The sequence below is a fragment of the Schistocerca americana genome, chromosome 6 (genome assembly GCF_021461395.2).
Source record: "Schistocerca americana isolate TAMUIC-IGC-003095 chromosome 6, iqSchAmer2.1, whole genome shotgun sequence".
NCBI lineage: Eukaryota > Metazoa > Arthropoda > Insecta > Orthoptera > Acrididae > Schistocerca > Schistocerca americana.
Window position 1 is genome coordinate 578,244,321 of NC_060124.1, and position 930,066 is coordinate 579,174,386.

Here is a 930,066-nt window from a genome sequence, read left to right on the forward strand (position 1 = left end):
CGTGATATATACATATTAGGCCCATAGGTCACTTTTAAAATGAGTGCCCCATTCATCCTCCTGCAACACCACAATTTGTCCAGTATTTAACTTTTTTATACTGAAACTCCTTTAATCACCCAAGCAATTAATTTCCGTGGCTTAAAATTCCTTTTATACTCAATCTTATGTTAATTTGAAACGGTCTTCTTATTTTTGAAGTTTTATAGGCTCTTGGATAAACAAAATAAACCCAATACCAACATTACCACCATTAACCATTTGACATCTACTGCTGAATAAAAGCCTGCTCAAGGCTTTTCCATGCATCATGATCTAAAACTATATCAAGAATTTTTATTGGCTATTGAGAATTTTACAATGAAATAGGCTCAGTCTTTGGAGTACAGTATTTACATAGTAATAAACTACTGTCAATAAACTATAGTACACACATTAAGGACAGCAATAATAAAACACACTATGGTACAGAAAAATTTCTAAGAGCTGGTGTCAATAAGCTATACTATAACAAAGAAGGGCTGAGGTATAAACCCTGTGCATAACAAGTGGATAGAGTATACAAGACATAACCACAGTACATTATAATACAATAAACTATAGTAAAATTTGTTAGATGGTAATTTTCTCCTTAGGCATCTCAATAAATTCTTTAATATGGTAAAATGGGTGATCTGATAGATAGTTGTACCACTTAATTTTAAAACGCTTTAGATCCATAGACCAAACATAAAATGATAATTCATTGAAAATGTTAAGTGGGTTCACTTTGTGAAAATTTGCATTTCTTACTAAACTGTTCCTTGGTATATCTAAATCAGCCTTACACTTATTGGGAGTCCTTTCTCTGTATATGTCTCCACTGCAGGTTGTTTCCCCCCCCCCCCCCCCCCCCTTTCCCCAGAAGGAGATTAACTCTGTTCAATTTTGTGCATTTAAGATATGACATGTAAACGTTCTTTCTCTGCTTTTACCCAATTTACAGTTATATACAAAGTTCCAATCTTCACTACCTAGTCTGTCAATAAACACTCTTATGTACTCTTCCTTTTGCGACCTTTCTGTAAGGACGTTCTAAGTTGTAGAAACACGATGAATGGGAACACCACTAAGCTGCAAAAGGAGTGGAAAATGGAAGATGTGACAGAAGTTAGATACATGTTGAGGATGATAAACAGCAAGCTACACAAGATGGTTGTCTTCATCCTAACATTCAGTTTATACATTCTTGCAGAGTACATCAAAGGCGGATCTCTTTGGACGAAGCAAAGCAATGCAACCAACAGTTTGAGGGTACTGCGAGACGTGGGTTTATGGAGTATTTTTAATATTTTGAAAGATAAATGGTGACTTGAAAGCAGCCATAAAAAAGTTCCATTTCAAACTCTGTCAAAAATGTACGTAATATTGACTTTTAAACCATTTTTGTGAAAGAAAAACTCCCTAAGAGCTATGGGTGGGGGTGGGGGGAAGGATGGAGGGAAGGTGGCAGCGGACCCCTACCCCCTTGCCCCTGCATATGGACACCCTTGGAGTGAAGGTAAGGGTTTATATACCCTACCAAATGCAGAGCTATAAATGCCAAAGATACAGTCACACCACATTAGGATGTAACAACAAGGCAACACACAGAGAAGATGCACACAAATCAGTCATTGTTGTTGATGCTAATTTCTGTATAAAATGCTCTGGTGAGCACACTGCTTTGAGCCAGAACTGATTGACCTTTTTAGAAGAAAAGGAAACTCAATAAATTGAAGTGGCAACAATTTTTTTGTACAGTGGCACAGACTTGTGTATGTATCATTCACAAAGTTAGGCACAAAAAGTACTTCAACCTTTCTCAAACATCCCGCAGCACTACAACAAAAGTCAAAACTCATGGCAAAAAGAAACTAGGTATGAAACCATCAGCTAGGAGGAAATCAGTTTTAAACAGTGAAGATTTCTCCCTAAAGAAACTGGAAATATGTGTAGGTGAAGTGACAGGGTGTCCTGTTATTCGTCTCATATCCAACCTGTGTTGCCAAAAAAGAAGAGATAGAGCAAACAAAAATTGTTTTTGATTAATGACCCCTACACTGCAGTAGAATGTCAACAGTGTCAGAAAACATAGAGGAAGTAAAATTTCTAAGACAGAATAGGCCCTTGTGTCTATGTATATAGGAGACTCATTTCAACCATTGGTATATTTTGTGGTTAAAGGCTATGCCATACACACAAATTACTTACAGAATGATGGAAAAACTGGTAGGCTGACCTTGGAGAAGATCAGTTTGGGTTCCAAAGAAATGTACCAACATGTAAGACAATGTTGGCCCTACAACTGAGAAGATAGGTGGAAGAAAAGCAAACTCATATTTATGGCATTTGTTGATTTACAGTCAAACTTTTGACAATGCAGACTGGACTACACTCTTTGAAATTTTGAGAATGAAAGGTTATTTACAACTCGTACGTAAGTTGGACTGCAGGTATAAAAGCCAAAGGACATGAAAAGAAGCCAGTATTTGAGAAGTGAGTGAGACAAGATTTTAGCTTATCACAATGTTATTCAGTATGTAGATTGAGCAAACTGATTCTGTCAGATGCAGCTAAGGGCTTGGAAGAGCAGTTGAACAAAATGGACTGAGTCTTGAAAACATATTATGAGGTAGACATCAATAAAAATTAAACAAAGACAATGGAATTTAGTCAAAATATATCAGGAGGAAGTCTGTTCTGAAGATATTTGTTTGGAGTGTAGTCATGCATGGAAGTGAAACACGTATGATAAGCAATTCAGACAAGAAAAGTGTAGAAGCTTCTGAAGTGTGGTACTGTAGAAGAATATTGAAAAGATTCATGGGACAGCTTAACTAAAATAAGGGACTGGACAGTAAAACTCATCCTGAGGCATAAAGGAACTGTAGATTCAGAGTATAGGGATGTGGTTGGAGGTAATGGGGAAAAAATTGCATAGTAAGACCAAGAGTTGAATACACTAAGCAGGTTCAAATGGATGCCAGTTGTGTAGAGATTAAAAGACTTGAACAGGATAGACTAACATGGAGAGCCATAGCAAACCAGTCTTCAGGCTGAAGACTGCAACAATTACAAGTGAAGACTGAATTGTGCAATTAATAGCTGTGTGTTCATGCTATCTCGTACTTTATGTACATATGAATAGTGAGGCCATGGAGGACACCATCCATTTCTCCTCCTCAGAGGTTTCAATGTATCTCGTGTGCAGGAGGTCTCCACAGATCCTTGTCCCAGGTGTTTTGTAGGGATCAGTTTCCTCTCATTGAACGATGTCTGGTTCTGCAGTACAAAGAAAACTATATCCGCGCAGCTGACGTGACTCTTTGCTTTCCCACCCTACCTGACCCTGTCCTTTTGGAAAGTAGCAGAGGACTTGCACTGCAACAATGAACTTCCCCTTTGAATCCCATTCCAGATGCATCAGCACCTGCCATCAGGACATCTGAATGAATGCGTAACAGAACCAGCTTGATGGATTGTTGATGTCTCTATCCTAAAAATGTCTTTTAAACCTGGTAGATGGTGATTGGTGATTTAGATGGTGGTGTATGGAGTACCACAGGCAACTGGTACCATGAAATTTTCATTACAATCCATTTACTGACAACCTTGCAGCATTTTGCATTGCTCTGCCAGAACCTCAGCGCATTATCATAGAAAGCAAGACGCAGTCGTAGCATGAACATTTCTCACCATCAGCATAGGTGTGAGAGTTCTCAGTCCAGTTACAAATTTCATCTAAAAAGGTGTGGGAGTATACTATAAGTACCAATCCAAAAAGTAAATTATGTTTTACAATGGCAACATATGACAACAATTTTCTGATCACTAAATGAAAAGCTGTACCCCCAGATAAAGGCAAAATATTTCCAAAAAATAATATCCAAGGCCAATTGAGATACCCTAGTCCAACAAAGGTAGATATTAGTAGAGAGGGTACAGTGGGATGTTAGCTTCAATAATACCAGAAGTTCTGTAGGAGAAGTTTGGGTATGCACTAACTGTGTTGTTCAATACAGTGTGATGGCTAGACAAAGTGCAGCACGTCATGTTCTGTATTTGAATAATGACTGCAAGAACTACTTCTTCATGTTTTTCAATCGAGTCTGATCTGAGGAACAATACCCCAAGTCCTGGAGAGAAGGAATCTACATCTACATCTATACTGTGCAAACCACCGTGAAGTGCACCACAGAGGGTACACCCCATTCTACCAGTTATTAGGGTTTCTTCCTGTTCCATTCACATATAGAGCATGAGAAAAACGGTTGTTTAAATGCGTCTGTGTGTGCAGTAATTATTCTAATCTTAACCCCACAATTGCTTTGTGAGTGATGTGTAGGGGGTTGTAGTATATTCTTAGAGTCATCATTAAAGCCAGTCTTGAAACTTTATTAGTAGACTTTCTCAGGATAGTTTACATCTGTCTTCAAAAGTCTACCAGTTCAGTTCCCTCAGTATCTCTGTGAGACTCTCCCATGTATTAAACAAACCTGTGACCATTCATGCTGCCCTTCTCTGTATATGTTCAATATCCCCTGTTAGGTCTATTTAGTATGAGTCCCACATGCTTGAGCAATATCCTAGAACTGGTTGTGTGTGTGATTTGTAAGAGATCTCCTTTGTAGACTGATTCACTTCCCCAGTATTCTACCAATAACCTGAAGTCTACCATCTGCTTTACCCACAACTGAGCCTATGTGATCACTCCATTTCACATTCCTACAAAGTGATTCATCCTGATATTTGTATGAGCTGACCAGTTCTGACAGTGACTCATTGATATTAAAGTCATGATACATTATGTTTTATTGTTTTGTGAAGTGCACAGATTCACATTTTTGAACATTTGAGGTAAGTTCCCAATCTTTGCACCATTTTGAAATCTTATCAAGATCTGACTAAATAGTTATGCAACTTCTTTCAGAAAGTACTTCATTATAGACAACTGCATCATCTGCAAAAAAGTCTGAGGTTACCATTAATATCATCTGCAAGGTTATTACAAGGGTCCCAACACACTTCCCTGGGATGCACCTGTAATAACTTCTATATCTGATGATGGATATCAATCCAAGCTAATTTGCTGTGTCCTCCATACCAAAAAGTCCTCAGTCCAGTCACAGATTTCACCTAATAACCCATATGATCATGCCTTTGACAATAAGATTAAGTGTGGTACTGTGTCAAATGCTTTTCAGAAATGAACAAATACTGCATCCACCCAACTGCTTTGAGCCAATGCTTTCATTAGATCATGTGAGAAAAATGTGAGTTGGATTTCACATGGTCGATGTTTTTGGAATCTATGCTGGTTGACATGGAGGAGGTCATTCTGTTCAAGATACCTCATTATGTTTGAGCTCAAAATGTGTTCTAAGATTCTACAAGTAATGGATGTCAATTTAGACAGCAGTGTTGTGGACCACTTCTATTGCCTTTATTGTAGGCGGGTGTGACCTGCACTTTTTTCCAAGAACAGGGCCTGGGTTTCATGTTTGAAGGATCAACGAAAGATTATAGTTGGAAGTGGGGCTGACTCAGCCACAAATTCAGTATATAATCTGATAGGGATTCCATTGGGCCCTGAATCTTTGTACAGTTTTTACAATTTCAGCTGTTTCTCAACACTAATACTTATTTCACTCGACTTTTCTGTGGTACAGGGATTAAACCGGAGCAATTCTCCTGGGTTTTCCTATGTAAATGAATATTTTAAAACAGAGATAAGCATTTCAGCTTTTGCTTTGCTACCCTCAATTTCAGTTCTTGTCTCATTCGCTAGGGCCTAGACACTGCCTTTGGTACCACTAACAGCCTTATGTATGACCAGAATTTCTTTGGGTTTTGTGAAAAATTGTGTGACAATATTCTGCTACAGTAGTCGTTGAAGACATCATGCATTGCTCTCTTAACAGCCAAACAAGTTTCATTCAGCATCTCTCTATCTATAGACCTATGCTGTGTTTTACATCTGTTATGCAGTAATATGTATTTCTTTAGAAGTTTCTTTACAATGACTGTGTACAATGGAGGATCCCTCCCATTATGAACTGTCCTACTTGGTATGTACCCATCCAGTGCATGGTCAGTTATTCTTTTAGTAATATTTAATCATAAACCTCATTGTGAAACATGAGGAACAACCAACCCATGTGTGGCAGTGTAGCATTTACCAGTCATATAGTGAGGACAGTAGAACAAATGATGAACAGCCATTGAATATAAGTCTCAAATTCAGAAATTTCTCAATCTCCTTCAATGTGGTTTCCGTAGGTACCACTTTTAACTCAGTTCTCTTGGAATCACTAGTGATTGCGGTTTCCCCTTTGGAACAGTTTACACAAAAGCAATGTCAGATTGTTGTATAACATAATCCTCTAGAAAATGACTTACATATCTGAGCATGCCATGGTTCACAACTGAAAAGTACTGCACTCTACAAAACAATTAAAAATCTACCTATGTTTCGCCTAGCACCTATCTATGCACATCCTGTGAGATGAGCATATGAAATTGCGTGGGCTGAGCTCGGCGGGAAGTGATGTGAGAAACTTGCAGTAGCAATGCCCAGTTGTACATTGCAGTTTTTCTCCAGCTTTGGAGTAAATGAACTGCGTTAAAGGAGTAGCATTATGCCACATGTGGATGTGTTACACAGTTACAGAAAGAGAAAGGGAATCCTATAACAAGTCATATAGGCAATTTTCACAAATTTGTTAATAAATAAAGAGAAAATATGGAGAAGGCAATACAAGATATTGCACAAGTAGTGCTAGAGCTGACACTGAAAAGATGGAAGACTGAAAATATTTATAAAAATATAAATGTCATAACAAAGGACAAATCAAAATGTGATGCTACAGAAGATTACTGAAGATTGGCAGGCAGATTATGGCACAATCTAACTAAAAGGAGCTGAAGATGGACTGATGGGGTTAAAGGGACCAAACTATGAGGCAACTGGTCCTCTCAATCCTTTGTTTGTCAAGCTGGGAATAGTCCCTAGAGACAAAGGACACAAGAGACAATGCCCAATGAACTCTATTGTATCTGAGAATCAAGAAAACCAAAAGAGAGAAGGAAGTAGAAGTGAGGTTGGGGTAAAACAGTGAAGGTGAGAGGGTTGTCCAGCCCAGAATGCAGATGGAGGCCCCTCCCAGGCATGTAATGTGACCAGAGACACACCCTCTATATCTGACCGGTACATCCACACTCTCCATTACCACAGGAAAACTAGATGCATGGCAAGATCAAATCACAGTTAAGAGAACAATGACTATGAAACTGTCAACCAACAAAATATGTAAAAGGATTAGAACGTTTAAGGAGGTGGGAGGGCAGGACCCAGGCTGGGCCAATGAGCAAGGGCAGCCATGTGCCTCTTGGGTCAGAGCAGACAACAAGACACCCCTCCAATTCCTCAAGTGGCCAATGCGCCCTACATCAAATAGAGGAGTAAAAACCATTTTCATTGGTAAAATGTAAAACCAAATCAGCTGCTATGACATTGTCCACTTGCAACAGAGGAGGCATGTCAGCAAGCTTAAGGTTTTGCTGTAAGGTGACCAAATTAGGACACTCCAGTAGGGTGTGTCCCACCATGACACAAGTACCACACCAACAGTGGAGTGGATCCTCATGTCACATAAGAGAATGCAGCTGTATGTCAGAAAAGTGGCCAGTGTGAAGCTGACACAGGACAGTAGATTCCCTACAAGAAGCATGAAGGAAAGACTGCCACATGGCCTTGGTCTCCTTTATGGTTTGCAGTGTATTTGGAGAAACCAGGGCACACCAACCTGCCTTAACCTCCAACAGTTGTTGGATTAGAGTCAACTGATTGTCTTGTTCTGGTACCCACATCTCCAAAGTTGGCATTCTGGTAGCCACCTTGGTCAATCGTCAGCATATTCGTTCCCTGGGATCCCAACATGATCAGGGATCCATATGCCACACTGAAGTGTGTGGATGCATCAGTATTCAAGAGGTAAAGATCGATCTCTGCAAGCAATGTTCTTGACAGCTTTACGATGGCCAGTGGTCATGGTCCCACCTCACAATGGTTGCAGGCATTGAAGTCACGCAGTATTAGGAAGAGTGGGGGAACTGAGAAAACATGCAGACAACACATTCTGGGACACATCTTCACTGGGAGGGAAATAAAGATTACAGATGGTACATTCCACAGATGTATTCACATGAACAGCCACAGCCTCCAAAGTCGCACTGAGTGGCATGTGTTTGCCATAGACAGAGTCCAGAACATACTGCAAATATTATCTGACCCTCTTTCAGTCAGTGTAATTCTTAAAATAGGCCCGGCCGCAGTGGAGGGTAGGGGTCCACATTGCTGGGATACAAGTTTCCTGGAGGATGATGCAAAAAAATAACAGGGGAAACACACAAAAATTGTTGTAGTTCAGCCAAATGGTAGAAAAAAATACTACAGTTCCACTGGAACATCATGCTATCGGTATCATGTGGGGACGTAAAGGGACCAAGGAGGTAGGTCATGCCTCAGGGAGGCTGTGGAGATACACCATCAGTATACATGTGTTCCAAATCAGAGTGCATGGGGATGGCCAGGGCCATAACGGCCACCAGGAATGCTGCCTCAGATAGAGAGGTGGAACATGCAGGACCTGATAGCACAGGGACCACCAGAGTCAGGCTCTAGCTCTTGGCTGATACACATCTACAGAGGAACAAATTAAGTGTTGATCATTTTCTGCGTTTCCTCATACTATATTTATTAAATTCTGTGAGTGTTTTTCTTTTTAAGAGGTTTAATCTCTTGTTTTTGTAAGTGTTCATTCTTCCACTTTGTAGTGCAATAGTTGCTTACTTAACAGCCAGCTAACTAACACGTCAGTGACCACTGGTGACACATTAGGAGGGTAGCAAGTTGCATATCTAGGATTCTGTCTGCTTTTATAGTTTACCTCTTCAGTTAGTCTTGCTAAGATGTTTAGCCTGTCAAAGTTTTATCAGTAAACTGTGGTAGTATTTGTAATAAAGTTCCTGAATTTACTGCCCTCCAAGAAAGCACTCACACTCAAATAATTCTTGCAACTGAGAGCTGGCTGAAACCGAATTGGAAAGCTGCAAGATAATTAGCAAGTCATGGAACATATTTCTCAAAGACAAATTAGAGCTCATAGGTGGGGTAGTGTTGTCTCTATTGAGGTCAAAGTTGAGTGTGACAGTGAAGTAATCTGATCATGTATAACTGCATGCAGATGCAGGAGGAGCTGACTAGTTTGCAAACAGCTGAATGCACTTTTGGCTATAGTCAGTCACCTTCAGGCTGCTGCCTTGGGGTGTAGCAGTGGTGGAGACTCTGGCATGTCAGATGGGACACCTCAGGTGTCACTTGTTTTGACCATTGGCTCTGCTTCTGAGGCACCTCCTAGTGCAACCGACGCAGTGGATCTGCCCTCACAGCAGGGTGAATGGTGGGTGGTAACATGATTGCAGCGCTTGAGGTGGAGAGCCAATGTGGAGACTGGCCACCTCGCTTCACCCATTCACCCTGTGTCTCCTCCTTCAGCAGGGTCTGAGCAGGCACAGATGGAAAGGGATTTACTGGTTATTGGGAGCCCCAACATTAGATGCTTTATGAAGCCCCTGAGGCAGACAGCATTCAGGGCTGCAAAGAAAACCAATCTGCACTTAGTATGTCTGCTGGAGAGGCCTCATCTGAGATGTGGAGGTGGCTTTGCCTGCGACTATCGAGCATGCAGGGTGCAGCTGTCTGCAAGTTGTGCCTGTTGCATGGGTTCTGAGGCCATCCTCAGTTCATACAGGTGGATGGTGTAGGTGGTGAAGACTGTTAGCCTTGTGTGTGGAGTGCAAGCAGAGCTCTCAATTTGCGGCATTGTTCTCAGAGTTGATCAGGGTCTTTTGGTTTGGAGCTGACTGGAGGGTCTCAATCAAAGGCTTCGTCAATTCTGTGATGGTTTTGGTTGTGGATTTCTAGACCTAAGTTATTGTGTGGGGATTTGTGTGACTCCCCTTGATAGAACAGGGATGCACTACACAAAGGAAGCAGCTACTCACTTAGCAGAGTATTTGTAATGTGCACATGAGGGTTATTTACGCTAGACGGTAGTTTGAGGTGCTCTGATAAACACTCAGCATTCAATACGCAGCAAGGGAAATCAGATGGTGTTAGGCACTTCAACTGTCAAAGTTTTATCAGTAAACTGTGGTAGTATTTGTAATAAAGTTCCTGAATTTACTGCCCTCCAGGAAAGTACTCACACTCAAATTATTCTTGCAACTGAGAGCTGGCTGAAACCGAATTGGAAAGCTGCAAGATAATTAGTGAGTCATGGAACATATCTCTCAAAGACAAATTAGAGGTTATAGTGGGGTAGTGTTGTCTCTATTGAGGTCAAAGTTGAGTGTGACAGTGAAGTAATCTGATCATGTATAACAGGCAGAGGAGAAACTAAATTGTATGTTTCTACTGGCCACCTGATTCTGCTGTGGCAGTTCTAGAGTCATTCAAAGAAAGTCTACGGTCAGTAGTGCATAAATACCCATATCATGCGATACTAGTTGGTAGTTGGAGATGACTTGAATCTTCTGAGTATAGACTGGGATGTCTATGGATTGACTGTGAGTGGGGGGGAGGGGCGGGCTACAGATAGACAGTCATGCAAAATACTTTTGAAAACATTTTCTGAAAACTGCCTTCAGCAGCTAACTTGGCAGCCCACATGCAATGGAAATATCTTAGACTGTGTAGCTACAAATAGGCTGGACCTTATTTATAGTGTCAGTACAGAAACGGATATTAGTGGCATTAGGTCATCATGGGGACTGTGGTTACAAAAGTTAATAAATCAGTCAAGAATAGGAGAATGTTTCTGATAGATGGAGCAGATAAGCAGTTGTCAACATCTCACTTAGACAGTGAACTGACATCACTCAGTTCTGTTAATATGGATGTAGAGGAATTATGGGCAAAGTTTAAGCAAATTGTAAATAATGGTCTGGAGAGTTATGTGTGTAGCTAGTGGATAAGGAATGGAAAAGATGCACCATGGTTTAATAATGAAATTCAGAAGATGATGAGGAAGCAAAGGCTGTAGCACTCTTGGTTCAAAAGAGAACACAAAAATGACAAGAAGCAAATGTTAGAAGAGATTCATGTGTCTGTGGGAAGATCTATGCATGAAGCATACAACAACTACCACCATTACACCTTACAAGGGAACCTTCCCATCGCACCCCCCTCAGATTTAGTTATAAGTTTGCACAGTGGATAGGCCTCGAAAAACTGAACACAGATCAATCGAGAAAACAGGAAGAAGTTGTGTAAAACTATGAAAAAATAAGCAAAATATACAAACTGAGTAGTCCATGTGCAAGATAGGCAACAACAAGAAAAGAGCAAGCTCAGGAGTGCGATGGTCCCGTGGTTAGCGTGAGCAGCTGCGGAACAGAGAGGTACCTACACAGTGGTAGCCCCCTGACCACGTGAGGATTGTGTAGGTGGTGCCTGAACTGGAAACTCCCCATACAAGCCGAGAAGTATGTGCCTGTCATGGCTGGCACACGGAAACTCCAGGAAACGGTTTACTGTCAGGCAACCATTGCCTGCTGCTACGGCTCGGTAGTGCCCATGGGAAGAGCCCCCATTCAGAGAGGGTGGTACCACATGGCTCCAGCAGTCTCTTCTGATGCTAAGACGAACTACAATGTGGAGATGTTTGATCCCAAAGTGTTCCCTTCCCTGTCTATGCCATAGCAGGAACATAGGGCTCAGAGACAAGATGAGAAGTACTCCCCTCAATACTTGGTTTGTTCTATGGTTTATGGGGACTCCTTTTTTACTACAAAGTCATTGTTCTTTGTTGAAACCTCAAGGACAGGTTTGGAGAAGTTGCTGTGATTTCAAAAATTAAAAGTGACTCCATTCTGCTTAAAACAGCCTCCCCTGCTCAGTCATGGGCACTGCTCACCTGCAACAATCCGGGTTGCATTCCTGTCACTATAAACCCCGTAAAAGTCTGAATATTGTACATGATACTATTTTCCACCAATATTTCATTCTACATAGGGCATGCCAATTTGGATCAACAAAACGTGCGTTTGGTCAAGTCATGTCCAGTGGGAACCAAAAGACAATAGTGTGGACACTGGAGCCTTCATCTTGACATTTTAAGGTGACTTGTTGCCTGACAAGTTTAAGGTGATGGTGTATCACTGTGATGTCAAGCCATATATTCCTCCTCACATGTGGTGCTACAAACGCATGTGATTTGGACATACGTCTTCGCATTGCAGTGCCACGCCATCTGTAGGGATTGTGGGTGTCAGCTGCACATGAATGCTCCTTGTGCACCTCCTCCCACCTATGTCAACTGTAGGTATCACCATTCCCCCCATTCACCAGACTGCACTATTTTCAAAGGAGAAAAGAAAATCCATAAATACAAGACCCTTGATAGCCTCACATATTAAGAGGACAGCCTCACATGTCAAGAGGTGAAGAAGAAATACGAGCACCTACACATAAGATGATGATGATGATGATGACGATGATGATGATGCATGCTGCTGCTATGATGTCATGATCTTTAGTGACTGTGCCATCACCATTTGCATCTTCTATACCTCACCCTTGGGGTTGCTTGACTACACCCACTCCCCTGGTAGTTGGGGGTCCTCCTCCTACTGCTTATCCCAGTGCCCCCTTGGGAGCATTGACTCCTTAGCTGCCAGGGATGTCAGTCCCCAACCCCAGCCAGAGAAGCAACACCCCCTTACCAAGAGGAGGTCCCTTGGGACTCTGCTGACCTGCAACTGGATGCCAGCCAGTGGTCATAGGACTTCAAGTTCCTTCTGTGTCTCAGAAACTGGTGCAGACAAGCCCTTCTAGAAGTATAAACCATTTAAGGACAAGAAGAAGACCTCCAAAATAAGGGAGATTCATCTACATTTAATAGTTACTCCATAAGCCACCATAAGTGCATGGAAGAGGGTACTCTATACCACTACTAGTACTTTCCTTCCCTGTTCCACTCACAAACAGGGTGAGGGAAAAAGACTGACTGTATGCCTCTGTATGAGCCCTAATTCCACAATCATGTGGCAGCCAGTTTCATTCTCTAAATTTTTTCAATAGTGTCTTGAAAAGAACACTGCCTTCCTTCCAGGGATTCCCATCTGAGTCCCCATAGCATCTCCATAACATTTGCATGTTGTTTGAACCTACTGGTAGCAAATCTAGCAGCCTGGTTGTGAATTTCTTCAATATCTTCCTTCAATCCGACATGCTACGGATCCCAAACACTTGAGCAGTACTCAAGAATAGGTCACACCAGTGTCCTGTACATGGTCTCCTTTACAGGTAAACCTCTTCCTCCTAAAATTCTCCCAGTAAACCGAAGTTGATCATTTGTCTTGACTACCACAGTACTCACATTCTTGTTCCATTTCATATTGCTTTGCAATGTTAGGTTCAGATATTTAAATAACATGACTGTGTCAAGCAGGACACCAATAATACCGTATCTGAACTTGAGAGGTTTGTTCTTCCTACTCATCAGAATTAAATTACATTTCTCTATATTTAAAGCTAGCTGCCATTCATGACACCAACTAGAAATTTTGTCTAAGTTGTCTTGTATCTTCCTACACTCACTCAAATTCAGCACCTTACCATACACAACAGCATCATCAGTGAACAACCACAGAATACTGCCCACCCTGTCTGCCAAATCATTTATCTATATAGAGAACAACAGTGGTCCTATTACACTTCCCTGGGGCACTACTCATGATACCTTTGTGTCTGATGAACACTCCCCATTGAGGATACCATACTGGGTTCTATTATTAAAGAAGTCTTTGAGCCACTCACATATCTGTGAACTTATTATGCCATATGCTTGTACCTTCATTAACAGCCTACAGTGGGGCACTGTGTCAAATGCTTTTTGGAAATCTAGAAACATGGAAACTGCCCATTGCCCTTCATCAATAGTTTGCAGTATATCATGTGAGAAAAGGGCAAGCTGAGTTTTGCATGAGCAATGCTTTCTAAAACCATGCCAATTCGTGAACGTAAGTTTCTCAATCTGAAGGAAGTTTAATATATTAAAAATGAGAATACGGGCAAGGATTTTGAAGCAAACTGAAGTTAGTGATATTGGTCTGAAATTTGTGGGTCTGTACTTTTACCCTTCTTGTACACTGGAGTCACCTGCACTTTTTTCCATTCACTTGGGACTTTGTGCTGGGTGAGAGATTCATGATAAATGTAGACTAGGTAAGGGGCCAATACCATAGAATACTCTTTGTAAAACTGAATTGGGATTCCATCTGGACCTGGTGATTTATTTGCTTTCAAATTTTTCAGTTGTTTCTCTATGCCAGGGATGCTTATTAATAAGTCGTCAATACAGGAGTCTATCCGATGGTCAAATAATGGTATGTTTCCATGATCCTCCTATGTGAATGGTTTCTTGAAAGTGTAATTTAAAACTTCGGCTTTCATTTTGCTATCTTCAGCTACCACAGCAGACTTGTCAACAAGGGACTGAATGGAAGCCTTAGACCCACTTAGTGATTTTACATGGGACCAGAATTTTCTTGCATTCTCTGATAGAACTTTTGCTAAAAAGGGAACCTCCCAATTGCACCCCCCTCAGATTTTCAGACAATTATAGCCAGGAGGATGTTGTCTCTCAAGGGAACATCTTAAACACTGCCCTGTTTGCAACAGCCATTAACAGGATAGTATCCACTGTCATGAGCTATACTAAATGCTTTTTATTTGTGGGTGTTTCTTTTCCCATCTGTCTCAAGACCAGTCAGTAATTTTTTGTTCATCTTCTAATCTCAAGACTGGTCAGTGAAAGTAACTAATAGCAAAAAGACTATCTAGAATTATGGTTAAAACTCACAGATTAAAAATTGTTACCAGGTAAATTTTTAATCTGTGAGTTTTAACCATAATTCTAGATAGTCTCTTTGCTATTAGTTACTTTCACTGACCAGTCTTGAGATTAGAAGATTAAAAATTGTTACCATGTAAATCCTCCCCACATGAACCATGGACCTTGCCGTTGGTGGGGGAGGCTTCCGTGCTTCAGCGATACAGATAGCCGTACCGTAGGTGCAACCACAACGGAGGGGTATCTGTTGAGAGGCCAGACCATTGTGTGGTTCCTGAAGAGGGGCAGCAGCCTTTCCAGTAGTTGCAGGGGCAACAGTCTGGATGATTGACTGATCTGGCCTTGTAACACTAACCAAAACGGCCTTGGTGTGCTGGTACTGCGAACGGTTGAAAGCAAGGGGAAACTACAGCTGTAATTTTTCCCGACGGCATGCAGCTTTACTGTATGGTTAATGATGATGGCATCCTCTTGAGTAAAATATTCTGGAGGTAAAATAGTCCCCCATTCGGATCTCCAGGGGGGGACTACTCAAGAGGACGTCGTTATCAGGAGAAAGAAAACTGGTGTTCTACGGATCGGAGCGTGAAATGTCAGATCCCTTAATCGGGCAGGTAGGTTAGAAAATTTAAAAAGGGAAATGGATAGGTTAAAGTTAGATATAGTGGGAATTAGTGAAGTTCGGTGGCAGGAGGAACAAGACTTTTGGTCAGGCGAATACAGGGTTATAAAAACAAAGTCAAATAGGGGTCATGCAGGAGTAGGTTTAATAATGAATAGGAAAATAGGAATGCGGATAAGCTACTACAAACAGCATAGTGAATGCATTATTGTGGCCAAGATAGACACGAAGCCCATACCTACTCCAGTAGTACAAGTTTATGTGCCAACTAGCTCTGCAGATGACGAAAAAATTGAAGAAATGTGTGATGAAATAAAAGAAATTATTCAGATAGTGAAGGGAGACGAAAATTTAATAGTCATGGGTGACTGGAATTCGCTAGTAGGAAAAGGGAGAGAAGGAAACATAGTAGGTGAATATGGATTGGGGATAAGAAATGAAAGAGGAGGCCACCTGGTAGAATTTTGCACAGAGCACAACTTAATCATAGCTAACACTTGGTTCAAGAATCATAAAAGAATGTTGTATACATGGAAAAACCCTGGAGATACTGGCAGGTTTCAGATAGATTATATAATGGTAAGACAGAGATTTAGGAACCAGGTTTTAAATTGTAAGACATTTCCAGGGGCAAATGTGGACTCTGACCACAATCTATTGGTTATGAACTGTAGATTACAACTGAAGAAACTGGAAAAAGGTGGGAATTTAAGGAGATGGGACCTGGATAAACTGACTAAACCAGAGGTTGTACAGAGTTTCGGGGAGAGCATAAGGGAACAATTGACAGGAATGGGGGAAAGAAATACAATAGAAGAAGAATGGGTAGCTTTGAGGGATGAAGCAGTGAAGGCAGCAGAGGATCAAGTAGGTAAAAAGACTAGGGCTAGTAGAAATCCTTGGGTAACAGAAAAAATATTGAATTTAATTGATGAAAGGAGAAAATATAAAAATGCAGTAAATGAAGCAGGCAAAAAGGAATACAAACGTCTCAAAAATGAGATCGACAGGAAGTGCAAAAGGCTAAGCAGGGATGGCTGGAGGACAAATGTAAGGATGTAGAGGCTTATCTCACTAGGGGTAAGATAGATACTGCCTACAGGAAAATTAAAGAGACCTTTGGAGAAAAGGGAACCACTTGTATGAATATCAAGAGCTCAGATGGAAACCCAGTTCTAAGCAAAGAAGGGAAAGCAGGAAGGTGGAAGGAATATATAGAGGGTCTATACAAGGGCGATGTACTTGAGGACAATATTATGGAAATGGAAGAGGATGTAGATGAAGATGAAATGGGAGATATGATACTGTGTGAAGAGTTTGACAGAGCACTGAAAGACCTGAGTCAAAACAAGGGCCCGGGAGTAGATAACATTCCATTAGAACTACTGACAGCCTTGGGAGAGCCAGTTCTGACAAAACTCTACCATCTGGTGAGCAAGATGTATGAGACAGGCGAAATACGCTCAGACTTCAAGAAGAATATAATAATTCCAATCCCAAAGAAAGCAGGTGTTGACAGATGTGAAAATTACCGAACTATCATTTTAATAAGTCACGGCTAACGTGAATTCTTTACAGATGAATGGAAAAACTAGTAGAAGCCAACCTCGGGGAAGATCAGTTTGGATTCCGTAGAAATATTGGAACACGTGAGGCAATACTGACCCTACGACTTATCTTGGAAGCTAGATTAAGGAAAGGCAAACCTACATTTCTAGCATTTGTAGACTTAGAGAAAGCTTTTGACAATGTTGATTGGAATACTCACTTTCAGCTTCTGAAGGTGGCAGGGGTAAAATAAAGGGAGCGAAAGGCTATTTACAATTTGTACAGAAACCAGATGGCAGTTATAAGAGTCGAGGGGCATGAAAGGGAAGCAGTGGTTGGGAAGGGAGTGAGACAGGGTTGTAGCCTATCACCGATGTTATTCAATCTGTATATTGAGCAAGCAATAATGGAAACAAAAGAAAAGTTTGGCATAGATATTAAAATCCATGGAGAAGAAATAAAAACTTTGAGGTTCGCCAATGACATTGTAATTCTGTAAGAGACAGCAAAGGAATTGGAAGAGCAGCTGAACGGAATGGACAGTGTCTTGAAAAGAGGGTATAAGTTGAACATCAACAAAAACAAAACGAGGATAATGGAATGTAGTCGAATTAAGTCGGGTGATGCTGAGGGAATTAGATTAGGAAATGAGACACTTAAAATAGTAAAGGAGTTTTGCTATTTGGGGAGCAAAATAACTGATGATGGGTGAAGTAGAGAGGATATAAAATGTAGACTGGCAATGGCAAGGAAAGCGTTTCTGAAGAAGAGAAATTTGTTAACATCCAGTATTGATTTCAGTGTCAGGAAGTCGTTTCTGAAAGTATTCGTATGGAGTGTAGCCATGTATGGAAGTGAAACATGGGTGATAAATAGTTTGGATAAGAAGAGAATAGAAGCTTTTGAAATGTGGTGCTACAGAAGAATGCTGAAGATTAGATGGATAGATCACATAACTAATGAGGAGGTATTGAATAGGATTGGGGAGAAGAGAAGTTTGTGGCACAACTTGACTAGAAGAAAGGATCGATTGGTAGGACATGTTCTGAGGCATCGAGGGATCACCAATTTAGCATTTGAGGGCAGCGTGGAGGGTAAAAATCGTAAAGGGAGACCAAGAGATGAATACACCAAGCAGATTCAGAAGGATGTAGGTTGCAATAGGTACTGGGAGATGAAGAAGCTTGCACAGGATAGACTAGCATGGAGAGCTGCATCAAACCAGTCTCAGGACTGAAGACCACAACAACAACAACCAGGTAAATGTTTATTCATTAATTTTAATTGTGTTTTCATGGTTTTACTCAAGCCAAACAGTGATTGGGGGACATCATTCTTAGTTCCTAAGAATCAGTCAAGTTTCTGAGCCTGATCATCAGTCAGATGCTCAGCTGGCTGCTACACCAGGAAAATCTTGAAGCAAGAGCGCTAAAGGCTCATCTTAAACGTTTTTGAATAAAACCATCTACATCACTTAATGTATGTCCGCCTCAGTAGCTGAGTGGTCAGCGCAACAGAATGCCATGCAGATGGGCCCAGGTTCGATTCCCAGGTAGGTTGGAGATTTTCTTGGCTCAGGGACAGGATGTTGTGTTGTCTTCATCATCATCTCATCCCCATCACCATGCAAGTTGCCACAGTGGTGTCACCTAAAAGGACTTGCAACAGGCAACTTGCCTACAGGACAGGAGGCCCTGGCCACACAACATTTCATTATTACTTATTATATGCCTTAATCTTTAATGTCATTTCATCTACTGCTAAAATCATATCAAAACTTAGAACTTGTAAAATGAGATTCAGTGTCAGTGGTGTTAATATAAAAATAACCTGTACCCAGTCAGGGAATGATCTTTATCCTTCTGGTGAAGTTCCTAATATTGCAACATGTGTATAACATCTACTCAATCCTACTGCCTCTCCAGCCTTGAATCTTCTTGTTAAGCTGTCAGTAGAATGTATGTGTGTAAATTACAGGAGAGAAACAAGAGAGTCTGGGATTTGAGTGAAAGAGCAACTTGTTCAGCTCAGTGCGGTGGACCTAGAAGCTTTAATGCAGGGTTTGAGTAAATATGCTGCCTGGTCAGCAATGAAGTTGAAGCCAGGATCATGCTGGTCAGTAGTTTTCCTGTACAGTCTTATTAGGCCTTGACTTCCAGATGAATTTACAGTCTTTGATGCAGTGTTCTATGCAATCAAAATGATACTGGAGTAGATGTAAGAGTGAGGAGATAATTTTGTGATCTACTCTGATTCTCTAAGTGCCTACTCATTCAGCAAATGCACATAGCAAACAAACTGGTACAATACCCAAAAGACACCATCTACATCTACATCCATACTCCGCAAGCCACCTGACGGTATGTGGTGGAGGGTACCTTGAGTACCTCTATCGGTTCCATTCCAGTCTCGTATTGTTCGTGGAAAGAAAGATTGTCAGTATGCCTCTGTGTGGGCTCTAATCTCTCTGATTTTATCCTCATGGTCTCTTCGTGAGATATACGTAGGATGGAGCAATATATTGCTTGACTCCTCAGTGAAGGTATGTTCTCGAAACTTCAACAAAAGCCCGTACCGAGCTACTGAGCGTCTCTCTTGCGGAGTCTTCCACTGGTGTTTATCTGTCATCTCCGTAATGCTTTCGTGATTACTAAATGATCGTGTAATGAAGTGCACTGCTCTCTGTTGGATCTTCTCTATCTCTTCTATCAACCCTATCTGCTACAGATCCCACACTAGTGAGCAGTATTCACGCAGTGGGCGAACAAGTGTACTGTAACCTACTTCCTTTGTTTTTGGACTGCATTTCCTTAGGATTCTTCCAATGAATCTCAGTCTGGCATCTGCTTTACTGAAGATTAATTTTATATGGTCATTCCATTTTACATCACTCCTAATGCCCACTCCCAGATAATTTATGGAACTAACTGCTATATTGTAGCTAAATGATAAAGGATCTTTCTTTCTATGTATTCGCAGCACATTACACTTGTCTACATTGAGATTCAATTGCCATTCCCTGCACCATGCATCAATTCATTGTAGATCCTCCTGCATTTCAGTATAATTTTCCATTGTTACAACTTCTCTCTATACTACAGCATCATCTGCAAAAAGGCTCAGTGAACTTCCGATGTTCGATGTTATCCACAAGGTCATTTATATATATTGTGAATAGCAACGGTACTACGACACTCCCCTGCAGCACACCTGAAATTGCTCTTACTTCAGAAGACTTCTCTCCATTGAGAATAACATGCTGCATTCTGTTATCTAGGAACTCTTCAATCGAATCACTCAATTGGTCTGATAGTCCATATGCTCTTACTTTGTTCGTTAAATGACTGTGGGGAACTGTATCAAATGCCTTGCCAAAGTCAAGAAACATGGCATCTACCTGGCAACCCATGTCTATGGCCCTCTGAGTCTCGTGTACGAATAGCGCGAGCCGGGTTTCACACGATCGTCTTTTTTGAAACCCATGCTGATTCCTACAGAGTAGATTTCTAGTCTCCAGAAAAGTCATTATACTCGAACACACACAAACTAAAACAGTAAGGGAAGGAAGTATTATTCTGCTGGGTACCAGGCCATGTGAGAATCCTTGAAAATGAGAAACCTGTCATGGCACCGAGGGACACTTGCAACAGAAATTAGGTACTGTCCTCTTGCGTGCTACTACCTTGTCATTTAGGAGGAGAATTGTGTGTCAGTGGGAGAATGAGTGCCTGTAGACACAAAGTAATAAACAAAAGCAGGTTAAGTCAATGGTTTTGTCATTAGGAACACTCCTACAGTCTCGCAGATGGAAAGAAATGGCTTTAGCACAATTGAGAATAGATCACTGATCACTGGCATGTAAGCATTTTCTGTAGTGAGAAGACCCAATGTGCAATGATTGGAGTGTACCTGCGGCATGTAAGGTAACAGGGGATGATATGGAGCTCTTTCAAGTAGTTCATAATTTAAATTTAAAGCACAGCAGCAGAGATAATATGTTGGGCAAAATAGGCCGGAAAATACTTGTTTTGTGTTTTGATGGGCGTTGTAGTTCCGTTGCGTAGTGTTTTGGTTTTATTTTAATTGCAACAAATTATAAGAGTGTGGTGATAAATGTGTAAAATTATATAATATATTTAGATTTAAGTATTTAAATCTTATAAAAAATTGTAAACGAATTGTGGCCATGTTTAGGGATTATTTTGACTAATGTAGTGTCACGTGACTCAACTCAGGACTGTGGATATGAGCGGGAAAATCGGGTCTTTTGTCATTGTCCGTTGTGGTGGCAAGTTGTGAGTGGCAAAGTGCCACGACTGTAAGCATGGACGCCAGTGTATGTGAAGGAACAACGTGGAAAGGTGTAGGTGTGAGACAAACAGTGTACAAATTGCACCGATTATTAATTATGCAGATTGGATTTATTTGTGAACTTAAAAATGCATGGCCACAAAGTTGAAGTGTTTCTTTGAATAAATAAGCTTCAATCTGAATGTGTATGGTTCAATTCACTGCTGTTCAAAAGTTAGCCAATATATGACTCAATAGTAGGGGCACAAATGCAACCATTTACTATCAGCTCCCTTTGCAGATGAGCCACATGAAAAATAGGTAGTGAACGAGCACGAGTACAGTTGCAGGCATCACATTTCACTTGACTGAATTTGATATTCCGATAGGAGAGCAACAGATTCTTGAAAAAGTTTTTTTTAAAAAAAAAAAAAAAATAACAATGAGAGAGGTTTGAAATAGGTTTTAAGGTTTCGTGTGTTGTCAAAACTCCTACTCAAATTCCAGGGCAGCTCATTTCAGTGTACCCAAGTGAGAGTTGTAGATTTATCCTAAATTTTTAATCAGTGATTACCCTCTGCATATGTAAGGATGTAGAGGCTTATCTCAATAGGCGTAAGATAGATACTGCCTACAGGAAAATTAAAGAGATCTTTGGAGAAAAGAGAGCCACTTGTATGAAGGTCAAGAGCTCAGATGGAAACCCAGTTATAAGCAAAGAATGGAAAGCAGAAAGGTGGAAGGAGTATATAGAGGGTCTATACAAGGGCGATGTACTTGAGGACAATATTATGGAAATGGAAGAGGATGTAGATGAAGATGAAATGGGAGATATGATACTGCATGAAGAGTTTGACAGAGCACTGAAAGACCTGAGTCAAAACAAGGGCCCGGGAGTAGATAACATTCCATTAGAACTACTGACAGCCTTGGGAGAGCCAGTCCTGACAAAACTCTACCATCTGGTGAGCAAGATGTATGAGACAGGCGAAATACCCTCAGACTTCAAGAAGAATATAATAATTCCAATCCCAAAGAAAGCAGGTGTTGACAGATGTGAAAATTACCGTACAATCAGTTTAATAAGCCACAGCAGCAAAATACTAATGCGAATTCTTTACAGCCGAATGGAAAAACTAGTAGAAGCCAACCTCGGGGAAGATCAGTTTGGATTCCGTAAAAATATTGGAACACGTGAGGCAATACTGACCTTACGACTTATCTTAGAAGCTAGATTAAGGAAAGGGAAACCTACATTTCTAGCATTTGTAGACTTAGAGAAAGCTTTTGACAATGTTGATTGGAATACTCTCTTTCAAATTCTGAAGGTGGCAGGGTTAAAATACATGGAGAGAAAGGCTATTTACAATTTGTACAGAAACCAGATGGCAGTAATAAGAGTCGAGGGACATGAAAGGGAAGCAGTAGTTGGGAAGGGAGTGAGACAGGGTTGTAGCCTATCCCCTATGTTATTCAATCTGTATATTGAGCAAGCAGTGAAGGAAACAAAAGAAAAATTCAGAGTAGGTATTAAAATCCATGGAGAAGAAATAAAAACTTTGAGGTTCGCCGATGGCATTGTTATTCTGTCAGAGACAGCAAAGGACTTGGAAGAGCAGTTGAATGGAATGGATAGTGTCTTGAAAGGAGAATATAAGATGAACATCAACAAAAGCAAATCGAGGATAATGGAATGTAGTCGAATTAAGTTGGGTCATGCTGAGGGAATTAGATTAGGAAATGAGACACTTAAAATAGTAAAGGAGTTTTGCTATTTGGGGAGCAAAATAACTGATGATGGGCGAAGTAGAGAGGATATAAAATGTAGACTGGCAATTGCAAGGAAAGCGTTTCTGAAGAAGAGAAATTTGTTAACATCGAGTATAGATTTCAGTGTCAGGAAGTCGTTTCTGAAAGTATTCGTATGGAGTGTAGCCATGTATGGAAGTGAAATATGGGTGATAAATAGTTTGGGTAAGAAGAGAATAGAAGCTTTCGAAATGTGGTGCTACAGAAGAATGCTGAAGATTAGATGGATAGATCACATAACTAATGAGGAGGTATTGAATAGGCTTGGGGAGAAGAGAAGTTTGTGGCACAACTTGACTAGAAGAAGGGATCGGTTGGTAGGACATGTTCTGAGGCATCAAGGGATTTAGTATTGGAGAGCAGTGTGGAGGGTAAAAATCATAGAGGGAGACCAAGAGATGAGTACACCAAACAGATTCAAAAGGATGTAGGCTGCAGTAGGTACTGGGAGATGAAGAAGCTTGCACAGGATAGAGTAACATGGAGAGCTGCATCAAACTAGTCTCAGGACTGAAGACCACTACAACATACTATCTGTTTTAATATATTGATAAGCAACTGTTTAACTGTTTTAAACTCATCAGTTTAATAACAAATCTTTCAGGGCACTAATAACTTTGCTTTTACCTCTACACAAACAACCCACCAATTTTGGTAACAATTATAACAGTATTTTAACTTTTGTGTAGATGTCACTGCATCCCCTGCATATAACACTGGGTAATTTTGATACCTTACAGATTACTGTTCGGTCTGGGTTTGTGAGGCATGGACAACATAAATGTTATAATTTTATAATAGAAAGCCCAGGATGGAATAACATCAATATGAAAAGGATAGACTGCTACTCATCACATAGAGGAAGCGTGGTGTAACGTAACGGGGGATAATATGACCATTCAGCAGTTTTGCTGGCAATAGAAATATCAGCTATGGAAAAAATGGATGGGATGTGAAAAGCACAAAGACAAGTCAATATATTTATAGACTCATCTTTTACTGATAAAGAGAAGGCAGCATTCAGCAATTTCAGATGGTTTAAATTACTTGGCTACATAACTGCATGTAATTACTGTACATGACTTTGCACTTAAGTAAATAATGTAGGGTGCACTTGTAATGTGAGTCCTTGGATTTGCTGGATACCTAATCACTGAAATAGAAGTCATGTGAAAACGAGCCCTTCCAAGTAGTTTGTAATTTAAATTTAAAGCACAGCAGCAGAAATAATATGTTGGGCTGGTGTACTTCAATCAAAACATTTCATAGTAGAATTAAGTTACAAAGATGTTTAGAACAACTGCAAAGTAAGTCATTATTATGAATACACCATTCAGTTTTGATCTTTGTAGTGCCAGACAAGTATTTGTATATCTCATATGTTGTCCATAGACATCTTTATATAAAGGGAGAGGGTGAAACTGTGCCAAAACACAGAGTTATTCCTGATCATGTAAATCTGAGAGCATGTCATAAATTAGTTTTGATTTTAATTTTTCATGCTTAAGAATAAAATTATGTATTAAATGCAGAGTGAAAATAGTGTAATGCAAAATGGATATGAAAATACTTGTTTTGTGTTCTGATGAGTGTTGTAATTCTGTTGCATAGTGTTTTGGTTTTTTTTATTGCAATGAATTGTAAAATTATGTGGTGATAAAAGTGTGTAAAATTATATAATGTATTTAGGTTTAAGTATTTAAATCTTATAGAGAATGTAAATGAATTGTGGCCGTGTTTCGGAGTTATTTCGATTAATGTAGTGTCACATGACCTGACTCAGGACTGGGGATATGAGCAGGAAAATGGGGTCTTTGCCCATTAACCATTGTGGTGATAAGTTCAGAGTGGCAAAGTGCCGCGGGTGTAAGCATGGATGCTAGTGTATGCGAGTAAACTGTGAAGGAACAACGTGAAAGTGTGTAGGTGTGAGACAATACACCATGTGTACAAATTGCACCGATTATTATTTATCCAGATCGGATTTGTTTGTGAACTTAAAAATGCACGGCCACAAAGTTATAAGTGTTTTTTAATAAATAAGTTTCAATTTGAACTTGTGTAGTGAACCTCATTTTGTGCAAGGTTGTGGTATAGACAATTGTTTATTTAATTCACTGCTGTTCAAAGACTAGCCAATATATGACTCAGTATTTGGGGCACAAATGCAACCATTCACTACCAACCCCCTTTGTGTTAGAACTTCAAGTTTAACACATATATTTAGGAACAACACAACAACACGCATAAGTCACTGAGTAAGTGGACCTGTGAACAAGTCGGCATTTGATTAACCACTGAGTCTCAGTCTAGCGGTCGCTGCTCGGCTGGCCGCTTAGTTGGTGCAGCTGCTGCATGGCTGGCAGACAGCGCCGCACATAGAGGACGTGTGTAATTGCACGGCGGCACTTTGAATAATCGGCGAGTCACAAAACTTTTCCCCCCTTTGAAATGGTTGCACTGGTCTTGATGGAGGTGTCCTGGAGATGGCTAACGTCCATAGGCGTTGTTTGACTTACCGTAAAGTCTCAAGGAGGATGCTTCCCGTACGGACGGAAGTGTCCCCGATGATAACGGGTCGAGATGACAGGAGACGTAGGGGTCGAATCTGCTGGGGCCCCATGCACCAATCTGCCCGTTGCGGCAAGTCCAGTTGATATGACAGGAGACATGGGCGATGTGTCGGCGTCCATTGGAGGAGGAGGCGAGTAAATGTACGCTGACAGAGGATGGTCCTCCGGTTCCTGCGTGGGCACGTCTCCTGGTGGCGTCCGTTCTGGTGCTGGCATCGCAATGACGGTGAGAGGGCTGCGTTGTGAGTATTGAGAGATGCCAAGATCCCGAGCATCAGGTAGAGCCAAAGGTGGTGTGGCGGCATTCGGAACAGGCGTTGCTGGCACCCGAGGCCGAAGCTGGTCTGAATGACGCACTGCAATACCCGTGTCTGTCTGGATTTCATACAGGCGTCTGCCACGGTGTCGTAAGATGCGGCCCGGGCTCCATTTTGGCCGCCTGCAATATCCCCGTACCCAGATGAGGTCATCGGCGGTGAACCGGCCAAGTGAAGGCACCCGCGGCCGTGAGGTGGGAGGCTGCAGAAGATGAAGTAGCGTGCGGGGCTGTCGGCCATGTAAGAGCTCAGCCGGACTGTGATCGCCCATGGGGGTGAAACGGTAAGACACCAGGAACTGGAGAAGCGCATCATCAGCAGCAGAAGAAGTCAGAAGTTTCCTCATCTGAGCCTTAAATGTGCGGACCAGTCGTTCAGCCTCACCGTTGGATTGTGAATGGAATGGTGGGGCCATGACATGCGTAACGCCGTGACGAGCACAAAAATCCACAAAGTCGGAAGAGGCAAATTGTGGACCATTATCAGTAACAAGAGTAGAGGGGAGGCCTTCCAAAGAAAAAATGCGGGCGAGAGCGCTGGTGGTTGCTGCAGTGGTAGGTGACGTGCAACGGACAATGAAAGGAAAGTTAGAGTAGGCGTCAATTACGAGGAGCCAATAAGTACCTAAAAAGGGTTCCGCAAAGTCCGCATGAATGCGCTCCCAGGGCTTCTCAGGTGAAGGCCACGGCGACAAAGATGACTTCGGGGCAGCGACCTGTGACACACAAGGGCCGCAGGCAGCGGCCATGTGTGCGATTTCAGAGTCGATGCCAGGCCAGTACACATGACGGCGTGCCATAGATTTTGTGCGAGACACACCCCAGTGCCCCTGGTGAAGGACGCGCAAGACCGAAGCACGCAAAGACACAGGTACCACAACATGCGGCGAAGCATTGTCAGTGGAGAGGAGGATAACACCATCCCTAGCCGTGAGGCGGTAGCGCAAAGTGTAGTAGTTCCGCAATGGAACAGAAGTCTTAGCGGACGGGCGATCTGGCCAACCCTTCTGAATACAGCGTAAAACCCGGGAGAGGGTAGGATCAGAACCCGTAGCAGCCGCCAGCCTGTCCCCAGTGATGGGGAACCCGTCCACAACCCGCTGCTCGGCAACATCCAGGTGGAAACACAGAAGTTCGTCCCTATCGAATGCCTGATCAGGACCCATGGGAAGGCGAGACAAAGCATCAGCATTCGCATGTTGAGCCGTTGGCCGGAAATGAATCTCATAATTGAAACAGGACAAGTAAAGAGCCCAACGCTGGAGGCGGTGTGCAGCCTTGTCGGGAAGTGACGTTGATGGATGAACCAAGGAAACAAGTGGTTTGTGATCCGTAACAAGATGAAATTTTGAGCCATAGAGAAAAACACCAAACTTATGAAGAGCATAAATGATGGCCAAAGCTTCTTTCTCAATTTGAGAATACTTTTGTTGGGCATCCATGAGTGTTTTGGAGGCATAAGCGATGGGTTGTTCCGAACCATCAGAAAAACGGTGCGCAAGGACTGCACCGACCCCATATTGAGAGGCGTCTGTGGCAAGAACAAGATGTTGGCCAGGTCGAGAAGTAGCCAGGCATGGGGCCTGTTTCAGCATAGTCTTTAATTTCCAGAAAGCTGCGTCACATGACGCGGACCAGTGAAAAGGCACGTTTTTATGCAACAGGCGATGCAACGGCTGAGCCACCGACGCCGCAGATGGTAAAAACTTATGATAGTATGCTATTTTCCCCAAGAAGGCCTGCAGCTCCTTAACAGATGTAGGGCGAAGAAGGGCATCGATCGCAGCAACAGTGTGTTGAAGCGGACGAATACCATCCCGAGAGAGTTGAAACCCCAAGTACGTGATAGATGCCTGAAAAAATTGTGATTTCTGAAGATTACACTTAAGACCGGCAGTCTGTAAGACATTAAAAAGTGTGCGGAGATTTTGAAGATGTTCTTCAGTGGTGGAGCCAGTGACAACTATGTCGTCCATGTAATTGATACACCCCGGGACAGGGAGCAATAATTGTTCCAAGAATCGCTGAAAAAGGGCAGGGGCGCTAGCAACCCCGAATGGCAAGCGTTGGTATTGATAGAGGCCGAAATGCGTGTTAAGGACCAGAAACTGCCAGGAAGCAGTGTCGAGAGGAAGTTGATGATAAGCTTCCGATAGGTCAATTTTAGAAAAATACTGTCCTCCAGCGAGTTTAGTGAACAGTTCTTCAGGACGGGGCATAGGGTAAGTACCGATGAGGCATTGAGCATTTACAGTGGCTTTGAAATCGCCACAGAGACGAATATCACCATTGGGCTTAGCAACTACGACGACAGGAGAGGACCACTCACTGGAAGTGACAGGAAGCAAGACCCCTGAAGCAGTGAGACGATCCAACTCCCGTTTTACCCGATCACGAAGGGCCACAGGAATGGGCCGAGCCCGAAAAAACTTAGGCCGAGCAGTAGGTTTGAGTGTGATATGAGCTTCAAAGTCGTTTGCACGGCCTAACCCAGGAGAAAAAAGGGACGAAAATGTCGTCGACAAGGAATCCAGTTGAGCATAAGGAATAGCATCAGAGACAATATTGACAGAGTCATCCATGGAGAACCCAAAAACGTGAAAGGCATCGAAACCAAAAAGATTTTCTGCATTGCTCTGGTCGACCACAAATATGGGAACAGTGCGAACGACGGATTTGTAAGATACCTCAGCATTAAACTGTCCCAAGAGAGAAATCTTATGTTTATTGTATGTCCGTAACTGCCGAGTGACAGGGGACAGGAGTGGAGAACCCAGCTGAAGGTACGCCTGAGAATTAATTAAAGTGGCAGCAGAGCCGGTATCCACTTGCATGTGAACATCTTGACCAAGGATTTGGACAGTGAGGAATAACTTCCCTGAAAGGGAAGAAGTGCAATTGACAGACAACACAGAATCAGAATCAGAGTCATGTTCATGAACATCGTGTATGCGGTCGGATTTACAAACGGAAGACACATGACCTTTCTTTTTGCAATTGTGACACACAGCCCAACATTGGGAACAATCCTCGCGTGAATGTTTCGTAAAACACCGCGGACATGAAGGAAGTTGCCCGGGAGTTTGCTGCAGTTTCGTAGTGGGTCGTTTACGGCTAGGCAGAGGCCGTGCGTGGGAGCGTACTGCGGCCACGTCGGCCGGCGGGGCCGCGCCGCACGCGTCGTCAACAGTGCACAGAGGTTGTATTTCCCCGACGTCACCCCATGCTTCTATTTGCGCCCCAGTGGCGCGAGAAATTTCAAAAGACTGCGCAATGGAGAGAACTTCATCTAGAGTCGGATTCGCCAACTGAAGGGCACGTTGCCGAACTTCTTTGTTGGGCGCCAACCGGATAATAGCATCCCGGACCATGGAATCGGCATAGGATTCTTTGTGAACGTCAGTAACAAATTGTCACTTTCGACTGAGGCCGTGAAGTTCAGCAGCCCAAGCGCGATAGGATTGATTCGGTTGTTTTTGACAACGATAAAAGGCAACACGAGAGGCTACCACATGCGTTTGCTTTTGAAAATAGACAGACAGAAGTGAGCACATTTCAGCAAAGGACAAAGACGCAGGATCCTTCAAAGGAACCAATTGCGACAACAACCGATACATTTGAGGTGAAATCCAGGAAAGGAACAGAGACTTACATGGTTGTTCGTCCGTGACATGAAATGCCAAGAAGTGCTGTCGAAGATGTTTTTCATAATCAGACCAGTCTTCCGCCGTCTCGTCGTAAGGTGGAAGAGGAGGTACAGCCAACCATGAGAAACGCCCCGCATTTGACGCCGCGATGAAATCGCGAATCGCCGCTGTTAGAAGCGTTTGCTGATCGTGAATCGCCGCCGTTAGAAGTGATTGCTGTTCAAGGAGATTTTGCAAGAGTTGCTCGACAGTAGCCATGGAACCCTGTGAGTCAATGGTGAAAAGGAAAAATCCCATCCTCGTCGCCAGTTGTTAGAACTTCAAGTTTAACACATATATTTAGGAACAACACAACAACACATATAAGTCACTGAGTAAGTTGACCTGTGTACAAGTCAGCATTCGATTAAACACTGATTCTCAGTCTAGCGGCCGCTGCTCAGCTGGCCGCTTAGGTGGCGCAGCTGCTGCATGGCTGGCAGACAGCGCCGCATGTAGAGGACGTGCATAATTGCGCGGCGGCACTTTGAATAATCGGCGAGTCATAACACATTGCAGATGAGCCAAGTGAAAAACAGGTAGTGAACGAGCGCGAGTACAGTTGCAGTGGGTCACAGACAGATGCAATGAAAAGACTGCTAAATTTTGTAGTCTTTTCATTTTTTCTGTTTTTGATTCAGTGTCTTCTCTACATGGTGAATAGTAATCTATCCTTTTCAATATTTTTACTATGATTTTAGCACTTTAATCATAGTTTTGTCCTTTCATGTAAATGTATTGGAGAGAACTTTTTTACTTGTCCTTCCCAAACACATCAAGTATCAAAAGTTATTAAATTGTTAGTAGCAATTATGAAAAGGATAGATTGGCACTCACCATAAAAACGACATGGTGAACTGCAGACAGTCACAATGAAAGGACTGTTACACACTAAGCTTTCAGCCAAAGCCTTTTTCAGAAAATGCTATCTCCAGCCACTTTTTCCTTTCTTTTCTGAAGAAGGCTTTAGCCAAAATCTCAGTGTGTAACAGTCTTTTCATTGTGCTTGTCTGCAATTTAACATATCAGTTTATGGTGAATAGCAATCTATCCTTTTCCTAATTGCTGATATTCCAATCTGGACTTCCCATTGTTTTAGTGTGAGGAAGGATCGGAAAGTAACACACAACAGTATTTTCTCCCCTGCTATTGCAGCTGGAATGTTTAAATTTTACTGTGTTATAGTTTACAATACAGAGGGTATTTTGTTTTCATGTGTAACTCTAGCAGGACAAGCCTGAACTATGATACAAACATGGCACCCAGTTACTGTCATCAACTTGAAAAGAACAGTGAAATGTAGTTCGATATTTGTGGGCCAAAGGGCATAAATCGAGTGAAATACACACGGACATGCATGGCATGTATGGGTGTGACTGTATGGACCATAGCAATGTCTCCAGGAGTTGTGCATTCTTCCAAGAGGGCATGCGAACCTCAGTGATTTGCCAGAGTCCAGGCAGCTGGTAATAGCTGCAACCTCACAGACGTAAGAGCCACTGAAGCAGCAATTTTGAATGACTGACATGCACAATTCTGAATTTTATTGCAGCAGTTCAAAAATTCCTGTGACACGGTGTAGAATATTGTTCATGACACATTGAAATTTAGTAAAGTTTTATAAGAAAAGTTGTCATTGTTGATGAGTCTTGGGCATACCACTACATGCTTGAAACCGAACAGACCTCTATGGAGTAGATACATACTGTGTCCCCAAGCAAAAAATTGATGGACTTTGCTGAAAGGGAGACCACTGTGAATGCTGCAGCCTACATTAAAACATTGGTTAAATTGGATCTTGGTCTTCATGACAAATACTGCAACATTAATGCTGATGGTGGCAGACTTCTTCAAGACAATCCTTGCTCTATGTTGCTGCCCCTTTTGTGAGAAAATCACCAAATTTGGATGGCAGATGCTCCAGCATCCACCATACAATCTGAAAGTTACACCATCAGACTTTCATCTGTTTGGTCACATGAGGAAATTCCTGGCCAGCCAGTGTTTTGTGACAGATGTGGAAGTGAAATCAGCAGTCCTCAGATGACTATACACCAACCAAACAAACTAATATGAAGTGCATATTGAAACTGGTTCCACAATGTGAGAAATGTGTTGAGAATGTCGATGACTATGTAGAAAAGTAAGTAAAAGATATAAGTTCATCTGTGATTGTTTTTGTTACCTATGAAATTTTTTGTAGTAAAATTATTGAATGGTACTCTCTGCTCTCCCCTTGTAAATTGTCCAACATTCTTAAAATCAATATTACTTAAATGTTAGGAATAAAGAAGACCACCCCCTGAGCATTAAAAGTGTTGAAAATCAAACAGTGGAAAATCCAGGATGGAATGTAACAATACAAGAGAAGGAAAGTTGCTATTCACTATATAGCGGAGATGCTGAGCCGCGATAGGCACAATCTTTTTATTGTGCCTATCGCAGCTCAGAATCTCCACTATATGGTGAGTAGCAACTTTCCTTTTCTTGTATTGTCACAATGATGATGTAGAGGAATGGAATGGGAGTGGATGACAGGATAGAGGAGGAGGAGACTGTCAGGTAGAGGGTGTGAGGTAGTGGATTAGTGAAGACTGATAGTAGGAGGATCACAGGAGCAAAGAAGATATTGGACAGATAACTCCAATCCACGTGCTTCAGAACATCTCCAATGTCAGCGTGCTTGCAGGCCAGGGCTTTGATAACACAGGCCAACAATGGAAAAACTTTTTGCTGAAAATACCTTATTCTTATGTTTTTTAGGGTGGGAAATCCAAATATGATACTTAATTTTATTAAATTAAGCGATTTTTTAAAGAGTTTAACAGCTTTTATATAGTTAAAATAATTTAAAAAAGGAGGTGTAATGAATATAGATGACATTGGTTGTTGTTGTTGTGGTCTTCAGTCCTGAGACTGGTTTGATGCAGCTCTTCATGCTACTCTATCCTGTGCAAGCTTCTTCATCTCTCAGTACCTACTGCAGCCTACATCCTTCTGAATCTGCTTAGTGTATTCATCTCTTGGTCTCCCTCTATGATATTTGCCCTCCACGCTGCCCTCCAATACTAAATCCCTTGATGCCTCAGAACATGTCCTACCAACCGATCCCTTCTTCTAGTCAAGTTGTGCCACAAACTTCTCTTCTCCCCAATCCTCTTTAATACCTCCTCATTAGTTATGTGATCTACCCATCTAATCTTCAGCATTCTTCTGTAGCACCCCATTTCGAAAGCTTCTATTCTCTTCTTATCCAAACTATTTTTCATCCATGTTTCACTTCCATACATGGCTGCACTCCATACAAATACTTTCAGAAACGACTTCCTGACACTTTAATCTATACTTGATGTTAACAAATTTCTCTTTTTCAGAAATGCTTTCCTTGCCATTGCCAGTCTACATTTTATATCCTCTCTACTTCACCCATCATCAGTTATTTTGCTCCCCAAATAGCAAAACTCCTTTACTATTTTAAGTGTCTCATTTCCTAATCTAATTCCCTCAGCATCACCCAACTTAATTCGACTACATTCCATTATCCTCGTTCTGTTTTTGTTGATGTTCATCTTATACCCTCTTTTCAAGACACTGTCCATTCCGTTCAGCTGTTCTTCCAATTCCTTTGCTGTCTCTTACAGAATTACAATGTCATCGGCGAACCTCAAAGTTTTTATTTCTTCTCCATGGATTTTAATATCTACGCCAAACTTTTCTTTTGTTTCCATTATTGTTTTCTCAATATACAGATTGAATAACATCGGTGATAGGCTACAACCCTGTCTCACTCCTTTCCCAACCACTGCTTCCCTTTTATACCCCTCGACTCTTATAACTGCCATCTGCTTTCTGTAAAAATTGTAAATAGTCTTTCGCTCCCTTTATTTTAACCCTGCCACCTTCAGAATTTGAAATAGAGTATTCCAATCATCATTGTCAAAAGCTTTCTCTAAGTCTACAAATGCTAGAAACGTAGGTTTGCCTTTCCTTAATCTTTCTTCTAAGAGAAGTCGTGGGGTCAGTATTGCCTCACATGTTCCAACATTTCTACGGAATCCAAACTGATCTTCCCTGAGGTGAGCTTCTATCAGTTTTTCCATTCATCTGTAAAGAATTCACGTTAGTATTTTGCAACTGTGACTTATTAAACTGATAGTTCGGTAATTTTCACATCTGTCAACACCTGCTTTCTTTGGGATTGGAATTATTATATTCTTCTTGAAGTCTGAGGGTATTTCGCCTGTCTCATACATCTTGCTCACCAGATGGTAGAGTTTTGTCAGTACTGGCCCTCCCACGGCCGTCAGTAGTTCTAATGGAATGTTGTCTACTCCGGGGGCCTTGTTTCAACTCAGGTCTTTCAGTGCTCTGTCAAACTCTTCACACAGTATCATATCTCCCATTTCATCTTCATCTACATCCTCTTCCATTTCCACAATATTGTCCTCAAGTACATTGCCCTTGTATGTACCCTCTGTATACTCCTTCCACCTTTCTGCTTTCCCTTCTTTTCTTAGAACTGGGTTTCCCTCAAAGCTCTTGATATTCATGCAAGTGGTTCTCCTTTCTGCAAACGTCTCTTTAATTTTCCTGTAGGCGGTATCTATCTTACCCCTAGTGAGATAAGCCTCTACGTCCTTACATTTGTCCTCTAGCCATGCCTGCTTAGCCATTTTACACTTCCTGTCGATCTCATTTTTGAGACGTTTGTATTCCTTTTTGCCTGCTTCATTTACTGCATTTTTATATTTTCTCCTTTCATCAGTTAAATTCAATATTTCTTCTGTTACCCAAGGGTTTCTACTAGCCCTAGTCTTTTTACCTACTTGATCCTCTGCTGCCTTCACTACTTCATCCTTCAAAGCTACCCATTCTTCTTCTACTGTATTTCTTTCCCTCATTCTTGTCAATTGTTCCCTTAAGCTCTTCCTGAAACTTTGTACAACCTCTGGTTCTTTCAGTTTATCCAGGTCCCATCTCCTTAAATTCCCACCTTTTTGCAGTTTCTTCAGTTTTAATCTACAGGTCACAACCAATAGATTGTGGTCAGAGTCCACATCTGCCCCTGGAAATGTCTTACAATTTAAAACCTGGTTCCTAAATCTCTGTCTTACCATTATGTAATCTGTCTGATACCTTTTAGTATCTCCAGGGTTCTTCCACATATACAACCTTCTTTCATGATTCTTGAACCAAGTGTTAGCTATGATTAAGTTATGCTCTGTGCAAAATTCTACCAGGCGGCTTCTTCTTTCATTTCTTAGCCCCAGTCCATATTCACCTACTATGTTTCCTTCTCTCCCTTTTCCTACTCTCGAATTCCAGTCACCCACGACTATTAAATTTTTGACTCCCTTCACTACCTGAATAATTTCTTTTATCTCCTCATACATTTCCTCAGTTTCTGCATCAATTGCATAGCTAGTTGGCATATAAACTTGTACTACAGTAGTAGTTGTGGGCTTCGTGTCTATCTTGGCCACAATAATGCATTCACTATGCTGTCTGTAGTAGCTTACCCGTACTCCTATTTTTTTTTATTCACTATTAAACCTACTCCTGCAATACCGCTATTTGATTTTGTATTTATAACCCGTATTCACCTGACCAAATGTCTTGTTCCTCCTGCCACCAAACTTCACTAATTCCCACTATATCTAACTTTAACCTATCCATTTACCTTTTTAAATTTTCTAACCTACCTGCCCGATTAAGGGATCTGACATTCCACGCTCCAATCCGTAGAACGCCAGTGTTCTTTCTCCTGATAACGATGTCCTCCTGAGTAGTCCCTGCTTGGAGATCCGAATGGGGGACTATTTTACCTTCAGAATATTTTACCCAAGAGGACGCCATCATCATTTAATCATACAGTAAAGCTGCATGCCCTCAGGAAAAATTATGGCTGTAGTTTCCCCTTGCTTTGAGCCGTTCGCAGTACCAGAACAGCAAGGCCATTTTGGTTAGTGTTACAAGGCCAGATCAGTCAATCATCCAGACTGTTGCCCCTGCAACTACTTAAAAGGCTGCTGCCCCTCTTCAAGAACCACACGTTTGTCTGGCCTCTCAACAGATACCCCTCCGTTGTGATTGCACCTACGGTACGGCTATCTGTGTCATTGAGGCACGCAAGCCTCCCCGCCAACGGCAATGTCCATGGTTCATGGGGGGATGACATTGGTAGCACTGCTGAAAAACATTTGCTGGCAGAAAAAAGTCCACTCTATTTTTGTGTTACCAGATGGTGTTTTGTTTCCTGTCAACCTAACCTCACTTATGCGTTTTCTGTACATGTGCTCAGTACAATGTCTAATCATGGTTGTAAAAACTCTATTGACAGTTTTTGTTATATTTGTGGTGAATTTGTGATTAAAAACACCAAAGAAACATTACAGACTTTGTGAAAAAGGTTTTCTGTCATACATTTGATCTAAACTTGGTGATCAAGATAAATCTTGGAACATACATACTTCTTGGTCAGCAGGATGGCTTTACCAAATTTCCATGTTTCTTGTGTGGGTGGGACAGTAGGGCTAGGGACCAACACTGGTGCGGAAAGAACTGGCCTGTTAGGGCGTCTTTAAAACCTGGTGAGATGAACATTCTACACAAAAACCTTGTAGATCCAAAAAAACGTACTCCTAATATAAAGTTAAGCCTAATGAAACAGTTTGTAAAGGCTTTGTCTAAAGATGGACCATGTTTTAAGTATCTCTACCAAATGTTTCCACACCTTTCAGAAGCTAAACTAAAAGAAGGCATCTTTGTCGGACCTGACTAGAAAATTGATGTTTGATGTTAACTTTGAATCCATAATGACCTTAAAGGAGAAAGAAGTATTGGTATCATTCAAGCTAGTTGTTAGAAAGTTCATGGGACATGAAAAAGACCTAGAATATGTTTCTATTATAGATACAATGTTAAAGAAGTTTAAAACTTTAGGATGTTTAGTGAGCCTTCACTTCTTGAACAGTCACCTTGATTACTTCCCGTACAATATGGTAGATGTTAGTGAGGAGCAAGAAGAGTGTTTCCACCAGCACATTAAAGTGATGGAAAAACGCTACCAAGGCCGCTGGAATACCAACATGATGGGGGACTACTGTTGGTCACTTCACCGAGAAGTTCAGCAAGCAGCTCATTGTAGAAAACGCTACACAAGAAGCTTCAAAGAAAAAAGAGGAAGAAAATACAAACCAATTCCAGTTGACAAGTGCAACCTCTATTAACACATATCATTGCTTTAAGTAACTTACTGTAAATACAAATCATGCTTAAGTTGTAACAAAATGCTTCATTAATTTCCCCATTTACCGTATAGCATAGGATTTTTATACTATATTACAAAAAGCATATTGCTTGAAAACTATGGGTGACACAAAAAACTAGGGCTAGATTTGGATTCAGCTCATAAAAATCTATAAAGGTCAGCTATCAAAGTAAAAAAAAGTTTTTCCAAAAAAAATTTTTGTTGGCCTGTGTTATCTATTATCATGCCTCAAAACGAGGGCCATCCCTCCCCACCCAAAATGGTATTCTGTCACATACCCAGGTTATACTACATCCTGGTCCATTACAATGCCACTCCAACCCCCAACCCCTCTCCAAAGAGATTATGTCCCTATGGAAGACCTGTCCAATACATCCCACGCAGCACTCAGGTTTATCCTGCCCCATCACAGGCAGGATGACCTGTGAAAGCAGCCATAATATACCAACTCTGCTGCAGTTTGTGTGCAGAATTTTATCTGGATGTAGCCACTAGGCAGCTATCCACCAGAATGAATGGTCACCACCAAACTGTGATCAAGAACAGAGTTGACTATCCAGTGGCAGAACTACTGAGCAAAACATGTTCAAGTTCAACAGCTGGTTCTCAACCCATGCCATATAGATCTTCCCTCCAGCACCAGCTTTTGTGGACTATGCAGGTGGATGTTAACCTTGCAATACATCTTTCACCTTCCCATAACTCTTCTGGGCCTTAGTCTCTGCTAAACCACTGCACCCACTCACTGTACCCAATAAACTCCACCTCCTCTGCCCTGTCACCCGCTCCCAATCCACGTCACATAACCACCATTGTGCACTGCCACACAATTTGCTAGTTACAGTGACCATGTCTCATATTCCTATCAGTCGCCTTCCTCTGAGCTGCCAGGTACCCCTCCCCAAACCCTCTTTTGCTTCCAATCTCCTTCTCTCTCTACCCACTCCATCTGCTACAGCCGCACATCCCAGTCTACCTGCTGAATTTCTTGTGTGTGTGTGTGTGTGTGTGTGTGTGTGTGTGTGTGTGTGTGTGTGTGTGTGTGTGTGTGTCAACCAGAACTTTCCTTACTATATTTTTACGTAAACATTATCTTCCCAATGACAGAAGGAACACTCAAGTCACGTCCCCTTCAGGGAGAATAATTGGCACTGGCCAGATTGTGGCTCAACTAGGGCTTCAGGGCTGTTCGTTTGGTTGGCCTTCCTCACTATTCCAACTATTGACATTAGCTGACAATCTCTGAAAAACATCCACATCCAGCTACTGTCACAAGAAAATTCCAATGAAAGACATGTTAACCTCACAAAATCCATGCATACAGATTCAATGAGGGTATTGTTAACTGTGACCTGGAGCACCCTAAAGGCAACATCATTACACATCTCTCCGAGAAGATGAGGAAGCAGGACATGAGGTGAGAATAGGAAGAGAGCTATGATTAATAGATTTTGAGGTCAGATTTGTGAGACCGTAATGCAATATCCGGTATACCAAAGATAACCAACATGGAAAGCCAGGTAACACTTAAAACATTCATTCACTGTCTGACAATTGACAGAGTCTCACGAACAAAAAGTGACTTTATAACAATGGAATGAGGCTTATGTTCAATTGAGAAATGCAGAAATGAATTAAACAACATAAATTTTCATCTTCACTTAAACTTAACTGAAAAAACAATCTTCGGACAAGTAACTTTTAAAGTTTGTTTTAGAACTCAGCAGTATTGGTCCCTTTGGAATATGGAATTAAGTCCAGCTGAGCAAGCAGCAAAATATTTGGAAGCCTGACACAAAGTTAAAGTAGCAAAATATTCCTAAGCCTGTAACAGTATTCCCACAGTCTGGATGATCATGGAGCTGATCAAAATGCCATTGTGGACTGATGTGGTGAGATCATTACCGGAGCTGCAAAGTTCTGATGTCATACATTGTGTTGATGCTCCCTTTGAGGGCCACTGAGCCAAACTAAATAGGCTGTGGCATAGAGATAGAAGCTTTTTATTGGCTACCCTTGCTGCTTCTAGGGGATGTGTGCTGACGAATGTCCTGGACGGCCGAGAGCTGCCACACTCTGTTAGCTTTGCTGTGAGGCTGGTCCTCTGAGCTGCTCTAGTGTGGCTACTGCCACGCAAATTGAGCTGGCTCTTGATGTGTCATCGGTGCAGCATAACCATCTCATCATGACACAAAATTACATATTGGAGGGGCAGACCCTGCATGTCCAGTTCAAAGGCAGTAATTACATTCCAGTGATAGAGACAAAAAAGTAGGCCCTATGTGCTGTGTGGATGCATGGACATGTCATGCACCTGAATCTTTCTCGTAAGTATGTGCAATATGGCAAGGAATTTGGAGCAGGAAGAGATCTGGTTATTAGGAGAAATTGGGGTAGAATACCACAGTGGACTGCTAGGAAGGAATTTCAGGCCATATATTTCTCATTTTGAGGCATGGTATGAAAGAAAGATCAGTAAGGAAGCATGGAGGTCATAGTGCATGGTTAACACTTTATAACAGACAGGAAATATATTTTACACATTGCTAGTCTTTACAGATTATTGCTGCAGACAAGAATGTAAGAAACTGCACCTTCTCTTAGGAATGACTACTTTAGAATGGAATTTATTGACATCCATGATTGCTAACACAAGGTGCTGGAAATGAGACTTGAGTCTTATCGGCTGCCACAGAGTTGGTAGAGGTTTGTGCACAAAACAGTTCAAATATGGGTTACCTTCTGGTGAGACACAAACTGTAGTCAAATTCCTGGCAAAAAGTGCCACAATTGTTCCAGCCCCATTGGTATCGTGTAATGAGAGAAGAGACCTTATAGCTGATAGGTAAGTGTAATTAAATTAATAAAAGTGTATAAGAGTGTGACTGAAAAGGGCCTGTTTATGGACTAGATATAAAAAGTGCCTGTCTGTGGAAGCTACAGAAAAATGATAAGCATACTGGGAGGGAGATTGTTTGGCCTTGTGGATCCACTGTTGATCAGTGGTAAAACTGTCCATGTGAAAGCTGTGAAAGTGAGGTTACGTTGGTGGTTGGTCAGGATAATATGCACAGAGTTCCATGAATCTGTCAAAGAGATGGAAATAGATTTGTAAGAAAATAATTTATTCACTCACACGCCATGATCTAAAAATTCAGTAATGAAACAGAGCATTCACGGAAATGGAACAAGTAAATTTATTTATTAACAGGAAGAAGAAGGCACCGTAGGCTACCACTGGAACGTATACTAACTACAGATTACTTCTACTGCTGATCGAATCAGATGGATGATCATGGGAATTACTTCCAAATTACTTTTTCTATTTTCTATGTACTACAAAGTCATAATTTATTTGATACAATCCATAGAGTTATGTAGAACTTACATCTTGAAATAATCAGTGCTGGCTCATGAGTATACACTCTGAGTGTTCACAAATTTTTAGATTCAGATAAATCTGAGAGCATGAAATTAATAGCATGTGTTGTATAACAGTTATGCTTATCAAGATGTTTATACAATTACAGACACTGCCAATAATAACAACAAAAGCATTAATAATAATAATAATAATAATAATAGTAATAAACCCCGTGGAGGCCCGGAAAAGAATAGGCCTCAGGTATGTTCTGCCAGTCATAAAAGGTGATGAAAAGAACAAACCACTAATAGGACTAACCCCCCTTTTAGTGTGATTAGTTGGTTCAGGACAGAACTAACGAACCCTCAGACAAGCGCTTTCATGGTCGGGGATGCTGCTTGAACCCTATGACCATCCTCAATGGTAACAACACTGCTAGCCACATGGCAAATGATTTAAATCCAAATAGAGGTGTGTTGCAGGATATGCTTCCTGCAACCACTCTAGAAGGAAAACAAAGACAGAGGATGAGATGGTCAGATGAAGTTAACCGACACCTCATGTTCTGTTATTACCAAGCAACAAACTTAGGAACCAACACAACTGGATACAGATCACAAGTATACACAACATTAATTACCAGATACCCAGAATTAAAATTTCTAACAGAACAACGACTAGCTAATCAGATTCGTGTAATAATCAAAAATAACAGGATACCCCAGTCAGAATTAGAAAACATCAAACAACAAGTACAACAAATACAGGAACAAAATAATGTGCAATCAGAAGCAGAAGAATATACAGTAATGGACTCAAACATCCCAGAGCAAACAAACAAAGAACAACACACATCAATTAAACAATCAGAGGAAAACGAAATCTTAAGACAGCCACCAGAACAAGCACAAATAGAACATGAAGTGACACACATGTTAGATATAGAAGAAAAATTTCAGTTGACATATATAGAATACAAAGACACAAATACAGACATTAGACCATTCTTGCATATACCACCAAATAACCCACAAGTCAAAACAACAATAACACTATCAACACAATCATACACAACAAAATAAATGAAAATACAACTATGGAAGAGTTACAACTATTGGTTTATGTAGGAGCACTCACTACACTAAATATACACACTACGCACAGATCAGAACCAACCAACACACAGAAGAAACCCACAAAACCAGCATGGCAACTCAGGCTACAGATCAGAATAGAAAACTGAGAAAAGACATCGGACAGCTAACACAATTTATAAGAAATCAAATATCAGACAAAAAACGAAAAAGGTTAGGTAAAATCTCACAACAAGAAGCGATAGAACAATTAGATGAAAAGAAGCAGAAATTACAAGCATTGGCCAAATGACTTAGAAGATACAAAAAAAGTGAAAATAGAAGGAAACAAATCCAAACATTCAACACAAACCAAAAGAAATTTTACCAGACAATAGATAACACACACATTAAAATAGACAATCCACCAAACACAACAGACATAGAACACTTCTGGAGCAACATATAGTCAAACCCAGTACAACATAACAGACATGCACGGTGGATACAAGCAGAAACAGACACATACAAGATGATACCACAAATGCTTGAAGTGATAATTTTGCAACATGAAGTCACCTGAGCAATTAATTCTATGCACAATTGGAAAGCCCCTGGAAAAGATAAAATAGCAAATTTCCGGCTAAAGAAGTTCACCTCACATTCACATCTAACTAAATTATTTAACAATTACATTGCAGACCCATACACAGTCCCTGATATACTTACACAAGGAATAACTTATCTGAAACCTAAAGATCAACCAGACACAGCAAACCCAGCAAAATATCGCCCCATAACATGCCTACCAACAATATACAAAATATTAACTTCAGTCATTACACAGAAATTAATGATGCATACAACACAGAACAAAATTATAAATGAAGAACAAAAAGGCTGCTGCCAAGGAGCACGAGGTTGTAAAGAGCAACTGATAATTGATACAGAGGTGACATATCAAGCTAAAACTAAACAAAGGTCGCTACACTACACATACATTGATTACCAAAAAGCTTTTGATTGTAGATCCTAAATTGATACAGTTCCTAAACATCGTAATGAAAAATTGAAAAACCACACTTAATATCCAAACAAATTCAAATAATATCACATCACAGCCAATACAGATTAAGTGTGGAATATACCAAGGAGACTCATTAAGTCCTTTCTGGTTCTGCCTTGCTCTGAACCCACTATCCAACATGCCAAATAATACAAATTATGGATATAATATTACTGGAACATACCCACACAAAATCACACGTTTGCTATACATGGATGATCTAAAACTACTGGCAGCAACAAATCACCAACTCAACCAATTACTAAAGATAACTGAAGTATTCAGCAATGATATAAATATGGCTTTTGGAACAGACAAATGTAAGAAAAATAGCATAGTCAAGGGAAAACACACTAAACAAGAAGATCACATATTGGATAACCACAGTGACTGCATAGAAGCGATGGAAAAAACAGATGCCTATAAATATCTAGGATACAGACAAAAAATAGGAATAGATAATAGAAATATTAAAGAAGAACTAAAAGAAAAATATAGACAAAGACTAACAAAAATACTGAAAACAGAATTGACAGCAAGAAACAAGACAAAAGCTATAAATACCTATGCTATACCAATATTGACCTACTCATTTGGAGTAGTGAAATGGAGTAACACAGACCTAGAAGCACTCAATACACTTACACGATCACAATGCCACAAATATAGAATGCATCACATACATCCAGCAACAGAAAGATTCACATTAAGCAGAAAGGAAGGAGGAAGGGGATTTATCGACATAAAAAAACCTACATTATGGACAGGTAGACAATTTAAGAAAATTCTTTATAGAATGAGCAGAAACTAGCAAAATACACAAAGCAATCACTCATATAAATACATCGGCTACACCATTGCAATTTCATAACCATTTCTACAACCCTTTAGATCACATAACATCAACAGATATGAAGAAAGTAAATTGGAAAACCAAACACTACATGGCAAGCACCCGTATCATCTAACACAGCCACACATTGATCAAGACGCATCCAACAAATGACTAACAAAGAGCAATATATACAGAGCGACAGAAGGATTCATGATTGCAATACAGGATCAAACAATAAACACCAGATATTACAGCAAGCATATTATTATAGATCCCAATACCACAACAGATAAATGCAGACTTTGCAAACAACAAATAGAAACAGTAGATCACATCACAAGTGGATGTCCAATACTAGCAAATACAGAATACCCCAGAAGACATGACAATGTAGCAAAAATAATACATCAACTACAAGTATGTACCACAAAATGTACTGGAGAATGATGAATACAAATTATACTGGAACAGAACCATTATAACAGATAAAACAACACCACGTAACAAACCTGACATCATACTCACCAATAAAAAGAAGAAATTAACACAACTAATCGTAATATCCATACCCAATACAACAAATATACATAAGAAAACAGGAGAAAAAATTGAAAAGTACATCCAACTGACTGAGGAAGTCAAAGACATGTGGCATCAGGATAAAGTTGACATCATACCAATTATACTATCAACTACAGGAGTCATACCACACAATATCCACCAGTACATCAATGCAATACAGCTACATCCAAACGTATATATACAACTACAGAAATCTGTAATTATTGATACATGTTCAATTACCCGAAAGTTCCTAAATGCAATGTAACATACACCATACAGTTAAAAGGAAGTCACGCTTGATCAAGGTCCGTGTCACTTTCTATTTTTAACCAGACATAACATCTGAGAAAGGAAAGAAATAATAATAATAATAATAATAATAATAATGCTACACTAGTATTAGTCTTAGTCATAGAAAAGGGGAATTTTGTTAAAATTCAGTAAAGGAGCAGTTGGGCGATGAAGTCTGAGGCCGCTGGCAGTGTGTTGTAATAGTCAGCAGCAAGTAGGCCAGGCAGAGAAAATAGGGCACAAAGCTGTGACGGCGTTATTGCATACATGATGTGTTTGGTGTGAAGCAACAGTGAGGCAGGGAACTGCAGTGTTGCTTGAAGTTATTGCAATGTATGAGGTGAGGCAGTAGGCCAGAGCCAGGAGGGCGATGTGTAATTGGCTGACGTATGGGAATTTACCCCTGCCATAGTTTCTGTCTCTCTCTGACATTACATCAGAAGCAAGGGGAAAGGCAGTATAAATAGAGGGGCAATTTTAGCTATAGACAAGGGTGTGCCAGGTCAGTCGAGAGTCGGGACGGACCTGGGCTGGTCTACGCTTATAGGGGCCAGTCTGGTAGTGATGTTGTAAATATTGTGTGTAACCTGTTCTTTATTTCTATGTACTTGTTCGGGCTGTATTCTGCCTCTGGGGATACAACACCGGGGTGGGACGGAACAGCAGCCAGGTACTTGGAGATTGCACGGTCTGCCTGAAGGAGGGCAGTGACAGTGGCCTTCAGCGGGTCCAGGATGGGCCACGTTCACTTCCCACCTGGTGTACCAGGGTCTGGGTGAGGCATGCGTTGCAGGAGGTGTGGCAGCGCTGAAGCAGCACCAGAGGTGGCGGTGGGTCTTGCCATCTGGCAAGCACCACTAGTGGCAAGTTGCAGCACCATATCCAGGAGGGCATGGGTTCGAGTCCAGGCCTGTCCTGGGAGCAGCGGCGGCCCGAGGGCCACGGGTGACCAGTACAACCACCTTTGTCCCGTGGTCAGACAGAGCAGGCTTAATGGGGCAGAGGGCAGTGGGGACCAGGGACTGTAACAGACTGCAGAATCACAGGCAACTACACGGTGCAAGAAGCGACGCCTTGGCAAGCGGCGACCAGGCAAGTGTGGCTGAGTTCTAGCTGAGTGGCTTTGCAGACAGCAGCAGCAGTGTTGGCATACCAAGAGTTGCTGAGCAGGCTCGACTCACGGGACAATGCTGAGGATGGCATGCTGACACTACACTGCAGCCAACGTAGTACTGTAAATGATGTGAATAAAGAAATGCTTCCGAATACTGCTGTATCTCTCTGCACTGCCCCTTGACACTTTTGAACTTGCTTGGCCTCCTGATGAGAAGTGGTGCAGTGGGTTCCCACGTCAGCTCGGCCATCTGTTGTCTGTGTTCGACCATCGACATCTCACAACAAAAATAATAATATGCATAACTTTTCAGTCAAAAGAAAGAATAGTTTTTGTGCAATTTTGTTCTTTTTTACATAATTAAATACGGTTAGGGCAATAACAAATTAATGTGTACACTTTTGCAACTCTCCATTTTGCATTTTTGTGTAAGTGGGGGCTTTCGGTGCTTTTCCATTTTTTGGGACAAATTTACACGATCCCTAACAGATGTATTACAACATGAATTTACTTCTGGGCTGAAAATCAGATATTCTTATACTGCACCCACACAACAATTTGTGCTAACTAAACATTTTCATGTCAAATGTTTGCTTCTAGTCACACTTATTTGATTTCTCACTCTCTCAATCAAAGGATCTGTTCTATGTGGCCCTAGATCCTTTGTAGCTAACTTTTCCTGATAATTTACTTTCCTGTTCTAAGAATGAGATTTTTGCTCTGCACCGGAGTGTGCGCTGATATGAAATTTCCTGGCAGATTAAAGCTGCATGTCTGAGTGTGACTCTGTCAGAACCTTTGCCTTTCATGGGCAAGGCTCTGCCAACCCAACCCAAGCACAACTCATGACCCATTCCCACAGCTTTACTTTTCTGTTAGTGTTTAAAATATATTCAACATAGTTCATGTTTACACTGCATACGAAAGCCAATTCCCACACAGTAAGCAACCAACTCCGAACACAAACTGCTGTTTGAGGAATTGATTAAAGTCAAGTAGCAATGCCTACCAACATGGTCACTTGACTAGCATACAAATGAGGTGCTGAGATCCATAAGAGCCTAAAGCACACCAAGCACACCACCGTCAATTCCACATTTAAGTCAATATGAGAGAAACCAATGATACAGCTTTTAGTGAATTTTCATATATCCAATGTGAGCTCACAGCACAGATAAACCGAACTCACCAGATCAACAGCTTACAGAAGCATGAATAAATGCTACAGTCTCAGAATCAATGGTGATGTGCTTTGGACCCTAATGATTCTCAGCACCTTAAACAAATTACTGTGTGATAAAATTCATAACTTAATATATTATAACGAATTCAGAAACCCACCAAATAGTTTTACTGTCAATACAACATTAACATATACTGGTGTATAATCTAATTTTACTTACAGTGACTGAATTAGAATATCGGAGGAGGGTGCAATCATCTAGCAGGATTTATGCCCAGTGAACGAGTGAACGGAGATAAAAGTCTGACACAGTGTACTGACACCTGATGGCACTGATGTAAACTTGTAGTTGACTGGCAAGGGCTAAATGTGCACATTGTGAGCCATGCATGTTTATCAAATCCGTATGTATTTGGACTGTAAGGTAATTATGTCATGTGAGTTGCACATGCGCAAAATCTCCTTAAAATGTGTACAACTGATGCGTGATTGTAACCCCGATGCCAAGTTTCATGCAGTCTAGAAGAGCAGCAGCAGCATGGTAGATTTAAGTGCCATATCTCTCAGTTTGCAGCATCTATGTTATGTTTAACAGCATTCACAGAAAGATAACCAATAAATCTGCAAAGTGTCAAAAGGTAGGATGTTTACATTCTCTTGTACTCTTACACGGCAGTCACCATACTGATAATAAATAGTAATTGTAATGTCTGAGACATTCTTTCGCTTTGATTTTTAATACCTGGTATATTCAATTTCCTGCCTAACTGTTGATAACCCACTACAGTCTTTTGCACAAAAAAATAAATTCCATTTGAACTCTAGACAGACACAAATAGTGAGTGTGGAAACTGTTTCCACTTCTAGTATTGTGGCTGTGCATTGCAGAGTTTGTTCTAAATTCATATGTCTTACTAACCACAAATACCATTAGGAAGTGTATGTATCAACATGTAAGTGTAATGATCCTTAAGTCCATGAAGAGAATTCTGTAAGACATTTGGTAATGAACTTTACACGATATTCTTACTGCATGCTTCTTAATGATAAATAATGTTTTTACTTTAGCTGCATAGACCAAAAAGAATGTGGAGCACAGTGTTGAGTGAAAGGATGTAAAGTGTACTAGCACTTCTGTCTCCAGGTCAGGCCAATGGGAAAGATCTCTAAGTGCAAAAGATGCAGAACTGAGGTTATTGTTAACTTGTCTACTTGCTGACGTTGCCTCATTTCATTATCCATCTGAATGGAGACTCATCCAATGTGTCCGTTACCTCTACTTCCTGTGCATCTACATCATAATTTGTTGGATATTAAATAACATAGGTATTGTAAGATTAAGGGTGAAGGTATTGGCTGTGAATCAGTTGTAATCCTGTTACATTATTTTTCTGGCTGTGTCTTAAATGAATATGTTTGGGTCCTATTTCTATATACTTGAGTCACCAACAAAAATCACAGTTTTTAAAGAGATTTCCAATGTCTCAAGTAACTTACTTGTGCAGATCAAGAACAGGAGTAGCTCAAGCACTGAACCTTTTTAATACCATGTTTAGTGTTGCCTAATTCCGAATGAAGTCTTGCTCTACATCTACATCTGTGTTTATACTCTGTAATCCACCATGAGATGCACGGAGAGGGAACATCCCACTGTACCACTTGTTAGGGTTCCTTCCTGTTCCATTTATGTATGGAGCGCAAGAAGAATGATTATCTGAATGCCTCTGAGCATGCAGTAATTATTCTAATCTTATCCTCATGATACCTATGTGAGCAATACATAGGAGGTTGTAGTATATTCGTTGACTAATAAATGAAAGCTGGTTCTTAAACCTTTGTTAATTGACTTTCTCAGGACAGTTTACATCTATCCTCAAGAGTCTCCCAGTTCATTTCCTTCAGTACCTCTGTGACACCCTCCCAGATATTAAACAAGCTTGTGACCATTCGTGCTTCCCTTCTGTGTGTATGATCAACATCCCCTGTTAGGCCTATCTGGTATGGGTTCCACACACTTGGGCAATATTCTAGAACGAATTGCATGAGTGATTTGGAAGCAATCTCCTTTGCTGATCAATTGCACTTCAAAAGTATTCCACCAATAAACCAAAGTCTACCACCTACTTTAGCCATGGCTGAATGTATAACATCATTCAATTTCATATCTCTACAAAGTGTTACAGCCAGGTATTTGGATGTAAAGGCCAATTCCAACAGTGACTCATTGTTATTACAGCCATAGGATACTGCACTTTTTGTTTTGTAAAGTGCAAAATTCCAACAGTGACTCATTGGTATTACAGTCATAGAGGATATTGCACTTTTTGTTTTGTAAAGTGCAATATTTTACATTTATGAACATTTAAAACAAGTTGCTAATCCTTGCACCAGCTTATGCAGCTTCTTTCAGATAGTACTTCATTATAGATAACTGTGTCATCTGCAAGAAGTCTGGGGTTACTATTAATATCGTCTGCAAGGTCATTAATATACAACATGAACAACTTCCCTGGGGCTCACATGAAGTTACTTCTACATCTGATGATGACTCGACAAGATAACATACTGTGGCCTACCTACCAGAAAGTCCTCAATCTGGTCACAAATTTCACTTGATACTCCATATGATGGTACTTTTGACAATAAGCATAGGTTGAGGGATCTACAGTAGATTATAATTAGGAGAGCAGCTAACCCAACTGCAAATTCAGTATAGAATCTAACAGGCATTCTATCGGGCTCTGGAGCTTTGTTAAATTTTAACAATTTCAGCTGTTTCTCTGCACCACTGACACTAATACTCATTTCAGTAATCTTTTCAGTGGTACGAAGGTTTAGTTGAGGCAGTTCTCCTGGGTTTTCCTTTGTGAAGCAACATTTGAAAATGAAATTAAGCATTTGAACTTTAGTTTTGCTACCCTCAATTTCAGTTCCTGTCTCATTCACTAGGGACTGGACACTAACTTCATTCCTACCAACTGCCTTTACGTAAGACCATAATGTCTTAGGGTTTTATGAAAGATCACTTGACAACATTCTGCTATGATAGTCAATGAAGGGATCAAGCATTGCTCTCCTGAGAGCCAAATGTTTCATTCAACATCTCTCTCTATCTATAGCTCTACACTTTTCTTACACCTATTATGCATTAATCTCTGTTTCTTTAAAAGTTTCTTTACAATGAATACATACTATGGAGGTTTGCTCCCATTATGAACTGTTCTGCTGGGTATATATCTGTTAAGTGCATGGTCAACCATTCTTTTAAACTTGAGACAGAGTTCCTCTACATGCTCCTTCTCTGGGCTGAAAGTTTTAAGTTCTTCACTGAGCTATGACACTACCGATTTTTTATCTAGTTTGCTAAACACACACAGAAGAGTCAAAGCAACTGGTGCACCTGCCTAATATTGTGTAGGGTCCCAGCGAGCACACAGAAGTGCTGCAATAAGACATGGCATGGTCTTGAATAATGTATGAAGTACCACTGGAGGAAATTGGCACCATGAGTACTGCAGGGCTGTCCATAAATCCATATGAGTACAAGGAGATCTCTTCCAAGCAGCACATTTCAAGGCATCCCAGATAAGCTCAATAATGTTCACGTCTGAGGAGTTTGGTGGCCTGCAGAAGGGTTTAAACTAGGAGGAGCGTTCCTGGAGCCACTCTTTAGCAATTCTGGATGTGTGGGGTGTCGCATTGTCCTGCTGGAATTGCCCAAGTCTGTCAGAACGCACAATGGACATGAATGGATACAGGTGATAAGACAAGATGCTTACATAGGTGTCACCTGTCTGAGTCATATCTACACGTATCAGGAATCCCATATCACTCCAACTGCACACACCCCACACCATTACAGAGCCTCCACCAGCTTGAACAGTCACCTGCTGATATGCAAGGTCCAGGCATTCATGACGTAATCTCCATACCTGTGCATGTCCATCTGCCCGATACAATTTGAAACAAGGCTTGTCTGACCAAGCAACTTGTTTCCAATCATTAACAGTGCAATGTCAGTGGTGATGGGCCCAGGCAAGGTGTAAACCTTTTTTGTTGTGCAGTCATTAAGCATACATGAGTGGGCCATTGGCCCCAAAATCCCATATTAATGATGTTTCTTTGAATGGGTCGCATGCTGACACTTGTTGATGGCCCAGCACTGAAATCTGCAGCAATTTGCAGAATGGTAGCACTTCTGTCATGTTGAACAATTCTCTTCAGTCATTGTTGGTCCCGTTCTTGCAGGATCATTTTCCAGCCACAACAATTTCAGAGATTTGATGTTTTACCAGATTCCTGATGTTCACAGTACACTTGTGAAATGGTCATATGGGAAAATCGCCACTTCATTGCTACTTCAGAGATACTGTGTCCCATTGCTCATGTGCCAACTATAACACCACATTCAAACTCACTTAAATCTAGATAACCTGTCATTGTAGCAGCAGTAATGGTCTAACAACTGTGCCAGACACTTGTTGTCTTACATAGGCATTGCCGACTGCAGTGCCGTACTCTGCCTGTTTACATATCTCTGTATTTGAATATGCATTCCTATACCAGTTTCTTTGGCTCTTCAGTTTATATATCTTTTTGCTTGTTTTAGTTGTTCTTCGTACTTTGGTAATCATTGTTGCCCCAACTGTGTCATGGTCACTGATACCAGTGTCCATATGGATGTCCTCAAATGGGTCATGTTTATTTTTTGCCACTAGATCCAATACATTTCCATTATGAGGGGGGTTCCTAACTATCTGTTCTATGGAGTTTTTAGAGAATGCATTTAATAAAGATTCACAGGATGTCTTGTCAGGGTCACCACTAACAAAACTGTAATTTTACCAATTAATTGTTGGATGATCAAGGTCTCCACCAATGGTTAGAGTTTGATTGGTCAAGTTAACTGAGGTTTTCTCTAAGGTTTTCAGTTACATAAGGTGATGAGTCTGGTGGGTGATAGAAGGATCCAATTACCATTTTATGCACACCATGATACTGAGTCAGCTCTAACAATCTCACATGCAGTTTCAATTTCTACCTTGGGGGATTTTAGTTTCTTGTCTACTGCAATAAATACACCCCTTCTATTTCCTATCTGCCCATCCTTTCAATATACATTTAAATTTTCCATAACAACCTCGCTACTATCAATTTCCAGTTTCAACCAGTTTTCTGTATCTAGTATTACGTGAGCCTTACTGCTTTTCACGAGTGTTTCAATCTCTGGCAGTTTGTTGTGAATGCTTCAGCAGTTCACCATTAGGAAATATAACACTGTGGGAGGCATTTTTTTTCTTACACTGAAGCTTATGGGTTTACTACTGCTACTTACCTGAATTAGATGGAAAGTTGCCAAATCTAAAACCCCTTGTCAGTTACCTGAGTAACAGCTTTTGATGTCTAGTGCACACCATACCCATTTAGGGGGACCCTAGAGTACTCATTCCTATGGTGCAAGTCTGGGAATCATAGCCTACCTTGTCACAGAACTTTCAAAGTCTTTGGTTTAGTCCTTCCACTCAACTCAGAACCTAAGGGCCACAAACAGTTCTGGGGACAAAGCTGCAAATTGTGATCTTTGTTGAAATTCCATGCACAAGACTGGTCTTCTTAACCTCCTCTGCCAGTTGCTGGAATGACACAAGCATAACCTCTGAGCTGAGCCCAGACAACAGGCATCATTTGATCCAAGGTGCACCACAATGTGCAGTTGATTGCACCCTGTTCCCTCAATGGTTGCCGGAATAGCCTCTTCAACATGCTGAATGAGACCCCCAAGCATACACGCTGAGTGCACCTGGTGTCCTTTCCTGTCCCTTGCTGCCATTTACCTAAGGGGTAGGATCATTCACCATACGACTGAACTGCCAACAATTAATGGAGCCCTACCCTCTTGTGTTTGCCTCCTGATGACACCAGACCTAACAGGTTTCCCCAAAAAAAAAGATGAAGTAAATACCAATGACTCAGTTTCAGTTTCAGTGAAAGACAGCACCTCAGACTTGTTGGTTAGGGGGATTGGTAAACACCCTGTGTCCTTCCTGTTGCCCGTCTACCCTGTACAAGATGCCTAGATCTATCATTAACATGCCAATCACAATTGAATGGATGAGTAATGACAGATCTTGTACTTTCAAACAATGGAAAATCCAGAATGGAATGTAACAATACAAGAGAAGGAAAGTTGCTACTCACCATATAGCGGAGATGCTGAGTCGCGATAGGCACAATAAAAAGATTCACTCTCATAGCTTTTGGCCATTAAGGCCTTTGTCAGCAGTAGACACAAACACACACGCACACACACACACTCATGCAAACGTAACTTGCACACACGTCTGCAGTCTCAGAGAGCTGAAACTACACTGCGAGCAGCAGCACCAGTGCATCTCCACTATATGGTGAGTAGCAACTTTCCTTCTCTGATCCTGTACTTTCTGCAGAGGAGACAGGATTCATGGGACAAGATAGTACTTGACGTACCTCTGATACTGGTATCACAGCTACTTGAATCTCAGGAGCTCTTCCAACATACCAGTTTGCAGTAGTGCCAATAATACATCTACATCTACAAAGAAACTCTTCAAGCCACCATATGGTGTGTGGTGGAGGGTACTGTGTACCACTACTTGTCGTTTCCTTTCCTGTTTCACTCACAAACAGAGAAAAATGACTATCTGTATGCCTCCATAGCCTCCATATGAGCTCCAACTTCTCGTATCTTATCTTCATCATCCTTATGTGCAATGTATGTTGCAGCAATAGAATCATTCAGCTTCAAATGCTGGTTCTGTAAAGCTTCTCAACAGTGTTTCTCAAAAAGAAAGTGTGATTTCTAGCTGCCCACGAATATCAGCCACCTCATCCCATGTTTGAGAATAGCATTCACAGTGGGACTGCATTTTGGCTGGTGCAATGTATTGTAAGACAGTTAAAAATAACTTTAGATTAAGCCCTCTGATTATCTTTTAATCTGTTGAGCTAGACAGGTGCTAATTCTCTATAGGACTTGAAGCAAATACACAAAATGAAATTTCTATTAATGCAACACAAAGACCTATGGTAAAAAATACTAGTTTTCTAAAATGTTTTGAGGTTAATGATAGTTGTTAGCAAACTAAAAAACACAGTTAATTTATGACAATTGCAGATAATATATAGGGCTACCTCCTTTTTATGGGTAAACTAGATCCAACACAATATGTTAGAAAATCTGCTACAATAACTAAATTATAAAAGCCAATTTGCTACAAATTGATCATAGATTACACAAAGGACAATGGTAGCTTCCAAAAATTCTCAAAAATGCATGTTTATTGCATTCATACGTAATGAATTCCAGAGGTCATGTATTCTGTGGAGAACTCTGATTTGCTAAGAGATAAATTATGTATCCAAAACACTTGTACTGATAACTTACAAAACTAAAGTTTTGTAAGCATCCAAAAATTCTCAAAATAATCTATTTCTAATGTAATTGTACAATGAAATGAGAGAATGATTGTTCTGAATGAGGACAGGCCTACTGTTCTCAAAAATGTTAAAAGAGCACAATTAACTTTAAACCTGCAATTGATGATAACAGTTCGAGTTTATCACGGCATTAGCAAATGTTTGAAAATTTACAATATTTCACAATACAAATGGGTATTGGTGCAACCAATGAAAGATCACATAGAAACAATGCAAACAGTAAAACATGTGAATCTAGAACTTTTATATGGCATATGATCTTGTACACGCAGTCTCACACAAAGGAAAATTCCTGAGTCGGCCTTTATACTTACTCCTTACTCCTGTCACATCATTTTGTGGTGTAATACTCTATTTTCTGCTGTTAACATACAACTTCATCTGTGATAGGGGAATGCCTTTAACTCCATGCAGTTTCAGTTTTTTCTTGTAGAGTTTCATTTTCTAACAAACAAAGGCTTGGGGAGATCACAAAAGATGTCAACAGAAATTATTTCTACCAAAACTGGGATCACAAAATCATGCATTGCTTTCCGAGTAGAGAAATACTCATAGAAGCCAACTGAGCTGCTGTTAAAATGTTATTCTCAGAGAGGTATCTCAGTGTTACAGATGTGTGTAACTGTTCCATACTCTGTCTTTCAAGAAATACAGAATGTTAGACAGTTTGTAAAACACAATGTTTGTATGTTTTTGGTTGGCAACCGAAATAACAATCAGAACTATGAGGATGGCAGCGTCCTCTTGAGTAAAATATTCTGGAGGTAAAATAGTCCCCCATTTGTATCTCCGGGTGCAGACTATGCTGGAGGATGTCATCATCAGCAGATCAGAGTGTGGATTGTTAAATCCCTTAATTGGACAGATAGGTTAGTAAATTTTAAAAGGAAAATGGTTAAGGGAGACAAAAATTTCATAGTCACGGGAGCTGAAATTTGATAGTAGGAAAAGGAAGAGAAGGAAAAATAGTAGGTGAATATGGACTGGGGGAAAGGAACGAAAGGGGAAGCCACCTGGTAGAGTTTTGCACAGAGCATAATTTAATGATTGTTAACACTTGGCTAAAGGATCATAAAAGAAGATCATACATGTGGAAGAGCCTTGGGTACACCAGAAGGTTTCAGACTGATTAGATAATGGTAACATAAACATTCACGAACCAGGTTTTAAATTTAAAACATTTCCAGGGGCAGATGTGGATTCTGACCACTTTTATTGGTTATGAACTGTGCATTAAAACTGAAGAAACTGGAAAAACATAGGAAATTAAGGAGATGCGCTCTGGATAAGTTGAAAGAATCAGAGGTTGCTGAGAGTTTCAGAGGGAGCATTAGGGAATGGTTGACTAGAACAGAGGAAAGGAAAACAGTACAAGATGGACGAGTAGGTCTAAGAAATGAAATAGTGAAGGCAGCAGAGAATCAAATAGGTAAAAAGACAAGGTCAAGTAGAAATCCTGGGATAACACAAGAACTATTGAATTTACTTTAGGAAAAGGGAAAATATAGAAAATGCAGGTGGAAGGTAATACAAACAGTTAAATACTCAGATTGACAGGAAGTGCAAAATAGTTAAGCAGGAATGGTTAGAGGACAAATGTAAGAATTTGGAAGCATAAGTCATTTGTGGAAAGACAGACGCACAAGAAAATTAAAGAGTCCTTTGGGGAAAAGAGAAGCAGTTGTTTGGGTGTCAGGAGCTCAAATGAGAAACCAGAGCTAAGCGAAGAAGGGAAAGCAGAAAGGTGGAAGGAGTAGATAGAGTGTCTATACAAGGGAGGTAAACTTGAAGGCAGTATTATTGTGAGGGAACTAGATGTAGATGAAGATGAGATGGGAGATATGATACAGTGAGAAGGATTTGACAGAACTCTGAAAGTTCTAAGTCAAAACAAGCCCCAGTAGAAGATGATATTCCTTCACAACTACTGATAGCCTTGGAAGAGCCAGCCATGACAAAACTCTTCCATCTTGTGTCCTAGATGTATGAGACAGGCACAACATCCTCAGATTTCAAGAACAATGTAATAATTACAGTTCCAAAGAAAATAATTGCTGAGAGGTGTGAATGTACTATCAATTTAATAAGTCATGGTCACAAAATAGTAACACAAATTATTTACAGAAGAATGGAAAAACTTGTAGAAGCCGACCTTGGGGAAGATCAGTTTTGATTCTGAAGAAATGTAGGAACATGTGAGGCAATACTGACCCTACAACTTATCTTAGAAGACAGGTAAAGGAAAGGCAAATCTGTTTTTATAGCATATGTAGGCTCAGAGAAAGCTTTTGACATAGTTGACTGGAATACTCTCTTTGAAAATCTGAAGGTGTCAGGGGTGAAATACAGGAACAGAAGGCTATTTACAACTTGTACAGAAACCAGACTATAGTAATAAGAGTCAAGGGGCATGAAAGGGAAGCAGTCGTTGAGAAGGGAGTGAGACACAGTTGTAGCCTATTCCCAATCTTATTCAACCTGTACATTGAATGGGCAGAAAGGAAACCAAAGAAAAATTTCTAGTAGGAATTAAAATTGGTAGAAGGAAACAAAAGCTTAAAGGTTTTTTGATGACATTGTAATTATGTCAGGGACAGAAAAGGACTTGGAAGAGCAGTTGAATGGAATGGACATTGTCTTGAAAGGAGGATACAAGATGAAAATCAACAAAAAAAAAACAAGGGTAATGGAATATATTCAAATTAAATCAGGCAATGCTATGGGAATGAGATTAGGAAATGAGACACTTAAAGCAGTAGATGAGTTTTGCTTTTTGGGCAGCAAAATAACTAACGATGGCTGAAGTAGAGAGGCTATAACATGTGTGCTGGTAATAGCAAGAAAAGCACTCCTGAAAAAGAGAAATTTGTTAACATTGAATATAGTTTTAAGTCTTGGGAAGTCTTTTCTGAAAGTATTTGTTTGGTGTGTAGCCATGTATGCAAGTGAAACATAGACAATAAACAGTTTAGGCAAAAAGAGAATAGAAGTATTTGAAATGTGGTACTATAGAAGAATGTTAAAGACTAGACAGGCAGATCACATAAGTAATGAGAAAGTACTGAACAAAGTTTAGGAGAAAAGAAGTGTGTGGCACAACTTGACCAAATGAAGCAGTTTGTTGATAGGAAATGTTCTTAGAGATCAAGAGTTCACCACTTTAGTATTTAAGGGAAGTGTGGAGGGTACAAACCATAGGAAGAGACCAGGAGATGAATACAGTAGGAAATTCAGAAGGATGTAGGTTGCAATATTTATTCAGAGATGAAGAGGTTCACACAGGGTAGAGTAGCATGGAGAGCTGCATCAAACCAGTCTTTTGACTGAAGACCACAACAACAACAAACCTACATGTACATGGATATTCCCCATACTTAAGTGCCTGGCAGATGGTTCATCAAACCACCTTCACAATAATTCTCATTTATTTCAAAACTGAACAGTGCATGGAAAAAATTAACACCTATATCTATCTGTGTGAGCTCTGATTTTGTCAAAAAAATATTTTTGCATTCAGAAAAGAATGTTGGTGACTGAAATTTTGTGAGAAGTTTGCTCTCCCCCATTTTTCAATAATACATCTGGAAAAAATGTAACACAGCTTCTCAGATTGTCTCCCAAATCATTTATGTAGATAAGGAACAGCAGAAGGTCCATAACACTAATTCGGGAACACTGGAAATCACTTCTTTTATACTCGACGACTTCCCTTCCATTACTACAAACTGTGACCTATACGACAGGAACTCATGAATCCAGTCATGTACTTGAGACAATATTCCAAAAGCAAGGAATTTGACTACAAGCTGCTTGTATATAGTAAGGTGCCAAAAGCCTTCTGGAAATCTAGAAATACGGAATCAATATGAAATCCATTCACAATAGCACTCAACATTTTGTGTAAGTAAAGAGCTAGTTGTATTTTATAAGAATGATGTTTTCTAAATCCGTCTTGACTATGTATCAATAGGCCATTCTCTTCATAACGTTTGAACACAACAAAAGAACAGGTTAATCAGTGTGTATCCTATGGTATTTGTAATAAAGTGAAGACACAAAAGTAAAAACACAGAAGGTTATGGGTGAATGGCTCTAATAATGAAAAACCTAAAAATAGAGGATGTGACAAATGGGTAGAAAGTGCTGTAAGAACAATCAAGAAAAACAAAAGGAAAAACAATAATTAAAAATGTCCCAAGAAAATGAAAAATTTCATGATATATAAGTGCTCAAACATGGCAGTACTTTCAGCATGTGCGACACTGAAATTAAAATACTGTTTAATATGTAAGATCTTCCCCCTCACAAACCACATACTTTGCCATTGGTGGGGGGGCTTACATGCCTCAGTGATTCAGATAGCTGGAATGTAGGTGCAACCACAACAAATTGGTATCTGCTGAGAGGCCAGACAAACATGTGGTTTCCAAAGAGGGATAGTAGCTCCTTCAGTACTTGCAGGGCAAAAGTCTGATTGATTGAGTGATCTGCCCTTGTAACATCAACCAAAACAGCCTTGCTGTGTTGGTATTGCGAACAGCTGAAAGCAAGGAGAAACTACAGCTGTAATTTCTCCTGATGGCATGCAGCTCTACTGTATAGTGAAATGATGATGGCATCCTCTTGGGTAAAATATTCCAGAGGTAAAATAAACCTCTATTCAGATCTCTGAGCAGAAACTACTCAGGAGTATGTTGTTATCAGGAGAAGCAAAACCAGGGTTCTATGGATTGGAGTGTGGAATGTCTGATCCCTTAATTGGGCAGGTAGGTTAGATAATTTAAAAAGTGAAATGGATAGGATAAGGTTATACACAGTGGGAGATAGTGAAGTTAGGTGACAAGAGGAACAGGACTTCTGGTCAGGTGAATATAGGGCTATAAATACAATATCAAATAGGGCTAATGCAGGTGTAGGTTAAATAATCAATAAAATAGAGGAATGTGAATAAGCCACTATGAACAGCATAGTCAATGCATTTTTGTAGCCAAGAAAGACACAAAGCCCATGCCCACTGCAGTAATACAAGTTTGTATGGAAACTAGCTCCACAATGATGCAGAGATTGAAGAAACGTATGATGAGATAAAAGAAATTATTCAGACAGTTAAGGCAGACAAAAATTTAACAGTAATGGGAGACTGGAATTCAACAGTAGGAAAAGGAAATATAATAGGCGAATGTGGACTGGCATGGGGAAAAGGAACCAAAGAGGAAGCTGCCTGGTAGAGTTTTGCAGGGAGCATAATTTAATCACAGATAACACTTGGTTTAAGACTCATGGAATAAGGTTATGTACATGGAAGAGACTTGGAGACGTCGGAAGGTTTCAGATTGATTATGTAATGGTAAAAATATAGATTTTGCAACCAGATTTTAATTTGTAAGTCATTTCCAGGGGCAGATGTTAACTCTGATCACAAATTATTGGTTATGAATTGCAGATTAAAGAAAAACGGCAAAACTGCAAAAAGGTAGAAATTTTAGGAGATCGGACCTGTATAAACTGAAAGAACTAGAGGTTGTGGAGTGTTTCAGAGGGAGCATTAGTAAACGATTGACAAGAACAGGGGAAAGGAATATGGTAGGGGAGGGGAGGGTAGCTTTGAGAGATGAAATAGTGGAGGCAGCAGAGGATCAAGTAGGTAAAAAGATGAGAGATAGTAGAAATCTTTGGGTAATACAAGAAGTATTGAATTTAATTGATGAAAGAATAAAATAGAGGATGTATCAAAAAGAATAATCTGATTTACAAAAATCATAACTATTATCTTAGTTCAGATGTGTACATGAACAATGTACTGTTGGAAAGAGCAAACTCTCGAGTTTTACATGGTTCTCTCTAGGAAGCAGCAGTGTGCATCCACTTCAGCTCTAGTAAAAATGCTATTGGGACAACAGAAAGCATTTTATGTTCTATGTTTTATGCAGTGAGAGTCAGTAATAACTGTTCAGAATGACTTTCATACTAGATATGGTGTGGATCCTCCTACAGCACAGATCATTAGACAATAGCATGAACAATTCCAAGAAATGGGTTGCTTGTATAAAGGTAAATTGCTGGGCCATCCTTGAATGTCTGACACAGATGTTTAATGCACCTGCCATAGTTTCATAAGGAGTTCGCAGAAATCCGTGCAGCTCGACAGCTCGACATGCCTCCGATGTCCATCTGGAATGTGTTGCATTAATGTTTATACATGAAACCATACAAAACTCAGCTACTGAAAGCTCTTTGTGAAGATGACAAAAGCAACATGTGGAGTTCTCTGATTTTGTTCTCAGCAAGATGGAGGATGACAGTTTTCTTCTTTAGTGATGAGGCAATATTGAGTTTAAATTGAAAGGTGAACCATTATAATGTGAGAATATGGGGCACTAAACAACAGAATGAAGTTGTACAACATGAAAGAGACTCTACAAAATTTAATGTATTTTGTGCAATTTCACAGGAAAATGTGTATGATCCAATTTTCTTTGCTGAGAACAACGTTACAGGAAGCACAGATCTCAATGTGCTTGAGAACTTTCTTTTAATGCAGTTGGAGATTGATTTGAATGACTTCATTCACCAACAGGTTGGGGCAGTGCCACACTGGCATTTGGAAGTGTGGGAATTTTTAAATCGAAGCATCACTGAATGATGGATCAGCCACAGTGGACCCATTGGTTCAGCTGTATATTACTGGCCTCCAAGATCACTGGATCTGACTGCATGTGATTATTTCTTGTGAGGGTTTATAAAAGACACTGTTTATGTGCCTCCATTACCAACATCAATGAATGAACTGAGACATCATGTAACAGCAGCTATGAAAGCTATAACTCAAAACATGCTCGCTGCAGTGTGGGAACAATTTGAATACTGCACTGACATAGGCCATGCATCTCAATGGGGCATATTGAACACTTACAAAAGGTATTGAATTCAGTAGTTAACCTTTCCTCCAAACCTCTCTCCCAGTCTGAAACCTCTGTCCTATCCAAAGACCTCACCTTCAGCCCTACTCCCAGATTCAACCAAACAGCCCTTGTCAAAGATTTACTGTCCTACTCTCATACTCTCTGCTGGAAATATCACTTTGCCATGAAGAAAAATAATCCTAATTCTACTCCTAATGATCCAACTCCCCAAGACACTATCTAAATTGAACCCTGCCTGGAACAGTTCCGTCCTCTGTCACAGCGGGACCCACCTCCTCTTCCTCAAAATCACCCTCTCCAAACCTTCCAGGAATTTCTCACTTCCAGCCTTGCCTCTCAATCCTTCTCAAAAAACCTTAATCCTACTCCCAACATCACCACTGCTGAAGCCCAGGCTATCCGTGATCTGAAGGCTGACCGATCCATCGTCATTCTTTTGGCTGACAAGAGTTCCACGACCGTGGTACTTGATCGTCGGGAGTATGTGGCTGAGAAACTGCGTCAGCTTTCAGACAACACTACATACAAAGTTTGCCAAGGTAATCCCATTCCTGATGTCCAGGCAGAGCTTCAAGGAATCCTCAGAACCTTAGGTCCCCTACAAAACCTTTCACCTGACTCCATCAACCTCCTGACCCCACCGACACCCCGCACCCCTACCTTCTACTTACTTCCTAAAATTCACAAACCCAATCATCCCAGCCGCCCCATTGTAGCTGGTTACCAAGCCCCCACAGAACATATCTCTGCCTATGTAGATCAACACCTTCAACCCATTACACGCAGTCTCCCATCCTTCATCAAAGATACCAACCACTTTCTCGAACGCCTGGAATCCTTACCCAACCTGTTATCCCCGGAAACCATCCTTGTAAGCATTGATGCCACTTCCTTATACTCAAATATTCCGCACGTTCAGGGCCTTGCTGCGATGGAGCACTTCCTTTCACGCCGATCACCTGCCACCCTACCTAAAACCTCTTTCCTCATTACCTTAGCCAGCTTCATCCTGATTCACAACTTCTTCACTTTTGAAGGCCAGACATACCAACAATTAAAGGGAACAGCCATGGGTACCAAGATGGCCCCCTCATACGCCAACCTATTTATGGGTCGCTTAGAGGAAGCCTTCTTGGTTAACCAAGCCTGCCAACCCAAAGTTTGGTACAGATTTATTGATGACATCTTCACGATCTGGACCCACAGTGAAGAAGAACACCAGAATATCCTCTCCAACCTCAACTTCTTTGGTTCCATCAGATTCACCTGGTCCTACTCCAAATCCCATGCCACTTTCCTTGACGTTGACCTCCATCTGTCCAACGGCCAGCTTCACACATCCGTCCACATCAAACCCTCCAACAAGCAACAGTACCTACATTATGACAGTTGCCACCCATTCCACATCAAATGGTCCCTTTCCTACAGTCTAGGTCTTCGTGACAAATGAATCTTCACCAGTCTGGAATCCCTGAACCATTACACCAACAACCTGAAAACAGCTTTCGCATCCCGCAACTACCCTCCCGACCTGGTACAGAAGCAAATTACCAGAGCCACTTCCTCATCCCCTCAAACCCAGAATCTCCCACAGAAGAACCCCAAAAGTGCCCCACTTGTGACAGGATACTTTCCAGGACTGGATCAGACTCTGAATGTGGCTCTCCAGCAGGGATACGACTTCCTCAAATCCTGCCCCGAAATGAGATCCATCCTTCATGAAATCCTCCCCACTCGACCAAGAGTGTCTTTCTGCCGTCCACCTAACCTTCGTAACCTCTTGGTTCATCCCTATGAAATCCCCAAACCACCTTCCCTACCCTCTGGCTCCTACCCTTGTAACCGCCTCCAGTGTAAAACCTGTCCCATGCACCCTCCCACCACCACCTACTCCAGTCTGTAACCCGGAAGGTGTACACGATCAAAGGCAGAGCCACGTGTGAAAGCACCCACGTGATTTACCAACTGACCTGCCTACACTGTGAAGCTTTCTATGTGGGAATGACCAGCAAAAAACTGTCCATTCACATGAATGGACACAGGCAGACAGTGTTTGTTGGTAATGAGGATCACCCTGTGGCTAAACATGCCTTGGTGCATGGCCAGCACATCTTGGCACAGTGTTACACCGTCCGGGTTATCTGGATACTTCCCACTAACACCAACCTGTCAGAACTCCGGAGATGGGAACTTGCCCTTCAGTATATCCTCTCTTCTCGTTACCCACCAGGCCTCAACCTCCGCTAATTTCAAGTTGCCGCCACTCATACCTCACCTGTCATTCAATGACATCTTTGTCTCTGTACTTCCGCCTTGACTGACATCTCTGCTCTAACCCTTTGCCTTTAGAAATGTCTGCTCGTGTCTGTATATGTGCTGATGCATATGTGTGTGTGTGCGAGTGTATACCTGTCCTTTTTTCCCGTAAGATACGTCTTTCCACTCCCGGGATTGGAATGACTCCTTACCCTCTCCCTTAAAACCCACATCCTTTCGTCTTTCCCTCTCCTTCCCTCTTTCCTGATGAAGCAACCGTTGGTTGCGAAAACTTGAATTTTGTGTGTGTGTTTGTGTTTGTTTGTCTGTCTATCAACATGCCAACGCTTTCGTTTGGTAAGTTACATCATCTTTGTTTTTAGATATGTCTGAAAAATGAGATTGATGGGAAGTGCAAAATGGCTAAGCACAAATGGATAGAGGACAAATGTAAGGATTTAGAATAATATTTCACTAGGGAAAGATAGATGCTGCCTACAGGAAAATTAAAGAGACCTTTGAAAAAAAAAAAAGAATCACCTGTATGAAAGTCAAGAGCTCAGATGGAAAACTAGTCCTAAGAAAAGAAGAAAAAGCAGAAAGGTGGAAGAAGTATATAGAGGATTATGGAAATGGAAGAAGACATAGGTGAAGATGAGATGAGAGATATGATACTGCATGAATAATTTGACAGAGCACTGAAAGACTTAAGTCGAAACAAGGCCTCAGGAGTAAGCAACATTCCATTATAACTACTGATAGCCCTTGGAGAGCCAGCCGTGACAAAACTCTTCCATCTGGTGAGCAAGATGTATGAGACAGGTACAATACCCACAGACTTCAAGAAAAATATAATAATTCCAATTCCAAAGAAAGCAGGTGCTGACTGGTGTGAAAATTACTGAACTATTGGTTTAATAAGTTGCAGTTGCAAAATACTAATATGAATTCTTTACAGAAGAATGGAAAATCTGGTAGAAGCTGATCTTGTGGAAGATCAGTTTGGATTTCATAGAAATGTAGGAACACGCAAGGCAATACTGACTCTATGACTTATCTTAGAAGATAGTTTAAGGAAAGGCAACTCATTTTTTTATTTTATTTTATTTATTTATTTGGTCCTGTTGATTACATATTGTACAACCAGTGTACAAGTAATATAGGACAAGTCAATTGATACAATACAGTAGTAGATTAACATTTATACATCAAATTGCACAGACATTTGTTTATTTACCAAGAACAACTACTTGCATGCAGTATTAAAGCCTGCATTATGCCAAAAACAGTTTAAGTGACTGTTTAAAATAGTAGAATAAGTGATAGTGCATATTTTTGTGCTACTGTCACATATAAACAGGTAAATTTGCTTCATGGCCATGGTTTGGATTAAATATGAATTTTAACTGCATTCCTTAAGAAGAGGTTTAAGTGAATGCTCAAGAGTGTGGGATACATGGGAGTTCACATTTTCTCATAATGGCATAGATGAATTTATATTTTATCACCACAATTTCAGTTGAAGTACAAGTAATACCATCACACTTTATCTTTAAGGGAGTGCTTTTCTTAGGCAGTTTCCTCCACTCTTATACCTTATAACTCTAAGTATTCATTCATTTTATAGAAAGTTTGTTCGATGAGGAATAATTTTAGTTTGAAAAACTGTACATTATTTATTTTCTTTTTTTATATTGATAGGGAGCTTATTGAAGACCTATATACCTGACTCAGTAACTCCCCCGCATACTTTAGTGAGAGTTGCAGAGCCTTGGTGAAAATTTTTCACCTGTCTTGTGTCATGGTTGTGGATGTCACAAAAAAAATTCCCTGTTGTTGACTACAAATAACATCAGTGAGTATATATACTGACCTGTGATGGTAAGTATCCTGAGAAATTTGAAGCCCTGCAAGGTGCCCCATTAGGGACCCCACATATTAGTCTCACTGCTAATTTTTGTATTATGAAGACTTTTTCAACACCTGCAGCATTTCCCCAGAAGATTATGCCATAGGAGATAACAGAATGGAAATATGCAAAATATGACAACAACATTATTTCTGTGTCCATTAACTGATGGAGAACTCTTAGTGCAAAGCACAATGAGCTGAGTTTTTTCACCAGCTGATCAATTTATTCTTTTCAACTTAGGTGACTGTCTATCTGGATACCTAGGAATTGTGTATGTGTGGTTTCATTAATTTTGATTGTCATGGCTGTATCCTGCATTGTGGACTTGGGTCTTTTTACAAGGATACTTGTATTGTTGGCAAACATTACTACTTTTGCTCTGTTATTAATTCTGATTGTAATAATAATAATAATAATAATAATAATAATTTTATTGTCATTCAGCCATTACAGCAATAGACTATGTCATATACATATTAAAATACAATTAATAGTTTGAAAGAAACAACAGGTTTCTTGTTAACATTATAGTATTATATTACAGTTGATAAATTCTCTTATGTCATAGAATGGGTGGAGGACTAGCCAGTCAGGAATTGTTTGTTTGAATAATTGTTCAGGTAATTCTTGAACAGATTGAGGAAGATTATTAAATAATTTGTACCCCATGATTTCGTAGCTGTTGAGTGACTTTGACAATCTGTGGTAGGGAATATAGAGGCACCTATTCCTTCTTGTATTGTGGCTGAGTACATTTTCTCTGGTTTTTGTTTCTGGTAATTTCTTCTTCGTATAAATTAGAACATAGTATATGTACAAGTTTATAACAGTCATGATTTCCTGTTCACAGAACAATGGTTTGCAGTGTGCCTTATATGCAGAACCAGTAATTATCCTAATAGCTTTTTTTTTTTGCAGTATTAATATGTCATGTACACAGCTAGAGTTCCCCCACAAAATAATTCCATATGGTATTATACTTTGAAAGAAGGAAAAGTAGGATGTTCTAACATATTTTTCAGGAACACAATCCATAAGTCGCCTTAACAGGTAAATAACTCTTGACAATTTACCACTAATATATTGTACATGTTGACCCCAAGATAATTTATCATCAATGTATACCCCCAAAAATTTGACATAACTTGGATCATCTGACAGAAGCTTGTCTCTAAGACTACAGACCATCTGCTGTGTTTTGTTTTCATTCAGGAAGAATCCATTTGCCTTGAACCAATAGGATGCTTGGTCAATTGTCTTTTCTGCACAAGTTTTAAGGCTATTGAAATCCTCACTAGCATGAAGAAATGTTGTATCATCTGCATACAACACAGTGGTAGACTTGATAAATGACGGCAGATCATTTATCATTATCAGGAACAAAAAGGGGCCCAGCACAGATCCCTGCGGAACACCTACCTTGACTTGCTCTATACTCGACATTTCTCTCCCTACACAAACAACTTGCTTACGATTCTGAAGATATGATTTTATTAATTTAAGGCTGTTATGTCTAATGCCATAGAATTCCAGTTTTTCTAGGAGTGGCTTATGCTTTACACAGTCAAAAGCTTTGCTTAGATCACAGAATGTGAGTTGAGCATAGCCCTTATCCTCAAACACTTGATGTAAGTATTTGACTACAAAGTCTATAGCATCCACAGTAGACAACTTTTTCCTAAAACCATACTGAGATTCACTAATTATTCCCAATTTTTCAAAATAGACAGATAGCTGTTGGTAAATTACACATTCCAGTATTTTAGAAAAAGCTGGGACTATGGAGATTGGTCTGTAACTGGAAGGTGAGTCCATATCTCCCTTTTTATATATTGGAATTACCCTAGCCACTTTGAGTTCTTCGGGAAAATATCCTTCAGATATGCATTTATTTATACAGAATGTTAAGGGGTACACAATATAGTCTATTACTTTCTTTAATAAATTACAGGATATGTCATATATATCTACACTGTCTGAAGATTTCATCCGTTTTACAATGCTTAGGACATGACTAGGTGAGACCTTGGAGAACATAAACGTACCTGTGTCTGTTGGTGTTCTGCAAACATTTTTAGAAAGTAACTCTGATGAACTGATATCAGGTTTGATTATAGTATTTCCTACATTTTAAACAGATTTAATAAAGAAATCATTGAATTTTTGGGGACTTATATTAATTTTTTTGCTTCTCACATCTTTAGCAACACCATTTATTAATTTCCATGCAGCTTTGCACTTATTTGTGGAATTATCAATGGTATTGAAATTATGTGCTTTTTTGGCTTCCACGATGGCTTTTTTATACTCATTCCTGCATTTTATATAGGCTAATCTGGCATGTTCTGTTTTCTGATTGCTACATATATTGTGCAACACCATAACTTGGTTTTTCATATTTGATAATTGTTTAGTGAACCATGAATTTTGTCTGTTTGTAGCCCTGTTTGTAAAGCCTTTGTCAGTTAATTTGCATTTCTTTATGGGGATGTTGTCATTAAATTGTGTCAGAAATGTTTTAAAAAATCTCTCAAATAATAGTTTCCCTGAGAAATCAGCACTAAGACTATAACTTGTGTCACCATGACATTGGTGGAACCAGTCTCTCTCAGCAAGGGACTTACAGAGGTGAACAATTTTGTCATCTGTGACAGGCCTGGTGATTATAACTTTTGGGACAGGCTTAGGAATATTACTATTATCAATACAGAACCTACTTGTACAGTTTAAAGATACAGAGTCATGATCTGAAAATGGAAACGCTGTAACAGCACATGTTTCTTCTGTAGTTTTAAAGTTGACAAAAATATTGTCAAGACATGCTTTATCTCTTGTGGGCCTGTTATTGATTGAGTGCAAATTGCACTGTCTTAGAAGGTTTTTCAACTCAGTCACAGTACATTTATGTGTTGTTATATCAAAATCTGCATTCAGATCTCCACCAATTACTATGTCATAATGCAACCATCTGGTCCCTCTTAGTACATCTAACAGCATGTCCAATTTTTCTAGAAATACATTGATGATACCCTTAGGTGACCTGTAAAGGGATACTATTACTAACTTAAGACTGTCCAAAACTATACCAGTGGCTTCAAAGTTCTGTTCCTCACATAAATAATCTAGGTCCAACTTAACAATGGAGCAGCTGAATGACTGATTAATATGTATTGCCACACCAAGTCTTATATGCAGTTTTCTACAGTAACTATTTGCTACATTATAGTTTTCAAGTTTGACAACTGGAAGTACAGTAACCCAATGTTCACTCAGACAGAAAATATCAAATTTGTTATCTAGTCCAAAACTGTTTACAAGAAATTCTTTATCTATTAGTCCTTGAACATTCAGATAGCAAATTTTAAGATCATAATTGTTGTTTATTTTAGATTGAACGTTTTGGTGAGGTGTTATGAAATTTGTTACACTACTTATCTCATGGGCTTCTTGATCTTGCTGCCTTCCACTAAAAAATCATTTAGACGGACAGGAGGTGCTGTTTTCCATTTACCCGTAACACTTGATGCTGCTTCTCCTGCTGCAATTCTCATTTCTCCTTTTAGAGGCACTATAGTTACTGTTGCTGGTGAAACTTCTGCTGTTGATGCTACTTTTACTTCCTTTTCCACTGCTGCTACTGATAATGCCACTAGTGACTGTGACGCTTTACATGTTTGCACAGTTGTAATTTTTTCATCGTAGGGTGTATCTGCAGATGTTTCTTCCTCATATGCTGTTGGTGCACTTTTCTTTTCTGTTGTCATTGGCAGAAAACCTGTTGCAGGTAGTGCTATTTTTACATAGGCATCCACTCCTGCTGTCTTTATCACCTGGAGAATTTCTTTGGCCAGCACTTTCTTGCCTAGGTTGTTTCTGTGCAGTCCATGTCTAGTAAAATGCTCTTCTACTGAACTCGTTGCTTCAATGAAAGTTGTGTGCACAAAACCGCTACAAATCTTCCTGAATTTCTGATTTGTCGCGATGATTTCTTTGTTTACACACGAGTCTTCCGTTAAGTCGTGTCTGTAGGGAATGTTTACAACAAATACCTTCGCCTGTGAAATTTGTCCTAGCAATTCTTTCAGTGTTCTTACAGCAAGGCTGCTTTCATTTTTATAGACATCGTTTCCCCCTCCGATTATGACACAGTTGACGTCGCTTTTCACGGAACTTTCACAGTTTTTCAGCACTTCTCGTAGAGGAGCACCAGGTTTCGAAATTCCAATCACTTTATATTCGGACTGCATATCAGACATGATTGTAGCCAGTCCCTTGCCATGACTCGTCGATAAAATGTATATTTCTTCCTTCTTCTTCTCTGTTTCCTTTTTTGTCTCGTGTTCAGTTTTATTACAAGTTGCTCTCACACGATTTTTTCGTTTAATAGTATTTGATGGTAACGTGTTTCTGCTGGCACTTTTTTGTTCAACAGATCTTTCCGAGCAGTTACCTGTTACACTGAGATTTTTTGTCCGTGATTCTGAGCTGTCTGCATTTAGAACATCGTATTTATTCATTAGTGGAACACGAAAAACATTGGTATTTAAGACAGGTCGAGAGATTTTCTTAGGGCTAGTATATACACACTCTCGTTTGCCTGTTTGCGTATCTGTGGGAAGGTCCATATAGTCGATCAAACTTTTCAGCATTTCTGCATATTGTCTAGCTTTACTTAAGTCACTTTGCAGTTCTTCCCTCACACTTATTTCGAGTCCAGCGTTGCACATTTCAAATGCAGTTTCAAGACCGTTGCACTCAGTTCCACAGTCACATGTAGGCCTATGTTGACCGAGATTTGCTTCCACGAAACAACAAGAATGGTACCATTTATGTGCCACTACACATATTTTAACACCTTTTATCACTTTTTTTGCACAGACAATTCACTGATGGTAATTTACCGATATTCACGGAGCGATTTGCCACTACATCCATATGCGCCGCCATGATTATACTAATGGGTAGACCATTAAAGTGGATCAGGAAAATCAGTGGCCCAAGAATCGAGCCCTGCGGGACTCCATACTTTATATTGCCCCAGTCTGATTTTAATGTTGTACCTGTCCCCCTTAAAACAAACCTTTGCTTCCTGTTCTGTAAGTATGATTCTATCCAAGTCAAAGATATGTCTTTAATGCCATAATGTGGAAGCTTTCTTACAAGTGCGTTGTGATCTACACAATCAAATGCCTTGGCAAGGTCACAAAAATATCCCCATTGGATACCTTTTGTAATTTAGTTCACCTAAAATTTCATCTGTTAGGTTAAATATAGTTCTGTCTGTGGAGGAGCCCTTATGAAAGCCGAACTGTGTAGAAGCCAGTAAGCCATTTTGTGTAGTGTAACTATAAATCCTATCACACACTATTCTCTCAAATACCTTTGAGAACACTGACAGCCGAGAGATGGGCCAATAGTTGGCTATTTCATCCCTTGCTCCACTTTTGTGGATTGGCATCACTACTGCATGTTTTATTCTATCTGGGAACACATCAGTTTCCACAGATTGGTTGCACAGATAGCACAATATATAACTGATTAAGTCTGCACATGATTTTAAAATCCTACTTGATATGCCATCGTATCCACAGCAATCTGAGTTTTTGAGTAATTTTATAGTTTTTTTTTTTTCAATTTCTTTAGGAGTTGTACTTCTGAAATGAATTGCTGCTTTAGATGTTGTTTGTATTTGGTTAAGTAGTTCAATAACTTCTGTGTGAGACTGTTTTTTTCAGCTATAGTGAGAAAAAAATTGTTGAAAACTGAGGCTGCAACTTTGTGGTTATTATTGCCAGGTTTTATGTTCCGATTTATCTCACTTTTTATGATGTGGCATATGGTTTTTATTTTATTGTCTGAGTTGCTAATTTTTTGTGCATAGTGCAACTGTTTGGCCTTCTTGATTACACCTGTTAGAACTTTACAATATGTCTTGTAATGTAACTTTACTGCTGGGTCTGTACTAGTCCTCTGTTGTTTATACAGATTTCTCTTTTTGTTACATGATATTTTTATGCCAGTAGTTAGCCACTCTTTCCTTTTACTATAGGTTGGTTTGATTTTAATATGTCTTTGGGGGAAAGAAGCTTCAAAATGTTTAAGTAATAAGTTCAGGAAAGAGTTGAACTTTTCATTCACTGTGTCAGCCTAGTATACTTCCTCCCATTATTCATGGCATAAACTATTTCTGAACAAGCAAGTAGATTCAGCATTTATTGCTCTAACATGTTTAACTTGGCTACAATGGCCATGTGCTGTTTTTCTGCTGGCAAGTTTTAGGGTTGTCATTTGTCCATTGTGATCAGACACACCATTTGTTACTGCCCATGTCATTGCTTCGTTGTAATTTTTGGTATCTAGGAACAGATTATCAATCAGGGTCTTGCTGTGCCCATATACTCTTGTTGGGAATGACATCATGGGGAGCAGATTGCTGTTTTTCTGCTGGCAAGTTTTAGGGTTGTCATTTTTCCATTGTGATCAGACACACCATTTGTTACTGCCCATGTCATTGCTTCGTTGTAATTTTTGGTATCTAGGAACAGATTATCAATCAGGGTCTTGCTGTGCCCATATACTCTTGTTGGGAATGAGATCATGGGGAGCAGATTGAAGGTTGACAGTAGTAATAGTTTCTGACTCTTATTTTTTGGAGTAAGTTTATGTTAAAGTCACCACATATGATGACATTATTATTGTTTCTATAAAGATTAGTAAGAACTGTTTCTAGCTGAGAGATAAATTTTTGAATGTTTCCCATAGGTGCCCTGTAAACTGTTACTATGATCAGGAACTGTTTTTGAAGCTCTAATTTGACTGCACAACACTCAAAGTGCTGTTCAATACAGTATTTAGATACATCTATAACTTGTGACCAAATAGTATTGTGTGTGTAAATTGCCACTCTGCCTTGTCTTAAGTTGCTACGACAGTAGGAAGAACCAATTTAAGGACTATTTAAATGTAGCTGATTAATTTCTGTAGCTTCCAAGTGATGTTCAGTTAAGCAGAGCACATCAAGAATAATTCCATCTGTGTCAGCTGTTTCTTGCAGAGAAAGCAGCAGCTCTTCTTTGTTATTCAAAAGACTTCTTATATTTTGTTGAAATATTTTTAAACAATATAGCATATTGATTGTATTTTTAACTGGTTCCTTAATGTTAGTTCTCACACGAGTTAAATTATCAAAAGGTACAACATTTACACTGTGCTCTCCTCTGTTCTCTAGCCTAAAAAGGTCTCATTGGAGTGTTTACTATTACTGGAATGTGTTGCTGTGGAAAATGAAATGCCGTGTGGCTAGGGCCTCCCGTCGGGTAGACCGTTCGCCTGGTGCAGGTCTTTCAAGTTGACGCCACTTCGGCAACCTGCGCATCGATGGGGATGAAATGATGATGATTAGGACAACACGACATCCAGTCCCTGGGTGGAGAAAATCTCCGACACAGCTGGGAATCGAACCCGGGACCTTAGGATTGTCATTCCGTTACGCTGACCACTGAGCTACCGGGGCCGGACGCTGCGGAAAAAAAAATCACTATTTTTCTTTTCTGTGGTTGGTGATGAAACACATTTTGTCATCACCATTGAATTTGTAGTAAAACTATGGCTTGTGCTTCTTTCAATTAGTTTTTTTGCTAGGAACCTTTTCCCAAGACTGTTCAAATGAAGCCCATGTGAGGTATGTAACCTTCGGTCATCTAGAACATTTACATTTTTAAACTGTTTACGTATGTTTGAAAGCTGTTCATTCACAAGTTTGATCTCTCTGTTCACACAAGACGACTGATGTAAGTTGTACCTCTGTGGAATGTTTACATAAATTACATTTTTGTGTCCTAGATAACACAAGCACCTCTTTAGTTCTTGGCAGGCTACTCATGTTTCATTACGGTACATGTCATTAGAACCACCGATTAGTACAATGAAATCATTGGACGACAAGTTAACGATTTCCTCTGAATGTATATACATACATATTTGAGAGAGAGATGTTCCAGGATTGATGAATCCTGTTGCATCTCAGTTTCAGCAACTTCATTTATACGAGAAGCTTCCTCGGAATACTATAATGTGATTCATGTTGATGGATGGTTTTCAGAACAGGAACAGCAGCATCACACGGAATTTGAAGATCTCCTTGTTGAATTTCAGAAGTGGTAGTGCTTTCAAGAAGAGTTACTGCAGCATTTGATGATTGAGAATGTTCTGTAGGAGCTACAAATGCACCATTGTTACTGTCTACATCGAGTACTTCAAATCTGTTTGTTAGCGGGCTATTTGTGACCCTGCTTATTATATCGGTAGGCCTACACATATTACACTTACACATTTTTGTAAACTTCTCATTTCCTTTCAATGAGCAGTCCACCTTTGTGCATCAAAAGTGAAATTTTGTTTTACATTTTGCACATGCTGTACCACTTTTTGCAGTTTTCCTGCAGTTGGTATCATATTTGTTACCGCTGGTTCTAGTATTGTTATCAATTACACAATCACTGTTTGTTCTATACTTACATTGATTGTTATTGGTATAATTGTACTTCAAGGCGTTTACCTCTTCTAAAAGCACAGCAATAATTGCGACTTTGCAGTCAAGCTTCTGTAGTGCTTTGTCTAGGCCATATTCATTACACCTTCTGCCACACTGTAGTTTTTGTCTTGAATCTGCCTTTACACATGTGAAATGGTGTACAGTTTTATAGCTTATGCACATTATGCCTCTCATGGCTCGTCATTTGCAGTAGCAAAGTCTTTATATTGGCCCTCGCAATTCGTTACGCAATTTCAGTTCCGCAATTTTGGGCCACCTCATGTCTTCCTTCCAAAACGGTTTTAATAACAAAACACATAATACACATATCATCATGATATATATTTTTTACAGGTTATTCACTTTATGACATTTATGTTGAGTTTATTCTGGTAATTAACACAACCATAACTTACACTCAGTACCATCTCAACTCTTCAGGAGTTTTTTGGAATTGGTAATATAGAGGAAGCTTTTGACAGTGCTGACTGGAAAACCCTCTTTCAAATTCTAAAGGTGGTAGAAGTAAAATACCAGAAGTAAAAGGCAGTTTACAAATTGTACATAAACCAGATGGCAGTTCTAAGAGTCAAGGAGCATGAAAGGGAAGCAGTGGTTAAGAAGGGAGTGAGACATGATTGTAGCCTGTTATAACCTTTAATCACTACTAAAGTGCGTGGAGATACAAAAGTAGAAACACTAGCGGGTTACATGTTACTAACTCCGTAACTGTCATTCCACTGCCGGGCCGTGACATGCGGCCGGCGCCGTTCATAACCAGGTGGCGCTCCCGCGCTCGGCCGAGCTGCGGAGCGCCTCTATCGCCGTGTTCGCGTACTAACGTAGCGGCACTTTTGAATGTCGTGGCACTGTCACAACACTTTTCCCCCCTTGAAAAAAAAAAAAAAAAACGCTCACTTTCGTGGAGACACGGACAGTGCGGAGACATCCATGGCCTCTTGGGAGGTCCCGAGAAGATCCCGCGGAGAAACACGAGAGTATGGTCGAAAATGTCCAGGACGGAAGCTGGCGCGTGGAACGTGCCTCCTGGACGAGATGATGGGTGAAAACTCCGGAGCAGCATCCATAGGTGTCGTGGACCTGGGGGTGTGCTCCAGCGAGATGGGTCCCGGAGAAGGCGGCGTCGCGACTGGGGCCGGTTCCGGCGTACTCGGAAGCGGTAGCGACGGCGGCGGCAGCAACACGCCCGGAAGATCGGCAGCAGCGACAGGGCTGGCTTCTCGGGCTGGTGGAGACGAAAAAAGGGGCGGTGGTACCGGCGTGGCCACCACTCGTGGGCGCATCTGGTCGTAATGGCGAACAACCATGCCGTCGTCCGTACGTATTTCACAAAGCCGGCGGCCGCGAAGAGCCTGGACCACCCCTGGAATCCATTTAGGGCGAGATCCATACCCCCGTGCCCACACGTCGGCGCCCACCTGGTATTTTCCCGCACTAGGGGACACAGTACAAGGCCTGACAGGGTGAAGCAGATGCAGTAGGGTGCGCGGTTGGCGGCCATGCAAGAGTTCAGCAGGGCTGTGATCACCCAGAGGCGGGAAGTGATAAGAACTCAGAAATTGCAACAGAGCGTCATCTGTGGAAAAATCACTAAGGAATTTTTTCATTTGGCTTTTGAAAGTGCGGACAAGGCGCTCGACCTCCCCATTCGATTGCGGATGGAAGGGCGGTGCTGTAACATGATGAATCCCTTGTCCAGTACAAAAATCACGGAAGGCCTGCGAAGAGAACTGAGGGCCGTTGTTTGTGACAATCGTGGATGGAAGACCTTCTAGCGCAAAGATTTTTGACAAAGCCAGCGTCGTCGCCGCAGTGGTGGGCGACGGACAGCGAACAACAAACGGAAACTTTGAGAAGGCGTCAATCAACAGTAGCCAATAAGTGCCGAGGAAGGGGCTGGCAAAGTCAGCGTGCACCCGTTCCCACGGCTGCGCCGGATCAGGCCACGGAGAGGGCAGAGTACGAGGCGCAGCCAGTTGTTGAACACACTGATCACACGCAGCGACCATGTGGGCGATGTCCGAATCGCCAATAAACGTGCCTGCGGGCCAGGGACTTAGTCCGAGAAATCCCCCAATGGCCCCCATGCAATATTTTGAGAACAGCTTTGCGAAGAGAGGCGGGCACCACAACCCGTGGAGATGCGCCATCCGTGGCCAGAAGAACAACACCCTCACGAACAGACAGACGAAGGCGCAAGGCATGGTAGTTGCGAAGGGGATCCGACGCCCGGCCCTTGGTCCTGTCCGGCCAACCACGCTGAACAAAACTGATCACCTGACGCAGGATCGGATCCCGCGCAGTAGCCGATGCGACCTGCGAACCTGTAAGTGGAAAACCCTCGACCGCACGACGTTCTTCCTCATCAATGTGGAAACAGAGGAGTTCATCGCGATCGAAAACCGGGTCGGGGCCCATTGGCAAACGCGACAACGCGTCAGCGTTGGCGTGCTGGGCCGTGGGGCGATAGTGAATCTCATAGTGAAAACGAGACAAGTATAAGGCCCAACGTTGCAGGCGGTGAGCTGCCTTATCCGGAAGCGACGCCGAGGGGCTGAACAGAGAGACCAGCGGCTTGTGGTTGGTGATGAGGTGAAACTTAGAACCATACAAAAAAACGCTGAACTTTTTCAGAGCATAAATGATAGCGAGCGCCTCCTTTTCTATTTGAGAGTAACGCCGTTGGGCATCGTTGAGGGTCTTGGAAGCGTAGGCGATGGGTCGTTCCGACCCATCCTCATACCGATGGGCGAGAACAGCCCCTAGGCCATACTGTGACGCGTCAGTCGCCAGAACCAAGTGCTGACCCGGACGGAATGTGGCAAGACAAGGCGCCGACTGCAAATGAGCCTTCACGCGGACAAAAGCCTGCTCACACTCGGCGGTCCAACAGAAAGGAACGTTTTTGCGTAACAGCTGATGCAGAGGATGAGCCACCGCCGCCGCGGAGGGAATGAATTTGTGATAATAAGCAACCTTGCCTAGAAACGCCTGAAGTTCTTTGACCGTAGACGGCCGGGGTAGAGCGGTAATGGCCGCAACGTGCTGTCGTAGAGGGCGTATACCCTCACGGGACAAGTGGAAACCAAGATACACAATGGAGGGTTGGAAGAACTGAGACTTGTCCAGATTGCACTTCAACCCTGCTGAATGCAGAACCCGAAACAGTGAACGCAAATTGCGAAGGTGCTCCTCAGTGGAGGCCCCCGTGACAACAATGTCATCCAGGTAGTTGATGCAGCCGGGAACGGAAGCCGTGAGCTGTTCCAAAAACCGCTGAAAAATGGCCGGCGCGCTAGCGACGCCAAATGGTAACCGCTGGTACTGATACAACCCACAAGGAGTGTTGATGACGAGAAATTCCTTGGAAGATGCATCCAACGGCAACTGATGGTACGCCTCCGATAAGTCAAGTTTGGAAAAGAACTGGCCCCCAGCGAGCTTGGTAAATAACTCCTCAGGACGGGGAAGAGGATAAGTGTCAATGAGGCTTTGAGCGTTGACAGTGGCTTTAAAATCACCACACAATCGCAGACTCCCGTTTGGTTTAGAAACCACCACGATGGGCGATGCCCATTCGCTGGAGGTAACAGGAAGGAGAATCCCCGAAGCTGTTAACCTGTCTATCTCAGCTTTGACAGGCGCACGCAACGCCATTGGAATAGGGCGTGCCCGGAAAAACTTAGGGCGAGCCGTAGGTTTAAGAGTAATGTGGGCTTCAAAATCCTTGGCACGACCCAGACCAGCAGAGAACACGGACGAGAATTCAGAACACAAGCCATCCAGCTGTGGATACGGAATGTCCTCAGATATGAGGTGCACATCATCAGCAATGGAAAACCCGAACAACTGGAAAGCATCATAACCGAACAGGTTTTCAGTGCCCGCATGATCCACCACATAAAACGTGAGGGGCCTAACAACAGACTTGTAGGCAGTGGAAGCATCAAACTGGCCAACAATAGGAATTTTCTGCTTATTATAAGTTCGTAGATTTCGCGTAACGGGAGACAAGGGAGGGGAGCCCAACTCCAAATATGTGCGAGAATTAATGAGAGTTACTGCAGAGCCAGTGTCCACTTGCATGCGAATGTCTTTATCCAGAACACGAACAGTAACAAACAACTTATTCGTTTGAGAAAGCACACAGTTAACATCCATGTCCGATGCCTCGTCCTCGTCGACAGGAACTTTAGGGGACTGACACACAGAAGCAATGTGGCCTCTTTTCCTACAGGAATTACACGTGGCCCAACGTTTTGGACACGTGGCTCTGTCATGCTGTACGAAACAACGTGGACAAGAAGGAAGGGCGGAACAGCAGCGTGAGACACTTCAAAGGATTGAGCGATGCTGAGAACTTCCGACAACGACGGGTTTGGCAATTGTAAGGCACGTTGCCGAACTTCTTTATCAGGAGCAAGCCGTAAAATAGCGTCCCGAACCATTTAATCAGCGTAAGACTCATGATGAGTGTCCGTGACAAACTGACATTTCCGACTCAGACCGTGTAGTTCCGCCGCCCAAGCCCGGTAAGATTGATGGGGCTGTTTACGACACCGGTAAAAAGCCACGCGGGCGGCAACGACATGGGTGTTTTTTCGGTGATAGTTAGACAATAAGTCACACATTTCTTGGAAGGACAGAGAGGCAGGTTCCCGCAGAGGGGCTAACTGAGATAGCAGCTGATAGATCCGTGGGGAAATCCAAGATAGAAATAACGACTTACACATAGGAGCGTCGACAACGCCGAAAGCCAAGAAGTGTTGCCGCAAACGCTTCTCATAATCCTCCCAGTCTTCAGCGGCCTCGTCATAAGGAGGGAACGGAGGCGGAGAAGAGGAAGACAGAAGATGAGTAAGCGACGTCGACAACGCCTGAATAGCAGCTGTCAGCTGTGTTTGTTGTTCAATAAGCGCTTGCATAAGCTGTTCCATGTCTGCCCCGACACGAACACACAAGTCCACAACGCAGGAAAAAAAATATCCCATCCTCGTCGCCAAAAAGTGTTATAACCTTTAATCACTACTAAGTGCGTGGAGATACAAAAGTAGAAACACTAGCGGGTTACATGTTACTAACTCCGTAACTGTCATTCCACTGCCGGGCCGTGACATGCGGCCGGCGCCGTTCATAACCAGGTGGCGCTCCCGCGCTCGGTCGAGCTGCGGAGCGCCTCTATCGCCGTGTTCGCGTACTAACGTAGCGGCACTTTTGAATGTCATGGCACTGTCACAACATAGCCTATCCCTGATGTTATTCAATCTGTATTTGGAACAAGCAGTAAAGGAAACAGAAGAAAAACTTGGAGGAGGAATTAAAGTCAGGGAGAAGAAATAAAAACATTGAAGCTTTCCGATGAGATTGTAATCCTGTCAAGGACAGCAAATCACTTGGAAGTGCAATTTAATGGGATGGACAGTATCTTGAAAGGAGAATATAAGATGAACATCAACAAAAGCAAAGCTAGGGTAACAGACAGTAATCAAGTTAAATCGGGTGATGCTGAGGAAACTGGTTAGGAAATGAGACACTTACAGTAGTAGATGAGTTTTGCTATTTGTGCAGCAAAACAACAGATGATGGTTGAAGTAGAGAGGATATAAAATGTAGACTGACAATGGCAAGAGAAGTGTTTCTGAAGAAGACAAATTTGTTAACATCAAGTTTAGGTCTAAGTGTCAGGAAGTCTATTCTGAAAGTATTTGTATGGAGTGTAGCCATATATGAAAGCGAAACATGGACAATAAACAGCTTAGACAAGAAGAGAATAGAAACTTTTGAAATACAATGCTACAGAAGAACGCTGAAGAGTAGATGGATAGATCACATAAGTAATGAGGAAGTACTGAATAGAATTGGGCATAAAAGAAATTTGTGGCACAACCTGACTAGAAGAAGGGATCAGTTGATAGGACACATTCTGAGTCATCAAGGGATCACCACTTTAGTACCGAAGGGAAGAGTGGGGGCTCAAAATTGTCAAGGGAGGCCAAGAGATGAATACACTGAGCAGATTCTGAAGGATGTAGGTTGTAGTAGTTACTTGGAGATGAAGAGACTTGCACAGGATAGAGTAGCATGAAGAGCTGCATCAAATCAGTCTTTGGAATGAATACCACAACAATAACAAGCAATGTAAGATCTGTGTGATATTGTGGGACTGAATCACTTGAAAAATATGAAACGGTAGAAAAAAGGAAGAAATGGCAGCAATGGGACAACAAAGCAAAATATTATACAGTGAAGGCGATGACAAAAAGGTAAAGCCACAAATGTTGTGTTGTGAAACTTCCAAGGCAATAAACTTAGAGCCATACACAAAACATTCACTTCTTCAAGAAAAAAAATCTAAATGTAGTGTGACTTTTGAGTGCAGCATTGTAACTGAATTGTCTCCAGTCAGAAAAATTTCGTCAAAAACTATGCTCATACTCAAAATACTGTCTATTTTGCCAGGTGAATTCAAACATTTTTTTCTCCAGCATGGGATTAATCACCCAGTGGTGGGATGACTGGAAAATCTAATTTCTAGGCTCATAAGAGAAGAGGGACATTGAAAAGTAATAATCAAGGAGAGGGTATTGTCTTTAATGTTAATTTTAACAAAAGTAAAAGGAAGGATGTAATTTGCGACAACTGTGGTGGACATAAACACTTTTCAAGCAAGAAGCCTAAGAAACAAGAATACAGTTCTTTACCTAAGAAAAATAGTCACAGAGAAGAGTGTTACTTTAAAAAGAAAAAAACAGAATGTAAGAACCAAAAAGAAGACCTTTCAGGAACTGTCCTCTCTGCAAAAGGACAAGAAAGAGTAATGCTATTATTTTAACATCTTTTCGAGTCATTGAAGGTAACAAGAGAACAAACATTGCTCAAGAAAGAAGAAATTACTCAAGAAAACAAGAAAGATTACATTACTGAAGAGAAGACATCAATAAAGGGAAAGAACAAAGACACTGCATTTATTGCGTATGAAAAGATTTCAGAAGAAGCTGATGAGAAAGAAAAAATGGTCATGGTTGTTGATAGTGCATGTACAAGACATACATGTAATGCAGTGGCCAAGTTAACAAATATGGAGGTCTGTGAAAGGTTCCAAATAAGGTGGATCAATGAAAATAATAGCAGCAGGGAGCTTTATAGGTGAAAGCTTATTCTCATAGATGTTACCTATTTTTCCGGACTGAGTAGAAATCTGATATCTGTGAATGCTATCACTGAAAAAGATTTGCACAGTAGTATTTAGCTCATTCAGTTCAAATCTCTTAAGGCAAAATACATACTTAAAAGGATTGTATGAAATGAACATTAAACCAGGATTGCAATCACTACTGACAGAAGAAGCTAGATCATCCAGGCATAAGTTGTATTTCACAGATCAAGAGACTCTGTGATGGAGTTCCTAACAGTTTATGCTCAGCAGAAAAATTGTGTGAAGCTTCTATGTGAGCCAAGCTAACAAGAAAGCTATTCTCTACTGTGAGAAAAAGAGCAACAAGACCACTTGAAATAATATATACTGATCTCTGTGGAGAGAGAGATCTTCCAACATTTAATGAATATAGGTACTACATGACAGTGAAAGATGATTTCACTCACTTTCGTTTATCCTATTTGTTAAGACTTACGAGGCTGCAAGATTCATTAAAAAATGTGTATTGGAATGTGAAGATGAGTGTAATCTGAAAGTCCTTGACTCAATGGGAAAGCAGAGAGACTAAATCTGACAACAATGAACAATGCAAGAGCCATGATCTTCAAAAGAGAATTGAAGAGGATGGATCCAGTGAATTTCCTTAGCATAAAGCCATAGTGCATATTTTATATTTTCCCTGTGAAACCAGGCCATATCTTGGATTCACAGTCAATTATGAGAGCCACTTCACATAATTTTGGAACACGTATTATGTTCGAGTATAATGACTTTTCTGGAGACTAGAAATCTACTCTGCAGGAATCAGCATGGGTTGGCGGTCGTGTGAAACCCAGCTCACGCTATTCGTCCACGAGACTCAGAGGGCCGTAGACACGGGTTCACAGGTAGATGCCGTGTTTCTTGACTTCCGCAAGGTGTTCGATACAGTTCCCCACAGTCGTTTAATGAACAAAGCAAGAGCATATGGACTTTCAGACCAATTGTGTGATTCGATTGAAGAGTTCCTAGATAACAGAATGCAGCATGTCATTCTCAATGGAGAGAAGTCTTCCGAAGTAAGAGTGATTTCAGGTGTGCGGCAGGGGAGTGTCATAGGACCGTTGCTATTCACAATATACATAAATGACCTTGTGGATGACATCGGAAGTTCACTGAGGCTTTTTGCAGATGATGCTGTGGTGTATCGAGAGGTTGTAACAATGGAAAATTGTACTGAAATGCAGGAGGATCTGCAGCGAATTGACGCATGGTGCAGGGAATGGCAATTGAATCTCAATGTAGACAAGTGTAATGTGCTGCGAATACATAGAAAGATAGATCCCTTATTATTTAGCTACAAAATAGCAGGTCAGCAACTGGAAGCAGTTAATCCCATAAATTATCTGGGAGTACGCATTAGGAGTGATTTAAAATGGAATGATCATATAAAGTTGATCGTCGGTAAAGCAGATGCCAGACTAAGATTCATTGGAAGAATCCTAAGAAAATGCAATCCGAAAACAAAGGAAGTAGGTTACAGTACACTTGTTCGCCCACTGCTTGAATACTGCTCAGCAGTGTGGGATCCGTACCAGATAGGGTTGATAGAAGAGATAGAGAAGATCCAACGGAGAGCAGCGCGCTTCATTACAGGATTATTTAGTAATTGCGAAAGCTTTACAGAGATGATAGATAAACTCCAGTGGTAGAGTCTGCAGGAGAGACGGTCAGTAGCTCGGTATGGGCTTTTGTTAAAGTTTCGGGAACATACCTTCACCGAAGAGTCAAGCAGTATATTGCTCTCTCCTACGTATATCTCGCGAAGAGACATTGAGGATAAAATCAGAGAGATTAGAGCGCACACAGAAGCATACCGACAATCCTTCTTTCCACGAACAATACGAGACTGGAATAGAAGGGAGAACCGATAGAGGTACTCAGTACTCAGGGTACCCTCCACCACACACTGTCAGGTGGCTTGCGGAGTATGGATGTAGATGTAGATGTAGATGTAGATGTAGAAGCCCCAAAGGAGAATAATTACCAACAAGATTCCAAATCTACACTCCTGGAAATGGAAAAAAGAACACATTGACACCGGTGTGTCAGACCCACCATACTTGCTCCGGACACTGCGAGAGGGCTGTACAAGCAATGATCACACGCACGGCACAGCGGACACACCAGGAACTGCGGTGTTGGCCGTCGAATGGCGCTAGCTGCGCAGCATTTGTGCACCACCGCCGTCAGTGTCAGCCAGTTTGCCGTGGCATACGGAGCTCCATCGCAGTCTTTAACACTGGTAGCATGCCGCGACAGCGTGGACGTGAACCGTATGTGCAGTTGACGGACTTTGAGCGAGGGCGTATAGTGGGCATGCGGGAGGCTGGGTGGACGTACCGCCGAATTGCTCAACACGTGGGGCGTGAGGTCTCCACAGTACATCGATGTTGTCGCCAGTGGTCGGCGGAAGGTGCACGTGCCCGTCGACCTGCGACCGGACCGCAGCGACGCATGGATGCACGCCAAGACCGTAGGATCCTACGCAGTGCCGTAGGGGACCGCACCGCCACTTCCCAGCAAATTAGGGACACTGTTTCTCCTGGGGTATCGGCGAGGACCATTCGTAACCGTCTCCATGAAGCTGGGCTACGGTCCCGCACACCGTTAGGCCGTCTTTCGCTCACGGCCCAACATTGTGCAGCCCGCCTCCAGTGGTGTGGCGACAGGCGTGAATGGAGGGATGGATGGAGACGTGTCGTCTTCAGCGATGAGAGTCGCTTCTGCCTTGGTGCCAATGATGGTCGTATGCGTGTTTGGCGCCGTGCAGGTGAGCGCCACAATCAGGACTGCATACGACCGAGGCACACAGGGCCAACACCCGGCATCATGGTGTGGGGAGCGATCTCCTACACTGGCCGTACACCACTGGTGATCATCAAGGGGACACTGAATAGTGCACGGTACATCCAAACCGTCATCGAACCCATCGTTCTACCATTCCTAGACCGGCAAGGGAACTTGCTGTTCCAACAGGACAATGCACGTCCGCATGTATCCCGTGCCACCCAACGTGCTCTAGAAGGTGTAAGTCAACTACCCTGGCCAGCAAGATCTCCGGATCTATCCCCCATTGAGCATGTTTGGGACTGGATGAAGCGTCGTCTCACGCGGTCTGCACGTCCAGCACGAACGCTGGTCCAACTGAGGCGCCAGGTGGAAATGGCATGGCAAGCCGTTCCACAGGACTATATCCAGCATCTCTACGATCGTCTCCATGGGAGAATAGCAGCCTGCATTGCTGCGAAAGGTGGATATACACTGTACTAGTGCCGACATTGTGCATGCTCTGTTGCCTGTGTCTATGTGCCTGTGGTTCTGTCAGTGTGATCATGTGATGTATCTGACCCCATGAATGTGTCAATAAAGTTTCCCCTTCCTGGGACAATGAATTCACGGTGTTCTTATTTCAATTTCCAGGAGTGTATAAGAAGAAAGAGGATGATACTATTCATCTTAATGTCAAATTCGATGCGATTACAAACAAGACAAGACGGTACATTATTCTTTATAATGATGCTGCCATTAGTTGGTGTTCCAGGAGACAAAGTACAGTATAAGGTTCAGTCAAATGAAAAGGTCCAGCTGCAGATTCTGGACAATGTGTTGAGAGAGATGTTAACCCTGTATGCAATTTATATCCACCTATGTGTAGGCCATAACAAATGTTACATTTGTTGTGCATGTGTGAAGTGTGGCATGTTAGCAGAGGTTGGTTACTTATCACTGTTCCTTTCTCTTCCCCAGGTAAAACATAGTGCCATGTACACCTCAATGGAGATGTCAGTTACCAAGGAAGAATAGTGGGATGTGATACACTTTCTTTGTGTGGAAAGTGACCATCCAGTGGACATACACAGGAGAATGTATGGTGTGTATGCAAATGTGTTCCGGAAAAAACAGTGCGTAAGTGTTGTTGACATTTTTATAGTGGCAGGAGGGCACTGATGGATGGTGCATGACCCAGGCAGGTGACAAATTGTATTCCTGATGAGACAGTAGCTGATATTGATAATTGCATTCAAACTGATAGACAGATCAGCTTGGATGCCATTAGTGCTCAAGTACAGGCATCCCATGGCAGTGTGCATACCACTGTGTGCAACAGACTTGGTTACTGGAAGGTTTATGCTCAATGGGTCCCTAAATGTTTGTTCAAGGAACAGAAACACAGCAGAATTGGAATATCACTGAACCATTTGACACAAAATCAAAATGAGGGCAATGATTTGCTTTTCAAGACCATTGCTGGAGATGAATCCATATGCCCAGAGTTTCAACTGGAATCCAAATGTGAGAGCATGCTATGGAATCATGCAGGGTCACCTAAACCAAAGAAAACCTGTTCCACACCATCAGCTGCTAAGGTCATGGTAACTGTGTTCTTTGATGATCAGGGGCCTCTGCTAGTTCCTCCCCAAAGGAGAAGCACAAATACCAACAAATACTATGATGTTCTCCATTGCCTGCAGTTAGTAATCAAGAATAAACACCAGGTAACATCACAAAGGGCATCATCTTATAGCATGACAATGCCTGGTCTCACGTTGCCAAACAAACACAAGATTTTCTGGCATCATGGAGTGAAAAGTGCTAGATATAGTGTTGCAAATAGTCCTGACTTGAGTCCCTGTGATTTTCATGTTTTTGGGTCACTCAAGTAACACCTCTGAGGGCACCTCTATGAATCAGATGAAGAAGTGCAGCAAGCTGTGACAGAGTGGTTCCATACTCAACCCAAGGAGTTCTTCTTCCAGTCATTCGTCATCTCAAACCAAGGTGGTATAAATGCCTCAACAGCCTTGATCATTGTATATGGATTAAATAGGTATGTGTAAATGGAAATTGATTAATGTTTGCCTGAATAATTGGAAAAATTTATTGGAAAGAATAGTTGAAAGAAATTTGAAAGTAATTTATGAATCTGTGCACAATCCTGGGTGAACTTTAACTAGCATCACTATCAACAGGCCTTTATTATCAATACCTTAAAGGTCAATAAACGTAATTTGCATTATGTACTGCTTCACATTAATTCCGTTCTGTTTAGTCTTGATTGTGACAATGTCCATGCAGAAACACTCCTCCAGATACCATGTAAATTATTCTTGTCTGCACTGAACCTCTTGATGCAGGATCTCGGTGGCAAGTGAAATGGTGAGCAGACAGGAGCTGACCTCTTAACCATGTGATTAAACATTGCTTTTCCAATAACTTTTTGTAACACATTTAATGAATGGTTGAAATACACATTTTTAACAATACTGGTATGATGGATCCAAGCATATATCCGTACACTAGCACTTCCCAAAATGAATGGGTGAAGATACAGGAGTTAATAAATTGAAGAGCATATTTCTTACTTTGTTTCATATGGATATTTAATGATGTATCAAAACATTATTCTTGCCACAAAACAACTTGTTAATTTACCTTCCCTTTTTGAGGGTTGATAATCCTGGCCGGTATGGGCATAGCCTTTATTTTTGGCCGTTGGAGTATCCTGAATGGTTATCAATTTGTAAGGGCATGTCAGCTTCTTTTCACACACACACACACACACACACACACATATATATATATATATATATATATATATATATATACATACATATATATATATATATATATATATATATATATATATATATATCTAAAAAGAAAGATGATGAAACTTACCAAACAAAAGCGCTGGCAGGTCGATAGACACACAAACAAACACAAACATACACACAAAATTCTAGCTTTCGCAACCAATGGTTGCCTCGTCAGGAAAGAGGGAAGGAGAAGGAAAGACAAAAGGATATGGGTTTTAAGGGAGAGGGTAAGGAGTCATTCCAATCCCGGGAGCGGAAAGACTTACCTTAGGGGGAAAAAAGGGAAAAAAGGGAAAAAAGGACAGGTATACACTCGCACACACACACATATCCATCCACACATACACAGACACAAGCAGACATTTGTAAAGGCAAAGAGTTTGGGCAGAGATGTCAGTCGGGGCAGATGTACAGAGGCAAAGATGAAGTTGAAAGACAGATGAGGTATGAGCAGCGGCAAATTGAAATTAGAAATTAGCGGAGATTGAGGCCTGGCGGATAGCGAGAAGAAAGGATATGCTGAAGGGCAAGTTCCCATCTCCGGAGTTCTGACAGGTTGGTGTTAGTGGGAAGTATCCAGATAACCCGGACGGTGTAACACTGTGCCAAGATGTGCTGGCCGTGCACCAAGGCATGTTTAGCCACAGGGTGATCCTCATTACCAACAAACACTGTCTGCCTGTGTCCATTCATGCGAATGGACAGTTTGTTGCTGGTCATTCCCACATAGAACGCTTCACAGTGTAGGCAGGTCAGTTGGTAAATCACGTGGGTGCTTTCACACGTGGCTCTGCCTTTGATCGTGTACACCTTCCGGGTTACAGGACTGGAATAGGTGGTGGTGGGAGGGTGCATGGGACAGGTTTTACACCGGGGGCGGTTACAGGGGTAGGAGCCAGAGGGTAGGGAAGGTGGTTTGGGGATTTCATAGGGATGAACTAAGAGGTTGCGAAGGTTAGGTGGACGGCGGAAAGACACTCTTGGTGGAGTGGGGAGGATTTCATGAAGGATGGATCTCATTTCAGGGCAGGATTTGAGGAAGTCGTATCCCTGCTGGAGAGCCACATTCAGAATCTGATCCAGTCCCGGAAAGTATCCCGTCACCAGTGGGGCACTTTTGGGGTTCTTCTGTGGAAGGTTCCGGGTTTGAGGAGATGAGGATGTGGCTCTGGTTATTTGCTTCTGTACCAGGTCGGGAGGGTAGTTACGGGATGCAAAAGCTGTTTTCAGGTTGTTGGTGTAATGGTTCAAGGATTCCGGACTGGAGCAGATTCGTTTGCCACGAAGACCAAGGCTGTAGGGAAGGGACCGTTTGATGTGGAATGGGTGGCAGCTGTCATAATGGAGGTACTGTTGCTTGTTGGTGGGTTTAATGTGGACGGACGTGTGAAGCTGGCCATTGGACAGGTGGAGGTCAACGTCAAGGAAAGTGGCATGGGATTTGGAGTAGGACCAGGTGAATCTGATGGAACCAAAGGAGTTAAGGTTGGAGAGGAAATTCTGGAGTTCTTCTTCACTGTGAGTCCAGATCACGAAAATGTCATCAATAAATCTGTACCAAACTTCGGGTTGGCAGGCCTGGGTAACCAGGAAGGCTTCCTCTAAGCGACCCATGAATAGGTTGGCATACGAGGGGGCCATCCTGGTACCCATGGCTGTTCCCTTTAATTGTTGGTATGTCTGGCCTTCAAAAGTGAAGAAGTTGTGGGTCAGGATGAAGCTGGCTAAGGTAATGAGGAAAGAGGTTTTAGGTAGGGCGGCAGGTGATCGGCGTGAAAGGAAGTGCTCCATCGCAGCGAGGCCCTGGACATGCGGAATATTTGTGTATAAGGAAGTGGCATCAATGGTTACAAGGATGGTTTCCGGGGGTAACAGACTGGGTAGGGATTCCAGGCGTTTGAGAAAGTGGTTGGTGTCTTTGATGAAGGATGGGAGACTGCATGTAATGGGTTGAAGGTGTTGATCTACGTAGGCAGAGATGCGTTCGGTGGGGGCTTGGTAACCAGCTACAATGGGACGGCCGGGATGATTGGGTTTGTGAATTTTGGGAAGAAGGTAGAAGATAGGGGTGCGGGGTGTTGGTGGGGTCAGGAGGTTGATGGAATCGGGTGAAAGGTTTTGTAGGGGGCCTAAGGTTCTGAGGATTCCTTGAAGCTCCGCCTGGACATCAGGAATGGGATTGCCTTGGCAAACTTTGTAAGTAGTGTTGTCTGAAAGCTGACGCAGTCCCTCAGCCACATACTCCCGACGATCAAGTACCACAGTTGTGGAACCCTTCCCCAAACCACCTTCCCTACCCTCTGGCTCCTACCCCGGTGTAAAACCTGTCCCATGCACCCTCCCACCACCACCTATTCCAGTCCTGTAACCCGGAAGGTGTACACGATCAAAGGCAGAGCCACGTGTGAAAGCACCCACGTGATTTACCAACTGACCTGCCTACACTGTGAAGCGTTCTATGTGGGAATGACCAGCAACAAACTGTCCATTCGCATGAATGGACACAGGCAGACAGTGTTTGTTGGTAATGAGGATCACCCTGTGGCTAAACATGCCTTGGTGCACGGCCAGCACATCTTGGCACAGTGTTACACCGTCCGGGTTATCTGGATACTTCCCACTAACACCAACCTGTCAGAACTCCGGAGATGGGAACTTGCCCTTCAGCATATCCTTTCTTCTCGCTATCCGCCAGGCCTCAATCTCCGCTAATTTCTAATTTCAATTTGCCGCTGCTCATACCTCATCTGTCTTTCAACTTCATCTTTGCCTCTGTACATCTGCCCCGACTGACATCTCTGCCCAAACTCTTTGCCTTTACAAATGTCTGCTTGTGTCTGTGTATGTGTGGATGGATATGTGTGTGTGTGCGAGTGTATACCTGTCCTTTTTTCCCTTTTTTCCCTTTTTTCCCCCTAAGGTAAGTCTTTCCGCTCCCGGGATTGGAATGACTCCTTACCCTCTCCCTTAAAACCCATATCCTTTTGTCTTTCCTTCTCCTTCCCTCTTTCCTGACGAGGCAACCATTGGTTGCGAAAGCTAGAATTTTGTGTGTATGTTTGTGTTTGTTTGTGTGTCTATCGACCTGCCAGCGCTTTTGTTTGGTAAGTTTCATCATCTTTCTTTTTAGATATATTTTTCCCACGTGGAATGTTTCCCTCTATTATATTCATATATATATATATATATATATATATATATATATATATATATATATATATATAAAAAACAAAGATGATGTGACTTACCAAATGAAAGTGCTGGCAGGTCGACAGACACACAAACATACACACAAAATTCAAGCTTTCGCAACAAACTGTTGCCTCATCAGGAAAGAGGGAAGGAGAGGGAAAGACGAAAGGATGTGGGTTTTAAGGGAGAGGGTAAGGAGTCATTCCAATCCCGGGAGCGGAAAGACTTACCTTAGGGGGAAAAAAGGATGGGTATACACTCGCACACACACACATATCCATCCACACATATACAGACACAAGCAGACATATTTAAAGACAAAGAGTTTCCTTTTTTCCCCCTAAGGTAAGTCTTTCTGCTCCCGGGATTGGAATGACTCCTTACCCTCTCCCTTAAAACCCACTTCCTTTCGTCTTTCCCTCTCCTTCCCTCTTTCCTGATGAGGCAACAGTTTGTTGCGAAAGCTTGAATTTTGTGTGTATGTATATATAAGTTTTCTCTCCTAACAAAGTACTTGCTGTAACCACATAGTCCCATTATTGTCAGTCAGCATCTGCACAGTGTTTAGCTTGCAAAGTACGCAAGCAGCACAATGTCCATTATTGTCATAGTTCACACTCTGTCTGTATGTGGAAATGGACCTTCATCAACTGAAGCAGAATACATTTGAGCAGCAGAATGCACCAAAGAAATAAAACACATCAAGACCCTACCATTAGTCTTACCAGAAGAGAAGTGAATACCACTCTTCATGATCCAAATGATCAAATCAGGATGATTATTTGGATGAAGCAAACATATAGGTGCGAAATTCCACTATGTTAATGAGCAATAAGGAGATGATTTGTTTGAGATAAAGTGTTGTAGTATGGAAGAATAATTGAAAGACATATTTAGCAAAGCTCTGCAAAGATCAAAGTTTAAGACATTTAAAAATGCTATTACAAAAGAATTACAATAACTTCCTTTGTATAAAAATTTTCAGTGATTATTGTTTGAAGCGAGATTAACTAAAGATGTAAAACTTGTGACTTAGATTTATTGAAAACAAACATTGAATTTTAAGGGGAGATGTTGAAAATGATAAGAGTTAGTAAAATATAATCAGAACCAGAATCAGAATTTTATTGTCTCATAACGTACAAGTTAAAGCATTGATTTTATGTACAGGAGACTTGTCAGCTTATAGCTATGATAAATTATACATGGAATACAATATTTTTATATAATCACAATAAAATCTGAATATTATTTATTATTATTGTTTTCATCCTGCTCAGATGGTCATATCATTAAAAAATTCATCAACAGAGTAATAACATTTCTGCACCAGGGTGTTATACAATTCTCTTTTTACTGCCTCTGTTTGGACCTTTCTAAAATTTGTGTCTTTCAGTTTATTGTATACTTTTATTCCCATATATTGTGGAGTCTGTGCAAAAAGATGAAGCCTATGTGTAGGCAGTGTGATGTCACAAGGCTTAGGCCTGTCCCACTCCTCATTAAAGCGACCAAGACTTAAACCAAGAATTGTAAGAACAGTTATTATTATTATGTTCTTTAAGTTTGTTTTTGGGTTCTCAGAAAAACTGTGGGAAGAAAGTTTATTTATGTTGCAGATAACGAGGAAGACGTTGCCCAACGATCACCAGAAAAGTTCGACATAGCGGCAAGTGGGCAAGGAATAAAACAAATGCAGCAAACTACCGCGAGCCATGGAAGAGCCAAGGCCGCGAGGGCATCGAGCTTTCTAGGTCGTTGTTGGACAGTGTCAAAGGAAGGGATATTCTGCTTTCTCTTTGTAAACAGATCGATCGAGTCTTGAAAGGTTCATGTAAAACGTATAGGTGGGTGACACATTAGGTGGGACCCGATGCCTGTAATACTTCCACAATTATTAAAAAGTTGTTAAATGGCAAAACCAATAGTTCATCATTTATATAGATAAAAAGTAGTAAAGATATAGGAAAGGAAGAGTTGCAGCGTCAGAACAAAAAGTGATACATCGCTCAGCAATGAAGAAGGACGTAAACAGCGGGCATTACATGGTGAAAACAAATCAACTGATAAAATAGTAAGTCTGTAATTAAGCATAAAGCCACATAACACTGCAGCAGCATGAAGCTTTCTTTGTTTCTGGTTTGATAACTATGCTGGAAATTATTTGACGAAAAGAGTTTAGGGTTATTACCTGTGAAAAGAATTATTCCATACAGATACAAAGAGGGAATGCTTAGTATCTTACGATCTCTTAATAATTGCTGACAAGATTCTCTTGGCTTTGCACTGCATATGTTTCTGATAATTTTTTTCTACAAAGTTAATATTTTTGTCATGTTGCTAGCATTCACCCCAGAAGACAATACTGTATCTCACTACTGACTCAAAGTAACTATCGTACACTACTTTTTTGTGTCTATACAGTGATATTGGCTAAGATTGTCATAGCAGATGCCAGGCTGGTTAGTTTATTTTTTATATAATCTATATGTGAGGACCATGATAGGTTTCTGTCCAGTTGTGTTCCCAAGAATTTAACATGCTCTGCTTCATTTAGCTCCTGGCTTCTGTGCATAATGTGAATATCATTTATTCGAGACTGTTTTGTCTTAAATTGCATCAGCTGTGTTTTTGAAATATTTCGCTTTAGGCCATTTAGATGGAACCAAACATGTAGGTTTTCTAGAGTTTCTATGACATTTTCAGGAATTTCTTCCATGTTTATATTTTCTACCAGTACTGATGAGTCATCAGCAAATAAAACTGAATGATAATTTATATTTATGGGCCTTGCGGTACTCCCTGTGAGATGGCCGGCCGGCGTGGCCGAGCGGTTCTAGGCGCTACAGTCTGGAACTGCGTGACCACTACAGTCGCAGGTTCGAATACTGCCTCGTGCATGGATGTGTGTGATGTCCTTAGGTTAGTTAGGTTTAAGTAGCTCTAAGTTCTAGGGGACTGATGACCCCAGAAGTTAAGTCCCATAGTGCTCAGAGTCACTGGAACCTGTGAGATGGTTCTCCACTTCGAGGAGTATTTCCCTTTGCTTGATGTTATGACAACCCTTTGCTTTCTCTCTGTTAGATATGACTTGCACCACTGTAAGGTGCTACCCATAATTCCATGTTTTTTCACTTTATATAATAGTAAGGAGTGATTCAATTAGTCGAATGCTCTGGATAAGTCACAGAAGATTCCCACAGCTTTTTGTGACTTGTCCAAAGTGGAACTAACTTTAGTCACAAATTCATTGATTGCATGAATTGTACTTTTGCCTTTCTGGAATCCAAATTGATGTTTTGAGATAACATTGTATTTGTAGCAGAAATTTTGAATTTGAATTGCAACAATCATTTCAAACATCTTAGAAAATACAGGAAGAAGGGAAATTGGATGGTAATTTCCCATATCATCTTTGGAGCCTTTCTTAAATACTGGTTTGACTTCTGCAAATTTTAGAAATTCTGGAAAGTACTGTTCTTCAAGTGACTGATTAATTATTTTGTGTAGTGGGTGTGCTATTATATTTGTAGCTGCTTTAATGACTTTGGCAGGTATTTCATCCCATGCCACAGAATTTTTATTTTTTGGGTTTAGTATAGTTTTTTCTACAACCTTTACTGTTACTTTGTTAAATTTAATTAGGTTCTCTTTCTTGCTCTGACTTGAGCCAAACAAATGTACATTATCTAGATGAGAGTCTACATCAACATCAGATTTTGCTACATTGATGAAGAATTTATTAAAATTTTCTGATATCTGAGCAGGGTGTACAATTATTTTGTCTTGTACCTTTATTTTAGAGGTTTCCTGGTAGCTAGGTTTGATTCCAAGTTCAGATTTGACTACAGTCCATGCTGCCTTGGGTTTATTTGTGCGTTTTTTAATGAATTTAGTGTTTGCCCTTTCCTCTGCTTCTGCAACCTTCTTAAGTAGTTTTTTTATATACTTTAACATAGTTTATGAACTCAGGACTCTTATTTGATTTCAGCTCAGCATATAGCTCTCTCTTTCTATTGCTAGATTTTTTTATGCCAGTGGTAATCCACTTTAGTTTATTTGTTGCCCTTCTTGGGCAAGCTATGGGTGGAAATTTTTCATTGAACACATGTAAAAAGCTGTTTAGAAACTCATCAGAATTTTCTGAATGAGTTTTCTTGTTGTAATGACCAGTCTACCTCATTTAATCTATAACAGAACAAGTTTATGTTTTCTTCGCTGAACTGTCTTCTCATGAAGCATCTACTCCCATTTTTTTTGCTATTTATTTTTTGTAAGTTTAATTCTATAAGCAGATCATAGTGATGTGAGATACCTAGGTTTAAAGAGAATTAGACAGTGTCCTCAAATGTATAATTTGTTAAAATATTGTCTATGCATGCTGCTGTTCACTCATTTACTCTGGTGAAGTCAGTGAAAATTTAGTCTAAAGCCATATTCTTGAATTACGTCAATAAACTTGTTTTCTGTATGTTTCTTTAAACCAGAATAACTACCAGAATGTGAGTTATCTGAGTGTGTGAATAAAATATATCTGTGTTTGCAATAAAATAACTCATATAATTTAATCAGTATGTACCTTATACTATTTGTAATAAAGTGAATACATGAAGTATGGACACAACACTCAATTTATTGTTTGATTACAAAAGTAAGTCAAGTTTTGAGTGCTTTGGCTGAAATACCATCATAGAAAGAAGAGATACTGCTTTTCAGTGACCTAATGACTTATGTGATCTGACAAATGAGCTGGCAAAACTGATGCTTGGTGATGGAATATGCAATGCCTGTTGATGTCCAGTAGATCTGCTTTCAGTGGTTCTTTTCGGCCTTGTGTTTTCCAGCTACTATTAGGAAAAATTTGTTTAATTTAGTTCAAACAATGGCAAGTTCAAGATGGAATAACAAAAATATTATGAAAATGATAAATGATGCCTCCAACCACATCAAACCTACCAACTCACCATATAGAGGAGATGTTGAGTTGCAGACAGGCACAATGAAAAGATTGCTATACACCTAACCTTTTAGGCAAAAGGCATTCTTCCAAAGTAGAAAACACACACATACATTCACACAACTTACACATGTATGGCCACCATCTCTGGCCACTGTGGCCAGCTATCTACAGGATGTGGGAATTTACTACCATGTTTATTGCATGAAAAGTAGGAACAAATAAAAAATGTAGCCAAATTCACCTGCATTTGATTGTATAATCAGTTAATATTGACTCAGCATAAAATATCAGATATTTAAGAGAGTCAAAGTACAACTGAATTGTTTTTCCTGTTTATTCTCTGTAAATTAGCTAACGAATAATTACGTGAATTAACTAACTATTTCCTCTATCAACTCTCTAATACACCAGTCCATTTGCAACACAGCACCTTCCTTGTCATTGTTGTTATCATCTTCCTCTACACCAACATCCCTAATGCCCTTGGCCTAGCTATCAATGGACACTGAGTGTTGTCTGACTGATTCCAAAACTGTGACATCTTTCCTGGTCGCCATGACCAACTATATCCTCACCCATAATTACTTCTCCTTTGGCACCACCCACAAACAAATCTACAGTGCAGCCAGGGGTAGCTGCATGGCACTATACTATGCCAACCTACTCATGATCCATCCAGATTTTAGGGGAAACCTTCCTAGCCACTCACCTAGTTCAGTCTTATTGATGACATGTTCATGACCTGTAAATGGTGGGGATACCCTACTCACATTCCTCCAGAACCTCAGCACCTTCTCCCCCATGCTTCACCTGGTCACCCTCAGCCTAAGAAGATAATTCCCTCAGTGTTGACCTCCACTTCACAGATGCCTCCATCAGTATCTCCAACCACATCAAACCTACCAACCACAAACAATACACCCATTTGGACAGCTGCCATCCATTCCACACCAAGAAGTCTCTTCAATCCGACCTAGCCACTTGTCATCGCATCTGAGACCTTTGCGCACCAAAACTACCCTCCCAACTTAGTTTAGAAATATATTTTCTGCTCCTTGACTCCCCAGTTACCTACTATTCCCCTGGTAACTATTGGCCAGCCATGAAGTAGTATCCTCTCCTGATTCAGTGTGACCCAAGACTGATGCAGTTGAACTACATCTTTTGTCAGAGTCTCAACTACTTTTCAATGTAGCCTAACATGAGAAATATCTTCCCCACCTTTCCCATAGTGTTATTCTGCCACTTACCCAATCCATGCATTATCCTTGTCCATCCATATTCTGTCCATGATCCCAACTCCTTGCCCAATGACTTATATTCCCATAATAGACCTAAATGTAAGATCTGCCCGGTACATCTGCCCATAACCAGCCGCTCTTATTCTCTCATAAGATTTTTCTACTCCATCACAGGCAGGTCCATCTGTGAAAGCATCCATATACTCTACCAACTTGGCTGCAAACATTGTACATCATTCTGCTTGGGCATGACCACTAACAGGCTGTCTGTTCACATGAATGTCTACCATCAGTTTGCAGCCAAGACACAGCTGGGGAACCCACTTGCCAAGCATGTCACACAACATCAATTAATTGTTTCTTCACAACTTGTGTCATCTGCATCTTCCAGCCAAAACCAGCTTTTCTGACCTGTGCACATGAGAACTCTCCATGTGATACCATAACCCACTGGCCTCCACTTTCACTAGTCCCTGCCTGTTCGCTTCCCTACTTCCACTCCAGCCTCACACACATCTTCTACCTTCCCCCCTCCCTAACCCCCACCCCTCCTGCACACTTGCATAGACCTCTTGCTTTCTCCATATTTCTTTCCTCCCTTCATGCTGCACCTAGGAGCCCACTGTCCTGCCCCTGCCCTGGCCTGGAATGCTGATACAGGCAGCACTACAGCGTCTCATGGATTCCAGATCACTAGCAATCTCGAAAGTGTTTGACACACTGCCTCACTGCAGACTGTTACAAAGGACAGTGCTACGTTCCCTGGTACAAGAGTGGCTCAAAGACCTTTTAAGTAACAGAAACCCATACGTTGTCCTTGACAGCGAGTGTTTATTAGAGACAAGATTGTCATCAAGAATGCCCCAGGGAAAAGTGATAGGACCCTATTATTCTCTATGTACATAGATGAGCTGGCAGACAGAGTGAGCAGCAGCTTGCAAATGTTTGCTGATGATGCTACTGGATATGAGAAGGTGCCACTGTTCAGTTATTGTAGGAGGAAACAGTATGACACACAGAATTTCTAGTTGGTGTGATGAATGGCGGGTTGCTCTAAACATATGTGATTTAATGCAGTTGAGTAGAAAAGCAATCCTGTTTGAATACAGCATTAGTGGTGTGCTGCTTGACTCAGTGACATCAGTTAAATACAATATCTGTTCAAAACATTCTGGAACTTTGTCCACAAAATTTTTCTACTCTTACCTTTTACTTATTGTGGATGGTCTCCTCTGAAATACTCTCCTCCACAACTGATACAGCACTCCCAATGCCTTTTCCACTTCCGAACACAGTCTTGGTACTCCTCTTGCTGGACTGTGTGAAGCACCATCTGTGAATTTTCTTTTATCTCGTCTATCATCGCAAATGTTCGTCCTTTCAATTTAGACCCAAATCTCATCACCAGTTATGATTCTCTTAACGAACATCTCATTCTCATTTGCATAATCCAAAAGTTCTTCACAGATTGTGAGGCGAAACTCTTTCTGGTCTTGATTCATGAGTTATGGGGCACACTTAGTGGCAACACGATGCATTCCAAGATGCTATGTTAGGATTTCATGACATGATCCAACTGAAATGTTACATTCTTCTGCAATGTCTCGAACAGTCAGTCTTTGACTGGCATGCAAAATGTCATTCACACTCCTGACATGAGCACCATCGGTAGACATAGAAAGGCATCCTGAATGAGTGTCATCCTTAACTTCCTCTCAGCCATTTTAAACCTTGCGAACCATTTGTAACACTGAGTGTGGCTTAAGCACTCATCACTGTAGGCCTCCTGCATCATTTGGTGTGTCTCTGTAAAGGTTTCCTTGAGTTTCATGCAAAAATGCCGACGCATTGCTCCTCTAACTCTGTCATCTCGAAATTTGCAAACTGTGTGATGCAATGTTCTGCTCAATACAGCACTGGACAATAACTGACAGACATACTACAATCAAACTTCTGGCAGTTACACATTAAACACAGGCATGTGCAAGCATGCCAGCCATATTTTGCTCCAACACACCAATGGTACGAAATTATAAATGTTCCAGAATTTTTTGAATAGACTTTGTATCTAAGTGTAACATTGCAAAGTGATATGAAATGGAACGAGCAAAACAGGTCGGTAGCAGGGAAGCAAACTGGTTGATTTCATTTTATCAGGAGAATTTTGGAAAAGTGTAACTCATTTGTAAAGGAGATGGCTTGAAGAACACTAATGTGACCCGCTCTTGAGGACTGTTTGAGTGTCTGAGATCACCATCAGGTCAGCTTAAAGGAAGATATTTAAGCAATTCTGTGGTATGCTTGCTAGATTTGTTATTGGAGGGTTAGATCAGTGTGGAAGTGTTATGGAGATGATTCATGAACTAAAAAGGGAATCACTGGAGAGAAGAAAAGATTATTTTTATGAGGCCCTATTGAAGAAATTTAGAGAAATGGCATTTGATGCAGACTGCACAACAATCCTACTGCCATTGATGTACATATTACACAAGGACCAAACAGGTAAGATGAGAAAAACTAGGGCTCACATGGACTCTTATAGATGGTTATTTATCCCTTGCCCTATTTTTGAGTGGAATACAGAGGGAAATTTCTAGCAGTGGTATGTGGTACTCCCTGCTATGTACTGTAAGGGGGCTTGCAGAGTGTGAATGTAGGACAAGACACTACTATGCCTTCCTCTGTTCACTCTAGGCCTCTTCTGTACACCCATTACCCACCCTAGCCGAGATCACAGTCTACTATTAAATGTGCCTGTCTGCTGTTCAGTGCTTCCTCTATGTGTTGAAATTCAATCTATCCTAATATTTATATTTTGTATCTCTAAGTTCAGATTTTCATCAATATGAATATGCAAAAATTTAAAGTACTGTTCATTATTCACTGACTACCACAAATTTATCAACTATATTATTCTATTTGCTGTCCGCTACTCATTAACCATAGTTTATCCTAAATTAAGAGAGTCTGTTTGCAAAGAACCTCTTGATAAACATTTGGGACAATTGTCGACCACTTCTTCTGTTGCTGACTTTCCAATAGGCTTAAATGTAACAACTGTTTCATTTTCGAGAAGACCCAACTTCATTCACATTATTAACAGTATTACTGAAGCCTATGGGGTACCACTTGTGATATTTCTTTAGTCACTAAATTTTCTTTTCTCTTTGCTGCATTATTTGAATTATTCATTTCTTTGAAGTATGATTCAAACTAGGTGTCTGTATAGCCATTAACGCTACAACATACAAGATTATCTAAGAGAATAACATGACACACACAACTGAATGTTTTCAATGTTTTGCAGAATTGCACAGTAATTATTTACATTTTGTGCAGACATTTACGCCACACATGAGTCAATCAGGTTTGTCAGTTACTGTTGTTAAATGTAAATGTCATATCAATAAAAATGTATATGTTCATGTCCATTGCTTGTGAAAATATGATTCATGTGAATGTGGGAGATAGCATAAAAAACAAGATGTATGGATCATTATTGGAAGCTTAATGAGTCATGCTTAGCATTGCATGAAACCCCACACAATTTGATATTTTTTATTTGGAGTGTACATAAATACACCATGTTCCTCATAAATATAATTGATCATGAAATATCTGCCTGTGTCTGAGAAGGTAATCATTGTATCTGTATTTGATTAGCTGACAACATTGTAATAGCCCTGCACCTCAGGGTGCAGAGCCAGTATAATGTAAACAACTGGATGAACATAGCTCTATGTGTTTTCTGTTTGTTGTGTGCAGGGATGTCTGAGGGAGCGTAGTATCTGAGTGCTTAGCAACAATTTCAGTCATGTTTATGTGGCCATTTGCTGCTCACCTATACAGTGAGTGGTTACTGTAGTGCCAAGAGTTATTTATTTTATCCTTTTTGGGTGCCTCAAATAATGTACAAATTATACAAGAGCCATAATTTATTCTAACTGCATATAATCTTCTCCCAGGGAATGCTGATAGCATTGTGTAATGATATTCAGTGCAGATTCATTGTATTGATCTTGAGACTCATGTTAGTGACAACATCATGATATCAAAGTGTAGTCTATGGAAGTAGGCAAAAATTGGTGTCTTACAAAATATTTCTTATGCCTTTGATATGTAGAGGTTTAACAACATATTTTAATAAATGTGGAAAAAATACTTGTGTTAATGATGCACCAAGTGGGACACCACAGTAGTTAAGGTGCTGGATTCAATCTTGGAACAAATATGGTTGCAGACCATATCCAGAACTATGTTTTTTATCATTTTTTTCTGTAGCTCAGTGGATAAGTGTAAAACTGCAAATCTGAAATGCTAGAGTTCATCCCCAGTGGTCATAGTGTCTTTTCTGTTACTTATCACTTCTTTCACCTGCATAGCAGTTGGGATGCCACATTAACCCTTTATTTATTGTAACTGTAAAAAATGTAAAATAAAGGATCAAATTTTTTTCTTTAATACTTCACAAACTGTTACTGGATTAATAGCAAATTATTTTAGTTTACTTAACAAATGATACAAAGTCATTAAAATGCATACAATGTTCAGAGGACTTGTAACTCCTGTCAGTATTATATAGGCAAAGTACATTTAGGACAGAAGTTTCCCAAAAGAAGCTACAATTATTGCTTCTGGTGATACTTATAAAAAAGTTCTCTTTTTTTAATAACACACAAGAAAATATTACACTCTGAATTGAGTCTAGATTACACCTTTGTAGATGAGCATTGTTCACATCCACCTCTTGAATTGACAAATGTTTCGCAGTGAGATCATATATTCTGAAAGTGTACATTGTTTGGTACTGAAAATGCACTCTTTCTTCTCTTTGGACTTGAAAGGGGAGAATTTTTATCCTTTTGGAGTGTTCCCTTATTGTTTGGACATTTGCTTTTGTACTGTGAGTAGACCAAGTGTAGTTCTATGTGTGAAAACCATCAATGGAAGTGTCCCTTTTATGTCATAATACCAAATGGGAATTCACAAGGGTGATTTCCACCATTGCATAATCCAATCTGTACCAATACCTTTTTGACTTTCTGTCTATTTCATAAAGATACCTCTACATGTCACCTTTATCTAGGCCATCCAAATGGTCATTATAATCTTGTACAACTGTCACTGTCCCCACTTCCATCTTTGTTCCATCTTTGTGGGTTCTGGATAAACTGCATGCTTCATTTCCATGATGATCTGAAAGAAAGTCATGTCACTGCCTTATGTTATGATTGAATATTACAAGGGTACTGTGTTGATATTTTATCCAAATTAAGATCATTATGTAACTACATAAAATTTATCTCACCTCAGTTCACCTATAAACCTTGCTTTTATTTACAAGATGTGTTCAAAAAGAAACTGAACTTTTGAAATAGCACGCCAACCAGCAGAGAGAGTGCACTGCAGCTACTGAACGCACCTGTGGCAGGTTTAGGCAACAAACTGCCATTTGCCTCGTGTCACTCAGGCAACTAGCAAGTGAACCACAGCTGCTGAAGTAAGCATGTGTACAGCCCGATTAGCGCAATGAAGGAGCTTGAAGAACAATGTCTGTGTCTGAAATTCTGCTACAAACTTGGCAGAACCTTGACAGAGACATCTCAAATGCTTAGCCAAGCATACGGGGAGGACTGTATGAGTTGCATGCAGTGCTACAAGTGGTTTAAGCATTTTCAACAGGGCAGAATATTGGCCTGTGACAATTCCAAGTCTGGATGTCGTTCCACTTCAACAAATAATGGGCATGTGGATAGCATTCATGCCATGATTTTTGGAAATCGTTGTTTAACTGTTCGGAAAGTTACTGAGAAGGAAGACATCAGTGGAGGATCATACCATCAAATTTTGAGGGAAAAACTTTAGATGTGTTATGTCAGTGCAAAATTTGTACCACATTTGTTGACTGAAGATCAGAAAAAGATCTGCACTGAAGTGTGTTTGTTGCTGTTAATGACAACGAAAACTTTCTTTAGAATGTCATAACAGGTGATGAGATGTGGGTGTATGGCTATAATGCTGAAACGAAGATGCAGTCATCACAGTGGGTAGCCAAAGAGTCACCTCATCCAAAAAAAGCATGTATGGGTCAGTCAAAGATCAAGGTCATGATGGTTGTGTTTTTCGACTACAAAGGGGCATTATCCATCATGAATTTGTGACGCATAGTCAGATGGTAAAAAAGGAAGTCACCAGGGACTCCTAGTGCACATAAGGGATGCTGTGCACAGGAAGAGGTCTGAATTGTGGGAAAATCAGAGTTGGATGTTGCGTCATGACGATGCACCAGCTCACGCATGACTCCTTGTCTGCAGCTATCTAGCAAAACATCACATTCTCTTTGTGCCCCATCCACCATATTGTCCAGATTAGCCCCAGCAGACATTTTCCTGCTTCCTAAACTGAAAAATACACTGAAAGGACATCATTTCCAAACCACAGATGTGATGAGAAATCTGTACGCCATCCCACAAATGTGTTCCAGGAGGTGTTCCAAAACTGGAAGAAATATGGGAATCGTGCATTGCCAGTAGAGGGACTATTTTGAAGGGGACAGTGTTTAAACTGTTGTACAATAAGCAATAATGCTGAAACAACAAAAGTTCAGTTTCTTTTTGAACACACCTCATATGTAATCTCGCAGCGTTGTTTCACACACTAAGCAGCCATATGCAATACAGCGGTCTACATTCCAGGCTGATGTATAGGCTTCAAAATGGCATGCAGGCTGTGCTGACATGCAACCTAGGAAACAAAAACTGTATGGAATGGGACCTTTCTGTCCCTACAAGTCCAACGAGCTGTTGACTTATGTAATTTCACACAAAATCTCCCAGGACTTCTAAGTACAGCCAGTATATAAAGGGTTAAACTGTAGGTCTTGCTATAACTGACTACTTAAGTCAGTTTAGAGGTTGGAGGATGGCAAGGACATACCAGTCTCAAAATGACAATGCCTACTGAAACACTGCACTATTCAAACCAACCTTCATGTTGAGGACGCCTTTTCCTTCAATCTGTCTATTCTATTGGTGGACTGATGAAAAAGACAATGCTGATTTCCTTCCTTTCCTTTATACAATTCAAGCTTTTGCTAGATCTACAGTAACCTCACTGATATCAGTGCACTGAACCCTCACCTTTCTATGTTTTTGTGCTTTTATGCATTCTTATAATATTAATAACATGAGTTATGAAGTTATAATAACTCTTCAAATACTGAAATTCCAACAACACCACACAAATTTTTGTTTTTGAGAATTGTAACGATTCTGTTAATTTTGGAAAAGCATGTTGATGCTACTTCTGATTGTTAGTTTGACCATCATAACCACTGGTAGTGGTCAGGGAGATTCCCAATAGAAGGCTGCAGGCATCTGGTATTCACACAAGAATGGAGAGGAAGGGAGGGAGAGAGAGATGGAGAGAGAGAGAGAGAGAGAGAGAGAGAGAGAGAGAGAGTGAGCACACCCCATATAATTTAGTGGAAGCTTCCAAAGATGACAACTACTACCTTGCCTAATAACCTGGGTACGTGCTGTTCTGATGTTGTGAGTGTACAACAGCAGAATATCAGCATATGACTATCAATCTTTAGTAAAGCCTCCTGCCTTTTACAATCCTCATTATACCCGACTAGTAGACATCTGAGGTGTAGGAAGATACCTTAGAATACTAACAAGTCCTTTCCACAGCAGCAGCCATTTTTACACTACGTTAGAGCTTTTCACCACACTACATTAGTTTTTAAGATGTTCATATCTCAAATTTCATATCCAATATGCAAACTTACATAAATGATTTTTCATTAGTTAACTTTAATAACAGTGGCAAATGATTGTTCCATTCATTGTTGGCCATGTTTTTATTTTATTTTGCTGGTAGATACATTAGTGAAGACACCTGATTTTGTTTAACATGTAGATCCACTTGTGAAGTAAACAGTGGATCAAATAGGCAACAGGCGAGAAGACAAGACCCAACAAAAATAATAGGATAATGTTTGAGAAATTTAAATTAATTGATCAAAGGAGCAAAACATAAACATGCAACAAATGAAGCAGGCAAAAGGGAATACTGATGTCAAAAAATGAGATTGGGAAAAATGAAAGGCTGGAAAAGTGTTCATGACTATGAGAAAGGTAGATCCTGCCCGTAGGAAAAATACTTTTGGAGAAATGAGCATCTGTTGTATGAGTATAAAGAGCTCATATGACAGACCAGTACTAACCAAAGAAAGGGAAGCTGAAAAGAAGGGATATGTAGAAGTGTACATAAGAGAAATGAACTTGATGATTAGTATTACATAAAAAAGGAGGAAGTAAATGGAGGTGAGATGAGAGACACAATGTTGCAAGAAAAATTTGACACACCAGTGAAAGACATAAGCCAAAACAAGGGCTCTGGAACAGACAACATTCCCTAACAATTACTGAGAACCCCGGAAGAGACACCCACAACCAAATTATGCCACTTGATGTGGAAGATGCATGAGACAAGTTAAATATACTCAGGCTTCAAGCACACTGTAATAATCCCAATCCCAGAAAATTACAAGTGCTGACAGACTATCAGCTTCGTAAAAAGCGACATGAATTATTTAGAGAAGAATGCTGACTGCAAAGAAGATCAGTTTGGGTTCCAGAAAAAACGTAGGGACACGTGAGAAAATACTGACCCTACGACTTGTCTTAGAAGACAGGTTTAAGAAAGACAAACCTACATCTATTGCATTTTTAGATTTAAATTAAGATTTTAAAAATATGTCTGGACTACGTTCTCTGAATTTCTGAAGGTAGTTTGTACAAAATATATCCAATGGAAGATTTTTACAACTTGTACAGAACCCACAATGCAGTTACAGGAGTCAAAGGACAAAAAGGGAAGCAATAGTTGAGAGGGGAGTAAGACAGAGTTGTAGCCTAACACCTGTCTTATTTGATCTGTACATTGAGCAAGCTATTAAACAAACCAAGGAGAAATGTGAAAAGTAATTTAAAGCTCATGGAGATGAAATTAAACCTTTAGACATTTGCTGATGATGCCGTAATTCAGTCAGAGATGGCTAAGGACTTGGAAGATTGGTTGAATGTAAACAGAATGGGTTGTGTCCTGAAAAGAGGTAATAAAATGAACATCAAAAAAAGTAAACCATGGGAAACAGAATGTAGTCATATTACATCAGGCAATGGAGATGGAATTAGATCAGAAAATAACATGCTAAAACTAGTAGATGAGTTCTGCAACTTGGGTAACAAAATACCTGATGATGATTGAAGTAGAGATGATATAAAATGCACACTGTAGCAACATGAAAGGCATTTCTGAAGATGATAAATTTGCTAACATTGAACATAAATTTAAATGTTAGTGGGTTTCTGAAGGGATTTGTGTGGAGTGTAGTCTCTACAGAAGTGAAACAGGGACGACGAAAAGTTCACACAAGAAGAGAACAGAAGCTCTTGAAATGTGGTGCTACAGAAAAATGATGAAGATTAGATATATATATTGAACAATTAATGAGAAAATACTGAATTAAAACAGGAAAAAAATATGGCACAACTTGACTAAAATAAGTAAATGGTTGATAAGAAGAAATCACAATGTAGTACAGTTTAGGAGTTAATTTTGAGGGGTGGAGGGCGGGGGCAAGGGAGGGGGAGTTAAAAACTGTATACAGACAGCAAGGCTTGAGTATAGAAAGCAGGCTCAAATGAATGCAGGTTGCAGTAGTTACGCAGAGATGATGAGAGTTGCCCAGGATAGGCCAGTACGGAGAGCTACATCAAACTAGTCTTCAGACTGAAGGTGATGACAACACCACCATCACCACATCACAACCATAACTACCAATAACAACAACCACAACAATGTTCAGTGTTCGTAACTCTGATACAGATACATTGGTATATAATGATTTATCAGCTGCAGTGACAATTCCTCTGAGTAAAGTATACAAAAACAGACAGACTGGATGGCTGGTGAGTACTTAAAATCAGAAGGCAAAATTCCAGCACTGCCAATAAAGACATTTAGAAATGAAAACACTTATCCTAGCTTTCAGAACCATTAGTTTCTTCTGTAGAAAGATAAGAAGAGTAGTTTTGGGAAGGTAGGAAAGAAGCAGTAGATGACTAAGACTCTAGTATGAAAAGCAACCACAGAATAAAGCAACAACTGAATTTTGCAAAAAACACCAAATGTGGCAAAATAAATAACAGTGAATTTTGCAAAAAATAACACTGCATTCACCAAAAAGTAACACCAAATTTGGCCAAAGTAACACCAAATTCAGCAAAAAGTAACACCAAATTTGGCCATAAAATAAAACAATTTTTCGTGTCCTGAACAATAACTCTTTTTTGAGTGGTCTGATGTTCCTTTCTAACGTTACTCAACCTTGTTGTTGTTGTGGTCTTTAGTCCAGAGACTGGTTCAATACAGCTCCACATTCTACTCTATCCTGTGCAAGCTTCTTCATCTCTGAGTAACTACTGCAACCTACATCTTTCTGAATCTGCTTAGTGTATTCATCTTTTGGTCTCCCTCTACGATTTTTACCCTTCCTGCTTCACTCCAGTACTAAATTGGTGATCCCTTGATGCCTCATAATGTGTCCAATCAACTTATCCCTTCTCCTAGTCAGGATGCACCACAAATTCCTCTTCTCCCCAATTCTGTTCAGTACCTCCTCATTAGTTACATGATCTACCCATCTAATCTTCAGCAATCTTCTGTAGCAGCACATTTTGAAAGCTTCTATTCTCGTTGTTGTTGTTGTGGTCTTCAGTCCTGAGACTGGTTTGATGCAGCTCTCCATGATACTCTATCCTGTGCAAGCTTCTTCATCTCCCAGTACCTACTGCAACCTACATCCTTCTGAATCTGCTTAGTGTATTCATCTCTTGGTCTCCCTCTACAATTTTTACCCTCCACGCTGCCCTCCAATACTAAATTGGTGATCCCTTGATGCCTCAAAACATGTCCTACCAACCGATCCCTTCTTCTGGACAAGTTGTGCCACAAACTTCTCTTCTCCCCAATCCTATTCAATACTTCCTCATTAGTTATGTGATCTACCCATGTAATCTTCAGCATTCTTCTGTAGCACCACATTTCGAAAGCTTCTATTCTCTTCTTGTCCAAACTATTTATTGTCCATGTTTCACTTCCATACATGGCTACACTCCGTACAAATACTTTCAGAAATGACTTCCTGACACTTAAATCTATGCTCGATGTTAACAAATTTCTCTTCTTCAGAAACGCTTTCCTTGCCAATGCCAGTCTACATTTTATATCCTCTCTACTTCGACCATCATCAGTTATTTTGCTCCCCAAATAGCAAAACTCCTTTACTACTTTTAAGTGTCTCATTTCCTAATCTAATTTTCTCAGCATCACCCGACTTAATCCGACTACATTCCATTATCCTCGTTTTGCTTTTGTTGATGTTCATCTTATATCCTCCTTTCAAGACACTGTCCATTCCATTCAACTGTTCTTCCAAGTCCTTTGCTGTCTCTGACAGAATTACAATGTCATTGGCGAACCTCAAAGTTTTTATTTCTTCTCCATGGATTTTAATACCTACTCTGAATTTTTCTTTTGTTTCCTTTACTACTTGCTCAATATACAGATTGAACAACATCGGGGAGAGGCAACAACCCTGTCTCACTCCCTTCCCAACCACTGCTTCCCTTTCACGTCCCTCGACTGTTATAACTACCATCTGGTTTCTGGACAAATTGTAAATAGCCTTACGCTCCCTTTATTTTACCCCTGCCACCTTTAGAATTTGAAAGAGAGTATTCCAGTCAACACTGTCAAAAGCTTTCTCTAAGTCTACAAATGCTAGAAACGTAGGTTTGCCTTTCCTTAATCTTTCTTCGTAAGGTCAGTATTGCCTCACGTGTTCCAGTGTTTCTACGGAATCCAAACTGATCTTCCCCGAGGTTTGCTTCTACTAGCTTTTCCATTTGTCTGTAAAGAATTCGTGTTAGTATTTTGCAGCTGTGACTTATTAAACTGATAGTTCGGTAATTTTCACATCTGTCAACACCTGCTTTCTTTGGGATTGGAATTATTATATTCTTCTTGAAGTCTGAGGGTATTTCGCCTGTTTCATGCATCTTGCTCAGCAGATGGTAGAGTTTTGTCAGGACTGGCTCTCCCAGGGCCGTCAGTAGTTCCAATGGAATGTTGTCTGCTCCGGGGGCCTTGTTTCGACTCAGGTCTTTCAGTGCTCTGTCAAACTCTTCACGCAGTATCGTATCTCCCATTTCATCTTCATCTACATCCTCTTCCATTTCCATAATATTGTCCTCAAGTACATCGCCCTTGTATAGACCCTCTATATACTCCCTCCACCTTTCTGCTTTCCCTTCTTTGCTTAGAACTGGGTTTCCATCTGAGCTCTTGATATTCATACAAGTCGTTCTCTTATCTCCAAAGGTCTCTTTAATTTTCCTGTAGGCAGTATCTATCTTACCCCTAGTGAGATAAGCCTCTACATCCTTACGTTTGTCCTCTAGCCATCCCTGCTTAGCCATTTTGCACTTCCTGTCGATCTCATTTTTGAGACGTTTGTATTCCTTTTTGCCTGCTTCATTTACTGCATTTTTATATTTTCTCCTTTCATCAATTAAATTCAATATTTCTTCTGTTACCCAAGGATTTCTACTAGCCCTAGTCTTTTTACATACTTGATCCTCTGCTGCCTTCACTACTTCATCCTTCAAAGCTACCCATTCTTCTTCTACTGTATTTCTTTCCCCCATTCCTGTCAATTGTTCCCTTATGCTCTCCCTGAAACTCTGTACAACCTCTGGTTCTTTCAGTTTATCCAGGTCCCATCTCCTTAAATTCCCACCTTTTTGCAGTTTCTTCAGTTTTAATCTACAGGTCATAACCAATAGATTGTGGTCAGAGTCCACATCTGCCCCTGGAAATGTCTTACAATTTAAAACCTGGTTCCTAAATCTCTGTCTTACCATTATATAATCTATCTGATACCTTTTAGTATCTCCAGGGTTCTTCCATGTATACAACCTTCTTTCATGATTCTTAAACCAAGTGTTAGCTATGATTATGTTGTGCTCTGTGCAAAATTCTACCAGGTGGCTTCCTCTTTCATTTCTTAGCCCCAATCCATATTCACCTACTACGTTTCCTTCTCTCCCTTTTCCTACACCCGAATTCCAGTCACCCATGACTTTTAAATTTTCGTCTCCCTTCACTGTCTGAATAATTTCTTTTATTTCATCATACATTTCTTCAATTTCTTCGTCATCTGCAGAGCTAGTTGGCATATAAACTTGTACTACTGTAGTAGGTGTGGGCTTCGTATCTATCTTGGCCACAATAATGCATTCACTATGCTGTTTGTAGTAGCTTACCCGCATACCTATTTTCCTATTCATTATTAAACCTACTCCTGCTTTACCCCTATTTGATTTTGTGTTTATAACCCTGTAGTCACCCGACCAGAAGTCTTGTTCCTCCTGCCACCGAACTTCACTAATTCCCACTATATCTAACTTTAACCTATCCATTTCCCTTTTTAAATTTTCTGACCTACCTGCCCAGTTAAGGGATCTGACATTCCACGCTCCGATCCGTAGAACGCCAGTTTTCTTTCTCCTGATAACGACATCCTCTTGAGTAGTCCCCACCCGGAGATCTGAATGGGGGACAATTTTACCTCCAGAATATTTTACCCAAGAGGACGCCATCATCATTTATCCATACAGTAAAGCTGCATGCCCTCGGGAAAAATTACGGCTGTAGTTTCCCCTTGCTTTCAGCCGTTCGCAGTACCAGCACAACAAGACCGTTTTGGTTATTGTTACAAGGCCAGATCAGTCAATCATCCAGACTGTTGCCCTTGCAACAACTGAAAAGGATGCTGCCCCTCTTCGGGAACCACACGTTTGTCTGGCCTCTCAACAGATACCCCTCCATTGTGGTGCACCTACGGTAAGGCTATCTGTATCGCTGAGGCATGCAAGCCTCCCCACCAACGGCAAGGTCCATGGTTCATGGGGGGGGGGGGGGCTTCTATTCTCAACTTTTCTAAACTATTTATCATCCACATTTCACTTCCATAGAGGGCTACACTCCATACAGATACTTTCAGAAATGACTTCCTGGCACTTAAATCTATACTCGATGTTAACAAATTTCTCTTCTTCAGAAACGTTTTCCTTCCCATAGCCAGTCTACATTTTATATCTTCTACTTCAGCCATCATCAAGTAGTTTGCTCCAAATGTAGCGAAACTCATCTACTACTTTATGTGTCTCATTTTCTAATCTAATTCCCTCAGTGTCACCTGATATAATTTGACTACATTCCATTATCCTCGTTTTACTATTGCTGATGTTCATCCTCTATCCTCCTTTCAAGACACTGTCTATTCCGTTGAACTGCTCTTCAAAGTCCTTTGCTGTCTCTTACAGAATTACAATGTCATCGGCAAACCTCAAAATTTTTATTTCTTCTCCATGGATTTTAATTCTTACTCCAAATTTTTCTTTTGTTTCCTTTACTGCCCACTCAATATACAGATGAATAACATCAGGGACAGGCTACAAACCTGTCACATTCCCTTCTCAACCACTGCTTCCCTTTCATGTCCTTCAACTCTTATAACTGCCATCCACCATCTGGTTTCTGTACAAACTGTAAATAGCCTTTACCCCTGCCACCTTCAGAATTTGAAAGAGAGTATTCCAGTCAACATTGTCAAAATCTATCTCTAAGTCTACAAATGCTAGGAATGTAGGTTTGCCTTTCCTTAATCTATCTTCTAAGATAAGTCATAGGATCAGTATTGCTTTGTGTGTTTCAACATTTCTACGGAATCCAAGCTGGTCTTCCCCGAGGTCCAGCTTCTAACAGTTTTTCCATTCATCTGTAAAGTATTCATGTTAGTATTTTGCAGTTGCGACTTATTAAACCGATAGTTCAGTAATTTTCACACCTGTCAACACCTGCTATCTTTGGGACTGGAATTATTATATTCTTCTCAAAGTCTGATGGTATTTGACCTGTCTGAAACATCTAGCTCACCAGATGGTAGAGTTTTATCATGGCTGGCTCTCCCAAGGCTAGCAGTAGTTCTAATGGAATGTTGTCTACTCCCAGAGCCTTGTTTTGACTTAGGTCTTTCAGTGCTCTGTCAAATTCTTCAGACAGCATCATATCCCCCTCAAGTACATCACCCTTGTATAGACCCTCTATGTACTCTTTCCATCTTTCTGTTTTCCTTTCTTTGCTTAGAACTGGGTTTCCATCTGAGCTCTTGATGTTCATGCAAGTGGTTCTCTTATCTCCAAAGGTGTCTCTAATTTTCCTGTAGGCAGTATCTATCTTGCCCCTAGTGATATATGCCTCTACGTCCTTACATTTGTCCTCTAACCAGCTCTGCTTAGCCGTTTTGCACTTCCTGTTGGTCTTATTTTTGAGATGTTTGTATTCCTTTTTGCCTGCTTCATTTATTGCATTTTTATATTTTCTCCTTTCATCAGTTAAATTCAATATCTCTTCTGTTACCCCATTATTTCTACTAGCCCTCATGTTTTTACCTACTTGATCCTCTGCTGCCTTCACTATTTCATCTCTCAAAGCTACCCATTCTTCCTCTACTGTATTTCTTTCCCCCATTCTTGTCAGTCATTTCCTAATGCTCTCTCTGAAACTCTCTATAACCTCTGGTTCTTTCAGTTTAAGAAGGTCCAACCTCTTTAAATTCCTACCTTTTTGTAGTTTCTTCAGTTTTAACCTACAATTCATGACCAATAAATTGTGGTCAGTGTCCACATCTGCCCCTGGAAATGTCTTACAATTTAAAACCTGGTTCCTAAATCTCTGTCTTACCATTATATAATCAGTCTAAAACCTTCCAGTGTCTCCAGGCCTCTTCCCCATATGCAGCCTTCTTTCATGATTCTTAAACAAAGTGTTACCTGTGATTAGGTTATGCTCTGTGCAAAATTATACCAGGCAGCTTCCTCTTTCATTCCTTACCCTCCAGTCCATAGTCACCTAAAACTTTTGCTTCTCTTCCTTTTCCTACTATTGAATTCCAGTCCCCCTGACTATTAAATTTTCACCTCCCTTAACTATCTGAATAATTTCTTTTATCTCGTCATATATTTCCTCAATCTCTTCCTCATCTGCGGAGCTAGTTGGCATATAAACTTTTACTACTGTGGTAGGCATGGGCTTTGTGTCTAGCTAGGCTACAATAATGCATTCACTATGCTGACTATGCTGTTTGTAGTAGCTTATCTGCATTCCTACTTTCCTACTTTTTTTATTCATTATTAAACCAACTCCTGCATTACCCCTATTTTGTATTTATGATCTTGTGTTTACCTGACCAGAAGTCTTGTTCCTACTGTCACCAAACTCCACTAATTCCCACTATATCTAACTGTAACCTATCCATTTACTTTCTAACTTTCCTAACCTTCCTGCCCCATTAAGGGATCGGATGTTCCACGCTCCGATCCATAAAATGCCAGTTTTCTTTCTCCTGATAATGACATCCTCTTGAGTAGCCCCCCCCCCCCCCCCACACACAGATCCAAATGGGGGACTATTTTACCTCTGGAATATTTTACCCAAGAGGATGCCATCATCATTTAACCATACAGCAAAGCTGTATGCCCTTGGGAAAAATTATGGCTGTAGTTTCCCCTTACTTTCAGCTGTTTGCAGTACCAGCACAGCAAGGCTTTTTTGGTTGATGTTACAAGGCCAGATCAATCAATCAGCCAGACTGTTGATCCTGAAACTACTGAAAAGGCGGCTGCCCCTCTTAAGGAACCTCTCAACCGATACTCCACCATTGTGGTTGCACCTGCAGTACGGCTATCTGTATCTGTGAGGCATGTGGGCCTCCCCACTGATGGCAAGATCCTATCAAATGGAAAATCGATAATGGAATATTAGCAACATTATGAAAAGAATAGATTGCTACTCACTAAGAAGATGACACACTGAATGCAGACAGGTAAAATGAAAAGACTGTTACATTTGAGATTCCAACAAAAGCCTTCTTCAGAAAGGAAAATGCATACACACTCATCAAAGCAAGCACACATCACACACTCAAAACCACAATGTCTGGCCACTCCATCCAGAATGGAGAAATAGATTATGGATCAGCACTAGGTTTCAACTTTTCCCTAGTATCTTCATAAGTTACTGGTACTAGTGTTTGTTTTGTTTTAGGGCACAAAAAACAACTGGGGTCATATGCGCCCAAGTCAGAACTATAGAAAACAAACACAGAGATGAGGGAAGTAACTATATGTCAGTCCCAATGGGCAGAATAGGCGACAGCTAAAAAAGGCACTTGGAAAAAGTGCTAAAAAACACCATACAAAAATGGAGGTCCAAAACTAAAAATTAAATGGCCTTGCCATATCGCTTCAGCGGATAAAACGTAAAATGTGGTCAACAGCCGATGTGTCATTCGTTAAAACGGTTGATAAATCAGATGACAAACCCAAGCTGGAACGTAAATCGGTAAAAAAAGGTCATTTCAGCAGGAAGTGGCGGACAGTTAAAATTTGGGCGCAATGCATACAAAGTGGTGGGGCAGCACCACTGAGCAAATGACAATGGCTAAAAAGGCAGTGCTTGATACGCAGTCCAGTTAAAATAATCTCCTCCCGGCAGGAGGGCCAAGAGGTCGTCCAAGCACCAGGAGAGGCTTAATAGGCCGAAGCTTATTCCCGTGAAGGGAGGACCATTGGTGATTCCAAAGGGACACAGACGGCAATGCAGAGACCGTCGGAGGGAATATAGGTACTCGCAGGCTGAGGTACGAGGACTGCAGCCTTGGCAGCAGCATCAGCAGCCTCATTTCCTGGCAGACCGACATGACCAGGGACCCACAGAAACATCACACTGGCTCCACCAAGAGTGACCAAGTGACAGTTTTCCTGAACCTGCTGCACTAAGGGATGAGTAGTGTACAGCTCACAGAGACTTTGGAGGATGCTGAGTGAGTCTGAGCTGAGGACACAATTGAAAAACTGTGTCACCAGATGTACTCTGTGGCCTGATACAAGGCAAAAAGCTTGGCTGTAAATACTGAGGAGTGTGCCAGAAGCCTATATCGAAAGACACAGGTGCCACTGATGAAGGCACACCCAACCCCGTGATCAGTCCAAGAGCCATCAGTGTATACAAATGTACTATCGCTAAGTTCCATGCTTCCATGTGAAGTTCGTGAAACTGAAGGTGGTAGACTGAGGCTGGAGTAGTGTTCTCAGGAAGCGAATTAAGGCCAAGGTTAACATGGGCTGCTTCATGAAGCCAAGGTGGTGAATGGTTCACACCAACAGGGAAAGGTTCAGGTAGCGTGAATTTAAGCCGCCATAGCAAGTGGCGAAAGCAGCCTCCAGGAGGTAACAGAGAAGAGGGACGAGCCCCATGCTGACGATCAAAGGAATCATCAGAGAAGGAGACATAGGAGGGTTGGCCATGCATGGCAGACAAATGGCATGCATACCTGCTGAGGAGAAAGTCATGGCAGTAGGACAGTGGTAGTTCAGCAGCTTCAGCATACAGACTCTCAACTGGGCTGGTGTAAAAGGTGCCCATGGACAAATGGATGCCATGATGAAGGATAGCATTGAGACAGTGTAAAACCGATTGGCGTGCAGATGCATAAACAAAGCACCCATAGTCGAGCTTCGAACAGACAAGGGAGGGTGGTTTGATCGGCATCCCAAGAAGTACCATCGAGGACGCGTAGGACACTGAGGGACTGTGTGCAGTGGGCTGCCAGGTAAGAGACATGGGAGGACCAAGAGAGTTTCCTATTGAGCATGAGCCCCAGGAATTTCACAGTGTCAATGAACAGAAGGGCAACAGGCCCAAGAAGTAGAGATGGTGGGAGGAGCCATTTGTGCCACCAGAAATTCATATCGACGGTTTTGTCAGTGGAAAAGTGAAAGCCATTGGTGATGCTCTAGGAGTGGAGATGATCAAGACAGTGCTGAAGACGATGCTCAGTGAGACAGGTCCATGGAAAACTGCAATAGATGGCAAAATTATCGACAAAAAGGGAACCTGAGATGCCCGGCAGGAAACAGGCCATTGTAGGGTTAATGGCAATAGCAAAGAGGATGGCGCTCAGGACAGAACCCTGAGGCACACCTTTTTCCTAAATAAAGGTGTCCAACAAGGCAGAAACCACATGCACCTTGAAAACTTGGTCTTGTTAAAATGCCCAAAGAAAACAGGGCACGTGCCCACGGAAGCAACATGTGTAAAAAGTACAGAGGATGCCAGTTCTCCATCAGGTGTAGCAGGCCATCTCCAAATCGAAAAACACTGCCACAGTCTGGAATTTCCACAGCATGGGTGGGCAAAGTAACGAGATGGTCAACTGCAGAGCGCTGCGCTCAAAATCCACACTGTGCATTCGTGAGTAAATGGCGAGACTCGAGCCATCACACCAGCTGGGCATGATCATATGTTCCATCACCTTGCAAATGCAGCTGGTTTGAGAGACGGGGTGGTAGCTAAAAGGAAGGTTTTTGTCCTTACTGGGCTTAGGTGTGGGCATGACGGTGGCTTCACACCAGAGCCCAGGAAATGAGTCCTCAGCCCAGAAGCCTTTGTTCTGATGGATGAAGGCAGGGTGATATTGGGAAGAGCTCTAAATTTCTGCAAAATGTTGGCCCAAGGTGTTGGAGATAGCAACAGGATCCAGAATGACATCGGCACCTACTGTCAGGCCAGAAATGGAGGAATGGATCTCGGTTCCAGAGAGCCATCGGAGGTTGGCCCACACTACAGAGGAAGGTGTGGAACTGTTAAAAGAACTAAAGAATGAAATCCAACTAACTTTTTTGCTATCCTGAAGAACTAGACGACACTTTTCATGCATCTGTTTATAATGAATGCAGTTTTCCAGCGAAGGGTAGCAGTTAAAAACGCGGAGAGCATGTCTCCATGCACGAATTGTGTTGCGGCAAGCCTCTGTCCACCAAGGGACTGGGACATGACATGGTAAAGAGGGAGTGCGAGGAATGGAATGTTCTGCAGCAGTGAGGATAACGTTGGTGATATAGTCCACCTGGTCATCACAACTGGGGAAATCTTGTTCTGTGAAGTTCACCCGGGAGGAGTAAAGCTGCCAGTCAACCCTAGTAAGCTGCCATTTGGGCGTGCATGTGGATGGGGTAGGAGTCAGCAGACAGAGAGCACATGGGAAATGGTCACTCCAGTAATCATCAGAAAGAAAAGACCACTCAAGATGGTGGGCAAGCTGGGCAGTGCAAAAGGATAGGTCCAAATGGGAATAGGTGTGCGAAGAGTGAAACAGGAAAGTAGGTGCTCCAGTGTTAAGGCAGAAGAGGTTGAGTTGGTTAAGAAGGTGAACCAAGAGGGCACCTCTCTGGCAGATCATAGGAGAACCCCAAAGAGGATAATGTGCATTAATTTCACTGAGTAGCAAAAACGAGGGAGGTAGCTACCCAACAAGCTGAAGGAAGTCTGCCTAGGTGACATCGAAGGAAGGAGGTACATAAATGACACAAAGGAAGAAAGTCAGGTGGGGAAGGAAAAGGCGAACGGCAACTGCTTGAAGATGGGTAGTCAGGGAGATGGGTTGACTATGAGGGTCATCCCGTACCAGCAGCATGACGCACCCAATGATATGGGATGCCGACCCCAGGGGGAAGCTCAAAAAGAATCAGCAAGTAATGTGAAAGCTCAAAGTGGTCTTGAGAGTGCAATTTCGTTTCCTGGAGGCAAAGTACAAGGGGATGCTACAAGCAGCTGTAAATACTCTTTGTGGGACCAAAGGCCATGAACGTTCCATTAGAGGACAGTCATGAGGAGGAAGAGATGTAGGGGTGTTAACTCGGTAGCTGCCGAGGAACAGCCTGTGTAGAGTCGCTACTACAGGGCACAGGAGCCGGAGGATCCTGCTCCATGGGGTCCACAGAAGCATCGGCATGCTTGCATGCTTGTGTGGTTGGTATCTGGAGTTCAACGCTGAAAAATGGTTGGTGATGTGCACCAGCAAGACAGAGGCTGGGCTAAGTGACCACGTGGCGACACCATCGAGCACGATCTTTGAGTTGGTGAAGGAGAAGACCGTTTGTCTTTAGTGGACTTCTTTGAGCCCTTCTGGTTAGGGGAAGACTTGGATGTTTTTTGGTTGGAGGGATGGAGGAAGTCTTCTTGGGAGTACTCCTCTCCTTTCTTGCCTGCTGGTTATGTAGTGGGTAGCTTCGCCCCTTTAGGCGAGAGTTTGACGGTTTGTTGCACAGCAGGATGGGGGGATGGTGATGCTAACTTGACACTGGGTGACTTTACAACCTCAGAGCCAAATCTGAGGTCACATGTCTGCATGGCCATGTCCTCCATGGATCGAGGGGTAACAAGAACAGAACTATAGGTGCCAGATGGGAGAACACAGGGTTTGCGACTAGCCAGCAACTTGCTAGCTACTGGGTAAGGCACTTTTTCCTTTACCGAAATCTCTTGAACAGCCCACTCATCTAGATACATGGGAGAATCCCGGGAGGAGGTGGCATGACCGCCATTGCCGTTGATACAGCAGGGAGAAGGAGGCACATATTCGCCTTCATGTACATCCCTGCCACAGGTTACGCATTTGGCTGGGTGTCGACAAAATGTTCGAGCATGATTGGAATGATGACACTAGTAGCAGCGCATTGGATTCAGAATGTATGGCCTGACTGTAATGATTTCACAACCTGCTTTAATCTTGGACAGCAGCGCCACCCGATAAAATGTGATTAAAAGCCTACGGGTGGGCACCAAGGAGGAACTGACCTTTTTCATTACACGATGGATGGCACTGAAACCCTGATCAGAGAGGTAAGATTGTATTTCAGCCTCGGTTAGACCATCAAGCAGCCTAGTGTAAATTACACCACAGGAAGAATTCAAAGATCTATGTGACTCGACACAAACAGGGTAGCCATGGAGAAGTGAGGCAGCAAGTAGTAGTTGTGCTTGAGAATCAGAAGCCATCTCCAAGAGCAAAGTGCCATTCCATAAATGAGAGCAGGATTGCACAGGGCCAGCAATGGCCTCAACACCTTTCTGAATAATAAAGGCACTGACCGTGGCAAAGGACTGACCATCTTCAGTACATGATACCACAAGGAACTTCGGTGCAGTGGGAAGGGTATTCAAATCAGTAGCCTCGTTATGTTTATGTTTTGTCGATGTTGATGGAGAGGACGATTGACTCATCATGAGGAAATCCCCCATGATTGCCAGCATCTCCGATGGCGCACTCTTTCGAACCACCTTAGGTGATTGTTCACACTTCAGGTCACACCTCCCAGACAACTTACGGAAGGACCAATTGGCAATTTGGGAAGGTTACAGCTCAGGCAATCACCCCTCCTTGGGCCTGGCCTGTACTAGGGGGTACGTGTGAACCCTACCTGTCGACCTGGGGCTGCGAATTATGCGTTACCCAGTCACCTTTTACGCGGCAGATGCGTAGGCCGGCCTTCAGGAGCACACAGGGAGGAAGAAGAAAAAAGAGGATCCTCAAATGCTGAAGTGGAGGAATGAGAGCAGAAGGGAAACAAAGAAACAAAAATGGAGCCAAAAAGAAAGTTGAAACTGTTCACAGGCAAGTGACAGAATGCAGAACATTCCCAATAATACCCCAGACATGTTCCCCAAGGGAGGGGAAAAAGAATAGCAAGGGGATAGACAGACAGTACAGAAGGAAAAAAGTGGTGCAAAGGCCCTTGGTAGCAAAGCACAAACCCTCCAAAGAGTGGTGAGCCCCCTGAAGGGTGGTACGAGTGTTTTGGATACGTAATTTCTTTCATAGCAAATCAGCATTTTTTGTTTACAGTTCAGCCAAAGAAAACATTACCCATGAATTTCATTGTGTATCAATGCAAATAAATGTATCAATGCAAATAAATGCCTCTTGGTAGCCAAGCACAAACCTTCCAAAGAGTGGCGAGCCCCCTGGAGGGTGGTATAAGTGTTTTGGATACGTAATTTATTTCATTGGCACAAAAGGGTGTCCACTACACTGGATCAAAATTCTTCAATGCTCTTCCTCCCGAAATAAAGACAAAGATTCATAACAAGAGTGAGTTTAAGAAAGCACTAAAAATATTTCTGCTAGAAAAAGCTTTTTACAGTCTAGATGAATTTTTAACTAAATAAATTGTAATATTTTAATATTATATAATACAAGTTGACATAATGCCACTAAGAATTTTATTTAGCCTGAGCTCTGTATCTGTGTGTGCTCCGTATCTGTTTTCTGTAGTGTTTTAATGATTCTAAGAAAATACGTATTTTCTTTTTCTGTATTGCTGCCCAAAGAATTTACTGTATAAATTTTTATATAATTATTTACTCAAATTTCTGTATATGCTATAAGATTATCAGATTGTATTTGTAAAAAACTGACTCGTTCCATGTCCTTGTGTATCCAACACAGTTGGACCTATGGAACACGAAATAAATCAAATCAAATCATAGCAAATCAGCAGTTTTGTTTACAGTTCAGCCAAAGAAAACATTACCCATGAATTTCTTTGTGTATCAATGCAAATAAATGTGTTTTTGAGGGTTTTCAGAAGCTACCATTGCATAATCTATGACCAATTTGTAGCAAATCGGCATTTGTGATTTAGTTACTGTGGCAGTTTTTCTAACATATTGTGTTACATCTAGTTTTCCTATAAAGAGGAATAGCCCTATATATCACCTGCGTTTACTGTAAATTAATTCTGTTTTTGAGTATGCTAACAACTGTAATTAACATCAAAATGTTTTAGAAAACTAATAGTTTTTAACACAGATTTTCTGTTACCTTAATAGAAATCTCATTTTTGTGTATTTGCTTCAGTTCTTGTAGGGAATTAGCAACTTTTTAGCTCATTAGATTAAAAGATAATCAGTGGGCTTAATTTAATGTTACTTGTTCACTTCCTTGTAATATATTGCACCAGCCAAAAATGCAGCCCCACTGTGAATGCTGTTCTCAAACATGGGGTAGTTAGTTGACATTCATAAGCAGCTGGAAATTGCCCTGACTATTGTTAAATAATTGCCAGCTGCTGCAAATCAGTGTGTTGGAAGAGCTCCTGAGAGTCATGTACCTGTGATACCTATACCAGACCTACCTCAAGTACTATCCTGTGGATCCTGTCTCCTCTGCAGAAAGTAGAGGATCTGTCATTACCCGGTCACTTGACTGGATGTGGCGTGTCAGTGGTATATATAGGCATCCTGCACAGGGTGGATAAGGAACAGGAATGACTCAGGGTGTTGTACTAATCCCCCAACGAACAAGTTTGAGGTGCTGTCTTTTACTGAAATTGAGCCAGTGGGGCTCACTTCACCTGTTTTGTACAGTATCAGGAGGAAGCGAACACAGAAGGGTAGGGGCCTATTAATTTTTGGCATTTCAAACATATGGTGAATAATCATAGCCCTTAAAAATGGCAGGAAGGAACAGGAAAGGGCACCAGGTGCACTCAGTGTGTATGCCTGGGGGCATCATTCAGAATGTTGAAGAGGCTATTCTGGTAGGCTTGAGTGAACTGAGTGCAACCAACTGTAGACCGTGACACACTTTGGAAGAAATGACACATGTCATCTGGGCTCTGAGGTCATTATTGGGTCATTCCAGTGACTGGCAGAGAGGGTTGAGAAGACCAGTCTTGTGCATGGAGTTTCAACAAAGCCCACAATTTGCAGCTTTGTCCCCAGAACTGATCCTGATCCTTTGGTTCTGAGTTGATTGGAAGGACTGAACCAGAGACTTCGAAGGTTCTGTGACAAGCTAGGCTGCTACTTCCTGAACTTACACAATAGATTTGAGAACTGTAGGGTTCCACTAAATAAGTCAGGTCTCCACTATACATCAGAGGCTGGTACTCATGTAGCTGACTGCGTGTGGGGTGCACACAAGGGTTTTTTAGATTAGGAGACTCTTCATCCAGTCCAGATAACAATAGCTGTAGGAAACCCAGCAGTATCAGTGTAAGATCAAAATAAATGCATCCCATAAGTGAGGGTATTAAAATACTAATGATAAACTGCCAAAGCATTCGCAACAAAGAGCCAGAGTTTGAACTGCTCATGAAAAGCAGTGATGCTCACATATTACTAAGTACAGAAAGATGGTTGAAACCTGAAATTGATAGCAGTCAGATTTTTGGGGAAAATTTAAATGTAGCAGAATATTGTCAAGTGACCTTTCACAGAACCCAAAGAAATTCTGGTCATATAAAGGCTGTTAGTGGCACCGAAGTCAGTCCCCAGTCCCCAGTGGTGTACAGAAGCAGCTGAAACTGTTAAAATTCAACAAAGTTCTTGGCTCCAATGGAATCCCTATCAGATTCTATACTGAATTTGTGGTTGAGTTATCCCACCTTCTAACTAAAATCTGTCATATATCCTTTGAACAAAAAATTGTGTCCAGTTCTTGGAAACAGGCATATGTCAAACCTGTCTGCAAGAAGGACAGTAAAAGTGATCCACAAAACTACCATATAATATCCTTGATTTTGATTTGCTGTAGAATTTTAGAATGTATTCTAAGCTAAAACATAAAGAGGTATCTTGGACAGAATGGCCACCTCCATGCCAATCAGTATGGATTTTGATAACATGGATCATGTGAAACCTAACTTGCAACTGGAATCTTTTTACAGGCTATTTGACCTGTTTGTGGTTTTTACTTTAAACTATGCTACACAGCCTCCATATGACATGTAACAATAATGAAATACTGTGAGGATTTTCTGAATGTAAAAACACTTACAGGAATATCTTGTGTGCGATCTATTATACAATGATATCAAAAGGAAAATTATAATATAGTACTGCTGGCTGGTACTCACCTTCACAAGACCTCCCTCTCACCCTGGGACCAAGTGGCCTGCCATTCTCTCTCTCTCTCTCTCTCTCTCCTCCTCCTCCTCCTCCTCCTCCTCCTCCTCCTCCACCTCCTCTTCGTCTCCCTCTTCTCCTCTTCACAGAAGGGATCTATAGTTCCAAATGCCTGGATGTTTTCTTGTACCTTTATGTGTGTCCATTGGCAGTACTACACATTTTGCATCCTGAAGATAAGTACTGGCCACCAACTCTCTATTATAATTTTACATTTTGCAAATAATATAATTCCCCATTCTTGCATACATCAGAGGTATTGCACCCATATAATCTCCTGTTAGTATCTGCTCATCACTGTTATATACATCAACTTGAGAATTGTATTATGACTGAAACTAGCTGTCAATAAATATTGCATAGACAATACAGTTTATTGCTGTTACAAAAACCTCTTTCATTGTATTCAAATGGTGCAACACTGTCTAAAAAGTGCTAAAGCCTACATGTAGCTCAATTGCAGGCAGTTTTCTTAATTACAAACAGAATCATCTGAATTCTTCCCCCAGACACCAGTTTCTCAGAACTCTGCAGGAGGGAACTAGCACTACAACATGTCCTTGGCTCTCGCCACCCACCTAGCCTTAATTTACATTAATTCCCTCCATCTCAGCATTTATTCAAAGTAACTACTCCTCACTTCACTCTATTTTAGTTTTCTACAGCCTTCATTTTCTGACTTGTCTATTTTTCACCGTCCACCCTACCACCTCTGTTACATACAATGCACTCAGCTTTCCACTCTTATTAACTTGTGAACAATGTTTTAGTAGTGATCTCTGTCTCGCATATTACCCTGTCTTCCACCTTTAAGCTCTCAGGTTTTTAAATCTCGTCTGGTGCATCCCCAACAATCAGTCTTTCCTTCTGAACCTGTCCAGTAAGTCTCCCATGATCTGGTGTTCTGTGTGACTTTTCTAAATTGTACCCCTTTCCCTAAACCTGTCCAGTTCCCTTTACGCCTCTTCCTTCCCCTTCATAGTCCTCCAGAAGAAGGAGCCACTGGCTCTGAAAGTTTGTAAAAGTGAAACCCTTTTGTGTTTGTGTTGCCCTGCCACTGCTTGATGAGTAGATTTTTTATCTGTCCATTTTCATTATATTATCAATAATTGATTATTTTCATTATGATATAAAATGAGTTTGCCAATGCCATTCTTTTTCTGTGCAGTCACCTTTTCAACATTAGATGTTTCATAATTGACAAAGTAATATTTTTTACAGAATACCCATGTTCGTGCTCTCATATATATATTCACTTGATGGCTCCAGCTATGGCACGAGGGTGATTGACTCACTACTTCCTGCCAACAAATCTCTAATTGCCAATTTGCTATTTCTAGAGCTATGGGGTACACCCCTCAGCAATGCTGCTGCATAATAGCAATGAGGCAAGTTGTGCTGCAACAAAGAAGTGTAATGGGTAGACTTGATTCATCGAATGCTGGATCGACATCTGCTCGCTTACAGGCTTTCATAAACACTGCAGCATAAAATCTGCCTTAATAATGGTAATGGATGGCCTAAAGCTCACCATGGATGCATAAGAGGCAATTATCACATGCTTCTTGGACTTCAGCAAAGCCTTTGATATTGTTGACTTTGACATTTTATTTGCCAAACTTGGCAGTCTAAATTTCTCCATCAAGTGCAGTGTAATAGTTTCATTCATACTTGATGTCTCACCAGCAGTGCATGATGTCCAGCACCATAAAGTCACAATGGACAGGTGGTATCAGGCGTCCCCCAGAGTTCAGTATTAGGTCCTATATTCTTTTCATCTGTAAGTAAATGATGTGTCAGCAGTTCTGTACTACTGAAAATACCACATGTGCACTGATGAGCTCAAGTTGTATCTAAGTACAAAACCAATAAATGTGAAGACAGCTACCAATAATCGTAATACCAACCTGTGTGTACTCCCAAAATGGGTACAGGATACAGGGTTAAAGCTCAACCGATCCAAAACCCAAGCAGTACTGATTGGTCATTCTAGGCTCATTAGCTTGAAATATTGGGTTACCATCTTTAATCCTAAATGGGACAAGTATCAACTTCACCTCTTCAGCAAAGAGTCTACGAGTAATAATAGATGAAAATATAAATTGGACTGAGCACATAACAGCAATGTGAAAGAAGGCATCAGCACCTCTCTGTGCCCTAAAAAAATATAAAAAGCTCTTTCCACTTGCCCTGAAAAAAAAAACTTGTACACACACTTATACTTCCAGCCATTAATTACAGTGATGCTATTGTGCAAGGCCTTTCTCAGGAAAGTTCATGGCACCTGGAACTGGTTGTGTATGCCTGTGTCCATTATATCTCTAATGTTCAACTCTCTGATCATAGATCACCACAGCTACCCTGGATGTGTGCAGACAAGCATGGAGATTTCCATGCCCTCTGACTTCTCTACTGTCTTATCAATGAACACTGTACCTCATATCTCTCCTCGACCTTAATGTTCTTATCTAAACAACACAGCAGAAACACCCATTCTCATCAGACCAAAATCCTTTCTATCCCACTCCATCATTCAGCCACCTTCTTGAGGCCCTTCTCAGTAGCAAGACCCCAACTCTCGAACAACCTCCCCATTATATTAGAGAACTGAATAACATCTCCAGCTCCAGATGACAGGTAATGATGCATCTACTAAAGCAATAAAAACGAATCTTATCTCCCTCATTTTCCAGTAATCTTAGTTGATGCAGTCTTCTTAATTTCCTTTTCCCAGAACTTGCTATATCAGAAAACATCTATTCCATACACTTATAAATTCTTTGTATATCTTCCACTACCACCACTGTTATTAATGTCATTATTATTATTATTATTATTAGTATAAGTATTACTACTACTATTATCAATAATAGTGCCAGCAGCTGCAGCAGTACAAGTACTGCCACTAATAGCTTTATTAGTTCATAGTCAGTATAATTTACTCACACTAATAATAATAATAATATAGATTTTATTGTCTTTTGGCCATTACAGCAACTGACAACATCAAATTAAGATTACAATTTACTATACAGTGTGATAACATATTGACTACTGAAATATTTTAGCTTATACCACAATAAATGTACAGTGGCTCATCTATTGGATTACTGGATTTTACAGTTGAAGAATTCATTGATGTCATAGAATGGGCGGGCAATTAACCATTCATGCTGTCTTTCTTTGAATGTATGTTCAGGAAGTTCCTGTATAGCATGTGGCAGCTTATTAAATAGTTTGTGCCCTGTGACTTCATAGCTATTTATTGATTTTGATAATCTGTGGAAAGGCATGTATTTGATTTGATTTGATTTATTATTGGTCCTGTAGATCATACAATTTGTACAGCAAAGCACATCATGATACAGGACAAGTCAATTTGAAAAATTATGTTAAGATGGTATATGACAAGAGATGACAGTAATGGCACATAACTCACATAGCAGAATACATATAAGATATATAGACAAAATATAAAAAAAGGTGGTGTGTGATGAGAGATGACAGTGGTGCATACTGCACATAGAAGAATACATATAAGAGATATAGACAGAATATGAGTAACAAACAATAATTAAATTATCTTACTAAGTAGAAATATCTTCCAGTGAATATACAGCTTATTACAAGTAATTAAAAAATTGTGGTACATAGTTCACATAGCAGAATACATATATGAGATACAGACAAAATATAGATAAGATACATTAATTAAATTATCTAAGTAGAAACATCTACAACTGAATGAACAGGCTTATTGCAAGACCGTAACTTTTCCCGGCAAACCCGAATGTTCAAATGACTTACGGGTTTCCTGCCAGGTGACGTCGTCGAACACCGCCGACATTTCAACAGGAGCACACCCTGCCATTCTCAAGGTGCAAATGCAAGGAAGAAAAAATGTGCAAGCAAATTTAATACCTCAGTTCACAGAGGAGAAATGAGGAAGACACCAACACAGAACCAGTGTCAACACAACCAAAGATAACCAACATCAGAAATATCGATGGTTACTATTAATCAACAGGTGAGGTAGCACTAATTCTGTCCCTCTATTTTTTGATGAGAGACAGAGCCAGATTCCAAGCAGCATTTAAACAAAATCCACCATCTCTGTTAATAAGGTTGCTTGATAGTTTGATTTCAACAGCTTCCTTAATAACACTATCCCAATAGCTGGATGAGCAAGCCAGAATCTCCGTGTCGTTGCAATGTTCTGCCTTGACACCGGTCATCCTATGGAATACAACAACACGGAGATTCTGGCTTGCACGTCCAGCTATTGGGATAGTGTTATTAAGGAAGCTGTTGAAATCAGACTATCAAGCAACCTTATTAACAGAGATGGTGGATTTTGTTTAAATGCTGCTTGGAATCCAGCTCTGTCTCTCGTCAAAAAACAGAGGTACAGAATTAGTGCTACCTCACCTGTTGATTAATAGTAACCATCGATATTTCTGATGTTGGTTATCTTTGGTTGTGTTGACACTGGTTCTGTGTGTGGTGTCTTCCTCGTTTCTCCTCTGTGACCCAAGGTATTAAATTTGCTTGCACATTTTTTCTTCCTTGCATTTGCACCTTGAGAATGGCAGGGTGTGCTCCTGTCGAAATATCGGTGGTGTTCGACGACGTCACCCGGCAGCAAACTCGTAAGTTATTTGAACAGGCTTATTGCAAGTAATTAAAATTTTGTTTCAATAAATTCATGTACAGAATAGAAACAGTGATTTAGTACCAATTCCTTTAATTTATTTTTGGGTTTTTGCTTGTTTTTATGTCTGTTGGGAGGTGGTTGTATATTTTAATACCCATACATTTAACCCCATTCGCATATAATTTTGTGTTGTGGGCTATAATTTGTAACTGTGTTTTGTTTCTGGTATCATGTGTGTGGCGGTCTGCATTTCTGACGAGGGCGTCCAAGTGCTGTACTGGAAAACAAGCTAGTTCCAATATATAGAGGCATGGCAGTGGCAAGAATTTTAGCTGTTGAAATGTATATGTGTTTGATGCTTCTTGTATTGTAACAATGTACATTTTCTCTACGTTTCACACCTTGGAGGTTCTTATTCATATAGATTAAGACACTGTTTATGTAGAGGTTTATTACTGTCATAATTTTTTGTTCAGTAATTAAGGGTTTGCAGTGAACCTTATGTGATGAATTTGTAACTATCCTAATGTCTTTCTTCTGCAATAATAGGATGTCATGTATATGACTGCAATTACCCCACAAGATAATACTATAGGATATTATACTTTGGAAAAATGCAAAATAAGATGTTCTGACATATGTTTCAGGTACACAATTTCTGAGTTTTCTTAATAAATAAATTACTCTAGATAGCTTACAACTAATATAGTTTACATGTTGGCCCCAGGATAACTTTCTGTCTAAATAAACTCCCAGGAATTTAACAAAACTAGGGTCATCAGATAGAGGCTTGTCTCTTAGAGTGAAGATTATCTGCTGAGTTTTATTTTCATTTAGCAAGAAACCATTTGCTCTGAACCAATATGCTGTGTGAGTGAGTGTATTTTCAGCACAGGTTTTAAGATCTCTAAGATTCTTACTGCTATGTAGAAAAGTCGTATCATCTGCATACAATACAGTGGTGGATCTAATAAATGAGGGGAGGTCATTGAGCAATTATCAGAAGCAGGAAGGGGCCCAGTACAGATACCTGAGGCACACCTACTTTAACATTTTCTATGTTTGACATTTCCTTATCAACACAAGCTATCTGTTTACGGTTATTGAGATAAGCTTTTAATAGTCTGAGACTGTTTCCTTTGATGCCATAGAATTCTAGTTTCTCTAGTAATGGTGTGTGCTCAACACAGTCGAAGGCCTTGCTTAGGTCACAAAATGAGACCTGAGCAAGGCTTTTGTCCTCAAAAACTTTGACGATGTAACTGACTACCGTGTCGACTGCATCAGTGGTTGACAGATTATTCCTAAACCCATATTGTGGAACATTAATTATTCCTAGGTTCTCAAAGTGAGATGATAATTGTTGGTACATGATGCATTCTATTACCTTGGGGAATGCGGGTACTATTGAAATAGGCCTGTTTCTAGATGGAGAGTCTTTCACTTCAAACACTCAAATCATTTTAACATTACATTCCACATTAAAATTGTTATTTCCTAAGTAACTATGCTGTAATAGATATTGTATGTGTGAAACCCTGATTCTATGCTAAAGAGGGCCTGATGCCCATAATCAGATTAGGTTAAACAGATAAGTAAATAAAAATAATAGTAGACGAATATGTATTGTTTCTGTTTTACTCTCTATTTTCTGTACAATCTTACAGCAAACAATGAACTCTTCACCTTCTTTCCACATCTGCTGCTCTTTTTACATCTTCAGGTTCAGTGATCTTTCTTCCATACATAGCTTTCTTTTTGTACGATTTGCAATCCCCCTCTTTGCCAGCCTACATTTTTCTTTGTTTGGTTATGCTTTTTTTCTTTGCTGAGCAACCTTTGTAGTGTTTTTTGTAATATATTTCTTCTTTGTTTGCCAATTTATGCATTATTTAATTATCTATCTCTATTCTTCAGCATTTCTTTTCTATGTTTGGCTGTCTTATCTCTATGCTTGGCGTTCATTTTCTTTTCAATTTGCCAACCACTTTACTTATTTAGTTACTATTTTTCTGTATTTAACTATTTTTCTGTATTAAACTATCTCCCCCATTTCCTCAGAGTTTTATATGATTTCTACAAATCTTTACAGTGTAATTAATGGCTATCTCTTGTCACTGTTTTATAAACATTCCTTCACCATCCATTTGTCCATGTACAAATACCTTTGCCTTGCTCAAAGACTTTTTTCTTTCAAATTCTCAGTCCAAGTCATTTCTAATTTTTTTTAGTTATCTTGTCATCTTGCCTAATCCTTTACCTCGATACCCACATTACTGCTGCAAATGTGGTCTAACCAAGCCAAACAACTAACACAAATGCTCTCCCTGCAATCCTCTTTAACCTTGGATATTAGTCACAAAGATCTTAATTTAAAAATCTCCATCTCTAGGTGCATTATACCAGTCTGAACAATACTTAGCTCTTATTTGCCTTTTCTCTGACTGATACATCACCTCTACCGAACACCAGTCCCCACATCTGGAATTACTTTTTAAAATCCTCTTCATTTTTAGCCCTTGTATGTGCTAGCATACTCAGTGCAACACTTCTAAAAGCCAGCCATACATGTTACCAAAACCACTCACACCACCTAAGGTAGTGAATCAGATTATCCTCCTGTCCCAAAAGTAACGTCCACAACACTGTCACCAACACTCTTTCCCCCTCCCACCTCTCTTTCCTAGTCAACAGTCCAGCACCACCTCCTTACTTAACCTCCCAAACCCCGACACATCTCCCAACCCAAGCCCCACCATAATCCTAATCAAACTCCAAAATTTTATAGCTCTAGCCATCACTTAGTCCTGAATGTCTCATCCAAATCCCTCTCCAATACTGTGACATCTGTTCTTTCCAAAGGCCTAACCATGCTCCCCACAACAAAATGCAACCATGCTTTGCTAGTCAAAGATATCCTCTCATTCAACCATGACCCCAACTAGAAGTAGCACTTCTGACCCAACACCAACCCCAACGGACAGAGTGAGCATTGAGCCTGTCTACAACAGTTTCATCACAGACTCCAAAGACAACCTCCTAGTGTTCCTTGAAACCATCTTTTCTGGGTATCCCAGGGATTTTTCATTCTCAGAATTGCCTCTCAATCTTATCTGAAAAATATCACCAAAATCTCAAATCTTCCTGAACTGAGATCATTGTGATCTGAATTTCAAGGCAGATCACTATATCATCACCCACCTGCACATAAGGCCTTGATTATTGTAGTACTTGACTGTGAGGAGTAGTTGGTAGAGCATCATCAGCTCTTAGACACCTCAACATACAAAATTGTTCATAGTGACCCCATTCATTCTATCCAGACTGAGCTGCAGAAATTCCTGGAAGTCCTAGGCTCTTTACAGGTTCTCCCATAGAACTCCTTACACCTCCTGATCCATAAACCCCCACTTTCTATCTACTTCTCATGATACACAAATACAACCATCCTGGCCATCCCGTAGTAACTGGCTTTAAATCCCATGAACACATCTCATCCCTAGGTGACTAGCACCTCCAACCCATCATACAGAACATCCTCTCCTCCATAAACGACAACATCACTTCTTGGAATCTCTCAAAGCAATTCCCACCTACCTCCTGAGACCTTCCTTGTTGTCATTGATGTAACCTCATTAAAACCTCATTTGTGTAACCAACTTCATCTTTAGTCATCACTACTTCACTTTTGAGGGCCACACCTACAAGTGAATTAGGGGACTGCTATGGGATCCAGGATGGCCCCATGCTATGCTAACCTTTTTATGGGCTGCGGGGAAGAGGTATTCCTCAAGACCCAGAAGCTGAGCTCCCTGGCTTGGTTCAGATGTACTGATCACATCCTTGTGATCTGGACTCAAGCTGAAGAACTCTTCAGTTTCCTGCAACAACTTAACTCTTATTCCCAATTAAAATTCACCTGGTCCCATTCCAAATCTGAGGCCACCTTCCTTGACAATGACTCCCTTCACCAAATCCCTAAACACCTACACAAATGAGCTTTCCCAAAACTACCCAACAGATCTTATTCACAAACAAATTTTCCAGGCAGTATCCCCCTTTCATCTTTTGACTAAAACAGTTCCTACTTTCAAAAACTGCATGAGCATCCTCAGTATTACCCAGGCCTTTAATGCCTCAATACTTTACTCTGCGAAGCCTGACTTCCACAAGTCAAGCCCTGAAATGAGATCCTCTCTCCCAATTCCATTCAGTTTCACTGTCTGCTGCCCACCTGTCTCACAGCTTCCTAGTCAAACCTTATGACATTAACAAACCATTATCCCTACCCTAAAGGCTCCTACCTACGAAATCATCCTCACTGTAAAATCTGACCTATGCAGCCACCATTTCCGATCTACTCCAGTCCCACCATTCACAAATCCTCCCATATCGGAAGCAGACCAATGAACAAAAGAACACATGTTGTTTATGAACTAACTTCTGTCCATTGCAGAGCAGCATACAATGGGCATAGAACTGTCTGCCCTGAGGACGCCCAGTTCCCTGTTGTCAAACAGGCTCTACAGTATGACCGAAGAGACCCAACCCCTTGCTACATCACACAGGCTATTTTGATTATCCCACCTAATTTTAGTTTCTCTGAAATCCAGAGCTAGGAACTTTCCCTCTGACATATCCTTGCAACCCAACATCCTCTTAGACTTAATTCCCATTAACATATGCCTCCTCTCTTTCTTTATTATGCTTTATATTCGCTTCTCACTCTGTTTTTATCTCTGAACTGAAGCTGCTACACTGCTTACCAGTGTATCACCTCTGACCCACTCTCTCTCTCTCTCTCTCTCTCTGATGCATCCGTCTTCATGTTTGTCTACCATTGTCCTCACTACAGGCGGGCCCTCTCATCCTGGGGTTTGAGTGACCTTCCCTTCATTTTTAAGTTTCCTGATCTTATCCCTCTCACCTCGCCAACAAAGGAGCTATACATTCCAACAGCTCAACAATGTGTATATACACAAAAGCAAGCACAACTCATACAACACACACATTACCACCAACTGGCAGAAGGCCTTTGCCAATTGTCTGACTCTTCCACCTACAAGCTTTGCCAGAGTGATCCCATCCCAGAAGTCTAACACAAACTCCAATCCCTGCTTAAAGCCTTAGGCCATTCCCTGAACACCTCCCCTGAATCCATTTCCCTCCTCACCCCTATGACACCCACCTTCTACATGCTCCCCAAAATCCACAAACCCAACAATCCTGGATGCACCATTGTGGCTGGTTATTGTGCCCCCACCAAAAGAATTTCGGCACTCATCAACTGACACCTCCAACCAATTGCCCTTAATCTAGCCTCCCACATCAAAGACAACAACCACTTCCTTCAATGACTCTCCACCATCCCCATCCCTTTACCTCCTGGATCCCTACAGGTCACTGTCACCTCTCTGTTCACCAGCATCCCTCATGGCCATGGATTTACTGCTATTGAACACTACCTTTCCCAATGTCCTTCAGACTCCAAACCACTGACTCATTCTGCATACGCCTTACTAACTTTATCCTAACCCACAACTACTTCTCATTTGAAGGGAAGGTACATAAACAAATACACAGCACAGCTGTGGGCACTCGCCAGGCACCCTCTGCCAACCTTTCTACGGGACATCTAGAGGAGACTTTTTAAGCCTCCCAAAACACCAAACCCCTAGTCTGGTTCAGTTTCATTGACAATATCTACATGATCCGGACCCAGGGCCATGACACCCTATCTTTCTTCCTTCACGGTCTCAACACCTTCTCTCCCATCCACTTCAAGTGGTCCACCCCAACCCAGCATATTCCTAGACACAGAGCTCCTCCCCTCTGATGGCTCCAACTGCACCTCTGTCCACATTAAACCCACCAAACACCAACAGTACCTGCTTTTTGACAACTATCATCCCTTTCACTCTGAAAAATCCACTGTTTCTGTCTCATAATTTATTAGTTTTCTTGACTGAATTTTACTTTGACCCAGCACAACTAACACTAGAACCGCCAGAGCGGTCCAAATGACTGCAACATGTTTTTGTCGTATTGCGATGAGCTTCAGTGACTTTTCTAGGTTAATGGTCAGAATCAACCATACTAAATACATTTATTTTTTGAAAAATTGGCAGGATGTTGTTAACAACTATACCTACAACTGCGAGTGTGGTCATTTTGACTGCTGTATTGTTTATTGTAATAAAATTTCTTACATGTCCTTCTTCCTCTGGTTGAGATTAAATCTGTTAACAATCAGTCTCTAAACAGCAATAATACTCTTTTAATTTACTTATGTCCATTATTTGTCTCTGAATCTCCAGTCGTATTGTCATTCATTAGCTTGTAGCAACTTAGTAATCATGGCTCGCAGATCTCCATCACTTACTGACACAGAATTGTTCACTCTCTTAGATGATATTCCAGATGATAAGCCTGAAGCAGAATGTGACCTAGATGCAGAAGACCTCAGAGAAGATGTGGACGAAGATTACTGTCAACCAAATGATCACTCTGGAAGCAGTGATTCAGATTATGCTGAAAACGTAGTTGAATGCCTTATTTACATGTCAAAACTCAACTTTTATATAAAATTCAGGATTTATATGACAATTACTCTGAACAAACACTTCTAATTTGAAGTTTTCTATTGTTCTGTTACAGCAGCAGAAAATGTATCCCATAAAAGAAGATATCAAAAGGAACCGATCGACACACACATCCTAGGACCACGTAATATGTTGCTGGCTACTGATGGAGTGGACTGTATCAGAGTTTGGAAAGACCACATCTGGCAGATTGGCGAGTCATAACATTGTGAGAGAAAATCAAGGGCCTACACCATATTCAAAGTGGTATGTTTCTGACGCCAATGTAGCATCTGCTTATTGATGAATCAATACTGAAAGACATAAAACATTGTACAGAATGGAGGCAAAACTTGTTCTAGGAAATGAATCGTGGAGTGTAAGTTTGGAGAAACTGGAGGCTTTTATCCTTTATCGTATGCTTGTGGTGTTCTTGGAGCCAATAGTACTACACTTGATGAACTGTGATCTAAAAAGTGGGGACCACCTATCTTCAGTAATACTTTGGAGAGAAACTGCTTTCAAAAAATTCTAAGAGTATTGCATTTCGGTGTTGGAAAAACAAGATCAGAACATTCGAAGACAGATAAATTCGCTGTAGTATCATAAGTGTGGAACAAATTCATTGAAAATTGCCATTTGACTTATATTACAGATGAAAACCTGAGTGCTGATGAACAGCTGTTTCCAAGCAAAACAAGGTGTACATTCTTACAGTATATGCCAAACAAACCAGATAAATTTGGTGTAAAATTTTGGCTTGTCGACATTGACTTGAAGTTTCTGTGCAATGGGTTCCCTTATTTAGAAAAAGATGACCACAGATCAAGTGACCAGACACTTCCTGAAAGTGTAATAATGAAGTTCATGGAGCTGTTTCAAAAGAAGAGGCAAAATGTGACTATGGACAATTTTTTTTACAACAGTGAAACGGGGTGAGAAGTTGAGAACTAATGATACTAGCATTGTCGCAACAATTAGATGAGAGAAATCCCTAATGTTGTGAAGGCAATGAAGGCTAATCTTTACGACTCAGATCTCTTCAAACATTCCAGTGGCACTCTTACTGCATATCACGGCAAATGAAACAAGAATATGCTTCCGAAAAAACACTGAGCTGGTACTCACAGATGGCCAGTTCATGTATTTTATAATATTCTTGACTTGGCAGCTATCAATTCATGGATCATTTTCAAGAAAGTAATAGGGATGAAGATCACTCATCAAAATTATATCCTGAAGGTAGCAGAGGAGCTTTGTATGGGGTACATGGACTCAAAAAGTAGCTTGGTGGAAACAGACGCTGAATATGGAAACTATGTGGAAGGAAATAAAATGAGGACACAATGTCATATGGAGTAGTGTAGGAGTAAGACAAGTTATATCTACAAAAAGTGTAAATGGCAAGTGTGTGGTTCTTGTTCAAAAGACGTAAATAAGGATGTGGTATGTAGTTCCTGCTACTAAAGATGTGTTATTCACATCAGTGAGTGAAAATAAACTGAAGAAAACGTCAGGCAGTATTTTACAAATATGTTGTGGTATGTGGATTTGGCAAACAGATTTCATAAACATAAGTGTACTACATAAAATATTACAGTAATTAATTTTATAATTATGAGCATGCAATAAATAGATCAGCTTCTTTACTAAAAGAATTTGAAATAAAAACTGTGTTTGTTAACTAGGTAAAATGTTTTTAAAAACTCATTTTTGTTTGTAATAAATGGAAAAAATATTAAATTTGAGAAAACTTATATAATTCATCTTATTTCAGTTTTGTAAACCTAAAATACACATTTCAAACGATGATAATGAAAACGAAAATAATAATTTTCTTATAGTGGTAAAAATTACTGCATTGCCGGTTCTAGGTATACAGTATGTTCTGGTGGTTCTGGTATTAAACATTTATCTTTGTCTATCATATTATCTTCAGCAAGCTCGTGTATCTTCTACAATTTGAGTTAGAGTGTAACCTGTATGAGTGTAAGAACACAGAATTTGTGGTTAGAGCTGATATTCAGTAAATAAAAGGAAAACATCAAGCATTTGTTGAAAATTTAAAGAAAATGGAACATTCAATGTGTCTACTACAATTTTCAAGTATATTATACATTGCAGCATTTTATTTACTGTAGTTCATTTTTGCACTTTAAAAGTAGTTTATATATTCAAGAGAAAGTATGGACAATGCTAGGAAGAAAATACTGGCAGCCACTTGCGGTTTTTACACTATGTACTCACATATTTCTTGAAAGACAAATCACACAGTACCCCTAAAATAATGGTCTTAACACAGTGGATAACAGCCTTCAATTATGAATATAGTACAAGCAACATTCTATGGGTACTCACTGTAGTGCTGGTTTATACAAACACATCAGGGTTTATATAACACATCCACTCTCCTACACTTCTTTTGAAATGTCTGTATCTTTCTGAGCTTATTTTCAAAATTATTGCAGATATTTTAAATCGGTCTCTGCAACTACAATAAAATGCATATTTTTGTCACCAGAAGTGTTTCATTTTGTAGAAATAAAATATTGTCAGAGGTCTGAAATGAATATATTTACAGTCAGACCTGTTTTTTTACATCTAAAAACAATTCACTACAAAAGTAACTTTTGTTACTTATAATACATTATGACCAATTTTTGCTCACTTGTTTTTTAGGTATTCCCTCATCTGGCAATATTGCTTCATGTACCATAGTTGCAGACAGAGATTTAAAATACCTTCAACTATCATAAATCAGCTACAGAAAATATGATCACACAAACAAAGAATTTTTATCTGAAACTTCATTTCAAATTTTAATGTTTGCTTTTTATAATGCTGTCTAGAAAGGTTTCATCCAGCTCTTTGTAGGCCCTATTTTTTACACTCTCGTTTGTGTAATATTCATGTGTCAATTTTCACAGACAAGGTACTTCATGGTGCAATTGTATAAGTTTTCTATGTGGATAGTAGAGCCCCTTCATTGTAATTGTAGTGACCAAAACTTACTGTTACTTGAAAACCACCCATTCATATGTGGCGAATTCCAAGTAACATCCATATTTCTCTTGTTTCCATGTTAAAAATTTGCTTCTTTTGGTAAAAAGAAGTGGAGTTTGCACAATGTCACTTTGCTAACATCCTAATGCACTTGCAATTGTGACAGAAGCTTGAAACAATGGTTCTCTAACCAAGAACTGAGGTATAACTGGATGGTGAATGTAAAAGTGTGGGGTGACAGATTGAGCTTGAGTTGAGGTACAGTTTTGAAACACATTTATTAACATGACTAAGTTGAGATATCTTATGAAAACTGAAATGAAATACCACATTTTGTAAATACAGATTAGACTCTAACAGACTGCTGCATTGGAAGTAATACCTCAGCTTTTATAAAAAACAAAGTAATAACCACTGTTATAGGAGATCCAAACAATCTGTCAAGATGCTAATCATAAGTTTTCTCAGTAATGAAATCAATCATAAGTTTCCTCAGTAATGCACCAATAATTGAAAAAGCACACATGCAGCACAAAATAAATCATTGACTGACATTAACAATAAACTAGCCAACAGGCCATAAAATTACTCACTCCTCTTATCAAGATTAATCTCATAGGCATGAGAAATGGATTTAACAAAAACTTTGAAATGTACCACTTCTTAGAGAGTAAAACTAATAATTAACATCAATGCATTAAAAAGACTGTTAGGAAAATCATCATGTTAACCACTCAGCAAATCAGTCTTAGCCAAATAATCGTACATTGTGACCAACACTTTGCAATTCAACTCCTTCAAGAATCCATGACAGGTAAATAAAATGGGTACATTAAAATGATTACGTCAAATACATTGTCACCTGGAGTATTCATGAATTCGTCTTTGAAGAACAAGCATACACTAAAACAGTACACTAAGATTTAGAAGACAAAACATATATTCCCTTATTCTCTGCATGGTGACAAGAGACCAAGTTCCTTTCACAATCACAAAATGTCTGCAACAGTCATGTCTCACCAACATTACACAACTTCTGACATGTCTTACTTTTCCACTATGAAGTGTGTCCACCACACAAGCCTGAAGGGTGATTGAGTGCCACACAAAATAAATGATATCAATTCAGCCAGGGCTAAAGCATGCCTCCAAGTACAACTGTCACACACAGTTGTCAGAGCTATTCCACCAAACTACCACGACATTTAAATTCAATGTCCGCAATATCAAGGACTATGAAAATGTGTTAGCAAATGGTTTAGGCCCCATGTATGAACAGATAGTTTCTATGAATAGACAGTTTGGGTACGTGATTCCAGCAGTACAGGCACACTGCGCATACTCTTCCACCTGAAACTTGATCTTGGCTGAAAACTCCCTTCATTAATTCTTAGCCCCCGGCTTAATCTGAGTGAGGTGAGCTGTAACCTCCTTACCAGTGCACTGATCTTCTAACAGCACTGTTAGCAGAGGAAGAAATCTTCTAATACACAATGGCCCTCTACACTGGGGCACTATTATTTGAGATTCACTCCACCCCATTACTGACTCCCTGGAAATTCTTAATGTAGACGACATCATCGACTCGGTAATCATTAGGCTGGTGCTGCTGGTTGTAATGCATAGTTTCCTTCCTGTGGGCCTCCCGGACATTTCTCCTGGCCAGTCTCCAGTGACCAGCACCCTTTTGGGGATTCTTCCCTTCAGGCGATAGATTCTAGATTTCCCACAAGTTACACCATGGCATTGCCATCAGATAACCTAGATGTAACTTGGCCAGAATTGAGCCATGAGCCTCATGGCATGTGGTATGAAATGCCATGGTCAACCAGCACAGAGAACAGTCCCAATTACATTGATCCTTACTATGGTAGGTGATCACTGCAGATCTGAGATCGCAGTTCTAACAGTTTTGCCAACAAGAGAAGTGGTACAAAACCGAATTGCGACTTCACACTTCTCTTACTACAGTTGACTTACTTGAAACATTTAGCCAATCCTCTTCTCTGAATATGCGGCTGCATCAATCTCCACAATTTCTACTCTGAAGAAATAATGCTGGTTAGAGGAACTAAAAAATGCTCTCTCTCTCTCTCACTAGAAATAACTTGGTACCATCATACTTTCAGTTCATTTCAGGTATATTTTCATTTCCACAATTTTCATATAAGCATAAAAACTCTTGCAAGTCAACTATGTTGTTAACCATCAGATACTATTAACTATAATTACAATGTGGTGGGTTTAATAACCGACAGAAATTCAAAAACAGGTCTTGCTTCTAGCAAGTCTAACACTAAAATTAAGTAAGAGTCTCTAGACACATCATGTTTCAATTGTCTATAACAACAACAATTATTCGACCATCAAGGAATAATACATAGTTACTCCTTGCACCATCCACACAGGTGCTATGGCGCAAGCGGCAAATGCTTGTCAGCATTGCTCGTCTGATGCAACTCCTGTCCTCCCATGTTCAATGTCCATCCTGCACTCACAGACATATGTTGCACAATAAATAGGCTCTCTCTCTGACACACATTTATCTTTAAAACATCATGTGTATAAGGCAGCAGAAGTTCTAGTGGTTCCATAATTTACATGGAAATTCTTGAATCACTACATAGCCCCCTCCTTAGATCAAACACGTGATATTTTATACGACATTACCATGTACATTAATCTCTCATAGGATAATATTTCATTTTTAACAATACATCTTTTTCTATTAATAATCATAAATACACTTGTTCTTATTGCTTACTCCTTCCTTTTTTCCATTCTACTACAATTATAAAACATGAACCTTTCAATCCATGTTGGATTTAGCTCTCTCAGTATCTAACAATCGAGAGGACTAAAATTTTTGTTTTCTGCTCTTTTTCCAGGCGTTGTGGACTCTTGAATATTTCACCCTTTATTCTGATTCTCTGTACTACCTCTTCAGTACATAATGACCTCATTACTTATAGTAATCTGTAATCTGGAGGAACTTTGCACAAAATAACAGTGTTCCTATTGACACTCAGAAAACACAATAATGCTAGTGAAATGTAGAATTCACACTTACCAGAATAATTCCTACAAAATGTGTGACTTCTGTCACAATACTGTCCTTTTCCACTTAGATCAGTGCCTTTGCTTTACATATTGGTCAACCCTATGAGTGCATTTCCTCCTTCCATTTCAGTAGGTATGTCCCTCTTATTTCCTGTTCTCCTATGGTACATGTCAATCCCCTTCTTGGTGCCCCTGCTGCACAGTATAGGTCAGCCTTTCTTAAGTATGCCTATCTGCCTTTTATATTCAATAAATGCTGGGTGCACCCACCTTATACTTTACGAGTAGGCCTCATGGTTCCTTGCCCTAGTATACATCTTTATATACACTATAATTAAATATTCTCTGGGAAAATTAAAAATCTACTTTACACTTGCTTCTTAATAATTCATTTCATACCCTAGAGTCCTCCTTTACTCAACAACTTTTAACCATACCTGTATACTCTATTCAATATATTTTACTCAAGCTATAAGAGCCCCACTATCATCCTACAATTCAAATTTATCAGAATATTTGTTAAACTGACCTTTCTGGCTTTCTATGTGGGAATGACCAGCAACAAACTGTCCATTCGCATGAATGGACACAGGCAGACAGTGTTTGTTGGTAATGAGGATCACCCTGTGGCTAAACATGCCTTGGTGCACGGCCAGCACATCTTGGCACAGTGTTACACCATACGGGTTATCTGGATACTTCCCACTAACACCAACCTGTCAGAACTCCAGAGATGGAAACTTGCCCTTCAGTATATCCTCTCTTCTCGTTATCCGCCAGGCCTCAACCTCCACTAATTTCAAGTTGCCGCCGCTCATACCTCACCAGTATTTCTACAACATCTTTGCCTCTGTACTTCCGCCTCGACTGACATCTCTGCCCAAAGTCTTTGCCTTTACAAATGTCTGCTTGTGTCTGTATATGTGTGGATGGATATGTGTGTGTGTGCGAGTGTATACCCGTCCTTTTTTCCCCCTGAGGTAAGTCTTTCTGCTCCCGGGATTGGAATGACTCCTTACCCTCTCCCTTAAAACCCACATCCTTTCGTCTTTCCCTCTCCTTCCCTCTTTCCTGATGAGGCAACAGTTTGTTGTGAAAGCTTGAATTTTGTGTGTATGTTTGTGTGTCTTTTGACCTGCCAGCGCTTTCATTTGGTAAGTCACATCATCTTTGGTTTTTGGTTTTTTTCCCAAGTGGATTGTTTCCCTCTATCACATTAATATGTATAATAGATTACTTTCAAAGAACAGCTTAGGCAAAAATAAGACCTAACTGTATGTCGATGGCGGGAGAGACTGGCTGGCTAAGCAAAAATAAGACCTAACTACATGTGGAGACCACGTCAGCTGTGTTGGCATTACAATTGAGACTACCACTGACTAGAGAGATGACTTAAATACTTAGCAGGCACAATCCTCTCACAACTGAGGATGACTTCTTCCAAAAACTTAGCGGGCACACTCCTCCAACAGCCGACGACGACTTAATCACGTACCAGGAACAGTTTTGGGTGCCGTTATCACACATCCGCACTGGTATGTTTCTCTAATGGTGGATAATAGGATAGTATAAGAAGTAGGGGGATAGTGTAAGAAGTAGGGGGATGGTGTAATAAGTTGGGGGCATTTGGTGCATAAAAATTTTATTGCAGAAGAAACACTGGAAACAACTAGGGATCCGACGGTCGTCACTCTGCCCATTAACACAGAATGTTAACATCCCTTGGAGACAGATGTGACTCTGCCCAGATCCCATGGATCTGACATTAACCTCACTCGATTACTTACAGACCAATACTTCTTGTTAAATTTTGTGTGAAAGCCTCCCCACAACAAAATAATTATCACTTTACTAGGAAACACAACATTAGGTAAAGTTATTCTACTTTCTACTTTGGCATGGACAAGTTCAAATTCTTTCCATAAATTATGTATGCCTCTCCTAGTATCCTTAAGTCCCAAAGCTAAATTTTGGGAAACATTGTCAGAGGTTACCCTTGCAGCAACTTTTCTGTCTATTATCTCTTCTACCTGTTCCTCCAGATTACTTATATTTACTATGTCTGAAATGGATAGTTTCTCTTTAACATTTCATTCCACATCACCTACTTGGATGCTCAAGCCTGCAATTTATGATTGGCCCATAGGTATTAATTTATCCTGTTTGTCCAAACTCTCTTTTAAGGTGTGCAACCTATGCTTTACAGCATCAAATGTAACATTGCATATGCTTTGAAATGATCCTAACTTTTCACAAAGTTCAGTTTCTACATTATTACATTTATCTTTAATATCAAACTCTAGTTTTTTAGCTAAGTCCTGAAACTGGTTCTCTGTGTCTTGGTTTACATGGATAGTCAGGGAATTACTTAATTCATTCTTTAAATCGAATTGCAAACTCTCCATTTTATCATTTAAGACATTGAATGTAGCATTTAAAACTTCACCCTGTGCTTCTAGTTTTTCACTTAAAGTAGCACTTAGTTCCTTTCTGATAGCAGCTGAATCTGCCTTCTGTTCATCTAATCTAGCATTTAGTTGAGTATTTGCTGAGTCAAATTTAAGACTTAGTGCTTTAATTAAATTTGCTACCTCAGTCCAGTCTGGCATTTCTTTCTCACTGTCATGGCCATGGCTGGTTCTGATATTTGCCCAGTCTTTTGAGTATCATCCATATTCCCCTCACTTTTAGCTCTAGTGATCATTAAAATAAAGTCACCTTTGGGTATAATACCTATACTAACTGTCTATTATTGAACCGTGTCCTTAACTTCACATTCAAATAATTATTGTCTTTCGCTCACCCTGCATAGAGTTTTAGGCTGCGTCAGTGAGCCAGTGTGGAATCAGCGCCAGTGAACAGCATGGGCACCGGTAGCATCGTAGGTTGGTTTCAGCGTCAGTGCCATTGAAAGGATTTGTAGTCAGCACTGGTGAGCAGCAGCTGGTGCCATTGGCGTTGGTTGCTGGTTACAGGGTCCTCGCCCCCGTGATGTGTGTGAGGGCTGCTTACTCTCCACACTGGATCTTCATCGTCAAATAGATCTCGTCGTAACTCTTCTTAGTCTAAACTGTTGAGATTTTCCTTGTGTCTTTTCTTGTATGGTATTTACTAATTTTCGCCCCTTTTTTACTGTTTATGCAGAACCCAACTCTGCGAAAAAATTTTCCTCTCTTGTTACTATTGGTAGCTATGGCAACTCACAATATCTTTTCATCTTGATTTCGTTTCAAAATTCCTTTTTCTTCGAGTCCTGATCACGTCGGTTACCATGTTCGAACTGTTTTGGCAACAAGAGAGGCAGTGCAAAACTGGATTGCGAAGTTCACACTTCTCTTACTACAGTTGACTTACTTGAAACGTTTAGCTGATCCTCTTCTCTGAATATGTGGCTGCTTCTCCGAATAAATAATGCTGATTAGAGGAACTAAGAAATGCTCTCTCTCTCTCTCTCTCTCTCTCTCTCTCTCTCTCTCTCTCTCTCTCTCTCTCTTTCACTAGAAATAACTCGGTACCCTCATACTTTCAGTTCAGTTCAGGTATATTTTCATTTCCACAAGTTTCATATAAGCATAAAAACCCTTGAAAATCAACTACATTGATAACCATCAGATACTATCAACTATAATTACAATGTAGTGGGTTTAATAACCACCAGAAATTCAAAAACAGGTCTTGCTTCTAGCAAGTCTAACATTAAGATTAAGTAAGAGTTTCTAGACACATCATGTTTCAATTGTCTATAACAATTACAATTAATTGACCACCAAGGAATAATGTGTAGTTACTCCTTGCACCCTCCATACAGGTTCTATGGCGCAAGCGGCAAACACTTGTCGGCATTGCTCGTCTGACGCAACTCCTGCCCTCCTATGACCAACGTCCATCCTGCACACACAGACGTGTTGCGCAGTAAATAGGCTCTCTCTCTCACACATTTATCTTTAAAACATCACATGTTTCAGGCGGCAGAAGGTCGAGTGGTTCCAGACTTTATGTGGAATTTCTTGAATCATTGCACAGTGAAGGTGCTCAGTGTAAGAGGGGTTAGGATAGTATGGGATCATGGTAATGTGTTGGACTCTCATCCCTAAACAAAATTGTTCAAATCCATTGGCTGTAAAACAGCTCACATTATCAGTAATGATGGGTTTTGGTGGTCCAAATGTACCAAAAATCCTACTTAAATTCTGGGTGACTGCATGAATTGTTGCTCCTCTGTTTGGTAACAACTATTTGAATCTGATACAGGCATCAATACAAACTAATATATATTTGTTCACGTCCACAGTTCTTGGCAGGGGACCCATGAAATCAGTACACATGCCCTGAAATGCCTTCTCAATGGGCTTTGAAGCCAAGTGCCCAACCTCGGTATTCTGAGCTGGTTTACTCAGAGCACATACCTGACAGTTGGCTACCCTCTTGCGAATCACTGTGTCCATTTTTGGCCATGAGGAAAACTCTTTGCTCTTTTCCTGTGTTTTGTATGTCCCCAGATGCCCTGCCGCCTCCTCCATCCAACACTGGGGATTCATGGAAATATTTAACAACAGCGGGACCAGTTCCTCAGGTGCTACAGCCTTAGGTTGTCCCTCATCATGCACCTTACAACACAACACATAATCTTTCATTTAAAAAGGTCAACATGCTCAGTATCCACAATCCTCTGCTAGATGACCCTCACAAATTCAGCCCAATCTTGAAAGTTTCAAATATCTCTAAACAAACCAGGGATCTGAGTTGGGATAGAACTAAATTTGACCTGCCTGTTTCTGTTCATCCTCTGGAGGATGTGATAGACTGTCATCATCCTGTTCATACATGCAACTTAAGCCATTGGCCAACACATTCAGCCCTTGATATTGTGGACCTCAAATCTAAATGCCACCAGTGCACAAGGAGCTCTGTTAGAGTCACATGAATTCCAATCAGTTGCAAACATAGTGACTGGCTTGAATTGTTCATCTAAAGGTATCTGGCTGTAAGCTTGGCTTTGATCTAATGTGGTAAAAACCTGAGCCCCTCGGAACCACCCAAAGCACAAATGAAGGTCTGGCGGAGGTACCGTAGCGACTTTAACTACACCTTTTTATTTAATTCCCAATAATCCACTACTGGCCAATATTATCTACTCAATTTAGGCACCAGAAATATTGGCACTATGGTGGGTGACATAGAGGGATGAATGACATCTTGATCGACCATTTTCTTAATTTTTTTCTTGTAATATCTTCATCATAGGCACAGATAACCTATACGGTGTCATCTTAACTGGCACATGGTCCACTAGCTCAATGTCATACTCAAGCATTCGGGTGACCCCAGTTTCTTTGTTAGCACATCCGGAAATTGGGAACGAAGAGCTTCGATTTTGTCCTTAATAAATGATTCAAATGGTTTAATTTATCATTGCATGTATCTGACTCCTCTTCAACTGTCCTGCTCTCCTGGGACTTCTCCTTACCAGTTACCATGGCAACACATTCACCATGCTGGCAGAACTTGAACAGAGTTCCTGGTTTAAATTTGAAATAAAAGCTCCTCCAAGCCCAATACGGAATTATGCCCACCTTTTCAATGAAGTCAACTCTAAGTATGCAAGATAAGGCCAGATTTTTAACAATCTTCATATTAATTTTCCACTCAATATCTCCCAAGGCTACCTTAATCAGCAAACTACCTTTAACCATTAAACTTGATTTATCCACCATCATAAACAACCCCTTTTACAATGACAATTCTTCCCACTTACATTTACCTTGCTGTTGGGTGAACCAGACATAATCAGCCACTGAGATGGTACTCCCTAAATCCAAGAGTGCACAAACTAGCTCATTAAATACAACAATACACACAAAGGTCAGTTGTTTATTCGACACATCCCTAATTGCACATATTAGTTTATCCTGTCAGTGACACAATAATTGTCATAACACAAAGTTGCAAACGTCTTCCCATTACAACCCTTCTTCACATGATCAGGAGTATTACAATTCCAAAATTTCAATTTTGAGCTTTCCCCTCCCACAAATTCTGTTCCTCAGTACCTACTGATTGTATCCTGACCTGGATGGTATTTTCCTCAGCACTCACTTTCTTGCTCACAAAATTCTTCCCCTCCCATTTCTGTCTATGGTAGTCTAGATACTCCTAGCTTGAATCTGTCTGATCAGATCCTCTAACTGTAAAAATGTCCTAGATAAATGACAGAATACCACCCTTTTCCTACTTTCAGTGTTTAATCCTTCTAATAAGAATGTTACGACCTGTTCCTCTGTGTGATCCAGAACCAGTGCCAATATGCTTCTCGTAATTTGTGCAACATATTCCACTAATGGTTCATTAGAATCCTGCTCATTTTCATACTGCCAATAAACTATTTCACTCAAAGCTCAGGGAGGAATGAGCCTAATTATTCAGTGCCTACACTCTTGCTGAGTATTCTTATGTTGTAAGGCTGGCAAAATCTCCTTGCACTGCCTAACTTCCACAGTTAATGGCAATTAATCTTAAGGCACCAATTTCAATTAGTTCAATGACCAAAGCCTTATGCTGAAATTCTAATGAAAAATACAAAAGCTTCAGGATTAAATACGCCAACTCAAGTGGCATTATAGAGCACTGCTTTAAAATATCTTGCAACAGATTTTGCAACTTGGTAAAAATAATATTCAGGACCATTCCCTTCATGTCCACACTGTATGCCCCTAAATTAGTGGCAGGATGTGCATTCTGCATATCCATATTATTAACATTCTTGTACAACCATTCCCGAATATTATCAGTATAATTCTGTAGATCCTTGGCCTGTCCTGGATCAACACCAACCAAGTCATTCATTCTATCAAGAAAATGATTGAATCGGGCCTGTAACCTACAAACCTGACTAGTCATACAATGCTCCGAGTCCAGGATAATTTCGACGATCTCTACCAAGGCTTCACAAACAGCAGGAGAGGCCAACTTTACCTCACTGGGTGCTGTCACTTTGTGTGCCACTGGAAGATGATAGTGCTTATGTATTTGTTCAATCAATTCCTGTACCGTACACTTGGGTTCAAGCTCCTGTTGCTCCAGTTCATAAAAAAGTTCACTTCACCTCAGACAAGCCACGCATTCTGGAAAATACAAAGTAATTAACAGCTACAACTTAATCTTAATATCTGCTCATCCCTGGCACTCAATCGATCAAGCTCGTTCTGCTACCAAATTTGTAACAGGAAGATGGATGTAAAGCTGTGGAGTAACTGACTGAGCATGACTTGGAATACAGTTTTGAAACACATTTATTAAGCTGACCAAGTTGAGATAATTTTAAGAAAACCACAATAAACTACATTTTGTAAATACAGACTAGACTCGAACAGACTGATGCATCAGAACGAATACTTGAGCTGTTGTAAAACACAAACTAATAACCTGTAATATAGCAGATCCAAATGAACTGTCAACATTCTAATGGTTTCTGATGACACAAGACAGTGTGGTACTGGGGTACAAGACTCACACGCCTCTCACAGTTGACTTACGTATTGTGTGCAGCCGATCTTCTTCTTGGGTCAGATGGCTGTGTCGATCTTCACAAACTCTTCTCCAAAGACTATAACTGGTTAAAGGAATTTCAAAATAGACTCCTTTTCTACTCTTGAAATGGTTCTGTACTCTTACGATACTTTTTGCTCAACTCTGTTGTATTTTCATCTCCACAATAAAACAACTTCACAAGTTTCACACAGCATTCAACTCTCGCAAGTCAACCCCGTCTTGGACCATCAGATACCATCCGCCACACACCACTGGGTGGCTTGCGGAGTATAAATGTAGATGTAGATACTAACAGATACAATTACAGTATGTTTGGTTCAATAACAACTATAAAACCAGTTCTTGCTTCTAACAAGTCCAACGGCAGAAAATCAAATGTAAGTGTCTTTAGTTCAATACATAATTCAATTGTTCACAACAAATACAGTCGTCACACCATCAGGAATAAAGCATGCTTGCTTCTTGTACTGGACATACAGCTTCTATGGCGCGAGCGGCAAACACTTGTCCATGCCGATCGACCGTCACTATTGCAGTATTTTCCCAATACACGTCCATCCTGCACACACAGAAATGAGCGGCGAGGCAGACACACCTCCACACTCTCACCCTCGTACTTAAAATATCGAGTGTTCGAGGCACTACTCAAACCACTACTCAAAAAAGGTAAAAAGGATGAAGTGGCTAACTACAGGCCCATTGCTCTACTATCTGTATTCTCAAAAATCATAGAAAAAATTTTTCAAAGAAGAGTAGTAGATTTTTTGGAAGAGCACAAAATACTATCCACAGCACAACATGGTTTCAGGAAAGGCCAATCAACTGATACAGCAATTTTTTAACTATTATGTGAAGTACTTCAGAGACTAGATTATTTATTTATTTATTTTTTCTATGCATCTGTAGACAATATAGATTGTATGGATGTTGTCAACAAGTACATATATATGATACAGACAGAAGGGTATATGAAAGTACAATTGCATTACCTGAATATAAACTTCAATTATTTGTCTTACTGTGTTTCATGATTATATCTGATGTACCACTCTGGTATTGAACATACCAAAGAAAGCCTCTAGTTACAGTGCTTAATCAGTCACATTGTTGACAAAATTTTACCTACTTTCCAGGTAATCTTTGACAGAATAAAGACACTTTTCTAACAAGTAACTTTTTAGGCTATGTCTGAAGGTACGTATTTCGCTTCTATCTTTTATATTCTGTGGAAGTTAGATGAATAGTTTAAGCCCATTGTATAGTACACTATTCTGTGTTTTCGTTTCGTTTTTTCTGCTCAGATGTAGGTGGTGACTTGATCTGGTTTCATGTTCATGTAGGGAGCTGTTCGTTGGGTACTGATTGATGTTTTTCTTTATGTGAATCACTGTTTGAAAAATGTATTCACAGGGAACAGTCAAGATTCCCATAGATTTAAACAACTTGGTGCAGTGCATTCTCTTGTTACTATTTGTCATAATTCAGATGGCTCTTTTTTGTAGTTTGGAGATTGTTTGCATATTATGAGTATTTGTTCCCAAAAGATTATTCCATAACAAATGATTGAGTGCACATATGCAAAGTAAGTTGCTCTGGTGGATGCATTACTACACATCGATTTTATTATTCTAAGGGCATAGCATGCTGATGCTGTTCGCTTTCCAAGGGCATTAATATGTTCAGTCCATTTTAGTTGAGTGTCAATATGCATCCCCAGAAATTTTGTTTTTGAGACACATTCTATGTTTTCATCTTTCACTTTTATAGAGTTACCATTGGATTTTTTATTGGTGTGGAAGCTGATACTATTGGTTTTGTTTACATTTAAAGTGAATTTGTTGTTATCTATCCAGTTGCACATTTTCTTAAGTGTTTCTTCAACTTTATTGTTTAGTACGTTTTGTGATGCATCAGTGAGCAGGATGTTACTGTTGTTGGCAAACAGTACCATTTCACCAAGTTTAACACTCTTCAGTAAATCGTTGATATATATCAGAAAGAGTATTGGACCAAGCACACTTCCTTGAGGGACTCCAATGTTAATATACTCTGGATCAGAGACGTATTTTCTAGTGTGATTGTTGTTAGTTTGAGAGATTTCTACCCATTGCACCCTGTTTGTCAGGTATGAGTGAAACCATCTGTTTGCTACTCCTCTTATGCCAAGTGCATCCAGTTTGTTTAGCAGGATTGTGTGGTCAACTGTATCAATAGCTTTGGTGAAGTCTAGGAAGATGCCTGTTACCTGGTTCCCTTTATCTAGTTCTTCAAGAACAATGTTTGTAAATTGAGCTATAGCTGTCTGTGTACTTTTGTTAGGCCTGAAACCAAACTGCTCTTTGTACAGAAGATTGTACTTTGTTAGATATTCCATTAGTCTGTTTTTCATTATGGTTTCTATTACTTTTGAAAAGGATGACAGTAAAGAGATAGGTCTGTAGTTTTCTATATTTTCTGGGTCACCTTTCTTAAGTATGGGTAAAACCTTTGCATATTTTAGTGCTTCTGGGAAGTTACCTGTGATGAATGATTCATTTATGATGTGTGTTAAAAGCTCATTGACACTTTCTATACTGTCCTTAAGCAGGCACATAGGCACTTCATCTATACCCGTTGCTGTTTTATTTTTCAGGTTCCGAACAATGTTGGTTATTTCTTCTGTGGTGGTGGGTTGCAGCATCATTGTGTTTGTAATTTAGTGATTGTACATGCTGTTTTCTGTCAAATTTTTGTTGTAGTTTGGTGGCTATATTGCTGAGATATTGATTGACAAAATTTGCTGCTTTTTTTAGGCTCTTGTATTATAATTCCATTGTGACGTAAGAGGATGTTTTCCTGTTTAGCTTTTTTTTTATTTGTCTCCTGTTTGGTGACATTCCAGGCTGCTTTTATCTTGTTTTCTGCTTTATCTATAATTTTATCATTACGAGACTTCTTTGCTGTTAGTAGCACTTTTCTATATATTCTTTTGTAGGTGCAGTAGTATTCTTAAGATGCGTGATCATTTGGGTTTTTACGTTACTGAAGGGCTTGAGGGTAAGGGAGGATTTCCTTATCCCACTGGTCACCCAGTTGGTTCTATTTAGAGGTTTGATGACTCTAAGTACTTTTGGGAACATTTCTTCAAATCTAAATTTAAATATTAATAGAAACTTTACAAACTTTTTATCTATACCGGCCTCCATGTAGACTTCATCCCAGGTTTCTTTGTTAATCTGCATGGCAAATTCTGATCTTTTTGATTTTTTTTAAAAAAAAAAACTCTTCTATGTGTGAGTATTTTAGTTTTGTTTTCTGTAGGGATGTGTAATTTTAAGATCTGACAGAAATGGCCTGAAAGTCCAAGGTTATCTACAATAATGTCACAGTTTCTTTTCTCCAGGTCCATTAGGACATGATCAATGATTGAAGCTGATAGCTTTGTTACCCTTGTGGCAGTGTTAACTAGTGCGATATTTTATAGCTGTACATGATATTCAAGAATGTGTTGCAGTACCCATCTGGATGCAATGTGTTAATGTTTAAATCTCCACAAATGAGAATTTTGCCCTTGGGCTTAGAAACCAAGTCCAACACTTGGGTTAGTTTTGCAAGGAAGATATCCATGTCTCCACTTGGAGAACGGTAAATACAGAAAATAGTAAGACTTGGGAACTTATATAGCTTGCTTATTTCTACAGCTGATCTCTCTGCATGTTTTTCTTCACTCAATAGAATATCATCATTTCTAACTTTATACAGAATCCCTTCCTTTACATATATGCATGATCCCCCATCCCTCATAGTTGTTCTACTATAATGGCAAGCTAGATCATATGAGTTCAAAGCTACATGTGTAATTTCAGACTTCCTACACCAATGTTCTGTTAACCAAATAAGTGAACAATCAGAAGTCTGTAGCTCCACTTCTAGTTGTTGTATTATGGACTGGATGTTTTGATGGAGAACTGAGAAATACTGAGAACTGCTTACCTTGGAGAAATCATGTTTTTCTTGCTTTCGCTTAAAAAATCATGTGACTGAAGACGAGCTAAGGTTACCTTGTCATTCACTTCACTTATTACTGTTGATATTCTTGGCTCTTCGTTTATTCTCACATGTTTTGCTGGTGCAAATGACGGTTTTACAGCTTCTTTTTCTTTTAGAATTGCTTGTATGGTTCTTGTCGATTTTGCCATTGTCTTTGTAGCTATTATCATTGTTTTGAAGCTATTTTTGCGGTTTTTTATTACCTTGAATATCAGTTTAGCCAAATATTCTTTTCCCAGGGCGAAAATGTCATTGGAATAAGGCTTTTGGTATCATAGATCACACAAAACTATTGCCTAAGCTTGACAACATGGGGATTAGAGGAACAACTAACAACTTGATAAAGTCATACCCAAGCAGTCAAAAACAGTGGTTGTAGTGCAACATCAAAATTTCATCAAACTCACTCAACACTATTCAAACTATGAAACCATTAAATATGGAGTGCCACAAGATTCAGTTCTGGGACCTCTTCTATTTCTGTTATATGTGAATGACCTAAACAAATTCTGCGGGAACGTCATCCAGTTTGCTGACGATACAAGTGTGCTAGTGAGTGGGAAAGAAATGGAAATGCTTCAGCAGTCTACAACAGAGACACTGAACAATGTTGAAAACTGGTTCAGTCACAACAAATTGGTAATAAATGCAAGTAAGACAGTGGCACTAAATTTCTATAATGTGAAAAAAGGAGAGCAAACTGTTCAGATTCAGATATCTGACAAAGACCTTAGAATGTAGACAACATTAAGTTCTTAGGAGTATGGCTCCAAGATAATCTTAAATGGGGGACACACAGTGAAAAAGTTTGTAAGAAATTAAGCACTACATGCTACTTAATGAGAATATTAGAGGTATGCCACAACAAAGATTCTCTGAAAACTGTGTATTATGTCTATATACTGTATACTCACAACTGAAATATGGAATTATTTTCTGGGGTAACTCTTCTGTTAGCCAAAAGCTCTTTAGGCTACAAAAAAGAATTATAAGAATAATGGAAGGTGCAAAACGGAACAAAACCTGTAGACCACTCATTAAAAAGCTAGAAATCCTCCCACTTCCATGTATGTGTGTAAGATAACTGTGTCTGTGAAAAAATATTCAGTGGAAAATCCCACTCTCTTCCAGAAAAATGAAAATATCCACTCCCATAACACCAGGCAAAAAGGAGACTTTCATCTATAACCCACCAACACCATCCCAAATAAAAAAGGACCGCTGTATTATGGGAAAGTTATTTATAATAAACTTCCCACACAAATTAAATCAATAAATGACCTGGAAAATTTCAAGTCAACTCCTAAGGCATATTTGACTCATCACTGCTTCTACAGCCTCCACGAGTTCCTTCAGAAAGTTCACTAACAAGTGATGTATCATATAAATGTTACTAGAACTTTAATGATTTACCATGTAAATGTTACTGTAATACAAATATTAATCTGCCAGTACAGTACATGCTCTTTCTGCTTTAAAATATCTACTCTAATCTCTACAATATTTGCTCTGTATATTGTAATTCAGTGATCATTTAATGTAGAAATAATGACATTAATGCAAATTTAATATTATATTTTGTTATATATTGACTTGTCCTGCATTGGAATGTACTACATGTGTACTATATGATTACCAGGATCAATAAAACTCAACTCAATTCTACTCTACTCTAATACAGAAGTGTGTCACCTTTACTATTTTACTTTAGTAATGGATTTTTAAATGAATATGGTACTTTTGAATTTCCATGTTATTTGCTTATATGTTTCTTTCCCTTAATAATGTGAACTTATTTAGAAATAGTTTTCTGAATCTTTCAGAAAATATCCGCCTATGCACTTTTCTGTTCCTTGGCATTACACATGTATTATGTGAACACTTGTATCATTATAAACTCACTGCCATAATCATTTTAACCATACATCATCTCATCTCCATTTTTGACTTGTCCTATATCATAATGTGCTTTTCCGCACACAATCTATGATCTACAGGATTAATAAAATTACAATTACAATTGCCAGTCCAAAGAACTGTGGGTGTTATCTCAAGGTCAGGCCTCCACAAATGCACAGATGGGGACTGCAGGTACCAAGAATCCACGGGAAACATCTGTGGCCTATTGGGAAAATCTGCTTGTACGTGGCCAGCTAATGTGGAGGTAGGCTGTAACTTCAACCAGAGCCCTTGTATCTCACAAGGCTTTCTGTAACACTGGGGGCATTCCTCTTGGACGTGATCCCTGTTTGTCCACTTGCTCATGTTTCAATTCATCTTCAAAAGTGTAACAGCTTTTTCTTGCTACAGGAGCATTGTCAACCAACAATTTTCTGTCCTCAGACCCATGGCAGGTCTTATGGTGTTCAGGTTATAGAAAGTGGTGACACAAGTCAAGGTGAAATTCAATGCTGAATGATGACATTTGAGGGCATCAGGGCCCAAAAGACGTCAGAGTTCCAGGTGTACTTCACACTATGCAGCAAATCTTTCACTCTCAGCAACATGGGGAAGATGGACCCAATCAGCCATGTGGAAGGAGGTAAGCACTCCAAGGTAGTTTTTCTGGTCAGGAAGACAGAGGACATTTGTCTTTTTCGTCAGTACTCAGTAAGTGAAGCACTACAATCATTAAGTGACACACAGACTCTGAGGTTGCCCATGTAACAGAAGATCTAGGGTCAATGAGTGTGAAAAGAATTTAAGGAAAGGAAAAGCACACTCTGGAGCTGATATTTCAACCCAGGGGACATGTTTGGAGGAAGGTTCTCATCTTGCATTGTTCTGTATTTGTGTAGCGCCTCACAGTCTAACGGTTTCTTAAACCAGCTCTAGAGCGTGTTTTTATTCTTATGCAGTGTTCTTTATAAACTCACTGACACTAATGGAATTTTATTGTTGATGATTGCATTGTTTTTAGCCCACTGTTTTTGTGATGTATTATGCTGTTAAAAGGGTATTCCAGTGACTCTATAAAACCCAAGCATGGAGAACAGGAACGTCAAGTGAGCTGGAAAACCTCAACAACAGGCTGGTGCTTCAAAGTGACTGCCGTACTTTGGCATTCTCAACTGCAGCTTGATTTAAGCTACCCTTTTGCTTTCTAATGTCAAGTTTTGGCACTCATTTTTGACACTTGCTATTGATTTTTCAGTACAGAGAGAGGACTGGCAAGGTATGCCCTGCTTTCCTGGTTTTTATTCTTCTTCCTTCCTCTTTATATGAGGGGGTTGGTTTCATTAACCCCTTCTTTATCGTGAACACATACTGAAACTGGATATACCCATCTGTTGATGACCACTGTTCTTTCCTTGACAGTATCACATAGCTGATGTCATCATCTTATTAGGATATTTGATTGTCTTTAGAGTGCTGGTACTTCCAGATCATGCTCCCTATAATATGGCAAGATAACTGTGGGTGAAGAAGACATTCCCTTGATGCTTGATGACATGGCAGTGACTGGTGAATATTGCAGTTGACAGCCAATTGTTGTCCTCCCAACAACCATGGCCCAGTGCCAAGTAAACCACTACCACTATGCTGTGTCAGCTGACAGTTGTATTTCAAAGTACCTGATCCAGGATAATGTTACAAGGGCGGAAATATTATGGCCTTTGAAGGCTATCAAAAACCATCTGTCATTTTCTACTACAGGTAAGCAGAATCCTTTATTTCTGGTAATGTAGCTGGTAACATGAAGCTTGGGTGGACCAAGACATCATACGGTATCATTTATAGGTTAGCTCTGAACTTCGGGAAAAATGTTCTTGCAGATCATGAAGGGTACATTCTCTTTATTTTATGCCCCCAGGGGCTTGGCATTCATTTGCTGGGTATGGGCTTGGTGACCCTGGGATTCCTGAGCTGGGGACTGGTAAGCGCCACCAGTCCCCTGTCACTGTATGCTCTGGGCATGCTTCAGTGACCTTCGTGCGGTGCAGCAGTGAAACGTTGTGTGTCTCAGGGAATAGGGATCTCAGCTTGACCACCTGGATTGCGAGGATGGAATAAACCTCTATAAAAAACCCTTCAATCTCAAGGTGTGCTGCATGCTGAGAGATGCATGGCTGTTGAGGTGGAACAGTCATTAGAGGGCAACCTCTGGGGAACCTGCCGCACCTCAGTTGTATAAGGCTTACCTAGGCATGTGGGGCTCTATCTAGGTGGACTTCTAGTTCCCTAGCTGCTTGTGGGACTGAGATGGATCCTCCCAGCAAAAAGGGTGGACTGCTGGTAGTTTCCAACACCCAATCCAACAAGAGGGCACATATAGCCAGTCCTCCTGACTCAGGAGTAAAATCTGAGAGTATCATGACTAGTAACAGAACACATGCTGGTGGTCAGAATGTGCTTTTAATTGTTAAAAGGAAAGAGGGCAGCTTCGAGAAAATTCCCCCTTTCTGTATTCACAAAGGGCTCGAGGGCATTGCTGGCAGTTTGAAATCTGTTAAGCAATTGCATAATGGGCTGCTGTTGGTGGAAATTGGAAGTTCCCAACAAGCTAAGAATCTACAAAATGCACAATCCCTTGGGGAACATGCCATCTAAACTGAGCTGCACACCACCTTGAATTACAGCAAAGGTGTTGTGACGTACAGGGATCTGCTGGACATTCCCAAGGAGGAACTGAAAGATGAGTGTCTTCCAGCAGGAATAGCTGATCTGCAAAATATCATGAAGAGGGTGGATGGGGTTCTTGTTAAGTCAGATTCCTTTATCCTGACGTTTAATAGCACACAAATCCCTGAGCATATTAAGGCAGGTTTCCTTCGCTTAAGTGTGCGGCCTTATGTACCCAGCCCAATGCGGTGTTTCAAATGCCAGCGCTTTGGGCATACTACTCTTGGGTGTCATGGAGAGGCTACTTGTGGCAAGTATGGTAAGGCCGCCCATGAAGGTGTCCACTGTTTGTCTCCATTGAAGTGTGTAAATTGCTCTAGACCTCACCCCATCCAGAGTCGAGACTGCAGTGTGTATCTGGAAGAACGGAAGATACAGGAGCTTAAGACTACTAAGCACATCCCATATACTGAGGCAAAAAAGCTCTATAAAGCCATGCTACCTCCGTGTTTTGCTACCTCCTTCAATTTCAGTTGTTAAACAGCCCACACAGAAAGCTGACGCTCCTACACAAATGGAGGCTGCTAGTGTCGGCACTAGTACCTGCATGTGTCCATGCACTTGTGCTGCTGCAGTCATTTCTATGCCCGTCCATCCTCTGAGAACTTCAGAAAAAGCTGTGGTTGCTGACACTGTACAGCTCCCTGTCCCTCCAAAGGTTGCGTCTGGTGCATTATCCAGTGTTGCCACATCCACAACCACAGTTGTGGCTGCAAAGTCCTCCCTGGCGGAAATAATACAAGGCAAAACGTCAAACAACAGTGGAATTGGGCAGAAAACAGCCTGATGATGTCGACCTTGACCTCTCTGACATCTCTGTTGAGTCTTCTTTAGAGGCTATGGAGCTTGACGTCGGATTGGCGCAACCATCTCACTACAAAACTGAGCCTCCACCCATTGTGGGTTCCCTTCCCAGTTAGAAAGTCAGGATGAAAGTACTACCCCCCTGATAGATGGCTTCCATTATACAGTGGAACATGAATAGATTCAGGACGCACATGGAGGAACTGATACTCCTACTGCAGCAACGCCCTATGTGCTTGTGTTTGTGGGAAACACATTTCAAAGCATATGATGCCCCCGCACTATGGGGTTATACCCTATATCACAAGGATGACCTGACTTGGGAAAGAGCCAAAAGAGCGGTTGCTGTGTTTGTGAATAATGGGCACCAATCCTCTGTTCTTCCCCTGGATACTGAACTGCAAGCAGTTGCAGTTGAAATTTCTGCACGTCAGAGGCTTACAGTTTGTTCTCTTTATTTACCTCCATTAGATGCAGTAGACTCTGAGGCTCTCACAGATCTTATCACACAAATCCCCTGACCATTTCTCCTCCTTGGTGACTTCAATGTCCACCATGTCATGTGGGGCTCAACGTCTACTTGCCCTTGGGGTCGAGTTTTGGAGAGCCTCTTGACATCTCGAGAGCTGTGCATCCTAAACACTGGTGCTCCAACTCATTTCTGCACTGCTACTGGGTCATTCTCAGCCATCAACCTATCTTTCTGCTCTCCAGCCCTCGCAGACTCTGTTCACTGGGAGCTCACTGACAACCTTCATTCCAGCGACCACTTCCCAATCTGCCTTCAGCTACTCAATGGTGTGTTGCTGGAACAGAAGCCACCAACATGAATGACTGGCAAGGCTAACTGGATGCTGTTTGGCCAGTTGGCTGTGTTTCAACACTGTGACAGCATCCAGGAATGGGTAGATCACATCACATATGTGATCCATCAGGCTGCTTATCTATCCATACCACAATCTTTCAGCCCTCTTCAGAAGTGACCTGTCTCTTGGTGGTGAGAAGAGTGCCATTTAGCTATCCAAGACAGGTGTGTGGCTCTTCAATGGTTCAAATGTCGCTCAACAGTGGAAATCTCACAAACTTTCGAGTCATGAGAGCCAAGGCTCGCCGTGTCATTAAAGAGAGCAAAAAGCAGTCATGGCATGAGTTTCTGTACTCCATCAATCGTTCCACTTGTTCCTCAAAAGTATGGGAAGCCATACAGAGGATTTCTGGTAAACACAGCCATTTACTGATAGCTGCAGTGCTGAACCAACGGTGCCTCCAAACAACACCTAGAGACATTGTTCAGACACTGGCCAAGCATTTTGTACAAACTACTGCCAATGCAAGCCAAGATCCAGTGTTTTGTTACTACCGGGCGACTGTCGAGAGGGAAATGTTGGACTTTAGGTCGAACAGTTCTGAGGCCTACAACTCCCCTTTCTCCATGTGGGACCTCGAATCGGCACTGACTGAGACTTCTGACATTGCACCCAGTCACGACCACATCTGGTGCTGCATGTTTTGACATCTGCCAGCGGCATCAAAGGAAATCCTCCTCAAATGTTTTAATCTAATATGGCAGATAGACATCTCCCCCCACTCATGGAGGTAGGCAATTCTCATCCCTCTCCTCAAAACAGGAAAGGGCCACACATGTCCGAGTAGTTATTGGAGTATCGCCTTGACAAGCTGTGTAGGAAAGACCCTGGAACAGATGGTTAACTGTCGTCTGGTCTGACTGTTAGAGACCAGGCAACTCCTTTGCCACTCTCAGTGTGGATTCTGAAAATTTCCGTCCACAGTCAACAACCTGACCCTCCTAGAGGTGGCTATTCAGCAGGCTTTCCTCCATAAGCATCACTGCATTGGCATATTCTTTGACATCAGTAAGGCATCGATACTACTTGGAGACACTGTATTCTCGCACAACTGCATCAGTGGTGTTTTCATGGCCGCCTCCCCATTTTCATTCGGTCTTTCCTGTCTCAGCGGTTTTTTCAAACCTGAGTTGGTGGCACACTGTCTGATTGATTTGAGCATTAGAATGGTGGCCCCAGGACAGTGTTTTAAGTGTTACCCTCTTTTCCATAGACATCAACAGCATAACATCTACAGTAAGGAGTCAAGTACAGTGCTCCTTATTTGTGGACGACTTTGCTGTTTTGTGTTCCTTCTCCAGTGTTGCTATGGTGAGCTGTCAGTTGCAACTTACAGTGCTGTGGTTAGAGGAGTGGGCAGTTTTCTGCCTATAAGTATGTGTGTGTGTGTGTGTGTGTGTGTGTGTGTGTGTGTGTGTGTGTGTGTGTGTGTTCATTTTAAACATTCTGATTGGCCTAATAATTTGCCTGCTTTGTGTATGGAGGACACTATCCTACATTTTAGAGACACAGTGTGGTTTCTGGGCCTCGTTTTTGACTCCAGATTGTCATGGTTGCCATACCTGCGAGACTTGAAAAGCCAGAACCCTGAAGGCACTGAGCCTCCTCAAGTGCCTCAGCCACAGGTCTTGGGGAGCGGACAGGGCATGTCTCCTGCAGTTTTATCGGGTTTTTGTGCATTCGTGGCTAGACTATGGGTGCACAGTGTATGGGTCAGTGAGGCCCTCTTATTTGCGGATCCTTAACACTGTCCACCATGCAGGGATTCGACTGGCCACAGGTGCTTATCGGACCAGTCCCATACCCAGCCTCTGTGTTGGGGCTGGGGAACTACCACTTACCATCTGGCGGCAGCTCCTCCTGGTGCACCAGGTGTGTAAGTTCCTTGCATCTCCAACATCACCTGCTCACCATATTGTTGCTCATCTGCCTCTAGACCATCTTTTTTACCACAGTCCACAAGCCACGATGTTGTTCGAGATCTGTGTGCAATGTGTGCTGGAGTCTCTTGGTGTGGAGCCCATACAGCCCCAAAATCCAGGGTTTTAACCTCCTGCCACCCTGGTTACTGGCAACGCCCAGAGTGGTTTTAGATTTTGTGCGGTACAAGAGAGATTGCACTCCTGTCACCATTTTTAATTCAACATTTTCTGCTATTTTATCGGAGCACCATGACTAGTAGCTGTTTTTATGGATAGGTCAAAACAGGGGGATTCCGTCGGTTGCTCTGTTGTTTTTCTGGATCGTGTCTTCAAAGTCTGACTGCCTCAGTGGGAGGATGAGTGGCTGGAAATGACTGACAATAAGCTCCGTTTATTCAAGCCCACATCGCATGTGTGGTGTACTTCCTTCCAGCCCCGTGGATGGGAAGAGGTTCTCCTCACTCGGCTTCGGATAGGCCTTAGTGATAGGCCACAGTCCTATGACGTATGGCTTCCTGCTCCAGCGAGAGGACCCCCCAATATGCGTTGCTTGTGGCGTCAGGGGTCTGTGCATTTTATTTTCTGACCAGTGGGCCGTGGCCAACTTACCAGTGGATCTGCCATCTATTTTAGGAAATACTCAAATGAACGTGATTAAAGTTTTAAAATTCTGTGACTTGTCCAAAGTTTTTACCAAGATTTTATGGAGATGGTCTTAATTTGTTCACAGGGTGACTGGCCTGCCCATATTTTACGTAAGTGGTCAGCCATTGACAATTTCCTATGGCATCCTTGATGCTCCTTTCTTGTTTTCCTTACATTTTATTTTCTTATACAGCATTTTCCATCTTTTCCCACTTTCTTTGTGTGTAAAGTTTCCATTTTACTAAGTTTTTCCACATTTGTTTCTTTTAATGTGTGTCAGGGCATTGATGACCTTGACGTTGAGTGCCTATAATTCCCAACAAACACACACCTGTTTATTTTATTTTATTTTACATGTCTAACTCCTTAGGACCAAATTGAAGGACAAATCTCCGAGATCATGGAACATGTCAGTACATGAAATTACAACATAAAAGTAATAAAAGATAAAATAAAATGTTTATGAACCCAAAAAAGACAAGCCATAAGTTTAAGTAAACACAATCAACAATATAACATAGGAATCAGCTTAATTTTTCAAGGAACTCCTCGACAGAATAGGAAGGACTCATGAGGAAACTCTTCAATTTTGATTTGAAAGCAAGTGGATAACTGCTAATATTTTTCAGTTCTTGCGGTAGCTGATTGAAAATGGATGCAGCACTATATTGCACACCTTTATGCACAACAGTCAAGGAAGTGTGATCCAAATGCAGATTGAATTTCTGACTGGTATTAACTGATGGAAAACTTCTAATTCTTGGGAATAAGCTGATATTTTTAACAATAAATGACAGTAAAGAATATATATATTGACAGGCCAGTGTCAGAATACCCAGACTAATGAACAGAGGTTGACAAGAGGTTCGTGAGCCTACACCAGTTCTTGCCTGAACCATCCATTTCTGAGCCACAAATGTCCCTTGAGAATGGGAAGAGTTACCCCAAAATATAATACCGTATGACAAAATCAAATGAAAATACGCAAAGTTGATTACTTTCCACGTCAAACTATCACTTACTTCATACACTGTTCGAACAGTAAAAATGGCAGCATTAAGTCTTTGAACATTATTCTGAATGTGGGCTATCCATGACAGTTCCTATCAATTTGAAACTCTAAAAATTTGAACTGTTCAGTTTCACATGCCCATTCTGTAATTTAAAACATCTGGTTTTATTGAATTCTATGTTAGGAACTGTAAAAACTGAGTGTTACTGTAATTTAGTGTAGGATTATTTACTACAAGCCATGAACTTATGTCATGAACTGCACTATTCAAAATAGTGCTAACACTGCATACAACATCTTTAACTACCGGGCTAGTGTCATCAGCAAACAGAAATATGTTACTCACCTGTAAAACTAGAGGGCATATCATCATCATCATCATCATCATCTTGGACAGTTTCCAGCCTCTGACCGGGTCTGTATGGAACATAAGCCTCTCCATCGTCTTCTGTCTTGCCACCATCTCTCCGTCTTCACCTTGGTCCAGTCTTCTCCTTTCTTCTGGACACATTCCTCTACTCCTTTCAGCCATCTATCTCTCGGTCTTCCTCTTGGTCTCTTTCCTTCCAGTTTCATCTCGTGTATCCTCTTCTCCTCCATTCGCTTAACATGCCCATACCATCTCAGCCTTGATTTCTCTATCTTCTCCTGTAATGGTTCTGCCTTCATTAACTCTCTGATCCTCTCATTTTTAACCTGTCTATCTTTGTTACTCCAATACTGTTTCTCAAGAATTTCATCTCGCTAGCTTGTACTTTGCTTTTCTCTCTTCCTTTCATAATCCAGGTTTCTGATGCATATGTCAGGATTGGGACATAGTATGACTGGTATATAATCTGTCATTTTTTCCATCTTCCTGTATCAGGCTTCCTAGGTACTTGAAACTCTCCACTCTCCTCAATCATTCCTCACCAATTGTTATTCCAGTTGTTCCTCTGTCCTTCTTTCTTGTTGTGATAATCATATCACTCTTACTTGTACTAAATTTCATCCCATATTCTTGTACTGTTCATTCCCATACGTCCAACTGCTCTGTACATCCTTCTCCTTATTCCCCCAAATCATCAGATCATCTGCAAACACCATAGCTTTCATCTTCCTTTCACCAATTACTTGTGCTACAGTACTCATTACATCATGCATTAGTACAATGAAAAGTAATGGTGAAAGTGCACTTCCCTGCCTCAAGCCGTTCTATCAGTGTTATCCCCCGATAGTTCTTGCACTCTTTTCCATTTCCCTTCTTAAAGATTGGGACAATTACTCCCTTTTACCAGTCTTCTGGGATAATCTTCTGTCTTCATACATTTTTCATTACTCGATATAGCCACTGTATCTCAACTCTCCTGCTGCTTGCACCATCTCTACACTTAGCTCATTCAGACCTGGTGACTTCCCTCCCTTCATCTTACCCAATGCCTCTTCCACTTTTCCTCATGTAAGGCCTTTTTCTATTTGCTGTTCCTCCTCTTTTTTGTTCTTGGCTTGTTCCTCCTCATCCAGGTCTCCATTCGGGTTCAGGAGTTCTTCAAAATACGCTTTCCACATATTCTTATTCTCTACATCTTGTCCACTTTTGTTCACCATTCGTGCATAATCTGTTGTACCGTTCTTCCTCTTACTTTTAATCATCCCGTATAACACCTTTTTTGAACCTTCACTATCCTCCTCCATCATTCTGGTCCACTGTTCCATCCACTTTCTTCTTTCCTCCACCACCACTCTTTTTGCTTCTTTCTTTCTTGCCTGATACTCTTCCCTTGTCTCTACTGTTCTCTTCTGGAACCATACCCTTAAGGCTCTATTCTTCTTTTGTACTATATCCTTTGTTTTATCATTCCACCAGGGTGTTTCTTTCCATCTCTTTTTTGTTGCTTGTCCTCCCACATATTGCTCCTGCCGCTCTTACTAATGTTCCCTTGAATCTACCCCAATCATCTTCTACAATTTTTGGTTCATCCTTTGGGATGCTTTCCTTTACTACTCGTAGGTACTGTAGCCTGCTTTCTTCCTCCTTCAACTTCCATACCCTTATACATCTTTCCTGGTTTTCTGTCCCTTTATTATCCTTAGCCCTTCTCAGGTTCATTACCAGTGATCAGTGATCGCTATCCAAATCCTCTGATGGTAACACCTTAAGGTCAATGATGTTCCTATTCATCTCACTATCATACAGGAAGTAGTTAACTATTGACTTTCTCTTTTAGTCTTGACTGTACCAGGTAATCTTGTGGCTCTCCTTTTCCTGAACCAAGAGTTCCCAACCAGCAAACCATTCCTTTGATAGAACTCCAATAGTCTTTCACCTTCCTCATTTTGGCACCCCCAAACCTCTGGTCCAAGCACACTTTCACAACCTTATCTTTCTCCTCCAACGTGTGTGTTTAAATCCCCCATTACTATCATATGCTTCCTTCCCATCTGCTTCTGCATGTCCTCTTCAAGCTCTTGCTTCTCATCAGAACTGCAACCCACCTGCGGTGCATGCACTTGTATTACCTCTATGATCGTCCCCTCCTTGAGCGATATTTTGTCTTCATCATCCTATCATTTACTCTCTTCACTTCCTCTTTTAATCCATCTCTTACTACTATTCTGACTCCAACTCTCCTTCCCTCTTCATTTCCACTCCAGTACAGTTGATAGCCTTTCCTCAGTTCTCTCCTTCCTTCTCCTTTCCATCTCATTTCAGCTAATCCCAATAGGTCTACCATCTCCTCCACCTTTCCAGTCAATGTTTGTATATTTAATGATCCAAATCTTAGTCCTTATTTATAGTCAGTTTGTAGTCGATTAAATCTGTCCTTTCTGAGGCCCGTTCTATTTTTGAAAGCAGAAATCATAATCCACTGCTGGCTTGCTGGGCCTATAGCAGCTTCACCAGAGCCCTATTAGCTGTCACCTTTCCGGGTTCCTGTAGGACCTTCATAGCTATCGTAGCGGTCCCGGGGCACACACAGTCCCCACTGTACCTTGCTCCTACAGGTAATCACCTAATTCAGGCTGCTGCCCATCTCCCATGACTTTGATGAGGGTTTGGACTTGAGAGAAACTGGGCATCTCATATAAATAAGGAACAGGAGTGGCCGCAGCACTGATCCCTGGGGCAACACCCATTTAACCATACCTCACTCAGATCCCACATCATAGCCATTCTCGACACTGTGGATAATGACCTTTTGTTGTCTGTTGTTAAAGTAGGAGGTGAACCAATTGTGAGCTGCTCCCCATATTCCATAATGGTCCAACTTCAGGAGCAATATTTTGTGATTAACACAAACATCTTAGTAAAATCGAAAAAGGTGCCTAGCATTTGAAAAATTTATTTTTTCCATTCAGTACCTCACAGAGAAAAGATAATATAGCATTTTCAGTTGTTAAACCACTTCTAAAACCGAACTATACATCTGGTAGCAAATTATTTGAAATAAAATAATCAATTATCCTTACGTACCCAACCTTTTCAATAATTTAGCAAAAACTGATGGCTTAGAAATAGGTTTAAAATTGTCTACATTATCGCTTTCTACAGTGTAGCTTTACTACTGAGTACTTCAGTTGTTCAGGAAACTGACCACTCTTAAAGGAAAAATAAACTTAGCTCATCGTGCATTGCACTAAGAGCTCTCCATCAGTTAGTAGACAGAGAAATAATGTTGTTGTCATACTTTGCATATTTCCATTCTGTTCTCTCCAACGGCATAATCTTCTGGGGAAATGCTGCAGGTGTTGAAAAAGTCTTCAGAATACAAAAACGAGCAGTGGGGCTAATATGTGGGGTCCCTAATGGGACATCTTGCAGAAGTCTCTTCAAATCTCTCAGGATACTTACCATCACAGGTCAGTATATGTAATCACTGATGTTATTTGTAGCCAACAACATGCAACTGTTTCAGAAAAATTGTGACTTCCACAACCATGACACAAGACAGGTGAAAAATTTTCATCAAGGCTCTGCATCTCTCACTAAAGTACAAAGGGGAGTTACTGAGTCAGGTATAAAGGTCTTCAATAAGCTCCCCATCAATATAAAAAAGGAAATAAATAATGTACAGGTTTTCAAAAGGAAACTAAAATTATTTCTCATCAAACAAACTTTTTATAAAATGAATGAATACTTAGAGTTATGATGTACAAGAGTGGGGGAAACTGCCTAAGAAAAGCACTCCCTTAAAGATAAAGTGTGATGCTGTTACTCGTAGTTTAACTGAAATTGTGGTGATAGAATGTAAATTTATCTGTTTCATTATGAGAAAATGTGAACTCCCATGTATCCCACTCTCTGGAGCATTCACTTAAGCCTCTTCTTAAGGAATGCAGTTCAAACTTGTATTCATTCAAACCATGACCATGAAGAAAATTTACTTCCTTATATATGTCAGTAGCATAAAAATATGCACGCTCACTTATTCTACTATTTTAAACAATCACTTAAACTGTTTTTGGCATAATGCAGGCTTTAATACTGCATGCAAATAATTGTTCTTGTAAAATAAACCAATGTCTGTGCAATGTGATATATAAATGTTAATGTACTACTGTAATTGCATCAATTGACTTGTCCTATATTACCTGTACACTAGCTGTATAATATGTAATCAACAGGACCAAATAAATAAATAAAAATACAAATATGGCTAACAAGGGAACCTCCCCATCGCAACCCCCTCAGATTTAGTTATAAATTGAACACAGATCAATCGAGAAAACAGGAAGAAGTTGTGTGGAACTATGAAAAAATAAGCAAAATATACAAACTGAGTAGTCCAAGTGTACGATATGCAACATCAAGGACAATGTAACCTGAGGAGCGTCATGGTCCCGTGGTTAGAGTGAGCAACTGCGGAACGACAGGTCCTTGGTTCGAGTCCTCCCTCAAGTGAAAATTTTACTTACTTTATTTTCGCAAAGTTACGATCTAACCGTTCATTCATTGACGTCTCTGTTCACTATAATAAGTTGAGTGTCTGTGTTTTGCGACCGCACCGCAAAACCGTGCAATTAGTAGAGGAAAGGACGTGCCTCTCCAATAGGAACCGAAAACATTTGATCGCAAATTCATAGGTCAACCGATTCCTCCACAGGAAAACACATCTGAAATAATCTATACGACACTGGTGACGGCATGTGTGTCACATGACAGGAATATGTTGTCGGCCCACCTAACTTGCACACTTGGCGAATGGGTAAAAAGATTCTTCTACCTTGCCCGATTTAGGTTTTCTTGTGGATGTGATAACCACTCCCAAAAAAGTGATGAAAACATAAGAGTTTGTCACATAAACCGCAACAAATGAATGCAACAGTTTCACAGTCACACCGTTTTCCCTGTGCTCTGTCAAAACATATGTTTTTTACGTTTTAAAATGTTTCCGTGTGTAGACCGTCAAATCCTGCATATGTCCAAGCAAATCTGAACATGTCCTGGAATTTTGGAGAGCGAAGTTGATTATGTGTGAGTGCCTGAACTTTGATAATTGTCTGAAAATAAAAAATTAAACTTTTCACTCGAGAGAAGATTTGAACAAAGGACCTCTCGATCCGCAGCTGCTCACGCTAACCACGGGACCATGGCACTCGTAAGCCGGTACCCTCCTTGATGTTGCCTACCTTGCGTATGGACTACTCAGTTTGTATATTTTGCTTATTTTTTTCATAGTTCCGCACAACTTCTTCCTGTTTTCTCGATTGATCGGTGTTCAGTTTTTCATGGCCTATCCCTGTGCCAACTTATAACTAAATCTGAGGGGGGTGCGATGGGGAGGTTCCCTTGTAAGTACAGGGGTAACATGTACACCATAGTACTTTAATGTTCTGCTAGGTACTCCATCATATCCATGAGAGTCTTCAGTGATTTAATCAATGACTCAATGTCCCCCTTGTCAGCATCACAGAGGAGATTTCAGACATCAGTCTCAGAAAGGCATTTTCCAAGAGTGTTGTATAATTCCCTGTAGAAACTAATTTTTTATTTAATACTCAGAAAATGATTGTTAAATACTATACATGTATCTGACTTATCAGTAAAAGAAATATTTTTACATTGAACTCACTTTATATTGTTCACTTTGTGCTGCTGACCAGGCACTTGCTTCACAACTGACCATATGGTTTTAATTTTATCCTGTGAATTTGCGATTCTGTTTGTGTACCACATACTCTTTGCATTTCTAATAACATTTTTAAGCACCTTAAAATACTGTTTGTAGTGGGCTTCTGTAGCTTGATTGTGACTACTTCTAACATTTTGATATAATTCCCACTTTGTTCTATGTGATGTCTTTGACCCACTATTCAACTCCCCCAGGCTGCCTTTTACTGCTAGTACACTGTTCAGAACATTCTAATGGAAAGCAACTTTCAAAGAGCATGAGAAATGTGTTAAGGGAAGCATTATATTTGTCATCTGTGTTATTGGCACTACAAACATCCTGCCACCCTTGTCCCTTAACGAGGTTTAAAAAAAACTCTCTATTGCTGTTGTATTAGCTTTTCTACAAAGTTTGTAATTATATATAACTTTCGTTCGGATGAAATGAAATGTCGTGTGACGAGGGCCTCCCGTCGGGTAGACCGTTCGCCTGGTGCAAGTCTTTCGATTTGACGCCACTTCGGCGACTTGCGCGTCGATGGGGATGAAATGATGATGATTAGGACAACACAACACCCAGTCCCTGAGCGGAGAAAATCTCCGACCCAGCCGGGAATCGAACCCGGGCCCTTTGGATTGACAGTCTGTCGCACTGACCACTCAGCTACCGGGGGCGGACTTCGTTCGGATACAAAAACATTATAGTATTAAAATTTGTGCTTCATAGTCTGAAAGGCCATTCACCCTTTTACTAACAGAATGCCCATCTAGTAACGAAGAATGAATAAAAATATTGTCTACGGCTGTCATATTGTTCCCCTGTGCCCCAGTTGAAGAAACAGTCTGCATCAAGTCAGATGAATTTAGAAGATCCTCCAACATCCTTTTTCTTGCACAGTTATATACAAAATTAATATTGAAGTCACCACAATAACTAATTTTTGGTACTTCCTATAAGAGAACCAAGAACCTCTCTAGCTTGAGCAGAAATGCTCTGAAGTCAGAGTTTGGGGACCTATAAATAACAACAATTAGAAGTTTAGTTCCCCTAAATTCAACTGCCCCTGTACACCATTCAAATACCTGTTCAGTGCAGTGTCATGATAAATCTATGGACTCAAATGAAATACCGTACTGTGTTTTCATACACAGCCACTAACCCACTCTGCAAAGAACTTATTGAAAAACAGCCAGCTAATCTGTATCCTGGTAAAGGAAGCCTCTGACTTGTTAAATTATTTGAGTGTTGCTCTGACATACCAATAATGTCAGAGTCAATATCTATAAGCAGTTCACTAACTTTAATATGTTTTATATTTTGATGAAAAATGCTAATTCCTTTAATATCTGGATCCCCAACCTCCTTTGAAGATCATTCCTTTGTTAGAGGGACTTCCTTTAAGTGGGGATACCTATCAGCTAACTTCAATCTAAAAAAGTTGCAGCTCTAACAGCAACTACTACAGTAATTTCCCCATTAGTTATCCCACTACCACCCACTACACTGTCCTCTATAAGCTTTGCATCCTCCCACTCCCATACCCACTGAGGTGCTCACCATGCCTAATAACTCATCTATCGGTAGACTCAAGTGGCACCACTACAATGTGAGCCACACCCTACACCATCAGTGTCTTCTCCAGCCCCATGCCTAACAGTAGCATTAAGATGAGGCCAATCATGATGCCGAAATCAGTGTCATCAGTTTGAGTAACTATCTTTGCCAGGTCACCACCTACATCATACTCCCCATCCCTATCAAGACTATTCCCAGCTCCACCCACATCGCTACCTGATCCTCTTTTGTAAAATTCCTACATAACTTCTCTATGTTAACAGTCACCTGAGTCAGCCCTGCACTAGGCTTCACAATGCTGGTGACCTGGTACTCAATCCCCAACACTTCCTGCCACTGCTGATCCACACCTCTGCCATGCGAACTACCTATCAGCAGAACCTTCCTCTTTCTGATAGGATTTGCATCTGGCTTAGGCTTCCTAACTGCTGCATGCTCCTACACCTACAGCTACAAGAGGCTCCTCTCCACTAAACTCTGACAGTTGGTCAAATCTAATGATTATACGCAAAGTAAAATTGTCTGAATATCTCCTCCTCCCAACTGCCTTCTTACCAACTGCCACTTTCCACTCCCCAGTGCCTTTCACCCTCCTGTTTGCAATCTCATTTTATGAGAGCCTTAACAAGGTGACTGGGTTACAGCGAATGGATATTGCCCTCAGATAATGGCACAAAGTAAACAATCAGGTTGAAACACACTACTTTTTCTCTGCAATTTTAAGCCTTACTACTGCTGCCAATATTTTGGATGGTCTTAAGAAAGAAACTTCTGATCTGAATCTTACCAACAAGCTTCAAGTATCAATGGATAGGTCAAAAATCAACTGGACACTCTTGAATTGAAGAGTATTCATGGAGACAGTGCATCTCCTTTTATTGCTGAGGCATCTTGTGGTCTCCATACAGTTCACCAGAGTTTTTTCTGAGACTGATTTATCATGTGTTGAAAAATTTATGTGCAAGAGGAGCTGATTACAAAAGATTTAATAATACAAAAAAAACTGCCCTTCAGTGAAAAGTTTTGCTCCATGTGCTGGCTGGAAAATGAGGATTTGGCCAATTTGGGTATAAAACTGATGCCCTTTCTAAAGACTTACAAGGACACATTAAAGGAGCTCAAGATTATTTACTTACAGCTGGCAAATTATGTTGAAGAACTTGGAAGATCCTCTGCCAATGGCTAAATTACCTGTTTTTGGCTTTGTTTAGGGGCAAGTTGCACCCTTTTTGAGGTAATTCCAATGTGTGGCCCCATGCCATCTTTCCGGTACAATGTTTTGTCTTCTATTATTGTTGATGCAATGTCCATAGTAGTTAAGCCTGATGTATTATCTACTTGAATGCAGTATGTGATATAAAACTCAATACTGAACCTAGACTTTTCCCAGCAAAGAAATTAACTCTGGTTATGCTGTATGGTCCTAGTTGAGAAAGATAAAAGACCTCCAAAGATATTTTAACTTTCAGAACTGAGTGCAGGGACTTTGTGGTCAAAATGTGCTCAAACCTCCTTTTCAAGTCACTGTTAAAGCATAGCATTTGTAGATAATAAGCTTTTGTGATACAGTTGTAATAAATAGCATCCCAAGAACCAGTAAGACTCACATCTCAAATTCCTTGCAAACATTCTCTTCATGCTATTGTATGAGTGCGAAGGCCAACTTCTTAGCAAGCAATAATTTTTGGATCTCTGTGTACACGACAAGAGATGTAAGATGAGAGTTGATCACTTTTGGAGAGACTTATTGAGTGTTGGTTCCACCTGTCAGCATTGTATAGCTTTCTTCAAAAGGTCCTCTTGCTGAAACATGGTCAAGCCTTCACAGGGCAAGGTTTCCCCATTAATAAGGAGTGTATGACAATCAAACAAGAAACTAATCACTGGACCCATATGTCAAATACATGATGTGCTGAAATTGGCTAGTAATGTCTTCAACAGTGGCATTAACAAGAGAATTATTTTGGACTGCCGCAATCCTCGAGACTGGTACGGTGAGGATTTTAAAGCAGAATCAATGTGAAGATGATGAAGTCGAGAGAGCTAGATGGAAGGAGTCCATCGTCCAGCAACTTATTGAACTAAAGGCCAAAACGTTACAGATACTGGCTGGGAGGGCCACTGAACTAAGTGTAATTGACAGAGATCACTTCTCTCACAAAGGAGTTTTGACTGGTTTTCGTTGATCGATTTTAATTGTTTGTTTGACTTTTTATAGTTTGATAAAACACTGAGTATTATTTGGCAAAGTTACTGTCACTATACACTGATGAGCCAAAACATTAGGACCACTGCAAACCACGAGGCCGAATGCCTCCTGGTCGTGTTGCAGCAATATAGTGCAGTGAGGAAAGAAAGCAAGCCGAAGAGAGATGAATGGACAGTCATCGTAGCAAAGACAGTGGAAATCCACTGATATAAGTGATTTTGACAAGGGGCACACTGTTGTGACACAGTGGCTGGAAATCAGAATCTCTGACCTGTCGAGGTGCACCAGTCCTCGAGCTGTCTGTAAATCGTGAAAAACCACAGATTTACATCACACGCAGATAGACCTGAGCTGGAGGCAGGTTGGAGAGACTAGATCTGATGAGTGGGTCTGCATATTAATGGGAACGAAAAGGCTTCAGATCGGATGGGACGATCCATCAGTGACACCCACGGAACTGGCCTGTTGTGGAAATTCGCTCGTATGTGGTCAGTTATTCATGCCCATAGTCATGTGTCACTGACAGCATGTTGATGAACTGAGACAGCTCTGATCAATCTGTGCATAAGATAACTGTGTGAACACTCTGAGATCCAAATAAACTGGTCCTCACACGTCCCTGCTGCTCTTGTTGGCAGCTGCTCGGCTAGTGGTAAGCAGCGGCGGCAGTACCGATTGCAAGCTGAGGCCACCAGTGGGGAGGGGAGAAGTGGTAGAAACAACGGAGTATGGAGGAAGCGCATAACATTCAGCAGTTGTACTCAGATGCACCCAGTGATGATGTGTGGCGTATATAAACAAACAATTTCATCCAGAGAACCAAAAACGAGATTTTTCAGTTCCATCCCCCCCCCCCCCCCTTCATTAGTCCCCTATTCAGATCTCCAGGAGGGAACTGCCAAAAGAAAGGTGACTACGCAGATATAAAAAACCAACTAAATCACCGTTCGGTGAGTCTGAATGTCAGAAAGCTGTATGTGGCAGGGAAGCAATTAAAACCAAAAAGGAAAATGCAAAAGCTCAATTGAGGTAAAGTGAAAGTCAGTGAAATGAAGTGGAAAGAACATAAAGGATTGTATGATTCATTACGACTAAAAAGTGAATTATTGTGAACTGTCCAGTGATAGAATTATTCTCACCAGAAAACCAATGCAAACAACAGTCCAGATAACAGGTGGTTATAATTAAAGTGCAGCTGCTGATGGAGGTCCCTCGTGGGCCTGTAATTACTGTATGGGAGTGAAACTTAATAGATATGCTAATCCATTACCACAGAACCAGTTTACCCTGGAAAACAAATTAGTTGTGGCCCGAGAAGAGAGAACATGCCCTGTTACTGACACTGTTTTATGTGAACGGTAGTAATACGGCGCTGTGTTCAGAGAGCCTCACCAACTGAAAGGTTTCAGGAGAGGCTTGATGTCATTATATGGTTTAAAGAAGATTACAAAGAAATTGAAACACACGCGTGAGCTTTGTGTTGCACCTGGAGGAGGAAAGAGTCATGTCCTGATGGAAGTTACTGACAGTGTTGCTGCTGCTGTTGCTGTAACTGACCATGCAGCACATGCTCTGAGTAGTGCTAGAGCTCGTACAGTGTGATGACAGTTGTCCACTTCAAGGTCAGCTGTACAGAAAGATTTGCAGTCAGTTTTACATTGACACCTGTACAACATCCAGACTATGCAGGAACTGAAACATTATGATTCACAACAATATTCTGAATTTGCTCTTCAGTTACTGGCACGGATTAAATTTGGTGACAAGTGGTCATATAATATTAATGGAGTAGCAAGGCACATTTTACAATACAGAACGCAGTGAATACACAGAAATGCTTGATTTGGGATACTATTAACACATCAGAACCCCAATAAGCTTATGTTATTCACGTTTCTATACAGCATCCACATATTAATGAGGCTACCGTTAAGGCAGATTCTAACAAGAGGCAAGTACTATGTCTGAGAGCAGATCGTCATTCTTTATAGACCTGTCAGTTTGTCGAAAAGATCGACACCTCCCGCCCCTTTGTTGTAGAGTTGTATTAAGCCTGGTTGAGGCACGGTTACATGTTTTCGTTCTGCTTTACTCCATCTCTTGCAGGTTCCCTTGGTAAGACAATCACAGTTACAAGTTTTCGTTCTGCTTTACTCCATCTCAAGCAGGTTCCCTTGGTAAGACACTCATTGATTTGCAGACTTGTTGCTACCATCACTTGACTGTTATCACACCACTTTAGCAGTTAAAGTCATTCATCTTGAAGATCCACAAGGTTCCTTTTTTAAGTTTTTCGCAGAGTTTTTTCAATCCCCTCTCTCTCTCTCTCTCTCTCTCTCTCTCTCTCTCTCTCTCTCTCTCTCTCTCTCTCTGGATAGTGCCAATGCAGTGTAATTCATGCTTGATGAGTAATTCCAAGTGGCTGAGAGTTGAAATAGTTGTCAATAAAGACAGCAGAATTAGAAGTGAGAAAACCTACACAACATTTTTCTTTAACTGAAGTTTCCAATGTTTTTCCTTCTTCTTTGTCACCAGCACCAGAGTAAGGAATGAACTTCACAATATGGCCCTCAGATGTTGCAAGGCACCCAACTTTTAACCATAGTGAATAGGTTTTCCCCTTATGAATTGTTTCATCTTGTTATGTCCTTAGTAGGGTTCCATGGCTTCATCTAAAGAGAACAAATGTCCTATTGACTGAACAAGCTGCAGAAACATGCTGTTGAGGTGTTTCAAAAGCACATCAATTTTGTAAGTTTCATTACTTAGATCTATAGTTGTGTTATCATTGAAATGCAGAAAGTGATGGATTTGTTCAAACCTGTTTCTACTGAGTGAATTACTTACAAGGTAATTGTAAGTATGTGCCTCTGTCTCCCAACACATTCAAAGGGAATGGACTGTAACCAGAAAGAATAAGGATTCCAAAATATTTGCATAATTCATCAACTGATAGTTCAAATTCTAAATATCCTTTCTTATCAGCATATTTCACTGTCTCTTTACAAATGTACTCCATGAATTCTTCATTGAAAACATCCTTGAATATATCGACACTCATCTTATGTGACTGCTTCATTTTAGCCACTAGAACAGGCTCTGATATATTACCAGTGAAATATACTCAACTGCCAACGTTCATGTTTTCAGTTCCTTTGGTACCCACTTCTGTGGAATTGTTTTGTATTTCTTTGCTAGTTATGGTGTGTTCTTACCTCCATTATGGCTTTCTCTCACAGGCTGCACAATAACATAGTTTCTGTTTCCTTCTAAAGTGGCCTGTACTTCCATTGGCTGCAAAAGAATTCTTTTACAAATGTCACTAAAACTAATGAGTCTTTCATTGTCACTAAGAGCATCATCAGTGACAATTGGAATCATTTCCCATCAGGTGATGGACGGAGAAATAAATCCGGCTCATCAGCTCATTCTATTTCAATGTAGATACTATATTCATTGCTGAGATTCTCAAGTAGTTTTAGAATCTCTTCTGCACCAGGGGAATTGTCAGGATTATAATAGTATTCATTTGACCTGACAATGAAATATATCACATAAGAATCTAGCAATGACCTCAGGAAGCAAATGGTTCAAATGGCTCTGAGCACTTTGGGACTTAACTTCTGAGGTCATCAGTACCCTAGAACTTAGAACTACTTAAACCTAACTAACCTAAGGACATCACACACATCCATGCCCGAGGCAGGATTCGAACCTGTTGCGCGGTTCCAGACTGTAGCGCCTAGAAATGCTCGGCCACTCCGGCTGGCCTCAGGAAACAACTGCATCTATTTATTTTACTCCAAATGTAAAAAAAAAAAAAATAAAATAAAATAAAAATAAACGTTTTCTGAATTACGTTTAAAAGTAGTGATAGTTTCTTATTGTATGGCATATCATGCAACAAAGTATTACTCTATTACATAATCCTAGATAATGATTTTACAACCAGAAATATCATCATCCTTCATTATTATTCTGATCTAATACTAAACCCATAAGCCAAACATTTATATCAATACAAGCAGTTTGAGTTTAGGATAAAGTTCTCACCTGTCACTCATTATGTTGCTGGTTCAGAGTAGCACCAAAAGTAAATGGCTAACTGTGCAATAATGGTATTTTTGTGTCACTGAAAACTACCACATTGTGGAGCAGCACCCACTGACTGTACACACAAATATTTGTAAGCAGCCTACACCATTCTATCTTGTGGTAACAACACAAAATAAAAGCACACGTGCAATGTACGATATAATACACGATGGGCATTAATGGATTCTGTGTTGTGCAAGAAGAGCCACTGCACCTGCCATACGTGACTGTGTAGTAAGGATTCACGAGCATCTTTATTCTGAGTCTGTTCTTCTTCGAAGAGAATACACCCAGAGGGCCTGTCAGATGCACCGTGACACCTGCACATTATCGGACCACCTTGTACAGAACATGATTCCTGCTTTGGAAGAGTGCAACTGTGTAGAATCACTGTTTTCATGCAAGGTGGGCAACATCGCATGTCACTCAAGCAGTGAAAGATCTGCTTAATGCAACACTCCATAAACGTATATCTCCACAGGTTTTGCAGATGCATGGCCTGTAAGATCACCTGATCTGAATCCATGTGAATTTGGCTCTGGGGATATCTAAAATAACAATTCCCCAGGGACATGTCCTGTCTCACCTGATCTGAAGGCCACAATACAGGAACACATTGCTCAGATTCCACCGGCACTGCTGCCACCAACTGCTGATCACATCATTTTATCGATGCAGCATCTCGTCAACATTACCTGTGCCCATATTGAACAAATTGTGTAAGCAGCGGTTAATCATAAAATCAACACTATGTTTATTTCACTTGTTTGACCTTTGGTGCACATGTTGTTTTCCTAATCCTTACATACGGAAAAATTTCTGTACGTCTTTCCTGCATTTACAGTGGCAGATTTGCACCAGGTGATCAAAATTGGAACTAATTTTTTCCAGCGTAAATCAATTCCACATTAACACATTAGAATATCTATCAAGCTTCACTGCTATATTGTAATCAGAGCCCACACTGGACCCCCATGAGTAGCAGCACTTTAATTATAACCACCTGGTAAATGCTGATGTCACAAGCCAAAGATGAAGAGATTGTATGGAAAGGAATGGAAGGCAGAGTTACAGGAGAATACAGGTTCAATAGTAGGAATGAGAGAGGAGAAAGATTCCTTTACATATGCAATAAATTTCAACTAGCAACAGCGAATACACTGTTCAAAAGTAGTAAGATGAGGAGGAGGAGGAGTACTCTGAAAGGGCTTAGACATATAATGGTCAAGTGGAGACTCCGATATGAGATACTGAATTGTAAGACATATCCAGGGGCAGATATAGACTCAGACCACAGTTCAGTGACGATGAAAAGATGGCCAAAACTTAAGAGAGTGGTCACAATGAATACACGTGTAAGGAAGTGAGATACTGAAGTATTGAGGAATGATTATGTGCACTTGAAGTTCTCTAAGGCTGTACATGCTGCAATAACAAATATTATAGTATGCACTTCAGTTGACAAAGAACGTACAAACCTAAAAATGGGGTAACCGGTGAAGTTGCATAGGCAAATGTAAGTCACAAGGAAGGTAACTGTGAAGAAATTTTGGTTAATAGAAGAAATATTTCAATTGATACATGAAATACAAATATTTTCTTGAAAAGATAGGAGCACAGCAATATAAACCACTTAGGAATAAAATCAATAAGACAGTAACGAATATAAAGCAAAATGGCTGCAGGAAAAAGAAATGGTTGTCTGAAGGGCAGATTCATCATATAGCAAAAAGCAAGGTGACAACATTAATGGAGTCAAATGCAGCAGAGAGCACGTAGCACAACGAGGGCCTCTCAAATGAGGATATCATAGAAGAAATATGGATGTCAACTTGGAAGACCAGCAGATACAATATTAGATTAGAGTCTGGCACAGCTTCGGAAGACTCACAATCAAACTAGGTGGAAGGCAAAGGAAACATTCTTTCAGAATTACTAAAATCATTGATGAAGTGGCAGCTGAAAGATTATTCAAGTTAGTGTGTAAAATTTATGAGATTGGAGACATACTATTAGACTTTCAGAAAAACATCACACACTTAATTCTAATGATAACAAGGGCAGATAAATAAACAGACAACAGCATAACCAGCTTAAAAGCTCACACGTCTAAGTCGTTGACAAGAATAAAATACTGAGGAATAGGGAATAAAATAGAGGATCTAAGAGGTAAGAAATAGTTTGGCTTCTTAAAAAGTAACAGCAATTGAGAAGCAGTGCAGGCAACACAATTGATATTGGAAAAATCAAGACACCTTCACTTTTTATTCAGGCTAGAAAAAGCACTCAATAAAGTGAATGTGTGCAATATGTGAGAAATGGGTATAAACTGTAGGGAAAGATGGATAATAAACGATATGTATAAGAACCAAGGGGGACTAATGAAAACTGACCAATAACGAAGGCTTTGAATTAGAAGGGATATAAGACAGGGACACAGTCTTTCACACTTATTATTCATTATTCATCCTATACATCAAAGATTCTGTGACTGAAATAAAAGGAAGATTCAGGAGTGGGAATATAGGTATGGGTGAAAGGGTATCTGTGATAAGATTCACAGATGAAACTTCTATCCTCAGTGGATGTAAGGACAAACTGCATGACCTATTGAAAGGAATAAATAGTGTACTGAGAACAGAATATGAACTGAGAGGAGACCAAAGAAAAACAAAAGTAATAAGGAGTAGAAGGAATGATAATGGTGATAAATGTAACATCAAAACAGGAGATTATGAGATTTTAGAGTTCTGCTATCTAAATAAGTGTGATGGATGAAATATGAGAATATTAAAAACAAGACTAGTACAGCCAATGAGTATTTAGTGCTATCAAACACGGACCTCAAATCGAGATGGAAATTTGTGAGAATGTACAGGTATGCTCAAAAGTATCCGAACGACCTGAATTGCACTTCGCCTGATTCGCATGCAACCCGCTTAACGCAGCTGTCTAGCAGGTCCTCTAATCGCTCCTTGGTACAGTCGTTTGACTATTGAAAATGGTTCCAACAAGCCACCACTAGAAAACACTGTTCTGTATCGCAGTAACTCAAGATGTAAAGTAATACTACGATACTACAAATATCACGGAACACCTTATCACAGATAAGACTGACCTTAAGGCTTGTACGCTCACATTTATTACAATAAATGACATACCTGAAATGTTACCACTCTCATTATTACGTCAGATAGGTAATGCACGTACTAAGTCGTCGTATTCATGATTTCCTCTTCAGAGTAACATACTGTTCTTATTATTTAACAGAAAATGACATTAAAAATTTAAGTTATTCACGAGCAGCTAGTTGGGAATATGTATGAACTACAAATGACACGACGAACCGTCTCATTCTGCATATGGATTCAAACCCAGGTCATGCAGACTAAGCAAAGATTTCGTGACTGACGGAAACTAACAGTCATTCCTGACTAGGCATACAGAGAGTGATATACCTCAATTTTAGACAGTATAAGTTAGCAAACATCAACTTTAAATTACACAACGTAAACATTTTTAATAGGCCGAATTCCTACCCAACATCTATTGTCCCAGTTAACGAACTACAAGGGATGTTAACTATTGCTTCTTCACAAGTAGCTTACTTGAAATGCTGTGAGTTAAAGCTTTGTGTTCGAGAGGGATTCGAACCCAGAACCTAATCGGATTGATATCAAAGCACAATCAACTGTGACATATCGGATTTTCTCGGCAGTAGCTAGATGTTTTAACTGAAAGGACGAGACGAAACATTAATTTTTTACTTCCCAGATCTCCAACCTGGCACCTATCGCTGTTATATTCTAGAGAAAACGAACGTTAAATATCGGATTGTTACACCAGCAGCGACATGTGATCATGTTTGAGCTAAAAATAATGTGACAAAGAGATCAGTGCTGACTGGGAATCGAACACCACACATATCGTTGTTGACTACACACAAAGAGACGTGAGCTACCGAATTTTTCTCCACCAGCAGCTCGGCATAATATCCTTGAACTTAGAGTCATCTCACAAATAGTTCTGTGTCTCACTGGTAGTCAAAAACGTCAGATATCGTTAGTGTTGACAACGAATGAAAATACATTAAAAATCGAAATTATTATCCACCAGCAGATAGGTGATCTCGTGCTAGAGCTTGATAATACATAATGAAAACTATAGTGCCGGTCCAGGATTCGAACCCATTCATGTGCAATATATGGAGATGCTGAAGAATCTGCAGTTTTGAATAAATAACAAATTGTAGTCGAGCTGTATTGTCACGAAGAGGTCAAATTCCGCGTTAAGGGAGGTCTGAGTTGCATTCCCAGTTCAGAACCAATTTTATCGACGTACAGAAGCGCAAATAAAAGATGGAATAAGTGTCCTGTGATCCTACATTGCGTTTGTATCGTCACTAAAAATAAATAACTATTTTAAGAAAGGTTACTGGTGATAGAGTTTCTACATGTCGCCACTTCTGACTTTATTGTGGTTCAACCTAATGTCTACTTGGTAGAGAAGGAATATCATGCTTAATATGAATTTCAGACCGCAATGCCATTACACCATCTTCACTTGGCGTAGCCAGAAGAGAATAGAATCTGTATCTCCCTATCAAAAATCAGCAGCAGAAGTTAGAATCGAACCCAGACCGTAAGTATATGAACCTATCATCAATCCAACAGACCACGGAATCCTCTTTTCTGAGACTCATTTCTCTATCGTAACGCCGTTGCGCCACACTGGATGAGAATTCTGACACAGTCTCCCTGTAGTGGTTTGCAGCATGTTCAGTACATTCATTTACTTGTTTGACCGAATCGCCATGAATTGCTGCCTCGGCTACCCAGTGCATACATTCGACTCTATTTTGTAATCACCGAAATAAAATCACGTAATTGCCACCTACACAGAACTGCCCACAGTGTAGGATGCAGAAATTTAAATAGGAAGTGTTCCTTTCCACTTGAGCTAGTATATTGCGCTATGTTTGTTGAAAACGTCGTGCAGTGCACAAAAAAAGCTGGAACTGTCTGTCTCTCAGAAGTCTAGATCTGGCCATATGCATTATCTCACAGCACTGTGAAATGCGGAAGTTCTGGAGGAACTGTTTTGACTTCTGGAGCTGCTATTGCTACGTGTCACCTAGTAGTGTAACTTCAAGTGTCGTGCACCACAGATAAGACATCGCAAGGTCGAATACAGTCACTGCTACTGTTTTTAAAACGCAGTGCTGCTGTCTGCTGAAGTTATCAGTCTAATGGAACTTTGAACATAATTCCCTTCACTTCTCATCCCAAATAGTCGCATGTGGAAAAAGGATTAACTTCTGTGACATTTTGTTCTTTTAATATTTAATAGACGGCCAGGGAACAGATGCATCAGAAAAGTACTTCCTAGTTTAGCTGTCGTGTGGTAGTGGCATTTTATTCTTATTCAAACCTTGTTTGACAGCTTTAACTCAGAACAAGTTTTCTACATGCATGTAATCAATAAACTGCATGTGCATTGTCAGACTGTTATAGATAACATCCTTGCATACCTCTACAGTGCTGTTCCTAGCACAGCCGAACATTGGCAACATCGTCACAAACATTTGGCAACACTGTGACAGTGCAATCACTCCATGTACGGTACTGAATTGACTTACTAAATTCACTTGATATTCCCTTTATGTTTGAATGGCTCATGCTATACAATCCTCAAGTAATCTAAGACACTGAAACAGAAAATATTTTGGTTAAAGAAATGCTATTCTTCAATAAGTGACAACTTCTATTATCTTTCACGATGCTTTAATGAGGCCGAGGACGCAAGAAGACTAACGAATTATAATCAAAATACACTGAGACGCCAACTTGTCTGTCATCATCGTGTTTTTTTGTCTGTCATCATCGTGTTAAGTCGACAGAAATAGTTGGGTATTATTGCCTGCATCACCGGCATCCCATTGTCATCTTCTCTTACTGAGATTTTCATATTTCCCTGAACAGAAGACGCCGAGATATACCATGATGAGAGTGGTGTGCTGGCAGCAGTGTGTCCATAACCCCGTGGTACAGCCCGTGCCTCGTGTCGCAATGACTCAGTGAGTCGTCAGTTCTCAATGTGGTAGGGGCCAACATGTGCGAGCTTTTTTTCTGATTTATTTTATGGAGCTGCGAATTTCCAGAAAAAATTCTGTAACGAAATCTGAAGAAAACCTTCACACATCAAGTTCTCTTGGTAGCTCGACTCAGTAAGTTGTGTTAATGGTGATAGATCTTGGCTTTCTGACTGCCAAGCTGCTTCACAATACAAGCATCTCTGAAGAAATTCGAATCAACTGTCAACAATACGAATTTCAATATCGTTCTTCACTTAAGACTCGCATGCCAGGGTGATAATTATGAAGAAAATGAACCTCTTGATTACTATAGGGCATCTATGCTAAATTTCCACAGTAGCAATTAGGAACTCTCTGCAGACATTTCCTAACAGCGGCTCTAGCAACTTACTGTTTCTCTGGGTAGCTTCAAATATGGGCAATTTTGTCGTCTCAAATCCAATTGAATTTTTTAAATATCACTTTTGAAAAGCATTCACTTCTCCATTAATTAATCTATGAACCTAAAAACAAGCAATTTGCCTGAGTAGCTGCAGAGCACGTTCTGAAAGGTATTGACAAAATGTTTCGCATCCATTTACCATATGGAATCAAAGAAAGAAACCAAACACATTACATTGCATTTACTCTCTGTGCCTTGACTAACACATATGAATCCATGACAAAAATAAATTATTTGAAGAATTTCCTGTGAAAGGAAAAAGAACAGGATGTGACACTTAAAATATAGCGCACCGGATCAGAAACAATGAAATTAATTCTGTGCCACATTGATGTATTGCATACTAGTGTAATAAAATGTTGTTGTGGTCTTCAGTCCTGAAACTGGTTTGATGCAGCTCTCCATGCTACCCTATCCTGTGCAAGCTTTGATCTCCCTGTACTTACGGCAACCTACATCCTTCTGAATCTGCTTAGTGTATTCATCTCTTGGTCTCCTCTACGATTTTTACCCTCCACACTGCCCTCCAATGCTAAATTTGTGATCCCTTGATGCCTCAGAACATATGCTACTAACCGGTCCCTTCTTTTTGTCAAGTTGTGCCACAAACTCCTCTTCTCCACAATTCAATTCAATACTTCATCATTAGTTATGTGATCCACCCATCTAATCTTCAGCATTCTTCTGTAGCACCACATTTCGAAAGCTTCTATTCTCTTCTTGTCCAAACTATTTATCGTCCATGTTTCACTTCCATACATGGCTACACTCCATACAAATACTTTCAGAAACTACTTCCTGACACTTAAATCTATACTCGATGTTAACAAATTTCTCTTATTCAGAAACGCTTTCCTTGCCATTACCAGTCTACATTTTATATCTTCTCTACTTCGACCATCATCAGTTATTTTGCTCCCCAAATAGCAAAACTCCTTTACTATTTTAAGTGTCTCATTTCCTAATCTAATTCCCTCAGCATCACCCGACTTAACTAGACTACATTCCATTATCCTCGTTTTGCTTTTGTTGGTGTTCATCTTATATCCTGCATTCAAGACACTGTCCACTCCGTTCAACTGCTCTTCCAAGTCCTTTGCTGTCTCTGATAGAATTAAAATGTCATCGGCGAACCTTTAAAGTTTTTATTTCTTAAAATACTCATCAAATAAAAAGGGTTTTGTGCCGCCGTTGCTATCGAGTGTGAAACACAAATCGTAGACAGATTTTATGGGTCACCACTCAACAACATTAAAGCATTTTACACCGTCGAGAGTGAGGAGTGGAGCAGACGTTGGCGGCAGAAGGCGAGGCAACGCAGTGCCTCAGCTCCCGCGCCAGTAGGCAGCAAAGGGTCCCAGAGAACTGAGACACATGCAGTGTTTAGAGGCAGATGGTCGGCCAACAAATCTCTCACTAAAATATTGTTGAACCAAACTGTTATTACCAATGTGACAGAAAGAGAAATCTGCTGTAGATTCACTTGAATTACACTCATAGCTTCAGCACCGAGAGGAAAGGGGCGATAAACCTCAAGACTATGGTCGTAGTTAATGGTGATTTACTCAGACTGCAGTCAAGATTTCCTCCGGGAAGTGCCTCAGTTACAATGTTGCCAGATGGAGCATACTGCCGGATATAGAATTCTGACGGGAGCATGACTGTATTGTCCACCTTACGTGAACGACTCGGTGGTCAATTTTTTAGTGTAATACTGTATCTACAAACCATATTGCACGCTGAAAACCCAGAAGAATTTAAAAAAGAAAATTAGTTTATGAGGCAACGTTAACTATAGTGTTCGAAATACGGATAGTATTGTATACGTGTGTGTAAATGCCTTCCAATGCCCACTCAAGGGAGACAAGGATAGACAGTCTAGCTTCAATACTATAAATACGCGTCAGTTTGTGGATAAACACATACTTAGGTTACTGATCGTTTTGAATATTTAGCAGTACTGTACCCATCGGTGTTAAACTCGTTTTCAACCAATGATTCCCACAGCTACAGGAACACTACTTGTGATACCTCTTAGACAAAATACTAATGCAGTGCTATCAGACAAAAAGATCAACCTGACACAAACTGTGGGAAATTTGTTTTACAAAAATGGCTCAAATGGCTCTGAGCACTATGGGACTTAACATCTATGGTTATCAGTCCCCTAGAACTTAGAACTACTTAAACCTAACTAACCTAAGGACATCACACAACACCCAGTCATCACGAGGGAGAGAAAATCCCTGACCCCGCCGGGAATCGAATGCGGGAACCCGGGCGCGGGAAGCGGGAACGCTACCGCTCGACCACGAGCTGTGGACATTTGTTTTACAACCTTCGTACCTGGATAAAGAGCTTTTCCTATTTGAGATATCTAGGAACGTTGCTGCATAAGGCGATTTAAGAAGAAATTAAATTCCTTCAGCTACGACAATGTTTAAAGAAATCGTCTTAACGGCACTAAATCATGGTTTGTGAATCGTTTACAGGCCGTACTCTGCCGCATTTCGCTGGTTGGAAGGCAAAAAACTTAGTGACAAATTTCACATAAGGAAAAGGGGGACGAAAAATCTCCCACTGGAAGGTCATGTTGTTTTATTTAAATGATTACAAAATCGTGTAAAAAGAACAGTGAGGTTGTCAGTATAAGCACATTACTGTTTTCAGTATGATGATGTACTGCCCAAGGGCTGTAATGAGAAACGGCCTGTTTAGGTCAGGCATATTGTATAGAGAAGTAGAAGAGAGAGCACCACTAAATTCTACAATCCATATGCATTGCATACACATAGAAATTACTGGTACAGTGTACTTATGGAGCCCAATGAGTGAACTGCCTATTTTCCAGTGAGAAAGAGCACTGGCAAACAGTATTCGCTACATTAGGTTACTTAAACTGGTGTCACTCTGAGCTAGAATTTATGGTCAGCGACTAAGTGTAAGGTCAATGAGTCAAATGCGGATTTTGCAACTGTGAAATACTTTCCTACATTATAGAAGCGAATATTAAATTTCAACTAATATCGCTAAAAGTTTGAACTTGGATAGCTTAGAATGAAAATCTTTCTGTTTATTTCAAAGGAAAACAATTGATTTTCTAAAACATCCTCTGTCATACACAACTTGAAACAGGTCACGTCGACCAAATCATATGGCAGAACTGACAGCAACGTATATCGGAAGGCAGTAAGATCCCTTGGCTTTTGGTTTGGCAGTATTCGACAGCCATTTCTAGGCGCAAGTAAATGAAGAAAGGCAGCGCGTTTTGTTATCAAGTAACGTCTTCATCAATTACTTTAGTTTTAATGTAACCTACGAGTAATTGCTGATGTTTGATATTAACACGAAAAGGATTCTGCAGACAGGGAAAGAACCTGTTCTTGGGCAACTGCTTCTATAATCACCAAAATGCATTAAATGATCTTCAACCACATGTGTTTCAGCAGAGGTATGAAGAAAATGATACTAATAATGACGGTAATAATTGAATTATCTGGTAATTTCACACGTCACAGAGGATTTTCTCGAACTAAGAAATGTGCTAAATTAGTGAAATTTTCAAAATGGCTTCACATCGAGGCTATGATGCCTAGAAGAGTCTTTACATCCTGCTGACATGAGATTAGCATAATTTCCACGTCAGAATCTTGCTTCTACTTAACAATTTAATAGACTCGCATTTTTCCCCCCATGATTAATTTTGTAAACTAAGCACATCATCCGTTACAGTACACTCCTGGGGCTGGGAAATGTGGCCACAATGATCTGGTGGAACGAACTATCACAGGTGCAATGCGTGGGTTCAGGCTTTTACTTCTGAGACGCACAAAGAGATTTACTTTACCTCTGGTAACCTCAATAGAAAGACGTTATAATCCAGAATCCGCATTAAACATCACGTTCCTTCATTACCAACTGGGCAGAGCCGGTTTGTGTTGGGAAATGACATTGGCGGAAGTCATGGTAAACAGAAATACTGTCGCCACTAAACTTACTTACATTAGAAAATTTTATTCCATTTGATGAACCGATAGCCATTTAAAGGAACAGGGCTCTTATTTTATATGTACTTGATTGAAATTCCTCTTTTGAGGAACTGAATCTCTTGGTACAGTATAGATCAATAATTTCGATCCTTTTCCCCAGACTGCAGTCTTCTATAGGTCTCCTCTAAAAGTAAGGGTCCGAATCCTGATCCAGTACAAAAATATTCATAATTTCATTTTCACGTGCAAACCAGCCTGCTAGTGAAAATAACGTGCTTTTTTAATGTCTGTTCATGTGTTGTCAACAATCGCAGTAGGCGTCGTTTTTACTGGTCAAACACGCACACATCTTACTGTTGGTGACTAAGCAATTGATACTTAAGCTGTATTCGTGGATGATAAAGAAGGACGGTAGGTGTGCGGTTCGATTGTCGCTCAGGCACAAAAATTTGTATCCATATTTTAGATTCAAACACCTAGCAGCTGGTAAGAAAAACCAATACGTAACATTTCATTTTACTTAATTAACAATCCGATTATGAGTTGGGTTCGTATCTCCATCACAGAACTTCTCATCATGCGCTTCATCTTAAAAAGCACGCACACTTTGTTACTTCTGAATGGAAATATATCAGACATCTTTCATGGTTAGTTAACAGAGACGAAAGAGTCTTGATACGAGTCCCGTTTTATTACAAAAACTGACGTCTTTTATTTTCAAACTTAGATTGGGTTACTGATATTGGCGAAAATTTCAGTGATTCCTGACTCTTCATGGCTAGTCAGCAGCATGATACGATTAAATTAGATTAATTCTGATTAGATTAATACTTGTTCCACAGATCATGAATACGACATTTCGTAATGATGTGGAACGTGTCATTTTAAGGAAAGGTTTCTTTACATACCATGATTCAATTTCTTTACAACCATTTTTACTCTCTCTCTCTCTCATTCTTTTTTGTATTTATGTGTGTCTCTCTCTCGTCATACACACACACATTTTTTTTCATTTTTTTGTTGTGCTCGACTATCGGCCAGGCCGGAAAACGACAATGAATGAATCTCCTAGTTTTGAGTTCACTTATGAAAGAAATAAAAAAAAATATCTCTGAGAGTTACTGATTTATGATGCTTAGTTTGCAGTCAGTTCTGAGTGTTGTTAGTAACTCTACTCCAGTCCCTAAAACTAGTTACAGAAATGCGATTCAGACGCATTACGTATTCCAGCCCATGGCAGCCGCGTCTTTGAGACGCCGGCTGTGGTCGCTTCCCAGACCGCTGTAGGAACACATCTGTTCGTCCTCTTTCTGCTGGTACTGTAACTGAGATTTGGCAACAAAGCAAGGTATGTTTGGCGACTCTGTGATCGAAGAGTTACTTCCTGGTGTGCACGGAATAAAGCCTCAAATTTCACTTGATTTTCCCTGTCATATCCATTGAATAATCTGTGTTATTATTGCTTGAGGTGTAACAAAAGACTGTAAATTTACGGTTTTCAGTCCACTAAAGTCGCTGCACTCTGAAATCGCAACTTATATCGTCTTTTAAATAGCGGTTTACAAGTTCTAGACAGTACTGGCCTCGAAAGAGGAAGTTGAGACACATACCTCTTTGCTAGCTCTGTGGTAACGTACTGACGTGTGAAAAATTTTCTGTTATGGTTCCCGGTCCCAGTCACACTGACTGTGAAGTTTTTACCCATTCCGTGAAAGATCTACATGCAGTCAGATCAAATATCGACAAGGAAATCGTAAGGAAATACTTTCGGCTAATAGTGAAAAACTTACAATGCTGCACAACAGGAACGCCTCTTCCCGCTACTGACAAGCAAATTTTGGGTTTCCAGGATTACATAATTTTGTTTATGAAATGCCACAGTGCACAGTTTTCGTAAGGTTCCTTTAGTGTTATTAAAACAATAGTAAACATGAGAGACAAATTAATCATCAACAATATATGCGCTTTCTCTGATGTTATCTATAACAGTCTGACAATGCACATGCAGTTTATTGATTACGTGCATGTAGAAAATTTGCTCTGAGTTAAAGCTGTAAACAAGGTTTGAAGAAGATTACAATGCCACTACCACACGACAGCTAATGCAGGAAATACTTTCCTGGCGTATTTTGGCCCGATGCGCTCTCCCCATACATAATACTAAAGTTTCGAGATGTATCTGCTGCCTGGCAGTCTATTAAACATGAAAAGAACAAAATGTCGCAGAAGTTATCCCTTTATCCACATGCGGCTATTTTGGATTTATAAGTGAAGGGAAATTCTGTTCAAAGTTCCATTAGATTGATAACTTCAGCAGACAGCAGAATTGCGTTTTAAAAAAATGCAGCAGTGAATGTATTCGAACTCGCGACACTTACCATGACGCTACCAGCTGACACGTAGCTAGAGCAGCTCCAGAAGTCAACAACAATTCCTCCAGAACTTCTGCATTCCACGGTGCTGTGAGATAATGCATATGGACGGATCTAGACTTCTGAGAGACAGACAGTTACACCTTTTCTTTTGCACTGCACGACGTTTTCAACAAACAGGTAGCGTAATAGAGTAGCTCAAGTGGAAAGGAACACTTCCCATTTAAATTTCTGCATCCTACAGTGTTGGTAGTTCTGTGTAGGTGGCAATTACGTGGTTTTATTTCGTCGATTATAAGATAGAGTCGAATGTATCCACTGGGTAGCCGAGGCAGCTAGTTCATGGCGATTCAGTTAACCAAGTAAATGAATGTACTGAACATGCTGCGAACAACTACAGGGAGCCTGTGTGTCAGAATTCTAACCCAGGGTCGCGCAACGGCGTTATGATAGAAAAATAAGTCACCGAGAAGAGGATTTGGTGGTCTGTTGGATTGATGATACGTTCATATACTTATGGTCTGGGTTTAATTCCAACTTCTGCCGGTGATTTTTGATAGGGGCAGACAGATTCGATTCTGTTCTGGCTATGCCAAGTGATGAAGGTATAATGGCATTGTGGTCTGAAATTCACATTAAACATGATATTCATTCTCTGTCGAGTATACGTTATGTTGAACATCTTTTACTTGAGCTTCTGTATGTCGATAAAATTGGTTCTGAACTGGGAATGCATCTCAGACCGCCCTTAACGCGGAAATTGACCTCTTCGTGACAATACAGCTCGACTACAATTTGTTCTCTGTTCAAAACTGCAGATTCTTCAGCATCTCCACATATCGCGCGTGAATGGGTTCGAATCCTGGACCGGCACTAAAGTTTTCATTATGTATTATCAAGCTCTAAAATGAGAACACCTATCTGCTGGTGGATAATAATTTTGATTTTTAATGTATTTTCATTCGTTGTCAACACTAACGATATTTGACGTTTTTGACTCCCAGTGAGACACAGATCTATTTTCGAGTTCATTGTAAGTTCAAGGATGTTATTCCGAGTAGCTGGTGGAGAAAAATTCGATAGCTGATGTCTCTTTGTGTGTAGTCAACAACCATATGTGTGGGGTTCGATTACCAGTCAGTACTGAACTCTTCGTCATATTATTTTTAGCTCAAACATGATCACATGTCGCTGCTGGTGTAACAAACCCGTATTAATCGTTCGTTTTCTCTAGAATATAACAGCGATACGTGCCGGGTTGGAGTCCTGAGAAGGAAATATTAATGTTTGATCTCGTCATTTCAGTTAAAACATCTAGCTACTGCCGAGAAAATAACAGTTGATTATGCTTCGATATCAATCCGAATAGGTTCTGGGTTCGATTCCCTGTCCTACACAAAGCTTTACCTCACGGCATTTCAAGCAAGTCACTTGTGAAGAAGCAACATTTAACGTCTCTCGTAATTCGGTAACAGGGACAGTAGATGCTGGGTAGCAATTTGCGTACGTTAAAAATGTTTATGTTATGTAATTTAAAGTTGATACTTCCTAACTGATACTGTCTAAAATCGAGGTATATCACTCTCTGTATGCCTAGTCAGGAATGACTGTTAGTTTCCGTCAGTCACGAAATCTTTGCTTAGTCTTCATGACCTGGGTTTGAATGCATGTGCAGAACGAGATGGTTCTTCGTGTCATTTGAAGTTCATACGTATTCTCAATTAGCTGCTCGTGAATAACTTAAATTTTTAATGTCATTTTGTGTTAAATACATCTTTTACATCTTGAGTTATTGCGATACAGAGCAGTGTTTTCTAGTGGTGACTTGTTGGAACGATTTTCAATAGTCTAACGACTACACCGAGGAGCGATTAGAGGACCTGCTAGACAGCTGCGTTATGCGGGTTGCATGTGAATCAGGCGAAATGCAATTCAGGTCGTTCGGATACTTTTGAGCACGACTGAACACCAACAATGTAGTTAAAGACAGATTGCTACTTACTGCAAAGAAGACACCTCAAATTGCAGAAAGGCACAATGAAAAGGCAGTTACATAAACCTTTCTGTCAGAGCCTTCATCAATAAAAAGAGAGATAGACTCCATTCACACACACACAAGCAAGCACACTTCACGCACACACGACTGTCAACTCCAGCATCTTGGGTCGGAATGCTACCATCGTGTGGGATGCAAGCAGCAATCTGGATGGGGCGAGGGAGGGGAAGGGCTAGTAGTGTACAGGTGGAGAGAGAGACGGTGCTGTCTGTAAAGTGTGCAGGGACTAGACTGCCTAGAGGTGCAGTGTCAGGAGGTTGTAGGGCAGGGAGATGGGGAAAAGCAGGAGCAAAAAAGGAGAGGCGTGGGGAAAGACAGGCGGTTGCATTGGCAGAGGGCCTGCAAATAAACTAAGTGGGAGATGAGAATGGGGAGGAGACAATAGGACAAAAGGCGTGGAAACTGTTGGGTGGAGGGTGTGGGGACAGTATGTCACTGTACATTGAGGCTGAGATAATTACAGTAGCGGAGAATGTGTTGTAAGGATAACTCACATCTGCCCAGTTCAGAAAAGCCGATGGTGGAGGGAAGGATCCAGATGGCTCGGGTAGTGAAGCAGCCATTGAAATCAAGTATGTCATGTTCAGCCACACGTTGCACCACAGGGCAATCTACTTTGCTCTTGGTCACAGTTTAGCAGTAGCTGTTCAACCTGATGGACAGCTGGTTGGGTGGTCGTCATACCAACATAAGAAGCTGCGAAATAATTGCAGCACAGCTGATAAATGTGATGGTTATTTTAGAGGAGGCCTGGCACCTGATGGTAGGAGAAAACTGTTCCTTCGCAACCTCAACACCTTCTCCCCCATCTGCTTCACATGGTCCTCCTTAACCCAGCATGCCACCTTCCTAGATGTTGACCTTCACCTCTCTGATAGCTCCATCTGCACCTCAGTCCACATTAAACCCCCTAACCACGAACAGTACCTGCATTTTGACAGCTGTCATCCTTTCACACCAAAAAATCCCTCTCATAAAGCCTGGCCACCATGGGATGGCATATCAGCAGTAACAAAAACTCCCTTGCTCAGTATGCTGAGGGTCTCACCAAGGCCTTCACCGACAGGGACTACTCCCAAACCTAGTCCATGAACAGATCTCCCATGCCATTTCCCCTCACAACCCCAATCCTCCCACCACCCCCAAAAACCAGCCATGAAGGAGTGTCCCTTTCATCAACCAGTACCACCCCAGACTGGAACAACTGAACCACATCCTCCACCAGAGCTTTGATTACCTACCATTGTGCTCTGAAATGAGGGACATCCTATTCAAGATACTTCCTAGCTATCCTAAAGTGGTGTTCCGTTGTCCACCCAACCTCCGCAACATCCTAGTCCATCCCTTATGCCACTCCTGATCCCAACCCCTTTCCACAAGGATCATATCCCTGGAGAAGACCCAAGTGCAAAACCAGCCCAGTTCACTCACCCAGAACTTTCTATTCCAGTCCTGTTACAGGTTTATCCTACCCATCAGCGTCCAGGCAACCTGCAAAAGCACCCGTCATTTACCAGCACCATTGCAATCATTGTGCAGCTTTTTATATTGGTATGACAACCAACCAGCTGTCCAGATGAACGGCCACGGCCAAACTGTGGGCAAGAGCAAAGTAGACCACTCTGTGGCACCAACATGCAGCTGAATATAACAAGGCTGATTTCAGTGGCTGCTTCACTACCTGAGTCTTCTGGATCCTTCCTTCCACCATCAGCTTTTCTGAACTGTACAGATGGGAATTATACTTACAACACATTCTCCACTCCTGTAATTATCCCGGCCTCAACCCACAGTAACATACTGTCCACACACCATCCACCCCCTCCGTACTATCATCTCCTCCCCACTCTCATGTCCCACCCTGTTTATTTGCAGTCCTCTGCCAACACATCCGTCTATCTTTCCCCACACCTCTCCTTTTTTCCCCACCTACCCTTCCCCGCAGCCACCTGACGCTGTGCCTGTTGGCAATCTAGTACCTGCACACTCCATACATTCTGGCCCAAGAGCTGGAGTTGGTGGTCATGTGCACGCGTGCGTTTGTGTGTGTGTGTGTGTGTGTGTGTGTGTGTGTGTGTGTGTGTGTGTGTTTTTTACTGAGGAAGGCTGGGGGTGAAAGCTTTATGTAATCGTATTTTCATTGTGCCTGTCTGCAATTTGATGTTTCTTCTTTACAATAAGCAGCAATCTGTCTTTTTCTACATTGTTGATATTCCTATTTGGAGTTTCTGTTGTTTGAGAATGTACACCATCAGCCCAAAAAGTACAGTAACTATCGTGCAGGTCGGACAACTGTAAACAACAGATGTGCATTTGACAAGCCAGATGTGCCCAACTGCAGCAGTGGGCATGCGGCCACAGTGTGCCAACGCTATTGTGTCACAAATCACAATGGAGCGACATCTCTACATCCTGTGCTCAAGACATTCTTTGGAATGTTCTGAAGAAGAAAAAGATGTTTCCAAGGTTGGTCCTGCACATCTCAACTACTGACCAAACACGATGACAATAAAACCTACCACAAAACAACAAAGTGCAGTTAGTCAAATGAGGGCGTCAATGTTTTGGTGAAATAACAGACATTAAGTCAGTGTGGCCAGGGAGATGCACATCCCAAGGAAGGAAGTTTGTCACCATTTCATAAGATTGTACAAACATTCTGAGCATTGTGCTCAAGTGAGAGTAAGCTATACAGAAGGCATCTCAAGCATTAAAATCAGCATCTCAATGTTTCCCCACTTTTTATTAATGCAGTCTCAAAACTTTTTGGACTGTAAGTGTATTGTGCAGTGCAAAACCCTTGAAGAAGACATCCAAAGCATTTGAGATATGGTTTTATACGGGGTGTTGGTAATTAAGCATATCAATAAGATAAGAAATGAAAAGGTTCTGGCGTAATTTATGAGGAAAATAATGTGTGAAGGAAACTGACTGGAACAGGAGACAAAGATAACATATGTTAAGACACACATCACCACACAGTGCTGTAAAGAGCAAAAACTATATGAAAAGAGACAGATTAGCTGCAACAGGCAGAAGACGTGCTTTGCTGGTGCTGCACATTTTAGTGATTCTGACCGAGATAAACGAACACTGCATTGTTGTTCTTCACACACTGTTGAAGAAGTTGACATAGAAACAGCTATGTGAAATATCTGTGTAATTTTGGAATTTTCCTTGTGTGATACCGCGTGTACAGGATTCATGGGCCGATTTGAAATTCTAGTGTATTTAGTGTTCATGTCACTTCTGCATAGTCTTTCAATGACTGTATCAATATCAATTTTTATTAATATATTTTGAAATATCAAGCATTTGTGAGTGCCACGATAAACTTATACTGTTATTGTCAATTGTAGACTCAAATTTAGTAGCCCTATCCTCATTCAAAACAATCACTTTCTAATTTCATTATACAATTACATGAGAAACAGGTGATGTCTAAGACTTTTCGGACACTTACAAAACTATATTTTCAAAGTTGCTGGTATCAGTGTTTTGTATATGTAATATGTTTCACAGCAAATTAGAGTTTGTGATTCACAATTGCTGCCAAAGACTAGATGTCCCCTAAATTTCGCTGCATATAAATGCAAACAAATGAGCATTTTTGAGAATTTTTGGAAGCTTCCATTGTTCTATGTATAGTCTAATTTGTAGTAAATCAGTGTTTGTGATTTTGTTACTGTAGCAGATATTCTGACATATTGAGTTGGATCTAGTTCTCCTCTAATAGAGGAGTAATATGTTATATACATTTACCATATATTAACTCTATTTTCAAGTATGCTGACAACTATAACCAACCTCATAATGTTTTGGGAATCTAGTAATTTTTACCATACATTCTTCTTTTGCCTTAATAGAAATCTTGTTTTGTGTATTTGCTTCAATTCTTACAGGGAATTAGCAAATTTTTAGCTCAACAGATTAAAAGATAATCAGCAAGCTTACTTTAAAGTTATTTATTCACTGCCCTGTAATACATTACACCAGCTAAAATGCAGCCCCACTGTGAACGCTGTTCTCAAAAACGGAGTGAGTTGGTCGACATTTGCAAGGAGCTGGAAATCTCTCTACTACTGTCAAATGAATGGCAGCTGCCGTGAGTCGTCACGTTGGAAGAGCTTCCGAAAGTCATGTACCTGTGGTACCAGTACCACAGGTACCTCGAGTACTATCCGCTCCTGTGGATCCCTTGTCCTCTGCAGTAAGTACGGGATCTGTCAGTACTCATCCACTTGACTGCCAGAGGCATCTCAACGGGAGAGCTAGACCTCCTGTACAGGGTGGACAGAGACCAGGAAGGACTCACAGCGTTGCACCGATCCCCCTAATCAACAAATTTCAGGTGCTGTCTTTCACTGAAACTAAGCCTGTGGGACTCGCTTCACTTGTTTTGGGGAAATCTGTTTGTCCAATACCAAGAGGAGGCAAACACAAAAGGACAGGGACTACACGGATTAATTGTTGGCAGTTCAAATGTATGACAAATGCATTACAGAAATGGAAGCAAGGGACACGAAAGGACACCTAGTGCACTCAGTGTGTAGCCTGGTGGCCTCATACAGCATGTTGAAGAGGCTATACCTGCGGCCATTGAGGGAAAAGGGTGCATCCAACTACAGACTGTGGCACACGTTGGAACAAACGAGGCCTGTCATCTGGGCTCAGAGGTCGTACTTGTGCCAATCCAGTGACTGGCAGACAAGATGAGAAGACCAGCCTTGCGCATGGAGTTTTAATGGACTCACAATTTGCAGCATATTGCCCGGAACTGATTGTGGCCCTTTGGTTCTGAGTCAAGTGGAAGAACTGAACCAGAGACTTCGAAGGCTCTGTGACTTCCTGAACTTTGCACCACAGGGTTGAGAACTGTAGGGTCTCACTAAATGAGTGAGGTGTGCACTACGCATCAGAGGCTGCTACTCAGGTAGCTGACTGTGTGTGGGGGTAGAGAAAAGGGTGTTTTTTTTTTCTTTAAGATTAGGCAACCTTACATCCAGTTCAGATAACAATAGCTGTAGGAAACCCAGAAGTATTAGTGTAGGATTGAAAGAAAAGTCTCATACAGGTTGTTAATTGCCAAAATATTCACAACAAAGTGCCAGAGTTTGAAGTGCTCCTGAAAAGCAGTGAAGCTCACACAATACTAGATACAGAAAGCTGGTTGAAATCAAACTGATAGCAGTGAGATTTGGGGGAAAAACTTATGGGTAAACAAAAAGCTAGGCAAATGGGAAATGGAGATGATGTATCTGTCGCAGCAGACATGAAACTCATATCCATCAAGATAGAAACTGAAGCTGCATGTGAGATTGATGGGCACACACTGTATCAGTCTTGGGCATAAAATGATAATTGGATTCTTCTATCACCCGCCAAACTTATCTCTTGATGTAACCCAATGCTTACAGAAAACCTCAGTTCACTTGTACGCAAGTTCCCCAGTCACACTGTAATCATCAGTGGAGACTTTACACATCCAACAAACAAGTGAGAAAATTAGTTTTGTTAGTGGTAGGTGTCATAAAGACACCCTGTGAAACATTAAGAAATGTCTTCTCTGAAAGCTACCTGGAACAGATAGTTCAGAATCCCACTCATGATGGAAACATATTGGATCTAATGCCAAGAAATAGACTTTACCTCCTTGAGGATGTCTGCGTCAAAACTGGTATCAGTGACCATGATGCGGTTGTGGCAACAATGATTACCACAGTACAAAGGAAAACTACAACAAACAGAAACATGTTAACAAGCAGAAAGATGTTCAGTAAACTAGATAAAGAATCAGTAGTGTCATATCACGATGAGGAGCTTGAAACTTTCAGCACAGGTCAGGAGCATTTAGAGAAACTATGGCTCAGGTTTAAAAGAATAACTGACCATACACTGGATAGATATGTACCCAGTAGAACAATTCATAGTGGGAGGGACCTTCCATGGTATACAGTCACTTTAAGGAAACTTCTAAAGAAACAGAGATTACTGCATAATAGGTGTAAAACAAATCATAGGGCTCTAGATACGGAGAAGCTAAATGAAACGTGTTTGGCCATCAAGAGAACGAAGCCTTCAATGACTACCATAGCTGAATACTGTCAAATGACCTTTCACAAAACCCAAACAAATTCTGGTCGTATGTAAATGCTGTTAGTGGCACCACAGTAAAGTGTTCAGTCCCTAGTGAATGAGACAGGAATTGAAACTGAGGGTAGCAAAGCAACAGCTGAAATACCGAATTCAATTTTCAAATGTTCCTTTGCAAAGGAAAATCCATGAGAATTGCCCCCAATTTAATCCTTGTACCCCTGAAAAGATGACTGAAATAAGTATTAGTGTCAGTGATGTCGAGAAACAGCTGGAATTGTTAAAATTGAACAGAGCTCCTGGACACAATCGAATCCCTATCAGATTATATAATGGCTTTGTAGCTGAATTAGCTCCTCTTCTATCTATAATCTATTGTAGATCCCTCAATCAAAACACCAAGCACAGTTCTTGGCAAAAAGCACAGGTCACACCTGTCTACAAGAAGGATAGCATAAGTGATCCACAAAACTACCATCCAGTATCCTTGGCATCGATTTGCTGTAGAATCGTAGAACATATTCTGACGTCAGACATAATGAGGTAGCTTGAACAGAATGACCACCTCCTTGCCAACCAGCATGGATTCCATAAACATCAATGATGTGAAACCCAACTCACACTTTTCTCACATGACATACTGAAAATTTGGATGAAGGCAGGCAGGTGGATGCGGTATTTCTTGATTTCCGAAAAGTATTTGACTCAGTACCACACCTATGCAGATAATCAAAAGTATGATCAAATTGGGTATCAAGTGAAATTTGTGACTGGACTGAGGACTTTTTGGTAAGGAGAAAACGCAACATGTTATCTTGTATGGAAAGTCACCATCAGTTGTAGAACGAATGTGTCCCGGAGAACTGTGTTGGGACCCTTGCTGTTCATGCTGTATATTAATGACTTTACAGAGAATATTAACAGTAACCATAGCCTTTTTGCAGATGATGCAGTTATCTGTAATGAAGTGCTGTCTGAAAGAAGAGGCAATGGGAAAAATAATGGATGTCATTTGGAATCAGCTTTTCAGGAAATGCAATTTAAAGTTTGAAACACATTATGATCAAAGCTTGGGTGTGTAGGGTGAAGCTATGTGCACTAATACTTGGGAGTACTTTATTGTCTCATGTTGTTAATAAATTTTATAATTTTTATTTTAATATTACAGTCACTATATCTAATTTTCAGATTTTACTACACACTATTATCAGAAACAACAGTCAGATATGTGACACTGAAATAATACATTTAAGGCGAAGTCTTTAGTTGTCACTGCTGCACCGAATACTTTGCTTTTTTCTGACACTTGCTCTTTGATTTTTTTCGTCTCATAAAATGGCTGTTTTCATGTAGCAAGCCCTTGCTGCTGGGCTGCAAAACTGTGTCAAGTGTTGGAGGTCCCTAAACTTTTCAAGTAAGAGTGGGATGAGATCTGCAACAGAGCGTAAAGGATATTATTTTCCTTCATAACTGCAGAAATTGATTTCTTGTAATGAAAGATTAATACTAAAACCACAGTGCCAGATATTTTGTTTTATTTTAAGAGCACGAAATGAGAGTAACCATCTTACAGTTGTACAAATACGAGGGTGGTTTGAAAAGTTCTCGGAACGCAATAGCAAAAGAGTACTTACATCACTGAAACTTTTTATATTTTTTCCTCCAGGCCTGCAAAATAGTTGTCAACTCCAGCTATCAGTTCTTCGTTTGAAGCTGAATCTTTATCCATCAAGAAAAATTTTCAGTTTTGGGAAGAGATGGAAGTCTGACAGTGCCATATCAGGTGAACATGGCAGGTGTGGCAACAATTCATACCTTAGTTCGTGTAATTTTGGCATGGTGACGCACATGTTTGCGAGCGGGCGTCAAGAGTCGCAGCACTCATCATGCAGATAATTTTTTCATTACTAATTCTTCAGTTAAAATGTGATATACCCTTCAGATGACATCTGGCAAGAGTGAGCAATTTCACGCACTTTCAATCGGCGATCCTCTATGACCATTTTGTGCACATTTGCAATGATTTCTGGAGTAGTGACACATCTTGGCCGACCACTGCGCAGATCATTATCTAAGCTCTCCCGACCAAATTTAAATTCATTTGTCCACTTGGCAACAGCTGAATATGAAGGAGCACAGTCCCCCAGTGTATTCTGGAAATCAGCATGAATGTCCTTTGCTTTCATACCTTTCTTTACGAAGTACTTTATCACTGCTCGAATCTAGGTTTTTTTCCATCTTTGCAAATCACTACGCAGGAACAACAACAGAACCATGTCATTGCCACAGCTCTCCTCCAAGAGCACTGATGTGGCATATGTTTACAGGTAACAGCCCAATGAATATCACTCATTTCATTAGCGCTGACCTCCCGTGGTAATTCCGAGAACTTTTCAAACCACCCTCGTAATCCAGAAGGAAAGAATTCGCCAAGATTTAGCTCATTAGCTGTATCCTCAACTTCATGGCGACATGGGCCATGGAGAGGTTGCTTTACTGGTGAACTCTCCCATGCACCATTGTAATACCTTTGGAATTAAAAAAAAGAGTTCTCATCTCTTGTTGTAACAACAGCTCCTTCACTGACTGAATTCAAAAGAGCACTTCTCCTTGAACAGAAGTGATAAAAAGCAGGTCCAAGATCTGAGAAGTGATGCAAATCTCGTCGAGGCTACGCTGTTTTATTGGGTTTATACACATCAGTCCAAATAAGCAAAAATTTTGCTCATTGTAACACCTCATTTGATAAAATTCTTTAAGAATTTGTGATATCTGTTCAACACACACATTTTCAAAACATTTTAATGTCTTACACTTATAGTCTTGGTCGGAGTCATGAGACGATAAACACAGTGTCATCATTAGCTTGAACATTCTGCCGTAGCTTCTTCTCTTCTTAAAAGACTTCTCTGTGTTACGTACATTTTGAGAGTCATCTATGTCATCTTCTACATTGCCCATGTTATCGTCTTGCAAATAAATAACGTCCATAGGGTAATAGGTATAAAAACAAAAAACTGAGACCAATAACAGTGGGGCTGCCAGCAGAGTTTGCAAGGAATACAGAATAAAAGAAACAGATTCTGAAACATGCTGGAATGACAGTCATCATTTTTCCCTATGCCACAATTGACATCTAGCATTGTTTCCATTCATAGATAATTTTCAGATCATTACTACACAATCACTATCAGTGTCCTTGCTGTATAACACTGTATGTGAATTTTGTGTCTTCAGTTCTGCATTGCCACTCCTAACTCATTTTCGACAAAAAAGTGACATTCACCATTTTTCCCATTGGTTCTTCAAGTATTAAGTCAGATTGTGATAAGATTTCAAAGTGATGCAAAGATTGTCAACTTGCTTTAAATATTCAAAAACATAAAATTGTGCACATCACACAATGAAAAAACATAGTATCCTATTACTACAATACCACAGAGTCACTGATGCAATCATACCTGGGTGTAACACTTTTTAGGGACATGAAACGGAATGATCACATAGGCTCAGTTGTAGGTAAAGCAGGTAGTAGATTTCGGTTTATTGATAGAATACTGGGGAAGTGCAATCGTTTACAAAGGAGACTGCTTACAAATTACTTGTGCAACCAGTTCTAAAATATTGCTCAAATGTGTGGGACACACATCAAATAGAACATGGGATATTGAATGTATACAAAGAAGGGCCGCATGAATGGGACACACATCAAATAGAACTAACAGGGGATATTGAATGTATACAGAGAAGGGCCGCATGAATGGTCACAGGTTTTTTGACCCATAGGAAAGTGTCAACAGATACTGAAGAAACTGAACTGGTACTCTCTAGAAGATAGACATAAACTATCCCAAGAAAGTCTACCAACAAAATTTCAAGAACTGGCTTTAAATGACTCTAGGGATATACCACAACCCCCTACGTATCGCTCACATAGGGATCACGAGGACAAGATTAGAATAATTACAGCACACACAGAGGCATTCAAACAATCATTCTTCCCATGCTCCATACGTGAATGGAACAGCAAGAAACCCAAATAACTGTTACATTTGGATGTATCCTCTGCCATACACCTCATGGTGGTCTGCAGGGTATAACTGTAGACGTAGATCCAACAAATAATCAAGGACGCTGGATGTAAATGCAACTCTGAGACGTAGACACAGACACAGAAGGGGAAGCTGTCGCAGGCCACAACATACCAGCCATAAGCCTGATGGGGTGCGGGGGGAGGGGGAAGTCCTCCCCTCCTCTCTTGGGGGAGGTGGAGGGGAAGGGGTGAAACCTCATATGCCATGGCTATTTCCACAGTTGACACAGATGGCGTAGGATGTTTGTTTATTGCTTATTTAGCCTGACCGGATCACATATGACCAGAAGAACACATACGAAAAACAATGCAAAAACATTCACAAGAATACTGATACTAAGCGAAAGGACTGTACAAAGATATGGTGGATGGGTGCTTTTTTTTAAGTCTTGCATGTGGACCTTTCGTATGGTAATGAACAATATCACAACACGTTAGAAACAGGAGGTGCATGGGTATGAATCAGAGAAGTACAGGTGGTACAACTGTTTGTATTAGAGGAAATCATACAGAACATCCCAAGAAAATAAACTGGATATCAGGTTGAGAAGAAAGTAACTAAAGAAATAACAAGGAAAGTGCTCTATTTATCATAATTTCAGGACAAAAACAATAATAAAATACATTAGTTGCACATGAAATCACTGTACATAAAAAATATACAAAGAACAAAGGAAATTAGCTTGTTATTAACTGCATGCACAAATACCTTTCTGAACACAAACAAGCAACTGACAATATGTTAATCTTCCTTGTTCTTCCTATGAACACATCAGCAGTCTTCTGATGATTCGTTTATTTCCTGCAGCATTCTTCTCTTCCAGTCAGAATAGCTTTCCTCCTCTTTTGGAGGTGACTGACTTCTTCTTTTCACTGCTTTCTGCAAATCTGAAAGAAGTGAATTGACTGCTAAAAAGAGTACCAGTTTTGCAAAATAGAACAGGCATATGCAGTTTCCTACTGACCTCTATTAAAAAACACATTAATACCACAACAGAGTGAGAAGATAAAAGGATACGTGAGGGTGTGGGTGTAAAGACAAGGAGCACAGATATCATAGATGTAGGTGGTAGAGAATTAAACGTTAATGATCAAGGAAAATTACAGACAAGACTTTTAAACTCGGTTCTACATTTAAAGAGTACTTTCAATCGAATACTGTCAATTCACTTTCTTTCTTTGTTGGTTCTGGCTCTTTCACTATTCTCTCATCATCTCTGCACATTGTTTTCTTTCTGATGTCCATATAACTCCTGTTATATTGGTTTTCCTGTGTTGAAATTATTCTAATTTTAATAACAACACTGTAGGAAAAGACAGATGAAATGTTAAGCTGCATACAGCGACAATTAAAAGACACTTACACATAAGCTTTCGGCCACAGTCTCAGTCTATAAAAGAAGGAGAAACACACACCACTCATTCACACGAACAAGCACACCTCATGCACGAGATCGCCAACTCCGGCAGCTCAGAGCAGAATTCTGGTCTGATATTGCAACCCATAGTTTCTATTGTTTATTCTAAGTTTACCACCTCCATTAAGGAATTTTTTTCTTTATTTGTGACTAACGAATATTATTTCTTTCCAGATCTTTTTTGCTCCTTTGCTCTGGACTATAGCTTATTTCTTTTATCAGATTAAAACGCACATTACCTTTGAAACTTCCTGGCAGATTAAAACCATGTGCCGGACCGAGACTCGAACTCAAGACCTTTGCCTTTTGCGGGCAACTGAGCTACCAAAGCACGTCTCAGGCCCCATCCTCACAACTTTACTTCTGCCAGTACCTCGTCTCCTACCTTCCAAACTTAACAGAAGCTATCCTGCAAACCTTGCAGAACTAGCATTCCTGAAAGAAAGGATATTGTGGAGACATGGCTGACCCACAGCCTAGGGGATGTTACCACAATTCTGCGCACATAACCTTTATTAACCTGTTCCCACTCATTCTGTGAAAGATGTCTAAAGCGAATTAATCTCTACACATATATGTGTGGATGGAGATATGTGTGTATGTGCGAGTGTATACCCGTCCTTTTTTCCCCCTAAAGTAAGTCTTTCCGCTCCCGGGATTGGAATGATTCCTTACCCTCTCCCTTAAAACCCACATCCTTTCATCTTTCCCTCTCCTTCCCTCTTTCCTGACGAAGCAACCGTTGGTTGCGAAAGCTAGAATTTTGTGTGTATGTTTGTGTGTCTATCGATGTGCCAGGGCTTTCGTTTGGTAAGTCACATCATCTTTGTTTTTAGATATAAATTATTTAACAGTTACATTGCAAATCCATACACACTCCTTGATACACTTACACATGGAGTAACTTATCTGAAACCTAAAGATCAAGCAGACACAGCAAACCCAGCTAAATATCGCCCCATAACATGCCTACCAACAATATACAAAATATTAACTTCAGTCATTACACAGAAATTAATGACACACACAACACACAACAAAATTATAAATGAAGAACAGAAAGGCTGTTGCAAAGGAGCACGAGGATGTAAAGAGCAACTGATAATAGATGCAGAGGTGACATATCAAGCTAAAACTAAACAAAGGTCGCTACACTACACATACATTGACTATGCTATTTTTCTTACATTTGTCTGTTCCAAAAGCCATGTTTATATCATTGCTGAATAATTCTGTTATCTTTAGTAATTGGTTGAGTTGTTGATTTGTTGCTGCCAGTAGTTTTAGATCATCCATATATAGCAAATGTGTTATTTTGTGTGGGTATGTCCCAGTAATATTATATCCATAATTTGTATTATTTAGCATGTTGGATAGTGGGTTCAGAGCAAGGCATAACCAGAAAGGACTTAATGAGTCTCCTTGGTATATTCCACGCTTAATCTGTATTGGCTGTGATGTGATATTATTTGAATTTGTTTGGATATTAAGTGTGGTTTTCCAGTTTTTCATTACTATGTTTAGGAACTGTACCAATTTAGGATCTACTTTGTATATTTCCAATATCTGTAGTAACCATGAGTGGGGTACACTATCAAAAGCTTTTTGGTAATCAATGCATGAGTAGTGCAGTGACCTTTGTTTAGTTTTAGCTTGATATGTCACCTCTGTATCTATTTTCAGTTGCTCTTTACATCCTTGTGCTCCTTTGCAACAGCTGTTTTGTACTTCATTTATAATTTTGTTCTGTGTTGGAGGTCTCATTAATTCCTGTGTAATGACGGAAGTTAATATTTTGTATATTGTTGGTAGGCATGTTATGGGGTGATATTTTGCTGGGTTTGCTGTTTCTGCTTGATCTTTAGGTTTCAGGTAAGTTATTCCTTGTGTAAGTGTATCAGGGACTGTGTATGGGTCTGCAATGTAACTGCTAAATAATTTAGTTAGGTGTGAATGTGTTGAGGTGAACTTCTTTAGCCAGAAATTTGCTATTTTATTATTTCCAGGGGCTTTCCAATTGTGCGTAGAATTAATTGCTTGGGTGACTTCATGTTGCAAAATTATCACTTCAGGCATTTGTGGTATCATCTTGTATGTGTCTGTTTCTGCTTGTATCCACCTTGCGTGTCTGTTATGTTGTACCGGGTTTCACCATATGTTGCTCCAGAAGTGTTCCATGGCTGTTATGTTTGGTGGGTTGTCTATTTTAATGTGTGTGTTATCTATTTTCTGGTAAAATTTCTTTTGGTTTGTGTTGAATGTTTGGTTTTGTTTCCTTCTGTTTTCACTTTTCTGCTTGTTCTATAAAAAGTTTTCTTAAATTGTCTACCTGTCCATAATGTAGTCAATATAATAGAGGGAAACATTCCACGTGGGAAAAATATATCTAAAAACAAAGATGATGTGACTTATCGAACGAAAGCGCTGGCAGGTCGATAGACAAACAAACACAAACATACACACAAAATTCTAGCTTTCGCAACAAATGGTTGCTTCGTCAGGAAAGAGGGAAGGAGAGGGAAAGACGAAAGGAAGTGGGTTTTAAGGGAGAGGGTAAAGAGTCATTCCAATCCCGGGAGCGGAAAGACTTACCTTAGGGGGAAAAAAAAAGACGGGTATACACACACACACACACACACACACACACACACACACACACACATATCCATCCACACATATACAGACACAAGCAGACATATTTAAAGACAAAGAGTTTGGGCAGAGATGTCAGTCGAGACAGAAGTGCAGAGGCAAAGATGATGTTGAATGACAGGTGAGGTATGAGGTAGCAGAGATTGAGGCCTGGTGGGTAATGGGAAGAGAGGATATATTGAAGAGCAAGTTCCCATCCCCGGAGTTCGGATAGGTTGGTGTTAGTGGGAAGTATCCAGATAACCCAGATGGTGTAACACTGTGCCAAGATGTGCTGGCCGTGCACCAAGGCATGTTTAGCCACAGGGTGATCCTCATTACCAAGAAACACTGTCTGCCTGTGTCCATTCATGCGAAGGGACAGTTTGTTGCTGGTCATTCCCACATAGAATGCATCACAGTGTAGGCAGGTCAGTTGGTAAATCACGTGGGTGCTTTCACATGTGGCTCTGCCTTTGATCATGTACACCTTCTGGGTTACAGGACTGGAGTAGGTGGTGGTGGGAGGGTGCATGGGACAGGTTTTACACCGGGGGCGGTTACAAAGATAGGAGCCAGAGAGTAGGGAAGGTGGTTTGGGGATTTCATAGGGATGAACTAACAGGTTACGAAGGTTAGGTGGACGGCGGAAAGACACTCTTGGTGGAGTGGGGAGGATTTCATGAAGGATGGATCTCATTTCAGGGCAGGATTTGAGGAAGTCGTATCCCTGCTGGAGAGCCACATTCACAGTCTGATCCAGTCTCGGAAAGTATCCTGTCACAAGTGGGGCACTTTTGTGGTTCTTCTGTGGGGGATTCTGGGTTTGAGGGGATGAGGAAGTGGCTCTGGTTATTTGCTTCTGTACCAGGTCGGGAGGGTAGTTGCGGGATGCGAAAGCTGTTGTCAGGTTGTTGGTGTAATGGTTCAGGGATTCCGGACTGGAGCAGATTCGTTTGCCACGAAGACCTAGGCTGTAGGGAAGGGACCGTTTGATGTTGAATGGGTGGCAGCTGTCATAATGGAGGTACTGTTGCTTGTTGGTGGGTTTGATGTGGACGGACGTGTGAAGCTGGCCATTGGACAGGTGGAGGTCAACGTCAAGGAAAGTGGTGTGGGATTTGTAGTAGGACCAGGAGAATCTGATGGAACCAAAGGAGTTGAGGTTGGAGAGGAAATTCTGGAGTTCTTCTTCACTGTGAGTCCAGATGATGAAGATGTCATCAATAAATCTGTACCAAACTTTGGGTTGGCAGGCCTGGGTAACCAAGGCGGCTTCCTCTAAGCGACCCATGAATAGGTTGGTGTACGAGGGGGCCATCCTGGTACCCATGGCTGTTCCCTTTAATTGTTGGTATGTCTGGCCTTCAAAAGTGAAGAAGTTGTGGATAAGGATGAAGCTGGCTAAGGTGATGAGGAAAGAGGTTTTAAGTAGGGTGGCAGGTGATCGGCGTGAAAGGAAATGCTCCATCGCAGCGAGGCCCTGGACGTGCGGAATATTTGTGTATAAGGAAGTGGCATCAATGGTTACAAGGATGGTTTCCAGGGGTAACAGATTGGGTAAGGATTCCAGGCGTTCGAGAAAGTGGTTGGTGTCTTTGATGAAGGATGGGAGACTGCATGTAATGGGTTGAAGGTGTTGATGTATGTAGGCAGAGATACGTTCTGTGGGGGCTTGGTAACCAGCTACAATGGGGCGGCCGGGATGATTGGGTTTGTGGATTTTAGGAAGAAGGTAGAAGGTAGGGGTGCGGGGTGTCGGTGGGGTCAGGAGGTTGATGGAGTCAGGTGAAAGGTTTTGCAGGGGGCCTAAGGTTCTGAGGATTCCTTGAAGGTCCGCCTGGACATCGGGAATGGGGTTACCTTGGCAAACTTTGTATATGGTGTTGTCTGAAAGCTGACGCAGTTTCTCAGCCACATACTCCCGACGATCAAGTACCACGGTCGTGGAACCCTTGTCCGCCGGAAGAATGACGATGGATCGGTCAGCCCTCAGATCACGGATAGCCTGGGCTTCAGCAGTGGTGATGTTGGGAGTAGGATTAAGGTTTTTTAAGAAGGATTGAGATGCAAGGCTGGAAGTCAGAAATTCCTGGAAGGTTTGGAGAGGGTGATTTTGAGGAAGAGGAGGTGGGTCCCACTGTGACGGAGGACGGAACTGTTCCAGGCAGGGTTCAATTTGGATGGTGTCTTGGGGAGTTGGATCATTAGGAGTAGGATTAGGATCATTTTTCTTCGTGGCAAAGTGATATTTCCAGCAGAGAGTACGAGTGTAGGACAGTAAATCTTTGACGAGGGCTGTTTGGTTGAATCTGGGAGTGGGGCTGAAGGTGAGGCTTTTGGATAGGACAGAAGTTTCGGATTGGGAGAGAGGTTTGGAGGAAAGGTTAACTACTGAATTAGGGTGTTGTGGTTCCAGATTGTGTTGATTGGAATTTTGAGGTTTTGGAGGGAGTGGAGCTGAAAGTGGGAGATTGAGTATATGGGAGAGACTGGGTTTGTGTGCAATGAGAAGAGGTTGAGGTTTGCTGGAAAGGTTGTGAAGGGTGAGTGAGTTGCCTTTCCGAAGGTGGGAAACCAGGAGATTGGATAGTTTTTTGAGGTGGAGGGTGGCATGCTGTTCTAATTTACGGTTGGCCTGTAGGAGGATGCTCTGAACAGCCGGTGTGGATGTGGGAGAGGAAAGATTAAGGACTTTTATTAAGGATAGGAGTTGACGGGTGTGTTTATTGGCTGAGTTGATGTGTAGGTGAAGGATTAGGTGGGTGAGGGCAATGGATTGTTCAGTTTGGAACTGGTATAGGGACTGATGGAAAGAAGGGTTGCAGCCAGAGATGGGAACTTTAAGTGTGAGGCCTTTGGGGGTAATGCCAAATGTCAGACAAGCCTGAGAAAATAGAATATGGGAGCGTAATCTGGCTAGGGCGAAGGCATGTTTGCGGAGGGAATGTAAATAAAACTTAATGGGGTCATTGTGGGGGTGTTGTGAGGGTGACATGGTATTAGAAGGTGGAAAGTGTAACATGAGGCTTAAATGAAAATGAAAATAAAAATATATGGGGAGAGATAAATGTGAACTGGAAAGTAACTGGAGATCTGGTGTGAAAAAAGGCGAAAAGGTGTTGGTTACAGCTGGGCTATGTTGGACTTGGGTTGGTAGACAACGATGTGCACAAAGGTTAGGTAGTTGTGTTGCCGCCAAAACACGTTAAAGGACGGAGAAATTTGGGAAAATTTCGAAAAAACTGCGTATAATATATTAAAAGGAGTGGTTTTGAGGTGGCAGATTATGAAAATGAGGCTAACAATTGTCTGACGAAGAAATAATGACGTTAAAACCTGTGGGAAGCGGCTAAAAATTATCAGTGATGTGGGAAAAACGGAAATGGAAATAAAGCGAAAGTTATTAGAACTAGAAGAAATGGTTGTTTAAAAGGTGAAAGGAACTGTTTGTGAACTAGAAATGGTGGATTTTATAGCGGCGGTAGTGTTGAAAGCGGCAAAAAAAAAAAATTTTTTTTGGTTTTGGTTTGGAAGTGGGTTGCGCATTATTGAGTATATATAGGCGGGATAAAATTGTATAGCAGATTACTGTAAAAAGGAGAAGGTGAATACAAAGTGAAACTACTCCAGTTGTGTTGGTTCCTAAGTTTGTTGCTTGGTAATAACAGAACATGAGGTGTCGGTTAACTTCATCTGACCATCTCATCCTCTGTCTTTGTTTTCCTTCTAGAGTGGTTGCAGGAAGCATGTCCTGCAAAACACCTCTATTTGGATTTAAATCCTTTTCCGTGTGGTTAGCAGTGTCGTTACCATTGTGGACTGGCATAGGTTTCAAGCGCCGTCCCCGACCTTGACAGCGCTTGTCCGAGGCTTCATTAGTCCTGTCCTAAACCAACTAATCACACTAAAAGGGGGGTTAGCCCTATTAGTGGTTTGTTCTTTTCGTCGCCTTTTACGACTGGCAGAACATACCGAAGGTCTATCCTTTTCCCGAGCCTCCACGGGTATTATTATTATTATTATTATTATTATTAAAAGAAATAATATAGCAGCAATAAAATGGTCACAATATCATTTTCAGTTATCTCTGCCAAATACAAGACAGTGTGCCAGCATCACGGACTTAATGTGGAGACCAGAGGCTGAAGCAGCTTTCTTCAAGAAGCATCTGGCACAGGAAACACCACTGGAACACCCAAGATGGAGCACCCCTTTGGTGCTTGTGATTGCTGCAAGCCAAACAGCAGTGGTTGCAACTCTTCAACAAAAAGTAGATGGCACATGGCAGCTGTTCGCATTTGCTTCTAAGAACTTAACACATGAGTAGCAAAAATGAAGTGTTATTGACTGTGAGTTACTTATTTATTTAGCTATCAAGCATTTCTGGCCATTTTGCAATTTTTACGGACCTCAAGCTGCTAGCAGCTATCTTTCAGTATGCCATACACCTCAGCTCACTGCGACAGTATAGGCAGGAAGAGCCATCACACAGTTTACAATTGATGTGCGTCACGTAACAGGAAAAACAATCCTGTCACAGACTGCCTACCTCAGAACTGTGCCACTTTAAACTACATTCACTGGGCAGAGTTGGCAAACAACAGAAAAATCCTCTCTTACGCTGTCATATGGAGGAGCAGTGAATAGCTCTGGCATCTGTCAGCTCCGAATGTGCCCGACAGAATTTGATGTGATGTAGCAAAGGGGATGGTGGTGGTGGTTGTTGGGATGTTTAAGGGGGACTAAACAGCGAAGGTCATCAGTCCCCCGTTCCAAAATCAGGCGAGCCGAAAATCTACGGAGCAGGTAAAAACCAAAGGGGGAGGAGACGTCCCCCCAGGCGCTAAAAGAACACAAATGCAGCAACAAACACTACAGACAAGAACAGGACAGAGGAACACCAGACAGAAAGAAACAGAAGAAAGGAGGATGGCCGGAGACTGGTTGACTGACAACGAGAAAAAAAAAGGGAAAGAGTCAACCATCTGACGGCACACCAGAACAGCAACAGACACAAGGACAAAAGACACAGAAAGGGAAAGGCGCAGGACCTCCCTAAATCGAACCATAAAAAGGACTACTACGGATAAAATGTAAAACATTGTCAGCCATGGAGGCATCGTCGGATAAAACCAAAGCCAAAGTGCCCGGGAGATTAAAAGATTGCCGGAGTGTGCGCAGTCGAGGACACTCCAGCAAAATGTGGCCGACCGTCAGCCGGGACCCACACCGACACAAGGGGGGATCCTCCTGACGCAACAGATGGCCGTGCGTCAGGTATGTATGGCCGATGCGCAGCCGACACAGGACTACCGAGTCCCTGCGAGAAGCCCGCAGGGAGGAACGCCACACATCGGTCGTCCCCTTGACAGCCCGCAGTTTATTCAGGGCTGTCATGCCACGCCACTCAGCAGCCCACATCCCAATCAGCTTACGGCGCAACACCAGCTGCTGGTCGCGAGCCGTAAGGCCGATCTCCAAAGCTGGGGCGTCGATCGCCCCTTTGGCCAGCCTGTCTACACGTTCGTTCCCTGGGATGCCAACATGACCGGGCGTCCAAACCAAGACCACCGAACGACCAGAACGGGCAATGGCGGAAACAGACTCCTGAATGGAGAACACCAGAGGAGAGGAGGGATAGCAGCGGTCGATGGCCTGAAGGCTGCTCAGGAAGTCACTGCAAATCACGATGGACCTACCTGAGCAGAAACGCATATGCTCAAGAGCACGCAATATGGCCACCAGCTCTGCAGTAAAAATACTGCAGCCAGCCGGCAAGGAGCGCTGCTCAACATGGGCAGCATGAGCAAAAGAGTAGGCAGTGCGGCCATCAACCAGGGAACCATCAGTGTAGACAGTCTCACAGTCCGAAAATGAGGCGAGGAGCGCAAGAAAACGGCGACGGAGGGCCACAGGCGGAACCGAGTCCTTGGGTCCCTGTGCCAAGTCCAGACAGACGGACGGCCGGGACAAACACCAGGGAGGCGTAGGTGCACGGACCCGGAAGGGAGGCGGAAGAGGGAATGAACCCAATTCCGACAGCAGGGACTGAACGCGGACAGCGACGGAAAGCCCAGACCTAGGTCGCCGTTCGGGCAGATGGAGGACCATGGCAGGGAAAAGCATCTACATCTACATCTACATTGATACTCCGCAAGCCACCCAACGGTGTGTGGCGGAGGGCACTTTACGTGCCACTGTCATTACCTCCCTTTCCTGTTCCAGTCGCGTATGGTTCGCGGGAAGAACGACTGTCTGAAAGCCTCCGTGCGCGCTCCAATCTCTCTAATTTTACATTCGTGATCTCCTCGGGAGGTATAAGTAGGGGGAAGCAATATATTCGATACCTCATCCAGAAACGCACCCTCTCGAAACCTGGACAGCAAGCTACACCGCGATGCAGAGCGCCTCTCTTGCAGAGTCTGCCACTTGAGTTTATTAAACATCTCCGTAACGCTATCACGGTTACCAAATAACCCGGTGACGAAACGCGCCGCTCTTCTTTGGATCTTTTCTATCTCCTCCGTCAACCCGACCTGGTACGGATCCCACACTGATGAGCAATACTCAAGTATAGGTCGAACGAGTGTTTTGTAAGCCACCTCCTTTGTTGATGGACTACATTTTCTAAGCACTCTCCCAATGAATCTCAACCTGGTACCTGCCTTACCAACAATTAATTTTATATGATCATTCCACTTCAAATCGTTCCGTACGCATACTCCCAGATACTTTACAGAAGTAACTGCTACCAGTGTTTGTTCCGCTATCATATAATCATACAATAAAGGATCCTTCTTTCTATGTATTCGCAATACATTACATTTGTCTATGTTAAGGGTCAGTTGCCACTCCCTGCACCAAGTGCCTATCCGCTGCAGATCTTCCTGTATTTCGCTACAATTTTCTAATGCAGCAACTTCTCTGTATACTACAGCATCATCCGCGAAAAGCCGCATGGAACTTCCGACACTATCTACTAAGTCATTTATATATATTGTGAAAAGCAATGGTCCCATAACACTCCCCTGTGGCACGCCAGAGGTTACTCTAACGTCTGTAGACGTCTCTCCATTGATAACAACATGCTGTGTTCTGTTTGCTAAAAACTCTTCAATCCAGCCACACAGCTGGTCTGATATTCCGTAGGCTCTTACTTTGTTTATCAGGCGACAGTGCGGAACTGTATCGAACGCCTTCCGGAAGTCAAGAAAAATAGCATCTACCTGGGAGCCTGTATCTAATATTTTCTGGGCCTCATGAACAAATAAGGCGAGTTGGGTCTCACACGATCGCTGTTTCCGGAATCCACGTTGATTCCTACATAGTAGATTCTGGGTTTCCAGAAATGACATGATATGCGAGCAAAAAACATGTTCTAAAATTCTACAAGAGATCGACGTAAGAGATATAGGTCTATAGTTTTGCGCATCTGCTCGACGACCCTTCTTGAAGACTGGGACTATCTGTGCTCCTTTCCAATCATTTGGAACCCTCCGTTCCTCTAGAGACTTGCGGTACACGGCTGTTAGAAGGGGGGCAAGTTCTTTCGCGTACTCTGTGTAGAATCGAATTGGTATCCCGTCAGGTCCAGTGGACTTTCCTCTATTGAGTGATTCCAGTTGCTTTTCTATTCCTTGGACACTTATTTCGATGTCAGCCATTTTTTCGTTTGTGCGAGGATTTAGAGAAGGAACTGCAGTGTGGTCTTCCTCTGTGAAACAGCTTTGGAAAAAGGTGTTTAGTATTTCAGCTTTACGCGTGTCATCCTCTGTTTCAATGCCATCATCATCCCGTAGTGTCTGGATATGCTGTTTCGAGCCACTTACTGATTTAACGTAAGACCAGAACTTCCTAGGATTTTCTGTCAAGTCGGTACATAGAATTTTACTTTCGAATTCAATGAACGCTTCACGCATAGCCCTCCTTACGCTAACTTTGACATCGTTTAGCTTCTGTTTGTCTGAGAGGTTTTGGCAGCGTTTAAACTTGGAGTGGAGCTCTCTTTGCTTTCGCAGTAGTTTCCTAACTTTGTTGTTGTACCACGGTGGGTTTTTCCCGTCCCTCACAGTTTTACTCGGCACGTACCTGTCTAAAACGCATTTTACGATTGCCTTGAACTTTTTCCATAAACACTCAACATTGTCAGTGTCGGAACAGAAATTTTCGTTTTGATCTGTTAGGTAGTCTGAAATCTGCCTTCTATTACTCTTGCTAAACAGATAAACCTTCCTCCCTTTTTTTATATTCCTATTAACTTCCATATTCAGGGATGCTGCAACGGCCTTATGATCACTGATTCCCTGTTCTGTACATACAGAGTCGAAAAGTTCGGGTCTGTTTGTTATCAGTAGGTCCAAGATGTTATCTCCACGAGTCGGTTCTCTGTTTAATTGCTCGAGGTAATTTTCGGATAGTGCACTCAGTATAATGTCACTCGATGCTCTGTCCCTACCACCCGTCCTAAACATCTGAGTGTCCCAGTCTATATCTGGTAAATTGAAATCTCCACCTAAGACTATAACATGCTGAGAAAATTTATGTGAAATGTATTCCAAATTTTCTCTCAGTTGTTCTGCCACTAATGCTGCTGAGTCGGGAGGTCGGTAAAAGGAGCCAATTATTAACCTAGTTCGGTTGTTTAGTGTAACCTCCACCCATAATAATTCACAGGAACTATCCACTTCTACTTCACTACAGGATAAACTACTACTAACAGCGACGAACACTCCACCACCGGTTGCATGCAATCTATCCTTTCTAAACACCGTCTGTACCTTTGTAAAAATTTCGGCAGAATTTATCTCTGGCTTAAGCCAGCTTTCTGTACCTATAACGATTTCAGCTTCGGTGCTTTCTATCAGCGCTTGAAGTTCCGGTACTTTACCAACGCAGCTTCGACAGTTGACAATTACAATACCGATTGCTGCTTGGTCCCCGCATGTCCTGACTTTGCCCCACACCCGTTGAGGCTGTTGCCCTTTCTGTACTTGCCCAAGGCCATCTAACCTAAAAAACCGCCCAGCCCACGCCACACAACCCCTGCTACCCGTGTAGCCGCTTGTTGCGTGTAGTGGACTCCTGACCTATCCAGCGGAACCCGAAACCCCACCACCCTATGGCGCAAGTCGAGGAATCTGCAGCTCACACGGTCGCAGAACCGTCTCAGCCTCTGATTCAGACCCTCCACTCGGCTCTGTACCAAAGGTCCGCAGTCAGTCCTGTCGACGATGCTGCAGATGGTGAGCTCTGCTTTCATCCCGCTAGCGAGACTGGCAGTCTTCACCAAATCAGATAGCCGCCGGAAGCCAGAGAGGATTTCCTCCGATCCATAGCGACACACATCATTGGTGCCGACATGAGCGACCACCTGCAGATGGGTGCACCCTGTACCCTCCATGGCATCCGGAAGGACCCTTTCCACATCTGGAATGACTCCCCCCGGTATGCACACGGAGTGCACATTGGTTTTCTTCCCCTCTCTTGCTGCCATTTCCCTAAGGGGCCCCATTACGCACCTGACGTTGGAGCTCCCAACTACCAGTAAGCCCACCCTCTGCAACTGCCCGGATCTTGCAGACTGAGGGGCAACCTCTGGAACAGGACAAGCAGCCATGTCAGGCCGAAGATCAGTATCAGCCTGAGACAGAGCCTGAAACCGGTTCGTCAGACAAACTGGAGAGGCTTTCCGTTCAGCCCTCCGGAATGTCTTTCGCCCCCTGCCACACCTTGAAACGACCTCCCACTCTACCACAGGTGAGGGATCAGCCTCAATGCGGGCAGTATCCCGGGCAACCACAGTCTTAGTCCGATCAGGGGATGCGTGGGACGAGCTGGCCGTCCCCGACAAACCCCCATCCGGACCCCCACAGTGATGCCCATTGGCAACAGCCTCAAGCTGTGTGACCGAAGCCAACACTGCCTGAAGCTGGGAGCGAAGGGATGCCAACTCAGCCTGCATCCGAACACAGCAGTTGCAGTCCCTATCCATGCTAAAAACTGTTTTGCAAAGAACGTCTGAACTAATCTACAGAAAGCGCAAACAAATCGACAAAATTTAAACGGTTATTAAAATACAAGATTGCCTAGTAAATGCAGTAATGCTGCTACTTGCGCACTGCTGACACTGCTCGGCGGCGGAAGGAGACTAAGCGAAATTACACTATTCAGGTACTAAAACACGATGCTACACTCTCAAATACTATAATACGCCCGAAATTTATGAATTAAACAATGCAAGTACCAAAAACACGCAAAGAAATTAAGAATTAAACTATGTAACAAATGAGTGAGCTAGGAGTATACGACTTGCTGCTGCAGCTGCTTATCCAACGGCGGCAGGGAGCACACTGACTGCGACCAACCGACACTGGCCGTTCAAAACAAAAACAGTAGACAAACGACTACGCGAATTTACACTATTCAGGTACTAAAACGCGATGCTACAACTCTCAAATACTATAATACGCCCGAAATTTATGAATTAAACAATGCAAGTACCAAAAACACGCAAAGAAATTAAGAATTAAACTATGTAACAAATGAGTGAGCTAGGAGTATACGACTTGCTGCTCAGCTGCTTATCCAACGGCGGCAGGCGACGATTGGGATGGCCTGGCGAGCAATGCACGTGGACAGCATAGTCGGCGAGCAGTCGATGGCGGCGAATTCGCAGCGGGGGAACCCCGGCCTCCACCAGTAGACTATCCACGGGGCTCGTACGAAAAGCGCCAGTTGCAAGCCGGACCCCACAGTGGTGTATGGGGTCTAACAACTCCAACACTGAGGGTGATGCAGACCCATAGGCCAGGCTCCCATAATCAAGCCGAGACTGCACAAGGGCTCTGTACAATCGCAGCAGCGTGCAGCGATCCGCACCCCAAGACGTGTGGCTAAGGCAGCGGAGGGCGTTGAGGTGCCGCCAGCATTTTTGCTTCAGCTGAGTAATATGAGGAACCCATGTGAGCCGGGCATCAAACACGAGTCCCAAGAAGCAGCAAGTGTCCACCACTTCAAGCAGGTGGCCGTCGAGGTAAAGTTCAGGATGAGGGTGGACCGTCCGACGCCTGCAGAAGTGCATAACTCGAGTCTTGGCTGCAGAGAACTGAAAACCGTGAGTCAGAGCCCATGATGCTGCCTTCCGAATGGCTACCTGCAGCATGCGTTCGGCGACTCCCGTAGTCGTGGAGCTAAATGAGATGCAGAAGTCGTCGGCATACAAAGAAGGAGACACCGACGACCCCACGGCTACAGCCAGACCATTAATGGCCACTAGAAATAAGGACACACTCAACACCGAGCCCTGCGGGACCCCATTTTCCTGTGTATAAGAAGAACTAGAGGCGGCACCGACTTGCACCCGGAAAGAGTGGTGCAATAGAAAGGTTTGAAGAAAAGCCGGGAGCCGACCACGAAGACCCCACTCATACAATGTGGTGAGGATGTGATGCCTCCATGTGGTGTCATACGCCTTCCGCAGATCGAAAAATACAGCAACGAGATGCTGACGTCGGGCAAAGGCCGTACGAATAGCAGATTCCAGCCGCACCAAATTGTTCATGGCAGACCGGCCCCGACGGAAGCCACCCTGGGATGGAGCGAGGAGACCGCGCGACTCAAGGACCCAACACAAACGCCGCCCCACCATACGTTCGAGCAATTTGCACAAAACGTTGGTGAGGGTAATGGGACGATAGCTGTCCACCGCCAGTGGGTCAGCACCGGGCTTCAAGATGGGGACAATAACACCCTCTCGCCATTGCGACGGGAACACGCCTTCGCTCCAAATGCGGTTAAATACCGCGAGAATGTGTCTCTGGCAGTCCTGGGAGAGATGCTTCAGTATCTGCGCGTGGATGCAGTCCGGTCCTGGTGCTGTATCAGGGCAATCGGCGAGGGCAGCGAGGAATTCCCTCTCGCTGAAAGGAGCATTGTATTTTTCAGAACTACGCGTGTGAAATGAGAACTGCGTCCGCTCGGCTCGCTCCTTTAGATAGTGAAAGGCGGGGGGATAAGATGCAGTCGCTGAGCTCGTCGCAAAGTGCGCGGCAAGCTGTTCAGCAATGGCGGCAGCGTCCGTGCAGACAGCGCCGTCCAAGGAGAGCCCAGGTACACCCATAGGGGTCTGGTATCCATAAATCCGCCGGATCCGGGACCACACGAGCGAGGGGGAGACACGGGAGCCCAAGGAGGAGACATACCGCTCCCAGCACTCCTGCTTACGCCGTGCAATAAGACGGCGGGCCAAGGCACGGAGCCTCTTAAAGGCGATGAGAGTCTCCAGAGACGGGTGCCGCCTATGACGCTGGAGAGCCCGCCGACGGTCGCGAATAGCCTCAGCAATCTCCGGCGACCACCAGGGTACAGCCTTCCTCCGAGGGAGTCCAGAAGAGCGGGGGATGGCAGCCTCGGCCGCCGAAATGATGGATGTGGTTAAGACACGGACCACCCCGTCAATGTCACCTTGGGGGGGAGACTCAATGGTTGCAGCAGAAGTAAAAGCCGGCCAGTCAGCCCTGTGGAGAGCCCAGCGGGGCAGGCGCCCAGAAGAATGACACTGGGGCAGTGACAAATAGATGGGAAAATGGTCACTACCACAGAGGTCAGGATGCACTCGCCAGTGGAGGGATGGGACAAGTCCGGGGCTGCAAAGAGAGAGATCGATGGCCGAGAAAGAGCCATGGGCCACACTGAAATGCATGGGAGCACCGGTATTCAAGAGGCTAAGGTCGAGCTGCGCCAACACATGCTCCACGGCCCGACCGCGGTCATCGGAGACAGTCTCACCCCATAGAGGGTTGTGGGCATTGAAATCGCCTAGAAGCAGCAAAGGTGGCGGAAGTTGAGCCAGCAGTGCAGCCAAGACATGTCGGGGGAGCTCCCCATCCGGAGGAATGTAAACAGAGCAAACAGTAATAGCCGGCGAGAGCTCAACCCTGACAGCGACTGCCTCTAAAGGCGTCTGAAGGGGTACTGGCGAGCTACAGACAGAGTGGTGAACAAAAAGACAAACCCCACCTGACGCTCGTTGACAGGCAGCGCGGTTCTTATAGTATCCCCGATAACCGCGAAGGGCGGGGGTCCGCAGTGCCGGAAACCAAGTTTCCTGCAGAGCAATGCAGAGAACAGGGGAATCACTCAGAAGCATCCGGAGCTCAGGCAGGTGGCGGAAATAACCACCGCAGTTCCATTGGAGAATGGAAGCAGGAAGGGACTGGGAGGGCGTGAATGCGACTAAGAGGCAGACAGCGCCTCAGAGCCAACTGCCGCCACCGGGGGAGAGTCAGCTGAGTCCATAGGAGAGGTCCCCAAGGGTTCCGTGAGGGCAAGATCCGCGGCAGAGGCGAGGATCTCCACCTCATCCCCGGAGCCAGGACTAGGTACAGCAGGCAGTGCTGAAACCGCCGGAACGTCCTTCTTCTTGGACACATGCCGTTCCTTCTTCTCACGTCGGCCCTTAGGGTGAGAGGGCTGGGAGAGGTTCTCTGAAGGAGCGTCGGAGGCTGACGACGACGCAGAAGCCCTACGACCAGCAGGTGGTGGAACCTTCAGCCACTGGCTGACATCCGGCTGGGTAGGAGAAGAAACAGCGGAAGGGAGAGCCCCGAGGGACCCCTTCCGCGAGAGAGGAACCGGCGGAGGCAACGCCGGCGGAGAAGGAGGGGGAGGGATCGAGCCTCCCGGTTGTGGAGCAGATGTCACTCCCGAAGTAAGCGTGGGGGCAGCGACAGAAGAGGGTTTGCCCCCAACTGCTAAGGGGGCAACAGAGGAAGGCTTGCCCCCAGGCACGAGGGGGGCAGACAGAGATACACGGCCCCGAGGGCCCACTGAAGGCGGCACAGATGAGGTGACAACCGTCGCTCGCGTGGGCGACGATAACGTGGCTGCAGCATAAGATGTTCGAATGGAAGCAGGATACAACCTTTCATATTTCTGTTTAGCCTCTCGATAAGTAAGCCGGTCCAGGGTCTTAAATTCCATTATCTTCCGCTCCTTATGAAGAACGGGGCAATCCGGCGAGCATGGAGAGTGGTGCTCCCCAGCGGAAGGGAGAGCCCCGAGGGACCCCTTCCGCGAGAGAGGAACCGGCGGAGGCAACGCCGGCGGAGAAGGAGGGGGAGGGATCGAGCCTCCCGGTTGTGGAGCAGATGTCACTCCCGAAGTAAGCGTGGGGGCAGCGACAGAAGAGGGTTTGCCCCCAACTGCTAAGGGGGCAACAGAGGAAGGCTTGCCCCCAGGCACGAGGGGGGCAGACAGAGATACACGGCCCCGAGGGCCCACTGAAGGCGGCACAGATGAGGTGACAACCGTCGCTCGCGTGGGCGACGATAACGTGGCTGCAGCATAAGATGTTCGAATGGAAGCAGGATACAACCTTTCATATTTCTGTTTAGCCTCTCGATAAGTAAGCCGGTCCAGGGTCTTAAATTCCATTATCTTCCGCTCCTTATGAAGAACGGGGCAATCCGGCGAGCATGGAGAGTGGTGCTCCCCACAGTTGACACATACAGGCGGAGGCGCACATGGAGAATCAGGATGAGAGGGGCGTCCGCAATCTCGACATGTAGCACTGGAGGGGCAACGGGAGGACATATGCCCAAACTTCCAGCACTGGAAGCACCGCATCGGGGGAGGCACGTATGGCTTGACGTCGCAACGGTAAACCATCACCTTGACCTTCTCGGGCAAGACATCACCCTCGAAGGCCAAGATAAAGGCACCGGTGGCCACCCTGTTTGTCTTGGGTCCTCTATGTACACGACGGACAAAATGCACACCACGTCGTTCCAAGTCGGCTCTCAGCTCGTCATCGGATTGCAACAAGAGGTCACGATGGTAAATAATCCCCTGGACCATATTTAAGCTACTGTGGGGAGTGACGGTAACAGGGACGTCACCCAGCTTATCACACAAGAGCAACGCTCGTGACTGGGCTTGGGAGGACGTCTTGAGGAGGATGGACCCATTCCTCATTTTTGACAACCCCGCCACTTCCCCAAACTTATCCTCCAGGTGTTCCACAAAAAACATAGGCTTCGTCGTAAGGAAGGAGTCACCATCAGTCCTGCTGCAGACAAGGTATTGCGGTACGTAAGGCTCCCGCTTGGCACTAGATCGGCGTCCCTCCCATGGCGCAGCCAACGAGGGGAACGTCTGAGGGTCATATTGCGCAGCATCAAAGTCGACTCTACCTCGCTTAGAGACGCTGGTGGCCGTGCGACCACCAGCTTGGTGTGATTTATTGCGCTTCATTGCGCCACATCCGCCCAGATGCCACCTACTCCGAACGAGGGCTCTCCCCAAGGGCGCCACCCAGCCAAAGCAACGGGTACCTGGCCGATATCCCATTGCCCGGAGTCCCCGTGCCCCAGACAAGATGGGCACATACTCCTTGGCATGCATGGGGAGGAAACAGCTCTGGCATCTGTAGTGCGATCCCTGCGTGGTCAGGGGGCTACCACCAAGAGGGTACATGACGACCCCACCACAACGGACTGGCTACCGTGCTGGATTTTAGGTGTTGAAAGGGTCCACAGTTGTCGTGGGCGCTAAGAAGAAGAGTGCGCAGAAGGCGAGAAGGAGACAACCCAGAAGATGTTGGGCATAGTCCCCCCCACACGACAATAGGTAACATGCAAGATGGTGGAGCATGATGGACCAATAGAAAAACACCACGTAAGGTGTCCTTCCCCAAATGGCACGCACTAACAACGGAAATTTGGAAAAAAATTAGGTCAAACCCAAGAGGGGACCATCACAGAAGGCCGAAACGTTTGAGACTCCTTTTAGTCGCCTCTTACAACAGGCAGGAAGACCTCAGGCCTATTCTTACCCCCGAACCCGCAGGGGGTTATCAAAGGGGGGCGGGGGGGGGGGGGGGGGGGGGGGGAGGCAACAACCCTAGATACCAGAACAATATTGTCATAACTTGGTATACCCAAGAATCTGATCTACAGCCAAGATAGTATTCGACAAATTGATGTGGCCTTTTATGACAGCATAATAAGATTGGCAGGAATGTCTTCCTGCCATTCACACACTTTCCAATGCCACCAACAAGATTTTCGCATATACATGTGGACGTTGTGGATCTGCTCCCATACACTTTGGGACAATGTTATTTACTCACTATCATTAATCATTTCACCTGGTGGTGAGATGTCATCACAATCCAGGACATATCTGCTGGGATGGTTGTAAGGAAGTTAGTGCATATACAGTTCTCCAGGTTTGGCTTCCTCAAAACATGATCACAGATTGTGGGAGGCAATTTGAAAGTCAACTTTTCCACAAACTTTTACTGCTGTGCAGCTGCAAACAAGAGTAATTCTACCACATTCTCAAAACTGTCCTAATGTGTAATGCAACATTGTGGACCAAAGAACTGCCTCTGGTCATGGTCGGACTGAGACTGAGGGTGAAGGAAGACAAACAATAATCCTCTGCACAATTAGTCAATGGGGAGCAGCTGCTGGTTTTGGGAGAATTAATCATGCCCGTTTCCTACCACTCAGTTGCTCCAGAGCTATGTACACAGTTCGCACAACAACTCGGTGCCAGAATGAGGAACATTCAGCACACTAATATTGTCAGACATGGCAACTGGATAATGTTTGTGTACAGAGACCTGTACAAAAGTACCACGTGTGGCTCAGTGATGGTGCAGTGTCACTCAAATCACTCATTTCTCTGTACTCTGGATCGTATCGGGTAGTTTCAAAAGAAAACCACAATTTCAAAATTGATAATGGCAGCAAGAAGGAGACAGTTTCTACAGAGCAGCTCAAACTTGCATACACCTACAGGTGCACTCCTCACTAACCTCACATCACTGCACTGGAACATAGAGGGCACAAAAGTGACATCCGCAGAACAGGAGCAGCTCATTCCTGCACCAGCAACCTTTACAAGAATTTCCAGACAAGTACAGTGCAAGGTCCCTCAAATACCCGGTGCACCCAGTCCCAAAAAACAGGAGGGCTGATGTGTTGGCGTCACAGATTTACTTTGTCACAATGAATGAGCAAAGCTATTGCTGGCTATAAAAGGAATCGTTGCTACATTTGGCATGGTGACAATTACTGCATGTTAACCCAAAACTATCAACTACACCAACTGTACAGCACAACTAATGTGTGCTGACAAGAGGTAGTTACCTTACATGTGGTTACAGTGTTGTCAGATTGCCACTCTTTAACGTCCTTTTTCTGCCAGATGTACTCGCCGGAGAGATGTTTTTTTATCGCTGGCATGTGAGGATTCATGCTGTGAAGCCTGACTGCACGAATTTCACTTCACCCTGTATATAGAGTGACTAATTCAATATAATGAAAAATAGCTCCCAGCTCTCCAGTTGGATGACACCTTTAACATTGCTTATGAACTCTTAAATGATCTTACTCAAATAACTACCGCATAATAGTTGGTAAGCATATCAAACAACTTTTTTACTATCCTATATATTGTGCTCATTCTGGAATTGACAATGAATTGTACAGGGTAAGATCTGCGTATAGGAACTAGTCTGAAATCTTAGTCTAAAGGTGCTTGGATTCACTGCTATGAAGTTACATAGCATCAGATTCTGCTGAAAGGAAGTAGCTTTACCTGAATGAACTTTTTTAATTTTCTGTGAAATGTACTTAAATGTGTCCAGAATGAGATTTCACTCTGCAGCAGTGTGTGCACTGATATGAAACTTAATGGTAGATTAAAACTGTGTGCCGGACCGAGAGTCGAACCTGAGCACACAGTTTTAATCTGCCAGGAAGTTACTTAAATGTGTGCTTGATATAAAAAGCTATTTTAACATAGTGGATTCTATATTGGCTGATACATTTAAAATCTTGTCCTTGGATACAGGAAACAATAAAGCACAATTAAGTATCATAAAATTAAATGTATTGGTACTGCAGTAAACAAAGCACAATTCCCCTTAGTGGATTACTAAGAGCATATTTGAAATCTTACATCAGCTTTTCCATCATGCACATTCAAACTGATTTCCACCCTGTTGTGATAAACTGATGGAAAATGGTTGAAACATAGAATTCAACTGACACTGATATTGGTGGAGATGGCAAATCAGCTCACACAAAATGCAAGAAGGAATCCAAGTATGATCTTGATTATGACAGAATTATTTTAGGGGACCAAGATCACAGTCTTCAGCACCTGTACTAAGCTACTAAAAGCAAATATGGATAAAAAACAATAATCACTCACTCACACACACACACACACACACACACACACACACACACACACACACAGGGCATAAGGCACATGTAGCACAGTGATGATGATGATGATGATGATGATGATGCTGGTGGTGGTGATGACGTGGAGATGTGTGCTTGGAGGGAAGACAGGCAGAGAAAGGAGAGACGGAACAGGGTCTGGGTGCAGTGGGTTAGTCGACATTGAGGCCAGCAGTATTACAGGACTGAAGGATGTGTTGCAAGTGTAACTCCCATCCTTGTAGTTCAGAAAAGCTGGTGTTAAAGGGAAGGATCCAGATGGCTTGGATTTAAAGCAGCCACTGAACTCAAGCGTGTTGTGCTCAGCAGCGCATTCCAACACTGGGTGGTCAATTCTGTTCTTGACTATAGCTGTCATCTAAACGACCTCTCACACACCCACATTCTACAGGCTCACAAAATTCACACCCCCAACAATACAGGATGTCTCAATAGGTTCCCTGTGCTCCCACTGAAAGAATCTTGGCTCTTACCTAATTAGTCTCTCATATCAAAGATACAACCACATCCTTCATCGACACACTACCATCCCCGCCCTATAACCACCTGGATACCTACTCGTCGCTGCTGATGCAATCTTTCTACACACCAACATCCCTCAAGTCCATAACCTTGCTGCTATGTACACTAGCTCTCCTAATACCCTTCCAACTCCCAAACCCTCTATCTCATTCCTTAAACTCCTTTCAATTACATTCTCTCACACAGCTATTTCTCCTTAGATGGGAAGATATATAAATAAATCTGTGGTGTACAGTCATGGGCACCTCCATACCACCTCCTATGCCTACCTCTTTATGGGCCGTCTAGAAGGAACCTTCCTGGCCTCCCAAAACACCAAGTCCCTTGTGTGGTTCAGATTCATTGATATCTTCAAGATCTGTACCTTATCCTCATTCTTCTGCAACCTCAACACTTGACGTCAACCTCTCTGATGGCTCCACACATACCTCTATCCATATCAAGCCCACTAACCACCAACAGCAGACTCGAACTGCATTTTGACAGCTGTCACCAATTCCACACCAAATAACTGCTCCCATTTAGCCTGGCCACCTGTAGACAGCATGTCTACAATGATGAGAATACTGCTGCCCGGTATGCTGAAGGTCTCACAAAAGCCTTCACAGACAGGCACTAACCCCCAAACCCAGTCTGCAAACAGATTTCCTGTGCCATATCCTCACATTCCTCATCCTCACATTACCCTTACAAACCATCTGTAGAATGCGCTCCTGGCCACACATCATCATCCTGGACTACAGCAACTCAATCACGTCCTTTGCCAGGGCTTCGACTACCGATCATCATGCCCAAGAAAGAGGACCATCCCATCAAGGTCCTTTCCACCCTTCCTAAAGTGGTATTCCACCATCCATCCAACCTATACAACATCCTGGTCCAGATGCCTCTCCCACAACCTTACCTTGTGGAAGGCGCAAATGAGAGATCTGCCTGGTTCACCCAGCCCATCCCTTCAAAGGCTCATCCTATCCCATAAGACGCAGAACCACCTCTGAAAGCAGTTATGTCATAGGCCACCTTTGCTGCAGTTTCTGCACAGCACTGTATGTCAGCATGACCACCAGCCAGCTGTCCACCAAGATGAATAGGCATTGCCAAAATATAGCCAAGAAAAGAGCTGATCATTCAGTAGTGGAACATGCTGCTCACCGCAACACGTTCAACAGTTGCACTACAAACTGCACCATCTGAATGGCGCACTACCAGCTTTTATGAGTTACACAGTCTAGAGTTATCTTTGCGACACATCCTTCACTCCTGTAAACCTCCTGGTCACAATCTCTGCTAATCCACTGAACCCACATCTACAGAGCAGTCCAGTCCCCCCTTCCTCTGTCCTTTTACCCCATCCCAATCCATACCACCATATCATCATTACTGTCATCTTGTCATTACTGTCATCTTGTGTCACACGAACTCACTGGCTACAGTGACAGTGTGTCGCATTCCTAACCCTTGCACCTCGCTGCCTCTCCCTCCCGCATTCCATCCCAGTCCACACAATGAACTGCAACCATCGCAGCATAGTGTGTTCAGATCACACACTGTAGCTGCGCAGGTGTGTGTGTGTGTGTGTGTGTGTGTGTGTGTGTGTGTGTGTGGAGGGGGGGGGGGGGGGGGGGGAGTCCATCAACCCTTCCATACTCTAGCTTGTTAAAGTATTTGTCCAAAATCCAGCAAAGTTTTCTTTTCTTTTTTGTGAGAATGTCGATGACTCAACATTTCTATAATTTGGTAAGTGGTCCCCCTTACTCCTAAATCATTCACATTAAGATCAAATAACATGGGCGACAGGCTGTCCCATTTCCAAACCCCTTTATTCTTGTTAGCTTTTCTAGTAACTTCAATTTCTCCATTTGTGTCCTTAATTAATTTATATTCAACTGAAGGATAGGAGCTTCCTAGTGGGTGTCAGCAATTTTTCTCCTCTCTTGCTATTTGTTGAAGAGGGGACAATGTGATGGTTGGAGAGCTCGCAGAGGAACTTACTGGTTCTCTCTAGCTGACTTCAGTGTCAATATTATCTGTAAGGTACTCAATTTTTTTACTCAAAAAGAAAAAAAGAAAACTATGGTCTCCTGCCATTGGACCTGGCAATATTCGTGTTCTGTCGCTTTCATCTGATATTCCCTTGATTGAAATGAGGGGTCTTTTGAGATGGTTGAAGTAGGCTCATTTGCTCTCAGTAAGCCTATATGGCTGAGACGATGAGTCCTATTGAAGCTATGACTATCACTTTTGAAGATGGAGTGAAGGGGACTGCAGAGATTAGCTAAGATCCACATTTGCATGAAAAATTTCAGGTACATGTGTTCATACTAGTTTGTGTTGACAGGGTCTGAGTTAAGGAACCTTTCCCCTAAGATGTGTTTATCACGGAAGCAAAATATGTAGCAAAACACAGAGAGGACATTTTAATATGATAACCTGTCACTACGTCTGAATATATAATTCGCTTCATAAATGTCATTTTTGGTATTTTTGTTTCTTCAAATGTTGTTATGTTGTTACACAGATTAGACTCCAGATAGAGTGTCCAACCAAAAATATTATGCTCTTGTTTGGTCATGTGCAAGGGATAGTTGACTAAGTTGGCGATTAGTTTGTATTTCCCACAGATAGCCTACCCTTGAAATGATAATGCTATCTCTCCTTGGCGCTAGCATTTGAAGTAGTGTGTTGGACTTAGAATGGACAGCTTCATCATAAATTGTGTGAAACCAGCCACACAAATGTAGTCATTCTTTTTGATGAAGCTCCATCAATGCTGGATACTCATGTATTACTCTATGCTGTGGCAGGAGGAGGAGGAGGAGGTGGAGGTGGAGGTGGTGGTGGTGGTTTAGCATCCTGTAACTGATGAGAGCACTACACAGAAGTACACACACAAGTAGGAGGAAGGGTAGGGAAGAAAATGAGTTGTGTCCTTTTCAAAGGTATCACCCTGGAACCTTTAAGTGATTGACAAAAACAATGGACAATCTAAACAGCTGGATGAATATATGAAGTGCCATCCTCCAGAATGCAAGTCAAGAGTGCTAACCACTGCAGCAGCGCACTTGGCGTTTTATGCTCAGGCTTTGTGAAGTCCAATGGGAAGGAACTATCTTCTCATGCAGTGTTCTAGTTCTCAGAAAATTCACCAGCTACAGACTATTGGCCATGCACTGGAAGTACTTTCTTTCTACACAGAAGGAATAAAATCTATTCAAATGAAATCCTGTACTATTTTTATGGTTGTAAAAACATTATTGACAACACCTGTTTCTTTGTAACTGTTAGAAATACATTCTGAGCTGAGCTCTATTGATTATCAAAAGGCCTCTTTCACCGGTTGCTGTTACTGGTCGCAGATGGCACAACTACTTGTAAGGAGTGTTTTCACTTGATACAATGGTAAACAGTGTGCTCCCCCAAGCAGCAGTGAAATTTAAAGTGAATCCTGTCCCTGTCTCGTAAATCTGAGAAAGCCTAAAACAACTGAAATGTAGCTTGTTTTAAAGAAGTTGCATTGATAACAAATCTTTCAATAGCCACCACCCCATCAGCATGCAGCCAACACATCAGCATGTACCCAACACTGAGACTGAAGAGGGGGGGGGGGTGTCTTTATATAGGGTTTGTAACATCGTTATTGTCTAGAGTTGAACTAAGATCCCAATTTACTGTGAAAAATTGTATTCCATTATGGCACTCAGTGGTCTTCACCAGGGTATGCAAAGAGCATATGTTTACAGAGAATTGTTACCACTGTCCAGCCCCCAGTTCAAGCATCCCAGTTCTGCCAAACAAACACAGTCAAGGCTGGCCAAACTGCGTGACATGTTTGCCTTTGGCATCACACACAGAACACATGCAGTTTTTAAAATGTTGTGGAGATGTTTGAATTTGCTCTTTCCCACCCACGAAAATCTCGATATACTCCAGTAATGACTTAGGAAAAGCTATGAAAATAATGAATCAACAATGTACGGAAAGACACACTGCTTCTTACCATGAAGAAGATGCATCAAGTTGCAGTCAGGCACACTTAAAAGATGCTCACATATAGCTTTCGGTCAAAGCCTTCATGGCTAATGGCATTCTGGCCTGAGATGTTGGAGTTGGTGGTCGTGTTTGCATGAAGTGTGTGTGTTTGTGTGTGTGTGTGTGTGTGTGCGCGCGCGTGCGCATGTGCGTGCATGTGCACGTGTGTATGCGTGTGCTTGTATGTGTATGCACGTGTGTGCATAGTGCATATGAGTCTCTCTCTTACTGATGAAGGCTGTCTCAGGATGTCTACCTGGAATTAATTGGCATATCACATCAAGATTTATGTTTCAAAACATTACTACTACCGTATTTACTCAAATCTAAGCCGCACCTGAAAAATGAGACCTGAAATAAAGGAAAAAAAATTTTCCTGAATCTAAGCCGCACCTGAAATTTGAGACTCGAAATTCAAGGAGAGAGAAAAGTTTTAGGCCACACCTCTAAATCGAAACAAAGTTGGTCCATTGTAATATGAGACACAATTTAGGTCGAATGAATGACGATACACCTACAGTAGTTTGGTTCGAGTCGTAAGCTTAGCAGTTAAGCTTTACCAGGTAGCCATTGCTATGCATCAGGCGCTCCGTTTGTATTTATATGCGTACCCTTCCTTTTTCACGTGCTTCGTCTGGTTTGAATCGATTGCTTATTTTGCTTTGATCTGATAAGTGCCATTTTCTTTGTAATAGGTGTTTACGTCACTGTAAGCTGAAAATGCATTACTGTACTGTGTCATGCATTGTTTGTCGCATTCTGATAGTGCGTGTTAAGGCCTGTCGCCGCTCGCGGCATGGCTTGCTTTTGTGCACGCTACCGCTGCTTACAATTAAGAAAAAAAAAGAGAGGAATAGTCTCATTAGCAAAACAATGGCAAGAGACTGCTATTTGTTGTTACTTACACTGCTGCTTTCTTTGATAATGATCAACAAGAACCAAATAATAGACCGCGTATGATAGAACATGTTCTGAACGAGAGTTAGGCGAAAATTTTTCTCCGTTTGAAAATCTTTGCGGCCGCTTCTTTAGTACATCAAATTCTACACAGAAATTAGAGTAATCTTAGATTTAAAAACCTAGTCAGTTGCCGTGCTTCATTTCTGACTGTATCACTACTAGGCAAAAGAATTATACAAATATAAACATGGCACGATACATATATTCTTCCGCGTTTGCTGTTGTCTCACTCTAGTTTCGTAGTTTATTCGGCAGACAGGATTTAAATGAGATAGCAGCAAACACGAAAGAATACATGGCAAAATGTTTATATTCGTATTATTCTTATGGTGAAGAGAATAATGCATGTGATTCACATTTCATCAGGTTCCTATTAGCAACCATGTCTTCTCACAGGTAGGAAAAAATTCAGAACGTAGAGTTGGCCATATTGACAAACATCCCGAACAGTCTTGCCAGTCGGATTTTCGTAGTACATTGAATTTCTGCTACATCAGAAGATCAACAATACGGAGTTTGTATTTACTTCGTTGGATAATGTACGAAAATGCAGTGGTCGAAACTCGGAGCAGAGAAAAAAAAAAGCTCGTTTACCACCTTTTTATAAAATTTATTTACTGACGCAGAGGTTTTGGCGCCAGTATTTATCTTTGTGCCTACAAAGCATGCCTGTGTAGTGCTACATATATTCGACGGCAGAAGTTAGTGGTGGCACCTACCAACATTTTTCAGAACTTCCGCTTGCTTTGCACTCGATTCTAAGCCGCAAGCGGTTTTTTGGATTACAAAAACAGGAAATAAAGTGCAGCTTAGATTCGAGTAAATACGGTAATCAATAAAGCAGCTGCCAACATTTCTTTCCCATAATCACAATTCCTTTAAATTCCACAAAAATCTCTTACTGGATTTCTCAAGATATTACTATAAAATGAAGGCAAGTTATACAGAGCCCCTGATTTAACACTTCAGATGTTCACTAATGACAATTTATAAACAAAATTACATAATAAAAAATTGAGACTCAATGATTTAAACTCCACTTATGACAAAAAGTAACAATCAGGCCCAGTTCCTTACCATTCAGATTGACTTCTTTTGATAATGGTGCATGTTCTGCAGGTTCTTCTTTTTGTCTTCTCATAGATGCAATAGATTTGTCAAAATCAGCAACTAACTTAACAAACCCACTTTTTTTTAGATTACACATTTCCATGAATTTACGCATCTGAAGCTTTACTTTTCTTTCCCTGAAAAGATTAAGATTGAATGTCATGAGAAAAGCAGGACTGCTGTGCAATACTAATGGATCAAACAGTGCCACTGCCATGAAAGTTCTACATCTATAATTATTTCAGAAACTAAATTACAGTGAAGGTGCAAAACTATACTTTACAAAATAGCAGAAGGCAAGGCATCGACATTAGCTTTCAGGACCAAAGATTCCTTCTTACTGAAAAATCATGCACGAAATACGGAGATTGTTAGATAACGTTTGAAGTCACCCACCATTTCTTATCGATAGTGCAAGAAGGAAATCAACAATGAAATGGAAGCCACAAATAGGTTTTGTACACCTGGGAAGCCACAAGCAGCATGGAGGGTAGTCAACAATTCAGACTGAAGGGGTGAGAATACAGTTGAGTTTTTTATTGACTTTTTCAAGCAAAGAGTGTTTTTTCCTAGTTTGGGTTCCCCCAAGAGGTAAATGACTTGCTTTTGTCTAATACCAAGTTGAATGCTGGGGGTGGACATGGAATTGGGGAGGGGGGGGGGGGGGGGGGCATGACAGCAGTTATATACACAAGCACGAATGTTAATCTGGCAATAGAAGCGTTGAAAATTAAGTGACGAGGAAATTACTAAATTGGTATCTCGATAGCAATGTGGAGAAAAACAATAGATGTCTGTAATGAAGCCAAGAGTACTATGCTAAGTGGAAGCATTGCTACAAGTTACTCATCAGAGGTTTTTAAATCCATGCGATACATCCTACGTGGAATATGCAGCATAAGTGAAAGCAGCAGTGACTATCTGGACACATCGCAGCATTTAAATAGTATGCCAGGCCAGCCAGAATGTGTAAACACTGCTGAAGTACCCAACTAAGCTGCACCCACTTATGGAAACATTTTTTTTAATAAATGTTTTAAATTCCATGTGAAACAAGAGATATAAGACGATATATACGAATATAAGGAAAAAATTCTATCTAAAGAAGAAATGGCAAAAAGTATACAAGGATTAAAGACTAAAAAAAGCTTCATGAGAAGAAGGAATTGTAACTGAACTAGCTGAAAAAGATCCGCTTCACTTAGTCTTCATTTTTTTTCTAAGAATATTCCAGATCACTCAAGAACACTGTACAACATACCAGATCACTCAAGAACACTGTACAAATAAATACTTAAATAAATCATAAAAGTGTTAGTGTTTGACACTCAGAAATACTCTCGAATGCTCAAAAACACTCTCATATACATTTAAGTATTCAACACTACCTATTCAACAGCATCCTAATTTGAAATGTAGTCCTCTTTCATTTCTTGATCTGCACTGAATTGCTGATCATGTTCTCCAACTAGTCTTTTGTTGGCTCAAATCACAGTTTCACACTTACACTATTTGATCCAGTGCTCTATATTTGTATTTGCATGATGTTAATTAACTGTCATTTGTTCATTACCACCAAAATAAACCTGCAAACATTTATAAGACTTGTTTGGAAATGGTGACAATGATTCAATTCTATATCTGTTCTTTTATTGAAAACACAGGACTGAACTGATGTTCTTCACAGCACATGGAAGTAGCACCAAATTTGGTCATTTGAAAATAAGTATTGTATGGTCTGATATTTTGTAGAAAAGTTTTGATTCCAGAGTTTTTCCACTCATGTAGTTAAATAATTCTGGTGGAGAAATTTCCAGTAGCGCTAATCAAATTTTTCCGCTCATGCAACACGTTCCTGGTGTTTCTCTACTGAATCTCTTGGCACCACAAAACTGGCGCACATGATCCATTTTGCCAGAGACAACATGTTTGTGTTTGTTGTAGTCTTTATTGCGATCCTAACAGAATGCTTCTCCTGTGAAACTGTAATTTCTACTACTTCTGCTTTGCACTTCTCATATACTAATGTTTTGTTCATGTGCTTGTGATTGTATTCTTTCATAAAGTTCACTAATTGTTCTCTAACTGATTTATTTTGTAATCTTGTTTCTTCAGCAATTTCTCTCTGTCTGCTTACTGAGTGTCTCATTCAGTCATCTTCTCTAACTCATCTCGTTTTTCATCTGTTAAAGTTTTCTCTCAACCTATTCATTTTCTTCTGTTGTGAAGTTAAACATGCTTCTCATACCTCATCTATTCATTTCTTTGCTGTTCTTTCTGTTGCCTTCTTTTAATTTCACCATTGGCAAGATTTCTTTGTTACTTAATATAACAAAATTCCACTTAATACCCTGTTCACTAACTTAAGCAATTCACTCTCACTTATATTTATTTAACTTCCTATCACTTCCATTTTTCCTTCATCTACTCTAATCGAGTTCTGAAAGTACACTGAAACATGTGTCTCACCATTGCTTATACATACTCCTCTGAGCTGCAATGTATCCCCACAACAGGATAATGGAACATTGTTGAACATCCTAGAAGGAACATTCTAGGCAGTCTCTATCACTTTCGTGCTACATTCTCAGCTGCTTCACTGCCCCCTTTTTTTCCCCCAAGCATCCCAGTATTTGACATCATATCTCCTGAACTATGTGTCATACAATGACATAATTTTGTAGCTATGTTAACAACATATGTGGCTACTGTAAGTGAAAAGTGTTGTGAATAGGGTTGGTTGTAAACAACTAATAAATTAAAATGTCATGCTTCATGTGGAAGTTTTCCTGCACGAACAGCGAAAATGCAGTAAGCAATAAACTTTCTTCCTTTCAGTATTTTATGAGAGCTGTCAATGCGAAAAAGTTCCGTAAAGGTTTGAAATTATGTGTAACATTTGCTCCAAATCACTAAGTGCTCTCATTCTAAGTATGGGTATGCACGCGTCATTGGCTACACTGCTTTTTTTGCCCCCATTCTCATCCCTTTGCAGGTATGTGGTTCTCATCACCAGAGTGAAACTTCCCAGTCAGTAAGTGATATGTGCAGCAGGTTCAGTTGAAATAGGTCCACTGGTTTAGAAGGAGATGTGGAACATACAAACATGTGTACACACATATATCTTTATAATATATATGGATTAATAAAACATATGGATACCGAAACAAAAAATATATAACTTAATTAAACTAATGTGGAGTGGAGTGAAAATACCTTCAGAATGAAGAATGTGAAGACTATACTCTCTCTCGGCCTCCTTTTTATTTTTTATATATAAAATATTTGGTGAATACATAAGTTTTCATGACTTCTTGTTCATTACACTTCCCAACATAGTCCTTGAGGGAAATCTAATGTTTTTAAACAATGCATAATTTAAAACACTTAGCCAACTAAAATACAACAAAATTTGCAGTATACTTTTATTTTACACATTACTAAAACAACAATAGCTGGTAACCTCTCTACTCACTCACAGATTATCATAAGGGAAACAATATTATCAAACTGCAACATTACAACTTGGAAAAACAATTACAGTTATGAGAACTTATGTGTGAAATCAACTTTGTGTTTACCACTTATCGTATCAATGTAGAGCAACTGTTACACTCCATAATTCTATGAATGGAGAAACTTTGCCATATTTTAATTTTAAAATAATAATAATAATAATAATAATAATAATAATAATAATAATAATGGTTTACTTGTCCATAACGATGAACTGTGTGTACTTATGAGACACTGAATCATATTTTAATCACTTTCAGCCTGCACGAATTCCTAGTAGACCTTCCTAAAACGCTCCAAACAAACCGAAATACGACACTGTTGATGCAGATATCTTGTTTTTCACATCAAACATGCTGTGCAAAAGGCATAAATCTTTCATTTTCAAACTATTCTTTTTCTATTTGATGTTTATCTTGAATATTTAGTATTCTTCTGATGGTGTCAAATCTCATGGCACGCACCCAGTAGAAAGTTTGCGCTTCATAAGACATTCAACAAGGTCTGTTGCTCCATGAAGAACAATCTTGTCATACCTTTCACCTCTGGATAAGCTTCATACAACACCCAAGTGTTTACACCACAAGCAACACCCACTAATGTAAAGAAAATGGGGAAATGTCGTCACCTTGTCTAGTGACCTGATGAATAACTTACACACTTTTGGTCAAGAGTAGAGGTGGCAAAAAATAATGTAACTGATAGAAATAACCGGTTACTGAGAAGTAATGGTTACTGCGATAACTGTCCCTCTGATTCTGGCAGTTATTTCAATGACTGTCTAGTGTCAACAGTGCCTCGCGCCATCTGTTGACCGAAGATCGCTGCGCATTTGGAAGGCGTTCTATAGGCCATGGGAATAAATGTGAGACTGCGCGCCATCTGTTGATAAGAACTGTGTGTTATTTCGTGGGGCTTCATTACTTTTAGCATAAGCAATTAAATAAAGTTAATACCCGAGCGGTGGCTGAAAGGAGCTGCAGTACAGGCATTAACAAGTACAGTCGATCCCTTGAGCCACCGCCTTACGTGTTAATTTAGCTTGGACGGGTAGTACAAGGAGAGTTACCATAAGGAATTTGAGCGACTATGGAAATAACTGTCAGAGATCGGTATTCTCCTCTGGCAGTTATCGTTATTGGCTCACAGTTCTCGTTCTCTGGCAGTTATAGGGCTACCACTACAGGTAACCTGGAAGTTGGTAACGGAATAACTGTGTGTCTTTGTTCCTGACACAGTGACTCCAGTCTTAGACCCCAGTGCTATTTCCAGAAAGGATAGTTACTGGAGCGAACAAATATCTTCATACTTCTTCAGAAGTGGCCGCTGGCCATCGCAAATGTTGTCAGAAAGTATAACATAATACATTTGAATATAATAATTATTATCCTCATTTTTTGTCAGGATATTGTCAAAATATGTGAATATATTACAGTAACTGCTAATATTTACAGAATTGACACACTTCCAAAATAAAACACGGTTACGCACTTTTAGTAAATTTATCATTCACAGAATATCCAATCATGACTGTTGCGACCAAGTGCTGTCAAAACTGAAATATAGCAGAATTTTTACTTAAGCTGATCAGTCTCTGTTAAGATATTCATCTAAAGAGTAGAGGGAGGGGTCAATGGAAGCATCTGATTCCACACGTCTGACGTTAAGATGTGATGTGTGAGTGACATTACGGCACGGTGTTTATGAGTTGTTTTTTGTGTGTGTGTGTGTGGGGGGGGGGGGGGGGGGGGGGGCGTGCTGACCGATCTAGTATGCAGTGCCGGGATTTGCTGGAGGTAATTATTTTTTTTTCTAGTTGTGATGTTTTGTGTATTTATGGAGTATTGAATGTGATTTAATTTATGTAGGGATGTTTGATTTGTGGATTTTTGGGGTTGTGGTTTTGGTTTTATTTTTCGCAGTTGTAGGTGTTGGTTTTTTTTGGCATCAGTAGTTGTGGTGGACCTATATAGGTCACCGGAAATGACCGATTCCCATTTTCATAGTGGTAGGTGTTGATGTTTTGGTATCGTCAACTGAGGATGACTTATGTAGGTCAAGGGAAATGTCTGATACCAATTTTTGTACTTTTAGTTGTGGGTACTGGTGTTTTGGTATGTGGTTGACCTATATTGTTCAACGGAAGTGTCCGATTCCTGCAGATTTTGTTGGTGTAGCGGAATGCTTTTCTATATTTATGTCTCCTACATCTAACATCATTCTCACTGTAAATACCGACTTGTTTAGGCGCTTCATCAATGCTGTGGTATGCCCTTCCCAGCTGCATTTATTATCGAGTTGTAGTCCCAGAAATGTAACACTGTCCATCTTTTCGATCTGCATGTGTTCATATGTTATAAACATGCTGTAGCTGGAGAAATCGAGCCATTTCCAAATCTCACATAAAACTTGGATTAGCGTACTCACACTTTCCCCAATAGGACTATCTTGTACAGGACAGGAGTAAATGAATTCGTCACATTACGTATATTTTTTGTTGTATTACAAGGCTGTACACTTATTCTATTAAGTGAGCAGCAAAGGAAATTAAGCTTCGAATTTAACCTACAGTATTCAGTTCACATATTACTTCATATTTAAAAACGCATGTTGTTAACATTTTACTTAAACAGTGCTGTGGCAAAGTTCCACGTACTTTCTGTTGCAGCTGCGAAGATAATATTTCTAACAGCGAACGATAACCTACGTACATATGATATGAAACACTAATAATCGTTCTAACATCAACTAAAATTTACCCAGAGTTAATTAGGTATGGTTATAACACGATTCATACGACATTCCTGCCATTTCACACTACTCACAGTTATACTGATAACTAAACTGATGGATTCCAACTATGTCGTTATTTAACTGTAGCCCCGTCAGAGTATTCAGTATTCGCAAGCGAATAACTTGACGGTTATTAATAACCATTAAAAATAACGGTTATCAAAGAATAACTGGAACTGTGATAACGGTTACTCCAGAATAACCGTTTGGCCCACCTCTAGTCAAGACAGTCGCCATCTCCTGTCATGTTGAAAAAAATGATAATTCAGGGTTTATCCGAATCAGGATCATTGTTAACTGAGTGGTGCATAGAAGAGTAGTATTGCAGCTTTCAGCTTTTTGGGCACAAAGAAAATCAGTGTCATGTCTTCAGTACAACCATAAACAGTTGTTTTCATGCCTCGATTCTTATTCGTTAGAAACTGCTCTAGAACTTCTTTTTTTGCTTTTTTTCAGCATAACAACATATCTGAGACCTCTTTTTGAAAGTTCTTTGACTAGGTCTACTGATAACCAGTTGCTGCATATGTTTCCAGTAGAGGTTTCACCAACTGAAGAAGAGCCAGTGTGGGAGCACTGTCATCTTCTCTTGGTCTGATATGTGACCATCACTGTTTTTGTCAGAATAAATTTGTGTATTGCACGAATAATTCTTTTGTGCTTCAGTCACGTACCGAGGCTTCGAGTCATATTTTGACAGTTTGTGAAGCATATACATTCCAAGCTCACACCTTCCTCACAAAGGTACGAGCATTGCGACACACACGTGGTTGCACTTATAGAGCAGCGAAGGTGGCTAGTACCAGTAGAATGCAGAAAAATTTGTGAAATTGCATCTGACATGTCTACATTCCTTCTTTCCTGCCCAACAACTGGGTTGCCAAATCAGGCGCAGATAATAAAAACAGAAATCTTACTTTACTAATAGTCCATCTGAAAACATCTCTGCCTGTTCCACAGACTGGGAGGGGGAGGGGGGGGGGGGGGGGGGGGGGAATGTGCACCGCTTTTCATTCGCAGATTTGAAAATTAGTGCCTTCAATTCAATAATCTCATCATCTTGTAGATAAGGATAAGAGATCATTAGTGCACTGTTCTTTAAGATGACATATTTTCAGCTTTGTCCATAGATTTGATTTCTTCTAGCATATGTTGACTAAAGAACAGATTAAATACCTCCAAAACAGCAAACCTTTTTTTCCCCTGAGACTTTTTGACATCTGTCGTAACCCAGGCAGCTGGAAGACAATGCTGCGCTGTCTTATTTTAGGTTAGTTGGTAGCTCATGTTTTCTCCATTGAAAACATATGTTAATACCAAAGAAGTAAGTTTCTTCATCATTACCAGGTGCCACAACTTCATCACTTTTCCTTTTATGTTCCAAACTAATGTCATGAACAGGTGTCACTTGTTTCGTCCACAGGCTCAACTGCTGAGGCACCTCCCTAGTGTACACAAAGCGGTGGATCTGCCCTCACAGCCGGACGAGTGGCGGGTGGTAATGCAGTCAGGTCGCTTGAGGTGGAGGGCCAATGTGAAGACTGTCCATCTCGCCTTGCCCATTCACCCTGTGAGTGAATAGATGGCCACTCCTTCAAAGCAGGGTTTGAGCAGGCTCACATGGGCAGGAGTTTGGTAGGCTAAACTGCTACGGTCATAAACACATGTTCTGTGGCTTAGGAAAGGGTAAAAAACTGAATGGGAAATCAGCAGCAATGGGAGTGAAACTCAAACAGGGAGGAAACTAAAAACAGAAGGAAATCTTAGAAAATGACAATAGAAAGGGGGGTGGGGTTGTTTTTCCCAAAAAAGAGCTTCAAATGACTGACGTCATCTCACTGACACTGAAACTCGAGGACGCGACCGACTGAGCGCTTGTCATCTGCTAAAATGGAAGATATATCAGGCAACAGCTGTAAATGGGCGCGTAGGAGATTAAAATAGGGGCTCTGCATGGGGTGCAAATAGAGCTCGCAATTTGCACCACTGTTCCCAGCTTTTATCAGGGTTGTACAGTTTGGAGCTGTGTCGAGGGTACCAACAAAAGCCTTCATCGACTCTGTGATGGTCTTGGCTGCAGATTTCTATACCTGCATTATAAAATACAGACTTGTAGGATTCCCACTGTAGAGATGCACAACACAACGGAAGCATCTACTTGGGTAGCAGAGTACTTGTGGAGTGCAAATGTTTTTTTTTTTTAGGCTAGACAGTAGTTTGAGGTACTTTGGTGAACACTCGCCAGTCGATGCACAGATAGCGAATTCAGACTGTAGAGTTAAGACACTGAGACTGTCAAAATTTTATCCGTAAATTGTCAAAGTATTTGTGACAAAGTTCTCGAATTTTATTACACTCCAGGAAAGTTCTCGCACTCAAATTAATCTTAGGACTGACAGCTGGCTGAAACCCTATCTTTAAAGCTCTGAGATACTTGGTGAGTAATGGAACATACACAGAAAGACAGGTTAGACACCAAGCATGGGGAGTGTCCATTGCAGTTGACTAAAATATTGTCTCTGATGAGGTCGAAATTAAATGTGACAGTAAAGTTATCAAGTCACATATAACAGGTTTAGGTGAAACGAATTAATTGGTGTTGTGAAAGTTATAGTCATTCAAAGAAAATCTATGGCCAGTAGCGACGTCATGCAATTCTAGTTAGAAGCGACTTTAACCTACCATGTATAGACAGAGATGTCTATGGATTCATTGCATGGATACAGGCAGATAGTTTTGTGAAGTACTTTTGAAAACGTTTTCCGAAAACTGTCTTGAGCAGCTAATTCAGCAGCGCATATACAATGGAAGTATCTTAGACCTTGCAGTGACAAATAGGCTGGACCTTATCGACAGTGTCAGCATAGAGACAGGAGTTGGTGACAGTAAGTCGTCATAGCTACTATTGTTATGAAAGTTAATAAATCAGTTAAGAAGGCTAGGAGAGTGTTCCTGCTAGAAAATGCAGATAAGCAGTTGTTAGCATCTCATTTAGACAATGAACTGGCATCATTTAGTTCCAGTATGATAGAAATAGAGGAATTGCAAACAAACTTTAAACAGATGGTAAATTGTGCACTGAACAAGAATGTGCCCACTAAGTGGATTATGGTTGGAGAAACCCACTGTGGTTTAACAACAGAATTTGGAAAATGCTGACAAAGTAAACACTGTTGCACTCTCAGTTCAAAAGAGAACGCACAAATGATGACAGGCACAGGTTAGCAGATTCGTGCATCTCTGGAATGATCCATGTGTGAAACATTAGCAAAAGACCTGGCTGACAACCTGAGAAAACTCTGCTTCTTAGTAAAATTCCAAAGCAGGTCCATTTAGTCACTCATTGACACATTTGGTGTGGCAGTGCAAGATAGCAAAACAAAAGCCGAAGTTTAAAATTTCACATTTAAGTAATCATTCATGCAGGAGTATAGTAAAAACATATGGTCATTTGACCAACACACACAATCCTGTATGAACGACATAATAATACTCATCCCTGGCATTGAGAAACAACTGAAATAATTCTAATCGTACCAACATACATTTCACATAAGGACGACAAAGATAATACGCAAAAAATCAGGGCTCAAACAAAGCCAAATAGACTGATTTTTTCCTTGCTTATTTGTGAGTGGAACAAGAAAGAAAATGACTAGTAATGGTACAGTGTGCCTTCTGCGATACACTGTACGGTAGCTTGTGGAGGTTGTAGATGCGCATGTAACTGTATCAGTACCCAAACTAAAATATTCAAAGGAAAGTGTGGCTAAAGAGTTTAAAACTGAGAAACAGATTCCATAAAATCTTCCTTAAAATATCAATCACTCATTTCCCACATGTATGTATACATTAACACGTGCATACAACCTACAACTACAAACTTGTCAGACACCCTGTAAATTGGTTCAGCAGTTTTTGTCATGAAAACATATTACAAGAGTTACTTTTTCATTTATGAGTATGGATTCAGTATATCATAGATTACATATAGTACAGTAGGTATTACTGAGTTGTTACTATGAAGGAGCACTAAAGTACTTAAAATATGTTATTAAGATATGTTATTAAAATACCAAAACAAACACAGAAAAAGCTGAAACAATAACTCAGGATATTGTGAATCGCTGAACGCTAACATAGAAAAACAAAAACAAATTCAGCTAAAATGTTGTGTACCGACATTTGTTCACCTCCACCACTGCACAATGGTAAGTGCTCTCACTGGAGGAGAAGCCCACACATAGAACAACTGACTGTTTGGAGGTGTGTTAATATCATTAGCTAAGTGATTACGTGCAAGGACAGCAATTTTTTCATTGTGTGTACCATGTATTCATCCTCGGCAAACAACTCTGCAGCCCCATTTCCTGGATTCTGACTTCTTGTAACTCCCAGTAATATGACACAACCTTTCTTTTGTCTGTAGGTAAAGAAAGGGATCTTGGGCATGAACAAATTTAGATGAAGGCTGCCATAACTTTGAATGTGTCTCATTGACTTAATATCCTTTACATCCCATATATCTCTATACTGAGAACTATGAATTCATTGGTAGGAAAATTATGAGGACTGATTCAGAGAATATCACAGAACAGCTGATGGAGTATCCACATATACATACGACAACACTGTTGCATTGTTGTTGTGCTCAGATAAAATACTACAAAACACTGATATAAAAACAGTCTGCGATAGAGGACTTTTTGTAATGTTGATAACTTTAAAATTACCGTATTTACTCGAATCTAAGCCGCACCTGAAAAATGAGATTCGAAATAAAGGAAAAAAAAATTTCCCGACTTTAAGCCGCACCTGAAATTTGAGACTCGAAATTCAAGGGGGGAGAAAATTTTTAGGCCACACCTCCAAATCGAAACAAAGTTGGTCCATAGTAATATGAGACACAATTTAGGTTGAATGAATGACGATACACCTACAGTAGTTTGGTTCGAGTCGTAAGCTTAGCAGTTAAGCTTTACCAGGCAGCCATTGCTATGCATCAGGCACTCCGTCCGTATTTATACGGGTACCCTTCCTCTTTCACGTGCTTCATCTGGTTTGAATCGATTGCTTATTTTGCTTTGATCTGATCTGATAAGTGCCGTTTTCTTTGTTATAGGTGTTTACGTCACTCTAAGCTGAAAATGCATTACTGTACTGTGTCATGCATTGTTTGTCGCATTCTGATAGTGCGTGTTAAGGCCTGTCGCTGCTCGCGGCATGGCTTGCTTTTGTGCGCGCTACCTCCGCTTACGATTTAAAAAAAAAAAAAAAAAAAAAAAAAAAAAAAGAAAGAAAGAATCGTCTCGTTAGCAAAACTATGGCAAGAGACTGCTATTTGTTGTTACTTACACTGCTGCTTTGTTTGATAATGATCAACAAGAACCAAATAATAGACTGCAGAACATGTTCTGAACAAGAGTTAGGCGAAAATTTTTCTCCGTTTGAAAATCTTTGCGGCCGCTTCTTTAGTACATCAAATTCTGCACAGAAATTAGAGCAATCTTAGATTTATAAATCTAGTCAGTTGCCGTGCTTCATTTCTGACTGTATCACTATTAGGCATAAGAATAATACGAATATAAACATGACACGATACGTATATTCTTCCGCGTTTGCTGTTGTGTCACTCTAGTTTCATAGTTTATTAGGCAGACAGGATTTAAATGAGCAAACACGAAAGAATACATGGCAAAATGTTTATATTTGTACTATTCTTGTGTTGCAGAGAATACTGCATGTGATTCACATTTCATCAGGTTCCTATTAGCAACAATCTCTTCTCAGAGGCAGGAAAAAATTCAGAACGTAGAGTTGGCCATATTAGGTTGACAAACATCCAGAACAATCTTGCCAGTTGGATTTTCGTAGTGTATTGAAATTCTGCTACATTCGAACAATACGGAATTTGTATTTACTTCGTTGGATAATGTATGAAAATGCAGTGGTCGAAACTCGGGGAGGAGATAAAAAGATCGTCTTCCCCCTTTCTTTTTTAAATTTATTTACTGACGCAGAGGTTTTGGCGCCAGTACTTATCTCTCTCTCTTTTTTTTTGTGATTTTAGGGCGCACGACTTCAACGGTCATTAGCGCCCAGACTACGTTAGGAATGCACCGCGAGTCACAAGTTTAAAACAGCAACGAAACGGAAAACACGATAAAAGACAGACTGACAGGCATAGGATTAAAAAAACAGCATAATCAAATGTCCTTAGAGAGGGTTGTCAAGTTGATAAAATGAAGAACGCGAGCAGTGCTCGTGGGTCATCCGCTAAAATGGCATCTAGAGTAAATGGCAGGCCAAGATCAAAATCCGGACAAGACGTTAAAATGTGGCGGATCGTTAGCAATTGCCCACATGGGCAGAACGGCGCCGGCGCAGCCATCAGCAGATGGCGATGGCTGAACCGGCAGTGTCCAATTTGTAACCGGGCCAAAACGACCTCCTCCCGCCGAGAAGGTCGTGAGGATGACGTCCAAGCCGAGGGAAGAGGTTTCAAGGCCCGAAGCTTGTTGTCTGTAAGTGCAGCCCATTCAGCATGCCACAGCGATAAAATGCGCTGACAAATGACCCTGCTACAATCTGACGAAGGGACACAACAAGAAGCTGTCCGAGGCTGGAGGACCGCAGCCTTGGTCGCGGCATCTGCAGCTTCGTTCCCAGGGATACCGACATGGCCAGGAACCCACATAAAGCTAACCGGAGAACCGACGTCCACCAGCTGCTGAAGAGAGCGTTGGATCCGATGCACGAAAGGGCGAACCGGGTGCGGATCACTGAGGCTCTGGATGGCGCTCAGGGAATCGGAGCAGATGACATAAGCAGAATGTCGGTGGCGGCAGATGTAAAGAACAGCCTGGTAGAGGGCAAAGAGCTCAGCTCTGAAGACCGAACAATGAGCATGGAGCCGGTATTTGAAACTTTGTGCCCCGACAATAAAAGAACACCCAACACCGTCATTGGTCTTAGAGCCATCTGTATAAATGAAGGTCATACTAATGAACTTCGAACGAAGTTCGACAAAACGGGAGTGGTAGACCGAACCTGGGGAGCGAGCTGAGGTCAAGGCGAACGCGAACCTGAGCCTGGAGCCAAGGTGGGGTGTGGCTCTCGCCCACTCGAAAGGTTGCAGGGAGTGAAAAATTAAGGTGTTGAAGGAGGCGACGAAAGCGAACTCCAGGGGGTAGCAGGGTAGAGACATACAACCCGTATTGACGGTCGAGAGAGTCGTCAAAAAAGGAACGATAAGACGGGTGGTCGGGCATTGACAGTAGCTGACAGGCATACCGACAAAGCAGTATATCACGCCAGTAGGTGAGTGGCAATTCACCAGCGTCAGCATGAAGACTCTCAACGGGACTAGTATAAAACACTCCGATCGCAAGTCGTAAACCCCGATGTTGTATGGAGTTGAGGCGGCGTAAGATGGATGGCCGTGCCGAGGAGTATACAAAGCTCCCATAATCCAGCTTGGAGCGGACGATCGACCGATATAGGCGAAGTAGGACGGTTCGATCCGCTTCCCATGACATACCACTGAGAACACGGAGGACATTTAGAGAACGGGTACAACGGGCAGCCAAATATGACACATGTGGAGACCAGCTAAGTTTCCTGTCAAATGTAAGACCTAAAAATTTTGTTGTCTCCACGAATGGGAGAGCAATGGGACTGAGTCGTAAGGATGGTGGGAGAAACTCTTTGTAGCGCCAGAAGTTAATACAGACCATCTTCTCGGCAGAAAAACGGAAGCCATTGGCGACACTCCAGGAGTAAAGACGGTCAAGAGAACGCTGAAGACAGCGCTCCAGGAAACATGTACGCTGCACGCTGCACGAAAAGGGAGCCTGATACATCAGCTGGGAGGCAATCCATTATTGGATTGATCGCTATGGCGAAGAGAGCGACACTCAAAACTGAGCCCTGTGGCATCCCATTCTCCTGGCGAAAGGTGTCTGACAGGACAGAAACCACATGTACCCTGAACTGTCGATCCATTAAAAAGGAACGAATAAAAAGAGGGAGGCGACCGTGAAGGCCCCATGTATGCATGGTGTGAAGAATGCCCGCCCTCCAACAGGTGTCGTAAGCCTTCTCCAAATCAAAGAACACAGCCGCGGTCGGGCGCTTCCGCAAGAAGTTATTCATAATGAAGGTCGACAAGGTAACCAGATGGTCAACAGCAGAGCGGCGCCTACGAAATCCACATTGTACATTGGTAAGTAGGCGTCGAGACTCGAGCAGCCAAACCAAACGAGAGTTAACCATTCGCTCCATCACTTTACAGACACAGCTGGTAAGCGAGATGGGTCGATAACTGGAAGGCAAGTGCTTGTCCTTCCCCGGCTTAGGGATCGGGACAACAATAGACTCGCGCCAGCATGCGGGAACATGTCCCTCAATCCAGATGCGATTGTAAGTACGAAGAAAAAAACCTTTATCCGCAGGAGAAAGGTTCTTCAGCATCTGAATATGAATAGAATCAGGCCCTGGAGCAGAGGACCATGACCGGCCAAGTGCATTTTCGAGTTCCCGCATGGTGAATGGGGCATTGTAACTTTCACGATTCGAGGAGCGGAAGTTAGGTGGCCTAGCCTCCTCTGCCTGTTTGTGGGGGAGGAAGGCAGGGTGGTAATGAGCGGAGCTCGAAACCTCTGCGAAAAAGCGGCCGTAGGCATTGGAGACATCCTCAGGGGCCACAAGGACGTCATTCGCGACCGTCAAGCTTGAAACTGGTGAGTGGACCTTAGTGCCAGATAGCCGGCGCAGGCTACCCCAGACAACAGAAGAAGGAGTAAAACTGTTGAAGGTGCTTGTGAAAGCAGCCCAGCTGGCTTTCTTGCTTTCTTTAATAATACGACGACACTGTGCACCTAATCGTTTATAATTGATACAATTCGCCACTGTAGGGTGGCGTTTAAAGGTGTGTAAAGCACGTCGACGAGCACGTAAAATGTATCTACATGCTGCGGTCCACCAGGGGACCGGTACGCAACGTGGAGAAGTAGTAGGGTGAGGGATGGAATATTTAGCAGCCGTGAGAATGACTTCCTTGAGGTGTGCGACCTGACAATCGCAGCTTGTGAAGGTTTGATCCTGAAAGGTCGCCCTGGAAGAGAAGAGCCCCCAGTCTGCTTTGGAGATGGTCCAACTAGATGAGCACGGAGAGGGGGTATGCTGCAGGAGATGGATAACACACGGGAAGTGGTCGCTCGAATATGTATCAGAAAGTGCATACCACTCAAACCGGCGTGCAAGTTGGGTAGTACATATAGAGAGGTCTAAATGGGAATAGGTGTGAGATGTGTCCGAAAGAAAAGTAGGGTCGCCAGTATTGAGGCAGACAAGATTGAGCTGGTTGAAAAGGTCTGCTAGCAGGGAGCCCCTCGGGCAGGCTGCTGGAGAGCCCCAAAGGGGATGGTGGGCATTGAAGTCTCCAGTTAACAAAAATGGTGTAGGTAGCTGAGCAATAATTTGCATCATGTCTGTCCAGGTAACGGCAGACGATGATGGAGTGTAAACGGTACAAATGGAAAACGTAAAAGTGGGGAGAGTAATTCGAATGGCAACTGCCTGCAGGCCGGTGTGCAACGTGATGGGATCATAGTAAATATCATCCCGGACCAGCAACATAAACCCTCCATGAGCCGGGATACCTACCACAGAGGGTAGGTCAAAACGCACAGAGGCGTAGTGTGCCAAGGCAATTTGATCGCATGGGGGTAGCTTCGTTTCCTGGAGGGCTACGACGAGCGGACGGTGCAAGCAGAGCAGCAACTTCAAGTCCTCTCGGTTGGAGCGAATGCTGCAAATATTCCAGTGAATAAGTGCCATCGTGAGAAGAAAAGGAAGATGAATGAAGGGGTCACCTAGAAGGCCACTGAGGGCCTGGCTTCGAGCGAGCACTGCAGCCGCTCCCAGTAGGCGGACAGTCATCGTCCATTGGTTCTATAGGTTCATCGGCCATCTTGGTAAGATGGCCGGGAGGGGGAGCTTCCTCCGCCGGTGAATGGCCACATGTTCGGCTACCAGCGGTGTGGCCAGGCAAAACGGATGACGGCCTGGGGCGGCAACCGCTGGGTGGCGCAGGAGAAGAAATACGCCGTGGCGGAGAAGGAGAACTGTGCTTCCTATGAGCCTTCTGGGTAGGTTGTTTGGTGGAAGTACCGGGCGATGGCTGGGAGGTCGAGGTACGTAGGAAGTCTGCATGGGACGGTTCCTTCTTGAAGGCCCGTGCATCTGACTTCTGGGTCTTCGTCTTAGCAGAAGCTGATGAAGGGGCTGGTGTCTGTGGGGTGATGGGAGGAAGAGGAGATGTCGACCGCGCGATCTTAGCACTGGCCGAACGGACGACCGTGGTGCTGAAGGTCAGATCGCATGTCTGGGTTGCCACCTCTCTGGTAGTCCAAGGAGAGGTGAGGACAGTACTGTATTTACCCGCTGGGAGCAGCGTGGGCTTCCTACTAGCCATTAGCTTGCGAGCAGCCGAGGTGGACACTTTCTCTTTGACCCGAATTTCTTGGATGCAGCGTTCTTCCTTATAGGCAGGACAGTCGCGGGAGGATGCGGCATGGTCACCCTGACAGTTCACACAATGAGGAGATGGAGGTGTACAGTCACCCTCATGGGCATCCCTGCCACAAGTGACACATTTAGCCGCATTGGAACAAGACTGTCGAGTGTGATTGAAACGCTGACACTGGTAGCAGCGCGTAGGTGTCGGGACATAGGGGCGAACAGAAATAACCTCGTAGCCCGCTTTGATGCGCGATGGCAGCTTAACACTATCAAAGGTCAAGAAAAGTGTCCGGGTCGGTACAAGGTCATTGTTGACCTTTTTCATGACCCTATGGACAGCCGTCATGCACTGCTCAGCGAGGAAAGACTGAATCTCCTCGCCAGTCAATCCGTCGAGGGATCTAGTATAGACCACACCACGAGACGAGTCGAAAGTTCGGTGAGCCTCCACCCGGACAGGGAACGTGTACAGGAGTGTGGCTCAAAGCAGTTTCTGTGCCTGAAAGGCGCTCTCAGTTTCTAGTAACAAGGTACCATTACACAACCTCGTACAAGACTTAACAGTACCGGCTATGGCATCTACGCTCTTCTGGATAATGAAAGGGTTGACAGAGGAAAAATCCTTTCCGTCCTCAGATCGAGAAATGACGAGGAACTGTGGGGTAGGCGGTAGTACTTTTGTCACTGGGGGCTGGTCATGTTTCTGTTTGTGGGCAGAAGTCGAGAGAGAAGAAGAGAAATCCATTGCGGAGGAATCCCCCATGATTGCCAGCGTCTCCGATGGCGCGCTCCTTCCTTATGGGGACCCTCTCAGAGGGCACTCCCGCCTTAGGTGAATGTTTACACCTCAGGTCACACCTCCCGAGAAACAGACGGAGGGACCAATCGGCATGTACAGAAGGTATCAGCTCAGGCAATCACCCCTCCCCGGGCCTGGCCTTTACCAGGGGGTACACGCGTGCCTTACTTGTCTACCCAGGGCGGGGAATTACGCGTTACTCCGTCACCGGCTACGCGTGCGAACGTGTGGGTCGGCCTTCAGGTGCGCACAGGGAGGAAGGAAGAAGAGGAAAGGGAAGAGAGAGAGGATAGACTGACTTAAACGCCAAAGTGGAGACCAGAGAAGGCAAGGAGAAGAAGGCAAGGAGAAGAAGGCAAGGAGAAGAAGGCAAGGAGAAGAAGGCAAGGAGAAGAAGGCAAGGGAAAGAGTAAGGAAGACAGTGAGATGGAGAAGAACAAAGAAAGGAACCAACAAAAGAAGGAAGAAACGAGAAGTAAAAAACCAAAAAGACCACAAATATTGGTCGTGGGACCGTCCGTCTCCGGACGCAGGCGCTAACTACCCCCATGAGGGGGATGGACTCCTTTTAGTCGCCTCTTACGACAGGCAGGAAGACCTCGGGCCTATTCTAATCCCCGGACCCGCAGGGGGTGTACTTATCTTTGTGCCTACAAAGCATGCCTGTGTAGCGCTACATATATTCGACGGCAGAAGTTAGTTGTGGCGGCACCTACCAACATTTTTCAGAGCTTCCGCTTGCTTTGCACTCGATTCTAAGCCGCAGGCAGTTTTTTGGATTACAAAAACCGGAAAAAAAGTGTGGCTTAGATTCGAGTAAATACGGTACTCTGGGCATCTTTCGTAATCAAGGTAGTGAATGGCTCTATCCTTGATCAGTCTACAATACAACAATGCATCATCATGACAAATGGGAATCACTGATGAACACCAGGGCCTTACAGTTCCATAAGACTGTTCGCATTGGTCAAAACCTGAACTTAGGAATCTCAGGTTAGCCAAACCTGTAACAAACCAAACCAGGGTGCACTTCTTTTGGCATGACCTGGAAGGCACTTGTGGTTTCTTATTGAATGACATGGATATAGCAAGACTCATCCCAACCCCCCACCCCCGTGTGCGCTCGCTCGCTCTCTCTCTCTCTCTCTCTCTCTCTCACACACACACACACACACACACACACACACACACACACACACACACACACACAGATAGCTAACGTATTAAGTGGTGACAAAAGAAAAACTAGGACAGGTAAATACATTTCAATATTTGGATCCAGTAAGGGACAATGCAGAATAATACAACAAATATAATTAAAGAAAGAACCCAAGCTGAATCTGGAGCATACTATGCAAATTTCTAAAACATTAATCTTTTGGCTGCTGCAGACATGGTTGTTAAACACAGAGCTAAGCACCATGTCATTGTCTAACAGTCCACATCGGGGCTTCAACCTGGGCTGAGGCTACCCAAGCGGCCTGTCTCACTTTGTGCTGAATATTTCGGAAGTGCTTTCTATAATGTCTCCTTCTGTTGTTCCAGAATCTGTTACTGCTGAGAGGCACATTACTTTAGATGTAATAACTGATGCCTGACTGAATTAACTGTTATTACAAATCCACAAAGCTTTAAACATGGCATGCTTACCAATTCCAATAATTCAGTGTTGCTTTCAATACACAAAAGTAGTTCAGTGGTCCTCCATAGTTATAAGCCAGTAATACCTACTGCACTGTATGTAATCTTCAATATACTAAAGTCATACTCATATTATAAAAGCAAAATTAACTCTGTCTTACATTTTCATGACTGAACCGCTGAACAGATTTTGTAGATGAAATCTGGTATGGGGATAGTTTAAACACTGGAAAAGAGCATAAGCTACTTTAGAATGTGTGTAGTACAATATATTTATTGATTTGAACAATATTATGTGAATTGGGGAATATTTACTCTTTGAAAAAGCTACTCACTCTTTGACTTTTGAACTTTATATTTGTGAAAATGTTTTTATTAGTAGATGTGTTCTAGATAATACAATTCAACATAATGGATACAATGCTTATATGATCCTCAAATTGTTTAATTTATATTCACATACTAATATTATAAATGGGAAAGTAACTCTGTCTGTTATGTTTTCATGCCTAAATCACAAAATTGATTTCGATGAAATTTGGTACGGAGGAACTGTATCACAAAACTTACTTGGCAGCATCATCTATGACTTTTGATGGACTACTTGAATGGTTATCCACTGACTTCCTAAAATTTTTTCCCATAGTTGACACTATATTTATTATTTAAATTAATGAAAACCAGCATATGTTGTCTTACACATTTTTCACAAAATCATATAATTTTTACTGGAATTCTTTATACATCTATCTTCACTATTTACTGAAGCGATGAGAGTGAGGACAATACTGTTTTAAAAGCTCTCATACTGTGTATCACTTTTCTTCTTCCCTGTTTTGCATGCTAAACAATTCCTGCAGGGTCCTTTCTCGATGGGATTGGGAGGGATAAACCTAACAAAACCTGAAAACGATTGCTTATAGCTCACAAAATATCGAAAGCAATCAAGTATGTTCTATGTCATTAAATAGATCTACAATGAAACTCTGATTTTTTTAAGTTCTCCTATCTTACATTTTCCCCAGTTCTATGCCATGAATTCATAGCCCCTGTGAAAAACACATAACATCAATGCTAAAAATTATCTGATTTTGTTTTTCTTCATAGTCAGGTTTAACTCCATTCTACATTCTTACACGATGTTTTGCTTCCATTCACACCATTTTCTTCCTATTGACACTTGATGTGACTGAACAAGACTTTAGTGGCACTAAAAACAGACAGTTTACACCACTGGTGGTTCCAGAGTTAAGGGAACATTTTAAGCCGGTGCAGAGAGGGGAGCTGTGAGAGAGGAAATTCTGACGTACTCCACGATCAGCATTGCCAAACTAACTTGCAATGTTCAGCTTCACCGCGCACTTGTGAAACAACTACTGCTACATTGTGGCAGCAATGGAAAGTGGAAAAACAGGACAATCGGCATGAAGTATTCTGGACTGAGGCAAAATGCGATGAAGGGACCCAGCTGCCACCTTTCCTCATAACTCAGTCTCATCTTTTTGGCTGCATTTCCGATGTACTGTATTCAGCAATATCGATTGTTAACCTTCAAATTCAAACACTGAGTTTAGAAGAATATCCCGGTCAGAATCAAGGAAACATCGGCCATTTCCAGCTAGTGAGCGCTTATTGGCTGACATCTTGTTACGTCACCCAACAGCCAGTGCACTCACCACACCACACTAAAGCCTAGTTTTTATGAGGACACTGGGTTGCACACAACTGCCCTACCAGTCAATGTGCATGTGCAGCATGCATTTGTGCAACTTGTTGATAGGAAGCAACCTCTAACAAGGCACTTAGTAATGTATGGCCCAAGTGAGTCCTGACTAGCTATCTGTTTATAATTATATGTACGCAGAAAATAAGAATCCTGTACAACCAGTTAAGTACAATATATATTATTTTCTACCAACGACTTCTAATTATTTTAGTTGTTGCAGATCCAGACCATGCAGCCACCACCTTATCGACATTACTGACAAACCTACTGTTACTTATGTGTTTCTATTTAGCGTTGACCACCAGTCAACACGGCGACGACTCGTTCGTCGTCACCATAACAGTTTGAACTGTTGTCCACCTAAATACGAGTCCAGTGTGCTAACCACTGTGCCAACTCGCACTGTCAAGAGACAAAACTCATATGACTTATCTGTAGTGTAATGAATAAAATTGTGGTTTAGAGATTTAGATGTGACAAATTCACATCCTATTATATGCTAACATATTTTGTCCATATTAGCATTGTTAACACATTCTGGGACTTCGTTATGAATGTAATACAAGTACCCTCCGCCACACACCGTCAGGTGGCTTGCGGAGTATGGATGCAGATGTAGATGTAGATGTAGACATGTTCTGCATAATTCATTCTTGAAACATTTCCATCTGATTAGAGAACAAAGGATGAAATAAATCTTTGGCTGTCCATTTCCAAATATGTGATGATTTCTGAGTGTTTGGCTAGGCAGGAACCTGACAGGACATCTTCCTTTTCACAAATACCTCACTGATCATTTCCCAAATATGTGGTCATTTCAGAGTGAGTGGTTAGGCAAGAGCCAAAGAGGACAGCTTTACTCGCTGAGACAAACAAGTAGTGATAAAATCCATATTCTTCCTTCTCACAAATATTTGGCTCTTTGTTTCCAAATATGTGATGATTTCCAAGTGTGCGGTTAGGCAGGAACTAAGGAGGACACCTTAATTGCTGCAAGTGAAACGATGAGCAGTAACATTCATATTCTCCTTTGTCACAAGTCCTTAGCATGTTGCACAACTACAAACACTTTCCTGTAAAGAGTCCTCACTACAACTGAGATTCTCCTGTCACTTATGCATTCATAAACATCAACTTTGCACTATAGCAATCAACAAATCAAAAGCCTCGTTTCTCGTCACCTTTATAGCATCACTACATCAGGATTATGTCAGGTCATGCAAAAAGTAGTGTGAAAATTACTCAATCCACAGACATAAAATGAGCTCGCCTTCTGGATGTTTACAAGCAATACACTAGATGTCACTGTGCTTGCATCACCAGAATATGCTGCACTGCCATTAGCTACAGAAAGAATACACACACACCCCCACATGTTAATTCCAACACCTTTTACTGTATTTCACAGTTTTCAGTTTAATTCACCATGTTCATCAATTTTTGCTTCTTTCTGAGTGAGCACAAAGGAAAGATCTCTCAAACACACATATTTTGATGTATAATTTGTGGTCGTAGCAGGTTGGAAAATAGCTTGATTACCTTGTACCCAGATACTAATTTCAATTTTCTGACAAATTTTCGCTTGCTGTTATATACCTGTGATTTTTTAAGAACTGATGAAATTCATTACCACAAATTATTGTGTAACTATTGTATTGTAGATTTAATTTCCTTGACTTCTACAGATTTATTGCCATGTATTGGAGAGGATGGCGATTTTTAATCACATATACTATTCACAAATATTTTTGCTCATATTTTGGAGGTTTTAATGTTTTCCTCAAGCCTGAATTTTCCTCAATTTTACATTTTTTAAGTCCGGACCACACGAAATCGTGAAACAGCAGTTTCACTGCATTTCTCAGCTTACCAATGGTATATAACATGTCATGCAATCTATTAACAAAGACGAAACAGTAAGAAGAAGCTATAGTGGCTTGGCCTGTCTCACAGTCAGCGAGATAATAATGGACTTGAAACCTGTGAGCCTGCTGTATAAGCCAATAGGTTAATCATTGGAGGAGGACAAACTGCCTTTCTGTACTACATACACTACGGAAACAGAGCATCTACTGCACAGCTTTCACCCCATTAGGAGATTTGGCAATTTGTTTCTGAAATTTCCAATGATTTCTTGTTGATCAGAAATGTCAGATAGTTAGTAATATTTTGTAACTTTAGTGTAACTCTGGAAATCAAGTGTACATAGTCCAAAATGTTCATCTTTTCCTGTGTGTTTTCTGGCAAAATAATTCATCTGTGGACAGTCACAAAGGACCAGTTGTGTTTGGACCCAAACAGTTAATGGTAATGTGCAAAAATGGTACCTTTGTATCGGAATCTACAACAAAATTTTCAAGGCAACAGAAATCTCAGTGTATCAGTATTTTTATTTATATATGTGTGTTTCAGTATATAAACAGATGACTGGTTATTATTCTTGTCTTCCTGAAGCATTGCATGCAAAATATTTACTTTTATGCACTTGACATACAAAATAGATATTACAGTACTTCACACCTCAAGTCTGTGTATTTGTCAGTATAGTATCTTCTGTCAAGGATAAAATGAAAAATAACAAAACTGCTTGGATTCTCTAGCTGACTGTTTTGCCCCAAAGGCAAATCATCAAATGCACAACTAAGTGGACAATCCTTTCCAATCAAATCTGACACCATACCATGCTTTTATCACAAGCATTTCACTATCAATTTTATTCCTTGTTGGGACCTTCTATGTTGACACCTTAAGCCTATGCTTTCAAAATCTGTAGAGGAGTTATCAGTTACGCTGACATTGAATAATTTATCCCCACTGTTGCTCTTTGTATCTCTGTTATCTGTTCCTATGAAAATAGCTGTTGACCAAAACATTGTGATACCTATCTTGGTAAACAGTAACACACCATGTGAAACTGAATGCACAAAAATGGGAATGCAGCTAAACACAACTTATCAGCCAAAAGAGTGAAAAGCTACTGAGGTAAGGGGAAGAAAATCCACTGTGTGGATAAACTCGTCAACAACACACAGGTATCCGAGGAGCGGTGCAATTATACTCATCATTAGCACTCAGAGTACAGCAAGGTGGCACGAGTTAATTCAACAGTGACCAAGAAAAACACAGAGGAAGTGCTTCAACTCATCAACGGCCTCTGTAGACTGGTGTTTCATTACAATTTAACTTGTCAACATCAGAGAAATGGTTAAAGAGCAAAATAATTATTAGTTGGATGAAATGTAGTATATGCAAGATACTCATCAGATCAGTTCTTACCTATGCAACAAATGTCTGGATGCTAACAAAGGCAATAAATGATGTTTACAAATTTTCTAAAGGAAAATAAATTGAAAAACTATAGCCCATTTGGCATCTGTGCAGATAAATGAATAAATAAATATTTTAGAAAATGAGGACACTGCCACATTTATAACATCACACAGACTAAGATGGCTAGTATACAAATAAGGAATGATATGTGACTTTTAAAAGAAATTATGGAAATGGGTATAAGATATTATGGAAATGGGTATATTATAACAGAAAAAGGAATAGACCAAAATGAAAATGTTTACATGATGTTATAAAGTATCTGGTAGCAATGAATGCATAAGATAGGAATGAGAAAGCTAATAACTGACAAAATTAGGAAAATGGTGAAGCAAGCCTACGCTAAAACTGAACTGCAGAGCTGTGTGATCCAACAAGGTACTCCGTGCGGCATTCCTGAATCCTGCTCTCTAAAGTCTAAATTTAATTAATGATAATTCTTATTTCAGAGCTATCAAAATGCAAACTACAATATAGTTCTAGAAAGTGATAGATTTCAAGGAAGACGTCTTTATGTGAAAGCTACAAACATGAAGAGACAAAAGCGGAATATGACTTCAAGTAATGTATACCTGTAATAGGATTTTTGTAATATGAATAATTTTGAAAATGTGAGGTTCCAATGAAAAGAAAATTCGTATTATTGTATAATAGAATTAACTTAACAACAAATCTGAAATAGCAAAAACAGTTTTGTGATGAGGCTTACCTGCAAGCTACATATACTGCAATTATACCGTACATCTTGTCATTTTTGTCTGCAATAGCATTTTGTTCCAAATATCTGGCAAGAAAATCAAAGGTTCATAAGACAAGCAAATGTAGGGTGAAGTGCACTACCTTACTCTTGCTATAGCCACCATATAACAAAATGCACAAAAATTTGACTTCATCGAAGTGACACATGTAATAATTATGACATAAGATAAAACACCTTTCACACAAATTTCACAGCTGTAACTAATTACACTCTAGTTTTCTAACATAAATACTGTCCGCATATTTAGTAGCAGATTCTTTCTCTTCACTGGCTACAAAAATTACACAGACTAATCCAAAAGCTTAAAGTAATATATTCATAACAATGGAATGTAGTATCAGTGACATAGTAAAAAAGTAAAGGGAAAGTATTAATAAACAACAACTCAAGAATGGTAGATCAGGAGGCAAAATTATCTTAGTAATTAAAGATAATGACCAAACAACACATGATGCCAAACATACAACAAACCTCTTTAACAATCACTTTCTAAATGTAGACGAGAAACTGGGGACAGTCAGCTCAAAACAAGAAGCACTGAAGTATATGTGATAGTCAGCACCACAGGCATTCAATCAATTTGAGATCACTTCCAATTAAACCAGAAAAATAATTAAGTCCCTTAAGAACAAAAATTCTCATGGATTAAGAACATTACTAAAGTTGTATTCTTCTGATATAGCTATTGTGCTCAGCTGTACCTTTTATATATAATAATGTATCTTTCTAGACAGATAAAAGTAACACATTGTTAGAACTTTATTTCAGCAAGCATTAGGAAAAGTATTAGTAAGTACCTAATTGTTTGACTGTTAATCTCCCTCTCAAAAGTTTTGGAAGAGATAATGCATACCTGCAAATAGAACATTCTGGGTCAGTCACAATTTGAATTGTAGAAGTGCTTCTCCACTGAACATGATATTTACTACTTCATTGATAGTGCATTAAAATATGTGAATGACAAGATTTCACCTGCTGTAATTTTTTGTCTGAGGCATCTGACGGTGCAAATCAAATGTTAGTTTGGAGAAACTTACAACTCTATAGCTCTTGAGATATAATGAGTAAGTGGATCACTGATAGAAAGCCAAGTGTTACGTTATACTGGACCACTGTTGTTCTTGCTACATATGAATAACATTCCACCTTACACTGATAAAGCAGAAATTGTGCTCTTTGCTGATTATAAAAGCATCATAATCAATGGTCTTCCCCATGAACCATGGACCTTGCCGTTGGTGGGGAGGCTTGTGTGCCTCAGCGATACAGATGGCCGTACCGTAGGTGCAACCACAACGGAGGGGTATCTGTTGAGAGGCCAGACAAACGTGTGGTTCCTGAAGAGGGGCAGCAGCCTTTTCAGTAGTTGCAGGGGCACAGTCTGGATAATTGACTGACCTGGCCTTGCAACATTAACCAAAACGGCCTTGCTGTGCTGGCACTGTGAACGGCTGAAAGCAAGGGGAAACTACGGCCTTAATTTTTCCCGAGGGCATGCAGCTTTACTGTATGGATAAATAATGATGGCGTCCTCTTGGGTAAAATATTCCGGAGGTAAAATAGTCCCCCATTCAGATCTCCTGGCGGGGACTACTCAGGAGGACGTCGTTATCAGGAAAAAGAAAACTGGCGTTCTACGGATCGGAGCGTGGAACGTCAGATCCCTTAACCGGGCAGGTAGATTAGAAAATTTAAAAAGAGAAATGGATAGGTTAAAGTTAGATATAGTGGGAATTAGTGAAGTTCGGTGGCAGGAGGAACAAGACTTTTGGTCAGGTGAATACAGGGTTATAAACACAAAATCAAATATGGGTAATGCAGGAGTAGGTTTAATAATGAATAAAAAAATAGGAGTGCAGGTAAGCTACTACAAACAGCATGGTGAACGCATTATTGTGGCCAAGATAGACACGAAGCCCACGCCTACTACAGTAGTACAAGTTTATATGCCAACTAGCTCTGCAGACGATGAAGAAATTGAAGAAATGTATGATGAGATAAAAGAAATTATTCAGGTAGTGAAGGGAGACGAAAATTTAATAGTCATGGGCGACTGGAATTCGAGAGCAGGAAAAGGAAGAGAAGGAAACGTATTAGGTGAATAGGGATTAGGGCTAAGAAATGAAAGAGGAAGCCGCCTGGTAGAATTTTGCACAGAGCATAACTTAATCATAGCTAACACTTGGTTCAAGAATCATTAAAGAAGATTGTATACATGGAAGAATCCTGGAGATACTAGAAGGTATCAGATAGATTATATAATGGTAAGACAGAGATTTAGGAACCACGTTTTAAATTGTAAGATATTTCCAGGGGCAGATGTGGACTCTGACCACAATCTATTGGCTATGAACTGTAGATTAAAACTGAAGAAACTGCAAAAAGGTGGGAATTTAAGGAGATGGGACCTGGATAAACTGAAAGAACCAGAGGTTGTACAGAGCCTCAGGGAGAGCATAAGGGAACAACTGACAGGACTGGGGGAAAGAAGTACAGTAAAAGAAGAATGGGTAGCTCTGAGGGATGAAGTAGTGAAGGCAGCAGAAGATCAAATTGGTAAAAAGACGAGGGCTAGTAGAACTCCTTGGGTAACAGAAGAAATATTGAACTTAATCGATGAAAGGAGAAAATATAAAAATGCAGTAAATGAAGCAGGCAAAAAGGAATACAAACATCTCAAAAATGAGATCAACAGGAAGTGCGAAATGGCTAAGCAGGGATGGCTAGAGGACAAATGTAAGGATGTAGAGGCTTATCTCACTAGGGGTAAGATAGATACCGCCTACAGGAAAATTAAACAGACCTTTGGAAAAAAGAGAACCACTTGTATGAATATCAAGAGCTCAGATGGAAACCCAGTTCTAAGCAAAGAAGGGAAAGCAGAAAGGTGGAAGGAGTATATAGAGGGTCTATACAAGGGCGATGTACTTGAGGACAATATTATGGAAATGGAAGAGGATGTAGATGAAGATGAAATGGGAGAAATGATACTGCGTGAAGAGTTTGACAGTGCACTGAAAGACCTGAGTCGAAACAAGGCCCCGGGAGTAGACAACATTCCATTAGAACTACTGACGGCCTTGGGAGAGCCAGTCCTGACAAAACTCTACCATCTGGCGAGCAAGATGTATGAGACAGGCGAAATACCCTCAGACTTCAAGAAGAATGTAATAATTCCAATCCCAAAGAAAGCAGGTGTTGACAGATGTGAAGATTACCGAACTATCAGTTTAATAAGTCACAGCTACAAAATACTAATGCGAATTATTTACAGACGAATGGAAAAACTAGTAGAAGCTGACCACGGGGAAGATCAGTTTGGATTCCGTAGAAATGTTGGAACACGTGAGGCAATACTGACCTTACGACTCATCTTAGAAGAAAGATTAAGGAAAGGCAAACCTACGTTTCTAGCATTTGTTGACTTAGAGAAAGCTTTTGACAATGTTGACTGGAATACTCTCTTTCAAATTCTAAAGGTGGCAGGGGTAAAATACAGGGAGCAAAAGGCTATTTACAATTTGTACAGAAACCAGATGGCAGTTATAAGAGTCGAGGGACATGAAAGGGAAGCAGTGGTTGGGAAGGGAGTAAGACAGGGTTGTAACCTCTCCCCGATGTTATTCAATCTGTATATTGAGCAAGCAGTAAAGGAAACAAAAGAAAAATTCGGAGTAGGTATTAAAATCCATGGAGAAGAAATAAAAACTTTGAGGTTCGCCGATGACATTGTAATTCTGTCAGAGACAGCAAAGGATCTGGAAGAGCAGCTGAACGGAATGGACGGTGTCTTGAAAGGAGGATATAACATGAACATCAACAAAAGCAAAATGAGAATAATGGAATGTAGTCAAATTAAGTCAGGTGATGCTGAGGGAATTAAATTAGGAAATGAGACACTTAAAGTAGTAAAGGAGTTTTGCTATTTGGAGAGCAAAATAACTGATGATGGTTGAAGTAGAGAGGATATAAAATGTAGACTGGCAATGGCAAGGAAAGCGTTTCTGAAGAAGAGAAATCTGTTAACATCGAGTATAGATTTAAGTGTCAGGAAGTCATTTCTGAAAGTATTTGTATGGAGTGTAGCCATGTATGGAAGTGAAACATGGACGATAAATAGTTTGGACAAGAAGAGAATAGAAGCTTTTGAAATATGGTGCTACAGAAGCATGCTGAAGATTAGATGGGTAGATCACATAACTGACGAAGTATTGGATAGAATTTGGGAGAAGAGGAGTATGTGGCACAACTTGACAAGAAGAAGGGATCGGTTGGTAGGACATGTTCTGAGACATCGAGGGATCACCAATTTAGTGTTGGAGGGCAGCATGGAGAGTAAAAATCGTAGAGGGAGACCAAGAGATGAATACACTAAGCAGATTCAGAAGGATGTAGGCTGCAGTAGGTACTGGGAGATGAAGAAGCTTGCACAGGATAGGGTAGCATGGAGAGCTGCATCAAACCAGTCTCAGGACTGAAGACCACAACAACACAAATCTAGGGTACACAGTCCATTCAATTCTAAGCAAGGCAAGGTATACCATAATCAACAATGATACAGCACGTGAGGAAGAAAATACGTAAAACTGATTTTTAAAAATTCTAATTTGTGCATAATGATTAGCACTAAAGCAAAAAGGCAGCTGAAACAAGTAGGAAGATTTACATGTTTGAGAAGTTTGGTAAAGATGCAGTAGTGCCACACCTCAAATAGACACTCAAAACATTAACCCAGGGAAGAACATATAGAAGAACTGTGGCTAAAGTTTAAAAGAATAGTTGACCAAACACTGGACAGTTTGTACAGAGTACATAGCTAATGACAGGTGGGACCCTCCAGGGTATTCAGTCACTTCTAAAGAAACAACGACCTCTGCACGATATGTGAAAGACAAAGCGCAGAGCTGTGGAGAGATGCTGAATGAAATGCATTTAGCTGTGAAGAGGACAAAGCATGAAACATTAAATGACTACGATAGCAGAATCTTATGGAAAGATCTCTCACAAAATGTCAAAACCCAAAGAAATTCTGCTCATATGCAAATTTTGTAAGTGTCCAGACACTGAAGGATGACACAGAAACTGAGATGGAGGGTAGTAAAACAAAAGCAGAAATACTGAAATCAGTTTTCAAATGTTCTTTTACTAGGGAAGTCACAGATGTACAGCCCCATTGCCAATGCAAAGATGAGTGACATAGATGTTAGTGTCAGCAGCATTGAGAAACACCCAAAATATGTATAACTAAAGTAGGCTCCAGGGTCCAATGGAAACCCTGTCAGATTTGATATAGAATCTGCAGCAAAGTTAGTTCCTATTTAAACCATAACAACTCACAGATCCCTTGAACAAAAAATTGTGCACAGAGTTTGGAAAAAAAACCATAGGTCACCTAAAGTCTTCAAAAAAGGGTAACAAGTGATCCAGAAAAAATAACCTCCTTCACACAGACCATCACGTATTCCAAAAATACTGATCGTACAAGACCCAACATGGGCTTTTTTCTTATGGCATCCTGAGAAAAGGCATATGACTTGGTAACATAGCAATGTATATTAATGTAAGTACAATTATACACAGTATCGAACAAAATTTATGACTAGGTTGAGGGTTTCTTGCTAGGGAGGATGCAGCATATTTTGTAGAGACTCATATGGAGAGTCATAAAAAAAGTAGAAGTAACAGGTTAGTGTGTTGGGGCCCTTCTTGTTCATGTTGTGTATTACAGACTAGACATATAATATTAATAGCAACCTCAGACATTTTGAAACGAAGCAGTTACCTACAATGAGGTACTGTCTGAAATAGCTGTGTAAATAGTCTATCTGTCTTGGATAAGGTTTGAAAGTAGTGTACAAACTGATAACTAGCTTTAAATATACAGAAATTATGCACTTTGCAATACATAAAAGCTTCATATCCTATTGTTACAGTATCAATGATTCACAGCTAGAATCAGTCAACTTCTACAAATATCTGGATGTGACTGTTTTCGGGATATGAAATGGCGTAGTCCCATAATATCAACTGGGAGTACAGTATTGGCAGACTTGGCTCGATCAACAGGATACTGGGGAAATGCAGTCAGTCTACAAAGGAGACAGCTTATGAATTATTTGTGTGTCCTAGCTCAGAAAATTGCTCTCGAGTGTGGAATCTATGTCAGATTGGACACATGGAACATATGTAAAAAAAACCTGAATTGGCAGACTCAGAAAGATAGACATAAATTATCCTGCAAAAATCTACTCACAAACTTTCAAGGACCAGTATTAAGTGAAAAATCTAGAGATATACTTCACACCCATACATGACAACGATAATGATATCTTAGGCTGGGTGCACAACAACGTCTTAAGCACCACTCCCAGACCCCTAGACATCGTTCCTGTAGAGACTGTGATAACAAAATTAGACTAACTGTGGTATGCAGAGGCATTTACATAGTCATTCTTCCCATGTTTCATATGTAACTGGAATGAGAAGAAACCCTGACGTGCTACCATGCTAAGTACTCTCTACCTACACTTCACGGCAGTTTGCAGAGCATGGAATTCACACATTATAGATCCTGCCAAATGCTTGACTGTAGTAACATTTTCTCATGTCTGATTGCTGACTTTGTGATGAAAAGATACAAAATTAGCTTAATATGTATACGTCAATTCACTGATATAATACAGAATAATTTTCTGGCGCAATTCTACATAGAAACACAAAGAATTCATTCTATAGCAATGTGCCATGAGGATAATATCTAGTTACAATACTGAACTTATATGTCACCAACTGTTTCACAAAAACGGGCAGTGCTACTAGCAACTGCTTCACAATACATTTATTCTTTTTTGAAGTTTGTTGTTAACAATCTGGCACTATTTGAAAATAATTTTAGGTTCATAAATATAACACATCAAACAAAAATAGCCTCCACTATTCGCGACTTAACCTTAGTCACATTAAGTAAGCAGCCATAAAAATCTATGACAACTCCCTTGTGAATAAAAGGTGACGGCAGATAGTTTAAGTTTCAAAAACAAACTGAAATGATTTCTCCCTGACAACTACTACTCCACAGATTACTTTCTGAATGGTTCAAATGGCTCTGAGCACTATGGGACTTAACATCTATGGTCAACAGTCCCCTAGAACTTAGAACTAGTTAAACCTAACTAACCTAAGGACATCACACACATCCATGCCCGAGGCAGGATTCGAACCTGCGACCGTAGCAGTCACGCGGTTCCGGACTGAGCGCCTAGAACCGCGAGACCACCGCGGCCGGCTTACTTTCTGAGTAGGCAGTATGAACATGGTTGGGCTACATTCATCAAATTTTGTCAATGACTGAGATCTTAAGGAAACGATTGAATTACGTAAATGGCTAGCATAGCAGTGCTTACACTGATAAAATGTAACCTGCCGACATGTTTCACATCATGGTAAGTTTTCACTAAAAAGAACCATGGAACAAGGAAAAAATACAAAACCAAACCAACAATCAAAATGTAATGGTTATGGTTATAACACATCACACATATGGTTATAACTCATATTACACATTAAGTAGGTAATTTATGGATATACAAACACATGGAAAATTTGCTATGGATGATAGCACTGTTGCCACTATGAAAAATTTTAAACAAATATTAATGAGATTTTAAAGTTCACTTACTGATCCAAAATTGTCTGAGCAAAGTTGCTTATTTCAGAAATGCCAAGTTGTACACAAATTTTATTCACATCTAGTGTCTCCTCCATTCCTACAAGCTTTTCTATTATGCTGCGATTTGTTATGTATAATCTATTCTTCATTCCAGAAATTCTTACAAAGTCATCCTGGAAACAACATTCAAATAATTTAAATCAGAGGAGCGACATATTATCATCAATCAAAAGAAAATATTCTTTGTTACTGGACATTTCTAGCATCCTGCACATTACATATAATACAATGTCTAAATCATCAATGAAAATTACTTACCTAATGTTAAACAGACCTAATTAATAGTTTTATAAAACTAAAAAGATTTTCAATTTGCACATGTAACTCAAAGAAGATTTAATTGTGTTTTCCACTTTAATTGCTTCATTTCTACTGAGTAGGGTAAGTTCAGGTGCTGAAAGTACTAACACAATGCCTGCTTGTGTGAATGCACTAGTCACGCTGTGGTATGTCAAGTTTTCTTCTATCATAATTGCATATATAGTTTTTCATTGTGTACTCTACAAATCAATAACACACATCACATAATAAAAAAAACACATGGAAAATTTGTGACGGATGACAGCACATTTCTAATGAACCAGTAAAGGATATTTGCCAAAAGTTACTGTGCAGGGAATGGAAGTAAATTTCACGGACTGCACTGTAACTTCAGATATCTGAAACAATTGTGCACAACATCCACAAAAAGCAACTGAGACTGCATACATAGAAAGCTCAGATCCTACAGAGGTCACTGCCAATATATAAGCTTCAACAATGCCGCTCCACATGCAACATTTTAAATCATATTTCCAGACAATAATTTTCTGAAATACATTAAAAGTATTCACAATTCCAAATATGGACAGCCATCAGCTGTATAACAGAACGATGACAATGAAAATTTGTGCCGGACCAGGACACAATCCCGGACACTGTTTATTGCAAGTGGCCGCCTTACCATTTGGCTATCCGAGCATGACTCATGGCCAGACCCTATCTTCCATATGTTGTTAACCACGTGTCCTTAACCTGTATGTATACATCTACTATGTATATTCCCATACAGGGCAGACATTTTACTTGAAAGTTGCTTGCCCGGTGTCAGCGGATAAATACGGTACTGCAATGCTTGTATTATTCTGAATTACGATGCAATGCCCAACATAGCATTGTAATTTGGCACAACAAAGGCTTTGCAGTATCTTAAAATTTTCCATGTCAAATAAACACAGTGTGTAATCTAAATGTCATATTACAGGAACAACAAATACGTTTAAGTTCTGGATATGGGTTTCAGAATATCCACATAACAGAATACTCACAAAGAAAAATTTCCAAGGCGGTATAGGGGACAAGATAGACCCTGACATGGTCACCGCATTTCACATAGCTCAGCTGCTTCTTTTGGATTTAATTAAGTACTGGGTTTATATCCCTAAAGCACAGATCCTCAACACCCCTCAGTAATAATGCAACCAGCAGCATCACACTGTGGAAAGGCTACGAGATGGAACTGACTACAGAATGCCAATCCACTCTGTAAACCAAAGCAGGCCAAGTTAAAAATTATAATATTACTGTTGCAACTGAAATTCTAAACTCCTAAGAATTGTGTGTGCAATCACAGGGTGTATATACGTGGACAAGGAAAAAAAATTCCCAGATTCTTCTCGGATTTCCCGGTTAAAAATACAGTTTCTCCCGGGTGACTGTATATTTCCCCTTATCAATCCTTTGAATGATTATGGTTTTATACACAGCCGTACAATTTCCCAGCACTTTAGAAAACGAAACTCAGGGAAAAAGACACGTTTTGGAAATATCTTTGATGTGCAGCAACATGTACGCTGCGTATTATCGTATTACGAGAGTATACATTGGAATTCCACCAAATACCGCATGTTACTTTCCGAATCATTGAAATCGAGATTTTGATGCGCTTTTGTAAGCCATTCATAGCTCATGTCACGTGATCTCGCCAGCCGATGACAGCGGATATTCAGAGCATAGGACATGTGATGTAGTCAGCCAACAGCAACATCACGTTGAGTAGCACGAACACACAAACAGGGAAAGTTAATAGCTTAAATTAATATACATAGCGCTGCTACAACAAAAGCAAAGCTTTCACATACAGGGTGAGTCACCTATTGGCAGACTTACCGCTGGATATATTTCGTAAACCACATCAAATATTGACGAATCGATTCCACAGACCGAACGTGAGGAGAGGGGCTAGTGTAATTGGTTAATACAAACCATAAAAAAATGCACGGAAGTATGTTTTTTAACACAAACCTATGTTTTTTTAAATGGAACCCCGTTAGTTTTGTTAGCACATCTAAACATATAAACAAATACGTAATCAGTGCCATTTGTTGCATTGTAAAATGTTAATTACATCCGGAGATATTGTAACCTAAAGTTGACGCTTGAGTACCACTCCTCCGCTGTTCGATCGTGTGTATCGGAGAGCACCGAATTACGTAGGGATCCAAAGGGAACGGTGATGGACCTTAGGTACAGAAGAGACTGGAACAGCACATTACGTCCACATGCTAACACCTCCTTATTGGGCTTTTTCACTGACGCACATGTACATTATCATGAGGGGTGAGGTACACGTACACACGTGGTTTCCATTTTCAATTACGGAGTGGAATAGTGTGTGTCCCGACATGTCAGGCCAATAGATGTTCAATGTGATGGCCATCATTTGCTGCACACAATTGCAATCTCTGGCGTAATGAATGTCGTACACGCCGCAGTACATCTGGTGTAATGTTGCCGCAGGCTGCCACAATACGTTGTTTCATATCCTCTGGGGTTGTAGGCACATCATGGTACACATTCTCCTTTAACGTACCCCACAGAAAGAAGTCCAGAGGTGTAAGATCAGGAGAACAGGCTGGCCAATTTATGCGTCCTCCACGTCCTATGAAATGCCCGTCGAACATCCTGTCAAGGGTCAGCCTAGTGTTAATTGCGGAATGTGCAGGTGCACCATCATGCTGATACCACATACGTCGACACGTTCCCAGTGGGACATTTTCGAGCAACACTGGCAGATCATTCTGTAGAAACGCAATGTATGTTGCAGCTGTTTGGGCCCCTGCAATGAAGTGAGGACCAATAAGGTGGTCGCCAATGATTCCGCACCATACATTTACAGTCCTCGGTCGCTGTCGCTCTACCTGTCTGAGCCAGCGAGGATTGTCCACGGACCAGTAATGAATGTTCCGTAGATTCACTGCCCCGTGGTTTGTGAAACCTGCTTCATCGATAAACAGGTAGAACTGCAACGCATTCTCTGTTAATGCCCATTGACAGAATTGCACTCGATGATTAAAGTCATCACCATGTAATTGCTGATGTAGCGACACATGAAACGGGTGAAAGCGGTGACGATGCAGTATGCGCATGACACTACTTTGACTCAGTCCATCGGCTCTCGCAATGTCCCGTGTACTCGTGTGGGTTCATGGCAACAGCAGCTAACACACCAACTGCACCCGCTTCTCCTGTGACGGGCCTGTTACGGACCCGTTTGCATGCTACGACCATACCTGTTGCATACAGTTGACAGTAGATGTTTTGCAATGTGCAGCACATTGGATGCTCTCTGTCCGGGTAAAGTTCTGCATACACCCTGCAGGCTTCAGCTGCATTTCGTCGACATTCGCCATAGATGTGTATCACCTCCGCCTTTTCAGAGTTCGAATACACCATGGTCACAGTTCCTACAACACTACACTATAACAGACGTCTGGTAACACAGTGTACTACAGTTGGTCTGCGTGCAGAGACGAATGCAGAATAACAATAGCAGCAAGCGCTACATGCGGACACTGCGACAGCTAGACCAAACCACAACAGTGCACTACAGCCACACTCGTAAACACGGTCATCATCGTAAACATGTCCCTGCAAATGCTGCTCGCCGACCGTGGCCCGTGTTTGCTACAACACGCAACTGAACGTCGGAGGTTTCAAGCGTCAACTTTAGGTTACAATATCTCCGGATGTAATTAACATTTTACAATGCAACAAACGGCACTGATTACGTATTTGTTTATATGTTCAAATGTGCTAACAAAACTAACAGGGTTCCATTTTAAAAAAACGTAGGTTTGTGTTAAAAAACATACTTCCATGCATTTTTGTATGGTTTGTATTAAACAATTACACTAGCCCCTCTCCTCACGTTCGGTTTGTGGAATCGGTTCGTCCGTATTTGATGTGGTTTACGAAATATATCCAGCGGTAACCTTAGATGACTCACCCTGTATAATACTGGTCTCAAACTGCAAGAGAAACTAAGCTTTCGCATATACTGTTGATCTTATTTGCGGATGTTACACTTTCACATACATCACACAAATGTGTCCGTGAAATTTTTAATAATGACATAAATTTCCGATCTTCAGGGTTCCTTCTCTAAATGGCTCATCATCAAAGAGTTGGTTTTTAAATGAGAGTCAAATGCTCTGTGATCTAATAAATTCATGGTATATTCTTGCACATAGTTCAACTTAAGTAAAAGGATATTTACTTTGAAAGTAACACTTTTCAAGCCACTGTTCGCAATATTTTCCCGCGACCTGTTAGAAATAGGTTCGTTTCAGCGGTTGCCAGAGAGCGCACATAACAGGCGACACCGCGCTTGGGTAGCTATCATGACTTAGGAAGCCCGTATGTACGTACGTGTAAAAAATTGATAGATCATACATTATGTCATAAAAGAAACCAGACATCAGGTGATACTCCAAGAGCATCAGAATTTCGTGGACCACACTAAAATGTGCACATTTAAAGTGCATACTTAAAGGGCACATTCGTATGTCCAGATTCCCAATGAAGTAGCCGGCCTGGTTGACCGAGTGGTTCTAGGCGTTACAGTCTGGAATCGCACGACCGCTACGGTCGCAGGTTCGAACCCAGCCGCGGGCATGGATGTGTGTGAAGTCCTTAGGTTAGTTAGGTTTAAGTAGTTCTAAGTTCTAGGGGACTGATGACCTCAGAAGTTAAGTCCCATAGTGTTCAGAGCCATTTGAACCTAATGAAGTAGACCTCGACCTGACACTAAGCTTTTCGGGATGTGAATTTTCTTGTAGCACCAGTACTGGTTCTTTATTATGGCATAATGCCATACGTGCTAGAAAATGAAAACGTGCAATTGAAATGCAGCGAACAGTTGAAAATAGCCAGTACTGTGGAATTAAACATTTCGTTTCAAGTACATTGACTGCCTCTGCGGAAAAGGTTAACAAAAGTCAAATTTCTTTAGCAAACAGACAAAAATAATGTCATAGTTCCGCAAGGCGATTGATGCTTGACTGTCAAAGAGGTGGAAATAAAATAAAATCTGAAACTAATGACATATTTCTACCTCCCGTAATTATGTTAATGTGTTTTAATTCACTTGATAGCTCCTGAACACAGATATCCGTTTTGTTTTCATTTGACGTGAGAGTAAACGAAGCGGAAACAGCAAAATCACTAAATGTAAACACGAGTCACGTGGAGACTACCCACTATATCTCAGACTGCTCTGCACATCGGCCCCGGATCTACATTTGCAAACCGGGTCAATACTAAAAAAATCGAATTTTCAAAATATGTTCATCTTGTAATGCACATCTTTCTGAAAAGTCTGAAACACAAAACATATGTACTTGAGGAAATGTAAGACATATTATTTGGTCTTATGCCAAAGTGCAGTGCCACGCCTCTTCTTAAAGCATTTTTCTACCGCACGTCCAAACTATATTCAGGAGAGTGGAAATTGAAATGTCCTACGGTGCCTCTCCTGCTCCCAGTTGACCGGTTCGACAGCCTGCCCCTCTTAAAATAAATCTCGCAATTAATAGCGGATGGGATTATTTGTAATCAAGAAACCAAGAACTCTTCGGAAAATCTGAACTCTTTATTGGCTATTAGTTAATAACTTGCTGTTTTGTGTGACATAAAATCAAATATAGGATATATAAAACCAATACTGACAAGAGATACACAAGAAATTACACATTTCTTCAAACCTTAGCTCCTAGCATTTTTTTTCTAATCTTGCTGCAGCTTTACATGGCGTGCTTTCCTTTCTGCAAAAGAATCTCTTAACCCATCAAATGTTTTGCTAATACTGAAAAAGATATTAATACAAATAATAGCTAAGACTGGTGTGGTTTCTCGATCTCATTACATCTATGTCACTGTCTGCTACATAAATCAAAATAGGTCTTTCTAATATAGCAGCAATTTTGTAACACACCAAATAAACGAGACCGTTTTGGCACAAATGGCCATTTTTATAACACGACAGAATATAATCCACGAAGTACCAATATCAAATGCCTATCTATTAGGCCTACTACAGGCAAAAAGCTTTATGTTAGGCAATAGTTTCACACTTCATTCATACGCACCAGCTTCTCAAGCATGAGATCGAAAAGTAGTATTACGAAATTTTTATATAAATTTGGAATCGTCTTATTCTTCCATAATTTGTGTGATGTCCCCGTTTCTTCTCCTTCCTCGTTCTAACAAAGTCTTGTCATCACCAATTCTGTAGCTATTGCTGCCTGTCAAAATTTGTTCGCTGATTAACTTCACTAACCCTGCCAGAATCACAGGTTTAGTTATTCCACGATCTGGCCAAAAATTTTCTGTCAAAATTTCATTTTCTGGGATACACCGAGAAGATAATACAGAATCTTTCTCAGCTGTTATTCCTGCCAGTCGTTTATTTCCACTCTGGTAGTCTGAATCTATGGATTTCGCTAGTAATTATAACAATGCTGATCATTCTCAAATCAAACCCAATTAAGCACTTAATCAGACAGCGATTGGCATCCATCCTTTTTAGCTTTACTCCCTCAGCTCGTATAGCCCCGTCCCCTTTTCGTCTGAGGAAAGTTTATTTCTAGATGCGACGAGGATTCTCCTGACAGAGACATCACGTACACTATGCATGCATTCAAAAGTCAACTTATGAGTCATTCAGAAATCAACTTAAAATGTGCTAAAAATGTTCAAAAACCAACAGGGAAGCGTTTCAAAATCATATGAATGATCGATAGACAAACGTGTGCTGGTTGCTAGGCGCTTTGTGAAACAAGTTTTTTTTCCTCAAGAATATGAATTTGGAGTCCCCTTTTCCTGGTAACATCTAGCTGCTTGCTGCGACTGCTTGCACAGCCAACACCCACATTCCTGTAGCCAGAAGCGGGAGAATCTACTACTCAAATCCGACTGAACTGCGCATGCGCATGAGCCCGTTCGTAAATGCTGAAACGAATCTAATGTAAACAGTTGTGACTTCACGCTCATCGGAGGCAATTTGTTGTTATGAAGCAAGGCATAGTCTTGCTAAAGCCTTCGACACATTTTGCTGTTGGGAGACGCTTGCATGAGCACTGTGCGTCGTCGTTTTGTTTTTTTTTTCTCTCGTTTACGTTTTATTGTTGAAGTATTATTCTGCAGTAGCGGGATACAGTAATATCCTTTGTTGGAGTATAGGTTCTTACCAGTCAAAATTACAAAAATTTAACTGAAAACTAAAACAATGAAAAATTCCCGGAATTCTAAAAATATCCTGGGTTTTTCCGTTTTCTCCCGGATGAAAAAATACTGCGGTTTTTCCCGGATCTCCCGGTTGTCCCGGGTCGTAACACCCTGAATCAGTTCTCTATTTGTATTAGTTTGAATTTTGGAAATTTGTAATGTTCCATCCCTTTACCATCTTCCGTAATGTGTCTGCTTTCTCCTACATTTTTGTCCATTTTACTAATTTTATCAGAAGGATGATTCCTTTGAGTTTCCTCCTTGTTCTCTCAAGAACCGGTCTCTCTCATCTTGGAGTCTGAGTGACCTGCCTTTCATTTCTAACCTTCCACCTTTCCTTCTTTCCTCCCTGGCAAATGAGGCAAAATTTCTGTTTCTTCTTCGCGTTCCACTGTCCCTTTTTATACATATCAATAAAATAAATATTCTACTAGACTAATCGGGGTCACTTATGGGATGGGCATGCAAAATTCCACTTTAAAAATCATTTTGCTTGTACCTGGAAACAAACCAACATTTTCTGTCGACAATGAGCATCACTTGAAATACGTGATGAGAACTGTTTCTTTGGGCTTACTACACCTACACAATCTGAAAACAAAATTGCAAATATCTACTCAAACACCAGGGAACAAGTGCCTGACAACTCTTGGGAGGCAAACCATGTATAAACATTTTCAGTTTTAACAGGGTCTATGAGTGGTGCTGGAATTTCACCTTATCATTGTAAGGTTTAATGGCAAGCCATTTTATTTTCTTAATTTCTCAACCCTTGCAGTTGATGCCGTATGTTAATAATTTTACAGACAATATTAATATGAAGGCTGTTCAAATAGTATCTGACTTTTCTTCGTACAGTCAATCTTTATTCATATACAATATTATGAAAAGAAAAGTTGCCACTCACTATATAGCAGAGATGCTGAGTCGCAGATAGGCACAACAAAAAGACTGTCTTTTTGTTGTGCCTATCTGCAACTCAGTACCTCTGCTATATGGTGAGTAGCTACTCGTTACATGGCATCCTGGGTTTTCCATTGTTTGATTTACTCAGATACAATTGTTTGACACTAATCGCTTTCAAAGTAGTCCCCTTCAGCTTCTCCACAGCCTTCCAGTGTGCTGCTACTGCTGGAAGCATTGCTGGAAAGCCTCTTTTGATATGGCGCACAGCTGCTCCATTGGATTCTGCATAATGTCTTCCCTGCTCTGAAATCTGGTCCGTTTTAGAGACTTGGGAAACCCCAGAAGTCACTTAGTGGTACATGAGGGGAATAGGTAGGAAGACAAACCACAACAGTGTTGTGTTTGGCCACAAATCGCTGAATTAATTGCGAGTAGTGGGCGGGTGCATTATTGTGGTGGAGGTGCCAGCTGCCTGCTGCGCAGCATCTGGTTGTTTGTATGTCACTGTTTCACGAAGACGATACAGACCTTCTTGACAGAGTTCCTCATTAATGTTAGTACCTTCTGTGGTGTCCTTGAGACGGGCCATACCACTGGGCTCAAAGAAGGCAGTCAATATAACTGTAACACTGCTGAGATCCAGCCTCACTTTTTTGGGTGTTGGGCATCATGAATGTTTCCACTGCAATAAATGGAACTTTGTTTCTGGGTAATATCCATAAGCTGAGCACTCATCACCAGTGATCATTGTGTTAAGAATGTTGAGATTAGTATTCACAATATTCAGCACATCCTGTATGATCTCCGAACGAATTTGCTTCTGCTCAGTTGTTAGCAACTTTGGCACAAATTTCGCTGAGATCCTCCTGTGGTCTAAATGTTCTGTTGAAATGGAATGAACGGACCCAATACTCATTTTAATCTGATCTGCAAGTTTTCTGATCATCATTCATCTATCCTGCATCACCGGGGTACTTACAGGATCAATAACAACCTCATTTGCAGATGTTAAGAGCCTATCTGAATATGCTTAAGCTTCACTTACGAATAGTCACCTTCGAAACAGCTGTACCAATGCTTTATCTGTATGGTACCCACTACTACACCCCCGACACTTGTTGAATCTTACATATTGTTTGTTTAAACATGGGAATGCCAAGCTTAAAACAAAATTTGATGCAATAATGTTGTTCCACTTTTTCTGTCATTTTGTCTGCAATACAAAATCTGATGACTACAACTTACTTGTGTTCAGTCGTCAACAGCTAGCAAATGACTGTTTTGTAACAGGTTAAAAAAAGGATGGCCAAAGCAGTTGGTGAAGGAGGCAAGGACAAGGGTCCTCCAGACCCAGCATGTGGCAGTAGATGCCCCAACCACTCACCCCAGCATCAGCCTCAAAATTGCTTAAAACATTATATCTTTCATGGAGAAAACAGAGAATCAAATCAACTGTTCACTTTCACAGAAAAGATGGAGAACCAGTCCAAGGGTCTACAGGTCATCTGCAAACAATAGAGGGAAAGAATTTGAAAGACCATGTTCAGCATGGAGAGTCAGGGGGCAACATTACACCAGGATGTGTGGGAGGGAGGGGGGCCGGGATGTGTTGCTCATTAAATAAACTAAAACTATGGAATAATCTGGTATGGCTGATGTAGAAGTAACATAGGGCATTGGATTCCTTCTGGGAGGAATGAAAGGAAGAGCACCATGCAATAGAAGTCTCTTCAACAGAGCGGATTTTATTAGATGAGGTAGTAGCCTTATTTCAGCCCACGAAAATGCACTTGAGATCATGAAGTGGATGTTGGACATGTAACTTCATCTCTTGTCAAATAGTTAGCCATTTCATTTCCCAGCATACGCATGCAACTTGGGACCCAGAGAAAGACGACGGAGCATGCACAACAGCTCAGGTCAGAGAGAAGGTCACAAATACCAGATACGAGTATCACAGAGTGACTAGAGTCACATCAATCAATAACTGGGAGACTGCTCATGGAGTCACTACAAATTACAAAGTCAAGGGAGGTGTTTCATAAAATGTGGGGTTCTGTTAGTGGCTCTGATCTCTGCTGCAACACACTACATGTTCTCGGCAACAAATGATGTTCTTGACAGGCAGGGGATGTAAAAGTTTATCCCATCTACATCTACGTCTACATGGATACTCTGAAAATCACATTCAAGTGCCTGGCAGAGGGTTCATCGAACCACCTTCACAATTCTCTATTATTCCAATCTCGTATAGCGTGCGGAAAGAATGAACATCTATATCTTTCCGTGCGAGCTCTGATTTCCCTTATTTTATCATGGTGATCGTTCCTCCTTAGGTAGGTCAGTGTCAACAAAATATTTTTGCATTCGGAGGAAAAAATTGGTGATAGGAATTTTGTGAAAAGATTCCGTCGCAACAAAAAACGCCTTTCTTTTAATAATTTCCAGCCCAAATCCTGTATCATTTCTGTGACACTCTCTCCCATATTTTGCAATAATACAAAATGTGCTGCCTTTCTTTGAACTTTTTCAATATACTCCGTCAGTCCTATCTGGTAAGGATCCCACATCGTGCAGCAGCATTCTAAAAGAGGACGGACAAGCGTAGTGTAGGCAGTGTCCTTAGTAAGTCTGTTACATTTTCTATGAGTCTGCCAATAAAACGCAGTCTTTGATTAGCCCTACCCAAAACATTTTCTATGTGTTCCTTCCAATTTAAGTTGTTCGTAATTGTAATACCCAGGTATTTAGTTTAATTTATGGCTTTTAGATTAGACTGATTTATTGTGTAACCAAAGTTTAACGAGTTCCTTTTTGGCACTCATGTGGATGACCTCACACTTCTCGTTATTTAGGGTCAACTGTCACTTTTTGCACCATTCCGATAGCTTTTCTAAATCATTTTGCAGTTTGTTCTGATCTTCTGATGGCTTTATTAGTCGATAAACGACAGCGTCATCTGCAAACAACTGAAGACGGTTGCTCAGATTGTCTCCAAAATAGTTTATATAGATAATGAACAGCAAAGGGCCTATAACGCTACCTTGGGGAACGCCTGAAATCACATCTGTTTTACTCGATGACTTTCTGTCAATTACTATGAACTGTGACCTCTCTGACAGGAAATCACAAATCCAGTCACATAACTGAGATGATATTCCATAAGCAAGTAATTTCACTACGGGCCGCTTGTGTGGTACAGTGACGTTAACAATATGGACCTGTAATTTAGTGCATTACTCCTACTACCTTTCTTGAATATTGGTGTGACCTGTGCAACTTTCCAGTCTTTGGGTGCAGATCTTTCGTCGAGCAAAAGGTTGTATATGATTGTTAAGTATGGAGCTAAAGCATCAGCATACTCCGACAGGAACCTAGTTGGTATACAGTCTGGACCAGAAGACTTGCTTTCATTAAGTGATTTAAGTTGCTTCACTACTCCGAGGATATTTACTTCTACGTTACTCATATTGGCAGCTGTTCTCGATTCGAAGTCTGGAATATTTACTTCGTCTTCATTTGTGAAGGCATTTTGGAAGGCTGTGTTTAGTCACTCTGCTTTGGCAGCACTGTCTTCAATAGTACCTCCATTATTATTGCACAGAGAAGGCATTGATTGTTTCTTGCTGCTAACACACTTCACATACGACCAGAATCTCTTTGGATTTTCTGCCAGGTTTCTAGACAAAGTTTCGTTGTGAAAACTGTTATAGGCATCTCACATTTAAGTTCACACTAAATTTTGAGCTTCTGTAAAAGATCGCCATTCTTGGGGATTTTGCGTCTGTTAAAAAATTTGGCATTTTTTGTTTTGTTGTTTCTGCAACGGTGTTCTAGCCCATTTTGTGTACCAAGGAGGTTCAGCTCCATCGTTTGTTAATTTATTTGGTATAAATCTCTCAATTGCTGCTGACACTATTTCTTTGAATTTTAGCCACATCTGGTCTACACTTATATTATTAATTTGGAATGAGTGGAGAATGTCTCTTAGGAAGGCGTCAAGTGAATTTTTATCTGCTTTTTTGAATAAGTATATTTTTCACTGATTTGGGGATTTTAATATTCAATCTTGCTACGACAACTCTGTGTGCATCTTATCTATGGTTTTAGAGCTGTCAGTGTAAATGATGACAGCACCCTGGTACTCCTGAAGAGCTAAGAGGAACAGACACTGACAGGTCATGGGTACGACTAAAACTGCAGGTCTCGAAATAGATAAGTCCTAACTCGTGGTCTTGGTATTATCCGAGGGGAGAGCGTGCAGGGAAACGGGGAGCACAGACTACGGAGGTTAAGTGGAGCTCCTGGCAGAGGGCTTCAAGGTACACTCAGCTGATGATCCCACATGAGGGTGGGTGTCGGGATCAATGGCCATGGTATGCAAGAATAATTTTATAAGTTGGAAGATTAGGAAATTTTCAGAGAATGATTTCGCAAGCGAGTAAAGGTTGGTGCCATAAGGACTTGTTGTGTACTACTTTATACACAATGATAAGGAGGTGTGGGCTAGAGAGGCGTGGAACAGTCGTCGTCATACAGAAGCTGGACAAGAGCACAAATGATTAGCAAACACACAAATACAGTAAAGAGAAGTTTTACTTGACTTGTAGCTTTCTTCCAGCATTGAGAAGAAACTTTACAACAGAACAAACAGCAATCAAGTCCAGCTATTACAAGAAGCAAACTAAAGCATCATACAGTGTGAGGCTACTGCCACTCGTACACGAGGAAACTATCGATTGTTGACTAAGACTGAAGACTGTCACAGACTGCGACTGAGACTGGGCTGTGTGTAGCTGCTGCCGGCCATCCTACACTGCAGTGGCAGAGGGCGCTCATAGTTATAGCAACTGAAGGTGTGGCCTAGCAAGCGTACATCACTGGAGCTGTCGGGACCCTGGGCGACCCCTACGGCATGTGTTTGCATTGCCAAAAGTGAGATGCCCATGAGCATGGTATCGATCTATGATATCAGTGAACTGAAGAGGGAATATCAACACTTCAACGAGGAGACAATCTACAGCTCTAGTCCAGAAGGTTCCAGTTGTCTGCCTCATAATGACAGACTGGTGCTGCTGATCCATAAACCTGACACCCACAGCCCAGTCAAGATTAGACCAGAGCCCAGTAAATATGGAGAATAGTAGAATGATCTGCACCCCAAGACACGGGAAAAGAAGCAGAGAGCATTACACTTCCGCATGCACCTAATCTTCAGTTGACAAAGATGGGACAGCCAAATAAGCTTTTTATCGAAAGGGAGACCCAAAATCAGAGACTGTGCGACAACATCCAAGTGCAGGGTACACAAGTAGAATTCTAGGTCAGGATGGACTGTCATATGAGGACAGAAATGCACAGTTCGCATTTTCATGGGAGAGAATCAGAAGCCATGGAAAAGGATCCACATGGAGGCCCTTTGGATGGCACCTTGGTGCTGGCATTCAGCCAATGTCACAGTTTGGGCACTATAACAAATGCAAAAGTCATTGACATATACTGCAGGGGTGAGCAGCAGTCCAACAGAGATCATGAGCCCATTGATGCTGATGAGGAAGTAACACTTATAAGCAGGATTGCACGATACTGTTCTCTTGGAAAGCTGAGTAATGTACCAACTCTAACCCGAAACAACTGGTGGGGTAGAAACTGACAAACAAAAATCTGTTGAGAGCCTCAAAAGCCCTAGTCATAGAGGGTAAGTAAAATGTCATGAAGAAGCCTGTCAGATTGCTATTTCCAGCCTCAACAGATAGCTTGTTGAGGATCGCCCATCCCAGAAACCGAACTGATAGGGCGGACAAAAGGCTCATGATTCAACGACATAATCACCATGGTATCATCCTTTCAAGCAGTTTGTAGAGCATGTTGGCAAGACTAATCTGTCAGCAGCTGCAGATGAACATAGGGTTTTTGCCTGGTTTAAGGATTAGGATGACGGTAATATTGAAAAGCCAAAATAGTTGAAGACTTTAAGGATAGGGCACCTCTGAGTTAACAGTCGCATGTTGGATCATTGGATTATAAATTGAATCAGGTCCTGGAGCTGTGTAGTGTGCCAAGTGAAGAGCCTGAAGCAGTTAGCAGTCAGCATAAGATTCATCACGTAATTTGGCAACAGGTGATGGACAATAGGTACAGCTCTTCAACTTGGTTTTTATATGTTCAAAAGGTAGCAGAGCAAGAAGAAGAAGCCGACACTGTCACAAAGTAGGTCACGAGGTGTTCAGCAAGAACTGGGACTTGGAACAAACACCACCATGAAGGAACATACCAGGAATGGTGGTTGATCTTTGGTGGCCCGGAAGACTACAGAGCTTGGCCCACATCTGAGATGAAGAGGCACATGTTCCCAAGGGGGAGATATAGTGCTCCAGCATTTCTTACTGTGTTAATTAGACAGTGAGCCTTAGCACCAAACCACCTAAAAGTGCAAGTTATGGCGCACAACTACAATGGTCATTAGCGCCCAGACTACGTTAGGAATGCAACACGAGGCACAAGTTTAAAACAGCAACGAAACGGAAAACACGATAAAAGACAGACTGACAGGCATAGGATAAAAAAAAAAAACAGCATAATCAAATGTCCTTAGAGAGGTTTGTCAAGTTGATAAAATGAAGAACGCGAGCAGCTGCTCCTGGGTGATCTGCTAAAATGGCATCTGGAGTGAATAGCAGGCCAAGATCAAGACACAGTGTGCTAAAATCCGGACAGGACGTTAAAATGTGGCGAACCGTCAGCAATTGCCCACATGGGCAGAACGGCGCCGGCGCAGCCGTCAGCAGATGGCGATGGCTGAACCGGCAGTGTCCAATTCGTAACCGGGCCAAAACGACCTCCTCCCGCCGAGAAGGGTGGGAGGAAGATGTCTAAGTCGCGGGAAGAGGTTTCAAGGCCCGAAGCTTGTTGTCTGTAAGTGCAGCCCAATCGCCATGCCACAGCGATAAAATGCGCCGACAAATGACCCTGCTACAACCTGACGAAGGGACACAACAAGAAGCTGTCCGAGGCTGGAGGACCGCAGCCTTGGCCGCGGCATCTGCAGCTTCGTTCCCAGGGATACCGACATGGCCAGGAACCCACATAAAGCTAACCGGAGAACCGACGTCCACCAGCTGCTGAAGAGAGCGTTGGATCCGGTGCACGAAAGGGTGAACCGGGCACGGATCACTGAGGCTCTGGATGGCGCTCAGGGAATCGGAGCAGATGACATAAGCAGAATGTCGGTGGCGGCAGATGTAAAGGACAGCCTGGTAGAGGGCAAAGAGCTCAGCTGTGAAGACCGAACAATGGCCATGGAGCCGGTACTTGAAACTATGTGCCCTGACAATAAAAGAACACCCGACCCCGACATTGGTCTTAGAGCCATCTGTATAAATGAAGGTCATATTAATGAACTTCAAACGAATTCGACAAAACGGGAGTCGTAGACCGAACCGGGGGTAACCTCTTTTGGGAGCGAGCTGAGGTCAAGGTGAACGCGGACCTGAGCCTGGAGCCAAGGTGGCGTGTGGCTCTCGCCCACTCGAAAGGTTGCAGGGAGTGAAAAATTAAGGTGTTGAAGGAGGTGACGAAAGCGAACTCCAGGGGGTAGCAGGGCAGAGACATACAACCCGTATTGACGGTCGAGAGAGTCGTCAAAAAAGGAACGATAAGACGGGTGGTTGGGCATTGACAGTAGCCGACAGGCATACCGACAAAGCAGTATATCACGCCAGTAGGTGAGTGGCAATTCACCAGCGTCAGCATGAAGACTCTCGACGGGACTAGTATAAAACGCTCCGATCGCAAGTCGTAAACCCCGATGTTGTATGGAGTTGAGGTGGCGTAAGATGGATGGCTGTGCTGAGGAGTATACAAAGCTCCCATAATCCAGCTTGGAGCGGACGATGGACTGATATAGATGAAGTAGGACGGTTCGATCCGCTCCCCACGACATACCACTGAGAACACGGAGGACATTTAGAGAACGGGTACAACGGGCAGCCAAATATGACACATGTGGAGACCAGCTAAGTTTCCTGTCAAATGTAAGACCTAAAAATTTTGTTGTCTCCACGAGTGGGAGAGCAACGGGACCGAGTCGTAAGGACGGTGGGAGAAACTCTTCGTAGTGCCAGAAGTTAATACAGACCGTCTTCTTGGCAGAAAAACGGAAGCCTTTGGTGACACTCCAGGAGTAAAGACGGTCAAGAGAACGCTGAAGACAGCGCTCCAGGAAACATGTACGCTGCGCGCTGCAATAGATGGTAAATTGGTCCACGAAAAGGGAGCCTGATACATCAGCTGGGAGGCAATCCATTATTGGATTGATCGCTATGGCGGAGAGAGCGACGTTCAAAACTGAGCCCCGTGGCACCCCATTCTCCTGGCGAAAGGTGTCTGACAGGACAGAACCCACACGTACCCTGAACTGTCGATCCATTAAAAAGGAACGAATAAAAAGAGGGAGGCGACCGTGAAGGCCCCATGTATGCATGGTGCGGAGAATGCCCGCCCTCCAACAGGTGTCGTAAGCCTTCTCCAAATCAAAGAACACAGCCGCGGTCGGGCGCTTCCGCAAGAAGTTATTCATAATGAAGGTCGACAAGGTAACCAGATGGTCAACAGCAGAGCGGCGCCTACGAAATCCACATTGTACATTGGTAAGTCGGCGTCGAGACTCGAGCAGCCAAACCAAACGAGAGTTAACCATTCGCTCCATCACTTTACAGACACAGCTGGTAAGCGAGATGGGTCGATAACTGGAAGGCAAGTGCTTGTCCTTCCCCGGCTTAGGAATCGGGACAACAATAGACTCGCGCCAGCATGCGGGAACATGTCCCTCAATCCAGATGCGATTGTAAGTACGAAGAAGAAAACCTTTACCCGTAGGAGAAAGGTTCTTCAGCGTCTGAATATGAATAGAATCAGGCCCTGGAGCTGAGGACCGTGACCGGCCAAGTGCGTTTTCGAGGTCCCGCATGGTGAATGGGGCATTATAACTTTCACGATTCGAGGAGCGGAAGTTAGGTGGCGTAGCCTCCTCTGCCTGTTTGCGGGGGAGGAAGGCAGGGTGGTAATGAGCGGAGCTCGAAACCTCTGCGAAAAAGCGGCCGTAGGCATTGGAGACATCCTCAGGGGCCACAAGGACGTCATTCGCGACTGTCAAGCCAGAAACTGGTGAGTGGACCTTAGTGCCAGATAGCCGACGCAGGCTACCCCAGACAACAGAAGAAGGAGTAAAACTGTTGAAGGTGCTTGTGAAAGCAGCCCAGCTGGCTTTCTTGCTTTCTTTAATAATACAACGACACTGTGCACGTAATCGTTTATAATTGATACAATTCGCCACTGTATGGTGGTGTTTAAAGGTGCGTAAAGCACGTCGACAAGCACGTAAAGCATCTCTACATGCTGCGGTCCACCAGGGGACCGGTACACGACGTGCAGAAGAAGTAGGGTGAGGGATGGAATATTCAGCAGCAGTGAGAATGACTTCCGTGAGGTGTGCGACCTGACAATCGCAGCTTGTGAAGGTTTGATCCTGAAAGGTCGCCCTGGAAGAGAAGAGCCCCCAGTCTGCTTTGGAGATGGTCCAACTAGATGAGCACGGAGAGGGGGTATGCTGCAGGAGATGGATAACACACGGGAAGTGGTCGCTCGAATATGTATCAAAGTGCAGACCACTCAAACCGGCGTGCAAGTTGGGTAGTACATATAGAGAGGTCTAAATGGGAGTAGGTGTGAGATGTGTCCGAAAGAAAAGTAGGGGCGCCAGTATTGAGGCAGATAAGATTGAGCTGGTTGAAAAGGTCTGCTAACAGGGAGCCCCTCGGGCAGGATGCTGGAGAGCCCCAAAGGGGATGGTGGGCATTGAAGTCTACAGTTAACAAAAATGGTGCAAGTAGCTGAGCAATAATTTGCATCATGTCTGCCCTGGTAACGGCAGACGACGATGGAGTGTAAACGGTACAAATGGAAAATGTAAAAGTGGGGAGAGTAATTTGGATGGCAACTGCCTGCAGGCCTGTGTGCAACGTGATGGGATCGTAGTAAATATCATCCCGGACCAGCAACATAACCCCTCCAAGATCCGGAATACCTACCACAGGGGGTAGGTCAAAACGCACAGAGGTGTAGTGTGCCAAGGCAATTTGATCGCATGGGCGTAGCTTCGTTTCCTGGAGGGCTACGACGAGCGGACGGTGCAAGCGGAGCAGCAACTTCAAGTCCTCTCGGTTGGAGTGAATGCTGCGAATATTCCAGTGAATAAGTGCCATCGTAAGAAGAAAAGGAAGATGAAAGAAGGGGTCACCTCGAAGGCCGCTGAGGGCCTGGCTTCGAGCGAGCACTGCCGCCGCTATCAGTAGGCGGACAGTAATCGTCCATTGATTCTACAGGTTCATCGGCCATCTTGGTAAGATGGCCGGGAGGGGGGAGCTTCCTCCGACGGTGAACGGCCAGATGTTCGGCTACCAGCGGTGCGGCCAGGCGAAACGAATGACGGCCTGGGGCGGCAACCACTGGGTGGCGCAGGAGAAGAAATGCGCCGTGGCCGAGAAGGAGAACTGTGCTTCCTATGAGCCTTCTTGGAAGGTTGTTTGGTGGAAGTACCGGGCGATGGCTGGGAGGTCGAGGTACGTAGGAAGTCTGCACGGGACGGTTCCTTCTTGAAGGCCCGTGCAACTGACTTCTGGGTCTTCGTCTTAGCAGAAGCTGATGAAGGGGCTTGTGTCTGTGGGGTGATGGGAGGAAGAGGAGATGTCGACCGCGCGATCTTCGCACTGGCCGAACGGACGACCGTGGTGCCGAAGGTCAGATCGCATGTCTGGGTTGCCACCTCCCTGGCAGTCCGAGGAGAGGCGAGGACAGTACTGTATTTCCCTGCTGGGAGCAGCGTGGGCTTCCTGCTAGCAAATAGCGTGTGAGCAGCCGAGGTGGACACTTTCTCTTTGACCCGAATTTCTTGGATACAGCGTTCTTCCTTATAGATGGGACAGTCGCGGGAGGACGCTGTATGGTCACCCTGACAGTTCACACAACGAGGAGACGGAGGTGGACAGTCACCCTCATGGGCATCCCTGCCACAAGTGACACATGTAGCCACATTGGAACAAGACTGGCGAGTGTGATTAAAACGCTGACACTGGTAGCAGCACGTAGGTGTCGGGACATAGGGGCGAACAGAAATAACCTCGTAGCCCACTTTGATGCGCGATGGCAGCTGAACACTATCAAAGATCAAGAAAAGTGTTCGGGTTGGTACAAGGTCATTGTTGACCTTTTTCATGACCCTATGGACAGCCGTCATGCACTGCTCAGCGAAGAAAGACTGAATCTCCTCGTCAGTCAATCCGTCGAGGGATCTAGTATAGACCACACCACGAGACGAATTCAAAGTTCGGTGAGCCTCCACCCGGACAGGGAACGTGTACAGGAGTGCGGCTCGAAGCAGTTTCTGTGCCTGAAAGGCGCTCTCAGTTTCTAGTAACAAGGTACCATTACGCAACCTGGTACACGACTTGACAGATCCAGCTATGGCATCTACGCCCTTCTGGATAACGAAAGGGTTGACAGAGGAAAAATCCTTTCCGTCCTCAGATCGAGAAACGACGAGGAACTGTGTGGCAGGCGGTAGTACTTTTGCCACTGGTGGCTGGTCATGTTTCCGTTTGTGGGCAGAAGTCGAGAGAGAAGAAGAGAAATCCATTGCGGAGGAATCCCCCATGATTGCCAGCGTCTCCGATGGCGCGCTCCTTCCTTATGGGGACCCTCTCAGAGGGCACTCCCGCCTTAGGTGAATGTTTACACCTCAGGTCACACCTCCCGAGAAACAGACGGAGGGACCAATCGGCATGGTCAGAAGGTATCAGCTCAGGCAATCACCCCTCCCCGGGCCTGGCCTTTACCAGGGGGTACATGCATGCCTTACTTGTCTACCCAGGGCGGGGAATTACGTGTTACCCCGTCACCGGCTACGCGTGCGAACGCATGGGTCGGCCTTCAGGCGCACACAGGGAGGAAGGAAGAAGAGGAAAAGGAAGAGAGAGAGGACAGACTGACTCAAACGCCGAGGCGGAGACCAGAGAAGGCAAGGAGAAGAAGGTTGGTTGGTTGGTTTGGGGAAGGAGACCAGACAGCGTGGTCATCGGTCTCATCGGATTAGGGAAGGATGGGGAAGGAAGTCGGCCGTGCCCTTTCAGAGGAACCATCCTGGCATTTGCCTGGAGCGATTTAGGGAAATCACGGAAAACCTAAATCAGGATGGCCAGACGCGGGATTGAACCGTCGTCCTCCCGAATGCGAGTCCAGTGTCTAACCACTGCGCCACCCCGCTCGGTAAGGAGAAGAAGGCAAGGAGAAGGAGGCAAGGAGAAGAAGGCAAGGAGAAGAAGGCAAGGAGAAGAAGGCAAGGGAAAGAGTAAGGAAGACAGTGAGACGGAGAAGAACAAAGAAAGGAACCAACCAAAGGAAGGTAGAAACGAGAAGTGAAAAACCAAAAAGACCACAAATATAGGTCGTGGAACCGTCCGTCTCCGGATGCAGGCGCTAACTACCCCCTTGAGGGGGGTGGACTCCTTTTAGTCACCTCTTACGACAGGCAGGAATACCTCGGGCCTATTCTAACCCCCGGACCCGCAGGGGGGGAGTGGAAGGGGGGAAGGACTGTGAATGGGTGTCACTTGGGACACTGCATAGATCTTCAATGATCCTGAATAAATGTTGTAATGTCTTTTGTCCACCATGGCACCACTAGGAGGCAAATGGGGTCTGTAGAAAGGGTGACAGAAGTTTCAATGGCATGGATGGTGGTGTTGAAGACAACTTCCACAACCTCATAGATGCAATATGACACAGGGTGCAGTTGACAACAGAGGTATACCCCAACTGCCGGTTGGTTCTTCAAAGAGCCCAACATGGCAAGTGGCATGTCAGATGGTGATAAGGAAGTGACAGTATCACCATTAAAAATTCGGTTTTAGATAAAGCACAGTTTAAACATAGTTCGAAAGGCTTTAAGGTAAGTAACTCCTTCTACTCTATAGATGAATGAATATCTTAGCAGGGACTCTTAGACAAGCTTAAGTAAAAATATATGTTAGGTTTCGGTTTTGACAGCATTTGGTCACAACAGTCAAGATTAGGTATTCTGTGTATCATAAATTTATTAAAATGACATAACTATGTTTCTTTCTGGCAGTGTATTAATTCCGTAAATATTAGCTTTTCCAGCTTACTGTAATATATTCACGTATCTAGACAATCTCGAAGTGCGTATTATACTCAAATTTTCTATGATTTTTATATTACACTTTCTGAATCATCTCACTTTTTGGTCTGTGGAATGAAAACCAAATCTAATCTACGTTAAAAGTGTCCCCTGTCACAAAGATTATTGTGTAGTGACCACTGCATTGAAGCTGCGAGATTGGAGGGAGAGACTAAGATCTGTAGCCAAAAAGATGCTACGAACAGCACTGAAGTGGGTAAGAATGACATCACTGAGGGAGACTGAGCATGATTGGAAAGAAGCTGGTCAATCAGAAGGCCCCTACCAGACAAAAATGGTATGTCACCAAAGTGGGTGGTGTGCACTCAGATCCCCAAGTAGGAAGAAGGGTCTGAGTTATTGGATTAAGCTGGCCATCTCAACATAAGTAAGTGCACAGCCTGAAGGTAAACAAACATTACCAACATCTCCGGGGCCATTTGCACTTACATTGCTGTTGCTTCCAAAGTGGTATGAAGAGGAATCCACTCACTGATGATATGTGTGCAGATCAATGTACAGATCCCTTCTGATGCTCTCTTGGAGCAATACAGCTCTGACAAAAAACACAGTAACTTCAAAGGGTTGGGGAATGATTACCAATGAAGTGTGTTTCTTGGAGAACAACACAGACTTGAGAACAAGAGGAAATTTGTTGATGTCCTGGCATGTGGCAGTAACGTCCAGTGCAGTTTTACTGGATCATCACATTGAGCATGTCCCAGTTCAGTACGCAGGTCCAGGGGAACAGATCATGCCTCAGGATCACTGTCACCAGAAGGGTGGAACATCATTAACAAACATTAGTTCGGAGTCCAATGCAAGGTGAGATCTGGCACCTCTGTGGTCACCACAGTAGACACTTTCTGAGATTTCTTCTTCTTTCCATTCACAAACTTTGGTGGCCAAGATTCTTATGAGGACTTATCTGCTGTTGGTGTAGGAACAGAAGAACAGGTAGCCCATGCACTCGCAGTCCATGACTCCTTCAGCCACTGGCTGGTGTCAGGCCTCTGACGGTGGATTTTCAGGGAGAGGGTTCTCGAGAAGGAACCTTGTCACTGATACGCAACATGGGACGACACTGCTTCTCTGTTCACGATGGTTGGTTGGTTAATTCTGGGGAGGGGACCAAACAGTATGGTCATCAGTCCCTCCAACAAGGTGCAGAGAGTGGTTCCCAAAGATAGTGCCACAGGAACCATGAGAACAGAAGACCTATTGACTCCACAGACAAGTCTATTTGCACAACTTCTGCAGGTTTGGTGGCGCCATCTATCGGTAGAGAGGCTGACACGTGCACACTGTTTAATGTTGCGTAGTGCCAGAGTGATTTCACGCCAAAGAGAAGATGGTCACACAAGTTATTGACCACTGCTGAACATGCAGGCGAGTAAGCAGGAACAACGAGGAGTGATTTGATCTTTGGCGGCGGAGGGAGTTGGAGGGCATTAAATGTATCGATGGATGAAGGCTGTGTACGGTGATTACTGTTTGAGTCGTTCAAGTGTTGTGTAATGGCGCAAACAATTCCTTGAGGGTTGCGAGTCACTGGAAGACGATGTTCATCCTAGACATGCTCATCATGTCATCACACCGAAAATGGTTGTGGAAGTGAATGCTTTAGTCTTGGACAGCCGCAGAATCACCATGGACGAGATCCATTGGTTACTGGGTACTAGCATGGGCACCCACACACCATAATGCATCAACACTTGAACTTTCGAAAAATCTGTGCACAGTTGGTTCCCCACCAACTGATCACCACCGACCAGTGCAATACTCTAATGGCACTGTCTCTGAGTCATCTGCAACATTATCATGAGGAGGAATATGGCTTTCTGTCGCGTATTGTTACAGGTGACGAAACATGGTGTCACCATTTTGAACCGGAAAGCAAGCGTCAGAGCAAGCAGTGGAAACATGCAACTTCACTACCTCCAAAGAAATCAAAGGCCGTGCACATCAATTCTGTTAAGGTCACAATATCTTCCTTTTTTGACCACAAAGGCCCACTGCTTATTGAGTTCCTGGAACAGGGAACCACCATCAATACCCAGCATTATCAAACCACTTTACAGATGAGCCATCAAGTTGAAACCCTGAGGCATGTTGTACAATGGCGTTATCCTCCTGCATGATAATGCCTGCCCACACACAGCCAATGTGGTGAAGACGACATTTCAGCAGTTTCGGCAGGAAACAGTGGAACATCCACCGTGCAGGCCCGACCTTTCATCACGCGACTCACATGTTTGGACCTCTAAAACAAGCTATTCACAGACATCGATTCGCAAGAGATGACGAAGTATGTGACTGGTTGTAGGCTTGGATCCGACAGCAGCCTACTAGCTTCTTCGAGGATGGAATCGACCGGCTAGTGTCGCAATGGGATAAATGTGGCAACAATTTTGGTGGCTATTTTTGAGTACGTGTACTGCGTATAACTACATTTTTGAGTTAATAAAATCGTTACCGTTACTTTTCACTAGTGACAAGGTTTCATTTGAATGCCCCTCATGCATTAGGTGCTACTTAGGACCTGCCCACAGGAGTGGCGAAGGTCAATATCATTCAGACGATACAAACAATCACATTTCTTCCTGAGCTTCAAAACATGAGAGGCAATTCGCAACCTTCAGCTCGTGGATTTTGTAATCCGTGAGTAGGTTAGCACACTTTGGGGAGGGTGGTCATTCCTGCAGTTGATGCAGATACGAGTAGCACACAAAGTACATTTTCATTTGAGATCGCCAGCACCTCCACAAATCGATCCACATGTACACTGTGAACCTGTGAACAGATATGCCACAAGTGCTGGCATTTAAAACATCACTAGGGTGTGAGAAACACATCATCACATAGCTTCCTTTTCTGGAAGCAAATATACCAGTGTCTACATTCTTGTTTGGTGGTCCATAGCATAAATGACATACAAAGTGGATCTTTCGCCCCTGCACAAGTTCGCATAGTTCTTCATCTGAAGCATTAAGTCACAGTGAAAAATTAATTACTGTAGGGTGTTGAAGTGTGATCGTAACAGGTACACCACCAAGTAATTTGCAAGACAGTAACAACCAGGAGTGGATAGAATATGCCATCTTAGTTAAGATGAGCAGGGAAGAAAGGGAAGAGTTCGTGTGTTTCCAATATTCTTTTTTAAGAAAAACTATTGGTTTAGTGGAGAGAAAGGACATGCCATCTGTTTGGTTGCAAACCAGGAACTGAGGGGAATAACTGCATGGGTCATTGTGATTGGGAGCAAATTGCTGTGTGTCTGAAGAGCCCTTTCGGGACCTCACAGCCACAATATAATAACTTTGGTCATTTCATGGTACCAAATACACTGTTCGACATGGGTTCTATTTCTGATATTAAAGTACGTGCTTCTAGACCATTTTACCGTGGGAAATTCAAATATGTAAACAAAATATCGTTGTCAGAGAAACTTTTTATGTAATATGCATATATATGTATATTCACAATTCATGGCAAACACAGAGATGTTATAGAGAAATACGGATATGGTGCCGCATCCAATAGTGATAGAACGTGATAATTTCTTGTGCAACAGCAGGTGGGAAGAATCAGACATCATTAGGTTATCCCCCGCCACACCTATGTCATTAAGACCACCTGAAACATCTCATCACTGCCTCGGCAGTAAAGCTTCACGCCTCCTAGGGGCAGGTGCATCGAGTTTACAACAGTGGTGTTAGCCGCAATTTGTGTCAGTCTTAACGAGTGGGTGTTTTGGCTGACAAGTAACTGTCTGTTATATTTCCGAGCACGGTTGAATTTTTTAGTTCCTGTGTGTAAACTGATTGAGCCTGGTGCTGAAGGTAAAATGACTGCTTGTTTTTACACATCAGCGTTCCTCTAGTTCCCTTCTATTAATTTAATACAGGTGTATTACCAAAGTGGTATTTTTAAATTTGCAGAAATGCCATGTCGTCGTGGAGGTCGATATAAGCCAGACAACTTCTGCTACATCTGTGGGAAGTTCACTTTTGCCAGAAATAGGAAGAGCATTTCTTCAGTCATGAAGAAAGCATACAAACATTACTTTGGAGTAGAGGTAGGAGACCAAGATAAAGAATGGGCACCACATTTCTGTTGTGCTACATGTTACTGCTAACTAAATCAGTGATGGAAAGGTAAAGAGAATGTGGCGTTGTTTGCTGTTCCCATGGTGTGGAGGGAGCCTAAGGACAATGTTACTGATTGTTATTTCTGTCTAACAAAAATTCAGGGTTTTACAAACAAAAAGTCAAAGAGGCACATTGTTTAGCCAGATCTGCCTTCAGTGAGAATGCCAGTGCAGCATTCCGACAACCTTCCAGTACCTTCAAGAGCTCGAGGTGAAATTCCAAGTGACAGTGAAATAAGTAGTACTGAAGAAATCACAGATGATGATTCTTTATATTACTGCACAAGTGAGTCATCACCACATTTGTTAACACAGGCAGATTTAAATGATTTAGTACGTGATCTAGGACTAAGTAAACAAAAGGTGCAGCTGCTTGGTTCAAGATTACAAGAGTGTAATCTGCTGCACCAACGTACTAAAATCAGTGTGTTCAGGCACAGAAAACATGCCTTTATTTCTTATTTTTCAACTGACAAAGCACTGACATTTTGCAATGACATTGCTGGCCTGATGAAAATGCTGAACTTCACTTATATTTCACAGGAGTGGAGACTTTTCATAGATGCATCTAAAACAAGTCTGAAGGGTGTTTCGCTCCATAATGGAAATAAAATACCCTCTGTTCCAGTAGCTTTAATTACGAATTCGTACAAAGGATGCTAAATTCATTAAAAGACAATGAACACAAATGGAAAATATGTGCAGATTTCAAGGTAATTGCTATGGTACTGGGAACTCAACAAGGCTACACAAAGTATGCCTGTTTTCTTTGCGAGTGGGATAGTTGAGACCGAAATTCTCACTACGTGAAAAAGAAATGGCCTAGGTCAAGGTGGAAAGTTGGCGAAAAGAATGTACAACGTGAAAGTCTGGTCGCTCCTGAATATATACTCCTTCCACCGCTTCACATCAAACTTGGCCTGATGAAACAATTCGTGAAGGCTATGGATCCAACAGGCTGTGGGTTTGCATATCTAGCTACCAAATTCCCCCGTCTTTCAGCTGCAAAAATAAAGGAAGGTGTATTTGTGGGCCCACAAATCAGGGAGCTGCAGAAAGGTGCAAATTTTGAAGCATGTTTAACTGATAAAGAAAAAACTGCATGGGACTGTTTCAAGATGGTGTCAGAAAACTTCCTCAGAAGAAGAAGAGCTACTAACTACAAAGCAATGGTGAAGGATATGATCAAAGCATATCAGGATTTGGGGTGCAATATGTCTCTGAAGGTATATATGATGGACTCTCATCTGGACTACTTCACAGAGAGTTGTAGTGATGTATCGGATGAACATGGGGAAAGATTCCATAAAGACATTTCTACCATAGAAAGGCGCTATGAAGGGAAGTGGGTACCTTCTATGTTAGCAGATTATTGCTGGAATATCATTCGAGAGAAGAAAGATTCACAATACAAGAGAAAAAAGTGATGTGCATTACAAGGCAGTGGCTCATTGTTTGTCAATTTTCTGTAATTTCTCATGTCAAATAAATGTTTCAAAGTGTATACACAAAGGTTACTGTGTTATATGTTAGATCCCACCCTCCATTAATGTGATGAACTTATAACATCATAAAGATGTGCATTTGTTTGTTGAAATTCACCTCACGTTTGCTGCGCTATATCAGAAACTGAAAAGAGAAATAAAATTGCGATTACTCATAAACTATCCCTGACAGAAAAAAACCAAAAACAGTTTTCAATTCAGCACTCAAAATATAACTAGGATCACAATATTTTTTATCAGAAATAGAAAAAAAGTTTTTTTTTTTTTTTGTAGAACAGTGATATCCACCATGGAGCCACCTACTCCAAACGAGGGCTCTGGGTGCTACACAGCCAGAGCAAAGACCATCTGATGTGATAGCCAGTGCCCAGGGTCCAGATGCCCCTTATGGAGAGGCTCTGAATCCTTAGCATCCAAGGGGAGATGACAGTTCAAGCATTAATAGCGCAATCCCTGCATGGTGAGGGGCCTACTACCATATGGGTATGGGTATCTCACTAGCACCCCCCACCCCCTCCCCAATATGGACTGGCTACTATATTGGGTATCGGGCGAACTTCCCCACATGGCCTGCAAAATTTATAGAAATTTGGGCAAAAGTGAAATTCCAAGCCAGATGGGGGGACTGAAATAAGTTAACAGAAATATGTGATGTAAAAGAAGAGAACGAAGTGGGTGAGAATCAACATCCGATTGGTGAGCTACGTTGTCAGCAAGGAATCTGTTCTAGAGAAGAAGTCACAAAAAAGATACGCTGGAGAAAAACTGCAGCACAGGAAAGGAAGAAGTACTGCAATGGCTAGGGGGCCCATGCTCCCCATGTGCATACTCACAAAAGAGTTATGAGTCCCTGAAGGCAGAACATCATGGAGACAATGTAACAGATCAAAAAGCACATATTGAATCATTCAATAACATATCTCTTATACAAGGTGATCCACATTTTTTTAAGAATGTAACTGTTCACACTAATGATTTTATTTACCCATTTACTCTATTTGCTAATCAATACATCATTCTCAAACATACATTATTTAACTTTTAGTCAAAAATGTAAAATACATAATTTCTGATAAAAACAAGTACAGCACATGAAAATATACAATATTGCACACTGAAGTGCCGAAGAAACTGGTATAGGTATGCGTGTTCAAATACAGATCTATGTAAACAGACAGAATGCAGCACTGTGGTTGTCAACGCCTATATAGGGTGGCGCATTTAAAACTGTTTGTTGGAATATTTGGCAAAATACACATCAGATTAAGTGATAGCAAATGATGTTCACCTTGAAGTGGGATATCCATTAACATAACGCTCGATCCCCCTGCACGACCACGGAGGCGGGTGACTTTAAAATCTTAAATAGAAACCCCTATTTTTATTGCAGATTACCTCTGCGAAAACACATGTAACTTTTATATGAAACACTTCTTTAGTTTCATGACAGAAGGTGCTGTAATTGATACACATTAATATGGGATGACAATTGTTGCAAAACGGTAATATCTCACAAAAATACACATCCGATTAGGAAAATCGAAGTACATTATTTGATATTTACGCTCCTGCAATGCATTCTTAGACTACATTTAGTGTTACCCAAGAACGATGACGTGGACGTAGTAGTAACGTGTTCCCTTCAGCGTGCTTGATTTTTGGAGTCCTCTTGCCTCTCACTATGCCAGGGTGCTTGATTACTGTGAGTCCCCTTGTCTCTCAAAAGTGTTTCACTGCAGCAAATGTTCGAAATCCTGTCAGTTGTTTGTAATGCACATTGCAACTCTGTGTCTGAATGACAATACGACATGGATTAGTGTCTCTGCACTAACATTTGCACATCATTGCAAATTCGTTGCCATACATCGACGTAAACTCTCGTGTGGGCCACGTTTGAGGACCACCACCTCTCCTCGTCCAATCCATCAGCCTGGACAGTTTTGATTCAAAACTTCTTGAGCTAGTCATGATTGAAGTAATATTCACAGTCTGACCGTGGACTGAGTAAATGATCGTGGTCTGTGCTTCATTTGACTGTGGGAGGTGTCACATGACAGCATCACCAAAAATATCAACAAAGTACTTCAAATGTCTTTATCGGATGTGTATTCATTTGAGATTGTACCATTTTGCAAGAACTGTCACTTCACTTCCATGTCTGCGGATTACAGCGCCACCCATCATGAAACAAAAGAAATGTTTCCTACAAAAGTTTTTTCACAGAGAATCCAAATCTGCAAGAAAAAATAGGTGATCCTATTTAAGATTTCAAAGTCACCTCCCCTCCCACTCCCAGGGGTGCTGCAGAGGGGCCGAGCATCACGTTAATGAATGCCCCTCTTCGAGATGAACAACGTTCATTACCACTGTTTTTGACCTGATATGTATTTCGCCAAATATTCCTACAAACAGTTTTAAATGCCTCAGCCTGTATAAGATGCCAAGTGTCTGGTGCAGTTGTTAGATCGGTTACTGCTGCTACAATGGTAAGTTATCAAGATTTCAGTAAGTTTGAATGTGGTGTTATAGTCAGCGCACAAGTGATGGGACAGAGCATCTCCGAGGTAGCGACGAAGTGGGGATTTTCCTTTATGTCCATTTCATGAGTGTACCGTAAATATCAGGAATCTGGTAAAACATCGAATCTCTGACCTCACTACGGCCAGAAAAAGAACCTGCAAGAATGGGTCCATGACAACTGAAGAGAATCGTTCAACGTGACAGAAGTGCAGCCCTTCCGTAAATTGCTGCAGATTTCAATGCTGGACCATCAACAAATGTCAGCAAGCAAACCATTCAACGGATCATCATCAATACGGGCTTTCGGAGCCAAAGGCACACTCATGTACCCTTGATGGCTGCATGACACAAAGCTTTACATCTCGCCTGGGCCTCTAAACACTAACATTGGACTGTTTATGACTGGAAACATGTTGCCTGGTCAGACAAGTCTCTCGTCAGATTGTATCGAGCAGATGGACGTGTACGGGTATGGAGACAACCTAATGAATCCATGGACCCTGCATGTCAGCAGGGGACTGTTCAAGCTGGTGGAGACACTGTAATGGTGTGGAGCGTGTGCAGTTGTAAAAGTTATGGGACTTCTGGTACATCTAAATATGACTTTGACAGGTGTCAGCATCCTGTCCGATCACCTGCATCAACTCATGTCCATTGTACATTCCAACAGACTTGGGCAATCCCAGCAGAAAATGTGACACCCCACATGCCCAGAATTGCTACTAGTGGCTCTTGTGAGTTTAAAGATTCCTGCTGGCGACCAAACTCCCCTGACATGAACCTTATTGAGCACATCTGGGAAGCCTTGCAACATGCTGTTCAGAAGAGACCTCCACACACTTGTACTCTTACAGATTTATGGCCAGCCCTGCAGGATTCATGGTGTCAATTCCCTCCAGCACTACTGCAGACATGAGTTGAGTCCATGTCACGTCGTGTTGCAGCACTTCTACATTCTCGCCGGGGCCCTATACAACATTAGGCAGATGTACCAGTTTCTTTCACTCGAGCGCGCGCGCGCGTGTGTGTGTGTGTGTGTGTGTGTGTGTGTGTGTGTGTGTACACCTCAACAAAAGTTTGGAATATCATAGAATTTACAATGATTTCTTATAGCACAAACATTGAGGTTTGTAATACCTTATTAATGAAATAAATATAATTGCTTCTGAAAACAAGAATTAATTTGTTTGGTTACAAAAAATCTCTACGAAACAAAGCAGGCTCTCTCGTAAGCGTACATTTTGAAAACAAAAACAATGAAAATCTTTATCTCATGATGATCCTTGTCATGCCTTTAGTAGTACGTCTTCCCTGCAGTTGGATGAGTGCTTCCATACTGTGAGGCATGCTCTGGATGAGACCATGAAGTTTATCTTGGGGTATGAGGTCCCACTCATCAATGGCAGTTTCACTGAGGTCCTGAAGATTGTCAGATGGTTTCGGATGCTGGTGGCCAATGCATTTGGTTGATGTTGCATCTTTGAAGTTACCAAGACACTGCTAGAGTACTGAGCAGTCTTGCATTGTCATCAACTAGTATGAAATTGTCAGATTGCCATGGTTGGGAATTAGAGGAGTCCACTGGCCCATCAATATTGCTGCCCAGGATATTACACTTCCACCTGCAAATGGAAGGACTTCCTGAACGTATCGGCATTCTTGGTGTCATCTAACGCTTCTCCAAACCCAACATGTCTATTGTCTGGTTGCAAACCAATCCTTGTCTCATCAGCAAACATGACATTACTCCATTCTGCAATGGTCCAATGTTGATGTGTAAGAGTCCAGGTCCTCTGATTGCATAGGTTTGGCTGGTTCAGTGGTCTTCTGGAATGAAGGTCACCCTGATGCAATCTTCTACGCACTGCTTGGTCTGAACACAAATCCCTGTTGCCTGGGAGAAGTCATTTCCAATATTAATGACAGTAGATGTTGGAGGAAATGATCCTGCATTGGTATTGTCATACAAGGACAACCACTGCAAGGTCTATCATTCACTTATACTGACACACTGTACTGTCTCCACACCTTAGACACACCACTTTGAGTGAAATGTAAACGATTGGCAAAATCTTACTGTGTATGACCTGCTGAAAGTAAAGCCACTATCTGACTCTATCAAAGTGTTGCATGCCTCTATGTGGCATGTTACTGCAGTGCTGAATGCAAACTGAGTTAAGCTGTTGTTGATACTCTGAGTATATATGTGGACGAGGAAAGAAAATTCCCAGATTTTTCCCGGATTTCCCGGTTAAAAATACACTTTACCCCGGATGAAAATACACTTTTTCCAAATTAAGTAACAGTATACTTTTCCTCGGAACTGTAAAACTTATCAATCCTTTGAATAGTTGTGGTTTTATACACCGGTGTAGAATTTCCCAGCACTTTAGAAAGATGTGCAGCAACATGTACACTGCATATTTCGTACTACGAAAGAATAAATTCGAATTCCACAATTGCTACGAGAAAAGAAAAGCTTTCACGTATAATATTGGTCTCTAACATTAATAAGCTGCAAGAGAAGCTAAGCTTTCACACATAATGTTGATCTTTTTTGCACATGTTGCACTTTAAGATAAATCACACAAATATGCCAGTAAAATTTTTAACGATGACATAAATGTCTGATCTTCTGGGCTCGAAAATATTCTAAATGGTCGTTCCCAAAGATTTGAATTTTGAATGAGAGCCAAACGCTCTGTGATTTAAGAAAGTCATCGGACATTGGCAGACAGAGTTCATCTTGTGTAAAAGGAAAATTACTTTACTTGAAAGTAACGCTTTTCAAACAACCATTCAGAATATTTTCCCGTGGCCTGTTAGAAATAGATTCCTTTCAGCAGTTGCACCAGATGACAGGCGTCGCCGCGCTTGCGCAGCTATGATGACGCAGGAAGCCTATAAGTTCGTACGTGTAAAACATTAAAAGATCTTACATTATGTCATAAAAGAAACAAGACATTAGAGGATAATCCAAGAGCATGGTAATTTTGTGAACCCCACTAAAATGCATAATTTGACTTAAAGTGCACATTCGTATGTCCAGATTCAGATGTAAATTTTCTTGGAGTACCAGTACCGCATTATCTCATGTTTGGTTCTTTATTATGGCATAATGCCATACGTGCTAGATGACGAAAACGTGAACTTCAAATGTAGCGAACGGTTGAAACTAGGCAGTAGTGTGGAATTAAACACTTCGTTTCAAATAAATTGACTGTCCCAGCAGAAAAGATTAATAAAGTCAAATTTCTTTAATAAAGTGCAAAGATAACGTCATTGTTCTGCAAGGCGATTAACACTTGACTGTCAGAAAGGTAGAAACAAAATAAAATCTGAAACTAATAACTTATTTTAGCCTTCCGTAATTATCTGAATGTATTTTAATTCACTTGATAGCTCCCGATCACAGAAACACGTTTTGTTTTCATTTGACATGACAGCAATAAATGAAGAGGACACAGCAAAATCACTTAACGTAAACACGGGTCACGTGGAGACTACCACCATCCCACTACAACTCGGACTGCTCTGTGCATCAGGTCCGGATCTACAAGATTTCCAAACCGGGCCAATATTAGATAGTGGCGGTCCCCCTCCCTCGAGCGTTTGATGTAGGACACAAAAAATTTTAAAAATCTACGTTTCAAAAATATCTTCATATTGTAGCGCAATCTTTCTGAAGGGTCTGATACATAAAACATATATGATCGAGGGAACGTAAGACATGTTATTTGGTCTTAAGTGTGCCTCTTCACAGAATTCTTCCATCGCACGTATCTGTCGCTCTGTGGAATTCAAACGTGTAATATTTTGTAATGTGTGCCATCAAACTATATTCAGGCCAGTGGAAATTAAAATGTCCTGTGGTGCCTCTCCTGCTCCCAGTTGGCCGCTCTGGCATCATGCACCTCTTTAAAAAATCTCGCAATTAAATCGTATGGGATTATTTGTAACCAGGAGGACAAGAACTCTACAGAAAATTTTCAGTCTTTACTGCCTATTAGCTAATAACTTGCTGTTCTGTGTGACATAAAATTAAATATAGGAGACATAAAATGAGTAAAGACAAGAGACAAGGAAGACAGTACACATTTCTTCAATCCCCCTAGCTTTTATTTCTCTCTAATCTCGTCACAGTTTATATGGCGTACTTTCCTTTCTGGGAAAGAATCTATTACGCCACTAAAGTTCGTCAACGTTTCGCTACATGAAAAAACACAGAAAAGCTGTTAATACAAATAGTACCCAAGACTGGCGTGGTTTCTTGATCTGATTACATGTATTTTGTCACTGTCTGCTAGATAAAACGAAATAGGCCTGCCTAATATTACAGCAATTGTTACACACACCAAATAAACGAGACTGTTTTGGCACAAATGGTCATTTTCATAACACAACAGAATATAATTCATGAAGTACCAATATCAAATGTCTATTAGGCCTACTACAAGCAAAAGATTTTATGTTAGGAAATAGTTTCACATTTCATTCATACACTCTAGCTTCTGAAGTATGCGATCGAAAAGTAGTAATACGAAATTTTTATATAAATTTGGAATCGTCATATTCTTCCGTAATTTGTGAGAGTCTCCATTTCTTCTCCTTCCTCGTTCTAACAAACAATCTTGTCATCACTAATTCTGTAACTATTCCTGCCGGTGTCAAAATTTATTCCCTGATTAACTTCACTAACCCTGTCACAATCATCGGTTTAGTTATCCTGCATTTGTTCTCTGGTTAGGCGTTATTACGTGTTCGTACAACGCGTTTTCCGCACTACTCCCAGAATAGAACTTTAGCGGCTGCTAGTCGGGGACTGTATAACTGGCCCTGAGTAGTGTATCGGTCTGACCAAAAATTCTCTCTCAAAATTTCATTTTCTTGGATACACGGAGAAGACGATACGTAATCTTAGTTGCCTGTTATTCCTGTAAGTCGTTTATTTCCACTCTGGTAGTCTAAATCTACGGAATTCGCTAGCAATTATAACAATGCTGATCACTTGCAAACCCAGTCAACTACATAAACAGTGATTGTCATTCACCCTTTCGGCGTTATTCGCTCAGCTTGTTTAGACCCGTCCCCTTTTCTCTGCAGGAAAGTTTATCTCTAGTTGCAACGAGGATTCCCGTCAGAGACATCACGTACACTATGCACGCATTCAAAAATAAACTTACGATTCATTCAGAAATCAACTTAGAATCTGATAAAAAATGTTCAAAAACCAACAGGGATGCGTTCAAAATCATATGAGTAATCGATAGACCAATGGGCGCTGGATGCTAGGCGCTTTATGAAACAAAGCGTATTTCCTCAATAATTTGAATTTGGTGACCCCCCTTCTAGTTCCGGGCCTCTTGCGCATACGTGAATCTGCCAGCTTAAGTGCACCAGTAAAATTTCTCCGGATAGCATCTGGCTGCTTGCTGCTGTTGCTTGTGCAGCTAACTGCCACACTTCTGTAGCCAGAAGCAGGAGAAGGTACTACTCCTATGCGACGTAACTGCACATGCGAATAAGCTCGCTCGCAACTGCTCAAACGAATCTAATGTAAAGAGTTGTGATGTTACGCTCATCGAAGGCAATTTGTTGTTATGAAACATTGCGTAGTCTTCCTAAACGCCTTTGACACATTTTGCTGTTGACAGACGCTTGCATGAGCACTGTGTTTTGTTCCTGTATATGGCGCATTTCCTTTGCAACTTAGGTTTTATTTTCGTTTATTTCTCTCATTCGTGTTTTATTGCTGCAGTAGCGAGATACAGTAATATTCTTTGTTAGAGTATTAATTCTTACTAGTCAAAGTTACAAAAATGTAACAATAAACTAAAATAATGAAAAATTCCTGGAATTCTAAAAAATTCCCGAGTTTTTCCTGGTTTTCTCCCAGATGCAAAAATTCCTGGGCTTTTCTCGGATCTCCAGGTTGTCCCGGGTCGTATACACCCTGATACTGGACTGCTCGCGGGGTCATGCTGTGGCAGCGGTATGTTTACATGATTGGGAAATGGCCGCTATGTGTTGCGGCATTTTTGGAAATTTAATCCTACAGTGTGAAATAGAGGGTGAAGTTTTTTTAAAAAAAAAAAAATATTATTAAAGTACTACTGAAGTTTTTTAAAGCTACATGTATGAAAATTGGTATTTGACTTCTCAGTTACAAATTTAAAAAATTCATGTTTCAGTGTTTTTGGAAATTGAACCGCTATGCGGTGAAAAACAGGATGTCATTTTTTTTATGGAAATATTTTATTATGAAAACATTTTTAAAGCTAAATCTATGAAAATTTAAATATGGCTTCTCAGTTAGAAACAAAAAATACGTCTTTCACTATTTTAGGAAATTCAACCCCTAAAGGGTCAGACTGACAGAATCATGGACTTATTATCGCCCAGCCCAAACTGCTATGGAAATAAACTTCAAGTTTGGAGAGGGTGTGGATCTTATACTGTAGGCATCATTGAAGAAGAGATTGGACGAAATTCTGCTCCTAAGGGGGTGAAATAGTGAATGAAAGGTTTTTTGAAAGTACGTCACTATTAAGGGCATTTTCAAGCTAGAACTACGCAAACTGGTAGTTGGTTTCTAAGTCACAAAATGAAACATACGTGTTTCAGCATTTTTGGAAATTCAACCACTAAGTGGTAAAAACTAAAGGGTGAAAGTTTTTTCGAAAATAAAAAGTACTAAAGGAATTTTAAGGCTACACCTTGGTATTTGATTTCTCTGTCAGAAATAAAAAAAGAATATATGTTTCTTTGATTCTGAAAACTCAACCCAAGAGGGTATGGAATAGGGGATGAAAATTTTTAAGAAAATATTTTGTTAAATTATGAAAGTTGGTATTTCACTTCTCAGTTAGATATAAAGAAATAGTTGTTAGGGGATGAAAGTTGCTATGGAAATATCTCCACAAGAACGCAAAAGACATGATTAATAAAAACTTTGGACTACAGAACGGCTTTATAGTCAGAAGTACATTCAGAAAAGACCATGCTTACTTGGTATTAGTTCGCACTACAAGCTTAGAAGGTGTTGAAATTTGTGAACAACATAAAAATCAATTAAAAATAAACAAAAAAAATTTCTGCAGGCCATGCAGTGTATGCGAGTGAAGCAGCGGGAGACCAGCTAGTTTTTTTTTGTGTGTGTGTGTGTGTGTGTGTGTGTGTGTGTGTTTAATTTATATCAATGTCCAAAAACTTATAGTTACATGGATGGCACATATATGAATAAACACATAGATAGATAGATAAACAAATGTAAGAGAATGTTGAATCCGATGCAGTTAAATAAAACTAAGTAAAATCCCACCATAAAATGAATTATATTTATTCTTCTGATAGGCCTATCACTTTTGTTGGTTTACCAATGCACAACTAAACTGTCTTATCCTACCACATGTAGACATCACACTAAGTTACAGATCAATGTATCACCACAATTAATATTTCTTACATATTTTCAACAGCATCACCAGCTTAAAATAGACCATGAGCTACACTACAGACAAATCTCTCAACAAAACCCTGAAATCTTCATTCCCAAAAGTAATACAGAATCACCAATTATGTTGTCAGTTTTCTGTTCTGTAACTGTATGTGCATGTATATTACACAACACACTGTATCATCATTCCATCACAGGTCAAAGTTGACATCTGACTGTTCAACTCGCAGTAAAATAATAATAAACCAATGTTCCAATAATGCTGATAAAATAAGAATGAACATTAAGAACAGTTGGTTACAGCTCTGAGAGTACACCAGTATGCTCTAAAGAAGTACTAACACATGCCTATTGATGAAATGTCTCAGAAATACTATACCCTTTCACAAGTTATGCCAAAATGTACAGCTGCTAGATCAGCACACATCACTGCCTTTGCACTTTCACTTAGTTTTAAATTTTTGGCACCTCCAGATGATATTTTCAAGTCTAGTATGCGCTGCAGCTCTGAAGCCTTCCTGAAATAAACAAAAATATTTGTAAAGCATATGACATACTTTTTTATAATTTTCATTGTACTTCAGTTTGAAATAAAAGAGTGGATTTTATTGATTACAGCAAACTATTGCTTTACAGCACAATGTACAAGGTATATGAAAGAAAGGGGTTGCTAAGAAAACGATCTCATATTTTGGTAATACACTTTTAGTAACCAAGACAATATCGCTAATTATAACGGTCCATTATTCATTCAGCGAACAAATTTAACTCTTGAGCAAAACACTACATCGATGGCTACATAAACAGAGAAGCATAAAAAATGGTGCCACAAAATCAAGAAAATTATTTACTGAATACTTATAAAAAAAATTACACTGACTGGACTATTTCAGTAAGGAACTTAAACAATTCTGATTAAATAAGGGTCAAGTAAAAAAAAAAATCATCTAATTATTCCTCGGCAAGAGTGTCATGGCAATAACAGTTTATATTGCTAAAAATTCATTGCGTGCAGCACATTGCAGTGCGGTATCACAGAACTCAGTTTTCAGTTTCCGTTGTCTGCGAACTAAATCCGCCATACAATTATCAACATTTAAAACATCATGGCACACACCTGATTTCGTTCTTGCTTGGATGACCTACTACAATGAGTTGCTGAATGGGGTACGTAAAGTTTCCTTTCACTTGATATTGACACACTAACATAAAACACATTCACGATTATATGGGTTTCTATATGGCTTTTCCTTATACATGAAGAAAACAGTTTCTGGGGTAAGGATCATTTTGGAAAATCACTAAAAATCAATGGGCCACGTCGCTCTAGTTTGACACCAGGTTTCTTTTTGCCATGAATTACTCTTCTTGCGATGCCAACTACTCATAAATAATTCGCTACTTACTTAAGAACTTTATCGTCTTCTATTCCGAGTTTCGGAAGTAACGACTTCAAAAACGCGTTTTGGAAAGCCATTAGTAGTTTGTCATTATCCAAGAAAGTAAACAAACTCTATTTCCCGCGCATTCCAAAGTCTTTCCACACTCAAGACTCTACTAATGTAAGCGAATGCGAAAGTTTCTCTGCATGTCATGTCAGTCATTCGACCATCGATACCATGACTGATTAATTTATTTATATATTAGGCGTATTTATTTATTTATTCATCCCTGTACCATTTGTTACAATAGCATCGGACTTGACAGAAACATACAGGTATAATATATACAGAGACAGTTGCAATCCTCTATTCAGAAAAGTATAAGTTAATTAACCTACATAGCTTGCATACCCGCAACTGCTAAAAAAGGAGGCCGATAAACAAAGAAGACAACATGTAAAATATAAGTTTATAACTTTCTACAGTTTGCACGAGTACAAATTACAGCTCCTCGCTTGGGGTCATGAAGACCAGTTCAACGAAAATGAGGATATACGCCAGTACCACACTAGAAAATGCATGGAATTAAGAATTCCACAACATAACACAACTCAAACTGAGAGAAGCATTGATTACACGACAGTACAGTTGTACAACTTTTTACCAACACATATCACTAATGTCAAATCGAAAGTTAAGTTTAAAGATTTGATCAAAGAGCTGCTGTTAGAAACTCCTTTATATTCAGTCACAGAATTTCTTTCACACGAAAATAACTGAAGTAAACAGACGAAGTATAAAAAATGTATACAGGAAGAGAGAAAAAGGAAAAGTAAAAAGAGATAACCTCTTAACAACATTATAGTATCTAAATGTAACTTCAGTACAAGTATTACCGGTATTGCTTTTAAATTTTTGTATTAATGTAAGCAAAACTGGAGCTAGAATATGTATGGCCATGTGACTGTCTTGTGAATTATATATAAAATGATATGGTATCAAATTATTGCTATTAAATGTTCATTCATTTATGTACTGAAAATATGCCTGCCTCATAAAATCTATTTTTCTTACTTCATCTAAAATTTCGCAAGAACTATGTAAATTTACAGAAGTATTGTGGCTATTACAGAAGTATTGTGGCTAAAATTTATAAGTTATCTAAGCAAAGCAGTTTGATTCAGTAGAAGTAATGTTTTGTAATGTAAAACTGACAATGCAAATATGTATTTGGACATGCTTCATAGGTGTACATCATAAGCTGATAAATAAATAAAAATAAAGTAAAAAACATTTCAAAAATAGGACATGATAAGGTGAGGATAGAGCAGAAGGAACCATCACAAAATTTACCTAAGCAAAAATCTTCAAAAGACGAGTCCACTATATTAAGACTGGAGTAGTCAACTTGCTCATATATGATTATAAGGGGAATAACAAAATACATCATCTACATTGTGAATGCAACATAAACAATAAGTAAATAAATGAAACATAATAACACTACTGAAAAAGTGAAAACACATGACTAAATTACACAAATCAAAAAATTCTTGGATCTCTTCAGTTCCGAGAGTTCCAGAACCTGTACATGTAATTGGAATAGAGATCAACATAAACATCATTTCCAACAGTTTTATTACACATGAAAACCACACATTTCATGTTGCACCACCATACAGTGAGATCTTCAGAGGTGGTGGTCCAGATTGCTGTACACACCGGTACCTCTAAACCCAGCAGCATGTCCTCTTGCACTGATGCATGCCTGTATTCGTTGTGGCATACTGTCCACAAGTTCATCAAGGCACTGTTGTTCCAGATTGTCCCACTCCTCAATGGGATTCAGCATAGGTCCCTCAGAGTGGTTGGTGGGTCACGTCATCCATAAACAGCCCTTTTCAATCTATCCCAGGCGTGTTCGATAGGTTTCATGTCTGCAGAACTAGTTGAGCGATGTCGGTATATTGAAGGAAGCCATTCACAAGATGTGCACGACGGAGGCGCGAATTGTCGTCCATGAAGGCGAATGCCTCGCCAATATGCTGCCTATATGGTTGCACTATCGGTCGGAGGATGGCATTCAGGTATCGTAGGGCCATTACTGCACCTTCCGTGAGCACCAGCGGCGTATGTTGGCCCCACATAATGCCACCCCAAAACAGCAGGGAACCTCCACCCTGCTGCACTCGTTGGACAGTGGGTCTAAGGCGCTCAGCCTGACCGGGTTGCCTCCAAACACAGTTTGAGTCGTAACACGACGTCCTGTGGCTGCACAAAAGGCATTATTCAACATGGTTGCTTTGCTGTCAGTGTTCCTCCAAGCCATAATCCGTTGGTAGTGGTCATCCACTGCAAGCATGTCATTGTCAGTTCGTCTCTCTCCTATCTCCTCCACGTCCAAACTACAACGCTTTGATTCACTCCAAAATGCTTGGACACTTCCCGTGCTGAGAGCCCTTCCTGGAGCAAAGTAACAATGCGGACGCGATTGAACCACAGTATTGACCATCTAGGCATGACTGAACTACAGACAACACGAGCCGTGTACCTGCTTCCTTGTGGAATGACTGGAACTTATCGGCTGTCGGACGCCCTCCCACTAATAGGCTCTGCTCATGCATGGTTGTTTACATCTTTGGGCGGGTTTAGTGACATCTCTGAACAAGCAAAGGAACTGCGTCTGTGATACAATATCCACAGTCAACATCTATCTTCAGGAGTTCTGGGAACCGGGGTTATGCAAAACTATTTTTGATGTGTGTCCATGAAACTGCTTAAAAATACAATGTGGACAATAATTCAGTCAGTTATGTGGGTGAAACATGGAACTAATTAAAAATACCCATCATAAAATAAAACACAAGAGCACATTACATAGCACTGCTGAAACGTATGAAGTACAAGCACGCAAAAAACCCCCAAAACTGTAACCATTATGATGGGTTTAGCATTGGATCCTTCCTCAGCAGAGGTGTGTCACAGTGCATCTGACTAATGGAAGGAACATTCAATGTAGGCTTACATGGCTAGTGTCTTTTTCAGTTAAAACTTCAGGGCAAAGAGGCCATGGTGAATGTATAAAACTGCTTCCCGATGTTTTGTCTCCAACTGCAAGAACATCTTCTGTGGCAGTAGCTGTTTTACTTTGGAAAATATCACCTGCAGCTGGAAATGAAATGTCAGGAAGCAGTTTTATACTTCTACCACAGCCTCTCAGCGTGGAAGTTTTAATGAAATAAAAAAATAAAAAATAAAATGAAAGAATTGATTTGAAATATGTTGGGGATGGAAATGTTGCTTTATATATTTTTTTGTTATTTTTTCTTTCAGTACGAACTTTGTTGTAGAACCCCTTATTTACGTGTGGTAATAAAAATTCATTTAGACAGAATTAAGCACATTTAAAATTACGTGAACCTTAGTCAACCCTCTCATGCTGATAAATTCATATTAACTGATTAAGAACATTTAGTTGAAAATTGTATAAATTAAATTTTTTTCGTATTTCGGCCTTGGCACACATTTTCTAAATGCAGTGGTTTTTTAAATAGTTACTGAATTCTTTCCCGACGTTAGCTATGGAACACAAGACTGTCTCTGTTAGCAGAAAATGGTTAAATATTGCCAAGCCGACCTGAACGTTTAATTATCATTGATAAAACACACTTCACTATACGTTTAAGTTATTTGCTTTAGAAATTGAAAGAACCAACAGATTGTTAAACTTCAATGTTAACTATCCGCCTATGAATGCACAAATGTGAAACCAGTAATAAATTCCGTCAGTCTCAGGATCGCTGTAAAAGAAAAATATTTTCGTAATTCACTGCTAATTTTATCTGCTCCCGATTTACGAGTTTGGTTAATTTTTCTTAGCGGAACAATTTTTTTAATGTGCCGCCGCTGCAAATCGTTCGGTCGCGGCACAGTCCAGCAACACCAACGATAATCGCTAAAAATGCTGAAAATTCTTTAAAGAAATATTATAGATGACATGGGCAGGATAATTTTCATTAGTAATACACAATTTTGATAAATTATAATGTATTTAGACCACAACAATAATTCAACTTACATTAGTTTGTAATTTCTCCTCTAATGGCGGCTAAAGATAGATACAGACACAAGAAGTCTACTCATTCATAAAATGCTACGTCACAGGTTCCTCTCTCTCTCAGCTCTCCAGGAAGACGACAAAGAATGCACATTATGTATTCCTATTTATACCACTGCCGACCGTTAATGTCTCTTTGCAATGTATTTTACATTTTTCTTATCGCAGATATTGACATATTTCGTAATTACATTATGAGTATAGAAATATTACAATCATAAATACATCGAGAATATTATTACAGAAAATATTACAATAATAACGAATGTCCTTTATACAAAATTAAATAATATTTTTTTGTTAAACAATTACAGTACATGCGAATTGCTTCATAGTGTACATAGTACAATGTAATGTCATTTCCTTTTATTAATAGTGTGTGTGCTGCCAGGGAACATTACAAAGTGTTAATTGAAAGAGCACAAACATTCTTTGCAAAGACAAATGCAGAACCGATGTTTCATCAGTTAACAGAATCAAAAGAACCCAAGAATGAATGAGGATCTTGTAGTCCTGTAAGCTAACTTATTCATTTATGTTGCAAAAACACTTCTCAATAATAAATGGTTTTAACTGAACTCTAAAAACCTTTCCCTCTCCAACATCTTTATGTATGTTGGCAGCACGTTATAAAGAATAGCACTAAAGTAGTTCACATGTTTTTGGGTTCAGGCTATCCTAACTTATTCAATATGGAGGGAATAACTGTTGCACGGTTATAACTGTGGTGTCAGAGTTGGTTGTCATCAACATACATTTGTACATGTACAAGAAGGGGACTGTAGGCAAACACAACTTTTTAAATATGGGCTTGCAGTGAGCCATAGCTGAGTCTGTGACAAATCTGAAACGCTCTTTTCTGTAATGTAAAAAATTCATTTAATTGATTATTAATTTTACTCTAGAAAACTATTCCATAAGGTACAAGGGACTGGAAGTAAAGACAAAAAGTCACTCTAGCAACACCGGGGGACCAAACTTTAGAAATAATTCTCAGGCAAAAATAAGCAGAACTGACTTCCTAGGAGAGATTAGTTATATGGTCTTTCCAGTTTAAGTCTTAGTTGACATGCATTCCTAAAAGTACCATTTTTAACTCATTTCTGCCCAGGCCTTCGATTAGACTTGTTTTCCCAAACTGTATATAATTTGTTTTCTTCACATTTAGGGTCCGCCTATCTTGGCAGCAGTATCAGAGGTGTATATATCATTTTATAAGCAAGAAACAGTAGGGGCATAACACATTACCCTGGGCTACACCCATCTCAACTCTTCATACATCAGATACTAATCTGATTTTATGATTAGCATGAGCTGATGTGAGTTGCAACACGTGTAACTTATTTTCCAAATATGTGTGATTGGACCAACTTGTTTACTATTCCTTTATCCCTGTTGCATCCAACTTATCTAAAAGGATTTCGTGACTAATAGTATTGAAAACTTTATAAAGATCTAAATTAACTCTGGCAACACTGTTATTGTTATCCAAATTTCTGACTATTTTGTTGGTGTGATCATTTATCTTTGTTTATCTATTGGTGTGAGTTCAGAAGCTATGCTGGCTGTTATTCTGTAGGCTCTGGTTATCTAAGTACATGGAAACATGTTGTTTCATTCATCTCTCAGTTACTTTAGAGATGCCAAGAGGACTGAAATGGGCTGGTAATTTTCAGCTTTATTCCTGTGTATATAAAGGTATCACTTTTAATATTTTTAATCTTTTGGGGAGCACACCCTCAGTGAACAATAAATTAACAATATGAGTTAAAAGCTTTGCAATTTGTGGAGCAGCATGTATTGTATTATAAATGACACAGGAATATTGTGTAAGGCTTTTAATAATTTTTACTACTTCATTCTCACTAGCTGAACCTAACCTCATGCTGTATGCTGGTGTGTAAAACCTAAATTTATCCTGATTGGCGAAATTTAAGCTAAGTTTCTGGAAAGCCATTATAATGTAATCCTTTATGTAATTTGGCAGGTCTTTTTTTGCCAATATTGATATCAACAACATTTGTAAGAGAAATTTCCTGCTATTCAAGTATCAACTCTGTTTCAATTTTTACAATAGGCCACGCAGATTTCGATTTGTTGCCTGGCATCCTTATTATGTTATCATTTCTAAGCAGGTTTGTCTTTGCAATTACCTGTCCATACATTTCCACTACATATAAAAGGCAATGTTCTGACTGACTGACTCACTCAATGACTCATCATTGTCCAGCCCAAACTGCTAAGGATAGAAACTTGAAATTTAGAAATGGCATTTGTTTTACACTGCAGGTGTTGTTTAAGAAGGGATTTTTCAAAATTTCACCCTGGAGTTAAATAAAGGATGAAAGGTTTTCTGAAAAGTAGTCACTATTAAGGCAATTTTGAAACTATTTGAAACTAGACCCCCAAAAACTGTTTTAAGTTTGTAGATGAAAAATAAAGAAATACTTGTTTCAGCATTTTTGGAATTTAACCCCTATGGGGATGAAATAATGGTCGAAAGCTTTTTTTGGACATATATCATTATCAAAGAACTACTACAGTGTTTTTCAAGCTACATCTATGAACACTGGTATTTGACTTCTCAGTTACAAATAAAAAAATGCATGTTTCAGAATTTTTGGAAATTTAACCCCTAAGGGATGCAAAAGGGAATGAAATGTTTTATTATGAAAGCCTTTTTAAAGTTAAATCTGAACATTTGAATTTGCCTTCTCAGTTAAAAGTAAAAAATATGTGTACACTGTTTTGTGAAAATTCAACCTCTTTGGGGGTGAAATAGTGGATGAAAGTTTTTATGGTAACATTTCATTATATAACCAATTTTGAAGCCAAAGCTATGAAAATTTGTATTAGGCTTCCCTGTTAGAAACAAAAAAATTGTATTTCAGTGCTTTTTAAAATTCAACAATAAGGAGCTGAAATAGGGGTGAAATATTTTATGAAAATGGTTCTAGTGAAAACATTTTTAAAGCTAAGTCTTTGGAAACTGGTATTTGGATTCTCCATTAGAAATTAAGACATATGTGTTTCGTTGGTTTTGGAAATTCAGCCCACTAGGGAGTGAAACGTTTTATGAAATTATTTTAGTATGAAAGTATTTTCAAAGATAAATCTACGAAAATTTGTATTTGGCTTCTCTGTTGGACATTTTTTTTTAAAGTTTTTCACTGTTTTGGAAATTTAATCCCTAAGGGGTGAAATAGTGGATGAACATTATTAAGAAATTATGTTGCTATATTAAAAAAAGTTTAAAGCTATATCAAGAAATGTGTGTAAGGGAATGGAAGTTGCAATGGAAATATCACTGCAAGGATGCAAGAGCCATGATTAACAGAAACCTTGTATTCAAGGTACCAGAATTGCTTTTTGGCCTGATGTACATTTGGGGAAGATCCCGCTTTCTGGTCTTAATTAGCAAGAAAAGTGTAGAAGGTGTTGCAGTTTGTGAACAACATAAAAATGCGATTAAGAAAAAACAAACAAAAAAGTTTGCACATACCATTGTTGTTGTTGTTGTGGTCTTCAGTCCCGAGACTGGTTTGATGCAGCTCTCCACACTACTATATCCTGTGCAAGCTTCTTCATCTCCCTGTACTTACTGCAACCTACATCCTTCTGAATCTGCTTAGTGTATTCATCTCTTGGTCTCCCTCTACGATCTTTATCCTCCACCCAGCCCTCCAGTACTAAACTGGTGATCCCTGGATGCCTCAGAACATGTCCTACCAACCGATCCCTTCTTCTAGTCAAGTTGTGCCACAAACTCCTCTTCTCCACAATTCTATTCAATGCCCCCTCATTAGTTATGTGATCTACCCATCTAATCTTCAGCATTCTTCTGTAGCACCACATTTCGAAAGCTTCTATTCTCTTCTTGTCTAAACTATTTATCGTCCATGTTTCACTTCCGTACATGGCTACACACCATGCAAATACTTTCAGAAACGACTCCCTGACACTTAAATCATTACTCGATGTTAACAAATTTCTATTCTTCAGAAACGCTTTCCTTGCCCTTGCCAGTCTACATTTTATATCCTCTCTACTTCGACCATCATCAATTATTTTGCTCCCCAAATAGCAAAACTCCTTTATTAGTTTAAGTGTCTCATTTCCTAATCTAATTCCCTCAGCATCACCCGACTTAATTCGACTACATTCCATTATCCTCGTTTTGCTTTTGTTGATTTTCATCTTATACCCTCCTTTCAAGACACTGTCCATTCCGTTCAACTGCTCTTCCAAGTCCTTTGCTGTCTCTGACAGAATTACAATGTCATCGGCGAACCTCAAAGTTTTTATTTCTTCTGCATGGATTTTAATACCTACTCCGAATATTTCTTTTGTTTCCTTTACTGCTTGCTCAATATACAGATTGAATAGCAATGGGGATAGGCTACAACCCTGTCTCACTCCCTTCCCAACCACTCCTTCCCTTTCATGTCCCTCGACTCTTATAACTGCTTTCTGGTTTCTGTACAAATTGTAAATAGCCTTTCGCTCCTTGGATTTTACCACTGCCACCTTTAGAATTTGAAAGAGAGTATTCCAGTCAACATTGTCAAAAGCTTTCTCTAAGTCTACAAATGCTAGAAACGTAGGTTTGCCTTTCCTTAATCTTTCTTATAAGATAAGTCGTAAGGTCAGTATTGCCTCATGTGTTCCAACATTTCTACGGAATCCAAACTGATCTTCCCTGAGGTTGGCTTTTACCAGTTTTTCCATTCGTCTGTAAAGAATTCGCGTTAGTATTTTGCAGCTGTGACTTATAAAACTGATAGTTCGGTCATTTTCACATCTGTCAACACCTGCTTTCTTTGGGATTGGAATTATTATATTCTTCTTTAAGTCTGAGGGAATTCCTCCTGTCTCATACATCTTGCTCACCAGATGGTAGAGTTTTGTCAGGACTGGCTCTCCCAAGGCTGTCAGTAGTTCTAATGGAATGTTGTCTACTTCGGAGGCCTTGTTTCAACTTAGGTCTTTCAGTGCTCTGTCAAACTCTTCACACAGTATCATATCTCCCATTTCATCTTCATCTACATCCTCTTCCATTTCCATACAGTCTATAAGAGCGAAGCAGCTGGCGCTAAGATAGTATTCTTCAAACTGGGGATCTGTGGATCTTCTCATTTGAGACTGAGCATTTTTAAAGTCCTGCAGAAAATCTTAACACCTGATGCAATCCAAGAACTAGATTTAGTGACCCTACAGGAATGGACTTTGGTCAACTTGTTAGGAACACATTTCAAAATTGGATATGAATATTGCAGAGAAAACATCATAAGTATTTTTATTATTTGACTGAAAGTGAATCTGAGTAGGAGTCATTACTTAGACTACCAACAAATCCAGCCCAATTTTTTTCAGAAACATTTCTTAAATAAGAAAGAAGTACCTTCCTTTCTTTCACAGGTGTAGCTGGAATTGTAAGGATGAGAGCATTATGACCGGATAGCCCTAAGTCAGTATTAATAATTTCTACCTGTGGTATCAATATTTGAAAGTGTGTTGTCTATAAGACTTTTCATTCTATTTGTTATTCTTGTGTGGTTATTTATAAAAGGAAACATGCTGCAGCTGTGTTGTACATTAAGAAACAGCTTCCTAGTTCCAGAGTCATGCATAAGATCTATATTGAAGACACCACAGACAATTATAGTGGCTTTTTCAGTAAACATAATATCCAGCAGAGGCTCAAATTTATTCATGAATGTGTCTGAGTTCCCTCTAGGTGCTCTATAAACTGTCATAATTATTATGTTACCAAGCTACACATGCAGTTGAACAGCAGTGGCTTCAAACTGCTTGACAATACTCAGAGTTTCTGCTTTTGTATTTATTAATATAGTCATTTTGAAAAACTAATTTTTAGTTTAAGAACTGTCACATCACACTTGTAGGCTATTTCCCACACATAAGTCACAATTTATTCGGTACCAGTACTTCACAAATCATGAAGTTTGTATGATTTCCTATTCTGGTTAGTTATTCATCCAGAGATCTTCCAAGATTGTGGGACACATCACTGGTTTATTTGCAAACATTGCATGCCTGCACAAGTGTGTGAATATACATGCATGCAAGCATGTGCATATGCATGCTCACACACACACACACACACAGAGAGAGAGAGAGAGAGAGAGAGAGAGAGAGAGAGAGAGAATTAAACATAAGCTCTTGTAGTTCCATAAGCTGTGAAAGCATACCTGCCACCCACTATTTTGACTTTTTCCAGTAAGAATATGAAAACACAATGAAAACAAACGAAATGCAGCAGCAATTACTCCACAATAACTGTGACATAATTGTGAAGGGAAAGTGGTGTAACGAAGTACAATGAAGTGGAACTTTTTGTGCCATGACAAAAGTTCTGTATCATAAATTGCACCTCAGAAAAATACATTGCAACAGCAGTGTGCCCCTAATTGTGGTGTCTCTTGTGTTGTGTATGGGAACCTGGCTTTCAGGAGGCAATCTGTTTAAGTGAGTTTTACATTCAAATGTCTTTCTCTGCTAACTGCATGTCTTGCTGGTCAGTCTGCTTTGTCATTATATTTAATACTAACATTATCTACACGAATTGTATGATTGGACCACACATCTTTGCTTGATGACATTGACCTACTAGATCCTGCTTTGTGAGATGGTGATTGTTACTGCTTTGAGAATTTTGAGGGGTTTTGCATATTGTACTTCCTGCATAACAGTGAATATTTCAGATACAAATATGGAAGCACCACCTGGTAAATGAAACTTCCTTTCTTCTACAGTTTATGGAAACACATCCTGTATGATTTTCTGGACACATTTTTAAGCCATCTATATATATTTGAGTATATCTATCAGGCAAATGCAGGTGAAAACTGCCCACATCCTTTTCCTTTGCTGGAACAATGGGAATGTTACAGGAATATTTTGATAATAACTGTGATAGTCATATAGGGAAGATGTGTAGGATTTTGTACTGCACTTTATCTGGGAATGCTAGGTACTTTTTAGCAGTGTTGTGATAGACTGTGCATCTGTATTCTATACAGGAATGTATCACTCTATGCTATAATGTATGCTGAATGTTCAAGTGAGTTCTCCACCATATTTTGTCGTTTGATAAGGTTCAACTCACTTTCTGTGTGTACTGATAACAGTTTTGATATGAGGTCCCCCACTCATTCCTGAATCAAATAGAACACCAAGAAACCTAGCATGGGATTTTATTTGTATTGTATGAGCTGAGAGTTGTGCACTGTTCAAACAGTTTGGTAGAGTTTGTTTTGTGAGAGGAACAATTGTACATTTTTCTGGCAAAATCTTCAACCCTCAGCTGTGTAATGTCTGATCCAATATCAATCAATTAATCATTTCCTTTTATTTGTCTGAAGACAACATTCGAGTTGCATAAGACATTGTCAAGTACAAGTTATTTCTTTGTGGACAACAGAATATAATGTTATATATAACTTACATAACTTTTAATTTACACTTTATAAGTTATTTCTTTGTGGGCAACAGAATACAATGTTAAATATTAAACTTAAATAAATTTCAATTTACACATTTGTATTACCCAGTTTATAATATACATAATATAGTTCACATGACAGTTAAATCGTAAAAATTCCTGAACATTATAGAAATCCTTTCTTTTTAGCCATGATTTCATCACCATTTTAAATTTATTGTGTGGCAGTTCATTAATACTTAGTGGTATTTTGTTCAGAAACACCTTGCCAATGTGTGTAAAATTGTTTTTGATCTTGGATAGTCTAGTCCAGAGGACATTTATCAAGTTTCTGTTCCTGGTTTCATAAGTATGGCCATTTACCCTAGTTTAATATATAACAGCATTCTCTTTGGCATAGACAAGAACTTGCAGTATGTATAAGCTGGGAACAGTAAGTATCTTCTATTTGGTGAAGTATTCTATGCAGTAAGTTGTGTTTTGTAGACCAAAAATGCACGTTATTACTTTCTTCTGCCACAGGAAGACATTCTTAGCCCCAGCATCATTCCCCAGAGTATTATCTCATAGTTCAAAAGGGTGTGAAAAATGTGTAATAGGCCATAAGGAGGAGGTCTTGATTGACACAGCTTTTTAATTTTCTTATCAGGTACACTACTCTTGATAATTTATTACAAACTTTTTCTGTCTGGGTATTCCAACATAACTTACAGTCAAGATGGATGCCTAACAATTTCACTGACATTTCCTTGAGCTTTTGCAGGTCAGTATCACGGTTCCTGGGGGAGAAAAGTATGTGTACTTTTTATCATCATTTAGCTTTAATCTGTTGCCTCTGAACCGCTCACTAGCCTCTTCCATCATTAGTTCATTCATTTGTATCACAACCTTTTCATCTGTATGAGATGTGATGAAATGGGTGTCACCTGCGTACATCACTACTTTACATGGCACCAGACTTGGCAAGTCATTTACATATATAACAAACAGGAAGGGTCCCAGCACTGAACCTTGTGGGACCCCATACATAACATTCTGAAAATCAGATGTTTTTGTCTGGATTTATGATCACCATTTGTTTTATGTTAGCTAAATATTATCTCAAAAATGCCACTTCATTGCCTTTTATTCCATAATGTTCTGTAATGTTTATTAAAATATTATGTAAAACAGTGTCAAAGACCTTGCTAAGATCAAACAGAGTGGCATAGATATGTTATCTATCTTCAAAGCCATGTAGAGCAGATAACATATTTTGAAGGGACTTAATTGTAGACAGCTAATTTCGAAATTCATACCGAGCCTTGTTTAAGAGGTTATTACTTTTAAAAAAATCATTCAGTTTGTTTTTTACTATAGTTTTAATAGTTTTTGATATTATTGGGACTATACCAATAGGCCTGTGGTTTATAGGTGTGTTTCTGTCTCCATTTTTATGCCCAGGCAATATGGTGGTTAACTTCAAGCTGTCTGGAAATACTCCTTTTGTGAACATAAGGTTTATAAGGACACTCATAGGGCGACAGATTGTATTTACAATTTTTTGAGGACAAAATTGGACAGACCATAAAATCCTCTGTTCTAGAGTTACTCATGTTGGAGACAGCATCTATTATTTCCTTAGGGTCAACAGTTTTCCACTGAAAAGTTTCTAAACCAGCATTAGATCCATCTTTCCATAAAATGGGCAGACTATCTGCATTTATGTGATTATTACTTGCCTTGGCTTCATCCGTCATGGAAAATTTTCCAATATTTATGAAGTAATTGATAAGCTCTTCAGCACTTAAGGGAATGGGTAATTTTTCTGTGATACTCTTAGTTCCTGTTTTAATTACATTCCACACTGCTTTGCTGGAATTAAGAATGTAATCACCATTGACCTTTTTTTAGCTTCAACAATCTCCTTCCTGTATACCTTTTTTAGTTTATCATAAGCATGTTTAGAGTGATTGTCTCTGTGTGATTTTTCGTAGTACACTCTTAGTAAGATCCTTAATTTATGGAGATAAGTCATATACCAGTTGCTGGAACTTCTGTTCTCTTTCTTGGTATGTTACCAATTTGATTTTGTTTCGGTGGGCAGCACTCATTAAAGATATTTACAACTGTATATAGGACGAAATCAAATGCTCCAGTAAATGAGTCAGTTTGAATCACAATGGAATTCCAGTCTCCACTCATAATTTTATGTGTCATATTTATTATGTTTGTATGATTTAGCTGTCTCACTGCCAGAGGTTCTTTTGTTTGCTCTTGACCTTTGCCAAGGTCAATTAATTTTAGAAATATGCCATCATGGTCAGACAGCATGGGTCTTACAACATCCGAGATAACATTTCTGCAGACATTTGAGATAACATTATCTAGGCACGCATTTTGTCTTGTGGGTTTATTGTTGAGACAGAAGAAATTGTATGATCTCAATGTATCTAACAGGAAGCTAGTTTGAGAGTTATACACATTCACGTCTATATTAATATCTCCAGAGATAAGAATTTTTATATGTCTTATATCTGAATAGAAACAATAACAATTTTTCTATATGGCTCACTGTAACTTTTGAGTCAGTACTGGGAGTGCAGTATATGGAAATCACAATAACCAAGCATTCTGAGAACTTAACAGCAGCATCTTCAAATTCTCCTTCTTGAGTTAAATGCTTAATATCTATTACACTGAAGTTAAGTTTTACACAATCTCTTACAAGTATACCTACACCTCCTTTCCTCATAATGGATCTAAAATAAACAGATGCCATTTTGTAGCCATCAGGAATGTACGACTGGCTTTCATTTTTTGTGAGCCAGTTATCATTAAGACACAGAACACCACAATGTAACTCTTCTAAAGTTAGTTCTAATTCTGGCAATTTGTTTGGTATTTATTGTATATTTATATGAAAGGAACAAAGATGTTTAGTATTCATCTCTGGTAAACATAAATCAGATTCTGCATTATTTAGTAAGTACCCAAGATGTTCACTTTCACAATTATCTTGGTCAAGTTTGTGATATTTTGCTTCACATCTCAAGGTACAAGCTGAATTTTGTAAATTAGGTGGGTACCCATGTACAATTTGGATGGCCCCTTTTGGGCCCTTTACAAGTTTCCCTGATCTGGCCAGCTGAGTGCTATTGTGCCTATAGAGTTTGCGTCTGATTTAGAGCTTAGCAAGTTTATAAGCTCATTTGTAAATTTCTGTTTACCCATTCTGTTCATATGCTAACTGTGAGTTGTGAAGAAGTCTCTGTCATAATTACTAATATCTAGTACACTGGCATTATTTACTTCTTACAAATACTAAGCAATCTGAAGTTAACTTTTCTGATCTCCACGTTTACACATGACCAGTCAGGGAGATCGTATCTTTTTGGGAAGCTTGCAACTGTTACTTTGGAGTTTCTTAACTGTAACATTTTTATACCTAGCTGAGTTGGCATGTTATATGATTAATTGCAGTAAATGTCTTTTGAACCAGCAATAGTAACAACAATATACGTTTTTAGAGAGTTTATTGTTACACTTATCTACATCTTTTAAAACATTTTTGAGTTTCGCACTGCCTTTTACAGTGGCACTAACCTTGAAGTTCATGCTGTTATGTAGAATGTTTGAGACACCTTTCCCATGGCTGTCGCTGAATATTTGAACTTTCCTCTTGATACTGCCTTTGACAGTTCACATACAGCCTGATCCAGACCATTGGTTGACAGATAAATACAAATATCATCTGCATACTGGAAGATTTTCACCGGGCGAGGGACAGTTCTATGCCAGTCGGCAGTGAACGGGGCGTGTTTTTTTTTTTAAGTAAGTACCGTTTTGAAATTTAAAAAAAGACGTGCTAAGATATCTCAATAATTTTATTTTTACATGAAAGCCTGTACCTTAATCTACTTTCCTACATAATTTCCGTCAACATTGAGGCACTTGTCATAACGTTGTACCAGTTTTTGAGTACCCTCCTCATAGAAGTCTGCCACTGACTTGTTAACCACTGAATCACCACTGTTTTGACTACATCATGGTCTTGAAGACGCTGACCGCCCAGGTGTTTCTTCACTACGAGAAACATTAGGAAAGTCATCCCACGAGGAGGAAATAGTAAAGCGTCTGTTTTCTCTCACCTTATTGTCCACTTCCTGCACCAAACTTTCGTTAACGACCGAAGGACGCCCAGTCCATTGCTCATCATGCACATTTGTGCAGCCATCTCTAAATGCTCTCACCCACTTTCTTACCATTCCATCATTCATAATGTTTTCTCCGTAAACTGCACAGATCCCACGATGAACATCGATAGCTTTTAGGCTTTTAGCACTAAGAATTCTTATAACAGCCCGTACTTCACAGTCGGCGGGACTCACCATTATCAGAGGCATCTTAAACACTCAGTACACAACGTAAACAAGGAAGAATCAGACTGTAATGGCATCAGTGTGTAGATTAAGGTACAGGCTTTCATGTAAAAATAAAATTATTGAGATACCTTAGCACGTGTTTTTTTTATATTTCAAAATGGTACTTACTTAAAAAACACTTCTCGTAGAATGCAAAGAGCACTGGGCTGGCAAAAGCTCCTTCTGGGAGACCTACTGTAGGTATACATAGTGCAATTAATTTATTCCAGAAGTGAACCTATATGCCTCTTTTTTCGAGAAAGATACCACTTCTGTAAATCAGATATGGTGGTATTCCAACAGATTCCAACTTTCTTAGCAACACAGGTATGTGAAAATTACCATAGGCCCCAACAAAGCAAAACAGTTGTGTGAACATTATAATAGGCCCCAAAAACATCAAGGAGGACAGCTGTAACATTCTCTTCAATTGTTACTGCATCATAGTTTTCAGAGGTTAAGATATTTAAATTATTGATTGATCCCTTGTTTTTTTTCTAAACCCAAACTGACTCGATAGCAGGGTCTTATTTGGTTACAACTACCGATCCAAACGATTTTTGACCAAAACATTATATAATTTTGCTGATGCTGGAAGAAAGGAAAATAGGTCTGTATGATACAGCTTTCTCGTCTTCTTTATGTGGCTTGAGTATAGATATCACAAGCTGAGTTGTCCTATCACCTAATAGTTCACAGTTCATTCATATGTGATTCAATATCTGTAACATTTTTCTGAGCGCTGTGTCAGAAAGATTTTGTATCATTTGGTACTAGTGTATATTGCCCTTGCTGGGCGAGGAACTTTGTGTAGCTCCAACATAGAATCACGTGACTTTCTCTTCTGGTTTCTTTTCTGCTATTTTTCAATGGATTCCCTGCCACATCACTACATTAAATGTGGTTTGTTTAGACACAACTAGTAGTGAAAAATTATTGTTCAAACAGTGTTCAGATTTAGTTTTATGGTAGTAACTTCTCAATGAACTATGCAAAATGCTGAAGCACATTCAGTGTTCAGCTAGTTCTTGTTTCCTTAACAATAAAGCATCAGTATTCTTGCATTAGCAATTATGAAATGCAAGCTCCACTACAGACACGTGTTGTACACTGTATATTTTATGTTATGTATGAGTAGAGCCTTGGTTGGAGAAAAAAATCTTTTATAATCTGCATACAGAACTCAGATTTCATGGCCATATTAACTAGTGTAAATACCGAAACCAATAATGTAAACACACCTGGTCTCACCACATGTGATGAATTCAGTTGCTCTCTTTTCTGACGAAATCTGTAGCATTTTTAACTGAAAGTTTTTTTTATAGTTTAAGTAGTTTGTGTATGGAGGATATCATATGCAATAGAATTTCTAAGTCAATACTTTGTACTACATCATCATCATCATCATCATCATAATTTAAGACTGATTATGCCTTTAGCGTTCAGTCTGGAGCATAGTCCCTCTTATAAAATTCCTCCATGATCCCCTATTCAGTGACTGAGCGAGGTGGCGCAGTGGTTAGCACACTGGACTCGCATTCGGGAGGCCGACGGTTCAATCCCGTCTCCGGCCATCTTGATTTAGGTTTTCCGTGATTTCCCTAAATAGCTTCAGGCAAATGCCGGGATGGTTCCTTTGAAAGGGCACGGCCGATTTCCTTCCCCATCCTTCCCTCACCCGAGCTTGCACTCCGTCTCTAATGACCTCGTTGTCGACGGGACGTTAAACACTAATCTCCTCCTCCTCCTCCCTATTCAGTGCTAACATTGATGCCTCTTCTGATGTTACGTCCATTACTTCAAAATCATTCTTAACCAAATCCAGGTATCTTCTCCTTGGTCTACCCCAACTCCTCCTACCCTCTACTGCTGAACCCATGAGTCTCTTGGGTAACCTTGCTTCTCCCATGCGTGTAACATGACCGCACCATCTAAGCCTGTTCGCCCTGACTGCTACATCTATAGAGTTCATTCCCAGTTTTTCTTTTATTCCCTCATTGTGGACACCCTTCTGCCATTGTTCCCATCTACTAGTACCTGCAATCATCCTAGCTACTTTCATATCCGTAACCTCAACCTTATTGATAAGGTAATCCGAATCCACCCAGCTTTTTCTCCCATACAACAAAGTTGGTCGAAGGATTGAACGGTGCACAGATAACTTAGTCTTGGTACTGACTTCCTTCTTGCAGAAGAGAGTAGATCATAGCTGAGCGCTCACTGCATTAGCTTGGCTACAGCTCGCTTCCAGTTCTTTCACTACTTTGCCATCCTGTGAGAATATGCATCCTAAGTACTTGAAACCGTCCACCTGTTCTAACTTTGTTCCTCCTATTTGGCACTCAATCCGTTTATATCTCTTTCCCAGTGCCATTACTTTCGTTTTGGAGATGTTAATCTTCATACCATAGTCCTTACATTTCTGATCTAGCTCTGAAATAATACTTTGCAAACTTTCAATCGAATCTGCCATCACAAGTAAGTCATCTGCATATGAGAGACTGCTTATTTTGTGTTCACATATCTTAATCTCACCCAGCCAGTTTATTGTTTATAAATAATATGAACAACAGTGGAGACAGGTTGCAGCCTTGTCTTACCCCTGAAACTACTCTGAACCATGAACTCAATTTATCATCAACTCTAACTGCTGCCGGACTATCTATGTAAAGACCTTTAATTGCTTGCAAAAGTTTGCCTCCTATTCTATAATCTCGTAGAACAGACAATAACTTCCTTCTAGGAATCCAGTCATATGGCTTTTCTAGATCTATAAAGCATAGATACAATTCCCTGTTCTACTCGTAACACTTCTCCATTATTTGCTGTAAGCTAAAGATCTGGTCCTGACAATCTCTAAGAGGCCCAAACCCACACTGATTTTCATCCAATTTGTCCTCAACTAATACTTGCACTTTCCTTTCAACAATGCCTGAGAAGATTTTACACACAATGCTGATTAAAGAGATACCTCTGTAGTTGTTACAATCTTTTCTGTTTCCATGTTTAAAGATTGGCGTGATTACTGCTTTTGTCCAGTGTGATGGAACCTGTCCCGACTCCCACGCCATTTCAATTATCCTGTGTAGCCATTTAAGACCTGACATTCCACTGTATTTGATGAGTTCCGACTTAATTTCATCCACCCCAGCCGCTTTATTGCACTGCAATATATTGACCATCATTCTTATTCCATTGTACATCGAAATCTGAAACATTACTCATCGTATTTTCAGCTACATTGAGCAACTCTTCAAAATATTCCCTCCATCTGCCCAAGGCATCAACAGGATTCACCAGCAGTTTTCCTGACCTGTCCATAATACTTGTCATTTCCTTCTTACCTCCTTTTCGAAGACTGCTAATTACACTCCAGAATGGTTTTTCAGCAGCTTGACCCAAAGTCTCCAACCTGTTTCCAAAGTCTTCCCAAGATTTTTTCTTGGATGCTGCAATTATCTGTTTGGCTTTGTTTCTTTCTTCAACATACCTTTCTCTGTCTACCTGAGTTCTAGTATGTAGCCATTTTTGATATGCCATCTTTTTCCTTTTACAGGCTGCCTTGACTGTGTCATTCCACCAAGCTGTTTGCTTCATCCTACCTCTACACACTACTGTTCCAAGACATTCTTTAGCCACTTCTAGTACTGTGTCCCTGTACCTTGTCCATTCCTTTTCCAATGACTGTAATTGCCTACATTCAACTAACTGGTACCTTTCTGAGATCACTGTTATGTACTCATGCCTGATTTCCTTATCCTGAAGTTTCTCCACTCTTATCCTCCTACATATCGACCTGACCTGCTGCACTTTCAGCCTCACAATACCAATTTCACTGCAGATTAAATAGTGATCAGTGTCATCAAAGAATCCCCTAAATACACGTGTGTCCCTCACAGCCTTCCTGAATTCCTGAGCTGTTATTATATAGTCAATGACAGATCTGGTTCCCCTGCCTTCCCAAGTATACCGGTGAATGTTCTTATGTTTAAAAAATGAGTTTGTGATTACTAAGCCCATACTGGCACAGAAATCCAAGAGTTGTTTCCCGTTCCTGTTGGCCTCCATATCCTCTCCAAATTTACCCATAACCTTTTCATACCCTTCTGCTCGATTTCCAATCCTGGCATTAAAATCACCCATTAGCAGAACACTGTCCTTGTCCTTTACTCTAACAACTATGTCACTGAGTGCGTCATAAAAACTATCCATCTTATCATGATCTCTCCTTTCACAATGTGAATATACTGACACAGTCCTAATTTTCTTGTTAGACACTGACAAATCTATCCACATCAGTCGTTCGTTTACGTATCTTACTGCAACTACACTTAATTCCATTTCTTTTCTGATGGAAATCCCTACACCCCATTGTGCTATTCCTGCTTTGACTCCTGACAGGTAGACCTTGTATTCTCCCACTTCCTCTTCTTTCTCACCCCTTACCCGAATGTGACTAACAGCTAAAACGTCCAACCCCATCTTACTTGCAGCCTCTGCCAACTCTACCTTCTTCCCAGAGAAACCCCCATTGATACTGATAGCTCCCCATCTCGTTACCATTCATTTGCCAAGTCGTATCTTAGGAGTCCCTGGTTTGTCAATTGGAGGTGGGGCTCCGTCACCTCCAAAGGTCCGAGGCATTTTGCTCTGATTGTTGCCAGCATCATATTTAAAGTACCAGGGAAGCAGGTTGCTAGCCTTACTTGCCCCGGGTCCCATTGGGTTTTACCCCTAACGGTTGAAGGACTAACCGGTGGATTTGGTAGTCTTTGCTGTCTGAGCACAAAGGTGACCATGACTCAGAATATGTCCGAGATGCCCAGCCTTATTCCAAAGTAACTGGAATCCTGGCTGTCAGGACCACTTACTTGGCCACTCATACGTTGCCCGTGGTTCATGAACTAGGACATGACAACAGGAACCCACACCATGAACCACAAGCTATAAATTATGACTGAAGCATTTGCAGTAAAATTTCAGTTGTAACTATTGCTCAGCTCGATTTAACTGGTACAGCCCTGAAGGACATTAGAATCATAAACAGTTAGGTGCTCCCTCCTCATACGAAATAATTGCTGAAGGCAATCTGCAAACAAATTACGAAAACAAAGGGTTGTGCATAATATACACTCCTGGAAATTGAAATAAGAACACCGTGAATTCATTGTCCCAGGAAGGGGCAACTTTTTTGACACATTCCTGGGGTCAGATACATCACATGATCACACTGACAGAACCACAGGCACATAGACACAGGCAACAGAGCATGCACAATGTCGGCACTAGTACAGTGTATATCCACCTTTCGCAGCAATGCAGGCTGCTATTCTCCCATGGAGACGATCGTAGAGATGCTGGATGTAGTCCTGTGGAACGGCTTGTCATGCCATTTCCACCTGGCGCCTCAGTTGGACCAGCGTTCGTGCTGGACGTGCAGACCGCGTGAGACGACGCTTCATCCAGTCCCAAACATGCTCATTGGTGGACAGATCCGGAGATCTTGCTGGCCAGGGTAGTTGACTTACACCTTCTAGAGCACGTTGGGTGGCACGGGATACATGCGGACGTGCATTGTCCTGTTGGAACAGCAAGTTCCCTTGCCGGTCTAGGAATGGTAGAACGATGGGTTCGATGACGGTTTGGATGTACCGTGCACTATTCAGTGTTCCCTCGACGATCACCAGTGGTGTACGGCCAGTGTAGGAGATCGCTCCCCACACCATGATGCCGGGTGTTGGCCCTGTGTGCCTCGGTCGTATGCAGTCCTGATTGTGGCGCTCACCTGCACGGCGCCAAACACGCATACGACCATCATTGGCACCAAGGCAGAAGCGACTCTCATCGCTGAAGACGACACGTCTCCATTCGTCCCTCCATTCACGCCTGTCGCGACACCACTGGAGGCGGGCTGCACGATGTTGGGGCGTGAGCGGAAGACGGCCTAACGGTGTGCGGGACCGTAGCCCAGCTTCATGGAGACGGTTGCGAATGGTCGTCGCCGATACCCCAGGAGCAACAGTGTCCCTAATTTGCTGGGAAGTGGCGGTGCGGTCCCCTACAGCACTGCGTAGGATCCTACGGTCTTGGCGTGCATCCGTGCGTCGCTGCGGTCCGGTCCCAGGTTGACGGGCACGTGCACCTTCTGCCGACCACTGGCGACAACATCGATGTACTGTGGAGACCTCACGCCCCACGTGTTGAGCAATTCGGCGGTACGTCCACCCGGCCTCCCGCATGCCCACTGTACGCCCTCGCTCAAAGTCCGTCAACTGCACATACGGTTCACGTCCACGCTGTCGTGGCATGCTACCAGTGTTAAAGACTGCGATGGAGCTCCGTATGCCACGGCAAACTGGCTGACACTGACGGTGGCGGTGCACAAATGCTGCGCAGCTAGCGCCATTCGACGGCCAACACCGTGGTTCCTGGTGTGTCCGCTGTGCCGTGCGTGTGATCATTGCTTGTACAGCCCTCTCGCAGTGTCCGGAGCAAGTATGGTGGGTCTGACACACCGGTGTCAATGTGTTCTTTTTTCCATTTCCAGGAGTGTATATTCACTTAAATTTGTCTAAATACTTTATTTTTCAACATAAAACAGTATTTACAAGAATTTCAGCAATTAATAAATCATTGCTTACCCAAGCAAGCCTCTTACACATCATTTTGTGAATGCTTCTGTCACAATCTTCCCAAACAGTGATTTATGATCTTGAAATGCTCAAATAAAATAGCTTTTATAAGAGTGGAGTGATGATTTTCTGTAAGTTCAATGTTCATAATATATTCATTAATAGGCGCAAAAATATTGTTATCAGTTTCTGCCATAGCACATGAAAAGAGCACTAGCATTACTTTTATATTTTTTTCAGCATGCCATTTCCCTCCTGCAAGCAGTAAGTTTACTCCATTACTTCATATAGTTTAACAACATCCATGGAAGGCACCTTCATATCTTCCATACTGCTAGTCAGCTGTTGATATTCACATTATAACATACAAAGAATATGCACATTTGTAATGATTTTCTGCAACTTACATCTAATGAACTCTACTATGGACAGGGTTGTTTCTAGGTGTATTGTAGCCCTAGGCTGTATTGCAGTCTTAGGCTGCAATTGAAAAATGGTGCCCCCTCTGTTTTACTACCATCAGTCTCCACTATATCCGCCTCCCACTTCCTCCTCCATCAATGTCCAATGACACAACAATGCAAATCCCCTATTATAATTTTAATCATTAAATTAAGATGACCTGGCACTCTCACTTTATGGGAACATTCCTCAATTCTCATGTTTTGTTCTCAGTTCCTTTAAAACTGATTGAGGATAACAAATGCCCTTGGTTTCTTATTTTTTGCCGTCAGTTTTTGAAATTTCCCAAGATAACTGAAATAGGAAGAATGTACTGAATATTTTAAACTGGATCTCTACTGAATATACCAGTGCAACCAATGACTTATTTTATTTTATTTCAAGAAAATGGACTAATAAGCGTGTGTAACTATTTTCTGGTGTGATTCAATTTTTCCTTGAATTTAGAAATAACTTACAGAGTGACATCAATTCATTTTTATGTATGAGTATGATGAAATGCACTTGTCTTTTACTCCTTTTAGATATGTTGAAAGAGAAGTATAAAACCTAGCTGGTGAATAGGCAATCAATTATCCATAGAAAATAATAGTAGTTGTATCGAGTAGTTCTGTTGATGCTTATAGTTCTACTATCAATGTCAGCACAATTACTCAATACAACTGATGTTTGATAATTGATCTGCTGAGACAAAAACAAAGAGAGGTGGTGAGAGAGGCATGACATCAAGTTACAACATGATTGCAAGGCAGCAATTATGCCCCACTCCAGTGCTCGACAGTGGTGGATCTAGGTCATGTTTGTTTGCATTTCGTATTCAGTGGGGACTGATTTAGTTTTGATGTAGGTTGAGGCTGTGTGTTTACTTTTGACAAAGTAAGTAACGACTTATTAAGTAATTGTTCAGTGTGCATTTGAAAAAAAGAAAAATCAATCTCGTAATTTCTCCTCTTTTTCATTTTTTCTCCTCATTTGCTCATTTTTTTCGCTGTTTTATACGAAATTATTTTTTTCCATACTTTGCCACCCCTAAAATTTTGCCACCATAGGCGACCGCCTGGTAATGCCTAATGACAGAAATGGCTGTGGCTATGTACACAGCTACATTCCTTGTTGTTGTTGTTGTGGTCTTCAGTCCTGAGACTGGTTTGATGCAGCTCTCCATGCTACTCTATCCTGTGCAAGCTGCTTCATCTCCCAGTACCTACTGCAACCTACATCCTTCTGAATCTGCTTAGTGTATTCATCTCTTGGTCTCCCTCAACGATTTTTACCCTCCACGCTGCCCTCCAATGCTAAATTTGTGATCCGTTGATGCCTCAAAACGTGTCCTACCAACCGATCCCTTCTTCTAGTCAAGTTGTGCCACAAACTTCTCTTCTCCCCAATCCTATTCAATACCTCCTCATTAGTTACATGATCTACCCACCTTATCTTCAGCATTCTTCTGTAGCACGACATTTCGAAAGCTTCTATTCTCTTCTTGTCCAAACTAGTTATCGTCCATGTTTCACTTCCATACATGGCTACACTCCATACAAATACTTTCAGAAACGACTTCCTGACACTTAAATCTATACTCGATGTTAACAAATTTCTCTTCTTCAGAAACGATTACCTTGCCATTGCCAGTCTACATTTTATATCCTCTCTACTTCGACCATCATCAGTTATTTTACTCCCTAAATAGCAAAACTCCTTTACTACTTTAAGTGTCTCATTTCCTAATCTAATTCCCTCAGCATCACCCGATTGAATTTGACTACATTCCATTTACCTCGTTCTGCTTTTGTTGATGTTCATCTTATATCCTCCTTGCAAGACACTGTCCATTCCGTTCAACTGCTCTTCCAAGTCTTTTGCTGTACATTCCTTATATAATGAATTTTCACTCTGCAGTGCAGTGCAAGCTGATATGAAACTTCCTGGCAGATTAAAACTGTGTGCCAATTTGAGTCTCAAATTCCCAAGTTCCTGTCTCCATCTGGCACACGGTTTTAATCTGAACAGAAAGAATACTGTAACAGTTACCATAAGACACTGTTTTAACATCTGGAACTTCAAGATTAAAATTAATACACGAAACAAATGGGTTTGTATGTACTACACTTAGTGCTGAAGATATATTCAGAATATAATACTCTTTGGTGCCTAAATGAGTTGCAAAATCTGAACCTCTTAACTGCTGATGAAAGAGTAATATTTTGTAAGGAGCTTTGAACTGATTAGCAGTGGGTCTGTTGTTGTCACCATCATACGTCCTGATAAAACTGGAAAAGATCTCAATGCGGTCTTGTAACAAATAATATGCCAGAAAGAACTCAAGTTTTGAAGTAGGGCTGTTTATTAGAGAAACTTATAATCTCCTTAGACTCGGAATTGAAACATTAAAACTAAGGAAACGAGTCTTTCCAGTTTGTTTAGAAGACAGAGGAGTATTTACACCCAGGCTTAATTTCCTTACATATTTTTCAGCTTCATCCAGCAATGACAAAATATGGCTTGTTGTCTGCAGTGAGAGAAGTGCTTTACATCCTCTGGTTAACAGATTCCTAGAATGAAAGCAATTGCAAACACTGTTTATAAACCTTATATGCTCAGAAAAAGTTACGTACCATCGACAGTAAATTTAATGTTTTGTGTCAGATCTGTAATTAGGATATTTGTGTTTTGCTGCTTTCATAGAAAAACAATGTTATGTATTTTAATACCCAAAACTACAGACTTCATAGAAGATATTATATGCCCTGTGGTAACAAACTAATTGATTCTGTGGTAAGAATAACTACTGAAAAAAAGCATCTAAACTCAGAGTGATAAGCGGCACTTTATGATTTATATGTAATGTTTACATCCTTGTCCTCCTTGTTCAGAAAACTAGCAACAGTTACTCTGATACACCTGCGTATAAACTTTCTGCCCTGCATTGTAGCACTTCGTGTTATTCCTTTGGTGGCATCCTATTTCCAAATACAGTACAATGACATATCACAGTCTGTACAATTCCCCAAATGTTTACATATTCTGTAATATAGAATAACACTACATCCAACATACAAGTGAAGGTAGTAGGCTAGACCAGGGCAATGCTGACACCTGGGGCAATACCAACACTATAGGTTTTAGTTGTATTTTGATCTGCTGCGTAGTGCTCCGCCCTTGTGGACGACACCACAACTAGCACTCAGTGTGTTTCTGTCTTCTACACATGCCAGTAGTTTTGCGGTATTTTATCTTAAACTTTTATAATTTTCAGTGTAAAGAAGGACTTCTGAACAAGTTAAGGTAATACTCCAATCATTTGTCTCACTAAAATACAACATATACAGCCAGATATTACACATTTTAACAAACATGTTGGTACAGTAGTTGCAACATTTCAAAGTGTGTAGTAGTCTGTAGGGTTAGATATCCGCCATCTTGTCCCTCCGGGGTAATGCCAACATCCCATTATGGGGCAATATTGACAGGGTGTTGGCATTTCCCCATCTCTCCTAATCTTTTATGGGGGACTGTTACTGCCTAAAAGTTAGTTTTTATTGTATTCCAGATGATCAAATAGGTAAAAAGCCGAGGGATAATAGAAATCCTTGGGTAACAGAAGAAATATTGAATTTAATTGATGAAAGGATAAAACACAGAAATGCAGTAAATAAAGCAGGCAAAAAGGAATACAAACGTCTCAAAAATGAAATCGACATGAAGTGCAAAATGGGTAAGCAGGGATGGCTCAAAGACAACTGTAATGATGTAGCGGCATATATTACTAGGGTAAGATAGCTACTGCCTACAGGAAAATTAAAGAGACCTTTTGAGAAAAGAGAACCACTTGTATGAATATCAAGAGCTCAGATGGAAACCCATTTCTAACCAAAGAGGGGAAAGCAGAAAGGTGGAAGGAGTATATAGAGGGTCCATACAAGGGCGATGAATTTGAGGACAATATTATGGAAATGGAATAGGATGTAGAAGAAGATGAAATGGGAGATATGATACTGCGTTAAGAGTTTGACAGAGCACTGAAAGATCTGAGTCAGAACAATCCCCCGGCAATAGACAACATTCCATTAGAACTACTGACAGCCTTGGGAGAGCCAGCCCTGACAAAACTCTACCATCTGGTGATCTGGTGAGCAAGATGTATGAGATAGGAGAAATACCTTCAAACTTCAAGAAGAATATAATTATTCCAATCCCAAAGAAAGCAGGTGTTGACAGATGTGAAAATTACCGAACTATCAGTTTAATAAGTCACAGCTGCAAAATACTAACGCGGATTCTTTACAGATGAATTGAAAAACTGGTAGAAGCCGACCTCAGGGAAGATCAGTTTGTATTCCGTAAAAATATTGGAACACATGAGGCAATACTGACTCTCTGACTTTCTTAGAAGATAGATTAAGGAAAGGCAAACCTACGTTTCTAGCATTTGTAGACTTAGAGAAAGCTTTTGACAATGTTGACTGGAATACTCTCTTTCGAATTCTAAAGGTGGAAGGGGTGAAACACAGGAAGCGAAATCTATTTACAATTTATACAGAAACCAGAAAGCAGTAATAAGAGTCGAGGGGTGTGAAAGGGAAGCAGTGGTTGGGAAGGGTGTGAAACAGGGTTGTAGCCTCTCCCCAATGTTACTCAATCTGTATATTGAGCAAGCAGTAAAGGAAACAAAAGAAAAATTTGGAGTGGGTATTAAAATCCATGGAGAAGAAATAAAAACTTTGTGGTTCGCCGATGACATTGTAATTCTGTCAGAGACAGCAAAGGACTTGGAAGTGCAGTTGAACGGAATGGACAGTGTCTTGAAAGGAGGATATGAGATGAACATCAACAAAAGGAAAACGAGGATAATGGAATGTACTCGAATTAAGTCGGGTGATGCTGTGGGAATTAGATTAGGAAATGAGGCACTTAAAGTAGTAAAGGAGTTTTGCTATTTGGGGGGCAAAATAACTGATGATGGTCTAAATAGAGAGGATGTAAAATGTAGACTGCTAATGGCAAGGAAAGCGTTTCGAAAGAAGTGAAATTTGTTAACATCGAGTATAGATTTAAGTGTTAGGAAGTCGTTTGTGAAAGTGTTTGTATGGAGTGTAGCCATATACGGAAGTGAAACATGGACGATAAATAGTTTACACAAGAAGAGAATAGATGGTTTCGAAATGTGGTGCTCCAAAAGAATGCTGAAGATTAGATGGGTAGATCAGATAACTAATGAAGACGTATTGACTAGAATTGGAGAGAAGAGGAGTTTGTGGCACAACTTGACTAGAAGAAGGGATCGGTTGGTAGGACATGTTTTGAGGCATCAAGGGATTACAAATTTAGCATTGGAGGGCAGCGTGGAGGGTAAAAATCGTAGAGGGAGACCAAGAGATGAATACACTAAGCAGATTCAGAAGGATGTAGGTTGCAGTAGGTACTGGGAGATGAAGAAGCTCCCACAGGATAGAGTAGCATGGAGAGCTGCGTCAGACCAGTCTCTGGACTGAAGACCACAACAACAACAACAACAACAACACCGCTGTCAGGATACAGTTCTTCAGACAGCTCTGCTTCCCGCCCTTGTCCTTCTCATTTAGTGCACAACGTGCAGCATTCATAACTCACTTGAAAATCATCACTCCTAAACCCAACTTAATTTTTCCTCGCATGGTTTCATCAACTGCATATGCTTCGCTGCGTTGACCTATAGCAATATGCTTTCTTCTCTGTATCGTCTTAGCCTTATCAGCTAAAATTCTATCGCAATGTAATGTAACAGTTGTGATACTTAATGTAACACTTCTGTCACTAAATGTAACTGGGTTTTCTCTTTTGATGCTGTCAATTGTCAGGATGAGCATTCTAAAACATTCTGTCAGGGTGAAAATATCAAATAAATTAACTTTTCTCTCTTAACAACATGTGGGCAGGGTGGGTTCTTCCTCGGCTCGGGTATGAGGTCGAATGAAACATCATTTTTACATAAGATAACTTTTATTGAAGATTTGTACAACTGTATCTTACGGAATGTTCTGGTTCGGAGAGCGGCAGCTGTGTCGTTTGTGAAGTCTTCTGCTGCTGCGGTGGCGGCGGCGTCTGATTACGCGTAGCGGTGTGTATCTCGTGTCGCCGTCTCGCCCAGCTGACTGGAGACGCGCAGCGTGAGGTGGCCGGTTTAATTATTGCGAGCGAAGTCGTGCATCGGATGATACCTTGGGTGTGGCGTCTCAGTGTTTCTCTTCTCTAAGCGGCCGCGTGTGTTGTGCGTCGGCCAGCGGAGCGGCGCGGCGAGGGAAGGCCAGCGTCCCGGACTCGAACAACGGACTCCCGCTTGCCAGTCTTCGGCTGTCAGATCTTCATCCCAGCTCACAGGTGACTGCTGATGCGAGGCCGTCTCCTTGCCGTCCTCACGAGTCACCCGGGTACATAAAGATCAGACTTCAAATACCTTTTGTCTTCTCGCGCTGAGTCTGCTGCTTGCTATTCCATTACAGCGGCGGACTTGGTGCGTCTGTGCATGATGCAGTCTCTTCTTGCACGACGGTCTTCAGCACCGAAACTGACTGAAAACAACTGCTACGCTTCTTCACTTCTTCGTCTTCTTTGTCTCTCCTCTCCGTCTCCGTCTCCGTCTCCGTCTTCGTCTTCGTCTTCGTCTCCGTATTTATTCACTTCAGTTCACTGGAGGTGAACGACTTCACGGTCATTGCCTCGTCTGTCACGTTGAAAAGCTTCTCGAAGAATCTTCTTAACGTCGGTCATTGGCTCTTGGAATGTAGGCGAGGGCCTTTGCTCACATGCGACAACTGAGAAACACGTGAGCCGGTCGGGCGATGCCCTGACGGCTGAATTGACAGCGCCTGCTTATGTGGAACTTGCTGACTTCACGGTCATGGTCTCTTCTGTTCTGGTGTTTTGCCCGCTGAATTTCAGTATGTAACTCTCTAAACTATACCAAGTTTTTCATTTATATTCTAATTTCTACTTCACTTTGATTTCACTAATTTATTTACTTAAGTACCACTCAACATTCCTCCACCCTTCGGAGAAATTCGCCCTCGAATTTACCACTCAACATTCCTCCACTCTTCACACGGCAAAAGCACAAGCAATGAAAACTCTTGACTTAGAAGATTACACACGCTTCACATTAAGTATGTTGAAAATACTTTATCACTTTACAAAAGCACTGTACGGTCATGAATCACATAGTTCACACATAAATGATTGTAATAAGTGTAACAAATCTTGATGACAATGAATAAACAAGAATAGATGTTCACTTAGAAAATTACATAGCAACACCTGTTTAATCTACCCTATACTAATGCAAGAATATATATTCTACAGTATTGTTTATTTTAACATGAGATTGTTTAGTAAAGAGTGAAGTACAATAAACAAAATTAATACAGTAATGCTCAAAAGTAACCACTGAAGTACACCAGTTAAGAGTGTGGTATCCAGTTAACAGGGATTTGATGAAGTGGTATATTATTATTTGGCTTATTTTTTTGTCTTAAATAAAAGAAAACTGTACAAAGCAGAAACACCAACACAAAGGTTCCAGAAATACCCGTTCCTAGCATTATAATTTTAGTTTTGTGTTCATCTTTTAATTTTAAGGCATGTTGCATCATAACATTGGTATCAATTTTGCCTTGCTGTGAGTTGATGACATATCTAATGACTTCAGAAGGGAACTGTCAAGGGAATCATTGAGGTAAGATAGGTTTTGGGTAGGAAATGCTTGCATGGCGTTTTCTGAAAAAAGCAAACAACATGGTTATGAACCTACCAACCTAGTAAAAACAAAGAAAAGAAGGAATACATTGTTAACCACAAGATCTACCTGTTTCTACGTTCAACTTTTTTTCTTAAAAAGTAAACCGTTACCATTTATTAATTATTTACATATGTATACTACAGTCTACTAAGATTCAACTAGCACATTCGCACTCTTGGTCGAAGATTGTATGGTGCCATGTCTGTATGTTGTGCTGGCATGGCCACTCTTTTTCCTTTTCGGGTACTTCCTCCACCCTTCGGAAAAGCAGATACTATTGTTGAAGGAATTACATCTGGAGGGCCTTTAAAAGATTTTAAACGATTTGCATGAACAATAGTAGTTCGGGTGGGCAGTTGCAATTTAACGTTGACTGGTGACGTGATCTCAATAATTTGATAAGGACCTCTGTAGTTTGTTACAAATTTCTTCGTTTTTCCTTTCGCAATATATGGCGTTGACAGCATCACCCACTGACCGATTTTGTAATTTGGAGATTTAGCTTGGGTATTACCTAATCTTTCCTGTCGTTCCAAAGCCTTTGTATCAGATTTTTGAACCTTTTTCCATACATCCTTCATCATTCGACTGAAATCTCTTACTGTTTCTCCGACTTTTCCGTTTTTCTGCCTGATTACATCAAAAGGGGACGGCATTTTTCTCCCATAGACCACTTCATAAGGTGACATGCCAGTTGTTTCATGCGTTTTGGCGTTGTATACCGACACGATTATTGGTAAATACGTATCCCAATTAGAATGTTGTTCGTTAATATAATAACTATGCATCCTGCCAATTGTCCGATGAACTCTTTCTGTGCGTCCGTTGCACTGAGGGTGTAACGGAGTTGTGCGTAATTTACGTTTTTTTAGTAAGTGGCATAGCTGTTTCATTAATTCAGACATAAAATTAGATCCCTGATCTGTGATAATAGCTTCAGATACGCCAAATTTAAGTATCCAGTTGTTAACTAAAGCTTGGGCAACTGTATTTGCTTGCTGATCTGGGAGACTCACCATAGCTAGATAGCGTGAAAAGTGATCTATAATTGTAAGGACATACTTATTACCAGCCAGTGTTTTATGAAATGACCCATAGAGATCCACTCCACAGATTTGAAATGGATATGAAGCCTCGGGGAGCCTCTGTAAGGGTATTTTTGAACGAGAAAGTTCAGCTCGTTGTGAGCACGCGATGCAATTACGAACGTACTGCGCAACATCCTGCTTTCTGGTTTGCCACCAAAATCGCTCTGCTACACGTCTTTCGGTTGTCCGTTGTCCACCGTGTCCTGCAAGGATATGATCGTGGGCCTCTGCCATTATTTCGTGTCTAAGGTGTTGGGGAACAACAATTCGCGGTCCAAGTTTTGTTTTACGGCATAATACACCATCTTCAAAGCAAAATTGTTTTTGAGTTGCGTATGTTTTGCATTCTGTATCCTCATCTTGTGCCTTTCTCCAGTCCTCAGTATCTCGGCCTGTTGCTTCTAAAAGTGCTATTTTCCGACTTAGACAATCTGCATTCGTGCGTTTTTTGCCTGGTTTATGGCTAACTTCGAAATCCATTTCGGAAAGACATAGGGCCCAACGCGTGAGACGACTAGATGGATCCTTTAATCCAAGCAACCATTTTAAAGCTGCGTGGTCTGTAATAACCTTGAATTTCCTACCATACTAGTAGCATTTAAAGTATTTGATGCCATAAATAACACTTAACAATTCTTTCTCCGTCGTGGAATAATTTCTTTCTGCCGTTGTTAGTTGTCTCGAAGCTTAGGCTATGGGGTGTTCCGTGCCATTAATATTCTGACTCAAAACAACTCCTACTGAATGACCACTTGCGTCACAGGATAAAATAAATTCTTTACTATAATCTGGCTAGGCTAATACTGGACTGTGTGTTAACTTATCTTTAAGGGTTTGAAATGCTGATTCACAATCTTCAGACCAATGAAATTTTGCACCCTTTTTCAATAATTGGGTTAAGGGTCGGGCAATTTCAGCAAAATTTTGAACATATTTTCGGTAATACGATGCGAGACCAATGAAACTTTGTACTTCCTTAACGCGTTGTGGTGTTGGGAAGTCCGTAACTGCCGAAATTAATCGAGGATCTGTCTTAATTCCTTTTTCACTAATGAAATGCCCTAGGTGTGTAACCTCTGTTAATGCAAAACTACATTTTTCCATATTTAGTGTTAATTTAGCTTTTATAAGTCTCTGAAAAACATTACGCAGACGCACAGCATGTTCATTAATGTCTTTGGAGAATACAATAATATCGTCTAGATATACACAACATTGCTGAGTTTTGAGTCCTCGCAATACTCCATCGAGCAGTCTTTGAAAAGTTGCTGGTGCATTTTTCAAACCGAAAGGCATTCTTTTGAATTGCCAGTGGCCTCCAGGGGTAGAAAATGCTGTTTCATGCCTATCTTGGGGTGCAACTTCCAATTGATGATATACGCTACGTAGATCGATTGTTGAAAAGTATTTACTGTTACCTAAACTGTCAATGATATATGTAATGTTTGGAAGAGGATAAACATCTGAGATAGTTTGTTTGTTAAGGTGTCTGTAGTCACAACGAAATCTATATCGTTTCGTACCGTCGGGAGACTTCTTTGGAATAATTACAATATTTGAATTATAAGGAGAATCAGAATATTCTATAATTCCATCTTTTAGATGCTGTTCTAAAAATTCATCCAGTACTGGCTGTAAGTGATGCGGAACTCTATAAGGCTTCCTATAAACTGGGGGGCTATTTCCTGTTGGGATCCTATGCTGTGTGATATCTGTTGCTGGCAATGGACCTTCTGCATTAGATAAATCTTGGAACTCAACTAAAACTGCTTCTATCGTGTCTCTATCATTTCCTTTCAAATGCTCAATCTTCTGGCGTAATGGGTTTTATAGGCGTCTGGTTTCTGACCATCATTAATATCTGACCAAATGAAATCTTCTTCTTCAAAAGTACTGACTGCAGCTACTAATATTCCCTTATGCAACTCTTTGTCCTCCACTCCGAAATTGTCAATATGTACCGGTACTTTTCTTTCTCCCTCAACGTCTTGAACCCGTACAACACTTCTTCGTACAAAACAATGTGATACATCTAATTCCTCATTTTCCTCTAATGGCTCTACTAGACACACTGTATCCGTAGGTACCCCGGGGTCAACGGTCATCCAGAAAAGTTTTCCTGAGCCAGATGGTATCTAATCCCGCGAATCAACCTTCAAGGACGTTGCACGCAGTGTAGTTGATTTCGCCTTCCGGTTGGGGAAATCGTGCGACAGTGAGCCCTTTGCAGCGGTGTCACCTAGTTGAAACACTATTCCGCTAAGTTCTACAGTTTGCTGTCTGAGGTCGATTTTAGCGTGATGTTTATTCAGGAAATCCAACCCTAGGATCGCGTCGTACCCGTCAGTTACCTTTGTTACCACTTCCACATCTTCTTGAAATTGTACACCGTGAATATAGAAAATCAGTGATGTACATCCTAATGACTTCACTGTACCTCCTCCTACTCCACTCAATCTATACCTTGGAGGGTCATATTTCTTTTCTCCAATGCATTCATTACTCACTATTGATACGTTTGCGCCTGTATCCACCAGTATCCTTGCCTCTTTATCCTGTATGGTGGCAGATAACCAGCATTCCGCCTTCACATTCGCCTTAATGGCATGAAATTTTATTGGGAACGCCGGGCGGCGGTTCCGACATTCCCGTTTGAGTTTAACTGATTTCTATTTCCACAAACTTTCTTAGACCTGCATTCCTTGAATGTGTGACCTACTCTTTGACAATTAGTGCATTTAGGTTGTCTGCAATTTTTTGCTATATGTCCGTGTCGATCGCACCTAAAACATCGTACTCCTGCTGAAAATATATTTCGCTTCTCCTTGTATCTGGTGGCAATGTCAATTTCTTCAAAAGCTGTCGCCACAGATACAGCTTCTGCTAAATTTTTAGGAAACTCTGCCCTGACACGACGGGACGTTTCAGGAGGTAACCCACGTAAAAATGTATCCAGAGCTCTATTTTCTGCCTCTTGTAAAATAAATTTATTTGCTTCATCACTAGTTGTCAATTGATAGGTGTTAATATTAACTTTTCTAATCCTATCTACAAAGCTTTCTAACGACTCGTTTTGCCTCTGAGTTATAATGTTTAACTGTTCTCTATAAAACCTACAGCTGTTTTGTTTTTGAAAACGTTTAAGCAATCCTTTCTTCAATTCCTCAAATGTTGGAGCATTCCGTAATTCTTCATGGTATAATACGTGTGCTTTAGCCTCTCCTATCAATCTTAACTTTGCCATTTGTAAGAGTTGATCATCTGACCATGATCCTAACTTTGCAGCTGCTACTACATCATCAAAAAAGGCTGTTATGTCCTCGGCAGGCTTACCTGAAAAAGGAGTTACCAAGGCTGCTGCTGAGGAATCTTGGGTGGGAGGGATTGAACTGGTTTGCCTAACCTCACTCAACTGTTTAAATAATGCATTGTTATTATTTTTAAGCTGTGCTATCTGATAAACTAAGCTCTGAATAGCTTCCTCAGTAGAAACCGCTTGTGGTGCTGACTCTGACTTTGTACGATTTCGTGTCATCATTTTACGAACTGTTAGTTACACAATCTTACTACACTGAATGCAAAAGATGTTTAAATATTTTCGACAAACTCTTAAAATCATGAGAGAAAATACACTTCTAAATAAAGAAAATATTACGACTGCTATGCAAACCTCTATCCTTTCACACATTAAACAATACTAACTGTGGACCTTTAGTGACTGCCATTCACACCTCATATTGAGCCAAGGGTTTTTCACTGACACAAAATGTAACAGTTGTGATACTTAATCTAACACTTCTGTCACTAAATGTAACTGGGTTTTCTCTTTTGATGCTGTCAATTGTCAGGATGAGCATTCTAAAACATTCTATCAGGGTGAAAATATTAAATAATTTAACTTTTCTCTCTTAACAACATGTGGGCAGGGTGGGTTCTTCCTTGGCTCGGGTATGAGGTCGAATGAAACATCATTTTTACATAAGATAACTTTTATTGAAGATTTGTACAACTGTATCTTACGGAATGTTCTGGTTCGGAGAGCGGCAGCTGTGTCGTTTGTGAAGTCTTCTGCTGCTGCGGTGGCGGCGGCGTCTGATTACGCGTAGCGGTGTGTATTTCGTGTCGCCGTCTCGCCCAGCTGACTGGAGACGCGCAGCGTGAGGTGGCCGGTTTAATTATTGCGAGCGAAGTCGTGCATCGGATGATACCTTGGGTGTGGCGTCCCAGTGTTTCTCTTCTCTAAGCGGCCGCGTGTGTTGTGCGTCGGCCAGCGGAGCGGCGCGGCGAGGGAAGGCCAGCGTCCCGGACTCGAACAACGGACTCCCGCTTGCCAGTCTTCGGCTGTCAGATCTTCATCCCAGCTCACAGGTGACTGCTGATGCGAGGCCGTCTCCTTGCCGTCCTCACGAGTCACCCGGCTACATAAAGATCAGACTTCAAATACCTTTTAACTTCTGTCTTCTCGCGCCGAGTCTGCTGCTTGCTATTCCATTACAGCGGCGGACTTGGTGCGTCTGTGCATGATGCAGTCTCTTCTTGCACGACGGTCTTCAGCACCGAAACTGACTGAAAACAACTGCTACGCTTCTTCACTTCTTCGTCTTCTTCGTCTCTCCTCTCCGTCTCCGTCTCCGTCTTCGTCTTCGTCTTCGTCTCCGTATTTATTCACTTCAGTTAACTGGAGGTGAACGACTTCACGGTCATTGCCTCTTCTGTCACGTTGAAAAGCTTCTTGAAGAATCTTCTTAACGTCGGTCATTGGCTCTTGGAATGTAGGCGAGGGCCTTTGCTCACATGCAACAACTGAGAAACACGTGAGCCGGTCGGGCGATGCCCTGACGGCTGAATTGACAGCGCCTGCTTATGTGGAACTTGCTGACTTCACGGTCATTGTCTCTTCTGTTCTGGTGTTTTGCCCGCTGAATGTCAGTATGTAACTCTCTAAAGTAAACCAAGTTTTTCATTTATATTCTAATTTCTACTTCACTTTGATTTCACTAATTTATTTACTTAAGTACCACTCAACAGTAACGACTTGATAGATCTTTATTTGCAGTGTATGTAGTGTCATGTTCCATACACTCTTCATCGAGCAGATTAACTCCCTTATTACCCCGTGCCAAGCGTTTCTGAAGTTTTGTCCCAGGTCCGCAGTAGTTATACCAAGGGATGTATAATTCCACTGGCAGTTAGTCTAGAATACCACCACCTCCTCTAAAGCGACTCCTCGTACGCATGTTATGCTACTGTGGTGGTTGTGAACTATGCGCCCCCATTATATAGCAAATTGTCGGCATCAATCCAACTGTTTCGTGTAGCAGGAAAAGGAAGCCATTTGACTAGTGCTTTATTTCCACGACGTCTTCTGACTCTCTCCACGAGGAAAACGTCCAGTTCAGACTTTTTCTGCAACTTCTCGGTGTAAAATCAGTCTGAAATTTCTTCACCTTTACTATCCTTTAATATTTAAATTCTAGGATTCGTTCTCTGCACCTTTGAAACTGCATATATTTCTGTTGACCAGTTCGCTGGGTATGATTTCTCAAATGCCGTCTTGTATTTTGAGATACATACCAAATCGCCTACATTAAATTTCTGTCTGCGTGGATCCAGAATTTTAATGCGGTAGTGCACTATATCCATGAGTCCATTATCACGAACATCGAATGGCCTCATTTTTATTGTGGTATGTTTGGTTCGATTATACTGAGCAATTATTTCTGGGAGGATATCTGTCCATTCGTATGAGCCATGAAGGTTAAAATGCATCCACATTCGACCTTTTATTGTTCTGTTCAGACGCTCCACGATACTTGCCTTCAGGTGAGTGAATGTTGAGTAGTGATATATTCCATACCACTGCATCACTGTCTTGAAATACCTATTTTAAACTCTCCGCTGTGATCGGTTTGGAGGTTGTCTGGGCTTCGATTCGTCCCTGTCTGCAACAAACGTTCAAAAACGTTCGCGACATTTCTACCCGTTTTTGTTTTAACAGGTAAATTTGAAGTATGTATCAAAAACCATTAAAATATATTTGAATCCGTTATTCTCACGTGAATATTCCCTCATATCTACAAGATCAGCTTGCCATAAGTCATCCAAACCTTTAAACATAACATGGCTACGAGGGTATGTTTTGCGTGCTGGTTTGTGCAGTTCTCGAACTACTGTCTCCATACTTATTCGATGATACCTCTCTCTCTAAGCTCCGAGATTACTGAAACAGCCTCATTCGAATGGGTTGTATTACCTGCAGCAGCTGATGCCATGAGCAGCCTTAGTCGATCTATTAGTTTGTTGGGGTCGCCATAATATATGTACCGAGAGATTCGATTGTTCACAGCTTTATGCTCAATGTCAATACCATCACCGCTGCGCTGCTGTTGTTGCCATTTTCACCTTCAAGTATTGGTTTTATAATGGTTTTATATTTCTTGTTGCTCAGGCTTTTCGCGATCTTATGTACATCAGTCATGCGCAGCATTTCACGGTACGTTTCCCTATCATTAACTGAATAATTTACAGGTTTTTTGTAGGTTAGGAAAATAAGATTCATTAAGGTATTCTCTCAAATCGCTTATCACCAATCTGTATTTTGTTATCAGTTACAGTTGTAGGATGCGTACCCAATGGAACGTTTCTGCTTAACGCCTGCTTTGTTTAACCTTCCAATCTAAAGAGAGTGGATGGACTGACCCAATAAGAGAACATTTCAATTCCAATGTGTTTATTAACTACCAAAAACAATCTCACATAAAAATTGACAGACGCCACTCAGGCAAGATTATTTACGAAACACTAATTACATAAAATCATAAGCGAGTTAATAAATCATTAGCCAACGATCTCCCATAAACATTGAGAAACGTCACTCAGGCAAAATATTTAAGAAACACCCATTGCATAAAATCATTAATAAACTAATAAACCATTAGCAACGATCTCATATAAATATTGACAGAAGCCACTAAGGTTGAATTTGACCATAACTTTAACAAAACAACTCTAGTTAAGACACGTTATTTAAGACCCTTTCAATTCCAATACTTTAATATTACGTGTAAAGTAATAGTGTACACACAGCCTCAATTTTAACACGAATACTTAGAACATATTTATTAAAACGTAACTTGAGCAATCTTGCAAATTACTAGACTAGAGAACCTTGAAGAGCGAACGACGAAATTATTCAAATGCCCATTGGCTTGTAAGATGGGCTTTTAGGGCATATAAAGTTACAACTTTGTACAATCATAAATGTGTAATAACGGAAGTAAGGCCGAATCTTGTAAGGCTGAAGTTTAACTACGAACGGTGGAACCGACTGAGGGACGTAATACTTAACTTTGAACCAAGACGTGGCTCCGTTTGCAACCCCACGTCCAGTAGGCCACCGAAGTGTGAACCATGCAAACGCTACCGAAGAGGAACACACGAGCTCAGTCGAGGTCCACCGTCCATAAGCCAAACTTGTAATCTAAAGGGAAGACCTGCGCTTCGGTTGCCCGCTGCCTCAGCTCACTGAAACACAGACAACACCCGACAATAGGAAGCCAAAAATACTTTTTTCAAGATTGACCAGTAAATTAACACTATAAAATCAAGGCTCAACAACACTAATTTCACTCGCAAATCCTTTCTTAAATTGAAACAGTACCTGATAAAAGCTAAGAGTGGGAAATGAACTGGCTCACGAGAACCGACACTCACGAGAACTTAACGACACACATATTGGTCACCTTAAGTGGTGCTGCAAAGCTCAACACGGTAACCTTTAGAAATAAAAACTCAGATTGCCCGCAGAGGACTTATTGACATGCATTAACTGATAAACACTTGCTAACAATAGCCAATGAAATAACATTCTGCAAATACATCAATATTATGCGGAAGCAGAGCACACGCTTAATAAGAGGCATTCAATGAAACCGAATACACATAACATCACGCGTCCGGCAACATCTTACTGTACCAAGAGCGATCACAATGACAGTTATCTAAGCGCTCTTAGTAATTAGATTACTTAACTGGGTGTCTTGAGGCTGGGGCGATTTTGCGAAGATGCCAGACCATCACTTCGCAAGACCGTAACAGCGTGTTCCTCCAAGGAAGCGGGCACATCCACAGCTCACGAGGTTTCCCAAGAATGCACAGCGCCGGTCAACTCCCGCCGCCTACAGTACAACCACGTGACAACCGCCGCCCGGCCACAGGCACGCCGCCTTCGCTTCTGCCCGCCAGCCAATCGCCGACTCGCGCACCGCCGCCTTCCGTTCTCAAAGCGTTGTTCGCATTACTCGCTTATATCCCGAGCCGGCCCAAGCCCCCTGTTCTAGGAAATCGATCGTACTCATGTCAGAGATACTACTGGCGCCGGTCCCGCCACAGCTCACCGAACATGTACGGTCTTCCCCTGCTGACGCCGAATGTTCTGTCTGTCCAGGGCTGTGACGGATAATGAAATTGTCAATGGCAATGCCTTCGTTATCGTGTGTTTTCGTTTTTGTTCAGAGCTGTCGGAGAGAGTCAGTAACCGGCTTAATGGTCTCTCTTAGTGTTTGCCGTCGATCCATATGCCCTAACCTCAGCAACCGTAATTTCTTACGAACTACTTTCCGCGTTTTAATCACTTTCTGCTTCGTTGACATCTCGGTGTATACTAATCAGACATCTCCGCAGCGTTAGGCTTTATACATCCGCTCATTTTCTTCTTCCTCTTACTATGTACCTGCTCCCCCTTCTCAACAACAAGGAACTCTACATCTATTTTCCCCTCTGTAGAAATATCGGAACACGTGAGGCAATACTGACCCTAAGACTTATCTTAGAAGCTAGATTAAGGAAAGGCAAACCTACGTTTGGTAGTGAAACATGGACGATAAATAGTTTGGACAAGAAGAGAATAGAAGCTTTCGAAATGTGGTGCTACAGAAGAATGCTGAAGATTTGATGGGTAGATCACATAACTAATGAGGAGGTATTGAATAGGATTGGGGAGAAGAGAAGTTTGTGGCACAACTTGACTAGAAGAAGGTATCGGTTGGTAGGACATGTTCTGAGGCATCAAGGGAGCACCAATTTAGTATTAGAGGGCAGCGTAGAGGGTATAAATCGTAGAGGGAGACCAAGAGATGAATACACTAAGCAAATTCCGAAGGATGTAGGTTATGTCCATTATAATTATCCGGGCTGTTATGCCGTGGTCGGTTGATGAATTCTCTGTCAATTCCCAACGTTTCGTCTCCGACTGCGGGAGACGTCTTCAAGGGGTCCGTAGCTCGATGGCAGGTCCAACACACCCACTGGCTTGCTACTGACTGACATCCAGTAGCGAGCCAGTGGGTGCGTTGGACCGTCCATCGACCCATTCAAGATCTCTCCCGCAGTCGGAGACGAAACGTTGGGAATTGACACAGAACTCATCAATCGACCACGGCATAACAGCTCGGATAATTATAATGGACATGATATTTCCAGCCGTGAAAGTCTACATTTTAGCATCAGGATGTAGGTTGCAGTAGATACTGGGAGATGAAGAAGCTTGCACAGGATAGAGTAGCATGGAGAGCTGCATCAAACCAGTCTCAGGACTGAAGACCACAACAACAACAACAGCCTCGACCTTTTCAGTTAAGTTGGCTACTTTCTTACCGACTTCATTAACTAACTCATTTAACGCATTTATCATTCTCAGAAGAGTCTGGTAATACCATCTTTAGTTCCCTGTGCATACCTCCAACTTTATGCACAATAGCCTGAATTTTCGCACCCGTGTACAAGCGAATGTTCTGTCTGTGTAGCCCGCATCTCGTGGTCGTGCGGTAGCGTTCTCGCTTCCCACGCCCGGGTTCCCGGGTTCGATTCCCGGCGGGGTCAGGGATTTTCTCTGCCTCGTGATGGCTGGGTGTTGTGTGCTGTCCTTAGGTTAGTTAGGTTTAAGTAGTTCTAAGTTCTAGGGGACTTATGACCACAGCAGTTGAGTCCCATAGTGCTCAGAGCCATTTGAACCATTTTTTCTGTCTGTGTACACCAATCCTCTCGGGTTGAGAGCTAGACATACGCGCGAATCTGTCCATGGTGCAGCGTATACTGATGTACTATCCTCTCTTACCGTGCTGTATATGCAGGAACTCTTGAAAGTTTCGCCTGTACCTATCATCACTCAGTTTTCTAGTTTTATCAATAACGAGAAACCCATAACGTGAATGATTCCAGCAATCAGCACATATCTTTACAAAATCGTTGAACGACATGTCAGTTCCGACATGTGATTGGTAAATGTGTTTTAAATTCAGACTGTCTTGCTTGAGGGCTATGATGAGGTTTGCATTGTCCCCAACCAACTGTTTCGCCGTAACTAACTGTTTCGTGATCCTTGACTATGTTTGGCTTAGATAAAATACATCAGACCCATATGGCGACAGAAAGAGAAATATTTTCGAATTTGGTCTTGGTATTCCAGAGCAACATAATCAAATATGAAGACAGTATTTGGCTTTGCTTTTCTAGGTGCAGGGATATTACCGCTTTCACCGAATGTCTTGTATGCAACACCATCTACACCGCACAATATCTCCTGTAATAACTGTTACTTGGGTTGAAACAGTGTTTTTGAGAATACACAAACATGTTCAAATCGGACTCCATCTACATGTGTTAGCAGCGTCATGAGGACATTAGTCTTTCCGCAGTTGGATGGACCTACAATAACGGCTCATATATTATCAGAAAGGAGAATTCCATTCTTCTTCTTCTTCAGGTCTTCTTTTGCATCTTCACAGGACCAGTCACCGACAACAAAGTCCTTGTGATGTTTCACCCACCTTGCCATGATAGTAATTGTGCCAGGTACTGACAGGTAGGTGACATGTATAGAAAGATACACTTGAAGGGACAGTAATAGTATGTGTAGACAATATAGTTCAGTCCAAATTCACTGCTCTGGAGGTCTAGTATAGCACTGTACTCCATTGTATACTGTCACCTGCACATTTGGGGAGCGTTTTCTCGGTTTTCTTTATGTCTGTGTATATTCATGTGTCGCGGAAGTCAACGCATCACAGCATTTGCCGTTGATAAAACCATGCGAGGAAAAATTAAGTTGAGTTTAGGAGTGATGAATTTCAAGCGAATTATGAATTCTGCACGTTGTGCACTAAACAAGAAGAAGGACAAGGGCGGGAAGCAGAGCTAATTGAAGAACTGTATCCTGACAGCTATGTATGCAGCTAAAAACGCACTGAAGCAGAAAGATGCGGGAAGAAGAAGAAGAGGATCGGTTAAAGCACCTCGAGTTCTACCAATACCCAAGATATCTGGCGGTTTTCTTCCATTTCTTATCCCGACCCTCTCCGCGCTTTCGGCGGTAGGTTCCCTCGCTGAGGGTGCAACAGTTATCGTTCGAACTGTCAAGAACGCGCAAAACTCCCAAGTGCCGTTAGAACAGGCAAGAAGACATAACCGCATGATGGAAGCTGCAGCCATCGGAAAAGGACTGTAGTTGAAACTGTACAGGAAAGGGCTTGGTCTATTCATAAATAAGAAAAACCCGTTAGCAGTAATACCAGATCCACCACTCACAAATACTGATCTTCTTAAGTTTGTTAGAAACAAATTCAACATACCAATACACTTACATACAATTACATCTAAGGCGGGAGGGGTGTACAGTACAAAACAAGTGCACTCAATCCACAGCATGTCACTTCGCTACTGAACAGCAAAGTGATAACACGTGCGAACTACAAGTTTCTTAAATCAGTTGGCTTGAAATCGCCCAATGACATCCTTACTCAATATAACCAGTCAAGTAGAGCATGATGAGAGAATTATACGTCAGGAATACTTCTTTAATAAACCTTATGCTTCAACCACATTTAACAAGAACGATTACATTAGAACTGTCATCCAGCACCAAGATGTACTCACGCTTCCATTCCAGAGTTTCATGTATCTAGAGGGGTCATTCAAGAAAATCGACGGTAGCGATACAGTGGGATGCAAGCTTACATGTACTGCTCTAGCATTCCTGTTCCAAGAGATATGCTATGAACTCAGTGGGTCTGAGATCGGCCATACACGCAATGTTGGCATAACATCTACCCTTAAAACATACGTCTCTGCATCACCCGCAGATTTGCATAGTTTAGAAAATGAGGCATTGTTCATACTGCATGCACACCTCTAAAAATGGTTATGGGGTACTTTGAGGACATGAGACAGATTATTATCAACGCTAAACAGGAGCTCATTCTGGTGCAGAGTGCGATGGACAATAACTCATGCATTTAAGAAGCTCAAGATGAGAATATGATCACAATCAGCAAGATAATATGCAAAATGCCTCACATCAGTGTATCCAATGACGAGCGTTTGAATATTTTAAAACTCCTAAATTCCAGTACATTTCTGTCACTGACATTTCGATCGTGGGAGATTTTCGAGTACCCAGTGTTACCGACAGCAAGCAGACAAACATGGGCTATTAAAACCTCTTCGCAACTATAGACACCAAGATTCATCCTACTTGCATTTCAGACTGATAGAGGTGGTAATATAGCAAATGATTCCACTGTGTTCGAAAACTGCAATTTAACTAATGTCAAAGTCTACCTCAATTCAGAATTCTACCCATATGACAGTTTACATCTGCAGTTGAATCAAAATGTATACAGTATAGCTTATGCCATGTATGCAAGGTTTCGTGCTTCTCACTATGAAATTGCTGAAGGAGAGGGAGGAGGGTGTCTACTCAATCCACGTAAGTTCAAGGAGCTTTCACTGATCATCGTAATAGACTGCTCGAAACAGAACGAGATAATTAAGTCTGGACCTATAGATGTGCGAACTGAATTTGAATCTTTGACAAATTTCCCAGAACACACTGCCTTGTATGGTCTAGTTTTACATGACCATGTGATCAGCTACTGCCCACTCACCGGTGCTGTGCAATGTGCTGCTGTATAAATGTATAGGTGCTGCACCATACCTAGAGCATTTCACAATGGCTTCTCAAAGTGTGATCATTGCAGACACTCAGGGTTTCTATGGTGGTGAGCATAGACAGTTGATATTTAAAGATGTTGCATTTGTAGCGTACACACATGATGCTGGAATAATAGGCACATTCTCAGCAAACATTGCATCACTGAGGTCTTTCAAGTGCGTGAAGTGTGCTAAGACACGGAAGAGTGCAAAGTGGTTAACACATTTGTACCATGGAGTTCACCAGGATGATCCTGGCAAACACTATAAAGATATGGTGACGGCACTTAAATTATTTGATCACAAGGATATCATCGTCTATGTAAAGTGGAAGGAGAAGATCTCACGGATGCATTGAATATTTAAGTTTGTTGCTACTCAAGACCTGAAATTCTATGGGTGTCTTTCTCTCCATCGATTCAAGAACATGTATGAAAAGTGTTGCTGTGTCTGCTTATGAAAATGTAAAATTAATTTTATGTTGGATCAGAAATAAATGAATTTTTACCTCACAACCTCTGTGGTCTTTTTTTCTCAACCTTTCTCCCACTGTGACAGTGTTAAGTTTTTTAACCACATGCTATGTCTGTGGTTTTCTTCAAGTACAGGAGATATAATTTTAGACATGTCTGCTATATATCTTTGGAAGTGGACACAGTCCCATGCCTCATGCTCCAACAGCCCAATTCGTGCTGCGTGATAGGCTTAATTCCATGCAACCATTATATATATATTTTGTTATTATCCATCTTAAACTTCACCTCCTTAATAGCACTCATCTTCAGCAAAAATTGTCATTTGGGATGGAGCTCCCACACCGTCAGCAGCAGGAGTTTGACTGGTAAATTCAGTGACAATCACTAGGAAGAATGCACCCTATGATATTCTGGTAAGCATTGGGGCATCTATCTCGAAGCTAGACCTGCACTGCAATTGTGTGTCATTTTGTCAACAATCATTGTGTCAACAACGGTACCTACGTGAACACGTGTTTCGACAGGAATTACTCAGGTGTAATGTATGAAAGAGTTGTCACTGCCTCATCCTTGCAGTACTGAACAGATACCCACGCATCACTTGGCAGCTGACAGCAGTGGCGCCGGTGTCAGCCCCAGGCATGGAGTAGGGGGTATGTGTTTTTTATTAGCGATCTTTTGTTTAAACTGTATTCCATCGATTTCACCAACCAATAGGATGCTGCGAATTAAAAAAAAAAAAAAAAGCTGTCCCATATGTGTGAAAAATTGGTGTCAGCTGGGGGTGACGAAGAAGAATGCGCCAGAAATTACGTTCAATAGCACGTGAAATTTGAAAAGTATACCAGAAAATGGTGGGGGGGCATAACTAATTACTTAATTTAGCAACAAAGACGGTACAGTAGTTTAAGGAAATGGGGGTGACATGGAAAACCACTTAACGGAACAATAGGTTAAGTAAGACTTAGGTCTGTCCTATCCAGCACAGGCTGAGTCCTTTTCCAGCCAATTCCTAGGAAGAGGTGGCAGTTGGATGAATTAGGTTAGTGGAGGTAGCCCAAGTGCCCTTTTTTCCCGCCATTTTCTTAGGTTAGTGCAGGTAGTCATGGTATGTTGCATTGTCCTGATGGACCTTGAAGTTCCCACCATTTTCGGGGAGAGGAGAGGGGATTTAGCAGTGGCTGAGAGGTTAATTAATTGATCAATTTAAATAAGTAGTCAATCAAACTGATTAGAGTCTGATAACTCAGACATGAAAGTGTACCTGTAGCAGCGAGAGGTGGAGTGGGTTGGGGAAGGGGGTGGGGGAACAATAGGTTAAGTGCCTGTCAATCAAAAGGAAATGGGGAAGTCATGGGAAACCACTTAACAGAACAATAGGTTAAGGACCTGTCAATCGAAGGAGACCAATAGGTTAAGGACCTGTCAGTCAAAGTAGAACAATAGGTTAAGTACCTGTCAATCAAAGGAGAACAATAGGTTTGCCCCTGAGTGCATACCTGCCCCTGATGTAGGCAACCCACACTAACTAAATGCACCAGCAGCCCCCTTGACCTACTACTTACATGTTGACCCCAGGATAATTTTTCATCTATATATAACCCTAAAAACTTAACACCACTAGGATCATCTGATGGAAGCTTGTCTTTTAGACTACAAACTATATGTTGCATTTTATTATCTTTCAGTAGGAACCCATTTGCTTTAAACCAATATAATGCTTGAGCCATTGTCTGTGCATCACGAGCTTTTAGGCTACTGAAATCATTACTACAATGAAGGAAAGTTGTATCATCTGCATATAGTACAGTCATAGACTTGATGAATGATGGCAGATCATTAATCATTATTAGGAACATAAAAGGCCCCAGTACAGATCCCTGTGGTACACCTATTTTAACTAATTCAATTCTGGACTTTTCATTACCTATACAAAGAGCTTGTTTGCGATCCTGTCAGTGTGATTTTAATAGTTTAAGGCTGCTTCCTCCAATGCCATAGCACCCCATTTCTTCTAGGAGTATTTTATGCTCTAAACAGTCAAAAGCCTTACTTAGATCACAAAAGGCGACCTGAGCAGATCGTTTATCCTCAAACACTTGATGTATGTGTTTGACTACTAAATCTATGGCATCAACAGTTGACAAGTTTTTCCTAAAACCATACGGTGATTCGCTAATTATTCCTGCATTTTCAAAGTACACAGATAACTGTTGATATATTACACATTCAAACACTTTAGAGAGAGATGGGACTATAGAAATTGGTCTGTAAGTTGAAGGTGAGTGAATATTTCCTTTTTTTATATATTGGGACTACCCTAGACACTTTTAGGTCATCAGGAAAATATCCCTCAGATATACACTTATTTATGCAGTATGTTAAAGGATACACAATACAATCTATTACTTTTTTTTAGAATGCTACAAGAAATGTCATATATGTCTGCACTCTCAGATGATTTCAGATGTTTAACTATTTTTAGGATGTGACTAGGTGGGACCTCGGAGAAGGTAAACGTACCTGTATTTACTAGTGGTTTACAGACATTTTTTTGAAAGAATCTCAGATGAGCTAATGACAGGTTTGGTAATAGCATTTCCTACTTCTTGAACTGATTTAACAAATAAATCATTGAATTTCTGAGGGCATATACTGATTTTTTTTTTGTTTCTTTCATCTTTAGTAACACTATTTATTAGTTTTCTTGCAGCTTTGCAATTATTCATGGAATTCTCAATACTGCTGAAGTTGTGTGCTCTTTTGGCTTCCACAATGGCTTTTTTGTACTTATTCCTACATTGAACATAGGCTGATCTGGCATGGTAATCTTCAGATTTTTATGTATACTGTGCAACAACATAACTTGGTTTTTCAGATTTGTTAGTTTTGCAGTATACCATTAGTTTTGTTTGTTTATACCCTTTCCTTTAGAGTCGTTGTCAATTATTTTGCATTTCTTTATCGGAATGCAGTCATTAAGTTGTGCCAAAAACCCTTTGAAAAATATTTCAAATACACTCCTGGAAATGGAAAAAAGAACACATTGACACCGGTGTGTCAGACCCACCATACTTGCTCCGGACACTACGAGAGGGCTGTACAAGCAACGATCACACGCACGGCACAGCGGACACACCAGGAACCGCGCAGCACTTGTGCACCGCCGCCGTCAGTGTCAGCCAGTTTGCCGTGGCATACGGAGCTCCATCGCAGTCTTTAACACTGGTAGCATGCCGCGACAGCGTGGACTTGAACCGTATGTGCAGTTGACGGACTTTGAGCGAGGGCGTATAGTGGGCATGCGGGAGGCCGGGTGGACGTACCGCCGAATTGCTCAACACGTGGGGCGTGAGGTCTCCACAGTACATCGATGTTGTCGCCAGTGGTCGGCGGAAGGTGCACGTGCCCGTCGACCTGGGACCGGACCGCAGCGACGCACGGATGCACGCCAAGACCGTAGGATCCTACGCAGTGCCGTAGGGGACCGCACCGCCACTTCCCAGCAAATTAGGGACACTGTTGCTCCTGGGGTATCGGCGAGGACCATTCGCAACCGTCTCCATGAAGCTGGGCTACGGTCCCGCACACCGTTAGGCCGTCTTCCGCTCACGCCCCAACATCGTGCAGCCCGCCTCCAGTGGTGTCGCGACAGGCGTGAATGGAGGGACGAATGGAGACGTGTCGTCTTCAGCGATGAGAGTCGCTTCTGCCTTGGTGCCAATGATGGTCGTATGCGTGTTTGGCGCCGTGCAGGTGAGCGCCACAATCAAGACTGCATACGACCGAGGCACACAGGGCCAACACCCGGCATCATGGTGTGGGGAGCGATCTCCTACACTGGCCGTACACCACTGGTGATCGTCGAGGGGACACTGAATAGTGCACGGTACATCCAAACCGTCATCGAACCCATCGTTCTACCATTCCTAGACCGGCAAGGGAACTTGCTGTTCCAACAGGACAATGCACGTCCGCATGTATCCCGTGCCACCCAACGTGCTCTAGAAGGTGTAAGTCAACTACCCTGGCCAGCAAGATCTCCGGATCTGTCCCCCATTGAGCATGTTTGGGACTGGATGAAGCGTCGTCTCACGCGGTCTGCACGTCCAGCACGAACGCTGGTCCAACTGAGGCGTCAGGTGGAAATGGCATGACAAGCCGTTCCACAGGACTACATCCAGCATCTCTACGATCGTCTCCATGGGAGAATAGCAGCCTGCATTGCTGCGAAAGGTGGATATACACTGTACTAGTGCCGGCATTGTGCATGCTCTGTTGCCTGTGTCTATGTGCCTGTGGTTCTGTCAGTGTGATCATGTGATGTATCTGACACCAGGAATGTGTCAATAAAGTTTCCCCTTCCTGGGACAATGAATTCACGGTGTTCTTATTTCAATTTCCAGGAGTGTATTAGTTTTGTTGACAGTTCTTTACATAGATTATAATTTGTGTCACCAGACCATTGGCCAAACAAGTCTCTGTTAGTAAGAGACTTTCAAAACCTGTCAATTTTATCATTTGTGACTGATCTAGTGATTACCATTTTTGGCACAGACTTAACAATGTTACTCCTATCAGCACAGAACCTACTTATGTAATTTAATGATACAAAACCATGATCTGTGAATGGGGATTCTTTCATATCACATGATTCTTCTGTAGTATTGAAACTGACAAAAATATTGTCAAGAAATGCTTCATGTCTTGTGGGTTTATTATTGATAACGTGCAGATTGTACTTACTTAGAAGATCTCTGGGCAGGGACTACTCAAGGGGACGTCGTTATCAGGAGAAAGAAAACTGGCATTCTACGGATGGGAGTGTGGAATGTCAGATCCCTTAATCGGGCAGGTAGGTTAGAAAATTTAAAAAGGGAAATGAATAGGTTAAATTTAGATATAGTGGGAATTAGTGAAGTTCGGTGGCAGGAGGAACAAGACTTTTGGTCAGACGAATACTGGGTTATAAATATAAAATCAAATAGGGGTAATGCAGGATAGGTTTAATTATGAATAAAAAAATAGGAGTGCGGGTAAGCTACTACAAACAGCATAGTGAACGCATTATTGAGGTCAAGATAGACACGAAGCCCACACCTACTACAGTAGTACAAGTTTATATGCCAACTAGCTCTGCAGATGACGAAAAAATTGAAGAAATGTATGATGAAATAAAAGAAATTATTCAGATCATGAAGGGAGACGAAAATTTAATAGTCATGGGTGACTGGACTTCGGTAGTAGGAAAAGGGAGAGAAGGAAACGTAGTAGGTGAATATGGATTGGGGCTAAGAAATGAAAGAGGAAGCCGTCTGGTAGATTTTGCAAAGAGCACAACTTAATCATAGCTAACACTTGGTTCAAGAATCATAAAAGAAGGTTGTATACATGGAGGAACCCTGGAGATACTGACAGGTTTCAGATAGATTATATAATGGTAAGACAGAGATTTAGGAACCAGGTTTTAAATTGTAAGACAGGGGCAGATGTGGACTCTGACAACAATCAATTGGTTATGAACTGTACATTAAAACTGAAGAAACTGCAAAAGGGTGGGAATCTGAGGAGATGGGACCTGGATAAACTGAAAGAACCAGAGGTTGTAGAGAGCTTCAGGGAGAGCATTAGGGAACGATTGACAAAAATGGGGGAAAGAAATACAGTAGAAGAAGAATGGGTAGCTTTGTGGGATGAAGTAGTGAAGGCAGCAGAGGATCAAGTAGGTAAAAAGACGAGGGCTAGTAGAAATCCATGGGTAACAGAAGAAATATTGAACTTTACTGATGAAAGGAGAAAATATAAAAATGCAGTAAATGAAGCAGGCAAAAAGGAATTCAAACGTCTAAAAAATGAGATCGACAGGAAGTGCAAAATGGCTAAGCAGGGATGGCTAGAGGAAAAATGTAAGGATGTAGAGGCTTATCTCACCAGGGGTAAGATAGATACTTCCTACAGGAAAATTAAAGAGACCTTTGGAGAAAAGAGAACCACTTGTATGAATATAAAGTGCCCTCCGCCACACACCGTTGGGTGGCTTGCGGAGTATAAATGTAGATGTAGATCCTCTTCCATTTCCATAATATTGGCCTCAAGCACATCGCCCTTGTATAAACCCTCTATATACTCCTTCCACCTTCCTGCCTTCCCTTCTTTGCTTAGAACTGGGTTGCCATCTGAGCTCTTGATATTCATACAAGTGGTTCTCTTCTCTCCAACGGTCTCTTTAATTTTCCTCTAGGCAGTATCTATCTTACCCCTAGTGAGACAAGCCTCTACATCCTTACCTTTGGAAAAAAGAGAGCCACTTGTATGAATATCAAAAGCTCAGATGGAAACCCAGTTCTAAGCAAAGAAGGGAAAGCAGAAAGGTGGAAGGATTATATAGAGGGTCTATACAAGGTCGATGTATTTGAGGACAATATTATGGAAATGGAAGAGGGTGTACATGAAGATGAAATGGGAGATATGATAATGTGTGAAGAGTTTGAGAGAGCACTGAATGATCTAAGTCGAAACAAGGCCCTGGAAGTAGACAACATTCCATTACAACTACTGACGGCCTTGGGAGAGCCAGTCCTGACAAAACCCTACCATCTGGTGAGCAAGATATATGAGACAGGCGAAATACCCTCAGACTTCAAGAAGAATATATTAATTCCAGTCCCAAAGAAAGCAGGTGTTGACAGATGCGAAAATTACCGAACTATCAGTTTAATAAGTCACAGCTGCAAAATACTAACGCGAATTATTTACAGACAAATGGAAAAACTGGTAGAAGCTGACCTTGGGGAAGATCAGTTTGGATTCCGTAGAAATGTTGGAACACGTGAGGCAATACTGACCTTACGACTTATCTTAGAAGAAAGATTAAGGAAAGGCAAACCTACGTTTCTAGCATTTGTAGACTTAGAGAAAGCCTTTGACAATGTTGACTGGAATACTCTCTTTCAAATTCTGACGGTGGCAGGGCAAAAGACAGGGAGCGAAATGCTATTTACAATTTGTAAAGAAACCAGATAGCAGTTATAAGAGTCGAGGGACACGAAAGGGAAGCAGTGGTGGGGAAGGGAGTGAGACAGGGTTGTAGCCTATCCCCGATGTTATTCAATTTGTATATTGGGCAAGAAGTAAAGGAAACAAAAGAAAAATTTGGAATAGGTATTAAAATCCATGGAGAAGAAATAAAAACCTTGAGGTTCGCCAATGATATTGCAATTCTGTCAGAGACAGCAAAGGACTTGGAAGAGCAGTTGAATGGAATGGACAGTGTCTTGAAAGGAGGATATAAGATGAACATCAACAAAAGCAAAACGAGGATAATGGAATGTAGTCGAATTAATTTGGGTGATGCTGAGGGAATCAGATTAGGAAATGAGACACTTAAAGTAGTTTTACTGCTTTTGCAATTTGGGGAGCAAAATAACTGATGATGGTCGAAGTAGAGAGGATATAAAATGTAGAATGGCAATGGCAAGGAAAGCGTTTCTGAAGAAGAGAAATTTGTTAACATCGAGTATAGATTTAAGTGTCAGGATGTCTTTTCTGAAAGTATTTGTATGGAGTGTAGCCATGTATGGAAGTGAAACATGGATGATAAATAGTTTGGACAAGAAGAGAATAGAAGCTTTCGAAATGTGGTGCAACAAAAGTATGCTGAAGATTAGATGGGTAGATCACACAACTAATGAGGAGGTATTGACTAGAATTGGGGAGAAGAGAAATTTGTGGCACAACTTGACTAGAAGAAGGGGTCGGTTGGTAGGACATGTTCTGAGGCATCAAGGGATCACCAATTCAGTATTGGAGGGCAGCGTGGAGGGTAAAAATCGTAGAGGGAGATGAATAAAATAAACAGATTCAGAAGGATGTTGGTTGCAGTAGTTACTGGGAGATGATGAAGCTTGCACAAAATAGAGTACCATGGAGAGCTGCATCAAACCAGTCTTCGGACTGAAGACTACAACAACAACAGAAGATTTTTGAGTTCAGTGACGCTATTTAGGTTGTAGTTACATCAAAATCTGCATTCAAATCTCCACCTATTACAATGTCATAATGTAACCATTTTGTCTTTCTATATACGTCTAACAGCATGTCCAGTTTTTCTAAAAATACTCTAATGATACTCTTGGTGATCTGTGTAAGGCTATTATCACTAACTTAAATTGTCACTAACTATACCAGTGGCTTCAAAATTCTGTTCATCACACAAATAGTCTAGATGCAACCTATTGATGGAGTGGCTGAGTGACTGGTTGGTATACAATGCCATACCACCCCTTTATGCACTTTTCTACAGTAACTGTTTGCTATTTTATTGTTATCAAATTTGATAACTGTAAGTTCACTCTCTGTTGCCCAGTGTTCACTCAGACCAAAAATATCAAATTTGTTCTCTAGTCCAAAATTATTTACAATAAATTCGTTTTCTTTGACTCGTTGAATAATCAGGTAGCAAATTTTAACATCAGAATTGTTATTGTCTTTAGAATGAACAGTTTGGTTAGGAGCTATAATACCTTTTGCACTACCTATTTTATGGGCTTCTTTGTCTTGCTGTGTTCCACTAAAAATCATGTAGACTTAGAGGAGGCACTGTTTTCCGCTAACCCACAACACTTTATACTGCTTCTTCTGCTGTAGTTCTCTTTTTGGCGGGGATGTAGCTATTGTTGCTGGTGTAACTTCTGCCGCGGTTTGTGGAGGTGCTTCTATAGCTGGTACATTTTGTACTACTGCTTCTGATGATGCCAATGGTAACAACGATGGTTCCCATTCTGATGCTGAAGTGGGCCTAATTTCTTCTAGAGATGTAGCCAGAGATGTTTCTTCCTCATATGTTGTTGGTGTATTCTTCATTTGTTTTGTCATTGGAAATGAACCTATTACAGGTAGTGCAAGTTTTTTGTGCATGTCTACCCCTACCGCTTTTATTGCTTGCAGAATTTCTTTGGCCAGCACTTTCTTGCCTAGCTGATTTCTACGCAGTTCATGTTTTGTAAAATGCTCTCTGACAGAACTGGTTGCCTCAATGAAGGTTGTGGGCACAAAACTGCTGCAGATCTATCCGAGCTTTCAGTTTACTGCAGTGATTTCACTATTTACAAATGAGTTTTCAATTAAGTCGTGTCAGTGAGGAATGCTTACAACAAATACTTTCGCTTGTGACATTTTTCCTAGTGATTCTTTCAGAGCTTTTACTGGTAGGCTACACTCGTTTTTACACATATCGTTATCTCATCCGATTACGACACAGTTCATACCACCTTTATCACTACGTAGTTTTTCAGCACTTCTCGTAAAGGAGCTCCAGGTTTTGTAATTCCAGTGACTTTATGGTCTAACTGGATATCGGACATGATTGTAGCCAGTCTCTTGCCATAACTCGTTGATAGAATGTAAAAAGCGTGTAAGACAGGGAAGCCATCTTTCGTCCCTACTGTTCAGTCTATACACGAAGAAACAATGATGGAAATGAAAGAAAGGTTCAAGAGTGGGATTAAAATTCAGGATGAAAGGATATCAATGATAATATTCGCTGATAACATTGCGATCTTGAATGAAGGTGAAGATTCATTACAGGATCTGTTCAAAGGAATGAAAGGTCTGATCAGTAGGCTACAGAATATGGATTGAGAGTATACAGAAGAAAGACGAAAGTAATGACAGGTAACAGGAATTAACATCTAAAGTGTTGATCACGAAGTAGAGGAAGTTGAGAAATATTGATACATCGGAAGTAAAATAACCCGTGAAGTAAGAAGCAAGGATGACATGAAAATCAGACTCTCACAGGCAAAGAAGACATTTCTGACCAAAAGAAGTTTACTAGTGTCAAACAAAGACCTTAATTTGATGAAAAATTTCTTAGAATGTACGTTTTGTCGCACAGCGTTGTAGGGTGGTGAAACGTGGACTCTGGGACAACCTGTAAGAAAGAGAATCGAACCATCTGAACTGTGGTGCTACAGAATAATGTTGAAAATTAGGTGATGATAAGATGAGGGCCGAGGAAGTTCTCCTGCAGAGTCGCGAGAAGAAAGAAATATATTGAGAATACTGAGAAAAAGAAAGGACGGGGTGACAGGACATGTGTTAAGACATCAGGGAATACGTTCCATGTCACTAGAGAGAGCTGTAGAGGGTAGAAATTGTGGAGGAAGACAGAGATTGGAATACAATCAGCAAATAATTGAGGATGTAGGATGTAAGTGTTACCCTGAGATGAAGAGGTTAGTACAGGAGAGGAATTTGTGGCAGGCCACACCAAATCCGTCTTAAGACTGATGAGTAAAAAAATAAAAATTAGGAAAACAAAATAAAAATAACATAAATCGATCGCTCCTTGATGCAGAGACAGTTTGGGGTAACGGAAGTCCACAAAGGCAAACGCTGCGACATGTAGGACCAATTGGAAACACCCAGGACAGTACGCAGAAGAAAAAAAATGTCGTGCTTTCTAATAATTCGTTTTTGTTGTCGTTGTGGTCTTCAGTCCAAAGTCTGGTTTACTCTATCCTGCGCAAGCGTCTTCATCTCCGAGTAGTCACTGTAGCCTACATCCATTTGAACCTGTCTACGTGTATGGTCCCTCTCTACAAGTTTTACTCGCCACACTTCCCCTTATTATGAAACTGACGACGCTTTCAGGCTTTCGGATGTGTCCTAACACTCGATCCCGTTTTTTAGCCAAATTGTACCGTAAGTTTATTTCTTCCCCAATTCGATTCAGTGCCTCCTCATTAGTTACTCGGTGTACCTACCTAATCTTCAACATTATTCTGTAGCTTCTGTTCACATATTGTCTGAACGACTTACTGTTCACGTTTCACTTCTATAGAAGGCTACACTACCGAGAGATATCGTCAGGAAAGACTTCCTAACATCTAAATTTATTGTCAGTACTAACTACCCTCTGTTCTTCAGAAACACTTTTCTTGCCATTGCCACTCCACATTTTATATACGACCCCAATCAGTCATTTTACTGGCCAAATAGCATACCCATCTACTGCTTTTAGTGTCTCATTTCATAATATAATTCCCTCAGCATCGCCTGATTTAATTCACCTACATTCCACTGTCCTTGTTTTGCTTTTCTTGGTGCTCATCCCAAATCCTTCTATCGAGACACTGCCCTTTCCGTTCAACTACTCTTGCAAGTCCTTTGCTGACTCTGACAGAAGTACATTGTCGTCGGCAAAGCTCAAAGTTTTTATTCCTTCTCCCTGAAGTTTAATTCCCTCTCCAAGTTTTTCCTCGTATTCGTATGTCGCTTGCTAAATGTACAGTTGGTTAACACCGAGGACAGACTACAAATCTGTCTCACTTCCTTCTCAACCAGTACTTCCCTTATAAGAGTCTGGTTTTTGCACAAGTTGCAGACAGCCTTTCACTCCCTGTATTTTATCTCTGAAACAAACGCAGGGTTCCCTTTCTTGAACCTGCCTTCAAAGATAATTCGTAGGGTCCGTATAGCCTCATATGTGCGTATGTTTCTACAGGGTCCGAAGTGAACTCCCGAGGTCACCTTCTATCAGTTTTCCCCTGTCTTCCGTACCAAACTTACCGAATTTAGCAAATTCGTTATAAGTGCTAAATTCCATATGAAGATTATACAAAATAAAAAAGTAAGAGAACGTTTTGGTTTCGGTGTAACTTAAACAAACTGCTGGTCTTTAAAACTGTAACAGTACGAAGCCAGCACGCAGCAAAAGCCAAACTGGCAAAAGGCGTGCCTCGTGCTTGAATTTGCAGATAATAAGTATGAGGGCTATTTTTTTTCTTCAACATCTGATCAGTCACGAAATGAAAAGCACAGTGGAAAACAAAAAATGCTTTTCTTGCAACATTTCACCATATCTTCCGTCTGCTTCTCTATACTGTCGCCACTCCGACTTAAATACTGTCATAGCGTGGTACCAACGTTCCAGTAGTAGGATAGCGGTACCAATACGAGGACAGGTAAATATCGGGCGACGCATCACTCCCTATGCGTTGCGTCACGTCGCGTCCAGTGAGCACCCGTCCCCAAACACACTGACAGAACTCGAACAAAGTTTAAGGATCTCTGTAGCCCATAGCCGTGTTGTATAGGCTTGTGATATGATACCTGATAAGCAGTAGGACGGCAAGAAGAGTTTCGAATGTAGTGGGCATTGCTGATAAGGACATCTGGTGTCAGGTTACACACTTGGGTATCTTATATTCAAGGTTACCCCCACTCCCTCTCCACTGAGGAATCATCAAGAATTGATTACTGTACCCCAGCCCCTCGTCTTCTCCTCATTTCCCCCTCGTTCACTTCCTCTCTGGACCAATGAGTATCGAGCATCCCATCGTCCCCATCACTATCTTTTGCAACTGGGCACTTGGGCAGGTGGAGTTCATTCAAGAGTCCGCCAGCATAGGGAGAGGTTGTAGGCTGGGTTCACTGTTAATAACAAATTACGTTAAGTCACATTACTTGAGCTCTATTTGTTAATAACAGTTTCATATTTCGTCATTCGAGGCACCAGCAGCGACCACACGCAGGCAGATGTGTAAGTACTTTTATTGTTCCATATTTTACGTATTTTTCCGTATTCTTTCGTATCTTCCCGAGTTTAACGTATTTTTCACCCATTGTCGTATTTTTCAAGATTTTCCACAATTTTTAGTGTTTTTTCTATATTTATCGTATTTTATCCAATTACACAACATCCACCTCACTGTTTCTGATGTGTTGTCGATGTCGTGATGCTCTCTGGCAATCACAATGCAGTACGTGCCTGAATTACTTATCACTACTACGCACCCATCCCAACTCCATCTGTTATAATTGGTACACCTAAGTGGGCACCATATTGAGAGATTCTAGGCTGTGTCTATTTCTTGGTAACAAATCACGCCACTGGAGGCCTATTTGTTGATAACAAATTATATTACGTCATTCGAGGCACCAGCAGACATCACACCCAATTAGATATGTAAGTACTTTCATTTTTACAAATTATCCACAATTTCACGCATTTTACCCAATTACATGATTTCAGCCTCGACGCCATGTCAACATCGAGTCGCATCGCGTCGCGTCGCATGACGGCGTCTCGTCAACATCAGGTTGCGTCGTGTCGAAGACTTGATGCTATCATCCATCGTAATGCAGTATTAGTTCTTATGTATGTACCTTTACTAAGTCATCTCTCCAGTGTGTGACGTCGTAATTTTAGAAACAAACACATTGGTAGAAATAATGACGTCAGTTTATATAAATGATGTCATAGAAAATTCTGTAAGCACTACCGATTTCTAACCAAAGATATTGTATATGGAATACCCCACCGCGGTAGATAAACCCCGACTACATTACTAGATCGTGTGACGTCACAGTAATATTCTAGTTCCAGCCAAATGTACTGTATATGTAGTGCTGCGCTACAAAATACCTAGAGATGGAATTGATCAGGAACTACAACCACCCTGCGTGAAAAGTATCTAGCAAGTAGGATATCACACCCCTCGAAGTCAAACGTGTGAGGTGTGGCCGCGAACACCACGCTAGCAATGGTCTATAGAAGACCCGTAATTATACGTGTTATTATCTCCGCCGTGGTGGTTGACACTGCCCTACATCAGTTCTAGCCGAGGGATCTCTTGCCATGGGTAACAACGGCAAATAGATCGCAACATGTTGGTTGTAATGTGAAACACTGCTACATACACACAACTAGATCACGAGGAACTCACCCCAGTATTCGCTGGACGAACGAGCCAAGTGAGATACTGACTCAACACTAACCAGAACATCTTCCGAGACATGGTAGAGGAATGTGCACAATGTATGCGTAGTCACCTCCAGTCTCGTGGTGGCGCGAATGAATCTCAGTTATTAAGGGAGGCGGCACCACCACCTAGGCAAGCCAGTCGTAACTCGCAGACAGGTACGCGCTCGCCAGAGGAAAACTGTGGACCCATTCACGGATAGGCGTTTCTAGCAGATTATGTGTCCAGCATTTCCCTCCTCTCCACTCTTCATCTCTAGACCAATCAGATGAAAGATCACCCTCCTCTTCCAACTACCTTGCATTGCAGAGTTAGCATGGGTGACCCCACTTTCAACCAGGCAGCACTGGCAGATGGAATGAAGACATGTAATTATAGTTCCGATATGTAAACAAAATAAACCCTGCAGTATTATTAATGTCTATCAATGCTATAAGACTTGTAGGTACAATTTGCTAGAACACTAACTGTCGACAAGTGTATCTCAAGGAACAGTAATGTGCAACGTCATTATGACACGTCAACAGGTGTGGAGCTACTCCTAAACATGTACGCCCGCGCCACACACAGACGAGGGTGAGCAGTGGTCACAGTGCAGCAAAAATAAACTCTTATCTACATACAAATGATGGGTGTCACTACACCAATCTCACTACGCTATGAAAAATACGATCTTGGAGATTCAGCACTGTCCGTTGATAAACACATTCTCCAAAGACCAATTAACCTTCCACCAACGTGATTGAAATTCGGAACAACACATGAACAATGACTGTTGGAAAAACATATTGTACATGCCTGATAACAGTACGACAGTACAATCATCAATGACGAAATGCTGTGCGTCTTTGTCGACGCTGCAGACACAGGACCGCAGGCGGTGACTTCTGGAGTGCAAACTGACAGCGACGTCCATCACCCCTCCTGCTTGTCCCAGGGGAAGAGCCTTCTCATTGGCTCCAAGTATCCACTAGAAAATTACCGAACGGAAACTGGTAAATGAGGGGAATCACCGACCTGTGGGTCCGGCCAGCTAATTTCTCTTCTAACCTGTGGTCAGGGCGTCCAGAATACTGAGGCGGCAACGTGTCCGTAAAGAAGCGATACCTGAGCAGCGCCCCACACTGGCGCCGGCGCCTGCAGTCGCCACAGACCGTTTGGATGAGGCTACCACAGTGTCACCTGTAACGATAAAAGCATTCTAATATTAACCTTGTTACACCACTTTGAATTGCTGGATTTATCGATACAGACCTACTAAGAAAAATGTATTACTTGGTAATAACAACACGCCCTACTCATACTAATTACAATAAGATTTTACTGGGAATCCATCTCTCACCATGAGCATAAAATAGTACAGTTACAGCCGCATTTGAAAGGTACGACCCCAAGTTTTGTAATGTTGCGCCTTTACCCTTACGTTTTACGCTGATCATCGACTTAACTGTGTTTGACCAGTGAGGATGGAACGCAAAATATTATACAGCTGTTTATAATTTTTATATATTTACCGTGGAAAGCGATTGCGCAAAATCATGCTGTTGGCATGTGCTCGTAATTAGTTATGCAAATTCGTGATGTTGGTGTGCTTCCGCAAAAAAATGCACATTACTTTATCAAAATATGTGTCTTTCCTTATTGACATCGGGCCACTACTTTAATAAACCTACACCGCTAAGTGTTCGATTTTGGAGTGCAGAGTAGCAGTATGTGCGAGCCGGCGGGGGTAGCCGAGCGGTTCTAGGCGCTACAGTCTGGAACCGCGCGACCGCTACGGTCGCAGGTTCGAATCGTGCCTCGGTCATGGATGTGTGTGATCTCCTTAGGTTAGTTAGGTTTAAGTAGTTCTAAGTTCTAGGGGACTGATGACCTCAGAAGTGAAGTCCCATAGCGCTCAGAGCCACTTGAACCATTTGAACTATGTGCGAGGGGCGATCAGAAACTACGCCAACACATTTTTTCTCTGAAAGCAGGTTGGTTTTATTCACGATTCCAATAACCACATTACTCCTCATGCTTTTGGCTTACAAAACCCTATTTTTCAACATAATCTCGGTAAATGTTACGGTCTTACACCACCTTACTGGAAGGGCCCTATGGCCGCATGGTATTACTCTACTTCTCTACGTCGGAGACAACGTTTTGCTGCACCTATAATCTCCCCGTCATCCATGTAGTACTTGTCACAGGGCGAATCCTTCGTTGGACCACACGGTTGTAGTCATAAAGTGAGAGATCCTCGCTGTAGGGGGGGATAAGGAAGAACATTACAATGAAGTTTTGTGAGCTGTACTCGGTGCGCAGACTTCTGTGACGCCTTACGTTGTGATGGAGAACGACAAGTTGCTTTACATTTTTGTGGCGACGAACACACTTTAAGTCTTTTCTTCAGTTTCATGAGGTTAGCACAGTACACTTCAGAGTTGATCATTGCATCGTGAGGTAGGACATCAAACATAACAACCCCGAAGACCGTCGCCATGACATTACCAGTTGAGGGTGAGGGTTTGAACTTTTTTTTCGCAGGAGATGCCACTCCACGAATCGCTGTTTTGTTTCCGGTTCGAAGCGATGAACTCAGATTTTATCGCCCGTGGCAATGTTCGGCAATAAACTGTCACTAACAGTCTCGAAACACGCATGCAACTCCGCACAGATGATCCTTCGTTGCTCTTTATGGTCTTTTGTTAGGCGGCGAGGAACCCAGCAGGTACACACCTTTGGGTGCCCCAGCTGGTGGACGAGTGGATCAGCACTACCAACAAACACGTCCAGTTGGGCAGCGAGGCATTTGATTGTGATCCGTCGATCACCTCGAATGAGAGTGTCCGCACGTTCCAACATGGTAGGAGTCACAGCTGTGTGCGGCCTGCCGGCATGGGGGAGACCGGACAGGGTTGTGTAACATTGTTGCGATGATGGCAGACACCTCGCCCATCGACTCGCCGTGCTTCTGTTCACTGCCAGGTCTCCGTAGGCATTGTGGAAGCGCCTATGAATAACTGCGATGCTCAGGGTTTCCACCAAAAGAAACTCAATAACAGCGCTCTGCTTGGAACCCACCCCCATTACGGATGCCGTTTTGAAGGCTACGTATTGCGCCGACACCTATCGCGGCTTCAAGAAAGGATAGGAGCTGAAACGGGAATATGCCTCGATGTCACACAACAAATTCCGCATATTTTCAACCGAAATTGGCCGAGAAAAAAAATTTGTTGCATTACTTGTTGAAAGCCCCTCGTATGTTGCTTGTCGTTGCTGGACTTCGCGCTCCCCACCACATGGCTCTGGCGGTGTATCCACATCACGGCACATACAGTATAGCGAAAGTTCAATCACGTGACTGGAAGTGTTGCCATCACGCTCTTTACCCCATGATTATTTTTTGCTACTGCACTCAACAATCATAAAGCATTTGCTGTTCGTGTTCTTACTGTCATGCTATGACGCACTCCAGTGTTTGTACTACACTTTTACAAATGCTAAAGTAAACTGACGTGAGGTCTAATCCGGCACCTCCAGGAAAATTAAAGTAAATACTGTGGACTTGTGTGGTTGCGCACACATCCCATATAATGAGGTCCGATAATCGATTTTAAACCTACGCTCTGTATTTCTATAATTATTTAACCTGGAAACTGATTACATGAGCCAACAAACAGTGATGCTTACAGTTCTGCTATGGTCTGTTTGTAGGCTGGATTCATTCGTCATAAGCAAACCAATATGGCGTACGATATGTACAGTATTTAATAATCACTTTCTGAATATAGCAGGTGAATTAAATAGAAACCTAGTCCCAACAGGGAATCATATAGCGCTCGTAGAAAAAAGTGTTCCGACACTGTTACCTGAAATGCTCCTCCATGAGTTAATAACTAAATCACTAAAGACCAAGAACTCTAATGGATATGACGGGATATCTAGCAGAATACTGAAGTATTGTTCTATGTATGTTAGCCCAGTACTTAGCCATATCTGTAACTTTTCCTTTAGGAGTGGTCGGTTTCCTGACCGATTAAAGTACTTGGTAGTGAAGCCCCTTTATAAAAAGGGAGACAGGGATAATGTTGACAATTATAGACCTATTTCTATGCCATCGGTGTTTGCTAAAGTTATCGAGAGGGTTGTATATACAAAGTTACTGGAGCATTTAAATTCACATAATTTGCTGTCAAATGTACAGTTTGGTTTTAGAAATGGTTTAACAACTGAAAATGCTATGTTCTCTTTTCTCTGTGAGGTTTTGGACGGATTAAATAAAAGGTTGCGAACGTTAGGTGTTTTCTTTGATTTAACGAAGGGTTTTGACTGTGTTGACCACAAAATATTACTGCAGAAGTTGGACCATTATGGAGTAAGGGGAGTAGCTTACAATTGGTTCGCCTCTTACTTCAAGAACAGAAAGCAGAAGGTAATTCTCCGCAATATTGAGAGTGGTAGTGATGTTCAGTCCCAACGGGGCACTGTTAAGTGGGGTGATCCCCATGGGTCGGTGCTGGAGCCACTGCTGTTTCTTATTTATATAAACGATATGCCTCCTAGTATTACAGGTGATTCAAAAATATTTCTATTTGCTGATGACACCAGCTAGGCAGTGAAGGACCTTGTGTGTAATATTGAAACAGTATCAATTAATGTAGTTCATGAAATAAGTTCGTGGCTTGTGGAAAATAATTTGATGCTAAATTAAAGTAAGGCTCAGTTTTTACAGTTTATAACTCACAATTCAACAAGAACCGATATTTTGATCAGACAGAATGGGCATATTATAAGCGAGACGGAACAGTTCAAGTTGCTAGGCGTTCAGATAGATAGTAAGCTGTTGTGGAAAGCCCATGTTCAGGATCTTGTTCAGAAACTAAACGCTGCTTTATTTACCATTAGAACAGTATCTGAAATAAGTGATAGTTCAACACGAAAAGTAGTCTACTTCGCATATTTTCATACGCTTATGTCATAGAGTATTATTTTTTGGGGTAATTCTTCTGATTCAAAAAGGGTATTTTTGGCTCAAAAACGGGCTGTTCGAGCTGTGTGTGGTGTAAGTTCGAGAACCTCTTGTCGACCCCCATTCAATAGTCTGGGAATTCTGACATTGCCCTCACAGTATATATTTTCTTTAATGTCGTTTGTTGTTAGCAATATTAGCTTATTCCCACGAGTTAGCAGCTTTCACTCAGTCAATAATAGGCAGAAATCAAATCTGCATATGGAATGCACTTCCTTGACTCTTGTATAGAAAGGAGTGCAGTATTGTGCCGCATCCATTTTCAATAAGCTACAACAAGAACTCAAAAATCTTAGCAGTAGCCCAAACACTTTTAAGTCTAAACTGAAGAGTTTCCTCATGGCTCACTCCTTCTATTCTGTCGAGGAGCTCCTGGAAGAGCTGAAAAATTAAGCAAATTCCAGTGTTACATTGTTGATTTTCTTTATATAAACTTACGAATTGTCGCCTGAATATGTTACTTATATTTCATTTTATCTGTTTCTGGTATCGTGTTATAATTTCATGTATTGACTCGTTCCATGACCATGGAGACTTCTCCTTAATTTGGTCCCACGGAACAATAAATAAATAAATAAGTAAATAAAAATAAATAAATATCTTCCCAGAGTTCTTTTTTTGCATTAAGAACATGGAAAATTCTAGTGATCATAATTATGAGAATGTACAGGCCAACAATACATCTCGATAGTGTCTGTTTTGCTGGCAGAGGTATGGAATAAATTATGCCTTTCTGATACATAAAGGATGGAGCGTGCTTTTGGCAGACTTAGACCATTACCTATAAAAGGTTTCGTGTATATAATCCTAAGGCCATTTAGCAACTTGCCTACTCGGATGGTAACTCTGCATTAGATGTTGTTGATCATGACATCTTTTTACAGTTATGACTCCTCAAATTGGAAAACATAAGTGTTACATTTTTAGTTGGATGTGTACGTGCTGTGGAAGATTGCAGTTTAGATGGATTATTCTGTAATGACAGGACGTAATACCTCGATACTATACTTAAAAAGAGACAATCAGGACCTATAATGGTTTATAAAACTATGTGCCGTACGCCTATAATTTGAACGTGGAAATCAGTTACACAAATACAACGATACTGGTAGCTATTTTGTACGTAATCTGATGGTGGAATTCAGAGTTACTTCGCCTGAGGACTGAAATCATCTCGTCTGCGCACGTTACGTGCTACAGAAGCAAGACTCGCAAAATAGCTCTACTATTATGGCAGAATCATTGTTTTTCCAGATGTGTCATGGGTCCAATAAGCCATGCTATTATCAATATGGTGTGGTCTTCGAATTAAAAATTATTTACCATATACGTAATATGTTTAACATTTTCGTGGTTTGTTACGACAGAATACGACATATGATCGATAGTCTGGGACAGTTACCAGCTATAATTATCGCAAGAATTACTGCTGTACAAGCCTATTTTATTGATGGTTCAGCGCTTGCATACGTATAATTCTGAACAAATGTTAGACGCAGATTCATCATGTTTTTTAAGTGCTTATTTGAACTCCAGGTCGCTTATTGCTTTTCAGAGGTTCACGTGAACACGACTTCTCTCTTCACAAGGCTCATGGTATGGTATCTTGTGCCACTGACAAAAAATAAAGGCTAGAAATGAACACGTCCGCCGAGGCCTAATTTCTCTAATCGTATGCGAAATTTACAGTGGCTGCAAAAGTCACTTCCCAACAGTGTTTTTCGCGAAGAGATTGCTTAATGCTGGTGTATTGATTGAAGTACTGGTACCGAGTCCAGCGTTACGTTTTTTGGCTTTTATTTATTTATTTATTTTGGAGAAAGTCTTCTAGTTAGTAAGTTTCCTACCAGGCTGGCTTAGTAGGTGTGGAATTTATCATCTATCATGCACCATATGTTTAATGTATGATGCACGAACAAAGCATCCAGTAGAGTCGTAACTGAGGAATACATTACAAGCAAGGCTTCTGAGCATTTCTTCAAATGAGATGCCGCATTTACCGTCGTAGAAGAGAACGGAAAATACTTTTCATAGTCTGCTCCCCTCTCACAAGCACGAAACAGTGAATTTAACTCCGATATTACCTACTTTTGCGATTTATATTCGACGACAATGCAGACGGCATGATGTCGTAGCTGTAACAATGCATGGTGATAATATTGTAACCAGTACAAGTATCATGTGTTTTTGCTACTAAGTAATGCCTTTTTTTAATAAGGCTGTATGGATAAATACAGAAATTAAAAGACGTGTAACAAGGTTAATATTAGAATGCTTTTATCACCTCGCCTCATCCAAACGGTCTCTGGCGACTGCAGGCGCCGACGACAGTGTGGGGCGCTGCTCAGGTATCGCTTCTTTACGGACACGGTGCAGCCTCAGTATTCTGGACGTCCTGACCACAGGTGACAAGAGAAATTAGTTGGCCCGATCCACAGGACGGTGATTCCCGTCATTTATCAGTTCCCGTTGGGTGATTTTCCCGTGGATACTTGAAGCCAATAAGGCTCTTCCCCTGGGACAAGCGGGAGCCGGAACCACGTAGCTGCTACGGTCGCAGGTTCGAATCCTGCCTCGGGCATGGGTGTGTGTGATGTCCTTAGGTTAGTTAGGTTTAAGTAGTTCTGATGACCTCAGATGTTAAGTCCCATTAGTGCTTAGAGCCATTTGAGCCATTTGAGCCATTTTGACAAGCAGGAGGGGTGGTCGACGTCGCTGTCGGTTTGCACTCCAGGAGCCACCGCCTGCGGTCCGGTGTCGGCAGCGTCGACAAAGACGCACAGCATTTCGTCATTGATGATTGTACTGTTATACTGTTATCAGGCATGTGCAGTATGTTTTTCAAATGGTTCAAATGGCTCTGAGCACTATGGGACTCAACTGCTGAGGTCATTAGTCCCCTAGAACTTGGAACTAGTTAAACCTAACTAACCTAAGGACATCATAAACATCCATGCCCGAGGCAGGATTCGAACCTGCGACCGTAGCGGTCTTGCGGTTCCAGACTGCAGCGCCTTTAACCGCACGGCCACTTCGGCCGGCCAGTATGTTTTTCCAGCAGTCATTGTTCACGTGTTGTTCGGAATTTCAATCACGTTGGTGGAAGGTTAATTGCTCTTTGGAGAATGTGTTTATCAACGGACAGTGCTGAATCTCTAAGATCGCATTTTTCATAGTGTAGGTGTAGTGACACCCATCATTTGTATGTAGGAAGAGTTTATTTTTACTGCACTGTGGCCACTGCTCACCCTCGTCTGTGTGTGGCGAGGGCGTACATGTTGAGGAGTAGCTCAACACCTGTTAACGAGTCTTATATTGATGTTGCACATTAATGTTCCTTCAGTTACACGTCTCTCTATCCTGCTTGGAAATCCTGAAGGATCTCGTTGACAGTCAGTGTTCTAGCAAATTGTACTCACAAGTCTTATAGCATTGACACACACTAATAGTATTGCAGGGTTTATTTTGTTTAGATACCGGAATTATAATTACATGTCTTCATTCCATCTGAAAGTGCTGTTTGGTTGTAAGAGGGGTCACCCATGCTAACTCTGGAATGCAAGATAATTGGGGGAGGAGGTCTAGAGAGAAAGAGTGGAGAGGAGGGAAATGCTGGACACTTTATCTGATAGCAACGTCTATTCGTGAATGGTCCACAGTTTTCGTCTGGCGAGCGCGTACCTGTCTGCGAGTTACGACTGGCTTGCATAGGTGCTGGTGCCGCCTCAAAAAATGGTTCAAATGGCTCTGAGCGCTATGGGACTTAACTTCTGTGATCATCAGTCCCCTAGAACTCAGAACTACTTAAACCTAACTTACCAAAGTACATCACACACATCCATGCCCGAGGCAGGATTCGAACCTGCGACAGTAGCGGTCGCGCGGTTCCAGACTGAAGCGCCTAGAACCGCTCGGCCACTCTGGCCGGCAGCGAGGTGTGCACCACACATATCGCAGCACCGTCATATCAGCACCTGTCATACGGAAACAAGTAACAGACTCCCTGCAACGTTCTGCCTCATCCTGCGCTATTGGTTGGAGTGTAACAGCAGTTAGACAGTGAAATTACCGTCCAACGTATGGGCTACTGTTAACACCACAACACCGACGGTTGCGTCTGGAGTGGTGGAGTAGGCGACCAAAGCCAACAGAAATAAAACAAGAGGACAAGGAAGAGAAGGTTCCGCTCGCGTGGTTACCGTATGTCAAGGCCGTCAGCGAACGTCTAGGCAACGTCCTCCGCCGACAAGGTTTGAAACTGATTTCCGCAGCAGCCACAGGATCTATAATATGGAAGGTTCCACTTAGGATGCAGCTAAATACTGCAGGAGTACATGAACTACGTTGTGACTGCGGAGCTACATAGGGGAAACAGGTAGTCCAGTTGGCACACGAATAGCATAACATGATCGCTATGTGCGAATAGCACAGCGTAATAAATCAGCGATAGCGCAACGCCACCGTGGCTGTGGACAGCCTGTCTTGTTCCAGGAAGCCCTCGCGCTGGCGAAAGAGTCGTGGACGCGGCAACGCAAAATTCGAGAGCCGACTGAAATTGTCAAGCAGCCGGACCACGTCAACACAGAGGTCGGCTACACTCTTCTGGTGTCCTGCCTGCCGGATTATCACAGACCAGCGCGCCGCGAGCGGTCGGGGGGCAGCAGCCTCACGGGACACGGACCACAGAGTACACAGGGCGACTCAAGAAAACATGGACAAACTGACGTGGCACATCGGGCCTATAAGAACGATCAGTAATCAAATACTGAAGCGCCAAAGAAACTAGCATAGGCATGCCTGTTCAAATATAGAGATATATAAACAGGCAGAATACGACGCTGCTGTCGACAACGCCTATGTAAGACAACAAGTGTCGGTTACTGCTGTTACAATGGCAGGTTATCAAGACTTAAGTGAGTTTGAACATGATATTACAGTCGGCGCAAAAGCGATGGGACACAGCATCTCAGGGGTAGCGATGAAGTGGGGATTTTCCCGTACTACCATTTCACGAGTGTACCGTGAATATCAGGAATCCGGTAAAACACCAAATCTTCGACATCGCTGCTGCCTGAAAAGGACCCTGTAAGAACGGGACCAACGACGACTGAAGAGAATCGTTCAACGTGACGGAATGCAACCCTTCCGCAAATTGCTACAGATTTCAATGCTGGGCCATCAACAAGTGTCAGCGTGCGAACCAGTCAACGAAACATCATCCATATGGGCTTTCGGAGCCAAAGGCCCACTTGTGTACACTGCACGACACAAAGCCTTACGCCTCAACTGGGCCCGTCAACACCGACACTGGACTATTGATGTCTGGAAACATGTTGTCTGGTCGGACGCACTAGTTTCGTTTCAAGTTGTATCGAGCGGATGGACGTGTACGGGTATGGAGAACACCTCATAAATGCATGGAGCCTGCATGTCTGCAGGGGACTATTCAAGTTGGTGGAAGCTCCGTAAACGTGTGGTGCGTGTGCAGTTGGAGTGATATGGGTCCCCTTATATGTTTAGATACGACTCTGACAGGTGACACGTACTTAAGCATCCTGTCTGATCAACTGCATCCGTTCATGTGCATTGTGCATTACGACGGGGCAACTCCAGCGGGAGAATGCGATACCTCACACGTCCAGAATTTCTGCACAGTGGCTCCAGGAATACTCTCCTGAGTTTAAACACTTCCGCTGGCCACCAAACTCCCCAGACATGAAGCATATCAGGGATGCCTTGCAACGTGCTGTTCACAAGAGAACTTCACCCCTCGTACTTTTACGGATTCATAGATAGTCCTGCAGGATTCATGGGTGTCAATTGCCTCCAGACTACTTCAGACATTAGTGGATTCCATACCACGTCGTGCTGCGGCACTTCAGCTTGCTCGCGGGGGCCCTGAATGATATTACGCAGGTGTACCAGTTCCTTTGGCTATCCAGTGTAGGAACCGGGAGTAGCAAAGGCATCTGGGGCTACTAAATGGCGTTTCAGTTATTTAATTACATGCTAAAAATGGGCGCCCACTGCAGAAGATGCTCAAAATTTTGTCCATATGCATCGAGGCACGCCTGACATAGACACTGCATTGAACTGTGTGCCCTCTCATAGATGCTGGTGTATCCCGAAGACATCCTCTTGCCGCAACAACTGTGTCCTCTGGGTCCTCCGGCAATGTAACGTTTCATACACAAGTCCCTTCGGATACCCCCTCAGGAAAAAACTGACTGAGGACAGATTAGGTGATCGTTGTGGCCATGTCTCTTACCACGACCAATCCAGCGACCGGGAAAGGTTGCCTACAGACGTGCCTTCGCCTGTCCGCCGAAAAGCGAGGGGCTCCGTCGTGCTGAAATCGAATGCGGTGACGAACAGGCACGGGAACATTGGTTCAAATGGCTCTGAGCACTATGGGACTTAACATCAATGGTCATCAGTCCCCTAGAACTTAGAACTACTTAAACCTAACTAACCTAAGGACGTCACACATCACCCAGTCATCACGAGGCAGAGAAAATCCCTGACCGCGCCGGGAGGGGAACATCGTTCAGCATGTCCGGCAGAACCTCTCGCAGGAATATAAGACAAGTGAAACCATCAAGTCGGTCCGGGAGAGCGTGCGGCCCAAGTAAACAGTCTCCGACAATGCCAGCCCACACGTTAAGGTTTAATTTGCATTGCGAGGCATGCGTACGTGTAGCATGTGGGTTCACATCCTCCCATGTGACAACGCAGCCTCATCAGTGAAGAAGACACCAGGTGTAAAGCTTCGGTCTGCAGAGGACTCCTGACGAAAATCCCGTGTTCTCGTTGTATTCCCCCGGTTGCAATGCCGGGATGCGTTGGAGAAGAAAGAGATGCGGTCCTTGGTCGTGTAAGTGCGCCAGACGGAGGGTTGGGGGACATCAGTGGCGCAGGATAAACCTCGTGTTCTCGTTGATGGCGTACGCTGCACCCTTCCGGGAACGCTTTCTTCCGCCGCAACTGCCGTGTTGTTCATTTGCAGCCAGCAGCCGGCCTGTGCACAAATAACGGGCGGTTTCGCATGGTGGGTGGCGAATAATGTCTGCCACGGCACAAAACAACCGCACGGCTTCTCGTCCATTGCAGTTGGACGTACAATATATCAAACCCATCGCAGCCATTTCGCGATACGTGTAGCTAACTGTTACTCCCAACGCATGCACGGCGAGTATGGCGGCAGTCTCCGTGCGCTCCGCCCGTGCATGTATAGCAACGCTCTCTCGTAACCGTACTGCCCTCTCGTGGCGTTTGTGACCCCCGCTTCCTACGTGATTACTGACCTGTGTTGTACGCCCGATTTCCCATGTTAGCTTATATACATGGAGTGGGTATAGCCAACTGTTGCATGCTCTCAACATCAAACCGTGCTAGTCACGTGCATTGCCGGCGACGCTGTCAGTCTACGACTAGTGGTAATAGCGAAACTTGAATATACACGTGACACACACAGTGGTTACGGTTTCTACAAGCCACACCACAAGTTGGGAAACGGGGCCAAATTTCTAGTAGTTTGCTGTCGAGTTGAGATTTTCACAAATGTTTTATTCGTATCTTACAGAAACTAGCAGTACGGCAATAAACAGCCTTTTCAACTAGCCGCTAACGCCAGTCAAAGTAATTTATAGCAATACAACAATTTAAAAAAATTTAAAGAACATTAGCAAAAAGGCTACTAAAGTAAATACAGAACTTTGTTAATAAAGTACGGTGAGGTAGTGAAGCTACCAACACCGCCATTAAAAAATTAAACAGGTCTCAGCAAACATACGATTAACGGCAATAAAAGGAATTTGCAAACTTGGAGGAATTTAAAAAAATTTAAACAAAAGTGTCGTGGAATATCATTACAACATAACAGATATGACGGACCCGTGTAAGGCGGCAACAAATCACCCACTCAGGGATGCTTAGGCTAGACAGAATACTGACCAATTTAAATACGCCCGTAAACACAATTGCCACTCTCAGGCTGGTCACTGCGCCGACTTTTAGCCAGCGAAAACTTGTTATAAGATGGCTTAACTTGCTGACAGAATTAGAGCTAACCTCGTGCAACGAAATATTACACCACACAGTCCTGAATGAGCAAACACATGATCAACCAACCAAGAAGCATGAATTTACTCATAACCCACGACAGAATAGCGAAACAATTAAACTGCCAAAACTACACCTCCCATCGGGCAGTAACGAGAGGAGGAGGAAAGATCACTGTCTTCAATTACACCGGTGCCAGGGACGGGAAACCCGGTCGCCGGAGGCCACAAGGCAGAAGAGACGCTGGTTACGCAAACTTATTACTTAATGATTAAACCTTCCACGAACTTAACTTGCAATTATGCTGGAACAGGCAGTACACGACCTCCGATGGCAAGGATCCACACGTCCGACCGCGCACGCGTCGCCAGCGTACTCAACACACCACGGTCACGCGACAACACGCTCTGTCACCGGGGTTCAAGTCTTCTCTACAACGTTGACGGGTAGTGACCGCTCCTTCATGTTAGGTGTCTCCTTTTAAACTCCAGTGTTGAAACGGAGGATTTAAAGAGGCTTGTTAACGTCCCACCAAGGCGAAATGAACAGCAACTACTCGTGGGGCGATTCTGTATACAACCAACACGCGGGGAGCTCTTCCGTCAACTCGACCCGCTCGTTACACACATCACGTGGCGACTCGGTACAACCGACCACGCCTGCTTCGCGCTGGAGAGCCACACTGCCCTCCCGTGTCCACCAGACTCTCCGCGCGCAACCCCCTACTTCCGAGCCACCACACGATGTTACAACCGGTCAAAGATTTCGCTTCCTCCATAGCAGTTTCCCGGAAGCAAAAACGCAGATATCGATAGCAGAGGGAAAGGACAACCAAGCAGCCACTTAATGACAGACAACATATCAAACAAACATGTCAGGGGAAGAAAAGGAAAACCAATGCAATCTAAACACCAGGTGTAGCACGAGTCGATACACGGCTCAACACATATTCGCCTTTTTTATACAGGTTTCTGCACGTTTGAGTTTTAGTAACAGCTATGGTACAGTACTGTCGTTGCTACGGATGTAAAGAGAAGTATGTGAAAGGAGGACCAGTTACTTTTCCTAACTATGTACAATAAATGCATAATTGTAAATGTCAGACTGATTTGAGGCACTTAATATGTTGAAAAATATCGAGGCACGGCGTTACGAAGTCTTGGGTTGTAGAGATAATTCTCGCGATTTTATGGTCATGTGTTTACGAGACAAGCACTAGATAAATTTGCAAGTTTGTTTGAGTAAAGCGCCAGTTAGCGTATACACATCGGTGCTGTGTTCATATGCAGATAAAAATTGTTGCCCTACATGACAGTCTGATTAATTTTCTGCGGTTTTTGCACGTTCTCAAATCCTTGTGTGCCTCTAACAAGGGAAGCTGCCCATCGCTCCCTCTCAGATTCAATGCTAGGAGGGTCCAGTAGACAGAATGTCACAAACTCAACACAGATCAAACACGGAAACAGGAGGGAGGTGCACTGGACTGCGAAAAGAAGCAAACTAGAAACAGTGAATGGTCCAAGGAAAAGAAGTGCAATATAGAGAAGCCAGCAACACAAAAGGCGTTATCGTTAAGTGTAGTGTCACCGCCAGACACCACACTTGCTAGGTGGTAGCCTTTAAATCGGCCGCGGTCCGTTAGTATACATCGGACCCGCGTGTCGCACAGATCAAACACGGAAACAGGAGGGAGGTGCACTGGACTGCGAAAAGAAGCAAACTAGAAACAGTGAATGGTCCAAGGAAAAGAATTGCAATATAGAGAAGCCAGCAACACAAAAGGCGTTCTCGTTAAGTGTGGTGTCACCGCCAGACACCACACTTGCTAGGTGGTAGCCTTTAAATCGGCCGCGGTCCGTTAGTATACGTCGGACCCGCGTGTCGCCACTGTCAGTGATTGCAGACCGAGCGCCGCTACACGGCAGGTCTAGAGAGACTTCCTAGCACTCGCCTCAGTTGTACAGCCGACTTTGCTAGCGATGGTTCACTGACAAATTACGTTCTCGTTTGCTGAGACGATAGTTAGCATAGCCTTCAGCTACGTCATTTGCTACGACCTAGCAAGGCGCCATTATCATTTGCTATTTATCTTGTGAAGCATGTACCGTCAGACCGATGTTTACCAATTATGGATTAAAGTTAAGTATTCCATAAGCTACGTACTTTTTTACTAGTCTCAACGCCTTTAACTGTTCCAGACCTCACGCCAGCCTCCGTGAGCATAAACGCGTGCCTTTCGGCTACCTCCTAGTGGCTTGGCTGTCTTGCCAAGTCACAACATTATTACGGTGTTGGACTGCCAAGATGGCGAGCCGTGTTCAAACGTCCTTCGTGCCAGTTTTTATCCATATTTGTGTGTGTGTCGTGGTGTAAAGTCCGTTTGCAACAGCGAGGTGTAAGGTAGGGATCTAGAATGACAGCTGATTCTGCACAACTACTCAGTTAGCAGCCGAAAGGAAGTGGCTTTCGAATGGGAACCCCAAACGTTTGATGACGATGGAATCCTCCACCGGAAAACACCTCTGGTGTGTCACAGACGGCATTAGTGACAGAACGTCTGTCATATGATAAAAACCTCTAATCGACGCACCTAATTTGCACGACTGGTGAGTGAGTGAGATATGCCTCCTTACCCGATATAGGTGTTCGTATGAATCTGACTGTGATCACTCCGGAGGAAATGATGGAAACATAATAGTTTGTGACATGCTGCAACAAATGAACGCAACAGTTTCACAATCACGCAGTTTCTCTGTGCCCTGTCAAAACATATGTTCTTAACGCTTTTGCCGTTGCGTTCCGGTTTGGAAGTCTTGACTCATGAATTCCTTTGTTGTAACACAGTTCACACACGTTTATTTGTTGCTTTCATTTCTGTGAGGCATCTGTGTGGTATCTCGGTGCTCTCACTATGCATCACGTTTACTTGCGGAGGTAACGTATTCTTACAACATGACTCACATTCTATAACCGATGTATAGTATGACAACTGCCAAGAGAACAAATACACTACTGGCCATTAAAATTGCTACACCACGAAGATGACGTGCTACAGACGCGAAATTTAACAGACAGGAAGAATGTGCTCTCATAAGCAAATGATTAGCTTTTCAGAGCATTCACACAAGGTTAGAGCCGGTGGTGACACCTACAACGTGTTGACATGAGGAAAGTTTCCAACCGATTTCTCGTACACAAACGGCAGTTGACCGGCGTTGCCTGGTGAAACGTTGTTGTGATGCCTCGTGTAAGGAGGATAAATGCGTACCATCACGTTTCCGACTTTGATAAAGGTCGGATTGTAGTCTATCGCGATTGCGGTTTATCGTATCGCGACATTGCTGGTCGCGTTGGTCGAGATCCAATGACTGTTAGCAAAATATGGAATCGGTGGGTTCAGGAGGGTAATACGGAACGCCGTGCTGGATCCTAACGGCCTCGTATCACTACCAGTCGAGATGACAGGCATCTTATCCGCATAGCTGTAACGGATAGTGCAGCCACGTCTCGATCCCTGAGTCAACAGATGGGGACGTTTGCAAGACAACAGCCATCTGCACGAACAGTTCGACGACGTTTGCAGCAGCATGGACTATAAGCTCCAGACCATAGCTGCGGCTACCCTTGACGCTGCATCACAGACAGGAGCGCCAGTGATGGTGTATTCTACGACGAACCTGGGTGCACGAATGTGCAAAACGTCATTTTTTCGGATGAATCCAAGCTCTGTTTATAGCATCATGATGGTCGCATCCGTGTCTGGCGACATCGCGGTTAACGCACATTGGAAGCGTGTATTCGTCATCGCCATACTGGCGTATCACCCGGCGTGATGGTATGGGGTGCCATTGGTTACACGTCTCGGTCACCTCTTGTTCGAATTGACGGCACTTTGAATAGTGGACGTTACATTTCAGATGTGTTACGACCCGTGGCTCTACCCTTCATCCGATCCCTGTGAAACCCTACATTTCAGCAGGATAATGCACGACCGCATGTTGCAGGTCCTGTACGGGCCTTTCTGGATACAGAAAATGTTCGACTGCTGCCCTGGCCAGCACATTCTTCAGATCTCTCACCAATTGAAAACGTCTGGTCAATGGTGACCGAGCAACTAGCTCGTCACAATACGACAGTGACTACTCTTGATGAACTGTGGTGAAGCTGCATGGGCAGCTGTACCTGTACACGCCATCCGAGCTCTGTTTGACTCAATGCCCAAGCGTATAAAGGCCGTTATTACGGCCAGAGGTGGTTGTTCTGGGTACTGATTTCTCAGGATCTATGCGTCCAAACTGCGTGAAAATGTAATCACATGTCAGTTCTAGTATAATACATGTGTCTAATGAATACCCGTTTATCATCTGCATTTCTTCTTGGTGTAGCAATTTTAATGGCCAGTAGTGTAGTTAAGTGACCGGACGGACTGTTCAAAATGTGAAAAAAAAAAAAATTGCACCAGGGAGTTTTAAACATAGCTCGCTCGCTTGGCAGTCCAACAGCATGGCCACTTACTCACGATGCCGTTGCTCTATCAGGTTGCTCACTGTTTCTGTTTTCACCGTTTCTATTTTTTTCTCACAGTTCAGTACACCTTCTTTCGATTTCCATGCTTGATCTGTGTTCAGTTTTTGACGGGCTATCCACTGGGCCATCTTACCACTAAATATGAAGGGGTGTGATGTGGAGTTTCCCTTGTAAGTATTTCTGCATGAGACATTTCCGTCTGGCCGGGGTGGCCGAGTGGTTCTAGGCGCTACGGTCTGGAACCGCGCGACCGCTACGGTCGCAGGTTCGCATACTGCCTCGGGCATGGGTGTGTGTGATGTCCTTAGTTAGGTTTAAGTAGTTCTAGGTTCTAGGGGACTGATGACCTCAGAAGTTAAGTCCCATTCTGCTCAGAGTCATTTGAACCATTTTTTGAGACATTTCCCTATACACTCTCATTGTAACGTAATTAATTAGAAGAGATTCCACAATATGAATCGGTACAATAGAAACCGTAAAAAATATTGTTGGCTGTTACTCCTTATTCCGTAACCGAAAGATAGTAAATAAAGTGGAATCTGAGCTCTGGTACAATGGTGAAGAAGCACAATACCATTGCTCTTCACATCTTTAAGCTAACTACGGTTCCTGGTATCAAAGTTTTAAGATGCCTGTAAAACACGTATACCAAGTTTCACGGTACGGTGATATGCCTATTAGCAGCGAAGTAATAACAGTCAAAATAGGTTGCGCGCTATAGGGCTGAAATGCACCCTCCCAGAATCACGTGACTTAAGCTGCATGAGATGTTGCGGATAGAATTGCCGTTCTGCGTATCCGAATGCTCACTCAGAAGATATTTATACTCTACGGCATGGAAGCGACAGCCTAAACAAACGGCTACAGGGGAACTGTCAGTGCATTTCCGGGCACACCAGGAAGAAAACGAGCCCACCAGAAGCCAAGCGCCGATTTGCTGGCTGTCGCCAATCACTGACGAGTCGGGCAGACCACGAATAGCTTTTCCCCTACCCTCCCCCTTCCATTATGACTAGCTTGTTATATTCTAGCGCCAATAAAGTTTCAATAAAATGTGACGTACTGACACAAACCGTCTGCAATAAATAGAGCCATCGGTTTATAATTAAAATATTTTGTACAATGAAGCGGTACAACACCCAGAAGAATTCTAATCATAACATGATGAACATCACAAATGTATCTATGTTGAAACTGACTTCACAATATCTAGCCTTACCATTTGCGACACGTTCTTAGAATTCATTGGAAGACTGGTTGTGATACATTTCACACTCCAACTGCTGATGCCTTAAGAGATGTCTCAGAACAAGCAACAACGGAATGTCCATATTCTTTGGATCGCTCCACGACTTAAGACCATCTCGGACTGTAATTGTTGCGTCCGTCGGTGTAACGAGGTGGATGACCACTCCAGAAGACATCAGAAGCCATAGGATGATAACACTGAAGTGACAAAAGTCACGGGACACCTCCTAATATCGTGTCCGATTTCCTTTTGCTTGGCGTAGTGTAGCCTCTCGACGTGGCATGGACTCAAGTCGTCGTTGGAAGTCTCCTGCAGAAATATTGATGCTGCTGGCAGATTTTGTACACTGACTTATCTCTCGATTACGTCCCATTAACTTTCGATGGGATTACGCTTGGCGATGTGGGTGGCCAAATCGTTCACTCGCACTGTTCTTCAAACCAATCGCGAACAATCGTGGCCTTCCATATTGTTCGGAAATATGGAGTCCATGAAAGGCTGCAAATAGTCTTCAAGTAGCCATACATAATCATTTGCGTTCAGTGATCGATACGGTTGGACCACAAGACCCACTCCATTCCATGTAAAGACAGCTCACCCCATTGTGGAGCCACCACCAGCTCGCACACTGCCTTGTTGACAACTTGGTCCATGATTTCGTGGGGTCTGCGTTACATTCGAACCCACCATCAGCTCTTACCAAATGAAATCGGGACTCATCTGACCGGGCCACGGTTTTCCAGTCGTCCAGGGTCCAACCGATATGGTGACAGGTTGAGGAGAGGCGCTGCAGGCCATGTCGTGCTGTTAGCAAAGGCACTCTCGCCTGTCGCCTGCTGTCATACCCATTAACGCCAAATTTCTCCGCACTGTCGAGACGGAAACGTTCGTCGTACGTCCCACATTGATTTCTGCAGTTATTTCACTCAGTATTGCTTGATATTTTACGTATATACTTTATGAGTGGGCCTGGTAGTCTGTTGGTAAAATGTGTACCTGAAAACGTTTTCTTTATCTTGAAAAGCAATATATTTGAGAAATACCAATCAGACTATAACATTAACTTCTCGCAGCTGGGCTTCAGTACAGTAAAATTTTGTGAATGACATCGTGGAGGTCTTTGACTGTAAAATTATTTATTTGGAAAATTCAGTAATGCAGTTTCTACAGTATGGACATTATCAAGCGGAACTAACTGCTCTTTAGAACTTGACAAAACATGAAAATCATCTGACATGATATAACACAAAGCTGACTTCATTGCGTTGTGTCCCTTATTACAAGTCTCCTTGTTATGCTGCACTCTTTGAACTGCACTGTAAATATGTTGCTCATATTCTGCATAAATTTTGGTGGCATCCGTAATACTGGGTAGGAAAATGATTCCATATTTGTTTTTGTTTCATGTAAAACAGAAGGTGATTCGTCACATGGTATTCCGCGGACTCACGTCTGTTTGTTACTGATTACGAATTCATGTGTGGAATGCTCGATTTAAATGCATTGTTAGTATAATTGGGCATGCATCTCCGAGGCAGCGATGAAGTCGGGATTTACCTGTACGACCATTTCAGGAGTGTACCGTGAATATCAGGAATCCGGTAAAACATCAAATCTCCGACATCGCTGCGGCCGGGAAAAGATCCTCCAAGAACAGGATCAAAGACGACTGAAAAGAATCGTTCAACGTGACAGAAGTGGGACCCTTCCGCAAATTGATGCAGGTTTCAATGCTGGGCCATCAACAAGTGACAGCGCGCGAACCATTCAACGAAACATCATCCATATGGGCTTCCGGAGCAGAAGGCCCACTCGTGGATGCTTGATAACTGCACGACACAATGCTTTACGCCTCGCCTGGACCCGTCGTCGCAGACATTGGTCTGTTGAAGACTGAAAACATGTTGCCTGGTCGGACGGACAAGTCTCGTTTCAAATTGTATCGAGCTGATGAACGTGTACGGGTTTGGAGACTACTTCATAAATCCATGGAGCCTTCATGTCCGCAGGGGACTATTCAAGCTGGTGGAGGCTCTCTAATGGTGTGGGGCGTGTGCCGTTGGAGTGATATGGGACCCGTGATACGTCTAGATACGACTCTGACAGGTGACACGTACGTAAGCATCCTGTCTGATCACCTGCACCCATTCATGTGCATTGTGCATTCCGATGGACTTGGGCAATTGCAGCAGGAGAATGCGATACCCCACACGTCCAAAGTTTCCACAGAGTGGCTCAAGGAACGCTATTCTGAGCTTAAACACTTCCAAATTCCCCAGACATGAACCTTATTGAGCATATCAGGGATGCCTTGCAACGTGCTGTTCAGAAGGGATCTCCAGCCCCACGTACTCTTACAGATTTATGGACAGTCCTGCAGGATTCATGGTGTCAGTTCCCTCCAGCATTACTTCAAACATTAGTCGAGTCCATGCCACGTCGTGCAGCGGCACTTCTGCGTGTTCGCGGGGGCCCTACACGATATTAGGCACGTGCAGTGCATATGTGCAGTACATCCACACATTACAAACCAACGTGAAATGCATGGCATACAGTGGTAAGAAGTAGAACCATTGAAAGTATTATTACATACTCATTTCATGACAACATGTACTATCGTCGCCAACCAATTCTGTCAGAAGTTGCTAACGTGCATTTCTGCATTAAAAGCGAGAAAGTTGGGGAAACGAATACAAATGAAAAATAACAATAATAATAAAAAGTAGAGTGACAGCAATATATGTACAAGAGATACGACTTCTTGGACTTGTAGTTAAAAACAGTAATAATAATAGGTAAAACGAAACAGAATAAAAGAACATTTAAAACAAGATGCCGAGACACTGATGTTTAAAAGAAACACTTTCCTGGCACTAAAACTGGAAGGACCTGTCCTGGGATGGGTAGTATGTTGTTGGAGGTGAAGACGTTGGCCGGTGAGGACTATAGGAACGTGGTGCATAGTATCGATGGGGTAGGAATGGCTGTTGGGACAGAAGAAGGGTGGAGTAGAGTGGAGCGAGGGGATTACTGCTGAGGCTAATAGTTGATGGGGAAACGATGTTGAGGAAAGAAAGGCAGGAGAGGATGAAAAGGGGGGAGGGTAAGTAAATATGTGGGGAGGAGAGACAGGTAGCTCTGATGAAGTGGAATGGGTAAGATGGACTTATAGCTGGTAGGATGGGCAAATATCAGGGCGGAGGTCGTGATCTGGGAGGGAGAGATGATTGAATTTTCTTTGGGAGAGTATGTGGAGGGTGTGAAGGAGGAGGGTTGGGGATATGTGTTGGCAAAAGCGCGGACAGCACGGGAAGATTGGAAAGGAGAGGGGAAACTGTAGGATGATTGGACCAGAGTTTGTGGGTGGTGTGGATTGTTCGGAGATGTTCAGTGTAAGTGAATAAGGACGCTGCTCCGACTGGAGCGGTTCAAACAGACGTGCGGACCAATCACAGTTGCAGGCACTGAGGTGACGCGAATCCGGCGTCCTCTGGTGAGATGGCGTATGGCGATCCCTCGCTAGCAGCGGCTCAAGGTGGCCGGTTTAAATGTCTCTTCTGCGGAGATACGAGTGACGCGCGCGACACGCCGTGTGCGGTCGACGAAGGCACCGTCGATGGCGCAGTGCTCGCTGCCCACCTGTTACTGTCCAAGGAAAGCTGTTGTTTTAAGACAGCTGGATCAGAGATATTCATGGAAAGGAACTTTGCCGTTCCACATCTCGCATCACTAGTCACCCAGCTGGTCTAACCTTGAGGTTCTCCATGACATACACACCCCTCGATGAATAGGTATCACCGATATCCTATCTGACAATCACTCGCTGCACCTCTTCTACGAAGCTTCCGAACGGACATTGGCGCCGCCATTTGTCTTCGATCACAAACTTGCGACTAAGTCGCCGTTCATTAGCAAGCAGCATGGCAAGACTTTCTTCAATCGATAGGGTCGCCACTCCTAGAACAACTTGTCGCACTTGTGGATAGTTTTATGGTATTTGTGCCAAGCCACACACTGTGATCTTAGAAAAGCAACTATGTGCACCGATTCAGCGACTGGTCTAGGTTGTGTACAGAGTGATCCAACCCACCGGAAAACCTCGTCTGCAGTAGTGACAGAAATCACAGTCAGCACATCCCCCATCTCAGTGGTTCCGATGCGTTACTGAAGACAACACCACAGACCTCCTCTCGTAGATTCTGTATCTTAAAGGATCTAGGTTCATCTTCTTTATGGTGGTGCAGAACTTCATAGCTCACATTTCCTCTTGATGTTTGGCCTCAGACACTCACAAAGATTCAAAGGGTAAATCGTCAAATGCACGCTGTAAGCACCAAGGAACCAATCTTTGACTTCACAAAGTACAGCTCTTATTGGAAAATACTACTTATTATAGGATAAACACTACGTTTTGTGGTAAATTATAGACGTAACAATGTCATCAGCAGTGACTTAACAGGGACTGAACTGCTACTTTTTCGTCTTGTGCGTATCTGTCAGCAGTTTGCACGAAGTTCACGATAAGAAAGGATCCAGACGTGGCTCTGTCGCACGAGAATGTCTATCCACGGTACATTTGGAAACGATCACGTATCGAACAACTGCCGAGTCGGCGAGAACGAAAAAGACGCACCGCATTGCTACGTTCCTTGAGATCGACCAGAGTAGGGAGGATGTTGGAGAGTGAGTGATACCATCTGTGATTAGAAATAGCTGTTTATCTTTGTATCACGCTTTTGTATGTCCATTCTCTTAATATTACGTACCACGTAACGGAATATCAGTCGTTCTTAAGGATATCTAAGCCGTTTTTTATATATGCGAATTTGCTACATTACCTATGTTTTTTAATCCACTGCGTCTTCCAGTGTTGATTATATTATGTCAGAACGCACCCATATCCGAAATTTAGTTCGGGAACGCAGTTTCAAGAGAGTGCATTGCCTGTCAGTTCAAGCGTTGTAATTGTAACCCAGTCGAGAGCGGCGCTAAATGCGAGCACCATTCCATTTTTCGTTGGAACAAGCGGCTGTCGCCAAAGAGCGTGAAATGCGAGGATACAGCCAAACACTTTGAGGTGCAGAGAGGCCTCTAGCGGGTGGACGTGGAACTACCCTGCCTCGCCTCGGTTGCCCGCCCGTTTAAACTGATCCAGTGTGTATTGATCCTGCGCGAGGAGCACGTTCGCGGGTGACAAGTGCGATACATACCAGAAGAGAGTTGCTGTTCACAATGAAGCGGGTGAGTCTGGATTAAGTATTTTATTCTAAACCGCTCTAGAAGTGCGATATACAGCAATGCTCCTAACTCTGCTGAGACATCCCATTCAGCTGTTACTGCAGAGGAGACATGAACAACATTTATCGTACACTCATTTTTTATTTAGCAGTAGCTAACGAAAGGAATCGTATGGCGATCGCTTCAGCTTTGTGTCTGCTTCTTTTCCAGAATAATAAAAGAGATGAGCTACCGTTTATAATTATACTTCTCCATATATTACGACCTTTCAAAATTTGAATTATTGTTGTAGTAGGTTCGATCGCACTTAGAGAACAGCTGGCTTGATAGGTCCTACGTTGTTTTTCAAAAAGTTGGGTTTTGTGAGCATATAGAGACGAGAACATTCATTTGCGTAAGGTATGAGTGAAATGCATGACCTTCATTTGGCCAGTTACACGGAATTATCGTGATTGAGATGATTATATGGTACAAGCTGCTCATACATTCAGGTTAGTGTTAATAAAATCGAATCAGTCTTCGCGGTATAATTTAAGAACATTCCAGACGTTCCGACGCTATTGCCACATCTGAATTCTCGAATTTTTATTTCATTCTGTGCAGTGCGATATACTTCTAAATATAATACTATTTCCGAATTGTGTATATGGTCGATGACAAATATTTTAGCCGTAAAAAAGTGCGTGAGAGGATATCAAGACGGCTTAGATATGAAGTTACTTAGTGAAGCATAGAACCAGTGCAACAATATTCGGTGGTTAGTGTAATTTATAGTAAATGCCTCAATCCTATCGGCGAAGTCGAAATATTGACGAGAAAGTTGGGTATTCGGCAGCGGAATGCGTAAATTTTTATAACAGTATCACAAACATGTTTGCTGTGTTGCAAATATTTTCCGTTTTTGAGATTTTATGAGCATCTAGTAACAATACAGTGTTAGTATGGTACACGTATGCAAATGTTTTGGCCGCTCTGTTGTATACTATGCTAGTATAAACATAACCGAATTTCATAAAAACAAATTACCACGTATTTTCTACAGTGGTCACAGATGTGATGGTTAAAGATTAAAAGCAAAGATTTGATAATTGCAGCTTTTATGAATTATTCTACATTAATAAGAAGCTTCATCGAAATAATGTTCCGTCGCAGGCATAAGGCTTGATCTCAGGAACGACGCAGGTATTAGGTTATAGGAAGTTAGCTTGTCTCGGCGCTGAAACAATTCGTTTTCCACAGCTTTGGATATTCTGTCGTTTCTGGAATATTGCATATTTCATGGCTATTTTATTTAGCCATGCCCTTTGCTTCAGATCCAGACATGCATTCCAGTGGCGTACATCGGGCGCTCTTAACCTGCGCTCGCATATTCATAGGCCTGTGTAGTCTGTTTTAAACAGCAAATAACTACAGAAGTACATGGAAGATTTTCACATATACTGATTTTATGGTATATAGAAACTCCTCATATTTCAACGTGTTACTTTAGTATGATTCGCATAACAAGTAACACTTGCTGTTTTTTACAAAAAGTGGTTCCAAAGGACTACGTGAAATATTTTGGAAGTATATCTGCCTGGTTCTGCAGCTCATTGACGTTTTTTTTTTTATATAGAATTCTGAGATGACGATCCCGAGTAATCAAAACGAGACTTTGATATCAAGTTTAGCCAACAATAGGGTTTGCCTTGCAAGTATCTGACGTATTTGAAACAGGAAGATACCAGAAGGAAGCGAGACATAACAGAACGCGCCACAGTAAATGATAAAGAAATGCCAAATATCGTAATTTTATCTGCGCAGTATGCCGGTTTTTGCGGTATGATTTGCGTTGACTTTAAGCGTCTCACAGTTCAGTTTTTTTACCAACTCTATGAGGCTCTCCCATATGTCACACAAACCCGTCACCATTCGTGAGGCTTTCCTTTGTATATGTTCGGTATCCCCTGTTAGTCTTTGGTTTGAATCCCACGCGCTTAAGTAATTTCCTAGGGTGGGTCAATCTCCCTTGTAGCCTGATTCCCTGGTATTCTACTAATTAACCGAAATTTGCCACCCGCTTTACGTAGACCTTTCATACACCACCAAAATGTTGTTACACCCAGGTATTTGAGTTCACAGATTCCAGTTAAGATTCACTGGTAATTTAGTCATAAGATAACCATTTTTTTGTTTTATTTTTCTATTCCATTTTTACGTTTTCGAACGTTTAAAACAAGTTGTTTATCTCTACAACACTTTCGAATCTTCTCAAGATTCGAGTGAATATTAGTGCATCATTTTGTAGAGAGATGGATTAAAGACAACTCCATCAACTGCAGAAAGCCTGAGATTATTATGAATATTGTTCGCCAGATTATTAATTAATATGGACAGCACTGGTGCAACACGCCTCTGTTTGGTATACCTGAAATTATTTCATGATCTGTCGATGACTCTCCATGTTGCGTCCTCCCTATCTAGAAATTTTCAATCAAACTTCGCTTGCTACCCAATACGACCATACTTCCATTTAAAACAAGGGTATAGTACTGAGTCAAATGCTTTTCGGAAATCAGATTATGCACCTACCTTAACTGCCTTGATTTACAGCTCTCGGGATGGTATGTGAGAATAGCTCGAGTTGGACCTAAGATGATCAATGTTTTCAGAATTTATGGTGATTGGCATGGAGGAGGTCATTCTGTTAGAGATATCTCATTACGTTCGGGCTCAGAATATAAGATTCTACAAAAAAGGGCGTCAAGGATATTGGACAGGAATTTCATGGATCACTTGTCGTACCGTTCTTGTAGACGGGTGTGTCCTGTGCTTGCTCCAAGTACTGGGTTCAGTGTGTTGTTCAAGGGGTCTACGATATTTTATAGTGAAGAGGAGCTAGCACAACCGCAGATTCAATATCGAATAAGATAGGGATTCCACTCTGCTCTGGAGCTTTCTTCAGTTTTAGCGATTTGAACTGTTACTCAACGCCAATGACATACATCCATTTCATTCATCTTTGCTGTGGTGGAAGAATAAACTTGGGGAATACTTTGGATTTTCCTCTGTTAAGGAACATTTGAAAGCAGAGTTCAGAATTTCTGCTTTAGCTTTGCTACCCTCAATTTCAGTTCCTGGTTTATCCGTGAGCGTACGGACACAAACTTTGGTGCCACTACCACCTTTACATACGATCAGAATTTGTTTGGGTCTAGTGAGAGATTTCTCTAGAATATTTCGCTACTGTAATCTTTGTAGGCTTCACTCATGGTCCTCTTGACAACTAAACGCTTTTTATTCAGCATTTCTATGTATATAACACTGTGCTTTGTTTTACACCTATCATGGAATAGACGCTCTCTCTGTAGTACTTTCTTTACTGTAACTGCGAACTGTGGAGAGTTCCTCACACCATGAACCGTTCTTGTACATAAATATCTAGACAGTGCGTGGCCAACTATTCTTTTAAATTTGAGCCCCAGTTGTTCTACATGCTACTGTCAAGAGCTAAAGGTTTCAAATGCCTCATTGAGATATGAAACTGCCGCCTCTTTTCTAGTTTACATACCGTACAAATCTGTAGAGTTGTCTTAGTTGCTCCTTATTCTTTATCAGTACTCCTGATAACTGATACCAGTTTCAATATGGACATTTTCAAAGTTGTCAAGTCTATTTGTTGCCATTAGACCTAATAAATTTCCACCATCTGTGGGCTTCTGAACTGTCTTTTCTAGGTAGGCGTTTAGTGAAGTTTCATAGGGTGTGATCTCACGCCCACCACTAACATAACTGTAATTATTACAATTGATTAATAATTCATCAAAATCTTCTCTGATGACTGTAGGATTTGGGAACATACCTACTACTGAAGTGTAATAAGCAGACGGTTGCATCTAGAGATGAATCTAATAATCGACAGAAAGAGTTAAAGCCTGCATTTTACCAAGTGGCACTTATACAGTACCGTTCTTGCTACGCCTCGCTCCACGAAGGACATGGCCACGAAGATTTGCGACCTCAAATTTACCATTCCAGTTGTAAAATCGCCCACTATCACAGTAGCATACCTGTCGCCTTCTCCTCCAGCAGTGAACAAGCCACCAAATCTACGCCTTCAGTGGCGAAATCGCCTGCTAAACAACAGCCAGGTCAGAAAGGACAGAAGCAATACTCCCGTGAAGACTTTGTGCGTCTCTCCAGCCAACAGACATCTGTGTCATCATCTACCAACTGCAGAGGCTCTAAGAAATCAAAGGCAAACGTCTTCTCATTCCCCAACTAGGAGATGATCCTCAATGGTATCGCCACATAATACCCTCACCCGGCCGATCTCGATTTTGCCAGTGCGCACTGCCAACCATTTTTCTGCCCTGGAATCTACAGGCTGACCCAATTAGAATGCCGACGCCTCTAAAGACCTCACGGAATAGGACCTTCGAGCCTCTGCGCCCTGTATCAATGAGTCTTCGGCTGGCTCTCGGCAGCCGCCGAGGTGACTACCCTTCCTTTGTTCCGTCCTCCCAATCCCCATTACGACTCTTCTTCACTGGAACGTTCGCGCATTAGATCCAACAAGGAGGAATTACGGCTGCTCTTGGAATCGCAGCTTCCTCTTATTCTCTGCCTCCAATAAACAAAATTGCGTCCTTCCGACTGTTTTGACCTCTCGCATTTCCTTCCGGTCCGCTTTGACCTTCGTTCCGAGAACGGCATTCCATCTCATGGGGGAGTCATGCTGCTCATCTGGGGCGAAGTTCATAGCCAAATCATCTCTACGAGCACTCGGCTGCAAGCTACTGCAGTCCGCATTATCCTTCCTCGCTTCACATTTTCTCTTTTTAACATCTACATCCTTCTGTCATTCGTTTTCACGAGCGTAGACTTACTCCAACTAATCAACTTCTTCACCCCTTTTTGCTGCTCGGTTAGTCTAATGCACACCATCCTCTTTAGGGCTCTTCCAGGCCCTGTCAGAGCGATGCCCTCTTGGCTGGCCTTCTCAATCAACTCAACCTCACCTGTCTTAACAAAAGAGCACCCATGTTTCGTTTCAGATTCCACAAACCGCTATACCCATTTGGACCTCTCGTCCTGCACTGCCCAGCTTGCCATCGTCTCGAGTGGTCTATTTTCTCTGACATATACTCAAGCAACCATTTCCCCCTTTGCTATCCGTTTGCTGACTCCTCGCTACCTGCGTTTAAACCCAACTGCAATCTCTCTAAAGCCAACTGGAGCCTTTATTACTCCCCGGCGACCTTCGATGAACAACATTTCCCCGGTTGGGATGACCACGTAGAGTACCTCCTGAAGGTTATCCTTTCCGCCGCAGAACGTTCCATAGCTCGCACTTCTTCTTTACCGCGCTGTGACCCGGTCGCTTGGTGGACTGAGGCGCGCCACGGCGCGACATGCACGCGGAGACGCGCTCTCCGCGTTTTTTAACCGTCGTCCTATGATAGTGAACTGTATTCGTTATAAACAGCTGAATACACAATGCCGTAGCATTATTCGCAATAGCAAAAATGCTAGCTGGATTTCATTTACTAGTTCTTTTGACAGTTACTCTCTCTTCCGTTATTTGGGGTAACCTCCATCGGCTCTCTGGGACCTAGGTCCATTTCGCCGATTTCCGGCCTGACCATAGCAAGTATTGTCATTGGGGACCCTATAGCTACACTCCTGGAAATTGAAATAAGAACACCGTGAATTCATTGTCCCAGGAAGGGGAAACTTTATTGACACATTCCTGGGGTCAGATACATCACATGATCACACTGACAGAACCACAGGCACATAGACACAGGCAACAGAGCATGCACAATGTCGGCACTAGTACAGTGTATATCCACCTTTCGCAGCAATGCAGGCTGCTATTCTCTCATGGAGACGATCGTAGAGATGCTGGATGTAGTCCTGTGGAACGGCTTGCCATGCCATTTCCACCTGGCGCCTCAGTTGGACCAGCGTTCGTGCTGGACGTGCAGACCGCGTGAGACGACGCTTCATCCAGTCCCAAACATGCTCAATGGGGGACAGATCCGGAGATCTTGCTGGCCAAGGTAGTTGACTTACACCTTCTAGAGCACGTTGGGTGGCACGGGATACATGCGGACGTGCACTGTCCTGTTGGAACAACAAGTTCCCTTGCCGGTCTAGGAATGGTAGAACGATGGGTTCGATGACGGTTTGGATGTACCGTGCACTATTCAGTGTCCCCTCGACGATCACCAGTGGTGTACGGCCAGTGTAGGAGATCGCTCCCCACACCACAATGCCGGGTGTTGGCCCTGTGTGCCTCGGTCGTATGCAGTCCTGATTGTGGCGCTCACCTGCACGGCGCCAAACACGCATACGACCATCATTGGCACCAAGGCAGAAGCGACTCTCATCGCTGAAGACGACACGTCTCCATTCGTCCCTCCATTCACGCCTGTCGCGACACCACTGGAGGCGGGCTGCACGATGTTGGGGCGTGAGCGGAAGACGGCCTAAAGGTGTGCGGGATCGTAGCCCAGTTTCATGGAGACGGTTGCGTATGGTCCTCGCCGATACCCCAGGAGCAATAGTGTCCCTAATTTGCTGGGAAGTGGCGGTGCGGTCCCCTACGGCACTGCGTAGGATCCTACGGTCTTGGCGTGCATCCGTGCGTCGCTGCGGTCCGGTCCCAGGTCGACGGGCACGTGCACCTTCCGCCGACCACTGGCGACAACATCGATGTACTGTGGAGACCTCACGCCCCACGTGTTGAGCAATTCGGCGGTACGTCCACCCGGCCTCCCGCATGCCCACTATACGCCCTCGCTCAAAGTCCGTCAACTGCACATACGGTTCACGTCCACGCTGTCGCGACATGCTACCAGTGTTAAAGACGGTGATGGAGCTCCGTATGCCACGGAAAACTGGCTGACACTGACGGCGGCGGTGCACAAATGCTGCGCAGCTAGCGCCATTCGACGGCCAACACCGCGGTTCCTGGTGTGTCCGCTGTGCCGTGCGTGTGATCATTGCTTGTACAGCCCTCTCGCAGTGTCCGGAGCAAGTATGGTGGGTCTGACACACCGGTGTCAATGTGTTCTTTTTTCCATTTCCAGGAGTGTATCACCAACACCTTGGCCGCTATTTTGCGGAAATTTCGAGCTCTACTCATTATCACCTCGCCTTCCTGCAAAGGAAAAGAGTGTAGCAGCCTCAGGTGCTATCCTTCTCCTCTCAGAATCGCGAATGCTACAATACCGCCATTGCTATGGCGGAGCTAGATCATGCTCTCACTCCATCTCAGTCTTTCGTCCAAGGGCCGGACGATGTTTACATTCAGATGTTGCAGCACCTTTCTCTTATGGGAAACACTTTATTCTCGATACGTACAATTGAATTTGGGCAGATGACACGTTTCCGGGATGCTAACGCGGAACACTGTCATACCCATACCTATGCCCATCAAGGACAAACACCTTCCTCCTAGTTACCGCCCGATTTCTCTCACTAGCTGTGTTTCAAGGTGATGCAACGTATGATTCATGCCCGGCTGGCATGGTGGTAGGGGCCGGCCGGAGTGGCCGAGAGGCTCTAGGGGCGAACGGTCGCAGGTTCGAATCCTGCCTCAGGCATGGATGTGTGTGATGTTCTTAGGTTAGCTAGGTTTAAGTAGTTGCAAGTTCTAGGGGACTGATGACCTCAGATGTTAACCCCCATAGTGTTCAGAGCCATTTGAACCATTTTTGAGCATGGTGGTACTAATCTTGCAATCTACTAGTCACTGCACAGTGTGGATTTCGAGCACGCCGTTCCGCAGTTGACCATCTCATCCCTTTGTCAGCCCACGTCATGAACGGTTCTTTGCGGAAATACCAGACTGCGGCTGTTGTTTTTGATTTGGGGAAAGCCTTATGACACCTGCTGGAGAACAGGTATCCTCTGTACTCTGTACAAGTGGGACTTCCGAGGCTCTCTGCCCCGTTTCCTCCAGGAATTTTTAAAATACAGTGTTTTCAAGATACATATGGGTTCGTCCTCGTTGAACATCTTCATCCAGGAGAACTGGGTTACTCAGGGCTCCGTCCAGGGCGTCGTTCTCTTTGCTGTAGCCATTAACCCTACTACGGCCTGTCTCCCGCCAAGCACTCCGCCTCTCTTTCCATCGACGTCTTTGCGATATATTGCAGTCTTCCACGGACTTGTCTCCTTGAGCGGTGTCTTCAGCGATGTCGATCGTCTTTACTCGTGGAGTATCGACAGTGGCTTTCGCTTTTCCATTGACAAAACAATTTGTGGCGGCGCAATCGGTTTTTTCGTCCATCTTCACATCTTCGAGTTTTGCTCTTCCGTTCACTGAAACTACGAAACTCCTCGGGGCTCATGCTTGATAAAAAACTTCCTTGGTTCTCCCACGTGTCTTACCTGGCTGCACGCTGTACCTGGTCTCTCAGTGCCCTACGTGTCCTCAGCGGTACTTCACTGGGAAGCGAATCGCGCCATCCTCCTCCGTTTGTACCAATAGCTTGTCGAATAGAAACTAGGTTATGGTTGTTTCCTGTATGCATACACACGTCTTTTTTTTTTTGGTCATCAGCCTACTGACTGGTTTGATGCGGCCCGCCACGAATTCCTTTCCTGTGCTAACCTCTTCATCTCAGAGTAGCACTTGCAACCTACGTCCTCAATTATTTGCTTGACGTATTCCAATCTCTGTCTTCCTCTACAGTTTTTGCCCTCTACAGCTCCCTCTAGTACCATGGAAGTCATTCCCTCATGTCTTAGCAGATGTCCTATCATCCTGAACCCTTCTCCTTATCAGTGTTTTCCACATATTCCTTTCCTCTCCGATTCTGCGTAGAACCTCCTCATTCCTTACCTTATCAGTCCACCTAATTTTCAACATTTGTCTGTAGCACCACATCTCACATGCTTCGATTCTCTTCTGTTCCGGTTTTCCCACAGTCCATGTTTCACTACCATACAATGCTGTACTCCAGACGTACATCCTCAGAAATTTCTTCCTCAAATTAAGGCCGGTATGTGATATTAGTAGACTTCTCTTGGCCAGAAATGCCTTTTTTGCCATAGCGAGTCTGCTTTTGATGTCCCCCGTGCTCCGTCCGTCATTGGTTATTTTACTGCCTAGGTAGCAGAATTCCTTAACTTCATTGACTTCGTGACCATCAATCCTGATGTTAAGTTTCTCGCTGTTCTCATTCCTACTACTTCTCATTACCTTCGTCTTTCTCCGATTTACTCTCAAACCATACTGTGTACTCATTAGACTGTTCATTCCGTTCAGCTTCTTCACTTTCACTCAGGATAGCAATGTCATCAGCGAATCGTATCATTGATATCCTTTCACCTTGTATTTTAATTCCACTCCTGAACCTTTCTTTTATTTCCATCATTGCTTCCTCGATGTACAGATTGAAGAGTAGGGGCGAAAGGCTACAGCCTTGTCTTACACCCTTCTTAATACGAGCACTTCGTTCTTGATCGTCCACTCTTATTATTCCCTCTTGGTTGTTGTTCATATTGTATATGACCCGTCTCTCCCTATAGCTTACCCCTACTTTTTTCAGAATCTCGAACAGCTTGCACCATTTTATATTGTCGAACACTTTTTCCAGGTCGACAAATCCTATGAAAGTCTCTTGATTTTTCTTTAGCCTTGCTTCCATTATTAGCCGTAACGTCAGAATTGCCTCTCTCGTCCCTTTACTTTTCCTAAAGCCAAACCGATCGTCACCTAGCGCATTCTCAATTTTCTTTTCCATTCTTCTGTATATTATTCTTGTAAGCAGCTTCGATGCGTGAGCTGTTAAGCTGATTGTGCGATAATTCTCGCACTTGTCAGCTCTTGCCGTCTTCGGAATTGTGTGGATGATGCTTATCCGAAAGTCAGATGGTATATCGCCAGACTCATATATTCTACACACCAACGTGAATAGTCGTTTTGCTGCCACTTCCCCCAATGATTTTAGAAATTCTGATGGAATGTTATCTATCCCTTCTGCCTTATTTGACCGTAAGTCCTCCAAAGCTCTTTTAAATTCCGATTCTAATACTGGATCCCCTATCTCTTCTAAATCGTCTCCTGTTTCTTCTTCTATCACATCAGACAAATCTTCACCCTCATAGAGGCTGTCAATGTATTCTTTCCACCTATCTGCTCTCTCCTCTGCATATAACAGTGGAATTCCCGTTGCACTCTTAATGCTACCACCGTTGCTTTTAATGTCACCAAAGGTTGTTTTGACTTTCCTGTATGCTGAGTCTGTCCTTCCGACAATCATATCTTTTTCGATGTCTTCACATTTTTCCTGCAGCCATTTCGTCTTAGCTTCCCTGCACTTCCTATTTATTTCATTCCTCAGCGACTTGTATTTCTGTATTCCTGATTTCCCCGGAACATGTTTGTACTTCCTCCTTTCATCAATCAACTGAAGTATTTCTTCTGTGACCCATGGTTTCTTCGCAGCTACCTTCTTTGTACCTATGTTTTCCTTCCCAACTTCTGTGATGGCCCTTTTTAGAGATGTCCATTCCTCTTCAACTGTACTGCCTACTGCGCTATTCCTTATTGCTGTATCTATAGCGTTAGAGAACTTCAAACGTATCTCGTCATTCCTTAGTACTTCCGTATCCCACTTCTTTGCGTATTGATTCTTCCTGACTAATGTCTTTAACTTCAGCCTACTCTTCATCACTACTATATTGTGATCCGAGTCTATATCTGCTCCTGGGTACGCCTTACAATCCAGTATCTGATTTCGGAATCTCTGTCTGACCATGATGTAATCTAATTGAAATCTTCCCGTATCTCCCGGCCTTTTCCAAGTATACCTCCCCTTCTTGTGATTCTTGAACAGGGTATTCCCTATTACTAGCTGAAACTTGTTACAGAACTCAATTAGTCTTTCTCCTCTTTCATTCCTTGTCCCAAGCCCATATTCTCCTGTAACCTTTTCTTCTACTCCTTCCCCTACAACTGCATTCCAGTCGCCCATGACTATTAGATTTTCGTCCCCCTTTACACACTGCATTACCCTTTCAATATCCTCATACACTTTCTCTATCTGTTCATCTTCAGCTTGCGACGTCGGCATGTATACCTGAACTATCGTTGTCGGTGTTGGTCTGCTGTCGATTCTGAATAGAACAACCCGGTCACTGAACCGTTCACAGTAACACACCCTCTGCCCTACCTTCCTATTCATAACGAATCCTACACCTGTTATACCATTTTCTGCTGCTGTTGATACTACTCGATACTCATCTGACCAGAAATCCTTGTCTTCCTTCCACTTCACTTCACTGACCCCTATTATATCTAGATTGAGCCTTTGCATTTCCCATTTCAGATTTTCTAGTTTCCCTACCACTTTCAAGCTTCTGGCATTGCACGCCCCGACTCGTAGAACGTTATCCTTTCGTTGATTATTCAGTCTTTTTCTCACGGTAACCTCCCCCTTGGCAGTCCCCTCCCGGAGATCCGAATGGGGGACTATTCCGGAATCTTTTGCCAATGGAGAGATCATGACACTTCTTCAATTACAGGCCACATGTCCTGTGGATACACGTTACGTGTCTTTAATGCAGTGGTTTCCATTGCCTTCTGCATCCTCATGTCGCTGATCATTGCTGATTCTTCCGCCTTTAGGGGCAATTTCCCACCCCTAGGACAAGAGTGCCCTGAACCTCTATCCGCTCCTCCGCCCTCTTTGACAAGGCCGTTGGCAGAATGAGGCTGACTTCTTATGCCGGAAGCCTTCGGCCGCCAATGCTGATTATTTATCAAAATTTAGGCAGTGGCGGGGATCGAACCCGGGACCGAAGACGTTTTGATTATGAATCAAAGACGCTACCCCTAGACCACGGGTACAGAACACACGTCTATCCATCTAATACCGTGTTAATACAATCCACCATCGTGGAATCCATTTGGCCACTGGCGCCTTTTACATTAGCCCAGTTGAGTCTCTATGCAGAAGCTGCCAAACTACCGCTGTTATACCGGCATGATGTTCTCCTCAGCAGATACGCATGCCGTTTGTTTGCCGTCCCCGGCCACCCATCGTATGCCTCGTTCTTCGATGACTCCCTTGACCGCCAGTATGGGCTGCGACCTTCTTCTCTGTTAACTCCCAGAGTTCGCTTTTGGCTATTGCTCTGGCAGTTTAACTTCAACTACTACCCACCACGTTCCTGAGGGGTGTGAACCCTTCACAACCTTGGCTTCGTGTGGCGGCCCGTGTTCGTCTTAGACTTCATTCGCTTCCTAATGAAACTAATCCAGATTCGACCTACCACTGTAAGTTTCTCGATCTTCACATGGAATTTAGCGATAGTACCTTCGTGTAGACTGATGGCTCTAAAACTGACCATGGTGTCGAGTGTGCCTTCGTCATCGGTTCCGACGATTTCCGGAATCGGCTTCCAGAACGCTGTTCAATATTTACAGCAGAGCTCTTCGCCCTTTATCAGGCCACCCAGTACATGCGGTGACACATATACTCCGATTTTCTCAGCGCCCTTCAGAGCCTTTGCGTGTTGTACACAGTCCATCCCTTAGTGTAACTGGTTCAAGAGAGTTTCCATTTGTTCGCTGTTGAGGGAGCCATCGCGATGTTCATGTTTATGATATTCATGTGGGTTCCTGATCACGTCGGTCTTGACGGAAAATGAGGTTGCTGACGCTGCTGCCAAGGCTGCAGTCGTCCTATCTCGGTGTGCTAGCTCTTCCATCCCTTGGGGTGATCTTTTTGCAGTCTGTCGGCAGATGGTGTCACTTTGGCATCACCACTGGACCTCTCTTCATGGGAACAAGTTCCGGTGAGTTAAACCTCTCCTAGCGGCTTGGTCGATCTCATCTCGGCCATCTCGCTGCGAGGAAATCATTTTAGCTAGGCTGGGTATTGGGCACTGTCGTTTTAGCCGCCGCCATTTGTTAGGGGGTGATCGGCCACTGCTTCATGCTCGTTGTCGTCAACCTTTGACCCAATGCCCTTTTTTTAAAGACTTACGTTCTCATGTGTGTTTGCCATCTGAGTTATCGCCAATTGCTGTCGACCGCGTTTTACTTTTTATTCGTCGTAGCAATATGGCGAGGGTCATTTAAACTTTGGTTAGGGACATCGCCTCTACGGCGTATTTCGTGAACTTTTCTCCACGAGTAAGTCCTTGTTCTTAGTTCGCTTTTTTCGTCGATTGGGCTTCACATATAGTCGCTTTTGAGTTCTTTACTTCTTGATGATCCAAGGCTTATGACATGCGCTTATGACCTTAGTTCTTTTCTACGCCCTAAAACAAACAACAGAAACGATAGAAAGAGTCAGTTGAAGTTTATTCCCAACCTTGATATTAAGTCTTGCTTGCTTAATCTCACGTGAAATTCTTTCTCCGTGGATTTGATTTTCTTGTTTACTGAGAAAAGTGGACCATCTCCATTTTTCATTTGCATACTCTTTTGACACACAAAAATTTTCTCCAAAAATGTGACTGCTATCAGTTTCGTGTCTTAACCTAGTATTGTGTAAGCTCCTCTGCCGTGTAGAAGCACTTCAAACTCTGTCAGTTTGTTGCGAATGGTTCGGCAGTTAATCAGTAGGATTGTAATAACGTCGCCAGTAGCGGACGGTTTGTGTGACACTAGTTTTGGTCCTGTACTGACACTTCCGCGTCTCCTACAGCTGTCGTTACCCCAATGGAAAGCCACCTAACTAGAGGCTCCATGCCGACTTCTCTCCAAGAGATTAACACGGCTGTGGTAGCCGCACGGAACCACTCCTGAGAGTCCAGTAGCTTGTATCCGATGCACCACTACCCGTTTACTGTAACCTTCTCATGGGCGAGCGGTTCCAGGCGCTTCAGTCGGGAACCGCGCGACTGCCACGGTCGCAGGTTCGAATCCTGCCTCGGGCATGGATGAGTGTGATGCCCTTAGGTTAGTTAGGTTTAATTAGTTCTAAGTTCTAGGGGACTAATGACCTGAGCAGTTAAGTCCCATAGTGGTCAGAGCCATTTGAACCATCAGGTGCAACATGTGTACGTATTTCGTCTCTGAACGATGTTCGTAATGTTCGGTCGGCCACCGCTGCTCACACAGTGCGTCGACCTCGACGTGCGCCTGTACTACGCGGACGTACAGAATCTGATCTCCAGCTGTGGGAAATTTCCACAGACCACTGTTGAAAGCAGCGACACACCACCGATACACAGTGCCAAACACTTGCAGTAATACGTCGATACGTTCATCCTGCTTCCCGCTGTCCCACAATTCGACCCTGTTCAAATGCCTGACGTTGTTCAACAAGAGTACTTACTCGACGGTGGGGCATATTTCTGCCCTAGATTGAATGTTTCAATTACTGTTCCCCTCTAAACTCGTCATATCTACTGTCCGCAGTGTCAAAACAAAGGGTGCACTGACTGCCCCCCTAAGCGCCATCAGATCGCCGATGACAGTGTAAATGAATCAATAAATCTGCAAGCTGTATCCCTGTGCCACTGACCATAACCCCTGAGGGCTTTGCATTTTTTCAGGCAGTGTATAAATTTGTTGTGCTGTGGCGGGTGTTGGATTTGTGTATATGTTGGCCACGACAACGAGTAACTGTTGTTCATAGTAGCTTACCCGCATTCCCATTTTCTTCACTATTAGACCTACTTTTGCATTGCGTGTTTCTGATTTTGTGCTTACAACCCTGTACTAGTCTGACAAAAAGACCTGTTTATCCTGTTAACGAACTTCACTAATCTCCACTACATCTAACTTCAACCTATCTACTCGCCCTTTTCACCTACCCAATTAAGGGATCTAATATTCCACACTTCGTCCCCTAGAATAACAGTTTTGTTTTTCCTGATGACAATATTCTTCTGAGTAGTCTCCTCCCAGAGATCCGAATTGTGGACCATTTTACCCCCGGGGTATTTTACCCAGGATTCCACTGTTAACGCATACAGCGGAGTTGGATACTCTCGGGGAAAAATCACGTCTGTAATTTCCCATTGCCTTCAGCTGTTCGCAGTAACAGCACAGCAAGGCCATTTTGATTAATATTAAAAGGCCAGATTAGTCGCTCATCCAGACTGAAAAGGCTACTGCCGTCTTTAGGATTCTCAATCCCAGAGTCACACAAGCCACTCCATATCGTCAAAGTGTATAGTTCATAGGGGACTTGGGAAGCGGGGGATGGAGGGAGGTGGTGGTGGGGGGGGGGGGGGAGGGAACACACAGAGACATATAGGATAAACAGCGTAATTTTCAGCGGCGCGTGACGCGTTGGTTCCTTGAACAGAGCGCGACTTGGAGGGGGAGACCGTTTAACACCTGCGGTGCTGTGCTTCCTACTCTTCCCTCCCCTGCGGGCCTGTGCTGTGGAGCCATTATTCCGTTCGGTGGGTCAGCTAACGACTGAGCAGACGGGGGCGAGTTCTTTACCCCTGTATAACCAACTATTTACCCTTTCGTACAAATACCTGCCGCTTTTTCCGCGCTGTCAATTGGGCTTAGATTAAGAGTACGGTCAGTCTTAATAGGCAATGCAGTTCGCATAATGGTTCAGGCTTCGTAACAAATGAAATAGTATCTCGAACAGAACGACCTCCATGTCAACCAGCATGGATTCCGGGAAAATCGTCATGTGAAACCCAACCCACACGTTTCACATAATATTCCGAAAGCATTGGATCGTGGCAGTCGGGTAGGTGTAGTATTTCTTGATACGCCAAAAGCAATTGTCTCAGTATCACACCTATGCTTATTATCGAAAGTACGGTTGTAAGGGGTATGAATCGAAGTTTATGAATGGACTGAGGATTTCTTGATAGCGAGAGCGCAACATATCTCGGATTGGAAATCATTGACAGATACAGAAATAACTTCAGGTGTTACCAAGGGAAGCGTGTTGGGTCTCTTTGTAATCATGTTTTATATTAATGATCTTGTGGAAAATATTAATAAAAACCGCAGAGTACTCGCTGATGATGCAGTTACCTTTAATGAAACACTGTGTGAACGAAAGCTGCACAAATATTCAATCTAATCTTGATAAGATTTAAAAGTGGTGCAAAGATTGGCAATTTGCTTTAAATTTCAGAAATGTAAAGTGGCGCGTTTTACAAAACGAAAAACATAGTGTGCTATGGTTACATTATCAATAAGTCGCAATTGGAATTGATCAACTCTTACAAATACATGGGCGTAACCATTTGTAAAGGTTTGAAATGGAACGATACATAGCCCCAGTCATAGGTGAAGCTTGTGTGGGGACTTTAGTTCATTGGTAGAAAGCTAGGGAAATGCAATCAGACAACAAAGGAAATTGCTTACAGAACACTCGTGCGATCCGTCCTAACATACTGCTCAAGGTGTGTGTAGGGATCCTGAACGTCTACGAAAGAGGGCAGCACGAATAGTCGCAGGTTTGTTTTACCTGTGTGTGTCACAGAGATGCTGAAGAAACTGAACAGCCAGACACTTGAAGATAGACTCAAACTATACAGAGAAAGACTAGGTTAGATATGTATTATTAATATTGCGACTTCAGTTGCAATATTTTGCGTATTTTCTGGTTACTGTCCAATGCGATTCGGAGCTACAACTCCATTTTCAATGGCTCTCTCTACCTATGGACGTTAAATGTACTTCAGTTTTTCACATAACAAAAGAACACAGTTGTTAGTTTTACGAGAAAACTATCTCAGGCGCGATTAATCAGGGAGATACATTATTGTAACGTATTACCTGTGGAAATGAGCGTACCGCATTGTGGACCGCGAGTCCCCCATTCGGGGAAGTTCGGCCGCCGAGGGCAAGTACTTATTGCATTCGACGCCACATTGGGCGACTTGCGCGTCGGAGATGGGGATGAAATTATGATGACAACACAACACCGAGTCCCTGGGCGGAGAAAATCTCCTGCCCCAGCCGGGAATCGAACCCGGGCCCCTTGGCGTGGCATTCCGCCCCACTGACCACTCAGGTGGCGGGGGCGGACACGTATTACCTGTGTTTGACCAGATAACATTTGTCTGCTAATTTGATGAAAAACTTCTACATTTTGAATAATTTAGCATGTTTATGAGAGTATTATATGACTCAATTGAGGTATATATAACCTATGTTACAGTTGAGAGGCACCCACATGCCTTGCTCATACTGTGGCATCATGCAGTCAGGCCTGCAAGATGAATGGTCTGCCAAGCGAGTGGATTTATTCTTATTTATTTCTCGAGTAACATCAATGACTGATTATGAGCTCTAGTACCCATAATTAAGCTACAAATTATTCTCCTGTTCGAATATTACGCAACGGAAACGGATAACGCATCACTGACTATTAGTAGTTTACACAACTCTGACTGTTCACTACGCACTGGCAATACCACATTTTCTTTCTTACCCAACGGCTTTGATCAACACGTGGCCATTGCACTGAATATGAATGGCGCACACATTATAAATTCTGGATGTCATGACTACACACTACTCGAAGAACAAGGCCACCAATCTTTTTCTTTTCACTATCTTTTTTATTCCGATAAATTCTATTATGGTTCAAAGATAACCTAAACACACCATTACATTTTATACAACAATTGTACATGAGAAACTCCGCCCAGTGGGTATGGCTTTACACTGGTGAGTCTCTATCTTATGGTTTCGTAATTATCTAACGCTACAGTGCACTTTCTGGATAGGATGGTGGATCTTTTGCTATATCTCACACTTCGACTCTCACACCCATCATCACGAAAATTTCCTCCAGACCGAGAGGTACAAAAAGGAACATGCATAACCCACTGCCTCTGAACCTATCTTGCTACTCTCCCATTCAAACAACACATACTTCAATTACATGAAATACATCACACTGGCAACATACAATACATCACAAAGAATGGTCACAACGTTATAATCATATCACTTTCAGCTTTCCCACTTCAATTAGTATCATCCCAGTTTCACACGACACTGCCCCATTTCGTAACTTTTCTTTCTTACTACGAACTCTGGAGGATATATGCACGTCTTCCTGTGCAATGCAAGCCAAGTGGCGTTGCTGGATAGACGGCTGACTCACCTTGCTTCTCTCTCAGAGTATTATAGTTTGAATCCAGCGTCACACGGAAACATAACACGCAAAGTAATACTAAGATCATATTCGTCACACACGTGAGCGCTCAACTGATACCATGGACGAGTACTTCTCTTTATCCGTTGTCTCACACAGATTGAGACTCACACAGTACTCACCACGTGGAAGTACTCGTCTCTAATTTCAAGACCTGCACAAGCCATTTCTTAAATATTTCCAACTTATAGTACACACGCCAGTAATTCAGCTTAACTTTAGCACTCGGAAGTATTTCAACTTAGTACTAGCACTCGCAAGTATTTCAACTTATTGCTACACGTGGTTTCATTGTGACCGTTGGTCACTTCCGAAGAGTACTACGATCCCCTTAATATTACCTGCCTGTCATTTAATTCTCCCCCAAAAGTTCCTGAAATAGAGAAATAATTATTCCAAACTACTCTTAAGTATTTCACATGCATACCATTGTCTCCACTCTTTGTCTTTACGGAGCACACCTAAGACAGGTCTTACCAACACAAGATCCAGCGCCAGAGTGCTGAAACATGGCCGTTCTTCAGGTCAGCTCGCACCTCCGCCGAGGTGGGGGAGCACCTTGCTATCGTATTGGTCAGCCACATTTCAGGCGCTCAAAGCTCAGGTAAATTTCATCTCTCTGGTTCCACCAAAGGTGACCAAAGGACCGTCTCAAAGATGATCATATATTCACATTCACTATCTGGGATTAGCAGACGACCATACATTCACTAATTTCACAGATCTCACCAAACTGGATGTAGGGATTTATTTTGTGGGAGTGCACATGTGATCAATTAAATAAATAAATTGTCCCTCTTTCCTACACTGGTATCCGGCTTCGATGTATTAAGTGAAATTGAGTTATTATTACAAAAAATGTTGTTCTGACAAGAATAACGAAGAATGTTGTACCTATTTGCAATGTCGGGCGGTACTGTATCCTTTCACACTGATCTGATGGAGTACTGAATTTCGTATTTCCGTTCATCCATATTGACGAGGCCAGTGTAAGTGGAATGATATATGAGGTGGTGATGAGAGGGAGAGGGGCGCGGGCGGGTATGGAGATTGTGTTCACTACGACTTGTGAGGTTATTGTATTAAGAAACCCTCGTGACTGAATATAGAAAGTAATCTGTTGTGTTGGCTACGTGTCTTTTCATTCAGCATGTTAGTGATTTGGAATATCTGTTCCTCTAGTACGTTGAGTTTTGTGTCTGAGGATTGTCTGTGGCCATCTGTGAGATCCTTATTGATGCCTAGATGGCCGTGTTTGCTGCCATAAAGATGAGTTTCCATAGCAGATTTATGTACATTTAAACATTGAGCTGACTAGTGTTCATTCTTTCCTATGGCAAATGATCTGCGTGTTCTATGTAAAAGCTGGATCAGTCTGGCCATGAGTTCGTGTAACCAGATGAATGCTTAGTTTGTCAAGTCTGTTGCAACTGTGAGAAAGTATATGCTTTATTTTTTGTGTAATAGCTCATTTTAATGCCATATCTCTTTTGAAATGATTTGCAATTTAAGAGGCTCTTTCAGTGTATGGGATAAAGAAATATTTTATAGTTTTAATTGCTTTTGGTAACAATTGTTCTTTCATTTCTATTTTCTTTCTTTTCCATGTTACAACAGATTGCTTTCTATATTCAGTCATCACTGTATTTAAAACAACCTCACAAGAATTAATGAACACAATTCCATTGTCACTGTCTCAAACATAAATACACCCTGTCACCTCCATCTCTTTCCAAGTACCCCCGGTATTGTACTCAGTACTCACTGCCACTTTGCAGTAGGTTGTTTTACTTCAGGTGTATGCATACACTTAAAGTGTGTGAAACCCGTACCAAATAGGACTAACAGAGGATACTGAACGTATACGGAGAAGGGCAGCACGAATGATCACAGGTTTGTCTGAACCGTAGGAGAGTGTCACAGGGATACTGTGGGAACTGAACGGAAATACTCTTGAAGATAGACATAAATTGTCCCGAGAAAGTCCGTTAAGTTTCAAGAGCCGGCTTTGTGACTCTAGGACTATACTACAACCCCCTACGTATCGCTTTCATAGGGATCGTGAGGATAAAACTAGAAGAACTACTGCACGCACAGAGGAATCGAACAGTCAATCCTCTAACACTCCATACGTGATTGGAATGGGAGGAACTCCCTAATAACTGGCACAATGGGACGTACCCTCTGCCATGCACCTCACGGTGGTCTGCAGAGTATAAATGTAGATGTAGGTGGAAATGTATATAAAATGATGTTGTTACAGTATAAATTACACATTTCACAATAAGAACAGTAAATAGTAGCAAGTATTTTGAGTCACTCTCTATGGTAATCAGCACAACAAATGTTGTGTTGAATATGTTAGAATATAAAACAAAACTTAACTGTCCCTCCAATAAATAATTTATTATTTTATTTGATGCATCTATGTAACCGGAAGTAATACAAAGTTCAATATTCCATCATATCATTGTAACACAGGTTAAATATACGTCACTTGTGTCATGTAGTACTCTAATAAACATGGCAGATTGTTCAGAATGTAGATGCAGATGCAAGCGTTTTCTACCAATGCAGAAGGCGAAAGTTACGTGGTCAAAAGTGGGCGATATGTTACACTATTTGCTCTATTTCTCTCATTAATTTCGCCTTAGTTCTCACATAAAACTAACAACTGTGTCGTTCTGTAATTGGTAGGTGAAAAGCTGAAACAGATTTAACGCCCATATGTCTATACAGTCCTTATAAATGAATTTGTAGCTCCGAAACACGTTGAACAGAAATTAAAAACAAAACAAAAAAATATTGTGACTGAAGACGGAATACGATTAATAAAATCCTAACCTAGAAGTTAGTTATGGACAACCTACGACTTAAGATGCGTTAATAAAATAAAACCGAGAAACACTACTTACAAAGTTTCATGAATGAGCTTTAAATGATGACTCTAGGAATTGTACAATCCCATACATATCGCTCCCGTAGGGATCGCGAAGACGAGATTTGCTTAATTATAATGCGCACAGAGGCGTTTAAAGTCATTCTTCTCGCGTTCCGTAAGTGATTGGAACAAGAAGATACAACATAACTGGTATTTTGGGGAGTGCCGTCTGCATGCACTTCAAAATGGCTGCAGAGTATGGATGTAGGTGTAGATATAGATGTTGATAGCATGCCCATTTGCGTTGTCTGATGAATGATGCGCTCTTTCGCACAGCCGTCTGGTCATCGGACATTAGGATTGATCAGCCTATAAGTTGTGAGGAGCCAGTGTTCAACAGTGTCTCTCTTGGTGAATGGGACGGGAAATTACAATACTTTGAAGCGTGTAGTGTCGAGCCTGGTTTACGAGGTTCTTGCGTTTCTTTTGACGTTCACGTAGATGTCTCTCTTTCACACAATATTAAGCAGCGTATTGACATTAAAAACAGTTCTTAACGTTTCCCAGCCAACCAAAGGACGAATAATTGTTTTTTAATCTGCGTGTTTTTTACTGAAAATTAACGGAATGTCCAATATCGATAAAGTTGGAGTTCCAGATCAGCTGGATCAGGATGCGGATTGGAACAGTTAATGATTTGACAAAAGGAATCGCGTCAGTGTTCGCGTACGGTTATTAAAGCAACCGGAAAAGTCTTAAATATACGCTAAGCCGGAAGGAACTTGCATACTGCTCCACAGCTTGAATCCATTACACTAATGAAGTCAGTAAACGAAAGCTTCCTGTGCATACCACGATGTTTTCCTAGTCTTTGTCGTGTCTTAGTGGATGAACCTCACGTTCCTATGACATGCGTACCGGTAAACTATGGTAGACAGTGACAGCGTCGATTTAATGGGATGATTTTTTCACATGCCGAAAGTACCGATCGGAAGCTGCTGGAAAAATAGTACAACTAACCTGGAACGGAACATTAAAGCTATGTTTCGGAATCTGGCAGCCATTGAGTCATAAGGCGTTGTTACAGGTTTTTGCTCTGTCACGAGCAACCATTAACGACTGAAACTGTGCTCTATGTTGCAACTTCACCTGGCTACCACCTCTGCGAGCTGCCAGGTCACCAGAGCACGTTCCACACGCCTCACAGTCTGCCAGCATCTCCTGTCACGATTTTCGAAAAGCTGCGGGGCTCCCCGTTAATCATGCACGACTAGCGGTCTGGGAGATTTGTGACCAGCCCGCAGAATAGAGACGGTTTCCTAACAAACTTTCTCGCTCCACAGCCGCCCATCTGCCGGAAATGTTTCTGCGAAGGCCGGAGATGAAAGTTCGCCTCCGGCGTACAGTTATTATGCAGGAGTTTAGTTATAGCGCATGCGGTGTTCAAAAGGGCGAGATTTCATTCCTGTATTACGTAACTAATTTTCTCTTATACAGTCTCTACGCTAGTCCCTGATGTTCAGAAAAGCTTGTGACATGGTTTAGTACGCTGGATCCGTCCGTGATATGATGTTGATAGCAAATTTGGCAGAGAAATAACCGAGTACGAGAGTGGCCCACGTAGTAAATTCTGTTCAGTAGGCTGCTGCAATGGTGCACACGTGTGACGGTGTGTTACTACTTACTTCTCCATCGCTTTTCGTCTGTTGCTAAATACTTTTCCAGATATTACTTTTTTGAAAATTGAACTGACGCCGAAACATGTACAAAAAACAAAAAAAGCACCCATCTGTTCAAAACCTTAGGGACTTCGTTCTAGCAAGGCACGGGCTTGAAATCGAAGTGATCAGCGAAAAATAACAGGACTGTACGCGAAATAGGATGCAAAAAGAAATGAAGAATTCTTAGCCCAAGTGGACCGAATATAGATTTTTGAGGACGTACATCTGTAATAGTAAAAATGTCTACAACACGCAAACTGAGTATCCAACACAAAAATCTGACAAGCAGTCGTACGAGAGGTAGTTTTATTTATCACTTCGACAAAATACAGCTGCGATCTTGAAAATAAGTGATGGTGTTAGTACTTACGTCCATAATGACTCTTCAGCGCGACACATTTTTCCCGGTGCTAGATGAGTTGGAATCCTTGGTTGTAGGTTTTCAGGAAGTGTTCCACGTCGAAAATCACGTCCTCGTCGTTCTGGATATGCCTGCCGCAAAATGGTTTCTTCCTCCCAGGAAAAAGGAAGACATCATTGTGTGCCGTTGATATACTCTTTCTACGGGGTCAATCGATAAACTATTCTCCCAGCCAGTTTCAATAACAAGCGACAAACAATCGGGTATCTTTAACGGTAATAAGGGAAAGGATTAATTCGCCCCAACGCTTCACTTTAGATTTTGCATTTATTGTCACACCCTTCAGTGTAAACCACAGAACAAGCAAGTGTAACAATGAGAGAATATTTGCGCTCGTAATATCTGCTATATAACTTAAGAATTACTTAATAAACAATAGGAATCTAAAATTATTCCTTTTTAACAAACATATGTTTAAGACCATAAATAATAAAGATCAACGGTTAATAAAGTCCCATAAACTCGATCAAGGATCACCTTTTCAGTCTCTGAATGAAGTCAGTAGGTGACATAGGGGACAATCAGATGTACATTAAATGTTACACCATTAAGGACGATCACTCATTAAGAATTATAACCACAAATTAAAGAAGATTCATTTAAAGCAATTAACATCAACAGCAAATAATTAAGTCACGTCTCAGCAAATGTACCAAAACCAAATCTTTCAGTTCTATAACAATATTAGATAGTGAAATACGCCGGATTACCAACACAGAAGGCTAAATTTTACCAAACAGCAATTTCTCCAAACCTATAGCTATCTTAATAGTGTACAATAGTTAGGTTATCCAGAACTACTCTAATTCGTCTTTCTTCGACGTAACGGTGGAGTAGATAATTAACCTCTTATTTCATTCTCCTGGAACACTGAGCGGCAATACACTCGGGCAACTCTTATCCCAGCGTGGCTCGGGAAAGAGGATGGCTCCACCAGGAAGAGGAAACATTTACCCGAACTCGAAAGGGAACTCGTCTAACACGAGCCACTAGGTTGGACGAAGACCAGTTGGCGATTTTGAATCATTAACCAAAGTTTGATGGCCAGCGGACGAAAATTACAGAGGCAAAGGTAGCTTTATTTGTGCTCAGAAGAATTGATAACTTCTGGAAGTGAGCCGCGCGGGATTAGCCGAGCGGTCTGAGGTCCTTCAGTCATGGACTGTGCGGCTGGTCCCGGCGGAGGTTCGAGTCCTTCCTCGGGCATGGTGTGTGTGTGTGTGTCTTTGTCCTTAGGATAATTTAGGTTAAGTAGTGTGTAAGCTTAGGGACTGATGACATCAGCAGTTAAGTCCCATAAGATTTCACACACATTTTTTTTGCAAGTGAGATTCCGGCAGAACTACCGCCGTAGTATCAATACGGGACTTCGGACCTGAGGAGAGCAAGTCAACAACGGTCTCTACCCAATAGACCCAACATTTGAGACAGACCGAGCAACCGACATCAGTCGTGTCTAGGAGGATTACCAAATAGAAACTCTAGCACTACCTTAAATACAATTAAATAGAGCACTTAAATGCCACGGGGACTGAACTCCATAACACAAGAATATATATACACAATAACAACGACTAAAGTTAAATATGCCTACGTACTAAAACACAACAGATATTGGCGAACATTAACTTAATCTCGCATTTGAGACATCCATAAAATTAATTGGGTCTCTCTCTCCGCCAGACAGTACGAGTTATTTAACATTGCCGGCCGGAGTGGCCGCTAGAGTCTGGAACCGCGCGACCGCTACGGTCGCAGATTCGAATCCTGCCTCGGGCATGGATGTATGTTCTGTCCTTAGGTTAGTTAGGTTTAAGTAGTTCTAAGTTCTAGGGGACTGATGACCTCAGAAGTTAAGTCCCATAGCGCTCAGAGCCATTTGAACCATTTTATTTAACATTTTACAACGAGCTTATCCAAACAGTGACCTACGCCGTCCATGGAAAAACAACGGCTTGCAGAAGGTTTACAGCCAAACAATTTTTTTTTTCTTTACGACGCGCACCTTAAGCCAGCATGGTGTTCAAATGCACGATCATGCAAGGGAGCAGTAACACACACGCAAGGCAATTTCCGATCTCAAACTCAAAGCAGAGAAACGTTGCCACACAGTTATTAATAGCTCCCACAACACCGGGAGATTGGCCCCGCCAGACGACGACCGTTGCACTAATTAGATCAAAAATCGTACTTTCAGTGACGACACCACCTTCTGGAGGTTACTGGTTACTGGCAGCCGCAGAGGGACTCCATAGCTTCCCCAACCCATGAACGGAAACCAAACGTTCTCCACAGATTTACGGCCTCTTGTGTCCTCACGCCCCGGGTTTTTGGGCCCATCCAGACCTGGCATAGAGGGACCGAGCGTCCCGCTGCAGAACGGTCGTCCAGGGCCAAACACTCGTCTCAACTCCACGTCCGCCCTCGGCTCGGCGCACAGAGCCTCCTCCTCGCGGAGGTTCCGCAACGCCCTCTAGGAATGCGCGGAAACTGCAAACAGCAGAAAACCAAGGGAAAAACAGGAACCGTGGCAAACGGTTCATCCATCTGCGGAGAATACGAAAGTGGAGAGAAAATTTGACAGTTTAAAATTAGCTCGACACAACGGTAGTTCCAAAAACGCAACCGGCGTCAGGGTCATATTGCCACAGCCGGCACTCGCCCACGGTGTCCAGAGGGACTAAAGCAGTCACCTGCATTGGCCGGACGCAGCGGCAGCGTCCCCCTGGTGCCTCGTCTCGGCGCACCCGTGGGCGGTCGTGGCTCTCAGTGGGCGGTGAGATTACTCTTGTTCAGGGTGTCTCGGAAGTCGTTGAAGCCTGGTCCGTGTCTGAGTGTCACTTCTTTCTCTGTCGATGCGGTACTCCGGTAATCGAGCAGCGTGGTCTTCATTTGTCTTGAGAATGCTGGTCCATCGGAGATACGGTCTGCCAGTTCATTGTTCTTCATTCAGACTTGTTTGACCATACTGGAACCCTCTGCTCCACCTGACGGCGTCATATGATGGCGCATTGTTGTCATACACTTCCACCAATTCAGCATGGGTTGCTGACACGTTGTTTCCCTTCAAATATAGGAAACAAATTATCGTATGACATTCCACTACATAAATGAAATGTGCCATTTTTTTTTTTGGTTCCCATCGCGTCTTACTACGATGCTGTGCTGCAAACCAAGAAACAATAATTAGTAAAGTAAATAAATTTTCTGTACGAGTCTGCGATCATTATGAATATTTTTTGAAGAAGACCGTCCATAGCGCAGAACAGATCTCTTTACTACGCCGTTTCGGCTACTGTCATAGGCAGAAATTTGCAATTAAGACTAAAGGAACATCAAGAGTGACAGGCGTTTGATATACAACAAATTAACAGTAAAAAAATTGGAGTTAATTTATCACAAAACTTTGATCTTGCGAAGGAAGGTTGAGTAACAGTATTAAAAGCTTACTCCTACTTGGGGTAAGAGGGGGGGGGGCAAATAAATGGTTTGAAAATTGTACTTACATAAACATTTAAGTTCTAGCCGAAATATGTTAAATATTTTTTCCAACAAAATGGTTCAAATGACTCTGAGCACTATGGGACTTAACTTCTGAGGTCATCAGTCCCCTAGAACTTAGAACTACTTAAACCTAACTAACCTAAGAACATCACACACATCCATGCCCGAGGCAAGATTCGAACTTGCGACCGTAGCGGTCGCGTGGTTCCAGACTGAAGCGCCTAGAACCGCTCGCCCACACCGGCCGGCTCCAAGTCAACATATTTTAGTGTCTTGCTTGGCTAAGCTTTCGTTTATACGGGACATTTTTTTATTTATTGGACACGCGTATTTATAACAGGAAATACTATTACATTTGCAACATTCTGTTAATGCGAAATGTATTTAGTACTAAACTTAATAATGGAGTAATTCCCTTCAAATGCGCATTTTAGATCGCCTACTTGTTTCCAAACAAGTGACGAAAGAAAGCACAGGTGCAACCTACAGACGAAGTGTAGGACTGGTAAACAAGAGCCACACACCCCAATGAAAGTCTTTAGCCATCTGAGTAAATAATTAAACAAGCTGCTGCTGCAGTGGTCAAGCCACTGCAATCGCGTTAGGCAGGGCAAAGGCTTAAATCATCGTCCGGCCAACCAGGTATACGTTCTCAGTGGTTTCCAACAACTGTTTAGACCAAACGCCGGAATTGGTCCTTAGGAAAGGACACCGTCGATTTCCTGCCCTATCATACATTAGCTCCTGCTGCTTGTCGTAGACGAACCGCAGAGTCCTAAGCTTCGTTCGTTTTATAAATGAGGCAAATTTAAACATTCTTACACCGGCAGAAGACACTAGGCTTCTGAGTAAACCTTCATGCTGTCACGTTTCAGGCATTAAATAACGGGTTTCTAGTCTTCCAGACTCCTTCTTTCTCCAGAATTGTTGCCATACAAAACTACTTTTTAAGGGGCAGTCAGTGTTAGTAAGCTGATAGTCCCGTACTGAGAACCGTAATTAATGATGCCGAACTCTACACCTTTACGTAAACCTTTCACAGTTATAAATCAAATAAACGGACGCGTTACTATGTGGTGGTCGCATATTGAGTGAATTGATCTCATTTGACGAATAGATTGCCAGACAATTTCCGCTGCTGTGTTCGCAAATGTAATCGAAGGCTCTAGGCTGGTTACTCTAAGCCTTGGCAGCGTTGGTAAGTATTGTACCACAGTGATGTAATCTCCTACCGCCATTTGCATACCATACCTACAAACATTGACAAATCTACAGGAATAAGTTGGTTTTAACTGCTCAAGTGTTTATTAAATGATATTCCGTCACTTAACCGAACTTACCAGCAAACAGCTCCACTAGTAAGCTATTCACTTTTCAAATCTTTGTAATTGGACCCTGGATGATGGAAAAACAGTACGCAACGGGATAACTTTGTTCTAATTTCCTAGGATTTTTACCTATGACTTATCAGTTCTTCCATCTCAGGCAATATTTGTTGACTTGAAAAGCACCGAACTGCACCGTCTTTCGGAATTTCCGTTAAACTATGGATGCCCCCCCCCCCTGTAACTGCCTTAGTCACATCAAACGACGGGGGATTTCAGCGGCGTACCGTCTCCTGTAGTATCAGGCCTGGTGAAGAGACATGTACTTACTTTACTTATTCTTAGTTATACTCAACAAGCTGAAACTATATTAATTAGACCGTCAATTAGTTAAAACTAGTCTACGATTCTCCTTTTGGTCTGCAAGTTGACTTTTCTGGCTATTAATAACTGTTTTGTAATGACCAAAGTTATATTTAAGAAATTCCCTACTCTCAGCTGAAAATAGCTGCACGAAGCGACAAGAAACCTCAGGCGCCACGCACAACAGTTCGCGCCATCATTCGGTTCACTGTTCGGACACTAACACATACGTAATTACACTGTAAAATTAGGAATAAACATACATGTGACACATAAGGTCATTGTTTCCCTAAAATACTTTGACTACGCAAAGTCAAAATTGACGCAGTGTTGCTCCTAAAGTTTCAGTTTAGGCTTAAATGGAATCAAAACATGGTATCAGTTTTTAGTATCTTTCTATGCTATTAACGATGCAATCTGTCAGGGCTAGTTTATCAAACAGAAAACTTCCAGATTAAGGAGTCAGAATAGCGCTACGTACAACTTTCTCTGTCGAAAACCTCTCGCAGCCATTTCGTTGGACATATAAGTTCGTGTTGTTGAGGTCACGATGTCACAACTAGAAAATTTTACAGTCGATCAGTTTTACAGTGTCAGCTGTTTACGAATAATACATAATTTTTTTTACCAGTTAGCTACTCAGATTCTTTAAACACTCATACTAACGTGTGCGAGCAGATAAGACATGAGACGTTGCTACTGAAGCGGTTCCCTCCGCCTCTAGTGCACCTGTTCTGGTGAACCTACAACCGCGTCCTTCTCCGTGAAGTCACAGAGGGTGAGAATATAACGTTTCTGAAGCTCGGTAAGAACATCGCGTCGCATACGCTGTAAATGTCATAAGGCAGATCTTCGCTCGCATCATTGTACAGTTCGCCTAGGAATATTTTACGGAAGTCCTGCATGGAACGGTTCTAGGCGCTACAGTCTGGAACCGCTACGGTCGCAGGTTCGAATCCTGCCTCGGGGATGGATGTGTGTGATATCCTTGGGTTAGTTACGTTTAAGTAGTTCTAAATTCTAGGGGACTGATGACCACAGCAGTTAAGTCCAATAGTGCTCAGAGCCATTTGAACCATTTTGAACCTGGACGGAACCCTACTGAATATACACTGAACGGCTTGAAATAACGTGCCATGCTCCAAAGAGGGCACCGAAGCGTTCAACCTGATTTGTACTTATTGATGCGATTCGACATAGAAGACTGTTCTACTCAGAACTTTGTCCAGTATGTCGTGCAACAAACGCAGCTGTTGCAGTTTTATGTGCTGCAGGGCGAAGAGCTTACTATTCAGACGGAAGATTTAGTCATAGAATCTTTGTGGACGATGTTTGAGAACAGGCTATTCCTGGCGTAACGCAATTTTCCTCCCACACCTCCGGGCGTCGCGTGCAGGCAGCCTACACGCAGAGCGGAACGCTGCGAACCTCAGCTGCGTAGTTTAGCTCGTGCGTGTATCCTATCGATCGCTGCCGTCCGAATATTTCCGACAACTGGCGGACACGGCCGAGATTTCCGTGCGCCGCTTTTCTATTGTAACATTCCAGCTGCCTTGTCCCCTCGGAGGCAGTAACGGAAAAACACCGCATCACTGGAATCCAGTCTGCGGATTACTCTGCCGTTAGTATTTGTGTACGCATGCAGTGTCGCATTGTTTAAACCAAGGTTTTCTCAGTACACACAAGTTTGATGCCAGGTACTGCTTCGCAAATTTCAACCTGCGTACTCAGGAAGTGGAGCTAAGTCAGTGCTGTGGGCGTAAACGTTATTGTTCGCTGTTTTCTTCGTCATTCAGTTTCCATTGAAATTGATACGGTAGAATACCATTTTCACGAACATACTGTTATTTTTCATTTATGCAGTGTGCATTCCTTCCATATACAGTGAAAAAAATCGCTCTGAGCACTATGGGACTTAACATCTGTGGTCATCAGTCCCCTAGAACTTAGAACTACTTAAACCTAACTAACCTAAGGACATCACACACATCCATGCCCGAGGCAGGATTCGAACCTGCGACCGTAGCGGTCACGCGGTTCCAGACTGAAGCGCCTGGAACCGCACTCCATATACAGTATCCTAGATGTGCTTAAATGGAATAGATGGCAACATATCCAGTGTATTCCATTTCTTATCGCACTTTGTGGAGATATTCTTATAGATAATTTCTTACGAACCAAGTACAAGGGTATTTCACAATGCCCTACACCCTTCAGAAATATCTCAACTCATAGGAGTAAGCACTGCTCTCCTTTCTCTTGTGCCTTTGTCCCGCATCGGCGCAAGGTCTACGTCTACATCTACATGGATACTCCGCAAATCACACTTCAGTGCCTGGCAGAGTGTTCATCGAACCACCTTCACAATAATTCGCTATTATTCCAATTTCGCATAGAAGAAACGAATACCTGTATCTTTCCGTGCGAGCTCTGTTTTCCCTTATTTTATTATGATGATCTTTTCTCCCTACATAGGTTTGCGTCAACAAAATATTTTCGCATTCGGAGGAGAAAGTTGGTGACTGAAATTTCGTGAGAAGATTCCGTCGCAACGAAAAACGCCTTTCTTTTAATGGTGTCCAGCTCAAATCCTGTATCATTTCAGTGACACTGCCTCCCATAGTACTCGATAAAAGAAAGCATGCTGCTCTTCTTTGAGCTCCCTCGATGTACTCCTTTAATCCCACCTGGTAAGGATCCCGCACCGTGCAGCAGTACTCCAAAAGACGATGTAGAAGCGTAGTGTATGCAGTCTCTGTAGGAGATCAGTCACACGTTTCAAGTGTTCTGCCAATAGAACGCAGTCTTTGGTTTGCCTTCCCCACAACATTTTCTGTCTGTTCTTTTCAGTTTGTTGTTCGTAACTGTAATTGCTAGATATTTAGCTGAATTTATGGCCTTTAGATTAGAATGATTTATCGTGTAACCGTAGCTTAACTTATTATTCCTTTTAGCACTCATGTGGATGTCCTCACACTTTCCGTTATTTAGGGTCAATTGGCAATTTTCGCACCATACATACGAGGTGCATCCAAGTTCTAAGGCCTCCGATTTTTTTTCTAATTAACTACTCACCCGAAATCGATGAAACTGGCGTTACTTCTCGACGTAATCGCCCTGCAGGCGTACACATTTTTCACAACGCTGACGCCATGATTCCATGGCAGCGGCGAAGGCTTCTTTAGGAGTCTGTTTTGACCACTGGAAAATCGCTGAGGCATAGCAGCACGGCTGGTGAATGTGCGGCCACGGAGAGTGTCTTTCATTGTTGGAAAAAGTCAAAAGTCACTAGGAGCCAGGTCAGGTGAGTAGGGAGCATGAGAAATCACTTCAAAGTTGTCATCACGAAGAAACTGTTGTGTAACGTTAGCTCGATGTGCGGGTGCGTTGTCTTGGTGAAACAGCACACGCGCAGCCCTTCCCGGACGTTTTTGTTGCAGTGCAGGAAGGAATTTGTTCTTCAAAACATTTTCGTAGGATGCACCTGTTACCGTAGTGCCCTTTGGAACGCAATGGGTAAGGATTACGCCCTCGCTGTCCTAGAACATGGACACCACCATTTTTTCAGCACTGGCGGTTACCCGAAATTTTTTGTGGTGGCGGTGAATCTGTGTGCTTCCATTGAGCTGACTGGCGCTTTGTTTCTGGATTGAAAAATGGCATCCACGTCTCATCCATTGTCACAACCAACGAAAAGAAAATCCCATTCATGCTGTCATTGCGCTTCAACATTGCTTGGCAACATGCCACACGGGCAGCCATGTGGTGGTCCATCAGCATTCGTGGCACCCACCTGGACGACACTTTTCGCATTTTCAGGTCGTCATGCAGGATTGTGTGCACAGAACCCACAGAAATGCCAACTCTGGAGGCGATCTGTTCAGCAGTCATTTGGCGATCCCCCAAAACAATTCTCTCCACTTTCTCGATCATATCGTCAGACCAGCTTGTGCGAGCCCGATGTTCTGCCTTCATTAAACTGTCGCACCCACGAACGCACTTTCGACACATCCATAACTCCATCACATGTCTCCTTCAACTGTCGATGAATTTCAATTGGTTTCACACCACGCAAATTCAGAAAACGAATGATTGCACGCTGTTCAAGTAAGGAAAACGTCGCCATTTTAAGTATTTAAAACAGTTCTCATTCTCGCTGCTGGCGGTAAAATTCCATCTGCCGTACAGTGCTGCCATCTCTGGGACGTATTGACAATGAACGCGGCCTCATTTTAAAACAATGCGCATGTTTATATCTCTTTCCAGTCCGCAGAAAAAAAAATTTGAGGCCTTAGAACTTGAATGCACCTCGTATATCTCTTATAAATCGATTTGCAATTTGTTTTGATCTTCCTATGACTTTACTGTACGACAAACGACAGCACTATCTGGAAACAACCTAAGACGGCTGCTCAGATTGTTTCCCAAATTGTTTATTTAGATAAGGAACAGCAGAGTGTCCATAACACTACCTTGGGGAACGCCGCGGATCTCTTCTACGCTACTCGATGACTTTCCGTCAGTTACTACGAGCTGGGACCTCTCTGACAGGAAATCGCGAATCCAGTCACATAACTGAGACGATATTCCATAAGCACGCAATTTCAGTACAATCCGCTTGTGTGATACAGTGTAGAAAGCCTTTTGGGAATCTTGAAATACGGAGTCAATTTGAAATCCTTTGTCAATAGCACTCAACATTTCGTGAGAGTAAAGAGCTAGTTACGTTTCACAAGGACGATGTTTTAAAAAACCGTGTTCACTGTGTCTCAATAGAACGTTCTCTTTGAGGTAATTCATAACACTCGCATAAAATTTATGTTCCAAAATCCTGTTGCATATTGACGTTAATGATATGGACCTGTAATTTAGTTGATTACTCCTACTGCTTTTCTTGAATATTGGTGTGACCTGTGTAACTTTCCAGTCTTTGGTAACGGAGTTTTCTTAATGCGAGCCGTCGTATATGATTGTTAAGTATGAAGCTATTGCTTCAGCATACTCTGAAAGGAATGCAATTGGTATACAGCCTGGACCAGGAGCCTTGCTTTTATTAAGTGATTTAAGTTGTTTCACTACTTACAAGGGAACCTCCCCATCGCACCCCCCTCAGAGTTAGTTGTAAGTTGGCACAGTGGATAGGCCCTGAAAAACTGAACGCAGATCAATCGAGAAAACAGGAAGAAGTTGTGTGGAACTATGAAAAAAATAAGCAAAGTATACAAACTGAGTAGACCACGCGTAAAATAGGCAGCATCAAGGAGAGTGTGAGCTCAAGAGTGCCGCGGTCCCGTGGTTAGCGTGAGCATCTGCGGAACGAGAGGTCCTTGGTTCAAGTGTTCCCTCGAGTAAAAAGTTTAATTTTTTATTTTCCGACAATTATCAAAGATCAGGCAATCACACATAATTAACTTCGCTCTCCAAAATTCCAGGACATGTTCAGATTTGCTTGGACATATACAGGATTTGACGGTCTACAGACGGAAAAATTTGAAAACGTTAAAAACATATGTTCTGACAGAGCACAGGGAAAACTGTGCGACTGTGAAACTGTTGCATTCATTTGTTGCAGTTTATGTGACAAACTCTTATGTTTTCATCACTTTTTTGTGAGTGATTATCACATCCACAAGAAAACCTAAATCGGGCAAGGCAGAAGAATCTTTTTACTCATTCGCCAAGTGTACAAGTTAGGTGGGTCGACAACATATTACTGTCATGTGACGCACGTGCCGTCACCAGTGTCGTATAGAATATACCAGACGGATTTTCCTGTGGAGGAATCGGTTGACCTATGACCTTGCGATCAAATGTTTTCGGTTCCTATTGGAGAGGCACGTCCTTCCGTCTACTAATCGCACGGTTTTGCGGTGCGGTCGCAAAAAACAGACACTAAACTTATTACAGTGAACAGAGACGTCAATGAACGAACGGACAGATCATAACTTTGCGAAAAGAAAAAAATTAAAATTTTCACTTGAGGGAAGACTTGAACCAAGGACCTTTAGTTCCGCAGCTGCTCACTCAAACCACGGGATCATGGCGCCCCTCCGCTCAAATTATTCTTGATGTTGCCTATCTTGCGCTTGGACTACTCAGTTTGTATATTTTGCTTATTTTTTTAATAGTTCCACACAACTTCTTCCTGTTTTCTCGATTGATCTGTGTTCAGTTTTTCAGGGCCTATCCACTGTGCTAACTTATAACTAAATCTGAGGGGGGTGCGATGGGGAGGTTCCCTTGTTAGAGTATATGCACTTCTAAGTTACTCATGTTGTCAGCTGTTCTTGATTCGAATTCTAGAATATTTACTTCGTCTTCTTTGCTGAAGCAATGTCGGAAGGCTGTGTTTAGTAACTCTGTTTTGGCAGCACTGTCGTCGATAGTATTTCCATTGCTATAGCGCAGAGAAGGGACTTGTGTCTTGATGCTAGCACAGTTCACATATGACCAGAATCTCTTTGGATTTTCTGCCAGGTTTCGAGAAAAGGTTGCGTTGTGGAAACTATTACAAGCATTTCGCACTGAAGTCGGCATGGTTATTTACGGATTTGGTGTGGTTAATTGCAGTGTTGGCCAGATGCCCTTCCGGTCACCACCTCTTTACTCCCCGCGACGGAATACGTGCACCCCCAACTGTCTGCGTTTAGTGTTAATCGTGAGAAAATGAGCGAAAGTAGTCTGTTCTGAACCTTTGCGATTCTTGTAACTGAGACGGGGCTTGGGAAGCAGGCCAGTATTCAGCTTGTCAGATGTGGGGAAACCGCCTGAAGACCACGTCCAGGCCGGCCGGCACACCGACCCCTATCGTTAAACTGCCGGGCAGACTGGATGCGGCGCTGGGGCACCTTCCCGTCCCGTAAGCCGCGCTGCAATACGCACGGCTATCCGGGCGCGTGAGACTGCGTTACTTTACGCATTGTAAAAATAAAATACATCATCCGCTCATGTTAGTTTATTTTTGGAAATGAACTGTGTGGAGCAGAAAACGTGTGATACTTCTTTTATTTAAATTTCATAAGGAAGGTGAGGACGTCAACAATTTATAATGTGGATGAATCTAAATTAAAATTTCCTTACGTATTGAGAATAATATTACATACAAGAAACAGAAAACTAAGAATAGGTGCAGTAATTCGCACTAAGGTTTTACGATCAGCCTATTAGTAGTGTAGATTGATGTTGACGGCAGATTTAAATTATTAATTGGGAAACTGGGAATTTCGGAAGGAAAATTACTACCTAGAAAAGTACGTACTATATGGAAACGAAAGTATTTGATGTTTCATCACGAAATTTACGTAACACGCTTGAAAAACGTTCAGTGTCTTTATTATTTGTGTAAATTTTACTAAAAGTGTATGTGTGTGACATTAAAACAGGTTAGTTGGCAGTTAATACGAATCAACAAAAGAGTTCAGTAAAGTTAGACGGTCTAGACGTCTCAAACAGGAAACCAGACCCGACTGGCGCTAGTCTCATCCACTCTTTATAGAGGTAATAAGATAAAGTAGCCCACCAAACGGCTCGTCCTTTATGTGGCTCTGCCCTGCCAACAGAATAAGATACAACCATACGCAAAAATTATTTTCCAATTTCTTCAAAACGAAACTCAAGCTTTAAATGGGCGTTGCGTAACGCAGTGTTTACATGCTCTGCTGAAACAAGAGAAAAAAGATGTGTCAGACAGATCACGGGCGTCATTTAGTCTTGCTGTTGGACATATGGCACTAAAAGACGTCCTACAACGGCACGTCCATCGGACTGAGAAGTTTACGTGAGGTTGGTTTAGCAGTCAGAATAAAGAATGATGGCAAACCAACTTTTTCGATCTCCAGCAAAGCCAGACAAAGTCGTAAAAAGACAGTCAATGAAGTACACTGGTGGAAAAATTAGATTTGCCGTCTTAAATGTTAGTGTATTCTCTCACAAAGAGGACTGACACACACGTAGAATTCTGCCGTCACGATCGTGATTTAAATCATTTTAAGGACTTTCACAACTAGGTTTCTTCGTGAGTTGCCTGTTTCACTTCAGATGAATGCCGGAACATTCCTTCGGACCGGCTTTCGGTGTATTCTTGCTTTGCATTTGTCAATGTGAATTTACGCAAAACCTGTAATGGCGTCGATATGGCCTTTTTGCAGTGCGTGCTCTAAAACTAGAGGTGGGGTGGTGGTTAGTGTTTAACGTCCCGTCGACAACGAGGTCATTAGAGACGGAGCGCAAGCTCGGGTGAGGGAAGGATGGGGAAGGAAATCGGCCGTGCCCTTTCAAACGAACCATCCCGGCATTTGCCTGAAGCGATTTAGGGAAATCACGGAAAACCTAAATCAGGATGGCCAGAGACGGGATTGAACCGTCGTCCTCCCGAATGCGAGTCCAGTGTGCTAACCACTGCGCCACCTCGCTCGGTAAAAACTAGAGGTCGTAGTCGTATGTGAGGTAATATGCTAATCGAAGGCAGCGATGATTTGATCTTTGACGTCAGTGGTTCACTGTGACCAAAAAAGCTTGGTAATTCCTATTGGCCACTATGTGATGTCAGACCAGCCATCACTAGGATAAAACGCAATGCTCCAACATCAGACAAGTTCTATGCGAGAGATTCAACAGGGAAATCTTGAGCCACGTGCAACGGAATATTTTTATAAGTAATATTTGTATCACTTAAACTGCGCTGTTAGCCATGGTAAATTTTCAGCGGTTCGCTAAATCCAATGTCGGTTTGGTAGGTATAAGAAAAGAGAAGTCATCGAACTAGAAAGTATTTTACGAAACAATCATCATGCGTCACTGCCAGCTGTTGCAGAGAACTTTGGGTGCAGGTCAGGTACATACGAGTACATGAGTAACGGAATGATCCAACTGGAAGCGAAATGGTTGTGTTGTCGTCTAGCAGCAGTTGCTGACAATGAGCGACTTCGCTTAGAGTTGTCCTAGCAGAGCAGCCATTAGCCTGTCCGATAACCGGTTGATCCGTATACTACGGGTAGTGCCTTCTTTTGTCTCGATCTCAGGACAGAATGATTATACATACCCCCATACCCCTTCGACCGCTCGCTCCCCCCCCCCCCCCCCCCCCAAAATGTCAGTGTTTACCACAGAGGAGAGGCAACTGTAGCAAACTTCACGTTTAGTCAGGTCACTTGGACTGCACTACATCCTGACATCAGACACGTTACACAATAGATTGTCGACACTCTATCGATGCAAAGGAATTTATCGTTCATCCAACGAACCTGCTGGTTGCAGTGCAGCGGACTGGAACACAGTGAGCTTTCTATGGACGCCTGTGGACCTCGTCGTAAGGCACACTACGCACAACAGGCTTTTAATTATCTGCAGTTTCAATGCAGCATAACGTTTAGTGAGGACATACAACAAACAGAAATAAAGCTGTGACGAAATACGACTCCAGAGAAGCCTCTGCTACTACAATTGCAACCTTCTCCCTCCAGAAGATTGCAGATTACGGCTTGGGCATGCTGTAGAAGATAACTGGTGTAAACCGAAGCATGCGATTCCATCACAAAAACGAGACCGTTCATAAACAGATGGCTGATCAGCGACAACTAGGGAGCTTCATCTTGAGGATTACTTGGATACACGGGGAAACAAATGGGCCAAGAAATACACACGAGTCCGTGTAATTACGGCTCTAATCAAAATAAAGGGCAGATGGGAGGGACATGGGATCAGATGAACGGAAGATAAGTGCACCAATGAAGTTTTTTGTTGTATTGAGAGGTACAACAGTCTGTAGATATTTTAAAAAATACATGGAGTGTTCATGTGGATGGGTAAAGCAGAAGACCGTAGTGCAACTGAGAAGAGACGCATTACCCAGCAGCTAGCTATTGTGTGGTGGTGGTGGTGGTGGTGGTGGTGGTGGTGGTGGTGGTGGTGGGGGGGGGTGATTGAGGAGGAGGAGTATATGTCGCTATGGTACTTACAGAATACGTACAGCATTAAAGCAATCATTAACTCATTGTATCACCTCTACTTTCATAAATTCTCTCTGTTAAGCACAAGTGCAGTAACTGTGCTCTAAGACGGGGTGGAGTTAGTTCGACTCACAGTAGACCACTTTGCATCTGTCAGTGGGTTTGGTACAACTCACTTCCTGTTTCCTATTATCTACCAACCACCGTGCCCACCAACCTTCCACAGCAACACTCGTCAGCGCTCAAGAAATTGTACGGAAACCAAATGGTAAACTTCCCAGACTATCACGTCATTCCTAAGCGAGCGCCGGCCGCGGTAGCTGAGCGGTTCTAGGCACGTCAGTCCGGAGCCACGCGGCTGCTACGGTCGCAGGTTCGAATCCCGCCTCGGACATGGATGTGTGTGATGTCCTTAGGTTAGTTAGGTTTAAGTAGTTCTAAGTTTAGGGGACTGATGACCTCAGCTGTTAAGTCCCATAGTGCTTAGAGCCATTTGAGCCATTTGAGTCCTAAGCGAGCTGTTAGCGTTACGTGTTATGTTAAACGAAGTTTTGTTGCTAGGGCACTAAGCAACATTTTTTATACATTAAGCACAAAGTTATTTTAGAGCATATATCGGCGCACCTACGGTTATAGCATTTGCAGACACAGCAAAAGCCTTTGATTGTTGACTGCACTTAAAATCTTTTAAATTCTAAAAATGGCAGGATAAAGTACAGGTAGCGAAAGATTATCTACGACTCTTATTTAAACCAGACTACTGTTATCAGAATCTAAGAGCATGGAATGGAAACCGTAGCTGAGAAGGGAGTGTGAGAGATTACTGTTTTTCAAAACGTACATTAAGCAAGCAATAAAGAAAATCGGATAGAAATTTCGTTACGGAATTACAATTCAGGAAAAAGAAATAAAAATTTCGAGGAGGCAAAGGACTTGGAACGGAATAGATAGTGTCTTGAAAAGATGTTATAGGAAAAATATCAAAAGTAAAACAAAAGTAGTGTAGTGTAGTGGTATTAAATCGACCGAAGTTCAGAGACACTAAAAGCAGATGAGTTTTGTTATTTGGACAGCAACATAACTGATGATGACCGAAGTAGAGAGAATATACTCTGAGGTGACAACTCATGGGATACCGCATCATATCGTGTCGGACCTCCTTCTTCCCAGCGTAGGGCAGCAACTCGTCACGGCGTGGACTCAGCACGTCATTGGAAGTTCCCTGCAGTAATGTTAAGCCATGCCGTCTTTATAGCCGTGGTTAACTGCGAAAGTGTTGCCGGTGCAGGAGTTTGTGAACAAACTGACCTCTAGATTATGTCCCACGTCGGGCGATCTGTGTGGCCAAATCATTCACTCGAATTGTCCAGAATGTTCATGAAACCAATCAGGAACAATTGTGGCCAGGTGACGTGCATTGTCATCCATAAAAATTCCATCTTTGTTTCGTACCATAAAGTCCATGCATGGCTGCCAGTGGTCTCCAAGTAGCGTAGCAGCACATAACCATTTCCAGCTAATGATCGGTTCAGTTGGATCAGAGGACCCAGTGCATTCCATGCAAACACAGCACACACCAGCTTGCTCGGTGGGGCTTCGAGGGGACAGTGCAACCCTCGAATCCTACCATCAGCTCTTACCGCCTGAAATTGGTCCTCATCTGACCAGGCCACGGTTTTTCCAGTAGTTTAGGTCCGACCAATACGGTCACGAGCCCAGGAGAGGCTTTGCAGGCGATGTCCTGCTGTTAGCAAAGCCACTCGCGTCGGTCGTCGGCTGTCACAGCCCATTAACGCCAAATTTCGCCCCACTGTCCTGACTGACACGTTCGTCGAACATTCATCATTGATTTCTGCGGTTATTTCACGAAGTGTTGTTTGTCTGCTAGCACTGACAACTCTACGCAAACGCCGCTGCTCTCGGTCGTTACGTGAAGGCCATCGCCCATTGCGTTGTCTGAGGTGAGAGATAATGCCAGAAATTTGGTATTCTCGGCATGCACTTGACACTGTGGATCTCGGAGTATTGAATTCCCTAACCATTTCCGAAATAAAATGGCTCATATGTGTAGCTCTGTAATTACCGTCGTGCGTGCATAATGACGCCGGAAATCTCTTGACATGAATCATCTGCGTACAAATGACAGCTACGCCAATGCACTGTGCTTTAATACGTCGTGCACATGATACTGCATGTGAGTATATGGGTATCCCATGACTTCTGTCACCTCGCTGCAAACTGCAGACACAGTAGCAAGAAAAACGGTTCTCAAAGAGGGATTTATTAACATAGAATACACTCATCATCATCATCAGTTATCTGCTATATTAGCAGGTCCTTTGCCTCTCCATTTTCTGCGATCCATTGCTTCCTTCTTAAGGCTGCTGTATGTTGTACCGTCCATCATGTCATCCAGTATCGGGAATCTCTTCCTTCCTCGCTTCCTTTTCCCTTCTACATAACCTTCTAAAACCGTTTCTATCAGACCGTCATTATTTCTTAATGTATACCCAATCCAATTTCGTTTTTCTTCTCTTTATTACATCTAGTAACTGTCTTTTCTCTCCCACTCTTGTCAGTACCTCTTCATTTTGTGCTCTGTCCGTCCAACTTATTCTTTCCATCCTCCGCCATGTCGAGATCTCAAAAGCCTCCAGCCTTTCACTGTCTTGTTTCCTCATAGTCCATGTTTCAGGGCCATATAGAAGAACACTCCATACAAGACATTTTATGAGTCTCTTCCTGAGTTCTCTGTCCAGACGGCTGCAGAAAATTCTCCTTTTCTTATACAACGCCTCTTTTGCCATTGCTATCCTTGTTTTAATTTCTTTGGTGCACTTCCAATCCGTGTCTATCCTGTTTCCAAGATACCTAAAATTTTGCACCTGTTCTAGCATATTTCCATTCAGCATAATTTTTATTTCCTTATTTCGTCCGAGTGCCAATACTTTTGTTTTATTTGCGTTAATTTTCATTCCATATTTTTTCCGTTAGTTGCAATGGTGTCCACCAAATCCTGTAATTCTTTTTCCCCTGTGGCTAGAAGGACCATGTCATCAGCAAACCTCAAACACCCTACTCTTCTTCCTCCAATTTCTACTCCTTTGTTACTACTGGCCATTAAAATTGCTATACCACGAAGATGACGTGCTACAGACGCGAAATTTAACCGACAGGAAGAAGATGCTGTGATATGCAAATGATTAGCTTTTCAGAGCATTCACACAACGTTGGCGCCACCTACAACGTGCTGACATGAGGAAAGTTTCCACCCGATTTCTCATACACAAACAGCAGTTGACCGGCGTTGCCTGGTGAAACGTTGTTGTGATGCCTCGTGTAAGGAGGATAAATGCGTACCATCACGTTTCCGACTTTGATAGAGGTTGGATTGTAGTCTATCGCGATTGCGGTTTATCGTATCGCGACATTGCTGCTCGCGTTGGTCGAGATCCAATTGTTAGCAGAATATGGAATCGGTGGGCTCAGGAGGGTAATACGGAACGCCGTGCTGGATCCTAATGGCCTCGTTATCACTAGCAGTCGAGATGACGGGCATCTTATCCGCATGGCTGTAACGGGTCGTGCAGCCCCGTCTCGATCCCTGAGTCAACATATGGGGAAGTTTGTAAGACAACAACCATCTGCACGAACAGTTCGACGACGTTTGCAGCAGCATGGACTATTAGCTCGGAGACCATGGCTGTCGTTACCCTTGACGCTGCATCACAGACAGGAGAGCCTGAGATGGTGTACTCAACGACGAACCTGGGTGCACGACTGGCAAAACGTCATTTTTTCGGACGAATCCACGTTCTGTTTACAGCATCATCATAATCGCATCCGTGTTTGGCGACATCGCGCTGAGCGCACATTGGAAGCGTGTATTCGTCATCGCCATACTGGGCTATCATCCGGCGTGATGGTATGGGGTGCCATTGGCTACACGTCTCGGTCACCTCTTGTTCGCATTGACGGCACTTTCAATAGTGGACGTTACTTTTCAGATTTGTTACGACCCGTGTCTCTACCCTTCATTCGATTCCTGCAAAACCGTACACTTCAGCAGGATAATGCACGACCGCATGTTGCATGTCCTGTACAGGCCTTTCTGGATACAGGAAATGTTCGACTGCTGCCCTGGCCAGCACAGTCTCCAGATCTGTCACCAACTGAACACGTCTGGTCAATGGTGGCTGAGCAATTGGCTCCTCACAATACGCCAGTCACTACTCTTGATGAACTGCGGTATCGTGTTGAAGCTGCATGGGCAGCTGTACCTGTACACGCCATCCAAGCTCTGTTTGACTCAATGCCCAGGCGTATCAAGGCCGTTACTACGGCCAGAGGTGGTTATTCTGGGTACTGATTTCTAAGGATCTATGCACCCAAATTGCGTGAAAATGTAATGAGATGTCAGTTCTAGTATAATATATTTGTCCAATGAATACCCGTTCATCATCTGCATTTCTTTTTGGTGTAAGAGTTTTAATGGCCAGTAGTGTATAAACTCAAGCGTTAGGGAGTCTCTTCCGAAGCTATTTGTAAGGAAGACAATACAAACTTTTAAAATATGGTGCTACAGAAAAACTATGAAGATTTGGTGAATAGTTGGCATAAACAATGAAAATGTGTTGAATCGAATCGGGGAGAAGAACTTTAGAGAACCGCTTTCCTGAAAGAAGCGATAGTTTGTTACGACATAATCTTGAGCCATAAACGTCATAGAAATGGAGGCAATTTAGAGGGGGCAGGGAGGGGAGAGGTTTGTAGGAGGAGACCAAGGTTTGACTGCTGGAAGCAGGTTCAAGGGGCTGTAGGGGGCAGTAGCGATGCAGGAATGAAGAGAGGCAGAATACACTAGCTTGGAGACCTGCATGAAACTTATCTTTAGGCTGAGGACAACAGCAGCCTCCAGTTTCAACGGCAGCAACCGTATCAGAATGTCCGTGTGGAAAGTAATGTTCGGAAGCTAGGAGACAGAATTGCGTTCAGATTGCCCCGGCCGAGGCCACAGGATGGGCGAGCGTCCGTCACCCGCGTCCCGCGCTGTAATGGAGTTGCGAGCGGCTAATTGCCGTCTGAGGGCAGCGCTGATTAGCCGCCAGGATCGATGTGTGGTGTGAGTGCGCCGCGGGCGCCGGCCGGTGTAAACGCGTAATCCGCTTCCGCTCACGCTGCCTCGCGTCCACCGGGACCTGGCGCTGACGTCGGCCGACATTTATGACTCTTATATTACTACTTGTAACGCAGCTGTGTCAGCTGACTCGGCGAACTGATTTTCTTCGTACAATCTTGTAAATTTTGTCCCGCGAGAAAACACCTAATTGATCGTGAGACGCCTAATCAAATTACAAAACCAGTTTGAAAATGTGAGTAGAAAATATTACATCTGAGAAATTATGAACAGAATTTTCTGAGTCGAAACCAAACTTTGAAGTGTGCCAAGGGTATCTCCCCGCCGCCGTCTGCCCCATTTATCTCCCCTTTTGTTTTTTGTATCAGCGCAGTTGTAGAACTGTAGATGAAATAGTCAGGGTAGCTTTAAACGTGCAAAGTGCAACTCTATAAAGCATAAGTGAAGCACAAAAATATTCCCAGTGTGAGACTGAGCGGAATCTAAGCTAACTGTAGACCACAAAGTGTGAGAGCCCAGGAAAAAAGTGAGGAGGACTTGTTAGGGATCTGATGGAAGAAGTAGATTCTCTCATTTGCTTGTTAATGGCACTGCATTAATTCCAGTAGTACATGTTACATTATCACAATAATAGTATTATTATATTATATGTTTATAAAAATTACTCAATTCCATTGTGGGAGTGTGGTACAGCAACCAGCTTCGACTTTTTTCGGAGTAAAAACAACCTTGGCTGCGAAATTGTTTAATATCAATGACGCATTTTACGTTTCTGGGGCATTATCAGATTGTCTAAGCAGAATGTAAAACCCATCCGTCTTTAAGCCACGTAAGATGGAAAATGTAGGCTACAATAACTGGATATGCAATCCATCCGTCTAAAAACATATAAAATGTTACGCCAGCTGAGCCTGCCGTAGTAGTACAAAATAGGATCTGCGTACAAAATAAACGCATTATGAGCAGCGCTGAGCACAATGTCCCTTTGGCAAATAATGTAGTATTTGTGGGCACGCCAAAAGGAGATTGAGCTGAGTACTGTTCATTGTACGCGTCTGTACGCGTGGTCCTATTTTGTACTACTATGGCGGGGTCAGCTGGCGTAGCTTCTACGTTTTTATGACTGATGGATTACATATCCAGGTACTGTTGCGTCCATTTTCCGTTTTATATGGCTTAAAGACGAATAGGTTTTATATGTAGATAATTTTACAGACTCTGAGGATGCCCCAAAGGGGCGAAACGTGCCTTTGATATTAAATAATTTCACAACCAAATCTGTTTTTATTCTGTAATTATATTTATATACTTCCATATTCTATGTTCTGCTAGCGTGACTTGCCACATGGTAAATAATATGTACTGACCTTATGTGTAGACGATCTGGCTCTCTTTTGGAAATATTAACAGTGAGCCGTAGTATTATTATATTCGCCATCTACGTGGAATAGCAAAGTAGTAATGATTGAAATGGCTCTGAGCGCTATGGGACTTAACTTCTGAGGTCATCAGTCCCCTAGAACTTAGAACTACTTAAACCTAACTAACCTAAGGACATCACACACATCCATGCCCGAGGCAGGATTCGATCCTGCGACCGTAGCGGTCGCGCGGTTCAAGACTGTAGCTCCTAGAACCGCTCGGCCACCCCGGCCGGCAGCAAAGTAGTAGTAGTAGTAGTAGTAGTAGTAGTAATAATAATTGTGTTATGTCGCCAGTGAAAAGTAAAAGCATGGTTTCCGTAGTAAAAATGTCTATCACAGTGATATTTGCATATCTAGCTCAGTAATATAGGAATCAAATTATAATTATTTTAAATATTGAGCGTGCCCGTTGCGTTATATACCAGCTATATGATACAAACCTGTTGTGTCGTTGATACATGAAGAAACGTCCTCTGGCCCGCTGGAATTTTGTCTACATAGTTGGTTGGAGACCAGGCAGGTGCTACCCTGTCGGACTTCGATGTAGATAAAGTACTGTGGGGCAGTGTAAGTCGTAAGTCGTGTCCCTCTTCCTACCAGTCTCTAGGCAGCTGCTCCGTTCGCGAAGTGCAGTAAGGTTCAGTGAGACCTGGGTGAAGCTATGGCTGCTGTTGCTCGGCAAGACGTGCCGACCAGTTAGAGCGGCGGGCAGTGAGGTCACGTGGATTCGACGTCCCCTGGGGGCGTGTGCGGGTGGCGCCCGCCACATCGGACACAGCGAGCCGTGGAAGAGCGATTTCGCTCGGTGGCGTGGCGTGGCGTGGCGTGGCGTTCAAATGCGCCGCCTCTAGCCAAGAACTGTATAAATACTGCACGAGCTGCAGAACCGTGCTGACAAGACAGCATCACAAGCGCGCTGTAATAACTGGATACGTATGCAATAGATGCGGATTGTTAAAAATAGTGGTTATAACAAATAATTCGTCGCCGTCTATAAGCACCCCTCGTTTATATCTTTCGCTAATCAGCAGCGCAGTATTATATTACCAACACAATGAATACCACATTTTGAAGTTTGGGGAGTAATCTGAGGATTAAATTTTAGCTTCAGTATCCTGAAAGATACACCAGCGTAAATTTACGTGTCGCCATACTGGAATATGGCATGACCTTCTGTGTATTTTTCCGTCTGTAAAAATACGTGGACAACTGCAGGGATGAAACTCGCGACTTTTAACGCAACAGAAGAATACAGTATCCATCGCGCCACAGACGACACGAGGCCTACGTTTAAACACTAAAGGTATTGATAAGTGATTTAGTGGAGTACCCTCCCAGATAGCCCGCTTCCTCAAGCGCCGCTTCCGGGACGGCGAAGTGCGAGGCCGCAAGTCGAATCCGACGGGCCGATTAACGACGAGGCTTGGTGAGCCGGCCGGCCTGTGAGTGGATTTTAGGCAGTTTCCCACATGCCACTAGATGAATACCGGCCTGGTACCCAATATCCGCCTCAGCTATACCATTCGCAAACAGTTAGAAAAACCGGAGGGCACTTTCACATGAACAGCACTGCACTGAGACAGTTGGGGTGCAGACATTCCAGGGATACAGGACGCGGGAGGGGGTGGGGAGGGCGCGACAATTGGGTTGTGGCAAGAAAGGTATCGTTCCAGCCCTTACGTGAAGCATACCAAATCTGTTAATAACCATGTCTATCCTGCGGCGATGCGGGGCAAAGGGTGAAGACAAAGCAGTAATTTTCTCGAGTGCTAAAAACCGTAAGGTACGAAGAAATCTACTGTTTGCACACTTACTCTTAAGGGCCAGCAGCATAGTAAGACTATGACACATAACGGCATGATTATTAGAAAGATGCACCAGAGTAGTTGCTTATAATAACCAACCGTTAATGACGACAGACTGTTTCGGCATTTATCGCCTTTGTCGGGTACCTGCTTTCGTATCCCGCCTGGAAGGCGGCGCGTGGGTCTGCTCCTGTATACTGAAGGGTAGGCCGAATGTTGGAAGTGAGTAGGAGCAGGAAAAGGTAAAACACGTCGGTACTGCGTATCATAGATGTTTACTATAGGCAAAAACAAGTTAATAAATGGTTACATAACTGGGCAATGATGAGAAAGCCTTAGACCCGTTGTAAGTAGTGCAAAATCTCTATGAAGCGAAACTGAAGCAAAGTGTCCCGGCCGTCTGCTGTTGATCAAATGGGCAGAATCTGCAGCGGATCTCGTAGATCTGCACAGCGCCTGCTACAGGGCGCTATCGTCGTTGTCGGTCGTAGTGCCAACTTAAGTACTTGCACCTACGCTGTGACATCGTGGCTATCGATACCACACCTGCGAATATAATTTTGGTCAGGCTGTGTGTAAATGAGAATCTCATTTACATCAAAATGACTATATTGCACTCAAGTCTAGAACGATGTGACATCTATATTACGTCGTTAGTGAACTGTACTATAACTGCCAATGTTTTGATTAAATGTAAATGACGTAAATATATTGAATAGTTTTTGTAACATTGAGAATTTAATGTCTCCTCAAGCTGAAGGCACTGGAATGGAGTAAATGAATCTATCGGGTGCTCTTAACTGCTGTTTTAATCGATATCCACCTCTCTTTACTTTCTAGACTCAGTTAACAGTAGCACAAACTAAGCTTCGAATTTTGCTCATAGTAACGCGCCTCCATGTTAGTTCATACTCAGGAAGGTGATGTGAAGAGCGCTTGTTTCTGACGGCATGTGTGCCCGCAATACAAGTTTACATATGTCAGATATATTCATTATAGTGCAGGTTCAGCATTTCTGATTGCTTCCGCCCTTCATTTCGTGTCGTTGCTTTTTCATTGGTTTCGTACCCACTGACTCCGCTTACTGTGTTGCCCACGTCGCACACGGCGCTGCCGCTTGGCAGGTGGTCCGTGCGTGTAGTTCGCGCCCGGACTGTCGGCTCAAAGCGACCCTGCGTGGTAGGGTAGGAGCGCGGCAGCTGGTCCCGCGCGCTCACAGTCGATAAGGCACGCCGAGCAGAGGCGACGCGCCGCCGCGACCAATCGATAGCCGGCGATGGCCGCATCGGAAATACGGCCGCCGGCGTGGGCGCGGCGATAGACAGCACAGCACAGCACAGTACAGTACAGTGCAGAGCAGCGGGTGCCGCTTAGCCCGCGCCTCCTTCACTTACCGCTCTCCAGCCTGCTCTGCTTTACGGAAAGTAAACAAACGGAAAGACGTGACGGCTCGTCTGTCTGCCTGCACTCTTGAAACCCATCACCCTGTCCTCTGCCGTTGTAGCGATCTGACAGCTTGGTGGAAGCCGTCCACACTGTCAAATGCGTAAGATTGTCAAAAAGCGGATATGGTTCTCGTTTATGAGAAATGTTGCTAAACCGTTAGAGCAGCGGTATGGTTGTGTGCCGAAACGTATACTGATCACGCCCACGTGTCGTGCGATTGCAAAAATTATATAAATTCGGAAACCGGAAGTATGAAGAATAAAATACACAAAGAAGAAAAACAGCTGACGAGGCGAAAGGAGTTTCCATCATTCCTACGCACTTCCTCCTTTCCATCACCTTTCGTTCCATTAATAGCTTCATGGCAATGAGTTTCAAAATCGGTTACATTTCTGCGAAAGCTGTGTACGAAAACGGCAAAGTGATGCGACGTTTCCGTGGAATATTTTGTTTGTGGATGAAGAATCGTTTACGAACCGTGGGAAAATCAGTCCTCATAATATACCCTATTCCTCGCTTAAAAGTCTATGCTTGCTGAGAGAAGTGGATAAACAAATACCTAGGTCTGTAAGCGTGTGGGCCCGGCTTTTTAAGAATCGCATCGTTGGATCCTGTTTCCGTTATGGTGCTTCAAATAGCCACAGATATCTACAGTTCCTGACATGAACACTGGCACAGTTACTGAGAAACATCCCGCTGGACATAAGGCGGATGTCCCACCAATTCTACACAGATAATTGCGGACGCCCTTCATAGAATATTCGGAGATCGTTGAATCGATCGCTCGGGGAACGCAAAATGATTTGAGCCCTCGCCAGACATAACTTCTGTAATTTTATCTGGGAGAAAATTTAAACAAGAAGCACACAGGACACCAGAGGACATGAAATACCGTATAAAACGGAGCTGTGCTGCGGTAACTGCAGATTAAATTCAGTGTGCAGTGTTGTTTGTCCGTAACTGCTTTATAACGTAATTCAGGGTCAAAATTTTCAAGACTTGGTATGACCGTCATAATAATAAACACACAAACCGTACCTGAGTTTTGTGTTTGCTTATACACGGCACAGTATGTACCTGTGACCATACTACCATCTTCCGTCTAGACAATTAAAGAAAATACGCAGATAATAAGCTCAATACTGAACGTGTCATGTGCAGCAATGAGGATTTAAATTTACGTTTTACGACAGCAGAAGACTAATAACATCATATCAAAACATAAACACTACAATTATAATATATTCATTCGCCGTTTCTACATAATTCTCTTTGTATATCTAAAATTGGTGTAACTGAACCTGCATCCGATACGTCAGTTACTTTTGTCGACATATTTTATGAATAGATCATAGATAAAAACTGCTGCTGATCCCATCGATGCTGCTGGAAACACGGAGAGGTCCAGTTTGCTGTCCATTCGCTGTTCCTGTTGAATTCTTAACTGAGGACAAGCAAACAGGAGGCAGCTGACATCAGCAATCAGTATAGGCTATCGCACCACGTACAAGGCCGTGAAAATGCCTTGGCAGTGTCCAATAGTTTAGCCTAGACTGCTATTAATTGAGCTGGAGATGCTTCTTTGCTGTAGCTGTTTTTCTGGAAGAAATGTGCCGTTGGAATCGTGTCTTTGAACTGCAGCACAACGGCTGCCCTTTAGTTTCCTCGATGTGTTCGTCTTCTTATCAAATGAATTTAATGTCCGATGTAATGATATAACATTCTTTGTGGCGTAAGTGTATCCTTAGCTGTATCCCTGTTACCCCTTCCTTTGCAAGTACATGCACTTCTTTGTTGTACACTCCTGGAAATGGAAAAAAGAACACATTGACACCGGTGTGTCAGACCCACCATACTTGCTCCGGACACTGCGAGAGTGCTGTACAAGCAATGATCACACGCACGGCACAGCGGACACACCAGGAACCGCGGTGTTGGCCGTCGAATGGCGCTAGCTGCGCAGCATTTGTGCACCGCCGCCGTCAGTGTCAGCCAGTTTGCCGTGGCATACGGAGCTCCATCGCAGTCTTTAACACTGGTAGCATGCCGCGACAGCGTGGACGTGAACCGTATGTGCAGTTGACGGACTTTGAGCGAGGGCGTATAGTGGGCATGCGGGAGGCCCGGTGGGCGTACCGCCGAATTGCTCAATACGTGGGGCGTGAGGTCTCCACAGTACATCGATGTTGTCGCCAGTGGTCGGCGGAAGGTGCACGTGCCCGTCGACCTGGGACCGGACCGCAGCGACGCACGGATGCACGCCAAGACCGTAGGATCCTACGCAGTGCCGTAGGGGACCGCACCGCCACTTCCCAGCAAATTAGGGACACTGTTGCTCCTGGGGTATCGGCGAGGACCATTCGCAACCGTCTCCATGAAGCTGGGCTACGGTCCCGCACACCGTTAGGCCGTCTTCCGCTCACGCCCCAACATCGTGCAGCCCCCCTCCAGTGGTGTCGCGACAGGCGTGAATGGAGGGACGAATGGAGACGTGTCGTCTTCAGCGATGAGAGTCGCTTCTGCCTTGGTGCCAATGATGGTCGTATGCGTGTTTGGCGCCGTGCAGGTGAGCGCCACAATCAGGACTGCATACGGCCGAGGCACACAGGGCCAACACCCGGCATCATGGTGTGGGGAGCGATCTCCTACACTGGCCGTACACCACTGGTGATCGTCGAGGGGACACTGAATAGTGCACGGTACATCCAAACCGTCATCGAACCCATCGTTCTACCATTCCTAGACCGGCAAGGGAACTTGCTGTTCCAACAGGACAATGCACGTCCGCATGTATCCCGTGCCACCCAACGTGCTCTAGAAGGAGTAAGTCAACTACCCTGGCCAGCAAGATCTCCGGATCTGTCCCCCATTGAGCATGTTTGGGACTGGATGAAGCGTCGTCTCACGCGGTCTGCACGTCCAGCACGAACGCTGGTCCAACTGAGGCGCCAGGTGGAAATGGCATGGCAAGCCGTTCCACAGGACTACATCCAGCATCTCTACGATCGTCTCCATGGGAGAATAGCAGCCTGCATTGCTGCGAAAGGTGGATATACACTGTACTAGTGCCGACATTGTGCATGCTCTGTTGCCTGTGTCTATGTGCCTGTGGTTCTGTCAGTGTGATCATGTGATGTATCTGACCCCAGGAATGTGTCAATAAAGTTTCCCCTTCCTGGGACAATGAATTCACGGTGTTCTTATTTCAATTTCCAGGAGTGTATTTGACGCTGCAGTATCCTTCCAAACCAATGATTTCTATGTGATTCCATTTTTCGTTACAAGGAATGCACTACTCTACTATGTTGTTGGTATTTTCAAACAGTTTCTACATTTTCAACTGTAACTGGCATTAATACAGATGTAGAATCAGCGAGTTTAGGGTTAACGTCGATAACGTACTTCAGTGCTCAACAATAGCGACTGGACACGCAGCAAAATTAGAGGCATCATCTGTTTTGTACATATGAGTCGTAGTAGATTTACAAGTACTCCGTGGGTGTTTAGCAATATTCTGGGGTGGGTTTTTCACCACAAACAAAATATTACTCTATTTTTACAGTTGGCTCGGAAGACTGCCTTAAATTATTAATACGAGGAATATATGTTGAGCGTGAGTGAAACGCAAGCCAAAAAAATTTGGTTTGTGTGTGTGTGTGTGTGTGTGTGTGTGTGTGTGTGTTGATTTGTGAAGTCGCTTTGTTCGTTTGCACATTTATTTTTCTGTTGCGCAATACATAATTGGATGGGACGGGCAAAAATTTTGATGCGTTGCCCTGCACTAGAAATCATTTCACGCAGAAAGAGAAGTTTCAAATAAATAGTTGAGAAGATAAACTAGAAGCACCTTGTCTTGGAGCTTACTAAACAAACAGATTAACAATATTTACACTTGATGTAATTGCAAGTAACTAAGACAAATGGTGAATTTGAGATAATTTTCGTTTCTCCTTTTATAATTTGTGTAATATGATTCTGGTCCATAAGTTTGCAGCGTCTTTCGCTGACGACGGGCGCTGCAGCGATTTAAGCGACGCCCCTCCCAGACCAGCACACTTTTAAGCGTCTCCGAGCTAAGGCTCGTTACCTTACTAAGCGGAGTAAAAAGGAATGTGGGAGCGCTGTGTTTCCTCCCTGCGGACGTATGCCTCTTTCTCACTGGTTTGGTCAAAGCTCCGTAGCGTTCTGGGCCGCTAGCAACAGTCAACTGTCCAGGGTCTGAACCTCCAAGGAGCTCTGCGCACTGATCCACTGGTCCTCGCGGAACATCTTGCGACACTTTGTGATGGCATCGTCGTCCGCTTCTTACCCTCCCACCTTTCTCCAGCAGAAATCCAGAGTTGAACAGACCCCCCCCCCCCCCCCCCCCCACCATTTCATCCCGCACCACGTTGAGCCCTATAATGCACCTTTTGCTGAATGGGAATTGGTGCAGGCTCTTAGCTCTTCACGAGACGCAGTCACAGGGCCAGATTCCATTCAGTCAGATGATTCAACACTTGGACGTTCCCCAGAGACAACAGCTCTTCAGGGCATTCAGTCACATCTGGCTTACGGGTGCTTTTCAATCACAATGGCGAGACAATATAGTTACCCCCGACCTTAAGCCCAGGAAAAACCTAACGTATCTAAACAGCTACCGCCCCATTAGCCTTACGAATCTGCTTTGTAAACTGCTCGAAAGGATGGTCAACTCCAGATTATGTTGGGTACTCGAATCTCGGGGCCTTGTGTCACTGTATCAGTGTGGCGTCCGGGCAGGGCGCTCTCCAACTGACCATTTACTCCAATAGGAATCATCCATCCGACAGGCTTTTCCTCACCGCCGGCACGTTGTCGCAGTTTTCTTTGACCTTCATAAGGCGTACGACATGGCTTGGCCCCACCACATTTTAGTTACCCTCCATGACTGGGGCTTCTGTGGTCCCATTCCGATTTTTATCCGCAAGTTTTTATCTTACCAGCTCTTCCGGGTTCGAGTTGGCACTTCACTCAGCGTCCATCAGATTCGGGAGAATGGTATCCCACAGTTTTTTTGTGCTAAGTGTCACGCTCTTCCTCTTTCCCATAAATGGGCTTGTGACCTCTGTTGGGCCTCTGGTTACCCCAGCGTTATACGTTGACGATTTTTGCATCTGGTGCAGCTCCCACTCGGTGGCGTCTGCTGAGCGCCAGCTCCAAGGCGCTATCTGAAGGGCTTCTGCGTGGGCCACCGCCCATGGCTTCCAGTTCCCCCTCCAAAGCGCGGGTTATGCATTTTTTTCGTCGACCCACAGTCCACCGTGTCCAGAATATTATTTAGGCAACCAACTCCTTGATGTTGTAGCACAGTCCCGTTTCTTGGGCCTTATTTTTGATAACAAGGTGAAATGGCTGCCCCACATTCGCCACCTAAAGATTACATGCATGCAAAAGCTTAATGCTCTCCGCCACCTGGCCCACACATCTTGGGGTGCTCTGGTCTTGTCCAGACTCGATTATGGTAGTCAGGTTTATGGCTCAGCAGCTCCTTCTACTTTGAAACTGCTTGACCCTGCCCACCATTGTGGAATGTGTCTGGCTATTGGTGCCTTTCCCACTAGTCCTGTTGACAGTCTCCTCACAGAAGCAGGGATTCCCGCTCCACACATCCGACGGAGCCAACTCCTTGTTTCTTACGCAGTCGCCATCGCCAATTCCCTGACAATCCTGTGTACCCTGTGCTCTTCGAAAATGAGGGATGTCTCTCTCTTAACACCCGCCAACAGGTGGGATTGCCGGTTGGCAAGCGTCTCACTGCCCTCTGCCAGGATCTCCATTTGGACTCACTGGACTGCATCCCGTGTCTTTCCTCCTATACACTGGCGCTTGTCGTTGTGCATTAATGCGTTTAAACGATCTTGATCCCACCCTGAAGATCTTCCTGAACGTCGACAGTCACCAATGCCAAAATACCCTTTTCAAAATGAGAAAATCATTTTCTTGGCGTGCTCTGTCCAGTGGCATTATCACCATAGATGGCTAAAAAAAAAAATAAAGAGGCTCAAATGGCTCTGAGCACTATGGGACTTAACTTGTGAGGTCATCAGTCCCCAAGAACTTAGAACTACTTAAACCTAACTAACCTAAGGATATCACACACATCCATGCCCGAGGCAGGATTCGAACCTGCGACCGTAGCGGTCGTGCGGTTCCAGACTGAAAAGCCTAGAACCGCTCGGCCACACCGACCGGCCCATAGATGGCCTAAATGTTCGTGGTTGCGTCCGTTGCTGTCACCCCTCTATTGAACTCAGACAGAAGATATGTCGGAAATGTTCCAATTTCTCCACTTGGCACCCATTTTCTAGCGTCCACAGCTCCACTCTGTATCTCTGATGACAAAATGGCGATACGTGAATTCAAATATCGATAGTGAACTACAAAAACAATGGAAATCGGTAAATAAAGCTATAGCAATCCGAATACCAACATGAAAAACAGAAACGCTACGAACTTAAGCACTAACCTATTAATACTATTGGGTAAGACATTTCTAAAAGTTTTCGTGGAGTGTACCGTGGGAGTGTTACGTGATCAGATTATTTCGAAGACACACATTTCGTTTAAACTTCTTTACTGGAGTGTCTCGAACTTACCAGGTCGGGTTGTCAGAGGAGATAGAGACGATCCAAAGAAGAGCGGCGCGTTTCGTCACAAGGTTATTTGGTAAGCGTGATAGCGTTACGGAGATGTTTAGCAAACTCAAGTGGCAGACTCTTCAGGAAAGGCGCTCTGCATCGCGGTGTAGCTTGCTGTCCAGGTTTCGAGAGGGTGCGTTTCTGGATGAGGTATCGAGTATATTGCTTCCCCCTACTTATACCTCCCGAGGAGATCAGGAATGTAAAATTAGAGAGATTTGAGCGCGCACAGAGGCTTTCCTGCAGTCGTTCTTCCCGCGAACCATACGTGAGTGGAACAAGAAAGGGAGGTAATGACAGTGGCACGTAAAGTGCCCTCCGCCACACACCGTTGGGTGGCTTGCGGAGTATAAATGTAGATGTAGTAGATGTAGATGATATTTGCAACGAAACATTTCTAAAAACTAGCCAAAAATTACGCTAAATTTGTGACTTGTTGAGTGGGCAGAGAGAGTAGGGATAGGCACTGTGCACAGCTTGTAGCGTGGAAGTGAGGACGCGGGTGTGGGCGAGGAGAGCTGCCGCCTTTACGACGCCCTGGGGCAGCGCAGCAGCTGTTGACGTATCGAGCAGCGCGTGCTCAGCTATGCGCCAGCTCCTCGGCTGGTTCCCAGACGCGCCGATCGACCGCCAGCTCCGGGAAACAAAAGCGGGGCAGCCGACAAAAGCGGGCCGCGGCAGACGAGGGCGCCGGTTGCGACTCGTGCACCCTTTACTGTCGTCGCTCGGGGGGCTCTCTGCTTTACTAAGGCCATTTCAATGACGATGATTTGCAGAAAGTATGCTGTGTTCGAACATAACGAGTTACCTCGAAGGAAACATTCTATTGACACACTCTCGGCACGGATTCGAAAAAGCAGCTCACACTAAGTAATGAGTGCTGTCGACTGGGATCTCAAATTGATTCCATATTTCTAGATTTACAGAAGGCTTTTGACACCATTCCTCACAAGAGACTTCAAATCAAATTGCGTGGCTACGGAGTATCGTCTCAGTTGTGCGACTGGATTCGTGATATTCTATCAGAAAAATCAGTTAGTAGTAACTGACGGAAAGCAGCCCTCTTAGATTGTTTGCAAATGTTGTCATATACCGTCTAGCCAAGCCACTTTCTGTGAAGTTTGGAAGGTAGGAGACGAGGTACTGGCGGAATTAAAGCCGTGAGGACGAGGCGTGAGTCGTGCTTGGGTAGCTCAGTTGGTAGAGCACTTGTCCGCGAAAGGCAAAGGTCCCGAGTTCGAGTCTTGGCCCGGCACACAGTTTTAAACTGCCATGAAGTTTCATGTCAGCGCACACTCCTCTGTAGAGTGAAAATAGAAACATCCCCCAGGCTGTGGCTAAGCCATGTCTCCGCAATGTCCTTTCTTCCAGGAGTGCTAGTTCTGCAAGGCTCGCAGGAGAGCTTCTGTGAAGTTTGGAAGATAGCTGATCTGAAATATTATTTCAGCCTTTAGTCGAGAAGATATTGTAATTTTACTTAAGTAAGGCCTTCAGCCGTTTCTTTAATCCTGGTGTTTTAAAAACAATCATTTAAATTTAATCTGGAGAAGTTGCTTGGGCCCTCAGCCGTGAAATGATCTTTGTTGCTTTAAAGAGAAAACTGTGCGTTGGTTTGAGGAATAAAGTTGTGTGTGTTCTTGTATAACTAACAGTAATTGACCTCGGCCCCTTCCCACAATCTGATCCGCTCTGTCCTCCGAAACCAGATATCAAGTACTTCTACCGTAAATGTAGTTATTCCATTTATTTAGTAATATAACCTCAGGGGCGACCACGTTACAATGTCATTATGAAAAGTCTCCATCGAACTTGCAGACCCAGAAGAAGAAAGTTTTCGCTCTGCACTTCACGAAACACTTATCTGTAAGTACAGTATCAGTTAATCACAACAGGATGCTGGCAGTCAGCTCACCCAATTACTTTGGTGTAACAGTTTGCATGGATATGAGATGGAACGATGACCTACACACAGTAGCAGGTGTGCCTCCACTCTGAAACTACTTGGCCCTGTCCATCATTAGGAGGTGCATCTGGCTATCCGTGCCTTTCGCAACAGTCTCCTCGCAGAAGCGGCGATTCCCCCTCTACAGAACCGACGGAACCAACTCCTGGTTTCTTACGTAGTCGCCTTTCGACGATTCCTTGACCATTCCGTGTACCCTGTCCTCTTTTGCAAACGAGGGATGTCTCCCTCCTGAAAACCGTCCACGGGTGGGGTTGCCGGCTGGAATGCGTTTTACTTCCCTCTGTCGGGTTCTCCATCTCCACTCCCTGGAGTGTGCCCCGTGTATTCCCCCTCCCCCCTCCCTCCTTTGGATGGTGCCACGACCACGGATTAGGACCATCATATTCCAGGGTCCTTAGGTGTTTGTCGTCCCTATGGTTTTCCAGCGTCTTGTAAGTTCCATCCTTGCAGAGTTCCAGGGTGCCATTGATGGTTCTAAGACGATAGATAAGGCGGTATATGCTTTTACGCTTCCCACTGGCGTGGAACACCATTTACTGTCTGGACCATGTAGTGTATTCACAGCAGAGCTGCTAGCCATTAACAGGACCTCCATTTTGTTTCTCAGGCCTCCCTCCACAGTGTTTTAATACGTACCGATTCAATGAGTAGGTTACATGCGATAGATGCTATTCTCGTCACTCTTTGATCTCTGGTATTCACGTCATTCTCTCTGCCCTTGGCCGTGCCTCCTGCTCAATTGTCTCTCTGTGGACCCCAAGCCATGTTGGCATCCCAGGGAATGGACTGGCTGACCGTTTTGCTAGAAAGGCAGATACTTACCCCTCATTCCCTTTCATGATTCCAGGTGCAGATCTCTCTTTGCCCAAAGGTGGAATGACATCTGATGCAGTACTGCTGTCAGTAATAAACTCCACACAATCAAGAGGACAACTTAAGGTTTGCGCTCTTCCTTCCACTCGTCTCGGGAGGAACGCACTGTTTTATACTGTCTACGCATTGGTCAAACTAGGCTGATCCATTATCTCTTGCGTGACGAACTAGCCGCACAGTGTGATTGTGGAGCCAGACTGACGGTATCCCATGTATTGGTGGAATGGCCCTTTCTTTTGGCTCTTCGTACTAGGTAGTCTTCCAGGTTCCTCGTCTTTAATATTAGCAGACTATTCACGATGATTGAATTGGAACTCACTTTCCTACACGAAAGTGGTTTTTACTTTCAGTTATCACGTTTTGCTTTACTCCCAGAGCGGGGTCAGGGTGAGTGTGGTTGGCGCCGCTCTTTGTGTTTTCTAGCCCTGGGACGCATGACCACTCCCAAGTGCAAAGACAGCTTTTTTTATACCTCTGTTTTTTCGATTTCGCCTACCCACTTATGACTTCTAACTTATTTTAACTTCCTCGGTTTATAGTCTGACTCTTTTGATTGGATCCGCCCACTGTTAGCGCACCCTTTATCTAATGCAAGTAACTTTTGAATTGCCTCGCCGTTTAGTCCCAAAACCCCTTCAATGAGTCAGTCGTAGGTAAAGCGTGTGGCAGATTTTTATACATTGGTAGAATACTGGAAAGATGTAAACTGTCTAGAAAAGAGAACGCCCACAGAGAAGAGTGTGGGACCAGTACCGCTGAGGACTAACAGCGGTTACTGAACTTATACTATGAAGGGCGGCGTGACTGCTCGCAACTTTGTTTTGCTGGCCGGAGAGAGTCGCGGAAACGTTGAAAAACCTAAATTGGCAGACTCTCGAAGGCAGACGTAAAATCTTCCGGGAAAGCATGCGTACAATGTCTAAAACAACCAGTATTAAGCGAAGAATCTAGAAATATGGTATGTTTCTCTATTTCCCTCATTCAGATAGCAAAGACAAGGTGGGATAAAATAGAGAGGAATTTAAGCGGCCATCCTTATCGCGTTCCATATGCGAATGGAACGGGAGAAGCCCAGCTAGCTGGAACAATGGGAATACCGTCTTTTCTGTTCGCCTGTCGAGTGACAGGCGGTAACTGGAATGCACAGTAGCCATAACAAGTGGCTTGTTTATTAATTAAGAACAAAAGTTCTGGGGACAAAAGTCCACACTAGTCGATTTCCAACTTAAATGTCAGTCCCTGAAGTTGAAGTTGTCTGGTATATACCCACAATCATGAAGTCCAAGAAAAGCCATAGTGGGCCGTGGCGGGGAAGGTGGCGAGAACGATTAGCGATCTGCTATGACGCGGGTCCAGCGAAGTGTTTGCAGTTGAAACCGGCTGACGGAAGTCCAGCGAGTGTTGAACGACCGGTGCTCACGGCGTGTGCGAGACGACCCAGAGTGATGGGCTGCGGAAGCGGCTGGCGTTGTCCGGAGAGTGCGGGAAGGACGCCGACCTAAGTACCCGTCAGCGGGTGAAAACTGTCGCGGCGTTACGTGGACACGTCATCTAGCGAAAGCGGAACGGCGCCTGAGACCTACGGCGCTGTCTACTACGGCATACGGGGCAGCTCACACCCCGTGAAGCTCGGAGGAAATCAGCCTGGCAAGCTGTTCGGCGCTTGCCGTTCTCGTGCGATCTCTCACAGTAGAATCACTAACGGCAGGAGCCGCGCCTTACCCGCGACACGTGTCTGTAAGCGTGGCGGCCGCGTTGCAGGGGCGCAGCCTGACGCATACAGTGCACTCAGCAATGCGCCAGTGGTTTGCAGGGTATAGGTGTCGATGTAGAAACACGCATAGGTCAATAAAAACTAAAATACAGACAGTTGACGGACTCTTATGAATAAAACATGACGCCGTCGCTTGGTTTCCGCCGTTTAGACAGTGATTCCTGAGCTACATGTATGCCGATTCGGTAGGTGGCAAGTGTACTTGTACGGTCTTGCCTAACACCCACGTAGACAGGGACGGCAGGATTAGAATAAGCAACCCTCACAAACACTTGTGCCAGGCACCTGGAGCATTGGAAGTACCGACAGTGAGCGTGCAAACGTACTTTCTTGGCAAATTACCGCATATTAGTATTTGTACAGAACTAAAAGTTGAGAAACCAGTCCAGTTTCTTTATACTGAGTGTACATAAAGTCCGGGAACACTTTCAATTATTTATTGCACAAGAACTAAAGATTGTACAGATGTCATACATATTGCATTTTGAAGAGAAACTCTGAAGTTTTTTTTTACAAACATTCGATATGCGAACCATGAACCATGAGTGACCCGGCAGACGTCAATACGGTAATCGAATTCTTACCATACCCTTCCCAGCATGACATCGTCGACTGTGGCAGTCGCTTCCCGTATTCCCTCCCGGAGCTCTGCTACATCACGCGGTAGAGGCGGTACATACACCAGATCTTTAATGTGTCCCCACAGAAAAAGTCACACGGAGTGAGATCTGGTGATCGAGGAGGCCATTTCGTGAAACAGTTCGCTCCGCACCTGAACTCGAAATGTATGCGACTAGCGCCGACTACCGGCAAATTACCAAACTACGTTGTGGCGGTATACATGAAAAAAAAAAAAAAAAAAAAAAACACTTTCTGTGTTTGTCTTCAAAGTGACATATGTATGATATTTGTACAATGTTTAGTTCTTGTGCAATAAATAATTGAAAGTGTTCCCGGACTTTATGTACACCCTGTATAATCAGTTCCACTGTTAAATTTTTCTTCTGGTCTGTTGCATCACTCATAAATCCGAGGTTGAGAGAGAGAGAGAGAGAGAGAGAGAGAGAGAGAGAGAGAGAGAGAGAATGACAATGAATGTGTTCTCCCACTGCCTCCCGCATGGCAGTATTGCAGCAGTTGTCTCGACGTCGCGTGCACATATCATTACAGGCTGCCGCACCAGTCTTCGTCATTTCTGCGAGCTGTGACTACCGGAGGAATCGCTACGTTGCTCCAGAATCAGGCGTCTGTCTGCCGATCCCCAAGATAGAGGGCTGTTGTTTCCGCTCTCTCAGCCATGTTGCTGATCGCCTGGTCCTAATCGCCTCAGAGAACGATATAATTTTCACTGTATTTCCGCCGGCCGGTGTGGCCGTGCGGTTCTAGGCGCTTCAGTCTGGAACCGCGTGACCGCTACGGTCGCAGGTTCGAATCCTGCCTCGGGTATGGATGTGTGTGATGTCCTTAGTTAGTTAGGTTTAAGTAGTTCTAAGTTATAGGGGACTGATGACCACAGATGTTAAGTCCCATAGTGCTCAGACCCATTTGAACCATTTTTGAACTGTATTTCCGGCAAAGGGCTCTTTCGAACTACCACCAGTTGGGCCATTTGGGACAAGATTTCTTTTTTTATTATGATACTTCTTCATCACTCTTTTCTTTAGCTTGCGACACGCATAGTCCAAACTTCAAAGAAAATTGTCAGATATATAAGTACAGTACACATACTACACAGTGAAACGCTTTTACATCAACACTAACATCGTCACACGACCGAGTTACGAACATTTTCTGTTCTCCTCTCCATGAGTATGGAGAACCCACCCGTAAGCAAGCAACGTAAAGTTGTCTTTAGGAGGTACATTACGGGCTCAAAAAGGATACACAAAAACTTAACGGTAGTTGATGAAGAATGAGATTCCATTCTGCTGTTGTTCTCTACATAGATAAATGTTACATAAATGATTTGACCGCGTGAGCAGCAATCTACGGTTGTTCGCCGATGATTGTGTGGTCTACGGTAATGTCTCGAAATTGAGTGACTGTAGAAAGATACAAGACAACTTACACAAAATTTCTTGTTGGTGTGATGAATCGCAGCTAGCTCTAAAAATAAAAATAAAAAAGTAATTTAATTTGGATGAATAGGAAGAACAAACCATTAATGTTCCGTTACAGTATGACTAGTGTCCTGCTTAACACAGTCAAGTCGTTTTAATATCTGGGCGTAACGTTGCAAAGCGATGTGAAATGGAATGAGCACTTGAGAACTGTCGTAGGGAAGGTAAATGGTAGAGTTCGGTTTCTTGGGAGAATTTTAGAAAAGAGTGCGTTACCTATAAAGCAGAACGCATATAGGACGCTCGTGAAATCTATTCTTGAATACTGCTTGAGTGTTTGGGGTCCGTACCTGGTCGCATTGTAGCAATTCAGAGGCGGGCTGCCAAATTTGTTGCCGGTAGGTTCGAACAACACGTAAGTGTTACAGAAATGCTTCCAGAACTCAAGTGGGAATCCCTGGTGAGAAGGCAACGTTCTTTCTCAAAAACACTATTGAGAAAATTTAGAGAACCGGCATGAAGTTGACTACAGAACCATTCTACTGCCGCGAACATACATTGCGCGTAAGGACGACGAAGTTAAGATTCGAGAAATTAGGGCTCATACAGAGGCACATAGTCGTTTTTCCCTCGTTCTGTTTGGGAGTGGAACAGAAAAGGAAATGACCATTCAGGGTTCATTTCGCCATGCACCGTACGATGGCTTACGGAGAATCGATTGGATGTAGATTCTCGTAACCTAAAAGAAAGATCGCTCTTAATGAGTGCTATTCGTCTGGAAGCTTCCAGCCGCCCCCTTTACTGTTAAGGAAACGCTGTGCAATCTATGTAACTTAAGAAACTGTCTGAACACAGTCGCCTTGTCTGATTCTTGGAACGCAGGCAGCTCCTTAATTGTTTCCGATGTCTATTCAGGAGGTATCGCTCCATCTCTGATAACGTGGCCCGCCTGGAAGCGGCTATACAAAGGCTTTCCTGTGTGGCCATCATTTAATAGTTATAATTCTTGACATCGAGAAGGTCTACGATAATACTTTGAGGGGAGCTTCATGAATGGAGTTTTCGAGGATGTCTTCAAATCTTCATCCGGTCCTTCCTCTCACCACGCTCTTTCAGATACCGAGTCGATGAAGTCTTCTCTGACCGCTTTGAACAGAGGAAAGATGTCCCTCAACGTAGCGTTCTTAAGTGTGACTGTCTTTGTCATAGTCGTTAAAAGTATTTCGTCAATAGTTAAATGTAGTGTCCAGTGCTCGTTATTTGATGTCGACTTCTGTCTTCTGCTCCTTTTCCAGTCTTGTAACAACTCGTTTACGGTTGGCGAAATTTTAATTCTCCACCGAGAAGTCTGTATGCGTTCTTTTTAACCGTTCGCGTTCTGTTCTAAAGTCTTCTTATTTGGGGATAAGAGACACTGGTCTGAAAGACGCGGTGAACTTTATGGGTTTCACATTTGACTCTAAATTAACGTGGTTGCCACACATTAGGGATCTAAAAACACGGTCCTTCAAAGCAGTATTTTCAAATGTCTTAACCCAGGTCACGTGAAAATAAGTGGTCTCTGGTCTTAGCCATAGTTGATGGGGAGAGGACGAAACGTGTTTGCTCCAGTGTTAGAGGGCCTCCGTGCCATCTCGCCTTGAATATGAGCGCACTGTGCAAGAGTCTGCAAGACCCTGTTATTTGAATATGTTAGAGGAGGTGCACCACGAAGGACTTAGGCCACAGGGACCTTTAAAACCGGCTCCACACAAAGCCTCTGCGCTGTGACTGGTGACCTGCCGCATCACATCAGCAACGACCCCCCTGCGGGTCCGGGGATTAGAATAGGCCCGCGGTATTCCTGCCTGTCGTACGAGGCGACTAAAAGGAGTTTCAACCGTTTCGGCCTTCCATGTGATGGTCCCCCTTGGGGTTTGACCTCCATTTTTCAAAATTCTACAGAAGTACGAGCCTTTTGGGGAAGGACACCTTACATGGTGTACCACTGGTCCTAAGTGCACTAAGACCTTGGCACTCAGCATTGCACCGGCGTTGTCACCATACCCATTATTCCTCAAATTGGGCCTCAACGCGTGATGGGTTGTCCAAGTTACGCCCATAGTGCATCTCCATCTGCACCAGCGATCATGATGGACTTTCCATGGCACCAGAAATCCAGCACGGTAGCCAGCCCGTTGTGGTGGGGTCGTCATGTACCCTCTAGGTTGTAGCCCCCTGACAACACAGGGATCGTACTGCCGATACCTGAGCTGCACCCTCCCCACGTCGGCCAAGGAGTAGATGCCTGTCTCCTTGGGGCATCAGGACTCCCGGCAATGGTCATCCTGCCAGGTGGCCCTTGCTGCGGCTGGGTGGCGCCCGTGGGGAGAGCCCCTGGTCGGAGTGGGTGGTATCGGTGCGGACGTTTCGCAGATGAAACGTCAACATGTATCAGGTCGCTCTGCGGCCGAGTCTTTCAAAAGAAAAGGTACCGTTTCTAGTTCTGGTTCTCCTGCCCTTTCCCCCTTGGCCACTCCATTGGAGGAGGGACAGGCCCGCCGGCTTGGGGCGAAGTACTTCCCCCGCTATTTGGTCTGTTCTCGAACCGATGGGGGGACGTTCGCCACCTCCAAGCCCATGTTCTTTGTTCAGCACATTGAGGACGTCTTCGGGGAAATCGAGGCTCTCAGCAAGATGCGTTCAGGGTCCGTTCTTCTCAAGACCACCTCCGCCACACAGTCGGCGGCGCTCCAGGCGTGCGACCGCCTAGGGAACATCCCAGTATCCATTGTCCCACATCTGGCACTAAATAGGACGCAGGGGGTTATTTTTCATCGTGACCTCCTGCTACAATCTGATGAGGAGCTCAGGGCCAACCTGGAGCGCCGAGGCGTGCATTTCGTCCGGCGAGTCCAGCGCGGCCCCAAAGACCGTCGCATCGACACCGGGGCCTTTATCCTCGCCTTCGAGGGGGACGTTCTCCCGGAGAAGGTAAAGGTGATGTGCTACCAGTGTGACGTGCGACCTTACGTCCCGCCTCCTATGCGCTGTTTTAGGTGTTTGCGCTTTGGGCACATGTCCTCACGGTGTGAGGCTGAGCCCCTTTGTGGCGATTGTGGACGTCCTCTTCGTGAGGAACATACATGCACCCCACCACCTTGGTGCGTTAATTGTCCTGGCGTCCACTCGCCTAGATCCTCAGACTGCCCCGCATATCAGAAGGAGAAGAAGATACAAGAAATCAAAACTTTGGATCGGCTCTCTTATTCTGAGGCCCGGAAGAAGTACGACCGCCTCCATCCCGTGTCATTGACCACTTCATTCGCCTCAGTTGTGTCCACTCCTTCCGCGGTATCCTCACCCCTATCCTGTCCCCCCTCCGCCTCCTCCGCCCATCAGGGGGCTCTGCCTCCGCCTCCCAAATCCCTCCCTTCCAAATCCTCCTCCCCCGTCGCCCCCACCCCCTCTGCCCCAGGGGCCACCCTTCCTCCTCCTCCTCCTCCTCCTCCTCCTCCTCCTCCTCCTCCTCCCCCTACGCCACCTGAGAAGCGATCCTCTTCTCAGGCGTTCATCGGGGCAACGTTCCGGACCCCAGCTTCTGAGGTCCGGCGTTCCCAAACGGACCCCGCGCGTGAGGACCTTCTTCGGGTCCAGCCCACCATCCCTGTGCCTCCTCGGCCTTCCAAGAAGGCCTCCAAGAAGAAATCTCTATTTCCCCTCTCCACCCCGGCGCGTTTCGTCTGACGCTCCATCCGTGAGTCGCTGCTCCCGGCCGTCCTCAGTTTCGCCGGGACGCTCTGCTGCCAGGCACTCCGCCGGCCTTTCGTCGGCAAATGATGCGGCCCCTCCTACACAACCAGGGACAGCGGCTGCGGCTGGCGACGAGTCGATGGAACCGGATCCGCCTCCCATCGGTTGTAGCGTTGTTCCCTCGCAACCTGGCCCTCCGCGGCCGTCGAGGTGACCAGCTCTTCCCCCGTCTCGTTCCCCCAACCTTTTGACTAGCGATGGCGTTGTTTCATTGGAACATAAGAGGTCTTCGATCTAATCGGGAGGAATTACAACTGCTCCTCCGCCTGCACTGTCCGCTCGTCCTTGGTCTCCAGGAAACCAAGTTGCGCCCGACTGACCGTATTGCCTTTACCCACTATACCTCGGAGCGGTATGACCTCACCCCTGTGGATGGTATCCCAGCTCATGGTGGGGTCATGTTGCTCGTTCGGGACGATGTTTATTACCATCCCATCCCATTGACCACCCCACTCCAAGCAATAGCTGTCCACATTACTCTTTCTGCTTTTACTTTTTCAGTTTGTACCATCTACACTCCACCGTCATCTGCTGTTAGTCGGGCTGACATGATGCACCTGATCGTTCAGCTTCCCCCGCCGTTCTTATTGTTTGGCGACTTCAATGCCCATCATCCCCTTTGGGGTTCTCCTGCATCCTGTCCAAAAGGCTCACTCTTGGCGGATGTCTTCAACCATCTCAATCTTGTCTGCCTCAATACCGGCGCCCCGACTTTCCTCTCGGACTCTACTCATACCTACTCCCACTTGGATCTCTCGATCTGTTCTACCACTCTTGCCCGTCGGTTCGAGTGGTATGTCCTTTCTGACACCTATTCGAGCGACCACTTCCCCTGTGTCGTTCGTCTCCTGCACCACACCCCATCCCCACGTCCTTCGAGCTGGAACATACTGAAAGCTGACTGGGGACTTTACTCCTCCCTGGCGACCTTTCCGGACCACGATTTTCCCAGTTGTGACAGTCAGGTCGAATACCTCACGGCTGTTATCATCAATGCTGCCGAACGTTCCATTCCTCGTACTACTACTTCTTCTTCACGTCGCGTTTCCGTCCCCTGGTGGAACGAGGCTTGTAGGGACGCTATCCGTGCTCGACGACGTGCTTTACGCACCTTTCGCCGCCATCCTACGTTGGCGAATTGTATTGAATACAAACGACTCCGAGCGCAAAGCCGTAGAGTCATCAAAGACAGCAAAAAAGCTTGTTGGGCCTCTTTCACCAGCTCCTTTAACAGTTTTACTCCCTCTTCCGTCGTTTGGGGTAGCCTGCGCCGGCTGTCGGGCATTAAGGCCCACTCCTCAGTACCTGGCCTGACGTCAGGTAATGAGGTCCTTGTTGATCCTGTGGCTGTCTCCAACGCCTTTGGCCGCTTTTTCGCGGAGGTTTCAAGCTCCGCCCATTACCATCCTGCCTTCCTTCCCATGAAAGAGGCAGAAGAGGCTCGGGGCGACCTCCTTCCACTCGCTGAATCTGGAAACTTATAATGCCCCCTTTACTATGCGGGAACTCGAACGTGCGCTTGCACTGTCCCGGTCCTCTGCTCCGGGGCCAGATGCCATTCACGTTCAGATGCTGGCACACCTTTCTCCGGCGGGCAAAAGCTTCCTTCTTCGTACCTACAATCGCGTCTGGACCGAAGGTCAAGTCCCCATGCGTTGGCGTGACGCCGTTGTTGTTCCTATACCCAAACCCGGGAAGGATAGACACCTTCCTTCTAGTTACCGCCCCATTTCTCTTACAAGCTGTGTCTGTAAGGTGATGGAGCGCATGGTTAATGCTCGGTTAGTCTGGATTCTTGTTAGTCTGGATTCTTGTTAGTCTGGATTCTTGAATCTCGACGACTACTTACTAATGTCCAATGCGGCTTTCGTCGCCGCCGCTCCGCTGTTGACCACCTTGTGACCTTGTCGACATTCATCATGAACAACTTTTTGAGAAGGCGCCAAACGGTAGCCGTGTTCTTCGACTTGGAGAAGGCTTATGATACCTGTTGGAGAGGAGGTATCCTCCGCACTATGCACAGGTGGGGCCTACGCGGTCGCCTGCCCCTTTTTATTGATTCCTTTTTAACGGAACGAAAGTTTAGGGTGCGTGTGGGTTCCGTATTGTCCGACGTCTTCCTCCAGGAGAACGGAGTGCCTCAGGGCTCCGACTTGAGCGTAGCCCTTTTTGCCATAGCGATCAATCCAATTATGGATTGCATTCCACCTAATGTCTCAGGCTCTCTCTTTGTCGATGACTTCGCGATCTACTGCAGTGCCCAGAGAACATGCCTCCTGGAGCGCTGCCTTCAGCGTTGTCTAGACAGCCTCTACTCTTGGAGCGTGGCAAATGGCTTCCGGTGCTCTGAAGAGAAGACGGTTTGTATCAACTTTTGGCGATATAAAGCGTTGCTTCCGCCATCCTTACATCTCGGTCCCGTTGTTCTCCCATTCGTGGACACAACTAAGTTTCTAGGGCTCACGTTGGACAAGAAACTGTGTTGGTCTCCACATGTCTCTTATTTGGCGGCCCGTTGTACACGTTCCCCTAATGTCCTCAGAGTTCTTAGCGGTTCATCTTGGGGAGCGGATGGCACTGTCCTACTTCGCTTGTATCGGTCCATAGTCCGATCGAAGCTGGATTATGGGAGCTTCGTCTACTCGTCCGCTCGGCCATCCCTCTTACGCCGGCTCAACTCCATCCACCATCGGGGGATACGTCTTGCGACCGGAGCCTTCTACACTAGTCCTGTCGAGAGTCTTTATGCTGAAGCTGCCGAGTTACCATTGACCTACCGGCGCGACGCACTGCTGTGTCGGTATGCCTGCCGGCTGTTGTCTATGCCCGACCACCCCTCTTAAGAGTCCTTCTTCGCCGATTCTCTCGACCGTCAGTACGGGTTGTATGTGTCTGCCCTGCTGCCCCCCGGAGTCCGCTTCCGTCGCCTGCTTCGACAATTGGATTTTGCCCTCCCTACCACCTTCAGAGAGGGTGAGAGCCCGACACCACCTTGGCTCCAGGCTCCGGTTCCTATTTATCTCGACCTCAGCTCACTCCCAAAGGAGGGTACTCCGGCTGCAGTGTATTGCTCACGGTTTGTCGAACTTCGTGCTCGACTTGCCGGTCACACCTTTATTTACACCGATGGCTCCAAAACTGACGACGGTGTCGGCTGTGCCTTTGTCGTCGGGGCCGCCACCTTTAAATACCGGCTCCTCGACCAATGTTCCAGCTTTACGGCCGAGCTTTTTGCTCTCCATCAGGCCGTTCAGTATGCCCGCCGCCACCGCCATTCATCGTATGTACTCTGCTCTGACTCACTCAGTGCTCTTCAGAACCTTGGAGCTCCCAATCCGGTCCATCCCTTGATTCAACGGATACAGCAGTCCCTCCATTCTTTCGCTGATAATGGTGGTTCTGTCCGCTTTCTGTGGGTTCCCGGACATGTAGGAGTGCCTGGGAATGAGGCTGCGGATGCTGCAGCCAAGGCTGCAGTCCTCCTGCCTCGGCCAGCCTCCCATTGTGTCCCGTCATCTGGCGTTCGTGGGGATGTATGTAAGAGGCTTGTGTCGTTGTGGTGGGATGCTTGGTCATCCCTCCAAGGAAACAAGCTCCGGGCAGTAAAACCGCTCCCAACTGCTTGGACAACATCCTCCCGACCATCTCGGCGCGAGGAGGTCCTTCTGACCAGGCTGCGGATTGGGCATTGCCGGTTTAGCCACCGCTACCTGCTCTCCGGTGACCCAGCCCCGCAGTGCCCTTGTGGTCAGGCATTAACAGTGCGCCATGTTTTATTGTCGTGTCCCCGTTTTAGTCAATTTCGTGTTATCCTGTCCCTGCCATCTACTTTACCGGATGTTTTAGCTGATGACGCTCGAGCAGCTGCTCGTATTCTGCGTTTTATAACTTTAACTGGCTTGTCCAAAGACATTTAACCTTTTTACTTATTTTATCTGCATCTTTGTCAGGTCCTTCTGATGTCCCCCCATCCCCTTGAGTTTTAGCAGATTCCGTGTGCTCTAACACCAGTGACTGGGCGCTAATGACCTCAGCAGTTGAGCGCCCTTAAACCATACCCCCAAAAAAAAAAAAAAAAAAAAACATCAGCAACGACTCCTCACGATGCGGCAGGCCTGCGAATCGTTATCCAAGCCAAACACCACCGGCATTCACTACCATTGCTCGCCCGCCAATGGACAGCCTTTTTTCTAGTCGACACCGAGCAACGAGGCCGTGCGGGATTCGCGGGAAGGATTGCCGTTTAGAGTTGGGTGAAGCTGATTTTAAAATTTTACACCAAGGTTAGAGCCGACCACCTTGGCTACTATAGAGGACCAGAACTATTTTAGACTTGGCGAATTATAAGAAAGGTTGCACTCCATATTTTACCTTTCAATCTGTTTCGTAACATTTTAGATTTTTAATGTTGCATACGCTGACTTTTTAAACAGGGGGATTCTATTGGTTGTTCAGTACTGTTCCTCTACCGTGTCTTAAATATTCGGTTTCTTCGCGGATATACTGTATTTACTGCAGAGCTCCATGCGGCCCTGAACGCCCTGTAGATGATGAGGTGTCTTCAGGGCAAACAGTTTATCGTTTGCTACTATTTCCTTAGTTCCCTACAATCTCTGCACCACACGTAGCCAGTAGAGAAAATGGTTCAGTTGATACATGACCGTATTTACTTCCTTCGGCAGTCGAGGAAGCAGGTTTCACTCTGCTGGGTACCGGGGCATATGGGAATTTGAAGAAACGTACAAGACGATCGAACTGCCAAGGCTGCCTGCAGGGAACCCGATGTGCCGTTCTCCTGCTGGCTGCCATTTCCTTGGTGAGTGAGAGATCCGTGCAAAGTATAGGAGGAAGAGTGGCTGGCAAGGACGGAAAGGAAGCTGCTGATGGTGAAGCCAACTGTCCGGCTGTGCCGTCCCCCTGCCGGCCACTAAGGCGGGCTGAAGCGAGCCTGACCCGCCTTCGAACTGCGCACTGTCCCATAACGCATGGCTTCTCATTCCACCGCGAGCATACCCTAGTCTGTGACGCGTGTGGCGTTGTCATGTCCTGACGTAGGCAGGAGATGGAAAAAGGGGTTACTGGTCAGTCTGCGTTCCCGAGCGGTACAGAGCAGAAGGCAGAAGGACAATTCACATTGAAGGCATTTGATAGTTTTCTTCTATCTGAGTCAACACTGGTGCAGGCATTTACTAGAAATGCAGGTGGTGAGACTCGGTAGGGAACTCGTTGTGGCGACTCTTGGACAAAGAGGGTTTTCAAATAGTTGTTTGTACCAGACAGGACTAACTAATACACTGAAGGCTACTTCTAGGGTTAGAAAAAGCATGAATAACACTGTTACAACAGAAGCCAGTGCAGAAGTCCCAGGAGTGGATGCTAACCACAGTAGCAAACACTAGCAGCATCTTAAGGCAACAAATTAGTTGCAAAACAAAACATACTGAATGTGACACTGTTCACTGAGGCACTCCAAGTGAGAGAGAGCAGACTTACGCGGAGCTGGACCGAAGTTGGAGTCGACGGACTCGGATTCGACGTCCAGATCGTCTGACTGAGAACTCTGCCAAAATGCGGAATCTAGGGGTTTTAAAGAGTCGTGTGGGCGCACTGTTTTTCCCACTTAAAGCCACCCAGCCAATCCCGTAGGTCTCTTGGAGGTGCCTGCCAATCACGGTTTAGCTAGGTCTGCTCCTAAGGCGGGGATATTAATGCAGTTCCACTAACTAAGTCCGTATTTGGTATCAACATTGTTCAGCTGAAAGCTAAACTTACCTGCTCTGCCAAATAAGGCTTGCAACATTATTGTTATACGTCATTTAGCTCCGACCCTCGGGCTCTCCGGAGTAGGAACTGCTACGTCAACAATTTTTGTCGTTTTCGCTCTCTTTCTAACCCTTGTGAGCCTACTGACGTTGTTGTTCTCAGGGCTGGTATCAAGCTGGCTTTATACGCTAGTACGTGCCTGTTGGTTACAAAGTTCTACGGTGGCAACCTGCTACAGCGTCTAGACGACATATGAAGTTACATGTTAATTCCTTGAAGAGTAACTAACGCCCTGGGACCGCTTCTGGGGGCGTTTGCATTTTCGCAAGGCTCTCCCCTTACGGTTTACTTCTCGTAACAATATCTCACCTAGTTTCGTCTGCCCTCAGCATCGTCTCTGCTTCCGCGCCCTGGAACGCTTGTCCTCCTTTCTCACAGCTTCAAGATAACACCACAGTAGCAAGGAGTAATCTATATATTACAGCGTGCCACATTTTAGCTGGCTGCATTTCGTGTTATGATGAGTAGGCAAAAGCGAATTTCGGTGGGCATCTGCTCTCTGCTTTAGCTGTCCACGAGACGAGTGTGGTAAAGATTTTAAGGTTTTTTGATGTGCCTTGGTGAAATATGCCAGGGCGTAACAATTAGCAAATGCCAATCTTCATTTCCCGGCGATCTCCCATGCTGCAGTAGCTGTAAAAGAATTTTCAAGTATCTGTTCCATCAAAATTTTGCTGCTACTTGCTCAGTTCTCGACAGTGTAGCTATTGATTTCATAGTGCTAAGAGAGATTTCAAGTATTTCAGGTTGACACAAATCGTCTTTTTAAATCAAATGTTTATTGCGTAACTGGCTCACAAAAAATGTCGGAAAACTGATAGTCAGTTACGCATTTTTTAATTCGTTCCTCTCACATCGCATCATAAGGCGGCTTTTAGTCTTGAAGTTCGTAAAACATATTCGCTATCAGTCTTTTTTTTTTTTTTTTTTTTTTTTTTAAGTTACTTATATCATGAAGATTATCGGTTGGAAAATGTTCCTAACATTTCTGTGAGTTGATGACACAAATACAAACGGAATGCTAATTTCACTCCTTGCAAAAGCTATCCTGCGATTACAAGAAAAGAATTGTTTTCATGTTCAAGTATCGGTTACTAACAGTCGAACCAGCGCAGAGCTATGTGTATGCTTGCTAAAGTCGGAATGAAATTAATGACAGAATATGAATCAATTTAATAAGTTGAATTCTAAATGACCAGATAACGAAAATAAAGTTGTTAATAAATCTACACTCCTGGAAATTGAAATAAGAACACCGTGAATTCATTGTCCCAGGAAGGGGAAACTTTATTGACACATTCCTGGGGTCAGATACATCACATGATCACACTGACAGAACCACAGGCACATAGACACAGGCAACAGAGCATGCACAATGTCGGCACTAGTACAGTGTATATCCACCTTTCGCAGCAATGCAGGCTGCTATTCTCCCATGGAGACGATCGTAGAGATGCTGGATGTAGTCTTGTGGAACGGCTTGCCGTGCCATTTCCACCTGGCGCCTCAGTTGGACCAGCGTTCGTGCTGGACGTGCAGACCGCGTGAGACGACGCTTCATCCAGTCACAAACATGCTCAATGGGGGACAGATCCGGAGATCTTGCTGGCCAGGGTAGTTGACTTACACCTTCTAGAGCACGTTGGGTGGCACGGGATACATGCGGACGTGCATTGTCCTGTTGGAACAGCAAGTTCCCTTGCCGGTCTAGGAATGGTAGAACGATGGGTTCGATGACGGTTTGGATGTACCGTGCACTATTCAGTGTCCCTTCGACGATCACCAGTGGTGTACGGCCAGTGTAGGAGATCGCTCCCCACACCATGATGCCGGGTGTTGGCCCTGTGTGCCTCGGTCGTATGCAGTCCTGATTGTGGCGCTCACCTGCACGGCGCCAAACACGCATACAACCATCATTGGCACCAAGGCAGAAGCGACTCTCATCGCTGAAGACGACACGTCTCCATTCGTCCCTCCATTCACGCCTGTCGCGACACCACTGGAGGCGGGCTGCACGATGTTGGGGCGTGAGCGGAAGACGGCCTAACGGTGTGCGGGACCGTAGCCCAGCTTCATGGAGACGGTTGCGAATGGTCCTCGCCGATACCCCAGGAGCAACAGTGTCCCTAATTTGCTGGGAAGTGGCGGTGCGGTCCCCTACGGCACTGCGTAGGATCCTACGGTCTTGGCGTGCATCCGTGCGTCGCTGCGGTCCGGTCCCAGGTCGACGGGCACGTGCACCTTCCGCCGACCACTGGCGACAACATCGATGTACTGTGGAGACCTCACGCCCCACGTGTTGAGCAATTCCGTGGTACGTCCACCCGGCCTCCCGCATGCCCACTATACGCCCTCGCTTAAAGTCCGTCAACTGCACATACGGTTCACGTCCACGCTGTCGCGGCATGCTACCAGTGTTAAAGACTGCGATGGAGCTCCGTATGCCACGGCAAACTGGCTGACACTGACGGCGGCGGTGCACAAATGCTGCGCAGCTAGCGCCATTCGACGGTCAACACCGCGGTTCCTGGTGTGTCCGCTGTGCCGTGCGTGTGATCATTGCTTGTACAGCCCTCTCGCAGTGTCCGGAGCAAGTATGGTGGGTCTGACACACCGGTGTCAATGTGTTCTTTTTTCCATTTCTAGGAGTGTATATAAGCCTGCAAATGTGGCAGCCTGACACCTGAGGTCAACACTTCATGTCATACTTAGCCTAACGATCATATGTTAGTACGTTTCATGGGCTTCCGACCTAAACTTTTAGGTTGGAGATTTTAGTGTGCTGAAGAGTGGCTGGCCCATGCTTTTTGTTCCACTGATCAGCCAGTCAAAGCTCTTTCCTGTTTTACCTCAACCCCCTCCCCTGATTTTTTCTTTTTGTTATCTGTCCTGAGTCTGATTACGCACGTGATGCCCATTACACACTCGTCCCATACTATTTTAGTGGTGGTCCTAAGACCCTGCTGTACTGCACCAACACACCAGTCATCATGAACATAGTCTTGAGCCTTTCCAAAGTTTTGGTGGATAGACGGCCCACAGATAAATAATCAGAGGACCCACTTTCAATAAAATAGAACGTGGTGCAAATTCACTAGTAAATACAATGTTTAATTCCTTCCGCAAGAGCTTCTCATAGTCCTACATATCTTTCCGGAAGATTTTAGAATTTTAACCATTATAGTCCATCGAATGTACACTTCAGTGCCACCGGACTTCAGTCACAGTTGTTGTTGTGGTCTTTAGTCTGGTTTTATGCTACTCTATCTTGTGCGAGCCTCTTAATCTCCGAATAAATATTGCAGCGTACATCGTTCAGGATCTGCTAAGTGTATTCATCTCTTGGTCTCCCTCTATGATTTTTACCCCCGACACTTCCCTCCAGTACTAAACTGGTGATCCCTTGATGTCTCAGAATGTGTCCTACCAACCGATACCTTCTTTTGGTCAAATTGTGCCAAAAGCTTCTTGTCTTCCCAGTTCATTCGATACCTCTTCATTATCCTCATTAGTTATGTGATCTACCCATCTTATCTTCAGCAGTCTTCTGTAGCACCACATTTTGAAAGCTTCTATTCTCTTTTTGTCTAAACTGTGTATCGTCCACGTTCCACTTCCATACATGGTTATACTCCATACAAATACTTTAAGAAAGGACTTCTTAACACTTAAATCCGTATTCGATGTTGGCAAATTTCTCTTCTCCAGAAACACTTTTCTTGCCATTGACAGTCTACATTTTCTGTCCTCTAAACTTCGGCCACCATCAGTTATTTTGCTGCCCAAACTGCTGAACTAATCTGCAGTTTTCTTTCTTTATCTAGTTCCCTCAGTATCACCTGATTTATTTCGACTATATTCCATTATCCTTGTTTTGCTGTTATTGGTTTTCATCATATATCCTCCTTTCAAGACAATAGGTTTTTTCTTTTTTTGGGCGGGGGGGGGGGGGGGGGGGGCGCACGACAGCAAGGTCTTCAGCGCTTTCAAGACAATGTCCATTCCGTGCAACTGCTCTGCCTCTGACAGAACTACGGTGTAGTCGGAAAACCTCAGAGTTTTTATTTCTTCTCCCTGAACTTTAATTGCTCTTCCACGCTTTTCTTTGTTTCCTTTACAGCTCCTCAGTGTACAGATTGAGTAACATCGAAGATAGGCTAGAACCCTGGAACCCTGCCTGCCTCACTCCCTTCTGAACCACAGCTTGCCTTTTATCCCTTTCGATACTTATGACTGCCGTCTGGTTTCTGTACAAGTTGTAAATAGCCTTTCGCTCTCTGTATTTTACCCCTTCTACCTTCAGAATCTGAAAGAGAATATTCCAGTCAACATTGTCAAAAGCTTTTTCTAAGTCTACAGATGCTATAAACGTCGGTTTGTCTTTGCTTAACATATCTTCTAAGATAATTCGGAGGATCGTTACTGCCTCGCGTGTTCCTTCATTTATAAGGAATCCTAACTGATCTCCGATGTCGGCTTCTACTACCTTTTCCAATCTTCTGTATAGAATTCATATTAGTATTTTACAACCAGGTCTTACTAAACGCATAGTTTGCTAATTCTGACACCTGTCAGCAACCATTTTCTTTGGAATTGCAATTATTACATTCTTCTTGAAGTTTGAGGATACTTAGCCTGTCTCATGCATTTTTCATACCAGATGGAAGAGTTTTGTCATGGATGGCTCTCCCAAGGCTATCAGTAGTTCTGACGGAATATCGGTTATTCCCGGGGCCTTTATGTTACTTAGATGACACATTTCTTCAGTCTCTTCATCATCTGCGGAGCTAGTTGACATATAAACTATTACTACTGTGGTGGGCTTCGTATGTACGTTGGCTACAATAATGCTTTCGCTATGCTGTTCGTAGTAGCTTACCCGCATTTCTATTTTTTATTCATTTTTAAATCTACTCCTGCATTGTCCCTACTTAATTTTGTATTGATAGCCCATATTCACCTGACCAGGAGTCCTGTTCTTCCTGCCACCGAACTTCGCTAATTCCCACTATATCTAACTTCAGGCGGTCCATTTCCCTTCTTAAATGTTCTAACCAACCTTCCCGATTGGGGATCTAACATTCCAAGATCCGATTCATAGAACGCTATTTTTGCTTCTTCTGATAACGACATCCTCCTGAGTTGTCTCTGCCCATAGATCTGAATGGGGGACTACCTTACCTCCGGATGCTATCATCATTTAACTATACAGTAGAGCTGCGTGCCCTCGGGAAAAATTCAGACTGTAGTATCCCCTTGTTTTCAGCCGTTCGCAGTACCAGCACAGCAAGACCGTTTTGATGATGTTACAAGGCCAAATCAAGACTGTTACCCCTGCAATTACTGAAACGGCTGTTGCCCCTGTTCAGGAAAGACACATTTGTCTGGCTTCTCAGCATAGACCCCTCAGTTGTGGTTTCACCTACGGTACGGCTGTTTATATCACTGAGGCACTTAAGCCACTCAACCGACGGAAAGATCCATGGTTCAGTCAGACTAGCAATCAGAAAAGAAAAGCTATAGTTTCGACAGTAAAGCAATTCGTTACGATTGTTTATATTCCTCTCCCCTGCCACTCCCACAACCATCCCATTACCGCTGTTACAGCTGCTAAGGCTTAAAATCAAACTTCGTCTCTATCCAAACAGTAAGTCGTAAGTGTGTAAATTTGTCTGAAATTTTCGGTGAACAGCACTTTTCAGTGCAAGGCGAGGGTACTTTGTACCAATATTGTCGATTGCCTTTCCTGTTCTATTCGCGTATTGAAGGACGGAAGAAAATCTGTCTACACAGCCCCGTGTGCCCTAATCTCTTACAATGTTCTCATCATCCCTTAACTGGGTATGAGATGGTGGAACCAGACTAGTCACATAGTATTGACTGTGTACAGGTTCTTCAAATTTAACCAATACGGTTGGTGAGAACTACAGTCCAAGGATTCCAGTGGAAGTTGCACAAGCCTTGCCCTTAATATTTCCATATGGAAAAGACAGGCCTTAATGGCTGTAGCAACGGCTCCATTTGCACTGTCCATTCACATTAACGTGACTACCTATCAAAAACCTCAATAACCACCTCTTGCAGCGTGAGACGTTCAAGAAGACAGTCAGTGAGGTTCTGGGAGGTACCGACAGGGATGTGGAGCCATGCCGATTCCGGTGCTGTGGCCAGGTTTGTCGGCTGAGTATCAGGGCCGCAAACAGGCCGATCGAGGTGGTCCCACAGATTCTCGATTGGATTCTAATCCGGAGAGTTTCGTGGCCAGTGGCATACGCTGGGCGACGTGTTGTATTGTCCTGCTGTTAGATGGCATCGTGCCGAGGAAAAACAAAGTGCATGTAGGGGTGGACATAGCCCCCACGGATAGATGGATACTTGTTGATTCATTGTACCTTCTAGAATGACGATATCGCCCAGGGAATGCCACGTTAACATTCCCCAGACCATAATGCCCCCTCATCCAGCCTGGACACTTCTGACGATTGTTTCAATGTGTTTGCTTTCCGAGTTTTCACGCCATGAACGTCAACAGCTATCTGTTCTGTGCTGGCGTAAGCTGTCGCCAGTACACCGGTCGGCAAAGAGTTTGCAAGAAGATCGATAATAGGCCCTGAATCAAGCGCTCCTATCAGGAGAGAGGCCAATGACAGACTCATAAACAACTTGCCGCCAACGTCGTCTCGACCGCAAGTATTTAGATCGCCGCCGTGGGGCTCAGTCAGCCACAGACACCCAGCCCAGTCAGAGTTCCAGGCAGTCACCCAGTCAGTCGCAATCGCAGTCAGCTCAGCTGCTAGCTCAGTCACTATTCTAGTTGGCGTCTGTCAGTTCACGTCATCGGCTACGAGAGTGTAGTGTGTGTAGTGGGATTTGTACTTCAGCAGCAGTGAGGCTATTACGGAAGAGCTTGTACCACAACAACTTGGGTAAAGGTAAGTAGCTTCTTGTTCTTATGAGCAAAGAACCCTGTTAATACATGCGTGCAGTTGTGTTGTGGAAAGAGTATACCGGCCACCTAAGAACATGTTCTTCTTGATTCCCATTGTGCAAGACTCTACAGTGGGAACGACGACACAAAATGTTCGGTGGAAGTCCACCTGCGATAATGGCACGCAAATACCAACCTTCGTCGCTGGCGAATTTCAGTGAGCATGGGAGCACGAACCAAGTGCCTGCTGCTGACGGCCAAACGCAGTAACGTTCACTGAACGGCCGTCGAGGAGACACTGTTGGTAGCCCCTTGGTTCGTCTGTGCGGTCAGTTACTCGACAGCTGGACGTCTATTCGCCCGTACACATCTCGTCAGCCGTCATCCACCCCTGTCATATGTGGCCCGTGGTGCACCGTAGTCGTCTCGACGCCTTTTTGCCATGTGTGGTATGCTTTAACGACGGCGGCCAGCGAACAGTTTACGAAATTAACCGTTTCGGAAATGCTTCCATTATAGACCTGAAATCCAATGATCATTCCCGACTGGACGTCAAAGAGCTCCGTTTTCGCATTGCGTCAACGACTGTAGTGTTTTCCTCCTTCCCCAGACACGCTTTGTATGCCCTCCACTTTAACTGCCGCAACCTGCCGTCTATGAGCGGTTATTGCACGTTGATGTCGAACGTATACGGTGGTCACATTAATATCACTGACCTATTTATTTTGTCACGCTCACTTGATAAGGACTTCAAACACTAGAACAATACTCTAGAACTGGTCGCACTAGCGTCTTCTATGAGGTATCCTTTACAGATGCACTGCACTTTCCTATAACCTTCCTAACAAGTCTGTTTCTCATATGCCTTCCCTAATGTTCGTGTTCGTCTCATTTCATAACGCATTTTAGTGGTACCCCAAAATACCTAAACGATTCGACGTGCTCAAGGCATTTCGTCACTAAATTGTCCGATACTGTCAAGTTCTTGCTCTTTGTCCAGCAAATATCGAACAGTGTTACTTGAAATGTGCTCAAACTTGAGCATGCGTAGCTCACAAGCTTCGTCCTTCTTTCAGGCCCACATACTGTGGCTTTTCTGGGAGTTAAGAACACCAAGTAGTAGAGTGGGCTGTTTGTGAGTCGCAGGCCTCCTGAGCCAATATTTCAGTAGGCTGGCACTGCGGCAGATGAAGTCGTAATACTTTGTATTTGGTATTCGCCTCTTCAAGGGGAACAGCCCAAAAACCTTGGTCGGAACCGGAGGATTAGAATTATTTTGTTATCCAACGTTCCAGACAAAACTGAAGGTGTGTGTGTGTGTGTGTGTGTGTGTGTGTGTGTGTGTGTGTGTGTGTGTGTGTGTGTGTGAGAGAGAGAGAGAGAGAGAGAGAGAGAGAGAGAGAGAGAGAGAGAGAGAGAGAGAGAGAGAGAGTCACTGTATTTTTCAGTGAATAGTCTCTACCAACTTTGCTGCAAGAACATACGGATAGTTAATAAGACGCGCTGATGACCACAGCCCACAATAAAAGAGAGCAATTGAGTCAACGCCAGCAGTAAAACAGATCGATATTGCATAGGACACAATGGGCAATAAAATGCAGATACTCAGCGTTAAGGGACTATGCCGTACAGCGTCCTCGCCCTACTGGCAACGTGACTTCTTTCCACAATTTAAACTGGCCAAGTCAGGCGCACTCGTCTGAACGATGTAGGTTCGCCCTGAACGCAATCATCAAGACCTCTTTTAACCGTCGTAGACAATCACGTGCCGCGGCTAATGACAGCTTGTGTTCTTGCAGCAGAGGTGTACAGATTCTCCTTCCAGCCAGCCTGCCTGCCCCAATCTCCACTGCAACTATTAAAGCAGCTCGACCTCGGCAACGGAGACACAATAGTACATGTGTACTGAAGCACAGTGGTTAAAGCAGGCCAGCTTGGGTTTCCGCAGGCCTAGCCAGCTTAACGGGACCTCTTCAGCCAGCTGTATCTGACAGCAGGTTGCGTTACCAGGCGAACGTGACTTAGCAGGTGTATGTCTGCGTAGGAATTTTCATTGCGTCATAGTGATGGGAGCAGCAAAATAAACAAATCAAATTTAAAGGAGACTGGGAAGAAATTAAGATTTGGAGAATATATACCAGTCACGAAACAGAGCGCAAGTCTAGCAGGGGAAAAATTGGCGTGTGCTTGAGGCAGCTTCAAATAAATCCGTAGGTGCCCGCAATGCAGATTGTGTAAAAAGTTGCTAAATACTCATTCGGGATCCTCGAGTATGTTATGAAACGTTTGTAAATTTGAATAGCAGTTTCCTCATTCCAAAAGTATTTTGAAAGAGAACAAAACCTCAGTGGCTGAGAAGTGTGTGGAAAAGTGTGCTAGGGACTTGGAAACTTGTAGTAGTTTATTATCTTCCTAAATTTAGGGCAAACATTGACTGAAGTAGGAAAAAAATGGTTCCGTAAATACTAAAAACCACAGTCCGTTAGTATGCAACCCAGTGCAAAGAAAGCTTAGTATGAAAAATAAGCTTCTTCTTTCAATCATCTACTTTGTAGGTTAACATGATATAGAGAACGAATTTCGTGTTTGCTAAAATGCATTTGAGGAATTTATAGTTAACTATTTTGGTCACTTAGAATCAATTCAGCTAGCCTGCTTACAGCGGCTCCAACGCCGTGCCAAGGTGATCTTCTGCTGGGTACCTGGCCACATTGGGCTAGAGGGTAGCGACATGGCTGATAAAGCTGCCAAGGAAGCGGGTTGGGGTGGTGCTGTCCATCAGTGTCCCATCCCGTTGCACGCCATTATCTCATTTTCTGACAGATGCATCATACTTCAGTGGGAGTGGTTGCAGGTGTCGGACAACAAACTGTGGTCACTCAAACCGACCACAAAAGCTTGGCGGACTTCGTGTCAGCCTCGCCGCTGGAAGGAGGTTTTGCTTACCAGATTGCGCATCGGACATAGCCCTTTCACACATGGCTTCCTCCTCCGGGGGGAGGATCCACGTTTCTGTGAAGTTCGTGGCGTGCCTCTTGCGTGCATATTGCGGCTACGTGTCTCCTGTATACTGAAAATAGGGCAGCCCTTGGTCTCGCTGGAGATCTGCCCACCGTCCTACCGGATACCGATACCAGTGTTCACAGAGTGGTGGAATTTTGTGAACTGTCAGGCCTCATCCCTAAACTGGTGGGGAAGCGCGGCAGACTTTAGTACGTTTTAAACTGCTCTGCGTGTGGGGACAGCCTTCGTCCCCACCCATGAGATTTCGTGTTGATTTTTCGTCAGGGCGCTGATGAGCGTGGTGTCGAGCACCCCATTATTCTAACTCGTCATCCATCATCATCATCATCATCGTTAGGAGTGTTCGGTGCACAGTGTGTTCAGACGCAATTGTACTCTGCCCAGTATTAAAGTCTGATGATGTTAGTTCCGCCCTAGTTCGCTGCCTGTCCTTGTCTACCAGTGTGCCCAGCCTACGACGCCCGAAATTTGTCTTGAGGGGTGGCCGCCCAACCCCACGACGTCTGGACGTGGTTTCACCTCGATTTCGCCACGTGTTGAGGACATTCACCAAAGCACTTCTCTAGTACCCGGCAAGTCGTGCAGTTTCCGAAATGCTCGTACCTAGCCTCCGAGCCATCACAATCTGCCCTCACTCAAACTCAGACAAATGGTTCAAATGGCTCTGAGCACTATGGGACTCAACTTCGGAGGTCATTAGTCCCCTAGAACTTAGAACTACTTAAACCTAACTAACCTAAGGACATCACACACATCCATGCCCGAGGCAGGATTCGAACCTGCGACCGTAGCGGTCGCGCGGTTCCAGACTGAAGCGCATAGAACCGCTCGGCCACGCCGGCCGGCAAACTCAGACAGATCGCGCACCTTACCCATTCTACAGTCGAACAGCACGCTGACTGATACTACATGCGCCGTGCGTGTGCCTGATTTAGGAGACATTCCTCGCCGGGTGACGCTGCTATCACCTGGCCGGGTTTATATTGATAGTAGGTCGATGGTTATAATGTTCTTGCTGATCAGTGTACGTGTGCGTGAGGTTGAAATATTACGCACTGATATTACTTACTATTTTCCGCATACAATAATCTGTGTTCTCGAAGAAGTCTTCAAAATAAATGGGCAATGTGTCCACTTTTCCTTGTCTTCAACATCCCGCGAAAGGAGGACTCTTGTTGTCACTCCACGATACAGTACTTGGTGCTCGGGTATTAGGCGGCTGCAGTGGGGCAAGGTGAGTGACAGACAACCGGTGAGCTCAAGGATTTAAAAGCTATACTTTCAGGAGGTCGTAACTGCTTACTATCAGAATTATGGGCGACATGTTCTCCCGTGATGGATTACTGAATCTGATACCTTGCGGGTGTTGCTTTTTCTCCTTAAAATGTGAGGTGGAGTTGGTGATGTTTCCTTGTTAGACACTCGCTAGCTGTCGTGTCATCTTGCTGGCTGTCCACTGCAGCGTCCCTCTGGTGACGACAGCGGCCGACCAGTCCTAACCCAACCGGCCGCTATTACCGGCTGACCCTACGGGCCAGCCACGCCGTCACGCGAATAAGACGGGACGGCGCTCGTCCCGTGGCCCGGCACTGCTCCAGGCTGATGTCGCCCGTACACCAGACTTATACTCTCTTTGGCAGCACGCGGTGGGCCGGGAAGCGAATAGGACTATGCCGTGAATCGTTAATTCGTGGCACACAGTTTCAGTGTACGAGGAGCCTTTATAACACCCACAGAGTGAAAGAGTCACCGTTCAAACTGCACAAGTTCGTCACTCGGTGGACGCAGGTGAGATCCGCAACCAGGAACCGAAGGGAAGACTCGAGGTTGGTTCTAGTGGAGCACGGAGCTAGCTTCGGCCTGGAGCGGGCTGTCGGGGCCGGCGGCCGTGGCCTAGGTCGCGCTGAACGGCGCCGGCGGCCGGAGCAGGTGCCCGGCGTGTGCGTTGTTCTCCTTGTAGGGCGCGGCGCCGTCCCCCGTGCGGGGGTCGCGATGCCACCTTGAGGCGCTGGGCGAGCAGGCCACGTGGAATGCAGCCGCAACTGGGCCACGCGGCGCGCTGCGCTAACGTAACCGGATTTGCTTGCGTCACCGCTCGAGGATGGCCGCACCTGGCTCTGCTCGGCTAGGCTCTGAAACCGCGTGTGGCCGCACCGATGACAAAAGACTTCGTTCCGACCCATTTCACTCTGCCGACGCAATTCACATTTTGACTGAATAAACTGGCATTGCGGTAAAGGTGTATATAATTGTAATCGAAGACACACTTTGACACTTGCTGACAGTTTCAAACTGACTGCCGGACTGGGTCACGAACCCAGAACATGGCTTTTCCTGACCAGTTGAGCTGTAAGTGCATGCCTCGGGACACACTCTGACAGCTACATTTCTGCCAGTATTGCGCTGCTTCAGGAAGTTGTCAAGAGCTCTCCTGAAATACCTCTGTAAGAAAGGCTGTTCCCGAGAACTGGTTAACCCCCAACCTACGATTTATCTCCAGGAATAATCTCCTCCCAAATCGGAGCCAAATGTCTCGGACAATGCGCAGCCTAACTCGGTCTCGACTCAGCCTAAAGGCGACGTTCCGCGTTCTGGTGCAACACGGGCTAATCGAGCCCGACCGACCGCCGTGTTCATCAGCGCGCCAGTATTCCGCTCGCTGTCGGGTTTCTTGCAACCGCCACCAGTGGGTCGAGCAGCTCCTTAGTTGGCCTCACGAGGCTAAGTGCACCCCGTGGCAGTCGTTCCGTGAAGGAAAAATAGCTGGTGGTGCCGGGAGTCGAGCCGTGATCCCTCGCCACACTGACGGAGTCGGCGATGCAGAGTGAACCGTCAGTTCTGAAATCGCGTATCTTGTGCCTCGCAGCTTCACTCTTAAGAGGTGAAAGAAGCTTAATAGACTGACAGAAAAAATTTCACAACTTCACGAAGGAGTTGTGCGACATAAACGAAAGTTCGTAGACGTTTTACTACGTATGGAAGGTGTCCATTCAAATTTCGCGCCAGTCGCATAAGAGTGGCGCTGTTGGCGCCACTAAGCGGATGCAAATCACGTTTGATTTTGTAACTTATTACTATCTCTGCGACGTTTCTCATCGAGCCATATACGTTATCTCTCATTTTTAGCTGCTTCTCTCACACAAATAATGATAAAAGTTCAGAAATTCAGGATCGCCACCAGCCCAAGTCCTTCCTAACCATTTAGAAAAAAACGGAGCTGAAAAATTATTAGTTTAATTACTTTAATAATTCAATTACAAATATCCAAATTTCTTTAAGTAGCCAGATAAATAGGACTCCATGTCGTGCATGCAGGATTGGAAATCGGAGTAAGTGGGTAAGATCAACGCCACAGAATTTATCTTTCACGTAGATTATTTATTGTATCTAAGTATCTGGTTCCACATCCTAACTAAACATAACTGGTGCCTGAGTAGAAATATTTAAGTAAGAATTACGTGAGAATGTAACCGAGCACAATTGAACTACAGCAAGAAGAAACACAGAAAACGGGGATAGGAGACAGTGATACTTGTGGTGTCACCGCCAGACACCACACTTGCTAGGTGGTAGCTTTAAATCGGCTGCGGTCCATTAGTACATGTCGGACCCGCGTGTCGCCACTGTGATGGCAGACCTAGCGCCACCACAAGGCAGGTCTCGAGATACGGACTAGGACTCGCCCCAGTTGTACGGACGACGTAGCTAGCGACTACACTGACGAAGCCTCGCTCCTTTGCCGAGCAGATAGTTAGAATAGCCTTCAGCTAAGTCAATGGCTACGACCTAGCAAGGCGCCATTAGTAACATTGCATGTATCTAAAGAGTCTCACTTGTATCGCCACAATCTCCAGATGTACCAAAAGGATGGATTAAAGTTAAGTATTCCAGAAACTACGTACTTTTCTTTATAGCATTCATTACGTATCCTGTTTCAGACCTCACGCCTTCCTGCTCTAGCTTATCGCGTGCCTTTCGGCTTCCTCTCATTGTGTCTAGGCTGTCTTGTCTAGACACAACAATACTATCATCTCCTTTGCATTCATACCATAAAAATATTGAGATTCGCATTACGATTCTACTCGTGCACTGTTCTGGACAGAAGTTTAACCAATGCACGGGGTTGTGCGATAATTATTCAACATATTAACTGCGTCTGCTGCTTGCAAACGGCCGAACTACAGCACGTGGTGCATTCCGAATCAAACTGTTGTGCTGCTTTGTAGAAAGCGCACGAGAGAACAGATATTCTTGCAGAAATTATAGCTCATTAAACAGAAAACTGTTGAAATAAACCCTATTGCGGTGCCGTGGTGGACCAGAAGGATCATTGATTACCAAACACGAGGCACAAAATCGACGCACAAAGACAAAAGCAACTTCCACAAAATATAAGATTAAAAATCATACTCGCTTCGACACAGTATTACACTGACGTACGGTTGAAGCGATCCTAACTAGGTTTTCATAATCAGATTTACCGTTTGAAATTCTACTTCGTCGTTGTTCAAAATGAACAAAGTAACTTCCACACTTTTAACTCAAACACCCAAAATCGCCTTTTTAAAGCAATATAATTATGGCACATTCGGAAAAATAACTCGCTTCAGTTAAGTTGAAGTTCTTAAATATTTTAACAGTTAAACATAACGAAGTCCTAACTCAACCTGCTTCCTATCACCTGAAACCCCCCTTAAGAGCTGCGATCCGTACTCACCAAGCGTTCACCGAAGAGTGCTGCTTTCTCTTTCGAGATTATCTAGCTCCCCGTGCAGCGGAAGCTACCACAGGGGTAGGCCTCCGTCACCAACCTCACACACAGAAACAGCCTTCGTCACAGCCTTCGACTAAGATGGGTAAATCTCTGTGTTCAGGTATTGGAAACCTAAGTTGGTCATCCTGTGCTCTCCTTCGAACGAGAAGCAACATCGCCTGTTCCCAGCAGACGATGACCAACTCAACGTTTCCCACAAAACGAAACCGAAACCACACAGTAAAACACACATATAATATTCAATAGGCCTTATTTGAGTGCTCAGTCTTTTTGGAAGAGTTCATGAATTGAGCTAAAATCAGTTAGTAAAGTGAATAAGTTGTACGGAATTCGACATGCGTCTTATGAAACGACTTCACAGAGACGTTTCACTTTAAACACACGCTGTAATGGTCGTCAGCCTTGTTTACCTTTAGATTAGACGTGATGCGTTGTTGTTAGCCAAGAATGCCTTTAAGGCGACAAACACGCCATTATCAGCCCTTCTCTGAATTTGAAAGAGATCTGTAATAGGACTACAAGAAACTGCATATTCCTTTTGCGATACTCCAGAATGCATTGATAGGAATGTGACCACTGTGCATGACCGCTGACACCGGTGGCCACGGGAAGGTACGGTCGCAGGAAGACTGGGCTCCGGACGCCCACGAAACACTACCGAGAGGGAAGACCATCGCCATTGGTGTATGGCTCTGATGCATCGCACTACATCAGCAGCAGCAGTTCAAGCAGCAATTGGAAAAAAAAATTTGGAAATTTGTGGTAAGGACTATGGGACGAAACTGCTGAGGTCATCGGTCCCTAGCCTTACGCACTACTTAGTCTAATTTAAACTAACTTACGCTAAGCACAACGCACCCACACCCACACCCATGCCCGAGGGAGCTCTCGAACCTCCGACACAACGCCTCAGACCGCACGGCTACCTCGCGCTGCACAGCAGTTGGCTGCAGTGGCACGACGGACTGTTACAGATCGGTTACTTCAAGACAGCCCTGTAGTGTGCATTCCACTGACCCCAACCACCACTGTTCTCGAACTGAGTAGCGTCAAGCCAGGGCTCACTGGAGGGCGGGAAGGAGATCTGTTATTTCCTAATGAAATGTGGTTGTGCCTCGGTGCCAGTGATAGCTTCGTGCTGTTGCTGTGTGCCTGTTATGGCGAGGCCAGCTAAGGGCCTGCGGTCAACCCGTCTGCGTGCTAGACACACTGGACCTACATCTGGAGTTACGGTCTGCGGTGCGATATCGCTTGATAGCAGGAGCACTCTCGTAGTTACCCCAAGCACTCTGACTGCAAATTTGTACGTCAGTCTGATGATTCGACCTGTTGTGCCGTCATTCATGAACTGCGTTCCGTGTTGCATTTTCCAACAGGATAACGCTCACCCACGTACCCCTGTTTTACCCCAACATGCTGTACTGAGTGCCGACAAGTTGCCTCGGCCTGCTCAATCACCAGATCTGCCACCGATCGAGCACGTGTGTGACATCACCGGACGACAACTCCAGCGTCATCCACAACCAGCAGTAACCGTCCCTGTACCGACCGACCAAGTGCAACAGTCGTCCCACAAACTGACATCCGGCAGCTGTGCAACACACTGCGTTCCAAGTTTGCGTATTGGTATGCAACTTTCTGGTGGGCACACCTCTTATTATTGTAGCACCATTTCATATTTGCAATGGCTTGTCTCGAGCTAACATTAACCTGTGATTTTGGACTGTTAATCAATTAAATATGTTACCTAAAGAAATGTATTCTCGAAATTTGATTACTCTGCATTAATTATTTTTTGGTGTAGTGATTTTTTCCGTCAGTATAAAATTTCGTTTGCAAGCATTGTTTCATGTCGAAAGATTGCAAATCCATACTTTACATACTGGAAATAAGTTTACAAATGGTACTTATTTCACGTGCGAGCCGTAAGAGTTTTTTAAAGGTGTGACTTTCCTCACGATAATGGCAGGGGATCTGGCAAGGGGGTACATCTACATCTATACTCCGCAAGCCACCCAACGGTGTGTGGCGGAGGGCACTTTACGTGCCACTGTCATTACCTCCCTTTCCTGTTCCAGTCGCGTATGGTTCGCGGGAAGAACGACTGTCTGAAAGCCTCCGTGCGCGCTCTAATCTCTCTAATTTTACATTCGTGATCTCCTCGGGAGGTGTAAGTAGGGGGAAGCAATATATTCGATACCTCATCCAGAAATGCACCCTCTCGAAACCTGGCGAGCAATCTACAGCGCGAGGCAGAGCGCCTCTCTTGCAGGGTACGACGAGAAGCGTTTTCCTGTCACGCTCGTTTCGATGGTGTCATAACAAGTCTTTCTACTTTCTGCTCCAGTCCATTATACGAACCCATTTAACCCACTGAACTTCAACTTTTTTCACAGTGCAAACATTAATGTGTGATTATTTTAATAACGTCTTAGTAAAAAAATAACTATGTGAAAAAAATAATTCCCGCCATTTCGTTTCCAAGGCGGGGAAGCGTGGTTAAATACTCCATTATGAATAAGCTGCTTCGGGGTTTCAGAAGACGAGTGCGCAAGAATTAAGACTTACGGAAAACAGACAACATCTTTGGCTAAATCATCTCTCCAATTTTCTAATCCAAACTATGGATGCCGTTCGTGCCTCGGCAAACGCAATACGTACGTGCATTTATTTGGCACGTATTATTCGAGAAGGCCACAGTAGATCCGTTCAGTGGACTGCCTATCTGCAGGCGCCAACTAATTGCATGCGACAATATGAGGCGGACGATTTCTCTAAAAGTCCTGACATGCATGCCCTCTTCTTGCAACTACGCCACGGCGCATGGTACTACGAATCGAAACCTGCAGAGTTGCTGTACATAAGAGGTGAGTGTTGGTGTCTTATGAGTCTTGTAGTTTCAGCACAGTCGTCTTATGAAATCACATACATGGTTGCAACTGTGTACTTGTCTACTGTTGTTTTGACGTACGTACTACATGTAGCAGTGGCAAGGATGTGATCACTCTTTATTTTCAATTACGATAAATATTTCCAGAAAAGCACTCGGATCGTGTTTATGATTACGAATATTTGATATTCAGTGTATTATTCTCAATGACAGACTGTTCAGCATTACATGCAAATTCTAGCTTGTCGTGTGATTGTCGCATCGATACTTGTCATGGATGTGAAACAGTTTTTGCACAAAGCAATTTGACACGAGGTATATAAGATCTTTGCTCTAGTTTCTTCTTTCTTTTAGCACATCCTGCCCATCTTGTTTTACCTCCAGTCGGCATATGGTTCGCAACGTTCATCATAGGTTTGTACGCAGCAGTGGTGTGCCCAGTAGCGCTTTTCCATTTGACAATCGCGTCTTTCTTTCCTAAAGCAATCGTTTATTCCGTATCTGGGTTAAGAAAGTCCATCAAGGGCATTGTGTTTTTATGACGAGGCATCTAGTGAGGAGAGAGTTAACAATGAAACTTGAATACAGCACAACCTACAGGCGCAATCTGTAATTATGAGAGGTCAGCAAACCATTATCGGGATTCCAGAATGAGATTTTCACTCTGCAGCGGAGTGTGAGCTGATATGAAACTTTCTGGCAGATTAAAACTGTGTGCCGGACCGAGACTCGAACTTGGGACCTGTGCCTTTCGCGGGAAAGTGCTCTACCAACTGAGCTACCCAAGCACGACTCACGCCCCGTCCTCACAGCTTTACTTCTGCCAGTGCCTCGTCTCCTACTTTCAAAACTTTACAGAAGCTCTCCTGCGAACCGCACACAGTTTTAACCTGCCAGAAAGTTTCATTATCGGGATTCCCTTTACCAGAGGGACATTAACACACAGCAATAACATACAGCCAATTCTCACCGGTTCTCTGATAACTTGCTCTGGAACACGTACGTCCCAACGGCAGTGCTATGGTTAAGCCATTGAAACTCAGACAACAAGTAAATAGTCTACTTTTTAGGGTCAGAAATTTTAAATGTATGAATTATGATTTTGTAATAATACAGTGACTTCCGATCTCACGGTCCCGTGAAACCTGAGGAGAAAATAGAATAGAACTGCAAAAAGCGACGGCCTAATTGCATCGACCTGATCCCTGAACGAAACGGGGCGCTTAATGCCCATAGCGTTTCCCATCAGTCGAGACGAGGCGGCCTGATTTCAGCCCACAGCCGAGTGCGCGCTCTCTACAGTCAGTCGAGAACCTTCACCCACAGAAGCAGTGGCTGTTTGAAGGTCCTAGTTGAGGTTCGGGGAGTAGAGTGGTAGGGTAGCATTTTCAGGAGCATTGCCTCTCAGAAAGATTCTGGCAGAGATACCTGACCTGTTCCTGCCTGGCATTCTGCGGGAAGATTGGAATGAGAGAGAGAGAGAGAGAAGAGCTACAAGATTCGTTACAGGTTTGTCAGAAAAGAAGACAGATTACTGTTTAATATCCCGTCGGCAACGAAATCATTACAGTTGGAGCACGAATTAAGGACGGGGAAGGAAGTCGGCCCTGCCTTTTTCACAGGAACCACCCCGACATTTATCATAAAGAGATTCAGGGAAATCACGGGAGACCCAAATCTGGATGACCGGACGAGGATTTCAGCCGTTCGTCCTCCCGTATGAGAATGCAGTGTGCTGAGCACCACGCCTCTTCACTCGGTCAAGTTTCTTGGGTTTCTCTGGCCAGCATAACGGCGGCACAGAACTGTTGAATCTTGCCAGTAGGCTCTGCTTCTGGAAGGAAGCTGCCCACCAGTTACCTGCATTTAAAATTCAGAGGGTGTTCTGTACCAAACGAAACATTCTTTACACCCACACACATGTGTCATGTAATGTCAATAAAATTGTAAACTGAAAAATAACGGAAAAAATATTTCCCGCAGTTTTGTTTCCAACGCGGGGAAGCGTGGTAAGTACTCATTATGAATAGGTTGCTTCGGGGTTTCAGAAGACGACTGCCCAAAAAGTATCTGCCACCCTAGCACAGGTATATTGATTGTTTTAAATTAGTTGGATTTTGCTGTAGTGGTCTAGCGATCATTCATTGCTACTACGGAACGGAATATAAATGATACAGCATTCACATGGATCATCCCGTACTAGTCGTCATTGTCTGTAAACGGCGCACGGCGGAAGAGCAAGAGGGAGACTGCGTAAAGGGTTAGAACACGAGAATTTCTCTTGTTTGGTATCCCAAACGAAGCTCACAGAGGTTTGCTTAAGAAGTGAGCGCTTTGCAGTTACAATAAGCCTCAGAACTTTTCACGTGCACGTGTTTTCCTGCTGTCTCTAAAATATATGTATTTGACGTGTACTTCATGCTTACATGAATATTTTCTTATTGACGATTCTCAACGTTTTCCAACCGCACTCACGCTACACAGATTTAGCGTGAGCACGGAAAACCCCGCTGGCGCGCGTGCAGACAGTCTTCTGTCAGACCTTCTCCGTGGTCCATTGGTAAGCTTTCCTAGCCAGCGGCGCGGAGATTCCGGGTTCGGTATCCGATGGACACTCTTCATTTTCCAGAATGGGATTTTCACTCTGCAGCGGAGTGTGCGCTGATATGAAACTTCCTGGCAGATTAAAACTGTGTGCCCGACCGAGACTCGAACTCGGGACCTTTGCCTTTCGCGGGCAAGTGTTCTACCAACTGAGCTACCGAAGCACGACTCACGCCTGGTATCACAGCTTTACTTCTGCCAGTACCTTCACTCTTCATTTTACTGAACTCGGATTATTTTAGCCGCGTAAGAAAAGAAGAGAAACCGCTTGAACAAATATACGAAATTGCAAGGCAAGCCACCAAAATGCCACGAAACAGAAGGGCACGCAATCTGCGAGGAGCTGCACGTCATTAATTTATTTACCTTGGTCGCCTTTGTATCATGCGGTTTTGGCACTGTATTCGCACTGGTGTAGTTTCGTACGGAAATGTTTTTCTAGAATTACGTGTTGCCTTTCAGACTACCATTTAGTGCAATTCGACCAAAATCTGTGGTTCATCAATTCATTAAATTTTCATATTTTCTCAAATTGTCAAGCGAACCTCGCGTAGCATGTTGTGTCGTCTGAAGGCATGAGCTTCGGGTCGCTCGTGCTCTCGTGCTAAGAGATGGATCACCACACTTCAAAAAACGCCCTTTTTGTGTGTGTGTGTGTGTGTGTGTGTGTGTGTGTGTGTGTGTGTGTGTTGGGGAGGGGGGGGGGATATTCTCCTCTGCCCGCAACATATCTTGACACGAATTCTCCCCTTCCTCTGCCTCGTTCATTCATTCTGCTGGCTTTGTTCGACAGAACAATGAATGTACTGCCAAGCCAGACATTGTTGGTGTGCACACGGCTTTTCTGTAATGAAAGCGCCACAGTCCTCACCATCCAACCCCACTCACAAAACTACACGTCAGTATGCACCACGCTCCTATTACTCTCTTCCCACTTCGTTCCCCGAAAGTATTGTCCCTAAATTTAAAACAAATTGAATATAAGTACTGAAACTTCCTGAAAGGTTAATGCATACCTGTCAGACACAACCTCGACAGAAAGCGGTCTGGCGGAGCGGTTCAAACCGCGGCGGCTGGCAGCATCTTCGAGCGGCGAGGAACCGATTCCCACAGAGCAGTTGATAGCGGTACACGAAAAAAATGTTTTCCGAATTTCATCATGTAAAAACAATACTGTGTGCAAATGAAGAAAAGCTACGAACACTCCTGTAGTTAGTTTTTTGGTAGGAATTCTCTTCTTTTAAAAATTAAAAACTACATATTTTCCGTTTTACGTGTTTTCGTCGCTGTAAAATAGTTCTCATTCAATTTGTAACACCACAGCTCTAATGCGGTACTGATTTATTTTGCGTTTGTTTGATTTAATATTACATTGCTGTGCTTCTGTAAATGTGTGTGATTGAATCGATAACATAAAACTGTATATTTCTTTCTTTGCACAAACTTTGATGTCATGGTTTGGTTCTATGCAGTCGTTTAAATGCTTTGTCCCATTTGGAGGGAACAAAACTTACTGTATATAATTGTAATTTTGTGTGAATAATTTTTTGTAGAAATGTCTATGTGCAAATGTTCTGTTTGTTTAAAATGATTGTTTACTGTTATGTAAACTGCTGATCCTCACTTAGGGTTCCTAGTTATTCTGTTTATAAAAGGTGTAGTGGTTCCCCTCGGGAACGGAACTGTGTAGCGCGCGCAAATTGTGGTTGGCCTAGGTGGAAAAGGTGGAACTGACGGTCGGGGACGAGCTACGAGTCGGGGATGAGCCAGCAGTTGGGGACGAGCTAAGAGTCCGTGCACTGCCATGTAAAAGATGCGTATTGTGCTGATTTCGAGAGAGGCTTTTCCTGCTTCTTTCCAAGGCCTCGGATGGATGGATAAATAGCTGGAATTTTTCTGGAATTTGTCTCTATCATCGCCATCAAGAAATGACAGAGTCCAGCAATTCTGCCTGCAATTCCACCTACCAGCATGCAGTTGCCACCACATTGCGCAACCATTGCAACGTAATACTATAATGATGTACAGTGAAGGATCAGCTTAATGGATGTGCTAATGTGCTGAAATATAAGGTAATTTATATCTGAATTTATGTACCTACCTTGATTTTTCTCATCATCATAACACCTCTTAGGTTCCTCTCCGTTTGAACTGAAGTGATTTCCGAGTGTCCTTACTGAAAGAAATTAAAGCCTAGAGTTTTGCTAATTGATGCCTCTTGAACATAGTAAAGAGAAAGTTAAAGTTAATGTGGCAAGAGAGTGAGTTAAAGTAAATGTTGTTTGCTGAAAATATTCCTATTAAAACTGCTTATTAAAGTGCTGTTGCTAACTTCAAAATTAAAAGTTCTTAAGACTGAGGCTTATAAAGCAAATGATCACATTGTTGTCTGTAGTAAATTTTAGAAGGTGAGTCAGTTTCTTGCAATTTTGTCAACATTGTGTTTCGCTGTAGTAAAAGTGAGAAAGCTGCAGTTGTGAAACATTATATACTCGTGTTTACTAAGTGTTAGTCTCTCTGGTGTATTAGAAGTGCATATTAATAGTAATGTTATAAAGACCATTCACTTTGTGTAAGCCCTGAAAGTAATAGTGTGTTTCGGTAGCTGTTATAATTTTGCAAATTGTTTCCACTGCTCTTAGTTCCAATCTTACACTGGCGTGTGACAAAGTATAGGTTGTGTGGATCCGTCATAGTTACTGATAACTATTTTCTTAATCGAGAATGTTAATCATTCTCTTGCCTAGTTAGGCTGGCGACCGTTTTCTTTCTCAGTTGAACAGTACAGATAGACAAAATTTTGTTCGTACTGTTCAAATATTTACGTAATTCTGACTTTCATTTTCGATAAGCCATTCCCGTTAGGTACAACACGGTCAACCTAACAAAATTCCTCTCAAAGGGTAACACTGCTCTGTTGCTTGAACAAAATAGTTTTAATTCATAACCTGTTTCCAGTTTTAAGGTTATGGTACAACAGTAGTAGCAGACGGGAGTGTTATACGTGGCTTTTCCGTGACAGGACTGATTTGTTCTGTTGGGACATCGTATGTACTAAGCCAAACTTGGTATTTGATTGAATAAGCTACGTAAATAAATGCTGTTGCAGTGTTATAAATTCTCAAGAAACTAGTTGGCACAAAAGTTGATATTTGCAGATATTGTAGTTTCACCTTTTAGCTTGATGATGAAGTCTCTATTCTGTCGATGTTGGATATAGTTACTCTGATACCTACTTTCCAGGTATTATGTAGCATAGATTTTGAACGGTTTGCAGCGAAGAAGGTGGTCACTGGCTATTTTACGTTTCGTTCGTTTTAGGTGATACGTTGCTGCGAACGAAATGTACCTAATATATCGAAATAGTTTTTAAAGTTGAAATCAAAGCCATATGTCAGTACACGGCCAAGTACCGCGGCCTCCGCGCAGTCGTCAACATTTCGTGGAAATAGATGCACGTTTTTCACATTAGTGATGGCGAATTATTATTGTACTTACTGCTGGGAGAAAATGACGACCATGAAGATCAAGAAGAAAGAACAAGGAAAAGAAGACATTCTACTTCAACAGTTGCTTAATGGAAAAGTTGAAACATGTCCTCCCTTTTATAACACAAGGCTTGACAAAAATTTCGTTTTCGAGACTTACCAATCGTCATTTATTACACGAGAACAAAGTCCTGGGAGTTCTTCACGTTAAATATTTCCCAGTTTAACTATTCCGTAGGTCTGGTCAAAGAAGCTTTCGTGAAGAATTCATCAAAGAGCTATTTGTATCTGATAACACATGACGCGAAATTAGTTGTAACACTAAAGCAAGAAAACTCGAAGTTCATTGAACACTACAGCAGTTTATTTATAGTCAATTCTGTTGCAAATGGTGTTTCTCCGTATACCTCGCAAATACGAGCTAAAAAACAGTCGCGTCTTCACTTCAAGTACAACACTCCACAATTTTCAAGACAGTAAAGTAAGTTTTCTTTAAAATGTGGCATGTTTTGCACAACTACATAGCAAAAAATAAGTTTCACCGCCTCTCTGCCTGCTGTAATTAGTCTAACCTTGTCCACACGATCCACACGGGAGAGATACGTAGGGGGTTATGGTATATTGCTACAGCCATAATTTAAATCCGGTTCTTGAAACTTCGTAAGCAGGCTTCCTCGGGCTAGTTTACGTGTGCCTTCAGTTATCTGTCGGTTCAGTTCTTTCAACACCTCAGTGACACTCTCCCGCAGGTGACCATTCGTGCTGCCCTTCTCTGTATATTTTCGATATCATCTGTTAGTCCTGCACTTGAGCAATATTTTATGATGCATGAGGCGAGTGATTTCTAACCAGTCGTCTTTGTAGACTGATTACATTTTCCCGGAATTCTCCCAATAAACCGAAGCATCATACCCGCGCTGCCCTACCCGTGACTGGGCCTATGTGATCCTTTCATTTCATATCCCTACAAGGTATTATAATCTGGTATTTGTACTACTTGGTTGCTTACAACTGTGACTCTTTGACATTGCAGTCCTAGGATACTTCGATTCTTCATTTTGTGGAGAGCACAACCTTTCATTTCTGAACATTTAAAGCTAGCTGCCAATGTTTGCACCAAACTGAAATTTCAGCATCACCTCAATTAATATGACATGGCCAAACAAATGCGATAACAGTTTCTGAAACAAGGCCAAGGGAACCTTGGAACGAATAGGCAACGTTCAGGGAAAACACCTTTCACCCTTTTGTCTTGTTTAAATAAAGTGTGTAAACTAAAGATTTTTCAGTTAAAAACATTCCCAGTATTTTAAGAGATATAAATAAAAACACGCAGCATAACGCACAGACCAACTCAAGCGGTTGAGGAAGGTTCACAATTACGCATTTCTTAAGAGAAATGTCAACCATCAAATTTAAACTTTGTTCTCAGTTAATAGCAATAGCTTTTTTTTAAAAAAAGGGTTTCACCATTTAAGGAAAACAACCATTTAAGGGACACCGACAACATATACTTGCAAGGCAAGCTTTGAATTATGTATGATTCCTTTAAAATATTAAAGTCTATATGATTTCACCACACTCCATAGAATCTCACAATTTCTTTCAGTTAAGAAACAACAGAAAACTCTTCACGTATTAATCATTTAAGAAAAAGCGAAAAAAGAACATTTGAGAGCCCCCATCCAAAGTACACCTTCCAGGCAAACTCTCAGTTGTGTGTAATTGCTTTATATAACTCCTGATTCGGTGAGCCGTCTGGCGAGCCGCCGTCGCCCGGTTGTCTCAGGTGCGGCCTTCAGGCGGGCGGCGTCTTCTACAAGGCGCGGCCATCACACCGGCAAAACTGCAACCCACTAAGGCGTGTGTTAGCGGAGAAGAAGTAAAGTCAATAAACAAACACGGGAGAGAAATATGTCTGATGCGGAATAGGACAGTGCGTTCGTAAAACTAGTACAGAAACACCGAGCTATCAGGGGCTGAAAAAGTAACTGCAGAATCCAAGGCCCGCAACTTCACGAGGCGGTATGTTACAGATATCCAGAACAACTCAAGAGGTGGCCGACAAATGCAAAGGTTGAAGCAAACAACCGCCCAACTTATGTCCACTCGGAGGAGGCAGCAACATCCACAGTTCAATTTTGGAGTTAACGATACATACACATTACCCAGAAGATGACGGCAAGTATGGAGAATAGAACACTGGGTACTCCTTTAAGATTAAATGGATAAATACAACGAAACCGCCAGCAAGGGGACACTGTCCAGGCTCATTCTTTCAGGAATTCACATAAACAAACAGCTAAGTCCTAAGTGAGAGTTTGTAAGTAGGATCAGAATTTGTGTCCGGGATCGCAGCACTATAGTCACTCCACCAGATATCGGAAGTAAAGGAAGGTCCCTAAATAGTGGAAAAACGACCGGAGCTGGTGACGATCCCATTCAATTGGACGCAAACACCTGTGACCCTCTCGTTCTGAAAGACAATGGGGTGGTCTCCAGTCTGTTATGGAGATCGCGTCCTAACTCCTGCTGCCATCTCCGTCCGGCCAGACTAGAGTCGCTCCATCCGACTGCCCTGCATCGATCGCTCCGTCCTCCGTACTGTAGATCGCGCCCTTTCGCGACCACCATGCTGAAATCGAGATGCCGCCGCGAAGAGAGAGCTTCCACCAGAACAGGAACATCTCAGAAGCGGACAAACAAAGAACATAAATTCGAAGGAAGATCAGAACATTAATGCCGATTCTTTCATCAGCATTCACAACAGATAATTACATGAAATGCAAAAATCTGAGGCTATTATTGATACTATCCGTAACGCTATAAACACACTTCCAGAGGTACACCTGAATTTACGTCAGCATCCCTTGATAACACTCCTTCCTAGATAGCTCGCTGCGTCTTCGCTAGCCAGTCACAAATTTCACTTGATACTCCTTCAATCATACTTCTGATAATAAGCATAGGTGTGGTGCTGAGTCAAATGCTTTTCGGAAATTGAGAAATACTACATATAACTGACTGCCTTCAGTTATGGCATTCAGTGTCATGTGAGAAAAGTGAGAGTTAGATTTTACGTGATCGATATTTTCGATATCCGTGCTGGTTGGCATGGAGGAGGTCATTCCCTCCGAGGTACCCCTTTATGTTTGAGCTAAGAATGTGTTCCAAGATACAACAAATTTACGTGAAGGATATTGGACAGCAGTTTTGTGGATCACTTCTGCTACCCTCCTTGTAGATGGATGTGATCTATGCTTCCTTCCAATTAATAGGCACGGTCTTTTGTTAGAGGGATGTACGACAGGCCATAGATAGGAGGTATTGCTTGAAATTGTGTTATGAAACAAGAATACGGAATATCATCTTCGGCTGTTAGTGTTAGAAACAAACTCGGAAATAATTCGTTTTGACATCAGAAATACCATGTGAGGCTAGACAATTATTTTCGTTTAAATGTGAAATGTAACTGTCTTACATGAAGTTAGATTGTGCACGTGTTGCTTTCCGTTTTGATCACATAGTTGCTTACATACGTTCTGTAATATCTTGCAAATGCCTTAAGAGTAGTACACACTGATCTCCAGTAGTTAACATTGTACTGTACGTCATTTTATGTAACTCACTGCATGTGTGAAAACTAAGACTTTTGCAAAATATTTACCATTTTGCATCAGTTTAGCAGCTGTATCCCTCCATGCTTCGGGATACTTCAAAACGTTCTTATAATCTGCATCCCCTGTATCATACAAGAAGTCGTATTTGGTCACCTGTTCAATGAGATTTTCTGTTTACCTGATTTCCACTGAGTGCACTGCATGTTCACCGATATGACAGACCTGCTGCCTCACCGTGTGTGTGAAAATAGGGCAGAAAATGCTGTAGCATGCGCTCACAGCCACCGACCGCGGCGGTGAATGTGTATTTTGAGACAGACTCGCCGCGGCGCAAGACCGCCCTCTTTGTGACCGACACGGTGCAACGACGCTGCCTGCCCGCCGCGGCTCGAGGTCGCAGACCGCGCCCTGTGTCACCAGACACTGCTCTGTGTTCGAATTCCGATCCGGCAAATTGCGTCAGTTTGTTGCGTAGTGCTTAAAAAATGATGGAACTCTGCGTGCTACAGAGTGAAACCTTAATTCTCCAATGATACTGCCGTTTTACTAGAGGAATAAATGTTGCCCATTTTTTAATGCAGTTGTACTCTTCCAAAAACACACATTCGTGAGGTGTTATGTTTTTAGACTGAAGCGCCAAACAAACTGGTATAGGCAAGCGTATTCAAATACAGCGATATGTAAAGTGGCAGAATACGTCGCTGCGGTCAGCAACGCCTATACAAGACAACAGCTGTCTGGCGCAGTTTTTGGAACGGTTACTGCTGCTACAATGGCTGGTTATCAAGATTTAAATGTGTCTGAACGTGGTGTTATAGTCGGCGCACGAGCGATGGGACACAACATCTCCGAGGTTGCGATGAAGCGAGGATTTTCCCGTAGGACCATTTCACGAGTGTACCTTGAATATCGGGAATCCGGTAAAATATCAAATCTTCGACATCGCTGCTGCCAGAAAAAGATTCTGCAAGAAAGGGACCAACGACGACTGAAGAGAATCGTTCGACGTGACAGAAATGCAACACTTCAGCATATTGCTGCAGATTTCAATGCTGAGCCGTCAACAAGTTTCAGCGTGCGAACCATCCCACGAAACATCGATATAGGCTTTCGGAGCCAAAGGCCTTTTCGTGTATCCATGATGAATGCAAGATACTAAGCTTTACTCCACGCCTGGGCCCGTCAACATCGACATTGGACTATTGATCACTGGAAACATGTTGCGTGGTCGGACGAGTTTCGTTTCAAATTGTGTCGGACGGTTGGACGTGTACGTGTATGGAGACAACCTCATGAATCCATGGATTCCGTATGTCAGCAGGTGGAGGCTCTGTAATGGTGTGGTGCATGTGCAGCTGGAGTGATATGGGACCCCTGATACGCCTGGGTACGAGTCTGACAGGTCAAACGTACGTAAGCATCTTCTCTGATCACCTACATCCATTAACGTCCATTGTGCATTCCGATGGACTTACGCAATTCCAGCAAGACAATGCGACACCCCACGCATCCAGAAATGGTACAGAGTGGCTCCAGGAACAGTCTTCTGAGTTCACTTCCGCTGACCACCAAACTCCCCAGACATGAACATTTATTGAGCATATCTGGGAAGCCTTGCAACGTGCTGTTCAGAAGAGATCTCCACCGCCTCGTACTCTTACGGATTTATGGACAGCCGTGCAGGATCCATGGTGTCAGTTCCCGCCAGCATTACGTCAGACATTAGTCGAGTCCAAGCCAAGTCGTGTGCGGCATTTCTGCGTGCTCGTGGGGGCCCTACACGACATGTGCCAGGTGTACTAGTTTATTTGGATTTTCAGTGTATATCAAAAGTGTATACAGATAGCTAATTTTTTCTTATTGCCCTGTTGCAGTGAAATGTAACCCTCCGATTTGTTACGAAATATTAACGTAGTTTCATAGCTGCTACGCATCCTTTCTGCGTATATTGTTTTTAGGAAGAAAATGGTAAAATGGTGAATATGCGAAATTGCTACGAGGCCGCCCTATGAGTGTTTTCTACAAACGCTGCCCTCGCACTCATCTACATCTGCAAGTGAGTGCCTGGCAGACGTTTCATCGAACCACTTTCACTCTGCCGTTCCACTGTCGAGCAGGGCGCGGGAAAAACGAACAATTAAATCTTCCTGTACGAGTTCTGATGTCTCTTATTTTATTGTCTTTTTTCGCTTTGTAGGTGTCAACAAAATAGTTAACTAAACCTTAGGTCGCAGGCCCAGCGATTCTGCCAATGAAAACAGATGTTGGATCTGATTGGTGTAAGGCTGTAGCTACTACCAGTAACAAAACTGGCGCAACACGCAGAGATATTAGGTAGGAAACAGAATTTCCTTTTGCTAACTCATTTCAGGTATGGAACTGACTCAGTTCTGGATGCTGTTTCAGATCAGAAATATTGTATATTCACGGATAACAACAGATTTCCAAGTGGAGCTGCTGCAGCCCGCACATATACGTAGAATACTGGAGCTGAACTCAAAGCTGTGAAAGTTCGGTGGTAGCGCTGTTGTTGAGCACTCCATTACTTTTGTTTCCATCTGTATGACAGATTCCGACAAGCTTTTTAATGGGTGAGTGGTATTTAAATTTTACGTGCTTCGGTCTTTATTCTGAAAGAATACAGTACACTGAAAAAGAGTTTGATCAACATTAACGAGTTATCGCAACGAAAAAATCTCGCACGTTGGTTGGCGCTTTCTTCTGTGCTCGTTATTTGAAGTTACTGGTAATTTCCATTGCGCAGAAAATTAGTTACATTTAAAAGAGCTGCTCTCTTTTTACAAGTTCGCACTTGATTCCCTGTAATACATTTGAAACGTATACATAGTTAGCTGCTTTGACCCCTGCCATATAGGTAGCACAAATAGCTTCTGCGCCGAGGTGTTGCCTCTACTCGCAGGCGTACCGAAATACGCGAGATGGCTAACGTCCGTCGCTCCTGTATCAGAACGGAGGTTTAATCGAATTTTGTAAACAAAGGAATAATAGTAGCAACATTCCTTTGTCACTTTACGTAAAATATGACATTTCTCTAAGGAACCTACTTTAAGCTAAACTGCAAGACGAATATCCATGCGTAATAAGTTTCAGTAGATGCTGAGCCACTGTCATAAAGCATTTTTTGAAGGAATGCACCGCCATCTGACTGTATATTTGTGTATATTTTCTGTCTACAATCTAGAGTGCAGCTTTCACGCCGTTATCAAGTTCAATGTTGTGGTCTAAGACCATTGTAATCGATAATGACGTGAAAGCTGAAATGTAGATTCTACAAAGGAAATATACAGAAATACAGTCCTTGCGTAATATTGCCTACTCTTCCGCCATTTCAAAACGTTTAGAGACAGGATTTATGAAAATTAGAGAAAAGTTAAGATGATGGTTTTAATGCTTCAGGTGGGGGCAGTCTGCTTTCAGTCGAGTGCGATGCACAGAACTTTTATGCAATCATGTGAAACTATCAGAAAAATCCTTCATTGGGATGCTATTCAACTCGTGCGCCTCATTGCCTTGAATGTCGGTTATGTCTTCAAAGCGTTGACCCTTCGTATGAGTTTTTGCACTTAGCCCTTTTGTGATAGGTTCTTATTGACAACACCAAGTATCGTCACCTGTGATGGGATTTACGAGAAAAGAATTGTCTGCATTTTACATTTCAGTCAAGGTGTGCAGGTTACACTGAGCGAGGTGTCTCAGTGGTTAGCACACTAGCCTCGCATTCGGGACGACGACGTTTCAAACCCGCGTCCGGCCATCCTTATTTAGGTTTTCCGTGAGATCCCTAAATCGTTTCAGGCAAAGGCCGAGATGGCTCCTTTGAAAGGGCACGGCCGACTTCCTTCCCCATATATCCCAAGTCCGACGGGACCGATGACATCGCTCTTTGGTCCCCTCTCCCAAATCAACCAACCAAGTCGTTCGGGACAACCTTTGCAGACACTTTCCTTGAAAACATTCTGGAGAGTGCCTTGAACACTTGATGTGGTGTTTAGAGTAGTCAGTTCAAGCTGACGCCGCAGGTACTGCGCTGACGTCGCTTTGGTTTGAGAGTCATTATCTATATGAAACTGCGAACAGTTCAGGCAGCCTTCGTCATGGTGGATTCTAGCGTACGTGCTGCCGCATCTCTTCCACTTGCCACATGACGGGAACACCACGACATTCCACGTGTTGAGCGGAAGAGAGGATCAAGTGGGAGGGAGATGGAACGCTGATTGCTGGCAGTGTGTGACTTTGTAGCCGTTGGCTGACGTCGAGGAGGGCCGTGGAGTGCTGCTTGCCAGTGGCTCCTGTACCTGCTGGTGCGGTGTTCACAGCCGGCAATCTGGCACTGGCGGAGACAAACTGGACCTGTGAAGACGGTGGCGTGTATAACGGCGGCGAATGCGCCTCCAGCCTCACTTACGTCGTGTCGATTTCCCTGAAACAGACTGTCGCCATCAAAGTCTTCCTTCGAATACGAGAAGGAGACATTAATTAGGCAGCGTTACCCCGTAAGATTCATTTTTGCAGTAACAACTGTTGAACTGTCACTCTACGAAATTGTTAGTCTTCGCGTATTGATACCAGTCGGGGAGGGAAGGAATGTAGTTACATTCGGATCCTTAGTATAGATAGCAGTTAACATATCAAATGAAGATGTGAAGAAAGGCTGGACAAAATAATTGCGGATAAATTGTCGCACATAGAGGCACCTGTTCAAGCATTTGTTTTGAGAAATAAAGGCTTTTACTTTTTTAATTACTTGAATGCCTGTCTTCCTCCGCTTGTTTAATCCATTCATAACTGACTTTTCAATCTGTCCGTCCCCCTTACTCGGGTTCGTCACCAATTTTGCTACTTCGAAATGATCCATTCTAGTGTATCTTAACACGTGCACCAATCTGCTTTTATTCCGAAAGCAAGCTTTTAGAGTCCTATAAAAAAATTCCTTTTTACTCACTTATTAAATGATTCCACCGTTTCTAAGGCTTTAAAGTTTATGGACCTCCCTACGGTGTTTCCACCTCGTCCCTAGTGTTCCCAGGTCCACTTCTGCTTGTCGTTCTCTACCACAAAAATCTTCTTCCGCTCCACCTCCCGTGTGTTCGTCTCTAATGTGTGGGCCCCCGTCCACCTACAGCTCGTGCCCGGGTTCCCCCAGCCCCTCCGGCATGTGCTCGCCTGGGGCGCTATCCTGTCTGTGCCTCCCTCGGCGCCGGCCGCAGTCGCGTTGGCTCGTGTCCAGCAGGGCGGAGGGCGGAGTGGGCGACTGCAAGCCACCCCGTCTGCCCCCCCCCCCCCCCTCCCCTGGACCAGACACAATGCGGCCTTGACCCCGCTGTGCTGCAGACCGCCCCCAGACGGGCACTGCGCAAATGAAGCGCCTAGCCCTCCCAACAGGGTGCCTCTGACAGATGGCGGGACCTGCACAGTACTGCTGAGAACAAGCTGCCCGTCTTCCAGCACAGTAGCAGGTGCATTTGGACGAGTGTCACAAGCACCACCTTCTTCTGGTGCAGAGATATCGTGCACATTGCGATCGCCTCCCCCATCTGGATGCGGTCGTCGACGTTCTCTGGATGGGATCACCAAGCTGAGGCCGCAAGGTTCCACGCAGAGTTCCACTGGTAGCCCTCAACTCTGTTGACGGGATCGTCAATCTTCATTTCTAATGAGGCCTCTCCGTAGCCTCTGTACTGGAGCGTCAACGAATTCCCGCGGTCAGAATTTGTCGAGGTTTTCTCCTGTAAGTTTAGCGCCCGCGCATCCAATGTGCTAGGACCGCGCGGGGTGGCCACCCGGTTTGAGGCGCCATGTCACGGATTGCGCGGCCCCTCCCGCCGGACACTCGAGTCCTCCTTCGGGCACGGGTGTGCGTGGTGTTCTTAGCATAAGTTAGTTTAAGGGGACATTGCATGTCCTATGCCGCCAATGTTAAATTGTCGAGTTTTGTGACCCATTATCTTGGAAACATTTTAAGACACCAACTTAGAATTTTCCATAATTATTGAATGCACCTTTCTAGATACACTGAACTAGAATTATTACTAAAATTATATTGTGAGGCACGTTATCCCATTTTTTTTCAAACACTCAATTTTTTGACAGAATTTTGTAAATAAGTGAACATAAAAACAAAACAACTCCGGATACTTTAATTACGCTAGCTTCATATGTGTTGAATAACACACTTGGCACGCTGTGAAAATTTCATGTCTCTACCATCAGTACTTTTCTAGAAAACGGGTCATTTATTACAAAATATGTAGTTAATAGATATTGAGTTTTAAAACATTTTTATTACAAATTCTTTTACAGAATTGCAAATACTTCAGTAGATACTGCCACTAGATTAACTGTAGCCTGAAGACTTTCTGCATGTTGTGGTCTCAAGTTCGAAGGGTGGTTTGGTGCAGCTCTCCACAATCAACCGTCATGTGCAAATTCCTTCATCTCTACATAACTACCAGAACCTATTGAACATGTTCATTGTAGTAAAGGCTTGGTCTTCCTCAGCAATTTTTGTATCCCCTCCCATGCCCCTCTTCCAATCGTCACCGATTTAACGATTCCTTTATTTTCAGAATGTCTGCCATCAAAAACTACGCTGAGAGATGTAGCAGTAGCAGCAGCAACCACAGCCAACACAAGTATATTGTTCTTGTCAATTATTTCTTCTTAATTTATACTGTGTACGTGGATGTATTACATCAACGCTCATGTCTGTAGCTGTGCTGACTGTGAATGCACGATACTTGTCAGTTTCTAAGTCATTGCGCTCAGAACACATTGTCTTCAAATAACTTCTTTGTTGTGTTAGATACTTTTTTGATTATAAGATCGTATCGAAAACTTCGGGAATGGGTAAGGTAAAGGTACACTTTCCACCTTTTCCGTGTGGGCAACTATTTCCAAGCAGATACTTTGTTTCCGACGAGACACGCGGCCTTGATAGGTGTTGCGTTATTAAAAGGTGATTTTATCCGGAGATGTCCTTTCGTGTTATTACTTGGTACCAAGAAGTCCGAACAGTGATAGACTGTTGTTGGAGATGAAATTCCAGATCGCCTCTAGCGAGAATTTCCAATCACAGTTCAATTTAACGAGGTGGACTGAGGCGGAGATAGCCGGATGGAGGGGGGGGGGGGGGGTTAGCTCGCTCATTTCCATATGCACGATCGCCGGGCGGGCTCAGAGATAAGCCGCAGGCGGAAGACGCTCTCCGTAAATAAGAGGCGGCGGCAGCTGCCGGCGACCAAGGCCGCGCCCGGTAGGTCTAGACGCGTCCCGTATAAGGAAACCTCCCGCCCGTGGCGTTCCGATCTGTCACGTGTTGACATCATCGGCACCAATAAGTCCGCCCAACGAGAGGTCCAAGGTCCCCCTGTTGGTTTTTTTCCCTGGAAAGTCCGCCACTTTCGCTTAGCGACTGTGGCGACGTGTAAGATATTCATTGCTGACTCGTGTCTAGGACACTCGTAGTTGATGTTGCTGTCGTAGATATCTGTGTAGCAGTATTAAGTTGCTATTGGCTAGAGCAGCTATCGTCTGAATCTATCGATATCTGATATCAGCTCTGACGCATTGTGCCATTTCCGTATGGTTCCACACCTTTTTCTTCGGTCGTTTTATTAAAGCTTTGTGCGTTGCGATAAATCTTTCAGTCCATCCGTGCGTATTGTTTAAAGCGGTGCGTTGGACGAGCTGGCAACTCGGTGCCTCGCCAATTAGCAGAAAGGCACTGCACTTCAGCCGCTGTAGCGCCAAATGACCAGAGTGGCGGGATTATTTCGGAGAAGAAAGAGCCGCCTCCGAACGCAAACTCAGGGAAAATCTGAATGTTAATACAAAGATGTTGCAGTGATACAAAAATAATACCACAGACAGTGTTACAGTAGTAGGAGGAGACCTGATTGTAAAACCAATCAGCAGAGAACGAACAAAAATTGAAAGTCGCAGCAACGGTACTGATCCTGGACTCAGTCGGATAATGGCTGCTAGAGGTGGACGCCGTGGAATGGTAACTCAGCTCTGCCAGTGCAGACGTCCGTGCTCAGTGATTTAGTATTACAGTAATACTGAGTTTTGTGTAGTTTGAGAGATCGAGGAAACTGAAGTGGCATCAGCACAGGATGTGACGCAGAATACAAGCGTGTGTGCTATCAATTGTTCTTATACATTTCATGCAGCAGACACGTCCATTACGGGTCACGAAAATGTGAAACAGATGCCGCACGTCGTCAAGAACTGTAGGAGGTAAGAACTTTAGTAGAGCGCGTCAGAAGGTACATAGCCTGCGTAAGCATATAAACTGCCCCATCGTATTGCCATTAACGGACATCGAATTCAGGAATGATAGGCGCGGACTGTAAGTCGTGTTTGGCACCTGCAGTAAAACAGTGGTTTATACGTAATCACGGCACCAGCTGCTTATACTTGTAATCGCTTGACCAGCCGCTAGCCAAAACAGCATGAAAATTAGGTACCTTATAGCTTATACCGTGGCATTTGGCGCCGTCCGTGAGCAGAGATAGAAAAGAATACTGACCCTGTTTATTTTTTACTTCTGTTTTATTCTTTTGAATGTGAGTTACGTGTGGCTAATCCCGAGAAAGTGGTTCTACAACCACATCTGAATCCCACAAGACACCTTGCCGTACCGCTTGTTAGTTAGTTTCCCCCTCCTCCCCGTCCCCTCCCCCCTCCCCCATCCCCCTCTTTTTCCTGTCACGAATACCTCTGAAGGACCTCTGTTAGTCATCCTCCGTGTTAACTCGAAATTTCAGATTTTACCTTCATGTTGACTCTTGTAGGAACGTATGCACTGGGAATTCTGACAGTGAGATATACGGTGACCGGCAACACCTCTCTTGCAGCGTCTGACTGTTGGGTTTGGGCGAGCTTCTTCGTGAATTCGCACTTGCTAGACGAGCCCGTGATGAGACGCGCCGCCCTCCTTGGGTCTTCAGTTCCCCCCATCAGTGGTACCTGGCGAGGATCGCAGGCTGAGCAGAAATGCTAAAGTATCGGTCGGAGCATCGTTTTCTAACGTTAGGTTGGAAGTTGACAGCTTGGTTGAGAGTTGACAGACTCAAGGAATGTGATGTCTTGAGAATAAATATAATTCTTGTTATGGGCTTATTTTATAAATATTTCATTTTGAAGAGTAATTTGTTGTCCACAGTTTCTGTAATGCCATCGGCCGGTGGTATCGATAGGCTCAATATTTCCAACTTTCTTAAGGAATGTGTAATTCTTCGTACACGAATTAACTTCGATTTCTGGCTACTGTCAGTACTCCAGTGAACTGAGGTGGAATACATTCGGTGTAGACGGAAAACTGTTTACCATATGGATACCCAACTTTACAGGAATGATGATCAGGTTGTGCGCTGCAGGATCTGCGTTGTTAGTAATGTGTCATGACTTGCCGTTAGGCGCCGGTGCCGTGTAGGGAGGAACACTGGCCCCAACGACCAAGGACATGAGGCGTGGACGGCACAAGTTACTGTGATCCGCTGCTCTGCGTTAGACAGGTTCTTTGGACTCAGCTGTTTCGATGCACGGTGGAGCTCCACCCCACAATGCTCGTGAGGTCACTCTGTTACTCCGTAACACATTTGGAGAAACCCGAATCATTGGCCGATCGTTCAAACTGCGTGGCCACCAAGATCACCAGATTTCACCCGTGTGATTTCTGGCTGTGGGGTTACTTGAAGGGCAGGGTTTATCAGTGCGACATCGACACGCCTTGGAGGCTGAAGACAAGCGAGAAAAGCAGCCAGCGTCCAACTGACGTGTAGACCGGTCTCTAGTGCAATTCCATGCTGTCGTGGACGCAGGTGGTCGTCACACTGAACAACGTGTGTAACCGGGAACGTAAACGTCGTACGCAGTTAACAAATGTTACACTGTCAAGTGGAAACTAAAACGTATTTCTTTCAATGGTTTACTCCTTATTTACCTTCTGCATGTTGTAACTTTTTCCAAAAAGTTTCATTGTCCTACCACCACTCTCAAGTAAGGAAGGTTTAATTATAAAAACCCAGTGTGTTTGCTCTATGACTAAAAGACAATTGCAAGCTGCAGGAACACGTGCCACCAGAAGAAAGATATATCCCACGTCTACAAAAACGAGCCCTTTGGAGAAAAGAGAAGCTACTGTATGAATATAAACAACATATGTGGCATGCCACTACTAAGCAAAGAACGGAAAGCTGAAAGATTGAAGCAACATATAGAAAACCTATGAAACGGAAATGAACTTGAAGACAGTATTACAGAAACGGTCGAGGAAGTATATGAAAATGCGTTGGAAGATATTATACTGCGAAAAGAATTTGAAGAACAGTTAAAGACCTTAGCATAATTAAGAACCCTACGGTAGACGACGTTCGTTCAGAATTATTCCATCTGGTGTAAAAAGTACGTTGACAGCGGAGATACTCTGAGATTTCAAGAAAAATGTAATAATTCAAATTCCCAAAAAGGCACGTGCAGAAATGTTTGTTTTTAATAACTCACGGTTCCAAAATACTGACATGAAGTATTTACAGAAATGCAGAAAAACTGGAGAAGCCGACGTCAGGGAAGGTCAGTTTTCGTTCCGCAGAAATATAGGAACATGGGAGGCAATATTGTCTCCACGACTTACCCTAGTAGATAGGTTGAAGGAAGACAAACCTACATTGAAAGCGTTTGTAGATTTAATACAAGCGTTTGACATTGTATTGTTATTGTTGGCTGAAATATACTCTTTGAAATTTTGAAGTGGATTGCATAAAATAAATGGAAGGAAAAGTTATTTACTCCTTGTACAGAAACCAGACTGCAATTATTATCAGCCTAAGGATATAAAAAGGAAGCAGTGAGTGAGGGAAGTAGGGAGGGCGTGAGAGAGAAGGGGTTGTACTCTGTCGCCAAAATTATTCAGTCTTTACACTGAGGAAGCAGTGAAGGAAACCAAGAAGAAATATGGAAACGGAAGTAAAGAAAAGAGAAGAAATTAAAATTTACAGATTTGCTGACCATATTGTAATTCTGTGAGAGACGCCAAAGGACTTGAAACAGCAGCTGAAAGTAATGAACAGTGTCTTAAAAAGATGAACATAAACAAAAGTAAAACAACGGTAATGGAATGTAGTCGAATTAAATCAGGAGTTGTCTAAGGAATTACATTTTGAAATGGGACACTAAAATCAGTAGATAAGTTTTGCTATCTGGGCAGTTAAGTAACTTTTAATGGCCGGAGTAGAATATATAAAAGGCAGGCTGACAATAACCTGAAAAGCAGTTTTTAAAAAGGAGAACACGTTAACATCTAGTATGGAAGTCTTTTGTGAAGATATTTTATGGCCTGTAGCCTTCTACGGAGTGACACATGGACTATAACCAGTTCAGACGACAAGATAATGGAAGCTCTTGAAATGTGATGCTACGGAAGAATGGTAAAGAGTAGATGCATAGATCGAACTAATAATGAGGAGGTATTGAATCGACTTGGTGAACAAGGAATTTGTCACAACCTGAGTAAAAGAAGTGACACACCCTGAGACATCATGAAATTCAATTTGGTCTTGGAGGAAAGTGAGAGGGGTAAAAATTATAGTAGTAGACCAGGGGGATGAGAAAGACTTGGGCTGACGAACATAACAAACATTGTTTGATGGTGAAGGTCACAAGCTGTGGTAGTAACAGTAAGCACTCTGGAAAAAAGAAATGTTGCTCTGGAAGATGAAGAAACATTATAGTGCAAGGTCTTCTCTGGTGCACATCCAGAACGAGAGAATGTAAGTAAGTAAATCCAAAACAAAGAAAATTCGTAACTCTACGAGTGAGCCCAAAAGATTCCTTGTATGTAAAAAACATCATTCATAACAAAATTCTAAATGTATCTGCAAAAAGTAAGTCACCACATTCCTGGACTCCTTGGAGAATGCCTCGGCAAGCAAGTCGCGGACCCCAATAGTCAATAGGCTGTTGTGACCGCAGAACTGTGCTTAAAACGCTCCAATCAACGTGCGCTGCTCCTCCCAGCCGATCTTCCATTACATTTATTACCTGAACAAGCTATAACTGACGTGAAACTGAGGTTACCGTCTTACAGCGGCGATTTAGTTGGTTATGCGGGGACCGTATTTTCATGCATTGCGATCTACAGTCAGTTCTACAAGAAAATGTACGCTGTTATCTGTGTGAAATAGAAGACACTATTATAAATATATGTTTATATGAAAATACATGTTATTATTACTTGCACAATTATGTACTATTTAAATCAATCGCCGCCATTATCGATTATAGTTTGGCACCTTTTTGTCATGCTTTTACGAGATTTTCTGCATATTCTCTCGGCAACGATCTCCATATCATCTTGGTTTTATATGACAGCTTCTGCAAGGCGTACACTGGCTTTCCTTTAAGCTTCATGTTAATATACTACCAAACATTTTTGAACGGATTTGCATTCGGAGACATTGCAGGCCGATCCATCGTGGGCCCTCCCCCCCCCCCCCCCTCCCCTTCCCCCTCCCTTGTGTTGTTTCCACGCTGTACAGAGACGGCTGCGATGTTTCGGATCATTACCCTCTTGCAGCACCCAGTGCAAATAGCCACAACTGCAACCTACAAAACAAAACATTCAACTGTCATACTGTTTATCTAGGCACCGTGCAAAAGCGCATTGAGCGCAGATTCGAGACCACTACCAGAGACATCGCAGCGGACGTTATATTTAACACTACGGCGTATACTTCTTTGTGGAATCGACTCTAATTTCGTGTATGTATTGTTAACAGCATTCAAGTGGGTGTGATTTCTTACCCAGTCGCGGATTACTCACTACCGCTGTATTTCGAGGTGGTTTTGTAAGAGGGGGATGAAAACTAGGAGTCAAACGTCACTTCGACGGGAGATGCAGGCTGTCTTCACCTGCGGGACACGAGAAGTTCTGACGGTTTTTGGAGAGACTGACCTCCACCGGGCCGTTCCTTGGTTCTTAGCAGAAATTGTTTACTATACCGGGTCTCTCTCCTATGGGTCGCGAGTCGCATGTTCCTGGTGTTCCGGCTGAAGTTTGGAATTTTGTTTTTGCAATGTGCTGCTAGATTCAGCCCAAACAAAGCCTGCTCATCACGTCTTTCATACAGGGCCCAGTGTCTGTTTGTTACCCATTCCAGACAAAAAATTATTTTTAAAGCGAAATTTTATGTGCCCATTCGATAGCGCTATCCGTAGTTAGCCTAGTGCGCGATTCGTTTTATCGATACGTATTAACAAGGGCAGTAAGACACGAAGAATAACGTGTACTCCAGCAGCGAGTGAGCAGCCCTCCTGCATGCCGGTAGAAGCCAGCCAGGGCGGCCAGTGCGGTGCTGTCGCTGCTGGAGAACACGTGTTCCACTGTCCCTGATAACACGTACCGATAAAACGAATAACGCACTAGACTAATTAATGATGGCTGTATCGAATGGGCACGTAAAATTACACTTAAAAAATAATTTTGTTTGTAATGGAAAACGATAGTGTCATTGAGCGGGCGATAATGGGTGGAAGTGCCAACGGCACACGCCCCCCCCCCCCCCCTCCCACACACAAACTAACACAGTCTCCTTGTTTATGTATGTCGCATGAAAGACGTGATAAGCTACATTTGTCGTGTTTTGAACGTGCAGCTGGAACCAGCCCAGCTAAATAATTGCAGATATCTGCCGAAACACCACATAAACAAGGACTTGAGCACGTGTTGCATATAACTGTATTTTCAAAAGCCACAGAACACTGTCGCAATAAAACCATCGGGATTTCTTCACTTACGCTATCGAAAAACAAACGTGTTGTCAGACTGAAGCACCGAACGAGGTGGCGCAATGGTTAGCACACTGAACCTGCATTCGGGAGGACGACGGTTCAAACCCGCGTCCGGCTATACTGATTTACGTTTTCCGTTATTTCCCTAAATCGCTTCAGGCAAATGCCTGGATGATTCGTTTGAAAGGGCACGGCCGATTTCCTTCTCCATCCTTCTCACATCCTATAGGACCGATGACCTCGCTGTTTGGTCCCCTCACCCAAATCAACCAAGCAACAAACCATTAGAATGAAGCTTAGTCACTTTGTTCGAATATCTTCGTCGGTACGACTAAATTAAATGAAAATATCAGAGTTACGGTTCCGATTTGAGACAGTTGTAAATCCACCAGTACGCGCCGTGAGTTTCAGCGGTCTTACACGTTGTCTGCCATCTGTTCCCTGGCTGGTTTGATGAGACCCACCACGGCTCCCTCTCGTGTGCCAACCTCTCCGTCTGACGAGGAAGCCACAGCCCAATCGCAGTCTTGCAGTTCGTTGATGTTTATGGTGCGTGAAATATCAATCGAAAAAATCTGTTCGATGCAAGTTCCAAAGATTCTCGAGAAAATCGACTTCGAAGTTTCGTTTTCCGAGCCACTTTAACATCCTAAATTCGGGTTGACTTTTCGACAGGCAGGGTGGCTTTGTGGTAGATTGCTCCCCTGCCACGTAGATGCCTAGGGGAAGTGTAAGATACATAAAATAAGGAGACTGTGTGTTTGTGTGTGTTTGTGTGTGTTTGTGTGTGTTTGTGTGTGTTTGTGTGTGTTTGTGTGTGTTTGTGTGTGTTTGTGTGTTTGTGTGTTTGTGTGTTTGTGTGTGCGCGTGCGGTTGGCACTCTCACCCATGATCGCCCGCTCAATCACACTAGTTACAACACGGAAAAGAACATGAAAGATGGAAGGGAGTTCGAAAACTGTCATTTAGAGCAAACTAAAAGAGATTCACAGGCGAATGTGGCAGTAGCAGGCCGGTCACTTACAAGAAACACGAATGAGCCAGCCATCCTAAAAACACATTAAAATTGTCGCCCTAGAATTTTAGTCAACAAGTCTGACGTTGTAGAAAAATTAAGACGTTCCACATTTGTGTCACTGTCATTTAAAATTGAGAACGAATCGGTTGACAAATGAGCTGCTCCCCTCTTGTCTGAAAACAATCTACTAAAATGTGGCGCACAGTGATCGGTACGCCTCGAGCACCCCATATTGGACGGTCCTCTCGCCGGAACAAGAATCATGAGTAGGAGGGCTGTGTACTATGCGGAGACGACTGAGGAGGACACCATCCAGTCTGCGGGGCTGGAAGGAGGTACGCCATGGCGGAGCTGCGATCTTTGACAGACGCAGTTTGTTGTCTGTCTTGTCGAGCCACTCGTCATCCCATTGGCGCGTAACTCTGTACCTAAACAGCGAGGAGAAAGAACTGAGCATCACAACACACCTCTTTGGTTGCTACATGCATCCTCCCTTTCGTTCCCCGCAATACCCATGTATCCTGGCACCCAGCGCAAGAACTCGTCCTTCCCCAGTCGTTGTAAGCTGAGGAGGACATGCTGGATATCGTTGACTGCTTTATCAGCTGGATGCAAGCGTTGCAGAGACTGAAGGGCACTCAGGGAGTCGAAAAACATGAGGAATTTAGCAGGCATGGCACATCTCCTCTGCTCCAGCGTCCTCAAGATCGCGAATAATTCGGCATCGAATACAGTGAACTCTGGAGGCAACTGAAACCTGAGGACACGATCTGGGAAATCAAAAGAGCGACCACTGGGGCCCTCTTATTTAGACCAGTCGGTAAGACAGTTACATAGTTGTGGTGCTCATTTACATTGTCGGAAAACATCGTATTGAAAACATCAGCTGCAGTGAAAACTCCTCTGTACTGCGCTAAATCTAAAATGACTCTGGTCCTCTGCAGTAACCAGTGTGTGTGTGTGTGTGTGTGTGTGTGTGTGTGTGTGCGTGCCCCTTACCAAGGGCTCCAGTTCAAACTTCATGCGCAAAATAATCAGTAGTGGACAAGTCTGGTAACGAAAGGTTTGAATATCATTTTGATCATTATTTTATGTTTTTCATTCGGTCCGAACATATAAGTTGTGCAAATATAAAATTGATTAAATACATGCTAATTAACATATATCTAGTTGTCCTTTTTATGAAATACACACACATTCCTGTTTATAATTACATGTTGTTGTTGTGGTCTTCAGTCCTGAGACTTGTTTGATGCAGTTCTCCATGCTACTCTATCCTGTGCAAGCTTCATCTCCCAGTACTTACTGCAACCCACATCCTTCTGAATCTGCTTAGTGTATTCATCTCTTGGTCTCCCTCTACGATTTTTACCCTCCTCGCTGCCCTCCAATGCTAAATTTGTGATCCCTTGATGCCTCAGAACATGTCCTACCAACCGGTCCCTCCTCCTTGTCAAGTTGTGCCACAAACTCCTCTTCTCCCCAATTCTATTCAATACCTCCTCATTAGTTATGTGATCTACCCATCTAATCTTCGGCATTGATCTGTAGCACCACATTTCGAAAGCTTCTATTCTTTTCTCGTCAAACTATCGTCCATGTTGCACTTCCATACATGGCTACACTCCATACAAATACTTTCAGAAATGACTTCCTGACACTTAAATCTATACTCGATGTTAACAAATTTCTCTTCTTCAGTAGCGCTTTCCTTGCTATTGCCAGTCTACATTTTATATTCTCTCTACTTCGACCATCAGTTATTTTGCTCCCCAAGTAGCAAAACTCCTTTACTACTTCAAGTGTCTTATTTCCTTATCATCAGCATCCCCTCAGCCTTCCCCTCAGCATCACCCGAATTAATTCGACTACATTCCATTATCCTTGTTTTGCTTTTGTTGATGTTCATCCTATACCCCCCTTTCAAGACACCGTCCATTCCGTTCAACTGCTCTTCCAAGTCCTTTGCTGTCTCTGACAGAATTACAATGTCATCGGCGAACCTCGAAGTTTTTATTTCTTCTCCATGGATTTTAATACCTACTCCGAATTTTTCTTCTGTTTCCTTTACTGCTTGCTCAATATACAGATTGAATAACACCGGGGAGAGGCTAAAACCCTGTCTCACTCCCTTTCCAACCGCTGCTTCCCTTTCATGCCCCTCGACTCTTATAACTGCCATCTGGTTTCTGTACAAATTGTAAATAGCCTTTCGCTCCCTGTATTTTACCCCTGCCACCTTTAGAATTTGAAAGTGAGTATTCCAGTCAACATTGTCAAAAGCTTTCTCTAAGTCTACAAATGCTGGAAACGTAGCTTTGCCTTTTCTTACTCTAGCTTCTAAGACAAGCCGTAGGGTCAGTATTGCCTCACGTGTTCCAACATTTCTACGGAATCCGAACTGATCTTCCCCGAGGTCGGCTTCTACCAGTTTTTGCATTCGTCTGTAAAGAATTCGTGTTAGTATTTTGCAGCCGTGACATATTAAATGATAGTTCGGTAATTTTCACATCTGTCAACACCTGCTTTCTTTGGGATTGGAATTACTATATTCTTCTTGAAGTCTGAGGGTATTTCGCCTGTCTCATACATCTTGTTCGCCAGATGGTAGAGTTTTGTCAGGACTGGCTCTCCCAAGGCCGTCAGTAGTTCCAATGTAATGTTGTCTGTTTCCGGGGCCTTGTTTCGACTCAGGTCTTTCAGTGCTCTGTCAAACTCTTCACGCAGTATCGTATCTCCCATTTCATCTTCATCTACATCCTCTTCCATTTCCATAATATTGTCCTCAAGTACATCGCCCTTGTATAGACCCTCTACATACTCCTTCCACCCTTCTGCTTTCCCTTCTTTGCTTAGAACTGGGTTTCCGTCTGAGCTCTTGATATTCATGCAAGTGGCTCTCTTTTCTCCAAGGGTCTCTTTAATTTTCCTGTAGGCAGTATCTATCTTACCCCTAGTGAGATAAGCCTCAACATCCTTACATTTGTCCTCTAGCCATCCCTGTTTAGCCATTTTGCGCTTCCTGTCGATCTCATTTTTGAGACGTTTGTATTCCTTTTTGCCTGCTTCATTTACTGCGTTTTTATATTTTCTCCTTTCATCAATTAAATTCAATATTTCTTCTGTTACCAAAGGATTTCTACTAGCCTCCGTCATGTTTCCTACTTGATCCTGTGTTGCCTTTATTACTTCATCCCTCAGAGCTACCCATTCTTCTTCTACTGTATTTCTTTTCCCCATTCCTGTCAATTGTTTCCTTATGCTCTCCCTGAAACTTTGTACAACCTCTTGCTCTTTCAGTTTATCCAGGTCCCATCTCCTCAAATTCGCAGCTTTTTGCAGTTTTAATCTAAAGTTCATAACCAATAGATTGTGGTCTGAGTCCACATCTGCCTCTGGAAATGTCTTACAATTTAAATCCTGGTGCCTAAATCTCTGTCTTACCATTATATAATCTGTCTGATACCTTCTAGTGTCTCCAGGATTCTTCCATGTATACAACCTTCTTTTATGATTATTGAATCATGTGTCAGCTATGATTAAGTTATGATCTGTGCAAAATTCTACCAGACGGCTTCCTCTTTCATTTCTTACCCCCAATCCATATTCACCTACTATGTTTCCTTCTCTCCCTTTTCCTACTCTCGAATCCCAGTCACCCATGACTATTAAATTTTCGTCTCCCTTCACTACCTGAATAATTTCTTTTATCTCATCATAATTACATATCTCATCGTAATTACATATCAGGCAAAAAAATCAGTTTTTTTTGTTGTTGTTGCAAATTTCAATTCCTATCAATCTCTCATAAAAGATTGATAGTTAGCTACCAATCTCTTTTAAAAGATTGGTATTAAACAAAAGACTGGTAACGAAAATTGTTTGAATTTTTAAAAAAGTAGAATTTTTTTCATTTTTGCGTATTCTATCCTTGACGGGAATGTCCGTGGATCATGTACCTTCGTTTAAAAATTTACCACTCCAGGCAATCGAACCCAGGTCACTCACGTGGGAGGCGAGCCTTCTACCACAGATACAAGGGGTGCATTCAACTCACGACCTTGTTTTGGGATATTAAAGACGCAGGGAAAAGTTCGAAGTCTATTGTCTAGAGAACTTCTGATAGTTGCATCAAATTGCTGTGGGATTCATATTAGTTCTGAACTATACATACCATAAATCTAAAAGAATTACAAAAACCCAATTGCATGGTCTCGTCATAAAAGCAGCAGCGCTTGCACCCAAAGGCCGCAGCTTGGAACGCGCACATTCCAGTCTCTGTCTTCCGCTGCAGTTCCCACGTCCTTTCTTGTACCATGCAAGTAATTCCTTGGCGTCTTAACAAATGTCCTATCATTATGTCCATTCTCCTTGTGTATGTTTTGCACATGGTCGTCTCCTCGAAGGTTCTGCAGAGAACCTGTCCATTTCTTCTCACTTCAGTCAGTTTTCAGCAACCTTCTATAGCAGCACATCTCAAACGGTTCAAGTGTGTCTTCTTCTCCGTTTTACCCACAGTCCATGATCCCATTCCATACAATGTTGTGCCCCACTCGTAGATACTCAGTTACATCTTTCTCAAATTAACATCGATGTGCCAAGGAAGCAGAATTGGTTGAGTTGGTGTGCTTCGTGGTCATAATTTAAATGTTATGCATATCACTAATCGCTTCTGCTACTCTTTACGTTCATTTTCTTTAGTTTACTCTCGGACAGCAGTCTATGCTCATTAGAGGTGGCGAGAGGCAACAGGTATTGCTACGACATTTTAGATTTAAATACGCCCTATACTTGAAAATAAACACATTTTTGAAGCAGTCTGTGATGTTCAGACGAGTTCGTTGGACAGAGCCGGCCGGACTCGCCGAGAGGTTCTAGGCGCTTCAGTCTGGAACCGCGCGACCGCTGCGGTCGCAGGTTCGAATCCTGCCTCGGGCATGGATGTGTGTGATGTCGTTAGGTTAGTTAGGTTTAAGTAGTTCTAAGTGCTAGGGGACTGATGACCTCAGATGTTAAGTCCCATAGTGCTCAGAGCCATTTGAACCATTGGACAGTCGTGTAACTGTTCCCCGTTTTCGCAGAGAAGAGTAACATCAGCCAATCTAAACACTGCTATCGTTTCACCTGATCAAGCTTCACATTGTTTCCATCGTTGCAAGACTACAAATCTGGAAAAAGTTTGTTGGGTTTTGACGGGATGAACTTTTCGATAAAGCGTGTCTCAAGATCCTGGACCGTCTTTTGAAGGATACCCGAACGCCTCCAGCCAACTTCGCATTGCTCCGGAATGAATGTCCTGTTCTAGGGCAGCTGCGCTACAGACGGAGCACCGGATAATGACACACCACAGGGTCGCCTTCCATACGTCCTACTGCTCACGTTGGCGCTTGCGAGCTACACTCTGGGATGCGACGCCCGGTCGCTCGGATATTTGGCGGGGCCATTGCCGCCGTGCCTCGTCTGGCAGCTACTAGTACATTATGCAGCTCCATTTCTCAGCGCGCCTTTTCTTCCGCTGGCTGACCTCGGGCCGGAGTCAGAGCGGCAAAATCCAGTACCACAACTCTTACCTTAAATACCAGCTGGTTATAATCAGACTGTAGTCAATCGCAGAGGTCCACTGAGGATTGTAATTATCGTATGGCAGCGGAACTTACTAGTATGTTAATGCGTTAAAACGAAATCGATTAACGCTGGAAAAAAATAGTTCCAATTTTGGCCACCAGGTGCAAATCTGGCGCTATAAATGCAAGAAAGACGTTTAGAAATGTTTTCTTATGTAAACGGAACCTGGGCAGAAAAGATCAGACAACTGAGAATGGCATTTTGCTGATTTAATTATGAACCACCGTTTACACAGTTCGTTCAATATGAGCACCTGGTGGCCAAAATTGGAACTAAATTTTTTCCAGCTTAAGTCGATTCCGCATTAACGCGTTTGCATATCCGCGAAGCTTCGCTGTCGTACGATAACTGCAGCCCACACTGGACCTCCGTTAGTGGCTGCACTTAATTATAACCACGGGGTACTTCGATGCCTACAGCGACCACATCGCTATGTTTGCCTTGTGGTCGGTTGCTGTAGCGTTTGTTCTCAACGCGGAAACATCCGTCTGTCTCTGTAGCACGTCAGCTGAGCGTCGCCTGCTTGCTACTAGAGTCATGTTTGCCTACAGCACAGCCCTGTATGAGTCCTTAAATGAAACTTTCCTGTTACACTGAGGACGATTTCTCCCGATACAAAATAAATTCGGTAGTGTAGAAGTGCGGATTCCGGAAGAATGGTTAGAGGCTCCTCGCTCTTTCATCAACCAAGTGGACGCCCTTTTCTCTCTCTCTTTTTTTTTAAAAAAAAAGAAAAAAAGGAGGCTGTAAAACACTTTCAGTATCAATTGACAGCTGTCTCACGTCATTCGTTTGGATCAGGATACAAACTCTTCAACATAGTGAATCATTATAAAAAGAACTTTTACCAGTTTTACAATTCAAAAAAACACACATTTATCATGACTTAAATACCACCGACATTTATACCGTACTGCTTCGAACAGGAGACTGTGGGCAAAAAAAGGAAATCCTTTTGCTTTTTCGTTTGATTGAAATCTACGGAATCTGCTGAACATCTTGTCAGTAACGAGGCTATAGGGCATTTTATCATCTTTTTGGTGAACTCCTGTATTCTCACTGTCAAATTACATTGATCCAGTTGGCCGGCCAGAATTCCAAAACAGTGCACTGTAGAAGTTTGTGGTTTGTTTCGTAGCGAACAGCTCGCTCTGCCCAACGTTTTATTCTAGAATTTTTGTGTTTGATTAACGCTTCCTGTCTCACAAAAAACTTCCTCTTTAGCGTTTTTGGTTAGCGACTACATGTTCACGGTGGCAGAATAAAGACGAATCTTTAAAAAGCGTACAAACGAAAACAAAAGGTTTTGTCGCAGATAGATAGTTGATGTTTAAAAAACTTGTTTATGAGTCCAACACAAGAAAAAATGTGAACGGTAGCTGTGATTACACTAACGCAGGGAGGAGTGTTACCTCGTCTGCGCTCTACTAAGACAGTAAGGCGACGTAAGCAGCTGTTTGGCACCTCGTGCAGTACCGTTTCAATATTTTCTCAAAAATATAACTATACTGATACGATCGGGACTTTCAGATAGAGACGGGAATGAGTCAGGTCCACGTTGAACACACAATCAAATTGAAACTTCCTGGCAGATTAAAACTGCGTGCCCGACCGAGACTCGAACTCGGGACCTTTGCCTTTCGCGGGCAAGTGCTCTACCAACTGAGCTACCGAAGCACGACTCACGCCCGGTACTCACAGCTTTACTTCTGCCAGTACCTCGTCTCCTACCTTCCAAACTTTACAGAAGCTCTCCTGCGAACCTTGCAGAACTAGCACACAGTTTTAATCTGCCAGGAAGTTTCATATCAGCGCACACTCCGCTGCAGAGTGAAAATCTCATTCTGGAAACATCCCCCAGGCTGTGGCTAAGCCATGTCTCCGCAATATCCTTTCTTTCAGGAGTGCTAGTTCTGCAAGGTTCGCAGGAGAGCTTCTGTAAAATTTGGAAGGTAGGAGACGAGGTACTGGCAGAAGTAAAGCTGTGAGTACCGGGCGTGAGCCGTGCTTCGGTAGCTCGGTTGGTAGAGCACTTGCCCGCGAAAGGCAAAGGTCCCGAGTTCGAGTCTCGGTCGGGCACACAGTTTTAATCTGCCAGGAAGTTTCATATCAGCGCACACTCCGCTGCAGAATGAAAATCTCATTCTACACAATCAAATTGTCACTTGGTAGTTAAACTGATGTAAAACTACACCCCAATGGTGCGAGGTTCAGTTCTTGCTCCTGCGCTATTTTCTCGCGTTATCACTTTTTCTGGCCTGACAATGATTTGTTTATGTGAAACCTGTCTAAGTCCCACTGTAGTTGGAAGTCCACTTCAAGGTGCAGGCCCACCTGTAACTGCCTGAGGCAGTCAACCCAAATGTAGACTGAAGGCACGTAATACCGACTCTGCGCCTAGTAAATCATTAACGTTCAAACCAACTTTGGGTTTGAGGAAAGCTTTTCTTTCACAGTTTCGATGGGAGTGGCTTTTGCTGAAAATCCTGTTAATGGTGATAGCGGTTGCTACTTTTTCGATTTAATGGATCTCGTTAATAAGGTACCAGCGTATTCCTGGAAAATTAAAGTTTTGATCTACGGCTTGACTGTCCAGTTCCGAAGGAAGAATACAGGGAACGAAAGTACAAGCCGTTGCTTGCAGTCTGAATTTTAAACTTGCACAAGTTTCCTGTCAATCATTGGGAGCTGTCTACGAAGAGTACTTGTCAGATCTGCAGCAAATCGATATCAAATAGAAATTAGTGATCTTTCAGAATATCTGTGAATCTGCGAAAGAATGAGGCCTTTACGTGTATTTGACACCGCTTTGAAGGCGTTATTGTCTGCGGCGTTCCTTTATCAAACCCAGTTCCTCGTTGGTTATAGTGGGAGAAGTAGATTCCTACATCAATATTAAACCCAGCGTCGCCATAGATCACATTCGGGACATTCAAGCTAGCAGCAAGCCAGTCTGCCCACTCAACCAAGAAAGGAACACAGAACGCAGGAAATTATTATATGGTCTGCAAATGGAGGATAGGCTTGTGTTGAACCCTTTCAAGCACCAGCTCTGATGCCCCGACTTCTCTTATAGTTGTAATCAGCAGCAGTGGACTGACGCACTGGTATGCGCACGAAAGTCTCGTCCCACCCACGCGGTACACGTGTGTCTCGGTTCGCTTTCTACGTCGCGTTGAGACCACCCGGTGCAACTAACCGGTGTGACGGCTCTGATGTCCATCAGGGTCGCTCTGCGCCCGGATGACTTACGTCACGACTGCTCATCGCCAAGACAGAGAGGATCCACCCACGAGTTCTGGGAACCAGCCGCTTGTACACGACACAGAGGCTTAACCCGTCTACAGTTACGTAAGATTTCGAAATGGATTTAAGCCACGACTCCCTAGGAACGGTAGCAAGGTAGACTACTGCAGCACTTTGTTCTTTTCAGCCAAGTGAATGACTTGTTTGTGTTTCGACCTCGAAACGTACACCGGTCCGCTTGGGATGTTCCATTACAGATCTCAGTTATTTACAGCACATGTCCCAATGAGTTGTGAGAGAGTCAGGGGACTACCAATTGGGGATATTTGGGAGGCATATGACTTGTTCAAATGGCTCTGAGCACTATGGGACTCAACTGCTGTGGTCATAAGTCCCCTAGAACTTAGAACTACTTAAACCTAACTAACCTAAGGACAGCACACAACACCCAGCCATCACGAGGCAGAGAAAATCCCTGACCCCGCCGGGAATCGAACCCGGGAACCCGGGCGTGGGAAGCGAGAACGCTACCGCACGACCACGAGATGCGGGCATCATATGACTTGTAATCAAAGGAAAGGCAGAAGACATGTTTCGCAGTAGCGAAGATGGACAAGTGTACATAGCTCTTCAGTTACGCACTTTAGAGCCTTGTTTACTGGCCATCACTACTGTACCACCTTCATAAGTATGGAGAGGAAGGAGCTTGCATTGGAAGAGATTTACTTCAAAGTACTGAAGATGAAGTGCTCGTAGGTGGTAAGGTTTGCATCTTAGAGCCCATCTTTACTAGAATTTTTGCTTCGAATGATCGTTCCTGTCACATCCTTGAATAGTGTCCATTCCTCCTAGGGTACCCTATATACACCAGAAAATATTAGTGCTCCTGGAAGAACGACGTAGGTTTTGATGCCATGACGACATATGCCACCTGCAGGATAGTATGGTACTGACAATGGTTCCTACATCGTCCGCCAACAGACAGTGGCTTAGCTAACAGAGCGCCGTCTGTGTTTATTCTTTAATAGGGAATGCTCACATCCAGAAGGCTCAGTGTGGCGCAAACGTGTGAAGCAAGCAGGCAACTGTGTTATGGAGACGTACTCGTCCTTCCTACAGCCAACTGAGAGAGCTCGAAAATGTCTAATTGTGACCTACCGAGTGGCAGGATGATCCTTTCAGAGAATTGTCAGGCAAGTTGGATATGCTGCGTCAGTTATGCAAAGATGCTGGTATCAGCGCTCACGTGAACATCCTCACACCAATAGAAGAGGCTCTGGACGTCCACACAGCAGACGCCTGCCAGGATCGTCGTATTCTAAAGGCACCAGAGGTAGATCGTACAGCTACGACAGCACAGATAAGAGAGCTTGTGAGACCAGATGTGTCAACACGAACTGTCGCGAACCGGTTATTAGTGGTGGGACTACGGGCACGCACCCCTCTAGCCCATCTTCCACGCACGCCACAGCACCGACTGCACGGATGTTGCCGTCAGATGCCCAGGTTGGAAGCTGGAGTGGCGCGCTGTGGTCTTCAGCGATGAAAGCAGATTCCGCCAGCACACACGTGACGGTGGTTCGCGCGTGCGACGTACACCTGATGAGCGCTGTCTCGTAGAGTGCATTCGTCAGAGACACACGCCGGCCCCACTCCAGGTCTTTCGGTCTGGGATGCGATAAGCTACAACTCTCGTTAACCTTCGGTGTTTCTGGAGGGGACGCTAACCAGTGCTCGATACGTGCAGCATGTTGTTAGACCCGTTTTCTTGACGTTCTTGCTACAGGAAGGCGATGTGTTGTTTCAACAGGATGATGCTCGCCCGCACACCGCCCATGAAACTCAACGGGCTCTCCGAGACGTGCAGCAACTTTCCGGGCCAGAACGATCTCCGGACTTGTCTCCGATGGAGCACGTGGGGATGTGATGGGACGCGAAGTGACTCGAGCGACTCGTCAGCCAACGACTGTTACAGGACTCCGTGAGCAGGTCGAGCGGGCGTTGAACAACGCGTCGCAGGACGGTATTCGCCATGTGTATGATTGACAGGATGTCAGAGTCAGCTCCTGCATTGCCGCCCGTGGAGGCTACGCCACATACTACAATATGGGTGTTCCTGCATGGGTCGATAGCTGGTACCTCAGAACCGCTTGTGCTGTTCGTCTGTAAATGTAATCATTTCATGTACTCCATATGCACGTTTGCAGCAATAAATTTTTAGTGAATTGGAAACCTCTAAATGGGCGTACTAATTTTTTTCCTGCAGTATATATTCAGGTAAACTGCTAGTTGCGCAAATATCTCATGCACTACGCGTATGTGTTGTACAGATGAAGTATTATAAAATGTCAGAATCATTGTATGATTGTCATTTTATGATCTGTGCAATCTAAAAGTAGAAAAGAATCTTTCTTCTTTTTTGTTCAACCAGCTGCTCATTTTGGCGAACGGCTTTCTTTAAAGACAAAAAAAATACTGTTTTAGAATGAACTGAAGGTAAAAGCAGTCGATCCGGACACAAAGGTCTAGTGGCAAGACAAGTGCAGTGCAAATGAAACGAAAAGAACGTAACACGAGGAGTAAGTCCACCATGAGAATACTGTACGAGGAACTTCCTTCTGTTTATATTTTCAGAACGTGATTCTCCACAGCTCGTAAATATTTGAAGATCATCATAATTACGGTAATGGTGGCGTTCTTCAAATAAAGTCTTTTTTTCTGGTAATACAGCCGTACAGTCAGTTCCACAAGAAAGTTTTCGTCGATATCAGTATGAAATAAGACGCTATTATAGATACATGTTTGCATGAAAACACACGTTATTACTAATTGCACGATTACCTAATAATTACTCAAATCGCCACCATTTTCGATTATACCTTGCCAACTTTTTGGCATGCTTTTCACAATATTTTCTGCATGGTCTCTCGGTAACTATCTCCATATCGTCGTGATTTTGTATGACAGCTGCTTCAAAAGTGTATACTGGATATCTTTTAAGGTTCACCTTCATATACGACCAAACATTTCGATCGGATTTGCATCCGGAGACATTGCAGGCCAATCCATCGTGGACACCCCATTGTGTTGTTTACACGCTGTACAGTCTGCAGCTCGTGGTCTAGTGGCTAGCGTTGCTGCCTCTGGATCGCGTGGTCCCGGGTTCGATTCCCGGCCGGGTTGGGGAGATTTTCTCTGCCCGGGGACTGGGTGTTGTCCTCATCATTTCATCATCATCCCCATCATTCGTGACACTGTTCAGACTGTACTGTGTAAATAGTTGGGACTTTCTACTGGCGCTGATGGCCGCGCAGTTGAGCGCCGCACAAGCCAAACATCACCATCACGCTATATAGAGAAGGCTGCGATGTTTCGGTTCATTGTCCCAGTTTGCTTCTTAATGGACCTCAGAAGGCATTTTTGATAAATATTGCACATTTTTTCGGCGTTTAAATTGGCTGTAAATAAGTGCAAATAGACAAAACTGCAATCTAAGAAACAAAACATTCAACTCTCACTGTTTATCTATACACTGTGGAAAATCACACTGAGTACAGTTTCGAGAGCACTACCAGAGGTGTCGCTGCGGACGTTACATTTACTATGGCGTACACTTCCTTGTGGTACTGACTGTATTTGAAATATGATCAAGGCCTTCTTGTACAAGAAAAATAAGACGAAGAGAACACAAGCCGATTACATCAGTACTTGAAAACAAAAAGATCAGGGGTAGCAGCTGGCGATAACTGTTGCGTTTGGTGAGGACGAAAAACAGAAACAAAACCGCCGCTCTGACACTGTCATGCAGGACTCAAAATGTTGCACGCTACGGAGAAGATATAACCTCCCTCTGCATAAAAAAAGGCTACGGCTTGTAATTTCCGGATTAAGAGGTGCCCTGATGAGGAAATAATTAAAACAGATCGTTTCATTTACTTCAGTGGCAGCAACTGCAAACCTTCGGTCTCAGCCAGTGGCAAAAGTGTCACATCTGTTACGGGCTTCCCGGACGTGTATTTACGCAGGATCTCCAAACGAGCAGTTCCCGGTACGATTTCCAGACTCTCTCTGAAGAGTAGCTCTGAACGCAGCAGCTGTATGTGTGGCGCACGCGTCAAAGTAACCGTAGTGCAGGTTTCAAAAGGAGCCACAAATAGCCCTGCCACAAGTTCTGCCGAGTAGGGTACGTAGCGAACAACACTTCCATGCTACACACCATTCTACACGTGCGTACCCAAGACTTTCGTGGGAATCACGTGGTATCAAAGTTAAAAACAGATCATTTTAACAGTATGAAGGTAGTAGCGTTTTCATTTTCATAAAAAATAAATACATTGCTCTTTCATTAACGAACTAAAAAAAATATTCTCACCAAACAGGTGACTCTGATGTGGTCCTGGGGCTGCTGTCGCTCGACATTGAAACGTTTTCGCTGAGAGTTACAAACTGCGAATCAAGTATACTGGGTGTTAAAGAAGCTGTGAACGAAGGAGACGCTCTTCTCATTGAAGGAAGCCCAAAGGCGCACGTTACGACAGACTAACTAGTAGTGGTGGTAACGGACTGGATTTTCCGAAGCCGGACGTTTCCCGCCATTTCATTCGGGAAATTCCATCTTGCTACGGCAATACTAGTGCCGGAGGTTCATGTAGGCGGACAGAGCGGACTACGTTCTGTTTTCGTTCGACGTTTCTAATTCGTTTGTACAAAAAATATTGTATTTGTATTTGCTTATGACGCGTTACAAATACAGAGAAGAAGAAAATTGTTTAAAATCTATTGTTACCTTTTGTGTACATGGCAATGAAATGTCCAAATTCATAATGGTGAATTATGTGTAAAACTGGCTTCATGTTTCGTAAGGTATAAGTAGGGATATAGGATGAAACTGTTAGGATTTGAACATCGCAGCTGAATTTAAAGTAGGAGGAATATTGTTAATTTCATCTTGCAGTGACGCATAAATAATAATAATGATAAAACTTTTTTCTTCTCCGCTTTTCAGAATTCTTGCTGGCTATCTTATCTTCATTTTGACGTAAGGCAAAGCAAAGCTTTCGGTTTGAACACTGCAGTGTTTCACGAAGCAGGATCCTGTTGTCCCTGTTATACTGTAGCCTTCTTCCGACCTCAGAACTGATGTGTGCCGGAAATTAAAGTAAATGTCGTGTGACATTGTTGGCTGGGAAATTCCACGAGACTGCTTGAAGTCCCCAGTCGGAGAGGGCGGTTTTCCTACGTGCTCACTGACTTCTTTCCTTGCGGATGTCTAAAAGCTGTGTGGTATGTATATTTGTGGTGCCTGTAGATGAGTGTAACGGATGCATGTATAGTGCAGTTTTATTTTCGTGGTCGTGGTGGTGGTGGTCAGAGGGTGAAACTCTGAGCTGGCAAATATTCCACTCACTTCGAATAGCACCAAGCGAGCCGCCAAGCTTAATGTCCCCCCCCCCCCCCCCCCCCCCGTACAACATGCCACCACTTCATGAGACACTGTGGAAAGGTTTGGAATTTAATCCAGGACATGAATGCGAAGATTGGTGATCAGCGACTTCCCGCCACCGCTTCTCCTTCCCTTGCTGGTGACGACATCTCCTCAGGTCTTCAATCGCATCTGGCTCACAGGTGCTTTTCCGTCACAGTGACGAGTCAGTATAGTTATCCCTGTCCTTATGCTTGGGAAGAACACAACGTCTCTCGACAGCTACCTCCCGATTAGCCTGACGAATGTACTTTGTAAACTGCTCGAGAGGAGAGTTAGTATTTGAATCTCGGGGACTTTTGTCCCCGTATCAGTGTGGCTTCCGGGCAGGACGATCTCCAACTGACCATTTACTCCGATTGGAAACAGACATCCCACACGCTTTACTCACCGCCTGCATCTTGTCGCGGTCTTTTTTGACCCACGTAAGGCATACGACATGGCTTGTCCCCACCACGTTTTAGCTACCATTTGGCACTTCACTCAGCGCCCCTCAGATTCAGGAAAACGCTATCCCAAAGTGTTCTGTGTGCTAAGTGTCACACAATTTCTCATCGCCATCAATGGGCATGTGACCTCTGCTGGGCCTCTGGTTACCTCGGTGTTGTACGTCAACGACTTTTGCGTCTGATGCAGCTGCGACTCGGTAGCATCTGCTGAGCGCCGGCTCCAAGACGCCATCCGACAGACCTCTGCGTGGGCCACATCCATGGCTTTCAGTTTTACCCCTCCAAAATGCACGGTATGCGTTTTTGTCGTCAACCCGCAGTACATTCCGATACAGAACTTTATTTAGGGCATCACCTCCACGATGTTGTAGCGTTTCTTGGGCCTCATTTTTGATAACAAGCTGACATCTCTCCCCCCCCCCCCCCCCGCCCCCCATTCACCACCTAAAGACTACATGTATGTGGAAGCTTAATGCTCTCTGCCTCCTGGCCCACACACCTAGGGGGTCCAGACTATACCACTCTTCTCCATTTTCACTGTGCTCTGGTCTTGTCCAGACTAGATTATGGTAGTCAGGTTTATGGCTCAGCAGCTCCTTCCACTTTGAAACTTCTTGACCCTGTTCACCATTCTGCGGTGCGTCTGGCTATTGGTGTCGTTCGCACTAGTCCTGTTGACAGTCTCGTCGCAGAAGCGGAGACTCCCCCCGCTACAAATGCGACGGAGCCAACTTCTGGCTCCTTACGTAGTCGCCATTCACCAATTCCCTGACCATCCCGTGTACCCTGTGCTCTTTGCCAACGAGGGATGTCTCCCTCCTGACACACGGCCATGGGTGGGGTTGCCAGTTGGCAAGCGTCTCACTTCCCTCTGTCGAGATCTCCATCTTCACGCACTGGAATGCAACCCATGTCTTTCCTCTCATATCCCCCCCCTCCCCCCTCTTGGATGGTGCCTAGACTACGTATTATGACCGATCTACTCCAGGGTCCTAAGATCTCTGTCGCCCCTGTGGTGGTTTTCTGGCATCTTGAATGTGCCATCCTTTCAGAGTTCCAGGGTGCCACCATCTTGTACACTGATGGTTCTAAGACAATCGATAAGGTGGGCTACGTTTTCATGTCTCCTACTGACTTAGAACTGCATTTATTGCCGGGATAATGTAGTGTGATCACAGCAGAGCTTCTAGCCATTCACAGAGGCCTCCCTCCTTGTTGTTTCTCACGCCCCCATCCACAGTGTTTTGTTCAGACTCAATAAGCAGTCTGCAGACTATCGACCGATGCTACTGTCGTCACCCTTTGTTCACTGCTATCCATGACCTTCTTTCTGCCCTTGGTCGTGTGTCCTGTCTTTCTCTGGGTTCCAAGTCATGTGGGCATCCCAGAGAATAAACTGGCTGGCCGTTTGGCTAGCAAAGCACATACTTACTCCCCATTTCCTTTCATTATTCCAGCTGCAGATATACTGATCTACTTCAGATCTCTCTTTGCACAAAAATGGAATACGGTACAGCTCACAGTAATAAATTCCGCCCAGTCAAGGAGTCTGCTGCAGTTTGGCGCTCTTCGTTCCGCTACTCTCGGAAGGAGTCCACTGTTTTATGCCCTCTACGCATTAGTCATACCAGGCTGACCCATTGTTTCTTCCTATGTAACGACCCACCCCCACAATGTGGTTGTGGAGCCAGACTGATGGTATCCCACATGTTGGTGGAATGTCCCCTTCTTTTGGCCCTTCGTGCTAAGTATAGTCCTCTCGATTCCTTAAATTTAATATTAGCAGACGATTCACGGATAGTTGAACTGGTCCTCAGTTTCCTCCGTGAAAGTGGTTTTTGCTTCCAGATATAAGGTTCTCCTTTAGCCTCGGAGCAGGGGCGGAATGGTTGTGGTTGGGACCTCTTTCCCAGTCTTCTCGGTCTGGGATCCCATGACCACTACCCTATCTTTTTCCAGTTCTAAATCTGGTCTCACCTTTTATGCCTTTTACTGTGTGTGTTTTAACTTCATTGTTTTATAATTTGACTCCCCTAACTGGATCTGTTTACTTCTAGCGGACGCTCCTTCTTCTGTGACTAACTTCGGAATCGCAGGACTGATGACCTCGCCGTCTAGCCCCATAACCACCCTCAGTTATGTAATTATCCCTTGCTGTTAAAATATTGGCAGTGAAAATTTCGTCCATCGCCAGAATTCGAGTCGGCGTAATCCCACTCCCTACTGGAGCGCTAGCGCACAGGCGTGCTTCGGAGATCTCATCGACAGAGATGGGCGTTGACGCCATCCATCTAACGTGGACTCCGTAATACGGTGCATCTTAGAAGTTTTTACATTAACAAATCATTGCCAGAGGCGAAGGAGGCGATATTGAGTTGGGATCGAGCCCTAGATTTTTGGATTTTATGCATGGCACTCGATTACTTCTTTATTTTTACCAAATTTTATTTGATAAGACTAAATATCTCACACAATTACGTCATGATACAAATTCAGTCGATAAATAGCTGACACATTCACACGTGAGCCTTCAGCGCTGCAATTATGAGGGTACGCTTTCGTGTTATTTTTTTCCTTGGGATGATAGGTAAAGAAAAAAGGCTCGTGTGCAGCATTTCTATATTTGTTTTTAACTCCTCCTTTCGACTGTGTGTGCTTTACTCCCGTTTGCGATGCATTTGTTTTAAAATTTCAGGACTTACTACTGAAGAATTATTGTCAAGAGTCTTGCGAATTTCCATCGTATTTCTGACGTTTCCAAATTTTATTGCCTTCCACAGGAATGAAATACCAGTAATCATCCAGGTGTGTCTTATCTTCGGTTTTGCTATTTCTATTATAATCAGGTTTCTCTTTCCTTCAATAAAGGCGTACGTTAAGATGTTCATAAGACCAGTTATTATTACCGTTAATTAGGAGAAGGCAGCACACACAATGACAGAAAGCATATTTTGATTACGTCATTGCAGCATTCTTGTTACAATTATTATATTGTCGCAGCAGAAGCTGCGTAGTAGCGTCGTGTAGTGGTTATAATACTAAACTGTTGACTGGAGGGTCGTGAGTTCAAAACTCACCTGGACTGTAGGATTTTAATTTCTATATTCTGTTAGAGTACATTCTAGAAGTGTTCACAAATGTCAGGAATCATTGTACTTGAATGTTCTGTAGCTGTATATTATACTGCATGTGTTCTGGCCGGAGGCAGTTCGCTCCGCGCTCTTGTATGTGCAAGTGCTGAATAAACCTTGGTTAAGTGAAGTTAGTGTTCGTCATTCATCTAATGACAGCTTCTTCTACGTGACAATATCAAGGTCCAAGTTACAGCATAGATTCACCTAAAAATTGATGTTTGAGTTATATATTCTTACCATTAAAGGATGCCGATTTCATGATCTACTATTCTTTGAGTTTTCACACATATTTCGGATAAATGTTGACTAATAAACCTTGCATATTGTTCATGCAAAATCAAGACATAACAGAGACTCTCCTAATAGAGTAAGACGTCTCGAGGAACTCTAAAATGAGTCGTAAAATCTACATACTTCTAACAAAATTGTTTCGCAATAATTTATTGGAATTAGATGATTTTGTTTCCCTTATATTCACTTTTACTAATTTTTGTTTTTACTGCCATAATTTGACTAACCATATACTTATGGCGCCACCTACTCTTTCATGATTTATGGTTCAATTGGCTCTAAGCACTATGGGACTTAATATCTGAGGTCTTCAGTCCCCTAGACTTAGAACTACTTAAACCTAACTAACCTAAGGACATCACACACATCCATGCCCGAGGCAGGACCGTAGCAACAGCGCGGTTCCAGACTGAAGCGCCTAGAACCGCTCGGCCACAGCAGCCGGGTTTCATGGTTTATATTTGAAAAAAAAAATATTACCACAAAATTTTTAATTTAGTAATTTGATGTGGCAAAACTGATTGAAATATTCTCCACTAATAATGAATGATGAATATAAAATTATTCCTGTCCACCTTCATGATATAAAGTCGTGTTAATTTACGTAAGAATTACACACTATCTGAGAAAAGGTATCTGGTTACCGCTAGGTAATGCGCAGCTGACTACATAGTTGTCACTGGAGCCAGATCCGCGAGTGTGAAAGAAGGCGGGGTGTAGTGTGTTGCAAGCAGAGAGTGCTAGCGGTAGAACGAGTCGTTCAGGAGAGCTCAGCGAGTTAGATAGTGAGCTAGTCATTGGTCGTCACTTGACTAATAAATAAATCAGGAACGTTCCATCCCTTTTAAAGCTGTCGGTGATGTGGCTGTGAAATGGTAAAACGAAGCAATAACCACAACCACAGCCAAACCAAGGACGTCGAGTATTTCGCGGGGTGACGGAAGAAACCTCACGAAATGAGTGGAAGGAATCGCGAAAGCAGTCCAACTGCTAGACTAGCGGTCAACTGTGCCTACGGCGTTCGAATATAGTGGGGCGCAGCGGCCGAGCGATAGGAGTGGTCTGCAGCGATGACTCGCGTCGTACTTTGAGTGCAGTCCGACGCAAGGGTTAACTTGTAGTGTCAGCTGTGAAGTACGGAGCTGGTGGAGTTACTGTGTCGGGGGTTCACTTGTACGTGGAACCAGATTTCGTAATATAATTCATGAAAAACGACCTGAAGAGGTTGTAGGAGAGATTGTATCTTTGACACCATTGAACCAAAGGTGTTGCCTGAGTGGCAGAAACGGTTGTAAGTAGGAGCGCGAAGAGCGCAGTGGCTGTTGCCGTTGCACTCGTATCATAGGTGGGATGTAAGACTTCAAGCTAGTGGCTAGCCGTGAGAATTTACTGGTTGGTCTATGGACGCAGCAGAATACAGTTTTTACAAAATGAAGTGATGTATGATGTTGCTTGTGCTCACACAGAGCCACTAAATGTTAGGTCGTAGTTATTTCTACAGAAGTGTAAAGTGTGTTATTAATTTGTGAGGCTGCAAGACAATCAGAAATTGAAGTGATAGTGATCGTTAACAAATGCTGAGCATTGCCCATGGAAGATATAGAAGAATAATGAATTCATACGTACCTAACTCAAAGGTAAAGGAACTGAACAAATTTGTAATGTAATGAAATTTTGTATGTTTAGTTTTAAGTATGCAGCAACTCATTGCGGATTTCGCTTATTTTTACTGTACTGCCCCTAGAATGTAGGAACCAATCATTTCCCATCACATTTAATGTATAGGTTGATTAAGTGTATCCGATTTGTAATATTTTGTGTGTTTTGTAATCGTGATACAGAGAAATTAAATTTTTGAATCTATTTTCTCAAACGACGTCCGACTTTTTGTCATGTAAAAGTGCAAGTGTTTTTCATTTTGACAGTAAGTGGGAATTCTAGAACAGTTGAGAAGTTCACTGATTTTGAACTTAATGTAAAATGTTTTATCAGATTTGCGTGAAGATTACACTTTATTTCGAGTATAGTTTACAAACTGAAGCATTCGGTCTTAGCATATCTCCTTATCAGTGCCTCATCCTCTTCCATGCCTCGTTTATTCAAATCGAATGAATATTTTTCTAAAAGAAATCGTTTTTCAGTTAGAAAATATTGATGTGCTAGAATCAGAAGAGTATTAATGTTTGCAACAGTTTCAATGCGGGCAGCATTGCAAAGTGCTGAGCCAATATTCAGTATTTTCACTGAACATTAGCAAGGTTATTCATTTATCACCTAATCTATTTATGTTATTTCTATGAAGATATTTTACGGCTGGCATTGCACTTCGCTGTGCCAAGACTGAATATTTTCTTTGCCTACTGTGAAAAGAACTGAATACCACGATTACATCCGTTGCGACTCTAGAGCTAAGGAAAATTTATTTTATTGTTTACTTACACAGAGAACTTTGCCACTTATTGTACAGGGCCATAGAACTCGTGCTCACAAGACTGGCTAAATTTCAGAGGTATTGATTTCATTGTGGGCATTACGTATTGGTTTGGCAGATTAAGTCATTTGCTCAACAACTCATCACACAGTAAAATTGAATAACACAAACAGTACGCAAAAAATGGTTCAAATGGCTCTGAACGCTATGGGACTTAACATATGAGGTCATCAGTACCCTAGAACTTAGAACTACTTAAACCTAACTAACCTAAGGACATCACACACATCCATGCCCGAGGCAGGATTCGAACCTGCCACCGTAGCGGTCACGCGGTTCCAGACTGTAGCGCCTAGAACAGCTCGGCCACACCGATCGGCAAACATTACGCATTTCCTATTGATTGGCAAACAAACTTATACATTTTATAAAGAACATTATACACTTGATAAAGAACGTTACATAATTAAGATGGTAACCAGTACTGTACTTAAGAAAACGCCAAGTGTGGAACGATAACAACACATTTTACAGCATCGTGTACTTTGTACAACAGAGGGACAGCTCGCAGACGGATGTTGTTCGTATCAGCATGACAATGCACTCTGCCGTTCGCGCAGCATCTGTGAGGCGATGGTATGCGTACGATAACGTTCCTGAAACTGACTGAACTGCCCAGTGTCCCGACCTGAACACAATGAGACACCTCTGGGATGAGTCACAACGTACGCTTCGTTCCAGCCTCAGCATCCCTGGTTTCGCCTCTTGAGGAAGAGAAGACTGCCATTCCTCCGCAGACATTCACACAGCTCACTGGAAGTGTCTCCAGTTAACGCCATCGTAAAGGTGAAGGGTGGAGACGCGCCATATTAACGTTCAACAGCAGCTGTCTGGATACATTTGATTAGAGAGTATACGTTTACTTTGCACCTTGAATGGATTCAAAAAATGGTTCAAATGGCTCTGAGCACTATGGGACTTAACTGCTGAGGTCATCAGTCCCCTAGAACTTACAACTACTTAAACCTAACTAACCTAAGGACATCACACACATCCATGCCCGAGGCAGGATTCGAACCTGCGACCGTACCGGTCGCGCGGTTCCAGACTGTAGCGCCTAGAACAGTTCGGCCACCTCGGCCGGCTTGAATGGATTAATTATATTTGTACAAAGCTACATCGCAATATATATGTCATTTTTCGTGTACAGGCTCTTTTTTTTAAAAGCTGTTTCTTATTTTAGGCAACAAAACGTCTACACTCTCTAGTAACCTAATCTATATAATGTTTCACGGCACGCTCTACACCGATCATTACCACATCGGTCGAAAATCCCTACTGATAAATACATTGTGTATATTCGGCCAGACTTGTTTGCAATTCTTATGTGTGTGTGTGTGTGTGTGTGTGTGTGTGTGTGTGTGTGAAATTCGTGTTGGATCTATCGTTATATTGCAGTGTACTTTTTCTTTTTTGGTAAGACGTTTCGGGTTATGGTTTTCAGAATATTTCTGCGTTCAATGAAGAACGTTCGGAATTGCTACAGGTGGCAGTTCATAGCTTTAACGTCGGTTGATGCTTTTTCGTTCTGCAATGATGTTCTGCTAATTAGGTAACTTGTGTCCCAATGATAGAATATATTTTCCATGGAAGAAACAATACCGCTTTCTCTAATATTCATTACCTTTCAACCACCATTTTCATAAGTAATTTTCATAAGGGTCTTCTGCGGCATTCGCCTTTTGCGGACACCAGCTGACGGCCATTTCCAATCAACCTGACATTTGCGTTCGTACGGAGAATATGTGGGATAAGTACCATACTTTTGGGAGAGCTGTGTTGCTTACGCATCGTAGTGTTAGCAACAGACTCAGATCTCTGTGTAAATATAATTGTAATCTTGCTCCTACTGCTGCTAAACCTTCTCAGATTTATTGCAGGTGAGTTTTGTAAACAGTTCGTGAATAAAATACCTAATGATTTCGTTTTGTTACATGGCTCTATCGATTAGTTAATGCTGCACCTTGATGTGTGGGACCCATATACGTAAGTTTAGATTTGTCTGTATTTATTTTGACGTTGCATGTCTTCAAATGAGTCCTGACCAGATCTCTCATTTTTCTTCTATTGGTGCGTTATGATAGTCGCATTGTCGACGTATGAACATACTCCTAGTTTCTCTGCGAGAAATTGGATTGCTGTCACTTTTTTAAATACAGCTGACGACAATGCTTCGCCGGCGCATGCGAACAGAATCATTGACTTCAAGAAAACCAGTCTGATGAATGTGCTTATCTGGATTGCTGAACTCAGCTGTGCGTTGATTGAGAATCTTCACGTAGCCTCGTGTTTGGCTGCGCCTATCCCTACGCATTTCCTGCTTCGTCACTGCTCTGTTCAAGTAGTGGTTGGTTGGCGCTGTCGAACGCCGACTTCAAAGTCGATGGTCGAAAGTAGAGATTTTACTTCTGCTGCGCTACACACTGTAATCGCACGTCGAATATCTGTTTCTGTGGGTAGTACTGATCGCCTGTTTGCGACACTTTTTGGTGGTTGTCTGAATTAGTCAACTTGGGCAATCTATATTTCTCGATTCTTATCCTGTCTTTGCCTTTTTTCAATCATTATTACTGATCCTTCTCTCGTTTTGGTAGGAACAGTGCATATGGTCAGCATGTCCCTACACATTTCAACGAGAGCGGCTTCGGTATGTGCCAAAATGCTTAATAAATATCCGTAGCCAGTCTGCTACGACCTGGTAATTTCCAAGGGGTGGGGGAGGGGCGGGGAGTTACTTTATTGCATTGGCACTCTCTTCCTTATTATCGTCTACAGGCATTTCTAAAGTTATAGTATAAGCAAAAAACGATTTGTAATAAACGGACAAATTTTGACGATGTGTTGACTACTCTTGCTCGAACAGTCGCAAATGCAAGAGAAGCTGGAAACAATATGAAGTAAGTGATTTCAGCTGCTGAAGATTTTGGCACCAGTGGTGAAAGACTGGACGATAAAATACATTTCCTCAGGCAACATTTGATCAATGTTTACAAAAGGAATACAGCAGTCCGTATAGTGCTCAAACTTCATTATTGACAACCACAATGTTCTAAACATCTCCTTCTTACTGTGCTTTACTTAAAATAGAAATTCATGAAGTGTAAGACAGCTAACTGCAAGTTTCGGTTCCTGTAACATCGGTATTACTGAGAGCCATGGTAGTTATCTCAAAGCAAAATGTGCACATTTACTTAAACACTTATTACGCAGCTCTTAAATGATTACAGTTGCGTAAGTAAGATGGCAGTCCTCCCCGCCCCCTCCCCATCCCAAAGCAGACGGGGAGAAGATATGAAGAATAAATAACTGCAATCGCTACAGTCGCAGGTTCGAATCCTGCCTCGGGCATGTGTGTAATGTCCTTAGGTTAGTTAGGTTTAAGTAGGGGACTGATGACCTCAGATGCTAAGTCCCATAGTGCTCAGAGCCATTTGAACCATTTTGAATAAAGAACTGCGTTAACTCACGTGCGACGTAAGCCAAATCAAAGCTTGGGTCAGTGAGAAATAGCCTTAATTTACGCATTACCTACTCTTACACAACTGAACAGGGTAAAAAATCACAAAATTTAGAAAAGTTGCATTTATAGCAAGAACTAAAATTTACATTCATGTAATAATATATTTCGTGAAAGATTTCAAAGTCGAGAAGTACTTCACTTTCGCCAGCAGGCTGAGCCCTCGCTCGTGACGTCACGTACACTATGTGATCAAAAGTATCCGGACACATGGCTGAAAATGACTTAAAAGTTCGTGGCTCCCTCCATCGGCAATGCTGGAATTCAATATAGTGTTGGCCCACCCTTACCCTTGATGACAGCTTGCACTCTCGCAGGCACACATTCAATCAGGTGCTGAAAGGTTTCGTGGGGAATGGCAGCTCATTCGCCACGGAGTGCTGCACTGAGGAGAGGTATCGATGCCTGTCGGCGAGGCCTGGCACTAAGTCGGCGTTTCAAAACATCCCAAAGGTGTTCTATAGGATTCAGGTCAGGACTCTGTGCAGGCCAGTCCATTACAGAGATGTTATTGTCGTGTAACCACTCCGCCACACGCAGTGTATTATGAACAGGTGCTCGATCTTGTTGAAAGATACAATCGCAATCCCGGAATTGCTCTTTAACAGCGAGAAGCAAGAAGGTGCTTGAAACATCAATATAGGCCTATGCTGTGATAGTGCCACGCAAAACAAGGTGTGCAAGCGCCCCCTCCATACCTGCTGGTATAAAAACTTTTTGTTGTATTCAGTCTGTCTGTCCATATTTATTATGTAGATGAAGTGCGTAATTTTGATGCATGTTTCCCTCTAAAGAATGGTAATGTTTAACGTTTCAGAGACGTGGTCTGAAGATAATTTTTGATAAAATCGAAACCGGTTATCGTCCGACGTGTGATTTTTAGTTTCTAATGAATCCTTGCGATCGAGACTGAACACTATTTTAATTATCTATTCTCCTAATATGAACAGGGCAAACCGGTCAGGGTGGCCGAGCGGTTCGTTACTGTTTTTGGTGAATAAAAAAAAAAAAAAGCGGTTCTAGGCGCTACAGTCTGGAACGGCGCGACCGCTACTGTCGTAGGTTCGAATCCTGCCTCGGGCATGGATATGGGTGATGTCCTTAGGTTAGTTAGGTTTTAGCAGTTCTAAGTTCTAGGGGACTGATGACCTCAGAAGTCATTTGCACCATTTTTTGAACAGGGTGATAGATAGCTACGTTCACAATTGTTACGCCTAGGCCAATTATTACATCCCTATAATTACAGCGGATAGAGGAAACATTATTATTTATTAATTTCGTATCAAATGATTTGATTCTCTGAATCGTAGCAATGTATGAGAGGGCGATAGAACGCGACGTTACTAGTGTTCACGTGGAAGGAGGAACATAACTCAGTGTAATGTCCGAAAAGCGGAATGCTAAACAGCTGACAGAGGGTGTGTGTAAGTGTGTGTGTGTGTGTGTGTGTGTGTGTGTGTGTTTGTGTGTGTGTGTGTGAGAGAGAGAGAGAGAGAGAGAGAGAGAGAGAGAGAGAGAGAACCTCATTACTAATGCTTGTAATTCATAACACAGAAGACCGAGCGAGGTGGCGCAGTGGTTAGCACATTGGACTCGCATTCGGGAGGACGACGGTTCAATCCCGTCTCCAGCCATCCTGATTTAGGTTTTCCGTGATTTCCCTAAATCGTTTCAGGCAAATGCCGGGATGGTTCCTTTGAAAGGGCACGGCCGATTTCCTTCCCAATCCTTCCCTAATCCGAGCTTGCGTTCCGTCTCTAATGACCTCGTTGTCGACAGGACGTTAAACACTAACCACCACCACCACCGTAACACAGAGTTACTCTCGTCCAACAGTATCTGATAGCAACGCAATCCTTTCTTGTCCCATACACAGAATTATCATTTGCAGCAATATGTCAGTACATTCAATTGACTAGCAGCAGTTACGTTCAGATGTGGCTTCCTGTGTCTTCACTTTGTTACGCATAGCACCTAGTCAGATGGATGTGCTCTGATAATTGTATATTCAATTCAATACAAGATACGTAGTGGTTGCGACGAAGCAACGATCGGAGACTTCATCAGAGATATTCTTCAGTGTTCAAGAAACGCCATATAAAATGTGATCTGCCTTCCGGATAAAATCGTCGCTTCAGTTGCCTCTGTGACAGATGCCTGTTTTTTCAGAAGTGGGACGTTTACAGAACATCGTGTCCGTGTGTCTCGGGTAAACTGCTTGCACCGTACAGGGGCGATGCTTCGAGACTCAGTGATGTCACGTTTTACTCTCTAGTCTTAGCTGAGTGAGCTTCACTCGCCACGTTCAGCACTACGTAAAGAGAAAATCATCTTAACACGGGCGTATTTACGCGTCTCGTGACAGAGACTCAGCCAGCCAAGAAGGTTGATTTATGTGCGCGGGCACGATTAGCAGTTCAGAGAAGACGAGCAATAGAAGTTTCCGAAGTGTGGTGCTACAAGAGAATGTCGAAGATTACATGGGTAGATCGAGTAGCCAATACGGAGGTACCAAATCAAATTGGGGAAAAAATAGATTTGTGGCACAACATGACTAAAGGAAGGGATCGGTTGATACGACAGATCTTGACGATCAAGTCTCAAGGAATCGTATATTTCGTCATGGAGGGAGGAGGGAGGTGTGTGTGTGTGTGTGTGTGTGTGTGTGTGTGTGTGTGTGTGTGTGTGTTTTGTGGGATGGCAGGTGGGGGGGGGGGGGGGGGGTAAGAGTTATTGACTGACGCCAAAAGATAGCTACAGTAAGCAGATAGAAATGGCTCCGAGCACCATGGGACTTAACATCTATGGTCATCAGTCCCCTAGAACTTAGAACTACTTAACCCTAACTAACCTAAGGACATCACACAACACCCAGTCATCACGAGGCAGAGAAAATCCCTGACCCCGCTGGGAATCGAACCCGGGAAGTAAGCAGATGGAAATGGATGTAGGTTGCAGTAGGTGTTTGGAGGTGAAGAGACTTGCACAGGAGAGACCAGGTCGGAGAGACAGCAACACCGCTAACGAGTGAAACATTCGTCCTGGAAAGGTCCAGCTCTACCGCAGGCTAAGCACGCGGTCATCTAGAGTGCCAAAACTGGGGTACGGAAAAGGTAAGGCTGTTGTTTTTGTTAAACTGGTGGAAGTAGAGCTGTGAGGACGGGGCGAGAGTCGTGCTTGGGTATCTCAGATGGTAGAGCACATGCCCTCGAAAGGCAAAGGTCCCGAGCCGCGCGGGATTAGCCGAGCGGTCTATGGCGCTGCAGTCATGGACTGTGCGGCTGGTCCCGGCGGAGGTTCGAGTCCTCCCTCGGGCATGGGTGTGTGCGTATGTGTTCGTCGTTAGGATAATTTAGGTTAAGTAGTGTGTAAGCTTAGGGACTGATGACCTAAGCAGTTAAGTCCCATAAGATTTCACACACATCATCAAAGGTCCCGAGTTCGAGTCTCGGTCCGGCACACAGTTTTAATCTGCCAGGAAGTTTCATATCAGCGCACACTCCGCTGCAGAGTGAAAACCACATTCTGTTGTTGTTTTCAGTCTCAAGGATTGTTTGATGCAGCATTCCACGGTTCTCTATGCTGTGCAAACTTCTTCATCTAATGTGGAACTGGCATGAAAATTCAGAAATTTTAGACAACTACAATTTGTCCATACACAAGTTAGCGGCTTTTTTCCATGACAAACCTAGTATAGAAGCATTACTCTTGCTATCACGGAGGCACCAGCAACTCGCAGCCCCTTTCCATAACAATGCGCACTATTTAGTAAATGGCCCGTGTTCTGTACACCTATATTCGATGTCCGCTACGACGATGGACGAACTTCCGTACCACTCCTAGAGATTTCCTTGTCTTTTTTATACTTCTCATTTTCTGTCAGGTGCCTGGTTGTCTAACAGTAAAGCCCTTGACTGGAAACAAAGGTCGTGCGATCGAATCCCGATCGAACTTTAGATTTTTCAGTCCGCATTTTAGCCTAGCTTTCACCCCTAGCTATGCGAGGAGTCTCAGAAACGACACGAGGTTCAGATTCTACGTTATACTTTAGGCTGCATTTTTCCGATGGTATAACTGATGTAGGTTAGGGACACGAAAGTCACCGAAATAGCATCCAATTGAAAGACTTGCAGGAGCCACACGAAATTACTGCCAGGGAAGGGAGAGGAGTTTGTGAGAGATAGGATGAATTATAGGGCCTCGATTCTTTTCGGCCATGTACCAGAAGGGCTTGTAGCGGGACAACGGGGGACCCAATTATGGGTGGAAGGAAGGGGGGTGGGGGGCGGAGACTTCCTGTTCCGCTGTTTTCCTTACAACTGAGGAAAACCTTCCCAAAACCTTGATCGGAACCCGATGACTGGAATTGTTTTTAATAATTTGTATTTATTTTACATACGGCGGATCACGGTGTTCTTATACAGATGTAATAAGGGTGGGGCAAATAAAAGTGGCCTAGAGAACAGAGCTCCAAGGTACAAAGATACACACTAGAGGAAAGGAAATACAGTACTAACATGACTATAGTAGATGCTGAAAGTGACCGCGATTCACCTCTTGGCCTTTTTGGACCTTGTTTAGCAAGTTGCTGAAAGCGGATCGAAGCTGGACTGCTGGAACTGCTGCAGTCTCATCCGAAATATCCTGCAGCAGTTTTTGAAGACTGTGAGGATTGTTGCTACTACACACTTTAGACTTGAGGGCTTCCCACGAAAACTAATCGCTCACTGACAGATCAGGTGACCGGGTGGCCGGCTAGGACAGCGACCAGACTGACCTCTGCTAGCAGTTACATCCAGCGTTAAGATCGTGTAAATGTGCTTCAATGTGGCACGTGGCAGGCGAACACGTGGTGTGCGCGTCACGAGGTATGTTTATGCGCAAACATTCACGTCCAGTCTGACCCACCCGTCCGGGACACTTTTATTTTCCCCACCCTGTACAATGAAATAAATGATAATAATGAAAAATAGTTAAAATGTAGACAGAAAATACATTGATGGTACATTAATTTCCAAATACAGTCAACAGCATCTGGGTTCAGCGCCATAAAGCCCTTTGCCGTGTATTTTAAAATCGTACCCAGGCAGTGCAAACATGAAGAATTTTTTCCAGCAGAAGTTATCAAATTATGATTTACTGATACCCTACGATGGTAGTGTACAACGTTATGATGGTGTGTAATAACTCTTATTAAATTTGACAGTTACTTTGTTATAGTCCTTCTGTTCCTCAATCGCGTAGATAAATCTTTCAGATTATTGTCTTATCCACCTGAAGGACATGTTAGAATTTTTGTACGTCCATTCTTTTGACTGGAGGCCTGGGGGACCACGGCCGTTCACTATTCTAAGAAAATGAAACACCTACAGCCGTCCTTATGAACGTATTTATTGTGCAGCTGCCAGTTTCGACGCTTCAGTGCGCCGTCTTCAGGCCTTACTTGGTGCTGAAGGGGTTGTCATGATCCATAAATACGACGCATCAGTGGCCAACATAACTGGTTTACACAGAGTATCTGTAGATATGTCATCTCTCCAATCATAAACTGTCACTGTTACAGATAGTCTGCTTAAACCAATTATGCTGGTCACTGATGCATCGTACGCAGGGTGTTTCACTAAATGTGTTTGCCTCTGTAAGTTACGAAGCAATAGGCGACGGAAATATTGCGGTAGGTCACCATAAGAAACGTTACACTGTCTGTGGAGCTATGAACATATTTTCTTATTATCCAAAGAGTTACAGCAAAAAGATACAATTTTTAAATGGGACAATAGTTGTTTCTATCATGCACTGGAATCAGTAACACCAGCTGTGTATACATCAATTTAAATTGCATTCCTATCACTTTTAGTTTTGGAGCTGCAACCCTCAAAGTTTCAGGGGCAGCACCACACGCTGTACATAATACATGGCTGTGTGGTGGGTGATGGGATGTTCTGGCGGTGGGAAGTTGATTTAAATGAGATGTTCAAATGTGTGTCCCTGTTCCTCAATGCACACTGCAATGCGCCTTCTAAGGGATCTGCGGACGAGATGTAAGATTGCCGGCGTCACGGAGCAACAGGCGTCCTCGATGCGCCGTTTTAGATCATCTGGGGACGTGGGCTCAGTGACATAAACACGATCCTTTAGATATCCCCACAAAAAGAAATCCAAAGGTGTTAAATCGAGCGACCTTGCGGGCCATGAATGAGGGCCATGGCGTCCCAACCACCTTCCTGCAAAACCTGTTGTTTAGTTCTTCCACAACAGCGCACGCAGAATGGGCTGGGTGACTATCGTGCTTCATCCACAAATGGATTCTCGAGTGTAGACACATGTTCAAGGAGACCACGCAAACTGTCCTCTATTAACGCGCGATATAACTCACCTGTCAGTGTACCTGGGAAGTAGTGTGGAACGCTGATTCCATTCCCAATGATTCCACACCGTACATTAATAGGCCACCTACGCTGACTGTCGACAGGTCGTACCCACAGAAGATTGTCTGCGGCCCAGTAGTGCACGTTATGGCGATTCACTGCACCATAATTTGTGAACGTGGACTCATCAGAGAACACATCACCTTGTAAAGACTCCAGCGTGAAATTACGCATGGCCCATTCACAGAATGTAACTCTCACACGGAAATCGTTCCCATGCAGCTCCTGGTTCAAATGGCTCTGAGCACTACGGGACTTAACTTCTGAGGTCATCAGTCCCCTAGAACTTAGAACTACTTAAACCTAACCAACCTAAGGACATCACAAACATCCATGCCGCCGGAGCTCCTCGCCTAGGATATCTCACGACGTGCGCCATGGCTGCTTCAGTGGCAGATTGAGCCCCGTTTGTTTGTGTGGCTCGAACTGTCGGGTATACGGCCGTGTGCGGCGACAGTCGGCTGTCTAACAGCACGTCGAGGAAGCTTCTCGCTCCGTGACACCGACGACGTCACAACTCGGCCGCAGCGCATTTAAAAGGCGCATTGCGTTATGCGCAGTGTGTGTGTTATCTGCCCTTGAAACTTTGAAGGGTTGTAGCTCCTAAACTAAAAGTGATAGGAATGCAATTTAAATTGATGTATACACAGCTGGTGTTACTGATTCCAGTGCATGATAGAAACAACTATTGTCCCATTTAAAAATTGTATCTTTTTGCTGTAACTCTTTGGATAATAAAACAATAAACTATGTTCATAGCTCCGCAGACATTGTAACGTTTCTTATGGTGACCTACCGCAATAAATATTTCCGTCGCCTATTACTTCGTAACTTACAGAGGCAAACACATTTATTGAAACACCCTGTATATGGATCGTGATAATCCTTTCAGCATCAACTAAGTCCTGAAGACGTCGCATTGAAGCGCCGAAACTGGTAACTACACAATAAATAAGATAATAAGGAGGGATGTAGGCGTTCCATTTTCTTACAGTCTTCGAATTTATCTTTCTTTACGAGCAGGTACGGTTGACTAACTCGTGATTGAGGATGGGGGTGGGTAAAACATATACTCGCCCTGGGCGAACGCGAAATGTTATGGAAACAAAGACCGGCCGAAAGTGCGACCCGTTTCGCGCTGCGCGTAGCCGCGTATCTAGTGTAGCGTAGTGCACGGAGCGCTCGCGAACCCGCAGCCCGCACGCCGCGTGACGTCACACAGTGGGGCGGGCGTTGCGCCGGCGGAGCGCCGGCCGGCAGTCGCGGTGTGGACGCGGCTGGGTCAGCGTCGCGCTGCGTGTGCTCGCGCTCCATCGGCAGTCTGTGCGCTACAGTGCTGCTAGTACCTACAACAGTGGCCCGTCGGCGGATTCACGAGGGACAGCTCGCGTGGCTCAGTGACCGCTACTACACGCCGGCCCGGTGCAGTCGATAGCTGCGCCGCCCTGCCGGCAGCTGCAGTACGGCGGACTGCAGAACAGCCGAGGCGTGCCGCCGCTGCTCCCAGCGGTTCCCTCAAAGTCGCTGCTCTTAGCCGCAGGTATCTGCCTCCTGTCATTCTCTCCGCGTGGCGTATCGTACCAGTGCACTCTCCGATTTAGGTTTTAAGCCTTGTTACAACGAGAGAAAGCGCCCAAGTACCTTTCTCCGATACTTGTGGTATTCAGACGGCTGGATGGCTCTGATACCACAGTGTCACAAACGGTAAAAATGTTCTCGTAAGGACAGCCTCCTGATTGTTAAAACCAGACAGCGCTCTGATTATGGCTTAAGTGGATAATTATTCCTTAAGACTACTAGCATCTTAGCTCACAATAAAGGATATGTGCTGTTCAAGTACCTAGAGTTTTGTACCTAAGATATGACAAGCGGTTGTGACAAAAATTGATCTCTCACGATTTTAACATCTTACATTAAGGGTATAGAGTCATTCCGAAGACCTATCTAAAGCAACATATGTTGTGTAGATGGGACAGCAAGTCGGGTGAAAAATCAAAGGATCTTCAAAATGTTGCGTGTGTATTCATATTCTCGCTATCATTAACGTGGATACGAGGCACTTGCCGGGTAACTGCCTGTCTTAGAGTAAAAACACACCTAAAAGATACTACTTACCCAAGTCGTTCCACCAGTCTAAAAGGCGTTAACCCACCCCCCTGTGTCTGCAGTAGGTTATTTGAGCAGGCGAGAAAAGAAGAGAGAGACCCGTTTAAAATATTCTGAAGCCATAGTGATTATTAATCGATAGTGATTGTTTCAAAAAATGTGAAAAGGTTTTCAAATACCGCTAGCAGTCCCAAAATCTGTTGACAACTAAAGTATTTATTTAGCGATCTCTTTCGATGTGATACCTCATGTAACCTGACGTGTGGCGTCACCTCGAAACAGGTCGCTAAATAAATAATTTAGTTGTCAACAAATTTTGGGACTGCTAGCGGTATTTGGAAATCTTTTCATACCGTTTAAAATAGTTTTACTGTAGTGACATTTCTTTGAAGTAGTCTCCCGATACCAGTGCACTTCTGAGAAAATTGGTCCCACGTGCTTTTCTCCTAACAATACTATGTTATAATCACTCCAAGCGTACTCTTTTTGCCTACAGATGTTAATGGAATACAACGTAACAGATACCACAAAATATGCACTATCTCCAAAAAATCCGCGTCACTCGTTCCAAGACCTGCTTACATGGTCCTAACTTGAGAAGAATTCTGTCGCTAACCACCTCATTACAGGACGAGCTCTCATAGCGATGAAACCATTCCGCTAGTGCTGAGGAAGAGCGTTCTTCGAAACTTTGTTTACATTTGCTGTCATTCGGAAACATGACTCCAGGTGAATACTGGGAACTTCACAAAATGGTTCAAATGGCTCTGAGCACTATGGCACTTAACATCGATGGTCATCAGTCCCCTAGAACTTACAACTACTTAAACGTAACTACCCTGAGGACATCACACAACACCCAGTTATCACGAGGCAGAGAAAATCCCTGACCCCGCCGGGAATCGAACCCGGGCGTGGGAAGCGAGAACGCTACCGCACGACCACGAGCTGTGGACATACTGGGAGCCGGCCGGTGTGACCGAGCGGTTCTAAGCTCTTCAGTCTGGAACCGCGCGACCGCTGCGGTCGCAGGTTCGAATCCAGCCTCGGGCGTGGATGTGTGTGATGTCCTTAGGTTAGTTAGGTTTAAGTAGTTCTAAGTTCTAGGGAACTGATGACCTCAGATGTTAAGTCCCATAGTGCTCACAGCCATTTGAACCATTTTTGAATACTGGCTAACATATTTGTTAGTGAACAGCACAATCTGCACTGCAGTTTTAACTACCATTTATTGTGCAACACGGCTAGGTAAAAGCTGTCACGATGAACCGTTTGCGTACGTGCTTAACACCAATGTAACACCGTTACAAATTGAATTAGACCTTCGGCGCTACAGAAACGGCACAGTAATAAGACGGCGCGGTCAGTAGCTATCGTCTGTAGGAGAAGCGACTGTTCGGCTCTTCTTCAGAATGCTGGTTAGTTTAGTGTAAAGAAAGAATATTCGTTTAAAATTCGCACAACATTACTGTGAAGATGAGCTTCCGACGCAGTAATCTGATTGTAACCCATAATAACGCTCGTAGATCAATACAGATTACGCAGCGTAAATTGCTTCTGTGATCTTGACAGAACGTTAAACATGTACCTCCTCTTCGGTGTAGCTTGATTTTCCTCTCTAGCAAGACTTCCTTTACTTTTTATTCGTGGGCTCAGTCAGCTTCCAGTTCGTCGTCGGTGGAGAACGCCCACACTTTGTGGCGAATTTCGCTTTCAAATCATCCTCCCGGAAATTACATTCTAGTGGTTCCATTAAGCGGGCCTTTTTTCAGTGGCTCGTGATTCTCTGGAGATTCTCGGGCCGTTATATCCACTACCTCACTGGATCTGTGAAGGTCCTGTGCTATAGTGCCAAGAATTGACATATTGCAGCTCAGAAAATTTCTTTCGCGTTGCAGGACGTTTCACCTGAGTGGAAAATTGTAACGTCACGCTGATTCTCGTCATATTTATATTTCCTAGTATCTTGGTCGAATCGGAACGTTCGGCTTGGTTTTAACGGCTCTACAGTCGGTAAAAGGCTGTAAAAAGAAAGGCTCTTGTGTAGATCAGAGCAGTTGTCATGTTATCTGTTGCCTCGACTGTGTAATAAACTTATGCTTAACCAATCTTTGCGTTGTTTATTGGTGATACTAATGCTTGTTTCCTGAAGATGCGTCTGTCCCTAGGAATAATCTTCCTAATATTCTGATTCCCAATATGAGCTGAGTATGTTTGCCGGATTATTTAATTCGCCTGTTAATAAGAATTTTGTCCTTGAGGTGTGTGCAAGCACTTGAGTTGCCTAAATAAAGAAATTGCTTATGACTGGAATGTTACGCGAGTGAGTTTTTATGAGTTGTCAGCGGTTTACACTGAATTGCTTACTTCTCCGATAATGTCCTTCGCATTTCAGTGTTGCAACTTTCTTTTTCAGTACCGTGACCACCAGTCCATCTGGTTGCGCCAGAGTTATAATAATATCTGTTTCAAGATTTCTCAGAACAAAATTACAAACTGATTTCATTAAACACAGGAGTAACAGTTCTAAGAGGAACAGATATTTAGTGCACAGTCTACTAAAAAAGAGTACGTAGTGTAATTTCTGAAATTATCTCTAGTTCACCTGTAATAATATTTGTTATAATATGTGGAAATTATTGTTTCGTGAGAATCGATTCTTTAATGTCAGTGTAATGCTTGAACCCTCCGTTTCTGTTAAAATTACACAAACATCACACGAAACTGCCATACTTTGTCCATTTTTTATATTATATTCTTTTCATATCACTGTTTTGACGTGAGATAATTAACTACTTCATAGCAACACATGTAAATTGAGACCTTTTGCACAAAAAGTTCACAGACTCATGTTTTCCCTTGCACTGGTACAATGTAAGAGTTATTTTACCTTACGGCAACACGATGTGAAGAGTCCAGCAGATGGTGGGTCAAACTTCACGGAGGGGCCTCCACGCTGTAACCTTGATGTAACGCCTTCCGCGAGCGGCCGTGGGATATTCTCATAGAGGAACAGCTTACTGCACGGCCCGCATTTTTCCACTCATTTGGCGACCGCCTCCCTCCCCCATTTTTCCTCGTATACTTTAACGCGCGTCTGCTGTTGCTTACACAGTAATTTAACCAACATACACTTGAGCGCTCCCTGGCTCTCCTCTATGCTTGGCGCCACAAACGCCCGCTACTAACTGTGTAAACAAACTTACAACTGGGATGGCTCTGGCGGCGGCTTGTGCTTTAAACCGGCCATGGCCGACTGATATGGACGATGATTTGACGAAGTTGCCGTTTCAGCCGCAGGAAAAATATTAGTATCTAACGTGACAACAATTTTGTTATAGAAGGAGCTGGAGTGCGATCGAACTGAAAAAATACTCGTTAGCAGCAACAAATGCACACAGGGCGTAATAAATAATTTAACACTGACTTTTCATTTGCTGTTGCCAAGGTAACGTACATTTTTATCTATGTTGCGCGTAAGCCTGTGACGATAACTTATATTCCTCCTTTGCGACCAAATCGTTCATAATATTTCAATACACATAGTGCAAACGTGCAATATATACCAATAAAAGAAACGTCTATAAATGGCAAAAGCAGAAAACGTAGAAAAGCCGCCCATACAACGCGAGAAATTCGTACAATTTTGTGAGCACAACCATGGTTCATATTTCAGACTAAATCAATACAATAATATTTGAATATAGAACCTGCTACACAGTATAACAGAAACGTTAATATACTGAAAAACTATATCAAGGAAACGCTGTTTACAAGATATGTTTAATTCGTATGTTACTGGCATAAAGAAATAGCTGGTTATCAGTTGTTCGTCGCCTGTCACACATGCTATTCTCGCATTGAGAGCCTCCAACTTGACACGGAGAGACATTTCCAACTTCAGCTCCATACCGTGGAAAAGAGCAGCGACTCGCCTGCCCATTGTGAAATTTAACTCACGGACAGTGAACGTCAGAACCATTGTGATCGTGTAAAGCGTTGGGTCTACTGGCAGATATCAGAACAGGTCAGAATAATTACATGGCCGCCGCCGACGCAGAGCATGCTCTGGCGTTACCTCCGCCGACAGTGTACGACCGTTAGCCACATATGCGGGATTGGATAGTCCACACAAGACTGTAGGAGTGAACGTCATGCGGTCTGGTCAGGGCTACGTCTTGGCACAGAAGAGCGCGTCTAATGACTCCCACAAGACGCGTAGCTCGTCGCCTCACGGGACTGCCCAAACTGTGGGAGGCAGGCAGGCAAGACAGCTTAACAGCATTGACGAAGAAGGATCACACTTTCGTTCAGAACTCACTTTAGGGCAGCTAGTAGGATCGAAAATGACATTCGCTGCACACACTGCTGATACAAACGTGGGATTACAGCTCCGTAACACTTGAGTTGGAGAAGCAAACCATTAAGCTTGAGAAGCGTCTAAATAAATCTGTATTGACAGCGAGGTCGTGTCAGGTACAGGTGATATAAAAATAGGGAAACTGGCATTCCTTAATTTAGTATAATGTCATATAGCATATTGGAGTAACTTATCCAGCCAAGCTAAAGTTTTGAAACTCCAAAACAGTGTAGTGAGGTTTATGAACTCGATAACGTCGTGCAAAAAGACTATTCAAGGAACTGGGATCACTAGCTGCAGATTTATTCTTCTATGAATATTTGTCAATTATCTTTTTCAAACTAATAGCTCAGTTCTGCAATCAGTTCTTCCTTTGCCGTAGCGTTTACGCCTTGTAATTAGGATCCGCTTTCCCAGGGTTTGGCCATTTTTTATTTCGTTATTAACTTTGTGGCTGCATGTCCTTCCTGACGCTACAGTAGTCAAGGCAACCCAAAAGGGAATCGTGTGCGGTATCGTATTTTAACTGTTTGCGTATCGTATTCTCTGAGGCAGAACGTGCTGACCAGCCCAGCATTAGTCTAAACGTGCGTGGGAAACCGCCTAAAAACCATACTGAGTCTGGCCGCTGCACCAGACCATTGTTGTTAATCCGTGGCGTGGAGTGGATACGTTTCTAGCTCACCACCCTGTCTCCCATGCCGGCACCTCTCATGGGATCAGTACTACAGATGAGAATAATTTTACTGTGAGGCGGTTAGGTGTCCGTTATTCAAGATCACACATTTTCAATAAATCCCCATGTGTCAAAAAAAGGTTAGCTACTTGTAAAGTTCAGTTTAAAAGGAGCCTGCTGGTTAACTTCTCCTCCTCCTCCTCCTCCTCCTCCTCCTCCTCCATTGACGAATTTCTTAGCGGAACTGAATGATGTACAGAAATAAGATTTTATGCTAACAGGTTATTTGATATTATTAATAATATATTCCTCTTCATACAGTAATGTGGCTCGTAGGGGCGAGCGTTGACAGATTGTTTTATCCCTTCTGTTATGTTTGTGCTTTTACATGTTTGTGAGAAGGCTGGTATTGGGTTTTAAATGAATTTTTTTCTATTTTGACTTAACCTACTTTGTTGAAGGCCGTTTAACATTGAATTTTTTGAAATAAAAATAAGTAGTTACGTTTTGTATGACGTATTCTGCATCCTTGATCTTTTTACTACGTATTTATGGAGCTAAAAGTATATCAATCTCATCGCTTCGATCCTCTAACACAGCTAAACAGCTGGGAGCTTACCACTGCCCCAACGTAAGTGGACGTCATCCAGGCAGGGGTTAGAGGTTATCCGCGAGCGCGGCTGGCATCAGAACATCTGCACAAACACTGTGCCGTGACCCCGGATTGCGGAATCGTCGACGAGCTTGGTGTCGATTTTGTACATGAAGTCAACAAAATAGACGCGGCGGGTCTGCGCCTCCGCTGTACAGGAGTGTGCGCTGCTTGGCATTCGAGTTGGGCCGAGGAAAGCCGCGGAGCTGGCGTAGGTTATCAGCAGCACTTACCGATAAGCGGGCAGGTAGGTCGACGTTCTGCCGGCGACGCGTTACACGCAGAACTGTTACGACGTTAGTGCTACAAAAGTTCCCTCAAACTGCTTTTATCGTGTGTGTCCATTGCATCAAACCCAAACCAGTCTTCCGAACGATGATCGCAACAACAAAAGTGGATTGAACAAGCTTTAAAGGAGTGTTCCTTTTTTGCTCATTTATCCTAACGTCGACCGATGATCTTAAATTTCCCTTTGTGTCGTTTGTGGACCACGTTCAGCTTACACTATTCAGTTTTATGTCTTTCCGAACCTCTTCATGTTGTGACTTCTAGCTTCTCTTTGTCGGTCAGCAGGTTCTCCCTCTGATTTTTTTTTTACACACTTTGCGCGTGTCTATTACTCTCATATACGCGTCCCTGTCAGTGTGTTCTGTAGTTACGCCTAGTTCCTCTCTCTCTTTTGTAACTACTGTACTTTCATACATATCGCGGTGGCATCGCGTTTGTTAGTCTCGTCCCAGATCCTTCTGCCGCTCGCTTTATGGATATGTTACGTTTGGCAAAGCTTCAGCTGATGATTTATACTGGCTGAAACCGAACTTCTCAGAAAATGTCCCCGAATAATTTCCGAAATTTTTCATTTGATGTATTACTCCCTTTTATTTTTGTACCTGTAATGCACAGAAAATATCTGCACAACAGCACAAACGTCTACTACGTGCACTGAGTGTCTTCTTCTGACACAGACTTGTTCCATTGGCTCGCGGTACTTACTTCGTGTTGAAAGCAGTAATGCCCACTTTACTCTCCACTGTCAAGCTCGGCTCCATCTCCGGTTTGCTTTACCGGTGTTAGTGGTAGGTTAACATTGAATTTTTTGAAATAAAAATAAGTAGTTATGTTTTGTATGACGTATTCTACATCCTTGATCTTTTTACTACGTATTTATGGAGCTACCCGTGTTAGTGGTAGGTTAACATTGATACAAAGCAGCATGGGTACATTTAGTGGTGGCGAGCTAGGCGATATGCATCTCGTTCACTGAATACAACGAGTGTGTGCTGGTCCCACGGCGACGGCGACTACGTCACGGTACTTCTCATCTGCACAGTGGCACCAGTGATTTGTATTGCTTGTTTTGGTTATTGCTTATTACAGGGTATCTCATTCTTGTGAAAGTATTTTCACACAAACAAAGGTAATAAGAGTTGCAAATCTAATAAAACAAAATTACGTTATTACTCTGTAACGAGCCACCGGACATTACCGCCCTTATGCCGAAATACTCAAACAATATCGCTGTAGTACCTAAGAAATTTTGTCGATTGAGTTACGCTTCGCCCTATATGAGGCAGGTGCCAAGTTCTACCGTCGTTTTTAAGTCTACCATAAACTGTAGGTTTTTATACATAATGCATCTCCCTGGTCGGATGAAGACAGGGGTTTAAACATATAAACATACATTAAGACTACGCCAGACTCTGATATAGCAGAAGACTGCTAAGGGCTTCTAATTCACCGACGAATTCTTGAGTCTTGTTCGCCGGTAGAGAGACCCCACCAACGTAGATAAGAAAATCACTCGAGAATATGCGTCTACCCGTAAGTTTCTCTGTCGCAACGAACGTTTTGGTGTGTGGCTGACGGTTCTCGGCGTACCACTGCCACTCCGTTCCCATCAGTACCCTCCCCCCCCCCCCCCCTTCATTTTTTCTTCTCTCTCTTTCTACGGTAGGTGGGAAGAAAAGCTGTGGGTAAGCCGCTGTAAGAGCTTGGACGACTCTTACTTTCCCCTCGTGATCACTAAGCGAGATGCGAATGAAAACAATATTTAAAGAAAAACCTTATGCTTTGTCACGTGTTTCTTTACTCAGAGTAAGAGCGTCACAGAAATGCTCCACGAACTCTGAGAGACCATCACAAGAAAGGTATTGTGGAACGCGAACAGCCTTGTTCAGAAAGCACGTTCTCCTATACATACCAGGAAACATTACTGGGTTGTTTGGGGAAGGAGACCAGACAGCGAGGTCATCGGTCTCATCGGATTAGGGAAGGATGGGGAAGGAAGTCGGCAGTGCCCTTTCAGAGGAACCATCCCGGCATTTGCCTGGAGTGATTTAGGGAAATCACGGAAAACCTAAATCAGGATGGCCGGACGCGGGATTGAACCGTCGTCCTCCCGAATGCGAGTCCAGCGTCTAACCACTGCGCCACCTCGCTCGGTCAGGAAACATTACTTTTGCCAACATAACTTCCGTAATAACCGAGAGATATCTAGACCACCGTGAGGTGCATGGCAGAGGGTACGTCCCATTGCACCGGTCATCAGGGTTTGTTACTGTGCCATTCACGTATGGAGCGCTAGAAGAATGGTCGTTTGACTGCCTCTGTGCGTGCTATAACTGTTCTACTGTTATCTTCACAATCTCTGTATGAGCGATACTTCGGAGGTTGTACTATATTCCTAGAGTAACCCTTTAAAGCTGGTTCGTGAAACTTCATTAACAGACTTTCTCGGGATAGTTTATATCTATCTTCAAGAGTCTGCCAGTTCAGTTCCTTCAGTATATCCATGAAATTCCCCCACGCATTAAACAAACCTGTGCCCATTCGCGCTGTCTTCTCTGTATACGTTCAGTATCCCCTGTTAGTCCTATTTGGTACGGGTCCACACACTTGAGCAATATTGTAGAACCGGTCGCACGACTGATTTGTAAGGAATCCCCTTTGCAGCCTGATTGCAGTTCGTCAGTGTACTACAATAAACAGTAGTCTGCTACCTGCTTCAGCCTCGACTGAACCTATACGACCATTCCATTTCATATCCCTACAAAATGTTACATCTAGGATTTTTTATGAGTAGGCCGATTCCATCTGTGACTCATTGATATTATAGTCATAGGATACTACGCTTTTTTCATTTTTTGAAGCGCAGAATTTTATATTTCTGAACATGTAGAGCAAATTACCGATCTCTGCACCACTTTGAAATCTTATCAAGATCTGACTGAATGTTTATGCAGATTCTTTGAAATAGTACTTCATTATAGATAATTCCATCATCTACAAAAAGACTGATTTTTATTATTAATATTGTCTGCAAGGTCATTAATATACATCACGAACAGCAAGGGTCGTAATACATTTCTCTGGGGAACACCTGAAGTTACTTCTTATCCTCCAAGATAACATGTTGCGTCCTCCCTACCAAAAAGTCCTCAATCCAATCACAAATTTCGCTTTATATCCCGTATGGTCGTACTTTTGACAATAACCGTAGGTGTGGTACAGAGTGAAATCCTTTCCGGAAATCAAGAAATACTGCATCCACAGTCTGCCTTGATCCAAAGCTTTCAGCATGTCAAGTAAGAAAAGTGAGAGTTGGGTTTCACATGATTGATATTTTCGAAACCATGCTGGTTGGCATTGAGGAATTCATTCTGCTCAAGATACCTCATTATGTTTGAGCTCAGAATATGTTCTAAGATTCTACAAGAAATAGATGTCAAGGATATTGGACGGTCGTTTTGTGGATCACTTCCGCCCTAGTCTGTGGAATAGAGATGCAGATGTCTAGCAAAGCAAGCGGTTTTCAGAGCCCTTTAGGATAGAGAAGAGCTCAGTTTTCATGCTTTGGTGTGATATTCTTATGTAGCGTTTTAGTCCACTAAATTAATTGCTAATTATTTTCTCCTTCCCAGATTGAAAGTGATCGGTAATAAACACGAGAGTTTCTCAAAATATAAAATAAAATTAATGAAACTATGAAATGACTTTTGACAGTACGTGACAACGGCGTTGTAGAAATAAGCTTCAGTCCTTTAGTTACGGCTCTGCTTTGATTAAAAAGCGACTCTTCAGTGCATGTGTCGTATATAGAGTCTTCACTTTTGAAGTTCGTGGTGAAAGAGAGCGAGGACATAATTTTCTGGGCTGCTGTGTGAAAGGCTATCAGACTCGAAAAGGCCACACATCAGAGAAGAAGGGATTGTTAGTAACGGGGTGACACTCAATCGTGCAACTTCAAAGAGAAATTTCTGATTTTTAAATCCAACAAAAGAACCGTGGCGATCCCTTGTCATTAAACTGCTATTATCTGTTGTCAGAAATTACCATAAGCGAGTTGAATTATTCACTATAAAAGACGAGAATGGTGTCGTGCGGGAGTTTGTTCAGATATGATAATATGTAACAGTAGTTTCCGCGATGACAACGCGCACTTTCACAAGGCAGTCGTTAAACGAGTAGGAAGTTCCTGCCTGCCCGCCGTGCAGCTCACGTTTGATTACGCAGCTGACTGAAGACGTTTGAGCATTTATTTTGTACAAAGATGTGGCTGAGTAGTGTGTGATTCAATGGATGAGAGGGCAAACAGACCGCATGTGTGGAATTTCAAAAGCTGCTCTTACATGCACTCACAAAAAGCACATGTATTCAGCTAATAGTAGAATATAGTACTTTAAGATAGTTGCCTGTGCCTTTAAAACAATTTGTGTTTCGTAAAACTGTCATAAATTCCTTCACCGATAATTAGATTTCAACAATCCATGATTCTTATTAGTACCTCTTGTTCTGTCACCTTAGCCCATCTTTGGCACCTCCACCTACTTGTCTTAGCACCAGAACACTCTTAGCCCACTTTTACCTTTTATATCGCCATAAGCTGTCTGTGCAGCATCTTCCAAACTCGAGAGACATAACAAGCCAAAGAAGGGTGACGTCGCACTTCTTTTTGCCTCGACCCTATCTGACTACCAGGTATAATTAACTTCTTACAGTGTCTTCCTCAAGCACTTGAGCGCGATGAAGTCCTGGAGAGGTACTTTACTGTTACTAGCAGTCTTTTATTAAATTTATGAAAAACACGAATCACGGACCTGAAAACGAACAAACATCAGAACATTAAATTGCTATCCACTTTGATTCTATGGACTTGTTGAAATTGATATGATGTAATTAAAATACACTGTGCTTTAACTCTAGAAGCGAATAAGCTACGTCTTTGGAATATTCGTAGTATAGACCATCTATGAAATGTGTACATAAACATGTGTCCCTGACGCAGTGTGACGCCCTATCGTGAAGTGGTCTTCTCGATAGTTAGCGCAAAAAAACAACAAATCTCCTCCCACCTTCTCTTTTCCGTTTTATTCGACGAGCGGTTTTTTTTTTTTTTTTTTAAAGACATCCAAGCATTTGATAACAGAAAGGCACATTTCTAAAACTTACTCTTCCTCAGACGCTTGAGAAATAACGTCAGAAGCAAATTACAACTGATTATTGGCCACAGGAATCTAAATACACTGTGTAAGACAACCACGAATATTTGACTGAAGGCTTTCTCTGTTATCATTCTGATGGCTCTAATAGCTTAGTGCTTGCTTTACCACGTACGACGCTTTGTCTCTGATAACGTGAATGACTTGTTACTATCTCCAAGTGACGTTCATCCGTGGAAGCAGGCGAAGTAACAACTATCACCAAATATTTAAGATTAAATTTATCTCGACTAAAGAGCACTCAAATCAGTAAAAGGAACGTGTGCCACAGATTGTTCCACCGAAACAGAAATCAGAGCGGTCAGATGCTGTATCTCGGTTGAGAGCCCTCACAAGAGATACTGCAGGCTGCCAGCCGCAAAAGCAGTGACAACATTTTGTTCTCACTGTAGCGAGTGCTCTTAAGGCGCAAACGAAATCTAAAGATTTGTCTCGCGAGTTGGCGACTGCCAACGGTGGCTGAGCTTCAGGACAGGGAAAGCTGCTGCTGCAAACGCCGCTGTCTCCTCGCTTCCGCGTGACAAGCAGAGGGCGATGAACTGTCGTGACGCCAACACCGTGGCAGCTGAACGAACGAAAAGCAGCAGTGAAAAGGAAGGAAGGAAGGGAGATCAGGGGTCAACGCCCCTTCGACGGCGAGGTCATATGGTTCAAATGGCTCTGAGCACTATGGGACTTAACTTCTGAGGTCATCAGTCCCCTAGAACTTAGAACTACTTAAACGTAACTAACCGAAGGACATCACACACATCCATGCCCGAGGCAGGATTCGAACCTGCGACCGTAGCGGTCGCACGGTTCCAGACTGAAGCGCCTAGAGCCGCTCGGCCAGACCGACCTGCGACGACGAGGTCAGCAGAGACGGAGCGCGCAGCATACGGAATTACAAAAATAACTATATGGTGAATGAAAATAATAATAAAGGCATTTTCTAAAGTTTTCATTTTTGGAAATCAAAATTGATTAATAAGGTAACATTCAGTACCGTAGTAATATGCTTGATTCTTCTTGCCGTGGTGTCCACGAGGTGGTCGAGAAGCTGCTGCTCAGATTTGGTCTGTTCTTCAAGTTCGGCTTTCCTAAGGTCATGCGGTGTATGAATAATGCTCCTGTGTTTTCAAAGGAACCGAGGGTGATCAGTCTGGATAATGTCAGCAGGCCTTTCCATTCTGTTGATTCCTGTCTTCTGGGGGATGGGATGATGTTCACGAGGTGTGCGCGGTACTCACGTGCGCTATCCTCTTGGAAGACGCACTAGTCATCGAAATGTTGACTGAAGGGCTGAACAATAAAGATTGTCTCCCCATAATGCTCAACTATCAAAATTATCCCCGACAGCGGTGAGACGCGTCAGACTATGTACACGATACCGACCCAAAATATGAGCGACCCACCTCAACGCAGAACCCGTGAGAATGTAAGCATGCGTGAAAAATGCGTTGGTAGCCGACCGCCTCCTCGCCCTTCTACGAAGCCTGTCACGCGTCAGACAACTGCCGCCACATTGGTGAGGAGAGCCCCACGCCACTGATCAAAGCTCTGTTTCAAACGTTGCATTCCCAGTCTTCTCCACCTGCGGTTCTGGAGTGTTTCTATTGTTGCACGTAATGAGCGGCTAGAGCCAAAAATGATCGTGTGGAGATGGCAGCGCGCTGTCTTGATCGACATTACGCTCCCAGCAGGCAACGCGCTGATCTGTGGGGTCCGTACCAGTCATAATGTGTAGGTGTGTATCCAGTGACCTGTGTCTCACGATAACGCTCGAATCTTCGAATGAAGTACGCCACTTCGCGTGCCGTTGACCCTTTCTATTGTTAAGGTGACAAGTGTAAGCTTGAAGCGGACCTTGCAGACACGTTGGGAGACTGAGTTTCTTACGGATTCAGTTTGAGAGACAGCTCAGTCTTCTGAACTCCATCGAGTATGCACTATAGGACAAGTGGCAGTAGACCAACCTCGTGATTACTGGTAGTCAATAGAGTATTGAGGAAGAGGTTATCGTTAAAAACCTACGCATCCCACGAGGCTGTTGCAAAATTTATGTTAATAGCTTACATAGTGTCTGCTGCGATATTTGGCAGTGGTTAAGATTAAGACTCGGGAGCAGCAAGCTCAAGTACTCGTTCCGTTCTTCCTAATGTACATTGTCCGTTGTTTCTGGAAATCTCAGCATCCTTCCCAACCGACCTCTTCTTCCATAATACGTTAAACTATTAACTTTTTCGGAATTCAGCCACTTATTGACTAAAGGTTGATCAGTTGTTTGGACCGTAAACTTAAAGACTCTGGCTCATATAAATACAGTGTTGGTTACAGTATGTATTCTCTACAAAGTCATTCGTTTGGAGCCGTATTCGCCTGAACGTTGCGATTGTAGGCAGCAGTTGTCACTTTAAAGTTAATGTTAAAACTTCAAGGCAGCTCTGGGTAAGCAGCAACAGGGGACTCGGGCCTTTATAGATCATCAGAATGTGGATGGTCGATTATTTCACAGTGGGGATATGCACCCCAGCACGCTTGAACGTAACTGAAAAATCGAAAACGTGTTCAGTTGGCGGAAACTAAATGTGCTGATTTATTTCATCGATGGTAATTTGTTGCACATAGTCGACAACAGTCAGCTTTTCGGAATAGTGCGATATTTTCTCTCGACCCGATTTAAGCTTACCGCTGCTGTATCTTCGTTATGTGTGGTGGATGGCAATGTGTGCATTGTAATGAGCAATCGAGCTTACAGGTCGACTAAAAGGAAAATAAGTTTCCTTGTGGCAAGAGCACTGACGAGCGACTATGAATCAGTCAATGTTTCAGTTCCGTAATGTTCTGCAGTGTATATCCGGTATTTCAAGTAAGGCGTTTGTAACTTAGAAAATTGTAAGTGAAATGCATATGTATTTATATGGGAAAATAAAAGAAACGTTAATATCTCTATAGATAATATATTTGAACCGACATTGTAGAAACCAATATAACTGAAATTTCTATCAACTTTAGCTAGCGATTTACAAATGTTCAAAGTTTTAATGGTGCTTCCAACATGCACTACATGACTGGTTGTGTTCAAGGGGATACTCTGTGACGGAATGTTTCAAATTTTCAGATGTGTGTGAAATCTTATGGGACTTAACTTCTAAGGCCATCAATCCCTAAGCTTACACACTACTTAACTTAAATTATCCTAAGGGCAAACACACACACACCCATGCCCGAGGGAGGACTTGAACCTCCGCCGGGACCAGCCTTACAGTCCAAGACTGCAGCGGCTTAGACCGCTCGGCTAATCCCGCGAGGCGACGGAATGTTTATTTAAACAATGTTTATTGAAACTTGATTCAAGACTTTCTTGCAGACAGAACTCAACTAGTCGCTCTTGACGGAACGAAATCGACAGATGTAAAGGTAATTTCCAGTGTACCGCAACGAAGTGTGATAGGACCGTTAGTGTTTACTATATATATAAATGATCTAGTAGAAAGCGTCGTATGCTCTCTAAGGCTTTTCGCAGATGATGCGGTTGTCTATAACAAAGTAGCAACGCCAGAAGACAGTAATGATTTGCTGAATGACCTCCAGAAAATGCAGGTTCTGAACGCCAACAAATGTAAGACATTGCACACACATGGGAAAAGAAATCCACTACTGTACAGCTACACTATTGATGACAAACCGCTGGAAACAGTACCTGCGGTAAAATATCTAGGAGTAACTATCCGGAGCGACCTTAAAGTCGAATGACCACATAACAACTAGTGTGAAAGCAGATGGCAGACTGAGATTCAAGGGAAGAATCTTAAGTAAATGTAACTCATCCACGAAGGAAGTGGCTTGTGAGATGCTTGTTCGACACATTCTTGAGTATTGTTCATCTATCTGGGGTCCCTACCGGATAGGACTGATAGAAGAGAGAGAGAGAGAGAGAGAGAGAGAGAGAGAGAGAGAGAGACAGGATCCAACAAAGAGCGGCACGTTTTGTCACAGGATCGTTTAGTCGGCACGAGAGCGTTACGGACACGTTGAACAAGCTCCATTGGCAGACGTAATAAGTGAGGCGTTGTGCATCACGCAGAGTTTTACTATTGAAATTTTGAGAGAGCACTTTCCGGGAAGGGTCGGACAACATACTTCAAAATGGTTCAAATGGCTCTGAGCACTATGCGACTTAACTGCTGAGGTCATCAGTCGCCTAGAACTTAGAACTAATTAAACGTAACTAACAAAAGGACATCACACACATCCATGCCCGAGGCAGGATTCGAACCTGCGACCGTAGCGGTCGCGCGGTTCCAGACTGTAGCCCCTAGAACCGCACGGCCACACTGGCCGGCACAACATATTTCTTCCCCCTTCATACGTCTCGCATGATGACCATGAGGAGAAAATTCGAGACCATAGTACCACATTCTTTTTAAATCCGTACGCACAGTCAGTGTGTTGTCCGCAATACTGGTAGCGATTTCATCTTACTAGTGTTTCATGGTGTTTCTCATACTCCCCCCACAGAAATGCTTGACTGTCTCTGTAGATGAGGTTGCAGTGTCTCGATTTAGCTGTGGTTGTTCCTTTGCGTTTCCACATCACAGTGACATCCGCAACCATGGATTTGGGAAGCTTTAGGATGATTCAAAAGCCCGTGATGGCTCTGTTACTCAGGCGGCGTCGAAGTCACTCAGCTCTCCGACCGACCCATACTGCTTGCTGTTACTGCTCCCCTACTCGGAGCACTACTCGTACACTACCCGCCCCCTTTTGTACTGGCGAATCAGCCTCTCGTGACAATTTGTAGTCAGTTACGTACGGGTGTCCGGTTACTTCTAATGAGATAACGGTGAAACGCGTTCCTAATAGTTTTGAAATACGAATGGAAACATGTCGACATGGAATTCTTGTTGAAACCAAAAAGAAACAGGAACAGAAAATTATTAGGTATTCCTGCGAATTATAAAGAAATCAATTCTCAACTATCTGACTGCGAGCTAAAAAAATCCCTAACGCCCCCTAACAACTGTTCTGCAATCTTCTGTATGCAACAGACTACTTACCTCGTCTTGCCGCTGCAACTGCGTGATCAGCAACATGATAAAATATTTCAAAACCAATTAAGCGATCCATGGAGAGTCCATGGAGTAATTGCAGCAACTACTGCCATATTTTTATACATAGAAATTGAATGATCAGGAGGGGTTTGGCTAACTAGCCTTAAACGATGTAAATAGAAATGAAAGAAACCAATAAAGTCTATAGTCTATTATATTTGCAATATATTATTTAAACACTGACAAAATTTACACAGACTTTTAATTATTCCACCATGTCTGTACTCAATAAAGACGTTTGTGGCGACAGCAAAGATACGACTTTTACTCTCAATGTGTGCATATAGGAAACTTCCTAGCAGATTAAAACTGTGTGCCGGACCGAGACTCGAACTCGGGACCTCCACTGCAGAGTGAAAATCTCATTCTGGAAACACCCCCTAGGCTGTGGCTAAGCCATGTCTCCGCAATATTCTTCCTTTCAGGAGTGCTAGTTCTGCAAGGTTGGCAGAAGAGCTTCTGTAAAGTTTGGAAGGTAGGAAACGAGGTACTGGCCGAAGTAAAGCTGTGAGGACGGGGCGTGAGTCGTGCTTGGGTAGCTCAGCTGGTAGAGCACTTGCCCGCGAAAGGCAAAGGTCCCGAGTTCGAGTCTCGGTCCGGCACACAATTTTAATCTGGCAGGAAGTTTCATATCAGCGCACATTCCGCTGCAGAGTGAAATTCTCGTTCTGTGCATATAGTAATCTGACAAAATCCTCCAGCGCGCAAGCAACCAATAACTACGTGCAACGAAAAGCCAAATTACCAAAAATTCTCAATTAATACCAAGATCTCCTCCGACGCTACTGGCACGATCGCGGCACGCTGCGACAACTCAGGTCGCCCGACTTACCTCCACCGTACCCTGCGTCCGACCACTTCTGACTCCTCTCAACAACAGTTCGCTCGCTATTACTCGCAATAATGATATCTGAGCCAGAGTTTGTATGTGCACACAGCAGAATAAAAGACGTCCGACTTTCTACGAACGTACTTCTGTCATCGTGTAGAGTTCCCTTTACCAGTTTTCGCTATTCATGATCCTCTGTGCGTAAAGAACGGTCTGTTGCTTTTTTTGTTGGACCTGATTAAGGAAAATAATTACAGGATAATAAGTTAACCTTTTAAGGAAAGCTCAACGAAAAGTTAAGAGAAAGGAGAACAGGTGTGGGATCGGGGGTGAGATGGGGGAGAGAAGGGAGGAGGGTAAAGGAGAGAAAGTAGATGCTGGCCGGGTCGGCTGTAGCGCTATTAATGCCCAGAAACTCGCTGCCCGGTGCAGCCGGTGGTGTACGGGAGCGGCAGGCGGCCTGCCGGGCTGTGGCACGGCTGCGAGCGCCCGCCCGCCCCGGCTCATTACGTAAACGGCGGGCAGTCGCAGGTGCGCGGACGACGCCGGCGGCCGGCGTGCAGTACGGCGGCGGCTGGTCGCCGTTTACCAGGCGCGGCCCCGCCGCAGCTGACCGCACTCGCTGTCGGCCACGTGTTTCTGCTGCAGCCGGCTCACACCACTGCGAGGGGTCCGTCGCTTCCGTGGTCTCCGCACTTCGACTGGAACACTTCCCTCACGTCACTGTTCAGGAAGGGTGCACCCTGCTTCTCCGCGTAGTGGACTGTCGCTCAGCGTTTCACCGACTGCTCCCGGGATTTAATTCTGCGTTGTCTGCTCATTAACAACAGAAATAAACGTCCAATAACGACACAGCTTTCTGTTTTGTGGTCTGTTACTAACTTATTTGATTGTACGAAATGAAAACATATTTCCTCAAGTAGCACCTAGAAAGCTTCCTACAGTCAATAAAACTACTACACTACTGGCAATTAAAATTCCTACACCAAGAAGAACTGCAGATGACATTTTCACGCAGTTTGGGTGCATAGATCCTGAGAAATCAGTACCCAGAACAACCACCTGTGGCCGTAATAACGGCCTTGATACGACTGGGCATTGAGTCAAACAGAGCTTGGATGGCGTGTACAGGTACAGCTGCACATGCAGCTTCAGCACGATACCACAGTTCATCAAGAGTAGTCACTGGCGTATTGTGACGAGCCAGTTGCTCGGCCAACATTGACCAGACGTTTTCGATTGGTGAAAGATCTGGAGAATGTGCTGGCCAGGGCAGCAGTAGAACATTTTCTGTATCCAGAATGGCCCGTACAGGACTTGCAACATGCGGTCGTGCATTATCCTGCTGAAATGTAGGGTTTCGCAGGGATCGAATGAAGGATAGAGCCACGGGTCGTAACACATCTTAAATGTAACGTCCACTGTTCAAAGTGCCGTATGAGAACAAGAGGTGACCGAGACGTGTAACCAATGGCACCCCATACTATCACGCCGGGTCATACGCCAGTATGGCGATGACGAATACACGCTTCCAATGTGCGTTCACCGCGATGTCGCCAAACAGGGATGCGACCATCATGATGCTGTAAACAGAACCTGGATTCATCCGAAAAAATGACACGAGGCATCACAACAAATTTTCACCAGGCAACGTCGGTCAACTTCTGTTTGTTTATGAGAAATCGGTTGGAAACTTTCCTCATGTCAGCACGTTGTAGGTGTCGCCACCGGCGCCAGCCTTGTGTGAATGCTCTGACAAGCTAATCATTTGCATATCACAGCATCTTCTTCCTATCGGCTAAATTTCGCGTCTGTAGCACGTCATCTTCGTGGTGTAGCAATTTTAATGGCCAGTAGTGTATTTTACGCCTTAAATATTTCGAAGGGAAAATACAGACAGAGAGAGAGAGAGAGAGAGAGAGAGAGAGAGAGAGGGAGAGAGAGAGAGGGTCAAGTTAGAGTACCTTATACACTCTTTACGTCCTTGAATTGACGGGAGCCTGTGACCTCCGCGGTAAGCTGAACATTGCTGGCCATAGCGACTGGAAGCGTTCCAGCGATTCATAGGCCATGGTCGGCAGTACGGGCCGCACGAGGAAAGGTGTTCCCACTCCTCCACCGCGTGGCGGGGCACGCCCTCTTGTGTAAGGCGGACTAGCCAGCGGCCGCAGCTCTGAGCCGTTCCGCTTGCCCTCCTCCGAACCGGACCTCTGCAAAACAAGAAATGCCATCCCAGAGAAGACCAAACTCAAGCAAAAAGATAATAACGGGAAACAGTATGTTTGCTGCGGTGTATACCATAGTGTCGGCTTTAAAATTAATCGATGATTCCATTATTTCCATATCAAGTTATTTTTCTCTTTGCGAAAGGCTTTAGTGTTCTTGTAACCATTAGAATGGCGGCTAGTTTTGTTTTATCGCGAAACAGCGAGTCGAGTTGGGTTGGCAATGATTGATACAAAGACATTTTTCGCTGTGACGAGAATTTTCACAAAATTTATATCACCGATTTTCTTTCCGGATGTCAAAATATTTTGACTCCCACCTACTTGACCGTAGCAATATAATCAAAGCTTCACGGAAAAAATTACTTCTTCAATATCCCCCGTTCTATTCGAAGGGGAACGGTCGAGAATTAACCTGAACGTGGTCGTATGAACCATCTGCCAAACACTTAAGTCTGAATTTCATAGTGGTCTCTTGTCGGTATCTGGAGAACTGTGACAGTTTAGAAATAAAAAAAAAAATCACCGATCTCTTTCTCGTGGAATGTACATAAGATGCGTGACTAGACCGATGTGCAGAACTTCAGAACGAAAATAGCTTTTGCATGATGTCACTTCCGAGTAACATAACTCATGAAACTCAGACCCTATATAGAAAGAACTGCTACAGTACGGTAAAAAAGATACCTGAAAGAAATGCAGAATGAGACGAAGAGAAACGACACTTTTATTCGAAGACGATAATTATACTGAAGCCATCGCGATTCATTATGATCCACTGGACATTACAAAACAAGTACATTGTTCTTCATGGCTTACGTGATTACTAATGGACGCCAGTGCATGGTCTGCGACGTGGTGCTATGCTGGCAACGAGATCAGCAAGGACTTGTGATAGGCCGTTCCATTCCTATACCAGCGCAGATGTCGACTGCTGAATGGTCTTTGGTGCCTATAGGCGTGTTGTGTACGTCTCCGCAACGCATTCCACACGTGCTCGAAAGGATTTAAGTAGGAGGATTAGGTAGACCAGTCCTTTCGCCGAACACCCTCTCGCTCCAAGACCACCCACACCAGCGCTGTTCGATGCAGCCGCGCATTTTCACCCACAAAAATGAAGTCAGGGCCGAATGAACACCTCAAAAGACTCACACGGAGAAGTAGTGCAGTGTCATAATACACGTTGACCAGTGAGTGTGCCGCGTTCAAACATTTGGAGGTCAACGCGCGCATGCCACATAATGCCTCCTCGCACCATAACACGTAGACCAGCAGACGATTATGTTCCGGCATTTTCCTGTGTGAATTACGTGTTCTCGCATTTTGAGGGTATCTCTAGCATTGTCGAGCACGATCGTTTTGGTGGAACAGGTGTGGGATGGCTTGATGTTGCAGACCACTGATTCTGTCAGGGGAGAAGAATTGTCGTTATTCAACTAGGAACTGCGTCGAAATGTGCTTCATAAAATCTGAACGTCCCACTCCAAACCGCACTAGGAGTACGCGTGTGTAACACACTGATAATCTTTCTTGATCCAAACACGGAAGAAGCGTCCGAGAAATACCTAGTTACAGGTCTCAGTGTTAATACACAGGGGGCGGCAAAAAGTTTACGTTCGAAGACCACACTAGCCCCTTGCCTACATGCCGGTGCTTATATACCCGCATACGAGTAGCGCTAGATTCCACAAACACACCAGCAAGCCCTCGATAGGAAACTTTTTGATCGCCTCTTATAGTTTAATTATACCGATTACCATTCGATCCGTACATGGACGTTATCTAGTTTCCACACTGTAGAGAATTTTGAAACTTAGGCGCCTCAGACTGCCCCGCCAACCGACCCCTTCTCTCACTAAAGCTGTGCCATAAATTTCTTTTCCCTACGGCTGCATTCTGTTGTTCAGAACGCGTTGCGAATCGTGTATGGGCCAGCCCTGTTCCCCGCCGTCAGAAGTGTTTTCTCGCCGCCCAGGTCACGGCAGCCTGCTAAGCGCCAGAGCACACAGTGCCGTGAATCACACTCTGCTCGCGGGACGTCGCCTGTCACGTCGGCCTGGGAACCCCTGCGTACCCCACGACCGCGAGTAAACAGTTCTAAACGTGCGAGCTGCTGTAGCACGGTGACGCGAATCGAATTATCGCAAGAGCTGTCCGCCCCCGGTAGCTGAGTGGTCAGCGCGAAAGATTGTCAATTGTGAGGGCCCGGGTTCGATTCCCGGCTGGGTCGGAGATTTTCTCCGCTCAGGAACTGGGCGTTGTGTTGTCCTAATCATCATCATCATTTCACCGCCATCGACGCGCAAGTCGCCGAAGTGGCGTCGTATCGAAAGACTAGCACCCGGCGAAGGGTCTACCCGAAGGGAGACCCTAGTCCCATGATATTTACATCTCAAGAGTGCACAGGGCACTCGCAACTGCCTTGACCTTTCCAACTTCACCAACATTTGACAAACGAAACAAACGTTAATACACTCGTCATTTAAGACCACTAAGCGTATAAATAACCATACCACCAACAGGTAGATTTCATCCTCTTTGGATCTGGGCTTGCCTTTGTGTCCTTCGTGGGAGACATGTTTTTGACAGGCACACTAATCAGTACTTATTTTTCACGTTTTCATTTCGTACACAAGCATCGATGTAGCGACGTATTCAGTCAGTTCGGAACGGTAGCTGCAGCCACCCACCATCTCAACAACTTTCCACTTGTCTGAGAGTACTAATTGTAATGAGAAATAATGTCACAAAACATCTCTAACAAATTTAACATTAAAATAGAAAGTTGTGAAATACAAAATTGTAACATTTTCGCAATTTACCGACGGAAAACAATAAAGTAGTTTCAAATGCATATCAGAGTTGTTCCCCTTTGACAACACCTCTGACGTAGATGAATCACTGTACGTAGATATCCAATCAATTGTAAACTTGTAAACGGCAAGTATGTTGTCACATTACTCACTTCGGAAACATGTGCGATTCCTGAATCTTTATTACTCGTGTCTTAATGTGTGGTGTCTGTTCTTTCGAACATGTCTTTCAGACTGAGCGACAAGTTTCTTGTGACATATCTTGGACAACTTAGGTATATATCAAATCCCTTATTCACTTATCTGTTGAATTCCTTCCAGATAGGTTCCGTCCACATGAAGATAATACCGATAAAATATTCTACATCCACATCTACATCGATTCTCCGCAATTCGCCGTACAGTGCGTGGCAGACGGTACCCTGTACCACTACTAGTCATTTCCTTTCCTGTTCCACTCGCAAATATAACGAGGAAAAAGCGACTGACTTCATTACTTCGGAGGAGCCCTGATTTGTCGCATCTTATTTTCGTGGTCCTTACACGCATTGTATGTTGTAGACAACAGAATCGTTCTGCAGTCGGCTACAAATGCCAGTTCTCTAAATTTTCTCAATAGTATTCCTCGAACATAACGTCGGCTTCCCTCCAGGAACACCCATTTGAGTTACCGAAGCATCTCCGTAACACTTGCTTGTTGCTCGAACCTACCAGTAACAAATCTAGCTGTCAGCCTCTAGAATATTTCATAACCTGACCTGGTTCGGATCCCAAACATTCGAGCAGCTCTCAAGAACAGGTCGCACTATCGCCCTATATGCGGCCCCCCAGAATTCTCCCAATAAACCGAATTCGACAATTCGTCTTTCCTACCAGAATCATCGCATCCTCGTTCCATTTCATATCGCTTTGCAGCATTACGTCCAGATATTTAAACGACTCGACGGTGTCAAGCAGGACACTAGCAATAATGAAACCGAACATTACAGGTTTGTTCTTCCTAATCATCCGCATTAACTTACATTTCCCCACATTTAGGGCTAGCTGTCATTCATCACAGCAACTAGAAATTTTGTAAAAGTCGTCTTGTACTTTCCTATAGTCACTCACCTTCGACACCTTAATGTACACCTCGGCACATATATATAAGGGGTGTCACCGCCAGACACCACACTTGCTAGGTGGTAGCCTTTAAATCGGCCGCGGTCCGTTAGTATACGTCGGACCCGCGTGTCGCCACTATCAGTGATTGCAGACCGAGCGCCGCCACACGGCAGGTCTAGAGCGACTTCCTAGCACCCGCCCCAGTTGCACAGCCGACTTTGCTAGCGATGGTTCACTGACAAAATACGCTCTCATTTGCCGAGACGATAGTTAGCATAGCCTTCAGCTACGTCATTTGCTACGATCTAGCAAGGCGCCATTACCAATTACTATTGATACTGAGAATAATGTACCGTCAAGAGCGACGTTCACCATTTATGGATTAATTAAAGTTAAGTATTCCGCCAGCTACGTCCGTTTTTCTAAAATTCTAATTACCTTGTCCTGTTCCAGACCTCACGCCAGCCTGCGTGAGCTAAAACGCGTGCCTTTCGGCTTCCTCTTGTAACCCGGTGTTGGCTCTCCTGCCAACCCACAACAATATGTATATATATATATATATATATATATATATATATATATATATATATATATATATATATATAGATAGATAGATAGATAGATAGATAGATAGATAGATAGATAGAGAGAGAGAGAGAGAGATAGAGAGAGAGAGAGAGAGAGAGAGAGAGAGAGAGAGAAAACAACAGCGGTACTATCACACTTCCCTGGGGCACTCCTGGCGATACCCTTGTCTCTGATGAACATTCGCCGCCGAGGACAACATACCGGGTTCCATTGCTTAAGAAGCCTTCGAGCTACTCACATATCTGTGAACTTATTCCATATGATGCTTGTACCTTCATTAACAGCCTGCAGTGGGGCACCGTGTTAAATGGTTTCCGGAAATCTAGAAATATGGACTCAGCCTGTTGCTCTTTGTCCATAGTTGGCAGTAGGGTATCTTGTGAGAAAAGGACAGGCTGAGATGCCTCCTAAAATCATGCAGATTCGTGGATATAAGCTTCTCGGTCTCAAGAAAATATGTTTAAGGATTCTGCAGCAAGCCGAAGGTAGACACATTGGCCTGTAATTTTGCAGGTCCGTTCTTTTGCCCCCATTATGCACAGCAGTCATCTGCACTTTTTTTCCAGTCGCTTGGGACTTAGTGCTGGGCTAGAGGTTCACGGTAAATACAAACTAAGTAAGGGCCAATGCCGTAGAGTACTCTTTAAGAAACCGAATTGGGATTCCATCCGGACCTTGATTCCTTAAATTGTTCCTCTACTCCAGGAATGTTTCTTACTATGCCGTCCATGCGGGTGTCCGTTCGATAGTCAAACTACGGTATATTTGTATGATTCTCCAGCGTGAACGATTTCTTGAACGTAAAATTTAAATATTCGACTTTCGTTGTGCTATTTACAAATGCCACACCAGACTGCTCAACATATGACTGAATGGAAGCCTTAGACCCACAGGATGGTTTTGTCAAAGGAAATTTAGCAGTAACTGCATAAGCAAAACTGTGAAACATCTTACATTCCACGAAATGGCTTAGGTGAATTTTTGAACTACTAGAATTTAACACATAATGCTAGAATGTTGTCTTAATTATGTTCTGCAACTTTTCCATAGACCATTCGTTCTTCTGGAATGAGTGAATTTTGAGTCAGCGAAACACACAAGTCTTTTACTGTCGTTGGTAAAGACTGTCATAGCTCAGAAGGTCACATCTTCACACACATCACTTCATGTTTTAGGTGCAGACTAAAAACCTATTGCATGTCCTAAGTGTATTTCCAAATTTAAAACAAGTTATAATCTGTTTGATGATGACATGAAGATTTCAATGGAGTAATATACTGTGATGTGAAACCTTTTTATTTAGATACTCAGGAGTGACGAAACCGGGACAACTGTTAGAAAGAGTCGTTAGGTTCGATATTTATCAATTTTTCATTTTTGTTGCAAATTATGTGGCCGTGTAAGAAGAAATTTCCTTGCAAAATGTCGAACAAAGGAATGTAATGGAAACCGCAACGATAAGCGGTAGGACAATAGCAGGTCGTTTATTAAGACGTCAGACTATAGTATCCTTGTACTATAGGGAGCAAAACGTGCGGAGGAAAACGGAGCGGAATAATTAATTCAGGATGAATTGGAGAGAATTTCACTTCATTCAGGACACAGTTTTTGTTTCATCCTTACATGTTTCCGCTGTTTGTTATATCATCAGCTTGTTTTATTTATTGCTCTGACCCATATGACGCTATCAGTTAAAATATGCTTCTAATGCAGTTTGTACCATACTTCATACAACTTGCCATGGTTTCTGGTACTGTTGCCTTTACAGGTGCATTACATCAGTAGGCACACGAATTCGGTTCATTGCAGATGCCTCAACAGTCGCCCATTTATTGCATCACGAAACAAAGAGCATGTTGCTGTCAGCTCATGTGTTATTGTGGCTGTAGGAATCTAGATGTAAGTGCTTTTTTATATATTATGGGACTTAACTGCCAAAGTCATCAGTCCCTAAGCTTACACACTACTTAACCTAAATTATACTAAGGACGAACACACACACACACACACACACACACACACACACACACACCCATGCCGGAGGGAGGACTCGAACCTCCGCCGGGATCAGCCGCAGATGTAAATGGTACTTTGAAATAAAAAGACTGGCACAAAAGGAGAAATCATGGTGGACAACATTCAACATTTTAGAAGACAAATCAAGAAGAAAGAAAGTTATTCAGAGCCATATGTTTTCCTTAATTAAATCATAGTGCAACTTGTGATCTGCAACGGCTGTTGCTTGTACGTGGACTGAATGCCCAATGTGCGGGGTGAGAAAACTGTGGTTAACATATGTTCCACTCACCTGTGGCTACCAGCTAGCAGATTTTACAATAGAGATTGTTATCGGCACTGCATTAAACACCGTAATGCAGTGATGGCTATCAGCTAACACAACGCGGATTTGTGGAAGTGATAACGACTCAGATAAAATATAGTAGACCATTACCGTTACGGGCGTTCATGGTGCAGTGGAGTAGCCATCGGCCGTCACATCGTTGACGCTTTAGAGGGCTTCAGTCCCTCACACACCACTAGACAAGTCACATCATGTATCTCCAATGCGGTCCACGGCTGCAGCTGTGAGGTAGCAGACGCGTAAAGTGCACTCACGAAGATTCGTACAGAATTTTCAAGAAAATTTGTCATCCAGATGTGAGTACAGTTTGAGCAGGATAAACACGGCGGATTGATAGGCTATTTAGCCTCCGTGCCACTCTGGGCGTAACTAGGTACTTGAGTAGGTAGTATGTCGGAGTACCAGTGTAAAGAGTCGAGCTTCAGTCGTTTCACGGATATTTTTTTTCCTGGCATTTCCACTTTTTCCATCTCTGATAATGATTTGTTAATGTCGACATTGCTCTGTTTCTCTGAGTCTACGTTAGACTGACTTCTCTCTTTAACTGTTCGTGTCAGTCAGTTCACAGGTCTGAGAGGTCCGGAAGTTAGGCCATAACGCGTCTAAAGGGACCTTTTTGATAAAACACAGTTGTGTTCGAACCGACGTTCGGGTTTATGGCAGATTTACGCAATACTCTGAGATACACACACGTACATGTACGCACGGACGTACGTGAACACACGCAAAATTCCGGAAGGCTTGTATTTCGAAACTGGAAAGTGAAATATTGATTTGCCCATACGAGGAAGCAAGAGCAGGTCGTTGATTAGCGGAGAAAGGATGAGATATCTCTGTTATTTAATAGTAAAGTACAGTATTTCATCCGGCCGGAGTGGCCGAGCGGTTCTAGGCGCTACAGTCTGGAACCGCGTGACCGCTACGGTCGTCGCCGGTTCGAATCCTGCCTCGGGCATGGATGTGTGTGATGTCCTTAGGTTAGTTAGGTTTAAGTAGTTCTGATAACCCCAGATGTTAAGTCCCATAGTGCTCAGAGCCATTTTTGAACAGTATTTCATTCATCGTCGCGAGGGTTGGTTTGAATACCATTCTTTACTAAGTACCGCCTGTTGTACGACTTAAAAATTTCACATTGTCCTAGACTGGGGATACCTTTTCATTTGGGTTACCCACCAGCTTATCGAAAGTTACTGGGTGGCATAGAATGTAGAAGAGTAAACCACAGCCTCAGTGTTGATAAAACAGGTGTGTCGCCAGAGCGTACACTGGGCCTGTCGTACGTTAAAATCGTTAATCCCATCCCGGCACACATTGCGAATGGTCAGTTTTAGTAAATGTGGTAAGTACTGGATGAATCCAATGGTGATCGTCCTACAATAGATCAAAACTGGTCATGAGGTACTCTTCTTCACACAAGGTCTGGGAGACTAGTACGGACATACTTCCGAGATACAGGATTAGTGACTTGCCTAGTTTCTTTACACTCGTAGTGTGTCTGTTGCAGAACCAATTCGTGTGTGTTTGAATACGCGCTACGCTCGAACGCCTTCCACTTCCCACGCGCCGTCGTCGCGGCTGGCATTTATCTCTCGAGTTTGTTTGTGATAACGTCTCCCTGTGATAACGAGGCACTGACGTATTAGACGTTCGCCTGCTCGCTCGCCCGATGAGCTGCAGTTTTCAGCTAATATCCAGTTCGCAAGGTGTCTACTATAGTTCTGTCGATGAACAGAATTCTGTAAAACACCAGTGCGACTGGCGACTGGCGACTGGCGAGAAGAGGCCGTCCCAGCAAGCGTCGCAGCGTGACGGACCGAGCTGGCTGCAACGCCGCCTTCAGTATAGAATGGACGGACGATGGGGGCATTTCCAGTGAAGGCTCATGCCGTTCTGCACGGAGAGCCACAAGTAGCGAGTCTGGAGCTTCTCCAGGTGGTGAAAGCCAGCGTGGCGTCCTGGGAACAGTTCCTGCACTGGTCACAGGATAAGGACAGTGGCCAACGGCAGAGCCTGACAGCTGTGGAAACACGTGGCCTGTTCTAGCCCGCTACAGTATCGCGTGACCGGAAGCCCGTCTTCTGTCCCTCTACAGTCGCCACAAGTCGAGGTTATTCCGGCTCGTTTCGTTAATCCGCCGCCATCGACCTGCACTGTGTGCACCATACGCTATGGGTGAAAATTCTTAGTAGGTTCATTTACAGGGAGTATAACGCTGTTCTTGGAAGCAATACGCGTTCGCACCTGTGAAAGAGTAGTGTTCGTTGGTCAGTAAAATCTTACGGTCTGTGAAAAATCTACCCCAGAATGTAGAACTGGATCGATATCACACATTAAAGCTATGTATACTATCCTTATATTTGCATCACAGAGTTAGCGAGCAAATGTAAATCCCGCTCTCTTCTTTTTTACAAGTGCTACTATTCCTTTGTTACTTAACAACGACCATTGATTAGTTCGAACTGCTTGCAAATGATGAAGGAAAAGCCGTGCATGTATCTTGCTTAAGCATATACATTAAACATTCGTTCATTTAATCCGTTCCTTTTAAAGCTTCCATTCAAATGTGGAAAATAGTAGGAAGTAAAGACATCAAGAATAAAAATAAAATCGTTACAGATCCACAATAGGGACAAGCAAACAAAAGCAGCTCAGGTTGTTGTTAAGATATTGGCTCTCCTCAGTTTCATCGAGACCTGTTCCCAGATGGCTACCGTTGCGATTCCACGACGACTTACAACTTTTGGATCACAACCGAGACAAGACACCTTGGAACCAATGTTAATTTGCAATTTTGGCTGTTACTGATTCAGATATTGGTACACGTGCCTAGTTTGGGTGCTTAGTGTAAAACACTAAGCTCGGTGGCTTCCTCGGCACGTACTACGAGCTGTTTGACATCGTGACTCGTTGTATAGATTAGGTATTCCCAGCCAGAAACCCCAGAAGTGAGACTGGCAGTATTAGTAAACAATATTCCTCATGGTCGCCAGTTAACAACAATAATTTGGTAAACGTAATTGGTGGCAAAACCTAAGAAGTCACGCATTTAATGGCGTGGTCTTCAATAAAACATAGAACACCACTAATGTACTAAGGCATTAACGTCTAATTAAGGAGCGAAAAAAATTAATGAAAAATAATGTGAACCGTAATTACACTTTCTTCACCAAGAAAGGGGGTAATGTCAGTAGAACAGTGGTGGCAGTAAATGGTTCAAATGGCTCTGAACACTATGGGACTTAAGATCTGAGATCATCAGTCCCCTAGAACTTAGAACTACTTAAACCTAACTAACCTAAGGACATCACACACGTCCATGCCTGAGGCAGGATTCGAACCTGCGACCGTAGCGGTCGCGCGGTTCCAGTCCAAAGCGCCTAGAACCACTCGACCACAGCGGTCGGCGGTGGCAGTAAATATTATTGATAAGACATCCTCCACCCTGTAAAGAGGATGTATAAAAATTTGTTCATTCAGTCATTGCTTTATGGTAGCACTTTGGAGTTAGTACCATTGCGTGACAGAACTGCTTTAATTATCACTGTCACTTTGATATTCAAGGGGAAAAAATTCTTTGTCGTGGTTTTGTATACAAGTTTAGATACAACAGAGTTTCGAGATATTATGAAGGTTCCAATATCGTTGAGCATTTCGAAATTTTTCTTAAAATTTGTCCAAGATATATTCTACACGTATTACTCGTTAAAAGATTGTTGACCACTGTAGAACCTAAAACTATAGGGGCAATCTTTTTATGTGGTGGTAGACGTTCAGGTTTGATAAAGATGGAAACATTGGCTTCAGATGCCGGCATACACTCCTGGAAATGGAAAAAAGAACACATTGACACCGGTGTGTCAGACCCACCATACTTGCTCCGGACACTGCGAGAGGGCTGTACAAGCAATGATCACATGCACGGCACAGCGGACACACCAGGAACCGCGGTGTTGGCCGTCGAATGGCGCTAGCTGCGCAGCATTTGTGCACCGCCGCCGTCAGTGTCAGCCAGTTTGCCGTGGCATACGGAGCTCCATCGCAGTCTTTAACACTGGTAGCATGCCGCGACAGCGTGGACGTGAACCGTATGTGCAGTTGACGGACTTTGAGCGAGGGCGTATAGTGGGCATGCGGGAGGCCGGGTGGACGTACCGCCGAATTGCTCAACACGTGGGGCGTGAGGTCTCCACAGTACATCGATGTTGTTGCCAGTGGTCGACGGAAGGTGCACGTGCCCGTCGACCTGGGACCGGACCGCAGCGACGCACGGATGCACGCCAAGACCGTAGGATCCTACGCAGTGCCGTAGGGGACCGCACCGCCACTTCCCAGCAAATTAGGGACACTGTTGCTCATGGGGTATCGGCGAGGACCATTCGCAACCGTCTCCATGAAGCTGGGCTACGGTCCCGCACACCGTTAGGCCGTCTTCCGCTCACGCCCCAACATCGTGCAGCCCGCCTCCAGTGGTGTCGCGACAGGCGTGAATGGAGGGACGAATGGAGACGTGTCGTCTTCAGCGATGAGAGTCGCTTCTGCCTTGGTGCCAATGATGGTCGTATACGTGTTTGGCGCCGTGCAGGTGAGCGCCACAATCAGGACTGCATACGACCGAGGCACACAGGGCCAACACCCGGCATCATGGTGTGGGGAGCGATCTCCTACACTGGCCGTACACCACTGGTGATCGTCGAGGGGACACTGAATAGTGCACGGTACATCCAAACCGTCATCGAACCCATCGTTCTACCATTCCTAGACCGGCAAGGGAACTTGCTGTTCCAACAGGACAATGCACGTCCGCATGTATCCCGTGCCACCCAACGTGCTCTAGAAGGTGTAAGTCAACTACCCTGGCCAGCAAGATCTCCGGATCTGTCCCCCATTGAGCATGTTTGGGACTGGATGAAGCGTCGTCTCACGCGGTCTGCACGTCCAGCACGAACGCTGGTCCAACTGAGGCGCCAGGTGGAAATGGCATGGCAAGCCGTTCCACAGGACTACATCCAGCATCTCTACGATCGTCTTCATGGGAGAATAGCAGCCTGCATTGCTGCGAAAGGTGGATATACACTGTACTAGTGCCGACATTGTGCATGCTCTGTTGCCTGTGTCTATGTGCCTGTGGTTCTGTCAGTGTGATCATGTGATGTATCTGACCCCAGGAATGTGTCAATATCCCCTTCCTGGGACAGTGAATTCACGGTGTTCTTATTTCAGTTTCCAGGAGTGTATAATATACGAGGCCTATTCGGAAAGTAAAGTCCGATCGGTCGCAAAATGATGTGAAAATCAAAAATGTTTTACTTGCACCAGTGAGATACATCTTCCAGCTACTTCTGTACACGGTCGCCGCACCGATTTAGACATTTGTCGTAGCGTTGTACCAACTTTCCAATACCCTCGTCGTAGAAGGCAGCAGCCTGTGCTTCCTGACAATTCTCTATGCTGTCTACAGCTCGATGTCTGTGCCAGCATATTGTCTTCGTAGCTAGCGGTTCATGTAAGCAGAGATGAAACTCAGAGAGTCAGTTACGGGCTCTATTGTGGATGATCAAACACTTCCCAAAGAAAACTCTGAAGGAGCATATCCATTGTTCCTGCAGAGTGTGGTCGAGAGTTTACATGAAGAAGGAAACCCATGGCAGCTATGTTATGTGGGCTGCAAGACACCAGGCGAAATTTCCCACCAGGCCCTCGCACCTGGCGGGAGACACTATTGCTCTAAGCATGTTTACGAACTCACTGTGTGCTCGGAACTGAAGAGAGCGACATGACACGATCGACGGGCATACTAGACTCACTGCCCAACGCTTCAGTGCAGAGCTTCATCGGATATTCACTGTGGTTTCCATTTCGCACACCACCGGACTTTACTTTCCGAACAGCCCTCGTAATAAGTAATAGTTCACCCACAGGTGTGGAACGTGTATGCCACATTAGTGGAAAACACTGTCTGTTCTTCAAAATAGGAGAGAGATCAGATTCTCCGCTATCGGGTAGACAGCGTGTCATACACTTCTGTGATTCTAAGCCTTGTAGCGCAACGTCTAGCTACGAAACCGTGAAAGCGTGGCGCCAGATGAGATTCTAATTGGATCGCAGTGCGTGGAAAACAAGGACATTCACAACTTGTGCCATCGTGACGGTCATTCTGCTGTCAAGTACCACATTAATTAACATCATCTTGCCGATATTCCGTCAACTATTAACGTTATTTTTTCTATTTTTAAGTCTTGGCCCCAGAGAACAAGTTAAGACATGGGCCTACCCAGCCCATAATAAAAGAACAAATTCGTTACAAAGCTACTTGGAACTTCCTACTTCTAAACATAAATTTAACGGATGCTTCATAGTCTGCAGTGATGTAGTAATTTGGTTTTAAAATTTGGTGAGTTGTGTTACAACATTGCACCCTACTGCACATTCTTACTTTAATCGGTGTCATCAGCCGTCGTCTCTGTCTTCGTGTCGAGCTAGTTTCGTGACATAACATGCGGTAAACAGCTAACAGCTGTCGGAAGATATGCCGTACGCGTTAGCAGAGGCCTCTCAGTTGCACGCACAGAATTCTAAATTTGGGTGTTTGCTGTAACCTATTACCGTACCGCTGGCAAGGTGAAGTCATGGACAGTGGTTTTTCGTTGTTAATTTGTGCTAGAAATGTTCGCAGATTTTTGAAATGTGTCCATTGGTGCGGTATTCAGACACTACGCGCATTTACGCGAGAGGAAATTTGACACACTGCAGTAACAAACATCATATTTCTGGATTCTTGCTTCGCTGCTTGGAGCACTATTTCATATTTATTTTATGGTTAAATACAAACTAAGAGTGTTTTAGAGTACTAGTTTTGTTCCGTATTAGAGTGTAGCTGTGAGATAGTAAATATAACGTTGAAAGATGATGAAATGCTGGTGACAGCTTTGGAAAAAGACAGTACTGTCGAATGGTATGTTGCAAAAATTGTCACAGAAGAAATTTGTAGCGTTGCGGTGAGACAACAGAAAACAAAGCTTTGGACAGATGGAGAAGGAAGTGTAGGAGTTGAGAGACCAATTTTATTATTGGATAATATAAATAAATTAGAAGAACAAGACAGAAGAGCAGAAGAGACATGCGTGTGGTTAAGCAGCAGATTTAATAACCCGGAATACTGAGAAAGCTCACAATAAAACAAATACAGAACATTGTGTCCAAGTACAGTGCGCCGCAGACCGTAGGAAGTGGAGAAGTGGTTAAGAGACCTGGGTAATTTTTTTAGGGTGCTAAAGGGTTCCAGGTAGACAGTCATACGTCAGCTATACCCATATTAATAGAATCTGGCTGAAGGAGGTCTAACTGTTAACCATAGAAAGACAAGTAATTATATGTTTTCAGACTAAAGCAAAACCTTTTATTTCCATGATGACCATAATGCCTTTGTGGCAGTTGCTACTCGTCATGCCCTTCTCTTCAACGACGGCAGTCAGTTGTTACCTAACGACAGTTCTGTAGGTTGCAATAGATTAACAAGATAAACATCCACAGTTTGCGTTTTCATAGGCACGTCCTGTTTTTTGGGGTGCAGAACTAAATCTGTAAAGAGACATTTAGGATCGCTTTATTTCTTACATTTATTCCGAAATATTACTTAAGAAAAGAATTTGTTCAAAATGGTTCAAATGGCTCTGAGCACTATGGGACTTAACTGCGGAGGTCATCAGTCCCCTAGAACTTAGAACTACTTAAACCTAACTGACCTAAGGACATCACACATATCCCTGCCCGAGGCAGCATTCGAACCTGCGACCGTAGCAGTCGCGCGGTTCCGGACTGAGCGCCTAGAACCGCTCGGCTACCGCGGCCGGCAAAGAATTTGTTACCAGCTGCTTTTTTTATGTACATAACAATGAGGTAATCAGAATTTAGTTCCTTTTTCATGTTCATATTCCACACCATCGCCAAATGGTACTTCTGTGGTTTACATTTACATTAAAACTAACTTTTCTGCTTAAATCTGCCTGTCTGTTTTCGTCTCTGACACTCTCCACCATGGAGGCCACCAACCGTCCCTATTTGTAGTTATGACATATAATTACAATAATATATCTGTACTTATAAGGAAAGACAGAAACGTTGATTTTTAAACTCAGTCTGGAATTTGCTCGAAGTGGAGGGGCATTTTGTAGTCTGTGGGCGCCAACAACCATGCGTTTTCGGCCACAGAGAATTCTCACAGTGGACTCGGCAATTAGCGAAAAATTACTACCCATACGCACCTGAATTTAAACATGTTCGCTACGTGGTGTTTAGCATTTGTATTGAAGCAGTGGTGTGAACTGCCACACGAAACGACAAGAAAACAATTAACATGAATCAAGTACAGAAACAGCGATAGATTAGCAATAACAATTTAGAAATGAAATGTTGCAACGTATACGTAACTCCGATGCTAATTTATAATATTACTTGAAAATACAGCTCTTCGGTTGCAAAGGTAAAAAAATTTTCAACTTTACCTAGGTTTCATCTGCTCTAAGGCAGCCTTCATCAGAAGTAAAACATTTTTACATTACATGGAGTAAATAGTTATGAAATGGTTTAGAGCAACAGTGCTCACGTTAAAGATAAAAATATATTTGTACATTATAAAATTTTCTTAGGAATGCACAACTTGATTAAGACGCGCCGCTAAGGGTCGCGTGTGCGGCCGGCACTGTAAGCAGCATCAGACTGCTCATGATGTATGTAATTTGCTTAGTAGAAATGTAGTTCGCCCTGAAAAATGTCAATTATAACAAAAAATTAATCAACTCTATTAATGTTAAACTTAGAGATAATGATGCTCTCATAACAAAATCAGATAAAGGTAATTCTCTTATTATTGCTACAAAAGATGAATATGTAGCAAAAACTTTAGAATTTTCTGGGGAAAACAATATTTCTGAGCTATAGGTAGATCCTACCCCAATTTTACAAAAAGAAATTAGATCCGCGGCCAATGATGCAAATTACTTACATAAGCAATTCCAGAAAAACAGCTGATTAACATGAACCCCCAGCCGCCTAAGCTTCGGTCCCAGTTTAAGGCCCACAAAATAAAACAGTCTATTCGGCCTATTTTTAATAGTATGAACAGCGCTTACCACGATCTAGCAAAATTCCTTCATGATAAATTAAAAAGGTCTTATGTTTTTCGAAATAATTACTCTATAGCTAACAGTCAGAGCCTTATCAACAAAATAAGACATACACTGCGACGAAAACACAAAGATGTTCTCATTCGATATTAAAAACCTTTATACCAATGTGCCTGTACTAACGACTTTAGATATTATAGAGACTAACTTACGTTTGTTCAAAAAAGAACTCTCTGATGAACAGATCACTGATTTCATTAACCTAATGCAGATCGTAACAAAGTACAATTATTTCGAATTCAGTGGACAGCTGTACCACCAACGTGATGGTCTTGCTATGGGCAATCCCTTAGCTGGCATCCTAGGAGACATTTTTATCAACTCTCTAGAAGAGACATTTTTCAAAAATTTTTCCACTACCACATTAGGAATTGTTTCATATTCTAGGTACGTCGATGACATTTTAATCATCTATAACGGAACGAACGATGGCATTAACCACCTGTTCGAGATCTTAACTACATGAAAAAATTACCTTCAAATGTGAACTTGAAAACAGCTCCCGTCAGTTAAATTATTTAGCCTTAACTTTGACAATACTGAATGACAAAATCTCTTTCAATATTTTTCGTAAGGATTCTTTTTCTGACCAAATTGTGCCAGCCTGTTCCACACACCCACGATCTCACAAAAAAGCATTTTTTCACTCTGCTGTTCATAGAGCAATCTCCACCCCTCTGTCCTCTGAAAATTTAAAAACCGAATTGAATCTAATTGAAACCATTGCAGTTAATAATGGTTACGAACCAAATATAGTAGATGATGTCTTCAGACAGAAAACCAATAACAGAATTACCACACTTGGGACCACTATGAACGAGCCTAGCGATTTGAAGAAATACTTCTCTTTACCGTATGTAGGCCCAATAACCTACAGATTGCAACGTCTCCTTAAAAATAAATATGACTGCAACATAGTTTTCTCTACCAAAAACTCTCAAAAATAATCTTATCCATAATTTAAAACCAAGACGGTCGCCTCTGCAAAACTCAGGCGTTTATAAAATCACCTGTGACACTTGCTCAGCTTATTATATTGGACAGACTGGACGAGCTTTTTCGATTAGATATAAGGAGCATCTATTAGGAAAAAAGGTACGAACGTACATAATTCGTCATTCACTGACCACCTTCTTATCACAGGACACAAAGCTAAAGATGTTCATGATATTTGTGTCTTACATACGGAAAAGAAAGGCTTCAGACTTGATATTCTTGAACAGTTGGAAATTTTCAAACATTTTTCCCGTAACGACCATTTAATCATCATTGAGCAATTACAATTACGTGATAAAAATTTCTTTGATGGTGTAAAGCCCTTGCTTAAAATCACTTATCGCGGAATATTGCTATTATGCTTCCCGTACTGTAGCCTTAAATATTGTTCTCTCTCCCTGTTTCACAGTATAATATTTTGTTCAACTTTCGATCTGTTACATACTATCTGACATAATGTAATCAGCACATTACGTGCACTGCTGTTCCAATGCTTCTGACAGCTGTTGTCACTGTAAATTACAAGCATTCAATACTAGATGGCGCGATACAAGGTGCCGACTTGCTAACATCGACGGCGCGCGCGCCTGTCAGTCTGATGCTGCTTACAGTGCCGGCCGTACACGCGACCCTTAGCGGCGCGTCTTATTCAAGTTGTGCATTCCTAGGAAAATTTTATAATGTACAAATATATTTTTATCTTTAACGTGAGCACTGTTGCTCTAAACCATTTCATAACTATTTATTACATGTAAGTATGCTTTCTTTGTCTACTGAACCGTAGCAGTTAGCTATGATGTAATTTTATTACATATGTTTAATTTAATAATTTTTATATTATTCCAACACTCTGTTATAGGTAATGTAAAATTTTTTTACTTCTGATGAAGGCTGCCTTAGAGCAGTTGAAACCTAGGTAAAGTTGAAAATTTTTTACCTGTGCAACCGAAGAGCTGTATTTTCAAGTAATATTATAAATTTCGTCTACGGTTGCTGCATTATCGGCCATGTTCAAAATTGTAACATTGTCATTTAGTTCAGCTGTTATGGAATCTTCCGCACTGACTGGCTGTCCTGTCTACTGTCTCATAATATACCATACAGTTTCAATCTTATTATTTGCGTATATTTCTGTCAGGACGTGCGTTTTTCTGGATATTTTAATGACTTTCTTTAAAATACTAAAGTATTTTTTGTGGTATGCAAATAATGTCGGTTCTTGACTTATTCTGGCCTCTATATTAATTTCCCCTTGTCCTGTTACGCGAAATTGGAATCACATTAGCTATCCTTAGCTTAAATGTTTTTTTTCTTTAATCGCCTTTCTGGATAGCTTTTTACGAATGCTACTTGACACAAATTTACTATGGAATGTATTGAATTTCACGTGGCATCTCTTTCTGTATGTGCCTCTTCACTTACACCCTCCTAACTTAACCCTAAAACACTGAACTTTGCTTTGATTAATAAGTCTCACTGCTTTGTAAGAATGTACATCAGTTGTTGTGTATCTACATCTACATGGATACTCTGCAAATCACATTCAAGTGCCTGGCAGAGGGTTCATCGAACCACCTTCACAATTCTCTACTATTCCAATCTCGCATAGCGCGCGGAAAGAATGAACAGCTATATCTTTCCGAACGAGCTCTGATTTCCCTTATTTTATCGTGGTGGTAGTTCCTCCCTATGTAGGTCGGTGTCAAAAAAGTGTTTTCGCATTCGGAGGAGAAAGTTGGTGACTGGAATTTCGTGAGATTCCGTCACAACGAAAAACGCCTTCTTTTAATGATTTCCAGCCCAAATCCTGTACCATTTCTGTGGCACTCTCTCCCATATTTCGCGATAATACAAAACGTGCTGCCTTTCTGTGAACTACTTCGATGTACTCCGTCAGTCCTATCTGGTAAGGATCCCACACCGCGCAACAGTATTCTAAAAGAGGACGGACAAGCGTAGTGTAGGCAGTCTCCTGAGTAGGTCTGTTACGTTTTCTAAGTGTCCTGCCAATAAAATGCAGTCTTTGTGTAAGCCTTCCCCACAACATTTTCTATGTGTTTCTTCCCATTTAAGTTGTTCGTAATTGTAATACCTAGGTATTTTGTTGAATTTATGGCTTTTAGGTTAGACTGATTTATCGTGTAACCGAAGTTTGAGTTCCTTTTGGCACTCTTGTGGATGACCTCGTTATTTAGGGCCAACTCCCACTTTTTGCAACATTCAGATATCTTTTCTAAATCTTTTTGCAGTTTCTGATCTTCTGATGACTTTATTAGTCGATAAACGACAGCGTCATCTGCAAACAACCGAAGACGGCTGCTCAGATTGTCCCCCAAATCGTTTATATAGATAAGGAACAGCAAAGGGCCTATAACACTACCTTGAGGAACGGCATTTTTTATTTCCATTACTCGTGCCTCACGATCAGGTAATTCATAAGCAATTTGGTGCACATTGTTTTAGCCTGAGCATTACTTATATAATGTTATCAATCAGGTTCCTGCTTGACCTTGTCTCCCAGCACAAGAAGTACCATGAAGGAATGGTTCGCATCCCTTGCAAAATGACGTGCTTACTTTGAGGATTTTTTTAAAAATCTTATGGGACTTAACTGCTAAGGTCATCAGTCCCTAAACTTACACACTACTTAACCTAAATTATTCTAAGGACAAACACACACACCCATGCCCGAGGGAGGACTCGAACCTCCGCCGGGACGAGCCGGAGGATTTGTTTACACATCACAAAAAGCTCTCGAAGTTCTTCGTGGTTAACATACACAACGTCAAGTGATTGTATGAATGCTTTCTTCACCAGGGACACGGCCAGTTCTTACCGCAGCCTTCGTCCGTCGATGTTGATGTTCGCCACTTGATGAACTTGAAGTACACTCAAGTAGTGTATGTACCCAGGCATCTGGATTTGAAATTATCTGATCTCATTAAAGCGATATAACCGGATACGTGGACAACTTCTTAAAGGATACAGATTATTTCCTTGCTATCACTTCCAATTAGAGCTTTTTCTAAAAAAATTCTTTGTCGACGAGACGTGAGACTAGAAATTTTCGTACTTAGCTGTTCGTGCTCAGTGTGGAATCGGTATAGCTAAGTTTGCGACGCTATGAGTTACCACGAAGAAAAATCTGACGGGCTCTCTGCCGGTGTGGCCGCGGCCAGAGGACAGAGGCGTGTTTCGGGGTCGCCACCCTCTGTAGCCGGTGGCGTCAGCCTGACCCACATTCTCTCTCTCTCTCTCTCTCTCTCTCTCTCTCTCTCTGCGCATTGTTCTCGTCCCTCTGCCCTAGCTTCCGGTCGGCTCTGCACACCAGCGGTCCTACTCTATAACGGGTGAGGGGGCGGGGAGCACTGGAGCCTTCAGGACCATCTGAGCTAGCTTTCATAGCATCCGTACGATTACCACAACGAGGCCTCGTTCCGTCAAGTGCTGTCGAGCCACAGATAGCGCCCGCAGCGGATCCTCGCCTGCGCGCTGCGCTGCCCCTGGGGCCTTTAAGATAAGCGCGCGTTCCCTTTGTGTGGCGCCTCTTACAGTCTAACGAGCGTAAGTGGTGGAGCTCATGAGAAGGTCGTAAACACGGGGGCCACAGCGAGGCTGCACACACTGTTCTACGGCTTCGGAAAGAAGATATTCTCGGTACCCGACACTGTCTCAGTTATCACGAGTGAAACATGCTGCGGTACTAAATGTGTCAATCATAAATTAGCGCGACACCTTTTTTTTTTTAGTGTATTCTTCAGTTCTTGGGACCGAACGAGGTGGGGGACGAGGGTAGCACACGGGTGGCGATTCAAATCCGCGTCCGGCTACTCGCATTTCGGTTTCTCATGCCTACCTTGCAGTCGCTTTCAGGCTAGATCCGCAGTGTAAACGCCCATTTCGCTCCCCACCCCCACCCCTACACGAATCTGCGTCCGTGCTCATATTACCTTGTTGTTGATGGGACGTCATCAGTACCCTGGAAGGAAAACCGTGAGTGGGCAGTTTAACTACTGCCATTCGCGCATTATTTACTGGCGTGGTTCATTTTATATTTTCGTAGCTTCTGTGCACAGGTTGTATCCTTTTTGCAATAAAAGAATATTATTCCCTACTCTCGCATTCAGGAAAAAACAGTCGTTTGAAGTATTTTCGGCTGCTACTAATTCTTCGCATATAATTTACACTTGTTTCCTTGTGGGAGTTGCCTCCAGATAGGTTTACCAAGGGGTTTGGCAGCGCCGATAGCTAAATCCGTGAAACACTTCATTACTTGGAGGAGAATACACCATCTGCTTTTTGAATAATTCCTGTACAACATTCACGACATAAACGTATACGGACTTTGTCGTGGCAGTGCATACTGCTAATACAGGGATCTCTGCAGAGTTTCTATACGCTGTTTCAAACCAGTCATGATCAAAATTTATACTGTGAGTGTGTGTGTGACTGTAAATACGGTTTTCACTGACCTTCTCCGCCACGTTCGCCTGTAAGCCCTTCCACTTATTTGATTCACCACTCGCATCAGTGACAGACGGTGTTCTTCACTCGCGGCATAGATTATGATAGGTGGTGCAACGATCCAGTCTTGATTCCTTCATCCTACTGACTCACCGACTACATCAGTCCCGTCTGCTACTCGGGTAATCGCCTCTCTTACACCTAACGTCGACCAGCCCAATGTGAACAGCTGACACGCAATCACTCATTTGCCTGTTATCTGTAATAGCTACATAGAACAACACTAACGAAGATTTTCGTGGTTTATACATGTAGCGTGCTCAGAATGTAATTTGATCATTTTCAGGGCAGAAAGACAAAAGTGACATTTTCTATGCTAAAAGTCAGATGGACCACATTTTTCGCCAGAATACTGAACAAGATGCGTCGGTAGCCATTCCGTATTCTCTTACCCACTTTCTGCAGACTGCATCACCAGTAACACAATAACAGCAGATTTGTAGTAGCCAGCCACTGTGGCCGAGCGGTTTTAGGCACGTCAGTCCGGAACCGCGCTGCTGCTGCGGTCGCAGGTTCGAATCCTGCCTCGGTCACGGACGTGTGTGATGTCCTTAGGTTGGTTAGGTTTAACTAGTTCTAAGTCTAGGGAACTGATGACCTCAGATGTTAAGTCCCATAGTGTTTAGAACCATTTGAACCATTTGTAGTATCTTGTTCACACAGAAAATGATCACAGTTCGGAGCACTAAGTCTTAACTGCCCCTGATTCTCAGATATGTATACTGTCTACATGAAGTTATTGACGTGCGTCTCACGTGTGCCTAGGCAAGAAACAATAGGCGAAAAACAAGGCGCCTGAACAGATAAGTTTCCAGTAACGGGCTTACTTTCTCACCTTTCAGACTTGATGACTGTATTCACGAAAAAGGATGTGTGCGCTCACCTCGGACGTGAGGTTGTATACCTGGCGAGGTACGCACTGTTCAGCTTTAGGTGACTGGCTTCGTTGAAACACCACGGCACCTCCACCGCATGATCCATAGCACAAGAGATACACGCACGGAACGTCATGCAGTTGATAGATGCATCTACTCAATTAGCAGAAAGTATAATAGCCCCGATGATGAAAATCCGTTTTGTTTTTCGAAGCGTGTTTTTTCGCGAGGGAAGGATTTTTCACAGTAACAACTGCCATCCATGACGCAGCTTTTGAGACAATGCTCATTACAGTATGTGTATAGATTGGTAACTACATGATATGGTCGACAAAACCGGAGCGTGGGTGGGTGGGTGGGTGGGTGGGGGGGGGGGGGGGGGGGAAGGTGCTTTACACACATTAACATTCCTGTAATATTTTTCAGTTACTTCCGTTTGACAGGGTTCGGACTGTGCCTTTATCTCGTTATGGCAGTGGATTTCTCTCCGTCGGAAGTACACAAAAATTCACTGCAACCTACTCCCCCCACCCCCCTTCTCCCACCCCCTGGGAAAGTATTATCCGCTTCTGTCGCACTCGCCAATAGTTCTGTCCCTGCACTTTTTACTTGGGGCCTTTGTTTCTCTTTATGGTTCTCCCGAAAGAAGAATATGCTCGGAAAATCATTACTGTCGCTCGTTAACGTAATACTCGATGTGTTTGCTTTGTGTCGACTACTTTGTGTCGACCACTTTGTGTCGCTCATAATCTACACTGCAATGGGCAAATGGCCTCATAACACCTACACTAGCACGGAAATGAATACTGATTGTTCTGCGTGAGAACAGAAGCTCATGCTATTGGCTGCAACGTCACTTGATAGGCTGCCCCTTGTTATTGTACGCCACCCCAACACTCACTTTTTTATCCGACCATCACTCTAGTAAATGGATACAGGCAACCACACACACACACACACACACACACTGACAAGCTCGGATGTGTGACCATTTTGGGAAAGCATCCAGCGAGCTCCTCCGCGTCCTCACAGTAGTTTGTGCTTGGGGTACGGCGAGCAGACATAACGACGATGCGCTCGTTTTGGCCAGCTTTTCCTACGTAATGCGAAAAAAGAGGAGATGGGATGCGTGGGGTGAAGACCGGTTAATGAAACGAAGAACTTAATCTCATTTCATGTTACTGTGATTTATCCACACGATTGATGGGGTTATTTAAGGATCAATGGATAAATACATTTATTCTCCTGTCACTAGTAACACGATTGACAGAAAAGGATACAATCATGGTAGAATCTCTAACTCGACATGAATGAGTGACGCAAATAAGGCGATTTCTCGTAAGCTGAAAAGACCACGAACCTTCAAATACGGATCACTGCAAGTGAGTATAATGCGAGTGTTGACGTATCTACCTCACGTCTTCCTGGCCAGCAAAAAAAGTATCTTTCATTTTTTCGCTCTTTTAGTTGATCGAGAACGAAATTATCTTTTTAATAATGACGTGTCTGTAAGATAGGCTTAAGCCAAAAATGTTACGGCTTTCGTGGCCACTTGTTGACAAACTGCCTATTGGCTTCTGCCTCGGGTTCTTCGGCCGACGTTCGTCTGATGATATTACTGATGTTTCGCCAGCACGAGTGGCTGGCATTGTCAAAGCTTCACCCTCCATTGCTGGCGGTGAACTGGAGCCGAGCTCGCGACCGCATACTATATGTATCTGGCGCGCCAACGTCCGAGGGCTTCTCCGCAATCATTTCCGGTGCGGTTCTCCTCTTGCTACCTGCGACGGTCGTTCGCTGCGGTACGGGAAGCCAGGACGCGTTTACCTTAAGGCTTTCTTCTTTCGTGTTGAAGCTATTCCTGTGTTTTTGTATTTCTATAGCTTCTCTGGACAAGCGGGTGTGATAGTGCTTCTCTACAGCCAGAAATTCCGTGTCGGCGAAGTTTATTACATGGTCGATCACACTCAGTGCGTGCTCTGCCACGGCCGATTTCTCCACCTGCCCCAACCTGCAATGTCGCTTATGTTCTGTAATCCTGGTGTCGATTCATCGTCCAGTCCTTCCAGCATACACTTTTCCGCATCTGCATGGTATGCGGTATATACCCGACATTGCAAGTGGCTCCCTTTTCTCCTTTTCAGGTGTAAGACACTCTTTTTGATCTTCCTCGTCGGTTTGAAAATCGTCTTTGCGCCGTGTTTGCTGAATATACGGCCGATTCTGTACGTCACTCTGGTAATGTATGGTAGAAAGGCCGTATCAGACATTTGTTTTTCTGATTTCTTACTTCGCCAAGTGGTTGGCTCTGTTACACTTCTAATATAATTTGTGGAGTACCCGTTCCTCCTCAGAACACTTTCCAGGTGTTGCATTTCGCGTCTGAGGTGCTGCGGCTCACATATTCGTCCTGCTCGCGTTACGAGCGTATTAATCATGCCTCTGTTCTGGCTCCGGTGGTGGTTTGATAGTTCGTGCAGGCATCGGTCAGTGTTTGTCGATCTTCGATACACGATGTGTCACAGGTTTTCGCCATCCCTTGTGACCAGCACATCTAAAAATAGCAGTTTTTTGTCCTTTTCTAATTACATGGTAAATTTTATGTTGGCATGGAGGCTGTTCAAGTGTCTTAGGAAGTCATCGAGCTATTCTTCAGCACGGCTGCACAAGTATCGTTTACGTATCTATATCACATCTTATGTTTCAACGTCGCAAAGTCCAGTGCCTGTGCTTCGACATGTTACATGAAGAAGTTTGTCACCACTGGACTAAGAGGACTACCCATGGCGACGCCTTCCAGTTGTACGTAGAAATTGCCATTCCACGTGAAATAGCTCGTGGAGAGATATGGATGAAAAAGTGTGATGTCTTGCGGGAAAATGGAACCGACGTGCTCCAGAGAGTCACTGAGTGGCACTTTCGTAAACAGACAATATCAAAGCTGACCAGGATGTGGTTTGGTGCAAGCTCCAGTTTCTTCAGCTTCTTACTGAAATGTCCTGAGTCCTTTATGTATGTGTCAGTCTTCCCCACGCGCGGCTGGGGCAGAGGGGCCAAGTGTTTTGCCTGTCGGTGGCACGGCTTCTGTGTTGCGCAGCCTTCTCTGTATGTTCGCCGGCAGAGAAGATGCCAAGAAGTGGCGCATGCTTGTACAATCCGGCATATAATCTGTGCATACCATTAGCACGTGTAAGTCGGTTTGCTCGCACGAGCTTCCATAACGAAGTCGATCAAACATCGGACACGTAGGCCAGAGGCGCGCTGTGTGGAGTGGACGCCGGCCGGTCGGTCTGTGGAGCTGGCAGCGCTCCGCCCTTGGCAGGACCCCCTTCCGCCGGCGGTGTAGCGTGTCGCCGCACACCGGCGTTGCCGTTGCCGTTGACTCGCTCTCAGCAAACGTTCAACTTTCTCACCTGGCGTCGCACACATCGAGCCAGTTAAAGACCGAATAGTGCAACGTTCTATTCACGGTGTAACACTATTCTTCCGTTGATTGGCGACTCCATGGAGTGCTGTGTGCACAACGACCGTATAAAAGGAAGATCAGCGTTGGCCCTAAATTGATGTTTTATTGATAGCAAAATCGATTTTCAATCACATAGTGATCACCTTCAGTGCTGGAAGTTAAAAATTTCACATAGCGATCAGTGAATAAAAACAAAAACAAACACAAATACACCTGAGTATAAACCAACTGTTAGAAAGAACATACCTGTGGTGTACAAATTAAACTCAGACACTGGTATCAAGTCATCAGTAACCAAAACTGAAAAGCGATCACTATAACTGAAGTCGCTGCTTACATTCAGCAGACCTCGGTGTGACAGGGTCTTGGAACGGCCTCTATGTGGCGTGTGTCACGTGAAGACTTAACAATTTTTTATTTGCCAAGAGATTACCACAAAATACCAACGTGCACTAGCAAAACATTAATTGAATATTTCAATTTTAAAATTGTACATTAAAAAACGCATAGCAAAAAAGACAGGGGGAAATGCACATCTTGACAACATACGCTGGCGTATTATTTTCAAAATGGTTCAAATGGCTCTGAGCACTATGGGACTCAACTGCTGAGGTCATTAGTCCCCTAGAACTTAGAACTAGTTAAACCTAACTAACCTAAGGACATCACAAACATCCATGCCCGAGGCAGGATTCGAACCTGCGACCGTAGCGGTCTTGCGGTTCCAGACTGCAGCGCCTTTAACCGCACGGCCACTTCGGCCGGCCGTATTATTTTCAAACAACTTAAAAAAAAACGTGTCAGAACAAAAAATCAACAGGTGAAGTTATATGGTGTCAGATCACAGGACTAGAAAGAAGAAAAATATACAAATAACATAACATCAAATATAACAGAATTTGTTATAACACAGTAACCGCCATCTGGCGTAGAGAGTCAGATATATAAAGTTCTTAATTTACGTAAAATATTACATTGAAACCAAGAAGTGAAATACGTAAATGTAATTATACAATGTATGTCACAATATAGCAGGTCAAAATGCCATGAAACTCATTACGTGTTATAAAAAAAATTTTTAAGGGTGCAGACTAACAATTTTTTTATCGTATTTAACGACGTGGTAAGACACACATCTCACTTATCCCGTTGGGACATGTGAACACTTCATATAAATTAAAAAGTCATCGTAATTATGAAATCAGAATGTTTTAAAAGCACATTGTAGATGCAGAGATTGTTTAGCACATTCGTGAGTGAAAACTACTGTTACAAATTGCAAAGAATAAATTATATGTTGGATAGAGACTAGTGTACGAAATACGCTAGCTTAGTAGATACCTGCACTATCACACTTGATATTTATAGAAAAATTTATCAAATGACACAAACAGAACTTGGGTATAAGGAAACAGTGTTCTCTTTAAAGTATAAAAGCTTTGTCCAAAATAAATACATCGCACTCAAGCTACACCCTTTTGCACAAGCACTGGGTCAGAACCCATCATACCTTTACAGTTAATAAAACAGAAATGAAAACTATCAAGCAAACGGTTTTGGATACTCATTTAAAGGAGATAATGTAAACAGCGGCTTCAGTTATAGTGATCGCTTCTCAGTTTTGGTTACTGATGACTTGATACCAGTGTCTGAGTTTAATTTGTACACCACAGGTATGTTCTTTCCAACAGTTGGTTTATACTCAGGTGTATTTGTGGTTTTTTGTTTTTATTCACTGATCGCTATGTGAAATTTTTAACCTTTGATAACTAGGATTGGTGTCAATATGCAATAGAACATATGTCCGGCGACGACAGCGGGATGTTACTATACCGTATGGACCACGTGGGGGCAAGTATTGCACACTGCATGTACATGCGTACCTTAAGCCACGACATATAAGGATTCGTACAGCATCGCTGAACAGTAATGTCCTTGGCCCTGTATATCACTTCTTTCTTAAATTTCTCGACGCGGAAAGAACAGTCCATTAAATCACTATGTGATTGAAAATCGATTTTGCTATCAATAAAATATCAATATTACGGTCAACGCTGACCTTCCTTTTAATTTACTATTCTTCCGTCTATACTGGAAATTATTGGGTCTACTACGTACAGGACATTGGTCCATTTTCAACTGTGTCCACTGCAAAAGAAAAACTGTGAATCACGCTGCTTCACTGCGTAAAGGATTTTTTTCCACAAAACAGCTAAAAAAATTTCATTTTTTTACAATATATTTTGAACTGTCATTGTTACATTACCAGTGAGCTAAAAGTGTCGAAAATAAGTTTAAACATAATTTTTTTCAGGGTGTGTCCAATTTTTTCGGTTAACGAAATAAAAGAATGTGACTCATAGTCACAGAAGATATTAAGCAAAGGAACGTGATTGATTAAATTCGATGTTTATTTTCACAAATAGCAAAATGGTTCAAATGGCTCTGAGCACTATGGGACTTAACATCTCTGGTCATCAGTCCCCTAGAGCTTAGAACTAGTTGAACCTAACTAACCTAAGGACAACACACACATCCATGCCCGAGGCAGGATTCGAACCTGCGACCATAGCAGTCGCGCCACAAATAGCATCTCCCACTTCAATGCACTTTGGAATTCATTTGTCAACAGAACCTGTAGGTCCTGTTGGGTTGTCTTGACATTCTTTTACATGGCAGCACTACAATCCGAACGATCAGCACGTTCGTTGTTTACTTTGCCTTTGCAACCTTCGCCTTTCAACCTTTTAAATCCGAAGTGTTGCGGTCGTCAATGGCCAAGAAACGTGACCATTTCTGTCGATCCATCTTCGGAGGTTTGTATGATGTCATCTGAGCATTAGAATGTGCGCGGATTCCGACATTCTGGAAGAACATACCCATCCTTGAAGCCAAAGGAATCACTTCAGTAATGCAGGAAGCTGGTTCACAATAACGTCCTGGTAACCAGCCTCTTCGAGACGATGCGGCCGGCCGCGGTGGTCTCGCGGTTCTAGGCGCGCAGTCCGGAACCGTGCGACTGCTACGGTCGCATGTTCGAATCCTGCCTCGGGCATGGATGTGTGTGATGTCCTTAGGTTAGTTCGGTTTAAGTAGTTCTAAGTTCTAGGGGACTAATGACCACAGCAGTTGAGTCTCATAGTGCTCAGAGCCATTTGCACCATTTTTTGAGACGATGCGGTAACACTACAGGTAAAATCTGATTGTCTGTCATACAACACTACATGCTTACAGGGCGCCGTTCTTGAGACTGTCTCCACAAAGGAATATGGGTTATGGTCGGACCACTGATGTGACTTAAGATTGCTGATGATACGGCTATGATTGGAAATGACATAAGTAAACGTATGAAGAGGACTACTTGCCGATTCGTAATTAGTCAACGTCTATACCTTCATCTCCTTCTCAAAAGATGTTGATTCACCTGTAAATGGGAAGGATAGACGTCGTTCACACGTAATGTCCGCCGTATTATTGTATGTCGAACACTGATACGTGTAGAAAATCTGCGTGTGCTTGTTGAAGGACTACGGTCCATCGACTGCATAGTGTTCTCTGCTTCATTCACAATCTGATCATATGCACGTCCAGATGAAGTATGAATCCTGTACGTTGCAGCAGTCTCGCGCAGTTCCGTGAGAACACGAGTAAAAGCTCTAGAATCTGTTACTATGCGGTTAGGAAATCGTCTACCGCATTCTCTACAGTCGCGGGGACCATCGTTTCCAAATCACAAAACCCTTACTTAAATACCGTATCGGCTTACTCGGTATTTGTAAATAGGCGTAGTATGCTAAGACGACGCAGTAGTAGAATTCATCATCGTCGTCGTCGTCGTTTTCCGAGTTTCCCGACTGTGGTGTGAAAGCGCTCACCATCTCCTTCTGTCTTCATACATCTTCTGTTCCAGGACAGCTTCCCATTTGTGTCCTTTCTCCTCCACGTCTGATCTTTACAGTCTCTACCCAGCGTTTTCTTGGTCTTCCCCGTGGTCTTCTTCCTACGAGGTACTGGTTGAAATACTTTTCGGCATATCTTTGGCTGTTCATTCTCATTTGTGTCCATACCACTGAAGCCTGCGCTTCTTTATGACGCTGGTAACAGGAACCTCAATACCAGCCACTTTTCTAATCACCTCTTTCCTGATTTTGGCCTTCTAGTTGTCTGATTGTAGTTCTAAATATTCTCATTACTGTGGCCTAAATTCTGCTGAGGTCTTTGTTTAGTAGCGATGTGTTTCTAAACCATATGTGAGGACTATTAAGAAATAGATGTGGTACATAGTTGCCTTTGATTTCTGTAGCATTTTATCGACCCAGAGAAGATTTCTGATTTGACAGTAAAAATTAGATGCTGTCTATGTTCTGCTGAGTACTTCCCGCTTAATGGTTTTGTCTTTCGAGGTCATGCTTCGTAGGTACTTGAAATGTAAAACAGATTCTGCTTTGACTCCTTCTACAAATATATTTGAGGTTGTTTCTTGATTGTTGGTCATTTCTAGTGTCTTTGTTTTACTTATTTTTAGTCAAATATTTTTGAATGTGTTGTTCCAATCATTAAGTTTCTTCTGTTCTTCAGCTTCCGCCTCGCCCCGTACTATCAAATCATCAGCAAAAATAAGGGCATTTGGTGCGCTGTCTATTTTCTTGGTAGATTTTATGATCTTGACTTTGCTATTACGAAAGGGCACTTCCTTCTTGGACACCTCTCTTTGTTTCAAAGCATTTGGTCGTCCGTTGCCTATCTGGACACATTTGTAACACTATTTGTATAGCATCTTGACTTTATCTATTAGGTACTTTTGCTAGGCCTAACACAGAATGCTAGTCAGCAGCTAAGCAAATATATACTGCTTTCGAACTTAAACCAAGCCTCGGATGGAATAATGAATAAACGCAGTATAATTGACCACGAAATTACAATCAGAATTACAGTTGAAAAAAGTCGATTATGTAACCTCATGCTCAGCTTGTTCTTCGAAACAAAAATGGCGACCGATAAATAAATTCCTAACAACTTGAATGCCAACACGTAAAACTGAAACTAATCCCTGTAACCAATAACAACTGAACACACATGAAATGTTTTATTCGAATAACTGTGTACTACCACTTTCTAAAATGTTCGTTTCTAAAATTACAGTGACTTAAGAAAGTATGTACACATTGTTATAACAGACCAAGTAACTTGGACGCGCATTGCTCTTAAAGTCGCAGACGAATATGACAGTGTTTTCCAACACACTTACTAGTTTCTGTTAACAACGATCGGAACTTGCCACTAGTTGTTCAGTTCCTCGACAATTGAAATCCGCTCCTTGGCCACGAAGCCTGTAGAGAATCGCTGCGGTAACGTCCTTATCGTCGGAAAATTTGCGATTCTTGCAAACCGGTTCCTCCATTACCTCAACGTTGTCGTCTGTGGTTTGTGGTCCTGCCGGAACGGCATCACTAACGTCTGTGCGGCCTCGGTCGAAAGGTTAGGACAATTTAATTATGGCTGGAAACGAAATTGCATTTGGTCTAATGTACTATCACGATGAATCCGTGTGAATTTTAGACACTTTGCCAAAAAGAATCGTACTGCCTCACGTACTTCACCTTTGGAATATGTTTGCAGTTGGCGCGCCATTTCATCCGCATACTGTGAATCACGTGTCAGCTGTACTGCAGCAGAACTGTGACTAGAGGACAATTGTGTTGCGCAGTGATCTTGGCGTGGACAAGATAGATAAAGTATCATAATGTGGTAATAGGTTGGTGGAAATAAATGAAAGAGGAAAAGAATGTTGCCAGAGGTGTCCCAATGTTCCCAAGAAAATTGGGCGTCACATTTCTTGTCAGCGTATCTGTAGCGCCAAATCGGAATGGCCTCGCAACACGACGCAGTTGAAGGAACTGGAAAAGACAGTGTGAGCAGTTACGGTGAATTGTGGTGATGGTCTTCAAAACAGCTTGGCCCGGAGACATCAGGATGAATTCACACAGAGAACAATGTTTGGGAAACTGGAAGAACAAAGAGGAGAGTAGCCCAGGATTTTTGTATTGGTATTGTTTCACGTGCATGGGTAGCGTCCCGAACAAAAGGCAGTGCTGCCCGAAGGAGAGGAGGTAGTCCATCATGGTCAACTTGAGACGCCTGCTAACCCCGCTGGGCAGAACAGGTGATTAGGACTGCGGAAAGGGCCAAATAAGGTTGGAGTCAGTTTCACCTTAAAATTGTAATTTATTGTAATTTATTGTAATTTAATAACACAGTTATAACCAAAGCGGCACATAGACGAATCTTTACAACTACGAGTTCCAAAATGCAACTCTTTCACGGCTGAAGGCCTCCAAACAAGAAATCTTAGAAATCAACAAGATAAAAATGCAGTTAAAATAGGAAATAAAATAATTAAAAATACATCGCAGCTAGGCAGAAAGCCTCAAGGCAAAGTAGATAGAACAAACATATGCAAGGTGCAATGCAAACGGCTGAAGGCCACAATTAAATTTCAAATTTTTTAAATATATTTCCATAATCTTTTAAAGGCAGAAGACCGCAATGTTTAAGCTTGAAAGGTAATTTTAAGAATAAGGTTCCAAGGCTGAAGGCCCACAATTAATTTCCCAAAATTAAAAAAAAAAAAACATACAACCATAAGCCTTAAAGTTTAAGTAGCTGAAACTGGACTAAAAGAAAAGACAACACAACGGCAATAACCTTTTAGCAAATATCCTCTTGCCGAAATTCAAACTTACATAAACACAGTAAAACCAAGACTTTTTCTTTTATCATCGGCTATGATAGATTATAAACAGACAATTAAACACCGGTGAGAAAGACAGTAAAGACAACAGCACTCAGAAGCCTCCAGGGGGTCGGTCTGCCCTCGTTCACTTAGGTGAGACAGGTGGTGAGCCCAACTACACTTGATCGGTCGGAAACCAACCAAGGGACAGCCACGGACCGACCGACAAACGGCTTGCTTGCCGCCAATTGGTACATGAGAATTCAAATACAAAATGTTACGGGCGTGATTATCCACAATCAAATACGTATATGTATTAAGCTGTCAAAACTACACACTGTGTTGGGCAGCGTCAACAGGTGAGGAAAGGACACTGCCTGAAATTACGTTAGGGGCCAGGGCGGGTAACTAGAACTCTAACGCCCACAAGGCAAAAAATTGCGCTGGTGCACTTGAATTGTAGTCAACCAACATTGTTAGTTCCACCACATGGCGGCTAAATTTCAGCAATATAAACACTCGGTGTTGCTCACAGGAAAACCTCCCCAACAGCGAACCACCGAAACGAACCACACAACATGAATGGACGTGGCTTGGGTAGTTGAAACCACTACACAACTTTGACGTCCTGGGTCGGTGAACCACGAAGCTCGTAGCGATCGGACAGCTCCACACACACTCTGACACTGCGTGGGACCGCCAGCAGACCCAGCCAACTTCACCGCGCGGAGACAACTTCCCTGGTCCGCAGCAACCGACCGACTCGCTGCAGACCCCCTAGATGGAACTATATGCACAAAACCAAAGATGGTACACGGTGCAAGGAAGAAGAAACACGGCTTAATCGCAACAAGGGCGGGAAACCAAACACAAATAGACAGCTAAGTTCACGAAAACGCATAGTTGGGAATGAGCACGGCTCACAACTACAGCAGGATATGATAGCAACATTATGCAACAGGCCAGAAAGGACACGCGTTAAACAGTGCCTGAAATTGCAACCACATTTATGCGCTTCGCAAAGGTACGGCGACATCATGGGAGTTCTTTTCTTTGGCCGATCAGACCGCTTTGTTCTGTTGACACCCTGATATCGGCCGGCACCGTTTGCGATGGTGCCAAAAGCACGTGGAGTGGACGAACTAGGAGTGGGCAGTCGTGCTGTTTTCGGATGAGAGCACATTGAGTCTGAATAGTGGTTCTGCATGTACCCTCATATGGTGAAAGGTGGAAATACGTAATGGACACAGAAACAGTGCCAAAGAAGATTGTTTTGGTGGTCGAGATGTTATGGTGTGGAACAATGTTGCATAGGCGTACTGACCTGCAAACTTTGAACACACTACACTCAGCGGTCAGCATTATTGTGACACTGTATTCCTTCCTCTTGTGCTTCTTCTGAGGGGTGCATTTGGTCCTTTCTTCGTGTTAACATTGAACAACGCAGGTGGAGGAGCGTCTGTAACGAGAGGATATTCGGCGAATGGACTGCCCTGCCCGTTCCCCCTGACCTAAATCCCATCGATTGCGTGTGGTATGCCTCGGGGAGACGTCCAGATGCATCAGCTAGCCTCTAGTAGTTGTCGACGGCTCGGGCGGGGGAATGGAACGCTCCACCACACCAACTTCTTACCAACCTTGTGGTCATCAAGGGAGCACGTTGTGCAGAGAATGCATTCCTGTGCATGGTGATCGCTGACCCTACTATGAGCCATGTACCGTCTTTTGTAATGTCCAGAGGATCACCGTAAATAACGGTGACTGTGGTATAAGTATTGTCTTTGAATACGTTTTTTGTATACCAGGTCCCAGTTTCATCGGGTCAAATTACTTGGCACTGATATAATATGGGAAAGTTGCTTTCGTCCGCAAGTCTTGCACACAAATGCTTTTCCTGAACACTATAATTCCTATGAGAGTTTCAAACTGTGAAGAGAATCGATGTAGCTATTTGTTTAGGTTATAAACTTTGGCCGACCATCACTTAGTACTTAATGTTGCGAGTTATTCTTAATAATCTTACATTTGGTAGAAGAAGTCACCTGAAAATGGCACGTGGTCTGGACGCTGTGTTGCTGAAGACAGAAAAATTATTTGACCAGGCAACATTCTAAAACATGATTTAGTGATTTAATTTACGAACAGGGGCGCGAGGGGTGGGGAATCGGGCTTTGGAACCCCTAAAATCAGTAATATTTTTAAGGCATACGAGGGAGTCTGACAGGCAGTCTAATGGCTGTTAACGACCGATAATATTTCGTAGAAGACTAAACCGGCCTAGAGCTCAATGTGCAAAGCTAAAGGACATTTGTCAGTGTACAATATTGTAGTGCCTGTGTTATTCTGATTACGATGCAAATTTCCTCTGGACATGCGTGCATGTCCAAAGGAACAGCCACTGCGGCGACTACGGCCGCTATGAAATACATTTAACGAATTCGTAACTGCATGCATTCCCAAAGGAACTTTGCATCGCAATCATAATAACACAGGCGCTGCAATACTGTATTTATCTACCGATATCGGGTAGGCGACTGTGAAGTACAGCGTCTGACCTGTACACATAATGGGTGTACTAATACAGGTCGTAGACGCGTGGTTGACGAGATATGGAACTTTGGGTCAAGCGGTGAGTAGTGCACGGATAGCCAAATGGTAAGGCGACTGCTGGCGATAAGTGGGAGATCCGGGTTCGAGTCCCGGTCCGGCAGAAATTTTCATTGTTGTCATTCCATTGTACAGCTGATGGTTGTCCTCGTTCGCAACTGCGAATTGATTTACTGTGTACTTGTCGTTGCAATCAGCCTCACCTAGGGTCAGCAGCTTCAGCGGCAGGTGGCTCAAGGCGGACTACACCGCCAGCCAGCCAGACAGAACGGCTGCCCCTGCCGCCATCTGGCCTGGGCGCTCCCTACATCAGTGCGCGCCGCTGACCTCCGTCTGTACCCTGCGCTCCTGCGCCAACTGCCAGTTGCCCACTGACTCTGTCCAGTCGTCGTCCTCCTTGAAGTCTCTGTCCCACCCTGGCAGTCTATACCAAAGATGATAATTTTTAATTCTGTCGCCAGATATTCCTCCTGTCCTCGTCAGTCTTCTGCATTGTGGGAGATAAGTGGTGTGAGCCACCTGCCTCTGGCTCGTGTGGAGTCATCGCATTTTCCTTGTATACCGTTATTTAGAGGAAGTACGTTGGTGTTCGCCCAGATGGGTGTGGGAAACAACCTGGAAATCATACTCAGGTGGGTGGCGTACAAGAACAATGGTCCGTACGAGGCAACGGGATTGCATCACTCCCCAGTTTCACAATCTTAGGCTGTCTGCGGGAAGCTAGCCGAGCAGATAGATTAGTCATTAATACTTCACACTTTTCATTTTTCTCCGGATAAGGCAGATTTGGCAGGAATAACAATGAGCCGCCATTCCTATTCCTTATCCCACTCCCCCTACTCCCTCCAAGCCCCGCCCCCCCCCCCCCCCCCCCCCGCCACCGCCACCCCACACATACAGGGAGACATACAGAGAGAGAGAGAGAGAGAGAGAGAGACAGACAGACAGACAGACAGACAGACAGAGAGAGAGAGAGAGAGAGAGAGAGAGACAGGCCTCACGTAGATGACAGGGATATTTTACGTTTATTCTCTGCTTATCTGCATGTTACTTGTGTTGGCAAGATGCCGTGCACGAGGATTGAATTCTTCTCTGGCCTATTACTGAAAGTGAAGAACAGGTAAGGGACACCTCCTGGCTGTAGCTGCCCATGTGCGAAGTTGCACAGTATCATCTTAGAATACTTAAGACTTCTGAATGAAAATCCCCAATTTAAAATGACGCTGCGGGATACTCTATCGCCGTTCACCATGCCCCGCTGGTAGCAAGCAGCTCCTATTCTGCGAAAGGCTCGGCACACAGCGTATATCAGTAAATCGCGTTCCAGAAATATTGCCCCGCCTCTAGCGATATCAAACCGAACTCTTAACGGCGACATCCGATGATCAGTATTTGAAGAATGCTCAGCTTATCAAGTCACGGGCGTAGCTAGCATATCTTGCAGAGTGCAACGGTCCGCATACCTTTTCCTGTAGCAATGACCAGTTTACTACTCACAGCTGCACAGCTGTCCCCGACACGTAATTATCCCGGGGATATCAATCTCTGAGGTCCCAGTATTTCTACCAGCAACGTTTCTCATCCATAGAATGGAAACATTTATCGGAAGCTCGTACAACACTGCGTTCGCTTTGCAGCATAATAGTTCTATTCTTAATATATTTCATGTAGCTGGCCGTTGGAGTGACGATCCATTGGAGAGTGAGGGACTTCACAGCCAGATTCCTGCAGAGCCGCTACTGGTGCAATAGGGAATGGTCTGGCAAGGCATTACCAGTTCCAGAGTTTGCCTTTCACCCAAGGGAAAGCTCCCGAAAACTTAGGTCAGAACAGGGAGATTTGGAACTCTTTTTAATCTAATTCTGGGACCATGCATCACATATAAAAAATAAAAATAAATTAAATTGAAATCCTACTGTCTGTATAGTTGCGTATATTGATGTACGTATAAAGTCCATGACTTGTTCGACATGTGGAGAGCGCCTATCCTGTGCCGCTCGTTTTCCCGTGTTTGACCAAACGGTGCACTTGCATAGTGTTTCCAACAACATAGAGGCACAGTCGCAACTGGAAAAGTACCAGGTGACAGTTTAGGCGCGGCGCGCTGATAACTGAGATTACAGCACGCGTGATACGCACTACTGAACTGATCTGACTGGCATTCGCAAACACAGTAGAGACGGAACCACCTGACATCTTGCGTAACCATGGTACAGCAGTTATCTTTCACGACTGCCTTGTAAAACAAACATGGCTTAAAGGCGATTTGCTTCAGGTTCCACTGGTTGCAGTTTGTGTCACAAGTCTGATCATTTTCGTACGAAAACCTGTGAACAGAAACAGAAAATCTCCATTAACCGGTTGTTTGAGGATCTCCATATAAAAGTATTATTTCATAATTTCATTTTTGTGTGTAATCATTTTGTTCCGAACATTTTAATACGATAAAAAAGACATTCTTCTTACATTAATCCTACGTTTCTGACATCGCTACCTGAAAGTTAAGTTCTCAACTTCGATGTCCAGGAGCTTACTTAGTACCAGAATTGAGTCTCTTTACCGTGGTCTTGAAACGTACAGTGGATTTTTATTGCTGCCACAGAAACAGGCACTGTTCGAGGCGGCGGTGACAGCTGAGTGTTGTGAAGGCTGCCTTTCCACTATAAAGCGCAGCCCGCCGCCTGTGGCGTCGTTTCACTGTACGAGCGGCAGCCAACACTGTCGGCTCGCCCTTCGTGCAGCGGCGACCTGTTTTCCTCGTGACGTCACTGTCGTGACCAGCTACCGTGACGTGACGAGGTGTTTGTTGCATTCAGTCTCCGGACACTCCGCTTGCTTTACGTCTGCGAACTAGAACTGAATATCTGACGTACTGGATTCCTCATTGTTTCCAAGAAATTCGTGATATGTATGCGTACCAGTAGCAGGAAACAAAGGCGATTGTGTCGAGCTAAACATCTTAGTAACCAAAGCTGTACCAGAAAGCTATTAAATATGTTTCGTGTTTTGAGGTCTGAAAGTGGTGTTTCAGCTGCGGAAAAAAAAACGCTATCATTAGACTGATACTAGTTAGTAAATTGAAAGCGTTTGCCTTCTCCTCGAGTGACCTAACATAGACGTAAGGCATTTAAATGAAGAATATGTATGATAATGCCCCCCACCCGCCATGAACCATGGACCTTGCCGTTGGTGGGAAGGCTTGCGTGCCTCAGCGATACAGATAGCCGTACCGTAGGTGCAACTCAACGGAGGGGTATCTGTTGAGAGGCCAGACAAACGTGTGGTTCCTGAAGAGGGACAGCAGCGTTTTCAGTAATTGATTGATCTGGCCTTGTAACACTAACCAAAACGACTTTGCTGTGCTGATACTGCGAACGGCTGAAAGCAAGGGGAAACTGCAGCCGTAATTTTTCCCGAGGGTATGCAGCTTTACTGTGTGGATTGGCTATGGCAAGGAAAGCGTTTATGAAGAAGAGAAATTTGTTAACATCGTGTATAGAGTTAAGTGTCAGGAAGTCTTTTCTGAAAGTAGTTGTATGGAGTGTAGCAATCTATGGAAGTGAAACATGGACGATAAATAGTTTAGACAAGAGTATAGAAGCTTTCGAAATGTGGTGCTCCAGAAGAATGCTGAAGATTAAATGGGTAGATCACGTAAGTAATGAGGAGGTACTGAATAGAATTGGGCAGGAGAGGAATTTGTGGCAAAACCTGGGTGAAAGAAGGGATCGGCTGGAAGGACACTTTCTGAGGCATCAAGGGATTACCAATTTAGTTCTGGAGGTAAGCGTGGAGGGTAAAAATTGTAGAGGTAGACAAAGAGATGAATACACCAAGCAGATTCAGAAGGATGTAGGTTGAAGTAGTTAGTTACTCGGAGACAAAGAAGTTCGCACTGGATACAGTAGCATGGAGAGCTACATTAAATCAGTCTCTGGACTGAAGACCACTGCAGCAACAATATGATAATGGTCCATTAGAAGTAGAAGCAAAATTGCCGTTAATAGACTAGTTTATTTAAGAAACGCAGGATCCCTAGTTTGACAGCCACTGTCAGCTAACGACCCATTCAGACTTTTCCATGTGTTCGGGTCACCAATGTTACTTCTGCATGGCAGGATGTCACAGTGATCTCTTAGCTCTTGGAATCAGTTAACACCTCCTTTCTCCTTTCCGACTACATATCGTCCCTCATCAATTTCCTTTTCATTAGTTTCCATTACTTCCGTTCCCTGATCCACTGGGTTGTTATAGTGTCTCTGCAATCAATTTCCAAGGTCCGTTTCTTCGTTGCTAGCTAACCAACCCCGTTCACGGATTCCTTTCGCATTTTAATTCTTACTGCCGCAGTAAATACTAGAGACACCCTTTTCAGGCCACAGTAAAGTTATTTACTGAAACCAAAGTACTCTGACCATCTCTGCTAGTCAAAGATATCCGACAACTACCGCGACACAGAAGAATACACTGCTTGGCAATTGTTAAGGAAAAACTAACACTTGCTAAGGAACAACTGCCTATTGATACGGAACAACCTACAATTACTACGAAGCACACGTGCAAAGATAGTAAAAGGAGATATTAAGGGCGCGACGTATTAACTACAGCAAAGTCTGTACACGAACGCTCTGAATGCTGTCTTGAGTTCATGTAGTACGGTTTCTGACGAAGGTCGTTGTGGAACCGACTAGTGCGACATTCCGTGTTGTAAAGCAACATCTCTGCAAGACATCATTTGAGTGTTACGATAGTAGACTAGCAATTGGACGGCTCGAAAGCTGGTCCAACTGTCACTAGTGTGGCCACAGTAATAGGTGTGTCCAAAAGTGCCCTTTCGATATTTTGAAAGGCCGCTGAAGGTGTAAATGCTGTGCGAAAGCATGTCAGTGGTTATACATGGACCACCACACCGCAAGAGGATCGGTATGTATGCCTAGTGGGGAAGAGGAACTGACACCTCACTCCCAGGCAGATCTCGTATTACGCACAATGGCCACACACTGTGCGAGGTACCGTTACAACAGAGCGGTATTGCAGCGAGGTTACTTTGTATCATTTCCATTTGTTTATGGGTGCGGTAAGTCCCGACTTTCTGCTTATGGACGACAGTGTCCGCCCACACACGACCGCTGAGGTGTCGGACACACTGGACGGTGAAGATATTGAATGTATGGAACGGCTTGCGTACTCCCCGGATCTGAACCCTATACGGCATACTTGGGATGCTTTTGGGAGACCGGTTTCTCAACGAACACCCCCTCCCCGAACCACGCAAGATGTGAAAACTACCTTGAGAGATATGTGGGACAATAACCCCCAAGGATTCCTCAACAGCTAGGAACAAGACGTGCATCAGTGCCCCAGGAGGGCATATTTCTTATCGAGAGTCTGATATCGACCTTTGAGAGTCTAACCTGTGTCAGAGATGAGCGTTATTTACGTCTGTTGTATAACTTTCCCACATGGTACTATTTTTCGTTATAAAAAAAATGGTTCAAATGGCTCTGAGCACTAAGGGACTCAACATCTTAGGTCATAAGTCCCCTAGAACTTAGAACTACTTAAACCTAACTAACCTAAGGACATCACACACAACCATGCCCGAGGCAGGATTCGAACCTGCGACCGTAGCAGTCCCGCGGTTCCGGACTGCAGCGCCAGAACCGCACGGCCACCGCGGCCGACCGTTATAAATAAACCACTCTACCACTTTTACGTATCTACTGTGTTTTCTGTCGATGCCTGTGATTATTATTCCTGTCCAAAAATCTCTCGGTTCCCTAGAATTTGTCAATAAGTGTGTGTAAATATCTCAATTGGTTCTATAACTTTATAGTTCATGAAAACGCATATACTCCTGTATGAGATATTCATGTTTCAGTTGAAGTGTAAAGATTGACCATTAAAACACTAGGCTCCGTAACTGGTACCATCACACGTATTGCCAATAAATTCCGGTCGATTTAAAGCGTGCACACATTTTTCCCGCTTAACGTCGTCTTTCGACTAGCTTGATGCTGCCCTCCGTTTCTTACTTCACTGGCCTAATTTTGTCATCTGTACCTAGGTATTTTAGCCGACATACACCAGTATCTGTTTCTGGTTATTCTTGTCTCTTTTTAACCAGTATTATCTATTTCTCCTCCAATGGTCCTTCCAGCGCTATTCCCTTCTTCTGGCGATTCTCTTCCAAGCCTTTAGTAAGCTACTCTTTCTAACACCTCTTCATTTCGCACTAGATCTGTCCAGCCAATTTTTAACATTCTTCGATAGTATCACATTCAAAATCCTTTCAGCTTATCCGTCTCCGGGTTTCCAATGGTCCACTTCTCATTTCCGTACAACGCTGTGCTGCAGACACACGCTATCAGAAACTTGTACCTCATTTCCATATGTACCGGATGCCACTCGAACGTGGTTAATGAAGAAACTTTTCCCCGACCCTGCCAACATCTTCCTTACTTCGACAATCGTGGATATTCTTGCTTCCCAGATAAAATTCTTTCACGCCTTGTTCCCGGTTTTGATGACAAGCAAATCGTTACTCCATTTTCCGCACCAAGTATGTTGCCCACACTTCTCTACAAGTCCACATCTCGTGGTCTAGTGGATAGCGTTGCTACCTCTGGATCACGGAGTCCCGGCTTCGATTCCCGGCCGGATTGGGTATTTTCTCTGCCTGAGGACTGAGTGTTTGTTTTCCTCATCATTTCATCATCCTCATCATTCGTGACAGTGGCTAGAATGGACTGTGAAAAAAAAAGGACTTTCAGAAAATTGACTTTTTACGGGCGCTTATGACCGAGTAGTTGAGCGCCCAATAAACCAAAAATCACCACCACCACCACAACCACAACCACCATCACCACCACTTCTCTACAGGTCCTAGTGTTCCTTATACCCGGGCACAAGTACTGTGTGTTCCAAAATTTTCTTTCACTTCATTGATTGCTTCATTCGACGTAAGTTAAAAAGCCTACTCGCCCTTCTAACGATGAACTTGTCTTTGATTACGATCCATTTTTCTTATTCCACTTGGATTGTGTACGTTTTGATGTTGTGGATTACTCGTCTGTCTTCGTTTCTAGCTCCAGTATTCTAAGGACTACGAATGTCTTATTCATACATATAATGTCGACGGCTTTCTTTAGGACCACAAACGTTAGGAGGGTATCTGTATCCTGCTTCAATCTGCCTCCCATTATGTAGCGCAATGTCAGAATTCGTTCTGTCGTTCCTTTTCCCTTCCTGAAACGTAACTTACCTTCCTCTAGCAGAGTTTCATTTTCTTTCCTACTCGTCTCTATATTATATTGTTCAACAGTTTACGATCATAAATTTATCCGCACGTGCCTTCCTCGGTATTGGGATGGTAAGTTACCCGATTCACATATTTTCAACGGAAGTGACCTAGCTCCTTCACCTCCGGTAAATTTCAGCAACTCCAAAGATATATAACCGAAAACAACAATGAGGTGCCGCGCGGGACTAGCCGAGCGGTCTCAGGCGCTGCTGTCATGGAAGAGCGGTCTAAGGCGCTGCAGTTATGGACTGTGCGGCTGGTCCCGGCGGAAATTAGAGACCTCCCTCCGGTATGGGTGTGTGTGCTTGTCCTCAGGATAATTTAGGTTAAGTAGTGCGTAAGCTTAGGGACTGATGGCCTTAGCAGTTAAGTATTTCACACACATTTGAACATTTTGAACAAAGTGGTAATTGTAGGTCCTCCTTGATGCAAAGCACTTCAGTTATTTATGTATCCCCCAAACTAGTTTCGGCGACAAATATAGCCATCATCAGTGGGTGCTTTAATTCTGAAACATGCAGAAATAGCATAGTTATAAAGCATTATAACTCCTGTTTACTTTTAAAAAAATTGTTTTCTGTGATTACTTTCACAATATCTTATATATTACACTTTACAGCAGGATTTTAAGGTTGTTGTCGCTGTTTGCAGTATATTTTCTGTTGCCGTTTTTCTCGGCATACAGCATGTCCTCTGCAACTACTTTGAGCGGCTGTTAGTAAAAAATACGAAAATGTGAAATTATGTATGTCAGTATTGTACAGTTCGGATTGCGGTTGTGTTGTGGATACAGTTTTGATGTGTACTAGACTGTTACATAGTTTATCGTGTACTCACATTCGTTGGATGGCTTGCAGTTACTTTTATACACAGAAAAACGAAACTTTCGCACTTCGTTCATGATCCAAAACATCAAGCCACTTGCATCAAGGCGGACCTACAGTTCCCATATTGTAATTGTATGCAAACACGGACCAATGGAACAGTTCCGACTTCTGCTGACTACTTTGATCTCATGTCGTTCAGTTTTGTGTCAAAATCGGACTGCGTCATTGGACTACCAATTTATTTTACTACTCCTGCTCCTCCTCCTCCTCCTCCTCCTCTTCCTCCTCCATCACATTTGGGGACACTTCCCTGCATCACATCGTGGACATTAATCACTGGTTCCTAGCCAATTCTTTGTCACTAAACTTTGAAAAAACACACTACATGCAGTTCAGAACTTGTAAGGGGTGTCCCACGAATATATGCCTAACATACGATGACAAGCAGATAGAAGAAGTGGACAGTGTTAAATTCTTGGGATTACAGCTTGATAATAAATTCAACCGGGAGGAGCACACCACAGAACTGCTGAAGCGTCTTAACAAATCTCTATTTGCAATGCGAATTGTGTCAGACAGAGGGGATATAAAACTGAAAAAGTTGGCATACTATGCTTACTTTCATTCCATAATGTCATATGGGATTATTTTTTGGGCCAATTCATCAAGCCAAGCTTAAGTTTTCCGGGCACAAAAACGTGCAGTAAGAGTTATATGTGGTGTGAGCTCAAGAACATCTTGCAGAAGTCTCTTTAGGGAACTATGAATACTAACTTTTGCTTCCAAATATACTTGTTCCTTAATGAAATTTGTCATTAAAAATGTTGTGGGTTGGCAGGAGAGCCAACACCCTATTACTAGAGGAAGCCGAAAGGCACGCATTTTAGCTCACGCAGGCTGGCGTGAGGTGTGGAACAGGACAAGGAAATTAGAATTTAGAAAAACGACGTAGCTGGTGGAATACTTAACTTTAATCCATTAATGATGAGCATGGCTCTTGATGGAACATGATTACAGTATCAATAGTAACTGGTAATGGCGCCTTGCTAGGTCGTAGCAAATGACGTAGCTGAGGGCTATGCTATCGTCTCGGCAAATGAGAGCGTATTTTGTCAGTGAACCATCGCTAGCAAAGTCGGTTGTACAACTGGGCGAGTGCTAGGAGGTCTCTCTAGACCTGCCGTGTGGCGGCGCTCGGTCTGCAATTACTGATAGTGGCGACACGCGGGTCCGACGTATACTAACGGACCGCGGCCGATTTAAAGGCTACCACCTAGCAAGTGTGGTGTCTGGCGGTGACACCACAAAAAATATATCACTTTTTCAAACCAACAGCTCAATTCATGGAATCAATACTAGAAATAAGAATAATCTTCACAAGGATTTAAAGTCACTTAGTCTTGTACAAAAAGGTGTGCATTATTCAGAAACACACATTTTCAATAACTTGCCAGCAGCCATAAAAAGCTTAACAACCAATGAAATTCAGTTTAAGAGAAGCCTAAAGGATTTATTGGTGGCCAACTCCTTCTACTCCATTGATCAATTTCTCACTAGAACCAACTGATTATATATAACTTCTGCACAATTTCGGTGCAGTAATGTGTTCACGGTAAATGAGTGTGTGTGTGTGTGTGTGTGTGCGTGTGTGTGTAAGTACTTCTGCACCAGTTCAGTGCAGTAATGTGTTCATTGTAAATAAGTATTTAGTAGTTTTATTACAGGTTTATTACCTTATAAATAAATAAACTTTTTTATTTTAAATTCAGTGCATTAGTATTTGTAATATGATTCTTTCATATAGCGTTCATTAAAAAATTATGACCATGTCACTTGGGACCTGTGGAATGGTACATTAGCTTATTTGTTTGAGCTGTAAAAATTTGTCATGTATTGTTGTTTTCCTGACATGTTCTACATCCTGGAGAACCTCCTCACTGCGGATCAATTGGAATGAAAGTAAATCTAATCTAATCGACGTACTTCTTCCATTTGTTGTGCATTTAATTTGCACATAACTTTATGCAGTTAGCAACGAAATCTTTAATAGCTTTTCTAAGAGCATTTGCCAATGGTCACCTGTGGATATGGAAAAATTGGCATGTCACTCGACGGACTCAAATGGGATGATTCTGCGAGAATGTCAGTAGAGAAATTCGTAATTAATAATGTGTTTGGTAGTACACAGGAGAGTTCTCCGCCCACATTGGATAGTGTATTGTGAAAACGGCGTCCCCTCCCCTCCCCTCCCATCCCCTTCTGATCCCTCCACAAAGCTGCTGAGGGCTGCCACATGGGTATAACGGTGCACACGGCAGATGTGCCGGCGACCTCCTTCCTGCAAGCAGAAGAGTATGACGCGCCCTCATGCGGGTCCTGCACCGTTCCGTCATTTCCGGGACCAGCGGCACAGGGAAGTCGGAAATCGGTACACTGCAGTACGCTCTTCGCAAGGCTGGGCTCGTGGCTAGGTCACAAGAAACCTCCCTGCGTGTACAAGGTTAATTACTGGCTGAACAATGCAGGCTGCAATGTGTTCGGTTCATGACCTAAGTTTACGTTATCTTGTGTGAAATCTAAACATTACTGAACCACAGATTTCTGAGAGCGCACATTCTGATTTGTTTGATATCAGACACACTAAATATGTACTCGTGTGGATATGAAAGAGTGAATCTAATATATACGTTCAGCTCTGTTTCATGTGCACACCAAATTCTACCAATAACCAATATTTACTTGAAAACCAGGAAGGGGTACAGATAGTTCACATTAATTTAACGGGTCTTATGCGGGAGAGATCCTATACACATCTGGTATGTTCGTTGATAACATGAAACAGTTTATTCTCACAATTGTAAGGTAAAAATAGTTACTTGCACTTCTGCATGTCAGTGGTATTGCAAGCCCAATTCATTCCAGTAACTATAATTGTGCACTAAAAGAATTGGCATTCTGCAGGGGACACCGAGTAAATCTGTATTTTTCTATTTAGGCCTGAATCTTGTTTTGAGTCACTACTGTTTGAAATTACTTTACATTCATTATTACACACATAGTGGTACTTTAAAGTGTAGCCACAATGCCAGACTTTACTCACTTCTTACAAGAGATACGCATGTTCCTCCTGTTTATTGTTTTTATTGGCTTTAGGGACATGCACGTACAGCCACCTGAATAGCGTAATATCAGCTATAAAGTTGCGAACGTAAAAATAACACAATACCCAGACCCCCGGCGGAAAAACTCTCCTACGTGGACGGGAATCGAACCCGGGCCCTTCGATTAGCAATACTTTGCGCAGACCGCAGCTGTTTGTAACCTGAAACATCACAGCCATGCTCGTTTGTAAGTAACTGTGGTGTTTTGTTACATGCAAAACAAAACACCTAGGGCGTTGACAGTGAAAACTATTGGTTTGTTGCATGTTAGGACATGCATTTACAAAATCAAACATTGAACCCGCGGACTACACATTCGAGTACAAGATAAATATTAGTAAGCATTTTGCAGGGATACATTGCGGGCACATTCGGCGTTTGCCAGATACGTTAGACATGTGTTTAGAAACGTGTCGGGAATGGTCTGAGATGTATCACTACTATTACTGGGTTACTATTAATTTCGTTATCGGTAACTTTGACGTAAACATAGTCTTTACAGATGTTTTTGACATATCTGGATAGAAATAATGTAGCAAAATCAGTAGAACTCGAGAGTAGAAAACTCATACGTACTCAAAGTTCGGTGAAAAAATTACCGCCGCTAAAAAGTGGTGTTTTTACCTACGGCTCCGGGAGGAATTTAAAGTGATAAATTTCTTCTAGTGCCTCGTCTTAGGGCTACGTGCGAGAACCTTTATTTATGATCCGTTCGAACGGTTTGTGTATCCCTAAGACGAAACGCTGAACTAACCGCGTTCTGCGACTGCAGGTGCGCGCCTAGAGGTCTCACAGGAACGCGTAAGAGCCTCTTGCATGGCACTCTGATCGACAAGTTCACGCGATAACATTCCACCCGGGAGCTTTCAGTCGGAAACAAGCTGCGGAGAGCGCGCGTTGACGGCTTCCTGCATTCCGTGCTCGCAGCGAAGTCGGTGTCAGCCATGACACGTCCACACACTCAGTGTTCGTCGATTCTGAAGTGAGTGTCTGTCACTGCCGCTAAACCACAAGGCCAGCACTCGACGATCCGTCGACGAAGTACACCACGACTTTCGCAGGATATCCTCAAGTCAACATACATCTTCTGTATTGCTTATGCCCGCTTCTGTGCAGTATCGGATTGTTTCGGTGTGCTCTGCCGAGTAGTGACGGAAAAGTTTCCGCTAGAGCGTAACTTGCTCGCTACGTGTGTTGCTTACTGTAACACAACCCACTGGCCTTCAGCACTGCGGCTGATAAGGCCTGTAGGCGCACACCTGAAGTCGCAGAACGCGGTTAGTTCAGCGTTTCGTCTGAAGAATACACAAACACGTCGAACGGATCGTAAATAAAAGTTCTCGCACGTAGCCCTAAGATAAGGCACTGGAAGAAATTTCCCACTTTAAATTCCTCCCGGAGACGTACGTAAAAAGATCACGTTTTAGCGCTGGTAATTTTTTCACCAAACTTGGAGTACAGATGAGTCTTCTCTTACCTGTGGAGCTACTCTCCAGTTCTTCTGATTTTGCTACATTATTTCTATCCAGATACGTTAAAAATATCTGTAAAGACTATGTTTTCGTTTCAGTTACCGCAAACGAAATTAATACGTTTCTTCATTAACAGAAATCGTGTTCCGTACGACACTCATTACGTGACTAAAGGTAATTTCTTTTAGATCTAAGTCCTCCAAAGATGGGTGGTGGCAGCTATCCGCATGCAAATACAGGTCGGTGTGAGTTTTCTTCCTGTATGGCACCCGGGGCCACGGGATATACAGGAAGAAAACGCACACCGACCTGTATTTGCATGTGGATAGCTGCCACCATCCTTCGCAGATGAATGGGGTGCTAAAAGCACTGGTGCACAGGGCACGCATCATCTCTGATGCAGAGTGTCTGCCCCATGAGCTGGAACACTTCGAAACTGTATTCCGGAAAAAACGGGTACTCAGAATGGCAGATCAGGCGCGCTCTCCGCCCCACCTCTACAGTACAGCGTGTGGAGACGGAAGAAGTCACGGAGGAAGGGATAGCCACTGCCTATATACTGTACACTGGCGCTCTAAGGGGAAAGTAGGACGAATATTGAGGAAACACCGAGTGGGAATTGTCTTCTGCCCACCCATGAAACACGAGCATTATTGGGAAGTGTCGAAGACGATCCCGGTTTGCGGAAGGCCAACCACCAGATCCCGTGTTAGTGTGGGAAGACTTGTATTGAACAGTCAGTGCGCACCATCGAAGATCTTTGCCAAGAATATCAGAGGCACACTCGACGTACTCCAACAAGTCGGCGGTCGCAGAGCACTGCTAGTCCGAAAATCACGAAATGGACTACCAACATACCAGGGTCTTGGCACAGACATCTAAATACTGGGACGTCGTCGTTAGAGGGGCTATCGAAATTCCTACCAGGGACAGACTCATCAACCAAGATTCCGGCTATAAACTCAGCAAGGCATGAGAACCAGCATTGAGTCTAATTAAAAAGAAAACGAACGGGCGACCAGGGCGGATGAGGCAATTACAGCGGCGCCATCACAGATGCCGACGCAAGTGTCTCAGCGACCACCGACGCGCGGCCGCGGACCGCAGAGAGAACGCCTCGCAATGGGAGGGGATTTAAGACGGCATCCCGCCCTCAGGAGCTCAGTTCGTCAGCGCACCTGACGATGGCGACTGATCGCCGAAATATTGCGACCGTTGGACACCGGCAGTACACCCGCAGACTATTCGAGCAAGAAATACGCTGGGAGAAACTGAAGAATCACACTTCCTAAAGTGTTTCGGGAATTAGAAAAAGCACATTCATAAGTGTATAATATGTAATGCGAAATATTTTGAAGAGGATATCATTGCTGTAGATTAACAAATAAAGTTCTACCCAAAAAATAAATATTAACATGTGAACGCACCTCGTATGTCAAGCTTTTTACGTAGAACTCCAGAATCGGCGTACATGTTTCGAAGGAAATTTCACCAGTGTTTAGAACAGCTATTGCGCACATGTTTTAAGCAATATGTCTCTAATCAGGTGAATAACAACCTAGATAGAGATTTAGTGACAGAATACATTGAAATGCTGCTGTTCCATAAGCATCAAATGTTTTACGTGATTGAATCACATTCTGCTAGCGAAAAGTTACTTAATTTTAACATGAAGTTCTTAAATTATTACTGATTTTGTACCACTAGTGATAATGGTATTTATTGCTTTGGACCACATGTGACTGTATTTGTCTTGGAAAACTGTTTAACACTTTTACTACCATGTAGTGCATTTCTATGAAAAGAAACTATCTTATGTATGAGCAGAGTCAGGCTTGAAACGACACACAACGTATTTTTTAAGAAATTATTCATTGCATGTTTACATAGTTCGTATTTTAGAGGTCAACATTAACAGTGTCACTGTCACAATCGTCGTTATCGTCGACGTCGTCGTCACTTCCTAAGTTAATAATTATGGCGTTCAGTATGTCTTCAATAATCCCATCCTTAACCCAGTACCGTCTTTCAAGTTTCTCCACGTGGAGGCAGCATGCACTCCAGTCATCTTGAGTTATCGTTTCAAAACCTGTAACAATTGGGACAAGTGTGTATGTATGCTTTTTTCGGTTATTGCAAAATTTAGTTTGGAATAAAAAAATGGATGCTCAGAAAATGGCTACATACCTTGTTTCACCAAGTACAGCAACTTTGTTGTGCAGATATCTCCAAGAATATTTCTTCTTCTGACGAAATTTTTGAGTTTTGCCCCCGCCATTTCAATTTGATTTAAATCAGAGTTGTATGGCGGAATTGCAGAACAGTGTGCCCATGAGCTTCAAGTATTTTATTGATTCAAAATACTTTGTCTTCCGGCTTATGTTGTTTAATTAAATCAAATAATTCTGTTTTTCTTTTTGACAAATCAGTTACCACCTTACTATTTAATAACCACTCAATCATTTCCCTTTTTTTGGAGGACCTAGTAGGAGCTGTGTTATGCTCCTTGTTGCGATATGAAGAGTTGTCCATAACAATAATACAGTTCGGTGGCAAATTCGGTATTACTTTAGTCGATATTCAAACTGAAAAATTTTCGTAGTTCATTTGCCCATGGTAGTCTCCTGTTGCACATCCCGCTTTATAAATCAACTGTGCGTTGGATAAGAACCAATCTTTTGATCCAATATTGACCACTATAATCCTATTGCTTTCGCTAACATTGTCCGTAATGCCTTCAACGCCAGGTCCCTGCCAACATTTTCTTTAAATGATGTTGTTGTCCACCCAAGTTTCATCAATATAAAAAAAAATTCTGTCTAGCTTCCTTAATTTCGTCGCTTGGATCAGGTACTTACACCGTCAGTCATTTATATCCGTTCTCTCTACCAGAATCTTTCGTTTACTTATTGATCTTTTGCAGGTAAATCCGATTTCGCCCAGCGTCTTGTGTAAAACATCTTTCTGTCAAGGAAGATTTATTTGTTTCACGGCAGTAAGGAATTTCCGTAATGCCGGCACTATTTTTTGGTTTATGTAAATGTCCTCCATCGCTTATCGAATGACCAATTTTATGAAACTGTCTATAACGATGGGTTTCTTCCCAAAATTATTAGTTTTCCTTCGTGGAGATTCCAGTAAACCATGCCGGTTATTTTCGTGTTCCTTACTTATGCGTCCTATTGTGGCGAGGCTGACGCTTGTATAAATTGCAGCCCTTTGATTGGGACTGGTAATATTAGCCAACAGTTCCTTCTGTGTCGCCTCCTTAACAAACACTGTCATGACATTAGAGACGATCTAACGCTAATTACTTCGCAAATACGTCCTCTTATTCGTATTCTGCACATTTTCTTGCAATGCAGGGCGATTACCCATCACTTCCGGATATCGAAGTACATCAGTGAGTTATTTATTTATTCATTTCATTAACCGCACAGAGTAACCCACCGCCTTGACATGTAAGGTGGGTCGGATACTTCTAAATCCAACAGCAAACGCTTCTCATTTTTAAATGCGAATATTTTAGGTTAGGCTCTACCGTGACTGTTACTGACATTAAATGAAACAACGAGTTTACTGTTACCAGTCACTGTTTATTTATCTCCGCGACGCGTTTCAAAGATTACACAGTATGACAGTATAAATGTGATGTGCTGCGACAACGAAAGAAACCTGTGACCTCTGGAGAGAGTGGCAAAAGTTCCTCCAAAAAATCGTAACACAGCACAGACACAAATGTCATATTAACAAATGTAAATCCACCTGATGATGGAGGTTTAAACCTTTGAAACTCGTCGTGGAGATAAATAAACAGTGACTGGTAACAGCAAACTTGTTGTTTCATTTCACTTCTCATTATTACAATCTTATTGGTATACAGTTGTCAATGCTTTTTTAAATAATGTAAAGAACGCAATATATAAAAATTTCTCTAAGGTTACAGCGAATTGAGTGCTTAACAATTGTTAAAATGGTTCTATATAATTTGTTTCTGTCTAGTTGATGAGAATGTAATTTATATAATGCAAATGTCGAAGAAAAATAAAAAGAAATAAGTTATACAATGAGTGTGGTGAAAATAATTTGCAATATGTAGAAGGACGTGAGACTGTATCTGGATGTGTAATATAGCCTATGTAGCATGTTGGATGGTAATGGCCTATTTCTACCTATTTTAGCTGAAAAGGTCTCGGTAGAACCTCGAGCTATTCTCATCTGAAATGGATTGTGCTTATGTATGTTTACCGTGTTTGTGTGTATTGGTATATTACTGGGAGTGTTGCAAGTGAGGACAATACATGATATTCAGCAGCTGTTTGTTTGTCCCATTGTTGGTAGTTGTGATATATTCTGTGTGATACCTTAGATACATACACCTGGTATTATACAGATTAAATATTGACTGAGCATTTGATACATGGAATACATGAATTTAAGCTTTACGTGAGAAGTATGAGTGAGTATACAAAGTTAACTGATTGACACTGGCAATTAAGATTCCACGAACAGAAACGACGTATATCATTGCACGCCGATCTACACTGCTAGACAGACAATGGGCAACTGATTTTGGGTTCCCCTGTAGGTCAGTGGCAGGGTTCTTCCGGGAAAGGCCCCTTCCCCCAACAAAATCTCTGCTAGCTCTTGATTTTTACCTGCAGACTATACAAAGTTAGAAATGTATGTACGTAACAGCAATAAATAGAAACTGTGTCTTCTACATGATATTATACTTTTTCAAGCGGCTAAAGAACGTAATCAGATTTATAATTTCCTAAACCAATTTCTAAATAGTGTGATCCACTTCCTGAATTTCACAATCATGGCACTTGCTTCCTCCAAAAGTTTCAGCAGACTCATAAACAATACATGCACCAGTGATCGCCTCCGTATTTCGCAGTAAAAAAGGGATGTAACTCGACAAGAGCGTAGACTTAAGTACTCTTTCAGCAAACCAACACCATCTTTTGATACAAAGGAAAAATTAAAAAAAAATGTTTCAGAACCAGCAATAACGTGAAAAGGAACAGCGCTGTAGTGTAATGCAATTCAAAATACCAACCAAAAAGTGCAGTTCCGGTTCAGGGTGGCGCGGGGACCGTGTCACTCATCAACTGCGGAGCCGCTAATAAAGAACACGTATAACTTTTTTAACGTTGTTGTACATCCATATTTCACTAATTTCAACACTAACAGATGCTACGTACACCGATTCGGTGAATCGTTAGCTGAACAACGTTATCAACACAATAACAGTCAGTCACAATCCACTCTTTTTCCAGTCCTATGTGAATAGAGCTAACAACTACGACTAATAAGTTTCTCGATCATAAAAATGGTGATGTACGTACTGAAATAGACCAAGTGAGATCTCACTCTTGTGTGCAATAGAAGTAATATACCAGTTTAGTTACAGTAATTTTCAGTGAATTATAATATCAGCCACGAAGCAGAAGTGATAGTTCCACCCTTGTAGGAGTTGATGTATGCACACTCTCTCGAAATTGATTGTAAATAAGCCGGCCGGGGTGGCCGAGCGGTTCTAGGCGCTACAGTCTGTAGCCGCGTGATCGCTACGGTCGCAGGTTCGAATCCTGCCTCGGGCATGGATGTGTGTGATGTCCTTACGTTAGTTAGGTTTAAGTAGTTCTAAGTTCTAGGGGACTGATGACCTCAGATGTTAAGTCCCATAGTGCTCTGAGCCATTTGAACCATTTTGATTGTAAATAATCGTACCTCAAGTAAATAAGGGCCATGTCTCATTTTATAAACCTAGAAGTTTAGACCTCTCTGTAGAACAAAACTTCGCAATACCCTCCATGGTTGATGGCACAAAGCAAAACGTCACGACACGTTGTTTGGGAAAGCCTGATCTACGTTGTGCTCACTGACGGAAGCTGGAACCGTAACACTGCGACATGCAAGAGGAAATGTGAAGCCTTCGGCGTTTGAACAGGTGAAACATTAAGCCGTGCATGAAAATTGAACGAAAATTCGTTGTAGGTAGTAGACAAAGGTGCATTCTTTCCAGACGCAAAATTGGTGAAGTATAACATAGAAAAGGGTCGCAGAAACAGCATGAAGTTGGCTAGATTATCGCAAAACTGAATTCAAAGGAACAACCGTTAGACTTGGGGAGTAATCAGGATGTCAGACTGTTTCGCTGCGCTTCCTAAGTGGTTTGATGCGAAACAAACGATTTCTAGGCGAACTATGTTAGGAGTGTAAAGGAAAAAAAAAATAAGAACTCTGGCGACGATATTACGGCGTAAAGTCGCACTAATGCACGGCCAATCTTACTGGAACTTGTAAATAAAACAGTTGTGCCAAGTTGTAACAGATTCGTGAGGAATTATGTTGAATTTATTCTGTAGAAATTAAAAACCGCCATATTCTTGATCAGTGCTGCGTTATTTCCAGTGTTTTTTAAACTCTGCACTACAATTTGTGAAAAATCTTAAACAGCATTATTATGTTTAATTCTAAACTGTTAACGGCTTAAATAAGCGGCGAAATACGGCGCCTGTAGCATGTGCTACATGTCCTTCGTCGATAAGCTTTAATTCTGTTTGTTTACGCTTATGCTAGGAGTGCTAATGCGCCGTCAGTAGTGGCTATGAGGTGAACGGGACACGTAATAAACTATCCCACCGTTGGAGAAACGTTTGACAAAATTGGTGTGAAAGTGGGGCGAGGTAACAGTTTTCGGTGCAGAGGGGCTAGACTCGCCGTGCGGATGGTGATGGAGTTGCTGCAGAGGGAGAAGAAGTGGTGGTGATGCGCTTAGGAAGGCACGCCGCGGCCGGAACCCGCCGGCGACAGACCGGTCGCCCTCCACCTGGTGACGTCACGGCCGCAGCCGGAACTGACGCGGCTGGGCGCGCGGAGCAAGAGGTGCGCTCCTCGCTGTAGCGACCGTGCGTGCACTCGCCGGGCCTCTCTCCTCTCTTATTTTAGTGTTTCGTAAGCAGAGCTGACAGAAGGCTAGAGTGTTCCTTCTCCATCTTGTTTCCGCCTCGTTGCGACTACTCTTGCTTCCTGTAGATCCATAAAATTATTTAGAAGACTTGCGCCTATCACAGATCTGTTGAAAAAGCCGAAAAAATCGGAGAAATATAGGAAATTTTTTGAAGAATTTCGTACATAATTATTGATGGACGTACACATTGCCAAGGAATCGTTTGTTGATACAGATCCCAAAAACGCAGCCGGCTGCGGTGGCTGAGCAGTTCTAGGCGCTTCAGTCCGGAACCGCGCGACTGCTAAGGTCGCAGGTTCGAATCCTGCCTCGGGCATGGATGTGTGTGTTATGTCGTTAGGTTAGTTATGTTTACGTAGTTCTAAGTTCTAGGGGACTGATGACATCAGATGTTAAGTCCCATAGTGCTCAGAGCCATTGGAACCATTTGAACCAAAAGCGCAGTGGCGTAGCTACGCAACACTTAAATGTCCGGTGTACTCAGTTGATGGATAAAAGATACACATTATGTCGTAAATTTCATCACACATCTTTAGTAAGCAAACTGTTACCGAGGCAATCTAATTCTTTAGATTTTTAACATCACACTGTATCCCATACTGCTAAAACTATTTTTTCTAACTCCATTTACACAAAAAATCTGAACTGATTGGTGAGGAAAAATCTGATACCTAAAAGATTAGGTGAGTAATTTGAACGGGAAAAGATCGATTGAGAGCGGAATCAGTTCATGATAATTAGCACCGAAGTCCGGAGGAAGTTGAAATTGCGGAAGACTGGAGGTGCGTTTTGATAATTGACTCGGCAAGCGTCGTTAAGAAGTTTTAATCGCATAACGAACTTACATGACACAGTGTCTCATTAACGGTACATCAGCATTTGTCACAGTGTGTTGGATGGCACGTCTGTATTTACATATTACATATCGTAGGGACAAAATACCTGATTTTCGAGTATTAGACCAGATTTTTATTATATTCAGCACTTCGGTGACGGTAGAAGTCAACAGGCCATTCTTACGGAACAAAATAGACAGGTGTAATGATTATTTCGGGAGTAGCCCAAGACAGCACTAAGAGGCTTCTGATGTTGACGAAATGCATAAATATCCAGGCGGGTAACGTCGGCGGCTGGGTGGGAGTGCTGGCGGACGCTGCTGTTGACTACAGGAGAGGCAAAAACACAGAAGGATGCAGCAAAAAGCGGGTAAACTTATAGGGGACATGAGATTTTCAGTGCGACTGGCAGCTGACCCTGAACGTCGATTTATAATATGACGTAGTGCGCATAAATAGATGAACAGGTCCGCTACCCATCGGTTACATTACCGGAGACTAAAGTACTTAGAAGCAACCATCCTCAACGACCTAAAGTGAAATGATCACACACGACTAATAGAAGGAGGAATAGATGTAGACAGTTTCACTTGGATGAACCTTATGGAAATGTAATTCACGCACGAAAGAGGTGGCTTCCAAAAAAGAACGGTTCAGCCGATTCTTGAGTGTCGTTCCTCAGTCTGTAATTCTTACTAATTGGGGTTAATAAAAGAGATGTCGAAAATCCAACGAAGAGCAGCGCATTTCGTCACGGGGCCGTTGTATTGTATTGTTCGTTAACCGGGGACCTAGAAACGACGAAGAGACTCCGTCCCCGCCGCGGCCGCAGTGGTCCACAACCCCACGACGACTACCGCAGTCCACTTCACCCCTCCGCCGCCGCACACCGAACCCAGAGTTATTGTGCGGTTCGGTCCCCGGTGGACCCCTCAGGGAACGTCTCACACCAGACGAGTGTAACCCCTATGTTTGCGTGGTAGAGTAATGGTGGTGTACGCGTACGTGGAGAACTTGTTTACGCAGCAATCACCGACGTAGTGTAAGGGGAACCAGCCCGCATTCGCCGAGGCAGATGGAAAACTGCCTAAAAAGCATCCACAGACTGGCCGGTTCCCCGAAAAGCCGGAAAGCACGGCCAACCGGGTGGGCGTCACGGGACCGTTTGGCGAGCGCGAGAGAGTTGCGGAGATGCTGAACAAAATCCATGGCAGTCACTGCAAGCCGGACGCAGTGCACCACGGAGAGGCGTGCTGCTGGAATCGCAACAGTGTGCATCCCAACAAGTTTCAGGCAGCGTGCTACATTCTCCGACACAAATCTCACAAGCTGGTCAGGATGACAAAGTCTGAGAAACTGTAGCTCATGTGGGTGTTTATCGAGAATCGATCTTCCAGTGTACCATTCGTGAAATGAGACGGGAAGGAGGAAAAAAGACAGCGGTACTGGAAGTATCGTCCGTCGTAAGTGTAGTAATGGCTCTGCTTTGAGTAAGACGATGTCCTCAAAACGTCTACGAGTGACTGGATGACGAAATTATCACGGTGCGTTGAGGTAGTGGAGCACATAGGATGTAATGTTGTCAGATCCCTCCTGAGCACCCCGTCTCCACTGTCGGAAAGTTGCAGGCTGTTATCCAGACAAAACGGGCCAGAGGTGCCGGCTAAGCAGGAGGTTGTATGGTGTGGCAGGTGGCAGTTGACGCTAAATAACAAAAAGTGTGAGGTGATCCACATGAGTTCCAAAAGAAATCCGTTGGAATTCGATTACTCGATAAATAGTACAATTCTCAAGACTGTCAATTCAACTAAGTACCTGGATGTTAAAATTACGAACAACTTCAGTTGGAAAGACCACATAGATAATTTTGTGGGGAAGGCGAGCCAGAGGTTGCGTTTCATTGGCAGGACACTTAGAAGATGCAACAAGTCGACTAAAGAGACAGCTGACACTACACTCGTTCGTCCTCTGTTAGAATATTGCTGCGTGGTGTGGGATCCTTACGAGATGGGATTGACGGAGGACATCGAAAGGGTGGAAAAAAGGGCAGCTCGTTTTGTATTATCACGTAATAGGGGAGAGAGTGTGGCAGATATGATACGCGAGTTGGGATGGAAGTCGTTAAAGCAAAGACGTTTTTCGTCGCGGCGAGATCTATTTACGAAATTTCAGTCACCAACTTTCTCTTCCGAATGCGAAAATATTTTGTTGAGCCCAACCTACGTAGGTAGGAATGATCATCAAAATAAAATAAGAGAAATCAGAGCTCGAACAGAAAGGTTTAGGTGTTCGTTTTTCTCGCGCGCTGTTCGGGAGTGGAATGGTAGAGAGATAGTATGATTGTGGTTCGATAAACCCTCTGCCAAGCACTTAAATGTGAATTGCAGAGTAATCATGTAGATGTAGGCCGGCAAGTAGCCAGTGACTGACTGGGCAGGGACTCGGGCAGCGCCTGCCGTGACATTTGGCGAGGTGGGGGCGCGCGTGCCTGCAGCTCCGTGCCGGCGGCCACGCGTTCCCTGCGCGGCGCGTGACGGCGGCGCCGCGACTCCCAGCACGCTCAGCCGCCGGCAGCAGAGCCGTACCGGTCCGAGTGCCGCTCTCATCATTTCGAGAAAATTAGGCAAACGCGTTTGCGTTTGTTTTAAGGATACACGTCATTTTTTTTTGTTTTTATCTCTAATGAAATGTTGACTGATACGTTAGAATAAATTAAAAAAAAACTGTTATTGAATTTTTATTGGAAGATACAAAAAGTTTGGTTTTTGTAGTAAACAGATCAAAAAATTGCTCTGAGCACTATGGGATTTAACTTCTGAGGTCATCAGTCCCCTAGAACTTAGAATTACTTAAACCTAACTAACCTAAGGATATCACACACACCCATGCCCGAGGCAGGATTCGAACCTAAACAGATCACTTTCATCACATCGGTACAAACAAATAATGAAATTACAGTGGCGTTACATCGAAATACTGAATGTCACCTCCAAATCCGGACGGTAGCATGTCTTCATCGTCCTGGGCCTTCCTCTTCTGGGTACATGCGAAACTGATTAGTTGAACAGCTGGTGAACTGTTGGAACAAATTCAACAGTTGTATGTCCTTCAACTTTTTGTATGGCAAGGGCTTTGCCACTCTAACCTGAGTAGAAATGTATTTTCGGACGCTTAGCAGAAATGCCTGCAAACCTGTTTCATTAGGTTTGAGGTCAATCACACCATACTCTTCTATCTAGCCGACACTGTAACGCAAAATTGAAAAAAAAAGAAATTATTTTTCACTTCTGTGATATCTTAACGCCCCCTCCGAAAACAGTTCGGTAGCCTTTGCAGTTAATCTGATAGGCTTCGAAAATCCAAGAACTTGTCAGTCATATCTCCAACTGCGAAAGATTTACGCTCCCGACAACGACGCACGAGGCGTGAAGACGCCTGTTCTCTTCTTTTTCACCTATTTGGTCTTCAAAAAGTTACACGAACTCCAAACTGTAAATCACAATCATCATCAATATTTTGCACTTGGATCACTTCAACTTTCGCACTAAATCAGAGATATAAATTGGTGTTATAACTATCCCAGTGTGCTTTTTCGCTTAGATCAGTATGGCAGCGTGTATTTTTCAAAGCAAGATTAGTTCTAAAGTGGGAATTGAGTCACGTTTACAGAAGACGGCGGTTTTTCGACATGGATCAATGTTGCAGGAAAATTAATGCTTTTTCCCATCCATTCACGCGAAAAGCTCTAATAAAGGAAAATGCCAGAATCAGTATGGTCCTCTTGTTCTCAACTGGCCAAATTTTAACACCCGGCACGTTGCTTCGATACGTGGCTTTTGTGTCCTTCCTTTACTTCCAAGAAGTCTAAGTCTTGCGAATCCAGGTGGCTGACATTCTCGCAGTTGATGCAGAACTTTGAGCAGGGGAGGCCAGTTTTTTGGCTGTTAGAAGAAAGCGACGAGATCCAGTTTTGCAGATGCATGCCGTACAGACCAGAGTAACATCGGGTGCTGGCAGCTGAAGCATAGTTGTTGGAACCAGGCGATCTTTGGATCTTGGAGAGCACCATTCCTCGGGTTTTCGGTCAGCCACTGTTCTACCTACTGGCCCATGGTGGGAAGAAGCATCATCAGTTGGTGGCAGGAAAGCGTTGTTGACAGTTGTTATGAATAGTGATTTGATGTAGTTTCTATATCTGACGTTGTTCAGACTCTCCGCTTACACCACTGCACAACACCACAGTCCACTAAGGCCTTCGGATCTTTAAATATTTGTATGTCCACTTGCAGTTCAAGGTTGTTCTTCATTACCGTCCTGCATTTCTCTTTTGCTTGACTGTCTAGAGCAGAAGTAGTGCCACAACCACTGATCGCATGCAAGAACAGTATATTCCCTCAAGCGGGATGGCCAATTCCCTCACTGCTGTGGGGTTTTTCCTGTCCCTTGTTTCATCAGTGATAACATTACTTCGATGATTGAGGACTGGTAGAAAGACGAGAAGGTCCACGTCTTCCCCAACAACTACGACGGTTGAATATGTGGGGCCAAAGATAGTGCTATGTTGATAATTAAGGTACATGTATCTTCCGCAACTTGATTGGAAGCTACGCCTGCTTTGGTCGATTTGTCGATGAACATCGATATTAAACGGTCCTTGTTCCGATCTGAGAGTATATTTTGCGGAGCGACACGTGTCACCATTGTTTCTTTGAAGATTATTCGTGCGATCTTCTCGATCGATCGTTCTCCCTGGTGCTGGAACTCAACTCGTCAGGATAACCATCTAACACTGCATCAGATCGTGAACTGTACTTAGATTACATGAAGGAAACGCAACTGTCACGGATACCTGAAAATAACTGCCCACTGTGCCAAACAGCTCGACGCAAGAAGTGTTGGACATTTGGTGGGGTTGGTCAGTGGCATCTGAGAAACATGTTACCCCTCACTACGGCAATTACCGACCACCAACCACAACAGAAACATTACAGGAGAATGGAATTCGACAACAGATGAGCAAGGAAATACGGTAAGGGCGCTGGACTGGGGTTCGTGGAGAGGGGGGGGGGGGGGGGGGGGTGGAAGTCCTGAGATGGCGCGAAGCAGCTTTGAAATCGCGCAGATCTCAGCACTCGCTACAAGCCACAAGGTTCGTCTGAAGAAAAGAGTCACAACGCCCTATTTTGTGGAATATAATATCCTCTTTATTCTCAGAAGTAGTCAGTTGGGTCGTTTCTGAGTCATATACGAAAAAAAGGTCGCCTTTTTCGTATTTTTACATTTTTGACTCATTTTTGGGCCAAAATTTTGGTGGGACTTCGAAAATTGAGATCACCACTCTCGAAAACATATAGAAAGCTTGTAAGAAAAACTTGTACAAAGCTTTCAGGCCGTATGCGCGCCATTTGACTGCACTAATTGTCTGTAATCAATGTCGACGACCTTCCTTCCCTATCAGCATGAGCCACATCTGTACGACCTTGGTCAAATTGCTGGCACAGTTTCACTGGTTGGTCCATATACCAGCAGAATTCCATTGTGAATCTGTGTGCAATTTACGTTTTGTTCGCGAGAGCCATACTGTCTCTTGTACTCAAACTGTGGAGTAAGTTTCCAGCTGGCGCGCCGTTTGCCTCAAACACTGTGGTGCGCCTGTGATTGGACCGCAATAGAACTGCCTCTGCAGGAAATCCGAGAACATGTACTCCCGTATGACAGTGCGTCACATATGTAAAGTAAGAAGGAATGCCCACTTACGGTGTATGGTAAACGTAACTCTCATTGTATTTGATAGCTACATATAGGTCTATTATCGAAAAATTGGTGCGGCTCGCTGAAGTAAACGTTCAAGTTCCGAAACCTGTGCACATCAAAATTTTTATGAATGCCTCTTGCATTTAAACTTTTTTATCGAATTTTTTTAGACATACCATTCACGCAGACCTTTTGATAAATCTGATGAGTAAATGAAAATCTTGTGTAAGGAGACAGAGAGCACGTAGTAACCCCTGATCGCAAGTGAGACGACATTAATTTTGACTATTCAGAAAAAAGAAAGGAAGATACAAATGAACTAATTATTCTGAAGTAAATATGCGACAGTATCTTGGAGGGCAGGGCGGAGGGTAAAATCGTAGAGGGAGACCAAGAGATGAGTACACTAGGCAGATTCAGAAGGATGTAGGATGCAGTAGGTACTGGGAGATGAAGAAGCTTGCACAGGATAGAGTAGCATGGAGAGCTGCATCAAAATAGTCTCAAGACTGAAGACCACAACAACAACAACATCATCTTCTTAAAAAACTTTATTCCCATAAGATGGACAATAAGCAACACATAGGTATGCGTACTGTCATTCCATGTCATGGTGCCTAAGCTCTTCGTCGAAATGTAGTCAAAGATGTGTGTAGACATTTTTTTTAATGAAGTCTCCGTCTTTCGATGCTCTAATACAGCATCTATTATTTCCTCTCCTGTGCCAACTTCATTTCAGAGTACATTTACACCCAGAGTTGCACATATACCGATCCTTCTCTTCCTCTATATTCTTGCGCTCTACAGCCTACAGCTCTCTCTTGTACTTGTGGAAGTTATTCCTTGATGTCGTATAATACCACAATCTCATAAAACGTATAAAATTCCATAATTCTATATTTTATGATATGAGGATAGTGGTGATACTAGTTTGAAATCGGTTTCAGTAATGCTTAGCCCCTATCACGAAGCTACGTCAAACCACGGTCACGGTTTGGAAATCTAAACAATTTTCTGATGCTGATTTGCGCGAACAGGTGAGAGTGGCGCTGATGCTTACCCTGTGACAGGGTCGTGGACGTTGCCGTGAGGGGAGCGCATCGCCACGACGGACCCCAGGTGTCGTCTAACCGCAAGTGGAACCCGCAAAGCACGATCTTCTGTCGGGGGCGGGAGGTGGGGGAGGGCCAGACTGCAGATTACAGTGCTGGTGACACTTGCGCCATTGTGTTCTTTCTCACGCTTTTTTCCATATGCTACGTAGTGCCATACTCTCCCAGATGAATAGAAATCGGTACTTTTAAGCAAGTGACCGTTTTTGGCTACGTCATTGGCGAGATGGGTCACGTTCTCGTTTTGCTGAATGCCTTGGTGCTCTGAAACTGCACTTCCATCACATCAACCGAATCGCTTTCCATCCCCGGTAGCTGAGTGGTCAGCGCGACGGGCTGTCAATCCTAAGGGCCCGGGTTCGATTCCCGGCTGGGTCGGAGATTTTCTTCGCTCAGGGACTGCGTGTTGTGTTGGCCTAATCATCATCATTCCATCCCCATCGACGCGCAAGTCGTCGAAGTGGCGTCAAATTGAAAGACTTGCACCAGGCGAGACGGTGCGAGGCTGGCCCAGTGAAATTTAATCCACGGTGTAGAGACGAGTTTGAGCCGGAGGTCGTTCTGTCACGTTTCGGGTGTCTTCTTTCGTATAACTTCAGGCCACTCGTCCGCCATTATACTGAACATGAACCAAGATTTTTTTTTTTTTTTTTCAACATTGTCAGCGACCACGTGTTTCCCTTTGTTTTTCATCGTCATAATAATCAAGAGTTTGCTGTAGATCTGTCATCAAAAATCACAACTGCCGTTGTCACAGGTCTGCACGCATACATTCCTGGTTTGACGAACATTCGGGCACCCATCACATGTCGACTCGCTCGATCATATTTTCATATAAAATACCTGAGACTCTTCGGAACGGCTGGTAAAACGCAACTGTTGACATTTCATTTTGGAACCCCTGTTGGATCAGATCGTTAATGACTCGTTTCCTGAAGAAACTTGTCTCCCAGGCGTCAGAAATGTTTTGCCCATTGTGCTCGGTGTACTCGTTGGCGAACAGCGTTCCGTTAGCCCGGCGGTTTCAGCGTCCTTTGGTAGCTGCTCAGAGTGCCAAGTCGCGAGCGCTTTGGGAGCGAGGCGGATGTGTATTCGCGCTGTGTCACTGTCGAGTGCTCACCAAAGCCCATTCCAGGGAGCCGGTTCCCCCGTCACCCCCGCCCTGTGGGAACCAGTATTGGAGACACAGGCAGAGAGAGAGAGAGAGAGAGAGAGAGAGAGAGAGAGAGAGAGACACACACACACACACACACACACACACACACACACACACACACAAGCTCTCCGCAAACCGCTACGCGAACCAGCCCGCTGACCAGTCCACCCGCAGCTGCATTTCCACAACAAAACTTCGCCGTAAATGCCGTCCAGGCGGGTCCAGCAGCGGCGGCGGAGGCGGCACGCGCGCGCAGCTGTCAGCACAGACGTGAGGCGGCTGACCTCGGCGTTCCTCCCCCTGCCGCAGACGTCTGTGCCCAGCAGGCTGTGTGACGGGGGGCGGCAAGCGTGTTGCTCCGGGAGTGGCAGCCCTGGTCGGGGAACGACTTGGTCCGAAGATACAAGTGGAAATGATAAACTATTCAGAAGACAAAATTATATCCTCCAGAACTGTGTGTTAGCTGAGAACACTGATCGCTCCTCTATTACCCAATTAAGACTTTACAGCCAATTTAACAACAGGCAAAGTTGGGCCAACAGTAAGACATTATCATCAAATGTGCAGAGTCAGTTTTCGATGTGTACAGAAAAAAAAACGAGGTACAAATTCCACTGAAAGGAATCGAAAAGCTACGTACAGAAACCAATTATTTACGGAAGTTTCCGGAATGAGATTTTCACTCTGCAGTGGAGTGTGCGCTGATATGCGAACCTCCGCAGGAGAGCTTCTGTAAAGTTTGGAAGGTAGGAGACGAGGTACTGGCGGAAGTAAAGCTGTGAGTACCGTGTGTGAGTCGTGCTTGGGTAGCTCAGCTGGTAGAGCACTTGCCCGCGAGAGGCGAAGGTACCGAGTTCGTGTCTCGGTCCGGCACACAGTTTTAATCTGCCAGGAAGTTTCATTTACGGAAGTGTTGCTACATTGCTATAGCTCACAAACGACAGGTCGGGAAAACGTGTGAGAGCCACGCAGAAAGTAGTGTCTCTACTTCCCTTCTTTATTAAATTGGTGATGTAGTAACCGTGAATTTGGCGCACTTTAGCAAAACCAACTGCTACAACCCACCCCAGTAACAGCGTCTCGCATGATAGATGGAAGCGTTGTGTAAGCTCAGTAAATGACCGACACTGGCGTATGTGTAAGACAACGTTCTGTCGTTGAATTCCTTACTGCAGAGGGTGACACGCCCAATTGCATTCATGAAAGGTTGGACAAATTATATGGAAATACTACGGTGGACGTCAGCGCCGTTGGACGACTGATTCGTCGCTGTAGAGAAGCTGAACGGCGAACACAGCTGGCTGACGCAACGCTCAGCTGACGGGCCGGCCAGCAATTGCAGTGACGTCACACAACATCCAGCGCGTCGACCGAATGATACGTGGCGACCGCCGGCAACTCAAGGGGAACTGCGTCGGCGAAGGCAGCGTGATGGCCATTAGTGAAAAACTGGGCTGCTGCAAGACTTGTGCACGCCAGGTACCGAACAATGATTGTACTGGAAAGTTGGTTCAAATGGCTCTGAGCACTATGGGACTTAGCATCTGTGGTCATAAGTCCCCTAGAACTTAGAACTACTTAAACCTAACTAACCTAAGGACATCACACACATCCATGCCCGAGGCAGGATTCGAACCGGCGACCGTAGCGGTCTCGCGGTTCCAGACTGTATCGCCAACAACCGCTCGGCCACCCGGCAGGCTACTGGAAAGTAAAAATTAATTGTGAATATTGTAGCTGCTGTCAGAGTATGTGGTACTACGTTCTGACTGACGCTCGCAGACCAAACTAATTCATAAATAAGATGTCAACGTAAAGATTTCATAGATCTGCATCGCTTAAACTACTGCGACTTTTTGTGCTTTTACGATCTTCAATTTGGAAACACCGTAGCTACTTGCTTTACACTTCTATTGTAGTGTTGTCAAGCCATTGTGGCTCCCTATCCCTTGTATTGTACTTACCTGCTGCTCATTATCAACGTGAAGCATGAAATCTCTCGCGCGACTGCTTGTCCCGGCATTCAGGCGTGACCCCCTGTTATAGTCCCACGCGGTTTCCGAAGGTCGCCTGTACAAAGAAAGCGTTTTCGTCAACTGTTGACCACACTGTTCGCATAAAACAGTAGTAGTGTTTCCATTAAAAGTTACCTGTACTTTACCAAGGCGACTTTTCTATACGATCTGAAAAGCCGACCTGTATAGGTCTGATCGAAAGAACGTCGCTATTTGAGTAATTTCTAATGACTAAACTTGAAATATAAACCCAAAGCAAATTTGCCTTTGATTTGCGCTGATGATTAAAATCCGTGTACACACATCTTTGCAGTACTCTTAGTACCCTGCGCGACTACCAAAAGACGTTACATATACAGCAGCTCACCAAAGTAGTCACACTCAGACTCTCTCTCTTTCTCTCTCTTTCTATTTCTTTCTTTCTTTCTTTGTCTCTCACTTCGAACAACCTCATTGGTTTAGGAACGTCACAGGCAACCAGAATACTTCCTGGCAGATTAAAACTGTGTGCCAGGCCGAGACTCGAACTCCCGCTGCAGAGTGAAAATCTCATTCTGGAACCAGAATACTTGTTAGGAGACCGTCTTCAGTATCTTTTGACATGTCGTGCACAAGACTTCGCACACGATTCCACGAGAAGACATCAAGTGGGCTTAGGACAGGTGTGTGAGCTGACCGAGAAGTAGTAGCACCTCTGCACACCCACATTCTGGAGAGCATCTGATGCAGGTGTTCGTAAGAACGACACACAAACAGAACAGCACTAGGGCTCCACGTCGGAACAAGATACGTTTGAGTCGTTGGGCCATCTTCAAACACTGCAGGGGTCGCGTCTCCCAGGAACACAGTGTACAGCTATACAGTTAGAGCGGGTAGGAAGTAGATACGACTTGCTGACCAGTCATGGACTATGCCCGCACGCAGACCTAGTGCAGATCTGAGCGGGTAGGTCTTCGCAACTGTAGCATGACGATTCTCAGCGACTCGTGCATGAGAAGTATTAATTCAGTCTCCAACCGTACGTGCAGACTCCACCCGACAAGATTGTACGAAATAAAGTGAGGCTCAGTAGTAAATCGTTGCAGTACTCATTGGCGCAACACAATGCGACGTCCGACTTATGCCTTACTTGTTCCCTAACTGGGCAAAACTCCATTTCATTAGGATTCATCGACTTTACTCTTAAACTTGTAATAAAACACTGCACTCTTACAGACCTTCACATCAGCACTGGGCAAGTCAAAGTACACACCATTACCATCTGAGTTTACACGCCCCCATCCCTCACGACGGATGCCTAAAATTTGGCAGGGTTTGTATAGCCTCCCGGGTTAGAGATTTCACACGTAATGAATCAGCTTAGCAAATTGGCAATTCTTATATTGCTCAGGGTGTGTCCTAATAACTGATCGCTTATTGTAATCAAGTTGTGCGGAAAATTTTTCTTCAGTAGTTGCTTGACCTACCCATCTAATCTTTTGTAGCCCTCATATCATAGCTTCGGTTCTCCTTGTCTGGACTGTTCATTGTCCACGTTCCACTTCTGTACATGGCAGTACTGCAGACCAAATACCTTTAGACAAGATTTCCTAACATTTAAATTTATATTCGAAGCTAAAAATATTTCTGTACCAGGAACGCTTTTGTTACGTATATAAATAGATTTTCCTTACTTCAGTTACATATAAATCGAAGTAGCTGTGTAGCTGTAATTGTGCGCGTCAAAAAATTCTGTAGTTGAAAATGGAATGAAAAATTTTACGGCTTACGACGATCTTCATGAAGAAACCATTGTTAATTATTGTAATCCGCGCGGAGTGGCCACGCGGTTGGGGGCGTCATGTCACGGACTGCTCGGCCCCTCCTGCCGGAGGTTCGAGTGCTCGTTCGGGCATGGGTATATGTGTGCTGTTCTTAGCATAAGTTAATTTACCTTAGTTTAAGTAGCGTGTAAGTCGAGGGACCGATGACCCATGTAGTTTGGTCCTTTAGGAATTCACACACATTTTTGAATCATTTTAAACCCAACATGTCTGTTAGCGCCAAGTAATTGCTTTCACTTGAATAATTGTCTTTCTGTATTTTGCTTTTGCACCAAATCGTAGACTGTGACCTAGGGGTCCTTGGACTCTGACCACGACAAGTAAGAATTCTCATAACTTTTACTGACAAGCAGCCTGCCCCTTGAACAGAAGCGATAACAGGCATGTCGGAATCCATCACCATATCAGACGAGCAGACCAGCTAGGACCTGTAGGACAGGGTTTGTGGCAAGAACTTAACAGCTCAGCGTTATCTTATTTAGTTTAGTGACGTGGTAGTTTGGCCACACGAAATGACGCTTAGCTATACGTGACGAAATTGTCAACCTCAACGATCTGCATGAATCATTCTTGTTTTCACTCTGCAACGCCAAAATTACCTTCAAATATGTACACTTCACTCTCTGCAAATTATATACATCTTGATTAGTCTTACGGAAAATATCTTACTTTTTTATTATTAATTGCATTACGCAGTAAGGGATGTTCTATCTGCGTTCTGACATTGGTGTAAGTAAGTGTATGAGGCATGACGTGGACTGAGAAGTCAAACTGCCGCTTGGAAAATATTTCCTTAGTCCCAGACATTAACCATGAACCATTCTGATTCGTATGCAAAATTTTAGTATCTAAATGTGTGTCCTATAACATCGAAAACAATGTGTAATTAATAAAGTGCATTCCTCGCTTGATTTATTTTCAGAACAGAAATAGTGATAATAGTTACGCAGAGTTCGTATGACATTTGACCAAACGACTGTTGTGGAGGAGACGAAATACGCCTCGAGGTACATGGAAGCATTCAGATCGGAATATTACCAGGCAACTACACTGGTGTCCAAACCTAAGGCCGAAAGTAATTTTGCATAGTGTGTAACTGCCGACGAACATAGCACGATGAAACCTGGACCCTACATAGACAAAATTGCTACAATAAACTGCTAAGGAACCCGAAAGAAGTATGGTCCTAGCCTGGAGAAACAATATTAAAATATCACTCCTACGAGAGACTTGTAAACTACATACTTCGTGGGTGCACTAATCCTCCTGAGAATTCTTCCAATGTGTCTGTTTGGCATCTGTCTTTCCTGAGATTTGTTTCATGTGGTCTTTGACTCTGGATCGCTCCGTACGCACACACTCAGATATTTTGTGGATGTGACTACCTCCCATGACTGTTCTGCAGTCGTGTAAGTGTTAACCAATGCGTATTTTTGTGTATGTATGTGCAATACGTTACATTTGTTTATGTAGAGTGTCAACTGCAAATCCTTGCTACAAGCGTTGAACCTCTCTGTAACTCAAGCTGCATTTCACTACTACTTTTTTTTTGCGATTTCTCGGTGTACGACAGCGTCGTCTGCGAAAGGCGTCATGGAACTTCAGACGTTATTCACTAGGTCATGTCTAGGTATTGAACAAATAAATTGTGCTATAACGCTCCCTTAGTGGACGCCCGGAGTTCTACATCTACATGGATATTCCGCATGGCGGAGGGTATCCTGTACCACTATTAGTCATTTTATGTTCCACTCGAAAATAGGGCGAGGAAAAAACGACTGTCTATATGCCGCCGTATAAGCTCTGATTTCTCGTATCTGATCTCGTTGGCCCTTTCGCGCTCTGTATGTTGGCGGCAGTTGAATTGTTTGGCAGTCAGCTTCAAATGCCGGTTCTCTAAAGTTACTACTACACATGAAGATTTCTCCTCCTTACTAATGACATACTGTGTTCTGTTTTCTAGGAACTCTTCAATCTAATCGTATAACTCGTCAAATATTCGGTGCGCTCGTATTTCGATCGCCTGGTGACAAGGCGAAACAGTAGTACAGAGAATTTCCGTCCCCGAAACTGTCACAGTACTCGACCATAAAACGTGTTCAATTATATGGACAGACGCTATCGATATAGGTCTCTAGTACTGGGTGTCTATTCGACGACAAACCCGGAAAGGACCTGCACGTTTTTTGCAATCACCAAGAACAGTTCGCTGCTCCAGGTAAACTGTTGCTAAAAGAGGAGCAAGTTCTGTCGCATTATTTCCAAACCTGAAAGTGTCACCCCAGTCCAGTGGCCTTTAATCTGTTTAGCTATTTGCTGTCAGAATAGAACCCGCAATCACACGCTATTCAAGCCAGGTACGTAGCACCGCTTCCATAAGGCATGCTACAGCGTGGTATGTGCCACTGGTAAAAATAGTTCAGTGTTTTATAAATGGGAAGTTTTGTCACATAATCGTTAGCGACGAAGCATCATCTCAACTGGGCAAGAATGGGACAAAGACTTGGTTGTGTTCTCGTTACAGGAACCTTATCAACATTCGCCTACAACTTCCTGAAAAACTAACCTAAGTTGGCGTGGTCGTCCGGCTTCCTTTGACGCAGCAGCAGAGGGCGTGGTGCGGCCGAGACCACTGGACAAGAGAGTGGCAGCGCGTCGCCTTGCCAATTAGCGTGCGGCATGACGGCGGACGTGTTGGCGTGTCGCTGCTCTGAGGGGAGCTAACGTTGCCAGACTGCTTTCACCGTCGTCACAGTCACACTGTCACAGCACCAGGCGTGATGGTAGGGGGCGCCATTGGGTAGATAAGACGATCACCTCTGGCTCGCTTTTCGGACAACAACCAAACTTCTGACATGTTAAGACCCGGCGGCTGTGCCCTTCTTCGAGGTCTCACAAGGGAACCTCACCATCGCACCCCCCTCAGATTTTGTTGTAAGTTGGCAAAATGGATAGGCCTTGAAAACCTGAACACAGATCAATCGAGAAAACAGGAAGAAGTAGTGTGGAAGTATGAAAAAAAATAAGCAAAATATACTAACTGAGTAGTCCATGCGCAAGATAGGCAACATCAAGGACAGTGTGAGTTCAGGAGCGCCGTGGTCCCGTGGTTAGCGTAAGCAGCTGCGGAACGAGAGGTCCTTGTTTCAAGTCTTCCCTCGTGTGAAAAGTTGAATTTTTTTTATTTTCATACAATTATTATCTGTCCGTCCGTCCGATGCGATCACTTTTTTGGGAGTGATTATCACATCCACAAGAAAACCTAAATCGGGCAAGGTAGAAGAATCTTTTTACCCATTCGCCAAGTGTACAAGTTAGGTGGGTCGACAACATATTCCTGTCATGTGACGCACATTCCGTCACCAGTGTCGTATAGAATATATCAGACGTGTTTTCCTGTGGAGGAATCTGTTGACCTATGGCCTTGCGATCAAATGTTTTCGGTTCCCATTGGAGAGGCACGTCCTTTCGTCTACTAATCGCACGGTTCTGCGGTGCGGTCACAAAACACAGACACTAAACTTATTACAGTGAACAGAGACGTCAATGAACGAACGGACAGATAATAATTGTCTGAAAATAAAAAATAAAACTTTTTACTGGACGGAAGACGTGAACCAAGGACCTCTCGTTCCGCAGCTGCTCACGCTGACCACGGGACCACGGTGCTCCTGTGCTCACACTATCCATGATGTTGCCTATCTTGCGCATGGACTACTCAGTTTGTAAATTTTGCTTATTTTTTTCATACTTCCACACAACTTCTTCCTGTTTTCTCGATTGATCTGTGTTCAGTTTTTCAAGGTTGGTTGGTTGGTTGGTTGGTTTGGGGAAGGAGACCAGACAGCGTGGTCATCGGTCTCATCGGATTAGGGAAGGAAGTCGGCCGTGCCCTTTCAGAGGAACCATCCCGGCATTTGCCTGGAGTGATTTAGGGAAATCACGGAAAACCTAAATCAGGATGGCCGGACGCGGGATTGAACCGTCGTCATCCCGAATGCGAGTCCAGTGTCTAACCACTGCGAGTTTTTCAAGGCCTATCCACTGTGCCCACTTATAACTAAATCGGAGGGGGGTGCGATGGGGAGGTTCCCTTGTCAGTGACAGAAATCACTTAAGATCACATGTGGCTTGAGCTCTCCCGATATACCTCGATGCAGTGTGTGTTAGACTGTTCCTCCGGGCCGCAAGTTCTCAAGATCTCTCCCCGACTGAAAACACCTGGTCACGGGTTACCTAAAGAGTAGCTTGCCACACTGAGTGAAGCCACTACCGTTGACGGAGACTGATACAGAGTTGGAGTACATATCCGTATGTCTCATCCTCGCTGAGATCGACTGGATCCCTAGCCGGGTTAGAGCCGATGCTTCTGCCGGAGTTGACACCACTGCGAACTAATTTTCGCAGCCTGTATACACCCAAATAACCTACAAATGCAATCATGTACACTCCCTACGATGCTGTGTACGAGCAAGTTGCTATTGTTGGTGGTGCTGCAGTTTCAGTAGCCACCACTCTTTAATATACGAGACAGGCGAAGACATCCTTGCTTCTCCCAACATTTCTGCAGAACGGTTCCTAAACTAAGTGAAGCGTCACGGTTCCCAAAGCCGCCATATTCCAGCACAGGAAGCCCGCAGCCCTAGGCAGGGCCTGCTCCCTCTCCCTCGCCGTGTCCCTCCCCCTCCCCGTTGGCCTTGTGTCCGTGGCGCGCTGCTAATTGTAGAACGCTGTCCGGCCGAGTGTGTCCGCCGCTGTCCTCTGCCGGCCCCACTTCGCCCCTCTTACTTGTTGCAGGTGCGCCTCGGCAATTAAAGCGCGTTAGGGCCTCGGCGTGTCGTGTCGTTTCCTTTTCTCCTCGTTCCCTCCCGCCGCCGCTATTAGCGCGAGTCAGTGACCTGCTCCGCCGGCTGCCTACCTTCCCCGCAGTGTCGTCTGCCACAGAACAACTACTTTAGCAAAACTTGTCTCTCAGCCGGTGTACCAGTCGAAGCAGAAGTCCCTGGATCCAATACAAGCGATACAAATTTTGTGAACTCACAGAGCTTGCTCCCCTGTAGGAATCAAAATCGCTCATTTAGTCAACGAGACGCAAAACGCAGTCGGCATCGGCGCGCAGGTCGATGTCCTGTTTCCTGACATCCGGAAGGTATTCTATACAGTTCCGCACTGTCGCCTAGTGACCAGCTGTGCGACGCAGAGGATCATTTTGCTAAATGCAGGAAGCGATCCTCGAGAAAATAATGAGCAATAAAGTTGATACGCACGTGGCCGGAGATACTTTCCAAGGGACAAACATCGACATGAAGACTGTGAAAGTGTAGGTTCCAGTGATAGAAAGTACACACGAGAAGACACCCGGCAAGTGGGAAAGAAGGAAGGAAGATGAGACTTTAAAGTGTAGTTGACGGCGAGGTCATTACAGACGGAGTACACAAGCTGGGATTACGAAAGGACGGGGACGAAAATGAGCCGCGACGTTTTGAAAGGAAACAACCCGGCATTTGCCTGGAGCGATTTAGGAAAAACATGGAAAATTTAAATAAGGATGGCCCGATGTTGATTTGAACCGTTGTCTTCCCGAATGGGAGTCCAGTGTCCTAACCACTGCACCACCTGGCTCCGTTGGCATTATGTCCGTACTGTTTTAGCTCCGTATTGAAGAAGGCAGTAGTGTTGTCCGCAACGGCGGCACGCTCCCACATCGTTACTGGGGGGATCTTCTGTTGCCGATTCACTCTGGTGTGGACCTGTATCGCCCAGTACAGCGCTTAGAGGCGGTGACCCGGTGTACCAGCCCGACATGGTCTTCACATACGGACAGGCAAATACCAATGGCCAGGCAGCAGCATGACTATACTGGAGAAAATATGCCCGCCGACAGAAACCGCACGAGAAACTCTTTGCAGTACTGTTTCGTAGTTCGTGTGGGACAGTTTCACTTACGGCAGTAGATAGCCACACGAAAGGCGGATGCGCCTGGTATGTACACATGCTTTGAAGGAAGACCATTGAACAAAGCAGAACACGATAGCGGTATCAGCTCCAGGCAGCATGGGACCTAGGTTCAAACAGGTCACGTGAACGTTAGCAGAATTAGTTTGGGGAGAGGCACAAGGATCTCATAGATTCAGCAGAAGAAGTGACGTGGGATGTACTGTTATGAACGTGTAGACAGAGGGGAAAAAAACCGCAGCAGTACGCTGTAGTCAAATTTACGTGTGATCTGCAGTGACAGTTTTCAGAAATTCGCTGTCCACGAAACGGAAAATGGATCAGTGCAGATTTCAATTTCTGAAATTAATTTCGTAGCGACAGCGTAATTACAGCAGTAACGACAGGTCGGAGAGTTAGGAGGTGCGACTTTTCTAAAGTACCAATCCTAAATACGGGGTCGGATCCCCAGTAATTTTCAGTGCGTGTTTCCTTACGGTATCCGACCCGAAGACGCGGGAAGCCTCTTGAGAACCGGAGTGCCGCTCTAAACTTTATGTGAGGCGGGCACACAGCTCGGCGCTCCGCAATAACTTTGCCGGCGCCGTAAAACGCTAAGCGTCTGTCGCCGCCGCGCCGGCAGAGTTCGAGAAATTGCCGGCACTCGCCGCCCAGCGCGCTGTGATCGCACCGAAACAAAAACAGCTCGTGTCGTCGCTTCCACTAAGTTGCGGTACTTTCCTCTAAACCACACGGGGTACATGCTAGGATTAGGCGTGAAATAGGCCATAACTTTAGATAGTAGTTGCGGGGGTGAATGACCGAAAACGATGTACCGTTGCTTACTCACGAGCGCAGTACAGTTGTGTGTGTGCAGTCAGAAACGGTAACCGCTGTCTGCTCTGTTCTTTTGCGTTTAACCGTACTTTATGAATCCTAACATACCTGCGGATTATTGGCACTCAGGTGTAATCTTGTGTGTAGTTTGCTTCCCGCTCTTCCCCAAGCTGTAAGAAGACAAATGCTGCATATGCCTTACAGCCCTTGGTATTGCAATAGACTAGCTTCGTTCTGACCGTGTGATTACCAAAACCTCCGCAATTTTAACCTGAATGTTTTACTAGTTCATCAGCTAAAGTAAACTTTTGGAAATTTGTGGTAAGGTAATATGGGACTAAACTGCTGAGGTCATCGGTCTCTAGGCTTACACACTACTTAATTTAAACTAACTTACGCTAAAGAAAACACGCACGCATCCTTGCCCGACGGAGGACCCGAGTCTCTGACGGGTGGAGCCGCGCGAACCGTGGCAAGGCTGCCTAAAATTCGGTGTTCAGACAGAAGGTCCGTTATACCAAATAGGATTCGATGCAGCGGACATCAACAGCATATGACGAACAAGTGTGAAACAAATCTTCAGTGTCGACTAATAAGACACAAGAAGAGGGACACAACCTCGAGTGCCCCGTTCACACGCAAATCTGTATTCGAATTACTGTGAGCTGAATGCGCACATGCCCACTACACCTCGCATATGCACTGCCTGGCAAAAAAGTACTACTGTGCGGCTGGTCTCGGCGGAGGTTCGAGTCCTCCCTCGGCCATGGGTGTTTGTGTTTGTCCTAAGCATAATTTACCTTAAGTAGTGTGTAAGCTTAGGGACTGATGACCTTAGCCGTTAAGTCCCATAAGAGTTCACACACATTTGACCATTTGAAAAAAGTGCAGCGGGTTGTAGAAAAGAAGTGAAACGCCACAGGTACAGAAGCTATGTCGTGTTATTTCACTGATTACAAAAACGAGTAAGATTTACAAAGAACTTGATAGTATGCACCCACTTGCACTATGAAGTTGCCCCCACCTTATCTGCATGCGTGCAGTAATTCGGTTGGGAAGAGCGTCATAGAGCCATTGCGTCCTCACCTCAGACCATCTGTCCCACGACTTGCCCTCGATATCCCGGTTACCGACACGCGGATGGAGCTGACGCCTTAGCTGGTCACACACACATTCTATCGGGGACGCATCTGGGAATTTTTGCTGAGCACGGGAGTTCCTCGACATCGCCAAGACATCTCATAGAAACAGGTGCCATGTGCTTACCAACAACGTCCTGTTCAAAAATGGCGTCAAAAACTGTCGCAGCAGTGTACATCTGCCCTCCCGTTCCATGCAGTCCAGATACAAACTCAACATCGGGCTATGCGTATGATCCGCAAATCTCGTTCAACTTGTTCAAATGGCTCTGAGCACTACGGGATTTAACATCTGAGGTCATCAGTCCCCTAGAACTTAGAACTACTTACACCTAACTAACCTAAGGACATCACACACATCCATGCCCGAGGCAGGATTCGAACCTGCGACCGTAGCAGTCGCGCGGTTCCGGACTGGAGCGCCTAGGACCGATCATCCACAGCGGCCGGCCACAAATGTGGATATCGCACGATTCCGCAAGTCTGTCTCATGGATACCCACAACGAGGCCCCGTTCAAACTGTTGTCAGGTGCTGATGAAGCACTCCCACACGAGTTAGCGTCATCTCCGCCACTTTCACAGTAGTCACTCAACATCTGACGCTGCTCACTCCCCTTATACACATCATCGGGCCTAGTAACAACACTAAACACGAACAACACTAGAGCACTGTGGTGGGCGTTCTACTTGTCCCAGGGAACTGAAGCTCTTAATTATTTACGTACCCGCCGATGGTGCGCGCGCGTAGGAAACTATATTCATATCCGACCACGTCTGGTGGGTGCTTCTCGTTTTTTTTTCAGGCAGTGTAGTTTAGGTTACTGCGGGGAAATGTATTCGGGAAGTAAGAACATCTCAGTCCTGATAAAACTCAAGTCTGCTTTTACACAGAAGAGCCAAAGAAACTGGTACACCTGCCTAATATAGTAGTGCCCCGCCAGCGCCCAGAACTGCCGCAACACGATGTGGCACCGACTCGACTAGTATCTAAAGTAGTGCTGGAGGAATTGACACCATGAATCTTGCAGAGCTGTCCATCAATCCGTAAAAGTAAGAGGGGGCGGGGGGCGGAGATCTCTTCTGAACAGCATGTTGCAAGACCCTCAGATACGCTCAATGATGTTTGTGTTTGGGGAGTTTGGTGGCCAGCGGAAGTGTTTAAACTCAGGAGAGTGATCCTGCAACTACACTGTACCAATTCTGGGTGTGAGGTGTCGCATTGTACTGCTGGAATTGCCCAACTCCGTCGGAATGCACGATGGACAAGAATGGACAAGATGTTTTCGTACCTGTCACATGTCATCTTTACGATTCCTTCAATAAATCTAATTCTGCCACATGCTTTTCTCGCATTAGATGTATGCGGTAGTTCCATGTTAAACAGCTCTGGGTAGATTGTGTGTATTGAACTGGGGACCTAGAAACGACGGAGAGGCTTCGTCCCCGCGGTAGCCTTCAGTGGTTTATAACCCCCCCAACAGACCACAGCAGTCCACCCACCCCACCGCCACCTCACACCGAACACGGGGTTATTGTGCGGTTTGGGCCCCAGTAGTCCCCCACTGGATACTTCTCATACCAGACGAGTGTAGCCCCAAATGTTTGCGAGGTAGAATATTTATAGTGTACGCGTACATGGCGACTGTTTGCGCATCAGTCTCCGACATAGTGTAACTGAGGCGGAAACCAGCCCGCATTGGCCGAGGCTGATGGTAAACCACCTCAAAAGCCATCCACAGGCTGGCCGGCAGTCCGTATCTCAACAATAATCCGGCGGGCGTATTCGTGCTGGTGACTGACACGCCTCCCCGCTCGTGAAGTAGCGCGCTAGACCGCGCGGCTAGCCGGGTGGGCTTCCGGGTAGATACTCCTAGATATTTCTGTTAGTTCTCATTCCAGTGAGTGATCACCGTCAGGTAGTCTAACGATACCGGATCCTCAGGCACAGTACATCTTGGGCACGAAATTACAATAAAGAACAAAATGATTTATGCAACTCTCCAACTATCTTCATAAAAATATCGATTGCTTAAAGATAGCAAGCTCTGTTCTTGTGGTCTTCAGTCCTGAGACTGGTTTGATGCAACTCTCCAAGATACTCTATCCTGTGCAAGCTTCTTCATCTCCCAGTACTTACTGCAATCTACATCCTTCTGAATCTGCTTAGTGTATTCATCTCTTGGTCTCCCTCTACGATTTTTACCCTCCACGCTGCCCTCCAATACTAAATTGGTGATCCCTTGATGCCTCAGAACATGTCCTACCAACCGATCCCTCCTTCTAGTCAAATTGTGCCTCAAACTTCTCCTCTCCCCAATCCTATTCAGTACCTCCTCATTAGTTATATGATCTACCCATATAATCTTCAGCATTCTTCTGTAGCACCACATTTCGAAAGCTTCTATTCTCTTCTTGTCCAAACTAGTTATCGTCCATGTTTCACTTCCATACATGGCTACACTCCATACAAATACTTTCAGAAACGACTTCCTGACACTTAAATCTATACTCGATGTTAACACATTTCTCTTCTTCAGAAACGCTTTCCTTGCCATTGCCAGTCTACATTTTATATCCTCTCTACTTTGACTGTCATCAGTTATTTTGCTTCACAAACAGCAAAACTTCTTTCGTACTTTAAGTGTCTCATTTCCTAATCTAATTCCCTCAGCATCACCCAACTTCATTCGACTACATTCCATTATCCTCGTTTTGCTTTTGTTGATGTTCATCTTATACCTTCCTTTCAAGACTGTCCATTCCATTCAACTGCTCTTCCAAATCCTTTGCTGTTTCTGACAGATTTACAATGTCATCGGCGAACCTCAAAGTTTTTAATGGAATGCTGTCTACTCCCGGGGCCTTGTTTCGACTCAGGTCTTTCAGTGCTCTCAAATGGTTCAAATGGCTCTGAGCACTATGCGACTTAACTTCTGAGGTCATCAGTCGCCTAGAACTTAGAACTAATTAAACCTAACTAACCTAAGGACATCACACACATTCATGCCCGAGGCAGGATTCGAACCTGCGACCGAAGCGGTCACGCGGTTTCAGACTGAAGCGCCTTTAACCGCACGGCCACACCGGCCGGCTTTCAGTGCTCTGTCAAACTCTTCACGCAGTAGCGTATCTCCCATTTCGTCTTCATCTACATCCTCTTCCATTTCCATAATATTGTCCTCAAGTACATCACCCTTGTATAGGCCCTCTATATACTCCCTCCACCTTTCTGCTTTCCCTTTTTTGCTTAGGACTGGGTTTCCATCTGAGCTCTTGATGTTTAATACAAGTGGTTCTCTGATCTCCAAAGGTCTGTAGGCAGTATCTATCTTACCCCTAGTGAGATAACCCTCTACATCCTTACATTTGTCCTCTAGCCATACCTGCTTAACCATTTTACACTCCCTGTTGATCTTGTTATTTTGAGACGTTTGTATTCCTTTTTGCCTGCTTCATTTACTGCATTTTTATATTTTCTCCTTTCATCAATTAAATTCAATAGTTCTTCTGTTACCCAAGGATTTCTACTAGCCCTCGTCCTTTTACCTACTTGATCCTCCGCTGCCTTCACTACTTCATCTCTCAAAGCTACCCATACTACTTCTACTGTATTTCTTTCCCCCATTCCTGTCAATTGTTCCCTTATGCTCTCCCTGAAACTCTGTACAACCTCTGGTTCTTTTAGTTTATCCATGTCCCATCTCCTTAAATTCCCACCTTTTTGCAGTTTCTTCAGTTTTAATCTACAGTTCATAACCAATATATTGTGGTCCAAATCCACATCTGCCCCTAGAAATGTCTTACAATTTAAAACCTGGTTCCTAAACCTATGTCTTACCATTATGTAATCCATCTGAAGCCTGTCAGTATCTCCAAGCTTCTCCATGTATACAACCTTCTTTTATGATTCTTGAACCAAGTGTTAGCTATGATAAAGTTGTGCTCTGTGCAAAATTGTATCAGGCGACACGCAGTTCGCCGAAGTGGCGTCAAATCGAAAGACCTGCACCAGGCGAACGGTCTACCCGACGGGAGGCCCTAGCCACACGACATTTCCATCTGAATAATTTCTTTTATTTCATCATACATTTCTTCAATTACTTCGTCATCTGCAGAGCTAGTTCGCATATAAACTTGTACTACTGTAGTAGGCGTGGGCTTCGTGTCTATCTTGGCCACAATAATGCGTTCACTATGCTGTTTGTAGTAGCTTACCCGCATTCCTATTTTTTATTCATTATTAAACCTACTCCTGCGTTACCCCTATTTGACTTTGTATTTATAACCCTGTATTCGCCTGACCAAAAGTCTTGACCCTCCTGCCACCGAACTTCACTAATTCCCACTATATCTAACTTTAACCTATCCATTTCCCTTTTTATATTTTCTATCCTTCCTGCCCAATTAAGGGATCTGACATTCCACACTCCGATCCGTAGAACGCCAGTTTTCTTTCTCCTGATAACGACGTCCTTTTGAGTAGTCCCCGCCTGGAGATCCGAATGGGGGACTATTTTACCTCCGGAATATTTTACCCAAGAGGACACCATCATCATTTAATCATACAGTAAAGCTGCATGCTCTCGGGAAAAATTACGGCCTTAGTTTCCCCTTGCTTTCAGCCGTTCGCAGTACCAGCACAGCAAGGCTGTTTTGGTTAATGTTACAAGGCCAGATCAGTCAATCATCCAGACTGTTGCCCCTGCAACTACTGAAAAGTCTGCTGCCCCTCTCCAGGAACCACACGTTTGTCTGGCCTCTCAACAGATACCCCTCCGTTGTGGTTGCACCTACGGTACGACTATCTGTATCGCTGAGGCACGCAAGCCTCCCCACCAACGGCAAGGTCCATGGTTCTATGACCATTTAATGAAGATCCTAAAATAACATCGAGAAACTTAAGACAAAGATTAATTCAGATAAATTGTTACGCGGCTTATTTTCTACTAACGATTTTTTTTTTTAGTGAAGCATGATTCATTTTCAAACCTCAATACAATAAGACTCCATTGATGACGCCGCAAAGTGTCATAACATGTTTGGGCATGAAATATAATACGAGAAGATTTTATAGTTTGCATAAGCGAGCAAAACCCAATTCTAAAAATGGAAATTCCGTTGGGAGTCATACAGAAGTGAAGCGAAACAATTTTCCTCATTAGATGGTTTCCGTATTGGCGTCGCAGATTAAAAAAAATCTTGCTGCACCTGTGCCGACCTGGTTTAGTTTTCTATTCCAAGTGCAGCGTCGTCATGGGAGCGAACGCGGATGCAGCAGAGCGCCTCGGCATGGTCGCCACGACCAAATTAACGGATCACCCTTCTCGTGCGTGTCTCGTGACGTCAAACGCCGAGGCAGCCGCCTGGCAGTGGAAACCTCGCGTAGCGTAAACGCTCCATAACTCTGGATCGACTCGCTGACACACTATTAAAGTCTTTGCTATTTGATACGAACTGCTGCTTATCCAATCCAGTGATGATTACCTGCTGGGTAGGTACGTAACACTGGTGAATTCAAACTGGCACTTGACATTTGTCCATTGGAAGTGTGGCAGTTTCGCCTAAATTTCTTTTTCACAACGAACATTCACTGTGCGGCATACTACCACTAAAGACTTTTCGTGTGAAATACTACTTACAACGTTAGTAACGGTAACGTTACTACAGTTGTAAGCCTACCCACCTACTAGTGGAAAAGAATCCACCGAATAACTACAGTTTTTCAATAGCTACAGTTTTTCCTTGAACGTTATTTGCAGACCGGTTACTGAAATATTTTTTCCATTATCAGTGTTGCTATGGTATAGTTTTCTTGGTGCGTATCCACATGTTGGACGCCTGGATTGGGTCTACAGAAGTTATCCATTTTGTAGGCGAAAAGAATACACTAAGAAAACATTTTAGCTCTCCTTTTGATTCTTTTCCGCTTCAAAATGGAAAAACACAGATGCAAACCCAACTCAGACATCCACCACGTGGAAATGTACAAAGAGATAAGCGTATCATATCCTCAAAACCGAATCGTATTTCACTAAGCTCAGACATAAACCAGTTAGCTACTCGCTCTTTGGTACCGCACGCACTGTGCTGGCAATGTTTTCCTTCAGATAATGTGTGTTTGCATTTCAGATCTAAGTATTTGGCAATGTGTTCATATGACCACTTCCAGGCTATACCTGGATAGTTCCACTATCGGATAGCAGATGGGAGAAATGAACATACAAATCTTTCCATGCGAGCTCTGATTTCCCTTATTTTATTACAATGGTAATTTCTCTCCGTTTAGGTGGCTATCAAAATATTTTTGCACTTTGAGGAGAAAAATGGAGATTGAAATTTCGTGAAAAGATCTCGCCGCAACGAACCCTTCTTTTAACGACTGCCACATCGAGTCGCTTATCATATCTGTGACACTCTCTCGTCTATTTCGCGATAATGCACAACGAGCTACTCCTCTTTGAACGCTTTTCGACGTCCTCTGTCAACCTTTTCAGGTAAAGATCGCTAACCACGCATCAGTACTCGAGAAGACGACAAGCGATATGTAGACAGTCTCCTTATTAGATTTGTTGCATCTTCTAAGTGTCATGCCAATAAAACGCAGTCTTTGGGTCGCCTACCTCTCTACATTTTCTATGTGATCGTTCCAATTTAAGTTGACCGTAATTGTAACCCCTGGCCATTAAGTTAAATCGACAGTGTCCGAAATTCAGCGGTTTTTTCGTACTCATGTGGAGGACCTCGCACTTCTTATTTTTCAGTGTCAATTGCCACTTTTCGCACCTTGCAGATGCCTTGTCTAAATCATTTTGATCTTCTGATGACTTCAGTAGATAATAAACGGCATATGATCTGCTAACAATCTGAGAGGGGTCAAACATTATTTTGATGAACCCCATATACAGGATCGTGACCGGGCCAAATGTCTCACGAAATAAGCCTCTAACGAAAAAACTACAAAGAACGAAACTTGTCTAGCTTGAAGGGGGAAACCAGATGGCTTATGGTTGGCCCGCTAGATGGCGCTACCATAGGTTAAACGGATATCAAATGCGTTTTTTAAAATAGGAACCCCCATTTCTTATTACATATTCGTGTAGTACGTAAAGAAATATGAATGTTTTAGTTGGGCCACTTTTTTCGCATTTTGATAGATGGCGCTGTAATAGTCACAAACATTGGGCTCACAATTTTAGACGAACAGTTGGTAACTGGTAGATTTTTTAAATTAAAATACAGAACGTAGGTACGTTTGAACATTTTATTTTGGTTGTTCCAATGTGATACATGTACCTTCGTGAACTTATCATTTCTGAGAACGCATGCTGTTACAGCGTGATTACCTGTAAATACCACATTAATGTAATAAATGCTCAAAATGATGTCCGTCAACCTCAATGCATTCGGCAATACGTGTAACGACATTCCTCTCAACAGCGAGTGGTTCGCCTTCCGTAATGTTAGCACATGCATTGACAATGCGCTGACGCATGTTGTCAGGCGTTGTCGGTCGATCACGATTGCAAATATCCTTCAACTTCCCCACAGAAAGAAATCCGGGGATGTCAGATCCGGTGAACGTGTGGGCCATGGTATGGTGCTTCGACGACCAATCCACCTGTCGTGAAATATGCTATTCAATACCGCTTCAAGCGCACACGAGCTATGTGCCGAACATCCATCATGGTGGAAGCACATCGCCATTCTTTCATGCAGTGAAACATCTTGTAGTAACATCAGTAGAACACTGCGCAGGAAATCATCATACATTGCACCATTTAGATTGCCATCGATAAAATGGGGGCGAATTATCCTTCCTCCCATAATGCCGCACCATACATTAACCCGCCAAGGTCGCTGATGTTCCTCTTGTCGCAGAAATCGTGGATTTTCCGTTGCCCAATAGCGCATATTATGGCGGTTACGTTACCGCTGTTAGTGAATGACGCTTCGTCGCTAAATAGAACGCGTGCAAAAAATCTATCATCGTCCCGTAATTTCTCTTGTGCCCAGTGGCATAACTGTACACGACGTTCAGAGTCGTCGTCATGCAATTCCTGGTGCATAGAAATACGGTACGGGTGCAATCGATGTTGATGTAGCATTCTCAACACCGACGTTTTTGAGATTCCTGATTCTCGCGGAATTTGTCTGCTACTGATGTGCGGATTAGCTGCGATAGCAGCTAAAACACCTACTTGGGCATCATCATTTGTTGCAGGTCGTGGTTGACATTCCACATGTGGATGAACACTTCCTGTTTCCTTAAATAACGTAACTATCCGGCGAACGGTCCGGACACTTGGATGATGTCCAGGATACTGAGCAGCATACATAGGACGCGCCCGTTGGGCATTTTGATCACAATAGCCATACATCAACACGATATCGACCTTTCCTGCAATTGGTAAACGGTCTATTTTAACACGAGTAGCCGGTCGGTGTGGCCGAGCGGTTCTAGGCGCTTCAGTCTCTAACCGCGCGACCGCTACGGACGCAGGTTCGAATCCTGTCTCGGACATGGATGTATGTGATGCCCTTAGGTTACTTAGGTTTAAGTAGTTCTAAGTTCTAGGGGACTGATGACCTCAGATGATAAGTCTCATAGTGCTCAGAGCCATTTTTTAACACGGGTAATGTATCACGAAGCAAATACCGTCCGCACTGGCGGAATGTTACGTGATACCACGTACTTATACGTTTGTGACAATTACAGCGTCATCTATCACAAAGCGAAAAAAGTGGTCCAACTAAGACATTCATATTTCTTTACGTACTACACGAATATGTAATAAAAAATGGGGGTTCCTATTTTAAAAAACGCAGTTGATATGCGTTTGACCTATGGCAGCGCCATCTAGCGTGCCAAGCATAGCGCCATCTGGTTTCCCCCTTCAAGCTGGACAAGTTTCGTTCTTTGTAGTTTTTTCGTTTGACGATTATTTCGTGAGATATATTTCCCGGTCACGATCAGTGGACCACCTTGTGTAGCTTCGGTTTCCCTAATGACTCTACGTCATAACTACGGCTGTGAACGGGAGAGGCATTTGAACTTGTTACTTCGACTACACGACGCTATTTTTAATACCACTACCTGTAGTAGAGTGATATGCTTAAAAATGCTAAAATTCCGTGAGTAAAGTATGCTGACAATGTCTTACGCTTAACCTGTTACCAATGATCCGACTGCGAAACAAGTATAACTCCTGCCAAGGAATGCAATATCGATTGATTGAGCGTAGGAGTCGGTTTTAAAATTTGGAGCAGTTACTCACGGTACAGGTTTGAAATTTCAGGACGTTTGCCTTGCACCTTCTGAGTCGTGTGCTTTTAGAAGCCAGCCGGCCGCGCGCTGCGGTCGTAACGCTGATAAGCCGCTATTGTGAAGTGTAAGGCCCCACGGCTCACTCCGTTGCAGCTTAGTTTCGCGTTGTACTTGCAGAAGCGCTCCAGGACACGCCTACGCACCGACAGATGCAGAGAATAGCAGAAATGCGCCTCGCGCAGACTACAATTAAGCAGCGTGACTATGCCGGTACTATTCAGAGGTTTCCCCCATTAATCAAAGTCGCGAACCGCACGTCCTGCGTTTGTTCTACCCCCTTCAGTTTGTGAAAGTTTCTCAGGAGCCGTCCCGGGAAGCAACGCTTCGCCTAGTTGCAGTGACTTCTCTCAGTAGCTGCATGTTCCTGTCCGCTAGATTCGCTGGCATACAATATCTAGAGGAGTTCTTACTCCCAACCCCGTAGAACACGAGGATCAGGATATGGTGCTTGTTTCATCAGTAATCCTTTGAAACAAAAGATTATGACGGTTCTGAAGTTGCTGTCAGCGTTAAAAATAATTGTCTACATGTCTGTAGGCTATGCTACTGCTTTGTCTTAATAACATCGGAACTTCAACATCGACTTAAATTACATCACATTAATGTGCGTAGAATTTGAGCAGTTACCAAAACCTAGGGGGTTTATGATAAATCTGACAGTAGGAGTTAATGATCTGCACATTTTGAAGACGACGGAACAAAACAGAACAGAAAGAGACACAAAGAAAATTAAAGCAAAACAAAGCAATAATGGTACGCATCATGTACAAATGTCCCTTTTGATAGCAAATTCCAGTATCGTCCCAGTTTAATTGACGCACCACTGAAGATATGAATGGTGTCTACATCAGATCCTGTCATTGGCGTTGAGATACAATCGAAATCGATAAAACTGAAGAATGTCCTATGTCCCGATGAACTCCGTGTCAGCTTCCACCTGTAATTGGCTGCTGACTTAGCTCGTCTATTAGGCCTAATAAACTGTGAATCGTTCCTAACACAAAATACCAGTGGGTGGGACAAATCGCAGGATACACCTGTCTACAAGAAGGGAAGCAGAACTGCTGCGCCAAACTACCGTCCAGTGTCACTGACAGGAACCTGGAATATGTTATAAGCGTAAAGGTAATTAGGTATCCTCGATACCGACCAGCGAGAATTCGCAGACATCGGTTATGCGAAATCCAACTCGCACTTTTCTCATGTGTCATGCTAAAAGCCATAAACCAAGGTGATCAGGTGAACGCAATAACCCTTGGCTTTAGAAAGGTTTTTGACTCTGTACTATACCTACACACAGAGTGATCGTATGGGGTATCAAATGAAATTTGTGACTGGAGGTGTTTGGGAGGATGCAGTAGGACTACTTGGATGGTGAGTCACCCATGAATTCAGCAGGGACTTCAGTCGTGCCCCAGGGAAGTGTGATGGGACACTTACTGTCCGCCTTGTAAATTAATGACCTGGAAAGTAACAGTAATCTCAGACTTTCTGCGGATGATACATTTATCTGTAATGATGCTCTATTTGAAAAAAAGCTCAACAGATGTAGTTAGGTCTTGATAAGATGACAGTGCGTTGCAACGATTGGCAACTTGCATTAAATGTTCAGAAATTTGAAAATATCTGGGTGTAACACCTTGTGGAAATGTGTAATGGAAAGTTCGCATAATGTTAGTCAAACATAAACCGGATCTCAGACCTCCTTCATGGTAAGATACTAGAAAGTGCTGCCTGTCTACAAAGAAAAGGACTTACAAAGCATTCGTGCGAGCCATGGAAGAATATTACTGGTGAGTGTGGGACACATCCAAACTAAGGGTTGTTGAACGCGTGTAGAGGGTAGTGTAAATGGTCGCTGTTTTGTTGCATTCGGGGGAGACGGTCACAGAATCGCTGACAAAACCTGGGGTGGCAGATGCTTGCGGGTAGGCGCCACCTGTCTCACGAATGTCGCCTGCTTACAAACTATGTGGAACCAGTACCAAGTGAGGACTCTCACAGGATATAGCAGCACTCTCCAGTAGGGACCGCGAAGACAATATACTGATTACAACGCACTCAGAGGCACTGCATCACACTTCCTGAGCTCCATACACAAATGGAGCGGGACGAAACCCTGATACCAACTATAATCATAAGCACCCTCTCCAGTGCAACTGTCAGTGGTTTGGAGAGACTGGATGTAGGAGTGGAAGTGCAACCGAGCGCCAGCTCTGGTTACCGCTGGTGCTCTTCTCCTTGCACTGTTTTACTAACGGTTCGTTTTGCACCACTAATTTGCACCTACGGGTATTAACAGATAGCTACTTCGTCGCATACGCTTCTACACTGGTGAAGACTCAAGAGAGTGTCAAGCTGCCACGGCAGGATCGTCCTGTGCGATAGCCACGAAAGTGCTGATGTTACGTGGCAGTTTGTAAAAATGCCTTGCGTGACAATTTGGATCTAATGTAGAACACACGTCGCAATAGACAGTATACCCAGTTCCTTAACACTGCATGAAAACTGCACACAATATTCGCTACTGCCAATGATTGCACTACAGAGCGACGTAGCGCAGTGGTTAGCACATCCAGGACGACGACAGTTCAAACGCGCGTCCGGCTATCCAGATCTAGGTATTCTGTGATTTCCCTAAACCGTATCCGTCAAGTGCCGAAAGAGTTCCTTTGAAAGGGCATGACCGATTCCCTTCCCCATCCACCCCTAATCCGAGTTGTGCTCCCTCTCTAGAGACGTCGATCTCTACCGGACGTTAAACACTATCTCTTCCTCCTGCCCTCCAATGACGACACTGATGTGACAAAATATGCAAGAGTAGGGATGTGTTAAACTTATTTTTAAAATTATTATTGGTCAGAAATGACAAGGTCTGCTGCAATTGGCCGGTGAGAGTCAGACGCTAGCAGAACCAGCTAAGTAAAGTTAAAACAGACTTGCTGCAGGGAGAGTAGATTGCCACCAGGTCTTCGCGGAGAACTGCAGAAAGGGATGTCTGTGACTTCCTTAGAACAAAGCACAAAGGCCGAGCTGGACTCGAGAGTTACCAGCCGCTGCTACAGCAGTCTACCGGTAAGCTGTGCCGCCCATGGAGCCAGCGAGGCGGACGGGATGCTAAGCTAGTCGGTGTGTATCACCATTTCATTGTGCAAATCTGACATTCACAACCAGCTAGCTGCACCCATCAAGCACTTGGGCGAAAGTACTGTTGTTAGTTCTTAATTTTCCAGGGTTCTTTCTTCAAGTCACTAACCATTTTTGCCGCCATTGGCGGTATCGCGATATACAAATAGTTTCGTGTTGTGCTTTTGTGGGTCCACCCACCTGTGCCTTGGCTACATTTAGTGTTTGCAATCTCTTGTCCACTTGTTTATGAGCTTGATTCATTTTGGTCGATGTCTTACGGCAATAAACCATATTGATAAAGTGAACACTAGTTTCCTTCTGTACTTCGATGAGTCCTTTCCTTAATATATCCATGTTAGGTATGATGCCAAGAAGGAAGAAATATGTTGACAGAGATGTCAGTAACTACTGACGCATTTCACTGCTGATAACATTCTCCGAAATTTTTGAGAAGATCATGTATTCTAGAATAGTGTCTCACTTTAGCAACAATAGTTTCCGTATCCGAGCAGAATGCAAAAGGCCAAAATTGCATTTAATCGGAGAAGGAACTTACTCACCAGCAACAACATCAGTCTGAAAATAAGGAAACGTATCATGAAAGATTTCGTTTGGAGTGTGGCCCTATACAGATCTGAAACTTAGACGATAGGAAGAGAAGAGAGAAGACAGCTAAAGGCCCTGGAGATGTGCTCCTATAGAAGGATGATGAAGATCAGCTGGAGAGACAAAGTAAGAAATGAAGAGGTGCTTAGAAGAGTACAGGAAACCAGATCTCTGTGGAGGCACGTCCAAAGAAGAGGAGGCAAACTTGTAGGGCACATCCTACGACACAACAACATTATTGGGACACTAGCAGAAGGAGGTACTGAGGGAAGGAATCGGCGGGGACGACCAAGGATATCATACATGCAACAGATCATGAATGGCGTTGGATGTAACACCTACGTGGAAACGACGAGTAGGCAGACAGAAGAGAGTAATGGCGCTCTGCTGTAAACCAACCTCAGGGTGGAACACAAAAAGAAATAAGCATCCGTAGCAAATAACAGTTTAGGTTTTAGGAGGGATGCAATAATGAGAATGACATTTACACATTCACTCACCAGATTTCGCAAGCATTAAATAATAAAATAGTGGCAGTTGGTATTTTCTGTTACCTATTTAAGGCATTTGACTGTGTGACTCACAGTATTCTCCCAGATAAATTGAAATTTTATGGTGTTGATAGTGTAGCCAACCAATCTCATATCTAATCAAAAGAACGCAGAAAGTTGTACTTAGTAATTCAGGCAATATAGTCCAAGGACTTAATTCAGACTAACCAGAAATCAACTACAGGGTTCCACAAGATTCAATCTTAGGACCTCTACTGTTCTCCATATATGTAAACGATTTTCCTGCCTGGCACACAACAAGCAGAATGGTTTTTTTTTTTCAGATGACCCAGTTTGTAATCAATCCAAGAATATGTACAGTAATTATAGTACTTAAGAGTATTATTGACTGGTTTTTGCGTGTGGTCTCACCCTCAATTTTGTAAAGACACTACTTACTCAGTTCTGCAAATCTAGAGGTACTACGTAAATGATAAGTGTAACACATGGTGAGGAAACAATAAATGGGATGGAAACTTCGCCGGCCGCGGTGGTCTAGCGGTTCTAGGCGCTCAGTCCGGAACCGCGCGACTGCTACGGTCGCAGGTTCGAATCCTGCCTCGGGCATGGATGTGTGTGATGTCCTTAGTTTAGTTAGGTTTAAGTAGTTCTAAGTTCTAGGGGACTGATGACCACAGATGTTAAGTCCCACAGTGCTCAGAGCCATTTGAACCATTTTTTTTATGGAAACTTAAAAATTCTTAGGGGTACACATTGATCAGAATTTCAACTGGAAGAACACATTTTGGTACTCCTAAAACAGCTTAATTCAACCACTTTTGACCTTAGAATCATTGCAAATCTTGGGGTAGACAAATCAGTAAGTTGATATATTTTGCATACTTTTCTTCAATAATATTGTATGGAGTAATGTCTTGGGGTAACTCAACTTTGACAGAAAGTCTTTATTGCGCAAAAACGTGTTGTAAGAATAATGTGAGGTACGCACCGGCGATCATCTTGCAGACATCTATTTAAAGAGTTGGGCATTCTATTGCTCCACGGTATGTTTATTCCTTCATGAAGTTTTTTGTAAATAATCCATTAGGTTCAAAAGGAACAATGATCTACATAACCACAATACCAGAAGGAAAAATGTTATTCATTACTTTATATTAGCTTTGTATTTAGCACAAAGAGGAATGCACAGCGCTGCAACAAAAATTTCTGGTGACTTATCCAGTAATGTAAAATGTCTCACTGACGGCAAAGTAGAATTTTGTAACCAACTAAGAAAGTTTCTCCTTCGCAACTTCCTATTACGGTGAAGAATTTCTATTACTGTAATGTGTAAAAAGTGTTGGGTAGGAATTACTAATTCACATGTGTATATAGCTGCCACTTCCTTTTTGGATTGTGTGGTTGTTTTATTTCATACCCCGTAATCATTACTCAGTTATTTGGGTGGCATTACTGATACCAAGTTTTTTCCTTTGTGTGGTGAACACAACTTCGGCAAAATATTTGAGATAGGAGCCCGTATTTCACCTGGGTTTAGCCACGTAGATGGGAAGTACTGTAATCATTGCTATCAGATATGAGCGAAATAACTTGAATTTGTATAGAGCCACTGAGACACTCTTAATTAGTGTCATTGCTTAACCATGAGCCCTGCCTGTACCAATACAAACACTAATGCAATCCATATGCATGGAAGTCTGAAATTACGAGGGTTAAAATACAGGCGACGAGAAGATGTCTACGATGTGTATAGAAACCAGACTGCAGTCAAGACATCAGAGGGGCAGCAACTGAAGAAATAGTGAGACGAGGTTATAGGGTATGCAGGATGTTATCCAATCTGTTCATTGAAAAAGCTGTAAAGTAATTCGGTAACACGTATGAAAAAGGAAACTAAGTCCACGGAGAAGAAATTTTGAGGTTTGTTAATGGTATTCCAATTCTGTCAAACGGCAAAGTACGTGAACGATTAGTTGAACGAAACGGATTGTGACTTCAAAAGAGGATATAAGATGACCGTCAAAATAAATAAAACAAGAGTAACAGAGTGCAGTCGAATTAAGTGATGGTAGAAAAAAATAGAGTAGGTATTGTTTTCGGTAACAAAACAACTATGGCTAAATTAGAGAGGATCTGAATGCAGACTTGCGAAGCATGGGAATTGTTACTGAAAAGGAGAAATATCGTAATACCTAATATAAATTTTAGCCTTAGGAACTATTCTCTGTAATTATTTGTACGAAAGTGAAACATGGGTAATAGAACAACAGAAGTTCTTGAAATGTGGTGCTACAGAAGAATACTGAAGGTTAGGTAGGTACTCAGCACAGCCAGTGAAGGGATACAGTACTGAATCGAATTCGGGAGAAAATATCGTGAGTAAAACAGGGATCATGGTGGTAGATTACATTCTGTCGCATCAAGGAATAGTTTCGTAATGAAAGGAAGTGTGGGGGATTGAAATTGAAGAGGGAGACCAAGACTTTATTACGGTAAAGAGGTACAAGTGGTGGCACAGCAGGCTGCAGACGTGAAGAGACGTGGCTCAGAATGGCTGTTAAGGAGCTGCACCAAACCAATCGTCGGACTAAAGGTGACAACGTGAACATTTGTTCACACGGAGCAGCAGAACCCCGGCGTCAAAGGAAATGCGTGCGGCAGCGGCTAACAGCAAGAACACGGATTGTTTATGAAGTCTCACTTGGGTCCGAGGAGACCACTGAAGGATGAGCTGCCACAATGAGATTTGGAATTATGAGGAAAGAAGTAGGTGACATTTTGGTGGGAGGCGAAATATAAATAGCTATTAATTGTGAAGAGTCTTTACCAAAGCTGGTAAATAGCTCACTTGCTTTGACATGAAGGCCTCCGTCACAGTACTGAAGGCAATACTAGTATTTCATAGTTCCTCAGAAAGAGCTGTTAGGTGGCCTCCCACATCACTTTGTGTGGTTCCATAAGTGGTCCAAGGTTCGAAGAAAGGAAGGGACAGCGATGTACGTGTCAGATGAGAGTAAATGACGGAGAAGCTGCCTTGGCCTGATTAAAACCCCAACCTCGTAGTTCCTCGTTGCTTTTACTTGTATAGCCCTGTAAAAGTCTCTTGTAGAGATGTCGGCCATCTCTCCTAGCTGCAGATGGTAAGTCACGGTGTGTGCAGGCGGACAAACAGAAAGTGCACTGTTCCAGATGGCATGTGGAGCGCGAAATCAGATGTGTGTGTGTGTGTGTGTGTGTGTGTGTGTGTGTGTGTGTAAAATTATTGAGACTCCTAATCTGTGGATCTCTTCAGTTACTTGCTATATTTCCCACCAGCCACACATTTGTTTATTACTTGGTTTATTAATTTATGAGGATGTTTATAGTATGCCCACTTCATTGTTCCAACCATAGCACGTACGTCTTCCTTTCTTTTAGTTCTCAGTAGTAAGCCGCTTCTATAGAATATCAAGTAGTCGTCTGTGACTGATCTTCAAAGTGAATTACCGTTCTCCAACTCTGATGGCATTCTTCCTAGCACAACAGATATCACATCTGTGTTTTCGTACCCACTCAGACCAGAATAGATACACCGCTTCAACATTAATTCCATTCTATGAACAGTGTCAAAAAAATGGTTCAAATGGCTCTGAGCACTATGGGACTTAACATCTATGGTCATCAGCCCCCTATAACTTAGAACTACTTAAACCTAACTAACCTAAGGACAGCACACAACACCCAGTCATCACGAGGCAGAGAAAATCCCTGATCCCGCCGGGAATCGAACCCGGGCGTGGGAAGCGAGAACGCTGCCGCACGACCACGAGCTGCGGACTGAACAGTGTCAAACCCGTCAACTGTACTACTGTTTACTACAACTACTACCACCACCATTACATCAATAAACCTGAATAAAATAATCCAGTAATTACAATGTCGTTGCTATTTACTAACCGGTTCGTGATACAACAGACTGAATTCGTACCTGGTGTGTTCCACTGTTACTAAATAAACACCACGTCCATCAAACTTCCCAGGCCATAGGAACCAACTTTTTATGTGTCTGTCTGTGTGTGTGTAGCTTTCCACCGTCGTCACTTCTGCCTGACAGCGATTCCTCCAGTGCGAATCCTTTTTTTTGCCCTCTTCAAACTAGTAGTCTAATAGCAATGTTTACCACTGTCAGTTCGAGGCATTCTGTCGTATTAATCTATATATGTTGCTTCCAGTGTTCAGTCTTAAAGTCGCCTCTCTCTCTCTCTCTCTCTCTCTCTCTCTCTCTCTCTCTCTCTCTCTGGTTTTTACGTCACGATCTGTTTGAAAACATTGATAAGCCAGAACAGAAGAGCGCAGTAGGAGAAATCTTTAGCAGAAGAACGAGGATGAACGATTGTTCAATTTTTAATGTCGAATATTGTGGAGGTTTCCACCGTGATCTTCAGCTCACAGGTTTACGCAATAGCGTCGAAATAGACTGAGGTGATAAGCATCGGACAGCGATATGCACCTATACAAATTGCGGCAGTGACGATTCATGTGAAATAGTTTCCGACGTGATTATGGCCGCACGACCAGAACTGACGGACTTTGAACGCGGAATGGTAGTTGGAGCTAGACGCATGGGTCACTCCATTTCGGAGATCGTCAGGAAATTCAATATTATGAGATGCACAGTGTAAAGGGTGTGCCGAGAATCCCATATTTCAGGCAATACCTCTCACCACGGGCGACGGCTTTCGCTTATCAATCGAGAGCAGCGGCGTCTGCATTGTTAGTTTTAACAGAAAGGGAACTGTTCGTGAATTAACCGCAGGATTGGAATGTGGGACGTACGACGAACGTAATCGTGAGCACGGTGCTCGAAAATGTGGCGTTAATGGGCTGTGACAGTAGGCGACCGAGGTGGGTGCCTTTGTTAGCAGCACGACATCGCCTGCAGCAGCTCTTGGCCACATCGGTTGGACCCTAGACGACTGGGAAACCAGAACCTGGTCAGATGAGCCCAGATTTCAGTTGTTAAGACGTGATGGTAGGTTTAGAATACGGCGCAGACCCCACGAAGCCATGGACCCAAGTTGTCAACAAGGAGCTGTGCGAGCTGGTAGTGGCTCCGTAATGGTGAGGGGCTGTGTTTACACGGCATGGACCGTGTCCTGTGGTCAGACTGAACTGATAATTGACTGGAAATGGTAATGTTCTCCTACTTGGAGACTATTTGCAACCATTCTTGGACTCCGTGTTCCCAAAGGAAGATGGACTTTTTATGGAAGACAATACGCCATGTCACTGGATTTAAAGAGCATTCTGAACGATTTGAGTTACTGATTTGGCCTCCCAGATCGTCCGACATGAATCCCATCGAACATTTGAGAGACTTAATCGAGAGGTCAGTTCGTGCACAGCATCCTGCAGTGACAACGCTTTATCAACTACGGAGTGCTATAGATACAGCATGGCCCAGTATTTCTGGAGGGGACTTCCAACGACCTGTTGAGTCCATGTCACGTCCAGTGGCCGAAGACATCGCAAAATTAGACCTCACGGACATGATACCAGGCAGTGAATATTTTACAACGATGATAGAGCCAAAAGCACCTCCCTGAGAAACATGTATTGTGCTTCACTGACCAACTTCAGGAGAGAAATAGCTTCATTAAATGATCTAATTAGACGCTTTGTAAGTCATTACCAAACCAGACGTGACTGGTGGAGCTAGCTGCAGTAACGCGAACCACACTTCCGGCTCTTCCTGCGTCAGTGTGGTCTGTGGTAGGAGCAGATTACATGAAACTAGATGTGAATCCCACGCGGCGACCTACATACCGACTCATCTTGGGGCATACCGGAGTAGGAGGCGAGAGTTACGCAAGACGTGACCGGGAGCGCAAGTGGCGGTGTGGGGCTCAGCGCGTGGGCGTGAGGGCAGAGAGGCCGCTCCAGCACGTAAACACGTCTCGTCCGCTCGACATGGCCAGCCTGTAACTGAAGCCTGACCTCCTGATTGCTTCCTTCTGACTCTTTACGGGTGACGTCAATAACTACGACCTGATGCGATACTGACTTCATTTTCCAGGCTTATTGAGAAGGTGATTGATTCTAGAATAGTATCCCATCTGAGCAACAATAATAATCCAGAGTTTGGATTTCAGAAGAATAGTTGTACTGTTGTTAAACGCTCACTCAGCTAATTCTGAAAGCATTAAAGTTTTTCGGCGACGTATCTAAGGCATTTGACTGTGTGAATCACAATATTCTCCCAGATAAACTGAGGTTTTATGGGACTGCTGGAGTAAGAATGCAGAAAGTTGTACTTAGTAATTCAACCAATGTAATCAGGGTAGATTCTCTGACTGGGGATAAATCACATATAGGGCTCCCCCAGGCTCTGTCTTGGGTGCGCTTCTGTTCCTCAGATATTTAAACGATCTGCGGCCTAACACACAACAAACAGAATTAGTTCTTTTTGAGGTGACACTAGTATTATAATCAGCCGAAGCATACATACAGAACCAGAAGAAATGGTAAACAGTATTCTTAAAAGAATCATTGACTGGTTTTCTGCGAGTGGTCTCACCCTCAACTTCAAAAAGACACAACATATTCGATTCTGCACATCTAGAATTACTACATCAACGATAACACATGGTGAGGAAATAATAAATAGGGTAGAAGCTACAAAATTCTTAGTTGTCTGTATCAATTATAATTTAAACCGGAAAAACCATATTTTCGTACTCCGAAAATAGCCTAGTTCAACCACATTTGTATTTTGAATCACTGCAAATCTTGAGGAGAATCATATCAGTAAGCTGACATTTTTGCATAATGTACATATTTTCATTCAAAAATGGCATATGGAGTAGTGCTCTGAGGCAACACATCTTTAAGTAAGTCAGTCTTCATTGCTCAAAAACGTTCTATAAGAATGAGTGGTGCGTACCCACGATCATTTTCTAGACATCTGTTTAACGAGTTGAGCATTCTGATTACTGCTTCACATTGTATTTATTCTCTCATAAAATTTGTTGTAAATAATCCACTGCAGCTCAAAAGGAACAATGATGTACCTAATTATAATGCAAGAAGAAAAAGTGTCATTCAGTACTCCACATTAATGTTGTGGTTAGCACAAAAAGGAGTGCACAGTGCTGCAGCCAAAATTTTAGGATGTGTTAGACAGCGAAGTAAAATTTGAAAACAAACTGACGGAATTTCCCTTAGAAGAATTTCGATTATTGTAGCGTGCGAAAGGTGGCGGGAAGGACTGACACTTGTGAATGGGAAACATTTAGCCATATTCACAAAATAATATCTGATGTGAATATAGAATGACGTACTCCCTATTATTACAATTTGTCGTGCAAATGATCTGTGGGATATGAAACTAACTTACCATAAACGAAAGGTGGAACCAAACAGATAACAGTTCAGTGTTTTGTTCCATAATATGTGCATCACTAGATGCGAAATGGTATTGGTTTAACTTTTTCTGTGTGTAAATCCCTCTTATTCGATGTGTTAAATCCAAGCCACACAAGTCGTAACATTTTTCGTAGACACCAAGAATTATAACAGCAGGAGAAAAAACATGTAGAACTGAGCTTTCTACGAGTTGTTTCACAGATGTGCTTCAACTGTCACGGTGTAAATTAAGTTTTGACCTGCTGTCACTGTTGTGTGTCCTGTCAGACATGCCATGTGCTATTCGATAATACTTTGCATAGCTGGAAATGAATATGTACGTTGAGACATTGTATTCCTTGTCTAAATCAGTATAAAATGCATGAACACAGCTGTTATAACATTTTAAATAAAATAACTGTTAAGAGCGTAATTATGACTACATAAGTTAATATCAATTTTAAGGAACAGGGGGGTGTTAGCCAGAGACTGCGGCCCTGCAAAAAACCTAGGTCACTTTAATTAGAGAGTTGTGGATGAACTAGACAAATGTAAAATTGGCATTAACAGGTTGCTCTTTATCGCTAATTATCTTCCATCAGGAGTATCCCTTAAGTCACGGCGTCGACCTTAGTACTAACGAACGTATCTGACGATAATCGTAAATGGGAACCAAATTTAACCCATAAAATAAAAAATGTCTAATTCTTCTCTCTCTCTCTCTCTCTCTCTCTCTCTCTCTCTCTCTCTCTCGAAAACGCACAAAAAGTTCATACAAATTTAGCATCATGTAATTAAAAATCAATTCACAGTACTACACTTCAAGTTAGTTAAATGCGTCCGAGTTAAGGCCGTTCAATAATAAGTATTCCCCACTTGGTGTCATACCAAATGTCCAGTCAGCTAGCTGTGACTCGCGACAGTCAGAACTCAGTTGCAGTGTGTGCTCGCGGTATTCGCACCGTTGCGACAGCCCTTCGCCAGCGTTCCGGCCTTCACCTTGCAGTCACAGGCCGTTTCATAATCGCCGCAGACCAGTTGCCTTTCCCCATTCCTACGCGGGAAAGTTGTCCGGCTTCGGCGGCGACAGCGATGTAAACACGGCGCGTGGTCCAGGTCTGCCTCAGCGAGGCGACAGGCACGATTACGTCTTGCAGAGAGAGAGAGACTCACTAACTCCGGCAGCGCCAGGAACCCAGAAGGTTCTGCCTTCAGTGAGGACGGCAACGAGAGCCTGTAGACTCACGCTCCTACGCTCCTGCTGTTCTTTCACAGTCGTGTTTTGTATTTTCCTTTTCTTTGGCCTTCCGGATCGAGCTTAGTCGCTGCGTTTTTAGAGTCTTCATTGCCAATGCATCCGAAGTTACATCAGACCTCCTACCCATCATCTTACGAGCGCATTTCAGGAAGCAACGACAGCTAAACTTTAATGAATTCCAAGAACACATATTGTTAGAACATACCACAAAAATGAAGCTTACTTTCACAACATCTCCGTTGTTTATTTATCGTATCTATCTACAAGCTTTAGAGTTCCTTGTCCTTGTCAACTGCTGGCGGTCCAAAAAATGGTTCAAATGGCTCTGAGCACTATGGGACTCAACTTCTGAGGTCATTAGTCCCCTAGAACTTAGAACTACTTAAACCTAACTAACCTAAGGACATCACACAACACCCAGTCATCACGAGGCAGAGAAAATCCCTGACCCCGCCGGGAATCGAATCCGGGAACCCGGGCGTGGGAAGCGAGAACGCTACCGCACTACCACGAGCTGCGGACCTACAACTGTTTCCTGTGGTTTTTATTGCTCACACGTTTTCCTGTAAACGCATCCAGCAAAACGTTTGCTACAGCCAATACGACTGGCTAACATTTCACGAGGCAAGGAATGAGTTACGCAATTAGAATTAATCTTCTTTCTTGCAGTGTTTCGTTCTTCACTTGATTCTGGAAGGAGCCTCCGAAGAAAGTCGGATGTCTGTGTCGAGAATCATTAACCGTTTTGCCCAACTTCCTCACAATTTTTTCGTTCGTTATTTAGATGACATTAAAATTATGATAGCTTCAACTTTCTAGCATTCAGGAAGCGGATAAGATTTTTTACCTTACTACCGGTGGAAATTTACATCGTACACGGTACATTAACAGTTACAGAATGCAGAATAACTTATTTCTACCGCCATCCTCACAAAATGAAGACTAGATGTTGAAGAAACGATTCGAATTTCGACAGAATATTTAAATCAATATGAGTAGCAGGAGTGCGTGAAAGGTCGCTACCCTCGTACATAAACTAAATACACTTCCTGATCAAATTACCTAAAGACTTGTTGCTTTCATCTGATATTTCGAGTGAGGCTATTGTGCAACTCGTACAATATTTCCGGACAGGTCAGAAGTCTGACAGCTGCATAGAGGCAAACTGTGATGATGAGGGGCTCCTCCCACTAGCGTGTGTCGGAATTTGTATAAAAACAGTTTGCAAGACGTTCTCGCGCATGAACAGTTTTTTCAGTGTGGTCCGTACTGCTAGCTGATTCTTTTCGCATTAGATCTGCGTCAAATGGTTTTATGGAATTTATATACAACGTGAAATTATTTCTGTGTTTTCATCTAGTTTCCTTCCTTGTTCGAACTTCCGGTAGTACCTTACTTACTATCTTCTTCTTTCTTCCTTGTCAGAGAATAGTTTAGACGCGCATCTTAGCTGGTTTCGTGTTGATACTCTGCTGTTGGTGCAGAAAGCGTGGCCCAATAACCAGTTTCAAATGAAGTAAATGCGGACGAGTGGAAAGTCTGAAAGCTGGCATCACAATTTTAGGCTCTACGGAAACAAATATGGAGGCCACTTCCAGACACAGTGAATCTTCTTAAGAAGTCGTTTCAAAGCATCTAATATTGTATTCTTTTTGTGTTACATCTGTCTTCCTTAGCTGCGACCTGACACACATCATGCAGACTCATGGGCTGATGTGAAACGCCATTTGTACCGCTACGTTGAATATTCATTAGTGTTTCTCGTGGGAAATACAGTTGTGGTGTTTCACAACATGAGCTGCAGTTCACAGAGATTAAATTGGACCGGCAGCGTAATGCAATATACGGCAATAACTGTCAGCTCAACGCAACCATACAGCAGCGCGTAGAGGCGTAACAGTCGCTTCGTTTTGTGCAGGCTGATGAAGCAGCCTGAAAGCGCTAGCAACGAAAACAAAACAAAAAAAATTAACTGCAAATAATTATGTCTGTTCATTCAAGATAGCTATTATATGGAGCTGAGCAAAGAGCTACGTGTCATAATGGTAATAAATCTCTCTCTCTCTCTCTCTCTCTCTCTCTCTCTCTCTCTCCCCCCCCTCTCTCCTGTCCCCACTCCCCCCTCCTTCCCACGCGCGTAATATAACACACCACTGCCTCAACTGCATCCTCTCCCCTCTTTATCTCTCTTGTCGTAGTTATATATGTGATTATTGTGCTGTTATTACACTTGGAAAATTGAGAGCTGTTTGCCATAAAGTGTACAGTATTATTTTTAATTTAAAAGTGTGGAGTGATATTTTGATTTCCTTTTTGTGGACATAAATTTTTAATTATTTGTGCATCTGCTAATGCGCTAAATATGAAGTGTATCGCGTGGCAAAAATATAAATTTACGTAGCTTTCTCGTCTGCCATCCCAGAAATCCATATTGCTTGCATCCTCTTAATCGCTTCAATGATATCGATACACAGTATTACTCCACTGGATTTTGTTATTAATTTTTCTCGCTTGCTTTCGTTGTCTTGGCGAGTGAATCGTGATTAGTAATAGTGTCTCTTCTAAACATATCTTCATGGTCATTCACCCCTTTAATTGAGCTCTTTTCTCTTGTTTCAGGTAAGTTTTGCGAGGCACCTGGTCTAAAGCGTGGTAAGTTCTCTTCACGAAGCAGCTAGCTCGGAGAAAGAAGGGGCGATGACATAAGGTGCACAAACGACCGCCGAGCGGAAATGAGTGCCGATCGGTTTGTGATCTTGAGAACCCCCGTAAAAGTCGCTATTCTGAGAACAGGCCACAGGAATTAGGGCGCTTGTACCCGGTGTAGCCTCTGTTCGACGGAACTCTTAAGGAACGACGAAAGTCATCACTTGATTGTAGTAGTCCATAGCACATACGATCATATCACTGTGTTCTAGAGATACTTAGTGTCACGCCATTGGTAGTGACATCCAGTAATCTGAGCAACGTACAATGCTCAAATAACTACATTATTTCCATCAGGTTTTTCTTTTAAATGAGTTGTTAATCAACCGTTACTAGCCAGTTCCCAGCCTGTGCAGGGATGGATGTGGACGCATCATCCTCGTGTATATATATAATCTTCGAAATGGCATGTGATACGTCCATGTCCACCTCTGAAAGGGCTGGGAACAGGGTAGTAATAATTCATTAAAAACTCACTTAAAAAGAACAACTTAATGGTACCGTTGTTGTACACGAACTTGGAATAAGTATGCACGTACCACGGACAGCCAACAGTTAGCAACCAGTAGTTGTAAATATTGTATAAAGCAACAGCTTGCTAGAAACTACGTCGTTCTTTAAATTTATCGGGGCTGTGGTGCCCACTCAGTAGTAAAGTGAGGTGTTTACAGTAATAACAGTTTGTTTGAATTAGTGTGCTCTTCAACTTTGAACCGAATTTGGTCACTGTGATGGGTTGTACTTCCACAGATATTTGAAAATGTACTTAGTGGACGTGGTAACCTCTCAGCCCGTAAATATCTTATCGAGGTGGTATTTGTGTAGCACCGAGAGCTGTTGATAGACTTTTATTCGGTTGGTTTCCATCCGAAGGATCATCATCAGAAGACAATGGATAATTGCAGCAAACTGCATCGCTTCGCTCATAAGGGGGAATCAAAGAAAATGAACGACACCGCCACACAATGGATATTTTATAATTTCATATTTATTGACGCCTCAGCAAGAGTTGCACCTTATAGGTTCGAATGGTACAAGAAGTTTACTGTTGGCAGTCTTTGTTTATTTACTTCCACAACACCGTTCGGCGGTTTAAACCTCCATCATTTTTGTGGATTAATATGACATGTATTTGCTGTGTTATCGGCTCTGAGCACTATGGGACTTAACTTCTGAGGTCATCACTCCCCTGAAACTTAGAACTACTTAAACCTAACTAACCTAAGGACATCACGCACATTCATCCCCGAGGCAGGACTCGAACCTGCGACTGAAGCGGTCGCGCGGTTCCAGATAGTAGCGTGTAGAACCGCTCGGCCACGCCGGCCGGCTTGTGGAGCTTTTTGATTGCTTAGATAAATGGAATTGGCCGTGTAAATATCACCAGTGACCATAAATTATTTTATGTCCAATTTTCAAAATTGAATACTTTGTATATAATCAATTTTTCTAGCATGCTACGCTGAGTACTTAAGTGCAATAACAATGTTGCCTGCAATGCCAGAGTTTCCATGACAGCGGCAGTTTTTTTCGTGTGTTCCTGACGATGAGTGTTTCGATCGAAACCGGTTCCGATTAAAGGTTCATTTTATGAGTAGCCCTTGGTGGTTCACAGACTTTTTTGAATATTTGAGAATGACTTCGCAGCCGAAATTGTGAAGAAATGGTAACAGAATACACGGAAGATGTAATTCAAACCGCGACACTAAGTGAGACAGGAATGCTACCATTCGGACAATTTCTGGTGGTTGTGGGCCCTGTTGCCATCAAAGCGTTACTTTGGAAAGTCTCGCGTGCTGCTTAGCATAGAAAACTGTGCCCACTGCTAGGAGCAGCACAGCCGGCCACTGTACCCGAGCGGTTCTAGGCGCTTCAGTCTGGAACCGCGCGCCTGTTACGGTCGCAGGTTCGAATCCTGTCTCGGGCATGGATGTGTGTGATGTCCTTAGGTTAGTTAGGTTTGAGTAGTTGTAAGTTCTAGGGGACTGATGACCTCAGATCTTAAGTCCCATAGTGCTCAGAGCCATTTGAAGCATTTTTGGACCCTTTTCCCTTGTGCAATCCTTACTACTATTATGTTTCTTCTACATGTCTCTTTTTGTGGTACTATACCTCAGTCAGTAAAAACGGAACCCTTATAGAATCACTTTGTTGTCCGGCTGTCTGTTAGACTGTTAAGACCTCTTTTTCTCAGCAACGGTGATGTCAAGTTGAAATTTATACTAAGGTCTACGGTAGCGTAAAAAATGTAAGTTTCTAAGTGAATGCAATCAAAAGTGATGGACATTACTGTCACATATTTTGACTTGCAGATTCGCTCATCAGAACCTATAGATGAACTGTATGTATACACTATTAAGTTTGTACAGAAATCTCAGAGACCGCACTTTATTATTATTATTATTTTTTTTTTTTTAATCCTGTACATAGCAAAATTCTTCCATTCTCGAAGAGCTCCTTGTCCTACTTAAACATTTAGTCATACCGTGTATACATCTGTTGTGCACATCATTGCCTTCGTCTTATGTTTTTGTGATTTTCATATTAGATCTGTCAGCTATGTTCCATTTCGTTAAGCACCAAACTCAGATCCTGTTCATGTTCGGTGATTACTGCCACGCTATCGACGAACCATATCGTGGTGGCTGCATGTCCGTGACAAAATCCCCCCACTTCAAGATATTTCACTTCCCTCACTGCCTCTTTATTATACAAATTAAATATTAGCGGTGGTGACGAGTACTCCTGTCCTACACATTTCATGGTTTTGGCCTCTAGTAGCGTCCCGTCAACGCTGTGTATTCAAGTCTGCTCGGCACAAAGAGAGTAGATTACCCATGTAACCCTGAAGCTACCACACAGTTTAAGAGCGGTAAACTATACTCCTCTCTCTTCGCTGACATATTTTCCGTCGTGCGGAGTTCACTGTTTCTCCATGGTTTGGGAAATTTCTTTTATGTTAGCTGTTTGGTCCTGTGTCCTTCATGTCGCCACCTTCACCAGCTCACCAAAAGGACGGAAGTTGTGTGTGCCACGAGTGAATCGTGTAACATCTGTCGTGTGTCCTATCGTATAATTTATGTATCGTGCTTCCTGAGGCGGAGACTTGCGAACAGTTCAGCAATTGACTACCGTGGAGCTGGCCAGACAAAGACAGGAAAGGTCGCTGTTACGCCGCGTACATTCAACCGCGTCTGGGTCACCTACTTGTCTCGCAGCGTAGCCTCATGGGCGTTAAAGCTGTACGCGCAGGTCAACGGAAGGAACATTGTCTCGCGGGAGAATATCCCAAGACAAAAGTCTGGTTGCTGCTTTCATTCAAACCTTGTTCTACTTTGTTCAGTTATTCCACGATGTGACCTGCCACTACCGCGTGGCATTGCTTTCAGTTCTGGACGCATCCCCGGCGCGTGGCGAGCAGTCTGTTGCCCCGCGCTGCGTGTCGCTTTCGCCTTGGGCTACTTGCGCGTCCAGACTTGGCGAAGCGCGACGCGCCAGCGGCCGGCGCGTACTGCGAGCAGGCTGTGTGTGGGGGACGGGCCGCACGCTGCACGTCCTCGCCACCTCTCGCCAGATCCGCACTGCTCCTCCTAAATGGTTCAAATGGCTCTGAGCACTATGGAACTTAACATCTGAGGTCATCAGTCTCCTAGAACTTAGAACTACTTGAACCTAACCAACCTAAGGACATCACACACATCCATGCCCGAGGCAGGATTCGAACCTGCGACCGTAGCGGTCGCTCGGTTCCAGACCGTAGCGCCTAGAACCGCTCGGCCACTTCGGCCGGCAGGGAAAAGGGCTGTCTGTATAATGACACAGCAGCAAACATCCAAAAGTTATAAGTCTCCACAGTCTACAAAGGTTCATAAAAGCTACGTTCCGAGCATTATTCCGACATGTTCGATATATAGACAGTACGAAAGACAGCCTTCGAAATGTGTTCTGGGAAACTGGCACCAGATTCATTCAACGAGAAAGCAACGAAGACCTGAAAAACTTGAACCAGAGAAAAAGGTATACAGGCAAGCTTAGAGGGGCTATAAAACCGTACACCGCCAACAATACAGCCCGTCATTGTTACCCGTCGGAATTACAGACCACGCGAAATGCCACCACATGTCCAGCAAGGAAAAATTTAGCTTGAAAAACGGAAATCGACCTTCGAGGAAAGTTGTTTTTAAGTAAACTATTTCCGAAACTTTGACTCGTGAACTTACGCTGTGTAAGAGTGCATACTACTTCCACAATGTTCAAGCAGGATTTTGTGTAATCGTTTAAAAGCGGTTCGTCTGAGAACTTGAAATACCAATATCTGACTACGCCAGTTAAAGCTAGACTGGCGATCGCCTTGTTTTCGCCACTGGTAATTCATACGGAAGTTTGATGTAGCTGTACAATGCTACCGCCTACTTCTCACCCATATGCCTGTTGGCGCCGTCCATTTGCGACACTTTTGTGGAAGCACTCAAGGAATTCGTCAAATCAGTTTGAAATAAAAATAAAACGTTTATGTCCACTAGTACAGTGATATAACTATGAATTTCACACTTTATCTACGACCAAAGTTATAGAAAGCGAAAAATAATGTAACACTTTATAAATATCGCAAAGAAAACCAGTTGGTGCTCATGGAAGCTTCAGAAACATTTAGGAGTTTTAAAGATGTATGTAGAGTAAAATTATGGCTAACTACAGCGGGTCTTCTGCTACAACGGTAGAAGCGACAATGTTCTTTTTCAGATTTCAGTGTTTGTATGCTCTGCCTACGCAAACAGGACGTGGTGGGAGGAAATGGAATGAACTTCGCCGGCCGAGAGGGCGCGTGATGTGGCGTTACTTCAGTGATTACAAACTCTAGACAAATTTACACAGGCTGGCATTAAGAGACAGTTTTTCAGTATCACGTTGCAATCACACTGGCGTGGCCAGATGCCCTGATTCGTTTGGGCAGCGTGTCGTAAGGCCGCTGTACCGCCTGCTCAGGCTGGCTGCCTCTCAACTCTTGTAATTGGATGCTGGCCGGCACTGTGACGATGCTTCCGTCCGAGCTGTCCTCTCGCATGTTCTATCGCGGACAGACGTAGGGACCGGGCAGTCCACGGGAGAACCTCAGCACCGCGCAGACTCTCCACTGATTACGGAAAAACACAATACACTGAATGCTGCACAACAAGTGGTAGATTAGGATACTACTACTCTGAGCACTATGGGACTCAACTGCTGAGGTCATCAGTCCCCTAAAACTTAGAACTAGTTAAACCTAACTAACCTAAGGACGTCACACACATCCATGCCCGAGGCAGGATTCGAACCTGCGACCGTAGCGGTCTTGCGGTTCCAGACTGCAGCGCCTTTAACCGCACGGCCGTAGATTAGGAAAAGCTTAACTGATGTACTACGTGAAATGGAGTCGGTTGTTTGAGATAATTCTATCTCATTCACCAAGTGCAACAACTTTTTAGTCTTACAATAATTGTTGACTTGGGAAGCAAATAATTCGTCATCGTGACCTACCTTTCTCACTTGATAATTTACGGCTTAATGTTCTGTGATAACTAATCACTTAGAAATACACCCAGAAGAGTGCAGTTGTGAAGTAGCGTTTTCATCCGAAGCCAGTTTGTAGGAAACTCTTCGAGGAGTTACAGACTTTACATTCACCTCCACAGTATCTATAGTAGCTAACATAAGTAGACAAGAGTAAAAGAAGGAAAAGGAAGCAAAAGTTCGGAGTAAGGAAGTGTGGCAAAGGAAGTTGACCGTGTCCTTTCAGAGGAACCATGCCGGCATTTGTTTTAAGCGATTTAGGCAAATCACGGAAAACCAAACTCTGGATGGCCGGACAGGGGTTTGAACCGTCGTCCTCCCGTATGTGAGTCCAGTGTTCTGACCATTGCGCCACCTCATTAGGTTTGGCAAGAGTAGTGATGTCTGCAGTTACAGTATCACAATGAGAAAAAGTTACTCATTACTAAAGCGGAAAGTGGCTCAGAAAGGAATTCACTGCTCAGTCACCAATATCTTCGATGATTTAACAAATAACGTGAAATGTCCGACGATTAGCAAAAGAAATTTTAAGTATAATTTGAATTAATTTCTCGTGCACACCCCTTGTATTACAAACACTGGTAACACATACTGGCCGGCCGCTGTGGCCAAGCGGTTCTAGGCGCTTCAGTCCGAAACCGCGCTGCTTGTACGGTCGCAGTTTCGAATCCTGCATCGGGAATGGGTGTGAGTGACGTCTTTAGGCTAGTTAGGTTTAAACAGTTCTAAGTCTAGGGGACTGATGACCTCAGATGTTAAGTCCCATAGTGCTCAGAGCCATTTTTGGTAACACATACTAGGAAAACGTGTTTATTTTGTTCTGAAATCTGTGCTTCATTTGTAACATAAATAGCGAGGAAGAATAACGTGATCATTTTTATAAAATTAAAGCCACTGTGCTAATCAGTATTCTGTTAATGACCAGCATGAACTCACACAGCAAACGCTCTCTTGAACACAAGCAACAGACTCCTCCCACATCGTTTCGATACAAATCGCGCATATAATCTACGGTACTTGTAGTTAATTAACTGTAAACGTCCGAAATGAAGGTCGACTATGTGTAACAGACTGAAGTTTTCTCTTACCAGACCTTACCCATGAGATAAGAGCGGACTTTTATAGAACTCGTTTATTCTGTGTCTAAGTGATGTATGCATGTGTGTGAGAGCCGAGATATCCAATAACAACAACATACAAGGAAAGGCAGAGCAATGTGTGCCAACAGTAAAAGACTGCAACGCACAAAAATGAACCCCATATTTTGTGAATATATTTTATGACAGGGATCCATTTAATGATACGACGTCTCCAATTACTCGTTTAGCTTCCGCAACACTAACTTGTTTGTGCTACATGAGCCTGGATTCGCCCTCTTACCAGATCGCTCTGTATTTTCACGAAACTTTGCATAGCACTAATGTGCTCTGGGGAGATGACGTAAACAGTTCTCCTAACTGTTGCGCTGAAAAGACCTCACCGTCGTCACACTTGTTGACAGTGGAGTAAGTCTTGCCCGTTGTCATGATACAGGATACTGGCCCCTAAAGTTGGATGTAACCACGGTTATCCATTATTATTATGGTCTTAAGGATTCAGTTTCAGTCCTGCCAGTCCAGAATTATGTGATGATTCTTCTCATCATAAATGTTGGTAATAGTCCATTTAGTACACCATGTCTGTTGTATCACTTGAAATCCCCAAGTAGTCCTGCCCTACATCTATACCCCACAAGCCATTACGGTTAATTAGTATGCCCTGTCGTTCCCCCTCTTTCTTGTTGCACAGGAAAAACCAGTGACAGTAAGAGCCCTGTATGAGGTGGCATTTGCATGGCGGAGGGTACCTTGTACCACTGCTAGTCCTTTCCTTTCCTGTTTAACTCGCCAATGAACCGAGTGAAAAGTGACTGCCTATGTGCCTCCATACGAACCGTGATTCTTCTTGCCTTCGTGGTCGTTAGTCGAAATCTACGTCGACGGCGGTATAATCGTTCTGCAGTCAGCCGCAAATGCCGGTTGTCTAAATTTTCTCAGCAGAGTTTTGTCAACAGAAGGTCATCTACCCTATAGGTATTCCCATTTGAGTTCACGAAGCATCTCGGTAATATCTGCATGTTGTTTGAACCTTCCATTAAGACATCTCGCAACACGCCTGTGAACTGCTGCGATATCTGCCTTTGATCCGAACTGGTGGGGATCCCAAACACTTAAGCAGCGTTTATTTAGTAAATAAAGTCGTGGTCGCATACAAATAGTGACTTTTTACTTGTAGATGACCGGTTTCGATCACCTACAGAGATCATCATCACATCATCAGATGTACGTTCCTTGTTGATAGTAGAAATCGCTGGAGTGGAGCACGCAGAGGGCCCGTCTGTGCTGGTGTGGAGAACACTGCTAAAAAATTAAAAAAATAAAATAAAAACTATTACATGTGCCCGGACCCTTGTTAAGTGTCTGATTCGAACGCTTTCCGGAAACATAATAAAATGGAATCGACCCGTGGCCTTTCATCCATGGTCCGCAGGATATATTGTGAGAAAAGGGCAAACCTGAGTTTCGCGCGAGCAATGCTTTCTAAATCAAAACTGAATTCTGTTTTGCGAACGGAAGCTTTCCTACCTCAAGGAAATGTATTGTATTGGAACTTGGAATGTATTCAAGTGTACTGCAGCAAAGCGATGTTAAGGATATTGATCTACAGTTACGCGGGTCTGTTCTTTCACACTTCTTACACACGGGAGTCGCTGCGCTTTTTTCCAGTCACTCGGGACTCGGCGGTGGGCGAGAGATCCGCGGCTCTGCTGTAGAAATAGAGTTGGATGAGCGTCGTCCAGCTGTCCCTAGGCTTACCAAAGTAACCAGCGACCAACTGTAGGACTGTCCTGCGGATGTTGTGCGTCTCGCCCATTTACCCTACCTGGTAAGTGTCTCAGGATGATGAAAAGTATTCTAAAATCGGTCGAGAAAGCGTGTTGTAAGCCATAGTGTCTCTTTCGTGAGTGAATTAAATTTGGTCTAGATCTTACCAGAAAAAAAGTAGAAATTTTAGTGACGATTGGCTTTAAATCGTAATTGACGCTTACCCCTATCTCTTTAACTGTTTCTTTCCAAGGGATGAGTGGCAATCGCATAGTAAAACAGTCTGTCTGCCTGTTTTACGAAAAATTGTTTTGTTACTTCACTTTGTCCTATGACGACATTAACCTCGACACTGACATGTATTGATCCTCATAAGATGCTTGCTTGCGGACCTAATTTTGATTCCTAAAGCGAAAATTTTCGGTTTGAAAAATTGTAATGGTACTCGGGCATAAAGTGTTTTAACTGTAGACCAGCTTGACTCCAGCGATATAGTTTTACAGTTATTCCTTTCTGCCAGACAACGCGTCTTAAAAATGGAAGTGTTGTGTGCAGTTTTTCTAGGGATTTAACACGTTTCGTTTACCCAGCGTTAAAGCCATTGTACTAAGACTCATTCCAGAATACGGTACTCATTTGGAACATCTTCGACATATTTGAAAATATTACTGGTGGACACCGTGAGAAGAAAATCATTTGCCGTTCATTAATTCGCCGTTCGCAACACGCGCTTTCTTCACTTCGACACTCCATTGCTTCACGACTCTGCCCTGAAGATGCCTATTCCGTGCTCTAGAAGCTTTTCAAAATACCTTCTGCAAACCCACAGTAAAGAATAAAACGCTTGCAGGGACTTTAAGCACTCTGCAAGCACACAGCAGCAGTGGAAGGAGAAAAGACTGTACTTAAACCTGATACTAGATGCGTGATGGTTTGCACACGAGCAGCTCTTAAAGATGGTAACGAATGCTGCCGCCGGTTAGTAGGCTACGCTCGTTCCACACGCGCACAGTATTGTCTTCCTCCGTCACAGCCGCGGATGCAGCTGGCATCTGGCGGTGGGTGTAACGTGGCTGCAGGCGGCCGTGCTCTTGAGACAGCTGGTGACTGACCTCATAGTTCATTCTGTCAGAACACGAGGGTAGAGTCTCAGGGACCTTGCGAGATCTTGTCCCCGTCCGGACGACACAATTTCGGTAGCTAGACCGAAACAGTGTGTCTTCTGTGAGGTAGTGAACTTAAAAATCTGCAAGTACTTCAGTCTACTGCGGACAAGGTGCGAACTACTACACTTAATGGGGTATTCAGGTTGTCGGCTGTGAACTGTGTTATTACTTCGTAGAACAACTAAAATAAATCACTTCAGTGTTAGTGGATGAGCAATTTACAACAGACCATTTGTTGCCTGAGGAGCCTCGAAAAATAATGCGCAGAAATGTTTCGACCAGTGGTAGATGCGAGCGCAGATCTTAGAGGACGCAAACGGGTCATACTCAGCTAACACCACTCACCTGGGCAACTTTAATTTTCTTCTGTTGTACTCACCAAACACACTGTGTATCAATCACATAAATGTGACACGAAGAAAACCCGTAGTGGAAAATACTTGCCGTTGTGAGATGCCTTGCTTGCACGCAGCAACTATGTCAGTTTCCTCTTAGGGCCAAATAGGCTTAGCGACGGCTTCGACTAAAATAGATGGGGGCATAGATTAGCAATAATTTACAAAGACTTACTAATAGAATATGTCTTACAATATTCATCTGTAATACGAAGAATGCGAATGGTAGTATAGACCGTTCTCCACTTGCACTGATGTGTTTTTAGACACTGGTTTAGTTCAAATGGTTCAAATGGCTCTGAGCACTATGGGACTTAACATCTATGGTCATCAGTCCCCTAGAACTTAGAACTACTTAAACCTAACTAACCTAAGGACGTCACACAACACCCAGCCATCACGAGGCAGAGAAAATCCCTGACCCCGCAGGGAATCGAACCCGGGAACCCGGGCGTTTTAGTCCTAGAGCCAGTGAACAGTGACTAACATCATTTACATAATGAGTCGTGGAACACTTGCAGAGTCACTGTTCTGAGCTACTCACTCACGAGATGATGAGAGCAGCCATGTGTTTGCATACATCCATGTTTGGCGGATGGGTGTTCTCTTGGGAACTATTTGTGTGCTCCCTCTCTGGAGGTTAACCTCTGTAACTTGCGCCGGAATGGTAGGCGGCTCGTCGCTCTGCAGTACAGGATTTATACACTGCAGCCCGAAAGACACTGTATAGGCATGCGTATTTAAATGCATAGATATGTAAACAGGCAGAATAACACAACAAGTGTCTGACGCAGTTGTTAGATCGGTTAGTGCTGTTACAGTGGTACGTTATCAAGAATTGAGTAAATTTGAACAGGGTGCTATAGTCGGCGCACGAGCTATGGGACACAACATCTCCGAGGTAGCGATGAAGTGGGAATTTTCCCGTACGACCATTTCACGAGTGTACCGTGAATATCAGGAATCCGGTAAAACATCTATCTGCCATATCGCTGCGGCCAGAAAATGATCCTGCAAGAACGGGATCAACGACGACTGAAGAGAATCGTTCAACGTGACAAAAGTGAAACCCTTCCGCAAACTGCTGCAGATTTCGATGCTGGGCCAACAACTGCCAACGTGCGAACCATCCCACGAAACATCATCGATATGGGCGTGCGGAGCCAAAGGTCCACTCGTGTACCCTTGGTGACTGCACGACACAAAGGTTTACGCCTCGCCTGGGCCCGTCAACACCGACATTGGACTGTTAACAACTGGAAGCATGTTGCATGGTCGGACGGGTCTGGTTTCAAATTGTATCGAGCGGATGGACGTGTACGGGTATGGGGTCAACCTCATGACCTTGCATATCAGCAGGGGACTGTTTGAGCTGGTGGAGACTCTGTAATGGTGTGGGGCGTGTGCATTTGGAGTGATATGGGACCCCTGATACGTCTAAATACGACTCTGACAGGTGATAAGTACGTAAGCGTCCTGCCTCATCACCTGCATCCATTCTTGTCCACTGTGCATTCCGACGGACTTGAGCAGTTCCAGCAGGACAATGTGACACCCCACACGTCCAGAATTTTACAACGTGCTGTTCAGAAGAGATTCTCACCCCCTCGTACTCTTACGGATTTATGGACAGCCCTGCAAGATTCATAGTGTCAGTTCCCCCCCAGTACTACTTCAGACATTAGTCAAGTCGATGACACGTCGTGTTGCGGCACTTCTGCGTGCTCGCGCGGACCCTACACGATATTATGCAGGTGTACCAGTCTGTTTCGCTCTTCAGTGCTTCAGTGTAGGTGTCTTCGGGGGGGCACGGCAGCTTCACATACAGAGTATTTGAATGTCAGTGAACGGACATCGAGTTTTCTAAAGCAGTGCGATTCAAATCTCCAACAACAGTCGAAAAAACTGACTTTGGAATTTCTCGAGTGCTATTAAGCACAAAACATTTCAACTCAGTTAACTTATGTGGCCATAGTTGAATGGATAGCATTCTTATCTTGTAATGACGAGTTCACTGGCTCCATTCACCGTACAGGCAGATGTTTCAAACTTGTATTTGGATTCGGTCTTTATTATCAAATCTAAAAGATAGTTAACAAATATTGACGTCAATCCATTTTAATAAAATATTTTTATTTTGAATTACCCATTGCATGTAAAGGCAGTATTCATAATGAATGAAATTTTGGTACAAAAATGGAAACATCAAAAAAAGAACACTTTATTTCTTAATATTACAAAAATACGAATGAATCAAAGATACAAATGTGATATTAATAAAAATATTTAATGTAGTATGGATACTCACTGTTTCATGTGATTAATAATTAAAAATGAAAATGTTATTTTGTGAAAAAGGTTGTTGAGTCACGTCAGTACTGATAATTAAAATTTCATTTCGATAATATATACTAAATTCAAATAAAAGTTAAAAAATTCTCCTCTAGGGAGTATCGAACCAGTGAAGTCTTGATTACGAGACTCAACTACATGCTCACCCACGGGGGATCCGTTTAGCTAAAGCGAAATGTTTTATAATTGACAGCGCTCAGAACCTTCAGATCTACAAAACCAATTTTTTCGAATGTTTTTGAGAACTGCGTCGTTCTGGTTTAGGAAACTGACGTCGATGAACCACCGTTAAAGTCATGTAAGTTTGAAGAAAATGGAAGAGGAGTCAATCGGTAAGCTTAAGTTGTAACTGAAAATATTTTGTAGGGACAGAAGTTTGCGGTTTCCACGTCCAACCTCGCTGCAGAGCAGCCCGAACTCTGTAGTAGACTGTTGTTGAAGCAGTCATATTTTAAGAACTAGTTGCACCGTAGGTGTTAAAGATCAAAAAGGAGCCGTGCACCATTACACGACGACAAATAGCACGTTATTGACGTAACGTCTCTTACGTACTTTCCAATTCATCTACAGATCAAATTAACGCGGCGGTTTCCTCTTATTTCGTTTCGTTGACCAACTGAGATCACGTAAAAAATTTCTTCTTTCCTCATTGCCACCTATTTTTCCATAATTAATCTTCTCCAGATGTTGTCTTTTTCTTTCTTCTGTACAGTTGTTACGGTATTTTTTTCCTTTGAAGGTTTGCTTAATTTGGTATGATGTTCTTAAGAAAAGTTTATTTCCGATTCTTTGGTACGATTTCACTGTAGTTCTTTTCTTCTTCCTGCAACCCATATAACTGTTCTCATTACAGAAATGCAGGAAATTTTCCTTATCTCTTTATTTAACTTCGTGGCTTAAGAGTAGTTTTATTAAAGTTTGTCTCTTTCAGAGAAACAAAAAATAAAAATCTTAACTTACGCGCATTTGCTAATCCTTCCAGACAAGATCCCTACAGTTTACACATTTTTCTAGCTATGTTCTACCTGTCCTATGCCATAATCGTGGAAGTTCTCAGCCTGAAAAATATTCCCCACTGCAGAATCTTCGCCATTGGGCAGAGGAGTGATGAAAGCCGTAAGACGTACCCTTCCTGTACTGCATGATGAGCAGCTGACCTTCACACGTCGTGACAGCCTCTCCATGATATTTTTGCAACAGCCATCGCGCACGAAGCGAGGATCTGGCCCTGAGAACAGAAGTCCGTTACTCCGTGACATCATCCCTCAGCAGCGCTGCGTGTGTCCGCCGGGTACAGCAGCCAGAGCCGCAGCTCGTGGCCGTCGGCGAGACATCTGAAGGGCGAATCACTCACGCCAAGCTCAGCCGAAGCACGCGTGCAAACCATTTGTCACCCCCTCCCCCCCCCCCCTCTCTCTCTCTCTCTCTCTCTCTCTCTCTCTCTCTCTCTCTCTCTCTCTCTCAGAGAGAGAGAGAGAGAGAGAGAGAGAGAGAGAGAGAGGATTTCGTTGGCCAATTGAAACAAAACTATTTGTATAAAGTGCTTCTACGCTACAAATAGGAATAAAGCAGAAAAACACTTTAGAATCTTATAAGGAAAAGTCAGTGTGGTAGAATGAGGCCGCGGTACAAGTGTAGTGTCGGTACCCTGCTGCCATTTCGGCTCACCTCCACTGCACTAATGCAACGAAATCTGTGTCCATGGTACACCGACCGAGGTGACAAAGTGGTAAACCATGGTCTAGAACTGAAGAGGACGACTATTCAAGTACGTATGTGCACATCTAGATGTAGGTTCCTCATCGTTCCCCTAACTGGCGTAACGCAAGAGCCGGGATGGTTCTCATGAAAATGACATGGCAGATTAGGTGATTGCGGTATTCTAGTTTACAGTTGGTTTGAATTCTGCATAGATCAATTAATAGAGGGGTAACGTGCTCTAATTTAGTGAAGTTTTCGGAGTAACCGACCTCGATAGTCACTTCTTCAGGGCGCCATTTCTGAACTGCATCGCAACCTCACAGAAAGTGACAATGGTACCTGTTGTGGAAGTGCTGTGGTTCCTTTATTGGACAGTAACGCTGTTAGCGTGTAACTTCTGAGCCTGCCAAGAGTCCAGAGGAGCCGATCCGTTTTGGGATATTAATTGCTGGTAGGGATTTAATTTGCTTTTACGTTTGACCCAATTGGTAGCCAAGTTTTCGGGACATTATCTTGGTTGCTAGTGGCCCAAGAACTGAATCTGGCTTAATTCTGAGAGCGCCATAGATTAGAGGTTTCGTTTTCTCTCCAGGTCGGACTGGGAGGTAGGTTTCTGCTATTCTACGTAAATTGATGAATACGGGAGACTGCTGAGTTGTGTGCTCAGAGAGTTCTAGGTTCGCTAGTGAATTAGATTTCCCAGTGGCGTTTGGTATTCTCGCTGTACCGTGAGGTTGGATATACTATTGTGACTCGTCTAGGTGGGAGGTGGCAGTTCCTGCAAGGGTGCTACTAATGGGAGAATGAAGGGAGACCGCTGTGAACCTGCCTGCAATCGAGTCATTTCACACGTCACGTCTTGTTGGCTGAAAGGTATCAATCCGTGCCGGCCAGGGTGGCCGAACGGTTCTAGGCGCTACAGTCTGGAACCGCACCACCGCTACGGTCGCAGGTTCGAATCCTGCCTCGGGCGTGGATGTGTGTGATGTCCTTAGGTTAGTTAGGTTTAAGTAGTTCTAAGTTCTAGGGGACTGATGACCTCAGATGTTAAGTCCCACAGTGCTCAGAGCCATTTGAACCATTTTTATCAATCCGTAAACAATGTCGGTAGTTGCTTGGAACTCCAGAAATCGAAGTCTGCAGGCCGTCATCCTGAGCGTAAGAGTCGAGCTCTGAACAGCCTGGAAGCAAAAGTGATTTTTTAAGTGTTTATCTTTGAAATCAGTTATTATTGATCTACACTCATAAAGTTAGTGTCCCAGTATGGAAACCTTAGAAGAATCGTAAATGCTATCTCGCCGAGTCACTGCATTAGACTGTGGAGGTATCAGATATATGTTTGATGGGAGAGGTGGTCATTCAGAATCAGTTAAACCTGACCAACTGGTATAGGATCCTTGACTCTTGATGTACGAAACTCGTTTTGTGTCTGTGGGAATTTCTGCTTAAACTTGCAAGGGACCAGCGCAAACACCGTATTGAATGTTCCCGGTGTACATAGTCTATCCAGTGATTACTTCTTGGAACATGTTTGAATGCAGTTTTTATTGCTACAGTTTATTTTTCATTGGTGTTGAAGCAGTTGCCATTTTAATCTTGGTCGTGGGCCAGAGCGAAGCTGACGATCCTTACTGAATCTCCTGAAAGAGTAGCAGCGCAGAGAACTGAATCGTGTTCGCCGATAAGCATTCCGCTGTCGAATCGGCGGCGCAGCAGGTAGCGTAATTCGTGTGGCGCGCCGCACGCCGCAAGGAGTGCGTGAATTCCAGCCGCGGAGGCCCCTACCTTGGCGCAGCGCCACGGCATCGCGGAGTCGAGGAACGTCGCAGCCTCGGGCTGGCCAGCGCAGGTTTCGTCATTCCAGCAGGCAGCTTGCCGAATGTGCGCCGGGCTTGCTGGCTGCGATCACGCGGACGGACTGAGCAGAGAGGCGCGCGTCGAGAGGCGCGAACTGTGCGCCGTGGCGCTGCCCGCCGTGACCTTTGAGCGCCGGCGCCCGGCCGCCGCGACGCCCAGAGACGCGGCCTGGGCCGGCGGGGAGTGGCGTCACAGGCTGTCTGTGGCGTCATCCCCCACCCTGCCTCGGCGCCCACGCGGAATCGATAACTCAGTTACAAGTAGTTTCCTCCATACCGGCTGGTTCAAATGGCTCTGAGCACTATGGGACTTAACTTCTGAGGTCATCAGTCCCCTAGAACTTAGAACTACTTGAACCTAACTAACCTAAGGACATCACACACATCCATGTCCGAGGCAGGATTCGAACCTGCGACCGTAGCGGTCGCGCGGGTCCAGACTGTAGCGCCTAGAGACGCTCGGCCACCCCGGCCGGCTCCATATCGGCTGCCACTCCCACATATTTGCTAAGGTAATGACACTTCCCACCTTCGGTTGGTTCTTAAGTTCGTGGCGTTTTCCGGGTAAGTTTCCAAGATGCTATTCCAGGCCGGTGTAAAATGAATGTGCGCAACGGAAAATAATAAGCGCTAAATGAAGATTTGGCCCTGTCTATCTACCCCCTGAAGCAGATCTTAGGATCTCTCAATTCTATAAATTACAATCTAAACGTAAATGAATAATGAAGGCAACTAATCCTACTAAATGATAAACGTTTTTCCTGCTTATATATTTATTGTAGATTTAAAAGAAACCTTTAGATTACAAAGTTTACATTTCCTAAGTAAAATTACTAATCAATTACCCAACTCTGCCCCTTATTATGACTGCGCGGCCTAATATCAATGGCACGAAATGACTGACATCATCTACGTACCAAACACTAGAAGACACTACTTTCAAAAATGATCTACGGTGGTGTGGAACCTCAGTGGACATAAACTAACGTGATCACCGCTGTTTAGCTTTTATAGTCCTAATAAGCCGAAGCAATTTGCGATATCACCATATGTAGTGCGTCCGGCGCGTCGAAGTGATGGTTCTCGTACTCGTCTGCGGCGATGGAAGAACTCCAGCCACAAATAAACTATTTCAAACGCTAGGACGGCGGAAGGCGATCATCTGACTAATATACTCTAATACTGTCTTCTCCTCTCTGTGTTCTACAGACGAGAAACGCGAACTCCCAGCCACAAGGACGGAGTTCAGATAACGTCTCAACGTAAGTATAGGCAGAGGAAGTGCTCTCAATTACTGAACGCTACATACTCAACGACGACGTCCAACCCGGAGGTGTAGTCCAGAATCGTATAGGTTCGCAACATTACAGTGCCTAACTATTCTAACTATAAACTCTCCTGAGAGCAAAGACAGCAAGTTCGCCCGTAGCAACAAAGCTGATATCGAGCGACCGTCACACAAGGGCGCTCGCAACGGAAGACCTCGTCTCTCCAGCGCTGGCTACCCAGCAAGACTCGGCTCCCGTTCCTCGTAATTCCGAAAACTACTAATATTTCCGAAAACACGGAATATTCTCCCTTTCAACAGATTTTTCCGAATGCCGACCAACCATATTTTAGTCTTTTGTCGTCCAGCGCGGAAAGTTTGCGAGGAAAAACTTATACTCGTACAATGGTACGCTTCTGAGTAAAAATCGTTGGAAATAACCCAGCCTGCATGGTTTCCGAGGGACCACTTCTTCACTCCTCTCACATGCGTCCAAGATTTTCAGCGTTCGGAAGTATTACCCGGTTATCCTTTCGGCCCCTACTACAATAGCGGCCGGCCGTCACCCTATTGTGCTCCAGAGCTCAGGTGCCACGACGTCCATCTAGCTACTTCCTGTATTTGCGCAGGACCAACACCTGTTCGGGCCTCCCACCCAGAGCTTTTGCCTGCCGTTTCATGTCCACTGGCGTTCCAATCTCTACTAGTATAGGCAATCATTCATTACGCCGTTTTAATAATAAAGACACTCCGTCACCTTTCATCCAATAAGCGTTAACAATTATTTACAAGACGCACGTGACAATGTCGGTCTCCTTTATACATTCATATATACGATGTACAACCTATCAAATAATACCAAATGTGGTTGTAGATCAGGGCAAAGTAAGTGGATGAGTGCTTGCAAGGTGCGAAATTATAGCCACATTACAAGTTTAATAAACAAAACAGAGACTTTAGTCATCGATAATACATTGTCCTTCACTATTTCCAGTACTTTGCCAAAGCTGGGGTAACTTTTCGATTCCGTGAGTGTGGAAGTCGAGTGATTTTGAGGCGAAGAACTCGTCGAGCCGTGTCCGGAAGCGCATTTTCATCCTGAAAGGAAGTTCCTTGCGAGTTATTCGATAGATAGTGGGAAAGGTGAAATAGTGAGGGCGCAAGATCAGATGAATAAGGTGGGTACGGGATGACATTCCGACCCGACTGCTGTGTAGTGTTCTTTGTCAGTGTACGAGATTGTGGGCGGGCGTTATCGTGGAGTAGCGTCACTTCACGCAGTTTTCCTAGTCGTTATTCTTGGATTTCGTCTGGACAGACGTCTCAGTTGTTGACAATAAATGCCAGGAATGAGGGCTGCACCTCGGGGGAGCAATTCGTAGTACACCACACCGTCGCCGTTCCACTACATGCATGAAACCATCGTTTGTGGATGCGCGCAGGTCTTTGTACGGGGGGTTGCTGTTTTGTTTGGGATCAACAATTCCTTTCTTTCCCTTCTCTTAGTATAAATATACCATTTCTCGTTACCAGTAACGATACGGAATAGGAATGGTGGGTGTTATTCACGAATCAACTGATGACGAGCGAGTAGAGATGCACTTATGGTCACTCACTGATTTTCGTGATTTTTGATTAGAGCATGCGATATACATACACCTGATTTTTGTACCTTCCCTATGCGATGGTGGAACGATCACAGTTCACCAGATGTGGCAGTTCTGGAGTACCCTGACGTGGGAGAACTGTGGATTAATGTGTTTAAGCACTCTTCATCAAACCCAGAATGTCTTTCTTAATGTAGGTCACTAACGTCAAAACGAACCTCCTTAAATGAGAAAACCATTTTCTTGCCATGCTCTGTTCAGTAGGATTATCCCCATACAAGGCGAAAATGTTTCTGGGTGCGTGTCACTCTGCTGAACTCAAGCTCCACTTGGCATTCCATTATCTAGCATCCTCAGCTCAACTCAGTAATCTCCAAATGATAAAACGACAATATGTGGACTGAAATATCGACAATGAAATACAAATAAAAAATGGCAATCGATAAATAAACCCACAGGAACCGGAATACCAACGTGCGAAACAAAAACGATACGACGATATGCACCGACCTAATACAGTCACTGTAATTTATGTCGCCAGATCAGCTGAATTTGGCGCAGTGCCATTGTCAAGTGCTCCTTGTATTGTAATTTTACACAGTGACCTTTTTTGAGTATATACAAATGTGCGTCTGTCACTTAAAAACACTGTCTCACAAAAAAAAACTGAAGCACCGAGAAGACGTCGTCGAATGTCAGTGTAACTTCGTACACGAATACAACGGTGGCAGGTATATCAAAGATGAGACACTTGCAGTTCTCTGTAACGAGTAGAACGGCCGCCAAAATGCATTCTTGTTTCTCGTGCGTAGTGTTGTTACCAGACCTGATAGAATATATAAGGCCGTCAGATGTAGAGCGATCGTTGAAGGATACGGAAATGCCCCGTACTCGTCTGAGAAACTGTTATCAGCACCTGACTTTCGAAGAGCCTTATTGAGGTTCTCCATTTGGTTGACAGGATGTAACGTACATCGGAAAGCGACAGTGACCCGAATTGGGAATGTATCGGAACACCTACGTTTGCCCACTAGGAGGGATGTGCACCGTGCACATTGTAGCCTATTCGCATCTGCGGCTGCCATCGCGAGTTCAAGAAATGGGTACCCTGGACGTTCTGTATCATGCTGCACTAATGGTCGGAAACTAGCAGCAGCCGGACTAGGGAATTACCGTCCTGTGCGTGGGCTGCGCCGGCCGGAGTGGCCGTGCGGTTCTAGGCGCTACAGTTTGGAACCTCAGAAGTTAAGTCGCATAGTGCTCAGAGCCATTTGAACCGTGGGCTGCGACAACACGAACGGCCGCACTTGGAGTCGTGCCGTGACCGGGAAGCATGGAGTGGTGGCGAATGGCGTCGCACTGCGTCTAGCGATGAATAGCGCTTCTGCACCACTAGCCCAGATGACGACCGTCGGCGAGTTGGGTAGAGGTCACACACACACACACACACACACACACACACACACACACACACTTTTGCAGAAGCACAGAGGTGTTACTTCTGTTGCAGTGGTGTGGTGCGCCATCGGCTATGGCCATAGTTTACGGCTGGTAATGAGGAGGGAATTCAGTTATCTTTGGTCGTATGGTGGCGCCAGTGTTTATAGTGTGCGCGCGTGCGCGAAGTTTTAAATTCTGTCGCACATCGCTTTCTCGCTGCAGTTTTGCCTTGAAAATGGTTGTGTGTGCGCTTGTAGAAATATGGGTGGCTGCATTCCTGTAAGTTACTTGGATATAGACACGATTGTCTGCAGTCTCGCTGAAATGAAATGAAATGAAATGATCGTATGGCAGTGCTGGTCGGGAGGCCTCTTTCGGGGGAGTTCGGCCACCGTATTGCAAGTCCTCTTTAGTTGACGCCACATCGGCGACTTGCGAGTCAATGATGATGAAACTGATGATGAAGCACACACAACACCCAGTCCCCTGCCGGGAATCGAACCCGGGCCCCTGCGTGGTGGGCGGTAACGCTACCGCTACGCTACTGTCGCTTACAGGGTATGCGCATTATGCGTTCATGCGTAGGTTTCAGCAGTCGCACACTGGTTCGTTCACTGGCGTTGTCGCCTCACCTGCCGCGCCGTCTGCGCATCTGTGGACCAAGTTACCCTGTGCACACCCCACTGGTCTGAAGAACACTCTGCAGTGGGGACGTCAGTGAGTCAGTAGAGGCGCCGCGCAGCGCGCAGTGGTCTGCGTTGCGGCATCCGAGCGGCTGAACAGACTGCCGGGCCGTGACGCGCCAGCCATTGTGCGCGCTGCTCAGACGTTTGCCGGTAATGAATCGGGCCGTAAGTGGTCGTGCCAGACGCGAGGGGCCGCACTTCCGCCGCACATCTGCATGGGGAGTGCAGAGCAGAGCAGTGCCGGCGGCTTCCTGTGGCGCAGCCGGTGGCCGGGCCGTCCCTAATTGGGCATTGTTCGCGGCCTGCCCTCGCGCTCATTTCGCCGGCTGCCGGCTGCTTTTCGCCGCGCCGTGCCGTTTACTGCCGGAGAGCGGAACACGGCGGCCAGCAAGACGACGCCGGCGGGTCCGGCACTGCCGGAGCCGGGCAGAGTACAGCGTTTCTCAACGCGAATTACAACTGGCGCTGTGGTAACGTGATGATGTACACGAGGGAAATGGCTGCTACGGTATAAAAACATGTTCTTTGTTGTGGTCTTCAGTCCTGACACTGGTTTGATGCAGCTCTCCATGCTACTCTGTCCTGTGCAAGCTTCTTCATCTCCCAGTACCTACTGCAACCTACATCGTTCTGAATCTGCTTGGTGTATTCATCTCTTGGTCTCCCTCTACGATTTTTACCCTCCACGCTGCCCTCCAATGCTAAATTGGTGATCCCCTGATGCCTCAGAACATGTCCTACCAACCGATCCCTCCTTCTGGTCAAGTTGTGCCACAAACTTCTCTTCTCTCCAATTCTATTCAATACCTCCTCATTAGTTATGTGATCTACCCGTCTAATCTTCAGCATTCTTCTGTAGCACCACATTTCGAAACTTTCTATTCTCTTCTTGTCTAAGCTATTTATCGTCCTCGTTTCACTTCCATACATGGCTACACTCCATACAAATACTTTCAGAAATGACTCCTGACACTTAAATCTATACTCGATGTTACCATTATATAATCTACCTGAAACTTGTCAGTATCTCCAGGCTTCCTCCATGTATACAACCTTCTTTTATGATTCTTGAACCAAGTGTCAGCCCCCCCCCCCCCCCCTGCGGGTTCGGGGGTTAGAATAGGCCCGCGGTATTCCTGCCTGTCGTAAGAGGCGACTAAAAGGAGTCTCAAACGTTTCGGCCTTATGTGATGGTCCCCTGTCGGGTTTGACCTCCATATCTCAAAATTTTTCCGAAGAGCGAGCCGATTGGGGAAGGGCGCCTTACTTGGTGCATTGTGTCCGTGTTCGGTTGAGAACTTTCACCATCTTATTCGTCGTTGCATTGCAGTCTTGCCCGCTCTCCATCGCTTGGGCATGGATGCGCTCCTGCGTGCACTTTCTGCCAAGCACTGTGCAGGGCCATTTTCTGCACTGACGACGCCCATGGCCCACATGTCACCTAACATCCAGCACGGTAGCCAGTCCGTTGTGGTGGGGCCGCCATGTACCCTCTTGGTTGTAGCCCCCTGACAACACAGGGATCGCTCTACTGATGCCTGCGCCGTTCACTCCCCACGTATGCCAAGGAGTAGATGCCCATCTCCCTGGGGCATCAGGACTCCCGGCAATGGCCATCCTGCCAGGTGGCTATTGCTGTGGCTGGGTGGCGCCCGTGGGGAGGGCCCTTGGTCGGAGTAGGTGGCATCAGGGCGGATGACCCGCAATGAAGCGTGGTACATCATCTATCGCTGGTGGGCCTCCACCAGCAGTCTCTAAGCGATCGAGGTCTAACCTCAACGGGAAGAAATTGGATCAGAGATCGTTTCCATCCCTCGCTACTCCATGGGAGGAACGTCTTGCTAAAGAAGGCAGTGGAGAATATTCACCCCGGTACCTCGTGTGCACGCGGGTTGATGGAGAATCGTTCATGTCGACCAAGCCCCAATTTTTTGTGGAGCATTTAGAGGACAAGTTCGGGGAGGTGGAGGGCTTGTCCAAGATGCGCTCTGGTTCTGTGCTCATCAAAACGGCATCCTCTGCCCAGTCACGGAGGTTGCTCAATTGTGACAAGTTGGGGGATGTTTCCGTTAGCATAACGCCGCATAAGAGTCTGAACATGGTCCAGGGTATTATATTCCACCGGGATCTTCTTCTGCAGTCCGACGATGAATTACGCGCCAACCTCGAACGACGAGGTGTTCACTTCGTCCGGCGCGTCCATCGGGGTCCGAGGGATCATCAGGTCGCCATCGGTGCCTTCATCTTGGCCTTTGAGGGTGATGTCTTACCCGAAAAGGTTAAGGTGATGGTTTACCGTTGTGATGTGAAACCATATATCCCTCCTCCGATGCGGTGTTTTAAATGCTGGAAGTTCGGGCACATGTCCTCTCGCTGTACTTCCAGCATCACGTGCCGGGATTGCGGACATCCTTCGCATCCTGATACTAGATGTGCTCCGCCTCCCATCTGTGTTAACTGTGGAGAGCACCATTCCCCCTGCTCACCGGACTGTCGAATCTTCCAGAAGGAAAGGAAGATAATGGAATATAAGACCCTGGACCGCCTAACCTACACCGAGGCCAGGCGGAAATATGAGCGGCTCAATCCCGTGCCCATGACGTCTACCTATGCCGCTGCTGCAACACGAGTTCCCTCTCAGCTCTGCCAGAATTCACCGGCCCCCTTGGTTGCGGGGGGCACTTCACTCCCTGTTGCTCCCGCTCATCTCCTTCAGGAGCAACACCACCCCAACCACCGGGGACACCTGTTCCCCCTTCACAGCCGGAGAAGCGTGAGCCTTCTTCGGCTCCTCTCGCCCGGAAGGGGTCCCTTGGGGCCCTCCCATCCCAGGCTTTGCCCAGTGCCAAAGCGGACGCCCGCAAGTTTGTCAAACAACCACCGGTCGCTGGTCGTAGGGCGTCATGGTCGTCTTCAGTCCCTACGACTGACCCAGTGAGGCCCTCCCAGCCAGACCCACCTAAGGCACAGCGCGCAAAGCAGTCGAAGAAAAAGGCTCCCAAGCATCCTGAAATTGCGGTGGCACCTGTCCCTCCGCAACCTTCTCCCTCTGCGTCCGAAGATGAGGTGGAGATTCTGGCGTCCGCTGAGGACATGGATCTCGCCAGTCCCTCGGATGCAATGGATGGCTGTTGTCCAGGTGGTGACTCAGTAGCAGTAGGGGCCCCGGAGGCGTAATCTGCCTCCCCAGTCCCTTCACGCCTTTCCCATCCATGGCTAATACCATCCTCCAGTGGAACTGCAGCGGTTTCTTCCACCATCTAGCTGAGCTCCGCCAACTTATCAGCCGTCATCCTTTCCTTTGCATTGCTCTGCAGGAAACTTGGTTTCCAGCAATGCGAACCCCCGCCCTCCATGGCTATCGGGGTTATTTTAAGAACCGGGCAGCTTATGAAAGGGTGTCTGGTGGCGTCTGCATATATGTCCTTAACTCTCTTCACAGCGAGTTTGTACCTCTACAAACAGCTTTAGAGGCTGTCGCTGTTCGGGTGTGGACGCCACAGGCTATCACCGTCTGCAGTATTTACCTTCCACCTGATGGTGCTGTCGCACAGCATGTCCTGGCTGCTCTGATAGCCGAACTGCCGCCACCTTTTTTGCTGCTGGGCGATTTCAGTGCCCACAACCCTCTATGGGGTGGGACTGTCTCCGATGTTCGCGGTCGGGCCGTGGAGCATGTGTTGGCTCAGCTCGACCTTAGCCTCTTGAACACCGGTGCTCCCACGCATTTCAGTGTGGCCCATGGCTCGTTCTCGGCCATCGATCTCTCTATTTGCAGCCCTGGCCCTGTCCCATCCCTCCACTGGAGAGTGCACCCTGACCTGTGTGGTAGTGACCATTTTCCCATCTATTTGTCACTGCGCCAGTGTCATTCTTCTGGGCGCTTGCCCCGCTGGGCTCTCCACAGGGCTGACTGGGCAGCTTTTACTTCCGCTGCAACCATTGAGTCTCCCCCACAGGGTGACATTGACGAGGTGGTCCGTGTTTTAACCACGTCCATCATTTCAGCGGCCGAGGCTTCCATCCCCCGTTCTTCTGGCCTCCCTCGGAGGAAGGCTGTCCCCTGGTGGTCGCCGGAGATTGCTGAGGCTATTCGCGACCGTAGGCGGGCTCTCCAGCGTCATAGGCGGCACCCGTCTCTGGAGACCCTCATCGCCTTTAAGAGGCTCCGTGCCTTCGCCCGTCGTCTTATTGCACGGCGTAAGCAGGAGTGCTGGGAGCGGTATGTTTCCTCCTTGGGCTCCCGTGTCTCCCCCTCGCTCGTGTGGTCCCGGATACGGCGGATTTATGGTCACCAGACCCCTATGGGTGTCCCTGGGCTCTCCTTGGACGGCGCTGTCTGCACGGACGCTGCCGCCATTGCTGAACGGCTTGCCGCGCACTTTGCTCAGAGCTCTGCGACTGCCTCCTATCCCCCCGCCTTTCGCTCTCTAAAGGAGCGAGCCGAGCGGACGCCGTTCTCATTCCACACGCGTCGTTCTGAAACATACAATGCTCCTTTCAGCGAGAGGGAATTCCTCGCTGCCCTCGCCGATTGCCCTGATACAGCACCAGGCCCAGACTGCATCCATGTGCAGATGCTGAAGCATCTCTCCAGGGACTGCCAGAGACACATTCTCGCGATATTTAATCGCATTTGGAGCGAAGGCGTGTTCCCGTCGCAATGGCGAGAGGGTGTTATTGTCCCCATCTTGAAGCCCGGTGCGGACCCACTGGCGGTGGACAGCTATCGTCCCATTACCCTCACCAACGTTTTGTGCAAATTGCTCGAACGTATGGTGGGGCGGCGTTTGTGTTGGGTCCTGGAGTCGCGCGGTCTCCTCGCTCCATCCCAGGGTGGCTTCCGTCGGGGCCGGTCTGCAGTGGACAATTTGGTGCGGCTGGAATCTGCTGTCCGTACGACTTTTGCCCGACGTCAGCATCTCGTTGCTGTATTTTTCGATCTGCGGAAGGCGTATGACACCACATGGAGGCATCACATCCTCGCCACGTTGCATGAGTGGGGTCTTCGTGGTCGGCTCCCGGCTTTTCTTCAAACCTTTCTATTGCACCGCTCTTTCCGGGTGCAAGTCGGTGCTGCCTCTAGTTCTTCTTATACACAGGAAAATGGGGTCCCACAGGGCTCGATGTTGAGTGTGTCCTTATTTCTAGTGGCCATTAATGGTCTGGCTGCAGCCGTGGGGTCGTCGGTGTCTCCTTCTTTGTATGCCGACGACTTCTACATCTCATTTAGCTCCACGACTACGGGAGTCGCCGAACGCAGGCTGCAGGTAGCCATTCGGAAGGCAGCATCATGGGCTCTGACTCACGGTTTTCAGTTCTCTGCAGCCAAGACTCGAGTTATGCACTTCTGCCGGCGTCGGACGGTCCACCCTCATCCTGAACTTTACCTCGATGGCCACCTGCTTGAAGTGGTGGACACTTGCCGCTTCTTGGGACTCATGTTTGATGCCCGGCTCACATGGGTTCCTCATATTACTCAGCTGAAGCAAAAATGCTGGCGGCACCTCAACGCCCTCCGCTGCCTTAGCCACACGTCTTGGGGTGCGGATCGCTGCACGCTGCTGCGATTGTACAGAGCCCTTGTGCAGTCCCAGCTTGATTATGGGAGCCTGGCCTATGAGTCTGCGTCCCCCTCAGTGTTGAAGTTGTTAGACCCCATACACCACTGTGGGATCCGGCTTGCAACTGGCGCTTTTCGTACGAGCCCCGTGGATAGTCTACTGGTGGAGGCCGGGGTTCCCTCGCTGCGGATTCGCCGCCATCGACTGCTCGCCGACTATGCTGTCCACGTGCATTGCTCGCCAAGCCATCCCAATCGTCGCCTGCTTTTCCCTGCCATGGTCCTCCATCTGCCCGAACGGCGACCTAGGTCTGGGCTTTCCGTCGCTGTCCGCGTTCAGTCCCTGCTGTCGGAATTGGGTTCATTCCCTCTTCCGCCTCCCTTCTGGGTCCGTGCACCTACGCCTCCCTGGTGTTTGTCCCGGCCGTCCGTCCGTCTGGACTTGGCACAGGGACCCAAGGACTCGGTTCCGCCTGTGGCCCTCCGTCGCCGTTTTCTTGCTCTCCTCGCCTCATTTTCGGACTGTGAGACTGTCTACACTGATGGTTCCCTGGTTGATGGTCGCACTGCCTACTCTTTTGCTCATGCTGCCCATGTTGAGCAGCGCTCCTTGCCGGCTGGCTGCAGTATTTTTACTGCAGAGCTGGTGGCCATATTGCGCGCTCTTGAGCATATGCGTTTCTGCTCAGGTAGGTCCGTCGTCATCTGCAGTGACTCCCTGAGCAGCCTTCAGGCCATCGACCGCTGCTATCCCTCCTCTCCTCTGGTGTCCTCCATTCAGGAGTCTGTTTCCGCCATTGCCCGTTCTGGTCGTTCGGTGGTCCTGGTTTGGACGCCCGGTCATGTTGGAATCCCAGGGAACGAACGTGTAGACAGGCTGGCCAAAGGGGCGATCGACGCCCCGGCTTTGGAGATCGGCCTTACGGCTCGCGACCATCAGCTGGTGTTGCGCCGTAAGCTGATTGGGATGTGTGCTGCTGAGTGGCGTGGGATGACAGCCCCGAATAAACTGCAGGCTGTCAAGGGGACGACCGATGTGTGGCGTTCCTCCCTGCGGGCTTCTCGCAGGGACTCGGTAGTCCTGTGTCGGCTGCGCATCGGCCATACATACCTGACGCACGGCCATCTGTTGCGTCAGGAGGATCCCCCCTTGTGTCGGTGTGGGTCCCGGCTGACGGTCGGCCACATTTTGCTGGAGTGTCCTCGACTGCGCACACTCCGGCAATCTCTTAATCTCCCGGGCACTTTGGCTTTGGTTTTATCCGACGATGCCTCCATGGCTGACAATGTTTTACATTTTATCCGTAGTAGTCCTTTTTATGGTTCGATTTAGGGAAGTCCTGCGCCTTTCCCTTTCTGTGTCTTTTGTCCTTGTGTCTGTTGCTGTTCTGGTGTGCCGTCAGATGGTTGACTCTTTCCCTCTTTTTTTTTTTCTCGTGGTCAGTCAACCAGTCTCCGGCCATCCTCCTTTCGTCTGTTTCTTTCTGTCTGGTGTTCCTCTGTCATGTTCTTGTCTGTAGTGTTTGTTGCTGCATTTGTGTTCTTTTAGCGCCTGGGGGGACGTCTCCTCCCCCTTTGGTTTTTACCTGCTCCGTCGATTTTCGGCTCGCCTGATTTTGGAATGGGGGACTGATGACCTTCGCTGTTTAGTCCCCCTTCAACATCCCAACAACCACCACCACCAAGTGTCGGCTATGATTAAGTTGTGCTCTGCGCAAAATTCTACCAGGCGGCTTCCTCTTTCATTTCTTACCCCCAATCCATATTCACTTACTACGTTTCCTTCTCTCCCTTTTCCTACTACCGAATTCCAGTCACCGTGACTATTAAATTTTCGTCTCCCTTCACTATCTGAATAATTTCTTTTATTTCATCATACATTTCTTCAATTTCTTCGTCATCTGCAGAGCTAGTTGGCATATAAACTTGTACTACTGTAGTAGGCGTGGGCTTCGTGTCTATCTTGGCCACAATAATGCGTTCACTATGCTGTTTGTAGTAGCTTACCCGCATTCCTATTTTTTTATTCATTATTAAACCTACTCCTGCATTACCCCTATTTGACTTCGTATTTATAACCCTGTATTCGCCTCACCAAAAGTCTTGATCCTCCTGCCACCGAACTTCACTAATTCCCACTATATCTAACTTTAACCTATCCATTTCCCTTTTTAAACTTTCTAACCTACCTGCCCGATTAAGAGATCTGACATTCCACGCTCCGATCCGTAGAACGCCAGTTTTCTTTCTCCTGATAACGACGTCCTCTTGAGTAGTCCCCGCCCGGAGATCCGAATGGGGGACTACACTTCTGGAAATTGAAATAAGAACACCGTGAATTCATTGTCCCAGGAAGGGGAAACTTTATTGACACATTCCTGGGGTCAGATACATCACATGATCACACTGACAGAACCACAGGCGCATAGACACAGGCAACAGAGCATGCACAATGCCGGCACTAGTACAGTGTATATCCACCTTTCGCAGCAATGCAGGCTGCTATTCTCCCATGGAGACGATCGTAGAGATGCTAGATGTAGTCCTGTGGGACGGCTTGCCATGCCATTTCCACCTGGCGCCTCAGTTGGACCAGCGTTCGTGCTGGACGTGCAGACCGCGTGAGACGACGCTTCATCCAGTCCCAAACATGCTCAATGGGGGACAGATCCGGAGATCTTGCTTGCCAAGGTAGTTGACATACACCTTCTAGAGCACGTTGGGTGGCACGGGATACATGCGGACGTGCATTGTCCTGTTGGAACAGCAAGTTCCCTTGCCGGTCTAGGAATGGTAGAACGATGGGTTCGATGACGGTTTGGATGTACCGTGCACTATTCAGTGTCCCCTCGACGATCACCAGTGGTGTACGGCCAGTGTAGGAGATCGCTCCCCACACCATGATGCCGGGTGTTGGCCCTGTGTGCCTCGGTCGTATGCAGTCCTGATTGTGGCGCTCACCTGCACGGCGCCAAACACGCATACGACCATCATTGGCACCAAGGCAGAAGCGACTCTCATCGCTGAAGACGACACGTCTCCATTCGTCCCTCCATTCACGCCTGTCGCGACACCACTGGAGGCGGGCTGCACGATGTTGGGGCGTGAGCGGAAGACGGCCTAACGGTGTGCGGGACCGTAGCCCAGCTTCATGGAGACGGTTGCGAATGGTCCTCGCCGATTCCCCAGGAGCAACAGTGTCCCTAATTTGCTGGGAAGTGGCGGTGCGGTCCCCTACGGCACTGCGTAGGATCCTACGGTCTTGGCGTGCATCCGTGCGTCGCTGCGGTCCGGTCCCAGGTCGACGGGCACGTGCACCTTCCGCCGACCACTGGCGACAACATCGATGTGCTGTGGAGACCTCACGCCCCACGTGTTGAGCAATTCGGCGGTACGTCCACCCGGCCTCCCGCATGCCCACTATACGCCCTCGCTCAAAGTCTGTCAACTGCACATACGGTTCACGTCCACGCGGTCGCGGCATGCTACCAGTGTTAAAGACTGCGATGGAGCTCCGTATGCCACGGCAAACTGGCTGACACTGACGGCGGCGGTGCACAAATGCTGCGCAGCTAGCGCCATTCGACGGCCAACACCGCGGTTCCTGGTGTGTCCGCTGTGCCGTGCGTGTGATCATTGCTTGTACAGCCCTCTCGCAGTGTCCGGAGCAAGTATGGTGGGTCTGACACACCGGTGTCAATGTGTTCTTTTTTCCATTTCCAGCAGTGTATTTTACCTCCGGAATATTTTACCCAAGAGGACGACATCATCATTAACCATACAGTAGAGCTGCATGCCCTCGGGAAAAATTACGGCTGTAGTTTCCCCTCGCTTTCAACCGTTCGCAGTACCAGCACAGCAAGGCCGTTTTGGTTAGTGTTACAAGGCCAGATCAATCAATCATCCAGACTGTTGCCCCTCCATCTACTGAAAAGGCTGCTGCCCCTCTTCAGGAACCATACGTTTGTCTGGCCGCTCAACAGATACCCCTCCGTTGTGGTTGCACCTACGGTACGGCTATCTGTATCGCTGAGGCACGCAAGCCTCCCCACCAACGGCAAGGTCCACGGTTCATGGGAGGGGGGGATAGAAACATACCAGTACACAAATGTCCCTCCTGCCGACTCCTTCCTTTCATAAGGCAAGGAATTTACACCAATTATTTGACATTCGTGCTTGTTACGTCCTCCTGCACGATTTCTAGCCATCGAACTGCATGTTCTCCTCTTCTTCCGGGCCATATTTCCCATTTGTCCTGAAGTCCTGAAGGGTGGGTCGTCTTAGTCCCGTTACGCCATTCTGAACGTATTAACGTCATTTCAAGACACAGATCCCTAATTTTCAGGTCGTTCTTTAAAGTCCTCGCCCGTGTATTCGGTCGGCGCCCAGGGCTCACTTTCCACTCTTTTATGCCAGGTACTGTTCTTGTCATACACTTAGGTTCACAGCGCTTTACGTGCCCAGACCAGCGCAGACGACTCTCCCAAAGTTTTGCTGCTATGTCTGCTACCTTAAGCCATACTCGGATGTGGTCGTCTCTTACTCTTTTAGGGTCCCTCCTCCAGAGCAGCGCAACATTCCTTGACCTTGTTAACTACAGCTGATTTTTTTCGTGGCCCATACTTCTGAACCGAATGTCAGAGTTGGTCGCATCGCTCGCTTTCCTTTGACTTTCACAGACATTTTCACATATCAGATGGCTCCTGTCGATGACCACCATTTCAACGACACAGTTTTCGTACGGTTTTCAGTGTTTTTATCAGTGGAAGCTCTGAATGTTGTCATCGATTCGAGGTACCTGAACTGATCGGTTGGTGCTACAAGGACATGGTCTTCGTGTAGCTGTGTTTAAAAACTGGTGGCTGTCCTTGAGAAGTTGCAACACATTTAGACCGTTTAAGTTGTATGTACTCTACGTCGTCTATGTTCTAGTGTTGTGCAACAGCCATTATGCTCGTTTACAAATTCTGGGCTAATTCGTCAGCCTATGAAAATGTCCGGGGAGTTGGTTTCTGTAGAGTTCTGTGGTATGGTTCGTGACCAGACTTATTGTCAGTGGACTCAGAGCAGATTCTTGGTGGATTCTTTCATCTCGAATTCTTCCATGGAGGGCTTGAAATTTTTCCTTAATGTCTTCATACATATCACTCAGAATGTAGCTCCCTTTTCTATGTGCAGTTCAAGAATTTAGAAAAACGTTTCAACCTCAGATAAAACAAAAACTTGCCCACTGAGTATATCTGCTGAACCTCTACTACCTGCCGGCCGGTGTGGTCGAGCGGTTCTAGGCGCTTCAATCTGGAACCGCGCTGCTGCTACGGTCGCAGGTTCGAATCCTGCCTCGGGCATGGATGTGTGTGATGTCCTTAGGTTAGTTAGGTTTAAGTAGTTCTAAGTTCTAGGGGAGTGATGACCTCAGATGTTAAGTCCCATAGTGCTCAGAGCCATTTGAACCATTTTGAACCTCTACTACCGTGATACAAATCAATGTAGCACAAACAGAGAGAACACCACTAACATTCGGCTAAACCATGGAATAGGTGTCCTGATTTCTTAAGAACTAGTGACCAACACCTCTCATCCCATATCAAATGCCTGTCATCATCCTATAACTGTAATGAAAGATCTGACTCACCCAGTAGCTTGGCTGTGCTGCTGCATAACTGAATCTTTGCCCCTCTCCATCTCCATTTCAGCCGTACTCATCTGGAACAGACTACGTGATAACCCGAATCTGATCCTAAAGCACATTGTTCTGAGTCGCAGATTAGAGATTTTCGTGTTATCGGCGTAGCTTCACCATCGCGATAACCCAGCTCCCTTTTTCCTAGCACGCAGTGAGCTAGTATCTGTCACACTGTCAAAATCTTTCCACTTTTCCTCATTAAGTTTTCTCCTAAACTTAATGCTATTTCTATCTTGTGCTCTGTTAACTTTTTCCTATTTTGCCTTTTCCTTCATTGGGCAGTTTAACCTCTCAGGGTTTGATTCTTTCGGTATTGGTGTCAAGCCTTTCTGTTACTAACGTATTACTTTCATTTGACACGAATGTCGTATTATGAAAAATGTACTTACCAGATTGTTACGCACTGTAATAATTATATGACTCAAATTGGTTTTTATCAAGTTTATGTCCAACATTTTCTACGCACACTGTAAGAATGCCGCATTGTTAGGCTCACTTTGGTCAGAACTAACGTCGGACACTATAAAGCCATGCGCCGGTTGTGAATTGGTTCTTGAATACTAGCTTTTTTTGTTTACTTTCGTATTGGTTTGTCATCAGACTCTAGACATTGACAGTAATACTCCCAAACCTTGTGCCTAAATGAGACGTGCCCTATCAAATTCCTGCTCATTGGTCCACATAATGAACCCCGTGACACACCAAAAATGATATAGTCTGTTGAAACCAAACAGGTTGTACTAGATACAGGACTTTAAGTTGATGATAAACATCCCTACGATATCTAAAACTCGTTCACAATATATTAGCATTCACACATTTCCACATCTCCGTTCGAGTTATCCACTGCTTCCCTGATTTGGACCGATCGCCGTGAAATATTATGTTATCTCATTCCATACCACCTACTTACGAGGGAACATCCCCATCGCACCCCCCTCAGATTTAGTTATAAGTTGGCACAGTGGATAGGCCTTGAAAAACTGAACACAGATCAATCGAGAAAACAGGAAGAAGTTGTGTGGAACTATGAAAAAATAAGCAAAATATACAAACTGGGTCGTCCATGCCTAAGATAGGTAATATTAAGGGCGATATGAGCCGAGGAGCGCCGTGGTCCCGTGGTTAGCGTGAACAGCTGCGGAACGAGAGGTCTTTAGTTCGAATCTGCCGTCGGCTGAAAATTCTGCTTTATTTATTTTCGCAAAGTTATGATCTGTCCGTTCGTTCATTGACGTCTCTGTTCACTGTAATAAGTTTAGTGTCTGTGTTTTGCGACAGCACCGCAAAACCGTGCGATTAGTTGACGAAAGGACGTGCCTCTCCAATGGGAGCCGAAAACATTTGATCGCAAGGTCATAGGTCATCCGATTCCTCCACAGGAAAACACGTCTGATATATTCTATACGACACTGGTGACGGCATGTGCGTCACATGACAGGAATATGTTGTCGACCCACCTAACTTGTACACTTGGCGAATGGGTAAAAAGATTCTTCTACCTTGCCCGACTTAGGTTTTCTTGTGGATGTAATAATCACTCCAAAAAAAGTGATGAAAACATAAGGGTTTGTCACATAAACTGAAAATAAAAAGTTAAAATTTTCCGTCGAGGGAAGATTTGAATCAAAGACCTCTAGTTCCGCAGTTGTCCACGCTAACCACGGGATCACGGCTCTCCTCGTCTCACACTGCCCTTAATATTGCCTATATTGCACATGGTCGACCCAGTTTGTATATTTTGCTTATTTTTTCATAGTTCCACACAACTTCTTCCTGTTTTCTCGATCGGTCTGTGTTCAGTTTTTCAAGGCCTATCCACTGTGCCAACTTATAACTAAATCTGAGGGGGGTGCGATGGGGAGGTTCCCTTGTTAGAATACTAAAGGCTTTCGCCCCCATGAAATACTTGAAAACGTGGCAGTGGCTACAAGCCAAAACTGGTTGTTGTGAGAAAGAGATGTATGGAACTACATCTCCGATTTGTTCAATGTATCTTAAAGAGTTGAGATGCTCGATTTTTATTGGGAATAAAATACTGACGAAAATAAGATTAATTTTTGATGTCTGGGTACAAAACAAGGTACATTTAATCTCGAAACATTTCAGATTAGTGTCCAGAACATTTAATTAGAGATGTTCTGAATGTCTGGAGTGTTTTCTTTTCCTAAATCAACTTCTTCGGAAAATAACACACAGCAGCAAATGGTTCAAATGGCTCTGAGCACTATGGGACTTAACATCTGAGGTCATCAGTCCCCTAGAACTTAGAACTACTTAAACCTAACTAACCTAAGGACATCACACACATCCATGCCGGAGGCAGGATTCGAACCTGCGACCGTAGCAGTCGCGCGGTTCCGGACTGAAGCACCTAGAACCGCTCGGCCGCCGTGGCCGGCACACACAGTAGCAAAATCGTTTTTAGGTGATCAGCTGCGGAAAGAAGCTGGGTTCGCCAATCTGCGGCACTGCAATACTAATTTTTCGTGAGTGCCGATCTCAATAGCCAGTTTCCTGTGTTCCCTTTTATTGCAGTCTTGAGAACGGTGATCGTGGTATTGCTTTAGGTATCTGCCATTAGCAGCGTCGGTAGGACGTCCTTTGTTCCATACCGTCATTTGAGTTGAGTACTCGGAGACCCTAAGGTGGGTACTGCGTCGCTAGCTGCCACAAGTGTTTGGCAGCGACGTGGCCTACTATCTGCGGGGTTCTTAGGTAGCTTTATTGGCAGTGTATCGCGGTCTCCACAAAGAGCTGCGCTTATATTTGGTGGAGGTTGCCCAGTATCAGCGGTTCGTCTCCTCAAGACATACCAGACATACTACACAGGGAGCTTACAACACGATGTCCATAAATGTAGCGATGTATTCCTGACACCAATAAATTCAAAAAGATGTCTATATGGACAATACAGCGTCAGGGTGATCCTTGATAATGCAACGCATCTCAGAGGTCATTTTTACTCACATTAGAGAAGGCCTTGCTATTTGCATTTAGATAGTCTGATTGTATTTCGTTTTGTTCTGCGTAGGTCAGAATAATTCGTTTTGCTTTGACCGATTATAAAGCGATTTATTCAGTGAGTGAAATGACGGGTATACTCTGTCTAGTATGACCTACATATATATGGCCTAGCATATAAGAATGCGGTTGCAGCACTTCAGTTTTACACAGAAAGGTACTCTGGAAGATATATACCTCGCGTAAAGACGTTCGCACCACTCACCCACTTGCGGGAGACAGCCGCATTTGAGAGGAGAGTTTCAGATGTTGGAATTCCACGGGACTTACGAAGCTGTGCGCTTGGTGAAGCCCTATCAATTAGTACAAGAAGAATTGGGAGAAGGGAAGGCGTTAGTCACGTCAGCACCTAGAAAAGTCTACGTGGAAATCTTCTGTAATCGTGCCACCTTCCGTGGGTTTCTTCCCACAACGTCTTGCTGGCCAAAAGTCGGTTACCCACGACTGCTCAGAAATGAAGTCCTTCATTTACTCGATAATGTCATCTAACAAATGTGGTCCATGAATATCTCGATAAGCCGGCCATGGTGGCCAAGCGGTTTTGGGCGCTTTTGTCTGGAACCGCGCGACCGCTACGGTCGCAGGTTCGAATCCTGCCTCGGGCATGGATGTGTGTGATGTCCTTAGGTTAGTTAGGTTTAAGTAGTTCTAAGTTCTAGGGGACTGATGACCTCAGATGATAAGTCCCATAGTGCTCAGAGCCATTTGAACCATTTTATCTCGATAAGCAGTCTCCGAATCGAGGGGGACTCATTGCATGCCCTGCCCGATCTCCAGTTTTGAATCCAAAGGGGTTATACTTCTGAGGACATACAAAATTCTTGGTGCTTTCAAATCCTGCACATAATGTCGAATAGCTTGAGACTGTAAAGCTCCTGTCCAAACATCATTGCGGTTTCAGAAAGTATCGTTCGTGCGGTTGAGAGAAGGTACCCTGTCACTTAAAAAAATTAGGAAAGGAGTTACACAGGAAGTCAAAGCAGTGCATCAACCAGCTTTCTTTTATTAAGATGTGCTTAGTGTTGTTTATATGTGTTTGTCACAGTAAAGGGTTACTGATGATGACGAACGTGCTTTGTCATAAATGTGAAATCACACGGAAAAGATTTAGATACGTCGCCGTTGTGCTCTTCAGTTGGATCTCCATATGAAATCTCCCCATCCCTCTCTGACATTCCACCCCCCCCCCCCCCCATTACCAAACTGACGATACTTCTATGTCTTTTTTTTTTCGATTCAGTATGTTTTCATCAGTTACTCGATCTACCACTCTAAGCCAGCCTTTTTCTATAGCTCCACATTTCAAATGCTTCTATTCTCTTCTTGCCTGAAGCCGTTTTCGTCCACGTTTAACTTCCTTCAAGACTATATCATACGTAAGTATCTTAAGAAAGACTATCTAACACTTAAATTTCTCTTCACTGTTAACAACTTCCCCTTTTTCAGAAACCTTTTGTTGCTAATTTCAGTATGCATTTTATATTCTTTCTGCTTCGACCATCATCGGTTATTTTGCTACCCAAATAGTGAAATTCATAGACTACTTTTAGTGTCTCATTTCCTAATCTAATTCTCTCAGCATCACCTCATTCAATTCGACTACTTTCCATTACCCTTGTTTTACTTTGATATAATATAACTTCCATTCAAGACATTGTCCATTCCATCCAGCTGCACTTCAAGGTGCTTCGCCGGCTATGAGAGAAATACGTCATCGGCACACCCATAGTTTTTACTTCTTCCCCAAGAACTTTCTCTTTCCAAATCTCTCCTTGTTTTGCTTTACTGCATCTTCAACGTACAGGTTGAACAACTTCGAATGATGCTACAAGCCTGTGTCTCTCCCTTCCTAAATAACTGCTTCCCTTTCATGTCCTTAGGCTATTACAAATGCAGTGTAGCACCTGTGTTACGTTGTGAATAGTCCTTTGTTCGCTGTATTTTATCGCTCAACATTTTCAAAATAATATCTCTAAGTATCAAGATGCTATAAGCGTAGATTTACAGTTCTTCAACCACTCTTCCAAGACAAGTCGTAGGATCAGCATTACCTCGCGTTTCCTGTTTCCTTTTTGATGATTTCTTCCAGTGTTTCCATTTCTGTGTAAATAATTTGTCAGTATATTTCAGCCATGACTTATTAAACTGATTTTTCTTGATGTCTGAAGGTATTTCGCCTGTCTATTGTATCTCGTACAAAAGATGGAACAGGTTTGTCACTGCCGATTCTTCGAAGGATTTGAGGGAAAGTCTGTAACATTGTCTTCAGATTCCTTTAGATGACTGGCAACTGAACGTACGCTGATACGGCAAGACGTTATGACCGTTGCCCTCTGCAATGTTGGAAGCCACCTGGTGGCGTTGCGTGCACGTGACGCGGTAACCAAAGTATGTAAGCGGGGCGGGCTCGGACGGGGGATCACGCTAGCGAGGATATGGGCTGCAAATGGGGGAATCCATTGAGAAAAGTGACTTTCACAAAGGAGCAGGTTATTATTACGCAGAGGCTGTGAACGATTTTCTCGAAAACGGCGAAGCTGGTCGAGTGTTCTAGTGCTACTGCCGTGACAATGTACGGAAAAAGGTAGGACGACATTGAAACTGCACTAGGCGCTAAATATTGGATGTCCATGACTTTTCACAGAACGTGGGGTTCGGAGGTTTTTCTGCCCTGTAAAGTAGGATAGGTAGTGATCTGTGGCGCCTCTGTGGAAAGAGCACAGTGCTGGTGCACGCACAAGTGTTTCGGAGAACATCATTCATCGTACGTTGTTGAACATGGAGCCCCGCAGCAGACTATCCCTACGTGTCTACATGTTGACCCAACGACATCGTCAGATACGATTGCGGTGGGCACGGGACCATCAGGATTCGACCATCAGTCAATGGAAACGTGCCGGCTCTTCGGGAGACTCACATTTTGGCTACATTAGGTCGATGGTCGTCTCCTTGAACGGCGGCTCGAAGTGTGCAGTGCGCCACGGACGCAGGCCGTTGGGCGAAATATTAAGCTATGGCAGACATTCTACTGCGCTTACAGGGGACCTGTGGTATTAATCGAAGACACGCTGACAGCTGCGAACCACCTGCATCCCTTCATGCTTTATGTCTTCGCCGACGGCAGTGTCATCTTTCAGCAGAATAATTGTTCGTGTCTCGGAGCCAGAACCGTGCTACAGTGTTTTGAGGAGCATTCTAGTGATCTGACGTTGATTCCTCCGCGACCAAATTAGCGTGACACTAATCCTATGGAACACATCTGGGTCGCGCCCGCCCGGCTAGCCGCGCGGTCTAACGCGCTGCTTCCCGAGCGGGAAGGCGTGCCGGTCCTCGGCGCGAATCCGCCCGGCTGATTAGTGTCGAGGACCAGTTTTTAAGGCGGTTTTTTCATCTACATCGGCGAATGGGGGCTGGTTCCCCCTTATTCCGCCTCAGTTACGTACACTGTGTTGGCGATTGCTGTGCAAACACCGTTTCCACATACGCGTACGCCATGATTATTCTACCACGCAACCATTTGGGGCTACACTCGTCTAGTATGAGATGTTCGCGGGGGTCCATTGCGGACCGAACCGCACCGTAGCCCTGGGTTCAGTGTGGGGTGGGTGGACTGCTGTGGCCTGTTGTGGGGTTGTGAACCACTGAGGGTACGGCGGGACGAAGCCTCTCCGTCTTTTCTAGGTCCCCTGTTTAATACATATGTACATACATCTGAGTCACTATCGGGCGCCATCACCGCCTACACAAATCAGCAGCCCGCTGTTTACGAAGATTGCATAACCTGTGCGTAGACATACCTCCACAAACCAACTAACAAACTGTCGGATGCCTGGTACGCAGAATCAGTGATGTACTTCGTTCCAAATACGGACAAACAAGCTATTAAGTAGCTGGTCCGCGAGACCGCTACGGTCGCAGGTTCGAATCCTGCCTCGGGCATGGATGTGTGTGCTGTCCTTAGGTTAGTTAGGTTTAACTAGTTCTAAGTTCTAGGGGACTAATGACCTCAGCAGTTGAGTCCCATAGTGCTCAGAGCCATTTGAACCATTTAGCCAAGTAGCTGGTGATAATGTTTTTGCTCATCAGTGTAATCTGTAGAAAACGTATTGTCGCTTAACTCGTCCAAAACACAGTACATGCATTTACTGATGAATCACTCTTGAAAAAAAAAAATGAAATTATGATCAACTGTTGTGGCTTTATTACGTCTGAACAGATAAATACGTGTAACTCTTAGAAGTATTACATTTAGAATCTTTGGCAAAAAATTATCAGACTTTACCGTAAGAAAAATTTGTCCTGTGTATCACATTGAAACTTAAACTTGCTTTCTTATTTTCACCCTCTTATGATCGTCGTTTATTTTTGGGAAAATTGTGTGCTTCTCCCAGAGAAAAGCGACTAGGATTTCCTACGACGGCAGTCTGCGATCTTCGTTTTAAAGCATCTTCGTTGTTAAAGCACCCCTGAGTCTTAACTCCGCAAGCCCTGTAACTACGTACCCATGGAGGATGTGTGTAATGATGACTGCAGCATCCGGTGTGACAGCTGAAAAGAAGAAAGATATTTTCTTTTCGATGCCATTTTCTCAACAGTTGTACAAAAATGAGAAACACTATCACGCGGACTGCATTTTTCAGTAAATTTCCACCTGTACTAGTACAGTGTGTGCAAAGTCCACGAAGTTGAAATCCAAACTGAATGGCTGCGACTGGTTTCAGTTCTGTTCCCGAACACTGTAGCTCAGCGTGTTCTCGCATACTTCCTGCTCGCGCAGCTGGAAGCCTGCTACTGCCGTCCCGTGCGACGGTTACCACATCGGCGTGGTGCAGAGGCGCCTGCCGCATGAGGGCCAAGGGACACGCCATCTCGTGGAAATTCTCCCGTCCTTCAGTCGACGACAGCTGCTGCCAGCGTTGTGCGCAGGTAGGTGCGGAGTGGAGGGATCGGGCGTGCTCTCGCAACAACACACGTGAGGTGCGGCCGCCCCCAGCAGGGCCTCCTTTTGTACTGCCCTGCCTCGGTGATTGTCCGCGTAACGCAAGGGCGTTAATAGCAGACGCGCGGTTGTCGCTGTCGCTGACGTACCATAATACCATGTAGATGTAGGTCATGCACGACGGGCCATTCAGCAGGCCTCCAGCTATCTCGCGTGTTTACCCAAAATTTCCCGGACAGTGCGTCGAGGCTCGGGTGTATTAGTCCTTCGCATCCAGAAGGCAAAGTCCATTTGTTTATTGGCGGTGCTTATGCCGCGACTAGATTTGGCCTAATAAGTCTGCTTCCACTCACGTTACATGTTATTAATTGTACAGAATACGTATCTAAGCCCGAGGGTCAGTCGCTAGGTGCAGGATGGCATATTTACGTCTTTGTTCTTCGCAAGAAAAAGTTCGTGGTTCACAGTACGTCTGTCAAGTTTCTCTTCTTTTCTAAAGGCGCGTACACACTAGGCCAACGGAGGGCAACGAACTACAGCCAGTGCATTCGGCCGAATTTCTGGTAGGGGACACATGTCATCTTCAACAAGCCAAGGTGTTGGGAGCTAGGGATTCGGCCATGTGGAATCGCGGTTGGCCCTGACAACTCGTCGAGGTTGCTCCTGTTTTGTTATTATTATGAAGTAGCCTTTTAATTACAATTTCACCGGTCGATATTAGAAGGAAGAAAAGGATTCAGCAGATTTTATGTTAAGTGAGAAGTTGATCGCCAGAAAAGAAGATGAAGAAACGACATTGGTGGACTGTTACCAACTGATTCTAAAAAGTAAGGAATAGCGTGCTGGGAAAAAATTAATGTCTGACCGTAAAGGTGAATGGTAATATCGACTATTTCATAATTTTTTTCGACTGAAAGCTGCGTATTGCAATACAGACTCCAGTTTGTTTTCCACGTCGTGCATATTTCTGACTCACACCTCACGTATTTCCCTTCAACCGTCTAATCTCTTCAAGTTGCTGTTATAATCGCAGGTCCCACAGTCACGTCCACGATAAGAACCTGTGAACTTTAGTGCTGTTTCCATATTCCACTCTAGACTCCACTAAAGCTTATGGAGATAGGCATTCCAGTAACTGACCTACGTCAGTTTTTACGTCGCCAAGTTTTTCGGCTTCGGGAGACTGTACGGCATCGTCTCAGTACACACAATAAACTGCGTGCCATTATGGAGACCACGAATGTGTGTCAGTCCTCCATGCGGGCCTCTCGCAGGGACCCTGCGGTTCTCTGCCGGCTCCGCATTGGCCACGCTTGGCCGACGCATGGTTATCTCCTGCGGCGTGAAGACGCGCCTCAGTCTCGGTGCGGCGCCCGGCTGACATTGGCCCACATTCTGGTGCACTGTCCCACTCTGACTGCCCTGAGACGAACTCTTGGCTTACCGGACTCGTTGCCGCTAATTTTATCTGACAATATCTCATCGGCTGATTTAGTTATACGTTCTATTCGTGAGGGTGGGTTTTATCATTTGATCTAAATTTTAACGCATGTCCTTTGTCCCTCTGTGTCCTCCACCCTAGTGCTTTTACGGTGGAGGTTTTAATGTGTTGCAGAGTGGCTGGCTTCACCTTTTTAATCTCATGGCAAGGTAATCTGTTTTGTCGTTTTAATCTCTTCTATCTGTTTCTCGCGTTTCTGTGGTTTTCTTCTCCCCTATTCTTCCATTTGTTGCCCTTCCGTCGTTCTTGTGGTTTTTCCTTTCTCTCCAATCTGAGTTGTGAGTCTTGCTTGTATTATTCTCATCCTTGTGGCATTGTTTTACTCGGAACAAGGGACCGATGACCTTACAGCAGATGGGCTACATGGTTCTATATGTGAAAGGAGTTAACAGTATTTATCGGAGTAAAGATACATTTAATATACATAATAGGGGTGCCTTTACTTATACATTCTGTCTTTACAACGCACAAACGAGTTATCGTGGAACAATAATGTCACGTGCCTCCGTGACTGATGCTATGGACACGGAAATTCGTTGACCACATACTCATACCTTGTTACTGTTTTTCTAGCTGTATCAAGTCAAAGTTCCGCCAATTGTCGTGTCTGAAGAAGATGGGACTCTCCACTGTGTTTTCGAATGATGCGTGTTGTACAAGCGGTTAGCCGCTGCAGATTGGTCGCGGTTGTTGAGCCTAAATGCATGTGGTCGCTGAAATACATTTATGTTTTTAATAGTGCCGATTTCTGCCGGACTGTGTCTTCTTCTGACAGCTCACTATTTCGTTTTCTGAGCGTTCTACTCTGAACGCTCTCCAGCTGTTCATTTTTGGAACACAACCTACGACCAGCTTAGAGACAGAAGTGATGACTCTTTCTGCAGGACCTGACCATCATTTTGCAGGAAAATGCTCAAGCACGTACAGTGCAAGCTGTTACTGATTTGTCTGACTCATGGGGCTGTTAAGTGCTATACCACCTACTGCACTCCCCTGACTCAAGCCCTCGTGAGTTCAACTCGATTTCTAAACTGAAGGAAACACTTCACGGCATTGGCTTCGAAACTGCTACAAATTCGTCGGGCAATAGACCGCGCACCTCGAACTGTCAACACAAATGGCACTGCTAAGAGTATTCTACGACTTTCACGTCGTTGGCAACGGGTTATACACAATGTTGATGACTACTTTGAAGGTCAGTAGAACTTTGAAACGCGTATCTATTTTGTACTAGCTGTAAATAAATAGTTGTCACTATTAAAGTTCCAACCCTGGTATAAAGAGGATAAATGGTTTTACGATGACAGTGAAAAGTGAAATGTATACGTGCAGAAGCGAGCGAGTAAGGCTGCTGTATAATCGTATGGCTACTGGAAGTCTCTGCCAGAATTCTTCGTTTCTTTCTGACACTTTGTATAGGTACCTTGAAATGAATATATCATCGGAGTAGTCAGAGGTGGGTCTACCTGTTAAGAAAACATTTCAAAAATTTTGTTTGTAATGATATCTGAAACGATGTCAACCGAGAACGCTGAATGTGTGCATGTGTGAACCTGTCATACACACTGTGTATTGAGAACTTCCTCCGAAAAACGAGACTCTTGCACCTACACTCAGTATTTTAGCACAGGGTTACTCACGAGAACGTTGACACCACGTCTTCGTTTTGGGTCTCGCGGCAGGCGCCTGTGCCAACTCTACTGAGTCTGACCTGTGGTTCTTGCTGTGTAGTAAAGTCACCGGCAGTGATATCGTCCGTACTCGGCTCCAGCTCCAGCTCCAGCTCTGCCGTGCGCGTTCTGGGTCACGTGACGGAGAGTGCCGACGCCTCTGGACGGGCCGCGAGCCAGAGTGCGCAGCGCGCGTTCGCGTTCGCCGTCCTCCAGGCGACCTTGCCCGCGGCTGACCTGCGCCCACGGCGCCGACTACGTCGCAGCCTCGGGCGGATTGCCGCGCACCACCTCTCGGTGGTGACGTAGTCGTGACGACGGTGCTATTACAAGAACGGCGATCACCAAAGGTTTTAGTTATCCAGAGAAGTAGGAGAGCAATTTCATTTGGTGGAGCTGATAACCAGTCATAGCAACGTGGGTAAACGACGAATGGAGTACATTTAGCTCAAATCACGCAGGCAGAGGACAACTAGAGTCAACACTGCAAAACATTAGAAAACTGCGCTCCAAGTTCGTGGCACGTAAAGTAATAAAAAGACGACAAAGACCTGTGTTGGGTAATGGCACCATCCATCCTTAAAAGCTCTGATCATACGTGTCTCGCAGATCCGTCTGTGGCTGAAACTACAGACAGCGGATAGAAAGCACTAAGATGTATTGACACTAGAGGATACCACCGTACCAACGTTGGACACAAGGACACTACAGCACCTATGTTCGAGCACTGCACAGACTAACGAATTAAGCGATAGTGAAATTAGCACCGTCGGCACTGGATTTTTTTTTTCTCCTTCCTTCATAGTCATCTGTCTTCTGGCTGGAATGATGCAGCCTGCCGCAAATTCCTCTCTTGTGCCAACCTGTTCATCTTAGAGTACCACTTGCAGCTTACGTCCTTAATTATTTGCTGGATGTATTCCAGTCTCTGTCTTCCTTTACAGATTTTTCCCCTCCACAGCACCCTGTTGTATCACGGAAGTTGTTTACTGATGTCCTAACACATGCCGTATCATCCTGCCCCTCATTCTTGTGGGTGTTTTCCATACATTGCTTTCTTCGTCGATTCTGCGGAGAACCACTTCATTCATTGCCATGTCAGTGCGTCTAGTTTTCAAAATAAAATGGCTCTGAGCACTATGGGACTCAACATCTGAGGTCATAAGTCCCCTAGAACTGAGAGCTACTAAAACCTAACTAACCTAAGGACGTCACACACATGCGACCGTAGCGGTCGCGCGGTTCCAGACTGAAGCGCCTAGAACCGCTCGGCCACACCGGCCGGCCTAGTTTCTAACATTCGTCTATAGTACCCCATCTCAAATGCTTTCATCCTCTTCCGTTCTGGTTTTCCAACAGTCCATGTTTCACTACTATTACAATAATGTGCTCCAAACGTACATTATCACAACTTTCTTCCTTAAATTAATATCAATGTTTGATACAAGTAAACTTCTCTTGGTCAAAAACGCCCTTTTTGCCATCACTGGTACGATTTTATGTTCTCCTTACTCCGTTCATTGTGGCTTTTTTGCCGCCTGGCGAGGAGAATTCCTTAACTTTGTCTACTTCCCACTGTTCTTATTTCTGCTCCATCTCGTTAATTTCGTCCTTCTTAGACTTACTATCAGTCCATGTCCTTTACTCATTCGCCAGTCTCTCTATTCATGTCCTTTATTCATTCGCCAGTTCATTCCACTCAGAAGATCCTGTAATTCTTCTTTACTTTCACTGAGGATAGCAGTGTCATCACCGAATCTTGTCATTGTTATACGTTCACCTCGAATTTTAATGTCACTCACGAACTTTTCTTTTATTTCCGTCATTGCATCTTCGATTTATAGTTTGAACAGCAAAGATGAAAAACTACATCCCTATCTTAACCCTTATTAATGCGAGCACTTCGTTCTTGGCCTTCCAGTCTTCCCTGTTGGTTTTTGTACGTATTGTATATCACCCTTCTTTTCCTATAGCATGCACCTATGTTCCTCAGAATTTCGAAAATCTTGTACCATTTTGCGCTGTCGAAGGCTTTTTCCATGTCGAATCCTATGAACTTGTCGTGATATTTCTGTAGCCTTGTTTCCATTATCAAACGCAACGTCTGAACTGCCTCTCTGGAGCCTTTACATTCCCTGATCGTCATTTAACACATCCTCAATTTTCTTTTCCATTTTTCCGTACATCATTCTTGTCAGCACCATGTATGCGTGAGTGTTAAGCTGATTGTGCGATAATTCTCGCACTGGTCGGCTCTTGCATTCTTCGAAACTGCGTGTATGATGTTTTTCCGAAAGTCTGATGGTATAGCACCGGTCTCACACATTCTGCAATTCAACGTGAATAGTAGCTTTGTTGCTAGGTTCCCCACTGATTATATAAATCCGTATGGAATGTTATCTATCCCTTTTGACTTATTTGATCTAAAGTCTTCCAAAGCTCTTTTAAATCCAGATTCTAATACTGGATCCCCTATCTCTTCCTTATCGACTTCTATTTCTTCTTCTATCACGTCATCGGACAAGTCTTCCTTCCCATATGTTCCATCGATGTACTCTTTCCATCTATCCGCTCTTTACTCTGCATTTCACAGTGGATTTCCCATTTCACTCTTGATATTACCGCCCTTGTTTTCAATTTAACCGAAGGTAGTTTTGACTTTTCTAATTCCGATAGTCATTTCATTTTCAATTTCTTCTCGTTTTTCACGGAGGTTCCCTGCACTTCCTATTTATTTCATTACTGAATTACACGGAACGTTCTTGTATTTCCTTTTTTTCGTGAAGTACTTTTTTCTGTTAGCCATTGTTTCTTCGCAGTTAGCCTTCTTGTATCTACGTTTTTCTCTCCAACTTCTGTGGCTGCCGTTTTTAGAGATGTGCATTCCTCTTGAATTGCCTACTGAGCTATTCCTTATCACAGTACCTAAAGCCTTAGAAATACGGAAGTACTAAGGAATGAAGAGGCTATCTCTTCATTCCTTACTGCTTCTGTATCCCACTTGCTTGCACATTGATTCTTCCTGCCTAGTGTTTTAAACTTCAGGCTACTCTTCATCATTGCCAAAATGTGATCTGAGTGTGTATGTGCTCCTCGATACGCATTACAGTCCAGCATCTGATTTCGGAATCTCTGCTTGGCCAGGGTGCAATCTAATTGAAATCTTTCTGTATCTTCCGGCCTTTCCGAGTATAACTCCTTCTCCTCTCGTGATTCTTAGTATTGACTATTACTAGCTGAAATTCATTACAGAACTCAGTTAGTCTTTCTCCTCTTTTATTCCTAATACCAAGCCCACATTCACCCGTAACCCTTTCTTCTCCTCCTTCCCATACAACCGCATTCCAGTCCCCCATGACTACCAGATTTTCATCTCCCTTTACGTGCTGAACTGCCCGTTCATTATCCTCATATACTTTCTCTCCCTCTTCATCTTCTGCGTGCGACATCGGCATGATTACCTGAACTACTGTTGTAGGTGTTCGTTTCGTGTTGATTCTGAAGAGAACAACGCTATCACTGAAGTGTTTACAGTAAGTCACTCGAAACAGTTAAGGCTGCTTCCAGCGAGATAGGCACCAAGCCATGAAAAAATTCCAGTTGTATTTCACATGGAATACGTCGCGAAATCTGCTCCTTTATTATTGCATATCTATCTAGAATCTTTCGCGCTGAGAATAGTCCATAGAGAATGTGAAAGAGCGCAGCTCTCAGTTCATAGAAAGCGTAAAAGATCATAAGAATATACCTATTCACTGATGTGCGCCTGTTGCAGAATCCTACAGCATATTCTCAGTTCAAACACTATAATGTTCTTGGACGAAAACAAACTCGTCTCTAAGGATCGGTGCGGATTTAGGAAGCAGAAACATCATCTGGGCGAAATGCAGCTAGCTTTATCCATACATTAGCTGCAGTGAACACACACAATGCACCTTCCTAGATATCCAAAAGGTCTGCAGCGCTTTATTACATATAAAAATGCAGTAAATGAAGCAGGCAAAAAGGAATACAAACGTCTCAAAAATGAGATCGACAGGAAGTGCGAAATGGCTAAGCAGGGATGGCTAGAGGATAAATGTAAGGATGTAGAGGCTTATCTCACTAGGGGTAAGATAGATACTGCCTACAGGAAAATTAAAGAGACCTTTGGAGATAAGAGAACCACTTGTATGAATGTTAAGAGCTCAGATGGAAACCCAGTTCTAAGCAAAGAATGGAAAGCAGAAAGATGGAAGGAGTATATAGAGGGTCTATACCAGGGCGATGTACTTGAGGACAATGTTATGGAAATGGAAGAGGATGTAGATGAAGACGAAATGGGAGATATGCTACTGCGTGAAGAGTTTGACAGAGCACTGAAAGACCTGAGTCGAAACAAGGCCCCGGGAGTAGACAGCATTCCATTAGAACTACTGACGGCCTTGGGAGAACCAGTCCTGACAAAACTCTACCATCTGGTGAGCAATATGTATGAGACAGGCGAAATACCCTCAGACTTCAAGAAGAATATAATAATTCCAACCCCAAAGAAAGCAGGTGTTCACAGATGTGAAAATTACCGAACTATCAGTTTAATAAGTCACGGCTGCAAAATACTGACGCGAATTCTTTACAGACGAATGGAAAAACTAGTAGAAGCCGACCTAGGGGAAGATCAGTTTGGATTCCGTAGAAATATTGGAACACGTGAGGCAATACTGACCCTACGACTTATCTTAGAAGCTAGATTATGGAAAGGCAAACCTACGCTTCTAACATTTGTAGACTTAGAGAAAGCTTTTGACAATGTTGACTGGAATACTCTCTTTCAAATTCTGAAGGTGGCAGGGGTAAAATATAGGGAGCGAAAGGCTATTTACAATTTGTATAGAAACCAAATGGCAGTTATAAGAGTCGAGGGGCATGAAAGGGAAGCAGATGTTATTCAATCTGTATATTGAACAAGCAGTGAAGGAAACAAAAGAAAAATTCGGAGTAGGTATTAAAGATGACATTGTAATTCTGTCAGAGACAGTAAAGGACTTGGAAGAGCAGTTGAATGGAATGGATAGTGTTCTGAAAGGAGGATATAAGATGAACATCAACAAAAGCAAAACGAGGATAATGAAATGTAGTCGAATTAAGTCGGGTGATGCTGAGGGAATTAAATTAGGAAATGAGACACTTAAAGTAGTAAAGGAGTTTTGCTATTTGGGGAGCAAAATAACTGATGAAGATCGAAGTAGAGAGGATATAAAATGTAGACTGGCAATGGCAAGGAAAGCTTTTCTGAAGAGAAATTTGTTAACATCGAGTATAGATTTAAGTGTCAGGAAGTCGTTTCTGAAAGTATTTGTATGGAGTGTAGGCATGTATGGAAGTGAAACATGGACGATAAATAGTTTGGACAAGAAGAGAATAGAAGCTTTCGAAATGTGGTGCTACAGAACAATGCTGAAGATTAGATTGGTAGGTCACATAACTAATGAGGAGGTGTTGAAGAGGATTGGGGAGAAGAGAAGTTTGTGGCACAACTTGACTAGAAGAAGGGATCGGTTGGTAGGACATGTCCTGAGGCATCAAGGGATCACACATGTAGCATTGGAGGGCAGCGTGGAGGGTAAAAATCGTAGAGGGAGTCCAAGAGATTCAGACCAAGCTGATTCAGAAGGATGTAGGTTGCAGTAGGTACTGGGAGATGAAGAAGCTTGCACAGGATAGAGTAGCATGGAGAGCTGCATCAGACCAGTCTCAGGACTGAAGACCACAACAATAACACTTCAAACGGAGTATCTTCGCAGATGTGTGATTTTATCCATGAAAGTGCGTTTTACTGGAGGACAGTAGTTCCTCATAAACGGCTCTAACATCGAGTGTAGTCCGAGGAAACGTAATGGGACACTGATGACCTTAGTGTACGATCATAAAACTATGCAGAAAGACTTTCGTAAAATTTCAACTTGGTGTAATTAATAGCGGCTGTCATTATACGTGGACGTATGTAAAGTAAATTTCGGTAGTATGTACCCCTCGCCATGCACTGCAGAGTGGCTTCCGGAATATGTAAATGTATCGGATAAAGACGTGAGCGTGACGCCGGCGACATTACTCGACCAGTGGCACCTTCCGCTGCATAATTTAAGGCAGAAGACTGCGTGCATTTGTAGACAACGTGTGCTCAACACTCCAGTATTTATTGATGTTTGCTGCGACGAGCACAAAGTACTCAACGTTTTGGAGGAAAAGAAGCGAGTAGGGTGGGCGACTTCGACGTAGTCACAAGATACACGTTGAAACATGACTGATAAGATAGAAAGGCACTCAATGTGCGTGTTGCGTGGAGGGACACAATACGTGAAACAGGCTCACGCAACCACTAAGACAGTCCGTCAAGCAACGCCTCGAAATTTTACGTACTAGCACGATTCATCAGACTACATCAGTGGGCAAATACCTCACGGCATTTAAACCGCGGTGTTTGCTACACGCGCCGTTACGTGCAGTTTCAAATACATCAGTATCCATTGGTATTGGGGTAATGCGTAGCCGCTAGACCAGTTACAACATTGCAGCCCTGAGATCGGTAACGGTTCCACATATTGTTCTCGATATTCTACAGCGGGGGTTTCCAACATTTTATCTTACCAGGACCACATTGGAAGAAGACGAGTACTTTTAGGCCGCAATTAATACGCTTAACGCTAACAATAACTGCTGAGCAAAAAATAAATAAATAAATAAATAAATAAAAATAAAAAATAAGTACGGGCCAGTGAGAGGAAGCAACGTATGATGGGGTTTTCAGACTGCGACGCAAGAGATCCAGCCGCGCGACTTAGTTCTGCCGCTGTCGACGCGAACGAACCGTTGACATGCGGTGCCGATACAAATGAGGCCTAAATTCTTGATAATGATCGCCAGCCTGACTTTCACACACGAGACGTGGTTAACAGACATAACTCTATTCTCGCCAATAGATTGTTGTCCTGTCTGCGGTACCGAAATGTTGTTGTTCCTCTAGAAAAGATAAACATCAAATTTCTGCCTTTCAGATACTGTAGTCTTAACTTGTAAAATATGCCACATTACTTCCGTATCACATATGCCACATTAGCTATCATTTTGTGAAGCGAGCTCCAATAGGAAAACATTTAAATTCTCCATCAGACTAAGCTAATTGCTTATGTATTCATTTTTGTACCATTAATCCAGTAAGTTAACATTTTTAACTTTACATAAACTATTTATTTTTTAATTTTTTAAAGAATGCATGAGGGCCGCTCACTTCTTGCCCCCGGACCGCGAGTTGGACAACTCTGGTCTACAATAAAATGATGTCCGGAATGTATTACTTCTAATCGCAAAAAGCCTCTAACGGTACATGACATAATTTTGTTAAAAATCCAGAAAATCTTTTAAATGTTTCTCGCCGTTTTTCTAAATTTTACTACATGTCACAATTATGGAATGTGTTGACAGGAAATTGGCTCTTGGAAATATGATATTACGTCAAAACGTCGGACAAGGAAAATCAGTCAGGACTGGGGACGTACTCAGCTGATCCTAATGGTGAGGGCAACTGATAGCTGTAAGCAGGAGACCTGCGTTGAACTCCCAGTCTGGTACAAGTTTCCAGTTACCAGTGCACACGCATATTCTTGCCGCCATCATTAGTCCGAAGACTAGCTTGATGCAATTCTCCATATAATCTCTCCTGTGTAAATATTTTTACATCTATAAAACCAGTGCACGCTACATTGGTTATCCTCTAAAATTACCCCCGCTCCCAACACACCCTTCTTATTTATTTTCCGGTTTTACTACGGAAAACTGTAGAGAATTCCTCCTTCTGCAAGACACCTTTTTATGCTTTCGTTATAACCCAAACAAGTTGCGGTACTTTATGGCTATCTTCAGTGAGAGTTTTGTTTTTTTCTGATAACTGGTGCATGTTAACCTCTTGTTAATGTTATGTAAATTTTTGTCTCAAAAGTATTTAAATTTGCAAAAGAGCGATTATTAGGTGTCAAACATTTTGCACCAGTTTACGTACTATGTACAGTAAAGACGTGTCACCAAGTTGAGGCATCATGTTCGGCTTATAACAGTTAGTTTATAATTACTGTCAATTTGTGTAAGTGCGCCAAACATGTAGATACTCGTATTTTAAAACCAGATATGCAGAACATATCAGAGCATTAGAAAGTGATAGCTCCCACTCAACGTTTGCTGATCAATTTGTAGCACAGAATCATCTCCCAACGAACATAGAAACTCGTGCAAAAATTCTTAAAACTAACAAAATTTAACTATAGAAGAGAATTATCGCATTATATACTCTTTGAGGGATATACTCAACTGTTGGTCAAATTATTCTTGATGAAAAAATGCGCCTCAGTTGAGCTTAACTAATCCTTCGGATAGAATCGTACACACGACCCGGGTTTCAGGATTAAGTCGCATCTTAAGGTGTTGAGAGAGAGAAATGATAAAACCATAATACAGCAAGGAAAATTTTGTCACGTATTATTATTATTATTATTATTATTATTATATACTTAGTATTTTCAAGTTTTCTTTTAAGCGTTCTTTCTCACCTTAGTACCTAACTGTAATTCTGCAGCTTTGTATATATTTGGCGTTTCTCGAGTTCACTAGTCATGTTGGTTCCTACGTTACTGGAAATTTTATGCCCTATGATCATGTAGGTAACCATATACGTGGTGTTGCACTGTCTGAATCCACATTCCATTCTTAATATGACTTATTCAGTATATTGACATGTTGTTATTGTTGTGGTCTTCAGCCTGAGGACTGGTTTGATGCAGCTCTCCATCCTACTCTATCCTGTACAAGGCTCCATCTCCAAATGACTAGTGCAATTTACATTCTTCTGAATCTGCTTACAATATTCGTCTCTTGCTCTCCCTCTACGATTTTTACCCCTCTCCCCCCCCCCCCACGCTGTCCTTAATTGGTGACACCTTGATGCCTCAGAATATGTCCTACCAACCGGTCCCTTCTTTTGGTCACCTTGTACCACGAATTTCTGGTCTCCCCAATGCTATGCCGTACTTCCTCGTTAGTTACGTGATCGACCCATCTAATTTTCAACAATCTTCAGTAGCACCACATTTCGAAAGCTTCTATTCTATTTTTATTTAAACTGTTTGTCGTCCATGCCTCACTTCAATTCATGGTTGCACTCCTGCAGAAAACACTTCCTAACAAATTTACATTCGATGTTAACAGAGTTCTCCTTTTCAGAAATGCTGTTTCCGCCATTGCCAGACTACATTTTGTACCCTCTCTGCATCGGCCATTTTGTTGCCGAAATAGCAAAATTAATCTACATATATACTCAGTTAGCCACTAAGCGGTGTGTGGCGGAGGACACTATTCGCGCCAAAGTCACATTACCCCCCCCCCCCCCCCCCCCCCCCCCCCCCCCCCACTATTCCACTCGCGGGACGCGCGAGGGAAAAACCATTGTCTGGACGCCTCAGTACGAGCTCTAATTTCCCTTACGTTGAATGGTGATCATTGGGCGATATGAAAGTTGGTGGTAACAATATATGCTTTACATCTCGGCGAAGATCGGATTTTGTAATTTAGTAAGCAGCCCCTTCCGTTCAGCGCGTCGTCTATCTGCAAGTGTGTCCCACTTCAAACTTTTTCATGAGATTTGTAACGCTCTCGTGATGACTAATTGTACCAGTCACGCATCTTGCCGCTCTTCAAACTCTTGAATCAGATCCAACTGGTAAGGGTCCCATACAGACGAACAACAAGACTGGACGAACTAAAGTATTATATTAGAAAATTGTAGCGAAATGCAGGAAGATCTGCAGCGGATAGGCACTTGGTGCAGGGAGTGGCAACTGACCCTTAACATAGACAAATGTAATGTATTGCGAATACATAGAAAGAAGGATCCTTTATTGTATGATTATATGATAGCGGAACAAACACTGCTAGCAGTTACTTCTGTAAAATATCTGGGAGTATGCGTGCGGAACGATTTGAAGTGGAATGATCATATAAAATTAATTGTTGGTAAGGCGGGTACCAGGTTGAGATTCATTGGGAGAGTCCTTAGAAAATGTAGTCCATCAACAAAGGAGGTGGCTTACAAAACACTCGTCCGACCTATACTTGAGTATTGCTCATCAGTGTGGGATCCATACCAGATCGGGTTGACGGAGAAGATAGAGAAGAACCAAAGAAGAGCGGCGCGTTTCGTCACAGGGTTCTTTGGTAACCGTGATAGCGTTACGGAGATGTTTAACGAACTCAAGTGGCAGACTCTGCAAGAGACGCGCTCTGCATCGCGCTGTAGCTTGCTCGCCAGGTTTCGAGAGAGTGCGTTTCTGGATGAGGTATCGAACATATTGCTTCCCCCTACTTATACCTCCCGAGGAGATCACGAATGTAAAATTAGAGAGATTAGAGCGCGCACGGAGGCTTTCAGACAGTCGTTCTTCCCGCGAACCATACGCGACTGGAACAGGAAAGGGAGGTAATGACAGTGGCACGTAAAGTGCCCTCCGCCACACACCGTTGGGTGGCTTGCGGAGTATAAATGTAGACGTAGATGAAGCAATTTCCTTTGTTGAAGGACTGCATCGCTTCAGGATTCTACCAATAAACCGCAATCTAGAGTTCACCTTACCCGTTACTTGTGTAATCTGATCGTTCCATTTGAGATCATTTCGAGTAGTCACACCGTGATACTTAACGGATGTTACCGCTTCCAAAGAGTGGACATTTATTTTGTACTCGTACATCAATGGGGATTTTCGCTTTGTTATACGCAGTAGGTGACACTTACTAATATTGAAACTGCCAGTCATTACACCACGCATTTATTATCTGCTAATCCTCATAGATTTGTGCACAACTTCCATGTGATGCTACTTTCCTGTAGACTGGACTATCATCGGCAAACGGTCTGATGCCGCTGTCAATACCATCAACCAGATCGTTTATGTAAATCGTAAAAAGCAGCGTACCTATTACGCTGTCCTGTGGCACACCTGATGTTGCGCTTGTTTCTGTTGAAGTTTCCCCATTTAGGACCACATACTGCTCTCTGTCTGTTAGAAAACTTTCTATACAACCGCATATGTCATCGGACAGACCATAAGCGCTCACTTTTCGGAACAAGTGACAGTGCGTAACTGAGTGGAACGTCTTTCGAAAGTCGAGGAATATGGCATCAACCTGGAAGCCGGTATATAGAGCCTGTTGTACATCATGCTGGCTTCTGCAGATGAGCTTCTCAGAGTCTAGAAAGGTCATTTTGTCTGAACACAAAATATGTTCTATGATATGTGTCGCTTCCTAAACTGATTCCCTCAGCATCACTTGTTTTAACTCGACTACATTCCATTATTGTTTTGCTTTTGTTGCTGTTAATCTTGTATCCTCCTTCCAAGACGTTGTCCACACCATTCAGCTGCTCTTCCAAGTTCGTTGCAGTCTCTGACAGAATTACAATGTCATTTTTGTTTCTTCTCCGTGGACTTTACTTGCTACTCCAAAATTTTCTTTCGTTTCCTTAGCTACTTGCTCAGTGTACAGTTTGAATAACATTGACGATAGGCTACAACCCTGTTTCACTCACTTCTCAACCACTGCTTCCCTTTCATGCTCTCGACAGTTCTAACTGCCGTTTAGTTTCTTTACAAGCTGTAAAGAGCCTTTCGCTCACTGTATTTGACCTCTGCTGCCTTCGGAATTTGAAATAGGCAACATTGTCAAAAGCTTTCTCTAAATATATAAATGCTAGAAACATGGGTTTGCCTTTCCTTAACTTTTCTTCTGAGATAAGTCGTTGTGTCAACATCGCCTCGCGTGCTCCTACATTTCTACGGAATCTAATCTGATCTTCACTGCGATTGAATTCTACGAGTTTTTCCATTCTTCTTCTTCTATAAGGAATTCTTGTTAGTATTTTGTAACTATGACTTATTAAACTGATAGTTCGGTAATTTTCAGACCTGTCAGTAACTCCTTACTTTGAATTGGACTTCGTAGATTCTTCTAAGTGTGCGGGTATTTCGCCTGTCCTATACATTTAGCACACCAGGTGGAAGAGTTTTGTAATGGGTGGCTCTCCCAAGGCTATCAGTAGTTCTGACGGAACATCGTCTACTCACTGGCCTTGTTGCGATTTAGATCTTTCTGAGCTCTGTCAAATTCTTCTCGCAGTATCATATCTCCCTTCTGAACTTCATCTATGTACGCTTCGCTTTCTACACCTTTGCTTCCAGATTCATCTTCCTTGTATGAATTATCTACATACTCCTTCCAGCTTTCAGCTACCGCTTCTTCGCTTAGGACTGGTTTTCATCTGAGCTCTTGATATTCACACAGCTGCTCCTCTTTTCCTGAAAAGCGTCTATAATTTTCCTGTAGGCGGTATCTGTCCTTCCCCTAGTGAAATAAGCTTCTAAGTCCTTGAATTTGTTCTCCACCCATCCCTGCTCAACCACTTTGCACTTCCTGTCAATCTCATTTTTAGAGAATTGCATTCCTCTCGCCTGCTTCATTTGCTGTATTTTTAAATTTTCTCCTTTCATATTTAAATTCAATACGTCTTGTGTTATCCAAGAATTTCTACTAGACTTGCCGAATATCATCTGCTGCCTTCATTCATTTCTTAAAGATACCCATTCGTTTTCTACTGTATTCCTTACTCTGTTCTAGTCAACCGTTGCGTGATGCTCCCCTTGAAACTCTCAGCAACATGTGGTTCTTTTGGTTTATCCAGGTCCTATCACCTTAATTTCCTACCTTTTTCCAATTTCTTCAGTTTTAGTGTACAGTTCATAACCAATAAGTTGTGGTCCGAGTCCACATCTGCCTCTGGAAACATCTTACAATTTAAATTCTGGTTTCTAAGTATCTGTCTGGCCGTTACATAATCTGCTGAACCCTTCCGGTGTCTCGAGGCATCTTCTACATATACAACCTTCTTTTATGATTCTTAAACCATGTGTTAGCGACGATTAAATTACGCGCTGCTTAAAAGTCTACCAGGCGGATTTCTCATTCATTCCTTTCCCCCCACACTATTTTTCATTCTATTTCTTTTTCTGCTATCGAATTCCAGTTCCCCATCACAATTAAATTTTCGTCTCCTTTAACTAACTGAATAATTCCTTTTGTTGTTGTTGTGGTCTTTGGTCCAAAGGCTGATTTGGTGCAGCTGTCCACGCTGCTTTATCCTGTGCAAGCCTCACCATCTCCAAGTAACTACTGCAAGCTACATCTTTCTGAATCTGCTGAGTGTATTCATCTCTTGGTCAATCTCTGCGAATTTTACCCCCCACGCTTCCCTTCAGTACTAAATTGGTGATCCCTTGATTCCTCAGAATGTATTCTACCAACCGACCACTTCTTGTAGTCAGGTTGTACCAGAAATTTCTCTTCTCCCCAGTTCTATTCAGTACCTCCTCATTAGTTACGTAATTTACTCATCCAATCTTCAGCACTCTTCTGCTGCACCACGATTAAAAAGCTTCTGTTCCCTTCTTGTCTAAACTGTTTTTCGTGTATGTTTCAGTTCCATACATGGCTACACTCAATAAAACTATTTTCAGACAGGATTTCCTGACACTTAAATCTGTACTCGATGTTAACAAATTATTTTATCTCGTCATATATTTCTTCAGTCTCTTCATCATCTGCGGAGATAGTTGGCATGCGAACTTGTACTAGTATGGCAGGCGTGGGCTTCGTGTCTATTTTGGCTACGATAATGCGTTCACTGTGTATTATAATAAACCCACCACATATGGTGCAATGTTACGCTTTATTTGTGGTATGCTGGTTTGGCCTCTTTAATTCCCCTTCTCCCCCTATAATGTTAAAGTCGAATGTAAGCTATAACGCTGACGTCAGTTGTTGTTGTTGTTGTTGTTGTTGTGGTCCTCAGTCCCGAGACTGGTTTGATGCAGCTCTCCATGCTACTCTATCCTGTGCAAGCTTCTTCATCTCCCAGTACCTACTGCAACCTACATCCTTCTGAATCTGCTTAGTGTATTCATCTCTCGGTCTCCTCTACGATTTTTACCCTCCACGCTGCCCTCCAATGCTAAATGTGTGATCCCTTGATGCCTCAGGACATGTCCTACCAACCGATCCCTTCTTCTAGTCAAGTTGTGCCACAAACCTCTCTTTTCCCCAATCCTATTTAATACCTCCTCATTAGTTACGTGATCTACCCACCTAATCTTCAACATTTTTCTGTAGCACCACATTTCGAAAGGTTCTATTCTCTTCTTGTCCAAACTATTTATTGTCCATGTTTCACTTCCATACATGCCTACACTCCATACAAATACTTTCAGAAACGACTTCCTGACATTTAAATCTATACTCGATGTTAACAAAATTCTCTTCTTCAGAAACGCTTTCCTTGGCATTGACAGTCTACATTTTATATCCTCTCTACTTCGACCATCATCAGTTATTTTGCTCCCCAAATAGCAAAACTCCTTTACTACTTTAAGTGTCTCATTTCCTAGTCTAATTCCCTCAGCATCACCCGACTTAATTCGACTACATTCCATTATCCTCGTTTTGCTTTTGTTGATGTTCATCTTATACCCTCCTTTCAAGACACTGTCCATTCCGTTCAACTGCTCTACCAAGTCCTTTACTGTCTCTGACAGAATTACAATGTCATCGGCGAACCTCAAAGTTTTTACTTCTTCTCCATGGATTTTAATACCTACTCCGAATTTTTCTTTTGTTTCCTTTACTGCTTGCTCAATATACAGATTGAATAACATCGGGGAGAGGCTACAACCGTGTCTCACTCCCTTCCCAACCACTGCTTCCCTTTCATGTCCCTCGACTCTTATAACTGCCATCTGCTTTCTATACAAATTGTAAATAGTCTTTCGCTCCCTGTATTTTACCCCTGCCACCTTCAGAATTTGAAAGAGTATTCCAGTCAACATTGTCAAAAGCTTTCTCTAAGTCTACAAATGCTAGAAACGTAGGTTTGCCTTTCCTTAATTTAGCTTCTAAAATAAGTCGTAAGGTCAGTATTGCCTCACGTGTTCCAACATTTCTACGGAATGCAAACTGATCTTTCCCGAGGTGGGCTTCTACCAGTTTTTCCATTCGTCTGTAAATAATTCGCGTTACTATTTTGCAGCTGTGACTTATTAAACTGATAGTTCGGTAATTTTCACATGTGTCAACACCTGCTGTCTTTGTAATTGGAATTATTATATTCTTCTTGAACTCTGAGGGTATTTCGCCTGTCTCGCACATCTTAATACTACGTTTTATTAATTTTATATTTTGTGCTGTGGTTTTATTAGTTTTGTTTGTTGACAATTTCATTATGCCTTTATATTATCTTTATTTCTTGACAACTGCATTATACATTACTTTTACTGCTTGCTCTATACTAGGCCTATCTTAGCGAGTGCCACGCAGAAGTAGATGGTATTAGCGCCGTAGCGGGTGGCGTTTAGGAGGAAACTTGGCGGCGTAGCCGTGTTGTTAGCTATGTTTTTTCCGGTGGTCCCTCCTGCCCTCGGTGGGCACACAAGATATGAGGCGGGCTGGGCACTTATATGGTAAGCCAGTTCCGAGGTTCACAAATTGGCATTCTGCAGCTTATATGACTTCATTTTAATTTCTTAAGCCCATGCCACATGTCTAGTCGTTCGTAGTTGGTTCAGAGGTTACATTAGGCTGGTAATGTGTGCGGCAGCGCGTGTTTATTTGTTGTTACACTCAGGGTTAGGTCACAGGCAGAGCTGGAGCTGAGTATGGACGGCGTTACTAGCAAATAACACGTCAGGCGCATCAATTTTTCTTTGTGTACGTTTAAAGTCTCTCTATTCCTCCTGAAACGAAGCAAAGGAACACTAAATAGCGTTAACAACAGGTGACGTGGAGGCAGAAACCTTGGACATTGCTGATAATAGTGCGTGTGTAAGAGCAAGAAATTCCACCAGCAAAACGAATAAGTGGCTTAACATTTGACAAACAGGGGCAGTAAGGTCACATCATCATAAAAACAGTAAGTAACACGTCAAATAACGCGGTATATAGCGATTTTTGAGTCAGAAATGAACGAAAAACAGAAAAATAGAAAACGTTTTGCTGTTTGCATATAAAAAGTCATGTAACATATGGTAGGTATAAAGTTATTGCGTATACTGTTAATTGCATCATGTGAAGCATGTCAAAAAATATATATCCCCAATATTTCCAAATGCAGTATCCTAGATCTAAATCTTAAAGCCTACCGTAAGTGAACAACATTAAGTGCCGGAACTCAGTGACATGCCTTAACTGTATACCGTATGTCTATTAATTTAAAACATATGACACCTGATAATCTCTCATTTTGAAGCAGAAATTCATATGACCTGCACATAGGTTCACATCGTACCAATAATTTTCCAGAAAAAAAACAAATATCGCACCGCAGGTAGCGCACAAGTGCTGAAAGATGTTTGGATAATAAAAAATATATAAAACAGTGTCGTGGATAAGGTGTGTTTCCTCTCCAGCTTCGCTGTGGTTTAGCTAGACGTGCCTTGGTAGTACCGCTCCTGAAACAGCTTTTCTAGGAAAGTATTAATGGTAAACAGGCAGCATTTGCTAAGCCGTACGATTTTACTGTAAGTAAATTAACAATATCAGTGTAGTGTATTATCTATACATTTAGTCTGTCAACACATACTTTCACCGAAGGAAACGACATATCACGGAGGAAATACCCGTATGGGGCGGAAGTCGGTAGGTGTTACGTACATGTACAGTGAAATAAATTATTGTAATTTCAGAAAAATTCGATGCTTTATTCAAGAGAAAGCTTCACAAATTCAACAAGTCAAAAACGGGCTGCTCCACCTCTGGCCTTGATGCAAGACTGGCATTAATTGACCGAGTTTTTGGATATTCTCTTGACGGATATCGTGTTGAATTCTGTCCAATTGGCGCGTTAGATCGTCAAAATTTCGAGCTGGTTGGAGGGCCCTTGCCATAATGTTCCAAACGTTGTCAGTTTGAGACAGATGGCCAAGATACAATTTGGTAAGCATAAAGACAGGCAGTAGAAAGCTTCACCCTGTGTGGGCGGGCATTATGTTGCTGAAATGTAAGTCCAGAATGCGTTGCCACATAGAACAACAAAACGGGGCGTAGAATATCGTCGAAGTACAATTGTCCTGTAAGGGTGCAGCAGATGACAACCAAGGGGGTTCTGGTATGAAAATAAATGGTACACAAAGCCTCAGTCGTGGTTGTCGGGCGTTATGGGGGGCCGACAGTCGGTTTAGCATCCCACCGCTGTGCGGTGCGTCGCCAGACACGCTTTGGCTGGTCATCGTGTCTGAAGACAACTGTACTCCAGTCACTGAGGTACCAGGCCGAAGACATGTCTGGAGACGCCCCGGAAAGCGGAGGGATACCAACGTGACAGCCAGGAGTGATGGCCTGTGTTTTCACAGCAGGACCCCTTTGGTTGTCATCTGCGGCACCCTTACAGGACAGTTGTACTCAGACGATATTCTAGGCCCCGTTTTGTTGCCCTCTGTGGGAAGGCATCCTGGGCTTACATTTCAGCACACGGCGAGAGTTTCTACTGCTTGTCTTCGTGTTTGCCAAACCCTACCTTGGTCAACAAAGTTGCCGGATCTCTCCCCAGTTGACAGCATTTGGAGCATTATGGGTAAGGCGCCAATTGGACACAATTTGGAGCGATATCCGTCAGGAGGACACCCAACAGCGCTATCAATCAATGAAAAGCCAAATAACTGGTTCCACAAGTGCGAGAGATGGACCAACGCTTTATTGACTTGCTCAGTTTGCGAAGCTCTTCCTCTTGAATAAATCATCCAATTTTCTGAAACTGTAGCCGTATTTTTTGCCTTAGAGTGTATACATGAAATTTCTAGTTTAAAGCGACCTCCAAGGCAACAGTGTTAAACTAGCGTATTTTCAACCTTAGCGACATTACACTTATCACTCCTTTAGCCCAAAAATTACGTCTCCTAAAGAAACACTGGTATCCAGAGCTCACTGTTCGGGCGAGCGGGAAAAGAGGGTGGTGGACCACCAACAGGAATTCTTCACTACCACTCCACCGGCAGCAGGATAGTAAATGTAACGTGTATGTGCTCCCCTCGTATAATACGATGGGTATTAGGTTTTGTTGCCAACGGCCTTGCCGCAGTGGTAACACCGATTCCCGTCGGATCACCGAAGTTCAGCGCTCGGGCTGGGCTAGCGCTTGGGTGGGTGACCATCCGGTCTGTGGGGTGCACTCATGTGAGGCAAACTGAGGAGCCACTTGACTGAGAAGTAGCGGCTCCGGTCTCGTAAACTGACATACGGCCGGGAGACCGGTGTGCTGACCACGTGCCCCTCCACATCCGCATCCGGTGACGCCTGTGGGCTGAGGATGACACAGCGGCCGGTCGGTACCGTTGGGCCTTCGTGGCCTGTTCGGTGGGAGTTAAGTTTTGTTCCAGGTGACAATACTGGATGGTATCGGCGGATTGGTCTGTATTAGCGCCGCGGTTACTCTAGAGAGACAGGCATTATGTCGGTGTCCCATTACTGCGCTTATTAACCTGAGATACTCCGCGCGCAGCTTTATCTCAGTGTTGGGTGTACGCTACAGAAAGCAGACGCTGCGTTTAGCCGCACAGAGGAGTGGATGCACCGGCAGACGGTCGCTCTAGTCGTCCTGTGTAGCGCTGCTGCTTGTTTTTTCGTCCAAGGACGCGTCCTCGGTGCCACTTAGAATACCAAGAGGTTTACGTTAGTCTCTTCTGCAAGAGAACCAGGCACTGTAAACAAGCGTAGCAACGTACAGGAAGTCACATCTCAGTCGGTACACGCAAAGTAATGTACATTCTGGAATAAGAGAGAAAGAGAATGGTAAAGTACAGCACTGCCAAGTGTCCGCCAGGATTACTCCCAACTCGAAACTGTGTCGTCGTAGTAGGAAAGGAGTTCGGCCATCTTTGTACCAGCCCATGATTCAGATAAATAAAAGCAATACACCATCAAGTGCTCTCGGTAGCGTGTGAGAAAATCTTCAAACCTCTGCAACCTGAATATTTACTTCACGCTGCACGAACTTGCTGCAGCCTAATCAGATTATTTTCTCTAGCTCGTACTTGACATTTAGTAATTACTTCTAGTACTTAATCATTAAGTGAAAAATGCTTGAAACTTCAAAGTATTTCAGTTCAGAATGTACCCAAATTTCGTTGTCAAGGGAACGATTTTTATTGAATTCAGAATTAAGTGTACAATTGCACCTCTGTAGCTGTGAACCTGGGAGCCTGTAAAAAGAAGAAAGAAACTGCGATTTTAGCCTAAATACTCAACCAGTAATATAACATTTTCGACTGCCCACCTTCATGAAGTCCTTTTTCACCAAATACATACAGGGTGTCTCGTAACCTATTTTTAAACAGTTATAATTCCTTTATTTATGAACCATTTTTCTTAGTGCTGCTTTTGTTAGAAAGTGTTCCTACACCACGAAGATGACGTGCTACAGACACGAAGTTTATCCGACAGGAAGAAGATGCTGTGATATGCAAATGATTAGCTTTTCAGAGCATTCACACAAGGTTGGCGCCGGTGGCGACACCTACAACGTGCTGACATGAGGAAAGTTTCCAACCGATTTCTCATACACAAACAGCAGTTGACCGGCGTTGCTTGGTGAAACGTTGTTGTGATGCCTCGTGTAAGGAGGAGAAATGCGTGCCATCACGTTTCCGACTTTGATAAAGGTCGGATTGTAGCCTATCGCGATTGCGGTTTATCGTATCGCGACATTGCTGCTCGCGTTGGTCGAGATCCAATGACTGTTAGCAGAATATGGAATCGGTGGGTTCAGGAAGGTAATACGGAACGCCGTGCTGGATCCTAACGGCCTCGTATCACTAGCAGTCGAGATGCCAGGCATCTTATCCGCATGGCTGTAACGGATCGTGCAGCCACGTGTCGATCCCTGAGTCAACAGATGGGGACGTTTGCAAGACAACAACCATCTGCACGAACAGTTCGACGACGTTTGCAGCAGCGTGGACTATCAGCTCGGAGACCATGGCTGCGGCTACCCTTGACGCTGCATCACAGACAGGAGTGCCTGCGATGGTGTACTCAACGACAAACCTGGGTGCACGAATGGGAAAACGTCATTTTTTCGGATGAATTCAGGTTCTGTTTACAGCATCATGATGGTCGCATCCGTGTTTGGCGACATCGCGGTGAACGCACATTGGAAGCGTGTATTCGTCATCGCCATACTTGCGTATCACCCGGCGTGATGGTATGGGGTTCCATTGGTTACACGTCTCGGTCACCTCTTGTTCGCATTGACGGCACTTTGAATAGTGGACGTTACATTTCAGATGTGTTACGGCCCGTGGATCTACCCTTCATTCGATCTCTGCGAAACCCTACATTTTAGCAGGACAATGCACGACCGCATGTTGCAGGTCCTGTACGGGCCTTTCTGGATACAGGAAATGTTCGACTGCTGCCCTGGCCAGCACATTCTTCATATCTCTCACCAATTAAAAACGTCTGGTCAATGGTGGCCGAACAACTGGCTCGTCACAATACGCCAGTGACTACTCTTGATGAACTGTGGTATCGTGTTGAAGTTGCATGGGCAGCTGTACCTGTACACTCCATCGAAGCTCTGACTCAATGCCCATGCATATCAAGGCCGTTATTACGGCCAGAGGTGGTTGTTCTAGGTACTGATTTCTCAGGATCTATGCACCCAAATTGCGTGAAAATGTAATCACATGTCAGTTCTAGTATAATATATTTGTCCAATGAATACCCGTTTATCATCTGCATTTCTTCTTGGTGTAGCAGTTTTAATGGCCAGTAGTATACGTTATGTCACATTAATCGTGGTTGATTAACCAGGCTTATTGTGGTTGATTAACCATGGTTTTACCTACAAAGCTGAATCTTTGAAAGCAGTTACCTACTAAACAGAGGTGAACATGTAACAAAATTAGGGGGTCTTAAGGCTTGCCAATCGTGACATCAATTTCAAATTAACAATCTCATGAGTTATTTAACCGCGCACGTTACAGATGCTAAAAATGTTGTTCATGTTGTGACTTTAAGGAGTAGAAAAACGGAGTGTGTTGTCTTGAGTGTCAGAATGAAACTAATCACATCATCATTTGATGTTAACGTAATTTCACTGTGTAACAATTTGTTACAGATTTTTAGAATGAAAAGAGCTAATGACGAAGCCGGCACTAGTTCGGGGATAACAAGGCTTTTGCATCACCCTGGATCTTAAACAATTTTCCGCAGACGCCAGTGAATCAGGCGCAGTGCCCAAGTGTACAGTGACGTACCTCAACGTTACAAAGTTCCGCAATTAGAGTAATACATCCCCTATCAGAGATTGTGAACCAAATAACATGTTCTGTATTTTATTTCTGTCATTTATTTACTCTGATTACACTACACTTTGGGAAGTTGGGTACAGACTGCAGTGTGTGTGGGTAAAGGAGTGTTCCCTAAACTTGACTTCGATGCAGAAACTACCTGTACAGACTACGGAGCCCGCCTCAGAGGGACGGCGTCCTGTCACATTGCCAGATGGTTGGAGAGTAGCTGCCGAGGCGATGAGACGAGCCAGGGACAGTGGTGGCGAGAGCGAAGTTGCCCGCCGTCTCTTGGGGGGGAGGGGTGGAGAGGGGAGGGTGTGGAATCGCCGCCCCAGACCGCCGGTCACACCGCGGGCTCGTCTGGGCGCGGCTGCCTGTTCCTCGAGGACAGCCGTGGAAGCACCACCACCACCACTACTAACTACTACCAGATCCAATGGACTGCTGTTCCACGTCGCCGACGATTCACGTGACTAAACAAAAATGCGCGTCACGTAGACATTGGTGTGGCCCACGAAATTCTTGCCTATTGGTGTCTGTGGATCTGTTTTTCCTTTCCTCTTCTTTTCTTCTTCGTCTATGGATATGTCGACGCCAATCCTCAATTTTTTCCTATCTTCCTCAGGTCTCTTTAGTTCCGTTCATATCGTCAGTTTCATTTCTCGTTTTATGTGCTTGATGTACCGAAGTTTGGTCTGCCTCGTGAACTGTTCCCAGGCATATTTTCCTTCTACCAATTTCATAGTGGCGGGACAGTGTCTGTATAACTGTTCAGCTCACCGGTCTCTCCATTCCTTGGCACTCCTCCACAACAATGTTTTCTCTCCTATAGTGTCGAACACGCCATTGCTCTTTATTTTCTTTATTTATGTTCATGAAATTTTTACAACTCTCTTCAAAGCCATACCTCAAAAGCCTGAAGTCTCTTCCGTTTTGCCACGACAACTGTGCATGACTGCGATCCTTGCAGGCCAACGCTGCTCCTGGTATTTAAAAGTTGTGTATCGCAATGTTAGTAGCTTCTTCTATTTCGTCTTCTTTTTATTCTTGAATGACGTTTTAGCTTGTGCAATCCGGTATTTAATATTCCGGCCTGATTTCCAAACCTCCATCATTCTACTACCCTAGATTTAAAGCTGGTAACTTGCTTAAGATTGTCTCTGTCGTAACGTAGTTTTTCTGCTATTTGAAATTCACTATAACGGGCAGTGAAATGAAAACAAGACAGGTGGAAAAAAAGTAATCACCATAACTGATAATACATTTACCGCACCGTGAGACAACACGGTCAGTATCTTCATGCAAAAACATTTGCGATTGCCTACAGAATCATGATTGTACCCAGGCGTGCAACGCTTTCTAGGAAGCAAATTGACGTCCACAGACGTCTTTTCTTCAGGGCTCCAAAAATGCGGAAATCGCACGGGGAGATGGTTCAAATGGCTCTGAGCACTATGGGACTTAACATCTGACGTCATCAGGCCCCTAGAACTTAGAACTACTTAAACCTAACTAACCCAAGGACATCACACACATCCATACCCGAGGGAGGATTCGAAAGTGCGACCGCAGCAGTCGCGCGGTTCCAGGCTGTAGCGCCTAGAACCTCTCGGCCACATCGGCCGGCTGCACGGGGAGAGATCGGGACTGTATAGAGGATGTTACCCAGCGAAACGTCTGCAGCGTAGTCGAAAAGACCTACTACATCTACATCTACGTCGATTTTCCTGGAGCCACCGTACGGTGCGTGGCGGAGGGTACCCTGTACCACTACTTGTCATTTCCTTTCCTGTTCCACTCGCAAACAGAACGAGGGCAAAACGACTGTCTGTACGCCTCCGTATGAGCCCCAGTTTCTCATATCTTATTTTCGTGGTTCTTACGGGCGATGTGTGTTGGCGGCAGTCAGCTTCAAATGCCGGTTCTCTAAATTTTCTCAGTAGTGTTTCTCGAAAGGAACGTCGCCTCCCCTCCAGTGATTCCCATTTGAGTTCCCGAAGCGTCTCCGTAACAGTTACGAGTTGTTCGAACCTACCAGTAACAAATCTAGCTGTCAGCCTCTGAATTGTTTCAGTGTCTTCCTGTAATCCGACCTCGTGTGCGTCCCAAACGCTCGAGCAGTACCGAAGGATAGGTGGCACTAATGTCCTATATGCGGTCTCTGTTCTGGGGTAACCAGTAGCGCCGGAACGAAGATGCGGAACGCAAGAGCAGAGAAGGCGGCGAGGAAACGTCGGCCAGTGGTGCGAGGAACTGGACCGCGCCGCGCCAGGACCGACACCTGGGAGAAGGGAATGTAAGCTCCGCTCCTGCCAGCCTCGGCCACTCATATCGCCCCAGTCTACAACGGACGTTTCTGCTAAGCTATCTGATTGTCGAGATCCGTATCAAGTGCTTACTTGGACTTTGTGTATACCAAGAACTTTACTGTTTTCATGTCACCTCTCGCTAGCGACATTTGCTGTAATCAAAGTTAAGTACTGTCAGTTTGCTTTCTAGAAATAAAACTACTAATGTTATTTAGTTGAATTGTTGTATAACTTTCCGAGAACGCCACATCCTGTAGGCACCCTATAAGCAACGAGTGGGCAAGACCCCATAGTTTCCTTTACAGATAAACCACACTTTGTCAAAATGCTCCGAATAAGTCGAAGTCGACCACTCACCACCCCTACCACAGTCCTCTCACGCTCGTTTCATTTCATACCTCTTTGCAACGTTACACCCAGACACTTAAACGACTTGACTGCGTCAAGCTGGACACTACTAATGCTATATCCGAACATTACGCTTGCTCTTCCTACTTATCCGCATTTACTTACATTTTTCCACATTCACATCTAGCTGCCATTCAACACAGAAACTAGAAATTTTGTCTAAGTCATCTTGCTACACTCACTTTGAGGCCTTACGGTACACCACGGCCCCATCAACAAACAACCGCAGTTTCCTGTCTACCCACCCTGTCTGCCAGATCATTTATGTATATAGAGGAGAACAGCGCTCCTATCACCTTCCCTGCCTTCCCTGGGGCACTCCTGACGATAACCCTTGTGTCTGATTAACACTCGCCGTCGAGGATAACCAACTGGGTTCTATTATTTAAGAAGTCTTCCAACCATTCACATATCTGTGAACTTATTCCATATGAACGTACGTTCGTTAACAGCTTGCAAAGTAGTAGCGTGTCAAATGCTTTCCGGAAATCTGTAAATATGGAATATGCCCGTTGCCCTTCATCCATAGTTCACATAACTATGGATGAAGGGCAACGGGCAGATTCCATATTTACAGATTATATATATTGTGAACTATGGATGAAGGGCAATGGGCAGATTCCATATTTACAGATTTCCGGAAAGCATTTGTTTGACACGCTGCTACTTTGCAAGCTGTTAACGAACGTACGAACATATGGAATAAGTTTACAGATATGTGAATGGTTGGAAGACTTCTTAAATAATAGAACCCAGTTGGTTATCCTCGACGACGGGTGTATATATATATATATTACCTTGGTAATCATTGGGCGGGCATTATACTGCAACACAATGATACCGTCCATCAACAGTCCTAGGTGTTTAAAGTTGATAGCGCGCTTCAGTTTTGCAAAGTGTCGATGTACCTCTGAACGGTAATTGTGGCGTCGTGTTGCAGAAAGTCGGTGAGCAGCGGGCCCTTGCAGTCAAAGAAAATGGTCGGCATGACTTTCCGGGAGCTGTCGTGCCTATTGTTTGGACTACACTGCAGAAGTTTTGCTGGGAAGTTCTCACACGTGGTCCATACAGTCCCGATATCTTCCCATGCGATTTTCGTATTTTTTGAGCCCTGAAGAGAGACATTCGTGGCCATCCCTGTGCTTCGGACGAAGAGGCGCACGCCATGCGTTCAAGCATGGTTCCGTAGGCGACCGCACACATTTTTCCGTGTAGGCACTGGCCGCCTTGTGTCACAGTGGGGTAAATGGATGGACAGTTATGGCGATCACTTTTCAAATAATTAACAGTTTACGTAACTTGTTTCTTCTGTCTCGTTTTAATTTGACTGCTCTTTGTACGTCAGTATTTCGGTTTTCTTCTTACTTGTATTAAAACTTTCATATCTTTATTAAAGTATCTTCTTTATGACTTTTCGGGCTGTTTTGAGGCTGTTTTCATATTCAGTCAATACTGCTAAATCATCCGCAAGGCCAGTCATTTTCCTTGTTTCATCTTCAGCGCGTTTTTTTTATAGTTGACGACATGCCGTAGGAAACCGTGGTCTCGTTCGTTATAATAAATAAACAAACAAAATATGGATCACTTCTTTTATTACCGACTACCGGTTTCAATCTGCACAGGAGATTATCGCCTTACCCCACCCACAGCTTTTGTGTTTTGCATTAGCTGACAAACATCGCGTTGCGGCGCCGGACCTAAAGGTGCCCTGCAGCACGGATTGAAACCGGCAGTCCTCAGTGTACGTGGCGACCTCAGAAAGTACGTCACAAATGTCCCACCCTAAGAGCATTGCGCAGCAAGAGGAGTGCATGTTCTGGGTATCCTGCAGAGACAGTTCTGCTGAGCTACAGGTGACAGGTACATCCCAGTGATAACAGGTGCATTCCAGTGTGCGATTGAAGTGGTACAGGAGTGGCCGTGCGGTTCTAGGCGCTACAGTCTGGAACCGCGTGACCGCTACGGTCGCAGGTTCGAATCCTGCCTCGGGCATGGATGTGTGTGATGTGCTTAGGTTAGTTCGGTTTAAGTAGTTCTAGGGGACTGATGACCACAGCCGTTAAGTCCCATAGTGCTCAGAACCATTTGAACCATTTTTTGAAGTGGTACAGCAACAACCAGAGACTACTCCAGATCTGAAGTACGAGGGTGTACAATTCTTATGGGCGAAACGTCTAAACTGCACACACATTCACCGTGAAATTCTGGCGGTAAATGAGCCAAATGCAATGTCGCGTCCGTCCGTAGTCAAATGGTTGTGTTGCTGATCTGCCACGCAATCCAGATCTAGCATTGTACGATTTCCACCTTTACGTCAAGCAGAAAGAACATCTGGGGGAAAGGAATTTTTCAACGGTGGGGACGGGTTTCTTTCGTCGAGGAACCAACGATTCTCAGAACGGTCCGACTGTCGTTTACGGAAACTTCGTGACCATATTCTACAATAGTGTCACGTACCTCTGTCGCTGTGAAGTGCAGTGCAGCATTGAACTAAAGTTACTTAACCTGCCACAACAATGTGTAACTTACATTTTGAAGTCACTTCGTATTCGTTGAAGAGTAATCTTGAAACGCTGCATCCCTGCCGAACACGTTTCCTTTCTGGCGCAGATTTTTGCGACATTGTCTGTTATTTTGACCACTGCTTTCTAGATCCTGTAAAGCTGATAGATTATTGTCCAGACTCTGTGATCCAACTTAATGCTTCGTAGAATTTACCTTACTCTAGACGAGTTCACATTATCAAAAGCCGTTTCTAAACCATTTAAGTTTATTAATTCTAAATATTTTTATCACATAGTATTGTTAAGTTACTGCTTCTTCAGTTCGTGTATCTTTACTGAATCTAAATCGATCTCCAGAGAGGTTTTCAGTAATTTTGTTTACTATTCTGTTCCTTATGATCTTTGTCAGTATCATGAAGGTAAGGGTTGGCAACCTTAGAGTAAGTGATGGAACGTCTCTTTTTCTGACAAACTAGGTCTTTGACTATTTACATGCGACACATATATTTCTGTTCATAGTCGGCTGCTAGTCTTTGCACGTATACAGGGGGTTTTACGAGCATGCGCGCAGTTCGTGTGGGACGGGATACCCCCCTTCCACGCCCCATTATATAAAGAATCGAACACCCATTTATAGCGTCAAACGTCTGATTACTCTAGAAGATGAATTAATATGTTAAGCATTTCACCTCAAGCTTGTAAAGCCTTTCCGGTTGAAAACATTGTAGTTTTTCACGCATCTCAATGTTCACGACGTTCTATTCCCAGAACTAGGTGTCTTACAGTCACATAATGTGGCAGGTACATTCAGTGGTGTCTCTGGATACTACCTGCAAGCCGGCCACTGGTGGCCGACCGGTTCTAGTCGCTGCAGTCTGGAACCGCGCGACCGCTACGGTCGCAGGTTCGAATCCTGCCTCGGGCATGGATGTGTGTGATGTCCTTAGGTTAGTTCGATTTAAGTAGTTCTAAGTTCTAGGGGACTGATGACCTCAGATGTTAAGTCCCATAGTGCTCAGAGCCATTTGAACCATTTTTGAACTACTTGCAAAAACTGTTGCGAATAGTAATAAATAGTAAAGGGCAATCGTTATTTTCTTCCTTTCATTATTTTGTAGTGGGTGTCTGCGAAAATAACTTTCGCAAATGATTTAAATTATACGTAAAACGTGTTAGAAGTCATTAAGTGGTCTCATTCTCAAACATTGGGTAAATACATTCTGGGTAATTTGCGCGCCACGAGCGAACTGCCTCAAGAAATATAGTGTGTTTCTAACTTTGATATTTGACTTGCTTGTTAAACTTTTCATATAAGGGTATACCTCTCAACGAGTATATTATAACGGTATTTTAAATTTTCAAATTCGGTCAATAATTAAAAACCACATTTTGTTGCCCCTGGAAACCGTTACATGGGCAGCCTGCAACTGGAATCACATGAGCGTTCCACCGATTTACAAATACGAGGGGCAGTCAAAAAGTTCCCAGAATTTAGTTGTGGCTATTTATTGCCACACTACAGGTACAGATTCACTTAATCGCCCTCAAAATAGACTCGTACAGCGCACAGACAAATATTTCACTGCTCCTGCCATTGCTGGAAACAGCGACGAAAGTCCTATTTGGCATCTTTCGAAATTCAGCCGTTCTGTTGATTTTCATGCCTTCTACTGTCGCAAAACGGTTACTTTTCAGGACTTTTTTGATCTGGAGGAAGAGCCATAAATCCACCGTTGCTAAATCTGGTGAAGGGGAGGCTGGTACAGGAATGGATTATTTGTTTCCGCGAACGATTTGTGGGAGTGACCATTGTCGTGATGTAGTGTCCATCCTCCTTGTCATTTCGCGGGACGTTTCCTTCGGTTTGCCTCCGTCGTTCGTTTCAAATCTGCACCTGCAAATTCACTATGCACCACACCTGCGTTGTCGAAAACTGCAGTGAACCTCAGTTTAGTTTCGGATTTGACGGACGTGCTTTACTTGTTAGAGGAGAGGACGTATGTGTGTGCCGTTCTGATGACTGCCTTTTTTGTTCCGAGACGTACGCGTACTCTCAGTGCTCATTAACAGTAACGATTGTCTCAAGAACCGTAGAGTTCTGTGTACCTTTTCGGCCGCAGTAAAAAGAGTTTGTTTCATCGGGAATCAGCATCCGCGGAATAAACATACCACTGACACGTTTCATCCTCAAATCAACGGACAGGAGAGCGTGTGAATGAATCCATGAAAGATATGCAGTTCTTGTGCCAACTCGTCGATGGTCAGTCGTCGGTCTGACCTGATTAAATGTTTCATTAGCACGGCCTCGTTCCTAAAGTTAATCGTCTTCCTGTCCATCCCGAAATCTTGAAAACCACTCATAAACGGCTGTTTACTTCAAAGCAGCTTCCACGTAAACTACTTGTGAGGCTAATAACATATCTGCAGCAGATTTCCCCAAAACCGTAACTCAGTACCGGCAGTAGACAAAACGAACCTCTAGCTTACGGGGCTTGCGAAATGCCATCTGTTGTGTCGCCAACTGCGAAGATAACGTTCCCACCGTGGGCCCCACCTTTCCTGTCACTCAAGAGGAAATGAATTCCGAAACACACAAATTCTGATACACCGTCGTCCCAACGAGCTTGTGGAAGTGATGCGTTACTGCTTGACTCGAAGGCCGCATCGCGTAAGCGCCCGCCTGCTACTGGGAAATGCAATAGCCGGCGTCGATTCACGTGGTTCGCATCGAACAGGTGGAGTCGCGCGTTGCGCAAGCGACGGGCGAGCGGCGAGCGGTGCAAATAGCTCTGATGCAACGCGACTCCACACCACGCCACTCCACTCCCCTGCACGCATCCTCCAGCCAGAGCCGCTTTCATCTGGCCGTCGTAGAGCGGACGCACATGACCGCTTCTTGTTCCACGATACTCGCAGCGGGAACCTTGTTGTGTCTCGCAGCTGCCTCCCTGTTGTGTCTCGCAGCTGCCTCGGACGCGGAATGGCCAACTCGCTAATGAACCCTTGTAGGGAAGGAGGCTTTGGCGGCTTCACTATTGCTTTCCCCTCTCTCCTCCCTCCCCCCCCCCCCACCCCACCCTGCCAGGGATGTGTCCAGCACCTAACGTTCTTCTGTTGAATGATACTATAGCGTATTCTAAGCGACATTCATGGATGAAAACATCCGAGTGAAGCCCATCTTCCTTTGTTCATACACAATATCGTGCACACAATACAGAAGCGAAACTAGAGAAGGTAATCATGTTGGGAGCGAAGTCGTCGCAACTCATGCCAAAGGTGTCCCATTGCGTTAAGTTCAGCACCTTGGGCAACTAGTCCGCATGAGGAATTTTATTGTCCATAAACCAGCGCCTCACAGATGCTGCTTTGTGTGAGAGAGTATTGTCATGGTGATACAAACATCGTCCCCCTAACTCTTCCTCTACTTTACACAGTCCACAAAGCTCTGAAGTGTTTTCATATACTTCGGTGTTTAGAGGTTCCTTAAGTACGCTAAGGGGACCACAGCCCAGTTTCGAAAATCCCCCCCCCCCCAATTCCATAGTACCACAACCACCTCCTCCGTACGGGCAGTTAACGTGCCCCAGCCAGTCACCGAACCCAGACACTTCCATCACATTGCCACAGTGCATAGCACGATTCATCAATCCAGATCACTCGTTTCGTACACTGCCCAGAGGCGTCGCGTAATTTTTACACCACCTCAAGCGTCACTTCACTTCGAAGACAGGTATGTGTGGCTTATGAGGTGCTCTTCGACCATTTTGTGGTATCGCCCGCAGAACGAGATCTCGAGCAAAAGTTGGTACCTCACGCCGGCAGCACAAGTAAAGATGGCGCCTTCCGGAGACGTCGGCGTAGACACGGCGCCGTTTTCTTACGCCGCCGAGGCCAGATAGCTATTGAGTCCGTGCTCAGTGCCGCTCACCCCAGTCTTTATGTGACTAGCGACCACTCGTAATCATCGTTAACGACGACAGTATCTTTATAGACGCAATCACATTTTTATGACACAGTCATAACCGGTTTCGGTCATACAATGACCATCTTCAGATTCTAAAACAATACAAAAGAAAATTTATAGTAAAAGCTAAAAATAAGTGCAATATTTACCTAGGCTTATTAGTAATCTAACTGAATTTATGCGAAATACATATAGTTCATACCTAAAGTCGGCATACACTGAACATAGGTTCATTCGTTGTCAAACTAGCTACAAAATGTAAAACACCGGTCTTATATAGATATAAAAATTTGTTAGATTTTGTTCACCCTCTTTATGCTAGATGCGCGCGTCCTCTGACGCATGGATCGATCATAAACATGTGATTGCATCTATAAATAAACAAAAAAATGTTTACAAAATAATTAGTCACGCACTCCATAGACGACATGTCTTTTTTTTCCAAAAAGACGACAGTATCGTCTTAACACAGGTCTGGCTGCGATTACTCTGAATTTACATCTAGTCAAAAAGAATTCTACTCTGATGTCAATCTTTCATTCTGCAATGTACGAAATGCTAACGCTACGCCAGCGGCGCATCAAATACGTGTTACTGTGTGAACTCTAAATGTTACAAATGTTAAGTAGACTCTGACACAAATAAAAGATAAACGACAAAGGAATTACCCGCATGAGATGGAAATCAGTAGATGTCATGTGCAGCTACAGACACAGATGATAATTTCAGAAAAATTAGACGGTTAATTCAAAAGAAAGAGATTCGCGAACTGAGCAAGTCAGTAACGCGTTGGTCCCACCTCTGGCCCTCATGCAAGCAGTCATTCGGCTTGCCATTGATCGCTAGAGTTGTTGTTGTCCTCCTGAGGGGTATGGCTCCAAATTCTCTCCAACAGGCGGGTTACATCGTCAAAATCCCTGTCCTTAATGCTCCAAACTTCTCAACTGGGGAGAGGTCCGGCAACCTTGCTGATCAAGATACAGTTTAGTAAGCATGAAGACAAGCAGTAGAAACCCGCGACTTGTGCGGGCTCAAATGTAAGCACAGGATACCTTGACGTGAAGGGCAACAAGACGGGGCATAGAGCACAGTGGACCTACGCTGTGCTGTAAGGGTGCCGCGGACGACAACCAAAAGAGGTGGTGCCACTGTCCAGTGCGTCGCCACACCCGCCTTCGCTCGTTACTGGGGTGAATTAGGAGGAGCGCTCGTAACTAAGACAATTCTGCCCCAGTCAATGAGACTGCAGACCGAATACGTATCTGGCGATGAAAGACCTACAGAACGCAATAACAAATAAGAACACATTATTCTGTTGGTATGCTTCTAATGTAATCTGCCTGCTCCTTCATATGGTCTGCATTTCCGAGCCATCGCTAAAGGAGGTGCTCAACATGTTGTCCATTCATAGTAAGGTATGCTTCTGTCTGACGTCTTAGGGAATCATGCATCTCTGAAAATCTTTAGGTTCGCCACTCCCTCTTTTAGATTTTGATGACGCGTTCCTGTAATGATCGTATAACGAAAGATTTCATGCTTCCCAAGAACCATAAATCGAAAGGAGCAAAATCAAGTGAACGAGCTCGCCAACGTATTGGTCATCACGGACCAATTCATTGCCCAATAACTAACTGTGTGCGACGCTGTCGTACATTTCCGGGTAAATGGGCTAGTGCTCCATCAGGCATCAAACAAATCTCCAGCCGTTGCTGGAATGGCACCCCCTCTAACAGGACAGCGTAGCCAGTTGATAGGAACTGACGACACATTGCTTCAGTCTACCTGTCTGGCAGTATTTAAACCCCTGTTAGTCTACCGGCGCTGAAGTCTTTTACTTGAACTGAGTGTCCGACACCTGTTCACAGTAACAAAATAATTTGTTTCGATTCTTTCACTGCGTTCTGTGGGTAATTTGTAATAGCAGACAGTTTTCAGCAGAAGAGACTTTCACGGTAGCGAAGATCAAAAAGTGCTCATAGCTCTTAAAGTATGCATTTATGTTTACTGGACATTTGTTTGTTGTTTTGATCCATGTTACGACCTCTCTGAATTTGAAATCGGGAACTCCCCCTCCCTCTCCCCCTCCCCCTCCCCCTCCCCCTCCCCCTCCCTCTCCCCCTCCCTCTCCCCCTACCCCTCCCCCTCCCCCTCTCCCCCCTCTCCCTCTCTCCCTCTCCCCCCCTCTCCCTCTCTCTCTCTCCCCCCCTCTCTCCCTCTCTCCCTCTCCCCCCCTCTCTCCCTCTCTCCCTCTCACCCCTCTCTCCCTCTCCCCCTCTCTCCCTCTCCCTCCCCCCTCTCTCCCTCTCCCTCCCCCCCTCTCTCCCTCTCCCTCTCCCCCCTCTCTCCCTCTCCCTCTCCCCCTCCCCCCTCTCTCCCTCTCCCCCTCTCTCCCTCTCCCTCTCCCCCCCTCTCTCCCTCTCCCTCTCCCTCTCCCCCCTCTCTCCCTCTCCCTCTCCCCCCCTCTCTCCCACTCTCCCTCCCCCCCTCTCTCCCACTCTCCCTCTCCCTCTCCCCCCCTCTCTCCCACTCTCCCTCTCCCTCTCCCCCCCTCTCTCCCACTCTCCCTCTCCCTCTCCCCCCCTCTCCCTCTCTCTCTCTCTCCCCTCTCCCTGTCTCTCTCCCCCCCCTCTCCCTGTCTCTCTCCCCCCTCTCCCTCTATCTCCCCCCCTCTCCCTCTCTCCCTCTCCCCCCTCTCCCCCTCTCTCCCCCCTCTCCCCCTCTCTCCCCCCTCCTCTCCCCCTCTCTCCCCCTCTCTCCCCCCCTCTCCCCCTCTCTCTCTCCCTCTCTCTCCCCCTTTCTCCCTCCCACCCTCTCCACCCTCTCCACCCTCTCCACCCTCTCCACCCTCTCCACCCTCTCCACCCTCTCCACCCTCTCCACCCTCTCCACCCTCTCCACCCTCTCCACCCTCTCCACCCTCTCCACCCTCTCCACCCTCTCTACCTATATATACATGATGCAGTCGCATTAACGTGACCACCACCTGCGTTCGACGTCACCGTGCGATAACCATTCACAGTCGGCAGGTGGGAGCACTAGCAGTGAAGTCTATATAAACCGTGTCGTAATGCTGAAACGGAGCGATTTATCTGACGTCCAAAAGGGCAGGACTATTGGCTTTCGAGCAAAGGGTGAAAGCTTTACAGAAACGGCTAAGTTTGTAAACATTTCACGTGTCGCTGTGGTTAAAGTACGCCGTGGACGGCGAAATGGCGTTGTCCAAAACCTGCCCCGAGGCAACGGTGGTGCACCACGGGCCATGGATGTCACGAGTGAACGACGGCTGCGGAGATGTTTACGCGCAAAAGGAAGTGCAACTGTCGAGCAACTAGCCGCCCAGATGAACCAAAGGGCTGCCAACAGTGTCTCATCAAAGACCGTTCAGCGAACGTTGCTGGGTATGGGCCTCCACAGCAGGCGACTGGTTCTTGCACCTGTGTTAGTTGTTTCTCATCAGCCAAGAGGGCTGGAATTTGCACGCCGATAAAGCAAGTGCACATCCACTGAGTGCCGACAGGTGGCCTTTTGAAAGGAATCAGGTGTTAGGCCCCATTGGACAGATGGCCGCTGGCATGTACGATGTGACACATCTGAACACTCTACAACAGTCGTCGAAACGGTGCAGGCCGGAGAGCATTTCGTGGGTGATCTAGTCGTTCTGGAAGTCACAGTGGATCACCACAAGTATACATCTGCCCTTGGGACCATATCAACCCCTACACGCAGTTTGTTTTTCCTCGGCACGATGGCATCTACCAGCGGGACAATGCAACGTGTCACACAGCTCGCACCAGGGCGAGTTTACCGTGCTCCCGTGCACACCAAACTCCCCGGATTTAAACACAGTCGAGAATCTGTGTGACCACCTCGACTGAGCTGTTCGCGCCACGGATCCTCAACCAAGAAACCTAGCGCATGGTTCCAAATCGCTGTCGGTACCTTCCTGTACGTCGTCCACTCTTTTTGCACGTCTCGCAACGGTCCGCGATGCAAAAGGGGTCTGAGGCTTCTTATAGGCGGTCAGATCATCGTGACTGAACGGTGTATGTATACAGGATGAACGTTAAAAAAACCGACATACTGTAGGGTCGGATTCTCGACTGGGAATGGAGGAAAAAAGGATCTATGAACGTGTGTCCGGAAATGGACGGCGTGCGTGCAATTGCAACAAATCGTGGCGGAACACCGTACAGAGCTACATCGCATCCAAGAGGTTCAAAGTGGGCTCCGTGGGATGCAGTGCACGTGTTTTATTAATGTTTATCCTGTACAATTATTGGTGATTTTTCAGGCATTTTGTTTTAAGTGTCCTTCAGCTTCGATGGTCAGAATTGCGAGGGGCAGTTTCATTTTATGTTTTGGATTGGTGCATAAGTTGGTAGCGTTTTGCCCGTAAGCTTAATAAACACAGCAAATGCATATAACTTATACTTCAGGAGCATATTATCATTGACTATTTACAGCAGTCTGCGAACGCTGGCGTAGCATGTGGATTCCGCGACTGTAGAAATCACGTGCTTTGGAGGCGAAGAACTCTTCGAGCCACGTCCGGAGCGCATTTTTATATGGCAGAGGAAGTTCGTTGGAAGTTGTTCGATAGATAGCGGGAAAGGTGAAAATCTGAGGGCGGAAGGTGAGATGGATAACGAGGATGCAGAATGACTTCCCAACCCGACTCTTGCGTAGTGTGTTCTTTGTCGGTGTAACGGATTGAGGGCGGGCGTTATCGTCGAATAGCATCACTCCACGCAGTCTTCCAGGTCGTTGTTCTTGAACTGCGTCTGCAAGACGTCCAGTTGTTGACAATAAATGTCAGCAGTGATACTTAGACCTCGCGAAAGAAATTACTGGTCCACCACAGCTTCGCTGTTCCACCACATGCATAATATTATCTTTTGTGGATGCGCGCATGTCGCTGCTTTGTTTGGACTCAGTCATTCCTTTCTTTTCCTTATTTTGGTTCAAATGGCTCTGAGCACTGTGAGACTTAGCAAGTGAGGTCACCAGTCCCCTAGAACTTAGAACTAGTTGAACCTAACTAACCTAAGGACATCACACACATCCATGCCCGAGGCAGGAGGCGCCTAGACCCACTCGGCCACAACTGCCGGCCCTTATGTCGGCATAAAGGCGCCATTTCTCGTGACGAGTAACAATACAAGATAGGAAAGGTCGGTGTTGTTCACGAGCCAACTGATGACGAGCGGGGAGAGATCCGTGTATGGGCACCTGCTGAATTTTGTGCTTTTTAGCTGAGAGCATGCGGTACCCATACACGCGAATTCTGAATCTTCACCACTGCATGCAAATGTTTCACAATCGTGAAATGATGACAGTTCGTCGCATTTGCCAGTTCCAGAGTAGACTGACCTGGATCATTGTGGATTAATGCGTTAACTCGATCTTCATCAATCCCAGAAAGTCATCCCGAACGTGGAGAGGCAAAACGTCCTGTTTAAAATGAGAAAACCATTGTCTTGACGTGCTCTGTGCAATGGAGTTATCCCCATACACGGTGCAAATCTTTTTGGCTGCTTGCGCTGCTTTCACGCCTATACTGAACTCGGATATGTTCCGATTTCTCCACTTGGTATCCCATTTTCTAGCGTCCAGAGCCCCATTCACTGTTCCCAAATGACAAAACGTCAATATGTAAACTCAAACAGCAACAATGAAGTACAAATAAAAAATTACTGTCGATAAATAAACCCACTGCATCTATAATACAAACATGCGAAACAAAAGCGCTACGAACTTATGCAGCAACTTAATAGTTTCTCAGTGTTCCTGAGTTATTGACGTTTAATCGACACACATTTGTGTTCCGTGGTCTTCCTCGGTTAAAGTGTGATGAAGTGACGTATTTATAAATAACCTATCAGCGCGACTTTCTTCCATTTGTTGACACGAAGTCGCGGTAAAAGTTCGAGAGGTCATGCACACGTTGTGGTGACAGAAATGGTACTAGAAAGAAGGTTGGATATACGTTCAAAGAAGAACAACGAAAAATTATTGTATACAGAAACATGTTTCGCCGTAGCCTAAGCATTAAAGAAGAAAAATTAAATTAAATTGTTTACTACTGCAAGCATTTGCATGTTTATCGATCACTCCCCAACAAAATAGATCTGTGATGTGGTACAATATATTATGAACGTCTTATATTTTTTCTCTTCAGATTTCGTCCGTATAATTCTTAGCGTAGTTTACGAACGATTCGACTTACATACATTACCTACAGCTTTGCTCTGTTTGCCATCTTCCAGTGTGTGGTGTGGTGTACCTAGTGTACTTTTATCAAAAAGAGTGTTAACATAGGCAGGACTACCTAATTTACCAGTTGTGAGGATAGCTGCAGAGAATGGAAAGAAGAATTTTTTGGGCCAAATTATAGTTCTCGCAATCACAATTAATCGCAGGTGTTTAATTTTTGGGGTCTATATAGTCGAAATTGTAGTGGTTGACTTTTTTGACTGAACCACAAAGTCGCAGCTTTCGTGCAGGTAGCCCCACTAGTCACGACGTAGTGAGGCCCCCCCCCCTTTTCTCCGCCCCCTCTGCCCCCGCACCCTCCCCATACACCCAGAGACTGCGGCAGCTGGCCGGTGTCGGGGAACTCTGGCCAAGGCCGGCGCGGGTCGCGAACCCCGGCCCGATCGATGCGATGCGAGGTGAGGCGGCAGGCGCCCCTGCCGCAGCGCACCCGTCGGGCTCCCCACAGACCCATCGCCGCTGTTACCGGCCACACACTTCTCTCCTATGGTAGCTTACCCTGACACACCCTCACACTGCAAGGAAACAGGCTTTGCTGGCAGATATTTGGGTTACTAACGTAGGTTCCCGTCCCGCTCCCAACTGTTCGTGTACTTACAAGGTGGGAAGCTGTGCCACAGAAACGAAAGCTCCAACGAAGTTTTGATTACAATAGACCGAGAGAGATACGGTTAAGTGTTAGGAGTATTCGATGACAGTACCCACTGGTCTTCTCTAGACTGGTCTACAGACGTTCGCCTTGATACTATAACGGTAGTAACTTCAGAGTATCTTTCCGTAGTCAGCGTTCCCTTAGTTTGAAAAATTAAGTTGATACTGTATTTTTATATAATTCCTGTATGTCGCTCGTTTTCTTCCATCACTTTCGTAATCACCTAAACGTTTGTGGGAAATTTCTAGCCGTTTATACGTGTAACCGACGACGCATGCGTATCTAGCGTTACTCCAAATGTGATTTGTACGAAAATTCTGTGTTCTAGAATGTGCAACCTATAAAAGACAGGCGAAATACCCTCAGACATCAGAAAGAATGTTACAATTCAAAAGAAAGCAGATGCCGACTAGTGTGAAAACTGCAGAACTATCAGCTTAATAAGTCGTTGTTGCAAAGTACTAATACGAATTATTTACAGAAGAGTGGAAAAACTGGTAGAAGACGACCGCAGGGAACATCAGCTTCTGTTCCGGAGAAATGTAGGAAGACGCGAGGCAGTGTTGTCCCTACGACTTATCTTACAAGATAGGTTAAGGAAAGGCAAATCTACATGTACAGCATTTGTAGCTTTAGAGAAATCTTTTTACGATTTTGACTAGAACACTTCCTTTGAAATTCCGGAGGTAGCAGAGGTAAAATACAGGGAGGAAAAGGCTTGTACAGAAACCAGACTTCAGCTAGTCTAGTCGAGGGCTATGAAAAGGAAGCAGTGGTTGATATGGGAGTGAGACAGGGCTGTAACCTATCCCCGACGTTATTCAAATTGTGCATTGAACAACCCGAGAAGAAAGCCAAAGAAGAGTTTGGAGTAGGAATTAAAGTTCAGTGAGAAAAAATACAAACTTCGAGGTTTGCCGATAACATTGTAATTCTGGCAGAGACTGCAAAGGACTTGGAAGAGCAACTGAACGTAATGGACAGTTTCTTGGAAGGAGGGTATAAAATGAACAGCAACAATCGCAAGACAAGGGTAATGGAATGTAGTCGAATTAAACCAGGTGATGCTGAGGGAATTAGATTAGAAAATCGGACACTTAAAGTAATAGATGAGTTTTGTTATTTGGGCAGCACAGTAACTGATAATGGCTGAAGTAGAGAGGATAAAAAATGTAGACTGGCAATGGCAAGAAAAATTTGAGAAATTTAACAATGAATATAGAACTGAGTGTTAGGAAGTCTTTTCTGAAGATTTTTGTCAGCAGTGTAGCCTTGTATGGAAGTGAAATATGGACAACAAACATTTTAGACAAGAAGAGAATAGAAATTTTTGAAATGTGGTGCTACAGAAGAATGGTGACGATTAGGTGGATAGATAATGTAACTAACGAGGAGGTTTCTGAACAGAATTGGGGAGGAAAGAAATTTGTGGCGCAACCTGAATACAGGAAGGGATCGGTTGATAGGACGCACTGGGACGTCAAGCGATCACCAGTTTAGTATGGGAAGAAGTGTGGGGAGTAAAAATTGTGGAAGGAGAGCAAGCGATGAATACAGTAAGCAGATTGAGAAGGATGAAAATCGCACTAGTCATTCGGAGATGAAGGCTTGTACATGGTAGTGTAGCATGGACAGGTGCATCCATGTTTTCTAGTGTCCTGTGATGTTTTGTAGTGCCATCGGCGCCTGCTCCACTAGCATGTCGCCTCACCCGATTCTTATTCTTGGAATCCAGTGAAGTACTTCCTTGGTCCAGCGGCCATCAGTTCGTCAATCAACATGTTCCGCACACCTCCAGTTCTTTCCCATTACAAGCACGATTATTACACCCTGAATTCCATACTGTCCCGTCAGCCAGTTCTTTATCTTCCTATCTCTCGTAATATTTCTCAATATGCGTTGTTTGACTGTCCAACAATCAATCCCTATTATTTTACCCTTTATGTGAAAACTGTTCGAAGTTTCACTGCCATTAAGTAAAACTGGTAATATATTGTAGTAGTAAATATTTTTCTCACATCAGAAGCTTAAGTTTGAAAACTCTGGTTAGTTCTCCCAATGCAATTCAGCACGGTTTTGCTGTTCTGTTTCTTTCGTAATCCATCCAGTCGTCGTCTTCAACTACCCTAAAGACAAAATGTTTCAATTCGTTCTGTGACTTTTATAACTGATTTTAACATCTAATACCAATCTTGATCTTCCATTAGTTATTATGTAGCTGCCTAACGAGAAACACTGGGATGCTTTCCGCAAAATGCAATTGTCTAACTTCCTTAAATTCCCCTTCTCCCCCTATAATGTTAAAGTCGAATGTAAGCTATAACTCTGACGTCAGTTGTTGTTGTTGTTGTTGTGGTCCTCAGTCCCGAGACTGGTTTGATGCAGCTCTCCATGCTACTCTATCCTGTGCAAGCTTCATCATCTCCCAGTACCTACTGCAACCTACGTCCTTCTGAATCTGCTTAGTGTATTCATCTCTTGGTCTCCCTCTACGATTTTTACCCTCCACGCTGCCCTCCAATGCTAAATTTGTGATCCCTTGATGCCTCAAAACACGTCCTACCAACCGATCCCTTCATCTGGTCAAGTTGTGCCACAAACTTCTCTTCTCCCCAATCCTATTCAATACCTCCTCATTAGTTACTTGATCTACCCACCTTATCTTCAGCATTCTTCTGTAGCACCACATTTCAAAAGCTTCTATTCTCTTCTTGTCCAAACTGGTTACCGTCCATGTTTCACTTCCATACATGGCTACACTCCATACAAATACTTTCAGAAACGACTTCCTGACACTTAAATCTAACCGAGCGAGGTGGCGCAGTGGTTAGACACTGGACTCGCATTCGGAAGGACGACGGTTCAATCCCGCTTCCGGCCATCCTGATTTAGGTTTTCCGTGATTTCCCTAAATCACTCCAGGCAAATGCCGGGATGGTTCCTCTGAAAGGGCACGACTGACTTCCTTCCCCATGCTTCTCTATTCCGATGAGACCGATGACCACGCTGTCTGGTCTCCTTCCCCAAACCAACCAACCAACTTAAATATATACTCGATGTTAACAAATTTCTCTTCTTCAGAAACGATTTCCTTGCCATTGCCAGTATAAATTTTATATCCTCTCTACTTCGACCATCATCGGTTATTTTACTCCCTAAATAGCAAAACTCCTTTACTACTTTAAGTGTCTCATTTCCTAATCTAATTCCCTCAGCATCACCCGATTTAATTTGACTACATTCCATTATCCTCGTTTTGCTTTTGTTGATGTTCATCTTATATCCTCCTTTCAAGACACTGTCCATTCCGTTCAACTGCTCTTCCAAGTCCTTTGCTGTCTCTGACAGAATTACAATGTCATCGGCAAACCTCAAAGTGTTTACTTCTTCTCCATGAATTTTAATACCTACTCCGAATTTTTCTTTTGTTTCCTTTACTGCTTGCTCAATATACAGATCGAATAACATCGGGGAGAGGCTACAACCCTGTCTCACTCCTTTCCCAACCACTGCTTCCCTTTCATGCCCCTCGACTCTTATAACTGCCATCTGGTTTCTGTACAAATTGTAAATAGACTTTCGCTCCCTGTATTTAACCCCTGCCACCTTCAGAATTTGAAAGAGAGTATTCCAGTTAACGTTGTCAAAAGCTTTCTCTAAGTCTACAAATGCTAGAAACGTAGGTTTGCCTTTTCTTAATCTTTCTTCTAAGATAAGTCGTAAGGTTAATATTGCCTCACGTGTTCCAACATTTCTACGGAATCCAAAATGACCTTCCCCGAGGTCCGCTTCTACCAGTTTTACCATTCGTCTGTAAAGAATTCGCGTTAGTATTTTGCAGCTGTGACTTATTAAACTGATAGTTCGGCAATTTTCACATCTGTCAACACCTGCTTTATTTGGGATTGGAATTATTATATTCTTCTTGAAGTCTGTGGGTATTTCGCCTGTCTCATACATCTTGCTCACCAGATGGTAGAGTTTTGCCATGACTGGCTCTCCCAAGGCCATCAGTAGTTCTAATGGAATTTTGTCTACTCCCGGGGCCTTGTTTCGACTCAGGTCTTTCAGTGCTCTGTCAAACTCTTCACGCAGTATCTTATCTCCCATCTCATCTTCATCTACATCCTCTTCCATTTCCATAATATTGTCCTCAAGTACATCGCCCTTGTATAAACCCTCTATATACTGCTTCCACCTTTCTGCCTTCCCTTCTTTGCTTAGAACTGGGTTGCCATCTGAGCTCTGATGTCAGTATTGGTCAGTATATTAACGTAGATGTTATACATTTAGAACAGGTTATAGTACAGTTTTTATTAAGAAGAAGTCGAAAGCTTTCTGAAGATCCGTGAATCCTAGATATCAGCAGTTCATACTCGTTCCTTGAATCCTATAATTTCTTTCGTGGGTTTCATTTCACCCATTGTGCTATTTACACTTTAAAAACTGGTTTATTACTTCGATAGCGTCAAGTTCAGTTTCTTTTCACGCACCTGTGATAATTTTAATGAACGTGTTGTACGTTAGGATGATATTTTCGTTGTTGTACATCTTGTTCACCCCCTTTATTGGTTCAAAATGGCTCTGAGCACTATGGGACTTAACAGCTGTGGTCATCAGTCCCCTAGAACTTAGAACTACTTAAACCTAACTAACCTAAGGACATCACACACATCCATGCCCGAGGCAGGATTCGAACCTGCGACCGTAGCAGTCACGCGGTTCCGGACTGCGCGCCTAGAACCGCGAGACCACCGCGGCCGGCTCACCCCCTTTATTGAGCAAGAGAACAATTACACTGTTAATCCAATGGTGAGAAACGGTCTTCTTTTACAAATATCCTGCAAAGAATTTTTGAAGATACTTTCATGTAACTTTTCCTGAGATACGGACTACTTCTGTCCGAACCCTGTTATATCCCGGTGTCTTGGTTACCACCCATCTGTATGTATAATTTTCATCACAAAACTAGACAAATACTAAAAAAGAAGTTTTGGGCACTTGCACAATTTGATGTCTGATATCTGGTGTTAGTCTCCCATCTGCGATCTTAACTGATGAAGTGTGGTTTCTACCGAAGATAATTTTGTTTTCTTCAAAGTCTTGTTGATCTAATTTACTTCTGTTATCAAAAATTCCTTGTACCTTTATGCATCCTCTCGGACACATTTCTGAACAGTTAAAGATAACTGCACTGAATATAGCGTCATCTTATTGAGGCGATTCCCAGGACGGTGAACGTCTGGTAGATGCGATAGTATTTAATTTTGCGACCTGTGCTGACGTTATTGGGTTTTCCTCCTGAGTCTAGACACACGATAAACTAAATACGGACCTTCTACAGAGTAGCTTCATGAAGCAAATTCGTGTCGGTATTGCTATTTGCTTCAATTTGTCGTTAAATTTAAAATGATTAAAGAAGGGGCTACATTTAAACACACGACTGCATCTTGCTATTGGTGGTAACGAGCAGAGCGCGAAAATTCTGTCTTGCGTGACAGTTTAGTCTTCAATGGACTTTTAAAGTGGCATGCTCGTGTAATTGAATCATATCTTCAGGGAATCAGGGAACTACAGATAGTGTCTAATCTGAATGAATTGGCTTTCATCATCATTATCTGATTCTTATTTCAATAGAATATTAAAGAGAAGATCATTTTCGCTTTTTCCATTATTTAGATTTGTAATATTTTTTTAACGCAAGAGCAGTCCGTCTTGATCCAATACCTGAGCAACGTACAGGTCGCAGGGTCCAAGAGTTCCTGCCCGGCTGGCTTGCTTCTTAAAGACGCCGTCACACCGTGCGCTGACGACTCGAGCGTAGGCGTAGCAGGTGGGACCGGCGCTGCGAAAACGTAATTTATGTGAGAGTTCCTTAATCAGACCGAGCATCACTGCAGGCATCGCACGGTGCTCCTGTCCTCTGCAGAACGTGGTACGTCAGTTAAAAGTTCTCACTATTGTGACACTCACTAATGCGGATTCGTACAGTAGCAGGTTGCACAATAACTCGTATCCTTTTTAGTAGTTTTTATCTGTCCTGCCGCAAAGTTCTCATTTTGCGGTGCTGTAGTCAGTATGCTTTACGCTTCCAGTTCCACGTATATTTCTTCATTTTTGCTCACGCTTTCCCTACGGCTTTCTTTACGCCTCGAAGGTATCGCGTTTCAGTCGATCGCACCATCGATGCTTCCCTTCTTGTCAGTTCTCACGTTTTCTTCCGTACAGCGCGATCGTATACAACACTGTTCGTAAGATTGTTGGAATTTGTATTTCTTAAGGTTCTATCGTGGTATTAATGAACATTATTTTGTTTCCCAGCTATTTTGTATCGGCATTCAGCGACGTTAACACACTCGTAGCAACTTGCTTCCCGAGAGAGCAGGTCTAAAACTTCCGCCCAGCCACCGAAACTTAAGGTTCCTTGGTTCCTTCATTTCCCTATTTCATTTAAGACAAATGCTGGGTAACTTACATGAAAAAGATACGCCAGATTTGCTTTACGATATCTACTGAAGCTGAGTGCTAGTATTCAGTTATCTCAACCCTAATCTTCCTTTCAAACAGTGTATTACGAAATGAACAAAATCGCTACTCTGCGACGAGGAAGATAAGGTGTTCCTGAGATCTTGGTGATGTCTGCTTATAGTTCTAGGAACATTTAATGTTCGTATATCCGCTTGCAAAAAGCGGAAAATCTGAGTTAGAATCAGTCTCTCACACTTTCATTTCACACTTTCACATCCAATATATAGCAATTTCAGCATTCTAAGAGGATATCATTATTGCCTTGCCACTGCATTTCATTAATATCATTCCATTTATTTCGGTCAATTAAATTAAAATATTCCCTTAAAACTCATCTTACAAAGTTACATCTTCTGACATAAATGCTCTACAACATAACATAGGGCTGCCTTAGAGAAGTGTCATGCACTGTTGGTAACACATACCAAAATCTCCGAAGCGACTCCATCTGCGTTACGAGACATCAACTTCCTGAAACTTTGTGAAAATGAAGTAAAGAAACAGGTACTAAAACTAAGTTTAGCTGTCAATTTCGGGATTACGGGAGACCACCGAATCCCATTTTGTCTCAGGACCAAACATTCATAGGGGCGGTGCTTCCTCGCAGGCGTATAAATGCTCTCGCACTTAAATCATGCAGAGACATCACGAGCAACTCTGTTGACACTGAGGCCAATCTCACAGTACACTGCGGAATTTTCCAAAATATGAACAAAGCTAAATGGTTGCTAATATAAAGGATGGTTCTATCACAAATGGTTGGAGAACTGCCCATTGTTTAGCAGTCACACGCGATGAGTTCAATGTATGCAAAATCCCTCTAAGGAATGAAAATTTGGAACTCGTGTGTGGTAGTACATCCCTGGAAGACTTGGAAATGATAAGGAGGCGTAAGGACTTCCTTACACTCGTCACTTACCCTGTATATGAATGTGTGCGGATTCACCGTTACTCATTTGTCTCCGATCGCACTAAAACAACACGGCCTGAATGGACCTAGCTGGTGGTCGACGTGGCGAACGACCAGCCCCTTTTAACACCCCAGCCGAAGCTCGGCTACCTGGACGCTCGTCTCTAGTGGCGATAGAACACCGCCGCACGAACCACGTGGCCCGCAACTGACGGCCTTCTGCAGAGGAGGCCGTGCAACGCTACGTCGTACTACGCTAGACACGCGACACTCCTACTTGGAAAAAAAAGAAAAAACCAGCAGACAGAGACACTTCTTGTGACTTTATTTATGGCAAGACGGGATGCAAGTTTTCACTGATCCTCAGCTGGTATGAAAACTCTGATTACCGTTACGTTTATGCCGAGTAGATTTTGAATACAGCATCTGCGCTCTGGGAAATACAGACTCTTACGTTTCTACGAGTCTTAGCTTTACCACTGATGTACTTCATTCCGTATGTTACATCTCCTTGTTTCAGTATATATACTTCCTCCCCCCATGAACCACGGACCTTCTCGTTGGTGGGGAGGCTTGCGTGCCTCAGCGATACAGATAGCCGTACCGTAGGTGCAACCACAACGGAGGGGTATCTGTTGAGAGGCCAGACAAACGTGTCGTTCCTGAAGAGGGGCAGCAGCCTTTTCAGTAGTTGCAGGGACAACAGTCTGCATGATTAACTGTTCTGCCGTTGTAACACTAAAAAAAACGGCCTTGCTGTGCTGGTACTGCGAACGGCTGAAAGCAAGAGGAAACTACAGCCGTAATATTTCCTGAGGGCATGCAGCTTTACTGTATGATTAAATGACGATGGCGTCCTCTTGGGTAAAATATTCCGGAGGTAAAATAGTCCCCCATTCGGATCTCCGGGCGGGGACTACTCAAGAGGACGTCGTTATCAGGAGAAAGAAAACTGGCGTTCTACGGATCGGAGCGTAGAATGTCAGATCCCTTAATCGGGCAGGTAGGTTAGAAAATTTAAAAACGGAAATGGATAGGTTGAAGTTAGATATAGTGGGAATTAGTGAAGTTCGGTGGCAGGAGGAACAAGACTTCTGGTCAGGTGACTACAGGGTTATAAACACAAAATCAAATAGGGGTAATGCAGGAGTAGGTTTAATAATGAATAGGAAAATAGGAATTCGGGTCAGCTACTACAAACAGCATAGTGGAGTGGACGCATTATTGTGGCCAAGATAGATACGAAGCCCACACCTACTACAGTAGTACAAGTTTATATGCAAACTAGCTCTGCAGATGACGAAGAAATTGAAGAAATATATGATGAAATAAAAGAAATTATTCAGATAGTTAAGGGTGACGAAAATTTAATACTCATGGGTGACTGGAATTCGGTAGTAGGAAAAGGGAGAGAAGGAAACGTAGTAGGTGAATATGGATTGGGGCTAAGAAATGAAAGAGGAAGCCGCCTGGTAGAATTTTGCACAGAGCACAACTTAATCATAGCTAACACTTGGTTTAAGAATCATGAAAGAAGGTTGTATACATGGAAGAACCCTGGAGATACTAAAAGGTATCAGATAGATTATATAACGGTAAGACAGAGATTTAGGAACCAGGTTTTAAATTGTAAGACATTTCCAGGGGCAGATGTGGACTCTGACCACAATCTATTGGTTATGACCTGTAGATTAAAACTGAAGAAACTGCAAAAAGGTGGGAATTTAAGGAGATGGGACCTGGATAAACTGAAAGAACCAGAGGTTGTACAGAGTTTCAGGGAGAGCATAAGGGAACAATTGACAGGAATGGGGGAAAGAAATACAGTAGAAGAAGAATGGGTAGCTTTGAGAGATGAAATAGTGAAGTCAGCAGAGGATCAAGTAGGTAAAAAGACGAGGGCTAGTAGAAATCCTTGGGTAACAGAAGAAATATTGAATTTAATTGATGAAAGGAGAAAATATAAAAATTCATTAAAAGAAGCATGCAAAACGGAATACAAACGTCTTAAAAATGAGATCGACAGAAAGTGCAAAATGGCTAAGCAGGGATGGCTAGAGGACAAACGTAAGGATGTAGAGGCTTATCTCACTAGGGGTAAGATAGATACTGCCTACAGGAAAATTAAAGAGACCTTTGGAGATAAGAGAACCACTTGTATGAACATTAAGAGCTCAGATGGAAACCCAGTTCTAAGCAAAGAAGGGAAAGCAGAAAGGTGGAAGGAGTATATAGAAGGTCTTTACAAGGGCGATGTACTTGAGGACAATATTATGGAAATGGAAGAGGATGTAGATGAAGATGAAATGGGAGATATGATACTGCGTGAAGAGTTTGACAGAGCACTGAAAGACCTGAGTCGAAACAAGGCCCCCGGAGTAGACAACATTCCATTGGAACTACTGACGGCCTTGGGAGAGCCAGTCCTGACAAAACTCTACCATCTGGTGAGCAAGATGTATGAAACAGGCGAAATACCCTCAGACTTCAAGAAGAATATAATAATTCCAATCCCAAAGAAAGCAGGTGATGACAGATGTGAAAATTACCGAACTATCGGTTTAATAAGTCACGGCTGCAAAATACTGACACGAATTCTTTACAGACAAATGGAAAAACTGGTAGAAGCCGACCCCGGTGAAGATCAGTTTGAATTTCGTAGAAATGTTGGAACACGTGAGGCAATACTGACCCTACGACTTATCTTAGAAGAAAGATTAAGGAAAGGCAAACCTACATTTCTAGCATTTGTAGACTTAGAGAAACCTTTTGACAATGTTGACTGGTATACTCTCTTTCAAATTCTGAAGGTGGCAAGGGTAAAATACAGGGAGCGAAAGGCTATTTACGATTTGCACAGAAACCAGATGGCAGTTATAAGAGTCGAGGGGCATGAAAGGGAAGCAGTGGTTGGGAAGGGAGTATGACAGGGTTGTAGCCTCTCCCCGATGTTATTCAATCTGTATATTGAGCAAGCAGTAAAGGAAACAAAAGAAAAATTCGGAGTAGGTATTAAAATCCATGGAGAAGAAATAAAAACTTTGAGGTTCGCCGATGACATTGTAATTCTGTCAGAGACAGCAAAGGACTTGGAAGAGCAGTTGAATGGAATGGACAGTGTCTTGAAAGGAGGATATAAGATGAACATCAACAAAAGCAAAACGAGGATAATGGAATGTAGTCGAATTAAGTCAGGTGATGCTGAGGGAATTAGATTAGGAAATGAGACGCTTAAAGTAGTAAAGGAGTTTTGCTATTTGGGGATGGGTAGATCACATAACTAATCAGGAAGTATTGAATAGGATTGGGGAGAAGAGAAGTTTGTGGCACAACTTGAGCAGAAGAAGGGACCGGTTGGTAGGACATGTTCTGAGGCATCAAGGGATGACCAATTTAGTATTGGAGGGCAGCGTGGAGGGTAAAAATCGTAGAGGGAGACCAAGAGATGAATACATTAAGCAGATTCAGAAGGATGTAGGTTGCAGTAGGTACTGGGAGCTGAAGCAGCTTGCACAGGATAGAGTGGCATGGAGAGCTGCATCAAACCAGTCTCAGGACTGAAGTCCACAACAACAACAACAACAACAACCGTATACTTAATGTCCCGCAGCCTCCGGTAGCTCGTTAGAGATAAATTGCATTTTATTTGATTTCTTTTCGTCTTTTATCTTTGAATCTGTGTTACACAGAAAGCATCTGAACAACAGTGTAAATGTGAGTGTATGTTTTTGTAGTAACATGTTTCATTCGCTGACTTTACTTGCTCTTGGCGACAATAGTGCCGACTTCATTCTTCACATTCAAGCTTTCATTGAGTACTGTTCCGTTCCGTCTCAGATTTGTGTGCATGGCAGTATTTGTTTCACTTTATAGTAACACACAACACTACGGCCAGGTTTTCTGAAGAAGAGTTGCGAAATCCGCAGACACGGACATCTGTCCGTGAGGTGCGTCTCGGCTAATGAGTAAACGTATACGTAGCACTGCTGTGTCTCGCTGTTACCGTTCAACTACCACTGTCACAAAACATACCCGACACAGAACAGAAAAGCAGCGAGTGAATGGCTCACCGCTCAGAGTAAAGCGGCCACTGCTGTTCTCAGCGGCAGCTTAGTTTCCCAACAGGACACACAGTACTTACTGCCGACATTTGCACTGTTGTGGAGATATTTTCACTGCAGTAGTGATCTCAGTGGAGGGCACTGCGAAGGGGGTGGTGACCATGAGAAAAATATTGCGTAACTAACGAAAGGCTAAAGATCTAACAGTCGGGACGTGGAATGTCAGAAGTTTGTATCTGGCAGGAAAGATACAAAATCAGAAAGGGGAAATGCTAAGCCTCAGTATAGATATAGTGCGCGTCAGGAAAGTGAAATGGAAAGAAGACAAGCGTGTCTGATCTTCTGAGTATAGGGCAGTTTATTAACAGCAGCAGAAAACTGTATAACGGGGGTAGCAAGCCTTATGAATAGGACGGTAGGACAGAGTGGGTTACTGTGAACAGTTCAGTGATACGATTCTTGTCATCAGAATCGGAAGCAAATAAACACCGGTAACAGTAGTTCAGCTGTACATCCCGAAGTCGCAACCAATTGATGATAAGGACATAAAGAATATGACGATATTGGACGGACGTAAAGGGAGGTGAAAATCTATTACGAGAGAATATGGGTTTGGTAACAGGAACGAGAGAGGAGAAAGGCTAATCAAGTTCTGCAGTAAATTTCAGATGGTAGTAGCAAGTACTCCGTTCAAGAATCAAAACAGGAGGTGGTGTACTTGGAAAAGGCCGGGAGATATACGAAGATTTCAGTTACACTACATTATGTTCAGACGCAGATTCCAAAATTAGATACTGGATTTCAGGGCGTATCCATGGGCAAATGTAGACTAAGATCACAATTAGATAATGATGAAGGAACTAGTCAGCAAGAATCAATACACAAAGAAGTGGGATACGGAAGTACAATGATGGGCCACAGAAGCTGGCACACCTGCCCAATATCGTGTAGGACGCCCGCGAGCACGCAGAAGTGCCGCAACACGTCGTCGCATGCACTCGACTAACGTCTGAAGTAGTGCTGGAGGGAATTAACACCATGAATCCTGCAGGGCTGTCCCTAAAACCGTAAGAGTACGAGGGGGTGGAGATCTCTTCTGAACAGCACGTTGGAAGGCATCCCAGGTCTGCTCAATGATGTTCATGTCTGGGAAGTTTGGCGGCCAGCGGAAATGTTTAAACTCAGAAGTCACTCTAAAGCAATTCTGGACGTGGGCCTGCCGCATTGTCATGCTGGAATTGCTCAAGTCCGTCGGAATGCAGAATGTACATGAATGGATGCAGGTGATGAGAAAGGATGCTTACGTACGTCTCGCCTGTCAGAGTCGTATCTAGGCGTTTCAGGAGTCCCATATCAATCCAACTGCACACGCCCCCCACCATTACAGAGCCTTCACCAGTTTAAAGTCTCCTGCTGACGTGCAGGGTGTATGGATTCATGAGGTTTTCTCCATACCCGTACACGTCCATCCGCTCGATACAATTTGAAACGAGACGCGTCCGACCAAGCAACATGTTTCCAGTCATCAACAGTCCAGTGTTGGTGTTGACGGGCTCAGGTGAGGCGTAAGGCTTTATGTCGTGCAGTCATCAAGGGTACGCGAGTGGGCCTTTAGCTCCGAAAGCCCATACCGATGATGTTTCGCGGGATGGTTCGCACGTTGACACTTGCTGTTGGCCCAGCATTGAAATCTGCAGCAATTTGCGGAGGAGTTGCACTTCCGTCACGTTGATAGATTCTCTTCCGACGTCGTTGGTTCCGTTCTCGCAGGATCTTTTTTCAGCCGTAGCGATGTCGAAAATTCGACGTTTTGCCGGATTCCTGCTATTCACGGCACACTCGTGAAATGGTCGTACGGGAAAATCCCCACTTCATCGCTACCGCAGAGGTGCTGTGTCCCATCGCTCAAGCGCCGACTATAACACCTTGTTCAAACTCACTTAAATATCGATAACTTCCCATCGTAACAGCAGTAACCGATCTAACAAATGCGTCAGGCACTTGTTGTCTTATATAGGCGTTGCCGAACGGTAGCGCCCTATTCTACGTGTTTAAGTATCTCTGTATTTGAATACGCATGCGTATATCAGTTTCTTCGGCGCTTCATTGCATTAAGGAATGAAGAGATACGCTTGATGTTCTCTGGGGCTATAGATAGTGCGGCAATGAATAGCTCAGTAGGCAGTTGCGTTAAAGAGGAATGGGCATCTCTAAAAAGGACAGTCACAAAAGTTGCAAAGAGAAAGTATGGCACTAAAATTGTGTTTTATTCAGTTGCTGTCAGACGATCCATAAGTGAAAATTATCAATATACCGTAGTATTACGCGCAACTGAGGAGGACAGGACCACAAAAGTTGAAGATGTATGTATAACCAATTCAACTGTGAAGAAACCATGGGTAACAGAACAAATACTTCAGTTGATCGACGAAAGAAGGAAATACATTAAGTTCATGGAACTTCAGAAATTCGGAAATAAAAGCACTTAGTAGTGAAATAAATAGGACGTGTAGGCAACTAAAGCGAAACGGCTACATGAATAATGTGAAGAAATCGAAAAAGAAATGATTGTCGGAAGGAGTGACTCAACATATATGACAGTCGAAACAGTCTTCGGTGAAATTAAAAGCAACGTAACATTAATAGTGCAATGGGAATTCCAGTGTTAAATGCTGAGTAAAGAATGGATAGGTGGAAAGAGTGCATTGAGGGCTTCTATGAGGTGGAGGACTAACCTGATGACGTGACAGAAGGAGAAAAAGTGTCGATAAGGAAGAGAGAGGGGATCCAGCACTGAAATCATAATTTAGAAGAGCTTTGGAAACGTTAAAATCAAATAAGAGGTATGGTTGGATAACATTACATCGGGATTTCTAAAATCATTCAGGGAAGTGGCAACAAATCGATTATTCACTCTGGTATGTAAAATGTATGAGGCCGTCAATATATCATCAAACTTTAAGAAAAACATCGTCTACACAGTTATGAAGATTGCAAGAGCCGACAAGTGCCCCAATTTTCGCACAGTCAAATTAACAGCTCCTGCATCCAAACTGTTTACAAGAATAATATATAGAAGAATTCAAAAGAAAATGGGATATCTGTTAAATGACTGTCGGGTTGGCTTTAGGAAAAATAAAGGCACTAGAGAGGCCGTTGTGACGCAGTCATTGCTAATAGAAGCAAGACTGAAGGAAAATCAAGACATGGTTCAAATGGCTCTGAGCACTATGCGACTTAACTTCTGTGGTCATCAGTCGCCTAGAACTTAGAACTATTTAAACCTAACTAACCTAAGGACATCACACACATCCATGCCCGAGGCAGGATTCGAACCTGCCACCGGAGCGGTCGCTCGGCTCCAGACTGTAGCGCCTATAACCGCACGGCCACTCCGGCCGGCAAAATCAAGACATGTTCGTAGGATTTGTCGACCTGGAGAAAGAGTTCCACAATGTAAAATGGTGCATGATGTTCGCAATCCTGCGAAAGTAGGGGTAAGCTGTACGGAACGACGAGTAATAAACAACATTTACAGTAACCAAGAGGGAACAATAAGAGTGGAAAATCAAGAACGAAGTGCAAGGATTCAAAAGGGTGTGAGGGAGGGGTGTATAGTGTAGTATTTCGCTGATGACATTGCTACCGTCAGTGAAATTTAAGAAAAATTACAAGATCTGTTGAGTGAATGAACAGTCTAATGAGTACAGAAAATGGATTGAGGGTAAATCGAAGAAAGACGAAAGATGAAAGTAATGAGAAGTAGCAGAAATAAGAACAGTGGCAAACTTGATATCGTGATGGGCGATCACGAAGGTAGGTAAATAACCTATGACGGACGGAGAGGGTAGTAGTTTTAAGATAGTTTAGACATGTAAAGGGAATGTAAGATCGAAGAATACCAAAACCGATCATGGAGGCCAAGTTTGAGGTAAGAGGGAAACGCAGAACAATGTTGATTGACTCGATCAAGGTTTAAGAAGAGGGAGTCTGCACCTGAACAAAACAGTACAACTGTAGAACAAGAATGGTGGAAAGGCAGCGGAAATTACGAAGTACTATAAATGTCAGACGCCGGGTTGTTGGTGGATAAAAGGGAAATGAAGACGACGACGACATGCTCAGTCGGGAGTTGACGAACCGGAAGATAGTCGAATGATCGATATTGATTGTCCTCTGGTCGCTGTGAAGGTTAATTATCAGACAGCTTTGTGTCTGGTGTGTCTTGGTCTGCAAAAGCAGAAGTGGTGTGACCGATCGCTCAAATGATACATGTTATTAGCCTTTCACCCATCTGATTTTTTGACCATAAGATGCATTAAAAATGTCAGTCTTCTGCTAGCTGAAGAGACTCTTCTTGCAGTCCGCTGTAGCATTAAGTCTGTCTCCCTCTCCCTCCCTCCCTCCCCACCCTCTCTCTCTCTCTCTCTCTCTCTCTCTCTCTCTCTCCCTCCCCCCCTCTGTCTCTCTCTTTCTCTCTGTCTTTGACGCTCATTGAAGTTCATTTCCCTAATTAACGCTGGGGCTGCTAACTTTGCAACGTCCAGTGTTAAACGTTGTTCGTTAGCGGCTAGATGCGAAAAGAGGAAGACTGCGCAATAAATTGGCAGGTGCCAACACAGCAACGTCGGTGCAGCAGATAGCAGCGCACGCGTTCAGTAAACTACTGGACGGTAGTGGTAGCTTTCCAGGAGTATCTTCTATAACTTAGATTAGTCACTACGGTCTGTTTCTTACGGTATAGAATTGGAACCCCTCCAGCAGAGAAAACAGCTTCCCTATCTACTATAGAAATTGTACTGGGTATATAAAGGAATTCGGGAAAAATCAGACGAATAGAATCAGGGACCCTCGATATGGAAGCGGCAAAATTCTTGAGCACTTGACATGACGTGTAAGGAGCAGACCGTTCGCTGAGCTGACAGAGACTAAAAACACACAATAAGTATTTTCAGCAGGAATCGCCATGAATGTGCCAGTTGTCATATTCTGATAGGTAGAGTTCAGAAATAATTTTAACCATGTGGTTCACAGGTGTGCACTCAATATCACGAAACGAAATGGTAAATTAAATGAAGAAGAATGGACCAGAAAAGATGTTTGAATGTTATTGTCAAATGATAGGTAGGCTTGTCGAGATATGTGTGCTGCGCATTTACATTCTCTCGACTGCATATTCAAAACTGTCACAAGTGTTAAACGAAGTGCATATTTCGAGTCGACGAATAACGTTTCGTCGCCGAAATCACTCACCTTTGTAAAGCTAACACCTAGTAGTGAGTATTAGGAGGGCATTCTGAAAAGTAATGCCTCAGAATTTTTTTAATGTGAAAACTATGAGTGCTTTTTAAATAAAACAAACGTTATTAACATTCTACATCTTCATTCTTCGTGTTTACGCATTTCAATATAGTCACCCTGGCAACGAACACATTTCCGTCGACCCCAACGAGCGACGAGTTTGTTAATACCGCCACTGTAGAATGTTTTTCTCTGTTGACGGAGACAGTCTCACTTCATCGCTGTCAAAATGAAGTCTTCGAAGGTGTTGTGTAATACCTGGAAAACAGGTGAAAATCGTATGGGGCCAAGTCGGGACTGTATGGAGGATGATCGATGACAGTGGATTGTTGCAGATGTCGCAACACTCGTGTGTGGTGTGGCATTGTCGTGCAGGAGGAGAAGGGGCTCCGTGTGTGCAAGAACTCTTCGAAACTCGAATACCGCACGCTGTTTCTCAGCCGCCGACATAGTGAAGTTACACACCGCCATGTTACACGCTATAATTCGGATCCCCCTAGCGGCAGAGTGCCGCAAATACGTAGAATGTTAATAAGCCTTGTTTAATTTAAAAACCTTTGAGTTTTCACATAAACAATCCGGAGGCATCACTTTCCAGCACCATTTCGTAGTTTCAAAATCAAAATTATTAGTAGGTACCAAACACCAAAGTTATTTAGGTTACTGCCTAACAGGAAGACAACCTACACGCTTCTGTAAAAGGATTTTGTATTTAGCTGACGGCTATGTGGAATTCAACGCGCGTAGTGCTTGCAGTCCATTTTATGATTCAGAGCAATAAAATATTTGCTCAAACTTTATCACGTGATAATTTTCTTTAGAAGCATCAAAATATTTCCTACTTCCTGACCCACTTGAGTATCATGGTGCCATCATTGATACATTACACTGTAGCGTGTACAATAACTTTCGTCATTGGTCAGGCCAAATGTACAGTGATAGAGAAATAACCGCAAGACTTGCGTAAATGCCATTGGGTAAACCACAACACGCTAATGTAATGAGCACTCAGGATATCGGTTTGTCGCGCACCTTACTTGTCTTTATGTGCCTAATCGATATCCACAAACATTTTGCTTTCGCGCCTGTGTTATATTCGCGACTTCTCTCGCAAGATAAACTTCAGCAGTTTATACACATCCGTAAACACTTGTCTAGGAGTGCAATGTGAGTGAGGAGTGGTAGGCAAACATTCAGCGACGGAGTTGCTTTGGACCAACGTTCTGCAGTTCTCAGCCGTAACATGACGTAGTAAGTACTTGCTGCCAACGTAACACGCGGAAAGTCGCCAGTTACAAATAAAAACAAGACATCTGTACATTAAGTGTGAAACTTTCTTGACTCGTTGAAGGTGGTCAGCAGTTCCTCGACGCGTTGGACCCTTTCTTTACATAAATTTACAAATTTTTTATTATGTGCAGGACTTTTTGGCATTTTTACTTGACTCTCCAGTGTAGTAATAATCTGCAAAGTGTTCCATGTCACTACTTTACTGCAGGAGTTTGTATCGACTTGATTGAATTAAGAAATAAGCTGTAACTTATGACATACAATAGCTAATATTCTTGACCTAATATGAATGTAATATTGAAAATAATAGGACTACTGTTTGCTCCTGGTTTGGCTTGGAAGTGCTTACTGTATAAGATCTTACGTAGTTACTGTTTCGTAAAGATCACTGCAATGCGGGCAACTGAAGAAGACTGGGTCTGCTCTTTTGCCTCAAGAACTAATCAATAACTTGTCACCCGTTGTACGGGATATTTTCTCCCGCTATTTGTATCAAACGAAGGAGAGCTGTTTAAACAGAACTGTTCCGTTCTCAGAAATAAATTTTTCTATATGGTTAATCTTGTTCTGTAGCATTTGATGAGCAAGCGAAACGAATGACAATATTCTGCAGTTTAAAAGTTAAGCAGTTAAAAAGTAAAAGTAAATGGAAGAAAGTGGTACAGAATTTTAAATACACGGTTTCGTTCTACAAAAGTAGTTAAAAGCTTGAAAGTTTCCAGATCTCTGGAGTTAAAACGACGCTGCCGACAGAGGATCCTAAAAGGGGGTTTCTGAAGTGAGGGACTATAGTACAGAAATGAAGATTAAAGGCGAATGAACAATGTTTGTAAAGAGACTGTAAACTGATGAAGTTTCTTAAAAAAAAGAAAAACAGCTGCCACTCTCATCGCTATTGTTGGCGCTTCCTGAAAACATGCGATACACAGTCTGCTTTCGTGAATCCACGGTGTGATTTGCCACTGACTTGCCTGCGTCTAAGACGGTGTATCATTCTCCCCAAGAACTTGCGGACGCGCAAGTAACATGCGGTGCAAGAAGAGGGAGTGGCCAGAAGCTCGACGATAGAAACTTGCAAAACAGTCATTCAAGACGCAGACAGCTGGCCATCGTTCTCGACAAAGAACCATTGACGTAGTAGAAATTGAGGAGATTGTGTCGGATCGTGTGGGACAAAATTAATCAATAAACACGCGCCTACGTAGTCCGAAAACGCATGCTTGTAAGAGCACTGTTTGGGGAGCAGTGGTGTGGCAGCAGTTGCAGCCACGTGTCACAACAAATGCGTTGGAGCAAATGACTCTTCTGAGTCCAGAGGTGTGTGTTCTGCCACTGAATTATGCACTGAGATCTGTTGTTGTCACTTGGAAAAGCAGCTGCGAGTTTAAGTTGATGTTCTAAGCTGTAACTTGATTATGTTACATTTTATTAACTTAATTCTCGATTTCCGACGACTTGTTCCCTACCTGCCGACAATACAAGAACAATATACACTACACTTAGGCTACCCAGAAACATACATAGATATACACAGCAATAAGCGACGAAGAACAATGGGCACAACTAAACGCATTGACAAACAGTATTTCAAATACAACACATGAAGGATATCTGCGGGCACGACATAACAGACGTGCCTGTATGGAACATAACAACTACTCCATAGGGTGGACAGCGATACCCTTAGCGACGACGGAAACAGTGACGATGAAGAGGAACAAAAGGAGGGAAACGAGATGTGACAGTAAATAAGCAAAAGGTGCTGGCGATCTAGCCAAGAAATCACCAAATGCTGTAAACGGATGAGCACCTAAAGTTAATAGATAGGATTAGCAATACTATTTCTCTACTACAAACCAAAAAATTTTTTTGTTGTTGTTGTGGTTGGTGGTCAACAGCTCTAAGAAACCATTCCGTGGTATTCACCGTCAGTCACAACCGGTGATGACACCAACAGATCTCTCTTCTATCCTATCAACTTTTAAATATTCTTCTTAATAAAACAACAAAATGTTATTTATATTTCGACCTTAAATTATTTTCATTTTGAAAAGTATTATTCTTCGTAAAGTGTTGTAGATAAAAACAAAAGAAAATAAAAATGCAAAAAGGATGAAAAACGAAAACTGTAAGACATAGGACCTGTATTAAAACATCAGGTAACAGGTCTATAATTTGGCAATATATAAATAAATAAAATTACCTGACAATACTCAGGTTATCTACTATGTCACAGTTTTGATCCTAAGGACTTAGAACATTCACATTTTAGTAAAGAACATATAAACCATTTTCCCTCGCCTTTATCTAGTTGCCTTGAACGTACACATATTTATCTTACCGTAACACTACTTTGCTTATTATTATTATTATTATTATTATTATTATTATTATTATTCGTGCAACGCGGGACACACAGCTGGCTGTATGTCATTAATTCTCACTACTGGTTTCGATTCATATATATTATCACAGTACGAAAGTTCATACATTATTTACGTATGTCATGTCATATCGATGCGGCAATGTTGGTAATACAGCCCCATCAGAAATGTTGAACATCAAACATAGAACAGGTAAACGTACTCAAGTGGACACCTGTTTGCTCTTTCGCTGTTAAGCGGTTTGATGGGGCCTTATTAACATTTCCGTATTAATATGATATGACATATGCAAGTAATTTATTAATTTTCATACTGAGATTATAGTTACCAGTCGGAAACGGTATTAATAATAGAGCACACGTAGACTGCTGCCTGTCATGCATTTTGTAACATATGCAAGAACTTCTGGCAGCTGGAAATAGACTTCAAAAAAATGTTAACTACTTGACCAGACAATCGCAGTATCTCGCACTCCTCGCTAATTCGCGTCCCTTCGTTTGGAAGTGCTTACTATTGGCACTGGAATGTGCTACTCCAGCTAGATACAATGTGTCTGCGTCTTTTGATTCTGAAGATAGCTGCTGGACGAAACTCGTAACGTGTTAAAGTGTAACCAATAACTCAAGTGTTGGACAGTTGTACAATCTGAACACAGACAGCCGAAGACAGGCCACTACAGGCCCAATGGGGGAACGATTATTACTTGCCGGATGAATCTGGAAATTTCGCGTGATTTGTGTTTCTACTCTGTAATCGCAAGTTCCGCAGAAACATGTACTGACGGCCACTTAACTTTCTCACGTTACACGGCGGCCCATTTGGCGTAAAATACGTAATCTACAGCAGAATCTCTGATCACCTGTTGCAGGGTACTCAGCGATCCCTCATTGTGCTCGGCATATCCTGGAAAACGTGCTCAGCGAGAGGTTTGCCTTGGAGAGTCTTCACCTAATAGGCCTTGCCAGCCGTCATTAAAATTCTGAGCTGCTGCTGATGTTACACCATCTGAGGCCCTTTCTCTTTCGAAATAAAACATCTAATTAAACGCAGAAATTTTTCCACCGAAATAAATGCTGAAGAAGAAGTTGGAGGAGACCGTTGTACTGAAGCTTAAGTTCCTGGTAAGACACTTAAAGCTATTCAGTCACACGAGTTCGTATTTAACAGAGGAAAATGTCTTATTAAACGAAATTCTGTTAAAGCCGAGGATACATTATACTCAAATAAGCGTGCGTTATGATAAATAAAATTCGTTAACTAGTTAGAAAATTAAATGTGTAATGTATACAGCCACTTACTTTTGTACTCAGTATTGGTATTTCAAAAAGTATCTACGACTGACGCAGTCGTTCATTACACGTATTTTCTGTGTGGTTTCAGCTAGTGAACCGCACCATCTAGATTCTGAGAGTACAACAACAGCAATTCAAACATTATGGGAAAAAAGGAAATTTTGTGTCCCATCTAGATGACAAAAAATTTGTCAGTATAAGCGCGTAAATTAATTCTGCTTCTGGGCATAACTGTTGTGCGCTTATGTTCTTAGTTTCAAATGGCGTTCTCGTATTTTGTTGAACATGTTAAGTCCAATGCCACAGAGCGTTAACTGTGAGACTCCATTTCCTGCTGAGTTCAGGTGCAGACAACGTATGCTGGTTTCAACACCACAGTGGGTTACTAGGCTTCGTCCTGTAGGACGTGGTAATAACTGACTTCCTTCGAACTTCAAACTTCAAACGGTTCCACCCAGCCAGTTGTAGGGCGACGTACAGTTCAACAGGACTCCGACACGTGGTGGAAAGTGATAGTTTTTGCAAATTCAGTTCATTACCAGTGGTAAAAGAAAGACATGACAGACAAAATCATAGATCTTATTGAGCACTGAACCGTCGACCTTTGCATCTGTAGTGTGACTCTTACTAAACTAGTGTCGAAAATTAAAGCAACAAACAGAAATTTTGCAAGGTTGCGTTTATTTTGTCACAAAGCAGTATAAACGAGTGATAGTAAAATAGAAACAATGTAAAGAATACAGAATGTTAACAAATGCAACATGCATAACAGTAGACAATAAGTTCTTCATTTTTTCCAACTTACCGGATTTGCACACACATTCCAACAACTGGGTAATGTGCTCAGTACGGATTTTGATCACCCCTGGCAGAAATACAACCATGATAACGACGCGGCATGGTGTGAATGATGTCATTAGTCCCATGTTGAGGTAATAACGCCCATTTTCCCTACAGAGGTGCTCGCAGTCTTAGAGACAGGTTGGTGGATGCTGACGTGATGCAGCCCGTCTCCCTAATATATCCCAGACATGCCCTATGGTATTCAAACCGAGAGGGCGAGCAGGCCACACCACGCGTGCCGTTTCCAAGAAAACATCAACCAACCGTGCTCTGAGATCCAGTATTATCATCCCTCAGTACGACGTCTGGCCCCACAGCACCTCTCAACTACCGCTCATGAGGTCCCCAGATCTCGTCACGCTACCCAACAGCAGTTAAACGTTGCCGATTCACCCATAAAATTTCATGACGAGATGTTGATGTGGTCAAAATAATCACTGCCCACACCGTTAGGGATCCTACTACATATCGGTCTCTTTCCGCATTGTCTTGGTCCCGAAATCGTGTTCCACATTCCCTCCAGATGAGAATCCATCGAGAATCACTCTGCAGACCAAATCGGGACTCATCCGTGGAAACATTGGCCCAGTGTTCCACCACCCAGGTGGGGTGCTTCTGACTTCATTCTAGACGTTCCCTTCTGTGAAGACGCGCCAGAGGTAGACACACAGCAGATCTCCGACAATTAAGGCCATTCTACTGAAGTCTTCTGCACAGCGTTTGCCTCGATACAACAAGTCCAGTGGATGCTGCGAGGTCAGATGCCACTTTCCATGGAGTACTAAGGCAGTACCGTCGTGCCCTCACAGCCAAATGACGGTTCTTTCTTCCTGATGTCACACGTGGTCTGCCCTGCCCTGGTCTTCGTGGTACAGTTTCGGTCTTTATAAACTGTCGCCACATCCGAGAAACAACAGAACGTTTCACACAAAGCACTCGGGCCACATTAGTTTGCGACTCTCGTGCTTTCTCTCTCTCTCTCTCTCTCTCTCTCTCTCTCTCTCTCTGGCCCTCCACCGCACAGTGCCTGGTAGGCGTCTTCTTTGTGCCATACTGCACAATCTGGGACTCTGTACATAGCGGCTGTGGATGTGAGAGTACCCGGCAAACACTACCTCGTTTCATGGGTGCCCTGACATCATCGTTGCCATGGTTGTCCGTTGCCTGGAATGCCATCTTCCGTGCAGAACACGATCGTACGGACATCTGGTTGACAGTTTGTATGGTTTTATTGTGAAGTAGACACGGGACGGGGAAATAACGGTTTGTTGCTTTAATTTTGCTCACCAGTGTATATATTCCCCGAGCCTGTAAAAGTCCAAGGCATTTCAAAATAATTCTCCGTATTGTACTACAGAGCGCAATTTCGTAAAGAATCGCATTTATTGGTGCTTGAATTTTGGACACACGATAGTACCGTTATCAGATGTATTGCACATTGCCTACGTCTTGCACTGCATTTGTAAATACTATGAAATCTAGGTGTAGACGATGGCGTGACCATTAACATACCAAGTGGACTGTATTCAGGTGAGTCCTGAAGCACGGCAAATCCTTCTCGTCCATTTATGTATTGGCTCCATCACCGCGGTAAACACAGTACGACGGACGGACGCTGGAGGCGTAACGGAGGAAGAGTTCTGTAAGACGGACCGAATGGCTGCTGCAGTAACGCACAAGGCGATGTTCCCGATAACCCTGTTTGCTAACTGTTTACATCACATTCGACTCTTTGGCATTCACAAGTGAATTTACAGATAAAGAAACTGCCATGTGTAGTGCCATTTAAGGGAGTATGAAGAAGCGACAAAAAATAGGACATTGTAGGACGGTCAGCTTCACAGAAAGCAAATAAAATTCCCCTTCGGTGGAAATTTGAGAATATCTTCAGCTACCCGTTTCTGTTGTGCTTTTTTTTCCACTAATTCCGCCAGGGTCTGTCTTAACCACGAGATGTACACGAAATTTCTGCAGACCTTGAAATGCATGTTATTTGCTTTCTTTGCAGTAAGGAATTACAGCGCCGGCGCTATGCCGGATCCATATCTCTGCTGGCAGATAGTTCGCTGTAGAAACTGATTTTACTGCTTCAGACTGAGGGTCCACTCGGTACAGCGTGTGGTTTCCCGCAACCTCTGGCTCTGCACGCCTGAAACGCAAGAGCGGATGGGGGTGGCACTCGTGGGAAGAAACTTGTGCCTCTTGCGGCAGTCTAGCCACCGATGAAGAGTCACGTAGTGTAGGACGCTCCAGGGCAAATGTTGTCAGATCCTCTTGTGTGCACTCCGCTTTTAATTTTAGCGCTGGCATCTATGTCTTCGAAATGTACATCTTGTTACATTTAGTGCGTAGTTAACATTTATCATCGTCGAACAATGTGCCGTCACATAACTGTATGGTATATAAACAGGTAAGAGGAGGAATATTTGTGGTACCTGTTGTGGGCATGCAAGTAAATTATTCACAATTCTTGTAAACCTAAATAATAGTATGCAGTTTGTCGATTCAGCTTCTTACGCGTTTGAAGTTCTATTCTTGAAGTAATATTTTAATTGCCTTGAAGATTACATTAGCTTGCGCTGATAATGGCGAAACAGCTCTGCTGAGAAATACAGCTCGCTTTTGCGGACACGTCAAGGTACTTGCGACACGTAGTGCATAAGCAGAGTTCAGTGAATTAATGGCGATCGCTGTAGACCTTTCTTGTGAGGAGACTTGCGTCGCCGTTGGTTTTGCTCGCTATCCACCGCTTGGCGTCACTCGTCTGCAGCTTCCGGACTTGGTCCGGCAGAGCACTGCGGCGCCGTCGCAGACAGCAGGTGCTGGTGCACGGCTAGATGTCAGCAAGGCGCTCGACGCAATACTGCATTGTCGAATGACAATGAAGACACGATCAAGTAGGGTATTCTCACAGACACGCAACTGCTGTGGACAACTTTTTTCACTTCGTAGTAAGTGGTGAATGTCGAATTCAATAGAAACTTCTACCGTCCTTGCCCCAGGGGAATGTGGTCGTATAACTAAAGTTCTCCGTAAGTGATTCGTCAAATGTGGCCAGAACCTCTGTGTGTTTTTTGACGCTGCTGTTGTGTACAGGGGAGTACTGTCGTTCGACGATCCAAAGGAAATTTAGAAAGACTTCGGCAAAATTTCAACTTGTTGTGATGATGGCAATTCTCTGTAAATGTGGGTAAATGTCAAATAATGCACGTGAGATAAAGAAAAAAACCGTATACACTATTTAAAGATTGGTAGTCAAAATCTGAAGCACGTCACAGTATTTAAATGTAATTCTAAGGTGTAATATGAAAGATTTAAATTTTCTGCGGTGGTTCAGGAAAAAATAGAGTGCATATATAAAGAAAATTCAATACTGTCGGTTATATGACTAACTGCAAAGTACAGTTGAAGCGGTTGGATTGCTTATCAAGTAGGCGGGACAGCAGACATGGAACGAATTCTGAGACGGGTTGTTGAGACTGTAAGAGGTCGGTCTAGCTCAAACGGAAATGTGATGAGAAGACAGCGCGAACTTAAATGGGAATATTGAAAGAAAGAGGATGATGCTGTCGTGAAATACCGTTACGTAAGTTTACGAAACCGATAATCGAGAGACACTGTGTCATTCTACTTCAAAGTTGCACATGTCTCGCAGGATCACGAAAATAAGATAAGAGTTTGTAAAAGGACAGAAAATAGTTGATTTCGCTACGAAGTGTATCCATGTGGCTTGTGGAGTATTTATGTCGTCGCCGCCGTCGTTGACGTCGTGCTTGTTGTTGTTGTTGTTCAAACCGAACGCTGGTCTGCAACGAATCCGTATAGTAATCCATTCTGTTCAACTCTATTCATCTCTGAATGACTACTGAAATGTACATCCGTTTGAGCCAACATACTGTAATCAGGCCTTCGTCTCCCTCTGCAGTTTTTATTCACCCTCACCCCCCCCCCCCCCCCCCCACACACACACACACTTTCTTCAGTCACCGCACACTTCGCTCTGTTACCAGATTGCCTTTTGTGTCCCAGGATGTCTCCAATCAACCAATTCCTTCTTTCAGTGAGGTAATACCGTACGTTTTTTCCCCTCTTCGATAAGAACCCCTTCATTAGTTTAAATGATTATTAAATGGTGAATTTTTAATTGGAAAGTGATTTGAAAACATATAATGGGAAAGTTAGCCAATGTGGAACTATGCATCTACTGTAAGTTCCGTGTGGCACAAAATGTTGCTGGGCGACCAAACAGTTTAATTGATAATGGGAAAATATAATATGAAAACTGCATTAATCAATGAATCGGTAGGCATTACTAACGTGTTAACATTAATAAATAAGATCAGGGTGAAGAGATAGAATGGGAAGAAGAGGACAATTTAAGTTCACATTGTTGTGTCGGCTACCGTGGGAGTCAGCACCATCACAAGCAAGGAAGGAGAGAAGTAGCGATGGCTGGTGGCAGGAAGCCAAAATCATCTGTATATGACACTTGCAGATTGATAGAACGCTTTAATTTCTAAAAAGGAAAGAAACATACTTCTCGTTATGATGATGTGGCTTGATTTGCTTCCTCTGCCTCGTGTACGCAATTACTTTTACACACTATTACTACTCGCAGAACGCAGGCTAAGTGTCGCCTTCCTATTACTCAGTACTGATGCTCTCGAAGTCCGCGAGCGAACTGGGTGCTGACCGGCGGTGGACGGCTGGTTGAGTCGGCGTTGACAGGGGGCGCCGGACTCTCTCCTCCTGAGCTGTGGCGCTGCCCGCTCTCTCCATTGGGACGCAGGTCAGCGCCTTTTGATGCCGTCTCGCGGCGCGGCGCTGGTCGGTGTGACGTCGATGCTTTAGGACTGCGCACACACGATAAGTCAAGTAATTCAAAAATGTAGACATAAGAGGTCTGCCTTTTGCGCTTCCGAAACGGTTGGTTGGACAAAAAAATATAATATTTAAAGAAGGGACGGGTTTCTTTGAGAAACAGTCATCTCAGTTTAGCACAGTTCACTGAAGTGAAACACTATTAAAAATTCACAGAGTAATTATTAACTATGATTTGTCGTTTCCTGTTATTTAACTATATAATTGACTTATACTATTATCGTGCTGAGTGCTGAGTTACATTGCAGTGATAAATGCAAAGGAAATCTTAGGCACGCAGGGGAAAAGTTTACACAAATATACACATACAGACACAGAAAAATAGAGAAAAAGTATTTTGCCTGTCAAAATAGCTCAAAGGCGTAGAGGTTCATCTCTACCGCTATCAATGAATTATTGTCAGTACGAGTACTACGGAACGCTTTCCAACAAAGGAATTTATATGCATCATCTTCAACATGAAGCTGAGGTACTCTGGCGTGAAACGTCAGCAAATACCGTCATTATTCAACAATAAACCAAAATTATTACGTTTCGCGAAAACTTGAAGAACAGGAATGTAAACCGTATAGACACAGAGAAAAATTAAATATCACACGGACCTAAAAGTACAACTTATATAAGATGGTACTGAAGTTACACACAATGAAATTACCAGCAGGTGGCATCAACAAAACTGTACAATTTTAATGTTGAAACGAAATGAAACGCAGAAGAAATGAAACACTGACACACGAGAAAAGTTCATACATACTTCCCAAATATTCGTAAAAGAAAAGTCGGACAACTGAATTTTAAACCCGTGCTGGAGCAACGACTTCCTGCTCCACGTGTTCTGGTTACCCAAAGCAAGGACCGGAAAAACTTACTGAATGCAGAAAACATGCTGTACACTGATCTAGCAAATAAAAGGTTTACATCAGTTAGAATGCCTACACACCATCACACATCAACGCACTCACCAACGGCAAGTCGCTCTTAACACTCTCATACTGACTCACCAAAGTGTCAGTGTCGGGTGCGGAGAGCACCCTCTCCCTGTAACGAACTTCCCCAGGTAACCGGAGGAGACCATAGGGGCCCTTTCTGCCACCAACTTAATTACTGTCCAATGACTGCTGAAAGGGTACTGATCTCTCTGCCTTGACTGAGAAGGCTACGTTGCCTTCACTGTTACTACCACGGCGGACGGTCAGGTGCTGCACTGCTAGCAATAAAAGACAAATTCAGCACACACTCTCACTCGTTCATGCAGAGGATACAGAGAGAAAGGAACTTTGCAAGCACATAATGTAGGCGATATATGTAGCATTGAGTGCTTACTGGAAAAATCGGTGTTTTAGTCTACCTCTCCTGCGTCACTGACTGGGGACAAACACGAGGTGTAAAACTAAATGATTGAGTGTGAACAGCAAAAAATACAAATTGAATAATGTGAAATGAACATCTGTTTGTGAAACAATGAGCGCAAACCGATGCCGTACGGGCAGATACAAACCCAAGCACCCCAACTGAAACAAGCAACAAGGCTGTGTATAACTACCCCAGCCGGCTTTGAGTTATCACTCGAGACATGGACAACACTTTAGCTGAATCAACACTTACTCTAGTAGGTGCACTGATGCGTTTCACTTCACCCACAACATGAATTTCTCACCGAGAGGCTGACGATCCGTCATATCACGCAAAATCGTGACCTGAAAACGAACAACCTCATGCAGATATTTTCGTCGTGACACAAAGTGCAACTGATCACGCCAAAGTTATAGCCGTCCAATTGTGCAATGAGGACATTTTCTTTATTAACAGTTGCAAATGATGTTTTAGATTTAGACCACGTGGGCAGAAGACTCCGGACACCGCTACGAAAGCCGGAAATGCAGTGGGGAATTAAGCTCTACATGGCACGAGAGACGGAGCTACCAGTATAAAAACAGCCGAATGGATTGCTCAGGAGAACTCAGCGACTGTAAACGCGCTCTAATCCTTGGATGTGACCTCAGTAAGACACTCATCAGGGACATTTCACCCCTTGGTTGGTTGGTTGGTTTGGGGAAGGAGACCAGACAGCGAGGTCATCGGTCTCATCGGATTAGGGAAGGACGGGGAAGGAAGTCGGCCGTGCCCTTTGAAAGGAACCATCGCGGCATTTGCCTGGAGCGATTTAGGGAAATCACGGAAAACCTAAATCAGGATTGCCGGACGCGGGATTTCACCCCTTCTAAACGTGTCAAAGTGCCCTGTTGGTGATGTGATAGTGAAGTGGAAACGCGAAGGACCAAACATGTCTGCTGGCCGCTGTGGCTGAGCGGTTCTGGGCGCTTCAGTCTGGAACTGCGCGACCGCTACGTCGCAGGTTCTAATTCTGCCTCGGGCATGGATGTGTTTGATGTCCTAAGGTTAGTTAGGTTTAAGTAGTTCTAAGTTCTAGGGGACTGATAACCTCAGATGTTAAATCCCATAGTGCTCGGAGCCATTTGAACCATTTTTGAACCAACCATGTCTAAACCAAGACGAGACAGACCACACTGACTGACAGAGGCAGTCGAGCATCAAGAAGGGCGCTACGGACAGAAAGAGCCACTTGTGAGTTCAAAAGCGCTCCCAGCAGCCAAGCCAACACAATCACTGCACTCAGGCAGTTTAAGAGAATGGGGTACAGTGATAGGGCAGCTCGTCGCAAGCCACACATTGCTGCAGTCAGTGGTAAGGGGTGCTTGTTGTCCTGTAAAGACCGACGCCACTGGAGAGTGGATGACTGCAAATGAGTGGCTTGGAGTGATGAAGGACGCTGTATCGTAGGCCAATCAAATTTAAAGGTTAGGGTTTGGCGAGTTCTTGGAGAAAGTTGCCTACCATCACGGGATGTGCCACCAGTGAAGTGCGGTAGAGGCAGTGTTAAAGTGTAGGAGTGTTCTTCGTGTTTAGTGTGTAGCTCTCTTATTGCGGTTAAGAAAATGTTAGATGCGGAGGGATATGTTCATATTTCACAGTATTGTGTACTGCGTACATTAGAGGAACAGCTCGTAGATGACGGTTGTTGGTGTCAGCAGTTGTATCTGTGAGACAATGGCTTGTGGATAACAGCATTCCTGAAACTGACTGGTCTGCCCATAGAGCGTCTTCACTCCAGACCCCAGTGCCATACATGACCAAATTCTCTGGTTTGCACTCTTGAAGAAGAATGGGCTGCCATTCAGACAGACATTCAGACACTGAAAGCGTCCATAGCAGAGCTCCGTCAGTCACAAAGATGAAGGATGGGCTCACGCCCTTCATTAAAGTCCAGTAATACGTGTCCGGATACTTTTGATCAAATAGTGTACACCGATTTTCCAATGTCCTACGTCTTTGCAGCGTTCTTCTATTAATTTACATGACGTATACTACCCAGTTTGTGATGTTTGTCGTACCATAAATGAGAAGCTTTCTCGTATTTCTCTACATATACATCTACATCTACATTTATACTCCGCAAGCCACCCAACGGTGTGTGGCGGAGGGCACTTCACGTGCCACTGTCATTACCTCCCTTTTCTGTTCCAGTAGCGTATGGTTCGCGGGAAGAACGACTGCCGGAAAGCCTCCGTGCGCGCCAGAATGTCTCTAATTTTACATTCGTGATCTTCTCGGGAGGTATAAGTAGGGGGAAGCAATATATTCGATACCTCATCCAGAAACGCACCCTCTCGAAACTTGGACAGCAAGCTACACCGCGATGCAGAGCGCCTCTCTTGCAGAGTCTGCCACTTGAGTTTGCTAAACATCTCCGTAACGCTATCACGCTTACCAAATAACCCTGTGATGAAAGCGCCGCTCTTCTTTGGATCTTTTCTCTCCCCTCCGTCAACCCGATCTGGTACGGATCCCACACTGATGAGCAATACTCAAGTATAGGTCGAACGAGTGTTTTGTAAGCCACCTCCTTTGTTGATGGACTACATTTTCTAAGGACTCTCCCAATGAATCTCTACCTGGTACCCGCCTTACCAACAATTAATTTTATATGATCATTCCACTTCAAATCGTTCCGCACGCATACTCCCAGATATTTTACAGAAGTAACTGCTAGCAGTGTTTGTTCCGCTATCATATAATCATACAATAAAGGATCCTTCTTTCTACGTATTCGCAATACATTACATTTGTCTATGTTAAGGATCAGTTGCCACTCCCTGCACCAAGTGCCTATCCACTGCAGATCTTCCTGCATTTCGCTGCAATTTTCTAATGCTGCAACTTCTCTGTATACTACAGCATCATCCGATCCGCGAAAAGCCGCATGGAACTTCCGACACTATCTACTAGGTCATTTATATATATTGTGAAAAGCAATGGTCCCATAACACTCCCCTGTGGCACGCCAGAGGTTACCTTAACATCTGTAGACGTCTCTCCATTGAGAACAACATGCTGTGTTCTGTTTGCTAAAAACTCTTCAATCCAGCCACACAGCTGGTCTGATATTCCGTAGGCTCTTACTTTGTTTATCAGGCGACAGTGCGGAACTGTATCGAACGCCTTCCGGAAGTCAAGGAAAATAGCATCTACCTGGGAGCCTGTATCTAATATTTTCTGGGTCTCACGAACAAATAAAGCGGAATGTGGCGGAGGAAGCAGTAGCGTAAGGCTGAAAGCGCGTGCGGTGCGTGTGTTGCGTAACGGCAGCCTGCGTTAACTTGCCGCGGCGGCACGCACCGCCTTGACACGGGCACAGCGCGCGCAGAGTTGCGCAGCAGCGCGCACGCTACGCCGCGTCCGGCAGTCTAAGAGAGTACTTCGAGGAGAGGAATACAACAGCAGCTCTGCCACAGACGTACTCTGTCCCAATACAGCAGCAGTCTTCTAGTGTGTGCGCCCGTGTTACTGCGTCCTGAATATGTCTCGGCGAAGCACCGTGCCAGCGCACGTCTCGTCCACACCTCATGTTTGTTCAGCTTTCCTGGAAGAATCGTCCCCACACACTTCAGAAGATATCAAGGGATGATAAACGCGAGAACTGGAGAACAGTTAGTTCGACAGCTTACGTAGACAAATTGCTGACAAGAATAGAAAAGCAAATTGAGGGTTTGTTCGTCGAAGACCGTTTTGCTTTAGAAAACCTACAGCCAGAAAAAGCTAAAGAAATCAGAAAATGGAAAGTCAAAGGCTCAGTTGAGATATAGTGAGCGACAGCGAAATTAAATGGAAAGATCAGAAACTCTCATCAGATGAATAGGGGTAATATCAGCAGCAGCAAAAAATGGTGTCAACAGAGGTGGCATTGTCAGGAATAGGAAGACAAGACGTAGTGAGTTATGGTAACTGTTAAGTCATAGGATTATACTCATCAGAATTGACGCAAAACAACAACAGTAGTCAACGTATATATGCCGATGGTAGAGAAAATGAGTGAGGTAATGGAACGTGTAATTATGTGTGCAAAGGGGGATGAGGAACTGGAACACTATAAAAAGGCAACGAATCGGACAGAGTTAGGGAGAATTTGCGCCCGTTGGCAGAAATAAGACATAAGAAAGAATTAATGAGGCCTGCAGTGTAATCTCAGCTAATAACAGCGAATGCCCTGTTCAAGAATGTAAAGACGACATATACTTCGAAAAGGTCCAGCTGGATAACATCATGGTCACAAAGCGAGATGGAAATCCGATATTGGATTTTAAGGCACACCCGGGAGCAGATGCAGACTGGAAGCAGATACATTTTAGTAGTAATGAACAGTAGACTCAAGTTTAAGAGAAACGTCTGGAACTTTCATTGAGAGAGGAAGTGACGTACTGAACTACTGAGAGGACATCAACACATCTAATTCTTCCTAAGTCCGTAGCTACTTCTATAATGAATATCACTACTGGCACCTCAGCTGAAAAGGAGCGGACACCTCTAAAAAGGGCAGTCAGAGAAGTTGGACTGTAAATATAGGTACAAGATAAATAGCTAGTAAAGAAACCATGGGTAACAGGTGAAGGAAGTACGAAAATGTATGTGAAATCTTATGGGACTTAACTGCTAAGGTCATCAGTCCCTAAGCTTACACACTACTTAACCTAAACTATCCTAAGGACAAACACACACACCCATGCCCGAGGGAGGACTCGAACCTCTGCCGGGACCAGCCGCACAGTCCATGACTGCAGCGCCTATGTCACTTAGAAAATAAAGAAATAAGGCGCAGCATAGTGGCACGCCTTAACATGACGCTTCCGAAATTCTGGGAGGCGTGCTGGTCCCCGACATCAACCGGACGTCCGATTAACAATGCAGGCATGAGATGATAGAAGAAGATATGGAAGACATAAGGAACTCAGTATTAGTCAGATTTTAAGACGGCTTTAGAAGGCTTGGTGTCAAATAAAGCAGAAAGGGTTGGAATTTCTAAAATCACTGGGGGTGGGATGGAGTCATGTCATGACAGATGCGAAAAAACCTCATCCACATGTTGTTTATTATATATCGTGGGTTGACTGAAGCTCTAATTTAATGAATTGAGTCCTGGCAGGCGTCGATTAAATATGCAAGCACTAAACGTACTCCGTCTTCAGGCCACAAATGGCCCATACGACCGGCGTGTCATCCTCAGGTGAGGATGCGGATAGGAGGGGCGTGTGGTCAGCACACCGCTCTCCCGGTCGTTATGATGGTTTTCTGTGACCGGAGCCGCTACTGTTCGGTTGAGTAGCTCCTCAATTGGCATCACGAGGCGAGTGCACCCCGAAAAATGGCAACAGGGCTTGGTGGCCCGGACGGTCACCCATGCAAGTGCCGGCCACGCGCGACAGCGCTTACTGCGGTGGTCTGACGGGAACCGGTGTAGCCACTGCGGTAAGGCCGTTGCCAAATATGCAAATGTACCCTCCAAAACAATGAATGTTAAGTGAGACACGACTGACAATTACTTTGATTTATTCCAATAAAATGATCGTTGAACAAACAGCAAACTGTGTCAACATTAATTTTCTTACAACAAAACCACAGATAAACAAATGGCAATCTGAACCAATGTTCATCTAACAAAACCTTATCTGACATAGCGGGGTCAGGAGGAAAGATGCTAACAATTACCCAGTGACTGTCGTAATCGTTATTGAAATTACACTCTGAGATAAAGGAACTGCACACCACGAAGAAATTAACCGAATGGGACAGAAATTCATAGATGTGATGCACATGTGCAAAGAAACAAACAAATGTGAACCATGAATTTACTTTAAAAACCTTTTCTTAAGAATTTACTTCATTTACTAGCCATTCATCAAGAACATTAACACATTTAATCACACTATGTGAGTGTCGAAATAGTTGCCAATGGGTAACTGATGACACAAATTGAATTTTTTTTAATAAATGGTAATTTTATTTCTAAAAGCCTTTTTCTTGAGAGATTTAAAACTTGAATCAGCAAGCACCCTGTAAATATCAAGTTACAATTTATTCAGAGGTAGAAATAACATTTTTTGTAGTATGAGCTTTCGGGCTGAGAACCTTGCCGCTCCCTTTTAACACGGCCGTAGTCACGACCGCTCACAACAATCTCTAAAAGACTATACTGGTGCAAATCTACAACCCACCAGATTACTTTAAACTAAAATCTTAACAACTCACACAAACACATAAACTATACACCCCGTAAGATGGATGGAAATGGTATAAAACACTCACATTAAAAATTATTTTCCACCGAACGTGCAACTTGTTTTTAAAAGAACTCTTACGGTGGAAGGGTGGCAACTTTATATACTAAAGTGACCATTTAAATAAAAACCCGTTAAATACAGTTTTACATAAAATGTACAAACATGCTCTACATTTCACATATACAGCCTCTCAAGATGATAGGCAAGATAAAAACATATTGCAGGAATTCGGCCTTTACACCTTAAGCAATAAATTCGTTAACACCGAATCCGACAAACATGACAGAGGCAGCTATTAACGTATGGCAGAGCGACAGACAGACAGACAGAGACTATCTGCCTAACAAATGCGGACGGGAGACAGATGAGCAAGCTGGGGACGAGAGACTGGCCAAGAAAACAAGTAGAATTTAACAAATAAATCCAAAAACATATCAAGGATCACTTAACTTCTAAAAAACTGCGACGTCTGGCGGAGACCTGGCGCAGCACCCCCAAAACGCTCTCCCGAACCGTCCGCTGCCAGCCGCTTCAACGGACAAAGGAAGGTGCGCCGATCTCCCGTCTCACGGCGTCGTAGCTCGCGCCGGCCAGACCGACGTCGTGGGTTGACTCCTGTTACTCTCGTGTCGGCCGCGAAGCCACTACCCCTCGGTATACGGCGCGGCCCACTGGACTGACGTGGCGACCTCACATGCGCCGACGCTCAAGGCGGACAAGTCATCTTGTGTCTCAGTGCGCGACCGACCAACCGATCGATCCAACCGCCAATGACCATTGCCTGCACAAACTCGAGCAGACTGGCGGCCTAACACATACTAGCACTCCGGACGACAGACAGACACTGACTGCCGCACAAATGCGAACGAGAGACAGACCAGCAACTGGTGACGCGGGACTAACTCAGCCTCACCCCGACTGACCAACTGACCAGACTCGCCGAGACTGACAGACTGACCAGCTGCCGAGCTCATAGCGCCCCTTAAACGCACGTGAACAGCCAACTTTTCCCCTTTCCCACCAGAGGGAGACACCAAAGCTGCGACTGCCACAGCGGCGCCACCGCCAGAAACGGAGGGCGACTGCTTTATACTACGCGCAGCGGCACGCTCTTCAAAACAGCAAATTTTACAACGGCTCAAAATGATTATAACCGCAGAAAATTTGGATGATTTATTGAAGAGTAAGAGCTTCACAAATCGACAAGCTAGTAACGCGCTGGTTCACCTCTGGGCCTTACGCAAGCAGTTATTTCGCCTTGAAATTTAAAGTTGTTGGATGCCTTCCTGAGCGATGTCTTGCCACCTTCTGTCCAGTTGGCGCGTCAGATGGTCAAAATCCCGAGCTGCTTGGAGGGCCCTGCCGATACGGCTCTAAACATTTCCAATTAGGAATAGATCTGGCAGCCTTGCTTGTCAAGGTAGGGTTTGGCAATTACGAAGGCAAGCAGTAGAAACTCCCGCCGTGTGCGAGCGGCTGATGTGTAAGCCCAGGATGGCTAGCTATTAAGGGCAACAAGACAGGGCGCAGAATATCTTCGAAGTACCGCTGTGCTGTAAGGTTGCCCCGGATGCCAACCGAAGGGGTCCTGCTGTGAAATGATTCGGCGTCCCAGACCATCGGACCTGGTTGCCGGGCCGTATGGTGGGCGGGTGTCAGGTTGGTCTCCTACCGTCGTCTGGGACATCTCCAAAAGCAGCGGAGGCCGCCGAAGATCGTCTTTAAGATCGGAGATCTCTCCTCGAGTGGTAATTAAAAGGAAACCTCGCATTGCCACGTGTTACGTCTCTCACTGTCTTTGGAATAGTTTCAAGTCCGGATCGCCAGAGTGTCAATCGATGGAACTGCTTCTCACAAAACGCTACTCCCGTGACTCCGTCTGGTTAACCACTGCCTTGCGTCCTATTATCCTTTACAGAAAAAAGTTGCGTCACTCTGTCTGTGTCTGTTTCTTAACCAGTGAGGTGCTCTGCGACATCAACGTCTGTTGTCTCTTTCTAACATATACTTTATATACGTGAGTCAGTAGTGGCAGGGTTTGCATTACACAAATATTTGTTTTTTGCAGAATCAAAACATTTGGAAGTGCGTTACGTTTTCAGAGGCCTGAGTCTGTGGGTCCCTTAACTGTCTTCAAGATGCTTACCTCCAGCTTTCAGTGCTTTCTGGGGAAGCGGCCAGCTTTCTACGTTTCGAGTACAATGGCACCTTCTGCGAAACAGGGCGGTACACCTCACTCCATTTCCAGGTCACAAATGTTTTCGCCACGAGCAGATGGAATCTGTGTTTCTATACAAAGCCCGACGTTACCTCCACCTTGGCAGTTCCCTCTCAGAGATCCAAATCAGGGACTAATCCAGAATGTTTTGTGACTGGGTAGACTGTAATGAAACTTTATTCAGATGCAGGCCACATTGCATGTGGATACACATTGTCTCTCTTTAACGTAGCGGTTTCCATTGACTTACCAAGATACCGTCGATCATTGCTGCCTCTTCTGCCATTTGGTGGCAGTTTCTCATCCAAGGGCAAGAAGGTGCCTCTTTCCTCTAATCCGCCCTCTTTGGGTAGGCCACTGGTACAACGAGGGTAAATCCTTACGTCAGAAGTCTTCGGCCGCCACTGCTGACGACTTCTGAAAAAAAGTTAAGCTGTGGCTGGGATGAAACGCGGTACGCAGGACTTTCTGGTTATTAGTCAAAGACGTCCTTATATCACGGCTACAATAATTGTGTGTAGTGGAAGATTCCTTCAGGTTGTGGATTTGTGGACAATTTTCAGTCGTGCTTATTAATGGCAAATTGATTGAAATTGTTAATAATGTGTTACATTATCGTGTATGTTTCACGCAAAATAACAACGGGAACTTAGTGCATTACACTTTGTTAATTGTAAGGGGTATTGTACTGCGAGATTTTAGTTTGATACAAATACTTTTTATAATCTGAGTTATTTTCTTTTTATAAACGGTCTGTTTATTCTGTTCGGCTGTAGCTGGACTACTCCTTTACAGTAACTTTTTACTATGCTTCTGATTTACTGCTGTTTCGTGGAATGGTTAAACAAGGGCAGAGGCTCTCTCTACAGCGAGTCCCTGTAGACGGCATTAACTGATTGTGTTTCTCTTTTCCAGGTAAGTGTTCCGCGGCGCCTGCTTTAACGTGCGGCAACACCTGCGCTCGGAGCGTGGCGCATGCAGTGGTAAGGCGAGATACGTCTGCACGCAAGGCTGGTGAGTGAGACAGACAGAGAGAGGGAGAGGGAGAGGGAGAGGGAGAGGGAGAGGGAGAGATGAAGTGCGCGTTAGAACTGAACTAGTAGGTGTGGCGCGGAGCCCAAGAGAGACACCCCCCCTCGGCATGGCGTCGGTGACAGCACGAATACCACCACTGCTGGCGTCTCCCTCAGCAGTGGTACAATGTTAACAGCACGTGGTCGTGTTGTCGTACAAGTCACTCGTGCAGATGCGATGTAATCAAGCTACCAAATACGTTATCTGCTTTCGCTCCCTGCTTCTGAGGCTAGTCACCCCATGTACCCGACATACAAATAAGTCCATACGATCCACACTCCCTCGTCCACCTACTGTGACACGGGGATGAAGTGGTATTCTGCTGGGTACCAGGGCACATGGGAGCTGTACTTGCAGTTACCTCTCTGTTGAGATATTGGATCATGTCAGACCCTCTGCCGGTGGTTTACAGGTACCAGTACACCCCCATTTAACAGGAATTTGACAGCAAGACATGAAGGCCTACCAGCTGATCTGATTAGGATACGATGAAACGAATGTCGTACGTCTTTAGAGACTCTGTGTAATATATTTACGTTTTTTAACAAGTCATTTTTTCAAACTGACTGTAGGCTAACTGTGAATCTTATGTATTTTGTAGTTCTCAGTGAAAGTGTGGATGCAAATGAGTAAGAATGGAGCAGGGTCAATCCGTTTTCCAACTTTTAAGAGAATTTTAAATATTTAAGTTCACTAGTCTCGGCCGGCCGCGGTGGTCTTGCGGTTCTAGGCGCTGCAGTCCGGAAACGCGGGACTGCTACGGTCGCAGGTTCGAATCCTGCCTCGGGCATGGATGTGTGTGATGTCCTTCGGTTAGTTAGGTTTAAGTAGTTCTAAGTTCTAGGGGACTGATGACCTAAGATGTTAAGTCCCATAGTGCTCAGAGCCATTTGAACCATTTCACTACTCTCGAATTATTTTAGCAAGTGCGTTGATGACCTCCATCTTCAACGTACATACAATCAATCGAGTGTGTCACAGAGAGAAAGAGAGAGAGAGAGAGAGAGAGAGAGAGAGAGAGAGAGAGAGAGGAAAACACGTGTTGATTTTCCGGGTGAGACTAGTTGAGCCATGATGACTGTGGCACGGAGCAGGAACCGCCCTGCGACGGCATGAAGATCAGCCGTCCGTGCCCCGTGCCGTTGTCTCGAGCAGTCAGAATGCAGTAACTGGTCTCAAGATGATCTCACACAGATAGAAAATTTTAATAGTGGTTTCTGACCGCTGTTACTTGGAAACGGAACTGTCTTCCTTGTCGAATCCTAACGATGTCTCCACAGAGAATTTATGAGAGACTGATTCATCAGTTTTCTGTTAGAGAAAGTGAAATTACTACAGTTGAAGTGGTTTTTGGGTGTCCACAATAATATTAGCCTGAAGCGGTTGAAAGGAAAGCAAGAAGTAAGGGAGTTTATAATTTGTCATGCCGACACGTAGATACCTCGGTGTGACCTGCTGCTTCGCATTTACCGTACCCCCTTGGAACTTAACTTATCCGATGAGAGCACCGTATATGAAGCACTAAGTGGTCTCTGTCGCCAGTTTTCCACAGCAAAGCGTGCAGTGTGTACAGCAGCACACAGAAGCTGACGCGACCAGAAAAGTCATTCAGCAAGCGGTGCGCAGAAACCTCAGCTGCGCCTTGTCCTACCCTAGCCGTGGCAACGCTACAGCTCCACGCGACGCGATGTTGACCGTCGAGTGATTCTCATTACACTCCAACGAGGTACTCGGAGCGACCTTGCCTCCGCAATAAATAAATAATCGCGGCATTCACCTGGAGAGATTTAGCGAACCCCGGAGGACCTAAATCAGGATGGACGCACGGCAGCTTCTCTCTTCCGACTGAGAGACCAGAAGGTTAACGACGGCTTCTGCTTACGAATGAAAAGTAGGTGAGAAAATGGTTGCAGACATTAATATCAACATTAAATAAAGCTATCACGGACTGGATTTACCTTATACAGGGTGTCCCATGAGAACGATCAATATTCGGGGATACGGCAAGAACGATCATACGAAGCAAATAGGTCGAACACACCTGGCATCGAAATGGCTTACCTTACGAGTAATGCGCACTTGTTAATTGTCTGTAAAACACATGTCTCCTATTCAACAGGCGCTCCTAGTTGTCAAGGTACGCATTTTAGAGCCCGCGTTTAATGGACAACTTTTTATTGTTTTCGTCCATACTCCCTGCTCCCAAAATATGGAAATGAAAGAGCTTGCAGTAGAAGAGATTTATTTCACAGTATGGAAGGTGCAGAATTGTTGGGTTGTTTTGAGGAAGTAGACCAGACAGCGAGGTCATCGGTCTCATCGGATTAGGAAAGGACAGGGAAGGAATTCGGCCGTGCCCTTTGAAAGGAACCATCCCGGCATTTGCCTGGAGCCATTTAGGGAAATCACGGGGGAAAACCCAAATCAGGATGGCCGGACACGGGATTGAACCGTCGTCCTCCCGAATGCGAGTCCAGTGTCTAACCACAGCGCCACCTCGCTCGGTTAGGTGCAGAATTGGTCATACCTTTTAAGGTATGAATATTACAGCCCATGTTCATTAGAATTTTTTTTTCTTGGAATAACGGCATCTCTCATATCCCTGGATATTGAACATTCCTCCAGAAACACACCGTATATCGTGGCTTCAATCACGAAAGTACAGTTGCAACGCCTGTTGAATGACTCTTCGCGACTAATTCACAGTTCTAATTACTTGTTTGGCCAGTTGCGTGTGTTCTCAGGTTCACAGTCGAGAGAAGAGTACAGTAGGGTGCAAATGTATCCTCAGCGGAGACATCTTTTTCTGTCACCCTATTGCTCCTAATTTTCAGTCACTCCTGACAAAAATTCTGATTGTTTCTCTGTTCCTCACTAGCAATTCAGAAACCGAAGTTACATCCATCGCAAGGCGAAAGTGCAAGCAAACAGAGATTACGTGCCGCGTCAGCATTACGGACACATCCGGTACGTGAAGGTGTTGAGGAAAATAAGTGTGTCCCATTTCTCGCTCAGGGGCGCTTCGTGCTGCGCCCCTGTGATCTTGTAGGCCGACACGAGGGCCGTGCCATTGAACTGCTGACCGCCTGCGAGCAGTTGCTGAGGTACGGAGGCGCTCTGTCACGCTGGTACATTCCGCTGCGGTCGCTGAGCGGGCGCCCGTTGCGTAAGCGCGCTTTCCTTGCCTGCAGCGTGGCAACAAAAGTCTCGCAGCCACGTACTGACAGCGGGCGAGGGCGCGTGGTGAAGACGCCACTGGTCGGGACGATCTCCTTATATTTAGCAGCGTAGTTCACATTTAGAACTGTGAGATACAGGGGCGTCACAGAAGTAATATGCAAATAAGTTACGCACGGGAATACTTGCGACAACTGTTGTTTGAATAAGAATGTATTACTCACACTAGTAGTAAACTTTAATAGTGTCAACTTGTTGTTCTCGAAATATAACCCTAGTAGTGTGAATGTATGCTTTCCCGGCGTATACAACTGGCGAAGAGTTCTCGGGCTTCCAGCCGAGTGGCGGTGTCTTCAAACTGCGACGTTTCGACGAGTGACATACTCATCATCTTCTGGCGAAGTCAGTTTTGCGGGCAAGTGCTCCACCATCTGAGCTAGTCAAGCACGACTCACGCCCCGTCCTCACATCTTTACTTCTGCCAGTAACTCGTCTCCGACCTTCCAAACTTTACGGAAGCTCTCCTGCGAACCTTGCAGAACTAGCACTCCTGAAAGAAAGCATATCGCGGAGAGACAGCCTGGGGGATGTTTCCAGAATGAGATTCTGTAAAGTTTGGAAGGCAGGAGACGAGGTACTGGCTGAAGTAAAGCTGTGAGGACGGGGCGTGAGTCGTGCTTGGGTATCTCAGATGGTAGAGGACTTGCCCGCGAAAGGCGAAGGTCCAGAGTTCGAGTCTCGGTCCGGCACACAGTTTTAATCTGCCAGGAAGTTTCATAACAGCGCACATTCCGCTGCAGATTAAAAATCTCATCCTGATAAAGGACATGTGTGTTGTATTCTCTCAATGCCTGTCAAAATCAGAGTTTGTGCTCAGTCTCGAATGACTGTCGTATTCTCGACAGTACTGGCGTACTGCTAACATCCGCAATAAACTTGACACACCTCTGCCGTAATATCCGCGCAATGAAATAAGACTAGCGGACGTCTGTATCCTTCGTCATCGTCAAGATGGAGATTAATTTCACGCCACCTCACTACCGTTTGCCTAACGAAGCTCAAATTGCTTTGACATTCAATATGTGTTATTCTTGTTATATGTAGTGAGAATAACACCATCGGGAGTATTTACCGGTCTTATTCATACGAAACCCGTTTCGATGCGACAGTAAATCATCTTCAGGTCCTTCGATTCAGCAGACATATCGTTTGTCATATTGCACAAAATGTACTACCAAAGTACCTATAGATACTTCTTTTTTAATGATCCTACACTAAAATTTCCAGTTACATACATGCATGTGACCAGCATAGTATTAAAACCTTAATAAAAAATAAGAGCTATAGGTAGCGTTTACACTCTATCATATTTGTAATTACTGCGATAAAATCAAACATCCTGCAATATAGATGTATTAGCAGACAGGAGCAATACATATACATTGGGTTAATCATTGGGATCTAAAACCTACTAGGCTACATCAGTCTTAGGAGGAGGACTGTATTCTTTTTGTGTCAGTCACATAAAACAGTTCAAATGCTGCAGTCCTTACTGTATCACTTACACGGGGTGGGCCTAGACGTATTATAAAACAAAATGTAACATATAGTTAAGATAGTTAAATATTTTAACCGTACGATAAAAAAATGTATCCATTATTTACATTGCAATACGTACACGTGGGCTATTTATTATTTCCATTCACTTTGCCTAACTAAGCCAAAATGCGATCTGGTATAAGAGTCATACACCGAGGTGTACCGTGACAGAAAGACGCTCAAGTAATCAGGCAACTCAGAGAAAATTGTATACCTGCCATCTGTAACACAGTGCAGATCCATGTAAGTAAATAGTATACTCATTATGAGCATTAGCCGCAAGAGGCAGATTCTAAGTTTCGAATAACGTCCAGACATAAAGTCCCAACACGCCAGGAAGCTAAAATGCGTCGGACGTTCGGCCGCAGAGTGGAGGATCCAGTCTGACAAACCTCACATCGATTTGAAGCTGTCTGCAATCCCCTGTCGCGTATCCTTTTGAATTCAGCGTTTATTGCTGCATCCTGCGTTTTAGCGATCTGCCTTATCTGCTGATATCTACAATTGTCTCTGCGATTCTTAGCTTCTGGCATCCGTTCGACTATAGCTTTCAGCAAAAATTCGTGTTGTAAATAAGTAGCCAAATATTCTCTTTCTCATATTCACTATATTCATTATTGGCCGTGTTTTCAAAGTGCCTCCTTGCAGAACTTCTGCGTTAGTTACGCGATCTCGTAAATCGTTTCCTGTGACATTAAATTTGAGTAGTTTCTAATCGTTTCATTGCTGGTCGCTATACAGAGCATACTCTGAATATAGCCCACCATTTACTCTTCTGAATTAAATTTTTGGATATTACCACCGTTTATTTTTACAAAAAGACCTTTTGCGTAGCGCAGTTCGTGCGACTATTTCTTCCTTTCATCATCCTTTTCCCCTACACAGGCACATTATTCTCAGAAAACATTCGTCCTCTCAGATCAGAAATAGAAAAGGGTAACACGATATTAGTAAACTCAGGAGTATGGCAAGACCCGAGAATTACGACGGGACTTCGAAACCTAAGTAACTTTTATTGAACGGTGCAGTGCGCTTCAGATGACGGATACATGGCGCTACTTTTCTACGCATTTCCAAATAACGGTCTGAATATCCTGCCAGTCCTTCAGTTCCTCGACGACAGCAATCGGCTCTTTGGTCACAGAACCATTCGAGCACCGTTGTGTGAATATTTCGATAGTCATAAAATCTAAGACTGCTGCGAACCAGTTCCTCGACTGCACGGAGTTGTCAATTGTGGTCGATGCCGCCGGCTTTCCTTCCCAATCAGCATCACAGGCCTGTCTGTGCGGCCTTGCTCATATCGGTGGCTCCATTCACTACGGCCGGACGCGATGTTGCATTTGGTCCATGTACCTCACACAATCACACGGTGAATCTACGTGCAGTTTCGACGTTTCGGACACAAGACTCTAACTGTTCCGTGGTCCTCAACTTCGGAGTACGTTTACAGTTGCCGCGGCATTTCACTTCCAACCTGTGGTGCACCTGTCATCCGTACAACAGCAGAACTGTGTGCGCAGGAAATCCAGAAAATGCACTCTCTTCTGACCTCTCGTTATGCAGTGGTCTTAGCGTCTGTAACCACATGAGTAACTTATTTTCTGAGGGTACGTAGTTTCAGTCATTGCAGGTGTGATACCCAGATAGTATTAGGACAGCAAGTTGGTTGAAACTGGAAGTGAGTAGCAACAAAATGCAAAATGCAGAGTGGAATATATACCGCAAGAATGGGTTAGACGCCAGTGATGGCGGCGTAAGTATTCCAGTTAAGAACTCGTCAGTACCTAGTGGGATGGTTTAGATTCCGCTTGTGAAATAATCTAGGCGGAGTTGAGCAACCAAAGTTGGTCAAACATGGTATTAGGATGGTTTGATAGAACGCCTGCGTCAGGCGCTGTACTGACAGGTAGATTAAGAGAGAAGTTGCAGAACATTGGGAATAAATTTCATCATCACGCTATTCTAATAGGGGGAGACTTTAATTTGCCAAGCATAAAATGGGAGAGTATTGGTATGAAAGGTGATGCCAGCGACAAGGATTCGTCTGACATTATTGTGAATGTTTTGCTCGTAAATTACTTGGAGGATACAGTTAGAGAATGAACAAAGCGACGGTAATCTTATAGCGCCTAGCAACAAACAGACCTGAACATTTCGAGTGACTTAACGTGATTATAATACTGTAATAGTATCAATGACTAAAAGTGTTACAAAGAATGTGCAGAAAAGAAGAAAACATTTTGGTTAGTAAGATTGGCAGGATACAAATCGCAGAGTACCTTAGTTGACAACATCAACTATTCAGTTCTGAGAACGAAGCACAGATCGATAAAATTCAAAATCATCGTTCAATACGCCTTAGACAAGTATGTTCCGAGCAATGTTTTAATGGTTGGCAAAGGCCCACTGTTGTTAAATGCTATGGTGACAGAGACAACTACCTGACAGATTTAAGAGAAGTCAAACCAGCACAAGTAATCTATTTATTAATTAATCCATCATATACAGGGTGAACCAGAACTCCACCGAGAAACTATCAGAGTCGGTAATATGGCCAGAAAAAGGAAAAAAAAGTCTAGTAAACTTGTGAACTAAAATGCACTGTTTAAGAGCTATGATCACTTTCTCAACTTCGCTAGTGAGAAATTAACCTCGTCTACTTAACAGGTATTCGTAACTCTGAAACTTTACATTTTAAAGCACAAGTTTACTAGACATTTTTTCTGTGTTCTGGCGTCCATAGTACTTCAAAAATGGTTCAAATGGCTCTGAGCACTATGGGACTCAACTGCTGTGGTCATAAGTCCCCTAGAACTTAGAACTACTTAAACCTAACTAACCTAAGGACATCACACACACCCATGCCCGAGGCAGGATTCGAACCTGCGACCGTAGCGGTCTTGCGGTTCCAGACTGTAGCGCCTTTAACCGCTCGGCCACTCTGGCCGGCCATAGTACTTCCTCCCAAAGTATGGAACGCAAAAAGCTTGCAGAAGAACATGTGTGTTCCACAGTGTAGGAGAAGTAGTACTCATAACTCTTACGGAATGCATTTTAGACGCCATGTTTACTACAACGTTTTTGTTTTTTCCTACCCTACTGTATCTATAAGTTTGTCAGTCGATTCCAGGCTCGCCCTATATATAAGCGGAACGTGGCGGAGAATAGTTCCTGTTCACGTTGATCATTAATGACTTCGCAGTCTTCTTGATAGCGATGCACAGAAAAAGATCACCGTGGCGGCAAGACTTGCAGCTAGCTCTCACTGTAGAGGAATGTCCAGTTCTGCATTTCACGGAGTGTTAAATGGCAGCGAGTTAGTTATGAATGCAGCTATTTCTCAGTAATAGTATTCAGGATACTAATGCGGATTCCATGCACTTAAGAAATATTGATCTGAGATCCGTACAAGTGTTTTCCATTCAGTTCCCTTCTTACGGAAACGGCAAACGAAGAGGGTCTGCCATTTGCTCTATTTCTAGAACTTACAGGGGAAGCTACGACGTTGGGGTCACATATTTACTTCAAACTTTGTACACCTTTAGTAGGCCATTAATAATGTGCAAATGGTAAGCTGCACTTCCCTGGCAATTCCCAGAAAATCGCAAGAGGAGTTTGATGCATCTATCATGTGGCTTATGTATTTCTGCCGGACTTTAGAGTTCAGTGTGGTCAAGTGATTAGCGTTCGAGCTTCGTAAGATGAACCTGTGAGCGGCGACGGTTCGGCTCCCACTCAATTTTTAATCTACACACACCAAAACAAGTTTTGCGTCACCCTGGTTCCCAGAACTCCTGAAGATAGACGCTGAGTGTGGATATTGTATCACAGACACAGTCCATTTGACCAGAGATGTCATTAAACCCTCCCAAGATCTAAACAACCATGCATGAGCAGCGCCTTTTAGACGGAGGGGGTCCGCCAGCCGATGAGTTCCAGTCATTCCACCAGGAAGGAGGTAAACGCCTTGTGTTGTCTGTAGTTCAACCATGCCTAGACGGTCAATACCGCTGTTCGATCGCGTCCGCATTGTTACTTCTTTGTGCCAGGAAGGGCTCTCAACAAGGGAAGTGTTCACGTGTCTCGGAGTGAACCAAAGCTATGATGTTCGCACATCGAGGAGATACAGAGAGACAGGAACTGTCGATGACATGCGTCACTCAGGACGCCCAAGGGCTACTACTAAAATGGGTGACCGCTACCTACGGATTATGGGTCGGAGGAACCCTGTCAACAACGCCTCCATGTTGAATTATGCTTTTCGCGCAGCCACAGGACGTCGTGTTACGATTCAAACAGTGCGCAGTATGCTGCATGATGCGCAGCTGCAATCTCGACGTGCATGGCGAGGTCCACCTTTGTACCCACGACACCATGCACCGCGGTACAGATGGGCCCGACAACGTGCCGAATGGACCGCAAGTGATTAGCATCACGTTCTCTTCACCGATGAGTGTCGCATACGCCTTCAACCAGACAATCGTCGGTGACGTGTTTGGTGGCAACCCGGTCAGACTGAACGTCTTAGACACACTGTCCATCCAGTGCAGCAACGTCGAGGTTACCTGCTGTTTTGGTATGACATTATGTGGGGTTGTCGTACGACCCTGATGGTCATGGAAGGCGCCGTAACGGGTGTACGATATGTGAATGCCATACTCCGACCGATAGGGCAACCATATCGGCAGCATATTGGCGAGGTGTTCGTCTTAGTGGACGACAATTCGCGCCTCCATCGTGCACATATTGTGAATGACGTCCTTCATGACAACGACATCGCTCGACTAGTGTGGCCAGCATGTTCTCCAGACATGAACCCTATCGAACGTGCCTAGGATAAATTGAAAAGGGCTCCTCATGGACGACGTGACCCAACAACCACTCTGAGGGATCTACGCCGAATCACCGTTGAGGAGTGGGACAATCTGGACCAACAGTGCCTTGATGAACTTCCGGATAGTATGCCGCGACGAATACAGGCAAGCATCAATGCAGGAGGACGTACTACTGGGTATTAGAGATACTGGTGTGTACTGCAGTCTGGACCACCATCTCTGAAGGTCTCGCTGTATGGTGGTACATCATGAAAAGTGTGGTTTTCGCTCAAATGGCTCTGAGCACTATGCGACTTAACTTCTGAGGTCATCAGTCGCCTAGAGCTTAGAACTAATTAAACTTAACTAACCTAAGGACATCACACACATCCGTGCCCGAGGCAGGATTCGAACCTGTGACCGTAGCGGTCGGTCGGCTCCAGACTGTAGCGCCTAGAACCGCACGTCCACTCCGGCCGGCAAAGTGTGGTTTTCATGAGCAATAAAAAGAGCGGAAACGATGATTATGTTGATATCTATTCCAATTTTCTGTACAGGTTCCGGAACTCTGGGAACCGAGATGATGAAAAACTCTTTTATTTATGTGTGTATATCATCAGAACAAAAAAAAAATTCAGAATGTCAGTGAGGTGTTTTTTCCCTTCGAAACTCTGACCATTCCCTGCAAATTCGGGAAAAGTGCATTCATTGTATGTAGTAGATGCATTTTCAGTTTATGTTTTCCATGTCTGTATCACACACAACATCCTGCAACGTGTGATGTCGAGAGCACATCCGACGAGTAATTGTACATTATATTGTGGTCTGGAAAATTGTGACTTATTGTATTACAGAATAACGTCATTCGCACCGTTATTTTTCGAGGCTAGACTTGGATTTTCGAAGCCTGTCCCTCGTCTTTTAAAATTTAATTAAAAATAGTAAATAGACAAATAACTTATGAAATTGATTGCAACTTCATGAAAATGCACCTGTTTTTTTTCATTGTATTACCTGTCAAATGTAGTGTACATTAAATAATGTGACAAGTGATGAAAAAATATTGATTAAAAAAATAAGTGTTAGCAAGATTCGGACCGTCATCTCATCCACAAACATCTTACGAAGCGCGACTGCTAACCGCTCGGTCACAATAAATTCTTACATTTCGCGTCTTCACACAGGTACGTCAGTAACATAACATTGATTGGATTGGATTGTTTGGGGGAAGAGACCAAACAGCGAGGTCATCGGTGTCATCGGATTAGGGAAGGACGGGGAAGGAAGTCGGCCGTGCCCTTTCAAAGGAACCATCCCAGCTTTTGCCTGGAGCGATTTAGGGAAATCACGGAAAACCTAAATCAGGATGCCGGGACGCGGGATTGAACCGTCGTCCTCCCGAATGCGAGTCCAGTGTGCTAACCACTGCGCCACCTCGCTCGGTAGTAACATAGCAGACATACTAAATTTCTCTTACGATTTCTCGGAATTGCCAGAGTAGTTCAAAATGGCTCTGAGCACTATGGGACGTAACTTCTGAGGTCATCAGTCCCTTAGAACTTAGAACTACTTAAACCTAACTAACCTAAGGACATCACACACATCCATGCCCGAGGTAGGGTTCGAACTTGCGACCGTAGCGGTCGCGCGGCTCCAGACTGTAGCGCGTAGAAGCGCTCGGCCACTCCGGCCGGCGCCAGAGTAGTGGACCTTACTAGTTGCACATTATGTTGCTTTAATGATCTACTAAAGGTGTACCAAGCGTCGTGGCCTCCTCTTGTTGGTCTATATGGTCGTGCGGCGTAACTTTATGACGTAGCAGCATTTATTAACATCATGCATCGATATCGTACCTGCAAGGAAATCGAGCTTAAACAAGGTGCCGACAAATGGTGACGGGCTTGTTTGATTGGAAAAATAGTGACATATACTGAAAAGTCGTAACTGGAAGACGTTAAATAAGACACCATAAGAATTGGCAGTCATTCTTCCCACGCCGCCCATCCGTGAGTTGAACAGGGCGAAGCTTTATTATTTGGTGTATCAAAAGGAACGCTCTGTGGGGCACTTCATAAGAAATAATGGAATCGGACTGAGGATAGCGGAGCAGTGAAGGCGAGTGGTACGGCCGTAATGAGAGAGGAGACAAGGCGCTTTCCCACGCCGTGTCCTGTGGTTGCTGGCCGCTGCTGGCGGTGAGAAGGAAGGCAGCGCCAGCTCGCCACTTGCTGTTGTCGCAGCCGCAGCCAGCGCCTGCCGTTCCGCGCCGCTGCCCCCGCGTCGCCTCGCCTCTCCAAGCCGCTGGCCGGCCAGCCATTCGGGCCCCGTCCTCTGTCCTGTGTCCTCTATCCTGTATCCTCCCTCGCCACTGCCAGCGCACTCCGCCTCGCTGGTCGCGCCGGCCGTCCAGCTGTTACCTGTCACCAGCAGCCAGTGTTGTCTGCCCCGACTCCTGTCTGACAGGACGGCGAAGGGTACTGCAAGTGCGACTGCTTAAGGAGAGTTCAAGTACAGATCTGCCATTTGCTGATTACGTCATTCAGTTACAAGGCAAGCCAGCCAGACCACTTTCAGTTTGGTCTGACTCGATGCTTCAGTGATGCCGGCACGGTAGCGGCTGCCTGCTGTGATAAAAAGAACAGTAATGTATTCAACGATGAACTATAAGAGTGTACCATGTGACGTCCACCAAGACCAAACCACGAGAACAATGGCGATCAAAATTAAGGAGAAAAATGGTGAAATGCGGGTTGCGATTGAATCCTGGAAGCCTTTTTACCTAGTTAAACCGTAGATCTGTCCCCAGGATTACCCGGGCGGTTCACGGACACGCAGGTCACCAAAGTGGTGTCCAGTTGAAAGACTTGCCCCAGGTCGCTGAGTTCCAGAGAATTATTACTACTATCAGTTTGCATTTGAGTAGTTTGAGCACCCCGACAAGTGAGCACCCCCTCATACTAGACTATCTGGAGGAGTGTGGTTTTTATATAATAAGAAACTGTGCTGAAAAAAGGAATGCTGGGGAAAGCAATAGGAATGTGAGGAGTGCACTGCCCAGAAAAATAGTCTGTCAGCGTTACTCAAAAATCAAATCTGTGTGAAATATTATGGAACTTAACTGCTAAGGTCATCAGTCCCTAAGATTACACACTTCTTAACGTAAATTATCCTAAGGACAAACACACACACCCATGCCCGAGCGAGGACTCGAACCTCTGCCGGGACCAGCCGCACAGTCCGTGACTGCAGCACCTAAGACCGCTCGGCTAATCTCGCGCGGCAGTCAGCATTACTGATGAACTGGTTACCGCGACGTATTTGTACACGACGGTTTCTCAGACTGAACTGTATCCTTAGGGCCGGCCGCGGTGGCCGAGCGGTTCTAGGCGCTCAGTCCGGAACCGCGCGACTGCTACGGTCTCAGGTTCGAATCCTGTCTCGGGCATGGATGTGTGTGATGTCCTTAGGTTAGTTAGGTTTAAGTAGTTCCAAGTTCTAGGGGACTGATGACCACAGAAGCTAAGTCCCATAGTGCTCAGAGCCATTTGAACCATTTTGTATCCTTAGGCTGTGACAAGCTTTACCTTAGCTTCTCTGACCGCAGACATGGATTGCGCTATTCCTCCGGCAGTGGAGTTCCTACGTTGACTCACGGGAAACGAAGAGCTGACGTCTTTCAGCAATGCAAGTACTGAACATGTCATGAGTGATGTCAAATCAGTCCTCATTTACAGTGATCACCAACAGAAAACTTATGGAAGCTTACGCATCTGAAGTACCATTCTCGTTCTTTTTGGGTCACTTCTCGTACATGTTGTTTTCCAGTGAACTGCACGAACACGTTTACTGTAAACTGATCGTCTACTGCCTCTGAGTTGATCCATTTGGATGCAACGCTTAACAGCCTTTGCACACACCTCAGGACGAAAATCGGTGGGGAACAAATACTCTATCGCACATTGTTTTCAGTTACGGCAGCGACCGTCTATCTTGTTTGCCAATGTACCTATCCTGGCCCTGGTAATGTGTGCAGGGAACCCTCGTTCCGCTAAATGTGTACAGCAATGCTCCTGGAGAGATCCATTTTTCGGGAAAACCCCGGCTCCTGGTTTGCAGTATTGCTGCGAATGTGAAAGCTACATTACAGTAAAAGTGTGCACATAGCTCTCATTAGCAAGACCTCCTCGCCATTAAATCGATCCATTAGTCAAAACCGTATCAAAATCCGCATAGTAATTACCGAGATTAGCCTTCAAACAGAGACAGGAAAATGAAGCCGGGACTATAAGTATGGAAACCTACATTGACATAAGGTGGCTTGACAAGGCCTGACTATGGGTGGAGCTATTGTGAAATGCTGTGTTAACGTTACTATGTCCAGTTGTAAGATTTCACTTACATAAAGTGTAAGCTTAACTGTCCGTCGCTGACATAGAAGACTGCAAACCTTCTTTCCATCCCGTCTGGGCAAGCTGTGCAGTGACCAGAGTACGTGTAAAGCTTACTGGGACAGGGTAAATGCTAGCTACAATGAGGTCGATAATTCGATTGTAATACTGGCATTTTAATTTGATATTCCCCACAACTGACAAAATTTACAAAAAATATATGAATTTCTTTGTCCACCCACACACTCCTGAGAATGACACATTAAGAATTTGCAATTACGCGTCCCTATTACCGGCAGCTACGTTGATAAATACTCGGCACCTTGCAAGGATAACTTCTAGGTCGAGAATATTAGGTAAGTTGTTGGAAGTTGTTAGGCGTTGCTGAAAATCTCGTTTCTGAGCACACAAAGCGCTCTAACCGCAGAACTGTGTACGGAACACGCGTTGGTGCAGTGCCGCGATACAGACCGTATATGTCCCTTCGAAGACGATAGCCAAGACGGCGTCTTCAAGTGCGTACCGCTCGATAGCTGAAGGTGAAGTCCATTCTCCCCACAGTTCTCCCGTCTCCCACGCCTACGAAAACACGGCGGAAGAATACTCCGTTTCGGTCAATGTCGAACGCTCTATCATCGCCGAAATCCCTCCTACGGCACTTCTGAGATCTAGCCAATGATCGAGTAGGTCATAACGCCCCTAGGCAAACGAAGTTCCCGTCTTCGCCACGTGTTGCCCAGCACAGGTGGCTTCGGATGCCGGGCTGCCACCAAAGGCGCCGTATTGCCCCGCGTTTCCGGTGACCGCTACCTGCCTCCGACGGCGGCCCGTCCAGCTACGGCCAGCTGCAGACTTTATATTCCACAATTCTCAGCTTCCGACACTTTTCACCAACGCATTAATTAGTGGCTCAATCATGCAGACATATAGGGTGTACTGCTCGAGAGTGCCTCATATTTATCATAATTCAATAGACTCATGATCTAATGCCCTTGCCAGTCCCTTTATTATTAATACTAATGTTGGTAAGCTAACGTGTAAGTGCCCATGTCCTGGCACCTTACAAAAGTACAAGTACAGTGTAGTTATTATAAACGTGCAAGTAAAATAACTTGATAACGTAAGCAGTCTCTCCACGTCGCAACAGTTATTTATTATTGACAAATCTTGACTGACTGTTTCTGATAGACTGTTAAATACAAGCCGGCCGGTGTGGCCGAGTGGTTCTAGGCGCTTCAGTCTGGAACCGCGCGACCGCTACGGTCGCAGGTTCGAATCCTGCCTCGGGCATGGATGTGTGTGTTGTCCTTAGGTTAGTTAGGTTTAATTAGTTCTAAGTTCTAGGGGACTGATGACCTCAGATGTTAAGTCCCATAGTGCTCAGAGCCATTTGGACCATTTTTTTTGTTAAATACAATCGTTGTCGTTCCGTTACGACATCCAAAATAATTACAATAACTCCGATTTTACTCTACAGTCTAATAGAAGACTGCGATAGACGAGTAGACAACGGCATGTAATCAGTCAGTAAACAGACAGTCACACACAGCAGGATACAGGCGCGCTATGTGACCGGGGTGGGCGTCGTCCAGAGCAGAGACTCGACGCTCGGCGCCCGGCGGCTGCTGCTGCTGCGGCTGCCCCCCACTGGACGGCAGTAACCGCGCATTGTGGGCGCCCAGCAGGGCCGAGTCTCGCCTATTGAGCGCCACCGACCGCACTGTGCCAGACAGCGACCCCGCCTCCGCACAAAAGCGGCCACCGGCCCTCACCGACAGCTTCCACTGGGAGCTCCCTGCCAACACCATGGCAAAACCGCTCTCCCCTCCTGTCCGGCCCTGTCCTCTTCTCTACACGGCCACCGTTCTCTGTGCTACATCGCTGCCCCTGAATTGGTTTTTTTACAGCTGTTGTTACCACACTACTGGGTCGTCAGCCACGTGGGCAAGCGCCGTGGCGCAGTGGTAAGACGACGGATACCCAGTACAGGGGTCTACAATTCGTATGTTGATTTTTTTCGTGGTTTGGTTAAGGTAAATGCCGAACGGTTTCTTCCTTTTCCCTCCCCAGTCGTAGTGTGCACTCAATCTGAAAAACTCTCCCATCGTTAACGGGCGTGAAGCCCTAATCTCCTTTCCTTACTGTAGGTGTTACGTCAGAAGAGGAGGCTAAGGGCTAAGATTTCATACCCCCTCTTTTTTTTTTTTTTTTTTCATTTTTTTTTTTTTTTTTTTCCATCAGTCTACTCTCTACTGACGGGTTTGATGCGGCCCGCCACGAATTCCTTTCCTGTGCTAACCTCTTCATCTCAGAGTAGCACTTGCAACCTACGTCCTCAATTATTTGCTTGACGTATTCCAATCTCTGTCTTCCTCTACAGTTTTTGCCCTCTACAGCTCCCTCTAGTACCATGGAAGTCATTCCCTCATGTCTTAGCAGATGTCCTATCATCCTGTCCCTTCTCCTTATCAGTGTTTTCCACATATTCCTTTCCTCTCCGATTCTGCGTAGAACCTCCTCATTCCTTACCTTATCAGTCCACCTAATTTTCAACATTCGTCTATAGCACCACATCTCAAATGCTTCGATTCTCTTCTGTTCCGGTTTTCCCACAGTCCATGTTTCACTACCATACAATGCTGTACTCCAGACGTACATCCTCAGAAATTTCTTCCTCAAATTAAGGCCGGTATTTGATATTAGTAGACTTCTCTTGGCCAGAAATGCCTTTTTTGCTATAGCGAGTCTGCTTTTGATGTCCCCCGTGCTCCGTCCGTCATTGGTTATTTTACTGCCTAGGTAGCAGAATTCCTTAACTTCATTGACTTCGTGACCATCAATCCTGATGTTAAGTTTCTCGCTGTTCTCATTTCTACTACTTCTCATTACCTTCGTCTTTCTCCGATTTACTCTCAAACCAAACTGTGTACTCATTAGACTGTTCATTCCGTTCAGCAGATCATTTAATTCTTCTTCACTTTCACTCAGGATAGCAATGTCATCAGCGAATCGTATCATTGATATCCTTTCACCTTGTATTTTAATTCCACTCCTGAACCTTTCTTTTATTTCCATCATTGCTTCCTCGATGTACAGATTGAAGAGTAGGGGCGAAAGGCTACAGCCTTGTCTTACACCCTTCTTAATACGAGCACTTAGTTCTTGATCGTCCACTCTTATTAATTCCCTCTTGGTTGTTTTACATATTGTATATGACCCGTCTCTCCCAATAGCTTACCCCAACTTTTTTCAGAATCTCGAACAGCTTGCACCATTTTATATTGTCGAACGCTTTTTCCAGGTCGACAAATCCTATGAAAGTGTCTTGATTTTTCTTTAGCCTTGCTTCCGTTATTAGCCGTAACGTCAGAATTGCCTCTCTCGTCCCTTTACTTTTCCTAAAGCCAAACTGATCGTCACCTAGCGCATTCTCAGTTTTCTTTTCCATTCTTCTGTATATTATTCTTGTAAGCAGCTTCGATGCGTGAGCTGTTAAGCTGATTGTGCGATAATTCTCGCACTTGTCAGCTCTTGCCGTCTTCGGAATTGTGTGGATGATGCTTTTCCGAAAGTCAGATGGTATATCGCCAGACTCATATATTCTACACACCAACGTGAATAGTCGTTTTGTTGCCACTTCCCCCAATGATTTTAGAAATTCTGATGGTATGTTATCTATCCCTTCTGCCTTATTTGACCGTAAGTCCTCCAAAGCTCTTTTAAATTCCGATTCTAATACTGGATCCCCTATCTCTTCTAAATCGACTCCGGTTTCTTCTTCTATCACATCAGACAAATCTTCACCCTCATAGAGGCTTTCAATGTATTCTTTCCACCTATCTGCTCTCTCCTCTGCATTTAACAGTGGAATTCCCGTTGCACTCTTAATGTTACCACCGTTGCTTTTAATGTCACCAAAGGTTGTTTTGACTTTCCTGTATGCCGAGTCTATCCTTCCGACAATCATATCTTTTTCGATGTCTTCACATTTTTCCTGCAGCCATTTCGTCTTAGCTTCCCTGCACTTCCTATTTATTTCATTCCTCAGCGACTTGTATTTCTGTATTCCTGATTTTCCCGGAACATGTTTGTACTTCCTCCTTTCATCAATCAACTGAAGTATTTATTCTGTTACCCATGGTTTCTTCGCAGCTACCTTCTTTGTACCTATGTTTTCCTTCCCAACTTCTGTGATGGCGCTTTTTAGAGATGTCCATTCCTCTTCAACTGTACTGCCTACTGCGCTATTCCTTATTGCTGTACCTATAGCGTTAGAGAATTTCAAACGTATCTCGCCATTCCTTAGTACTTCCGTATCCCACTTCTTTGCGTGTTGATTCTTCCTGACTAATGTCGTGAACTTCAGCCTACTCTTCATCACTACTATATTGTGATCTGAGTCTATATCTGCTCCTGGGTACGCCTTACAATCCAGTATCTGATTTCGGAATCTCTGTCTGACCATGATGTAATCTAATTGAAATCTTCCCGTATCTCCCGGCCTTTTCCAAGTATACCTCCCCCTCCTGTGATTCTTGAACAGGGTATTCGCTATTACTAGCTGAAACTTGTTACAGAACTCAATTAGTCTTTCTCCTCTTTCATTCCTTGTCCCAAGCCCATATACTCCTGTAACCTTTTCTTCTACTCCTTCACCTACAAGTGCATTCCAGTCGCCCATGACTATTAGATTTTCGTCCCCCTTTACATACTGCATTACCCTTTCAATATCCACATACACTTTCTCTATCTGTTCATCTTCAGCTTGCGACGTCGGCATGTATACCTGAACTGTCGTTGTCGGTGTTGGTCTGCTGTCGATTCTGATTAGAACAACCCGGTCACTGAACTGTTCACAGTAACACACCCTCTGCCATACCTTCCTATTCATAACGAATCCTACACCTGTTATACCATTTTCTGCTGCTGTTCATATTACCCGATACTCATCTGACCAGAAATCCTTGTCTTCCTTCCACTTCACTTCACTGACCCCTACTATATCTAGATTGAGCCTTTGCATTTCCCTTTTCAGATTTTTCTAGTTTCCCTACCACTTTCAAGCTTCTGACATTGCACGCCCCGACTCGTAGAACGTTATCCTTTCGTTGATTATTCAATCTTTTTCTCACAGTAACCTCCCCCTTGGCAGTCCCCTCCCGGAGATTCGAATAGGGGACTATTCCGGAATCTTTTGCCAATGGAGAGATCATCATGACACTTCTTCAATTACAGGCCACATGTCCTGTGGATACACGTTACGTGTCTTTAATGCAGTGGTTTCCATTGCCTTCTGCATCCTCATGTCGCTGATCATTGCTGATTCTTCCGCCTTTAGGGGCAATTTCCCACCCCTAGGACAAGAGAGTGCCTCTATCCGCTCCTCCGCCCTCTTTGACAAGGCCATTGGCAGAATGAGGCTGACTTCTTATGCCGGAAGTCTTCGGCAGTGGCGGGGATCGAACCCGGGACCGAAGACGTTTTGATTATGAATCAAGGACGCTACCCCTAGACCCCGGGTATCACCCCCTCTCGTCTGCGCTATACGACAACAGCTGGCTCGGTATCAGCACAGTGTTGAACGCCTCCCGCTTCCTTGGCTCGTCACTGTCATCGACAACACAGATTACACACGAGATTCTGCTCACGGTCACCTGTCACCCACACTAGGCAGACGCACCCATACTTCACGCGGGAAAGCTAACGTACGCGCGGAAGGCTAGTATCGACCTCACAACTGACACTGGCATCACTTTCCTTCCTACAGCTTCAGCAAACAGAGCGAGTCGTGTCTGGCATGCTCGATGCTTCTTGATTCTTACATAGGAGTCATATAAAAACACACGTTTTGTAAAAAGCCAACCGAGCTGGAAAGCCATTTGGTTGCCATAATCTCCATCTGCTGGACCAACCGAGAGACATATTGCTCCCTACTAACTCAGATGCGTAAATTATTCAGTCGGACAACAGACTGAACGATATGAACTCGTAAATAGTCCCGGGTGTTGAACATTAGCAATAAATTACAGCAGTTATGAATACTGAAACGCACTTTGATCAGAGGTAGATTGGTTTGGCCAAGTCTGCAAGAAACAAGTGAGGCGGGAGTGAAGGTCTTTCTCGAAAGTACATAACCACCGATGGGCGTGCAGTGATTAGCTCGACTGTGCCAGCAGGACATGTGACAATCATATTGAAACGTGTGACTTAGGGAAGGTAGGAAAAAGTGTGGACGGGGCCTTACTCAGGTACCGTTGGTTGCTCAGTAAGCACGTACACTTTCTGTAAGGGAATAATTTTTTAAAAACAATCATTTCAAAGAAATTGACTGTACTACAAACTACAGTGATGGCTGAACGCCTTATTAAGAAGAATTCAAATTATTTGTCGGCTGAAGGCCACAAGCAATAGGAATAATTTAAACAAAATATTATTTTTTAAACAATTGACACAATCAGACCAAATAAAGAAGGGAGTCATCGACAGACAGTGCTCCAAGGATCGACCTGGGCAAGTAACTCGAAGTAAGGTGAGACAGGCATCCCGGTGTTATACTCACTTGACAGGATGGCACCTCAAACTAGTCACTATTCAACGCAAGATCAACACTCTCGCAAAACCTACCTAACGTCCGATGCCCGATACAAGGATGGAATAACCCATGCCAGGCAGACGGGCGGACCACGCTCTTGACATCGTAAAACGACAAACGTTATACAAGAGAACATGTTCAAACGCAAGAATAATCCGAGGTAATCACATGTAGTTTTCTCCACGAATCCAGTACGCAGAGAGCGTTAAAATGACTGCTCATTCAAAATCACACTAGATACACACGTATCCGCGAAAACAATTACACAAACAACTCAAACAATACTATAACCAGTCACTGTGGAGCAACAAGGACGAATTACAAGTCGACACAAAAACAGAGAACCCAGAAGCCGTCGGAAGACCAGTACACGGCAACCGAACGACCAGCCAACGGTCGCTCTCGATCAAGTCGGGCAAGGCAAACGTCCCAGTATGAATCGCCAATTACCATAATGTCACACACACACACACACACACACACACACACACCAGTGAAGGTTGCACTACTCGAATATAACGATCCATTCAACTTAAACTGGCTGCATCCGGATGTCGACGTGGCCGTGAACTCTCGCGACCACATCCTTCCACCGGGCAGTGCACGTACCGCCAGCTGCCCCGGCGAGTACTGGCGCTGTGCGGACCTGACTGCTGCTCCGTCCCAACTCAACTCAACACCGACACACAACGACCTGGAAATACTAGAGGTCGCTCCAAAGATAGTTCCATAGTACTCGCTATCGATAAACGCCGCTGCTGCCACTCACGGACAGACTAAGCGAGGAAACGCAGTGGCGGCAGTGAACGGACTAAGAAAACGAGAGGCCACAATCCGAATACACGACGCCAACCTGCCAACGGCACAAACGCGAGCCAGAGCGCGGCTCACACATGGAAATGAAAAGGCCAGCTCTGTCACGGATGAGCCCATCAGTCCCTGCCAGCTGTTAACCTACGTACCGAAATAACGCCTAACTGCTCTCTCTGCCGGTTGCCCCGCACTGCAAGGTAGTCTCAGCACAGCTGACGAGTCGGAGCGCCGAGTGGTGCCTGCCTCCTACACCAGAGCCCCCTGCCGGCAGCTTAACAGTCGTCTGTCGCCCTGTGATCGGCACTTCCTCAGAAACACAGCTGCAGTCCCCGAACTCAGAACATCCGCTTCTACACATGCCTTAAGACCCGAGCGTCTACTTCCACGTGCCTTTTCCCAGTGTGTCCCCAAAACATTCGCTCTTTCCTCTCTGCTCTGCAGCAAACCCTTGCAGAAGAATAAATGTTTTACAAGTTATCTACCGTACTCCAGACGCAAACAGTTATGAGCTGTCTGAAGAAGCATCTATATAGAAATCATGGTGTTAATGAGTTGTTACCTGAAAACGGCGTAGAATGTGTAGCTCCTCGTCAATAATACCACATGGGTGAGAGCGCAAAAATTGATTTAATGATGCATCTTTCCACCTTTATGGACTTGCGAATGCAAAGAATTCAAACATTTGGGCTACGGAAAATACGCATCAGTTCCAAGAGTGCCCTCGGCGTGCCCTAAAAGTAGGCGTCAGGTATGCAACGATACGCAGGCGAATCTTCTCCATGTTCTTTCATAGTACAGTGAGCAAGGAGGATTTCGCCTGGCAACTCCTTCCATTCTATCGGCGTATTTTTATTTAGAAACAAAACAAAAAAACTAGTTTTTCTAACTTTACTTCCATGACCAGGAGTAAATAGTTACATCTTCATTAATGGTAACATTTATCACATGCGTAGGGTGTACACTGACTCGTTCCACATCATTCCGTTGAAAGAAGCACTCAAATCATCTGCAGAGCATTTCACTAACTAACTCCTCAGACCAGCTGCAGTGCAGGTGGTTTTAAAAAAAGACGACGCTACGGCTTGTGCACTAAAGAGCGCTATGACTCCCATGGATCAGTGTTTTGACGAGTAAGTGATTCCGAAGGCACCGTGGTCGTCTCGGTACTGTATATTAGTGCCAGCGGACTTTGTCTCGTGGACATACCTTAAGGATGACGGAATTCACCCTCACGCTTTTCCTCAAAATTGCAGAAACAAACTGAACGGTGTGTTGTCGCAGTTCAAGAGACGTTACGGCGTGAGTTTAACAACATGTAACGTCGCATTGAGTTACAACTTGAACTGTATAAAGGAAGTCTGTTCTATCGGTTACTATAAATTAGCGACTAGCTGCGTCACTTTTCGGACACCCTCTAAGAGCCGCCATCGTCTCTCAGTTTGTCGCGGCGCGGCGCGGCACTAGCCAGGACGTGTGTTGTGGCAGCAAGGTATCAGGGTCAAGGCGGCCTAGGTGGCATGCCACCTCGCGGCCCACTGGACGCCGCAGTCGCAGGAGTATCGTATAGTGTCGTGTGTTGTCTTGTGCCGGCAGCGCGAGGGCGGAAACGCAGAGACCGCTGCCAGAACCCGGAAATTAATCCCGTGCTGCAGCACACGGTACGTGACGGATCAAACGGTTCCGAGCACTATGGGACTCAACATCTGAGGTCATCAGTCCCGTAGAACTTAGAACTACTTAAACCTAACTAACCTAAGGACATCACACACATCCATGCCCGAGGCAGGATCCGAATCTGCCACCGTAGCAGCAGCGCGGTTCCCGACTGATGCGCTTAGAATCGCTCTCCCACAGCGGCCGGCTAATAAATGTAATATCTGTACAAGTACACTGCTGATGACAAACCGCTGGAAACAGTGTCTATCGTAATATATATAGTAATAATTCTACATTCCGACCTTAAGTGGAATGACAACATGCTGAATAATGATCAACACATTGACTGAACTCGAGTAAAGTGATACACCAGCTTATTTCCATCATGGAGATTATATATATGTGGTGTATCACTTTAGTGGAGTTCGGTCTCGCGGTTCTAGGCGCGCAGTCCGGAACCGCGTGACTGCTACGGTCGCAGGTTCGAATCCTGCCTCGGGCATGGATGTGTGTGATGTCCTTAGGTTAGTTAGCTTTAAGCAGTTCTTAGTTCTAGGGGACTGATGACCAAAGATGTTAAGTCCCATAGTGCTCAGAGTCATCTGAACCATCTGAGTTCGGTCAGTGTGATCATCATTCAGCAGCTTCCCCACTTGTTGTACAGGACATGAACTATGATGTCTCTTCAATGAATATTGCAAGCTTTTTATAATTATTAATATAAATGAGGAAATTATATATATTACAGTACAGAAAAGCAATCATTCCTACATAATTGTGAAGAAAGTTCTGAATACGTGACCTCTATTGGGTGCGTCCAACGTTACTCTAGTTTTTAAGATGAAAATCGCAACACGATATGCCCAGATGACATGCATGCGCAGGTTGTCACCATTTTCTTTGTAACTGTGGGGGAGCTGAATCATTAGCATCGGGGACATGGGATGTATATCCAGATACAACAGAAACTTGGCTGTAGTGTAATGACTGCAGAGCTGGTGGTGACGAAATGGCCTTAGGACAGCAGTGTACCAAGAGCACTGGGCACAGCTTCTTCGAGAAGGATTACACCTCGAGCAGTTATCAAGGGCTGCTCGACTGGCTCCGAGTAAAAGACGGACAGCAGGTGAATCCGGGACCGTGGTCGCAGAGGTCACTCCTTACACTAACCTGGGTGTAGGACGTCACCATCTAATCGAATCAAAGTCTAGATATTTAACACAGGGAGGAATGAAGGAAGGAAGATTAAGGTTTACAGTCCCGTCGACATAGAGGTCATTAGAGACGAACCAGAAACTCGGATTGTTGAAGGAAGGTTGGGGAAGGAAATAGGTCGTGCTCTTTCAAAGAACCGTCCCGGAATTTGCTTGGAGCGACTTATGGAAATCATGGAAAAAATAAATCTGGATGGTCGGACGTAGATCTGGGCAGTCGTCCTCCCGAATGCGTGCGCGCTGTGCTGACCACTGCACCACTTCGCTCAGCGTTTAATACTTGCTGTGTCTGAATCCTTCCACAAAGTGTGGTTAATATTGGACTGGAGCTTCGCTTTCCTTTTCCGTCAGCGTGTTTGTTGAATGGCGTCGATTAAAGTTTGTAATGAGAGAGTGTCCATTAACAGTTGCACGGCTGTCACTGAACTATCGTGCGGCCGTGGCCGCTTGTTGTCCACGAACTTAAGAGTAAGGCCCCTATCGTACCTGCAACATGAGTAACTGGAGCAGAGTGGCCGTATACCGTACGTCACCATATTAGGGGCAGAGACGATAAAGGGATGTCGCTCAACATGGCAGCTCTGTCGGTGCTGGAGAAAAGTAGGAGTACACGAAGTTTTCTGGCGGTGAGCGTGAGAGCGCCGGCTGTTTTGGCAGGTTTCCGCCGCCTTGGCGGCCACGGCGGAATCCCGAGTGGTGACGTAAGCGGTGTCAGGCGGCCCTGCAGCCCGGTGTTCCCTTTCCGCCGCCAGCACCGCACGCCGGCACGCTTCGCCGCCCGCAGACCTGTTTCCAGGCACGGCAGGTGGCTGCAACCGCTGCCACACAGTCTGCAAGGGGCGTCTCAAGACACTGGCTGCGTGTTCCACGCTGGGCGCCAGCGCTGCCCCCTGGCAGGCAGAGCTCAGAACCAGTCACCGCACGAGGTTCTGGTCCCAGGGTCCGGTTCTGGGGGAGGGGATGACGGCCACAGAACATTCGTTTCTCCGCTTCCTTTTCCCCGTCCACATGTAACTTGCCGTCAAGCCAACTTTTAACAGATGCCATCGTCGCCTAGGATTCATCTTCTTCTGGCCCTACATTAATTTTTCAGAGTCCTTTAAAAATTAGTTCTACAACCAACAGTTAAAATATTTGCTACAGCACAGAATGCTGTGTATCTTAAAGTTTTATCTAAAAATGTTCATTGTGGCATACGAAATATGTCCCATCTCTAATCTGTTTCCTGTCACATCCCATGAACTACGTCTCGATGTATGCTGGCAACTGCTTGTGTTATCCGTTGTCGCAGCTCGTCTACGTTTCCCGGAATAGGAGGAACAAACACGCTGTCTTTAATGTAGCCCCCTACACAGAAGTAGATTGGCGTCAAATCAGGTGATCGTAGTGGTCAGAATATAGTTCCACCATGTCGAATCCAAGCCACGGGATACGCGACAAGTTCACGATGTTAATGTGGTGGCGCGCCATCTTCTTGGAAAATAAATATGCTGTTGTAACTGAGGCGTCACATAACGTTGAAGCATGTCCGGATACGGTGTGTCAGTTACAGCTGACTCGGTAAAAAAGGACCGTAAATTTTTTACAGCTTACAGTTCAATGAACCATTTACCATACGCGAGTCCCGAGCATGTTCCATTAGGTGACCTGGTTTCTCCTCGCCCCATTTCCGAACATTATGCCGATTCATTTCACCGCAGGTATGGAAACTGGTTTCATCACTAAACACATTTTCATTGAGAAAATTATCTTGAGTCTGTAATCTGTTAGAAATTCCTGCACTATATTCATCTCGCTTTTATTTGTCATTTTCTTTTAAAGCTCGCAACAATAACGGCTTCCCGAAGCAAAAATACGGTTTTAAGTATTTCATATAATTTACTCGATGAATTTAAAATTGTAAAATGCTACCATGTATAATCTCACGTTGAAGGTTTAACACGACGAAGTTGGAAACTGTGTACACGTCTCGAGACAGCTTAGCTCAAGACGCTCGAATTACCAACACCTCATTCAGTCACTATTTCAGAATGAAACTTTACACGTAATTTCAAACCTTTTCGAAATTTTTTGTCACAGATTTTCCTCCCGACAAAACAATAAAAGAAAATAGTTTATCGCTTACTAACATTTTCGCAGCTCGTACAGAAAAGTGCAGCATCAGGCGTGACGTTTTAATTTATTACTTGTTTACTATGAACTCAATTCTGAACACAGTTTGCACACACTCTCCACGTATATCACTGAATGTACCTCCAAATATTAGATGGTTTAGGACACGTAAGGGCCAGTCAAATGAAAACGAGATATATGAAAAAAATTAGTAAGCTGTTTATTATTTCAGAAGTAATTTGCATAACTGTTCATACATTTATCTCACCGTGAGACGAGATGGTCAATGCCTTCGCGCAAAAATGTTTGCCGTAGCCTACGGAACCAGGAGATTACACAGCCGTGCGCCTCTTCGTCCGATGCAAATCGACGGCCCAGAATGTCTTTCTTCAGGACTCCAAAAATATGGAAATGGCTTGGGGAGGGATCGGGACTGTGTGGAGGGTGTGTAAGGGCTTCCCAGCGAATCGCGCTGACGGGCATTATCCTGCAACAAAATGATGCTGTCCGTCAACATTCCTCGGTGTCTGGACTTGATGCCGCGCTTCAATTTTAGCAAAGTGTCCACGTACCGCTGTGCGTTAATTGTTGCGCTACGTTCCATAAAGTCAGTCAACAGCGGGCCCTCGCGGTCAAAGAAAAAGTTCGTCATGACTTTCTCCGAGCTGGCGTGCCTGTTGTTTCGCTGGGAAGCCCCTACAAATCCTTCGATCTCTCCCCATGCGATTTCCATATTTTTGGAGCCCTGAAGAAAGAATACAGAATTCTTTCGAAACAGTAAACAGCTAACTTACTTTTTCCATCGGTCTCGCTTTCCTTTGGATGGCTCTCATAGTTCAGGAAATATGACGCCATAAAAATTGAGATTTTTGGGAAATTACCTCAACAGATACTCAATTCCGAAGTATTGACATGTCTGAACTGTGTTATACATATATTTGCTGAAGATCCAAAAAACTGGTACGCCTGCCTAATATCGTGTAGGGACCCTGCGAGCAAGCAGAAGTGCCACAACACGACGTGGCATGGACACGAATAATGTATTGCCCTGCTGAAACTGTCAAAGTCCGTCGGAAGACACAATGGACATGAATTGATGCAGGTGATCAGACGGAATGCTGACGTACGTGTCACCTGTCTGAGTCGTATTTAGACGTATCAGGGGTTCCATGTCACTCCAACTGCACACGCCCAGAACAATTACAGAGCCTTCACCAGTTTAAACAGTCTGCTGCTGACGTGCAGGGTCGATGGATTATTGAGGTTGTCTCCATACCCGTACACGTCCATCCGCTCGATACAATTTGAAACGAGACTCGTCCGACCAGGCAACAGGTTTCCAGTCATCTACACTCCAACGTTCGTGTTGACGGGGCCCAGGCGAGGCACAAAGCTTTGTGTCGTGCAGACATCAGGGGTACACGAGTGGGCCTTAGGCTCCGAAAGCCGATATCGATGATGTTTCGTTGAATGGTTCGCACGCTGACACTTGTAAATGGCCCAGCGTTCAAATCTGCAGCAATTTGCGGAAGGGTTGCACTTTTGTCACGTTGCACGATTGTCTTCAGTCGTCGTTGGTCCCGTTCTTGCAGGATCTTTTTCCGGCAGCAACGACGTCGAAGATTTGATGTTTTAACCGATTCCTGATATTCACGGTACACTCGTGCAATGGTCGTACGGGAAAATCCCACCTCATCGCTACCTCGGAGATGCTGTGTCCCATCTCTCGTGCGCCAACACCACGTTGAAACTCACTTAAATCTTGATTACCTGCCATTGTAGACCAGTAACCGATCTAACAACTGCGCCAGACATTTGTTGTCTTATACAGGGTGTTACAAAAAGGTACGGCCAAACTTTCAGGAAACATTCCTCACACACAAATAAACAAAAGATGTTATGTGGACATGTGTCCGGAAACGCTTAATTTCCATGTTAGAGCTCATTTTAGTTTCGTCAGTATGTTCTTCCACCTACGCTCAATGGCGCACGTTATCTTGATTTCATACGGGATACTCTACCTGTGCTGCTAGAACATGTGCCTTTACAAGTACGACACAACATGTGGTTCATGCACGATGGAGCCCCTGTACATTTCAGTCGAAGTGTTCGTACGCTTCTCAACAACAGATTCGGTGACCGATGGATTGGTAGAGGCGGGCCAATTCCATGGCCTCCACGCTCTCCTGACCTCAACCCTCTTGACTTTCATTTATGGGGGCATTTGAAAGCTCTTGTCTGCGCAACCCCGGTACCAAATGTAGAGACTCTTCGTGCTCGTATTGTGGACGGCTGTGATACAATACGCCATTCTCCAGGGCTGCATCAGTGCATCAGGGATTCCATGCAACGGAGGGTGGATGCATGTATCCTCGCTAACGGAGGACATTTTGAACATTTCCTGTAACAAAGTGTTTGAAGTCAAGCAGGTACGTTCTGTTGCTGTGCGTTTCCATTCCATGATTGATGTGATTTGAAGAGAAGTAATAAAATGAGCTCTAACATGGAAAGTAAGCGTTTCCGGACACATGTCCACATAACATATTTTCTTTCTTTGTGTGTGACGAATGTTTCCTGAAAGTTTGGCCGTACCTTTTTGTAACACACGACCCTAGCGCCATATGCTGCCTGTTCACATATCTCTGTTTTTTTGAAAACTCATGCCTATACAAGTTTCTTTGTTGCTTCAGTGTGTATTATATATTATATGGAGGTTCGATTTTGTTTAAGAGTCCGTGCGTGGGGCGGCTATTGGTCTTTTCTAAGACAACAGTCTACTCACCACCAGGTACTTCTCCAACGTAGTTAGCGACGATCAAGAATAGGACTGTTTGTAAGAGACGCTGTCAGTATCACACGCCTGTAGATGAAATTTAAGCGATGCACGTCGATGAATAATACCGTCCGTTAACTGTGTAACTGCAAATGCGCTTGTCGGACAGCCGTGAGAGCAGCTGTCAGCACGTGGTCAGCAGTGCCGACAAATGGAAAAAGAATTACCACTTTGTGCGCCGGCTGTTAGCCAGCGCCTCGAGATTACCACTTAGATGTCTCGGAGACGCCGCGTAGATCACAATTGAAGCGAGATTACAAACGCCAGAGGCGTGACGGCAATTTCGCCAACTCCGTCTCCCTGCAGTAAGGCAAGGCAAGGCAATCATCTTAAACGGGGCATTTCCGCTGGCGGCTGTGCGCCCCAGTCGCTGCCGATGCATCTGTCTGAATAGCCCGGAGCAGCCGCCGGGAGAAGGGCAGTTGAAGCGCTCCGTGCACGATTCCACACGGATATTCCGCGGTTTGCTGCCCATATGTATCCTGCCCTGAAGCGCTATATGCCAACTTCTTTCTTACCGTCGGCCTTCAGTTTCAGAGGTAAGATAAAGGATGTGTGTCGCGAATTGTAGCTCTACATACGTGTGGTTCCACAGGGCTTTCGGTTGAACATTATATGCGGAATATGACGTTCTGGAAACAGTAAGTCTGTATTTACAGTCCTATACGACCAACTGCCTTCAAGTGTTTGGCGGAGGGTACATTTGTAAAACTTTCGTTCCCCATCTTTCTGTTCCATTTACGGATGTTGATGCAAAAAATCACAATTCTGACACCTCTATAACCTTAAAAATTTCTCTAATTTGCTGTTTTGGTCTTCCCATGAAAAGAATATTGGAAGACGTTACAAATATCTTGTACTCGAACTCAGGGAATTACAATTTCAGAAACAGCGCAGTCCATGCAGTTGCATCCACGATGGTTTCTTTGGAATTTTTGTCACGGCTGTCACGATGAATGAAGAGAACAGCGATGGAATGCACATCTCTTTGTAGGACTTTCTCAGTCTCTGTCGTTAATGCAACTTGTTATGGGGCCCAGACGTCCAGAGATTGGTTCAAATGGCTCTGAGCACTATGCGACTTAACTTCTGAGGTCATCAGTCGCCTAGAACTTAGAACTAATTAAACCTAACTAACCTAAGGACGTCCGCAGCTCGTGGTCTCGCGGTAGCGTTCTCGCTTCCCGAGCACGGGGTCCCGGGTTCGATCCCCGGCGGGATCAAGGATTTTTCCTGCCTCGAGATGACTGGGTGTTGTTGTGCCATATTCATCATTATCATTCACCCCCATTACGGTCGGAGGAAGGCAATGGCAAACCACCTCCACTAGGACCTTGCCTAGTAAGGCGGCGCTGGTCTCCCGCGTCGCTCCCCTACGCTCTGTAAAGAAGTATGGACTCATCATCATCATCAACCTAAGGACATCACACACATCCATGCCCGAGGCTGGATTCGAACCTGCGACCTTAGCGGTCGCTCGACTCCAGACTGTAGCGCCCAGAACCGCACGGCTCGTCCAGGGAACATGATCATCTGAAGTTTATGTAATACACTTACAGTTCTCCCAATAAGTGTATGCCTTCCCGAAATTGAGGTGTACTGGTTCATTCCATCGGCCGAAGACATCTCGATATCGCATTGTTGTGAATCTTTCCAGTGATAGATGGGCACTGATTTGCACTAACTGTTTTGGCGTGTGCTAGTGTGTGTAGAAGACAACAGCAATTCGTAACAAGCTGCCTATCCCAAAAGTACGCTTCTTTAGCGGAGCGTTGGGAGCTAATGATTTCAGTCTTTATCAAATAAAATACACAGCACCCGCAACTAAATGCTAGAGCACCAGCGCCTAAGCAGGTATATACCAGAGGGTATATGCAACAGCGCTTTGTACCGTTGTCTGAACGACAACTGAGTAAGTTTTTGTAACTGATATTGAACCTGAACAAAAAAGAAATACAGTTTGACATGTCTCTACGAACTGTCGTAAGGATGATATGCACCCATGTTCTACATTTATTTTAAATTTTATCCTTATTACTAAAGCATTGTGGGTTCGAATTTAGTTTGAAGGAATTATGGAAGAGTCAGCTAGCACGCAAATAGTTCGCTGTGCCCCGGGTAGACCTACTGAACTATACATCCTGACAAGATTTTCTTTTCACATTATACACTCGGTAATCTAAACACTCAGGCACTTTTTAAGCACCGGGTCTTGCTATCGACAAATATGTCTTGTATAACATCTTCACAGACGCCAAATCCACAACATGAGCTATCTTAGGGATAAAGCTATTACCAAAATTCAGAGCAGTCACAGAATGAAAACGAATTCGTGAAAAATATTAGTGACACGTTGCAGCCAAGGTCATAAACATAACTTGCGTACTAAACACTTAGGTGGGTATGTGCAGATTTAAGAGTTTGCATACAAACGTCATTGCATCAGGTCTACTTAGCTGATCTCAACATGAATTCTGACTTCATTTCATTGAAGTATACTTCTCACATATTGCGAATTGCTGAGCGTATTTACCTTGTTAAATTCGTCGCAAACTGTGTGTTGTAAGCCATGTGATGCACTGTTACTAGAATTTAAGTAATGGAACGTTTTATAGATTTTTCATCCGTTTCTTTGAGGTTTCAGTGGATTACAATGTGTGTGTACCATAACCCCTGATGGAAAGTCTTCAACAATCAAGTTGTGATTATGACCTCAGTTCTAATATATTAACAATGGTTTTCATTAACTTCTTTCCATTATATGACCGATCATGCTGTTAATAATAGGTTTGTCTTGAAAGAAGGCAAAATGTTGACAAATGAAATATTGTGCAGCTATATGGTTTTCGTGAAGGTATAATGCAATTTAAACTGTATTCGAATGAAATTCTTTTTTCAGTGCCACTCTTTTTACCGTCCGTAAATATGAAACACGCTTCTTGTCATCTTGGAGTTTTTTTAGCTTCCAGTAATTTATACGACACAGTAATTACGGGTTTAACAGCAATATTTTAACAAAACTGTAAGGGATAATGTTCATTAGAGATGCAGAAAAATATTATTGCAAAAATCAGAAGCAAACTGCTCATAGTCTGCTAAGAAAGTTGCTAATGTGTTGTGAAACTGTCAGTAGGGTCTCCCGCTGTTACGGGAAAACACTACTGTGTGTACGGAAATGATATCGCTCCAAACTTGTTATGGGGAATTGCAGCATGATTAATGGACTTAACTTTCTGTACAGAAAATAACTATTGGTTTCAAATGTAAGTAAATACGATTAACATTAACTGTTGAATAGGGTGCAAGCAGTACGTAGATAATATACTAACAGGAAAATATGTGCGTCACAGTAGTTTATGGTCAGAATTCAGAAACACAGAGTGGTCATATGCAATAATCCCTTCCGAATTATTCTGTACCATTTATCACGAATTTGTTTAGCCTCCAAGAGAGTATCACGGAAACACCAACAGAGTCTGTGACATAAGTATAACCGAATTAGCATACCCTCTTTTCATTTTGCACGTGTAAAACCTTCAATCTATTAGGATCATGGTAATGCCGCATATTCACGTTTGTCAATGAAATGGGAAGTTAAAAAAAATAGTGCACCATATATCACACACGCCATATAAGGGAGAGTAGATTATCCACCTGAACGAAAAATACGCCTACCATTTAAACTGCACTTCACTCATGTCGAAGAGTATGCAGCACTGCTTTCAGAATATTCCAGTTGGTGGTGAACTGCTCTGGATGGATATTTCTCGTCCCTTAAGCATTCTCGGAACGACCTGCTGCCGTAAGGAAAATTGTCGTGCGTGCACTGGAAGTCGATAGCGTGACGTGACTAACCACGTTGCAAGAGCGCTGTGTGTAGGCTGGCGACGATTTTTCTCGCTAGCTCTTCCACCGTAGCCGTCACGGGAGTAACACTGTAAAGGTCGCGAAAATAGTTACGCTTCTCAGTAAGGAAATTGGAGTAGGGCAGCCGTCTTACTTTTTTGCTGAATAATACTGTTTTCTTTTCATTAAGTCTATCAAAGTATTTCTTCTAGGCAGAAAAATTATGGAACGCGCCTTTAAAATTGCCGTAACACGAGAAGTTTTAATTTATTAAACTACAGCTATTTAGGTAAATAGCTATCCAGTAACTCAATCAACAGTGTCTTCCACATTTCGTCGGTGATTTGTACGGCAGTCCAGAAATTTGGAAAACCGCCTTTGCTGGTGTATGTGTGTGTGTGTGTGTGTGTGTGTGTGTGTGTGTGTGTGTGTGTGTGTGTGTAAAAGTAAAGAATTGTTTCTAAACTTTAAAACGCATCGACATTATAGAATTACGCATGAATGTACACAACTTTCTTCACCTTTTGTTAGTTGGAATAACGCGTTTTACTTCAAAATTAATTTTCATAGCATGTCGTTATTGTTCACATGCTGACACAGCTTCCAAGCTAGATTTCATTTATATGAGACTGAAAACACGCGTTAACTGCCACAGCTTGATTTATCCAACACGGGAGATTGCACAGTGAGTGACGAGTTCTGTCCTGTTCTACTCTCTTGCTGAGCGAGCGAAAAATTTATCATACTCTGATGATCTCTACATTTTCCGAAGGGGATTTCTTGGGAAATGTCATCCTTCTTCCAAATATTCCGCCTTAAGTTAACCGAGCACTTTCGTTGCACTTTCGTAAGCGGCTACGCCGACCTTTCGAGGTCCTTTCATTTCGTCTCTGAATGTGTTAAATGTCTGCCTGCTGCATTGTAACTTACTACGGAGTCCACTTGCTGGGCCAGTATTCTAGAATTGGTCACACCAACATATAGAGTCGAACAGTATTCCAGAAAAATTGCACTTTACAAGAAGACTTTTTTAGTTTCGCTTCCTACTAGTTTCGATTCTTAGTATTAATTGTAACAAAAACATGTGATATGCCCCACATGCTCTATTATCCTTCGGTTATCAACATTTTAACTGTTCTGTTTGTTATATACTGTGTACCGTCATATACTGTGGAGTTTTCCAAAGCCACCAGCCTGTCGACTGTTTTGAAACTACCCTCTGTATTTCCGTATCTCCTTCTAGCCTTTTCGTTACTACAGCACTTAACATCCCCCATGAGCTTCCTGTACAGTTTTCTCTCCCACTTCTCTTTTCAGTATCAAGTCCTACCGGATGTTCTTAGATGTTACCCGTAGAGCAGTTTCAGATACAGCAGATTTTCTTTGCTTCATTCACAAATTTTGATAGGTAAGCTCAGTTTTGTCCCACCCAATACATTCTTTACTAGAGTGGACGTAGAAGTGATCAGGAGGGGTTGTATACAGGAAAAATTAATACTTTTATATTCTGATATGCACATATAATTGTGTACTAATTACAGCATTGTGGCTGGCCGACATGACAAGGTAGGAAAGCCCAACATGATTAAAACCACAGAGTCAGGTATAAAGCCGTTACACGAAAGTCCGACATAAAATAATGGTAAAACCACACAGTCTAGCGTAAACTTGTATAAGTTATCCTTTATATCCGATTTTATATAATGGTTTTTGTTTGACTATGTGGTTTTATCACTATTTTATGTCGCACTTCCGTGTAACGGCCTTATACCTGAATGTGGTTTCTTGCCAATCGTCCTAAGTTGTTATTTAAGTGTGTCTATGAGGCTGCTTGTTGATGTTCTGAAAATTTGTTTTTGTATTACTAGCTTCGTTAAGGTGTTCGAAATTCGTTTCGTCGACTAGGCGAATATGGCGCTGGCATGATGAATTATAGACGACCCCTTGCTTCCGTTAGAAACTGTTACTCAAATATCTTCTTGTAAAGGTTTTTGCTTGTATTTGAAATGTATATTCTGTAATGCTTGTTAACGCAAGCGCGGTCAACCACTTTATGAAGAACTATAACAGACTGTAAGAAGTGAAAAAACATTCGTTAAATATCATGCCCTAGACGGCGCAGTTCCGATAAGAGTCCCCTATCGTGGTCTTCCTAATGTCGTTTACCCTTCAGTATTTCAGATGGGTGAACGAAGTACTGCTTTGTACCAAATATGTATTTAACTACAGTGAACATTGATGTGCCTGTCGTAATGCATGTTATTGCATAACTTATTGGTACGAGTACTTACCAACTGTCATCAGTTATCTTTGTACTGTGGCACTGTTTTGCAAAGTATAAAGTGCTCACTGTTTTGTTTCTGTTTCTAAGGATGATTTAATAATGAGCTTAGGGCCAAAACTAGTCATTAAGGAATAAAGGAAATTAATATTGCTACTTTGACGGTCTTTGTAATGTATTGCATAATTTGATGTAATTTGTGGACAACTTTTTCTGACTCATGCAGACATTCTCTTGCGGACCACTTGATGTGAAGCATCCCCTGAAATTTTTCAGATCCGCCTGTAGGTTTGCGAGGCTGTGAGTAGAAGTCACATAGCATCCCGTAGGCCTCGGAGATTTTCAGATGGGGTAGGTTTCGAGAGGCCGTTTACTTGCTGCATTTGTAGCAACAGTCACATCTTCACAGGGGTAATGTCATGCCAGTAAACAGAAGACAGAATTAATGGAAAATAGTTGTATTCCACTACTGTGTTTAGCAGGCAGTGTAAGCTACCAGTAGACAAAAAGAAGAGCGGGAAAGAAGCTGGTTACGTCTGATTCTTGTATCACTAGTAGGAAACACATAGCTTAAATGGACTGCACGTCTAGGAAACCCAGTGTCGGACAGACTTATATAGCTAAAATGTTGGTACCACTGCCCTCGATCCTTGGAAACTTGGTGTATGCCAAGATGAGACCCCATTCACTCGAGGTACACTAAACCTGGACAACCGCGTAATGTAGGATGATAAAGAGGGTTTTACTTATTTCTGTCCCGCGGGACGTTTTCTCGCCACACGAAGCGTACAGAAAAGCCAACCTTAATCCAAATGTGAGGCGTGAAAGACCTTCCGTAATGGTGCATATGATTATGTGATGGTTTTTGTCAGTTCCACAGTTTTAACTGCATCGATAAGAAATGAAAGAGAGCTCTTTAAGATCTGTGAAGCTTCTTTAAGGGCCCAAGTGCAGTGTTTTCCTGTCATTTGGTCTGTAATGCAAAAAAAGTACGAAGTGACAAAAGTTCCAGAAGTGTTTACTAAAAGCAAGTAACGAGATGATTAATTTATAATACGTAATCTGAGGAACTACTGTAGACGCTCTGATTCGGTTTCACTAATAGAAAGAGTTATTCACAAGGAAGATTCGCCTATATAATTCCTGAATATTTCGCGCAAATTGGCTGAACTACAATCACAAATAAGAAACAACCTACAGACAACGGAGCACACAAGAAGTATGAACCACGACATTGATATGTATACCAGAAAAGGCGAGCAGTGTATGTTGTTCAGCTCAGAATACTGGAGATGCCTGCTTAACCTCAGTAGCTACCGGTAAACGTCGAAGTTCCGCCATCAACTCTTCGATGAGCTAGGTAGTTGTCCTAAAAAAGAGGGTTTCGCTCATTAACCAAACGGTACACAGTGTCACAATAACCATCGGAGTGATTCCTTTCAAAGGGACACGGCTGGTATTTCCATTTGCATGATTACTCTAAAATTTAAATGTAAGTATGTGGTTGAAGCTTCATAGACCCACTTCGAGAGTCTCTATCTACAGTTGCACTCTCGAATAACACGTGAGGAAAATCAACACCGAAATATCTCCTTGCGAGCTCTGATTTCTCTCATTTTATTGCTGTGATCATTTCTCTCTGTGTAGACGGGAGCCGTCAAATATTTTGGCAATCGGACTAGAGAACTGGTGAATGAAAATTCACCTCAACAAGAAGCTTATCATATTCGAGACAGTACGCGACCTGTCTCTTTCACGATAGTACAAAATGAGCTTCCCTTCTTTTAATCTTTGAACCTTTCAATGTTCTCCTTAAATCCTGCCTGGTAAGGATCCTGTGCCGCGCAGCGTTACCCCAGAAGAGGACGGGCAAGTGTAGTGTAGACGATCTCTCGAGCAGAATTGCTAGCGTACTGTCAATAAAACATAGCCTTTTCTTTCATCTTCTCTACAACGTGTATTATGTGATGGGCGAAATTTAAGTTGTTTGTAATTGTAAACCCTGGTTATTTAGTTCAATCGACAATCTTTAAATTTGTGTGATCAAAACTTTTTTTTTTGTTCTCATTCTATTGTCAGGGTTAACTGGCACTTTCCGCACCGTACAGATACACTTCCCCAATTCCAGTTTATGCTGTGTCCTTAATGAGCTCGTTGTCTAGTGCACGTTAAACCCTGACGATTCTTCATTTACAATGAAGCCGGAACACGTGCTGACTATCGGATGTTATGGTATTTAGGCAATCCGTTTGAGCAGGCATATTAGCAGTCCGACTGCAAGAAACGAGTCTAGCTCGGCCCGGCCCGGCCCGGCCCGGCCCGGCCCGGCCCGTGGCACCTTTTCCGTAAGGCCGAGGGCAGCCGCCGGCCTTGGTGAAACCCGAGCTGACGATGGAGGCGACCAGTGCGGCCGAAACCGTAGCCGCGCGTCCTACCGGCCGCGGCCACATCGCGCACTCGAAGCCTCATCAGGCGCGCACCCGCACCCGTCGTAGCCTGGGAGCTGATACTTATGGCTTTGTTTTCTACAGCAAGCTCCTTAAAAGTCACAGTCCGTATCTGTCTGCAGTTGCTTTCGAAAATGAGTCACCATTTGCTGTAGCAATAACGTTGTTACAGTTTTATACCGTCTGACCAGTTCCTGTTTAATATTAGGAAGTTCTAGTTTCCTTACTCCAGACGTACTGGCAACGTACTGAGTGAACAACACTGACGGCTCACTACAGCCTTATCTAACTTGAGTTGTTTATTATTAAAGATTTCTTAACCATGTCAGTATTGTTGTCTGTTAAAATCCGGAGTATGGACACATATTTTTTACAAATTTTATGACGTGACTTGGGAACAAATTTTCAGAACGTAGCTTTCATAACTTTTGTCTTACAAAAGTCTGTTACTGTAAATAATAATAACTCTTCGTACAAGGCGTCTCACAATTTGTGTTGCAGGCTTCTAGCGGTTGCAGAAGGGACTTGGTAGGTAAAGGGACCCGTGTCTGGAAATGTGTATTGTTTGGATATAAAATAATTTTGAGGATAGGATCACTTTCTGATCTCCCACTTCACGCTACGGTACGTAACGGCACAGTTGCACAACGCGTGCATTGATGACGTTCGCCGTAGAGCCTCGGTCCATCACATACCATTTTCATCAGACTGCAATAGCGACTGCCAGAAACTGTTACTCTGACACGTAGGAAAGTTTCATTTAAAACACATGTTTTTTGGTGTGATGAACAATAGTTCGGAATTTAACGTAATTTGTCATTGATGCTGAGGAGCCGATGTGAACAGCTATCAGTCTGACTAATTAGATTCTTCTAGCCGTAACTGCCAATGAACATAAAATATTTGTAAATAAATTTCATAGTAAAGTGTTTAAACGTTGACCTGTTCCAATGAATCATAGCTTTTACTACACTACTAGCCATTAAAATTTCTACACCAAGAAGAAATGCAGATAATAAACGGGCATTCATTGGAAAAATATATTATACTAGAACTGACATGTGATTACATTTTCACGCAATTTCGGTGCATAGATCATGAGAAATCAGTACCCAGGACAACCACCTCTGGCCGTAATAACGGCCTTGATACGACTGGGCATTGAGTCAAGCAGAGCTTGGATGACGTGTACATGTACAGCTGCCCATGCAGCTTCAACGCGATACCACAGTTCATCAAGAGTTGTAACTGGCGTATTGTGACGAGCCAGTTGCTCGGCAACCGTTGACCAGACGTTTCCAGTTGGTGAGGGATCTGGAGATTATGCTGGTCAGGGCAGCAGTCGAACATTTTCTGTATCCAGAAAGGCCCGTACAGGACCTGAAACATGCGGTCGTGCATGACCCTGCTGAAATGTAGGGTTTCGCAGGGATCGAATGAAGGGTAGAGCCACGGGTCGTAACACATCTGAAATGTAACGTCCACTGTTCAAAGTGCCGTCAATGCGAACAAGAGGTGACTGAGACGTGTAACCAATGGCACCCCATACCATCACGCCGGGTGTTACGCCAGTATGGCGATGACGAATACTCGCTTCCAATGAGCGTTCACCGCGATGTCGCCAAACACGGATGCGACCAGCATGATGCTGTAAACAGAACCTGCATTCATCCGAAAAAATGACGTTTCGCAATTCGTGGACCCAAGTTCGTCGTTGAGTACACCATCACAGGCGCTCCTGTCTGTGATGCAGCGTCAAGGGTAGCCGCAGCCACGGCCGCCGAGCTGATAGGTCATGCTGCTGCAAACGTCGTCAAACTGTTCGTGCATATGGTTGTTGTCTTGCAAACGTCCCCATCTGTTGACTCAGGAATCGAGACGTGGCTGCACAATCCGTTACAGCCATGCGGATAAGATGCCTGTCATCTCGACTGCTAGTGATACGAGGCCGTTGGGATCCAGAACGGCGTTCCGTATTACCCTCCTGAACTCACTGATTCCATATTCCGCTAACAGTCATTGGATCTCGACCAACGCTAGCAGCAATGTCGCGATACGATAAACCGCAATCGCGATAGGCCACAATCCGACCTTTATCAAAGTCAGAAACGTGATGGTACGCACTTCTCCTCCTTACACGAGGCATCACAACAACGTTTCACCAGGCAACGCCGGTCAACTGCTGTTTGTGTATGAGAAATCGGTTGGAAACTTTCATCATGTCAGCACGTTGTAGGTGTCGCCACCTTGTGTGAATGCTCTGAAAAGCTAATCATTTGCATATCACAGCATATTCTTCCTGTCGGTTAAATTTCGCGTCTATAGCACGTCATCTTCGTGGTGTAGCAATTTTAATGTCCAGTAGGGTAGAAATACACTTATTCAACAAATAAGAGTCGAGAAAAATGTAAAATTTCAAGGAAAGACTAGCTATTCTTACGCGTTAATCAGCCTTGAGGTAATGGATTTATTTTGGACAGACTGTCGGCAGGGAAGAAAGCAAGAAACATAAGAAAATCGTGTAAATCAGCAATTTCCAGAAGGGAAACAAATGGAAAACAAAGTTTTAGGCTACAATGAATTTAAATACGCTAGTAAGCATGAAGTCTTTTTTTTTTTTTTCATCCCATGTGTCGAGGTTGGTTTATATCTCCGTCGTGAGATGTATTTAAGTAAGTTAGTAACACACATACGATTTGTGCATTTGATTTTTTGAGTTTATCGGAGGGATGGCAACAACAAACTTGACCGTGATCAAGATGACAGGAAATAAATTTATACAACAAACGTGGCCTCGCAAGTCTTCTCACTAGGGCAGAGGACGCTAAACTGCATAATATGCGAAGAAAGTAAGTTTCCCTAGAGACAGATGCACAGGCCAAAAGACTCACTCAAAAACGTAAGATTTATTGATTGTGCTTCTAAGACACATTATTTTAGGAGATATAACAAAAGTAAAACATTTCTGTTACAGACAAGGCTACTCGTTGAAAACTAATCCAGTAATGAACCAAAGAAAGACGACTTCTGAATAGATTCTAGAAGACATCAGTTAGATTCCGTTATTGCGCTGTGAAGGTGGCTGCCTGAATTTGCAGCTAGTCTCCGCTATTGCGCTGTAAAGGTGGCTAATACGTTGGGAAATTCGTTACCTCATAGCGCAGTCGTACGTCGCGAAGAATTTTATTGAAATCGAAATACGACGTTTCAAGAATCGGTGAAACATCGAATTAATTGCTCAGGTAAGCAATGGACACGTTCTGCATCTAGTCAACGTGAATAAACAACGAAATGTACAGCGTAGATCAAACAGTTCTTCACGTAATACCACCTGAAACGCTGATGAAAACTGTAGTTGCACAGATGGTGGCAGGATAGATTCGCAAACATTACATAAGACAAATTTTCGACTTACTTCTGTTAACATTTGCATCTACGTACTCCGCAAAGCACCATATGCGCGTGGTTGAGAGTATCTTGTTCGACTGTTAATCATCTCGTTTTCTGTTGGAGAAAGGGGTAAACCACCGTGTACAGAAGTTGGACAAAAATATGGACGCACCGTGAGAAATGCATGGCTGAACATAAACGCAGGCGCCAGCCAAGCCTGCAGGTTGCGCTGTTTTATTTCACGACGAACGCCACCTGTGCAATGCACTCAATATATTGCAAGTGTCAGTCGTGGTCACAACAGCGTTCTATGTAGTTGTGAGTGCAGTACGTCAGAGCTAAGTGAATTCTGACGTGGGCAAATTGTCGGTCCTTCCGTTACCAAGGCAGCCGAAGTGTTTAGTGTTTCAGGGGGCACCATATCAAACATTCAAACGACATACAACAAAAGCGGAGAAACATCATCCACTAGGTCACAACACTTGATCGTGACAGACGGTCACTGAAGAGGAGTGAGACGAAAATAAGGGGTGGCAGATGCAAAAATCACTGAAGAACTGACTGTCGGACAACCTGTCAGCATCAAAACAAGGCGGTTCCGTAAAGCTGGAAAGTGTAGGACGAGCTGGAATTCCAAAACCACTCACCAGTGATGCAGCTGCCCTCCACAGGGAAACGTGGTGCAGAAGCCACGAAGTCTGGACTATGGAGCAATCGAACAAAGTCATTTGGTTGGATATGCCTTGTCTCACTATTCCCAACTTCTGGCATAGTTTCTGTCCCAAGAGTGAAATACGGCAGAGGTTGGATGGTAATCCATGAGCATTATGGTCACTCTGCAAGGTCTCATTATTGCCAAGGTTTATGTCACCATTTTGGCTGATCTGATCCATCCGATGGTATAATGTTTGTTTGGCAACGGTGATACCGTCTTCGGAGACGACAGGGCCCCTGTTCCCACAGCCCACGTCGTCTAGGACTGCTTTTGTGAGCACAAGGATGAACTGTTGCATCTCTTGTGGTCAGCACAGTCACCATATCTTAGTATTATTGAACCCCTGTGGACCGCAGTAGAGAGCAGGGTGCGAGATCGCTATCCATCGCCGTGACCTTAACTTGCTTCTACACTGAAGAGCCAAGGAAACTGGTACACCTACCTAATATCGTGTAGGGTCCCAGAGAGCACGGAGAAGGGCCGCAGCACGACGTGGCATGGATGTCTGAAGAAGTGCTGGAGGGAAATGACACCACAAATCCCTCAGGGCTGTATATAAATGCGTAGGAGTACGAAGGGGTGGAAATCTCTTCTAAATACCACATTGCAAGGCATCCCAGATGTGCTAAATAATGCTCATGCCTCGGTAGCGAGCGGAAGTGTTTAAACTCAGAAGAGTGTTCCTGGAGGCTTTCTGCAGCAATTCTGGACGCTGGACGTGTGGTTTGTCGCATTGTCCTGCTGGAATTGCCCAAGTCCGTCGGAATGCACAATGGACACCAATGGATACAGGTGATCAGACAGGATTCTTACATACGTGTCACCTGTCAGAGTCGTATCTAGGGTCCCATATCGCTCCAACTGCACACTCCCCACGCCATTAGAGAGCCTCCACCAGTTTGAACAGTCCCCTGCTGACATGCAGGGTCCATGGATTCATGAGGCTGTTTCCATATCCGTACGCCTCCATCCGCTCGATACAATTTGAAACGGGACTCGTCCGACCAGGCAACATGTTTCCAGTCACCAACAGTCCAATGTCGGTGTTGAGGGGCCCAGACGAGGTGTAAAGCTTTGTGTCGTGCAGTGATCGAAGGTACACGAGTGGGCCCTCGGCTCCGAAAGCGCATATCGATGATGTTTCGTTGAATTGTTCGCACGATGACACTTGTTGATGACCCGGCATTGAAATCTGCAGCAATTTGCGGAAGGGTTGCACTTCTGTCACATTGAACGATTCTTTTCAGTCGTCGTTGGTCCCGTCCTTGCAGGATCTTTTTCCGGCTCAGCTGTGTCGGAGATTTGATGTTTTTTCCGAATTCCTCTTATTCACGGTACACTCGTGAAATGGTCGTACGAGAAAATCCCCACTTCATTGTTATCCCGGAGATGCCGTGTCCTATCGCTCGTGCGCCGACTATAACACCATGTTAAAACTCACCTGCCATTGTAGGAGCAGTAATCGATCTAACAACTGCACCAGGCACTTATATAGGCGTTACCGACTGCAATGCCGTATTCTGCATCTTAACAAATCTCTATATTTGTATGGGCATGCCTATAGCAGTTTCTATGGCGCTTCAGTGTATTTCGGAAATAGTACCAGATTCTCTTGAAAACGATACACAACATGTATTTATCCATTCGAAGACGAGTGGAGGCTGCTTTGAATTTCAACGGTTTTCTTACACCGGGTATTAGGCATGGTAATGCGTTGTGTTTTTGCTGTTTCCATATTTCTCTCCGCCGCAAATGACGGTTCTCGAAACATTCTCAGTAGTGTTTCTTCCTCTCTTCAGGATTCCCATTTGAGTTCTCGGAGCCTTTCCGTAATACCCGCATGTTGATGGAACCTTCTGGTAATACATTCAGCAGCAATCATCTAAATTGCTTCGACGTCTTGCTTTAATCTGACCTAATTGGGATCGCAAACGCTGGAAGAGTACTCAAGAACGGGCCGGTAAGTGTTCCGTAAGCAGTTTCCCCTGTAGGTGAGCCGCACTTCCCAGATTCCTCCTGTCTGTACTTGAAGTCGGCCGTTCGCCTTCACCACAACCGACGTCGCGTGCTCGCTGCATTTTTCACGTCCTGCGCAAGTATATGCCGAGATCACTGTGACTGCGTCGAGCAGCAAACGAGCGAAACCGTGCTAGAAAGTCACCGATTTCTTCCCACCACTCATCCGCTACAGCCCACACCTCAGCGCATCCAGAACAAGCCGCCTTTCGTCACACCAAACAGGAACTCTGTCCCTGTCATCATTCCGCATCCTCCACCTGCAACTCAGTGACGACTCGCTTTCCTTTACACCACAGCGTCGTCAGCCAACAGTCGCAGACTGCTGCTCATCCTGTCCGTCAGATCGTTTATGCCCATAGAGGACGAGAGCGAGGGTACTACATTTCCCAGCTCACTGCCGCCCATGTCCCCTTCCATGAAGACTCGCCATCTACATCTACATCTATACTCCGCGAGCCACCTTACGGTGTGTGGCGGAGGGTACTTATTGTACCACTATCTGATCCCCCCTTCCCTGTTCCATTCAAGAATTGTGCGTGGGAAGAACGACTGCTTGTAAGTCTCCGTATTTGCTCTAATTTCTCGGATCTTTTCGTTGTGATCATTACGCGAGATATATGTGGGCGGTAGTAATATGTTGCCCATCTCTTCCCGGAATGTGCTCTCTCGTAATTTCGATAATAAACCTCTCCGTATTGCGTAACGCCTTTCTTGAAGTGTGCGCCACTGGAGCTTGTTCAGCATCTCCGTAACGCTCTCGCGCTGACTAAATGTCCCCATGACGAATCGCGCTGCTTTTCGCTGGATCATGTCTATCTCTTCTATTAATCCAACCTGGTAAGGGTCCCATACTGATGAGCAATACTCAAGAATCGGACGAACAAGCGTTTTGTAAGCTACTTCTTTCGTCGATGAGTCACATTTTCTTAGAATTCTTCCTATGAATCTCAACCTGGCGCCTGCTTTTCCCACTATGTGTTTTATGTGATCATTCCACTTCAGATCGCTCCGGATAGTAACTCCTAAGTATTTTACGGTCGTTACCGCTTCCAATGATTTACCACCTATGGCATAATCGTACTGGAATGGATTTCTGCCCCTATGTATGCGCATTATATTACATTTATCTACGTTTAGGGAAAGCTGCCAGCTGTCGCACCATGCATTAATCCTCTGCAGGTCCTCCTGGAGTACGTACGAGTCTTCTGATGTTGCTACTTTCTTGTAGACAACCGTGTCATCTGCAAATAGCCTCACGGAGCTACCGATGTTGTCAACTAAGTCATTTATGTATATTGTAAACAATAAAGGTCCTATCACGCTTCCCTGCGGTACTCCCGAAATTACCTCTACATCTGCAGATTTTGAACCGTTAAGAATGACATGTTGTGTTCTTTCTTCTAGGAAATCCTGAATCCAATCACAAACCTGGTCCGATATTCCGTAAGCTCGTATTTTTTTCACTAAACGTAAGTGCGGAACCGTATCAAATGCCTTCCTGAAGTCCAGGAATACGGCATCAATCTGCTCGCCAGTGTCTACGGCACTGTGAATTTCTTGGGCAAATAGGGCGAGCTGAGTTTCACATGATCTCTGTTTGCGGAATCCATGTTGGTTATGATGAAGGAGATTTGTATTATCTAAGAACGTCATAATACGAGAACACAAAACATGTTCCATTATTCTACAACAGATTGACGTAAGCGAAATAGGCCTATAATTATTCGCATCTGATTTATGACCCTTCTTGAAAATGGGAACGACCTGCGCTTTCTTCCAGTCGCTAGGTACTTTACGTTCTTCCAGCGATCTACGATAAATTGCTGATAGAAAGGGGGCAAGTTCTTTAACATAATCACTGTAGAATCTTAAGGGTATCTCGTCTGGTCCGGATGCTTTTCCGCTACTAAGTGATAGCAGTTGTTTTTCAATTCCGATATCGTTTATTTCAATATTTTCCATTTTGGCGTCCGTGCGACGGCTGAAGTCAGGGACCGTGTTACGATTTTCCGCAGTGAAACAGTTTCGGAACACTGAATTCAGTATTTCTGCCTTTCTTCGGTCGTCCTCTGTTTCGGTGCCATCGTGGTCAACGAGTGACTGAATAGGGGATTTAGATCCGCTTACCGATTTTACATATGACCAAAACTTTTTAGGGTTCTTGTTTAGATTGTTTGACAATGTTTTATGTTCGAATTCGTTGAATGCTTCTCTCATTGCTCTCTTTACGCTCTTTTTCGCTTCGTTCAGCTTTTCCTTATCAGCTATGATTCGACTACTCTTAAACCTATGATGAAGCTTTCTTTGTTTCCGTAGTACCTTTCGTACATGATTGTTATACCACGGTGGATCTTTCCCCTCGCTTTGGACCTTAGTCGGTACGAACTTATCTAAGGCGTACTGGACGATGTTTCTGAATTTTTTCCATTTTTATTCCACATCCTCTTCCTCAGAAATGAACGTTTGATGGTGGTCACTCAGATATTCTGCGATTTGTGCCCTATCACTCTTGTTAAGCAAATATATTTTCCTTCCTTTCTTGGCATTTCTTATTACACTTGTAGTCATTGATGCAACCACTGACTTATGATCACTGATACCCTCTTCTACATTCACGGAGTCGAAAAGTTCCGGTCTATTTGTTGCTATGAGGTCTAAAACGTTAGCTTCACGAGTTGGTTCACTAACTATCTGCTCGAAGTAATTCTCGGACAAGGCAGTCAGGATAATGTCACAAGAGTCTCTGTCCCTGGCTCCAGTTCTGATTGTGTGACTATCCCATTCTATACCTGGTAGATTGAAGTCTCCCCCTATTACAATAGTATGATCACGAAACTTCTTCACGACGTTCTGCAGGTTCTCTCTGAGGCGCTCAACTACTACGGTTGCTGATGCAGGTGGTCTATAGAAGCATCCGACTATCATATCTGACCCACCTTTGATACTTAACTTAACCCAGATTATTTCACATTCGCATTCGCTAATAACTTCACTGGATATTATTGAATTCTTTACTGCTATAAATACTCCTCCACCATTGGCGTTTATCCTATCCTTGCGGTATATATTCCATTCTGTGTCTAGGATTTCGTTACTGTTCACTTCCGGTTTTAACCAACTTTCCGTTCCTAATACTATATGCGCACTATTTCCTTCAATAAGAGATACTAATTCAGGAACCTTGCCCTGGATACTCCTGCAGTTTACCAATATTACGTTAACTTTTCCTGTTTTTGGTCTCTGAGGACGGACGTTCTTTATCAACGATGATAATGTCCTCTCTGGTAAGCCGTCAGGTATTTTAACGTTTCGCCCAAGGGGGGGTCCCTCTAACCTAAAAAACCCCCGTGTGCACGCCACACGTACTCTGCTACCCTAGTAGCTGCTTCCGGTGTGTAGTGCACGCCTGACCTGTCTAGGGGGGCCCTACAGTTCTCCACCCAATAACGGAGGTCGATGAATTTGCAACCATTATAGTCGCAGAGTCGTCTGAGCCTCTGGTTTAGACCCTCCACACGGCTCCAAACCAGAGGACCGCGATCGACTCTGGGCACTATGCTGCAGATATTAAGCTCAGCTTGCACTCCGCGTGCGATGCTGGTTGTCTTCACCAAATCAGCCAGCCGCCGGAAGGAACCAAGGATGGCCTCAGAACCCAAGCGGCAGGCGTCATTCGTTCCGACATGTGCTACTATCTGCAGCCGGTCACACCCAGTGCGTTCAATAGCTGCCGGAAGGGCCTCCTCCACATTACGGACGAGACCCCCCGGCAAGCACACCGAGTGCACACTGGCATTCTTCCCCGACCTACCCGCTATTTTCCTGAGGGGCTCCATAACCCGCCTAACGTTGGAGCTCCCTATAACTAATAGGCCCGCCCTGTGTGACTGTCGGGACCTTGCCGGAGAATCGGCCACTGGCCCAACAGGCGAGGCATCCTGTGGTGGCTCGGAAACGATGTCATCACCACTAGGAAGCACCCCGTACCTGTTGGAAAGGGGTAAGGCAGCTGCCACGCGGCCAGATCCCACCTTTGGCTTTCGGCCAGGCACGCGCGAGCCCACCACTGTCCGCCATTCACCCTGGAGTGATGGCTGACCGGTAAGATGCTCACTGCCGGAAGACGCAGCGACATCAGGGGTTCCATGTGATTCCAAGGCCACCGAAGTAGGCATAGGTCTCACCACAGTTGCCCCAACGCCACTACGAGCCGACGCCTGCGCCTCGAGCTCGATGAGCCTAACAGACAAAGCCTCCACCTGCCCCCGAAGAGTGGCCAATTCTCCTTGTGTCCGCTCACAACAACCACAGTCCCGAAGAACGCACTGTTACCTGCAAGTCTTCGAGCCAGTGACAGAACTCAAAAATGCAATGCTTGACAAAACTCGACTTGAAGAATTTTGTGAAAGTTACAATGAAATAGTATATGCTTCCTTTAAATTCCATTATATTCTATACAACAGTCATATGGACATGTAGTTATGTTCTCGTCGAATGTAAAGTGTTATCAGTTATTTGAGCTCTCACTTTTCTTTCTTTTCGAAAAACTGTTTCATTTTTGTTATGACTCCTCATGTAATACTTTCGCTCCTTCCACCCTCAGTTATAAGTTTTCTACTTACTATGATATAATACTACATTTGAATCTCCATTCGGCAACATTAGTAAAGTACGAATAAAAAATGAGAAACAAGTTGAAATTCTTTTATTAGAAAAATACAAAACGTAAAGTTATAATTTATGAAAACTTATACAGTTAATAAGGGACATCAATTAGGCAAAATTTAAGCAAAACCATTTACGAAACATAGAATCATGAATGGGCTTGATAACGTAGGAATACTTTTAGTCGAGAAAAGGAGCAATGTCAACTTTCATTATAGTAGAAATTTCCAGTTTTTTCATCTACAGGGCAACGCACAAAATTTCGTAATATTTCCAACAATTGTTAGCGTCGTATCAGCGCTGAAGGACATTGTAATATAAGATACAGACACTGTATGATATTGCGATTGCCGTTCATCATCATCTTGAACAGTTTCCAACCCCAGGCTGGGTCTGTTTGGAAAATAACCCGCGCCATCTAGTCCTGTTTCCCCACAATCTTTCTGTCCTGATTCTGGTGCGGTTCTCGCCTCTATTCTCAAGACTTTCCTGCACACCTTTCAGCCATTTGTCTCTCGCCCTTCCTCTTGATCGTTTGCGTCGCATCTCCATTTGATCACGGGAATCCTCTTGTTTTCCAATCTCTTTAAGTGCCCATACCATATTAGTCTTGATGTTTCAAACCTGCTGTGCTAGTAAATGATGTTAAAAATTATACTAACCTTACACATGAAAAGTATCGCATCTCCTACTGTGCCGCTCTTCCTGAATCCCCAGGCACACGTGCCAGTAGCAACACAGGAACGACTCTGTTCTTGTCGCGGAGAATCATGAAGAAGCCCGCATCAAAACTGACACACCTGGCCTGAAGTGAAGTGGACAAACTGCGGGATAGAGACGTGGCGTTTTTCGTGTATGTTGGGGCACTTCGAATGTGTTTTTCTGCGACACAGATTAAAAACTGCCGTGTTTTGACTAGTCTCTTTTCTTTCCGGGATGCGATACGTGGGAACCTATTCCGTATGCTATGTCTTTCTTCAAGTCTGCAGCCTGATGATGCGGGGTGCAGCGCGTATGCTGAAACGAACAGCATAGGCGGCAACCAACGAGAGTAGAGAACTGCCAACCAACTCTAAAGCTGATTCTCGAAACAACAGTTATTAGCGACCGAAGAGGATGAACAGACTTTTTTATGCGATAGGTGTTTGTAGACTCCAGCGACGCAGCTCAGCACGCCGTGGAAGAGACAGGACAGACGATGGTAGGGGGCGCATGGCCCATCCCACATCCCGCATCCCGCATCCCGCGGATACCCCCGCCGCTGTGAGCTGGGTGAAGCACTATCCAAGTTCTGACGGAGAGGCTGGCCATTGCAGTCGCTGCGCTGCCGGCAGCACGCGTGCGCAGACCGGGCTGTGGGCGGCCGCTTCGTTTCTCATTTCCTGGCGGAGCCAGCGGTTCGGCGAGCTTCATAGCCGCCCTGTGGCCGACACAACAGTGCTGCCCCATCACCCGAACCGCCCACCGGCTTCCTCCACTTCAGTGCTCTTCGCTTTATTTTTCCCTTTTTCGCCCCTTCCCCCGTTTGTTCCTACTGAACCATCAATTAGGGCGGTTCACAAACAACAACTCACGTACACACGTTATTCCAAACTGTCATCGTGGAAGTAGGGGCCAAGATGTGCTGGTGAAATAACACACACTGCTAAAGATAGCTTTTTATTTTAAAAGACTTCCTCAATGATAAATTTTTAAGTCTGGCATTTTTTAAAAAAACAATTTCCAATAGCTGACAAATTTTCTTTGTGAGAAGGAGAAAAGTGATTGCAAGGTATGATGTTAACAACTTCCCAATAATGAGATTTTAAACTTATATATATATATATATATATATATATATATATATATATATATATATATATATATGAGAATAATTTAAAAAACCTTTAAGTAGCTAGTTTGTACTAAAGTTAAAATAGCTATCTCTTGCCAATTAAATAACATATTACACCTGTCAGTTGTTACAAGATAAATGTGAATAAGCCAGCACACAAACCTTCACATTAAAGGCAGTTCCCAAAAACAATTTTCCTTAGCTCGGTGAAAAATGGTTCAAATGGCTCTGAGCACTATGGGACTTAACTGCTGTGGTCATCAGTCCCCTAAAACTTAGAACTACTTAAACCTAACTAACCTAAGGACTTCACACACATCCATGCCCGAGGCAGGATTCGAACCTGTGACCGTAGTAGTCGCGCAGTTCCAGACTGAAGCGCCTAGAACCGCTCGGCAACTCCGGCCGGCTAGCTCGGTTGCTCTTTTGTCCTCAAACCCCTACAGATTTGCGTTTCCCTGATTACAGAAATTTACTTCTTAGGAACTATGTTAGACATAGCTTTGCGGTTTGTTGGAAATTTTAGCTTATTTCGCAGTTTTTTATGAATACACTACTTTCTGTCTATGTGGCTTTTTTTTAAATGGTTGCCTAACCCATGAACCATCGAGCAACACTTTACCTGGATGTCACTGCGGGTTATTTGTTCACTAGTTCGTGGATGAAATATTTCTAGACTGGTGGATCTGTACAGATGGTCTAGCATCATGACAACACCTTTACAGGATACAAGTCCTCTTGACATTTTCGAAGTGTTACGTTAAGGTTAAGTTGATCAGCTGACCAGTTCTTGATGTGCAGACTATTATGGCACGAATACGAGATGCTGTAGAGTTGATGACGGAAGAGATATTCACAAAGACTTGGAGAACCATAGAGTACCGCCTAGACGTTCTACGAGCAACAAATGGACTGCACGTGGAAGTGTATCCATAAAAAAGTTTGAGTTAACCTGCTGTTTGCAACAAACCTCATAGCCGAACCCGGTGAAGTTCTTTATAAATAATTTTTTGTAATCAGAAAAAGGCTTTACGCTCACCATTTAGCAGACAGGTAGATTCCTTGATGATGTTAAAATCTTTCAGAGGTGAAGGTGAAGGGGAAACGTATAAATGTGAGGTAAGGACCCTGGAGCAGAAAAGATCGGGTCGAAAGCTACAATCTAAAATCGTTCTGATACCTCTTACAGTAGAATACATGTACCGGTATGATTGTTGATAAGATTTTGGGATACGAAAAGTTCAGGTGTGATTGTAAGAATCAAAACAAGATAAAAAGTCTGATAAATATGGATTATAAAATGCATACCTTAATAGCTATAGCCACTTTTTCATCTATGTTGTGAAACACGTTTTTTGTACCAATCAAGTGCCCACTGATCCCAAAGTATGCAGTTTCGAGCCCATGTTTACTGGACTTTTTTTTTCTTGTTTTGGTTCGTAGTGCCTCCTTCTAAGGCACGGAAAGAGTTTGCAGTGGAAAAGATGGTTTTCACACTATGGAAGATGAACAAACTTTCGTAGCTCTTAAGGTAGGCGTTTTAGAGTCCCTATTTACCAGACATTTTTGTTGTTGTTCTGGTCCATACTATCAGATCTAGCCTACAAACTAAGCAACAACAGTACCGGTACACGTATTCCACTGCCAGAAGTGTCAGAACGATTTTCGCTTATAACTTTCGACCCGGTCGTCACCGGATCAGGGTCCCTAACCTCAAATTGATACATTAATCATTTTCCATCAATTTTGAAAGTTTTTAATATTACAACGGAATCACCCCACATATCGGACTACGTGGTTGGGTCTGTTTCACATTTTGTGTGCTACAAAGCTGGCCGGGGTGGCCGAGCGGTTCTAGGCGCTACAGTGTGGAACCGCGCGACCGCTACGGCCGCAGGTTCGAATCCTGCCTCGGGCATGGATGTGTGTGTGATGTCCTTAGGTTAGTTAGGTTTAAGTAGTTCTAAGTTCTAGGGGACTGATGACCTCAGCAGTTAAGTCCCATAGTGCTCAGAGCTATTTGTGTGCTACAAAACGTGAAGCATGTTTCTGATTCCAAAATAGTAGCGTGGCGCCTCAGCAACTGCTGTTGTTACGCGCACTGTGCGTATCGAAAGAAGTGGCGCAGTGGTTACCACATTGGGATCGCATTCGGCAGGGCAAGCGTTCAGACCCCTGTCCGACAATGTGGACTTTTTCCTACATTCCCGTAAATCTGTTCAGGCAAATTTCCTGATAATTCCTTTGAAAATACTGCTGCAGTTTATCTTTCCCGTCGTTGCCCAATCAGAGCCCATTTTCAGTCGCTAATGACCCGTCGTCGACTGGACGTCAAACACCATTGTTCGTCTAAGACAGTTTGTCAACGACTGAAAGCTGTTGTTAAGGAAGAAACTAAAAAGTAGTTTGCCACGTGGAGTGCGATTGTGTTCGCCACAAACTGTCAGGTGTTATCCGCCCGCATATGTCCGTCTGACGTAATTGCAGCCCGCATGTTGTCGGTGTGACGGTACATAGTGGATGCAACGGTCACTAGGTTCAAGGAACGATAAGTCAGCGAACCGTAAGTCCAGAAACTGATTGCAGTTCGCCAAACATAAAGGTTGCGGAGACGTGAGCGCATTGTTTCATTCCAGAAAATTTTCTGTTTCTCTGAAACCAGTATCATCGTAAAGTGCAAAATTCCTATCCCTTTGACGTTGTTCTAATTTATCGATTAGGGGTGACGTGATCATCTTGAAGATTGCAACAATCCAATGTTCAAAAATGCGTAGAAAGTAAACACTCTTTGATCGCAGATTTACGTATATAATTCAGTCACCGATTTCGAACGTTACGTTCATGAGATTGATCTAAAAATGCGCGATTTATGAGTTACGAGCATCGTAAGTTACAACAACATAGCAGTATCATTGATTCACATGACCTGAGAAGCAACCGAGAAATGACGTATCTGTCCCTTCGAACTTCGTAAAAGAATCAATAAGACATTTAGCCATGACTGGCATCGTCGCTACATGTAAAAACATGATAATACTGCGACGAACACTCGTGGGCCATGACGCAGGTGAGCTGGTACCGCACACTGCTTTCAGCTGTAGTATAAACAGCCGAGGGGACTTGCCGATCAAAGACTGTTTCAGTTTCTACGAATTATGTTCTGATTTAATTATGTTTATTTTTTATTTTCTCCATAAAGGTGGCAAAATGTTCTTCATGTTCTCCGTTACAAAAGGACTTTGTCAGAATTTAGATATATCAATTCACAACGTTTAAGTTGTTTAGGTTTCTAATTATAGGTAAAGTGACACAGAAAAACGTATGAAAAGGTAAAAAGTGGCAATGTATATCGAAGAGCGACGATTTTAGACGGGCTTAAGGCAGAAGTAAGACTCAAAAGAGAGTTATTACTATTTAACATGTAAACTTAAGTACGACAAATGTCGATTAACTTGCTGAAGGAAAATGACCGAGCATGAGGAGAGCGCTCGCACTAAGTGGTGGAGGACGGGGTCTCGGAGAGGGGCGGGCAAAAAAAATGTGCTCATAAAGGCGACCTGCGGAACAATAAATATAGCAAACACTCCGTATTTTAGAGCGGAAGAGAGCCTACTTTATCTGCATGGGTTAAGCAATACAGATATATCGTCTAGGATGTGCTTTGTTCGTAATAAGTGTGGTATTACTCAATAGAAATGGGGGAGGGAGGGTGGAAGAAGTGTGGGGGGTAAATGATGTAGGGTAACCCCAAGAGATGACTTCAGTAAGCAGGTTCAAAAGGATGTGGGTTGCAGTAGTTACTAGGAGATGGAGGGGCTTGCACGTAGAATGGGGAGGTGCATCGAACCAGCCATCGGATTGAAGACCACAACAACAACAAAATCACTGTGTTTGCATGTCGACACAATGCTGCCATCGTGTCGTGAAATCGTTTCACGAGCTTATAAGTTCCAGCCTAGAGATCCGTGAAGTATGTGACGGGAAGTACATTCACAAAGCTCAACCTTAAATAGTGAATGACGACAGCGCTGGGTTGTGCTGTGTTTGCGAGCGCAACATATTAAGTGGTCGTGTCCTCAGCAAATAAAAAGAAACTTGTAAACCAAATTTATCCGTTTGCAGTATTCTCATTTACAGTAACGGAATGCGAGAGAATGAGGAACAAATGCGACAAGCGCATACTGTTCTGTAACTACAGGGCTGCTGTTATTAAAGAACAGCTACTCGTGGGGGTGCAGTGTGGGCAATAATTATCTTATACCAGCGAAAATACGTGACAGATATTCTCATGCGTTCACGCGGAAACGAGTTACGCTGGAAAAATATTAGTTCCAATTTTGTACGCTAGGTGTAAATCTGGCGCTGTACAGCACCTCATCGAGGTCTCCGATGGTTATACTGAACAAATTGTGTAAGCGACGATTGAAAATAAAATCAACATCATACCTTCCTCATTTGTTTGACCCGTTCTGCCGACGCCCATCCTTAATTCTATGCGTCTTTCTTATAATCACAGCGTCAGACTTGCACCTGGTGGCCTCAATTTGAACTATTATTTTCCCGTCGCAAATCGTGTTCGCATTAACGCATTAGAATGTCTACCAAGTTCCGCTGCCATACGTTAATTACAAGCGACACTGGACATGTGTGAGTAGTTGCACTTCAATTAAAACTACCCGGTGGTTACGGTTCCAGAACGCTCTGTTTCCCTCGTAGGAAAACACTCTGCTAGGGCGGACCTACACCTGGCGCAACTGAGCGCAACGAGCCTGCCCTGCAGCGATAGAACTAAGCGGCTTCCGGCATGGGCTAAAGCATAATGGCTACCTGGAGGCAGTTTCGCAGAGGGAGGGGATTTACGAGAAACAAACAATGCTGCCATGCACTGTGAAATATATTTCATTCATGTGCTTTGACCCACAGTATTTACATTTATTATGTTGCCAGAGCTTAAAAATATTTATCGTTCGTACTTTCATTTCTACCTCATGTTTTTCGCGGTACCTGTTTCAGTTACAGTACCGAAATATCCTATTAAGAATAACATTTCGTTATCTCGTACCCACTATTTTTATCCACATTACTTACTAGCTATAATATTTACATATCGCTAAATCATGAAAGAAAATCAGTTTCATTTTGTTTGGTTATGATATTTTGCGTAAATTTAGATACAATTTGAATCTTAGTTTCCGGAAGAGACAAGCGTTTTATGATAAGATTCGATTACTCAGGTCCGTAACTAGTTTGGGACTGTTACTGACACAAATTATTGAATGTTAGTAACAGTCCAATATCCTTGTTTCCTAATAATTCTGTGGCAGCTGCTGAAAATTCAACGTTGTCCATCTTTAATGAATGCGTAGCATGCATGACTGATACAGCCGGATCACGATACCGGCGAGTAAAAAGACGAGAGTTAGCTACGCCGTACGACAGTGAGTACGAACATTATTGTGCGGGGCGTCTACCAGGTATTCAGTGAGGAAGGATGGAATACGTCTAATTCATTGTCACCTGCCATCAAGAAGCTGTTGAACAAGAGTAACAAGGCAGTTGTTTGTCAGTATATAAAAAAAAAACATTTTTACAACCGTATGTATATGTGTGAGTATGCTTTCGAAACTGGTTATTGTTGCAGTGTGAGGGCAGGAGAGGGGGGAAGAGATAACAGATTTGCCCTTGGTTGCCAGCAATCGTTACTGGGCTACAGTGTTTTTCTCTGAAACATATACCTTGACAAAATAAAATTAATTTTGTTCAGTAGATCCAAATGTCGTTCAGACTTATTTGTAGTTTGTGTCCTTGAAATCGTGAAAGCGTAGTGGATAGATGTATGGCATTAATCACACTGCTACCAACCATATTGAACACACATAAAAAAGCTTCAGAGGAGCGCAAGGAGCATTTTCCATAGACTTTTGTCCCATGGTTTCTTAATGTTTCTTCACACCATTTTCTATTTGCAAATTGAGTGGTAATAGAGGCAGGCCACATGCATTCCCTCGTTTAATATCTCAGCTTGTGGTACTGCTTCCACAGCGAAAACATTCTGATTCTTGTAGAGCTGTAATTTTTTTTGTCTTTATAATCACTTACGATAATCTGACCTTATTATCAAGACCTTGCGAGAGTTGGTACGGGCGTGCAGAATATTCACAAATGCGTCGCAAGAAACTGTCGGACTAAAAGTAGCAACGAGGTTGCTATGTAAAAACGCTCAATGTGTCTGTAACACTCATAGACGAGCCGAGTAAACTCTCACTCACACCTCCCGTCCTGGCCTTGAGATATCAGATATCGCCGTAAGCGAGACGTACGTCGGCAGTGTCACAAGACACCCTAATAATATTTTGTAAGTTGACGAAATACCCCAACGAGACACAGATCAACAGGTGTGTGTGTTACCACGTGAGCTATATTTACATTTACAGCTGCCACTGTGTCTTACAGGCGAACGGTACAAAAAACCACTCTTCTAAAATGTGAAGAACATCTCGTAAGCCGCAGCACGAGATGAACGTGACTTGGGATTGACCTGCCTGCCTAACTTAAGTGCAATGGTTTCCCGGTCACGGGTGAGGACACTTCGCCAAAGCCTTTTGTCTCTCTTTGAATACACCCTGTCAGTCCAGAAAGTTTCGGGACTGGATAAATCGAATATAGAGAAAAGTTATGGTGTCCTACATAGTGTCTCACATACGAGAGCGACGCACAAAACTTTCATACAATCACGTGAAACTGTCAGAAAATTTCTTCTGTGGTATTTTGTTCAAATTCCGCATCACGTTCGCACCATCTTTGATCTCGGCGAAGCACCAGAGACCCATTGTGCACTTTCTCGTTTTGTGGCAGGTTCCCATTGATAGCACAGTCTTGTCACCGCTGATGCATTTATCCAGGAAAGAGTTGTCCTCGTTTGTTATTTCAGTAAAGACGCGGCAAGCGTCCACACGTCTTGGTTTTTTGTTCGGGAGTCATTGTGTGCGTGACTTTGTTTTCACACAGTTTTTTCTTCAAGACATTCTGGAGAATATTTTGATCACTTGATTTAGAAAAAAAAAAAAATGGCTCTGAGCACTATGGGACTTAACATCTGTGGTCATCAGTCCCCTAGAACTTATAACTACTTAAACCTAACTAACCTAAGGACATCATACACATCCATGCCCGTGGCAGGATTCGAACCTGCGACAGTAGCAGACGCGCGGTTCCGGACTGAGCGCCTTGAACCGCTAGACCACCACGGCCGGCTTTGATTTAGAGACGTATAGTTCGTTGCCCCGCTGCGATTTGTGGCACAACAACAGCGTTGACACCTACGGCCAGACTGCGTGCCCACTGCTCACTGGTCGGGTGCACATCTGTTGTCTACACTTAACAGTTCTAGTCGTCACCGTAGTTACTGCGCTGACGCCGCTTATACGCCAGGAGTAAAATCACTCTCGGAACTTTTTGGACGCACGGTGTGTGCAATAACGCGACTCTTTCGTCATCAGGTGAAACGATAGTTTCTGTAATTAAATTTGTCTTGAAAGGAGGGTATAAGATGAACATCAACAAAAGCAAAACAAGGATAATGGAATGTAGTCGAATTAAGTCGGGTGATGCTGAGGGAATTAGATTAGGAAATGAAACACTTAAAGTAGTATATGAGTTTTGCTATTTGGGGAGCAAAATAACTGACGATGGTCGAAGTAGAGAGGATATAAAATGTAGACTGGCAATGGCAAGGAAAGCATTTCTGAAGAAGAGAAATTTGTTAACATCGAGTGTAGATTTAAGTGTCAGGAAGTCATTTCTGAAAGCATTTGTATGGAGTGTAGCCATGTATGGAAGTGAAACATGGACGATAAATAGTTTAGACAAGAAGAGAATAGAAGCTTCCGAAATGTGGTGCTACAGAAGAATGCTGAAGATTAGATGGATAGATCACGTAACTAATGAGGAAGTATTGAATAGGATTGGGGAGGAGAGAAGTTTGTGGCACAACTTGACCAGAAGAAGGGATCGGTTGGTAGGACATGTTCTGAGGCATCAAGGGATCACCAATTTAGTACTGGAGAGCAGTGTGGAGGGTAAAAATCGTAGAGGGAGACCAAGAGATGAATACACCAAGCAGATTCAGAAGGATGTAGGTTGCAGTAGGTACTGGGAGATGAAGGAGCTTGCACAGGATAGAGTAGCATGTAGAGCTGCATCAAACCAGTCTCAGGACTGAAGACCACAACAACAACAACAACAACAACAACAGGGGCATATAGTATCATATCATACCATACCATACCATAACAGATTAGTGCGCCGAGCGGACCCCACGGCATCGTGTGGCAGAGGCGTCATTTGGATCTGGTATGAAGGATGTGAGGTCGACACGACGCTCTCTCAACCACTGCGTGCTTCCCAAACATAGTATTCCCTACTTGTCACTCAGGTAGCTCCTAAACTGGCATCATGAGGCAGAGTCCGCCCATTTCCAGTCCTCCCGCGTAGGAAGAACTCTTGGCAGTCCCGGGAATTGAACACTTGTCCTCCGGAAGGCAGGCAGACATGCTGAGAACTCAACTACGGGGTTGCATCAGTTGCATATGTTATGGGTCCTAAGAGAACTAATAGAAAGATGATGAAAGCAGAGGCCGGGTCCAAGTGCTATTACTGTGTAGTGTCTCCAAGGTGGTTGGCGACCGTCTATAGTATACCCAAGAATTACCGTCTTCGACATCTTCTACCTAATCATTATGGCTCTATTTCAGATGATAACAGCTCAGGAAACACTGTGAACATGGCATAAATGTTCAAAAGTAACACTGTAAATTTGGATGTTGTACAATGATAACTAAATATATGCCACCACGTCTTTGCTCCTGCTTGATGACCGAACACTGTTCGTGTAATTCGTTATCAATATTGCAACCGCCTACCACTGGAAGTAAAAATGACTAAATTGTTTCTTGCTAGCCCACGAGGTAAGATCTGTGTGAAACTGAATGCTTCACCCCAGTCGGCTGCAAACACCAACACAGGAGACGTCCTGCGAAACACTGCTTACTTCTGAAGCAGCCGTCGCGTCGCGTTGCGTGACGTAAGGCGGTCTGCTTGAGAGCCTTTAAACGACATCGCGTGGTGGGCGCACGAACGGGGGACAGCTTGCTGCGACCCACTCAGGCTGAGCGGGGCTCCCAGTCGGTAGCTGCCAGAGGAAGTTGCGGAGGAGAAACACGCCGCTTGCCTCTGATAGACGAGTCACAGCAGCCGGCATCACTGCTGTGCATCGATGATAATTTGCTGTCGTCGCTGAAACTGGGAAACGGACACAGGATCTGTTGGATGGAATGAACTGACTAATGAACACAGACTGTACAATGACTGGAAAAGATGAAAACACCAAAAAATAATTAATGTAGAGTAATAAAATTTCGGGAATACATTGATCTAGGTAACATATTTCAGTCATTAACATTGCAAGATCGTCTAATCTAAGGGCGAGATAAATCACTGGTAATAAGAAATACCAGTACATGAATAACTAGATAACCGCCAGACTGTTGATTGCAAACGTACCTGCATTCTGTTGTAAAGGTGCCGGATGTCAGTTTGTGGGATCTAGTCCCATGCCTGTTGCACTTGGTCTATGCAGCGACGGTTAATGGTGTTTGTGGATGACGCTGGGATTCTCGTCCGATGATGTCTCATGTGCGCTTGATTGGAGACACATTGTGTGATCGAGCAGACCAAGACAACACGTAGACACCCTGTAGAACATGTTGGGTTACGACAGTGGTATGTAGGCGAGAATTATCATGTTGGTAATGTTACGACGTAATAAAGCCAGCGCCGGCACGCCGGTCGGGAACGACGGCTGTGATGTCAGCCAATCGCACGCTGTCCGACCTCCCTCCAGGACGACAACGTGACAGCAGCCGGCCCTAGGTGAAGAGGATATAAGCGCCGCGCCCAACTGGGGGCAGCCCACTTCGATAGCAGCTTCAACGTTAGCCACCTCATTAGCACTCTCTATGTAGCGCAGATTTGTGTTTGTCTATTCTGAAGAAGACTGGTTATTTGCTATGTCGTCCTTTGCTATCAGTGTTCAGTATTTGTAATTCTACTGTTATAATAAAACTTAGTAATACGAGTTGTTTGATTGTTTGTCGAGCGAACCGAGTATGCAGGATTCCTAGACACAACAGATAGCCGGCCGGGGTGGCCGAGCGGTTCTAGGCGCTACAGTTTGGAACCGCGCGACCGCTACGGTCGCAGGTTCGAATTCTGCCTCGGGCATGGATGTGTGTGATGTCCTTAGGTTAGTTAGGTTTAAGTAGTTCTAAGTTCTAGGGGACTGATGACCTCAGAAGTTAAGTCCCATAGTGCTCAGAGCCATTTTTGAACCACAACAGATAAACACTCCCGGAATGCTGTTCATGAATGGCAGCACAACAGGTCGAATCACCAGACTGACGTACAAATTTGCAATTAGTGTGCGTGGGATAGCTACGAGAGGGCTCCTGGTGTTATACGAAATCGCGCCCGACACGTTAACTCCAGGTACAGCTCCAGTGCTCCTGCTGTTATATGAAATCGCGCCCCAGACCGTAACTCCAGTGCGTCCAGCACGCAGACAGGTTGCTTGCAGGTCCTCAGCTGGCCTCCTCCTAACCAGCACATGGCAGTTGTGGTGTCACTGCGAGGCACCACACTGGTCAGGTTGTAGGCTTCAAATTGGCCGTGGTCCGTCAGCACACATCGGGCCCGCGAGTCGCCACTGTCGACGCTAGCAGACCGAGCGCCGCCACTCGGCTGGTCTTATGAGACTGCCCAGTTCTACAGCCGACTTTAATAGGAATGGTTCACTTGTTATAGCTTCAGAGATCTCATTTGCAGAGACGCTAGTTAGCATAGGCTTCAGCTAAGTCAGTAGCTACGACCTAGCCAGGCCCCACATACAGTTTATGCATTGCCAATTGATATATATATTTGTGAAGCAGTCAGAATTGTAAAGCAGTATTGGCAGTTCAGTCTAGAACTCCACTTGTAAATATTATTGTACAAAGTCAAGATCGACGTTCATCGCTGATGCTGAATTAAAGCTAAGTATCTACAGTGTGAAAAGTATTTAAACAGACGAACTCTTGGAGGTTGTAGGGGGCATCAAAACAAATATTTTTCCCTGTCATTTTTTCCTATGAGAAGTATTTAAACCGGTTGAGGAAGATTTCTCTGGCGGCAAATTAATTGAACCAACAAACACTTATCCATTTTTTATGACCCAGAGACAACACATTAACACAACCCAATTTCAACTATAGTGGATTTTCAAAAATGCCTCCATTGACACGTAAACAAAGGTTACACCGTCGGATCATGGTCTGTCTGACACGGGTAAAAACCCCAGGAGTATCCTGAATTGTTCCTGCTGGTGCTACTATCCGAGCAACCAGATCCTCTTCTCATGCAACAGGATTTGCGTAAACAAGGTTGCGCATCTCTCCCCACACAAAAACGTCCAGAGGGGACATATCTGGGGATCGAGCAGGCCACGGTACAGGACCACCTCTGCCAATACACGTTTCTGGGCGCCGTCGGTCCAGGAATCGACGTATACGACGACTGAAATGTGCCGGCGCCCCGTCATGTTGGAACCACATGTGTTGTCTTGTAGGGAGCCGGACGTCTTCCAGCAATTCTGGCAATGCTCTGGCGAGAAAATTGTAGTAGTGCCTGCCATTTAATGGCCTAGGTAGCAGATGCGGCCCTATTAAGCAGTCCCCAACAACACTGACCCACACATTAACGAAGAACCGCACTTGATGAGCGCTAGTAACTGTGGCATGTGGGTTATCCTCACTCCAAACATGCGAATTGTGCATGTTGAAGCCTCCATCACGCCCGAACATTGCTTCATCGGTAAACAACACAGAGGATGGAAATGTAGGATGCATTTCACACTGTTCCAGGTAACACTGCGAAAACTGTGCTCTGGGTGGATAATCAACTAGTTCCAGGTTGTGCTGTAAGTGAAATGGACGTAACAATTGCTCTCGAAGGACTGTTCTTACGTTCGTCTGATTCATCCCCATATTACGCGCAATTGCACATGTGCCGCTTGAAGGATCCCACTCCACATGCTGCAAGACAGCTTTCTCAAATTCCAGCGTTCTTACCGTGCGACGGTGTCCCTGTCCAGGTAATCTGCTAAGTGACCCGGTCTCACGCAAACGTTGGAACACAGCAGCAAAGGTCGTATGATGTGGGATATGGCGATTAGGATATTGTTGCTGATAAACCGCTGTACAGCTCGTCCGTTGTGGTGTGCTACGTAGTACGCACCAACCATATCAGTGTACTCACTCCAGGTGCACCGATCCATTAGTAAACAGAGACAACGCACTACTACACTGGTGGAGAGCAGTTTCCTACAACTGAAGGGCATAATACGGCCTCTAACAACTGAAGATCCTAATACGGCCTCTAACAACTGAAGAGCGTAATACGGCCTCCACCGGTTTAAATAATCCTCATAGGAAAAAATGACATTAGGGAAAAGTATTTGGCCGGCCGAAGTGGCCGCGCGGTTCTGGCGCTGCAGTCCGGAACCGCGAGACCGCTACGGTCGCAGGTTCGAATCCTGCCTCGGGCATGGGTGTGTGTGATGTCCATAGGTTAGTTAGGTTTCACTAGTTCTAAGTTCTAGGGGACTAATGACCTCGCAGTTGAGTCCCATAGTGCTCAGAGCCATTTGAACCATTTTTGAAAAGTATTTGTTTTGATGTCCCCTACAACCTCCCACAGTTTGTCGGTTTAAATACTTTTCACCCTGTAATTGTATTCCTGTCTACTAACTTCTAATCACCTAAGATGTTCCAGATAGATCCCGTCAAGTATAGTTCATTGATTCTCACGTCAGCCTACCTGATCAACGTGTGCAATAATGGCCACCCCTTGTGATCAGACTAAGAGTAAAATTGGGTGACTCAGCTGGGTCACCCTTTTTCCATGAGGCCCATAGTTCCGCCTCGTACATAAAAGCAATCACTGGCACCTAGGCAGAAATAAGTTTCAAGAGAAACAAGAGGCTCCTGCTTGACAGCACTGAAGTCGCACATGGCGGTGGTCTGTGGTCAGTGGAATGAACGCTGCAGAACGTTTGGCTCGGAACTGACCTTGAAGTAACCGATTTGTAAAGTTCGTTGTGTCACTGTGATCCCAGCTGCTGCTGGAGATGCAGTGCGACGCGCCACAGCCACACGTCGAACACGGCGGTATTCCCTCTCGGTGGTGCCACGTGGCCGTCGGGAGACCGGTCTCCTTGCGGCCGTACGTTCTCGTGACCGCCGCTGCCTGCCACCGTGCACATTGGCTACGTTCCTGCCAAGTCTTTCTTTACGTCGCAGAAGAAACATAAAGCTTCTCGTACTCTTATTACACGACCCCATTCAAACTCAGTGACGTGTTGATAATGGCGTCTTTGTTGCCTTAAAGGCATTCTTAACATCAACTGATGACGCCCGATCTCAAAGGACAACGTGTATTTAAAGCAAACCTGATTTTTATCCTCATTCTGGCGCGAAATTAGAAAAGACATCATCACTCAGATATAGAAACACGTCTACCAACTTTCATTTATGTCGCACAATTCGTTCTTGGTGTTGCGATTTTTCTTTTCGTCAGTGTAGATTGAGAGTAAACCAAAGGCGCCGTCGTTTTTTAATCACTTACCAAGTTTCTTCCTCCTCTGTCCTGTCACCATTCCCCCTAGTGCAACCTTTATCAAAAAGAATTTTCTCAAACTCTCCTATCCAGTTCCTTTCGGCTCTTAATTGTTTCCAGGATTTGTCCTCGTCCACCCTTTATAAAACGATATCATGGTTTATTTTATCTGTTTATTTCGCCTTTACACTCTTCCACATTACAAAATCATCTAAGCATTTCTCCTCTCTAAGCCGCAGAGCCCGTATTTCGGAAACGTGCGTCCGGTCATCGTGATGTAGGTTTTCAGTGATTTCCCTAAATCGCTTCAGGCAAATGCCGGGTGGTTTCTTTCGAAGGGCACCGCCTACTTACTTCCCAAGCCTTCCCTAATACGATGGGACCGATGACCTCGCTGTTTGGTCTCGTCCCCCAAATCAACCACCCAACCAAGCCATGTTTCGGGACCATACGAGGTAAAACACCAGGCCAAATATGGAAGCTCAGGGAAATGTCTACGAAAGCATAGTACTGCCCCCAACCGCCTCCGTGGCCCGGTGCACGTTTCCAACAGCCGCTCGTCCGGCAGACGGCGTATACAAGAGTCATCATTAAGGCGACACGTTTCCGATGGTCCATGGTCCAGTCAGGATGATACCGTGACCACTCCAAACTCAACTGGTGACGTCCTTGGTTTAGCACAGCAGCAGCGCCTGCCACAAAACTCCAACAATGTACGCTGAACGGCGTGTCCCGAAACACCGCTGACGGCATCAGCGCTGTACTCTGCCGTCAGATCTGCCGAAGATCACCGCCTGCCTGTCCTGCTTCACAGAGCGCACAAGGTCCTGACCCCCACGCTCCGTGATGAGGCGTGGACATCCAGCAGCTTCTCGCCTACTCGTAGTTTCATCGGCCTTCAGCCACTTTCCGACACATACGAAAATGGCGCGCAGTCAGTCGACCAGCTTCGGCGTTTTGGAGACGTTCGTTCCCATGCGCCGGGCCGTAACTGTGCCCTTTGTCAGAGTCGTTTATGTCAGTGGGTTTCTGCATTTCCGGCCGTCTCGTCGCTTCAGTGATTCCCTATTCGTCTGTGCTCCACTTATTGCTTACCGCGTCACCAGCCCGCAAAAAGCATTACTCTGTTGGTAGGCACTGCCCATAATGCAATCCAAAAGCTAAGAAACAAAGCGCCATTAAGGGACGGAAATCGGTAGGTGCAATCCACATGCACAGACAAACAAATGATTACAATTTCAGAAAAACTGGATAATTAATTCAAGAGGAAGAGCTTCCAGAATTACAGCAATGCAGTGACACGTTGCTCTACCTCTGGCCCTACGGAAGCAATTATTCGGCTTAACATTGATCGATAAAGTTGTTCGATGTCGTCATGACAGATATCGTACCAAATTCTGTCCAACTGGCGCGTTAGATCTTCAAAATCCCGAACTGGTTGGAGGAACGTGCCCACGAATCTCCAAACGATCTCAGTTGGGGAGGGATCCGGCGACCTTGCTAGCCAAGGTAAGGGTTTGGCAAGCACCAAGACAAGCGGTAGAATCTCTCGCCGTATGCTGAAATGTAAGCACAGGATGGCTCATCACCAAGAGCGACAAAATTGGGCGTAGAATATCGACGACGTGCCGCTGTGCTGTAAGGGTGCCACAGATGACAACCAAAGGGGTCCTGCTGTGAAAAGAAATGCCACCCTCCAGAGACCCTCCGTACGGCGGGCGACAGCTAAGTTGGTCTCCCATAACTCTCCAGGGTGTCTCCAGATACGACTTCGGCATAGAATCCCATTGACTGAAGTAGAATTTTCTTCTTTGATACCTCCCGCTTCGAGCTGAGCCTCCATCACCAGCGAAGACTCGTCTGGAGGTGCCCCGGACAGTGTCGGGATACCAGTTTGACTGCCGCCTGCCATACGGCCCGATGACCAGGAGTCGTGGTCTAGGGTGCTTTTCCTTTTCATAGCGTGATCGCTTTGGTTATCGTCCGTGGCACCCTTACAGCACGGCGGTACGTCGACGATATTCTACGCCCAGTTCTGTCGTCCTTGGTGGCGAGCCATCCTGTGCTTACATTTCAGGAAGATAATTCCCTCCCGCACACGGTGAAAGATTTTACCGCTTGTCTCCGTGCTTGCCAAACCCTAGCTCGGCCAGCAAGGTCGCCGGCTATCTCCCCAACTGAGAACGTTTGGAGCCTTATGCTCAGGACTCTACAACCAGCTCGGGATTTTGATGATGTAAAGCGCCAGTTGCACAGAATTCAGTGCGATACTGAACAACTCTATAAGTCAATGCTAAGTGGAATAATTCCTTGCGTAAGGACTAGAGATGGACCAGCGTCTTATTGATTTGCTCTGTTTTTGAAGCTCTTTCACTTGAAGTAATTATCCAGTTTTTCTGATACTGTAATCATTTGTTTGTCTGTACATGTACCTCACACACATCCAATTCCGTCCCATTCGAATAATCCCTTCATGGAGTGTTGTTTTCTATGTCCTAGACTGTATATTGCTTTAGTTTCGCTCTGCACATTCTCATGCTCCGTTGCAGTGAGATATTCGGACTTCCCTTTCTTACATTTCTGCCGAAAGTACGATAAAGGACTTGGCGTCTGTTTCGCTAAACTTTAGTATTCTTCGAATGGTGTTCGTGTCTTCAGAAGTACTAAACATTGAAACTGGGCATGAAATAGTAAAGGAAGTAAGGAAGTTTGATTGATGGAGCGGGGGCGACGTAAGGAGCAAATTAGGACGGGGAGAGAAGGCATTCGTCTCCTACTATCAACAGCAGGCTATATTCTGCGGAAGAAACCTCTGGTAATATGTCTGGAACACAGCAGTGTATGGAACTGAAGCAGGGCTATGTGAGAAACAAGAAATGAGAGAATCGGTGAGTTTGAGGTGATCTGTCACAGAAGGATGCTGAAAATTAAGTGCACCAAAAAGGTAATTTGAGGCACAATGAATGGAAAACGCTGGCTAGTAGAAGAAGCCGGATAATAGGATTCTGCTAAGACATCAGGGAGTAGAGGGAGCTGCTCAGGCTAAAACTTGTACGGGGAGAAAAAGTTTGTCATAAATCCTAGCATGTAGATATGATAACTGTACAGAAGTGGAGAAAGAGGTGCAAACACCGCGAGAAAAGGGAGCTTCAACATAAATGCAGATGCTGGCCAAGTCTGTTTTACGAGGCAAAGATAGCTGAACTGATGGGGCTTCAAGAGGCACGGTATTCAAGATTTGTATCGCATGCAGGGAAACCGTAAAACATTTTCCGCTACGCCAGAACGCGGACAAAAGTGTACGTTGAGTGATCGTGTCGGACCATCGTTGAAGAGGACTGTGACAGAAGAGGAGAGGAAGAGAGTAGCAAAAGTCACTGCAGAACTGAATGTCGCACTCGCGAAACCGCCAGTATCAAAACACGAGGGAAGCTCCATAATCACGGAACTGTAGGGCGAGCTGGAATTCCAGAACCACTTGTCAGTGATTAAAGCATCCGTAACTGGAAAAGGTGGTGCCGAAGCCATAAAACCTTTTGCATGGTGAAATGGAAGAATGTCGTTCGGTCGGATGAGTCTTATTTCACGCTGATTCTAACTTCTGGCCGAGTCTGCGTCCCAAGACTGAGGTGTGGCGGAGTTAGGTGGTGATTTGGGCAGCTATATCGTGGCATTCCATTGGCCTCGTGGTTGCTCTGCAAGGTCGCATAGGAGGAGGATTATGTGACTATTTTGGCTGATAATGTCCACCCTATGTTACAGTCTTTGTTCCTAAATGGTGATGCTATATTTCAAGACGACAGGGCCCTATTGACACAGCTCGCATTGTCCAGGACGGGTTTTGTGAGCCCGGGGATGAATTTTCGTATCTCTCCTGCCATCACAGTCAGCGTATCTCTTTACTGTTGACCCTTTGCGGCCTGCTTTAGCGAGATGCGTGCGTGGTCGCTATCCAGCTGCACCATCGGTACCTGAACCTGCCACTGCCTTGCAGGACGAGTCGTGTAAGATACTCCTGAAAACAACACAATACCTGTATTTATCTTCTGCGAGATATGTGGAAACTGCTTTGAATGCCAACGGCTTCCTTACACCGTATTAGGCATGTGTTGTGTTTTGCTGTTTCCACAATTTTGTCACCCTCTATATACTGTACCATCTGTACCTCGGTATATCTTTAAGTGAATGTCATAATTAGATCCAGAGGTCTGGAGTTCAGTTTAATTTCGTCCTACCATTTTTTCTGTCATTTTCCCTGTGTTCCACCCCTGGCCGTCACTTCTTAATGTGGAATCCACTAATTTGTAACGTAGTTACCGCAACGTTAGTGGAAATATTTATAAGTAAGCGGAGGGATACTTATTACGTAGAAATTTAAAGGTGCCACCATCTGTCTCATGGAAGTACCACACACAGTCATTAAGTCTAAAACAAAACAGATACAAACATAAAACCACTAACAGTATGAGAAATTCTAATTATCATAGAAAAGAGTCTTGCAATTCACATATCGAACGGAGGATGCATTTTATTGAGTTCCTGAAGAGACTTCGTTCAGATTTTTAAAACAAAACATGAAAAAGACACTGTTACTTTAACCCTTATTGCCCCATATGGGTCGGGGGATAAGAATAGGCCCGAGGTATTCCTGCCTGTCGTAAGAGGCGACTAAAAGGACTCTCAAACGTTTCGCCCTTCATGTGATGGTTCCCTGTAGGGTTTGACCTCAACTCTTCAAAATTTCCCCGAAGACCGAGCCAATTGGGGAAGGGCTCCTTACATGGTGCATTGTGTCCATCGTGCATTGAGATCCTTAGCCCACTTACTCGTCGTCGCATTGCAGTCCCGCCCATTGTCCATCTCTTCGGAGAGGACACCTTCCTGGGTGCGTTTTCCACCATGCACTATGCAGTGTCGCTTTCTGCGTCTACGATGACCATGGACTTGTTTACACCTGATATCCAGCACAGTAGCCAGTCCGTTGTGGTGGGGCCTCTATGTACCCTGTTGGTTGTAGCCCCTGACCACACACTGTTGGCTCTTCTAATGCCTGCGCCGTTAACTCCCCACGTATGCAGATGCCCATCCCCCTGGGGCATCGGGACTCCCAGCAATGGCCGACAGGTGGCCTTAGCTGCGGCTGGGTGGCGCCCGTGACCTCAATGCCCTCCGTTGCCTGAGCAGCACCAATTGGGGTGCAGATCGCCCCACGCTGCTGCGGCTATGCAGAGCCCCTCTATAGTCCCGAACTGACTATGGGAGTGTGGTTTATGGTTCGGCAGCGCCCTCAGCATTGCATGTACTCGACCCTGTGTACCACTGCCGGGTTCGACTAGCGACAGGAGCTTTTAAGACGAGTCCGGTGACCAGCGTACTGGTGGAGGCTGGGGTCCCACCATTGCAGATCAGACGTGCACAAATGCTCGTCAGTTCCGTAGCACACATTCGTAGTTCTCCTGAGCATCCGAATTACCGTCTCCTTTTCCCGCCCGCGGCAGTCCATCTCCCGCGTCGGCGGCCGAGGTCGGGGCTAACGATAGCGGTTCGCGTGCGGTCCCTTCTCTCCGAACTGGAGACCTTCCCTTTAGCACCTGTACTTGCGGTCCGTTCACGAACCCCTCCATGGTGTACGCCTCGGCCGCAGCTTCCTCTGGACCTGTCATGTGGCCCTAAGGACTCCGTTAACCCTGTGGCTCTCCGCTGTCACTTCCTCTTGATTCTTGGCGTGTTCCGGGGCTCTGAATTGGTTTACACCGACGGCTCGATGGCTGATGGTCGCGTTGGCTTTGCCTACGTTCACGGCGGCCATATTGAACAGCATTCCTTACCCGACGGATGCAGTGTATTCACTTCAGAGCTGGTGGCCATTTCTCGTGCACTTCAGTATCCCCGTTCGGGGCCTGTGGAGTCTTTTCTTTTATGTACTGACACCTTGAGCAGCGTGAAAACTATCGACCAGTGCTACCCTCGTCATCCGTTGGTAGCGTCCGTCCAGGAGTCCATCTATGCCCTGCAACGGTCCAGTCGTTCAGTGGTGTTTGTCTGGGCCACTGATCACGTCTTAGTCCCAGGAAATGAACTTGCTGACAGGCTGGCCAAACAGGCTACAGGAAAACCACTTCTGGAGATGGGTATCCCCGCAGCTGGCCTGCGATCGTTATCACGCCGCAAGGTTTTGCGGCTTTGGGAGACTGAATGGCATAACCTCAGTACGCACAACCAGCAGCGTGCCATTCAGGAAACTAAGAATGTGAGGAAGACCTCCATGCGTGTCTCTCGCAGGAACTCTGTGATTCTCTGTCGGCTCCGCATTGGCCATGCCTGGGCGACCCATCCACGGCTGCCTTCTGCGCCGTGAAGACCTACCTGTGTGTCGGTGCGGCGCCCGGTTGACAGTGGCCCATGTTTTTCTGCTCTGTCCTTCTTTAGCTGCCCTGCGAGTTCATCCTCGGTTGCCGGACTCGTTATCATTGATTTTAGTAGACTACTCCTCATCGACTAATTTGGTTTTACGTTTCATCCGTGAGGGTGGATTTTATCATTCGATCTGAGTTTTAGCGCACGTCCTTTGTCCCCTGTGTCCTCACCTTAGTGCTTTTAGGGTGGAGGTTTCAATGTGTTGCATGATGGCTGGCTTTTCCTTTTTATTTTCGTGGTCGGCCAGCCACTGTAATCTGCTTCTGTGTTTTACGCTCTTCGAACTGTTCCTTGCATCTCTCTGTTGTTTTCTTGTCCTCTTTTGTTCCATTCAGTGTTCGTTGCCTTTCCTTCGTTCTTGTGGGCTTTCCTTTCTTTCTGTTTTGTGTTATATGTCTGTTTTATTCTCACACTTGTGGCATTGTTTTATTAGGAACAAGGGACCGATGACCTCGTAGTTTGGTCCCTTCCTCTCCCCCCCCCCCCCCTTTTAAACCGACCAACCGTTACCCTTATTATACTGGAATCCTGTTTAAACGTAGAACAACACAGAAATTACTACGGGGAAGGAGGGAGGGTACAGGAGAAAGTACGTCTAAGAACTTACAACAACTGGGAAAAAGTAAAGACCTGGACTCCCAATAGACAGAAAGGATATCGACGTCCAGTACGACACTGCAAAATGTGCTTATGCAACAAAGTGGGAATCCTAAGCCGACGCTGCTGATGGGTTCTTATTTTACATCTGTTTCCTCATGGTTAATCTGAAATTCTCAGTTAAGTACCTGGCAGAGGGTTCATCGAACCACCCCGAAGCTATTTGTGTACAGTTCCTATCTCGAACAGCACGCGTGAAAAACGAACACTCCAATCTCTCCGTGCGTGCTCTGAGTTCTCTGATTTTATAATGATGATCACTTCTTCCTAAGTAGATAGCGGCCAACGAAGTGTTTTCACACTCAAGTTTGTGACTGAAATTTTATGAGAAGATCCTGCCGCAAGGAAAATCGTTAGAGTTTCAGTGATTGTACCCCACCATTTCGCATACCATATACTCTTACTTCTCGATAACACAAGACGAGCTACTCTTCTTTGAACATTTTCGATATCCTTGGTCAGTCATATCTGATGCGGATCCCACACTGCACAGCAGTTGCTGGTGAATTAAATAAAACTTTAGTTTCTACAGGGAATCATATACCTTTCTTGGAAAATGTCTTTCCGAGATTGATGTCTGAAATACTCCTCTATGATACAGATAAGGGAGGGATTGAGTCAATAATTAAATCACTCAAGATTAAGGACACTCATGGTTATGATGGAGTGCCTAGCAGGATATTAAAGTACTGTGCTGCACATGTTAGCCCTGTATTTTTGTAATTTTTTTCTTTAGGAATGTTCAGTTTCCTGAAAGATTAAAGTACTCAGTAATTAAGCTACTTTCTTAAAATGGAGAAAGCGATAATGTAGACAATTTTAGACCTATTTCTATGCCATCAGTGTCTGCTAAAGTTATTGAGAAGGCTGTGTATGTAAGGAAAATTGATCATTTATATCACACGATTTGCTATCAAATGTACAGTTCGGCTTTTGAAGTAGTCTAACAACTGAAAATGCTATATTCTCTTTTCTCTGTGAGGTATTGGATGGGCGAAACAAAAGGTTTCGAACGCTTGGCATATTTTTTGATTTAAATAAGGCGTTTGATTGTGTTGATCACAATATATTGCTCCAGAAGTTGGACCATTGGGGAATACGGGGAGTAGCTCACAACTGGTTCACCTCTTACTTTAGCAACAGACAGCAGAAGGTCATCTTGAAACTGGCTGTGATGTGGAGTCCTAGTGGGGAACGGACAAGTGGGAGGTGCCTCAGGAATCAGTGTCGGGGCTACTCCTGTACCTTGTTTATATAAATGATGTGCACTCTAGTATTAGGGGTAAAACTAAAATATTTCTGTTACCTGATGACTCTAGCTTGGTAGTAAAGGATGTTGTGTGCAACATTGGCTCGGTTTCAAATAGTGCACTTCATGACCTAAGTTCATGGCTTATAGAAAATACCCCAATGCTAAATCACAGTAAGACTCAGTTTTTACAGTTTCTAACGCACTATTCAACAAAACCTGACGTTTTAATTTCGCAGAATGGGCATATGATTAGTGAAACTGAACAGTTCAAATTTCTAGGTGTTCAGATAGATAGTAAACTGTCGTGGAAAGCCCACGTTCAGGATCTTGTTCAGAGACTTAATGCTGCCATTTTTACTATTCGAACGTTATCTGAAGTGAGTGATCGTTCGACCCGAAAATGAATATACTTTGCTTATTTTCATTCGCTTATGTCGTATGGTATTATATTTTGGGGTAACTCTCTCCATTCTAAAAGGATATTTTTGGCTCATTCGGGCAATAAGTCCACGAACCTTTTGTCGACCCATGTTCAAGAGGCTGGGTATTTTGACATTGGGCCCTCAATATATATATTCCTTACTGTCATTTCTTCTTAACAATATTAGCTTATTCCCAAGAATAAGCATCTTTCACTCAGTTAATACCAGGCAGAAATCAAACCTGCATTTGGATCGGACTTCCTTAACTCTTGTGCAGGAAGGTGTGCAGTATACTGCTGCATCCACTCGAATTCAAAAATCTTAGCAGTACTCCACGCGCTTTCAAAGCGAAACCGAAGAGTTTCCTAATGGGTCACTCCTTCTATTCTGTTGAGGAGTTCCTTGAAAAATTAAGCTGATTCTTGTTGTATTGTTGATTGCGTTTACTTAATCTTATTGACTGACTTTTTTCGGGTTCATAAACATTTTATTTTTATCTGTTATTGCTTTTATGTTGTAATTTAATGTAGTGACATGTTCCATGGCCTTGGAGATTTCCTCCTCAATTTAGTCCTACGGAACTTCACGTGTAGATAAAGACTGATTAGCGTGACTAAGCAGTCTCTTTAGTAGACCTGTTGCACTTTCTTCGTGTCCTGACAATAAATCGCAGTATTTGGCTTGCTTTCCCCACAACGTTATCAGTGTGATCATTGCAGTTTAAGTTACTCGTAATTTTAATCCCTAAGTATGTATTTCAATTTACAGCCGTTAGATTTGTGTGATTTCTCGTGTAACCGAAATTTAGCGGGTGCCTTTTAGTTCTCATGTGGAAGCCTTCATACTTTTCATTATACCACAATTTTTTGGTCTCTGCATTTAAAACGGTCAAATGTTTCTGCTCCTCAGGTTTCCTCACTGTACAGGGATAAGCTTAACAAAGGGCGAACCATACTATTCATCTCAAACTGACGAAACAGCTTCACTGACTGAAGCGCCGGGTGACGGCAAGCGCCTGCAGTGGAACACACGGCTACCCGCAAAGCATAGCGGCGCTGCACAATGCACAGATCTCAGGATGAAACAGTTCTGAGGCTAGACTCAAAGAGAACAGGGATCAGCCTTTATACTCCAACACAGTTTAGTGCCTGAGTGTACTGTACTTTAGATATTAAAAAGAAAGCATCTACTTTTGAGATAATGGTTAAACAAAGACATTAAATATACTTCTGAAACTTCCTGACAGATTAAAACTGTGTGCCCATCCGAGAATTGAATGCGGACGGCCCCTTTCGTTTCGGCGGTAATGCTGTTAACGACAGAGTTATTCAGACATAACCACGACCCGAGTATAAAAGAGCACACTCTGCTGCAGAGTGGAAGATTCATTCTGGAAACTGGTTTTTGTTGGTTGTCCTTGGGACCAACAAATGTGCCAGCGAGACATTTGGTACTGTTTATTTCTAATAATTTTCTTTTTGTATATTCGATTTTTGTCGCCTAAAGCACATTGTAAATCATGCTTAAAATTCGTCAGTGCTTTGCTTTCCTTTTCATTGCTGTCAGTCGATTAATTACTTTCACACTCGTTACGTCTAGCGAATTGATTGAGTATTCTTTATGGTTTTTCCGATAATGAGATATACTCGTACCAGTATATCGCCACTATTTCCATTCATATCTTACCGAAGTCTATATTCAAAATGTTACCCTCGAGAAGTCCAAGAAGTTGCACTTTGGGTCAAATTTCACTACCTGAAAAATATTTCCTCATTCGCTGAAAGATGTCTTAGAACCAAGATATTTACTTGTTGATTTTACAAATCATGAAAATATATGCTAGTAGAATTCATTACTGATGACAAGTGAGAATTGCAGAGTAACCATGTAGATGTAGACATTTAAGTCCCTGGCAGAGGGTTCATCGAACCATTTTCATACTACTTCTCCACCATTCCACTGTCGAATGGCGCGTGTGAAAAAGGAACACCTAAATCTTTCCGCTCGAGCTCTGATTTCTCTTATTTTATTATGATGATCATTTCTCCCTACGTAGGTGGGTGTCAACAAAATATTTACGCATTCGGAAGAGAAAGTTGGTGATTGAAATTTCGTAAATAGATCTCGCCGCAAAGAAAACCGCCTCTGTTTCAGTGACTGCCACCCCAACTCGCGTATCATATCAGTGACACACTCACCCCTATTGCGCGATAACAGGAAACGAGTTGCCCTTCTGTGCACTTTTTCGATGTCCTCCGTCAATCCTACCTGGTAAGGATCCCATACCGCGCAGCAATATTCCAGCAGGGGACGGACAAATGTAATGTAGGCTGTCTCTTTAGTGGGTTTGTCGCATCTTCTAAGTGTTTTGCACACAAAACGCAGTCTTTGTTTCGCCTTCCTCACAATATTATCTATGTGGTCTTTCCAATTTAAGTTGCTCGTAATTGTAATTCCTAGGTATTTAGTCGAATTGACAGCCCTTAGATTTGTGCGATTTATCGTATACCCAAAATTTATCGGATTTCTTTTAGTACCCATGTGGATGACCTCGCACTTTTCTTTGTGTAGTGCTAATTGCCACTTTTCGCACCATACAGAAATTCTCTCTAGATGATTTTGTAATTGGAATTGATCGTCTGATGATTTTGCAAGACGGTAAATTACAGCGTCATCTGCAAACAATCTAAGGGGGCTGCTCAGATTATCACCTAGATAATTTATATAAATCAGGAACAGCAGAGGGCCTATGACACTACTTGCGGAACGCCAGATATCACTTCTGTTCTACTCGATGATTTACCGTGTACCACTACGAACTGTGACCTCTCTGAGAGGAAATCACGAATCCAGTCACACAACTGAAACGATTCTCCATGTGCACTCAATTTAATTACTAGTCACTTGTAAGGAACGGTATCCAAAGCCTTCTGGAAATCTAGGAATATAGAGTCGATCTGAGATTCCTTGTCGACAGCACTCATTACTTCATGGGAATAAAGAGCTAGCTGTGTTGCACAAGAACGATATTTTCTGAAACCGTGTGGGTCATGTATCAATAAGTCATTTTCTTCAAGGTGATTCATAATGTTCGAGTACAGTATATGATGGGAAGCAGCGTATGTACAGAAAATGCAATGAAGAGCAGAAATAGCACGAAGTGCAATGGTGAATGACATAGGTTTTTCAAAACAAGGTAATCATTTCGACTGCAAACGAAAGGTTTCACTGTGGTTTTTTTTTTTTTTTTTTTTACTTACGGTAGTGGGGTATAGATTTTTAATGTGTAAATCACTGTACAATGAGGCGTTGTCAGATAGGATGGACAGGAAAATAAAGAAATGTGTCAGGGAAGAGAAAAGTGGGAGGCGTAATGAAGACTGTAAAGGAGATGGGTGGGAGGGCTGCACGACCGCTTCTGACCTCGGCTTTCTTTAGCATTAAACCTAATAAAAAACATCAAAAATGCTATGCATAGGAATGCGTGAAGGAGAGAGACTTTAGGCAACAGTGCATGTCAAATGGCTGACTTTGGGACGCAATAAATATCAAATTCTAATGAAACACACTTAAGCGCCAAAGAAATTGGTGCAGGCATACGTATTCAAATAGAGATATGTGAACAGGCAAAATACGGCGCCGCGGTCGGCAACGCCTATATCAGACAACAACTGTCTGGCGCAGTTGTTAGATCGGTTACTGCTGCTACAATGGCATGTTATCAAGATTTAAGTGAGTTTGAACGTGGTGTTATATTCAACGCACGAGTAATGGGACATAGCATCTCCAAGGTAGCGATGAAGTGGGATTTTCCCGTACGATTATTGCACAAGTGTACCGTTAATATCAGGAATCCGTTGAAACATCAAATCTCCGACGTCGTTGCGGCTGGAATAAGATCCTGCGAAAACGGAACCAACGACGACGGAAGAGAATCGTTCAACGTGACAGAAGTGCAACCCCTCCGCAAATTGCTGCAGATTTGAACGCTGGGCCATTAATAAGTGTCAGCGTGAGAACCGTTCAACGAAACATCATAGATATGGGCTTTCGGAGCCTAAGGGCCCACTCGTGTACCCTCGATGACTGCACGACACAAAGCTTTACGCCTCGCCTGGGAGTGTCAACACCGACATTGGACTGTTGATGATTGGAAACGTGTTGCCTGGTCGGACGAGTCTCGTTTCAAATTGTATCGAGCGGGCTGACGTGACTGACTCACAGTTGAAGAGGAACTGTCGGGCTATGTCGTCTGTACGCAGCTAGCAAAGAAAGAGTAATTCATTGAGTGTGGTAGGGAGAGAGTGGAGAGAGAAAGGTAGGAGCAGAGGGAGAAGAGCAAAGGTTCAAACGAGAGCTGCACACTTCGTCAGAGCTTTGCTTAATCCACCTGAAAGGGTCACAGATTCCGTTTGTAGGCGGGGATGTGCGCGGTAGAGGCTTCTACTCTCAACATTTCAAGAGCCGAAGTTCTGGTGGGTGTCGGTGAATGTACGTGTTACTTCCCGGAGCCTAAGACTCTCGTAATTACGGCAACGGCAAGTGGGGGGAATTTGGATGTATACAATAAGATACAGACTGTCTTTCTTTCCGAGCGCCGTCCGCGTATTCAATACAGGGAAAGGGGATGGGAGATAATCCTGGCACATCGTGGCACACATCCTATGGAGTCGTGTGCAGTACGTGAGCATACGTAAAGGGCAGGCGGCGTTACTCGAAGCTCCTCTCAGGCAACACAATGTAACATGTGAGGACACCATTGTACGCTTAGCTGAACTGCTTAAGCGTTTGTCGCCCGATCCATTTCGTACGTCACCATGTGCAGCTGTGTGACGGTAGTACACTACTGGCCATTAAAATTGCTACACCACGAAGATGACGTGCTAAGGACGCGAAATTAAACCGACAGGAAGAAGATCGTGTGATATGCAAATGATTAGTTTTTCAGAGCATTCACACAAGGTTGGCGCCGGTGGCGACACCTATAACGTGCTGACATGAGGAAAGTTTCCAACCGATTTCTCATATACAAACAGCAGTTGACCGGCGTTGCCTGGTAAAACGTTGTTGTGATGCCCCGTGTAAGGAGGAGAAATGCGTACCATCACATTTCCGACTTCGATAAAGGTCGGATTGTAGCCTATCGTAATTGCGGTTTATCGTATCGCGACGTTGCTGCTCGCGTTGGTCGAGATCCAATAACTGTTAGCAGAACATGGAATCGGTGGGTTCAGGAGGGTAATACGGAATACAGTGCTGGATCCCAATGGCCTCGTATCACTAGCAGCCGAGATGACAGGCATCTTATCCGCATGGGTGTAACGGATCGTGCAGCCACGTGTCGATCCCTGAATCAACACAAGGGGACGTTTGCAAGACAACAACCATCTGCACGAACAGTTCGACGACGTTTGCAGCAGCTCGGACTATCATCTCGGAGACCATGGCTGCAGTTACCCTTGACGCTGCATCACAGACAGGAACGCCTGCGATGGCGTACTCAACGACGAACCCGGGTGCACGAATGGCAAAACGTCATTTTTTCGGATGAATCCAGGTTCTGTTTACAGCATCATATTGGTCGCATCCGTGTTTGGCGACATCGCGGTGAACACGCATTGGAAGCGTATATTCGTCATCGCCATACTGGCGTATCACCCGGCGTGATGGTATGGGGTGTCATTGGTTACGCGTCTCGGTCACTTCTTGTTCGCATTGACGGCACTTTGAACAGTGGACGTTGCATTTCAGATGTTTTATGACCCGTGGCTCTACCCTTCATTCGATCCCTGCGAAACCCTACATTTCAACAGGACAATGCACGACCGCTTGTTGCAGGTCCTGTACGGGCCTTTCTGGATACAGAAAATGTTCGACTGCTGCCCTGGCCAGCGCATTCTCCAGATCTCTCAGCAATTGAAAACGTCTGGTCAATGGTGGCCGAGCAACTGGCTCGTCACAATACGCCAGTCGCTACTCTTGTTGAACTGTGTGAACTGTGTTGAAGCTTCATGGGCAGCCGTACCTCTACACGCCATGCAAGCTCTGTTTGACTCAATGCCCAGGCGTATCAAGGCCGTTATTACGGCCAGAGGTGGTTGTTCTGGGTACTGATTTCTCAGGATCTATGCACCTAAATTGCGGGAAAATGTAATCAGATGTCAGTTCTAGTATAATATATTTGTCCAATGAATACCCGTTTATCATCTGCATTTCTTCTTGGTGTAGCAATTTTAATGGCCAGTAGTGTATATTTCGTACGTTAAGTCACTGATTTATTTCGTCATATGTATCTAAGCGACAGAATTAACACGTCTCGCTGGTAAATTATGGTCGCTTCCGGAAGCTATTGAAAAAGAGGAGGCGAATATGTTGATATAGCAGGCTGCGGACGTGGTGGTCTCTTGCGGGAGCCGGAGGCTGCAGCCGCTCCTGGGGTGGAGTGTGGGGTGTAGTGGAGTGCGGTGGAGTGCAGCGGCGCAGGCGCCCTCCCACGCACCATCGATCTGTTGGCAACGCCACGCCACGCCACGCCACGCCACGCAGCGCGGCCGCGAGAGCTGGCGGCTGAGAGCTGCCGGCTGGGGTCCGACGGCGGAGTGGCCACAGCGAGGCAGTGGCCCGCACCTGCCCAGGCAGACAAGGGGGGACCCTCCGGGCCAGAGTGTAGGGCGCCGCCGCGGCGCAAACACGCACACGCGCTCCGCAGCTGCGGGCTCACATAGCGCACTGACAGACACGATAAACCGTATCTATTAAGTTTTCGGGAACGCTGTCTGTAAATTTGTGCACCTCGATTCCGCCTCTCTTAGCGAACAGCTAACAAGGGGAGGCCGCCAATTGTGAAATTCAGATTCGATTCATACTGCGCATAATAAGAGCTCATGGCCAGAGGTATAATGTGGCAAAGCACCAAGATGCACTTCTCTGCCGTTGTCGAGAAAATCGACAGTTGAAAGAAACGGTTGCGGTGAAATACTCTCTATGATTAATAATTTTCTACAGCGTCGTGGCGCAGCGGTAAGCGCTCGGGTTCGTAATCCAAAGGTCGGCGGATCGAATCTCGCGCCATGCAATTCTTTTTATTATTAATTTTTTGTAATTGAAAAAATATATAATGAATTGCTTATGCATGTTAGTGAAGGCGGATCGCTCTCCAATTGTACCGCCTCCATTTTTCCGTTTTTTTAACAGGGTGTACCAAAGCTCTCCCGTCCGCACTGATTTTCGACGATGTTATAAGTTGCGCTACGGACCCCATCAACCTTCTTTCGAAGTTAGCAGGCAACTACGCTGTTATGCGGCACCGGCCGCGGTGGTCTAGCGGTTCTAGGCGCTCAGTCCGGAACCGCGCGACTGCTACTGTCGCAGGTTCGAATCCTGCCTCGGGCATGGATGTGTGCGATGTCCTTAGGTTAGTTAGGTTTAAGTAGTTCTAAGTTCTAGGGGACTGATGACCACAGATGTTAAGTCCCATACTGCTCAGAGCCATTTGAACCATTTTTTGTTATGCGGCGGCTCGTTTCGGCCCATTCAACATCAGTCCTTCAAGTGTAACGAGCGAGTAACGGAGTTTATATTTCATACCTGCCACAGCGAATTTGTGTTCGTGGGGTCGCTATTCTAATTCGAACGTTTGACTTACGCTATACGTATTCGTTTCGGAATATCGTTTCTACGTCTTCCGTTAACTATACGTGGTTAACATTATGAAGACAATTAATAACATTTGTGAATTACAACTTCGTATGCGGAAAACATAATGATCTTCGAAGTCGCCAGTTTATCCACGACAAACGACTTTCAACAACTTATTATATGCATAATTGTTGCAACTGATTGCCGGGAATTATATATATATATATATATATATATATATGTGTGTGTGTGTGTGTGTGTGTGTGTGTATACATTTGAATTACAAAAAACAAATACTAAAAAAAAAGTTGCATAGTTCGAGATTTGATCCGCCGACCTTCGGATTACGAACCCGAGCGCTTACCGCTGGGCCACGACGCTGTGAAAAATTATTAATCGTAGAGAGTATTTCACCGCAACGGTTTCTTTTAACTGTCAATTTTCTCGACAACGACTGAGAAGTGCATCTTGGTGCTTTGCCACATTACACCTCTGGCCATGAGCTTTTATTATGCGCAGTATGAATCGAATCTGAATTTCACAATTGGCGGCCTCCCCTTGTAAGTCGCCATTAAAAGCTGCTCGTCGTTATGTACTGCGTGATCGACAGATCAGTCTTTAGAAGTAATAATAATTTAAATAATTCAAAAATAAATTGTTTTAATTTAGCACACGGAGGATAAGTCTCTCTCATCAAACGGCGGTATCCATGCTGTTCTCAATTAGACAGTCGATCTGTTCATAGATAATGCTATTTATAAAACAAACTTTACTTGACTAGGAATTAATAACAAGGCGTACACGAATTGCACAAGGAGATTTGGATATGTGGGACAAAATATTAAAAGTGGAGCTTAATTTAAACTACATTGAACTTATATTTTCCGTAAATAAATTAATGGGAAAAATAACACATTTGCTACTAGAGTCCGGCTTTGACGGTTAAGTGACCCATAAGATAATTAAATTTCTTGCCTGATGGGCTTGCAAATCATTGAATATGTGTAAGGAAAGGGAATAACCTATTAAAGGAAACATACAAACACTAACACGACATAGAAGGAAGAACAGAAAGAAGAATATAACACCCCCACCAACACGCATATGGACGGCAGAGATTTCTTCCGCGGCCTAAGGCCATCCAGAAAATTCATCCGTAGAACAATTCGGGTTGAAAACAGAGATTCACTTACTTACAAGAATACGTATGAAGCTAACAGTGCACAGAACAGGACGAAGTCACCCGAGCCGCACAAAGCCAAACCAAGAAAAATACAAAATTCCAGAAAGCCGGTTAATTCCTGAAAGGGACTGTGGCCACAAGTACAAAGGGGTTCAAATGGCTCTGCACTATGGGACTCAACATCTGAGGTCATCAGTTCCCTAGAACTTAGAACTACATAAACCTAACTAACCTAAGGACATCACACACATCCATGCCTGAGGCAGGATTCGAACCTGCGACCGTAGCGGTCGCGCGGTTAGAGACCGAAGCGACTAGAACACCGGCCGGCGGGCGCAAGTAAATTATTGTAGAACCGTTGCAAGCTAAAGCTGATACCGAGAGCTGGAGGCTCTTGGGATCTCGCGTTACGTGGAAGCGAAGGAACAAAGGCGCGCACGCACAAAGCTCATAGAAAACACTGAAAACGGATGAAAATCAATGAACGGAAGAACAAAACGACACGAGAAACGCAAATACACACAAATTCACACCGATAAACACGAAACCTAACTGTAATCACGCTTTGTCCTAACATCATACTCCCAAACTTCTGCGTTCTGAGTGAACGAAGTCACTTTTCATGAAACTGAACCATCTCAAAAACTATTGTTCCCTACATCGGATCAAATATGTTGAATGATTATTAGTGCCCGACGACGTAATAGAAATCGGTTAAGACTTCAACTAGAGTTAACCTTACACAAACAGCTACCATTTTCAGCTACTACACACCAGCTCATAAGAAAAACCTCGCTCACCAAACTCCCAGTACCAAGTGACCAATACCATGACCAAGTCGGGGTCCATACACGGGTAGCGGAAGCTGCCGGAGAACGTCGTCATGTCGTCAATGAAACCTCTTTGCCATCCTCTAAGCTTACCCCAAAGATGACTAAATTTCCACTGTAGCAGACAAGCAGTTTACCGCCACTAGACACTATGAAACCTCAATACACATACGTATTCACTTACCCTGTCGTTCCGAGGTGGTAGGAGTGGGATAGGAGGACTGTGTTACAATGTAAATGCACTGTAATTACAGAAACGTAACAAATCAATTTATGGATGTAAAATAGACATAGAACAAATAGGCGTAGTTGTGACTGTCTGAAACATACTCAAAAAAATGGTTCAAATGGCTCTGAGCACTATGGGACTTAACAGCTGTGGTCATCAGTCCCCTAGAACTTAGAACTACTTAAACCTAACTAACCTAAGGACATCACACACATCCATGCCCGAGGCAGGATTCGAACCTGCGACCGTAGCAATCGCGCGGTTCCGGACTGCGCGCCTAGAACCGCGAGACCACCGCGGCCGGCGAAACATACTCAGCTGCTGATTGTCTCCTCCAGGGGTGTTTATTGAATGTACCGAAAGTATAACGTGCTAAATTTTGACTGAAACATACTCACCTGCTGATTCTCTCCTCCAAGAGTGTTTATTCAATGTACCGAAAGTATAACGTGCTAAATCACAAGTAAAATGACGTTAAATGTTATTGAAACATTGCGCTGGCGTTCACATAGACATCCTTGGACGGAAAGAACCAAGCTCCATGTGTTGCAGTACAACTGCAACTGCATAGTACAGATACGTAGCTTTTCTTTCCCGTCGCATACTCCTTCTAGAACACCACCTCTACGTGGGACACCGACCACAGGCCTGACCAAAAATGCTTACCAGAGTCCTTCAAATGTTCTGCATTAGGGTAGCCAGCCCCTCTTTATATTCAAAACTACGTTATACAAGGTGGTTCAGTCTCGAAGACTTCCTTGGCCTCTAGAACTACTTCAGTCGACAACATACACGAGCAGTCTTCGTTGGCCCGCGGACCTGATTTACTTAAGTTATTTAAGCTCGCGGGTCGCCTCATCGCATGACGCGACAGCAGCGCTCCTAGCGCATAGAGTCTAAACTACAGTCTCTGTGACGTTAACGTTTATGGGATAAACGCACCGATATAATGGCACCCTTCCCCGACATCCCGACATGTTACGCTAGCAAATTATCCCTCAACACACGACTTTCTTTTAGTGTACATTCATTTTATGTTCACACCAGCTTCTGATGTTTACATTTACTAACGCGTCGTGAACATTGTTTCTTGACTCGCGACATTTTACTACAGCTGACTTAAAAATTTCCGTAGCAAAATTCTGCGACTTTGTTAGTAAAGAAACAGTGTTAATGACACATAAAGATGGGATGCCAAGAATCGTGAAATGTCATCGTGGAAAAATAAACGCCTATAAAAGTATCCAGTTAATCCGAGAAAAAAGATAAAAATAAAGTACACCAATGAGATAGGTAATCTCAGTCGACATGCAATTACAAGTTCCTTTGCGATTTCTGGCCACAGAGGGGTCACTTAGTGTTTAAAATTTGGTGTGTTAATACCGACAAACTCTATTAAATTATTTTTTAAATATTTGTTCAAAAATAGTTTTGATGACTGATCGCATCTGCATGTGTTACTGTCACCAATAACCCAGAGCCGAAATGCTTCTCCCCACATCACTTGTAGGTAGTGAGCTGCATTCCCCACTCATTGTAGAGGGACGTGTCCTCAGTACCTGCCTAGCGACTTTTCGTGGGGCATCCCGTAGTTTCCGAGAAAAGCGATCCGGAAGTGTTATGCCTGTCTTTCATACGCATAACATTAGTAAGGTTTCCACCGTCTTAGAACAACAGCAAATATTCGCTGCTACCACGCTGGCGGTACAGGTTCAAACACTGCCCGTGTCCTTTTTTTTCCCTCCGATTTCATCTTATAGGATATCATTAAACAGTACATGACATGCAAAATTAATCGGAAAGTATCCCACCCACATGTATCCCAGTGTTCCAATCCTTTGATTATTTTCACCGGGAATTTAAAATTTTCACGATAAAAATTTAAAAGGCTCCCAATTTCCTGAAGTCTATTTCGAGAATCGCTTCGATGCAAGATTCCATAAACTTACACTCTTCAATTACGCATTGATTTAGTTCATTTACTTTCACATGAACGATCAAATACACGCGGTTTCCATCGAAAGTGATCCAAGAAAGAACAATCTTTCTGATTTAAACGGACTGTATATTCTGGTATTGCTTCCGATAATATCTTTGAGGCTGCAAGGCAGTAGCTTTCATTAAATGTTCGTGGTGCTCTAAGAATGTGTTTCGGTTGCTCCCACGACAAATACTCTACGCAATTCTGTTGTGGCACAGCAGTCCATAGCGAGAAAGACGATTCTGTAATCTATTATATGACAAACGGAATACGCATTTGAAGGAAGTGTGTTGTAGTGGTTCATTTGTTTATGAAATTACTACAGCAAAAATAACTACTTTTGAAAAATTTTGCATCACATATAGTATTTTACGATATTTTGTACGATTAAATAGAAAAATGTAGACACGCAGGACTTGAATTGTGGCACTTGCGTGGTAACGGTGAACCCTAGTTGCTGCGCTAATCTCACTGTGATAACGTTACACGCACAGCAGGTACGTGTAAAACTTCAACATTTATTTTCTAGCAACCTATGGGCTGTCGCATGAAAAGTCACTAGCCAGTTACTCAGGATAGGTCCCTCTAGTACACACCTAAGATTCATCCAAATCCGTGATTACCTGGCCAGACGGTCGCCTTGTCAGACAGGAAATGTGTTTCCGTTTGTTGTTGACACCCACAGGCGGCGAAATTGCATTGTGTATGCGCGCAGTGAGCAAAACTTCCACTGGTCTACGTCACGAGCTGCAGACCCTAAGCGAGCCGAGTGTCGACACAAATATCCGAAAATGCGTCCTGTACAGTACGAGCGCTTCGCTCTGTCTATCCCCCACGAATTTCTTCCGCGGGCAGGGTTTGAAACCAATCACTAGCATCGTGAGATGCGCCGGCCGCCGGCTGCCCGCTGCCCACTCTTCATTTAGAAGATAAGCAGTTTCTTCGTTGCATCGATGCACTGCAGGGAGATCATCAAACCAAAGCATACAACTACGTAAAACCGTGCCCTGGACCCGCCTGGTCTCTCTAAATCGGCCACCCGCCTGACTATTTCTACCCTGACCGTCACGCACGAATCATTTTGCTCTCGCACTTGCGGGCGTAATTAACCTCGGCCTCTTCCTTAATTTCTGTGATTGAATTACTGGCAGAATTAGTAACATTCTTGCCGATCACAAATCTACGTAAATAAGAACCGTAGAAGACTCAAAGAGGTGTACTGAATTAAATTCTCTCTCTCTCTCTCTCTCTCTCTCTCTCTCTCTCTCTCTCACACACACACACACACACACACACACACACACACACACATAGGCCAACAGTGAAGCATGCCCAAGCATAGAGCAATTTTAAGCCCCATTGATAGAAAATTTGTATCTTTCGGTGCATCTATGTTTTGTAAAGTAGGAAGCGTGGGCTTTATTTCCGTCGTGACTACTCTTCGTAGTGGAGACGTATCTTAATCCATCTCCAACGCTCCTCACACCGCTGGCATCCAGTTTTTCTCCTACTTTTTGATCTATACTTCATTCAGTCATCTCTGTGTTTTTTCGTAGAGCTTTCTAGGACGTCACGTTTATTTAAAAACGTTATTGCTGTTTTCGTAATTAATGAATCATCTCGATAAAGCATTGACGTATTAGAGGACAGTGGTTGATAATGCTTCATGTCGTAAACCGATCTACAATTACTCACATACGAAACAGAATTATATATATCTCCTGTTACTACTGTGTCATATTCACAGAATGAACTACTTCGCACGTGTATTCGGTGTAGGTGACAGAGGAATTTCGGCAGTTCACAGAACTAAAATTTTTATTCGCTTTTACTGTGTGGAACTTGCTGTTAAAACTACGCCAGCACGAGAAGGAGGTGAAAAATTTCGGCCCTGGGAAATGAGAGTAATGTTGACTTTGCCAGTCGGTCTGAGACCCTTCCGCACTCGGCCAGCTATTGGCCTAGCACTGACCAATAGCGCGACACCAAGCGAGTAGCTCGCTCCACTTCAGTTTACTAGTAGCAGTTGCCTGTGGCCGGTCCATTGGTTAGAGTTGATGTGAATCGTGTTGAATACTCAATTTTGTCATCAGTAACAGCTGTGTATTTTTTGGTATTACTTGGTTACTGGCAGAGTTTCCGTGAATACAACGCCTGTTCGATCTAAGCGACGTACCGACGAGAAATGTATCCAGCAAGCCGTGGAAACAAGGTACTGTTTGGCAATTGGCAGTTTCAGTACACTGGTGTCATTCGCTTCAGACGAACTGAAATTAGTTTGAAAGAAGTCTACTCCCGCGTCGTCCTATTTCTTATTTGAAGCAAAGAATTTATTTCATGCGCTGTTAGTTAATTTATCTCTGTTTGTACAGCATCATGCAACTTCACACAAAAATAGTTGTGCTTAGTTTGTGAGCTTTCCATGAATCCAACCATACAATATTGTGGATTAAATCTCCTGACTTTTAAAATTTCGAGATACATGGTAACAGATTGTGATATACTGGGTCAGCTCGTACAATGGACTAAAACGCCAAATCGGTTGCACTTTTCTGTTCTAGGTACAGAACCTCAGATCTCTGAACGTACACTAAGATACCGTTGCATGTTTATCTACTCTAGTGTTGTGTACATCGTGATATGTTGACTAATCTTCATACGAAGAAACGAAACTTCAGTGTATTTTGTTTGATAAGACCCAAATGTTTCTGTAAGCTTCTGTAATATGTTTATTCGCATGGCCATCCTCCTCAGCAACTGCAGTTTTTCCAAGTTCCACACAGTGCAATTAAAGACTATATTTCGCCAGATGTGTTTATCTGATATTTATAAAGCATTTTCTGTGGTCACTTTGGAAATATGGATACACAACACGATCCCGGATTTTGGTATTTATAATTAAAAACAGCATTTCTGTGTAAAACTGGGGTGCAGTTCACTTACGTTGTTTTTCGTCTCTTGTTTACATATTCTGCACACCATTGTTTTTTCCCGTCGGTGTTAGCGAAGGTTGAGATCGAAGGAAATGTGGTTGCACATTCGTTTCTAGCAATTGTTCGTCATTTTCATTCTTATTCACGATTACGAAAAAAATATGCATTCTCAGGTAGGCAACATTACCCAGAAAACACACGAGTGAACAGTGTTTTGTCTTGTGGAGTTTTACAAACTTGAGGTGAAGTTCAACAAACACCAGGCAACCATAAGAGAGAGTGGGTTCAACAAAGACGAAAATTTGCAAAAAGTGGTTGTGCAACAAAGTTTCTTTAGACACCAATCTCCTCTAACAACCATAAAAGAAAGTGGTTTGCAGAATTCGTAAACAAGAGGCAGAAAACAACGTAAGTAAATTGTACTCCAATTTTATAAAGAAATAGTCTTTTTAATCTGCAAATGCCGACATCGAGGGCCATGTTAAATATCCACATTTCCAGAGTGATCACAGAAGATGCTTTATAAATATAATAGCAAGACGTCTGTAGAAATACCGTATTTTGCTGTACTATGCGTAAGACGGAAAAACTACAGATACTGAGGAGAATGGCCATCCAAACAAATATTACACCTACATACTGCTCTGAAGTTGCTCGTAAGACGGTACATTCCCACCTATCGGAATTAAACTGCATGTCGATTCAGATTTCGCTCTACAACGGACAGTATGCTTTTTTTCTTCCTTTTTTTCCTCCATTTCTTGACAATTTAAAGCGAAGAACCAGTACTCGAACCTGGTACCCTGTTCTCCTTGGGTAACGCTCTTAGAGCAAGGGCAACGTTCAGTGGTTCGAGTCCTTTACGGCACTCCACACATCTTGCACGAAGTTTCAGTTCAGATTTAGTTTTCCACATGCAACTAGTTTTATCTGATAACATAGTGTTTGTTTCGTCGTGAACAGTAACCATTTGATATTACATTGCTGGATAAACGCGGCGTCCTATGGTCTCGCGATGATTGATAATTTCATCTACCTACATTATTCTCGATTTTCGGAGAATCAGTATCTGACGTAGGATGTAACCATTGTTTCCTTTTTTATTGTCACGTCGACGCAGAATTTATTAGGAACGTAACACCCGTTTCTTGAGGGATCAAGAGATGATAGAATCTGTAACAGGCGTGTCTGAACCCCAACACTTTGCTAATGCAAGTCATGAATCTTGACCGTTAATTCCTTGTTATGTCAGACGACTGTAATGCTTCGTAGAATTTACTTATTGCGCTGTGCAGTGAGGTTATATTCTTGGAAGGCAATGAGGGGACGCTGATGATATATTTTCCTCTGCGCGAGTTCTTTGTAGTCTAATTTCATTCTCACAGTCGCTTTTAGATTTGACTCGGAGAAGCGATTGTTTGTTCTATACAATGTTTTCATTAAATATGTCTTCCATGAGACTCTTATGGGACAAAATGTTTGCGGCCATCAGCGTTTTAATCGAACGTAATATGGTTTCCGCACAAAATCAGTCTTACTACTCGTTTGATGTGGCTTGCCGTAAGTTCTGCATCCGCGCCATGCTTCCCATCTCACAAGGGAACCTCCCCATCGCACCCCCCTCAGATTTAGTTATAAGTTGGAACAGTGGATAGGCCTTGAAAAACTGTACACAGATCAATCGAGAGAACAGGAAGAAGTTGTGTGGAACTGTGAAAAAAATAAGCAAAATATACAATCTGAATAGTCCATGCGCAAGATAGGCAACATCAACGATAATGCGAGCTCAGGAACGCCATGGTCCTGTGGTTAGCGTGATCAGATGCGGAACGAGGGGTCATTGGTTCAAGTCTTCCCTCGAGCGAAAAGTTTTATTTTTTATTATCAGACATTTATCAAAGTTCAGACACTCACATATAATAACTTCGCTCTCCAAAATTCCAGGACATGTTCAGATTAGCTTGGACATATGCAGGATTTGACGGTCTACAGACGGAAAAATTTGAAAACGTTAAAAACATATGTTTTGACAGAGCACAGGGAAAACTGTGCGACTGTGAAACTGTTGCATTCATTTGTTGCAGTTTATGTGACAAACTCTTATGTTTTCATCACTTTTTGTGAGTGATTATCACATCCACAAGAAAACCTAAATCGGGCAAGGTAGAAGAATCTTTTTACCCAATCGCCAAGTGTACAAATTAGGTGGGTCGACAACATATTCCTGTCATGTGACGCACATGCCGTCACCAGTGTCGTATGGAATATATCAGACGTGTTTTCCTGTGGAGGAATCGGTTGACCTATGACCTTGCGATCAAATGTTTTCGGTTCCCATTGGAGAGGCACGTCCTTTCGTCTACTAATCGCACGGTTTTGCGGTGCGGTCGCGAAACACAGACACTAAACATAATACAGTGAACACAGACGTCAATGAACGAACGGACAGATCATAACTTTACGAAAATAAAAAAAGTAAAGTTTTCACTCGAGGGAAGACTTGATCCAAGGACCTCTCGTTTCGCATCTGATCACGCTATCCACGGGACCACGGCGCTCTTAAGCTCACACTCTTCTTGATGCTGCATATCTTGCGCATGGACTACTCAGTTTGTATATTTTGCTTATTTTTTCATAGTTCCACACAACTTCTTCCTGTTTACTCGATTGATCTGTGTTCAGTTTTTCAAGGCCAATCCACTGTGCCAACTTATAACTAAATCTGAGGGGGGGGGGGGGGAGCGATGGGGAGGTTCCCTTGTCAGAGGAACACTTGTTGGCTATGTTCACTCCGTCTCCCGCTTAAGTCCTAATCTCTACAGCTCCCTCAGTATCACGAAAGGTGCTCCCCGATGTCTTTAAAACGTTTCCTGTCAACTGCGGTTTCTGCTCGTCAGCGTTTTACACACATTCCTTTCCTCACCAAGTCACTAGAGAACCTCCTACTTTCTTATGTTTTGTAAACAATTTGTTTCCAAATATGCTACTTCTAAACCTAAGCTTAACGTTTGCTTCATTAAAACGTAGACCAGTCGAATGATTAGATTTCACATTCCAAACAGTATTACTTTTCATATTCCAAACAGTTTTACTCCCAGCTAGGAAAATACTGTGTCAGTTCTCTACTTCCAGGAAATATTCCCACATACTTTATCCGTGAACAGCTCTGCAAGTGTGAAGCTGCGAATCGAAAGTTGCAGGTTCTACCCACAGTTGATAAGAGTACAATGATTTTTTTTTTTTAATTTTGGCCTCCTAACGTGTCTCTAAAACGAGACAGGTTTTTTACGCATGTAAAAAAACGTTGTTGAGTTGCGGTATGATTTAAATCTACATTCTGCACGATACTCCTTACAACGGAATGGTCCAATCCAACATGTCAAAACCTACTCTCAAATTTTTCTCACAAGCAGAATACACGGATAGAAATGCATTGCGAATATTCTAGTTGCTAAAGCGCACTGCAAGTTACTTTTTTTGTAATTAAAGTTACTCATTTTTGCCGCACGAAAAACCGCTTGCAATATCGGTTTGTCCAGCGCTTCCTGCCTAGAGCGCGCGCGAGTCGGCAAATAAGCAGACGAAGCCGTGACACGAGAACGCAGCGCGTAGTCAAAGGTGCTCACAGGCGAATTTTAAGCACTTAAACCACACCAAGTATGTCTCAAATCATTGATTAAGCTGCTGCAAATGTGACTGCCACGCAACTGACTATAAAAACAAAGCCGGGTATGATGCTACATTACTCGCAACTTCCTCAATCGCAGTTTTAATTTTTTGATATCAAATATTTTATAACAATAGCTGCAGCGCAGTTCCAAAGATCGTTTTTCAGTAATATAAATATTACCAGCTATGAAACCGTCTCTTGTTTCTTCCCTGGAGTTGTCACAAAAATGCGAAGTGTCTATTGGATGACGAAAACGCACACCTGATGTAAGAAAAATTAACGCATTCAGGGGCTTCGGTGTAATTACTACTGTAGTCTTATCTAGATATAATTAGGATGGAGTAGGAAATGATTGTGGTAGCTGTTCTGCACGCTGTGCTGCGTACCAGGCGTTGTTGTTTTGGTCTTCCGTCCAAAGACTGGCTCGATGCAGCTCTCCATGCTACTCTATCCCGTGCAAGCCTCTTCATCTCCGAATAATCACTGCAACCTACATCCTTCAGAATCTGCTTACTGTATTCCTCTCTTTGTCTCCCTAATTTTTACAACTTTTAACACCACCCGTCCCCCCTCCCTCGCCCCTCCCACAACCTACCCACACACTTCCCTCCAGTAATAAATTGGTGATGCCTTGATGTCTCAGAATGTGTGCTATCAACCGATCCCTTCTACTCAGGTTGTACCAGACATGTGTGTTCTCCCCAATTCTGTTCAGTACCTCCCCATTAGTTACGTGATCTATCCATCTAATCTTCAGCATTCTTCTGTAGCACCACATCTCAAAAGCTTTCATTTTCTTCTTGTTTAAACTGTTTATCATTAATGTTTCACTTCCTTCCACGGTTGCGCTCTTCACAAACACTTTCACTACATTTTATATCCGCCCTACTTCAGCCATCATCAGTTATTTTGCTGCCCAAATACCAAACTCATCTACTATCTCTCATTTCCTAATCTAATTCCCTCAGCGTCACCTGATTTAGTTGGACAACATTCTATCATTCTTGTCTTGACTTTGTTGATCTTCATTTTACATTCTCCTTTCAAGACGCTGTCCGTTTCGTTCAGCACCTCGTCAAAGTATTTTGCTGTCTCTGACAGAATTATGTCATCGTCAAATCGCAGTCTTTATTTCTTCTCCCTGGACTTTAATTCCCACTCCATTTTTTTTCTTGTTTCCTTCACTGCTTGCTCAATATACATATTGAATAACATTGGGGATAGGTTACAACCCTGTCTCACTCCCTTCCCAACCACTGCTTCCCCTTCATGCCCCTCGACTGCCATCTGGTTTCTGTACAAATTGTAAATAGGCTTTCGCTACCTGTATGTTACCCCTTGAACCTCCAGAATTTGAAAGTGTACTCCACTCACCATTGTCAAAAGCTTTCTGCAAGTCTAAAAATGCTATAAACGTAGGTCTGCTTTTCCTCAAACTATCTTCTAAGATAATCGTAGAATCAGTATTGCCTTGCGTGTTCCTACATTTCTCCAGAATCTAAACTGATCTTTCCCAAGATCACCATTTACCAGTTTTTTCACTCTTCCGTAAAAAATTCGTGTTAGTACTTTTAACCATTACTTATTAAACTGATAGTTCGGTAATTTTCACACCGGCAATAAAAGATCTTGCGTATCAGGTGGAAGAGTTAAGTCATAGTTGGCTCTCCCAATGCTATCAGTAGTTTTGACGGAATACCGTCTACTCCCGACGCCTTCTTGCGACTTAGATCTTTCAGAGCTATGTCAAATCCTTCTCGCAGTATCATAGCTCCCTTCTCATCTTCATCTACATACGCTTCCCTTTCTACAACATTGTTTTCATCTTCCTTGTATGAACCCTCTGTATACTCATTCCACCTTTCATCTTTGGCTTCTTCACTTAGGACTGGTTTTCCATCTGCGTTCTTGATATTCATGTAGCTACTTCTCCGGAAAAGCCTCTTTAATTTTCCTTTAGGCCGTATCTATTTTTTTTCCTTAGTGGAACATACTTCTAAATCCTTACATTCGTCCTCTAGCCATTCCTACTTGGCCACTGAGCACTTCCTATCAGTCTCATTTTTCAGACGTTTGTATTCGGTTTCGCCTGTTTCATTTGCTGATTTTGTGTATTTCATTCTTTCATCAGTAACGTTCACTGTCTCGTATGTTATCCAAGGATTTCTATTAGGCCTTGTGTCTTTACCCATTTGATCCTCAGTTGCCTTCACTATTTCATCTCTTGATGCTACTCATTCGTCTTCTACTGCATTCATTTTCCTTTTCTAGTCATCCGTTGCCTAATGCTTCTTCCGAGACTGTCAACAACCTCTGGTTTTTTTAACATGCCCGGGCCACATCTTCTTAATTTCTTACCTTTTTGCAGTTTCTTCAGTTTTTGTCTTCAGTTCATAATCGATGTATTGTGGTCAAAGTCCATATCTGCCCCTGGAAATGTCTCACGATTTAAAATCTGGTTCCGAAACTTCTGTTTTCCCATTATATAATAATCTCTTCCAGGCGTACTTGATAAAATTCGTAAAACGTGTTGATGCAGACTCACACTGCACAGATGACTGATGTTCAACAATACTATCGGAAATTGTATTTGTCAGACGGCTTACTAAAAAAAAATGCTTTCACCGTGGAAACGTTTCTTTATCGAGAGGCTGAATAACACTTTTAGTCCCGAGTGGAATCCGAGTTATATGAAGTCTTTTCGTCGTCGATCTAAAGACAGAGGTACTCATTTCCAAGCCAAGGATCCAACAAAAGCAAAGAGTTAATTTCTGCAGCTGGTAAGACGACGTTTCAGCTATGATACTGAACATTATTCTCTCCCGCTTTTCCAATTTTTGTTACGTGGATTACTAAATTTTTGCAACTAAACTGTTCTTTTATTAATTTTTTGGCACTGGCTCACCTTGTGGTTCATGAAGGCAGATACAAAGCAGCAGAAACAGTAATTCAATGATACTTATCGCAGGTATTGTCGTATACGAATGTGTTATAGCACTTACCGACTGCACAAGCGACTCTTTCTTCATCTCTAGTGCTTTCACGTAGATCTTGCACAAAACGTGACTTACTGATTTTATAGGCAGCATTTTAAGAGACAAGAAGTTTCGTCTTCAAGGCAGCTACGAATTTCTTTATAGTTTTACCTATTATTCACATGTTTGATCGCTACTTCATGTAAACTTCGTAACATTGCGACTTTTCATTTTGTATAATTTCCTAAATATGTGTAACCAGAGGGCAGTTCGTAGATCTTCCTCGGTAACAGTTCACTGGCTATCGCAAGCAACTCTAAATTTACCGAATAGTTATTGTTCAGACTTTTGCGAGTTTCATTTTGGCGCATATTTCATAATGTGTGTAAATCTTTCTTCCATTTATACAATTCACATTTAGTGTTTACGAGACCAAACCGGCTTTGCAAACTGCTTAAGTTTAGGAGTTTCATCTCTCCTTCGGGTAATCAAAAAATTTACAGTTTTTTCTTTGTCACTGAAAGCAATTACTCTCAATGTTCTCTTTGGGCTAGGAGGGTAGAGCATTTTTTCTCCAGACTTGTATCAGAAAAACAATCACCGTTCGAACCACAATTCACGGAATTGTCGGTTATTCCCTGTTTCTTCTAATGCTGACAGAATTTCCGACCAAATATCGGCATCATTTTAATCAACTGAAAAGAAATTAACTAATAAGTAACACACATATTGGCCTCTAGGAGAAGTAGGTAATTTAGATTGCATACTTCGTTGTTTATGTTTCATCTTCGTAAAGTTTAAAATATTATTGGATTCCACCTTACTGTGAAAATCGGGAACCTGCACAGACAGATTCTGTTAGCAAGCATATACGAAGAAAACTCAAAGAAAATTTTAAATGACATTTAACTTTTAGTGAATACTAGAAAAAATTGAAATTAGCTTTACGAGATGTGATCGCGCTCTGTCGTGTTATGTTTACCGATGTGCCGACAACCATGGATAAACACTATGCGCTGCAACTACGATAGGGGTGTGCAGTTCTCCAGACACCCGTAGAGCTAATGTTTGACAATTTTCAGCATTTTTTAAAAAAAAATATTGTCTTAGCAGCTAAAATTTTGACGTTGTTTCTTTGGGTGTATTCTTCCTGTATAAAAAAAATTCAGGGGAGGTTTCGACAAGTCGGACTGGACCATTTTCTTGATAGCTACATCTACATAGATACTCCGCAACCCACCGCACTGTGCGTGGCGGAGGGTTCCCTGTACCACTACTTGATGTCTTCCCCCCTGTTCCACTCGCAAATAGAGCGATGGAAAAACGACTGTACACCTCCGTATGAGCCCTAATCTCTCGTGTCTTACCTTCGTGGACCTTACGCGCGATGTATGTTGGCGTCAGTACAACCATTCGGCACTCAGCTTCAAATTGCGGTTCTCTAAATTTTCTCAATAGCTGTGCGTCACACGATAATCTCTACTTTACTGTTCGATCTGCGGATGCTGTGTGTGGAGGAAAACACTGAGACTCCTCATGAGGTAGAGCTTTTCCATAAGTAACCCCTAAACGAACTCCTAACGAATTCTAACATACGTTTTTTTGGATTTTTGTATTGTCTCCATTAAGACTGCCCTGCTGAGAGTATTGGGACAACCTGCGTTCTGCACCACTTTCCATTCCTGCCAGATGTATCCAAGATGGCGGCTTGTAGACTTGGCAACAGCGCATGAAATCATCCATGATGGCATCTATGATGTCATCCAAGATGGCGGATTTTGGCAGGAAGTTTGAATTTTGGTGGGAAGTAGGTCAATTGGGCTACCTCCACTACCTAACCACCCTCCCCTCCCCAAGGAAAATGGCAGGAAGTTCAAATTCCACACGATAAAGCATCACACCACAGCTATATCAACTACCTTAAGAAAATCGCGAGAAGATAGGTCACTTGGACTACCTCCACTAATGTAAGGCACCCGACCGCCACATCATCCTAGTAACTGGCGCTAAGTTTGAATTTTAGCGGTATAGAAAGGTCACTTGAGCTATCTCTCCCAATCTAAGAAAATGTCTGAAAAGAAAGGGCAGTTGGGCCACCTCCACTACCTAAGTCACCTGAGTGCCACCTCTTCCTAGGCTTACTAGGACTACTAGGACTCCACCTGTACTTGACGTAAGTCTCTATTTTGCGTGCACTATTTTATTTAAACAATTAGAGGCACTACCACCATCAAGTGTGGTCGCCAAGGGGTCCAGACTCCAACTGACCTAGTACACAGTACCACCACAAGAGGGTGCTGTCATCCCTCCTGTGACATAATCCAAGATGGTGGTCTGGAGGGGGAAAATGGTGCGAAAATGACTGAGCCTGTGCTGCGCTGCTGGAGAGAGTAAGGAAGAAGTGTACTTTATTTACTTTGGAACAATTTATTTAGGGATGGATTATATTTATCACACTGATACAAAACACACACTCTGACATGGTTGGGCTCACGCCACACAGCCCACAGCCCACAGACCAGTACACTACTCCTAAATAATGCTCTGCAGACATGTAAACAACTCCTAAATTACTGAAATAATTTCAGCTCAGACATGCAAACTGCTCCTATATATTGCAGTACACTGATGTGTAAACATGGTCAGTACCCGTAAACTGTCCAATTAGCGCATAGCACAGCCTACAGACCTGCTCGCAAAATACTGCAACAGACACTGCTAGCCACCCCTGTCCACTAGACCTCACACGCTCCCAGAAATTGCGATGCACTGAGACCCCTGCAAAGTGGTGCAGTCGCCAGCTGCTGAGCCACGCACATGTGCCTGTTTAGATTCCTCAAGCTTGACACGGAGACATCACTTTCACACTTGATACCTGATAAATTCCTCTTGAAATACGTATTCACCTAAGCACCACTGCCTACACGACCGGACAGGAACTAAAACCTATTTGCGGACCATAATTCAAACTCCTGTGCCGACATCATGTGAAAGTTTACCGTTCCTGGTGCGATGATGCAAAGCTGCAGTGCAGGTCCAGTGAGAGCAGCGTTTGCAATTGTTTTCTCCAGACGAGACTTTCAGTGGTAAAATTATTTTGCACATATCGCTAAATTGCACTGACAGCTAAACCCACAAAAGTTGTTTACAGATCATCAAATACATACAAAACTCACAAGAATATTGGACGCCAGGAACATATTTACCAGTGTAAGTGCAATTAAATATTACGATTGCTGCTACAGTCTGACACCAATCGAAGTACATGTAATGTCTCCTCTGTGATGGCTCTAGTTCTGGAGCGAATCTCAGTATCTATAGTGCTCATAATTTTCTACATAAAAAAAATCTTTCTCATACCCTTGCTGTTATCAATGTGCTCAATCTAAACATCCCTCACCATAGGACAGACTCTCATCTTCTCCAGTCATGCCACAACATAAGCCACAGTAACTTTACAATGCAATATACACACATTTTACACAAAAAGTGAGATCTTTTATAGCTGTACAGCACCAAAAAAATTATGGTATGCTTACACTCACACCGGCTATGTATCTCGATTCTCCTCAGTCCTAGGAAATTATCGGACAGTCTCACAATCATCACTTCTGGAAGGTGCTGCAGCCAGCCAAGATTCTCTCAAACAAGTGTTATGAAGGATAGGCATCAGGCACTATGTGTGATACTGAGTATCTCACCCATGGACGTAATGCTTGGAAAGACATCACTGATGCAGATTGGTGTATTGTAATCATCACCACTATCGACAGAACAAGGAAAAACGCGAATTCGTTCTTCCTTGCGCCCCTAATGTGGCACCTCATCCATCACATGTTACACTTACTGCTTTCAACATACATAAACGTTCTCACTGCTATGTAGAGACTCCTATATCCCTGCACAAATGACGTCTTGTTAATGAATAGGGGATTATGATTGCTTCCTATCGAATTTACCCACCGAATTAATGATGGCATCAGTGTGGAAACACAGTCTGCCTTTTCTTTTTCTTTGTGCAGACGAGACTTTAGGCAGCAAAAGCTGTTCTAAACTGATCGCCATACTGCACCGACAACTAAACGCCGAAATGTGCCCTACATATCGTCAAATATGGAAATACTCGTACTCAATTACACTGCTCTCCCACTGAGGACAGGAGCTCGAATATTAAAGCGTGAAACCGATCTCCAACCCAGCAATACATCACCACGTACTGTGTCGATGTAGTAAACATACAATTCGTATCCTACGCCATACAAAAATCGCCCCTTTTATATCATTCGTACGTATACCGCGAAGACAGACAGCAGTGTAGTTAAACTCACGGCACAAGTTATTTCTCTGCATGGTCGATGGTCATCCATTCCCAACAGGTGACCAGAGTGCACTCAGTGGGCCGAAGTCACTCTCAGAAATGTTCTACAAATTGGAGCTCGTTCCCCTTCGACACAAACGTGTTACTTTTTTTGGTCTGGACCTGCTTCCCTGCTTGCTTTTTTTTCTACACCCATTACAAGAAAAAATATATTTTCATGGTTTGCACACAGCAGTATCCTAGCATTCACTCACACAACGTAATTCCGAAGATGCAGACTGGGAATTGTTTCTCAACAAACGCCAAACTTTAGCTATGTGATGTGTGCTCTAGACCATTAAGTAACTAGAAACGTATCCTGTATGTGAAGACCTTTACTTGAGAACCCGAAACAAATGGAGGAAATAGATATGTCCACTCGCAAATGCTGATGTCAGTGATGTAACAGATTCCAAATCATCCCTATAATTTACAAACTCATCTAAGGTGTTTCTCATACCTAGAGAACCGGCAAACCTGTCCTTCCCCTGCTAGACACTTGCACCACAATCGATATTCTCTCAACTAAATAAAGATGGGAAATAGGAAGAAACAGTAAACTGACCAATTTACATGGGAGGGAATAATGGCCTAACGCAAACACAAGTCCATATTGAATCTTGTCCAATTTCCACGCGAACACGAAAGCTATCCAACACATACGAAGTATTAGTTCGCTATTCGGTCATCTAGAGGACAACCTGGTTAAGACGTCTACATTCCTACGATCCAGCAGGTATCTCTATTCCGAGGGCTTCTAGTGTTAACGGGAAACGTGAATCATCCCTGCAAAGGGCACCAGCACTGCACACCAAGCACGCACAGGTAGAATCACCCTGAGAAATTGATCACATATATATTTTATCCCTATACTTACAACTAAATGTTACTATCGCAGTTGAACATCATTTGATAATGAGCGAAGTATCGGAAATACACCCTAATGGTGGCTGTGGCTGTGGAAATACAAATATCAGTATCATTCTTATGACCTGACATAATCTTCTGTTTGCTATCACAGTGCTAGACGTCAAACCCACACCTTCCTTACGAATGGACAGTCATTTCCTTTGCAGATGTCTGAACACAAACACATACTTTATAAGCCTGATGCTCAACGTCAACCTATCACGTATGCCCTACTACTACTACTACTACTACTACTATGTATAATACTTGACCAATAAATGATTCTACACGATACAAAATAATACTGAGAGAAAATCAATGATGGGTAGGCATCTCTCATAAGTTTTTTTTTGCAAGTGTTATCACTGTGTCTTAGAAAGAGAGGTGTAATTGGCCAGATGTTAAAAAACCCCTTCCCAACAACTACTGAATGTTACTGTCACAAGTGGTCTTGATTCTACAGGTGCACACAAGTATCCCTGCTAAAAGCTATACTGTCTTTATAAATCGAGGTATGGCGTTACCTACGAATTACGTGGTTTTTCCCGACAAATACCTAAACGGTGGTCGTAGGACCGTATATTATCGTATTAGCAATCATGTTACACATAACCCACAATGCAACCTCGTCATAAAATCGCTCAGTTTTGAAAGTGTTTTGGCTAACGAATGTGGTATGAAACCGCTATCAGCAACTCCCTCACAGAGGTCATAAGAAATGTACACTAGCTTTTCAGATCTCTAGTGTTACGCTATCTCCTAGAAATGATGGCCATTATTTGGAATCAACTCTCCACATACCTGTGTTGGATCACTGCCACAAGTGAATCATATTTCTGATATTCTCATATCTTCAAACACCTTTCTCGAACCTGTCTGCTACAGTAAAATTCCAACATGGTTTTAGTCAGTTCCTGTGCATCCTGCAGCTGCCCACATTTCTGCAGCTTTGTGCATGTGATCGTTCTAATTTAATTGGGAACTGAGCAGAAGTCGGAAAAAGCCATATCCACCACCTTCTGCAACCCATGATCAAACAGAACGACCTGAGTTAGCGCAACAGGACTGTGACTTGACTATTCAGTGGAAATGTGCGCATTGTGGTGCATCTCCAGACTAAATACAAATACTACAATCCGAAGCAGATCTGCATCTATTCACATCTATCAGCCCAACATGCTATCATTGTTATTCTCTACCATCCAGCAGAGAAATATTAAGAACTATAAAAGCTCTACTAACTTCTTCTGATATAGAACTAACCTAGGCACCATTGGTGGTGTGGTGATGCATAGCTGTGGTGGTGGTGGTCCAGTGCGGATAGAGAGATGTTGCAATGCTTCCCAGAATAGCATTCCTAATGGGACACCCCACCTGTTACTAAATTTACCTGTCAAACTGCTGCTGCTGATGCTGCACGATCCTATTAAATATACAGCTTTGATCCATTGCAGACACCAGCTTAAAGTTTCATCACCTATACTGTAGGAGGATGATCACATCCCATTGACTATAATGTAAATCTCAAGAGACGCTCCCTGTGACCCTGTATCATTATTTGAAACATTGTTTCCTAACATACTTTGTACACTGCCATACATTTTGTTTTTCTACCATGACTTTGAGGTACTTGTCAGGTTCTAAACTGACATTAACAAGCCCTGATCCATTGCCTCTCACAGAAAACTAGACGTCACATGGTGTAAGTCAAGTTTTTACAGCATCTACCGTAACACACCACTAACACTGGATGATTTTAAATAAAAGAGAGTTACAACATAAGGAAACTGGAAGAGTGAAAGACCCTCCTCACATTGTCATTGACCAACATGCCCTGCAGCACCGTTACCGAATTAATCTGCAACTGATCAGAAGTAGACCGCTACTCGCATGTCTTGTGAATGAATTGTGCTTTCTGAGCCCTCGCCCATCCAAGTGCACAAGATTTCTCGATATGCGCCCATGTCGTGGAGGTTAGATTTCGAAGTTTCGTGATGTAATAGCAGACAGTTAAGAACAACAAGAAACGAATGATTTTTATGTGCGATGGAGCTCCAGAAGGATGGAGTTCGACGCATTTTTATGTAAATCAACCAAGCTATCAACTCTTAAGTATTGTTCTAGAGTCTAAGATCAGTACCTGGAAGGTATTGGTAAGAGAGAACATAAATACACACACTCCTATGGCTACAACGTTTTTCACTTAAAATGGGTATAATGTTAGTTCGCATGCATTTCCGACCAATCAGTCTCATGGAATGTGGCGCAGTTAATATCCCAATGTATGAAATATATTTCAAGCGGATTACATACGTCCTTCTCAGTTTGTCTATGATAAACTACGTTATCGAACGGTAAAACGAAAAAACTATGTCCTTAAAACATATAAGTACAATATAGCTTTCCAGAGAAATATAGTGCCCACTGTTCACAACTGATCACACGTACTGTGCCTACCCTAAGCCCTATACAAAATGATCGTTAGTAATGGCTAATACCTCTTACAAGGAAACAGATAAATGCATAACAGCAGAGCCCAACATGTGAAAATTACAACTCATTCCGCCACTAACTCTGTAAACAGCACATCTGCCAGGCAAATGTATAAACGGGGATTGCAGTGCCTCACAAACATCTATCGCTAACTTAGTTATGAAGCTGAAGCTGGTGATACATTGCTGGGTTGGAGATCAGTTTCACGCTCTAATATTCGAGCTCCAGTCCTCAGTGGGAGAGCAGTGTAATTGAGTGAGAGTCTTTCCATATTTGACGATATGTAGAGCACATTGTGACGTTTAGTTGTCAGTGCAGTATGGCGATCAGTGTAAAATAGATTTTCGCTGCAGAAAGTCTCGTCTGCAGAAAGAAAAAGAAAAGGCGGACTGTGATTCCACACTGACGGCATCAGTAATTCGGTGGGTTAATTCTACAAGAGCCAATCACAATCCCCCACTCATCCACAAGACGTCCTTTGTGCTGGGATATAGAACATTTGTGTATGTTGAAAGCAGGGAGGGTAACATAGGATGGACGGGGTGCCACATTAGGAGTGCGAGGAAGAACGAATTCGCATTTTTCCTTGTTGTTCTACCGATATTGATGATGATTACAGTACACCAATCTGCATCAGTGATGTCTTTCCAAGCATTACGTACGTGGGTGAGATACTCAGCATCACACATAGTGCCTGATGCCTATCCTTCATAACACCTGTTTGAGAGAATCTTGGCTGGATGCAGCACCTTCCAGAAGTGCTGATTGTAAGACTGTCCGATAATTTCTTAGGACTGAGGAGAATCGAGATACATAGCCGGTGTGAGTGTAAGCATACCATAATTTTTTTTGGTGCTGTACAGCTACAAAAGATCTCACTTTTTGTGTAAAATGTGTATATATTTCATTGTAAAGTTACTGTGGCTTATGTTGTGGCATGACCGGAGAAGATGAGTGTGTCCTATTGTGCACTGCAGCTATGCATCATCGCTCCAGGAATGGTAAACTTTCACGTGCTGTCGGCAGAAGAGTGAGAGTTATGGCTCGCAAATGGGTCTTTGCTCCTGTCTGGTCACGTTGGCAGATGTGCTTAGGTGAACACGTGTTTCATGAGGAATTTCTCAGGTACCAAGTATGAAAGTTATGTCTCCGTGTCAAGCTTGAGGAATCTAAACAGGCACCTGTGCGTGGCTTGTCAGCTGGCGACTGCACCACTTTGCAGGGGTGTCAGTGCATCTCAAGTTCTGGGAGCGGGTGCGGTCCAGTGGATAGGGGTGGCTGGCGGTGTCTATTGCATTATTTTGCGAGCAGGTCTGTAGGCTGTGCTATGTGCTAATTGGACAGTTTACAAGTACTGAGCATGTTTACACATCAGTGTACTGCAATATATAGGAGCAGTTTGCATGTCTGAGCTGAAATTATTTCAGTAATTTAGGAGTTGTTTGCGTGTCGGCGGAGTGTTATTTAGGAGTAGTTTACAGGTCTGTGGACTATGTGGCGTGAGCCCAAGTGTGTGTGTGTGTGTGTGTGTGTGTGTGTGTGTGTGTGTGTGTGTGTGTTTTCTGTATCAGTGTGATAAATATACTCCATGCATAAATAAATTGTTCCAAAATAAATAAAGCACACTTCTTCCTTACTCTCTCCAGCAGTGCAGTACAGCCCAATTCATTTTCGCACCGTATACCCACTCCAGACCACGACATTGGATTGCATCACAGGAGGGATGACAGCACCCTCTTGTGGTGGTACTGCATACTGGGTCAGTTGGAGTCCGGACCCCTTGGCCTCCACACTTGATGGTGGTAGTGCCTCTAATTGTGTAAATAAAATAGTGCATGCAAAATAGAGACTTATGTCAAGCACAGGTGGAGTCCTCTCCCTGCCAATCCCTAGTAAGAGGTGGCATTCGGATGACTTATGTTAGTGGAGGTAGTCCAAGTTACCTGTCTTCCCACAATTTTCTTAGGTTAGTTGAGATAATCGTGGCGTGATGCATTATCCTGTTGTAATTTGAATTTCCCGCCATTTTCTGGGGGAGGGAAGGGGAGGGGGATTAGGTTAGTGGAGGTAGCCCAATTGACCTTCTTCCCGCCAAAATTTGCCATCTTGAATGGCGTCACAGCTGCCATCTTCTATGATGTCATGGGCTGTTGCCAAGTCTACAGGCCGATATCTTGGATGACGTCATCGCTGGCATCTCGGATACCTGCAACAATGTAACGTGGCGCAGAATGTAGGCTGTCCCAATACTGCGGAACAGCAGTACTCAAGACCGTGTAGGACGAGTGTTTCGTGAGTCAATTCGCTTATGGATGAATTCATTCGATCCCTGCGAAACCCTACATTTCAACAGGACAATGCACGACCGCTTGTTGCAGGTCCTGTACGGGCCTTTCTGGATACAGAAAATGTTCGACTGCTGCCCTGGCCAGCGCATTCTCCAGATCTCTCAGCAATTGAAAACGTCTGGTCAATGGTGGCCGAGCAACTGGCTCGTCACAATACGCCAGTCGCTACTCTTGTTGAACTGTGTGAACTGTGTTGAAGCTTCATGGGCAGCCGTACCTCTACACGCCATGCAAGCTCTGTTTGACTCAATGCCCAGGCGTATCAAGGCCGTTATTACGGCCAGAGGTGGTTGTTCTGGGTACTGATTTCTCAGGATCTATGCACCTAAATTGCGGGAAAATGTAATCAGATGTCAGTTCTAGTATAATATATTTGTCCAATGAATACCCGTTTATCATCTGCATTTCTTCTTGGTGTAGCAATTTTAATGGCCAGTAGTGTATATTTCGTACGTTAAGTCACTGATTTATTTCGTCATATGTATCTAAGCGACAGAATTAACACGTCTCGCTGGTAAATTATGGTCGCTTCCGGAAGCTATTGAAAAAGAGGAGGCGAATATGTTGATATAGCAGGCTGCGGACGTGGTGGTCTCTTGCGGGAGCCGGAGGCTGCAGCCGCTCCTGGGGTGGAGTGTGGGGTGTAGTGGAGTGCGGTGGAGTGCAGCGGCGCAGGCGCCCTCCCACGCACCATCGATCTGTTGGCAACGCCACGCCACGCCACGCCACGCCACGCCACGCAGCGCGGCCGCGAGAGCTGGCGGCTGAGAGCTGCCGGCTGGGGTCCGACGGCGGAGTGGCCACAGCGAGGCAGTGGCCCGCACCTGCCCAGGCAGACAAGGGGGGACCCTCCGGGCCAGAGTGTAGGGCGCCGCCGCGGCGCAAACACGCACACGCGCTCCGCAGCTGCGGGCTCACATAGCGCACTGACAGACACGATAAACCGTATCTATTAAGTTTTCGGGAACGCTGTCTGTAAATTTGTGCACCTCGATTCCGCCTCTCTTAGCGAACAGCTAACAAGGGGAGGCCGCCAATTGTGAAATTCAGATTCGATTCATACTGCGCATAATAAGAGCTCATGGCCAGAGGTATAATGTGGCAAAGCACCAAGATGCACTTCTCTGCCGTTGTCGAGAAAATCGACAGTTGAAAGAAACGGTTGCGGTGAAATACTCTCTATGATTAATAATTTTCTACAGCGTCGTGGCGCAGCGGTAAGCGCTCGGGTTCGTAATCCAGAGGTCGGCGGATCGAATCTCGCGCCATGCAATTCTTTTTATTATTAATTTTTTGTAATTGAAAAAATATATAATGAATTGCTTATGCATGTTAGTGAAGGCGGATCGCTCTCCAATTGTACCGCCTCCATTTTTCCGTTTTTTTAACAGGGTGTACCAAAGCTCTCCCGTCCGCACTGATTTTCGACGATGTTATAAGTTGCGCTACGGACCCCATCAACCTTCTTTCGAAGTTAGCAGGCAACTACGCTGTTATGCGGCACCGGCCGCGGTGGTCTAGCGGTTCTAGGCGCTCAGTCCGGAACCGCGCGACTGCTACTGTCGCAGGTTCGAATCCTGCCTCGGGCATGGATGTGTGCGATGTCCTTAGGTTAGTTAGGTTTAAGTAGTTCTAAGTTCTAGGGGACTGATGACCACAGATGTTAAGTCCCATACTGCTCAGAGCCATTTGAACCATTTTTTGTTATGCGGCGGCTCGTTTCGGCCCATTCAACATCAGTCCTTCAAGTGTAACGAGCGAGTAACGGAGTTTATATTTCATACCTGCCACAGCGAATTTGTGTTCGTGGGGTCGCTATTCTAATTCGAACGTTTGACTTACGCTATACGTATTCGTTTCGGAATATCGTTTCTACGTCTTCCGTTAACTATACGTGGTTAACATTATGAAGACAATTAATAACATTTGTGAATTACAACTTCGTATGCGGAAAACATAATGATCTTCGAAGTCGCCAGTTTATCCACGACAAACGACTTTCAACAACTTATTATATGCATAATTGTTGCAACTGATTGCCGGGAATTATATATATATATATATATATATATATATGTGTGTGTGTGTGTGTGTGTGTGTGTGTGTGTATACATTTGAATTACAAAAAACAAATACTAAAAAAAAAGTTGCATAGTTCGAGATTTGATCCGCCGACCTTCGGATTACGAACCCGAGCGCTTACCGCTGGGCCACGACGCTGTGAAAAATTATTAATCGTAGAGAGTATTTCACCGCAACGGTTTCTTTTAACTGTCAATTTTCTCGACAACGACTGAGAAGTGCATCTTGGTGCTTTGCCACATTACACCTCTGGCCATGAGCTTTTATTATGCGCAGTATGAATCGAATCTGAATTTCACAATTGGCGGCCTCCCCTTGTAAGTCGCCATTAAAAGCTGCTCGTCGTTATGTACTGCGTGATCGACAGATCAGTCTTTAGAAGTAATAATAATTTAAATAATTCAAAAATAAATTGTTTTAATTTAGCACACGGAGGATAAGTCTCTCTCATCAAACGGCGGTATCCATGCTGTTCTCAATTAGACAGTCGATCTGTTCATAGATAATGCTATTTATAAAACAAACTTTACTTGACTAGGAATTAATAACAAGGCGTACACGAATTGCACAAGGAGATTTGGATATGTGGGACAAAATATTAAAAGTGGAGCTTAATTTAAACTACATTGAACTTATATTTTCCGTAAATAAATTAATGGGAAAAATAACACATTTGCTACTAGAGTCCGGCTTTGACGGTTAAGTGACCCATAAGATAATTAAATTTCTTGCCTGATGGGCTTGCAAATCATTGAATATGTGTAAGGAAAGGGAATAACCTATTAAAGGAAACATACAAACACTAACACGACATAGAAGGAAGAACAGAAAGAAGAATATAACACCCCCACCAACACGCATATGGACGGCAGAGATTTCTTCCGCGGCCTAAGGCCATCCAGAAAATTCATCCGTAGAACAATTCGGGTTGAAAACAGAGATTCACTTACTTACAAGAATACGTATGAAGCTAACAGTGCACAGAACAGGACGAAGTCACCCGAGCCGCACAAAGCCAAACCAAGAAAAATACAAAATTCCAGAAAGCCGGTTAATTCCTGAAAGGGACTGTGGCCACAAGTACAAAGGGGTTCAAATGGCTCTGCACTATGGGACTCAACATCTGAGGTCATCAGTTCCCTAGAACTTAGAACTACATAAACCTAACTAACCTAAGGACATCACACACATCCATGCCTGAGGCAGGATTCGAACCTGCGACCGTAGCGGTCGCGCGGTTAGAGACCGAAGCGACTAGAACACCGGCCGGCGGGCGCAAGTAAATTATTGTAGAACCGTTGCAAGCTAAAGCTGATACCGAGAGCTGGAGGCTCTTGGGATCTCGCGTTACGTGGAAGCGAAGGAACAAAGGCGCGCACGCACAAAGCTCATAGAAAACACTGAAAACGGATGAAAATCAATGAACGGAAGAACAAAACGACACGAGAAACGCAAATACACACAAATTCACACCGATAAACACGAAACCTAACTGTAATCACGCTTTGTCCTAACATCATACTCCCAAACTTCTGCGTTCTGAGTGAACGAAGTCACTTTTCATGAAACTGAACCATCTCAAAAACTATTGTTCCCTACATCGGATCAAATATGTTGAATGATTATTAGTGCCCGACGACGTAATAGAAATCGGTTAAGACTTCAACTAGAGTTAACCTTACACAAACAGCTACCATTTTCAGCTACTACACACCAGCTCATAAGAAAAACCTCGCTCACCAAACTCCCAGTACCAAGTGACCAATACCATGACCAAGTCGGGGTCCATACACGGGTAGCGGAAGCTGCCGGAGAACGTCGTCATGTCGTCAATGAAACCTCTTTGCCATCCTCTAAGCTTACCCCAAAGATGACTAAATTTCCACTGTAGCAGACAAGCAGTTTACCGCCACTAGACACTATGAAACCTCAATACACATACGTATTCACTTACCCTGTCGTTCCGAGGTGGTAGGAGTGGGATAGGAGGACTGTGTTACAATGTAAATGCACTGTAATTACAGAAACGTAACAAATCAATTTATGGATGTAAAATAGACATAGAACAAATAGGCGTAGTTGTGACTGTCTGAAACATACTCAAAAAAATGGTTCAAATGGCTCTGAGCACTATGGGACTTAACAGCTGTGGTCATCAGTCCCCTAGAACTTAGAACTACTTAAACCTAACTAACCTAAGGACATCACACACATCCATGCCCGAGGCAGGATTCGAACCTGCGACCGTAGCAATCGCGCGGTTCCGGACTGCGCGCCTAGAACCGCGAGACCACCGCGGCCGGCGAAACATACTCAGCTGCTGATTGTCTCCTCCAGGGGTGTTTATTGAATGTACCGAAAGTATAACGTGCTAAATTTTGACTGAAACATACTCACCTGCTGATTCTCTCCTCCAAGAGTGTTTATTCAATGTACCGAAAGTATAACGTGCTAAATCACAAGTAAAATGACGTTAAATGTTATTGAAACATTGCGCTGGCGTTCACATAGACATCCTTGGACGGAAAGAACCAAGCTCCATGTGTTGCAGTACAACTGCAACTGCATAGTACAGATACGTAGCTTTTCTTTCCCGTCGCATACTCCTTCTAGAACACCACCTCTACGTGGGACACCGACCACAGGCCTGACCAAAAATGCTTACCAGAGTCCTTCAAATGTTCTGCATTAGGGTAGCCAGCCCCTCTTTATATTCAAAACTACGTTATACAAGGTGGTTCAGTCTCGAAGACTTCCTTGGCCTCTAGAACTACTTCAGTCGACAACATACACGAGCAGTCTTCGTTGGCCCGCGGACCTGATTTACTTAAGTTATTTAAGCTCGCGGGTCGCCTCATCGCATGACGCGACAGCAGCGCTCCTAGCGCATAGAGTCTAAACTACAGTCTCTGTGACGTTAACGTTTATGGGATAAACGCACCGATATAATGGCACCCTTCCCCGACATCCCGACATGTTACGCTAGCAAATTATCCCTCAACACACGACTTTCTTTTAGTGTACATTCATTTTATGTTCACACCAGCTTCTGATGTTTACATTTACTAACGCGTCGTGAACATTGTTTCTTGACTCGCGACATTTTACTACAGCTGACTTAAAAATTTCCGTAGCAAAATTCTGCGACTTTGTTAGTAAAGAAACAGTGTTAATGACACATAAAGATGGGATGCCAAGAATCGTGAAATGTCATCGTGGAAAAATAAACGCCTATAAAAGTATCCAGTTAATCCGAGAAAAAAGATAAAAATAAAGTACACCAATGAGATAGGTAATCTCAGTCGACATGCAATTACAAGTTCCTTTGCGATTTCTGGCCACAGAGGGGTCACTTAGTGTTTAAAATTTGGTGTGTTAATACCGACAAACTCTATTAAATTATTTTTTAAATATTTGTTCAAAAATAGTTTTGATGACTGATCGCATCTGCATGTGTTACTGTCACCAATAACCCAGAGCCGAAATGCTTCTCCCCACATCACTTGTAGGTAGTGAGCTGCATTCCCCACTCATTGTAGAGGGACGTGTCCTCAGTACCTGCCTAGCGACTTTTCGTGGGGCATCCCGTAGTTTCCGAGAAAAGCGATCCGGAAGTGTTATGCCTGTCTTTCATACGCATAACATTAGTAAGGTTTCCACCGTCTTAGAACAACAGCAAATATTCGCTGCTACCACGCTGGCGGTACAGGTTCAAACACTGCCCGTGTCCTTTTTTTTCCCTCCGATTTCATCTTATAGGATATCATTAAACAGTACATGACATGCAAAATTAATCGGAAAGTATCCCACCCACATGTATCCCAGTGTTCCAATCCTTTGATTATTTTCACCGGGAATTTAAAATTTTCACGATAAAAATTTAAAAGGCTCCCAATTTCCTGAAGTCTATTTCGAGAATCGCTTCGATGCAAGATTCCATAAACTTACACTCTTCAATTACGCATTGATTTAGTTCATTTACTTTCACATGAACGATCAAATACACGCGGTTTCCATCGAAAGTGATCCAAGAAAGAACAATCTTTCTGATTTAAACGGACTGTATATTCTGGTATTGCTTCCGATAATATCTTTGAGGCTGCAAGGCAGTAGCTTTCATTAAATGTTCGTGGTGCTCTAAGAATGTGTTTCGGTTGCTCCCACGACAAATACTCTACGCAATTCTGTTGTGGCACAGCAGTCCATAGCGAGAAAGACGATTCTGTAATCTATTATATGACAAACGGAATACGCATTTGAAGGAAGTGTGTTGTAGTGGTTCATTTGTTTATGAAATTACTACAGCAAAAATAACTACTTTTGAAAAATTTTGCATCACATATAGTATTTTACGATATTTTGTACGATTAAATAGAAAAATGTAGACACGCAGGACTTGAATTGTGGCACTTGCGTGGTAACGGTGAACCCTAGTTGCTGCGCTAATCTCACTGTGATAACGTTACACGCACAGCAGGTACGTGTAAAACTTCAACATTTATTTTCTAGCAACCTATGGGCTGTCGCATGAAAAGTCACTAGCCAGTTACTCAGGATAGGTCCCTCTAGTACACACCTAAGATTCATCCAAATCCGTGATTACCTGGCCAGACGGTCGCCTTGTCAGACAGGAAATGTGTTTCCGTTTGTTGTTGACACCCACAGGCGGCGAAATTGCATTGTGTATGCGCGCAGTGAGCAAAACTTCCACTGGTCTACGTCACGAGCTGCAGACCCTAAGCGAGCCGAGTGTCGACACAAATATCCGAAAATGCGTCCTGTACAGTACGAGCGCTTCGCTCTGTCTATCCCCCACGAATTTCTTCCGCGGGCAGGGTTTGAAACCAATCACTAGCATCGTGAGATGCGCCGGCCGCCGGCTGCCCGCTGCCCACTCTTCATTTAGAAGATAAGCAGTTTCTTCGTTGCATCGATGCACTGCAGGGAGATCATCAAACCAAAGCATACAACTACGTAAAACCGTGCCCTGGACCCGCCTGGTCTCTCTAAATCGGCCACCCGCCTGACTATTTCTACCCTGACCGTCACGCACGAATCATTTTGCTCTCGCACTTGCGGGCGTAATTAACCTCGGCCTCTTCCTTAATTTCTGTGATTGAATTACTGGCAGAATTAGTAACATTCTTGCCGATCACAAATCTACGTAAATAAGAACCGTAGAAGACTCAAAGAGGTGTACTGAATTAAATTCTCTCTCTCTCTCTCTCTCTCTCTCTCTCTCTCTCACACACACACACACACACACACACACACACACACACACACACACACATAGGCCAACAGTGAAGCATGCCCAAGCATAGAGCAATTTTAAGCCCCATTGATAGAAAATTTGTATCTTTCGGTGCATCTATGTTTTGTAAAGTAGGAAGCGTGGGCTTTATTTCCGTCGTGACTACTCTTCGTAGTGGAGACGTATCTTAATCCATCTCCAACGCTCCTCACACCGCTGGCATCCAGTTTTTCTCCTACTTTTTGATCTATACTTCATTCAGTCATCTCTGTGTTTTTTCGTAGAGCTTTCTAGGACGTCACGTTTATTTAAAAACGTTATTGCTGTTTTCGTAATTAATGAATCATCTCGATAAAGCATTGACGTATTAGAGGACAGTGGTTGATAATGCTTCATGTCGTAAACCGATCTACAATTACTCACATACGAAACAGAATTATATATATCTCCTGTTACTACTGTGTCATATTCACAGAATGAACTACTTCGCACGTGTATTCGGTGTAGGTGACAGAGGAATTTCGGCAGTTCACAGAACTAAAATTTTTATTCGCTTTTACTGTGTGGAACTTGCTGTTAAAACTACGCCAGCACGAGAAGGAGGTGAAAAATTTCGGCCCTGGGAAATGAGAGTAATGTTGACTTTGCCAGTCGGTCTGAGACCCTTCCGCACTCGGCCAGCTATTGGCCTAGCACTGACCAATAGCGCGACACCAAGCGAGTAGCTCGCTCCACTTCAGTTTACTAGTAGCAGTTGCCTGTGGCCGGTCCATTGGTTAGAGTTGATGTGAATCGTGTTGAATACTCAATTTTGTCATCAGTAACAGCTGTGTATTTTTTGGTATTACTTGGTTACTGGCAGAGTTTCCGTGAATACAACGCCTGTTCGATCTAAGCGACGTACCGACGAGAAATGTATCCAGCAAGCCGTGGAAACAAGGTACTGTTTGACAATTGGCAGTTTCAGTACACTGGTGTCATTCGCTTCAGACGAACTGAAATTAGTTTGAAAGAAGTCTACTCCCGCGTCGTCCTATTTCTTATTTGAAGCAAAGAATTTATTTCATGCGCTGTTAGTTAATTTATCTCTGTTTGTACAGCATCATGCAACTTCACACAAAAATAGTTGTGCTTAGTTTGTGAGCTTTCCATGAATCCAACCATACAATATTGTGGATTAAATCTCCTGACTTTTAAAATTTCGAGATACATGGTAACAGATTGTGATATACTGGGTCAGCTCGTACAATGGACTAAAACGCCAAATCGGTTGCACTTTTCTGTTCTAGGTACAGAACCTCAGATCTCTGAACGTACACTAAGATACCGTTGCATGTTTATCTACTCTAGTGTTGTGTACATCGTGATATGTTGACTAATCTTCATACGAAGAAACGAAACTTCAGTGTATTTTGTTTGATAAGACCCAAATGTTTCTGTAAGCTTCTGTAATATGTTTATTCGCATGGCCATCCTCCTCAGCAACTGCAGTTTTTCCAAGTTCCACACAGTGCAATTAAAGACTATATTTCGCCAGATGTGTTTATCTGATATTTATAAAGCATTTTCTGTGGTCACTTTGGAAATATGGATACACAACACGATCCCGGATTTTGGTATTTATAATTAAAAACAGCATTTCTGTGTAAAACTGGGGTGCAGTTCACTTACGTTGTTTTTCGTCTCTTGTTTACATATTCTGCACACCATTGTTTTTTCCCGTCGGTGTTAGCGAAGGTTGAGATCGAAGGAAATGTGGTTGCACATTCGTTTCTAGCAATTGTTCGTCATTTTCATTCTTATTCACGATTACGAAAAAAATATGCATTCTCAGGTAGGCAACATTACCCAGAAAACACACGAGTGAACAGTGTTTTGTCTTGTGGAGTTTTACAAACTTGAGGTGAAGTTCAACAAACACCAGGCAACCATAAGAGAGAGTGGGTTCAACAAAGACGAAAATTTGCAAAAAGTGGTTGTGCAACAAAGTTTCTTTAGACACCAATCTCCTCTAACAACCATAAAAGAAAGTGGTTTGCAGAATTCGTAAACAAGAGGCAGAAAACAACGTAAGTAAATTGTACTCCAATTTTATAAAGAAATAGTCTTTTTAATCTGCAAATGCCGACATCGAGGGCCATGTTAAATATCCACATTTCCAGAGTGATCACAGAAGATGCTTTATAAATATAATAGCAAGACGTCTGTAGAAATACCGTATTTTGCTGTACTATGCGTAAGACGGAAAAACTACAGATACTGAGGAGAATGGCCATCCAAACAAATATTACACCTACATACTGCTCTGAAGTTGCTCGTAAGACGGTACATTCCCACCTATCGGAATTAAACTGCATGTCGATTCAGATTTCGCTCTACAACGGACAGTATGCTTTTTTTCTTCCTTTTTTTCCTCCATTTCTTGACAATTTAAAGCGAAGAACCAGTACTCGAACCTGGTACCCTGTTCTCCTTGGGTAACGCTCTTAGAGCAAGGGCAACGTTCAGTGGTTCGAGTCCTTTACGGCACTCCACACATCTTGCACGAAGTTTCAGTTCAGATTTAGTTTTCCACATGCAACTAGTTTTATCTGATAACATAGTGTTTGTTTCGTCGTGAACAGTAACCATTTGATATTACATTGCTGGATAAACGCGGCGTCCTATGGTCTCGCGATGATTGATAATTTCATCTACCTACATTATTCTCGATTTTCGGAGAATCAGTATCTGACGTAGGATGTAACCATTGTTTCCTTTTTTATTGTCACGTCGACGCAGAATTTATTAGGAACGTAACACCCGTTTCTTGAGGGATCAAGAGATGATAGAATCTGTAACAGGCGTGTCTGAACCCCAACACTTTGCTAATGCAAGTCATGAATCTTGACCGTTAATTCCTTGTTATGTCAGACGACTGTAATGCTTCGTAGAATTTACTTATTGCGCTGTGCAGTGAGGTTATATTCTTGGAAGGCAATGAGGGGACGCTGATGATATATTTTCCTCTGCGCGAGTTCTTTGTAGTCTAATTTCATTCTCACAGTCGCTTTTAGATTTGACTCGGAGAAGCGATTGTTTGTTCTATACAATGTTTTCATTAAATATGTCTTCCATGAGACTCTTATGGGACAAAATGTTTGCGGCCATCAGCGTTTTAATCGAACGTAATATGGTTTCCGCACAAAATCAGTCTTACTACTCGTTTGATGTGGCTTGCCGTAAGTTCTGCATCCGCGCCATGCTTCCCATCTCACAAGGGAACCTCCCCATCGCACCCCCCTCAGATTTAGTTATAAGTTGGAACAGTGGATAGGCCTTGAAAAACTGTACACAGATCAATCGAGAGAACAGGAAGAAGTTGTGTGGAACTGTGAAAAAAATAAGCAAAATATACAATCTGAATAGTCCATGCGCAAGATAGGCAACATCAACGATAATGCGAGCTCAGGAACGCCATGGTCCTGTGGTTAGCGTGATCAGATGCGGAACGAGGGGTCATTGGTTCAAGTCTTCCCTCGAGCGAAAAGTTTTATTTTTTATTATCAGACATTTATCAAAGTTCAGACACTCACATATAATAACTTCGCTCTCCAAAATTCCAGGACATGTTCAGATTAGCTTGGACATATGCAGGATTTGACGGTCTACAGACGGAAAAATTTGAAAACGTTAAAAACATATGTTTTGACAGAGCACAGGGAAAACTGTGCGACTGTGAAACTGTTGCATTCATTTGTTGCAGTTTATGTGACAAACTCTTATGTTTTCATCACTTTTTGTGAGTGATTATCACATCCACAAGAAAACCTAAATCGGGCAAGGTAGAAGAATCTTTTTACCCAATCGCCAAGTGTACAAATTAGGTGGGTCGACAACATATTCCTGTCATGTGACGCACATGCCGTCACCAGTGTCGTATGGAATATATCAGACGTGTTTTCCTGTGGAGGAATCGGTTGACCTATGACCTTGCGATCAAATGTTTTCGGTTCCCATTGGAGAGGCACGTCCTTTCGTCTACTAATCGCACGGTTTTGCGGTGCGGTCGCGAAACACAGACACTAAACATAATACAGTGAACACAGACGTCAATGAACGAACGGACAGATCATAACTTTACGAAAATAAAAAAAGTAAAGTTTTCACTCGAGGGAAGACTTGATCCAAGGACCTCTCGTTTCGCATCTGATCACGCTATCCACGGGACCACGGCGCTCTTAAGCTCACACTCTTCTTGATGCTGCATATCTTGCGCATGGACTACTCAGTTTGTATATTTTGCTTATTTTTTCATAGTTCCACACAACTTCTTCCTGTTTACTCGATTGATCTGTGTTCAGTTTTTCAAGGCCAATCCACTGTGCCAACTTATAACTAAATCTGAGGGGGGGGGGGGGGAGCGATGGGGAGGTTCCCTTGTCAGAGGAACACTTGTTGGCTATGTTCACTCCGTCTCCCGCTTAAGTCCTAATCTCTACAGCTCCCTCAGTATCACGAAAGGTGCTCCCCGATGTCTTTAAAACGTTTCCTGTCAACTGCGGTTTCTGCTCGTCAGCGTTTTACACACATTCCTTTCCTCACCAAGTCACTAGAGAACCTCCTACTTTCTTATGTTTTGTAAACAATTTGTTTCCAAATATGCTACTTCTAAACCTAAGCTTAACGTTTGCTTCATTAAAACGTAGACCAGTCGAATGATTAGATTTCACATTCCAAACAGTATTACTTTTCATATTCCAAACAGTTTTACTCCCAGCTAGGAAAATACTGTGTCAGTTCTCTACTTCCAGGAAATATTCCCACATACTTTATCCGTGAACAGCTCTGCAAGTGTGAAGCTGCGAATCGAAAGTTGCAGGTTCTACCCACAGTTGATAAGAGTACAATGATTTTTTTTTTTTAATTTTGGCCTCCTAACGTGTCTCTAAAACGAGACAGGTTTTTTACGCATGTAAAAAAACGTTGTTGAGTTGCGGTATGATTTAAATCTACATTCTGCACGATACTCCTTACAACGGAATGGTCCAATCCAACATGTCAAAACCTACTCTCAAATTTTTCTCACAAGCAGAATACACGGATAGAAATGCATTGCGAATATTCTAGTTGCTAAAGCGCACTGCAAGTTACTTTTTTTGTAATTAAAGTTACTCATTTTTGCCGCACGAAAAACCGCTTGCAATATCGGTTTGTCCAGCGCTTCCTGCCTAGAGCGCGCGCGAGTCGGCAAATAAGCAGACGAAGCCGTGACACGAGAACGCAGCGCGTAGTCAAAGGTGCTCACAGGCGAATTTTAAGCACTTAAACCACACCAAGTATGTCTCAAATCATTGATTAAGCTGCTGCAAATGTGACTGCCACGCAACTGACTATAAAAACAAAGCCGGGTATGATGCTACATTACTCGCAACTTCCTCAATCGCAGTTTTAATTTTTTGATATCAAATATTTTATAACAATAGCTGCAGCGCAGTTCCAAAGATCGTTTTTCAGTAATATAAATATTACCAGCTATGAAACCGTCTCTTGTTTCTTCCCTGGAGTTGTCACAAAAATGCGAAGTGTCTATTGGATGACGAAAACGCACACCTGATGTAAGAAAAATTAACGCATTCAGGGGCTTCGGTGTAATTACTACTGTAGTCTTATCTAGATATAATTAGGATGGAGTAGGAAATGATTGTGGTAGCTGTTCTGCACGCTGTGCTGCGTACCAGGCGTTGTTGTTTTGGTCTTCCGTCCAAAGACTGGCTCGATGCAGCTCTCCATGCTACTCTATCCCGTGCAAGCCTCTTCATCTCCGAATAATCACTGCAACCTACATCCTTCAGAATCTGCTTACTGTATTCCTCTCTTTGTCTCCCTAATTTTTACAACTTTTAACACCACCCGTCCCCCCTCCCTCGCCCCTCCCACAACCTACCCACACACTTCCCTCCAGTAATAAATTGGTGATGCCTTGATGTCTCAGAATGTGTGCTATCAACCGATCCCTTCTACTCAGGTTGTACCAGACATGTGTGTTCTCCCCAATTCTGTTCAGTACCTCCCCATTAGTTACGTGATCTATCCATCTAATCTTCAGCATTCTTCTGTAGCACCACATCTCAAAAGCTTTCATTTTCTTCTTGTTTAAACTGTTTATCATTAATGTTTCACTTCCTTCCACGGTTGCGCTCTTCACAAACACTTTCACTACATTTTATATCCGCCCTACTTCAGCCATCATCAGTTATTTTGCTGCCCAAATACCAAACTCATCTACTATCTCTCATTTCCTAATCTAATTCCCTCAGCGTCACCTGATTTAGTTGGACAACATTCTATCATTCTTGTCTTGACTTTGTTGATCTTCATTTTACATTCTCCTTTCAAGACGCTGTCCGTTTCGTTCAGCACCTCGTCAAAGTATTTTGCTGTCTCTGACAGAATTATGTCATCGTCAAATCGCAGTCTTTATTTCTTCTCCCTGGACTTTAATTCCCACTCCATTTTTTTTCTTGTTTCCTTCACTGCTTGCTCAATATACATATTGAATAACATTGGGGATAGGTTACAACCCTGTCTCACTCCCTTCCCAACCACTGCTTCCCCTTCATGCCCCTCGACTGCCATCTGGTTTCTGTACAAATTGTAAATAGGCTTTCGCTACCTGTATGTTACCCCTTGAACCTCCAGAATTTGAAAGTGTACTCCACTCACCATTGTCAAAAGCTTTCTGCAAGTCTAAAAATGCTATAAACGTAGGTCTGCTTTTCCTCAAACTATCTTCTAAGATAATCGTAGAATCAGTATTGCCTTGCGTGTTCCTACATTTCTCCAGAATCTAAACTGATCTTTCCCAAGATCACCATTTACCAGTTTTTTCACTCTTCCGTAAAAAATTCGTGTTAGTACTTTTAACCATTACTTATTAAACTGATAGTTCGGTAATTTTCACACCGGCAATAAAAGATCTTGCGTATCAGGTGGAAGAGTTAAGTCATAGTTGGCTCTCCCAATGCTATCAGTAGTTTTGACGGAATACCGTCTACTCCCGACGCCTTCTTGCGACTTAGATCTTTCAGAGCTATGTCAAATCCTTCTCGCAGTATCATAGCTCCCTTCTCATCTTCATCTACATACGCTTCCCTTTCTACAACATTGTTTTCATCTTCCTTGTATGAACCCTCTGTATACTCATTCCACCTTTCATCTTTGGCTTCTTCACTTAGGACTGGTTTTCCATCTGCGTTCTTGATATTCATGTAGCTACTTCTCCGGAAAAGCCTCTTTAATTTTCCTTTAGGCCGTATCTATTTTTTTTCCTTAGTGGAACATACTTCTAAATCCTTACATTCGTCCTCTAGCCATTCCTACTTGGCCACTGAGCACTTCCTATCAGTCTCATTTTTCAGACGTTTGTATTCGGTTTCGCCTGTTTCATTTGCTGATTTTGTGTATTTCATTCTTTCATCAGTAACGTTCACTGTCTCGTATGTTATCCAAGGATTTCTATTAGGCCTTGTGTCTTTACCCATTTGATCCTCAGTTGCCTTCACTATTTCATCTCTTGATGCTACTCATTCGTCTTCTACTGCATTCATTTTCCTTTTCTAGTCATCCGTTGCCTAATGCTTCTTCCGAGACTGTCAACAACCTCTGGTTTTTTTAACATGCCCGGGCCACATCTTCTTAATTTCTTACCTTTTTGCAGTTTCTTCAGTTTTTGTCTTCAGTTCATAATCGATGTATTGTGGTCAAAGTCCATATCTGCCCCTGGAAATGTCTCACGATTTAAAATCTGGTTCCGAAACTTCTGTTTTCCCATTATATAATAATCTCTTCCAGGCGTACTTGATAAAATTCGTAAAACGTGTTGATGCAGACTCACACTGCACAGATGACTGATGTTCAACAATACTATCGGAAATTGTATTTGTCAGACGGCTTACTAAAAAAAAATGCTTTCACCGTGGAAACGTTTCTTTATCGAGAGGCTGAATAACACTTTTAGTCCCGAGTGGAATCCGAGTTATATGAAGTCTTTTCGTCGTCGATCTAAAGACAGAGGTACTCATTTCCAAGCCAAGGATCCAACAAAAGCAAAGAGTTAATTTCTGCAGCTGGTAAGACGACGTTTCAGCTATGATACTGAACATTATTCTCTCCCGCTTTTCCAATTTTTGTTACGTGGATTACTAAATTTTTGCAACTAAACTGTTCTTTTATTAATTTTTTGGCACTGGCTCACCTTGTGGTTCATGAAGGCAGATACAAAGCAGCAGAAACAGTAATTCAATGATACTTATCGCAGGTATTGTCGTATACGAATGTGTTATAGCACTTACCGACTGCACAAGCGACTCTTTCTTCATCTCTAGTGCTTTCACGTAGATCTTGCACAAAACGTGACTTACTGATTTTATAGGCAGCATTTTAAGAGACAAGAAGTTTCGTCTTCAAGGCAGCTACGAATTTCTTTATAGTTTTACCTATTATTCACATGTTTGATCGCTACTTCATGTAAACTTCGTAACATTGCGACTTTTCATTTTGTATAATTTCCTAAATATGTGTAACCAGAGGGCAGTTCGTAGATCTTCCTCGGTAACAGTTCACTGGCTATCGCAAGCAACTCTAAATTTACCGAATAGTTATTGTTCAGACTTTTGCGAGTTTCATTTTGGCGCATATTTCATAATGTGTGTAAATCTTTCTTCCATTTATACAATTCACATTTAGTGTTTACGAGACCAAACCGGCTTTGCAAACTGCTTAAGTTTAGGAGTTTCATCTCTCCTTCGGGTAATCAAAAAATTTACAGTTTTTTCTTTGTCACTGAAAGCAATTACTCTCAATGTTCTCTTTGGGCTAGGAGGGTAGAGCATTTTTTCTCCAGACTTGTATCAGAAAAACAATCACCGTTCGAACCACAATTCACGGAATTGTCGGTTATTCCCTGTTTCTTCTAATGCTGACAGAATTTCCGACCAAATATCGGCATCATTTTAATCAACTGAAAAGAAATTAACTAATAAGTAACACACATATTGGCCTCTAGGAGAAGTAGGTAATTTAGATTGCATACTTCGTTGTTTATGTTTCATCTTCGTAAAGTTTAAAATATTATTGGATTCCACCTTACTGTGAAAATCGGGAACCTGCACAGACAGATTCTGTTAGCAAGCATATACGAAGAAAACTCAAAGAAAATTTTAAATGACATTTAACTTTTAGTGAATACTAGAAAAAATTGAAATTAGCTTTACGAGATGTGATCGCGCTCTGTCGTGTTATGTTTACCGATGTGCCGACAACCATGGATAAACACTATGCGCTGCAACTACGATAGGGGTGTGCAGTTCTCCAGACACCCGTAGAGCTAATGTTTGACAATTTTCAGCATTTTTTAAAAAAAAATATTGTCTTAGCAGCTAAAATTTTGACGTTGTTTCTTTGGGTGTATTCTTCCTGTATAAAAAAAATTCAGGGGAGGTTTCGACAAGTCGGACTGGACCATTTTCTTGATAGCTACATCTACATAGATACTCCGCAACCCACCGCACTGTGCGTGGCGGAGGGTTCCCTGTACCACTACTTGATGTCTTCCCCCCTGTTCCACTCGCAAATAGAGCGATGGAAAAACGACTGTACACCTCCGTATGAGCCCTAATCTCTCGTGTCTTACCTTCGTGGACCTTACGCGCGATGTATGTTGGCGTCAGTACAACCATTCGGCACTCAGCTTCAAATTGCGGTTCTCTAAATTTTCTCAATAGCTGTGCGTCACACGATAATCTCTACTTTACTGTTCGATCTGCGGATGCTGTGTGTGGAGGAAAACACTGAGACTCCTCATGAGGTAGAGCTTTTCCATAAGTAACCCCTAAACGAACTCCTAACGAATTCTAACATACGTTTTTTTGGATTTTTGTATTGTCTCCATTAAGACTGCCCTGCTGAGAGTATTGGGACAACCTGCGTTCTGCACCACTTTCCATTCCTGCCAGATGTATCCAAGATGGCGGCTTGTAGACTTGGCAACAGCGCATGAAATCATCCATGATGGCATCTATGATGTCATCCAAGATGGCGGATTTTGGCAGGAAGTTTGAATTTTGGTGGGAAGTAGGTCAATTGGGCTACCTCCACTACCTAACCACCCTCCCCTCCCCAAGGAAAATGGCAGGAAGTTCAAATTCCACACGATAAAGCATCACACCACAGCTATATCAACTACCTTAAGAAAATCGCGAGAAGATAGGTCACTTGGACTACCTCCACTAATGTAAGGCACCCGACCGCCACATCATCCTAGTAACTGGCGCTAAGTTTGAATTTTAGCGGTATAGAAAGGTCACTTGAGCTATCTCTCCCAATCTAAGAAAATGTCTGAAAAGAAAGGGCAGTTGGGCCACCTCCACTACCTAAGTCACCTGAGTGCCACCTCTTCCTAGGCTTACTAGGACTACTAGGACTCCACCTGTACTTGACGTAAGTCTCTATTTTGCGTGCACTATTTTATTTAAACAATTAGAGGCACTACCACCATCAAGTGTGGTCGCCAAGGGGTCCAGACTCCAACTGACCTAGTACACAGTACCACCACAAGAGGGTGCTGTCATCCCTCCTGTGACATAATCCAAGATGGTGGTCTGGAGGGGGAAAATGGTGCGAAAATGACTGAGCCTGTGCTGCGCTGCTGGAGAGAGTAAGGAAGAAGTGTACTTTATTTACTTTGGAACAATTTATTTAGGGATGGATTATATTTATCACACTGATACAAAACACACACTCTGACATGGTTGGGCTCACGCCACACAGCCCACAGCCCACAGACCAGTACACTACTCCTAAATAATGCTCTGCAGACATGTAAACAACTCCTAAATTACTGAAATAATTTCAGCTCAGACATGCAAACTGCTCCTATATATTGCAGTACACTGATGTGTAAACATGGTCAGTACCCGTAAACTGTCCAATTAGCGCATAGCACAGCCTACAGACCTGCTCGCAAAATACTGCAACAGACACTGCTAGCCACCCCTGTCCACTAGACCTCACACGCTCCCAGAAATTGCGATGCACTGAGACCCCTGCAAAGTGGTGCAGTCGCCAGCTGCTGAGCCACGCACATGTGCCTGTTTAGATTCCTCAAGCTTGACACGGAGACATCACTTTCACACTTGATACCTGATAAATTCCTCTTGAAATACGTATTCACCTAAGCACCACTGCCTACACGACCGGACAGGAACTAAAACCTATTTGCGGACCATAATTCAAACTCCTGTGCCGACATCATGTGAAAGTTTACCGTTCCTGGTGCGATGATGCAAAGCTGCAGTGCAGGTCCAGTGAGAGCAGCGTTTGCAATTGTTTTCTCCAGACGAGACTTTCAGTGGTAAAATTATTTTGCACATATCGCTAAATTGCACTGACAGCTAAACCCACAAAAGTTGTTTACAGATCATCAAATACATACAAAACTCACAAGAATATTGGACGCCAGGAACATATTTACCAGTGTAAGTGCAATTAAATATTACGATTGCTGCTACAGTCTGACACCAATCGAAGTACATGTAATGTCTCCTCTGTGATGGCTCTAGTTCTGGAGCGAATCTCAGTATCTATAGTGCTCATAATTTTCTACATAAAAAAAATCTTTCTCATACCCTTGCTGTTATCAATGTGCTCAATCTAAACATCCCTCACCATAGGACAGACTCTCATCTTCTCCAGTCATGCCACAACATAAGCCACAGTAACTTTACAATGCAATATACACACATTTTACACAAAAAGTGAGATCTTTTATAGCTGTACAGCACCAAAAAAATTATGGTATGCTTACACTCACACCGGCTATGTATCTCGATTCTCCTCAGTCCTAGGAAATTATCGGACAGTCTCACAATCATCACTTCTGGAAGGTGCTGCAGCCAGCCAAGATTCTCTCAAACAAGTGTTATGAAGGATAGGCATCAGGCACTATGTGTGATACTGAGTATCTCACCCATGGACGTAATGCTTGGAAAGACATCACTGATGCAGATTGGTGTATTGTAATCATCACCACTATCGACAGAACAAGGAAAAACGCGAATTCGTTCTTCCTTGCGCCCCTAATGTGGCACCTCATCCATCACATGTTACACTTACTGCTTTCAACATACATAAACGTTCTCACTGCTATGTAGAGACTCCTATATCCCTGCACAAATGACGTCTTGTTAATGAATAGGGGATTATGATTGCTTCCTATCGAATTTACCCACCGAATTAATGATGGCATCAGTGTGGAAACACAGTCTGCCTTTTCTTTTTCTTTGTGCAGACGAGACTTTAGGCAGCAAAAGCTGTTCTAAACTGATCGCCATACTGCACCGACAACTAAACGCCGAAATGTGCCCTACATATCGTCAAATATGGAAATACTCGTACTCAATTACACTGCTCTCCCACTGAGGACAGGAGCTCGAATATTAAAGCGTGAAACCGATCTCCAACCCAGCAATACATCACCACGTACTGTGTCGATGTAGTAAACATACAATTCGTATCCTACGCCATACAAAAATCGCCCCTTTTATATCATTCGTACGTATACCGCGAAGACAGACAGCAGTGTAGTTAAACTCACGGCACAAGTTATTTCTCTGCATGGTCGATGGTCATCCATTCCCAACAGGTGACCAGAGTGCACTCAGTGGGCCGAAGTCACTCTCAGAAATGTTCTACAAATTGGAGCTCGTTCCCCTTCGACACAAACGTGTTACTTTTTTTGGTCTGGACCTGCTTCCCTGCTTGCTTTTTTTTCTACACCCATTACAAGAAAAAATATATTTTCATGGTTTGCACACAGCAGTATCCTAGCATTCACTCACACAACGTAATTCCGAAGATGCAGACTGGGAATTGTTTCTCAACAAACGCCAAACTTTAGCTATGTGATGTGTGCTCTAGACCATTAAGTAACTAGAAACGTATCCTGTATGTGAAGACCTTTACTTGAGAACCCGAAACAAATGGAGGAAATAGATATGTCCACTCGCAAATGCTGATGTCAGTGATGTAACAGATTCCAAATCATCCCTATAATTTACAAACTCATCTAAGGTGTTTCTCATACCTAGAGAACCGGCAAACCTGTCCTTCCCCTGCTAGACACTTGCACCACAATCGATATTCTCTCAACTAAATAAAGATGGGAAATAGGAAGAAACAGTAAACTGACCAATTTACATGGGAGGGAATAATGGCCTAACGCAAACACAAGTCCATATTGAATCTTGTCCAATTTCCACGCGAACACGAAAGCTATCCAACACATACGAAGTATTAGTTCGCTATTCGGTCATCTAGAGGACAACCTGGTTAAGACGTCTACATTCCTACGATCCAGCAGGTATCTCTATTCCGAGGGCTTCTAGTGTTAACGGGAAACGTGAATCATCCCTGCAAAGGGCACCAGCACTGCACACCAAGCACGCACAGGTAGAATCACCCTGAGAAATTGATCACATATATATTTTATCCCTATACTTACAACTAAATGTTACTATCGCAGTTGAACATCATTTGATAATGAGCGAAGTATCGGAAATACACCCTAATGGTGGCTGTGGCTGTGGCTGTGGAAATACAAATATCAGTATCATTCTTATGACCTGACATAATCTTCTGTTTGCTATCACAGTGCTAGACGTCAAACCCACACCTTCCTTACGAATGGACAGTCATTTCCTTTGCAGATGTCTGAACACAAACACATACTTTATAAGCCTGATGCTCAACGTCAACCTATCACGTATGCCCTACTACTACTACTACTACTACTACTATGTATAATACTTGACCAATAAATGATTCTACACGATACAAAATAATACTGAGAGAAAATCAATGATGGGTAGGCATCTCTCATAAGTTTTTTTTTGCAAGTGTTATCACTGTGTCTTAGAAAGAGAGGTGTAATTGGCCAGATGTTAAAAAACCCCTTCCCAACAACTACTGAATGTTACTGTCACAAGTGGTCTTGATTCTACAGGTGCACACAAGTATCCCTGCTAAAAGCTATACTGTCTTTATAAATCGAGGTATGGCGTTACCTACGAATTACGTGGTTTTTCCCGACAAATACCTAAACGGTGGTCGTAGGACCGTATATTATCGTATTAGCAATCATGTTACACATAACCCACAATGCAACCTCGTCATAAAATCGCTCAGTTTTGAAAGTGTTTTGGCTAACGAATGTGGTATGAAACCGCTATCAGCAACTCCCTCACAGAGGTCATAAGAAATGTACACTAGCTTTTCAGATCTCTAGTGTTACGCTATCTCCTAGAAATGATGGCCATTATTTGGAATCAACTCTCCACATACCTGTGTTGGATCACTGCCACAAGTGAATCATATTTCTGATATTCTCATATCTTCAAACACCTTTCTCGAACCTGTCTGCTACAGTAAAATTCCAACATGGTTTTAGTCAGTTCCTGTGCATCCTGCAGCTGCCCACATTTCTGCAGCTTTGTGCATGTGATCGTTCTAATTTAATTGGGAACTGAGCAGAAGTCGGAAAAAGCCATATCCACCACCTTCTGCAACCCATGATCAAACAGAACGACCTGAGTTAGCGCAACAGGACTGTGACTTGACTATTCAGTGGAAATGTGCGCATTGTGGTGCATCTCCAGACTAAATACAAATACTACAATCCGAAGCAGATCTGCATCTATTCACATCTATCAGCCCAACATGCTATCATTGTTATTCTCTACCATCCAGCAGAGAAATATTAAGAACTATAAAAGCTCTACTAACTTCTTCTGATATAGAACTAACCTAGGCACCATTGGTGGTGTGGTGATGCATAGCTGTGGTGGTGGTGGTCCAGTGCGGATAGAGAGATGTTGCAATGCTTCCCAGAATAGCATTCCTAATGGGACACCCCACCTGTTACTAAATTTACCTGTCAAACTGCTGCTGCTGATGCTGCACGATCCTATTAAATATACAGCTTTGATCCATTGCAGACACCAGCTTAAAGTTTCATCACCTATACTGTAGGAGGATGATCACATCCCATTGACTATAATGTAAATCTCAAGAGACGCTCCCTGTGACCCTGTATCATTATTTGAAACATTGTTTCCTAACATACTTTGTACACTGCCATACATTTTGTTTTTCTACCATGACTTTGAGGTACTTGTCAGGTTCTAAACTGACATTAACAAGCCCTGATCCATTGCCTCTCACAGAAAACTAGACGTCACATGGTGTAAGTCAAGTTTTTACAGCATCTACCGTAACACACCACTAACACTGGATGATTTTAAATAAAAGAGAGTTACAACATAAGGAAACTGGAAGAGTGAAAGACCCTCCTCACATTGTCATTGACCAACATGCCCTGCAGCACCGTTACCGAATTAATCTGCAACTGATCAGAAGTAGACCGCTACTCGCATGTCTTGTGAATGAATTGTGCTTTCTGAGCCCTCGCCCATCCAAGTGCACAAGATTTCTCGATATGCGCCCATGTCGTGGAGGTTAGATTTCGAAGTTTCGTGATGTAATAGCAGACAGTTAAGAACAACAAGAAACGAATGATTTTTATGTGCGATGGAGCTCCAGAAGGATGGAGTTCGACGCATTTTTATGTAAATCAACCAAGCTATCAACTCTTAAGTATTGTTCTAGAGTCTAAGATCAGTACCTGGAAGGTATTGGTAAGAGAGAACATAAATACACACACTCCTATGGCTACAACGTTTTTCACTTAAAATGGGTATAATGTTAGTTCGCATGCATTTCCGACCAATCAGTCTCATGGAATGTGGCGCAGTTAATATCCCAATGTATGAAATATATTTCAAGCGGATTACATACGTCCTTCTCAGTTTGTCTATGATAAACTACGTTATCGAACGGTAAAACGAAAAAACTATGTCCTTAAAACATATAAGTACAATATAGCTTTCCAGAGAAATATAGTGCCCACTGTTCACAACTGATCACACGTACTGTGCCTACCCTAAGCCCTATACAAAATGATCGTTAGTAATGGCTAATACCTCTTACAAGGAAACAGATAAATGCATAACAGCAGAGCCCAACATGTGAAAATTACAACTCATTCCGCCACTAACTCTGTAAACAGCACATCTGCCAGGCAAATGTATAAACGGGGATTGCAGTGCCTCACAAACATCTATCGCTAACTTAGTTATGAAGCTGAAGCTGGTGATACATTGCTGGGTTGGAGATCAGTTTCACGCTCTAATATTCGAGCTCCAGTCCTCAGTGGGAGAGCAGTGTAATTGAGTGAGAGTCTTTCCATATTTGACGATATGTAGAGCACATTGTGACGTTTAGTTGTCAGTGCAGTATGGCGATCAGTGTAAAATAGATTTTCGCTGCAGAAAGTCTCGTCTGCAGAAAGAAAAAGAAAAGGCGGACTGTGATTCCACACTGACGGCATCAGTAATTCGGTGGGTTAATTCTACAAGAGCCAATCACAATCCCCCACTCATCCACAAGACGTCCTTTGTGCTGGGATATAGAACATTTGTGTATGTTGAAAGCAGGGAGGGTAACATAGGATGGACGGGGTGCCACATTAGGAGTGCGAGGAAGAACGAATTCGCATTTTTCCTTGTTGTTCTACCGATATTGATGATGATTACAGTACACCAATCTGCATCAGTGATGTCTTTCCAAGCATTACGTACGTGGGTGAGATACTCAGCATCACACATAGTGCCTGATGCCTATCCTTCATAACACCTGTTTGAGAGAATCTTGGCTGGATGCAGCACCTTCCAGAAGTGCTGATTGTAAGACTGTCCGATAATTTCTTAGGACTGAGGAGAATCGAGATACATAGCCGGTGTGAGTGTAAGCATACCATAATTTTTTTTGGTGCTGTACAGCTACAAAAGATCTCACTTTTTGTGTAAAATGTGTATATATTTCATTGTAAAGTTACTGTGGCTTATGTTGTGGCATGACCGGAGAAGATGAGTGTGTCCTATTGTGCACTGCAGCTATGCATCATCGCTCCAGGAATGGTAAACTTTCACGTGCTGTCGGCAGAAGAGTGAGAGTTATGGCTCGCAAATGGGTCTTTGCTCCTGTCTGGTCACGTTGGCAGATGTGCTTAGGTGAACACGTGTTTCATGAGGAATTTCTCAGGTACCAAGTATGAAAGTTATGTCTCCGTGTCAAGCTTGAGGAATCTAAACAGGCACCTGTGCGTGGCTTGTCAGCTGGCGACTGCACCACTTTGCAGGGGTGTCAGTGCATCTCAAGTTCTGGGAGCGGGTGCGGTCCAGTGGATAGGGGTGGCTGGAGGTGTCTATTGCATTATTTTGCGAGCAGGTCTGTAGGCTGTGCTATGTGCTAATTGGACAGTTTACAAGTACTGAGCATGTTTACACATCAGTGTACTGCAATATATAGGAGCAGTTTGCATGTCTGAGCTGAAATTATTTCAGTAATTTAGGAGTTGTTTGCGTGTCGGCGGAGTGTTATTTAGGAGTAGTTTACAGGTCTGTGGACTATGTGGCGTGAGCCCAAGTGTGTGTGTGTGTGTGTGTGTGTGTGTGTGTGTGTGTGTGTGTGTGTGTGTGTGTGTTTTCTGTATCAGTGTGATAAATATACTCCATGCATAAATAAATTGTTCCAAAATAAATAAAGCACACTTCTTCCTTACTCTCTCCAGCAGTGCAGTACAGCCCAATTCATTTTCGCACCGTATACCCACTCCAGACCACGACATTGGATTGCATCACAGGAGGGATGACAGCACCCTCTTGTGGTGGTACTGCATACTGGGTCAGTTGGAGTCCGGACCCCTTGGCCTCCACACTTGATGGTGGTAGTGCCTCTAATTGTGTAAATAAAATAGTGCATGCAAAATAGAGACTTATGTCAAGCACAGGTGGAGTCCTCTCCCTGCCAATCCCTAGTAAGAGGTGGCATTCGGGTGACTTATGTTAGTGGAGGTAGTCCAAGTTACCTGTCTTCCCACAATTTTCTTAGGTTAGTTGAGATAATCGTGGCGTGATGCATTATCCTGTTGTAATTTGAATTTCCCGCCATTTTCTGGGGGAGGGAAGGGGAGGGGGATTAGGTTAGTGGAGGTAGCCCAATTGACCTTCTTCCCGCCAAAATTTGCCATCTTGAATGGCGTCACAGCTGCCATCTTCTATGATGTCATGGGCTGTTGCCAAGTCTACAGGCCGATATCTTGGATGACGTCATCGCTGGCATCTCGGATACCTGCAACAATGTAACGTGGCGCAGAATGTAGGCTGTCCCAATACTGCGGAACAGCAGTACTCAAGACCGTGTAGGACGAGTGTTTCGTGAGTCAATTCGCTTATGGATGAATTATCTTTCCTTAGGTCATTTTCTGTTAATCTGAGCCTGCTCTCAGCTTCCTACGTCCAGTCTTATGTTGTTCCATTTTACTTCGCTTCGAGAGGAAACACTCATTTTTATTTATATTTCACGGCTTCCAATGACTTCTTGTCAAATGTGCAATCGAGTAATTAACAGTCCTCTGCCTACTTATGCGCTGTACTTTGTTTTCGAAGACGACGTACTCTTGGTGTCGGTGCCATTAGTATGCAGGTTTCTATGAACTTCGCTACAGTTTTGCGTCGTTGCCCCCTGCCCACATGGAAAAGCCTCGTCCACGAATAGCTCCATGGAGCTCACGACATGAGAGATTCGCCCGTGATGATGTTTTACGACGTTTAATCGAGCCCCCGTTAGTAGTCAGCCAAACCCACAGCTACTGGGGAGCAGAGACTTCCTGCCTGACTAAAACTGTATATCGGACCGGGTCTCTAAGCCGGGACTTCGCCAACAGTGCTCTTACCGACTCAGCTGCCCAGGTGAGGTTATGGCTTTGAGTCCCAGTCAGACACTCAGTCTGCCAGCAAGTTTCGAAAAAGTGCACAGTGCGCTGCATAGCGAGAGATTCATTCTGGAACCAGTCGCGTAACTGATGGAATTGATTTCTGGGTTACAAGTGCAGAGCTTCATCTGACGTCTCAAGCGATATTGATGTTCGAATAACAAACGAAAACTTGATAGGAAGTTCATTACGAACATCGAGCGCCAGCAAAAATATAAATCTGATTGGCTTCAATATGGCAGTCGTTAGTGTTACCACGATATCATTAATCAAAAACGAATACTGTGGTCTTTCACCCGACTGATGAGCTCTCAGTACTCCTCTGTCCGGTGCTGCTCGCTTTGTTGTGTTGTCTTGCGGTACTGTTTCGGCGTCATCTGGCCCATGTGTAAGAATTACATCACGTTTCTTAAATCAAAGTGTCTGTTCTTTAGTTAGAAATCATGCTGAAGACCAAGTTTCTGGGAAGATTCAATGCATCACAATAGTCGAGAAACCCCACAGATTCGTGGTTATTGGTCCGTTTGCAAATCGTTTTCGTAATATATTGACGGAATGTATCTGACAAGGCAGAGCGACAGAAAAAGCACTAAAAAAATTTCAAAATGTGATTGCTTTGATTATCATGAAACTTAAATCAGATGTTTTGAAGAGAGTATTTTTTTAGCTACAGACGAGTTTATCTCCGCCTTGTAGATCGTACTACCTAGCTAAATCGAGACAGTTCAGCACCTGAGCTGAAGTAAAACTATCTTCAAAGAACAAGCCGAAATATTGCTCGAGCTGTGCTAAAATTTAGATCACCACCACGAAAGGGCCTTCCGAATGAAGCAATCACTTAGTCGTGGATGAGGTTCTACAGAGTTGATCTCAGAATGACAAAAGAAGCGGAGAATTCATGCGGACAAAATATGAAAGTATCAAATCGGTTTTTTGACAGCATTCGCGATTTGGTATTAGATAGAACTCAATACTTCGTTCTTAACGAAAATTTAGCTCTCTTGGGGTACACGCCCGTTCCACTTCGTTCGGAATGGAGTGAGTTCTATCTAACTGAAAGTCGTGAGTCCAGTCCCGAAGCTGGTTTCATACTAAAGTTCGTTTTGTGTTTACTTTCTGATACTGTAGAAGTGCATTACATGTCTTCTGAGAATAACGAACACACTATTCAATCGGACATTTGTCTGCACGAAATGTATTCGCAGTAGCGAATATGAACGGCCTGCAGCTGTATAATGGAATAAAGACAGTGAAAATTTGTGTCGGTCCGGGACTCGATCCCGAATTTTCCGCTTTACGCGAGCGGTCACCTTTACCTTTTCGGCTACCCGAGCTGACGACCAGACCCAAACTTCCATACGTCGTCGTCCGCGTGTCATACCGGTGCTCCTACACCCCACTAACGCTATTCCCGTGCAGTGGAGATATTTTATTTGTACGTCGTAGGCCAATGAACACGAATTGCAGAGCCTGTGTCGTGTAGAACTACGATGCAGTGTTTCATCGGACATGCATGCATTTCCGAAGGAACATTGCAGCGTACTTTATTACAACAGGCGCTGCAATTCCGTACATTTGCCTAGCACATGTCCGATTAGTGAAACATAGTTCAACTTTATGCTGTTCATGTGAACGCAACCCCAACACAGGAACGTAAAGATATAGTATGCCCTTCTCTACCCTTTTAGCCAAAACTTTGGAACTATTTCGGTCACATTCTGCTATTCACTTCTTAATCAACATATTCATCTCCACGCTAGACCACACTTTTCTAAAACAAATGATCTGTAGACTAAATATTTTCTTTGACCCACTCACATAAGATTTATACTGTTAACGGGTTTCGTCCAGCAGTGACCATCATCAGAACAGTCGCCCTCCCGGTTAACCGCGCAGTCCAACAGTCTGCTTCCCGAGAGGGAAGGCGTGCCCGTGCCCGTGCCCGGCACGAATCCGCCCGGCAGATTAGTGTCGAGGTCTGGTGTGGCGGCCAGTCGTACGCTATCGTCTGTGGAATGGCGACTCACTGTCCAAGTCTGGATGATCATATGCTTCACGTGCCAGACTCAAGAAACATCCTGCTCGGCTCCTCTGGAATTGTTAAATAACCATTTTCTACAAACTTTGTAAAAGTTCGCCTCCTCAGAAAATTGTTGATCACAACATAGTCGAACCATGCCGTGTCCAATCCCATGCGATCTCTCGGCAGTCGTGTTTTCGCTGCTGGGGAAAATTCACCTTCTGCTGCTCGAGGATTATCTAGCTCGCACGTTAGCATATTAGATTTTGTAGCTACACACACAAAAAAAGGTTCAAATGGCTCTGAGCTCTGTAGGACTTCACATCCGAGGTCATCGGGCCTCTAGAACTTAGAACTACTTAAAGCTAACTAACCTAAGGACATCACACACACCCATGCCCGAGGCAGGATTCGAACCTGCGGACAGTAGCGGTCGCGCGGTACCAGAGTGAAGCGCCTAGAACCGCTCGGCTACACCGGCCGGCCTAGCCACTACAGAATGGCGTCAGGAACATCAACGGGCTCTCTGGCGCACGTTATCCTAGTTCCTCACGACGCCCTGGCAACCATACGCACCTTCAGAAAACACCTACATCAATTCAGAACACGTTCTCACACTTGAACATTAGGGTCACCCTAGAGCGGGTGTAACGACGCCAGTCTGCGATTTGTTAGTGCACCCATTTGTGACTCACGTTCAGCTTGATTCTTAAATATGAGCCATAAAGTTTTGCGCATTGAGTACTCGCATCCAGACCGTCAATAATGATTTTATTTGTTATTGTTCATCTTTCCCAATCCCCAGCTCACAATGAAATGAGAATGGAAGACATATTGACATTGCGATCGTAAATAAGTAAATAAATAAATTCAGTTCAGTCCCAGCAGACCATATTGCCGATGTTGTGTTTGTGAAGGACTATGCAAACAAACAGAAAATAATACCTACCAGTTACTGGGACTCTGAACCGTTCCTTCAGACGGACGATTTGTATTGGGTTGTCCCTGCTGTTCACATTTCCCTTAGAAAACTGTGATGTATATCAAACGATTTGATTTGATTAGAGGGTTATGAAATTGGAATTGCATTTTGTCTAGTACAGTGTAACAAAAGTTATCGATGTACTTTTTGGATGTTTCTTGTTAATTAATAGAAATCAAAAAGTCGTCATGTAATGAAAACTACTTAAGAAAATAGAAGTTGGTTGGCTGATTCGTGGGAGGGGACCAAACAGCAAGATTATCAGTCCCATCGGATTAGGGAAGGATGGGGAAGGAAGTCGGCCGTGCCCTTTCTGAGGAACCATCCCGGCATTTGCCTGAAGCGATTTAGAAAAATCACGGGAAACCTAAATCAGGATTGCGGGAAGCGGGTTTGAACCGTCGTCCTGCGATTGCGAGTCCAGTGTGCTAGCCACTGCGCCACCTCTCTCGGTAAAATAGAAATATTTTGAACTCCTCCTTCGGCTGATTCAAAAGGCGTTCCTAAAAATTTTAGATATCGAGATCAGCAGTGTTGTCATACCAGACTTTGCAGGATTCTTGATGGAGGCTGTACACCCCAGAATCTGTTGGAACTGCGAATGGGAGGTGATTCTCATGTCCAACAAGTATTAGTAAAGCTGAGGATAAACGAAATACAAAAAATTTTAACTATATGCAGGGAAATTGATAAAAGTAATGCATGGGAAGGCATAGGTAATTTTAAGCTAGATTGTGGCCGCAAGTACGAATTATTTACCTCAGAATCGTCTCTTTTTACGTAGAAGAATGGGTTATAATTTACAAAGCAATTCTCGTCTCAAGCAATCAGTTTAAACAGGTCGGTCGATCGCAGTCTGTCTCGGATTTATAGAGAGGGCGGGCGTGTCAAGCAGAGCTACAGCGCAGTCGTGAGTTGACACTATTTTTTCACTAGCTTTTTTTATGACCCATCGTCTAATTTCTTATGGTGGGTTGTATGTTGCCATTTAGCCGCTGTGACTGAAAGTAACACCACTCTGGCTCCCGTCCCCACTGACGCCGTTGCCCGTCTCCCGCCACTTGGAGGCGGGCTCTAATTGTTTACATCTATTTGATACCTTTTTTGTGCAGCATTACAAAAACTTATAGCTAATACAAAAACAAGTGAGATGAGTTGGCAGTGGAGCCGCAGCGCTGACGCCGGGCGCGCGTGTCGCTGTTGCAGGGACCCGGCGAGAGTCGCATCCCGCTGTTCCGGGCTGCGGCCGCCCCACGGCAGGCCTTCGCCGCCCCCGCGCCGGCAGAGCCCGCCGCAGTGGAGGCGCACCTGCCCCACCTGCAGCAGCGGCCGCGCCCCCCTCAGGAGCTCGCGGAGGCGGCACTCCGGCAGGCCGGACAGCTGCCCTCCGTGCCGGGGAAAGCCGGCCTCTCCCTGCACAGTCCTCCGCGGGCCACAGGTGCCGGTGCCGGTGCCGGGGACTCGGGGGCGGACGCGGATGGCGCCGAGGCGCCGGCAGCGCCCAAGGCGCACAAGGGTGCCGGCAGGGTAGCCACCATCTTCGGAGCGCTGCGCAAGTTGGCGCCGCAGGCGGGGGGCGGCAAGAGAGAGGAGCCCGCGCCCCCCGCTGAGGCCACCATGCCCGGCGACGGCGACGGCGACGCCTGGCAGCGGTTCGCGGCGCCGCAGCTGCCCAGGCCGGCCAGGCCGGCTGGCGCCGCCCCCGCCCCCGCCCCGGCGTTCGCCAGGTCTGCGCTGAGGAAGGGCGGCGACCAGCCGCGGGGGGCGGCGCCGCTGCCCAGGTCCGCGAGCGCCACGACGAAGCTCCACGAACGACGCGGCGACACGTACACGGTGGCCTCGGGTCGCCAGACGGCGGCGACCCTGGCGCTGTACCGAGGCGTCGCCGACGACGACCCCGCACCGACGCCGGCGGCGCGCGGCGCGGCGCAGGAAGTGACGCCCAGCCCGGAGGAGCAGTTCCAGAACGCGGCTCCGGCGGCGGCGGGGGCGGCGTACCGCAAGCGGCCGTCGCTGCTCGGCCTGTTCGGCGGCGCCGCCCCCGCCAGTGGAGGCGTGGCCGTCGCAGTCGCCTCGACCTCCTCTGGTACCACCTCCCCCGTCGGCAGTGGCCAGAAAGCGCGCAAGTACGTATTAAGCTAGCACTAATGAAACTATGATGAGATGTGGACATCGAATACTAGATTAGGTGGTACTGAATCGAATTCCGACAAAAATTACTAAACTAACTCAGTCTCAACATCTACACTTATTATTAGTGACGATGTGGACCGTTTGCACCAGCTGGACATCACGTGCGGCAGTTGCACGTGCAGATTCGAACTTCAGAAACAAGTCACAAATGTCCTTTCCAATCACCTTGTCTCTTGTATAGTTCTTCTAACTAAGGTACGAGCATATGGGATTGGTTCCCAAATACGTGAGTGGCTCGAAGACTTCTTAAGTAATACATTCCAGTACGTTGTCCTCGATGGTGAGTGTTCATCGGAGGTGAGGATATCATCTGGAGTTCCCCCGGGGAAGTGTGGTAGGTACGCTGTTGTTTTCTATCTACATAAATGATCTTTTGGATAGGGTGGGTAGCAATGTACGGCTGTTTGCTGATGATGCTGTCGTGTACGGGAAGGTGTCGTCGTTGAGTGACTGTAGGAGGATACAAGATGACTTGGACAGGATTTGTGATTGGTGTAAAGAATGGCAACTAACTCTAAATATAGGTAAATGTAAATTAATGCAGATGCGTAGGAAAAATAATCCCGTAATGTTTGAATACTCCATTAGTAGTGTAGCGCTTGACACAGTCACATCGATTAAATATTTGGGCGTAACATTCCAGAACGATATGAAGTGGGACAAGCATGTAATGGCAGTCATGGGGAAGGCGTATAGACGTCTTCGGTCATTGGTAGAATTTTGGGAAGATATGGTTTATCTGTAGAGGAGACCGCTTATAAAAAAACTAATACCACCTATCCTTGAGTGCTGCTCGAGCGTTTGGGATCCCTATTAGGTCGGATTGAGGGAGGACATAGAAGCAATTCAGAGGTGGGCTGCTAGATTTGTTACTGGTAGGTTTGATCATGCTTCAGGAACTCGGGTGGGAGTCTCTAGAGGAAAGGAGGCGTTCTTTTCGTGAATCGCTAATGAGGAAATTTCGAGAACCAGCATTTGAGACTGACTGCAGTAAAATTTTCCTGCCGCCACAAAGAGAAGAGAAATTAGGGCTCGTGTAGAGGCATATAGGCATTCATTTTTCCCTCGTTCTGTTTGGGAGTGGAACAGGGAGAGAAGATGCTAGTTTTGGTACGAGGTACCATTCGCCACGCACCGTATGGTGGATTGCGGAGTATGTGTGTAGATGTAGATATTGCTTTATGCAGAAGATGCAACACTATCGTGGGTGCGTTCTTAGCAATCACCTTGCCTGTAACACGGATTCCTACACGTAGGCATCTTGGCTGTAGGCAGTGTTTTCGAATATCAGTTTACAGATGCCTGGGTACTTCTTATTTATGACAAGAACTAACATTGGGGACACTTTAAAATGACACTCATCTGAAATAGAATAAAATTCCTTCTCGCACAATCTATAACTTTATCTGTGGTATCGTAGATCGATGACACCCCCAACAGTGTCTCACAGTTGGCAAAGGAAACACAGTTTCCGGCGTCCAGCGGTCGCGCGGGGACCCTGCGGATCCAGTGATGCGCGCCTGCTGAGCCACACCTTCAGCGTCTCCGACTACGAGGGCGCTCTGCTGCAGCGATATAGGGTAGCCGGCGGCCGCTTAACGGCTCAGTCTGGCAGTGTCTTCGGCAATCTTAGTTAGCCTTCGACAGTTGCGTTAGTAGTGGGAGCCAACCACTGCACAACGCTTTTTAATTTACTTTGTGTATTAGCTGAACTTCATTGTTACTTGCTCTTCGGTAGAGTTTCTCCACAATGCTTGGAGAAAGCTACAAGTTAAATAAAACTTCTGTCTGTTGTATTTACGTGTCCACTAACGATTTATATTCCTGCACAGCTTCCCTACGATGGCAGCTCCTGCACCAGTTCTAGCCCACCTCTCGTTGCTGTTGTGTATCGAGTAGTATGCAACATTCTGCATGCACATTGGTGCACAAACTGACGCCACTACTTAGTCTCAGACCGTCGTGGACACTGTATTCTCAAAACTACCTAGTCAAAGACCACAAAAGGTGGCGCTTCCTTGTAAAGACGTACTTTGTACATTCAACGGGAGACGACAAAAAGTATTTCTCATGCGTTTCTCGTGTTCGACCACGCAATCAGGGGCGTCATCACGACACAGTACTATTGCTTCCATATACCGCGTTATTTGGCATGAAAAACTGTCTCGTAACAAATAAACATCATGTTCGAGATTCAGCGTATCGTACCATGAGGGCAATCCGCGAAAAATATTACTAAGCGACAGTTTCGTATGACATATTATTAGGTATGAAGGAATTTTCAGTTTCGCAAAATCGGGTTAACGCGCAGGACAAAAATGGGAGAGGGCCGGTAAAGTTCCAATACAGAAAGCAGGCTCAAGCGGATGTAGGTCGCGGTAGTCATTCAGACACGAACAGGTCTGCACAGGGTGGATTAGCGTGCACGGTCGCACCAGACCAGTCTTCAGACAGACAGACAGACAGAAGAAGCAGAACGAGGAGGCCATAAAAACGTAGGGTTCCAGAGCCGTTGCGAGCCTCATTGCAATGTTTAGATACATCCCCGCGTCAATAAGAATCCAGTAACAGTAGAGCGGGCACCCATGACTTTCCCGACTGCTATGCTCTGAGCAAGGTATAACACCACCGAAGTCTCGGTTATTTTAGTATCTTCGTATTCAGTGCTCCATTATTAATAAATCTGTACAGAAAAGAAGCAATTAAAAGCAGGAAGGTTAAAGAGTGTGCATAAAATGCAGGGTGGAAGTGTGTGTAAGAATGAATGAATGAATGAGTGAGTGAGTGAGTGAGTGAGTGAGTGAGTGAGTGAGTGAGTGAGTGAGTGATTGGGAGGGAGGGAGGATGGATTTGCTGAATACACTCTTAACCTCAGTGAGATAGAGGAAGAATTACCATACTTCAATACTTGTTGCAGATAATGAAGAATTCACTGAACACTGAATATGGACTGAGAGTAAACCAAAGAAAGGTCGAAGTGATGGGCAGCAGCAGAAGTGAGATCGCCAGTAAAAATTGAGAATCCATTAGTAGTGGAAGTGAAGACATTCTGCTACCCCAGAAGCAAAACAACGTTTGACTGGTGAAGCGAGGAGGCTATAAGAAACAGACTAGCGTAAGCAAAAAGGGTATTCCTCACTAAAAGACTCCTGCTGTACCTGAGTCGGGATGACAGAGCGACTGTCGGACACGGACAGTGCCGATGTTGCCGGTTCACCTTTACCCGCAAACCCAATGTGGTCGCGGCAGCAGGAGCTGTGCAATTCCAGTACTGAATTCTTTCGTGCGTTCCTGCCAAACTGCGGTACTCAGTTGGCCTTGCACAATAGTAATGCCTTATCACTTTCGCTATTAGCTGCAGGCAGTCTTTTGTGTATCATAAAGAAAAATACAGCACAAAGAAACAAAGCAATGACGGAAACGTATCACAGCAGTGCGTTAGCAACTGTGATTGTTCGGAGAGCGATATGACACCAGACGCCGCAACTGAACTCGTTCTGTCATATGAACATTCAGCTGTCAATCACTCCGTTATTCTGATCCACGTACAGTACCAAACATAGACCTTCATTTGAGAAGGGTATTTCTGAAAATGTATATGTGAAGTGTGGAAATGAACGATGCACATTAGGAGAACTGGGAAAGAAGGAAACACAAGCGATTGAAATGTACTTCTACAGTATGAAGCTGAAAATAAAGTTGATTGTCAAAGTAAGAGGACATCCTCCCTTCACCAGGTGAGGTAAGCGAGATATTGAAAAATTAACTATAATGAGGCATAGCTTTCAATTAGACATCAGGGAATAGCAGCGGTGATACTGCAGAGAGCTGGAGGGTAAAAAAAAAGTGTAGGAAAGAAAAAGTTTAGAACACACGAAAGAGATAATTGAGTGTAAGTGGTACTCTGAGATTTGGAGGTTCACACAGGATGAGGAAATCGTGGTGGGCCATAACAAACCAGTCAGAATACTGGTATCCCACAAAACAAGACAAAGACGAGGCGGGGCGTGCAGTGTCGATCGGAGACTGACATAGTGTGCTGTGACTTAGCGATAACCCGTGCAACAGTTACTAAAAAGAGTGTTCATGCAAGTATAGTTTCAAAGACGTTTGTACGTCTTACAGTTCCTGGCACATGGATTTGGATGAAGGATCTGATAATGAGGAAAGTAAAAATGTTGCTTTGGACAGAGTGCATCTATTTAAAAACGCGAGTGAATGTCCTTTGTTTAGGGTAGTATTGGAAGCAGGAACACGTGCGCAGAAGCAGGTTAACTGATGTTAGCAGTGAAGTCGGCCACCGCGCCAGGCTGCAGCTACGTCCAGCCGTCGGCCCACCGGAATGTGGGAGACCTGGGGCGGCGTCACACAGTGAGACAGAAGTCATGACGCAGGTGGCTGCTTCGCTGGACCATCAGCTCCTTTCCCTATTTTGATACATAGGTGGGGGCCTCCATAGCCTCCATGGGCCGCATCTGAGTTTGCTGTCAGTTTTTACGCAACTGTTACCTACCTCCAACATGTTTTGCTGTTTTGGTCTTCAGTCCGAACGCGGCTTCGATGCAGCTCTGCACACCACTCTGTCTTGTGCAAGCCTGTTTATATGTGCATAACTACTGCAGCCTTATCCATTTGAACAGCTGACTTCACTCGAGACCCATCGTCTAGGGGTAGCGGGTAGCGTCTTTGAATAATAAACGGAACATCCTGTGTCCTGGATTCGAACCTAGTCACTACTTAAGTTATGAAACAAAATCATTAGTAATTGCCGCTGAAGACTTCGGGCATAAAAAGTCACCCTTGTTCTGCCAAAGGCCTCTTCAAGGAGGGCACAGGAGCGGACGGAGGTTCAGGGCATTCACTTGCCTTGGGGTGGGAAAGTGCCCCTAAAAGACCGGTCACTCACACCAGAATGCAGAAGGCAACGGAAACCACTGACTTCCAGACGCAGGACATGTGAGCTGTAATTGAAGAAGTGTCATGATCATCTCTCCATCGGCAAAATATTCCGGAATAGCCCCCCATTCGGATCTTCGGGAGGGGACTGCCAAGGGGGAAGTGACCATGAGAAAAATATTCAAAACGAGCGACACGGTAACATCCTACGAGTCAAGGCGTACAATGTTAGAAATTTGAACGTGATAGGGAAGCTGGTAAGTCTGAAAATGTAAATATTAAGGCTCAGTCTCCATAACAGTGGGAGTCAATTAAGTGAAAAGGAAACAAGACAATGTCTGACGAATGTAAGGTAATATCAACAGCAGAAGAAAATCGTGTAACGGAGTAGGACTAGCTATGAACAGGTAGGGCAGAGAGAGAATTATTGTGAACAGTTGAGTGATAAGGCTGTTCTCAACAGAATCGATAGCGAACCAATACGACGGCAATAGTTCAGGTATACATGCCTAGGCCAGAGGCAGATGACGAAGAGCTAAAGTATATGACGATAATGAACGAGTAAAGGGAGGGGGAAAAGGAATAATCATGGGGGATTGGAATGCACTTGCAAGGGAAGAAGTAGGTGAACGGGTTATCAGAGAATACGGACGTGGTAGTAGCATGAGAGAGGAGAAAGACTAATTGAGTACTGAAATAAATTTCAGCTAGTTATAGGAAATACTCTGTTAAAGAATCAGAACAGAAAGTACACTTTGAAAAGGCCGGGAAATATGGAAAGATTCTAGTTAGATTACATCATGATCAAGCAAAGTTTCCGAAATCAGATACTGAATTGCAATGTGTACCCAGGAGCAGATATAGAATCAGATAACAATTTAGTAACGATGAAGAGCAGGCTGATGTTTAAGAGACTAGTCAGGAAGAAACCATGTGCGAAGAAGTGAGATATGGACATAGTAAATAAGGAAGAGAGATATTTGAAGGTTTCTTAGGCTATAGATACTGCGATAACGAATAGCTCAGTAGACAGTTTAGTTGAAGAGGAATGGACATCTCTCAAAACTGCAATCACAGAAATTGGGAAGAAGGTAAATGCGAAGAAAACATGGGAAACAGAAGAAATACTTCACTTGATCGGCGAAAGAAGTAAGTACAAAAATGTCCAGGAGATTTCAGGAACATAGAACTGGAAGTCATTTAGGTGCGAAATAAATAGGAAGTCAGGGAAACTATGGCGGAACGGCTGCGTGATAAATGTGAAGGAATCTAAAAAGAAATGGTTTTCGGAAGGACTGACTCAGCAAATAGGAAATTCAAAACAACCCTCATTGATACTAAAAACTAGGATGGTAGCATTAAGAGTGAAATGGGAATTCACTGTTGAATGTGGGGGGAGAGCGATTAGTGGGAAGAGAACATTGAAGGCGTCTATGAGGAGGAGAACTTACGGGATGTTATAAAAGAAGAAACAAGAATCGATACAGAAGAGATAGGTCTTCCAGTATTAGGATCAGAATTTAAGAGATTTGGTGGACTTAAGATCAAATAAGGCAGAAGGGGTAGTAACATCCCATAGGTATTTCTAAAATCAGTGGAGGAAGTGCCAATAAAACGACCATTCCCGTTGGTGTGTAGAATGTATGAGAGTGACGACATACTATGAGCCTTTCAGAAAAGCATCGTCCACACAATTCCGAAGATAACAAGAGCCGTCAAGTGCGAGAATTATTGCACAATCAGCTTAACAGCTCATGCATATAAGTTGCTGACAAGAATAATATACACAAGAATGGAAAGAAAATTGACAATGTGCTAGATGACGATCAGTTCGGCTTTTAAAGGTAGAGGCACTAGAGAGGCAATTGTGATGTTGCGAATGATAATGGAGGCAAGATTAAAGAAAAATCAAGACACGTTCATAGGATTTGTCGACTTTGAAAAAGAGTTCGACAATGTAAAATAGTGCAAGATGTTCGGAATTCGGAGAAAAATATGGGTAAGAGAGAGTGAATCGAAGAAATATTAAAGTAAGGAGAGGTAGTAGAAATGAGAAGAGCGATAAACTTAACATCAGAACTGCGAGTTGCAAAGTAGATGAAGTTAAGGAAATCTGCTACTTAGGCAGCGGAATAATACATGATGGATCGAGCAAGGAGGACGTGGAAAGCAAACTAGCACTAGCAAAAAGGGCATTCCTAGTCAAGAAAACTCTGAGTATTATACACAGGCTTTCATTTCAGGAAGAAATTTCTGAGAATGTACATGTGCAGGACTGCATTGTGTGGTAGTGAAACATGGACTGTGGGAAAACCGGAAAGAAGAGAATCAAAGCATTTCAATGTGGTGCTACAGAAGAATGTAGAAAATTTGTCGGACTGACAAGATATGGAATAAAGTGTTTCTTCGAAGAATCGACGAGTAAAGGAATGTATGAGAGACACTGACCTGAATAACGGATAGGATGGTAGGACATCTCTGAAGACATCACAGAATAACTTCCATGATACTAAATGGAGCTGTAGAGGGTAAAAACTGTACATGGAGACAGAGATGGTGAAAATAATTGCGGACGTTGGTTGCAAGTGCTGCTCTGAGATGAAAAGATTGCACAGAAGAGGAATTCGTGGCGGACCGCATTAAAATAGTGAGAAGAGCGATGGCCCAAAAAATACTAGTCTCGTGCCTTGATCTCCCCCTACAATTTTTACCTGCTAACGCTGGTTTTTACCAAACTGACAATTGGTTGGTGGATCGTAATTATGTCCTGTCAATCGATGCCTTATTTGGTGAGTTTGTGCCGTAAAGCTCTATTTTCTGTAATTCGAGTCTGTATCATTTCATCGGTTACTCGATTTACCTAGTGCAATCTTCAGTATTTTTCTGCAGCACATTTCAAAGGCTTCTATTTTTTTGTGAACAATTGATAATCCATGTTTGTCTTACATTCAAGGCTACACTCCAGACAAATATCTTCAAAAAGGCTTTCTAACAACTTAATTGGCATTAGATTTTAACAAATTCCTCTTCTTCAGAAAATAATTTCTTGCTATTGTCAATCTGCATTTTACGTCCTATCTATGTGGGTCAACGTTTGATGTTTTACTGCCCAAATAGAAAAACTCTTCTACTATTTTCAGTGTCTCTCATTCTTACTAATACTCTCAAGATCGTCTGATTTAATTAGGCTACATTTGATCATTTGATGACACTTGTTTGACTTATGTTGGTAACGGCCTTTCAAGACACTATCCATTCAGTTCGACAGATCTACCAGTCTTTCCTGTCTGACAGAATTAGAATGTCATCGGATAACCCTATATTTTTTGTTTCTTCTCCTTGAAGTTTTATATACTTTCCAAAAAGTCAAGTAATCTTGGGCTCTAAAAGGCATAACTTAAGATATGAGCTATTCTTGATCTTAAATACTGTGAAACAAATGGGGAATACAATGTTGTAGAATAGAATGTTGGTTGTTACTAGGCTCATTTGGTAGTCCACTAAACAACTTAATTTATAAGTCAAGCCTCGTAAACAAGACTCCAGAAATTTAGAAGCACAAACAATTTGAAACTGACTTCATAAACACCAATAAAAGAAACTTGACTATCCGTGGAAGCACAACCTCAATAATGTCCGCCAATCTTAGTATTAGGACGACTTGGGGTGCCAATAAAATTAGCTGGCGTCAGAAAGGATCTTGGACGAACACGACACACCAGAATACAGAAAGCTCAGATTCATCTCTAGCAACACTGTGCAAATGACGAGTACGTAGTGTCTGTCACGCTATACAACCACGGCAGCAGTTTGTAAGCTACGTGCCGGATACAGTGTTCGGGCCGGGAACCGTTTGAATGCGGTCGGCACGGCCGTCCAGGTGCAGACCACGTGCACGCCACGCCCCAGTCGTGTGCTGCATCGTTGTGGTTTCCTCTGGCACACGCCGAGACGCCTGTCGACTGTAAAGTTGTCGCTGCTTTGGCCAGAATCATATCCCCCCTCCTGGCCAGCACACCACCTTCCACCCCACAAGAAGCAGACAGCGCCCTCCTCCCAGCTCGCAAGTGCAGACTATCTGGAGTCTGAAAGACGTCGGACCGAATATCAGCCCAATGTTACCCTCGTTAGCTTCGAAATTTCGAAGATGTAGTTCAGTCAACATTGTAAAACCCTTTCTCTAAATCCATAAAACGTGCGTCTTCCGAATCACGGCGCTCCGGCGTCGCGGTGGTGTGTCTTCCTTGCCTCAGCGATACAGGCGGCAGGGCGGTAGGTGCAACCACATCGGAGGGGTACTTGTTGAGAGGCTGGACAAACCTGTAGTTGCTGTAATCGAGCAGCAGTCTTCTCAGTAGTTGAAGGAGGCAACAGTTTGGATTATTGGATGTTCTGGCCTTGTGTAAAATCAGTCAATATGGCCCTACTGTGCTGGTACTGCTAACGGCTAAAAGCAAGGGGAACCTACAGCCCTAACTTTTCCCGAGGGCACGTAGCTCTACTGTATGGCTAAATCACTATGGCATCCTCCTGCGTGTAACGTATTCTGGAGGTAAAATAGTCCCCCATTCGGATCTGTGGGCGGAGGCTAATCAGGACTGTGTACTCATCAGGAGAAACAAAACTGGCAACATACTGGTCAGAGCGTGGAATTTTAGATCGCTTAATCGAGCAAGTAGGTTACAAAATTTAGAGAAAGGGTAAGTTAACTTAGGTGTAGTGAGAATTAGCGAAGTTTGATGGCAGGAGGAACTGGACTTCTGGTCAGGTGTATTTATTTAATTTTACTTTTACCAGCTACGAATTACTCTTATATGCCAACCTTTTCGCCTCACAGTAGCACTTGAAGCTATGTCCTCAGTTATTTGAGGGATGTATTCTAATCGATGTCTTCCTCTGTAGTTTCTATGGGTGAATATACAGGATTATGAATACAAAATCGAACAGGGGTAATTCAGGAGGATGCTTAAAAATGAATAAGGAAGCAGGAATGCGGGTCACCGACTACGAGCAGCATAGTGAACACATTGTTGTAGCCAAGGTAGATAAGAATTTGGAGTAGGAATTATAGTTCAGGTAGAAGAAATAAAAACTTTGAGTTTTGCCAATGGCATTGTAATCCTGTCAGAGACAGCGAAGGACCTGCAAGAGCAACTCATTAGAATGGACATAGTCTTGAATGCAGGATATAAGACCAACTTTAACAAAGCAAAACAAAGTATTATTTAGTAGTCGAAATAAGTCGGGTAATTCTGAGGGAATTATATTAAGAAACGAGATACTCGAAGTAGTAGACGAGTTTCGCTATTTGGGCAGCAAAAAAACATGACAGGCGAGGTAGAGGGGATATAAAATTTAGACTTGCAATGGCAAGAAAAGCGTCTCTGAGGAGAAATCTGTTAACATCAAATATTTAAGTGCTGTGAAGTCCTTTTTTGGAGGTATTTTGAGCGAGGCCTTGCCTGGAAGTGAAACATGGACGATAAACAGTTTTGACAAGAAGAGAATAGAAGCTTTCGAAATATGTTGCTACAGTATGATGCTGAAGATACGATGGGTAGATTATGTAACCAATGAGGAGGTACTTGAATAGAGCTGGGCAGACGAAAATTTTGTGGCACAGCATTATCAGGAGGAGGAATCGGTTGATGGGATGTGTGTGTGTGTGTGTGGGGGGGGGGGGGGGGGGAATTATTGATAGACCAAGATATGAATAAAATCCGGAGGTTCAAAAGGATGTGGGTTGCAGTTCTTATTCAGAAGAGATGAAGAGTTTTGCACAGGATAGTATAGCATAGAGAGCTGCGTCGAACTAGTCTGCAGACTTAAGGGTGGTCGATTTCTATCAGTCTTTCTGTTCTTCCGTAAATAAGTCGTGTTAGTATTTTGGAAGCATCATGTAATTAAACTGCTGGCTTGGTAATACTCGCATTTATTACCTTTAGCCTTCTTTGGTATAGGAATTACTACATTCTTCCAGGAGTATGGGAGTATTTCGTCTGCCTGATGCATCTTTTAGACGTGATATATTTGTGTTGTATGTTCTGCCAGAGACCTCAGTAATTACTTAAGGTCGTTAAATCTTAGGCATACAGCTCTCTTAGATGTGTGCAACTTTATAGTAGTTGGGAATGCAGTCACCATTTCACTAGGTTTTCCTGCAATTTGAGTGTGGAGAACGTTCAGCATATCCCAATATGAGGTGGTTTCGTCATCAGCTGGCGTTTGAATGTCCTCTGAATTGTTTATAGCTCTGATCTTATTGGCGTGTGCAGGAAAACATGTGTATCCCAACCATCTCCAAATTATTTATGTGACATGTCTCATCGAAAGATCTTCTATATCACGGTTTTGTTGTCGTGCTGCGCAGCATACAAGCGTATGTAAACCACATTTCCTTCTGTGATGTTTCCTGCTGCTGTCCCCATTGCTGCTTTATTTTTTCCTGAAACGTGGGCAAAGTGTGAACACGGAAGCTGAATAAGTAGCAGGTCCACTTCACTGAAACTGTCTTCTGCAGGGCTATTTATTGCTTCGTTGTGCCAAATACCTAAGTGCCCATTCCACTGCATAAGATCAACGATCTTACTTTCTTTCTTGGTTTTCATTATTAATTCCGCCACGTCATTGAAATTATATTGGCGGTGCTCCATAGCACTTCTGGAACCAGTAAGAATTAAAATTTTGCTCCTACTTTGGATACCAAATATAGTTGTTGCTTTTCTTCCACGTTATAAACACTGCTTCCTTGCGCTAACGAAAATTTTCTATAGGCATCTGCAATGCAGAGCAATATCATGAGCAACTAAATACCTCAAGTGTTTTGGGTCCATCAAATTTTAGTAATCTATTTGAAAGTTAAATTTATGCCCAGATTAACTGAATGTCAAAGAGTAGGTAATAACGACATAAACAGGCTACAGAAAGTTTTAAAAGTTTTTTCTCTGTAAGGATTTCACAAGTTCCTTTTATTTATCACGACACGTTTCTGCTCTCTTAAGAACCACCACTATATCTTGTGACCCATGTATGTCGTATTTATTGCTGAATTAAAGTATCTAAAATAGTGTCAACTCACATGATTCGCACTGCAGAAATTTCAATATTCATGATTTACACAATGTAACTAATCGCTGAGAACTGAAAAGCAATTATTTCAGTTGTGGAGAAAGCAGAGAAGTCCTAGAATTATACTACGTGAGTACCAGAAAGACAAAGCAACTCACTAATGTGACAAATTCTGCAGATTTTTTTTCTTTTAGTGAATATTTCTATGAACAAAGTTACTGTGGGCAGGCCGTCAAATCTTTTGAGTCTGCCGAAAAAGTCCACATTTTTTTAACAGATCCACTAAATTTTAAGCATCCGTCTATAACACAACCTTCAAAAGCTTCCGTTCTCTGTTGCATCGTCCATGATTCACTGGCTTAAAATTGTGTGCTCCAGACGTAGTACATTCTCACAAATGCCTGCCTCAAATTAAGACTCGTGTTTGACGTTACCACAGTTCCGTTAGCCAGGAATGCTCTCTTTGTCATGTTAATCGTTTTTGTGACCACCTCTCTTTGTCTTTCACGTGTTACTTTGCTTCCACGGCAGCACACTACCTTCACTTCGTCTGCTTCGTCATTTCCAGTTTTGATACCACTCTGGTCTTTCTTTGGTTTAGTCTTACTTTAGCTCAGTATTCTGTAATGATTGCAATCAGTACCATTCATTTCATACAACGATAATTCTTCCTCTCAATCACTATGAGGATGGCGATGTCATCATCTTTGACGTAGTTTCTCACTGAATTTTAATCGTGCTCCTGAACGTATATGGAACGCAAGGAACTTAAACCTCTCCCTATAACTGCATTTTCCGTCAGTCGCCGCCCGTTCTTAAGAGTAATGATACGTTGTTTTTGATACACTGGTCACAGCATCTGCTGACGTTCCCCCCAGGGCCCTCACGGGTCCTACGTGAGATTGCACCACGCATGCGCGTGTCTCCGAGCTACTGCGGTCCTCTCTCCCTTCCCAGGCTGCGTTCCCTTCCCCGTGCCGCTCCCTCCGTGTCATCGTCCCTCCCCCTCGACCCTTTCCTTCACCTGTCGCGATACCCTCGATTAGTTGACCCGACTATACCCCTGATTTCTGCTATCCCTTACGATTTTCTTCCTCAAGTTATTTTTTTGCTTCACTTTTCCTATTTTGCATATTTGGTTCTCCTTGGGGCTTTGACGTCCCCTACTAAATTTTGAATCTGTAGTGTGAGCGAACTGGGGAAGAACATCTTAGAGTCTTCGGCATGTGGCCTTACCACCACTTCCATCTTCGCCTTGAGACCTTAGTTCCTCAACGCTATATAGCCAGCACTGTAGCCAGTCTGTGTGTTGGGGTCGTTACATACCATTTTAGTTGAGCCCCTGACATCACAGGTACCACCACACTTCTGATACCTAAGCTGCTAACCCCTTATATATGCGTAGAACTGGTTGCCTACCATTCTAAAGCTTTGGAACTCTTGGCAACAGCCGCCGTGTCAGATGTCCCTTGTGTAGTTGGCAGGCACCACAGGGAAACCACCTTTTCGGAGTGGATGGTATCGTGGTATCGGGGCGGACACTTTACGTATGAAACGGAAGAAGTTCCAAACAACACTCCTTTCTTCTACAGCCTTTTTGAGATCTCCCTTCCCCATCTGCCCCCTGGGAAGGAGACCAGACTTGCAGGCTTGGGGTGAAAGACTTTCCCTGCAACCCAGTTTGCGGTGACATTTCCACTGCCACTAAGCCACTATTTTTTGTGGAAACTATTGAAGCCAAGTTTGGCGAAGTGGACACTCTGAATAAGATGCAGCCAGGTTTGTCGTTGGTCAAAACTACTCCTGCCGCCCAGTCTACAGCCTTTTGTACCTGTGACCAGTCTTCCAGTGTCCATTATGCTTTACCAGTCTTTGAATATGGTTCAGCCTGTCATTTTTCATAGGGACCTCAACCTTCAAACTGACGAGGAAGTCTGGGCCAATCTGGAACGAAAGGTACATTCACGTTGTTTAGTGTATTCAGAAAGGCTGTAAGGACAGTTGCATCAATAGCAGAGCTTTCATTCTGGTATTTGAGGGGCATACCCTCCAACAGAAGTCCAGGTTATGATTAACCAATGTGACACTGAAGCTGTACATCCCACCACCCCTGAGGTGTTTCCGTTTTTTGCATTTTGGGTGCATGTCTTCCCACTGTACAGCAGACCCTCTATAGTGAATATGGACGCCCCCTTCTAAGAGGGGAGCAACAATGTTCCAGCGCTCAAGTGTGTTGTTATGACCATCACTCTCCATGCTCCCTGGAGAGGAAAAATGATACAAGAGTGTAATTCCCTTGATCATTTCTCCTACACTGAGGATCGTCATAAATACGGCAGTCTTCATTCTGTCTCTATGACCTCCGTCCCTTCCTAATGAGTTGCAACGCTTTCTCCTCTCTCCCCTCCCATGTGGCCCCCTTGCCCTCCCCTGTGAGTGCCACTCCCCCTGTCCCCTCCCTCTCCTCACTTTCTTGTCAGCCACGATCTGTGCCTTCTTAATTATTGTTCCCCTACCCATGCCTCTTGCAGCCCATCTTCTGCCATTGATCTTTCATCCACTTCCTCTCCATTTCCCCCTTGATTACACCGGTTGCCACATAACGACCTCTGTGATAATACCACTTCCCATTGATTGTCTCATTACCTTCCTGCCTCCTGAATGCCAGGTTACCCTTCTGGGTTTTCCATCATGCTGACTGAGGTCGTGTTTACCCGCCCTGTCCCCCCCCCACCCCCTCCCCCCTCTGTTGCATTGATGCAGTTGTCCATGACGTGTCTCAAATATTATTCACGCTGCTAGCATTGTTGTAACCACTCAACTGGCCTCTTTCACCAGTGGCTAGTCCTGAGGTGGAGCATGGCCATTGCCTTCGCTATTAGTGATCGTCATCGACCATGAAGAGATGCCCATCCTTTGCCCATGTTATTACCTTTAAACACCTTCTTTCTTACACTCTAAGTGGGCTATTTAAGGACCCCCCTCCCCCTCCCCAGATTTTCATTCGCTAGTTTCTGTCCCATCAGTCATTCAGAGATTGGGTAGGCATTTCTCTCAGCTCTCCATGGACCCAGGAGAATGGCTTTCCCACTGGGCTGTGTATTAAATGTCTTTTTCCTCATCACTACTAATGGTCACTTGTCCTCTGTTGGATCATTGGTCACCCCCTGGTCTAAATGTGGATAATTTCTGTATCTGGGCTAGTTGCCACTCAGTGGCCTCTGTGGAGTGACAGCTCCAGAGTTCCATCTGACACACTTCCATATGGACTCTCCCACATGATCAATTCCCCCCACAGTAAAACATAGATGGTACATTTCTGTATGTACTTCCCATCCCACTGCTAGACACCGAATTCCTGATGGTGGGCCCCAGCTCCTTTTCTTGGGTCTTCTTTTTAACAAGAAGCTGACTTGGTTGTTCCATATCAGCCTTCTGTAGATTTGCTGTATCCCTAAACTAAATGTCCTTCCTCCCTCTTGCAGTGTGGGTTGCTAGACCCAATTCCACCTTTATTGGCCCTTACTTCTGTCCTGTCTGGACTGTGGTTGTCAAGTTTATGGATCAGCTCCCCATGCCAGACTGCTCTACTCGGATGCACTCCATCATCGTGGTGTCTGTCTGGCCGCTGGTGCCTTTCGCACTAGCCCTCTCAGTATTCTTCCAGTTTACACACAGGGGACCCCACCCCCCACCCCCTCCCCAACTTCAATTCAGTGGTCCCAGCCTCTAGTTCCCTGCGCCATCATTATCTGATCTTTTCTTGCTTGCCCCCTCCTATTCTATTGTTTTCCCTGTTTCGAGACATCATCTGCCCACTGCCGAACCTTGGGCGGGTTTACTGCTTGGACTCTGCATCACTTCTCTCCACTGTAATTTCCATCTTCCCTCTCTGTCCTGTTCTCCATGTTTTCTCCAAAACACTCCCTCATGGTTAGTTCTTCGGCTCTGGATGTGGATTGATCTCTTCTGTTGGCACAGAGCACCATCACTTGTCTGCTACATAAGGTGTATTTACCACAGAAGTGATGGCAGTTTATTGGGCCCTCGGCGTTATTAAATGCTCCTCTATAACCAGTGTTTTGTTACATTTGGACTCGATGAGTGGCCTTCAGTTATCGCCTGGTGTTTTTCCCACCACCTCTTAATGTCTATGATCCACTGCTTTCTCGACTATCTTGATCATGCTGATTGGTCAGTTGATTTCTGTTGGGTTCGCAGTCGCATGGGTGGCACAGGTATTGAACTTGCTGATTGTCTAGCTACGAGGGCAGCTACCTAACCCCCATTTTTTGTGATCCCTGCTGGGACAAATTTGCGGCTTCATGTCAAATTCCTGTTTGCTTAGTCATTGGCTGTCTCCTAGAGGCCACCTCCTGTCTAATAAACTTCGTGCAATCGAGGGAACTCCCGCCACATGCCGTTCTTCCTTCTGCCTCTCGCAGCGGGAATCTACCACCCTCTGGCGTCTTCTATCAGCCATACCAGGTTTACAAAGGGTTTTTTACTGCAGAATGAGGTGCCTCCCTTTGTAGTTGCGGAGGCGCCTCAGAGAATCCACATTTTGCTGGACTGCCAGCGTCTTTAGGGCCTATACATTAAATATGCCCTGTCATTCTACTTAGCTTAGGTGTTGGTGAAAAATCCACGCATCGTTACGTGTGTCCTTCGTTTTCTTCAACAAAGTGGTCTATCATCCCAAATTTAAATAGTCGTATTTCCTTCTAGAAGTTGAGTCCCACAGATAGCGTTGGCCCTGCCGCTATGCCAGGCAGGTCCCTCTCCCTTTTTCTCTACGTTTTGTCTGGTATTTTTTCCGTTTAGTTTCCCATTTTCTTGTCTTCTTCCCCTGCTGTTGTCTTTGTTATATTGCTATCGTGGTACGGTGCAGGGGTTGGGATGTATCGGCAGCGGTGCCGGTGTCCCGTCACGTGATGGGCCTCTGACACCCTCTCTCGCCAGTCCCCATCATTCGCTCCCCCCCTCCCCCCATCCCTCCGTCCTGTTTTTTGCTTATCCTGCTGCCTCGACATTCCTGCTGCCTCTTCGCTTGTTTTCCTTTCATGTAGTCCCTTAGTTGTCTGCTACCTTGGATCGTAGGGTCGATGACCTCGCTGTCTGTTCACCTCCCACCCCAACCAACAATACAACCATCTGCAGATGCCAGAATGAGATTTTCACTCTGCGGCGGAGAGCGCGCTTATATGAAATTTCCTGGCAGATTAAAACTGTGTGCCGGACCGGGACTCGAACTCGGGACCTTTGCCTTTCACGGGCAACTGAGCTACCCAAGCACGACTCACGTCCCGTCCTCACAGCTTTACTTCTGCGAGTACGTCGTGTCCTACCTTCCAAACTTTGCAGAAGCTCTCCTGCCAAACTGGAAACATCCCCCAGGCTGTGGCTAAGCCATATCTCCACAATATCCTTTCTTTCAGGAGTGCTAGTTCTGCAGGGTTCGCAAAAGAGCTTCTGTAAAGTTTGGAAGGTAGGAGACGAGGTACTGGCAGAAGTAAAGCTGTGACGACGGGGTGTGAGTCTGGCTTGGGTAGCTCAGTTGGTAGAGCACTTGCCCGCGAAAGGCAAAGGTCCCGAGTTTGAGTCTCGGTCCGGCACACAGTTGTAATCTGCCAGGAAGTTTCATCTGCAGATGGTTTTTGAAGAGGTCGAAAAATCGTTATACGAAAGGTATCTTGATCCAGTTGGTGGTAAAACAGTTCCAATTTATAAGGATCATAGATCCCAAAACACTGCACAGCATAAAAATAAATACACACAGGTTTAGCACATTACGGCTCTGGAAACTCGCATCCGTTGGCCTCGTTGCTTTCGCCCGTTGCTGTGATACCGCAGCCTGCTCACTCTGGTCGGTGTGACGCACAGGGGCAGCGGCGGCCGCTGGCAGCCGCTCTACTCGTCGACGCCGTTTCGCCCGCCGCCGGACGCCGGAACCGGGTCGGAGGCTGCCACACCGGAAGACGACAGGCTGCGCATGCGCACTGCCAGGTGCGCAGCGGTAGCGCCGCGCGCCGTGGCGCGTGGGCGTCACGAGCAGGAGGAAACCTGCCACGTGGTGCGCACGCGTCAAGAGCAGGAAGAGTCCGGCGGCGGCGCCACCACCACCAGCACCAGCTGCACCAGCACCGGCAGCCACAACAACAACAACAACAACAACAACAACAGCAGCGGCGGCGGCGGCGCTGGCCAGCGGCCGCGCTACTTGGAACACAGGGCGGGCTACACGTTCACCATTCCCCCTGAGCCCTCTCCGCTGACAAAGGTGAGCTACCGTAGTCTGCGCTACCAACACTGTGCCCTTTCGTGTATTTGACACACAGTGGTTACGAACATATGTCACGTACTTTATTTCGTGCACGCTTGGCGGTATCCTTTCCATTTGCTGTGAAATTTAACCACGCGGAAGGGAGATGTAAGTTTCAGATTTCGTAGAAGAATCCTAGGTGTAATTTAAGCACGAAAGAGGTCGCTTAAGAAAGCCTCGTTCAACCATTTTTGTAACCAGGTTGGATTATGAGGAGAGCACGAACAGATCCAAAAAAGTACTAAATATTAACGACCCGTCGACGATGAGGCCATCAGAAACAAGAAGCAAACTCAGTTTGGGAAATGATAGGAAGACAATAACTTTCCAGACATTTGCCTAGATCGATTTAGGGAAAAAGCAAGAAACGTGAGTATGGATGGCGAGATGAGGATTTCAAACGCCGTCATCGCGACTGCGAGTTCATTGTTGGTGAGGCCGATCGTGGATCGTGCCTGGTCTGGAACGGAACTTCCCATGACAGGCAAAGGTTCCGGGTTCCGGGTTCGATTTCGAGTTCGGCGCTCATTGTTTGATTGGGAAAATAACTCAGTTATCCAGTACAGTCATATATATTTCTAAAGAAGTGACGTGTTTCGGCTGGCATCGACTATCCTCAGATAATCAGATTCAGGCCGTTGTTCAGTGCGAGCAATGCGGCGACCGCGTTGTCAGTGTTGACGACGCCCTGCTTTTCATAATCTGAGGATGGTGGTAAACACCAGTTATTTTGTTAGAAATAAATGCGACGGTGAGGGATAGTTAAGCTATTTTGAAAACAATCGCTGTGTTCTCCTGCTCGACAAGAATACCGTTCTTGTCAAGCTTGCAATGGCAGAAAGTACTACTCCCTCCAACATACATCTCGCAAAATGACCAAAATAAATAAAAAAATAAAGAAACTCATTCGCGTTCTCAGATCGGCAAACTTCGTTTCCCATCTGTTACCCTTGAGCAGACTATTGATGCGGAGGGTGTGTTATATTGACAGTGGCACGCTAGGTAACCTGTCCCACAACTACGAATCACATTTGAATTTAAGTAAACGTCTGTAGAAATGTGACAGTCAAGCTCTGACGCACACCACACTCGTGACGTGCTCATGAAATATGCGCAAGGAAAGACTCTGAACTCATTTGGTCCCTATGCAACCAGCCTTGGCTAAACATCTCAAAGATTAAATTAAGAGATTCATTACTTTTTGCCCTTCTAATTAATGACGGGTAGGAATGCAAGGGAATTGTGTAATTCAACACAGAAATTCTCACCTAGGGTATTAAGGAAATAAATTGGCTCAAGACAAACATGAGCATGGAATTCAAATATGATCTGTACGGAAATCTTGTCCGCAGCTCGTGGTGTCGCGGTAGCGTTCTCTCACCCCGAGATCGGAGTCCCGGGTTCGATTCCCGGCGGGTCAGGGATTTTCACCTACCTCGAGATGACTGGGTGTTGTTGTGTCGTCTTGATCATCATTCATCCCCATTACGGTCGGAGGAAGGCAATGGCAAACCACCTCCATTAGGACCTTGCGCAATACAGCGTGTCTCCCGCACCGTCCCCTACGCTCTGTCAAGGAATATGGGACTTCATTATCATCATGGGGATCCTAAGCGCTATGAGTTACTGAAAATTTACGAACCAAAATAAGGCAATGGCAAAATGAAATACGTGACCTATCTGAATCACCTATACGTGACTGGGCCCACAGTAAGATGCAAATTAATTGTAATCGAAGCTAGCGTATCAGAGATAGAACGCTTTACAACGCTAATTAGAAGTAGAGAAAAGTTATGCTAAGTGCAACCGCTGTGAACAGAAGAGTAACGGATTCGCTGTTAGTCTGACGAAATTTCGTCGTGAAGACGACGACTGTGATGAAGCTAATGGCGTCCAATATAGGCAGCTTCAAAACCGACTCGAAACGGTAACTGTCCAGTGACTCGACAGGTAAGGTTCTAACAAACTATTCTGCTACGAAGTAGAGGAGAGAAAGTGAGGACCAACTCCTCTCACGGTCAGGAAAGCTCCCCCTCGTCTTCCCTTCGCGATTGGTCTACCAGAGCTTTTGCCCCATTGCGCTAGTGAGCAGCCAATCGCCGCCCAACAACTTTTCCGCGAATGACGGCTATTAAAAAACCGGCAAATCCCCCACTGCAAAGTTACGTGACTATACCCCCAGTGACAGATCTTACCCCCAATCTCCAAGACAGCTATAATCACAATCTGATGCAACAGTCAACCTCTAATCACAGCTCCCGCTAGATGTGTGCGCGCGAAGCTCTCGTGCGCGGGACACTGACTGTGTTCGTTACGTGGCGTGAAAGGGGCGCCGACGAGACGGACGCCCGCTCCCGCGAAGCCCAGGCCATAGCGTCCGTCCTCCGTCCTCTCTCTTAAAACACACAGCTTTGGACATCAGCGTTCGCCCTCGTAGAACGGTGTCTGGAGCGTCCGCTAGCCACCGATTGCTATCAGACGGCGAACCGCGGTGACGGTCCTAGGCCCCTTTGCTACGGCCGGTAACCTCCCACGCGCTCAGTCTGTTCACCACCGGGCTTGCGCGGCTGTTGTGTAGGATCGTTGCATTTCTGCGAATCCATGAGCTTTCTCCACTCGACGACCACACTCAAGGCTGGCAACAAGATGGAGCAAGAAATGATTAAAAAAAAACAAACCTGTCACCAATGTAAATTATTCCCGTTACACGCCGGCACAGAGCGTTCGATCACAGATTTGTAAAACGAAGTATGTCCACTGCATGTTAAAGGCAATTTGATTATATGTAGAGTCAAATATGATAATTGAAGATCGACTGGCGTAATGGGTCTACTACCATGGGTGGGAGGCGCAAAAGGTCTGCCATTTATAGAGGGGGCAGGTAGCAGTGATATGGTTCACAAGAGATACAGGTAGCTCTGCATGTGTACAAAATTTAGAGCTGGTGATAGGAACGGGTGTCATACTAACAAATAATGTGCCTTAAAGATCTACAGAGCAAAGATAAAGGTGGTCAACAGATGAAGACAGAGAATAACGATTTATTGATATCAAAGTTGGGAACGGTACACAAGAGTAATAAGTGAATAAATTCTTATGAAAGGAGGCGGATTACACAGGAAGATGGAAGCAAGGCAAGTATGAGAAGGTATCAGATGTAACCAACCATAGGTGAAGAAAGCTTTTTTAATTAAAAGAGGTTTGGTAGTATGAAATATTGATAGAAAACTGAGGAAGTTTCTGAAGCTCTACCTCGCCTCCCACTGGCCTGATTTGTGGCCGTCTTCACAACTGGAATTCTCCACTAACGCTCTCCTACTGTCTACGCTTTGCAGAAGAAACTCTCCCTTGTGAATGTACCAGTGCTGAGAATTCGTGAAGTAGCACACAGATAGTGGCAGGATTGAAGTTAAGATGAAGACTCGTGCGTTGTACCATCCCCTCCCCTCACCGTTCTCTCTCTCTCTCTCTCTCTCTCTCTCTCTCTCTCTCTCTCTCTCTTCTCTCTCTCTCTCTGTGTGTGTGTGTGTGTGTGTGTGTGTGTGTGTAGACAACGAAGCATTACCCGTCGCTTGTGGGTGTTACTTACTTTACAGTACGAGGGCCGGCACTCCTCGGGGGACCTCGGTGACTTCAAACAGCGTCAGCGGGACTCGCAGCCAGTATCAGCACCGGTGCTGGGAATCGAGGACACAGAGGAGATGGACGTGGACAACGACGACGAGGAGAACTCCGTGGACCTGTCGTCGGAGCAGGCGGACGAGCCGAGCAGCGGCGCTGGAGGCGGCGGCGGAGGCGGCGGGCTGGCCAACAGGCAGGGCTCGCTGGAGCTGGACGAGTCGCTGGGCATCCTGACGCCCGACCAGATGAAGGAGCCGTTCTCGCTGCTGGGCGACAGCGCCGCCACCTTCCTCTGCGGCGGCACGCCCGCGCCGTGGGCCGGCGGCGAGAACTCGGCGCTGCGCATGGACGCGCTGTGCCGCGAGGTCGTCTACGTGGACCAGTTCTCCTTCCCCGAGTACGACTCCATCATGGACACGGTGGAGGAGGGCGGCCGGGCGGCCCGGGCGGCGGCGTCGCCGCTGCCGCCGGCGTCGCCCTGCTCGGGGGCGGCGTCCGCCTCGGCGGCCGGCGACGGCGACGCCACGGAGCACACGCTGTCGCCCGAGGAGCTGCCGGTGGACACGCCGGTGCGGGAGGAGGCCGCGCTGCTCGACGACGACGACACCAAGACCGAGGACGCGTCCGACGCCACCACGCAGCTCACAGGTGGGCGTTCCTCTGGCAGCGTTCCTTTAACACACAGCCGGCACAGTTGCAGAAATACAGGTCTTGTGAAACACAGCCGGCTCCTTCTTCCCACCGAGGAATCAGTCCTGCCAAGTTCATCCCATATTTCTAGATCTGTAAAACGCTTCCGACAAGCGTATTCACTGTGGAACTGCATTACCCGTTAACACTGTCGGAAAGGTCACAGTCCGTAGTCATTAACGCCAAGTCACCGACTGAAACACTAGTGGATATCTACAGTTCCCGAAGGAAGTGTTACAGGCATTCTGGTGTTCCTAATCTAACGCTGTCAAAAATATTTTCACATGTTTTTGGGGCAGCTTGCTAACACCAAATCAAGAAATATAGTTCATATGTTCAAAAATCTTTCGTTTCCGTCTTATTAATTAAAGTCTATAGAGTACGTTATTGAAGCTCACCAATACATCAACTCATAATAAAGACTCGAAACTGTACAGTCTTGATCTGTAAGGAAGCAAGGGAGTCGATGTTGTTATTGGTGGCCGGTATCCTCTTTCTACAACACAAATGCACACGTGGATTGATACGGTTCTTTATTTTCATGAACATTTACTTACCTGGAATAGAGTCCATGTGTTGTGGTACAAGTTCTTCTCTGATAGTCCTCTAGAAGACGATAACAGGCCTCTTGCTATTACAAACTTTAGTCTCGCTATAGCCACTAAGCTGGTCGCTATCTACTTTCGTAACCTGCGACGTGAACCTGGACCGCTCTGCGAACCGACTGACTCACCAAACTCGATGAGTGAGTCAGTCCATTCTCAGAGAGGGCCAGGTTCACGTCGCAGGTTACGAAAGTAGATAGCGACCAGCTTAGTGGCTATAGCGACACTAAAGTTTGTAATAGCAAGGGGACTGATATCGTCTTCTAGAGGACTATCAGGAAGAGCTTGTACCACAACACATGGACGCTTTTGCAGTTAAGTAAATGTTTCCAGTACACGTAAATAAAGAACCGTATTAATCCACGTGTTCATTTGTGTTGTACAAAGTGGGTACCATCAACCCCTAACAACATCCTCTTCCTTGCTTCCTGTACTAGAGTCCCTCGGTGTGGAGTCTGTACAACCCCAAATCCAGGGTTTTAACCGCCTGCCACCCTGGTTGCTGAAGAGGCCCGGAGTGATTTTAGATTTATTGCAGTACAAGAAAGATTGCACTCCTGCCACCGTTTTTAATGCAGCATTTTCTGCCATTTTATCTGAGCACCACGACTATGTAGCTGTTTTTACGGATGGGTCGAAACAAGGGGATTCTGTTGGTTGCTCAGTTGTTTTTCCATATCGTGTCCTCAAGGTCCGACTGCCTCAGACTTTTACTGTCTTTGATGCAGAATTGTTTGCGATCTTGCGGGCACTGGAGCACATGAGACATTTTTCCTGTCCTAAATTTCTTATCTGTTCCGATTCACTCAGTGCCCTTCACTCATTGCAACGTTTGTATCCGGCAGACAAAATTGTCCAGACCATCCAGGATGCCCTCCTCCGACTACAGCGACTGGGGAAGGTTGTAGCTTTCTGCTGGGTTCCGGGGCATGTTGGCATTGCTGGGAATGAAAGGGCAGATCTCGCAGCCAAGGAGGCGTGTCTCGCCCCACAAGTATCTCAGTGTGCTATCCCCTTGCACGCACTCACCTCGCTGTTGGGCTCACGGGTCATGCATCGGTGGGAGGATGAGTGGCTGGAAGTGACTGACAATACGCTCCGTATAGTCAAGCCCACAACGCGTGTGTGGTGTACTTCCTTTCAGCCCCATCGACGGGACAAGGTTCTCCTCACTCGGCTTCGAATAGGCCACAGCCCTAAGACACATGGCTTCCTTCTCCGGCGAGAGGACCCACCAATGTGTGGTGCTTGCGGAGTCCAGGTCACTGTGCGCCACGTTTTATTGGATTGCGTTTTATTTTCTGACCAGCGGGTCGCGGCTGACTTGCCAGCGGACCTGCCATCTCTTTTAGGCAACACTCGGACGAATGTTTTTAAAGTTTTAAAGTTCTGTGCCCTGTCAAATGTTTTTACAAAGATTTTAGGGAGAGGATTTTAATTTGCTCACTGTGTGACAAGCTTTCCCATATTTTATGTAAGTGGCCAGCCAATAACAATTTCCTGTGACATTCTTGTTGCTATGTTTCCCCTTTCCTTAGGTTTTACTTTCTTATGTAGCATTTTCCTTCTTTTCCTGCTTTGTTTGAGTGTGTGCTTTAGTTTTCTTAGGTCTGTCCACATTCGTTCCTTTTAATGTGTGTCAGGGCGCTGATGACCTCGATGTTGAGCGCCCAAAAGCCCCAACACTCCACCACCACCACCATTGCGCTACAAGGCTCTACAGTGGCGACGAGGCCACTACAGAAACGTCCTCCTCTTTCTTCTAAATACGCATGCATTCGTCGAAATGTGGAATGTCGCACCCTGATGGGTTTCCAGTGGTTTCCCAGGTCGCCATGAGAATTTCTGCGCCCAGATGGTATGCTGCATAGACCAATAAGGTGCCCCAGAGATAATAATACAGATGACTGAGGTCTGAGGGATGTGGAGTCTATGCAACTGGTCCTCCTCTAGCTATCCATCTCCCATCGTAGGAACCAACCAGTGCTTCTCGAACACAGAGACTGAAATCCACTGGAGCACCATCACGCATAGACCTCGTCTTTCCTCTCATTTCCAGGGACGCATCTTCTAGTATGTCTTGAAGGGTGTTCTGAATAGACCCTGCAGAGAGCACCTGTACGACCCTACGAGGCACGCACTGATCCTGCAGCCACTATGAATAAAGACAGAAAGGAATGAAAGACATTAGTTGCCTTGCGTATCGATTTATATCAATAGGGCAATTTCAAAATATGCGCCATACCGGGATTCGAAATGGGGTCTTTCTCACTAGTCATCTAGCCATCTAGAAAAAGCAAGGAATCAAATCTCGCCTTTGCATTCTGATGTGTTTTAGAGCAAAATACAACACGCCATTCTAAAAACATTGCGACAGCCCATTATCTCCTCACGAACGTAACTCGGGTAACGTAAGTCTCCTTACGACAGCGGTACTTGGGCGAGGTACAGATTACTTGCAAAGATCAGGTCAAGGGCTGGAAGCTGCCTTATAGCAGAATCGTAGAGATATGATAGCTAATTTAGGTTTCCAGATTTTTTCGTGAAGAAACAAGTACAGTTCTGTTGTTTCCTGAAAGCTGCATACGCATAGAATTAAACTGCTCTTCAGCTGCCAT

At 43.5% G+C, this 930,066-nt stretch overlaps 2 protein-coding genes across 2 annotated transcripts; one reads left to right on the forward strand and one right to left on the reverse strand.

Annotated features, from left to right (window-relative positions):
- Window positions 1-196,739: 196,739 nt before the first annotated feature.
- On the reverse strand, window positions 196,740-300,280 carry LOC124619679 (origin recognition complex subunit 6). Its single transcript, XM_047146222.1, has 7 exons — window positions 300,148-300,280; window positions 299,121-299,259; window positions 261,357-261,520; window positions 253,628-253,702; window positions 228,557-228,726; window positions 200,366-200,544; window positions 196,740-196,995 (listed from the first exon to the last, which is right to left on the reverse strand). Exons 1-6 carry the CDS (start codon window positions 300,216-300,218, stop codon window positions 200,429-200,431), a joined length of 735 nt encoding a protein of 244 aa, XP_047002178.1. The 5' UTR covers window positions 300,219-300,280; the 3' UTR covers window positions 196,740-196,995; window positions 200,366-200,428.
- Window positions 300,281-383,344: 83,064 nt separating this feature from the next.
- LOC124620292 (translation initiation factor IF-2-like) lies at window positions 383,345-925,707 on the forward strand. The gene is made up of 4 exons (XM_047146963.1): window positions 383,345-383,382; window positions 903,260-904,179; window positions 922,094-922,341; window positions 925,652-925,707. The coding sequence occupies exons 1-4, from the start codon at window positions 383,374-383,376 to the stop codon at window positions 925,705-925,707; spliced, it is 1,233 nt and encodes a 410-aa protein (XP_047002919.1). The 5' UTR covers window positions 383,345-383,373.
- The last annotated feature ends 4,359 nt before the right edge of the window (window positions 925,708-930,066 follow it).

Coding starts and splice junctions, on each gene's coding strand:
- LOC124619679 (XM_047146222.1), bottom strand. CDS start 300,218: ATGGCTTTCCAAAACGCGTTTTTGAAGTCGTTACTTCCGAAACTCGGA. Junction 299,260..300,147: donor GAAGACGATAAAGTTCTTAA/GTAAGTAGCGAA, acceptor TGTTTATTTCAG/GAAGGCTTCAGAGCTGCAGC. Junction 228,727..253,627: donor GCAGTATATGTAGCTTGCAG/GTAAGCCTCATC, acceptor TAATCTTTTCAG/GGAAAGAAAAGTAAAGCTTC.
- LOC124620292 (XM_047146963.1), top strand. Junction 904,180..922,093: donor AGTGGCCAGAAAGCGCGCAA/GTACGTATTAAG, acceptor TGTGACGCACAG/GGGCAGCGGCGGCCGCTGGC. Junction 922,342..925,651: donor CGCCACCACCACCAGCACCA/GCTGCACCAGCA, acceptor CGGATTACACAG/GAAGATGGAAGCAAGGCAAG.